Below are 1,108,480 nucleotides of genomic sequence, written 5' to 3'. Positions count from 1 at the left end.
CTCCTTCAGGGAACCCGGGCCCGGTTCTTCCCCATTCCCATTCGAGCCCTCATAGGGCTCAATGGGGAGGGAGCTAACAACGGGCCCATTTGTTAGCTCCCTGGTCCCCTCACGGGACCTGCTATGGACGTCTGTAAAAACCAGATGTCCAGAGCGGATCCCGTGAGGGGACCTCGTAATAGTGTGGAGTGGGTTTAACGGCGCCAGCACCATTACCGGCGCCATTAAACCCATTCCGCACAAGTTGTAATGAGGCCCTATATCTTTTAACATCCCATTCCACCAACCTCTGTTCACCACAATTAACTTGTATAAAGCTCTGCTGCTTCAGGCTTGGTTCACGAAACCCACAAACAAATGCATCAGATCTGCATGGATCCGTTGTGTCCATATATACTGAGGCCAGGAGAGCGCAGGGACAAGATGCTGCCCTCCAACTGGAAACAGTGTTCCAGGAGTGCAGCAGCCATACTCTCCCACAGGGTCAGACTGGCGCATACAATTGTCTCGGGCACCAAAGAAAAAGTGTCCCACAGTTGAAAATGACCATACATTCCCTTTGTGACAGACTGTTTGAATAGTACTCAAGGGCGAATTTTTGGATAAAATGTGATAGAAATTGTGAAATGTATGGAATATTTATTCAGCATTAATGGTCAAAACTACTAGCCTCATAGTGAAGTAACTCATCAAACTGTCCCACATTGGCCAAAATAGTAGCACCACTTTGACCCAAAAAAACATTTCACGTTTTTGGCTAGGGCACTGCCCTATTGCCCTAAAGGCGAGTCCGAGCCTGCTCTCCCAACACCTTCCTTGCAGCCAAGCTCCCCCTCCATGACCATTTCCCTAGCCTTCCAGTCAAAGAAAGAAAAGCAAGGAGTTGGGAGAGAAAGATGGAAGATATGGACTGGGTAGTGATCCCGAAATGAGATAACAGAGTTTCATAATCTTTACTTTGCAGAGGTATGGGTGGACGAGGTACAGCAATCAAAGTTAGCTCTGGAGTGGATTGATGCAGATCAGAATATAAACAATGTTCCCCTTCAATAAAAAGGCTACCCTCGAAAAGGTATATTTGGTTTAATTAATATGTCTTTAAATCTGATATATCACTGATGTACATGTACATGTATTGTTCTTTAGTAAAAACAACAATGGCCGCAGCCGTATGGATGATTCTGGGTATGCAGACCCACACAGGGTAAAAAAACACCTGCATGAGCATGGTAACATTGCCTCAAAAACAATGTGCTTCATTACGGGTTAGCTGTTAAATCCCAAGTGAGTCCATCATCCCTTTAGGATTGTTTCCAGGCTACTGCAGTGATGGAATCACCGGCACAGTATAGCTTTGCATCCCGCATTGCTGGAATCCCTGTTACCGGCATGACGGAAACAACAGCAAAATCAAGAAATGCTGGTGTTTCTGTGAAGATAAAAAGGCCTGTTACAGCGATTTCTGGCATGCGTAATCATGGGAACACTGGCAACAGACCAACTGATGCTGGTAACACCGGCAACGCAATCAGAAGAACCGAGAACAGCATCATTGCAAGAACTGGAAGCTCACTGGCTGCTATGTTGAAAAACGGAATCCGCGGATATCGGAGCCTGAACTGACGGCATTGACTGATACAATTGTGGCCAATGTGGACAAACTATTTGGCACAGACAACTGGCAAACACGCCACTAACAAAAAGTCTTCAATATGGGAGGATTTGTCCCAGAAGGTCACGGCAGTGGGCCCTGTTGCCCGCACCTCAAAAGACTGCTATAAAGGTGGGATGACATCCACCTCTGAGTTAGGAACCTGCTCTCTGCATACCAGAGGGAATGCCATGCCATCGGTGACATGACAGCATCCAGCTGAAATTGATGTCCTTAGAGCAGACATGCAGCAGGGTGCTGCACATGAAGGGCATTGAGGGAGTAGGAGTGGCAGAGGCCGTAGATGGGACGCAAGCAGGGGGCAGTGAGTGCAACAAGCCACATGAAAATACTAAACATGAGACACTGGTGAAATGCACACCACACATCATGTACTAATGTCCAACTGCATGCCAACGATACATGACCACAGCATAAATATGGGCCATGTGCAGACAGCTGCCATGGTGAGACAAACATTACACCCAAAATGCATGCACACACATATGGACACATGAGTACCGGTCAGGTGCGCAAAGGAACATCATCACAAGTAGAGCATGCACAAAGCACACACAAGTAGAAAACAGGACTACAAACAATGTGCATCCATGCCACACACACATGCATGCATGCATCATAGCAGTCCCGACAACCAGACACTGTGTACAGGCAAAGTCATAAGTGTTATTGACAATTCTCCAGAATGGTTAATTTCCCTTACCTACTGTGTACCTCAGCAGCTTTGCTGGATTTCTAGATTTCTTTTTTTCACCTGGTAATAGTGTGATTTCCCACTCTTACATGTGTTTTGCTTTGAGTGTTTAACATGCTTGCGTTCATAGACTGTGGAGCTTCACCTACTCCATAAGCATCATCTTTTTACTGTCTATTACACAGCACCTTTAGTGCAGTGACACAGGGTTGTCTTTTTCAGACTTCCCACTTTAAACTCCATATTCTGGGACTGACTACTGTCTCTCAGAAAATGTAAAGTTGCCATTGACTTTACTAGTATTTTTAAATGCACAGACCAAGTACAAACTACATTACATAGAGTACTGGAAAGGGTTAATAGTCATCCCTTTTTGTCTGTCTATCATGGAACATTATTTCGTTCTCTTTTCTTTAAGATTTGGCTGGTGGCAGTGGTATCTACATATGTTTCCTACCGCGGTCTATGTAACTAGCCTTGGTACTGTTTTAGGCTATCTTAGTAGCCTCAAACATACATCCGCTGGACCCCACTTACTTTTATTTGGTTCCGGCAGGGTTTATTCGGCATTTTGTTTTGTAAAGGTCTTTCTCATGTTTTACTCTATGCTCCAAACCAGGTTTGGTTTCTTTATTCGCCGTCCTTCCACAGGCTTCTGCACAGATGCCCTTCTTAGGTGCCTGAGAGCCTGGGGGGACAGGGTGTGAGAGAGGGGTTTTAGGCCCCCTGCAAAGGGGTCCCTTGGAAACCCACGTCACACTCTGGTTTGATTGGCTAGGTGGCGGTCCTGCCAGGACAGCCACCCTGCTGTGTGATTGACAGCCAGGCTGTGTGAATGTGGGAAAACTGCATAAAAACCAGATTCTGGGACTAGGAAGGCAGAGTCGCCACTGGATCGAGAGAACCAAAGAGAAGCTGAAAGAAGAGGACCACTACCATGACTGAACCTCCCGGTGAAGCCCTGCTGCGGGTCCGAAACTCCAAACTTCGACGACAGAGAAGATATGAGCTGGTGGGACCAACCAGTTCGACAAACACCAAGCAAGGCCTTTCTTCCCTGGTCGAATTTGCTGTGCATCGCTGTAGTGAACCGGATAGCCAGGAGGCTCGGACCCTGTTTGGGTTTTAAGGAGCGCACCTTTTATTTGTTGCTTTGCTCTGCTGCTGCTTTCTTTCCTGGGCAGTGCAGGACCCTCCAGTCTTCCTACTTCATGTCAGTCTGACAGTCGCTTGAGGAGCCATGAGCTTGCAGGACCTCCCAGGAACGTCTGCCTCAGCTACAGCCTTCTTCTTCATTTAAGGTAGTTTTCTAACCCGGTTGTTTGTTCCGTCCGACCGTGGTGAAAGTGTTTGAATTCTTTCACTAATCCGAGGGCTTGTCCTTTTCTACTCTTTTAAATAACTTTTCCTTCGGCCAACTTTGTTAAGAACTCTTGGCAAAGACTTAACCGAACTGTGTGATCCTCTGCAAAGACTCTGAACCATTAACCTTGGCCCAAGCCTATTGATTTGAATCCTCATTGTAGCAAGCCTTTTCTAGATTGCCCTGCCTACTTACTTGTTGGTGCTGCTTAATTTTGTATAACCTTGTCTTTCCCTCCCTTTTAAATTGCTGGAGTGCCATTTTGCACACACTTCATTTGGAGCTTAACTTGTCCAGAATTTATTGGATGTTGTGTAGTATATTAAGAGTGTGATGATTCTGCTGCTTTACTTTAGGGAATAGTTTTACAACTGATGTGTAAATAAATGTATATTATTTTACTAAGAACATTTGAGTCAGTGTTTGTTTGAACCATAGTAATTGCTGTCCTTTGTGTAACTATTGATACAGCACACATTACTCTTGAGATAAGTCTTGCGGCTCAGCCATCGCTACCACTTTACTGTGTAGTACAGGCTTGCACCAAAGGTGAATTTGTACGTACACTTGTAGTCTTAATTGTGTGTGGTGTTCCCAAAGGGTACTGCACATGATTCTGCCTAACAAACAATGACGTATCCATGTATTGCTAGTCCATTGAGGTGTCACAGAGGTGAATAACTGTATGCCCAACTCATCCTAACAGGCACATCCTCTGACAGTGACCATGCTGGACCCTCCACAGCACAGGCAGCCACACAGAAGAAGAAGACAACACAACGTGGCATCAGATCACAGCCGTCCCCGGATTCAGCAGCACTGTCCTCTGGCCCTGTGGCCCAATCATCTGCACCTGTGGCCCAACCATCTGCCCCAGCAGCCCAGAACTCTGGACCTGCAGCCCAACCATCTGCCCCAGCAGCCCAGACCTCTGGACCTGCAGCCCAACCATCTGCCCCAGCAGCCCAGACCTCTGGACCTGCAGCCCAACCATCTGCTCCAGCAGCCCAGACCTCTGGACCTGCAGCCCAACCATCTGCCCCAGCAGCCCAGACCTCTGGGCTTGTTGCCCAACCACCTGCCCCAGCAGCTCAGCCCTTTGGACTTGCAGCCCAACCACCTGCCCTGGCAACACAGCCATTGGGCCCGACAACACGTCCAGTGCCCACCCAACCCCAGCCATGATCACATCCCGGCACATCGACAAAGTGATGCAGTGTTCAAACAGGAGAAAGCATGGATGGCTCCCTGGAGCATACTCCATACCACAGGCTGAGTTTCAGCCCCTCAGAACTGTATAGCCCCACTGCACCTTCAATGCCAAACTTCCATGAAATGAAGACTAAACAGGGATCTAAGAGCCCTTCTCCACTTAGTAGGCAGTGCCAGCTCAAAGGAATAGTCAACACAAGGTATTTTTTAAAGATAAAAGTGTATTGGGTGTGCTCTTTCTGAGACACTTGTTTCGGCGATTACTCTGGCTTTTTTCAATCAGGGCTACATATATTGAAATAAATTGTGAAAAATAATCTAGCCACATAACAATAACATAAGATTGGTAGAAGAAAAATTTTGCAAACAATCAATCACAAAGGAAAGGTCATTGTAGCACACATTGTAGCACAGAAAAAGAGGAGTGGGTGAGGGTAGAATTATTTTGTGGGAAGATAAAAAGCAAAACCATTGGGAGAGAAAAAGACAGAAAACAGTCATACATTAGTTAGAGAAATGTAGTAGTTATGAGCGAAATATGTTCTTGGTTCATTTTCCCCATCATATGAGGGCGTGGATCTTACCAAATAGGTGTAACAATGATTGTCTATCTGTTTTGTAATTTTCTGGTTGCCCTGTTCATGGGTTAAATCCCATCTGTAGAGAGGATAATTCATTTAGCTGTCGGCATCTGGATAAGTGGTGATATATTCCAAAATAAACTTTCCATAACTGGCAAATACGATTAGGCATTAAGGTTAAGTGGTACTCCAAGACCTGTCTGTCTTTCAAACATATTATTTGGCCAAGTTGACCATCTAACGTGCGTGCAATGTCCAGAAGTATAAAAAGGGCAAAATTTAGAAATAAACAGCTAACCAAAGGTAAGTGCTGTAGGTATTGCTTCTTTTGCAAGCGGAATGCGAGTCATACATCCCAGAGCCTGCTTCTGTATGATGTGTGATTATACATGATATATTATAAACAAGATTGTCTACGGTTCATATCTGTAACATTGACTTCAAATGCGTAATGTCAGGGAAAGTTTGTGCCTGACATTTGGCAGGATGCATCCATGTATACATTGCCGTTGTGAGTCGCAATGCGTACTTGCAAGATTAAATACAGTCGCAGCGCCACCCATGTGCACGCTTTCTGCAGTGCGGAGTGCACTGCTTGTCCTTGTCTGGCCGTGGTCTGGCACCCAGTACTGCGAGGGGCTTAGGGCTTACCTCAAAAGAGTCGTTTCACTCCTCAAGCGTCGGCAACAGTTTCCCAGACACTGCGCTCTGCTTTTGTGTTGTGATGTGGGTGCCATGGGAGCTGTAGTCCTTCCTTGATGGCCTTGATTGCTAGTGAAAAATAGTGCCATGTTTTGGGATCTGAAATAACGTGATTCTAACTTGTGAGCAGGCTACTGGCCCCTTAAGTTTAGAGATGCAAATAAGTTATTTGCAAAAAGGAAATTCCTAAAATGAACAAGCAAAACACAAAATATAATAAAAACAGAATATGAAAACTAATAATAAAAATAACTGCTCAAGGTTGATGCCCGGTTAAGTGGGGAGAGGCAACATCATTATTGGCAAAACGGGTATACAGAAATTGGAAAAGCGCTCAAGTCAGTGTAAAATTTAACCCTCTGCATTTTAATAATCAGAACGCCAGTGTAGAGCTATTATCAGTGAGTAAATGTTTTTGGATGTAGGCTATCACTGGTACAAAATGACAAATGCGCCATATTGAGATAGCTGTTGATACATGTCCTTGAAAAGAGCTTAATGGTAAACATGATAGGTTCATAGAGCAAAGATGCTCCAATATCGCTAGTCCATTTAAGTCTTAATAGGCAGTACCAGCCTGATCGATGAAATGTACAATGGACAGTACCAACATCGTCAGTGTAATGTGTAATGGTGTATTTTTGACATGCATAGTAAAGAGCGCTCTGTCCCAAGAAAGTATAATAGTCGGAATAATCTAGTGGCACGGGTGTGTAGCTACTGGAAAAGAAGATCGATCACCCTGCTGGGGTGATGGAATAACCACAGACCACTTATTAATCTCAAATGTCACAGAGTTACTATTGCCAAAGTAAGAGTGATCTGTAGGAATACATAAAATATGTGTTGGTATAATTGGGTAACATTAGCCCACAGACTGTTTAATATTTGTATCCCAGTTCATTATGCATCAACTGAATAACTCAGCTACATTCTTGTCACAGAAAGGTTCCCATCTCATTGTCAGAGTTCAAGCCCACCACGGTGGATCTGAAGTGGCATATCATTTGTGCCTCTTGTTGCCTAAGGCGCAGTACTTGGTTTCCTCCTCTTCTGCCGGGACGTATTTTTCTTAATCCGATGAATTTGATGTTGGTTTTGCCAATGAACCGCAAGGCTGCCTATTGAGGCAAGGTGTTCTCGTGTCTGCACTCTTAATTCGCGAATGGTACTTCCAATGTAAATCTTTCGACATGTACACATAATTGCATATATCACATATTTGGATTTGCAGTTAACGTTGTCCTGAATAGTTGTTCTTGTACCAAAGTTGTCTGTAAACTTGATGGTTGGGTCATGGGCATGTTTACACATTGTGCATATTCCACATTTTCTAAAGCCTGATGTTGTTGTCTCTGGCCATGTTTTCCTTTGGGATTTTTCATCTTCTGGTAGCATGGATGGGCTGATATTTGATTTCAAAGTCCGGGCCCTCTGGTAGGTAATGGTTAGGTGATCATCACTATACTTGCCAATGTGTTCATCCAATTTTAGGAGATGCCAATTTTTCTGTAGTATTGCAAGCAGAGTTCCATTATTACTGCAGTAATATATCTCCATATTTTATTGAGTAAGCCCTGTTTATTAGTATCTCTGGATTCTTGTTCTGTGTTTTTGTCTTGGTCTTTCTCTGGGTCGGACTCAACATCTGAGCTAACTGATGAGGTATTAGGAGTGCTGCTTCTTGAGACAGGTTTGTTGAATTGATTGTATTTATCTTGAAAGGTATATACACGGTCCTCCCGGTAATCTCTCTCGTCTCTTAAGTATTTCCCAAGTTTACGAATTTTAATTTCCTCTTGATAATCTGTTAATATTTCATACATTTTCTGAAAATTGCTTTCCTTGGTCGCCTCCAGAGCTTGTGCTTCCGCTATTTCTTTTTTCAAAACTTCAAATAGTTCTGTGGCCCTTTTATGTTCCTGGGTAGCATGCTCCACCAGTAATTCTAACATTGCTTTAGAACTATGGTTCAAATTATGTTCCCATAAGACTGCCAAATCTTTATCCTCATCTTTGGTGAAGTCTTGGAATGTTAGGATACGCAATCCTCTCAGAATGTGATTATTCGTTAAATAGTTCTGGAGTGATATCATCTCCCAGTATTTGTCTATTTCCTTTTTCGAAACTCTTTCAAGTTTAATGAATTAGGATCTTAAATCTTCCTTCTTCGGATTAATGTTTTTAAAGGCATGTAGGGTGCTTCCTCTTGGTGCGAATAGATTTGTTGCATCCTCTTGACGTTTTTTTAAATATTCAATATTAGGCGAGAAAGTGTGCAAAGAACATGTAGTTAGCAAAGCAGGACTGTTGATATGTATTTTGAGTAATATTCACAGAAGAGGGGGTCTTGATATATGAGCCTGTTGGTGTCCTGCGCTTGTGGTTCATACATCAAGACCCCCTCTTCTGTGAATATTATCCATGAAATGAATGCACACAACTGCAGACTCGAGGGCAGGCATGAAGAGATGGCAGACATGGTCAGGCAGCAACTTCAAGAGTCCTGTATGATGCAGAAATGCATGCAGGCCAGCAGCCGGCGCTGTGCCCATGCCCTGGGCTGTACAACCTTTGCCCAGGTGGTTCTAGCACAAAGGGTACAGCAGGGCAACAAGGATGTGTCTGCTCTCACAGAGTCTCTCACTTATACCCTGTATGTGGCCCTGCATTGCATGGGTGCCCAGGGTCTGACCCCACTTCCCTAGTGGGAGTTACCCATATGTCTGCATGTCCACATTGTCTGGGTTGGATGCTGACGTACCCCTGCCACAGCTGAACCTGTACACAGTGCAAGGCACCTGCAATGCATTTTGGACAGTAATTGACTTGCATGTGTGACGCATGATGGCTCATGATGCATGGAAGGCATTGAAAGCATTGAAAGCCAATCCCCACTTTGGATGCACTGACGCCGGTAATGGCATAGCATGGATGTGTAGTCCCATTCCCTTCCAGTCCCACTGAGATCCTACCCATGTGCTACTCAAATTGCAGTGCCACCTTAGTGCAATGTGTCTACGCCAGTGGAAACTGTGCAGTGCATGGTTTTCTCTTTGACATTGACATTTGATGTGTGTGAGCAATGGTGCACGACAGTGGTGTTGCTTGTGACTGTGTATTCTATGCAGTTATGGTATTTGCATGCATGCACATTGTCTCATCAGGGCATGTGTTGCATGGTCATAGGTGTGACGGTACACATGTACGACTGAATTGGTAAAATGGAAGTGTTGCATTCTGGTACCTGTAGTACATTGCATGTGCATGTTCATATGTGCTCGAAATGGAATGGCCTGTCAATGGTAGCACTCATTCTTGTGTTGTTAATGTGAGTCATAGCCACTCAATCAGGCATGCTGTGGATGGTCCAGCCATTGCTGGTTGCTATGAGACATGCATTGGTGCCAAATACCCCCCTGCATCCACTGGCCTATGACCCATGCAGCAATGTGTGTGTGTTTGTACATTTACTCATTCAATATCCAATCTGTCCCCATAACGTGCCATGCATGCCAGCAGGGTGCTGTTCTGCAGGACCATGGAGTCATGTGTTGAGGCTGGGAAGCGGGCAAAGCAGGGAGTGAGGTTGAAGTCAGTATCACCGGTCACCTAGACTTTGAGTCAATGGTACTGCTTATGGTTCCTGTACACCGCAGCTGTGTCATGGGGGCCACCAGCTCTGCATGTGTGGAGTCCAAAGCTGCCAAAACATTGGGCATGGCTGCAAGTGCATGGAAGCAGGCCTTGGTGGTGTTTACCTGTGCCTGGGTGGTTGGGAGGGAAAAGTGCTGAGCCACATGGTGCAGGAGAGCATCTAGGACCTTCACCACACTCTGGAGAATGCAGGCTGCGATATGCCATGCAGCTTGCTTACAGAGTTCTGGACTGTGCCTGTGGCAAAGAAGTGTAGGACTGACACCAGCTTCTATAGGGGTGGTATGGCTGTCCAGATGGCTGTCCAGATGCCTATACTGCTCCCAAGGTCATCCTAGAAGAGATCCACCAGTGACAGGATGTGTATCTGGCCATCTGTCGTGGATCAGAGTGTTGCCCTTGTGCGGGCATTCACTGCACGCCTCTGCATCGCCCACTTGCAAGGCATTGATCCTCATCATCATCATACTTCTCTTCCTCCTCCTTTTCCTCCACTCCTTGTCCTCTGGTTCTCACTGATGCAGCTCCAGATGATACATCTGCACTCCAGCGTGAAGCACCTCCAGGTTCATTGCTACAACTGTGAGTAGCAGCATGGATGTGTTGGGCAGTGTTTCTGGTGTGGGCGTGGTCCATGTGTGCTGTTTCTGGGATTATTGCGTGCAACTGGGTGCATTGGGTGCCCCTGTGGCCTGTTCTTCTCCACCTGGGGCAGTTTTCCACCTGCTCCGCAGAACTGTTGTTTCTGGCACGGATTTACTTGTTGTACTGGCATTTTTTTTGCCAGTGTTTCTGGAAAATCCATTCTCTTAATGACGCCATATTTCTGTGGTGCCAGTGTTTCCAGCACGTATCACAAAAGGTGGCCGATTGTGCGGTGTTTCCAGTGTCATTGTTACCAAGTGATTTGACTTGGAATGCTACGGTCTGGAAAAAGTGACGGTAAACAGAATTATCAGCACTTAAATTCCTGAACGGCAAACTTGTGATGATACCAATGTGCTAAAGGTTCAGTTGGAGTTCCCACCAGTGGTAAAACCTCCATTCCCCATTAACACGTGATGGGAATTTAGAATGGGGATTAACAAGGTCTAATAATCAGGCAGAGCCACCAATGTTACCATCACTGGTGTGACTGTAATTACAATTGGTGGTGTTAAAATACCTAAACTGTAGAATGAGAATTAACCACATGGTTACTAGTAGACTAGTGGCCCACAAAAAATTCAACAATGCCAATACATGATAGATTACTCACTGGTAACCATCACATAGTCAGCTGTAAGCAGAGGCATGGACAGGGTAAGGCCCTCCCAAAATCTGTAAATGCCCACTCAGCAGCGGTGTGTGGGCAATGCTACTGCTGTGGGCTCAACTACATTACCTTCAGGAACCCACTTGTTAAACAATCCTGGCTACTCCTATGGCTATGAGTCCCACTGCAATGTTTGGCCAGTGACCTTTCTGCGTTTTCACCAACTGCAGACTTCTTCAATGGGAGGGAGATGGACTTTAGGCTGAGCTCTCATCATACTGTGGTAGGTTTAAGCTAACATGTGGTCCTGCAATGGCTTGTCCATTCAGGTACAGTTAAGTGAGATCGCTGTTTGAAGAAGTGAGATTCAAAGTAAAAACTTGAAGAGAAAACAGCGAGCCAAAAGCTTGGAACAATAGAGTAGTACCTTGTGTTTGTGAAGCTTCAGCTTCTGATGTGGCTTTGATGTAAAATGTTTGCTTCTTAAGGGGAAATACAGTGCCAGCCCCACTTTTCAGGTTTTTTCGAGTCACAGGGCCTCGTTACAAGTGAGGCGGTAAGGGGTTAACGGCGCCGGTAAAGGTGCCAGTGCCGTTAACCACGTACTTCCTCATTACGAGGTCCCCTCGCGGGACACGCTCTGGAAGTCTGGTAAGACCAGACGTCCTTTGCGTGTCCCGCATGGGGACCAGCATGCTAACAACAGGCCCGATATTTTGATGATCTGGCGTGGAACAAAAGAAGAACTTGACTCATTCAAACTCTACCTGAACAAAAACAATTTTGGCATTGAATTAACAGGCTCCTCAAGCAAGGCAAACATCGATTTTCTGGACATTGCCATCACACCAATGGGGACAAGACTTATGACCACGACCTTCAGAAAACCTACGTCCTTCATGCCTCAAGCTGCCACAAGAAATCGGTAATCAACAACATCCCCAAAGGGGAATTCCTACGAGCAAAAACTAACTGCAGTGACCTGCCAGCATTTGGAAGGGAATGCACAACACTCAGTAAACGCTTTCAAGAAAGAGGATACCCGGAACAATCAATCCAAGCAGCCATAACCATGGCCTACAAAAGAGAAAGAAGTACGCTCCTGACCCCGAAGGTACACACCGGCAAAGAGGCAACAAAGGATAGCCCAGTACGATACATCACTTAATTTTGCAGTGATAACCACCGAGTTCAGAAAATCTTAAATAGACACTGGCACATCTTGGCAATTGACGAAGATATCAAGGCATGGATCCCAGAGAAACCTACCTTAACCTTTACCAAAGCAAGAACGCTAAAAAATATCCTTAGTCCATCATTTATGGCATCAATCTCCAAAACCAGCACCAACTGGCTCACCACCAGCAAACCAGTAGGGTTCTATAAATGTGGAACCTGCTCTATGTGCAAATTCGCCACCACGACCAAAACTGTAACTTTTAGTACTACTGACACACATATGATTGGACAATATATTAATTGTAAATCAAAATTCGTGGTTTATGCTATCAACTGTGTCTGTAACCGCAAATATATTGGAAGCACCAAAAGAGAGCTCAGAACAAGGATTAGGGAGCACTTAACTCCCTTCACTCTCAGGATACCAGATACCCACTGGCGCTACACTGGCAAGAAAAACACCAGTGGGACAACAAGGAAGACATCACCTTCATGGGCTTGGAGAAAATCCCAATCAATATAAGAGGTGGAGACCAAGAACTTCAACTACGTCAGAAGGAAGCCAAACTGATATGCAAATACCGATCTGTCACCTTCGGATTAAACAGTGACCATGACTTCCATGTATTCTTATAAAAATGTCAACCCTGTTTTGAAATCTGCATGACCCATTTTTATATAAAAAAATCTTCCAAGGATTTCAGTGTCTATAAACCAGCCTGAATTGGCATCACACACCCCCGACACCTGAACCTGATGTGTGGCAATCCGCGCTCTCAATTACCTAACAACTTTGCCCTATCACCCCACTGCATATCTCAGCCAATTCAACCTCGGACATTTCTATCCTCCTCACTACCCTCCTTGGCCACCAATTGGTCCCTTGGACTCCCCCTGTCAACCTAGCCAGGGATTCTCCATTTCCCTCCGCCCCAACTCAGCCAACTGAGGCCCCCATCTAACTCTGAACATTGAGCCTGTTATCACCTTCCTTCGGTACATAATACATGTGACGTTATTATAGAGCAATTAACTGCCTTTACGTATCACCAAAGTATATACCACGTTATAAATGCCCCTTAGAGCACGTTGATCACCTTCATTTAGTATCATAATCCATGTGACGGTTCAAGGAGCAAGTAACTGCATTCACTTACTACCCAGGTATATACCACGCTAATTATGCCCCTTCCAACCGTGCCGGTGCGTAATACAGCTCAAGGACATGAATGGAACTGAAACAAAAGTGAACAGCCTATCCATGGGCTGCTTCCTTTAACGAATCAGATCGCTCGATTGCGAGACCAATCAGAGTGCACCTTCCATATTACAGGAAGCAATGTGCATTCCCAACAGACGACCGTCGCCTTCGCTACTCCGTGCACCTTTTCTTCCTAACCGGACCAGGTAGGCCTTGTGCTCAGCACCTAATGTCCTTTGCAGACTTCTGCTGCCCTAACTCCCGGATCATGCTAGGATCACTATTCACAAATGCATCCGCTCGCGCACGCTGCTCATTTTTAACTATTAGGATTGGACCACTAGCACTTTGCCTCTTTCCCTCCATTTTCACCGCCACTAATGCACTGCCCCAACGGGCGCCACTCCACATCCATATGCCTAGTCCACTTCAAGGTCACTAAACCATCACAACACGCTGCCAGTAGGGCCAGGCGTACTAATCCCCCTTCAATCCGCTGATGGCGAACACCAGGTACTTTCCCCGTATGGGTGGCGCTGCGCTGACACACGCCAGCCCCGACATCACTAATAGGCACCAGCCTAAGATTCTTAAACGCAATTAGCAAGCGTGCACTCATGATAATGAACATGAGCATGCCCCTCTACACCACCTCATATCTCCAACTCTAGGCACAATTGTCCCATTCATTTCCACAGGCACATTGGTCGACACCAAACACCCTTCTCACCAGCCAACTCTGACCCTGCCAACTGCAGGACAACCAGGGACACTTTTTATCAAGGCTACAAGCATTCTGGGAGCCCCACTTTAACTGCCGCGCACACATGCGCCTCACCCTCCTTATGCCCACCCAATATCTTTCCTTGGTGCATCCCTCCCCTCAACCACATTCCATCTTCATTTCAGAACGGCTATCCAGCCACCTGGCACCCTTAAATTGGGCTGGACCAGCCCACGTTTTTGAAGCTCAGGAAATAACTCAATTGGGTAAGAGACCCTGTAACCTTCTTTTTTTGGGCACAAATTGGAACCTCTGCAGCCCCCTAACTAACTGTAAAATCTTGTTTCCTTCTCTTTTTCCTTGGTATTTTGTCTCCTCTCCTGCTAATAATCATATTACAAATCTGCTTCTTGATTTTTAACCAACTGCTTTATTTTTATCTAAATTATTACACTCTGTCACTATCACTTACCATCACCCAACATGGTACATCACCTCTTCTGGTTGTCACTATATGCTTTGTTTGAATTCGCATTGGATTTTGTCTCAACTGGTTTTATTTGTTCAAAAAAACCTTTTTCAAATATATATGTAATGTATGTGAAATGACCATTATCAAATACTGATTGACCTAAATCACCACACTGGGTACACCAAATCACTATCACACCAACTCTTAAAATCACAGCCTTGAAAAAGACTAAGGTTGAAACGCGCATCGGCTGTGTAATGTGTCAATATGTTAAAACTGGCACCTCTACATTTAAGATTGTATTTCATTAGTGCTGTTTAACTAAGGAAATAAAACAAATCACTTGTTCAACACCAAACAAATCTGACTCATCTATTACCTGACAAAGTGGCTTAACTAACGAACACCGGACTATCTAATCCAATCAGCGCCTATAGGTCCACAGTTTGTCAAACCCCACAATCTGTCTTCACAATCAGGAACCCTGGAGTTGGTTCCTTGACAAACCAGGACTTAGGCTGCAGGCTGACATAGTAATCCAACGAACACGGAGTGCGCAGGAGAGAGGGAGTTCCGCTTTTCAAAAACTCCATCCATGCTCAAACTGAAACTGAAACTGCACTGGTCACCTGGCTACCCTCTGATCTCGAGCCCAGGTCTCCTTCCCCACCAGTTACATCCCTGCACTGCCTCCCTGGCATCCCCCACACTTGGACTGTTTTCTGTATCCCTACAGCGCCCTACTAGCACTTGAAACCTGATGCCTGCACTTACCCATGCACATGCCACCAGCTGGCCACACTTTTACTTATTGCCTTATTTATTCTATTTATTTTTACTGTTGTTCACATGTACTGCACTGCCCCTTCCCCATTCCCCCACACTTTCCCCTTCCCCCTTCCCCTGCACCTGCACGATCTCAATGCCATCTGGCCTACTAAGATCGTTGTCTCTGTCTTCCCTCTGTTCCCCCTCGCTTGCCTCATCGCTCCTTGAAACACTTGTGTATTGGCGAGTTATAAATGCCATATCATATCATATCATAGCATATCATACACTTCAGCCGATGTTCTGCAACTGCAAAAACATGAATGGAATAACTTAATCACCACGTACACTACAGGCATGCTCTTTTGTGCAGACACATGGCTAGAACCCCACCACACACCTATCTTCCCATAAATGCTCACTCCACACTGTCTCATCCATTGCATCATTTACGAAGACTCACAGATAATAAACAGCCACACACACCGACCCTGCACATCTGTTGAAGCCCTCAACTCACATGCTCCCCTCCATCACATTCACACACCACATTCATCCATGTCATTGTATACCCCCAAAACATAAACACATCTTTTACACTGAATGGCCAGGCTTCACTAGTAAGAACCAGAACTCCCCCTGAATAAACATTTATGTATTTACTTATTGAGCATTTGTTAGGTGCCTATACAACAAAAATGATGTTGCAATGTTCCATACTACCTGGGTGATTTCAACCCATGGGTATCCCACATATACAGCAAGCCCATATTGAACACCATGCCCACTCCACTCTCCCCCTAAATCCTCACCCACACATGCCTACCCCACACACATAGTTTGTGATACCGTTGACCTTCTGATTTCCTGTAAAACATGGCTTCCCTGAAAAATGGAATCCAAATGCGAAATGCAGAGTGAAAGTTCCCCACTACCTCCAGGAGCACCAATCCACCCCAATCATTCAAATGCACTCTCCAAACTACCTATCACCCCATCATCCATCTACCTCAGTATTCGACTCCCTCATACAATACTTCAACTCAAAATTACACAGCAACAGACACACCCACCCTTTGCCAGCCTCTCTTCTACTCCCCTTTCCTAAGCCTTCTAATGCCTAGGACACATTCTGCCCCATCAACCAAGAAACCCTCATCACCCTCACATCCAAAATTAAACCAGCACACTTCCTGGAAGATGCATGCCCAGCTCAGGCACATCCTGTCTCCACACTGGGTCAACATCATCAACTAATGCGTCTCACATGCGTCTCAAAACAGGCCACTCCTAAATAAAAAATTCCTCGACCCCACCCTCTCTGAAAACTGCTCCCCTCATCAGAATCCTGATATACCACAATCAGGGAATGCTTTATCACAAATCAAATCCAACACCACATCACCACAAACAACTTCCTCACCCTTTCAAATCAGATTGTGGCCTGATTGAAGGCACAGAGACTTCCACCCTTCACTTCCTGGTTGACCTTCCCAAAATATCTGAGAAAGGACAAACACATTCTCGTCCTTATTGACCTCTTCACAGCTTTTAACAGCACTGTACACTTAAACATCTAATCCCACAAGATGAAACTCTCAGGCACTGTTATTGACTGGTATACCTTCTTCCTAGCTTGCAGAGTACACATTTTATCCCTGACCCTTATCTGTCAAACACTTCCCTGTTCAAATTTAGGGGAGTACAAGGATCATCCCTATCTACCCCTGCCCATCAACCTATATGTTAAATCCATATGGACATACTCTAATTAACTACAGCATTCACTTTCAACAATATGCACACTTCATAAAAATATACTTCTGAATCTCGTCCACCTCATATCTCAACCCATCCAAAATGTAATACATCCTCATCTGCCCCAAGCACAAACCTGATCTCACCCAGTATCAGAAATCATACCCAAGACAACCCACACATATTCCTCTCCACACAAGTCAAGTTTGTAGGTTTCACCATAACCCTGACCTATCTTCCCAAACCACATAGCTGCTGCAACCAAAACATGCAACCTACAACTACACCTCCGATGCCAGACTTATACTTCCCCCTGACAATTTCCGAATCTCAGTCCAACATAATTTATTTTCAAGCTGTCTCTTACAAAACACTATCCTCCCTGGACTCCCCCAAAACACACTTGTCACCTGCAAGCCAAACAGAGTACAACAGCATGACTCATTTTAGACCTACCCAAACACTATCATATTATCTATGCTCTTTCCCAGCTCAGCTGGCTACCAATTTCCCAGATAATTGCTGTGAAAGTAATTTACAGCATATGCATGGCAATCCACCAGAATAACCCAACATACCTTGGCAACAAACTGAAACACACAACTGTAAGGAAGGCATGGTATCAATAGTAAGACAAACATAAGTGACCATGGTTCAAGGGTGTTTATTGAACTTTCACACGGTGAGATAAACACCTATCTAAACCTAAATCTACAGATGGGAGCAAGCTACAACCATCAACTAATAATAATGCAGTCCTAGTGGAGATTTGTCAAATAAAAAGAGCCTATACTAAAAAAAACATTTTGGCAATCCTTACTACTAATTTACAAATAATGCAAGGAGATGGTTATGAAAAAGAAAGAAGTGTTCACAAAATGATAAATTCCCCGTTTTTTCAGCATGGGACAAGACAGTTCACTCGAGCAGAGCACACACTCTGGCTTCTGGGGAACGAGGATACAGTTCCATTTACACAGTTCAAGACATTCTGGGTCCAGGTCTCTTTACTCCTTCAGAAGTCTCTTGACTCAGAGGGCGTGCTACATAAAACAACACATAAATGTTCTTTTCCCTTTCCAGGTATTCAATTTTCCCCTCTGCTGGGTTCAGATCCTTTTTCACAACAACAGTTCCAAAACAAAAGTTCAGCATTGAATCCCCCTCTTCCGAGCTACAGTCCCTTCCAAACTAAGTTGAGATAATTCCTTCTCAGGTGATTCACGGTTCACCCCGGATCCCCCCCAGCAGGACTCAGATCCCTTTTAAACACTTAATTAGTCTCCCTCAGCCAGGCTTTCATAGTCTTTTACTCTCACTCAGCATCAGCTTGATACCTAACAGAGACTTTCAAATGAGCACCCATGTGTGCCGGACCACTCTGTGGACCTCATTACGAGTTTGGCGGTAGCCCTTAAATGCGGCGGTAGCAATGTTACTGCTGCATTTAAGGGTCCGCCAAATCACAGCTTAAGCTGATTTCCCCCCAGCTTTTAGCTTAGTTTCTCACACTACCCAAGCAAACACCAGGCAAGTCCAACTCAGTCTTCAGCAATTCCACTCTGCAAGATAATCCGCACACAAAATCAAGCTTTCACCAAATAGGAACCCAGAGACTGTAACTCCCTTTCTCCCCACATCTGTGACACTCCTTCCATCATCGTCTTCCATCAAAGCCTCAAATGTACATGTTTCCCCCTCACTGAGCCAGCCCGCATCCCTAGCCATCCTTTGCCTAACCTCATCTTTCTGCCCTGTTCTGAATTAATTGTAACTTTGTTTTCTGTCCTCCCTTTCGAACTTTGTAAGATAATCTGTGACACACTGGGTATAACAGTACTGTAAGAAAGCTATAATACATAAATAAATACATGACATGGTGAAATCTGTGCTGCATATTTATATCCAAATGAATAGGGTAAGACTGCAAGTCCTCGCAGCTGGATAGAATGACGTTGATCTAGTTGCAGCTTGTTTGTACTCATTACAAGGTTCTGCTAGTCCTTCAACCAGTGCAGGTCCTAACAGGCAGATGTTAGTGGTAGCTCATCTATGGAAATAAGATAGGTATCCCCTGCCAACATGATTGCCAACATGATTCTATATTTTCTGGATATAACATCACTAAATGTCTTCTTGTTGTGTGTAATTGAAGATAGCAGCCTTTTGGTAACAACCGATGGTGAGTTTAATTATTTTTACAATTTGTTTTGTTTGTAATATTGAATGTAGGCGCTTCATCCAGTTCTGTTTATAAGCTCTCAGGCTGCACCGAGCTGGACACAAAAGTTAAAAAATATACATACACTGGGGTGGATGCGCTCCAAATCAAGTTTATTTTTTTGTGGTAATTTCTTTCGTTTTGAGTCAAATTAGCATTTTTTTGTTTTGAGTAATTGTAGAAAAGCAAAATTGACCGCCGAGACGTGTTTCCCCATTTGTGACTATGGTTCCTCAAGAGGTTGTAAAGACAATATTGTGATATTCTGTAACATAAATTGAACAAGAAACAATAATAATTTTAAGCATTCAAACTTTATCACTCTAAATTGATCAAAATTGTTGCTTATTGCATGTGTTACCACTTACGTCAGTAATTTTCAAAAAAGGGTGTTTGTTGATTCCTCCTCCGAAATCAAATGTTTATCAATGGTTTCATATAAAGAGTTTTCCTAAGCCCAATTTATCTGTTACTACTTTATACAAGTAGTATTAATTCCATTCACCAGTTCCTACAAAATAAATGTATGTAATAAGCACTCTTTCCCTTGTGAAAACTGAGTTTGAAACAAATGATACCATCAAGATCTTATTTCTAAAGTTCTCATTCCCTTACCTGGTTTTCTCCTTTACGTAATTTAAAGAACGTGTTTCACTGCACTGGAACTCGAACTAATGTTACCAAAATGGCTGTTTGAATATATTACGTTGCAACGTGAAGACACCTGATGTGCACGTAAATGTCATCACGTTGCAAACGTCATAACATCACAGGCACCATTTTGGATTGGTTAGGAGAGAGTGTGGATGTCTGTGGTTTATTTGAGAAATAGTCAAAAAATCGTAAAAAGCAAACAGATGACACATCATACAGATGCGTTATGGATGTTAGTCCAATGCATGATACAAATTCCTATTTTTAGGCAAAGTAACTCACATAAATGAAAATATGAAATTTGAATAAATTAAAATAGATTAAATCGTTAATCTCCAACATTTGATCATGTTCATCATATCAACAAGTTAAGTATACTGTAATGGCTTATCATCATCGATCAAAATTATAATAAATAATGGTACCCCCACACATGATTCTTGTTATTTAAAATTCCTTAATGCATTCATCCATTAAAGAAAATGACCCCATTCTGTGTCCGAATTTAAACCAGTTTCACAACTGTCCATGAGGCAAATCCAATATGCCTCTTTCTGCCTCAACATTTTTTCTCTATTGCCGCCTCTTGCTGGCATTGTGATGTGTGCTAATCCATGAAATTTGATATTTTTAATTTGTTCCTCTGCTCTGAATCAAAATGTTTACTCAAAGGGTAACGTTGGTCCTTGTTTTTTATTGATTGTAGGTGTTCAGCGATTCTTATTTTTAATGGTTTTATGGTACTTCCAACATATGGGGCCTGATTACACGGTAGGCGGAGAACCATGGCGCTATTAGCACCATGGTTCATGCCGGTAAAATACCGGCACCGCCTTGGTGGAAAGGGGAATCACCGCCCCATTCCAAGGTTGGCGGGGCGGTAATTGCCCCTTCCACCATTGCCCTTCCCCATTCCCATTTTTGCCCCATAGGGCTCTATGGGAATGGGGAAGGCGCTAATTACGGTACCACAAATTAGCTCCACTGGTCCCTTTGTGGGTTGGTTTTTAACGCCTGCAAAAAGCAGCCGTTAAATTCCCCAACCCGCAAAGGGACCTCGTAGTAAGGCGGTAAGGATTTACCGGTACCGGTAAAATACCGGTACCGGTAAACCCTTACCCCTACTGTGTAATGAGGCCCATGGTTTGCAACATGAACACCAAATCAAATAAACCACACATTTCGTATTGCAGTTGATGAAGTCCTGAATGATGAACTGATTTCCATTAGGTTTCAAAATTGTAGTGAGACCTTTTTCCGAATGCGGACACATGATGCAGTTACCGCATCTGTAAAGACGTGTCAATTTACTGGTTTGACATAGTCTATCAATTCCTTAAGGTATTTTTTGTTTTGTAAAATACGAAGGACAGAGGATATTTTTGATGTTAGGAGCTCTTCGAAATGTAATACACAGTGATTTTTCTAAGAATGATGTTAGGTCTTTGTCCAATAATAGCAGATGCCAAAGTTTCTTAAGGATTAATCTGAGTACGCTTGCCTCTGTATTATAGGTTTTAATGAATCTGAGATGTCCTTTGTTCAATCCTTGTCGGTTTATTTTTTTAACGATCCATTCTTGTACGTTCTTTGATTTTATTTTTAGCTACATTCAATAGTTGTTGTGTATATGCATGATGTATATATTTAACACACAAAGACACATATGGTTATTAAACTTTAAATACCTTGCCCACATAGTATATGACAAGGCGAATGCCTATGTCATTCCACACAAAGTAGATATTGTGAGTCTTTAAGTTTTGTAATTGCATGTGTAATAACAAGAGGACATGTTTTAGGTCAATGTTACTTGCAGTCTTCCATTAAGGATGAGGAAAATAAAGCTACAATAATACTGTTTTTATTAACCATTTTTCTGTAAGCGCATATGTGTCAGGTTGATTTATTATGTCATTGGTGTACTTGTCAATTTGTCTAAAGGAAACAGTATTCTCAAAAGCAAAACATTTACACATGTGTGTACCCACTACAGCTGGGGAGATATGCAGTCAAGTGCCTAAGTAACAGAGTGAATCGATTTTCGACTTCACCACTTTACTGAATTTTCTGATCCTGGCTAATCTGCCAACATTATAAGTTCTCCCAAGTGCACCGGTTCCCGATGGAATAATAATAAGAAAAAGTGGAAATAGCATTCAAGTTCCTTTAAATGTGGTTGTTATGATTTCTGACCCCTTTATGAGAATGATGGTGTCTGACTCAGAGAAACACGAGGTGTTCTAACCTCATTATAGCCGGAGTTTAAATGACTTATTAGAGTAACTCAGAGGGAGCAAGACTGAGCAGCATGAAGGAATGTCCCATTGGAGGGTGAAATCTGGAGACCGCCCTAGGCAGACGCAATGCATGGCCGAGGGACTCTTGGTGCCATGTAACATTGCTCTCCCCAATGCAGATCCCGGTCAGGGAAGGTCAACGCCATCTGAAGAGGGGAAAAGACCATGGCAAATCTGGTAAACAGCGCAAGCAAATGATATGATATGATATATTATTTGTATCGCGCTCATACACACGGGTTTCAGAGTGCGACGAGGCAAGGGAGGGGAACAAGGGAGGACAAAACAACACACTTACTAGGCCCAGTGACATGGAGAAAGCACAAGTGCAGGGGAGAAGGAAGGGGGAAAGTGCAAGGGAGAGGGGAAGAGGTGGAAAGTGCTGAGCAAGGGATACAAACAACATCAACTGCCAGTAGGGTGGCAAGTGCAAGGTTTAAAGCGCAGACAAGGGGTGTCTGATAAGTGCAGGTAAGGGGACTGCAGGGTTCCAGATACATACCCAAGTGCAGGGTTGCCAGGAGGCAGTGCAGGTGTGTAGCTTGGTGGGCAGCGACCTGGGCCCGAGATCAGAGGGTAGCAAGGTGCACAGAGCCAAAAGCAGACAAGTCAGCAGGGGAGATGAAGAGGGATGGCATAAGCAACAAGGAAGGTTTTGCGGTGCTTCCGGAACCAGAAATGGTTCTCCTCAAGTTTCAGAGTTTCTACCCCCAACTTGTTTCCTGGATAAGCGACTAACCCTAAGGGAGTTGGAGGTGGAGGAGCAAATAGCTCAAGTGGGAAGGTATTTACGGAGGGAGAGTTGAAGGTATTTTGGACCCAGGCACCCGAAAGCCTTGTGGACAATGCATAGGGTCTTGAATGTAACCCTTGCAGCCACTGGGAGCCAATGAAGAGAGTTCAGGGTTGGAGAGATACAATCCCAGGGCTTGAGGCCAAAAACAAGTCTTACAGTCTTGTTCTGGATGAGTTGCAGAGGGCAGAGAGTAGAAGGAGGCATATTTAGAAAGAGTCTGTTGCAGTAGTCTACCCTAGAGAGATCCAGAGCTTTAGAGACAGGGAGCTTCTGGGGGAAGGAGAGGAAAGGAAGACTACCTCTGAGGAGGTGCAGTTGATAGTTTGACTTCTTAGAGACATCTGAGATGTGAGAAGAAAAGGAGAGTGTGGAGTCAAAGATGACCCTGAGGTTCTTAGTCTCACAGGTGTGAGCAGGAAGAGCGCCAAGCGAGACCAGCCAGAGAGTGACAGGAACGGAGGGTGCAGGTGTGCTGATGAGGAGAATCTCTGTCTTACTGGAATTAAGGCAGAGATCATTGGCAGCACACAATTCCTGGATGGCAGACAGACAGTCAGAGATGAGGGAGGGAGAAAAGGTAACGGAAGGAAGCCTGAAAACGAGCTGAGTATCATCAGCAAAGCACTGAAAGTTGGAGCAGAGAGCAGCAATGCAATGGGCGAGGGGTGGCAGGTATTGGTTGAACAGCCAGGGAGATAGGTTAGAACCCTGGGGAACACCACAAGCAGAGAGTGAGATGGAGGAAAGGAAGGACGGTTGAGCGGGATGGCATGGTTGACCGTGTCGAAGGCAGAAAAGAGATTGAGTTGGATGAGGACAGAAGGGATGTTAGAATCAAGGTTGGAGAGCAGGTCTTCACATATGTTCAGGAAAGCAGCTCTGAAGCCAGACTTATGGTCATGGAGGCAACCAACAGAGTCTGTGTGAAGATGAAGCTGGGAGATGGCCAGCTTTTCCAAGAGTTTGCCCAGGAAAGAAGTGATAGAAATTGGGCGATAGTTAGCTGGATAAGAGGGGTCGGATGTGTTTTTTCGAGAAGATAATGCAAAAGAGAGTGCTTCAGAGGGGAGGGGAAGACTCCAAAGGTAAAGGAATGGTTGCAGAAGTCGGCCAGCGTTGGAGCAAGGGTGTCAATGTGGTCCTTGATGGTTTTGGACGAACAGGCAAGAACCTGTTTTGATAAGACTTTCATAGATCGGCCTTGCCTGGAAATCTCGTCAGGGGAGAACAGAGGAAAAGATGAGAAGGAGGGAGGAGAGGCAGCTGCAAAGGGGCTAGAGGAAACAGTGTCCAGTGTCAAAAGAGTGATAACAGAAATCAGCGAGTGTAGAGGCAAGGGTGCCAATGTTATCCTTGATGGTTCTGGATGAGCAAGGGGAGAGCTTGATGGAGCGGACAACTCTGGTAACTTCATCAGGTGTGAAAGGGGAGAAGGAGGAGAAGGAGGAAGGAGGAGGAAGAAGGTCCAATGGAGTCAAGGGGGTGAGGGATGGGTTAGGCGGGTGGCTAGCAAGGGTGTTCAGCATATTCTGAGTTTTGGTGGCCAAGTGTGTGGACAGTGCGTTGCAGAGGACCTGGGAAGGAGAAGGAGGGGAGGAGACTTTGTAAGGGTTGGCTAGTTCCCTGCAGATCTTTAAAAGTTCAGCTGCGTTGTTGGATGCACCGGAAACCTGTGCCTGTATGTGGGCTCTTTTCTTGGCATGGATAGAGAGTCTGTATTGCCTTTGGAGCAGGCAGTAGGCCAGTTTGTCAGAAGGGGAGCTTGAAGATTTCTACTTTTGTTCCACCAACCTGCACTTTCATTTCAGGGCCGCACATTCAGATTCATAGTAGGTGTTACGCTTAGTGGCATATTTTAGGTGGATCCTCATGACTGGGGCAAGAATGTCAAGAGTATTGGTGATGGACAGGTTGCGGTTGCTGAGAGCAGAATCATAGGTAGTATCAGAGGTAGGGGGTTGAGGGGGAATGAAGGTGGAAGTGAAGGCAGCATCTGACACTAGTTTCATCAGGCAGATGTTAGCGAACAAGGTTGGTGGGGCTTTTTGGGGAGTGGTCAGAGGGCCAAGGGGTCCCGGGTGGGAGGAGAGGAGAGAATGGTCTGATCAGGAAAGAGAGGTGACTAGTGGAAGGGAGAGAGAGAGAGAGAGGTCAGAGTGTCTGAGGGCTTCCGGAGTGTGTCCAACTGAGTGGGTTGGCCCAGACGAGAAAATGTAGAGGGAAAGAGAGATGCAGAGGTCAGTGAAGAGAGTGTATACAGAGCAAGGGGAGTCCAGTTGGATGTTGAAATCATTGGTTAACAAAGGGGGTCTGTTCTGACGTGTAATGTTTTGGGGGCGGGGCTGCTTATTGACTCTAGTAGGCCCAGGTAATTTCTATTGTGTCCAAGGAAATACAAAAACACTGTAAATGTGAAGATGTACAAGAAGTAGTTCAGACAAAAATAGATATCATATATACAGCTTGTAAATTTATTTTGCTGCTGGATGCATTTAGTAGTCATGCATCAGTATTATTAATAAAGAGCTGTTTGTAACGAGAGCAAACAGAAATACAAAACAAATTTTCATTTAGAGATACTGGGTGTGCAGGGAGGTTAGATCACAGTCTTAGCCCTGCCCTCACACCATTGTAATGGCCAAATAAATTGACAGAATGCAGTAATAAAACAAAAAAGTAACCACCACCACTAGTGACAAGTGATTAGCGTGTGTTCAATGCAAGACAACCCAAAACAAAAGCATTAAATGGGGAAATTCTTGGTTGTCTGTAGCCAGGCTGGAGGGTGACCTAACACGTGGTCGACGTCTAGATTTAGATCAAAAGGATTTTGGGACCAGGAAAGGTATGTAGATGTTGGTCCTTAAGACGTTTCAGCTAATAGCCTTCATCTTGGGCCTGGAATAGGTCTCCCTATGATAGAGATATGGGGACACTATTAGTGTCTGAATCAGGGGTTAAAAACTGTTGGTTTAAAAACACAATCTGTTCCAAGAATATGGTACACCACAATAAAATCAGGGGCAAGGGAGATACGGAACTGACCTTGGGGGCTGCAATGCTTCATGATTCTGTGGATTGCTTGTGGCACCCGAGACGAATAAGGTGCAGGGTAAAGTGAGCTTCTAGGCGCTAGCGGCAGGCTGTGAAAGGCTACAGGAGTCAAAAAAATATACATATAGTACAGGGTAAGTGTTCAGTTGCAGCTAATACAGGCTGAGATATAGTGACTATGGTGCGTGAGAATGGCGGGTGCTCACCTTGCTGGGTATTTGCTGTGTCCAAAAATAATGGAGAAGCATGGGAAGCCGGTATACTGGCCAAGGTCAGCAGGAAGTCTGACTTGTGCGAAATGAATGCTGGTTGGAGCCAGGTTTGTTATCTGGTCTCCGGTTGTTAAAAAAGAAAAGGAGAAAGGGAGTACATGATCCCGATTTGTTGTATAGTGTAAGTCAGGTCTGCTATATATTGCAGAAGAAAGGGGGTTCTAGTTACCTTGAGTTAAGTTCAAAGTACGCTGCTGGCTGGCGAGTAAATTCGCGTGTGCAGCTTCCGAACGGAGCGCCGCGTACACTTGAGGGAGCTCACAGCAGTAAATGAAAAAGAAAAAGAAAAAGCCGAGCTGTGCACGGCTATGCTGGGTGCGCATGCGCGCCGCGGGTAGTGTTCGGCTGCCCGGCGATTGCGCATGACCGTGCCTAAACTCCTGTAGCGTTTCCGGGCGAGCCTGTCATAGATGAAAATGCTAGTCGCTAAAGCATGCGCATTGAGAAACGCGGTTCTCATTGCTACATGTACATGAAATGGGGGGGAAAAGAATCTACTCTGTGGCTTATGTGGGCTGCAGAGAAGTATGGGGGCCAAATCTATCCAGCATCTCATAAACTAAGGGCATTTGGAAATCAAGTAATTAGGTACTCCCAGATGGAATGAGAATGTAGAGGTGGATGCCAAGAAGACAAGCGGGTCCTGCAGATTGCAAAATGAGCGTAATTAAATGGAGTGAGAAGGGACCTCCTGGGGAAAAATACTAGATGAGGATATGGTAAATAGCCACCAATCGTGGTCTCAACAAGAAGACAGGAGAGTTACAAGGTACCTCAGGAGGAGGGGAGTAAGGCTCTAATATATATGTTTATCTGCAAAAGCGTGTGGGATCTATCTCATTGAGGCCGTTGGTAGTGCTTTTAAGTTTAAAGATCCACCACGCCTCTTTGTGGTTGAGTGAGTTAGTAACGTTACTTGTGTTCGGTACTGAGTCTGCTATCCACCACAGGATATCGTCTGGACCATGATGGTTTTCGATGAAATGTTGTACCATTGGGGCAAAGGCAGACTTACATCGGATTCGAGATCTATGTTCACCGATCCTTTTGTTGATTTGTCGGGTAGTTTGCCCCACGTAGCGAAGACCGCAAGGACATTCAATAATGTAAACTACATTAGCTGTTTTGCAGTTTGTAAACTGTCTGAGATGCCAGTCTTTTTCACCTATTCTGAATGAGGACATTTTCTTGGTGAAGCGGCAAACCGTACAAGTGCCACAGGGGTGGTGTCCCCTTATTTCCCGCATGTTCCAGAGCGTGGATCTTTGTGACTTCTTCTCTAGTCTGGCATGTGAAAGCATATCTTTTAGATTCTTGGATCTTTTAAGCGCCATTCGTGGTGTTTTTTCTTCAGGCAGGCTTAATTGTACCAAAGGCCAACATTTTTTCAATAAACCTTTTATTTTAGTTGTGTCAGGGCCAAAAGTGGAGACAAATGTGAGAATATTCTCTTGATCCAAATTTTTCACTCTGGGTGTTATCAGGCTTTCTCTGGGTGTGTATTTGGCTCTTTTTATGGTCCGCTTAACAAGTTTTTTGGGGTACCCTCTTTCTTGAAGCTTACTTTGTAGTTTAATGGCATGTTCTTGAAATGTATCTATCTCTGTACAGTTGCGCCTCAGTCTTAAGAATTGGCCATATGGAAGGTTATCCCTTAGATTTCTTGGGTGATGGCTGTTGTAGTGAAGCAGAGTATTTCTCTCAGTCTCTTTTGTAAAAAGATGACATTGTAGTTTGCCATTCTTGACTAAAATGGTGAGGTCCAAAAAATCGATGGCGATATGACTCTTTTTCATGGTGAATTTTATTTCTTGGGTCTGTGTGTTAATCCACTCCAAAAATGAGGTAAGGCTGAAATCAGCAAGGAGGAGGAGGTTGGGGGTGTATGAAAGTATGGAAGTGCAGAAATCAGCCCATTCAGAGAGGAACAGGTTGGTGACCCCTGCGGCCCGGTAAATGGTAGCAATGGTTAGGGTGGAGATGGGAGAGATGACCAACTTGCAAACCAGGCTTTCAAAGGAAGGGTAGTACTGTGTGGGTAAGATGGAAGCAGGAACCCACTTAAGGAAGATTAAGGCAACCCCACGCCAGTGTGGTGAGATTGACGCTTGGAGATGATTTTGAGAAGGAGGAATTAAAAAGAAGTGACTGAGCTGGCATTGTCCCATGTCTTGGTAAGAGCGAGAATGTCGAGGTTAATGTATTCAAGAAATCAGATGTCCGCAAAGTGTTTCTTGGCTAGGCGGGCGTTAAGAGTCAACAGATGGAGGTGGTCTCTGCCTTTGAAAACTTTCTGAGGTGGTGTACAGGGACGTGGTACACCATTCAGATGAGTGAGAGGGAGAGTGGTATGGGGAGATGCAGGTGAAGAAAGTTAATGGGAGAAGGCAGAATCTTGTCACAGACGAGGAGGTTGGGTTGAGGACCCTGAACCAGGATAGTGCCTTTGTGATAGACATTAACAAAGCAACATGAAGATGAGAAGCCTGCCAAGAGAACTTCCCACTTTGTGCTACCATTAATGGAAGAGCATGTGGAAGGAGAGAGAGTGGAGATGAGATGTGTGGTTGGTAGATCTGGAAAGGGGACAGAGAAAAGAATATCAGTGAAAACCTCTCTGGAGGACGCGCTCATATAGGTGTCTGCGATGGGAAGTCCAGGGTTTGCACTCAAGGTGTCTTTTTTGTACTTTTTTCTACTGGGCTTCATGAGAGAGGGGGTACAGGTGTTAGTGTAGCAGTTAGAGAAAATTGGAGAAATAGAGAGAGCCATTGGGCGGCAGAGGATAGTTGAGGAATGCAAGAAGATGGCTGCACCACACAGTTCTGGCTAAAATCACAAGGTGGCCTAGTTGAAGTAGTTACAATGCACAGTTACACCCAGCCTAAAATAGAAATGTTTGTAAAAAGGCACAGATGCAATCCAAGAGAGGTGCACAGATGGTACAGCTACACAGCCTAAAATGAATTTTGGTAATAAGCTTACACAACGCTAAAATCGAATTTTGGTAAAAAGACATATATGCAATGCAAGAGAGGTGCACAGATGGTACAGCTACACACAGCCTAAATGCAGCGATGATTTTGCTGGTGGCATTAGGTTTGCTTGTGCTGGCACCCGCGCGACAATCTTTACACTTTGTGGCTGCTGGTTTACATAGTGTCACCACCACCAATCCATTATTCACTTCCCCTGCTAGCCGGCCATTCCGTCCCTACTGGTATCTGCAGCGAGTTTGTACTTCGCCTGAACCCCGTTTGTATGTTGACGCATTAGGCTTATCGTGGGGCGCAGGGACCACCAACTCGGAGGAGCGATCTGCTTCGCTCTGATGGGCACTGCTCACTGGGCTTCTGCCCATAGGGCCAACATGGTTGTGCAGTGTCTTTGCTGGCCTTCCCCCTGTCAGACTCTGGTGCCTCTCTTCTTCCCGCTACTACCGGGACTTGTAGTCACCTCGTTTGACATGTGGCACCCCTCCTCCCCTTGTTTCCCTGCATGCGTTTGCTTGGTGCAGGTCTGGCTGGTCCTTCGGAGTCTAGCTCTTTCCAATGGCTTTCTGCCTCTGTAGAACGCCTGCAGTCTTACCTCACGAGGGCCTCCAATATGAACATCTCGTTTGAGAGCTGCTGCGTGTCGGGAGCTTGTTCTCCTGTTTATTGTCAGAGATGCCGTTCTCCTTCCACCTGCTGGTGCTCTAGGGCTTCAGCCAAATCCTGGTGTAATTTTGCAGGCTGTCTGGAATCTTTAGCAGCCGCCGATCGCCAAGCCACCGCAGCAGGCAAGGGAGGCGAACATGAAACTGCCAAATCAAACAGCTTAAAATCTTGGAGATGTAAATATTGAGAGGTCCGAGAACTCACCAGGATATGTATGTGCCTAAGACTATGGTGGGGTAGAATTCACCTGTGTTTAGAAGTGTTCTGAGTGCCATGGTTATCCTGGAACCATGTTTCTTGCTTTGCACGTGCCCTAAGCACCATACTGCCGACGTTCCCATTCTTACACTGGCAAAAGTCATCATGTTGTGGAAACATTTAACATATATGCATTTTTCTGAAAGGGATTTATGTTTCCTCATGTATTCATGAAGGCATATTGTTAGATACTTTAAAATGGACTACTCAATGCAGTGTTCTCTACTAAGTACCATACTTGCTGTCAATTTGTTTTTCAACTTTGTGGCCACTAGATTGATCTAATCGTCATCTTCATATTTCTTTGAGCGATGAGGATGGATTTCTCGTCTTTGTAGTCACACACGACTATTATTTTACATTTCTTCATTTGAGCCCGATATGTTAATTGAGCTAATGGGATATTACGTTGTTGGCACAATATGTTTACCCTCTGTGATTTTCAATGCACATTCTGTGTGATGTTTTCTTTAAATTATCTGTGAGATCACTTTGTTGGTCACTTCACTCTAATTATCTACCATTTGCTATGAGTAAGTGCTGCATGCTGTACAGCACAATGTAACCTGTCATTAACACAAATAGACATTTTGTCCAAAAGAAAATGGTATACAGGCATTACAATGGATTTGAGTCAAACCATTACTCTCTAAAAATCTAATTCCTTTTCAGGCCCATTACCTTTTATAGGTGATATATATATATATATATATATATATATATATATATATATATATATATATATATAAATATATGTATACTCAAGGAAAAAACTTGAGTTGCAGGGAAGTTAAGGTGAGAACCTAACGCAACAAAACTCCTTAAATTGAGCTAAAGCACCTTAACATCGCACCCCTCATTGCGCAGCCAATGACCACAGTGATGACATCACAGATCACATCACTGATAGCATCACTAATTACTTGTTATAGGAAAGTACCTATAACATCACAAATTGCCTCACCAATGAGATCACTGGTGACAACACTAATGACATTGTATTTAACAGATTACTTCAATCATGGCCTTTGACAATAACATGATTAATATGTTAGCTCATACAACCTTTAATTTTCTTAATAACAATGTAGGCCATGTAATTGGTCATGACGGTGGTTGTGGTCACTGGCCATCAATATAGACTATAACTAGAGTCTGTTTGTTTTTCAAAATACTAATGTCCATGATTAAAAGCCATGCCTAATGGCCTGTCACTTTTTTAACATATACAGTGTACAACGTTGAAAGCTGTAGTCAGTGCCCATGTCTAAAGGCCGTAGCTAGTGCCCATTAATATGTTAGACTATACAGTCGGCACAGCTAAAGGCAGTGGTCACTAACTAGTATTGTGTTGAAGACCATAGCTAGTGGCTGGTTAGTGTTAATAATATGCAATGGGCTCAGCTGAAGGCCATATCTTGTGGCTGGTTAGTGTTGCATAATACACAGTGGACATGGGCCGAAGGCCATTGCTTATTGCATATAATTATTTTAAAATATACAGTGGACATGGCCAAAAGATGTACAAACTGTTCAAGGTCAAAGGTCATGGCTAGTGCCCAATTATATGTTAGAATATATAGTGGGCACAGCCAAAGATTGTGTCCACTGGCCAGTATTGTACAAAAGTCCATAGCTATTGCCTGATCAGTGTATGTAATAAGTCCATAGCTATTGCCTGATCAGTGTATGTATGTAAACAGTGGACATGGTTGAAAGCTGTATCCACTGGTAAAGGCCAAAATCTATGGTTGGTAGCCTGTTAGTGTTTTAAAATATTTAGTGCATATGGGTGAAGTTTGTGACAACTGTCCATAAATGAAGGCCATGACTAGTAACAATTCATGTGTTAAAATATATTTGGCCATGCAAACTGACCATGACTGAAGTCCATGCTTAATTACAGTTACTGTTGTAATGTAATTAGTGATGTCATCAGTGATGTGATCTGTGATGTCATCATTGTGGTCATAGGCTGCGCAACATGGGGAGCAAAGTTAAGGTGGCTTTAACTGAATTTCAGGGGTTTTATTGCATTACGTTCTCACCTTAACGTCCCTGCAACTAAAGTGTTTTCCTTGAATTTCAAGGGTTTTGATATTCCATACACAATTGACATTAATACTACAATTGGGATAATGAACAAAATGTATCATACATGTGTAGAAAGTAAAATAAAATGAAATGTGCAACCACATTGCCCCAAATAACCCTGTTCTTAAAAAGCTTTGTTTGCATATGTATTTAACTTTTAAAAGTGTTTACATTTATATGTACTGTTGATGAATATAAAGTTATTAAAGTGTTACAGTAAATGTATAGAAACAGTAACTCAATGTATCCTAAAAGAAATCATTACAAGTCTACTGCCCACATATATGTACATATGTTTATTTGTTTTTGTAAACGGTTTTATTGCCACAGCTACCAAGGAAGCACTTGTGGCTAAATGCAGCAACGACTAGAGGGTTTTTACCCGCAGCTTCCACAGGGGATAACAGCGGCTATAATGAAATACATAAGGATATGTATGCTTTTTTAACACACACTATTGAAAGGATCAATTGAACGTCATTGATCCATATATTCCAAATGTGTTTTTATTGTCTGTTTTTATAACTGATAAGTTGACCCTAAAACGGACCATTTTGGTAGATAAGGAAAAAAGAGGTAGGAACTGGGTAGGGAAAACACTATGGTTCATATATATAACAAAAGATACTTATATTTAGTACATTTGTTTGTTTGTTTTTTGTCTAAAGAATAGAGTAAAAAAATACAATTGGCACTTAAAAATATACCTAGCTTTGGCAATTGGCTGTATGATCTGAAAGAGCCTTGCCCAAAGCGTCTAGGGCAGGGGTCACCAAATGGTCGATCAAGAGCGACCAGTAGCTCGCCTTAGCCTTTGAAGTCACTCACACTCCACATTCAGAAAACAAAAACACAGGGCTGCAAATCTCTAGCATATAGAACAAGTCCTGTGATTGGCTAGAGCAAGTTGCTTGCTCAAAGCTGTGCCCCCATTTGCCGTGGGAGTTCCCATTCTGCTCTAGGGTTAGCCAGGCTTTCTCATTTAAAACCACCATGTTGCCTATAATTCACTGCCAGAATATCTTTTTTCTTCAGATTGGAGCTGGGCTGTGGCTTGAATTATGAGGACAAGAGGAAGCTTGAGAGAAGCTGTTGCTTCAGGTGAGGTCCGGCCAGCATAGGTGGATGGTGATTATTTGTTTTCCTTCTGTTGAGCTACTGCAGACCTTCCTCCTTTCATGTGCACACAGCTGTTTGCATTGTGGGAGAAGGGGCGGGCAGCTCGGCAGCAACTGTGTCCATGTTGCGCACTTAGTTGAGAAAGGAGCCCACAGCAAAACAGAGGCATTTAGTTAGCATGCTTAATGTCTCTGCTTTGTCCTGGGTGAATTTCCAATCATATAAGCTTCTTTTGGAAATGGCAGGGCTCCGGAGCCACTGCCGTATCTAAGAGTAGCTTATATGATTGAAAATTAACCCAGGATGAAGCAAAGACATTAAGCATGATAGTTAAAGGCCTGCATTTAGCCCTGGGCTTGTTACCTGTCATAGGAGCTACTTTTGGAATCAGCAGAGCTCTGGGGCACAAGCGCTGCTCCTTTCCCAAGTGTGGCAGGCGAAATCAGTGTCTGTGGGAAGGACAGTCATACGAACACCGTTTCAGCCTTTCATACTTAGGAAATGAGCAGAGCTTGCTCCCCAGACCCCCGCCATTCCGAATGTGGCTCCTGCTCCTCGGGATCAGACTGGCCAATAAAATTATCTCCGGCACCAATTAAAAAGTGGCCCACAGTTGCAAATGGCTATTCATTCCTTTTGTGACACTGTTTTATAGTACCCAAGGTTTAAAAAAAAAGATGTGATGCACATTGTACATTTTAAAGAATACATTTTCAGAAACACTGGTCAAAACTTGTCAAAAATACTAGCCACATAGTGAAGTAACCCCAAAAACTGGCCCACTTTCACCCCAGAAACTGGCACACTTTCACCCCAAAAATTGGCCCACACCAGCATTTTGCTTTTTTGGCTCAGCCATGAGCCTATTGCCCTATAGGTCAGTCCGGGCCTGCTGCTCCTGTAACTAAAAAATGAGCCCAGGATGAAGCAGAGACATTAAATATGATAGCTTAATGTTTCTGCTTCAACCTGGGGCCATTTTCATTGTTGGTACCTCTATTCATATGCGTACATTTTTGGCAATTTCGGACAACAATGTAAAAGTGTCCCACAGGTGCAAATGGCAATTCATTTCTTCTGCAACACACTGAGTAGTACGCAAAGAGGAGGTTTTTGATCAAATGTGATACAAATTATGCATTTCAACAAATATTTATCCAGTAGCACTGATCAAAACTATTAGCTGCATGGTGAAGTAACTTATCAAACTGGCCCACACTATTTTTTGTTTTTTTTGGTTAGGGCATTGCCCTATAGGCCTGTCCGAGCTTTGGCTGGAGTGTCATTGTGACCCTGTGGATATTCTGCATGTTTGTCACCAACAAAAGGTGTGGGTGCTGTGCATTTCATTTACTTGGCGTAACAGGTTTCTCTCCCTCCTTGGCTGGGCTGAGATTTAGTGAAGTGTTAGCATGTATCTTGTAAAATTAGCAAGTGCTGCTCAATTAACAGTGGAAAGGCTGCTTCATCAATATGGCAATTGAAACATAATTGCTTGGTCGAAGTAGTGAGCTGGACAGGCCAAAACTGTTGGGTGGTGCAGAAGTAGTGAGGGGAAAGGCGAAGTTCCAAATGCAGAATGCTGAGGATAGACAACTCAGCAGTTTAGGTGACTGTTGCTACATTGTCACGTTTAGACCCGCTTCCTTAGCTTTTTTCACTATATTTGCTAATCGCTGTGCTCCAACAGGGCTTGGTTATGACATGGGGATGGCCCCCATGCTTCCCTCAGTACAGGAATTTCTGACCCTGTGCCCAAAAAAATGTGGCGCCGATGCCGAGAGTAATTGGCAGGGTAGGGGCATAGGAGATTGCTAATTCTCACAGCAGTCCTTAAGTGTGACTTCAGATGTGAAGGAGTAAGTTAACTGCTTGCAACATTGAAGCATCACTAGAATAATCTCATTAGAATGCAGGCTTCCATTCCCTTATATTGAGGCAGATTTATTGATTTCAGGGACACCATGGTGTGTTCTCATGCGCCTATTCATGGCCCCATGCTGACACCTACAACTGCTTTATTGTTGCACTGACCCTCATGTATTCCCATATCATTTGATTTGACGTGCAGGAATTCTCACCATCCATTCATACCAGAGATGTTTTCATAGAGGACTGACTGTAGCAGGGCCAACATAACTTTTCTGCTATGATAATTTTTTCAATCAAATCTTTTGACTTTAGGATTTTTAAGGGCACTCAACAAAGTAGGCTTTGATGTTCATTATCCTTGGCTACATTCTGTGACTTGGTATAGGTGCATGCCACAAAGTTAATATTTGCAGGAGTTGCGAATGTGCTAAAATGGCACTGTTTTTTTTATTTTTTGTCTAAGCAGAACTTTGTGTGCTCAATTATTTTTAAAACCATAATAACACAATGAAATTCTCAGATTACAATGCACGTGCAGTCCCAAAAGAAACATATAAACGACACTTGTTGAAATCATGGATGCAGAAGTAGGTGGACCATCCAACAAAAGGCAGAAGGGGCATAATTTTCACCAAGAGTGGGAGACAGATATTTTTTTACACTGGCAACATGGCGCCTATGTGTCAGTGTAGTGACCTGTAAGTTTTTTCTGCTGTATCTCTCCTCACATACCACATACCACAGCCCCCTTAAAAAATTGAGGAAACCCTTAGCTAATAAATGTTCCAGAGACTGGGTGATATTAGTCATTGAGACAGCTGAGGAGGAGTCAAAGAAACAAAAAGAAGACCTGGATACTTTAGTGAAAAAAATTAATGATGAATCTGCCATTCCAGACATAAAAATACTATTGGGTAATATAGAGGACGAAATTAAAACATTTAAAACATTTACCTTGGACAAAAAGATATGGAAGTTAAAAAAAGATATACTTAACTACAAGGAAGAGTCCACCTATCCCTATCTAAACCCAACCTTTTTTCAACAACAAAATGCCAACCAAGTGGAAGGGAGGGGTCCATCCAATAATAGAAACCGTGTAAATAAATGTGTCACTTTCTCTAACTCATCCAACAGCAGTGACTCTGATTCCTTTACAGCACAACCCTCTACTAGCCGTGGAGGCTTAGCGCAAAGAGGTGCCCAACCACAGTTTTTTCAGGGACAGGGGAAACGCGGGAAGAACAGACAATGGGGCAATCGCACGATGCTGACCAGACAGTGGCAACCGCCACAGAACAACTGGTAATCCCGGTTTTCAACCTTAGTTCCCACCATCTCACTGAGACAGAAACCAGTGTCTTAAGTAAGGGACTATCCTTTGTTCCAACCAAAGCTGCCGGTAAATTTACCACTGAGGCACAGATGAGAAATGTCTTCAGACTGATAAGGCTCAAGTATTTTTTCCGCAATCCGAAAGAGGGGCTGACTCCAGATGATAATATATCAGGACTTAAATGTCCTTCGTCTTTTACACCAACACCAGCCATGATCTCTCCAGAAATTCTCACTTTCGAAAACAAAATAATAAGAGAATTAAATTATCTTTTTAAAAACAAAAACCAACAAAAAGATAATCTAACACAAGCAGAGCGAAGAGCTCTAAAAAATCTCGAAAGCAATACCTCCTTTGTAGTGAAACCCGCTGACAAGGGGGGGAGGGGTATCGTACTGTGGGATGTGAATGCATACAATCTGGAAATTGAAAAACAGTTAGATAACCAACTCTGTTATCGGAAACTTGTAGACAACCCTACTACGGGATTGACTGAAGAAATTCTGAGCCTTATGAAAGATGCACACGATCAAAAGTGGATCTGTAAGGATGAGCTGATGTTCCTGACTAGACCCAATACGACCACTCCTGCCTTTTACTTATTACCCAAAATACATAAGAATGCGATTCATCCACCTGGTCGCCCGATTGTCTCAGCTATAGGCTCATTGTTGGAGCCCTTGTCCATCTATGCAGACTCCTTCCTGAGACCATTTGTGGCTAAGATGAAATCATATGTGCAAGACACTACAGCTATGATACACATCGTTGCCAGTCTACACCCAGGGGCCGATGACATCTTGGTCACCCTGGATGTAGAGTCGTTATACACTAACATCCCCCAGGACCACTGCATTGAAGTATTACATCAATATCTAGAGACAAGAGCTGACCATACAGTGCCATCCAATTTTATCATCAAATGCATGAGGCTGGCACTGACAAAAAACTTTTTCTTGTGTAATCAAACCTTTTACCAACAAAGGCAAGGGACCTCAATGGGTGCTACATTTGCACCAGACTTAGCAAATTTATACATGGATCACTACGAATCTAATTTCATCTACACGGCGACTAATCCCTTCCATGAACACATTAGTTCATGGTATCGTTACATAGACGATGTGTTCATGCTTTTTCACGGAAGCCAGGACCAACTAGATCTCTTTTTAATATGGCTCAACAGCCAAACTCTAACCATCAAATTCACCATGTCATCAAACACTGACAATATAGCCTTTCTTGATCTGAAAATCTTCAAAAAGGAAAACCAACTGGGTACTACATTTTTCAAAAAACCCACAGACAAGAATACGTTTTTATTGTTCAGCAGCTTCCATCCGTCTAGTCTACGGGAAAATTTACCCTACAGACAATTTCTTAGAATCCGACGGAACTGTAGTGAATTGGCTGACTTTAAAATCAATAGCCAGTTCTTGAGCGAAAAACTAAAACAGAGACAATATCCTCGGAAAATAATCAAGAGATCTATGGAGAGAGCACGTAAAGCAAATCGCGAAGTGATCCTTCAGAAACACACAAAACCACAAGATGATAGAATTACATGTGTCTCATCTTTTTCGCCCCTGAGTAATGACCTAAGAAGGGTGATACTAAAAAATTGGAAAATCATTCATACCGATGATTTTCAACATAATTGTCCTAGATTTGCCTTCAAGCGGATGCCTAATCTGCGGGATAAATTAGTACACTCTTACCCTATTAACAACATTGAGACACCCATTCAATCTACATTATGGGGACTGCCACCAGTCAGTGGTCATTATGCATGCGGACATTGTTCAGTCTGCCATTTGACCAAGAATTTGAAACAGATTGATCTGTATGACAGGCTATGGAAATACCAATCCTTCTCAAATTGCCTGACTAAATGGGTGATCTATGGGATAAAATGCCCTTGTGGGTTAATCTATATAGGCAAAACGATCAGGTCAGTGAAATTACGAATTGGCGAACATCGCTCAGCCATACGGAATGGTACTCCGGATAAACCATTGGTGGCCCATTATTTACAAGCGAAACACACATGCAAAGATATATTTTGGTTTGTTATTGAGACATCTAAAGCTCACCCATGGGGAGGGAATAGGGATCTGTTCCTTAAAAAAATGGAGCAAAAATGGATTTATAATCTCAATACAGTCCAGTCCGGTCTAAATATTGCCGTAGAGTGGAGTCTGTTTATCCACTAATAGCTCAGACAACCAGTGGGGGGTTAATGAAATATGATCTCATTGCCATTTATGTCTATCATGTCTGCTGGAGGGTGATGCCTTGTCTAAAATTGTCTTATAATGCATAACCATTGTGTGCACAAATTCGCTCCATAAGAAAACATGTATTTGACACACTATACACACCCCCTTACTGAGAACTAGCAAGCTGATCATTATTTACTGCAGTGTTAAGTATACCTTCATAGGATCCATATACACTCAAAAATGGCCGACCCCTTTCTAATACTGAGGAAAGTCCTTCCTCTATTACACACACGAATGGACTGGACTTGGCAGTCCTCTTTCGATGTCAACGAATGACATTTGGCTTACACCAGTATTCAACCAAGGAAAAAGCCACGGGGTAAAGCGATTCTGTGAAGGCGAATGCACACACGACAGGTAAGCCTGCTTTGAAATCCATGCCACACTTGATTGTTGTTCAAAAACGTACAGAGAGTCTAATTGTACTCTCTGGTGCCTTTGTCTCCCACACAGAGCCATTCACTGACATGCGAGCGGTTTAAAATATCTAACCCAATATATAACAATGCAAGACAGCCTTGGGGATCATTATGGCCAAGTAAGTATTACTCCCTGCCACTTAAATGCTTGAAAGAAACGCAAATCAGGTGAAACCTGTGAAATTGAAAGGCTTTTCGCATTTCTTTTAGATTCCATGATGCATTATGGGACATGTAGTATCCGGAATACCATAGAAACTCGGTACACTACTGACATTTCTCTGCAGGACTTCAAACAATAATCCCTGCCTTACACATAACGTGGTAAATAGGATTGATTCATATATCAAAATGTAACTATTGTTGGTTCAATATGTTACTTGTTTCAAAAAAAATCTAAATAAATGTACGTATTGATTTACAGCTTGAATTCTTAAGACGGACTGGTCTGCCGCCTCAATTAAATTGATTCATGCAATCGCTTTGCCCATCACACCAAAAGAAATCACTTTTAAGGTTAGCAACCTGGCTACTTGTTTTGTATGCACACAAACACCACCATCACCGTTTTTATCATGTTTGAGTAAAACAATTTTTATTTATCTTTTTAGGTCACTACACTGACACATAGGTGCCATGTTGCCAGTGTAACGTGTTTCTTTAGCCTATCGCGTCCTGAAGACGGGGCGTTGGACTTTACTGACAAGCTTTAAACTGCAACAGTGTTGTCCTTCTCCCTAGAAACATATTCAAATGTTTGAAAATGCGATCGAAATACACCATTACTAACGTCACGCAAATTGTACATTGCAAATGTTTTGGTGTCTGCTTCTTCCGCCCATTTGTGTTTCTACAAATAACGAACGCTGGAAATAGGTTTTTTATGTTGTTTTACCATATTGTTTGATATAATAATTAAAATATGCTAAACACATTTCTTTGTCTATGGTGGGAGATATAATCCTATGAAATTTCTACTGTGAGGTAAATTTCTGACAAGTAGCCACCTTTCGGTGTGTTAGAGGTGGGTAGCTAGTGGTATATGTAGGTTTTTTTCTGCTGGATCTTGAATACGCCAGATTTTAATTTAATTGAACCTTTGCGACCAATGGGTTCCAATATTACAAAAATCCACTGTTGCCTACTGGAGACAGCCACTTTGATACGTCAGCATCAGGCCTGCTTGGCTCACCTGGGCTACACTCTGGATGTCCCATTGCCTACAAAGATCCGCCAGGATGGATGTACTAAGTGTAACTGCCATCAGGCTAGGCCTTCAATGCAGCCACTTCTATCATCTAAGGCAAAATTCAGTGATGATGAAGGATGGGAATGGTTGTAATGAATGATACAGCAAAGGAAGCCCTCAGAGTGAACAATGGCCATACTGAGCTGGAACACGAGGGGGTTCGACCATTGGTTAAATGAGGGAGGATCACATGATCACTATAATGTTTATAGTGATCATGCCTCCCTCAACCTGACTTTGAGTGGGGTGGTGGGGTAATGGCCCTGGAACCTCTGGAGAGGTTATTCCTACCCATTTGGGGAATAGAGGCCGCTGGGCCGAGAAAATGATTGAAAGAATGGTCCTTATTACTTTCTCTGCAGACTTTACTGTAGCACAGGCACTGAGGGGGAAACTCCCTAATGAAATTGAGGACTGGATACATCTTCTCACTCAGATAGTCCTTAATAGGAGAACCAAAACGCAGAACTCGTGTGGGTAACACCGTTGATATTAATATCAGAGACCAAAAGCACATCATAAGGTGATCGATCAGAGTGCACAGGTTGGCGGTAGCTTTTACCACTGATAAGTCTAAGGCTTTGGTTAATATAAAAGCCGAAAAGCGGAAACTCCATGTTTGGCTGCGATATTATCAGCTGTCCCAAAGGAGAGTGGCTTGGCAGAGGTTTGCAGTGGCATTGTGTAGTAGGAACGCCCATAAACTCTGGCATATACCTTCCCAAGCCATAGGGGACCAGATGCTGAGGATCCTTAATCCCATATCTCGGGAGCAATGGGTCAAGCATATAACAGGTACATTTTTTAGTGAAGCTCAATGTGTACCTGATAATGATTCTCTTTCTTAGCCATGGCCCTTACCTCTGAGCCACAGAGCTATCAAACAGGTTATGCTGAGGCTCAAGTCATCGAATGCTCCTGGCCCAAATGGCTTAGCAAAAATAGTTTTCAAAAAGGAGCCTAACAATTTGGCTCAGGTGTTACTGACCCTTTATTCTCGCTTCTTTAGGTCTTGCTCGATACTGCCAGCATGGCAGCAGTCAGTGTTTATACCCGTTCATAAAAAGGGTGACCGGGGTAATGTTAGCAACTACCGGCTGCTGTCCATGTTGGACGTTACGGGCAAGATCTTTATGTCAATAGTTCTTAGGGAGCTGGAAGGCTGAGCCATGAATAATCAGGTGCTCAACTTTGCCTGTAATGGTTTTAGACTTGGTTTGAGTACCACTCACAATCTTAGAGTATTGGATCAGTTGATCAACACTACTTGTAGCAGCAAGGATGCTACCCTACATATTGATTTCCGCAGCGCATTTGATTAGGTTAATAGGGAGACATTGTGGACCAAATTAAGAGCTATGAACTGCCCTCGCTGGCTCTTGCACATTCTGAAATTGTTACAAAGTGCCAACTCGGCCAGGGTCAGATTGAACAATGAGAACCCATAGAGGTGTGTGGCAGCCCCTATGCTTTATTATGTGTATATTGCTGATCTCCTCCCCCGCATGGCCACTAAATCAAATTGCCCTCCTAAGATAGGTAAATCTCCAATTGTGGGAATTCTCTATGAAAACGATTTAATACTGTTCGACAGGACCCTTTCTGGGATGAAGAGTATGCTTAATGAGTTGGCTTACTATGCATCCCAGTTGGGCCTGACCATTAACATGGGAAAAAGCAACATCATATTGGGCCAGGGGGTCCTTTTACGTAAAATCTGCTCAGTTCCTATCTGTTCCTATCTGTAAGTTGTTTGCATTGGCGGGGGACAGCTATGACTCAGAGAAGGTGCTTTGAGGTCATAATTTTAAGACCCTGAACAAAACTCTCTTCTTGATGATTGAGTGGCCAATAGCCAAAAAGAGAGAACATCGGTATGTTCACTTGAAAAAATCCTTTGAACACAAACTTAACAGGTGGGACTGGTGTGAGAATTATAATCATCTGGCAAAGCTCGATGCAGTTGCACATGTTTTACACCGCTATTGGAAAATCCAGCCCTATCTGCAGCTTTGCCTGGCTCCAGGTGTTTGGCAGTTTATGTTAAAACTGCGTATAAACCAACTACCAGTAATGACCGTAGTGGGCCCGCGTTTGAAGGTGCCTGCGGAATCTCGTATTTGCCGAATATGTGGCAAGCCAGGTCAGATGGAGTCAGCTCGTAATGTCCTCAATGTGCTGAACTGGGGCACCTTTATATGTGTATGCTGGGCAAGTTGGTTTATTCCTATGAGACAATGAAAACTGATTCCTTTTAGGATTATTTTTTAAATGTGTACTCCATCTCACTACAGCCTGCCCTATTCAAAGTCTAGCCCCGAGCAATGCCAGTGGTTAAGATTCAGTCTAAACCTTCCAGCCATCACCTCTTTGTTTTTGCTTTGTCACCCCGAGTGGGACGGGTATGCCCAGACGTGGGTCCCGTGCCTGCTGGGCCTAGAGACCCAAGCTACTCCTCACTGATGAGCCCCAACAAGGGTGAAACATGTTTGGGGATGCTTGTGGTCTCGTGCAGAAGGGATGTGACCTAGCAGTTCGGGCTGGACTTCCCCTTTTGGGGTGGGGCCAAGCCTGATTTGCATATGGTCTTTCCCCTTCTGTAATGGCTTGGCAGGCGAAGAACGATGGTCTGGAGGGTTGCCCCGAGCAATGCCAGTGGTTAAGATTCAGTCTAAACCTTCCAGCCATCACCTCTTTGTTTTTGCTTTGTCACCCCGAGTGGGACGGGTATGCCCAGATGTGGGTCCCGTGCCTGCTGGGCCTAGAGACCCAAGCTACTCCTCACTGATGAGCCCCAACAAGGGTGAAACATGTTTGGGGATGCTTGTGGTCTCGTGCAGAAGGGATGTGACCTAGCAGTTCGGGCTGGACTTCCCCTTTTGGGGTGGGGCCAAGCCTGATTTGCATATGGTCTTTCCCCTTCTGTAATGGCTTGGCAGGCGAAGAACGATGGTCTGGAGGGTTGCCCCGAGCAATGCCAGTGGTTAAGATTCAGTCTAAACCTTCCAGCCATCACCTCTTTGTTTTTGCTTTGTCACCCCGAGTGGGACGGGTATGCCCAGACGTGGGTCCCCTGCCTGCTGGGCCTAGAGACCCAAGCTACTCCTCACTGATGAGCCCCAACAAGGGTGAAACATGTTTGGGGATGCTTGTGGTCTCGTGCAGAAGGGATGTGACCTAGCAGTTCGGGCTGGACTTCCCCTTTTGGGGTGGGGCCAAGCCTGATTTGCATATGGTCTTTCCCCTTCTGTAATGGCTTGGCAGGCGAAGAACGATGGTCTGGAGGGTTGCCCCGAGCAATGCCAGTGGTTAAGATTCAGTCTAAACCTTCCAGCCATCACCTCTTTGTTTTTGCTTTGTCACCCCGAGTGGGACGGGTATGCCCAGACGTGGGTCCCGTGCCTGCTGGGCCTAGAGACCCAAGCTACTCCTCACTGATGAGCCCCAACAAGGGTGAAACATGTTTGGGGATGCTTGTGGTCTCGTGCAGAAGGGATGTGACCTAGCAGTTCGGGCTGGACTTCCCCTTTTGGGGTGGGGCCAAGCCTGATTTGCATATGGTCTTTCCCCTTCTGTAATGGCTTGGCAGGCGAAGAACGATGGTCTGGAGGGTTGCCCCGAGCAATGCCAGTGGTTAAGATTCAGTCTAAACCTTCCAGCCATCACCTCTTTGTTTTTGCTTTGTCACCCCGAGTGGGACGGGTATGCCCAGACGTGGGTCCCGTGCCTGCTGGGCCTAGAGACCCAAGCTACTCCTCACTGATGAGCCCCAACAAGGGTGAAACATGTTTGGGGATGCTTGTGGTCTCGTGCAGAAGGGATGTGACCTAGCAGTTCGGGCTGGACTTCCCCTTTTGGGGTGGGGCCAAGCCTGATTTGCATATGGTCTTTCCCCTTCTGTAATGGCTTGGCAGGCGAAGAACGATGGTCTGGAGGGTTGCCCCGAGCAATGCCAGTGGTTAAGATTCAGTCTAAACCTTCCAGCCATCACCTCTTTGTTTTTGCTTTGTCACCCCGAGTGGGACGGGTATGCCCAGACGTGGGTCCCGTGCCTGCTGGGCCTAGAGACCCAAGCTACTCCTCACTGATGAGCCCCAACAAGGGTGAAACATGTTTGGGGATGCTTGTGGTCTCGTGCAGAAGGGATGTGACCTAGCAGTTCGGGCTGGACTTCCCCTTTTGGGGTGGGGCCAAGCCTGATTTGCATATGGTCTTTCCCCTTCTGTAATGGCTTGGCAGGCGAAGAACGATGGTCTGGAGGGTTGCCCCGAGCAATGCCAGTGGTTAAGATTCAGTCTAAACCTTCCAGCCATCACCTCTTTGTTTTTGCTTTGTCACCCCGAGTGGGACGGGTATGCCCAGACGTGGGTCCCCTGCCTGCTGGGCCTAGAGACCCAAGCTACTCCTCACTGATGAGCCCCAACAAGGGTGAAACATGTTTGGGGATGCTTGTGGTCTCGTGCAGAAGGGATGTGACCTAGCAGTTCGGGCTGGACTTCCCCTTTTGGGGTGGGGCCAAGCCTGATTTGCATATGGTCTTTCCCCTTCTGTAATGGCTTGGCAGGCGAAGAACGATGGTCTGGAGGGTTGCCCCGAGCAATGCCAGTGGTTAAGATTCAGTCTAAACCTTCCAGCCATCACCTCTTTGTTTTTGCTTTGTCACCCCGAGTGGGACGGGTATGCCCAGACGTGGGTCCCGTGCCTGCTGGGCCTAGAGACCCAAGCTACTCCTCACTGATGAGCCCCAACAAGGGTGAAACATGTTTGGGGATGCTTGTGGTCTCGTGCAGAAGGGATGTGACCTAGCAGTTCGGGCTGGACTTCCCCTTTTGGGGTGGGGCCAAGCCTGATTTGCATATGGTCTTTCCCCTTCTGTAATGGCTTGGCAGGCGAAGAACGATGGTCTGGAGGGTTGCCCCGAGCAATGCCAGTGGTTAAGATTCAGTCTAAACCTTCCAGCCATCACCTCTTTGTTTTTGCTTTGTCACCCCGAGTGGGACGGGTATGCCCAGACGTGGGTCCCGTGCCTGCTGGGCCTAGAGACCCAAGCTACTCCTCACTGATGAGCCCCAACAAGGGTGAAACATGTTTGGGGATGCTTGTGGTCTCGTGCAGAAGGGATGTGACCTGGCAGTTCGGGCTGGACTTCCCCTTTTGGGGTGGGGCCAAGCCTGATTTGCATATGGTCTTTCCCCTTCTGTAATGGCTTGGCAGGCGAAGAACGATGGTCTGGAGGGTTGCCCCGAGCAATGCCAGTGGTTAAGATTCAGTCTAAACCTTCCAGCCATCACCTCTTTGTTTTTGCTTTGTCACCCCGAGTGGGACGGGTATGCCCAGACGTGGGTCCCGTGCCTGCTGGGCCTAGAGACCCAAGCTACTCCTCACTGATGAGCCCCAACAAGGGTGAAACATGTTTGGGGATGCTTGTGGTCTCGTGCAGAAGGGATGTGACCTAGCAGTTCGGGCTGGACTTCCCCTTTTGGGGTGGGGCCAAGCCTGATTTGCATATGGTCTTTCCCCTTCTGTAATGGCTTGGCAGGCGAAGAACGATGGTCTGGAGGGTTGCCCCGAGCAATGCCAGTGGTTAAGATTCAGTCTAAACCTTCCAGCCATCACCTCTTTGTTTTTGCTTTGTCACCCCGAGTGGGACGGGTATGCCCAGACGTGGGTCCCGTGCCTGCTGGGCCTAGAGACCCAAGCTACTCCTCACTGATGAGCCCCAACAAGGGTGAAACATGTTTGGGGATGCTTGTGGTCTCGTGCAGAAGGGATGTGACCTAGCAGTTCGGGCTGGACTTCCCCTTTTGGGGTGGGGCCAAGCCTGATTTGCATATGGTCTTTCCCCTTCTGTAATGGCTTGGCAGGCGAAGAACGATGGTCTGGAGGGTTGCCCCGAGCAATGCCAGTGGTTAAGATTCAGTCTAAACCTTCCAGCCATCACCTCTTTGTTTTTGCTTTGTCACCCCGAGTGGGACGGGTATGCCCAGACGTGGGTCCCGTGCCTGCTGGGCCTAGAGACCCAAGCTACTCCTCACTGATGAGCCCCAACAAGGGTGAAACATGTTTGGGGATGCTTGTGGTCTCGTGCAGAAGGGATGTGACCTAACAGTTCGGGCTGGACTTCCCCTTTTGGGGTGGGGCCAAGCCTGATTTGCATATGGTCTTTCCCCTTCTGTAATGGCTTGGCAGGCGAAGAACGATGGTCTGGAGGGTTGCCCCGAGCAATGCCAGTGGTTAAGATTCAGTCTAAACCTTCCAGCCATCACCTCTTTGTTTTTGCTTTGTCACCCCGAGTGGGACGGGTATGCCCAGACATGGGTCCCATGCCTGCTGGGCCTAGAGACCCAAGCTACTCCTCACTGATGAGCCCCAACAAGGGTGAAACATGTTTGGGGATGCTTGTGGTCTCGTGCAGAAGGGATGTGACCTAGCAGTTCGGGCTGGACTTCCCCTTTTGGGGTGGGGCCAAGCCTGATTTGCATATGGTCTTTCCCCTTCTGTAATGGCTTGGCATGCGAAGAACGATGGTCTGGAGGGTTGCCCCGAGCAATGCCAGTGGTTAAGATTCAGTCTAAACCTTCCAGCCATCACCTCTTTGTTTTTGCTTTGTCACCCCGAGTGGGACGGGTATGCCCAGACGTGGGTCCCGTGCCTGCTGGGCCTAGAGACCCAAGCTACTCCTCACTGATGAGCCCCAACAAGGGTGAAACATGTTTGGGGATGCTTGTGGTCTCGTGCAGTAGGGATGTGACCTAGCAGTTCGGGCTGGACTTCCCCTTTTGGGGTGTGGCCAAGCCTGATTTGCATATGGTCTTTCCCCTTCTGTAATGGCTTGGCAGGCGAAGAACGATGGTCTGGAGGGTTGCCCCGAGCAATGCCAGTGGTTAAGATTCAGTCTAAACCTTCCAGCCATCACCTCTTTGTTTTTGCTTTGTCACCCCGAGTGGGACGGGTATGCCCAGACGTGGGTCCCGTGCCTGCTGGGCCTAGAGACCCAAGCTACTCCTCACTGATGAGCCCCAACAAGGGTGAAACATGTTTGGGGATGCTTGTGGTCTCGTGCAGAAGGGATGTGACCTAGCAGTTCGGGCTGGACTTCCCCTTTTGGGGTGGGGCCAAGCCTGATTTGCATATGGTCTTTCCCCTTCTGTAATGGCTTGGCAGGCGAAGAACGATGGTCTGGAGGGTTGCCCCGAGCAATGCCAGTGGTTAAGATTCAGTCTAAACCTTCCAGCCATCACCTCTTTGTTTTTGCTTTGTCACCCCGAGTGGGACGGGTATGCCCAGACGTGGGTCCCGTGCCTGCTGGGCCTAGAGACCCAAGCTACTCCTCACTGATGAGCCCCAACAAGGGTGAAACATGTTTGGGGATGCTTGTGGTCTCGTGCAGAAGGGATGTGACCTAGCAGTTCGGGCTGGACTTCCCCTTTTGGGGTGGGGCCAAGCCTGATTTGCATATGGTCTTTCCCCTTCTGTAATGGCTTGGCAGGCGAAGAACGATGGTCTGGAGGGTTGCCCCGAGCAATGCCAGTGGTTAAGATTCAGTCTAAACCTTCCAGCCATCACCTCTTTGTTTTTGCTATTCAAAGTCTGGCAGAAGGTTAAATCTCTGCTGCCTGATGGATGAAACTGAGACAATGACACTTGACGGTATATGTGTATGTGCTCTGGCTGCTCTGTTTTCTCTTTGTTTTAACTCCTCCTCTCCTTTCTTTGATCTATTTACCTGTTCTTCTCCTCACCTTTTGTGACTTCATTGCGTTTTCTGGATATGTAATGAATTGAATTGAATTGTATCATATGTATTATTATGAATTTAATTGAGTTATATATATTTTATGGCGTTTTATGTGTTTCACATACTGTGTAAAGTCAAAATGTTGGATTATAACACAATACAAATTATTATTATTATTATTATTATTATTATTATTATTATTATTATTATTATTATTATTATTATTACACCAATATGGAGGAACCTCATACAAAGGCTAATTTTCATCAACATGTACAAACTCATGACCTATAATCTGCACACAGGCATCTACTGTTGAAAAAAGCATCACTACTGCTGCCATTCTCATAGTTAGACATGTTCAAGTGTCCACCTTATGAGGAAAATATAAAATAACAAAAATGACAACTCTAAAAAGACAATGGGGCTCATTACAACTTTGCTCTTCTGGAAACAACGGTGCCAGTAACGTTACCAGCTCCATTGTTTTCAGACCGGCAAAATACAAGTCTGGTAGGCGGGTGCCGTTCCCGCAGACTTTCACGGAAGCACTGGCACCCTATGGGACTCATATGGGGATTTACAATTACCGGTACCTGGTTTACCAGACGGCCGGGGTTGTAATGCCCCAGTGTTTCTGGCAAGTCAGGTACCGGTAAATAATTACAGGTCCGGCGGTTACCTGCCGGTTTTACCGGCACGGTTAATGCCGGACCAATAATGAGGAACACTGCCACAAATAATAAAGCGTCCTTTCTGAACCTCTTGGTTGGACCTGTAACTATCGCCCCCGGGGCACTAGCAGCATGATAATGCCCACCCAGCTCAGAGCTTATTTTTAAATAATGATTTTCTGCAACACAGATGTGCAATATATTACACACTTATACTAAAAAGGCAGTTATTACCAAACCCATGTGTACATTCTTTACATGTTTTTCTTTTTATTGAAAACTAATATGCGTAAAAAAATAATTAAAAATATAGGGCCTCATTAAGACTGAGGCGGAATGGGTTAACGGGATCTGCTAAAGGAGGCAGACCCGTTAAACCCGTTCCGCCTCATTACAAGCTTCCCTCGCAGGACCCGGTAAGGAACGCCTGGTCAAACCAGGTGTCCTTAACGGGTCCCGCGAGGGGAAGAGGGAGCAAATAACGGGCCACTCGTAATCGGCCCGTTGTTTGCTCCCTCTCCCATTCCCATTGAGCCCTATGGGGGCTCAAATGGGAATGGGGAAGGTCTGGGCCGGGGTTCCTGGAGGGAGGTATTACCGGGCCTACCGAACTCTGAATGGCCCAGTAATTCCCCATTCAGGGAACCCGGACCCGATTTTGGCATCAGCCATGACACCACTAGCGGCATGGCTACCTCCAAAGTAGTAATGAGGCCCATAGACTTGAAAATAGAAATCTGTAGGAGGATAAACAATACTTTATAAAAAAGCAAGCTCTAAATAACAGAACAACCCATTTGTGGCATAGATCACAGATAACCATCCTAATTTAGACATTAGCAGCTGCTAAAACGAAAACCTGTGGAGTTGACACAGCTGGCAAAGTCCAAGGATCATCAAGTGTTGGTGGTGTTGCACTGGTGAAATCAGCTGCTGGACATGGTGCCAATTTGCATGCATCTAATACATGAGCCCAGACCCCAGAAGGGAAAGGTCAACCCCCCAAAAAGGACCAGTTGCTCATGTAAATGTATCCAAGAACAAGCATAACTAGTACGGACCATAAGCAGTTGCAAATGTCGATCTTGAGTTGGAACACTAGAGGGTATATTCATCTCCTTAATAATGATTTGAATCACTTAGGATTGTATGATTTAATTCTGTTACAAGAGACCTGGCTTATTGATCCTCCAGTTTGGAATGGATTTTGCATTCACATTAATTCGGCTTATAAGCCGATAATGGGCAGACCATCAGCTGGGCTTCTTATAGCTACTAAAATTCGAAAGGGTATGTCATCGGAATTTTGGGCTGCCCCAAATAAACATATGCTTTTGGTAAAGGTTAGGGCTCATGATGTATGTTATGCTTTCCTTAACATATATTGGAACACTGCTGCCATAAGTGATAATGTTTTCTTTGATGATCTCATAATGCTTCTGGATATGGTTGCTTTGGAGCACTCAGTCACACATTTGATTCTTGCTGGTGACCTAAATGTTAATCTAATCCTTGGGAAAAACCAACCTCATAAAGGTCGGGTATATAGATGGCTTGGGTTGACCAAATCCCGTGGTTTACTTATGCTTAATGGCATATTCAAAGAAGACATACCCCCGAGGGCCACATGGTGTAATGGTCATCTGGAATCAATGATTGATTACATTTTTGTTAGTACTTCTTTACTGCCCTTGATTGAGAATTTTGAAATTATTGACACCAAACAAAGCGACCATAATATTTTATCAATGAAATGGTCGCAAAAAAATACCATCACAATTCAACAAAGTGTCCAGCCCCAAGGAGTCCTAATTGTGAACCCGGGATGCAATAGACTATGATGGTCTGAGGATGCTGTCTATAAATTTAACCAATATCTTTCAGAAACAACTGAGCAAAACTCTAGTATTATGAACAACCCGTGTATTCAATATAGTAATACTATGCAGATCTTTCATGATACAAGAACTAAGGTCAGATCAAAAACTATACATCCGCATATATTTGACCAAGTTATGAGGACAAAGAAAACTGAAAAACGTGCTCAGTTGAGATTGGCTATGAAGTATCCTCCGGCTGTTAGAACTCTATTGATCGCGAAAATAAAGTCAAAATATACTAACTGGGTAAAAAGCCGTCGCGCAATTCTGTTCCAACAAGGTGGTGCAGGAATGCTGTCTATATAAGCAAACACTGCTAAAATGTGGGCTTTCATTAATTGTGCTGTGGGGTCTTCACAACTTGCAGCACAATCAAATGCTGGGTCAGAACAAGCTTAGACACAGCACTTTCTTGACTTATATTCAGTTCCAGAAGGTGCGGCCCCTTTTCATCCCAGTGTCTTGAATGGTCAATTTAAACTGGATTTCGATTATGAGGATATTTGTACTCTCATTAAAACTTCATCTAATTCTAAAGCAGCAGGGCCTGATGGTTTGTCGAATTATACTCTAAAGCTGCACCCGGAATTATGGGCATCAATATTGTATAACATCTTCACCGCTGTCAATGCAGCTCAGGCTATCCCTGAAACTTGGACGCACTCCATCACTGTCCCGATATTCAAGAAGGAAGATCGGCAGGCACCTAGTAGCTATCGGCCAATCTCCCTCCTTGATGTACCAGGTAAAATCTTTGGTAGACTGCTGTTGAAAAGATTCAATGCGTGCACCATGTCGGCACAAGTAAGAGACAGCTTTCAATCTGGCTTTGTCTCAGGTTTGGGTACTATCCCAAATATAATGTGCCTAAATTTAATTAAAATGCATTATGCTGCCAGAGGCCAGTCAGTATACTTAGCGTTCATAGATTTTCGGGTGGCGTTTGACTCTATTGACCGGGCATTGCTCTACAAAAAATTAAATAGATATAAATGCCCAAATTCTTTAATGAATATGTTGATGCTATTGCATTCTAATACCACAATGCAGGTCCGTCTAACGCTTGAAGGCTTACTATCTGCCTCTATTGATACCTTGAGAGGCCTAAAGCAAGGGTGTCCATTGGCTGCAAGCTTATTCAATTTTTTCATCTATGACATGGGTGCAATTTTCAGTTCCATCTGCTGTGACTCTCCGAAAGTGGGTACCAGTAAAGTCAGCTATTTACTATATGCTGATGATCTGGTACTATTGTCATTAACACCATATGGCCTCCAGCTTATGTTAAATAGATTAAATCAGTATACGACCTCTAACCATCTGGAAATAAATGCATCAAAATCTCAAGTATTAGTCTGCCATAATACGGGTAAACGAAAGATTAAGAAATATGCTTGGACAATACAGGGAAAGGAACTTATGGTTGTTGATCATTACAAATATCTAGGTGTTATTATCTCCAATTCTGTTACACCGAAAATTGGAAATTGGGAAATTAATAACAAATTACAGACTTTGATCTCCCAGACACAAATTCTTGTTGCAAAATATGGTAAATTTAGCTTCAAACATGCATTGTCTTTTTACCAAATGAAGGCTGTACCAATATTGTTGTATGGTGTTGAGTCAGGAAGCCCGCAAAATCAGCTATACTGGGACAAATTAGACGGCAAATACTGGAGGAAAGTACTACAATTTCCTAACTGTACGCCTCTACCTATGATACATTTTGAGTTGGGGGTATTATCACTCTATTCCCAAATACTGTGGAAAATGTCAGCTATCCTGAGGAAATGTTTGTTAAATCTTAATGTGTCAAATGTATTGGGCATAGTAGCACAGTACCTACTTGTCAACACCTCGGGATTTCCTCTTAAATGGCGCACGCGTTTGTTTACCGAAATGGCCCTGGCTGCTGTAACTATTGAAATCCTACTTACTAATCCAGATTTAGCAAAGAAAATAATCTTCGAATATGACTGGATTAAAAACTGTGCAGCTTGTAAGACCTACAAGGACTTTGATAGCGCAGTCTTTGGTTTGAAAAAATACAAGGTCCTGGCGGAATACTTAAATAAATGCCCGTCTCCGCATATACGACGACAATATATGAGAGTCAGATTTAATTTGTGGCACACACGTGATGTTTTACAGAGGCGAAAACAAATTGCCCTGCATGAGAATTTTTGTCGCTACTGCCTAAATGTACAACAGAATGAAACTCTGCAACACTTAGTTGTGGCGTGCCCTGGCCTGTATACTTTGCGCATGAAACTGTTTCAAAATGTACTTGTCTTCTTCTCTGAGCCAGATGAAGGAATACTTTGGAAATCTCTCTTTACAAGTCCTAGATTGGCTGTGAAGGTAGCTATTGTACATTTTTTAGAGTTAATCGTCCCAGATGTTTCTTTTGTATAAATGTATACAACATCTAAGAAAAACTGGGAAGTGAAATGCATTTTAGAAAAATAATTGTGTGTAAATGTATTATTTTACTGATTTTTGAAACAATTGTTAAATATTTGAAAAGTTGTTTGTAACAGCTAAACAAATTTAAAAAAAAATACATGAGCCCCAAACATTTTTATTTTGGGGTGATCATGCAATTTCCAATACGAATCATCCGCATCATCCCATGGGACTCGCACCAGATGATTTTGCATGATTGATGTTCCCAAGGTGTCTGATAGAATATTACAAGGGCCACGTCTTGGTATTTTCTTGCACAATTTTAGACATGTTTAAATGTCCAGCTGGTGAGTCGTAAATAAAATAACAAAAATAACAACTCTAAAAAGACAATGCCACAAAAATGAAACCTCCTCCCTGAACCTCTCTGGCATTTCTAATAACTCTTCAAATAGAGTGTTCCAGTGCTGCCAGTGTTTGAAGACTGACTGTTGCTAGCAGCTCATTTAATGGATGGAGGTTGATTGTGCAAAAGCACAGCTAGCAGATACAGTGAAGTTATAACAAGCCAAAAAGGGCTGCAGTCCAGTATGGGCCAGACCAACTCATGCAATTTCAAATACCCATCATCCGCATGCTTCCAGGAGACTCACACCAGATGATTTATCATTATTGATGTTCCCAAGCTTTATTGCATAACCTTAGAAGGACCAAGTCTTTGTGTTTCCTTGCACAATGTTAGACATGTTCAAATCTCCAACTGGTGGGGAAAACATAACATAAAGAAAAGGATAACTCTAAAAATACAATGCCACAAAAATGAAGCCTCCTCTCTGAACCTCCAGCATTTATAATGACTTGGATAGAGTGCAACAGTGCTGCGGGTATTTGAAGACTCTGGATGTTGCTTGCAGAACCTTTAATGGGTTGGGGTGGATTCTGCACAACTACTCAAAACTACAGTGAAGATATAAAACCACATACAAGCCAAAAATGTTTGCACCCTGAGTAAAATCATTATTGAGGTATTAACTTGTCCCAATCCTTACTTACACCACCTCCCACAGCTACCTATTGGTGGCATAGATCACAGGTAACTCTCATAGCCTAGGCATTGTCAGATAGTAAAACTGGAACCTGTGGATTTGACATTGCTGCCGCAGACAAGGGTTCATTAACTGTTGGTGGCATCACATTGTTGGAATGTGGTGGCAATTATGATGCACGTAACTCATCAGCCCCAAGCATTTGGATTTTGGGGTGCACATACAATGTCCAATATGCATCATCCACATCACACCAGGAGACTAGCACCACATGATTTATCATGATTCATGTTCCCAATATGTGTGACAAAAGATTACACTGAACCTCCTGCGCCTCCCTTTTAAAGCATGGCCTATAATCTGTGCACATGAATCTACTTTAAAAAAGTATCACTACTGCTGCTGTTCTCCAACCAGATAAAGACACTATTACTACTCCAGTATAATGAGCCACAGTCTAATAGCAATAAGCCTAGAGCCAAGAGGGCATTCCTGCATCAGATAATGACCCACAGTCTTTATTAAAGCTCTCACGTAGGTCAGACCTGTAACTATGAGCATGCTAAATATTCACCTTAACTCTATAGAAGAACCAGTGTGCCCAGTAAACTGAAATTCACAGCTGCTACTATTTTAGTATCAAATAGCAGCAGAAAAACAATAACATTAAAAGAAAATCAAGTGTTTCCTATTTTAAACTTCCAATAAACCATCCCTACATTTTACACTTCTAATGTGTGTACTAAAATTGGACTGCTAAACATGTACTGCACCTGCATTGTTTAGAGTAATTTGCACCAACAAATCCATTCCATTTATATTTTACTTAATAGCAGTCTGCACAACTAATACCATTTCTAAATTCTTTATGAATCTATATTTAAAAATAAAAACAATCACACATATTTTTCATGAAATTAAGCACTAGGTTTCGCAAAACAATAAACAAATGAAGACAATGCATTAACCTCACAGTAACACACTTCAGCAAGCCAAATCTTTTTTTTAAAGCACACACATTTGCAAATCACAACATGCCAGCAAAATAAAATCTTTTCAAAACAAACACATTTTAATATCACCCCAGAAAGCACTTTAACACACACATAAGTGATTATAAAAGTATTCTAGATAAAAACACATGTCTACTGCTCAGTGATCATTCTTTTATTTTGAGTCAAGAAAGTATACTTAATGATTCTAAATCATGCACCTCAATTAATTTTCTTTCCTCCCCATCATCAACATATTATCAAATAAAACGTTCAACAAAACATTGACAAACAACTGATTCATGCAAATCATATTTTATCACAGGTAACATGAACTGCACACTGTGAGTTCTGCAGTCAAAATGAGAAAAGTAGACAAAATGTGGAGTTTCATACTTTCCAAAATTAAAACCAGAAAAAGAGGACTATATTCTAAGAAAACTAATAAAATGGCCGACACATTTTCACTGCAACCTATCACACAGAAGTAAACATTTACAACATTAACACCAGCCAATTAGAAACACCAAAACACATACAAAACCCTGCCAAGCATCACTAGTAGCTGCAGATATTCAACATGGCTACAAAACATAGTTGTAGCCACGACTACATGTACATTTTCTACAAATTAAAAACAAATTACGCCAACCTTGAAAACTACAAATAAGACAAGACAACACCTCAGCACACAAAACAATAGACACAGATACAATTCTGTGCTATATCATCCACATAACAATATGATTATGGCACAGAAAATGTATGTACTGAAAATGCTATTCCATCCAAACTCATTTTAGAGAACTCTGCCATCTTTGCACCAATTTTCACCAAAATGGTGAATGCCTCCTTTAGGGATGGCTATGTACCAACATAAATCAAAACAGTTACAATCACACCCCTACCAAATTGAATTGGACAAAAGAGACCCAGACAATTTAAGACCCATCACTAATTGTAACTTTCTATTGAATGTATTGTATAAAGTAGCTACCAAACAGCTTCAGACATACGTAGAAGCCAATGAGATACTCCACAATCAATAATCAGGCTTCCATGCTGCACATAGCACATGACCTGCCCTCCTGACGAATATGCACGAAAGCCATGATTGACCTTCAGTCCCACATGCAGAGCACTGTTGAAGACAGGAAACCGGTCTGCTCATGCTGCTTGTTCTCAGCGCAGGCTTTGACTTGCTGGATCATGAACAACTGAAGCAAGCATTTAGGAAGGGAGCAAATTGCTCACAAGAAGCAATAGATTGGTTAACATCCTTCCTCTCAAATAGAAAATCAAAGGTACATCGGGGGGACAATTTCTCATTTGAAGAAATAATAAGATGCAGCGTACCTCAAGGGGCGAGTTTATTACCGCTCCTTTTCAACCTATATGTCAGATATCTCTGTCTGATTCTCGGAAAAATGTGCATATTTGTTACAAATGACGCTGATGACACACAGCTGATCATCAAGCTGAGTGGTGATTACACTAAAGACAATGCTAAGGTTAAAGATATATACCAAATCATTGAAACATGGATGACCAACAATTGGTTGTGTCTGAATGCAAAAAAAAATGGAACTGATGATCTTAGGATCAAACCATGCCAGAGCCAAACTAAGCCAACAATATGAGCTCTAAATGACGTACAGATAAGAGTAGCAAACAAAGTCAAGACCTTAGGAATCTATCTGGAGGCCTCCCTAAGTGCAGAGGCACATGTCTTACAGCTAAAAAGAATTGTTCCTACTACTTAAGACTTCTTCTCAAAATCTGACCCTACCGGAATGAAGCTAACTGCGCCACAGTTGCAAGAGTAACCATTCTGTCCAGGTTAGATTATGGGAATGCACTCCTATTGGGCGCCAACAAGGGTCATATATCAAAATGTCTGAAAATTCAGAATCATGCAGTGAGAATCATAAAAGGCATAAAGAAATCAGACCACATCAGCGAGGATAGAAAAAACTTCTATTGGTTAACAATAGAGGATAGAATAAAATGTAAGGCACTTACCCGGTCGCACCGCTGTATTTACAGCTCTGCACCTACATATCTGAAATCCAAACTAGAAATCACCAAATATAAGAAAACAAATGGACTCGACTCCAATTGCAGCCACTATATGGAACGACCTCCCTATGACTGTCAGACTTGAGACTTTCTATAGCTTATTTCAAAAGAAGATCAAAACACTTCTCTTTCGATAATGGACCATCAGACTAAGACTAGAACACGCCTGACCAGAAATATGTGTTAAGTGTCATCTCGTAGCATGTGCGTCTTTTTTCCTTGTGTCCATGTTGTGCGCCCTGATGCCTGCGGGCTATGGCGCAATACAAATAAATAAATAAATACATAAATAAATGTGTATATATGCAGCTATAAATAAAACCGCACCTAATGACGCAACCAATAAAAAGATGAAAAGTGTTGATGCGCCTACGCACATGGTTTTTATACACGCGTTTATAAAAAAAAACATACATGCATGTTTGTTGATAGCCGTGACTATTTGCAAAAATTACTATTTAAACAAATGTATTTCCACTCCCACAAGCTATTAGCAAGTTTCCCTAACACACATAGCAGCCCCCCTCGCTTATCTTGGCCCTCCCTCCACTCCCTGGTCCCTCCCAATCTCTGAAAACACTCAATGCATCTATGATGCTACTCCACCCAAAATGTCAGATAGCCCAGACTACCACACGTCCACAAAAACACGACATTCCATTTGCTGCACAGGGTACCACATCTAGCTGCAGATAGCAATGCTGCACACTGGGTGGCTACTGAATAGAGGCAGATAATTACAACAGTACCATCAAACAATTACAAGATTAAGGTTTTAAGTTAAAGATAATGTGGTTTCAGCAACATTTCAGGGTTTTGTTGTTTTAAGTTCTCACCTTAATGTCCTTGCAACTAATGTTTCTTCCTTATTTTGTTATGCCGTACATAATTGACATTCATATTACAGACAATTGGGCTAATGAAAAAATATATAATGTGTAGAAATAAAAATTAAAATAAATTGTACAACCACATCCCCCCAAATAGACCTGTTGTTTTTTCTTTGCATATGTACTTAACTTTTTAAGTTATTCACATGTATATATACTGTTGATAATTGATATGATATGATGTGGCATTTATAACGTGCCTGTACACAAGTGTTTCTAGGCGCAACACGACAAGGAGGGGAAACAAAGGGAGGACACAATAATGATCTTACTAGGCCTTGTGTCATTCAGATTGTGCAAGTGTAGGAAAGAGGGAAGGGGGGAAGTGCCAGGAGGGGGGAGAACGGGGAAGTGCAGTTAACTCAAAGTGCAGCCAGTGGGTGGCTCATAAGTGCAAGGAGAAGGGACTGTATGGTTGCAGATGCAGACCAGTGGTGCGGAGGCTGGTGGCAGTGCAAGGGCAACTGGACATGCAGGAGCCTGGCCTCGAGTTCAGAGGGTAACCAGGTGACGAGAGTGTGGAGCAGTCAGGTGCATCAGCAGCGGAGTGCAAGAGAGAAAGCAGAAGCAAAAAGGAAGGTTTTCAGTTGCTTCCGGAAACCGAGGTGGTTCTGCCCAAGTTTGTACCACGCATGTTTGCCAAGAGATTTGTGATACTTGACTGCAAAATGTCATCTTTGTCTTTTATCTTGTGAAGTAGTTTGCTAGCAGACATTTTTAAAAATTAGAGCCTGTTTTTAGTGTATGTGCAACTCCGTAAAATTGTTGTTAGTTTACTTTCGAACAGGAGGTGAAAAGTCTACATTTTGTCTGAATCTAGGGTCTTCTGAATACATTTTTAAAGAGCGATATTCTGATACTGTTATTTGTGTCGATCTTTCATCATATCTTCCTCATTTTTCTGTAGGAAAGAGTAGAGGAAAGGCACATGCTTCTACACTTTTCTCCCATATGCTGACGTATTTGATATGTTTCTAATGCATTGTCTATGGCATTTTTGGAGTGTAGTGGGTGAATTGTATACTGATCAAAATATAGGCTGCAATAATAGGATATACACATTCAAATTGGCCAGTTGGTGACAAATCCTGAATTATTTGAATGGTTTCTCTTACGTACTCTTCAATGTTTATATCTTTGCAGTACTCATTGTTTTCTTTTAGATATTGTAGGGCTTTTCTAACTTTGTTTAATTCTACAAGTAGTTGCCAAATTGTTTTGTCTTTTGTTGGTACAACATTAACTAGGATAATCAAAGATTGGTCTATTGGCCGTTGCACTCCTAGAGCTTCTACATTTTCATTAAGATCTAATGGCAAATGAACTACTTTGCCTTTTAATAATTCAGAAGGAGGCAATTTGGCTGTTATAAGGACCCATCCACTAACACTGATCCGAAATACTGAATAAATGGACACACCCCAGTTGGGAATGAGACCAGGAGATGGATTGCAAGTTGAACAAAGTTTATATCAGATAGTAAATGCACACAGAGGACTCTGCTGCCCGAGAGCGCTCTGCTCAACAATACACTGGCAGCACATTAAGAAGGCATCGCATGTCAGAATATGACATCATACATACGTGACAATTCCGAGGGATGGATTGGCCAGACACTAATGTTGCAACTAGCTCCATAAGGGATGCCTGGGTCTTATTGGCTGGTGCTGCTCTTCTCACTCATGATGCACGTGGTCAGCTGGGCTCATCTCCGCGCGGTGAAGGTCGAACTTGCAGATGGTTACACAAATATTCTAGCTGACTACTTCTAATATCAGGATGCCGGAACATAAAAGATAAAACACCAATAAATAATAGACTGGAATGAGGAGTGCTTAGGTTTCACTGACACTGATAGGTGGCTGACACACTTTATATTCTAATGTCTATAAACTAACACACCTCTAGGCCCCTGAGCTCACATACCGGTGATAGGGGGTATTTGATCTACCTAATATGTCATGATTTAGATGGATACATGTTATTACTAAGTCAGAGAATGCAGGCATTCAGTTAAGACTGAGGTGGGTGTACTGACTTGGTTACTGTAAGGGGGTCAGATGTGTATTGGCATCAAAAGAGCCTGGGGTCATTGGCAGGTGAGACTGTAGTCTGGCTGGGTGTGGGTGAGGGGGAGCAACACCAGGTTTGTGGAGATGGATGGACTAATATGCCAGGACCAGCTCTGTTCACACACAGGGCAATGATCTCAGCGGACACTGAAAAGATATTAGAGATTTGCAACAGTACAGGGCCAGACTTCCGTGAGAACTGGGTTCATAAAGAGCAGGCAGTAGGTGGCAGGGGGGGGGGCAAAGCTGACTGTGCGAGGTGCTGGGGAGAGGGGGGAGATAAGCTTTTTAGAAATCATTTCTGGGCCTAGAAAAAAACATGCAGTTCAGGGTGGAACATAATGGAGTCTGAATGCAAAGGTGGTGTCCACTGCTTCTAACTATTGATTTAGAGTTCTTCTTGAATTGAAGCAAGTAGACAAGCTTGGGGGGACGTCTCCCACCTTTAGCAGACCCCATTTGATGGGGGAATGTCGAGAAGGGTCCGAAAGACCACCTCCTTCCCAACATTCCCCCTTTCATTACTCCTAAAGAAACAAATACCCGCCTCCAGCACTTCTGCATTCCTTTGCCTTTTTCACCGCTTCATCCCATGCCAGTGAACCCTTTATTGCCATCCATGCATGACACACACTCCTTAAACTTTCCCCCGTCGTGCATATTTGTCAGGAGTGCAGGTCATGTAGATGCCCCCTCCGTCCCCCACTAGATCCACCCAGACTTCCTCATAATTTTCCACATCCTGAGGTCGTTTGATAGTTGTGTGGTACAGAAGGTCTACCCCTGTTTGTACTTGTGCATCCTTAAGCTTTCTATCAATCTCATGTTTAGTGGTGACTGTCACCATCATTCTTGTACCTTGGGGTACCGCGTCTGTGCAAAATTGTAGCCCTAATTGGCACACACAAAAGATCAGTAAAAAGAACACAATGATTGGTACTAACCTCTTCATTGACCTTTCAAGCCATGAGGGCACCCAGTCAAAAGCCATAGTGAACCAGTCCGATAGTTGGACCCCTCCTTCCTTCTTCATTCGTTAGCCCAAGTCATGTACCGCTGCGATCACATGTGAGAGTGTCCCGTTATCAGCATCTGAAGAAGGTGCGAAAGTGCAATATGGACTCACGATTTTTCAGCAAACCCTGCCCTCCATTGCAGTGAGGAGGTCAAGGATGTAGCAGTTTTGCATTGTCATCAACCGTAGTGCTCTGAGTTCCACCATGATAACATTGAACCCTTCTTCAGTGTTGTTAGCCAACTGGATCAGCTCCCATCGGACGATTTGGAGCCACTTGGCGTTTGCTCTTGCTTGGATGCTGGGAACCAGTGATGTGAAAAATGTCTCTACTGAATTGAATAATTTATACTCTGCAGGTATCTGTGCAAGGAGGTCAGTGAAATCCTGGGAGATGTAGTTGGAGCGCCTTTTTCGGAACAGACGGTCATGTCGCTCTTGCTCAGGTACGATTTGAAAGAAAGGGGGCTCTTCAGTGACGGGCTCTGCACCCCTTGCCAACTGCATTAGCTGAGCTGAGAATGAATCATCAGGCAGCAGGTGCCCCCCATTCAAGTTTTCTTCAGGTATCACCAGCAGTGTGGAATGCAGGGCCACAAGTGCACAGCAGCCTCTCCATGGCGACGGGAGGTGCACGTATGCCTGTTTGCCACATAGCCAGTAGTAGTCCATAAGAGCAGCTGTTCCTTTTCTGAAGTCTGGAAGAATGATTGTTCGATTGCAGCGTGTATTTGATCCCACTGCTGTTCAGCCCTCACTGTAAAAGCACAGTTCATTTATTTGTTCTTGCACAGTGATGGGTTTTTCGAGAGCAGAGATCCACGTTAGTTTGGTGATAGGCTCGCTCAATCTCTGGGGACAGTGTTTTTCTGCAAAGTTCAGTTTTTCATCAGGCAGGCCCCACAACCCTTCTGCTTTGCACATGAAAGTTGAGTCTTTCCATTTTCCGTCTGTAAAATCTGTCCCTTCCATTGCCAGAAAGGGCTCCCTGAAACATTTTGGCCCGGTTCTTCAGCTTTTGCAAGTTTTTTCATCAGGTGGCAAAAGTGTTAATTTTACTGAGTGTGCCTTAAAGGTACTACGTATCCAGCACAGAGTAAGATGAACCAGGTACTGTGTTTCTAACAAAGGCACTTCTTCAGGAACCAACACCTTGGTTGTCCCAGAGGTGTGGGGGATTAAGGAGCAAACATAACAGCTCCCATTCGTGGCTTCTTGACCTGTGGTCCTCATGTCCGAATAGCAACTGTTTGATTGCCCAGGATGGTTAATGTCTTCCACCTTGTCCAACCCCAACCCCTGGTAAGCGTCATATTCATGTGGATGCATGTCCCTTTTTTCCCGTTTATTATGTGGGGATAACATCCTCATATCTACCCTTAATTGGCACCATCTTTCTCTGTCACACAATCGTATATACAAGTTATCTGGTAATAGAGTAATGACCTTACTTGTGAAAATACTCACATTTGTAGTGTTGCATATAACATTGCTATCATTTCCACTAGAATACTGTACACCACGTAAGGGGGTTGCATCAGAGTAAGAGGATACATTCATAAATTTAGATAAAGCTATAGAGGTAGATAGTGGTGAGGTAGGCTTTGCATTAGGCTGTACAGTTGTTTCGTCTCTCATCATAGAGCTGGAGGGGTATGGTAACAGTACGTGAGCAATAGAAGCATTTACAGCTGCACTTTGGAGCATAGAAGTTTTTTCTGGGGTTGTATCAATTGAGGCATTTTCAGTTGTATTATTGAACATATACATTCTCTAAGGTAGGCAGTGTAAATGTGTGCATTGGTTTGGTCAGGTTCTTGTGTAGTGACGTAATATTGCATGATACATTACTGTTGCTCATCCATCTAACCCTGCACCCCTCTTTTATATGGGTTCCGCAGATAAAAGAAGCTCCCCAATATACTCCAAGCACTGACAGGACAGTAGTTAACACTTTTGCTACAAAATTAAGACCACACTCATAATTGTAAGAGCGGGTCGCACATATTACATTCCTACGTCTCTCTAACTGACTGCTGAACGTTGTGAGTGGCAGTAGCTCGACCATTGTGTACCTAAAGAAAGGATGATATAAGGGGGTTATAGACAATACAAGGTTGAAAAAGATTCAAAAACAGCAAAGGATAGGTTAGAACATGGAAGAAAAAGTATATAGACAATGAAAATAAAAATGTTCTCTCTCTTGATTTTCAAAAGAACCGTGTATGCACACATATGCATTTATTTACATTTCTTAATTTCATCATGACCTTATTCATTTTTCTCCTTCTGTATATATCCCCTATTTACACATGTTCTCTTACTTTTTCTTCTCCTTTTCTAAGATGCCGTAACCTCTTGTGGATTCTCATACAAATTGTTTGGGGTTACACTGTCATGGACATTTCTGACATCTCTCAAATGCACCCAGTACTTCAGACCCTTTACCTTAACTGCTTGCGGAGTACAATACACTACCTTGTACGGGTCATGGAACCGTGGCGAGTTCCATCTGTGCAGGAAGCTGCGGACAAAGGGGCTTGGTCGTATTTTCTATCGAAGCTGTGGACGTGTCTGTTTCATTTTCTCATGTACATGGTTGAGCGACTTACTCCACAATGCTTTGCACTGCTTGTGTCATTTGAGTTACGTATTCTCTGAATTCCTCCCCCAATACTGTTGCCGTCCTGTGGGCATCTGACATTCTTCTGTGTTTTCATTCTCCTCCATGTCACTATTTCATGGGGAGACAAGTGGCGGTCCCTACTGGGCTGTGTGCGCAGCAGGAACAGAGCCAGGGGCAAGCAATACACCCAATCCATCTTGAGGCTGTGGCATAATTTAGAAAATGTACTTTTAAGAAGGCTGTTGATCCTCTCGATCACCCCATTCGCTTGTGGGTGGTAAATAGAACACATTTTCTGTTTTATTCCAAGTAAGGATGTTACTTCCTTAACCTCTTAAGTGCATTACCTCTGTGTTGCCAAGGACGAGATCGCTCGTCCTTTTTGGCACTTAGTTGTATGCAAACTCTTCAAAGCAGGGATTGCAAAAAACTGTAATTCAACCACTGGGCAATGTGAGGAGGAGGTTCCTCCTCATGGCCCGGGGGTTGGATTACCTTCAGTTTCACGTCACCACACGTCTGCATGCTAACGTGAAACTGAAAGTAATGGCTGCCACAGTGAAAATAACAAGGTGAGTCTCCACCTTTCCCCCCCTCGATCGGAACGGCTATTATGCCGTTCAGATCGAGGGAGGTGTCGTTGGAATGGGGAGACTCTCCCCTTTCCAATGACACCTTTCTTTAAAGTATTGCAGAGTGCTCAATCCATGCCCAGCAATGCCCACTAGACCACCAGGGATCTGTTTCAGAAGTTTTTAGTGGAAAGGGTGGTGCGCACGGGTGTCTACTTTTTGGATATTCATGAGGTTCCCTATTTTCCTTGGTGGCTTTGACACCATAGGCCCATATCTGTAGGTTTTCCACATGAGCAAAATCTGCTCCTACGAAATGCTTGGGGTTACCAGTGGGTTAGCCTTTTTCCTTTGTGCCTGGGTAGGTGCACCCACACATGTGAGGTACCGTTTTTGTCGGGACACCTATGGGAACGAGGAAAGGTAGGACACCTGTTGTTGGCAGCGTGTGAGCAGGGTGAGCAGAGTGCAATGTGCGAAAATTGAGGTGTTTTGCCACATTACATACTTTGGGGGTCATTCTGACCCTGGCGGTAAGGGGTTAACAGGGACGGTAGAGCTGCTGGTCCCTCGTACCCCCTACCACTGCATTACGAGGTTTGCTTGCGGGACCCTGTAAGGATGCCTGGTTTTACCAGACGTCCTTAGCGGGCCCCACAAGCAGACCAGCATGCTAACAACAGGCCCGTTGTTAGCATGCTCCCCATTCCCTTTGAGCCTTATGGGGGCTCAAATGGGGATGGGTTCCTGGAATGGGGAAATACCGGGCCCTCCAAGGTCAGAATGGCCCGGTATTTCCCCATTCCAGGAATCCGGACCCGGTACCCGGAATGGGGGTAGCCATGCACAAATAGCGGCATGGCTACCTCCAGGGTCGTAATGACCCCCTTTGTCTGGGATTGTGGGTAATACATTCTGGGGTGATTCACGCAAGTCAGACCTCTGTGGATTCCCACGGTTGTTTTCTTTTTGGAAATGCATGGGGTTCCCTGTTTTCCTTGGTGGCTTCGACACCCTAGGCCCAAATCTGTAGGTTGTCTCCTCAAACAATTTGGGGGTTACCAGTGGTTTAGCCTTTTCCCTTTGTGCCCAGGTAGGTGCAACATGTGAGGTACCGTTTTCATTGGGACACCAGTGGAAATGCAGGATGGTAGAACATGTGTTATTGACGGCGTGTTTCGGTGAGTGACCAGAGTGAACTGTGTGGAAATTGTGTTTTTTTTACCTAATTTCAAACTTTGCCAGGGATTGTGGGTAATACATTCTGAACCAATTGACGCCACTAAGACCTCTGTGGATTCCCACGGGTGTCCTCCTTTCGTAAATGCATGGGGTTCCCTCTTTTCCTTGGTGGCTTGGACACCCTAGTCCCAAATCTGTAGGTTGTCCGCATGAGCAAAATTCTTGATAATCTGCTCTGCGGAAAGATTTGGGATTACCAGTGTTTTAGGCTTTTCCCTTTGCGCCCAGGTAGATGCACCCACACATGTGAGGTACTGTTTTTGTCCGGACACATGTGGTAATGCTGGAAGGTAGGCCGAGTTTTGTTGTTGGCATGTTTCGGTGGGTGAACAGAGTCAAATGTGCAAAAATGTAGGGTTTTTGCCTAATTTCGGATGTTGACAGAGATTGTGGGTAATACATTCTGGGCTGATTCATGCAAGTCACACCTCAGTCCATTACCACGGGTTTCCTCTTTTTGGAAATACATGGGGTTCCCTGTTTTCCTTGGTGGCTTGGACACCCCTAGGCACAAATCTGTAGGTTGTCCGCATGAGCAAATTTCCTGAAAATCTGCTCTGCGGAAAGACTTGGGGCTACCAGTGTTTTAGGCTTTTCCCTTTGCGCCCAGCTAGGTGCACCCACACATGTGAGGTACTGTTTTTATAGGGACACATGTGGGAACGTGGGAAGGTAGGCCATGTGTTGTTGGTTGCGTGTTTCGGTGGGTGACCAGAGTGAAATGTGTCGGAAGTTGTGTTTTTGGCCAAATTTCAGACTTTGTCAGTGCTTGTGGGTAATACATTCTGGGCCAATTCGCGCAAGTCAGACCTCTGTGGATTCCCACAGGAGTCCTCTTTTCAGAAATGCATGGGGTTACCTGTTTTCCTTGGTGGCTTGGACACCCTACGCCCAAATCTGTAGGTTGTCTGCATGAGCAGAATTCCTAGAAATCTGCTCTGGGGAAAGACTTGGAGTTACCAACGATTTAGGCTTTTCCCTTTGCGCCCAGGTAGGTACACCCACACATGTGAGGTACCATTTTTGACAGAACACCTGTCTGAACATGGGAAGGTAGTTGTTGGGGGCGTGTTTCGGTTGGTGACCAGAGTGAAATGTGCATAAATTGTGTTATTTTTGACAAATTTCAGATTTTCTAGGGCTTGTGGGTAATATATTCTAGGCTGATTCATGCATTCAGACCTCTGTGGATTCCCATGTGTGTCCTCATTTCAGAAATGCATGGGGTACCCTATTTTTCTTGGTGGCTTGGACACCATAGCCCCAAATCTTTAGGTTGACCTCATGAGCAAAATTCCTGGAAATCTGCTCTGCAGAAAGACTTGGGGTTAACAGGGATTTCGGTTTTTCTTTTTGCGCCCAGGAAAGTGCAACCACACATGTGAGGTACGGTTTTTGTCAGGACACATGTTGGAACGTGGGTGCGTAGGCCATGTGTTCTTGGTGGAGTGTTTCGGTGGGTGACCAGAGTAAAATGTACGGAAATTATCTTTTTTTGGCCACATTTTGGACTATGCCAGGGATTGTGGGTAATACATTCTGGGCTGTCAGACCTCTGTGGATTCCCCTGTTTTCATTTGTGGCTTGGACGTCCACACATGTCCTATTGGACAAAAAAAGGCCAAAATTGTCTACCTCTCACAAAATGGCTGATAAGCATGTCAAAATATGTTTTTTTGGTTTCCACTCCACCTGTTCTTGAAATCCTTAGAAATGGCAAATTCAGTGCATCAAACCATTAGTGCTTAACTCTTACAAGGCAAAAAACACAGGCTTCTTTGTACAACATGTTATTTACATTTTCTGAAAAACCCATCATTTTCTCACTTGTTGGTTATTTTTTCTCCCCTCCCCCCCTACAGCAAACGAGGATTCCATGTGGGAACAAAGCGGCCACATTTGGCTGAGATATCTCATGTAACAAGAAAGTTACAAGGGATTGAATGGCGACATACTGACATCACCAAAAAAGGCCTTTTCACAGAGGGAAATTCCCATGGCAGTTAAGTGGCTAAAGAGGTTGTTAACAAAATGAGTACCGTTATCTGACTTGATGATGTAACATTTTCCCTATCGAGGGAATACTTCTCTGACAAAAAATGTTGCTGCACATTTTGCATCTGGCTGGGCATGGGGTCCTGCTTCCACCCAACGTGAAAAAGGACAGACCACCACTATTAGATATCTTTCTCCATTGCACCTTGCTCCCATGTCTGCATAATCATTATGCAGCTCACAGAAAGGTCCGCTGGGCCGGAGCAGTATTCCTTTTAGTGTTCTTAGGGTCATTCCAGAGTTAAATATTTGACATTCAATAGACATTTTACTGAGATGTTCCTGGAGGTTTGGAACAAACCAATCGTCATGAATATCTGCAGCTTTGTGCTGTTTCGCTGTGTGAGCCAGAAAATGCAATTGTTGGAAGGCTACTTGCAACAGTTCTATAGGCATTACCACCTTTCCTTTTATATCTTGTCTCCACAGGAGGTCTGTGGGTGCCTGAGTGCATCCTCTCTTTGCCCATAACTCCTGCTTGAGGGTCATGATATCTTTTGAAGTTCTATTATCTGCGCTATTGGTAATGCATTGTATCCATCTTCCGCCGGGGGTTCTCTAGTCTACCTTTAAGCACACATTCTGTGCGCACATCTCTTTGAAAATATACTGCTTGTTTTGCGGCAGCATCAGCTGCTAGGTTCCCTAATGATATTTCGTCGCTGTTGTTTGTATGGGCTTGGCATTTCACCAATGCCACCATTGACAGCTCGTCAAGGACTGCAATCAGTTAATTTAGTAATTCTGCATGTTGGACCGGTGACCCATATGCTCTCCTGAATCCCCTGCTCCTCCAATGGGATAACCCGGCATGCACTGTAGTAGTCACGTAGGCTGAGTCAGAGTTTATTGTCACTGCACACCGCTTGGCTGTATGCAATGCTTCAATAAGTGCTATTTATTCAGCAACCTGCGTCGAATAATGCATTGGGAGCCGCTTTGGACTGTTATCTAGTATTCCCCATATTCCATTCTCACTACTGCTGCTCCCACATGTCTTCCCCCTGGGCAAATGGATGCTGACCCATCCACAAAGTCCACCTCACCTTCAACCAGGGCGGTTTCACTTTCTTTGGGAATGTCGTGCCATTGCCCTTCATATGTGTGTCACAATCATGGTTCTGTATGTCCTCTGTCGTACATGGCTCTGTTAAAAATGTAGCTGGGTTTACTATTTTGCAATGCACTATGTGGACGTTCGGCCTTGAAATAATGACCCCATAGGCAGTCGCTCTCTGTGTAGTTAAGGTAGATTTAGATCTTTCTAGAATGGCAAACAAAGAGTGTTCAACGAATAATGTGACCGAACATCCCATTACAATTGTTGCACTCTTTTCAATTGCGAAGGCAGTGGCTGCAAGAGCCTGTTTGCAAGCAAAGTGTCCCTGCATTACTGAGTAAAGAGTACTGCTATAGTATGCAAGTGGCTTGTGACCTAAAGATGTTTTTTGTGTCACTCTTGCTGTCATCAGCGTTCCATTGGAGTGTGAAAACAGAAACAAATCCCGCTCAAAATCTGATGTGGCTAGGACGGGTGCTGTCGTTATCAGTTCCTTCAGGTTATGATTGCAGTGTGCATTTCAGGTGTCCACGTAAATGCAGTGTTGTTTTCCGGAGCTTCCTTTAGTGCCTGTAATAAGGGACTTGTGTAGGCTTCATAATCTGATATCCACACTCTGCAATAATTACACATCCCGAGGAACTTCTGCATGTCTTTCACCGTGTGGGGTTTTGCTGCAGCCTGTACTGTGGTTGCCCTGTCTGGGATACATTTCTTCCCATCCTTTGATATCAGTTGGTCTAAGTATAGTACCTCTGTGAGACAATATTGGAGTTTGTTTTTGTCTACCTTGTAACCCTTGTGCACCAATAATTTGAGCAGTGTTTCAGAATTTCTCCTACACTCGTCTTCGCTCTCGCTGCATACCAAAAGGTCATCAATGTACTGAATTATGGTGCTCGCCGCATCAATGTTACCAAGGTCTTCATTCAATACCCTTTTGAATATAGTAGAGCTCTCGCAGTACCCTTGGGGCAACCGGCAGTATTCACATCTCTTTCCCCCAGAGTGAATGCAGTCAAATATTGAGAGTCTGGATCAAGGGGCATAGAGAAAAATATCATTTGTGAAGTCCACCACAGTGAAATGGGTGGCCTTCTTTGGAAAGCTACACAAAATGGCAGCCAGGTTTGGGACAAGAGGGAACTCTTTTTGGACAATGTTGTTAAGAACAGAGGTCCTGCACCATCCTCCATGGCCCCCCTTTGCCTTTTTGATCTGCTAATTACTGTATTGTTTCGTGAATTGGAAGGTACTATAATACCTTGCTGTAGTAATGCATGTATAGTGTCTTTTATTTCCTCTTCTACTTCCCTTAAACTGCTCCTGGTTTAAGTTTAATCCTTATTGGGGTCACTTCCCTCAGTAACCCGACACCATGATGGTTTGTAGTCCATACATTTTGTGCTAACTGTTGTAAATCATCGTAAGAGAATGAGGGCTGATCACCGACAATGGCCATGAGGAGGTTGCCACACTTCTTTTTTGTATCATTAAATCACATGGCATACATATCTCCTTTATCATTTCCCCATCACTGTCATAGTGAGTGAACAATTCCTCATCCATTAAATTGCGCAGGGCAATGTTTGGGTATAATACAATTTCTACTCATACCCATGCATGTCCAGGCCAATTGCCACAATGTGTTTTGCTGACACCTGTACACCTTGCAAGTCTAAGGGGAGGACCGTTCCAGGTAGTATTTCAGGGGTTGCCACAGGACGAAAAACAAAGTCGGATGGCATTACTCTTGCTAATACTTGTATACCGTAGAAAAACTTGGCAGCATTGGTAGGAATTTCTCGTACTGTCACTTCTTTCACCCTTACCTGTATCACCAGCATTGCTCGAAGTGTACATATCCCCGGGGTAGGGGATACGATCCCTCTATCTGTGAACTCTATAGTCATATTGATCTTGCTCATTAGATCCCGGGCCAGCAAATTTACAGGCAAGTCTTCATAATATAGTAGGAGGGGTGCTCGCACTGTCCTCCCCCCTATCTTCACATATAAATCTTTTGTGTATGAAACCGTGACCACAGCCCCAAAAAATCCCTGCATCTCGGGATTTTCGCCAGATAACGGTAAATTGCCCTCACATAGGCATGATTTCTCCACTCCTGAGTTAAACCATAAAGATGAACTGTTGGTTCCCTATCTACCCCACCAGTGGTTCCTCATCTGGGCACAAGGTAGTTGATAGGAAAGGACAAGCAAGGGGTCTTCAGTGGGCTGTCCTAGTCTGGATGGGTACTTGTCCCTGGGCATGAAAAAAACCTTTCTCCCATCATGCATGATCCACAGTGAGGTGCAGTTGCACCATTTGCAGTAGTGGCGAAAGGGTTAGTGTGTGTGTGTGTCACTTGGTTTTGGCGGGTAGGGCGGGGCCGCGATTTTCCCTGATTGCTTTGTGTGTTATATCCTTGTGTGTGTCTTTCGTCAAGTGGAGCGTTTTGTTCATATCCACCAATAGCCAAGCCATATGGGCCTCCTGGGTGCGGGTGGCCATATTGCTGACTATTAATGTATCTCTCATTTCCTGGATAGTAGACCATGGGCCTGGTACAACATTCACTGGCACAGTGGCCCACTCTCCCGCACAATCAATAGGGACCCCCCCCCCCTGGTCCCTTTCCCCCATATCCTCCGCCCTTCTTTGTGGTTGCCCTCTGTACCCACCTCTTCATCTTGCAGATTTTCATTGCCACTGGGGTCCCATTTGAGGGTCCTCTCCATTCCAATAACTCTGCCTGTTGTCTACCCAAGCCGCTGCATTTGAGCTTGTAGGGCTACTGATCCCTATCCTTTTTCTCCCTGCCATTCTGTGGGCGACACTGTGGTTGATGCTGATGCCTTCACCAACTTACTCTTTACCAACTTTGCTTCGTCTGCTAATCTCCTATGTACTATTTCTTTTTATCTTTCTTTGATCCTCCTGCAATGGTGATATGATATAATATGATATGGCATTTATATCGCGCCCATACACAAGTGTTTCAAGGCGCGATGAGGCAAGGGAGGGGAACAAAGGGAGGACAGACAACGATCCTACTAGGCCAGGTGTCATTCAGATAACGCAAGTGCATAGGATGGGGCAGGGACAGTGCAGTACATGGGAATAGATAAACAATATTTAAGTAACGGCCAGCTTGTGGCATGTACATGGGTAAGTGCAGACAGCAGGTGTCAAGGGCTGGTAGGGGGACTGTAGGGATACAGAAACAGTCCCCAAGTGCGGGGGTTGCCAGGTGGGCAGTGCAGGTGTGTGACGCTGGTGGGGGGGCTGGGCCCAAGATCAGAGGGTGTCCAGGTGGCCAGTGCAGTTCCTATTACAACCAGGAGGTAAGCAGAGAAGAGGAGGAGAAAAAGCCGAAGCAAAGAGAAAGGTTTTGAGGTGCTTCCTGAACCAGAGATGGTTCTCCTCAAGTTTAAGGGAGGTAGGGAGGCTGTTCCAGGGGGAGGCACCAGCCAAAGAAAGAGATCTACCACCAACTCGTTGCTTGGAGAAGCGATTGACCCCCGAGGAGGCGGATGAGCAGAGAGCTCGAGAAGGAAGATAATTAGGGAGAGAGAGTTGAAGGTATTAAGGCCCCAGGCCCCAAAAGGCCTTGTGGACGATGAAGAGGGTTTTGAACTTAATGCTTGCAGCCACTAGGACTTGAAGCCAAGGACAAGTCTTGCAGTCCTGTTCTGGATAAGTTGCAGAGGGCGTAGAGCATAAGCAGGCAGATTTAGAAAGAGGCAGTTGAAATAGTCCAGCCTAGAGTGAACCAGAGCTCTGGAGACAGTTAGCTTCTGGGGGAAGGAGAGGAAAGGAAGAATACCTCTGAGGAGGTGCAGCTGGTAGTGTGACCTCTTAGAGAAGTTAGAGATGTTAGGGGAGAAGGAGAGTGTGGAGTCGAAGATGAACCTGAGGTTTTTGCCTTGCAGGTTGGAGAAGGAAGAGGGCCAAGAGAGGCCTGCCAGAGAGCTGTGCACTATGATGCTTTGTATTTCTGGCTACACTTTGGCTTCTATCCTAACAATTTTACTTAAGGCCTTCTGTACCTCCTTGGGGAGGCCTCTTTTGATGATAAGGTTAAATAGGGAGGTGGATTGGTCCCAAGCCGTGCCGGGTACAATCTTTTTGGTTTCTCACCCTCTTTGTTCCTTTCCCCTTCCCCATTGCTTACAGTCATAGTATGTTGTGGGTCTTTCTCTTTTTTGAACTGACACCATTAAACAGGTAACACATACTTTTTTTTAACAATCCCTGATTTCTTGGAGCTGTTTTCCCCTTCCACTATTTCCAACTCTACATTCACATCACCACTGCCCCTCCTGGGCCCTCCTCCAAAAAGATATAGAATAAGAAAGAATAATGTACACTACTATTTTCCTGAACCTACTAAGTATATGAGGCTCTCTTATTTCCTGCACTGGTCGGGACAGTGCTATGCGGTGCCGCCTTCCACTCCCTTTCGGAGCTAGGTTAACTTATCTCCTCTTATTTCACCACCTTTGTTCATCACTACAAAAACCTAATGACCATGGAAAAGAAGCACTTTGTTTTGAACATTCAGCTAATGTATTCATACCCAATTCATCCCTTCCATTTTCCCCGTGTTAAATCTGCTCCAAATCTTCCTCACTTTAATTCTTCTTGCAATCAATACTCACATGCCCGTGGTGTTCTGAGAGACTGTATTCATGGTCTATCCACAACTGGGTGCCTCCCGCAATCAAGCTGTGCCCAGCTCCGGTGAGCAGTTTGGTATTCGCAAAGCCGGGACCCACAGAACCTGTTCAGAAGCGTACACGTTTTAAATACTGGTCAGCAGCAGATGGCAGTGGTCTTTATGGGGGTGCCGCGGATCTCGCTGCAGTTTGGAGGACATCTTGGAGCAATCACGTTGGACAGGTCACCAAATGTAAGGACCCATCCCTAAACACCTATCAAAAATCCTGAATAAATGGACACATCCCAGTAGGGAATGAGACCAGGAGGTAGATTGCAAGTTGAACAAAGTTTGTATGAGATAGAAAATGCACGCAGAGGACTATGTTGCCGAGAGCGCTCTGCTCAACAATACACTGGCAGCCCATTAAGAAGGCATTGTACGTCAGAATATGACATCATACATATGTGACAATTTTGAGGGATGGATTGGCTAGACAACTATGTTGGACCTAGCTCCATAAGGGTTGCTTGTGTCTTATTGGCTGGTGCTGCTCTCCTTACTCGTGATGTACGTGGTCAGCTGGGCTCATCTCCGCAAGGTGAAGGTTGAAATTGCAGATGGTTACACAGACATTCTAGCTGGCTACTTCTAATCCCAGGATGCGGGAACATAAAATAAACATAAATAAACAATAGACTGAATGAGGGCTGCTTAGGGTTCACTGACAGTTATAGGTGCATGACAGGCTTTATATTCTAAGGTCTATACACTACCACACCTCTATGCCGCTGGGCTCACATACCAGTAATATGGGGTATTTGATATTCCTGCTAGGTCATGATTTAGATGGACACATTACTAAGACAGAGAATGCAGGCATGGGGTTAAGACTGGGGTGGGTGTTCTGACATAGTCGCTGTAAGGGGGTCAGATGTGTATTGGCATCAAAAGAGCCTGGGGGCATTAGCAGGGGAGACCGTAGTCTGGCTGGGTGGGGGCGAGGGAGAGCAATGGCAGGTTTGTGGAGACGGATGGGAAAACAGGCAAGGACCGTCTACGGTCCCACACAGTGCAATGATCTCGGTGGACACTGAAAAGATACTAGAGATTTGCAACATTATGGGTCCAGACTTCTGTGAGTACTGGGTTTGTGCAGAGAAGTCAGGAAGCAGGGAGGTGGAGCCAAAGCTGCCTGTGCGAGGTGCTGGGGAGACAAGCTTTTTGGAGATCATTTCTGGGCCTAGAAAAAAACATGGCGTTCAGGGTGGAACACAATGGAGTCTGAATGCAAATGTGTTGTCCACTGCTTCTAACTATTGATTTAGAGTTTGGTTCGAATTGAAGCAAGTAGACACGCTTGAGGGGATGTCTCCCACCTTTAGCAGACCCCATTTGATGCAGTAATGTCGAGGGGGGTGCGAAAGACCACCTCCTCCCCAACACTGTTTTGGATTGAAGGCACATTGTAGCTTGAAATGGGGGGTACTGTTTGGAATATAATGCTCTAATACAAATTAAGTTGTTGGAGAGGTTTTGGAAGTGGGAATATTTCCAAGTTATTAGTGGCAGCATGTGATGGCATTTGGTTATCATCCAACTTTTTATTGAAGTATGTGCAAAGTATTGAGGGGTCACTTATTTTGTATTTATTTTCTGTTATAAGATATAAAGCTAATTGGAACCATATGGATTCCTCATTGTCCTCTATTTTGTAAGTCATATCTACATTTGTTGTGCTCTTTTTTATACACATACTTGATTTGTTACTTCAGCAGATGTGATTTAAACTTTGCTCTTTCTTTTCTGTATGTGTTTGTTAGGAGATTGGTGATTGTAAGATCGTTGCTAATGTTCTCTATAGTTACTGAATTTTGTAAGTCATCTTCACTTCCAAAATATTTATTTTGGATGTGTTCAATTTGTTGAAGGAGGTCTTTCGTTGTTCCATGTAGGAGAATGTCATTAAAATGTTGCGTTGTAAAGAAGGACATTTTGCATAGTACAGTGTCTGCAGAAGATGCTGTATGTTGGAATGGTGTGTTCCTAACATTTTGATGTGTTGAAAGGGGATTTTGCAAGCTGTTCCTGAAATGCATGCTTATGAATGTCCTCGCAGTCCAGTGTAGTTGCGCACTGGAAAGCAGCCCATTGTTTGTAAAGTTTTTATTCTAATTTTGTCTTTTACTTTCACATAGTGATTGAGGAATTGTCATAAAGATTTGAAGGGTGGTTGCTGTACGTTACACATTGAGCTGCATGATCATTTGTAGACTGGACAGATTGGTTGGGTGAACGTTTTTTTGGAGACGTTTTTTCAATAAGAGTTTCTTGTGCCATAATGGTGTTTTCTACCATTTCAGACCCTTGGTCATTACTATGTATGGCAATAGTTGTTTTCTGTTCTTGGTTATAAGCCTCTTCATTGAAATATTGTTATGTGTTGCTTCTGTGAATCCACAGACCTTGAGTGAAGTTTGAAAAGGTATATATGTTGACAGTACTTTTGTACTTTACTGATTCATTTTGTTAGTGGTTTCATTCTGTTTAAAATTAATATAACAATTTTTCTTTCAGCAGAATTGCGCTGTCAATTAGAGCTTCCAGTATTAGTCTTCTGCAGTAATTTTTAAAGGTAGAGCGTGACTTTTAATCTGTTTTCATAAGATTGTGAAGGACTCTACGACGGAAATGTTTTCGTAAAATAAATACAATTTTTGTAATGCTTAACTGTCGCTATGTTAACATTGTTAGATACAGTGTCAGGGTCATTAGCAGTTTTCTTCTTCTTCATAAATTCTTTTAAAATGTTTAGTTTTTAGAAGAGGGGCCCTGGTTTCGTTTTGTTGACTGATTGTATTAGCAGTTTTGTTTGAATATTTGCTATACATTCTGATTGAGGTGGATGAGTATTTGGCATGCTTTTATTTTTATCAGCTCTATTTTTTCTTTGTTGTTTTTAGTAGGTATTCTGTTTTGTCTGTTGGAAAAAAAGGAAAGTGTTGGTTTGCAAGTTGTGGAATATATGTGTGTGTATTGTGAATGAGTGTGTGAATATGATGGCAGACATAAATAGAGGGCTGTGTGATTGTGTAATGGACTGCTAGTTGTGGTCGGGAAGGTTGTAAGAGTAGCTGTGTGTGAAGATGTGTAAAGGGCTAGGTTTAATGCATAAGAGAGAGGTAGTGTGAATGAATAAGTAAGGACATTACAATGTTTTCAGGATAATAGTGGGTGTTGTAACAATGGTGTTTAGGTGAGAATACAAAGCGTATACATGTTAAGGTGTAATGAATAAGAGCGAAATACATGTTGATTTGAAAGGAATTTTGTAGGCTACTATGTGGCTAAACAATACTGGAGGAGTAACAGAAAGAATACTACTACAGTGATGCACTTACTGTAGGATGTGAAGAGTAGATTTCTTCAGGCTGTTGTCTTCCAGGAGGTTGTTGTTCACTGTAATTGCGAAAGAAGAAAATGAATGGGAATTTATGGTAGTGGTGAAGTCATTTTAGTACAAGAAAACATTATTTATGATTGTAGGAGGAGTTGTTGGGAAGAAGGGTAAATAACATTCGGCCTCATTATGAGTATGGTGGTTACCCTGTAGGTGCTGCAGATGGGTTGCCAACAGATTCATAATAATCTTTCAGCACTTAGCTTACTGGTGTCACTAGGACATTACAAGTCCTGTTGGCCTTGAAAGTCAGGTGGTGGAAAATGTTAGTCCCTATTCCTGTGGAGTCACAAACAACTCTACGGGATGGGGACATGGGAGTACTGGAACTGTTGGTAATGGGGCCGGTTGTCCCGTGATAAGTATGCCTAACGTGGCTGCAGCAAGAAAATGTGCAATTTTTCTCCAATGTTGAGCATTTAAAAAGCTGTCCTTTTTGAGATGCTGTACACGAAAGTAAAAAAAATAAATGTGGATTTATAGCAGCACTGTGCGTAATTTTTGCAGGAGTTGTGGTTGCAGTTTTCGCATTAGAAAAGGTGCACTGCAAGTCCCAGAATGCAGAGAAAAACTGAGGAGGCAATAAGCATGTACAGATTAGGAAGGGGAATGTTAGCAAGTATGCATGTGCATCAAAGTTAATGCAATTGCACACAATGAGAGTTATTTCAAAACACTCCACAAATTGTTTCCATTTTCTTTCATTTATTTTTTAAACATTACACACCGTACTGTTGTAAATGTATACATTCATTTATTAGTTTGACCTGAAATGGTGCTGAAATAAATATTTTTAAATGCATTGCATTTTTCAATTTTTCATTCCATGTACATGCCATGCTTTAGTAACATACATGCAGTTTTCATTTTGACTTTGTTTTAGTATAACTTTGTTAGTGGGAAAAGTGGTATTTATAACACTTGGTAGATTGTAATAGGTCATATTGGCAAGTATACATGTACTGTCAGCGCTGGTGCGATCTGCCCTACCGCCAAACCCACCGGCGCTATAAGTGCCAGAACACAGGTTTGGCGGATTTGGAATTCCCCATTCCCCATTGAGCCCATTCGGGAATGCCCCATTCCCCATTGGGCTCAATGGGGAAATTTTACGCTCATACCGCCGGCGGATTTCCCGCCGGCGGTATGAGCGTGAATTTTCGGCGGATTTCCCACCAGCTCAGAGCTGGGGAGAAATCCGCCGAAGCTCTGATTTGGCAGACCCTTAAATCTGGTGGTAACAGCGCTACCGCCGGATTTAAGGGTTACAGCCAAACTCGTGATGAGGCCCAATAAATTGAACATTCACATAGGAACTGTCATTCAAAAATGCTGTAGATTTTTTTTTAAAGTGGTTTTCTTTTCTTTCACAAAAAAACAGACAGTGCTGCTGAAAATGCAAATATGTATTTTTAAACTATTATGAAAATGCTCATTAAAAGAAAGCTTTGCAACCACACAGCATTGTAAGTAACTGCCACTTGATGTCAGGAGATGGAACAAAAGAGAGTGTGATATTGACTAGGTTAATGCAGGGTAAGTGGCAGGAACCTGGTTTATATGCATTTGTAAAAGCGTTGGAAACATAATTTTGAAAATATAAGCACTTTAACGTACTTGGTGTTAATAGATGCAGATGTGGTGGAATCTGCAAATAGAAATCTTGGAGATGTTTATAGTAGTTTTTGATGCAGGTGCTTATGAGTAACAGGATTAGGGTATCCACGTACTGGACCTAAAGGGGGTCTAGTACCCAAATCTTCCCTTTGCTATGAAGGTATCACACTAGGATTTGGGCAGTCTTTATTTAGTGCTTTACTAAAAGGAGAACATTTTTTAGAAACATTTTTTGTTGCGTGTCATAAAAAGGACTGTCCTCTAGGTGAAAAATATGTGACTTTATTTGGTTTACGTAGGGGACAGAGGTGCTTTAAAAAGACCCACAGTACCCTAGTTTTTGATTGTAGCACTTTGACCACTGTGACCATCGTACTAGGGGGTGGGTACAGTTAATACAAAAAGGACCAGGGGTCCTCGTGTCAGTTTCTTTTTGTTCTTTTTATTTTTCACTTAGTATCTAAATCCCTGTGTCATGAATACACAGTAAAAGTCCTTGATCAGTCCTATTGTTACTTTTATGGAGAGAGCAAACTGTAGTCTGGCATATTTCATTCAATTTGACTGCACAGGTACACTGTTATGATGAGCCGACTGGTTTCAGTGGTAAGGATCAAATAAAGTCACAAATTGTTTCACCTAGAGGACAGTCCTTTTTATGACACGCAACAACCAAAAAAAAATTCTAAAAAATGCTCTCCTTTTAGTAAAGCACTAAATAAAGACTGCCCAAATCCTAGTGTGATACCCCCACCCCTGTGAGTAACAGGACACATGTACTCTGAGAGTTAAAAGTAAATCTGAAGTGTTGAACTAAGATGACAGAGTTAGATGTAGAGTTTTTGGATGTGATTGGTGCATGGGCGTGTGACTGCTTTAAAGTGCCAATCAGGGAGTGCTATAAAGATTAAAGGGGAAAGGGAAGAAAGGTGTTACAGGGTCCATGGACAGCGCAGCAGTCCACGGACAGGGCGTGCCACATCCGGATCTTTTAAGGATTCCTGACATGGTAAGGGGTCTGTGGGGATTAGCCAATGAGGTGTTGTGGTTGGGGTTTATAGGAAGAAAAGGTAGCAGTTATTTTCATTGTGTGTAGGGAAGATGGCTGCACCCACCCGCAGAGTTGGAGTGTGCTGGTCCGGAAACTATGGTGCCGGTAAGTTTACTGGTGCTGTTATTTTCGGACTGGCACACTTAGAATGAGGCCCAGTGTCACGTAAAATAAAGCCTCCTTTTTTAACCTCTCTAGCATTTCTAATGACTATTTAAATAGGGTGTGCCAGTGCTATCAGTGTTTGAAAACTCTGGCTTGCACCACCATTAATGGGTGGAGGTTAATTATGCACCACTCACAGCTATAATAAATATATCAGACCACATATAAGCCAAAAAGAATTGCAGCCCAGTACAGTCCAGGTCATCGCATGCATTATCCAGTACACATCATCCCAAGAGACTTGTACCAAATACTTTATCATAATTTATGTTCCCAAGCTTCTTCCCAACCTTTTTCTTTCTTTTCTCAGTTCTGAAATGCTGGTGTCTTCAACCAAATCAATAAAGCATTAGTATTGCGGAAAGAAGTGGATGAAAAATTCTGACAGATGCATGGCATCAGAAAGAAAAAATCCTTGGAAGACCTCTTGCACATCCAAGTCCAAGTCTTAATATTGCAGATAGGATCACCACATCTGTAAACACGTCATGAAAACCCACCTCTCTGAACCTCTCTAGCATTTCTAATAACTCTTCAAATAGAGTGTTCCAGTGCTGCCAATGTTTGAAGACCCTGCCTATTGCTGACAGGACCTTTAATGGGGGAGGTTGATTCTGCACAACCACTGGACACAGCTACAATAACATATAACACCACATATAAACCAAAAAACACTGCCCTCCAGTATGAGACAGACCATCTTGTGCAATTTCCAATACACATCATTCACATCATCCCAGGACACTCGCCCCACATGATTTATTATGATTGATGTTCCCAGGCTTTCTGACAAAACATTATTGTTTTCATGATCAATGTTACAAATATTCAAATGTCCAACTAGTGACAAAAATATAAAATAACAAAAATGACAACTCTAAAATGACAAGGCCACTCAAAATCATGCCACCTCTCCAGAATGTCTGATAATTATTCAAATAGAGTGTGCCAATGCTGCAAATGTTTGAAAACTCTAGCTGTTTCTAGAAGCACCTTTAATAGGTGCAGGTTGATTATACACAACCTTGCTCACAGCTACAGTAAAGATATAAGACCACATATAAATAACAAAAAGACTGCAGCCCAGTATTGGCCAGACCATTGTGTCCAATTGCCAATACGCATCATCCATAGCATTCAAGAAGACCCGCACCAAATGACTTATGATGATTAATGCACCCAAGCTTTGAGACAGAACATTTGAAGTCCCACGGTGTAGAGCTTTGTTTCAGAATGTGCAGAGTTCCTCCTCTGCCTCTTTCATGGCTCAGTGTTTTTTTAACTTTTAAGTATCAGCAACTCTCAGCAGTGTTATTCATGTGGTTTGCCACCTTCCTCAGTAGCAATGAATTCAGAAACCAAATTATACCATCATCACTGCTAGTACTCTCATGATCGGACATGTTGGAAATGTCCAACCGGGAAGAAATATGTAAAACAATAAATATGACAACATGAAAAACATAATGCCTCAAAACATAAAAAAAAGGAAATGTTAGAAGGGCTATGTCTCCCTGTTTTCTTGCAAATTGTTAGACATATTCAAATGTCTAACTAGTGACAAAAATATAAAATAACAAAAATGACAACTCTAAAAAGACAATGGGCCTCATCATGAGTTGGGCGGTAACGCCGGCGGTATTACTTCTGGCGGTATTAGTCCTACCGCCAAACCCCCCGGCACTATTAGCGCCGGATCAGGGGTTTGGCGGTAATGGAATTCCCCATTCCCCACTGAGCCCATTCGGGAATGCCCCATTCCCCATTGGGCTCAATGGGGAATTTTCACGCTTTTACCGCCGACGGATTTACCACCGGCGGTAATAGCGCACATTTTCAGCAGATTTCCCCCCAGCTCAGAGATGGGGAGAAATGCGCAGAAGCCCAGATTTGGCGGACCATTAAATCCGGCAGTAATAGCGCGACCGCCAGATTTAAGGGTTACCGCCAAACTCGTGATGAGGCCCAATGTCGCAAAATATGAAGCCTCCCTTTGAACCTCTCTAGCATTTCTAATTACTTTTCAAATACAGTGCACCAGTTCTACCAGTGTTTGAAAACTTTGGCTGTTGCTACCTTTACTAGCTGGAAGTTTATTATACACATCCACAGCTCACAGCTACAGTAAAAATATAAGACCACATATAAGTAAAAAAAAAACTGCAGTCCAGTATGGGCCAGACCATCTCGTTCAATTTCCAATACACATCATCAACATCATCCCTGGACATTTGCACCAGATAATTCATCATAATTCATGCTTGCATATTTTGTGATGGAACATTAAAAAAGCCACATCTTCATGTTTTCTAACTCAATGTGAATTTTACCGTCCATAATTACTTTTACATTTTCAATATCCTTTTTAATTTACTTCTTTTCTGACATTAATTAATAGTCAATTTAATTGTTTTAATTAATCAACAATTGTTTTTTGGAGTAGTTGTTGTAGTGCTTTTTCTTTCATTGTGTGTCTTACTATAATAACTTCTTCACCTGTTTGAATATATTTCAAATATTCAGAAAATATTGAAGATGTAATACACTTTAAAAATAATTGTGTTGGCTGTATAAACAATTTAAAGCAGACAGGTAATCTATATGTGTTTGGTGACTAATATTTGTTTCCTAAAATATTATTGTTAGTCTCATTTTACAAATACATAAGAAGAGTGACATGTAGTTTTAGGAGATTGTGCTATTTTAGGGTACATTTATTATTGGATTAGATATTTCAAACATCAGCCCATTTTTGAAAGAGAGGATTTTTATTGTTCATAACACTTAGGGGCCGATTCATGGAACAAATGTGTGCCGAAAATCATGGCGCAAGCGTGAAAAAATAGGGAAAGGTGCAAGTGTGCAATTCATGGAAGGGCCTGCACGTGTTCACTGTGGGATGTGTGCCAAATCCGAGCGTGGCCCGCACGGGCGCACACGTCACCGCAGCATCCCGAATGCTGTGTGCGACGCACACAGCAAAAGGGCACAACGTTAGCGCGCACACCAAAATGGGGGCAGATCACAGGGTGGAACATGCGGAATGGGTAACAAGGCGTGAAAAAGAAGGCGTAACTGGGGAAGTACTGCAGGGAAATACACGGAACGCCCACATGAACGCGAACAACACATATTCATGGAATCGAATACGGGAAACCTGCGCAAAAGACGCGCATAGGCGTCAACACGTCCGCACACGAAGGCAGGCGGAAGCGTCCCTGCACGCAGTATAAAAGTGCGCGCAAACAACAAATACGTATATACAGCTATGATGAATGCCCTATTTATCGCAGCACTGATCGTGGGACACCGCAGGAGGAGGAGAATAGCCAGGCCCCACATTATCTTACCCCAGACCAGCCTTTTTGGGATGCCTGATGACCAGGTCTATGGCAGGTATAGGTTTCCACCTCGTATCATCCTATACCTGGTCAGGGAGTGGGAAGATTACCTTACATCACCCACCCTGTGCTCCCAAGCATTGTGCCCCTTGGAGAAGGTGCTCAATGTCCTGCATCACCACTGGGTCATTTCAGCGAACAACTGCTATAGTCGGGGGGTGTCTCACAGGCCATGCAGTTACGCTGCCTACACCAGGTGTTGGCAATCATGACTGCGCGCCCTTCAGTCCGCAGCACATATACATGCCCAGAACACCCGCAGAAAGGCATGCCGTGGTCCAGGACTTTTACAGGGTGGCACACTTCCCCAAAGTGCTCAGTGCCATAGATTGCACCCATGTGGCCCTACGTCCACCTAGCGCCACTGAGCACATCTATCGAAACCGCAAGCACTGGCATTCCATCAACGTGCAGGTTGTATGCGATGCCCATGCAATCATCACCTCTGTCTATGCAAACTATCCTGGGTCTACCCATGACAGTTTCATTTACAGAATGTCTGCCCTGAGCCGGAACCTGGAAGCAGGGAAGTATGGTGACACACGGCTCATTGGTGAGTGACAACCATCCTAACCTCCCCAGGGGACAGTTCCTACCCTCTGAGCAACCACATGATGACGCCAATACAGAACCCCACCACACCACCCCGGGTAAGATACAACGCTGCCCATATTGCAACCAGGGACATAGTGGAGCGCACATTCAGAGTGCTCAAGTCACGCTTCTGCTCCCTTGACCACTCTGCCGGCCAGCTACTATATGCACCCCCAGTAGTGTGCAGGATCATTGTGGCAGCATGTGTCCTGCACAATGTTGCAACACAGCGGGACGTACCGGTGGACATGGTGGTGCCCCCACATCCCCATGCAACACGGCGGGATGTACCAGTGGACTTGGTGGTGCCCCCACATTCCCAACCACAGCCACCTAAACTCCGACCCCTGCAGAGTGCACCCAGGCCTGGCACATATCAGGTGACAATCGATGATGACAAAAAGACAGTCAACTGTCACAACCCTAGCACCCTAAGAATGTTGCCAGGGAAGTGCTACATTGTGTGCATCCCTAGCTACTTAAACATAACCAATCCTGTGTGACCAAAAGGAACACATGCAAGGTGTGTATCACACCACCCCCTGCAAAACAGGCCATAACAATCACTGGTATGTCACCCAAACCCTCCCAAACCACATCACCCTTGTCTGCCACACCATGACATGGCATGCAACAGCAAAAGGCCAAAACATGACCAATGAGATACAAAGTGACATGTGATAAATGGGAAGAGGCCCGAGACAATCACGCCTGACATGGAATCAGATGAAATGACTGACCAACAACCTCCCACACATACAAAGTCATACACAAATGCTTGCCACCAGTGGTACCATCAACAAAAGACTGAATGCCTGTTCTCATGCACATTTGCCAAGCCAAATCCGCTAATCCCTAACCCGTGTGCTGTGTGTGTCTCCTGCAACACACTGCTCATCACACAGCACAATGAGCAGCCGTTGTGTTGGGGATGCACCTAATCACGCATGTACACAATCCCCAAATGGTAAGTGATCATGCGCTGCAGGGACACAGCGTGCAAGAGAATGCAATCTGTGTGCGCGTGTGGGCATGGAAGGGTGGTTGTACGTGTGGTGGAGCATTGTGTAAGTGTGTGTGTCAGTAGGGACATGCACTCAATATATGCATGTTAAATTAAGTGACCCTCAGTATCCTGTACACATCACATGTGAACATTGCCTATGTGTACACCCCAGCATGTCAAACCACAACAATCCCCTGACACCTGAAAAGTAAACACAACACAGGAAAAGCCATTGACCAGCAGAACACATCATGTACATAGTACCCCATGATGACAATGTCAGAGAGTGGCCAAAAACTGTAGCCCAACCTTACCGTCCAACAACAAAAGGCCCTCCCTCATTTACACATCACCATGACTTCTGAAGAACTGGGGTCTGTAGCCTTCTTCCTTTTAGTCTACCTGGCTTCAGGATCCCCCTACCCCTTGGTTTCCATGTTCTACCTTGCGTGTAAATAGGGTCCAGCCCCCTCAGAGGCCACCTTGACTGGTAAAAATGCCAAATCGCAGAGAACTTCAAGGAGCAAAACCCTCAAACCAGGGAAAAAAGCCTGTAGCCACCAAAACACCCTGGAAGAGTCTCCAGTAGATGACTTGAAGTCGCTGAAAATGTCCAAGCACATGTCCAAGCAGAATGATAGAACAAACAAGGTAGCACAGTTCAACATTGGTTCAGCATTTTCAGTACACAATATACAATGAGGACACAACAACTGATGGCTAGTGTCACAGCTCCAGTGTCCGGGCGCAGGAGTGGCACGAACCAACCACCGCCTCCGTGGTCTGGGTGCCTGCAAGGTAAAACTTACACAGGCCTCTGAGACCCTGGAGGGGAAAGAGGGTCAGGGATCCGTTGTTTGGATAGGCATTGGTATTCAGGATAACCGGAAAGAGGGGCAGGAGAGAGGAGTTGGATGGGCAAGGGAAAGCAGACAAAATACAAAATACAACCATTGACAATAACACATACTCAATCAGATAAACCATGTTCTTCATGCACATTGTACAAACTGGGTCAAATGCAAGCCAAAGAGAGACTTATCTCTGGGGTGAGTGCTGGCCTCCTGCCTGCGCACACTCAGGTCTGGTAACAGGAGCAGTTCAATGATGCAAAGAGAGCGTGAGTTACTATTCTGTGTGTGTTTTCACCACACACACAACACAATTCATGCCTCAAACTAAGTAACTTCTCCACAAACACTCTTGTCTGCTGCTTTGTTTGTATACTTTTGCTTGCCCCCGTGATGGTCCATACACTGTCAATGCAGTAAGGCAGCTGCACGTGGCCCCGCGGTAAGTGGAAGACCAATGTGTTAAGAATCACACATGATAGAATGGTCCTTGGGTGAGCTTCTAGATGCATTTGGTGATGTGCGACTTCAGTACAAGTCGTGTTCTGCCAGCCGCGGATTTCAATAGGTAGTGTACGTGGCAATTTGCATATGCAAATGATATGCACTGCACTCGAGTCTGTGCGTCGCTGGGTCCCCCCATGCGCTGTATTAGTTTCTGGCTAGGTACGCTACTGCGCTAACAACTCAGCTTCTATGGAGCAGGGGGGACACAAGGATATGGGCGACTCCCCCTGCATGTGCCCCTGGCAACTTGTAAAAGATACTTGGCATTTGTTCCTCAACGCGTCTTAGCAGTACTGTGCGCTTCTTCCCCAATGCCTGGCCAAGCTCCCCAGCACTGGCGCTACTTAGCATGCATGTGCAAGGGGCCTGGAGGAAGGTCGGCTGGGGTGTGGCCCCTCGTGCTGCTCACCTTGCCTGGAGCTCCTGGAAACACGTCTGCTTCTGTCGGATGTCTGAGCACAAGCCCTGTGCTTCTGCTTGCGCACGCTTGGGCACATGTGCATCCCTAACGTAGCCAGGTTTCTGTAGTTCTTGGCCCTGTGTCTGCTGGGAAAGGTAGTCTGTAGGCTCATTTTCCTGCAGAAAGGGCATAAAAGATATTAATAAGGATGGAAAGTTCCCTGTGTGTCTTCATGCTGGTTGTCACTGGGCCATGTTTGAGACCTACATCCGACCTCCTCCCACCATCAGTGTGACTTTGACAGCCAAAGGGTGCAGGCTACTGTCTACAGCATGAAGTGCATCAAGCACATATACAGGCAAGAAAAGAACATACATCACAATCAACATCAATAAATGGACATATCAATTATGTACTCACCAAAATTGATTGCATACATGCTGTGGAGAAAATCTACGTTATCCCCACTAGGGGTGTTAACACAAGTAGTACAGCAGCAGACAGGCCACAGATATGACGAAAGTCCAATGCCCTTGGGTAAATGATTGTAACACCGAACCATCCTTGCAAGCCCATGGATAAGGGAAGCAAGAGTGGCATATGTGAGTCAGGACCCCAAGCTGCAAACACATACATGAGACAAGCTTGAAGGGCCCAGCTGGAACAGACAGTGGATGCTTTCAAAAGCCACAAAGCACCACACTGTAACATGAATGCACAATAGACAAGCAATTTTAAACTATATTAACTAATTAAACTAACTAGTTCTTACTGCATGGCCTGGCTGGACATCTGGTACACCTCCCGGCAAGCCCGTAGCTCAGCCGAGATAGTATTTTCAAGCTGCTCCAACCCCTCCTCTGTCCATTGCCTCTGGGACATCAAGAGCACACCCAGAGTAGATCTGAGGGAATCGTAGTCAACCCTCATGGCCTCCATGTGTACCTCTGCATGAGCAGCAATTTCTTGACGCAAAGACACAATTTCAGCCTGGCGTGCCCTGTCTGAGGCCTGAGCAAGCAGGCCATGGACTGAGCCGCCCGCTGCTAGAGATCCACCTGCCTAGCAGGGGGGAGCACGGATTGGGCCACCCGTTCCATTCTCTGAGCGATAGTATCAATTGCTGCCCCCTGTTGTTCGGAATTGGCAACCATGGCTTGCTCCCACTCAGTATACCCCAGTGGCGCACGGCCACCGCGTTGCCGGGCTTGACCCCTGCGGGGCCCAAGGAGCTGCCGTCCTTGTTGGGTTTGCACTGCCCGTGGCTGCAGGACTACATTCCTCCATTGATGTGATGCCCCAGGCACATCAGCAACTGGTGTGGAGTGTGACTGTGCATCCCGATCCACCACAGGCGGAGGTCCCACCACTGTCTGGCCCCTCAATGCAGGTGTCATGGACAGAGGAGCGTCGACATCAGAATCACTCACGGTTGATGAATGGACCTGACGCGCATCCAACTCAACATTGTCGTCAGAGTGATCATCCGGGCTAGACTCAGTGCCCGCCTTAAGCACGATGGTCTGGAACACAAGTGGGTTCTTGTGGTCTACCAACCCACGACCCCCACTTGTGCCGGGTTGCTGGTGTGATAGCAACCCTGTGCCTGGCATGACAACAACATCCTCTGGCTCCATTGCATCATCATCTGAGAAGGGGAAAAAAACAAACATGAGTACACATGTCAGAAGCACATAACCCACACACACATAGACATCACATCGACAGCCAACACATGAGGCAGACATGTCACACACAAATGAGAACCTGGCATGCATCCTGTGGCATTCAAATGCAAACACATCCCAAACGCAGAAATGGATGTGTCTAAATAGCAAAGCCTAGACAAGTACAAAATGTAGTATATCAATTCCATCAGACACCACCACGGTCAGGCACATGTCAGAGGCAGAAAAGACAGATGGCAACAAAGAGATGGCACATACCATAAGCATGTCTGAACTGCAAATTGACCACTGCTGCAAGTGAATCCAAACACACAATGACACACGTAATATGCATGTACACATGCATCACTAAACCATCATCACCAATATAGCTCCATCCATCTGTAGCTCGGCCCGTACCGGGTGGCATGGGCCATGTAGATATAGTGAATGACCCAAGCAAAGCAAGGGCCGGCAACCAGGCATGAGGGACCATAACACCCAGTACGGTCCAAGCTTCAGGACATGAAGCCACCACACACCCCTCAGGGCCTGATTGAGCACATTGTGCTATGAATGTGCCCTATTCCATCATTCCTTGTGTAAAATCTCCACGGCCAGAATAACCATATTAGCTAAGTGGGCCTGGGCGTACACATACTACACAACAGTGCACCTTCAGGATTATGCCAGTTGAACATAATGTGTGCAATGCAGAAATCTCACCAGCATTAACGTCAATCAACTACATACTAGTCAGTCAACAAAAAAGCAACGGAAGACACATTTGCAAATGAACACTTTCACACACACATAAGTGAGCAGCCACAATGTTGCACTACACAACGTTGAAGCTGCTTGCATATGTACATGGGAAAGCGTTCAAAAACACCCCTTTCCCCATACACCTGTATTGTGAACATGAACAGCATGCAATACAGTACAGCAAAGCAAGCAGTTACAACGCTGCTTGCTTTGATGTATGTGAAAGTGTACACATACACACGTGAAGGAGGCTCCACAGTCGTTACAACCCGATTGGCAGGCTACGTTCAATCTGCGCCCTATGCCAGTTGTTATAGGCCGCAGATTGACCAATCAACTTTGCTAAACAACCACTAGGGAGTTGCAATACTGAGTACATATGTCACAGGATGCACCTGTGCCCATTACATTCAGGACAGAGAGAAGGGATGAAAATCTGACCATACATGCCAGGTCACTTTTACATTGCAGCAGTGAGTAGGCATGTAGAATGGTGTAACATGGCTCAGAAGTGGGTTGATGCAGTGCAGAACATGTGTACGTTACCCACTATCTACATGAACTAGTACATTATGATATTTATCAATAAAGATGAAGGCAGTGTAAGGGCATGTTCAGGCATCACGTGCAATGTGCATGCAATGGGTTGCATGGCTACAAGCAAACACCCTCAACAGAAAATGTAGGGAGGCATTGCATGGCAGTGAAAGGGTGACCAGAGACCAGTGTATTGTCAGACAGTGTTGACTAGCATCAATTGCATCATCTGAGTCAACTGACAACACAGCAGATGAGAATGGGACAGTAAGCAGGACACATGACGAACCCGCAGTAATACACCCATGTGTGCGGAAGCCACTACACCAGTTGAACAGAGTCAGGGGGCCTGAAACAGGGGGAGGCCTGTGCCCAACACAGACTGTGACACCCTAAACATGTGCGCAATGCAGGACTGAGCCAGAGTGGGCATGGAATGGATGTTCAAAAGCCATGAAATGTAAGTCATCCTGGACACGTACTACAATGATCATCCGGTCAAGGACACAAAGGGGCATGCATGGAATGCACTTGGAGCATGAATGGACACTCATGTCCCTGCGGAGCATCTGCCATCTGCACAGTCCGAGTGAGACAACCTGCATCAAGGAAAAAGGATGTACCCCACTGTATGTGTCTGGCAAGTTGGCTGGGCGAAGTGTGCATGTACACAGGAGCCTTGAACAGGCCATAGCAGTACTCCAACATGATACCCACCAGTGCCATTGTGAAATTGGGGTGCAGGGGGTGGGGGGTCAAGGGAGCATGCCTACATGGAGTACCCACATGCAGGCAGAACACAAATGCACGTCAGTCATGCAATGACATAGTCCCAGTGCTGAGAGGAAAGACACCTCAGGCTACATGCAGAAGGGCCAGTGAGCTGGAATATGGACCGGAGGGACAGCCGGGTGACTAGCATGTGAGTAGGGTGCAAGTGTGTTGATGAGGACAGTCCCCATCTGCTCTACATGTCCAGCATGCTGCACAGCAGGCACGCATCAGTGAAGCATTGCATGACTTGCACATGAGAACCATGTACTCATGACATGTAGTGGCAGTCAAGCACAACACATCACACAAGCAAAAAACACATGGTCTGGACAAACACGCGACAACACTCACTGGACGGGGCATCTAAGTCCTGCATCTCTCCCACTCCTTCGTACAAGCCTGCCGGTATGAACTCCGCAGCGACTGACTCGTGCGAAGTGAGGTCATGCTTTTTGCACTCTTGAGCTGTGCACACCTCATGTCCGAATGCACTCACACAATCCGCAACATGCTTCCATACGATGGGCAGCCGTAGTGTGACAATTCGGTCCCACTAGCACATCACGGTTGTGTTCCTTCACGTATTCCACAAAGAAGTCCAGTTCCTGCACGCAGAAAGGCTTATTCCTCGATGTGCCGGAGGCCGGAGCTGTGTCTGGGGTCGCAGCCTCTACTGCATGTGCAACCTTCGTCCTCTTGGACAGTGGTCTGGACCCTGACTGGCAAATACCGCCCTGATCAGTATGGGCAGTGGCGGTGGTGGATTGAACCAAGGCAGTGGCAGGTGGAGCAATGATGGAAGCCCTAACTTGTGTCAGTGGCTGCTAGGTGCCCCTGACTTGACCCTGCACAGCAACATCTGCTGTGCTAAGGTCACTGACTGGGACTGTCCTGGATGGTAGACTCACAGCCGGGATGGTGCTGATACCCGGCTGCTCGGGGCAGCATATGACAATACTGCCCCAGGGACATGTGTCTCGGTCAGGGCAATCCTGCGTGCACTTACCCTATGCCTCCTGAACTCCTGGAAATCATCCAGGCACTCTTCAGGTGCCAACGCAGCATGCGCTGGCCCACACTGAGCCTGGGTTGTGGTGTCCACAGCTCTACATAGCGGTACCACTACCCTTGGGCCCGTGGCAGTCGATGAAACGGACTGACGGATCACATGGGCGCCAGTGCCAGATGCAAGAGCTGCATCTCCCATAACCACAGGGGGTGGTGACATGACTGCACCAACATGTGGCACAACATTGTGCCAAACTGGTGCACCCCTGTGTCTTCCCCCTCGGCGGCCACCCTGGACACCCTGGAGTCCCCCTACTCCCTGGTCATCCTGGCCACATCCCTGACCACGCCCGCCACGTGGAGTACGCCCAGCTGAGGTGTCCCTCACCTTTCGTGGCCTCCCAACCATGGCACAGATGGAGTAGTGCCGGCAAAGATGGAGTAGTGCCAATGGGAGGTGTACATGACAATTGTCCTGGGCAATTGGGGTGAAGGGGGTGGGATACAAGATGTTAAAAGCACCCCTGTGCACCTGCAAGGCTGTATGTGACCCCAGTGATAAAGTGACAGGTCACGCAACGGTCAGGCCCCCAAAAACTGCAGTAAAACCATGCACGAAACCCCCGGTAGCCCACATGTTTGGAATTAACCTCCCGCAGTACGTGGTGGCACCCAGGGACATGAAAAACACGTATGCGTGGGACACGACCTCGAAAATGAGTACACGATACACAGGGGCACCCGCAGTGGGAAAAATAGCATGCACGACTCACCGTCAGACTAGCGTGATAATGAAAAACACGCGTAGCCAATACCCCCACCAAAAGAAGAGATACGTTCTAGATCTGCTGTGAAGTTGTGATGGCGCGCGAAACAACCAGAAGTAGCAACACACGTCAGTCTCCATGAAAGGCACGTACAGTGAACTGCTGGTCCCGCTCACCTTTAACCCGTGCTGAGGGAAACGCCTGCATGCGTCACGTCACTTACGCGCTTAGGCCCTTTCCTCGAATTACACGCATTAACATGCGGACATGCTGTTTTTTCACATGCTGAATCACTATGCACCCATGATGAGGGGAACGCCCGCGCATTTTACGTCACAGACGCGCTTATGCGCTAAGGGCCTTTCCGCAATTTACATGCTGACGTGCTGTTTTTTCACGTGCCAAATCACTCTCTATCAAGCTGGCCACATGACAACACACAGAAGACCACGCTCCTGCCCAGAAAGCCAAATTACTGCCCCCCAGAGCCCTGAGCAGCATCCCACTAGCCACCTGCTGCTGCCTGCCTGCCTGCTCGCCAGGTGCCATGCTATTTGGTGCCTGCACGTCAGCCATCTGCAGGGGTCCAGTAGCTGTGACCACCCCTGCTGGAACAGAAGACTCCCGACTTCCATCGCTCCACAGCCCAGCACCAGGAAGCAGTTGAGCACCCACACCTGCCTCGGGGGTTGCCATGTCAGGGAAATTACCATCAGAGACCACTGGCGACCCCCAGCCAGAGAGGCAGAGGGCTACCAGCTTCAGTGCCACAGAAGTTGGTATCCTGGTGGAGCAAGTCTTGGTGCATTATGATGCCCTCTTCGGAAGATGGCGCGCCGACAATGATGGACGGAAGAGGATCTGGAAGGACATCGTGGCTGCCATCAACGTGGATAGGGTGGCAGACCACGACATATGACACGTCCGGAAGTGCTCGATGGTCTTCAGGTCCAGGACCCTCAGCAAGGCCCCGTGCCTCTTGGTGGCAGCGGTGCAGAGGGGTGCCGGGTCCGCCTTACCGATGACCAGATGAGGGTCCTGGAACGTATATGCCCAGCGCTTCACGTCCAGGTCCTTGAGAGGCATACCCATCCGGAGTCGAGTGGTAAATGTCCATGTGTACTGATTGGACGCAGTGCATGTTGAGGTGTGCCAGGTTTGTGCAGCTAGGACATGTATCTTGAAAGGTCCATGTATGGATGTGTATGTGCAGGGACATGTGCCTGCCGCATGTGAGTCCAGTCATGTGCGAGGCACAGCAATGGTGTATGTGTTGAAATGCATGATGCACAGATGCATGTGGGGATGCACACATGTTAGCATTTCTGTGTATGTACTATGGCATGGTCGGGGTGTGACACATGGATGCTGGTTCCACCTTCATGTACGTGCACGGCATACATGTGCATGTGTGTGTTTGACATGTGTGATAATGTGATACGCCATGGATGCATGCGACACAGACATGTAGGAACCCCATTGGCAGATGTGACATAGTTGCCAATGATTGCACTGTGACAGGTGGTGGAGATGTACAGATGCATGTATGTCTGGTGGCGTGTGTGCATGTGTTCGGCACTCAGGGTAACCTTCTGGTGTTCATGCTGTTGTATGTGTATGGATGCTGCTGCCTACTGCACGATTCCTGTTAATTTGCACATTTGTGTGGGTTCAATGGATATGTGTGTTGGGGAGTGTGATGCCAACTGTGAAGTTTGAGACTGTCACTCATGTGCAACTGTCATGTGCGTATCAGACCATTGCTCATCGCCCTGATGCCTGTGTTCTGTCTCTCCCTGTCTGCTGAATCAACTGATGAAGTGGGCAGAGACGGTGCTGTGGAGCACAGTGGCAGGGATCCCACCACCAGCAGGAGACGCAAGGGCCAGCACCCTCCCAGGTTGACATCTCTTCAGGGTGTGAGGAGTCTGGTGCCGCATCCGCAGCCGCAGCTGCCGAGGGAAGGTCCATGAGGCGGAGTTTGGAGGTGGACTCCTCAGCAGCAGAAGGGGCAGCTGAGCACATCCCTGCCACAGTCAGGAGTCGGAGATCCAGCAGGGGTGGCCACCCCAACAACTGGACCCCAGCAGGAGGAGGATGTGCAGGCATCGACAGGCAGGGCACATGCACGGCAGCAGCAGGCTCAAGGTGGGAGCGATGATGGCTCGGTGGGAACGATGAAATAACTGAAAAATAATAAAAAATATGTAAAAATAAACTAGGTAGGCTAACATTCCACAGCCATACAATATAAAACCATAATTGAAAATACACACCCGAAAATACATTATATTGTACATCTAAAACTACACTACAATTCCTCCTTCTTATATTAATTTTGTTAAACTACTTTCTTCTATTTCTCTCCAAAGTCTCACATGCTCAAAAGTCTGAAAACACACTTCCAAAATAAAAAAGACTCTCTAATACCTACCAAGTCTCTGACCATGACCTTTGCCCTTGGCCAGGGATTTTTCACACCCGATGAGACTATTCCTAAACAAAGAACTTAAAAAATATATAAAACGCTGACACCCCAAACTATATAGCTGCACATACCGAACTACACATACCTGCGGCTATCTGTAGTCTTTTGTAGCCTCGAATATAGCCATGAATATCATCAAAATGGCAGAAAATAAATTCTTCTCTGCCCACCCGGGCCCTCACCAACTGCCCCTTCATCTGTGCCAGCACCACCCACTCCCCAAACAGACTCCTCACCTCCTCTGCCCTCTCCCTTTCACCCCAGAACACATGGTGCTTCTGTGACACAGTTTGCATCGAGATGTCGGCTATTCGCAGTTATAGGCAAGGCACGGAAAGCTTTGTGCTGCAAATTCCGTCCCTACGCCCCCTCCAACTCGCAAATTTCACTCCATACTCTCTGGTCATCCCCCTCCTCTACCCTGATGGCAATTGTATTTTTATTTACCTACAAATAGCGTTTTACTTTGTTTCTTTTTTGCCATAACCTCAGCTATAGCCGCGAAGATCTCTCGCATCGAGAGAAAAACAAGGTGGCGGTCATGTCATTTCTGAAAACTATTATCTGCAATGCACCATGGGAGTTATAACTATGCATTTTATGGGTACGGGGACACCCCTGTCTCTGTCAAATTTTAAAATAACCACTGCACAGAATAACCCCAAACCACAAAAGGATCAAAGGCAACGCTTCTTGCCCAAGTTGTTCGGTACCTGGTCCAAATTTTAAAATAACCTCTGCACGGAATAACCCCAAACCATAAAAGGATCAAAGGTAATGCTTCTTGCCCAAGTTGTTTTGTACCTGGTCCAAATCCATCCTGCAGTTTAGGCTGTGCGCTTTGGCATGAATTGACCTTTTTTGTCGATGGGAAAATGAATATATTTACAAGACTTTGAAGACTTTGAAGTCTGGGGGGTGCACATTTTAATCACTTTTGAAATTTTGGGTAAATCTGTTACTACTGTAGGGTATTAAGAATAGAATTTTGAGGGGTTCCTATGTGTCTCTGACTCAACTTAACTATAGGACAGCTATCAATATATATATATATATATTTATATATATATATATTAATATACACTTCATAGGTGTGTGAAACATAGAGTAGGCCTCAGAAAAATTTGCCATCATAATGCATTAGGCCTCAGAAATCCATGGTTACGCCCACACGGTAAAATGTATTTGTTTTCCAGCCCACAAAAATGAGATTGACAAGGTCAGCGGCCTTGTCACAAGAACAGAACAAGGGAGCATGGCTTATTCAGATGTTGGAACTATGAGCAGATCCCGCGAGGGGAACCTGTGAAGTACTGCACAGCGATTGGTTACAAACAGAAGGATGCAGCAAGGTCCCACACACCTAACAGACGAAACATATATCTAGTAAAGTTTCTTCCCATGCTCTTACAAACAAAAAACTACAAAGTCATGGCTTGGTGGGAACGAGGCAATGTGCAGAGATGTGCACAAGACAGATCCACCAGGAAAATAGACATACACTGCCCCCTGTAGGAAAATATTCATTTAGGAATCGAGCAAAGCCATCAGGTGACACAATCTCTCATAAAAGAACATACAATTAAGATTGCAACTAAGAAATATATCATGTAATAAAGTAATATAACACTTAGATGTCCTGGTAGTTATTAAATTACCCCTGCATGCATATGTTGAGACCACGCACACTCGCCTATTCATCAACATACCATTTAGTCATGCACATGATCTCTGAGCAAGCGGTTAGAAAAGCATGCACATGCAGTCATGCAGTCACACCCTGAGAAAGGAAATAGAATGGATTCATGTTTCCAACCAGAAGCTGAAACATTAACGGCCGGATGAGCAGCATTTAGCAGGAGAATAGTAAGATGGTGGCAACATTTTAGCTCTCATGGGAAATAATGCAACTTATTTTTTTTTTTTACCACACTGTTCACACCTCACATTTCTATTGGTCACCAATGACCGAAGTAGCCCACCCCAGGAAAACCAGTGGGGCAACACAAATCAAAGGTCAAGTTGTATTTGAAATATTAAATAGGTCTATTATCCAATCAGAATCCTGAGAAACTAAATGGTCCAACCATGAAGTCATTATTATGAGGTAGTTATTACAGTGGTCATGAGGGTTAGGATAGGCCAATATGACTAGTCATTGTATAGCATTACCTATAGAACAATCTTGGCTGTCTAAACAGCAAACAGTATTTTTAAAGTATTCTGAAACAACATATGAAATGTCACTCCACCTTCTGCTATATACTACAGCCATTTTGTCATGTTCTTTGAATTAGATTTTGATTGCTCCCAACTGTGCTTCAGTGTAATACATTTTTGTTTTTCTTGCACTCTTGAACTTGTATTTTATTATACTGATTTTTAGGCCTTACCCTACACTTTCCATCAAATGCCTAGTTAGTCACACCATTGACAGGTATTGTTGTTAATCGCTTTATGAAGTACCATACAATTATAAAAAACTTGAATAAGAAATATTAAAATGAGACTATTCTCACTTCTTACAAGATATGGAGTATCCTTCTTGTGAATGCTCACTGAAAGTGCAAGATTAGGATATACTGTGTTTCTCTACTAGTCCACAATCAAGGATGTAACTCTATATGTTTGAAACAAAGATCACATCTTTGCAGCGTTATCATCACACTGCACACAGGGCGTAACCTTTATATTTTCTAGAGTGTCTCAAACTACTTGCAGCATAATTGTACTCACCACAGCTCTTTCAAAAGCCACAGCAACCACTTGAGCAAATACATCTTCCATCTGTTCATTGTGTTTCCTAATGGTGTTGTGTGAATCGACCCAAAAATGGTATTGTGCCCAGTTTATCAAGTAAGCAAAGAAAAGAGCTGGCAATAATAATAATTAGCACCCGGGGTGAGCGCGGCAGCCAGTAAGGTTGCTCAGACCGCTGGCTGAATCCCACTATCCAAGTCAGCATTCCAAGCAACCTGAAAGCTAACACCTGCCCCATCATCTTCCTCCCACTCTACCCTTCCTTCTGGTCTCCACCCACTACACCACTTACCATTTTCCTTTGGCTACTCCATGCCCTGGACCGCTATGGAAATGAATTGGAGCCCCCCTTCCATTTCCATGGAAGCCAACTTAGATACGTATTTGTGTGAATGAAGGGAAGGCCGCAGCAGCGATTAACATCCTGGGTGCTAATAGCAATAGCCACCTTGCCAGTGGCCTGGATAATGTGGTAACAGCACCAGGGCTCATCGTTAAGTTCTGACCGACTTGAGCCCCAGGAGGTTATCACCCTTCTATTGAGTAGGTGCATTCCGGAGTAAAGGCAGAATTTCATTGCAGTCGACCGACTGGCATGTGTGAGTACTTTGGCAGCATTTCACTTAAATGTAGGCAACTTATTCTGAAGAAAGGGCAAGTCTTTAAAACTGGAATTACACATTTTCACCAACCATTTTTTGCATTTAAGAAGAGTAATCATATTAGAGCCATTTTGGAAACAATCAGATGTTTTCTAGAGCAGATCCTGAAAAGTAGCAATTTCTTTGCAGACATTTCTTTCCACTGGGAAATTGTTGCGTCTGCTATCAGTCCTCTCAATACAAACAATTGGACCTTGGTATGATGTCTGCATGGACTCAGTCATCACATGCAAAATGCAGACGGAAAAGAGTGTTGTGTAGTCGGTTGGAAGAAACATAGTCTATAGACAAGGAACACAGTTTCTTCAGCTATTTGTGGGCACTGAGAGGCCCATAGGAAGCATTTAATTTGGGGGGTGGGGGGAGGGGATGGTAAAGCCTCTCCCGGTTGCAGGATGACGAGGAGATCATAAGCTTATATGTTCTAAGGAGATTGGGGATTTTGTGGATTTTTGATTAATAACAGCATTGGTAGAAAGTTAGGCAAACAAAGCTGCTCCAGGTCCGAAGAGACAAGTGGGGCTAGACAGTTTAAGGGAAGACTTCCAGGTATCGTCTGTATAGGACGGCAACACAGTGTCTTAGATGCAGTGGCTTGGGTGCATTGGGGATTGCGGGAGTTTAGTTGAACAGAAGGCCGAGAGAAGTCTTGGTGTCTTGATGCAGATTCTGAGTCAAATCCACTGCACTGTTCTTCACACCAGCCTACATAATGTGTTATTTAGATCCCCAGAGGGTCTGACTTTTGATTGTCATGTCATATTTTGCTAGTGGCCAACTTGAAAATGTGCCTCAACTTCTTTATGTATCAAGTGTGGTTTCAGGGTAGGACCAGGGACATCACAAAATAACCTAGGATAACACAGGGTGCAGAGGGTTCCCTAAGAGACTCCTTCTGAATGAGCTACAATGTCTGACAGATGATGCCATGTTGGTGGGGGGTGGGGGTGGGGGGTTCATTCCTTATAGTTCCAAAGTCCAAATGTGGACTCCTTTTAAGATGAGTCCACTTCCTTGGAGGAGGGATCTTGCAATAGCTATTATAACAGAGGTCTCCCTGCTGCAGAGTGCCACATGTTCCCTTGAAGATGGCAAGGTTCACATACACATCTGGAGTGAATCCCTTAATCCCTAGAGTGTGCCCTCACATAGAAATGTCCCTACTCTAAATGGACATTGAAAGTAAGATGACATGCTCCCCTCCCTACAAAGCTTATTCTCAAAATGAATAGGTCTTTGCTAGGCACTTTCCACCCAGCTAGAGTGGGTAGAGGGGGGAGGGAATGAGTGTCATGATCTCTGCTTCCAAAAGGTCAGGGTTTTCCCAACTCCCTTGGAAGCAGATCCATAACCCAGGTTCCGAGTGCCAACCAGTCCCAATTGGGACCTTTTGGACCCAGTCCTGGCGCCAGTGGCACCAGGCTCATAAATATGCCCAGTCCCAGCGCTGGAAGCGCCGGGCTCATAATGCTTGGGTGGACTTACCTGCAGCAGACCATGCTGCTTACTTGCCTGCCAGTTGAGTCTCTGATCCTCTTCTGTTTGGAACTACTTTTCCTGTTGGGTGGGGCAGGAGCCACTCCCTAGATTCAGAACACTGGAACTCTTCTGGAAAGCAGGAACTCTTTTCTTACCTAGGCGTGGCTGTGGAAGGAGACACCTAAGCACTACAGGAGGCTATTTAAACCACACCCGATGGATGAATCTTGCTTTGCGTTATTCTGCATCCTCAGCAGCAGAACGCTCATCGTGCCTTCTGCATCTGATCCTGGGCCTAAGGAAAAAGGCTTACCATCCTGAATCCAGTCTTCAGCAACACCTATAAAGACAAGAAAGAACAGGTTAGCATTACGGTCTTCAGTGACAGCTCTTCACTTACCTGGTCCATCGGCTGTCACCAACGCCTCGCGCTGCATTCCGGCATCTGAAAGACAAAGGCTTACCTACTCTTCGTGCGCTCCGGAGGTCTTCACACTGCATTCCGGCATCTGAAAGACAAAAGCTTACCAACTCTTTGCACGCTCCGGAGGCCTTTCGGCGCTGCATCCCGCATCTGAAAGACAAAACAAGGTGTGCTTAAAGACATTGGGGAACCTTAATACTCACGTGCCATTACTCCTTTCCACATCTAACCCAGTGGGTATTCCGGCACCCTGCAGCCGCCCCGAACTTGTACCTGCAAAATAAAAAGACAGTTAGAGCGCATCGTGAAGCAGGCAACAAGCGCTTACTTACGTGCTTCCAGGCGCTTCTATTCATCACACGGGCTCCATCTTCAACTCACTTCAGCCCGCCATCCGCCATCGCCGGAACCCTGCAAAACAAGAGACATCATTACTAAAGACTTTAAAGACATTAGAATTACTCGAAACTTACCGTTCGTGCAGTAAACGACGGACAGCAGTCCTCTGAAGTCCAGAGGCCTGCTCCCCTTATCCAGCGAAGAAACTGGTTACAGCACCCTGCCTCGAGGCAGATGGAAAGCACGGCGTTCACTTACCTAAGACATCTTACCCTTCGAGCCAGACATACAGTGCACAGAGGTCCAGCCCAAAGAGCCAGCCGTGGGTTACACATCACCTTTGAAGATACGGTATACGCCCAGTCAAGACCGGCGCCTCTACGGGAATCAGGTGAGCATTACAGAACGCAAAGCCTACCACAAAACTCCCGTCCAGGTGCTATGGAAACCTCGGATACCGACCAGCTAGCCCAGTTACTTGGGGAACTAAGGGCAGAAGTGCATGCAGCCCGTCAGGAAACGAACGCTCTAAGAAGGGAACTGATTATTTCCAAGGAGCGAACAGATGATCTCGCTAGACAATTGCTAAAGTCACAAGCCGGACAGACCCCGTTACCCGCATCTGGGGGAAATCTTCCTTCTACATCCTCTATGAATCCAGTGCAGATCAACCTACCTGGGAATGTACCTCTGGCTCCGCCCAAACGATTTTCTGGTGACCCAAAGAGGTTTGCAGTATTTATCAATCAGTGCCGGTTGCATTTCTTATGCCGGCCAGCAGCCTTTCCAACTGATCAAGCTAAAGTAGCTTTCGTGCTTTCGTACCTTAGTGGCAATGCGGCAGACTGGTCGATCCCTCTAGTAAATTTAGATGATCCGGTCCTCCATGATTTTCAAGCTTTTCAGCTCAGTATGGAAAAACTGTTCGCAAGACATTCACAGGGGCAGGCCTTGGACAATGAGCTTCTTTCGTTGCAACAAGGTAATCAAGACCTTTTGGCTTATATTGCGTCTTTCAACAGACTGATAGTGGAAACTCACTGGCCTGAGGACAAAAGGATTACGCTGTTTTATAGAGGTCTACGCGGAGAGCTCAAAGATGTGTTAGCCCAAGTAGTGAATCCCCCACAAGATTGTTCGGACTATATAGACTTAGTCGTTCAAATAGATCACAGACTGCAGAACAGGAAGGCCGATCGTTCCAAGTTTGATGCTAAAGTATTTTCCAAACCGCTAACTCCTTCCAAAGGAGTAGACTCCGGGGAACCCATGCAAATAGGGGGTCTGAAAGGTCCTCTAACACAAAAGGAGCGGGAAAGGAGAAAACAGTTGCAATTATGCCTCTATTGCGGAAACTCAGGGCACTTTCTTCGAGACTGTCCGGTGAAACCTGCCAATAAGGCAGTAGGAGCTGCAGTTACCAAAGTTACAAACTCTGAGCAGGGAAACGACCTCGCCCGACAAGAATAGAGGTCCTCTTGCCGAGCGTGAAAACCAGTTCCGTGACCTCGCATTTCGTGATACCTATGGTCCTCATTAGCCCTGATAATCCGGATCGATTACATGCAATTGAAGCTTACATCGACAGCAGTGCCATCGGCAATTATGTGGATCATGAAATGGTTTTGAGGATGAATCTAACTCTTTGTCCCAAGGCTGTAAAGGACGTCATTACTACGGTGGATGGTACGGAGATAGCCTCCGGGCCAGTAACGCATACCACTCAAGAAGTGACGCTAGTAAGTCAAGATGGACACCATGAGAAGATCGTGTTCGATGTGATCAAGGCCCCTCAGTTTCAGATTATTCTAGGAATACCTTGGTTAGAGAAACACAATCCTCTGATCGATTGGCGAGCAAGAACGGTCCAGTTTCCAGAATGTGTCTCTACTTGTCACCCTCCACCTGGTGTTGCACTGGCAGCAATTTCTTCAGAGACTCCCCAGTTACCTCCCGAATACCTAGAATACCAAGATGTTTTCCGGAAGGATCAGGCTAACTCTCTACCTCCTAATAGGTCTTATGACTGCCAGATCGACCAGATACCTGGATCTACTCCTCCTTGTAGTAGAATTTATGCCCTCACCGAGCCTGAGAACCTTCACCTTCGACAATACCTGGATCAATACCTGGCAAATGGGTTTATTCGTCCTTCCAAGTCCCCTGCTTCTTCAGCTTTGTTCTTCGTTCCAAAAAAGGAAGGAGACCTTAGAACTTGTATAGATTATCGCTCCCTGAACCAGATCACCGTTAAGAATAGATATCCGTTACCTTTGATCCCTGAACTCCTGGACCAAGTCAGAAAAGCATGCATATATACAAAGCTGGATCTTAGAGGAGCTTACCACTTGGTACGAGTAAAAGAGGGCGATGAATGGAAGACGGCCTTCCGCACCAAGTATGGGCTATTTGAATATCAGGTCATGCCCTTCGGACTTTGTAATGCCCCGGCCGCCTTTCAATATTTTATGAACGATGTCCTCAGAGAGTTCATAGATGTGTGTGTTGTTGTTTACATTGACGACATCCTCGTTTATTCTTCATCGGAATCTGAACATCGGAAACACGTGAAAATGGTCCACGAAAGATTGCGTCAACACAAACTTTTCGCTAAGTTGGAAAAATGTGTTTTCAACGTGACTGAAGTTGAATTCTTGGGATTCATATTATCACCTGGCGGAGTGCGTATGGATTCAAAGAAGGTCGATGCAGTTCTCAAATGGCTATCACCATCCTCCGTAAAAGGTGTGCAAAGCATGTTAGGCTTCGCTAACTTTTACCGCAGGTTTATCCCCGAATTCTCTCGAATAGTCCAGCCCATCACTGCCTTGTTAAAGAAAAACAAACGTTTTGAATGGTCTACCGAGGCGGAACAAGCTTTCCAGGATTTGAAGACTAAATTTATCTCTGCACCAATCTTAAAACACCCTCGCCCCGAACTCCCCTACATCGTGGAAACTGATGCTTCAAGCCTTGCCATGGGGGCAGTTCTATCACAAAAGGACCCGGTAACCAATCAGTTGCATCCCGTGGCATTTTGGTCCCGCAAATTCTCGCCTCCTGAAATCAATTACACGATTACTGACAAGGAACTTCTGGCTATCAAGTCTGCCTTTAAGGCTTGGCGGCATTATCTGCTGGGGGCCCGACACACCGTTACTGTGATTACGGATCACCGAAACCTGCAATATTTGAAAACCGCAAAAGCCCAATCCTCTAGACAACTCCGTTGGGCATTATTCTTTGCCGAGTTTGACTTCATAATTACCTATCGACCTGGTACAAAGAACGGTAAAGCTGATGCCCTTTCTCGGATGGGAGTGGAAGAACACTTGATCAACCCTAAACCTGTACCAATCATTCCCGAACAAAGAATTCTGGGTGTAATCGCCACAGAATCCATAGAGGAAGTTAAGGATAAAGCCAGGCAACTTGTAACTCCAGCAGACATACAGAATTGGCATCTGCAGGGAAAGGACTTTGCAGTAAAGGACAACTTATTGTATTTCCAAGAACGATTATACCTACCCAGCACAGATTTACAGAAAAAAGTAATCTCTTGTTATCACGATTCTTTAATGGAAGGACATCCCGGTATGGCCAAGACCTCAGAAAAGATCAAGCGCTACTTCTGGTGGCCGTCTTGGAAAAAAGATATCAGAGACTTTATAATGTCCTGTGGAGTATGCGCCCAAAACAAGAGTCAAAAGGAAAGACCAGCAGGCCTCTTACGCCCTATTGACATCCCACCTCGCCCTTGGCATACGCTTTCTATGGACTTCATCACCGATCTACCTCCATGCTCCGGATACAATACGATTCTAGTAATCGTGGACTTATTCTCCAAGATGGCGCATTTCATTCCGCTCAAAGGCTTGCCAACAGCAGCAACCCTGGCCCGAGAATTTCTCGAAAACATCGTCCGACTGCACGGTTTTCCTTCGGTTCTAATTTCGGATCGAGGTAGTCAATTTATTTCTCATTTTTGGCGAAGTTGCTGTCGGTCGGCTCAAATTGATGTGAGACTATTGACCAGTCACCACCCTCAGACCGACGGACAAACCGAGAGGACCAATCAAACTCTGGAACAGTATTTACGCTGCATGCTGCAACAAACTGAAAAAACTTGGAAAGACATCCTTTGGATAGCGGAATATGCCTACAATAACTCTGTCCATTCGGGAACTGGGAAAACCCTGTTTTTTCTTTTGTACGGCAGTCACCCTCGAACCTCGGAGTTGGATCCCCTCCAAGATCTTGAAACACCAGCAGTAGACTACCTGCATTCTACAATCACCCAAGCCTTTAAGGAAGCTGTTTCTCACCTTCAAAGGGCTAAAGAACAATACAAGAAAGGAGCAGATCAACATCGGAAGGAAGCCCCTCAATATCAAGTAGGGGATCAAGTCTGGTTATCCACCAAATATCTACCTCTAAAAGGGCCACGCACATTCAACCCAAGATACCTTGGTCCCTATTCCATCACTACCATAGTAAACCCAGTAGCGGTCAAGTTGGACTTGCCCCCGCACATGAAGATACATCCGGTCTTCCACGTCTCTCTATTAAAACCCGTGCAACCTCAAACCCGACTAACCAAATCTCCAAAACCTATCCTAGTTGATGGAGAACTCGAGTTTGAAGTCAAAAGCATTCTGGACTCCAAGATCTCCAAATCTAAACTATTCTACCTAATTGACTGGAAAGGCTACGGCCCCCAAGAGAGATCCTGGGAACCTGCTGAATATGTCCACGCTCCTTGCCTAATCAAAAGATTTCACCGTACATTTCCTGACAAGCCAAAACCCCCGGAGAAGCCCGGTTTGGGAGGGGCCTTGAGGGGGGGTACTGTCATGATCTCTGCTACCAAAAGGTCAGGGTTTTCCCAACTCCCTTGGAAGCAGATCCATAACCCAGGTTCCGAGGGCCAACCAGTCCCAATTGGGACCTTTTGGACCCAGTCCTGGCGCCAGTGGCACCAGGCTCATAAATATGCCCAGTCCCAGCGCTGGAAGCGCCGGGCTCATAATGCTTGGGTGGACGTACCTGCAGCAGACCATGCTGCTTACTTGCCTGCCAGTTGAGTCTCTGATCCTCTTCTGTTTGGAACTACTTTTCCTGTTGGGTGGGGCAGGAGCCACTCCCTAGATTCAGAACACTGGAACTCTTCTGGAAAGCAGGAACTCTTTTCTTACCTAGGCGTGGCTGTGGAAGGAGACACCTAAGCACTACAGGAGGCTATTTAAACCACACCCGATGGATGAATCTTGATTTGCGTTATTCTGCATCCTCAGCAGCAGAACGCTCATCGTGTCTTCTGCATCTGATCCTGGGCCTAAGGAAAAAGGTTTACCATCCTGAATCCAGTCTTCAGCAACACCTATAAAGACAAGAAAGAACAGGTTAGCATTACGGTCTTCAGTGACAGCTCTTCACTTACCTGGTCCATCGGCTGTCACCAACGCCTCGCGCTGCATTCCGGCATCGGAAAGACAAAGGCTTACCTACTCTTCGTGCGCTCCGGAGGTCTTCACACTGCATTCCGGCATCTGAAAGACAAAAGCTTACCAACTCTTCGCACGCTCCGGAGGCCTTCGGCGCTGCATCCCGCATCTGAAAGACAAAACAAGGTGTGTTTAAAGACATTGGGGAACTTTAATACTCACGTGCCATTACTCCTTTCCACATCTAACCCAGTGGGTATTCCGGCACCCTGCAGCCGCCCCGAACTTGTACCTGCAAAATAAAAAGACAGTTAGAGCGCATCGTGAAGCAGGCAACAAGCGCTTACTTACGTGCTTCCAGGTGCTTCTATTCATCACACGGGCTCCTTCTTCAACTCACTTCAGCCCGCCATCCGCCATAGCCGGAACCCTGCAAAACAAGAGACATCATTACTAAAGACTTTAAAGACATTAGAATAACTCGAAACTTACCGTTCGTGCAGTAAACGACGGACAGCAGTCCTCTGGACTCAAGAGGCCTCTCCCCTTATCCAGTGAAGAAACTGGTTACAGCACCCTGCCTCGAGGCAGATGGAGAGCACGGCGTTCACTTACCTAAGACATCTTACCCTTCGAGCCAGACATACAGTGCACAGAGGTCCAGCCCAAAGAGCCAGCCGTGGGTTACACATCACCTTTGAAGATACGGTATACCCCCAGTCAAGACCGGCGCCTCTACGGGAATCAGGTGAGCGTTACAATGAGCAGAGGTTGACAGCAAGCATAGCAAGGTAGGGGTGAAGAGAGGAAATTCCTAAGTGTCAAAATCTCTAGTTGTATTATTATTATTAGTAGTAGGAGAGTACAACAGTGGTATTAGTGTTATTATTGGCAATAATAGTAGCATTGATAATAGTAATAGTAATCACAGACGCAGTAGTAGTGTTTTCAATAGCAAGTGTAGTAGCAATAGCAGTAATTGCAATAAGAGTCATATTTTCTCATTTCTATTGTCATTAATAATGTTTCATCTATTAGAAATGTAATTATATGAAGTGTAAATCATGGTTGTATACTAATTGACCTTTTCACAACCCCCACCCAATCCAAAACACCCCGCAACCCCCACCCAATCCCCTTATATTATTTATAATCCAAAACCAACCCAATACATATATAAAATAACTAAAATAATAAAAAGCTCAATTGTGCAGAAGGTCAATTAGGACCACTATAATTAGGTCAATTTTGTAAAAGGTCCCAATTGTGAAAGGTCAATTTGGGTAATACTGTAAATCATAGTATACCTTTTGATTGGGCAATGATTGTGAGCTTATGCTCTCAATACATAACCTCCAATTACAATCTGGCACAGTTATCATTGCACTGTAAGAGTTATATTTGTATAGTGCCTTCTGCCATATTTATTTGCATTGAAGTACTGCAGGGTGCAGTGTCGTTCAGCGGCCATGGACTGAGAAGACAAGGAACAGGAGCAATGCATGCAGTGGAAATTGTAGTTTAGGCACACTACAGAAAGCCGAGAAATCAGTATCAGATAATATTATCCCACCAATAATATCTCCATATATATGGTCGCGGGGTAAGGCCATAGGCGATATTATTAGTTGGGGTAATTTATGTGGAAAATGGGACCGGGGGTTGTGTGGGTGTCCCCTGCTCCCTTTAAAAATATATGGCGGTTGCGGGGGTGTCCCCCGCAGGTTCCATGGGTTAATATTGCCACAAAAATATGGCGATATTCTTGCATGGGGATATTTCTGCTGGGATATTAACACATGGACCCGAGAAATCTAGTGTTGAGAGTTTGGGTGCTGAAGAGTGGGTAGAGAAGGGTGAAGGAGTGCATTAATGAACAAATGGACTATGCCACCGCTGGACTGAATTTGTCAGCTGTATTGCATGCGGCACAATGCTAAAAGAAGGACCTTGCAGAATTGAAAGAGTGTGTGACCCCCCTAAATCGAGGGTCTACAGTTGAGGGATCTGGTAAAGTGTACAGTGCGCATGCATGTGTAACACAGTATCTGAAAGATGGTCCGAATCTGTCATGGGACACAGGTGTATGCCATAGGGCGCAGTGCTACACGCAGAATAAAATCAAGCGAAAGGTATGTGGTCACATGCAGTAGAAATTCAGCAGATCTCTTATCTTAACTCAGCTCTCCTCTTATAGCACACCTTACCTGGCAGCCATTATAGGTAACAGGCCCATTCGTAAAACAGGCATATGCACTAATGCTACACATAACAGTGGATCATAAACAATGAGCCTCCCTACACAAATTGATATACGGGACTTTTTGGATAGCTGACAAATTTATGGGAAACTGACTTAGATGCTTACATTCTGAATACAAGCTACATTCATATATCTCAAGGAAAGGATCAAAAGGAAAGGGATGCCTCTCATTATTTAATTGATCGGTTGGAATAAAATCATATAGCGAGGATCTCTTTCTTTCTGTATTAAAATTAGAACAATTAAATTACAAAATGCAGTAGTATTAAACATGACGTGCTGTTAGGATGATTTAAACAGTACTTGTGTTGAGCAATCCTCTTCTGCCATCTAGTGGGATTTATGGATATTTACATCTCGCTAGTTTTTTTTTACTGTGGCCGGAGTCGTGTTTACATAGCCACAAGGCAATAAGAACATGCCATTTTTGCATTTGCATTGAGTATTTGAATAATGTACCCGATCCTAGGTGAGTTTGAACTATATATATTTAAGGGACGCAGGGATATGCAGTTGTTGGCTAAAACCAGATCCCTGAATTTAGTACAGATTCAAACTCATCGGGGCAATCATATTTTTAGATAATTTGCAATTTTTACTTTGGAAACCAACATTGAAATGGAGTGTAATTGATATCGTCCTCCTGTGAATTAGCTTTTAGGTGGCTCAGTAAAATAGCTGCATTTTTTTTTCTGAAGTCGTGATTGCATGTCTGCAAACACGATTGGTGCTGCGTTCCTTCAAACCCTTGTCCTTAATAACTGTGTATACCTGTACTTTTCAACGTTCGAATACTTACTCGATTACTCAGGCAGTCCCAAGACAAAGGCATCGAAAAGTCTAATGACCCCTCTTCATGAGTTCCATAAATCTTCTCACCGGTTGTCCATGGACCTAGAAACACTTCAAGGAATTACCACTTTCATTTTTAAATAAAAGGGCCTGTACTCCGGAGTAAGCAGGATGATGGCATCTGTGACCTGGATGCATTAGCGGGTTTTAAAGGATTTCCCCACAAAACGTCCCTCATCCCTTACAGCTGAAAATCTAATAACCCTTACAGCGGAAAAGCTGATAAAATCCCCCAAATAATATTATCCCACCTCATAGGATTGCACTTGATCCTTGAGGATCTGGTGCCTGCGCTTACCTGTGCAGCCCGGTGTGTGATACCAGCCACCTCACTATGAATAGCTTATAGAAATGTCTTCTCTCTAGCGGCCTGATTCACTGAAGCGTTGTAAAATGGCACAATCCCATAGGAAAAAAGGCCCTAAGTGTTTGTGGTTCCTCTGTTTCTGTTACTCCAAGCTAGCTTCCTTTCCTCTAAAATGGTCTTCTTGCTTGCTGTCACAGTGGCAGAGAGATTCCCTACTGACCAAGCTGAGTGTTAGCAACTATAGCATGGTATACTACTACACTACACTGCGAAAGCATGGCGGGCATTGTGGGCATCTTCATTACTCCATCTAAAATGGTTCCCTTCTTGGGGCTGGGGATAACTACCTCTCAGCCTTCCCTACTTACTCAAAAGTGCACAGGCTTTTCATTATCTCAGGATGGTTGATTTACCTGCCTAATGGGAGTCCCCTCAAATGGAAGTTGCTATCACACAATCCAGAGTATCCAAGTCCAGTTTCTTTATTAGAAATGGATAACTAGTGCTTCCAATGTTGACCACAACATTTGTTTATGTAAGCATTATCTGTGGGTGGAGTACAGTACTGAATTCCTACCAATGCCACTAGTGTGATGAAAATGCAATCTGGACACAAAAAGTACAAAAGAGAGCAAACGAGAGCATGTGTTTAATTTATAAAAATACAACAGATAGAAGGTGAATGTATTATCTGTTTCTACCTCTATATTGTTAGTATGGGCTAAGGACAAGCTATATTAAAGAGCAGTTCTTGCATTAAACCAATGTTTTACACAGGGAAAGTTGCCCACGATTAAGAACCCTCTTTCTCCCTAGCTACCCAGCAAGAAATGATTAATTTCTGGACTTCAAATTCATGTGTCTGAAACACTGCACCTGCTAGTTTTGTTTTGAAATATTATACTAACGAACAGGCACACCAATATGTTTACCCTCAAAATGGTTTTGCATTTTACAACACAATATCAAAATTATAGATGAAAAACAACCATTGGTGAATCATTAGAGAGTAGTACACTTGAATGCACATCTAGATGATATCAGATTGTGTCCTCTAGATGAGATTGAAGGCACCATTAGAGGGGAAACAGGGAACAGAAACTGCAGAAACAGGAAGCAAGAACCATTTATGAGCTATGAAGCATCCAGGATGGATTCAATAAAGAGCATGAAATGTGCTCATTCTTATAAATGAATGACCAAAACACTGGACAAGTGAATCTGGAGTTCAGTGCAAAAAGAAATGTTGGGATTCAAAGAAACGTGCAATTATATATTTATCAGTGGTGGTCCGTGTCAATGGGCGAAGGGTCAATGGCCCATTATCAGAGTGGCAGACTGCCCTGCCATGAGTAGCAGGCAGCACATTGCCCCATCTGTTTTCTTTTGCACAGGGGACAGTGCTGCCTGCCTCTGAGCAGGGGTGCGTCCCTCGCTATGCATTTTTGTTCATTTGTTACTGAGACCTTTCAACTCAGCATAATAATAGGAGGCATCAAGGGTAAAACAGACATGACCAGTGTTATTACATAGCTAGACATGTCCACATTGGATGTAGGTCAGATTTTCCAAGTAAAAACACATACCTTTGCTTTATCCCAGATGAATAATGACTGTGGGGAAAATCAAACATGGCAAGTGTTGTCACTGGCCTACACTCAAAGTGCACCAGGCTAGCATGGTAATACCACTTTTATTTGCTTTACCCTTGAGGTACACTTACTGTAACAAGAGATGTCACTGGCCTAAATTCAAAGTAGGCCAGACTAGCCAGGTAAAATAACACATATCATGTTGGCTTTACCCTTGATGCACAGTGACTGTGCATCAAGGGTAAAAGAAACAGGATACGTGTTGTTATGTAGCTAGACTGTCCTACATTAATGGTGTCAGTTTGGCATATACTTTCTTAGTGTGGCATGGCATCAAGGGTAAACGCAAACATAAGTTGATTATTTGGTAGTCTACATTGGTATAGCCAGTCTGGATATACTTTAATTCTGTGGCATGACATGTTTTACTGGCTGGGAGTCCGTATATGGTAATACTGATGATACATGGTAGAGCATGCATGGACATATATGCGCACAGCCAGCATGAACATATTTTACATACAGGCATATGTTGTGGGCAATGGCCTAATTAAAATGCACTGGAAAATGGTCCTAAGCATTGTTGTCAGTGTGCATATATTTGGGTTTTTAATGTCCTACCATACAAAAGTGATTGTAAACTGTGTGGCTGTTTACCCAATTTTTCACAGAACGTGATGTAAATGCACCATTTGAGTCCATTATTTTACAAATTGTCCTGGGGGTAGGACTTCCCCAAACCTACTTTGTTTGGTTTTAGTTCCCTTGTTGGAGTCAGTTGCTATTGCAGGTTAGACACATACATTGACACCCCTCTAGTTCAGAAATTCAGCAGCAGCCACTGATATGTATGCAGTGGATAACCTAACAAAATGCAGGAAGAAGCCTTTTTGAGATGTTGGTACTGATTAACCTGTTGCAGAGGCTAGCATTACATGTTTAGCAATATCGAGGTGGATGGCAATGACATATGTCCAATAGTATTTGGGATGCTAGGCTTAGTTTATTTATTTTTATGTTATTGATAATGTGTAAGGCAATGTATACAACAGAATTGTGTTTCAAAGCGCCACATGGGATGTGGACAATTGAAGTAATAACAGTGGCAAGAGACAAAAAAGCAGCAATGATATATATACAGTAGTGGTTCTAGTAGGCCTTGTGGTATTCGGCTGTGCAAGTGAGTTGAATATAAGTGCAGGGGAGGAGGACGGAAGAGGGAGCAGGAGGAGCACCTCTGGCTAAATCAGAAATCTGAATGATTACATTCAGATGAACTAGCTTTAACACACATTGAATCTAAATACTGGAAACGACCTAGAATAATTGAGATATGAGACAAAAAGGTAAAGACAAACATGGAAAATTTACTTTATTTTGCAGTAATCACAAAGTCAGAGTTTGAACCCAAAATCATTCTAAGATGGCAGAGGTGAGTGGGTATTCCTTTGGGGGGGACTCCATAGTCCATTGTTCATGCCAGTTACAAACTAGGAACATAAATAGCCTTTCAAAATGAACATGGTGATGTGGAAAGAAGAAAGACAACAACCCATGCAGTTATCATTCTGCTGGAAACAGGCACAAATACATGATTGGAATTTAAATAAATCAGTGTGCATAAAGCTTGTCACTTATGGCTTATGTTAAAAGCTTGTCCCTTGTGTCTTTTGTCAAACATTTGACCCATGGCAAGAACCAGGGCATCAAGTCATACAGCAAGGGGTCCTTGGACATCACAAATCGGTTGGTCTTGGTTGGGGCATCAGGAAGTCTCTGGGCTTACAAATAAAATGGAGTTTGAATTGATTAACAAAAGTGGCAAATTTACGAGGATCACCAGGGAACTTTTCAGGAGAAGCCAAATGAAAGGAATGGGTTTATGTATCGGCTGGATCTAACGGTGGTCCTAAGGGCACGGGACTCTATGCAGCTGTGAATTCACCTTCCTCCGCAGGTAGGGGTTGGACAATAGCTTACAAGAGATCCAACTTGGTATTGATTTCTGCATTAGCATTCAATATGTCAGCCCTTAAGGTGGCCATGCCCTGAATAAGAGCCTCCATATTAACTGCACAGTATGGACTCAACAATCTGTCAGGATGTTGCACCATGCTCACCAGTCAGGACTTTGTCCGTTGATATGGCTCAACAACCCTCCTAGTACCCCTCAATAGCCTCTAATGGGGCAGGGCAGAGGGTCCCAGTAGGGATGCCGGTCAAGAACTGGACACTGAATCTAAGGAGAAAGAGAAAGGAATAGGAATCAGAAAAGGAAACAACCAAGCCCCCTTAGACCGTCAGAGCAACAAGTAACTGTGATGGATACACAAGTCTGGGATGAGAGAGATCTATTTCCGCGGTCAACACACAGACAAAAACATAAAGGAAAAGACGATCGACCTCCCGAAGGCACGAGCATGGGGCTAATGTGAGATAATCCAAGGAAACAGCATCTGGAGACAATCCAAACTGTCCAAACCAATCCAGGATTTCCATGCAATAGTCAGTGAAAAATAAAGAATCTGGCAGGTTAACAGAGTTCCAGGGAAAAGGCAGGCAGTCTGTGGGCAAGCAGGGTGCGGCAAAAGGTGAGCAATGATTTTGGGCAAAGTCAGGCAGTCAGCGAACAAGCAGGGTCTGATAACAGGTCAGTAAATTATTTGAAGGCTACAGAAGCAGTGTAACAACTCAGGACTCTCCGAGAAGTTGTTGAGTGCCAGTCACTCCATATATCACCCATTCGTGGCTGATTATGTCTCTGTGTGTCACGTGATGTAACGTTGGCTGAGCGTACGAGCGCTTTGGTGTTCATGGGAGTTGTAGTGTACAAGGTGTGCTAGACTTGGAAGCGCCAGCGTGACCATAACAGTGCTGCTGTCCTGATCATGCTGCAGCCCACACGTGTCCTGACAGTAGTCCACTTTCTTCCAAATATCATTTACTCGATCTCCTAATAATGTGGCGAACAAGCATTTCATATCCCATACCGCTAGGGTAATGCCTGCAGTCTGTTTTCAAGTGCATATATCAGTTTTGTTTTCATCAGATTGTGCCTATCCATGTGTGGCCAGGGCACATACTGTGCCCTTCTGGGACCTTTATGTAACAAAAGAAACTGCTTTCCCACGTGCTTAGCTGGTAACATTATTCCTTCTCACTTCCATCTTGCCACCATCATGCAGCCTGGTCACACTAACAGTCGTGGACACCACAAACTCTCTACTCTTGCTATCATCCTGGGTGGCATCTCATCTCCCAGTTCCTCATATGTTCCCCATTCCCCCTCCTCTGCTACACCTGCATCTGCATCTGCTCTGATTGACTCATAATCTCAACTGACCGGATGTTGTAGTTCCTCTTGATTCCTTTAATCACTGTGGCCATCATCCTTCATTTCGAAAGGTATGTCCCTATTGTTGGCAATGTCAATTTGAAATAAATGATCACCCGCTCTCTGTTCATCAGTAGCTTTTGGTGCTTGTCACCCTTCTCCCCGTTCAAGGGTTAGTCACGCAAGCTCTGACTCTGTCCTTTGAAGTGATGTTTCTAAATCTCTCCGGGCCCTAGTCTCTGTCTCCATCACTAATGGGTCACGCGTGGCATTCGCTACTGAGGGCTGCAGGACATTTTCATAGGTAGCGCAGCCTTATTATAACCTGCCGCTGCCCGCATTGGATAACACCCCTGTGGAGATGGCAGGGGTGTGGTGGTTGTAGGTGTGTCACAGGACATAGGGGATAAACAAGTTTTGGGGGTGACACAGGGTGCTGTAACTTCTCCCCTTTTATGATCATCTGGAACATCTTCCACATCCTCAACCATTCTCCAAAGCTCAGGAATTCCTTTCCTATTCTTCATCCTCTTCCCTTATATTTTGCAGTTAAATACGTGTATTTATGGTCCAGAACATCTTTATTATTTGTTCCATCTTTGGGCCAAGCTTTGTACATCCCTCCTCTGATATCAGCAACCCACTCACAATGGTGCTTCATAATGTTCTCCCGATACAGCGGGAGCGCAGTACAAATGTATTCCAGTGGGGTAAGGGAACTCATAGTTATGTCTAATTATGGGCTCACGATAATCTTCTGTTTCCTAAACACTAGTGACGCCAATCTATCCCGCCCTCCCAACACTGCCCACACCCCATTTGCCTGTTTCTTCTCACCCACCCACCACATCTCTCTTCACAAAACTCAACAACCACCACTTCACACTTTAACAATTCCCAAAATACCTTAAATCATAAATCAATAAAACACAATTATATAAACAATGGGTTAGACCATTCCACAGCCTCCTCTTCAAGATAAGGGAATTTGCCTACCTACACTCCCTTATGCTGGGTGAAGGGATCCCAGGTCTGCCATAAACTGGACCTACACAACAAAATCACAATTATACACACAATGGTTTAGACCCTTACCCAGTCCCCTTACCTTGGGAAGAGGTCATCTTCCTCCTTACACCCCCTTATGCTGGGTGAAGGGATCCTAGGTCCTCCATATAATGGACCTCACCTCTATTGTAATTGCAGTGCTGCCTTTCCCCTGCAATGAAGGAGATCCTGTTTCCTCTCTCTTCTCTTTTTCTCATACAATAATATTGTGACATCACCATTCTTCTCAATGGAGAAGAACCCCCTGGCCACCTCTTTATATAAAAAAACATTATATATTGCCATATGGTCTTTTACCATCCACACACTCCCAATCAACTCACTTCACTCACACCCTCCTCACGTTGTTTTCACCCACAAAATTGCACTTACAGCTAAATGTTGTCCTGAAGTCCTCCGATATGGAGTCCTGTGAATGGCATGCACAAGGTTGGAGCAGCGCCCCACTCTACGGAGCAGGCAGGCCTTCTGTTAGCAGGGCTCATGAAAACCTCTTCAAATCATGCATGGGGACTGGTCGCTGCATTTGGGTGCTGCTCCCCAGGATGCATGGCTGGGACACCCCCGACCTCACAGAGAGTCTGGGTTCACGTCGGGTTCACAGATTTGTAAAGAGGATAGTAACCCAATACTCAATTGATTCAAATAAGTCAAAAGGCCAAATAATCACTACACCTCTTTGCAAGGGAAACAAGGTTTATTACATACAAAAAGGTCCCACACTGTGATGTAAACCTATCCTCTCTGGAAAATCGACCCAAAACGTAACCACACTTCAACCTATCCAAAATAACGCTCTTCAGGCAGTATTGGGGTATGAAACAAACGGACCACATTTCCCAAGCGTGGAGTGAGGCTCAATGGCTGACCATCAAAGCCTGTATTCATTTTAGGATCTTATCAATTACACACAGATGCATCCACAATACTGCACTGACCTACCTTGACCAGTGCATCTCCAAAAGTGCCAAACCACAATGCCTATGCTCCTCCACTTCCTTAACACTAGCAACACCTACATTCGCCAGAAAAAGAGCACTCAGAGCAAACTTTGGTGTCTCAGCTCCTACTCTCTGGAAATGTTCTGCCACTGTGCATCCAAGAAGAACCCTCTTACCTAATCTTCAGTAAAAAACGGAAAACTATTCTGTTCAACAACTATGCCTAATTCCCTGTCTCAATTATCGTGACGGTATGGATTCATGATTAAGGACGGTGCATACAGGATACGGTACTGATGGGACCATGACTACATTTAGCACTCGTATGAGAAACACTCAGAGTTTCAAAAGCATTGAGGACAACTGAGATTCCTTTTTTGCTCGGCCTAGCACACATTTACAATCTACAGAGAGTCAAGACCAGGACTCGTGATTGGTTACGTAGTAGCAGTTTATGCCTGCGAATCCGGTTCCCAAGTCATTACGAACCAACCATTTTGATTTATAATGTTCCAGTGACGATTCGTAGTTCCTGTTGCAAACTACCATAGCAATTCCTTTCTTTGGATACACTGTGGCTTGGACGACACCATTTCAGTTGCAGAAAGAACATAATATTCCACCCAGCAAGAATAATAAATTGTCTACAGGGTGAAATTCAAGGTTCATGACAATGTTGTACAGCAAGTGTTAAGAACTGCCATTACTTGAAGACCTTTATGTCACCAACCCTTGAGGGATTTCCACACAATTGAAAATTGTGTTGGAGATCGAAAGAAACATATTGGGTTCTCTTATTTGATTTTTGGAATCATGACCTAATAATAATAGTTACCAATTAGATTCATCTTGCCAGGAAATCATTGTATTTAACTGAGCCAATTATTCTGTTATATTTGATTTAGGTGATTGTTTGGTATTTATGTGTGAATGATGATTATATGAGAGTTGTTCGAGGTGTACGCAGTTTCTTTTTTCTTTTTTCTTGCTTTTTTTGTATATTTGTGACATCTTTTGTACAAAACATTTTGTTTACAACAGATGTGTGTTGAACAATTATTATTGTACTTGACAGATTACACTTGTATTATGATTTTTTATGATTCCATCAATGGATTCCTTTAATAAGAAACAATACATTTATTGTATACTTGATTTACAGGATATCAATTGAATTCTTTCATGTTCTACCATATCGGTGTCTGGTTTTTTGATGAGGCATGTGATTATGTGTTACTAGTAGACAGTCATGTTACCTTGTATTTCACATTACAGAAGCATTACAACGCCGGCCTCTTTTGTACCCCTATATATATTGGTGTTGAGCAGGTATGATTGGAGTTTGATATACCTGGTGTCCCCGTTCTTTTGTTTTTTGTAATTCCCTGTCTTACAATATTATGATTGTATTGTCTGTACTGTAATCTAACTAGGGCCATGATACCTCTGGGTCTGGGCGCTACCAACAAATGAAATAAATAGTTTGCAATGTTATACCACCACCCTCATTGGCTATCACCTATAGCACATGCTAATACACCCCTATTTTCCCTGGACCAATTGGCCACACCTTATCTAAACCCACTCTCCTAGACCCATGGCCAAATACATTGTCACTATTAAATCCAGGTACAGGATTGGTCACTGAACACATTGACACATTAATAAATCATGGCCGTCACGTGATGTGCACCCCTCTGATCCCGACACATTCAAAGTAATCTGGCTAGGCCAACTCTGCTTTGATAAGACAATAGGCCTTCTCATTATACCAAATGCTGCAGCGCACACAAGTTGCACCCGGACGTTGTACTGAACTTATTGACACCACCTCTATCTCAAATCACATAACATTCCAGACACGATTCCCCCTTATCTCCTTCGAACCTCAGTTGCCCAGTAATCATGTGACTCGGGAACTGCTCTTGAGTCTGAATTTCATGGATTTATTTGCTTTAGTTATGTGTATACTTGTAATTCAAATGGGATTCATGCTCCTTGGATGAGGGCAATAGTGCTCTAAATCTTCATTTTTCTGTTCACATCACAGAACCCTATGCCCTATTCTCATGGATTTGTCCTTCAAAGGGCGCATCTCATCCTGCTTCTCCCCACAGCTAACATTCTGTTCCTGCCACATTCAGGCCCTGCAGCTCGATACACCTAGCATTTATCTGTGCACCACAGGTGCCTCTGACCGCGGCTTCTCTCCTGGGGAGCAGAAAATGGGATTTCATTTTGGGACTGAACTAAACTGATCCACAGCTCCACATCAGGGCCTACATTCTATATGGTCCTTTGTGTACTAGGCATTAACATCCAATATGGTGACACTTCTGCCATGTTAACACGCTGACCTTGCTTCTACCCAGTACCTTTTTGACTCCATCTTCCACCTGTTTCAGCTGTTTCCACACACCTCACTAGAAAAACTTTGGATACAACAACTAAACACATGTCCCATAATGCTGCCCTATCTATAACCTCTGAAACTGCAACTTTAATATATGTTTGTTGCTCTTTTTGTTTTGCTATTTATGGGTATCTAATATGTGTCAGAACTAATTACAAATTATATGTTTGCCTTCTGCTGTGCCAAACTCACCCTGCTCACACAATGATATGTGATAATAGGTTTTTCTCAGCTAGAACCTTTTACCCGGCTGGGACACTGTATGTGCATCCCAACATTTCCTCCCAGTCTTCAACAATGAGATTACTTTTTGCAGCTCTGCCTCTGTACATCTGAGACAGTGTGAAGTTGACCTCATCCATTTCCACCTCCCTGCTATCACTATATAGTGATTCATAATACGTCCCTTCCAATGTCGGTATATTACTTTCTAGCTCTCCTAGTTCTGTCATCAAGGTTCTTTGAATGCCCCCTGTGTCTTGCCACTCACCACTACCTTGAAAGCTTCCCACACAGTTTCCCACCTGTGCACACTCCCCACATTCTTATCAAAGTACAGAGCTATCATGTCCTATCTATCTATATATTTCTTATATAGTGCCACTCGCCCAAAGGCTGCAGGCCTCTCACAAGGACATTTCAACAAGAAACAAAAAAGAGAGGGGAGATGCAGATTCATTGTAACGTGTAATTTAGCCTATAACCCTATCAAGAGTAGTGCTTTTTAATATGTTTCATAAATTGAACAGCTGAGACACATCCTCTGAGATTGGAGGGGAGGGAATTCCAGAGAGCAGAGGTGCAGACATCAAAGCTAGAGCCACCTATCTTCTTAAGAGAAATATACATTTTTGCTGGAGTGCAGAGTACGTCTGAAAGGAATCTTCTTGACCCACAAAGAAAGATATGGAGGGGTTTTGCTTGCCAAACAACCATGACGGATCCTTTAAATTGAATTCTTTGACTAACCAGAAGCCAATGCAGTTTCCTGAGAGCCCGGACACTCGAGGCTGACAACCAATTCCACAAACAGCATGTACTACTCCATTGTGTGTTACCAGTAGTCTTTTTATGTTAATTTGTGAAGTACCAAGTAGCAGACCATTACAATAGTCTAACTTTGTGTTGATGATAGCAGCTGCAATCAAAGCCCTACTGGTAGCCAATAGATATGATATGATAGGTTATTTATAACGCACTTAATACCCAGAGGTTTCTAAGTGCATACCCGGAGGATTAAATCATGTCATTTTGCTTCCAAGTCGAGCACGTTGCCCCTGAGCTATCCTCCCAATATGAGATATTGGTTGAATCTGCCATAACAAATGGACCAGATAGGAACAGGAAGAATTAAGTTGAGACATGTGTTGTTTTTTTTTTAAAGATAGTTGAGCATCAAAGAAGACCCCTAGTGTTTTAACAGATTCAGAAACCTGAATGATATTGCCAGAAATGGTGAATATGTTATAAAGTGAAACAAGTTGTTTTAACTTTTGGTGAGTTTCAAGAATGAGCAACTCTGTTTTTTATTGTTTTGAGAAAAGGAGTTGACAGCCATCTAAAACTGTATGGCATTGAAAACTTAATTGACCCTTTCTGAGTCTTTATTGTAGGAACCAGAGAACTCCAACACGATCTGAGTATCATCTGCATAATTTGCAAATTGTACCCCAAAAGCCTAGAATAAACATTGAACAGTAAGGGTGATAAACAAGAACCTTGTGGAACACTGCACTTAAGGGGCGTTGTTTGTGACTGTGCATTATCCATGTTTACAATGCAGCAACTGTGTACAGAAAGGTCAGAGTATATATCATCCTCATACTGGTGAAAAGATGATACTTAAAGATTATGCAACATGTGATATATCAAGCATAATATATGCGATCAAATGACCCTGCGGACTGAACTATGTGGGCCAATCTAAGAGAAAAGTGAAATTGCGATGGAACGAGCACTGGTCTTGCATACGTTACAAGAATACAAACTCCTCAGTGGCAAGACACTGAATAGACAAGAGACATAACTTGGCACAGATCCGATTCTTGTTACTGGAAATGAGCCCCATGAGAACCTACAGAAAAAACTAGACAAAAGAGAATGTTTCTGGATTGAACGCCTAGGGACTCTTGACCCTAAAGGACTTAATGAAGAAATTCATTGGGCATGATATCTATAATGATTACTGAATAGCTGAATCATGGTCATTAACCTTTTGTGCGTGGGATTTTACATTACAACTTTTACCTCAAGGACACTGTCAATATTCATAATGATGGCTGTCTCAGTCCTGTGGTTTACATGAAAACCAGACTGTCCAGTGGCAAGAATGTTTTGTTGTTCTACAAACGTTTGGTATTGAAGTTACGCCATTTTGAAAATAATTTCTTAACACAAAGGGTGCAAAGGGTAGCAATTTCAGTTGGGTGATATTGTATGTAAATATGTGCTTTGTAAAGCGCTTTCGATTAAGGCGCTATATAAATAACACATCATTATCATTATCATTTGTAATGGGTCTATAGTTACCATGGTCGCTTGGATAAAAATTCTACTTTTTTAGGAAGTGCCTGATATGTGGTCTCCAAAGCTGCTATAGTGGTAATCAGGCATGTTCTTCTGGGGTATGTCTGCGGTCTGGTGCATGGGAAGGGGTGCCCCTTTGGCAGGAAGTAGGTAGGTGGGATGTTATGTGAATTGGGGAGCTTACGTGCCATTTGCTGTCTATGTAGGCTAGTGAAAGGAGTTGTCTTTCCACCTATTCTGCGCAGCGATTCAGTATTTATCAGTGAAGGCCTCATGGGTGGAACCGTGCTGGACATTGTGGTTGGTTTTCACACAGAGTCACACCTAGTTTGAGTGTAGGCCCCAGCCTGTGCAATGCTAGGATATCGGATACAGAGATAGATTGCGCAGTTGGATTGAGTGGGTCCTAGGTATATATCACAGTGCACAGCACATCTAGATGAGGACGCTTGCAGTGTAGGACCTAGTGTATTGGTATATCTAGGTTGGAAAGCAATCCAGGGCCTTTGATACACATTGATATCGCATTTAATTGTAAATCACACATTACTAAAAGTGGAGGTCACACATTGGGTCAGGAAGCTCAAAGTGAAACACCTCTAAATTTGATACTCACAGTAGATTTGGTCACTCCTCGTCAGGGGACCTACTGTAATGGTGCATCAAGGTCCCGGAGTAAGCCTTGGCCTGTGTTGAGCTATGATGTCACACACAGATAAAAACACATGTAATGGCACATCTATATTTAAATGTACACCATGTACACCTGTTCTGAGCTATAATTAACATACTAATAACAATGTGTATCACAAAGTATTAGGGGATGAATAAAATCAATGAATAGTAAACAAGTAAAAATTAATAATACATCACCAACTCTAGTGTAAAATGTTTAGTTCTTATATTGCGCAGCACACCCATGGTCCTCAGTGCGCATATACAAAGATACACGGTAAGCAAAACATAATCATGAGAAATCAGCAAAAACAGGAGAGATGGTGGAGCCATATGAAATTATCCACGGTCCACTATCAATTTCAAATCGGAGGGTAAGTTACGGAAATTGTTACAGTTTGCCATGAAGAAAGGGAGATTAATGTGACCACAGCCAATGAGTATAAAGTGCCTGTTGGCTAGCGTACACCACTCCCCCAACTTGATCCTACGGAGGACCTTCAGATCCCATCCTCTGACAATCCCAGGTCCCATTCTTTCACAAAGCCAGGCCAACCCCTTGTTCCTGAGTGTCTCGTTGGGTTCCGACTTTGCTCGTGTCAATACCATAGGTGATAATAATGTGTCTTGGATCTAAAACAAGCTCTCTTGGTATCTTATCTGCAATATGTGGCATCTCAGATGTCCCAAGTCGAGCAGTACTAAAAGGGTGGGGTTTAAGTTAGGTGCAGACTCCAGTAACAGCACACAAGGAGTCCAGGCACAAATCTGTGTACACCAGGAACAGCCTCTTCTGAGCTGGCCTGTCTGAACCATGTAGCATCAGAGGATTGTAACACATCTCGCACCATAGCGCATTGATGATGTTTGACACACCTAACTTAGTCTCAACCACAGGTGGAACAAATTCCTGTTGAGATGTTTGACAGCCCATATTCACCACACCAAAGGACCAAGAAATGTAATTTTGACAGTTATCCACCATGACAAGACGTACCGGTGTGGCAACTTTGTCCAGTGACTCCAGCCATACACAAAAATCATAGGCGTTTCTACATTGGCCGAGTTCCCCTGCTATTCATTCCTTTGCTAGCTGCCATTGGACGGAGGAAAGCTCGTCAATCTCGCCAGGGTGTTCACCATTACAACTCAGACTTTCCCCAGACAAGGTAGTTATTTCCTCCCCTAGATCAAAACATTATTGGGGGGACGTAGATGACAATAGACCAGACACTTAGCAACACCAGTAGCGTCAGTTATAGGGTTGTGCACTAAGGGACCAGCATCACCTATGTTGGCGACATCTCTTTGCCCAGCCGATGCTCTTGAGGTTACTCCCCCTTTGTCGGTCACAGAAGAGCATGATTTAAACTCATGGGGCTGCATATCTTGTGGATATTAACAGTTTCTGGTTCTTCTGAGGGGAAATACACAATGATTAATTGGTTACACAAACTCTAGGCCTCTCTATTACGTGGCCTTCTATGATTGGCTTGGCACTCTTATAGCCTCTGGAATATTCTGCAAGCTAGCAGCAAGCAGGCTACCATTGCAGGTGCATGGAGGTCTGGCGTGGTCTTGCCTCACCACCAATTAGCCCAGCATCTATCATCACTCCTACAGTCTGCCAGTCAATTAAGGCTTTGAACGTGGCTTACAGGAGCTGCTTGTACCTGAGAAATAAAGGGAGTATGGCATTGTCCTGTCTTCTGGTTTCAGTGTAGCTTGGCTAAAGCTATTTTGATCTTACCCATGTGACTAGAGACCACTTTTTTGAGCCTTTTGCTGCATTTAATTCTATTAAATGATGAACTCTTGATGCCTTCAGTTTTTTTTCATTCTGCATCAAACTGGAGTTTGTTCTTTTCCGTTCATTGAAGCCTTATGACAGGCACCAAACTCACTGTGGCCTTGTCTTCTTGGTGCTGGCCCAGCCAAGCCTTTCCAACTGTGCCACACACTGAAATCCCTTCCAACCATGGGGTTTCAAGGCTTGCTAAAGTGCATTGTGGTATAAACAGATTCTGTACATTCCTATATGTATACATTGGCGCATCGCCGCAACACTATTCACTACGTAGCAAGCCTTATAGTTATGTTTCCCTACTTGCGTTATTGCATCTGTGCTGATTTACATATTCTTCAACGTTTCTGTATCATGAGCATCTTCACCTTGAGCCTGAAATGTTGCTCTTATTTACCCTTTTCTCTTCAACTCTTAGAGAATGTTTATGTTCTTTCACCTCGTCCATCTCTTCTAGGTGCATCAGTTCTTACTTCACATGACATCCTCAATCTCCTTCAGTGTTTAAATGCACATTTCTTCTGGAACTTCAGCCAGACAGGCATCATTTCTTCGTTCATTTATATAGGCTTTTCTTAATGGATATCTTGTCTCAAAGGATCTTTGGAGCATTGGCATTCTTACTGGAACTGAATATGTCACCCTTTCTGGTTCCCAACATGTAGGCAACGTGGGGGCAGAGCTGTTGATGAGGGTACTTGACTCCACCTCTACACTCCCCCCTCTGGGAAATTCATCGACCACTCTCTCATCAATCTTCACATCAAGACATCCTGGTTTGAAGAAATGCTTCTTTGGGAACCATATGTTTATATCTCCTTTCAGACATTCAGCTGATTTCACATGCTCATCAACACTCCAGGTCATAAGTGTTCGTTGTCCATTTGGGCTACAATAGATCCATCTTCCCGCATATTTTTTGTGATGTCTCAGATACAGGAATTTCATTCTCTCAGGTAAGTGAATGCTGGCCCACGTAATCTCTGATTTCTTAATTTGTCTGCTCCTTAGGCCCTACTTCTGTTTCAAAATCAATCATAATATGAATTCCTACTACTTTCTTTGCAGTATTCTTGCATTGTGCGATTATTATTTTGATCACACAAAATCCGACCATGACCACCACCAACAGGGCTCCCAGAAACTTGAAAATGTCTGCCATCCATGTGGGACCCACAAAAAGATTTATCCAAACCAACTTTCATCAGCAATGTCTTCCACTTTGTCTATCATCTGGATGTGTAGGTTTGTCAATATCGATATGGTGTCTGTCAACGTGCCATTCTCGTTGTGATGAGAAGGTGTGAATGTGCAACCTTATTCTCTGATTTTGACACATACACCTCCATCCATAGCTGTGATCATATCAAGGACATATCTGTTCTGGAGAGTCATTAGTCGTACGGCTCTCAGCTCTTCCTTGATAGCATTGAATCCCTTTATGGTAGTGTTGATTGTCTGCAAAAGCTTTCATCTGGTTATTTGTAACCATTCAGGATTTGCATCTGTCTGGATCCTAGGCATGAAGATTATCATGAATATTGATGAAGTCTTACTAAACAAATCTGTGTTCATATGGGATGGAATCAAAAGCTTCCATTGACTTTGCTGATAAATAGTTATCCCTCTTCAATCCATTCAAGAGCTCAGCAGATCTCTTCTTTCTCAGTTGAGCATCTGCTTTTGGGAATTTGCCAATGTTCAGGTCACTCTTTGGAATCACCAATGCTGGAACATGGACAATCATCAAGGAACATAATCTCCACAATCTTTGGGTAGCTTCATATAAGCTCTGGATCCACATGGCCTGTAGTGATCCAATATCACTGCTGTCCCAATGCTCATTCCTGGCACATCAACCACAATTTTTATTCTCTCCAAGTTTTTTCAAGCCATTATTATTATTATTCGCAGCATGTAACCAGCAGTAAACTCTTGACATACAATGCAATTCACTACATAAAAAGCAACATGTTCTAACAGGTTTGGTACAAACCAATCCTCTGCAATGTTTGCTGCAAGGCTTTCCCTAGTGACATATGCAGGGTAGTGTAGCTGTTCTAATGCTACCCTTAACAAGGCTAGAGGCATCACCCGTTTACTAGTGCTGTCCTGTCACCACAGTGCTTTGGTAGGGGATAAAGAACACCCCCTCTGTGTCCACCGGTCTTTCTCTTCGGTTGGGGCTCCACCCTGAACTTCCATGAGTTGCGTTTCCGATAAATGATTAAAACTTTCATTCACTGTCATCATCACAACAAGTTTCTCTTTCACATCAGGCGTATCAAAACTCATTATGTCAGATGAATATGCATCCCTTTTTGCCTCTTCATCCACGGCTTGGTTTTTCCGTGAGATAAAGTCTGTTCTCTTAGTGTTTGCAGCACACTTAACTACTGCGATGGCTACTGGGAGTTGTGGTACCTTAACGAGCCTATCCAATAAAGCAGGATGTTGCACCAGAGTGCCATCCGCTAAGAGGTAGCCCCTCCTTTTCCAATGTGCTAGCCCTATGTGCACGGTTGATGTCACGTAGGCGGAGTCACTGTATACTGTTTCTTCCCAGTCTTTATGTTTCACGAGAGTGACAATCGGCGCCACTAATTCTGCAGCCTTTGCTGAAAAGTAAGAAGGTAGTCTTGCACTTGCTATTACTTCAAACTCCCCATTAGCCGTGTGCTTTACTACAGCAGCACCTGAATTCCTTTCTCCATCAGTTTGATCGAATCTCAAAGAACCATCAATAAAGAGAATTTCCTCTGCTGCGAGAGCATTCTCTTTTACTCTCGGAATATCTTCATATAACTCTTCAAAATTCGAACAATCATGCACTTGTTCATCCCCTGCCAGTGGTTTAGCAACAAACATGGCAGGGTTCACTATTTTACACCTGACTATTTTGATCGCCGGATTCAATATTACCACCTCTTAAGCAGAGGCTCTTTGAGTTGTTAATGTACCTTTAGGTTTCTCCAAAACAGCAAATAAAGCATGCTCAACAAATAACATTATAGAACACCCCATTACTATGGTTGCAGATTTTTCATTAGCAAACACGGCTGCTGCCAGCAATTGTTCGCAAGGGAAGTGACCCCCATTACTGGGTCTAAAATCCCACTTTAATACGCCAGGGGCTTCTACCCCAATGTTGTTCTCTGTGTAAGTCCTGCTGTCATAACTGTTCCATTTGGGTGTGAGAATAAAAATAACTCCTCAGAATAATTGAGGATTCCTAAAACTGTTGCTGTACATATTGCCTTTTTTAATTCATCAAACCCCTACACCATTTTCTCAATCCATTCAATTTTTTCCTGATTCTGCTGTGCCTTTTTCAGGGCTTGCAACAATGGTTTTGTGTAAGAACTCTAATCAACTTGCCATGCTGTGAAATATTTGCATAGTCCTAAAAACTGCTGCATTTGATTTATCGTATGCAGTTTTACTGTTTTCAAAATCGCCTAAGCTCTTTCAGGTGTAATCTTCTTTCCTTCATGTGAGATTAACTGCCCTATATACAACACCTCTGCCTGACAATACTGCAATTTCTCTTTGTCTACCTTATATCCCTTCTCTGCTAAAATGATCATTAACTGAATTGAGTCTCGTCTACACTCTTCTTCTGATATGCTGCAGACTAAAATGTCATCTACATATTGCAGCACAACACTTGGCAAATCAATATTGCTAAGTACCATCTGCAGGACCCTATTGAAAATCAATGGAGACTCACAATACCCCTGAGGTAAACTTGTACTTTTCAACTTAGTCTGATGGAATGTGAATGAAGTCAGATCTTGAGAATCTTTATGTAACAGGATTGAGAAAAACGCATTTTTCAAGTCAATCACCGTGAAATATCGTACCTCTACTGGGATACTACATAGGATCATCAACGGATTTGGAGCTAGAGGAAACTTGGCCTCTACAATCTAATTAATCGGCCTCATGTCTTGAATTAAACGCCACAACTCCCCCTTAGATTTTTTGATCGGGTACACTGCTGTATTACTTGGTGACTCTGATATCACTAAAATACCTTGATCAATCATAGCTGATATAGTCTTAAAAATCCCCTCATCCGCCTCTTGAGACCTAGTATACTGCCTTCTCAAGGTAAAATTGTTCCTGTCTTCAGCTTAAGGTTGACTTCTCCCAACCCCTTCAACAGGCCTGCATCATAAGGGCCGGTAGTCCGTAAGGAGATTGGTATTTTCTCCATGTCTTCTTCGAAAAATGTGTGCCGCTGCCGCACGATTAACATTCTTTGTGGGTTCTTTCTCCTTTCTGTCCTGATCCAATATGTAATGCTCATTTCAAACACTACTTCGTCATATGACGGGTCGTCTCGAAACATATCCTCATCAGTGACGTCAGTCAACCTATACCCGTACGCAATAGCAATCAGTGTTCTCCATGGCCTGCCCTCGTCATTGAATCCTTCGAGTATGGCTAACACCCCTCGTACCCTGGTTGCCTGTAATTCCAGCGGAAATATCTGTACCCCCTCTTCATCCATAGATATCTGTGGTCTGAACAAAAATTCATCAGGTATTCTCATTACCTTGCCCACTAAACCAGGTAGCCATGTTAACAAAATGCATACCCCGCAGTGAAAAACCTCAGGTTCTAGTGGCTTTCCTCACAAAGCTATTTGCCCTGAGAATGCCATTATGAGTTAATTTACATTCAAATAATGTATTCCTGGTGTAGAGCACATTATGCCTTCATCAGTGAAGGAAATTGTCATGTTTAACTTTGTCATTAAATCTCGACCCAGTATATTATCTTGCGTCTGTTTCGAATACAATAATGGAACAGACATATCACATTCTTCTATAGAAACTGGCAATTTGTCAGTAAAAGGAACTCTACTTGTAGCTCCTGAGAATCCTTGAGCATTCATGGCATTACCCGATAATGCACATTTTCCCTCTCGTATACTTGAGCAAGTCGCCCCAGTGTCTACTAAAAAAGAAAATGATGTGCCTCCTATTGTGACATTAACCCTCAGTTCCTCTTGAGGATTCAGCGCCACAGACAGTACTGAACACATCAAGTCACCCAGTGAGTTGTCCTATTGTGGTTACATACTTATTCCCTCCCTCCACAGCAACACCTCCTACCATGGGGGTCAATACCTACCTTGTATTTGCACTTTGCTGTATCTGGATGGGTGCTGTAAGATTATTTAGCATTTTTTTCACTGCATGGGTTTGGTGCATTGCTATAATGCGGTACAGCAAGGCATGTGTTGCCAGTGGGACATGGACATGTAAATTAAAACAGGCTATTCAGTCAAAAACGATTTCTACATCTAAAATGCAAATATTTTTTTTCACATTTAAAAGCATATATTTATTTTTCTCACCTGAAATTCCTCTGTTGCAGGAGACACATTTGAGGATTAATGAACTAACCTCATTAACAATACTAACATGATTGTAACTCATTAATAATATAAAGTGTTCTCCAGTGCAAAATGAGATGGAAAAGACAGGCTCTGAAAGTCATTTTAAACGTGCATCCAGATTTTTTTCTCTTTGCTTCTATCTGTGCTCTGTCCACAGTATTTGCAGGAAGCAAAGACTTGAATAAGCAGGAAATCAGTTTTGTTACAGTTGCAACTGTATAAGCCAAGCCATTGTTGAAAGTAGGAGTATAGGACATGATGGATTTTTATGGGATGCACGTCACATTAAGGGAGGTAACAAGAGTTTTCCTGTAGAATCTCGGGGAAGAAATAAGGGAGAAGACATTTTGCACAGCTTGGGGAAAGACTTGGCTGGTGTTGCTGGTGTTTCCTGACTAAGAAGGTCCCAGTGCGCTGCTGCCCAGTCTGGGAAATTCCAGACGATAATCCCCGGCTTGAGTGACGGCAGATGCACGTCCTTGCTGGGGTGCTTTAAGAGGGAGCATTGAGCCACTTCCAGAAGGCGACCAGCCGAAGGATTGACGCTGGACAAGCTTGGTAATTATATTGCAGAGTGTGGGGGCAGTGTGTATGCGTGCAAAACTATTCAGTCAGAGTAGAAGAGGGAATTCCAGTGTTTTATCAACATGTTTAATGTTGCAAATTGAATATGTTCTCGCCGCTCTCTTCTCATTTTGTTACAGATAATGTTGTTACTGTGCAATTTCCATTTATTTCTGTAAAAAGGATAAGATGGTGTTAAAATGCAATTGTTTATAATACACAAAAATATCTGAAAGCAGACGGGTAGTGTGTTTTATTTTTCTCTTTTCTTTGTGCATCTACCATTATAGCAGTGGTAATATGGGAAGATGTTTAGACAGTGCAATTGTCATTTTTAAGGTAGCTAAAAATAAGACTTGGCGGTAGCTGTGTGCACGATTCCATTCAGTGTATAAGTGTGTGTGTTTTCTGAACGGATTATATTAATAACATAATGAAATAGCCTGCTGCTGGAGGTACATGAGTCAGCAGAAAGAGAGGCCCTGGACATAGTTCACTAATGTAGGTAAATTGGTGAAGAATACCACATGTTAGCTCGCTGTCATAGATAAGTCAGTGAGGATAGCCCATGGTGGCACTCCATATGAAAATGTGGTGTTCCTGAAATGTAAACCTGAGGCCTCTCTACTGATCACATGAACAAACTAAACAAAATAAGGGGTTCTGGATATTGGGGCCACATATAAAACAAAGGAATTATGCTCACCAGAAATACCACCAATAACACATACCAACATAATGTATACACTAAATGTATCTGTGTGCTGAAATAATGTATATATACTGTAGTACTATATACCAAATCCAATCTGAATGCAAAGAGTGATTATTACTGAATTATTTTCATTTTGGAGGTAAGAAAATACCGCTAGGCCCCATATCTATACAAAATACCCAACAGTGCATGCTGTGACTGCCCCTGTGGTGGACTCAATGGTGCTTTCTGTGATTGCAAAGCCTGCTGTGTTTGTGGTGCTTGTGTCTGATACACTGTCTGATCTTAGGCAAACCCATTACTGCTTTGTGGGCTATATGATGGAGGATAAGCTGTTCCCCGCCTCTTGAGTATTGCCCATTCTGTACATACCCTTGGCTCCCACATGTTTGTGCTATATGTCCTGTCATTCCATATGTCCAACATACAGGAGGGAATATTCTAACGTGCCCATTCGGCATGCCTTGATTGCCACCTTGGTTATTCTGAAAACTTCCTTGATTATTCCGAAAGCCTCCTCTTCCGCGGAAGCCTCCTCCGCCTCTCAGCATAAAGCTCTTTCCCCCTTGATCTGACTGCCAATGGCTGTTCACCTCTGGCATACATGCTGCTTGCTGTGATCCTGGCCCTTGTTTGTTTGTTTGTTTCTTTGTGTATTATTTATAATGCCTTCCAAATCCAGGGGTATCTGTGCACACTTTACAAGGATATGCATATTCTTGGTTACATAAATGGCAAAACAGTACTATAACAGTACAAAGATATCTTATTTAGAAAAATGGAATGTACAAAAAATACACAGGTTAGAATTCCAGAGCAATCTCCATTGTCTAAACAATAGTTTCAAGGATAAAAAGTGTAGGATGCAGAAAAGGGGGGCACCTAAATGAAGGTGTCTACTGTGGTGCGTTTTTGGAGAAGAGCCAGCGTTTGTTTTCTTTTCCTGAATTTATGGAAAGACTGGTCAACTCTTCAGGTGGTAGGAAGTGAATTCCAGAGTTGAGCTGCCTTTACAGGGAAGCTGCTGCCTCCTGCTTTTTTTAGTTTATACCTGGGCACTTTCAGGCAGCCCGAGTTTGTAGATCAGGTGTATCAGGGGGTGTTATTTTTTTTGCATATTTTTAAACAAGGTAGGGAGGGGCTGATTTATTGAGGCATTTGTAGGTAAGGGATGCTGTTTTTAGTTGTATTCTCTCATTGATAGGGAGCCAGTTGTTGTCTCGTCTAATCACAGAAATGTGTTGCATTCTGGAGATACCCAGGGCAGTTCTAAGAGCATTATTCTGCAAGATCTGGAGTTTATTGGTGATGTATTTGCTAGCACCAAGGTATAGAGCATTACAGTAGTCAATTTCGGACAGTACTAATGCTCTGGCTAGCATAGAACAGCTTTTAATAGAAAGGAAGGGTTTCCAAGTTTGGATGAGCTTGCAGGTGCAAGCTGTCGCTGAGGCAGTAGCACTGACCTGTTTGCGCAGATTCAGGGAGGAGTCTAGGTAAACACCATTTGCTTTTACCTCCTTATCCACCTTAATGTCATTTCCGTCAATGTTAAAGGATAGGTATTGGTTGCTCATTTTTTAATCATATTGGCAGGTGTGGCTAGGAGGAGTTGCTCAGTCTTCTCATCATTCAGGCATAGGCCGTATGTAGCCATCCAGCCCTGAATGATGAGGTAGATTTTGTTAATGAGAGCTAGGTCTTTATCGTAATCGCTTGTCAGAGGTTGAGGATCTGGGTGTCATCTGCGTAGTTGGTGTAGGTGACACCCAGATGATCCAGTGGTTTTGTGAACGCATTATACATGGTCGGTGGTACACAAGATCCTTGTGGGACTCCACAAGATATGGGGATAGGATCTGTTGTAGCCGATTCTGAGAAGACTCTGATGGATCTATTATTAAGGAAGGATTCAATCCAAATTGTTGCTTCTACTGAGGCAGATTTTCATTTGTCTTTCAGATCGTCAATCTGGATCTTCAATCAATCAAGGCTGTTCCAGTGCCATGTTGGGGTCTTGAGCCAGATTGACGGAGTCCAAGAAGCTTGTTGGTCTCTATGTAGGACTGTATTTGATCGTAGGCAGCTTTGTCAATAATCTTTAGTAAGAAAGGGACTGCGGTAATAGGCCTGAAATTCATAGGGATGTTAGGGTCCAGGGATGGTTTTTGTAAGAGTGGGAGGACCCATGAATTTTTTAGATTAGTGGGGACAGTGCAGGTGAGGAAGGTGAGGAAGGAGGCATTAATTAGTTTGGTAATAAAGGGGGCAAGTTTACTTGCCGCTTCCTTTATGACAGAGGCTAAGCAAACGTCTCCTTGACAGTTGGAAGGTTTGAGAGAGAGAGGCTATAATAGCAAACCAGTCTAGGATCCTTCCTTTTTCATGTGTAGGGAGGAGGCCTCTTTGAGTAAGGCCTAAATCAGCCAAGGAATTGGCCAGTGCCAATGCAGGTTGGTCGTTGAGGTAATTAAAGCTGATGTTAAAGTCCCCTAGAATGAGGATTTGTGTTGAAGGCTTAGTGTTGGTGGAGAGGAGGAAGATGATTACTTCTTAAAAGGAGCATATAGTTCCGGGGGGTCTGTAAATCAGATGCATAGTTATGGTGCGTGACTAAGAGAGGGGGAGTTTGACGGTTAGTAGTTCACAAGATTCCATGTGGGTTTGAGATGCCATTCTTAGATCCAATGAGGCTTTGGCAATAAAGGCAATACCATCTCCTCTAGTAGATTCTCTATCAGTTTTAAGGACCGTATAGTTGTCAGGCATGGCAATAACGAGAGATGGGCCTGCTCCTGCATGTAGACAGGGCTCCGTTATAGCTAGGAAGTCCATTTTCTTTCTATGATTGAGTTAGCAATGTCTGCTGCATGTGCTACTGTGATCTGGCAATGATCAGTGCCCCATGGATAGCTGTGGGGATGATATTGAGGACAGGGAGGTCAGATGAGGCAGGTTTCAGTCTTTTACTCTTGGGAGCTTTGTGATGTTTGGGTGTTTTTTTTAGGGCATTGTGACTGTTTGTTTGTAGGCAGGTGGCCGGAAGGCATTTTATATGACTTACCTAATCTAGTGTCAATTCTGCCATTTCTTATTTTGGTGGGGCATGGGCTGTTAGGGATAAGTACAGTGGGTCCGCAATGAGATTTAGGGCTAGTATTGAGTCTGCGTGGGGTGAAGACTTGTTGGGTGCCACCTGGCATGTGGAGGTTGTTAGGGATATTGGCTGCTACAGGTAACGTGGGAGCTTTGATAGGTATGGTATTGACCATAGTCCTGAGAGTAGGTAGGAAGGAGGTGGGTTTGATCCAGGTGGGGAGCAACAGTTGTGGATGAAAGTTGGTAGGCTTGATGCCACTTTCCATGGTGCGGTGTATGGGCAGGTTGGATGGAAGGGAGTGGGTGGTGATTGCACTTATAGTGGTAGCGAGGATGTGGATGAGGATAAACAGTATAGCAGTAATGTTTTTGGTGGGAGTATACACAGTTACTTGCTCAGGTAGATAAATACAATTTCCAGAACACAGATGACGTTTGCTTGACTACCCTCGACACGTGTCATGATTTGTAGAAGCTAGGGTGAGTCTGGGGTATTATGAGGGCGGTTCAGCTAACACTGGTAATCTATAAGATCGGGCACTGTCACTTGCACTATGGTGCATGCAGATCTTAGTAACGGTATCACAGTTATAGCTGAAATCTGTATATGGACCTGTGGAAAAGCATCAGTTGGTTGTAGAATATTGATTGAATTAAAACAACTAAGGGCTTAACATTAGGCATCAAGGTTCTCAGAAACACAAGGGCAAAGCAGGACACAATGCATGCCATCAAAGTAATTGTTAATCATAGGCAAAGAGCATAAAGTCAATCAGACATTCAGAGAAAGATAGTCCATTAAATGAGATGTTTATATGCTATGGTGCAGTATGGTTATGTTGAATGTAGAAGTGACAGTTATTCAGTGGCAATTCATAAACAGAAGGTAGTCATCAACCCAGACATACTTAACCGCTTAGCATATAAGGCATGAATGCTCCAATAGTCAGCATTACCCCTTCTATAGCATACTTGGACAATTTATTTTGCACAAGCTTAGCTTCCTCAACCTTCCTAGTGTCCTCTTTCTTCTTATTTTTTTCTTGCAACAATTGTCAATCATTCGCTATGGTCGGCTTTATTTCTGGCCATGGCTTCGACTACATATCCACCAGGTTCTTAATCTGCCTCTGTACCTGTTCTGGCAATCACTGGCATCGAATATGATAGAATACTGGTATAGATTTCTCCCACGGTTCCTACATTTCCAAGCTCCACTGCTCTTGGAAATTCTGAATGTAAATAAGCAGATCCTCCCCTTCCTGAATCATACGTGCCATTATTGCTCCCATATGGATGTATCAGGATATTGTACTCTAAGCACTTTCCAGACAGCCGCTCTACAATTATTAAACAGCATGCCATTGTGTGCTGTGTTCTGTGCAGTGACTCCTGCATATTCTGCTCTTGCCCAAATGTCATCAGCCCTTTCACCGAGGATGACTGCAAGGCGACCCTTAATGTTCGCTATAGCTAACGTGTTTATTCCGGTCATCTTTTATATCTCATAAATCACCTCCTTTTTCTAACAAGGGAAACTGCGAAATCCCAAAACTGCGATCGTCTTTCATCGTTTGCCTCTCCATAGTAGGGACAATGGTTCCCAATCACCTTCTTCCTGGCAATGACCTTAATCTGTTCACATATGGTGGCGAGTCCCCTCTTCTACTATGAGATCGCCCTTTAGGTCGGCCTGGTTGTGCCACTTGCTCTGGTGTTCTCGGTCTAGGTAGGTCCATATATGACAATCTAACTTCTTTGTCTGTCAAAAAACATCCCTCAGGACAACACGCACCAGCTCCCCACGGAAGGTTTCCCTTTCTTCGTCTGACATATCTTGTCCCCAACTTGTATGACTATCCTCTTTCTCGTCCCTATTCTGTGTTAGCCTGTCCAAAGACAAAGCTCAGTGCTCAGAACTGAACGGACTTCCCTCCCTGCCTTGTGACTGGGAAATCTCAAATTGATCATCTTTGGACTTGTTTTTTAATTCACGTTTTGCCTTCATCTCATGATATGCAATCCTGTCTCCTATAGTTCCTACTTCAAATTCTTCTTCTACATTTACTCTAGAGGGCCTGGAATTGGGTCAAGCTGTGGGAAGAATTCTTCTATGTCTTCCCATGCTACTACTGGATTCGGGTACAATAGCTCCTTCTCAATGTGATCAATGTTGTGTGTTCTCTGTCTCCTCTTTTGTTCCATTTCCTCATCAAATGCCCTTTGGTTTTTTGCTTCTTCTCTAAATCTCTCTTTCTCCTGTCTTTTTGCTTCCCTCTCTCATTTGCCCTATGCACTTCTTCATCTTTTCGTATTTTAATTATTTTCTCTCTTTTTTTCGTACCTGTCCAGTTCTTCGATCGCTCTCTGCCTGTTGTCATATGTTCTTTGCGCTTCTGCCCTTTCTTCCTTTCTTAACGGCTCTTCCTGATACATCTGTTCTCGTCTTTGTCTTTTCTTTTGTTTAGACTCATCCTCTTTCAATCGTTTCTCTCATTTCCTGTCTTTTTTATCTTGCTCGTCCCAATCTTCCCTTTGCTGCACTTCCTCGATGCTCTTTCCATCAAGTTTGAGCAATATCTGACCGGCCATCTGCTCATTCTGTATGGACGCTGTCTTGTCAGTTTTGTCTTTTTCTCCTTTCCATCTCTTAATTTCTCTTTCTATGTCCAGTGTCACACCTACTTGTTCACTTCTCTCGTTGTCTCGCAGGACTTTAGAAATCACATGTTTGTCTGGAGCTCTCTCTGGGCTCATGTCACTTCTATAAGCAGGCTGTTCATACGTAGGATTGCTATATCCTGATGCTGCTTTAAGCTCTCTGTGTGGATACACTCCTTCATCTTTTGCATTGTCACCATTTACTTTAGGTGTGGTAGGGGAAGCAGAAGGCTCATCACCCCCCTCTATACATCTATTAAGCATTTAGTCTTCAGGAGGCGGAACTTCCTGTTCCCCCTGGTACATCTTCAGCAGATCTAACCTTTTTTCTAACTTCTTGCCCGTGTACGCTGCATGCAAATATGTGGTCATGTGTTGCAGAACCACTTTTGAAAGTGATCCTCCTTGCGGCAATGGCATGTACATTTTATCTGCCGTACCCTTAACTCATTCTGCACTGTAATGCTTAAGTTTGCGTGCATGTTTTGCAACTGTTTGCACAAGTGTATAAGCGGAGTAACATCCTCCATCACGACAAGTCTCACTCGACTGTCAATACTTAACGTGTTTTTACATAAACAACACTTTACAGAAAAATAACACATTTGAGCGTGCACCAATCGTCACAGCTCCAAGCCTCTATGTCTCACTTTATTTTAATCTACCTACTCAGTCAATACTCTCAATGACTAAATTAAATTAAAAGAATCTTTCTCTCGCCTTTTAAACATTATTCTACTATTTGCCGCTCTTCGGCACTTCACATTTCCTTTACAAAAACACACATAACATACAATACACGTAGACAAACTGGCCGGCCCACATATATCTTAGCCAATGCTAAGATATATGTGGGCTTCACTCCCGGGGCCCCAAAAAAGAGTGGGGCCCATGGGCCGGTGCGCTCCTTGTGGCTTCTTTCTGCCCCTAAATTACTCCTGATTGGAAGTTTAGATTGTTTTCTTTAACAAAATCTATTTTGTTTGTCACCTATATTATCCGCTTTGGATTTTAATACAATCTCTTCTAACGTCCTGAACGCAGAACTCTGGGCTATTTTATGGATCGCTCCTCATCCATATACTCTTCCTCAATACTCTTAATCACTAACCTAATACCCATCCAACTCTCTGTTACTTCTCCCCATTATCATTTTGCCCATGCAATGCACGTTTTGCCACAATTCTCAATCTTCTCATCATTTGTTTTTCAGCTCCTGACCCTCAGGATCATCTCCTCCTTAAACAGCCGCTTCAGCTTTCTGTCCACTCAGCTGCCTGTAGAAACTGGGAGTGGAATTCCATGAAAGAGGTGCCAGTCCCACCTATCTTTTAGTGACTTGCAACTTTTTCCTAATGGCCGCTATCTACAGGGAGCTTCACGTTCCTCCAGCTAAATGGCAGAAGATATCCGATAATCTGAGACCCTTAAAAGCATATTAGGTCGATGGGGACCTTAACCATCACCTCTGCTACCACATGAACTCATAGACCTAGAGTACTTTAAGGCGAGGTAGCAATACTTAAAGGTGGATGGGGATGTAGAAATTACTCAAACATCAATAATCAAAATGACTCAGGAAGTTGGCAAAACTGCATTCTGTTTTATTATCAATTATCTAAAAGAGGGAGTACAAGGGACATCGTCCGATGTTGCACAGGATGATCTCAACACATTTCAGAAAAAACAGTTCTTTTATGAAAAAATCTCGTCATTGCTGATGTCCTACTATGTGGCAAACTACAAAAACGTATGAGTAACAGTGGTTGGCTTTCAGGGAACAATTTAGTGTACGTTCTATATAGCCAGAGGTTAAATTAGGTATCTAAAGTCAGGTGGGCACCTAAGCCCATCCCAAATCAATGGTCAACATCATCATCACTAAATACATGATGATTAATTGGTTACACAACCTATAGGGCTATCTATTACATGTAACCTCTATGATTTGCTTGGCACTCTTATACCCTCTGGAATATTCCACACACTAGCAGCAGGCAGGCTACCATTCCAGGTGCATGGAGATTTGGTGTGGTCTTGCCTCCCCACCAATTTGCCCAACATCTATCATTACTCCATACAGTCTGCCAGTCCATTAAGGCTTTGAACTTGGCCTTTCAGAAGCTGCTTGCACCTGAGAAATAAAGGGAGTATGGCATCATTCTGTCTTCTGGTTTCGGTGTAGCTTGACCCAAGCTATTTTGATCTCACCAATATCACTAGAAACTACACTTTTGAGCCTTTTGCTGCACTTAATTCAATTAAATATAATGAACTCTTGATGCCATCAGTGTTTTTTCATTCTGCTTCAAACAGGAGTTTGTTCTTTTCTCACATTCATTGCAGCCTTTTTGACAGGCGCCCAACTCATTGTGCCCTTGTCTTCTTGGTGCTGGGCCAGCTAAGCCTTTCTCGAAATCCAATTTGCCATCAGTAATTTCCAACTGTGCCACACTCTGAAATCCCTTCCAACCATGGCGGTTCAAGCCTTGCTAATGTGTATCGTGGAATATTCAGACTCTGTAACATTCCTATATGTATACATTGGCACATCACTGCTAAACTATTTGCTATGTAGCCAGCCTTATGGTTATTTTTCGCTACTTGCGTTAATGCATCTTTACAAGAGTGTTAACTGATTTACATATTCTTCAACGTTTCTGTAGCATGAGCATCTTCATCTTGAACCCGAAATGTCGCTCATCTTTACCATCTTCTCTTCAGCTCTTACAGAATGTTTTTGTTCTTTCACCTCATCCATCTCTTCGAGGTGTGTCAGCTCTTACTTCTCATGACGTCCTCAATCTCCTTCAGTGTGTGTTAAATGCACATTTCTTCTGGCACTTCACGAGACAGGCACCATTTCTTCATGAATTTATATAGGGTTTTCTTAATGGCTATCTTGTCTCAAAGGTTCTTTGCGGTATTGGCATTCTTACTGGAACTGCCCATGTCGCCATTTCTGGTTCCCAACATGTAGGCAACATGGGGGCGGAGCTTTTGATGAGGGTACTTGACTCCACTTTTACAAGAAAAAATTCAAATCCAAATCCAACCTCCTCCCCCACCTTAGGTTCCTAACCCCACCAACACTGGCATACCATGCTGTCGTCTGCTAGGATAACAATAAGCAGACCCACCGGCCTCCCCGCGATGGATAAGTCGGCACACCATACAAATGCAGAAACAATAACGCCAGACTCCCTGCCGGCCACCACGCCCCACAGTGACAGCAACACAGCCCGGCATGCCCCCACTGGCCCTCAACAGAGCAATTAAGCACCGCCGAGCGGCCGCACGGCAAGCAGCAGTAGCATTGTATGCCACAGGCAGAGAATACTTGGCAGGTACTGATTAGAGTAAAAGCCATATGGATGTGGTGTGGGTGTAAGGAACGCAGACACAGCATTCACAGGATCGACCAGGCAGCCGTCAAGCTGCACCCACAGGGCCGCTTCCGACAGCTTTTTGGGTTTACTCATTAAATGCTTTAAAACTAACAACACTGCAAATGATCATAACTTGGGACCTAGTTCATTTAGGGGTCACTCAGTTAATGAGACTCACACTAGGTTCAAAACCTGGAATGTAATCTATCGGCGTTGCAACCGGCAGGCTTTTATCCCCACAATCACTGTTACTTACAACTCCTTTTCCGGTAAAGGGAAGGCTATAATCTCAAGAGGGGTGTGAATGTGATTCAGTTGTGACTCAAACAGCAAAGAATAATAGTCCAAAATGAAGGGAGTGCCCAATCAATGTTGTATGAAAAATAGATATACTATTTTAGGTGTTCTTTTCCAACTATGCATCCTCCATTTTGTACTGTTTTTGGTGCGCTCTGGCAAATTCGAATTTAGCTGTGCATCCTCCACTTTCTGCTACATTTAAGTGTTTCTGTGAAAAATCACATTTAGGTGTGCTTTTCTAACTGTGAGTCCTCCATTTTGTGCTGCTTTTAGTGCTGTCTGGCAATTTCGAATTTATGTGTGCCTTACATCTGTGCATCCTCCACATTCGGCTACAATTAAGTGTTTCTGTGAAAAAAACGAATTTAGATGCGCTTTTCCAACTGTGCATCCTCCATTTTGAACTGCTTTTTAGTGCTCTCTGGCAAATTCGAATTTAGGTGTGCTTTCCAGTGTGTTAATGATCTTTTAATCTGGTCATCTCCAATGAGCTCATTTATTTTCGTTTGCTTGGCCGCCTGGTGAGATTCTACTGTTGGATAGTGTCTCCAACCATCTCCTCTGATATCATCCTCCCGTCAACCCTCTTGTCTCTGCCCTCCTGGTGCTCTCCTTCTATCCTATCTATTCTAATTGCTTTTCTATCAGCTTCACACCTCTCTCAAGAAAGCTGGAAGGAAGACATTTAAAAAGGCACTCCCGAGTTCCAACCCCGGTCTGCCCATTGCAGACACCTACATCAATGATTCCACCAAACAGACTATCACTGGCGTTCTCTTTGCTGTTCCTTCTTCTGATTTATGGACTCCCCATATGGTTTCTGTCCTCTCCCCTTTTTCTTACTGGTGACACAAGATGGGAAGTGTCTTTGGCTCACTTTGCATCTTCCAAATGCACCATTCATGTCTATCACAATGGCACTATCATGATCCAGGAGGGTATGGGGGAAAGGTGGGGCAAGGGAGGCAAGACAAGGGGTTGGTGTGGGAGCAGATGACAGAGAGCACAGGATGTCCAGAGTTTGGACGCAAGTAAATGGTCAGTGCATTGCAAAGAGCCTGGGAGGAAGGAGGAGAGGAGGAGACTTAGTAGGATTTGCAAGTTCATTGTAGTACCTTTATTAGTCGAAAACTAAAAGCTAAGGAAACCAGGTGGGAAAAGTTGAACGTGAATGTTTTTCCATAGTATGGGACAACTTTCAGCTCTAACTCCTCAGGGGAATTCTACCTTACCTCACCTTCCCCCAGAAGATCAACGTCTCCAGAGTCCTGGTTCTCTCTAGGCTGGATTACCGCAACAGCCTCTACCTCAATCTTCATGTTTTCTCCCTTTGCCCCCGTCAACTAATCCAGAACAAAACTCCAAGACTTATCCTTGGCGTCAAGCCCAGGGACCATGTAAAGACTAGAGGGGGGTGTCTGTACTCCTGCTCTCTATATGGGAGAGAAGAGGTACAGAGGACCCCAGCCAAGATTCTCTATAGGGTAGCGCTGGTCGAGCAATCAAGGCCTAGCTTCTCAGGAGGTGATGCTGGCTGGTTCTTAAGTACAGTGTAGTCCCCAAGCAACCACAAAGGAATGTCCGCACGCTGAATTAGTAAAAACACAGTCTTTATATAATTAATATTCAAGGTTATGTACATTATCACAATAACTCACTATGTACTCGGTTATCTATGATGGCAAATCTATACAGTTCTACATGGTACCACAATTACTATTCAATCTCTTTAAAGTGCTTCAACTGTACGGTTAAATGTCACACCAACCAGTTCGTAAAGGTAACCAACATAGATAGAAGAGGAAAGCAGTTGGTTAGAACAATTGGCAGAAAACTGGCCCCTACCGATAGACACAGCTCTGTGTGGATATCCCCGCACCTGGGCAACCTGTAGTATAAAGATATATCACAATCCCAGTCCATATATTGTTCACAAGAGTCTTTCCAATAGTTCAGCATCCCCAAAGTACCAAGCCTTGTAGCGTTCCTCGTTGGGGAATCGACGGCTTTCTTGAGTGCCCTCCCTTTAAGGGAGGAGTCACAGGTCATCGAACGTCTGGCGAAGAACAGGGTGAACTATGGCGGTGAAGTGTTGATAGTTCTGGGCCGCAAAGAGTTTGAAGAACTGTGGCCCAGCAAGGGTGTTGTGTCGTTGGCGTCTCTATGGTCTTTAGGTGGTGGGAAACCCACCGGTGGATGCTGCTCGGCGTGTCGACGGCCTGGCCTTCTCCGAAGGGATAAGGCAGGTGGCAGTGCAGACGTGCGTGTCCGTGAATCGAAAGTTCTTAAGCAATGGGAGCACGGCGGCTCTGGATGGCGACGGCGGTCATCGATGGTGGCGGACAACAGTCCGGACGCTTTTCATTGGGATTCCACGGCAGTCCCCGTCTCCGGTCGACAGCCTGTCATAGGTCAGTCTACCAGGGAGCTTTGGCAAAGACCACCTGGTGCACGATGGTCCCTCATCGCTCGGGAAGAGGGTGCCTTACAAGGTCCACTCTGGGTCAGTCCTTGGAGACACAGCAGCTTTCAGATTGAAGAAGAGCAACAGCAATTCTTCTTTTCCACCATGGCTTCAAGGTCAAGCTTCAGTTTCACCCAGTTACTCTTCGTAGTTTGGACTTCAGCTTCTGAACATGGTTCCTAGCAGTTAGAGGTCCCCAGATATACTGTTGATCTCCCATTAATTCTGCTGGGTCACACTCAGGCAGCCAATCACTTCGAAAGGCATTCAGCGGTCAGTCAGCCAATCAGGCACACAGTGCATTCAGGCCATTCTTCTCCATCCAGACACTCAAAACACAGAATGTGGATTCGGACAACTATCATGCCATTCCACACGATACACTGCATTCATACCTGTTTCGGGCAGGGCTGTCTCAGACATTGTTTCAAACACCAGATACCAGACATCCACAACAAGAAGTGTAGATTTGTCACACACTCCATTCACCCATGGTCCCACCCACAGGTCTACCCACAACATACAGTTGTTGGGAAGGCTCCAGCCAGTCTGGTTGGCACTTCCCCACACTACCATATATGGAACCTCCACCCAACAGCCAGTCAGGGGAAGGGACAGAGTCAGGGCTTCCCGAGACTTCGGGAAGATCAAGGTAACAGGTGATCGAAGGCAAGAGGTCACGGGGGCCATCTTGTCTCCATCAGGAATCTACCTATCCTAATGACAGGGGCTGGGCATCCGAAAATGGAGGACGCTCAGGGCACCAGTCAATTCAGCACGGATCTGCCACCAGCCCATACCCTCGCTCTGTGGGCCACCCACAGGTGCCCAAAAACATACACTAGGGCACAGGGTTGTACCCCCGCCCATGGGTGCCAAAAGGGTATCCCATGAATCTGTACACCAAACCAACAAAGAGAGCTGCACCGCCAGGAGTCCCACATGAACTCCTGCACAGAAAACACAACAGAACACACAATAAAAACAGTAAAGGACAAGGATACGGAGGCCCTGTCCCTCCAATGCATTTCCAGCATCACAGACCACATCCCTCCAGCACGGAAATCTCTCCACTGGTTCCTGGTGATTGCAAGTATCAAATTCAAGACCCTTTCCGTCATCCACAAGGCTGTCTGGGGCCTAGGACCGCTACATTCAGTTTTCCCTCCCAAAATACCTCCCCGCCAGAGACCTTCGGTCCCCTGGCTCCAACTCTCTGCTGGTCAAATGTTTCTCTAGATCCCTTTCCTCGGCTGGTTCCTCCCTCTGGATCGGCCTCCCTGGCCCCCTCCGACTTGAGACAGATCTTCTTAAGTTCCTGAAATGTCTCAAGACTTTCCATTTCTCTTCCTTCCCTCTCCCCCTCCCATGATAATGTTCCCTCTGCCATGGGACAACTTTCAGCTCTACCTACTCAGGGGAATTCTACCTTTCCTCACCTTCCCCCAGAAGCTCAACGTCTCCAGAGTCCTGGTTCACTCTAGGCTGGATTATTGCAACAGCCTCTACCACAATCTTCATCTTTTCTCCCTTCGCCCCCGTCAATTAATCCAGAACAGAACTGCAAGACTTATCCTTGGTGTCAAGCCCAGGGACCATGTAAAGACTAGAGGGGGATGTCTGTACTCCTGCTCTCTATATGGGAGAGAAGAGACACATAGGACCCCATCCAAGAGTCTCTATAGGGTAGTGCTGGTCGAGCAATCAAGGCCTATCTTCCTAGGAGGTGATGCAGGCTGGTTCTTAAGTACAGTGTAGTCCCCAAGTACCCACAAAGGAATGTCCGCACACTGTGCCTGGGGCCTGGGGCCTGGTACCTTCAGAGTCACACAGGCGCCAGATAACCGCCTTACCAGTCCCTGTAGCATCTTTTGCCAGCACTTGCCCGCCGGCTCCCTTTCCTGGTCTAGTCCTAACCTTGTCCTCCTTGTCCATTGCACTCATCCTCCCTTCCCCCTCTGTTCCCCCTGGCAATTGCCACCTTGGCCCCCCCAACACTTGCCCATCCCCCTCCCTTGGGCACTCCTCTCCTGCACTTTTCCCTCTCCCCCTCCCCTGCACTTACCACCTTGTCTGGTAGGATTGTCACTCACAAGGCCAATATAACAGTTGTTTTGTTTTTCTTCTTTCCCATGTTCAACTTGTCTAGTGATGCCTGGAAACACTTGTCTATAGGCGCCATACAAATGTCCAATGAATAAAAAAAATACAAATATTAAAGATTGGAATATGTAGTCTGAATGCCTGTGTGCCTGAAATGATGCCTGTGTCATACTCTCCACTCCCTTGCAGAGCGTGTGTAACCACTAACAAGTCATGAAGGTGCAAGCGCTTCTATTTGCTTGTGTTATGATATGATATGGCATTTATAACGCACCTATGCAAAGTTTTTTAAGGCGCGAGAATGGCAAGGAGCCGCCTAGTGATGAAATTATTAACTCTACCTCGAAAGGCTGTGTATGGCATGTAACAAAGATAACTTGGTGCCCAACAAGTGTTGAGATGTGTGAGTGATGTGGCCGCTTCATAAAATGGGATGTCTATCAACATCACACTCAAGTATTGTAAATTGAGACTCATCTCAATAGACCAACTAAAATGGACATTGTGGATAGTCTACACAGTGTAAACCTATTACATGTTTTTTCGCATTCACTTTTTGTGGACACTGCCAGCATGTGCATTTACAGAATTTGTAATTTGTTTTGCTTTGAGTAAGTATTGGCATGGATACAACAAAACATCAGGCAGCACGTCACTGAAATCAATTTAACAATGTACACATATATAAACGTGTTTTAGTCTTTGCTATATAATGCAGAGTGATTCTACCAAATATCATATAATGGTGCAGCAACATTGCTGAAAGCCAGAGATAAATGTGTAATTTGTATGGGAAAGGGCAGAGGAGGAAATATTCTGGTTCCGATGTAATCAGATTATCTCACTCATACATTCTTGCTCATGCAAATAAACATCATATCGCAATGTGTATGATTCATCTCATATCATCTATGCCAATATGTTTCACTCGTATAGGTCTACATATATTAATTGCAACATACAGTGGGCTTCTTCAGGGCTACTCTCTGCACAGATGTACAACATTGATACAAAAAGAAAGAAAAGGAAAGAAAAAATGACAATCTAGTTCATGTTGAAGGTTATTTTCCTTCTGTCTCTATTGATGTATTTTGGCAAACACATTAAACTGCTGTTAAAATTACATTTAAATAGTGTTGTTTTTACATTTATCCTATTTATAAATCAGAGCCAAACTGTGTACATTCAACTATGTAATCATTTGACCACTAACTTTGAATGTAAAGATTCACATTTATGTCTGAACTGATTTCCCACTTAATGCTATAAAAATAGCCAAATTACCAGTCCTTATCTTCATATTAAGCTGCATCCTATGCATCATTACCATATGTTTTCAGCACTTGTAGTGCATTCAGGCCCCATTTTGATCACATTTAAGTAAACATGGCAATCACAGAAAGAGGACTAGTTGCCCTGTATCCATGTTATTCTACGAGTATCCTCCATCTATATAACAACTTTCAATCAAATGAAAGTCATTGCGATACATATTTCCAAATTATTAATATACACCTGCAATCCGAGTTGTATGAAAAACATGTTTTTAAAATAAACATGCAAATGTTTAAAGGAAGAGATTGAACTCATATCTGTATATTGGTTACTTCAATAATGAGAATGCACTCATTTAAGATATCGAATTTAACACCTAACTGAAGTTTTAGTTTCGAAATGTCCATGATAAAGATACATATATATAAAATAACACATTTCAGTTAAAAAAACTATCATAGAAAGAGGACTATTTATTCTATATCTATTTACTCTGAAAGTGCGCTCCAGGTTTCAGTCATTACAGAATATTGTCATTCAACTATGATGTAATCTCAATGAAGAATCCATAAATGAGAAAAAGTTTGTATTGATAAAGGTCTTCACATTTCTGATTAAGAACTGTGATTATTTTTGCAGTGAATTGGCTGATTTTTGGGTATTGGCCACATTACAATAATCTATCATATGTTTAAAACCGATATGCCAAAGCCCTCCATCAATAAATATGTATATCCATAAACATTTACTGTGAACAATAGATCCCCACATCTTCCCATTTCCAATTTTGTGCATTTAGATTCCACAGATGTTAAATGACTACTATTTGTATCGGGAAAATTGCATGGGGATAACATCCAATCAGTATAAACATATTTATGAACATTCTAACTTTTAACTGATGAAGGAATGAAGCTCGTGGTCTGTGTTTAGTCCTTTAAATACACTTTGAAAGAAGAAAATTAACTTACCTTCTGATTGTCTCTGCAATTTATTTCAATCTCCTTCTTGTTGTACCAGCATCCTCTTAATTTCACAGAAAAAGAATTTCTCAAGATCTGCTCCCTTATGTTCACCTGTCCAATGTTGTGCCAAAGGGTGGCATATGCCTTGGGTTTTTATTGATCTCAAATGTTCATATATTCGTATCTTAAACGGTCTGATCGGGCTTCCAATATAAATGTTCCTGCAGATGCAGATAATACCATATACAACTTGTACTTTTACATTTAATGAATTCATTTATTGCCATAGATGTATTTTATCATCCACAAAATTCTGTTGATTCTGTTGCAATAGTTACAGTCTCCACATTTAAGGAAAACGTTTCTTCTTTTGTTTAACCACGTTACTTATCCTGAATGTCGTGACTTCAGCTCTAGTTGGAAAGTGAGGTCGTAAATAAATAAGAATGAAGTGTTGACATATATATGTGGGTGCATCAATATCCTTATTTGTTGAGGAATTAAATGATAAACAGCACATAAATGCAATGTTTGATAAGAATGAATTGGCCATTTGAAATGCCTGTAAACATTTGTTTGCAGTTGATATAGGACACAGAATGGCATTGTCTATAGTTACATATAAAAATGACAGATGTCTAAAAAAAAAAAATTGACATGGGTAGTAAAATGAGGTCAAATGCAAATTGTATTTTTTCAAGATTTTATTTTAAATCGTTTTTCCTTCACACATTATGGGTGTGTATATAGGTGCTTTTTCACCACCTCGACCCGCGTATACTCTCAAACAGGAAGCATGATAATGAATCCTTTAAAAAGGGAGGAATTCATTTGAGTCACAAACTATTTTCCTGAGGCTGAGGAACCTTTAGTAAAAGATTTTAGAGGTACCAACTTGATATATATCACTTCCTTGAAATTAAAGTAACTTTAACATGGGCTGAATTATTGAAACGGAAATTATATAAATAGTGACATTACAGTTTACTAGCCAATAATTTAGGACATAGGAAGATAATGTTTTGACAAAGTACACTGACTTTGAAGGTAACCCCTGGATAGAAATGTAGCAATGTGTGATTTTGCATTGACTGAATGCCCACTCAAAATGATCCAAGGACATGCTAATAGTTTACTTCTATTACACATAACCCCTAGGGAAAGCTCAGAACATTATACCAATAATATATGCCAACAAAAAAGAGTGGCATTCTTTCAACTGAAGTTTAGTTTTCTATGATGGCTAATATTATTAATTCTTTCACTAATGACATTTGTATTGCATTGTATTGTAGTTGTCATTCATATAGCGCCTTTTATCATTATTATAGTCTTAATATGTTGGTGGTGCGAATGCCCTCGGGGACAAAAGTCCAGAGTGTTGGAGGTCATGGAGTAGGATTAGAATACGTGTGTGCATTTGGCCAAATAAGGCTCAGCAGGGCTGGTCAGGCTCTGGTAGAAAGCAACCCATGAGGTTAAGCATGTGGTTGGGTGATGAGAGGAGTCAGTAGATGGTGTGAGTGCTAGAGACTTGCTATCTGTCCACCGTGCCCAAATTTATTATAGGTCTTCACTGCATAGTGATATCAGAGGGGTTGAGATGTATTCTGGTGTAAGTAAGCTGAACAATTATTTCACCACCAAGACCAAATTTGTCATAGTAATTGTTGTATTATAATGTGTTGCAGGTAGCCATGCCTAAAGCCAGTGTCCACTGGAGTGGTGCGTTATGTGTAGCTAGCAGTTTGGGTGGAGATTTGTTGTACATGCACCCAATCATTTAGTGACTTACTCTGTCGATTCTTGGGGCTTCAATAAAACAACACAACGACAGTCTATGCTTCACAAATTGCAACTAGAGCAGTCTTTGCATTACCTCAGGATCTTCCAGGGGGGATATTCGCTGATCCCCCAGTCTGATTCCGGACAAGTTCTTGATTGCCTTCATGGATTAATACACGAGAAACAACCACATAGTCTTCTAGTGCGAGACATGGCCATGGCACACAATTCCTCACATGACAATGTCCCACTGTACCTCCCAATCAATCCGAGTGTGGTGTTGTTGTTCTATCTCACCCATCACAATAAAGCATAAATACGAAAAGATCACTATAGAAACAAATTAATGGCCGACAGAATCCAGAGAATGTGCAAGAATGAATGTGAAATGAGCCCATGCTCTGCAAAATCCTTTAGCAATTATTGAATATGCTGTAAACCTTTGTGGAATAATCATGGACCATATACCGACATGCAATTATCCTATGTTCAATTGAGTAATGATTTGCAAGTCCATATCCAACTGGCTAAGGGGCTATTACCCAATGCTAGATTTTTATATGGGATACATGTTAACATGAGTCAATAATACAGACAGGAAATAAGCCTGAATACATTCTAAAAAATCGTGCCAACTGACATTTGACGAATTCTCTGCATTTCACCCTCATAAAGGAAGATGAAGTCACAATATGCAAGGTGACGAGTTAGATTGAGGAAGAGTAAGAGATTCTGGGGACCAGGATGGGCAACCTACTCAGTGATGCAAAGTCTTTAGTTGGCACAAGGTGGATACCCATAGAACTATGTTGCCTTCCCCCAGATGATCTTTAAGGAAGCTACTGCAAAGGAAGTATGTTATAGGTGGGAGCTAAATGAGGGTCTCCCTACAGACAGCCATTGATTTGTACACTTTCAGAATAGACAATTGCATGATTTGTGTCAGTGAAGCCGGAAAGAGCATTGCAAGCCAATTCTTACTGTGATCAGGATGCAGAGCTTCACTGTAGCTGCTCACCTACATCAGGAAACTGAGCAGATCAGTCAGCTCCCAAGCCACACTCGATGGATCAGGGTGAGTAACCATTTTTATTTATTTATTCGTATGCTCTTAGGCATCATGGCACTTGTTACAGAGGATGATCAATACTTAGTTACAGATATAGGAGCAGAGCTTAGTTGCAAGAAAGAATCCAACATGGTACATGCTTAAACATCATACGTTTTACATTTCACACATAGTACATAATTGTAACAGTCAAGAGGGTTGGTAATATCACGGAGGGGCCCGAGACCCAGAGACCCACCTTGTTGGGTAATGGTGGGGTCAGGAGATATCTAATCCAGCCGAAGCACAGACTGGGAAATGTAATATGGAACCCCAGGACGGGTACAAAAGAGTCGGAACGCAGCCTTTCTGCGAAGTAGCAGAGACGCAGACGTTCGATTCTGGCGGCTGTCTAAAAGACATGGAACCTCCGGGCGGACACACGAGAGTCAGAATGCCACACTCATGCGAATTAGAAGAGAAGCCGGTGAGCAGGGAGAGGCGGGTCTGCTGCGGCATGGGGAACCTGCGGGTACCTGGCAGTTGTAACCCACATGAGAACCGAGGAGGAGCGGATTGTGAAAGACAGTGTTGTGACAACGTAATAGCGCAGGACAAAAACACAAGACTCCAAGAGACCCACCAAAACCCTTCCAGGAAGGAACTAAGAACTTACCTAGTCAGAGACGATTGGGACAGGGAGCGGGTGGAGGTCGAGGTCGAAGACAGCTTGCAATACCTCAAGGGGAAAAGGGGCGGGGCTTGAGAGAGTTTATATAGACTGGAGGAGGAAGTGAACCCTGATTGGCCTGTTAAACTCCACCTATATAAAGACAACGCTGGAAGGCGAGAGTGTGTTCATTCTTGGTTTTGTTGCAGATTGAAACAGACAGGACATCAGGAGCTGCTGAAGGCTGGTGGGCGTATGAGGACTAGGAGGAGAAGCCTTGGCAGAAGTCCTTACCACATTCCCTGCAAGGATCAGAGAAGAAGCCTAAGCACAGAGAAAGGACATTGCAGCAAGTTTTGATTAAAGCTCATTTTCTTTAATTTTGTCCTTTTTGAAATAGTCTGAATAAAGACCCATTTTAATTTCCATCAAGCCGCCTGGCTGTCTCATCTGTCACAAATTTGGTGGCAGCGGTGGGATCCTGACACACAGTATGGAGAGTATCATCAATGCCTTAGCAGAAGGACAGCAACAGCTTCAACAACTGGTGCAGGTGCAGGGACATCAAGTCCAGGCATATCGACAAGCCATACAACAAGCCCTACAGTTGCAAGCTGCCTCCCAGGATGCCCTGAAGAAAGTGACAGAAGCTGTGGTCGCTCATAGAGGCATGACACCGGTCACTTCCAACATTCTACAGAAATTCCAGGCCGGCAAGGATCCAGGTTATTTCTTTACGAATTTCGAATGGGTGGCTAGAAACTCCAAGTGGCCGGTGGAGAAATGGGGGCACTTCATAGCTCCTTTGCTAACAGGCTCAATGCAAGGGGCTTACCACATTCTCCACATTGCCACTCTTAACTCTCGCTCTGCCATCAAACATTCCTCTGATATCTGCCGCCTTCTTGAGGAACTTGACCTTGACGTACTCGGTCTCACTGAGACATGGTTCACGGCCAGCTCTGGCACCAGCTTTGACACACTCCTACCCGACGGTTACAAGATCCTCTCTGTGCCCAGGCCCAACCGTGCGGGGGGAGGTGTGGCCCTTATCTTCCCTGAGTGGATTCCTGCCACTGTTACTCCCATGCAGACCTACTCCTCTTTTGAATGTCTTGTCTGCCGACTCTCTCTCTCTCCTAGCCATTCCCTTACCGTGGCTACTATCTATCGGCCACCTGGTCAAATTTCCTCCTTCCTCTCCGAGTGGGCGGACCTCTCCTCCTCACTCCTGTCCTCAACCACTCAACTCCTCTTTCTTGGAGAATTCAACATCCACCTGGATGCCTCCTCTCCCCCCTCTGGACTCTTTCGCAACCTCTGCGACTCTCTCTCACTCTCTATTCTCCCGTCTGGGCCGACTCATTCTGCAGGGCACACTCTTGATGCCCTGATCTCCTCTGACCTTCCCCTCTCTGTCCCTCTCTCCACTCCTCTCTCCTGGAGTGATCACTTTCTCCTCTCCTCCCACCTCACCCTCCCTACCCCACAGGCAAAGCCACCCCCTTCACTGCCACCTTCCTTCTCGGTCATCCGACCCATGAAGCGCGTGTCAGTTGAGGCTTTCGCTGCCACCTTCTTGCCCCCTCCTCCCCCTTCGGCTGACTCCCACCCTGACACAGCCCTCTCCACTCTCCACTCTGCTATATCTGATACTCTTGATATCCTTGCCCCTGTCATGAGAATCTGCCTGAAGCCCAAAGCCAAATGTAACTCCTGGTATGACTCGGATCTCGTCACCCTTAAACGCAAGTGCAGGGTGGCAGAGAGGAAATGGCGTGCTTCATGTTCATCCTCTGACAAACTGGCCTGTCGCCTGCTCCAAAGGCAATACCGGCTCTCCGTTCTCACCAAGAAGAGAGCCCTTATCCAAGGCCGCATCTCTGCGGCATCTAACAATATGGCCGAACTCTTTAAAATCTGCAAGGAGCTGGCCAACCCTGCTGCAGTCTCTACCTCTCCTGTCCCCTCCCAGGCCCTCTGCACGGCACTGGCCTCTCACTTCATTTCAAAAACTCAGGACATCCTGTCCTCACTCTCCTCCTATAACCCCCCCCCTCTGTTCCCTGCCCTTCCTCTGGCTCTTCTGCAGCCACCCCTCCTCTCTCCTTTCCCCTTTTTTCTGCTGACGAGGTTTCAAGACAAGTCCGATCTATGAAAGTCTCGTCAAAACAGGTCCACCCCTGTTCCTCCAAAACTATCAAGGACCACATTGACTCCTTGGCTCCTGCCTTTGCTGACTTCTGCAATCACTCCTTCGCCTCTGGAGTCTTCCCATCCCCTCTCAAGCACTCCCTTGTGCACCCCCTTCTTAAGAAACCCTCTTCCGACCCTTCCTGCCCAGCTAACTATCGCCCAATCTCTATCACTCCCTTCCTGGGCAAGCTCCTGGAGAAACTGGCCATCTCCCAGCTTAATCTCCATGCTGAATGTGTTGGTAGTCTTCATGACCATCAGTCTGGCTTCAGAGCTGCAAGAAGCACGGAAACTGCTCTCCTGAACATCCGTGAGGACCTGCTCTCGAACCTTGACTCTAACATTCCATGTGTTCTCATTTTGCTTGATCTCTCTTCTGCCTTTGATACTGTCAACCATACCATCCTGCTCAACCGTCTCCGTGATAACCTCGGTATCACTGGTCAGGCTCTGACGTGGCTGACCTCTTTCCTCTCAAATCGACCCTCCCAGGTCCAACTGGGGTCTTTCCTCTCTGACATCTTCTTCTCTACCTGTGGTGTCCCCCAGGGATCTAACCTCTCTCCCTGGCTGTTCAACCAGTATCTGGCACTTCTCGCCCACCACATCGCCACTCTCTGTCCCTACTTTCAGTACTATGCGGATGATACCCAACTCATTGTCAGGCTACCCTCGGCCTCCTCTTCTCCTTCCCTCATCTCTGACTGTCTTTCTGCTATCCAGGAATGGTGTGCCGCCAACGACCTCTGCCTTAATGCCAGTAAGACTGAGATTCTACTCATCGGCACTCCCACTCCCTCCTTCCCTGCTGCTCTCTGGCCGGCCTCTCTGGGCCCTCTTCCTGCTCCTACCTGCAAGGCAAAAAACCTTGGGGTCATCTTCGACTCCACACTCTCCTTCTCTCCTCACATATCCTATGTATCTAAGAAGTCACACTACCAGCTATACCTCCTCAGAGGTATCCTTCCTTTCCTCTCCTTCCCCCAGAAGCTCACTGTCTCTAGAGCCCTGGTTCTCTCTAAGCTGGACTACTGTAACAGCCTCTATCTTAATCTGCCCGCCTCTACTCTCCGCCCTTTGCAACTCATCCAGAACAGGACTGCAAGACTTGTCCTTGGCCTCAAGCCCAGGGACCGTATCTCTCCAGGACTGAAATCACTACACTGGCTCCCAGTGACTGCGAGGATCAAGTTCAAAACCCAAAATACCTTCAACTCTCTCTTGCTAAATATCTTCCTTCTCGAGCTCTTCGCTCATCCGCCTCCAACTCCCTCAGGGTCAGCCGCTTCTCCAAACAATGAGTTGGGGGCAGATCTCTTTCCACTGCAGGGGTCTCCCTCTGGAACAGCCTTCCTACCTCCCTGAAACCTGAGGAGAACCACCTCCGGTTCTGGAAGCACCTCAAAACCTTCCTCTTTGCCTCCGCTTTCTCTCCCCCTCTCCCCTGCTAATACTACTGAAACTGCACTGAATCTGCAACTGGGCCATTCACCGTTCTCGGCCCAGCCATTCTCCCCTGCACTGCCTCCACGGCAACCCCTGCACTACGGGACTGTGTCTGTATCCATACAACCCCCCTTCCCAGCACTTGTCTGCACTTACCTTGCACTTGCCACCAGCTGGCCCTTGTTATTTATCCTGTATGCTGTATGCTAATAACCCTGTACTGCACTTTCCCCTCTCCCTTTCCCCCATGCACTTTTCCCTTCCCCTCTACCCTTGCACTTGCATGATCTGAATGACACCTGACCTAGTAAGATCGTTGTCTGTCTCCCCTTGTTCCCCTCCCTGCCTCGTCGCGCCTTGAAACACTTGTGTATAGGCGCGTTACAAATGCCTTATCATATCATATCATATCATACCAGGTGGCAAACCCTAACGGAGACACAAGTTAAGCAGACTTAAAAAGAACCATCCTAGAAAGGATGGGGGTGGATAAGGAGGCATATCATCAGAAACTACGGGAAACCAAACTCCGCAGTGGGGAAACTCCGAGGCAACTATACTATCGGGTACACGATTTAACCAAAAAATGGTTAAAACCAGCCAATTGCACTATACCTGAAATCATGGACAAAGTTAGAGCAGTTTGTGGATGCACTTCCAAGCAATATGCAACAATGGGTCCGACAACACCATCGACCCTCTCTCACTGAAGCCATAGACATTGCCACAGCATTCGAAAAATCAGCTGGAGCCAGGATAAATCCTGTGGAAGGAGGAAACAAACTATTACTTCCTAGACCCACGAATTTGGGAGATGTAAAGCCAACCAAGGTAGATCCCAGAGTTTCGACATGGCCCATCACCAGCAGGCAACCCCAGTGTTATGATTGTGGGGAGTGGGGACAAATCGCCCGATTTTGCCCAAGGAAGAACAAACCAGAACCTATGGAGATTGGTTGTATGCAGAACCGGGAGTTTAGAAGGAGAAGAGAGCCCTATACAGTGGAAGTTCGAGTGGACGGTGTACCTCGACAAGACTTGGTCGACAGTGGAAGCAAGAAAACCGCCATCAGACCAGAAGTAAGTATCTTGGGAAAAAAGGGGAAGCAAAATATTTAGGTGAAATGTGTGCATGGGGATGTAAATTCCTACCCTTCCAAAGAAGTAAACATAGAGGTTAATGGGGTTCACACAACAATGGAGGTTGCCATCATGCCTCATATACCTGCTCCTGTGTTAATAGGGACTGACCTGCCAAACTTTGATGACTGTGTTAGAGAAAAGGAATGGTTAAGAAGAGCTCCTTTCTCAGAAACTGATATTGAAGGGAATAGTGAGAGAATACCAAGGAAAACCAGAAGAGAGGTGAGGGAAGAGAAACGGATATGGGTGGAGAGTTTCAGTGGACTCGTAGATTGGATTCCTGAAGATAAAAGAGTCTCTTTTAGAAGCGAAACACTAACTGACCCATCTTTAATGCATGTCCTCGAGCAAGCAATGAAAGACCCAGAAGGTACAAGCAGTTATCTGAGGTTTAAAGTACAGCCGGGACTTCTGTACCGGGTTACCAAAAAGCCAGATGAACAGGAGATGGAGCAACTTCTGGTACGCCTGAGTTTCAGAAAGTCTATACTGGGGATGGCTCATGATGACCAGACGGACGGTCACATGGCCAGAGAGAAAACCCTAGAGAAAATTCTGAAGCTGTTTTACTGGCCAGTGGTTTATAAGGAAGTGGCAAAGTACTGTGATGAATGCCCCACATGCCAAAAATCAAACCCAAACAAACCAAGACCTGCCCCATTAATACCTATGCCATTAATCAAAGAACCATTTTTTAGGATTGGCATGGATATAGTAGGTCCACTGGAACACAGTAGTCATGGATACCAATATCTATTAGTAGTGGTGGACTACGCTACAAGATATCCAGAAGCTTTTCCGATGAGAGGAACAAGTACCATCCAAGTATGCAACTAATTGATTCCATTCTTTGCCAGGGTAGGAATACCATCAGAAATAGTAACGGATCAAGGTCGAAAGTTTGTATCAGGAGTGATGAGAAGAGTATGTCAACAGCTTCAAATAAATCAAATCCGTACGTCTGTCTACCATCCACAAACTGATGGTTTAGTAGAGCGTTATAACAAGACCATTAAGCTAATGCTTAAGAAGGTAACGGCACCTACCGGAAAGAATTGGGACAGAGCAGTACCCTGGGTCCTAATGGTATTAAGGGATACTCCACAATCTTCAACAGGTTTTTCACCCTTTTAATTATTGTTTGGACACCAACCAAAAACAATACTGGATATTGCCAGGGAAGAGTGGGAAGGTCAAGAGGATCCTGACAACCCTAACAGACTATGTGATCGAACTCCAGGATAATTTAACTAGGATGAGGGAGCTGGCACAAACCAACCTGGGAAGATCCCAGTTGACCCAAGATAAATATTACAATCGGAAAAACAGAGTTCGACAGTTTAAAATAGGTGACCAGGTGTTAGTATTATTGCCCACAAGCCAGAACAAAATGTTGGCCCAATGGAGGGGGCCATATAAAATAAAGGCAATATTAGGTCCAGTAAATTACTTGGTGGATCAACCCGATCGGAAGGAAAAAACACAGAATTACCACATAAACTTGCTGAAGGAATGGAAGACCACGGACAAAGTCATACAGGTAGTCACAAGAATGACCCAGGAACCTGCATTCAATTCAGTTCAGTGGGGAAGCCAGCTCAAAACAGAAGAGAAAAGAGAATTGAAGGAACACATTGAGCCTTTAAGTAATGTGTTTTTCTTCTACCCAGGAAGAACACACTTGGCAGAACACAAAATTGAAACAGAACCAGGACAGACCATGAGGATCCTTCCGTACCGATTGCCTGAGTCAAAAAGGAATGCAGTGCAAGCAGAAGTGGAGGTTATGCTGAGGCTGGGAGTAATTAAACCATCATGTAGCCACTGGTCATCCCCTATATTTCTGGTCCCAAAACCGGATGGGAGTATATGCTTTTGTATGGACTACAGACAATTGAATTCCATCTCTACATACCAAGCCTACCCCATGCCTGTATTGATGAACTTACTGAACAGTTAGGCACTGCTAAATACATTAGTAACATTGATCTGACAAAGGGTTATTGGCAGATTCTGTTAAGGACTGAAGATAAAATCAAAACCGCTTTTTCTACCCCTTCCGGTCTATATCAATTTACAGTACTACCATTTGGTTTACATGGAGCCCCAGCAACTTTTCAATCACTGATGAATCAGTTTCTCGCTCCTCATAAGGGATACAGTGCAGCCTACCTGGATGACATAGTTGTATACAGTAAAAACTGGAAGGATCATCTGAGTCAACTATCATCCGTAATAAAATCATTGCAATCAGCAGGTCTTAACATAAACCCAAATAAAACTCTACTGGCTGCTAAACAGATTCGATACCTGGGATATCTGGTCGAGGACGGGGTTATACGACCCCAGTTGGAGAAAATTGAAGCAATAGGGAAACTGCCTATGCCCAGCAATAAGAAACAGGTCAGATCCTTTTTAGGCTTCATTGGATATTATCGGCGCTTCATCCCTTTGTTTTCTTCCATTGCTAGCCCATTGACGGATGCTCTCAAATCATCCTACAAAGGCGACCTGCTTAAAGATGAAGAAGCCTGTAAAGCCTTTACAGAGATAAAACAGATAATATCAACACAACCTGTTCTAAGGTGTCCCAATTTCCAAGAAAGGTTTTTTGTGCAATCAGATGCATCAGGAATAGGAATAGGGGCCATACTATCACAAGGGCCAGTGGCCTTTATAAGTCGTAAGCTCTTACCACATGAGGTGGTGTATTCTACCATTGAGAAAGAGTGTCTAGCTATCAAATGGGCCATTGAGACACTTAGATATTACCTCGCTGGAAGAAAGTTTACAGTTTTTACAGATCATTCTCCCCTCCAATGGTTGGCCACGCACAAGGACTCAAACCAACGAGTATTGAGATGGTTCTTGACCTTATAGGAATTTTGTTTTGAAACAGTGCACCAACCAGAGGCTTTCCAATTAGTTCCGGATTACCTATCGAGAAATCCTGACCAGCCCGATCGGCTGGATGCTTCGGGGGGTGTATGTAACAGTCAAGAGGGTCGGTTATACCACAGAGGGGCCCGAGACCCAAAGACCCACCTGGTTGGGGAATGGTGGGGTCAGGAGATATCTAATCCAGCCAAAGCACAGACTGGGAAATGTAATATGGAACCCCAGGACGGGCACAAAAGAGTTGGAACGCAGCCTTTATGCGAAGTAGCAGAGAGGCCGACGTTCGATTCTGGCAGCTGTCTGAAAGACATGGAACCTCTGGGTGGACACACGAGGGTCAGAATGCCGCACTAATGCCAATTAGAAGAGAAGACGGCGTTCGACTCTGACAGCCGACAGAGAAGTCAAGGAACCGCGAGCAGGGTGAGGCGGGGCTGCCGTGGCATGGGGAACCTGCGGGTACTCGGCAGTTGTAACCCACATGAGATCCGAGGAGCAGCGGATTATGAAAGACAGCGTTGTGACAACATAATAGGGTAGGTCAAAAACACAAGACTTCCAGAGACCCACCAAAACTCTTCCAGGAAGGAAATAAGTACTTACCTGATCAGAGCCGACTGGGACAGGGAGTTGGTGGAGGTCGAGGTCGAGGACAGCTTGCAATGCCTCAAGGGGAAAAGGGGCAGGGCTTGGGAGAGTTTATATAGACTGGAGGAGGAAGTGAACACTGATTGGCCTGTTAAACTCCACCTATATAAAGACAACGCTGTAAGGCGAGAGTGTGGTCATTCTTGGTTTTGTTGCGATCAAATCAGACAGGACATCAGGAGCTGCTGAAGGCTGGTGGACGTATGAGGACTAGAAGGAAAAGCCTTGGCTGAAGTCCTTACCACATTGCCTGCAAGGATCAGAGAAGAAGCCTAAGCACAGAGAAAGGACATTGCAGCAAATTTTGATTAAAGCTAATTTTCTTTAATTTTGTCCTTTTTGAAATAGTCTGAATAAAGACCCATTTTAATTTCCATCAAGCCGCCTGGCTGTCTCATCTGTCACAATAATGTAGTGCGAGAAGATGTGTGGTGGTGTATGAGAAGTAGGATGTTGATGTGGGGGTGGGGAAGGGGTTAATTGAAGAGGGCAGTTTTCAGGTGTTTACGGAAGGCTGTGAGGGATGTCTCAGCTCTGAGGGCAGCAGGGAGAGTGTTCCAGAGCTTAGGGGCTATGCATGGTAATCCTAACCCCTCTGCTTTGACCCTGTTTATATGTGGGATGTTGATCTGGTTAGTTCGATCTGATGGGCCGTCTGGATGTGGTCCTTGATAAGGCTTCTGACAGGTATGATGGTGCCGTGAGATTGAGACATTTATGAGTGATGGTGAGAATTTTAAAGGGGATTCGGTCTTTGACTGGTAGCCAGTGGGCTTCCTGTCTGGCTTGGCTGATGTGGTCTCTTTTTGGGATGCTTAGAGCAGCTCTAAGTGTGTTATTTTGGGTAACTTGGAGTTTGTTTATGTTTTTTTTAGGTGCCTGCTAGAAGGGTGTTGCAATAGTTTAGCTTGGCCCCTATTGTAGCTCTGGCAATTGAGAGGCAGTTTCATTTGCTTAAGAAGGGTTTTATGGCATTGATCAGTTTGTGGTTAGTGCTGAGGCTGAGGCAATGGCGTTTACATGTTTATCCATTGATAGGGTGGAATCAATGTGGACCCCTAGAGTTACTGATGAGGAAACACAGATGCTGGAGTTATCTATGTCAAAGTTAGTGTAGAGGGGGTCTAGTTTGGACAGTGTGGTTTGCTGGCCAAGGATCAAAATCTCAGTCTAGGCCGTTTGCTGCCATCCAAGCTTGGATGGTAGTGTAGATTAGATGCAGTGACTCTGCGTCTTCGACATATGAGTCTGTTAGGGGAAGCAGGACTTGCATGTCGTCAGCATAATTGGTGTATGTTATACCGAGTGGTGCATCAAGCTTGTCGAAGAGGGGCTTTGTGAAGAGGTTGTAGAGTGTGGGGGCTGTGCAAGAGCCCTCTGGGACTGCACAGTGGAAGGTGCTGGGGGCAAGGTTTGCTATGTTGGAGAACACTTTCATTACTCTCCCTTCGAGGAAGGATGTGATCCAGGAGGCTGCTTGTTAGGAGAATTGTGCTGCTTGGGTGAGGAGAGCTGTGAGGGTATTGTAATCTAAAAGATCAAAAGCCGCAGAGAGGTCTAGGAGAAGGAGGAGGGCAGGCTTGCCTTTGTCCATGATATTAGTGATTTGTTTTTTTAAGTCTAGTAGGGCAGTTTCAGAAACCGCACTGTCTTTTACCTAAGTTGAAGTTTGTTTCTAAGTATGATTGTATTTGGTTGTGGGCTGCCTTGTCCAAAATTTTGAGAAGGAATGGGACAGTTGTTATGGGCCGGTAGTTATTTGGCTGTGCAAGGTCTAAGGTGGGTTTTTTAAAGAGAGGGCGAACCCAGGCTTCTTTGAGGCTATCTGGGACGATGCCTGTTTTAAAAGAGGAGTTGGTGAAGGCTGTCAGAAGCGGGGCAAGGGTTTCAGCACAACCCTGAATGATCTTAGGTGGGCATATTTCACCTTTACAGGGTGATGGTTTGAGGTGTTTGAGGAGGTCTATGACTTCTAATTCTGAGTTGTCCTTGAAAGCGAAGTTGGGCGAGTGGGGGACTTTATACCCAGCGGAGGTGGGATTAGGTTGGAGCTGGCTGGGTAGTCCATTGTCGTGTTCCAAGATTTTCTTTTGAAGGAGGTCTATTTTGATGAGCATAGCAGTTGTATGCTTGCAGACCAGGCTTCGTCTTTGCTGATATCGTCGGAGCTAGTGGGAGTAGTGGTGAATTTGTTGAAGATTGTGAATAGTTCCTTGGTTTGGGAGTTGGCATTATATATTCTTAGATTGTTAGAGTTGGATTTGGCAGTGATAATGGCCTGCTTGTATTGGAGGGCAATCAGCTTAAAGCTTTCTTTTGAGGCGTTGCAAGGGTTAGACTGCCAATTTTTAAGAGACAGTCGTTTGTCATAACGTAGGGTTTTAAGTTCATCAGTGAACCACGAGTTTGTATAGGGCTTTTGAGTTTGCATTGGTCAGGGTGTCCTTGAATATGTCCACTAGGATGGTGGGGTCCTGTGAGAAAGGGGGTGATAGGCATGGGGTGTTGAGGTAAGGTAGGAGATTTTCTATAGTGAGTTTTTTGAGCTTCTAGATTGCGCCATAGGGGCCTGAGTGAGAATTTTGGAGCAGTGGTCGGTGGGAATGGAGAATTGAATGCAATTGTGGTCAGTCCACAGGTAGGCAAGATTAGAGGTGATGATCAAATCACAGTTGTGGTCAACAACCCAATCTAGGGTGTTCCCTTTGGCGTGAGTGGGGCCTGAGACTTTTTGGTAGAAGCCTAGGTTTAGAAAGTCTTTGGTGAGAGCTGTAGCTGGTTTGTCTTGGGGTCATCGTAGCCAAGGTAAAGGTCACCTAGGAGTATGGTTTTGGTAGAATTTTTGATATTATCGCTGAGTAGGTGGGTGAGGTGGCCTTGAAAGTCAGCCTGGAGACCAGGGGGCCGATATAGGACATGGATGTTGATGATGTTATTGGGTGATAGGGATAACTTGGCAGATAGGATGTCTACATTGCCCTCCCAGTGGTGGGGGAGGGTTATGATGGATAGAGAGTCTTTGTGGTTTAGAGCAACTCTGCCACCTATTTTGGAGTGTCTATCCTGTCTGTGGATTGGGTAGCAAGGGGGTAGACCGAGGGCGATGGCAGGGCCGGGGGCATCGTCTAGCCATGTTTCTGTGATACCTATTATGTCTAGGTCTTGGCTGGATATAAAGTCATTAATTTCAAGAGCATGAGCGGGGAGAGAGCACACGTTGAGTAGGGTGCATTTGAGGTGTGGTCTCTGTGTGTTTTTGCCTATTGGTGGTCTAGGTAGGCAGGCTTTGGGTAGGATATTGGTAGGGTTTGAGGTGGGTGATGCAGGTTTGGTGCTGTGATGCATGAAGCACCTGGTTACATGTGTGGGGAGGTAAATGATATTACTAGAAGTTCTCGAGGCAGTGTGGGAGCCCAATCTGAGGTTTCTTGACTCAGTGGATATGGGTGAGGTGATTGTGAGCGTGGATAGGGTACGTGCTCTAAGTCTAGTGAGTCTGGTAACTTGATAGGGTTGTGCGCATATCAGGCCTGTGTATCATGGGAGGAATCAGGCCTAGTGATGGATTGGGAGGCATGGAGCTCTATGGTGGTATCATAGTGGGGAGCAAAGGAAACAATGACGCAGAACAACAGTACCAAAATAACAGTTGCCTCTTGACACAAAAATGTGAACGCTGTTTTTAAAAACTCTGGCTGTGATCCTCTGCATGTTAATGTAATTAATTGATGTGGTGGCCAATGAGAATTACAGCACATAAACACAATGTTTAAGGAGGGCCTACTCCACACATCGGGAGTAAGTGAGGGCTGGGAATTTTGGTCAAACCTGTGTTCTGATGCTATGAAGAAAACAATCCCACAAAATGCATAAAATAAATGGTGTGTCTGTGTATTTATTTGTGTGTGTTTTGAATTGTCTCTTTTCCATGTGCCTGTAAATGTGTGTTTCTGTGTGTCTGCATATATTCGCATAAGAGTGTATATGCATATGTGTGCTTGCGTGCATGTTTGTGCATTTAGCTAAATCGACTTAGTATTGTGACACTTAACTTTAAACTATACTTTACTGGGCAACCACTGTGTGCAAGTCAGGTATATATTGTGTGCAAAGGCACAATGAAAAGGTGCATGCGATTGCAAAACTCGTGTATATTATGGACACATGAATGTTAAAAATGTGTTACATTGCAACCTGGCATATTGCGGGGGGACAACCATCTGAAAAAATCATGCATTTTGAATGCTGGCTTATATTGTGGGCATAGGTATCATGAAAGTGTTTTACAGTGACAATGCTGACTTTTGTTGTAGGCACAAGCATCCTGGAAATGTTCTTTAATGAAGCATTCCTGGCCTATAATGTGGAGATAGGCATGTAAAATGTGTTTTACAATGACAAGGCTTGCATATATTGTATGCATTGGATCACGAACATGTGTTTTATGTTTCCTGTCTACTGTTGGTGAACTTGAATGTAATGGATTTTTTTCATGAGTTAGTCAATGGAAATTCATATGAATTGCGTTACTTTTCGCATCATTTCTTCTGTAATTTATTCCTTAAAATACATACCTTTAACCTATTATTTAAAACAATTTCTTGGGGAAGGATTTCTCTTAACTGCTAAGGTTTGGATTGCTTCTTCAGGTCAGTTCAGGGAAGTATTTTGCCCCCTTCACTGTAAAATCCTCAGCCACCGCTGGGTTGTAGCATTCCAGATTCTATTTAAAGCGTTTCCTTTAGTTGAACATTATACCATTATTTTTTTAATTTCGCTGCTGTGTCGGGTCACTCTGTGCTATGTGCTTTTGAGTTGTGTGTGGGGCTAGACCTACGTTATGTCATGGCACATGTTTGTGACTCCTATTTTAGGGGAAGTTCATAAACACTGATCATCAAGGTGTCCAATGTTAGTTCTATCAAGAAGTTGTCCATAAGCATTATGCTGTCTGGCCCCATCATTTGTGTAGGACACTTCCTTGTCAAACTTCGGCAACATCTATGGGGGTGCCTGCTTCCTAATCACCAGCTCTGTTGGCATTTCCTATCCCATTCTGCCATAAAACTTAGGGGCTGATTCAAGGAATTATTTGCGCCGAAAAATTGGGATTTGTGCGCCATTCTGCCCGCAAATCCCCATTTGTTAAACAAGGATTTGCGGGCAGAATGGCGCACAAATCCCCGTTTTTCGGCGCAAATAATTCCATGAATCAGCTCCTAAATTGTCCTTGTGCTACAATGGCTCTGCATTGGTCCCAGGCCAAAAAAGCGAGTGTATCTTTAAAGTTGACCTTTTGACGTTGTGCTTCATACAATCTTCAATGATGTTAGAGTTATGAAGTTATTCTAACTACATCAAATTAATGACATTTGGGGCTGGTGGTTAAAAGAATCAATGAAGTTGAACAACAGAGGCAAGAAGCCCTGGAGAAAGAATTACTCACTATCCATTGTAAAAAAAAAAGGTCTTGGAAAGCACCTAAGACCGATGAAGTTCCATAGTCAGTCCCATTGAGACATTTACATGAGGTTCTTTAGCCTAACCCTGGCATTATTCTAATCAAGCAACAAATGCACAGAATGGGCATACCCAATGCTTCTAAGAAGAGCAACTGTAAAATGTGGCTCCTATATGTCTAATTCTGGAGCATCCATTGCAATTGTAGATTACACAATGAGTAAAGAAAAGGAGCACAACCTCTTTGTTTGTGAGGGTGAGGGTACATGCTTTTCATTTTCTATAGTGTGTTTGTGCACCTGCAGATGAATACATACGCGTTCTTCAATTGTGGCTTGCTCTGAAAAATCCTGATCTTGTTTATGGATTGTTAAACCATTACACAGCAGTTTTGTAGTAGTAGGTTTACCAAACACACTCCTATGTGCTTCCAGTGCACAAAATCCTCCCAGTCAGAGTGCTCACCCTGATTCAGCTTTTTCCATTCCATCTGCAGCATTGCTCAAAGGATGTTCTTGGGTTTTGAAGCAAATCCCTGAACACTCACACCAGAGAGTAAACAACCCGCTAGGGAACAAAGGCTGTAGTCGATCTTGTAAGGATAACAAGTTTTAATCTCACACGCAGATGAGAGCAGCAGCAAAGAATTCTGCTGCTAAGAACGTTATGCTGAAAAGTACTACAAGCAGAATCTTATAAAGAAAAACATTGTCATACATGACGCAATACATAGGGTAAAATCCCACACGGATTGTTGTTGTGAGCCTAAACAGCATCCGCTTGCCCCATAAGGGATGCCAGGCCATTGGTGCCAGCCCAATCCATCTGTCTTCCGTCATGTGGGTTCTGCAGTGATCATCTTCTTCTCACATCAAAGGTCAGAAAACAAATTAATTTTACTCCTGCCGTACAGCTACTTTATCATTCATACTGTGCACTTGGCAGGCCTTAAGACTGGTACAAGGAGGTTCTCTACCACTCTAACCTTCACTCACACACGCACATTTCACTCACTCCCTTCCGCGCCATCCGACTCCAAAGTCTCCACCCTGGTTTTGAACTATAATTTATCCCTCCCAGCACCTCGCAATACAAATCACATGATTGTCGCTTCACGATGTGCCCTGCCCATCCTCTTTGAACATCTCAGGACTTTCTACTTTGGGGTTCGGTGGTCAAAGGGCACCTGGTGCCATGGAATTCATAGGCCTTAAGTTTTAGTCAGTTATATAGGCTACAACTAATGGTCGCCTGGGGATGGGCCGGGTGATGCTTTGGCCAGTGTGAGATAACATGCAAAACAGGCTCCGGTCTGCGATTGTGGTCTTGTAGAGCACATTCCACTTGAACATCTTTGCAACACCGTTAGAACACAGGATAGGCGTTGTGGTGGTTGGGAATGTGAGCTGTCCTCATGGGAGCTCGGGCATAGCTAGGTATTTCTCTTGTCTCGCAATTGTGGCCTAATGTATTCAATGCTGCATTTACTGCAAAGGCCTTCCCTTCTAACTGTAGTTGATAATATATACAAGCAAATCACAATGCTGCTTGCGCCTTATGCTGTACTATGTGGATAGACTATATTTTGTTATATTGGAGTGGAGTCCTTTTGTATTGTGAGGTGGTAGTCTCACCACCGCCCGACATGTCATAGTGCTTCAAATGCATCTCGCCTCACTCTAGGGGGTAGGAACTACACACTCACCGCAACCCCCCCCTTTGTGCGTCCTCCTCATTTGAGTAACCATATAGATGCATCCCCCTCCCCGCCAGGTGCACCCAAACTTCTGTGTAATTTTCTAGATCAGGGGGTGTAGAAATGATAGTGTGGTACAGATGATCAACTTCATCTCCATACAGGATGGGGTGCATTTCATAATTAGGGCCACCCTGTGGGATCTCAGTTTGTACTTCAATATTTTTTGTCTCACAAGTGGTTTTTCGAACCCCAATTGATACCATTATTGTTGTGTTATTAGGTGCCACATTGGCACACAACATATATGGGCCAGCTGACAGGTACAGAAATGGGATGAACACAATGATGGGCATTAACATCTTCATGATTGCTCTGAGCCACGATGGGCCCAACTAAATGCCAGAGTAAGCCAATCACTGTCCTGTACTCCTCCCTCCTTCATCATGCGAACACCCAGGCCATGATGATGTGGGATAATGATGTGTTCTCTGCAGCCTCTAGTGGTGCAAATGTGCAACATGAATCGCCAAACTTTTTGCAAACCCCTCCTTCCATTGCTGTTAGCATGTCCAACACATATCAGTTTTGCATTGTCATAAGTCTCAATGATTGCAACTCAACCTTTATCACATTGAACCCATTCTCTGTGTTGTTTGCTAGTTGGACCAGTTCCCATCTGACAATCTGCAACCATTTGGTGTTTGATGCAGCCTTCACTCCCGGCAAAAGTAACGATGCAAAAAAGGATTCTACTGAGCTGCAGAGCCTCTATTCTTCTGGTATTTCAGCAAGCAATATAGAAGGGTCTTTGGATATGTAATTCGATCATTTCATCCTCTTTGGTTGTTGGAGCTTCCTTTTCCTGGCAGGAGCTCTTGTGTGGGCCACAGACCCTAATCTTCATTTTCCACTGTGGGGCGACTAATTGGTCCCACAACAGGCAGGCAGTGCTCACCCATCAGGTGTTCTTCTGGGATTACTAATAGCGCTGAGTGCAACATTGCCAGCAAACAGGAGGTGCAAGTAAGCTTGTCTGCCACAGACCCAGTAGTAATCCATCATTGCCACTGTTTCTTTCTTCATGTCTGTGATCATGAGAGTCTTATTGCAATGTTCATTCGAGCCGACAAAGACTGTACCCCTGCTGCAGAAACAGAGTCTATATTCTTCTTCCTTGTGCACTCGCAAAGGCTTTTCCATCAGTGCAATCCACATCAACTTTGTGATATGCTCTATCCTCATTTGTGCACAGAAATTGTCCACTCTCGGTATTCTTTCCTTGCTATTTGTAACCAGTGCTTCTGCTAAGCAAGCTAGTGTGGTGTCCTGCCAATTATTATTGACATGCTTACGTCCTTTCACCATCAGCAGCTCCACACACTTAATGTTTTTGAATAGGTGCTGCACTGTACAAAGTCTGCACTCACCATTTGCAGTTGCACACTATGTGATTGGAATGTTCCTTTTATTCAGCATAGCGCAGGATGAACTAGGCATTGTGCCTCTCTAATTGGGACTGCTTGCGGTACTAACACCTTGGTTGCCCCTGGCGCGTGCAGAATGAGTGAACACACATAACAGCTTCCATTCACAGCATTTTTCCCCACACCACTCATGTAAGAATACCATGAGTTGGTGAACTCGAGATGATACATATCCTCAATCACATTCAAACCCAGCCCTTGATACTTTTTATACTTTTGTTGTACTTCTCTTTTTTTTGTTATTCTATACATACTTTCAGGGCTGGCAGCTTTACTAGTGCTATTGAGAATAACATTATATTATTTCGCATTGGTAGACAATCGTCTACTTGCTGAACACAACCTTTTCTCTGTTTCCTGCCCTGTTGTGTTGTGTTATTGTTAAATTCATTTCCATTATTAGTGTTCACATTAGTACTAATATATGTAACTCGGCTCATATAATTAACATTTATATGTGTTGTCCCATTTTGACAATATACAATCCCATTTTCGCCATTGCCCCCATTATAGGGACACCCCCCTGAAAACGCCCCCCCCCCAATACAATCCCAATAGTACTATCAATATCACACAGAGACATACACTAATGGTCAACCCACAATAATAAACATAGGTCCATATTCTATCATGTGTGCATCTACACCTGGGGTCCCTACTTAACAAAATGTTTACATTAGCTACATCCATCTCCTTCTTTCCTGAAATGAAAACAGAGACACACAAGACAACAAAATGGAGAAATGTGCAAGACATACTTTTGATAGCGAAAGAGAAAGAAAGAGAGAGGGAGAACTGGCAAGAGAGCAACAAGAGAGAGAATAAAGCATTCCTGAAAAAAAGGAAGATACAGAGCTAGCATCTAAACTTAGGCCTGCCACTGGAAGGTGCTACTGCACATGTTTCATCCCTGTACAGGCCGGTGAGGTAGATGGGGTACAGACACTGCTACCCCTTGTTTTTAAGATAACTGATGAACCAGTGTACTCTCTGGAGGTGCCATACGAACGTCAGAGAGGTGGATTCAATAGCGCAATTCCTTGACCTTTATGGCGCGGGGAGCACAAAACACCACCTCATGGGGCCCTTGGATCCACAGGTTAAACCATCTGTGCACGAAATTGTGGATGTATATTAGGTCCCCAGGCAGCAGTGGTTGTGTGGTCATATGCTTGGGATCTGTCAATGTAGCAGTCTCGACATCCAGTGTCTCTGTCGTCACAATATAGGGAGGTGACATATTTAATGACCCTAGTTAGTGTGATCAAATACTCTTTGAACTCATCGTCTAGCACTGCTGCTGTCCTATTTGTGTCTGAAGACCTTCTTACAGGGGATATAGGAGTATGCATACGCTGGCCAGTGACCACTTTGTGAGGTGACAAATGGTGGTCTTTGCTTGGCTCTTCTACCACCTCACTCGCACCTTCCTCTTCATCTCTGGTCACTCTGCCACCTCCTTCCTCCCTTACCTCTCTGGCACTCTACTCATCCCCTCCGACAACATTGCTATCTCCCTCCTCCTCAGCCAATTCTTAACTCTCATTCTGCCGTCAAACACTCTTCTGACATCTGTCAACTCCATGAAGAACTTGATCTGGATGTCCTCGGTCTCACTGAGATATGGTTGATGGCTAGCTCTGTCACAAGTTTTGATACTCTCCTCCCTAATGCCTACAGATCCTCTCTGAACCCAGAACCAACCATCCAGGAGGTGGAGTAGCTCTGTTCTTTCTGGAGTGGATCCCTGCTTCTGTCATTCCTACACAGGCCTACTACGCCTTTGAATGCCTGGCCGGTCTGAATTCTCTCATTTTCTCCTGGCCTCTCTCTTACTGTGGCCACCATTTACAGACCACCTGGCCAGGTTTCCCTCTTCCTCTCCAAGTGGGCCGGCTCTCCTCTTCTCAAATTCTCCTCCTTGGAGACCTCAAAATCCATCTGGATGCTTCTAACTCCCCCTTGATGCTCTTTCTCTGTGACTCTCCCTCTCTTTTTAGTGTACCTTATGGCCTGAACCATTCTGCCGGGCACAACCTGGATGATCTCATCTCTTCAGACATCACCTCTCTAAACTTCTCACCACTCCTCTCTCTTGGACTGACCACTTTCTGCTTTCCTCTCATCTGATGCTCTCTGTCTCTGCTGACCCCAGCACTGCCACCCAACTCTCTGTCATCTGACCCATGAAGCGTGTGTCAGTGGAGGATGTTGCCACTACTTTATCTCCTCCTCCTATGCCTGCAGCTGACTCACACTCTGACACAGCCCTCTCTAACTTGCATCTATCTATCTCCAACACTGTTGAAGTCCTTGCCCCTGTCATGATGATCTGTTTGAAGCCTACCTCAAAGGGTAACTCTTGGTATGATTCCGACCTCGCCACCCTTAAACGCAAGTGCAGGCCGGTTGACAGGAAATGGAGGGCATCAGGCTGTCACGATGCCCGCTCCCGGGGACACGGCTCAGGCCCTGCGTCCCCGAAAGCGGACATCAAGTCCCCGGGGAAGGTCCCAGCAACCCCTTATAGGTGCCCTTTGGACAGCGTCCTGGTGCCTATGGCGCCAGGCACATAGAAAACATCAGTCCTGACGCCATAGGCGCCAGGCTCATTTTGAAAGTGTTTGGGTGCACTTACCTGATGCAGACCATGCTGCAGAACCCTGGCCTCCTTGAGGCCTGAAAGGAACTACTTTACCTGTGGGACTCATTTACCACCCGGGCGTGGTCGGGGAAGGATACATACCTGATTGGAGGAAGGACACATTCTAGGAACTTCTTCCAAGGCTATTTAAACCACACCCGATCAGCCACACGTGCTTCGCGTTGTTCTGCATCTAGCAGCTGGACGCTCACCGTGTCTGCTCCTGCATCCTGACTTCTGCCACACCTGCCAGCATCCTGAATCGCCTGCAAAGGAAGGGAACAAGAGAACAGAAGAAGGAAAAGGCCTCACCTGCTAAATCTGCATCCCAGAGACATTTCGCCGACAATCCTGAAAAGGAAGACATTTAGTTTTAAAAGCACATCGCATCGATCGCTGCAGCGCCGCATTCTACTCACCTTTACAGGGCACCTCCATGTTCAGCAGCGACCATCCAGATTCGCAGTCGCGCCCCCGCTCCTAGGGAGAAAAAGACAAGAACAAAGGTGAGAGAAAGAAGGGAAAAGGGAAGCTAAAACTCCATGTCAAGACTTACCTGTTGGGTCATTCCCTTTTCATTTTGGGTCCGCGCTGCATCCAGGCATTTTCGGACCCCGGCCCCTAAGGGGAAAAAGACATCAGCGTTAATGAGTGAATGAAAAGACATTACCAAAACACTCATTAAAGACTTACCTGATTTCCACAAGGATTTCACCGCTCACCTCGGGTCGGTGCCTGTTCCCCAGCATTCCGTACCCCGGCCCCTATGGGGAAAAAGACACTAGCATTAGAACATTAATGCATGGACACAAGGGGAACCACTTATAGAAAAACTTACCTGGAAGCCAAGCAAGTTTGGTTCTCACCCATCCGAAAATCCAGTGACGTAACTGGATACCAACGCGCCCCTGCATCAGAAGCAGGATGGAGAGCTCGTCCTTCCAGACCCTAAGGTGAGACGCTACGGGGAAGCACAGAAGGGTTTTGAGGAGGGTGAGAGGGGTAAATGGGAGGCCGATTGCATTACCCCGCAGACAGTTAACCCCCTATTCTCACCTACAGAAGGATACTTCTGTGAGTCAGACAAGCCAGATCTGGGGCCCGGTCCAGTCTTTTTTCCGAACCCTGCGCATCACCTTAGACGAGGTCACAGCAGCGCGAACCAGGCCAGCGCCCCCGTGGGAGTCAGGTGAGCGTTACAGAACGCGAAGCCTTCCTACAAATTCCCACCCAGGCGCTATGCAAACCTCTGAGACTGATCAGATGGCCCAATTACTGGGGGCATTACGGGCCGAAGTACATGCCGCTCGTCAAGAGACTAATGCCCTCAAGAGGGAATTAATAATATCAAAGGAAAGAACTGATGACATGGCCAGACAGCTTTTGCAAGGTCAAGCTGGACAAACTCCTCTACCCTGTTCCGGAGGGAACCCTGCTCCTGTGGTTCCCAGTAACCCTGTGCAGATTAATCTACCTGGAAACATGCCGCTGGCCCCACCTGAACGCTTTGCTGGGGACCCCAAACGATTCGCCGTATTCATGAATCATTGTCGTTTGCACTTCCTATGCAGACCTGGGGCCTTCCCTAATGATCAGACCAAAGTAGCCTTTGTATTGTCATATCTCAGCGGCTACGCTGCCGATTGGTCAGTTCCACTGGTTACTCAAGATGACCCGATTCTCCGTGATTTTCAAGGATTTCAAGCAAGCATGGAAAGGTTATTTGCTCGACACTCTCAGGGGCAGGCTCTGGATGACAAACTTCTATCCCTGCGACAGGGCAATCAGGACCTCCTATCCTATATTGCAACCTTTAATAGACTAATTGTGGAAACGGGATGGCCAGAGGATAAAAGAGTCACGTTATTTTATTGAGGTCTACGCAGAGAACTTAAAGATGTCTTGGCCCAAGTTGTAAATCCGCCCCAAGAATGCACAGAATATATAGACTTAGTGGTCCAATTGGATCACAGACTTCAAAACAGAAATACAGATCGGTCCAGGTTTGAGACCCGGGTGTTGGTCAAGACCCACACTAACCCCAAGGGAGTTGATGTCTCTGAGCCTATGCAAATTGGAGGGGTTAAAGAACCCTTAACTCAAAAGGAACGTGAAAGGAGGCGGCAGTTAAAATTATGTCTTTATTGTGGGAACTCTGGACACTTTCTACGAATTTGCCCGGCAAAACCGCCCCGAAAAGTGGTAGGAGCCGCTGATAAAAACCATGAAGACTCTGTTTCGGGAAACGACTCAGCCCGACAAGCGTAGGGGTCCACTTGCCGAGCTTGAAAACTAACTCTCAGACCTCGCATTTCATTGTGCCAATGGTTCTCGTAGATCCAGAAAAGCCTAAGCGGTTGCATGCAATAAAGGCATACATCGATAGTGGGGCTATTGGAAACTATGTGGATCGTGAATTGGCCTCTAGGATTAACCTCCCTCTCCGTCCTAAAACCAGCAAAGATGTCATCACCACAGTCGATGGAACTGAAATTGCCTCTGGACCGGTAACACATTCCACTACTGGGGTGACTCTTATTGGTCCTGACGGCCATCGGGAGGCAGTTGTGTTTGATGTAATCAAGGCTCCACAGTTTCAGGTTATTCTTGGAATTCCTTGGTTAGAGACACATAATCCTCGAATTGATTGGCGAGCTAAGAGAATAGCCTTCCCGGATTGTGCACAAACATGCTACCCAGAAAACCTGAAGATTAATCTAGCGTCTGTAACCTCTGCCTCCATGCAATTACCTCCGGAATACCAGGACTTTCAGGACGTCTTCCAAAAGGAACAGGCCAACACGTTACCTCCTCACCGATCGTACGATTGCCAAATTGATTTGGTGCCCGGTGCACAACCCACTTGTAGCAGGATTTATGCCCTTACCAAACCTGAGAACCTGCATTTGAGACAATATTTGGATCAATACCTCGCCAATGGTTTTATTCGCCCGTCAAAGTCCCCGGCATCCTCGGCTTTGTTCTTCGTGCCTAAAAAAGAAGGCGACCTTAGAACTTGTATCGATTACCGCGCATTGAACCAGATAACGGTTAAAAACCGTTATCCTCTGCCTCTGATTCCTGAACTCCTTGACCAGGTGAAGGACGCTTGCATATACACCAAGTTAGATCTCCGGGGGGCATATCATCTGGTGCGAGGAAAAGAAGGCGACAAATGGAAAACAGCCTTCCGTACAAAATATGGATTATTCGAATACCAGGTAATGCCTTTCAGGTTGTGCAATGCCCCTGCTGCCTTCCAATTCTTCATGAATGATGTCCTTCGGGAACTCATCGATGTTTGTGTTGTTGTCTATATCGATGACATTCTAGTGTACTCCTCTTCGGAATCTGATCACAGAAAACACGTTAGGGCAGTTCTGGAAAAACTGCGCCAACACAAACTATTTGCTAAACTGGAGAAATGTGTTTTCCATACCACAGAAGTTGAGTTTCTCGGTTTCATCCTGACACCCAAAGGAGTTCGAATGGACTCAAGAAAAGTGGATGCCATCCTCAAATGGCCATCACCTAGCTCTGTAAAAGGGGTTCAAAGCATGCTCGGCTTTGCCAATTTCTATCGCAGGTTTATCCCGGATTTTTCACACATAGTACAACCCATTACTGCACTCTTGAGGAAAAATAAACGTTTTGAATGGTCTGAAGAAGCCGAGCAGGCCTTCCAGGAATTAAAAGCTAAGTTTACCTCCGCACCTATATTGAAACACCCACGTCCAGATCTCCCGTATGTCGTCAAAACTGACGCATCCAGCCTAGCCATGGGAGCAGATCTATCTCAAAGAGATCCTGAAACCAACCAACTGCATCCCGTAGCATTTTGGTCCAGAAAATTCTCGGCACCAGAGATTAATTACGCAATCACTGACAAAGAACTGTTAGCCATAAAGTCCGCTTTTAAAGCCTGGTGGCATTACCTGCTTGGCGCTCGACATACCATCACGGTGATCACTGATCACCGGAATTTACAGTATTTGAAAACCGCCAAGGCTCAGTCATCACGGCAGCTCCGATGGGCTTTGTTTTTCGCTGAATTTGATTTTGTCATTACCTATCAACCAGGCTGCAAGAACGGCAAAGCAGACGCCTTATCCCGAATTGGAATGGGAGAATCTGATACAAACTCAGAACCAGTACCAATAATTCCCGAACAGAGAATTCTAGGCATGACTTCGTTACAGACGCTTGAAGACATTCAAGTCAGAGTGAAACAACTCCTGGACCCTACAGTCCTACAGGATTGGATACAAAAGGGATCAGACTTTACCATAGATAATGGTTTACCTTATTACCAAGGACGCTTATTCCTGCCGCACAAGGATTTACACGAACTAGTTATTTCAGGTTATCATGATACATTAATAGAGGGACACCCCGGTATTGCCAAGACAATGGAAAAGGTGAAACAACAATTCTGGTTGCCCTCTTGGCGAAAAGATGTTAAATCTTTTGTGATGTCCTGTGGTGTTTGCGCCCAAAATAAAGGTCAAAAGAAAAGACCAGCCGGTCTCCTTCAACCTCTAGACATACCGCCAACACCCTGGCACACCCTATCAATGGATTTTATTACGGACTTGCCTCCTTGTTCGGGATACAATACCATTCTGGTAATTGTGGATTTGTTTTCCAAAATGGCCCACTTCATTCCTTTGAAAGGTTTACCTTCAGCTTCTGTCCTAGCCAAAGAATTCCTCGAAAATATTGTTCGGCTACATGGATTCCCATCTATACTAATCTCTGACCGGGGAAGCCAATTCATTTCCCACTTCTGGCGCAAATGTTGTCAAATGGCACAAATTGACGTAAGATTATCGGCCAGTCACCACCCTCAGACCGATGGTCAGACCGAGAGGACAAATCAGACCCTTGAGCAGTACTTACGGTGTATGTTACAGCAATCTGAAAGCAACTGGAAAGACATTCTTTGGATAGCCGAATATGCATATAATAATTCGGTACACTCTGGAACTGGCCATAGTCCTTTTTATACCTTGTTTGGACATCACCCTCGAACCTCAAACCTCAACTCACCTCATAACCTCGGAGTGCCCGCAGTAGAACATCTGCATTCTACCATTACCCGAGCCTTCAAAGAGGCAACCACGCATTTACAACAAGCCAAGAGAAAATACAAGGAAAATGCTGACCTACATCGGAGTGAAGCACCTCCGTATCAGATTGGGGATCAAGTGTGGTTAGCTACCAGACATTTACCGCTCAAAGGGCCTCGAACTTTTAACCCAAAATATCTGGGACCTTATTCTATTACGGCAATAATTAACCCAGTAGCGGTTAAACTTGATTTACCAGCTAATATGCAAATTCACCCTGTTTTTCATGTGTCACTTCTGAAACCAGTGGTCCCCGGAACCCGACTACTCAAACCTCCAGAACCTATTCAAATAGATGGGGAACCCGAATTCGAAGTGAAGAACATTTTAGATTCAAAAATGTTTAGGTCAAAGCTTTTCTACCTAATTGATTGGAAGGGGTACGGACCTCAGGAGAGGTCGTGGGAACCCAGTGACCATGTGCATGCACCTCGATTAGTCAGGAAATTCCACTGACTCTTCCCAAACAAACCAAAACCCCCGGAGGGAACAACCTTGGGAGGGGCCTTGGGGGGGAGTGCTGTCACGATGCCCGCTCCCGGGAGCCGGCTCTGGCCCTGCGTCCCCGAATGCGGACATCAAGTCCCCGGTGAAGGTCCCAGCAACCCCATATAGGGGCCCTTTGGACAGCGTCCTGGCGCCTATGGCGCCAGGCTCATAGAAAACGTCAGTCCTGGCGCCATAGGCGCCAGGCTCATTATGAAAGTGTTTGGGTGCACTTACCTGATGCAGACCATGCTGCAGAACCCCGGCCTCCTTGAGGCCTGAAAGGAACTACTTTACCTGTGGGACTCATTTACCACCCGGGCGTGGTCGGGGAAGGATACATACCTGATTGGAGGAAGGACACATTCTAGGAACTTCTTCCAAGGCTATTTAAACCACACCCGATCAGCCACACGTGCTTCGCGTTGTTCTGCATCTAGCAGCTGGACGCTCACCGTGTCTGCTCCTGCATCCTGACTTCTGCCACACCTGCCAGCATCCTGAATCGCCTGCAAAGGAAGGGAACAAGAGAACAGAAGAAGGAAAAGGCCTCACCTGCTAAATCTGCATCCCAGAGACATTTCGCCGACAATCCTGAAAAGGAAGACATTTAGTTTTAAAAGCACATCGCATCGATCGCTGCAGCGCCGCATTCTACTCACCTTTACAGGCCACCTCCATGTTCAGCAGCGACGATCCGGATTCGCAGTCGCGCCCCCGCGCCTAGGGAGAAAAAGACAAGAACAAAGGTGAGAGAAAGAAGTGAAAAGGGAAGCTAAAACTCCATGTCAAGACTTACCTGTTGGGTCATTCCCTTTTCATTTTGGGTCTGCGCCGCCTCCAGGCATTTACGGACCACGGCCCCTAAGGGGAAAAAGACATCAGCGTTAATGAGTGAATGAAAAGACATTACCAAAACACTCATTAAAGACTTACCTGATTTCCACAAGGATTTCACCGCTCACCTCGGGTCGGTGCCTGTTCCCCGGCATTCCGTACCCCGGCCCCTATGGGGAAAAAGACACTAGCATTAGAACATTAATGCATGGACACAAGGGGAACCACTTATAGACAAACTTACCTGGAAGCCAAGCAAGTTTGGTTCTCACCCATCCGAAAATCCAGTGACGTAACTGGATACCAACGCGCCCCTGCATCAGAAGCAGGATGGAGAGCTCGTCCTTCCAGACCCTAAGGTGAGACGCTACGGGGAAGCACAGCAGGGTTTCGAGGAGGGTGAGAGGGGTAAATGGGAGGCCGATTGCATTACCCCGCAGACAGTTAACCCCCTATTCTCACTTACAGAAGGATACTTCTGCGAGTCAGACAAGCCAGATCTGGGGCCCGGTCAAGTCTGTCTTCCGAACCCTGCGCATCACCTTAGATGAGGTCACAGCAGCGCGAACCAGGCCAGCGCCCCCGTGGGAGTCAGGTGAGCGTTACACAGGTGCATCATCTGACAAACTGGCCTGTCGCTTTCTCCAACGGAAATACAGACTGTCCTGTCCAAGAAGAGAGCCTAGATCCAAGCCTATGTCCCTGCAGCCTCTAACAATATGGTCAAACTCTTCAAAATTTGCAAGGAGCTGGCCAATCCTGCTGCAGTCTTCATCTCTCTTATTCTCTACCTGGCCCTGTGCATGGCACTGTCTTCTCAATTCACCACTAAAACTCTCTCCTCTTCCTCTTCCTCTACCTCTCTTAGCCCATCTCCGGCCATTTCTCCCTCTCCTCCTCCTTTTTTCTCTTTCCCCCCTTCACTCCTGATGATGTGTCTAGACAGGCCAATCTATGAAAGTGTCATCCAATCAGGTGCTCCCCTGCTCCTGAAGAACCATCAAGGACCACATTGACACCCCAGCTCCATCATTGCCCGATTTCTACAATCACTCTTTTGCCACTGGAACTTCCCCTTGCCCCTTAAGCAGTCCCTTGTGCACCCCCTCCTTAAGAAGCATTCTGCCGATCCTTCCTCTCCTGCAAACTATCACCCGATCCTTATCAATCATTTTCTGGGAAAATGCCTGGAAAGCTGGCCATCTGCCAGCTTACTCTCCATACTGAATCTGTTGGTTGTCTCCATGACCATAAGTCTGGCTTTAGAGCAGCCAGAAGCACAGAAACGGCTCTCTTGTGAAGACCTGCTCTCTACTCTCGACTCTAGCCTTCCTTCTGTCCTTATCCTCCTTGATCTTTCCTCTGCTTTCGACAGTCAACCATGCTATTCTGATCAATCGTCTCTGTGACAACCTGGGCATCACCCATCAGGCTATCCTGGTTGACCTCCTTGCTCCTGGATCAACCCTCCTAGGTTCAACTTGGGTATTTCTCTCCACCACCTCTCTCTCATGTGGTGTTCCCCAGGGCTCCAACCTCTCACTCTGGCTTTTCAATGTCTACCTTGCACCTCTGGTCCATCTCATCTCTACCTTCTCTTCTAACTTTCAGTGTTATGCCTAATATACACTTTATCTGTAGCACTGCCATCACCCATTTAATTCCTTGTGCACGTAGCAGGTCTAACCATCATCCTCCCTTGCCACAGCATCTGTCTTCAAATGAACACTGACCCATACATATCTCCTGAATAAGATTGGTTGCTCCTCTTATATTTTAGGCTGCCTCACTCAGATTCAACATTGAGTAAGTGAGTGTGATAATGTATTTATCGCACCCAGCAAACCAATCACTTCTTCGGAATTGCCGACTTTACAATGAGCAAAGATGAAACTAAATTAAATCTGACTTTTCCCAAGGGTTTTGAGCCTGGTGCAGAAGTTGAAGGGGATTTATTCAAGCCTAAGTTTGAGATGGAGGGAGTTTGCTTTTCCGGTAGGCCAGACTGTCAGAAAAAGACTTCTGTTTTGCAGGAGTACCAGGGTGAGTAGTAGTGAAACCACTTAGCCCTCACACTTCTACAAACCAACATTGATCCCAATCATACAGGTCCCACCAGCTCAGGGGAAGAAGATTTCTGGAGGATCTTCTCTGTCGTTGGAGTTCGATGATTCAGACCTGCAGCAGGTCTTCACCGGGCAGTTCAGTCGTGGTAGGGGTCCTCGTCCGTCAGCCCCTCATCGTTTCTTTTGTTCCGGTGGTGACTCTGCCTTTCCAGACACAGAGGCCTGCTTTTTATGCAGTTTTCCCCCATTCAGACAGCCTGGCTGTCAATCACACAACAGGGTGGCTGTCCTGGCCGGACAGTCACCTAGCCAATCAAACAGGAGTGCAACTTGGGTTACCAAGGGAACCCATGGCAGGGGTCCTAAGATCCCTCCCTCACATCCTGCCTACCCAGACTTTCAGGTGCCTAAGGAGGGCTTCTGCGTAGAAGCCCATGAAGAGACGGTGAAAAAAGGAACAAAACCTGATTTGGCGCGCATAGAAAACCACGAGAAAGACATTTTCAAAAAGAAATGGCGAATAAACCCAGCCAGAACCATATAAAAATGCATATGGTCTCCCGGGTTTAAGTTCGAGGCTACCAAGATAGCCTAAAACAATACCAAGGTTATTTAAGATAACCGCGGTAAGAAAAATAGGGTAGTTATCACTGCCAACAGCCAAGTCATGATGAAAAGGAAGCGAAACAATGCTGCAAGAGAAACAGACAAAAAGGGATAAGTATTAACCTTTCCAGTACTCCATGTAAGATGGTTTATACTGAGTGTGTGGATTTAAAAAGAATAATAAAGTCAATGGCAACTTTCCATGTTCTGGGAGACAGTAGTCAGTCCCAGAAAATGGAGTCTGAGTTGGGAAGTCTAAAAGCCAACCCTGTGTCACTGCACTGAAGATGCTGTGTAACACACAGTAAAATGATGATGCCTGTGGAGTAGGTGAGGTTCCACAGTCTATGAACAGAAACATTTTACAACACACACAGCAAAACACATGTAAGAGTGGGAAAAAAAGCCTCACATTCTTACCAGGTGAAAAAAAAATCCTAGAAATCCAGCAAAGCTGCTGAGGGACTCAGTAGGTAAGGGAAATTAGCCATTCTTGAGATTGATCCCTAACACTCTTCCCTTTCCCCCCACACTAAGGGACAGGAGGATTTAATCCACTCCTGGATGGATCTCTACCTCTAGTCGGTTAAAAACTTCCTAGAGAGACCATCAGCATTTTGGTGGTGACATCCTGCTCTGTGCTCAATGGTGAAATCGAACCCTTGCAGGCAGATTTACCATCTCAGATGTTTTGGATTCTCACCTTTCATTTGCATTAACCATCTCAAGGGTTGGTGGTCTGCCTGAATCACAAAAGTAGATCCATACAGGTATGGTCTAAACTTATTCAGAGACCACACAATGGCAAAATATTCACGCTCTATGGTTGCCCACCTTGTTTCTGGTTCCTTCAGTTTCCTACTGATGAAGCAAATGGGGTGCTCCCTACCTTTCTCACCCAGTTGACTAAGGACTGCACCTATACCTGTATTGGAGGCATCTGTCTGCACAATGAAGGGTTGGTGATAATCAGGAGCTCTTAGGACTGGAGCTTCACCAAGGACTTTCTTCAGATTTTCAGAGGCTTGAGTGCACTCCTCATTCCATCTAACCTTTTTAGGGAATTTTGGAGAGGAGATTACATTCAAGGAGAAACTACGGTCCCATAGTTCTCTCTGAAATTCCTGTAGTACCCAGTGAGACCTAGGAAAGCTCTCACTTCGGTTTGAGTAGTAGGGGTGGCCCAGTTTTGCACAGCTTGTACTTTGCTGGGCAGTGGCCTTATTTCACCTCCTCCTACCTCATGACCAAGGTAGACCCCTTTGCTCAGACCAATTTGACATTTGCATGCCTTTATGGTCAGATGGGCCTGCTCAAGAGCCTGCAAAACATAAGATATAAGTGATCAATATGTTCTTTCCATGTAGGGCTGACCACTGCAAAGTCATCCAAGTATGCCATGCAGAAGTCCTCCATCCCATTCATAACTTGATTGACCATCCTTTGGAATGTAGCAGGGGCATTCTTTAGTCCAAAAGTCATAACCTTAAACTGGTAGAGGCCTGCTGGGGTTGAGAATGCAGTTTTCTCCTTGGCATGGTCTGTCAGGGCTATTTGCCAACAGCCTGACGTCAGATCAAATGTACTGAGGTACTTGGCTGAAAACAGTCTATCCACCAGTTCACCTGTCCTTGGCAAAGGATGGGCAGCATCTTAGTGACTGCATTTAGAGCTCTATAGTCCACACAGTATCTCAACTCCTTGGATCCTGCCTTTGGTACTAGAACAACTGGACTAGACCATGGACTGGTAGAGGGCTCTATAACACTGAGATCAAGCATCTTGTTGACCTCTCCTTTGATGTGGGATCTCGCATGTTCTGACATTATATAACCTCTGCTTTTCACAGGCAGACAGTCACCAGTGAGAATATCATGCTGGCCCCAAGGGGTGATGCCTGGTAATAGTGGAAACAGGTAGGCTAACTGATTTAACAGAACTTTGCACTCCTCCTGTTGTTCAGTAGTCAGTTGAGAAGAGAGATTGACTCCTTCTATTTTCTCGTCCAAAGGTTGGCCTCTAAGGAGGTCAGGTAGAGGTTCACTCTCCTCCTCCTCTTGAGCTGAAGCTAGAAGCAAAGCTCCCACTTCTGGTCTCGAGACATATGCCTGCAAATGATTGGTGTGAAAGACTCTGGGAGCCTCCTTAGGTCTGCCTAAGTCCACCAAATAGTTCACCTTTCCAAGTTTGCCCACAACCTTGAAGGGTCCTATCCATTTGTCCTGCAAGGCCCTCTGCCTTTTTGGCACCATAACTAATACAAGCTGGTCTTGAATAAACTCAACCATGCTGGCCTGGTGGTCATGCCAATGTTTGACCAGAGCCTGACCTGCTTATAAGTTATCACTAGCTTCTGCCATCATGTGTGACATTCTCCTCCGGAGACCTATCACATAGTCAGTCACTCTGACTGGTTTGGGGGAAGGAACACTCACCAACCCCTCCTTAATCAGGGCCAATGGACCTCTGACTGGATGGCCATAAAGAAGTTCAAAGGAACTGTATCCAACTCCCTCCTGAGGGACTTCTCTATAAGCAAAGAGAAGGCATGGCAGTAGAAGGTCCCACTTTCTTTTAAGGGGTTCTTCTAAAGCACCTATCATGCTCTTCATAGTACGATTAAACCTCTCTACCAGTCCATTTGTCTGTGGATGGTAGGCTGTAGAGAACTTGTAAGTGATACAGCAGTTTTTCCACATAACGTGCATGTAGTGGGACATAAAATTGGATCCCCTGTCAGATATCACTTCCTTAGGAAACCCTACTCTGGTAAAAATACCAAGTAGACCCTTAGCCACAGCCTGAGCCGTAACAGTTCTCATAGGTATGGCTTCTGGGTATCTTGTAGCATTATCTACTACAACCAGGATAAACCTGTTCCCTGAAGATGTGGGAGGGTCAAGGGGACCAACAATGTCAATGCCCACCCTCTCAAAAGTAACTCCCACCACTGGGAGAGGCATCGGGGTGCAACATTCTTGGCTCCACTCATGCCAAAGGTTTGGCAAGTGTGACAGCTCCTACAGAATTTGTCAACTTCTGAACCCATCTTAAGCCAGTAGAAGTATAAGGAGAGCCTTTCCTTGGTCTTTTTGAAACTCAAATGACCACAACTGCAATTATTTTGCAGTCCCCAGGGATAGACTCTGTTGGTTCACTGTAGAAGAGGCCATCTTCCCAAGCTTAACCTGTGCTTTCCAACTTCTTGCCCATCACGTTGGTTAGCAGCCTGTTGTCGAAGTCTTTTGAGAGTAGGACACTCTCTTTGTCATCTGCCGAAGTCTGCCCTGTTGGGCCCACATTCTGCCAGTAAAGACTGCAGCTCAGGATGGTCAACAGGGTCAAGATCTCCAACCAAAACAGTGTCTGCACCTCATACTCTGCCTCAGCAGATGGAGGGACCACAGATGTGATCTTGGACAATCTTGGGGATGTCCTTGTTGGTTGCACAGGGGTGCTGTCTGACTTTTTCCTCGAGGTCTTGGGTTTCCCCTTTGCCTCATTCTTCCTAGAAATAGCAGTGAGCAACTCCCGTGGATTGGGAGTGATAGCTTCCTCTATCAACTCCTCTGGAGAGCTTATAAAGGTCCTCTCCCTTGTAGGCCTAGTGAGCTCCTGTCTCGTCTTACTGGGAGGCCAGGGGGTGCTGGACACAACACCAACAGTTTTCAGGTCATTACCCAACAGGACTCTCCCAGGCACTTCACTCTGCACACTAACAGGGATTTTGACAGTCATATAATTACACTGGATGAGAGCTGGTAACTGGGGAAGCATTTGCACAGGGCCTCCAGCTAACTTGGTGAGGCGTTTGGGTGCCTCAGCAACATCCTCCACCTGGAAAAATGATTTGCCCACCACAGTTATACTGGCTCCAGTGTCTCTGATGGCAGGGGTTTCCTGGACATTCACAAGAACACCATCTATCTTTATAATACTCTTTAGTATTATCTGGGATGGAATTATAGACATCTAAATGCTGTTGTTCCCACAAGCCCAGGGACACTAAGGAAACACTAGCTGAGACTCTCATGGGTTCATCAGCCAGTAGGTGAAAGTTTTGACTTGCCATAGGTACTTCCACCTCTGGGGAGAAGGCTAAGGAGACAGTGTGGACCCCTGAAGGATTACCCTCACATCTGGGATCTCCTTTCACGTGATCAGTTGACCCACAAACATAACATTTCCCAAATATCTTGATGAATGGGGGTTTGTTCTGACCTCCATCTGATTTGGGTCCAGCAGGTGCACTAGCCTGATTTGGTTTCCCTTGTGGTTTACCCTTATGTTGCTGTTTGTGGCCCTCTTTTTTCGATTGTAGGTATAAGACATCTCCTTGTTATTTTTCTTTGGCTGCTTTCCCTCATACTTCTTCTGAGTTGCCCCAGAATCCTTGTGAGTAGCCCTGTTGGCAACCCACAAGTCAGCAGCCTTAGCTAACTTCTTTGGATCTATCTCCTTAGAATCAGCCAAGTGCTGTCTGAGCTCAGGAGAGCAGGCATCATAAATTGACTCCAACATAACAAGATTTGTCATGCCTTCATAAGTTTTTACTCTGTAACCCTTAACCCAACCATCTAAGTTTTTCAAACCTTCACATACCAAGGTAGCCCAAGGGGTACCATCATGTTTTTTGAGGGTCCTAAACCTCTCAAGGTACTGGGAAGGGGTCTTCCCAAACCTAGCAATTAAAGCTAGCTTCATGCACTCATAATCCATCCTATCCACCCCCCCACCCACAAAACTCCATCACAACATCAGATGCAACAGTTGGTAGCCTAAAGAAGAGCCAGGGAACAACTGATTCCCTGTAAGACCTTGAATCCCATGGTTATACTCAAAAATTGCCAATCAATCCAAAATATGAAGCTTAACATCATACATACCCCCAATTCCTTTAGGCATACCGGGTCTCTTAGGGCCGGAAGACCTAGAAGACTCTGGGAGAGAAGCATTTTCAAGAGATAACCTTTTCATTCGTAGTTCATGATTAAACTCCACTTCTCTTAGTTCAAGTTCTTTGTGTTTTTGTTCAGTTTGAGCATTTAAACGTTTGAATTCCAGTTCAAGCCTCATCATTTCTAGAGTAATGAATTCAGGACTGAGTGTAGGACCTGATGGGGTCCCAGTGGACAAAGGTTGAGGTTGTTGAGAAACAAGGGTGCAGTGAAGCCTACATTTGAAGACACATCTACTTCCTCTAACTCATCAGTAATAGACACATTATCATCCTCATTATTTTCCACATTTGCTAAGGGGTCAGGTATTTCAGACCCACCCTCTAGACTTTGTTTCTCTAACAATCTTTCAATCAATTCAGACTTGTTGCCTTTAACAGAGAGATTCCTTTCTCTACACAGATTTTTTAAATAATCCACAGTGTAACTAAGAAGGGTCTCCTGACTGTAGCTTTCCATATCAGACATGATTAATATTGCTTTTTAGTGATGTTAGCCTTGTGGTTATTTGATCCAAGTTAATAGCAGCACACACTATGAAACAGACAGCAAAACCCTCAATGAAATATACTCAGTAATACAAGCATGAATGGCACATTATGGACTTTGTCTCAACGACGAAAAAACTCTGCTGATCATCCTTGGCACTCACGCCAAACAAAAAAATCTAAACTCTGCTTTCAAATCTTTCACTATAGATGGTAATCTCATTCCCGTTTCAAACAACACTAAAACCCTTGGTATCTACATTTATGCCACCTTATCCTTCTCCAAACAAACTAATGCAGTAGCATCATCAGCCGCCTACACCTGCAAATTGATCACTGCATGTAGGACGTTCATCTCCACACCCAATTGCATTACTCTTGCTAGAGCATTAGTCTCATCCAAAATAGACTATTGTAATGCCCTTTACTTAGGCACTAGCCACAAAAATATTAACAAACTTCAAGTAATTCAAAATAATGCCATCAGGGCAGCCCTCAACATCCCTATAAAGTCGCATATTTCTGAGACTAGACGCAATCTACACTGGCTCCCAGTAGAGCATAGAATATCCCTCAAAACTTTGGCCCTCACACACAAAGCCAGGGCCAACCTTGCACCAGCCTACCTCACCAACCAACTTACACCTCATACATCATCAAGACCACTTAGAGCAGCTCAAGCAAACACTATGTCCATACCGAGATTCAAACTCCATAACTCGGGTGGAGCCAGCTTCCCCGTACAAGCTTCGAAACTATGGAACACACTCCCCACGCTCCTTAGGTCAGAACCCTCATTTAACCTATTAAAACGCAACACGAAGCGCTGGCTTCACAACATGGACACTATGACAGTCTAAACTTTCCAGATCCTAGAACGACTGACTGCCGACGGTACATATTGTAAATAATGTATATATTTTAGACTACGTATGTATGTATCTGTAATACTAAGTATGTACCTATCTGTAACCGTAACGTAACCTTTGTTTACTGCACTCAAATGTAACTGTAACCAGAACTAAATTACGTGCCCGTATGCTCCTGCGCCTGGCTGCGCTTTATAAATAAAACAAATACAAAATTACAAATACTAAGTGTAATTACTATGCTTGATCCTCACCGCTGTACACCAGTGTTAGGCAGAATTATATACAGTGCCCTTTGGGAACACCACACACAATTAAGACTACAAGTGACAGTACAAATTCACCTTCTGTACAAGCCTGTACTACACAGTAAAGTTGTAGCGCTGGCTGAGCAGACAGACTTATCTCAAGAGCAAGTGAGCAGTATCAAATAGTTACACAAAGGACAGAAATTAATATGATTGAAACAAACACTGACTCAAGGTTTCGGAGTAAAATAATATACATTTATTTACACATCAGTTCTATAACATTTCACTAAAGTAAAGCAGTTGAAAAATGATGTTACCAATACACCACACCACTCCCAATGGTTCCCTGACAAGTTAAGCTCACAAAACCAAAATGACACTCTAGTAATTTAAAAAGGGAGGGAACAACAAAGTTAGGCTAAAATTCAGCAGCACCAACATGTAAGTAAGCAGGGCAATCTAGAAAGAGGAACGACTGTGATGGAATCAAATCAAATAGGCTTAGGGCTAAAGTCACTAGGACAAAAGTCTTTTGCTCAAGGTCACACAGTTCAGGGTAGTTTGCGGTTAAGTTTGCCAAGAGTTCTCAACGAAGTTGGTCAGTAGAAATGTTTGTTCAAAGAGAAGAGGACAAGCCCTCGAATTGGCGAAAGGTTTCACACACCTTCACCGCGGCTGAACGAAATGCACAACCGGATTTGCACAGTACCTTTAAATGGAGAAGAAGCTGTAGCTGTGGCGGACGTTCCTGGTAGTTCCTGTAGGCTCATGGTTTCTTCAGCGACTGTTAGACTGACACAAAGTAGGAAGACTGGAGCGTCCTGCACTACCCAGGGAAGAAACCAGCAGCAGAGCAAAGCAACAAATAAAAGGTGCGCTCCTTAAACCCCAAGCAGGGTCCGACCTTCCTGGCTATCCGGCCCACTGTAGCTCTGTACAGCGAATTCAACCAGAGGAGGGAGTCCTGGCTTGCAGTTTGCGTGAACTGGTTGCTCCCACCAGCTCAGGTGAAGAAGATTCCTGGAGGATCTTATGTGTCATTGGAGTTCGAGGATTCGGACCTGCAGCAGGGTTTCACCGGGCGGTTCATTCGTGGTAGGGGTCCGCTTCTGTCAGCTCCTCATCGTTTCTTTTGTTCCAGTGGTAACTCTGCCTTTCCAGCCCCAGAGACCTGCTTTTTATGCAGTTTACCCCATTCACACAGCCTGGCTGTCAATCACACAGCAGGGTGGCTGTCCTGGATGAACAGTCACCTAGCTATTCAAACAGGAGTGCGACTTGGGTTACCAAGGGAACCCATGGCAGGGGTCCTAAGACCCCTCCTTCACATTCTGCCTACCCAGACTTTCAGGACCTAAGAAGGGCTTCTGTGTAGAAGGCCGCAAAGTGACGGTGAACAAAGGAACCAAACCTGGTTTGGCGCACTGAGAAAAACACAAGAAAGACATTTTCAAAAAGAAGTGGCAAATAAACCCAGCCGGAACCATATAAAAACATATATGGTCTAGCAGGTTTAAGTTCGAGGCTACCTAGATAAACTAAAACAATACCAAGGTTATTTAGCCAAGTCTTGATGAAAAGGGAGCGAAACAATGCTCAAGAGAAACAGACAAAATGGTATAAGTATTAACCCTTTCCAGTACACCAGTAAGATGGTTTGTACTGAGTCTGTGGATTTAAAAAGACTAATAAAGTCAATGGCAACTTTACATGCTCTGGGAGACAGTAGTCAGTCCCAGAAAATAGAGTCAGAGTTGGGAAGTGTAAAAGACAACCGTGTGTCACTGCACTGAAGGTGCTGTGTAACACACATTAAAAAGATGATGCCTTTGGAGTAGGTGAGGCTCCACAGTCTATGAACACAAAAATGTTACAATACACACAGCAGAACACATGTAAGAGTAAGAAAAAAATAGGTAAGGGAAATTAGCCATTCTTGAGAATTCTCCCTAACAGAAAAACTCAGGTAAGTGCCGCCAAGTTGACCATCCCTGAATAAGTGCTAGGAGGCAGGAGACTGAAGGGTAGCATATACAGTCCCTAAGTTTGCATAGCCTGGAGGAACCGCAAGGGGATACTGGTCCTGTAGGAGCCTGCTGCCCAATAAGGTTCAGAGGGTGGCCAGGTAACCAATTAGCACAGCAGACAGGTCATCACAGGGGAGAGAGAGAGAAAGCAGAAGCAAAAAGGAAGGTCTTCAATTTCCTTCCGGAACCTTAGCTGGTCCTGTTCAAGTTTGAGAGAGGCAGGGAGGCTGTTCCAGAGGGACGCACCAGCCGAGGAGAGAGATCCATCCCCCACTCTCTGCCTGGAGAAGCATCTGACCCTCAGGGAGTTGGACATGGATGAGCAAAGGGCTCGAGAAGGAAGGAATTTCGGAAGAGAGCATTGTATGTAGTGCATGCCCCTGCCCCAGAAAGCCTTGTGGACAATGCAAAGGGTCTTGAACTTGATTCTTGCAGCCACCAGGAGCCAGTGGAGTGATTTCAGGGCTGGGGAGATTCAATCCCTGGGCTTGATGCCAAGGCCAAGTCTTGCAGTCTTGTTCTGGATATGTTTCAGAGGGCGAGAACAAGAAACACATGACGAGAGAGGTGAAGAAACTGGTGGAGTTAAAGCAAAACATAAACTGAGAGTAAGGAAATAGTGGTAAATAATAGGCGAGAGAAAGAAACAGACAGAGAGAGAGAGAGAGAGAGAGAGAGCGCAAGAGAGAGATGGGGTCAGGGGTGAGAGGCTATTAATGGAGGCAGCAGGATAAAGGAGATAAACAATAATAGGATGCAGTGACAGGAGAGGCAGAGCAGCAGAGACACAGCACAATAGACTACAACAACATAGGCATGACAGCACTTAATAGTGAGCAGCAGAGCAAGAGAAAGCGAGAGGCAGGGATGACTGTCTAGCAACAGGAAGGAGAGACAGCACCACCACCTGATGGAGAGGCCATGAAAAAGAAGTTAGTGCCAGACAGCGACTGCAGGAGCAGGAGGCAGGTAAGTGGTGTTGGTAGAGAGAGGGATTTGATTCATGAATTCCGTATGCAAATGCCTGGTCTCTTGTTCTGTACACGCAGTCCTTTTTAAAATAGTTCCTGTATATAGTATCATGAAGATGAAGCTGGTTAGCACGCATCTACTTTGTATTGTGTGGGTAAACGTTTTCTACAAGTGTAAAAACGTCATTGAACCGAAATCCGCTACTATAAAACTGTTGGGTTTCTTATGTGTGTGAAACATGTTCAACGTTATTTATAAACACTTTGGACAGTTGCCAGACACATTTTACTCCATTGAGAAGGAGAAAACGAATGTTTACTCTGATTGTCGATTTACTAACTAATTTAAAAAATGCTAAATAAATGGCCTACACCTCAAACCCCTACTTGGTGCATTCCGTGAGGATGAAGAAAATGGGGGCATGCTACATGAGACCTTGGGGATCTTGCATATGAAAGCTTCCAAATGAACCTGCTGACAGGTGCTATACAGGAGGGGCTTGCACCAGTGCTTTAACTGGCACCAGGAATCAAAGGGGGCTTTCTGAGGGATGTGACCTCAAAGGGGGCATGGCCTAATGGGTGACTAGTGGCATAGGTAAGTGACGCTGATCAGTGCAAGGCATCCTTTTGTAGCGATCATCAGCCTCACCCCTGGGGTGCGAGGGTAATGGTCCCTGCATCTCTTAGCTAAATAGATTCCTGGTGGGGATCAGTGCCACACTTTATCTTCCTTAAAAGTGGTGATGACCCTTGCCGGGCATCCCTTTCACTAATTGAGGCAGTAATCACCAGTGCAGCCAATGCCTAGAGAGGGCTAACACCACCAATAAGGAAGGCAAATCGAGGCTACTAGAAACCAAGGGTATCAGGTAATATTATCCCCATATATATGGTCGCCGTAAATAATATCGCTGGGAAAAGGTTGCAGCAATATTATATGGGTGTTCCATGCAATAATGTCACCACAAAAAACTGCCATTTTTCTGCAATATTTTTGCATGGCGAGATTTTTGTGGTGACATTATTACATGGAACCAAGTCAAGACATTCTTTATAAAGCCTAAAGCTCCCAAGCATCCCTGAGAGCTTCATGCTTTAAAAAAAATCTCTTGGCTTCAAGCAGCCTTGGCAGCTGGGGCTAGCAGAAGATTTTAGAGAACCCCGGCAGCGCACCGTCTCACAAAGATTGCTTGGAGACTGCCTGGGATCTGCCTCGGCTAGCCCCGACTCACTTAATGTCCTGGTTTCAACCTTTTCACTGTGATTACCCTAAAATGTAAATCTTAACAAAAATCTGGATCAGAATTCTGTGGTCTACTTGACAGAAATTGCAGGCAAGCCAAGTAGTTTCAAGTCAATTCCGCTGGCTTCAAAAAAGTCTTCCCTGAAGTCCAGGAGAGTAATTTATGTTCTCTGCCATGGTCAGAAACCAGACTACTATTGGTTATGTATGTTACTGATCTCAAATTTTGTGGAGAGTTTGTACTTAAATGGGGTTTCCAAAATTCAGGATAAAACAGTATCAGCGATCAGTCCGATTTCTAGTCTGCACTGGGTCATGCATGGACGGTAACTTGCTTCTGTGCTAAAGGCAATTTGCAGTTTGAAAATAGTTCAGCTGTCAATGGGTAGTGTGGTGGACAGATATAAACAGAATTGATGGTAAATGTTGTGTTTCAACAGATTTTATTCTTGGTCATCGGATAAACCCCTATAGGTTTGGAGGGATTCTATGTGAAGGAGTAGGATGTCCAATCCAGTATGGATAATAGCGTAGCACACAGCACTCTTTCTATTCTAAGTCTCAGGCTTATATTTCTAAGGACGCTTCTTGTTACCTAAACACAGTTTATGGGATAGACAGTAGCTGGCAGCAAGTTTCTTGACACCTCTACATGCACCCTGTAAAGACATATGATAGTGTTTCAATGGAAGCAATAAAATGGGTGTAGAGGTGTACTAATGACAGTGCTTTAAAAGAAACCACTGCAAAATGTGTGCAACGGGCAATGTTTTTGCATTGGCAGTGTTGCAAAACGACAATATTTTTAACAGCAGCCAGTAAAATGGGTGCTCACTTTAAAGCATTCAGCAAAGTGTTTTCAGTAGCAGCCAGTAAATGGGTGCAAGTGGGGGCAAATTAGGGACATAGATTAGCATGTTAATGAGATTAACCTGAAGGTAGAGAAGAGATAGGAAGTACATAAAACAGGTGAAATGCCACATGAGGTTTTACATTAAAAAAAAAACAGAATGCATAAAAGACAGAAATTCAATGTGCATACATATATATATATTCAATAAAAAGAAAACTTTGTTAAAGGGACGTTATGGTTAAGTTGCGCTACTAAAAACCTATGAAATTCAGTAAAAACACTTTGTTAAAGGGACGTTATGGTTCCAAGTAAAACCGAAAAACCCCTGAAATTTGCCAGTTATGGTAAGCTAAGCAACCATAACTGGCACCACCACCGTGCACTGCTAAGACTAACACCCAGGATATCAAAAATGACATCACAAATGTCATTGATGACATCACTGATGATATCACATGTCTGACTCGCTGTTTTTTCCTTTAGTGATATATCTTACACAGTAATAGTTAGGAACAAAGAAATCAAAAAGTACTATATTTGTAGACTTACACTTCAAATATGTTCTTACAATAATTCACTTAGGGTCCACTCACAGCATATGAAACATATACATAGGAAAAATACACACTTAAAAGATAGCAATGCTTTCTGTGTATCAAGACAGTCAGTAAGGATATCAACACTTTCTTATTGTTCTGCTGTTTTTTTATTACTGTACTTTCTCTGGATATGCTCATATTTGTATTTGCATTACTCTCTTTAGGGTGCAGTCACATCATGTGATAGGTACACATAGGGAAGTAGTAGGTTTGAAGCAGATAAATAATTTCTGTGGATAAAGATAATCAGGTAGTTCATGAGCAATTTCTGGTTCTACAGCTGCTTTTTTGCGTACTTCACTTTCTCTGAATATATTCATATTTGTATGTGTTGTTGTGTCTTTGTGTTTTGTATGTAATATTAAAATTATATATGAAGTGGGTTTCATTAGCTACTTATAACATGTTCCACAGTACACAAAACTCTAAAAAGAAAGCAATTCAATTAGCATTTCACTATTTAACATGGGAAGATTATGAATATTGCACCTCCATCATGTATGCTGCACACCATGCTTATGTTTATACATGAGTCCATTATTATACTGTAAAGAACTTCATAATAGAATGCTATTTATTTCAATGCATTGCTTAATGCACTACATAGCTCATGACATCTATTCCAATGATCCGTAACACTTTTTTTGTCAACATTATAATAAGTATCCCTGGTACAGACTTTTCATGAAAAGTACATGCCCATGTGATGTCATCAGTGATGTCATCAATGACATTTGTGATATCATCTTTGATGTCCTGGGTGTTAGTCTTAGCAGTGCACGGTGGTGGCGCGAGTTATGGTTGCTTCGCTTACCATAACTGCCGAATCATAGGTGTTTTTCGGTTTTTCTTGGAACCATAACGTCCCTTTAACAAAGTTTTTTTTACTGAATTTCATAGGTTTTTAGTAGCACAACTTAACCATAACATCCCTTTAACAAAGTTTTTTTACTGAATTTCATAGGTTTTTAGTAGCACAACTTAACCATAACCTCCCTTTTTCAAAGTTTTGTTTACTAAATATACATTTTCACATTGTGAATTCGATAGATGTTTACTAGGATTCCCTTACTTTATATACATGTAATTTAGAACATACTGAACATCCTGCTAATGATTTTGATATCCACAGATTGTGCGTATGTCCACAAACAGACGCAGACAACATCAATACTACCCAAACACTCAGGGGGTATCTTAAATTGTTCTATCATGCCATATAACACTGCACAAGTTCAAAATGCAGCACATAAACACATTATATGTAATAATAAATAAGAAGTGGAACCTATATATCTAACACATCAACCATCCATTTAAATACCATATGTACTAAAATGGAACATACCAAAACAAAAAAGATATGCCTCCAACATAATTACCTCACAGAAACTGCACAGCTAGGAGCAACAGCAGACCTACACAACAGTAAGAACACCATTTACCAGAAACTAGTAAGTAAACTTCATTTTTCTTATATATTTCTAAACTTTTTGTATTAGGTACACTAAAATTAATATATTTTTGTTTTTTACACAGAAATGTCCAGTACTTTGGAATGGCTTGAGGAGAATTTCCCACGTGAGGAAATGTCTGAAGACAGTAATACTAATGGTAGACATTTGTCTTTATAAGCAAATGAATAATCATTACTTTATGTGCACTTAACATATACATATATATTTTTAACAGACCATACAAACATTGGAAATAATACTCCAAAGGACACATTGGAAAATACTCTGCAGCCCATGGAACAGACAATGGACATGCTCAAGGAAAATTTCAATGTTTTGAACAGTTTGTGGAGGACACATAAAAGAAAAAATGAAATACCATTGTCCCACATGTACCTGTTCCCCCTCTCCATGTCCCAGTCAACTATCCCCAAACCCTCAACACCAAGAAAAACGTTTTGATGAGACTTCCATCCCTTCATCCCCTCCCATCCATCCTCTCCAAATCCCTAATTCCCCTATATTTGTATCAGTTTCTGCTTCCCCCTCTCTTTCATAAATTGTGTATATGTATATAATAAAAAAATATATTATGTTTCTCTTAATGAAATCCTTTGTGTCTTATTTTTTTTAAAAGCAGTTAAAAAGTCAGCGGACAGCGCGCCTGTCCGGAATGTCCATAATTAACAAAATGGGGATGTCCTGAGGACACTATACCTCTCCGTACCATTTGCAAGCAAAGATGGAACTGCTCTTAGAACACACCCGGTGTCCGGGATGTCCGTAACTGAACAAAATGGAGGAATCCTAAAAACACTATACCTGTCCGTACCGTCTGCAGCCAAGTTGAAACTGTCCTAAGAACATGTGCAGTGTCCGGGATGTCCGTAGTCAAACAAAATGGAGGTGTCCTAAGGACACTATACCTGTCCGTACAGTCTGCAGAACATCTACGCACATGCGCACCACACCCGTAAATCCTGCGAACATCGCGCCTGTCCGTAATCTCGCACTTTTAATTTGTTTGAGGACCCGAACACTGTCCGTAGAACACCCGCGCGCATGCGCACAACCGTTCCCGTGCATTTAGTGTCCTGTGGACACCCGTTCCCTTCGCGGACGTGTTCCCGACGTCATCCTGTGACCGCACCCACGATGAGTGTGTCTTAATTTGTGGACACTGTCTGGCTCCCCAACATTTTAAAATAACTTTTTCAGACAATCCAAATTATTTTACAGTAAAAATTCACCATTGCACATGTCCAAGACAATGACCCTGGCTTTCCACATACTTTTTGGAACTTTCTGAACCTTTTTGGGTTTTTGATCTGTTCGCGAAGCGCACCCATCCACCCCTATAAAAGGCCACACCCCACCGCTGATCTTCATTGTACTTCTGGCTATTGCAAATTGACGTTTGCTGCCTTTGCTGCTCTTGCTGAGATTATCTCATCAACCCTGATGGCATCCATGGCTGCTGTTGCTACATCTGCCTCAGCACCACCCCCAAACCCTCTACCACCACCACCTCCCCAAGGGCCTGCAGAGGGGAACAGGCATGAGGATGTAGGGAACGAGGATGAAGAGGATGAAGAGAATGAGGTCGAGGAACTCCCTACTACCAGCACTCGTCGGGAGTCTTGGGTGTGGCGGTTGTTTACCATTCATGGTAATGTACCAAAAGCATGTGCGAACAAGGTCACCTGCAAACCTGTCAAAATGGTGCTGAGTCGTGGGAGACGTGGTTCGTACAGCTTTGGTACAACATCCATGAAGCAACACCTTACGTCGTTCCACAGAAGAGACATTCGCAAGGTTGTACCTTGTGATAAACGTAGTAGGTTAAGTTCCTCTACAGCATCCTCTGTTTCCGCTCCTCTCACCACAAGAGACACTCCTGTGGGAGAGCACATCCCTCCAGATGCTTCACGGGCCATTTGCAATGCTATTGACCCTTTTTCTTTTCGAGGGTCACAATATTGTGTATGTACTGCAACGTAGTACTCTGCAGGGGGGAAGAGTCTTCGAAGTGCTTTCGAGACTATGGTCACAGAGCACCAGAAGACCTGCTACCTACCTAAGTAAGGCCCACCCTACATCTTCCTCTCTCCACCTGCCTTTTCTTATCCCCATGGTTGGTGTCCATTCCTTACCCTCCTTTCAGCTCTTCTCCTAGTTTGTCGTGTGTAAAAACCAAAAAAATATAAAACAACAAAAATCCAAAAAAAAAGGCTCTTTTCAGAGATGCCTTTCACAGTTTAAAAATAGAAGTGGCAAATAAACAGTGCAGGGCCCTGTGCATTTTGGGAAGTCTGCGGACAGTCCGAGGACATATAAAGTTTTAGTGTACTGCCCAAGCAAAACCAATGCACTTTTCTCTGGGAGGAAGTGTTGGCTCTGAAAAGAGCCTTTTGGTGGTGTTTTTGTGTGTTTGAAAAACTTAAATCGTCAACATCTACAGCAAAATAGATGACTGTAATTCCAAAAATCGTTGTAATGCATTTTGTACATTTCTCAGAAAAATCGGATTGCCAGCATAGGTAAGATGGACTCCATCTCTCCGAAAAATGTATGTGCTATGAAACATAATATTTTCATTGTGAAAATAGGACATGCCAACATCTCTTAGAAAGGCACAAACAGCCTATTGACAATGTGCCTCGCTTTCTCCATTCGTGCACCAAATGAAGAAGAACGCAGCCACATTTGTCTTTGCGCAATACGAGAAAAACATTACTTGGGAATTTGGAAACATGTCCATGACGTTCCCAAGTCCTTCTTTCATTGCAAATTGCAAAGAAATTCCAGACACAAGTCCTAACCTGTTCCCTCCACAATAAATTATAATTATGTCTGGATGATGCTCTGTCTCTAAAGTAGCACAGAGAGGCACCGAGTCCAGCCACTTCATTGCACGCACTCCATGCCAGTGCACTTCCACATGAAGGAATACAAGATCTGCAGCTACTCCACAACGTTCTGCATGCACCTCCAACCAATGTATCCATGAGTCTCCCAAAATCCAGATAATGTCTTTTCGGAAAAACACAGCCATAGCTATCTGTTCTACTCTCAGGAAAAAGACGTTCTGACAAAATCTCTCCTTACACAACACACCCAGTATACTTTACGGACTAATTCCCTAGCTCCGCTCATTCTCATGTGCATGCCTCTCCACCCCAGAATCCCCGTATGTAATATGCGCTGGCCGCGGACTACCGCCATGTCCGCGCACATATCAAAAATCTCAGCGTGGTGAATGTAAATTTAAATAGTGTGCCTCATTTCCCCTTTGAGGTTGGCTCTTTTTTTGTGTATTTTTTGCAGATGCCTGACAGACACCTGTTATTTTGTATTTTTTGGGGGTTTTTTTCTTCTTACTTTACTAGTAAAATCTTCACATAACCTTCTCCAAAGCAACCCTTACATTCCAAAACAGCATAGCATTTCACAAGAAAGATAAGGAAATACCATCTTCTTCAAAATAAACAGCATTACTCAAATCAATATTCTCATTATTACAGAAAAACATACCAGCTCTAAGCATGAAAGCAGACATGCCTCGGTTGACTGCATATCTAGCAATGTTTTGCTGAGGACAAAAAACAGAATTATTGTCCCATATTGCCCTAGGTAGTAATCCAGAAAAAATTACTTTCACGTTTGGAAGGATGTTCATTACTGTTTGAACCAACTGTTCCAAATCTGCCAACAAAGTAGGGGCACTGACGTAGCCCAAATGAAAAGCACCATAGTGCAAAACTACCAGAAGGGGACTGTTCATCCTGCCCATATCTTCACGAACTTGTAGGATTCACTCTACATTGCAATCAGGCACAGTGCTCCATACCACCTCCACTCCTTTAACATCTAAATGGTTTGCCACATGCCTACATTGAGCATACTGCTGTAAAGCATGCACAAAGATATCTCCGAGCACCAACACCCTGACTTTCTCCACCTCTGCCATCTTCACTACACACAGTCTCTTTCTACACAAATTCACAATGTCAACATCTGATTGACTGATCCCTACAGTCCCCTTTCCATACTGGATTTGCTGGAAAACCCCAGATGTGGCATGCCCTATCCGCAAACAGCCGTGGTGTCCACCCGGCGCATAACTCTTACCAGCCCTTCTACCCTTTCCACATCACTCTTGGTGCCATTCCCTCATTGGATACAACTAAGCAGTCACACAACCATCCACCAATCACAGCCAAGACCTCTACATCTAACTCCATCATCAGAGTTCTGCTCTTCAAATGTACTGTTGATCACTCTGAGTACAAGTCTCATATCATTTCAAGCACCTACTACAGAAACTACTCTACAAGGCTCCAAGATTTCTACTTACAGCTGTATTCATATCCACATGCATGAATACAAACTACAGGTATGCATATTTTATTCACAGTACATGTACAACTCGTATGAATCCATATAAACAGGGTAATGCCACTAAACCTGCATAACCTATACATATATGCCAACCCTCCAGATTTACGCGCTAGACTCACGATTTTTCATTGAAAAATCACACTATTTTTTACTGTCTCCCGCATAACCTAATCATACATGCCAACCCTCCCGATTTAGACGCGAGACTCCCAATTTTTCATTGAAAAATCGCACTATTTTTTGCTATCTCCCACCTAAATTAATGCTAGTCCCAATGCAATCCTATGGGAAAAATAAATGTTCCCGATATTGTATTCACAGTACATCCATACATGCCAACCCTCCCGATTTAGGCGGGAGACTCCTGATTTCGTTAGCAAAAATGTGGCTGTTTTGTACTGCCTCCCTCGTAAAACAATTGTAATCCCAATGCATTCTAATGGGGAAATTCAGCACTCCAGATTGCTCGGAGAGAATCTCCCTCCCAGCTGCTACAAAATGTTGGCATGTATGTACATGTACAACTCTTATGAATGCATATAAACTGAGTAATGCCACTAAACCTGCATAACCTATAAATTGAACTTATTGACATTGTTGCCATCTACTATAATCAACTGTCACTTCCAAACCTGTCTGCTATCTACAACACACATTTAAAAAACCAAGTGAATTTCATACACTTCAAATTCTACTCATTTGCAAAGCATGTTGAACTAACATATTGTAAATAAAATATAAAGGCTGCACATAGTCAAATGAAATGCATGCATACACTATGTTCAGATATCAAACAAGAATACTACTACAAAAACAAAAAATCAACGTCTACGTTAACATTAGTGCTATAAACACACAAAATTACTAAATTATTTCTTTTACAATTGCAGTGAAGACCACTCTCCTGAAAATCAGCAGCATGAACTACAAACAACATATCCAAAGAAACCTGCTCATTCCACAAAAAAAAGAGTAAGTACAATACTACCTTAATATTCTTACTGTTCCTCAAACACACTGTGTGGTTCATTCATGTAATTTGCGCACCAAAAAAAACTGAGATTTCTGAACCATTCTGCTCACAAATCCCCATTTATTAAACAGGGATTAACAGGCAGAATGGCACAGAAATCCCTGTTTTTTTGGAACACAAATATCATACTCAACCCCTAGAATGTTAGTATTACAAAACAAAGAACTGTTTTAATTTTATACCATTAGGTTTACTATTAATGCTTCTCCACACCACTAGCTCACTTTCTACTCTCATCTGAACCACAGTTTAGTAACACACACATAGAAGAATAGCCTTCTCAACTAATTGCAGCTGCCCAATGCACAATCACAAACCACCACATACATCTTTCCCATCATACTCAGACACTCATGCACAGAGCACACATACATTGCAGAATGGCCCAACCCATACCTTCTTTTTTTTTCTTTGACAGACCCCAAAGAATGGCTACCAAAAAGCAAGTCCGTAGAAAGCAACGCAGAAGTAGAGCAAATCAAAATAAAAGTCTCCAAAATAAGCATCCATCTCTACCAGAGTTTGTACAAAAAGTTCAAACAAAACAACTAATACAGTCATTTAGCGAAACAAAACAAGCTTCCAGTAGAGAAACTTTGCCTCCTCTATCAAAATGTAAAACGAAACAGAAAATGATTACCAAGAATTTGGCTACCACTACTGCTAAAACTGCTTCTATAAATCTTGAAATACTAGCAAGTAACCATACCAAAAAAAGTATTTTAACAAAAATGTTCGCCACAGAGTCCTTCAGAATCTTATAAAAACAGGAGACAAATCATCCACAACCCTTTCAACCTACCGTAGAAAATTAATCTTAGAAGCTTTGATAGACAGTACAATCCTTCTCAAAAGAAAGTTATTCATTTTAGTGTTAAACTGAATGAAAGCACTAACAAAACTAACTACTAAATTACAAAACAAACTTCTCAATAAAAGAAATGTCAACAAAAATAACTTCTTAAATATCTGTGGAGGTGAATGGAGTCATACCACAAGCACGGAACCATATTTTAATGAAGAAGCATACAAACAAAACCAAACAAACACAATTGCCATACATAGCAGTGGACGAGGTTATGAAAAAATTAATAATACCATAATGGGACAAGAAATACTGCTTACGAAAATATCCACAGAATTACCTCTCCAGTCGACTGAACCAGAACGTCCAGTATACAAATGGTATGTGTAACATTCCCAAAAAATCTTTCAAATCTTTACGCCAGTTCCTCAATCATTATGTGAAAGGCAAAGACAAAATCAAAATGAAAGTGCTGCAAAATATGGATACCTGTCCGCACATACACAGGACTACAAGGACATTCATTAGCCTGCATTTCAGGACCTATTTGCAAAAGCACCTTCCATCATATCAAAATGAAATCAAAACATCATTCAACGGCAAGGAATCTAATCTATACACTGTACTATGCTAAAAATCCTGCTTTAGCACTAGCCAATTTAAATAACACTCTTCTACATGGTACACCCAAAGACCTACTCAAAGAAATCAACCATATCCAGAGAAAATATTTTGAAGTGAAAGCCACCTACAAAATGCAATAGCTTTACAACAGACTAGCAACAATTCTGCACATGGCAACCTTCTACTACACACAGTCAAAATAGAAATATAAAAATTTAAATACTTTTAAATACTAAAATTTAAAAGTACATCCGCTTAAGTACCAAACCATGTGTGTGTGTGTTGCCGCAGATCTTTTTATAAAAGTAACACAAACACAGAAGACGTAACATATAAAATAGAAGACAATGAAGATTCCAAATGGTTTGAATTAGCTCTCTACCTTATAGCAGAAAACAAATATGAAATAACTGATCCCTTAATACTTTGCAGTTACTGCACTACAAAACTTGACAACAATCGAACTCCTTCACGTGCTATCACAAATAACTTGAATTATTCCAACTACCAAAGCTCCTGCAACAACTCAATTTATATGAGAGCATTATAATGCAAAGAGTGCACCAATTTCAAGCAATAATATGCCTTCACCCAAAAACAGGAAAATTACCTCCCTCTGAATTGGTGAAAGGCATGTGTGGCAAAGTAGTTTATTTACCATTAGATCTGAAAGAAAATGTGCACACTCTGGGAGTGCAACATCCAATAGAGCAATCTTTAATGGTCTTAGTAAATGGTGTACCAACAAAAGACAAAAAAAATTGGCAACAACTCGTAGACTTACATAAAGTTAGACAAGTCTTGCAATATCTTAAAAAACTTAAAAGAAACAACTGAAATAATTCAAGAGTCACCAGAAACTGGTCAATTTGAACTTCTAGATCCTGCTACAGTATCCAATATTTTAGACCATTATACAATTCATCCATTACATTCTAATGACACCATAGATGATGCACTAGAAACGTACCAAATGCAACAAACCAAAGGATCACCAATCAGCATATGGGAAAAAAATATAGAAGCACATGCTTTTCCTCTACTCTTTCCTACTGGCAAAGGAGGAAGGTACGATGATAGACCCACTCAGATAACAGCATCAGAATACCGCTCGTTACGAATGCATTCTGAAGATCCCAGATTTAGACAAAATTAGGAATACATATTCCACCTACTCTTTGAAATTGAACTAGCAACTCTATGTCACAGAGTTGCACACATATTGAAATCAGGAACCCACTTTCAAAATATGTCTGCTATGCAATTAATACAAAAAGTGCAAGAAAAAGATGAGGTTTTACAATCAAGAATTACAAATCTGTTAGCAAACGTGCGTGGTACGAAAGAGTTCTGGTTTCTACATCACAGAGATGTACGTTGTATGATAAGAAACCTTGGCCCGGCCCACCCTCTTGGTTTGTTACATTAAGTTGTGCAGAATATGCATGGGAAGATTTACATGATTTCCTACTCATATCAAACAAAAATAAAACAAACATAGATATACTAACACCTGGAGAACTTTGCTCTCTAGATCCTGTTAATGTTTCAAGATATTTCTATCATCGTTTCATTGCTATGCTACACTTTATTTGTAATAAAACTGTTCCTCCCCTCGGAGAAGTGCAACACTTCTTTTGGAGAAAAGAATACCAAGCCAGAGGATCACCACATATCCACATGCTTTTATGGATTAAAGATGCTCCTAAATTTGGTGAAGGCAGTGATGCTACTCTTTTACAGTTTGTCGAAAAATATGTCACTTGTGAAATTCCAACGGAAATAACAAATAGTGATCTTCATGCACAAATTGTACAATTTCAAAGATGCAAATGTGGCAAATATTGTCGTCGCAAATACATAAACAAAGGAAAATACTACACCAAATGCCGCTTTGGTTTCCCTAGACCAGTTACAGAAACAGGTGAAGTGAACAACTTCATGTCTTCAGTTAGACGTAGTGTTAAAGGTAAATCACCTAAGAACACGTATTACATAAAAAGAACAGAAGAATCAAAATATAGCAATGATTACAATGCAATCATTGCCCTCTTATGGAATGCAAACATCGATGTGTAGTGCATTGAAGACAATTCCACTGCAGTTGCACGATATGTTACAGCCTACATAACAAAAGCAGAAAAAATAGAGCTTCAAGACCTCTGGAATGACCTATCATCAGACAAAACACTATCTCAGAAATTGTACAGCTTAGGCATAAAAATGTTCTCTCATAGAGAATGTGGCTCCTATGAAGCTGAAGATTGTTTAACCCGTACTGCTTTGTATGGAAAATCTGAAAATATAGTATGGCTAAGTCTTGGTCCTGCTAAATCTAGAAAAAGAGTTCTCAAATCATACAACGACATAGAAACAATAGCCAAAAATGATCCCAACAGCCAAGACATTTTGAAAAACAAATTACTGGACACATACTACCCAAACAGGAGTACCACTTTGGAAACCATGTGTCTATACCACAAATCCCAAAACTTCACATACAAAAATATTATAAAACCTGATGAAAAAAAAGGTAGATATAGAGTGACAGATTGTGAAGGCAGCTTAGCGAAACTTACCAAACGAAACTCAATTAATCATATCAAATTGTCATTAAAAACTCCTCAACATAAAGAACTATATTACATGTCCCTGCTACAACTTTTTAAACAATGAAGAAAAGAAGAAGAGATACTAGAAAACTATGACTCCTATGCAGACGCTTTCAAAGCAAATGAAAGCACTATCACCGATATAAACTTTACGCAGTACAAAACAATGTTGCACAATGAACAGCAACACAAAGAAGAACGCCAGGCCCAACTAGATAAGGACACTCCCGACAGTAGTCAACCTTCTGTAATAGGAAGTCAAGAACCACTGGGACAGCCACTAGTAGCAAATGAGGCAGAATTAGCTATGACAGAAGTAGAGAACACCATGTGCCACTTTGAAGAAGATACAGAAGACTTATCTGTACTACAATCAAAACTGAAAAAAGATCAGCATACCATTTTTCAAGAAGTAACAAAAAGAATTGCACATGGTGTACAGCATGAAAATAAAGAATGTACCTGCCAAAATTACAAACCTATACTACTATACGTCAGTGGTGAAGCTGGTTTAGGCAAAACATTCTTAATCAAAATCATCAGCAAGTTCCTTCAACAATTGACAAAAAACAAACTGTCAGCTGTTATAACTGACCCCACAGGTTTAGCTGCCTACAACATAGGCGGTGTCACTTTACACTGATTACTACTCCTTCCAGTAGAACACCAAAACAAATTAGAATATTACAAACATTCTACAGAAGCTGCAATGGAACTACGCAGAGTGTTAAAACAAATCCAAATGCTACTAATAGATGAAGTAAGTATGGTCTCCAACCTAATGATAGCTTTGATTCACCTCAGATTGCAAGAAGTACTTAAAACAAACTACGAAGAGCTCTGCATGAAAACACATTATTGTTTTCAGAGAGCCACCAGTAAAAGGTGAACCTATTTTTAAAACCTTAGGACACAAACTCTGCTGTAAAACTGTGGGCAGCAAAGGAAATTTCAACCTTTGGCAACATTTCCAATACAGAGAAGTAACAGAAAACATGCGCCAATCTGCAGACCTAACGCCAACATTTTAAAAAGTATTAGAGTTGGTGTACTATCTCAAGAAGCACAAGCAATATTTAAAACACGGCAAATGCTTGCACTTTATGGCCATAATTCATGTGCTAGTGATGTCATGAAACAATTAGCACACAAAAATATCAATTGTATGTCCTTACTGCTAACTCTTGCAAGCTGTTCCTTGGCTTGCGGCCATGCACCCAAGACTCTAGGCCCTGGCCACAACCACTGCAACATATCACACCCATGTTGGCTTATAACTTCAGTGCTTATAACTTCGGTCTAGGGTTCATGGCCTGTGGCCTAAAAAAAACAGATGAGCTGTCTTTGTGCAGGCTGAAACCTTCTTTTGTTCTCTTAGGAAGTATATAAATACATGACGGCCCTTGTAATGTGATTGGCTAATGTGTTCAGAAGATTTGGAGGTGTTAGAACCACGTCAGGGCATTCCTCATGGACGGGGAGAGAGCATATAGGGAGCTGAGCTTAGGGAAGGGGGCATTCTTTCTTGGAGTCTGCTTCCTGACTGTGCCACGACCGGGTGCTGGTTTACTGAGCTGCAATCTGAAGACAGCGCTGGGAGAGGTGACACCCTGGCTTTGAAGCGGCCTAGGTCCCCAGGCTGATTCCCGGGGCAATGCAAAGGCTGTTATACTCCCGCGCAGATAGACACAGCAGAAAGAGATAAACCAGGCGAAACACAGGAGCTTCGCAAATCATTTAAGTGCTGTTTAAAATTGACTAGCATGTGGGATGAGTGACATGTATTATCTGTCAGCCTCGGGATCTATTTTTTAAAACCAAATGTCATATTTTTGCTTCTTTCTTTTTGTACATGTTTAAAGAGAACTGCATACTACGTTGACAAAGGCTTTCCATATTTTGCCATGTGTTCGTATTTTATCTCTTAGAGAACCAAAGCTGTGCCCCCCATTGGTAAGGAACCATGTCTGTGATATCATGAAATGTAATGTTTTATTTCTGATTGTATATTGGTGAGTTCAGTGAGAATAATAATAATAATAGCTACAGTAACAGAAACGAGGCTGGTGTTTAGTTTTTGTGTCTCACTTCATGCATCTGATGATCACTTTTTCAGTGGAAAAATATCCAGAGGGCTCCGGTGTTTGAACCACAGTGATAAAGAAAACTACCGCCGGAGATAAAGTCAGAAAAGGTGACTATACATAGACAAGAAGGAAGAGTTGTGTGTGTGTGGATGTGCTTCAACTTGCATGCAAAAAGAAATGGGGAAGCAGGGCCCTCCTAGGCACCTTGGTCTCTGGTGTAAATAAACCACTGACATGAGCTACATGCAAAAAGTGACATTATTTATGTTATTACTGGATTCCCTAGAAGTGTACTAAGCCTGGGGACTGTCTACTGTCAGCCCAAAGTGTGTCATAATTATAAAGAGGGAAGGTTTATCTTATCATAGGCCAGCATTATAGAAGGTATGGTCACCACTATGCCACAAAAATAAGATACCACCAAAAACTACCGCCAAAGTAACCTAACACCAAATTACCACCAAAACAGGATAATACTAAACTATTACCAGAATAGGGAAATATTAAACTACCACTCAAAATGAGGTAAGGCCAATGTACTGTCAAAATACCACGGTACTAAAATACCGCCAATTCAGGTAAAAGCCCCAAAGACAAAACCTCTTACAACTGTCAGGATGTTCAGCCCAGCACTCTAGCACATGTTTTGTCACAAAAAAGACAGTGTCAGACTTATAGCCGCCCTGATTCATCTTGCCACTTTAAACACGGTCTTAGGGACATAACACCCACCCCCCTTTTGAAAACCTCTGAGCAATCTCTCAGGGATATGGTGCCCAGATTGATCCCTGGCACTGTAAGCAAAGTCTTAGGGATGTTTTACAAAGCTCACTTCTTAACATCTCAAAATAAAGTCTCAGGGATATATTACTCAGGTTGCTTTCTACCTGTAGCTGCTCCTATTGGTATGGGTCCCAGTTATTTTATGAGCTTCAAGTCATATAGTGTGCATCTAACTCTTGCATTAACTATGAGGGGTCTAGTGCCTAAATCACTGTGCTGTAGTTATACAGTGTGCAGGTGTTCCTGCAGGGAGTGTCAGATATTCTCACCTTTTGGTGAGTTGCGCCTAAAAGTTCAACCATAAATAACTATTTCTCAATTATTTTAAGCATCTCAGGTCTATCTGTTGCCTTGCACTCATCTTTTCAAAACCTCTTGGGCTTTCAATTCTCGTGGACCTGTCGGCTCTTTTGGGACAACACCTATCTGGGGTCCCTCTGCCTTTTTTGTTTAAAGAGAGCATGCTGACAAAATAGGGCTGATTTAATTATGATCTCTCATTGGCCCACTCAGCTGTGTTGGATCAGCCAGCTCTCCAAAACAACGCTGCTATCATGAGCCAGCAAGTGCTCTTTGGCTAATTAGATCTCTTGGTACAATCAACTCCTGTGGACCACTCAACTTTCCAAGCACTTGTCTTGGGAAAATAAGATCTCTTGGGTCCCAATCAGAGCTCTTGTTCAGGTCAGAGATCTTGAGTCACTTGGTGCTCATGGGAACCTCAGCTCCCTTGGGCCAGTCACAGCTCTTTGGCATGTCATCTCCCTTGTCTCCTCATCTCTCTTGTGCCAGCTAACGCTCCAGTGCCAACCAGGGCACTTGTGCCAATAAGTTCCCTCGGTCCCCTCAGCCTGCTTGAGATTGCAAGATATTTTTACTGCCATCTTGCTCTCATGGACTCCTTCGCTCTGTCTTTGTCTGCTGCTGCTTCCTGGAAAATTACACCCGTGTTATGCTTTCCTTAAACCCTGTTCCAGCAGGTACATTCCAGCTCAGCCATACATCACTGGGTTGTATTGCAGGCTTTGTGACTTCTTTCTATGCTTGTATTGTTGGTGTTGTTCCTCTGCACATGCCTCGGATACTTAAATGATATGACAGTGATTTTGGAGTCTCCATCATCTGCATTTCCAAGCCCACAACGGTGACAGTGGAGTGTGCTAACACAGTGGATGTTTTGTGGTTGTACTACTTGTGAGCACGATTGGTTACTTCCTGGTAGGTGGCTCATGTCGTGATTGATTGCAATAGTTTCTCTCTTCACATTGCAGATAGCTTCCAGTAACACTCATCATCTTCTTCAATGAAGCGGTCTTGCACAGAGCATTGCATTTTCATCAAGGCATTATATCTTGAACCACAGATATACTACATTGTAAGCAGTGTGCGCCCATCCTAACTATGAAGATCAATCTTGTGATCCCACCAATTACCTCCAGGTAGCTCGTGGCACTGGCCTGAAACCACTGTCGATTGACTTTACAGGACCCCAGCGTCTTCTTCACCTATTGGTGCAATGCTAAGTTATTGCTTTCCTTAAAACTGATTGATGTTAAAATGACAACAGATACAATTGGGAATTTATGAGTTCCATGTTAGAGAATGTTCAACATAAAAACATGGTAGGTGTGTAGGGCAAGTAATGGTTGGTGTTATCAATGGTTTGCACAATGCAAAGCATTTACTGTTATGAGCGAGTGGTCGATGATTCTCAAAGGGTCTTCAGTGATTGCTTTGTTTGAATGAGTACATTGCTAATGAGAGAATGATTGATGGTCTGGAAGGACTGACACACTGTACCCTTTGTACACATGTTGTCTGAAATTGATATTAGCTGGAAATAGTAATGTTCTTTATATTGGTAATAGATGTGTGCTAATAACTCTATAACCTATGTTCATTGTCAGACATTATTACATGTGTTGATGCCTATACATTCAATGCTTAATTCCTTCAAATTTCAATTAGAAATTAATTCAAGGATTCTGGAGTCCATCAAAATATGAATTTTGAAGATACATGTTTACTTGCCATGTCAGTAATATTGGTTGTTCATTTTGGTACGTCGCAGTTGTTTAGTTTTTCAAACTTGTGTAAACTTAGAATGTTTCAAGGCACAACAAGCATACACTGAGGGCCTTATTCACAGAATGTTTTCCTATGGGGTTGCACCATTATAAAACACTTCTGTGAATTAGACCCTGAATGTTCATATTTACCAAATGCTTCAAACTTTGCAGTTTAAATCTTATTTGAATTAATCATTTCCTAAACCAATCCATGCCTTGATCCACAAATGAATTTTAACCTGCTTTGACAAATTTTGATTTATTAATGGTCAACATAAATAACGATGACTGAGCAAACTACTTAACAATCATAAATGACATGAAAACTGATGCAAATGAGTATTGAACAAGGTAATAAGACATTAAGGTGTTCATACTAGCCTGACCAGAAGTCTCCATGTCACTCGTGTAACCGTTCTTTTAACAAGCAGGTATATTGGGGGTTTCCATCTTAATAAACTGAAATTAATCAAGTTAGACCTGATCTTCTACTAATTAAGTTTAAAATGACGCCACAAACTGAACAACGTATGCCCTGGAGACATGTATCCATTTGGTCATCCTAGCCAATTCAGATAACATGATTTACCTAAAAAAGGATACCTTAAAAAAGAAGTACATTATTCATGGTACAGCACCAAACAAGTGGCATATCATTGCACGAAGAAGACAGTCTGTTAGGAATGTGTCAATAAAGTTATGTAGTTCAATGTGGCAGTTGGAAATGACAGGAGCAAAGCATGAACATATCATTGGGCAAAATCAATGTTCAGGCAGAAGATTCGCATCTAGCAAAGTGTAGTTCTTCAGCTTTCAAGTTGATGGGCTGCATTCATTCCAAAAGGATGATTCAGGTGCTGACAGTTTAGATAGTCGCTGAAAAAGAAAAGAGAATGACTTAATTAGCAGATATCCAGGTATCTTGTCAGCTAGCATTCATATCATGGCTTATTCTGAAAAAAATGATATTACAAGGTACGGTTTCAAGAAATGTGAGGCCGTAGGAAATAAAACACAGCAAATGCAATGGTGCAACAAAGAGTGTTTTGACAAACGTTAAGGCATTACAAAATGTTGAAGCTGGCAGGAGTGAATGGGTAAGAAAAAGACACCCAGATGCACTCCACGCCTCTGCCGGAAGGTGGTCAAAGCCAGTGTAGGTCTGGAATGCTGTCATCATGCTGTCAGAACAACCAATGGCAGAGTTTGGAACTGTGCCAGTGCACAACTATGGAAAAAAGCAAGAGATAGGTTCACTTTCTACAGGCCAGCTCAAAGGGATATATGATATATGATATATGATATATATATGATAGGTTATTTATAACGCACTTAATACCCAGAGGTTTCTAAGCACAGACCCGGGGATCGAACCCATGTTGCTCCATGTCGTCTTGCTTCCTAGGTGAGCATGAGGAGTGTTGCACACCTATCTAAGCACACTCAAGATAACAGTGATGTGCAATCACAGGTTCACACGCCAACCTACACCCAGAGCAGGTAGAACAGGTAGGGTGATCCGGGTGCCTTGAAATGTTGGTGAGATAGACATACACAACTAGTGATTTCCCTCTGTGTTACATAAAATAGTCATAGTGGAGGCACATCGTCCTCTTAGGGTTTCCAAAGGTTTTGTTTATAAATGTTGTAGTGGGAGTGTATATCTATGATAAAAGAGGATATGTTTTGCATATGCAAAGCCATGCATTGGGTGCAATGTCACAAATAGAAGTCTGTTATTAGAACCAAGTGTCCTTTGGGTCTTCGGGAGACAAGAACATCAACAGAGATCTAAAAGGTATTATAAAAAAAGGAGTCATTGGCTTTGTGTATCCTTGATAAGAACTGAGGACCCAACAATCAGGATGCAGGCACATTTGGTGCTATGCAGATATTCATTTGAATATGGAAAATACCTGGGATTCTCCAATTGCCTCCATCATTTCTTCAATGTAGCGTGTGTCTGTTTTACACCACACACATATCTGTGTCTCTCAAGTCAACACAAACTATGCTTTTTGTCACTTCATTTCCACACTGCTGAAGCTGGCCCTACACACTCTGACACATCTACACATTCCATTATTTCATGTCTTTCCAGCCCTCACTTCTTGTCACTTTATACTTGGAATCCTTCTTTTTTCACTTTTGTTGATAAACCCTAACAAGCAACATACACCTGTTCAAAACACTTTCTAGTTCTGTAGTTGTCGTCCCGCCTACACATTTGCTTTACATAACACCTCCATGTTTATTGGGGACAAATAGCATTGATGGGACTATCACAGTGGTGGTGTGCACCTTTTTTTAATTAACAAATGTACTATGCCTGGCATTTATTCAAATGGAAAATGGCCCAGAACTACCGCACAAGCTAAGTGCTTAACATAACATGTAATCATTTTGAGGCCTACATGTTACAAGTGAAGGACTGAAATCAATGTCTCATGAGCTCTTCCAGGGACCAGCGTGAATGTTGTCCTTGAATCAATTATGGTGAATCCTTTAATGCTCGCCACTACCTCTGGCTTGTGAATATTCTTCTCCATGTCATTAACCCTACGCTGTACTAGAGCCTCAATCATATTATTATGCATCATTCTGCAACACTTAGAAACATGCCTCTTACAGCCTTTTATACGGCCGCATTAAGGCCAGACATTCCTTGCTGTTTTCAAAATGGAAAATCCAGTGCATCTGTAAAACCATTTCCTTACACTTCTGTGACCTATAACAACCCTTTCTTGAGCCTGGGCTGGACTGATTCAAATACATCCAGCCATGGTGGTAGACCATCAATAAACTACTGGTCTCTGGCACAAGGGCAATCCGCTCTTCTGCAATTTTAAATCATCTCGTAGGGCACATTTTGCCTTTCATCCTTCAACCTTCAACCTATTCCAGTGGTATAGTAATAACTCTTGTTATTAAAGTGCCTAGTAGCTGGAAGTGTTTGACCTCGAGCCTGATATTGGAAATGAACTAATATTATTATCACTCTGAATTGCTTAAATGTCCAACAGGGAGATATAGCAATATTGTATATTTCTTTTTTTATTTTTTTTATTTTTATTGTTTTAGTTGAAAAACAACCTTTCAATAATATCAAATTCATATGATTACCCTGTATTGTCAAGGATTTCAATCAGGCACACACTCAGGTCTCGCCTAGCATGTAGTGCGCAATTAAATCCGTATGTATTTTTGTCTATCAGTTCAATATTCTGAATGATATACCACTCATATCACACCCATCACAAAATACCCCGTAGGTCACACTGGATCAGGAATCAGGCTAGTTTGTAAAGGTAAATATTATTTATTTTGTTAATATTCAAATCACACATCAATTGTAATATATATATATATATATATATATATATATATATATATATATATATATATATTACATGGCCACGGTAGTGTCCATGTAGTTATGGTTAAGTTGGTGTTTCCATAGGAAGAGCACTTTTTAGGCGGCTTTTAACTTCGCTCTCCCTGGACGAACCCTCACCAAACTTTGCAAAAAAAGTATTTGGGACACTCTGAATTTTTTTGCAGGATTCGTCCAGAGGGGGCATAGTTATAGGGGGGGTCCCACAACTTTTTTTTTTCCCATAGACTGAATGGGAAAAATGTTTTGCTCGCGTCTACAGCCCAAAGCGCTGGATGGATTTGCACCAAATTTGGACCAGGAGCAGCGGCTTGGTCCCGAAAGCGTGCTTTTGCAAATTTGGTGAAAATCCGTCTAGTAGTATTTTTTTAAAATGACCAAAAAGTAGGGAAAAACAAATTAGTGATATCTGTGTTCAGTCCGCGGACACACTTCCCTGTTCGCTCCGCGGACAGTGTCCTGATTGGCCGATCGGCTTGCGTGATGTCCGCGGACATGCAACGTGTTCGCTGATTGGACGGTGTGGAGCGTGAAGCGCGTCAGATTTTCGGTAGCGCCCTCCATCTTGGATTCGCGGACGTCCGCGAACAGCTCGGTGAAACTTTGTTCAAAATTTGTATTTAGTAGAGTGTGTTGGTGTGTAGGAGTGTTTGGGGAGGGTGGGAGTGTATGAGATAGGATGAAAGTTGTGTTTTTTTATGTGTTACACGTTCTTTTTGTGTTCGATTTGTCTGCGGACATCACAGAGGTTCTGAAATGTTCTAAATAAACTGAATGGGGGGTGTTCTGAGGACTCAATATGTGTCCGTTTTGTTCGCAAGCAAGCTGAAACTGTTCTAAGAACACTCACGGTGTCCTGAAATGTTCGCAAATAAACAAAATGGGGGTGTTCTGAAGACGTTCCTAAGAACACTCGCGGTTTCCGGGGAATGTTCGTAGGGGGTATCCTGAGGACGCTGTCCCTATTGTTCTCTGTCAAGTTGAATGTGTTCTAAGAACACTTGCGGTGTCCTGAAATGTTTGCAAATAAACAAAATGGGGGTGTTCTGAAGACATTTCTAAGAACACCCGCGGTGTCTGGGGAATGTTCATAGGGGGTGTCCTGAAGACGCTGTCCGTATTGTTCTCTGTCAAGTTGAATGTGTTCTAAGAACACTCGCGGTGTCCTGAAATGTTTGCAAATACACAAAATGGGGGTGTTCTGAAGACGTTGTCGAACACTCGCTGTGTCCTGAAATGTTCGCAAATATGAATGGGGGTTGTGGCTGGCAAGTTGAATGTGTTCTAAGAACACTCGCGGTGTCCTGAAATGTTTGCAAATAAACAAAATGGGGGTGTCCTGAGGACGCTGTCCGTATTGTTCTCTGTCAAGTTGAATGTGTTCCAAGAACACTCGCGGTGTCCTGAAATGTTCGCAAATAAACAAAATGGGGGTGTCCTGAGGACGCTGTCCGTATTGTTCTTTTTCAAGTTGAATGTGATCTAAGAACTCTCGCGTTGTTCTGAAATGTTCGTAGGGGGTATCCTGAAGATGCTGTTCGTATTGTTCGATGGCAAGTTGAATGTGTTCTTCGAACACTCGCGGTGTCCTGAAATGTTCGCAAATAAACGAAATGGGAGTGTTCTGAGGACACTGTCCGTATTGTTCGTTGTCAAGTTGAAAGTGTTCTAAGAACTATCGTGTTGTTCTGAAATGTTCGTAGGGGGTGTCCTGAGAACGCTGTCCGTATTGTTCACTGGCAAGTTGAAAGTGTTCTAAGAACACTCATAATGTCCGCGGACATTAAAAGTTTCCATAGACCATAGTTGAAATGTTTGACTCTATGGATGTGATATGCTGTGGTGGTTGTGGCCAGGGCATAGAGTCTTGGGTGCATGGCCATTTGGCCATGCACCCAAGACTCTTCCCTGGCCACAACCACCACAGCATATCACATTTATATTTGCTTATAACTTTTGGTGAAAAACAAATGTATAAGGAACAAAGGTATTAGATACTATAGATGTGATATGCTGCGATGGTTCTCATTATTGTATACTTACTGTTTGGTCTAGTAACCGGAGTACATGTATTTATTGTTAATTTCTGTGATAAAAGAAAATAGCATGTTAGTAGTAGTATTTTGTAATGACTTATTACATTGTATAATCAACATACTTTTTTTTTTGGACCCTCATATTTAGTAGATTACAAATCAGAGTACTGTGCAATTTGCTCAGTTTCTGTATTTGTTGATAAAATCATTGGGTCTGTGGGAGAAAAAAAAATCCATGTTGGATTAAAAAAAAACCTTTTTCTGTTATGCTACAGTTTATGTGTCTGTTTGTTTTCAGTGTTCACTTGTTGTTTCTGGCTAATGCTTTATACTTTGGCTTGTTGCATTTCTTTGGAGCAGTAACATCTTATTTATTTGCTTGGATATTATAACATTTTGGAGAAGTTAGATACCAATTGGCGTATTCTGTCTATTTTTTTTATATATTTCAGTGGTATTGATTTATCTATTTGGATATTGTTGAATTTTGGGACAGTTACATACCAATTGGCATATTCTAACTGTGTATTTTTTGGTCTAATTTAGTGGTATTCATTTATCTGATTAGTTGTTGTAGAATCTTTGAGCAGTTAGATAGCTTTTGGAGTATTCTAACAGTTTATATTTTTTTAACACAAGTTTACTTAGGGTTTAAATACAGTTTAGTTATCAAATTTTGGTTTTAAGAACATCAAATAAGCGTTTGTAAGATTTGTTGATAATCTCTGCTTTAGAGTAATGGTACTATCATTACATTCAAACCATCCACATTTCTTTTTGATATATGCAGTGTAGTGCCCTGAATTGGCTGTGGCTCCTGCGTGGTAGATTATACCTATTGTTGTGAAGGTTTTCTTACCAAGTGATATTTGACCATGTGTGAATCCAGTCAGCTTGCAGTTGTTTTTGGTGCCATTTGCATTGTAACGTAGAAGCATTAGTATTATGTATTTACTATGTGTTTGTATTACTAACGTGGAGCGATTATCTGAATTGCAGGTAGAGCATAATCTACCATGGTTTGAATTTTGTACAAGTCGCTGAAATGGAATGGATTCACAATTTGGTATTGATATATATATGAAGCGTTCATTGGGGATTTCTTCTTGTGTCACATTGTTGCAGAGAGTGCATGTATGTTTCCACATGTATGAAATCTGAAAGATTTCATTTATAAGTATGTTTTTGTTTTCCAGTACTTGTAGTAAGTACATTAGAAATTCTTGTGGATCTTCCTGTGAGTTTATATTGAATTTCACCTTCCAGCGCAGTAGTCCAATTGTTGTCTTATTCCATAAACTCTATGGGGCCAATTCATAGAATTCGGCGCACAAGTGGCGCACGCGGCTGGCACACAGTGTGCGCGTGCGGTAGTCTGCGCCAGCCGCGTGCGCCGAAACACATTCAGGCGCACAGCGTATTCATGGATTCCAACATCCACAACCAGCCGTGGCGCAGAGTGGCGCAGCGACCCTGCAGCAGCGTCAGTTACGCCCCCAAGAACGCCCCTGGCGCAGGTAAAAGCCATCAAAATCCCCAATCCAGCGCAAAGGGCAGCAGCAAACGCAGAGCGGGGAGCGTGTATTTCAGGGGTGTGCGGGTGTCCCCACACGCGATAGGCCTGGGTACGTGTATTACAGGGGTGCGCGAGAAAATCTACACGCGATTGGCCTGGGTACGTGGATTTCAGGGGTGCGCAAGAAAATCTACACGCGATTGTGCTGGGTACGTGGATTTCAGGGGTGCGCGAGAAATTCTACACGCGATTGGCCTGGGTACGTGGATTTCAGGGGTGCGCGAGAAATTCTACACGCGATTGGCCTGGGTACGTGGATTTCAGGGGTGCGCGAGAAATTCTACACGCGATTGGCCTGGGTACGTGGATTTCAGGGGTGCGCGAGAAATTCTACACGCGATTGGCCTGGGTACGTGGATTTCAGGGGTGCGTGAGAAATTCTACACGCGATTGGCCTGGGTACGTGGATTTCAGGGGTGCGCGAGAAAATCTACACGCGATTGGGCTGGGTACGTGGATTTCAGGGGTGCGCGAGAAAATCTACACGCGATTGGGCTGGGTACGTGGATTTCAGGGGTGCGCGAGAAATTCTACACGCGATTGGCGTGGGTACGTGGATTTCAGGGGTGCGCGAGAAAATCTACACGCGATTGGCCTGGGTACGTGGATTTCAGGGGTGCGCGAGAAATTCTACACGCGATTGGCCTGGGTACATGGATTTCAGGGGTGCGCGAGAAAATCTACACGCGATTGGGCTGGGTACGTGGATTTCAGGGGTGCGCGAGAAAATCTACACGCGATTGGGCTGGGTACGTGGATTTCAGGGGTGCGCGAGAAATTCTACACGCGATTGGCGTGGGTACGTGGATTTCAGGGGTGCGTGAGAAAATCTACACGCGATTGGCCTGGGTACGTGTATTACAGGGGTGCGCGAGAAATCCTACACGCGATTGGGCCTGTGCGAGTGGGGCAGTGTATTACGTAGGTGTGCGGGAAGTTGAAGAGGTGAATTGCCAGTGTGGGTCCTCCCAGGTCTCCCCTCTACCCCCTCCACGACCTCTGCAGGCAGCCCACACCACAGGGGACTACCCTGCACCCCTGGTCATGTCCCGCAGGCAGCCCATCCACCATGGGCATGCCCCCCAGCCAAGCCACATGTCCCCTTGCACCCCCACCCCCCAGCACCGTGGGGCACCTGCCAGCAGGCCCCCAACCATGTCCCACTCATGTCCCCTTGCACCCCCACCCCCCAGCAGGCCCCCACTCATGTCCCCTTGCACCCCCACCCCCCAGCACTGTGGGGCACCTGCCAGCAGGCCCCCAACCATGTCCCACTCATGTCCCCTTGCACCCCCACCCCTCCAGTCACCAGGGGCAGCCTCCACCAGGCCCCCACCCATGTCTCCCACCACCCCCACCCCTCCAGTCACCAGGGGCAGCCTCCACAAGGCCCCCACCCATGTCTCCCACCGCCCCCACCCCCCAGTCACCAGGGGCAGCCTCCACAAGGCCCCCACCCATGTCCCCTTGCACCCCCACCCCCCAGCACTGTGGGGCACCTACCAGCAGGCCCCCACTCATACCCAACCCATGTACCCCTGCACCCCCACCCCCCAGCACTGTGGGGCACCTGCCAGCAGGCCCCCACCCATGTCCCACTCATGTCCCCTTGCACCCCCACCCCCCAGCACTGTGGGGCACCTGCCAGCAGGCCCCCAACCATGTCCCCTTGCAGCCCCACCCCCCAGCACTGTGGGGCACCTGCCAGCAGGCCCCCAACCATGTCCCCTTGCACCCCCACCCCCCAGCAGGCCCCCACTCATGTCCCCCTGCACCCCCACCCCCCAGCACTGTGGGGCACCTACCAGCAGGCCCCCACTCATGTCCAACTCATGTACCCATGCACCCCCACCCCCCAGCACTGTGGGGCACCTGCCAGCAGGCCCCCACCCATGTCCCACTCATGTCCCCTTGCACCCCCACCCCCCAGCACTGTGGGGCACCTGCCAGCAGGCCCCCAACCATGTCCCCTTGCACCCCCACCCCCCAGCAGGCCCCCACTCATGTCCCCCTGCACCCCCACCCCCCAGCACTGTGGGGCACCTGCCAGCAGGCCCCCAACCATGTCCCACTCATGTCCCCTTGCACCCCCACCCCTCCAGTCACCAGGGGCAGCCTCCACCAGGCCCCCACCCATGTCTCCCACCACCCCCACCCCTCCAGTCACCAGGGGCAGCCTCCACAAGGCCCCCACCCATGTCTCCCACCACCCCCACCCCCCAGTCACCAGGGGCAGCCTCCACAAGGCCCCCACCCATGTCCCCTTGCACACCCACCCCCCAGCACTGTGGGGCACCTACCAGCAGGCCCCCACTCATGTCCAACTCATGTACCCCTGCACCCCCACCCCCCAGCACTGTGGGGCACCTGCCAGCAGGCCCCCACCCATGTCCCACTCATGTCCCCTTGCACCCCCACCCCCCAGCACTGTGGGGCACCTGCCAGCAGGCCCCCAACCATGTCCCCTTGCACCCCCACCGCCCAGCACTGTGGGGCACCTGCCAGCAGGCCCCCAACCATGTCCCCTTGCACCCCCACCCCCCAGCAGGCCCCCACTCATGTCCCCCTGCACCACCACCCCCCAGCACTGTGGGGCACCTACCAGCAGGCCCCCACTCATGTCCAACTCATGTACCCCTGCACCCCCACCCCCCAGCACTGTGGGGCACCTGCCAGCAGGCCCCCACCCATGTCCCACTCATGTCCCCTTGCACCCCCACCCCCCAGCACTGTGGGGCACCTGCCAGCAGGCCCCCAACCATGTCCCACTCATGTCCCCTTGCACCCCTACCCCCCAGCAGGCCCCCACTCATGTCCCCCTGCACCCCCACCCCCCAGCACTGTGGGGCACCTACCAGCAGGCCCCCACTCATGTCCAACTCATGTCCCCCTGCACCCCCACCCCCCAGCACTGTGGGGCACCTGCCAGCAGGCCCCCACCCATGTCCCACTCATGTCCCCTTGCACCCCCACCCCCCAGCAGGCCCCCACTCATGTCCCCCTGCACCCCCACCCCCCAGCACTGTGGGGCACCTGCCAGCAGGCCCCCAACCATGTCCCAACCATGTCCCCTTGCACCCCCACCCCCCAGCAGGCCCCCACTCATGTCCCCCTGCACCCCCACCCCCCAGCACTGTGGGGCACCTGCCAGCAGGCCCCCAACCATGTCCCACTCATGTCCCCTTGCACCCCTACCCCCCAGCAGGCCCCCACTCATGTCCCCCTGCACCCCCACCCCCCAGCACTGTGGGGCACCTACCAGCAGGCCCCCATTCATGTCCAACTCATGTCCCCCTGCACCCCCACCCCCCAGCACTGTGGGGCACCTGCCAGCAGGCCCCCAACCATGTCCCACTCATGTCCCCTTGCACCCCCACCCCCCAGCAGGCCCCCACTCATGTCCCCCTGCACCCCCACCCCCCAGCACTGTGGGGCACCTACCAGCAGGCCCCCACTCATGTCCAACTCATGTACCCCTGCACCCCCACCCCCCAGCACTGTGGGGCACCTGCCAGCAGGCCCCCACCCATGTCCCACTCATGTCCCCTTGCACCCCCACCCCCCAGCAGGCCCCCACTCATGTCCCCCTGCACCCCCACCCCCCAGCACTGTGGGGCACCTGCCAGCAGGCCCCCAACCATGTCCCACTCATGTCCCCTTGCACCCCCACCCCCCAGCAGGCCCCCACTCATGTCCCCTTGCACCCCCACCCCCCTGCAGGCCCCCACTCATGTCCCCCTGCCCCCAGGTCCTGACGAAACGCAATCATGGCAGTAATGGGCAGCATACCCAGCACAAACACCCAGCCAAGGATTGCATCCACCCACATAGTAGATGCAATTACATGATACAACCCCAATGGCAAGTATGTAAATGAACACATGTCCGTCACACACAAATACACAATGGGTGCAAGTGAATGTCAAAACCCATATCATGACATGCATGAAACCAATGAGAAAATACCACAAATGTAAGTAATAAATATATGTATTAAAGATGAAAATGAAGTAAAGAAATAAAACACACAACAATGGGGATGACAAAACAAATGGTCCATGTCTGAGAACTAATAGAAAAAATCAAAAAACAAAGGAATCCAAAAACTAATGTAGTCCAAAGCAAAATAATGGGAGAAAAAATAAGGAAAAACCATTGCCTCATGGTGAACACAAATATAAATCCAACAAATGTTTTCCAAACATCAAACTATGTACAAGAATATCCCAGGGTCCATGAGCCCAACACCATAAATGAAACCTACTACTACTAACTAATAATAAAAATATATACAGAAAAGTGGCCATTGTCCGAGCGGTCCAAAAATAACTTAAAAAATAAAGGAAACCTAACACTAACTAACTAAAGAACTATATACAATGGCAGCGGGCAAGTCCTGCGGCTCACTCTGTGATGTTGCCGGCCAGGGCATCCTCGAACTCCATGTCGATGTCCCGGAGGCGGGACTCTGTCCTGGCCCCGAGGTCTCGCAGGGACAACCCTGTGTCCACCTCAAACTCCCTGCGAGCTTCCTCGAGGCACTCAGCCCGCCTCAACGCCCGACGCATGGAGAACTCCGCCCTGACCATGGTGAGCCGCTCCTCTTCCGCCCGCTGCCGCTCCGCACCTATCCGCTGGACCAACTGCTCCCACACGGAAGACACTGCCATCCCAGGGTTCTCCTGCCCTCCAGCCGATGCCTGCCCCTCTGATCTTGATGGCCCCGAGCCATGATGCCTCCCACGTCGAGCCTGCTGCTGCCTCCGACGCCACTGCCTCTGCCAGCACGACGGCATCCAGGCTGATGGTATCCACCGATGCCGTCGTGCACGTGCCCTGCCAGATGATGCCGGCACATCCTCCATCTGCAGGGGGACAGTTGCTGGTGTGTCCACCCCTGCTGGACCTTCGACTCCCGACTGTGGCAGGGATGGGGTCCCCACCGAGCTGGCTGCGTTGGTCGGGGCAGGTCCACAGGGTCCCTGGTGGCATCTGGGCCGGAAGACGGCATGGAGCACGACTGGCGCATAGCCTCCACAGAGAAGGAGAGGGTCGCCAGAAGGCCACACACATGTAGGAAACACCCGACCATGGCGGCTCCCAAATGGTTCACGTACGCACGGTGCTCTTCGTGATGATGTGCATGCTCCTCCCGGGAAGCATGCACCTCATCACGAATGCCAGCCGTGCGCAACGCGACACCAATCAGGACCCTCTCCACACGGCCAGGGGTCCCCACGTCCGCAGGTAGAGGAGTGTCAGATGACATGGACAACTCCCCTACCTGGTACGGGCCTGGGATGGGGCATCCCTGCTGGTGCATGGTGGTGCAGTCACAGTGTCAGGGACAGTGACATGCACAGGCCCCTCCACGGCGACCTGTGCTGCCTCCTGCCCCTGGCCCTGGACTGCACCACTTGCACCAGCGGGGATGCCCCCACCAGGCCCCATGTGTGGCTCAGTAGCGGCCTCCTCCCCCTCTGTGGAAACCACCAACCTGGATGTCTCCACGCCGTCTTCCACCGTTGCAAGCCCCTGTGGGGGCTCACCCACCCCTTCCGCTGCAGCCATGGCGGCATCCCCGCCGCTCTGCTCCACAGCGCCTTCTCCGCCCTCTTCTTCACTTGCCACTGTGTAGAGGGAGACATAGAACACAAGCATCAGGGTACTGTACAATGGTCCCCTAGACAGGAAGCAATAGCAGATGAGTGGCACTGTCATGCATCACTTCCATCATGTCCCTCCACAACACATGGGTCAGTGCAGGCAAAACACATGCAGTAACAGGCATGGCGCATGCCATGGACATTGGCATACATGACCAAGGGACTCATGATTCATACAATGTTGGTTTTGAACTCACATGCATCATGGGCCATCACATGCACACACCTCACCGTAGTTCCATCCATCCGGCCTCGCACACCACAGACGCAGTGGATACAAGGATGACTAGGCTGCATCAGTGAATCTGAACATTGTCACAGACATGTGACAAGCATCCATGGCAGTTCCAAGTCACAGACACGCAGGTCAGACACACACACATGGACACCATACGTGTACATGGGACCAGCACCCATCCCTCACCCCCACCCATGTCCAGGAACAGAGACTGCCATGCTTCCATGTGTCCATTCCGCGCAGAGCCCCCCATGTTGCAATTGTACACATGCACCAACCATGTGGTTCACACATCACTGTACTCACATGCCTGACATGATGTCCCTGCACACACACATACGTACATGGCCTATGTCACACATACAGGCATGTATCAGACAACCAGCACACTGCAACATGCCCTGTCTCACACAGCAATGCCTGGCCACTTACCGCTCAACTCCAGACGGGTCTGCCTCTGAAGGATCTGGTCATGGAGCGCTGGGTCTACGCGTTCCAGGACCCTCATCTGGATGACAGTCAGGCGTGCCCGGCCCCCCTCCGCGAGGCGCCGGGCCTTATTGAGGGTCCTGGACCTCAAGTCCTCCCAGCGCTTCCTGGTGTGCTTGATGTCGCGGGTTGCCACCCCCTCCGCGTTGATGGCAACCACTACATCGTCCCAGATCCTCTCCCGTCCTTCCTTGTCGGCGCTGGTCTTCCGAAGAGGGCATCATAATGCCCCAGGACATGCTCCACCAGGACACCAACTTCCTCCTCACTGAAGCTGGTGGCCCTCTGCCTCTGTGGCTGGGGGTCGCCACTGGTCTCAGATGGTGCTTGCCCCGACATGGCGACCACCGAGGCAGGCGTGGGTGGGCTACTGGGTCCTGGGGCTGGGCTGTGGAGCGATGGTATCCCAGTCGGGAGTCTACTGTTCCAGCAGGGGTGGACACAGCAACTGGACCCCTGCAGATGGCTGATGTGCAGGCACCAAATGGCAGGGCAATGTGGCAGCAGGCAGGCAGGCAGCAGCAGCAGATGGCTCGTGGGAGGCTGCTCGGGGCTATGGGGGGCAGTAATTCGGCCTTCTGGGCAGGAGCGTGGTCTTCCGTGTGCTTACGCGTGGCCAGCTTGATACGGAGTGAATTTCCACGTGAAAAATCTGCACGTCAGCGTGTAATTCGAGGAAAGGGCCTTAGCGCGTAAGCACGTCAGCAAGCGTACGCGATTTCATTGGACCAAAGGCCCTTAGCGCGTAAGCGCGTCTGTGACGTGACGCGCGCGGGCGTTTCCCTGTGGGTGCGCATCGTGATCCAGCACGTGTGGATATCGCACGTAGCCGTGTGAATGCATGTCATGTAAGTGACGTGACGCGCGCGGGCGTTTCCTCGAATTACACGCTGACGTGCAGAATTTTCACGTGCCAAATCACTCCGTATCAGGCTGGCCACGCGTAAGCACACGGGAGACCACGCTCCTGCCCAGAAGGCCGAACTACTGCCCCCCAGAGCCCCGAGCACGCTCCCACCTGCCATCTGCTGCTGCCTGACTGCCTGCTGGCAGGTGCCCCACAGTGCTGGGGGGTGGGGGTGGTGGGAGACATGAGTGGGGGCCTGCTGGAGGGTGGACATGGTGGCAGGGGGGTGGGGGTGGTGGGAGACATGAGTGGGGGCCTGCTGGGGGGTGGGGGTGCAAGGGGACATGAGTGGGACATGGTTGGGGGCCTGCTGGCAGGTGCCCCACGGTGCTGGGGGGTGGGGGTGCAAGGGGACATGTGGCTTGGCTGGGGGGCATGCCCATGGTGGAAGGGCTGCCTGCGGGACATGACCAGGGGTGCAGGGTAGTCCCCTGTGGTGTGGGCTGCCTGCAGAGGTCGTGGTGGGGGTAGAGGGGAGACCTGGGAGGACCCACACTGGCAATTCACCTCTTCGACTTCCCGCACACCCACGTAATACACTGCCCCACTCGCACAGGCCCAATCGCGTGTAGAATTTCTCGCGCACCCCTGAAATCCACGTACCAAGGCCAATCGCGTGTAGAATTTCTCGCGCACCCCTGGAATACACGTACCCAGGCCAATCGCGTGTAGAATTTCTCGCGCACCCCTGAAATCCACGTACCCAGGCCAATCGCGTGTAGGATTTCTCACGCACCCCTGAAATCCACGTACCCAGGCCAATCGCGTGTGGAATTTCTCGCGCACCCCTGAAATCCACGTACCCAGGCCAATCGCGTGTAGGATTTCTCGCGCACCCCTGAAATCCACGTACCCAGGCCAATCGCGTGTGGAATTTCTCGCGCACCCCTGAAATCCACGTACCCAGGCCAATCGCGTGTAGAATTTCTCGCGCACCCCTGAAATCCACGTACCCAGGCCAATCGCGTGTGGAATTTCTCGCGCACCCCTGAAATCCACGTACCCAGGCCAATCGCGTGTGGAATTTCTCGCGCACCCCTGGAATCCACGTACCCAGGCCAATCGCGTGTAGAATTTCTCGCGCACCCCTGGAATCCACGTACCCAGGCCAATCGCGTGTAGAATTTCTCGCGCACCACTTTTTTGATGCGCTGGGACTCTACCGCCTGCCTTCGTGTGGCGGCCGTGTTTCAGCTTGTGCGTGTCTTTGGCTGTGCGTGGCTTTGCCCTATTCGATTCCATGAATACGTGTGGTTCGAGTGCGTGTGGGCGTTCCGTCTGCTTCCCTGCAGTACATCCCCAGTTACGCCCTTATTTTCGCTTGTTGTTCCCCATTCCGCGTGTTACGCCCCATGTCCCGCCCACTTTCTGGTGTGTGCGCTGAGGTTGTGCGCTTTCTCGATGTTGCAGTGACTTGTGCGCCATGCACGGGTTTGGCGCACATCCCGCGGTGAACACGCGCAGGGACTTCCATGAATCGCATGCGTGCGCGTGCGCCTGTTTTTTTCCGCTTGCGCATGCTTGTGCATGCTTGCGCGAAGATTTTCGGCGCACGTTTGTTCCATGAATCGGCCCCTAAATGTGTTATCAGGATTGTTTGCTGCATTTTTGTGAAGTACTAACATTTGCAAACACAATGGTCTGTACTGTGTAAGTAAATGTTGTCAACAATTGGTGGTAATTGAAATAGAATATTCATTGCTACATTTGCGTAGCAACTTACACCAACTATATTTGAGAATTTAAATGGTCCAGGTAGTTCTGTAACTGCTTTTTTTGGAGTTTGTCTTCCTTCTTTAAAGAAGTGCCTAGTTTACTTTCCCTAATTGATCTTTTTTGCTTGTAGTACTTGATGAAGTATTAGTTTCTTTTACTCTCTTTGGAGGATTTGCAGTGACATCCTGTTGCATTTCTGTTTGATTTATTTTTCTTTTATAACGTTTTACTTTTTGTGGAACAGAATATGTGCTTAGGTGGGGGGTGTATAGTGAGCGAAGTCTATAGTATTCTAAAATGCAAGAAATATCAGCGTTTATTTTACTTGCATCAAAGTTGATTAGAAATAGACTGTCAAGTGTACATAAGCGTGATAGTGCTGCGTAGCTCATGCCTTCTTTAAACACTGTGTTACCAATATCTATCATTGCTTTGTCTAGGGTAAGACCTTGTGATTTATGAATCGTAACTGCGTATGCAAGAGTTAGAGAAAATGGTTATCTGCGTACATACATATATTTGAAGAGAAGGAATCTAGCTGTTGAGCGTCCTATCCTTTTACTTCTGAAAGTTTGTCAAAGAGTATATTGACAAACTGAATTTTGTTGTCGCGTGGGTATGTTTGAAAGCCAACAACTGTACCCAGTGCTCCATTAACTAGTCCTTGGTCCACGTCAAGGTTACGTTTAAGCATTACTCTGCAATTTAAGGATAATTTTAATATCTTTTCTAAGCCTGCTGTGTTTGAGATTGATTTTTCTAAACTATTTAGTCTTGTTGTGGCTTGGTCACACATGGGTAGTGTCATACCATGTACATCTAGTTTGTCTGTGGCGCTAATTTCCATGATTGGTTGCATTTCTTTATTTAGCATGATTTCATTGAATTTGAAACAGCTTGCAAGAGTTGGCATTAAGGCCATACATTTGACATTTTTGTGGGCTAATTGTTCCATAACATCTGTAGCACATGCATTATCGCCATAAAGTGCATTAATGTGCCGGGTTTTCAGTATTGCTTCTGCTTCTTTAGAAAGTATACCAACTCTGATACTTTTTAAAATGTTGGCATAAGTGAGATCTGCAGATTGCCGCATGTTTTCTGTTAATTCTCTGTATTGGAAATGTTGCCAAAGGTTGACATTCCCAATGCTGCCAACAGTTTTACGGCAGAGTTTTTGTCCTAATGTTTTAAAAATAGGCTCACCTTTTACTGGTGTTAATTGAAGCAGATCTCCAAAAACAATAATGTGTTTTCCTGCAAAGAGCTCTTCATAGTCTGTTTTGAGTACTTCTTGTAATCTGAGGTGAATCAAAGCTAACATCAGGTTGGAGACCATGCTCACTTCATCTATTAGTAGCATTTTCATTTGTTTCAATACTCTGCGTAGTTCCATTGCCTCTTCTGCAGAAAGTTTGTAATAGTCTAATTTGTTCTGGTGTTCCACTGGTAATAGTAGTAATCGGTGTAATGTAACACCACCTATGTTGTAGGCAGCTAAACCTGTGGGGGCAGTGACAACAGCTGACAGTTTGTTGTTTGTCAATTGTTGAAGGAACTTACTAATGATTTTGATTAGGAATGTTTTGCCAGAACCAGCTTCACCACTGACGTACAGTAGTATAGGTTTATAATTATGGCAGGAACATTCTTTATTTTCATGTTTTACACCATGTGCAATTTGTTTTGTTACTTCTTGAAAAATGCTACATTGCTCATTGTTTGGTTTTTATTGTAGTATAGTTAAGTCTTCTTTATCTTCATACTGACACATGGGGGGTCATTACGACCCAGGCGCTAATTGCGCCATCATTACCACCATGGTGTAAACTACGTTACACCATGGTGGATGGCGGATTTACCGCCCCATTCCAAGGTGAGTGGGGCGGTAAATCCCCATTTCCCATTTTCCCTTCCCCATTCCCATTTTTGCCCCATACCGCATAATGGGAGTGGGGAAGGCGCTAATTACGCCACCGTAAATTACGGTGGCGTAATTAGCATCATGGCAGGTTAGCGCCATGGATTTTAACGGCTGCTAAAAGCAGCCGTTAAAATCAGAATCAGGCGTTAAGGGTTAACGACGGCATTAACCCTTAACGCCTGGGTCGTAATGAGGCCCATGGTGTTTTCTACTTCTATCATAGCTAATTCTGCCTCATTTATTATTAGTGGTTCTCCCAGTGGTTCTTGGCTTCCTGTTACAGAAGGTTGACTACTGTCAGGAGTGTCCTTATCTAGTTGGGCTTGGAGTTCTTCTTTGTGTTGCTGTTCATTGTGCAACATTGTTTTGTACTGTGTTAAGTTTACATCAGTCATAGTTCTTTCATTTGCTTTGAAAGCATCCTCATATGAGTCATAGTTATCTATTATTTGTTCTTCTTTTCTCCATGGTTTGAAGAGTTGTAGTAGGGACATGTAATATACTTCTTTATGTTGAGGAGTCTTTAATGACAATTTGATATGATTAATTAAATTTGTTTTAGTGAGTTTAACTAAGCTGCCTTCACAGTTTGTCACTCTATATTTACCTTTTTCTTCATCAGGTTTCATATTATTTTTGTATGTGTACTTTTGGCCTATGTGGTATAAACACATGATTTCCAAAGTATTACTTCTGTTTGGGTAGTATGTGCCCAATACATTGTTTTTTAAAATGTCTTGGCTGTTGGGATCACATTTGGCTATTGTTTCTATATCTTCATATGATTTTAGAACTCTTTTTCTAGATTTAGCTGGACCAAGACTTAGCTATACTATATTTTCAGATTTACCATACAATGCAGTACCAGTTAAACGATCAGCTGCTTCATATGATCCACATTCTCTATGGGTGAGCATTTTTATGCCCAAGCTGTATAATTTCTGAGACACTGTTTTATCTGATGACAGGTCATTCCAGAGGTCTTGGAGCTCTGTCTTTTCTGCTTTAGTTAAGTATGCTGTGACATATCGTGCAACTGCAGTAGAATTGTCTGCAATGTACTGCACATCTATGTTTGCATTCCATAAGTGGGCAATGATTGCATTATAATCATTGATATTTTTTTCTTCTTCTTTTCTTTTTATGTAATATGTATTTTTAGGTGACTTACCTTTAACACTATGTCTAACTGAAGACATGAGGTTGTTCACTTGACCTGTATTTGTAACTGGTCTAGGGAAACCAAATCGGCATTTGGTGTAGTATTTCCCTTTGTTTTTGTATTTGCGATGACAATATTTTGCACATGTGTGTCTTTGAAATTGTTACATTTGTGCATGAAGATCACTATGTGTGGCTTCTGATGGAATTTCACAAGTGACATATTTTTCAATAAACTGTAAAACAGTGGCATCACTGTCTTGACCAAATTTAGGAGCATCTTTAATCCATAAAAGCATGTGAATATGTGGTGCTCCTCTGGCTTGGTATTCTTTTCTCCAAAAGAAGTGTTGCACTTCTCGAAGGGGAGGAACAGTTTTATTACAAATAAAATGTAGCATAGCAATGAAGTGATGGTGAAAATATCTTGAGACATTAACAGGATCCAAAGAACAAAGTTCTCCAGGTGTTAGTATATCTATGTTTGTTTTGTTTTTATTTGATATGCATAGGAAATCATGTAAATCTTCCCATGCATATTCTGCACAACTTAATGTAACAAACCAAGTGGGTGGGCCAAGGTTTCTGATCATACAGCGTACATCTCCATGACGTCGAAACCAGTACTCTTTAGTAACAGGCATATTTGCTAATAGATTTGTAATATTTGATTGTAAAACCTCATCCTTTTGTTGCACTTTTTCTAATAATTGTGTAGCTGTCATATTTCTAAAGTGTGATCCTGATTTTAATATGTGTGCAACTCCGTAACATAAAGTTGCTAGTTCACTTTCAAAGAGTAGGCAGAATATGTATTCCACATTTTGTCTAAATCTGGGATCTTCAGAATACATCCGTAATGAGCGGTATTCTGAAGCTGATATTTGAATAGGTCTATCATCATACCTTCCTCCTTTGCCAGTAGGAAAGAGTAGTGGAAAAGCAAGTGCTTCTATACTTTTTTCCCATATGCTGATTGGCGATCCTTTTGTTTGACACATTTGGTACATTTCCAGTACATCTTCTATGGTGTCATTAGAGTGCAAAGGATGAATTGTATAATGGTCTAAAGTATTTGATATTGTAGCAGGATCTAGTAGCTCAAATTGACCAGCTTCTTGTGTTTCTTGAATTATTTCAGTTGTATCTTTCAAGTTTTCTTCAATATTGATTTCTTTGTAATATGCATTATTCTCTTTAAGATATTGGAAGGCTTGTCTAGCTTTATGTAAATCTACCAGCTGTTGCCATATTTTTTTGTCTTTTGTAGGTACTCCATTTACTAAGATAATTAAAGATTGCTGCATTGGACGTTGCACTCCTAGAGTATGCACATTTTCTTTTAGATCTAATGGTAAATAAACTACTTTTCCACTAATGCCTTTTACCAATTCAGAGGGAGGTAATTTTGCTGTTTTTGGTTGAAGGCGTATTATTGCTTGAAATGGGTGTACTGTTTGAATTATGATGCTCTCATATAAATTAAGTTGTTGTAGGGGTTTTGGTACTGGGTATAATTCCAAATTATTTGTGATATCACGTGAAGGAGTTTGGTTGTTGTCAAGTTTTGTAGTGCAGTAACTGCAAAGTATTAAGGGCTCAATTATTTCGTATTTCTTTTCTGCTACAAGGTAGAGAGCTAATTCAAACCATTTAGAATCTTCATTGTCTTCTATTTTGTATGATAGGTCTACAGCTTTTGCGTTCCTTTTATAAAAAGTTCTTTGGTACTTTTAAATTTGAGTATTTCTTTTTTGTATGTGTTTAGCAAAAGGTTGCCATGTATAGAATTGTTGCTTAATTGGTTTAAAGCTATTTCATTCTGTAAATGGCTTTAACTTCCAAAATATTTTTTCTGGATATAGTCAATTTCTTCAAGTAGGTCTTTTGCTGTACCATGTAGAAGGACGTTATTTAAATTTGCTAGTGCTAAAGCAGGACTTTTAGCATAGTTCAGTTTATAGACTAGATTTCTTATAGTTGAATGATGTGTTGATATTCTTTTGATATCATGGAAAGTGGTTTTACAAGTAGGTCCTGTAATACAGGCCAATGAATGTCCTTGTAGTCCTGTGTACTTGCGCACTGGACAGGTATCCATATTTTGCAGTAATTTAATTTTGATTTTGTCTTTGCTTTTTACATATTTATTGAGGAATTGGCATAAAGATTTGAAACATTGTTTGGGAATGTTACACATTGACGTGCATGGCCATTTGTACACTAGACGTTGTGATTCAGTTGAATGGAGGGGTTATTCTAAGTTTTCAGGGCATATTTTTGTAAGGAGTACTTCTTGTTCCATTATGGTATAATTCACTTTTTCGTAACCTCGACCACTGCTATGTATGGCAATTGTATTTGTTTGCTTTTGTTTGTACGCTTCTTCATTAAAATATGGTTCTGTGCTCGTAGTGTGATTCCATTCACCTCCGCAGATACTTAAGAAGTTCTTTCTGTTGACATTTCGCTTATTGAGAAGTCTTTTTTGTAATTTAGTTATTAGTTTTGTTAGTGGTTTCATTTTATTTAACAGTAAAATAAATAACTTTCTGTCGAGAAGAATTGCACTGTCCATCAATGCTTCTAAGATTAATTTCCTACGATAGGTTTTAAGCATTGAACCTGATTTCTCTCCTGTTTTTATAAGATTTTGAAGGACTTTGTGACGGTACATTTTGACTAAAATACTTTTCTTGGTATGCTTACTTTGCACTATATTAAAATTTAAAGAAGTAGTTTTATCTGTAGCTGATTTTCTGTTAATTGTTTTTTGGTTTGTTTTACATTTTGATAGAGGAGGCAAAGCTTTTGTACTTGAAACTTCTTGTGTTTCACTAAATGACTGTATTAGCTGTTTTGTTTCAACTTTTTTTTTACAAATTGTGCTAGAGATGGATGCTTATGTTGGACACTTTTATTTTCATTTGCTCTCTTTCTACAGACTTGACTTTTGGTAGGCATTCTTTAGGGTCTGTTGAAAAAAATAAAGAAGGTATGGGTTAGGGTGTTCTGCAATGTATGTGTGCTGTGTGCATGAGTGTTTGAGTAAGATGATAAAGATGTATGTAATGGTGTGTGATTGTGCATTGGGAACTACAACTAGTAGGGGTAGGTATTCTTGAATTTATGTGTTAACTGGGGTTCAGATGACAAAAAAAAAGTAAACTAGTGGTGTGGAAAAGTACAAATAGTAAATCTAATGTATACAATTAAAACAGTTGTTTGTTCTATAATATGAAAATTGTAGCGATTCAGTTGGGTAATTTGTGTGTCCAAAAATAGGAATTTGTGGGCCATTCTGGCTGTAAATCGCTGTTTAAGACATGGAGATTTTTGGACAAAATGGTACACAATCTCTATTTCTAGGCACAGAAATAGCTTGTATTAACTTTACAGTATGTTTGAGTAATAATACAAATATTATGGTGATATTCTACTTACTTTTTTTCTTAAATTAACAGGTAGACTGGTCTTCACTGCAATTGTAAAAGATTCAAATTAGTAACTTTGTTTGTATATAGAGCTGTTTTTAATTTAGATATTGATTTTTTTAATTGAAATCCTCAGCGCCTTCTTCAAAAGCATTAAAACTAATTTATTTACAGAAGATACATTGCATCAGTTCAGTACATATATGTTCTTAATGAACAAATTGTATTGAATGACTAACTGTAGCAAAAAAAATATCTTTACTATGTCTTGTGAAATTTATAATATACCAGTGAATACCACTATTTCTGTAACTAAGCTGTTCGAGGTAATAGCGCCTCAATGTCATGTCTAAATTAAAGTAATTAAGTAAATAAATAAATAAAAACAAAAAAATATGAAATTGGTTAAGTATTTTTTTAAAGATTTAAACATAGATTGTGCTTGCATGCAATTATGTTTGAATATATGTAGTCTATATATTTCATTTAAAAAATGTTAGTTTAACATGATTTGAGTGTGTGTGTATAAAGAAAGTAAATAGTATAAAGGTTTATAAGTGATAGTTGATTTTAGGAAATTGAAAAAAATACAGTAAATTAATTTTATAGATTACACAAGCTAAAAGTCTGTTTGAAAATGTGTTCATCTACTGTACAGAAAATATGCATACCTGAAGTTTGTGTTCATTCATATGGATATGCATGGAGCTGCAAGTAGAAATCTTGGAGACTTGTTCAGTATTTCTGGTAGATGGTGCTTGCCAATGAAATTACACTTGTACTCAGAGAGATTCACAGTACATTTGCAGTGCTGATCTATGATGATGCAGTTAGATGTAGAGGTCTTGAATGTGATTGGTGCATGGTCATGTGACTTCTTAGCTACATCAATGAGGGAATGGCAGAGAGAGTGAAGTGGAAATGGTAGAAGGGCTGTTCATGTTACAATATGTCCGCGGACATGGCGGTAGTTCGCAGACATCGGGAGTTACATCCGGGGATTTTTGGGTTCAGAAGTCATGCAAATGAGAATGAGTACTGAAAGGGATTGGTCAGGAAAGTTTAGTGGGTGTGTTGTGCCAGAAGAGAGTTTCTCATATACTGTTTTTGCTGAGAGAACAACAGGTAGCTATGTATGTGTGTTTTAGGAAAAAGAATGTATGGATTTCGGGTGATTCATGGATATATTGGTTGAAGGTGCATGCAGAAAGCTGTGGAGTAACTGTAGATCTTGGATTCCCACATGTGGAAGTACACTGGCATGGAGTACGTGGAATGAAGTGGTTGGACTTGCTACCTCTCTGTGCTACTTTGGAGACAGAGCAACATCCAGACATAATTGTAATTCATTGTGGAGGGAACAGTTTAGGACATGTGTCTGGAATTTCTTTGCAATTTGCAATGAAAGAAGGACTTCAGAAGATCATGGACATGTTTCCAAACTCCAAAGTAATTTTTTCACGGATTGCGCGAGACAAATGTGGCTTTGTTCTTTCTCATGTGGTCCACAAATGGAGAAAGCAAGGCGTAATGTTAATAGGGCTGTTTGTGCCTTCCTAAGAGATTTTGGCATGTCTTCTTTTCACAATGAAAATATTGTGTTTCGTAGTACAAACATTTTTTGCAGAGATGGAGTCCATCTTACTTATGGTGGCAATCAGATTTTTCTGAGAAATGTACAAAATGCATTGCGACCTTTTTTGGAATTACAACATCCATTGTAAAGTAGGTGTTAAGCATTTATAATTTTTGACTTACAAAGACCTCCCAAAGGCTCATTTCAGAGCCACCACTTCCTCCCAGAGAAAATTGCAATGTTTGTGATAGGGTAGCAACCCAATTTTTTAAATGTTCGTGAACTGTCCGCGGACATCTAAAAAATACAAAGGGCCCTGCTTCATTTATTTTCACTTCTATTTTTTAACTGTGAAAGGCGGCTTTGAAAAGAGCCTTATTTTTTTGGGATTTTTGATATTTTGTATTTTTTTTTTTTTTTTTATACACAACACACTAGGAGAGGAGAGGAAAGGAAGGTAAAGGGGGACACCAACCACAGGGATAAGAAAGGGCGAGCTGAGAGAGGAAGATGTAGAGTGGGTTTTATTTGGGTAGTGAGCAGATCTTCTCAAGCTCTGAGACGATAGTCTCAAAAGCACTACGAAGTCACTCCCCCCTACAGAGTACTGTGTCACAGTACATACATACAACTGTGACCCTCAAAAGGTAAGGGTCATCAGCATTCTGTATAGCCTGTGAGGCAGCTTGAGGAAGACGCTGTCCCACAGAAGTGGTCCTTGTGGTGACAGGATCAGAAACAGAGGATGAAGTAGAGGAAATCAACCTGCTACGTTCTTCACAAGGTACAACCCTGCGAATAGCCACAGAGTGAAATGACCTCAGGTGTCGCCTCATAGTAGTGGTCCCAAAGCTGTACTTACCGTGCTTCCCGCGACTGAGTATCATTTTGCACTCATTGCAGGTAACACGGTTCGCACGAGCCTTAGGACCATTCCCATGAATGTTAAATAACCGCCACAACCAAGACTCACACCTAGTGCGGGTAGTAGGGATTTCCTCTACCTCATTCTCATCATCCTCTTCTTCCTCCTCTGCATCCTCACTCCTGTTCCCCTCTTCAGGCCCTTGGGGAGGTGGTGGTGGTGGAGGGGGTGGGGGTGGTGCTGAAGCAGGTGCAGCACCAGGTGGCAGTAGTTCAGCCATGGATGCCATCTCGATGATGGTGTAATCTGCAGGTGGCAGCAAAAATTGCTGTGTTCTGAAGAATAGCCAGAAACACAATGAGAATAAGCTCTAGGGCGTGGTCTTTTATAGGGGTGCTTGTGCGCGGTCTGCGGACATGCGTGCTGTCTGCGGACAGATAGAACACAAAAAAAAGTTTCAAAAGGTATGTAGAAACTCAGGATTACTATGTGGGACTTGTGCCATGGTGAGATTTTATTGAAAAATATTATGGATTAATTGAAAATGTACTTTTAAATTGTGCGGGGACACGAACAGTGTCCGCATTCAGAACACACGATCAGCGTGGGCGCGGTCATATGATCCGTTTGCAAACAAGTCCGCGAAGGAAGCGCATGTCCGCAGGACACCAAATGCATGGAGATTGTTTAGCGCATGCGCGTTGATGTTCTACGGACACTGTTCGGGTCCTGAAGTAATTAAAAATGCGTCACATGTGAAACGAACATTTCAGGACACTGCGTGTGTTCTTAGAACAGTTTAAACTTGCTAGTGAACAGTAAGGACAGATGTAGTGTTCTTCAGGACACATCCAATTTCGTTTATGTACGAACATTTCAGGACACCAATTGTGTTCTTAGAACAGTTTCAACTTGCTAGCGAACAGTAAGGACAGATGTAGTGTTCTTCAGGACACCTCCATTTTCGTTTACGTACAAACATTTCAGGACACCAATTGTGTTCTTAGAAAAGTTTAAACTTGATAGCGAACACAACGGACAGATATAGTGTTCTTTAGGATACTTTAATTATTTTTTTTACGAACATTTCAGGACACCGCGTGTGTTCTTAGAATAGTTTCATCTTGCTAGCGAACACTACGAACAGGTATAGTATTCTTCAGGACACCTCAATTTTCGTTTACGTACAAACATTTCAGGACACCAATTGTGTTCTTAGAACAGTTTAAACTTGATAGCGAACACTACGGACAGATATAGTGTTCTTTAGGACACTTTAATTTTTTGTTTTAAGAACATTTCAGGACACCGCGTCTGTTCATAGAACAGTTTGAACTTGCTGGCAAACAGTACGAACTGGCATAGTGTTCTTCAGGACACTTCCATTTTCGTTTATTTACGAACATTTCAGAACACCTGCACTGTCCGCGTACACCTACATTGTTTTAAAAAAAAAAAACGAAACTATTTATAACACAATATACAAATTAAACTTTATTTAACATATATTAATAATTTATGACAGAGAAGGCGAGGCAGAAACAGAAACAAAAACATTAGAATTAGGGGATTCAACATGATTGTTATTAGGTGAAGAAGGGATGGAAGTCTCATCAAAACGTTTTGGGTTATGGAGAGGGTTTGGGGATAATTGACTGGGATATGGTGAGGAGGGACAAGTACATGTGGGGCAATGGTACAAGGTTTTTGGTTTAAAATTATCTTCCACAAAAGTTTTCAAATTATTAAAATTAGTCAACAATAAATCAATTTTATCTTCTATACTGTGAAAAGTGTTATCCATAACAGGTTTTTCTGAAGTATTTTCTATTTTGGTATGCTCTGTACAAAAATATATATATATATATGTTAACTGTATACAAAATAATAATAATTAAATGGTTTATATTATAAAGTGTTTACCATTAGTTTCACTATCTTGTGACATTTCTTCATGTGGGAAATGTTCCTCTAGCCAATCTGGCGTACTAGACATTTCTGTGAGAAAAAAAAAAGATTATATATTTTTTTATCTAATACAGAAAGTTTATAAATATATGAATACAATTAAGTACACTTACTATTTCAGGTAAGATATGTCCTCTGTACTCAGTGGGTCTGCTCTTGTTCTCAGTTCTGTCATGTTTGTGAGGTAATTATGTTGGAAGCCAATTTATCTTCTTGTGGTATATTCCATTTTAGAACATAGTGCATTTAAATGAATGGTTAGTGTGTTGTATATATGGGTTACATTTCTTATGTATTAGTACATATAATGTGTTTGTGTGCTCCTTTTTGAATTTGTTAAATGTTCCTATGTTATGATATAACAATCAAACATACCCCCCCCCAGAGTTTTTAGGTAGTGGTACTGTTCTTCGAACATGTCCGCGAACATTAAATGAGTTTGCGGACATCAAGTACAGTAGAAGAGATTCAGTCAGTTCCATATGACAGGTATGTCAAAGTCAAAGTCATTATTGTTAAGTTGCACTACTAAAAACCCATGAAATTCAGTGAAAAAACTTTGTTAAAGGGACGTTATGGTTAAGTTGCACTACTAAAAACCTAAGAAATTCAGTGAAAAAACTTTGTTAAAGGGACAGTATGGTTAAGTTGCGCTGCTAAAAACCTATGAAATTCAGTGAAAAAACTTTGTTAAAGGGACGTTATGGTTAAGTTGCGCTGCTAAAAACCTTTCAAATTCAGTGAAAAAACTTTGTTAAAGGGACGTTATGGTTAAGTTGCGCTGCTAAAAATCTTTCAAATTCAGTTAAAAAACTTAGTTAAAGGAACGTTATGGTTCCAAGTAAAATCGAAAAACCCTTGAAATTCGCCAATTAATGGAAGCTAAGCAACCATAACTCGTGCCACCACCGTGCACTGCTAAGCCTAACACCCAGGACATCGAAGATGACATCACAAATGTCATTGATGACATCACTGATGACATCACATGTGCATTTACCTTTCATGAAAAGTCTGTACAAAGGATTCTTAGTGTAATGTTAATAAAAAAAAGTGTCAAAGATTATTGGAATAAATATAAAGTGCTAATCAGTGTATTAAGCAATGCATTGATATAAATAGCATTCTATTATGAAGTTCCATCCAGTATACTAAGGTACTCATGTAGAAACATAGGCATTGTGTGCAGCATACACGATCGAGGTGCAATATTCATAAGCTTGCCATGTTGAATAGTGAAATCATAACTGTTTTCATATTACAGTTTTGCGTACAGTGAAACTTGTGAAAGGTAGGTAATAAAACCCACTTACTACATAATTGCATTATTATAGACAAATCACAAAGAGACAACACCACATACAAATATGAATATATACACCACATACAAATATGAATATATACAAGGGAATTGAAGTATGAAAAAAAACAGCAATAGTAGCAGAAAGTGTTCATAACCTAACTGATTACCTTTATGCAGAGAAATGATTGCTCTGTTTCAAAGTTGTTACTTACCCTATCTATATATATCACATGATGTGTCTGGACCCTAAGGAAAATAGTGTGAGTACAACATTTAAAAATATGAGTATATACAGGGAAAATACCGTAATAAAAAACATTAAAACTAACAGAAAGTGCTGATAAATCTACTGATCATTTTAATGCACAAAAAGGATTGCTGTCTTTCAAGGTTGTGTCTTCCCCTATGTATATGTTTCATATGATAAGACTGGACCATAAGGGAATTATTGTAAGAACATACTTGAAGGATAAGTCTACGAATATAGTACATTTACAATTTTTAGTTCCTGACTGTTACTGAAGAAAATCATGTGGCCTAGATATGTCAGGAAAGGAAAAAAGGGGGAGTCAGACATGTGATGTCATCGGTGATGTCATCAATGACATTTGTGATGTCATCTTTGATGTCCTGGGTGTTAGGCTAGCAGTGCACGGTGGTGACGCGAGTTATGGTTGCTTAGCTTACCATAACTGGCGAATTTGAAGGGTTTTTCGGTTTTACTTGGAACCATAACGTTCCTTTAACAAAGTTTTTTCACTGAATTTGAAAGGTTTTTAGCAGCGCAACTTAACCATAACGTCCCTTTAACAAAGTTTTTTCACTGAATATATATATATATATATATCTATATATATATATAGATATATATATATATATATGGTAGCAACCACCAAGGGGTGACAATACAATTCAAAATAAGTAAAGCAATTGAATTCACTCATAATAATGCAGAATAGAAAACACAGTAAAAAGAACAGTATTGGTTTGTGAACAAATAGCGTTTAGGTTACTATTTCCCCCTCCAAAGTTCTTTAAGTACAAATGATTAATCATAAGTAATCAGCAGGTATTAAGGAATGAAAGACACTGTCTCAAGCTTAAGTGCAATCTACCCTCCCAAAACAAGAGAGAAAACCGTTTTTGGAAAGTGACAGTTTTAAACTGGCATGTGACAATTGCGTTGTAAAATAATGCAAAAGGGTGCAAAAATGCTAAAAAATTGAGAAAAATACTAAGGGAAGCAACACTAAACAGGTCCTAACACATATGAGCTATAATATAAACAACTGTACACACTTTAGATCATGAAGAAGCACTTTGAAATGGGAAAAAGATACGTGCAAACTTTTGAAAACTGCAATTAGCATCAAACCTTTACTATGCGATATTGGAGAAAAATGGTCAAATACATGTCATGATTCCTGCCCCTCATGTCCCCAGCCCTCCAAGATGTCAGGCTGGAGCCAGGCCACGATCACCTACATGGCCCTCAAGGGCCTCTCCATCCCTCCAAAGACCCACTTGGAGCCAGACTTGGCACTTGTGGCACCAGACTTACTCACTTCCATAGGATAACATTGGGGATTGGACTTGTAGTGCATTGATGGGGACAAGATGGATGTCCCCACATATTTCGGTTCCCAGAACTGCATGTGCGGTCTAGTCTTTTGTGTGTGGTTCAGCCCAGAGGCACCTGGGATACCCAGAGACTATTTAAGCCACACCCAGGCTGAGAAACATGCTATGCGTTTTCTGCACCTGCGGCGTGACACTCACCGTGTTCGGATCGGTCTCCAGTAGGCCTGCATCTTTCTTCTGCGCTCAGCTCCTGCAAGAACAAGGACACCGTTAGGAACAGCCTTACCTTGCGGCACTTCTGCCCATCAGTCATCGCTCCTTCTGTTCTGCGGGCATCTTCGGCGGTGTCATTCCCATCCCGGCACGCCGCTTCCTAAGGAAAAGAAAAAAGAACAGAAAAAAGGCATTAGTAAGCATTCTGCAAATCTTCGCTTATTTTTAAATACTGTACGAGCTTCAAACGCTTAACTGAATCCCAGCCACTCTGGGGGAACTCTGTCTCCGGAACTTCTCATCCATCTGCAAGAGGGTAAAGACAATCCAGGTTAGTGTGGAAACATCTAGAGGCACCGCATACCACGCTTACCCACCGCATTTGTTCTTCATAACCGGCATCCACGCTGAAAACGTTGCAGCACCTAAAACACACAGAAAAAGAACTCAGTTCAATGCAAATACAAAAGGGGTGCATCGCGCATCATGCTCTCACTCACCTTCAGTGCTTCCCATCTCAGCAGCATGCCACCATCCCCGGACGCCGGCCATCATCTAAGGAAGGAAAGGAACGAAGTTAGAGAAATGTTCAAAAGACTCATTATACTTACTTGTCGGACTCATGCCAGTGAAGTAACTAGGCAGCAATGAGCCCGCATCAATCAACGCGCCCCTGCGCTGAAGGCAGGACGGAGAGCACACTATCCAAGAAAACAAGGTGAGCTGTGGATCAAAGGGAAAGGTTGGACCCCGGGGAAGAAGGGGTTCAAGCACACAGAGACAATAGGGAGTTAAACTCTACCAATCCTGTGTTTCAGGCCCAGTCTCCAGTCGAATAGCCTCCAGGGAAGGGTTCAAGTTCGTAAGAGGTCAGAACAGGCTGAGTGACGTCCCCGTGGATACCAGCTGAGCGTTACAATACACTGTTCCCATGTGGTTTTTAGTTGTGGATGTAGCAAAGGGTCTTAGGTATCAGTGAGAGTTCAAATTTTGTTTCTATCGTTATAATTGAAGAAGTTATAGAGGTTTTAGTGAGAGGCACTTTTGCAAAATAGGCACGAAAAATGGAAAAGGAATTTGGTTTTTAAAATGACAGATAAGTTATATTACACTATATTAATGACTATGAAAAAGAGGAGGCCACACATGAATCTTCACAGCTACATGGCCAGCACAACCATTCAAACTGTGGATACTCGACTTCGTTCTGGGATTTACTTTAGCTACTCAAAATCAAGGAGTTATGGTTTTGTAACACAGATGAGAAAAATCAGCGCAAGAAGGATTCTAACAATACTGGGGTTCTGAATTTAAAGATGAGATGGGTTGAGATTGGGATAATACAATGCAGATATACTATGGGTCACTTTTCTTCCTGTTAATACTTACATTCCCTTGTGATGAAAATTGGACCGTTCGGTTCTGGTAATTGGATCGGTTCAGGTCTACTGTCAGCAGGGCACCTCTAGAAGGATTGGATCAGAGGCGCGGTTCTGATCGATTTTGGACTGCGCCTCAGTCTGGGTTTGGATGGGCACTTCTGGTCATTGGACACGGCAGATTACAGGATGCAAGTTTCAGCGGACAAGCCTTAATGGTAGCAAGCCAAGCTGAATCAGAATTATTCTTTTAAGTTTTGGATGTTTGGACTTGGGTCTAGCTAGGAAGAGTTCAGCTATGCTAAAGTCTGGAGTCTGCAAAGAAATCTGGATCTTCAAAGAAGTCTGGAGTCAGCTACAAGATGAAGAGTTCTGGAACAAGGCGCTGTGCGGAAATCTGGATGGGTTCTGGAAGCAGTCTGTCCTATGTGTTGTGAAGTTCCTATATTTATACTATCAAATGCCATCCCCAAGTTTTTGGTGTGGGCAAAACTTGTCCCCACAGCTGTGAGTGGCCACAGGCACTTGCCTTGTCCTGGTTGGAGGTCTTAATAGAGCTGTCATCTTTATGATACGATTTAGAAACTCCCACATTGATTTTTACCACAATTTAGCTTTCCCATAAATACAAAAAATTAGACACATGCATTACATTTTTTATGGTCTATCCTGGTGTCCAATCTCCATCTCGGTGAGAGCTGTCTTTCTCATTTTGTGGGATTTCATCAATTTTAATCATAACAGTTTGGATTAATAATTTCTTGTTTGGTACACCTCTGGGCACTTATCAGTGGATCATGTACATACAATCTTAGACTTGCAAAATTACTAGTTCTGCTATCATAAGGATTTTTTCGTAACTTTGGTTCCTTAAGTGGTACAGATGTCATCAATGTCTTAAAAGCATTGGCCTAAAATTAGGTTAACATCTACCCATTTTAAGATTTATACTCCTTCAGGGTGCACAGTTAAATCGTTTCAAACTTAATCCCAAATACAAATTTAAACACAAAGAAGTTCAGAGCTGTTTTTTTCTCCTTTCAACAAACAACAGCTGTTAGATCCCTTTGATCAGGGTGGGGTGTAGAGGGAAGCATCCTGTCCATACCCTGCAGAGCCTGCCCTTTGTTCTCAGCTCAGAGGGCCTCATTACGACTCAGGCGGTAAGGGGTTTACGGCGGCGTAAACAGCGCCGACCCTTACCGCCTGATTACGAGGTCCCTTAGCGCCATGGAGGTTTTAACACCTGCTTTTAGCAGGTGTTAAAATCCATTGCGCTAAGGGACCTTGATGTTAATTACGCCACCGTAATTTACGGTGGCGTAATTAACGCCTTCCCCACTCCCATTATGCCCTATGGGGCAAAATGGGAATGGGGAAGGGAAAATGGGAAAATGGGGATTTACCGCAGCGCCAAGGTTGGAATGGGGCGGTAAATCCGCCAACCACCATGGCGTAAACGTAGTTTACGCCATGGTGGTAAAGTCACGGCCCAGGCGGTAACTTACCGCCTGGGTCGTAATGAGGCCCAGACAGAGGCGAATGGCTGGTGCGGTCTCATTGTGCTCCTTGTTGTCATTATGCGAGAACCATTAGCATCACTAAAGCCTTCCTGTAGTACTTGAGTGTCAAGCTGAAATGTGAATCTTTCCCAGGCTGGGCTGTCAGATCAGAGTTAAATAGTTGATTAGCTCCAGACTGGGTTCCTTAAAGTCTTTTAATTTCACACATATAAAATATAAGCACAGTTTATAAGGGATTTGGACATTTAAAAGAAATGCCCCTTCACAAACATGCTTTAAATAGGTGAATTTTGCAATTTTAATCAGGAAACAGAAACACTTTTAAAATGGGTTTGACAGCTAATTTTCTGATGCAGCTGTCAGTCAGTGAGGCCTGGATTCCTCTCGCTGCACTGGAGAATCTATGATTTCAGCACACTTTCCTTTCAATAATTCACTGGGAAAATGACTGACTTTAGCATCTAAACAGCACTTTGAGGTTGCCATTGATTAGGAAGCTTTATTTAAGCCCACTTTTTAGCCCACTTTTGTGGCCTTGATTCATGTGACAGGTAACAACACCCACTGGCATTCTCTTGAAGGGAGATCTTGCTTTGGCAACAACTTTGCCTGTGTGTGGCAGTGTCTGCAGCTCTTTTGTGGTTTATGAACCATGCACCGTTTTGCAGATTTGGCGCGCAGAGGGGTTAGCACCTCCATTTTTGGCAGATTCCTTCCCCCACTGGCAAAGGGATGTAGTGTGGCACATTGGCATGTGTTGAAATATCCCACAGTATCTTTCATATGATATTAATTACATTAAAGTATATCATTTCTTTACAATCAAGTCTTTCTAAATAAACCTAACAATCAGCAATTTACAAGGACATACAACATTCAAAATGACATGATATTGACTCCAATTCCGTCTACATGTTCACGTAAAAAAAAAAAAAAAAATTATTAAACAGCAAATATATAAAATATTTTCCATTCAAAAATATGTCAAACAATTTAATTTTTTGCAGTTAACAATTAACTTCCAGATTTCCCACCGGTAATAATTACTTTCCGAGATCAAGATAAATTATGAATTTTGCTATTGCCGCTTCAAGCCACATTAGTACGGAAAAGTTTATTCCATTGATCGTGTGGAGTTAAAGAATCTACAATGTTCAAAATAGAGTTTACACAGTTGGACTCATCTAGTTAATAGAGCTGAGCACTCGGTTAAAAGATGTTGCAGCGTCTCTTTGTGATGTTGGTTGCAGCAGAAACAGCAGTCATTCTCATGCTCAGTTATTTGCTTACGCCAAGCCTGAATTTGCTTTGTCTTGCATAAATTCAGTCAGTATCATAGTATGATTTGTCTGAACCTTGGACTTGGAAACTTAAGTAGACAAGGCTCTGTGGTACGGAGCTTTTTCTCAGTAAATGGATTGTCTTGGAAGACGCGGTATTTCTTGCACTGATCTATTGTACATATCCAGACAGATCGCCATAATTTGCTTTTGATTTGGTCAGACTTGATATTAAAATGTTTCCCTTAATTTCTGATGTACTATTGCAGTGTTCATGGGAGATCTCCATTTTTTTGGGAAGTTGTGTTCAGAGGTAAGCATGTAATTGGATGTTTTTTCCAATAACTGTCCAGAGTTGGAGGTCATACATAGCTTTCTGTACAGAGTTAAGGTTTTCCAAGCGGACATTGCAAATAAAGACGGCAAGCCCAAGTCAAACCTTACTACACATATTGGTTGACTTTTGGGAGAGCTAAAACTGTTTTCCAATATTGTCCCTCGATTTTTGTCCAAATTTATTCCGGTCTAGGAGGCTTGGTCTTGGTCCTGTATAGAATAATTGCCGTGGCTTTTTGAAAATAGTATGTGATAATTGTAGAACAAGAGAATTTCCTAAATTTGTATGATTAACGCCTGTGATGTGGCTGTATGTGTTTTAGTTTGTAAGTCTTGTAGGTACGTTTGATCTGCAACATGGTTTCTGACATTAATGCCTAGATATTTGTATTGATCAATAACTTCGAGGCTGGTTCCATCTAGCAACCATTTGGAATTGCGAGCCTTTTTTCACTTTTTAGGGTGGCAACATAAAACTTTGGTCTTTTCGACATTAATCTCTAACATACTTAGAGCAGCATATTTCTCAAGAGCAGTCAGCAATTTGTGTAGACCTATGGGTACGCCTCCCTGTTTTAAACCATAGAAGGTTGATATTGAGGCTGAGAGTATGCCTTTTGTTGTTAGTCTGACTCAAATAGACATACTTGTGTGCAGCAGAGTTATTCAAGTTAACAACGTCGTTGGGCAGGAGGCACTAGATAGTTTAAGTAGCATTAGGGCTCTGCTTACAGAGTGGAATGCTGACTTAAAATCAACATATGCCATGTAGATGGATTGATTAGAATTCAAAGCTTGTTGCTGAATCGCTGTGATGGTCAAAAGATTATTAGATGTTCCCATACCAGGGATGAAACCCGTTTGATGCAGATCAAGGAGTTTGTTCTCATTGATCCAATGATTGGGATCTCTAAGAACTAGCCTTGAGAGGAGTTTTCCAGGGAAGCCAAGCAGCGCAATAGGCCTATAACTGGTAGGAAGCTGACGATTACCTTTCTTGAAAATAGACACTATGACTGACCTGCGCCCAGATTCTGGGATAAGCTCTTGAAAAATTAGAAGTAAAATCGAGGGCCAATACTCAGGATTAGCCTTCAGAACCTGATTTATGAGACCACCAGGGCCTGGGGCTCTTGAAAGACTCAATTTAGATATGTAGAATTGTATGTCATCTAGATCGAATTTCATCAATAGTTGCATTTCCTTTGTGTCAATGGGCCTCATTCCGAGTACGGCGCTAACCAATGGCGCCATTAACGCCTTGGTTGACGCCGTACCCGGACCGGCAGCGCCTTAGTGGATGGTGGAATTACCGCCCCATTCCAAGGTTGGCGGGGCGGTAATTCCCCATTCACCAAGGCTCTTCCCCATTCCCAAATGAGCCCCCATAGGGCTCAATGGGAATGGGGAAGATGCAAATAACGGTGACCGTTCATTACGGTCACCGTTATTGGCTTGGAGGCCCCTTTGCACCCTCGACTTTAACACCTGCTCAAAGCAGGCGTTAAGGGCGAGGGCGCAAAGGGAACTCGGAGTATGGCGGTAAGGGATCACCGCCACCGGTCTCGTTACCGGTGGCCGCTATCCCTTACCGCCATACTCGGAATGAGGCCCAATAAGTTTTACCATTCCCTAATCCTTGCTAGACTAGAGCTCCCTAAAATGGTCAACCCAGGTATGCACTGAGACTGCATTTATTTGTAGTGATGTCTGAGATGTCAAAAAGATACTATTTAGTAGATGCCATATTGCTCCTGAGTTTTTAGAAGCTAATACTCAGAGCATGGCTTCTCCATCATGTTGAAATAGGTGTGATTTCCTGGCCCTTATCCAATTTTTATATTTTAACGTCAGGCTTTTTATTAATGCTTGTTGGTTCACAGTCTCTGATCTAATGTGTTTTATGGTTTTACGAAGGAGCGTTTTCTGGTACTTAAGTGCTAAATCAAATTGATGTTTATGTTTAAACATGGGTTTGCTGGATTTTGTCTGAACCGCAGTGAAGAGGTGTAATGCTGATACATAAAGTCCATGCGGATGATCTCTTGGCATTTCATTCTCAAATTTGGATTTTATGGTTTGAAAAAGTTCCTGATGATTTTTAGTGGTCCATTATAATTGATTACGACCACTGGTCACAATTAGTCACTCATCGATATATGTGTCATGTTGCCCTGTCTTTGGTTTAATCCACTTCCATGATAGCGTTAACTAATCGTGATCACTAGGAGTCTGATTTTTTGTATGGAAAAATGATCAATAAGAGAACACATATTTCGATCAGTAAATATGTAATCAAGAATCGCTTGCTCTTGCTGACGATGCAAGTGGATGTGCTGGAACATCGCCCTTCATGGCTCCATTAAGAATCAGCAGTTGCCTATTAGCCATAAGCCCCAGACCACCTACATGCTGCAGTTGTTTAATGTTGTTCTTTAGTGGACAGACAATGCAGGTTCAGATCACATACAATAAAAGTAGTTGTAATCGATGGTTTGGCAGCAATTACATCCAGTACAAATTCTATGTCATTGAAGAAAGTATCTTCAGGGATAGCAAGGTGATTCCAATAAATGTTAGCGAAATCGATGGAATGCGAGTGGACATGCATTTTTACTAACTGAATGTAAGGATTAGGTTTAGCCCATTGGGTTAAAATCAATCCATCAGAGTTTTTAGTGACAATTAGTAAACCCGTCCTTGGCCTCCTTCTATCGTGAGTTAGAGCAGGTATCATCGCAATGCTGTAATTATTCCACACAGGAGTGGCAACCAACCAGGTTTCTTGTAATGCTATGATGTCAAATTTCTGAAGATCATTGGATACAACCACGCATGTTCCAGGAAACTAATTTTAATGTCTTGACTGATTCTTGCTCTGATGGCTATAGGATAGCTATGCCTCGTGACTGACAATTCAATCTGTTGCTAATTGATTTGGATCCAAATTGTTTGTGTGAAAGATTTAAAGATTGCAATCTGTTGGGATTTTGAGAAAGACTCTTTGATTGAAAGGAACTCATAGATTTTTTAGAGTTCTTCATGGTGGTATTATATTTTTAATATGACTCATAGAACTTGGTAAAGCCCAAGTCAAAAATTGATTGCCTGGCTTGCCAGATTAGATTTTAAATTGCACCTGATTGAATCCACAATCTTGCACAGGTTAGATTATTCTCATGCGGGAACTCCACTTGGTCTATATCAAAGGATGACAGGTCTTTCAAATTGGGAAACTCAGAGAAGATGTTAAGTACCGAGGTTCGATTGAGATCATATTCATATTTTGAATCTATTCTACATTGTGTTATCAGAGTTTGATAGTATACAGAGTTGTTAGGTCCACTGTCCAATGTGATAGGCTTGGTCATGGGACTCAGTTGTGAGTCTGGTTTGCTCCCAGATATTAGTAATTGATGTTGTTGTTGCTCACAAACCTGGGCATTAGCTTCAGCATGTGGGCCTAAAACATTGAGAGGACGTCCAGAGCTATGAAAGTATTGGCGTACCAATTTTTCTACCTCGGTTATTCTTTGCTCAAGAGTTAAAGATTGTTCCCTATCATTCGAATTTATCACATTCGGAAGTCACAATGCAGCATTTGCTTGCCGCTCATTTGAAGGTGCATCAAACGGGTGAGATTTCTGAGCTTCAATTGCAGTTATAAGTTTGTCTAAGAGTTCCTGCGTGTTTTCTATCAAAGGAAACTTTTTTGGGATGTTTTATTTTGTCTATCAATTTTTGTGTATTTCTTATTTATGCTTGCACTCACATTCGTGCTTCGTTTGTTTGGTTTAGTTAGATTTTATAAAAAACTGTTTAGATGCCGCCTGATTGGTTGTAGGGGTAGATTGAATGTTTTTACATTTTTTAGTCTGGGGCAAGGAAAGAGTTTTCATACTTAGGGTTCTGGTAGTCTTAGAGAATATTTTAAAGTCCCCCCTTGCCTCTGCTTGTGCCTTTGGTCCCCCTTGGATTGAGTTTTTAGCCGTAGTGCAATCAGTCTTGCTGTTCAGTGCCTCAAGAAATTCAGGGTGATCATGTTGGCTATCGCTGATTTCTACAATTGTTGGCTCATCAGTAATCGTGACAGGATAAAATGTTAGGCAAGGGGATTGAATGCATGAAGTGCCATTTATACCGGATTGCATGGTTCCTGAAGACAACCGTGTTTTCTTGCAACCACAAGATTGAGAGGAGCAATTGCTTAATAAGAAAGTTGCACATTGTGTGTGATATCCTCACTTTAGATCTTCAAAAAGTTTAAAAAGTATCATTTATTGTTCAGTCAGGATGGAGTTTGCTTCATGTGGTTGTTTGAGGAGGTTGTTCAATAATTGTGTTTGTGTTTTTAGCCTTACGTCAATGATCTTATATAGTTTTGTTAGCGAAGAGAGTGCTAAATTGAAAGATGCTAGGGTAGAAGAGATTAAAGAATCAGTCAAAGAGGCAGCAGGGAGGGAAAGCAAATTCGACTGATTTGTAAGGGGATCTCCCACGAATGAGTGATGAGAAAAGGATATCAACAAAGGTGAAGAATTAGGTGCTGCAGTTGCAAACATTATTGGGGATTGGGATAAGCTAGAATGAAAGGATGTGTTTTGTTCATGAGTCTTAGAGTTTGGAGAAGTAAATGAAACTACCAATGATAACAAAGTTTTATTTATAGGTAGGTCAGAGAGTTTGGTTGCGGGAGACAAAGCTTTGGTGAATCTATGATAACTAGGTCATCAGTGATTGCAGGGGTGGAACTAATAGTATGAATCATGGGAGCAGTTACTGGATTAAGAATAGGAAGAGATCCATGATCAGAATCACCACAAGAGTTCTTTTTTGGGGACTGATTAATGGCGCTTGTCATTTCAGAGACAGAGGCCATAGTATTGTCGCTAAGGTGTGGGAGTGGAATGTTATTACAGGAGCCCCTTCGCGAGTTTAACAGCATGCTCGAGTTTACATTACTGTCATGCAGCTTACTCAGCTCGGCTGGATAGAATTAACATATGTCGGCCGATGTGTAGTAGGCTCCATTTCTAGCGGTGGGCACACAGTCCTTATTAAGGCGTTCCGTCTGATTGACCTTAAGGGGATGCTCTTCAAACGTTCTACAAGCTTGAGCGAATCAAGCTTGGACTTCATATCCATTTTCAAAGTATAGAAAATGGATTGGCAACTCTTCAGCATGCGGCAATCATACGTGAATAGTTGCGTGTTATATTTGAATGCAGTTGAAATCAAATGCAATGCTCACATGTGCGAGCAACAAGAAATGCATTTACGAAATACTAGAATTCCTTCTTTAGATAATAGAATGCACAAATAAGAATGTTAACTCGCTGTGGAAAAACAACGTAATCCTGGTGCTACACACCTCGCCCACCTCAGCCCAAAACAGCCACAAACAGCCCTTTCACAACAGGGCTTACACAAACAGCGTGTGCGCAAATGCATGAGCCCACAAGTTGATATGGATTTGTGGGTAAGGTGGGTGGGGTTTAGCTACTTAGAAGAAATTTCACATGGAAATGCACCATTGAGAGCTGGATGAAAGGGTCCTGGAGCACAACAGTCACAAAAAGCCCTTACACAGCAGGGCTTCCACAAACTGTGCGTGTGCGAAAGTGCATGGCCACAATTTGATATGGAATTGTGGGTAAGGTGGGTGGGGTTTAGCCACTTAGAAGAAATTTCACAGGGAAATGCACCGTTGAGAGCTGGATGAAAGGGTCCTGGAGCACAACAGTCACAAACAGCCCTTTCACAAAAGGGCTTCCACAAACAGGGTGTATATTTCTCAAAAAAACACTCCCTCAGTGAGCAAATTATGCATTGCCTGTACCTTCTCACCTGTGCCCATCAATACTGTACAAACACATACTCTCCACATTGTATCTTCTCTCCAAGAACTAGCCACATGTATCATTTACCAAGGAATGGTAGAGTTTTTGAGGAAGAGCAAAGAATGCAGTGAAACCCTTGTTTTGCACCCTACAGCAGCAGGAAGCTATGCACTGTGCACTATGTCAACTTCTGCATGCACTGGCTCTGGAGAATTATCGCTGCTACCAAATTCTTGAATGCACTCTCCTGCCATTTTGAATTCTAATCCAATGTCATGGCAATGTGTCAAGGTTACAATAGTATAGCCAGTTACGCATTCACTATAGTCCAAGCTGCTCATGGGAAGAATTACACTGCTCCATTGCCAGAGAGCCCTCTACGTACCAGCCAGTTGTGTGGACCAAGGGAAAGGCTTCCATCTGTCCCTGCAGACCTGCCCCTTTATCCTTCAAATGGGATGGTATCCTCAGTGGCAGAATATGCACACACATCAACACATTACACACTACTATCAACATAATTTGTACTGATGATGACTATGGTAGGTTCTTATTTGCCTTCTTCTGTTAGATCGCCTGGGTACTCTTTCAGAGGTGTTGTTTCTACTCCTCTCTCTGCCTTCCACACTGCTATAGCCTCTATTGGCAGCAGGAGGTTGTGATGATTTTATATGTGTGATGCTAGGTAAGGAGCGGACCCTGAAATCAAGGAAAACTGGCCATCAAGGACTTGTCATCAGAGCCATGTGAGGAGACACATAGGGCACAGGGTGCAATCTGCAGAGTCCCTGTCCCTACCCCAATAAGAAAGGCATTGTGCTAGATGTGTTCCCTCCTCAAAAAATCTGAAAAATCTGTTCATCACTTATATATGCATTCTGCTGAAGGAAACCCTTACTTTTATAGGGTATTGTGAATGGCAGATACTCATTGAACAGTGGTAAAGCAAGAAACCCTGGACACTGTGTCAAATGACTGCAAAAGCTTTATGTTCAAGAACCTTACAGAAGGTAAAGACCATGATACAAAAAACACTATGAAAGAGAAACAAGTGGGGGGAAATGTTCGACCAGTCCCTAGCCCCAACACCAGAGCAGAAAGAAATGTGAGGTGCAACGCAAAGCCAGATTCATATCGGTTTCATACTGTAAGGGTTTTATATTTATTTACAAATATATTTTTGCATTAAATTTGTTCTCACAGCCCTAATCTAACACCCACTACCACAACAATCCTACCCCCAACATTCTATAACAATCAATAGGCTCTATTAGATCTCAATGTTCTAGGTTATTAAAATAGTAAATCTAAACAATAGAATGACTCCTACTTTGATGCTGGGGAAGTCACCCACTCTGTTGTGCCTGCAGCATGAATCGGAGAGCACCAGGAACCTGTGTTGGACCTGCACATTGAGTGTACGGGAATCTGTTACAGCTACACCGCAAACGGAGGCCATCACAGGGAGACAAGTATAAGAAGAGAAACAAGAACAAATAAGAAAAGGGATTGTAGCCCATATGGACACCCCGCAGCGCACCCGAGAAAAAGTATAGTACACTATAGTATAGTACAGTATAGTGAGCGGGGGAAAACCCTGCGGCTTTTTTAAAAAAAATGAGAAAAAAAAGGACCCTGCGGCGCTGGTTCACGATCACAGAAGTGAAAGGGTACTGGCACCACAGGGACACAGCATGAAGGAAAGGTAAATAGGATTTGGTTATGTTGGCGGTTTGGGTGGGGGTGTGTTAAGGGTGCAGGTGGGGATGTGTCGTGGGTGTGTTGTGGGTGTGGGTCTGTAGGGGTTTTAAATGCGTATTTGCATGGGAAATATGCCACCTTTTGTGGTTTGCACATTTCTCATGCAAACTTTTCTGTCGTGGACTTTTCTGCGTCGAAAAATCACACAGATCCTGTAGTTATGGTTAAGTTGCTCAATCCATAGGAAGACCACTTTTTGGGAGGCTTATAACTTGTATCCCCCTGGACGAATGTGCATCAAACTTTGCAGAAAAAGTGTATGGGCCACTCTGAATCTTTTTGGGAAGTTTGGTGAGGGTTCATCCAGGGGGGCCAGACTTATAGGGGGGTCCCAAAAAATATATATTTTTTCCATAGACTGAGTAGACAAAAACCTGCGCACGCGTACATCTCAACAAATGTGTGATTTCTGGCTCCGCTCCTTGGTCCCATTTCTCTGTTCGCTCCGTGGTCATAAGTCTGATTGCCCTGGAGTGTGGCATGATGTCGGTGGACATTGGACGTGCCAGGTGGTTTGCTGAAGGGAAGCGTGATGTGCGTTTTAATTTTGGGCAATGCCGCCATGTTGTATCCGAGGATAGTGCGGCGCCGAAAGGGGTTGGCAAACATGTTTTGCGTCATCTGGTGGTGAGAAGAAGGGATGGAAAGGGTGGGGGAGTGAGAAGTGGTTCATATGATATATATTTCATTATCCGTGCGTACTGCGCCATTTGTGGGTACCTCCTCAAGCGAGTTCCTTGTGTGGTGATTGCAGGTAGCCTTCATTACGGCACGATAGGTCCTGAGGCAACCTCTTTGTCTGGTGACTACTGACAGGCTGAATTGCAGATGGGGCATGGATGGCACATGACAGTTGGCAAACCTACCGAGTCAGGCGGTAGGCTATCGTATTTTAAGCAGTCCTACCGTGTACTGATTTTGCTGTCCAAACCTAATGATTTACGAATGCAGCAGGCCTGGCTGCCGGAGGCCTAGTGGGAGCAAGGAACAGCATCCTCCAGTGTACGGTGGGCATGTTAAATGGCCCATCAATGTGATTGATATGCTGCATGCCCTTGCATGACCCGTGAAACAGACACACCGTCTTTGCACCGAGCACCGCGAGGTAAAGTGTCTAGTAGTCGCCTGTGGTTTGTAGATTTGGTGAAAGGATTTCACTGTACATGTTATGATATGATATGATATGATATGATATGATATGATATGATATGGTATTTGTAACGCGCCTATACACAAGTGTTTCAAGGCGCGACGAGGCAGGGAGGGAGGGAAACAAGGGGAAGACAGACAAACGATCCTACTAGGCCAGGTGTCATTCAGATCGCGCAAGTGCAGGGGTAAAGGGAAAAGGAGAAAGTGCAGGGGGAGGAGGTGGGGGGAAAGTGCAGTACAAGGTAAGTAGCGTAATAAAATAATAAATAATAAATAATAAATAAAAAGGGCCAGCTGGTGGCAAGTGCGAGGTAAGTGCAGAGCAAGTGCTGGGAAGGGGGCTGTAGGGATACAGTGACAGTCCCACAGTGCAGGGGGAGCCAGGGAGGCAGTGCAAGTGGAGAGTGGCTGGGCCCTGGACCGAGGTCGCTGAGAGTGGCCCAGATGCAGGTTTAGTGCAGAATTCAGTGGGGAGTTAGGCAGGTTTAGCAGGGGAGAGGGAGAGAGAAGGCAGAAGCGAAGAGGAAGGTTTTGAGGTGCTTCCGGAACCGGAGATGGTTCTCCTCAAGTTTCAGGGAGGCAGGAAGGCTGTTCCAGAGGGAGGCCCCTGCTGCGGAGAGAGATCTACCCCCAGCTCGTTGCTTAGAGAAGCGGCTGACCATGAGGGAGTTGGAGACGGATGAGCGGAGGGCTCGTGAAGGAAGATATTTAGGAAGAGAGAGTTGAAGGTATTTAGGCCCCTGGCCCCAGAAGGCCTTGTGGACAATGCAGAGGGTTTTGAACTTAATCCTCGCAGCCACTGGGAGCCAGTGAAGGGATTTCAGTCCTGGAGAGATACGGTCCCTGGGCTTGAGGCCAAGGACAAGTCTCGCAGTTCTGTTCTGGATAAGTTGCAGAGGACGGAGAGTGGAGGCAGGCCGATTAAGACAGAGGCTGTTGCAGTAGTCCAGCCTTGAGAGAACCAGGGCTCGGGAGACAGTGAGCTTCTGGGGGAAGGATAGGAAGGGAAGAATACCTCTGAGGAGGTGCAGCTGGTAGTGAGACTTCTTAGAGACGTCAGATATTTGAGGAGAGAAGGAGAGTGTGGAGTCGAAGATGACCCCGAGGTTTTTAGCCTTGCAGGTAGGGGCAGGAAGGGGGCCAAGGGAGGCCGGCCAGAGAGCTGCAGGGAAGGAGGGAGTGGGTGTGCCGATGAGTAGAATCTCGGTCTTACTGGCGTTAAGGCAGAGGTCATTGGCGGCACACCATTCCTGGATAGCAGACAGACAGTCGGAGATGAGGGAAGGAGAGGAGGAGGCCGAGGGTAGCCTGAAAATGAGCTGGGTATCGTCCGCATAGCACTGGAAGTGGGGGCAGAGAGCGGCGATGCGGTGGGCAAGGAGTGGCAGATACTGGTTGAAAAGCCAGGGAGAGAGGTTGGATCCCTGGGGGACACCACAGGTGGAGAAAAAGATGTCAGAGAGGAAGGAGCCCATTTGGACCTGGGAGGGTCGACCGGAAAGGAAAGAGGTCAGCCATGCCAGAGCCTGACCAGTGATACCCAGGTTATCACGGAGACGGTTGAGCAGGATGGCATGGTTGACAGTGTCAAAGGCAGAGGAGAGATCGAGCAGAATGAGAACACAGGGAGTGTTGGAATCGAGGTTCAGGAGCAGGTCCTCACGGATATTCAGGAGAGCAGTTTCCGTGCTTCTGGCCGCTCTGAAGCCGGATTGATGGTCATGAAGATTACCAACAGATTCAGCATGGAGGTTAAGCTGGGAGATGGCCAGTTTCTCCAGGAGCTTGCCCAGGAAGGGAGTAATGGAGATTGGGCGATAGTTGGCCGGGCAGGAGGGGTCGGAAGAGGGTTTCTTGAGGAGGGGATGCACAAGGGAGTGCTTGAGGGGGGATGGGAAGACTCCAGAGGCGAATGAGTGGTTGCAAAAGTCAGCCAGGGCAGGAGCCAGGGAGTCGATGTGGTCCTTGATGGTTTTGGAGGAACAGGGGTGAACCTGTTTAGACGAGGCTTTCATAGATCGGACTTGTCTGGAAACCTCATCAGCAGAAAAAGGTGGAAAAGCAGAGAAGGAGGGCGGAGGGGCGGTTGCAAGAGAGCAAGAGGAAGAGCCGGGAAGAGAAGGAGGGAGGAGAGAGGAGGAGAGCGAGGACAGGATGTCCTGAGTTTTTGAGATGAAGTGCGAGGCCAGTGCGGTGCAGAGGGCCTGGGAGGGGACAGGAGAGGTAGAGACTGCAGCAGGGTTGGCCAGCTCCTTGCAGATTTTAAAGAGTTCGGCCGAGTTGTTAGATGCCTCAGAGATGCGGGCTTGGATAAGGGCTCTCTTCTTGGTGAGAAAGGAGAGCCGGTATTGCCTTTGGAGCAGGCGGCAGGCCAGTTTGTCAGAGGATGAACATGAAGCACGCCATTTCCTCTCTGCCACCCTGCACTTGCGTTTTAGGGTGACGAGATCCGAGACGAGATGTGGCCGTCTCTAGTCAGTCTGGAAAATGGCATCGCTGTTGCTGCTTGGTTACTCCCATACAAGTAAATTTAAGGACAAGTAAGTACACAGCATAATCTTCAGATCTCAAAGAATGTCAGTGGTGGTTTGAAAGGTACTGTGGCTGCCTCGTGATGCCTGAATAATTATCTTCTTTACCACATGGACTGACTTCGAACTGTGCAAATATTTCAGAATCAGGACCTTGGTATGTTGTGGTGTTTGTTCAATGTGACTCTTACTAATGTGAAGCTTTTTCTGACACTTTTGCCATGTTCTCTCTATTTCAGTAGCTCAGTAGGTAAGGGTTTGTAAAGGAAGTGCACCAGACAGTGCACATGTTTTGTTTCCCTTTTAAAAAAAACATAGACCAGAAAAGTACAATTACAATGGCAAAACCAGAAAATCATGCTATCCTATTTGTTTTTAAACAATTTTTTATTGCAATTGCTACCTGCTTCATGGCACACTAACAAATATTCTGTCTTTTATTTATTTATTTTCTGTTTTTTTATTAGCAATTTGGTTTTACAATTGAAAACCTTTAAGCTATTTTTAGAAAAAACAAGTAAGAAACCATTTTATCATATACAAATATAACACTCTAATTTCGGAGGCAAGTAAGGTTCTAACATTAAAATAATACGTCCTTAATGAAGGATACTTATTTCACCACCAGCGATTGCGTGTGCTGCATCTGTCCACACAGATAGTTCTTTCAAAAATCCTAGCACAGCTGTTGTCAGAGTAAGGCACTCCCCATACAAGATGATGGACCACCAATCCGCTGCTGTTCTGGTTGTAAATTTCTTGGCAAAGTGAGCCAACCATCTATGTCTCTGTTTGTTCAAAGCAGGACATACCATAATTAGATGCTGTAAAGTTTCCATTAGACCTCCACACCACTTGCACACATAGTCTCTCTGAGCTCTAGGCTTTCTTGCTTCTAATCCTTCTTTGGTTTGGTTCTTTGGTTGGCATTAAATTCATTCTTAATCTCATGAATTCTCTTGGATACTACAAGGAAATGTTTTCAAGTATTCCTGAATCTTACCTCTGGCCCTGTGGTTAGGGTCTTTCTGACCATACAGCTTTAGTAAGCAAACATTTTCTCTAGTGCAAATCCAATCCAAGTCAAGTCGTTTTTTTATTAAATGTTAGCAGGGTTTAACAATAGGTTCTCTTCTGAGGTATTCAGTTCTTCCAAAATGGACAGGCAACTGTTTTCCCAGGCAATTGGGATTTGATCTTGTTGGAGAACTTGGTTTAGAACCTCCATCCCGCTTGTTCAAATGGGATTTGCGGAACAGGGCCAAAATCTTCCATTGCACAGTTGACCAAAGTCAGTTAAGAACCAGTTCCTCTCTTATTAAGTCGATAGGGATACAAGAGGGAAGGGCCAAGATCTGTCTCCAATAAATGCCTTCCGGTTTTGGACAGAGGTCTTTAGGAAGCAATAGAGTGGCTTCAGAGCCATAAATTATAACAGGAACAACTTTCATGGTGTAAACATCAATGATCGGTTGCATTGAGAATTTACAGTATTTCTTTGCAATGATTTTTCCCTGCAAAGTGAGGTTTATAATTTTCGGTCTCAATCTGGTCTCCTGAGGTGCTTCTGCTACACTGTTGTTAAGGCAGATTCCTAAATATACCAGACTTGTTACTTCTTCAATATGTTCTCTCTTAAAGAACCATGCTTGTTTCGCCAAAGGTTTATGAGCAGTTTTCCCAGAGAATGTCAAGATGTTTGTTTTTGTGACGTTGACTCGTAGGCTGTTTTCATCCAAATAACTAGCCAGAGCATCCAGCTGCCTCTGTAAACCTACTTTAGTTTCGTGATGCAGGATCAGGTCGCCTGCATAAAGCAGACAACCTACATCAGTCCTTGGCATTCTAGGCGGAAACATTTTGATTTCCTCAATGGATGGAGGTATGTCCGAGATACATTGATTGAAAATCATAGGGGCTAATCTACAGCCATGTTTTAAACCCTTAGTTGCTCTTATTGGTTCAGTGAGATTTCCTTTTTGTCCAATATGATACAAATGGTGGTATTCGTGTGCAGGACCATAAGTGCTTCTCTGAAGTCTTCTGGGCAGTTACATTTTTTTAACTTAGCCCATAGTTTATGTCTCTCAATGACATCAAATGCTTGTGCCAGATCCACTGATGCCATGTGGACCTTTGCCTTTGGTTTTGCAGAAGCCTTGATGTGATTTATCAAGAACAGATTAAGGGCCGTTCCTATGCCCGTTTCGAAACCCACTTGCCACTTGTCGAATTGACCAGAATTGGTCCTCCAAACGTCAAAGGCTCTCAGCATCAAGGCACCAAAGTTTTTACCCACAACATCAAGAAGGGCGATAGGCCTATAGTTCGATGGATCCGCTCTATCGCCCCTTCTTGAAAATGGGTGCAACTCTCGAACATCTCCATGAAGTTTGAATCACCTTAGTTCTCTTTATTTTTGCAAAAAGACTACATAACCTCTGTCCAACCATTAGGGTCCTCTTCTAGATTATAATTAGACAGGCCATCGGGCCCCGGGCCCTTGAGTTACCGGATGATAGAATTAAGGTCTTGATTTCCGCTCTATCTGTTGAAAAAGACCACGGGATGTTAGATAAGTGAGACTGTAATCCTGTAGGATGATCAGATTTGAACAGATCTGTCTTCTATACCAATTTTAAAATCGTTTCATGTACAATACAATAGTGTAGAAGTCAGCAACTTTTGGCGCTCCAGATATTTTGGACTACAGATCCCATACAGCTTCCATATGCCCTAGCTATGACTGTCAATGCAGAGGGGAATTGGGATTTGTAGTTCAAAACATCTGGAGATGCAAAAGTTGAAGACTCCTGTAACAGCGCTGGACACAAATATGCTGTGCATCTCAGAGCTGTCTGTCTGATCTCTTCCATCCATACTGTTTGTTCAGAGCTTAGAGCCAGTGCATTATCTCACTACAGCATCAGGGCCTTTGCACTCTTTTAGTTGAAATGAGCCCTGAGCCTGTGGGGGGCCCGCAACTGTCCCATGTTGCCAGCCAGCAGTGTCATAACACAGCAATATATTTCTCTCTGCATTAATTTTGGTGTTGGGCTTTAAATGTGTGCTGTGCAGCGGTTGTCTTACAAGCTGCATTTGCTGGTGTATTTGCATCTGTCACTTCCCTTTGGGTATAAAGAAGTGTTATCACCTCAATGCCTTTTCACACTGCCATACTTTAAAAAAAATATTTGGCAATTGATGTGTCAAAGGTAGGGACGGCATCAGGGCCTTTGCTCTGTTTCAGTGGAAAGTAGACATGAGGCTCAGGGACGCCTTCAGCTACTGCCCCATGTTGCAAGTCAGCAGTCTACAAAAACAACAATATATTCCTCTTTATATTACTTTTGTTTGTTCTAGGGCTTTCAATGTGTGGTTTGCAGCGCTCGCTTTACAAGCTGCATTTGTCCCGTGAGGCTGTCGCTTACCTTGGGGTATACAGATTTGTTATCACTTCATTGCATGTTTGACAAGGAAAATCTGTCTTAATGTGGACAAAGCTGGTCACCGTGCTCACAGCTCACACATTTGGTACATTTCTTTCTCATGTTGGGTCAGAGGACAGGCAGTCCTTTCCTGCAATTTCTTAAAGGTCATATGTCAAGTGAAGTCATTTACTGTAATGTTCTAAGGCAACAGTTCTCGTGATAGGATTTCCTGTGATGTCATGTCCTGCCATTTCTTCGGGTCAAACTGAAGTGACATCATTTCGAGGGATGTCATCATTATGCTAATTACTATTTTTGAAACGTTAAGATTCCTACAGATTCTTGGTTACAGAATGTTGTTTGCATTAAGCTCCTAGCGCCTTGGATGCATGGCTGGAGGCCTTGCACCGAAAAGTATGTCCACTAGTTACAAGTAGGTTTCAAATTGCTGCTTTGTGTGTGTGCTTTGTCAGCATTGTACATAGTGTTGGTTACATTGGTGTGGTGATTGTTAGCTCCAGTGTTTGGTGCATGGCTGCAGATGGTGGAATTAACAGTCCTGCAGTGTGTGCACTGGGTGAAGTGTTGAAGTACTTTGTGTATACAAGTGCATAGGGTTCCAGTGGATGGTTTATGTGGTTGGGTTGTGGCCATTTGTGCAGATTACTGAGTACTGAACTGAATTATGATGTATTGATTCTTTTTAGTTAATAGAGTATTGGGAGCAGGGCAATGTTGTGAAGATTTTGTGGTTTGGTTGGAAGTAGTAAAATGCTATTTGAATGGAAAGGGGTAGAGGTGCCGGATGCTGTGTTATGTTTGTGGATTCTGCTAACTGGTTACATGGTTGCATGTGTGGCTGTATTATGTTGTGGGGGTTGGGTTGGACTGCCGTTGGCTGTGTTATGTTTGTGGGTTGCAGTACCTTACCACATGCTCACATGCATGGCTGCATTACGCCTCTCCTATACCGTTGTCTCAATTGTTTGTTTTTTGTTGAAAAACAGGACACACTTCGCTGGATTTATACATAGTATATGCATTTACAGTTAAAGACCAACTGGTCTATTAGCACACAAAATTATAGAGTTGTCCATTTCAATACATGCAACAAATATGCGATATTGTCGTTACAAGAAGTTTGAGGTGAATGCAAACTCAAAATAAAATTCAATATCATTCAGTGGAAACAATACACAGCCTACTATTGTGTAGGTCACAATAAGGGTCAATACAGTGATTACATATATTACAATGAAGCAAACAAGAAAAAATGCAAACAGTGTTCACAATTACACAATTGTGTTTCGGCCCTCACTGAATTTTGTGCCAGACAATCTTAAGCAGGCCTTCATCAGGACAGGAAAAGAGAACAGATAGACTGCTCTGTATGTGTGCTCAGCCTAAAGGAAGAAACAAATAGGCAAGTGTCAATGCTAAGGAACTCAGGTATACATGAGGTAATGGAGAAAATTGATTATTTCTTTGTCTATAAATGGCTTTCTTACCGTGCTTGGAAAAACAAGATGGATTCCGCACATATTCGAACTGAGAAAAAACCCTTGGTAATTAAGGTGGTCTCTGGATCTTCTTTATTCAAGACAAGATGACCTGTGTGGTGAAGAGAGGTGTCAGATATGAATCAAAAAGTGTACACTGCCCGTCTAGTGGGGATAGTACAGTCTGTTTATCTGCTAAGAGTAGATTCGATTGGCTTACCTGTAGAAAATACAGTGTCTTTTAAATTGATGTGGGGTTGGTTCAAGATTTAACTGTCCATACCAGCTTGTCACACGCGTAGGGAGTCGTGCAGTATAATATTTGATTACTGAGGTTCTGAGAAGCCTCACTGTGCTTATAGTGTCTGAGGGGTCAAACAACAGAGGAACATTTGTTAGATGACTGCATATAATCAGGGCTGGCGGTCTCATGCACGCGAGGATGTCAGACCGCAAGCAAAAATACATTTACGCTAGTTACCTGAATGGAAACTCAGTGAATCAGGAGAGAAGCCACAGCGTTGGTGCCACTGTCAGCGATGTGTGCCGTGCGACAGGTCCTCAAGGGGGAGTAAGCTTCTGTCCGTGTCTCAGGAGATTTCTGTAGGGAGACAGGGCACAAAGCAAAGGATTACCTGTTGGAAGGGATAATGATACAGAACCGCAGACATCTCTGTGTGCGAGAATCATTTCTGCATCTGTGTGGAGCCCAGCTACTTACCTGCATGTGTGTCGCGTTTGTCCAAACTGTGATCCAGCATCGAAGGATTGCTGTGACTACCATTGTTTATATATGCGGTGGACATTTTGGTTGTACGGCAGGTGTGGCAGATGCACAGATGGTGGAAAATGCGTGTCATCATCGTGTGGCTACACAGACATGATGATCCGATAGGTGGATGCCCAGAGATAATTATGGAGGGAGCAGAAATTAGTGTGACATGGTTGTCATGGCAACTGTGGACGGTGTCTGTAGTCTTTCTTCTAAAACAGTGTGATTGGGTGCGGAGGGCTAGTGCACGCTTGAAAAGTGTGTCAAAGTAGAATGTGACGCTCGTGAGACTGAGGAATATATTGAACCCGCAGCACGGCCTAGGTGTGTGCAACCGGGGGAGTGGATCCTTCCCAAGTGGGGGTCCACTCCAGGGGTTCATTCAAGGGTAATTGTTAGTCCTGGTAGTGCTAGTGCCGGCCCCGTTGGTGAAAGGGGGCTGAGAAGTGTTATAGCATGATCCGGAGATGGAAGGTGTTGTGTGGTCAAAATGTCATTAAAACAACATTGTATTCATAGACGTCTACCAACCACATATGTATACCACTGTATTTCTTCCATGTCTATATTACATGAAACTTTTCCACTCTACTGCCACATTTAGGCCCTCCTTCACAGTGTTCAAATCAAAGGACCCATCGCTGTTCAAGTTGTACGAGGGTCTTGTTGATATCACCATCCCACACAGTGGTTTTCAGTTTTTTTGAGAACAAACCATCTCAAATCTGTGTCAGTGTGTTTTTTCTGTGTGAAGTGTCCCGCCGGGGGTTTGTCAGGTACCTTGTTGCGGATACACGAGCGGTGTTCAGAGATTCTCATGTTCACAGCTCTGATAGTTTTACCCATGTAGAGTAAACCGCATGGGCGCTGAATGAAGTATATCACCAGTTTTGAATTGCAATTCGTATGCTCTAGTAGCTTCCATTTGATATGTTTGTATTAAAAAAGGTGTGTCTGTACTGTGAGATCGCAGGCTATGCAATGTCCACACTTGAAGTGTCTATGCACAGGAGGGAGATTACAAAGTGTGTTGGTTGGTACTGATGGTTCTTGAAAGGTATGGACTGCTTCAAGTTTCTGTGTTTCTTAAAGGCAAAGCAGGGTATTTTCTTTAGAGTTCCAGGGTGTTTTACTAAGTGCCAATGCTTTTTCACAGTTTTTTGTATCAAGCTGCTCAAAGGGCTAAAGGTGGTTACACACACTAGGCTGATCATCTCTTTTCTTTTGGTTTCCAGGCATATCTCTCGTGGAGTGTTGGCCGCTCCTTTCTTAGCATCTTTTATCGCCTACTTAGGATAGCCTCTGTGTGTCAACCTGTTCTTTAGTTCTATGGAATGTCTATGGAATTTGTCAGGTTCTGTACAATTATGTCTCAACCGTAGAAATTGTCCGTAGGGTAGGTTATATTCCAATCCCTCCACGTGGTAGCTTTGGAAATGTAACAGGCTATTTCTGTCTGATGGTTTTCTGTAGAGTTCAGTGGCCAGAGTGTTGCCTGATCTATAGATGTGTAGATGTGTAAATCAAGAAAGTTCATGCTGTGGTGGTTCCATTCTATGGTCAAGTTGATATGTTGATTGCACTGATTGAGCCATTCATGAAACTGCATCAATCATGCCGAAGAACCTTTCCAGATGAGGAGGATATCGTCTATATAGCGTTTCCACGTGGATATGTTTTACAAGAAAGGGTTGTCAATAGAGTAGATATTGTCTGTCTCATATTTAGCCATGTATAAGTTGGCGACATCGGGGGCGAATGTTGCCCCCATGCTCACTCCTTTGGTTTGCTTGTATATCTGTGTTTTAAACAAAAAGACATTTTCGGACATGGCTATTCTGATGCACTCTAGAATACAATCTTGCGCCTGCTCCCACATCCCGTCGCTCATTGGTATCCCCAGCTCTACTTCCCAGTCCTGTCTCAATTGTGTCACCTACTTCCCCACTTTGGTCATCAAAAGATCATATAGCCTGGATATCTCGTGCCCTCCCTCTGCAATATCATATATTGTATCAATGGTGGCATCAGTTTGCTCTTCTAATATTATCTCTAACCATGTTTCTTTGATCCGCCGTATCATTCTGTTATATGTGATATACTGCCCCTCATGCAACCCTGTTTCCTCCACCAGCCCCCTGAGCGCCTTTATCTCCCCTCCCTGCCACATATCTCCCATTGTTGCAATTCCGATCGGCTCCCAGTGTCTCCGTCAATGCAATAGCAGTATTTGTGGAGAACACAGTGTCAGGTTCTCCATGACCTGACAAGCTTTTCGCCATATCTCCCACCCCAGTGCCAGCATCTTTGAGCGCTCTTTTATGACGGCTTGTCTCGTACCTCTGCTCAGTTGCAATCTCTCGGATATGATGGCTCCAGTTTTGACTCTGGATAGCGGGGCGCTATGCAGTAGTTTGACCCATTTAAGGTACCCTGGGCCTATCCCATAATGGGACAAGGCCGCCCTCTCCTCCGAGCTTCCTGTTGTGTGTTCTATGACTCGGTGGAGTCATCTGAGGTTGTCGGATATGTTCCTACGCGGGACATACCCTGTTTGGTCTCGGTGTATTAATTTGTTAATGAACCGTTTCCGTCTGTTTGCTAATACCGCTGTTAGTATTTTACTATCTTGGTTCAGCATCGATAGCGGTCTGAAGGATCCGCAGTCCTTACCTGGTTTACTAGGTTTTGGGAGGGGAATGATGATTGCCTCTCTTAGGGATTCCGGCAGCCTCCCTGTTTCGAAGGGCTCATTTAGCATTGCGTGCAGCGGAGGGAGCACCTCGTTTCTTTATGTTTTATAAAATTCACTGGGGAGCCCATCTGCTCCTGGGGTCTTACTAGTGGGTAGTTGTACTACCACCTCTTCCAACTCGTCTAGAGTGATCAGGGCATCTAGGGCCTCCCGCTCCGCCGCACTGATTCTTGGCAAGCCTATGTACTCCAGCATGTCCATTATCTCCCCGTCGTAGCTGCCTCCTTCGTCACTATATAATTTCCTAAAGTATTCTGGGAACTCTCGATTTATGCCCTCTTGGGTGTCCACTAGTTGCTCATCTTCCCCTGTTATTGCCCTTGTTCTAGGTCTGGGGGTCTCCCTTTTGTACAACCATGCCAACATCCTTCCCAGTTTGTCTCCCCCCGCATGCTGTCTCTCTATGTACTTTTTATAGTTCAGGTTACATAATCTCTACCCGTGTTCTGCACATTCTTGTTGCAGTTGGCTTATGGTTTTGGCAACCTCTTTTGTGCTGCCCCCCCTGCTCAAAGTTCTCTCTATCTTAGTTTCAGCCTTCTGTAGCTACCTTAGTATACCTCCCTGCAGTCCTTTGGATTTGGCCATTGCCACCCCTCGCACCACCACCTTAAAGGCCCCCCATAGCGTGCCAACCGACTCCACGCTCCCAGTGTTAGTCTCAAAGTAACTTACCAATTTCTTCTCTTAGGTACTCCCTAAACGTTACATCTTTAAGTGTTTCAGTTCTGAGATGCCAAGTTGGTATCCTGGCTCTTAGGGGGCGGTAGTGCCATATTCTGACCAATGGCGAGTGATTCGATAGGACCCTTGCTTTGTATTCCGTCTGTAGTACTTCTGCTACTACTTCCTGCGTGGTGAATATGTAGTCTAATCTCGTATGCAGGTTATACGGGGCAGAGTAGTGTGAATTTTGTCTGTCTTGGGGGTGGCGCACCCTCCATATAGCCTCTAATCGCAAATCCGTTAGTAAGGCCTGCATGGCCTTGGCTGCAGGGGCGGGCCTTTCTTGTTTATTATCTGACCTGTCTACCTTCAGGTTTAATGTGCAATTAAAATCTCCTCCCCAGATCACCGCCTCCCACATATGTGTGCTTAACTTGCTGTATAGGGTCTTGAAATATGTGACTGTGTCTTGGTTCGGAGCGTATGTGTTAATGATACTTATTTCTCTGTTTTCCAGCAGCTACCATCCTTCCGTCCGCTTAGATTGTCGATTGCAATATTTGAAATGGGAGATGTGGTCCTACCCACGTAATCACTCCCCTGGCATACGCCGAATATGTTGCGCCGATGACAGTCCCTCCCCACTTTTTCTGGATCTTCTCTAATTTTTCTTTTTTGTGAGGTGGGTCTCCTGTAGTAGAGCTACATCTATTCTCTGCCTTCTTAGGTACATCATGATCTTATACCTTTTTAGGTAGCTATCGAGCCCCCTGACATTCCAAGACATTACCTTGCGGTCCCCCATGTTCTAGCCTATACCTGCCTCCTTTCGTGCTTCCCGGACACCTGACCAGTATGCTAGTGCTGGCTCATATAAGCTCATACCCCAACAAAAACTACCCTCAACTATTAACACTTCAACTTTCCAAACCTCCCCGCCTCCCTTCCCTGCCCCAACTCAATTCCCAACTCCCTACTTTCCCTCCCCCATCCAAACTGTTGCCCAGCTCCATCCCTGGATCTCAGGCACCCCCGTATCTTGCCCGTTTTTTGGCCTTTGCCAGTACTCGGGGCACAGCAGAGAGATAACGCCCTACTGGCGTCTCAACTACTTTAACTACTAGGGGTTGGTCATCTTCATCTCGTGTCTCCTGTTTTGACTGTTATTTGCAGCGCATTTATGGCTCATATTTACAATATGCAATTCTATATTCCAGTCCAACAAATTTGCCCGCTGCGTTTATCCATTAATTAGCATTCGCACCTTCTCTGCACGCTCAATAACCCTCTGCTTGTATCTACTGTAGCATCTCCCCCCCTGCAATATCAAACATGGCGTTGCGTCACTTATCCTGTCCTTCTCGTTCTCGGCCGTCTCCAGATTCTGGGCATCCATGGGTATCCAGCCAGCCTGTCACCTCCTCAGGGGTTTCAAAGAAGTGTACTTTCCCTTTTTGTATGACCTTTAGTTTCGCAGGTTACAAAAGCATGTATTTGAATCCAGCAGTCCGTAATCTTCTTTTCACTGCCATGTAGCTGTACCATTGTCTCTGTACCAGCATGGTATAATCCGGATACGCCGTGACAGTCGACGATGCTCGCATTATTATTCCTCCTTTTCAAAAACAATTCAAAGATCTTTTCCCTGTCTCTGTAGTTCAGTATCTTTGCTATTATAGCTCGGGGTGGAGCCCCAGGTTGAGGCCTTCTCAGCACGGCCCTGTGTGCTCGCTCTATCGCAAACCTCTGGGAGAGCTTGCCTGCTCCTATTTCCTGAATGAGCATGTTTCCCACATAGTCCGTAGGGTCCTGGCCTTCTTCTCCTTCCGGTAGGCCCACTATGCATATGTTATTGCGTCTTGCTCGACCTTTGGCCTCCTCAGCTCTGTTTTCCAGGTTCCACATTTGTTGCTTCAATATGTGGACCTCTTTGGCGTTGGTGGTGCTAACATCAGTGTTAGTTTTTACAGTGCTCTCTAAGCCACTCGTTCGGTCGGCTAATGCTCTTACGTCTTGTCTGAGAAGGTTGACCTCTATCCCTACGGCATCTACCTTGGTTTCTAATGCCGCTTTGAGGTCTGCCATATCGGCTCCCCACGAGGATTTTAGTTCCGTAATGGCTGCCAGGATCTGGTGGTCGTCTCTCTGTGTGGTCATCTCTTCCGGTGTGTTGACCGTGACTTGAGCAGGCATGGTCGGTGCTTGCTATGTTTTGGTAAAGATATCCATTGTTGGCTGCTTGCCTTTACCTTTACCTCCCTTGAGAGCCATTGCACACAACAATCCAAGTGATGTCCATATGTTGCACAGGCTGCCGATGTGGCCGCAGTGTATTGCTGCTTGTGCTGGCCCTCAGCCTTAGCTTCTCAGGTACAGGGCTCCCTGTGGACCTGTCTGCAGTGTGTGCTTAGTCTTTGGTGTGCAGGACTACTATATGCATAGCCTGCTGTTCTGGTCCCACAACTTCTCAGCTCTGGGGCGCTTAGTTGTTCCGTGGGGGTTTCAGTGTTACCATGGTTCTGTGTTTCTGCTTTGGCACCGTCGCCTCTGGGCCTCACCTCCTTGTATGCTATGCGCGCCTCCCACTCTCAGTCGCCGTGCTTACTGGCCCTCTAAGTGTGTCTGGACCCCACCTGGGGCTGGTGCGTTGGTTTGGAGGAGGACATACCCAGCACCAATTCAGCTGTCCTGCGAGCATTTGCGGGGTCTTTTGCTTCACATCAAGGTTGTCCCTCCCCTTCTCTTCACCTCCTCCGTTGCCCCCGGCTTCGTTCTTTTACGGGGGGTGCACCACCTTTGCGCCCGGATTCTCTATCTGTGTGCCTTCAGCTACTGTCTAGTTCACTGTCCCTGTGGGGCCTTTACTGGTCCGCAATTCTGTGCCCAGTCTTTGCCAGCGTTTTCAAGGTGCTATACCATTGTGCGTAGCTGCGCTGCAGTGTACACGTGTGTTTGTGACTAGTTTATGATGACCCAAGGTGTGTCACCTGTTCCTTGGGCAAGGGCAATTTTAGTGTGCTCGCGATAGGTTCCCCGCACCCTGTTTCTATTTCTTGTGGTCCTCAGTCAGAGTATGCTGCTGTGTCTATACAATGCCCATTGGCTGCTGGGGTGGAGTTGCCCTTGTGTTACATGACATCCTTATATAGGAGGGCTATGTTTGTTTGTGTTCATTTTTATTCGTACAGTATTGTTGGGCAATAGTGTTGTACTTGCTGCTTTGTATTCACTTAGCGATACAGTCCTCCGGTGTTTCTCCACGTCTCCTGCACGGGTCGTTTTTACCTTCTGTGGCCGCACGTTTTTCCATGTGCGCTCGTGTATTACAGTTCGTGCCTCCCGGGTGCATCATCTACTTGCGGCGTATGTGGACGCTGGATTCAGCCCAATTCCTTGGCGCTTGGCGTCCATGCTTTGGGGGCCTCAGGCTTCACAGCGTGGCCATACTTGCACTTCTGCGGGGTTTTGACCCTCGTTCACCGCTTCCCGCGGGGTCACTCCTCGCCTTCCCTGTGTCCCGGGTGCTCTGGCACAGGCAGTGACGTTTGGCCGCTCACTCCGCTTCACTGCTGGGTGTGTCAGCCGTTGTCCGTCCTTTTGTACACATGCCCGTTCCCCTGTTGCAGCTATCCATACAATAGTCTCTGTTCGCGCCTGCTCAGGCTCTTTTGTTTAGATTTTGCTGCCATCTTGCCCCCAGGTCAGCATCATCTATCGGAGGCTACAAAGTTTTGTGATTGATGTCCATTTCACACAATCCTGCTGTGGCCGCGCATCCTTTTCAAATGTGCTTTCGTGTTCCTATTTAATGTGCACGGCTGCTCAGTCCTCTTGTGTGCCGCATCGTATTACAGCGCAAATGGCCAAAGTATTCAGCCTAATTCCAGGGCAGTTTGCATCCATGCCTTGAGGAGCCTCAAGCTTCGCTGTGCAATTGTGCTCGCGCTTATACTAGGTTATGCTGTCCGTTCACTGCCGCCTGCAGGGTCACTCTTTGCATTCACCGTGACCCAGATATTTCTCCCTGGGCCACGACACACAGTAGCTGACTCCGCTGCTTTGCTGGGTGTACCAGCTGTGGTTCGCTCTTCGGAATACGCTCCTGTTCCCCCACTATAGCGATCTTCACATCGGGATCAGTCCGCGTTTCCAGAGGTTAGTCTGTTTGGATCTCGCCGCCATCTTTCCGTCAGCCCGGCTTCAGCCGTCGGAAGCTACAAAGTGTCATAACTCATGTAAATTCCACTTGATCTGCACGCGGGAACGTGCATCAGGTTCAGCTTGCTTTCTTATTTCTTCTTGCTACATTTCTTGCTGTAATAGATGGTTTGAAGACATGCACTCATCCTGATCAGTTGTCGGATCCAGGAGCACACAAAGAGAGCAGCCTATTCCATGGCTGCCACGCCCCCTTATCTCTGGTTGAAAAAGACTTGCATTGCTGCGAGTCCCTCCTGTAGGGGTATTGAGGTGTATAGGGTGTATGGGAGAAAAGGTCTTCATGGCCCACCTCCCCTCCATTCTCACCAAGCATTCAGACTATGACTCGTCTAGCAGCCACCCATGCGCCTGTGGCCAGGGATGCAGGATGACTGCTGGCCGACACATGTGGCTGCAATGTTCATCTGGTAGGATGGTAGCAGACTCCATTTAGAGACACAGTCAGACTCCATTTTGAACATAACTACTTAGGCCTCACTGACCCAAGCGGCCCACAGTGCTGCAGCTCTCCCCTCCTGATCACGCACAGCAAGCAAGTTCCTCCCCTTGCCCTCCTCTCCTCGGTGGCCCTGCTGCAGGCCTGTTCTCATGGGAAACTAGGCGCGAACAAGTTACATGACAAACACTGTATCTTTCCCTTCCGCAGAAAGATACCCTTACTGACCTGCAAATGACCGGGCCGAAGCTGGCGTTTGAGAAAAACAAACTGTCTCCATAAAACTTGTCCTGTCCCCTCAACATATGCTGTGGATAACCCCAACCCTGTTTCCCGTTTGAAGTGCCAGACACGTATGCAAAGCCCTTATGCCACCCTGTTTCACCCATGCAGATAATCCCTCTTCTGTTGTTGTATACCCCAGATTGATTGCAAATAAAAAAAGAAATCGACCCTCACCTATCCCCAAAACTGCACACAGAGACACCATGAATAGTATGTTTAAGCTCCTCGCCCTCGATCAAATATCACTGGTTGCTGTAAACTGCACAAGGCAATGTTTAACACCAATATGTACTCAATGATTTTCTAAACGTGTATTGTTTTCTGCATGACCTATCAGCATCGCCATATGCAGGGCCTTTTTCTCGTATGTGGTACAGTGTATATAGAACAGTTTATCAATCATATACATATATATAATTGCGGAAAATTAAATTGTGTAACCCATATAATAAGTGGCACATTGTACGCCATGTTATTGTATTTGCACACAAACAAACCTGTTCCTAACTCATTCATATGTTGTGTGTGTGTGTGTCCCCTGCCCAACCAAACAAGGCACGGCCAGCAAGAATACAGAGCCTCTTATCCCCTCTCTAGCAGGGCTGCATACCAGCCCCCACCCTCTCCCCCCTCTGGCCAGACTGAGATGTAAAGCCTTGGGCCTACCAGCGATGTGATGCTATGATTGTAACGCCTCACCTCCCCCCTAGAGTCAGCACTAGGTATTAGCCCTCATGGACCCCCAAACCCCTCTCATCCCACCGCCTCTCTGATGTATATCATGTGCCATTTGACTGGAAAGCAGTCCAGTTAACCCCAACCTTGACTGACCATGATGGCCATATAATAACTATTATGCTAACATACTATAAAGATGTCCCTCTGCTAGATCGAACATAAAGAAAGTGACAGATATATTCCTGGAATGTGCCCCCTTACAGGCCACCTAAACCCATGAAAGCTGCTCACCTATTGTTCACCCCTCGTATAGTAATTTGTCTCCAAGACAATGAAATGCTCGCTTCCAAGTTATGTGTTATTTTTCTTGTGATGTTAGAATAACGATTTGCAGGATTTACTGGGCATAGTGATTTACAATTACCACTCATTGAGTATGTGTAGCCACAAGGGCAAATTTTAGAATAGTCTAGATGTATCAACCAACCATCATCTGACCAGAGCTCCACCCGATGAACTCAGCTGACCTGCGAGCATCACCATGACACCTCAAGGAGCCTCACCAATCCTGAAGCTTTGCACCTATGCATCTATAGGAGCCCTTCGCTATTGCCCAATCTCATTGATTCATGTATCCCTTAGCTCCCACGTCATAGGTGACGTGGTTTTGTAACAAAATGTGAATGTTTGCTGATGTCTGGCAGAGCGCTCTCGGAGTTTGCAGAGTTCTCTGCTTGCCCTATATTAATTTAGATAAACGTTTACCTTTTGACTTCACCCGCACTTGGTCTTGGTCTCATTCCCATCTGGGGTGTCTCCATCATTGACTCTCATTGGGAAGTTTTAAATGCCTTCTTGGGGAACGCTCACTTTCAAGTGGTGACCCGTAGGACATGATTTGTCCTTTCATTCCTTTTGGCACAAGACGCCCCCGGCCACAGCGGAGACCCACGGTGCACCCCCTCAAGAGAGAGCTGCCTGACTACAGAAACTGGTACACTTAGACGTGCGCACAGCAGTAGGGCAAAAGTGTGCGGGTCCCACTTTGCAAAACCCACAGTACCGCTCGCCGGAGCCAGGGGCGGCCATTGAGCGTGGGGCAGTGCCTGGACGGACTGGGTGAGGAGGGTCTCGGATCAAGACAGACACGTGAGTATCAAGTGCGAGCGACATTAAAAGGAGTTGGATGTAGAACCTAGTATCAGAGGTCAGACTGAGTTAAGGGGGCTCTTGGGAGTACAATAGGTACAATCTTATTCTTTTTTCTTTCTCTGCATATGGCCATTAGGATGAGTTAAGGAGATTACAAAGTGAGAAGGGAAGACAGGAACCTAGCTCTGCAAGGGGGTAGAAGGCGGCGCCACATAGTGCTATCTTGACTAGTACTGGGAATAAGTGGAAAATAGAAGAAATCAGTGGGAGTCTCACATAAGGGGAAGACTCGGAGTACAAATTAGAAATGCTTTATTCTTTTCCTTTTTCTAATCTATGGGACAATATTCAGACAACCTAAAAGGTAAGGTGTGTAAGGTGCTGGGATAAGGGAGATTGTTAATTAATATGAGCATTGAGAGGAGGCAGGGAGGGTATATGTTACGTGTAGTATGTGAACTGTCAATCGGTTAATGTTATGTACTGGATTTGTTATGTTGTTTTGTGATTACTGCATTCTGGTAATGGCTAAAATGACTGTATTGTTTTATGAATAAGTGGTCATTGTAAGTGTGACACTTTAAAAAATCGATGTGTAAAGTGGTATACCAACGGCAAAATACTGGTATAGTTAACATTTTGGCTATATAACCCACACATCCGCAAGAGGTACAAAGAGGGGCGAGAGAGTAACATGGGTGCGGAAACACCACTGGCCCAAATTTGTCAGAGTTTACCAGGTTATGCAAAGAAAATAACCAAATACCATGATCAGTGGATCACATAATTAAAAGGAGAAGGGTTACTGCATTGACAAAAACGGATTGAATATGGTGGTCGCATGCCTATTTGTAAAATATAAAGGAAAACAATTACAGAACAGAAGAGAGATATTAGACCTATGGAGGTTATTTGAAGAAGTCCCTCCAATAAAAAGAAAATAGAAAATAAAGGAACAGGTTCCATCTCCCCTGGCAATAGAGAATGATGGGAAGGAGGGCGGAGAAAAGGACGGGCTAGTAGAGGTTGTACAGATATACCCCCTCTTACATTAGCCAGTACCAGCTGAGGGATACAGTGACCCGGTGTATGTGTCAAAACCCACCGCCCCAACCACTCCACAACCCACATCACACCTACCATATGAGTGCCCAAGAGCGAGTGGACAGGTGAGTACCCCGGCAATATATATTGAAAAGTTCACAGTAGTTTTTGGGCCCCATTACGAGATGGGCGGTTGCCATGGTGCTATTAGCACCTTGGCTGCCTTCCATACCATGTCCGAGTCCGGTCTTGTTCAATGGGGACTTACCGGTGCATTCCGACCCTTGCGGGACCGGTAAATCCCCATTGAACAAACCATTTCCCATTCCCATTTGAGCACCCATAGGACTCAATGGGAATGGGGAGGGCGCTAATAATGGGCTCGCGAATGGCAAGCCCGTTATTAGCGCCCTGGTCCCTTAGCAGGACCTGTAAGGGATGTGTGGTCAGACCACACGTTCCTTGCGGTTCCCTCCAAGGGACCTCAGAATCGGGTGGTAAGGGGTTACTGGCACTGGTCTCCTTACCGGTGCCCAGTATCCCTTACCGCCCGACTCATAATGACCCCCTTAGACTCAAGGTTATCAATGGCCCAGAGTGAACTGTCCAGACTAAGAGATATGTACGAACAGAGTGGATCAGGTACCTCCAGGATGTTTCAGACACAGAGATCACGGACACCCGACAGATCCATAGAAGAAGGGTGGAAGAAATGGGAGATACTATTTTGAATAAACGATGAGCCAGCAAGGATAATAGAGCTAGAGCAACACTCGCCTGAGGGAGAAACAATGGGAGAGGGCATGGCATTGGGAGGAGCGGAAGAACTCTGGTGCGACATAGAGGAAGAGGAGCTAGAAGGGAGAAGAATAGGGATTGCAGCAGGAGGGGCACCCATGAGACTAGACGAAACAGCTCTTGGGCGGGCAATGGAAGAAGAATGGAATGGAAGATTACGAAATAGGGTGGGGAGGATGGCAGTACTGGGGAAATGAGGGACGAAGGTGAGTACAAGGAAAGGGACCAAAGGAAAGTTTCAACTACCACTGATACACTAGGGAAGAGGAAGGCCAAATTATATACCTTGGGCACAGATGGATAAAGCACATTTATTGAAGTCATTAGCCCCACTTTCAGGAGGTGCCAGCAAATGGATATATGCATTCGAGAAAAACACGGCAGGGGTTCCTTTGGCAGTAGGTAATGTTAAAAGCTTGCTGGTGTCTGCAGTGATCAAGCTGATCGGGTTTGGGCGAAAGCAGGCTTCCCAGGAATAACATTAGATTGTGACTGCAGTGATGGTGCTTCCTTCAACACAGTAAGAGCAGGAATCTGGGACGCATTACGAGACACATTCCCAGACACACCTCACACAATGAATGATGAGGAAGATGCAATGCCCTTCATTTTACGGGTGCAGGAGATGTGGAGAGCGGAGACGGGCACGGCCTGGGATCAGTCAACCTCCCTGTTCTACTTTATAATAAAGCGAGGGCTCCCAAAGGAAGTTAAAAAAAAAGTGCTTGATAAAATAGCTGGGACTGAAGCCAAAGGCTGCCCCAGATACAAAGCATCATAGTACACCATTGCAAAAGGATAAAAGAAAGGGAGAATGAAATAGCACAGAGAAGACTGGCACACGAGGCAAAGTTTATTCAGATGAAGTTAGTGAAGGTCTAGCTGTAGCCGCTCTCCCCACAGAAAGGGAACAAGAAGCTAGAATGGCAGCTAATTGGGCAGGAAACGGAGAGAAGCAGTGGAATGGTGAGGAACAATACAGAGGGCCATAGTGGCAAGCAAGGCGTGCCCACGGAGGACAAGGTTGGTACAGAGGGCAAAGGGGGGGTGGTCCAGGGTATGGAGGGTGTGGGGGGTACGGAGGTCCAGATCCAAACGGAGGACAAGGAAATTGTTGGAATTACGGAAGGTGGGACATTTGTCAAGGGAGTGTAGAAGCAGACCCATGAATAATTATCAAAATGAACAACAGTATGGCCACCCCACCCAGGAATCCCACAGGGGCTGCCAATGGGCGGTGGAGGGAGAGAATAAGAACAGGATCAGAGATACACAGATGAGCACAGGGCACCGCCGCGTAATGTTCAACAGCACCCACAATACCGTGAACACATGACACATGTACAAGGTAACCCTTTCGTCACAATGGCAAATTGTGCACCTACACCCTTTGGTGGAGTGGCAGTGGTATCGGGGGATGTTTTTGACAATGGGGGAATGACAAGGCATCCAGCATAGGACAGCTCACATAAAGCACTTCCGTGTCCAGTACTATCAACGACCCTCGATGCAGCTGAGGAACCATTTGTGGGGATGGAGATAGGAAATAAACAATTCATTTTTATGGTAGACTTGGGAGCCATAAAATCATGCCTACGAGAAGGCAGGTTTCCGTAATCTAATCATAAATTGGAAACACAAAGGTTCTCTGGGGCGGTGGTTGAAGTTCCCTACATAGAAGATTTGGATGTACCAGTGGGTGGGAAGACAGTATGCACACCTTTATTGTACTATGAAGAATCACCAATTAACTTGCTGAGGAGAGACCTTCTCAGCAAGCTCAATATGACTATATCTTTCAGTGAAATAGGGATAGTCTGCTCGACCCGGGGATCTGCCCATTGCGAGTGATGTTGGTAGTACACACACACAAGCCACGGAACCGGAGGTACGCAGCATACCAGTTGATCCAGACATGTTCATCCAGGGGATAAAACACTAGCATGAGTGGTCTCTGAGTTAAAGCACCAAGAGTAGAGAGTGCCCGCCGAGTTTGTTTTCCGCCCTATAGCATACCTAGAAATAATTCAAGGAACAGTGATGTCCTTAGATTTGCATGCAGTACAGTTGTCCGCACAAAGAATAGCGGTCATAGGAATGGACATACATGGGTGTCAGTGGCGAACAGTATTGTGCATTAATGCTAACATTACACTACAAGATTTGTCCGACAAGGACCTTTTTACTTATTCAGACAGCGATGGGGAGCTAGTGATGGAGATTGTGATCCCCTGCGATATCATGATACAAACAAGACAGGTACCAGTACAGCTAATGGCAGTGGTAGGGGCGCCACCTACCTTTTTCAATGATGACATGCAACTGGTGCCACAAGAACTGTGGACCACAGGCCCACATGATGTGGGTCTGCTGCACGAGGTAACACCAGTCAAAATAAAACTCAAACCAGGGGCGTTGCTGCCCCGGGTAAAACAATACCCCCTGTCCAGAGAAGCAGAAGAAAGGATAAAAGAAACAATATGAGAACTGCTAGTGCAGGGGATAATAGTGCCCTCAAATTCACCATGTAATACTTGCATCTACCCCATCAAGAAAGCAAAGGGCGGGGCATGGAGGATGATCCAGGACCTATGCACCTTAATGACATCATACAAAAAGAATTTCCCTTGGTCCCAAATCCTGCATCAATTTTGTCTAGTATACCAAATGATGCATCCTACTTTACAGAGGTGGACTTGAGGGATGCATTCTTCTCAGTCCCACCGGACCCTGAGTCCCAATATTTGACAGCATTCACCCTAGGAGGGAAAAGATATGAGCATTGCAGATTACCTCAGGGATACTGTGAGAGCCAAAGTGTATTCAACATAATTCTACATGAAGATCTAGGCAATATCATCACAAAAAGCACAATCATTCAATATGTGGATGATCTCCTGATTTGCGGGAAAGATGAAGATGAGTGCAGGAAAGACTATATTATGCTTTTGACATTGTTGGCCCATAAAGGTTACAAGTTGGACAAGGAGAAATTACAATACTGTCAGGAAGAAGTGTTGTATCTGGGTCAATTGATATCAAAGGATGGTCAAAGAACCATACAAGACAGGGCAGCACGCTGTAAATGAGCCTAAGATAGTGAAGGAAATGCAGAAGTTTCTCGGCATGTGCAATTACTGCCGTGCCGGATCTCAGAATATGCAGGATACACAAAACCAATAATGCAGGGACTTAAAGAAGCACAGATGGAAAACACAGAAAAACAATGGACAGCAGAACGCATGATGCATTCAGCACATTAAAAGAACTGATCTCAACAGCACCAGTACTCGCGAACCCAGATTATGAATGCAAATTCTACTTATTTTCACATTGTAACGGGACACTTATGACAGCAGTGCTAACACAAAAATCATCATTGGTCACAACCCTCAGGCGTACTACAGTGGTATGCTAGATGCAGTTATGCAAGAACAATTCGCTTGCGAGCAGTCCCTCATCGCTGCAGTGTTCGCAATAGAGAAAAATGCAACGATTGTGATGGGATGTCTGTGACACTGTTCGTGGAACATTTACTATTCGCACTATTAGAAAGATCAAAGAGCACACTGACAACACAAAGAACAACAGCTTACTAGATTATCCTATCCAGCGCTAACATACACATAGTGAGATGTAAAACAGTTAACCCTGCAACATTTATCACAGAGGCATGCACCATGGAAGACATGCAAACAAACAACTGTGCTACATACAGAGGAGTAGATGGAGACACACCCACAGCAAGCAAAAATGCATTGTCTGAAAGAGAAATATACTTTAAAGATGGGTCCGCATCAATAAATTCAGAGACAGGAGAGAAACATGTGGGGGTGGCTGTTGTGTGACTAGAGGAAGGTGAATATGAAGTACTCATCCAACAAAGTTTACCTGCCCATTACTCAGCACAAGCAGCAGAGTTAGTAGCACTCATCGCAGCACTACATGCAGCAAAAGGATAGATGGTAACAATATACACAGACTCTGCATACATGACAACAACAGTACATGGCGGATTGGCTAGATGGGGGAGGAGAGGATTCCACAGAGCAGACAGTTCCCCAGTGCAGTACGCTGAGCTACTAAAGGATTTGATAGAGGTGTTAAATGAACCTACAGTTGTGGCCATAGTGAAGTGCCAGGCCCATACAAACAACAATGACATCATCTCTTTAGGAAATGCGGCAGCGGACGCTGCTGTGAAAGAGGCATCATATTTAGCCAAGGGAAAAGCAGGTGAGTACATATTACAGAAACAGGTGGAAGGGGATCGCCCTGATGGGTATAATTCAATGCCCATTTCCCAGATATTAGAATTGCAACAAGGGGTGACTGTTGAGGAGAAGGAGTTGTGCGAGAAAAGAGGGTGTAGCCAGTCATCCACTGATCTCTATTGGTGTCAAACCAATACATGTAGTAATGCCCCATAAGCTACTAGAAATAGCATTCCAACAGCTTCACTTCCCGGCTCACAATGCCAAACAATACACTGCAGCAGAGATACAGGAACATTGGTTTGCCCTAGGGTTACAGGAACAAATATCTAAAATGGCCATGGAATGTACTACATGTCAGATATATAATTCAGGGAAGACACTGAGAACACTGAGAGAAACACTGCCAAAACCAACTGGCCCATTTAGAGAGTTGCACATTGATTATGCTGACATGGGGGAAAGGTGCTTCGGATCACGATACATGATAGTGGAGGTTTGCCCATACTGAAGATGGGTGGAGGCAGGGCCATGCGCCCACCCAGATGCAAAGTGTGCTGCAAAGTTCCTAGTGTGGGAAGAGTATCCCCGCTGGGGAATATGCGACGTAATACGCTCAGATAATGGGACACACTTTGTAAATTATCTGTTTAAAGAAGTAACAGAGATTTTGGGAATAACACATACATTGTGTACGATTTATCATCCGCAATTGAACGGAATGGTTGAGAAAATAAACAGCCTCCTGAAGGGGAGATTGTCGAAATTGTGCTTCACGCTAAAGAAAAATCGGGTGTACTGCTTACCCCTGGCCTTGTTTGAACTGAGAAATCAACCCAGCAAGGACCACCATTTGTCCCCCCATGAGACTGTGACAGGAAGACGCATGCACACAGCACACTCCCCACTCTGCAGACACTCGGATGCTCACAGAAGTGTGACAGTACTAGAGGAAGAATTAAATGAATACTTAACTAAGCTCACCAAAGTGGCCAATATGATTGCCAGGCAGCTAACACCCCGTTCAGACAAGAAGCAACAAGTGACACAATAACCCCAGCAGCAGACAGTCCGACCGGTCAGCTAATGCCAGGAAAGATGGTGTATGTGAGCAGTTTCGTACACTGGTGGAATTCTCCAAAATTTCATGGCCCATATAAAGTCGTGTATTGCACACCCATCGCTGTAAAGGTGCAGGGGCTGAGATACTGGATACATTTAACAGACGTACGAAAAGATTGTGATAGCGTAACACAGGAAACAGAAATGGGGATGGCAGAAGAGGAAATGCAAACTTAGAAAAGAAAGGTGTAGATTGTGAAATACAAACACGACAGAGAGAAGAAGAACAGAATAAAAGAAATAATGTTTCCAACAAAGTTAATGTGATGAACAAGAATTTCTTTCTTTCTCTTTTTTCCTTCTTTATTTTCTCTCTCTATCTCTCTCTCCCTCTCTCTCTCTTTCTATCTCTCTCTCTCTCTCTCTCTCTCTCTCTCTCTCTCTCTCTCTCTCTCTCTCTCTCTCTCTCACACTCTTAGAAATAATTTAAAAAATGTCATAATATACTAACAGTAATGGAGTTAGAAAATGGTGAATAAAAAAATGCACATTGAGAAGGAAAATGTAAATAAGAAAAAGTGTTATGTAAATGAGTTGCTTAATACACTTGTATGTCTCATTATGTAGGAGAAACCATGGCAACGGAGGGGGCCCCCGATGCAAACAGCATTAGAATAGATAGAAATGGAAATAGTAAATTTGCTTGCGTAGATACAGTTTTGAATGCAGTCTGTTTATGTGTGCTGTGATATTCTTTTCAATGATGTTCGGACTAGTAATATATTGGGCAGTAGCATTTATATCAATTGATATCAATGAGGGGGGTGGGAATGGGACAAGCATGATAACACAGGGGACCAAGCTCATATGGGATGGGTTGAAAAGAATATGGGGACACGGGACACACCACAGTGGCACACGGCATACAAATAGTACAAGTGATGCACAGGTATCAGTACGCCCCACTGCCCCATACAATGCCACTGAATACAATATTTATAAATTGAATGACCCAAGTTCTTCTCAATTACTCTGGTTTTACGATGACCCCATCACAACTGTGACACCACTATCTGATACTACTATAGGCAATCCTTCCCCCACAAGTGTAGAGAAAGAAAATGCAGAGACAGCCGAGAGGTTTATTGCCTTGTGCAATGAATGGAAAAAGGGGGGACAGGGTGGAACACCTTTTTAACGCAGCATGATGTAGAGAAAGAAAGAGTACATCCTAAACGTAATAAAAGATGAAGAAGAGAGGCAGGGAGAAGAAAGTATGATGAATATTCCAGGTTAGGTCTAGACACAGTAGAAGATCCAGAACACCCACACCGGACCAACAAATGGGATGCAGACATGTGCTCCACTGCAAATCAAACAACTAATGAGAGCTGCTATGTGTGCTCTCTAATCCCCCATGCCTCGGGCACCCCCATGGAACTCCTGCCACAAGAGTCACCTAGTGCTGATGCCCAATTTCTCCTTCATCTCGCATTATGCAGAATAAAGAACACCTTCCAGGCACACAAGGTCTCTTTTGAAGTGCTACAGAACAACAAAAAAACCTGCCACTCAAGACCCAAAGGGGTGGTGTGCCTGAAAGAGCCATTCTTAGTGATTATAGGAACATTGTATTCGGACAAAAAAAGGCAAGACAAGCAAATTACATGCAAAGCAGAGGCACTACAAGGGTTGACAGTCAAAAAGTTGCAGTGGATCCAGAAAACAGGCGCTCCGATATGGGCCCAACACATCACAAAGGTCACTTGGGTCACAGCCCTGGAAAAGCCCATCAAACTGCAAAAAGAAATTACCTACGAACTGTGCTTTCTCGACGAAGGAAAAGTAAACAGGGGCACAAATAAGAACTGTAACAAAACACTCATCATCCCAGACATGAAGAAAGGGACAGCTGCATTAATGGCTACATACTGGGTTTGCGGTAAGCAGGTATACTTGCACCTCCCACAGTCATGGAGGGGTACGTGCTCCCTGGCAAAGCTGCATTCTGCCCTCATGGTGGTCCCCGAAAGTCATGTTCAGGGGAAGGGGCTGTCAGCCGTCCAAGAACCAGGAGCTCAGCAACCAACCGATGAGGCCCCCGTGTATGCCCTATCCGCTGAGAACATGCAAAGCCCAGTATCCAGAAAAAGAGGATCATCCAATTACATATCCAAGGCATCCACAGAACTTTTGGTGCAAATTCCAGACAGGTTCCGGTTGTTCAAATCCGCTGAAACATTTTTCGCCTCCCTCATCCCAAGTATCCAAGCACGAACCAAAGCAAAATGGCTCCAAATTATGCGCTGGGAGCTGATCCAACTGGCTAATGACACAGAAGAAGGATTCAATGTAATAAAGGTGGAGCTAAGGGCCCTTCGGCTAATGACAATGCAGAACAGGTACGTCCTAAACTTGTTGACAGCCATGGATGGAGGTGTTTGCCGAAAAAATCGGGAGTGCATGTTGCACTTTCGTACCTTCTGCAGACGCGGACAATGGAACTCTGTCTCACATTATTGCAGCCATGCACAATGAGCGGATGAAGAAGGAGGGGTGCAGCCAAGCTCATGGTTCAATCACATTTTTTTCATGGGTACCTTCCTGGCTCGGGTTGACCGTCAACCTATTGGTACCCATCATCGTCTTTTTCCTCCTGATTTATTGTGTGTGCCAGCTAGGTCTTCAATGCGCAAACACAGTCCCTAATGGTGCAATGATGATGGTGACAATGGGCAGCGCTAAAAGAGTGGCACAGATGACACATGAAGCACAAGTACAAACAGGTGAGGATCCGGGGCCCAGATATAGAATGGTACCACTGTATTAGGACGGGTACATAGTAGATAATTTATATCACACGACACTAAAAGAACCACGCACACTGGAATGGTATAAGGAGGTATGGGTAGACCTGGAGGGCGACAGGGGGTGTATATACATGACTTGCACTGCTGATGAATATGCTAGATCTGGGCAGAGCCTCCGGGGAGTGTGTAGGGCCTGGATGCCATGAAAGGAAACACCTGCCTGGGACAAAGCGGTAGCTGAGGAGTTAGAACAGAGGAGGTTGGATGAACTGCAATATTCGTTACTTAAGTAATGGCTGGGGGAATGTATGGGAGGAAAGGTATTTATGGCCCCCCTCCCCTGCATTCTCACCAAGCATTCAGACTATGTTTCGTCTAGCAGCCACCCATGCGCCTGTGGCCAGGGATACAGGATGACTGCGGGCCGACACATGTGGCTGCAATGCTCATCTGGTAGGATGGTACCAGACTCCATTTTTTGACACACTCAGACTCCATTTTGAACATAACTACTTGGGCCTCACTGGCCCAAGCGGCCCGCAGGGCTGCAGCTCTCCCCTCCTGATCACGCACAGCGAGCTAGTTCCTTCCCTTGGCCTACTTCCCTCAGGGCGCCTGCTGCAGACCTGTTCTCTTGGGAGACTACAAGCAAACAAGTTACATGACAAACACTGTATCTTTCACATTCCGCAGTCCCTTACTGGCCTGCAAATGGCTGGGCCGAAGCCAGGGTTTGAGAAAAACAAGCTGTCTCCATAAAACTTGTCCTGTCCCCTCAACATATGCTGTGGATAACCCCTCAACCCTGTTCCCCGTTTTAAGTGCCAGAATGTATGTCAAGCCCGTATGCCACCCTGTTTCACCCATGCAGATAATCCCTCTGAAGGAACTATAAATTCACTTCTGTTGTTGTATACCCCAGATTGATTGCAAATAATGAAACAAGCCAACCTTCACCTATCCCCCCAACTGCACACAGAGATGCCATGAATTGTATGTTTAAGCTCCTAGCCATCGATCGAATAACACTGGTTGCTGTAGACTGCACAAGGGAATGTTTAACACCAATATGTACTCAATGATTTTCTAAGCGTGTATAGTTTTCTGCATGACCTATCAGCATCACCATATGCAGGGCCTTGTCATGGTATGTGGTACAGTATATATAGAGCAGTTTTATCAATCATATATATATAATTGCTAAAAATTAAATTGTGTAACCCATGTAATAAGTTGTGCATTTTACACCATGTTATTGTATTTGCACACAAACTAACCTTTTCCTAACTCATTCATATGCTCAGTGAGTGTGTGTGTGCCCTGCCCAACCAAACAAGGCACGGCCAGCAAGAATACAGAGCCTCTTCTCCCCTCTCTAGCAGCGCTGCATACCATCCCCGACCCTTCTCCCCCCTCTGGCCAGACTGAGATGTAAAGCCTTGGGCCTACCAGCGATGCAATGCTATGATTGTAACCCCTCACCTCCCCCCTGGAGTCAGCACTAGGTATTCGCCTTCCTGGGCCCCCATTCCCCTCTCATCCCACCGCCTCTCTGATGTATAACATGTGCCCTCTGACTTCAAAGCAGTCTACTTCACCCCAACCTTGACTGACCATGATGGCCATATATTTACTCTTATGCTAACATACTATAAAGATGTCCCACTGCTATAGCTAACGTAAAGAAAGTGACAGATGTATTCCTGGAATGTGCCCCCTTACAAGTCACCTAAACCCATGAAAGCTGCTCACCTATTGTTCACCCCTAGTATAGTAGTTTGTCTCCAAGACGATGAAATGCTTGCTTCCAATTTATGTGTTATTTTTCTTGTGATGTTAGATTAACGATTTGTAGTATTTACTAGGCATAGTGATGAACAATTACCACTCAATGAGTATGTGTGGCCGAGAATAGTCGAGATGTTTCAATCAACCATCATCTGACCAGAGCTCCACCCCGATGAACCCAGCTGACCTGCAAGCATCACCATGACACCTCAAGGAGCCTCACCAATCCTGAAGCTTTGCACCTATGCATCTATAGGTGTACTTCGCCATTGCCCAATATCATCGATTCATGTGTCCCTTAGCTCCCACGTCATAGGTGACGTGGTTTTGTAACAAAATGTGAATGTTTGCTGATGTCTGGCAGAGCACTCTCAGAGTTTGCAGAGTTCTATGCTTGCCCTATATTGATTTAGAACAACTTTTACCTTTTTACTTCACCCATACTAGGTCTTGGTCTCATTCCCATCTGGGGTGTGTCCATCATTGACGCTCATTGGGGAGTTTTAAATGCCTTTTTGGGGGATGCTCACTTTCAAGGCCTCGACGTCCATCGTTGCTAGGATGTGGTCATCGCTATAATGATGTTATTCAATAGTAGGATGGTGCTGGTGGTGTCTTTCAAGTAGGATTGCATCTGGTTGACAAATGGTTTGAGAAAGATGTCACTGAACAGGGACAGAGGCTCCAACAAAGATTTGCATGCTGACACGACGGGTCTTCCTGGTGGATCGATGCTATTCTTATGCACTTTTGGTAAAATATAGAATGCCGGTGTGCGTGGATGTTTCCTATTGAGGAAAGCTGATTCATCATCGCAATTCCAGCCTTGACGTAGGGCATGTGCAGTAAGGCTCTTGATCTCGTCTTGTATGATCCTGGTCGGATCGGGGGTAAGCTTCCTATAAGCCTCTTGGTCACTCAGCAGACGTAGGCATTCAGTGTCGCATTTGTTGGTGTCCATTAAAACGATTCCCTCACCCTTATCAGCGGGTTTTATGATGATGGTGTGATCATCTTGTAAAGTTTTAAGAGCATGCCTCTCTTCTTGGTCTAAGTTGTCTTGTAAGTGATTGTAAGTCTTAAAACCAGCCAGAACTGTTTTGGTGACTATTCTTTCAAACGTCTCTATTTCACACGGTATTGTGTGAGGCGGTGGGTAAAATGTTGATTTGGTTTTCAGGCCAGTGGTGTTTTCAGTCTTCGATGGGGGTCTCTGGATTCCATCTGATCAGATCTGAGTGGAATGTTTATGAAAAACCTCATCAGTTAGAGTTCTGTGTCAAACTGTCTTGCCTTTGTCGCCGGAACGAAAGAGAGTCCTTTCTCCAATAGTTTCTGTTCTGCAATGGTATTTATGTGTTGGGAAAGGTTGAAGACTGGTATCCTCTCATTTGTCCTTGGTTCTGGTGTTAGTACCATTGGTGTGTCCTCATCTGGGGGCTTGAGGGTGTGGGTCTCCTTCTCGGTCGTCCTCGTTGACCCCCCCCATTGAGAAAAAGGGTGTTGTTGTAGAGGCCCTGAGGTGCTTGGCACGTTGGACGTACTCCCACTTCTACTGCTTGATGAGGAGCCAGAAAAAGTGACTCCCCTGTTTCTCCTGTAGGAACCTTGGTGTTGTTGTAGGTCAGTGTAGTAGGTGGGACGTAGATAGGGATAGGTTTGTTCTTCTGTATAGTTCTGGAGGTCTGTTATAAATTTCCGTACCTTCTGATATATTGTGATGTTTTTGAATTTCTCAATCACCAGTTTGTTGAGTTTGTATTTAGACCTACCCTACGGACAATTTCTACGGTTGAGACGTAATTGTACAGAGCCTGACAAATTCCATAGACATTTCATAGAACTAAAGAACAGGTTGACACACAGAGGCTATCCTAAGTAGGCGATAAAAGATGCTAAGAAAAGAGTGGCCAACACTCCACCAGAGATATTCCATGGAAACCAAAAGAAAAGACGTGATGACCCGCCTAGTGTGTGTAACCACCTTTAGCCCTTTGAGCAGCTTGATACAAAAAACTGTGAAAAAGCATTGGCACTTAGTAAAACAACCTGGAACTCTAAACAAAATACCTTGCTTTGCCTTTAAGAAAAACAGAAACTTGAAGCAGTCACTAGGCCATACCTTTCAAAAACCATCAGTACAGACCAACACACTTTGGAATCTCCCTTCTGTGCATGGACACTTCAAGTGTGGACATTACGTAGCCTGCGATCTCACAATACAGACACACATTTTTTAATACAAAAATATCAAATGGAAGCTACTAGAGCATACCAATTGCAATTTAAAACTGGTGACATACTTGAGTCAGTGCCTATGTGGTTTACTCTACGTGGGTAAAACTATCAGAGCTGTGAAGATGAGAATGTCTGAACACCGCTCGTGTATCCACAATAAGGTACCTGACAAACCCCTGGTGGAACACTTCACACAGAAAAAACACATTGACAGAGATTTGAGATGGTTTGTTCTACAAAAACTGAAACCCACTGTGAGGGGTGGTGATATCAACAAGACCCTCGTACAACTTGAACAGAAATGGCTCCATAGATTGAACACTGTGAAGGAGGGGCTAAATGTGGCAGTAGAGTGGAAAAGTTTCATGTAATGTACACATGGATGAAATACAGTGGTATACATATGTGGTTGGTAGACTTCTATGAATACAATCTTGTTTTAAGGACATTTTGACCACACAACACCTTCCATCTCCGGATCATGCTTAACACTTCTCAGCCCCCTTTCACCAATGGGGCCGGCACTAGCACTACCACGACTAACAATTAACCTTGAATAGACCCCTTGAGTGGACCCCCACTTGCGAAGGATCCACTCCCCCGGTTTCACACACCTAGGCTGTGCTGCGGGTTCAATATATTCCTCAGTCACACGACCGTCACACTTTATTTTGACACCTAATATTTTTTCCAGCGTGCACTAGCCCTCCGCAAGCAAGCACACTGTTTTAGAAGAAAGACTACAGACACCGACCACAGTTGCCATGACAACCATATCACACTAATTTCTGCTCCCTCCATAATTATCTTTGGGCATCCACCTATCAGATAATCATGTTTGTGGAGCCACACGATGATGACACATGTTTTGCCACCATCTGAGAACACTGTGCATTTGCCGCACCAGCCTTACAACCAAAATGGCTGCTGCATATATAAACAATGTTAGTCATAGCAACCCTTCGATGCAGGATCACAGTTTGGACGAACGTGACACACGTGCAGGTATGTGGCTGCGCTCCATACAGATGCAGATATGATTCTCAAACACAGAGATGTCTGCAGTTCTGTATCATTATCCCTTCCAACAGGTAATACTTTGCTTTGTGACCTGTGTATGGGAGTGAGGGGTCCCCAGGCCCCCTCACGTCGTACGCTCCTCAGTGCAAGGCTTGGACCATGTGTCTCCGGTAGTGGGATTTCCCCTTGCCCTTATGTAAAGTTAACCACGGTTGACTGCTACATAGATGGGACTACTGAGCAGGACACGGGGCATCCATCTTTTGTGCCCCCTTTTGACTCCATCTTGGGTAAACAGGTCTCACTGCGATAGTACAACAATGCTCAGCTTCCCTTCCACCGCAGCAGTCAAGGACAGAGACACACACACACACACACACACAAGGCGCGCAGGCAGCTGGCTGGTCCCCACCCTTGCACTCCCCCTGCAAAGGAAAGCTCTGCGCTTCCATTCTCACGCAGAAGCCGGAGAAAGTTGTAACAACCAATATGATACAGTTTTCTTCCTCTGAGATCACTGCTCGCCTGAGAACCAGCATGTGAACCAGAATGAGCTAAGCACTTTCTGCTCGATTCATCCCCATAAACGTGCCAGCCACCCACCCCCATTTTAGAACAATTTATTGCCCTCCCGACCCTACGCTCCCAGTAAGGTATTTCTTTCAAGTGCCAGACCCTCGCCTGTGCGGCGAAACCCACCCAACACACTTCTTACTAACCTTAAGTATTTTTATTACTATATATATATGCTTTTACTTGTACTAATGGGTCTGAAACCTAGGAGAGATGCGAAACACAGCCTGATGCCTTTACATGCACAATAAGGGTCAAGGCCTTCAATTATAAGCCACGAATGACCCAATTGTACTGACAATAATTATTGTGTGTGACCTATGTAGAAATTTGAAAAGTTGCATAAAATCTTTTAGATAATTTGTTATTTAATGTGTAACATATTAGCTTAGGTAGTGACCACAGTGACCGGACCCTGACCTGCGTGGAGCACAAGATATTTGACGTCCGTCATCTCGTCAGCCACTCAGCCAACCAGAAGGAAGAGATGCCACCCACACCTACAGCACCACACCTCCTGGCCAATCGGGTCCATTTAGCATTTTTTGTTAAAGTTACTTTAATTGATATAAATACAAGCGTGATGTAATAAGGGGGTGAGGGTTTTTTGAGTTATTTCCTAGCTGAATAAATAAACCATCCTTTGAACTCTTGCAGCCGGGTCTCAGTGCCTCTTTCCCCGACGAGAGGTTGTGTCGGCTATTTTATTTTCTGTCACATGTAGTAAGCCGGGGAAAGGTACCTACATTTTTGGTGACCCCTGCGATGTGATTTAGAGAGGTGCCTTGAGGCCTGCACTGCTCGGCAGCGAGATCCAGGGCGCCCCCAGCAAAACCTTTGCCTCCGTGGTTGACCAGACTGTGCACACCAAGAAGAAAGGGTCAAGGGTTCCCGGTTGACGAATACCCGATCGAAAAAGCAGCTCACCAAGGCAGGCCACGGCTTGGTTGGGGGACGGACCTGAGCGAGGTCCGGCCGTGAGCGGCGACCCTCAGATTATCTGACTGAACACGTGGAGTCCCGGTTGCAAAGACCCCAAAGGAAGGTAAGGGGAAATACGGGAAGAAGGGAAATGAGCAACAAAGGGAAGGTAGTTAAGTATAGGGTTTGCGTAAGTGACGGTGAGGCTTTTCTGATCAATCCTTTATATGGCCATTAGGTGTTGTAAGAAGTGAGAAGAAGAGAAGTGGTATCCTAGCCCGTACGGGGTAGAAGGCGGCACCGCATAGCATTTGTCCCGACCAAGTGCAGAATAGAGATAAAGAGAAAATAGTAGGGGTTTTCGAGAAGACTCAGAGTAGTTTTTTAGAATATTCTTTTTCCGTGAAGGTAAGAAATCTTGAGCTATAATAAAGGTGAAAGGGGTGGGGAGTGAATGTGAAATAGTAGATAGGATAGGAAAGAAGAAAAACCAGGGACAGTAACGGGAATAGGGAAAGAGCAAACGCGCGCAGGCAGTGCATGTGTATGTTGCATGATTATATGTTTGTTGGTCTGCTTTGTGTATATGTCTTGTTGAACACGCTAAAGTATTTCAGTACAAGAAATTTGTGATTGATAAAAGATAAAGCAAAGAAATAAATTGTGAGAGGTGACCAGGTAACACCTCTCAGAAAGCTAATGCAACATATGGTAATTGTGAGCATTGATAAAGAACATATTATTTCCACATATTATAACTAACATACCAAGTGAGAGGTGGGAAGAAATTCAAGGGTACCAGAATACACAAGAAAGGAAAAGTAACATTGCCATGGGGGTAGTAACACCACTGGCACATATTTGCCAGCACCTTCCACTATATAGCGACAGGATACAGAAGTATCACAATCAGTGGATCACTGAGATAAAAGGAGACAGGGTTACACCAATTTGGCCAGAAGGAGGGTCATTTGACAAAAGAGTGTTGGACCTAGTTTCAACACATTTACTAGCACGATACAAAGGGAAACAGTTACAGAACCGAAGAGAAGTATTAGATTGATGGCGAATGTTCCAAGAAGTGGCCCCCACGGCAGAGGTAGGTACAATCCGAATGACAGAAAAGCAGAAAAAACCTGAAGAAGTAGGCGGGACACCAAAAGGTGAATGCTCAACAACTACAACCGAAAAAGAAGTAACAAAAATCTATCCCTTAATGACTAGGCCAGCGGTAGGGTTTAATGAACCCCTGTATATACCACCCACCGCCACTGCTCAGGGCGGGGCAACAGTCCCCGAACCTCTACCATATGACAAAGGAGGCCTGTACGGCCCCACGAGTGCGCCTCCTGTGGACATAGCACGTTTAACAGGTGATTTGAACCGGCAGTTAGCACACGCACAAATGGAAATAACACGGTTAAGAGCTTTATTTGACAAAGGGCAAATGCTGCCAGGGGGAGGGGAGGTACCCCCGCTGTCACTGGCAGATCTCACACCCCCGATAGGGGCAGCAAGCAATGTAACCCCAGCAGCCTCGGTATCAGGACAATCTATAGCATCACAAGGGACGTCATCGCAGCAGAGACAAGAACAAGAGTGGTAGTCAGGACAGTTCCTGTTCCAATTGAATAACAAACCAGTGAGAATTATACGCCCAGATACACCGGAGAGTCAACGAAGTGGAGATCAGGGTGAAAGACAAGGAAGTGAACCCAAGGAAAACTGGGAGGATAATAATGAGCTAGAGTCAGAAATAGAAGAAATATGGGATGATTTAGATGAATATGAAGAGGCAGCTGCCGCAAAGGGTCCCCCACTGCCAAACTTCCATTACCCAGACACACTATTGCCTCCATTATGGCAAGGTAGATTAAGACAATGAACAGGGAGGACAGGAAACATACTGGTAAGTAAAACGAAAAAAAGGGAGGACGAGCAAAACGGGAAAGAAACAGAAACTACAAATGCCACTGATACATAAAGCAGCAGGTAGGCCAAACTATATTCCGTGGGCCCAAATGGACAAAACCAACCTGTTAATACTCCTCCCCCGCTGACGGGAGGGACAGGTAAGTGGATACATGTATTTGAGAAGAACATGGCAGGTGTGCCGTTAGCTATAGGTGATGTAAAAAGCTTATTAGTATCAGCAATCGGGGACCAAGCAGACACAATCTGGGAAAGGGCAGGGTTCCCGGGAGTAACAATGAGCTGTGATCGACACGATGGATCACCATTCAACAATGTTCGAGCACAAGTGTGGGATGCATTGCGGCGTGCATTTCTGGACGTTCCAGATTTACATGCAGTAATGCAATGCACGATGGAGGAGAACGAGGATTCTGCGCAATTCATTTTGCGAGTGCAAGACTTATGGAGAAGCGAAACTGGTACGGCATGGAATCAATCAATAGCTTTATTCTATTTTATCATTAAAAAGGGGTTGCCGAAAGAAGTGCAGAAGGCCTTGGACAAAATAGCTGGGATCGAAGCCAAAGGGTGGCCTGAAATACAGAGCATAATTGTACACCACTGGAGGAGGATCAAAGAGAAGGAAAAGGAGGTCACACAAAAGAGGCTGGCCGACGAAGCAAAATTAGTACAGACGAAATTAGTGAAGGTTGCCGCCATGGCTGCCAGTGTAACCGCAGACAGAGGAAACGAAGGCGAGGGAAACGCGGGAGGAAGGCCCGTTGGGATAGCAGCGCAGTGGGTTGGAGAGGACCAAGGACAGTGGAATGGAGAGGAACAGCCATGCCAAGGATCACAGTGGCAGAACAGGCAGGCCCACGGAAGAGGTGGGTACCGCGGGCAGAGGGGAGGATACGGACAAATGGAAAACAGAGAGTATGGTGGGCAAGGACCAAGAGGAGGACAACAGGGGTTGTGTTGGAATTGTGGAAGATGGGGACATTATTCACAAGATTGTAGAATGCGACCATTAGGGTATTTTCAGCAGCAACAGCAACAGCCCATGAACAATGAACAGGGGGGAGCTGCCCACACCCAGGTAGCCCTTGTGGAGTTCCAATGGGAAGGGGGGGACAACAAGGTCAGTACTGCTATGACCCCCAAATGCAACAAAGACAGCCAGCCCCACAACAGCAGCAACAGCAGCAGCCACAACAGCAAAACGCACCACAGCCCATGGCAAGACAAAACCCAGTAGGGAACATAAACAATAACCCTTTTGCAGCGGCCGCAAAAACGGTGCCCCTGCACCATTCCGTGGCGTAACAGTCGTAGGTGACAATGTTTTTTCAGTGCCAGGTCAGCAAAGATACCAAGTCTAGGACAGCCCACAGGAAGCACTTGCGTGTCCAGTCCTATCCACCACACAAAGTGCAAATGAGGGACCACTAGTGGCGGCAGAGATAGGAAACAAGCAGTTTATCTTTATGGTAGACTCTGGAGCAGAAAAATCATGTCTCACAGAAGGGCGGTTTCAGCTCTCAGGAAGAAATTCGGAGACACAGGGGTTCTCTGGGGCTATTTTAAAAGTTCCTTATACAAAAGATCTTGATGTAACAGTAGAGGGAAAAACTGTGCGCGCACCCTTATTGTATTACGAAGACGCGCCAATCAATTTGATAGGACGAGATTTGCTCAGCAAGTTAAACATGACAATAGCCTTTACTGAAAGAGGGATAGTGTGCTCGATGCCAGGGGTATGCCCCGTATGAGCACTCCTGATAATAAGCACGATTACAAAGGAAGTTGCAGTAAGAGGGATCCCCATTAACATGGACATGTTCGTCTATGGAATACAGGTATTAGCCCGAGTAGTGCCTGAAATAACACAAAAAGAGTGGAGAATACCATCAGACTTCATATTCTGCCCAATCACACCAACAGATGTAGTGCCAGGCACAATTGTATCTATAGACATTGAGGCAGTTCAAGTTTCCAACAAACGCATTGTGGTCATAGGCCTGGACGCGCAGGGACGCAAATGGAGACAGATGTGGCTGCCTTCTTCTTGCTGTGGGGTGTAATTGGAGAAAGTGAAGTGCAATGTCAAGAAGGCTGTTTGTGTCTTTTTGCAAGATATTGCCATGTCTTACTTCCACAATGCCAACATTGCGTTTAGTAGCACAACCATTTTTCCCACAGATGGAGTTCATCTTACTTATTCTGGTAATCAGCGTTGTCTGCGAAATATGACAAATGCATTACTGCCCTTTTTGCAAGTAGAGCAAGTATTTTTCTAGTAGCAGTTGCTCTGTTCAAACCTTCAAAACACACTCCAACACCCAAAAAAAGCCTCTTTTTAAAGTCAGGACTTTCTCCCGGAAACGATTACAATGTTTTTGACTGAGCTACCACTACTATTATTCATCGTGCAATCTGTAGAGCTTACGGGCTGAGTATCAGCCTGCATCGTTTCATTGACAATTCTATTTTTAAACTTTGAAAGATGGCTCTGAAAAGAGCTTTTTTCTTTTGTGGTTGTTTTGTATCTTTCTTGGTCTTGTAAGACATGACACAGAAGGAAAGGAAGGGAAGGGAGGGTAAGGAAGGGGCACCAACCATAGGGATAAGATAAGGCATGTGCACAGTGAGGAAGATGTTGTGTGGCCCTCAGTTAGGTAGGGGACACTCATTTGCATGCTCGCGGACCAACACCTCAAACACACTTCCAAGTTGCTCCCTCCTGCAGAGTAGCACATCACAGTACATGTACAATCCAATGACCTTTGAAAGGTAAGGGTCTGCTGTGCTGCATATAGCCTGCAGGGCTGATTTAGGGATGCGTTGCACCACAGGAGTGTTCCTAGTGGTGGCAGGAGCAGATGTGCAGGATGCTGTAGAAGAAAGTAACCTACTGCCTTGTTTGAATGGTAATACTATGTAAGAGAGCCCTTGCCTTTTCCAGCAGTTTGGTGCTAGCTGCTATCTGCGCACAGATGCATAGTCTGCGGTTACTGTGCCCATCGGTATGCCGACATCCATTTGGTATGCTGTATGGTACATCTATACAAACTAAGGGTATCCTGGTAAAAACCTATGAAATTCAGTGAAAAAACGTTATTAAAGGGACGTTATGGTTAAGTTGTGCTACTAAAATCCTATAAAATTCAGTGAAAAAACATTGATAAAGGGATGTTATGGTTCAGTTGCGCTAAGAAAAACCTATCAAATTCAGTGCAAAACCTTTTTTTAAAGGGACATTGTTATTAATATTATGTTTTTCTTATTTTCTTTAAAACAACCAAAAAGTAGGTTCCAAAAAATTAATGATATCTATGTCTGCTTCCCGGACACACTTCCCTGTTCGGACATCGGACGCACCCACTGATTGGATGGTGGAAAGCGTGAATTGCGTCAGATTTTTTTAAATGCCCACCATCTTGGATTCGTGGACAGCGACTGGTGTCCGTGGACATTATGGTAAAAACATATTAAAAAAAACAACATTGCACTTGTCAAACTTATCAAATCACCTCTGGGGAGGTGAGGAGTGATGAGGATGGGATGGGATATGGCTGCAAGAAGCAAAGAATGGGTGTTTTTCACAGCAAAAGTCTGCGAACGGTTCAGATGTTCGCGAACAGTCCTGAGAAGTTTGTGGACAACTAAGCATTACAGGGTTGGTGAAAAGCAGTTCTTGGATGGCTTATAACTTTTGTGCCACTTAATGAAACTGCATGAAGTTTTGCAGTTCTATTCCTGACCTGATTCTGAATGAGTTTGCAAAGTTTGGTGGTATTCTGTCAAGAGGGGACAAAAAAAGAGACGGGTCGCAAAATAATGTAAAGGCTTATAAATGAGGTGCAATTTGATGAATCTACACTTATTTTGGCAAACTGATAGCAGATCTAGATATACATTCTTTTGTGAAGTTTGGTGGGATTTTGTCAACAAAGGTCAAAATTAGAGGGGGGCACCCAAAATATTGTAAAGGCTTATAAATGTGGTGCCATTTGACAAATCTACACAAACGTTTACAAAAAGATTATAGATCTAGATGTACATGTTTTCGTAAAGTTGGAATGGATTTTGTTTATTGACAAGTGTCATAATGTAGGTACACAAAATAGTGATATACCTTTGGTGACTGAGGTGTAGCCTGTGGCCATGACCAGTGGCCAGATTGTCCGGTTCATGGAATAAGGTCATGATCTGGACAATCAGGCTACTGGCCATGACCACGAGGGACTACACTTGGGGTTAAATTGGCCATGTCCACCTGGGACTGGCTTTGTGGTAAAGTTATTCGAAATTGGGATAGGTTTGAAAGTGAAGAAAAATGTGCTTGTGGTAATATGGTCATAGGGTTCTCTTTTTGCCTTCTGCAGGCTGCCATGGAAAGCGAAGAGGGGCTCTGTACGGAACCCCACCTTCCCTTTCCCTGGTGGCCATCTTGGAAAAGGATTTTCCTTCCTACACCGGGATGCCACAGGCGTCCCGGTGTTGGAAGAAAAATTATTTTTTTAGCACCCCAGGTGCCCACTTTGGTAGCCTAGGGTGCTAATGGCCTTCATCCCCCATTACAGGGGCTGGAATGGGGGGATAATGATCTGGAGACCTCGTTATCCACCCTTGCTTTTCTTGGGCTGATAACTTGGGCTGCCAGGCCGGTATCCACCGTTCCATTACTGCTGCGCACCAGCGTATGGTCATGTGGCACTGTCCGGAAGGTCCACAATGAAGTCAGATGTTCGTAGACGTCTACGGATGCAAAACTTGTTGAAATTGTTGCAAGAAGTGTATAGAAGTGTTCAAAATGAATCTAGAAGGTGGGAAATGGCAAAGTTGTAAGGTGACACTTTGTAAATTGGACACAAATATTGCTATATTGGGTAAGTATGATATTTGTCAGTTTCAAAACCCGCACACACATCTCACACCAGCAACACACAAGCAACGAGTTGGGGGTAGATCTCTCTCCGCAGCAGGGGCCTCCCTCTGGAACAGCCTTCCTGCCTCCCTGAAACTTGAGGAGAACCATCTTCGGTTCCGGAAGCACCTCAAAACCTTCCTCTTTGCCTCTGCTTTCTCTCCCCCTCTCCCCTGCTAAAATCAGTGAACCTGCACCGAATCTGCAACTGGGCCACTCACCGATCTCGGTCCTTGGCCCAGCCGCTCTTCCCTGCACTGCCTCCCTGGCAACCCCTGCACTGCGGGACTGTCTCTGTATCCCGACAGCCCCTCCTCACGGCACTTACCTTGCACTTGCCACCAGCTAGCCCTTATTATTTATCTTGTATTCTATAACCCTGTACTGCACTTTCCCCTTTCCCTTTCCCCTTGCACTTTTCCCTTCCCCTCTACCCTTGCACTTGTGTGATCTGAATGACACCTGGCCTAGTAGGATTGTTGTCTGTCTCCCCTTGTTCCCCCACCCCCTGCCTCGTCGCGCCTTGAAACACTTGTGTGTAGGCACTTTACAAATGCCATATCATATCATATCCTATCATTACCTGCCCCTCTGAATCCCTTACCAATCATAGAAGTCTCTATTTCAAGAATCGTGTTGGATATCATTGGACCATTAGAAACATTCAAATTACGCAACAAATATGTCCTTGTGATTGTGGACTATGCAACCAGTTACCCCGAAGCATTCCCAATGTGGAACAATACCCAACAACAAATCCTTAACCCAGGAAGTGCCACAGGCCTATTAGATCAGCCCAGTTCTGAATATGAAAGCGCTCCGCCCGATGTAATCGGCCTTGAGCTGGGCCCACATGTAGGAGGAGATTAGCCCAGCTTTCATTGGACACAACCACTGTCTTTTATTTGAATCCTCCTTCGGACACCTCCCTCTAACTGAACCCATTATTGTCACGACTGGAATGCACCATTATGTTTTGGTAAGAATCAGTAACATGGTGTTTTCTTTAGAACACTTGTAATAATTAATTCTAAAAAGCACTATTTTAGAGGGTCATACTCAGTTGTTGGGTGTGTGTACATTATCTGATGTCCTTGTACTACTTGTAGATTATTGGCCTCACCCCTACTTTAGTACAGTTCATGCATTGCAACAGTATGGGGAGTGTCTGCACAGAGAAACTTCCAGCTTCTGCACATGCACAATTCAATACAAATTCCAGGCTTGTGTTCTGCCCATGTGCATAACTGGTATTTTCTGTGGCCCTTCTGTGGAGTTGCAAGCAAAATGATCAAAATCAAAGCACAGACTAGATGAGCTCAAGGTAAGCGCAAACCCTCTTTATCTCATTTCACTAGCTGTTTCACCTTTCTACATTTTTCGTTTGCTGCAAGTTGTTTGTTTCCAAAAACGGATCCAAGCACAGGGCACTCTATTTTCAAGCGAATGCACTTCCATATAAAAATAACGCTGATAAATTGTGTAGTGTTTCACTATTTGTTTTATGGCAGTAAACCCATCCCCAGTGTCTCCTTGGCTGCATGGTATGTGTATGCCTCGCTGCATCCATTTCCTCCGACTGCACAGAGGTGGTAGTGAATTAACATGGAAGCGACACCTCCACCCCCCACCCAACTTTCAAGATCTAACATTCACAGTTGATGCACCCTTTTACCACATACATGTAGGTTGGAGGGTGGTGGGTGGATGAGTCCTGCAAATCTATTCAGTGAGGCTGCAGTCAAGGTGCCCTCAGTTGGTGTTACTCATGTGGATGGTGTTAGCTCCCTGGCCTCCACCACCTGTAGCTGGTCGAGTGATTTCTCTAGCCTTTCAAGGATACTGGAAAGTACAAGGGACCCTTGTGAGGGTGTCTCGGTCCGTCTCCCCGTCCAGGATGGTGACAACTACTATCCAGTGAGAAGACCCTTGAGCAGTCTGGGGTGTGCCTGTCAACCTTTGTGATTGGGTCATCACCTCCAAAGAGATCAGGTGAAGCCAGTGGGTGCAATTCCCATGAAGGAATGTGCTGGAGCGCCTCTTCTGGGACACCCAGTGGTGCCGGGATGCTTGTCTCTGGAGATATTATAATGAGGTCTTCCACTGGCTGGGCTGTCTGCTCTTCTTGACTTGCTTCCCCTTCCCTGCCATGACATGGCATGTGCTGTGGAGGTGGAGCAGTATCCATACCACTTATATGTGTGCTGTTGCCAGCAGATGGCCTGGTGTTGGTAGGCTGGCGACAGCTGATGATCTGGTGGTGATGTTGGTTGTGCTGGTGCCAACTGATGGCCTGGTGGTGGTGTTGGTAAGGCTGTCACCAGCAGATGGCCTGGTGGTGGTGGTAGTGCAGTCGCCAGCAGATGGCCTGGTGGTGGGGAGGTAGTGCTGGTGCCAGAATATTGCCTGGTGGTGGTGTTCGCAGTACCGGCAACAGCCAATGGCCTGGTGGCAATGTTGATAGTGCTGGTGCCAGTAGACGGCCTGGTGGTGATGCTGGTAGTGCTAGCGCCAGCAGATGGCCTGGTGGTGGTGTTGCTAGTGCTGTAGACAGCAGATGGCCGGGTAGTGGTTTTGGTAGTGCTGGCAACAGATAATGGTCTGGTGGTGCTGTTGGTAGTACTGGCATCAGCAGCTGCCTGGTGGTGGTGTTGGTAGTGCTTGAAACAGCAGATGGCCTGGTGGTGTAGGTGGTAGTGCTGATGCCAGCAGATACGTGATAGCGTAGATAGTAGTGCTTGCACTAGTAGATGGCCATTTGGTGGTGTTGGTAGTGCTGGTGCCAGTAGATGGCCTGGTTTTCTTGTTGGTAGTGCTGGCGACAGCTGATTGCCTGGTGCTGGTTTTGGTAGTGCTGTCACCAGCAGATGGCCTGGTGGTGGGGAGGTAGTACAGGCGCCAGCAGATCGCCTGATGGTGGTGTTAGTAGTACAGGTGCCATCTGATATATGGACATGCTCTATAGAGTCGATGAAAACATTAGGAAGAAGTGTTTACTTTCTCATGCTGGCTCCAGGGCTAGGCTGTCAACATTCCATGTTATTTATTCTCAGCGTCTGTTATCAAAAACCTTTGGCCAAATTTTCAAAAACCAGAACGTGCGCAAATCAGAGATGTTGCAGAATGTTCAAGAAATGCACTGATAAAAGATGAGACTGAGCCACAAAAGTGCATGTCCCTGGGATATGCCATCTCATAAAAGTTGCACAGGGTGCAAAGCAGGCGCGAAATGGCTTGATAGCATTCAAATCCAAGAAAGTAAGACCGCAATAGGGGCGTGGCATCCAAAAAGAGTGCAAAATGCACCAAAACACAAACACTATGGAAAAGAGTACATGAACAGATGACTTTACTACTCTAATCACAGCCCACAACCCACTATGTGAGGCCACCAATAGCAGCATGAAAGCTTCAGCAAAATGGGCTTGATGCTGCTGCATTCACTGATAAGTGGGGAAATAAGAAACGATATCCAAGAAGATAACCCTATTCCTACTGCCACCAAAAGGCGCTGTTTGTCACCACATTATACTGAAGATATTAAGAGAGTTGGAGGGGGAGGGGGAGTTTAACGCCACCTGCAATACGAGGACATGCCTTACCTCCAATTACCTGACATTTCTTCACCACAGGCTCCTTTCAGAGGACCAGTGGCATAACACAGGGATTACCAAGACCTCACGGTCAAGGGCATTGCACCAGGTCCTCACCATCATGGCCCAAGATGCCAGCACAAGGGCAGCCAATGCAAGGACATTGTATGACAGTGCCAGCTTCCCTGGGGTATGTGGTGCAACAGATGGTACCCATGTGGAACTCGTACCATCGACACACACGGAACACGGTTACAGGAACAGACGTCACTGGCCTTCCATGAATGTAGATAGTGTGTTGTGATGGGGCGTCCACCACAAATAACTACACTCATACCGTCAGACAGTCCAAGGGTGTTTATTCACTTTACAACAGACTATGTATCTGTCGTCAGTGTCAAAAATACATCTTTAGGGCCTAGCGTGTTCTTTAGAGAAATGGTCCTTCCCTATATGATTCCCTGAGGGGTACCCCGTCCCAGGCGTATTTAGCAGGGATGTTAGCCCTCGCCAATGGTAATACGTGTCTGTCTCTTTGCTGGCTCCTCTCTAAGTGTTTTCCCTAAGGTGGCAGCCAACTAACTCCTTAGGGATCTTTGATCTGTCTCTGACCTATTCCGCTTAGTAGTCTAAGGGAGTTAGAGATGGTGCCTTATTTCATCCAGTGGCACTCTTCCGTGCCTACACCCGTTCTCTCCTGACCCTTTTCTACACTGGTTTAACAGATGTTCCGTGCCCACACCCGTTCTCTCCTGACCCTTTTCTACACTGGTTTAACAGATGTTCCGTGCCCACGCCCGTTCTCTCCTGACCCTTTTCTACACTGGTTTAACAGATGTTCTCGTCCCACCACAGTGCTATCCCTCCAAAATCCGACTCTGCCTTTCTACCGCCACTCTTTGATCTTACTTCTCTTCCTACTCCTGTTTCTCACAATTGATCGTACCTTCAAATACCTCTCTACATCTTCATGCAGTGGATTCTACTCATTCACTGTCATTCTTTGACAGTGAAATAAATACAATACACTGGGGCCGATTTACAAAGCGTTTTCCGATGGGATTTCACCATATCTGCCAACATGCCATATTCCATTAATGCGACCATAGTCTAATCGTTGTTGCTACTTCTGGTATGTGTAGTCCTCAATGTCCCCATTATAAAGCCTGGACTACAACTCCCAGAATGCAAAGTAAAACCAGGAAGGTCTAGCATCTCCTGAATAGAATAGGGTATATTGGCATGTATGTTTTGCTGCTAACTCTAGGATATAGGGTCAAATATATAGTGTGACTTAAAGTCATGGGTATATAGTAAAGTGCCCTGATGTGAGTCTGTACGCCTGAAGGTTATTTTGTGTATCATATGTTGCTGTGCTATAACTAGGCCTTTTGCCCTACTTTTAGGAAATTAAAATCTTGGTTGTTTCTGCTCTGTGGTTACTGTGAACTGTGTCCCATTAGCTCTCTCCCACATTCTAGGTCCATGCCGCTGCTGGGGGTACCATTGTACTGTTGTTTATCTCCTGTCTGCTCTTCCCGTGTATTCCCTAATGCCTGTTCCCCACACCTCCTGCGCCTCAAGCATTATATGGCACTGGGTTGTGTGTCTCTTTCTCATCTTCAGTCCCTCCTCTAGCACTTTCCTCCTTGCATCCTCTATGGTTCTTTCCCTCTCCCCAATCTGCTCTGACTGCTACTCTGTCTCCTATCCTATCCCTCTCACTAAGTCCGGAAGAAAGAGGTTCACGAGGGACATCCTGGCCTCCCTATCGCAAATACTTACATCGGTGCTTCCTCCAGACATACTGTCAACAACATCCTCTCTGTTGTTCCCTCACCAGACCTATGGACCCCTCTTATGGTCTCAGTTCGCTCTCCGATCTCTTCCTCCCCCATTAATGATTACATTTGGTGGAAGGTCCTCTTGGCCTTCTTCCACTCATCCAAGACCATCATTAATGTCTATATGAATGGCAACATCTTGGTCCAGGACTCTCAACTCAATCTCCTCCTTTTTGATGTGGGTCTCCCGTGCTTTATTAACTGCCCTCCTTCTCCTGATGCTCCTACTAGCGCCTCTCTGGCCCCTCTGCCACTGACTACTATGCTACCTCCTTCTAACACCTCTGCCCACTCTCAGGCCCCTCTACCACAGCCACAGGCCATACCTCAAGCCTGTACCCACCCATGGAAGTCTTTCAAGTGTGGTAACCTCTTGCATGTTGCTACTCTCAACTCTTGCTCTGCTGTCAAACACTCCTTTGACATCTGCCGACTCCTCGAAGAACTTGACCTGAATGTCCTCTCACCGAGACATGGTTCACCGTGAGCTCTGCCATGAGTTTTGACACTCCCTGATGTCTACAAGATTCTCTCTGAACCCAGAACCAACCATCCCACAGGTGGAGTATCTCTGATCTTTCTGGAGTGAGTCCCTGCTTCTGTTGTTCCTACACAGGCCTACTTCTCCTTTGTATGCCTGATCTGCAGAATCTCTATCTCTCCTGTCCTCTCTCTGACTGTGGCCACGATCTACAGGCCACCTGGCCAGGTTGCCCTCCTCCTCTCAGAGTGGGCTGACCTCTCCTCTCATACCCTTGCCTCTACCTCTCAACATCTCCTCCTTGGAGACCTCAACATCCAACTGGATGCTTCTAATCCCTCCTTTGGGCTATTCTGCAACCTCTGCAATGCTCTCTCTTTCCATTCTGCCCTCTGGTCCAACACACTCTGCCAGACATAGTTTGGATGTTCTCATCACCTCAGACATCCCCCTCTCTAACCATCTCGGCACTCCTCTCTCTTGGACTGACCATGTTCTGCTTTCCTCTCACCTGAAGCTCTCTGTCCCACAGGCAAAGCCCACCCTAGCACTGCCAACTGCCTTCTCGGTCATTTGGCCCATGAATCGTGTGTGAGTGGATCCCTTTGTTGCTAATTTCCCTGCTCCTCCTAAGACTGCGTTTGATTGACACTCTGACACAGCCCTCTTTAACCTGCATCTTTCTATCTCCAACAAACTGGACGTCCTTTCCCCTGTCATGAGAATCCATCTGAAGCCTACCTCCACACAAAACTAGGCTTGCTTCTGTAACTTTGGGTTAGTGATGGCCTGGCATTGGGAACCTAGAGTGCATGAGTTTAGATGCACGTGATAGAGAAAGCATTATATACACATGAAGGTGGGTGTCCAAACCATGTGGCAGTGTGAGGGGGCTTCTTGAAAACACATGACAGTTCTGGGGGGTTAGGTCATTTAGGGGTTTCATCTATGCCTCTAAGCCACTCAACTTTGTCCTGTCTCCCCACAGTGAACTACACTTCCTTCTATAAGAGTCCAATGCTTCAGCACCCTGGACAGGAGCCACATCCAGCACCTCCTTGGCGGCCTCGAGAAGACACCCCCACCCCCTGACCAAGAATTTAAGTACAGCCAGGTAAGAGAGCTGAGTGTCACCATTGAATGGATGCAGTGCTGTGGGTGCACTTGCTGGAGGTTGTAGGAATGACTTGACCTTCAACCTTGCAAGCTGTTGCAAGGTTCTAGGGATGCATGGGTGTTGGTGGTCTAAGGCTGCTGAGTGTGCTGATATAAGCTGTTTTTCATATGCCCTTATTCATGTAACTTGCCTTTATCCATGCTATTCTATGTCTACACCCTTATTGCTTCCAATGCAAAATCTGCGTTAGTGCTTCTCTGATGGGGTGCTTATGTCTAGTATGTCATTCAATGTGCTCCAATTTCTGAGGCTTTCCCATAAGTGCTACCCTATCCATGTTTCGTCTGTGACCATTGGTGGGTGAATGTGGGTCTCTGCAGGTGTGCTTGGGTGAACGTGGGGCTATGCGGGTGTGCTTTATGTGTTTGTCTACTTCAGTGGAAGGGGCATATGCTTATGTCGAGGCATATGGTTGCAAGCAGGTGTCTGTTGAGGTGTATTCAAGAGGGCATGTGTGGGTGTTTTTTGTGATTCATTAACAAAGTCACTGGCTGTGGCATTGCTGTCGACCAGTATGTTCTCCATGAGAAACCTAAAGTGAAAACCGATTGCGGCAGTGCCAGCATAGAGAGCATTCACAATATTTTAAAAAAGGGTTGACAAACGCACTGTGCCAGGCCTGGCAGATGAGGACTCACCTGACTCACCGCTGGAAAATGTTCAGCAATTGAAGAATACAAGGAAATTATTTCAGTCACGTAATATCACTCAGCAGAAGTGGAATGCCTCTACTTCTACATCACTAGCATACGCCAGAAAAGGTTAGCAGTGTGGTCTTACTTCAATGCTGGCAGAGCAAGGAGCAACATTGCAGTTTGTTCCTTATGCAAAGGGCAAAAGTGGGGTACCATCTCAGCACATCAGGCCAGACAGCCCACATTTTATTTATTTTATTTATTTATTTATTTGTAACGCGCCGAAGCTCGCAAGCATCATGAAGAACAACTGGGTGTGGAGCCAAGCAGCCCATAAGAGGAGTACTACCAGTGATGGCCCCCAACCTGAATACCAACTGACACCCTGTGCCATGACAAAAACACACACTGCAGGCAACATGCAGCAGCCAACGTTCAGAGAGTCTCAGGAGAAGCAAATGTCTTATGATCGCAAACAACTGATTGCACAGCAACTCGAGGCTGACACATGAAAGATGCTTGTTATTGATATGCTTCCCTTCTCCTATGTGAAGAACCAAGGGCACAAAGGACTGATGGCATGCGCCATAACAACATGGAAGATACCAGGTTGGCCAGGTTAACCTCACCATGGTGATGTGGACTAGCGCGCAAGGCACTGACTAGAACTACACAATGGGTCTTCTTTGGTGAATCAGAACGAAGTAGCCCAGCTGGACCCCCAAGCATACCAACCACAGTTTCAAACAGCACGTGCCAACAAGTTATGCACTGCTTGCAGAGCTTTGATCAGATGTCATACAAAAAATCAAACTTGAATAGTATTTTACGGAATGGCTTGGGTCACACTCTCTCAAAGTTGGATGTATTACTCCAGACAATGTCAGCAATATATTGTCAGTCCTGAACCAAGCAGTGATAATCCACATGCCATGTTTTGTGCATGTGATTAGTCTTGTGGTGACACAGTTCCTAAAAGACTGTAACCTTGCTGAATTGATGCATTGTGCACACAAGATATGTGGACACTTCAGCCCCTCCTATGCCACGTGCAATGCGTTGGCCCACTTTCATGTCACATATCACCTGCTACACTATATGTTGGAACGCCTCCTAGAACAATGTCTTGCCATAATTAACTACTGCATGACACCCCAGAAAGCCAAGGCACTGGGGGGCACTGCTCTGTCACCAAGCCAGAGGCACTTGATTCGCATGGTCTGCAAGGTACTTTGGCCATTTGAGGAGGCAACTGTGAGGGTGAGTCATGACGGCGTAGACCTGCATGAAATATTGCCACTTGTTGTTCTCCTTGAAAGGAGTCTGAAGAACATGCGATATGGGTGCACCGGTCAGGAGGATGCAGGCGGCGAGGAACTGGCCATGTTGTACAGGAAATGGTTGATTTTCTTGCGGGCAGACCAATGGATCTGTGCTATTTGCAATAATGACTTATACATAAATGCTACATTTTGGACTTCAGGTGCCAGGGTGTCATGCCGCGAGGTGGGTGGAGCCTGTGGAGCCGCTGGCGGCGCAGATACTAGCCCGTCGCACGCTCCGCTTACCCGTCACGTTCTCCTTCAGCACCGTTCTAGTGTTTGTGCGCTGACGTGACTCGGAAGCTCAAAGCCTGCTGCTTCCGGATCGTGAACGTGTTGCAACGCTTCCGGTTTCGTTTTTCCGAGAGTGCTGTCCGCTCTGTGCTTTTCGCAACCTTCACGCTCGTATTTTTTCCCTTTTTCCCTGTCGGTCCCCGGTCCCTATCGGGTCCCGTTTCTCCTCTCTTGCTTGCCTGCTCCTCATTGCTCTGAGTTTTTTCCCCTCTGTATTTCTGTACCTCTTTTCCCCCTTGCTCTCCTTCCAGTCTTCTAGACCACCCTCCGTCCCATCTTTCCTTCTCTTTGTGCTCCTTACCTTTTCTCTGTTCTGTCTTCTTGTCCCCGTCTCCTCCTCTGCTTCCTGCGGTCTTCCTGCTGGATTCCCTTTGTACCGGACCCCGGCCTGTTAATTTCGGATTGTTTACTCTACCGCTTGGACACCTTCTTCTATTGCTTCCCTGTGTACCAGATCCTGGCCTGCTATTGGACTGCCGACTTCTCCTGGTGCCCTTTCCTTGATCCGGGTTTCACCCAGTGATAACCCTTTACCGCATGGACTGCCTTCCTCCGGAGCACCTCCAGAATACTACCGCTGACCATCTCTTCTGCCCGGCCCCATCTCAAGACTATGCATTACTCATATCCTCAGTATCTCAGGGGTCGCTCAGGGGTTTTTTGTGCCTTTGGGCTTCTTCCCCTTTTTGGCATTCCCAGAGGGGGGCCCCGGGTACCCGTTTCGGGTGGCACAGTAGCTACCTTCCGTGGCCGTCCTTATCTACACAAAAAAAAGGAGCGACCAAGAAGAAAAGGAGAGAAGGGTACGGAAAGGAAAGAAGAAGGTGAGGAGCTAGGGAAGGGTGGAGAATCGGAATCAACGTTCTCTGACGAGGATATCACCGATCCCGGTGACACAGGGACATGTGTCTATTCTTTTCCCTGAAGAGCGGCTGGCAAGGTGAACAAAACACCCCAGGACAAACTAAAGGAGGTCTTTCCCAACTGCCTGTGGCATGGTCAAGGCAGCCAATGGTGATAGAAGGTCTCCTTGTGGGGTATTGCAACTCTATATTATGCTATTGCCACCTATCGAGTATGGGAAACTTTGTGGACCTGTCTGAAGTTGAAGAGGACAACCCAGTCTAGCATATCTGCAAGATAAATCAACACCCATGGGTAAACCCCTCATTTATTGGGATGGAAAGAAATATGTCTTGCCCAAACTTGCATGAGTGGCAGCTGAAGTCCTTAGCATCCCCCCAGCAAGTGTAAAATTGGAGTATGTTATCATTGCTGTTTTCAGTGCTGTTGTGGGGATAGTGATAGACAAAAGGACATGCTAATCTACAGTGATTCCGCTTTTGACATTTTTAAAAATGAACAAGGAACGCCTACCCAGAAACCCCTTTTCTGCAACCAAACCCCCTTCATGATGGATATGCAAGTAGCAATGTCGATGACGGGGTGCAGTGGTAATCACTGATGAACATAAATATGTTTTTTGATGTTTTTATTACCCTCTTCACCTCACCACATTCCTTTATTTAAAAGTAATGTCTACAAAGTAAATGTGTACATGCAGTAGCGTGGATGTGTAATTCCTTTCTTATGGTTGTGCATTGAAATACATAAGATTTTATATGTACACTGTGTGTGTGTGTGTGTGGTACATTGACCAGCTAAGGAGGTTGCAGCCCTGTATCCTCCTCCTCATTATCCTCCAGGATGATGACAGTGTCTTTTTCAGAGTCTGATTCAGTGGTGGTGCCGGTTGCTGGTGCAGTGGCAGCGATGGCTGCTGGTGCAATGGTGGCTTTCCTCATCCGCTTCTGTACAAGTAATGACAGCTGTGAGTACTCGCCCTCAATCCTCTTGACTGTAGATGGAGGTTCCAGGGCTGCAAAGTAGGAGGTTGAAGGAGTGGAGCCCTGGTATGCCTCCCCCACACCGTCCCCTTCCACTGCATCTTGCTGTCCCTTGATGGAGGCCTCCTCGGAGTCTGATTCCACTGTGGTGGTAGGGTGCAGTAGGCCATGGCTATCATCTGCTGGTGACATTGCTATTCTAAGAAGCAGGTATTGCTCCTCCTGTGGTTGTGTGCTGCTACAACTGCTGGTTGCGAACGGTGGGGAATCGACACCGGTCGCCATTATGATGAGCTGGTTCCCATCTGTCGATGGTGCTCTTCCGGCTTGATCTACTGCTAGTGGTCCTTCCGGTAGGCCTCTTGGTTGACTGTTTTTCTGCTGCTGCCTACGGGTGCTAGAAGAAGAAGAAGAAAAAAAAGAAGAAGAAGAAGAAGAAGAAGAAGAAGGAGGACTGGTGCTGTACTCTCCCAAAGAGAACAGTTGTGTTGGACTTAAGGCTGTATTTCTATAGGCAGGGACACAAACCGGGTAGCCAAACGGGCCTGATGTGTTAAATCCCACAAAGCGCATGCTCAAAGTATTTGTCGTGTATATTGCATGTAAGTATGGTAAGGGAACCAGGGACACATTCAGTTGTGCAAGTATGCATGATGCAGATATTTGTAGTTGGTCAGTGCAGCACTCCAAAAATAAACACAGCATGCACAGCATCACAAAATCAGCATCTCGTGTGCGCTTTAACTGAAATGGGTCATTATAGGTGTGCAGACAAAATAGAATCACGCTAACACGAAAGATTAAACGAAATAAAATAGGCATGCAGGTGAAAGAGCACGAAACACAAGGCTGAAATAAAATGTGAACTGGCACGCCTAAACAAAATAAGAATATGAAGGCGTGGCAGAAACAGCAGAAACCAAGATTGTGCTTTGTTTTGGCAGGGTTAGTTGTACGGGAAGCCGGCATGCAACAGCGAAATGTTGCCATCGGACATTCCGGGTGGATTTTGCGGGCAGAACGGCAGAGACTAGCGAAGAGGAACAAAATGTAAATAATTGTGCAATGTCGGCCGGTTGAGAGGAACCTCCCGATTTCGCTCAGTACTAGCCGAGATTGCTGCTACTTTGTTAATTGACCTCCATCAAAAGACTGAGTCTGACGGGATTGTTCATTTCACCAGTGAGGTAATGACTAAGATGTGGGCAATTCTATGAGTTTTAGAGAAAATTACATGTCACCAACGACCCCGTTTCCAGGGGGTGCATAGAGCGATTTAACACGACAATCATGACATTTTTTAAAGATGTTTGCCGTGGATTCTGGATACAGTTGGGAACTAGGTTTACCACTTGTCCTGAATGATCTGAAGTTTACCACTACATCTGCTACTAAGATATCACAGTTTGAACTCATGAACGATCGAGAAACAGTCTTACCTTAACAACTGTTGTACCAGGCACATGAACAGACATTGGTCAATGCCTCTACCACTCATGAATATATAGGAAACATATGAAAGCATCTGCAACAAACTTATGCATACACCCACATGAACATAGACATATCTGCGGTAAACCCAAACACCTACTATGACCTTCAAATTTACAAGAAGCAGTATGAGATAGGTGATTGAGTTTGCCTCTATACTTACCAAAGGAACCAGTTGAAAGAGCGCACATTCCTTCCCAGTTTGCACAGGACTTTTGAGATCACAGATAAGATATCTCCCATCTCCAATACTACAATCTGCTGATTGGATATTAAGAAGCAAATACCTATATTATTCTATATTTTATAAATGCTCATTGGTCAGTGTCTATTATATTGATCCACCCATGTTCCTTCCCTCTAGATGAGACATCACTTCATAAACACAATGTGCTAACACTATTCCAAAAGTGGTGCACCATTTGTCGGTTGTTACTCATATGACCTTGGATATTACATTTGTCCACAACAACCCAATTGTATTTCAATGTGCAGGGTGAGATCAAAACACTGCCGTGGCCAGAAATAACAAAGGTACTCCCATCTCACTTTCTCACAACGACCCAAGTCTCCCAGACTGTTTGCTAACCTTGGATAGTTTGTCATGTCCTCCCTCAAGGCACATGGTATAATTGAACCAGAATTGTTACTTTTTCATGGTATGTACAAGGCCTTCTCCTCTCATTCATTCATCTTGCTACTGTGTTCTTCGCGTGTTGTGCACACTAAACCTCTTCTATATGGCAATGTTTCTGTGTGCACCTGACAATCAAAGCTTTGTGTGTTTTAATCTTCCACCATTAAAAACAAACTAAGTGTTGCATATCATGACTGAAACCCTGGGAATGCCAATTTATGCAGCTTTGCTGTGTCCTCCCTCCTCACCCTTCACATCCTCTGCCTTCTAAACTCCATTGTGAACCAACAAAACCTATATTCATCAATTTTGAACTCCAGTGCTGTGTAATTTAACTACATATTCTGCAGGGCCTTGGTCACTCAAAATGGCAGTCCTATTGTAATGTTAAGCTTTCTCATATGTAACCTACCTAGTTATGCTTGCCACAATGTTTTGCATTCCCTCTCTATGTATTCAGCAACCTAACCTTCCCTATAATGTAACACTAAGCACTGTAGCAAAAACAAACTCTATCCTACTTGTGTTATATTTCACTAAATAATCATGGTGGCTGCAGAAAACTATTCCAGCTTCCTTATTCTAAATGTCCTTTCTCATCTGGGGACTGCCAGGGGCGTGACCTTGTGTTTAACTGCTCTTATCTGTACCATTACATCCCCCCTCTGGTTGATTTATTGACCAAAAACCCTCTTTCTTTCATCCTGTCATATCCAAACTTTGTAATCCAAGCTCTATAGTATCCCCTCAAGCTGACACCTCTTTTTGCATAGTCTTCTGGGTCACAGGCCATAAAACAGCAGTCACCATGCCCTTCACAGTCCACCCAGTGATGAGTGTAATTCTCTGGATCAAAAGGGGGTGTGAACCTTGTTTCAGGAGGTCATACAAGTCTTTCTATTGGGACCATTGTAATTTCCTCTGTGCCAAGGGAAGCATCTGTTTGCGTATCAGTGTGTACCGGGAGAGCAGCACCTCCTAACGTACCAATTGTAAGAGACATCATGGGTGTTTGTGCTTCTTTTTTCCCTACTATTTTACAATGCCCCAATACTATCTGTAGAATGCAGTGGCCTATCAATACTACATTAAGGAGAAGCACTACTGCTTTAAATATTTTCCCCAGCCAGGTAGGTACCCATGAGAACATCCAATCAGCCCTACAAATAAGGTGCGTATTTTGGCTTTATACACATGTAATTAAAGCCATTACGGAGCATTTAATTTTCTTCTGCGTACCATTTACGCTGTATTTATTTTCATTAAACAGCATATTTTCCTCCACTAGATGGCAGTAGAGGGCAATAATCTCCATATCTGAGTGTATTACACAACTTCTTTTATTAAATCACTGAAAATACAGTGGGGTTAACTAGATTTTTGGAACTTCTAGTTTACCATTCAGGCTTAACATATTGATGTAAGGATTTTTACATTATGCCATGTGGTGTTATTATGCAATTTGTGTTTTTGGAAGTAAACTTTTTAAGACATCATTACTGTAGGCCTTGAAATCCAAACTATTTTTACTGAGTAACGCTTGGAAGGTATGTGGTCAAATTTTCAGAGTGGATTAAAATCCCTGCTTCACTGTTCAGCCAAGGTTTGTGATCCTGGTCCTCTGTCCCCATACTCCACCATGCCTCCCACCCCATCTATCCGGCCATCCTACTCCCTCCTTTTTGGATGCAACCAGAGGACCACTAGTTCCTTTTTTCCACTTCCACCACTGATGTGATTAGTGGCCATGGGCTGAATTTGCTGTGATGCGTGTTATGTCCGAGATGCAGATTCTTGTCTATCTAGGAGGAAACCTGTCGGGCAATCAAGACTGCTCTCCTAGGATGGAAGTAGAAGATGGGGGAAGGTACAGACAAGTCTTTAATACTCGAGGAGTTCATGTGAAGTTATATTAAACAAGCAGCCAGAAGTAAGCCAAGAGACATACATTTTGTCATGTGCATTATATAAATGGTCACTACTAATAATGCTACTGGTCGTACAGTGGAACAGAGGCCAGTCAGGCTTTTTTAGTTGTAACTAGTTGGAAATAAATCACTTGTAGTAGCAATTTATATGTTTTCTAAAAAAGCATAGTGACAAAGTATTTGTCCAGGATCACAAACTTTAGTGTTGAAGTAGGGCTTTGGGACCAGTCTTCAATTTATGCACTTGCCTGCATTTCTTCCTAACTGCAATTGCTAGAATTATGGTTTTTGGCTTTGTACACAAACAATAAACCAGTAAAACTATACATATGCCTACCATAATGCAATTCAGCTTGCATGCACTTTTTTAGTTATTTGAAGTGATATTGCTAACTAGTGTATGGCGATCCACATTAATTTCTGGCAGTAGACAGTGGGTAAGGTAGATTAGCAGGTTGTGACTTTTGCTAAGATTATGGGTGCAAGTTCCTGTAAGTAAATCGTATGCCAACAATTGCTTACTCACACTCCCTCTACAGGCAATACATCAGTCTCAATCTATAGTAGTTCTTAACAGAGTTTCTAGGCTCTAGAATTTTGAAAATGAAGCTGTGTAAGTACCAGGTACTTGTAAGTTATTTTATGGCAGAATATTTTCCACAAGTGTAATAAAATGGTTAAATCCAAGCCAGACAACTTTGATCTACAACTATTTTGGGCTACGGGTCTGATTTTACGTATGCATTGGGTGTATGTTGGATACGTTTTACTCTCCTGCATAGTAGAAAACTCATTTGCACTCTCTTGAAATTGCATTTACGCTCTAATTTGAAAAATCATGTGTAAAATACTCCCACCTCAAAATCTTATCTGGAGCACTGCATCCAATGGTACCTTTCCTCATCTCCTACTTTACTACTCTCCCTCTCCATAGTAGTATGTAACGTGTGCAGAGCAGATATGACATCTGGATCACTGGCTGGTTTTAGCATAAAGAAACTGCCCCTATTTTTGTACAGACCATTCCCTTTGTAGCGGTGAGGAGCTCCAACAAATACTCTTTTTGGAGTGCAGTCAGTCTGACTGCTCATATTTCTTTCTTAAATGCATTCAGACCTTTCTCTGTGGCATTTTCTAGCTGCAATAACTCCCACCTAGTAATTTAAAGCCACTTTGAATTTGCTGCCGCCTCATACCAGGGTCAACAGGGACGTAACAAAATACAGCTGCTTTGCTGAACAGCCTTTATTTGTTCGGGATTGCTGCTAAATCTATCCGCTGATGGTTGTGAAAAAATATTCTCCCTTTTGCTCCTATGTAAGCCCAAACCTCTAGGAGCTCTTTCATCCATGTCCACATCCATTACTGACGGAAGTTTGTTTTGTGATTGAAACTGTGTAACATGCTATATTTTATTTTTTTAACACAACATTTTATTGATTATTACAACATAATATATTCATTACAACAATGCAGTAAAAGTATAAGGTGAATCATGAGCAAGAGTCACTCGAAGTGTTCGTAGGTTGGGAGTGAGGATAGTGCTGAAGCACTGTCTGTTGGCAGAGGGGCTTCATGGTCACTATTGAGTGTCCGAATTGATACAAGCGTGAGAAGGGGAACTCCGGGGCCTAGTACAGTGGGCTGCATTGGAGCCATATGGTAAGTGGGGGTCTCCTCGTGAGGGCTGGGAATTTGGCCGCGTAATCCAGGAATGGGTCCCAAACATTCAGGGTTCGTATTGCCATGATTTTTTCCGCTACTGCTATGTCCCAACATTTGGCCCACCATATGGCAATCGATGGTCCCTTTTCGTCTTTCCATAGTCGGGCCATTGCGATTTTAGCAGCTAGTAGTAGGTGATTGCATAGTCAGGGTATTTGTCCTGAGATCGGGAATGCTCCCTCTCCGGTTTCACCTATAAGGACGATTCCTGGATCCCAAGGAATGGAGAGGCCGGAGATATCTTTGATGTGTTTGAGGACTTCCTTCCAATAGGCCTCCGCCTTTGGGCAAGACCACAGCAGGTGGAATAGGGAACCGGTCACCGACAACCGCACCAGCATGTGTCAGGAATATCTGGGTTAGCTTTGTGGATTTGGGTAGGAGTGATATAGTATCTGTAGCACAGTTTGTAACCCCCTTCCCTGTTTGTGATACATTGCGAGCTTTTGTGCAATCTGGCACATATTTTCCCCCATTCTTCTATCGCTATTTCTCGGCCAAGATCCTTTTCCCATTCTGTCACATATCTTTCTTTTTTTGTAGGGTCTGATCTGTCTAGGAGCCGGTAGATGGTGGATGTTCTGCCTCTGCTGGTTGCCGACGTTAGGTGAGTTCCAGCGCTGTTGGTTCTCTAGCGAATTTTTCTCGTGTTTTCCTGTGAGATAGCCAGTGCCTGATTTGGGAGTAGCGGAATCTTTCCTGCTCTCCCACTCTGAATTTTATTTTGCTTCCTTCAAATGTAATGGGGACACCCCCCTCTAAAAAGTGGCTAGTTTTCGTCCCAGGCCCCCTGCTGTCCAGGCTTGGAAGTCCCTCGGGGGGTTACCTGGAGAGAATTACGGGTTGTTCCAGATGGGAGATAGGGGACCCATGGCACAACAAACTCCCCATTTCCGTGCTGTGGTTTTCCATCAATGGGTCGTTATATTCTTGGCTGATAGGGGCCCGCTGTTTGCCTGTGGTTTTATATGTGGTAGGTGCGGGAGATCAGGTAGCGGGACCGGGGACCAGGTCTCTTCGATTTGTCGCCATTTTCGGGGGTCTGCTTCTTGCACCCAGGAGACGGCGTGTGATAGTTGGGTGGCTAGGAAGTATCTGGCCAAGTCAGGGACACCCAGCCCCCCTGTGATTTCCCTTTAAGCGTAATTTATTTGTTAATTCAGGGTTCCCCCCCCCCAAACAAAATCTAGAATTTTCTTTTGTAAAGCCTTTATGGCAGGGCCCGGGATCTGTAATGGTAGTGCTGCACATTGATATAACCACCCGGGGATCAGGTTCATTTTAAAAGCGGAAATTCGCCCAAACCAGGAGATTTCCTGCTGTTTCCACCTTTTGAGGTCGTTCTGCAGGACTCTGATTAATTGCGGGATGTTGTTCGAGTACAGTCGTTTTGGGTCTTTAGTGATCTGAACCCCAAGGTATTCAATTGCACCATTGGCCCAGGGGATTGGAGAGAGTGGGGTGAGGGAGTCCCTTTCCTGGGTGGAGAGGTTAACGGGTAGTGCTGAGGATTCAGACAGGTTGACCTTGAATCCTGACAGGGCCCCAAATTCCTCGATCTCGCTCCATAGCGTCCCCCGGGAAGATGCTAGGTTTGTGGCGGTAACTAGCATGTCATCAGCATAAAGCGCTATTTTGTATACTTGGTCACCCACCTGTAACCCCCTAATGCCCTCATTTTGTCTAATTATGGCGGCAAAGGGTTCCATGGACAGGGCGAAGACTAGGGGTGATAGTGGGCAGCCCTGCCTGGTGCCTCACGATATGTGGATGTGATCTGACCTAGTGCCGTTAATTCGTAGTTGTGTGGTGGGAATTTGGTAGTTAGCCATGACCCAAATGGTGAAGTTGGGGACAAAGCCAAAGTGTTTAAGGATCGCTTGGATATAGCCCCAATCCACCCGGTCAAAGTCCTCATGGGCATCTAATGAGATCACGGCCATCCCTGTCTTTGTTTTGTGGGCGCATTCAATTATATGTATCGTTCGTCTGATGTTGTCGTGGGTCCCTCTTCCGGGAATAAACCCTGTCTGATCTTGATCAATTAGACTTGGGAGGACGGTCCCTAGTCTACTAGCCAATACTTTGGCGAAGATCTTGCCGTCATTGTTTAAGAGTCATATCGGACGGTAGGACTCTGGTAGCTTGGGGTCCGTCCCAGTTTTGTGTAGTAAGACCGTGATTGATTCGGCCATTGATTTTGTTACTGTTCTAGTGGATAGGAAGGAGTTAAATAAAGCAGCTAGTTGGGGTGCCATAACGCTGGCAAACTTTTTGTAGGAGTTTGCGGAAAGGCCATCCGGGCCGGGGCAGAACATTTGAGGGCTTTGATAGCTTCAATGACTTCTCCGTCATCAATAGGGGCCTCCAGGTGTTCTAGTTGAGATGAGTTGTGAAGTGGTAGCGCGCTCAAATAGTCTGGTAGTTCATTGATTTTGTCCGTCTCGGAGTAAAGCAGCGTACCATTTTCCCCTCGCAGCTTGAGAATATTGTTTCGAGTTTGGATCGCCCTTAGCTTCTGAGCTAGTATCCTATTTGCTTTGTTCCCTTTATTATAATAGAACTGCTTTGTATAGGCTAGAGATTCAGCCGTTCGGTCGGCGCAGTGTATTTCCAGGGCGATCTTCGCCTTCCTCAAGGCTCGTTCAGTTTTTCTGGAGTAGCATGATTTTAGCCGTGCTTCATGTTGGAGTACCTCATTTTCCAGCTTGGTTATAGCTATTTGAGATCTTAATGGATTTGATGACCTGTAGTGTGTATTTTATATAATAAGAAAGGTGTGAAATAAAGCAAACAGGAAAAAATCTAAATAAAATAAAAACGTTACTGCCGGAAGTTTGTTTATTGCTACAACATCGCTCTGAGGCACCACCAGTGCTGGTGAGTGCAGGTTGGTAAGAAAACATATAGCATTCCAATTGGGTGAGAGATGCATTTATGCTTGCATGCCACATGACCAATAATGGTCCATCAATACTGCAGTGCCCAGTCACATACCTGGGCGATCCATGATACGTATACGTTTACACCCTGTGTTATTCCCTATTTGCACCATTCCATTGTACCTGAAACATAAGGAAGGGCATACAAGTCTTTGTTTGTGCATGGGATAGGATCCCACACCCATCCAGGTGAGCAACCTTGGAAGGAATCAATTCTTCCAGTCAGCTCGACACGTATCATTAAGAAATCCAACGATTGCTTTGGCCAGTCCAACCATCACCTCTCCACTGCACCCCATTATCCCTTCTACCCACCCACCCTTTGTTAATATTTATGTGTAATTGTGGCCCTGTCCAGCACCACTTTATTACTGTTCCTATGGCATTTTATGCATTTTTTTTAAGATCTTGTTTTTGATATATTACTTCACGTCTTTATGGTCCCTATAGTGTATAGATACATGCCGATATTGTTTGATCCCAATCTGTCATCTGTTTTTGCTTGATAAAATCATCCGTGAAAGGCGAATCATCTCTATCTACACATTTATTATAGGCCCTGAAATAGACCTCTCATTTTGCAAAATGTGAGATTAACTAAGCAGTGGGCTATGTGTGTTGGTACTGCTTGCACTACAAACAGCCTGGGGGGTGAAGGGGGGCACCTCTGGCTTGAGGAATGAGAGAGCAAACATAGTAACTCTCATTCAATCTCTTCCTACTCACCACTTTCATACAGTTGTAGCACATGTTTTAAATTTCTGAATGTAAACCTTGATACGTGTTTCTTACTGATAATTCCTCATTAAATATTTCTCTTTTTACTCTTATACTTCTCCTACTACTGATTCCTACTCCATTCATATTGTGAAAAATTGATACTGAGTCTGTGTCCGTCACTGGACAGACACAACTACATATGATAATGTTCAACATGGATCCTCGTCCTCTTCTCATTGTTCCTTATCATTGGCCAGCGGGGTGCTTCTGGACATCACGTAGGTGGAGTCATCCCTTGCAGCCACGTATCTTTACAGTGGGTTCAGTGGCCCACAGCACAATGTGAGGTCCTGTAAAATGCAGTGTGCTACACTTGCGCATGTAATTGACCACAAAAACAATATCACCTAGGTACAATTGGTAAGGCAATGGTATTAATGCTGTGAGCTCTTCTCATCTGTTGTTGGTTGCGGCTGGTCCCGCCTGTCAGAGCTTTACCTGGCAGGAAATAAACTTCAAGACATCAATTATGGCAGTCAGATATGTATAAAATGAATCTCCTAATATAGCTGCAGAACGCTGGGTGTTGGACATGGCATGTGCAAAAACAAGGGGAACATTAATCCATCTGCCAGTAACCAACTCATGCAGGATGATGTGGTCAGTGCCTCATTAAATCCTGTGGAGGCCCCTAGGCAGATGTCGGGGTCTCCACTTGCAAATGATCTCCTAATACGTTTTACATTTTCTGCACTGCTTGATCTGTTGTTGTGGGGACCCTAAAAGTAGTGGGGCCCTTAAGCCGGTGGCTACTTGGCATAATGTTTAATCTGGCACGGGAGGTGGTGAGCTGTACCTGGCTGATTGTATAAGGAAAAAAGAGCCAGAGGCAAACAGTAGAGCCAATTTTTGTTAAGCGTGTTTCTTCATTTAGCAAAACGTTCTTTTAGCAGGAGGTTTAGGTGTTCTACCATGCTGTTTGCCTAGAGATGATAAACCTAGCACAATTTGTGCTATTTTCTCAATAAAGCAGTGATCTCTTTAAACAATTTGTTTGCAGAGTGATGCCCATTAACTGATATCAACACTTCACACAATACCCACCGGGGGAACGTGTCTGCTGATTTTGCATCTAGGTGAGCACAGGGGCTTGTATCTATCCAGCGTGAAAAGGGACAGACCACGACAATCATATAATGATAGCCATTACAAGTTTGTATCATATCAACATAAATAATATGAAGATGCCAAAATGGCCCGGAAGGGCGGGATAACATTGCTTTCACCATCCTCAATGTATGACCCTCAGTAAATTGCTGGCACACTTCGCAATTCAAAATAACATTTTGAACATGCTCACGCAAATTGGGAATAAACCCGTTTTCAGCTAACTCTGCTGTGACATACTCTCTAGATACATGTGTGAGGCAGTATAATTGGTCTAATTCTACTGTCAACAACTCTAAGGGCATGACATGCTGTCCCTTGATGTTCTGTCTCCATATTAAATCAGTGGGGACAATGAGCAGTCCTTCCTTGTCCGCAGTTCCTGCTCTTGCTGTGGTGCACATCCCTGTAACTCTATTTAATGTGTTAGGGGCAATGCATAATAGGGTTCAGTTATGTGTTTCTTATTCACCCTTTCATCACATGATAATTCTTCTAACTCTAGTGTGTCTGTCTAATATGGTGCTTCTTTTGCTGCAGCTTCTGCTGTTTCATTACCTCATGCTATTAAATCATTGGCATTTGATTGGGTGCTGCATTTCACAATTGCCACTGTCGTACACAGTGATAGTACGTCAATCAGTCCTGACAACAATTTGGCATGCTGTACTGGTGTGCTGTCTGATCACTGAAACTCTCTTTGTTTCCAGCAAGACAATCCTGAATGTACTGTCGATGTTACTTACACTGAATCAGAGGATTCAGAGCAGATGTCACCTCTCTGTCAATTTACATTTCTAATGCTGTTATCAATGCTTGCAGGGAGTAGTTCAACTGCTATCTTTTCCTTGCCAATACCTCAAGATCTCCATCGTCACTGTGTATAACTGATGTTCCTGTTTGTGTTAATCCAGTACTCTGATCAATCGTCGACAGACCATGAATTGACACAGACACAATTTCTCCCCCTCAACTTTATTCTGCTTAACTTGGGGTATGCCATCATATACATCTGTATATGTGGAACAGTCATGTACAGTTGTATCACCTTCTTCTACTGGTTCAGCAATGAAGGTTCCTGTATTCACTGTGAGGCACCTTACGACCTTAATTACAGGGTTGGATATTAGCACTTTTTATCCGGGCGCTCGCTATGTTGTGAGCATGGGTTTTGTCTTTTGCAAAATTGTGAATATGGAATGCTCTACATACAATGTCACGGCACGACCCATTGGGAACATAAGGAAGCCCCCCAAGCAGGAGCTCATCATCTGGGGCCCACGCTGCTTAGGAGCAGTGCCCACATCACCCCCAGGCTGAGGCAAGGCTGCATGCCTTTTAGGTTGCTCTCAGCTGTCCCAGCTGATCCCCCCATCGAGTTGCTGCAAGCCTGCAGCCCCAATCCACTATTGCAGTGAATCCTTTCACTGAAACACCGAAAGAAGAAGCGAGCATCCAGCCCATATACCCACAAGATATTTGATTTTGCCCACAAGGGTCATAACACAAGATGGCCACCATCGCAAATTCAGCACCATCTGCCCTTAACTCAGCATTGTGATTACGTGATTGGCTGACTTCTGCATTTGTACCCAACCAGTGGCCGCCAGCAGGAGTAGCCGGCCCACTGCTAAGGCGTCTGACTGAGCCTGAGCGAGTCACCATTGCACCTTGGCCAGGACCCCTACGCATATCATCTGACAGTGTCTACACCTTCCAGCTCACCTGGAGAACTGTCCCCCCGGAGAACTAAGTCTGTAACTCTGCCTACCAAATCCTCTGCCTCGCTCTGGGTAAGCCCCTGAACATTGCTCCTTCACTGTCCACAGTGTTGTGTGCTCAATCTCACCCCATATGCCAATTGTCAACCATGTATTTGATCTAAGAATGTTGATCAGTAGCTATGGCATATTGTACCTGATAATTGTAGCCTACTTCTGAATGTAGCCATGTTTGCTTTGCTGGCCACCGATTGTTGGGATGGCTCTTTATAGACTCCCACACTCTCTGTCCTAACACAGCATTATTAGGCCATAGCACCAAAACTGCCCATTATCAGCTGCGTTTGTTAACATGTCCCACAGCAGCTCAAAACCCTAGACCTACGTGCCCCACCAGCCCTCGGCAATGCCTAGTCTCATTTTGTTGACTATCTGATTGTTGCCAGAGCCTAATGCCTGCCCCAACCAATACAGTTAGTCAATGTGGTCTCCACTGGCAGATTGGAAGTCATCTTGTGCAGTACCATTGATTGTAATTTACACTAAACACCCCACCAATCACTTTTGGGTTGCTACTTCTGATACATTGTCTATTCCCGCTACCACTGCTCCCCTATGCTCTGTTAACAAGTGCCTACCTCTGATCATATAGTACATGTGCACCTGCTGTTAACTAATGCTTAGATCTTATTGGGCTGAACCTGAGCACCTGCCTAATTTGATGCCCATATCAGCTCTGTCTAAATTGATGCCATATCTAATCTGTATTGATCTGTACTCCACCTATGCTCCCCCTGCCAGCCTAATTGTGCCCAAACAGGTGCTACATTTCTACTGTGTTTGTCTGCTCTTTTGCTGACTAAAACAGATTTATAGTGAATCTCTACACCTATGCCTGCCTAATTTACGCCAATAGTAGATTTGTACTGCCACTGTGCCAACCCAACTCCTGCTTTACCCACATCATGGTGGACAAAAAGCTGAACCTGGAAGATATCCCGGCACACCTTTCCTGCCCTCCTTTTTCTGCCCCCCTCCTTCCCTCATGCTCTGATGCCCAACCACACTTACAACTCATCCTACACATTGGCTGGTAGCATAGGGAGCCCACATAGCCGCACAGGGCATCCACAACTCACCCCATGCCACCCAAGACCCACCATTAAAAGAAACCATCTACTTGGAGCGCGCTTCCCACATACTCTTCCTAACACTTTGGTAAGCAAGAAGCTCAACAAATCTCCCCTTCACCCCAACCAGAAGCCTACTACCATACCTATCTCCCACAAGGATACTACACCCTCAGCTGGCTCCAAGAGGGGGAATATAGTAGCACCCTCACCAACTCCACTCCAATGTGCCCTCATCAACCCGCGCTCACTCCCTGCTCATGTTACTGAAATTTACGACCTCCTTAATGACCTGGATCTTGACATACTCGCTATCACCGAAACATGGCTCCAGGGCACATCAGGACCAGCCATATGTCTAGCCCCCCCACCAGGCTATTCCATTGTCTGCCAGGACAGAACTATTAACAAAGGAGGAAGGGTGGCCCTCATAGTTAAAGACTCACTTGCCATTAGACAAATCAACTCGTCAGTAGGTGAGAATTCAGATACCCTCTCTGCAAAAGTCTCCCTCTCACCCTTCAACACCATCACCTTCCATATCATCTACCGTACCCCAGGACCACTCCTTGACTTCCAAGGAAATCTCATGCACCTGCTAGGTGATAACCTAAAAAACCATACCAAAACAATCCTTCTAGGAGATTTCAACCTCAGCATCAAGGATATAAAAGACAAACAAAGAAAGCAAGTTGTTGGCCGAAGCGTTCCATGAACTTAGTTTCCTCCAAAATGTCACCGACCTGATACACACTGCATCCTGGATTGGATAGCCGACCACAACTGTGTGGTAGATATCTGCTCCAACACTCCCCGTCCATGGATCGACCACAATCTCATACACTTCTTCATCCCGACCACTAACACTACTAAACCTACTCGACCAGCCCCCCCCAGCACTCAGCCCCCCAGCACTAGCTAGACTAGCAAGGCTCCTAAAGACAGGATCATCCCTCTCTTAAAGGCTTCAGCGCTGAAACCTTTGTTTTCCAAGGACCCCATGGCATTGGTAGAACTCTACAACTCTACTATCAAAGCAGCAGTAGACACCATTGCCCCGCTACAGAGGAAAAAAGCAAAATCAAATAAACACTGTAACTCATGGTTCACTCCAGAACTACTAGAACTTCGCACCCAGAAACGTGCCATGCTTACCAAATGGCAAAACTCCCCCCAAGATCCACATTAGAGGCACACCAAAATCTGGCCACTCAATACAAAAAAAACAAGTTAGCTGAAGCTGCAGTCTACAATGCTAGAATCTGAAATGCAAAATCTGAATCAAAGGACTATTTACTATATTCAAGGAACTGACAGCTCCTCCTACCAACACCCAAGAGACCGTAGAAGATGAAGCCTGGTGCACCAATATCCAGTCTGCATTGCTAAATTAAATCAACCTCCTCCAGGAAGAAATCGGCTCACACTACAAAACACTACCTAAAGCTAGCTCGCTCAATACACCTGTCACAAACTCCAATAACAATGATAGAAAGTGTGTATCCTTCTGAGAAGTCACTGAACTTGAAGTCTTGGCCATCATGGAGCAAATTAAAGCATCTCTTTGCAAGGGGGATATCTGCCCTACTAACCTTGTAAAAGACTGCGCATACTCACTAGCACCATTCCTTACAGCCTTCATCAACGCCACTTTTGAATCATGCATTGCCCCCCCTACCCTCAAAGAATCAATCATGGATCTGCCCCCTGCTCAAAAAAACCTCCTTTGATCCAGATTTGCCAAACAACTACAGACACATAACTACCATTCCATTTCTGCTCAAAATCCTGGACAAGGCTGCCTATGTACAAATACAACACTTTTTGCAGTCCAACAATATCTTTGGTAAGAGACAATCAGGCTTCCGCCCACGCCCCGGAACAGAGTCGGCCCTCCTCGACCTAAAAGACCAGTTAGCAGAAATTATGGACAGAGGCAAGCCAGCGCTGCTGCTGCTCCTTGACCTTTCGGCAGCTTTTGATCTTGTTGATCGCAAGACCCTCTGTAGGCATCTCATGGACGCTGCCCTATTCTCCCAGGAAGCCACCTCCTGGATTACTTCCTTCCAAGAAGGAAGACTAATGAAAGTGTTCTCTGATTAGTCCTGTGCTGCCCCTACCACCATCCACTGTGCCCTCATCCAAGCCTGAATGGCGGCCAATGGACTTTGTTTAAATGGAGACAAAACAGAGATCCTTCTAGTAGGACCAAAGAAAACCCTCAGCAAACTTGACAGCCACTACAAATCCTTTAATATTGAAAACACTGTTATCACAACCTCAGAAACAGTCAAAACATTGAGGTTCTTCCTGTATTCCACCCTCTCAATGACGCGCCAAGTCAGCACCATCTCCTCATTGGCAGCACTTACCATCAAGATCATAAATGCAGTCAAACCTTACCTGTCCTCCAAAATCTGCCTCACCATAGCTAGAGCAAATATCGGGGCCAATTTGTACTATTGTAACACTCTTTTTCTAGGTGCCTCAACAAAAAAACCTCAATAAACAACAAATCACCCAAATAATGCCCTTAGAGCAAAATTAAGTATCCCAAAAAGGGAACACATCTCTCAGGCCAGATGCAAAGCATACTGGCTTCCTGTCAAAGAGTTCATATTCTTCAAAAACTTGACCATCACTCACAGGTGCCTCTCCCTCTCAGTCCATCCCTACTTGGCAGAAAAAATTTACAGAGCCACCTCTACTAGACCCAAGAGAGCCTAACACTCCAACATCTCCTCGCCCCAACTGTTAAAAGAGCCAAAGCTGGGGGGTGAGCTTTCCATTCCTAGCACCCGAAAGCTGGAACATTCTACCCGCCCCGCTTAGGAAAGAGACCTCTCTAACAGCCTTCCGGAAAGCACTCAAAACCAAGCTCTTTAACTAGCCTTACCCACAAAGATCGTCTGGTCCTCCTGTGACCCTAGGACCTGCTTATATCATGTGCACTAACTGCCTGTCTTTAACTGCCCCACTGTTGTCTATTTAAAAATGAAATGCCACAAATTATGACAACCAATGTAACTATGTAACACCTCTTATGTCTTTTCTTCCTATACCATGTAACTATAACTAAGAAAGCTCACTGTAACAGTGCTGCGATGCCCCCGGGCCGTTGTGCATTGTATACATTGAAATAAATAAATCAATAAATAAATAAATACATTGGTATTGCAGATTTCTCAATAGCAAATGCTGCTGCAGCCAAAGCTTGCTTGCACAGGAAATGTCCCTTCATTACTGGGTCCAAAAGACCACTGTAATATGCAAGGGACTTGTTCTCCAATGAAGTTTTCTATGTGAGGACAGCCATCATCACATACACATTTGAATGGGAAAATAAAAATAACTCTTCTTCAAAATTCAGTATTGCTAAAACTGGGGCAGCAGTGATCACATTTTTCAACTCATTGAATGCTTCTATAATTTCTTGTGTTAGCCTAAGAGTACCTCCTCTCTGTGTGCTTCATTGCTTGAAAGAGGGGTATGATGTATGTGGTATTATGGAAGGCCCAAGATCAGCAATAATTGCACAATCCCATACACTGTTGCATTTCTTTTACTGTGGTTGGTCGAGTATGTTGTGAATGTGTTGTGCTCTTTCTAGTGTCACCTTCCTCCCTTCTGACAATATTATTTGTCTCAATTAAATTACTTCTTTCTGGCAATACTGCAATTTCTCCTTGTCCACTTTGTATCCATTTTCTGCTAGAAATGTTAGAAGAAATGCCACATCTTGCCTGCATTGCTCCTTGTAGTACTGCACACCAATAAGTCATCAAAATACTGTATGACAATGCTTTGTGTTTATATGTTAGCCAAATCCATGTGCAATACTCTTTTAAACACACTGAAGATTCACCCTACCCATAAGGTAATCTTGTGTACTGGAGTCTCTGCCTGCGATACGTAAACACAGTGAGATATCATGAGTCTGCATGCAATGAAATGGAAAATAAAGGATTTTTAGGATCAATAACTATAAAATGCGTGGCAGGAGTGGGTATGCTACACAGAATCATATCTGGATTGGGAACCAGTGGAAACTCTCCCCCCACAATATTATTCAAAGTACATTAATCTTGAATGAATCTCCACAACCCTCCCTTTGATTTTTTTCACTGGGTACATAACTGGATTCCAATGGTATTATAATGCCTTGCTGCAATAGCGCAGCAATGGTCTCATATGCTCCATCATCTGCTTCAAGTGACCTGGGGTATTGCTTTACTTCAAGTAATATCGCCCCCTTCTTCAGTTTCATTTTGAGAGTTCCTATGCTTTTGAGAAGGCCTACAACATGGGGATTGCTAGTCCATAGCTCTTTTGGTACTCTCTCAAAATATTCCTGAAAATGCAGTGACCATTTTTGTTTCAATAGTATCCTCTGTGCTACCTCTCTTTGGTTTAAATGAAAACAAATATGAATTCATCATCCTCATCCTGAAACAGTTTTCCATCAGTGACATCAGTCAATTGCAACGCTAGATCAATAGCTAAAACTGCATGCCAATCAATGCCATCTTCATCTGTCCCCTGCAATATTACTCTACACCCCTGACCACTACTGTTTCTAAGTGCACTAGAATCACTGTCCCATGTTTTCAATGTCAGTTGGCACTTTGGGTCTGAACAAAAACTCTGTTGGTAATTGTAATACATGTGTTTTGTATTCTAGGAATCCATCCCAATAACACCTGTACTCCAGAGGAGAAAGAATCTTTCTTAAGCAGCACTCCTCTCAAAACCCATTGGGCACAAAATGCCTGTATGAATGTTTTGGCATGCACATAATGAATACCTGGTGTAGAGCATAATGTACCCTTGTTCGTGGTCAATGACAATGGTCATGTGCAAATTGCTCATCAAATCTCTGCCTAAAATGTTCACTGGTGTATTTCGTGAATATATAGGTGCTAGCGTTGTGTGTGTTCCTACTGTGACCTGTAAATCTTCTCTGAAAGGAACCACCATCATAGCCCCAGAAAATCCCTTTGTGTCCATGATCATGTTGGCAAACGGAACTGCCCCTCTCTGACATAAGATCTAGTCACCTTTGTGTCTACTAAGAAAGGGGAAAAAGCTTGCCTGACACTTAAAAACTGTGCCACCCTTGATAGGTAAGTTTTTCTGAGTTTATAAATCCTTGTTTAATAAAACATAATTGCCAAACAGTGCCCTTTAGGATAACACGTGTTTCGACACATCAGTGTCCTTTTCAAATCCGGGCTAGTACAAACTGCATTATGCAAGTGATAAAATTAATAACAAAACAGAGAAAATTGTATGAACAACACAAATCATACAAAGCAAATTCAGTTACAATGTTGTTGTTTGACAAGTCACAGACATTGAGGAGGGGTGAAAGGGGAGGAGGTTAAGGGTTGTTAGAACAACAAAAAATATATAAACAAAAAGAGAAATTAGTATTTTAAACCCAGAATCCAAGGTAATTTCATAATAACAACATTGTCGCCCATTTTGGCACTTTACCTAATTCCCATATTAAATGGTCCAATTTGAGAGGTCATAAATTCTCGGGTTAAATCCTCCTAAAGAGTAAATTAAGGAGAAACATAGGTCAGTGATGTTTGTGCTTATTATATTGCCTGTTTAGACAGGCCGGTCACAACCTGCCTAAAGTCTCATGTTCTGGTTTGGTTTAGGAGCGTTATCGGTGGATTCCTCCTTGGAGCCCGATGTTTCGGGTGCATAACTAGTTTCTAGGTCCATTTTGTACAAATTATTATGATTTATGTAAATTGACAAAGTTGTCACGCTGTACATATTTAAATTCGAGCCCTCAGGTATTTACATATTCCTTTAGTATGACTAAACCCAAGTTTTATTAATCTACCCAATTAAATTGCATGAGGTGGATCTGTCAGAAAGCATTTTATTACATTAGGGAGGTAAATAATACACCCAAATGGGAAAACTCGCACACATACGCTTAGATTTGAGGAAACACATTCGATTCGCTTTGTTACTGTGTCCCGTTTTGTATTTCAAAGCTCAATGTGGTCCAAACATGAGGGTCCATGGGGTATGTAGACCCGCTATGGTAAACCCGCTCATTCAGAGGAAGAACACTCTAAGGGTTTACCTGCAAAGTTTAGTCCATAGTCCCCTTGCGACGGCTAAGGTTGAGTAACAAAATGGATCATATATGCAAGCGTTGCCTCGGCAAAGCTTGTCCTGCTTTAGTTTCTATGACTCTGTGCCCATAGCGATACTGCCGGGCACCATATTTTGGGATGGGTTTACATGTTTTGCCTAACAATAATGGAGCAAACCCAACACGTTCCCTGTACATTGCAAAACTATTAATTAGTTCAAGATAATTTTAAATATGATTAAAAATGGCCTGCGTGAATATAATTATAATGCTAGTTGAACCTCATTATTTACATAATTTCATTCCGTGATCAATCACAATAATATACATATTCTTGGGGTCAGTCTACAATGCCACCATATTTGTAAATAATACAATACGAGGTTGTCATATTAAAATGAAGAGACAATAGCTGTCGTATTACTGCAAGACTCGTTCGTTCCCATGATGATTTCCTAATAAAGAATATTCAACATTTTGTATATACGTAGGTTCATACTTATGGGCTCCAGATAGGGTTTACACAGCAAACTCCAGATTTCCTGAATGAATACATAATATAAACGGGAAAAACATATTAATAGTATGTCTCTAGAGTGACTACGGAGTAAGGAGTCACCATTGATTGTTCAAACCTATATTATTAATTACAATAATGACTATCACACTGGAACACAATATTTTCTTGTTTGACAAGAAATATTTCAGTAAAAAACGAGGAGTAGCAATGGGTGTAAAATACGCACCAGCTCTTGCAAATCTCTTCATGAGTATGTTTGAAGATAAACATGTGTACACAGACAAAGAGGCACGAGACAAAATTGCCATATGGACCAGATTCATTGATGATATTCTACTTATATGGAATGGTAATGAAACAGAACTGACCAATTTTCATGATCGTTTGAACAGTAATAACCAAGGGATTTTCCTCGCAGGACCATCAAGCAGCACAAGCATAGACTTTCTGGACCTTACGATTTATGTGATAAACAATCAAATTGTGACAAAAGCATTCCGGAAACAAACAGAAGCTAATTCAACTCTATTTGCAACGAGTTGTCATCAAAAATCAGTAATCAATAACATACCAAAAGGAGAATTTGTGAGAGCCAGGAGGAATTGGGCTAATAATACAAATTTTAGTCAAGAGTGGGATTTGCTCAAACAAAGATTTAAAATAAGGGGCTACAATAAAAAATGTATACAAGCCTATTACAAAGTAAAAACGATGAACAGGGATACCACACTCATCCCTAGAGATTCAAAATGAAATGAGACACAAGACGAAGTAAGATACGTTACCACCTTTTGCCACAACAACTTTGAAATCAGAAAAATTCTGAGCAAGAACTGGCATCTTCTAAAACTTAATCAACATCTAAAAAAGTTTATCGATGATGAACTAAGACTAATTTTCAAAAAGGCTAGAACCCTGAGAACAACACTTAGCCCATCTCTTCTCCCAAAGCTCACATGATCAAGTCAAAAAACATGGCTGCCGACACTACCGAAAGGTTTTAGGAAATGTGGATCATGCAACATATGCAAACATGCACATCCAAACACACAATCCTTTAATGATTCATGAGGAACATCGTTTAAAATTACTGACACCATCAACTGCCGGAGCAAATACATAGTGTAGGCAATTATTTGCATGTGCAATCTAATATACATTGGAAGCACTATAAGAGAACTCAGGTTCAGAATAGGAGAGCATTTCTCTGGCATGGGCAAACAAGATATACTATTACCACTGGCACAACGTTGGCAAATCACTCACCAACTAGAAGACAAGAAAAACATCAGGTTTATTGGACTAAAACAAGTAACCCTGGGCAATAGAGGAGGAAACAGAGAACTTCTCCTTCGCCAAGCTGAAGCTTGACTCATTTGTAAATTTCGTGCAACTGAATTTGGTTTAAATTAGGATCATGAGATGATATATTTTTCGTAAAATGTTTTCAAATTTAATGAACCATTATTGTGATGAATAATATTGGTTTGAACAATCAATGGTGACTCCTTACTCACCCTAGAGACATACTATTAATATGTTGTTCCGGTTTATATTATGTAGTCATTCAGGAAATCTGGAGTTTGCTGTGTAAACCCTATCCGGAGCCCAAAAGTATGAACCTACGTATATAAAACATGTTGAATATTCTTTAATAGGAAATCATCATGGGAACGAACAAGTCCTGACGTGCATCTGGCACTTCACCAAATCTCACAGTAATACGACAGCTATTGTCTCTTCATTTTAATATAACATCCTCCTATTGTATTATTTACAAGTATGTTGGCATTGTAGACGGTCCCTATGGATATGTATATTATTGTGATTGATCAGGGAACAAAATTATATAAATAATGAGGTTCAACTAGCATTATAATTATATTCACGCATGCCATTTTTAATCATATTTAAAATTATCTTGAACTAATTAATAGTTTTGCAATGTACAGGGAGCACATTGGGTTTTCTCCATTATTGTTGCACAACATGTAAACCCATCCTAAAATATGGCGCCCGGCTGTATTGCTATGGGCACATAGTCATAGAAACTAAAGCAGGACAAGCATTGCTTCCTGCAACGCTTGCATATACAATCCCTTTTGTTATTCGACCATAGCCGACGCAAGGGGACTATGGACTAAACTTTGCAGGTAAGACCTTAGAGCGTTCTTCGCCTGAATGAGCGGGCTTACCATAGCGGGTCTACATACCCCGTGGACCCTCATGTTTGGACCACATTGAGCTTTGAAATACAAAACGGGACATAGTAACACATTGAATCGAACGTGTTTCCTCAAATCTAAGTGTATGTGTGCAAGTTTGCCCGTTTGGGCATTTTATTTACTTCCCTAATGTAATAAAATTCTTTCGGACAGATCTACCTCATGCAATTTAATCGAGTAGATTAATAAAACTTGAGTTTAGTCGTACTAATGGAATATGTAAATACCTGAAGGCTCGAGTTTAAATATTTACAGCGTGACAACTTTGTCAATTTACATAAATCATAGTCATTTTTACAAAATGGACCTAGAAACTAGTTATGCACCCGAAAGATCGGGCTCCAAGGAGGAATCCACTGATAATGCTCCCAAACCAAACAATAACATGAGACTTTAGGCAGGTTGTGACCGGCCTGTCTAAACAGGCAATATAATAAGCACAAACATCACTGACCTATGATTCTCCTTAATTTACTCTTTAGGGGGATCCAACACGAGAATTTATGACCTCACAAATTGGAACATGTAATATGGGAATTAGGTAAGGCGCCAAAATGGGCAACAATGTTGTTATTATGAAATGACCTGGGATTCTGGATTTGAAATACTAAATTCTCTTTTTGTTTATATATTTTTTTGTTGTTCTAACAACCCTTAACCTCCACCCCTTTCACCCCTCCTAAATGTCTGTGACTTGTCAAGCAACAACATTGTTGTAACTGAATTTTCTTTGTATGATGTGTGCTGTTCAAAATATTTTCTCTGTTTTGTTATTCATTTTGTCACTTGCATAATGCAGTTTGTACTAGCCCGGATTTGAAAAAGACACTGATGTGTCGAAACACATGTTATCCTAAAGGGCACTGTTTGGCAATTATGTTTTATTGAACAGTGATTTATAAACTCAGAAAAACTTACCTACCAAGTGTGGCATGGTTTTTAAGTGTGAGGCAAGCTTTTTTCACTTTTGATCTGAGAGGTGGGGGTCTTTGCCTCTCTTTTTGCCCCACACATCTGCAACCCAAATTTGAATAGCAACAGACACCAGGCGCATGGTTTAAATAGAGTTGGTATCAACAAAAAAAACTAAATATTCTACTAAGAAAGGGAATGTCCAGTTTCCTATTTTCACACCTACCCTCGGTTCCCTTGCTGGGTCTGGAGTTACTGATACTACGGGACATGCCAGAGCCTTCTGTGGGTGACCCTTTTGTGGGTATATATTTGTACCTGTAGGTAAAAAGGAGTTCCCTCCTGTAACAGTAACCCCACAAAAATAATACAATTCTTTTCCAGTTGTTGTGTTGCTTGCTCTGCTTGTATCTGCGAGGCATTGTGTTACTGTTGCTGAATGTAGGGCTGTGGCTGCACTGCAATGTTTGCTGTGCATAATTAAACGTGTTTGTTTAGCATATTGCGTCTATTGTGCATGTGGTGCATTATAGGGATATTGTCTCTGACATTGTGGGAGATACATAGGTGCAATGTGGGCTCCCCTACCCCATTCTTCTATTCCTATATACTCTCACATAATATCCAGGCATTCCATATGTCCAACATTGTCCTACAAAAAACCCAAAGCCCCCAAAACTAGCTCTGTCTTCATCACTTGAAATACCTGTGTATGGGCGTGTTATAAATGCCATACCTTAACATATCTTACCACATCCTCCTCTGAATGCATGCCCAAATCCATTTTCCCTACCAATTTGTGAGTTCCCCCTTCCTCTTGGGTAATACATCTGTTTTCCTCTCCCGACATTATATACCATTGTTCATGCTTGTTGGTAACTATGCTCATATTGTTGTTCACCCACATTTGTAATAACTGCTCATTATACTGCAACCTTTGCCAATTTCATCTGCACTAATTTAGCTTTTTCTCAACTCCCAATCGCATCCTCCCTCCTTTCTCAAACTGGACGTCCTCTGCCTTCCAAACACTGTTGTGAACCAACACAATCTCCTTTCAGCAATTCTGAGCACCAATGCTGTGTTTTCTTTAGTTACAAATCCTTCAAGGCATTGCTCACTCAAAATGGCATTCCGCTTGTCATGTTAAGTATTCTCAAATGGACCCTACCAATTTATGCCTGCAGCCATTTACTACATTTGCACTCTGTGTATTCAGCAACCTAACATTCGCTATAATGTAACACTAATTCCCTAGAGGGTAGCAAATAAGAACTTGGGTTATATTTCGCTAAATTATCATGGTGGCTGCAGCAAACTATTCCAGCTTCCTTACCTGCACACCTCAATGAAGGGAAAGAGGACCAGATGTGAGTATCCTAACCAGAAGAAAAAGAATCCTGAACAGGAAGCCACAGCAATAACAGTCGGGAATATCTGACCCAACCAAGCAAGATGACATAGAAAATGATCATTATATCGGAGAGAAAGTTTGCATCGACGTGTGGAAACAAAAGTTTATTGCATTTTTAATGAAACAACCCCAGCTCCTCTGTCTGTCCCCTCAAGACTTTGAAACAGGGGCCGAGGATCAATGGGGAAAATATGTGAAGGGTACAGTGACTAAAAAGCGATGGCTGCGAACTCTCAAAGTGGGAAAAAAAACACAGAACAGGTTTTCATGCCGTGTTATTTCTGGAGAGGGGTGACTGCTACCTTTTTTGACATTTCTTTTTGCAAAACAATCATGTTGCAATAATTATCTAATAAAATGAGTACATAATCCTCAATATAAATCTGATTTGCCCTTAAGTACGTCCCATTAAATGTACCATGATGTGTCCTGTGAGTCGGTGATCTGGGAGCACTGGTGGATGCTAGTTTCCAATAGAACACAGGTCCGTGGTAAGGTAAAATGCACTGTGCTTTTTATTGAAATTAAGTCTCACTTTGCACTTAATTATAATTTACAATTTAGTGCAAAGTGAGATTTCATTTAAATGAAACCGATTTCATTTTGTGCTGTGTGTGCAGTGTAAAACTGATAGCACATCTGTGCAATCTAAGCACAGTTTTCTTTTCTAAATGACGTCCAATTAAATTGAGTGTATGTGGTTCCACAGGTAAAGTTGAACATTCAGGCTATGAATCCATCATGACGTTTAACAGCCTGATGGAGAAATGTTGTTAATTTGTAGACTGTTTAGTCTGTACATATGCACAAAATATGTATATAAAAAGATAAGGACTAAAGGAGTAATGCCTACTCCCATAAAAATAAAATTGAATGTAAATCCTAGGCTACGCTTTATTCTGAAACTGCACAAAGATAGCTCAGCAGGTTAAGCACTCACTGTTGTGATATGAGCGTGATCTGCAGATCGCAGATTCGAATGCCAGCAAGGCAAACTCAGCCTTTCATCCTTCCGAGGTCTATAAATGAGTACCAATTTCGATTGGGTGATATTGTATGTAAATATGTGCTCTGTAAAGCGCTTTGGATAAAGGCGCTATATAAATAACACATCATTATCATTAGTAATTTGTGAAATGAAAGGGAAGGGTTACAATCTGAAAACTCTGGAAAAACCCTTGCCCTAGATTGGGGTGGGTGAGATGAAAGTGAGGGTGTTCTGAAATTATTGGCACTGCTTCTCAGCCCGGAGATAAATGCATAGGTTTGCTGTACTTCACTCGGAGCTTACTTTAAAATGCACACATATACCAGAGAGGTATCCTGTTGCCTCCCTACAATCAAGATGGTGCCACCCGGGGAAGGACCTTGGGTGGTTGGAAACAATATATGACACACAGTGTATTCTCACCTGCTGTTCCACCACCTGATTGGCTGAGTGCGCTTCACCGGGTGCGAATTCAACATAAATATACATTGGACTATATAGATGTATGTGCGTGTGTGTACATTATATTGTTGAGAAGCAGGCCAATTTCTTTGTTATAGATAAGCTGACTGTGATTATATAATATTGTTTCGATTCATGTATGCAGGGTACTTTCGTTTTTGTGCACAAGCTGCCTCTAATTGAGTAGCATTGTGGAGACCTCCCCTGCGAAAAGGTGGGGACCACTACGTATGCCTTTAGAGTCATACTGCTCAAACTATGCTATGCTCTACTAACGTTGAGATCAGATACATTTACACCTACCCCAAATAATAGTAACCACCTTAAAGCAACTAGAACAGGTATAGATAGCCATTCCATCTTACATTAACTCCAAATAATCTGCATCCTCAGCTCATAGCTGAATGCCCCCCCAAACTTGCAACACCCCTACCCCCTACTCTTGCTATCCAATACAATACAATTAGATAACACTATCAGTTTGGTCTTTAGTCATAGCTCTTGTCCCATCCTCATGACCCATCGCCATACCTTCCCGACTATTTTCCCGTGTGCACCTCCAGACAGAAACTCGAGACTCTGAGCCATATTATCCAAACTCCACGAACTACCAACTAAGTCCACTCAAACCAACCATACCCGAACCAACAGCAATGTCACAATGAAAACTCCCATCACAACAAAAAATCCTACCAATCTGCTACTCCTATCCCCTCACCCAAAATACGCCATGCTACTTCGCCCACCATCCTTATTGCAACCACCCACCCTCACATTAAAACATCATCGAAGAACCCACAGGTAGCTACCAAGCGCCCAGACATTAAAGACTCCTTAATTAATGTTATATCCGTAGAAGCACACCCCACAGAAATAGCAGATCTGATCAATGGTGAGGATTACGACTTCCTTGCTATAACTGAATCCTGGCTCCATGCTGCTGGCCCTGCCCTCCTCCTAGCTATACCGGAAAACTATGAAATCATTAGAGTACACAGAACTAATTCCAATGGCGGTGGTTGCTCTCATCAACAAATCTGACTGTCATGATCCATGCCCCTGACCCCCTCAGGTATAACAGCCCCCTAGCAGCAGTGGGGCTAAAGCCCTTCACACTGGCCTCAAGGGCCTTAAAACACCATCAGAAACATACATGGAGTCAGTCCTGGCGTCTTTGGCGTCAGGCTTATTATCAGGAATAAAGCAATACCAGTTTTGGACCTTAATCCAACATGGAGGCCTATTACACAGCTCAGTTCTTTAGAACCAAGCCATGCGGTCTAGTGCGTTGGGTGTGGCTGGGCCTGGAACTACTTTACCTGGGCTATTTAAACCACACCCAAACAGCAGAACACACTTCGCGTTATTCTGCACTCCTGCAGCGTAACGCTCACCGTGTCCAACGCCTGCTCATCTGCTTCTCCGGCGGCCTGATCCTGAAGCCCTAGATCTGGATCAAATTAATAACCTGGAAGAACAAGAACAGTATTAGCGAGCAAGAACACTTACGTGTGAAGTAACAAGTCTTGAATCCATCCTGCGCTTCGCTTACCTCATCCATCTCCGGAGTTTTCCACAACCTGCAAAGGTGAAGAAACAAGGACAGCATTAATAACAATTCTTACCTGGCCAAGCAGAGAGTGCCTGGCAGCACCCTGCGCTTCTCTTACCTCGTCCATCTCCGGGTTTCACCACAACCTGCAAGGGAGAAGGAATAAGGTCAGCATTAACAAAGCACTTACCTGGGCAAGTAGCGCTTTGATCGCTCATCACTGCAACCTGTACAAAGAAGGGAAGAGAACACAGGTTAGCAATTAACACCAATAAACAGCGCAGCGCTCCGCGCATCAATAACTCACTGTGGTCTTCGCCATCGGCGTGGCAACTCCGAGATCGCAACCATCCCTGTGAAAACAAAAAAAGACATTGTTAGGGAACAGCGTAGTGGAGCAAGACGCAGAGAAGACAGAGAAAATGGAGGGAAAGAAAGAGACAGAATAAAGACGGAAAAGACATTATAACTCACCTTGAAGACAGCAAGCAGAGTCAGAGTCACAGCCGGTCTGGACCCGACATAAGGGCACACAGAACAGTGAAGCAACTAGGTCCACGGAACACCCGCACCAACCACGCACAGAGACGCAGGACAGAGAGTTCAACGCACAAAAACGTAAGGTGAGCAATAACCCCAAGGGAGGAGATTTGGACCAGAGGGAGGTGGTAGTCCACCCATCACAGAACCAGCATTTTAACCCTCCATTCTCCTGTTATAGGCATTGCCCAACGTCTGGCACATAACCAAGCAGAGAGGGTTCCGGGACAGTGCTTAGACCTCCATCCACTATGGTGTGGCGCCCCGTGGATACCAGGTGAGCGTAACACCGAACTGGCCATGAGAATAATACACTCTCCCACCACTAGCTCATGTGAACTTCTTACAGCTAAAGTCCTGATCTCCGACAATGACACTCTTACAAACCCTCTTATTTACAGACCGCCAGGACCCATTGGATCCTTTGAAGAGGACCTTTCTGCTCTCCTTTCCAAGAGCACCAAATTGACCTCCCAAATACTCGTGCTTGGAGATTTTAACTGAGGATTTAATGACCCCAATGATCACCAAGCCCTGGCCATTGCCAATGTATTAACAGAACAGGGGCTCACTCAAAGAGTGACCCAAGCTACTCACGACAAAGGGAGAACCCTGGACTGGGTTGCTGACTACAACTGCATTCCATCCATCACGTCGATAACACCCCTAACCTGGACTGATCATTATCTAATATCATTTACTATGCCAGCCACTACACCTAAATCAAAGGTTATTCCCATCGCACCATCCCTCCCCACAAGGAATAAAAAGAACATCACTGCAGATAAGATAATACTGCTTATCTTGCCGACTCTCAACCTACTTCCTACCGCAACTAGTCCAGACAACCTAATACATGCCTATAATGATGCCATGACAAAAGCCATTGATACAATTGCTCCACTGAAGAAGCGGAAAAGCAAACCAAAAGCCCATTTGAACTCATGGTTTACGCACCATATAAACACTTTGATAAAGAAAAAAAGGAAGCTTGAGGCCCTATGAAATTCAGCCCTGCTGATGAAAATAAAACCAAATTGATTAACTTAGCATCCCTCTACAAAAAATAAATTATATGTGCTAAACAAGAATCTTAGAATGAGAGGATTAATAAAGCCAGCTTAAGCACTAGGACATTATTTACCATTCTCAGGGAACTGGAAGCTCCCATTCCACAGATGATTGCCTCAAGGAGAAGCCCTGTTGCTCAAGTATACAGAACAAAATCTCCCTACTCCAAAGCAAATTGCTGATTAAAAAGCCACTCTACCCAGTACAGACAAACCTAGCATTACTACAGCAACCACCAATAAACCCCCCAACCAGTTCAAATGTTCTCAAGGCACAAACTATGAGGTTGAACAAGTCATTCTACCACCTAAACCGTCTAACTGCCAAGGAGACAGCTGTCCCGCACAGATCATCAAAGACGCTGCTAGAGACCTCTCACCTTTCATGACTAAACTGATCAATTCTTCATTTAATTCTGGCAATGTCCCCTGTAACTTAAAAGAATCTTGGGTATTTCCCCTCCTAAAAAAACAGACCTTAGATCCCTTTATCCCAAATTATTACATGCCTATAACCACTGTACCTTTTCTACTCAAGATTCTTGACAAAGTGGCCTATATTAAAATTCAGGAGTACTTTGTTTCAAATCACATCCTCGGCGTCTGACAATCGGGCTTCAGACCCCAGCACGGCACTCAGACAGTGTTAATAGACTTAAAAACACAGATCGACAAACTGAAGGACAAGGGAAAAACAGCCCTGCTGCTACTCCTCGACCTCTCGTCCACATTTGGCCTGGTGGACCATCCAAGTTCTCTGCAACCATTTGGCCTCAGCAACACACTTCTCACAAAGTGCCATTACCTGGATTAAATCCTTCCTTAGCAACAGGACCATGCAAGTCTTCTCGCCACTTGCAGCAGCCAACCCAATCCCTATAACCTGTGGGGTTCTACAAGGTTCCTGGGTTTTCCCCACATTGTATAATATATTCACAAAGCCACTGTTCGATGACCTAGATCATCTGGGTGTCACCTGCACTAACTATGCAGATGACACCCAGTACCTCATACCCCTATCGGAGAGTTTGACAGTGACCTGCTTTGGTGAATAAAATATACCCCATCATTCAGGCATGGGTGGCCACATACGGCCTATGCCTGAATGATGACAAGACTGAGCTGCTAATACATGGTTCCATATCCAACCTCAACAAACTAGGCAAGCACTATACCACATTCAGCATTGATGGCAACTCTATCAATGTGGCAAAAGTAATAAAAACCTTAGGTTTTTACCTAGACTCTGTCCTCACACTCAATAAACAGGTCAGCTCCCTGGCTTCCGCCACAGTCTACAAATGTAAGCTGATTAGACCATTCTTGTCGAAGGAAAGTTGCACTACCCTTGCAAGAGCACTTATCTTATCCAGGTTCGATTATTGTAATGCTCTCTATCTAGGTGCCAACAAATACCTCATCAATAAAATCCAAACCCTGCAAAATAATGCTTTAGGAGCCGTTCTCTGTATACCCAAGAGAGAACAAATTTCACATCTGAGGAGACAGATCAAATGGCTCAGCACTAAAGATAAAATCATGTTCAAAACCTTATCCCTAAGGCATAAATGCCTTAACCACGCAGCCCCTACATACCTTTCTGAGAGAATTAACAAACAATCCTCAACCCACCCTACTAGGACCATCAATTCAGCATGCCTAGTTGTACCCAGATTCAAGCTAAAAAATGCAGTGGGAACTAGCTTCCCGGTCATGGCAGCCCAGGCATGGAACGCCTTATCCATTACTCTGAGAGCAGACCAACCCTTCTATATATTCTGGCGCAACATTATGAACTGGCTCATCACCAACGACACTCATGGCCAGCCCTAGTCCAGCACATATTAGAATATACTAGAAACTAGACTACCCCTTCTGTCTGCTCTGATCCCTAGGCTGACTATGAAGTTTCTCATCTCACTTTGTATATATGTGTATATATTCTTGCATATGTGTTTATTGTATTTCCTACTGTACTCTTTGCACTATTACTGTCACTCCATTCTATGTAAATGCTGTAACTAAGATGAAAGTATTCCTGTAACTCACCATGTAAAGGCGCCCAGATACATTCGGGTTGGGTGCACCATAAAAATAAACAAACAAACACGTGGTAAATGTTTGACATTGTCAATAAAAAAAAGATGACCTTTTGAATGTTTTTCAGTATAATCATGTTTCTGGAGTGACGGATGACAATAAAAGTGAGGCTGGCATTTCTGGATAGTTTGTAACAGAGTTTGTAACAGACCTGAGCCAATACAGTACATGCAATCCTCTAAAATATGTTTTAAAACACCTTTGTAATGGTACAGTTTTTAGACAGGTAACGGCAACCCTTTGCAATGGGGCAAGCAGCTGGGGAGTTTATAATAAAGAGTGACTGAGAGGCATGTGTCTATGCAATTGTCACTCCACCTAGTCACTGGGGCAATCTTCTGACAATTTCATGGCAATCCTTGGAATTGAGATCTGGGTTTTTGTTGGTATCCTTCGTCACATGCTCAGTCCCGAAAGCTTTCAAAGCATTTTGGTCACACCTCTCCTCAAATAACCCTCCTTCGACCCCACCTTCCTGTAAGAAGATTCAATTCAACACTACAGCTAAGTCAATGCCTAGTCTGGGATACTGAATGGAAACCCTTATTGATATATCTTTATGTCCAGTTCATGAATTCTGGATGACTACCCCTATATAACACCCCTCTCTTAGAATCCCCCTGACCCCACTGAGCCAAGAAGTAGTTCTGTTTTGCAAGTTTAAAAGGTTTATTTGAGAAATAAGACAAAATATAGATACCACGCTTTTATAATAAATTAATAATCGATATCGCCCTTATAAATATAATGTTAATCAACAATGGGTAATCTGACACTAGCACACTTCTTTATAATCAATGAGGAGTTAGTATAGGATGGATCAAGTAGCAAAAATACTTTTATGATTTCAAGGGAAAAGCAATGAGGAATAAAATGCAGTACAGAAATACTTGAGATGATTTTAGCAAAAGATAATATAATCACTTTTTCTCTGGCAATTCACCCCCCGCCCCTATGCAATGTAAGAAATGGAAGGAGATGTACAGAGGAGCACACAGTTCTCAGGAATGCAATCAAATACAGTACGAAATTCAGTTCCCCCCAGCAAGCTTAGAGGAAACAGGTAGGAGTTTGAAACACAGGCCCAAAATGCTTTTTAAATGTGATGGCAATGGATGGGAAAATGTGCCAATGATTTTAATTCCCTCTAGAGATTCAGGGTGAGTGGGAGATGCGTGTTGGTATTAGTTCAGGCTCCCTTTAGCAATGCTCTATGAGTTATTACCAAGTTGCAAACGGATTTTAACAAAGGAAAGAATGGAGCTGCTATTTTGACAAGTGGAGAAATTGAGCCAAAATCGCAAATCGCGGTAAATTTCGCGAGTGCGTAAATCCTGATTGCGGAAAACGTATAAGGAAGTCGGTTCTAAGTTCTCACAATATATTTTGGAAGGACTGGTCCTCGTCACGGATCTGATCAATCAGGCTAGCGGCACTTCACAGCGATCTGGTCTCTGGGTCTGTGGTTCTGGACGGTCTGGTCTGGTCTGGCACTGGTCTGGTCTGTCCGGATACAGCAGTCTCTGCACGGCTCCTGGATCTCTGCACTGGTCCTGGCAAAAGTTCTTGGCAAGGGATTCAAGCAGCTCGCCCGTCTGTGAGTAGCTTGCAATGATTTGAGGCCTGCTGCAGAGAACTCAGCTTGTGGTTTTAGGCCTCTGATTTAGGTTCTAAAGTATAAGTTCTAGGTTCTGGAGTATGTAGCTGGAGTCAGTCTGCAACTGGTATCTTCTGGATTCTGTATGGTCCGGCAAAACGCTCCGCAGCAACTGGATTTGAATGTCCTCTCTAGCTTCCAGTGGCTCTTTTTATGTCTTTTGAAAGTGGGTGTGTGCGCAGCATCACTAAGCGAGCCCCTCTCTCAACTGATCATTGGTCAAGCTTTTCTCTCTTCCTTGATAGGGGAAAGGAAATGTGAGTCATGGTGATGCTGTTTTATGGCCTGCAGAAAGGACACTCCCCTGTCAAATTGCACAAAAATCTATATTTGACCCAAATACATATTCCACAGATACACAGTTGTTTGTCATTGCATACACACATCATGCATTACTGATGGTAGGCACTGTTCTGACCCTGGCGTTTCTAGGAGCTTGGGTAAAGAGATGGCAACTTTTTGCGCTTTTTAGTAGCTTTCCCCATATCGGATTTTTCTCCAAATTTATACAATTGTGTGCAAGGCATGTGGGCATTTAGATAAGGAAGTGTCAGATTTTTAACATGCATACACTTAGAGTAACAGCCTCTTTTCCGCTCGTAAACCCCCAGATCATACCACCGTGTCCTAAAACCTCTTAAAATGTGGGCAGAAAAATCACAGGAATTATGGTATCATTTAGATAATTTTGCCAAGTCCGCACCATGATTTATACATCTTTCTTAAAATCATATTCTGGCCAACAGGGGTGTGTCTTCCCAGGTCACCTGGTGGAGAAACCAGTCTATCCACTTTCTTTAAGCTCAGCCTGTCCTCAGAGGGGGCTGCCCCTCCCTGTTTCTGCCAAGAGGACGCCACTTTACGACCCCCCCCAATAAACCATCTGCCTGAGTCAAGGAAGGGCTTTGTTCAAAAGGAAGCCATTTACGACCCCCCCCCCCAATAAACCATCTGCCTGGGCCCTTTTTTAGTTTCCTGCAGTCCACAGGTAATTCAATCAGAGAGTGTGTGACCGCCTTTTGGCAGGGACAACAGAATGCAGCAGGCCTGGGAACCTGCTTGATCAAGTTTCAACTCCTGTGGGGGTAGATGTCAGGCAGAATTGGAATCTCTTTAAGCCAGTTTTTTAGCTACATGTCATTTTGGGTTCCCAGTTTAAATCAAACTTACAATTTTTACACATGCAGCTAGAATGCTGATTCTAAGTTCAAAACTATGACATTTCAACAGTGACAAACTATGTGACACTCAAAAGTAGGTCACTCATTTATTCTAAACATTTCGATTTTGGTGTCTTTCAGTTCAGTTTAGCACTCAGCCAGTCTTGTTATCCACATTATTTTGGGCTCTTCATCTTCCCAGATTTTGTAGGCACACAAAACTTCATTCTTCCAGATGTCTGCTGGTGTTCAGTGAGATTTTTGGATGTGTTGCAATGTTTGAAAATAGGCATTTTGAGCTGGCATTCAGAGAAACCAAAGGTCATTTTAAAGCGTGTTTTTTTTGTTGCTAACAGGCGCTGCTGTTTTACCTTTGGCACCCATTCCACTCATGGCACCCTGGCCCATCATGCTCCCACTGGTGGGTGGCAAGTTAGGCAACCATTTTGCTGTGCGCACAAACTGCGTGGTTCTCCTGGATTCTGGCGCACATGTGGGCTTTTTGGCCATCTTGGATTTTCTAAGCCCACAGCACCAAATGTTGCAGCATGATAGCTCAAACGTGGGTCAGGACACCCAACAAGGCCCCCCCACACGACTGCACTTTGAATTTGAGTCGATGGGGAGTCGGGTGCACAGAAGGTTTTGACCCACGCACTGGTATGTCCGCATAATCTTCTTCCAATTCTGCAAATGGCACAGTTCAGCATCTTTTCCTCCCTCCAGTCGATCAATCAGTTCTCGATGCTGGTCCTGATGGGAGGATTGGGCGGTACCCTGGGCCCCTCTGGTCTTTGCTCCCGGTCTCCGGATCGTCCTCCTTGGCCAGTCTCCAGGTTTTCTTTCTCCTAGGACGACAAAGGAAGAGCGGCAATACCTATTCATGGACATTTCTCCCCCACCATTGATATAGTGGGGTGGCATATATATTTTAGAACTCGATAGATATGAACATGCACATTTTTTTAAGTTAAGAGACAGGAACACATAAACTTGAGAAACACAGAATTTGATAGGCTATATGTAGGATATTTTAGGGTTGGAATTGAATTACTCTGGAGCGGTACCCTCTGGGATTGCAGAGGACTCCTCCAGTTGCTGCAAAGTGTGCCTGGGATGGCAACACTTCAACTGGTTTATGTGGACCCACTTGTCTTCCCCCTCTGCCAAACCGCCTTTGGGGATGCAGATCTTGTAGGCCACAGGGGAGATCTTGTCTATAATCTCAAAGGGTCCCTTCCATGTAGGCAAAAATGTGCGCTGTCTTGCCTGGTTTCTTTGGAAGTTGTATAAATAGACCCGGTCCCCCACCTGATATTCCTTCCTGGAAGTTTTCAGGTCATAATGGGTCTTCATACTCTCGGCTGATCTTTCTAGATTCCGCTGAGCATAGGCAAAAGCATGTTGAAGGTGTTTCCTAAAATTCTCCACATACTCATGAGTTGTGGAGGCATTTATCAGTGTCTGCTCTTGGGTCCTGTAGAGCAAATGCTGGGGAAGCACCATCTTGAACCCGGTCATCAACTCAAATGGTGACATTTTGGTTGCAGATGAAGGGATAGATCTGATGGCCATTAGGACCAGAGGTAATCGGATATCCCAACTTGGCCCAGAATCTGCCACAAACTTCTTTAATATGCTCACAATGGTTCGGTTGTATCTCTCCACTGCTCCAGAAGAAGCTGGCCTGTAAGCAATGTTTAGCTTCCTTTTAACCCCCAGTATCTCCCACATCTTTATCATTACTTCACTGGTGAAGTGGCTACCTCTGTCTGACTCAATCCTTTGAGGTAGACCAAAACGGGAAAAGATGTGGTTAATCATCAGGACAGCTGCAGTTTCTGCCTTGCAATTTGGGGCTGGGAGACATTCCACCCACTTGGTAAACAAGCATGTCACCGTCAACATGTACTTATTCCCCCTAGCAGAGCGAATCACGGGGCCTACAAAGTCAATTTGCAAATCTGACCATGGGAGTGTCATTACCCTCTTTTGGAGAGGTGCCCGGTGTGTGAGGGATGTTGGCTGAAATTGTGCACACACAAGACAACCCTTCAAATATTGGTTGAGGTCCTGGCCCATGTGTGGCCAGTATGCAACCTCTCTTAAGATTTCCAGTGTTGTGTGAAACCCCCTATGACCGGCGGTGGCCGAATCATGGGCGTGACTTAACATCAGGCTTCGGAATGAGGTAGGAACCACCCAGTGATCATGGCCAGCTTGGGATTTCCTTACCAACAAACAGTCTTGGATTCGGAACATTTTTGGACATTTCATCAACACTCTTAGGTCCTCTTTCCCAATGTAATCGGTATCCGTCAGGGGAAAGTTCTCAGGGTCCTTAAGGTGTTGGTAAAACTTACCAATAATTGGATCCCCCTTCTGAGCTGTAATGAAAACAGCATCAGGGGTCTCCTTGCTCCATTGGGCAGTTGAAAGATCATTGTGAGCATTTGTCTGGGACCTAGTGATAGCAGTGACCTGGATTTCCCCCAACAGGGACTCTATTTCGATTAGATCCCCTTGGATGGCCCCGGTTTTGGCCAGCTGATCAGCTAAGTCATTTCCAGTTTTGTCTGGTCCCTCTACTTTGGAATGACCCTTGATCTTTTTCCAGTAGATGGTCATCCCATTCGATGTGACCAGATCATCAATGTTTTGGATTAACTTCCCATGTTTCAAGGGTTGTTATTATTAGCACATAACATGCCTCTGATTTACCAATTAACCAGGTGCTCCACGAACCCGTTCCGTACATAATCCGAATCAGTGATTATGGCCAGTTTGTGGAGTTGATGTTGGACAGCAGTGAGAATGGCCTGATGCACAGCCATCAACTCTGCCACCTGACTACTTCGGGGACCAATTTTGTATCAAGCGGAGGGTCCTGGAAACTCCTTCACCCAGGCATTCCCTACGCCGGCCACCAGTTCTTTCTCCCCGTTGTTGTCAACATGGTACGAGCATCCATCCACATAGACAGTGGGCATTCCCTCACACTTGTCTTCTTCAAAAACTTTGTGTGGGGAATTAAGGTATGCCTCCGTGTTATCCTTGATTTTTAGACTTTCGTCCTCGAGACAGTTTTCTCTGGCACAATCATGCAAGTCAGCCAGACCTTGCGCAAGGGGACTCTTCTTGTTTTGGCCATATCTGACCTCCACAGGAAAGCCTTGCATTGACAGAATCCAGGAAGTAATTCGGGAATTACTCACATTTCCGGCCCGGATTCTGTCACTTTGGATATATTGCAGAGGCTGGTGTGGAGTCTCCACTATGATGTGTTCCCCATGGATAAACAGGTGGTAATTCTTCAATGCCCAGACCGTTGCCAGGAGTGCCTTCTCACAATCGTTGAATTTTTCCTCCACAGAGGATAAAGTTTTGCTCGCATAAAAATTACTTTATTGACCTTGTCATGCTTTTGGTATAATACTGCCGCCAAGCACGTATTAGAGAACCCTGTCTCCAGGAAGAACTCCTTGTTTCTGACAGGGTAAGCTAGGCATTGCGCTTGTGAGAGGCTTCTTTTGAGTTGTCTTACTGCCTCGGCTTGTTCTGGACCCCATTCCCACTTAACCCCCCCCTTCAGGAGATGAATCAGGGGTCTGGTGATCTCTGCGTAGCCCTCAATGAACTTTCTGCTGAGGAGTAATCTCATGCCCCAAGAAATTAACACGGGTTCTACACCACTGTGCTTTCTGAAAGGAAAGTTTTGCTCCGGCGGCCCTCAACTGGGTCAGAACATAACAGATATCCGCTATGTGTTCCTCCACAGATGAACTTTTGATGAGGACATCATCTACATAAGCCAGGTTACCCCTTGCACCCAGGTCGGGCATGGCCTTGTGTAGGAAAATGTTGAATTCATTGCCGGAGTTGAGGTATCCGTAGGGAGTCCGGGTCCATGTGTACTGCTGCCCCCCAAAAGTAAAAGCCAGCTTGTATTGGTCCTCCCTACTGACAGGCACAGTCCAGTATCCATTGGTCAGGTCTATTGCAGTGAATACCTGTGACCCCTGGATCTGGGCCAGCCCTTGGTCAATGTAGGGCAGAGGCCATCGGGAAGTATGGACCTGTTTGTTGAGCTCCCTGAGGTTGCCGCAGAGTCTCCACTGGCCGTTTGGCTTCAATATTCCCAGCACCGGGTTATTGAAGGTGCTCTGAACTGGACGGATTATTCCCCGGGACTCCAGGTTCTTAATTATTTCAGTAAGGGACTCCATTGATGCGAGAGGCAAGCGATATTGCTTCACAAACATTGGAGTCATGCCAGGGTCCGTGGGGATTGTTGTTGTGTGGATGTCGGTGCGGCCACAGTCATATGAGTCTACCGCAAAGAGATCTTGGAAATCCAAGAAAACTTGTTTCAACTTTTGCTTTTGTTCCAGAGTCACACAGGCATCAGCTAGGTTGACTCTCTCTTCCACCATCTGCCTGAAGCCTGGAAAGACTTCTGGTTTGGCTATCTCAGCGGCCTCCTCCAGCTGGGTGGAGAAGTCCCTGGTCAGAGTGCTGATTTGGACTGGAGGCTTCAGGTGGGAGAGGCAGCCCTCATGGACCTGGAAAATCACCTCATCCCTCCTGAAGTCACAAGTCACATCTTCCTTAACATAACGGCAAGAAGTGTACACCAGGAAGTTCCCCCAATGCCGGGTGAAAATCCTGTCTGGTGTTGGATTGTCCTCACTGTCACTGTCAAAACAGTCCTTGGGGATTGGTCCTAACAGTTCATTTCCTAGATCAATGGAAAAATGTCGGTCATCAACCGCCATTCCAATAATGGTGCCTGCGGCTAGAGTAATACTCTTTAAGTCGCTGTTATCCACCTCTATTGGAATGGTGCATGTTCTATGTTGACTAATGGTGTTGGGTTTACCCCCAACCCTTGCTGTTGGAGAGAAGCATTTAGATGTATATAAGCATCAGGGTTTTGCAATTTTTGTCCTCTTTTAACTTTCACTTCCAGGGAGAATTGTCGGGTCCTTTCTGGAATGGTGACTTCCTCTTTGATCTGAATTTCAACTGCATAAGGTAGCAATTGAGCTGACCTAAATGCTTTTTCTGGATCATCAAAGCCCATGGGATTATCTGCTAATCGGGACCAAGCTTTGAAGTTTATTAGGTCCAAACTAATGGCAAAGCGATTGAGAATGTCACTGCCTAAGTAAAAGGCGGCAGTGACGTCTCGCACGACCCAACAATTATGGACTATGCTCTTGTTGCCAATGGAGATTTTGAGAATACACCTGCTTGGCAGGAGATGTTTGGAATTAGGTGCTTCCAGGTCCATTTCCCATTTGTCTATCAGTTTGAATGTGGGAATGGCTGGATCTTTTGGGAGTTGGCGGAACATGGCTTCGCTGATGAAGCTCTTACCGTTGTTCACACACACTCGAGCGAGAACAGAGTCCTTCCCATCATTTAACTGAACAGGGATGAACAACTGCTCTCCAATTTGCTGAATATCAGCCAGGCTCTGAGCTGATTTCACATCTTTCTGGACTATAGGAGTGGGAGTTTCTGATTGTGGATTAGTAAAGAATTTCAGGGTGTTTCCTTCCATTGTGGAATACCACCTTAAACTGGAAGGAAGGTTGATTTTCAGAAATAGAGAGGACCCCCCATCACCAGTCTGTTGTCCTACTGCTATTACTGTCACATCTGGAATTTGGTTGTTCTGGAAGTGAAATTCTACTTGGTCAGATTTTTGTTCAACCATGTGGCAGGTGCCATTTAAACTAACATGGTTGACACTCTGTTTTAATTTTATTGGTCGGCTAGTCTGGGTCCAGAGGACCTTGTTTACGCAATCTATTAGGGGTGACAACCTTCTCAGGAGGTCATTCCCTAGTAAACAAGGGGTGCCCTCTGGAGTCACTACTATGACCGGGTGTTTCACATCGTGTCGCCCAATTTTAATGTCCAAGTTTGCAGTCCCCTCAACGGGAATTTCCTTCCCATCAAAGTTCTGCAGTTGTCCAGGAAGAGAGGTGAGAGGAATTCGGTAATTCTCCCCCCTTCCTGCATTTAGTTCCTCAAAGGCCCTTTTGGACAGAAGGGTAGCTTGGGATCCAGTGTCCACCAGTGCCAAAATTGTACCCTGTACTTGTACCGGGGCATAGTATCTTCCCTCCTTCTCCTCAAGGGGGCACAGATAATGCACATTTTTGGACAACTGGTGGGCTAACTTTCTGGTTTTGGATATTGCTAGCGAAGAGATTTGGGCAGAATTCTGTGGAGAGCCTTGGGAATCTGAAAGAAAAAGTTGGCAACTGGAGATCAGAGCCATTGTGGGTTCACCTGGTTCCGGTTCTGGGCCGCCCCCCCCCCATTTTTGGAGGCAGTCACCAGGATGGGTTTGAACCAGGGGATTTCGGTATTGTCGGTTCTGGGGTGAGATGATGGGCGGCGGTAGCTCAGTCTCCACATCTCCCCAGTCTAGATGGGAATCCCTTGGGACCCATTTTTCCTTGGGAGGAGTACCCCCATCTCTAAAGGAGAAGATCCTTTTCCCAGGATCTTCTGAGGATCCCTCTCCCTCAAATTGGAAGACCTGTACCTCCTCCACAAAGTGGGTCTGTTTGGGTCCTTTGTTTCTCCTACCCCCCCTCTGCTCCTTGGGAGGCAGGCTTTCAGGGGCAGGAGATTTTGTTTCCGGTTCCTGGTTTTCCAGGGGCTGTTTACAAGTTGGGAAGGAAGCTTCCTCCAAGGCTTTACACCCCTCTTCCCCTTGTGCCTCCTCCCTGGGACCCGGTGGGTTATCGGGGTGCTGCCCCCGTCATTGTTCTGGAGCACCAGGTCCAGAGTTTGGGGCATTCTGCGGTGGCATGCTCATCTGAGGGTTCTGTTCAGCCCTCAGTATGTGACCCAGATCCCGTGCCATATTTTGGACCTGGCGCTCAAGTTGTAAAACCCGCTCCGGCTGATACGGGGCTCTATTTTCTCCCCTGGGCTGATCCCGGGAAGGGTAGCTATCCCTTCTCTGGTAATACCCCGGATTGGGAAGATTCGGGTACCCCTCCACCCTTGGCCTCCCCTCTCCCGGATTAGGTTGTCTGGGCTCAGGGAATTGGGGAAAGAAGGATGGATGATTTTGGGGCTGGAAATTGGGAGGATATCTGGGGAAAAAGTTCTGCCCAGGATTTGGAGAATTTCTGCCCTCCTGGGGGAAGTTAGGAGGGAAGTTCCCCGGGTCAGGTGCTTGGCTGGATCCCCCCCTTGGGATGGAGGAGTCCACATATAACCCAGGATTGGTCGGTTTCCCTTGTAGCGGGGACTTACATAGTCAGGGAAGCGGGGGACCCCATTTGTGGGACTACCTCCTCAACTCCCTGTCTGTGACTGGCCCGAGGGCCTTCTGGTCTGTGAATTATTTGGTGCAGGCAGGTTTTTAGGCCCCCCCATCTCCAAATCTAAAACGGGGGCAACCTTTACCTCTGCCACCTTGGCAGCAGCAGGGGTGCTGTTGGTTTTGGGGTTTTTCGGAGCGTTATTTTTATTTTCGATAGGCTTCTGCACCTCATAGATCCGGGTAGCCTGTTCAATGACCCCGTCTAAAGATCTTTTCTCATGAAAATCTCTCACGAGCTGGGTCATTATATATTTAGGGAGAGCATGGAAAAATGTATTGACAAACTGTTTGCTGTCTGTGCGCACCCTTCTGGTGGTCTGCTCAAAAGCACGCTTTAATTCTTGCACAAACTCTTGTCGGGCCTGATCCTCCCCACATTGCAAATTGAAGGCTGCCTTGCGAGCCTCTTGGGGATTTCTGTGCACAGAAAAATGTTTCAAGATGGCCGCCCTGTATGTGGAACACCTTGAATGATTTTGGTCCTCCAGCCCCACAAAGAAACTGGAGTACTCTGGTGAGAAGGTCCACTTTACATATTGAATACAGCTTTGGCTGTCCTTCAAATGAAAAGTCTCCATCATTTGCTCAAACAGCTCTAAGTGCTCCCAAACAGAATACTTGGCGTTCTTATGATAAGGTGTGATCACACTCCTTATTGCCTTTATTTGCTTCAATGGGTCCTTAAGCAAGGCCCTTTTTGCCTTATTGGCCTTTTTGGTTCGGGTAACCCTAGTCCATTCATCCTCTGACTCAGAGGCACTGCTCCCAGAGGTTCCTGTCTGATCTTCCAGGTTTTCCCGGATTCTGCGAGCCTGGGAATGGCTGGCAGAATGTGGGGACCTGGTCTCCTGTGTCCTCCGCCGTTCAGAGGAGTCTTCAGATTCCTCCTTGCTGCCAGGATTTGATGGGTACCCCCCCACTGACCTAACTGGGCAGAAGTTTTCAGGATGCCCGAAATGGGCCTACTCTCCTGGGGTTCCCCACTAAATTGCACTGTGCTTGGGTGCTCATACCCGGATGCCCGCCCCTCCATTCCTGGGAGGTACTGGCCTATGAGCCCCATACTTCTGGTTGGATAGTAATCTGCCATCCCTGCGGCCCGGTGCTCATGTGCGCCAGGGGACATGGGGTTGGCAGAGTCCAGGGACTGAGAGATATGAAGGCCTCTGGTACTATGGCTCCTGAGGTTATGCTCAGGAGTCTCCCTCTCCCAGTGAACCTGGTCTCTATCCGCCCCTGCTCCCTGTTGCAATGCAAGAGCCTGCGCTTTCAGTTCCTCAGTTAAGGCCTTACTAGACTTTATCAGTCTCTCCTGCATCGCTACCTGTTGCTGGAGCCTATCATTGTGCTGACAGAGAGCCTCATTTTCTCTCTGTGCCTCCTGATTGGTCCTGGAGTACTGGGACAGTCTATGCTGCAGGAGGGTTACCTCCTGAGCTGTGTCCCTATTGGCCTGCTCCTTTCTTGCCAGACCATCCTCCACCCTCCTGGTGTGCTCTAACAAGTTCTGGTGTTCTTTTTGGAGGTCACCCAGTCCCTGGAGGGCCAGGTGATTTTCTTCCATTTTCCTTTTTAAGTGGCAGACTTCCTGGCCTAAGGTATCCCTTTATTGACTAAGAGTCTGCATCTGTGCCGCCAGGTCGTCCCTTTGCCTTTGGAAGGCACCAGCTTTCTGGTGTTCTTCATCAAACTCTGCCTGGGTATCCAGGTCTTTCAAAATCAATTTATTGCTTTCCTCTTTCTCTCTGTCTAGTTGGATTTGCAGGGTGGCTACCTGCTCTGTGCATGCCCTGTTGAAATTGATCTGTTGCTCCAGCTTTTTCTGGCTCTGCAGTAAGGAGTCCAGACTGTCTTGGTGCTCCTTCTGCAAAGCCAGAATTCTGGTATCCTGGTCCGTCTTTTCCTGTTGCAGTCTATCCATGTCCTCTTTTATTTTAATGATATACTGCCTACTATCATTTTCTGACTCCTGGCTCCTCTGCAGCCTGTGCTCAGAAGAGACCAGGTCAGATTGGGCCTTTTCTAATGCCATCTGTTGCCTACTTGCCAGATCTTGGCCTTCAGCACATTTGTCCTGCATGGCTCCCATATATAGATACAAATATGCCGCTATCCTAACCATCTTGTTGTGTTCATCTTTAACTTTAGGAGCCATGTATAATTCACTCAGGGCCACATGTAATGGACCCTGATCTCTCCATATATCTGACTTTGTTTCAGTGACCTGTTGCGCGATTGCCTGCAGCCAGACCCTTTGGTCCTGATGAGTCCACTCGCCTCTCACAAATAGCTTATGTAAGAAGTGCTCTCTGGCTATTTTCATATCTACCAAGTTCGTCATTCTGGAATTTGAGTTCCTTCCTGACTTACAGAAGTTTGTATTTTATTTTTGCAAAACAGACCTTTCCCTTAGAGCGTCCTTTTGAGGAGTGCTTTACAGCGTAACACAGCGTGGTGATCCGACCGGATGTATGTATCTTGTCAGTTAACACACTGTATTAATCCCCGGCTACGAGCCCCCAATTTGTAAGAGGATTCAATTCAACACTACAGCTAAGCCAATGCCTAGTCTGGGATACTGAATGGAAACCCTTATTGATATACCTTTATGTCCAGTTCATGAGTTCTGGATGACTACCCCTATATAACACCCCTCTCTTAGAATCCCCCTGACCCTACTGAGCCAAGAAGTAGTTCTGTTTTGCAAGTTTAAAAGGTTTATTTGAGAAATAAGACAAAATAAAGATACCACGCTTTTATAATAAATTAATAATCGATATCGCCCTTATAAATATAATGTTAATCAACAATGGGTAATCTGACAATAGCACACTTCTTTATAATCAATGAGGAGTTAGTATAGGATGGATCAAGTAGCAAAAATACTTTTATGATTTCAAGGGAAAAGCAATGAGGAATAAAATGCAGTACAGAAATACTTGAGATGATTTTAGCAAAAGATAATATAATCACTTTTTCTCTGGCAATTCACCTCCCTCCCCTATGCAATGTAAGAAATGGAAGGAGATGGAAAGAGGAGCACACAGTTCTCAGGAATGCAATCAAATACAGTACGAAATTCAGTTCCCCCCAGCAAGCTTAGAGGAAACAGGTAGGAGTTTGAAACACAGGCCCAAAATGCTTTTTAAATGTGATGGCAATGGATGGGAAAATGTGCCAATGATTTTAATTCCCTCTAGAGATTCAGGGTGAGTGGGAGATGCGTGTTGGTATTAGTTCAGGCTCCCTTTAGCAATGCTCTATGAGTTATTACCAAGTTGCAAACTGATTTTAACAAAGGAAAGAATGGAGCTGCTATTTTGACAAGTGGAGAAATTGAGTCAAAATCGCAAATCGCTGTAAATTTCGCGAGTGCGTAAATCGTGATTGCGGAAAAAAATGTTTTCGTTCCTAGCCCAAACGGTTCCAGAGATATGGACGATTAAATAAAGGTAGTTTTTCAGATTTAAAGTAAACTCAAAATGACAGGTGACAGCTTGCAGCTGCAGAATTGACAGGTGACAGTTGTGCAGCTTTACAAAATGACAAGTGAGAACTTGTAGGAGGCAGTTCTGGTTAGATTAAAATAGTTTGGATTAGATTATTTTAAACTAAGAGCTTATTTCTGTCACAATCTAACCTAAGTACTCACAATATATTTTGGAAGGACTGGACCTCCTCACGGATCTGATCAATCAGGCTAGCGGCACTTCACAGCGATCTGGTCTCTGGGTCTGCGGTTCTGCACGGTCTGGTCTGGTCTGGTCTGGCACTGGTCTGGTCTGTCCGGATACAGTGGTCTCTGCACGGCTCCTGGATCTCTGCACTGGTCCTGGCAAAAGTTCTTGGCAAGGGATTCAAGCAGCTCGCCCGGCTGTGAGTAGCTTGCAATGATTTGAGGCCTGCTGCAGAGAACTCAGCTTGTGGTTTTAGGCCTCTGATTTAGGTTCTAAAGTATAAGTTCTAGGTTCTGGAGTATGTAGCTGGAGTCAGTCTGGAACTGGTATCTTCTGGATGCTGTGTGGTCCGGCAAAACCCTCCGCAGCAACTGGATTTGAATGTCCTCTCTAGCTTCCAGTGGCTCTTTTTATGTCTTTTGAAAGTAGGTGTGTGCGCAGCATCACTAAGCCAGCCCCTCTCACAACTGATCATTGGTCAAGCTTTTCTCTCTTCCTTGATAGGGGAAAGGAAATTTGAGTCATGGTGATGCTGTTTTATGGCCTGCAGAAAGGACACTCCCCTGTCAAATTGCACACAAATCTATATTTGACCCAAATACATATTCCACAGATACACAGTTGTTTGTCATTGCATACACACATCATGCATTACTGATGGGAGGCACTGTTCCGACCATGGCGTTTCTAGGAGCTTGGGTAAAGAAATGGCAACTTTTTGCGGTTTTTAGTAGCTTTCCCCATATCGGATTTTTCTCCAAATGTATACAATTGTGTGCAAGGCATGTGGGCATTTAGATAAGGAAGTGTCAGATTTTTAACATGCATACATTTAGAGTAACAGCCTCTTTTCCGCGCGTAAACCCCCAGATCATACCACCGGGTCCTAAAACCTCTTAAAATGTGGGCAGAAAAATCACAGGAATTATGGTATCATTTAGATCATTTTGACAAGTCCGCACCATGAGTTATACATCTTTCTTAAAATCATTTTCTGGCCAACAAGGGTGTGTCTTCCCAGGTCACATGGTGGAGAAATCAGTCTATCCACTTTCTTTAAGCTCAGCCTGTCCTCAGAGGGGGCTGCCCCTCCCCGTTCCTGCCAAGAGGAAGCCACTTTACGACCCCCCCCCAATAAACCATCTGCCTGAGTCAAGGAAGGGCTTTGTTCAAAAGGAAGCCATTTACGACCCCCCCAATAAACCATCTGCCTGGGTCCTTTGTTTAGTTTCCTGCAGTCCCCAGGTAATTCAATCAGAGAGTGTGTGACCTCCTTTTGGCAGGGGCAACAGAATGCAGCCATGCCTGGGAACCTGCTTGATCAAGTTTCAACTCCTGTGGGGGTAGATGTCAGGCATCTTTAAGCCAGTTTTTTATCTACATGTCATTTTGGGTTCCCAGTTTAAATCAAACTTACAATTTTTACACATGCAGCTAGAATGCTGATTCTAAGTTCAAAACTATGACATTTCAACAGTGACAAACTATGTGACACTCAAAAGTAGGTCACTCATTTATTGTAAACATTTCGATTTTAGTGTCTTTCAGTTCAGTTTAGCACTCAGCCAGTCTTGTTATCAACATTATTTTGGGCTCTTCATCTTCCCAGATTTTGTAGGCACACAAAACTTCATTCTGCCAGATGTCTGCTGGTGTTCAGTGAGATTTTTGGATGTGTTGCAATGTTTGAAAATAGGCATTTTGAGCTGGCATTCAGAGAAACCAAAGGTAATTTTAAAGCGTTTTTTTTTTTTGTTGCTAACAGGCGCTGCTGTTTTACCTTTGGCACCCATTCCACTCATGGCACCCTGGCCCATCATGCTTGCACTGGTGGGTGGCAAGTTAGGCAACCATTTTGGTGTGTGCACAAACTGCGTGGTTCTCCTGGATTCTGGCGCACATGTGGGCTTTTTGGCCATCTTGGATTTTCTAAGCCCACAGCACCAAATGTTGCAGCATGATAGCTCAAACGTGGGTCAGGACACCCAACATTCCCTACCAACTCACGCCCAATCACCACTGTACCCTTTGAGCTTAACATCCTTGATCGGACTGCCTACACTCAACTCCAAACCCACCTGGAGACCCAAGACCTCATTGGCAAGCTCCAATCTGGTTTTAGTCCCAGGCACAGCATTGAGACTACCATCCTGGACCTTAAGATCCAACTAGACAGTATTTGTGATGCAGGAGAACAACCCATCCTTCTGCTGCTTGACCTCTCTGCAGTCTTTGATCTTTTTGACCACAATATCCTCAGCCTGTACACCACCTCCAAATTCAACCTTTCTGGAAAAGCTGCTTGCTGTTTAAACTCCTTTCTCTGTGAATGCTCCTCCAGGATCATCCAAAGGCTCTGAGGCAGCTGACACGACCCCTATCTCCAATGGGGTACTGCAAAGCTTGTGCCTATCACCCACACTCTACAACATGCATACGAAAGCCCCTCTTCGGCTACCTTGAGAGCCTGGAAAATCCCTGACACCAACTTCACCGACGACACACAAGTCTGATTCAAACTCACTGGTAACCACACCACTGACTCAGACAACATCAATAGGGTCTATAGCATCATTCAAGTCTGGATGGCAGACCACCATCATAAAATAGAACTCCTAATTGTAGACTCCCTGCAACGTCTCAAACATTTGAACCCAGCTTTCACAAACTTTACCATTGACGGAAACATTCTCCAGCCACGTGAAAATAATGAGCTATCCATGCAAAAACATATCAAGGCCCTCGCCTCATCTGCAGCATACACCACCAAGCTATTTCAGCTCTGTAGGAAGTTTCAATCCTCTGACAACTACCTTACACTAGCTAGAGCTATCATTGGAAGTAAATTAGATCTCTGCAATGCCATGTTCTCTGGCATCTCAACCAAAAACTTAACCAAGCTTCAACTTATCCAAAATAATGCCTGTCAGGCTGCATGGGGTATGAAGCATTCTGAGCAAATATCTCAAGTAAGACGGGATGCCCACTGGCTGCCCATCAAATCCCACATCGAGTTTAAAATCCAATCTATCACATCCAATGATTTCACAACACTGCACCCACTTACCTAAACCAACGCGTATCCAAAAGTGCCAAACCACACTGCTTGCGTTCATCTACAACTTTGGCATTAGCCAGGCCAAGATAAACCAGAAAAACAGTAGGAAGGGCTAGTTTCACGGTCACAGCCCATATGCTTTGGAATGCCCTGTCTCCCGGCATCCTAAATGAACCTTCCTATCATGTGATTAGAAAATAATGGAAAACTGTACTGTTCAATAAGTATGTATAAGACTATTCCTGCCTATCATGCCACATCTGCACTGTAACGTTTGCTTCTAAGTATGATACCTCCTGGTGTGAGCATTATCAACAAATTACATAAATAACAAAATAAAAAAAAGATGGTAACTCTGGGAAGTGGTCCTAGTACCTGGACAGTAACAGGAAATTCTTGCCAGTATTGAGTGTCCAGGCATGGCAGAGGGCAATTATATTGACAGATGTTAGTGATAAGCCACTGTGGCACGTCTCTGTGCGTATGATGGAAGTTCTGGGCAATAGAGTTAGTGTCTGGGTATTGGATGGCAATCATTGTCAGCAGTGCAAATAATAGGGCATTCAATGCCAATACGTTTCATTTGTGTAGGTGTCTGGATGCCAATCATTCACAGTTGCACCTGTATGTAGTTGGTTCTTAAGCATTTCATGGCAATATCTGAGAAGGTGTCCATCCTCCTTCTGCCGGGGTGCTGGGGTGACAGCCTCCTCGGTGCTGCTGACTGGGGCATATGAGGCCAGCCTTAGCGGTATTGCAATGCCTGTTGGTATTCTACATACATGCAAATTGAAAAGTGCAAAATGGAGAAAGCAAACAGCTTCATGAAACTTACTGCAGAGTCCTTCATCACAGTGATCCCGACAACGAGCGCATTTCTTTCCTGCTTCATAGGGTCTTTCAATCTGGCCAGCATAGTTGCCCCTGTGAAAAAGAGCCGTTATACGTTTAGGGAACATGAAAAAAAAATAATCACCAGGCCACAGTAACTCTTTCCTTATTATGAGAAGGTATTCAGAATACCAACATCATTCTGGAGAAAATGTGAGTTTTTGGGATGTTTCTTGTGTCTAGCATGTCAACAATCACAATAAAAGTGTGTTATCTGTTAAGTGCCCGGTGGCTCTTCCCTGCTTTACACACCGTGCATTCATGCTGGCTGCATGATAACTAGGCTCTAGTCATGTTAGAAAATAAAGCTGGGCACAGCCTACAGGCAGGTGGGCAGTATCAACATATTACATGTCTGTGTGTGTGTTTTTTCTGTCTTCTTCCCTGTCATTTGCACCATCACGTAAACCCATTTAGCTATAGGCAGGGGTGTTGCTAGGTCTGGAAAAGACCCGGGGCTTCGCTAATGTCGGAACTGTTGGGACTGGGGGCTAGCTAGCCTTTTGGTTCTAGCTCCTGAGATTCTATCCGGGGCTACAACCAAAAGACCAGGGGCTATAGCCCCCTAACTCCCCCGCCCCCCAGCAACGCCTCTGGCTATAGGGACCTTGGCTCCCAGGTCAACCCATAGCATCATTTCTTAGAATTCCTGAAAAATCCCCTTGTCTCATTCTTATTGTTTGCATTATTTTGAGAGTTCATGTATAGATACAGACTTCTTAAACATTACACGAATCATGATCACTTCATCAGAAATGCGGTTAAATGGTCAAGCAATTAGATTGCTGCTCGTTCATGCATGAATTATGCAAACACAGAATTACCCGTTTGTATACTTTGTAAATAGGAATTTTAAAATTCGCACAGACAATCTCACTGGTTCCAACAGTTGAATGTACAACATCCAGACAGCCTGAAATTCCTCAGGGGGTATCAGTGGCCTACTCCTACACCAATGAGCAGCAGGTTTCCCAAGCGTATGTCCGCCTTCCATTGAATTATGCAGAACATCTGACCCACTCCATTGCTCTGCAGATTCCTTGCTTCTATATTTCAAGCAAGAGGTGCATGGTCTAAATTAATATATATTTCTCACTGCTACATTCTATGCTACTTCATGTTTTTTTTTTAAACTTAATAATAGCAGAACCTGAAAATAAGGGGTGAATCTTGTGTATTGACAAACAACCTTACTCAACAAACAATGCAGTAGGCATGCTAGAATAGGCCCTGAACAGATTCTACATTAACTAGCAGGAACCATGACACACAAGCAGTAAATAGTTATTAGGCAGCACAATATTGTAAATGGCAGCAGAAACCTTATGGAATTGATTGCAGATCCAAGTCCTGGTACCTTCTGATTTGACAGATAGTGTTTGGTATACATTGGTGCAGTAACACTGTGTGAGACTACACAAACCTTATCTGTTTGGTATTAGGTAACCCACCTTTTGGCATAGGTCTGTACTACACAAGTTGGGAGTGTGACTGAGCAGCCAGGCCTATCTCAAGAGGGGTACATGTGAGCTGTAGAGCTGTAGCAATTACATTCATAAATACAAGTAACCAAGTAACACTTACACTCAAGGTTTCTGTTATAAATAGTTATTTATGTATTTAGCATCAATGATTAAATAAGCATTCCTTAAAAAGGCAATTTGTGTAACAATGTAAATATACTTAAAACATACTTTTCAGAATCAGACCAAGTTAGTGGATACTCTTTGGATATGCTTCATACACAATTCCTACATCCTGAGGTGACTTCAATCATGAGGACAGTAATAGTATTTATCTATCACACTAGTTATACTTTGCAGATTCTGAGGTTGCAGAAAGGAAAGGGTTAAGAGAGGAAACATGTTAAACAGGTTCTCAGTATATGTGAGGATACTTAAATCTTCCAATGACATCTAAACAAGCCTTTCCCAGCAATAACAGTCTAAAACAAGTTACACCTATGAGGGACAGCAATATCAAAGTCAATGGGCTAGAAGAGTCTGCAGGGAGCCATCATAGCCAAAAGTCAATTGGGTACAGTCAATGGAGCTGAGGCACTTCTTAGATAAAAAAAAAAAACTTGCACATAGTTAGTTTGCAGAAATCACTTGTAGTGTCACAAGCTGTTAAGCCTGTGCAAAGAGAGTTGGATTCAAGTTAAAGGTAAGCAACGTCGTGGATCACGGATACCGGTTCGCTTCCTTCACCCCTTGGGTCGCGCACTCTGGTGAGGGGACTTGATCTCTGGTCGTCCTGCTTCTCAAGGGTCCTTAGGAGACTCCTGGAGCTTCTGGATAGATTTCAGATTTGCACAAGACTATGGATTTTTTGACTCCTGGCACTGGGATCTTGCAGCAGCTAAGAAGTACAGTCAGTCGGGGATGATGGTTTAGTGGAGATTGTCTCGGGGTTAGTTGGTCCCACTAATGCAACGGATAAAGTTGTCTCTTCAGGAGCTTCTCTGTTGAATTGAAAAAGTAGTTTCAGCACAGCAGCAGGGCTTCACCAGGCAACTCAAGCGTCCAGGAGGATGCAGAAGGTTTTGTTCATGGTTTCTTCGTTGGGTATTTCTCCCTGTGGTCGATTTTGCCTCTAATCCCAAAGCCCTCACCTTTTAAGCAGGCTTCTCCCATTCATGCACAGCCTAGGCTGTCAATCACACAGCAAGGTGGCTGTCCTGAAAGGACAGTCAGCCACCAATTAGGACTGGTTGCATTCAGGCACTCCTAGAGGCAAAGGACAGGGGAGTTTCAGGAATGTGCCTCACATCCTGCCTTTCCAGTAACACTGGAGCCAGAGGCCGGCTCCGGGGATGAAGCCTGCCAAAGGAAAAATTAACAAAGGGCTCATCCCTGGTTCAACACACAGAGTAAAACCCAAGAAAGACACCACAAACAGAAAATGTTAAAAAACGAAGACCGGGCCATTTTGAGAAAATGGTCACCCATGGGTGCTGTACTGCAGCTTAGCGTTCAGCCTGCAGTAGACATGACAAAGGTAGGAACATTAAACAACTGTCACCAGCCATTTAAATTAGTGAGGGTAACATTAAAATGTTACATGAGAATGTAGAATAAGGAGCTACTCGCTATCCCCCCAGCAGTCCACACAATATAGTATCTGCTGAACCTACCAAGAGACAAGGTAAGCCAAGTCAATTTCACTCTACTAATCTTGGGAACAGTAGATCACACAAGAAAAGTAATTTAAACCTTATGAGAAATCAAAAGGATTTCTCCGTGACACTGCACTGAAGGTGATGTGTGTCACCATACACAAAGTACATGTATGGAGTTTGTCAGACTCCAAAAACTGAGGAAACACATAATCCAAATTAGTTCAAAACATATGGGAGAGTGAGAAAAAGGTCTCACTCACTCCAGTGTTAAAATTAAAAAGTCCTCAAGTCCAGCAAAAGAGCTGGGAGTCTCTAAGGTTGAAGGGATTTAGCACAGAAATGAGAATTCTCCCTTACAGAGTCCAGCTCCCACGTGGTTATTTTAGAACTAACTGCAGGTCTTGATTTCGACCTAGTAGGTTTGCTTTCACAGTGTTAACTGAATACAAATAGCCTTTTATATAACTGCTTGGTCAATACTGACACCTAGAATTATGCATGCAGTTTTGAAGATCTCATACTTATTACCATGTGGGGCTAACGCCAATGTGTCAAGGTCCAAGTTCAGAGTACTTGGGGGAACCAAGAAGAATCCAGCCTCAGCGTTGAGGAAAATATGTTGGAAAATGCCACGAGGCAATTGGTCCTAGAAAATACTGCTTGGAAACTACCAAGAAGAGAAGCACAATGATTATCCTTTCAACCCCACAATAAATAGAGAGTCTTTTGAAACACTAGTTGGCAAGGAGAAGCTCGACTGTCCTGAAACACGTAAATTCCCTCACATGAAGACTTCAAACCCTCCTTGTGATCTGCCCCCCCTGCATCCCATTGGTGCAGCGTCACCATAACATTCCAGTGCATGCGAATCTCGCGCGCGCACCCGGAAGTGCACGCAAGTGTACGCTGTTGGGCTGTTCTTCATGTTCATCGCTGCATGATCCCTGCCTGTTAAGAATAGATTCCTGTCTACGACGGCCTTCCTTTGAAACACTAGTCGGCAAGGAGAAGCTCGAATGTCCTGAAACATGCAAACTCCCTCACATGAAGACTTCAAGTAAATAACCTGATACTGGGGCTCGTGCCCCTTTCTAGGGGTGCATGCTTTTGTTATTGTTCGTGCTTTTTCAGGATTTAAATACCAACAAAGTGTCCTTGTTTTTCCCATAGACCCACCTTGAGATCCGCCCTCCCATTGGTGCAGCGTCACCACAACACTCCGGTGCACGCGCATCTCGTGCGTGCATCCGGAAGTGCATGCAAGTGTACGCTGTTGGGCTGCTTGACTGGTGTGGATCGGAGTCTGAGTAATCGCAGCAGTAAGTGTTCATCCAACGCTTTTTGTATCTAGCTTCTATCTTGCATCTTGTACTCTCCACTTACCTAATCTCTGATATCTAAATTTGAGGAAGAATAAACTTCCCTTAATGAGAAAAGAAGCCGGAGCAGATTTTTTTTCTGCCGTTAGCACGAGACGTGCTAGTCTTGTTCGTGCAGCAGCCCTTCCGCTACCTGACTTTAATGACAATGAGGAAGCCTTATTGCAATGTGCTCAAGAATTGTCACCAGTGGGTAAAATCATTGAGGATCTAATCAATCCATCCCAACCTCTCTTTGTAGAGCTGGAGTCACCTGATATAACAAAATCAAAAGAAAAAAAAAACTTATGATAAAGAAGTGGCATCTGCCTTGCATGATCTATGCAAACCGAGTAGTTTCAGTTACGATAATTTTTCTGACTTTCCCTCTACCCTCCCATCTAATGTGCATAACTCAGCAGCTCAGTGTTTAGGGAACATCCCTGACCCTACCCAATCCGCAGTGGGCTCTGATCTATCAGCCATGATGGGTATTTTCAACAGATTGATGTTGTCTGAATTGAGAAAGCAGACGGCAGCCATTACGAGCCTAGCTACTGAATTAGGGAAACTACCCCTGAGACTAAGCGCGTCACTTGCTCATGTATTTAAGGCTAAGACAATGATACCTCTGACTGATGTGAGGGGTGGTAATGCTGAAAAAGCAAAGATGGGGTTGGTCAATTCCTTATCAACTAACAAGATAATAACTACACCCACGACACAGGAAGAGGATAGCGGGATGCTAGCAAAAGACAATGTGGGAAAGAAAAGCATCCTGGGTGAAAAAGGCAATGCTGCTACTGAAGGGAGTGAGGCCCAAAATGGGGTGCCCAATGATGACCTTGAAGTAAAAATCTCAAAAAGACAGTGTAAAAAATTGGCTAAAATAAAAAAAAAACAATAACGAGGCTCTCACGAAATCTTCTAGAAGATTTATGAGGGATCCTGATTTAAAACACACAATACAGGAGGATGCAAATGTAATCTTTGTCCCTGAAATTAAAGGAGCAAACTCAAAGAAAAACATGACCATGCAGCACAATCCCTCTGACCATAAAGAAATTAACGATCAAGCCTCACAGGGTGTATTCTCTAAGGGGGAATATGCTCTTTTTGATGCAATGAAAAAGAAAAGGGAAGCCATGTTTGAAATGTTTAAAACAATACCCTCGCTAGAAAATGACAGTGAGCTATCCAATCCCAATTTTGTATGGGGGCGGAACAGCCATGTTAGTGTCTGATGACAGTAAGGAAGTCTGATGACTCTCACAAAATGAGTGTAACAGGGGAACAACGTGGGAATCGTGATGGAATCACTGTTAACACTGGCTTGGGTAATACAGATTGGAAAGTATCCAAAGGAATTATGCAGCCAAACAAGTTTAATGAACCTGATTATGTACCTACGAATATCTTAAATCATGGGACATTACCCTCCAAGGCAGTAAACGAGGCATGCAAAGGCTTGGAGGAGGTTGACCGAGAAACGAAGGAAGAGGAATTACAACAACTTCTCCTTAAGGTGTTTAGGGATATTTTCCTGTTAGACCCAATGAGCAATTTGATAGACCCATTGCACCAAATGAAGGTAGCAGAATCCATTCCAGATAAATATAAAGGGAGTGACTCGGATGGGACTGGGGCAGGTGACCACCATGTTAATCTGAATGATTTGGGTGGTGGCAGTGATCAAAGGGCTTTAAGCCACCAGGATACTGACTTAAGACAGCCGGCTATCCCGGGACTACCAGGGTAAATTATTAAAATGCTATTCGACGATAACGGAAACATATCCTTGAATAGACCGTACATCTTATCTTTATTTGCAACTATTCCAGAGTTAAGTCTAATTTCGTCAACTGACATACAGTTAATTGACTTTATCCATAAATTCATGTATGATTACGTACGTCTTGTTATACCTTCACCTCTGGTGAGGTCTCTACTTTTGAAAGAGGCTGAACAATTGCAATCTCGAGGGTTTGACATATATGAACACACATTTACTCTGCCATACGCTCAAATTCCTGTATCAAGGTCAGTGAAATTCGACAGGGGTTATCAAGAACCAAACTTAGATAGGGCCAACTCCAAAACCGAATCTGATCTGAACAATCAGGATTGGAGATGGTTGGCCCTTTCTTTGCGGGAGTCTATTGATACTCTTAAAAAGCTGGGCAAGCTCCTCTAGCTCTTACAAAAGCTTAAAACTTGTGAGTTGGAACTCGAGAGGCTGCTTCAACCTAATGCACAATGAAAAACTGATGTGCTATTTGGCTCAGTTTGACTTTATTCTTGTACAGGAAACATGGTCTAGAGTTCAACTGTGCTGGAAAGGCTTCACTGTGACATCTGACTGTGCACATGGTGTAAATAAGGGCCGTCCCAAGGGGGGGCTTATTATAGCTGCTAAAGACTCCAACGATAATAAAAACTGGAGAATGGTGTTTTTCTCATCATTTTCGTGTTGACTCTTTTCAGTTGGGGACTTACAAAGAGTGTATGTCTGTATTTATTGTAAATGTATACTGGAACCCTAGCGAATTGACAGATCCACAACTTGTGAAAGAACTAATCAAACTGGGATCCACAATTGAACTTTGGCTCCAGAAGAATCCTGGTGGGCAGCTTATCATTGCAGGAGATATGAATGCTGATTGTTATGGTGATCGTTTGTCTGGGGATGTTGTTTTAGCCAATTCTGGCACTCAGGTCAGACTAGGGGGAAACCCCAAACTGCGTGGGAGAATATGGACTCACTTCGCTGAATTATGGGGTTTGGATCTCCTACATAATGACCACTATACGTGGAAGGCTTGAGGTCTTGTGTCAATTATTGACTATATTTGTCTGTCGGCTGGCCTGTCAAAGGGCATGTGTAAATTTGAAATTAAGGAATCAAGATGCAGCTATCATTGTTTTCTCACCACTGAATTAACTGTTAACTACCACAGATCTAATGCAAATGTGTACAATCAAGGTTTGCTGTCCAACATCAAGGGTAACAGAATCAAATGGACCCAAAGAAAAAACATTAAATTTACTGCAACTATGGTGAAAGATTATGATACCATGTCCCACTACCAACGGGTGGATCTTTACTCAGCCCAAAATTTCACATATTACATCAATACTACCATAAAGAACTTGGTTGATCATTCGCGTAAGAATTTAAGCCCAAATGAACTACATAATCATCACACTGATATTGAAGTTCACAATCGTAAATGTTCTCTTAGGAAAGAACTTAGACATTTACAAATATCGGGTTTACCATCATCACACATTTTGATTCTGATAAGGAAAATCAAACAAAGCTATAAAAACTGGTTAATACACCATAGAGTAGGTCGTTCACAGCTGGATGGTGAAGCAATGTTAAAATCTTTGCAGGGTTCCAATTGCACTAACTTTTGGAACCTAATTAACGAGTTAGAAAGACCGCAGAAGGACATTACCTTGAACGCAATTAATGAAGATATATGGCTGGGTCAATTTTCAAAACTATATACCAACAACGATACTATGGAATCTATTAAGACCTCTTGGAGACCAAATTGGACACTACAGTTTACTATAGAAGACATAGTTGGTCTCATCAAAAAATCTAAAAATTGGGGTGCCCCTGGCCCGAACAATCTCTCAAACAAACTATTGAAACTTGATCCAGTCATTTGGGCCAACATTTAGTTTTTGCTATTTGAAAACATTCTATTATGTAAATGCATCCCTCAATCTTGGAGAGTGTCGATCATAATACCAATATTTATAAAAGGCTCTTGTCTGTGTCCATCCAGTTATAGGCTGATAGCAATAGCTGGTCCGGAGTCCAAACTGTTTGCTTCTCTCATCTTACTAGACCTACAAAAATGGGTCACGTAAAAACATATTTTAGATCCTAAACAAATTGGTTTAAAAAAAAAACATGGGTACCGATTGTGGTGGTTTAATTTTAAAATCTTTAATCGCCAATTTAATGAAAATAGGAAAAAGACCCATTATTTTTGCATCTATGCCATTGAGTTCGGCCTTCCACCTGGTTGACAGAAAACTCCTATGACAGTTGTTAAAAGATCTTGATATCCCCATACATCTACTCAATATCATTATGGCCTTGTACTCTGATACAAGGTTGAAGGTTCGACTCAATTCAGAGGGCCTCCTTTCTAAAGAACTCATTATTCCTAACGTTCTTCGACAGGGATGCATGTTGGCTCCCACCATATTTAATTTAGATGTGAGCGGTGCAAACAAAGCATTAAGTAACACGAGTTTGGTTTGGTTTGTCCCAAATTGAATAATGTTTGCCTGTCGTGGATGGCCTATGCGGATGACTTCCTTTTGATGGACAACACGAAGATTGGTCTCCAAAGAATATTAAAGGCATTTGAGATGTATATACTCAGTTCACTACTCAAAATTAATACAACTAAAACAGTAATTGTGTGTTTTGGGAGACCAAACAAGAGGGAAAATGCCTTTTCTTGGTCCTGTGGAGACAAAACGATCAAAGCCCAATCCGCTTTTTAGTACCTAGGCTACCATTTTTCTGGGATTGGCTCTATTACGTTGAATAAAAGCCAGCTCAAATTAAAAGCGGAAGTTGCAATCAGGCAAATGCGTGCTATTGAAACCAAATTTGGTAAATTCTCTATGGTACCAATAAGGGAGTTTTATGTTAAAAAAATGATACCCCTTCTTACTTATTGTATGGAATAATTTTCAAACGAGATGAACGAGTATTTGAATTACATAGAAGGCACTATCTGGAGGTCTGCGTTATTCTTCTTACCGAAATGTATCCCTTTTGAACTGATAAAATACGAATTTGGTTTACTATCTCTATCTACCTATGCCACTTGGAAAACAATGTATCTACGGAGAAAATGTAAAATGGTGGACGAGGATACTCTTTACGCTTGTGCTGACAGGGATTCTACCAATCCTTTTATACACACTTTACATGTTGAGACGATGCAATGCTTAGTTGAGTTAGATATGTCTGTTACATCCTTGCGTAATAAACCTAACAAAATCAAAGTAAGCATTATGGGCTTCGATTGGCAGAAAACCAAGAACAGAATCTCTGAATCCAAGCTATATAAATACGCATGTTCTACATGGAAATGGTTTCTGGCTATGGAAGGGTACCTAAAGAAATATCCTAGCAAGAGACTGTGTAACGATTTTATGTGTTTCAGATGTAACGTAATTCAAACTAACCAAATTAGATGTAATAGAAACTGTAACTCTGGTGACTGGACATGGTGTAGATACTGTAAAAAGGAGGGGATAGCTGAAACATTGCAACATATCCTTCTGGTATGCCCAGGTTTTATGTCTCATAGGATAAGGTACTTTGTACGATCAACTCAAGATGTAAATAGAGAATTCATATGGTATAGAATGTTGCATGAAAATTCCTCCAATTTGAACATTCGGGTAACCTCCTTTTTGTGAAATGTCTGTGATCTAAGTTAGTTTTGGTAAAGGCTGTTATCTTGTTGGTAGTTTCTTGTGCCCCTATAAGTCCTAGTGGTCTATGATACATCTTGGCATCTTTTTCTTTGTTTTGAGTTGCTGTACATGGAATAGAATGATCCACAACAATACTGTACATTTTATTACATTGGAAATTTTACTCTAAGATATGCGTGTGACTTAAGTCAGTTGTAAGATCTGTTATTATACTTTTTGTGTGATTCATTTGACTCAGTGGTCTGAGATGAGTTTTAGAATTAATTGTAAGTTTATATTCTAAGAAAAGGTTTTGCTAGGTATGTTTCTTTTTCCTCTCTTTTATCTATCTTTGTAAAATCTATATTAATTGTGGAATGTATTTTTACATTTTATTTGGCTTCTTTTGTAAAGGTTTATAATAAACCAAAACAAATAATTAAAAAATAAATAAAGTCCAAGCAGCCAATCTGACTGAGAATGAGAAAGATACCTGCAAGTATTAAGGAAGCTGTAATCAGACGGAATTGCCTTGGAAGGAAACATGTTGTTTACTGCAGCCAATAGTCAATAAAGCCCCGCACTTTGCCCTGACACACTACGTACCTGGAAAAAGTCTCAATTGGTTTATACAAGTGATGATTATAGCCTCCCAATCTGGTGCAAAGTCCCAGAAAGTTGGGCCGGTGCCACACTTATTTGTGCTAATCACAGTGAACTTCCACCTGAGTGTTATTTTTTTTTTTTTTCCAAACTTTATTTATATTTTACAATAACCGGTCGGCATGGCTCCAACAGGGAGCTTCTGAATGCAATATCCCACAACAATTCCCCCACCCCACCGCCCCCCATCCCCCGTTTCCACAATATCTTTGAGAGTTCCTACTCATTGCCTTAGTCACATGGACTTTTTCTCTCCTTGTCTTCCCGCTCCTCCCTCTTACGGACCTGAGTTCTGGGTGTTTGGATTATCAGGGTCCGAAGCTACAGATTCGTTCATCAGGTAGGTGATATATGGTCCCCAGATATCAGGAGGGCGTGCGTGTAAAGGTAGTGTACGAATAAATTCAGTGTCCATATCTTGGCAATAAGTTATATCCTTTTCCCAGTCAGCTACCCTAGGGAGTGGGCCCCTGCCCCACGACATGGCTATTCTCCTTCGTGCTAGCACCATGAGGAGTGCCGCCAGCTTGCGTGACGATGGCTGCAGATGTCTTGTGAGGCCGAGAAGCGGGCCCAGCGGCAGGGGGGTCATCTGCTCTCCTATAATCTCGGATGTTGTTTGTATAACGGTGGACCAGAATTGCTGGATACCGGGGCAGACCCATGCCAGATGAAAAAAGTCGGCGTTGGGACAAACGCATCTCTCACACTGGGCCGACGCCTCTGGGTGGTGCCTGTGTTTTTGGGCGGGTGTGTAATATGTTTGGTGTACGAAATTGAAATGAATCAGTTTGTAGCGAGAATTTAGCGCCACTTTTTGAGTTTGTCGCAGAATGTAGGCCCAGTCTTCCTCACTGATTGGTTCCTGCAAAACCGATTCCCACCTGTGTTGCACTTTAGGTAGGAGCTTCCTCGTGTCACTCACCAGGGTTTTGTACAGAGTTGACACCAGTCTGCCCTCTCCCTGTGCTAATATTGTGTTGTGCAGCAGCTCCCACGTGGGGGGTTGTTTAGGGAATGAGGGGAATAGCTCCTGCAGGGCGTGACGGAGTCTAAAATAGAGAAAGATGTCCAAGGATGTGTTCCCTCCCTTGTCCTTGGCCATTTGGGTGGTCAGAAAGGAGCCCTCTGGGAAGAGGTCTCCTAGCGTTTTTACTCCTATTTTGTCTACCCATAGCAGGAATACCTTTTCGTTCGTGAGAGGGATACCGGGGATAAATTTTATAGGTAGTATGGGGGAGAATCGTACAGCCACTCCACATGCACTGGCGATCTTCTTCCATATCGCATATGTAGACAGGACCGTGTTCAGTGTCTTATGCGGCACGGGGATGTGGCTGATTATGACTGCGGATAGTAAATCGGGGGAGGCCAGGGCTCTCTCCACTTGCACATGTGGTCTTACATAGTGGATTGAGTACCAGTGGCTCAGGAATTGGGCCTGAGCCGCCCAGTAATATTTCTCTATATCTGGGAGCGCCAGACCTCCCTTCGCTATGGGTAAAGTGAGTGTGTCGTAAGCCACCCGAGCCGGTTTCCCCGCCCATATTAACTCTAGGATCGTGCTCTTGATCTTTGACAGAAAGGACTTGGGGAGAAGTAGCGGGATATTTGTGAAGAGATATAAGAGTTTGGGGAGAATAACCATTTTCGTCAGCGAGGTCCTGCCCCACAGCGTCAATGGGAGTGATTTCCATCTCTGAATACGTTCAAGTAATAGCTGCAGTGCGGTTCCGTAATTATCTCTAAATATCTCGTGATGGTTACGTGACATCTTGATCCCCAAGTAACGCACTTTCGAGCTTTCCCATTGAAACCCATGGTCGTCGGCGAACTCTGAGGTACACGGAGTCAGGGGGAATACTATCGATTTGGAGTGGTTGGTTTTGAGCCCTGACATTAACCCGAATTTTATCACCTCTCGCATTACGGGGTTGAGGTTGACTTGGGGGTCGCTAATGAACAGCATGACATCGTCCGCGTAGAGGGAGACGATTAGCCTGTGAGGACCCAGTTTTAACCCTCGCTCTAACTGCTCGGCCCGTAGCCTCGAGGCCAGGGGTTCCATCACCAGGGCGAAGATAAGGGCCGAAAGAGGGCAACCCTGTCTCGTCCCGCGTTCCAATGTGATCCCCGATGATTTAGTGTTCCCGAGTGTGATGTACGAGCGTGGTTTATTGTAAAGCAGAGCTACTAGTTTCAGGAAGAAGTTGCCCAGACCCATCTGCTTCAGTGTCGCGAACATGAAAGGCCACTCAACAGAGTCAAACGCCTTCTCGGCGTCCAGCAGTACTGCTATCGCCTGCTGTGTCGAGTCTAGTGCCTCGATGACGCCAAACAGCCTCCTTATGCCGAACGTTGTGCTACGCCCCGGGATGAACCCGGCCTGGTCACCCAGCACTAGTGCTGGCATCAGAGGGAGCAGTCTGGCCGCCAGGATTTTGGCCAGGATTTTGTTGTCCAGGTTGATCAGAGAGATCGGTCTATACGAGGCGCAGCTCTCTGTAGGTTTTCCGGGTTTATGCAGCATCATCACGTTGGCTTCACGCATCGTGGGGGGAAGTGCTCCTCGACCCACTGCCTCTTCGTAGACCTGCAAAAGGAGGGGGGCCACTATGTCCATGTGCGCCTTGTAGAACTCGCCGTTGAGCCCATCGGGGCCGGGTGCTTTGATATTAGGTAGGGATTTGATTGCCATCCGGATTTCTTCCAGTGAGATGGGCGCATTCAGGGGTTCGCGCAAGTCTTGGCTTACCCAATACAGTTCTGTGTCATTCAGGTATTCTTGTATCGCTTCGGGGTCTGATGTTCCTTTTGAGCTGTACAGGTCTTGATAGAATTCCCGGAAGGTGTTGGAGATCCCCTCCTCCGTGTAGACTATCTGTCCCTGCGCATCTGTGACACATTCAATATGAGGTGGGACTCTGTCTATCGATAGTAGTCGGGCCAGTAGTGCACCAGGTTTTTGCCCCTCACCGTACTGCCTGATCTGCTGTCTACGACCCATGAACTTCAGTTCGCGGTCCGCTGTCTCCTTAAATTTCAAGAGTTCCTGCTTGAGTTTGGCTTGCGTGCATGGATCGGGGGTGTTGAGGAGATTCTGTTCCAATTCCTTTAAACGGTCCTCTATGTTGGACAGTTCCCTTCGGATCATTTTTAGTGTCCCGTTTTCTTTGGTCAGGCAGATTCCTCTGACAAAGCACTTGAATGTTTCCCAAATGGTGCCTGCGGAGTCAACCGAGTTTTGGTTGGTGTCTATGAAGGAGAGTATTTCTTGCCGCAGTTCTGCTGCAAACACTGCGTCTGTGAGTGAACCGGGTTTAAACCTCCAGTTGAGGCCTGGCACTGCTGTGCCCGCTAGGGTGGCCTCCAATACCACCATCGAATGGTCGGAATAGGACCTTGGTAGGATCTGACACGCGTCCCACCTGAAAGGGCTGTGGGAGGACGCCAGGATATAATCGATTCTAGAACTGGTGTTGTGCACAGCAGATCGGAAGGTATAGTCTCTCTTGTCTCGGTTGTGTCTTCTCCACATGTCGGAAAGATTGAAGGCCTGACAAATCTCTCGAACCTGAGTACTTGCTTTGGACGGGTTTCCTGAAGTGTTGTGGGACCTGTCGAGCCTGGGGTCGAGTGCGGTGTTGAGGTCGCCCCCCCACACCACAGTCGACGCGTCGGTCGTGGCTAGATGGGACATTATCCAGTTAAAGTTATCGTGTCCATCTGTGTTTGGAGCGTAAGAGTTGACCACCACCACTTCCCTTCCAGCGATTATTCCTTTCACCAGTAGGGCCCTTCCTTCGGTGTCCTTCTTTGATTCGATGAGGCTGAAATTGGTCCTCTTATCGATCAGGATCGCCACGCCTCTGGCGAACGATGAGTAGGACGAGAAGTACCGGTGGCATCCCCATGATCTGGCCCAGCGCTGTTCCGACGAGGGTAGTAGGTGAGTCTCCTGGAGTATCGCTATGTTGATTTTGTGTCTCCGCAGATATTGAAGGATTCTCCTCATTTTCGTAGGCTGGTTGCCGCCGCGTATATTCCAGGTGGCGATTCTCAACGTTATCGCTGCCATCTGAACGGATCAGTGTAATCCTGTCGGGCCGGGGCCCGCGGAGTTAGCTGGAGTCGCTTTCGGAGAAGGAGCCAGGAAGACTTGGCGATTGGTAGGTACATAGTTCCTCGCGTGGCTGTCGTGGATCGGGGGTATGTGGGTTGAGGCGGTATTACTGAATTAACTTCCCTCCCATGCACGGGCAACCCCCAACAGGCCCGTGGTAAACAGTCCCATAGTAACGAAACAACTTGCATTGCTGTGCTCGGGGCGCAAGTGGCCCTCCAAGAGAGGGCTAGCTCCCTTCCCCGGATACAATAGTGGTCTGCGGTGGTCTCTCCTTGTCAGCCATGCAGACACTCGCCCTCCCATTAGGTACCTTGTAGGCAAATTTTATGGTGGATTTCTTCTCGGTCTCTCTCCCCTTTGAGGCCTTCCGTTGGAGGAGGCGGATCTGCAGCCCGAGCGGTCCAGATAATCGCTCGTCTCTTCCGGAGAGTTGAAAAACCGGGTCGTCCCCTCATGTTGGATTCGGAGTTTGGCAGGGTAGAGCATGGCGTATTGTATCTGGTTCTCTTGAAGCCTGCGCTTTACTGCCGTGTACGATCTTCTTTGTGCTTGGACCGCCTGGGAGAAATCCGGGAAAAATTGGATTTTATCACCGTCGTACTGAAGATCGCCTTTCTCCCTGGCCGCCCGTAGGATGGCGTCCCGGTCTTTGTAGTTGAGTACTCTCGCTATGATTGGGCGAGGATTAGCCCCCGGGATCGGTCTGGTGTTGGGAATTCGGTGGGCTCTCTCCACAACAAACAGTTTGGACAGGATGTCTGTGCCGAAAAGGTCCACGCATAACTTCTCAATGTAGTCCTCCATCTTTATGTTGAGTTGTTGTTCCCTAGCTCCAACTATCCTGATGTTGTTGCGTCGAGAGCGGCCCTCCAAGTCTTCATTCTTTGCGTTTACCGCTTTCATTTGCACTTCCAGGGAGGCCACTCTGGAAGTCAGGGCCGCTGCTCCGTCGTCGAGGTCCGACACCCTCTGCTCGACCGTGTCAAGTCTATCGGCGTGTTTGTCTAACCGGTGCTGGAGCAGATCAACCTTAGAGGAGAGGGTGTCGAGTTTGCTCCCAAGACCGCCAATTCCGGCTTTCAGTTCTAGGAGAATTTCCCTGATGTCGAACCCGTGGGCCTCCTCCTCGTCTTGGATGGGAGATGGCGCTCTGCCATTTGAGGTGGTTGGTTTGGTCACGGAGCTGCCCTCAAAGTTTAGCTTCTTTTGAGCTCTGTCCATTTTCTTTGAGGCCGCCATTGGCGCTTGTGTAGCGGGGGTCCGGGGTCCCGGTTGGGGTTTCTCTCCTGATGTTTCCCTTTGTGATAGGGTATAGTGGAAGCGGGAGTGACGCCGGGTCCAAGCGCTATCTACTGCTGGTTCTCGGCTGGGTGGCCCGTACGTTGGGGGTTCACGCGGACCCCGGCTTGCGGTTTCCCGCGCCCCGTGCCTTCACACAGGCTGAGATTCACCCCGGGGAGTATGGACGGGGGCGCACGGGGGCGCGCGTACCTGATCTTCGGGGTTCGTTCAGGACGGCTCCTCTGGGATTCTGCCGGATGTCCCACCACTTTCGGCCGCTCAGGCCGTCCCCCTCCGGGCCCGCTCTGTCTCCGACTGCCTCGCGTCTAGCCCGCGCCGGCGCTCCACTCGGACCGGGGAGGGGGAGGGTTTCTCGTCGCTGAGGAATCTGGACCCAGCATCCGAATTACGACGAAAGAAGTACTTCGTTTTGTTCAGAATCGCTTTGGCTACAAACTGGGGGTGGCTGCATACACAATGCCCAGCGCAGATGCCTCGATTCGTCAGGATTTCTGAGGGAGCTCCGTGGAGCTCACAGGGAGGCCGCCATCTTGGACGGCTCTCTAGCGCCCTCCCACCTGAGTGTTATTAAATCACAAAGTCAATTGGCCTCATTACGAGCATGGCGGTAGCCGTGCCTGTATGGCAGGCACGTCTACCGCCATGCTCGCCTCCGGCACCGCCTCCCACGATTGGGCAATAACCGGCCCATTGCGAGATGAGTGGGCCGGTAATTGACCATTCGCAGGAGACGGTAACGGCGGGCTCCCGATCCCCATTCTGCCCCGTGAGACAGAATGGGGGTCAGGAGCATGGTTGCAACAGTACCGTTGCTAACGGTGCCGGTGCAATCATGAGTTCTGCTCGCGGGTGCTGTCAGGGACCCGCAAGCAGAACTCGTAATGTGGCGGCCTGTTATGAACAGTGCCGGTGACTTACCGAGACCGTTCATACCGTGGCCACCACAGTTATAATGAGGCCCAATGCTTTCTCAAAGAAATGCCGTTAGAGCTTTTTGTGGCTAGCAATTTAGAACCCTGTTATGATTGTTCAATGATAAACTATCCAACTCATAAGAAGAGAGTGCACTGTCTAAGACCAAAGTTCTGTTTGATATTTCCATTTCTAATACAGGACATGATGTGAATACTAAGGCCAGCTGCTTTAACGGAGAAGAGGTGCAGTGCACACCCCAAGCCTTTCACCGAAATCATCAGCAATCCGATCATGTATTATCATTAAATCCGACCACTTTGTCGTACACACGATCACTGACCTTGGTCAGGCTACATGATTTCATCTCAGTCAAGAATGAACAGGACATTCATTGCTCTTGGCCAGGATTCTGAGAACAGTAAGTCCAATGGAACCTGCAAGAATAATCATTTTGAATGCATTCTAAATGCATCTTTTCATCGTGAGCGGCCTTTGATGGTTCCCACCTCTGTGCTTTCTGAGTTGCCTAATCACTCCTGCATGTAGAGGATCAGAGCTATTTGGCAAGACTTTCAGTGGAAATCTTTAGTACCAGGATGATCTACTTTTCATTATGTGACTGATGATGTGACCCTAGAGCCAAGCAGGAAACTGAACACCAAAAGGCTACATCAGAAGAAGGAAAACAAATTGTCAAGATAAAAAACATAAAACAGAAGCCCGCAGAAATGTTTAAGGTTTGTGCCCCTGGATATTAATTCCATATTTGTTCTTCTCTTGAAGGTAATCTTGATATACCTGAGAATTTGAGCAATACCTAAGCTGAGAAAAAGTTTGTTTGACCGATTCCCTGCACTTAAATGGCCATTCCCATTTTTTATTGAGGCCCATATATGTCATCCCTAAGGTGGCCTCATTATCAGAATAGATGATGCTTTGAGCAAAGGTTTGTGGGAGGGGTCCACAGTTTCTGATAGTGTTTTGGCTATTAGCCTAAATTGGGATGATGGGAATATTGCTTAATATTTATTAGAATCAGTAAAATAAATGAAGTAACCATTCTTTCTATTGTGAGGGTCTGTTTCTTGATGTGGTACAATCAAAAAGGTTTAGATGTTTTATTTCTAAGCAATCTGCTGAGAGTTAATGGCTTAATTGCATCAATAAATGGCTAATTGTGTAATACACATGCATTAGCCAAGTGTACTGCCAGTGATGTGATGATTATATTTTCCTTGTATTGATGTCCCTGTAAAAACAAGCATTGCTCTCAAACACTCTCCAGGCTACCACTCAGCACCCATCCGCTACAAGCACCACTCAAAGACACATCACACAAAACCTCTGTCATAAGAATGCTGCTATCCCCCAAGATAAAATTCATTCTAGCTGTACACATAACATTTATCCTGCTCTCACACTCTCTCCAGACTGCCTCTCAACACCCACCTAATACATGCATTAATTACTCTAAGACACAATGCACAACACACCCGCCATAGGAATGCAGCTACCCCGCATGATGAAAAGGTTGGTCTAGCTTCACACATAACAGTTTTCTCCTGATCTTGCATACTCTCCAGACTGCCTCTCAGCACCCATTCAACACAGACACTACAGAAAAAACACATTGCACAACATCTCTGCCATATGAACGCAGCTACCCCCGTATACACAAATTCAGTCTAGCCGCACACATAATGCCACTCCAGCTCTCACACGCTCCCTTTGCTACCTCTCAGAACCCACACTACCATCTCAACATGGGTGGCTTGCAGGGACTTGGCCACCCCTACCTACCTTCGAATTGGCCAAAATGCATATACGCATTCCAAATCTCTCTGAAAACATTCCCATGCCTGGACTTCTGGCCCCCGAGGGTGTTCAACCTAGAGCACGTTGAGACCATACCAATGGTAAAAGGCGCTATACAAATTACAGATGATAATGATGATGATGATAATCATAGCTGGAGATTTAATATGTTACTGCCCAAAAAACGTCCATCGCTCAGATGACAGACAGACTACAATTTTTGAGGGGGATCTGGAAAGCTGTTTGGTATTCGCTGGGTGGATTCCACGAACAATTGTCACACTCTTAAATTGAATGGCACCATAATTGGTGATATTCATATTTGCCAAAAATGGCTGTGCTGGTCCAACTTCTCCCAAATTGATTATTTGATTATATGTTTTGTTCCAATCAAAGTTAAGTGATCAAGCTTGTTTGATTCTGGATTTTAATTTGCCTAACCACATTCACCTATTACTATGAGGCTAACCTCATTAAAATCCAACAATTTGGAAAATAGAAGTGCGTAGTCTGCAACTAATATAGCAAAATATAAGGAAATAGTACACCATTTTGTAAAAGAGGCAAGGGATCATTGCAAATCCATCACATTTTCTTTTCCAAAATATACAGGGCCTGATTTACAAAAATGTTTTAACATGGGAAAGTCCTATTGGAAATATTTTTCCCCTCTCTGTCCCTCTCTCCACTTTCCCCTATCCTCCCACCTCACCCTCCCTACCCCTCAGGCCAAGCCACCTCCATCACTGCCACCCACCTTCTTGGTCATCCGACTCATGAAGCACGGTCAGTTGAGGCTTTCGCCGCCACCTTCTCACCCCCTCCACGCTCCACTCCTCTATATCTGATACTCTTGATATCCTTGCCCCTGTCATGAGAATCTGCCTGAAGCCCAAAGCCAAGTATAACTCCTGCTATGACTCAGACCTCGGCACCCTAAAACTCAAGTGCAGGGTGGCCGAGAGGAAATGGCTTGCTTCATGTTCATCCTCTGGCAAACTGGCCTGCCACCTGCTGCAAAGGCAATACCGGCTCTCTTTCCTAACCGAGAAGAGAGCTCATATCCGAGCCTGCATCTCTGCGGCATCTAACAACTCGGCTGAACTCTTTAAAATCTGCAAGGAACTGGCGAATCCTGCCGCAGTCTCTACCTCTCCTGTCCCTTCCCAAGCCCTCTGCACAGCACTGGCCTCTCACTTCATTTCAAAAACTCAGGACATCCTGTTCTCACTCTCCTCCTATCACCTCCCTCCCTCTGTTCCCTACTCTTCGTCTGCCCCTTCTGCAGCCACCCCCCTTTTCTCAGCAGACAAGGTTTCTAGACACGTCCGATCTACGAAAGTTCATCGAAACATGTTCACCCCTGTTCTTCCAAAACTATCAAGGACCACATCGACTCCCTGGCTCCTGCCCTGGCTGATTTCTGCAATCACTCCTTCGCGACTAGAGTCTTCCCATTCCCCCTGAAGCACTCTCTTGTGCACACTCTTCTTAAGAAACCCTCTGCCGACCCCTAATGCCCGGCTAACTATCACCCATTCTCCATCACTCCCTACCAGGGCAAGCTCCTGGAGAAACTGCCCATCTCCCAGCTTAATCTAAACAACCAAATTAGTTGATTGTCTTCATGACCATCAGTCTGGCTTCAGAGCGGCCAGAAGCATGGAAACTGCTCTCCTGAACATCCGTGAAGACCTGCTCTCCAACATTGACTCTAACACTCTGCGTCCTCATCTTGCTTTATCTCTCTTCTGCCTTTGACACTGTCAACCATGCCATCCTGCTCAACCATCTCCGTGATAACCTGGTATCACTGGTCAGGCTCTGGCGTGGCTGACCTCTTTCCTCTCTGACTGACCCTCCCAGGTCCAAATGAGGTCCTTCCTCTCCGATATCTTTTTCTCTACCCAGGGATATAACTTCTCTGCCTGGCTGTTCAACCAATACCTGGAACTCCTTGCCCACCGCATCGCCACTCTCTGCCCCAATTTCCAGTGCTATGCGGATGATACCTAGCTAATATTCAGGCTACCCTCTGCCTCCTTCTCTCCATCTCTCATCTCTGACTATCTGTCTGCTATCCAGGAGTGGTGTGCCACCAATGACCACTGCCTTAATGCCAGTAAGACTGAGATTCTAGCCATCAGCACACCCACTCCCTCCTTCCCTGCAGCTCTCTGGCCTGATTCTCTTGGCCCTCTTCCTGCTACCACCTGCAAGGCTAAAAACCTTGAGGTCATCTTCAACTCCACACTCTCCTTCTCTGCTCACATCTCTGATGTCTCTAAGAAGTCACACTTTACATTTTTTTTATTTTTTTATTTTTTATTATTTGTGTATGTTTGTTAAGAACTTTACAAAAAGACGAGAAGATAGTTGCGCAGAGAAAACAAAAACAAAAGTCCAGTAACTGCACAAGGGTGGGACCATCAACCCTCTATCCTCTGCAGAGTATGTTGCAGTATTTTGATTGTTGCTAGGAGCCAGGAGGTTTGATCCCCTCCTATCAGTCTTTTCCAGAAGATGTCTTCGTCCCACCCACATTCCTCTGAGCTGAAGTGCTTTATGTAGGCCGATCTCAGATCTAGGGTTTTTGGGCATGAGAGCAGTAAGTGCCTGATGGATTCTATTTTGGCATTGCACAGACGACACGTGTTGGAGTCTGATAGGCCTCTGATGTTTAAAATCTCATTGGTTTCGAGCAGATTCAACCTGGTTCTTAGCATTTAGTTTCGTGCCCCTCTGTTTGGGAATTTTCGGAGGTATTGCATCGGCTCGTTTAGTTTAGAGAGCGAGGGGGGAAGATGAAGAAGGAGTTTATTTCTGGTGGTTAGATATTGAGTCTGGATCCAGTCTAATTCTTTCAATTTCTTGTAAACTCGCGAAGGATTTGTGATGAGGTCAGCTTCCGAGCACATCACTGAATCCAAAAGGGACGTGTTTTTGCCTTTCCAAGTTGTTAGCATTTTGACTTTGCCACTTTGTAGTTCTTTGTTCAACAGGCCAAAGATTTGCTCACTGTCGGCCGTGATACATTTCCTGAATAGCCTGAGTGAGTTTAGGTTGACTGTTGCTGTTAGTGACAATAAACTTAGCTACCGGCGGATTGCAGCAATGGATGTGGAATTTTGAAGACCCAGGACCGTTTTCCAGAACTTGATTTCCAGTTTTTGCCAGGTTCTTTCTTTGATTGTTGGCATAGCCTCAGCTCCGTAGGTAATTGAAGTGACAACTTTTTTCTTGTAAAAGTCTATTGCAGGGATGCACGAAAATTTGCCAAATTTTGAGTCGATTGCCTTTGCTTGAGAGGCTAATTTCTTTAGCTTGGTTTCCAGGGCACTCTGCATAGATTCGTTTTTCGAGGGGTCTATCTGGACGCCTAGGTATTTATAGACGGTGACCCTCTCGATCTCTTTTCCCTCAAGGAACCATTTGAGTTTTTCAGAGGTTTTGTTCTTCTGGCCTCCTTACAGTATCATTATTTTTGTTTTTTCTTGGTTTATTTTTAAGTTGTTTCCAGCAGTGTAGCTCAAGAGGTTGGATAGCTGTCTCTGGAGGCCGATCTGGGTCTGATCTAAGAGTATTAAGTCATCAGCATACAACAGATGGCTTATTTTCGAGTATGCGAGAGCCGGTGGAAAAGTAGGCTCCAGGTCTTCCTAGTCCCCGTAATTGCCGATACATGCAAGAAACAGTGCAGGAGCTAGCGGGCATCCCTGTTTTACCCCCCGCCCAATCTGAATTTCGTCTGTTAGGGTGCCTCTTTGGGAAAGTCGAACCCTGAGGGAAGTGTCCGTGTGGAGGGCTTTGATTGGTTGTAGTATTTCCTGTGGGCAGCTCCACCTCTCCAGTTTTTCCCATAAGCGAGATCTGTCGACAAGGTCAAACGCCTGTGAGAGGTCGATAAAGGCGATAAAGATTAGAGATTTTTTTTCCTAGGCTTTGCTTTTCAAAGTGCTGATCGCTAAGATGTTCGCCGCCGTGCCCATGTTTTTCTTGAAGCCCGATTGGTATTTGTCATTACATGGGGCAGATTCAGCCCAAGATTGAAAGCGGTTCAGGAGCAGACTTCCAAAGACTTTGCCAATGCAGTCCAACAGTGCAATTGGACGGTAATTTCGGGGATCAGTAATGTCCCCCTTTTTGTAGATGGGAACGATGATTGCTTTTGTCCAGGACGGCGACAGGGATTTCTGCTCAGGGCATTTCTGAAAGATGGAAGCTAACAGCGCTGCCCATTCCTGACAGTTATTTTTCAGGTCGATGTTTGAGATCCCATCTGGGCCCGCTGCTCTGGAAATCTTCAGTTTTTTGATATGGTTGCTGATTTCTTGTTGGTCGTCCAGTTGGATCCAGGCTGTCGTCTGGTCTGTGATATCCCGGCAGGTGGTTTGAGCGGGGACTTGGAAGACTGTAGAGAAGTGTGTGATCCATTTGTACTCCGGAATGGCGTTGATTGGAGAGTTGTTGATTGAAGGCACCGCAGATTTCAGCAAAGACCAGAATTCTTTGGCTTTGTTGCCACTGATGGCTTTTAGCATGATTTCCGCGTCTTGTTGGTATAGTCGGTGTCGGTGTTCTTTCACCCATGATTTATAGGTTACGATTGCCGATTTTAGTTTTTCTTTATTTGACGGATTGTTACCTAGTTGTCTTTTGAGTTTTCGGAGCTCCCGTCGTTTTGCCACCAGGGTGGTATCATAAGTATGCTTTGGAGATGTGGAGGGCGAGGCTTTCTGTTTTAAGTTCACCCGGTGTTTTAACAGCAGAGGCACATAGTCGAGACTGTTTGAGCCCTTGGATCTTTCTTCCCCAGTATAATTTGCCAACAAAGATTTAACCGCTCGAGTTGTCAGGTTTAGGCGGTTTCCACGGGCGTTTGATTCTACTTCCATGGTGTAGGGTTCAGGCGCCTTGAAGTGGTTTACCAGAGACATGGTCAGCTGATTGTGGTCGCTGGCTGTGGTGTGTCGGACTTCAAAGGTTTGTACTTTGCTCAGGAGGGGTCTGGATACATAGATCTTTAGTGAGCCTTGTTCCCAATTCGGCAGACGATTCTCATTTGGGAAGACGAAGTTCAGGTTACCGAATTTTCTGGAGGACATCAAGGAAGACCATAGGTAACCTCTTTTCGCTGCTGTTGTGGTTTGAGAGGATGCATCCAGTATTCGCGCTTCCTTGGAGCATTTGGCGTTCTAGTCCCCACAAATAATGATTGAAGAGACCTGTCGTGTTGCTTGAATTTCGTCGACCAGGTTTTCCATCATTGAAAGGTAGGTCTGGTGATTGATGGCGGCTGGATTCCAGTAGGTATTAATCAACGCTATTTGCGATGGACTGGAGAAGGGTTTTTCGGCCCATTCGAGTAGTACTGCTAATATTGAGAGATTAGATTGAAGGGTGGACTTGAGTGTCAGCCCAATTCCCTGTTGGCAGGCCAGAAGGAGACCTGATGTCGGCCGACCTAGGGCTCCTTTGTTGGCTGGGGCCAAGATTGTATCATATCCATCCATAGCTGGATTTTGTCTGAGCCAGGTCTCTTGGAGACAAATGATGTCAAATGAGGCTAGGTTTGCATCACCCGTTGTTGTAAGATGTAAGTGTCCTCTCGTGTTCCATGAGCAAAGATGTAGTGAAGATATGAAGTGGTCGACTTTCCGTTTTCCCGTGGGCTCAGCGGGAAACCCTCTACATTGTCCACAAGGCCTTCTGGGGACTGGAGCCGCAATACCTTCAACTCTCTCTTCTTAAATATCTTCCTTCTTGAGCTCTTCGCTCACCCGCCTCCAACTCCCTCAGGGCCAGTCGCTTCTCCAAGCAACAAGTTGGTGGTAGATCTCTCTCTTCGGCAGGGGCCTCCCTCTGGAACAGCTTTCCTCCCTCCCTTAAACTTGAGGAGAACCATCTCCGGTTCCGGAAGCACCTCAAAACCTTCCTCTTTGCTTCTGCTTTCTCTCCCCCTCTCCCCTGCTGGGATTGCTGGCTGATACTGCACTGGTTACCTGGCCACCCTTCTGATCTCGGGACCAGGCCCCTCCAGTTGCACACCTGCACTGCCTCCCTGGCAAACACTGCACCTGGGGACTGTTTTCTGTATCCCTACAGTCCCCCTACCAGCACTTATGTCTGCAATTAACTTGCATTTGCCACCATCTGGTCGTTTTACTATCCCTTGGCCCACGATACTACAAAAGGTGAAGGAGGTATATCCCTTGACTGTGCCTGTTTTACCTTTATGATTGTGTTGGCTCTTGATTTGTAGAAGTGTGAGGACTGAGTGGGTGTTTTAGCCTCTAAACATACTTGTACTCATGCGGGGCAGAAGTCAAGTTGTCACAATTGTGCCTTTGTATGGGTTTGATCTCTCAAAAGGATATTGTCAAAAAATCATGAAAGCTAAAATCTCTAGAGTTAGGGCCCTGATGGTTTCTCAAATTTTGTTTTGAAAGGGGATCGAGACATTTGGGTGGAATTACTATATTTACTAAATGGCATCAGAGTTACCTTGCTTCAATATTTAAGAAAGGGGGAATATACAGATCTGAATAACTACTGCCCCATTGCACTTCTGGACTCCACAAGCAAAATTGTTTTGTCAATATCCTGCTTGCAAAGCTTGAACAATGGGCCATTGATTATCAAAATTCCAAACAGGCTGTATTTCAATAGTGCACACACAATGTAATACAATGAATTGCTACATATATATGAAACAAGTTTGACTGTAGCCCATGTTAAGAGTATACATGTGTATTTATATATCTTTTGATTATGTCTGCTTTTTTGCATATTCACTGTGCTGATGGATTATTATTGTTGGTATGCATTGCATTATTGTTAATGATTGTGATAGAAATGTTGTGATAGAACATTTTCAGAATCTTTAGTTTTGATTAACATTGTCTAAGTAATTCAGTGAAAATTAGCCTACTTCAAACCCCCTGCATTTTTTTAAATGTATAGGAAAAATGACCGCCTGGTAATCTACATACTCTGCATACTCTTTAAATCTTTGTTGCAAGAAGCCTGGCATGCATTATCGCACTGAGGTCTGTTCAGGCATTTGGAAAGAAATCAGGGTAAAGGAATGTTCTTCAGGAAAAAAGCCAAAGCAACGGTGGGTTGCCTGATGGAACCGATTTCTTTCCACAGAGTGCAGTGACCTCCTGGTACGAAAGAAATAGCATTCTGGCCATGAAAGGGCACAGTAGGCTTTGGGCGATTGGCAGTGGTAGCTTTCCGGTGCAGCAAGGCACACATTGGGAAAGGCAGAGAGAATCGGTCACTCTCAAATCCCTTACATCACCTCTGGGGCAGGACTGGCTCTGGTAAAAACTCTCGTAGGTCTCCTCCCTAGGTTTACAGGGTCAAGTTCCTGACCCTCTGACAGAGTCCATAGAGCTCAATTTTTCTATGGATACAGATTTACCACACATGGTAATACCTAGTGCTAAATATGCCAAGATGTGTTGGTATGGTGGAAGATGTACCTCCAGATCTTTGGTCGAGGTAAAAACATCCGCTTGAATGATACAAATTATAGTACTGTGATGTGGTGATGCACTGTTAAAAAGGCAGAAATGGGAACATTCTACTTGTAATGAGGGCCTGTGTGCTTTGTTAACTAAGTTATCATCATCAACTTACTTTATTTCATCCAATTAGCCATACAAGAATAGAAATACAATTGCAAAGAAATTCCACTTACTTTAAGTACATCCTTTTATCAAATCTGAAGTTTCAATTCATGGTGTGTCTATTGCTCAAAGCATGTGGGACTAAAGGAATGTGCTCTTAAAATAAGTTGATATAGTTGTAGGGCCAATATAAAATAACAGTATAATGTTAAATAGCTAAATAACATTGTGCCTCATTACACGGTAGGCGGTAAGGGTTTACCGGTACCGGTATTTTACCGGTACCAGTAAATCCTTACCGCCTTACTACGAGGTCCCTTTGCGGGTTGGTTTTTAACGCCTGCAAAAAGCAGGCGTTAAATTCCCCAACCAGTGGAGCTAATTACGGTACCGCAATTTGCGGTACCGTAATTAGCGCCTTCCCCATTCCCATAGAGCCCTATGGGGCAAAAATGGGAATGGGGAAGGGCAATGGTGGAAGGGGGAATTACCGCCCCGCCAACCTTGGAACGGGGCAGTAATTCCTCTTTCCACCAAGGTGGTGCCGATATTTTACCAGCATGAACCATGGCGCTAATAGCGCCATGGTTCTCCACCTACCTTGTAATGAGGCATGAATCAAATCCTAATAAAACATTTTAGGCATGGGAAATGTGGTCGACCTCACGAAACAATTAATAGCAATGTCATAAATGTTGTCTGGAGGATTTAATATACAATTTCTTTTTTTTTAATGTCCCCCTCCTACTCCTACTACAGGCATAATAAAAGAAGTTATGTAAAATGACATCAGGGAAAAGGTTGCTCTTGCATAACACTTCTGCACTTCCCACACCTCTTAAACCATGATTTGGGAGGTGGGGTTTTAGGTTTCTCTACCTAATGATTGAATATGGGGAATATAAGAACAATTCATGTTGAACATTTTCTATTTGATTGGAACAAAAGGGACATTTATCAGATGTTATAGTGTTCATTCATGCAGGTATGTATGGAAGGGGTATGCCTACGTTTAGCTTCAAGAAGAGGAGCTGAGCATAGGGATTTCCAATGATTGTTAGATCATTTTCCATCTCTATTTCATTTTTTAATTCCAAATAGGAAGGCTCTGTTGACAACACAAGTGTGGCGTCTAACTTCTTCTTTAGGACATGCTCCTTGCATGCTGCAGTCATTTGTTCTTTACTAGCCTTACAAAACCTAAGTTCAAGCACCTCAGCCATACACTGGCATGTTACACCAAGGAAGGTTTCTACCACACTCACTGGATAAACATCCAGGCTTGCATCATTATATTTAGAGATGGGGCTTTAGCTAAAGGTCCTCAATAGATTGCCATCCCAGTTCTAGATGGAGCGAAGCATTAGGAAGGCAGTAGGAGTCATTTTTTGAGAGTTTTGTTTTCAGCAGTTGCTCTTTTTTTACATCATTACATCCCCATATCTCTGCATCATGTGCTTCACCAGCATCTGCCTGTGCTTGATATCTTAAAGATGGGAGAAATATTTTGATCTACGTGCTTAGCTGAGCAGCCTATTATTGCCTGAGCTCCTTTCCTCCGATATGAGTTTGGCTTTGGCTATATGTTGTTCCCATTTGTTCTTTTGGCTAATTGTTATCCCTAGATAATCAAAAGTGTTGACCTCTTCTATTTCAGAATCTCCTATCATAGTCTTCAGCACCATCCTACGTGTTATATTTTTGCCACACCGCAGAACCTTTGTTTTAATGGTATTTATATTTATCCCTTTCTTCTCACAAAATGTTACAAACACCTTTTTTTACTTTTCAAGCCCTAATGGCGATCTAGAAATTAGAACCACATCTTCTGCGAAGATTAAAATTCCTATTTTTTCACCTCCCAGAGTCGGGGCATCAATAATCAAGGTGGGCAACGTGTTGACTACACCACCCAAAAACAGGGAGAGTTGGAGCCAGGATGCATCCCTGCCTTATCCCCTTTTCCACCATGAAGGGTTTTGTAAGCACTCTCCCTGCTCTCCACCTGACCTGTGGAATGAGCATGCAGTCCCATAATGGCTTTCAACGTGGCAGGTGGCATTTGTTCCCTAACAGGTAATTCCACAATATATCCCTTGTGTTGCCGTTCTCTTGTATTAGGGACAACCTAGACATCTGCCAAATTGTGGAAACTCCCTTTGCAAAACCAGCTTGAATATGGCTCAAACATTCTGACTGGCTAATCCAGTCCTCCACAGTGATCAGTCGCAATTTCCCATAGATTTTTCCCATGAAATCTAGCAAAGAGATTGGGTCATAGTTATTTGGATTTCTCATCTGTCTTTCTTGTAAATTGGCACAATCTTTGCTCTTTTCCAAGAATCTGGGACTCTACCAATGTTTATGATGGTATTCATAAGGAGGGTAAGGTACGGCACCCATATCACAGATTCTGATTTAAGAGGTCTATAGGAATATTATCAGGGCCTGGGCTCTTATCTAAATGTTAGGATTTCTTTAACTGAGAAATTAAAATGGACATAACCATCTTGGGTGTTAACTGAATTGTACACTCCCAACATAGTCCGGTTTTCTCCTCTATAGATATTTGCAAAGTGAGTATACTATCTCTTCTGGAATTGTGATTTGGAGATTTGGCTCTTTCTGGGTTAGTTCCTTATAGATTAAGTTCCGAAAGCCCTTCATGTCCTTGTTGTATGAGGTATTCAATAAGGCTGTACAATATTCCTCTTTCGTGGCAACCCCAGTGACTTCAGGTTTCTTGCCATTTTCCGTAGCTTTAAGTGCCCTGATTAATTCAGCCATTTTATGCCTACAATTATTATCAAACCAAGGGCCTTATTTACAAAAAAAAAAATTCAATTGGACATTCCAATGTTAAAATAGTTTTGTAAATCACGCCCCAAGTATCTACTTTAACGCCTGTCTTTTCCACCGGTTTGGCGGGTTTCATTACAAAAGAAATTAATGTCATAGTCATTTCCTCATAGGAGCACCATATGTTGTTATTTCAAAGGGCTGATGGACCAAATAACCACTCAAAAATCAGAAGAATGTTGCTGTATAGATGTGGTGCTATGGCATCCAGATCTAATAGTCCCATTTAAGTCTATTACCATTGTTAGTGACTTCCAATACCTGACATCTCTCTCCCTTCTCTTCAGGCCTAACAGTATCAATTGTATTGCAGAGGAGGTTAGATATCATTGCTGTACCAAGGGAGGGATCACTTTCACTTGTATGTTTAACCTCCATTAAAATGGCTCTATTTCAATATTGTAAGTTGACTAAAATGTCTATATACATATATATGTGAATGTGTGTTTTTTATGTTCGGTGTTGGCTCCAGCCCCACAACAGTTTGTGGGCTAAAATGTTTCCCTGGGGTCAGCATACCAGTCTGGGGTGTACTGGCGATAGAGAAATTTGACCAACCCTGCCCATTCGCCCTGCACAGTGAGGGGTCCGGCCCTGTGCTATCCTTATGGGTGATTTAAGGAGATTGCTGATTTTGCAACTTTTCCAATAATAGGAATTTAGGACACAGGGTTGGCATACTAGTCTGGAGCGTACTGGCAATAGTGACATCTGACCAACCCCACCCATTGGCCCTGCACAGGGGTGGAGCGGGGTCCGGCCATATGCTATCACTATTTGCGATTTTGGGAGATTGCCAATTTTGCAATTTTACAAAAATAGGAAGTTATGACACACTAAAACATACATAAGGCTATATCAGACCCCCACGTGCATGTCAGATACAGACCCTTGCAAGGCCGGGTGGTAATGCTAGTAAAGTCAATATGGCTCGACTTATTGTCTCTCTGGTATGTGTTAACAATTGGGATGTCCTCTGAAATCCTGCCATTGAAGGCTCTTAGACCTAATTTATGGAACAGTTTTGCTGTGTCTAAAGCATATTTATATTGGCATCTTTGGTGCTGTGTGACCTGGGGAGGTATGCCCCAGGTTAAATCTTCCTCCTCCATAAACTCCTCCATGTCCCTTAGGGGTTCATATTGTAGGTTAATATCTCCTATTAATAGTACCATGGGAGATATCTGTCAATCCACCTGATACCTTCCCAGCATCCTTTCACATTTAGATAAGAGATGTCATCCCTTTAGCTCCATATTGTCGATTGTATATGATTCTCAGCAAGAATTTCAATCACATTGGGAATTTCATGAGGAGGCATTGTAGGTTGATTGAGGCTGTTTCCAGAACTATTACGGATGAATTTAAACTCATATTCACCCACACGCATAACCCCCCCCCCTCACTTAGTCCCCCACTTGAACAATTTCCTATAGTAGCCGGAACATCAAAACATGCATACCCTTGTATGTTGACCTGTGAGCGGGCACATGTTTCTTATATCGATTATATTGTATCCATGAATATAATTGATCCACTCCTGGTCACCACATTCCTGGAAAGGTCTGCAATGTTCCAAGTGATAATATAGCTGTGTCATGTTAGGGGGTGCTACCCCCAGGGGTGTGGTTGCCCACTATACCGCTCTTAATGTCCCGGAGATCGGTTTTAGGCTGCTGCATTTCTACTTTGTGCTCCCGGACTGAATTAATCAGCGGGCTGATGTGTTTCCTTTATACCTCCACCATTGCAAGTTGATTATGAGGAGCTTTGCAGCACCCCCAGCCTGGAGACATCGCTATCGGTTGTACTATGCTCTGCATGTGCTTCTATTAGGGCGACATTTAGAAATCCATTTGTTAGAGTAATACCTTCTGCAACTATATATTTGTGCTCTATATAAGTGTCAAATAAATAAAAGCTATTGCAGGTTTGTCCAGATGAATAGGTGGTGGGCACTCACCCTGTATTTCACTTGCTTCTTGTTGATTGTTATTTATTTGGGACATGCCCTTTAAAAAGTTGGTCTACAATTCAGCCGACAAATTATAGTACCAGCCTCCTTCCTGTTGGGAGAGCTGATTAATTTCTTTCAAAGTGCAATCATAACATTCTTATTTCTGGGTTTGGTCCAATTTGGGAAATGGTACTTTAATTGTGTGTCTCTTTAGCAAGCAATACCTTTTCCCCTTTATTGGAAAAAATATGGTGGCTTTTATTCGGGAGGCCTTGGGGGCTGTGGCGTTTTCAAAGAGGTTACATTCTGTTCCCTGTCATCTAAATCTTCAAATAATATCTAATTTTTATTTATGAAGTGGTTGACTTCCTCAATTGCTTCCGAAATGTGTGCCACCGTTTTCTGGCTGCTCCCCGAAAGGGTTTTGATGTTAGCTTTCCTTTTTGACATATTGCTGTACCACCTAATAGTTTTAATAAAATGAACAGGTAAGATATGATAAAGTATGAAATAATTGAAAACCTGCCCATTAAAAAGGTAGGTAAATGGTGACCAGATGTAGTCAGTTCTAAAGTCTGCCACAGGTTTAAAGAGGCACACCAAACTGGCTTAAATGGCACTCATAGTCAGTGCCCCGCAGCCCTGCTCCACCTCCTTTACAAACTTTCTGATTCAATTTTCCAAATCTGTCCGCTTAACAAATGTTTTGGGTAGGATCACGTCCAAAACACAAGGTTGAATGGCAATCAATAGAGTAATAGTTGATATTGCGTAAGCAGAAGTGCTTCCTACCTTGTGGTCTAAGCGTTGAGATGAGAGGAGCTAGGATCAGTGAAACCTGGAAGTTCTGCAAGACAAACTCCCTAAACTATGTCCGTGGCGGGGTCGATTAAACAGTCTGACTGCCCCAAGAGCCCCAACAGCCCACAACAGCTGCACCCTTCTGTCACGTGGGGCTTAACCCACAAAGGTCGCTGGCTGGACCTTTTCAGTTGCGCTCTGGAACCCTGCTCATCTGGGTGTGTGACCTCTCTCCAGGCTATGGAATGCCATTACGGCACCCACTACAAAGGTGCTCTTCTGCCTCAGGGGTCACTGGCTGGCACTCTTCAGTTTCACTCCAGCATGCTGCTCATCAGGGGGCGGGGCCTCTCTCCACGCTATGGAATGCCGTTAATGTGCGCACAACTACAGCACCCTTCTGACACAGTGGGTTTACGCCACAAAGGTCGCTGACTGGACTTTTTCATTTGCGCTGTGGCATGCCACTCATAATGGCGGTGGGGTCTCTCTCCAGGCTACAGATAGTGGTGCTCTTCTGTCGCAGCAGGTTAACTTAGTACAACCTCGTGGTGCATCCACCACTACTTCAGCTGCAATACTGCACAACATTTGCCATCAAGAAACTCTTTCAATGTTAGCCAGGACATGTTCAAACAGCAGCAAACATCTTGTCAGTATTCAATGACAAGCCTTAGGCAATGCTTTGAGCAAAATGTTAGAATATTGGTTTTCTTGTCACTGTCAATGTAGAAACATTGTGTGTGCAAGGTAAGATGGTATTTACTACCCTGCACCCTCATTCGTGCACTGTTTGGATATCATAATACAGAACATCCTGTAAACATACACAGAGGATATTAATGGACTAGCGAAATGTTGCTACGTTTGGGGCCATTTCAGCCATTCAGTGAAAGCTTGGAAGAGGCTGAGAAGATGGATAACCCTGAATTACCTTCCCCAGCTTGGTCTCATACGGGCCGTCTACATTTGATGGTATTCAACCCTACATTTGCTTTGAAAACCCTTTGTAAAGCACAATGTGTGTATGTGATGCAACACAACACTGAAAAAGGACCATCAATGTCTTTAAATCCTAGGAAATGTGGGGTCATGAAATGGTTCATCATGCTTCTAGCACCTTTTGAACATTCCGCACAGACTCTGAGCAATGTTAATATTACCATAGATGATGTCATCGTTCTGTTCCATGTGCTCAAAGACCATATCTAGAGCACGATATCCACCAGTGCTTGGAAACAAATACTAGGATAGACACATGCCCATTTGTCTCAGAAGGGTTAAAGTGTGCCACCCTTTCAAACCCATGGCACACAAATTGAATATTAACTTTGTTTTAACCTTCATTTAGGGTGTGTTATTGTGAAATTCATGACATGGATCCTGGATCGAATGGTGGCAGAGTTGAGGGAGAGGTCCTACTTGCACCTTACCAAAAATAGAAAATAACATCTTTTTTCGCTTCACACATAGCAGTCCCTGTTGCCACCACAGTTCCAGGACAGTGGAAATAGAACCCTATTGCAAACACTTAGCCAAATTTGGCCTCAAGATACACAGCCAATATTTTAGCTTCTTCTTTTTTTATATATGAAATTGTCTTTTATGTTAGGTTAATAGAATGGTTCTCCATTCTTTTTTAGTAGAATTGGGTATTTTATCTCGTTTTTAATACTGAAATATTAATTGTCATTTATGAATTTTGAAAAGATGTTCGTTTCTTTCTTAGATTGTTTAACTATTGGTGTGTAAAAGTTCAAATTGTGAATAAAAGCACAATAAAAAAAAAAATCAATAAATATACAGCCAACAGAATAACAGTCCGTAACAGAAAAGGAAATGCTTGATCTGTATTTTGTAGATAATGAGCTGCTGGCCATACAAGAGAAGACTCGTTATTGGCACAGCAATCTGACCAGTGGCAAACAATCAGAAGGTTGGACATCAAGCATCTATTATTTCCTGCTTGTAGCATCTACACTGGGCGTGTTTTTAGTGAAGCAGGCGCCATCATCATCAAAAAATTATAAGTCAGTCAGTCACAGATGTAGGATTCTTATGGCAATGAACTAGTAATTCCTACCCCGAGTTCCAGGTGAATATTCCTGAGAGAGCATGTCTGGAAGACGTTGCACATGTCCCTGTGGCTGCTTCCTCTGACTTAGATAACAGCAATACTAAGAACTACACCACTGTTCACTGGTGTTGCCTTGTTCTTCAGTGAACTCTGCACCAGTGAGGCCAAGGCAAACATGGATGGCATTCATATCACCTATTTTGACCCAATCCATACGTGTGACATAATATTTCCTTCCCTAAATATGATAGTTACATGTGGCACATGCCCTTTTCAGCAAATGATTTTCCACATAAATGATGATCCACCTAAATTACGTATATAGTACATTAACCTGACAACACACATCACAGCACAACAACAAAAGTATACCAATTACTTAACGCTGAGAAGATGCCTTCCCTCAACAGAGGCCACATGTTCTCTTCTTGGAAACACTATGTTCTATATTTGAATAATTTTACTCCATAATTTGTATATAATTTAGTTTTTTGAATGTGCAATGCATTTTACTAATGTACACAGTAAGCTTGTGTGGAAATGATAAAGTAATGTAACTCACCTCACAAATATGGACTAACGAGGCACACCACTTCTACAGCTCAATAATTCATGCGAATGAGGCGATATGTCAAACATATAACCCAAAGGGTTTGCCTAAACAGAGCCAGGATCTGACAGCTACATGGCAAAACCAGGTGGTCATATTAAGCGTAGCAGCCACCTTGTGGGAACTCTGATGATTTGTCAACGATTATAGCTTCTGTAAGGGGGACTAGCATGCCCCAGAGACCCATTATAAGGCGCTGAGTACAAGAAGCAATGGGCAGGACTGTTCACACCAAGGCGGCAAGAAGGAAGTGCAGGTAACCTATACGAACTCCTGAACTCTGGGTAACTACAAATTGATTCACTTCTCTAGGACAAGTAATTTGGAATCTAAAGACTGGAATTGTTTAATTAGAGGAAACACCATCCTGTTGTTATTGCCCTTTTTCTTATTTTGGTGCAATATTGTATCTGTTCCTAATAGACTATTGTTTATTTATAAAAATCTGCCTCTCTCCTCATCCTACTTGATCTCTCTTCTGCCTTTGACACGGTCAACCATACCATCCTGCTCAACCGTCTCTGTGATAACCTCGGCATCACTGATTAGGCTCTGGCCTGGTTGACCGCTTTCCTATCTGATTGACCCTCCCAGGTCCAACTGGGGCCCTTCATATCATCTATCTTCCTCTCTACCTGTGGTGTTCCCCACGGGTCTACCCTCTCGCCCTGGCTATTCAACAAATACCTGGCAACTCTCGCCCACAGCATTGCCATTTTCTGCTCAAATTTCCAGTGCTACGCTGACGACACTCAACTCATTTTCAGGCTGCCCTCGGCCACCTCCTCTCCCTCTCCCATCTCTGATCGCCTTAATGCCATTCAAGACTGGTGTTCCGCCAATGATCTTGGGCTGAATGCCAGCAAGATTGAGATCCTCCTCATCGGCACACCTTCACCATCCTTTCCCCTCACTCTCTGGCCAGTCTCCCTTGGCCCTCCTCCTACCCTCACTTGAAAGGCTAAAAACCTTGGGGTCATCCTTGATTCCACACTTTCCTTCTCTGCCCACATCTCAGATGTCTCTAAAAAGTCTAACTTCCTTCTGCACCTCCTCAAAGGTACTCTCCCTTCCCAATGAAACTCATGGTCTCCCAAGCTTTGGTTCTCTCTAGGTTGGACTATTGTAATAGCCTCTTTCTAAATCTACCTGCCTATACTCTCCACCCTCTGCAACTCATCCAGAACAGGACTGCAAGTCTTGTCCTTGGCCTCAAGCCCTGGGATCGTATCTCTCCATCCCTGACATCTCTCCATTGGCTCCCAGTGGATGCAAGGATTGAATTCAAAACCCTCTGCATTGTCCACAAGGCTTTCTGGGGCCTGGGTCGAAATACCTTCAGCTATCCCTCTACAAATACCTCCCCTCTCGAGCTCTCCGCTCCTCCAACTCCCTCAGGGTCAGTCGTTTTTTTTAAGAAACAAGCTGGGGGAAGACCTCTGGAACAGCCTCCCTGCCACTCTCAAACTTGATGAGAAAATCTCCGGTTTCAGAAACATCTCAAAACCTTCTTCTTTGCTTCTACCTACGCCCCCCTTCTCCCCTGCTGATTCTGTTCTCCCTCGGCACTGTGCACCTGGCCACCCTCTGTCCTCCGGGCCCAGGCTCTTGCTTATCATTCCACCCTCCTGCACTGCCTTCGGGCCACCCTTTTTTATTGGGGTCTGTATCTGTACCCATACAGTCCCCCCTCTTCCTTCCTTGCACTTATTTGACCTATCCTGTCTGCTTCCCTCAATTTAGCACTTGCCACTTGCTGGCTGCACTACTACTTTTGTTTGATGTTATTATTTATGTATTATCAGTATTTATTCCTGTTCTCCTTTTGCTCTGCACTTTCCACTTCCCCATACTCCCTTGCACTTTTTCCCCTCCCCCTCTCCCATGCACTTGCGCATTCACAATGTAACTGGGCCTAGTGTTTTTTCTCCCCTTTTCCCCTCTCTTGCCTCGTCACCATCTGAAACACATGTGAGCGCGATAGAAATAAAATATAAATATCAATATCAATATCCCATCTTTGGGGCAGATTCATGGAAGCGTTTTATAATGGCGCAATCCCATTGGAACACACTCTGTGAATCAGGCCGTTTGTGTCAATACTCATGGTCAAAAGCGGTTATGGCTTCGTGTGGCACACATCATACCACTAATGACAGGGGCTTTAACTGAGCTAAGAACATTGAGCAGAGCGCAACGTTGCCAGCAGTGGTCGAAGTATATGAAAAGAAGTAGTGGAACTATGTTCCCTGCTCCCCACATACTTCATTGCCAGGCCTCACCTGGTGCAATACAAACCCCTAAATAAATGTGCCTGCTGTGTGAGGGAACGTTCAGTGCAGTGCACTGAAGTGCACTTTTCAATTTCTTCCTGCGCTTTTATTTTAAAACGAAACCTTCCGGGAACAGTTTCTTTTTCAAATAAAAGTAGCGGAACAGTAAAACTTATTTTCTAAATGTAGAGGAGCACCACTCCCAACCGCTCCCACCCACTTCGACCATTGGTTACCAGAGGTACTCCTTCAAAGTTGTCAGAGGCTGCCTGCAGAGGTCAGGAAACAGAAAATAACCACCCAGGAATGATCTATGGGCTGATGAGGTGACCCATGACCCCAAAATCACCATATTTGAATGGCCTGTCTATCCTCAGAATGAGCTTCAACTGGGTTGAGAGGAACCTCAAGCTCAGCACAACATTTTATTGATTTGTTTTATGTTTTAGGTATTTATATAGTGTTTCAAGGTGCCACAAGACACAATAAAGGGGTCAACAGGGCGGAAAACACCAATAATGGTGCTACTAGACTTTGTGTCATTTAGATTGTGCAAGTACAGTAACAAGACGTATAGGGGGAGGGCACTGGTAGGGAGTGTCGCCAGAGCAGAAGGGATAATGCTAGGATGGGCAGAGTGAAGGCATAAAAGTGTAGAGGGGGAGAAGGATAGGAAGAAGAGGACCCCAGGGGCTAGGTAAGTGCTAAGTGGAGGCTTGGTGGGCAAGTTCCAGGGGATGCAGGGAGTGCAGGGAGTGAGGACCACATGCTAAGTGCGAGGATGGGGTTGGACCATGCTCAGTAGAGATGCACACTCGCTGGTCGGTGTAAGGTGGCCTGGAAGGGCAAGTGCAGGTTAGAGGGGGGACAGGAAGACAGTCGAGCTGGGGTAGATTGGACGAGGAGGGTGTGGTTCCCTGTAATACTCAGAGGGGACCAGGCAGCCAGTCAATGCCTCAGAGGGAGGCATTAGCAGGGGAGCGGAAGAGGGAAGGAAGAAGAGAAAAGGTGAGTCTTAAGAAGCTTCCAGAACTAAAGGAGATCCACCTCAAGTCTGCGAGGGGCAGGGAGACCCTTCCAGATGGAGGCTCTTTACGAAGACAGTGATCTACCCCCAACTCTTTGCTTGGAAAAGCATCTGTCTGCAGAGAGTTGGAGCTAGAAAATCAAAGTGCTCTAGCAAAGAGGTATTTAGGGAGAGAGAGTTGTATGAGGTTGGGTCCAAGGCCCCATAAAGCCTTGTGGATGTTGCAGAGAGTCTTGAACTTGATCCTCACATCTACCAGGATCCAGTGGAGAAATTGTAGGGCTGTAGAGATGTGGTCCCTGGTCTCGAGGCCAAGGATACGACTTGTAGTCTTATTCTGGATTAGTTGAAGGGGTGAAGGGAGGATGAAGGCAGATTGAGGAAGAGCTGTTGCAGTATTCCAGATTAGAGAAGATCAGAGCTCTCGCGACACTGAGTTTCTGGGGAAAGGTGAGGACATTGAGAATTCCTCTGATGAGGTGCAGCTGAAAGTGGGAATTCTTGGAAAGGGCTGCGATGTAAGGAGAGGAGGGAGAGGAGTCGAAGATGACGCCACGGTTTTATGCCTCACAAGAGGGTGAGTGGATGGGACCCATAAAGGGCCGTCAGAGAGTAAGCGTGAAGGAGGGAGCAAGGGTCTCAATGGGAAGGATCTCAATCTTACTAGCATTAAGGCAGAGATCGTTAGCAGTGTACCATGCCTGAGATCAAGTAGGCCAGAGGGGTAAGGTAGGTGTTGAAGAGCCATGGTGCGAGGATAGAGCCTTGAAGGACGCTCCAGGAGGAGAGTGTGGTGGATGAGAGGAAAGGGCGCAGTTGCACCTGGGATGGTTGGTTTGATAGGAAAGAGGTCAACCAATCCAGTGCCAGGTCCATGATGTTAAAGGTATCACAGAGCCGGTTTATAAGGGTGTCATGATCGACCCTATCAAAGGCAGAGGAAATATTGAGATGGATGAGAACAGAGGAAGAGTTGGAATCAAGATTTGAGAGGAAGTCTTCACGGGTGTTCAGGAGAGCAGTTTCCACGCCTCTGGCTGCCATGAAGCCAGACTGGTGGTCATGGAGATAACCAACAGATTCTGTGTGTTGGTTCAGTTGGGAGATGACAAACGTCTCCAAGAGTGTGCCCAGGAAGGGGGTAGTGGCAATAGGCCAGTACTTAGCTGTGCAGGAAGGGGCAGCAGAAGGTATATTAAGGAGAGGGTGCACAAAGGAGTGCTTGAGGGGTAGTGGGATGGTGCCAGTGGCAAAGGAGTGATTGCAGAAATTAGCCAATGCTGGAGCAGGGGAGGCAATGCTGTCCTTGATAGCTCTGGAGAAGCAGGGGAGCACCTGTTTGGAGGAGACTTTCATAGAGAGGACCTGCTATGGTTGAGAAGGAGGAGAGTAGAGGAAAGGGAGAGGGGGCCAACGGAGGCCTGAGAGTTGGTGAGGGAGGAGTGGGGGAGTAAAGAAGAGTGAGGACAGGATTTCCTGAGTTTTGGTAGTGAAGTGGGAGGCCAGTGCAGTGCATAGAGCCAGGGATGGCAGAGGGGAATTGGAGACTGCAGTAGGATTGGTGAGTTCCCTGCAGATTTTGAACAGTTCAGCTGTGGTGTTGGTGGCCCCAGAGATGCAGGCTTGAATGTGGGCCCTCTTTTTCAAGCCGATGGAGAGTCTGTATTGCTTTTGAAATAAGTGGCGGGCCAGTCTGTCAGTGGATGTGCTTGAAGGCAGCCACTTCTGTTCAGCATCTCTGCACTTGCACTTGCGTTTCAGAGAGGCTAGATCGTAGTCAAACCAGGTGTTGCGCTTGGAGGCAGGATTCATGCGGATCCTCATGACAGGGGCAAGGATGTCCAGTGTGTTGGAGATGGAGAGGTGAAGGTTAGCAAGGGCTGTGTCAGAGTGAGAGTCTGAGGCTGGAGTGGGAGGGGTAATGATAGTGGCGGCAAAAGCAGCTACTGACACTCGCTTCATCTATCGAATGGCATAGAAGGAGATTGGCAGTGCAGGCGGAGGCTTAGCTGGGGGACCCAAGAGATCCAGATAAGAGGACAGGAGAGCATGGTCAGAACAGGAGAGAGGTTTAGTGAGAGGGTTAGAAATGGGGAGGTCTGCTTAGAGGAAAGCATCCAAGGTATGTTTGGCTGAGTGGGTCGACCGTAAGGAATAATGGTGAGTGAAAGAGACTAACAGAGGCTGCGGAAGAGTCCAGTGGCAGCATCAAGAGAGTCAAGGTGAATAGTGAAGTCTCCAAGAAGGAGAAACGTGGAGAGAAGAAGTGATGTCAGACCACTATGAAAGGAAGAAGGAGACTGAGCCAGGGGTCCTGTAGATGGTGGAGAGAGTCAGCAAGAGGACACGAGAGAAACCAAGAATGCAGAAGAGGCATTCAAAGGTAGAGTAGGACTGAGTGGGTATGATAGAAGCAGGATCCATTCAGGGAAGATCCAGACCTCTCCACCTCCAGATTGATTATGCCTGGGCTTAGAGAGGATCTTGTAACCATCAGGGAGGAATGTGTCAAAAGTAGTGACAGTGCTGTCAGTGAACCACGTCTCAGTGAGAGCAAGTTTGTCAAGGTCACAGTCATCAAGGAGGTGACAGATGTCAGAGGAGTGTTTAACGGCAGAGCAAGAGTTGAGGGTATCTAAATGAAGCTGGTTGCAACCTTTGAAGGTCTTCTGAGAAGGGGTACAGGGATGTGGTACACCCATCGGTGGGGGCAAAGGGGCCAGGGGTGGCAGGAGAAAGGAGGAACTTGATGAGAGATGAAAGATGCCTATCAAGGAGGAGAAGTTTGGGCCATGACAATGCCATTCTGGTAGACATTAATGATACACCTAGAGGATGGGAAGTGTCCCAAGACTACTTCCCATCTGGTTCTACCATTAATGGGTGAAGAATAGAAAGGGGAGAGGACTGAGACCATATGGGGAGTCCATAGGTCCAGAGAGGAAGCGACAAAGAGGATATCAGTGAAAGTTAGTGGCAACATCACAGAGGCACTCCTTTCAGCTGCCAGATGCAGCCTGCAGAGATCAGGATACCTTCAAGAACCATCCTGAGTCAATCTACATGTTGATCACGTGACCCCTGACAAGCTTTACCTAGAAGCTCACCAAGAGGAATCCTGCTCTTGGGTGTCCAGTTTAGGGCATATGATAGGGTAGATCCTCTAAACCCCGTTCCTTAGTGGTGCTGTTTTGCAGTCGGAAGCTCGCCTTACAGTCCTCTGTCCAGCTCGTCTCAAGAATCCTGTGAACCTGCAGCTGCTCCTTTCACTTTCAATAGAGGGCTGGCTTCCTGTTTCCTCTTAACATCTCTTTCTTTCCTTCTGAAGTACTACCAGGTTACTTTGCAAATGTAAGCAATTTCCTTGAAAACATGCCTGGCTGTGCAGGGCAAAGGAAAGACAGAGGTAGGGGTTCCTGCTATTACCTTTCCCCATTTTTGCAGTTTTTTTCACTGTTAGCCCTTAGTTGCCACAGGGTGCCACAAACATACTCCATACAAAGAACACAAATAGCAGTCAAATTAAGCTCCAACAGAACACTCATCTAAAACAACTAAATGCATACACCTGTATTTTTCTCAATTACCACTCTGAACCCGTCCCACATGAAATCAATTAACTCATTAGCACATACTCCCCAGATATACTCTTCCTTACATAACATGGTTCAAACCAATCACACACCTGTTATCCCTCACATGCTCCCCCCATGTTATATCATCCACCACAGATACCACCCACACAAACAGGGGGTTGGCATTGCCATATTATTATAAAGAGTCACTCACACTTAGCAACCCCGCAATCTGACGTATACATCTTTTGAATCACTCTCTTTAACTTGTTCCCCTCCATCACACCCACACCCCACCTTTTCCCCCTAACTGTCAACCTCCAATGCACAATCCCAACTTCCACACTGAAAGGACTGACTTTACAAATAACAACCATAGCTCTTCCTGCATCAATATCTACATTGGTGACTTCATCCCTGGTAGTTCCCATTCAGACAGAAACCTCATTCTAAAGAGTATTCTCACTCTACTAACCCCCTATGACCTTGCACAACTCTACCCTGCACACAGAGCTGCAATACCCTGGACCTTTTAATTTCAAGAAAAAATCATGTCTCTGTGGAAAAGCAAATCTGGTTGTCGTGGTCTGACCACTCTGTTATCCCCTTCACGCTCACTATACTGCACAAGAACCCGCCACCTGCAAAACATCCCTCTCACCCCAACCAGACAAGCCAAGCACATTACAAACACAGTCGTAGGTTATACCAAGCTATCTTCCCCACATGCAAATTGCCTCTCTTGAATCACAAAAGCACTGCAGCCATTACCATAAACCAAGGTTCAACAGCTCCCTCCTCTCTAGAAAGCAGGAAGCAAAACACCTAAAGGAGCCTGGAGGAAGAACCCATGCCCGGCCACCAGTACTCCACCCCAAATGCAAAAAATACAAAACAGCCCCATGCAATGTCAAAGCCAGCCATTACCTGCAAGAACTCCAATCCACCACCATACACAGGAACTCTTCATCAGTGTGAAATCCCTTTTAAATCCACCATCCACCTATCCACACATGCCACAACCCAACCCACCGCAGTATGCGACTCCCTCATGGACTACTTGAAATCCAAAATATACATCAGGCACGCCTTGCCCGCTGTTCTCCCACTCACACCCCCCACTCCCAAACATTGCAATGCATGGGACACATTCCATAACATTGACACAGACACCCTCATTATCCTTACTACCAACACAGAACCTGCACACTTTCTGGTTGATGCATGGCCACCTCAAGCTGAATCCAATTGCATCACAACCCTCCCCCCTTTTGGTTCAATATCATCAACTCCTGTCTCTCACATGGTACCATCTACTTGGCTCTCAAAACAGCACAAATCCCACCCCTGTTAAAAAACAGCATCTCTCAAACTAACACTCCCCGAAAATGATGCCCTATCTCTATCCTGCCATAACTCGCCACAATAATATAATGCTTCATCACTACCCAACTGCAACAACACATCATCACAAACAATCTCCTCACCCATTTCCAAATTAGATTTTGGCCTGGACACATCACTGATGCCACTACACTTCACATCCTCGATCACTACCACTTCAGCCAGTAATAACATTTGAAAATGTATTTATACATGCTAATATTCTGTTGAATGTACTTTATTTAGCAACTAACCAATTCTTCTGCACAACTGTTTTTCTGTGAACTACGTCTTGCACATATATCTGCCACCATTGTATGCATAATAACGTTGCAAATTCCATAACTGTGACGTGAAACGTTGCCGAATCACATAACTGCAAACACACTTTGTAAAGCTCTACCCTTGGCCTTTCTTGTTTATGTAAGTTATTCTCCGATTGTGGATAGAGAGTTTACAGCTCCAGTCTGTTATCTTTGAGTCAAGTGAACTCATGGCAACATTACAGCTCCAAACTCCATCTCTGCACGCGCTTTCTCCCTATTCCTGAGCATACTCCATGGCTGCAGGCAGCCGTGCTGCTCTCCCGTGAATGTGCAGGAAGGCTATCACTTGATTACCCAAAACCACACATGCAACTTTGTCTTTATAAGTAATGCCATGTTATGTATCCCCCTGATTGACTTGACTCCTTTCTCAGACAAATCTGTGGATTCTCCCCAAAGGTGAGCCTACATTTTCACCTATAAAGCACATAAACAGGTTAATAGAGGAGAATGTCCATCCTTAATGGGGCTATCCGATTTATTTTATTGTATTTTTATAACGCACTTAATACCATACATGAGTTCGGTTTCTAAGCGTGATCTGGGATTCGAATCTCTGTTGCTCTGGGTGGTCTTGCTGCCAAGACCAGCACACTGCCCCTGTGCTAACCTCTGTTCACAACTTTCAGTACTATTAAGTAGAAAACTTCTGATTGGGAAGGATGTGCTGACTCTCTGGTATACTCAATACACTAATGCTAGGGTCTGTATCACATAGAGGTTGGTTTCCTCAAGCCCCCAGATTACCCGGTCTTTCCCAGTGACTCCCCAATGTGACTTTTTAAGTGGTAACAGCTCCATGGCAAGATGTGGTGACTCATGAATATTTGTGGGACCACACATTCCATAATTCAGATGGCCCATACATATTTGCTGTTTATTTTGAGATCAAGCATCCAACTACCAATTCGAATTGGGATCTAGAAGCCAATCCAAATGGTGCAATAGAAATACTGTTTCTTGCAATGTTGCCCCCCCCTACAAATAGTACTGTTATCATTTCTGCTATAAAAAATAAATATAATATGTGTTCAGCCTGCCTCACAGCACATATATTATATTTTACAATTTATATTCTAGCAACAGTGAAATGTCAGCTCATGATAGAAATGAGTCAAATGCGTGCTTGCATTCTAGTGAAATAGAAAATATCCCCAACATCTCTCCATGTTCCTGGACCCACCTATTTGCACATGTCATATTCAGACTTTATACAAATAAATTCACCCAGGAATACTGGCAAATTACCTATCAGTACTGCACACCAATGTTGTGAAGCAGCATGGATTGTGGTATCTCTATGTTCCTGTGCAATACGTTAGATGAGGAAATTCCAACTAAAGCATAGGTGCATAGCATGACAACAGTGAATGCAGTTCCAAGATGTTGGATGCATTCCTCTCAGCACCTCCCGTAATGAGAGAATGCGGATGTGGGTATTTCTTTGAAGGTCTGTTTTCTGTGTAATGTCAGATAGTAAACATCAGCGTTTCCAATTAGTTGGTGCATACAGTCCATGGAAATATGTCCAATAAAGTTTACATTTCAACAAAGCAAAGTTTTAAAAGCAGCCTTGGTCTGAATTCGATGTATTGTGTTTTTCTGAATTATAAAAGGAAGTTGAAGACCAGCAGAGAACACATGTAAGAGTGTAAGAATGCCTATTAAGTTTGAAAAAAAGGGAGCATATAGAGACTTGACATTGTACATTTACAAGAGCAGCGTAATGACCCTCAATTCGCTAGAGTTTGCTAAGCACAGGCTCAACCCACCAAATGTCCTGATCCTGGCAAGTAACAATCCCATTGATAAAGAGTTAAGTGATAAGAATCTGTGCTCCTTACAACTGATCACATGCACATCCACTGACGGGTTTATTGAAAACAAAGGACAATCAGAATGCGAATGTGATGTATTTTTTTCATTTTTATAATTGGTCAATGAAGCCTTGCATTCAAAGTCTATTAATATCTGTGGGGTGTTCAGAAACTTTCCAAATGCATTTTTAGTCTTACAATGACCAAGAGCCAGGCTGGGCCATGAGTGTATCTGATCAGCATTATGTGGGTATCAGTCTTTCATTCCTGTCTACTGAGTAGGAGGACCCACATAACCTGTCCCTGCACCGCAAAGCGGTGAGCGGAGCTGTGAGACGAGGTGTCAGCAGTCTACAGCACACCATCCGTCTTTCATTCCTTTCTACTGAGTGGGAGGACCCACATAACCATATAACCTGTGTCTGCACCGCGGAGCAGTGAGCTGAGCTGTGAGACGAGGTGTGAGCAGTCTACAGCACACCATCAGTTTTCATTCCTGTCTACTGAGTGGGAGGACCCACATAACCTGTGCCTGCACCGCGGAGCGGAGCTGTGAGATGAGGTGTGAGCAGTCTACAGCAGTCCAAGGCAGCCGAGGAGCCAAGGAGCCGAATGGAACCACCTGTCCTGAAAACACAGCGAACACCGAAGGAAAAGGCAGATACACTGAAATTAGATCAGAGGACAGTGAAGTGCGGCATTATCAATGCCGACTCCGACATGAGTAAACAGCGCCTGAGAAGCAGAAAGAGCCAGCTGGAAGAAATCCCTTTACAAGCGGGAGGTAAGACGCCGTTACCTGACTCAGTGACTTTGGCCACGTCCAGAGCGGCATCACAGCCGCTCAATGCTCCAGGACCTCCGCCCCCCCCTCCCTGCAACGTAACCATGGACCTATCCTTTGAGGAGCATCTGGAGCATGCAAGCAGTCCAGCCATCCACCCCAAAGCGTCCAGCTATCCGCAGACCGTCGAAGCGAGCGAGGCACCGGCAGGGGCTGCCAGAGGGCGGCCCCAGCAGGACTGTGTGTGGGAGCTGGTAAGTGATGGGGTGGGAGGAATAATTTACTGTTTACCACCATTTACTCTGGCCCCAGTCGCAGTCTCGGAACTGGCAACCAACGTATTCAATGAAGTTGAACAGTCCAAGAAGACAGAAAGGGAGAATACGCCTGGAACTAGTTAGACATCCACCCCCCACTCTAGAAGTGCTTAATACGGGGGTGAACGATGAAGCTGAAAAGCTGAGGGTACCAATGGCGACAAACTATAAAAGCACAACAGCCATGGTTCATGCCCCACCGGAATGGGAGAAACCCCAGCACCAACAAAAAGATGCAAACGAGCCTACTCTCAATCACGCCAACAATGCCTCCCATACTATTTCAACAGTGGCATCACAAGACCTGGATGAATTGGGACAAAGTGATCTTGATGAGAGCAGCGCGGAGGACGATTCTGAAAAATGTCAGTCCAATATGAGAGACAAGATTCTGAGAATTCAGAAAAAAAGTAAACAACTCCCTAAAACAAACTTAACGAGCCTAACAAGAAAATGAACAGATCAAAGCACGAAACACAGGAACCCAAATTACCCATACGGAAAACACGAATGAAAAAGCCATCAAAATTGTATAGGAAGACGATAGCAGCCTCCAACTTCTTGCATAACCCCCTGATGTTGTGTTCATTAAAAGAGTTCTTCACAAAACATCAGAAATGCAAATTGGACGCGGATATAGAATTATCTGATGCCAAAATTCTGGAGGCTATTCAAGATACACTGCCCGCAAACAAATTGCGCAAAATGGACATACTCGGTGAGCACCCCGTTAGGTCTCCCATAAAAGGACTAAGTTCTTGTCTGGTATCACCAGCGCTAGTAGCTCCCAAAAGCCTGATCGACACTGTGGCAAAGCCTGCCGGTGAGCTTGGCCAACCGCAACCTGACAGAGAGCAACTGAGTATATGACCAGAGGATAAAGAGATCTCTCACAGTGAAGATGATGGCCATTTCGATCTGCCCGATCTGGCAAACAATCACTCGGACATACAATCAAGGACCACCAAAGTAGAGCAGGCATCGCCCATAAAAACCTTCCGATCCTGAAAGGGAGCATCTGGAGACAAACCCACGTTATGCTTGGATAAAAGCACATCTTAACACAGGGCGAGAAAACAAACTACCTGCTAAAAGCAGCAACTCTGGATATGCCATTCCAGAGCTTGTAGGAAACAAGAAACTACCCCCCTTAGTGGTACCAGATGCAGACCAAGAACCTAACCACTCAGATGACATATTGATCTTTGACTCGCCGCGAACAAACCGGCGTCCGGCCAACATCCACTCCTCGCCAAAGAATAGAAGACTAAGTGAAATATCAATAGCGGCCCAAAAGATTCACCAATGAAAAAAACAGATCTGCTAACAATCATGTCAACCATTATCATTGCACTAGCGCCGTTCTGCAAACTATACGAGTCGATTAACGACTCCTTACTAGAAAACACATCGATAATTGCCACCATGAACACTAAACTCACATATGTAGAAGGCTACATAACAGCAATGGAAGCAAGAAATACTAACCAGCAGAAGGCATGGGAAACCAAAGTGGCAGCTCTAGAAGAAGCTTTAATGATTCTGCAATCCGCAACCACAAGATAAGTTAAGAACGTGGAGAAAAAAATGCAAACACCAAACGCAAGCTCTGACAATGAATTAGCACCAACTTTTACAGAATCAAACAGACCACACGGAAAAATGACAAGCATACCCTCAACTGAAATCACAGTAGAAACAGAATTAGCACGGAAACAAGCAGCAACGAAAAAGCAACCAACTACATTGAAACTAACAGAATCAGTGGTCGTAGACAGAATCACAAGCACCCATGGGAGGTACCAATTAGGGGTCCAGGTGTCAAGCTCAAAGAATACATCAAACGATGAAGACGCTATCGAGGTCCCACAGATGGGCCACAATGTGGTACACCTGACCAGATCGCCTAGATCTGTCGATTAATTTATGGCATCTTTTGATTTGATGAACATGACCCAACATTGGGAAACAGGAGCAGGATTAGCCGAAAGGGCGGTCACAACATCGGAGGTGGAAAAGAAAATAGCGACATCAGATACTGTGCATCAGCCTCATCATACAACAATTCAGAACAGTAGGGGGCCAATAAACAACGAAAAGGCCAGAACCCATTCTTCTAGAGAATTAAATTCCCCTCGCCAACGAAACAAGAAAGGTGACCCACTTGACACACCAGACAAGAGAGCGTGGGGACAATTCTGACAGTCGTCCAGCACAAGACTTTCGCAAGTCAACTAAGGAGCTCATGACTCTGCTATGAAAGGGCAATAGAACAGAATGTTGAAGCTGATCTTTAAACTGGAGCAAGCAGCGAATAATGAGGGATACATGGTCTTAAACAGAAAAGCATTACTAAAAATAACGAGTAAATCCCACACATTGAGAAAAATGAAAACGGAGGACTTGGCACTCGTCAAACCATAACAGAGAGAAAAAGGCAAAAGCATATCTCCACCTTAAATCATACGCACTGCAAGAAATTACCACAGAAGTTTACAGAGAAATTGAACATATGGGCTTTATTCTGACGGAACTGCGAGCCACTGCGACAAAAGGTGACAAAGCAGGAAAAACTAAAGAAGACTATCAACCTAAACATCGATACATATCGAGAACAGAGGAGCTTTACAAAAATAACCACAGAGGCAACAGCCCCGGACTCAAAACCAGCTACCACTGTAAATCAAGTACGGCTCAGGAAGATAGACGCTTTCGTCAGCCCAGGTTCGAGAATGATGACGAGAACCATAGGACCTAAGAGGAGCCTAAAAGACACAAGACCAATCCACGCGCCCGTATAACAAGTACCACATCAGTGGGTCAACTAAGCCGACAGCCAACTTTATGCCCATCAGAGGGACTATTAGAAAGAGATGTCAAATCAACTGGTGAGGACCAAAGTAGGTCCTCTGACGAGAAAACTCCTATGGGTCTGTGGAAATTGCACAAATCAGCACTCAACCATAAAGCAGGAAAATAGCAATGACCCTCGTCCTCAATACCCGTCTTCGCAGGATACGAACATACATTGGATACACCCAACAGGGAATTATTCACCATGGGCTCCTGGAACACTAGAGGACACATCCATTTAATGAGTGCAGGAGACGTTGACTTAGGAGACTACGACATCCTGTGTCTAGAGGAGACATGGTTGGCAGAGAAGCCATCACTGGATGGTTTCACTGTGGAAATATGACCAGCCTCAAAAGGCTTATTGGGTCGCCCATCCTCAGGGCATTTGACAGCGATCCGAATAGGTTCAGGAATAACAGCAAAAGAAAAACAAGTGGAATCGTATGAAATGCTGGCTGTTCTAACATCAGGGGGCCATAAAGCGTCAGGATCAGAACTAGGGATTACCACACAGTTAGTGATTATCACCCTATATTGGAATCCACAACGAACAACAACAAAAACGTTCTGTGCGAAAGTTGGGGAAATGATTGACAAAATGTATGTTGAATACGAAAACACTTACATCATCATATGCAGCGATCTCAACGCCAAATGTGACGAACACTCTGAGATTACTAGCAGGCAATTTCTACATGGCTCTACGGAAGAAAGAGGCAAAGCATGGATGAGCCTAACAAGCCCTAGAAATCTCCACAATGTCGCTAGTCTATTTCCGCATCAAAATACAGTAAAACAGATCTACAATCACAATGTGTCAGTAAATAACCCACAAACACGCCTGCGTTTGACAGCAGCAGACGTGAAGGAGATAAATGCAAAATACAATCCACTTGCAGCAAATGAGGAACTGACACAAAGACGATCAAGACCAATTTACCTACCACTTTTACTAGTGTATAGAGTAATGCTGACAGGGCACAAAAAAATCTCAGAGCAATTTAAACATACATACGATAAGAGTGTGGTCATGACAAGAAGAGGCATACGGCAACTGAAAAGAATAGCGAAAATAACAAACACAGTAGAAGCGTGGTTGACCTTCCAAAACTAATCAAAGGCATATATCAGATGGCTAAAACATCACAGAAGTGTGCTTTACAAACAAGACTCAGAGGAAATGTTAAGAACATTAAGCACAAAAAAATCATGTGACGTCTGGGAATTAATCAAAAAAGAGGAACATCCAGCCCACAAATGACCTTTCGAACTCTGTTTCGGAATCAAAGTGGATAACCCACTTCTCATCTCTATTCGATTTCCCGCCATCCAGTTCCCGAATCAATGACCGGGACACATCAACAACATGGGCAGACTTGACCGACGCAGAGGAGATCGAAAATATCATAGTCAAACTAAAAGCTCTAGAGCCCCGGGCCCGGATGGCCTGCCGAATCTCGATTTAAAGCAGTTCCTCAGTGAATGGGCATCCATAATCAGTAACATTTTTGAACATTGCGGAAAAGTAAAAATTATCCCCGATTCCTGGTTGCAAGCAGTAGTCGTCCCGATCTACAAAAAAGGGTGTAGAGAAGACCCGGTGAGTTATCGACAAATTGCACTACTAGATATCATTGGTAAAATCTACGCAACACTCTTGCTGTCAATATTCCAGCTATGGGCCAGAAACGCACCATGTGCAGCTGACTTTCAAATGGGTTTCCAGAAAAACGGAAGCACAGCTGTGAACATCTTGCTGTTGAATATATTAAAGTCAGAGGTCAAGAAAAGAGCTCCCAAAGTCTACCTAGCTTTTGTCGATTTATCTCAATCATTCGAAAAAGTCGACCCAACAAAACTATGGTTAAAACTAAAAGACTGGGACTGTCCAAAGTCAATTCTGGAGCCAGTGATCACTCTTCATTCAGACACAAAGCTACGCGTCCGGCGGAATCGGCAAGGGGCACTGTCTGATGAAATACCAGCTAATCGAGGAGTGAAACAAGGCTGCCCTCTAGCCCCGGCTCTTGTTATTGACTTTCTCTGAGATTATCAATACTCAGAATCAAAGATAAGGGCATTCCTCCCAAAAGTGGAAAAAACATCAATCTCAAGAATCTTATACGCCGATGACTTGATTTTACTACACCAAACCCAAATCAGTCTACAGCGCCAAGTAACTAATCTGCCACAGTATATTAAAGACAACAATTTGGAAATTAACAATACAAAAAAACGAACATTCTGGTTATGGACAAAACAAAGGCAAATAACACGAAAAGCAACCAGACAGTCAACAAGAACCAGAACTGGCTCCTCGACAAAACCAAAATTGAAGTTGTGTCTCACTTCAAATATTTAGGAGTGATAATTGATGGCTCCACTCGAGAAACCATGATGCAGAAGACACTATGGGAAAAAGTAAAGCAGTTAACAGCACAAACAAGAACCATTGACATCAAATTCAATAGATTTTCACTTCTTCCATCAATTCAATTCTACAAAACAAAAGTAGTGCCTTCGCTAATTTATGGAATGGACGCGACCCTAAAAATGCCTACCTCAATATGGTCAAAATTGGAAGGCCTGTTATGGAAGGCAGTCTTGGGAGTTCCCAAATCGACATCCATGGCAGCTATTAGGCAGAGTGTATTGCCTGATTGAAATCCTTAACAACTTTTTATTTGTTGTCCTAACAAAAGTTTAAAGCATGTCCAGCGGGATGGCCAACTAGCTTCTGAGTAAAAGTTGAAGCAGTGCAACAAAGGCCAACATTGCTGATTTGGTGCATTTGACCAGAATGCTCTGTTTATAACCATCTCCCTTAAGGGGTAAATTCAACCGGATAGTTGAGCTTGCTGTAGGGCAAACTTCAAAGTAGCTGCCGTGCACGATATTCTCCATAACGGGAGAACCGCACTGTTTTGAAATGCGGTTTTGCTACAAGTAGGAGTTGACATTTTTTTCCTATCACCAAAACTGAGGGAGTTATAACGATTTTAGTAAAAGTCGTTTTTGCGAGTTAGGCTTGAGAATGTTAAGAGTTAAGAGTCAGGAGTGATTCGCGACTCAGTCCTGGTTCCTCGCTGTCCACCTTGGAGTGCAAGGCTGGTCACTTGAATTAAGTTAATAGAACAAGTTGACAAATGACTAGGAAAAAGATGCCTTTACAGATAGACAGGATAAGATTTCACTACAGATTTTAACAATATTACTGATTATGGAAGTAAGGATAGTTCAGAGGTTAGGAGTGGACAAGATAATTCACGGAAAGTAACAGTTTCTAGTTTCCTGCTAATACTCACAAAACAACATGGATTTAAGATTTTGGACCGTCAGGATTCTGGACTGTCAGGATTGGATCTATCAGGGACTGACAGCTGGACGCATCATACTGGACGGGGTCAGCAAGGCACTCTGGTCACAGCACGGCACAGCACAGCATGGGATCTGCCCTTCTTGTTTCTGAGGATTTTTTTAATTCAGCAGGCAAGCAGTAACACACAGCCCAGCTGTATTATGATGCTTCCCCTAGGCTTTTGGGGTTCTGTTCTAGAATTTGAGGCCTAGCTGAGAATGGTTCAGCTATGCAATTGGCCTTTGCTTTGCCAAGTTTCTGGAGTCTGGAACACGGAAGATTTAGATTTCAGCAGCAGGGCGCTCCGCCAGCATCAAGAAGGTGAGTGGATCTGTCTGTCCATATGTCTGGTCAGCTGTCTCTATTTGTGCTATAAAATGACATCACAAAGGGGGGGGGGCTTAGCTAAGCTGGGATAGGGTCAATACTTCATCTCCGCTTTGCAATTTGAGTGATTGGCTCAAGGCTGGGTGATGTCAGGTTTTATGATTTGCTTTACAATCCTCAGAAACCTCCCTTTAGCCATTGGTCTCCAAGTCTGATTTTATATGAAATGTACATTTCTACATTTGTCACCTTTATACAAATCACACATAAAGATGCCATATTTTACATAGCAGCTATTCCTCAAAACCCTGCACTGGTGGGAACTTGTCTCTCCTTTATACAGAATGTTGCCCTTTTCGCTATAAACACACTTTACGATTTTTCTGCAAATTTACACAAATATGCGTGTTTAACATGGGGACATGCGTGTACATTTTTACAATTCTAACCATCATACATTTTGCGTAAAATCACATATCTTGCCATTCCTGTACAGAACATGTCACAAAGTTCTGCCGCCTCTTCACAATTGCAGCCAGAAATTAATTTAACAGCTCTGTCATTTTTATATTTTTCACCATTTTGGATAGAAAGTTTTTAAAATGTGTTCTTTGTTCAGGTTCAGCAACAGATGGTCGCTTGGCTCCACCCCTTGGTCTCTCCCTGGAGTCCAGGAGCACCCCCTCCTTGGGGCATGTTCCCGGTAAGAGCCATTTACAATCGCCTTCACACCTCCAGTTTCCTGAGTTGGAGGATGTCCATTGTTTAGTCCTGTGCTAACCATCAATTTTCACCTCCCCGTGAGTTCCAGCTGAGAGGTAGGCCCCCCCACTGGGAGAAAAAAATGCCTTTCCAGTTTTTGCAGCTCAGCCAGGTTTAATTTAATTGTTAAATTCTTTTGGCTTTTCCTTAGCACAAAACAAACTTTTAACCTATGGGATCCAAAACAACTACAATATGGGTTACTATCAGTAACCGGCCTCTTATATTGCAAACATTTGACTTTTAGTTTATAACATGTTAAAGTTTAATCAGGTAGGCCCCTGGCAGCTGTCATCACGGGTAGCCCTCTGCTGCACAGAGATTTTTTTACAGATCCACAGGCAGGCCACTTTTGCTGTGGAGAACTCTTTATGCTCTTAGCCTTTCAGGACCTTGTAAATTCACAGTGATTCCTTAAACTAAGTGAATTGTAGCACCCAGCGAGAATTGTGAATATTTGGAAGGTGTTCCTTACCGGCATTCTGAAGTTTCAGCAGCAAAGAAAATGCGATTTAAAGCAATGTTGGAGTTTCATTTAGCAAAGCACTGCTTTTTCCTTCTGCACTCCACTTTCAATTGTTGTGGAGCCCAGTGACACATTTCAGTAGTGAGAGCTCTGTTCCACTACTGACAGCATGTGTGGCAGATTGGGCAGCCATCTTTTTGTGCGTTAAAAAGTGTGATTTTCAGGGGTTTTGCACGCACAAGGGTTTTGCAGCCATTTTGCTGCTTCTGGCACCACCATAACAGAGTGATGCAGCATAGCAGAGCAAAAGTGGGTCAATACATCCCACAATGTCTAACAGGTACCTCTGACTGTACAATAGGGTATTGCAACCTGACTCTGCTAACGCAAAACAGCCATTACGTTGGAGTGACATCGATGACTGTAGACTGGCCTTAAAATAATTTATCAGACATGAGAATTCATTGAGGTTTGGATTCACTAAAGTTTACTGAGTATCTACAAGTTCTAATTGTAGTAGGAAGTGTATTTATATGTTTCATCTTGTTCTTATTTATACACATATCTCAGTTGCCACCACCAACATGTAATAGGGGATTCATTTTTGATTATACACCAGCATGTTTGTTTATTTACGTATTTATGTTTCACTTGTTAGGGGCTTAGGAAGCAAATATATTCTGTTTCAAAGCGTCCACAGGGACACAGGGAGTGAACATCGGATTGAAGTACATTAAAATACACAAAAATAATATAGTGGGGGAATGTAAAGTACGATCCTCCTATGCCTTGTGGGTATTCAGAACGTGCAAGTGCAGCAAGGAAGAGGGCAGTGGGGTAGGTGCTGGTGTGTCGGTGCTTGTGGGTGAGGCACAGATGAAGTGCAAGGTATGGTAAGTGCTACACAGCCATGAGCCACATTGGGTGGAAAAGTGCGTGTCTCCAGGCCAGAGGGTGTGCCGAGGCAAGTGCTGAAGGTAGACAGAAGCTTGGGAGATAGGGTGTGGGTGGTCAGGGGCCCAGAGGATGCATAAGGGTCCAAGACACCAATCACAGCAACTGTGAGATTAGTAGAGTAGGGAAGAAGGGAAGGAGGACTAGAGGAAAGTTTTGAGGTGTTTTTGGAATTTAAGAAGGTCCTGTTCAAGATGCAGAGGGAGGGCTAGGTTGTTACATAGGAGGGATTCAGCTAAGTAAAGGGAACAACCTCCTGCTCTCTATTTAGCGAAACACTTTACACACAAGGAGGTGGTGCCAGAGGAATGTAGGGGTCTGGAAGGAGAGTATTTTGTAAGAGAGAGTTGCAGATAGTGTCGTTCCAGGACCCATACAGCCTGTGGATGATGCAGAGGGATTTGAATTTAATCCGTGCAGCAACCGGAAGCCAGTGAATACTTTTTAGGGCAGGAGAGATGCAGTCCCTGGGCTTAAGGCCAAGGATAAGTCTCACTGCTCAATTCTGGATTAGCTGAAGGTGTTGCAGACTGGAAGAAGGTAGATCAAGGAGAAGACTATTGCAGTAGTCAAGACTAGAGAGAACCAGGGCTCGAGAAACATTGAGCTTCTGGGGGAAAGTGAGAAAAGGGAGAATTCATTTGAGTCGGAAGAGTTGAAAGGGTGACTTCTTAGCAATGTCCTGAGTGTGAGGGAGGAAGGAGAGAGAGGAGTCGAAGATGACCCCAAGGTTTCTGGCTTCAGAAGAAGGAGCAGAGGGAAATGCCTGAGTCTGCAAAGCAACACTGAGACAGAGAATAGGGTAATGCGATCATAGGCACCACAGATAGGAGGTTGTTGGGCTTGGATGGATGGTGCTCCCTTGACACCTGTGCAGTTAATTGGCGGCTGAGAGCTACAGCCATGGTAAGGTGAAGAAGTGAGGCGGGCTAATAGTGCAGGCTGGCCAGGGAAAGGCTGACACCCCTGCATGGAGGACTTACACCCTGCCCCCTACAGACCCTGGGTCCTTGGTGTGGTGTGGGATACACTGGGATACACTGTGAGTGAAGCCATTAGATGGAGTTTTGTTCCCCCAGGGTTGATAATCCACTGCAAGGCCCCATGCAGGCTCTGTCTTCATTAATACACTGAATAGCAAAGAGGAAGAAAAAGCAGGGCAGCCTGCCATTTATACAAAAGGAGGGGTTGTCTCTGAAAGGGGGCACCATGGCCTCCTATAGATCAGGGGGGAATGTAGGAACATCTCTGGAACTGTGTGCTGGTACACCAGCGGGTGGGGGGTGTCCACCCTCTGAATTAAGCATGGTCTTGGCAGAGATGACAAATGTCTTTGCAGTGGTGAACACCAAGCTGGACGGAATGGAATCCAAAATGGACCACATGCAAGAGAGGACTGATAAGGAGAGTGGCAGGCTCCGTGAGGATGAACACAGATTGGGCGCGCTCGAGGACACCAGTACTGAAGTAACAGAGATAATCCAGGGCCTCCAGGGGGAAATGAAAGTAGTACGTGATAAGAATGAGGACCTGGAGATGCGTTCTAGATGTAACAATGTCTGTGTGATGGGAATACCGGAGACAGTGTCATCGTGCAACATGGAAGAATTTATAGAATCCTTTATCAAGGTGGTGTTGCAAAATCCACCGCTTTCCTCCCAATTCATAGTGGAGAGAGCCCACCGGATATCAGGTGATGAGCCGAGACTGGGTTGGTACCCTCACCCAGTCATTATGAGAGTGTTAAACTATCACGACTGGCAGACCATTTTGTGCAACGCCTGTAAGCTGGGGGATATTCAATACAAGGGAGCTAGAATATCCTTTTTCAAGACTTCACTCCATCTGTTCTAAAAGCTAGGCTCTCCTTCCTGGCGGCAAAGCATATGTTACGTGAGAAGAATATCCAGTATGCAGTGTTGTACCCATCAAAGCTGAGGATTGTTCATAACAAGGAGACCTTCTTTTTCACAATCCTGCCAAAATTGTTGCTTTTTCAGAAACTTTGCCATCGACCTGATGGGAGTTGGGGGCGGCAGGATGCCTGAGCTGTATCCTCTAACTTCTATTTTTTATGTGCTGCCAATGGGAGGCAGACTACTCTTTGACCCTCCCAGGATCATGTTCCTCTGTGGTTTGAAACAACCAGTTACTGTAACAAAATGGGCCATTTGCTAATCATCATGTAGAAATAGGACCTCTCCTTCATAGGGTGGAGCAGATGAGGTTTGTGCCAGCTAGGTCGCTGTGTCCGGCACCCCCAGTAGTTGCATGTCATTTAAATGTTATTGTGGCTGAGGTTTTGTGGGGGCAGGATACTCGTCACTGCTAGGAGGATGTGCTTGGATGACGAGTAAGGAAGCTTTTTGGGAGTCGGGAGAATTTGGGAAAGTGGTTTAATTTACAAAAGGATTCACATAATCTTATGGAGGGATGGTGCAACAAGAAATGCCAGAGTTTTTAAGAAGTATGTCGGGTTGTAACATTATAAGCTGCAATGTACATGGGTTAAAAATCCCAAGGAAATCTCGAAAGGTTATCAGTTACTGTGAGAGACATGGAGCCATGGTGATCATGTTGCAGGACACCCACTTGATGGGGAAGGCTAACAATGAGGTCACTAAATCCTGGGTTTCCAACAAATGCTACACCTCATATTCTAATTATTCGGTGGGGGCTATGACATTGATTCATAAATCAATACGGTTTCACCTGCTGGAGTTAGTGGTTGACCCAAGGGGCAGATTTGTTATTGTGTCACGGTGTTGGCCTGTGTTTTGGTGATATTTGCTAAAATCTACAGACCTAACATAGACAACCCTGGATTTTTTGTATCCCTACTATCTAACTGCTATAAATGTATGCACACCTATATTGTCTGGCCGGGAGATTTTAATGTTATTATGGAGGAGTTGTTGGACAGATCAGGTGGGAGTGCCCATCCAGCCTCTCGGGCAGCTGTCAGATTAGGCAAGAGTCTGGTAGCGCTAGCCTTGGCGGATTTGTGTGGCAAGTTCTTCATCCGGTGCTGCAAGGGTTCTCATTCTACTCATCAATCCATGGCACATAAACTAAGTTGAATTATATATTTGTATATCTGTATTTAATGAGGATGACGAAAGATTGCATGTTACGTCCAAGAACGCTGTCTGATCATTCCCTGGTTTTATGGTCCTTGGAATTGGGGAGTGAGATGGTATCCAGATGTAGGTGGAGATTTAAGGCATCAGCCCCGGCAGATACAGTGTTTCACAGTGAGGTGACAGAGGTACTATCTTTATATTTTGAAGATAACATGGGTTCTGTAGACTCTATGGCTTCTATCTGGGAGGTGTTAAAAGTCATCTTGCGTAGGAGGTGTATGCCCTGAAAATTGGTATGCTGAAAACAATTAGGACACCGCTGTTGAATATGGAAGGGGAGCTCAAGTCAATTGAGGCTACTTTGGCAGAAGCTGATGACTTCAGGGCCAGAGACTTAAATATGTGACACGCCTTGTAAGAAGATATGGTGAGGGGGGTTGTCCGGGGTGCCTGCATGTGGCTTTGCTGTGATTGGAGAGAGGGGCCCCAGTTATTGCGGCAATTTGCACGCTGGAAGTGGGAATAGTAGTGGCATTAGAGGATATACTGGATACCTTTGGCTGATATTTTAAAGATATTTATGCATCAAGGGGTGGTGCGGAAGCGGGTGATCTGGCCGAATACCTTAGGTCTGCTGAGCTGTCTAGGCTAAGCTCGGAGACAAGACAGATGCTGTCGAAGCCGATCACAGTAGAGGATATATGGGCAGCTGTGCGTCGGATGGGGTAGTCGGAGAGTTGTATAAGGAGATAAGGCCAGAGGTGGCTAAACATATGGTGGGGGTCTGGGAGGAGGCAATGGGAGTGGGTTGGCTACCTCCCTCATTACAAGAGGCAGTGATAATTCTGATTTGGAAGGATGGGAAAGACCCTCTAGATTGTGTATTATACCGCCCGAATTCCCTATTGAATCTGGATACAAAGATATTTGGGAAAGATCTGGCGGATAGGCTGCTCCCATTTTTTTTTCAGGTCTGGTGCAGGTGGATCCAACGGGCTTTATTCCGGGAAGGTTGACAGCATTACATTTTCATAGATTCTTTTCCATATTGGCTCAGATTAACCAAGGGATACAGGCTGTAGCTGCTCTTCTGGATATGGAAAAGTCATTTGACTCCGTTGAATGGGGTTATATTTTTGAAGTGCTGAGGTTTGTAGGTATCCTGCTGTACTTTCTCATCTACTCTATTCTGGAGGGTCAGCGAGGATAGGTTTGTTTGGGAAGCTCTCATAGCCATTTGCTTTGGGTAGGGGTACACGGCAGGGTTTCTCACTTTCCCCATGTCTTTTTGCCTTAGCTATAGAATCAGAGTCCAGACTGCAGAAGTTTCTTAGTAATCACAGGTTGGCACTAGGGGGGTACGAGATACAATACTTTATTTTAAGGACCCTGGGGTGAACTTGCACCATTTGGCACAGGAAGTCTCTGGGTGAACTGGTCTAAATCAATATTATTCCCTCTCTTGAGGTGATGGAGAAGCCCATGGAGTTGGAAGGTTTTAGATGGGAAAAGGCCTCTGTCAAATACCTGGGTGTGAGGGTTAGTAGGGAGTCTCAGTCTCTCCTGGTGGATAATCACCTGGCTTACCAGGAGGTCTTGCGGAAGAAGGTGGACAGATGGTGCAGGCTACCCTTGTCACTGTTGGGGAGGATCGCTATTGCTAAAAGGTTGGTGGTTCCCAAATTACTGTATATGTTTCCTAATATTCCAGTGTGGCCGGGTGTATCCTTTTTCATTAAAGTGAGGTAGCTGATGGTCAGACTAGCATGGCACCCCAAGGCTCCCAAGATTGGTTTGAAGATCCTTGTTCTCCCATGGGACTGTGGTGGCATAGGAGCACCCAACATGGAGTTGCCTTTTATAGAGGCTCAGTTACATTTTGTCTCATACTGGATGCTGGGTTCACTGCTGTACCCTCATGCTCGTATTGAAAAATGTTCTGTGCTATTCAGGGGTTTCTGGTGTCAAGGAAAGTGGCTGCTACTTGCGAATTTGACCCATTTGCATGCACAGTGCATGCATGGAACAGGGCTCTTAGAAGGCTAGCAGACGAATTCCCGTTTGACCCGGGACTCCATCTGTGGAGGAGTGTGTTACAGCTAGATGCCCTCTTTGGTCCTTTGCCTGCCTCTGCGCTCAAAACAAGGGCCACCCCAAGACTCAGTGGCACTTTGCCATCCTATCAATGGCCGCCCACACTGTAGTAACCACATCGGCCAAACCCTAGATAGCTGCCACGTGAACCGTACATTGTACGCGTTGGAAGGAGGGGCTTGCTACTTCAAAAACAAATATGGAGAACAATACTGGCTCTTCATATTGCAACTTTGTTTCTTTGTTAATGCTTGTTCCTATAACGCGTGCTCTTGCTAGCGCTTCCTACCCTTTCATACCACTGCAATTTCTCCTCGCTTCGATTCTGTCCATCCTTTCTTTCCCCTCCTCTTACCTTCCTGCTGTAATCCTTCGTGCAGCTCTATCTCTGGGCAACCACAGCCTACTCGCCATCTAGTCTGCCTCTAAACTCTGCATCCTGGTTCCTCTTCATTTGCCTCGATCTCTGTAACTTCCACCATCTATTATTGCCAGTCTGGATCATGAGCTACACCTGCATCCTGATCAAGGTTTTTTCCCTGCCTTGGGGGACTGGCTTCGCTGGCGGCTAGTTCACCCTGTTTTCACCTTAGGTAGTCCTGGCAGCCAGAGAGGACAGTCCTTACTTGCACAACGCCAAAAGTAAGAAAACCAGCAAACCGCAGGTGAGCTCTAAACCTAAAGACTGAATGTATTGGCCCCAATTGTGACGCAGTGCTGGAGATTGAGTGGCGAGGGCTGGGGATAGGTACGATGGCAGATTTATATCCAGAGGGAGATTTTGTATCCCAAGAGCTGTTTGTAGCTAAAATGGCTAAGTATTTCCATATCAGGACCACTTTTAGATCATGGCCCCTAGCTTCCCAGCTATCCCCCCATCCCTCACAATTTTGAAGCATCTTCTTAATTCATCATCTGCAAAGCATTTGGTACGCTCTATTTACGGTTTAATTCAAAGAGACTCCCCCAAAGTGAGGTTGAAATGTGGGAGAAGGATGCTGGGGTATCATTTACTGATAAACAGTCGGCTACGCTGTGTTAGAGGTCTCACAATGGGGCGTTCAATACTGGCTTTCAATTAAGTCAATTAAAAACCCTTCACAGGGTATATCTGATGTCAGCTCGCCACGCTCTATTCGATGTATCTAAAAGTAACGAGTACCCAATGTGGACCCAGTACCTCAACTCTGTCACCCGAACTTCAAATGGTATAGCAAAGATGACAGTAAACAGGCTCTGGAAACGATGGTCGTTCCACTTCCGTGTCGAAATAGAAAGTATATTGTGCCTCCTATTGTAATGAATATATTTAATATTGGCCTACGCCAAGCTGCTCGAAAGTCGCTTGCGAAAGAAATCTGTGTTGCAAGGTCCTGACCTTAAATCTATGTAGGCCGCCATTTTAGGTCAATCCGCCATTTTAGGATTTGTTGTGTAAAAGTCACCCTGTGAGCTAAAATGTTGGACGATGTCATTGCAAAATACAACATAGCCGTCTTGACCTCTGTACATAGCTAATGTGTAATTTGCCTGCAGGCCACTTGTTGAGGTCATGAACTGAGACCTAGTCCTTTGTTGACTTATGTGTAAAGGGATTACTCGTGCAATGAAAACTAATCCACAAGCATATGTCGAGACAATATATTCGAATACTGAACAAAGAACATCTGTCTTATTACATTGTATTAATGTTTAAGAAGGCCTGCATGGAAAACTTTAGAATACACAGCTATTGCATACACTTGTTGTTACATGTATTAAAAGCAAACCAGTTATATGCGGTTATTTCAGACTTGGCACAAACCCTAGATCGGTGATATATTAAAAGGAATATTAACCCGAAGTGGGGCTGGGCATCGCGCCCACAAAATGTATAAAAAGCGAATGCATTCTAATGTACAGCGTCTCTCACTGAACACACTGAACTACGCTGGAGTTTGTTGTGTTGTACTGAGGGTCGATAGCTATCTGACTTTGCACTGTTTTTGTAATTGAATTCAGTATAGAATAAAGTACTTTGTATGTTCCTTTGTAACCCGTATTCGGTGTATTTCCTTTTGGGGTGCTTAGCCTCGATATTCTTTATCTGTTTTCACAGTTGGACCCTCAAGATTGATGCCGGATTGTTGAAGGTTGACAAACGCTATCGGACCGGGATCTGACGGTGTGACAAAAAGAATGGGGCCCCTGGATGAGACGCGACACCTCAGCAGCGCTGCACAACCCGATCCCTGGACGATTAGCTTGTGGTCTGAGACGGCATCTTGAGGAGGGTCCACTTATCAAGGCGGGCATATTTGCCAAAATCACCAGACACGATGTAAGATTAGTTAGGTAAGATTCTTAGAAGTACCGATCGGTCCTCCTTAGGTTTGGCCAGGTGAGTCATGACCCGATTCTTAATTCAACCCTGACAATTTGAATTTTGGCGCATTGTATCTGCAGACACAATTATTGACCAGGTAATACCAAGAATTTGAGATATGCCTGGGAAATTGTGTACCTGCTTTAGGGCATTATTCCGCAGTGATAGACAATCGTTGGAATTTAGCCATCCCGCACCACAGGAGGGCTCGCCGGCATGTACTATGTACTGTAAGTACGGCATTGGAAGTATAGTATTTAATGATATTTGGCACAGACAAACCAGATAGCCTCCGAACTTCAGTGGCCAATCAATGGTAGTTTTGCGATCCCTCGCATTGAATATTTGGAGTCAGTCTTGTTACAGAAAAAGGCTAGACCTGCAGCATTTGATGTTTTGCAGAATTGGAAAAAAGAAGCGTTGCAACAACTTAAAGGTAGAGAGAAACATGCACGTCGTCATAAAACATACGCTGAAAAAGCATTGTTATATGACCAAAACAAACAGTTTGAGGCGACTAAAAATAGAGATAGGGCTTTCTCACTTGGAATTCAGAAAATCTATCCTTCTAAAGATCTTCATGTTTCTGATGAGTTTATTGACAAAATATTAAATGAACGAAGGCCTGGTGCCTCTGCGCCACCTCCGTATGTTCCTCTTCCCGCTGCTGTACCTCTTCCTGCTGTTATTCCTGTTCTTCCTGCTCAACCTGTTGCTCCTATTCCTCCAGTATTTGTCCCTCCACCTGCTCCTCTGCCTCTTTTTTTCACACCAGTTATAGTACCTCCATCGAATTTGCCTGCTCCCTCTCTTCCAAGTGGTCCTGAGCCGCTTGTAATCGATCGAGGTGCAGGGTCAAAGGTTGTCACTCACAGTACTATACCACCGGAGGAAATGTGAATTTGTAAGAAAGACGCGATTAGATGGATTTCAGACATATCGATAACTCCAGTTGAGGTATATGACACATATAGTCAATATACGTTGGAAATGCAGAGGAAAGTGATACAGGTAATGGTAGAGTACCTGCAGGATGAGTGTGTAAAAAGGAAGATTAGTTGTCCCACGGAGTTATTGAGCATTTATAAAAGAGCTTTTTGACTTGACACTTCTTTGAATGCTTTAGCGCTCGACTTGGCTCTGTTGCTTAGTAAGCATTCGGAGTTGCCTACATCTCAGTTCTCTATGAGAGAGGTTCCTCCGACATTTGTCCCGAAGGTTGAAGTTGCGGCCGATGCTGCACAGGGTATACTAGCTGTGAACATTCCCGCACTATAAAGGGATGGAATCTGTTTTGCAATCCTCAGTGTTCACCTTAGGTGACATTGATTTGTTGTTTCCCGTACTCCTGCCCGTAGATGTATGGAAACAAGTTAGAACTATTGACGATGTACCCTGGTTGGGAGATACATGGGCGAATATAACTAGACTCGATGGGGAAAGACCAGCTGGCGAAAGACCACAACAGGTGATATTAACTCTGCCTGATAGAATCATTGCTAAATTAAAAACCATAATTCCAAAAAAGAGAATTATTTGGGACAAGCTTACGGCCTGTGTCCAAGGACAGTCTGAAGGTGCTATCGAGTTCTTTAATCGGTTCGAACAGGTATTCTCGGATTTCAGTGGACAAGATTTAGGCACAGAGTCTGGGAAAAGATTATTTGTGGACAAATTTGTACGTGGATTACTGCCTGACATCCAGTCACAGATTATGTCTTCTGAGAGCGCTTGGCAGGCAAAATCACAATCAGAAGTACTGCACATGGCTCAGTACTATGAGAACCATGTCAATAATGAAAAAGATAGGATTGAAAAACGGAAATGTGATTTAAAAACTAAAGTGCTATTGCAGCAAATTGTTAGGGGGCTCAAAGGGGGTAATTCTAAGGTGAATATTAATCAGTGTGCTTATTGTCATCGAGAGGGTCATTGGCGAGCACAATGCCCCGTCCTTCAACGAAGGTCAATTAATACATTTGGTAATATGGGTAGGCGATCCAGAGGTCGCCCGGGCGTACGGGGCCCTGGTAGAGGTCAGTTTACACAAGACCCTCAACAACCTTTTTTGCAGGACAGTCTATCAGACTCCGAGTGTGGGCACTAGGAATATATTTGATCATCCTTCCGCCGCATATTTATCTGAAGAGCTTCCTTTTGATAATATTCTGTTTTGTTAGGATTTCCCAAAGCAGGGTTTGGAACCTGCACCTATTCCCGTCAATCAGAAAGGTCCCTACGTTGAAATGGTGGTGGGAAATAGGAAACATCAGTTTTTGATAGACACTGGAGCACAGAAGTGTTCCATTGATCATTCGCGGGTTCCAAACATTCCACTGTCAGGGCAAACAAATGTTTCTGTAGGGTTTTCCGGTTCACCAGTTGTTTGTCCGGTTTCTATGCCGGTACCTATTTCTTTGGGTCCCTTTACGGACCAGTGTCCTTTTCTGTTGACTTCAGATTGCGGAGAGAATTTGCTGGGGTTGAATTTGTTAAAAGAATTAAATGCAGTGATTTATTGTTCTTCTGATGGAGTGCGCTTGACGATTTCACCACAGCAATTTTCTGCCTCGCAATTTTTGACTAGACCTTTGCCTCCAGAATTCATTGATGTACCGGAGAGCTTGTGGGCTGTCGACGACAATGATGTCGGTGTCTTACAGATCGAGCCTGTTAAGATAGTTTTGAAACATGGAATTGAGCTGCCTCGCATTCCCCAGTATAAGATTTCGGTTGAGGGCAAGCGAGCTTTGAAATGTATTGTTTCCGATTTTGTGCATCGCGGTGTGATTCAAGACATTTCAGGAAGTTTGTGTAATAGTCTGATTTTACCCGTGTACAAGAAAGGCGATAATGTAATTCCATTCCGTTTTGTAATTGATTTACGTGCCATTAATAAAGTTGTGGCACCACAATTTCCAATTGTGCCTGATGTGACGATGATCCTAACCATGATTCCAGCTACAGCTACTTATTTTAGTGTTGTGGACTTAAAGAATGCGTTCTTTAGTATTCCTATACACAAGGATAGTAGATATTTGTTCGCGTTCACCTTAAGGGGATGCTCGTTTACATTTACTCGTGCACCTCAAGGGTACATAGAGAGTCCTAGTATTTATAGTAGGGCTTTGAAAGAGCAACTTGATACCCTTGAATTGCCCTCTACCTGTACTTTGCTTCAGTACTTTGGCGATTTGCTTCTAGCTGCTGACTCTGAGAGTGCCTGTAAGGAGGGCACTGTGTTATTACTTATTCATCTAGCTAAGCATGGACACAAAGCTTCGCTTAAAAAATGTCAATATTGTTGTCAGGAGGTCGCCTATCTAGGCTATCTCCTGTCAAAGGAGGGAAGAAGATTGACACCTGAAAGAATAAAACACATTTCTGGCATGTCTGTCCCAAATACACAGAAGGAAGTTAGAGCCTTGATAGGTATGGCTTCTTACTATAGGTTGTGGATCCCAAATTTCTCACTAGTGATCAAACCGACGGTGGCTTTGACAAAGAAGGGCATTTCTTCGCCATTGCCATGGAACGCGGTACACCAGCAGTCGTTTGACTTGCTTAAGACTGCATTATGCTCTATACCAGTTTTGGGCACACCAAACTGTGAAAAGGCCTTTGTGTTGTTTGTGAATGAATGTGATGGATGTGCTTTGGCTGTATTAACGCAGGAACATGAAGGGAAGAATAGGCCGTGCGGTTACTATTCTTCCGCCCTTGATCCTGTAGCATGCGCTTTGCCAAGATGTTTGCGCGCTGCCGCTGCTGCTACGTCTGTAAAACAGAGTGAGGGAATGGTCCTAGGCCATGATCTAAACCTGATGGTGCCTCGCTCTGTAGATGTTCTATTGAACCGAACTGAAACGCAACACCTCACTTCTGCACGGTTGACAAGATATGAATTGATCTTGTTTGCTCCTCACATTCAAATTAAGAGGTGTTCTGTCCTTAATCCGGCTGAACTCCTACCTTTTCCGCAAGATACTACTTGCGGCGATGAAGAGTCACATGATTGTTTGTATACGACCGAACAAGAAACAAAGGGCAGAATTAATTTGAAAGATACTCCTTTGGATAATCTGCAAGGAGAGCTGTTTTGTGACGCCTCCTGCTTTAAACTTCCGGATGGTACATCCACAGCCGCTTATGCAATCACTACATTGAGCATGGTTGTGGAAACTAAGAGAATTATGCATAATTCTTCGCAGGCCGCAGAGATTATAGCATTGACCCAAGCTTGTGAACTTTCCAAAGGGCTTGCAGTAAATATATATAGTGATAGTCAGCATGCCTTTGGGGTGGTTCACAACTTTGGGAGACTTTGGTCAGAAAGAGGGTTCCTAACTTCGCATGGCACCAAGATTCAACATGGCTCCCTAATAGTGCAACTACTCTCAGCGCGTGCACTCCCTACTCAGATAGCAGTTATGAAATGTGCAGCACATCGAAAGATTGTGGATGATATTGGAAAAGGGAACGCTTTCGCTGATCAGATAGCTAGACAAACTGCCACAGATCTTTTCACGGAAATGTATGTTGCAAGGGAGACTGTAGAGGCCTATGTAATGGATGAGGGTGTTGGATCTGTATGGGATATCCAAGCTGATGCCACGATGGAAGATTCTAAGAGGTGGGCTGAAGGTTTGGGAAAACTTGATGATGATGGGTGTTGGGTGGACATGGTCAAAGGAAAATGGCTGTTACCTGACGCCTATGTCATGATGATGGTTGTAATGGCACACGGCCCTACACATGTTTGTGCCCAGCAGGTTACGAAAATGTTAGAAAAGGTTTGGGCAAATGACAAGATTTCGGAAATTGCCCAACACTACGTCCAGAACTGTATGATTTGCCTACAACACAATGTGGGAAAGGGGACATCAACTCCAAGGGGAAGTTTTGGTCCACCTTCTGTCCCCTTTGAAGTTATTCACTTTGATTTCATTGAAATGGAACGATGCAACAATTTAAGTATGTCCTAGTGGTCGTTTGTGCCTTTAGTAAATGGGTTGAGGCTTTCCCTGTTAAAGATGCTACAGCCATGACCACTGCGAAAACCATGTTAAAGGAGTACTTCCCCCGGTTCAGTTTGCGGAGAGTTATCTGGTCGGACAATTGTCCACATTTTGTCGCCGCTGTAATCCTACAGATATGTACAGCGTTACGAATTGACAAACGGTTCCATTCGATTTTGTTTTATTGTGTCAACTTCCCATTTTTGAAAAATCGCTAAATCAGCAATCTCCCGAATCTTGCCCATACTGATAGCACAGGGCCGGAACCCGATCCACCCCTGTGCAGGGTGAATGGACCGGGTTGGGTGGGGTTAGTCGAATATCACTATCGTCAGTACACAACAGACTGGTATGCCGACCTTTGTGTCCTAACTTCCTATTATTGGAAAACTCTCAAAATCTCCCAAAATCGGTTATACTGATAGCACAGGGCGGACTCCGCCCTGTGCAGGGCGAATGGGTGGGGTTGATCAGATTTGACTATGGCCAGTACACCCCAGACTGGTATGCTGACCGAGGACCAACATTTATGCACACCAACTTTTATGGTGCTGGAGCCAACCCCAAGCATACTAACAGAAATCTCTTTGAACAATTCATTTAAAAAGTGAGTTCAATTATAAGATTTATGGACCTCTTCATCTCTCCCTTCCACAACTAAATATTGTTCTTCTTTATTTTACTAAGCGCTCTCTCTGAATGTTTCGAATTCTGCGCTGCCCTTTTGGTGCCCCTATATCACGCTGTGGTGGTTGACAAATTGCCTTCAAGGTAGATCTTCTGCAATTTGCCCATTTCCCTAGTGGTCCTAGTGGTCCTAGTGGCACCTGAATGGTGGCCGCTGTGTGCTGTATATCTTTGAAGGAGGCCTGGAGTCCTCCTCCACCAACATCCTGCATGCTGATTGGTGGGGGAGCTGGACAAATGGGCCTATTGGGGTCCGGCAGGCTTTAGCCGGCCCCCTCACCAATGCCCACATCATTGACCTGCAATTCTGAGCCAGCCTTCTTCTTCTCTCCCTTCCACTGGAACCAGGATGACGTGATCTTCCTAAGAGCCTATTTCCCAGTGCAGCAGGATTTGCTCCAGAGAGTGCAGTCCTCTGGGGCAAAAGCCTTTGTCTGACAGAGGGACAATGAGTGACCCGATGATAAGACCTGTGTCCTCAATTCCACAGGCCCCATTTTTTTTGTCTTATAAGTTTCTTTGCTCATTGGTGACCTATTAGAGGACCTCTGTGGGCAGATGGCAAACCCTACAGAGCAGTGGTTGTCAGCAAAAGAGGGCATCTTGAGTTGTGTTAGGTTTCCTCAATTGCTGGGTGTGCAGCTGATAGTCGGGTGCAGATTACAATTGTACTCCGGCTATAGATACCTGGGCGGAGAAACCATAGGAGCTGCCAGGGTCCTGCATATAATGCTGGTGGTGAAGGAAAAGATTCCAGGTTGCGGGCTATGTCTCCTTTGAGGAACATTCACTGTCATTAGTTATGGGCTACAGTACCCTCTCCGTAGGAGTCCCTGCTGACTGGGTCTCCAAACTGTAAAGACTGGAGTGGTGTCTGTACCTCCGCTCTCTATTCGGTAGAGGAGAGTCACAGAGGACCCCTGCCAAGATTCTCTATAAGGTAGCAATGGATGAGCAATCAAGGCCTAGCTTCTCAGGAGGTGATGCAGGCTGGTTCTTAACTACAAACTTTATATAATTAATATTCAAGGTTATGTACAATATCACGATAATTCACTTTGTACTTAGTAATCTATAATGGCAAATATACAGTTCTACGTGGTACCACAATTACTATTAGATCTCTTTAAAGTGCATAAACTGTACGGTTAAATGTCACACAAATCAGTTTGTAAGGGAAACCAATAATAGATATAAAAGGAAAGCAGTTGGTTAGAACAATTGGCAGAATACTGGCCCCTACCGAGACACAGTGCTGTGTGGAGATCCCACCACCTGGGCAACCTGTAGAATAAAGATATATCACAAGCCCAGTCCATTTATTGTTCACAAGTGACTTTCCAATAGTTCTGCAACCCCAAAGTACGTGGCGTTGTAGCGTTCCTCATCAGGGAATCGACGGCCCTTCTGGAGTGCCCTCCCTTTAAGGCAGGAGTCACGGGTCGTCGAACGTCCAATGGAGAGCAGGGTGAACTATGGTGGTGAAGTGGCAGCTTCCTTCCTAGCGGTGCTCGTCGACAGGGAAGTGTAAACGTCCTGGATGGAAGAGGCGTGCGGGGCACCTCAATGTCGATAGTTCTAGAACGCAAAGAGTTTGAAGAACTGTAACCCAGCAATGGCGTTGAGTAGTCGGCATCTCTGTGGTCTTTGGGTGGCGGGAAACCCAGCGGCGGATACTCCTTGGCGCGTTGATGGCCTGGCCTTCTCCAGCTGGATCAGACGGGCCATGATGCAGATGAGAGTGTCCTTGGATCAAAATTTCATAGGCAACAGGAGCACGGCGGCTCCGGTCGGCGACGGCCGTCATTGACAGTGGCGGACAACAGTCCGGGCGCTTCTCTTGGGATTCCGCGTCAGTCCCTGTCTCTGGTCGGCAGCCTGTCATAGCTGCACAATGGTCTCTCGTAGCTCGGGGAGAGGGTGCCTTACCAGGTCCTCTCTGGGTCAGTCCTTGGAGACAGAGCAGCTTTCAGATTGATGAAGGAGAGCAAGAGCAATTCTTCTCCTCCAGCAGGGCTTCAAGGTCAAGCGTTAGTTTCACTCCAGTTACTCTTCGTAGTTTAGACTTCAGCTCTGAACACTTCTGAACACAATTCCTAGCAGTGAGAGGTCCCTAGATATACTGTTGATCTCCCATTCATTCCGCTGGGTCACACTCGAGCATCCAATCTCTACGAAGGGCATTCAGCAGTCTGTCAGTCAATCAGGCCCACAGTGCATTCAGGCCATTCTTCTCCATCCAGACACTCACAACACAGAATGTGGATTCGGACAGGTATCACGCCATTCAACACTGCACACTGCATTCATACCAGTTCGGCAGGGCTGTCTCAGTCATTGTGTCCAATACCAGAAACCGGACATCCACAACAAGAAGTGCATATTCGTCACACACTTCATTCACCCAGGTCCCACCCACAGGCCCACAACATACGGTCGTTGGGAAGGCTCCAGCCAGTCTGGTCGGCACTTCCCCACACTACCATATATGGAACTTACACTCAACAGCCAGTCAGGAGGAAGGGACAGAGTCAGGGCTTCCTGGGACTTCGCAAAGATCAAGGTAACAGGCGATGGAAGGCAAGAGGCCACACGGGCCATCTTGTCTCCATCAGGAATCTACCAATTCCAATGACAGGGCCTGGGCATCCCAAAATGGAGGACGCTCAGGGCACCAGTCACTTCATCACAGAGCTGCCACCAGCCCGTACCCTGCTCTGTGGGCCACACACAGGGGCCCAATAACATACACTAGGGGCACAGGGTTGTACCCTCACCCAGAGGTGCCATAAGGGTATCCCATGGGTCTGTTCACCAAAACCAAAAGAGAGAGCTGCACCGCCAGGAGTCCCACACGAACTCCTGCGTGGAAAACACGACAGAATACACGTTAAAAAGCAGTAAAGTACAAGGATACGGAGGCCCTGTCCCTCCGATGCATTTCCAGCATCACACAAACACTCCTAGGATATTATTAATTTCGCTAATGAGTGAAAAAGCCTCTGTGTCAAATATGGGGGACAATGAATCTACTGCTGGGATTTTCCTTTATACCAGCGGAAATTCCTTTTAACAGCAGAATTGTTCATTGTGAAATAGGGACAGGTGTTGCTGCAAAATTTGCTGACATGACACAAATGTCGTGGCCTAGGGGGTGGCACAGTATGGCAGATGAACTCAATAGAGGCTCTGTTTGTGGTTGGCTTTGCGATATGCTCTACCGTTCCTACTTGAGGCTGCTGAAATCAATAATCACAATTTGACAGTGCTTAATAGGTTAATGGAATTAACAGTTTCACTCACAAGGCTCAGAGGGCTCTCACCTGGTTTCTTGTACCCCAGAGTCTGCAACCTATGCCTGGCATTCCATTCAGCCCTCGGCCCTTACAAACGCTGGCGTCAGCTTCCGGCGGAACAGCTACTCTTATCAGCGGATGGTTACCAGCAATCTGAATCTCGGGTGTCGCGTTTGGCTGCAGGGGGGGGGGGAATTCAGCTGTTTTATGCTACCCGGCATCTTATTGGGGGCGGGGCTCATCAGTACAGCAGCGGGCAACACAAAATAATGGTAATAGCAGGGTATTACCACTCCACACTATAAGAATTCCAAAAACACCTTAAACCACAAGTCAATAGATCTCAATTACATAAACAATGGATTAGACCCTTCCACAGTTTCCTCTTTGAGGTGAGGGAATTTACCTCCCTACGCCCCCCCTGTGACAGGCGAAGGGATCCCAAGTTCGCCATATAGTAAACCCGCACAACAAAATCACACCTACTTACACAATGGTTTAGACCCTCCCTCTGTTCCCTTGCCTCTGGATGAGGGAATTTCCCCTCTTCAAACTCCCTTTTAGAGAGTTGAGCGATTCTAGGTCCTTCATATACTGGACCTCTACTTGCAGCACTGCCTTTTCTCTGCAATTGAGGTGATCCCATTTCTTTTCTGTTCTCTTTTTGTTACTCTATACTATCGTGATGTCACCTTTCCTCTCAGCGGAGGAGATCCCTCTGGCCACCACTATACATAAAAAACGAAATACAGACACGTGGTCTTTTACAATTCACACACTCCCAATCAACTCACTCCACTCACACTTGCTTCTCATTGTTTTCTCCCGTAAAGGTGCACTTACATCTATGTGTTTGTAACACTTTTGTGGTGTCTTGCAGGAATGGTTGACGACCTACCAGATCTTGTTGAAGCGAGGAAGGATAGTGTTGGATGAATTTATCCACAGCTCTTGGTTGAACAAACACGTGTGGCACTCTAATGTGCTCACATATCCTTGCTTCAAAAGAGATAGGATGTTTTTTTGTGTGGAGCTGCATTGTGGAGTTGTGTATTATCCTGTTCTCCCAGTGCATTTTCAATGGTTCAAAGATGTTCCCTGCAAATGACAGAGTGCAGGGTATGACCTGTATTGCTATGCACTCTCCTCTGGCCCTCCTGATGCAATGTCATTGAGTTTACTTAGAAGCAGCTTACCAACTACACTGTTTTGCATTCATGAGCAGATCTGATCTCTTTAGTGGACGAGGATTTAGTGCAGCGCTGAAGTTCTTTCCACCCTGTTGGCAGAATGTACTGATTTCATGGGGAAAAGGCTGATTCAAATAAGAAAGCATTAGTTTCCTATCCGTTGACATTCGTTTTCTATCTTTGGTCAGCACGATTGATACAAGGCAAAAGGTTTTGCTGTGGGTTGGAGCATGGATCATTATCTGTCACAGTCTGCAGAGCCACATTTCTTCACAGGTTCACGTTTCTGCTGGGAACACCACGTTAGGCGTGCGTGTGCCAGGTAATGCCTTGTGCTAGCAGAACGGTACTCAGGATGTGTTCTGGGTGGCAGAGTTAAATTACTTCTGATTCCTCAACGAACACTTGATTAACATCTGTACATTAGAGCGCAAACGCGATAATTTGCTTATTGTCGTCGTCTTCTTTCTTTCTTTCTTGCAGGAATCAGGCAAATGCAAATGTTTTCCAGGGAGTGGGAACAGGAACTCGCAGGCAGAGATCATGGTAAGCATTTTGGCAAGTCCTCCATAACTTGCAAAGAACTTAAAGCATGGGTTTTCCTTTGGGTGGGGGTTTTATAGTCTCAACCAAAGCAACATTGTGCTGCCTTTCTTGCACTGTGTTTGTGGGCCTATTCAGTAGCCATCTTGATAGTCTTCCCAACTTGCAACCTGTTGGCCGTCTTAGCCTGATAACTTTGAACTAGGCTTGTGCATGTGTTTTGCTGCCTTGGCACTTGACAACCATCTGGTGCTTGAATCAATGAATCTCCAAGCAGCAGGCAGGACTTTTGGCAATACAGCACCTGCAAACCTCTTCAAGTTGTGCACGATGGTCTGGTCATGGCAGATGGGCATTGCATACCAGGATGCGCGGCTCAGAAACCTCTGACCTCATTGAAAGTCTGAGATCATGTTGCGGTCAACAATTTGTAATGAAAATAGCAACCCAAAACCGAACCATAAACATAATCCAAGAGACCAAAAGATCATTTCACCAATTTGCAAGGGAAAACATGCAAAAAAGTATCAGACGGCCCTGTGGAACCAAACTGACATGTAGCTCATCACACCACAAGAAGTTACAGGTTATATAGCAGAAAAAACGCAAAATCTGCATATATAGGTTTCAATGTTATCCCACCACCCTCATTGGCTATCACCTATAAAACATGCTAATAGCCCCCTAAGGTCCATGGACTGACTGGCCACGCCTTATCTAAACCCATTCCCCAAAACACGTGGACCACTACATCATCATTATTGAATCTAGGTACTGGATCGGTTACTAAAATATTGACACACTAATAAATCACGACCACCACATAATGTGCACCCCTCCGATCCAGTTGCATTCAAATTTAACTGGTGAGTACAACTCTGCTCTGATAAGACAACAGGCCTTCTCATTATTCCAGACGCTGCAGTGCACCCAAGCTGCACCCCAACCTTGTACTAAATTTATTGGCTTCATTTCTGCTCCTCCTATCCCAAATCACAGAATGTTGCAGACACGGCTCCCCCTTATCTCCTTCAAATCACAGGTGCCCAGGAATTACGTGGTTATGTGTGTGCTTGTAATTCACATGGGCTGACTACCCCTGGGGTGATGGCAATACTGCTCTAAATCTTTGCCTGTCCCACTGGCATCACAGAACCCCATGCCCTGTTCTCATTAATTGTTCCTTCAAAGGGAGCATCCCTACCTGCCCTCCCTACAACTAACATTCCATTCCCACCACGTTCAAGTCTTGCAGCTAGATACAATTAGCCTTTATATGTGCACCACGAGTGTCTCTGACCTCGACTTCTCTCCTGAGGAACGGAAAATGGATTTGACTTGGGGCTGAGCTAAATGAAGCCACAGCTCCACATCAAGGCATGCGTTCTATTCTGTGCATTGTGTACTAGACCTAAAAATCCAATATGGCGGCACTCCTGTTTCAGCTCTCTTCCCTTGCACCTCACTAAAGAACATATCTTCATATAAAACTACTAAACAAAGTGCATATACACTGCCCTATATATAACATCTGCAACAACCACATTAATATATTGGTTGCTCCTTCTGTGTTGCTATATGTGGGTATGTAATATGTGTCAAAACTAACTGCAAGTGATAGGTGTGCCTTCTGCCACGCAAAATTTAATCGCACAATGGTACGTGCTAATAGGACACTCTACGTGCATCCCAACATTGCCTTAGTTTGCTAACTGGAGGTCACATTCCTGAGTGATCTCAGCTTAGCTCTGGGAATGCAACTTTGTGCTCATTACATCAAGAACCCAGCCTGGGAAACCTTGTATTAGGACCATATATTTTGCAACTTGAGACTGGAGAGGGTGCATTGGAACTGGCCGGCATCATTTCTGCCTGCCTGCTTACAAATTGTTACTGAAACAGTGGGGGCTGCTGAGCTGGACAGTTCACTCTAATGCCACCTGTGGGGCACTTGTGTCTGGGTTTGTTGGTCTGTGCTCCGAAATCTTTCCATTAGCAGTGTCGAATCTGGGGGGCGACAGGACCCACAGAATACCTGTCCCATCAAAGTCATTTCTTTTGACAAAGAAATTATCCTATAGAACAAGTCAATGTTACCTCACACTATACTGGAAATGCCTCACAAAACCGAACTGACACAAGCTTCAGTCCTGTCAATATAGGACTATTATAACACCATGTGTAAAGGATTATGCACAAACCTTATTCATTTTACAAATATTACACCATCAATTAGACGGATCTGCTCCCTGAAGCCATACTACTTGCCAATTGGATATCTCAGAAATGGCTTCCTGTAGAACCATGTATCATCTACAAGAGGCAAATGTATCATTCTCAAAACATTATAAGAAACTAGCACCATCAAGGATAATCCTTAGAGGAACTTAAACTCAACATAGGAAAATCTTTTTTCTCTGCCTTTAGGTCAAGAAAATGAGCTTCAGATAAAGAACTCTGGCAGTTTTCAGGGCCAAAACTTTATGCACACTGAGATTAGACTGGAACCCTCTCTTTCCAGTATTAAATGAAGACTGCATTCCCTGTTGCTCTCTCAGACATAGTGATGCTCCCTGCTGATGAGATCCTGAATCCCATTGTGACTCCTATGTAAGTCTTTTGAGGAATCCTAACACATGAGGATGGAGTCCTCTGTGTAGTTGTTATGTGTTTCAGTTCATGTGCTTTGGCAGTTAGCATTGTGCCGTATGCTTGCTTTTTATGTTGTTTCTATCTATTGTTATCGTGTACATTTCTTGTTTCAACATATTTTATCTGTGTGTTTTTCCTTTTCTGTGAGCACTTTGAAACAGGTGCAAAGAAGTACAGCTAACATTCCTGACAAGGATGCCATGCCAAAAGCCCCGAATCCATGCAAAGAAATAACTCATGAACAGATATCCGTGCATCCATGTGTGTTCAGAAACAATTCAAAATTGTGTTAGGCTTCTTTTTCACTCTAGATGCTTTCACCTCAGTCACTATTTTTATAACTGAACGGTAATGGTTACTCCAGAAATAACGTGTTATTAATAAATACGTGTCATATTTTTTTTTTTTGCCCAAATAATAAATATGCATGCCAAACGCGCATATAACATGAACACAATTAAATGAGATGCAACTGACATGAGCGAAACGGAATTAGTGGCTGTGTTAAAATATATGTGCTCCCTTTGCTATTATTGCAGGGTGCCTGTTGCCACATCCTGTAATAACAAATGCACACTCGCTGTTGCTGCAGTGGCACATCCAAGCAAGGGAACACACTTTGCGTGTGCACATGATAATACTCTTATGTTTTGTTATTTTGCATTTATATAGCGCCTTATGTACCATTGGTATGACCTCAAGGCGCTGGTAGGTTGACCGAAGTTCAAGTCACTAGAGAGAAGAGAGAGAGTCATAAGGTGCGTGTGAGCACCGGATATGTGTGCAGCGGTGTTGCATTCCTGTGATAGCCGCTTCTTAGCGGTAGGTGTGGTGGTTGGGTGAGTATGTGTTCGTTCTGGCAGGTTGTTATCCAGACCGATTCTGGCTGCGTTAGGCCTGAGGAGAACGCCTAGGCTGGAGGGTGTGTAACCAGCTGTGTTTTAGATAGGATGATGGGGAGTATGAGGCAGGTGATGGTATGAGAACAGCTATACCGAATGGTGTCATAGTATCGCTGTGCTCTAGTTGAGTGGTGGTGTAAAGGAGAGAGTAAGCGTGGAGATGTGATAAGGTGGTTTATATCTTGAGATCAAGCACACTCCAGTAGTTCCATGCACTTCAGCTGTTTCAAGCACTTCAGGCACTTACATGCACTCCAAACCGTTCCATACACTCCAACCATTCTATGCACTCTGACCATTCTATGCACTCCAGTCATTCTATGCACTCCAACCATTCTATGCACTCCTACCATTCTATGCACTCCAACCATTCTAGACACTCCAACCATTGTATGCATTCCAACCATTTTATGCACTCCAACCATTCTATGTTGTTTGTACTTGCTCAGTTCTAAGCAGACAATCAGTTTGATCAGTTCTATGTATTCCTTCAATGCACTTTGTCTATACATGTTATCGCTTCATCATCCGGTCTGCTCATTTCCACCATATCTGTTCTCTATGCATCCTCCATCCACCTCCCTGACCCATTTCATATACCCAGTTTCGTCCATTCATTCGTCATCCGTTCATCCACATATGTCATCCGTTCACCCACTTACTTCATCCATTCCACCCTCTTTACCCATTTCATCTACACACTTCTTCCGTTCCACCCACTTCATCGGTTCCACCCACTTCACCGGTTCCACCCACTTCACCTACTTCACTAGTACAATCCACTTTACCGGTCTACCTACTTCACCAGTTCTACCCATTTGACCCTTTCCATCTACATACTTCATCCGTTGATCCACCTACTTCATCCATTCTACTCATTTCACCCGTTTTGTCCACATAATTCTTTCATTTCGTCCACTATACCCGATCCACCCACTCCACCCACTCCACCCACCCACTCCACCCACTCCACCCACCCCCTCCACCCATTCCACCCACTCCACCCACCCCACTCCACCCATTCCACCCACCCCACTCCACCCATTCCACCCACTCCACCCACGTACTTCCCTGTTCCATCCACAATACTTCACCCGATCCATCCACATACTACACGTGTTCCTTCCACATACTTCACCCGTTCCTTCCACATACTTCACCCGTTCCTTCCACACACTACACCCGTTCCATCCACATACTACACCTGTTCCATCCACATACTTCACCCATTCCAACTACAAACTTCACCCGTTCCATCCACATACTTCACCCATTCCATCCACACACTTCACCTGTTCCATCCACATACTTCACCCATTTCGTCCATCCATTTCACTTGATTCATCCACATATTTCACCCATCCTTCCACATACTTCACCTGTTCCATCCAACAATTTCATAATTTCCAACCATCCACTTCACCTGTTCCATCCACATGCTTCACCCGTTCCATCCACATACTACACTTGTTCCAACCACACACTACACCCGTTCCATCCACATACTTCACCCGTTCCATCCACATACTTCATCCATTTCATCCACATACTTCACCCATTCCATCCACATACTTCACCTGTTCCATCCACATACTTCACCCGTTTCATCCATGCATTTCCCTTGATTCATTTGCATATTTCACCTGTCCTTCCACATACTTCACCCGTTCTATCGATCAATTTCATCAGTTCCATCTAGCCACTTCACCCGTTCCATCCACATACTTCACCCATTCCATCCACATACTACACCCGTTCCAACCACATACTTCACCTGTTCCATCCACATACTTCACCCGTTCCAACTACATACTTCACCCGTTCCAACTACATACTTCATCCGTTCCAACTACATACTTCACCCGTTCCATCCATATGCTTCATCCATTCCATCCACCTACTTCACCCGTTCCATCCACATACTTCACCCGTTCCATCCACATACTTCACCTGTTCCCACCACATACTTCACCCGTTTCGTCCATCCATTTCCCTCAATGCATCCACATATTTCACCCGTCCTTCCACATAATTCACCTGTTCCATCCATCAATTTCATCAGTTCCATCCATCAACTTCACCCGTTCCCATTCACATACTTGACCCGTTCCATTCACATACTTGACCCGTTCCATCCACATACTTGACCCATTCCATCCATATATTTGACTGGTTCTATCCACATATTTGACCGGTTCCGTCCACATACTTTACCCTTTCCATCATCCAATTTCTCTGTTCCTTCCACATATTTCACCCGTTCCTTCCACATACTTCACGCGTTCCATCCATCTACATACTTCACCCATTCCATTCACATACTTCATCTGTTCCATCCATACACTTCACCCATTCCGTACTCCCACTTTCACTTGTTCCATCCACATACTTCATCCTTTTCATCCACATACTTCACCCATTCCATCCACATACTTCACCTGTTCCATCCACATACTTCACCCGTTTCGTCCATACATTTCCCTTGATTCATTCGCATATTTCACCTGTCCTTCCACATACTTCACCCGTTCTATCGATCAATTTCATCAGTTCCATCTAGCCACTTCACCCGTTCCATCCACATACTTCACCCATTCCATCCACACACTACACCCGTTCCAACCACATACTTCACCTGTTCCATCCACATACTTCACCTGTTCCAACTACATACTTCATCCGTTCAAACTACATACTTCACCCGTTCCATCCACATACTTCATCCATTCCATCCACCTACTTCACCCGTTCCATCCACATACTTCACCCGTTCCATCCACATACTTCACCTGTTCCCACCACATACTTCACCCGTTTCGTCCATCCATTTCCCTCAATGCATCCACATATTTCACCCGTCCTTCCACATACTTCACCTGTTCCATCCATCAATTTCATCAGTTCCATCCATCAACTTCACCCGTTCCCATTCACATACTTGACCCGTTCCATTCACATACTTGACCCGTTCCATCCACATACTTGACCCATTCCATCCATATATTTGACTGGTTCTATCCACATATTTGACCGGTCCTTCCACATACTTCACCTGTTCCATCCATCAATTTCATCAGTTCCATCCATCAACTTCACCCGTTCCCATTCACATACTTGACCCGTTCCATTCGCATACTTGACCCGTTCCATCCACATACTTGACCCATTCCATCCATATATTTGACTGGTTCTATCCACATATTTGACCGGTTCCGTCCACATACTTCACCCTTTCCATCATCCAATTTCTCTGTTCCTTCCACATATTTCACCCGTTCCTTCCACATACTTCACCCATTCCATTCACATATTTCATCTGTTCCATCCATACACTTCACCCATTCCGTACTCCCACTTTCACTTGTTCCATCCACATACTTCATCCTTTTCATCCACATACTTCACCCATTCCATCCACATACTTCACCTGTTCCATCCACATACTTCACCCGTTTCGTCCATACATTTCCCTTGATTCATTCGCATATTTCACCTGTCCTTCCACATACTTCACCCGTTCTATCGATCAATTTCATCAGTTCCATCTAGCCACTTCACCCGTTCCATCCACATACTTCACCCATTCCATCCACACAATACACCCGTTCCAACCACATACTTCACCTGTTCCATCCACATACTTCACCCGTTCCAACTACATACTTCATCTGTTCCAACTACATACTTCACCCGTTCCATCCACATACTTCATCCATTCCATCCACCTACTTCACCTGTTCCATTCACATACTTGACCCGTTCCATCCACATACTTGACCCATTCCATCCATATATTTGACTGGTTCTATCCACATATTTGACCGATTCCATCCACATACTTCACCCTTTCCATCATCCAATTTCTCCGTTCCTTCCACATATTTCACCCGTTCCTTCCACATACTTCACCTGTTACATCCATCTACATACTTCACCCATTCCATTCACATACTTCATCTGTTCCATCCATACACTTCACCCATTCCGTACTCCCACTTTCACTTGTTCAATCTACCTATTTCAAATGTTCCTTCCGCATACTTCACCTGTTCTTTTCACCCATTTTCTTCTTTCCTTCTACACATTTCACCCGTTCCTTCCATACACTTCACCCGTTCCATACATCCTCTTTCTCTGTTCCATCTACCTACTTCACCCGTTCCTTCCACATACTTTGCTATTCCATTCACCCACTTCCCCCGATTCTACCCACCGATTTTGCCCAATCCATCCACTTACTTTACCCATTCCAGGCACTTCACCCGTTCAACATACTTCACCTGTTCCAAATACTTCACCCGTTCCACATACTTCTCCCGTTCCACAAACTTCACCCGTTCCACCCAGTGCATCCATTCCACCCAGTTCATCCGTTCCACCCAGTTCATCTGCCCCAACCAGTTCATCCACCCCACCAAGTTCATCCGCTCCACCCAGTTCATCCGCTCCACCCAGTTCATCCGTTCCACCCAGTTCATCCATTCCACCCAGTTCATCCTTTCCACCCTGTTCATCCGTTCCACCCAGTTCATCCGTTCCACCCAGATCATCTGTTCTACCTAGTTCATTTGTTCCACCCAGTTTGTCCGTTCCACCCAGTTCATCCATTCTACTCACATGCTTCATCAGTTCCAACCCGATACTTCATTTCTCCCACATACTTCACTTGCTCGATCCACTTCACCTGTTCCACCCACATACGTCACCCGTTCCGTCCACATACATGACCAGTTCCTTCCACATACATCATCTGATCGCTCCATACTCTACTCATGCTCCACACTCTACATAGTTCCATTCAACATACTTGACCCGTTCCTTCCACCTACATCACCCGTTCCGTCACATACATCACCCGTTCCATCACATACATCACCTGTTCAGACATATACATCACCCATACATCACCCGTTCATTCCACATACATCACCCATTCGCTCCATACTCTACACCGCTCCACACTTTACATCCGTTCCATTCAACATACTTGACCTGTTCCTTCTACATCATCCGTTCCGACACGTACATCACCCGTTCCGACACATACATCACCCGTTCTGACACATACATCACCCGCTCGCTCTACACTCTACACTCGCTCCACACTCTATGCCCACTACACACTCTACGCCCGATCCACACTCTATGCCCGCTCCACACTCTAGATCTACTACACGCTCTAGGCCCATTACACACTCTACACTCGCTCCACACCTGCTCCACACTCTACACCGACTCCAGACACTACATTTGCTCCATACCTTACTTCCACTCCACACCCTACATCTGCTCAAAAACCCCACACATCCTATATCCGCTCAACACCCTACACCTGTTCAACATCCTACGTCCGCTCGATGCTATCATCTACTCCATAGCCTACCTCCGCTCCACGCTCTCATCTGCTCCACGCTCTCATGCATTCTGTGCTCTCATCCGCTTTACGCTCTCATCCGTTATACGCTCTCATCCGCTATACGCTCTCATCTGCTATACGCACTTCATCCTCTCCTCCGACATTCATCCGCTCTACCGATTTCATCTGCTGAACTCACTTCATCTATTCATCATGCATTATCGGTTCAACTCATGTCACTTGTCGCACGCACTCGATCAGTCCCATGTTCTCCATCTGTCCAATGCACTACACTCGTTTCACGCACTTGATTCGTCTATTTGTTCCACTTTTACCATGCACTTTTGCCTTCCATGCCTTATATCTGTTTCATGCGCTCTACCAGTTCAGTGCACTCTGTGCACTCATCCGTATCATGTATTCATCTTTCCACCCTCTCCACTTTATTCTTCTTGTCCATTTTGTTCCTCTCGTCCATTACATTCATTTAATCAATTTCATTAATTTCAGCCACTTTACTGCTTTCATACAACTTATACTTTTTATCTCCATCACTGATTTGTTCCACTTTACTCATTCTATTTTGTTTGTCCTTTTTAGTTTACATAAGACATTATTAGTTTTTCGATTTCTCGCTTGGAATCTTGATGTAGGAATGTTACTTATGTTATTGTTATTTATGATCTAGAAGTTTGAGCTAGTTGAATCGCTGTTATCCACTTTATTTCTCTCTTCCACTTCGATCTTCTTGTCTTTTACATTTACTTCATCCATTTCATTAATTTCAACCATTTTACTGCTCTCGTACTACTAATTCTGTCTATCCTCTTCACTGCTATGATCCTTCTCACTCATTCTATTTTTTTTGTCCTTTTTAGTTTACCTTAGCGGTTATTATCTTTCGATTTCTTGTTTGCATCATGATGCTGGATTGTTATTTAAGATCTAGCATTTTGGGCTGTCATCAAGTTGCTGTTATCCAGTTTGAGTCACGGGTCGGTTTTAGGGGAAGAACCATGTTTTCAGTAGTTTGCGGAAAGACATGAGGTCCTCGTTGAGTCGGATGTGGGTGGGAGTGCGTTCCACAGAGTGGGGGCCAAAGCTGAGAATGATGATCCATCTGACAGAGTTTGTTTTTGGTATGACTAGGAGGCCGGCTGAGCTTGATTTTAGGGTACGAGCCGGGTGATAGGGTTTTAGTTTGTCTTGAAGATATTGAGGTCTGGTTTTATGCAGTGCACGGTGAGAAATGCATAAAGTTTTGAAGGTCACCCTTCGGGGAACCGGAAGCCAGTGTAGAGTTTTGAGGGCTGGGGAGATGTGGTCTCTTGGGCCAAGCGCTAGTAGCAGTTTGGCTGCGGCGTTTTGTGCTCTTTGTAGTTTATTCAGTTGGTATGTGTGCACTCCGAGGTAGAGGGGGTTAGCAGAGTCCAGTGGTGATATAACAATTGATTGGACAGTGGAGAGTCTGTTGGGAAAGGAGAGGTATGGAAAAATGCACCTTAGAGTTTTAAGGTGGTAGTGGCAGGTCTTTGAGACATTGTTGACTTGGTGCAAGAGAGTTAGGTCAGAGTCTAGGGTGCATCCAAGGTTTTTCACTGAATTAGAGGGTGTCGGTGAGTTGCCCATGGTAGATGGCCAGGGTAGTGGGTGTGGAAGAAGTTTGGTGTTGCCACATACCATGATTTTGGTTTTGGAGGGATTTAGCAAGAGGTGGTTTCTGGTCATCCAGAGATCTATGTCGAGGAGGCAGAAAGCGAGGTCTGGTCGGCAGTTGGGTTTTGAGTTTAGGAGTTTTAGAATTAGTTGAGTGTCATCGGCGTAGGTGTAGCACAGGATGTTGTGTAAGCAAATTATTCTTGGGAGGGTGGCCATGTAGATGTTAAACAGGAGGGCTGATAGGCATGCTCCTTGTGGAACTCCGGGGTTGACTGGTCGGGCTTGGGAGAAGTAGGTGGAGAGTAGGGTTATTTGGTTCCTATTGTTGAGGAAGGATTCTATTCATTTGAGGGCGGTTCCACAAATTCCTAGGGAGTGGAGGCGGTCAAGCAGGATTGAGTGGTTGATTGTGTTGAAGGCGGCGGATAGGTCAAGAAGGATTCATGCGGTGCATCCCGCAGAATCTGCCGTGTTTTTAAGGTCATCCCAGATTGAGGTTAGGGTAGTTTTGGTTCCGTGTCGGGTTCTGAAACCTGATTGAGCGGGGTCTAGGAGATTGTTGGCTTCGACAAAGGTATTTAGTTGGGAGTAGGCGATTCGGTCAATGAGTTTGGCTAGGAATCTGGTGTTTGAGATGGGGCAGTAGTTTTTGGGCTCGAGAGGGTCGAGGGAAGCTTTTTTTATAAGAGGTTTGACATGAACCATTTTAAATTCGTCGGAAAAATTCCTGAGGAAAGGGAGTCGTTTATGATGGTTCTTGCGTGTTCTCCTGCGCAGGTAGATGCAAACATTTCTTTGAGGGTTGATGCTGGGCAAGGGTCCAGCGGAGAGCCGGATGGTTTGCGGGAAGAGAGAAGTTTGAGAAAGTGGTCAGTTGATATTGGACTGAAGGAGACAAACGTTGGTTGGGAAATGGTCGCAGGCGGTGGGTTGGCTGGTATGGGGGGTGGATTGCCTGATGAGTCTATGAGAGCTAGTTTGTTGGTTAGAGTATTTGTTCTTTCCAGAGCTGTGGTGTAAAAGTAGAGAGAGAGTGAGTCGCACAGGGATTGTGAAGGGGTCGGGAGGGTGGTGATGCATGATGGTTTGGTGAATTCGGTGATGATTTTGTGCAGTTCTTTTCTGGGGTTTTTACAGTTTAGGATTCGGTAGTTGTAATGGTTTTTTTTTGCTTCCGGATTTCAGCCTTGTATTGGCGAAGGTGCCGGGCCAAGGTCGATCTGCTGAGGGGGGTTTTGCCTTTCGCCACTTTTGTTCAAGGGATTTATGTAGTTGTTTAACGGTCTTCAGTTCAGGTGTGAACCATCTAGGGAAAAGGCCACGGCGGGCTGATGGTTTGCAAGAGGGTGTGAGCCGCATTATTGAGGTGTTGAGCCATGGGTCAAAGGCACCGGGGGTTAGTTGTTCATTGAGAATGGAGGTAGGGGGTGGAGACTGAAGGAGTGCATCAGCTAGGTCAGAAAAGATTATTAGTTTCTTCCAGCATTTGCGTAGATTCGGAGGTTCAGGTTCGGGTAAGGGGAGCGGGTTGGGTGAGCGAATGGCGAAAGAAACAATGAAGTGATCGGACCAGATGATAGGGGTGGGGGGGTTTCAATGTATCAGGTTGTGGGAGCTGAAGATGGCATCAAGTGTCTGGCCTTCATAGTGAGTCTGCCGTTTATGTGGGGTTGGAGGTTAATCGCGTCAAGGCCGTCAACCAGAGAGTGTGTCATAGGGTTGGTGGGAATGTCAAGCCATATGTTGAAATCTCCTAGGAGGGTGAGGTTGGGATGGTTTAGTTGGAGGGTGGCAATAGAGTCGCAGAGGTTGTTTGACAATTGTCTATCATAGCCAAGGGGTCTGTAGATTATTAGGAAGCTGTGGGAGAAAGAAGGGGGGAGGGAGAGCTTTACGAGGAGTGATTCGCAGTAAGGAATGGATGGCTGGTTGTCGATGATTGAGGCGTAGAAGTGAGATTTGAAGGCAATTGCTATTCCTCCCCCTCTAGAGGGACGGTTTAGTGGGATGAGGGAGTAGTCTGTAGGTAATGCTTTGTTGGCGATCGGGACAAAGTCGTCAGAGAACCAGGTTTCCGTGATAAAGACTGGGTTCGGTTTGACGGGGGCGAGGAGGTCAAAGATGCTGTGTCTGTTTTTTGCTACAGATCGGGCATTAAAAAGGATGCAATTAACTTCGGTACAGGAGGGTGACGAGGGAGTTGCAGAGGAGGTAGGTGCGGGTGGAGGGGGTGGAAAATGGGAAGCTAGTGGGGGGTGCATGGTGGTCGATGGGAAAAGTAGGCGGGCAGTTGAGTTGTTGGTTTTGGGGGGGAGGGGTTAGACTGGTTTGAGGGGTTGACTGGATTTGGAGTTTTGGTTGTGGTTGGTGAGAAATCGAGGGAGAGGGGTTTTAGGTAGGTTGAGGCAGGTGGGCAGGTGCTGGTTGAGATTGGGAGGATGAGGAGGTGGGTCTAGACAGGAGTGGCGATGAGTAGTGAGCAATTAAGGGAGACCAAGTACGTTTTCTCTTCAGTGTTTTGGCTGTGGTTGGAGTATGAGAGAGGGTAGAGAGGTCGGAGGGGGATAGGGAAGCAGCTACTGTTCTTGCCAGGGCGAGGCATGCAATTTTTAGGGGTGGGAAGGAGAGGGCTTGTGAGCGGATGATGGTGGGAGTTGATGAGGGGAATGGGGGGTGTATGGTAACGGGCATGGTAGTTCTTGGGAGGTGAGGTTGGCCGTTGGTCGGGTGGGTGGGTGAGGCGGGCATGATGATAATAGGCGGGTGGGAGGAGGGGATGGGAGTGCTTGGGAGGTGAGGCTGGCCATTGGTCGGGTGGGTGGGGGAAGCGGGTATGATGATAATAGGCGGGTGGGAGGAGGGGATGGGAGGAGGAGTGGTTTTAGGATGGTTGGCTCACCATCGTGCTCCTATGTCTTGGGGGTTGGATAAGGGATGGGTAGGTAATGTGGTGGAGGGCAGGATGGGTTGGTGGGGGGGTATGGATGGTAGGGAGGGCGGGAAGGGAGGTGGGCACGAGGAGGTAATTTTCGGAAGTCTTTGTGGGTTTGGGGGATTCATGCTTTTGTTAGTTTGAGCTGTGTTATAATTGCCGTTGGATGGTTTCGTTCCCACCTTCCCACTACAACTATACCACCGGATGTTTAGCTGTACACACTCACTATGATTAGCTGTACTACCGCTGTACCACAGCGATATATCACACTTTCTAAATTCAACTATACCACCGGGTGAGATTATTCACAGTTTGAGTTTGACTAAACCACAGGTGATATATTTCTCATTTTTAAGTTCAACTATACCATAGGGGGGTACCATTCACATTTCCAAGTTCAGCGATACCATAGGTGAGATTAGTCACAGTTTTAGGTTCAACTATACTATAGGGTGAAATTATTCACAGTTTCTAAATTCAACTATACCATAGAGTCGGATTATTCACAGTTTCTGAAATTACTTATACTACAGGGTGAGTATATTCACAGTTTCTAACTTCAGTTATATCATGGTGTTAATCAACTATGCCACATGGCGAAATTATTCTCAGTTTCTCAGTTCAACTATATCACAGGGTTATATTATTCACAGTTTCCAGGTACAACGATCCCACAGGGCGGGATTATTCACTTCTTCTACGTGCAACTAAATCAACTAAATCACAGTTTCTATTTAGGTTATCTAATTAGCTAATAGGCCGACTTACTAAATGCAATTATACTGCGGATATGTTATTAGGTAGACTTTCTATGCAGAACTAAGCTGGCAATTATACCACAGATATGCTATTAGGGACACTTTCTGAATGTAGACTACCCCATGGAGGTGCTAATAGGCGGACATTCTGAATACAATTATACCAAAGATATGCTATTAGGGAGACTTTCTAAATATGGACTTTCTAAATGTGGATAACACAACAGATATGCTATTAGGCAGATTTTCTAAATGCAATTATACCACAGATATGCAGTTAGGCATACTTTCTAAATACAATTATACCACAGAATGCTATCGGGGACACTTTCTAAGTGTAGGCTACTCCACAGGTATGCTATTAGGCGGACTTTCTAAAGGTAGATTACACAACAGATATGCTATTAGGGACACGTTCTAATACAACCACTTCTAGGAGCAACTACACCACAGATATGCTATTAGGCGGACTTTCTAAATGCAATTATACCACAGAGTGCTATTACGGACATCCTAAGTGTAGTTTACACCACAGATATGCTATTAGGCAGACTTTCTAAGTGTAGACTACACCACGGTTTCTAAACCACTTCAAGGAGCAACTACACCACAGGTATGCTATTAGGCGGACATTCTTAGTGCAATTATACCACAGAATACTATTAGGGACACAATCTAAGTGTAGGCTACACCACAGATATGCTAGATATGCTGTTAGGTGGACTTTCTAAGTGTAGACTACACCACAGCTATGCTATTAGGCAGACTTTCTAAAGGTAGACTACACCACAGATATGCTATTAGGGACACGTTCTAAATGCAACCGCTTCTAGGAGCAACTACACCACAGATATGCTATTAGGTGGACTTTCTAAATGCAATTATGCAAAGATATGCTATCAGGCAGTCTTTCTAAATGCAAACTAGAACACAGATATGTTATTAGGCGGATTTTCTAAATGCAGTTACACCAATTTGCTATTAGGTGGACTTACTAAATTCGATTGTACCAAGGTATGCTATTAGCCAGTCTTTCTAAATGCAAACTAGAACACATATATGCTATTAGGTGGAATCTCTAACTGCAGTTACACCAGGATGTGCTATTAGGCAGACTTTTAGGAGCAACTACACCACAGATATGCTATTAGGGTGATTTTCTAAATGCAATTACACCAGGATATGCTATTGGGCAGATTTTCTAAATACAATTACACCAAGATATGCTACCAGGCAGTCTTTCTAAATGCAATTACACCAGGATATGCTATTGGGCGTTCTTTCTAACTGCAAACTAGAACACAGATATGCTATTAGGTGGACTTTCTAAATGCAATTACACCAATATATGCTACCAGACAGACTTTCTTTCTAAATACAATTACACCAGGATATGCTATTAACTGCAAGCCAGAACACAGATATGCTATTAGGCAGACTTTCTAAATGCAATTACACCAATATATGGTGCCAGGCAATCTTTCTTTCTAAACACAATTACACCAGGATATGCTATTAGGCAGTCTTTCTAACTGCAAACTAGAACACAGAAATGCTATTTGGCGGATTTTCTAAATGCAATTATAACAAGATATGTGATCAGGCAGACATTCTAAATGCAATTACACCAAGATATGCTATCAGGCGGATTTTCTAAATGCAGTTAGACCACGATATGCTATCAGGCGGACTTTCTAAATGCAATTTGACCAAGATATGTTATCAGGCGGACTTTCTAAATGCAAAATAGAACACTTTCTAAATGCAATTAGACCAATATATGTTATCAGGCGGACTTTCTAAATGCAAACTAGAACACAGATATGCTATTAGGCAGACTTTCTAAATGCAATTAGACCAAGATATGCTATCAGGCGGTCTTTCTAAATGCAAACTAAAACACAGATATGCTATCAGGCAGACTTTCTAAATGCAATCAGACCATGATATGCTATCAGGTGGGCTTTCTAATTGCAATTACACCAAGATATGCTACCAGGCAGTCCTTCTAAATTCAAACAAGAACACAGATATCCTATCAGGCAGTCTTTCTAAATGCAAACTAGAACACAGATATGCTACCAGGCGGACTTTCTAAATGCAATTAGACCAAGATATGCTATCAGGCGGACTTTCTAAATGCAATTAGACCAAGATATGCTATCAGGCGGACTCCGTTGGGAGGTAGGTTAGCAAGGCGTGAAATAATTGCTTCAGTCCCTGCCCTTGCCTCACTTACTTAATGTTTGCTTCTCCTGCGGATACCTGCAGATTCGATCAGAAGCTGTCACATTGGAGCCGTCCCTTGCCTTGGGGTCCTTATCCGATGGGCTACCGGGCAGAGGGCTGCCCTGGGAGGACTGGCAATGAATGGGAGTCCTCTTGTCAGGACCAATCAGGTCGGGTGGGTGCGGTGCGGGAGGCGGAAGAAGGAGAACCAGGAAGCGGGTGCAGGGAGGGAACGAGGAGCACGGCAAGGGGATCTAGGGCCTGGGGGCACTGAAAAATTAGCTTTAGCGACACAATCAAAGGAAGGTAACAAATAGGCAGGGTCTATACTCACTCAGCAGCCACGGTGGAAGTGGGGCTTTTGAGAAGCCACAGGACGTTAGATTGAAAGGACACAGATACACGGGCCAATCAGGGGGTGTGGGGGCGGTGCGGGAGGTGGGAGGAAGGGGAACCAGGAAGCGGGTGCGGGGAATGAGCGAGGAGCACAGCAAGGGGATCTAGGGCCTGGGGGCACTGAAAACTTAGCTTTAGTGACACAAAGGAAGGTGAGAAATAGGCAGGGTTATGTCACATGAGTATGCGCACAGATGAAATGTTACACTAGGGAGGTGCTGAAGGGCAACCACGCTGGAGGTGGCATTCAGCGTGTCTCAAAGGGAGATAGCATGAATAGCTGTCTATGGGCGTTCAGCACACCTCAGTGGGGTGGTGTAATGGACCATATGGGCCCCTCATCCTCTTCTAAATGGTGGCCGACCACATGCTTAAAGACTGCCAGTGGAGCAGAAACCCCAGTGGCTGTATTTTGTGTGTTTGTGTTACATGACTACAGTAATGGATATGATGTTGCAGCCGTGTCCATCTGTTTGGCAGAATTATTCATATGAAAGGGAAACAAGATGACCATACATGTGTGGTGAGCTAAATTTAGCAAAGTCTGCAGGTCATCTATTTGGTTTGCATTGGCTTGATAAAGTGTCCATAAGGTGAGAAGAGAACAGTGGACAAATCGCAACAGAAAGGAGGTGTAAATGCCAATCAAAGTAATCTATATTCAAATGTGGACATGTTTACACATTTTTCCTGTACGCAGAATCTGTCCAAGGAAAGCGCTTTTTGGGGGGTGGGGGGTTTGTGTGGGCGAGGGTAAGGGGAGGAATTTGGGTTACACAATAAAGCAAACAGTGTGCCTCAAACATCATGGGGATGCTCACAATTCCTTAGTAGCACCCCGCCGGCAGGGCCAGGGGGCAGTACCCACATTCCAAGCCCCCCCTCCCCCAGTATGAGGGAGGATGCTGTTTTCCCAGCCAGGCAAGAGGTAAGTGAGCATGTGTGCCCTTCCCCTGCTTTGCCAGCCCCAAATTCCATTTCCTACTCCACTCCCCTGTTCCATCCTAACCCCTTACTCAGTTACCTGCAGCTGCCTCAATCCCTTTCCTGCAACACGTGGAAAGAGAGACCTGACTGCATGTAGTTCCCTTGACATTTGAACTTGACCTTGACCATTTTAGTATTGAAACAGAAACTACCCCATTTCTGAACTTAAAACAAATAAAATGTATTAGAACCCCGGAGAGCATGCTGAATGCTAACAGCAATAAACCACTTCATTTGAGGGCATTACACATTAATGCCCCAGCACATCTGGTTGGGATTTATGCTTTGATATGGAATGTTTGTAATGCCACTCTTCTAGATGCATTTAGACAATACTCTGTTCTGTGGTGGGCCGGATCAAGTGGTATCGGCCTGCCATCAGTGAAGGGATTGTTGCTTGTAGCATCAAAGCATAACATTTGGACTGTTAATGGGGTTAATTCATAGATTTCAGCACAGAGGCAGCGCACGTGAGCAGCGCAGAGGGAGTGTGCGCCAGCGTGCTCCAGCCATGTGCGCTAAACAGCATTCTGGCGCACCGCGTATTAATGGATTTTCCAAGCAATTTTGAGCCCTGGTGCAGCGAACATCCTGCAGCTCCAGTTAAGCCCCCAAGAACGCCCCTTGCGCAAGGAAAAGCCATTGAAATCCCCAATACGGCACAAAGGGCTGCGCTAACCCTGGACCAGCTCACAGGGACGCCACACTGTAATCGTGTGAAAATACTACACGTACCCCGCTCACCACAGCCAAAACGTGTGAAAATGTACTCTTACACCCCCTCGGAATACGGGTACTCCACTAGTGCAGCAAAATCGCGTGTAAAACTCCCCGTGCACCCACAGAATACACGTACCCTGTTCGCGCTAGCAAAATCATGTGTAAAACTCCAGGCTCACCCCCGGAATGCACAAAGCCCGAATGTGCTAGCAAAATCGCGTGTAAAACTCTAGGCGCACCCCCGGAATACACGTGCCCCGCTCGCGCCAGGTAAATTGCGTGGAAAAAGTACCCCTGTGGTATGGGCTGCCTGTGGGGCATGCCCAGGGTGGATGGGCTGCCAGTGGGGCATGGGGAGGGTGAATGGGCTGCCTGTGGTTCATGCCCAGGGTGGATGTGTTTCCTGTGTGTATTCCGGGCTACGCAGGCAGTTTCACACGCGATAGGCCTGGCGTGAGCGGGGTACGTGTATTTCGAGGGTGTGCGTGGAGTTTTACATGCGATAGGCTTGGCGCAAGCAGGGTACGTGTATTACAGGGGTGCGCAGGGAATTTTACACGCGATAGTCCTGGCGCAAGTGGGCTACGTGTATTTCAGGGGTGTGCGTGGAGTTTCACACGTGATAGGGCTGGCGCAAGCGGGGTACGTGTATTTCAGGGGTACGTGGGGAGTTTTACACGTGATAGGCCTGGCGCAAGCGGGGTACATGTATTTGATGGGTGTGCGTGGAGTTTCACACACGATAGGGCTGGCGCGAGCGGGGTACGTGTATTTCGGGGTGCGCAGGGAGTTTCACATGCGATCTAGCAGTGTGTACCCTCCCGGGTGTGGCCCCCCTCCCCATGCCCCACTTTCTTCCCACACCACAGGGGACCAGCCCACACCCCAGTCCATGCCCCGCAGGCAGCCCATCACCCCTGGGCATGCTCCGCAGGCAGCCCATCACCCTTGTCCATGCCCTGCAGGCAGGCCACATGGCACCATGCACATGGGAGCCCCAACCCATGTCCCCCACCCACCCCACCCACCCCCATTGACAGACACCTGCCAGCACGCCCCGACACATGGCCCACCAAACAACATGTCCTAACAAAACAGACCCATGGCCCTAATGCCAACCCAAATCCCCCTTGCACCCCAGTACAAGCATACAACCATCCAGAGCATCCGCTCCCAAATGACCCATGGCATGACACTCTTAAAAGAACCACCATGCCCATGCAAAAATGCACAACAGAGCCACACAGTGGCAACACATGACTGAGGCAATGCTCATTGAGACATGCACAAAACCAATGATAGTACACAACACCAATCATGAACTCAGAATGAATATATTAACAACACAATCACATAGAGAAAATCAAACTTGAAAATCAATAAACAATGACAGATATGAACAAAAAGTGTTGAAAATCCAATGAAAAACAAAAATCCACAGCATGAAAAAATAAAAGTGGTCCATCGCAATGTCAAAATGAAAAAAAAAAATCTAAAAAAAATAAAACCATTGATCCATGGGAATTGTCCATAAAGAAAGTACGTACAAGTCTTCAACTATATACAAACCAAGTCCAAAGTGTCCATGATCCCCAAAATAAATGGAACCTACCAAAAAGTCCTAGGAAAAAATAAACTATATACATGAAGTGGAGCAAAGTCCATTAACTCCAAAAAGAAAAAACAAAGGAAACCTAACACTAAAGAACTATGTACAAAGGTGGCGGGCAAGTCCTATGGCTCACTCATTGATGTTCCGGGCCAGGGCATCATCGAACTCCTTTTCAACGTCCCGGAGGCGGGCCTCTTCCCTGGCCTCGAGGTCTCTAAGGGATGCAGTCATGGTGGCCTCCAACTCCCTGCGAGTTGCCTCGAGGCACTCAGCCTGCCTCAATGCCCTGCGCATGGAGCTCTCCGGCCTGACCATAGTGAGCGTGCCTCCTCCGCCCGCAACCGCTCCGCACCTATCCACTGGCCCAACCGCTGCCACATGGAAGACACTCCCAATCCAGGGTCCTCCTGCCCTCCGACGATTCATGCCCCTGTGATGTTTATGGCCCCGAGCCATCATCGCTCCCACCTTGAGCCTGCTGCTGCCGTGCATGTGCCCTGCCTGTCGATGCCTGCACGTCCTCTTCCTGCTGGGGTCCAGTTATTGGGGTGGCCACCCCTGCTGGACCTCCGACTCCCGAGTGTGGCAGGGATGTGTCCTCCACCAGCCTGGCCGCTGGGTCAGGGGCAGTTCGACAGGGTGCCCAGGTGATTCTTGGGCATGTAGATGGCACAGAGACAACTGGCGCATAGAGGGTGCAGTTGAGGAGGGGGTCGGTAGAAGATCCAGAACACAGAGGAACCACGCATCGATGATCTATCCTAGTAGATCGACGCAGTCAATGAGGTATTCGAAATGACGTGCATTCTCCTCACGAGAAATCAGCACGTCATCCCGAATACCACGTTGATGCAACGCCACCCCAGCTAGGACAGGCTCAACCCGGTCATTGATTGCCACGTCCGCAGGGAGAGGAAGGCCAGTTGTTGTTCGTGCATCCCCTCCCCGAGAACGGGTCTGGATGAAGGCATCCCTGCTGTTGCGGGATGATGAAGTCACAGGATCGGGGACAGGATTACACACAGGCACCTCTGCGGCAGCCTGTGCTGCCTCCTGTCCCTGCCCCTGGACTGCACCACTAGCACCAGTGGAATCCCCCCTTCCAGGCCCCGTGCGTGGGCCTTCAACAGCCTCCTCCTCAACCGAACCCCCCACCAACCTGGATGACTCCTTGCCATCTACCTCCATAGCCCCCTGTGGAGGCTCAGCTGCCCCTTCTGCTGCCGATGAGTCCACTTCCGACCTCTGCCTCTTGGACCTTCCTTCGGCAGCTGTGGCCATGGACACGGCACCAGACTCCTCACTCCCCGAAGAGATGACAACCTGGGAGGGGAGCTGGGCCTTGCGTCTCTGGCTGGCGGTGGGATCCCTGCCGCTGTGCTCCACAGCACTGTCTCCACCCTCTTCATCAGTTGATGCTGCAGACAGGGAGAGACAGAACACAGGCATCAGGGCACTGTACACTGGTCTGATGCAGACATGACATTTGCACATGAGTAGCAGTGTCAAACTTCACAGATGGCATCACACTCCCCAACACACATATCATTTGAACCCACACAAATGCGCAAATTAACAGGAATGTTGCAGCAGGCAGCAGCATCCATACACATACAACATCATGAACATCCGAAGGTTAGCCTGACGTCACATGCAACACGGGGAGTGCCGAACACATGCACACACGCCACCAGACATACATGCATCTATACATCTCCACCACCTGTCACAGTGCAATCATCGGCAACTATGTCACATCTGCCAATCAGCCTCCTACATGTCGGTGTCACATGCATCCATGGTGTATCACAGTTGCACACATGTCAAATACACACACACGCACATGTACACCGTGCACGTACATGAAGGTGGAACCAGAATCCATGTGTCACACCCCAACCATGCCAGAGTATACACACAGAAATACTAACATGTGTGCATCCCCACATCCATTTGGCCATCATCCATTTGAACACATACACCATTAATGTGCCTCACATATGACTGGACTCACATGCGGCAGGCTCATGTCCCTGCACATACATATCCATACATGGGCCTTTCCAGTCATATGTCCAAGCTGCACACTCCTGGCACACCTCAACATGCACTGCGTCCAATCAGTACACATGGACACTACCGCTCAACACCAGACGGGCCTGTCTCTGAAGGACCTGGAGGTGGAGCGCTGGGCGTATATGTTCCATGACCCTCATCTGGTTGTCGATAAGGCGGACCCGGCATCCCTCTGCATGTGCTGCCTCCAAGAGGCACCGGGCCTTCCTGAGGGTCCTGGACCTGAAGCCCTCCCAGCGCTTCTGGACGTGTGCTATGTCGCGGGCTGCCACCCCCTCCATGTTGATGGCAGCCACGATGTCCTTCCAGATCCTCTTCCGTCCTAAATTGTCGGCGCGTGATCTTCTGAAGAGGGCATCATAATGCACCAGGACTTGCTCCACCAGGATACTAACTTCTGCGGCACTAAAGCTGGTAGCCCTCTTCCTCTCTGGCTGGAGGTTGCCAGTGGTCTCTGATGTTGTTTCCCCCGACATGGCAACCCCCGAGGCAGATGTGGGTGGGCAACTGGGTCCTGGTGCTGGGCTGTGGAGTGATGGAACTTCAGTCGGGAGTCTTCTGTTCCAGCAGGGGTGGTCACAGCAACTGGACCCCTGCAGATGGCTAACGTGCAGGCACCAAAAAGCAGGGCACGTGGCTAGCAGACAGCAGGCAGCAGCAGATGGCTGGTGGGAGCCGGCTCAGGGCTATGGGGGGTAGGAAAATGGCCTTCTGGGCAGGAGCGTGGTCTTCCAGCGTGTTATTGGAGGAAAGGCCCTTAGCACGTAAGCGCGTCTGTGATGTAATGTGCACGGGCGTTTCCCTCCACACAGGTGCATAGTGATTCCACACGTGCAAAAACTGCATGTCTGGCTGTCACTACATGTAATTGGAGGAAAGGCCCTTAGCGCGTAAGCACGTAAGTGACGTGGCACGTGTGGGCAGGTTTTAAAGGGATGCGTAGGATGCCATTTTCTTGTATGTGCTTTTTGTGGAGAGCGAGCGGGTGATTCTTGTACTTCTTGTCAGTTCACACGTGATTACTTCACAACGGTTGCAGTTCGTACTCCTTGTTTACTCAGACAGCGTGCAATTCTTCTTTTGGCGGGGGTGTTGCCAACGCGTCCATGCGCGTCTTTTTCACGTTCTTTTTCCAGGCAGACGGTGAGTCACGCACATATTTTTCAACTGTGGTTGCCCCTGTGTGTTGCTTACCCATTCAGAGGTCATTGTAGCCTGTGTGTACCACGCCTATGCTTATTTTTGTGTTTCTGGGTGCCACAGCATAGCGCGGGTCTTTTATTCCACGCACGTGGGCTACCAGGGATCGGGTGCACGTTAAATTTTGTTTTCGGGTGCCTGAGCGTTGCGTGACCCGTCATCTTCCTCCAGGGGTCACAGACAGCCTTGCTAGAGCATAGGGGTATATATTCCAACTAGTACCCTGCCCCCTTCACCCCAATTGCCCAGGACAATTGTTTACTGCACCTCCCATTCGCACAAGAACATCAGTGCCATGGTTGGGAGGTGACCAAGTGGTAAGGGAGGCAAAGGTGGCCGACCTCCAAGAGGTGCCCGCGGTAGGGGACGTGGCCAGGATGTGCAGGGTAGCCCAAGAGGCCAGTGTGTGGAGAACCAATCAGGGACACCTATGCCCCCCCAATGGGTGGGGGAGATGCAGCTGGCATCATCCCAGCTCAGGCCCTGTTAACCCAGCCCATATTGTTCACAGAACTTTCACGGGATAACTCACAGTCTGACTTCCTTGTCACAAAGTCAAAGCCACGTGTGGCAGTGAAAGTTGCTGTCACCAGGCCAGGTGGATCTGGGCAGCAATGTCATCTGCTGCCCCAAGTAGCTATGGTGAGGAGGCTGCAGGGGCAGCTGCAGCCCAATCCACCCCAGCTCTGAGTCACCCAGCCGGGACAGTGTTGGTCCCAGACCATCAAACCAAGGTTGGTCCTGGCAACAGCACCCATCAGCCAATGCCTGCAGTGAGACCTTTGATCATCGTGCCTTTGCCTACTTCCAGTGCCCAGTCCACATGCGCTTCAGCCCCTACCAACCAGAGCGGCGTAAGTGACTCAGGGTCCGCACCACCTCTCAAGAGGAAGAAGCGTGCTCTTGCGGAACAGGCTGGGACCCCAGACACGGCTCATCCCTCCGGCATGTCAAGGAAGCAGAGTTTCAATGATGTGGAACTAGACACACTTGTGGGCTACGTGTCGGCCCATGGCCGCAAAATGCTGTTGACTGCAGGGTGCAAGACTACGACTGCTCAACATAGGGCCCACTGGCAGTGCATCATGGGCCAGATTAGTTCCCTTGGATTTGTGAGGCGTACAGCTGATGATTGCTCAAAGCAGTGGAATTACCTCAAACGCAGAGCAAAAAACGCAGAGCAAAAAACAAACAAATCATGCCTCTACTCTGGTGACTGGCAGTGGCTCTCCACCAGGGGAGGAAGTACTCACAGAACATGAGTCAATCGCTGCAGGCTTTATCACAGAGGATCAGATCCAAGGCGTGGGAGACTACCAGATCTTGAGGCAATGTCCGGTGAGTGGCCATGCATGTGTGTGCAAACCATATGTTATGTTGCTTGGGTGATGTGTTCTGATTGAGTGCCAGGTGAGGCTGTGTAGTCATGACTATATAGGTCACCCATGTGGTGCCTCCAAACCATCCCCCGCCCTTGGGTTTGGGTTTCACAGTATCCCTTCTGACCGCAGTTTACACTTTGCACGTGATTACTTCACTTGCCCTTCAACTGCCATAATGCCACAACATTGTTGATACTGTTGTCCTGTTCATTCTGCCTGATTGATGGAATCATTTGCATGATAAACACACATTTTTGTGCTGTTCTGCCCCAAATTCACCATACTTCAGACATAGATTTCACCCCACAATGCCCCACATTTCTTTACCTATTATTGAAATGATTTCATCCATCAGGCTGATTGACTTTTGTGCACCTACACATGCTCTGCTCACTTCGGGGCCCTGTTTGAATGTTCAACATGACAATTGATTTCTGTCATGTCCAAGTGACCAACCATTGATGTATCCATGTGCCTGCCATCACTGTATTCGTAAACACTGGCTTTGTTGCAGCGTGTCACACATGCATGTTTTGTCACACTCTTATGCATGCTCTATTTCATGATGTCCTTCTTGCATGGATGGGGGACAGTACTGATTTCCTACCATATGTGTGTCCTTGTCAAATCTGCCATGGCTCTGCTATGTGCCATCTGTGTGCTGGCATGTGTCATGTATGTGGACTGCCCATGCCACTCACAGGCTAATGTGTGATGCAGGTGCTATGCAGCATGCAGCACATGTGTTGCTTTTCCATCTTTGAGTCCTCAGTGTCTGCTTTTAGGGTCCCCTTTCACTCCATTGCCAGTGCATGCATGCCAGAGTTAGTGTCATGTGTGACATGTGTCATTTATGTATTCAATGTGTAGATTGTGATGCCTATGTGTGTCGGCTATGCTGTTCATGCCTGTCTTCATTACTTTTCTTTTATGTTTGTGCAGGGGATGAGGCACTAGATGCTGTTGATTAGGAGGAGATGGTGCAGGGGCAGGAGTACTCACAGCCCCAACCAGGCACCAGTGGAGGACGTGGGGTGGTGGTGGCTGAAAATCCATTAGTCCTACAGACCATCCTGGCCACGGGTATCTCTGGGTACACCTCCGAAGACCTCTATGCACCAGGTGCTGAATCTGACATTGAGACAAATGTCCCGTCGCAGGTGAGTGTTTCTGGCAGGGATGCTGCTCTGTCCAACCCACCTGCACCCGGGGTAGACCCCTCTATGGGGCATTCAGTGTTGGAATGTCCACCTGTGGCGGTTACTGATGCAGGGTCACACTTCACTATATTTGCTCCTGTTCCTGGGCCAGCAGATCAAAGGGGGAATGCAGTCCTGCAGCCTTAGGCAGTGCCAGCACAGTAAGGTGCACATCACCTTGCCCCAAACAGGTGTGGTGCCCGCCAACGCAGTGGCCGTGCGCCACCAGGCTATACTGTGTGGGAGAACTCCATGTATACTATTGCAGCACAACAGGGGGCATCATGTGAGATGATGGCTCAGGCCGTGGATAGGGTGGCCACTTCCCTTCTCCCCCCTGAAAGGCAAGTGGAGTTCCAGCAGCAGGCAACAAAGTCCATGTGCCGCTCACACAGGGAGGACATGTTGGTGTCCAACAGGGACCGACAGGCTGGACTGGAGACTCTGCATACAGCCATATCTGCAGAGTCACCAGCCCCCACGGATGCCCTGAGGTTAGAACAAAGGTCCCTCAGAGATACTCTGGGTGCACTTGAGGTGTCCCAGAGTACAAGGTCAGAACAGCAGCTGGATCAGCTAACACACACAATCTCAGCTGAGCTCCAGGCAACCCATGAGGAGATCTGGGCATCACGCTAGGACTTGCAGGCAGAAATCTGTGCAACCCGTGAGGTGCTGCATGTGGATCTGCATACAATCATCCTGCAGAACCAAACCTTTCAGGCCTGCATGCTTGCTGTCATGGAGGAGCATGCCAGGGCTTTGCATGGTCTGCCTCCCATAACATGCTCACCTTCTAATGTACCACCAGAGGGTAGCCGTGCAGGCCATGAGCCCATCCATTCATGTGGGTGTTGGGGTTTTTGATTTTTCTTTTTAATTTTTCTATTTGACAACATTTTTTATTTTTATTTTATTTTTATTTTTGGTTTTTCATATTTGATTACGAATAAAAAACTAGAATTAGAATTTCATTTTTGGATTTTTATTTTTTATTTTTATTTTTTCAGATTTATTGTTTTCATTTTCATCTCATGTTTCATTTAATTTTTTCATTTCTTTTTTAATTTAATTAGTATTTTTATTTATTTTGTATTTGATTTATTTTGTTTTCTCTTCATTTTCATTTTTTTCTTATTTTTAATTTCATTTTTTTAAATTTGCATTTCCTTTTTTGTTGAAAACTATTTTCTTTCAGATTGTAAATTCATGGTACAGTGTGTTGCTTTGTGTGGCTCCCGTAGGCATCCACTGTGTGTTCCAGCTGGGCACATGCAGGCTTGTCCTGTGTTTGGGTTAGAAACGTGAGTTCCTGACACATATGCCACTCCTGCTTCCCCTTTCCATAGGCTCGCAAGGTTGTGACCAAGTGACAGTAACTTACACAGTGGCATTGGGCTCCCATAAATTGTGTGTGCAGTCTGTAGTCCAAACTGTATATACACCCCTATTGAGGATTGCTGATGATTTCTCTACTGCCTGGTTTATTTGTATATTGTATTCCATAAAGGGCATTTTGCATATTTGCATGTAGCTTCTTCAAGTCTTAACAAGCCGGTCTCCATTGCAGATGCAGTTCATGTTGTATGCAGTACACTGCCACATTTACCTACCAGCAACACACTGGAGATGGCAGGGGTCGATGTGCTGCCTTTGTCAGGTTGTGACACTTGCACTACTTTCATTTTTTACTGTCATACGTTGCCACTGTTGGGTCCTGTACTAAAGTTTTGTCTTGTTGGTAAGTATTTCTTTATGTGTACTGTTTCTTTTTCATTAGTAAGAGGGAATTGTCTCTGGCCTGTTTCCATTTGGGACGGTGCACTTTGTGACACTTGTGTCATGTGTTGTGCATTTATTTGGTTGCTTTCACATTGCATGCCATGCCATGGTGTGTTGGGTAGCTGAGATGGGTTTAGGGAGGGATCGGGTGACATGGCACTATCTGGGTGTACTATTTTGCAAGGGGGTAGTCCTTCATGCTGCATGAATGTGTGCCTTTTACTGACACAGCATTGGGAGTGTTTACGTATCTAGGGATGCACATAATGTAGCACTTCCAGGTAAACAATCTCAGGGTGGTATGTTGTGACAGTTGACTGTCCCTTTTGTCATCATCATCAATTGTCAGCTGGTATGTGCCAGGCCTGTGTGCACTCCGCAGGGGTGTGATTTTAGGTGAAGAAATTTGCCACAAACTGGGTACAGGCTGCCTCACCACGTGCCCTTTCCCCTCCCATGCGCAGCGGCCGTGCATGTGGTTGGGAATGTGGGGGCACCACCATGTCCACCGGCACACCCCGAAGGGTTCCAACATTGTGCAGGACACATGCTGCCACTATGATCCTGCACACTACTGGGGGTGCATATAGCAGCTGGCCACCAGAGCGGTCAAGGTAGCAAAAACGTGACTTGAGCACTCCGAATGTGCGCTCCACTATGACCCAGGTTGCAATATGGGCTGTGTTGTATCTTACCTCGGGTGGTGTGGTGGGGTTCTGTATTGGCGTAGGTGCTCAGAGGGTAGGGACTGTCCCCTGGGGAGGTGATAATGGTTGCCATTAGTTGGGTTTTCACCTTTCTCAGTGTCTGACATGCAGCCATGTGCAGAAGCATTTGTACTCACCAATGAGCCATGTGTCACCATGCCTCCCAGCTTCCAGGTCCCGGTTTAGGGGAGACATTCTGAATATGAAACTATCATGGCTGGACCCGGATAGTTGACATATACTGAGGTTATGATTCCCTTGGCATCACATACAACCTGCACGTTGATGGAATGCCAGTGCTTGGGGTTTCGATAGATGTGCTCAGTGGCTCTGGGAGGACTTTGAGCCACATGTGTGCAATCAATGGCACCTAGCACTTTGGGGAAATGTGCCACCCCGTAAAAGTCCTGGACCATGGCCTGCCTTCCTGCAGGTGTTCTGGGCATGTATATTGCCTGCAGACTGAGGGGCGTGCAGTCATGAACGCCAACACATGGTGTAGGCAGCGTGACTCTGTGGCCTGTGAGACACCCCCAACTATGGCACTTGTCCGCTGAAATGACCCAGTAGCCAAGAAGGAACAAGTTACTTACCTGTAACTGTTGTTCTCCAGCATGGGTCTGGCATGGATTCACATGCTCATGAATATTCCCCGTCGTCAGGCTGGGAATCCTCGGTAAAGAAAAACCAGTATCAGTTTCGTTTCTGATCTGTCTTTCGTAGTAATAACCAATCACTGGTCTCTGCGTCATACTGACCACAGCCAATGACTGCCCTCTACCTAAGCACCGCCTCTGGCAGCCATCTTCAGATTTGGAAGCACGTGAAGTGGCAGTATGACCAAGTGAAGAGCCGCAGAGGGGTAGGCGGGAGGGTTCGCATGTGAATCCATGCCAGACCCATGCTGGAGAACAACAGTTACAGGTAAGTAACTTGTTCCTTCTCCAGCATGGGGTCTGGCATGGATTCACATGCTCATGAATAAAGAATACATAGCAGTACACACATGCACAACCACGGGAGGTGGCAAAGGCTCAACATTAAGCATAGCATCAAACTCAACATTAAGCATCTTACCTCCTCACCAGGCTCACCTCAGGCGAACAGGTTGCGCAGCACTGCTTGGCCGACCCTGGACTCCTCCCTGGAATCCCGATCGACGCAGTAGAACTTCGTGAAGGTGTGCGTCGACCTCCACGTAGCAGCCCTGCATATGTCCAGCAGGGGCACACCAGAAAGGAACGCCGTGGTAGCTGCGATCGCTCTGGTGGAATGGGCTCTCGGACGGCCGGGCAGAGGTCGGTTTGCCAACCGATGACAGTACATGATACAGCCGGAGAGCCATCTGGAAATGGAAGCCTTCGAGAGAGCCTTCCCCTGATTAACAGGTCCAAAGTTCACAAAGAGTTGTGACGTCTTCCGAAAACACTTCGTGCGGTCCACGTAGAACTTCAGCGCTCTAGCTACATCCAGCGAGTGCAAAGTCCTCTCAGCCGGCGACGAAGGCGACGGGAAGAATACAGGCAACACCAAGGGTTCGTTGAGATGGAATTCCGACGGTACCTTGGGCATGAAGGAGGGGTGCGTCCTGAGCACTACCCTCGTGTCGTGGAAAGTCAAGTACGGGGCCTTGCAGGAAAGGGCCTGGATCTCTCCCACTCGTCGTGCGGAGGTGATGGCCACAAGAAAAGCAGTTTTCCACGATAGAAACTTCAACGGAGCCGAGTGCAGAGGCTCGAACGGAGGTCCCATGAGCTTGGTCAGCACCACGTTGAGCTCCCACGCCGGGGCCGGAGCCTTCACCGGCGGGAACGATCTGAACAGTCCCTTCATGAACTCTTTCACCAGACGATGAGACCACAAGGACGTCCGCCCCGTGGTTCTGGTGTATTGGGAGATCGCAGCAAGATGAATCTTGATGGACGCGTGTGCCAGTCCAGCTTTGGCCAGCGTCAGCAGGTACGGCAGTACTTGGGGGGCCGTAATCCGTAGAGGGTTAATCTTCTGTGCGTGGCACCAGACAGAGAACCTCTTCCATTTGTGTCCGTAGCATTTAAGAGTCGAGGACGCCCTGGCCTTTGCAAGAACCTCTCTGCAGTCGGCCGGTATGTCGTATCCTCCAAACTCTAGCGCTGCAGGAGCCAGGCCTGCAAGTTCAGCGACTTCGGATCGTGGTGGAGGATGGCGCCTCCTTCCCTGGAGAGTAGATCCGCGTCCGCCGGCAGCTTGATCGGCGGGGACGCTGACAAGTCCAGAAGGTCCGGGAACCATATCTGCCTCGGCCACGAAGGTGCGACGAGGATCATCCTGCACCGTGACCTCTTGAGCAGGTTAACTAGCCGGATTAGCAGAGGCAAGGGAGGGAACGCGTAGAGGAACAGGCCCTCCCAGGGGAACGAGAAAGCATCGCCCATGCTCCTCGTCTGGGGAAACCTGCTGGCGAACCTCCGGCACTTGGTGTTCGTCGCCGTCGCGAACAGGTCGATCTGGGGTGTGCCCCACCGTCGGAAGAGGCGATCCACCAGATCCTGCCGTAGTTCTCACTCGTGGCACGAGCGCAGCTCCCTGCTGAGTGAGTCGGCGATGGTGTTTTTTATCCCTGCCAGATGAAACGGCACCAGAAAAATCCTTTGGGCGACGGCCCAATGCCACAGGTCCTGCGCCTCCTTGGACAGCGCTGGGGACCTGGTTCCGCCCTGTTTCCTGATGTAAAACATGGTGGTGGTGTTGTCGGTGAAGATCCTCACCACCTTGCCCTTGAGGGACGGAAGGAAGGACCTGAGGGCCCAAAACACTGCACGGAGCTCCAGGACGTTGATATGCAGGGACTTCTCCGTCGGGAGCCAGAGTCCCTTTGCGTGCAGATTTTCGGTGTGCGCTCCCCACCCTTCCAGGGAGGCATCCGTAGTCACAGTCTCCTGGTGGGCTGGGGTCTGGAAGTCCATGCCCGCCGACAGATGCGCGCGGGTGCCCCACCACCGTATTGCTTGTCGGAAGTTCTCGTCGAGCTTGATCCTTTCCTCGAAGCTGCCCGTCGTCTGGATCCAGCGTGCATCCAGGAATTCTTGCAACGGGCGCATCCGGAGCCTGCACATGGGAATGAGGTAGATGCAGGAAGACATCATCCCGAGGAGGGACTTGATGGACCTCACTTTGGCCGCGTCGGCCACCAACATCCGTTGCACCTTGCCCAAGATGGTCCTGGTCCTCTCCTCCGACGGGGAGGCCAGAAGGGACACTGTGTCGAGCCTCGCTCCCAGAAACAGTGCAACTTGCGCGGGCACCAGGTGGGATTTGGCGTAGTTCACGAAGAATCCCAGGTCCGTGAGGAGTTGGACGGTCCTTGCCGTGTGAACCACGGCGAGTTCCCTCGCTTGTTCAGACGTCGGAGGTCTAGGATGGGGCGCCATCCTCCCGTCTTCTTCTTCATGAGGAAGTATCTCGAGTAAACTCCGGAGCCCCGAAGCCTCTTTGGGACGATTTCGATGGCGCCCTTCCTGAGCATCGCCTTAACCTCCAGGAGAAGTTGAGGGACGTGAAGTTCTTTCCTGGCCACGGGGGGGACACGCGGGCACCTTCTTTGAAACTCGAGCGCGTGGCCCCGGGCCAGGGCGTCCAGCACCCAACGGTCGGTGGAGATGGACTCCCACACGCTGACGAAGCCCGCCAGCCGGCCTCCCACCGGGGTGCTCCGGTGGGGGCCCGACCCCACAGCCGGTTCAATCCTGCTTGGACGCGGCCTTGCCGCCTTGACCTCCTGGGCGACGACGACGGGGTCCGCTAGACTTGCCTCGTCCTCTGTAGGCCTCTTGCGACGACGAGCGGGCCGCTTGCCGGTAGGAAGCGAAACCGCCGCCGGAACCTCTGGAGGCGCCCTTGCCTCCGCTGCTCCGAAAGGGCGTCCGACGTTGCTGCAGAACTCCGAGGGCCCGGGCCGTCTCAGTATCCGCCTTGATGGCCTGAAGGGAATCGTCCACTGTCTTCCCAAACAGGTTGTTCCCGTCGAAGGGCATGTCCAGGACTCTGGTCTGGACGTCTTGCCGGAAGTCCGTAGCTTTGAGCCATCCACGACGTCGAAGGCAAACGCCGTTGCCCAGCTGGCGGAACCCAGTGTCGGCGATGTCCGTCGCCACGGTGATGGCGTGGTCCGAGGCCACCTCACCTTCCTGCAGGATCTCCAGGGCCTCCGCCCTCTTGTCGTCCGGCAGAAAATCCAGCAGGGGAGCTATCTTGTACCAGAGCTCCCTGTCGTAGCGAGCCACGATAGCCAAGGCGTTGGCCGCTTTAATCGTCGTCGCTGCCGACGAGATGACTCTACGTCCCATAGCATCCAATTTCTTTCCCTCGCCGTCCGGCGGGGAAGTCGATGTGGAGGCCGCACCCCCCCCCGCTTTCTTCCTGGCTGCCGCGGAGACGACGGAATCCGGGGTAGGCTGCGCCCGGAGGCACAGGGGGGCCGTGTCCGGGACCCGGTACTTTTTCTCGTACCGGTCTCTTCTAGCTGGCGTCGTGGAAGGGTTCTTGAGGAGGGAAAGGCCCTCATCCCAAATGTCGTCCAACAGAGGCACTGCGAGGACCGTCTTCCTCTTGGCCTCGCGCCGCTGATAAAGGAAGCCTTCCTTTTTCTTCTCCTCAGGGCAGAGTTGGAAAAGCTCGGAAGCCCTGGAGATCATGGAGTGGAAAGATCCGATCTCGTCGGGCGGAGAAGCCCTGGCGGGAGGCGACGACGGAATATCCTCGTCGTATGCCTCATCGTCCGTACCCGTCGCTGCCGTGTCAGTTCCCGTATCATCCCCTCGGGTGGACGGGGGAGAGGGCTGGACGGGGCGCGACGGTTGAAAAGGAGGTGGTGGATGGATCCTTCTTTTCTTGGTAGGGGGAACACCAGAAGGTCCCGGTTCTGGATCCCCCGACGGGAAAGGTTCCTCCGTCGGTAACGGTAGTCTCGTCCTTATCTCGGAGCATAAGGACTGTATAGCCAACAAAATGGCCGCCGAGTTGTCTTGCGGCGCTGGCAGAGGGGAATCCGACGGGCGAGCAGGGGCCCCGTCGGTATCCTCGACGATGTCGTCGTCGTCGTCACCTGCGTCGGGGTCCATTCCGACGGGCTGGCCTTCTTCCACGCCTAGGCCGTGGCTTAAGACCTCGATCAGCTCCTCTTCTGAGGTTGAGGCCGAATCTACGACGACGCCCTGCCCCCCCTTCTTCTTCCCCACGGAGGGTTTCACGGGGGTCCTATCGATGGGCACAAAAGAAGACTCCCTCCGAGGAGGCAGGGAGATTCTGGGCCCCGAGGTCGCCACCACTGGCGCAGCCTCCACAGGCTGAGCCAGGGCCGCCGCGACCGTTTCGATAGAGGGCTTGGTCGGATGGATCAAGGCCTTCACCACCTTAGGTGCGCTCACCGCCTTATCCTTGAGGGAGGGGGCACTGCCACGCTCCTCCTCTGCCTTAGAGCTCGACCGGGGCCTCTCCAGGAGTTTCGCCGGGTGCTCGGCCTTCCTCTTACCCGACCCAGAGCGTTGGCTCGTGGTTGATGGTGCCGGGGAGGGTGCGCCCTGCCTGGCGCCCGTAGAGCCCGACCGTTCGGCGCTCCCGGTGCCAGCGGACTCGCGGTGCTTAGCCTTATGTTGGGCCCCCGTCGCCGGGGCGCCCTCAAAGGTCTTAGAAGACCGCTCGGGTTTCTTCTTCTTCTCGCCAGACGGGCTCTTACCCTCCAGCCAGTTGGCGAGACGTTGATGGCGGTCCTTCATGGTCCGTTCCGACATGTTGCCGCAAAACGCACAGTCCTTCTCCACGTGCGTCTTGTCCTCATGAAGGCAATAAAGGCAGAAAGAGTGTTCGTCCTCCTTAAAGACGTTCTGCAGCTGGCATCCAGGGCAGACCCTGAACAGCTTTCCGGGCGTCGAGCTTCCCTTCTCCTGGGCCATCTCCGAGACCGGGCCTGAGAAGCTTCTGGAGTCCTCCGAAGTGTAGCTCGACGAAATCTTCACCCTTGAGGGGCGCAGACGAATCCGACACGGGTCCCCGTTGATCGGATGTAGGATCGGTGGAGCTTGAGGCTCTTTTGACCGAAAGAATCGAGTTTTTGTGAAAAAACGCGAAAAAATAGCACTAACGCTCGAGAGCAATAGCACGAGGATCCCAACACATGAACGTGCGGTAAAAATCTGAAGATGGCTGCCAGAGGCAGTGCTTAGGTAGAGGGCAGTCATTGGCTGTGGTCAGTATGACGCAGAGACCAGTGATTGGTTATTACTACGAAAGACAGATCAGAAACGAAACTGATACTGGTTTTTTCTTTACCGAGGATTCCCAGCCTGACGACGGGGAATATTCATGAGCATGTGAATCCATGCCAGACCCCATGCTGGAGAAATGCAGTACATTGAGCACCTTTTCCAAGGGGCTCAGTGCTTGGGAGCACAGGATGGGTGATGTGAGGTCATCCTCCCACTTCCTGACCAGTTCGAGGATTATTAATGGTGGAAACCTGTACCTCACATAACCCTGGTCATCATGCATCCCAAAAAGGCTAGTCCTGGGTAAAAAAATGCAGGGCCTGACTATCCGCCTCCTCCTGCGGTGTCCCACGACCACTGCTGCGAGGAACGGTATATTCATCATAGCATATGAGCTTGTTTGTTGTTTGCACGTACTTTTATGCTGCGTGGGGCTGCTTCCGCCTGGCGTAGGTGTTTCCGGATTAGCGCATCTTTTTTGGCGCACGGGTTTCCCCTGTTCGATTCCATGAATATGTGTTGTTAGCATGCGTGTGGGGGCGTTGCGAGCATTTAGCTGCAGTACTTCCCCCGTAATGCCCACATTTCCACGTGTTGTTCCCCATTCCGTGTGCTCCGCCCCGTGTTCTGCCCCACAACGCTACACGTTGTGCACTTTCACTGTGTGCATCACGCACAGTGTTTAGTGATGTGTGCGAACGTGTGCGCCACCCACGGATTTGGCACACATCCCGGGGAGCTTGTGCTCCCCTTTTCAGCGCACATTAATTCCATGAATTACCCTGAATGTGTTTTATTTTTCCTTTGGCAGACAAAAACTATTTGCATACATAGTGCAAACGTATTTCTGTCGAAACAACAGCAAAGATGTCTGTTATGGAAATTGAGCTCATGGAGGCGGACCTTTTTCATCTGCAGAAGCACGCCCCGAGGAGCCTTGGACAAAGATCAAGCAAAGTGGACACGTTAGTGAAAATACGTAATTTGGGGATTGGTGATGGAACGAGGTAGTGCATATATCATCTTATTTAGAATGCCTACCTTTACCAGGGAATTCAGCCAGAAATCCAAACACCCTAATGGTTTCTTTTCTTGAGTCTGGGTGCTTATATTCGCAGTTATCTCCCATAAAAACACATTGGACCTCATTATAAATTTGCCGGTCCGGGAACTAAGGTACCCGTACCGTAGTTCCAGAACCGGCAAACTATGAGTTGTGCTTGCGGTTGCCTTTCTGTGGAAAGGCACCCACGAGCACAGCATGTCGGATGCACCGACACTGTTATAAACCGTGCCGGTGCATCCAACCTCCCTGTGGGGCCGAATGGGAATGGGGAGCATCTTTTTTCCGGCGCCCATAAATGGGCAATTACCGGGTCCAGCAGGGACGTAATGACCTGGTAATTGCCCATTCGCGGGTGCCGAAATTTTTCAGATGTTTGGCAGCAGCCTGCCGGTTTCACCTTCTAATTGGGCCTCATTATAAGTTTCCCTGTCCGGGAACTATGGTACCGGTAAGCATGCCGGTACTGTAGTTCCCCGACCGGCAAACTGCGAGTTGTCGGACTTGGCAGGCAGAAAGGCACCCACGAGCACAGCATGTCGTTATAAACGGAGCCGCTGCATCCAACCTCCCCATTCCCATTCAGCCCTATGGGGCCGAATGGAAATGGGGAGCATCTTTTTTCCAGCGCCCTCAAACGGGCAATTACCTGGTCTGGCAGGGCCGTAATGACCTAGTAATTATGGGTGGTGTGCTGTACATGATGAAAATATGTGAGAAGTACATACATGATAATCTTTTCTACATGCCAGTAAGATTTTCTACAGTTTTTCAGCAACAAAATAAAAATAAGGTGAAACCAAACATGGCAATTGTGCTTGTCAACATTTGTGGACATGTTAAAAAAACATCAACAATTTCGCAATATTGGGCCATTTCTAAAAATGCATAATGAATAAGCTTGGCAGATTTAAAAATTCCCAAAATGAATATACCACAAATCTACGACATATAAGGAAACAATCTACAAATTGCTTTTTGGTGGTGAATTTCACAGCAAACCAAATGGAAACCCTTTCATTGTTCACTTTGCCTATTGTGCTGGAATGAGATCCAGGAGATTAAGGTGTGTTACCTTTCACCTGTCATTTCTAGGCGTTTTAAGTGAAAGATTAATTATTGTAGCAATAAGCCCTGAGATGGTGGGCCAATACTGCCACAGGTAAAGCCCCGGGGCCAAGAGTTACTTGCCCTTCGTCGGGGGGCTTATTGCCATTAAAACCCTGGCCCGTTAGACTGGTGTACTAATGGCATTTTTTTCTGTTCCAGAACGCCACGTTTCGGAACAGAAAACAAAAAGAAAAAGCCAAATAAAATGGCCGCCAGGAAAGGGAAAACGTAGTCTGTTTTCCCTTTCCATTGAGGCCATAGGGAGCGGACGTGCTGGGAACAGAAGTGTCCCCACTGCGTTCGCTCCCGAGAAAAGAAGAAAAAAGAAGGTAAGTGGTGTTGGGAGGGATTGGTAGGGTGGGAAGGGGATAGTTTGCAGGGGAAGGGGGGGTGGAGGGGAAAAAACAAACACACCTAAGTCCCCGGCGGGGGAAGAAAGCAACCTCCAGCCATGGGGAGGCTCGGAGCAGGGATTGCCCCGTTTCGACTCTCCTCATTGGCTAAGGGGCTACCACGCCCCTCACCGGGAACAAACATAGGCACGTACGTGCGTCCATGGGATTACACCGTGGTATGGCGCGAAAATGAGCCAATCAGGTTAAGTGTATCCCGTGGATGCACGTACGCCGGGTCATTATTATCTATATTCATGTTTAAATTCTTTTGTGCATCACTAGCAGTTCATAGATTGTGTGGTGAACTCTGAACGGTGTTGTAACTCATCACCCAGTATACATTGCCAATATATGTGGTTGCGGTCCCTAGACCGATGCAGAAGTCATGTGTCAATATATTGAACGTGCACATCACACAGGTTGTGACACTACCTTAGAGGTTTCTTACTTTCAGGGAGAATTCTCCATTAACTGGTATCTCAGAATTAGATGGGCTAGCAAACGCAAGAGCCCTAAAACATGTCAATTTTGAAAAAAGGCATTTTTATGTTATGTCCTTCATTGTAATTCATAAATTAAAGATTTCGTAAATTCTTACGGTGGGCAGTACTGGCAAACAAGGTAGTAGCCCTTTTCACAGCGTCCAGCCGCACAGCCGATCTGGTAAGTAGTTGCCCAGACAACCTGAATTTAAGGAAGGAAGCAAAGCATAAGTTCATTGCGCCGACACAAACATATATAAAAGGCGATCACTGTTGACAAACTATACACAGTAAACAAAACATGAAACGTTGAGTTGAAAGAAATACTCTACTCATCACATGATGTCGTTGTTGTTGGGCAAAGTGGCTGCAGATACAGCGCCAGTGCCTTTGTTGGCAGCATGTGACACAGAAACGTAGGGCCTGATTTATAAACGTTTTACAATGGCGCAATTCCATTGAAAAACGCTATGTAAATCAGGCCCTTTAGTTTTTTAATTCGGGACAGTAAACGTGCAGCCAAGCGGAGGTTGCATGCTGCCCTTGCTGACGTCATTAGGGTATCATCTATCTCTAAGAGAATCCTTTTTTTATTTCTTTTGTATTACATTTTCACTAATTCAATACAAAACTTTTGAAAAATGACACAGTCCTCCAATCCACATGTCCATTAAAACATATAAACAGAAAAAGGAACACAAAGACGAAGAAAAAGTGGAGCGGGAAGGAGGGAACGGTGGGCACGTTCACTGAGGAGACACGCAGAGTATTGACAGAGTCTCAAACCAAAGGAATAATTTACCTGCAACTAAACCCACACCTGCTCCTTGAATTTCCACTATGGTAAAAACTCATTAAAAAATGCTTCTGTAGCTAGTACCACTGGCACCTTTTCCCCACATAAAGAAGAACCCACTAACCGTCACGTACAGAGTTGTAACAGCTTTTAGATGCTGGCTAAAATGTTTTGTTCTGGTTTTGGTCAGCCCTGTACAGAACAACAGTACATGTTTTAGTGTTTTCTGCTTGGTCCATTTCTGAGCAGAAACGACATCTGTTGTGTTTTAGGGCTTTTGCTGGCAACCTTGACCCAATTGTTTCATTCGTCAACAGGAGGTTCAATCTAAGCCGGAAGAATTGATCCCAATGAGATCCGGACAGGAGTGTAATGAGAAATTTAGGTAGGACACCTAGAGCCTTTGCTTCATTGGCCATATGCTGGCAAAACTTGCAAGCAGAGGCCTCATTTATGGTCAGGATCTTGTCTTGCTCCCCAAGTTTGGTTTTCAACTTCAATGGGTTTGTGTTCATCTCTTCTTCAGTGGACCTAAGTTCCCTCAGTTTTGCCAGATTTCCTTCGACCCATTCTTTCAACGCCCCATTAGTCCCCTTCGCAATTTCTTTGTGAATCAAGTCTATAATTGGTGTATTAGTGCCCATGAGACACTTCTTAAGTAGGGCCAATCTCTTCCATTCCACGTGGCTTTCAATGATTGAAGACCTAGATCTCTCTGCAGAATCTGGGTGGGGACTGACCTCGGTACTCTCAAGATTCTCTTCCAAAAAATCCCCTCCAAGGTTGACCATATCCTGTTAGGATCCTCCGTGTTCCATTGGATCTGTATGTTAATTTTTGTATCACTTTCATCTTACAGAATTCCACAACAGGGACCATCGAGAAACTACCACATTTCTTATTTAATATGATCGCCTGACTTGCCAGAGAGTTGGCTTTCTGCTGCAGGGAATCGGTGACCAGGGCTTCGATGTGACTGTTGTTTATCAGTATTTCCAAATATTTAAATGCCCCTACTAAGGTTTTGGTCTAGTTTCCACTCAAAATTTTATTTTTGTTTTTTTCGATTTTTCCAAAACTAGGATTTTCGACTTAGCTGTATTTATCTGAAGGTCATTTTCCTTCACATATTTACTTAGTGTGTCCAATTGACGCTGCAGCCCGATAGGTGTTTGGTCGATTAATACCATGTCATCAGTATATAATAGGAGTCTTAAATGGCCCCGCCTATCCGTGGAGGAAAGCTGTTTGCAGAATCCAAGGTTAAACTGAGGTCCACCAGGAAGAGGTTGAACAGTGCCGGGGCCAGAGGGCAGCCTTTTTAAGGTCTCTGTATGTTGGTTTTTCCTGAGACAGTAGACAGCTTTTATTTAGTCTTATTCTCATGCTTGAATATGAATGCAATGAGGCCAGGGGTTCTAGGATCGACCTTGGGCAATTGCAGGTTTATAGTTTGCTCCATTGTCGAGGTCGACTCCCTTGGTCAAAAGCTTGTACGAAATCAACGAAGGCCAGGTAGATCCTTGGTTTGTCATCCCAAACCAGCCCCTTCAGGATACTTAGGATCAAAATGTTTACACTGGTGCGCATGACTCGGACGAATCCAGTTTGGAAGGGGTTTTTCTGTACTTTCTGTTCAGACCATTCATTTAGCTTTGTGAGGAGCATTGATCCAAAGATTTTGGCAATAACAGTGAGGCGAGCGATTGGCCAATAGTTCTTAGTGTCTTAGGGTCTTCCCTCTCTCCCCTCTTAAATTTCAGAATGACAATTGCACTCTTCCAAGATTCAGGGAGGCAACAATTGTCCAGAATTTGCCTGAGCAGGATGTGAAAAACCTGGCCCAGTGCACGGGGGGCGCGGCTACAGGGCCATGTAGACGGACGCGCTCCCTGAGGAGCTCCTGCAGACTTTTCACTGATCCGGCACATATGTGCACCAGAAAATATTGGAAACGTGTGGAAATGATGCACCACACGTATGAAGGAATGAGGCAGACTTGGAGCAGGTCACGGACCGTCTAGCCTGCCTGCTTCGGGAGATCTGAGCCCCAAGGGAATGAGGGGGTCCGCCGCATGAAGATCCAAAATGGCGGGCGGTCACGCACAAAGAAACTAAACATGGTGACGGAGGTCTGACCAGACCAGTGTACCCACAGGCGCTGCAAGCAAACTGCCTTTGGAGGGAAGAGGGCCGAGCAGACCCGGCATGTGCTGCCGGTGTGAGTGAGAATGAACGGAAGGGAACGGAAAGATTGCTGCTGCTGCTGGCCCCACGCGACCCAACAGCCGGCGACCACGCTTTGCCCCTAAGACAACATACGGGCTGCCGCGGAAACTACAACCCCCCAGCGTGACCTCGGCTACACGCGCGGGGGTGGAGGAAGCGTGCACTTCCAACCGCACGGCTGAGGGCTCAGGGTGCACGCGCGGGACGTGCACCCGAGCATAGCAGAGGAGCCAAGGACGAGCGCACAGTAAACAAAGGAGCGCACGCTGCATGATACATTCAGATGGGGGAAGCCCCATTACATATAATAAATTATGGCTGCCAGCAGGATGGTGGAGGGCGCAATGCTTGGCAAAAAGGCAGATGAGAGGTGGGGACACCTCACCTGTTCATAAGTGCTACCGGCACCACAGCAGTGCTGTTGGGGCTGCGGAGGGGCCCAGAACATCACAGCGCACCGTGCCTGTCTTGGGACACCAGCAGGAGAGCGTGGGGCAGTCGAAAGATAACGTGAAGGACACTGCACAGCGCTGACACTAAGGAGGGCCAAGGGGCTGTGCCAAAGCCTGTGACACTGTTGGCAGTAGGAGGCGGGCGCCCTGCCGACATCAGTGGGGAGTCAGCCAAGTATGAAAGAGTTTGTGCAAAGGGGTACAAGGGGAAATAAATTGCACTGGAAAGGGCAGGGGCAGATACTGAACCACAGGAAACAAGATCACTGCCAGCAGAGTCCGGGAGTAAATCAGCCCCAGGAATGAGACATCTAGCTGTGATATAACACCAGGGCGGCCGAACCCCTGGTGTACACGCAATCACCTTTGCAGTTTATGACAACGAAACAAGGGGCCGGCAAAACACTGCTGCGCATTTGGGGGATGGGGAGCTCCAAGTGTGTAGAGCTTGTGCGAATCTAGGCACCGGGATGACATCCAAACTCCCCAAGTCCAGGGGGAAGCAATCCACACTGGAGGACTTCACCAAAACCCCACAACAGACAGAGCGGGCGAGACCTAAGGACAAAAATCCACAGGCGGATATGACCCCAACGCGTGATGACCGGCATATCCTGGAGGCGATTGCTCCACGTGGGAGAGCAGGCTATGTGGGAGAGCAAGCTGGAGGCAGCCACAGCTGAACTTAAAGCAGCGCTGGAGCTCAAGGTGGCCGCAGTACAGGAGGAAGTCATTCTTCTTAGACAATATCTACGGAAAATAGCAGAACGTACAGCTGGAAAATGAAGTGACCACAAACACGACAGCCCGAACATTGCATGCCTCGGAGATCCATATCCTGAAGCAACAGGTCAGCAACCTGGAGAACAGAGCGGAGGAGGCTGAAGGGCGAGCCCGGAGGAACAATGTACGCATAACATGCCTTCCGGAAGGAGAAGAAGGCCCTAACCGGACGGACTACGTTGAAAACATGTTGCTGCAGGAAATAGGAGTCGGGGTCCTCTCGCAAGGATTTGCAGTGGAGAGAGTGCACAGAGCGCTCACAAGGAGACTCCCGCCAGGAGCCCCACCAAGGCCAATCATTGCCAAGATATTGAACTACCAAGACAGAGAGAAGATATTGGAATATTTCCGGAAAGGGGGCACCATACAGAGGGCATTGGCGAACATTTCGGCATATCCGGACTACACGTTTCAGGTGCAGAGACGGCGACTGAATTATGGGACAGTGAAGAGGAGATTGCAGGAAGCGGGATTGCGGTACATGCTGATGTACCCAGCAAAACTGAAAGTGTTCCACAAGAAGAAAGCTCTGTTCTTTGAGACTCCGTAGGATGCAACGGAATTGCTGGACGCCCAAAATTGCCCGGAGGGAGTGGACAGTCGGAAAGAGGATGGTACAGACAAGGGAAGCCTGACCCTGAGATCGAGGTGCTGTGTATATTGTGACTTTGGGACTTGAATATAAGACAGAGTAGGACTGTGTTGAAATTAAGGGGTGACGGATCGAGAAAGTATAACGGAAGGTGCAAAACTTGGTGTGGCAGATAACAGGAGACGTGAAGGATGCACTCTTAAACCCCAATAGATAGGAAAGTTAGGTTGCCAGTAGGGTGGCAACCCCCTGCTGTGTCCTAGTATCGACATTGCCGAGGAGTTACTAAATGTTGGCAGGCCTGAGATCCAGGGATGGAGCTGGCCACCAGTTGGGGCTGGGAAGGGTGGGAGGTGGGGAACGGGGAGGGGGGTGTTGGGGTGTTTGTTGAAGTGAGGAGTTGGGAAGCAGGTTGGGGTTGGGAAAGGAGGGGGGAGGGGGAGTTAAAGTCTGGTAAAGAGCCTACAGATATGAGCGATGGCTGAGTCCCCATGTTCCTGATATTATTACATTGCCTCCTTTTTATAAACGCACTAAACGCCACGACCTGCTCCCATACAATTGACTTGATATTTCTTACTAGGTCAGTGCAGTCGTAGTTCCATCTTTTTCAGTCACTTGAGCCGTTGCTCTGAGCAAGAATCCCCCATGATCTAGGCGTCACGTGATACGATAGAAGTCACGTGACGGATCATGTGTTTCAGTAACCACGCCCCTGGTCCTCATTTATACTTCCGAGTGCACCATGGGAAAGACACGGCGTTCGCAGCAGGAACGAGTGTAAGCGAAGGGCAGTTTTTTTCTCTCTCCGGTGAACAGCTGAATGCGGGTAAACTGCGTGGATGACTCGTTTTTACTCGATTCTACGTTTCCAAAAAATGTTTGGAAACGGAAGGCTACGCGGATACGAGGCGATTTAAGTAACCTGTTGTTGTTGTGTTTCCATTGTTGTTTCTGCTTAGAGCTCTGAAAACTTGCGATCAGCAGCTAGGCGCGTTAAGAGTTCCTACCAGAGACGCGGCCAGATTTGCATTGGTTCAGTGCATTTCTTATGACAAACGTTTCTTTTCCTGAAGGGTAGGTGACCCTGAGTATGTCAATCACCTTTTCTTTCTCCAAGTTTTCACTATATGGATGCGGCCGGTTGCAAAATCCATTATACTAGTCCTTGGTGGTTTGAATACGAAAGCAGGAGTACAGGGCTTCTATCCTATGATCACTTGATGTTTTCTACAGTGCATGGGGAACTTTACATGTCCTCAGGGTAGTAGATAAGGCCATGTACAATCACGTGGTGGTAATTGAACAAGCACTGGCTGGGCTTTTAGTCACCATTTGTGGAAGTCAACACTGGCTGGGCTTTTAGTCACCATTTGTGGAAATTAACATGGGCGTGTAGAAAGAGTATTGGTGGTGTAATTTAGTGATTTGTCCGACAAACAGTGAAAGATGGTGTTGTGCTTATACCAGTCCTGTTGGTCTTTTTCTCTTAGTCCATAGGATATGTTTAAACATCTAAAATGAAGATGTTCCCCTCCTCACCGTAATTGAACAGTATTTGTATTGGCAAAACTGATATTGGTGAGTCTCACATTGGTTAAATTGAGCCTTGTGAATAGATTTGAGGTACATCATTAACCAAGACCTCTTTTCTCTTTGTCTCTCCTTCTTCTGGTTCTCCGGCTCTTTACCTTCTCCCCCTCCCTGATGTAGCGGGTTGCATATACTAAAGGTCCTCATTTTTGGAAGCAACCTGGACTTCGAGACATACTTCAGCTTCTGGGAAAGTTTTTCAATGTGTCTTGGATTATGTTCCGCTACTGTGTATAGTGGGAGTTGTTTGGGTTCCCCTGATGAAGTTCTCACAAATTGTTGTTATATGTATTGTGAACGAAACATGTTGGGCATATAAGCACCTGAAATTGTAGGGTGCGTGTTGTATTTGCCAATTTAGTTGCTACGGTCACTCTAGTAGCAGTTCTTGAATATAGGGTAGACAATCAATAGGTATGTGATGTATTACACACCTCCAACAAACAAACATTAGCGGTTGTTTGGAGTCGCTACCTACCAAAACATTACTATACACTAGGGATACAAAACTTTTTTTGGTGTGTTGCTCCATTTAGATTTGTATAGGCAGGAGCTTTTTTTGTTGAGTGTATAGGTGACACTTAGGCAGGTTGATGTTGTCTTTTATCAGTTTTTCTATTATTCATTTAAAACTGATTTAGAGTATGTATTGTGTTTTTGACTTGATGTTTTAGTAGAAGTGCACTATGTTTTATACTTTTTTACAATGTTTGTGATTTCATTTTAAAGAAAATTATACATTGTATTTAAATGAAATAGTATTTTGTTACAATTATCTTTTCAAATACCTCAGACTCAGTCCTTATTTGGTCCATGGACTGGGAGAGGGAGGTTAGGTTGAGCTTTAGAAGGAGAGAGACGGTTTGTTCCTTTTTTTGTTTGATATTGTCCACAAGGTTTCCATAGGAGTGTGGAACAGACGTCTTTAAACTACTCCGCTTGTCTCTTGTTGTTGTTAGTTGCAAAGGTAAAAGCTACAGACCCACACAAGGAGGGGCGGGAAGGTATAGGATAATGGGGGACCTCAAAGTACTTACTTGGAATGTCAGGGGGCTCAATAGTTACCTGAAAAGGAATAAGGTCATGATGTACCTGCGTAGACAGAAAATAGACATAGCCCTGATACAAGAGACACATCTTACGAAAGAGAAGCTAGAAGAAATGGAAGGGGACGGTGGTTGGCGTGACATATTCGGCTTATGCTACAGGTGTGATCATCTGGGTGGCGCCGCATGTACTGTTCCAGCTGTTACAATCCACAGTGGAACCAGACGGGATAATGGTAAGAGGGTTGGTGGAAAATAAAAACATATGTATTATAAAAATGTCCCAAATCAGGACACAGTGGCATATTTTAGGACCCTGTACACCAGCCTGAGCATGTACTTGGGGGAGACAGTGATTTGGGGGGGGGGGATTTTAACTGTACGCTAGACCCAAGAGCAGACAGATCGGATAACAAAATGGACAGACTGGCCCCAGCTGCAAAGGTACTGCAGTCATTGTTAAAGGACTTCGGTTTGAGGACGCTTGGAGGGTGTTAGGCAGAAACCTGTGCAGTTCCCTTGGGGAACACTGCAAAAGATTTAAGACTACAGGTAGAGCAGTAAACCCCTTTGGTAGCAGTCTGTACCACCCAGATTTACCTGGTAGCTGTGGCTGAGCAGTCAGACTTCTCTCAAGAAGAGTTAGGCAGTATGCAAAGTATACACAATATGTACCAAAACACAATAGCACAAGCAAACACTGACCAGAGCTTGGTTTCAAAAGTATATAGTTATTTATTTAAAATACACATAAGTTAAAAACACTCTAGCAAAAATATAGTAAAAGCACTTCAACACAGTTATACTGAAAGTAAATTCAATCCTTTCTCCTATCTAGACAACTCTAGGTTAACACCACTTAATTAAAACAGAGGTGAGTGCTTAACGTTAGATGACACTCTAGTAGTTTCCAAGAAAGGGAGAGAAAAAGCAGAAATAGGTTAGACACACCACTCTAAGGTCCAGAACACTTGCAATAGGCTTAAAGAAGAATAAAGTCACAGGTGAGCAAAAGTCACTAGGCAGGGCCCACTCTTAGAGTAGCCGGAGCGAAAATGTGCCCAAGATCACACTGTTAGTTAGAGATTCAAAGTCTTGCAAAGAGTCAAAAAGAGTTTAGAGTGGCTCAGAAAGTTTAGCCAAAGTGTCCCAGGCACTCCCAGGTTCGAAAGCCGGGGACTAAATCTACCCCGTACAGTCGGTAGCAAGGGAAGCCAGGCGGAACACAGTACCTTAAGCGGAAAGGATCCTCCAGCGGGGGCAGTTGTTCCAGGCAGCGACAGCAAGGCTCGACGTCGGTCAGGGGAGAAGAATATCTCGCTGAAGAGCAGAAGAGAAAGGTCGTAGCACTGCCCGGGAAGAAACCAGCCGCGGAGTCCTCCGGTTAAAGGGTTGGTACCGACTTTCGCGGTATGGGGGTAAAGTGTGGTATTCCGGATGCCGGGGTGCTTGGCACAGGCAAGGCGGCCACGAGATACCTCTAAAGGACGGAAAGAAGGCGAAAACTGGTTGTCCCCACCAGTCAAGGGAAGGAGCCACTCCGTTAAGAGTTCTCCTCGGTCGTCGGGAAAAAGTGGTGAGACGGTTCAGCAGGGCTCCACCGGGTGGTGTCGTCGAAGCAGGTCGGCTCAGCTCTTCCCTCGTCGGATTCTTGGTCCTGTGGCGACTTCTGAAGTCCCAGTCCCCAAAGCCCTGCTTTTATGCAGCAAACCCCCATTCACCCAGCCTAGCTGTCACTCAAACATGCTAAGTGGTGAGCCGGGCGGCTCACCACTTGGGCCAATCAGGACGGAGTGCGACTTGAGTTACCAAGGTAACTCAGTCCAGGGTGCCTAAATCCCCCTCCACCCCTCCTAAGTACCCCAGACAGAGTGGCACCACTTTGGAGGGCTTCTGTGGAGAAGCCCGCCAAAAGTGGAACAAAGGGCTCCACTTTGGGTCAGAGTTACAGAGGCGAACACCAACGCCATTTTAGGATCAAGTTTTGGCAAAAAGTCCCAACCGGAGTTATAAAAATAAATATATAAACCGGCGGTATGTTTAAGGCTACCGTAAATAAATAATTAAATGTGTTAGCCTAAAACAATGGGAAATCCCATAGGGAAATATTCGCGGTCGAATATAAAAAGTAGTTTCCACTGCCACCAGCCAAAACTCGATCAGGGGGGACGGAGACGTGCCCCCTCGACTAACAGACCCTGGGGCAATCGAATTGCCCCAGCCAGTACGTCCACAATATGATGGTTTGTACCGGTTCTGTTCAGGATTCAAGACTAGCAAAGTCTGTGGTGACTTTACATGCCCTGGGAGACAGTAGTCAGTCCCAGGGTATGGAGTCTATGTTGGGGAGTCCCTAGGACACCCCTGGGCCACGGCACAGAGGGTGCTGTGTGACCCACATCACAAAAATACATGAGGCCCTATGGAGTAAAAGACCCCATAGCCCATTCAACACAAGGTTTAACCAAGAAAACACACTTCAACATGTCCAAGAGTGAGGGTAAAAGAGTCTCACTCTTGGCAGGAGAAAAAAATTAAACCCCAGAAATCCAGCAAAGCTGCTGGGGGACTCACTAGGTAGGGAAATTCAGCCTAAACAGAGAATTCTCCCTAACACTCGCCCCCCCCAGACTAAGGGACAGGAGGATTTAATCCACTCCTGGATGAACCTCATACCTCTAGTCGATGATATACATCCTAGAGAGTCCATCAGCATTTTGATGGTGACACCCTGACCTGTGCTCAATGGTGAAATCAAACCCTTGCAGGCAGATTGACCATCTCAATAGTTTTGGATTTTCCCCTTTCATTTGCATTAACCATCTCAAGGGTTGGTGGTCAGTCTGAATAACAAAAGTAGAACCATACAAGTATGGCCTAAACTTCTTCAGTGCCCACACAATAGCAAAGCATTCTCTTTCGATAGTTGCCCACCTTGTCTCAGGATCCTTCAGTTTCCTACTGATGAAGCAAATGGGGTGCTCCCTACCCTTCTCATCCAGTTGGCTTAGAACTGCACCTATACCTACATTGGAAGCATCAGTTTGTACAATGAAAGGTTGGTGGTAGTCAGGAGCTCTCAATACTGGAGCCTGGCAAAGAGCTCTCTTCAGTTTTTCAAAGGCCTGATTGCACTCCTCATTCCATTTTACCTTCTTAGGGAATTTGGGAGAGGAGATTACATTCAGTGGAGAAGCTATGGTCCCATAGTTCTCAATGAAATTCCTGTAATACCCAGTGAGGCCTAGAAAAGCTCTCACTTGGGTTTGAGTAGTTGGTGTTGTCCAATTTTGCACAGCTTCAATCTTGCTGGGCAAAGGCCTTATTTCTCCACCTCCTACCTCATGTCCAAGGTAGACCACTTTACTTTGACCAATCTGGCACTTACTGGCTTTGATTGTCAAATGGGCCTGTTTCAGAGCCTGCAACACATGTCCTAGGTGGTTCACATGTTCTTCCCAGGAGTGGCTGAAGACTGCAATGTCATCCAAGTATGCCATGCAGAAATCTTCCATCCCAGCCAGAACTTGGTTCACCATCCTTTGGAATGTGGCAGGTGCATTTTTCAGTCCAAAAGGCATGACCTTAAACTGGTACAAGCCAACTGGGGTTGAAAATGCAGTTTTCTCCTTGGCATGGTCTGTCAGGGCTATTTGCCAATAGCCTGACGTCAGGTCAAATGTGCTGAGGTACTTGGCTGCACCAAGTTTATCCACCAACTCATCTGTCCTGGGCAAAGGGTGGGCATCAGTCTTGGTGACTGCATTTAGAGCTCTATAGTCCACACAGAATCTCAAGTCTTTGGATCCTGCCTTTGGTACTAACACAACTGGGCTAGACCATGGACTAGTAGAGGGTTCTATTACCCCGAGATCAAGCATCTTCTTGACCTCTCCTTTGATGTGGGCTCTGATATGTTCTGACATTCTGTATCCTCTGCTTTTGACTGGCAGACAGTCACCAGTGAGTATCTCATGCTGGCCCCAAGGGGTCAAGCCTGGTGACAGTGAGAACAGGGAGGCAAACTGATTTAACATAGATTTGCACTCCTCTTGTTGCTCAGGTGTCAGGTCTGAAGAGAGATTGACTCCTTCAACTTTTTCATCTAAAGGTACACCTCTGAGGAGATCAGGGAGAGATTCACTCTCTTCCTCCTCTGCAGCTGAAGCTAGAAGCAAGGCTCCTACATCAGGTCTGGAGATGTATGCTTTTAGTCGGTTGGTGTGGAAGACTCTAGGAGCTTCCCTGGGTCTGCCCAGATCCACCAGATAGTTGACCTCTCCAAGTTTTCCCACAACCTTGAAGGGTCCCATCCATTTGTCTTGCAAGGCCCTCTGCCTTGTTGGGAGCATAACTAGAACTAGCTGGTCTTGAGTAAACTCAACCATGTTAGCCTTCTGGTCGTGCCAATGTTTGACCAGGGCTTGACCAGCTTTCAAGTTGTCACTTGCTTCTGCCATCATGTGTGACATTCTCCTCCGGAGACCTATCACATAGTCAGTCACTCTGACTGGCTTGAGGGGAGGAGCACCTTCCAACCCCTCCTTAATCAGGGCCAATGGACCTCTGACTGGATGGCCATAGAGAAGCTCAAAGGGAGAATAACCTACTCCCTCCTGAGGGACTTCTCTATAAGCAAAGAGAAGGCATGGCAGTAGAAGGTCCCACTTTTTCTTAAGGGGTTCTTCCAAAGCACCTATCATGCTCTTCATGGTTCTGTTAAACCTTTCAACCAACCCGTTTGTCTGAGGGTGGTAGGCGGTTGAGAACTTGTAGGTAACTCCACAGGTTTTCCACATGGCCTTCATGTAGTGGGACATAAAGTTTGACCCCCTGTCAGAGATTACCTCCTTAGGAAACCCAACCCTGGTAAAAATACCAAGGAGGGCCTTAGCCACAGCCGGAGCTGTAACAGTCCTCATAGGAATGGCCTCAGGGTATCTAGTAGCATGGTCTACTACAACAAGGATAACCCTGTTGCCTGAGGAGGTTGGAGGATCAAGGGGACCAACAATGTCAATCCCTACCCTCTCAAATGGGACTCCCACAACTGGGAGAGGCACTAAAGGTGCCACATTCTTGGAACCAACCTTACCAGAAGTCTGGCAGGTATGGCAGCTCTTACAATATCTATCTACTTCAGCCCCCATCTTTGGCCAATAAAAGTAGAGTGAGAGCCTTTCCTTGGTCTTCTTGAAACTCAAGTGGCCAGCCAAAGGTATCTCATGGGCTAGTTGTAAGAACTGTTGTCTGTTTTCTTGTGGGACTACAAGGCGTTTGTAGTCTCCAGGTTCAGACTCAGTGGGTTCACTGTAGAAGAGGCCATCTTCCCAGTGCAACCTATACTTCCCAGGCTCTTGCCCATCAGCTTGAGAAGCTGCCTGGTGGCGGAGACCCTCCAGAGTTGGACATTCTCTTTGCCCCTTACGAAAAGCTGCCCTGCTAGGCCCACCTTCTGCCAGTAAAGACTGCAGCTCAGGATGGTCCTCAGGGTCCAAATCTCCAATAAGGTTGGGGCCTCCTTCTAGCTCTTCCTCAGAGTCTAGCTCAACCACACAGGGTTGTACCTCTCTCTCAGCCTCAGCTGGAGGGGGAGTTACAGGTGTAACTTTGGACAACCTAGGGGAAGTCCTTGTTGGAAGCACTGGAGTGCTTGCTGCTGGCTTTTTCCTAGGAGTCTTGGGTTGCCCCTTTGCTCCTGATCTGGTAGTTACTGCAGTAAGTTGCTCCAGTGGTAGAGGAGTGATTTCTGTCATCATCTCCTGAGATAACCCTCTCAGGGTTTTCTCCCTTGCAGGTTTTGTGAGTTCCTGAAACCTTTTGCTAGGAGGTCTGGGGGTATGAGATACAACTCCAAGAGCTTTGAGGTCATTACCCAACAGAACCCTACCTGGCACTTCACATTGTACACTGACAGGTATTTTTACAGCCATATCATTACATTGGATGAGAACTGGTAACTGGGGACACATCTGCACAGGCCCACCAGCTAACTTGGTGAGGCATTTGGGTGCCTTAGCAACATCCTCTGCCTTGAAAAATGATTCATCCACCACAGTTATGCTGGCTCCAGTGTCCCTAATGGCAGGAGTCTCCTGGCCATTCACCTGGACACTGTCCTTATAATACTCTTTAGTATTATCTGGGATAGAGTTATAGACATCTAAATTCTGTTGCTCCCACAACCCCAGAGAGACTAAAGAAACACTAGCTGAGACTCCAGTGGGTTCATCAGCTAGTAATAGAAAGTTTCCACTTGCCATAGGTACTTCCTCTTCTGGAGCGAAGGCTAAGGAGGCAAGCTGGACCCCTGAAGGTTTACCCTTACATCTGGGATCTCCTTTCACATGGTCAGTAGCCTTACAAACAAAGCATGAGCCAAAGGCTCGCTGGAATGGAGGCTTGTTCTGACCTCCTTCTGGTCTGGGACCAGAAGGTACACTAGCCTGATTTGGTTTCCCTTGTGGCTTACCCTTATAGTTTTGTTTGGGGCCCTCTTTGGAATTTGTAGTATTAGAATTCTCTTTGGAGTCCTTTTTAGACTGTTTCTCCCCATCCTTCTTCTGAGTTACCCCAGAATCCTTGTGAGTGGCCCTGTTGGCAACCCACAAGTCAGCAGCCTTAGCTAGCCTCCGGGAATCCAATTCCCTGGAATCAGCCAAGTGTTGTCTGAGCTCAGGAGAGCAGGCATCATAAATAGTCTCCAACATAAACAAATTCTTCATACCTTCATAAGTGTTCACCTTGTAACCCTTAATCCATCCCTCTAAGTTTTTCAAACATTCACTCACCCAGGTAGCCCAAGGGGTACCATCATGCTTTTTGAGGTTCCTAAACCTCTTAAGATACTGGGAAGGGGTCTTCCCAAACCTAGCTATCAAAGCTAGTTTCACACATTCATAGTCCTTCCTATCCTCCTCCCCCATCTCCATTACCACATCAGTTGCAACAGGGGGAAGCCTAGAGAACAACCAGGTGAGTAAGTCATTTCCTGTGATGTTCTGGAGCCCATGATTATATTCAAACAGAGACAACCAATCCAACACATCCAACTTAGGCTCATACATACCAACCAATTCTTTAGGCATCCGGGGTCTTTTAGGACTGGAACTTCTAGAGGAGCCAGAGAGAGAAACATTCTCAACAGATAATTTCTTCATTTCTAAGTCATACTTGAGCTCCATTTCCCTTAGCCTTAGTTCTTTGTCAGTTTGAGCATTAAGTTTCTTATACTCCAATTCTAGCTTCATTTTCTCCAGTTCAAAGTACTGAGGACTAAATGTGGGACCTGGTAAAGGTCCAGTAGGCACAGCAGGTAGAGCAGGCAGAGGCCTAGGGGGGACAGTTACAACAGCCTCACCCTCCTCTTCTGACTCTTCCTCAGAAACATCAACATTTTGCTCCATGTTAACTTCAACACTGTCATCTACAGTTGCTGGAGTGGTAGGTTCCTCTGAACCATCACCCAGACTTTGGTTAGCTAACAATCTTTCAATCAGCTCCATTTTCTTGCCCTTAGTCAGGAGATCCTTATGTTTACAGAGCACTCTTAAACAATCAGCAGTTTTGGCTGCAAGGGACTCTTGACTATAGCTTTCTATAACTGACATGTTAGAGGTTTTACTTTTTCAGTGCTAAGCTTTGTGGTTAGTTGCACTAAGGTATCTAAAGCACAATAAAATGTATACTCAATACAAATCCCACCGCTGTACACCAGTGTTAGGCAGAAACCTGTGCAGTTCCCTTGGGGAACACTGCAAAAGATTTAAGACTACAGGTAGAGCAGTAAACCCCTTTGGTAGCAGTCTGTACCACCCAGATTTACCTGGTAGCTGTGGCTGAGCAGTCAGACTTCTCTCAAGAAGAGTTAGGCAGTATGCAAAGTATACACAATATGTACCAAAACACAATAGCACAAGCAAACACTGACCAGAGCTTGGTTTCAAAAGTATATAGTTATTTATTTAAAATACACATAAGTTAAAAACACTCTAGCAAAAATATAGTAAAAGCACTTCAACACAGTTATACTGAAAGTAAATTCAATCCTTTCTCCTATCTAGACAACTCTAGGTTAACACCACTTAATTAAAACAGAGGTGAGTGCTTAACCTTAGATGACACTCTAGTAGTTTCCAAGAAAGGGAGAGAAAAAGCAGAAATAGGTTAGACACACCACTCTAAGGTCCAGAACACTTGCAATAGGCTTAAAGAAGAATAAAGTCACAGGTGAGCAAAAGTCACTAGGCAGGGCCCACTCTTAGAGTAGCCGGAGCGAAAATGTGCCCAAGATCACACTGTTAGTTAGAGATTCAAAGTCTTGCAAAGAGTCAAAAAGAGTTTAGAGTGGCTCAGAAAGTTTAGCCAAAGTGTCCCAGGCACTCCCAGGTTCGAAAGCCGGGGACTAAATCTACCCCGTACAGTCGGTAGCAAGGGAAGCCAGGCGGAACACAGTACCTTAAGCGGAAAGGATCCTCCAGCGGGGGCAGTTGTTCCAGGCAGCGACAGCAAGGCTCGACGTCGGTCAGGGGAGAAGAATATCTCGCTGAAGAGCAGAAGAGAAAGGTCGTAGCACTGCCCGGGAAGAAACCAGCCGCGGAGTCCTCCGGTTAAAGGGTTGGTACCGACTTTCGCGGTATGGGGGTAAAGTGTGGTATTCCGGATGCCGGGGTGCTTGGCACAGGCAAGGCGGCCACGAGATACCTCTAAAGGACGGAAAGAAGGCGAAAACTGGTTGTCCCCACCAGTCAAGGGAAGGAGCCACTCCGTTAAGAGTTCTCCTCGGTCGTCGGGAAAAAGTGGTGAGACGGTTCAGCAGGGCTCCACCGGGTGGTGTCGTCGAAGCAGGTCGGCTCAGCTCTTCCCTCGTCGGATTCTTGGTCCTGTGGCGACTTCTGAAGTCCCAGTCCCCAAAGCCCTGCTTTTATGCAGCAAACCCCCATTCACCCAGCCTAGCTGTCACTCAAACATGCTAAGTGGTGAGCCGGGCGGCTCACCACTTGGGCCAATCAGGACGGAGTGCGACTTGAGTTACCAAGGTAACTCAGTCCAGGGTGCCTAAATCCCCCTCCACCCCTCCTAAGTACCCCAGACAGAGTGGCACCACTTTGGAGGGCTTCTGTGGAGAAGCCCGCCAAAAGTGGAACAAAGGGCTCCACTTTGGGTCAGAGTTACAGAGGCGAACACCAACGCCATTTTAGGATCAAGTTTTGGCAAAAAGTCCCAACCGGAGTTATAAAAATAAATATATAAACCGGCGGTATGTTTAAGGCTACCGTAAATAAATAATTAAATGTGTTAGCCTAAAACAATGGGAAATCCCATAGGGAAATATTCGCGGTCGAATATAAAAAGTAGTTTCCACTGCCACCAGCCAAAACTCGATCAGGGGGGACGGAGACGTGCCCCCTCGACTAACAGACCCTGGGGCAATCGAATTGCCCCAGCCAGTACGTCCACAATATGATGGTTTGTACCGGTTCTGTTCAGGATTCAAGACTAGCAAAGTCTGTGGTGACTTTACATGCCCTGGGAGACAGTAGTCAGTCCCAGGGTATGGAGTCTATGTTGGGGAGTCCCTAGGACACCCCTGGGCCACGGCACAGAGGGTGCTGTGTGACCCACATCACAAAAATACATGAGGCCCTATGGAGTAAAAGACCCCATAGCCCATTCAACACAAGGTTTAACCAAGAAAACACACTTCAACATGTCCAAGAGTGAGGGTAAAAGAGTCTCACTCTTGGCAGGAGAAAAAAATTAAACCCCAGAAATCCAGCAAAGCTGCTGGGGGACTCACTAGGTAGGGAAATTCAGCCTAAACAGAGAATTCTCCCTAACAGAGGGTGCGCCACCTGCAGGACAGACAATATTCACATTTGTCGGCCCCACAAAATTTGCACACCAGGCTAGATTATATGTTTGTCATGCAAGAGCTGATGGCAGAAATAGTACAGATAGAATACAAGGCAAGGGTCTTGTCAGACCACTCGCCATTGACCCTCACATGGCAATATAGATCCCCAAGAGCAAGGATACCGACGGGGTGCCTCAGAGCTGAGGCATTAAAGGATGGAATGTTTAGGGAGGATTTGAGAGAAGAAATAGTGAGTTACTTTGAGACCAACACTGGCAGTGTTGAGTCGGCGAGTACGCTCTGGGAAGCCTTCAAAGTGGTAGTGAGGGGGATAGCCATAGCTAAGACTAACGGATTGCAAGGAGGGATATTAACAGCACTGCAGGAAGCGTAAAGGGAGCTGGAGAAAATGATGAGAAGCGAAGGCAATACTAAAGAGGACAGTGAAACCATAAGCAGGATGTGACAAGAATGTGAGGCACACTGGGAAAGACTGTGTAACTTAAATTGTAAGAGATATGTGGAAAGACAACATGCGGGAGGAGATAAACCGGGAAGGGTGTTAGCATGGTTATATAAAAGTGAGACCCCAAGACTAACAATCAGGGCATTAGAGAAGGAAGATGGGTAGATAGTGGATACCCAAGAGGGCGTGAATAGAGAATTCCTAAAGTACTATCAACAGCTGCATGGGGATGAAGGGGGAAGTGACCACAGAGACATAAGGGAAATACTGGAAGACATAGGTATGCCACAAATTAGTGCGGAGGAGCGAGAGGACCTAGACGCCCCGATAACCCTGAAAGAACTAGAGGAGGTGGTGACGCAGTTACCCACTTGCAAGACTCTGGGGTGCAATGGTCTCGATAGTGAATTTTATAAACTATACAGAAAGGAGGTGCTCCCCCCTGCTTCTGGCTATGTTAAATGAAGCATACGAAATAGGAAGATTATCGGAGTCCTTAGAGATGCGATCATTATACCACTCCCCAAACCCAATAAGCCGGGCAAAGATTGCAGTTCATTTAAGCCGTTGTCAATGCTTAATCAAGATAGTAAAATGCTCACGGCGGTTCTGGCAAACAGGATGAAACGGATTATAGACAAACTAATACACCCTGACCAGACGGGGTACGCCCCACATAGAAACATAACTAATAACCTTAGGCGACTACATCGAGTTATAGAACACACAAAAGGGGAAACTTTGGAAATTGCAATTGTATTGCTAGACGCAATAAAAGCATTTGACTCAGTTAAGTGGCCATGGCTGATAGCAGCCCTGTCCAGTTATGGGATAGGACCTGGGTATCTTAAATGGGTCAAATTGCTGTACAGCGCACCGTTGGCCAGGGTTAAAATGGGAGCGATAATATTGTAAAGGTGGCAATTTAGCAGGGGTACTAGACAAGGATGCCCGTGGTCCCCCATGCTGTACATCTTGGCATTAGAGCCCCAGGCGATATGCCTAAGGCAACAGTATGACACGATAGGGATAAACATAAATGGAGAACTGCACCTGATTTCCTTGTATGCTGACGATATGCTGTTGTATTTACAATACCCAGAGGAAAACCTCCAATATGTTCTGGAAGTAATGGCACGATTTGCGGCGCTGTCAGGCATAGCGGTAGACCCCAGAAAATCATGCATATTCCTTATGGGCAGATATGTTGGTATTCCATGAGAGAAATTGCCAGTCCTACAAATACCGTGGGAGGTTAACACATTTAGATATCTTGGGATAGACATCTACCATACGGTTGAGGCAGAGCACCAGCATAATACTGAGAAGGGAGTCAAGGGCATTGAAAACAGCATGAAGTTCTGGGTAAAGCTCCCACTGGCGATGATGGGGAGAGGGGCAATGTTGAAAATGGTAGTCCTACCCAGATGACTGCATTATTTTGGGAACATACCATATCTGATATCAAGACGATTTTTTGACAAGGTGCACAGCATGTGTAGGGGGTTCCTTTGGCAAAATGTGTATGATAAGGGGGGCAAAAACTTGCTAAACTTCGACATTTATTATCTAGCCAGCTACAATATGTGGCGAAATGGCTATCAGAAGACCCAACCTCAGAATCCAGATTGTTTAGACAGGAATGTGCCCCATACTTTTTGAAGGAAATCATATGGTTGTCCAACCCAGACATGAAAGATCGGCCAAAGATGATGACCCTGGGGTGGAAGATATGGCGCAAGGCCTGCCAGCTAATGGAAAATCCGACCCCGTGTTCCAGGCAGGTGCCACTGGTGGTACTGGCAGGGAAACAGGTGCAGTTAATGAAGATCATCAGGAAACACTGGGAACTGGTGGGGATAGCGACAATAGGAGATATTTGGCAGGAGGGGAAGATAAAAGAATTTGGAACGCTGGTCGAGGAAACAGGGTTACATACGGGACAGTATATTACATATCACAGGGTAGTCCAGCCGATTAAAGAAACATGGTCAGAAGTAGTATTGGAAGAAGCACCGGATACCACCATAGAAATAATATATGATATAGCAGAGGGAGGGCATGAGATATCCAGGTTGTATGAGTTGGTAATGTCCAAAGTGGGAAATAAAGTAGTACAACAACGAGAGGACTGGGAGGAGGAGGTGGGTGCCCCGATGAGTGATGGAATGTGGGAGCGGGCTCAGGGGTACCACAAGAAAGTGTCAAGGAATGCGAGGTTGCAGAAAATACAGCTGTACATAACTCACCGGGCTTATATGACACCCCAAAGGATAGCCAAATTTAGTAATGCGGAAAGGCAAATATGCCCCAAATGTGGCGAAGAAAATGCTGGGATGGCGCATATGTTCTGGGCGTGCCCGGAAATCGAGAAATTTTGCTGAGAAATAGCCCACAGATTGGAGGAAAAGGGGATTAAGATAACTGTAGGTATAGCGTGGGCGTGCCTGCTTGGGGCTTTCCCCAGAACCCGCAAACTCAAACATGTAAGAAAACTAAAAGACTTGGCCTATGTACTGGCGAAGCGTAGGATCGCCATGGGATGGAAGGTGTGTCACAGACCCAGGATTGAGATATGGTGGAAAGACCTCCAGAAATGGGCAGAAGCCGAAACTGTATTCTGGCAGGAGGCTAGTAACATGGGGGGGGAGCAGAAACCCTGACGAGCTGGAAACACTTAATAGCTACACTATTTGGGTCCACACAAGAGTGGTCAGGTGACCAGAACCCGGATGAGAACGTGAGTAGAGAAACCCCTTTGCAAACTGCAGAAGGAGATTGCGAAGAGACATAGGCTTGTGGGGGTAAGGGGAAAAGGGAAAAGAGGTCAACAATGATTGTGGTGTTAAAATATGATATACTATCAGATGTACTGCAAGTATGGTTGTTGTTTGTTGGTTGTTTTGTTGACATAAACTAATAAAAGATTTTTTTTTTTAAACCTGGCCCAGTGCACTGGATTTTATTTTAGAATGGTGTTGGTGAGGCCATCTGAACCCAGAGCTCGGGAGTTGTTCAGTTTTCCTTTGATTTCATCAATTTCATGCAGAGCCTCCCACGTTGATGGCTTCTTACTTGGTTCAAAGATGATACAGTCCTTTTTATCTGCATAAAGATGTTGGAAGTGAGCAAAACCATGCTTCCTCCGTGACAATATTTATCTCGGATAGTGTCATATCCACTAAGCAGCTTTTGCACCAGGAACCAGAATTCCCCACCCCTTCTTCCACAGATTGTTTTTAGCAGTTTTTGAGAATCTTGTTGATGCAGTTCCGACCTGTGGGCTCGCACCCAGTTTTTGTACTGTCCGGATGCCATTTTTGCTTGAAGCAGGTCATCCAGAGTTTTGGGGTTTGTTGCTTTTCGTTTTAACTTTCTCATTACTTTCCTTTTTGTCACCAGGGTCGCGTCATAGGAATGCAGTGTAGTTCTACGCATACCAGGTTTTTGATGGTTTCTTACATGGAAGCATTTAAGGAGGGGGGTATAATCTATCAATCCAGCCGCTTCTGTTTTCCCCTCTCAAGCAAGCTCCTGAGTAAGTCGAGTAGATAAGCTGTCAATTTAGTCCTTTGAGATTCTTAAACTAGTGTCCCCTTATATTCAGTGAGACAGCCCACTGCTCCATAGTTTTCAGTCTTTACCTCTGATGCCCAGGACATTTCCAGCAGAACATGGTCATTTTGGGTAGTTCTCACTACTTTGAATGATGTTACATAGGGAAGAAGACTCCTGGAGACAAATATGTTGTCTATAGTCGCCTATGGCCATCCTTTGGCCAAGTTTCTTGTGGCGGCTTGTCCTCCGACATGTGACCACTTACCATATATATGACTCTTGAGGACATTAGTAGTTGCCAGGCCATTTCTCTCGTCTTTGCCGGTGTTAGGGAGAAATTTCATAAATTTTCCAATTCCTCCCACCTTAGAGCCCTCCAGCTCTTTTGCTAAACTTTGGAACTTTTAACTTTTTAATTCTGTTTGTTTTCTGTGTTTGTTTCTTTGGTTATGGAGTTTTTAAACTACTCCATATGCATCATTGTTTAATTTGTGTCACACAGCACCCTCAGTGCAGTGGCACAGGGAAGCCTTTCAGGCTTTTCCAAGGTTTAAATACCTTCTCTGGGATAAACTACTGTTTCCCAGAGTAAGTAAAGGGAAATTGACTTTACTAGTCTTTTTCAATTCCTAGACCCAGCACACCCTATCTTACAATAGAGTGCTGGATGGGTTACTTAGTATCCCCTATGTCTATATACTCATGTAGCAGTTAAATGCTACCCTTTCCTCTCAGAATGGCTGGTGGCAGTGGTTTTACAACAAACTACCATGATTTTTCCATTTAAACTATTCGTAGCTCCGCCATGTTTTTCAAGATGGTGTCTGAGCCCCCTCTGTAAAAACAGATCCCGGTCTTCTTTTTTCGCCATTTCATCGACCAGACAGAGTCGACCACTGGAACGAAAGAACCGAAGATGAGCTTGAAGGGGACAGCTGCTGCAACTCCTGGACCGTTGGTTTGCCTGGTGAAGCCCTGCTGCAGGTCCAAATCGCTAAGTTCATCTCGACAGAGAAGCCCTGCAAGGATGTCTTCTCCCTTTGAGTTGGTGGGACCAATCAACTCGACAATAAGCCGCCTGGATACCATTCTCAGAGCTGGAGTGTTGCAGGAAACCGAATAACCAGGAAGAGGGACACCAGTTTGTGTGCTTGGCTAAAGCTACCGGATTGAAGATTTGCCAGTTGCCAGCTTTTTGACCATTCCCACTGCAGTGTAGGAGTCCCCCAACATCCTCCCTCTTGTCCCCATGACTGAGGCACAGGAACAGCGAGATCTGCAGGAACTGCCAGGAGCAGAGGTCACCAGCTGCAGCTTTTTCTTCATTTGTAAAGGTACTGTAAAATCAGACTGAGAGTACTTACCTCTAGCGGGGAAAGTGCTTGAAACTTTCCCAACTCACAGGCACAATCAGCTTGTGACCCAACATATAATTCTTCTTGCTACAAACGATTCCTAAGAACTGTTGCAGAGACTTTTCCGTTTTACTACCAATATTGCTTTATCCTATCCAAGACTTTAGCCCATTGACTTTGGCCTAGCCTATTGAATTGAGTTGATCCTCTGGTGAACTCAAAATATCTGCACTGCCTAAGAAATATCTGTATTCGTTCTATGTTCTGATAACCTATGCCTTTTTGCTACTCCTTCAAAGTATTCTGAATGGCTCAGAAACTTAGAGTGTATAGTACTGAAGTATATTTGTGTGTGATTATATTGCCTCCTTCTTATGAATGTTTTATAACTGACAGTTAAATAAATTAAAAAGTATTTAACAAAGAACCCTTGAGTGCAAGAGTGTATTTGAACACATGTAATTGTAGCCATCTGTGTAACATCATTACAGCTCACATTCCCTCTTGAGATAAGTCTGGCTGCTCAGCTTCGCTACCAGAAACTGTGTAGTACAGACTTATACCAAAGGTTGGTTTTGCTTACACCTGTAGTCCTAGTTGTGTGTAGTGGTCCCAAGGGGTACTGCATACAAACTTTGCTGAACAGCCAGGGTTTGCTGTAAGCAGATTTTTAGGGTCCCAGGTCTAGGCAGGCACCTGGCGTTAAGGTCACCGCACAAGATGGTGTTGCACATGTTATGCTTTATGCGTGCGTGATCTATCAGTGAGGTCACCACGTCCAGAAAGTTTTGAGTCAACATGGCCCTTGGGTTCCAATGTAAATGTATAATTGCACATAGGTGGCTTTTTCACCTCTTTGTTTTCTCAGATTGGTAGGGACCACCCCATTATTGTCACCTGGGCGAAAAGGTTGTCAGGGCCCAGCACGATGAATTTGAGCCCGCTCCCTGACTTAATTGCTATCAACAGGCCAGATGTTGGTCTTCCTTTAAGGGTCTTATTGGTGGTGTTGAGAATTACAATGAATCAGTCCAAGCATGGTTTTGTCCGTAGCCAGGTCTCCTGGTGACACACTATGTCAAAGTAATCTAGATATGCATTGCTGTTGGCATTAAGGTGATGGAATCCTCTTGTGTTCCATGTTGCCAACTGTAAGTGTGAAAATGGACCCCTCTTGAGCAGCTATGGTATACTGTTGCCAGCCAAAGCATGCGAGAGCCAGGACCAGGAGGTATTGTCCAATGTGCCGGTCTGTTAGGCAGAAACATATGCAGTACCCTTTGGGAACACCACACACAATTAAGACTACAAGTGCAAGTACAAATTCACCTTTGGTACAAGCCTGTACTACACAGTAAAGTGGTAGCGATGGCTGAGCAGCCAGACTTATCCCAAGAGTAAAGTGAGCAGTATCAACAGTTACACAAAGGACAGCAATTACTATGGTTCAAACAAACACTGACTCAAGGTTTCTGAGTAAAAGAATATACATTTATTTACACATCAGTTGTAAAACAGTTCACTAAGTAAAGCTGCAGAAAAATCACACTCTTAATATACTACACAACACCCAATGAATTCTGGACAAGTTAGGCTCAAAATGAAGTGTGAGCAAAATGGCACTCCAGCAATTTAAAAGGAAGAGAAAGACAAGATTATACAAAATTAAGCAGCACCAACAAGTAAGTTGGCAGCGCAATCTAAAAAAGGCTTGCAACAATGAGGATTTCAAATCAAGAGACCTGGGCCAATGTTAGTGGTTCAAAGTCTTTGCAGAGGATCACACACTTCAGAGTAATTTGCGGTTAAGTCTTTGCCAAGAGTTCGGAATGAAGTTAGTCGGAAGAAAAGTTATTTAAAAGAGTAGAGAAGGACAAGCCTTCGGATTGGCGAAAAATTTCAAACACTTTCACCGCGGTCGGATGGAACGAACAACCGGGTTAGAACAGTACCATAAATGAAGAAGAAGGCTGTAGCTGAGACAGAAGTTCCTGGCAGGTCCTACAGGCTCACGGTTTCTGAAGCAACTGTCGGACTGACATGAAGTAGGAAGACTGGAGGGTCCTGCACTGCCCAGGGAAGAAACCAGCAGCAGAGCAAAGCAACAAATAAAAGGTGTGCTCCTTAAAACCCAAACAGGGTCCGAGACTCCTGGCTATCCAGTTCACTGCAGCCATGCACAACAAATATGACCAGGAGAGGGAGGCCTTGCTTGGTGTTTGGCTAACTAGTTGGTCCCACAAGCTCAAGGGAAGAAGATTCCTTGCAGATCTTCTCTGTCATCAAAGTTTGGCGATTCGGATCCGCAGCAGGGCTTCACCGGGAGGGTCAGTCCTGGTAGTGGTCCTCTTCTTTCAGCTTCTCTTTGTTTCTCTAGATCCAGTGGCAACTCTGCCTTCCTACTCCCAAAGACCTGTTTTTTATGCAGTTTTCCCCCATTCACACAGCCTGGCTGTCAATCGCACAGCAGAGTGTCTGTCCTGGTAGGACAGCCACCTAGCCAATCAAACCAGAGTGCGACTTGGGTTCCAAGGGAACCCTGTGCAGAGGGCCTAAAACCCCTCCCTCACACCCTGTCCCCCAAGACTCTCAGGCGCCTAAGGCGGGCTTCTGTGCAGAAGCCCGCCAAAGGACGGCGAACCAAGGAACCAAACCTGGTTTGGTGCACAGAGTAGAACATGAGAAAGACCTTTAAAAAAAAAAATGGCGTATAAACCCAGCCGGAACCTAATAAAAGTAAATGGGGTCCAGCGGATTTAAGTTCGAGGCTACCAAGATAGCCTAAAAGAGTACCAAGGCTATTTAAATAAACTGCAGTAGGAAAAATATGGTAGATGCCAATGCCACCAGTCAAATCTTAAAGAAAGGGGAACAAAATACTGTTCAATGAGAGACAGACAAAAAGGGATAACTATTAACCCTTTCCAGTACTCTGTGTAAGATAGGTTGTACTGGGTCTGTGAATTTAAAAAGACTAATAAAGTCAATGGCAACTTTACATGTTCTGTGAGACAGTAGTCAGTCCCAGAACATGGAGTTTAAAGTGGGAAGTCTGAAAAAGACAACCATGTGTTACTGCACTAAAGGTGATGCCTATGGAGTAGGTGAGACTCCACAGTCTATGAACACAAAAATGTTAAACACACACAGCAAAACACATTTAAGAGTGGGAAAAAAGGCTCACACTCTTACCATGTGAAAGAAATATATTGTCGAAATCCAGCAAAGCTGCTGAGGGACTCAGTAGGTAAGGGAAATTAGCCATTCTGGAGAATTCTCCCTAACACTGTCTTACTCTCCTGAGGTATCTCACTCTTTCTTATACAAGCATTGCTGTTATAAGATGGTAATGTGATAATTAGGTTGGTTCGGCCTGGACCATACATACGTCGCGTTTGCGCTGTTGCTTCTTGCGCTGTTACCTTTTCACTTTAGTTTCCCAATTTGAACCCTCCAGATGGTTGTTCATTCGCCTTCCAAACTTCTTCTTCGTTGGTATGGGCTAATCCTTTGCTCATTTATCTCCTTCACATGCAATGTTTTTCCCACTAGATCTTTCACATCCGTGATGTCGAAAACCAGCATTTGAAGGTTTTCTGCTGCTTCCAGCAACATTCCTTACAGGATTGGAGAGGTTGTGAGGAGGTATACTCTCTCTGTGCGGGATCCATCCACAAATTCAATGATGCTGAGACCCTCAGAGATGATTTGGAGGATGTCTGGAATGCATTGAAATAAATAAGTCTATTACACTTTTACGGTTCATTGTCAGGTCAACCTCCCTATCCACTACTCTCTCGTGTTTCACAGAGTGGATGGTTTTCAGACCCTGCCTTTGGACTTGAGAAGAATAGTGGCCCTTGGGCCTGTCTGTCCACTTCTGGATGGTCCTGCGTTCTGATGGTTTCCTCTTTGAAAACTGGCCATTGGAGTTTATCCCGTCCAGGTTCTGACTTTTGTCTGGATCGTCCAGCTCATCAGGATGAATTGACTCTGCTTTGGTCTGATTTGGGTCCAACTCCATTTCTGCTTTCACAGGTCTGAGTTGGGTGGACTTTAGATTCTTGTTGAAGGACTGGTTGGTGGTGCATTTTCTCGGCTCCAGATCTTCTTTCCTCCAGTGTCAGAAACTCATGAGATCATTCTGCCACCCAACCCCAGTTGGGCTTCTCAGACTCTGTAATAGAATACACAGATAAATTCATTAGATCCTGAGAAGTGAAGGCTTTGTCTTCCAACCGCTCCTCACCCGCTGAAGCATTTGGTCACTTATGATCAGCAGGGGTTGAGTTGTTTTCCCCCTTTTGCATCATCTTCACTGTGCGAATTTTGTGGAGACCTTTGGAAGACTAAGGTTTCTCTCAAGTATTTTCGAGAGTCCTTAGATTTCACACGGTGGTAAAATATCTGTTCTGGTTTACTGATCAGCAGTTGTTCCTTTGAGTTCTTCTTGCTTTTTTGGGAAATAGGGAATTCACTGTTTGTTTTGGTGTGTTTAGGCTCAGTTGCTGGCTGGATGGGTGCACTTCATTTTTGTTTAAACACGTTGCTGAATGTCAAAAAGGGGCGCTGCCAAGCCTCTACAGCCGTCAAGGTTAGTACAGTACCATTTCAAGTTGACAGTGGGGTCTTCTCTTGTGGGTTCTGCTCATACATGCAAGGGACCATCAGTAGAGTTTGATTTCTCTGATCTTGTGTAATCGGCTTCGCATCAAGAGCTGGTACCGTGTTGGTTTAATCTTTCATTGTTTCTGTTCCTGAGCTCCGAAGCGCCGCAGCTTTTATAAACCCTTCTACAAATAGGAGTTTAGATTGAACCATGGGCAACACAATTGCTTGGTCCCTCATGGTTTTGTTTAAGGCCTCGTATAGCTTCATACAAGGGGTCAATGCGATGGTTATTGATGATAAAATGGTTAGTACATTTGGCTTCCGTGGGTGGCCTGTTGGGCGGGCCGAAGAGGAACTTTCTCTTTTGGTCGTTCTTCCATAGAGGAATCTGAACTGGAGGAAGAGTTCAAAGTATCCTGCAAGTATTGGGCTAAAGCCGTTGTGTTACTCTTCTTGCTTCTGGTTCTGTGCGTGGTCTGAAGGGGCAATCATGGCAGTTTGATTAGTGTCTGGTTAAGATCTTTATTTCCTCTTTCCCCATTGGCTCTTTTCCCCGACCTCTCTGATTCCAGTGGGGGGTCGGGTTCACAAATGATTGGGCTGTTTCGGCCTAGCGCGTTACTTGTTTTGCCTGTAGATAATGATGTGGTTCCTACTTGTGGTGCCTTTGTGTCAGATTCACCCACCTGGGTTAACATTGGGAGAGCCTGTGTCTATATTTTCGATTGACTGCAGGTTTTTATCAGATTGCGGGGATCTCTGAGTTGCTTTGGCCTCTGGTTGTTTTTGTGAAGATGAGTACATCCCCATAGCGTTGCAGCTCCCTGGCCCGAACCTTCCATTCCGAGCACCACACAGGACTCCTCTCTCGTGCTTCTGGATAACAAGGTTTGGAGTGCCAGTGGGAGTGAGGCTATCCCCTGCACCTTCCACCTCCTCAGCATCTGATAATTCTCCTGTTACATCGTGAAACTCGGTCCGTGTTTTTATCGACCTAGGATGAGAGAACACCATAGTTTAGTGTTGGGAGGGCCTCTCTTCTCTGGGACCATTTTATTTGGTCTTTGAAAGTAGTAAGTGTTAGATGCTGTTTTTAGAGGTGTGGCTATTGCTAAAACAATTTTGTCAAGTGCGGCAGATGCGCCCCTCCAAACTGCCTTAGCCACTTGCAGAATTACGTCTAATAAGAGATGTTGAGCCTCTGGTTCGTGAGGCTGGTTATTACTCCATTCAATCGAGGCCCAGGTGGAGGCGCAGAACAAGTTTCCTGAGCCCCCAGTGTCCAAGGCTGTCTAGGGTATTGGAGTCATCAGTTCGATAGTTGCTGGGTGATCTCCAGTAGAGAAGGCACTTTAGCAAAGTTTTGCCCCAGAAGGGGAAAGGTTAGGTGCTCACTTCTTTGTACCTGGGCCAGCACTTGTCTCCTCTGTACACCAGGCTGAGTTTGACCCATACCTGATGCACCCTAGGTGGGTGCACCCGTGGCACCATTTTCTGTACATTTTGAACAGTATGAGTTAGCTAAGGAGAATCCCAAATCCTTTGCTAGCGACTCTTCGTTCACATTACCGACACCCTGGATTAAGTCTGTTGTAGCAAATGGGGGGCGCAATGCCACTGGTAGACATGTGTTAACTCTGCGTTCGAGGTTACAGTAGATTGTGGACTTTGGGTCCCCTGCCCTTGTGGTTTTTCGTGTGATTTTTCAGCAGCTGCAGACACTTCCTGCTCCTCTGCTTCAGAACAGTTTATACCGAGGACTGTTTTGCTCGGAGTTGGTACCATAAATGTCACAGATACACACAGGGGAGGGTGTATTCTATGAGTTTCAAGAAGCTGGGCCAGGGCCTGGGCATCTGGCATGAAGCCCAGTTGGGCTGGTGTGCTATAGATATCTTTCACGACGTCCAGAGATTGGGGCTGAGGGGGTGTAAGGCACTGGGATTTAGAGAGTGTGTTTACAGTTAACCGGAGAGCCGAAGCAGATCCACAGGTGCGTGTAGGAGTCAAAGCAATATTAATGACTGCCGACTTCACAATTAGCTTACTGGCAGACAGCGACTTCGTCCTCAAATTTATGAGTGTCATCTCAGACTTGGGTTCTCCGATGCCCCTTGACTTCATATTTCAGTGACTCCGCCCTTCCTCCTTCCCAGATGCCTTATTCTGCACACTTCCTGCAGGCCGACTGAGGAGCGACTGAACTCGTCGCCGAACTCTGTGCGGTAGCCGCACGCCACAGTAATGGTTTTATAATCCTTATAGGAACATCAGCAGCAGTAGTGCACACAGCAGTCTCCTTTCCCAACAGGATACATGAAGCAAAGGAAGCGGACTTCTCTTATGAGGCACAAGCGACTGAACTCGTCGCCAAACTCTGTGGGGCTCCAAGCCCCAGAAAGGGTTTTATAATCCTTATAGGAAGAGAAGCATCAGTAGCATACACAGCACACAGCAGTCTCCTTTTTTCCAACAGGATCCAATAATTGTCCCTCAACCTCATTGCATTTTACTCGGGTCCGGCGTCATAAGCACCATGCTGTCAAACAGCCATTCATAACTTTTCAGCTCACAATTGGTATTTCAGGTCCCTGCTGGAAGACTGTTTTGGAATAATCTGCCGTCAATAGCCCCTTGCATGCTTCTTTTTGGCTCCCTGTTTTTTGCAGCTCTAAGGCAAGTGTGGCCCCCAAACATGTTGAAAGGGCCCGAACCATCCTGACAAATCTTCAGCCACCATGGGTGGTTGTAAGCGACTGCCAAGGGTTCCAAGACAAGCCAGCACTTCCTATTGAGCAATGTTGCAATTTTATATTCGGAGTAGTCAAGGGAGGGGACTCCACATGCATCTACTACAGTCAGTTGAAAAAATGAAGGAGGGCGAGGCACGCACTCCAGGTTCTGGTCAATTAAACCTGTTGCAAAAAATATATATCTGGGTTAAATCCCAAAATGGACAAGTATATATATTTTTGGCAACATGTTTAATTGACCAGGACCTGGAGTGCGCACCTCGCCCTCCTTAATTTTTTCACTTAATGCTATGGGAGTCCTGGGCTCCAGAGGCAGCAACACTGGGGTTACTGTGCCCCACTTTAGAGAATCATAAAGACTGCTCTCTCCCCTCCCCCAAACTTGGGAAGGATTTGTGCTTTTGGAGGGGTGTCGGTCCCTGGTCACCTGAATTGAAAAAAAGTTTTCACTACAGCTACCAGAATCCTATGAGTCTAATCAGTAACACCTGTTAAAGAAACACAGCCTCCCTGATGATTATCTGAGATAAGAAAGCGCTTGGAGGAGAACAACTACAGACAACAGAATTTCAGCTGATGGGATCTAACCCTGTTAATACTGAGCAACTGAATTGCACCATAAGGGATCTAACCCTGCTAATACTTGTTCATCTCTGGGATTTGCAGCAGATGGGATTTAAAGCTGGTGAATACTTGTCCATTTTGGGATTTAACCCAGATATATATTTTTTGCAACAGGTTTAATTGACCAGGACCTGGAGTGAGCGCCTTGCCCTGCTTCATTTTTTCACTTAATGCTATGAGAGTCCCAGGCTCCAGAGGCAGCGGCACCGGGGTTACTGTCCCCCACTTTAGAGAATCATAAAGATGGTTCTCTCCCCTCCTCCAAACTTGAGAATGACTTGTGCTTTTGGAGGGGTGTCGGTCCCTGGTCACCTGAACTGCAAAAACCTTTTCACTACAGCTACCAGAATCCTTTGAGTCTAATCAGTAACACCTGTTAAAGAAACACAGCCTCCCAGAGGATTATTTGAGATAAGATAGCGCTTGGAGGAGAACAACTACAGACAACAGAACTGCAGCAGAAGGGATCTAACCCTGCTAATACTTGTTCATCTTTGGGATTCGCAGCAGATGGGATTTAAACCCGGTGAATACTCCGGGTTTAAACTCTGTTGACACCATGGTGGATGGCGGATTTACTGCCCCATTCCAAGGTGAGTGGGGCGGTAAATCCCCATTTCCCATTTTCCCTTCCCCATTCCCATTTTTGCCCCATAGGGCATAATGGGAGTGGGGAAGGCGCTAATTACGTCGCCGTAAATTACGGCGGCGTAATTAGCACCATGGCGGTTAGCGCCATGGATTTTAACGCCTGCTAAAAGCAGGCGTTAAAATCAGAATCAGGCGTTAAGGGTTAACGGTGGCGTTAACCCTTAACGCCTGAGTTGTAATGAGGGCCATTGTTGGAATAACTGCACACTAACCCTATGCTTCTGTTTGGTGAAGACTTTAATAGGCCTTTTTCAAAGATGGCTGCTAAAATTTCTGTACTTTCAAACGATTGTAATGTTCATTGACAAATGGAGAATACACGCATTCTTGACAACCAGCAATGCAACATGGCTCTCCAACAGACCCATTACACTTATCCATGCCTTTATTTCTTGAAAATGCCACTCTTGACCCCGTTTAAAGCCTTCTGGAGTCCTACAAAATCCTTCCCATTGCATTTTGGGCTTGCTCTTTCTATCCTGTGCTGAAACCCGCTTTGGGTTGATGTGGGCCAGACAGTGAGTGTGGCGTTGCCCGCAGTAACGGGCTTACGCGGCGGCCTGACGTAGCACTCCGCCGCCTAATGTATAAATAAAGGGGCGTTCCCGGCCGCGGAGAGAGCGACCGAGAAGCCCGAACCGAAAGGCTGTGTGAGTGTCTCCTTTCGGGGCTGGGGCTTACGGGAACGCAGCGGGGGGGCTCAGGACCGCCCCCCATCAGTGGCGACGAGCGAGTGCGGATGCCCGGGCCCGGCGGTGCAGGCTTCCGAATTTTTTTCTGCATACACCGAGCGCCTGGATGCTCCGTGTTACGCCGTGGCTGCGGCTCGTACACGCGGCCGAAGGCCATTTTGTGTGACAGGCCGCGGATGTTCTCCGAGCTCCGGTTGAAAAGGGGTAGTGAATCCGGGCCTAATTTTTGGCAATTCTGCTTGCAGGCAGCTTGATCTGCACACCCATGGTTGGATTGTGGATTTTTATGTAGTTTTGGTGTGACTACGTCGTGTGAAAGCCAGGAGAAGGGTTAATATGGCTGGACCTGCTTAGCCTACTCCAGGCTTATGGCTTAATTTTTGGAACTACTAAGATATTGGTGGATGCCAGTGGATGGAGACTGCAATTTTCTTCGTCCCTTTCATCATCAAGTCGCTGTGGCTTCTTCTTCGTCCTCTTCATCATCGGGGAAGGCTAGGATTGGGAGCCATTCACACCTGTATGCTGTGGTAGTGGTCTTGGGAGCTGGTGCCCGTCCCAGGTGTGTACTTGACATCGGATGTGACTGTTGAAGGCATTCATACTGTGGGTGGTGAAGCGAGGCTGAGTTGCGGCCCCCAGGGTAACTGGTGGGGGTGCCTGTGCGCTCAGACCTATGAGTGACTCTGGAGACTCGGATGACGGGACAGGGGCTGCGCCAACTCCTCAACTGCTTGGGCAGCCTCCAGTGAGTACATTGCAACAGCCGCCACCGGCTCCACAGTTGCCCCTGCCAGGACCTCCCGCAGTGCTGCCAGTGGCCCAACCTGGAATCCCCATCATAGCTCAGGCGAGAGCTCCTACGGCCCACGCTGCTCTGCAGCCCATTCCCGAGTTTGATGCATCAGGGCCACCGTCGAGCATGGGCCCCCGGTGGAGAAGGTGGGTGAGTCGCCTGGACATGTATTTCAGAGCCTCTCAGGTGACGGATGATGACAGCAGAGTGGCCACCATGCTGTATTCCGCAGGACCTGTGGTCCAGGAGATATTTGAATCCCTCACACCTGCTAATGCCTCCTATGATGCGGCTAAGGCGGCGCTCCTTGCACATTTCCTCCCCCTTGCTAATGTGGACTATGAGAGATTTGTCATGCTGTCGGCCAAACAGAAGGACGATGAGACACTGGACACCTTTTATGGCCGTTTGCGCCGCCTCTCCCTTGGATGTGCATGGACGGACGCAGAAGACATGATGCGCACTATGCTTATCCAGGCATGCTCATCCGGCAAACTCAGAAGGCAGGTCCTCAGAGAGCCAGGCATCACTCTGCCCCGCATACTGGAGCTCGGCCGGTGCCATGAGGTGGCAGAGGCTCGGGCCAACAAGATGGAGGCAGGGTCCCGGTCAGTGCGGTCGGAGGAGGTGTGTGCTGTGTGGCGAGGCGGCAGAGGCATGAGACGTACTGGTGGAGGACCCCGTGACAGGGCAGGCAGAGCCGCAGAGTCGTGCCAGAAGTGTGGATACGACCTCCCTCACCCGACAGAGTGTCCGGCGGTTGGAAAAACCTGTGGCAGATGTGGATTGGCCGACCACTTTTCGAGGGTATGCCGTGCAGCCCTGCCCGTGATGGTGCCGAGAGGCCAGCCAAGGACGTGGACTCCACGCCAGAACCCGCCGCCAAATGTGGCCCAGGTGGATCAGGGAGAGGTGGATCCCCAGGTGGAGGGTGCCGAGGAGGAGGACGAGGAGAACATCTTCTTCGTCTCGAGTGTGGAGGTTCTGAAAAGGAAGAGCCGGAGACAGCCCAGATGTGTGGTGGAAGTCAACTACTCCCCAGTCCCGGTGCTCGTGGGTACGGGGGCCTCCGTGAATGTAATGGCCAGAGGACATTATGACAAGCTTGATCCCCTCCCGGGTCGGGACGCACCGAAAGCTTGCATCTTTGCGTTTGGAGGGCTGGAACCGATACCACTGGATGGTGCCTTTGTAGCCCGTGTGGAGCATGACGGCGCACAGATTAAGGCTCGCTTCTATGTTACCCCGGTGAGTGACAACACCCTGCTCAGCTGTGCGGCCGCCGAGGCCCTGGGGATCGTCAGCTTCGCCTATTCAGTATACTTGGAAGACATCGATGATCTCCTGGACAAGTACGCAGCACTCTTCAGTGGGATCGGGAAGATGACCGGCGAACCGGTTAGGCTTCACATTGATGAGTCGGTCCAACTGATCGCCCTGAAACATCGCAGGGTACCGTTTCATCTCAGAGAGCAAGTGGACAAGGAGTTGGACAGTTTGGTAAACCTAGACATTATCGAAAAGGTGGAGGGCCCAACCCCCTGGGTGTCTCCGATCGTGGTGGCCAGAAAGCCGAAGCAGCCTGATTCGGTCCGCATCTGTGTCGACATGAGGTTCCCCAACAAGGCAATTAAGAGGGAGCGGCATCTCACCCCCACGATCGACGACATAATTGCGGAAGTGCAGGGGGCGAGGTTCTTCTCGAAACTGGACCTCCGAGCTGGTTACCACCAGGTCGTTCTTCACCCGGAGTCCAGGTACATAACGACGTTTACCACCCACCGGGGGTTGTACCGGTACAAAAGGTTGAGTTTTGGAGTGTCATCTGCAGCAGAGGTGTTCCAGAATATCATCAGGGGAGCCCTGGCAGATCTCGAGGGCGTCCTCAACATCAGCGATGACCTCCTGGTGTTTGCTAAAATGGAGGTTGCTCACATGAGGAGGCTGGGTAAGACACTGGAATGACTCCAGTCTCTTGGCCTTACCCTGCATAAGGAGAAATGCGAGTTCATGCGTACTTCCATCGAATTCTTTGGGTTCGTGTTTAAGGAAGGAGGGGTATCGCCTGATCCAAGTAAGGTCCAGGACATCAAGTCGGCACAGCCCCCAGAGTCAGTGTCAGATGTGAGGAGTTTTCTGGGGATGGTGACCTACTGTGGACGTTTCATCCAAAACCTCGCCTCCAGGTCGGAACCACTCCGGGCACTGACAAAGAAGGAGTCAGCGTGGCACTGGGGCCCACTTGAGCAGGCCGCTTTCGAGGACATTAAAGCAGCCCTCACAACGGAAGACACCATGGCGTTCTTCGACCCAGCCCTGGAGTCGGAGATCGATGTTGACGCCAGTCCTTTTGGCCTGGGGGCCGTGCTGACTCAGGTGGACAGCAACGGGGGAGTTCGACCAGTGGCATATGCCAGTAAAGCACTGTCAGAGACTGAGCAGAGGTACTCCCAGATCGAGCGGGAGGCCCTGGCGGTGCTGTGGGGCTGCAGACATTTTCGACTCTATGTCCTGGGTCGTCCGGTGATGGTGGTAACCGATCACAAGCCGCTGCTCCCGATTCTGGTGGGGTCTTCGTCGAAGCCGCCGGCAAGGATTGAGAGATGGATGCTTGCCCTCCTTGAATATTCTGTCACCCTGGTGTACCGGCCTGGGGCCAATAATGCGGCAGACTACCTGTCCCGCCACCCGGGGGTGCGCGGGGGAGAGGGGCACGATACCTGTGAGGAGGAGGCTGATAGCCATGTGCAGATGGTGGTGGAGGCGGCCACACCAAACGCGATGCCGCTGGAGGAGCTGGAGGCCGCGGCGGCCCAGGATGAGTGCTTTCAAGTATTAAGGCACTCGATGCAACACGGCTCCTGGAAGTCCATCCTTGAGGCGGTGGCCGGGCGGACACATGAGGCCAAATCAACGCTTGAGCAGCTGTGGAAGGTCAAGGATGAGTTGTCGTTTTCGGAGTCGGGCCTTCTGCTCCGCGGTGACCGGATTGTCGTCTCCCTGTCAAAAGGGAGGGAGGTAATCACGCTGGCACATCATGGACACCAAGGCGTGGCCAAGACCAAGGCGCGACTCCGGCTGAAGGTCTGGTTTCCCGAACTAGAAAGGAAGGTTGATGACTTTGTAGCGGCATGTGTGTGGTGCCAGGCAGCCTCTCCTCTGCAACGGGAGCCCGAAATAGAAGTGATGCCTCGAGGTACCCGGCCCTGGGAGGTCGTCCACGCGGATTTTGGATCGACGTCGGTGGGCACCCACTTCCTGGCCATTGTCGACGAATACTCTAGATATCCAGAGGTGGAGTTCGTCGAATCTGTGGCGTTTGAGCATGTGGTGGTGGCGGTGGAGAAGATCTTTGCAGCCCACGGGTTTCCCCACACCCTGTGCTCAGACAATGGGGCTCCTTTTCAAAGTGAGCGGTTCTCCGAGCTAATGGAGAGCTGCGGGGTGCAGCACAGGAAGGTATCCCCGCTGTGGCCCCGAGCCAATGGCGACGCAGAGAGACTCATGCGGACTCTTAATAAGACATTCCGGATCGCCCAGGGACAGGGTGAACCCCTCCAACGGGCCCTGTACCAATTCCTGCGGGTGTATCGAACCACCCCGCATGCGTCAACTGGAGTGGCTCCCGCGGAAGCGCTGTTCAAAAGATGTCCCCGAGGTCTCCTCCCTGAGGTTGGGGAGAAGGAACCGGGAGTGATTGACGATCAGCGGATTGCGACGGAGAGGAGAATAAGGATTGACCAGGAAAACCTACGACGGGGTCTCCGGCCTCAACGGCTGGAGCCGGGAGACGAAGTTCTGGTCCGCAACCGACACCCCCACGGGAAGCTCTCGCTCCCCTATGAACCCGAGCCTTTGGATGTGGTGGCTGTCAAGGGGTCCATGGTGACGGCCTCGGATGGGCGGTCTGCCGTCACCCGGAATGTGAGTTTTTTCAAGAAACTGGGTGATCCCCGGACTGACACTCCGCCGGAACCTGACCCACCAGAGGACCCCGGCGCCGGAGACTTCTGGGACGAGGTCCCGGACTCACCAATCCGGGGAGCCGCAGCTGAGGGACACCACGGGCCGGAGGTAGGCAGGAGGTACCCCCAGAGGGCTGGGCGAGGGAAACCTGCTTACCTCAACGAGTATGTTCTTGGACACTTAGCGTGTAAATTGTGAAGCAGGGATCCGGGTGGTTGACAATAAAGGGGCGTTGGGTGTGCAGTGGAGTTTTATAGCATAGTTGTGTGTCGAAACATAATGATCACTAAAAGGACTGTTTTGTGGTTCCTCCCGAAAAAGGAGGAGTGTGGCGTTGCCCGCAGTGACGGGCTTACGTGTCGGCGTGACGTAGCACGCCGCCGCCTAATGTATAAATAAAGGGGCGTTCCCGGCCGCGGAGAGAGCGACCGGGAAGCCCGAACCGAAAGGCTGTGTGAGTGTCTCCTTTCGGGGCCGGGGCTTACGGGAACGCAGCGGGGGGGCTCAGGACCGCCCCCCAACAGTGAGCAATGTGCCAGTTTAGCCTTTTTTGGACGTTTTTAAGTTTAGAAAAATAAAATAAAAACTTCAAAAAATAGAAGCCAGGAAGTTACACTTCCACAGATTGCACAGTCTTTAACTTATGATTTCCAGTTGAGGAGCAAAAGAAGTATTCATAAACATGCTGATAGCAATTATGATTTACCATGACTATCTCCCAGAGTCCCACCCTACAGTCCCTGTGGCCAGGTTGGGCCCAGGAGGTATTGCTCACCTTAGCTCATGAATTAGAACCTACCACCATGGGTGAAAAGTTATTTCTCCTCGCCACCACTCCAAGCAGAAACCCACTTAATATCGACTGGATGAAATGCTCTGGAATGGGTTCAATCCACATCCCACCATCTCGGCAAAATCCCTAGGCTTTATTGTGTATAGTAATCTAAACATCCTGAGACATTGTCAAAAATGTCCAAATGGATTGGTATCAGATCTTTACACTCCACAAGTTTAAGCCCATTCTCCCACCTGTGGATTTCAGAATGGTGGTGCAGGCCACAGGAATCTTGCATATTACTCCAAGCTGCTCACCTGGCAGCAGTCAAAGAGCACACATGCTACCACTTGCCTCAACACCGGCTGTAGGGAATATCATCCCCTGAATTCCACCTTAAGGGTATTGCACTCCACAGCCTGGCAAGAATCTGGTTGAAAACAGCATGCATCATCAACAAGGCAACTACTACCAGTATTCTGGCTTTAAAGCAGGCAAACTAAACACATCAGACAGCACTCCGTTTTCTCTCAGTAAGACCACCTGACTTGCTCGCAAGGAAAGAACTGGGTGGCAATCAGGACTGCTCCAAGTCTCCTTTCATTGGTTCCATGTGTTAATATCCCCGCAAAAATATCGCCTTACAAAAATATCGCCATGTTTTTGCTGCAATATTAAGGCATGGAACCTGCGGGGGACACCCCCGCAACACCTGCATTATTTTTAAAGGGGCAGGGCACATCCCTGCAACCCCCATTGCCAAGAACCCCAAAAATGATCCCCCCCAAAAATATTGCCTATGGCCGTTCCAGACAACCATATATTAGGGCTATATTTTTGGTGGGGATAATATGTAGTAATACCCTTTCATTTAGGAAGGAAACTGAAGACTTGGCTCTTCGAAAAACACCTTGCTGTACTGCATAGTCTGGCTTTCTTTTTCACAACCCATCCATATATTGGATGGTTATAAGTAGTATTAAGGTTTACTTGGTGCAGTCTCATTAACAATATTTTGCTCGACGACCTGTACCTGTGCTAAAATTAATCTAGAGATGAGCGAGTATTTTACTGCTCAAAGGAATCTGAATGCAATGACTGTGCCGATCGCATTAAGCATGACTATGTGTATTTGTCAGGTACTTTTGACTAATATCTATGATCCTCCAGGTGGGTTTTGCATTGGATGAATTATAAAACATCTCACAAAGGCTTTTGCTGAATGGGAATGGAATCATCCTAATGGGGAAACGTTCTGTGCTGATGTATGCGAGGTTGGTGTGTTAACATGGCAGGAGAGTGTTGGGGAGGAGGTGTCCTACCTCACTCTCTCACCATTCCCGCGGTGAATAGATCACGTGTAGGCCAAGAGGGGAGGAACCCTCACCCCCCACCCCAAGGCACATTGTATTATGATATAGAATAGATATTTACACATGTAATGCAGCCCACAACCCCGACAATAGACATCAATTTGTATTAGAGCAGACGCCATTGTTTACTAGGCCCAAAAATCATCCCAGTGCAAACTCCGCTCTCCCTTCCCCAGCACCTCGCACAGACAGCCCCAGACATTGCCACCTCCTGCCAGCTCTGCATGAGCCTGGTTCTCACGGAAGTCCAGCCATTTATTGTTGTAATTGTTTAGTATCACATCAAAAGAATGTGCTCTCTGCCAAGCATGAGACCAGAGCAGCCCTCAGCAGAAGTGCCCATCCATCTCCACTAAACTGCCCATACTCTCTCAGCCCCCCACCCCTCCAGGCCAGGACCAACCAGTCCTCCACCCCTCACTCTCTTTCATGGCGATACCCATCTGACATCCTCGCATTGACCATTCCAGAACACCCACCGTAAACTTCATCCCTTGAAGCAGTATATTCCTCCCAATCCCAACACAAGTCTGTCTGTATTAAGGCACCCGGGAACATAAATAGTAGATCACACCCCCAGTGGGAGACAACTGGGAGCAGGACCCTGGACTTCTCCCCTGCTGATCTGTTTCTCTCTCAGCACTGTGCACCTGGTCACCCTCTGTCCTTCGGGCCCAGGTACCTGCTCACCCTGCCACCCTCCTGCACTGCCTTACGGGCCACCCCTTGCACTGGGGTCTGTATCTGTACTGATACAGTCCCCCACCCACTTTTCTTCTGCACTTATTCAGATATACCCTATCTGCTTAAACTAGCACTTGCCACTTGCTGGCTGCATTACCACTGCTTATCGCCTTTATTTATTTATTTATTAATTTATTTATTTATGTATTTAACTCATTATTATTTATTCTGTCTCTCCTCTAAGCCGCACTTTCCACTTCTCCCCCCATGCACTTTCCCCCTTTTTCCTTTCCCATGCACTTGCGCGTTCTCAATGTCACGGGGCCTAGTAAGATCTTTGTTTTTGTTCTCACCTGTTCCCTTCCCTTCCCTTCGCCTGGTTGCACTCTGAAACACTTGTGTATAAGAGTGATATAAATAAAATATAATTTCAATTTAATTTCATTACCAATAACGTTCTGAATGTAGAGGTCGGAATGCCCATCTATTAGTCCACCGTTTCTAAATACCCCCTTGACGCAATGATTTTAAGTCTGCCATTATTCTCACATTATCAGTTCCTGTTGTTTAGTTTAGAGAGTCAGTAGTGTGTTAAAGTTTGACCTGACCTTCACTGCGGAGATGAGCCCAGCTGACCCACGTGCCACAAGATTGATGGAGAAGCAGCAGCCAATTGCAGTCTGGCCTCCCCTATAGAGCAGGCTGTGCCGTACAGGCCCACCAATCGGCGCTATGATTGTGTACCATATAGTATGACGTGACTAATGACACGTTTGTACCTTATAATGTGCTGCCTGTTTAGTTTTTGGCAGAGTGCTCTCGAGCAGCAGAGTTCTTTGCTTGCACACTTTATTTTATATAAAGTTTGTTATCCTTGCAACTTATATCTTGGTCTCCTTCCATGAATTGCATGTTTGGGTGCCCACCTTCAAGAGTCACCGTTTTGGATGTTAAGTCATATCATACAATGAATAAAGTAGAATGCAGGCCATGATGTGGATATGTCGCTCTAAAAGCAAAACTCCTTTCCCATTCCGCAAGAGAGAGGCCATGGTTAGAGGCACCCATGGTACACAGACAAGTACTAATAATACTAATAGTGTCCAGCTGCAGAGCGTGAATAGGATGGGAACTGAATTTGAGCTGGTAGGGATGTGCCCTTTGAAGACAAATTCATGAGGACAGCGCATAAGGATCTGTGATGCCAATGGGCAAGATGAAGATTTAGAGCACTAATGCCTTTCTCAATGAGCGGTCATCACATATCAATTACAAAGAAATACACAACCAAAAGCAAATAAATCCCTGAAATTCAGGCTCAAGAGTGGTGTCCCGGTCACGTCATTACTGAGCACCTAGGGTTCAAAGGAGATAAGGGGGAAGCTGTGTCTAGAATGTTCCATTATTTGGGATAAGCGAAGCAGAGGTGATGCCAATACATGTAGTACAAAGTCGGGGGTGCAGTTTGTGTGTGCTGCAGCGTCTGGTATAATGACAAGGCCTATTGTTTTATCAAAGCAGAATTGGCCTCGCCATATTACTTTGATCGTGTCTGGATCGGAGAGGTGCACATCACGGATGGATTCAATATGGACAATATAGTGGGCCACATGTCTAGGAGACTTGTGTAGAGCTAGGGGCATTCCAAACTCAGGTCCAAAAGCAGGGAAAAACAATCCTCAAAAAGTCAAAAAGCAGCGCAACACATGCAGGAAAAATCAAATTTATTTGTACATTACGGCAGGTAAGATGAACGGAACAAGCCAACTTTCAACTGCATCGTGCGGGCTCACCCTTTTAAAGCCACAAACAGGATATTAATATATATCAGTAAAAGAGTAACAAAAACATCATCCTGAATTCTGATTGGCAGATCGTCTCCAGCCACCTAAACAACTCTATGTCAGGAAACTATTGGCAGTTACCATCTCATCACAAAAGGTCACCACCCAACCCACAGGGTCACACTACCCTTGATTAGCTCAATAAATGCTCCAATCCCACCTCAGGGAAACTGTTAGATAAAGGGCTTAATTTTGATTGGACCATGTCCCCTCAGACAATTGGGGCCGCAACATCCCACTGAGATGGACCAATAGGCGACAAACCAACATGGCACACACCTCATCTATTCATTCCCCATGCCCACCATCTGCACCTGCTCATGATGTAACTCCCTATCTTGTGAAATGTTGCGAACCCTGGCACAATACCTTCTGATACCCTCCTGCAATTAATGGACTTCAAGAAAAATCATATCCGGTCCACTGCTGATCACCTCTCCTGGACCATCATTTCTGCACATTTCTCCATATTATTCAGAACATTTCTTATTGTGGCTGCCTGCAAACCCTCACTGCGGGCTTCACAAACATTAAATATTCTTTCCCAGTCTGATGAGTTAATACTTGTTGTCTGAGACCAGGCATTCATCCCTTGAGAAACGCTTCCCTTTGAATAAAGAGCTAACAATTACCTCACACCTCTCCCCACCTACCCTTGTGCTCTTAGCATGTTTGCTGCCAAAATTCAATCTAGTGCTTTCAGATAACAACTGTGGCCTAATACACTATAATAGCATGTTAGTGCCTCTAACTGAGGCCTATTAAAGAAATGGTAGATCTCTTGCTCATAGCACCTAGCATCCCTACAGGTACAGGACGTAGTAATGCAGTGTCATGTGCTTCACACTATGTATTCTTAAACTACCAAAAGCAAAAAAGTGCATGTCATTATGTGTGAAATAGAATTTGGTGAGCTGTGTGTGTGTGTGCATGTGTGTATGGGCTGTGCCAGATAATGAGAATGTTCTTGTGTACTGAGTAGCTACTGTGCAGCTGCCATTTAACTCGAAAATGTGACGTCATGAGCTGGGCTGTGGGCAGGTGTGTCACACAATGTGTGGTTTGTTTTCTATGGAGCTTGAAATGTTTGGGAATGTGGCACCATGCTCCAGGTGCTTCTAAAATCATGTCATATAGACAAAGGGTGAAAAATATAATGTCATGCTGTACACTATGGGCCGCGCTCAGATACGGGGCAATGTGCTACATAAAAAATGATGTGCCACACCCTCTCTACGAATGGCAAGGCATGCAAGAAATAGAATTTCATGTGCTACAATGCTGTCAAAATCAACATTCTAGATGCAATCACTTCCTGCATTATGTGAAAAGCAAAAATGTATCACTGGAAGGGTTAGAAAAGCTGGGAAAATGGGGTTACTGGGGGGACCACCCAAAAATAAAAAAGAGAAAAAAAAGAAATGTCTTCATTATTTTAGAGTCACTGAAAAAGTGTGTCACTATTTTTCTTGATGTTATGAAGACATGTAAACGTCCCCAACTTACTTCACATTCCTTTCCCCAACTTGCTCCCCTCCTGTGCCAAACAACCCAGTGCTACTTGGATCACACAAACAAAAATGAGCACCACTACAAAAAAACAGGAACCAATACATTCAGGACCTGAGCCAACCAAGTGGGTAACCATGGAAGAAATGACAGTATACAAATCTTCTTGATGACCCTGCTAGAGTCTTCTTGTTTTATGGTGTGTAGTTTGTGTAAGGCATATATATGGCTACTGTTAACCTCCCATTTTGTTCATCATTAGCTTTTGGGAGTGTGCAGCAGCTTGCACCAATCTTTGTGCAAACACCCCCTTCCATACCTGTCAACAGGTCCAAGACGTACCTGCTTTGTAGGGTCGTCAACCTCATTGCCCTAAGCTCCCCTCGTATGGAATTGAACCCTCTCTCTGTTGTGTTTGCTAGTTGCAAAAGCTCCCACCTGGTAATCTGGAGTAATTTAGCATTTGCAGCTGCCTGAAAACCTGGTGTTAAAGGAGTTGCAAAAAAGTTAGCAGCCAAAGACAATAATCTAAACTCTGTATCTCATGCAACAATTCTAACGATTTCAGAGATGTATAATTATTCTCCCTCCTCCTTTTTGTTCTGCTTCCATTGTGGGGTACTCCTTCTTCCTGTACCATGCTAAAACCAGCAGAGCTATCATTACGAATTCCCTAGGATGGGAGTGTCCGTACCTAGCATTTGACAGTTGTAAGGGTGTGGAAGGAGGAGACTGGCACACAGGATGCATGATTCTGGATATAGACTTTTATTGGTAGTAAAATAAAAGATAAAACCTGTTAAAACCTTTTCTGACCCTTGCTGTAAGAGAGATTTCCCTGCCTCAAATAATACTAAGGAGTGTGTCAGGATGTCAGTCTAAAGCAAAGAGTCCCCTGTCCTGTGTCCAAAAAACAAATTCTATCCCTTACACTACATTCAACTAAAGAAAAGAGGTACATCTTCTTGATTCGGGAGATAGGTTTCTTCATTCGGGATGGTTGCCGAAAGTTCACTTTTGGGTGATTCAAAATGAAATGTTCTTCTTAAGGGATACAAATCAAAAGTCTCAAAAATAGTTTGTTGGATTGAAGGTGCAATAAGGTACATAGAACGAGTCTCGTATGTTCACAGTGTCCAGAGAAGGACCCCTCCTCTTGATTCCTTTTACCATGTCCACAAACAACAGAGACATGTCTCCCTTTCCCTGGGTTTTCCCACAATGCACATTGTACTCACAGCATACCTGGTTCACTATCCTGCCAGTCACATTATTGGGGTCAGTCCCAATTCCTTCTTGGCTTTTCCTGATTCTTAACTGTTTGTACCCAGTTCACTATCCTGCCAGGTAGTCTTGTTGCTGGGTTCCAGACCCCTGTGGTATTTGTTTCCTTCTCATTTGGGTCTCAGACCCCTTTGGTCTCTTGCTCCTGGGTCACAGACTACTTTGGCTTCTTTCTTGCGGGTTCCAGGACCCTTTGTCCCTTGCTCTCTTGATTGGGCAGCCCTGGTCTTCCACGCTTCCAGGGACTGCCATGAAAAAGATGGCTCTGGAGGACACTCCTTATTGGATGTGGGTACCAGACCTGTGTCCCATTGTAGTATAGTCTCTCGGTGTTCCCAGCAGGCTTCTGAGTTTTGCAACCTTTTTCTCGTTGCTCACTGGTCTCTGTCAGCTGCTTCTGGTTTTCTCACCCCCATTTGGAAACCTCCTCCTGCATTTGAGTTCTGCAGTGACTCCGCCATGGCTTCCTGCTTTCGTGGATCGTGTCCCAGACAGACCACACTCTCCAGCTCCCTCGATCACCTGGGGCTTCATCTTTCTACTTCCAGGCATGACCTGACCACGGTGGAGGAGCTCTCCAGAACATCTCAAATGATGGGTAAGTGTTCAGTCCTTTGTTACTTTGTTCAACTCCTGACCACTGGCACTGCAGCTCCCGGTTTCTTCAGGGAGGATCTCTCACTTAATGTGAACTTCCCTCTATTTCACTCATGTCTTGACCAATATGAAATCCACAAAGACTAGACTGCTCAGTATGATTCACAGAGGTGTGCTCTATACTTCCACACCTCCTTCATCGCAGCACTGATCGTGACGACTCCTAGTGAGTCAATTGGATTCTTCCTAATCCCAGTACTCCCTACCTTACTGGTTTTAAGGAAACAGATAGGAACACTAGGGATGGTGTTGTAGGGGGTTAGAGAGGAATGCTGGTCAGGGTTATGTGGGTTATGGGGATACCATGTTCTCACAGGATTGTTACTAATTCCATAGGGGGCTTCCCTCCCCATGAGATCCACCTACTGAGTACGACCCCCGGGAGGACTGTCGTGTAGTGGCCTCACCTCCCAGGTCCCATGGAATGCGGTTCCCCTAGCAGAGAAGTGACGACATACAGGGATTTGTCACACAGTCCTTAAATGTTATGCCTAGAGTACAAATGTCTGTTATCCTTTTCAGTAGGCAGGCTATTAATACGCAAGTGTTCATCAAAAGAATGTTCCATGAGGGAATTTGCTTTGATGGACAGTTCGGCAAAGGTGTGGACATTAAGAGAGACAACATCTGATTGCGGCACTACCAACTGGCATGTGTAGTGCTACGAGGGAACATGAGCCGTCCCAAAGCGGTGGCAACTGGAGTCAAGTGATGGGCCGAGAGTCCCACCATAGGTCCATCATAGTAGACGCGCCTTCTCGCATACCAAGTAGCTCCATTGCCCCATGCTCTGAAACAGAAAGAAGGATGTTTGAGTGGTTCTACTGCAACAGGTGTTTTGTTGTTCGTGATCCAAGTCAGAGCATGCACATTCCCAGCCCATGTTTTCAAACAGGAGGTGTTAATGGCAGTTGCCATCTCCAGCCTGAAACCCAACAGACAGTTTGCCCTGCAGCTCATCGTACTCTCCACCCATTCACCTCTGAAGAAAACCTCCCCTTCAATGTGCACCATTGGGCACATTGTACACAAGAGAATGGAATGACCTGACTGGTTGAGCATGTGTGTGTGTCGTGTGCTGTGAACGTGATTTCTCCCTTTGTGGTCGTTCCCTCTTGAAGTACAGCACCATGTCCCTTATGTCGGAGCTCTCTGCCATCTTCCTCATCTGTATGTATTTGTCATAATGCACTACCTCTCCTTCCGCCAACCACTGTACACTGATTGACTGACCCGGAAAAAGAAATGTAACTTTAAACTTTGCCATATGAAGTAAACACTATGGGCCTCATCACGAGTTGGATGGTATCTCGGTGGTAATACTGCTGGGATACTGCCGCAGCTATTAGCGTTACAGCCAAACCCCCCGGCCCTATTAGCACTGGATCACGGGTTTGGCGGAACAGTAATTCCCCATTCCCCGTTGGGTCCATTCGGGATTTCCCCATTCCCCATTGGGCCCAATGGGGAATTTCCAGCGCTACTACCATTGGAGGTATTAGTGTGCAGTAATAGCACCAAAAATCAGCGAAATCATGATGGATTTACCCCCAGCTCCGAGCTGGGGGTAAATCCTGCCAAACTCCTGATTTGGTAGACCCTTAAATGCGGTGGTAATAGTGTTACTGATGCATTTAAGGGTTCCTGTGAAACTCGCGATGAGGCAGTATGCCTGTTGTGACTGCACCTCTCTTGGATTGTATGTTCTGGGTGTTTCCATCGCCCTAGCTATCAAGGAGCACATATAACATGTTCCATTAACTCTCTCTCTAATGTTGTCATGTCATCGTACCACATGTTAACAAAGTCGGTGTGAGGTTGGCCCTACAGCAGGTGCAAAAACAACTTGGAGTGTGACACATATCTCTATGTTTGTGCCATGGTGTGAACAGTGGCCAGGGATGCATTAAATGTTGCCCCCTTTTCACCCTCCCCACTGCTATCTACAAACAGCCCAGGCCAGACATTTGAAATGAGGAAATGTGAGAAAAAAAAGAAGAGGTAAAAAAGGATACGAAAGACAAGGCAATACATCACCTTTGTCAACTCCCCCCAAACCCCATCGCGAAAGACAGTTCCATCCCCTGGAGCTCCAAATGAAAGACCACAAAGAAATATTTAGTTGGCAAGAACTTCCCTTTTGCTGCCTTCCCCTTCTTCTCCTGCTGGGGGTCGGGGGTGTTGCTTTTGTCCCATTGCACATCAGAGAGATGGACCCATTTACTCCTTCCTTCAACTTTTATGGTCGGCTGGGGTCACAAATGTGATGGTGTAGGGGCCCAAAAACCACACCTCACTCCACTTCTTCCTTTTAAAGTTATTTATCAGGAACCTGTCCCTGGGTTCAGCTGAGGTGGGGGTGGGGTGTGCTATCCCACTTGCTCTGGTGATGCCTCAGATGATGACTGTGTCGGCCTTTGTTGTTAGGGCCAAGTCTGTAGGGAGATACATATGAGAGATTGAGTAAGCTCCCCAAGGTAACACCTAAACTCTTCCCCCAATTTGTCAGCGCTACTGTGAGCATCAGAGTTTGGGCAAGCTTTTGGAGCATGGGCATGAGGGGTTAGCATTTTGCATGCAGGTCACAACTTCAGGAGGGATGAGATGGTGACAGGATTCCAGCTCATTGTGCAGCGCGAAAAGGGCCAGTGGCAAGCATTGGAGCAGCTCTTGTGATGTGGATCACACAGTTTTGGAAGGTGCTCCTTACACAGGCCATTGAGGTGTTACACTAGACCGTTGACTTGATAATTTAAGGACAGGAATCAAAGAGCCTCAGGGAAACCCTCCGTGGGAAGAAAACCCTGTGTCGCTGATCTAGAGTGTCAGTGCAGTTGAGCCCACGAAGAAAAACAGCTCCAGGAAGAAGACACCTTACATGAAGCGCAATGTTGTTTGGTAATTAATAAACCAGGAAGGTGTTAGCAGGAATGTAGAACACCGATGGATTCAGTATTGGGAAGGTAAGTAGCAGTGAAAGGCTTCAGGAGGAAAAGCAGAAATGCGCTGCTGGTAGGAAGTGGCACGGGGTAAGGCAAAGTCAGGCTGAAGAGCGCTGGTGCAGAGCTATAGAAATAGAACAGATTAGCTTGGAAGGTGGCGCACATAGGTAAGAAGTAAAGGAAAGGAGGAAATCTCATGCAATCAAGATAGGAGGTCCGAATAACGAACTTACGTCAAGGGCCATGGCAGAGAGGTAAGCAACGTGTCCAACTCTGTGCAAACACAGCCTTTAAAGTCTTCTGGGTAGGAAAGCCGCCAAAGTCCGACGGCATCATGTGAAAACATAGCAAATTGACTGCATATCAACATTTGTGCAGGCAAAAACACACCAGGCAGAGAACCACGGACCCTTCTCCACTGCTGCCATACAGACCAGTGATGAAAGTGAGGCATAACAGTTTGCAAACTCCCTACCATGGGAAAACCTTGTGAATGAGGAGCTTATTTGCTGATTTAGCATCAGAGTGGATGGATGGTCCTGCCTCGAGCCAACAGGAGAATGGACAAGCCACAACAATTACATAGCGATAATTGGCCCACCTATTTTGCATTTCAATGTAGTCAATATGTAAATAGAGAAAAGGCGCTTCGGGGAGAGGTAAGGTTGCTTTGATAGTTTTTAGCATATGTCCCACAGTAAATCGCTGATATGTTAAGCAATTGGCAATACATTCAGCTACAAGCTTGTCCAAGTCAGGGATGAACCACTGTGCCTGAAGATCAGCTGCAATGCTTTCTTTCAATCTGTTTGCCGGTTGCTGCAGTTGATCAAGAGCAATATTTAGTAATTGTACAGGCATCACTGGTTTCCCTGAACTTTTTTGATGCCTTATTAGGTCAGTGGGGACAAGGAATACCCCCTCTTTACCACAGGTCCTGTTTCTGTATAGACGCTCTTCCCTGTAATTCTGTTATCTGCGTGATTGGTAGATTGTTATAGCAGTCTGCTATTTGCACCCGCTGCTGTATCATGCATGTGAAAATGGGTGGCTGATTTGTACCGTATGGCAGATAAGCTGCTTTCTTTGGGCACCATGTCTGTTGCCTCATTGCCATGTGACACGTTGTATGTACCATCAATGTGAGAGCACATTTGACCACTGCTAAAACTGATAGTAACTGGAACACTTCTATCAATCATGATATCAGATGTACATGCTGCATCGGTGCCCTGAAACTTTCACTGAAACCCTTCCTCTTCCATCTAGACAACCAAGAATGTACCCTGGAGGTAACTTAGGCTAGGCACTGTAGATAGTGCCACCTCAAAATCCTCCCCCTCAAAGCGCACCTAATCAATGATGATTGTGTACACTTCATTCTACTTGTTCTCATTCCTAGCCATTTGGTGATGTCTTCGGGAGGGGTTGCTGTTTTGCATTTGTAAAGTTTAACATCATGTAGATGTAGTCACGCTCTTTGCCCTTTCAGTTTGATAGCAGTGGGGCTAGCTTCCTCTAGTTCATGGTGACCCTCAAAGTGGGGCGTACTCCAGGTATGTATGAATTTACGCACTAACACCTGTTCTTCTGGATACAACCTCAGAGTATTCATTACATTTAATGTTTCAAGCAATTGATTGTCTTTGCTGCTTCATTTTGACCCCCCTTCTCTTTTTGATCTGTTGAGACATAAAAGAAACACTTGCAATCATTGTTGTTAAATAATCATTCATGTCATCACCTAATGCCCTCCCTACATTCTCAGCATCAGTTCTTACCCTAGTTGGAGGAGTCAATGGGGTTCTCTTACAGTGTTCAGTCACCAACTCATGAGGACTTAGATGGTGATCCGAATCAGGCTAGTTTCTCAGTGCAAACAAAGCAAGTGGCAGGCAATGCAACCACCCCTTTTTTAAAGTAATCTTGATTTTGGCTATCCTCTCTTTGAGGAGTCTGTTTAATCTCTCACAGATAACATTGGCCTCTGTGTGATAAGCAGACAAAACCATGTGTTTTATAACTAACAAAAGTACTATCTGTTCGAAACGTTTATTTACAAAATGCTGTCCATTGTCAGACCACAAAACTTCATACACCCCCACCTGGGGAACACCTCACGTACCATAAATTTGGCAGTGCTCAAGGCATCAGGGTGTGTGCATGGACCTGCCGCTATCCATCTAGAAAAATGACATACTACGACCAGTATATATCTGTAGCCGTTGCATATTTGTAGGACATCTCCAAAATCGATATGCAGATGATGAAATGGGCATTGGGTCTAGGGATTGCTCACTTACTGTTCGCAAAGTGTGCCCTGCAGTCAACACCTGTCACACTATGCAATTCACAATGAACTGTGCCTCATGTTCCAGGAGATTGGGCTTGAACTATTCTTCTGCAATTGTTGCAGCTAGACTCTATCAAGTCGTATGTGCTGGGTAATGAAGCTGCTCCAACGCTGCTCTCAATAATGCTAGAGGCATAACTGGTTTTCCAGTGCTATCCTGCCTCCAATTTGCCTCAGTGTGGATAAAGAACACCCCTGCTTGCTCCATAAATCCTGTTCTTCTTGTGGAGCTTGACCTTGGATTTCAATTAAATGGACAATGGACAGCATGTTAAAGGCCTACTTTACCAACATGCATTGTCCTGTCATTTGTTTAACACCTTTTTTCTCTAAACTGGATATGGGTGGGTAATAGGCTGCTTTTTTGGCAGCTGCATCTATGGCTTTATTTCTGCGGGCTATTCAGACTGCTCGTTTGGAATGTGCTTAGCATTTCACGACTGCTAGAGTCAATGTGAGACTTAATGCTTCTGTAAGCCAATGCAATAGGGCCGCATGATGAACTGGAGTGCCATCTGCATGAGGAGGCCCCTCCTTTTCCAGCGTGACAGACCTGCATGCACAGTTGATGTCACATAGGCAGAGTCAGAGTACACTGTCACTTCCTCATCCTCAAAGCTCTGCAGCGCTTTGATGAGCACCATTAATTCGGCATCCTGTGCTGAATAATTCAATGACAACCTCATGCATGTTACAACCTCGAGTTCTCCTTCCTTATTCAGTTTCACTACCACTGATCCCATATGCCTTTCCCCAGTTGTTTGGTCATTATACGAAGAACCATCTATAAAAACTTCTTGCACACTCTGAATAGCATTTTCTCTAACTTGGGGGATTTCATCATAATTCTCAATGTACGTTGTGCAATCATGTGCCTAGTCATCCTCTCCTACTGGTCCTGCTTTATACATTGCTGGATTCACTTTCTTACATCTAACAATCTTAACCATGTTATTTTCAATAATGACCTCATTCCCCAATGCTCCTTGTCTGGTTAATGTACTTTTGGGCTTCTCTAAAATTGTAAATAATGCATGCTCTACAAATAATGTTACTGAACACCCCATTGTTATACCTGAAGTCTTTTCGATTGCAAATGTAGCAGCAGCTAAAGATTGCTCACAGGGATAATGTCCCTTCATTAGTGGATCTAAAATCCCACTATAATATGCCAATAGTTTGTTTCCATGTCCTAATGTTATCTTCTGTGTAAGGACTGCAGTCATGACATTTGAATGAGAACATAAATGCATTATTCACTGTTATCTGGATCCCCAACACAGGGGCTGTAGTGATTGCTCTTTTCAATTCTTCAAACCCTTCAGTCATCTCATCTGTCCATGTTATTGCGCTCTTATCTACCTGTGCTTCTTTAAGTCCTTTTAAAAGAGGTTGAATGTTTGTGCTGTAATCAAAAACTCAGGCCATGCAATAATTGCATAAGCCGAGAAACTGCAGCATTTCCTTCACTGTTTCTGGTGCTACGGTTTTCATGATATCTTCTGCTCTCTCAGGTGTCACTTTTCTCCCTTTGTGGGGATTCACTGTCCAATATACAAGTATTCTTCCTGACAATATAGTAGTTTCTCTGAGAGTATGGTCATGGGTTTAACTTCTCAGATTTCATCAGTCGTACTGTGAGTCCCCCAGTATTTTTAACAGAGTACTCCACAATGATTTGCGTAATATTCACATACATAGTGCTATCATTCAGTACATAGATGATTCCTAGCGTGCAGCACAACAGACGACTGATGTACAGCAGATTTAGTAACACTCCTAATACTGCTTACAAAGTGGATAAGGAAAACATGAAATATTTTTAGAAAGAGGTGGTGTATTTGGGACAGATAATATCATCTGCAGGTAAAAAGAGTAACCTCAGAAAGAGCAGATACAGTACAGAACACACCCCAGCTAATTGCAGTTAAAGAAATGCATTTGTTTTTGGGTTTGCTTAACTATTATAGGACATGGAATTTTGACTGTTGTAGTTACACAAAACCTCTATTGAACGGACTTAAGGAAGCACAGAAAAGAAAAGGAACACTCAAACGGACAGAATAAATTATGACATGTTTTGGGGAACTCAAAAAAGCCATCAGCAATGCACCAGTACTAGCGACCCCTGATTACACAAAATGATTGTATTTGTGTTGACATTCTAATGGCCAGGTTATCACTGCAGTGCTGACTCAACAAACATCCATTGACACAAACCCCTAGCATATTATAGTGGCATACTAGAATTAGTGATGATGGGTCAGTATGCTTTTGAACACGCACAGGCCGCTGAAACCTTTGCAATTGAACAATCCTCAAAAATCACTGTGGGTTGCTCAGCCACATTGTATGTAGAGCATGCAGTGTTTGCAATTTTTGAACCAAATCCACTCTAACCACATAAACGGCTTCTACATATGAAATCATTCTTTCAGGCCCACCATTCACAATATGAGGTGCCGCACAGTAAACCCCCCCATGTTTATTGCAATGCCTGTCCAGCAAGATGAGGAAGTGCATGATTGTGTTACATACAAAGGTCTTGAAGATGATTTCATGCAAACAAACGAGGATGTACTTAAACAAGGGGAGTTCCTCTTCATTGATGGGTCATCGACGATTGATCAGGAGACTGACCAGAGACGCACAGTTGCAACACTTTTGCGCTCTGTGGATGGGGAATATGTGGTTCTAGTGCAAAAGAGGTTACCAACACACTACTCATCCCACTCAGCAGAACTGATTGCATTAATTGAAGTATTAGAAGCATCCCAAGGAGTTTTGGTGAATATATTCTCTGACTCCGCGTACATCACCACCACTGTACATTCTGTGTTGTATAGATAGAAAAAGAGAGAATTTAGGAGATCGGATGGCACGCATGTGCAGCTTTCAACCTTTGGCCAATGTTATAATTGACAAAAAAACCTTGACAAAAAAATAAAAAGTAATACAAATTGGGCCTCATTATAAGTTTGCCGGTCCAGTAACAACGGTACCGGTAAGCAATGAGTTCTGCTCGCGGGTGCCTTCCCGCTCACCAGGACTGGCCTGGCAGGCATACTGGCACTCGTGTTCCGAGCATGTCAGATGCACTGGCACCATTCTGAATGGTGCAGGTGCATCTGACCTCCCCATTCCCATTGAGTCCTGTGGGGCTCAATGGGAATGGGGAGCATGTTTTTCCGGCGCCTGCAAATGCACAATTACTGGGTCCGGCAAGGCCGTAAAGACCCGGTAATTGCCCATTCACAGGTGCTGAAAAACAAATTATACCTGCTGCAGCCGTACCGGCACTGCTACTGCCAGTATCGTAATGAGGCCCATTGATTTTGGTAGATAGATGTCAAATTGCAGGATATAAAGTCAAATTGTATGTTGCAATTGTTTGGGTGCAAAAATGGCAAATTATAGGTGAGTTTAAAATAGTGCAAAAGGGAAGGGCTGGTTGAGGGGCTTCATGGGTAAAAGAGACATGGGAGTTTGGAGGGTTTCCCCACCTTGAAAGGTACTTATTAGTCAAGTGTAGGTAGAATGTAAGTTTAGTAAGGTAAATAACTTAACAACCGTAAACATTTTTAGGCAAATGTATTCTAATTCTCAAAAGAACCACTAGAGGGCAATCATAGACTATTGAGCCTGATTTATGCAAGATATTACACGGTAGACCATGGTTTGGAGCGAGCTTTGTGGGACCAGACGTTTTGGCACACCACTTTGACAGCAGACACGCTTTTGGTGCGGCCAGGGTGGTGAGAAAGCCAATTTGGCACAGGTCATTTGGAATGAGGGTCATGTAGAAATAGCCGGCATTATAGCCTATGTGTAAATGCCCCTCATGCAAAATGCCAAATGTCGTAGATTGTGCACATTCTCTGAATACATTGTAGAGAAGACCTCAATGTAAAAGTCAAAGAGCTTATCCTCAGCTCTCTTTCATTGAGTTATAGAATTTGCAATATTATGTTACAGCATGTTTACTCCTGTTGGAATAAAATTTGAATGCTAATTTTATTTGTACAGAACTAAGTTACCAATGTATTTTTTATAATCTTACTCATTATTTTCTCCTGGCGGTTTAAAAATCATGGCATTTCCTGCAGATTATCAAACTATTGCAGAACTTGCTGAACTTATTTGTGGAAATGTGCATATTTTGGTTCATTCTTGTACAGAGTTCATACTGAAAATTTCATATTTTGTTTCTAAAAGTTTCTCTCGCTTGTTTGGCAGGTCGATTTTTAAAAGTTAAAGGGAATGTAAACACAAAGGAAGGGGAACACATTAGAGCTCTCAAGCCTTTTTTCCATTTCAAGCTTACGAAGCTCATCCAGGCCAAGTTTTCACTTTGCATTTTGGAACTTGTGGTCCCGCATTTATAATGTTAAAGCAAAATTGCTGGTACCAGATGGCACAACAAAAAGCAGGACCAGATGATCCTCTTTCGTCTGATCTGAGATGCCTTCAGCACCGAGGGCGGGAACAAAATTGATTATCAAGACATATTTCAACGGGTTGTATGTTCCTAACGACATGGAAGGAGTTCAAGAAATGAGTTTCTGGTGGAAGTGCACATTGCAGAACACCTGCCATCTGCTGGGGCGTCGGATTCGACAACTTCTCATGTTCTCATTATTAGATTTGATCTATGGTTTTGAATGATATCCAAAAACTGTGCTGTGCTGTAGCACTTTGAAGCGTCTTTGTGCTGGATGGAATTACAATAATGGTCATGAAGCGAATAACCGGACATGCTCGAGGAATATGGCAAAGTACTACTTTATTCTCAGTTTAATAAAGCAAGGCAACCTGTCGGACTGATGCATGCACACTCACACAGCAACTTGATTAAATGAAGGTTGTATACCGCAATATGCATCATCTATATCATTCTACATAGCAGAATACAAAACCTGTGAAGGGTAGTGATTTGTGAAGGGAACATATCTACTTATAGAACATATAAGGGTTAGTGCTTTATTATCTACCTCTTGTCTGTAGGACATACCTTGAACTACCTCTAAATGCATACAGTACTGATTATAGTTGACAAAATAACAGTGGATTGATTCCTGCAACATTGTGTGTTAAGTTGACCGACAACCTCACTGATTGGTTGGCATACAATAATCAGTCCTCAAGACCTCTTGCATCTGCAAGTAAAGGAAGGATAGCATCAAGTTAGACTATGGGCCTCAAAAGTCCCAACCCTGGACTTTTGTCTACTTAGCAGCAAATACGTGAAATGAAACTTAGGTGTTTGAATCCCATCAGACCATTCCCCATTTTCCCAATTAGTCCATCATCTCTCATCAGTAGGCCGTCAGCCATAGTCTTGCATTTTTAGTTGACCTTGTTGATGCTCACTGTCATGGAACATTCCAGGGAGTGTGGGCACACCACTATCTTAGCTTGAAGCTCTAATGAATAGTCTTTGCTTTTGACTTCTGAGTCACATGTGAAAAGACCACAAATGTATCCATTTCAGCCTTCCATTTACTGCTATTTTATTTAATTATGCAGGGTGCTGTTGCTCCTTGTGGCCTTTAGAGACTTGCTTACTCTATCTCACATGAACTTTGTATACTTTTAATTGACCAACAGTGTGGCTCTCCATTTCTTTATGAAGAATATCTCACATTCAGAGCTTATCCATGTAACTCCTTTGTGCTCTGCACTTATCCATCAAAATAGCATCTTCGCTCTGGGCCAACCTTGACTGCTTGCTGTGTCTGCTCATGGGGCTGTTTTTCCATGTGTCCTGATTCTTACATTCATGGCCTGTTTCTGAGGTAGCTTGGTTAAATTCAAAGTGAACCGTCGTCCATTTTCCTGATATAGCTGCCCTTGCTTCTATATGTTTTCTTTCTACCTTGCATTACGGCTTATTTACAGTTATTTGTCAGCAAGATACTTCATCTTCTTTGCATCCATGATCAATTTAGCTTTAGGTACATTTAGTGCTTCAGTTACATCGTTACTCAATATTTGTCAAATCATTTCAACAGATTTGGGTTATTTGACCATGGTAGAATTGTTCGCTTTGGAACTGACCATAGACATTTTTGCCGTGAATCTGTATTTACCCCGGCCAAACAAACAAAACCCATGTGTCCCCAAATCACCAGTACATCTGCAAACCACCCCCCCCCACACGCTCTTACTTACCTTTTCACCATTCGCTGGCTCTCCTGTACCCTGCAGCGTCAGTTCCATCCCGCTAACACGGGTCAGATCTGATGCCACAGGGTCCCTTTTTCTTTTATCTTTTTTTTTCCGGGCCACCACTTCCAATATTGAGGAAGCGGGGGACAAACCTGCACCCCTGAAATCCAAAACCCTGCTCTCCTTGTTCAGTATTTTGAAAAATCGATTGAATGGTACTGACCCAAATCTGTAAAATGTACCATTTGATTATGATATAATATGATATGATATGGCATTTATAACGCGCCTATACACAAGTGTTTCAAGGCGCGACGAGGAAAGGGAGGGGGAACAAAGGGAAGACAGAACAATGATCCTACTAGGCCAGGTGACATTCAGATCACGCAATTGGAGGGGGGAAATGGGAAAAGTGTGTGGGGGAAGGGAGAGGGGAAAGTGCAGTACATGGGATAGTAGAATAAATAAGATAAAGTGGCAACTGGTGGCAAGTGCAAGGTAAGTGCAGAGATAAGTGCTGGTAGGGGGGCTGTAGGGATACAGAAAACAGTTCCCGGTGCAGGGGTAGTCAGGGAGCCAGTGCGGGTGGGCAAATGGTGAGGTTTGGGCCCGAGAATCAGAAAGGGAGGCCAGGTAACCAGTGCAGTTACTACCAGGAATTCAGCAGGGGAGAAGGAGTGAGAAAGCAGAGGCAAAGAGGAAGGTCTTGAGGTGCTTCCAGAACCAGAGATGGTTCTCCTCAAGTTTCAGGGAGGCAGGAAGACTGTTCCAGAGGGAGGCCCCTGCCGAAGAGAGAGATCTACCACCAACTTGTTGCTTGGAGAAGCGACTGACCCTGAGGGAGTTGGATGCGGATGAGCGAAGAGCTTGAGAAGGAAGATATTTAGGAAGAGAGAGTTGAAGGTATCGCGGCCCCAGTGTAACGCTCACCTGATTCCCGTAGAGGCGCCGGTCTTGACTGGGCGTATACCGTATCTTCAAAGGTGATGTGTACCACACGGCTGGCTCTTTGGGCTGGACCTCTGTGCACTGTATGTTTGACTCGAAGGGTAAGATGTCTTAGGTAAGTGAACGCCGTGCTCTCCATCTGCCTCGGGGCAGGGTGCTGTAACCAGTTTCTTCACTGGATAAGGGGAGCAGGCCTCTTGACTTCAGAGGACTGCTGTCCGTCGTTTACTGCACGAACGGTAAGTTTCGAGTACTTCTAATGTCTTTAAAGTCTTTAGTAATGATGTCTCTTGTTTTGCAGGGTTCCGGCGATGGTGGATGACGGGCTGAAGTGAGTTGAAGATGGAGCCCGTGTGATGAATAGAAGCGCCTGGAAGCACGTAAGTAAGCGCTTGTTGCCTGCTTCACGATGCGCTCTAACTGTCTTTTTATTTTGCAGGTACAAGTTCGGAGCGGCTGCAGGGTGCCGGAATACCCACTGGGTTAGATGTGGAAAGGAGTAATGGCACATGAGTATTAAAGTTCCCCAATGTCTTTAAACGCACCTTGTTTTGTCTTTCAGATGCGGGATGCAGCGCCGAAGGCCTCCGGAGCGTGCGAAGAGTTGGTAAGCTTTTGTCTTTCAGATGCCGGAATGCAGTGTGAAGACCTCCGGAGCGCACGAAGAGTAGGTAAGCCTTTGTCTTGCAGATGTCGGAATGCAGCGCGAGGCGTTGGTGACAGCCGATGGACCAGGTTAGTGAAGAGCTGTCACTGAAGACCGTAATGCTAACCTGTTCTTTATTGTCTTCATAGGTTTTGCTGAAGACTGGATTCAGGATGGTAAGCCTTTTTCCTTAGGCCCAGGATCAGATGCAGAAGACACGATGAACGTTCTGCTGCAGAGGATGCAGAATAACGCAAAGCAAGATTCATCCATCGGGTGTGGTTTAAATAGCCTCCTGTAGTGCTTAGGTGTCTCCTTCCACAGCCACGCCTAGGTAAGAAAAGAGTTCCTGCTTTCCAGAAGAGTTCCAGTGTTCTGAGCCTAGGGAGTGGCTCCTGCCCCACCCAACAGGAAAAGTAGTTCCAAACAGAAGAGGATCAGAGGCTCAACTGGCAGGCAAGTAAGCAGCATGGTCTGCTGCAGGTAAGTCCACCCAAGCATTATGAGCCCGGCGCTTCCAGCGCTGGGACTGGGCATATTTATGAGCCTGGTGCCACTGGCGACAGGACTGGGTCCAAAAGGTCCCAATTGGGACTGGTTGGCACTCGGAACCTGGGTTATGGATCTGCTTCCAAGGGAGTTGGGAAAACCCTGACCTTTTGGAAGCAGAGATCATGACAGTACCCCCACTCAAGGCCCCTCCCAAACCGGGCTTCTCCGGGGGTTTTGGCTTGTCAGGAAATGTTCGGTGAAATCTTTTGATTAGGCGAGGAGCGTGGACAAATTCAGCAGGTTCCCAGGATCTCTCTTGGGGGCCGTAGCCTTTCCAGTCAATTAGGTAAAATAGTTTAGATTTGGAGATCTTGGAGTCCAGAATGCTTTTGACTTCAAACTCGAGTTCTCCATCAACTAGGATAGGTTTTGGAGATTTAGTTAGTCGGGTTTGAGGTTGCACGGGTTTTAATAGAGAGACGTGGAAGACCGGATGTATCTTCATGTGCGGGGGCAAGTCCAACTTGACCGCTACTGGGTTTACTATGGTAGTGATGGAATAGGGACCAAGGTATCTTGGGTTGAATGTGCGTGGCCCTTTTAGGGGTAGATATTTGGTGGTAACCAGACTTGATCCCCTACTTGATATTGAGGGGCTTCCTTCCGATGTTGATCTGCTCCTTTCTTGTATTGTTCTTTAGCCCTTTGAAGGTGAGAAACAGCTTCCTTAAAGGCTTGGGTGATTGTAGAATGCAGGTAGTCTACTGCTGGTGTTTCAAGATCTTGGAGAGGATCCAACTCCGAGGTTCGAGGGTGACTGCCGTACAAAAGAAAAAACGGGGTTTTCCCAGTTCCCGAATGGACAGAGTTATTGTAGGCATATTCGGCTATCCAAAGGATGTCTTTCCAAGTTTTTTCAGTTTGTTGCAGCATGCAGCGTAAATACTGTTCCAGAGTTTGATTGGTCCTCTCGGTTTGTCCGTCGGTCTGAGGGTGGTGACTGGTCGATAGTCTCACATCAATTTGAGCCGACCGACAGCAACTTCGCCAAAAATGAGAAATAAATTGACTACCTCGATCCGAAATTAGAACCGAAGGAAAACCGTGCAGTCGGACGATGTTTTCGAGAAACTCTCGGGTCAGAGTTGCTGCTGTTGGCAAGCCTTTGAGCGGAATGAAATGCGCCATCTTGGAGAATAAGTCCCCGATTACTAGAATCGTATTGTATCCGGAGCATGGAGGTAGATCGGTGATGAAGTCCATAGAAAGCGTATGCCAAGGGCGAGGTGGGATGTCAATAGGGCGTAAGAGACCTGCTGGTCTTTCCTTTTGACTCTTGTTTTGGGCGCATACTCCACAGGACATTATAAAGTCTCTGATATCTTTTTTCCAAGACGGCCACCAGAAGTAGCGCTTGATCTTTTCTGAGGTCTTGGCTATACCGGGATGTCCTTCCATTAAAGAATCGTGATAACAAGAGATTACTTTTTTCTGTAAATCTGTGCTGGGTAGGTATAATCGTTCTTGGAAATACAATAAGTTGTCCTTTACTGCAAAGTCCTTTCCCTGCAGATGCCAATTCTGTATGTCTGCTGGAGTTACAAGTTGCCTGGCTTTATCCTTAACTTCCTCTATGGATTGTGTGGCGATTACACCCAGAATTCTTTGTTCGGGAATGATTGGTACAGGTTTAGGGTTGATCAAGTGTTCTTCCACTCCCATCCGAGAAAGGGCATCAGCTTTACCGTTTTTTGTACCAGGTCGATAGGTAATTATGAAGTCAAACTCGGCAAAGAATAATGCCCAACGGAGTTGTCTAGAGGATTGGGCTTTTGCGGTTTTCAAATATTGCAGGTTTCGGTGATCCGTAATCACAGTCACGGTGTGTCGGGCCCCCAGCAGATAATGCCGCCAAGCCTTAAAGGCAGACTTGATAGCCAGAAGTTCCTTGTCAGTAATCGTGTAATTGATTTCAGGAGGCGAGAATTTGCGGGACCAAAATGCCACGGGATGCAACTGATTGGTTACCGGGTCCTTTTGTGATAGAACTGCCCCCATGGCAAGGCTTGAAGCATCAGTTTCCACGATGTAGGGGAGTTCGGGGCGAGGGTGTTTTAAGATTGGTGCAGAGATAAATTTAGTCTTCAAATCCTGGAAAGCTTGTTCCGCCTCGGTAGACCATTCAAAACGTTTTTTTTTTTTAACAAGGCAGTGATGGGCTGGACTATTCGAGAGAATTCGGGGATAAACCTGCGGTAAAAGTTAGCGAAGCCTAACATGCTTTGCACACCTTTTACGGAGGATGGTGATGGCCATTTGAGAACTGCATCGATCTTCTTTGAATCCATACGCACTCCGCCAGGTGATAATATGAATCCCAAGAATTCAACTTCAGTCACGTTGAAAACACATTTTTCCAATTTAGCGAAAAGTTTGTATTGACGCAATCTTTCGAGGACCATTTTCACGTGTTTCCGATGTTCAGATTCCGATGAAGAATAAACGAGGATGTCGTCAATGTAAACAACAACACACACATCTATGAGCTCTCTGAGGACATCGTTCATAAAATATTGAAAGGCGGCCGGGGCATTGCAAAGTCCGAAGGGCATGACCTGATATTCAAATAGCCCATACTTGGTGCGGAAGGCCGTCTTCCATTCATCGCCCTCTTTTACTCGTACCAAGTGGTAAGCTCCTCTAAGATCCAGCTTTGTATATATGCAGGCTTTTCTGACTTGGTCCAGGAGTTCAGGGATCAAAGGTAACGGATATCTATTCTTAACGGTGATCTGGTTCAGGGAGCGATAATCTATACAAGTTCTTAGGTCTCCTTCCTTTTTTGGAACGAAGAACAAAGCTGAAGAAGCAGGGGACTTGGAAGGACGAATAAACCCATTTGCCAGGTATTGATCCAGGTATTGTCGAAGGTGAAGGTTCTCAGGCTCGGTGAGGGCATAAATTCTACTACAAGGAGGAGTAGATCCAGGTATCAGGTCTATCTGGCAGTCATAAGACCTATGAGGAGGTAGAGAGTTAGCCTGATCCTTCCGGAAAACATCTTGGTATTCTAGGTATTCGGGAGGTAACTGGGGAGTCTCTGAAGGAATTGCTGCCAGTGCAACACCAGGTGGAGGGTGACAAGTAGAGACACATTCTGGAAACTGGACCGTTCTTGCTCGCCAATCGATCAGAGGATTGTGTTTCTCTAACCAAGGTATTCCTAGAATAATCTGAAACTGAGGGGCCTTGATCACATCGAACACGATCTTCTCATGGTGTCCATCTTGACTTACTAGCGTCACCTCTTGAGTGGTATGCGTTACTGGCCCGGAGGCTATCTCCGTACCATCCACCGCAGTAATGGCGTCCTTTACAGCCTTGGGACAAAGAGTTAGATTCATCCTCAAAACCATTTCATGATCCACATAATTGCCGATGGCACCGCTGTCGACATAAGCTTTAATTGCATGTAATCGATCCGGATTATCAGGGCTAATGAGGACCATAGGTATCACGAAATGCGAGGTCACGGAACTGGTTTTCACGCTCGGCAAGAGGACCTCTATTCTTGTCGGGCGAGGTCGTTTCCCTGCTCAGAGTTTGTAACTTTGGTAACTGCAGCTCCTACTGCCTTCTTGGCAGGTTTCACCGGACAGTCTCGAAGAAAGTGCCCTGAGTTTCCGCAATAGAGGCATAATTGCAACTGTTTTCTCCTTTCCCGCTCCTTTTGTGTTAGAGGACCTTTCAGACCCCCTATTTGCATGGGTTCCCCGGAGTCTACTCCTTTGGAAGGAGTTGGCGGTTTGGAAAATACTCGAGCATCAAACTTGGAACGATCGGCCTTCCTGTTCTGCAGTCTGTGATCTATTTGAACGACTAAGTCTATATAGTCCGAACAATCTTGTGGGGGATTCACTACTTGGGCTAACACATCTTTGAGCTCTCCACGTAGACCTCTATAAAACAGCGTAATCCTTTTGTCCTCAGGCCATTGAGTTTCCACTATCAGTCTGTTGAAAGACGCAATATAAGCCAAAAGGTCTTGATTACCTTGTCGCAACGAAAGAAGCTCATTGTCCAAGGCCTGCCCCTGTGAATGTCTTGCGAACAGTTTTTCCATACTGAGCTGAAAAGCTTGAAAATCATGGAGGACCGGATCATCTTGATTTACTAAAGGGATCGACCAGTCTGCCGCATTGCCACTAAGGTACAAAAGCACGAAAGCTACTTTAGCTTGATCAGTTGGAAAGGCTGCTGGCCGGCATAAGAAATGCAACCGGCACTGATTGATAAATACTGCAAACCTCTTTGGGTCACCAGAAAATCGTTCGGGCGGAGCCAGAGGTACATTCCCAGGTAGGTTGATTTGCACTGGATTCATAGAGGATGTAGAAGGAAGATTTCCCCCAGATGCGGGTAACGGGGTCTGTCCGGCTTGTGACTGTAGCAATTGTCTAGCGAGATCATCTGTTCGCTCCTTGGAAATAATCAGTTCCCTTCTTAGAGCGTTCGTTTCCTGACGGGCTGCATGCACTTCTGCCCTTAGTTCCCCAAGTAACTGGGCTAGTTGGTCGGTATCCGAGGTTTCCATAGCGCCTGGACGGGAGTTTTGTGGTAGGCTTTGCGTTCTGTAACGCTCACCTGATTCCCGTAGAGGCGCCGGTCTTGACTGGGCGTATACCGTATCTTCAAAGGTGATGTGTACCACACGGCTGGCTCTTTGGGCTGGACCTCTGTGCACTGTATGTTTGACTCGAAGGGTAAGATGTCTTAGGTAAGTGAACGCCGTGCTCTCCATCTGCCTCGGGGCAGGGTGCTGTAACCAGTTTCTTCACTGGATAAGGGGAGCAGGCCTCTTGACTTCAGAGGACTGCTGTCCGTCGTTTACTGCACGAACGGTAAGTTTCGAGTACTTCTAATGTCTTTAAAGTCTTTAGTAATGATGTCTCTTGTTTTGCAGGGTTCCGGTGATGGTGGATGACGGGCTGAAGTGAGTTGAAGATGGAGCCCGTGTGATGAATAGAAGCGCCTGGAAGCACGTAAGTAAGCGCTTGTTGCCTGCTTCACGATGCGCTCTAACTGTCTTTTTATTTTGCAGGTACAAGTTCGGAGCGGCTGCAGGGTGCCGGAATACCCACTGGATTAGATGTGGAAAGGAGTAATGGCACGTGAGTATTAAAGTTCCCCAATGTCTTTAAACGCACCTTGTTTTGTCTTTCAGATGCGGGATGCAGCGCCGAAGGCCTCCGGAGCGTGCGAAGAGTTGGTAAGCTTTTGTCTTTCAGATGCCGGAATGCAGTGTGAAGACCTCCGGAGCGCACGAAGAGTAGGTAAGCCTTTGTCTTGCAGATGTCGGAATGCAGCGCGAGGCGTTGGTGACAGCCGATGCACCAGGTTAGTGAAGAGCTGTCACTGAAGACCGTAATGCTAACCTGTTCTTTCTTGTCTTTATAGGTGTTGCTGAAGACTGGATTCAGGATGGTAAGCCTTTTTCCTTAGGCCCAGGATCAGATGCAGAAGACACGATGAGCGTTCTGCTGCAGAGGATGCAGAATAACGCAAAGCAAGATTCATCCATCGGGTGTGGTTTAAATAGCCTCCTGTAGTGCTTAGGTGTCTCCTTCCACAGCCACGCCTAGGTAAGAAAAGAGTTCCTGCTTTCCAGAAGAGTTCCAGTGTTCTGAGCCTAGGGAGTGGCTCCTGCCCCACCCAACAGGAAAAGTAGTTCCAAACAGAAGAGGATCAGAGGCTCAACTGGCAGGCAAGTAAGCAGCATGGTCTGCTGCAGGTAAGTCCACCCAAGCATTATGAGCCCGGCGCTTCCAGCGCTGGGACTGGGCATATTTATGAGCCTGGTGCCACTGGCGCCAAGACTGGGTCCAAAAGGTCCCAATTGGGACTGGTTGGCACTCGGAACCTGGGTTATGGATCTGCTTCCAAGGGAGTTGGGAAAACCCTGACATTTTGGAAGCAGAGATCATGACACCCAGGCCCCAGAAGGCCTTGTGGACAATGCAAAGGGTTTTGAACTAAATCCTCACAGCCACTAGGAGCCTCTGCAGGGATTTCAGTCCTGGAGAGATACGATCCCTTGGCCTAAGGCCAAGGACGAGTCTCACAGTCCTGTTCTGGATAAGTTGCAGAGGGCGGAGAGTAGAGGCAGGCAGATTTAGATAGAGGCTGTTACAATAGTCCAGCCTAGAGAGAACCAGGGCTCTGGAGACAGTGAGCCTCTGGAGGAAGGAGAGGAAAGTAAGAATTCCTCTAAGAATACCTGCAGCTGGTAGTGTGACTTCTTAGAGACGTCAGAGATGTGAGGAGAGAAGGAGAGTGTGGAGTCGAAAAGACTCCAAGGTTTTTAGCCTTGCAGGTGGGAGCAGGAAGAGGGCCAAGAGAGGCCGGCCAGAGAGCTGCAGGGAAGGACGGAGTGGGTGTGCCGCTGAGTAGAATCTCAGTCTTACTGGCATTAAGGCAGAGTTCATTGGCGGTGCACCACTCATGGTTGGCAGACAGACAGTCAGAGATGAGGGAAGGAGAGGTGGAAGCTGAGGGTAGCCGGAAAATGAGCTGGGTATCGTGTGATTGGAACTAAAGGTTGGGGCAAAGAGCAGCGATGCGGTGGGCAAGGAGTGCCAGGTATTAGTTGAACAGCCAGGGAGAGAGGTTAGACTCCTGGGGGACACCACAGGTATAGAAAAAGATATCAGAGAGGAAGGACCCAAGTTGGACCTGGGAGGGTCGGTTGGAGAGGAAAGAATTCAGCCACGCGAGAGCCTGACTACTGATACCCATGTTATCACGGAGACGGTTGAGCAGGATGGCATGGTTGACAGTGTCAAAGGCAGAAGAGAGATTAAGCAGGATGAGGACGCACAGGGTGTTGCAGTCAACCTTGGAGAGCAGGTCTTCACGGATGTTCAGGAGAGCAGTTTCAGTGCTTCTGGCAGTTCTGAAGCCAGACTGATGGTCATGAAGACAACCAACAGATTCAGTGTGGGGATTAAGCTAGGAGATGGCCAGTTTCTCCAGGAGCTTGACCAGGAAGGGGGTGATGGAGATAGGGCGATAGTTAGCCGGGCAGGAGGGGTCAGCAGAGGGTTTCTTAAGAAGAGGGTGCACTAGGAGTGTTTCAGGGGGGATGGGAAGACTCCAGAGTGATTGCAGAAATCAGCCAGGGCAGGAGCCAGGGAGTGGATGTGGTCCTTGATAGTTTTGGAGGAACAGGGGTGAACCTGTTTTTATGAGGCTTTCATGGATTGGACTTGTCTAGAAACCTTGTTTGCAGAGAAAAGGGGAACGGCAGAGAAGGAGGGAGAGGAGGTGACTGCAGAAGGGCCATAGGAAGAGCAGGGAATAGAGGGAGGCAGGCGATAGGAGGAGAGTGAGGACAGGAAGTCATGAGTGTTAGAAAAAGTGAGAACCAGTGCCGTGTAGAGGGCTTGGGAAGGGACAGGAGAGGTAGAGACTGCAGCAGGATTGGCCAGTTCCTTGCAGATTTTAAAGAGTTCATCCGAGTTGTTAGATGCCGCAGAGATGCAGACTTGGATATTAGCTCTCTTCTTGGTGAGGACGGAGAGTCGGTATTGCCTTTGCAGCAGGCGGCAGGCCAGTTTGTCAGAGGATGAACATGAAGCATGCCATTTCCTCTCGGCTACCTTGCACTTGCGTTTTAGGGTGACGAGATCTGAGTCATACCAGGAGTTACACTTGGCTTTGGGCTTCAGGCAGATTCTCATGACAGGTGCAAGGATATCAAGAGTATCAGATATAGAAGAGTGGAGCATGGAGAGGGCTGTGTCAGGGTGAGAGTCAGTAAAAGGGGAGGAGGGGGTGAGAAGGTGGCGGCGAAAGCCACAAGTGACACGCGCTTCATGGGTCGGATGACCGACAAGGTGGGTGGCAGTGATGGAGGTGGCTTGGCCTGAGGGGTAGGGAAGGTGAGGTGGGAGGATAGGAGAAAGTGATCACACCAGGAGAGAGGAGTGGATAGAGGGACAGAGAGGGAAGGTCTGAGGAGATCAGAACATCGAGAGTGTGCCCTGCAGAGTGAGCCGGGCCAGAGGGGAGAATAGTGAGTGAGAGAGAGTCGCAGAGGTCACGAAAGAGTCCAGAGGGAGGACAGGAGGCATCCAGGTGGATGTTGAAGTCTCCAAGAAGGAGGCATTGAGTGGTAGAGGCCAGGAGTGAGGAGGAGAGGTCTGCCCACTCAGAGAGGAAGGAAGAAATCTGACCAGGTGGCCGATAGATAGTAGCCACAGTTAGGGATTGGCTAGGGGAGAGAGAGAGCCTACAGATGAGGTATTCAAACGAGGAGTAGGCCTGTGTAGGAGGGGTACAGATCATAAATATGGCCTTCGGAGGTGTAGCAGGAGCCTGAGAGGGGGCAGAGTGGGAAGGAGGAGGCAAGGTAGCCAAGGAGGAGGCAGAAGGGGGAGGAAAGGAAGTTGATGAGGTGCAGGAAGCGTCAATTAAAGAGATGAAGGTTAGCCTGAGGGCCTTGGACCAAGACGGTCCCATCAGAGTAGACATTAATGATGACCTTAGAGGAATGGAAGGAGGCCAGGAGGGTATCCCAACGGGTGCCACCATTAATGGGAGAAGAGGAGAAAGGAGAAAGCACAGAGACCATATGAGGGGTCCATAGGTCTGGTGAAGGAACGACAAAGAGGATGTCAGTGAGAGTTTCCTTTGAGGAGGCACTGGTATAGGTGTCAGCGATAGAGAGGCCTGGGTTGGAGACCAGGATGTCCTTTTTAAACTTCTTCCTACCAGACGTAGTGAGGAGAGCAGGATAGTCAATAGAGAAGCAGTTTGAAATGATAGGGGTGACAGCGAGCACCATAGGGTGGGTGGGAGAGGGGGAGTGGGAAGGGGCAGCCTAGGGTAGACAGACAAGACCGTGAGAGGTAAATGAGTAGAGCTGTGGGAGAAGACGACAGCACTCAGGATGAGAGCTTAGAAAATGCACATTCTAAGACAGGAGAGAAGACACACCTAAGTTTGATAATCCTAAAGAGGGAGGAAAGGCATAGGTTTCACAATGCAATTTGGTGGTACTGATACAGGGAAATGTAGAACAACCAGTGGAAAGCCACCTAAGTCTGAGAATCCTAAAGAGGGAGAAAAGGCCTAGTTTTCACAATGCAATGCAATTGATTTTTACGGTCAATTTGACTAATACCATTTCAACATAGGTTCAGATATCTTCTTTGTGACATCATTTTGTCTTCATCAGATTTCATTTTAACATCATTCACGATTTCCATTGATGCATTCTGACACCCTGGCATGCCACATCCTTCCATGCGACTTCCTTCCACACTTTCAGGTACATTTTAAGGTACATTCTATATGGGTGTCTGAGTGAATATTATCTCTCATACACTCAATGCAGAATAGGAATGATGCAGGGGGTCCCAATAATGGATTTTCTCTGACTGTTCCAATATGAAAACGGGGAGGGGGCAGGAACTGCCAGGATAGCGTCTACCTGCCCCTGTACATTCCCCCTCTGGTCGAATTTTCAACCAATTTCTCTTCTTCCATGTACTTTATCTCCTCTTCATCATTTGTCACCATCTTCTCTTCATCCTGTTTCTTTTTTTGGCATCCAAATCTTTGTCACCCTCCTCATGTGGTTTGCATTCTTTATGTGCACATCCACACTCCAAGTCATCCAACAGCACACAGTGAACAGAATATCCATCTTCCTACATATATTTTGCAATCTTTAGTGTAATGAAACTTGGATTATGGAGGTGCAATAATACTTTTCTTTATATTCTCACATGTACTATCTTCATTTTGCATCTGCCCACCCGTTCCAGCGTTAATATCAATCATTATCAACATCCCAATAGCTTTCTTGGCTGTTTTTTGGCATTGTTGCAAGATAGTACTTATAAGACAGAATCGTAGCAATATCAACATGAGTATGGCTCAGAGTTTGTTTAAAGCATTCGCCTGCTAATTTAGAATCCATGACAATAGGAATGAAAACCAGTCATCTCCCGCTGTCTCTTTAGCTTCTTCTTCCATCTTTGTATACAAAATCGTCAGCATAGTTATTGCTTCTGTCAGGATTCAATTTTCTTCAAAAAATGTACAGCAAAAAGTCCTGATTTGGTGCATACACCTCCTTCCAATTCTGTAATTAAGTCCAAGACAAATCTTTTCTGGAGAGTTATCAATGTTAGGGCTCTCAATTCTTCTTTGACTGCATTAAATAATTGTATTGTTGCATTAAATCATCTGTAATAGCTCCCATCTGGTAATCTGCACTCATTTGTCATTCACTGCAGTCTGGCATGTAGGCAGAAATATAGATGTCATCATTGTTTCCATCTTGCTGAACAGTTTGTGCTCGTCTGGAATATTGTCATAGGCTTCTATTGATTTTGCTGCAAAATAATTACTTCTCTTCTTGTGATAGATGTTGCGTGACCTATTCTTCTCTTCTTCCTCATGCGTTCATCCATTTTTGGGAATTCATCAATATGAAGGTCACATTGGGGGATCACTGATGCTGGAACATGTAGCATGATGATAGTCATATTGCTCTCCAATTCATAGGCAACTGCATCTAAGCTCTGGATCCAGAGGCCCAATATTGATCTATTAGCACAGCAGTCCCCCCATTCGTTCCTAGCACTTTGGCAACCTGCTTACACCCTTTATTTTCTCTGACCAGAATTGAGCCTCCATTCTTAAAGCATTTTGTCACATTCTTCATTGGTATTATAGATACTGGTCCTGCTTCGTTTTCAACCCATGTTAGTAACTTAGAATACCTAACCCATGATCCTAGGCATTTGTCATTCACTTTATACTATTATTTATAAATATAATATGTATATATTTATACTATAGCTACTGGTTCCTCCATCAGTAAGTGTGCAGAGTAGGATAATAGTCCTTCCCATCCGGTACTCATTGCAGCACGCCCATAGACCAATAGCTGAGGTCTCTCACAACATCCTGGCTCTCCTACTGGTTTGGTCATATCTGAGCAGTCCATCCTTTTTATCTCAACAACGGTAATCTGTTCTCCAATCTGAGCTGAATACATATGATTTTTGCTTGTCCGTCCCAGCCCACTTTCCATCCTTTTTGTCCTTAGATAAGTGTCTTCATATGTAAAGGTTCCTCTTGATCGCCATCGTAAAGTTTCCCGTTTTCCTTCAAACTGCCCTCTGGTTTCACACGCTGCTAGATGACTGAGACATATTGCATCATGTGCAGCCATCTCTTTGGCGATAAATATTTGTGCTGCATTCATGGCATACGATATTACAGAACAGACATAGCAGCTCTCATCTGATGTCTCTCTCCCACTTCCTTCATATGTTGGTACCATAAATTATTCATGTTTTAAATGAGCCGAATTGTCAGGATATGTATTTATATCTTCATGATCTTCCTCAATATCGATTTAAATCAAAATACATTCCTAGATATATCATAAAACATGCTACTTATACCTTTAGGGGGGACAGCAGAAGATGTTTCATTAATACCCTCCACTTCAGTATTACCGTTTGCCACATTTTGAATTGCCATAATAATGAGGAGATAAACACAAATCATAATAACAATTGAACTCATCATCAATATTCCATAAAAACCTATCAACTTTCTGGATAGCAATCAACTCCTTAAATGTTGAAGTCTCTCCATGTTATATTTACTTTAACATGCACATCTTTTATCTCCTTTTTAATAACTTCTTCTATATCAAAAACTGGAGTATTATTGCAATTATTACTCTTCAGACAATACAATTATTCTTTGGATCTTCCAAGAATGTAAAAATGTGTATTCTTCTTTGTATTAAGGCTGCATAAGTCTGCAATATGTATTAGAAAAGAAGAGATAGAAATGTGTATACTAGTGTGACAATGGGTATCATAAACAATGATCAATATTCTTTCTTTCTTTTTCAAGGTCCGGACTCTTCTCAGATTGTTCCTTTAAACCTGCCTAAAAGGAGGGTTCCAAAATTATCGAAAGTCTATGCTCTCCTTGTCAAATTCGAGAACCCACGATCTTCAGTTGATTTGAAAAAATCATTGAACCCTAATCTATGATGCTTGTGTGCACTTCATTCTATTTGTTCTCATTCCTAGCCATTTGGTGAGTCTGCATGAGCAGAACTACTTCTCTTGCTTCTCTTGGGATGTCTTTGGGAGGGGCTGATATTTCACCTTTGTAAAGTTTAACGTCATGTAGATACAGCCACGCTCTTTGCCCCTTCAGTTTGACAGCAGTGGGGCCAGCTTCCTCTACTTCATAGGGACCCTCAAAGTGTGGCATACTCCATGTGTATATGAATCTACGCACTAACACCTGGTCTCCTGGATACAACCTTGGAGGCTTCAGTACATGCAATGAATTGTCTTTGCTGCTTCCTTTTGACACCCCCATCTCTTTTTGATCTATTGAGATATAATAGAAACACTTGCAATCGTTGTTGTTAAATAATCATGAATCTCATCACCTAATGCCCTCCCTACACTGTCAGAATCAATTCTTACCTAGTTGAGGGAGTCAATGGGGTTCTCATACAGTGTCCAGTCACCAACTCATGAGGACTTAGATGGTGATCCAAACCAGGCTAGTTTCTCAGTACAAACAAAGCCAGGGGCAGACCATGCAACCACCCTTTTTTTTTAAAGTAATCTTGATTTTGGCTATCTTCTCTTTGAGGAGTCTGTTTAATCTCTCACAGGTACCATTGGCTTGTGTGTTATAAGCAGACAAAACTGTGTTTTAAAACTAACAAAAGTACTATCTGTTCAAAAAGTTCATTTACAAAATGCAGTCCATTGTCAGACCACAAATCTTCAAACACTGCCCACCTGGGGAACACTTTGCGTACTGTAAATTTGCCAGTGCACAAGGCATAAGGGTGTGTGCATGGACCTGCCGAAATCCATCTAGAAAAAGGACATACTATGACCAGCATATATCTGTAGCTGTTTCATATCTACAAAATCTATCTGCAGATGTTGACATGGGTCATTGGGTCTAGGTATTGTCCCTCATACTGTTCGCAAAGTGTGCCCTGCAGTAAACGTCTGGCAGACTATGCAATTCACTGTGCCACATGTTCCAGGAGATTGGGTGAGAAACACTTTTATGCAATTGTTGCAGCTAGACTCTATCAAGTCGTATGTGCTGGGTAGTGAAGATGTTCCAATGCTGCTCTCAATAAAGCTACAGGCACTGGCTTTCGAGTGCTATGCTGCCTCTAAATTGCCTCAGCGGAGGTAATGAACACCCCCACTTTCTCCATAAATCTGTTCTTCTTGTGGAGCTCGACCTTGTATTTCTTTTAACTGAACAAGGGACAGCATTTTAAAGGCCAACTTTACCAACCTGCATCATGCTGTCATCTGTTTAACATCTTCTTTCTCTAAACTGGATATGGGTGGGTAATAGGCCGCTTTTTTGGCAGCTGCATCTGTGGCTTTATTTCTGCGGGCTATTGAAACTGCTTGTTTGGAATGTGCTTAGCATTTCATGACTGCTAGAGACAATGTGAGACTTAATGCATCTATAAGCCAATGTAATAGGGCTGCATGATGCACTGGAGTCAAGTGTGTACGGGGGAGGCCCCTCTTTTTCCAGCGTGACAGACCTGCATGTACAGTTGATGTCAGATAGGCAGAGTCAGAGTACACTGTCACTTCCTCATCCTCAGAGCTTTGCAGCGCTTTGATGAGAACCACAAATTCTGCATCCTGTGCTAAATAATTCAAAGACAACCTCATTCTTACAATCTCGACTTCTCTTTCCCTATTCAGTTTCACTATCACTGATTCCGTATGCCTTTCCCCAGTCTTTTGGTCATTTTTCAAAGAACCATCAATAAAAACCACTTCCACACTCTGAATAGAATTTTCTCTAACCTGGGGGATTTCATTATAATTCTCAATGTACGTTGTGCAATCATGTGCATAGTTTTCCTCTCCTACTGGTTCTGCTATACATGTTGCTGGATTCACTGTCTTACGTCTAACAATATTAACCACAGGATTATAAATAATCACCTCATTCCCCAATGCTCCTTGTGTGGTGGATGTTCTTTTGGGCTTCTCTAAAATTGCAAATAATGCATGCTCTACAAATATTGTTACTGAACACCCCATTGGTATACTTGAAGTCTTTTTGATTGCAAATGGAGCAGCAGCTAAAGATTGATCATTGGATCTAAAATCCCACTATAACATGCCAATGATTTGTGTGCATGTGCTAATGTCATCTTCTGTGTAAAGACTGCAGCCATAACTTCTCCATTTGAATGAGAAAATAAATTACATTCTTTACTGTAATCTGGGATCGTCAAAACACAGGGGCTGCAGTGATTGCTTTTTTCAATCCTTCAAACCCTTCAGTCATCTCATCTGTCCATGTTATTTTGCTCTTATCTACCTCTGCTTCTTTAAATCATTTTAAAAGAGGTTGAATGTTTGTGCTGTAATCAAAAACTCAGCCCCAGCAATAATGACATAAGCCGAGAAACTGCTGCATTTCCCTCACTGTTTCTGGTGCTATGGTTTTCATGATGTCTTCTGCTCTCTAAGGTGTCATTTTTCTCCCTTCGTGGGAGATTCACTGTCCTATATAAAAGACTTCTTCCTGACAAAATTGTAGTTTCTCTGAGAGTATGGTCATACATTTAACTGAGTCTTCTCAGACTTCCTCAGTGATACTGTGAGTCTCCCGGTATTATTAACAGAGTACTCCACATGGATTTGTGTAATATTCACATACAGAGTGCTATCATTCAGTGCGTAGATCATTTCAAGTGTACAGCAGAACAGAAGACAGATGTACAGCAGATTTAGTAACACTCCTAATACTGGTTACAAAGTGGATAAGGAAAACATGAAATATTTTTAGAAAGAGGAGGTGTATTTGGGACAGATACTATCATCTGCAGGGAAACGAGTAACATCAGAAAGAGCAGATACAGTACAGAACACACCCCAGCTAATTACAGTTAAAGAAATGCATTTGTTTTTGGGTTTGTGTAACTATTGTAGGGCATGGATTTTCGACTGTTCTAGTTACACTAAACCTCTATAGCAGGGATTAAGGAAGCACAGAAAAGAAAAGGAACACTCACATGAACAGAAGAAATGATTACATGTTTTCAGGAACTCATAAATGCCATAAGCAATGCACCAGTACCAGCAACCCCTGATTACACAAAATAATTGTTTTTGTTTTCTAATGGCCAGGTTATCACTGCAGTGCTGACTCAACACATATCCAAGGGACACAAACCCCTAGCATATTATAGTGGCATACTAGATTCAGTGATGCTGGGTCAGTATGCTTTTGAACAGGCACAGGCCGCTGCAGCCTTTGCAATTGCAATTGAACAATCCCCAACATTCACTATGGGTAGAGCATGTAGTGTTTGCAATTCTTGAACCAAATCCACTCCAACCACAAAAACTGCCTATACATATGAAATAATTCTGTCAAGCCCACCCATTCACATTGTGAGGTGCCACACAGTGAACCCCACCACATTTATTGCAATGCCTGTCCAGCAAGGTGAGGACGTTCATGATTGTTTCACATACAAAGGTCCTGAAGATGATTTAATGCAAGCAAGAGAGGATGTACTTGAAGAAGGGGAGTTCCTCTTCATTGATGGGTCATCAATGATTGTACAGGAGACTGGCCAGAGACACACAGGTGCAACAGTGGTACGCATTGTGGATGGGTAATATGTGGTTGTAGTACAAAAGAGGTTACCAACACAGTATTCAGCCTAGTCAGTAGAACTGATTGCATTATTTGAAGCATTGGAAGCACCCCATGGATTCTTAGTGACTATATATTCTGAATTCACAAAAATGACCACCACTGTACATTCTGTGTTGTCTAGATGAAAAAGGAGAGGATTTAGGTGATCGGATTGCATGCCTGTGCAGCATTCGGCCAGTGACCTGTGATGTAATCACCTAAAAAAACCTTTACAAATAAATAAAAAGTAAAAATATAGATTTTGGTAGATAAAGAGGGGGAATCATGTTGATTTTAAGCCTAAATGTTGAATTGTAGGACATAAAGTCGAATTGTATGTTGCAATTTCTGTGGTCCAAAAATGGTAAATTTTAGGTTAGTTAAAATTTGTTCAAAAGGGCAGCGTTGGTTGGGGGCATCAGGGCTAAAAGAGGCACTGGAATTTGGGGGGTATCCTCCAATTAAAAGGTACTTGTTAGTCAAGTGTAGGTAGAATGTAAGTCTAGTTAAGGAAATTACTTAACAACTAGGGATATGTGATGTCTGAAAATGGAATTCACTTTTTAATAAGTTCAAAATAAATGCATCCCTATTAGGAATCTGGCATAAACTGTGCTTGATATACCACCTTCAGGCCAATGGCATTGTGAAAAATTGAATGGATCGTTGAAAGCTAAGTTATCTAAGATATGTACTACGTTAGGGTCCTCCTATTGGATGCACTGTCTCCCTTTGGTTTTGTTTAGCCTTAGAACACAGCCACGCAAAGATCAACACTTGTCCCCTCCTAAGATATTGATGAGGAGAAGAATGCATACACCTATCACACCTACACGCCCAGCATCGGATGCTCGTAGGATAGCAGGAGTATTGGCAGAGCGGTTTCAGGGGTATTTGAGGGAGATAACAATTTTGTCTTGGCAGATTGCTCCTAGAAGAGAAGATTAGCTGATATGTCAGAGGATCCACCAAACTTGCTACTTTTAAAACTGTATCCCAGGCATCAAGTGTTTGTGAGTAACTTTGTCCGGCGCTGGAATGATCAGAGGTTCCAGGGCCCATTTTACAGTGGCATTTGCAACTCCATTCGCCGTTCGTGTGAAGGAGTTGCATTACTGAGTCTGCTTATCTGATGTTCTGAAAGAACCCAGTACCACTCCACCTCTCGCGAGAATGAAGCATTTACTGAATAATATAAAAATAAACTTGCCAGCATGTGTTCTTATCATATTACACCTGATACATTCCAACAATGAAATGAAAAGTTTGGATGTTTCTGCTTGTTTTTCTGTTTTCACTTCCCCTCTGCAGTTTCAACAATACAAGTGTTGTGTTATATATGTTTTATGTTGCATATGTTGTTTTCCTTTTGGAATATCAATATTGTTTCTTTTTGGTTATTTTGTATGGTTGGGACATATACTGGGGTATATACGGGGGTATGGTTATTGGAATGACACTGGTGTATCTTTGGGGATGACACATACCAGGAGGGAATCTGAGGCAGAGATAGAATATAATCAGTATAAGGGTGTGATACTGGATAACATGGCAGATGTACACCACCCCAAGATGGACAACATGTGGTATAATCACATGTGCAAAGTGGGGAGGGAGAGGTAAAACGAGAGCTGCTATGTAAGCTCTTTGAAACCTCATGGAACAAGTGCACCCAAGCTGTTTATAATTCAAGAAATACCACCAATTATAGAAAAATGTTCAGAACACATGGCCAAGTGCAGAGTATGAAGTCTTTTCAGGGGCACATGGTCCAAGCAGTAATAATGAAGAAAAAACAAAGAAGTTCCCTGACCGGAACTTACGTCCCCTGCACACTATCCTTTGTCTGGAAAACCAGACCAACAATTAGAGGTGTTCAAACATAACGTTCACTCAATATATATATATATTTCAAGTAATAGCATATACTTGAAAGAAGATTTCTCAAACAGAACATTTTAGGTACAAGAAACCATCTTCTTTTTATTCATGATGTCGAAGTCAGGAGGGGCCCAACACGTTTCGAGTGCTTCACACTCTTCATCAGGGGCAATAAATGATTTCTAAAGAAAAATTATAATTTGAGCTTACATTAATGATTTGTCATAATTTTTGTGAACAATTTTGACAATATATGTTCAACACATTAGTACCATATAACTGCCTTTGTATCATCTTGGTAATCGTGGTAATCATTGTTCCCATATTTAAGTATTTAGCATAACCATTTAGTATTTCTAGTAATGGAAATCTCAAAATTCATACTGATTTTAAGAAGGTAAATCCAAAAAATAACATTCGCAAAAAGTAGGTGCATAGTCATTCCTAACTATGATGGTAACAGTGACTAACGCCAATAAATTATGGTGTACAGCTAATTAGGCTGAAAGGATGATGTTTTAAGAGAGAGCTTCTAACCTTGTGTTTTTCAATCTCTACGGAGTGGTGCCAGCAAATTGACGCTGGGAAAGTCCCAAGGTAGTCTGCTAAGTGCGGCAGAGGGCTATATGGGCTTCTGCTTCCCGGTAATATCTGTTAAACAAGGCCAGTGTGGGATTGGTTAACAATTTAGAGACTAAAGACTCAATAGAGATAACTACTTCTTAGTAATTTAAAAGGACTTACATATAAGTTAGAACATCCACTTCCTGTGTAACATTGGCGGGTAACACCTGTGGGTCAGACTCTCAGGTCTCTGTGGGTGCCGTCCGGGTCTAAAAAAATAATAATGAGGGCTTTAGTTAAACTATTGTGGACATCCAGGAAGTGGAGTCCACAAGAGGGAGGTTAAATCTCAATGGAAGGGCTGGGTTCTTACCTTGAGTATGTAGCACAGGCAAATGGAGTCCGGAATTCTCGGTATAGCTAGACTCCATATTGCCTGTGCTTACGTTATTTATGTGAAGTAAGACCATGACGTCATCACGCGCATGGGCGTGTGCCATAAATACTCGGCTAACCCGAATGTAAAATATGAGTTTATCATGAAGATAAAAAACATGGTGTTATTAACCCTTTCATTAACAAGAGATGAGAGTGATCATCCCTAAGGCACAACGAATTCCAGGAACTGTTATGCTAAATACGGACGGGACGGTTGTTTAACTAGTGACGTCATCACGTGACCCGCGTGGATGACGTCACATGTAAACAAAAGACGTCCCTGTGTTAGAACGGGCTTATAAAATTGCTCAGGGTAGAGGGGGAGATCGCAACCACAACAACCAACCACTCTCTTGACTTGTTTATGCAAGGTGTGAGTAATAAGAATTGCTAAATAGCAATCAAGGTGCAAAGTACTTAAAAAAAGATGCGATGTACTGGAAGGGCTCCAAATGTGCATTTGTCATAGGAGGTAACTTACAACCCAAAGGTTTTATAAGAGAGTTTAAAGGGATTTTGGAGAAATGCTGTGACCGGTCTCGCATACTCATTAAGGTACGCTCTTGGGCCTATGTAAAAAGTGATGACAAATAATGTAACACCTAGTACAATTTCCACAAGAAAACATCTCAATCGTTACATCCTGCATTGTGCAATCATTCATGTACTTAAATTAGAATGGAGAGTCATGTTGAAAAATAAGAGTCCACTGTCCTGCATAGGGTTCACATTCTAAATAACATACGTTATAAGGTAAGATCACTGTTTTCAACAACATTTGTCACAACGGAGCTACATAGCTAGCAGAAAGAATTGACAAAAAGAATGATTCAACTTCTGGTTACAATTTATCCTTCCTGTCATGCAGGTACACATTCTTGTCAATAGCTAGTTTTACCCAAAATAGCATTAAAAAAACTCAGATATGCAAAAAATGTATATTGTTGTGGAATGGTGGTGTCAAATGAATGGACCTAAGTAGTAATCTTCATTGAGCCCCAGTGGGGACATTGCATCGAGTTTGTGTATCCAAAAAAGCTCTCCCTGAGCTAGTAATTTTGGTAGCTCTCCTTCTCTTGATGGGGGGTGTATAACTTCCAAAATGGCAAATCTCATCTGCGAGATATTGTGATTATTGTCTCTGAAGTGTCGGAATACTGGTGATTTCACATTTTTAGTCCTGATTTGTGACTTGTGCTCTGTCCATCTTTCTTTTGCACGTCGACTGGTCTTGCCCACATAGTATTTCCCGCAAGGGCATCTTATCGTGTAAATGACATTTTTCGATTCGCACGTTGCATAGTTTCTTAGCGGAATCTTTTTCCCATTGTTGGGATGCCTAATGTGGTCCACTTTTATGATGTTGGAAAAGTGTTGGCAGTTTAAACAGGGGAAGGTCCCTTGTTTTTGTTTTGTGAGAAGTCTTTGAGTCGACTTTTTCAGTTTTTCTGCTTTAATCAAGGTGTCTCGTAAATTTCTGCCTCTCTTGTAAGCCAACATTGGCGGTGACGGAAAAAGTCGATTCAGGTTGGGGTCTGATTTTATCAAGTCCCAGTTTTTATTGGTGATTTTCTTGATTTGAAAGCTTTTTCCCGAGTACTTCAATGTATTGATGAGGTTGGAGGATTTTGCTGGGGTCTGTTGTTTGGTAAGTAGTGTTTCATGGTAATTGGCTTCAGTCCTCTGAATGGCTTGAGTTACTATTTCATCTGGGAAGCCACGTTCTTGAAATATCGCTCTCATAGTTTCAAATTCTGTTTGAAGTCTTTCCGTGTTTGAAGTAATGCGTTTGTCTCGTAGGAGCTGACTGTATGGGAGATTCTCTTTCAAGTGTTTTGGGTGGAAACTATTGTAATGCAGAGAGTTGTTGAAGTCAGTGGGTTTTCTGAAAATAGATGTAATTATCTCCAAGTCCTTCCATTCAACAGTAACATCTAAGAAGTTCACTTGTGGTTTACCGATTTCAATGGTGAACTTGATCCTTGGATTGCAAAGATTAATATATTGCCAAAATTCCAATAGTTCCTATTCTGAACCATTCCAAACTCCAAAAATGTCATCTATGTATCTTAGCCAACAATGAATGTTGTTCTTCCATTGAGGATGTTCCAGGACATGTGTTTTTTCAAAATGGAACATAAAAATGTTTGCGTATGATGGTGCCACGGCTGAGCCCATGGATGTACCAGAGACTTGCATGTAATATTGCTCATTAAACCTGAAGTAGTTGTTGTATAGAATTAAGTTTATTAGTTCAATTGCAAAAGTTTTGTGGATGGAGATTTGATCGTTATTAAGAAGGAACCACTCCAATGTTGCAATTCCCTCATTATGAGGGATGGAAGTATATAGGCTGCTGACATCCATAGAAAACAACAGCACGTTGGGGAAATTTATGTCCAATGATCTGATTGTTTGTAGAAAATGTGTTGTATCTTTTAAATACGTGGGAATCTTCTGTACTAGAGCCTGAAGTGCAGTGTCAAGATATACTGCCAGTGGTTGCCTGCCACAATAGGTCTGAATGGCGGGTCTCCGGCATTTTTGTGGATCTTTGGTAATCCATAAAAGACAGGAATTATGGGGTTCCTATTGATCAGAAAGTCTTCAGTCTTGTCCGATATCCAGTCATTAGTACTGGCTTTCTCCACTACTTGTAAAATGAGCGATCTGATCTCATTTGTAGGGTCATTGTCCAATGGGAGATAAGTATCTCTGTCGTTGAGCAATTTTAGACAGCCTGTGTTATATTGGCTAGTGTTACCCGCCAATGTTACACAGGAAGTGGATGTTCTGAACTTATATGTAAGTCCTTTTAAATTACTAAGGAGTAGTTATCTCTATTGAGTCTTTAGTCTCTAAATTGTTAACCAATCCCACACTGGCCTTATTTAACAGATATTACCAGGAAGCAGAAGCCCATAAAGCCCTCTGCCGCACTTAGCAGACTACCTTGGGACTTTCCCAGCGTCAATTTGCTGGCACCACTCCGTAGAGATTGAAAAACACAAGGTTAGAAGCTCTCTCTTAAAACATCATCCTTTCAGCCTAGTTAGCTGTACACCATAACTTCTTGGCGTTAGTCACTGTTACCATCATAGTTAGGAATGACTATGCACCTACTTTTTGCGAATGTTATTTTTTGGATTTACCTTCTTAAAATCAGTATGAATTTTGAGATTTCCATTACTAGAAATACTAAATTGTTATGCTAAATACTTAAATATGGGAACAATGATTACCACGATTACCAAGATGATACAAAGGCAGTTATATGGTACTAATGTTTTGAACATATATTTTCAAAATTGTTCACAAAAATTCTCAGAGGTTCTCAGAGGTTGTAGTGGCATATGTCAATCAGAACTGTGGCAGGACAGGGGGAAAGGATGTTCCAAAATTGACATGGCTCAAGCAAAGCCAGATGCTAGCAAAAGTAAAAAGGCCAGTGGAGTATTGCTTCTGAACATATATTGTCAAAATTGTTCACAAAAATTATGACAAATCATTAATGTAAGCTCAAATTATAATTTTTCTTTAGAAATCATTTATTACCCCTGATGAAGAGTGTGAAGCACTCGAAACGCGTTGGGCCCCTCCTGACTTCGACATCATGAATAAAAAGAAGATGGTTTCTTGTGACCTAAAATTTTCTGTTTGAGAAATTTTCTTTCAAGTATATGCTATTACTTGAAATATATATATATTGATTGAACGTTATGTTTGAACACCTCTAATTGTTGGTCTGGTTTTCCAGACAAAGGATAGTGTGCAGGGGACGTAAGTTCCCGGTCAGGGAACTTCTTTGTTTTTTCTGCATATCACGCAACCTAGGTGTCAAGGTTGCATCCTTCTCCTCTGCACCTTTAGACACATCTTCAGATACACTTATTTCTAGTACATTTCAATCATACAAAATGTATCTTTACATAGGGTGTGCTTGTGGTGTCAGTAGTTCTTCCCAAGCAGTAATAATGGACAGAGATGATGAAGAATGTGCCAGGAAGAAAGAACAAACCCATTCAAAAATAAGACCATTGCTCAAAATGGAACAAGCACTGTTTACCAACGATAGATGAGCAGTGAGCTGTACAGCAGCAGGTTTACCTGGGTTCTCAGAGGTTGTAGTGGCATATGTCAATCAGAACTGTGGCAGGACAGGGGGAAAGGATGCTCCAAAATTGACATGGCTCAAGCAAAGCCAGATGCTAGCAAAAGTAAAAAGGCCAGTGGAGTATTGCTTCTGAGGAAATGGTACTATACCCTGTGGTATGATAATTTGTTGTAACAAGACAATGTTCATCTCTGATATAACCAATGGCACAGCAGAGTTTATGGATGTCTATTGGGTATGTGGACAATATGCATACCTATACCTCCCTCCATCATGAAGGGGCGTATGTTCACTGAATACCTTGCACTCAGCGTGTCAGGTAGTTACTGACGCCCATCTGGCAGTCATAAATGTGTTGCTCCCAGAAACAACTAAGCAACCACCTGAAAAGTGTGCCCACTTCATCACCAGAAAAAATCCAATTACTTCTCGAAAAGCTCATCTGATAAATTGAAGGTGATCCCAGACCAGTTTAAGTTGTTTTCCAAAAGCGAAACCTTTCTTATCTCCCTCCTGATGCCAGATATCCAGACTGCATCAAATACCAAGTGGCTTAAGATCACCAGGTGGGAGATGCTTCAGTTGGCAAACTAGACAGAGCAGGGTCTTAATTCCATCAAGACTAAATTACGGCAAATCGGGCTCATGACCCTCCAGAACAAATATTTTGCTCGCGGCTATGGGTGGGGGCATGTGCAGTAAAAATGAATTGTCTTGTTGCAGGTACATCCCCTTAAATGATGCAGCCAATAGCTCCTTGAGCCATACTGTAGCAGCCCTTCATAATTTGAGGATCACCATGGAGAAAGAAGCAGGAGTAAATGCTGATGACCGGTTTGATTCGATTTTTTCTTGGGCCATGTAATGGTTAGAAATAGCTGTAAAGTTATTGGTCTCCATCGTGGTTTTTTGTTTGTGTCAAATGATCCTCAGATGTTGTACGAAGACCCTGCTGAAGAGTGCAACAATGATGGTGTCAATAACAACAGGTAGAGTGCCTCCTCTCACAAATCACAAGTACACTCATACTGATAGATCAGATGGGGTCATAAAACCAAGGATTGTGAAGATAGAGCAGGCTTTTGGACCCCTGGGTACTTTTACCATACCTTCACCCAACCCAGAGAATTATGTAGAACACTGGGTTGACCTACCTGGAGATGGGGGGGTTCTGCTTTGTTACAGGCACTTCATAAGAATATACTAGCGGGGACGGGGGTGTTCATGTCATGTGTGTAGATGTTGACTATAGAAGGAAGGAGTCAGAAGGGTTAGTTAATGTAGTATTAACTAAAAAGGGGAATTTTGGGATGCACATACAGCGAGCGTCCCAGCTAGGCAAACAGTTTCATGCTGAGAAAAACATATTCGCAGGTACCATTGTGTGAACAGGGTGAGTTTTGCACAGCAGATGGCACACATATCACTTGTAGTTAGTTTTGACACACGTTAGATAACCACATATAGCAACACAGAAAGAGCAACACGTGTATCAATGTGGTGGTTGCATAGGTTGAAGATGTTATTGCCTCGTACACAAGGAACAGAATAGAACACTGACCTCGATGTGGAGCTGCAGCTCTGTTTAGCTCAGTCCCAGGAAAAATTCCTTGTCCTTCACCCCCGCAGAGAAGCCAAGGTCAGAGGCACCCACAGTGCACAGATAAAAGCTAATTATATCCAGTTGCAGGGCCTGAACATGGTGGGAATGGATAGTTATCTGTTTAGAAAGCAGGTATTGATATGGTCTTTGTAGGGCACATTTATGAGAATTGGGTTCTGAGGTTTTGTGATGCTGAGAGGTTAGGCAAATATTCAGTGAACTACTGCCCCCACCCAAGGAGCTGTTATCCCAATTTAATTACAAGTAGGTGCATGATCAAAACAAATACATTCCTGAAATTCATGCTCTAGAGCAGTGCCCTGGTCAGGTCACCTGGGGTTTGAAGGAAATAAGGGGGAGCCTTGTCTGAAACATTCTGTGATTTGGGATAGGAGGAGCATTGTGATGCCAATACATTTAGTACAAGGTCGGGGGTGCAGCACGTGTCCACCGCAATGTCTGGTATAATGAGAAGGCCTACTGTCTTATCAAAGCAGAGTTGGTCTTGGCATTTTATTTTGATCATGTCAATATCATAATTAGCTAAACCAGTACCTGGATTCAATATTAACGATTTAGTGGGCCACGTGTACTGGGGACTGGGGTTAGATAAAGTGTGGCCAATCGGTCGAGGGACCAATAGGGGGGTATTAGCATTTTCTATAGGTGGTAGCCAATGAGTGTAGTGGGATGACATTGTAAGCTATGTATGCAGATTTGCAGGTTCTCTGCTATATAACATGGAACTTCTTGGGGTGTGGACAGCTCTGTATCGGTTTTCCTTTATAGGACCGTGTGAGACCTTTATGCATGTAATAGACCTTGGTTTCCCTTGCAAAGAGGTGCAGTGATTATTTTATCTTTCAGATTATTTCCATCGTTCAGGTTTTGGGTGGCTGTTCTGTTTACAAAGGTAGGCCCAGAACTTCTCCCTGTTACGGCATGAAAGAGCTCCTGGAGGATAGCTACCCCATCAACCATGCATCTTGATCAAGACTTCCTGCATCGCCTACAAAGCAGTGACAACCAATAGACAGATCTGTTTGGATGAGACGTTCACCATCTCTGGAGGCCAGAGAACAACCAGAAGCCGAAATATTGCCCAACTGGAAACAAATAATTGCATCCTGTCTCTAAGATTTCCATCTGCTGTCCTAAACTTCGACAAGGGTATGAAGACCCTATTTATCAAAAATATCTGACCAATCGTTGATCACTTCATTCAACCCTATTTCTTCCACATTCATATTTGCCCCTCTCCTACTCCTCCCACCCCTCCCGCTCCTCTGCTACCTCAGAACCCTACATGTAGCCCTCTATATGTCTTCTACAGCACTAAGTTCATTCCTAGCTAGGTTTGTGCTTTATTAATATAATATATGCATAAATTCGTATATCATGGCCTTTTCTCAATAAAGAGGCATTCAATAGAGAGAGAGTAAGGGGTAGCCCTGCATGATCACCTGATGGGAAAATGGTGGGAACAGAACGTTAGCTGTTGGGAGAGCAGGTAGGAATATGCTATTTGTAGGACAAATGTATGAGAACAGGGCATGAAGTTTTGTGATACTAAGAGGTTGGGCAAATATTTAGTGAACTACTCCCCCCCCCAAAGGAGCGGTCATCCCAATTTAAGTAGACGCATGACCAGAATAAATACATTCTTGAAATTCAGAATCAAGAGCAGTGCCGTGGTCACCTGGCGTCTGAAGGAAAAAAGGGTGGAGCCGTGACTGTAGCATTCTGTTATTTGGGATAGGAGGAGCAGAGATGAGGCCAACACATTTAGTACAAGGTTGGGGGTGCAGCTTGTACCCGCTGTAGTTTCTGGTATAATAAGAAGAGCTACTGTTTTATCAAAGCAGAGTTGGCCTTTTCAGTTTACTTTGATTGTGTCTGGATTGGAAGGATGCACATCACACAATGGTCACGATTTATTAATGTCAATATCCTAATTAGATAATTTAGTACCTGCATTCAATACTAATGATGGGCCACATGTCTAGGGGACTTGGGTTTGATGTGGTGTGGCCAATCGGACCAGGAACTATAGGTGGCTAGTAGCATTTTCTATAGGTGGTTACCAATGAGGGTGGTGGGATGACCTTGTAAGCTATGTATGCTACATAACATGTAACTAATTGGGGGGATGAGAGCTCCATTTCAGTTCGCTCGATAGGACCGTCTAAGACCTTTTTGCATGTAATAAACCTTGTTTCCCATGCAAAGAGGTGCAGTGATTATTTGATGTTTTGGATTATTTGTATTGTTCAGGTTTTGGCTTGCTGTTCTCTTTACAAAGGTAGGGTCCTATGTGACAGAGGGCTGCATGATTATTAGGAACCCCAGGACTTCTCCCTGAATCACCTACAAAGCAGTCACAACCAATACACACCTCTATTTGGATGAGACGTTAACCATCTCTGGAGGCCAAAGCACAACCAGAAGCCGCAATATTGCCCAACTGGAAACAAACAATTACACCCTGTCTCTAAGATTGTCCTCCCCTGTCCTACACTTCAGGAAGGGTGTGAACACACTATCAAAAATATTTTACCAATCGCTGATCGCTTTACTCAACCCTAATTCCTCCACATTCATACCCATCTCCTACTCCACCTAGCCATCCCAGCTCCTCTGCTACCTTGGCACCCTATACAAAGACCTCTATATGCCTTCCCTTTGTACAGCACTCAGTACATTATTTATTTACCTTTTTATTTGCATTTTTAAAGCGCTCACACAGCCAGCGGGCATCGAGGCGCTGTTACAGGAATTGTGTGTTAGTTGCTTGTTTTTTTGTCTTAGTTGCATATTTATAATGCGCTTAAACACCCAGAGGTGTCTAAGCGCGGACCAAAGGATCGAACCTGTGTTGCTTCGTGTCGTCTTGCTTCCAAGGCAAACACGTTGCATCTGACCTATCCTCCCGGGATGCATAGCTAGGTTTGTGTTTTATTAATACAATAAACGCATACACTGAAATATCATGGCCTTTTCTCAATGAAGAAGCATCCAATGGAGTGACAGTAATGGGTAGCCATGCATGATCACCTGATGGGAAAATGTCATGCAGAGGAGTCAGATGGCTAAGGCTGAAATGATGACTAATTGTTCAAATAAATAAAAACACATTGGACGTGTTTCCATGGCCAGTCTGATCTATGCCTCTCTCTATACTCTGAATGCAGTTGCGCCTAACTGTCACCCTTATCAATGTCTAACTGTTGTAGTCCCATCTTCCTCAGGGATCTTAATGATGCAGCACTTAACCACGTTTCTCAAGTCCAGTCAGCCCAAATCCTATAAGTCCCTGAAAGCAGCCAAGCATACACCTATGCACTTCAGCCATTCTGTGTGAGGTCTGGTATTATTCAAGTTCTCCACTTGTACATCATGTTCTATATATGACTAAATGGCTAGTCTCCCTCAAAGATTCCAAACAGACAGTATACAGAGAAATTGTGTCTGTGTAAAAATAACTAATTTCCCACTAAATAATAAACTGGGTGCAATGTATTTTCAGTGCGGCCACATATTTTATTATGTTATGTGTTTTTGTACAAAGCACGGTACTTGACACAAATATTAACCATTGTATTAGGAGGTAGACTTCTAAGTGTTCAGCTCTTTTATTTTGGTTTCTCCCCCATGTTAAATTGGGTTTTGGTTTTCCCTCATACTAGAGATCCTTCGGGATGCAGAGTTCACAGCGGGATGGCCTGGCAGCAGAAATATTAGCAATTATTCTAAGATTTAGACCACTGTTACACTTTCTCATTGAACCTTTTCCAAGGGAGTCGAGCACACCATGAAATCAAGAATGTGTAACCTACTGAGAGAGCAGTGCTTTTCCAAAGCCCTCTGCCAAAGGTGAAGAGATGAAGACAGGAGTTCAAAGGTAGAGAAAATCTCTGCTCCCAACCCATCCTGGCTGCACATTGGAGGTGACATTGCTGAGCACCAAGGCCTGCCACTTGGGAAGCAAACCTCCCTAGGCTGGGTGAGAAGAGCAATGGAACTCACAGGACCCAGAGGGCCAAAAGTGGCCAGCTCTCATGTGTTTCATCGCTCAAAGATCCAGAACCCTCTAAACAGTCTTTAGAACTCACCTTTGAACCACTGCTGCTGCATCATTGAATTGGCTTGATGCTGCATTACCCCAGCAAAGCCCCATCAATTCTCCTGTTCAGGGACCAGCACACTGTGCAGATGACTTCGAACCATTGCATCGAACCAAGCATCAAACTTCCAGGACATTGCATTGCAGCTCGAATCCAGCTACTGGATCTTTGCATTACTCATGGTGGAAACATGGCTCCATGATGCAGCAGGACCCGCACTTATGCTAGCTATCCCTGATGGCTACACTATAGCTAGGCAAGACCGAGACACCACCCGAGGTGGCGGCATTGCCATTATTTCTAAAATTGGCCTTGCACTTAGACTAGCACCCACCCATCTGTCTCAATCATGTGAAGTTCTTACTGCCAAATTTCAGATAAATAACTCACAATCACTTACGATCCACCTAATATATAGACCGCCTGGCCCTCTTGGTTCCTTTGAGGAAGATCTGCATAACATAATCGCGAACAACCTCAAACCTTCCTCGCAACTACTCCTATTAGGAGACTTTAACTTAGGTTTTAACGACCAAACGGATAAAAATGCAACAGATATAGTCAACACAATCAACGCACTAGGCCTTTGCCAAAAAGTCAACAAACCTACCCACCTAAAAGGGAGAATACTGGACTGGATAGTGGACTTTAACTGTTCAGTTACTATCTCTTCCATCCTGCCGTTATCATGGACAGACCACTTTCTGGTGTCATTCAACCTATCCACTATAAGACCCACTCCACTTGCTCAGTCATTAGCGCCACCATGCTCAACTAGAAGTAAACAAAGGATCACTGCAGAGAAAGTTATCCCTGCCATCCTGCCCACCCTCAATGCACTGCCAGAAAATCTGGATCCAAGTATCCTAGTTCAGGAATTTAACAATATTATGCTCACAAGACTGGACAAAATTGCTCCTGTCAAACTCAGACCTAGCAAACCAATAGCACACTTAAACAAATGGCTCACACCTCAACTTAAAGACCTGCGCATCTAAAAGAATAAAAGTGAAACCAATTGGAGACTGTGCCCCTCTAGTGAGAATAAAGCTAAATTAACCTCACTTTCCTCTCATTATAAGAAGAAAATTTGCCGGGCAAAACGCAATTCCTACGATGAGCGTATTGATCATTCTAATTCCAGTATGAAAGAAATCTTCTCCATACTAAAGGATCTAGAGTCCCCAATTGCTATACCCGATCTCTGCACCAAGGACAAATCCTGGTGTACAGACATTCAACAAGCCCTAGCCAATAAAATGAACACACTCCAAAATAAAATTCAACAAAAAAAAGAAGTATTGAACCTACAGCACTCGCCTAATACCTTTTTGCCGATTATACCAAAAAAACGGCACACAATACTACCTTCCATTTTTCTAAACTGTATGCCTTGGAGGTAGAAAAAAATATCCTGTCATTGAAGCCCTCCAACTGCAAAGCACAACTAATAAAGGATGCTGCCAGAGAACTCTCCCCATTCATTACGAAACCGATAAATGCCTCATTTGCCACAGGTACCATCCCTGCTAACCCCAAACATTCATGGGTACTCCCCCTCCTCAAGAAACAGTCATTAGATCCTCTTATTCCCACTAATTACCGGCCCATTACGACGGTCCCATTTCTACTCAAAATATTGGATAAAGCTGCCTATATCCAAATTAAAAAAAACACCTGGGACTGAACAAACTCCTAGGCAACAGACAATCTGGTTTCCGGCCACTACACGGAATAGAGACAGCCTTAATCGACCTAAAGTCCCAAATAGACGAGCAGAGAGACAAAGGGAAGGCAGTACTCCTGCTCCTACTTGACCTCTCTGCCGCATTTGATCTGGTCAATCACAAGGTTCTATGCCGACACCTTGACTCTGCGGCCCATTTCTCCACTGGAGCCATCAAATGGATTGAGTCCTTCCTGAGTGAGAGAACTATGAGAGTCTTCTCCCCCTCGGCAGCCGCTGACCCAACACCCATCCTATGCGGTGTCCCCCAAGGTTCTTGCGTCTCGCCAACCCTTAACAATATCTTCACTGAATATCTGGACCATCTGGGTATCACCTATACTAATTACGCAGATGATACTCAGATTCTCCTCCCGCTTTCTGGAGATTACATTACAGACACGGGATTAGTGAACAAAGTTTACATTATCATCCAAGCCTGGATGGCTACTCATGGCCTGTGATTGAACGATGATAAGACTGAGCTATTAATTCTGGGCTCACAGGCCAACATTAAAAAACTAGGCCAAGAATGTTCCTCTTTTAATATTGACAGGAACACCATCAAAGTCTCTAAGGAGGTAAAAACCCTTGGATTCTACTTGGACTCCACATTGTCCTGCGATAAACAGATCAAATCCCTTACCTCCTCTACAGCTTACACTTGCAAGTTACTTCCTCTCTGAAAACAGTTGCTTGATCCTGGTCAGAGCCCTAATACTCTCCAGAATTGACTACTGTAATGCCCTATACAGTGGTGCTAATAAATTCAGCATCCAAAAGCTACAAACACTACAGAACAATGCCCTAAGAGCAGCCATAGGCATAAATAAAAAAAACACATCTCCTCTTTGAGACCCCAGCACGAATGGTTATATACATCTAATAAAATACAACTAAAAATCCTCTACTTGACCTACAAAGCCCTCAATAACGCTGCTCCCAGCTACCTTATAGATAAACTCCACAGAAGAACCTCTCTCAGACCTATCAGAACTGGGAATGTTAATTGTCCGACCATACCTAAATACAAGCTCACTACTATTGGTGGTAACAGCTTTACTGTAAAGGCGGCTACATTCTGGAACTCACTGCCTCAAGATCTGAGAGCTGACCAACCCTACCTACAAATGTAATAAAATACATCATCGCCACTGACCCCTAGTCCCCCTGTACCTGTTGTGGACCTGCCCACATCTGATGAGACCTTCTTACCTTGCATTAATAGTGTAATATGGCGCCACATTTGAAGACTATGTGCAATCAAGTCTTCCTGTGCGCAAGCTAGTCTACTTGTGAGCCTAAGTGATAGGGCCTTACTCTTGTAATTTATATAGGGCTTACTGTTTATTTCTGTCACTATATAGGCCATTTTTATTCTTTGGCCTTACTTTGTACATTCTGTATATCTTGCAAGCATGTGAATATTGTACATTGTGCTCATTTCGTAACCATGTAAGCTTTGCATTTCCATACTGCTGCGCCCTTTTACTTACGAGTCTGGTGCACATAACAAATGAATAAACAAACAAACAAATAAACTCATCATCCCAAGCCAGCGTTTTTCATTGTTTTGAAACACGCTCAATTGTTCAATCTCTACTTGTGTTCCATTGACCTGCATCTGCTCGACACTACCTTCAAACAACATGGAGCGCACCTCAAACTGACTCAATGTCGACTCACCGCTTGGGATCAACATGATTTTCTGTGATCAAAACCCAGTTTTACCTGTATTTTACAGCATCTAAAAGATTTTTTTTTGACATGATCTGTTATACTGATCATTGGGATGATGAAGCCAGACTGTCCAAAGGTGTTGCCAGGAAGAATATGCAGAGCAGGGGCTCAGTCCAACACCCACCCCTAAATAAGAAACAGGAATCAGTGCTGGGTTAGTTCCCAACCCCAAGGAATGGCTCTTCCCTGATGTACGTGGTGTTGGAACAGTGCAAGCACTGTCCGGGAAGGCCGAACTGGTATCTGGTAAGTTCTTGATAGTAGTTGATGAGTGCTGGCGCTGCTAAGGGGAGCCACTCGGGAGGTCCGGTAGATACAGGATTGTGATTGCAGTCAACTGGAAGGCTCCAAGAAGGTAGGCAAGGCAGGCTGAGTAGATCAAGGCAGAAGGCAAGGGGAACCAAGGCTGACAGGCTAAAGGAAATGAAAGGAAGGGAAGAAAGGACTAAACACAAGGGGAAGAGAAGGCATGTCCTAACAGAAGGCAGGTGAAACAGAATGCAACCCATAAAAACAGGTAAACAAGGGCAAGGCGAGGACGAGAAGACTGGAAAAGGAGTATATGTCAACTAGGCAAGGACGAGGAAGGAATAAGCTGTGTTGAGAGGCGATGAACCGGCCTCTTGAGCCCCTTATGAGGAGATGTGGGATGAAAGGAGGCTTGTAGTGCAAGTGGGAGCTTCCGCATTGGTCCAAAGAACTGCCCATTTGCAGCACGACAAACACGGCCATCCGCGCATGCGTAGTACTGAAACAATGGCGGTGTACAGGGAGATGGGATCCCGCACCGGGCGATCGCAGGAGAGGTGCCATCTGGAGTAGATGTGCCAGACCGGGATCCTGCATACCACGCAGACTTGAGGATGCTGGGTGGTGAAGCCTTTAAGAAATCCTGTCCTCCTTTGCAGCATGCAGCAGCACAGAGCAAAACCCACAGAGCATAGCCAACAACGTTTTCCAGTGAACCCCCAGTGGAAAGGCACAATCAACTAGACCACAATGGACTAAAAAGCTAAAAGCTCCATGAGCCTTTTAAGGGGGCCCCGACAACTGACTCCAAAACCATGAGCCGTAATGCTGCTTTTCGAACACCGACACGTCTGCTGAGCAGCAAGCCAGCACCAATGACTTTTTAAAGCTTTTCCCTGCACATATACTCCCTGTGAGGAAAAAGAGGTACATAGATTGGTTAGGGACAATTGGCCAAAGAGCACAAGAGGAGGGATATTTATTCAGGGGACATGATGCAGGAAGTGTGGGTGTATTAGGAGAGGTTAAAAGATGATGATGACCAAGAGGCCAAGTGTTTGGGATCAGGTCATCCAGTGGCTTATGACTGATAGTAGTTCTGCAGAGTGAGGGTGCATGAGTCTGAGAAAATTGTGTAGAAAAGGAAGTGAAAGTGTGAAATTGAGAAGACTGGTGCAGAGTGGAAGGAGAGTGGTTGAGAAGTGCTATTGGTGGAGGAGTAGTATTGTGGGAGAAGTACTAGTGTTTGAGGAGGGGTGTCAGTGGAGTGGGAGAAGTGTTATTATCAAAGGGTGGAGGCAGGAGAGAGGAGTGGAACATCACAGGGCTAGACATTTGGTGGGGAGGAGTCAGGGTAGAAGAAGCATTGTTAGGCAGAATCCTGTGCAGTTCCCTTAGGGAGCACTACAGAAGATTAAGACTACAGGTATATGCAATAAATCCCCTTTGCTATCAGTCTGTACTACAAAGATGTAGTTGGTAGCTGTGGCTAAGCAGTCAGACTTATCTCAAGAGGGAGATGAGCAGTATTCAGGGTTTACACAATAGGACTACAATACTATGTAACAAGGAGACACTGACCAAAGCTTTGTAACAAAAAGAATATATATATTAATTTTACACACGCTTAAGTTCACACACAAATCACTATCCTTAAAAGCAAGTTAAAACAGGCATGAAAAGTATACACAACTCCCTATCTAAATTGTAGATAAGTTTGAGCGAGAGTGAAAACTGAGCAAAACGGCACAGTGTTAAACCAAGCAGAAATGGCACTCTACCAATTTCTTCAGAGGGAGGGAAAGAACAAGTTATACAGGTTTAGACTCCTAAACACACCAGCAGCACTTCCCAATTGGATTGTGAACAAATTAAGCAAGGCAGTACTTCAGCATCAACAGTACTTCGGTGAAAACCGAGCAAAGTGGCACTTCAGCAATATATAAATGGGAAGGAAAGATGGTTATAAGAGTTTAGGTGCACCAACACATTTCTTGTCGAGAAACAATCTAGAGAAGGCAGTTGTAACAGATTTAGCCAAAGTCAATAGGCCTGTGCCAGAGTCAACGGTACAAGGCAAAGTGCCTAGGTTCAAAATGTTCTAGTAGCTGCAGTCAAGTCTTTGTTAAACGATTGAAAAGGCGGTTGCAGGACGTAGAAGATAATGTTAGACGAAAGGGTGGCCAACCCAGAAGGTAAGTAAAGGATTTAAAACACCTTTAGCAGTACCCAACAAAACGAGGGGCCTGGCGGAACAATGTACCTTGAAAGTGGAAGCGGCTCCTGTGGTGGCGGTAGTTCCTGACAGTTCCTGCAGTTTGGGAGATCCAGCAGAGGAAGAGAGACTCTCGTCATGGAGGAAGGTTCGTTATTGCACTGCCCAGTGATGAAACCAGCCGCAGTGCTGCCAAAATGGAATAAAAGGTACGCTCCTTTAAATTACGGTCGTGCTGGACGGGTGCCTGGCTATCCGGTCTCCTAGTGCTTGGCACTGGCGATTCAACCAAAGCAGGTCCTGTAAGGCGATTGGCGAACTGGTTGACCCCACCAGCTCAAGGAAAGAAGACTTGTGCAAGTGAAGATCTTCTCGAGTATTTGGAGAAAAGTGGTGAGGATCTGCAGCAGGGCTTCACCGGTGTTTCAGTCGTTGCAATTGTCTTTGGCTTCTCTCCTCTTCGGCTTCTTAGTTCCAGTGGCGACATATTGGCCTCCAGTCCTCATGACCCTGCTTTTATGCAGAAAGGCCCCCATTCATACAGCCTAGCAGTCACTCACACAGTGGGGTGGATATCCTGGCAGGATAACACCCCAGCCTATCAGGGCAGAGTGTGACTTGGGTAACATAGGTAACCCTGTCCATGGTGCCTATTCACCCTCCCACACATCCTGTCTACCCCAGAATCAGTGGCGCCGAAACGAGGGCTTCTGTGCAGAAGCCCGCCAAAAGGACGAACAAAGGATCCCCGACCTGGGTTAGGACTTCAGAGAAAGACACGAGAAAGAATTAATATCACAGATCTGGCAATAAAAACCTAGCAGAGTAAAGTTAATATTAAAATAAACCGGTGGTATGTTAGAGGCTGTCAGTAAAAGTGGTAGCCTCGAACAATGGGAAAATCCCATAGGAAAATATTTGCGGTCGAATATTTACGGTAGTAACCACTGCCACCAGCCAGGAACTTTGGAGAGAGGGACTGTACGGTACCCCCTCTCAAATGAACACCAGGGAATAACTATTAACCCTTTCCAGTACTTCCATAGTAAAATGGGTTGTACTGGTTTTGTTCATAACTATTGACTAGTAAAGTCAAAGGTAACTTTACATGCCCTGGGAGACAGTAGTCAGTCCCAGGGTATGGAGTCTATGTTTGGGGATCGCTACGACACCCCTGTGTTACTGCAGTGAGGGTGCTGTGTAACACACATGTAAAAAGATGATAACTATGAGGGTGAGAAAAACCCCATCGACCATAAGCACACAAGATAGCCTAAAACACACACTAGAAATCTGTCTAAGAGTAGGAAAAAAGAGTCTCACTCCATGAGACTGAGTGTTTTCTGTGTCATCTGTGACAGAGGGTCTGTCTAATTGTGATGCATGTGAGAATAGCCTTAAAAATTGTGAGATGGCATTATATCAGTACTTAGTGGACAGGAGTATCATAGAACATTATGTGGCAAATCATAGGGTTTTGTCACTTCTGCCAGAGATTAACTCTTCCTTGTGAGGTTAGTTAGCTGAGCCCAGTAAGCAAACCTCCCCCTAGGCGTGGTGGTAAGTGGGACCTCACAGGGAGAGAGAGATTCCACTCTTGGGGATAAGGACTCCCATTCCAGCAAGGAACTCCCTGAAAAGCCACTGTTTGTTATTGTAATATTAGCCCTACCATTCATCTTGAAGAAGTGTGTGCCAAAACCACTGAGATGAAAAAGAGACAGGAAGGAGTAATACAGATCACTCCAGGGTCTTAAGTCAACCAAACTGTAATGAAGAAGCTTACATGAGTAGGAGAGAATAATTATCAAAGAAACATAAGGACTTTGATGTTATACTGGGGGGAACTTAGAAGTTAAATATAAGAATGGAAGATGGACTCAAGGTGGAGTATGACTCCCCAGAAGTTTGAACCTGCGAAGAGCTGGGAGCTGCAGAGTACTGAGAGATCATCGGTCGAGAGGACCTGGCCATTGGGTGTACTGAAGAGACACAAAGAAAAAACAGATCTATGTCGTTCATGGGAAGAGAACGCAAAGGAAAGGAGAACCAAGTGAACTGTGGAGTGACCTTGGAAAGGTGGACTCTCCAGTCCAGAAATAGTGCTGCTACAGCTGTTACAATGCAGGGCCACACCAAAGAACCAAGAAGAGTCAGCATGACCGCAGGAGCCGTTCCAATGCTGAGAGCTATCCTGATCCTGAAGAGAGATCTAGTGACGCCAGCCTGGGAACAAGATATTAACGGTAGAGGCAGTAGACCGGGAAAGGGATACGGGGAGCAGGGACATACACAGCCTACTCATCCTAGTGACACAGTCAGTGTTCATAAGAGTGAGAATAAATATGAGACTCAGCCTACTCATCCCAGTGACACAATCAGTGGTTATAAGAGTGAAAATAACAGCAAAACTCAGTTTACTCATCCCAGTGAGGGGACGAGTATCATTAAGAAACAGAATAACCCTAAGAAAGAGAGTTATAGTAAAACCTGTCTCACTAAGCATTACAAGACAGAAATTGAGCAACACATCACTCAAAGTGGTTTGGAAGTCCTGATTTAGTGTAAAGCAAAAGTAACATTAGCAGTCCAAGACAAGATATGTGTAAAACATGTTGTTTATGAGGAAATAAGGAGCCAAAGGAATACAGAGATTCAAGACCCAGAGAAGGGACATTTAGGTTCCTCAAAAGTATTGGGGAAACGCATCCTTACAGAGACCCCTCAAGAAGACACAATCCAAAGAGGCTAAGACCCAAATACATTGATGTGAAAATGTTAATATCCAAAAGGAAAGTGGTTGCCAGGAATGCGGAAAAGTCCCAGAGAAGAACTAAAGGAATTCATCCAAGAAATAGCCAAGAACTATTTGAAAATCACCTTTTAGGGCCGAACAGCCTATCAAGGAGAAGAGAATCATTCTCCTGGACGTTTGTTGTTTTTCCTTAGTGGAAGGGCCGGGATAGATTAGTTTTGAGATAGAGGACAGACTGTTTACCTTTTGGAGTTCACTACTGACGACGAACACACTGGTTTGTTTTGCTAGCTATGGAAACCCATAGAATAGGTATGGATAGGCCATTTTCTTATTATTTTAATAAACCACTTGTTGAATATGACAAAAACTAGTCGGTCTAAATCTGACCTACCGTACTGGGATTAACCATGGGACTAACCATGACCAGGGTTTTGGAGGCCTTTTGAGAGAATATGCATGAACATTGTGTGCCCCTTGTATCCTCATTTGCACAAAATGCTCATCGAACAACAATGGGAAACCCAGGCGCACTTAAGGGAATAACCCTAATAGTTCTGAAACTTCAAACGTATTCTTTGGCTGAAATACGTAAAATACATTTATTTTTTATTCCATTAATACATCAAAATCATGTAACAATGCTTCTGAAATATCAATTTTTATTCTCTTCGTTATTGAAACAAATCTTCACAAAATCTTCTAAAAAAGCAATAATAATATAGATTATGTATATGTATATATAGATTCATGGATGATTGTGGTCACAGGCTGCACAACAGGGGGTGCAACGTTAAGGGGGCTTTTGATGAATTTCAGAGGATTTGTTGCGTTAAGTTCTCACCTTAACGTTCCTGCAACTAAAGTATTTTTTTGAATTTCAAGGTTTCTTTTACAATGTATTTCTCACCTTAATGTTCTGACAATGAAAGTTTTCTCCTGAAATTTCAAGTTTAAATGTTATACTTACCTTAACGTCCCTTCAACTCAAGTTTTTTCCTTGAATTTCAAAGGCTTTCAAAGGCTTTCTTATGCCATACATAATTGACATTAATAATACAGACAATTGGGCTAATGAGACAATATATAATGTGTATTAAGTAAAATAAGAAGAAATCGTACAACCACATTCCCCCAATAAAACATGTTGTTAAAACACTTTTTTTCATATGTAGCAAACTTTTTAAAGTATTTACTGTTTATGACTACTGACTATTACAGTACAAAGACTACACTCAATATATCTGCAAATTAATCTTTGTAAGACTACTGTCTATGTGTGTGTGTGTGTGTGTGTGTGTGTGTGTGTGTGTGTGTGTGTGTGTGTGTGTGTGTGTGTGTGTGTGTGTGTGTGTGTGTGTTTTTATTGGTTTTGTAGTCATGGCTGTCAAAATACATGCACGGCTAAATAAAGCAACTACTAGGGGGAGGGGTTTACTCACGGTTCCCAGATTAGATAACAGCGGCTATAACCAAATACATAACAATATGTCATTTATATTTTACATACGCTGTATTGAAAGTATCAATTAAAGGTCTTTGATACATATTTAGAGTATGTTTTTTATTGTCTATTTTAATAACTGAAAAGCTGGCCCTGAAAAGGACTCTTTTTGGGGATAAGGAAAACAGAGGCAGGAAATGGGAAGGGAAAAAACTAAGGATTCATACATATAACAAAAGGTAAAAAAGAAAATTTATTTTTTTTGCATTTTATATTTTGTACATTTTTGACTGTTTTTTCCCCAAAAAATGGGGTAAATCTACACACTTAAAAATATACCTAGCAATGGCAATTGGATGTATGTTCCAAAAGAACCTTGCCCAAAACATCTAAAGTGCTACCTCCCACCTTGAACGCACTGTAACCGCTTTTGCACATCACAATACAATTAGAACGATCGGGTGCAGGCCCGGAAGGACTGTCGTTGGGTGTTCATCCCATTTGGAAGTTTGTGGCACAGATAACAAATACTGTTGTGCTGATCTTCCTCCATGTGCTTTCACCTTATGTTTCACATGAGCAGTATTTGCACATTGTCTCTTCAACTGTGGTAAAGCTGAAGCCACCCACACCACCTCATCATCACTGCTTGTTGTAGTCATATTGAAAAGCAGGACCGTGGAGGAAAAATAAAAAACTGTACAAAAATGCAACACAAAAAGGCCTCTTAATATCAACAAACAAAAAAATAAAAATATAACAAGCTAAAATAACTAAAACTGACAAACTACAATGCACAACACAATGTACAAAGGTATAGGATCAAGAAAGGTAAAAAGGAATGGATAAATCAAGGTACTGCTTTTAAAAGTTCCTGTAGGCTCATAATGAGGTTCACCAACTAAGAGATCAAACTCAATGACATAAAACATTAGAAAAAGTGTTTGGGAAAGATGTGTAACCGCAATTACACGATATAGCCAGCCAAAATCTGTTTTCCGTACAGTGGGTACACCCAAGCCCAATGACGTGCTCGTGCCCAAATGATTGACCAATCACATCGCCCAATCCAGAGTCGTGCCTGCACGTGGCAGTAGCCACGTCAATAGAAGGCCCAATAACTTCAAAAGCTACGTTAAGACAGCTTTGTGTTTGTTTTTAAATTTCTTTTTAAAATATAACATTTCATGGGTGGCTCAAGAGCCTTTGGGTTCTTTTACAAATATATAATCCAAAAATATATTTTAAATCAGAGAAATACTTGTTACCTCTGTTGCAATTCAAAAAATCCTGGAACATTTTTCTGTGTTTTTTTAGATGATTAATTATTTTCTTTTCTCAAGAGAAATAAAACCTTACTCCCTGTCAAATAATTGTCTCCACAATTTCAGCATAAATCTCTCCATCTAAAATAATATTATAGAACCAAAACAAATGTGTAAGCCAATGATTTGACAACACATCACCTATGTCCTCAACATCACTATGAACCCCAATCTCAAAATTCTCACATTTTCCACAGTCTTCTGAACAATGAAAATCCTCTCCTTCTGAAATTGGCAGCATGTTTGAAATATCCAATCAAACAATACATGTACCCCAAACATAGCACAATCTCATAAAACTACACCTCAGTTTAAAGCAATAAAAATGCACTGTGTAGAAAAATTCTTAATACAATGATGGAATATAATATACACTTTTATTGGCATATATAAATATCACTCAAAAATACATTCTCTAATAGGTTCAACAATTCAACAGCATCGAATGTACTTGACATCCTATTGGCAGCCACGCACCACAAAGACAATGAACAACAATCAGAAAGTAAGCAAAAACATTCCACCTTCTCTCCACATGTACTCTTCCTCCATTGTTAATTCTAATATCTGAAGTTTCAAACAGTATTTCCTTCTACCACACTAAATTGGAAACATGCATGCAATGGCTGGGGGTCAATTATCCTACAGAGCTAGAAATTGAAAAAGAAGACGCAGAAGAAAATTAACCAGGAGAAAATACACCATAGACAGGATTTTGTATGTCCATTCTTTATATTTATGTAAAATGATACTAACTGTAATATTTTAAGGAGCATATATCAGCCACCAATCAGATACTTAATCCACCTACTATCAAACGTCTATACAGCCAATACAAATATTTGAAAGTGTATTATATCTTCAATTGTTTAAAAATATTTCAAATATTTTCAAACAGATCAAGCCGTCATTCAAGTAATAAGAACAATCGAACAAGAAGCACCATACCAAATACCCACAAAACAAATCATGGATTCAGTGACTGAATTAAAACAACTAGTAATTAATATTCAAAAAGAAGTACAATCAATGAAAAAGGATATTGAAAATTTAAGACAAATCATGGACATCGAAAAATGCAGATAATTGGGCTAAAGAAGTGCGTTCCAACTAAAAGACAAAGAAAACCCACACCTACATCGCCCCCAAATAGACCTGTTTTGTTTGTATATTTATTTACCTTTTTCAAGTATGTACACTCATATGTATTATTACTAAATAAAGTATTTCAAATGTTACAGTAACTGTTTACAAACACTACACTTGTTACCGCCCACATGTAAAAAGAAAAAATCAAAAATGTTCCATAGCCGTGGCTACTAAACCAGATCATGCGGTGGATTTTGGATAGCCACAGACAAACAGCCCCCAGTCGTTGATACTCCTAGACACGATCATATACCAATGGCTCCCCATCGAAACTTGCCGCGGCTATAGGATTGTGTGTGTTTTTTTCAAACTGAGTATAGAATATAAATAATAAAAGACAAAGTAAAAAGAGTACATAAAAAGAGTTATGTAAAGTACATAATAACTCATCACTCATAGCCGTGGCTAGGGTTCATTGCCTTTTTTTATAGCCACGGTTACAAAATGCAACTTGTGTCTGAATTCACATAGATTTTTAATAAATATATGCATAAAAGATCATTCTTAGAAAGGACACTGTTGGCTGCAAACAGCTTGCTTTTTTCCACATTGAGGTCTATAGACGCAGGTGTGGTCCAACAGACCCACGGCTACAACCCTCCCTAGGTCATTGCTGGGGTTAACTGCATCTTCAATACTCAACAACCCATTGGAATACACTGTAGGCTCAGTTATTCATCTGTGTTTAGAAAAAAAACATAATATCCTTTTATTGGAAAGAAAAGAAAACTTAGCAGTTAAAGAACACACACTTTAAGAAACACTATTTAATACACACATTTTTATGACCCTCATATCTTGTATGCAGTGCCTCACATACACTATATAAGATACAACATTTGTGCATACAACACTGTTGTTCTCTTTGCACATACTAATCATTGGGTCATTAGGAAAAAATGAAACTTGGATTAAAAAAACCTGTACATTAATATAAAAAAGTATAAGAAAATACCACTACAATAAACAAACAGGGATATATAAACTGGGTAAAATAAACAAAGGACGTTGTACTGGGTGGTTGCAGGAGAGAGGATGGGGAAGGTTAAGTAAATTTGGAGAACAAGAGAGAACAGAGTGTGATAAGTACACTTGGAGAACATGGGCTAGAAAACAATCAAACAGGTAGAAACGCAAGTACCAAGAAATGGAGAAAGTCCAATGCACCTTGTGCAATAAAACATCAAGACATGGACAGTCAAATGTTGCTTGCTGGTCTGCCCCATGCTAGGCTGCAACCTTTTATGGCCTACACATGGTCTTTCCTCATCACTAGAGCTGTGAGCAGTGGTTGCGCACAATCAACCTAAACACAATAAAGGTAGTGTCACAAACAGCCAGAGTCTTCAAATACATGCAGCACTAGAGCACTCCATTCAAAAAATCATCAGAAATGCTAAACGGTTCATAATGAAGGCTTTTCATTAACTGACTACAGAAGTATTGCTCGCCTCCCCAGCAGTGCAACTATGTTTTGAATATAGGTTGATGTTAACTATGTACCTATGACATTATTAAAAAAAACTAAAATGAACTTGCAAAACAACATAACTTTTACTACCTTAGAGAAAACTCAAAACAGCTAAGAGTACTTCATAGCTGAAAGTGCATTACAATTACAACAAATGCAATCAAATAAAACTTCACTATCACTAACATGAATACTGCCTGTATACAAATGTCACTGATTGACAAATCTAATTGTGTAGGTTCATGTTAGTGAAACTTAAAAAAATACATAAAAAATACTTGCCACACAATCAGAGCAGATGAAAAAAATGATAATAAACACAACCTGATAGCAGTGTTTAATATAACTAACACACACAACAATGCAAATAAACCTTCAAATATATAAATATTTATTAACACATACTTTCACATCAGCCAGCCGCACTCCTGCCAGTTCTGGTATCGAGCTCTGGTATCGAAAGGATAAAACTGCAGAAAATGATGGCTTTTATACTTTCAAATTAAAGAGGACTACATACCAATAAAAAAACTAAAATGGATGATACATTTTCACTACAACCATTCACAAAGAGCTACACAAATAGGACAGTAAAAACAACAAATATGAAACAATGAAACTCACCAAAATCAATTTTTTCCCCACCCAAACTCTTTCATAGACGCAACTATTTGACGGGACTGCAGAGCTTGCTTTGCATCCACAGCTATATGTAAAAAATGTTACAAGCCCAAAACCAAACTAAATTGGCCTTCAAACCTTCAAACGATATGAGATAACGCCTAAGCAGATAAAATAACACACATAAATACAATTCTGCACTGTATTATCCACATGAAAATATGATTATTGCACAATTTATAGTTTATAAATGCGGCTTTAAATATAATCACGTACAACCAATAGTGAAAGAGCATTGACGCGCCTACACACATGCTTTTCAATAGACGCGGTTATAGAAAAGCCATTCATGTCTGTTTGCTGTAGGCAGCGGCTATACTAAAAAAAATACAAATACAAATATGTATTTCTACTCCCCCAAACTCCAAACAAGTGTCCCTAACGTGCCTACCAGCCCCCCTGCACTTCCCATGGTCCTCATCCACACCCCTGGTCTCTCCCAATCCCCCAAAACACTCAAAGCAGCTATGATGCTATTCCACCCATAATGCCGGGTAGCCGTAGATACCACACGTCCACAAACACATGACATGCCATTTGCCACAGTATAGCCACGACTGCACATGGTACCACATGCACCCACGAGTAGCAGTGCCATGCTGATAATCACAACAGTACCATCAACCAAATACAATCTCTAAAACACACACATTATACATACCCTGCTCATACAAACTACTAGAAATTCAAACTTGGATTAATTGTTCTGGAAACAGAGAAAGACTGCAGATATAATGGCTGGTTTGAAAACTGTGTGTCTGATCGGAGACAGTTGGCTGTTTTGATTACTGTCTTTTTGTGGGGAAGTAAATATTGACATGCACCTAGGTTCATTAAATGGTTTAGATTGCAGGGAATGCGTTGGTTCCAAGTTTTTCCAAAATTGTTAAGTCTGAGAAGTAAAAGGCAGCCAGACGTCATACTACATCATTGTGGAGGCAATAATTTGGGGAATGTAATGTGTGTGTCCCTTTCTTTAATAATTAAACAAGACATGGGAAAACTAATGGAACTATTTCCTCACTCCATCTTGATCTTTTCCAATTTGACTTACAGACAAAAATGGAGATGGACCACCAGATTTAATAGTAAAATTGAGAAATCAGAGAGAAATGTTAATAAACTAGTTTCAGCATTCATGAGAGACAACAAACAATTATGGATTTCAAACAACAAGATACAGTTCTACATGGCCAATTTCTATAGACATGATGGAGTACACCTAACTGATGAAGGAAATGCGGTGTTCCTTCATAACATCAAACAGTACTCCAAATACACTAAAATACTACACTCAGTGAACCCCAAAACAGTCCTTTCAAGGACTACTTGTGACATATAAATAGAGAAATACAATTAAATAATAACCAATACATTTTTCTTATTATTCCCACAGCTACAGTTCATTGACTTTTATGATAACCGTGGTTACAAATTCTTAGTTAAAGGCTGGGCTCACTTCAGGTTTTATACTACAATAGAACTTAAAAGATCAATACAGTACAACACTACTTATGTACTTATGTAAAGTAGTTGAAGATAAAGAAAACAGAGAATAATACATAACAGTAAACTGTTAGGCAAACATTTCCCAGCCACAAAATATATTACCATAAGTGAGACTAAACAAGCTAAAATACAGTGTATGGGGCATCTAAATCTAGAATATGATTGCTCCTTTTTATATTATCTTTTTTAAACTATGTTCTTCTGTTTTTCTTCAAAGTCTCACATGTGAGAAAGTATGAAAACACACAGCCAACATACAAAAGACTCCCAAATACCTACGTGTCACTGACCATGGTCTTTGGCCATTACTAGTAATTGTTCATCCCCAACATCACTATACCTATACAAATAAGTTTCAAAAAGAAATAAAACATGTACACCACAAAATATACAGCTGCGGGTACAGAACTACTCATACACAGGGTTATCTGTAGTCTTATCATAGCCACTGATATAGCCACAATTGAGGTAGAACAGGCGTAACAAAAAAATGTCTTGCCCCCCATGCCCTCACCAAGCAGCTCCCTCATCTGTGGTAGCTCCCCCCTATCCCCAGATAGCTTCCTCACCTCCCATGTCTTCTCCCTTGCTCCCCACAACACATGCTGTTTTTGTGATGCAATTTGTTTTTCAGATGTCGGCTATTCATGGCTAAAGCCGAGTCCACAGAAAACTTTGTCTTGCAAACATGGGCCCTGGACCTCCTAATACTTGAGAATTTCACTTCCTGTCCACAACCAACCTCCCCACCTCTATACTAAAATCATTTGCAATTATTTTAACCTACAAATAGCTTTTTAACTAGTATTGTTTTCCCAATTATCCTCCGCTATAACTGTGGTTATCGCTTGCATCGACAGAAAAACACGATTTTATTTCTATTAAAAAAATGGTTGTGGGTAAATCCCTGCAATATCTCTATCTAATTTTGAGAAGGGGCACCCCCTATTCCATCAAATATTTAAATAACTACTTCAGGGAATACCCACAAACCATGCATGGATCCTGAGTCAACGCTTCGTGCCCAAGTTGTTTCTGATCTGGTCCCAATCCAGCCTGGGTGCTTTGAGTATTGGAACTTAGTAACTTTTATATTTTTTAACACATCTCTATGAAACTTTGCAGTCTGGGGAAGAGGGTTTTGGGGGGTGATGGGTGCAGGTTTTAAATCACTTTCAAAAGTTCTGCCAAAAGCATAACTTTAATGTAAATGTATTAACAATAGAATTTTGAGGGGTTCCTATGGGAGTCTGAGTCACCTTAAGTATCGCTGCCCTATAATATAAATATATATTACATTATAGATGTAGATGTATATGTACAATTAATAACACACTTCTCATGATCATTTATCACAATATTCAAAAGGAGTCCACAAATTAGAGGGAACCATATCAGTAGCTAAGGAGCCATCAGATGATATTTATGTGTACACTCATTTGTTCACTCCACGTTTCAGATATGCATGCATCATCAGGTAAATGTGAACTGTCTCCCTACAATGCTAAATTGCTGTTGGCTTTTTTTAATCATTAGAAGAATGTGCCCCCACTAACCTATGCTCTCGAAGAGATCCTCTAACAACACCTAACTGTGACCTTAACTACTCTACAGACGAATTGGAGTTATGTTTCCATCTAAAGTATTAGTCACATGCTGTAATATACTCAAAGTGAGTGCATTTTAAATCAGAGTGGCACTCACCCGTCATGGTTTCTTTTAAGCATCAACATCTGTGCAGTAAAATCTCCATTATTGTAAAGTGATGTCAGTACTATTTCTGATTTCTTATTGTTGTTCGATGAGCATTTTGTGCAAACGTATATATAATCCCATAGCCCAGGATTTACACAGAGCACCTGAAATTGATTTTGTATGGGATTTAATTGTTTTGATAATAATTATACCTTGGTAGTGCAACCCTACTTTTATAGTTTCTAGTTTTCTTGGGGCTACCACCTATAGGGCTGCACACATCACTAATTGATTTGACATGTAATGTTCAAAGACAGATTCACTTACAACGAATAGAGCAGAAACCTTAGGTTTTAGGGCTTGTTGGATCCTTAATCTTATTCAAGTCACTTAACATGAAAATATAGGCATATGAAAAATTAGAAGAAGTTATTCATCAATTGGAGAAATTCGTTCAAAAAGAGATTAGCTAGAAGCTCCATGCTACGACCCTCACACAATATTATAAAGCCCAACATATCCCAAGGGGTTTAAGCATTCATTTGGAACCAACTTTGTGCTAAGAGAACACTACATTTGTAAAGCTTTGGAGACAGGTCTTAAGGACCACATATTATTGACAATTGAAGAGCTAGTAAACTTGAAATCTTTTTTAGCCACATTTTTAACTGGGTAACAAATTCCAGATACTTTAGATAACATTGATAACAAACTAGACTCCTAGTGGAAAGAAATTGAGTCTAAAAAAATTAGAAAATTCAGGAGGGATACTATTGATTATAAACTCAAAATTGTCTCTAGATAGCAAGAATGTTAGCGATTGAATAATCAACAGAAGTATCAAAGATCAGAGCAGATGCCCAAAAACCTCATCAGATACTAGATCACAGATGTCTCAAAAGAGGAAACTGAAGTCAGAGGTCAAGAAACTGAAATAATGAATAAAGAACCTGACAGTGATGTGGTAGAAGAAGGTTCTTCTTCCTCTAACAGCCAAGTGTCTTTTTTGAACGAACAAAACAAGACAAGGACAGAAGAAAAAATTAAAGGAAAGTAGCATTTCTGATAAGAAAGACCTAGTTATTAACATCTCAAAATATATTTTAACAGCCTCAAACATTATTTCATTACTACGCCAGCATAGCAACATCCTCATTCAAGAAAAGATTGATTTCTTTAGACTAACCCACAAGATGAAACACCTATTATTCTTGGGAACTATTGAGGAGTTACCAGAACAGAATCAATATCAAGAGATTAGGCCTAAAAGTAAATTCCCCAAAACTATGGAACCTCCACCACACAGCATCAGACTTACCCCCATGCTCATACAATTCAGAAATAAATTCAAGACCCACCTATTCAAGGAGTCTCTCCTCGTCAACACCTAGGCCAACACATTACCCCCAGCTCTACATGACTTGCTAGACACCATCTGCTCCGCTCCTCCCCGCTACCCTGTACAGCTGTAACACCCTCATCTGTGGCCCTCTGTATCCTTCCCCCCACTGTATATCTCTTTCTGTTATTACCTCAGAAAAGTGCTCTGTTATGCATCTGTACTGTTATATTCCTCTGTAAGCTCTGCTGTGTATCTGTGTTGTATTCCTCTCTAAAGCGCTCCATTGCTTCTCAAAGCTAGGTCTGCCCTCAATAAATAACCTAATAATAATATTTCTTGGTATTCTGGAGCAAATGGGCTCAACATCGATAAAAAAAGACAGCTCTAGTCTCTGAATTTTCGAATCTCCTAAACTCTGGAATAGTGAAATTCTACTTCTTAACTGCAACTCTTTTTTCTTTCTTTTTTAATAATTTGATTGATTTGATGGTTTTTAAACTTGAATGTTTATGTGTTTGTTTCTTGCATCTAAGGTTTTGCTTTAAATCAATTGATGCTATAATAAAAAATATATTTATATACATATAAACAGGCATACCTCCAATTCAAAACTATATCCTAGGCCCTCATTACAGGGTTGCTGTAAAACCTGCTGGTAGGTGACAGAATCTAGAGCCCCGTAACAGCGTTACAGCTGTCTGATATCCCGGTGCGACTGAGATATCACAAGTGGTGGCTGACAGTAAATCTCCAATTACATGGAGTCCTAGAGGACCCCATGGAAATGGGGACACAGAAGCACTGGAACTGAAATATAGCAAAATATATTGACAGTTAATTCAACTACTGGTGCAGAGCTTTAGCAAATACATTAGAGGTACAACAGACTTTCTTTTGAAACTAGGAGAGGTAGATTATGTTGAACATCAATGCATTTTATTTACTCGTGACGTGACCAGCCTGTCCATTAACATGTTTCATCAAGCTGGCTTGGAGGAACAATCTGTTCAGATATAGTGTTCATTTTAAGTCTGTTAAACATTGCGTTATCAAACAACTTATTCAAATTTTTGTCCAAATATCAGGATCATCCAGGGGGGATGCAGTGGCTCACAGTTATTGACCCCACTACACTTAATAATTGATATAGGGTAATGATTATGTAAATCTAGCATGATTACATGTACAGTGACAATTATGTAGAATTTTCCTTACTTACAGTTTCACACTTCACAGGCTTGGTATTCATCAGCTCACACATCAGTATATAGAAGACTCGACAAAATGTGCATTTTGTAATTAATGGACAAAAAGGCATTCATTGTCATCATTTGTTATATATGCTCACACATTTCCGTACTTATTTTGAAGTTGTCACCTTGAGTAGTTTAAGTGTTTATAAACATAACATTATGGGGCGATCCAAAAGAGAAAGGCTCAAACTCTTGATGAATTCACTCATAATTATGCTATTGACAGACTGTGATCTGGAAAATTACTGATTATGTCAGCACGTTATTTCTGCATTGATGTTGTCATCAGGACAATAGTAATCTCGTGATCAAACACAGATTTAAAATGGAGCACGCAGCAGGATGCTGGTTTTCCAGCTGTATCCTGCCCCATGTCTCGTTACTTTCTGCAAGAGGTTTTCAGGTAAGGTCACGTCAAAGTGTGATGTTAGCAAGAAATTGATCTTTCCATCATGAGTATGGACTTTCATGTCCGTTATTCATTATTTCAGAATACATCACTTTAAAATAATGGTGTTTTACTGAGCAGATGTTGACACTTAAATGAGAGCCTGAAGGGTGAGTTTCACTTTGTTTTAAAATGGACTCACTTTCAGTATATTACAGTGTGTGACTAAGAGTTTAGATTGAAGCATAGCTCTGATTTGTTTGAAGAAGTCATCAAGGTCTTGTTAGAGGAACACTTGGAGAACACAGGTGAGCGGAGTCATACTCTTTTTGGAATTTAGTTACCCTAATGATTAAGACTAATAGCTAATGGCAATTAAAATTACTATTGTAGGGAGACAGTTCACATTCATCTGATGATGGATGCATATCCGAAATGCGTAATGAGCAAATGCCTAGACACAGAAATGAAATCTAATAGCTCCTTAGTTACTGATCTGGTTCCCTCTCAGTATTGTGGACTGCTTTTGAATATTGTTATACATTGTCAGGTATAAGGGTTTGGGCAAGAGAAGGCACGTGAATGTGTGAATATAGGCTGAACTACACTTCCCAGCAGGCTGTGGGACAGTTGTAGTTCAGCGTTCGCGCTACGGCCCAGCTGTTTGCAATTAGAGGCTTCATAACCACCAACCACCTGTGCCCTGGTGCGGATAAATAATGATGGACAGCATGGGTGGTGGTGGTGGTGTTGCAGGCTGGTGAGAAATTCTGGAAGTACGTGCCACACCAGAGGAACGCTGGAAGCAAGCGGTGTCCCTCACAGATAGCACGCGGCTGCCAATTGATGAGCATGTTATGCACAGCCCGCGGCAGTGACGGCAAGTGGCCTGGCAGTATTCAGTGTCATCTGTACGTGTACAGACGGTTTCGAGAGGCGTCCGGACATTCAGTTAAGTAGCAAGTTCATTATTTTGGCGATATGTGTGTGATTCATATATACAACGCACATAGTTTGATATGAAGCGTTTGAAGAACGATGTTTATGTTCATTAAGCTACGAACTGGTCGACCCATTAGAATATTAAGGACACCCGTGTTGTGAATCTCAAACTGAGTTTTGGAGCTTTATGTTGAGAACTATTTACGTCTGGCCAGGAAATTCCTTGCAACCAACATTAGAAGCACAGCTAAATGTTATTTACGTCTGTTTGTGGCTGACGCTTGCCCAGTGGGCCATATGTCTCTGTGTAATCACTAAAAGGAAACCTCCTTTGTTCGTGCCATACTGCTTATGCAAACCCATGTTCATATGTAATGAGTTATATATGGTATTTTTGTAGGTGTTTGTTTCCATATATGTTACACAAGCTAACCCATTTGTTTCACGTGTATTCATGTGTCTATGTGTATTGCTAAAGTCACTGGAAGTAGTCATCCAGAGTATGAAGAGTTCAGGTGTAGGTTGGAGGTAGCAGTATAGGGTTAGGGAGGTCAGGATCAGGTGTTGCAGCGTTTCAGGGTGCTAAGTCTTATGACTCACTGTGCCTCAGTTGTATGTATATGTGCCTGTTTTTTCTTCCCTACCTTTCGTTTGTCATTCCACGCCTTTTCCCTAACTCAGTCTTCCCCCCATTGGCTGCCACATGGTTACCTGAGCTATCATTATCCAGGCGCCCGGTGGGAGGGTCGATCTATTCGGCTTCTGTGGTTCGGGAGAGGGGGTTGATACACTATTCCCTTTAACAGTTTTTGACATACACTATCACAAGAAGTGGTCTATTATTTTTACAAATCAATCTATGAACATATTTTTGCTTTTTGTAAAGATGTGTTTGAATTGTATAATGATGAAGAGAATAGAAGTAGTTTTTGAGAAACCTCATTACATGATTTTGATGTATTAATGGGATACAAAATAGATGTATCTTAAGATGTCAGCCAAAGTATAAGTTTGAATTTTCAGAACAATTATTCTTATTCCCTTTAGTGCGTCTGGATTTCTCACTGTTGTTCAAGTAGCATTTTGTGCAATTGTATATATAATCCCATAGCCCAGGATTTACCTAGAGCACCTAAAATTGATTTAATATAGGATTTACATTTTCAATAATAATTATACCTTGATAGAGCAACCCTACTTTTTTAGATTCTATGGTTCCTCAAACCACCTCAGGGATCTGATAAATGTTGGTTATAGTAGGCCACACCACCTAGCACCCAAAGGCAGTTCTCTTAAGTAACCTCAAGAAGCATCAAAGCCTCTGTGGTAGCAAAGTCTTTAATAGGCTTTAATATTCTTTCATTTAGGGTTTCCTAAATGAGTTATTTCTGACAGTAATCCAACGTCATACCTGCATATATGAAGGCCATGTGGGAGGAATGTGGATTAATTTACAAGCTCTCAACAGTCTCAATAGTCTTTCACCCACACAAAAATTAAATTGTTGAGTGGTTCAACAAGAAACTACAAGGCATTATAAGTCACTTTCCAGGGCCCCTGAGGAGGACATGGGATATTCTCATGTCATACCTTCTGTTCTCCTTCCAGTAGGTCCCACAGAGAGATTGAGGGTTCATTCTCATTGGGCTCCTGTTTGTCATCTTTTGATGTGGGGACAGCCTCCCCGCTGTACACTGCAATCACGTTGCAGGGCTGTACTCCTCCAAATTATTCCATGAAATGAACACGTTCACAATGTGTATCGCCACCAATAGCCTTCCTTTATTTCATTAAAATGACTTTCATGGCACAGTGATTAACACGTTTTGCCAAGTTGGGCTTCTTCTGAATCACCAATGCCATTTGTAGCCACACAATACATGCAAGTCTGTGCATTTAGTCCAAACTCAATGTTTAGCTCAACACAATCCTCTGTGCTACCTCAGAAAACCTGGTTGCTCTCTTATAATGGACATTTTTCTTACATGGACATATTACATGGACGCGTTAGCGTCCATGTAGTTATGGTTAAGTTGATGTTTCCATAGGGAGAGCATTTTTTTGGGTGGCTTATAACTTCGCTCCCTCTGGACGAATCCTCACCAAACTTTGCAAAAAAAGTATATGGCCCACTCTGAATTTGCAAAGTTTGGGGAGGTTTGGTCCAGGGGGGGCAACATTATAAGGGGGGTCCCAAAACTTTTGTTTTTTCCCATAGACATAATCGGAAAAAACTTTGCGCACGCCAACAGCCCAAACCGCTGGACGGATTTACACCATATTTTTGGCAGGAGCGGGGGCTTGGTCCCGAAAGCGTGCTTTTGTAAATTTGGTGTAAATCCGTCTAGTCGTTTTTTTAAAAAAATGACCAAAATGTAAGGCAAAAAAATTAGTGATATCTACGTTCGCTCCGTGGATGGACTTCCCGGTTCGCTCCGCGGACAGTGCCCTGATTGGCCGAGCGGCTTGCGTGATGTCCGCGGACATGCGACGTGTTCGCTGATTGGACGGCGTGGTGCGTGAAGCGTGTCAGATTTTCTGTGGCGCCCGCCATCTTGAATTCGCGGACAACCGCGGGCAGCGTGGTGAAACTTGGATTAAAAATTGTATTTAGTGGAGTGTGTTGGTGTGTAAGAGTGTTTGGGGAGGGTCGGGGAGTATGAGATAGGTTCAATGTTCTATTTTTTTTATGTGCTAGACACTTTTATTGTGTTCGATTTTTCTGCGGACAACACGGCTGTTCTGAAATGTTTGTAAATAAACAGAATTGATTCGGTGTCAAGTTGAAAGTGTTCTAAGAAGACTTGTGGGGTCCTGAAATGTTCGCAGGGGGTGTCCTGAAGACGTTGTCTGTATTGTTCGTTGTCAAGCTGAAAGTGTTCTTAGAACACTCGCGGTGTCCTGAAATGTTCGTACATAAATAAAATGGGGGTGTTCTGAGGACGTTGTCCGTATTGTTCGCTGGCAAGTTGAATGTGTTCTAAGAACACTCGCGGTGTCCTCAATGACATTTGTGATATCATCTTTGATGTCCTGGGTGTTAGTGTTAGCAGTGCACGGTGGCGCGAGTTAAGGTTGCTTATCTTACCATAACTGCCGAATTTCAGGTTTTTTTTGGTTTTACTTTGAACCATAACGTCCCTTTAACAACGTTTTTTACTGAATATATATATATATATATATATATATATATATATATATATATATATATATATATGTATATATATATATTTATTAAGTGAAACAACTTTGTTAAAGGGATGTTATGGTTACAAGTAAAACCCCCAAATATTCACCATTTATGGTAAACTAAGGAGCCATAACTCACGCCACCATTGTGAACTGCTAAGACTAACACCCAGGATATCAAAAATTACATCACAAATGTCATTTATGAGATCACTGATGACATCACATATCTGGCTCACTTATTTTTGTTCATTGACATATCTAAGCCACATGGTTTTGTTCACTGACAGACAGAATATGGACATTGAAGAGGTGCTTTATATCTAGACATTAACCTTCTTGTCTGTTCTTTAAGTACTTTCCTTGGGGTTTGGTCTCAGCTAATGGTACACATATTTGAGGCAACAAGAAGGCCTGAAACCCACAATTCATTTGTATACATGATGATGAACTTTAATGTTATTTGTTTCTTACTTCCTTATTTTAGTTTCCCTGCATGTACCTCTGATTTGTATGGATTGTAGGTCTTCATTTCTATTTTTTGTACTAACAAAAGTATGTAGTACATCTTGAATTATTAGCTATTTATTCCATATTAACATTATTCAAAACTCTGATGAGGTAGCATTCATTATTTTACTATCCAAAATGACCAGATAAAAAATATTGCACTTCTATGGTGCATGCTGCAGTGATTGCCTGTGTGTATGTATGATTAAGTTCCTGTATTCACCATCATGTTATGTTATGTTACTTTGCATTTATATAGTGCCTTATATACCATTGGTATGGTCTGAAGGCGCTGGTAGGTTGAACACCCTTGGGAACCGAAGTTCAGGTCATTAGAGAGAGTAGAGAGAGTCAAAGGAGCGTGTGAGCACCGGATATGTGTGCAGCTGGTGTGGTATTCATGTAATAGCTGCTTCTTAGCGGTAGTTGTGGTGGTTGAGAGATCAAGCTTATGTGTTCGTTCTGGCAGGATTTATCCAGACCGATTGTGGCTGCGTTAGGCCTGAGGAGAACGCCTGGCTGGGGGGGGGGGTGTAACCAGCAGTGTTTAGTTAGAACGATGGCGAGTATGAGGCAGATGTTGGCATGAGAACAGTTATACCGAATGGTGTCATAGTATCTCTGTGTTCTAGTTGAATGGTGGTGTAAAGAAGAGAGTAAACGTGGTGATGTGATATGGTGGGTTACATGTTCTTCAGACGTTCCATGCATTCCAAACCATTCCATGTAAGTCACACAATTCTATGCACTCTAGACTGCTCTATGCACTCCAGTCTGCTCCAAGCACTCCAGTGCTCCACGCACTCCAGTCCGCTCTACGCACTCCAGTTTGCTCCATGCACTGCAGTCCACTCCACGCACTCCAGTCCACTCTACGCACTCCAATCGGTTCCACGCACTCCAATCCGTTCCACGCACTCCAATCCGTTCCACGCACTCCAATCCGTTCCATGTACTCCGATCGATCCAGAGTATTTCTAAGTTGTTTTATGCAATCGATCCATGTATTTCACCCGTACAACATCAGTGACTGGAGCTGGAGCTCCTCTGGCCCAGGGCTGCAGGAGCAGCTCACTTTCTCCACCCACACAGCGTTCGTCCAGCATATTAGCGAAGCTAGGAAAGAACTACACTGGTTGAAAATCGAGGAAAGAGTCCAATTTAAGTCGCTTACACTCACACACAGATGTATATATGGCAAAGCCCCAGCATACATGAAAAATAAAATCATTCCATATAAGCCCTCCAGAGAGCTAAGATCATCCGAACATGGTCTGATTACGAAAGCTCCTTTCAGACTCAAAAACGGAGCAGGCAAATCCTTCCCTGTCACAGTAGCAGGCCTTTGGAACAATCTTCCGGGCCAGATAAGGATGGAAACCAACCATCAACGCTTTCGAAAACAATTGAAAACTTACATCTTTAAGTAAAACATATAAATCTTTCTGGCCCAGTCCTATATCCTATATATATCTGTCTTGTGCTTTGTGTTAGTTACCCGTCACTTGTTTCTCGTGTGCCTGTTCCTGCGCCCCGAAGCTTGCGAGCTACCGGCGCAATATAAATAAATAAATAAAAATAAAAAAAATAAAAAATAAAAGCCCCTGAGGCGTATTGTGCTGCAAGGGCACCGGAGCGGCCCAAACCCCAATGCACCACCTATCCACCGCATTATTTTCTTGCAATACTTTAATAGCAAGAAGTGCTGTTTTACAAGATTACACTGTGCATATTTGATCCCCCCATCTTCTTCTCTGATACACGCAAACTGTGAGGTTCGTACATCTAAGATGGTGGCCTCCGTCTAATTTCGGATCCACCAGCATCTTCATTGCATCCTGACTTCCTGATTGGCCAGGCCTCCTGCCTTAACCAAATTCGGGGCACTGGCAGGAGTTAGCCAGCCTCAAACCAAGGCACCCTAATAAGGCACCGGTCCTGTGCCTGTCGAGTGATGGCCATACGCCTACAAGAGGACCCCTGCCCAAACCTTGCCACAACTCTGTCTACCACCCCACAAGTGCAGCCCTGACATACCAGTGCTTTTACTGCTCTCCAATGCCAGCACTCCAATCCTCAATGAACCACTGCTTATCGCGGTAAGACTTGTCCTCGTTTACTGCTCAACTGACTTTTCTTGTCTCCCACATCATTCCCAACTGCTTATACCCATTTGCACACCACGCTGCACGCCTCGCGTGCCCAAATAGTGTCAGAGGCTGATCCCATACGCTTGCCACTCTTGAAATACCGTTATTCTCATATGATTATTCTGCAAATGCCTTTGCCTCAAAAAACCTGTCTGATTACGGATGTGTTTACTGAAATATGTTTAGTTGCTTGTTAATGTCAGCTATTACTGTTTAGAATGCACTGTCTAGAATACCGGGTCATCACAACACATCATACTGTATGCTCTAGTACATAGTCATTCAGTGTCCCCTCGACTGCTGATGCACTATTTCCCTACAAGAGCACCACAACCCAACGTTAACCCTAGTCACATGGCAGATCCTGCCTAATGCAGCCCTGCAATGCCTCAGTCCACTTGTACTAGCACCCCATGCTACCACCTCCCACCTATTCTACTGACGGACACAGCCCCCAACAAATGTATTCAAAGGGGGTTAAATAACCCTACTTACGTCTATTTGCCACGCTGTCCACCCTCTTACTAATACAAAACTTCCAACACTGCTATCTTCCCTCCAGCATCAGGGGTGTAGCCACTCACTCCCACCAAGCAACAATGTCCTACCGGCCAGCCACCAGACCCAATAATACCACAGCTTGTTCCAAGGGAGCATTAATTCACCTAGGATTAGGATTAGCACACATCCACTGCCCCAGACATCACCCACTACCATGCCCCACACCATTCTTACCCAACACAGCAGCCTTCTCACCCATACCATAGATCACTCTCAAATCACAACCCATCGCTTCCCACCTAGGCACTGTACGCCTTGCACACCTTGCCTTAAGGACCTTCACCTTACATACACCCACAAGACCCATAATAGTGTCAACAAGGAGAGCCAGACTCTCCTCCCACACCCACCCACCCACATCCCTCTGCCACTACCATTCATAGCAGCCCTCCTTCCACCAGTAACCCACCCTCACACCCTCACACCAGTCACCCCACATTCACAAGCCCACCACCACTACTGCTCCACCACCTCCCAACCTCCAGAATTCACACCACAAAACCCTTTGCAATACAAAAGCACAGCCACTGACCTCATGAGCCCAAACTACACTCTCCCCACACCCCAAAACACCACTAAAAGGTTCCTTACTTAACATACTTTTCTTAGGCGCACACGCCATTGTTGTGAATGACCTCCTCATAGATTCCCAACTAGACTTTCTAGTAATGACCGAAACATTGCACCACCCAGCCTCAGGTCCTTTACTTATGCTAGCAATCCCAACCTATTATACCATTCATAGAGCCGACCGACTTGATGCCACTGGAGGAGATGTAACCATCATCACCAAATCCACCCTTCAGTTTAGAGTATACACATTGGATACCCTAACAGGCTACAAAGTATTACTACTGAAACTAACTACCAATCCTAATGCTACCATCAATATCCTAATAGTGTACAATTTAAGAAACTGCTGAAAACCTGGCTTTTCAACAAGTTCTAACTGATTACTAGTCATGCTGGCTCTCCCACCGGTCAGCACCTAATCTTTGTAAGCTATGCCAAATTTTTAAGCATTCACTTGTAACTCTCCTATGCAACCGATAATCTTGTAAATTCAACGGTATAACCACCAAGTTTGTAAGTAATCATGTAACCCTTATAAGATTTGTCAAATGTATATTCACTAATTTTGTAACTATTCTATGCAACCGATAATCTTGTAAGCTCAATTGTATAACCACCAAGTTTGTAAGTAATCTTGTAACCTACGCCGTGATACCTCAGGGTCTGGGTGTATAATCAAATGCAATAAATAAATAAATAAAACACTCCAATATAATTTTTTTGTTTAGATGATTGCATTCTTGAATACATTAAGCAGTTCGAGATAGGACTCCCGATTACCCCTGACATCTTGTTACCAACATTATAAACACAAACCCTTGTAGGAACTTTTCAACAAAATTAATTTCATATGTGATGTCATCAGTGATGGCATTAATGACATTTGTAATGTCATCTTTGATGTCCTGGGTGCTAATCTTAGCAGTGTACAGTGGCGGTGCGACTTATGGTTGCTTAGCTTACCATAACTGGTGAATTTCAGGGGGATTTCACTTTTACTTGTAAGCATAACGTTCCTTCAACAATGTTTTTTCACTGAATTTCATGTTTTTATTAGTGCAAGTTAACCATACCGTCCCATTAACAAAGCTTTTTCTGTAAATGTCATAGATTCTTATGAGTGAAAATGTTTCATGATGTTACATCACTGTATATACGTTATTAATAATACCTCTTTTAACATATATGAAACTGTAACAAATCTATTTTTTGCAATGCATACTGATGGGTGTCATTATCAGGAGTGCATGCTGAGGATGCAAGTCATGGTTGAATTGCCTAGGGCATGAGGCTCACCCATGATCACAGCCCCACCAAACCACCCCCATTATCGACTGCACCTACCCTGAATCCTAGTTGAGTGTACACTATGCCCTCAGAATGTGACCAATGGCCAGTGCTCATGCTTGCAGTCATGGCCAGTCTCCACAATCCATGGTGCTTGGGCTTCAGCCATGCTGCATTCCCACATGGCAAATCTGAGTATACATGTGTCCTTGCCAAGGGCCAGGTCCACTGTCCAGGCAGCAGAATTATATCACAATTGTTTTGTGCTTATTTTTTAACACTTGAAAAAAAGTAAAACCAAGGACAGATTTGCAAAAGCATGCATTCAGGTTCTTGCTGAAGCTTCTTGCGCAAGTTTGCTGCAATCCCGGTCAGAGATTCGGGCCGCAGCCGCAAGCAGAATGTATTTTCCAATTTAAACCTAGGGCTTCGGCCATGCCTCATGCCCCAATAAATAAATCAGAGTAGACATTCTCCCTTGCCAAAGGCTCGGCCCACTGTCCATGCACCAAAGTTATATCACTATTTTTTGTACTTACTTTTTAACACTTTAAAAAAAGTAAAACCCAGGACAGATTTGCAAAAGCATGCTTCCAGGTCCTTGCTGATGCTCCTCTTGCAGGTTTGTTGTGATCCAGTCCAGCACTTCAGGCTATAGCCGCAAGCAGAATATACATTTTCCCATTCAAACCCAGGGCTTTGACCATGGCGCATTCCCCAATAAGAAAATCAGAGTACACACCTTGCTCAGGGCCAGGCCCATTGCCTAGACAACAAAGTTATATTACATGTTTTGTACTTACATTTTGACACTTCAGAAAAAATAAAAGGTTGAAAAAGAGGCAGTTACAGTAGGCCAAGGTTCTCAAAACATTCACCTCGTAAGAGAATGTAAAGAAACGTAGAATTCCTGCAAAGAGGTGAAGTTTAAAATGGACCTTCTTCAAAAGGTCCAACATGTGCAGAGTCAAGGAAAGAGAGCAGTTAAAGATAACCCCAATGTTTTTGGCCTCACAGAATCGTGAGGATATAGAGCACAAGGACAGCGGCCAAAAAGTAGGAAGGAAACAAGGCACAAGTGTCCCAATAACAAAAATCTCTATCTTACTGGCATTCACACAGAGATGTTAGCCGCACACCATGCCTGGACGGAGATAGACAATCAGTGATCAGAGAGGCACACACGAAAGTAGTAGACGAAGGTTTCAAGCAAAGTCGTGTATCATCACCAAAAAACTGCAAATTTGGAGAGAAGGAGCAGATGAGGTGAGCCAGAGGAACGACATACATATTAAAGAGCCACGCTGATAGGATAGAACCCTGGGATATGATGCAGGTAGAAACTGAGGGGGTGCATGACAAATGGCCTAGTAGCAGTTGGAAAGGGCAGTTAGCCAGGAAAGAGGTCAGCCAGTCCGTGATCCCAAAGATATCATGGAGGTATTCAATGAACAGATAATGATTCCTGTGTCAAAGGCGTAAAAAAGATCAATAAGCACTATCCTCAATTGTACTATAGTCAAAAATACCATATACACTTCAATTACATAATTACACCATATTACAAACACGGTATACTCCCATTATACTACTTATAATATTGTTATTTGAAGGTGTATTGTACATACTTGTTATATGGTTTAATTCAATTGTGGTGGTTGTGGCCACTGGCCACGGCCATAGTAATATGTTCATAGTAATTATAGGTACTGAAGGGGGAGTTTACAGTATTTGTAATATGGTGTAATGATATAATTTAAGTGTATATGGTATTTATGATCATAGTAGAATTGAGGATCGTGCTTATGGAATCTGTATTTATTTCCTTGTGAAGAAACTCTATAGGATAATACTGGATATGGTTACTTAGTTGCATATGGTAATTAAGTTGGAATCTCTGGTTCTTTATCTGTGAAACGAAAACTGTATATTTGTGTTAAACAGGATAGTTTAAAACCTTTAATTGCATACAATTGTACATATATATTTACTTTTTTGACCCTCATAAATAGTGTACAACATCAGTGTGTGGTACACTGTTGTTGGAGTGACATGAAATAATCATTGGGTCATTGGGGATAAAAATCCACAGAGGATAAAACAAACTACTGTAATTACAACTTTTTGGCATTTACATAGTTTTAAAGAATATTCATGTTACAGAATATGTGTGTGTGGTAGCATGGATATATTATGTGAGTCTGAGCGTGATGGGATGTTTGTTTGCAGTGTGTTGTAATTAAGGGTATTAAAGTAGTTAGATTTTCATTTGCATATTCTAACTACATTGGTTTGCAGTAACAATAACTGTGGTCCGATATTTCAAGTGTATTACAATGAAAAGTGTTTTTAAAGTATTCAGATACCCACTGGTGTATTCTAACTGTCTTGGATTTTAAAATTACTATTGTAGTATTATGGATGTAGTTAGATACCCGTTGGCATATTCTAACTGTGTATTGTACTATACTTTAGTGAGTAAATTTGAGTTATGAAAATATTAAGTAGGTATTTGTTAGATTTGCTGGTAACCTATGTTTGGAGCAACAGAAGGGTTGCTACATTCAGACCAACCACATCTTTTTATTACATATGCAGTATAGTGGTCTGAAGTGTTTGTGGCACCAGAAAGGTAGATTATGCCTACTGTTGTGAAGGTTTTCTTGCCAAGAGATACTTGGCCGTATGTGAAGCTGGTAAGTGTACAGTTATTTTTGGTACCATGTGCATTGTACCTTAGAAGCATTAGTATGACATATTGGCCGTGTGAGTTTATCTGTATGTTGCAATGATTACCTGAATTGCAAAAAGGGCATAATAGAAGCTGGTGAAATGGAATGGATTAACAATTAGGCATGGATACATACACAAATCGTTCATTAGGGATGTGCTCTTGTGAAACATGATTGCAGAGAGTGCATGTATGTCTCCACGTGTATGAAACCTGGAGGATTTCATTCATAGTGATGTTTTTAGTTTCTAGTACTTGTAGTAAGAGATACTTGGCCATGTGTGAAGCTAGTAAGCGTACAGTTATTTTTGTACCATGTGAGTTTATTTGTATGCTGCATAATAGAAGCTGTTGTGGGCTCAAATGGGAATGGGGAATTGCATTGGGCAAACCCAACACCCTGAACCAAGCCAAAGCTTCAAGACAGGGCAGGGTATGCATTAGGGATACTGAATATATTTCTGACCTGTTATTTTTGGAACCACTTTACCTTCTTAAAAGTTTAAAGCTGGTAGAAATGTGTAGCTTCCATAATGCCTATCGACCCGTACCAATTGATTTACTTATTGAGTGGTCCGTTCTCTCACCCAAGCATTCAATTTAGTACGGCCTGGGGTGGCCTGGATTAAGAACCTGAGATATATGATATGATATGATATGATATATGATAGGTTTTATAACGTACTTAATACTGAGAGGTTTTGAAGCACGGACCCTGGGATCGAACCTGGGCGGCTCTGCTTTATCTTGTTTGCAAGGCAAGCACATTGCTACTGAGCTATCCTCCCGAGACCAATGCGTTGACTTTCATTATTGGTTCTGTGCCAACGTACCACTTTAACTTTGCTCTTGTGATACCTTTGGAGCATTGTAAGATCTCAGATTTAGCAGGATTAATAGAAAGGGAGTGAGATTGAGTGAAGACGTTCAGGAGCCTTTGGAGGTCCACTGGTGCAAGATCGAACAGGAGGAAGTCATTGGCATATAATAGCCAGAATGGTTTACACTGATATACTGCAGGCAAAGCAAGGACAGCATATTTCAGATGTTTGCCGCTATCCGATAGCTATAGGTTGTACAGACAGGGAGAAAACACGCACCCCTCTCTGGCCCCCCGACTCATCGGAATAGGATGAGACAATGCCCCCTCGGAGTTCAATAGGACATGGATTTCTGACCTGTAGTACATACCAATCAAGAGTCATAAAACACCAGTAGTAACTCCCCACTGATACAGTTCAGCAGACAGGAGTTGGCAATCCACTTCATCAAAAGCAGCACTTAGGTAGCAATATAACAGAAACAGTTGAAGACCTTATTGTTTCTATAACTTCTGTCTAGCCATCTGGTTTTAGATAGGGCCTCTTCTTTCCTCTTATGCCACCTGGACGCCTTCGGGCTTTGGCGCCTTATTAATAAAATAACATAACATAACATCATAACATGCTGCTTTATGTTACAATCTCATGCCAGATACTTGGCGGTTTTTATGATTGCCCCATTGAGGCTAGTACCAATATTCCACCAAAAGCTTGTTTGCCATTCAGTTAGCCCTGCAGCCACCACAGCCCAGTCCTCCATGTGCAACATCAGAATAGCAGAGAACACGTTTTAGTCCACATCAAGGAGGGCATTTGGTCGGGAGTTACACAGACTTGTTTTTAAGCCTTCCTTAAAGATGGGGACTATATGGGCCTTGGACCAGGAGGCAGGGAAATGATCCTGGGTTACCAAGTCCTTAAATAGGACGCTCAGTACATCGGCCCAGTTAGAAGTGTTAGTTATTTCCATCCGGCACACACCAAGTCACGCCCAGCATGTAGTGCGCAAATTAAACCCTAATTTATTTTATCTATAAGTTCAATATTCTGAATGATATACCACTCATATCACACCCTTCTCCTGAGAGCCCCCCGGTCACACTGAACCAGGAAACAGGCTAGTTTGCAAAGGTAAATATTTCTTTATGTAGTTAGAATTTAAATCACAATATATTTTAATAGGAATACAACAATCACCTATGGGGTGACAGAACACTGAATAATATCTTTAATGCACTAGGAGTCAAATAATGAACACAAAAACTAATGCTTCACAGAAAAGAATACTGTTGTGTTGGTTTGGAACAGATAGCATTATGGGAGAGGTTCCCCCTGCAACACCCCTCAACCCCCCAATAGGCAAATTAAATAGATGTGAGGATAGAGCAAGTATTCAGGAATAACACAAATCAAACAGAATGTCACTCCCACCTTCCCCCTTCAACACAAGAGAAAAACGGTATTGACTTTCAACTGTCAGTATGGCTTTGAAATTGTCTTTGGACTTGGCTGAGCAAAAACACCAAATGTGGTCAAAAATACTTAAATTGTTATAAATTCCTATGGTAGCTGCTTTGAACAGATGCAAACAATCACAAGCAATGATTTAGTCAAAAGAAAACAATTGAAATCTCAAAGTCCAAGTAGGAAATAATTTAAAGCTAATTCAGACGTGTAAAGGAGTTTCATAGTGTCAAATCGCGGCAAACTTTTCCTTGTGCGATCTTCGCTATAATAGGCCAATCGCACTGTTCTGCACTGCAGTTTAAGGTTCTATTGATAGCTAAGGTACAAGTAAGAGTTGAAACTTCGCTTCTATCATAAAAACTGAGGGAATTATAGAGGTTTTAGTAAGAGTTGTTTTTGCAGAATATGCGCGAAAATGAAAACAGCAATGCGCTTTTGAAAATGACAGATGGGTTTGATTACATTATATTATGAAAAGGAAAAAGAGAATGCCATATATGGATCTTACATATATGGATCTTACAGTCACGTGATCAGCGTAACCCGCCTGTTGTGGATACTCTACTTCTTCCTGGGATTTACTTTAGTTATTCAAAATCACTAGGAAGTTAACACAGGGGAGCCAATCAGCACAAGAAAGATTCTAACAATACCGGAGTTCTGAATTAAAGATGGGATGGGTTTGAGATTAGGATCATACAATGCAGATATTATGGGTCACTGTTCCTTCTATTAATACTTATAGCATAAGTTATTAAATTGGACCGTCAGTTCTGGTCATGGATTGGATCTGTCAAGGAAGGACAGCACATCAGGCACGGGATTGGATCAGCTAGGCCGGTCACCGGATTTGCACAGTATCTGCCCTTCTTGTTTCTGGATGTTTAAAATCAATGGGATAGCGCGTTCCTCAGGCAAGCCTTGTGGTAGCAAGCCAGAGAGTTTCAGGATACTAAGGGCCTCATTACAACCCTGGCGTTAAGGGGTTAACGGCGCCGTAAAAGGCTGCAGCGCCCTTAAACCCTTAACGCCAGATTCACACTTTAACGCCTGCTTTTTGCAGGCGTTAAAGTCCAAGGCGCTAAGCGACCTTGGTGCTAATTACGGCACCGTAATTTACGGTGCCGTAATTAGCACCTTCCGCATTCCCATTCTGTCCTATGGGCCAAAAATGGGAATGGGGAAGGGGCCATGGTGAATGGGGAATTACCGCCCCACCAACCTTGTAATGGGGCGGTAATTCCACCATCCATCCACCTAATAGCACCATGGTCCAATGGCAGGGTCGTAATGAGGCACAAAGTCTTGGCATCTAGATCTGGAAGGATGTTAAAACTGGATGTAGAATGCTGGATCAGAGTGCTTCGCCGGAATCAGGAAAGTGAGTGAATCAGTGAGTCCCTATGCGTTATCAGTTGTCTCTATTTATCCTTTCAAATGACATCACAAAATGCGTGTATGGGCCGGCTTAGCTAAGCCTGCCCCTGTGAACTGGGATTGGATCCAGGCCTCATCTCCGTCTTGCATCTGAGTGACTGGATCAAGGCCGGATGATGTCATATATATGTCACATATATGGTTTAGCTTTACAGTCCTTAGAAACCTCCCTTCTGCCTCTAGTGTCAAAAATTAGATTTTATCCTAAATACATATTTCTACATTGGTCACCGCTACACAAATCACACACAAAGGTTCCATATTTTATGTAGCATCTGTCATCAAAATCCTGCAACTGTAGGATCTTGTTTTACCTTTCTACAGAATTTTGTCCTTTTTGCCATGAACACATTTTCAAACTTTCTGCAACTTTCCACAAATGTGTGTGTTTACCATAGGGATGTGTGTATAAATTTGTACAATTCTAGCATTAACACAGTTCACATAAAACCACATATATTGCCATTACTGTCCAGAACATGTTACCCACTTCTACCGCCTCTTAAAATGAGCAGCCAAAACTTAGACTAACAGATCTATGGTTTTTACATTTTCCCCACTTTGAATCACAAGTTATGAGTCTCTAAATATTGTTCATTGTTCATTCTTAACAGCAGATGGTCTCTCCCTGGATTCCAGGAACAGTTCCCTCCTTTGGGGAAGTCCTTCCAGGAGCAGTTTACGACCCTTTCACACCTCTGTTTCGTGTGCTGAAGGATCTGCCATTGTTCATCCTCTTTCTGTAGACAAGAGACTGGCCTAACCCACAATTATGATCTATCATTGAGTTTCTGCTGAGAGGATTTCCCATCTTGGGAGAAACCTGTTTTTCCACTTCTTGCAGCTCAGCCACTCTAATTAACTTCTTAAATCCATCCAGCAAAAACCAAACTTGTTGCATAAAACCTAAATACATTACTTTCTTAGCTTTAACTCTGTGAGACAAAAAAACACCACTGAGATCTGTATTCCTTTTAGCAAGAATCCTTCTAAGTTTGCTAATCCGGCAGACTTTTCATCTGACAGCTGTCATCCACAGGTAGCGCAGTGTACTGTACACAGATTTTGACAGGAGCTGTCAGTTTACAGACAATCCACTTTGTCTGAGGAAATGTTTTGATCTTTACACTTTATGACTTTGTATATTCGCCATGCTTCATTAGATTACATGAATTTTAGTGCCAAGCAAGATTGTGAATGTTGAGAAGTGTTGTGTATAGGCATTTTGGAGTTTTTAGCAACAAAGCAATGTCATTTATAGGCACATTTTGGGGATTTATTTGCAAAGCGCTGCTTCTCTCTCTCTCTGCACTATGTTTGCTGGTCCTGGTATACACACTGGCACATTTTTCTGGAGGGTGTGCTTTATCCCACCACATGTGCACCATGGGTGGCAGGTTGTGCATCCATCTTTTTGTGCGTTTAAACACGCGGCTTCGGAGGTTTTTGGCGCACACAAGAGTTTTGCCGCCATTGTTGCTGTTCCTTGCACCATAACTATCAGAGTGATGCTGCATAAGATAGCGGAGTGGGTCAATACAAACCACAGATCCCCCCCTCCTGACTTGGTTTTGACCTCCCATCAAGGGGAAGTCGGGAGATTGGGATGTTCTTTTCCGTCTACATGGGGAAATTCAGCTGCTTCTCCCGTCAGTGATTGAGGAGACCCACTGTCCTTGCTGGTTCTGTTTGGGTGTATGGAGCGACACTCTGGGCTCCTTGGGTCTTTCATCCCGGTCCCCGAGTGGTCCTCCTTGGTTATTTTTGGGCTGATTTTTAGTCCAATGCTGGAAAATAGAACATAGCATGGTTATGGAAATGTTCGCACTACTGTGTCCACCCATCTTTGGCGGATGTGAGCAGTGGCAAAGACACTTGCATTCCTTTACAATTGGCAATATTTCCCATTTATTCTTCAGTGATCCTTTGCTCATTTTCTCAGGTGCAATCAATGCAGATTTAATACATTTTCTAGGTGTCCGAAATTTCCCCCTCTGGGTTTCCGGTAAGCCCTTCTATCTGCCGCAAAGTATGCCAGGAATGGCAACTTTTTTAGCTGGTTTATGTGGACCCACTTGTTTTCCCCCTCTGTCAAACTGCCCTTGGGGATGTGGATTCTGTAGGCGACTGGTGAGATTCTGTCCACAATTTCAAAAGGACCCCGCCAAGTTGTGATGAATTTGCGCTCTTTGGCTTGGTTCCTTTGGAAATTGTACAAGTAGACCCGGTCTCCAACTTGATATTCCTTTTTAGTGGTCTTAAGTTCATAGTGGGTCTTCATATTGTCTGCAGATCTTTCTAGACTCCGCTGAGCATATGCAAAAGCATGTCGAAGGTGTTTTCTCAGATTCTCATCATACTCTTGAGTTGTGGAGGCATTTATCAAGGTCTGCTCTTGAGTTCTGTAGAGCAGATGCTGGGGTAGTTCCATCCTTCATCCAGTTATCAGCTCAAATGGAGACATTTTTGTTGCAAAAGAAGGGGTAGATCTGATGGCCATCAGGACAAGGTGTAATCGAATGTCCCAAATTGGCCCAGAATCTGCCACAAACATCTTTAATATGCTCACAATAGTTTTATTGTACCTCTAACTCCAACACTAGAGGACAGCCGGTAGGCAATGTGTAGTTTCCATTTGACCCCAAGTATCTCCCACATCTTTGTCATGGCTTCGCTGGTGAAGTGGCTACCTCGGTCTGACTCATTCCTTTGGGGTAGTCCAAAATGCGAGAAGATGTGATTGATCATCAGGGCAGCTGCTGTTTCTGCCTTGCAATTTGGGGCCGGGAGACATTCCACCCATTTAGTAAACAAGCATGTTACGTTCAACATGTACTTCTTCCCTCTAGAGGAGCGAATCACGGGCCGAATAAAATCGACATGCAAATCTGACCAAGACAGTGTCATCCCCCTGTTTTGGAGGGGAGCACGGTGTGTGAGTGATGTTGGCTGAAATCGTGCACACACAAGACACCCCTTCAAGTATATGTTGAGGTCTTGCCCCATGTGTGGCCAGTATGCAACCTTTTGCAAGATTTCTAATGTCGTATGAAACCCCGGATGACCGGCTGTGGCCGCATCATGGGCGTGACTTAGCATCAGGCTTCGGAATGAGGTAGGGAACACCCACTGGTCATGGCTAGATATGTATTTACTCACCAACAAACCATCTTGGATTCGGAACATATTTGGACATTTCATCAACACTCTGACGTCCTCTTTCACAATGTAATCGGTATCTATCAGGGGAAAGTTCACAGGGTCCTCAATGTGGTAATAAAACTTAACAATTATTGGATCCCCTTTTTGAGCTGTAATCAAATCAGCATCTGGGGTCTTCTTACTTTATTGTGCAGTTGAGAATTCATTGTGAGCATTTGTGTGGGACCTAATGATAGCAGTGACCTGGATTTCCCCCAACAGGGACTCGATCGCAAGTAGATCCCCTTTGATGGCTCCGCCAGCTGATCAGCAAGGTCATTTCCAGTTTTGTCTGGTCCCTCTACTTTAGAATGACCGTTAATCTTTTTCCAGTAGATGGTCATCCCATTCGAGGTGACCAGATCATCAATATTTTGTATTAATTTTCCATGTTTTAATGGTTTATTATTAGCACATAGCATGCATCTGGTTTTCCAGTTAACCAGGTGCTCCACTAACCCGTTCCGTACCTAATCTGAATCAGTGATTATGACCAATTCGTGGAGTAGGTGTTCAACAGCAGTGAGGATGGCTTGATGCACAGCCATCAGCTCTGCCAATTGACTACTTCAGGGACCTATTTTGTACCCAGCGGAGGGTTCTGGGGCATCATTCACCCATGCATTCCCCACGCCGGCCACAAGTTCCTTTTCCCCGTTGTTGTCAACTTGGTAGGAGCACCCATCCACATAGACAATGGGCATTCCCTCACGCTTGTCTTCTTCATAGACTTTGTGTGGGAAATGAAGGTATGCCTCCATGTTGTCCTTGATTTTAAGACTTTCGTCCTCAAGACAGTTTTCTCTGGCACAATCATGCAAGTCAGCCAGACCTTGCCAGGAGTGCCTTCTCACAATCGTTGAATTTTTCCTCCACAGATGATAAATTCTAACTTGCATAGGAGATTACTTTATTGACGTTGAAATGCTTTTGATATAATACTGCAGTCAAGCATGTATTTGAGAACGCTGTCTTCAAGAAGAACTCCTTGTTTTTGACAGGGTAAGTTAGGCAAGAAGCTTGTGAGAGGCTTTATTTGAGTTGTTTTACTGCCTCGGCTTGTTCTGGACCCCACTCCCACTTGACCCCCCCTTCAACAGATGATCAGGGGTCTCGTGATCTCTGCGTAGTCCTCAATGAACTTTCCGCTGTAATTAGTCAGTCCAAGGAGGCTCCTTAGTTCTCACAGAGTTGTGGGGTCTTTTAGTTTCTGGAGTGCTTCTACTTTCTTTTCCTGGGGACAGAGATCCTGAGGAATTATCTCATGCCCAAAGAAGTTGACACAGGTCCTGCACCACTGTGCCTTTTGGAAAGAGAGTTTTGCTCCAGCAGCCCTCAACTGTGTCAGAACATAACGGATCTCTGCTATGTGTTCCTCCACAGTTGAGATTTTGATTAGAACATCATCTACATAGGCCAGATTACCCCTTTCACCCATGTCGTGCATGGCCTTATGCAGAAAGATGGTAAATTCATTTCCAGAGTTGATGTATCCGAAGGGAGTCCGGGTCCAAGTATACTGCTGACCCCCGAAGGTAAAGGCCAATTTGTTTTGGTCCTCCCTACTGACAGGTACAGTCCAGTACCCATTGGTCAGGTCAATGGCAGTGTATACCTTTGACCCCTGGATCTGGGCCAGCCCTTGGTCAATGTAGGGAAGAGGCCATCTGGAAGTATGGACCCGTATGTTGAGCTCCCTTAGGTCAGCACAGAGTCTCCACTGGCCGTTTGATTTCAAAATCCCTAGCACCGGATTATTGAAGGTGCTGTGGTCTGGATGAATTATCCCACAGGACTCATAGTTCTAAATTATTTCAGTAAGGGACTCTATTGATGCGAGGGGCAAGCAATATTGCTTCACAAACACTGGAGTCATGCCAGGGTCTGTGGTAATTGTTGTGGTGTGAATGTCAGTGCGACCACAGTCATATGAGTCCACCGCAAATAGATCTTGAAAATCTAAGAAAAATTGTTTCAATTTTTGCTTTTGCTCAAGAGTCTCACAGGCATCAGCTAGGTTGACTCTCTCTTCAACCATCTGCCTGAAGACGGAAAGACTTCTGGTTTGGCTATCTCAGCGGCCTCCTCCAGCTGAGTGGAAAAGTCCCAGGTCACAGTACTGACTTGGACTGATGCCTTCAGGTGGGGAAGGCAGTCCTGGTGGACTTGAAAGATCACCTCATCCCTCCTGAAGTCAAAGGTCACCTCTTCCTAACCATAAGGGCAGGAAGTGTACACCAGGAAATTCCCCCCATGCCGGGTGAAGATCTTGTCTGGTGTTGTGTCATTGTGGCATGTCACTGTCAAAACAGTCATTGGGGATTGGTCCTACCAGTTTGTTACCTAAATATATGGGGCCTCATTACAACCCCGGCGCTAAGTGGTTAACAGCGCCGTAAAAGGCTGCAGCGCCGTTAACCACTTAGCACCTTACTACCAGGTCCCTTTGTGGGACCCGACCTAACGGCTTGTCTAGACCATCCGTTAAAGTAGGGACCCTCAAAGGGACCTTTGCGGTAAGTATGGTACCGCAATTTACGGTACCGTACTTAGCGCCTTCGCCATTCCGATTATGCCCTATGGGGCAAAAATGGGAATGGGGAAGGGCCATGGGGAAATACCGCCCGCCAACCTTGGAATGGGGCGGTATTTCTCCATTTCACCATGGCGGACACGTTACGATACCGGCACCAACCATGGTGCTAATAGCGCCATTTTTAGCGCCAGTATCGTAATTAGGGCCATGGAAAAATGTTGGTCATCAACCGCCATTCCAATAATGGTGCCTGCGCCCAGAGTGATACTCCTTAAGTCGCTGTTATCCACCTCTATTGGAATGGTGTTGTGTTCTGTGTTAACTAGTGGTGTTGGGTTTAACCCCAACCCTTGCTGTTGGAAATGGGCATTGAAGTGAACATAGGTGTTAGGATTTTTCAGTTTCTGTCCTCTTTAAATTTTTCCTTCAAGTGAGAATTGTCGGGTCTGTTCTGGGATGGTGACTTCCTCTCCTATCTGAATTTCAACTGCATATGGCAGTAGTTGAGCTGACCGAAATGCTTTCTCTGGGTCATCAAATTCCATGGGATTACCCGCTAATCGGGACCAGGCTTTGAAGCTTATTAGGTCCAACTTAAAGCGATTGAGGATGTCACTGCCTAAATAAAATGCAGCAGGGACATCTCGCACGACCCAACAAATATGGATATGCTATTGTTAACTATTGAAATTTTGAGCCTGCACCTGCTAGGCAGGAGATGTTTGGAATTTGATGTTTCCAGGTCCATTTCCCATTTATCTATCAGTTTAAATGTGGGAATGGCTGGATCTTTTGGGAGTTTACGGAACATGCCCTCGCTGATGAAGCTCCAACCGTTGTTCACATACACTCGGGCAAGAACCGAGTCCTTCCCCTCATTTAACTGAATAGGGATGAACAACTGCTCTCCAATTTTCTGAATGTCAGCCGAGCTTTGAGCTGTATTCTCATCACTTTGGGCTATAGAAGTGGGATTTTCTGATTGTGAACTTCTATAGAATTTCAGAGTGTTCTCTTCCAGTGTGGAATGCCACTTAAGACTGGAAGGAAGGTTGATTTTCGGAAATGGAGAGTACTTCCCATTACCAGTTTGTTGTCCTACTGCAATTACTGTCACGTCAGGGATTTGGTTGTTTTGGAAATGGAATTCAATTTGGTCAGGTTTCTGTTCAACCATGTGGCATGTGCCATTTAAACTAACATGGTAGACACTATGTTTTTATTTTATTGGTTGGTTAGTCTGGGTGCATTGGACCTTGTTTACACAATCTATGAGGGGAGACAATCTATGCAGGATGTCATTCCATAGTAAACATGGTGAGTCTAAATGTCTAAATCTGCAGTCCCCTCGACAGGAATCTCATTCTCATCGAAGTTCTGAAGTTGTCCAGGAAGAGGGGTGAGAGGGATTTGGTATTTCTCCCCCCTTCCCAATTTCAGCTGATCAAAGGCCCTTTTTGACAGAAGGGTGGCTTGGGATCCAGAGCCCACTAGTGCCAAAAATGTACATTGCCCCTGTATTTGGACCGGGGCATAAAATCTTCCCGCCTTTTTCTCAAGGGGGCAAAGATAATGCAAATTTTTGGGCAAATGGTGGGTTGATTTCTTTGCTCTGGATTCTAACAGAATGGTGCTTTGGGCAGGATTTTGTTGACAGTTGGATATGGGAGGAGTTTTGGGCTCCCCCGGTTCTGATTCTGGGCTGCCCCCACCCTTTTTGGGGGCAGTCATCAGAATTGGTTTGAACAACATGATTTTCTTGCTGGTCATTTTGGGGTTCAATGATGGGCGGTTTTAACTTGGTCGCCACATCTACCGAGTCTTGATCAGGATCTCTTGGGACCCATTTTTCTTTGGGAGGGGTTCCCCCATCCCTGAAGGAGAAGATCCTTTTCTCAGAATCCTCTGAGGAACCCTCACATTCAAATTGGAAGATTCGAACCTCCTCCACAAAATTGGTCTTTTTAGGCTCTTTATTTCTCCTACCCGCCCTCTGTTCCTTAGGTTGCAGATTTTTGGGGGCAGGAGATTGGGGTTCCGTTTCCTGGGTTTCCAGGGGCTTTTCACAAGTGGGGAAGGAAGCTTCCTTTAAGGCTTTACAGCCCCCTTCCCCCTGTGCCTCCTCCCTGGGAACCGGTGGCTGGTCGGATTTCTCTCCCCGTCATTGCAATGGAGTACCAGACCCTTGATTTGAGGGGTTCTGTGTCTCCATGTTCATCTGAGGGTTCTGCTGAGCCCTCAACATGCAACCCAGATCCTATGCCAAGTTCTGGAACTGGCGCTCCAGTTGGGACACCCTCTCTGGCTGGTACGGGGTCCTCTGGTCTACCCTGGGTTGATCAGGGGAAGGGTAACTGTCCCTTCTACCATAATACCCTGGGTTGGGATAGTTTTAGTACCCCTCCAACCTTGGACTCCCCTCTCCCGGATTGGGCTGTCTGGGCTCAGAAAGTGGGGAAAGAAAGAAGGGTTGTTTTGGGGGTTGGTGTTTGGCGGGTACCGGGGAAAGAAACTCAACCCGGCATTTGGGGGATTACTGCCCTCCTGGGGAAAGTTAGGAGGGAAGTTTCCTGGGTTGGCAGCTGCCTGGTTGGATCCTCCCCCCCTTGGGCTGGGGGAGTCCACACATAGCCCATGACGGGTCTGCTACCCAGGTAATGGGGGCTGATGTAGTCAGGGGAGTTAGGGGTCCCATTTATGGGTGTACCTCCCTGATTCCCTGTTTGGGATTGGCCCGAGGGCCGTCTGGGTCTTTGGTTGGTAGGACTTGGCACAGGACTGTTTTTACCCCCCCCATCTCCAGATCTAAAATGGGGGCAACATTCACCTCCACCACCTTAGCAGCAGCAGGGGTGTTGGCTGGTTTTGGGCTTTTATTGGCACTTTTATTTTCTGCCGGTTTCTGCACTTCGTAAATGTGAGTTGCTTGTTCAATGACCAAGTCTAGTGATCTTTTCTCATGAAAGTCCCTCACCAGCTGGGTCATAATGTATTTAGGGTGTGCATGAAAGCAAGTATTGATAAACTCCCTACTGTCTGTGTGCACCCTCCTGGTGGTCTGCGCAAAGGCACGTTTCATCTCTTGGACAAATTCTTGTGGGGCCTGGTCTTCCCCACATTGCAGTTTGGAGGCCGCCTTGCGGGCCTCTTGAGGGTTTCTGTGTATTGAGAAATGCTTTAGGATGGCCACCCTATAGGTGGACCATCCTGAGTGGTTCTAATCCTCCAGCCCCACAAAGAAGCTGGTGTATTCAGGGGAAAATGTCCACTTGACATAGTGAATACAACTTTGCCTGCCCTTCAGGTAGAAAGTCTCCATCATTTGCTCATACAATTCGAGGTGCTCCCAAACTGAATATTTGGCATTTTTATGGTAGGGCATTATGACACTCCTAATAGCCTTGATTTTCTTCAGGGGATCTTTCAGTAGGGCCCTCTTAATTTTGTTGGCCTTTTTAGTTTTGGTCACCCTTGTCCACTCATCCTCTGACTCAGAGGCACTGCTACATGAGGTGGCTGTCTGATCCTTTAGGCTTTCCCTGATTCTGCCGGCTTGGGAATGGCTAGCAGAATGTTGGGGCCTAGTCTCTTGAGACCTGTGGCGCTCAGAAGAGTCTTCTGACTCTTCCTTGCTCCCAGGATTGGCTGAGTACCCCACCACTGTCCTAGCTGGGAAGAGGTTTTTAAGATGCTCTTTGTGGGCCTATCTTCATGGAATTCCCCACCAAATTTGACTGACTGATCTCTTGGTAGGTGATATTTTTGAGGACCCAGTTCTCTGATTCTCCCCTCACTGGAGTCTCCCTGATCAGAGAGGCTGGCCCTAATATTCGGGAACCTGTACATAGATGCCCGCCCATCCATTTCTGGGAGGCGCTGATCTGCCAGTCCCATATCTCCCATTGTGTTGAAGTCTACCATCCCCGTGGCCCTTGGTTCATATGAGCCAGTGGACATGAGGGTGGCAGAGTCCATGGAACTGAAGGGATTAAAGGCCCTGGTGCCAGGGGTCCTGAGGTTATGCTCAGGAGTTTCTCTTTCCCATCTTACCTTATCTCTTTCAACCCCTATTCCCTGATGACATGCCAAAATCTGACCCTTCTGCTCCTCTATTAAGGCCTTACTGGTCTCTATGATGTGTTCTTGCACAGCTATCTGTTTGTGGAGCCTGTCATTCTTTTCACAGAGAGCCTCATTGTCTCTCTGTGCTTCCTGCCTGGTTTGGGAATACTGGGCCAATTTTTGCTTCAGGGGACTCACCTCCTGAGTTTGGTCCTTATTGGTCTGATCGTTCCTTGCCAAGGCATCCTTCACCCGCCTGGTGTGCTCTAACAGCTTTTCATAATCAGTTTTGATTTCCCCGAACTCCTGAAGGGCCAGCTTTCTTTCCTCCAACTTTGTTTTTAAATGGCTGACTTCCTGGCCTAAGGCGTCCCTCTCCTAAGTTAGAGTGCCCCTCTGTGCAGCCAGTTCGGCCCTCTGCTTTTTAAGTGCACCAGTTTTCTGGCGCTCCTCATCAAACTCTGCTTGGGATTCTAGGTCTTTAATAATTAATTTATTATTTTCCTCTTTCAAGGATTCTAGGCGGTTTTGTAGGGTGACTACCTGCTCTGCGCAGGCTCTGTTAAAGGGTAATTTCTGGTCCAATTTTTGATGACTCTGTTGTAAAGAGTCAAGCCTTTCCAGACACTCTTTGCAGTGTCTGTATCTGGGTATATTGCTCTGCATTCTTTTGCAGTAAGAGAGCCAGATCCTCTTGGAGTTTGGTGACATACTGCCTAGCCTCTGTTTCAGATTCTTTGCTATCCTGGAGCCTTTGTGTTTGTATTTGTATTTGTATTTTGTTTACTTGTAGTGTGCACCCTGCCCAGGGGCATCTGGGCACATGTTTAGATAGGCAGTTCCAGTAATAGGTACATTTTATACATATTTACAACATGAATAAGAACATTGCAAAGAAGAGCAGAGCGGACCTACGTATACAGTATATACAATGTGCAGCCAGTTTGCGGGAAACATCTGCATGGATTACAGTGAGGTGGCCAGGGCATCCATTCGAGAAGCCACAGTTTGCTTTCATTTTTGAAGGATTGGATGGATGGAACATTTCTGAGAGCATTGGGTAGAGAGTTCCAGAGCTTAGACGCAAGGACTGGGAAGCCCGAGCCTCTGGCTGTCTGAAGCTTGAAACTGGGAATAGTTAGTGTGTGAGCCTGTGCAGATCTCAAGGGTCTGGTTTCTGTATGTTGTGTGAAGCACGTGGACAAGTAGGCAGGTGCTGCATTGTTCTGGGCCTTGTGAGTTAGAACGAGTGCTTTGCGGGGATGTGCAATGTGTGATGGGTAGCCAATGCAAGTTGCGTCTGGTGGAGGAGATGTGGGAGCGCCTGGGAACGTTGAGAGGTGCCCTTATGGCATTGATTTGAGTGACTTGAAGTTTATCAAGATTTCTTTGACTAGTCCCTAAGTATAGGGCATTGAAATAGTCGATTTTGGACATGATGAGGGTTCTGGCGAGGATCAAACAGTTGCCCGTTGTCAAAAAGGGATGGCACGCTGTGATAAATTTACAAGTGTACAATGATGGTGAAACTACTGAATTGGTTTGTCTATTGAGAGAAAGAGTAGAGTCTAGGTAAATTCCAAGTGTTTTGGTGACGTTAGTGACTTTGATAACGTTCCCATCAATAATGAAGGATTTGTATTTGGGGTCAAGTTTAGTGAGTTTGGAATGAGAGCCTAGGATGAGTAATTCTGTTTTTTCATCATTAAGGCAGAGCCCATGGTGTGCCATCCAGGCCTGGATGACAGTATAGACTGCATTAAGTGCTTTGACATCGGTTACATAGTCGCCAATGATAGGGATGAGTATTTGGGTGTCATCCGCATAATTAGTGTAGGAGACACCCAGATAGTCAAGTATATCAAAGAGCGGCTTAGTAAACACATTGTAAAGCATGGGAGATACACATGGGACTCAGCAGGGGACATGTGCTGGGTCAACTGTGGCTAAGGGAGAGAAGACCCTCATGGATCTATTTGCCAAAAGAGAGCTGATCCAGGATGTAGCTGCGTCAGAGAAGTGAGCAGCAATCTTGAGGTGATTGCAGAGGATTTGATGATCGACCAAATAAAAGGCTGCTGAAAGATCAAGGAGGAGCAGGAGTGCTTTTTTGCCCTTGTCTTTCAGGTCCTCGATTTGGGTTTTCAGATCGATCAGGGTTGTCTCCGTGGCATGTCTGGATGGAAACCGGATTGTGTGAGCCCTAATAGGTTGTTGGTATCAAGGTAGTCATGGGTTTGGAGATAAGCTGCTCGATCCAGAATTTTGAGTAGGTAAGGCACCGTGGTGATGGGCCTGTAGTTCGAAGGATTGCTGGGATTGAGATTAGGTTTTTTTTAATTAGATGGATAACCCATGAATCCTTGAGGTTGTCAGGTACAGTGCCTGATTTGAAGGAGACATTAATAAAAGAGGTAATGAATGGAGCGAGATCATGCGCAGCTTCTTTTATGAACGGAGCAGGGCAGGCGTCTCCTTGGCAATTGGAAGGCTTGAGCTTCATGATAATATTTTCGACTTCCTTAATGGTAAGGGGTGAGAAACTAAAAGGTTTGAAGGAGTGCTTAGGAGAGGGGGTTTTGTAAGACGTGGGGTTACCCGCTGAGTCAGAAAGGTGGCTTTTTTAATATTAATTTTGGCTTGGAGCAAGGCAATTTTGTCTAACAGTGCCTTTTATATATTGCAACACCACTCAGTGTCAGGGGTGTACATGTCAAGTGGGGAAACTGGAGACTCTAGTTCCTTGAGAATCTTAAAGAGTTCCTTAGTGTTTGATTGTGCTTGTGTGATCCTTTTGTTGTAGACTTTTTTTAGCACACATACACACACCTTTGCTCTGCAGAGTCCAGATTCTGGATTTTTTGCAGTGTTTCCCCTTGTCTCTTGGTCAAATATATATTGTCTGCGTACTTTTCCTGTATGACTCCTATGTGGAGGTACAGGTAGGCCGCTATTTTGGCAATTTTACACTGCTCCTCTTTTATATTAGGGGCCATGTATAGATCGCTAAGCGCTTGATGTAATGGACCCTTGACCTGCCAGATATCAAGGTTGATTTCGGTTATTTGTTGTTTTATTTCCTGCAGCCATATCTGTTCGTCCTGTTCTGGCCATTCACCCCTGACAAACAATTTGTGCAGGAGGTGTTCTCTAGCAATATTAATTTCCACTGGGGTCGCCATTCCGGAAATATTAATTTCCTTCTGACTTATCTCAGGGTTACTTTACTTTTGCAAACAGGCCCAATTCCTTTGAGTATTTCTTTTGAGGGGTGCTTGTACAGTGTAGCACAGTATGGTAACCCAACAAGGTGTATGTACTTCGTCGGCTAGCACGCTGTGTTAGGCTGTCATGAGTGGAATGTCAAATTCAGGATCCCAGACGAGCCCGCAAGCTGTAAGTGATTTCAATCCGGCGCACACCCAAGTCATGCCCAGCACGTAGTGCGCAAATGAAACTCTTATTTATTTTATCTATAAGTTCAATATTCTGAACGATATACCACTCATATCACACCCTTCTCCTGAGACCCCTCCGGTCACACTGAACCAGGAATCAGGCTAGTTTGCAAAGGTAAATATGTATTTAGGTAGTTAGAATTTAAATCACAATATATTTTTATAGGAACACAACAATCACACACACCAATGGGGTGACAGAACACTGAATAATGTCTTTAATGCACTAGGAGTCAAATAATGAACACAAAAACAAATGCAGCACAGAAAAGAATACTGTTGTGTTGGTTTGGAACAGATAGCACTATGGTTAGAGGTTCCCCATGCAACACCCCTCAACCCCCTAATAGGCAAATTAAATATATGTGAGGAGAGAACAAGTATTCAGGAATAACACAAATCAAACAGAATGTCACTCCCACCTTCCCCTTTCAACACAAAGGAAAAACGGAATTGACTTTTCAACTGCCAGTATGGCTTTGAAATTGTCTTTGGAATTGGCTGAGCAAAAACACCAACAGGGTAATTCATAGAATTTCGCACAAAAGTGACGCACACGGCTGGTGCACAGTGTCCCCGTGCGATACACTGCGCCAGCGGCGTGCGAAAAAATCCATTTCATCGCACAGCGTATTCATGGATTTTAGCCTCCAAAACAAACCGTGGCGCAGAGTGGCGCAGTGACCCTGCAGCAGCGCCAGTTACGCCCCGAAGAACGCCCTCGCGCAAGGAAAAGCCATCAAAATCCCCAATTCATCGCAAATGTCTGCGCTAACCCTGGACCAGTTCACAGGGCTGTCAAACAGCAAACGCCAATCGGGGAACGTGTATTTCAGGGATTCGCAGGAAGTTTCACACGCGATTGTCCTGGGTACGTGTATTTCAGGGGTGCGCGTGAAGTTTCACACGCGATTCCATCAGGGCACGTGTATTTCAGGGGTGCGCGGGAAGTTTCACACGCGAATTCAGCAGGGTACGTGTATTTCAGGGCTGCACGGGACGTTTCACACGCGATTCCATCAGGGCACGTGTATTTCAGGGGTGCGCGGGAAGTTCCACACGCGATTGTCCTGGGTACGTGTGTTCCAGGGGTGCGCGGGAAGTCTCACACGCAAATTCAGCAGGGTACGTGTATTTATGGGGTGCATGGGGAGTACTACACGTGAATTGGCCGTGTGGGTCCTCCCAGGTGTTCCCTCTACACTCTCCACGGCCCCTGCAGGCAGCCCACACCACAGGGGACTGCCCTGCACCCCTGCTCATGTCCCGCAGGCAGCCCATCCACCATGGGCATGCCCCCCAGCCAAGCCACATGTCACCTTGCACTACTGATCAACAATGCATGTCTCCCAGCACCCCCAACCCCCAGCACTGTGGGGCACCTGCCAGCAGGCCCCCACTCTTGTCCAACTCATGTCCCCCTGCACCCCCGCCCCCCAGCATTCAGGGCACCCTCAAGCAGGCCCCCACACATGTCTCCCTGCACCCCCACCCCCAGCATCCAGGGGCACCCTCCACCAGGCCCCCACTCATGTCCAACTCATGTCCCCCTGCACCCCCACCCCCCAGCATTCAGGGGCACCCTCAAGCAGGCCCCCACACATGTCTCCCTGCACCCCCACCCCCCAGCATCCAGGGGCACCCTCCACCAGGCCCCCACTCATGTCCAACTCATGTCCCCCTGCACCCCCACCCCCCAGCAGTGCAGGGCGCCCTCCACCAGGCACCCACTCATGTCTCCCAGCACCCCCACCCCCCAGCATCCAGGGGCACACTCCACCAGGCCCCCACACATGTCTCCCAGCACCCCCACCCCCCAGCAGTGCAGGGCACCCTCCACCAGGCCCCCACACATGTATCCCAGCACCCCCACCCCCCAGCATCCAGGGGCACTCTCCACCAGGCCCCCACTCATGTTCCCCTGCACCCCCACCCCCCAGCACTGTGGGGCACCCTCCACCAGGCCCCCACTCATGTCTCCCAGCACGCCCACCCCCCAGCAGTGCAGGGCACCCTCCACCATGCCCCCACACATGTCTCCCAGCACCCCCAACCCCCAGCATCCAAGGGCACACTCCACCAGGCCCCCACACATGTCTCCCAGAACACCACCCCCCCAGCAGTGCAGGGCACCCTCCACCAGGCCCCCACACATGTCTCCCAGCACCTCCACCCCCCAGCATCCAGGGGCACCCTCCACCAGGCCCCCACTCATGTCCAACTCATGTCCCCCTGCACCCCCACACCCCAGCAGTCAGGGGCACCCTCCACCAGGCCCCCACTCATGTCTCCTAGCACCCCCACCCCCCAGCAGTGCAGGGCACCCTCCACCATGCCCCCACACATGTCTCCCAGCACCCCCACCCCCCAGCATCCAGGGGCACCCTCCACCAGGCCCCCACTCATGTCCAACTCATGTCCCCCTGCACCCCCACCCCCTAGCATCCATGGGCACCCTCCACCAGGCCCCCACTCATGTCCAACTCATGTCCCCCTGCACCCCCACCCCCCAGCATCCAGGGGCACCCTCCACCAGGCCCACACTCATGTCCAACTCATGTCTCCCAGCACCCCCACCCCCAGCAGTGCAGGGCACCCTCCACCATGCCCCCACACATGTCTCCCAGCACCCCCCCAGCATCCAGGGGCACACTCCACCAGGCCCCCACACATGTCTCCCAGCACCCCCTCCCCCAGCAGTGCAGTGCACCCTCCACCAGGCCCCGACTCATGTCCCCCAGCCAACACGTCATCACAATCTAAATCCCTGGCCCTTATGGGCTGCCCCCACATGCCAAACACCCACCCAAGTATTGGATCCACCCACTTAGAAATGGCAATTACATGATACAACGGTTTATAGTGATAATACCGAATAAAAAAATCTCGAAAACAAAAATCTCGAAAAAGAAAAGCCGGAAAAAAAAATATCGAATTTTTATTTATGACGTTTTTTTTCGAAATGGGGGGGTTCTCCCCCCAACCCCTCTTTTTTGTATTTTTTTTATTTTAACCCTTTTTTTTACTTACCTGACCCCAAAAACATATAAATAAATAAATAAATAAATAAATAACTAATTCGATATTTTTTTTTTCGAGATTTTGTTTTCGAGATTTTTGTCATTCGGTATTATGTTTTCGGCCTTTTGACTGACCACCGATACAACCCCAATGGCAAGTATGTAAATGAACACATGTCCCTCACATACACACAATGGGTGTCAGTGAATGTCAAAACCCATATCATGATATGCATGAAACCAATGAGATGATACTACACATTGAAGTTTGATGAAGAAAATGTATTAAAAGCAACATTAATGGAATCAAAAATAAACAAACGACAATGAGAATTAAAAACCAAAAGCAGCATGTCCATAAAATTATGTAAAACCACAAATCATAATCCAAAGGAAAGGTGTCCAAAGTCACAGTTCAAAAAAGTAAATCCAATGGAAAATCAAAACCGAAAACCATTGCTCCATGGTTAAATTCCAAATAAAATAATAAAATCCAACAGTCAACTACATACAGATAAACAATCCAAGGTCCATGATCCCAACAGAAGAAATGAAACCTATCTAATAATACTACCTAATAAAAAAACTATATACAAAAATGTGGTCCATTGTCCAAAAGATCCAAAAAAAATAAAAAAGCAAAGGAAACCTAACACTAACTACATAACTATTTACAATGGCAGCGGGCTAGTCCGACGGCTCACTGGTTGTTGTCATGGGCCAGGGCATAATCGAACTCCTGTTCAATGGCTTGGAGGCGGCCATGTTCCCTTGCCCCGAGGTCTCGCAGGGATAATGCAGTGTCCAGCTCCAACTCCCTGCGAATACCCTCGAGGCACTCAGCCCGCCTCAGCGCCCTCCGCATGGAGTTCTCTGCCCTGACCATTGTGAGCCATTCCTCCTCTGCCCGCTGCCGCTCCGCACCTATCTGCTGGCCCAACCGCTCCCACCGGAACACACTCCCATTCCAGGGTTCTCCTGCCCTCCGGCCGATGCCTGCACCCCTGATGTTGATGGCCCCGAGCCATGATGCCTCCCACGTCGAGCCTGCCGCTGCCTCCGATGCAACTGCCTGTGCCAGCACAACGGCATCCAGGCTGATGGAATCCACCGACGCCGTCGTGCACGTGCCCTGCCGGATGATGTCGTCACATCCTCCATCTGCTGGGGTCCAGTTGCTGGTGTGTCCACCCCTGCTGGACCTCCGACTCCCGACTGTGGCAGGGATGGGATCCCCACCGAGTTGGCTCTGTTGGTCGGGGCAGGTCCACAGGGGGCCCTGGTGGCATCTGGGCCGGAAGACGGCATGGAGAACGACTGGCGCATAGCCTCCACAGAGGAAGAGAGGGTCGCCAGAGTGCCCGTCACATGTACGAAACCCCCGACCATGGCCGCTCCCAACTTGGCCACGTTGGCATGGTGCTCTTCGTGATGACTGCGTGCTCCCCCCCGGGAAGCACGCACCTCATCACAAATGACACCCGTGCGCAACGTGACACCAATCAGGACCTTCTCCATAGGGCCAGGGGTCCCCTCGTCCACAGGTGGAGGGGAGTCAGATGACATGGACATCCCCCCTACCTGCGGATGGGCCTGGGATAGGGCATCCCTGCTGGTGCATGGTGGTGCAGTCACAGTGTCAGGGACAGTGACATGCACAGGCACCTCCACGGCGACCTGTGCTACCTCCTGCCCCTGCCCCTGGACTGCACCACTTGCACCAGCAGGGATGCCCCCACCAGGCCCCATGTGCAGCTCAGTAGCGGCCTCCTCCTCCTCTGTGGAAACCACCAACCTGGATGGCTCCACCCCGTCTTCCGCCATTGCAAGCCCCTGTGGGGGCTCACCCACCCCTTCTGCTGCAGCCATGGGGGCATCCCCGCCGCTTTGCTCCACAGCGCCATCTCCGCCCTCTTCTTCACTTTGCGCTGTGTAGAGGGAGACATAGAACACAAGCATCAGAGTACTGTACAATGGTCCCCTAGACAGGAAGCAATAGCAGATGAGTGGCACTGTCAAAGATCCCTTCCATCATGTCCCTCCACAACACATGGGTCAGTGCAGCAAAACACATGCAGTAACAGGCATGGCACAGGCTATGGACATTAGCAAACATGCCCGAGGGACTCTTGAAACATACAATGTTGTTTTTGAACTCACATGCATCATGGGTCATGCCTATCACATGCACACACTTCACCGTACTCTCATCCATCTGGACTCGTACACCCCAGATACAGTGGATGCAAGGATAACTAGGCTGCATCAGTGATTCTGAACATTGTCACAGACATGTGTCATGCATCCATGGCATTCACAAGTCACAGACACGCAGGTCAGACACACAGACATGGACACCATACATGTACATGGCATCAGCACCCATCCCTCACCTCCACCCATGTCCAGGAACAGAGACTGGCATGCTATTATGTGTCCATTCCGCATAGGGCTCCCCATGTTGCATTTAAACACATACAATAACCGTGTGCTTCACACATTACTGGTCTCACATGCATGACCATGATGTCCCTGCACACACACACACGCGTACATGGCCTATGTCACACATGCAGGCAAGTATCAGACAACCAGCACACTGCAACATGCCCTGTCCCACACAGCAATGCTTGGCCACTTACCGCTCGACTCCAGATGGGTCTGCCTCTCAAGGACCTGGACGTGGAGCGCTGGGGATATGCGTTCCAGGACCCTCATCTGATCTTCCGACAAGTGGCCCCGGCGCCCCTTAGCAGCCGCTGCCTTCAAGAGGCGCCGGGCCTTGTTGAGGGTCCTGGACCTGAAGTCCTCCCAGCGCTTCTTGACATGATGGAATAGTCAGACTGCCACCCCCTCCGCGTTGATGGCAGTCACGATGTCCGTCCAGATCCGAGTCCGACCTTCCTTGTCGGCGCGCAAACTTCCGAAGAGGGCATCATACTGCCCCAGGACTTGCTCCACCAGGACACCAACTTTGGTGGCAGTGAAGCTGGTGCCCCTCTGCCTCTCTGGCCAGGGGTTGCCAGTGGTGCCAGATGTTGCAGTGCCCGACATGACAACCCCAGAGGCAGGAGTGGGTGGGCAACTGGGTCCTGGGGCTGGTCTGTGGAGCGATGGAATCCCAGTCAGGAGTCTTCGGTTCCAGCAGGGGTGGTCACAGCAACAGCACCCCTGGCTGATGTGCAGGCAGCAAATGGCAGGGCACGTGGGCAGTAGGCAATCAGGAATCAGCAGATGGCAGGTGGGAGCGTGATCGGGGCTCTGGAGGGCAGTAATTCGGCCTTCTGGGCAGGAGCGTGGTCTTCTGTGTGCTTACGCGTGGCCAGCTTGATACGGAGTGATTTGGCACGTGAAAATCCAGCACGTCTGCGTGTAATTCGAGGAAAGGGCCTTAGTGCGTAAGCGCGTCAGCACACTTACGTGAATTCATTGGCCCAAAGGCCCCCAGCTTGTAGGCGCGTCTATAACGTTACGCGCACGTGCGTTTTCCATGGCGCGTAGAAAAAATAAGCACGTCAGAGTGTCAGCTCGTGTAATTGGAGGATAGGGCCTTAGCGCGTACACGCGGAAGTGACGCTGGACGTGTGGGCATGTTTAAAAGGTACGTGTAGAATGCCATTTCCTTGTACGTGCTTTTCGTGGAGAGCGAGTGGGTGAAATCTGTACTTCTTGTCGGTTCACACGCGATTTACTTCACGGCGTTCCAAGTTCGTACTCCCTGTTAGCTCTGACAGCTTTTTGTCTTTTTCCTGGGCCTGTTTCCTCAAACAGCGTTCACTTCTTCTGTTGTCCTGTCTCCTCAGACAGCGTACAATTCTTCTTTTGGCGGGTGTGTTGCCAACGCACACACGCGCATATTTTTCACGCGATTTTTCCAGACAGACGGTGAGTCGTGCACATATTTAACATCTGTGCTTGCCCCGTGTGTTGCGTACCCCTTCAGAGGTCATTCTAGGCTGCGTGTGACACGCATACGTTCATTTTTGTGCCACAGCGTAGTGCAGGTTTATTTTTCCACGCACGTGGTCTAGGAGGGGTTGCGTGCACATTATCTCCCTTTTTTGGGGTGCCTGTGCGTTGCGTGACCCGTCATCTTCCCCCATGGGTCACATACAGCCTTGCTAGAGCACTAGGGTATGAATTCCATCTAGTACCCTACCCCTTTGACCCCCAATTGCCCAGGACAATAGTTTACTGCAACTCTCATACGCACAACAACATCAGTGCCATGGTTGGGAGGCGAGCACGCGGTAAGGGTGGCAAAGGTGGCCGAGCCTCAAGAGGTGGCCGTGGTGGATACGGTAGGGGACGTGGCCGGGACTTGCAGGGTGCCCTAGCCCCCATGTGTGGGTGACCAGTCAGGGACACCCATGCCCCCCCCCCTGGTTGAGGGTAACATGGCTGACACCATCCCTGCTCAGCCCTTGCTGGACCAGCCCATTGTGGCACCAGACCAGGCACAGGGTGACTCCATGGCTGACTTCCAGGTCAGCAGGTCTGTTAGGCGGAAACCTGTGCAGTTCCCTCTGGGACCACTCCAAACGATTTAGGACTACAGGTGTTTGGCAGTAAACCCACTTGGTAGCAGTCTGTAACACACAGATTCACTTGGTAGCTGTGGCTGAGCAGTCAGACTTCCCTCAAGAAGAGTTAAGCAGTATGTGGAGTATACAATATAGGGCAATTCTTCACAGTAAGACAAGCAAACACGCAACAAGGCTTCAGTGTAAAGATATTAAGGTATTTATTTATAACGGAACATCTATCAAAAACACTATGGCACTATCACGGCAAACAAGTCAAATACAATTACTCTACGAAGAAGAAACAATCAATCCCCCTAACAATATTTCTACAAGGCTAGGTTCTACCGGCACCACTTATTTGCAGACAGAGGTGTATGCCTCAAACTAGATGGCACTCTAATATTAGTTAGGACGGGAGAGAAAAATAAGCAGGTTACGAAATCAACACAGTTCGATACTTCACGGGAAAAATGCAAGGCAAGAAGGAAAGAACCACAATAGATCATAAAGTTCAGAGGCCAGGCCCACTCGGAGAGAGGCAAGGCGATATGTCCCAAAAAGTCTTCAGTGGAGATGCGTTCGAGTCTATGTAGCAAATTGTTATTGGAAGATTGAACCAGTTCAGAACAATACGTGAGAAAGCTTGGAGGCGACCCAACGGAAAGGAGAGGATTAAGACACCTCACTCGAACCGATCGAAAGGGAAGCCAGGCGGACACGGTACCTTGTTTGTGGAGAGACAGCTCCGGCGGGGGCAGTTGTTCCTGGTGGTGGATGCACGTCGGGTCTTTGCCAAGAGTAGAGATGATCTCGTTGTCGAAGAAAAAGTGAAGTCCGGTGCATACCAGGGAAGAGACCAGCCGCGGCGTGCTCCGTCACAAGGCACCACCTTTTGGTCGCGGTACAGGGGTAGTGGCTATCCGGTTGCCGAGGTGCTCTGCACGAGCAATTCGACCACTGCGTCCTGAGGCGAAGAAAAAGCAAAGGGGACTGGTTGTTCCCACCAGTCAGGGGAAGAGACTCTCTGGCAGGGAGATCTCCTCTGTCGTCGGGAAGTGGTGAGTCGGTTCAGCAGGGCTCCACCGGAGGTGTCGTCGTTGCAGGTCGGCTCAGCTTTACCCTCGTCGGATTCTTAGGTCCTGTGGCGACTTCTGAAGATCCAGTCCCAAAAGCCCTGCTTTTATGCAGAAAACCCCCATTCATTCAGCCTAGCTGTCAATCAACACACGCTAAGTGGTGAGCGGGGAGGCTCACCACTTGGGCCAATCACACCAGAGTGCGACCGGAGTTGGCAAGGCAACTCAGTCCAGGGTGCCTAAACCCCCTCCCACACCCCTGTGGTATCCCAGGCAGAATGGCACCACTTTGGAGGGTCTCTGTACAGAGGCCTGCCAAAAGTGAAACAAAGGGCTCAACCTTTGGTTTAGGAGTCACAGAGACGAACACAGACGCCGTTTTACAAACCGAGTTCTGGCAGAAAATACCATCCGATAAACTTATTTAAGATAAGTAGACCGGTGGTACGTTAGAGATTAACGAGAAACAGTATCAATCTCTAACAATGGGACGAATCCCATAGGGTTATGTTCGGGGTCGAACATAACAAGTAGTTTCCACTGCCACCAGCCAAAACTCGACGAGGGGGGACGGGGCAGTGCCCCCTCGAATAATCAGATCCAGGAGTAATCGAATTACTCCTACTAGTACGTCTACAATAAGATGGTTTGTACTAGTTCTGTTAGTAAATTTAGGTCTAGTAAAGCCAATGGTGACTTTACATGCCCGGGGAGACAGTAGTCAGTCCCCGGGTATTGAGTCTATGATGGAGTTACGGCACGTAGGGTGCAGTGTAACACACATAGCAAAACATATGAGACCCTATGGAGTAAAAGACCCCATAGCCCATAGAACACATTGACATTCAAAGGAATTACACACATTCATGTCCAAGAGTGGGAGAAAGAGAGTCTCACTCTTGGCAGGATGGAAAAAAACAAACTCCAGAAATCCAGTGTCGGGGGGAAATTCTGCCGGGGTCGGCCGGGCCGTCCGCAGACCTCCGGGCAGGGAGGCCCCAACTCCTCCCGTATATCCCAAAAGAGATTGAGTATGAGACACACGCAAGAAGCAAGGTGACTCTGCTGTTTATTTAGACAAAACGGCAGGGATGGGTCAAGGATCGTACGCGTCCGTCCTGACACACACACAATCGTGGGGCTCGCAGGCCCTTTTTACCTTAGTATGACGCGCTACTTGCGTCACCTTAGAAAGTTTAGCAAAAAACCTATTTCCACTCTGGATTGGTTACTCGAGTGGTAGGGTTAGTATAGCATACATATAGAGAACGGTGTTAGTGGTTGAGGGTTAGTCAGGTGGTATACTTGGGCTGTCCCTTCAATTTGATACATGAAAATTGTTACATGAAGACCTCTGAGGATTGGTCAATGTTAATGGCGTCAGTGATAAGAGCCCCATGTTCTGATTGGTCCGCTCACAAGCCTTCCAGTCTGAGACTATCGCTGTTCCCAGCTCGCGGTGCACCTGTCATTTGCAACAATGTTTTACTATGGGTAGGTGTAAACAATGTGAGGATTTATTCATATGTTGGGAGGTCGACTACTCCCACTGCTGCAGATGTCCAATGAGTTTTTTAATTGTATCTGCCTGTGTCTTGAAACGTGGGATTCAGGCGTCTCCTTCCTCCTGGGCTTGGCATCGTCAGGTTTGGCTTTGTCACGTGAGGTGGGACCGTGTTTGAGGCAAAATTCAGCATAATTAATATTGTTTTTCCCACTGTGTGCCTGGTTTATCTTGCAGGTGCGACCTTGGCGTCGGCTTGCGGCGTGCGAGATTGCAACATCGTGACCTTGGTGGTGTGCTTTCGCCAGGTTCGTTCTGCAGGGTCAGCAACCGAGCTCTTGCTCATTCAATGTTCATGGAAGCTTTTGCTTGCGGCCTACTTGGGCCTGGTGCATAGGTGGAACCGTTTGATGCAGAGCGCTTTAGGTTACGGTATCATATTGCTCTATCCTCAGTGTCGTGTCTCCGTTATATTCTTCATTATGGTACATGGTTCTTAGAAGAAGCGTGAGCAAGCCTTTTTAGATAAGTTCATTATGCGTCTTGCGTTTCTGCATTTTGAGAGCCTATGTGGAAAATAATAAAGATGCACGTCAGTGGGTATGTCTGTCGCCTACCTCATAGCACTGAGTATGTTCTTCGTGTGGATTGGTGCGGGAGTGTCCAGTGTGCATGTTTGCACGGGTGTGCTGACCGTTGGCTAGGTCGTCATGGCATCTCTAACGACGTGTAGGTTTAGTCGAGTTGATCCATGCCTGGCATGGACAGGGCGGGCTGCTGGGCAGGTAGGTGGGCACATCCGTATGTTCCTGTACCAGGGTATTTGGTCGTCTGGTAGATGGGCAAACTCCTCTCGTGGCAGGTGTCTGGGCCGCGATCCTCTAGGCCAAGCGCGAGAGGGGAAGGGCGGGAGCCTGTTCTTCCATTCTCCCACTTCAGTCCCCCCTCTGGTCGACTTGTCGACCACAAACATATCCTTTTCTTTATCTCCTCTTACTCTCCATATTTTAGTTATTCGTCCCAAATGTCCATAGTGGTTAACATTGTCTTCAAATGACCAATACATATATGCACAGGTTCCTCCAGGAGTGCAGTATACCCATTTCCCTATGTAGCTCCTTGGGTTTCTTGGGTTTTCGAGCTTCACAGATGGTGGGTCCAGGTGGTTGGTGATGATCTGGTTGCGCAACTTCTCTCTCTCTTTTATGATTGTGCCTGTGTGTTTGCCGTCATCTGTTGGCATCAAGAGGTGCATACCAACCATTTCGATCATCTCGTCTGTGGTGCGTGCCTTCCGGGCCTTCCAAAATCTTATTATGATCAGTGTGGCTCCAGCCAAAATAGTACATCCAACTATAATCTTCAGTCCATCTGACAGCCAATATGGCATCCATGACCATAATATTGAAAACCAGCTCTCATCCTTTTTCACACCTTTACTTTCATCCACCATTTTTGAGTGCATTTGGGCCAATTGTAAAACTGCTTCTGTCAGTGTACCATTGTCAGCATCGTTGGCAGGGATGAATGTGCACCATGATTGTCCTATCTTAGCGCAAACTCCTCTTTCCATTGCTGTGAGGAGGTCCAGTACATATCTGTTCTGTAGTGCTACCATCCTTACTGCTCGCAGTTCCTCTTTTATTGCGTTGAATCCATTTACTGTAGAGTTAATTGTCATCATTAGTTCCCATCTAGTTATCTGGAGCTATTTTGCGTTTGCGTAAGCCTGTAGTCCCGGATGTATTATTGAGGAGAAGAACATTGCTGCTCTGCTGAATAGTCTGTGTTCTGGCGGAATTGAAGTGAGTGCTGTTTCCGACCTTCCCCATAGGTAATTTCCTGTCAGAGGTTCTCCTTGTCTTTTCTTTCTATTCAGGACGGTATTATTGCCGTCGGTTTTGCTCTCTGGCCCCTTCTGAGTTTGTACAGATCTCTTCTTCCTTTTGTTCCCTTCATCCATTTTGGGGAAGTTCGCCATATTGACATGTTTCTGGGGTACCACTAGTGATGGTACATTAACGTGCACCATTGTGCATATACCATTCCACAGAGGGGGCAGTGTGTGGTATGCCTTTTTTCCACAGGCCCAGTAATGGTCCATTACTACTGCTGTTCCTGCTCCCCCCTCAGGTAACTCCATCACGCTTTCACAGTTGGTGTTGTATCCTACGTCCACCTCCCCTTTATGTTGGTAGCATACCTTAGGCGCAGTTAGCGGCAGTATTGTTATTGGGTCTTCATCCTTCTCCATCCACGTGAGCATGGGTACGTACTTGACCCAAGTCATCCAACATCTATGGTTGTGTCCATCAATAGTTGAAATATTTTCTCTTGTTACCATGTTGCTGCCCACCACTCCTATGTCCCATTTGTTGTTCATGTACACCTTCCCTGTTATTATCATTAGTGGTCTTTCCCAACATCCGTTTTTACCAGGGACTTCAGTGGCGTACCAATCACATGGTAGGTACTGTAGGGTTACTTTCTTTGTTTCTCCTTTTTCAGGACAACTTGTTATGTATCTGAATCCTTCAGCATGTAAACTGCTCTTGTGGTAACTCAAATAAGTCTTGAGGAAGTTGTTTTCATATGGATATGTATCTCGTGTTTTCCACACCAGTTGCACCACTGTCCCTTGAAATCTTCCTTTCGTCTGGAACAGTGCCAGGTATATTATACATCGTGCTGTTTTTTCATCTATCTCCGTGGCAACAAATGTTCGAGAAGCGCTCATGGCATATGGGATTAATGAGCAAACGTAGCAGCTGTCTTCTGTTGTCTGTTTACCTATGTGGGTCATGTGTTGGTACCATATGTTGTTTGAGATGTGTGCTGAATCTTGTATGTAGTTGTCAATACCTTTATTATCTGAGTATGTGCTGCGTTTAACTCTATTTTCCTTGTGTGGGATTTTACTAGTATCACCTGACGTAACACCTGTTACAGCTGGGGGTGGGGGTGTATTAGGTTTGGGTACAGCAATAATGTCGATAGCATAGCTGTACTGCCATACAGAGGCAGCCAAGAACCCGGTGATCATTAAAATCCCTATCAATTTTATTACAGATGCTAATTTCACCGGCATTTTGCTCTTACCTTGCTGCAGTCCGGCAGCTTATTCTTGCGACGTTACAGTTGCCCGCCTGAAAATTCTTAATATGCTTGTTATTAGTGTTAGTTGTCGTATTTAAGCTCTCCCTATCAAGTAGTCATTCAGTGCCCAGGCGAAGAGCTGTTCCCACGCCAATCTAAGCGATCTATCTCTTAGGGCAGGCAAGTATGGTTGGAGGTGGGGCATTGAATGTTCTATGGCCAAGAGGAATGCTGTGTAGTAGACACGTACCCTCCTTCTTTTCAGGTACGTTGGCCTTTTTATTTCATATACAAATTGGTGTGACAATTCTTCCAGGTAATTATCGTCTGAGGGTACCATCTACTCCTGGACAGTGAATTGGTTAGTTATCTACTTTCTTAGTAGTACAATAATACGCTGTACCTGCATGTGCGAGAGAAAAGAAAGAGAACATTCAGGTGTTTACATGTGTATATGTGCAAGACAATGTCCTTCAGTTCAGTTATTACTACAGTGGGTAGGGGGTCAATGGGCAGAGGGTTTGGGGCTCAACTGGCGGAAGTCTCTTTACTCTTTAATCGTGTAACCATGGGGTGGGCGGTATGGGGATCACCCTTTTCTTTTCTAGTAGTTGTCTCTGGGGAATCTGAGGGGTGGCAGGGTATGGGGACACTTAGGCCGTTAGTTGTGGTAGAAGTCTCTTCCTCCGTTGGTGACGCTGTTGTTGTTCTTCCAGTGGCCCTGTCGGTGGCGCTGGGGCGGGTCTGGAGTTTGTAGATCTTTACGTCGTGTAGGTGGTTCCAGGCACGTTTGTCATGTAGCTTTACTGCTCTCGTTGATACCTCCTCTACCAGATGGGGGCCAGTGAAGCGTGGGCTGTTCCACTTTCTGTTGAAATTGCGAAGTAGTACGTGGTCACCTTTAGCAACTTTGCACAGTCTTTCCTTTTCCAATTCTTTATCCGCGTCTTCTTGTTGATCGCTGTTAGACCCGCCCCGCGTGCCCTCGAGCTGTTGAGACCCAAACACTACACTAGTAATCAAAGAAGACACATATTGGTACATTTCACCACCAAGGACATTTGCAGTACTCTCGTGGTCGGTAAATGCTCTTGATGTTGGCGTTAGGGGAAGGCGCATTTGACGTCCGGTAACCACCTCGTGAGGGGTGAGGTGGTGGTCGGAACCTGGTCTATTCCTTAGCTCAAATAGGGCTAGTGGAAGGCAATACAACCAACTCTTCTTTGTTGTTTGCTGTATTTTTGCAATTGCCTACTTTAATAGGCCATTCAGGCGTTCACATACACCGTTGGCCTGTGGGTGGTATGCACATGCAAATTTATGCTTGATGTTCAGTAAGGATGTGATGTGCTGGAACATTTCGGTTGCGAAATGTGGGCCATTATCTGACCACAGTACCTCGCACACTCCCCACCTGGGGAATACCTCCCTCACTAGGAATTTAGCTGCTCTGAATGCATCTGGGTGTGAACAGGGCCCTGCTTCAATCCACCTCGAGAATGGGCATACTACTACAATCATATACCTATTTCCTTGACATACGTTGATCATATCAACATAGTCAATATGGAGATGTCGGAAGGGTCCCTCTGGCCGGGGTATAGTACCTCTTATCGCCTTCAGTGTGTGACCGGCCGTAAACTGTTGACATGTGAGACAATTGCTGATAAAATTTGACACATGAGAATTTAACTCGGGGCAGAACCAGTCTTCCCTAATTCGTGCTGCAATTACTTCCTTGCCTGTGTGGGCTGGGTGGTGTAGTTGGCTCAGGGCGGTGTTCAATAGTGCCAGTGGTATTACAATCTTTCCAGTGTCACCCTGGCGCCATAGTGCGTCAGTTGGTGACATTGTGCATCCTCTTTTTACCCATATTTCTTTTTCTGCCATTGGTGCAGCCGCTTGTAGCTCCATTATCTGTGTGGCTGGGAGATGGGTGTACCCTTCTCTTATCAACATCTCCTTAGCCATTCCCCTCCCTCTCCCTCTCTTTGACTCTGGGGGGTTCCATATCTCACCAAAATATGCAGCATACTTCGCATGTGCGTCTGCTGCTGCATTCCCTTTTGAAATGTGGTCTTCACCATTGGTGTGTGCGGTGCATTTGACCAAAGCTAATTCTTGGGGGTCATTTATTGCTTCAATTAGTTCAGCCAATAGGAGGGCATGTTGCACTGGAGTGCCATCAGCTCTCCTAAACCCTCTTCTTCTCCATTTCGACAGCCCTGAGTGGACAGTGGATGTAACATATGCGCTGTCGGAATATATGGTCACTCGTTTGTCAAAGCTTTCCTTTAACGCCAAGATTAGTGCAATTAATTCTGCTGCTTGAGCGGAATAATGCTGTGGTAGTTGTACACATTTCATTGCCACAAACACCGGCACCTCCATCATTTTTACCACTGCTGCCCCAGACCTCCTTATATCATCCCGTTGGTCGATAGTTGATGACCCATCAATGAACAGGAGCTCACCTCCCTCTAGTGCGTTTTCTTCAATCTTTCTAGTACATGAGTACATTTCAGTTATTTGCGTACAATCGTGGGCATAATCTCCTTCCTCAATTACTTCTGCTAGGAACCTTGCAGGTTTGACCGTGCTACATCTAACAATTGATAGTTCAGCTCTGGATAAGATGATCTCATAACCTGATGCCCTTTGCGTGGTTAGGGTGGACTTAGGTTTATTCAATATTGCAAATAGTGCATGTTCCACAAACAGTGTAGTTGGGCACCCCATGGTGATTGCTGATGCTTTCTCTACCGCAAAAGCAGCTGCGGCGAGACCTTGTTCGCAAGGGAAATGACCTAACATCACAGGATCTAAGTGGCCGCTGTAAAATGCTACTGGTTTGTAGCCCATGCTTGTTTTTTGAGCCAACACTGCTTTCATTACTGCTGAGTCGCAATGTGAAAATATAAAGAATTGTCGCTCATAGTCTGGGGTTGCCAGTACCGGAGCAGTTGATATCGCATCTTTCAGTTCATCAAAAGCCTCTTTCATTTCCATTGTCCACCCCAACTTTTTCTCCCCTTTATTAGCTTCCTTTAACGCCTCAAGCAGGGGTCCTATGTATGAGCTGTAATCAAATACCCATGCTCTACAGTAGTTGCACAGACCCAGGAACTGCTGCAGTTCCCTCACTGTTTGTGGCACTGGCGTTTTTTAAATGGCCTGTGCTCTTTGTGGTGCAATCTTTCTTCCATGTTGGGATATGAGCTGACCAATGTAAAGTACCTGTTCTTGACAGTACTGTAACTTTTCCATGTCTACCTTGTAACCTTTTTCAGCCAATATTGTCAGCATCTTTAATGAGTCCTCTCTGCATGTTGTTTCGTTTGTACTGCAAATTATTATGTCGTCGACATACTGCAACACTGTGCTTTCCACTTCAATGTTACCCAAATCCATCTGTATTACTCTGTTGAAGATTGAGGGTGATTCGCAGTACCCTTGTGGCAATCTGGTGTGTTTCCACTTTGTGTTTCTGTAAGTGAAGCTTGTCAGATCTTGTGAGTCTGGGTGCAATGGTATTGAGAAAAAAGCATTTTTAAGGTCGATCACTGTAAATCGTGATGCTTCTGCTGGAATGCCACACAATATTGTGGCCGGGTTTGCGGCTATGGGGTATTCTGCTTCTACTATGTTGTTCAAGGGCCTGAGATCCTGTATGAAGCGCCAAGACCCCCCTCTAGCCTTGCGCACTGGGTATACAGCCGTGTTACATGGTGATTCTGAGGGGACCAATATGCCATTATCTATAAGGGCAGTTATGGTTTCATATATGCCCTCATCTGCCTCTTTTGATAGTGGGTACTGTTTCACTCTGGGGAGTATTGCACCTTTTTTCAATTTTATCCTTACTCCCCCTATACTTTTTATACACCCCACGTCATAGGGGCTAGTAGTCCATAATGATGTGGGTACTTTTGCCATATCCTCCTCAAAGAAGGGAACTGGGGTGGATGTGGGTGCCTCAAGTGCCATTGCAATTTTCTGTGCCACTTGTTTGTACGCCACTCTTAGCCATATTTCCACACTCATCATAAACACCATTTCACCTTCCTCCTTTTCTTCTGAGAACAGCTCCTCATCTGACACCTGGGTGAGTCTACATCCTTCTGCTAGTGCTATCACTGCCCTCCATGCTCTTCCTTCTCTGTCTTGGGCATGTACAGCAATGTAATCAGCTGTTGCTATAATGCTCTCAATGTCCACTGGAACCACCTTTCATTCTGGTTCATTGACTGGTGTTTCTGGTCTGAAAAAATAGGCTGCTGGCCTCCTCCAGATCTTTCCCTCTATCTCTGGCATCCATGCAAATGCCATGTCTGTCCCGTACTGGAAGAGTTCGCCATCCACTGGCTCAGCCCTAATCGCTGTCTGTCCGCAGTATGCTTGCATAATCTGTCGTGCTGTGAGCATGTAAATTCCTGGAGTAGAGCAAATTATGCCGTCCTCCGTAAAGGAGATTGTCATATTCAACCTGTTCATGATGTCTCTCCCCAGTATATTTACTGGTGAGGCACTATAATATAAAAGTGGGACTGACATGTCATAATCTCCTATAGATAAGGGAATGTTATCAGTAAAAGGAACCAACCCTCTAGCCCCAGAGAATCCTTGGGTGTTCATGGCTTCGCACGACATCTTAAATTTACCTTCCCTTATGCAAGACCGGGTCGCCCCGGTGTCAACAAGGAATGATAATTTTTTGTCACCTATTGTTACCTCTATGCGTGGTTCCTCCGCACTATTAGGTGTTACCGACAGGATGGGACACACCAAGGCCGTCTGTGGGCTGTCCTATTGAGGGTACAACGATTGACCATTTCCTGTGTAAGGGTTGTATCCCAGGACCGTCACCCTACCCAGTTGTGTTTGTTGTGCTTGGGGTTGTTGTGTTATCGCTACCTGTTGTTGTGGCAGTGAATATGTCTGTGGCTGTTGTTGTGTTATTAGTTGTTGCTGTTCATTTCCCTGTTGCAAAGTCTGCTGTTGCTGTATGCCCTGCTGTTCCTGTGTGGGCCTTGGTTGTCCCTGTTCGCTCCATGATGGTGTTGCTGGTCTTACTCTACACGTGCGTGACATGTGCCCTACTAAGCCACAACTCCAACACACCGGTGGTTCTCTACTCTGCCATGGAAAGCTTCCTGTGTTGTCCTGGTATACTGGTTGCCCGGTGGGGTAGGAATTTCTAAGTCCTCCCACCTGCTGTTGTGTGTTATATCCGTATCCTCTCCCTGTCATAATTCCTCCTCTTCCCCTGTTGTAATTATAATACCCATCTCCTGGCATTGAGTATCCTCCTCCCATGTTGGTCGTGTATGGTTGGAGTGGCGGCACATGGTGGGTTATAGTCTGTGAGGGTGGTAGTTGGGAGGGATCTTGTGCAGCCACTACTTGTGTGGGGCTTTGGGTCATTGTTGTAGGTGTAGTTATTAGTGCTCCTTCCACTGTGTATTTAGTAAGTTTTTTCTGTACTAGTTTAGCCTCTTCCGTTTTCCTGTCCTCTTCCTTTTGTTTCATTTTTCCTTGCCATGTCCTGCAATGATGCACTATTGTCAGTTGTATTTCTGGCCATGCTTTTGCTTCCATTCCCACTACTTTCTTCAGTTGTTTCTGAACTCCTTCTGGGAGCCCTTGTACTAGTATATGATAAAATATTGCTGGTGTTTTGTCCCATTGTTCTCTAGTTTCCATGCGCCACTTCTCTTGGATTTCCTGGATATAATCAACAGGATCTTCGTTCTCACGCATCTTGCGTGAGGTAATTGCTCCTATGTCTGATGTGTCTGGGTACTGTACCCTCAGTGCCTGCCATAGTGCATGTCTGCAGTTTGCGAATGGTGCCCCATCGTGCGATGTGTTTACTATTGTTACCCCAGGGAATCCCGCTCTCTTCCAAATGTCATCCGCTGCATCCCCTAATATCGATATTAGAAGGCCCTTTACATCTCCCACTGCCAGTTTCTGTCCTGCGGTGTGTTTTTCCATTTCATATATCCATTTACCCGCACCTCCACTTAATGATGGGAGCCTGCACTTTATATTCTCTTTGTCTGTATGCTTCCAAGGGACGTACTGTGGTCTAACCCCTCCCCTCTCCAGAAGTGGCATTAAGTTGTGTCTCGTTTTACCCCTTGGGTTCCATAAAATCGAGTCCTCACACCCCTCCTCTTCTTCCCTCTCTCCTACATCGTCAATTTCGTCCGTATTTCCCCTGCTCGTAACTCTTTCTTCTCCATCTTTTCCCCTTCTTCGATCATTTCCTGTATTTAATGTGGGCGTGTGTATTCGTCCTTCCTGCCTGCGTCTAGGGAGGTCTCTAAGCCGACCTGCATAGGGTGTCAGTTCGTTTGTGAAGGGCGCAAGTTTGATTGTATGTAATGAGTGTGAGGTGGTTGAGCATGTAGGGTGGGATGGGAGAGGGTGTGATGGTGACGGTGTGGCTTCACGTGTCTGTCTTTCCGCTATTCCTTGCTCTCCCTCCTCACTTCTCTCCAGTTCATCCTTTCTCCTACAGATCCATGGTGAGTCTGTATTGGTCCGGGTGGTGTATAGTTTATCTAGGCTTTCCCTTTCACTGTTTCTTCCTTCCTTCTCCATTCCTTCTTCTTCCTCACTACAAAAGTCATTCATAAACGGCACCCCCCACTCTGTCTTTTTCCCCTTGATTGTTACTGTTTTTAAGTCTATTAGGTCCGGTTCTCCCTTTTCTCCTTTACCAACCGCTCCCCTTTGCGCTGATGTTGTTGCTACTTCTGTGTCTCTATATACATACCCACTTACTTCACTCTCCCTTCTCCTATCTTCTCTTTCCCCCTCATTTCTCTCCTCCATCTCTCTACCAATTTCCTCCCTTTTCCTTTTTAATTCCTCCATTACTTCACTACTCACCTTTTCCAATATCCTTTCATCCTCTTTCTTCCTTTCCCATCTCACCCTCTCCCTTTCTAATATACTCTCTATCAACCTCCCTTCTTCGTATTTCTTAGTCGTTTCTGATAGTAATCTCTTCTTCCACATTGCCATTTCTTTTTATTTCTCTTCTTCTTCCCTTTTCCTCTCTCGTAGCACTGCTCTTGATACCCTTTCTGCTGCTGCTTTTACCCTTTCAGCTTCTCTCCTTTGCTCCTCAGTTCGTTCCCTTATTTTTTCCAATTCGTTCTTACCTTCTTTCCTTTCCCTCGCTCTCTCTCTTTCCTCCCTCTCTAGCTGTTTAATCAGTTCATTCTGCTCATCCCTTAACTCTGCTATTCGTTCCTCCAAAATCTCTTCCTTTTGTCGTAACAGCTCTTCCCCTCTCATTCCACTCTCCCTGGTATTATCCTCGTCTATTTTCCTTACTACCTCCTTCTCTTCTCCTGTTAATGAACCTCGTAATTTTAATAGTATCTGCGCAGCTACCCACTCATCATGTCCTATTTCCACAGTTTGTTCTTCTCCAGTCCTCCCCTCCCCTGCTGGCATCTTCCTATGAGCCACATATGGTGGCGGGCTGTATGCCGGGTTCGAGTACCCCTCAGCCGCCCTTAACTGTCCTCTTTCTATTTCTCCTAATTCTCTTAAAGGGTACAACCCCCCCTCCCTCTGTTTTCACTACCTTTGCTAGGGGTATATCGCTGCTCTGTTCCTTTTTTATTTCATTTTCTTTTGAGTTATTATTCTTTTCTCCTCCCTCTTGTCCGTTCCCGGTGTTCTTTGGGTCTTCACTCCCCTTTTTCCCATTCTCTCCTTCCTTCTTAATCTCTTTTTCTTACGGTATTTCCCCCACAGTGAACATTCCATTTGGTCCTGGTCAGGACCCCTGGAACATCCTCCATAAGTTAAACACCTCCACGTGGTCTGTCAACTTCTTCCCTTTGTATGTATTATGCAGATGGTTTAATAGTGAATGTTGGGTATATGGATCGAAGCTACCATTGGGCGGCCATGGTGTTATCATTTTGTTGTCCGTCCCCTGTGTCCATTCTATGCTATACTTGATCAGTTTCTCCCTATGGGGTGACAGTGTTGTACATATGTGTTGTAGTGGGGTAGTGAGGGTGTTCCCCCACCCTCCCGATCCTGTCCCGTATGACATAGTAGCGCTTCACTTGTTATCCTTCCCCTATTTGGTAGCTATTATCTTACTAACACTTACAATACACAGCCTTATACTTTTACCTGGCCCCGTAAGTTTGGGGACTTGCGATAGTCCGCTAAGGAAAATTATTAAAATTTAGTATTTACATTTGTATATTTTCTTCTTTCTTTCTTCCTTTACACAACACCCTTACGGCCCCCTGCGGCCGAGGCGCACGTAGCCCCCTGCGGCTGCGTACCCCTTGTGACGTTCTTATACAGTCGTCCTATTTTCATTTGCTCCTCCTCCTTCTTGTACACTTGCCGTGGCCGGCGTTCTCCGTGCTCAGCCACGTCCCCCGTTTCGCCTTTCCCCGATCAACTCATTACCGTTTATCTCCGTTTCCACTCCCTTACCACAGTTCTCTTCCCCACCACTCTCAGAAAGAAAGATGCCTTGTGCTCGGGATATCCTATGAAAGCCCTACTGGTGACGTCACCGATCTCTTCGAACTACTGGTAAGTTCTTCATATATTCTTTAAGTCCAAAATACACTTGCAATCTACCCCCGTTAATCCTCACAGCTGTCTTCCTGTCACTCCTGGAACAAGGTAATCAATAATATAATCGGACTGCACACGCTGCGTCGCCACGCGTGTGATACGCCCCTCGACAGGAGGGCTTAACCAGCCAATTATCTTCCGTATTGGGCAACTAACTAGCTACCGCCTACAGGGAAACGTCATCTACCTATCGAGTTTCTTGCTCGAACAATAGGGATCCTCATCTACTCATTGATCAATACATGCCAAATCGTAGGAAACCACACACACACACCCTTACACGTAGTCGCGACCTAGGCCAATCCGTGTCTACGAGCGGCCGCACGTGATATTTTCGTGCTCCACCTCCCTCTCTCGCGTAACGTAGCCGACTGCTCTCGCACACGTTCGGCTACCATTCATTTCATTGCCTACACTAAATTGTCAAACCTTCGCCGCGCACCCGTACAATCACCTCCCACCTCCCGTATTTAATTCCTCCCCCCTCCCTCACAATTTCACATTGCTTGTTGTGCGTGGCATGCTCACCAAGTTCTCTTGATGCGGGGCCGCTCGACTGCGTGCACCCCTCCAAGCGGCTCGCCACCTCCCCTCGTCTGGACCACGTCTGGACACTCGCCAACCGCGGGCGGGATACTTCTCAACCGGCTCCCGAAGGCCAATATCCGGATTGCGCTGTCCGGTCTTCTCGCAGTTCCGCGATGGTCCTGTAGTCCTCAGAAGGGGGCAACGGCAGAGGGGGCCGCGCCGCCGGGCCTCCTCGCAACGGGATTACCTGGAAAAAATAAAAATAAAAAAGCAGATCTTAAACAGATCTCAGCAGTGCCTCCAACTTGTCGGGGGGAAATTCTGCCGGGGTCGGCCGGGCCGTCCGCAGACCTCCGGGCAGGGAGGCCCCAACTCCTCCCGTATATCCCAAAAGAGATAGAGTATGAGACACACGCAAGAAGCAAGGTGACTCTGCTGTTTATTTAGACAAAACGGCAGGGATGGGTCAAGGATCGTACGCGTCCGTCCTGACACACACACAATCGTGGGGCTCGCAGGCCCTTTTTACCATAGTATGACGTGCTACTTGCGTCACCTTAGAAAGTTTAGCAAAAAAGCTATTTCCACTCTGGATTGGTTACTCGAGTGGTAGGGTTAGTATAGCATACATATAGAGAACGGTGTTAGTGGTTGAGGGTTAGTCAGGTGGTATACTTGGGCTGTCCCTTCAATTTGATACATGAAAATTGTTACATGAAGACCTCTGAGGATTGGTCAATGTTAATGGCGTCAGTGATAAGAGCCCCATGTTCTGATTGGTCCGCTCACGAGCCTCCCAGTCTGAGACTATCGCTGTTCCCAGCTCGCGGTGCACCTGTCATTTGCAACAATGTTTTACTATGGGTAGGTGTAAACAATGTGAGGATTTATTCATATGTTGGGAGGTCGACTACTCCCACTGCTGCAGATGTCCAATGAGTTTTTTAATTGTATCTGCCTGTGTCTTGAAACGTGGGATTCAGGCGTCTCCTTCCTCCTGGGCTTGGCATCCTGTCAGGTTTGGCTTTGTCACGTGAGGTGGGACCGTGTTTGAGGCAAAATTCAGCATAATTAATATTGTTTTTCCCACTGTGTGCCTGGTTTATCTTGCAGGTGCGACCTTGGCGTCGGCTTGCGGCGTGCGAGATTGCAACATCGTGCCCTTGGCGGTGTGCTTTCGCCGGGCTCATTCTGCAGGGTCAGCAACCGAGCTCTTGCTCATTCAATGTTCATGGAAGCTTTTGCTTGCGGCCTACTTGGGCCTGGTGCATAGGTGGAACCGTTTGATGCAGAGCGCTTTAGGTTACGGTATCATATTGCTCTATCCTCAGTGTCGTGTCTCCATTATATTCTTCATTATGGTACATGGTTCTTAGAAGAAGCGTGAGCAAGCCTTTTTAGATAAGTTCATTATGCGTCTTGCGTTTCTGCATTTTGAGAGCCTATGTGGAAAATAATAAAGATGCACGTCCGTGGGTATGTCTGTCACCTACGTCATAGCACTGAGTATGTTCTTCGTGTGGATTGGTGTGGGAGTGTCCAGTGTGCATGTTTGCACGGGTGTGCTTACCGTTGGCTAGGTCGTCATGGCATCTCTAACGACGTGTAGGTTTAGTCGAGTTGATCCATGCCGCAGGTGTCGGCATGGACAGGGCGGGCTGCTGGGCAGGTAGGTGGGCACATCCGTATGTTCCTGTACCAGGGTATTTGGTCGTCTGGTAGATGGGCAAACTCCTCTCGTGGCGGGTGTCTGGGCCGTGATCCTCTAGGCCAAGCGCGAGAGGGGAAGGGCGGGAGCCTGTTCTTCCATTCTCAAACTTCACCAGCAAAGCTGCTGGGGGACTCACTAGGTTAGGAAATTCAGCCTAAACAGAGAATTCTCAGTACTGGGGCTTGGCAAAGAGCCTTTTTCAGGTTTTCAAAAGCCTGATTGCACTCCTCGTTCCATCTCCGGTGGAGCCCTGCTGAACCGACTCACCACTTCCCGACGACAGAGGAGATCTCCCTGCCGGAGAGTCTCTTCCCCTGACTGGTGGGAACAACCAGTCCCCTTTGCTTTTTCTTCGCTAGGCCACGTGTGGCGGTGCACGTTGGTGTCACCAGGCCACGTGGATCAGGGGCAGCTATGTCATCTGCTGCCCCAAGTAGGCAGGGTGAGGAGGCTGCAGGGGCAGCTGCGGCTCCATCCACCCCAGCTCTGAGTCTCCCAGCCAGGACAGTGTCGGTCCCAGTCCATCCTGCTGACGTTCCCCCTGACTACATCACACTTCAGCTAATGCCTGCACCAAGTCCCATGGTGAGTGTTCATTCCCACACTCCTAGTCCACAGTCCACCAGGGCTCCTGCCCCTAGTGTCCAGAGCGGCGTAGGACACTCAGAATCCCCACCACCTTCCAAACGGAAGAGAAGAGTGCTCATCCAGTACAGGCTGATGCCCCAGACACGGCTACACAGTCCGGCCCACCAAGGAAGCCCAGCTTCAATCAGGCCGAACTTGATGCACTTGTGGAGTATGTGTCCGCACATGACAGCGAAATGGTGATTACTGCAGGATGCAAGACCACACCTGCACAACGTCTGGCACACTGGCAGACCATCGCGGACATTATAAGTGCCCTTGGATTCGTGAGGCGCACAGCTAATGATTGCTACAAGCGCTGGGATGACCTGAAGCGCAGGGCAAAGAAAAAGCTGGCCTCAAGTCATGCCTCTACTCTAGTGACTGGAGGTGGGTCTCCAGCAGAGGACATTGAACTCACTCCACATGAGTATGTTGCTGGGACCTACGTCACGGAGGGACAGATCCAAGGCGTGGGAGACCTGCCAGATTACGAGGCATTGTCCGGTGAGTGAACATGCATGTGTGTGTCATCCATGTGCATGGTGTGTGTGTGAGGGCTCTGATTGAGTGACAGGTGAGGGTGTGTGTTCCTGAGTGGTTTGGGTCACCCATGTGCTTCATCCAATACATTCTGCGCACCAGGATTTGGGTATTGCAGTATCCCATCTGGCAACAGTAGACATTTAGCCCAACCTCACGCCAGTTGCCCTTGAAGTGTAATCTTGCCACAACATAGTTGCGTATTATTCTGTGTTCATTCAGGCTGATTGTTTGCATTCCACCACTTTCACTAGGCATTTCTCAGTCCTATTGTCACATGTGTGACATGGCTATGGTACATGCCATCTGTGTGATGGCATGTGTCATGTATGTGTATTGGACATGCCAATCACAGGCCAATGTGTGATGGCACTGCTAGCCAGCAAGCAGAAAATGTGTTGGTCTTCCATCTTGGTGTCATCAATGTGTGCCATTTGCCTCCCCTTCATACGCAGTGACCGTGCATGCATGGGAGGGTAATAGTCATGTGGGACATGTGTCAATGAAGTACTGTTTCTGTTGCTTCTCAGCCCTAATTCTGTGTCTTGGTGCTAATGCCTGTTCCCATTTCTTTTCTTTCATGTCTTTGCAGGGGATGACGCACTTGATACTGCTGGGGTTGTGGAGATGGTGCAGACCCAGGAGGGGTCTCAGGCCCGACCGGGCACCAGTGAGGGACGTGGTGTGGTGGTGGGTGAGAACCCACACTTGCTGCATTATCTCAAGGGGTGTCTCTGGGTGCACCTCCCCCGAGCTCTATTCAGGTGTCGATTCGGATGATGAGAACTATGTGCGGTCGCAGGTAAGTGTTTCTGGGAGGGATTCTGTACTGCCCAACCCACCTGCACCAGGGGTAGAACCCTCAATGGGGATGTCAGTATTGGTAGGTCTGCCTTTGGTGGTTAGGGATGCAGGGTCACACTCCGCAACATCAATCCTGTTCCTGGGCCAGCAGATCAGAGTGTGAATGCAGTCCTGCAGCCTCAGGCAGTGCCGGCACAGCAAGGCGCAGTTCGCCTTGCCCCAGACAGATGTGGTGCCCGCCGACGCGGTGGCCGTACGCCACCTGGCAATACCGCATGGGAGCAATCCATATACGATATGGCAAACCAACAGGCAGTATCATCTGAGATGATGGCTCAGGCCATGGATAGGGTGGCCACTTCCATTGTCCCCCAAGAAAGGCTGATGGAACAACTACAGCAGGCAACAGACTCCATTTGCCAGTCACACAGAGAGGACATGTTGGCATCCAACAGGGACAGACGGGCGGCACTGGAGACTCTGCGGGAAGCCATTTCTATTGAGTCCCAGGGCCACAGGGAAGCCCTGAGGGTGGAACTCCGTCAGCTCAGGGTGACTCTTGTTGAGCTTGAGGCTTCAACTGACACAAGGACAGAACAGCAGCTGGAGCGGCTCACACGTACGCTCTCAGCTGAGATGCAGGCAACTAGGGAGGAGGTCCGGGCATCCCGTGAGTTGTTGCATGGGGACCTCTGCACGATTATCCTCCAGAATCAGACCTTCCACACCCGCATGCTTGCTGCCATGGAGGACCAGACTAGGGCTTTGCGTGGGCTGCCTCCCATAGTGCCACCACCTTCTGATGCAGCTGCAGAGGGTGAGGAGAGCGACAACAGCAAATCTCTCACAATAGGGTAGCCGTGCAGGCCATGAGCCCATGGAGGTGTTTCTTTTCCCCAAGATCCACACAAGTGGGTTTTGATGTGCACCCTGTCCTCAGACCTCCTGGGTGGCCTCCCCCACGCCCCCTGGCCATTCATGGCCATTTTTGATTTTTGATTTTTGATTTTTTTTACAGTGTGTTGCCTTGTGTGGCTCCCGTGGGCATACGCTGTATTGTGGCTGGGGCACATGCAGGCTTGTCCTGAATTTGGGTTAGATGCTTGGGTTTGTGTGACACACACCCCTCCTGCTTCCCGTTTCCATGGGCTTGCAAAGGGTGTGCCCAAGTGACATTGACTTACACAGTGACGTTGGACTCCCATTTGATGTGTGGGCAGTCTGTAGTCAATACTGTGTATACATTCCTAGTGCATATTGTTGTTGTATTGTACACTGCATGGTGTATTGATATGTGCCTCTGCATCCATCTCATCCTCCTAATTTACAGGTCCATTACTCATGTCTTCACAAGGCGGTCTACTTTGGAAATGGAGTCCATGTTGTAAGCAGTGCACCTACACTTTTGCGTGGTGCTAACACTGTACAGTTGGAAGTGTTTGAAGTGCTGGCATTATCAGGTAGCGACACTACCAATTTTTTAAATCCGTACTGTCATGTTTATGGTAGGTTGGAGGTTCTGTAGGTGATTAGTATTATTGCTAAATATTTGGTAATGTGTGTTGTTGGTCCTGCATTACTGTGAGCATTTCATGTGTGGCCAGTTTCCATTAGGCACACTGTACTTTGTGACACTTGTGTCATGTTGTGTGGATTAATTTGTTTGCTCTCACATAGCATGACATGCCATGGTGGGTTGTGTGGCGATGCCGGGGAGGGGTTGGGTGACATGGCACTGTTCTCATATTGTATTTTGCAAGTGGGTATTCCTTTTTGCTGCATAGAAGTGTGTCTTTTGATGACACTGCATTGGTGTTGTTTTTGTAGGTGTAGCACACATTGTGACACTTCCAGGTGAACAATCTCAGGCTGCTATGGTTCTGACAGTTGACTGTCCCTTAATTCATCAGAATTGTCAGATTGAGTCATCATTGATTGTCAGATGGTATGTGCCAGGGCTGTGTGCACTCCATAGGGGTGTGATTTCTATGTGAAGTAATTAGCCACCAGCTGCGTACGGGCTGCCTCACCCCATGTCCTTTCCCCTCCCATGCGCAGCGGGCGTGCATGTGGTTGGGGATGTGGGGGCACCACCATGTCCACAGCCAGGCCCCGGCGTGTTGCAACATTGTGCAGGACACATGCTGCCACTATGATCCTGCACACTACTGGGGGAGCGTATAACAGCTGCCCACCAGAACGGTCAAGGGAGCGAAAGCGTGACTTGAGCACTCCGAATGTGCGCTCCACTATGCCCCGGGTTGCAATATGGGCTGTGTTCTATCTTACCTCGGGAGGCGTGATGGGGTTCCGAAGTAGGCGTGATGGGGTTCCGAATTGGCGTCATCATGTGGGTGCTCAGAGGGTAGGCACTGTCCCCTGGGGAGGTGGTGATGGGGATCATTAGTGGGGTAGTGACATTACTCTGTATCTGTCATGCATGCGTGTGCTGTGGCATTTATACTCACCAAGCAGCCATGCATTGCCATGCCGCCCAGCTTCCATGTCCCGGTTTAGGGTTGACATCCTGTAAATGAAGCTGTCGTGGGTGGACCCTGGATAGTTGGCATATACTGAGGTGATGATTCCCTTGGCATCACATACTACCTGGACGTTGATGGAATGCCAGTGCTTGCGGTTTCTATAGATGTGCTCAGATGCCCTGGGGGGACATAGAGCCACATGGGTGCAATCAATGGCACCTAGAACTTTGGGGAATTGTGCCACCCTGTAGAAATCCTGGCTGACAGCCTGCCTTTCTGCAGGTGTTCTGGGCATGTATATGTACCTGCGGACTGATGGGTGTGCAGTGATGATGGCCAACACCTGGTGTAGGCACCGTGACTGCGTAGCCTGTGACACCCCCCCCACTATGGCACTTGTCCGCTGAAATGATCCGGTAGCCAAGAAGTGCAGTACATTGAGGACCTTCTCCAGGGGGCTGAGTGCTTGGGAGCACAGGGTGGGTGATGTGAGGTCATCCTCCCACTCACTGACCAGGTCGAGTATTATGTGAGGTGGAAACCTGTACCTCCCATACACCTGGTCATCAGGCATACCAAAAAGGCTGGTTCTGGGTGAGAAGATTCTGGCCCTGACTATCCTCCTCCTCCTCCTTCTGCGGTATCCCATGGCTACTGCTGCTAGGAATGATATATTCATCCTGGCATTTGAGCTTGTTTGTTGTTTGCGCACACTTTTATGCTGCGTGGGACGTGCGCCTGCTTCATGCTGGCGTACGTGTTTCCGGATTGGACCTTTTTTTTGGCGCGTTGTAGGCGACCATGTAAATCTTCCCGCCCACCCCAGGAATACACGTAACACGCTCTCCCAGGCCCAGTCGCGAGTGAATATTCCCGCCCACCCCAGGAATACACGTACCCCACTCTCCCAGGCCCAGTCACGTGTGGAAGTTCATGCGAACCCCGTAATACACGTACCCTGCTGATATTGCATGTGGAAGTTCACACGAACCACGTAATACAGGTACCCTGCTGATATCGCGTGTGGAACTTTACACGGACCCGTAATACATGTACCCTGCTGATATCGTGTGTGGAAGTTCACGCGGACCCGTAATACATGTACCCTACTGATATTGCGTGTGGAAGTTCACGCGGACCCGTAATACACGTACCCTGCTGATATCGCGTGTGGAAGTTCACGCGGACCCGTAATGCACGTACCCTGCTGATATCGCGTGTGGAAGTTCACGCGGACCCGTAATACACGTACCCTGCTGATATCGCATGTGGAAGTTCACACGGACCCATAATACACGTACCCTGATGAAATAGCGTGCAAGACTACCCGCACACCCCCGAAATGCACATACCCAGTCCAATTGCGTGTGGAACTTCCTGCGCACCCAGAAATACATGCACACGCTATTTTTCACACAGCGGGTGTCCGTGTTTGTCGGTACGCCTTTGCACCTCATTTGTCCTAGAGGGCCACAGTATGGATCATTCATCATAGCTGTATATAGGTGCTTTTTGTTATCGCACATTTTGGCGCACATTTATTTCAGGCGCAGGGACGCTACCGCCTGCTTTCTTGTGGCGTACTTGTTTGGCCCTGTGCGCGTCTTTGACCGTGCGCTGGTTTGCCCTATTCGATTCCATGAATACGAATTGTAGGCGAGCGTGTGGGCGTTCCGCGCACTTGCCTCCTGTACTTCCCCCGTCACACCCATATTTTCACGCGTTGTTCCCCATTCCGAGTGTTACGCCCCGTGTTCCGCCTACTTTTGTTATGTGCGCCGCGCTATGTGCGATTTCGCTGTGGCCGTGGCTCACGCCGTTGGGTGACCTGTGCGCCGGCGTGCGCTGCGCACTTTTTCAGCGCACATCCAATATTTTTCTCGCGCACGGACTTCCATGAATCGATGTGTGCTGGTTTCCCTGCAATTTTCGCACTTGCACTGCGATTCGCACGTTTTGGCACCTCTGCGCCGGAATTTTCGGCGCACATTAATTCCATGAATTGGCCTGTAAATGTGGTCAAAAATACTTACATTGTTATAAATTCCTATAGGAGCCGCTTTGAACAGATGCAAACAATCACAAGCAATGATTTAGTCAAAAGAAACCATTTGAAATCTCAAAATCCAAGTAGGAAATAATCTAAAGCTAATTCACACGTGTAAAGAAGTTTCAGAATGTCAAATCCCGGAAAACATTTCCTTGTGCTATTTTCACTATAACCGGCCAATCGCACTGTTCCGCACTGCGGTTTAGGGTTCTATGGATAGCTAAGGATGTTAGGTACAAGTATTTCGCTTCTATCATAAAAACTGATAGATGTTTTAGTAAGAGTCATTTTTGCAGAATATGCGCGAAAATGAAACAGCAATGCGCTTTTAAAAATGACAGATGGGTTTGATTACACTATATTATGACTAGGAAAAAGAGAATGCCACATATAGATCTTACCGTCACGTGATCAGCGTAACCCGCTTGTTGTCGATATTCTACTTCTTTCTGGGATTTACTTTAGTTATTCAAAATCACTAGGAAGTTAACACAGGGGAGACAATCAGCGCAAGAAAGATTCTAACAATACTGGAGTTTTGAATTAAAGATGGGATGGGTTTGAAATTGGTATCATACAATGCAGATATTATGAGTCACTGTTCTTCCTATTAATACTTACAGCATAATTTATAAAATTGGACCGTCAGTTCTGGTCATGGATTGGATCTGTCAAGGAAGGACAGCACATCAGGCACGGGACTGGATCAGCTAGGCCGGTCACCAGATTTGCACAGGATCTGTCCTTCTTGTTTCTGGGTATTTCAAATCAGTGGGATAGCGAGTTCCTCAGGCATGTCTTGTGGTAGCAAGCCAGAGAGTTTCAGAATACTAAGTCTTGGCATCTGGATATGGAAGTATGTTGAAACTGGATGTAGAATGCTGGATCAGAGTGCTTCGACGGAATCAGGAAAGTGAGTGAATCATTGAGTCCCTATGTGTTATCAGCTGTCTCTATTTATCCTTTCAAAGGACATTACAAAATGGGTGTATAGGCTGGCTTAGCTAAGCTTGCCCCTGTGAACTGGGATTGGATCCAGGCCTCATCTCCGCCTTGCATCTGAGTGATTGGATCAAGGCCGAATGATGTCACATTCATGGTTGAGCTTTACAGTCCTTAGAAACCTGTGCTCAGCTTCTATTTTGAAAATCGGATTTTATCATAAATACATATTTCTACATTGGTCACCTCTACACAAATCACACAAATACATTTTACAAACTTTCTGCAACTTTCCACACATGTGTATGTTTACCATAGGGATGTGTGTATAAAGTTGTACCATTCTAGCATTAACACATTTCACATAAAACCACATATATTGGCATTCCTGTCCAGAACATGTTACCCAGTTCTACCGCCTCTTAAAACGTGCAGCCAAACATTAGACTAACAGATCTATCCTTTTTATATTTGTCACCACTTTGAATCACAAGTTATGAGTCTCCAAAAATTGTTCATTGTTCATTCTTAACAGCAGATGGTCCGCCCATTTGTCTCTCTCTAGAGTCCAGGAACAGCCCCTTCCTTTGGGGAAGTCCTTCCAGGAGCACTTCATGACACTTTCACACCTCCGTTTTGTGGGCGGAAAGATCTGCCATTTTTCATCCTCTTTCTGTATACAAGAGTCTTGCCTAACCCACAATTATCATCTATCAGTGAGTTTCTGCTGAGAGGATTTCCCTCCCTTTGGGAGAAACCTGTTTTTCCACTTCTTGCAGCTCAGCCAGGCTAATTAACTTCTTAAATCCATCCAGCAAAAACCAAACTTGTTGCATCAAATGCAAATACATTACTTACTTAGTTTTAACTCTGTGAGATAAAAAACACAACTGAGATCTGTATTCCTTTTAGCAACAATCTTTCTATATTTGCTAATCCAGCAGACTTTTAGTTTAGACACTTTGAAGTTTCATCAGGAGCTCATCTGACAGTTGCCATCCACAGGTAGCCTAGCGTACTGTACACAGATTTTGACAGGAGCTGCCAGTTTACAGACAATCCAGTTTGTCTGAGGAAACATTTTGCTCTTTACACTTTATGACTTTGTATATCCGCCATGCTTCATTAGATTACATGAATTTTAGCGCCAAGCTTTTTGGAGTTTTTAGCAACAAAGCAATGTCATTTTTAGGCACATTTTGGGGATTTATTTGCAAAGCGCTGCTTCTTTCTTTCTGAACTCTGTTTGCTGGTCCTGGATCCCACTGGCACATTTTTCTGCAGTGTGTGCATTATCCGACAACATGTGCACCATGGGTGGCATGTTGTGCATCCATCTTTTTGTGCATTTAAACACGCAGTTTGGAGGTTTTGTGCACACAAGAGTTTTGCCGCCATCGTTGCTGTTCCTTGCACCATAACTATCAGAGTGATGCCGCATAAGATAGCGGAGTGGGTCAATACATCCCACAGAAGGATTGGCCTTAAACAGAAAGTTGGAAAGCCTATTAGGGCCAGGAGCACGTGAAAGACTGATCCTCTTAAGGACCTCCAGTACTTTTCTGGATTAAATACAGCTAAAGTCATTCTGCCTGTTGTTTCCAAAAGGAAAAATATGACAGACTGCTTGGGTTGTGCATAAAGTTATAGAATGTGTGTGTAACAGTCATTCCCTGAGACGGCATTCATCTGGTTAATAGAGCCTGGGAGAACGATAGATTTCTGAATTATCTAGAAGGTCGCAGTGTTCTTATTACTTAGGGAAGATAGCATGGACTTTGCTAGTTTCGATAACGCTGACAAGCTTTTTTCCCTAAGCTAGACAAGGAGTTGGGTGATGGATCACCTTTTACCTCAATATTCTGAGCTCTCGTCACAATGATCTTTTCATGTCTACTACTTTCTTGTTGTAGACATGTAAGTACTGCTTTTATTGCAGAGGCTTGCTGCTGATCCTTTGACTTTGTTGTGCTCGAATTAGACCCTCTATAAAGTCCTCAAATTTGTCAATTTTAAGCAGAGATGGACAATCCTTGCTTTGTAATAAAGTATTAAAGGAATTATTTAGAATTTGCAATAGTTTGAGATTATTTTTTTAATTTGTGCCATAAGGAGAATGAGCTTGTGTAAAATATCTTCCTCGCAAGCAGCCCTAGACTGAGCTGATTTTATTTTAATTCCTAGCTATATCAGGTGTTTCACTTGTGGATTGTTTGCTTCTGCAACTGCCATTTATAGTTAAAATTACGAATTCCCTAATTTTTAATTATCAGAATTAGAGATTTTGCAGGATTTATTAATGGATGAATTTTTTTCCTGCATAAATCTCAAATGCATTTAGTAGTTATTATAAACCTTTCAGCGTGTAATCTAACAAGACAACATCGTCAGCGTAAGCAATCCACTGGAGAGATTGGGAATTACATTTAGAACTTCCTAAAGAGTAGGGAATGAGCACATTATTAAGGTCTGCTAGATAGAGGTTGATGAGACAGGCAGCTAGAATCCATCCCTGCCCAACGCCTGTATCTGTGGCTATCTCATCAGACAAGTCTCCTTGGATGTTTAATCGTATGTGTATGGTGGTATTTTGACATTAGAAAAACCAGGAGACTATTAAAAATTCCCCACAAGTCATGTGTTGCTGATAAATTATTTATTTTTATGGTATCAAAAGCTTTGACAAATCAAGCCAAGCTCCATATAATGGGCGTCCTTGTTTTGTATATGTATAGCTGTAAATCCCTGAAATAATAACTCCATTGAGAGGGGTAGAGAGTCCCTTAAGGAAACCAGTTTGGAATGTGCTTAGTATCTTGGCCTGATCAATGCATTCTTCTATATTTCTCAGAACCACAGATGCAAACATTCTTCTGTCCACGAGGGATTTCATGAACACGGGTGGGGATGATTTGCTCAAACGCTTTCAATGCCACCGCATAAGAGCTGCTTTTGTCGGCTAAATGGCCCATGTTTCCATTGAACCTCCCACCCATGAATGTATCAGGGCCATGACAGTGACGGATGGGCGGAGGAAGGGCATCTTTCAGCTGTACTCTTTGGTTCAAATGCACTCGAGCTCCTGCAATTCCATACGTGAAACCTGGGAACAGGATCTGTGAACTACGTTGAGTGAACGGCAATGGCTGAAATATTGCCTACTCACCAAATCTGTGTCCCTAAACTCTGGCCTACGGCTTATACAATTCAAAATACTTAATCAACTACACTGTACCCCAGTTAGACTGGCCAAATTTGTGGAGGGGTGCTCAGGTAAATGCTTGAAATGTGACGGGGCTAGTGCAGATGCCCATCATATGTACTGGTCATGTCCCCCTGTGACAAAATTCTGGAGCGAGGTTGCGGTATACTCGAGGAAATCACAGCAATACCGTCTTCCTTGTCCCCCTTCAAGTACCTCTTCGGGGATAATGGAAAAACAGCTGAATCCACCAGGCGTCTTTTCAACATTGGTTGTATAATCGCTAAATGCTGCATACTTAAATGTGGGAAATCCACATATGCACCCCGTCTCGGTGACTTCTTGAAGGACTTGTCAATGGTGAACGAGTGTGAAGAACAATATGTGTTAACGGTCCCTGCAACCTGCCGCCCAAAAGATATCTGGGCTCCATATAGAACTTACCTCTGCAGACTTTCACCGGACAATGTCCCCTCCCCCTTATCCACCCCCTAATTTCTTACCTTTTGTCTTATGATGTTCTTCCGATGCTTTAAAGTAATATGTGCCTTGATAACATGTTGTACTTGTACTAGTTCTGGCCTGTTGTGACTCTCTTTAAAAAAAAAAAACTTTAAAAAAACATGTTTCTGTCCACATCAAGAAGGGCAATCAGGCGATAATTAACTGGATCTTCCTGATCACCCCTCTTGTTTATAGGTATATGTACACCAGTCCTCCAGGACTCCAGAAATATCTGAGTTCTAAGAGATTCTTTGTTGACCGCAGATAAGATGGTTGATCATAAGGTGCTGTTTGCTTTAATAATGGAGTTTGTTAAGCTGTTGGGGTCAGGGGCGTGTGAGGCAGAGGACTTCTTGATTAGATCTATAATTAGATCTTTGTCATAGCATACATTCCACTCTACTTTGGGATTTGTAACTACAGAGTTTAGTTTGTTGCTTGAAGGTATCTCTAAAGTAAGTACATCAGGTGTCATTGGTGATAACATTACTTTTGATTGAAACTGAGGTTATTGCAAGTTATTTATAATGTTCCCAAAATTGCCTATATTTTGGGAAATTACAGTATTTAACATTATTTCACTATCTCTTTAAAGACGTAGATATATATATAACCTCTTGATCAGTTTTTATTAGTGTTTCTGAGGGCTTTCTCTTAATAGTTTCTTTTTAGTTGGGACATTTTAGTGTATATTACATTAAAAATGGCTTTTCTCAGATCTTTCTTCTTTTGCCATGATATTTCATATTTCATTGAAAGCATGAGTCACTATTCTTAGAGAGGCACAGCTCCACCCTACTGATGAGGTACAACCAGACCGAAACACGTGTCTGGGGTTGCTGTTGGTACTCTTGTTCAGAGGAGAATTGCCTAGCATTTCGGTGCTGGACTGCCCCAGGGCAGGTCAAAGACTGATATGTGTGGGATATTTTTTTCTATGTGAAACATAGTGAGCTAAAGACTCTGGGTAAGCCTCTCGTAACCGGAACTAATGTCTGGCAGAGGTACTCCGAGGAACCCCCTTGTTAATTTGCGGATTTTTAGAAACACAAGATCTGATGATAACAGGCTTGCCAATGTCCCGCAAAAAGTTTATAAAACTATTTGGGTCACTGATTTTATTGAAAAAATTCTTCCCTTTTTGGATGTAATCTTTTTCTAATATATTATTTAGAATTGTACTGTTGTGTTTGAATTTCTTCATTCTATAATTACTTATTAGTAAAAAAAAATGTATATATCTTGCTATTCAATTCAGCTTTTAATGTTAAGGTTGCTGAAAGTTGTTTATGGTCACTGGTTCCAGGATTCAAAATGTCAAAGTGTGTGCAGCAATTAAATAGGTCAGCGGAAAGAAAAAGATAGTCAAGAATGGAATGACATTTCCCGCATGACCATGTAGGGAGTGCAGGCACATCACCAGATTTGCCATGTCCACTGAGAGTTGTGCATTTGGCATTCAAATCACAAATTCAACCACATTACCCCGACCTGCATCAATCTCCACCGGTTCCCGTTGCAAGCCTGCATCATCTTTGAATCCTGCTGCATCATCTACAAGTACATCACCCTGAAGTCCCCAAGTTACCTCACTGAGAAACTCAGCATCTCTGAGCACTACAATCCACCAGAAGTAAGGACATGTGCAGACTTGAACTCAGCCATTGCAGCAAGGAAACAAAACATAAGACAGACATTTTCTGTCTATGCCCCAATACTCTGGAACCTCCTCCCCATCAACATGTGACTTGCCCCTTGCTTCTACAGTTCAGTTCAGTTCAGGAAGGAGCTCAAGACCCTCCTCTTCAAGGAATGGCTCCTCCCTAACACCTTGATCCATACAGCGTCCACTCCCCATCTACCCTGAGACTGGGTAATGCGATCCCCACCGTTTCCTCTCCTGGTTGCATGTAGATTCTAAGCTGATTATGACCCTCCTGCTCCTGTTGTTAGATCTTCATTCCCTTGGTTCTCGTTGCTTCCTGAAGCTAGGTCTGCTCTCAATAAATATTATAATAATAATACTACTAATAATAATAATAATAATAATAATAATAATAAACTGCTGCTATTTGCAGGGTCTCTTGGTGCTTTGGTGGATCTGAAAGTGTGACGGGCATTTGGTTAGTGTAGAAACAGGGGAAATGCAAGATAGCTTTACTGTTGTGTTCAGCATAATATTGGGTGGAACAGAGAATTTGCTGATGTTAGTGGGGGAGCAGTCAGTGGAGTTCTTGAATGGTTGGCCGGTTAGGGGCACACACAATCTTGAAGTTTCATATATCAAATTATACTGTCACTTTGCAAAACAAGAAAAAGGCATGGAATGCATACAAAATTATTAGGAGTCGTATCAAAGCATGACAATAAAATGCTGCAGCAATAAAATACATCCCGGCGTCCTCCCCACTTCAAACAGTCGGTCTCTGTAGACTTTGTAGATAGGTTCCATCAAAACTTTCTCACTTGAACACTATCAAACAATCTCTCTCTCTCTCTCTCTCTCTCTCTCTCTCTCTCTCTCTCTCTCTCTCTCTCTCTCTCTCTCTCTCTTTCTCTCTCTCTCTCTCTCTCTCTCTCTCTCTCTCTCTCTCTCTCTCTCTCTCTCTCTCTCTCTCTCTCTCTCTCTCTCTCTCTCTCTCTCTCTGTTTCTCTCTCTCTCTCTCTCTCTCTCTCTCTCTCTCTCTCTCTCTCTCTCTCTCTCTCTCTCTCTCTCTCTTTGCCAGTGCTGCCTGAGATTTGAAAACAACCCATTCTCATTCCACCTTCCATAGTATGCTGGCTGGCAACATGAGAGTCATCACAACAATCACACTCTAACTTACTCAATTGCTGTACTCAGTAGGCATCCTGCCATCATTTCCTTCAGGCAAAGTATGTGTGTCAGGCATTCAGCAGGCTACATGGGATGAGGCCAGAATCCTTGGTCATTTCTCAGGGATAACCCACTATCTCCAATAAGCTTCAAACCCATCTAACATAGACCACACAGTGATTTGCCACAAATTAATTCACCGCCTATGCTCACCTGGTTTTGTGGCAGGTCTTAACCTAGGTTTCAGAAGTATTTTGTTTTAAGTGGGGTGGGGTAATGACTTTAGTAGAGGGAAACATAAAAGGTGGAGTGTGGATTCCTCAAAGGGCCCCAAGAACTATCCCTTGTCCTAACGAGGTGCTGTGGCTGCAGGAGGGGAAAGAGAAGCATGCTAACATTGAAGGGAATGGACTCGGGGTAAAATGATCAGTCCAACACGTCTTCAATATTTCCTTTGCATTGCATTATCTGCAGCCTCTTAGTAGGTATTGATCTCTGCAAGAGCTTTTTGGTAACTGCGTAAGGGCAAAAAAAACCAATCGTGGTAATAGCAAGTCTGCAGTATTTATTTTATTTTAGAGACTGTCCTTTCAAAGATGTGTTATCACAGGCCATCATCTGTGCAAGGTGTGTCCTGACCTGAAAGGGGGTGGCCTAAAGCTAGTAAGGAATTGCCGAATTCAGCAACAGCTATTTTAGCCGTGCATGGGGTCAAACTCGGGTACATAAACACATTTAATTAATGGATTTTTCCAATCCACATCAATTTATCAACATAATAGCCATAGATCAATTGGAGGGATGACTTGTCGAGTATATATTCTCACAGCAACATGATGCTTAAATAGAAAATATTGTTTTTTTAAGATAAAATAGACAAACCATAGATAGAGCAAGAAGAGAGAGGAGAGGAAGAGTGCAAAGGGATAGGCAACAGAAAGAGCGAGACAATGAACAGATACTGAACCGGAAAAAGCAGCCAAGAAGCAAATATTACAGCCACTCTATTCTAGAGGACAGATAGAGCATAATCCAATGCTGTATATAGTCATCCAATGGTGTCTTAAGCAAACGGTTGCACCCAAAGCATTAGTCAATCCATAAATGTACTGTCCTCTGTACAAACGTCTTTGGTTGCCAGTGACAGCGAATCAAGAACCAATCTAGGTTTGTTACCATAAAATACTGTGTTTGCACCGCATGGTAGCCTCCTATGCCTTGATGTATCTGCAAACAAATATATTTTTAGAACGCACAGCCAGTCGAGCTATTCAAAGAGTTGTTCAACAATGTCTATGGGCCCTGGATCAATAGGCAGCAAAAACGTTTTCCCAGATAGGAAGCTTTTCATTTGCTGAATATAATCAACAAGTTTCCGCCACCCCACATTTGAAACGTAGCTCAAATTCTTCCAGTTGGACGTTATTGCCTTAAATGTCACGGACATCAACGCATCAAAAAGATACTGTTGACTGTAGTTTCCTCGAAATAGATGATTGGAACCCCTACAAATGAGAGGCTAGAGCGACAATGGGTTATTTGCTCTGCAGATACACATAATTGTTGGCCAATTTATCATCTTATATTAAAATACATTTTCTCAAAGTTCTAACAAATACACATACATATTTCATTAGTAGATTGGTTAATTTGTCCTATGATATGATATGATGTGATATTATCGTTTATTTTTATAGCGCCTATACACAATGTGTTTCAAAGCGCTTCAAGGCAAGGGAGGGAACAAGGGAAAATACAACCACATTCTTACAGGCCATGAACAGTAAAGATGTGAAATTGACTATCGTACTCGGCCTGACGACATTTCAGATAGTGCAAGAGCTAAGACATAGATTAGGAAGGGAGGGGGAGAGTGGGAAGGAAATGTAAACAGACACGCGACTACTGTACTAGGGCTGACGACATTTCTGGTAGGGCCGGAGAAAAACAAAAGGCGAGGGAGAGGGGTGCAGAAAGGGAGGGGAGGAACAAAACAAGCGACTATCATACTAGGCCTGACGACAATTCAGATACTGCTTGCCGCTCTTTTTCACCACTTAGCAAGCCCTGCCCACCTGGTGCCTTCCTGCCTCCTGCTCTTTTTCACCACTTAGCAAGCCACGCCCACCTGGTGCCTTCCTGCATGCTGCTCTGTTTCCCTACTTAAGGAGCCCTCCGGCTTCTTTTCCTTTGCAGATGGGGAGCAGGTGCAAGTGGATCTAGGTCACCTGGCCTAAGTCCCGCCCACCTGGTACCTTCCTTCCTGCTGCTCTTTTTCACCACTTAGCAAGCCCCGCCCACCTGGTGCCTTCCTTCACCATCACTGTCTTGTGGCCAATGCTGGATTTGACTTTTATGGACTTCATTCATTCACGGTGCGTCACTCTTTCTCAACTCTCATGCTGGACTTCCTTTGCATCTTGTACTCATGGTGGCCCTGAATCATGCTGTTCCCATCTTGATCTTTTATCCTGGCTTGCAACATTATGTGTTACTAATGACTTCTGCAATTGTATTCGCTCTCCACTCTTGCTTCTCCACTCTTTTTGACTGATTACTCTCTTTTCTCTCCTCCTTTCCCTTCTCCCTTTTCCTATCTCCTCCCCTTACTTTCTTCTATGCACTTACTCTATCAGAATTGTCCCTGGACCTAATATGATAGCAACCTCGTCTAGTACATAAACAATCATATCTTCAGATTTGTTCATTTATCCTAATTGAGTAACACATGGATTAGTCTCTACAATTGACTTATCTTGCTAACTGGACAACTTGTGGTTAGGCCCATTATTATCCACAGGCAAACTTTATTTGTGAATCTGTAGGAAGTACCTAGTAACAAGGTATAGATTCCAACATACTCAGTCATGAAATAACTTACTTTAAATTCCTTTTCCTTTCTGGAATACAAGACTGGTGACATTTCCTTTAGCTAGAGTTCGAACTGCAAAGCAACTGAATGAAGTTTTTTACTTTAGTTTGAAACAAGATTCATTCAAACTAAAGATTATGTCATGTTACAAAAATAGGTACAGTTCATGTTTGAGACAATTACATGTATGTTCTTTTCTGTTGTCAACTTAAATCAGATCTGCCGAAGCCTCCACACCGAAGCAATTACTTCACATTAATTGCAGTCAAAAAACATGTTTACATACCTGAGTGTAATGACCAACAGTGTACCAAGGCCCTTCTAATTTATTGTAGGTGAAGATGCGTACTTCATTATACCAGGACATAATAGCCGTAGACCAATTGGAGGGATGACTTGACGAGTATATATTCTCACCACAACCTGATGCTAAAATAGAAAATATTGTTTTTATTTGTCAAATGCTTTTTGAAAAAGATACTTAATTTCAAATATTCTCAAATGTAAAGTTAATTTTTCAACAAAAAGCATACGTGGGTAGAAGGTTGGTCTTCATGGTTCAAAATAAAATTTTCTGCAACACAAATAAATTCCAGTAATGACATAAAATATCTGCAGTATACTTTGAATGTAATTCTGCCTTGATACCACTTTTACCCCTGCAGTTCGTAGACTTTACTCAAGACAAATTCTTGACATTATTTTAAGCTGTTACATAGGCCACTCCTCTGCTGTTAGCATCCTATTTCTGAATGCCGTGGCTCTGCTTTCTAGCATTCAACCATTCTGAATTGATACCAACTCCACTACCACACTAAATAGCCACTTCCATGACTTGTCTAACCTCTTTAGCTCCTCAATTGCAGAACTGTCTTCGCACACATCATCATTTTCCACGCGTCCATGATGCACACCTAACTTAAGTCCATAAAACCATTTTACATCTATCCCCATCTTTTTGTCATATGCATTTACATTCCCACTATTTGTGCTATCATATTTTATTGGAAGATATCAAAGGTTAACAAGTAACTGCTGTACAATTCTATCTGAAATCACTAACAGTGTCATTCAGTCCTCATGCTTCAACAAATGAGACAAAACAAACATGGTTACTGCATCAAATTCAAATGCAATCAGCTACTAAAACCTCAGTGGAACTAGAACATATGAGTGTCCATTCAATAAAATAGACAAACCATAGATAGAGCAAGAATAGAGAGGAAGAGAGCAAAGGCAAGAGTGAGACAATGAACAGATATCGAAAAGGAAAAAGCAGCCAAGTAGGAAATATTACAGCCACTCTATTCTAGAGGACAGATAGAGCATAATCCAATGCTGTATATAGTCATCCAATGGTGTCTTAAGCAAACGGTTGCACCCAAAGCATTAGTCAACCCATAAATGTACTGTCCCCTGTACAAACATCTTTGGTTACCAGTGACAGTGAATCAAGAACCAATGCAAGTTTGTTACAATGAAATACTGTGATTGCCCCGCAAGGTAGCCCTCCTATCCCTTGAAGCATCTGCATACAAATATATTTTTAGAACGCACGGGCAATCGAGCTATTCAAAGAGTTCTCCAACAATGTCTATGAGCCCGGGATCAATAGGCGGCAAGAGCGTTTTCCCAGATAGGAAGCTTTACATTTGATGAATATAATCAACACGTTTCCACCACCCCATATTTGAAACGTAGCTCAAATTCTTCCAGTTGGACGTTATTGCCTTAGATTTCATGGCCATCAACCCATCAAAAAGATACTGTGGACTATAGTTTCCTCGAAATAGATGATTGGAACCCCTAAATGAGAGGATAGAGCGGCAATGGGCTAGTTGCTCCGCATATGCACAACATTGTTGGCCAAATGAACTCCCAAAAATCATATGCATATTTGCAGTCAAATAACATGAGTTGGGTTAAGTGAACCTGTAGCTTTTTTGGCATGACCAACAGAAGGATGCATGCAGGTCCTGCTTGGATTTAAACATTCTGGAGCACTGTTGTAGATCACAAACAGGGTCTGAGTGGCTGGCACTGCTACCAATGTATGTCTTATCTTCTTCCAAATGGCTATAGGGCCATTGGGCTGGTTGGCTCACAGTGTTGCTTCCATGAGAGTTCCATACTGACATTTGGCTGAGTCTGAGTAACCAAGGATAGGGTTTTGTACATACTGAGACAGAGGAGCGGGAAATTCTGAACTTGTTATTAACAGAAGAGAGAGAGGGAGAAACCAAAAATAGTTGCAATGGCACCATCCACTCATATACCAAAACATGATTTTCATATAATAGCCCAGCGTTAACCAATGTGGCCCAAAATATCAGTTTGCCAGTTACTTTTATTGTGTCATTATTCTTTGTTTAAACATTTGTATTAAAGTGTTACTGCTTAAATATAACCTCCTATCACTGTAAAATACAAAGCATTAAATAAAAACATATAGATACACATGAAGCAATACAAATCCTACTTAATACAATTACAAATCTTAATAACATGTAAAACCATAAAAATGTCATCCCGTCTTACATCATTCATTGTAATAATGACACAAAAATAATTTTTCAATCATTTTTGCTATCCTTGGCCACATATAATATATAACAAAATTCATAACCATATTCTCCCCTGAATAAATATTTGACCAATTTTGATCTGAAGGTTTCTTAAATCATCAAAACATTTCTGACGCCCCCTTTCAAAGATGTATTATCGGATGCTACAACTTGTCAAGAGGTGGCAAGGTGTCTCAACTTCTCTCTGACATAAACAACATATTCTCTCAGAAAATGGTATTTGAGACCAAGCACCTATCCTCGAAAGGGTGCGTCATGGTTCTAATCGCATCAGCATGATAAAGCATCTAACTTTAGCAGTATGGACTTTCCTTATGTAGCCAAAAGGAGCTTTACATGGAAAGCTCTGATTAGCTTAAAGGGCAAATGTACGTTTCTTAGCCAAGTAAGACATATTCCTATCCCAGATAGCCGCTTTGATTTTAATTTCTTTACAGGCTACACCCTAATTCACAGGACAGTGACAGAAATTTGAACCCTATTTCATTAAAAAATGTACCAATTTCACTAACCCATGTTTTAAAAACTCCCAGAGGGGCGGCTAGTGCAAGATATTTAGCAAAATTAGAGAACAATGACTTCATATTGTTCTCTTAATTAAACATTATCAAATAAAATATGGAGGCACAAATCTTTTTCAGAGTAGGCAGGGATGCCAACCCGAATTTGCTGCAGATGGGTTCAGCTGGAACAGAATTAGGCAAACTTATCCCCAGAACTTTGCTTCTAAAACATTTAAGCAGCTGTCTCTTGAACAATGAAAACCTCCAGACCGTACAAAACACTAGGCACAACATCATGTTCTTGTACATTAATGCCAAACCTTACCCAAATAAACCACATTTGGAGCTAATAAAATGCTTCACTGCCTTAAACTTGTTCTCAGTTGTATTACTGACCACTTTCCCCAAATGACCAGGGTTGAAATAGATAAAACAAAATATACTTAGCTATTATACACTATGGTGTACTGTTAGTCTTCCAAACATACCCCGCATTTTTCTTTTTAGAAGGTTAAATGACCATACTTGTAGTCTTACCCTGCTTAAGAGTCAAAAATTTTTCGCTGACTATCTTTGTAATTTCAAAACGCTCGAGGATAACCGCATCACCCGCGTAAGACAACCAGGCCACCTGTTGCTGCCCTGCACGGGGGAAAGAGGAGTTGATACATTTGATTAACTCCTCGCCGAGTGTCAGAAAACGCTTCAGGTCTTGTGGTACCCCCCCAGTTACTCTGTCCTCTCGTAGACGGAAGCGCTTCTCGCTATCGAATGACGGACAGGGGGCGGAGTTGGGTTCTCCACGCGTTGGTCGGTGCAGACGTGTTCGTCGGAAACTGCGTTTCCGACGCTTTGTGTGGAAGATGCCTTGGAGGTTACGTCAGTGGGTGCGTCGTCTCCCACCTGATAGTGCACGTACTGGGTCACGTGACCGTCTTGTTGCCGGTAGTTTGGGTACTTAACTATCCGGCGCCATTTACTCGCTGCTTCTGATCGCTTCTTGACAGTGGCTTACCTCTTGCTTGGATTTTGGTGTTTTTTGACCTTGGATTACGTCTTTGGATACGCTCTTGGATTGCCCTTACTTTGTCTTGGAATATTGGCCTCGGATTGTTTTTTGGATATTCTTGCCTAGTGATTTTGGTTGAGTAGAGTTTGGATCTGGGAGGTTGGGAGACCTCTTGCCTTTTTCCTATTGTTCCTTCCTCTTCCCTTTCCTCTGTTATCCTGTCCTTCCTCCCTGGGTGGTCTTAAGCGTCCTCGTGCCGGCGGGAATAGGCTTGGTGCTGGACTAGAGACTTCCTGAGCACCCCTTAGGCGTCCTCGTGCCGGCGGGAATAGGCTGGGTGCTGGACTAAAGACTGCCTCTGCACCTTGGGCTTCTTTGTGCCGTCTGGACCGGTGGCGGAGAGACTTCACACGGTTTGCAGCGGAAGACTGGAAGGGGATTCATCAGAAGCGACAACCTCTAGAGAACCAGGGTAAGAAACCTTACCTTCCTTACCATTCTCTGTATCTTGCTATCTGGTACTTATTGCATTTTCTCTTTCTTATGGTCGCCAGAATCCAACAGTCTAGAGGATATTCTTGTATGAAACACTTCTGGTTCAAACCCGTATCATGCAGGTTAGTCTGATTGATAATTGTTATCCTTAACCAAGAGAGGGCATATTTGGTTGTTAATCAGTTGTAATATTCTGCAGTTGTTGGAAGGTAACTGGATGTCCCATCTGTCGTGAAGCTTGAGGTTCGCACAACTCTCCCGATGCCAACGACTCTACATCATCATCTTCCGATCAATTAGTCTCTCAGTCTGTCCTTTTGTACCCCTGAGAGACACATTGATAGGAAGAAATATTTTCTTCACGACGGGTCAACAAGGAGCCGTGCTTAAGGATATCTGACACCGAGATCACCTAAATAAAGTTTATATGTGACTTAGATTTATTAGTCAATGTGGTGCGTAGCAGATGAAAAAGCGTCAACAGATTGGAAAGAGTGAGAAAGCCTTTTTCAAAATCCAGATTTTGTCCTTATCCATTCATTCATTAATTGCAGGAGTAATAAAGAAAATCGTTTTGAACAAGTATCTGTCATTGCCTTCGGATGATAATTTGCTGGATAATCATGGGACCCCTTTTTATATATAGGGATCAGTAAAGAGTTCCTCCTCTCACAAAAACCCTAGGTACCGGTGCCCAGGGGAAGGCAGCCGTTCCTGATCCTGTCCCTGGGCGTGGTATATGCCCAGGAGATCACCTGGGAGGAGATGGGGCCCTGGGGAACAGAAGGACTCAGTTGGGCGAGACGCTGTATTTGTCTTCCTCAAAGATGGAAATATTGGTGATACTGGAATATGTAACGGCTTGCTGTCAGAGAGAGCTTTTATTTTCCAAAGCTAACTATCTTAATGTTGGTGAAAACAATCATAACTAGTCATGTATTGGGAGTAAGAACCCCCTTGCAGGGCCAAAGACCTTCATAGAGGTGAAAGCACCTATAGCCCCCAGGGGAACATTAAAGATGCACTTACCCCCCATCCCTCTCTCTGCACTTGCATGCTCTGAATGCTCACAAGGCCTAGGAGAACCGCCTCTCTTTTTCATTGTTATATTTGCCTTTCATTCCCATGTTCCCTCACTGTTTCCCTGTGGGTGCTTTGAAACAAAATGTACTTGAAGTGCAAGCGCCTTACAAATGCACAAATGAAATAAAATAAAAATACATCTTTAAATATTAGCAAATTAGATTCTGAAAACCCTAATTCCCCTGTAATACAAATCCTTTCATTGAATCCTTATAATACTCCTTTAGTGATTATCATTAAGCACAGAAATGAAATTGGTAATATTATGTCAATTAGAAGAGAGAATTTGAACACTGGGGTCAAGTCACACAATCCCAGCTCGGATGAAGAAGAGGGCTGCAGCCTGATAATTTTCATGACCCACACCTGTGGGAGACTTGGAGGCATAAAAGGCCCCCTCAGGTACAGGCCATAGAGAACAGTAGCAGGAGATGTTGTGATTGTTGTACCTCCATGTTGCAGTGGAAGCAGAGGCTAGAGGAGAGCACAGATGGCGGGACCACAATCATGTGCCGAAACGGATGCCGTTTCTGAGAGGGTCTCCTCTGTCAGAGACCTTGATTGCAGAGGTAGCGCAGCGGGAAGCATTGTGTTTGACGGCTTCCCCCTGAAGACTGTAGCTGCAGAGGTTGCATTGCAGGAAGCAGGATGTTTAAAAGCTTCCCCCATATTAAGTTAGGCTCCAGTGGAGGGCGAACACCAGAGAGCATTTTGAGCGCGGAACACTCCTTTTCCAACCGACCAAGACCACAGAAAACAGAGAGAAGCAGTTTTCCGGGCCAAGCAAAGCAGCAGAAGCAGAAGACCTAGAGGTAGTGGCGCAAGCGCATGCGCACGCTAGACCCGGCGAATTCACTAGCATATTGTGACACCGGAGTGCTCCATGATCGCCTACTGGCCAAGTCTGGGTACATTAAATACAAAACTGATATACAGAAAGTGAAGTGGCAAAACAAACAATATTTTGAATACCAAACTGATGTACAGCAAAATAATAATCCTTTTGAAAACCAAGCTGAATCAAAGAGGAGAAAGTGGCAGAATAAGCTCTTGACAAGCAGACCAGAAAGGTGTGATTGTATTTATGTGGGTCAGAATAATTGCCAGCCACAAGAGAGGGCAATATTATTAGTAACCAATACAAACAACTATTGACAAAGCCAAAAGAGAGTAATATCAAGGCAAGTTAAAAAGAACAAATATTGCCAAAGGCAAGAGAGGGCAATTAAGGATGCAAGTGTTTGTACATCCGATTATCAGTGTGTAAAATAATCTGTAAGAGAAACTAGCCTAAACCCACATTGCCAAAGCCAAAGAAGTTCAAGAGTGAGATTAAACCATGAACAGCAGTGGGGTAAACAAGAGTAGAAGGAAAGCGACCCTTCTGAGAGAAGATATTCAGGAGTAGAGCATAACCGGCATTGCATATGGAAATAACAAGTGTGTAACAAACAGCGCAAATGTGTTTCTTGTTATCCCAAAAGAAGTAGTCAAACTTGATGTTGTGGAAAAGCAAAAGACACTGCTAAATTATTTGAAGCTAACCTTTACCACAAAAGTACTTGTAGTAGTTAGTAGTTTCATTAGTCCCGGCAGGAGAGTACACCATGACAAATAACCTTGTAGTGGTTGACCTGACAGGTGAGTGGACCAGGTGGAAGTAATAGTACTGTAGCGTGGTGTGAAGAAGAAGTGGAAGTGTGGTATTGTGTGAACTGTTGAATGATCCTGACAGAATGTTCTGTTGAATGACAGAATGATCCTGACAAAGACATTTTTGTTGATCCTAAAGAACTGTGGAGATATTATGGTTTTATGAGACTAAGTTTTATTGAACTCTTTATCACAAGTGGAAAGATGAACATGTGTTGAGTATTGTGAGTATTGTGAACTGTTGGTGGAGTTCAAGCTGGAAAAAAAAGAACTTTATTGGAACTGTACTGCGAAACAGGATTTCCTGTTTTTTAATGTGTCCCAGTGTTTTTAAAAATAGGGAAAACTTTGCACTAGTGCTAATACCGTGCAAACTTTGCACTTGCACCGGTGCAAAATTTCTGTAACTTTCCCAAGTTTCAATTTAATGATTTCCATTTTTATCTCGGCAAGGGTTATATTCCACCCTAATTTAAAAAACTGAGTTTGGGGAATATTATGTGACGCTGGTTGAGGAATGTTTGACTTCTAGAGTGCTCTAATTCGGTGGTGTATGGTGTCTTGTAGTAGCTTTGGGCAACAGTCTCATCCACCTCAACCTTGCTATTTACATTTAAGGTCACAGCTTTATTTTTCTTGTTCCTGGCTGTTAGTCTCACAAAAAAAATTATGGAATTGCGAAATGTGGAATTGTATTTCGACCTTTTTCAAACACTGTCTATTGTACATGTATAAGGGCCTTTTGCTTCTCTGCAGAAGGTAGGTGTATATATTGTGATTCCATGTTCTTAATAGCTTTGAGTCTTTTAACTGCTTTTAAATTTACCATCTTGTTCTGTCTATCCACATGCCCTATAATTTGTGCCGATCGGGCTGCTTTATGTGCATGAGATTTCACTTCCAGGGAAATATTTCCAGAGGTATTCAAAGAAAATAATGCTTTATGAATCTCTCGATGGAGGATGGGAAGCTAGAGGCCCTCAGCAGGTCTTTACTGAGGTGTCATTTATCACTTATGGTTGATAGAACGACCCAATCTCGGATGCCACAACAAGGGCTTGATTAGAAATTAGAGGGGGTAAATTTCAGCTCTGTGTACCTGTGCCATCTGCCGCTTGGTCATGAACATGTAGTCTATCCTGGAGAATTATGCATGCACCAAGAAATAAAAGGTAAACTCCAATGTGTCCGGTTTACAAATTCTCCTCACGTCAACCACCTCATTGCATTGGACAAATAATTTGGAGGCCTTGTGCAACTTTAAAAGGTGGAATATACATGGTGTTTTCCTGTCAAGCACAGGATCTAGAGGAAGATTACAGTCACCCCTGATGATCGAAGATCAAGAGTTTAAGTGTTGGACCGTTTCACATAGGATTCCCCCAAATCCTGGTTCTGTTTGATGTGGACGATAGATGCTCATTTTATTTATTTATGCATTTATGTATTTATTTACTTTGCGTTATAGTTCATAAACTGAACTTTCCACACTTTATACATTTTGCATCCTGCAAGATATCAAAGAATATATTACAAAACATTTCATTTATCAGTATACATATAAAGAAAGAAAAACCTCTAAAAACATTTTAAACATTCTGGGAAGTCTCATACGGTTTAAGTATCTAAAACCACTTTCAGAAATGTAATTTGTGTTTAAAATCCTAATCCACAAATCCTCACCCAAGGCACTGCCAATAGTTGAAATGTTTTCCTTCGGAAGCATGTTCAAAGGCAGTTTTTACAAAGATGTATTAGAGATTTGTCTTCCTGGTAACAGCATACACTCATGCCCGTCTGAATATTTTTTCCTAATACCCAACACCTCAATTGTAGGGAGAAAGATCAACTTCAGTACTTTAAATTAGAAGTCTCTCAATTGGTGTTTCTTAGATATGGGGTGAGGATGTTAAAGTTTTTTATCAACCAGTTAAAATGGTAATTAAAACATTGATATCCTAAGAGGTCTGACCTGGTCTGACCCATGCATACATAGATGCAAACAAGTTTGACCTTTGACCTTGTTGGGATTGGTCCACAGGTCCACACACAAAGACTCAATCCTTATCAGCAGATAGGTACAAGTAAGGGCCTAGTTTTCAAGAACACTACACATACCCTTTCACAACATTGCATTAAGGAACACATAGAAAGAAGCAGGTGGGAGAGAAACTATGTTGGCAAATAGTTACATAGAGTCCCAGTGAATGTATGTCTGTATTGGCAATTGCTCCAATTCATAACTAATACCCACCAATGGTACTAAATTCGGGGGACATAGTACCCACCTCCACATTTTTGCCTCCAGCTTTGACCAGGGGACATCTACATCATAATTCTCTGCCCCAAAAATCAGCCTTGGCAGAATGTTTGTCTATACAGTTTAATTAGAGGTAGAGCCAGAAATCTGTCAAATTTAAAGTCAAATCAGGACAGCTGGATTGTCGATGCCATACATTTTGCTTCCAAGTCCCCTCACAGGGCACACCTCCCCCTGCTCGCATAGATGAAAGTCTCCAGATATTTATAATGATTAACGATCTTCAGGTCTTGACCATTCAGAGCCCATCTGAATTTTTTCCATTTGGATCTTTCGATGTTCATGACCAAGATTATTGACTTGCTGGTAGTAATAGAGAGATCCAGCTTGCCTAGGAAAGCACTGATACAATTTAGAGCTCTCTGGAAGCCTATTGGGGTCATATCGTTAAATATTCCAAGAAACCAACATATCTCCAAGGTCAGGACTAACCTGCACTGGCTCCCTGTCAAACAGAGAATATCGTTGAAAACACTTGCCCTCACTTATAAATGTTTGACTAACAAGGCCCCACCCTACCTATCCAACCACCTCTCCCTAAATACCTCCTCACGACCCCAAAGAACTGCTCAGACACACAACCTATCTCTGCCGAGATTTAAAATTCAAAAAGCGGGGGGCGTGAGTTTCCCTGCTCTGGCTACTAAGCTTTGGAACACTCTTCCGTCCAACTTCAGATCCGAGCCCTCATTCAACTCCTTCAAACGGAAAATGAAATCTTGGCTGTATGCTCAAATCTGACTCAGCCTCTGCTTGTAGCAGCCACCCAGAGTCTTCTACTCCTACTAAAACTGTGCCTCACTTAATTAGTCCCTTGATAAACTGCCAAAGCGACTGACTATGCAACACTTCGTGTCTGACTATGCTCCACTACTTGCCAACCTACTCACTACTGTCTGGTCCTGACACTACGTTCAGAGTGACCAAGCCTTCACTCTGCTGTATATGATGTATATGATGTATATTTGTATGCTTTCACTGTAAGTACATGCTTGATTGCATATTCCACTCCTTTCTGTAATTATGATTATTATAATATATTTTATATACACAACTTTTGTACCTATGTAAATGTATGCTCTTCATGTATATCCTGTATATGATGTCACTTTGTAACTTTGTCCTCTAAGTTTGCGTCCGGATGCCCACGGGCCTGGTGCACGCTACAAATAAATAAAATACTAATACAAATATCGCAGATGACCGTGTCATCCACAAAGTTCAGGTAGTGCAGCTTCAAGAGACCCGATAACAGGGGGTTTTCCTTGCCAATTCCCAACACCAAGTCATGTATTGTATGTAAAAATCAAATAGGAATGGTGCAAGGACACACCCCTGTCATGACATGAGCTATCCGAGTCCAGCAAGATCTTTATTTTTGTTCCCCTGTGCAATGCTTCCAACATACTGAATAGGATGCGGGGGCAGCAATTATCATGAAATGTTTTCCATAGTACTGCTCGATTAACATGGTCAAAGGCTTTGCTTATATCCAGAAAGGCCAGATAAGCTGGTCTCCCTTTTTCTTTTACTTGCTTGTCTCCCTATAGGAACAGTGTAAAACTATTCAACACACTTCCTCTACCCTTCTTAAATCCAGCCTGGCAGAAGTTTAGGCAGTTTGGTGTGTGGGCCAACTTTGGAGCTCTTTTAATAGTATCTTGGCAAAATGTTTGTTTTAGACATCCAGCAGCAAGATGGACCTATATTGCAATGGAGATAGCCTGTCCCCTCCCTTAAATATCAGTACTATTAGGACTGCACCCAACAACCTGGAAACTCCCTGTTTGACAGTATGTTAGCGAACAATCAGAACTGAAGGTGAGACCGTAATGGGATGTCTAATTGTAGTGTTAAATTAGTTAGGCCATCGGGGCTCGAAACATTGGATTTATTACTGTTCTTCATTAAAATAACTATGTCATCCAGGTCCCAAGTAAAGACCCTATCCAACTTTTTACAAGTAAAAGACTCTCGACCCTCCAAGTCCTCCTTTACGTACAGTTCCGTATAATTCTTTTCCCAAGTTTCTTCTGCAATAAATTGAATCTGAAGAAATTGATCAATCCCTTTGGGTTTTATTAGCTGGCTTTTTGTTGCTGTTACTCATGATACAACTCAACATCGTTTTCATGTAATTTATCGCCATCCTTGGAAGAACTTTAATTCTGGTATGCAACTTTTTCACTTTCGAATTTCGGCATCAAAGACGTCATTGTGCCCCAATAATTGAGACCTTTTAACAAGGTACCGGGCAGACAATAATTCCCTAATGACTGAACGTACACAAGGCACAAAACCATGCAGGAAACTTAAGCCGCTGTTCGTGTTCTCAAGTAAATCGCCTATCTGGCAATTGAAAGCTTGTGAGATTTTTTGGGTCCATTCCACAGCATGATTTCTTGGATTAATCTCGAAGTTCAGGACACAGTCATGAACTAATACCTGCCTAATAAGAGATTGTTCACAGATCAAAATACAATGATCACTTAAGTCTGTCTGCCTAATTTCCAAGTCCGCCCCATGATCAGATCCACAGACAGAAAATGTAGTCCAGCTTTGATCTCCAAGAATTATTGTGCCACATAAAACTTGGGGGATATCTCCTGTCTAACCAGGAACCCCTATCACGGCTTTCATTGGAGTTGATACCCACAATCTTCCAGGCATTCAGCATTAAATTCTCCGAAAATAATTACAGATGCACATTCCCTTTTGCCCAGAAGGAGAAGGGAGAGACCAGACAGGAATATTCTATGCACGTATTCTCTGTATTAAGGTAGAAATCCACCAATAATCACGTCTGTCACCCTAGATCTCTGCACTTTGCAGTCAAGAAAAGGTGCAAGCATTTACTTCTATTAGACTTCATCTGACGCACTATGAGGCGCTAGTTACGTCTAATAGCTGTCAAGCTCCCCCCATATGGACAACCCCTCATACCACGCTAGGCTTTGATGAAAATAACCTTAAACCCATCAATAAGCATGGTGTCCACCAAGAGGGTCTTGTGTAGACAAATTATGTCATACGACGCAAACAGATCTTGATTTCCAAATATACTTGCAAATCCTCTAGAGATCCGGGATACAATCTCAATGACTGTCCGTCACTCTTTCCATGCATTGATATTGGCACCCTTATAGGGACAATCTTCAATGAAAGGCCACTCATCAGTAACCTGTCTATTCTCTCTCATTCCTTGCTGCCGTCCTGTTACTTTTTGCTTCTTCTACCCACTGTCTACCATCCTACTTTATATCAGTAGATCTTAAGTTGTCAAATATCCCTACTTCCAAAACCTCAAATCCCACTGAGAGAAGAACTTTGTATTCTGCTAATTTTGCATTCTTAAAAATGGGTGAGCAATGGACACCTTAACAATATCAAGGCAATCTTCACATACAAATTCCCCAAATGTTGATATCCCCAGAGTTAACCAATCATAAACTCAGAATCTAAAAGAGCAGTGAGTGAATATAATGGGCCTCATTATGAGTTTGAGGGTAGCCATGACCTTAAAAAGTGCATGGCTACCCCCAAACTCGGGTCCAGGTTCCCTGAATGGGGAAATACTGGGCCATTCCGACCTTGGAGGGCCCAGTATTTCCCCATTCAGGGAACCCAGACCCGGACCATCCCCATTCCCAATTGAGCCCCCATAGGGCTCAATAGGAATGGGGTGCATGCTAACAACGGGCCCGTTAATGACAGGCCCGTTGTTAGCATGCTGGGCCGCTCGCGGGACCCGCTAAGGACATCCGGTTTGACCAGACGTCCTTAGCAGGTCCCGTGAGCAGACCTCGTAATGAGGCAGTAGGGGGTTAACGGTGCCGGCAGCTCTACTGGCGTTATTAACCCCCTACCGACAGAGCCGTAATGAGGCCCAATGTCTATTGAAGGGAGCCCTATTTGAACTTTCAAAAAGAGGACTCAGATTATATGCAGTTATCCATCTTGTTTACTTCACTTACCAGATCTGTTTCCCGAGTCCCCTTGTAAGATTTCCTTTTGACATCTTTAAAGTGCACCTGCATTTGTTTTACCTCAGGTAGATTTGTACTTTTTGCTAAGCCTGATCTCTTCTCCTCAATGGAGAGGAATAAGGGTTTTTGCAGACCTCCCAATACCTCTGTTAGTTTTGTGCTTTTTGGTAAGCCCAACCTCTTATCCTCAATGGAGCAGAATAAGAGATATACCTTTTGTAGACCTTCCGGTATCTCTGTTTCTACTTTAGCCAATTATTTTCTGCCATCAGATTTGCTAAATATTAAGAAAAGTTTCTGTTTCTTGCGGTTTTCCTGTACTTACCTGGTATCACTATTCGAAAAGAAGTGAAGGCTGAATGTATTCCTTTTTAGCACTTTCAGAGTTCAATCCCTCATAATGCAGTATTTCCACAATCTATCACCGTCACACAGTCTGCTTTGTCTTGCTCTTCATGGAGCCGTGGATGCAAGGATTGTTCTAATATTTCATCCTCACAGGAGTAGACTGAGATGCTACTTAAATCAAAGTAGGGACCCTGATCAACAATATGACTCCTAGGGTGCAAACTTAATCCCTGTCCCTGAGGTGAGCTATAATTGGGAGCTTTTGCACTGCATTGCTTTGGTCACTGAGCTCCCTATACATCACACCTTCTTAGTAGTCACTTTTTTCATTCATTTTTCTACGCAAGTAGGGACTGTGACATTATCTAACTGCAGCCTTAAGTAGTTTAAAAATGCCTATGAGCCCCTGTTTTTCTGTTTAGAGGGCATCTTGCAGTTTTCTTTACTTATTTTGACTTATACCCTTCCCATCTTTAATTTTTGATCTTTTAATGGGGTAGTGATAATTAATGTGACTGCTGCTTAGGATAGTCATTAGGGTCTCGCCCACCATAATTATTTGATCCAGACCTCAGACAGATACTGATGTGAGGAGTACTTCTTTTGCACTCAGCACTGAATCCTCTTCCCCACCAGTCCCCACCCCAAGGAGTTTACCCTTTCCCTCCCATGTTTTAGGTATTAAGCAAGGCTCTTCTAGTTAACCTGGAGCCTCTGGTTAATGGCAGTAGCTGTAATGAACCATTCCAAAAAGTTTACTTTCCTGCTTAATTCTTTTAATAGCTGCCTCACTTCTTGCAATTCAAAGTTAAGGGAGCCATACCGTCTGTCCATATTAGACAGACGGTATGGCTCAAGATTGAGCTGTGTCAAGATTGGGAACGACAACTCATCCACAACAGTTTACAACCTGTTCCTGGGAGGACTCTCCAGTTGCGAGGGTGAATTAGTAGTAAAGATCCTATGAGGTTGATCCTCTTTGGCCTTAGCCAGAACAAGACCATCCAAGGGTACACAATCAGCAATGTCCCCTCCCACACCCACATCAACACATATGTTCGACAGAGGGGAACAAGATGCATCACATTTTCTAATAATCTGAGAGACCGGCTGGTGGAACGTGATTTCTGTTAAGTCGTGAGCGTTGGAAGGGGACTCAGGAATTGCCCATTGATTCAATGTAAAATCTAGAGAGAGTCTGACATCTTTCCTCAACTCATTGGAGATTACAGGGTCCACCATTGACACGTAAGACACTAAATCTACTTCCTGTTCAATGTCCCCAATGACCATATCCTGAATGTTCTCCTCTATTCTAGTTAACGCTTGATCCAGTTTTCTAGTAAATACCACAAATGTATCCTCCGTTCCGTGGTTAGCGATATTTGTAAATCTAGAGGAGTCAGAGAGCAATCTACTTTCCATTGCAGCCTCTTCTTCTGGTGTAGCCCCTGTGTCAGGCAGCAAGGCAGCGGATTGGAAAGCATCAGAGGAAGGGTTGGGGCCAGGGTGTTGTTGCTGGTAAGAAGAGGGACCTTTGTTCCCCCCTGCATGTCCATCATAGTGTTTACCAAAGTTGCCTTGGAAGTGGAAGCTCTAACTGGTGCAGATTTACCCAAGTAAGGAGCAGAGTCATTTGTCTCAGCCGCCGCTCCCATGCTTCTTAAAGTGACCACCAAGGTGTTGTAATATTCCCAGTACCTCTATAACAAAGATGAAGAAATATTGAGCCAAATACTAGCCACAGTGCGGGCATGAAACATAGTTTAAGATGCACTGTAATGAACCGCCACTTAAACCTCTTCAAATTAACACGTCTGAAAGGGCAATAAACCCAACAGGCACTGTGATAAGACAGGTATCCCAGGCGCACAGTCCTTCAAGAGTGATCAGGAGGTGTAATAGTCTACCACAGATCAAAGGGTAATGTCCCCACAGGCACCGCGCAGACAGAATGACAGCAAAGAAAGCAAGTACAATTTAGAGCGATGTAGAACAATTCCAAATGTGAAGAGCTTGTGTAAAGGGGACGCAGGCCAAATGAGTTAGCAGATTGTTTTCAGACAGTAAAGATTTCAGATGCTTAAACCTACCGCTGCTCCTTATTGCCCCCCATGAGACCCAATCAACTTGCAGACTGTCATGATCACCACAAAAGCCCATGGTATGGGACCATTACCCCAGGGTAGCAAGTTTATTTTGAGAAACCATGTGGGAGCTAGATGGTTACTGGCTTAGCGTGCTAGGCATTCCTCATGTTTATTAGCACATGAACCATAGTGGGACCCATAGGAAATACAAGGGGGTTTGTGTTCCACTGAGATGTCGGCCTTGTGAGTTGCAGGCTGATTTACATGTGAGAACCAGTAGTTGGGTGTGGAGGACTATTTAAGCCCCGCCTCCGCCTTTGCACGTGCTTTGCATTTTTTCCGCTGACAGCGGCACAATGCTTACAGGCGCTCCGTTCCACAGTCCTGAAAAGTAGAGAGAATTCAAGTTACAAGACTTATCTAGTTACCAGAGAATCTACAGACAACAGAATCAACATTCCTGACCCATTCAGCAGCAGTTAGCAGCAGTGGAGTTCCGTCTGAGTTCCGCACCTCCTTTCTTCTGAGCCCGTTAACAGCAACCATTGAGGCCCGGAACTCCTATACTCCGACAACCTGAAAGACAATGTACAGATTACTAAGAATTACAAAAAGTCAGAGACCCTGCATTAACAACTGGCTGCGTGATCAAACATACCGCAGCCTCTTACAAACCTTTTCGAAATGCTCAGCCACCTAGAAAAAGCAAGCACCAAAGGCCATATTAGTTATTTGGGCATATCGCATGCTTTTCTCACTACGCGCACAGACTTACCTTGATTACCAAGACGTTGCGGGTGTTCTGAAACACTATATTACTTCCATGAGGCTTTCTTTCATCCTGCAACAGGGAGAGAACGAGAAGGCAGAGGATTAGCCACTATAAGGTCAATCCAACTCCAGAGACTCAAAAATTTACTGCAGCAAGGCACAAGAATCAAAAGATACTTACCAACTCAAGGCTTTTCCACATTCTTCAGTAAGGAAGGCCGTTTCCACTGTTCCAAGAATTGCAGTTTCCTCGCCAACCATTGCACCACTACCAGAAAGCAGGATGGAGAGCTTCCTAACTAAATTCATCAGGTTAGAAAAGGGGTAAATCAGAGCCAGTTAAGAAGCACAGCAGAGTGGCGAGGGGTACAAGGTTCTGACCCAAAGTAGATTCACTTTTTGTCCCTTTCTCTTGTTACTGCAGGGGGATTTACCATTCTATTACGAAAGTAGCAGCATTCATATAAGCCGGGCCAACTTACGCTCCTGCAGAGATAAGGTAAGCGTTACACAGACAGGCCAAATGGATACAGACCAGCACACCGCCATTGCTCGCGGAAAAGACTGCCCAGATTGCAGTCACCTCTGCACAGCTCTGCACCGCACTGCATGTAAATGGGGTTTTTAAGTGTTGAAGTCCTCCTGCTGGTAGCACATTGAAACAATGGCAATAGGCGAAAGACTGGGAAAGAAAAATCACTACTGAGTCTGTTGAGACTGCAGTCACTTCTAGATCTTTAGTATTGCAAACTGAGTGGTTCCAAGCTTAGAGCAGTCATCTACACCTCTTGGCCTTACTATATCTAGAATTTGAAACTGCCTTTTTTTGTGGATCAATCTGGCTACCCTCCCTTTCCACCTATCAGTTTCTGAGACAATTACCTGCCCCACCCATTGTATTTTAACCATAGCACCATGTCTTTTAGAGAGGTGTGTCCCTTGAATATGGGCCACATGGGCTTCCAGCCTACTCAGAACATGTTGCAGTTTGATAGGGGATGCAATCCCTTCCACTTTCCTATTAATAATGTACACCATAAACAGGCTATTCTAATGGTGGTGTACAAACAGATGTAATTGTTCTTAGAAATGGCCTGGATATATAGTCAGTGAATCTATAGAGGTCAGGTCAATTGAGCCCTCTTAAACATTTATTTATTTGCTTGCAAATCTCGTGTTGCTCAACAACTGCATAATAAGAGACAGATAGAAATATGAAAGGCAAGAGATGCAAACAATGTGGTTGTAGTAAACCATTTCGAGTCATCTACTAAAAAAAACTATGCTTGTCCTTGAGTCAGTTCTCGAAGAGGAGAACTCCACAAGACGTTTGTCATTCCATTCACACAAATCATGCTTCATGACTAATCTTGGGTACACCTGGGCAAAATGTGAGGTGATAGTGGTTGGTTGAACACCGTAGACCTTTGCAGCACATATCTACTGTTGAGAAAACTGTAAATAACATTAAAGGTAGAGCAGATAGATCATGGCTAATGCCTCCACTCGAGGCACACATCAGCGCCCATGACCAGTGCTCCTCAGCCACCATTATTTCATTAGTCACCATCTGCCACAGAGGGTTGAGTGTTGCATCCACCAAAGGATGTGTATCCAGAGAGCCCAACCTCAGTCTACCCAATTAGCTCTTTTGGAATCAAAAGCTGGGTAACCTGCCTTTTACACCTAGAGGAATGGCTTTGGAAACCCGGGTGATGTGAGTGTAGGAGAGATAGGCCTCATGGTTAGCTCCAAAGCTTGTAGAATCGTCCATGGGTTCTTCCGAGCAGGATTTTAGGAACCTTACAAGATCACATATGCATCAAAGACTTTTGTCAGGCCAAAAACATTAGAGATTTTCTATTTATTTATTTGTATTTGGTTACACAGTGACCTTTACAAAAAAGTTGAAAACATTTGATTTGTTAAAATATACATTCATTACCCCAATTATATCATTTTTGTCAACGATCTTAAGAACTGAACAGAAATGTTCTAGTTAATTAACATGCAAACACATTAAAAGAAAACACAACATTTGTTAAAAGAAACCCAAAATAGATACATTCATAAACGTTTGCTGTGTTCCCACTATTAGTCAGACAGATGGAATGGGGGCAATACCTCATTTGATTTTGGAGCACAACATTAGGAGAACAACATCATCATTTCCCCACCCTCATGTACAGACAATATATGAATGAGTACAGAGAACCAGACTTCAGCAGCACATATAATGACGACATCATCATTTCCCACCCTTGTGTTCAGTCAGTTTACATGTATCAGTCAGGAACCTAACCACAGCAATCTGTAAATTTATCTTTCGACCATGCATCATTTCCAACCACAAAATATTTAAGTCTATACAGTCAGTATTTGGTACACATTTACAAAACTACTTATATGCTCTGGTCTCAGAGCAACACAATCTATCAATAAGTGTCTTAGCCTTTCAGTACCGTCTGCCAAAAGCAGAATCTACACAAAGAGGGGTTACCAATCCTTCTCTCCTTTATGTCAATAATTTCTTCTGTCTGTATCACATTGAATCTGAAGCACATGAATTCCTGCCTCCAATGTTTCTCCGGAAATTTTACCAAATAGGGCTCCATAATCCCCACCTTTTAATAATGGGATGCAAGTTCAGAATAGAGCTTGGTTTTGAGAACCCTTGCCACCGTTTTGTTCCAGTCTGCAAATTCCAAAGGTTTTTTTTACCTTCAGTGGGTTAAATATGAGTAGCTCACAGGAAACCCCCAATTTATCTAGGATGTCATGGCATTCAGTTTTCAATCTACTCAGATATGTTGATTAAGGTATTCCCTTCCGTCGGCCATTCCCCATGGTAGCGTACGAAGTGGATTTCCTGATGGTGACTATCTTCCTATAAAAAAAGAACCGTTGCACTCCACCACATTCGCCATAGAGTGCAAATCAAGTTCATAACGCAGTGCACTCAGCGAAACAGACTTAGGGAGGCATATTAAAACTGACTTCAAGGTAAGAGATTCATATTTATAAAGCTCCTCTCTACACCAGAAGGGTAAAAGCACTAAGCCATATCAGAAATGTGGTATCGCCTTACATTTTTAAAAGCGCAGGTTGTGTACCTTTGATCTATTTTTTTCAATTACGCTATCTGAGAACCCACCTTCCCATCCAGATACTCACGATAGTGTCCTTTTTTTTGCCCCCAAAAATGGGGTAACCTAAATAACGGATGGACGGTCTAACTGCGTGCTTCTCATGATATAGAAACCAAGAATACTTTGTAGGGTGCAATCTCCCCGACAGACACAGAATCACAGTTCCTTCTGTATTGATGTTTAGAGGATTTGACAATGTAAACTCTCTAACTCCCTCCACCACAGGGGATGCAAAGGCAGCATTTTGGAGGATTATACCTGCATGCGCAACATACACTTTAACAATAGTAGGCACAAAAATACACCCATGTCGTAGCCCATTCAAAACTCTGATGGACTGGGACAGAGTACCTGCATTATTAAGACAGATTTTAGCCTGGATCCCTCATGAAGGTGGTAAAGAATTGAAAGTAAATGAGATGGCAGCACTGCAGCCGCAAGTTTTGACCAAAGTATATTTATTTCGACAAAGTCGAAGGCCAAAGAGAGGTCCATTGAAGCCACATAAATTGGCAAACTACCCGACCTCCATGCCTTCTCTTGTAAAACCTTAAATGGCAGGCCACCTGCGTCTGTGCCAACATTTTTCCTAAAGCCAAACTGAAAAATGATAGAAAATCATTGTAGTCTGGCCATTCCTGAATATGCCTTAGTACCAGGCCGGCAAAGGATTTAGAGTCGGCATCAAGGAAGGCGATAGGTCTGTAGTTGGACGGACAGCACCTATCACCCTTCTTATAAATAGGAACAATATACAATATGTGACAGGTTTTGGGAATGTGTCAAGTCATAAGTTTGAACACCACAAAGAGAATTTTGGCCCAAGGTCGGTATTACCCTTCAGGATTACATTTGCTAACCCGTTAGGCCCTGCGGCACAGGATCAGGATGCTTGAGAGATCAAGGATTTAATACCCTCCTGCATAAATGTTAAACTCCAAGGAGAGAGCCGGGCGGTTATAGAAAGGGTCCAGTCCAATTCTGACAGAGCATAAAGAGATCCAAAGTGCCCAACCCACGACTCCTCAGAAATAGGGAAAGTTTTGACAATTGTTTGAGACAATACCACTCGATTGATAAGGGTCAAAAACTTCCTCGAAGATGCTTGCCTCAAAACAGATAACATGTCTGATAAAGAGATGCCTGATAATTCTTCAAATGATTTTTCCATTTGTTTTTAGCCTTCTCTATCATTTGCATTTGACCAGATAGTGAGAACGACGATCCACTTATGTGTCTGATCTCCCTGTGTCTGCAATTTTTCATAGATTTAACCTCTTTGCTGAAATTATGTCTATATTTAATTTGAATAATATTCATTCTCCCAGAGATCATTGCGTTCGGCATTGATGTTTCCACATAGTGACCAAACACATCATGTGTATTGAGAGTTAGCTTCTTTCCAAGTTTGTAGGTGGTAAAATCATGCACAAAGACCTCATTCACTTTCTCAACATTGTCCCTATGGCAGGTTTTTCTTGTCAGAGCTTTATTAATATCTAGGGTGAAGGGATATATATCCCATTTTACCGGAGCCCACACCCAGGAAAAAGTTAATCTTACCATTTTGTGATCATTAAGTAACGTATGGGTAAGAGTAAAATAACTTACCATGTCAATTAAGGGCTGTACAGGAGTTGGTTATACCCCCCTCAAACTGACTGTAATGGATACAGACCCCCTCCACCTCAAACCGAATTTTGATAGCTTATCGAGTTGATCAATGACTTTAAATGTTGCAAAAATCAGAATTATAGTGCTTTGCAGAAAAGCTCTTTGAAGGACGATCTATTTTATGGAGTCAGACACTCTAGAATGTTGTGTGCAATAGAAAGTATGTTAAGCTGTATTTGCTTATCATAAGTTACTAAAAACTAGATTTGAATCAGAGCAGGTATCACATTTTTACCAGGAATAGGGTAATCCACCATTTTGTGATAAGCCAGGTATGGTCATGCATTTTCTAAGATGGTGGCTTTCATGCAGTCATGGTGTCATCAATGGAGAACTTGTTTTATGAAAGTTCATCTAGAGTCCACTGATGCAGGATGAACTGAGTAAAACCTGTTTAGACTAGTTCTGAGTGGCAGATAGGCCAATCACAAGCAGGAAGAGGGGTTGTACATTGATCAAGCCATTATAGGCCAACAAATCACAGGCAGGAAAAGGGTTGTACTTTGATCAGGCCATCTCCTCACCTTCCTAGAGTGTATATAAGGAAGGAAAAGCTCAGAATTGTTAGGAGATTTCCAGAGATGTCTTTGGTGCTGTATGATGTGTCCTGCCTGCTGGAAGAAAATAAACTTGATGTCTTTGAAAATCCTGCTTCAGTTTCCTGATGTGCTTCAGAGTTCCTTCCTGACCCAGAGATGCCAATGCCCGGTGTGAGGGTGATGGGACCCTCATTTACAGGGCTTTGACAAAAACACATGATCAATAATGGGATACAGTGTACCATTCATCCAAGTATATGAATCCGAGGATTCAGTTAATAAATCGTTGGCACAATACGGGCCCCGATTTTTAAAAAAGCAATGCCATAAGTGCCCTTGGAGTAGTTTCCTCATCGTCCCCTTAGAGCCCCCTTCAAAGGTATTAGTGGAAGGAACGCCTAAAGACTTTCCCATAGAGGTAGCAGAGCCCCCCCCCCTTCCTACAGATTTCAGCATTCAAATTTTCTGCTATCATAATGTGCAGGCCCAAGCACAGTTCCTGACTTTCTAGAATCACTGCATTCAATAACTTCAGGGCTTCTCTCAGGTTGTTATCAGGGGTCCAATAAATATTAATGACCAATAAAGAGAGATGGGACGGTCCCAGTTTTAACTCCAATAATACTGCTACACCATTTTGACACATTAAAACTTTTAATTACTTTCCCGTTAATGTCAGTCCTGATGGCCAGCATATGTCCCCCTGAAGCTCTCCCTCTCTGGCCTTTTACTGCTAGCTCAGAGAATACAGTAAATCCATCTAATACGACAGACAATGTAAGCTAGGTTTCCAGAACACATAGCAGTGAACAGCTGGCAAGTAAAGTGCATAGTTCAGCTGATTTTCAAAGGAACCAATATCCTCTGGAGTTCCAGGACAACAGAGAGTTCTGAGGCCTGACTAGGGGTTGTCTTTAACTCCCTGCAGTTTAGAGATAGACTCTCGAAGACTCAGGGCTAACCACTTCAAATCTGGTTTGTTATTTATCCCTAGCCCCTGAGACGGTGCCCTCCACCCCTGAGAGTCTTCCCTATTTGCTTCTCCTCGTCCCACCAAAGGTCCCCTAACCCGAGAACTCAAGAAACATCATAGCCAAATTTGTTGAAGGACTCTGCTTCCAATAATACTGCATCATAAACAACACAGGAATGGAAGACTATGCAAACATAGTCAAAGTGGTCGGGGTGAATAAAATCCACCAATTCAATGTCCCCCAATGAAAACAGGGACAGGCGGGTAATTTCATTAAACAGAGCCAGAATCCTCCAGCGATTCAATGACTCCGGCCCCCATACTAAAACATGTAGTAGAGTAGGACACTGGGGTCATCTGGATAGTGAGGTTGTCTCCACAACACATCCTCAAACTCTCTGTTATGAATGGATTTAACTGCCCCCCCCTACCCCATGTGACCTTTCACCCAGAGTCTTTACCCCCACCATTTCCACCACATGGCCCCTCGACCACATCCTGGGTTACAATGATACTCAATATGATCCCTGGGGCCCCTCCCGGCCGAGTACTGATGGCCCCTCCTTTATAGTCAATACTATAGGCTTCCCTAGTCTGCCCCACAATTTCCCCTGAGTATCAATTTGACCAAAGATGCCCTCCAAAGCCCCCTCTCGATGAACCGAACCTCCCAATTAATTTGCAGAAGGCAGAGCACGATTCCATGCTCTGATCTCTGTGTGCCCCATATTCAGATCTTTTGAAGGAAATTCACTCGCTGACAGAGTGGCTGCTGGCCCCACCCCCCCTCCTCATTATTCCTCATTAAGCCATTCACAAGATGTTGAATCTCCAATGGAGCAGCATTTGAAAGAATTTGAAAAAGATTGAGCAACGACTGACTAACAAGAATTTTAATATCCTCCTCAGGGGAGAATTTTACAGTATTGACAACATGATTACTGCCAGCCGCCCTTACAGCTTGAAGATGAATTACAAGCGGGGTCCATTTCAAGGTCAGGGGCCAAAACTCGCTCCCCAACGACTTCCTGTGTTTTTAATTTTTGTAAACTGCGGTGTAGAGCAATCTCACAAGTAACTTGAGCAGCGGAAAGCCAAATGCTGTTGCTTTCTCGCACTGCCCCCAGCCGGAATGCTAGCAGAAAGTGCTGAGGCCGGGGCCACACAGCTGAACAGCTGACAGCCACTTCTGCAGGCACTTCAGCAGTGCACACGTACAAGTGTGCGCACGCTGCTGTATTTATGGGCATCACAGACAGGGGACTGAGCTCCTGATGAATATAAGGAAAACAGCAAACATTTAGTTTAGGGACAATAAAACGTAAGCGTTACTCAAACAGGCCAGTGAAGGCAATGTTTTTGTTCTCTGTAGGTGATTAAAGCATACCAAGCAATCAGAAAAACCAAAGTTCATCCACACCAAAAGGAGAAGCATCTCGCACAGCCAACACAGCCAACAGTCACTTCTGCAGGCACTTCCACAGTGCATGCGCGCTAGTGCATGCGTACTGCTGTATGTACAGGCGTCACAGACAGGGGTGGAGCTCCTCATGAGTATAAGGAAAACAGCAAATATTTAGTTTAGGGACAGTAAAATGTAAGCTTTACTCAAACGGGCTAGTGAAGGCAATGTTCTTGTTCTCTGTAGGTGATTAAAGCGTACCAAACTGTAAAAAAAAAGTTCATCCACTGCAAAAGGAGCAGCGTCTCGCACAGCCAACACATCCGACAGCCACTTCTGCAGGCACTTAGAGATTTTCATCCTTACTGGCGGGTGTAGCCTATACCTCTGACTCTGGCAAGGCAGCTCTGGCCACAGTTCAAGGAATTGCTGCCTCTTGGCAATAGTGTGCTTGGAGAATTCCTGTGAGATGAAGATTGCATGGCCTTGGAAAGACAGAATCTCAGGGCTTTTCTCAACAGTGTCCAGGAGAGAGAATATGTTGATGTACTTGCATGCAAGGCCAACATACCCGGAGTTGTTACGAGTATAGGAGCAGAGGCTTGCCCTGCCTGCTCCCTCCTGGTCAACGTTGCGCCTGCGCCTGCTGTTATAGTTTCTTGCGCCTTTACAGTACCTGCATTATTCCCCACACTCCTAGGTGCCTGGGAGTGCTCACCTGTTCCCCCGTGGGCACCCAGTGTTGCTCCCAAGAAGCCACCAGCCCTCCTTTGTTCCCCCAGAGAGGCCAGCATTACCCCTGCAGTGATTTGCTCACACTGGGAACTTGCCCCTCTCTGCTGCTGTGCTTGCTGCCCGGGGCGTTCCCAGCCACCAATCGCCATCCTCCCCGTGGTGGCCCCATCTGCAAACCTCTGCCACTATTGCCATCCCCCAGTGCAACCGAACACAAGGGGGCATACCCAAAACCCAATCCGACTCCCACACTCATCCCCCTGGCCCTCATGAGGATCCCAGCAGACCAAAGTGTGCATTGCCCCTTGCAACCCCTATTTCGTTATATACACCCGCCTGAGAAAAACCATGCAGAAGCCCCACCAGGCCCTTGCTCCTATTGGTGTTTTTCTGCAACCCCCCTAGCCTCCTGGCCCCCGGAGCTCCAGCCACCCAACTGCTCCCATTGCTCTCATAACAAGCCCCAGTCTGCGGGGTGATCATCAGTTGTGCCCTCTGGCCTTCATTTCCGTCCCCACCAGTATCACTAGCTCCCTGTGTTTCAACGGGAGGCCCCACTAGTGCACATGCCGGTGTTGGAGCAGACGCCTTATTCCCCCCTTGCTTTTCTTCGCTGGAGGAAAAGCAGCCCTGGGAGGCACATTTTTCCTCATTGGCCACGTGGTAGTTGGTTCTACTGAGTTGCCATGACCGCATCCTCCTGGGAACCCCATGCTTGCCCATCTCTGTTGACTGGGTGTGCGCTTATTACTTCCTCCTGCCCCTTCCCCTGTAATAAGCCCACAATGGCCAATATCGTTGCTGGATCCATCCCCTCCCCAATTCCCTGATCACTGCAGGAGACTCCTCTTCTCACTATTACAATATGGCAGTCCCCTTTCCACCTTATTATATGCTGACACAATAGGTCCATGAATGAAATTGCCCTTTTAAAATGATTCCCTCAATCCCCGAGCATCCGTTGCCCAGGAAACCTTCAGATGTTTCTTGCTCTATCAGCCTTTCTTCGACACCTCGAGGGCAATGCCCCCAAAACACACCAGGATTCTATCACACCACCAGAAAACAACACTTCCCCTCACACCAATCTCTGCCTGCCTGACCCAACCCCACAACCCTGTGCGGAGTAAATTACACCAAGGCAGAACCTAAGAAAACGCTCAATGTGTAAAACCCAGAAACAAAATTACAAGCCGCCCCCTTCTGCCTGTGACCTGTGTTCCATTCCCGGACACCCAGATGGAAATCAGTGCTAAAAAACACAGGCGTTATGCGCAATTTCTTTGATAATCTGGCCCCGGCGCTTGTTTTAGATAATGGTCCTGACACTCACAGCTACATAACATGCGCTAAATTTGGATAATCTGGCCCACTAGTGTGCTACTTAAAGCAAACTTTAGGCCGGTGTGTAATGATTTACATTTCCATAGTGTTATGCATTATAAAAATACTTATTGGGTGCCCTTGCCTCTACCTTTCATTCTCTCCTTGGATCCCCCCACACAACCACGCCAGCACAGATCCTTCCCCCCACTGCACCACCCCAACCCACCTTACCTCTGCAACCAATTGCTGCCCCCAGCCGATGGACAGAGATCTTCAAAATGCCATCTTCTTCTTCCGTCGGTGGACAACACACAGCAGGCAGAGACGGCAGTAGTGTCTAGGGGCTTGAGCGCAAGAATAAAAGACTCTGGTGGCTTCGTGGGATCCAAGCAGCGGTAAGGGCATTGCAGCGACAGTCACGCAGGACGAGGTAGCTGAACCCGCTCTCCCCATGACACTGGTCTCTATTTTGCCCCAGGCCCCGTACGTACGAAGTATGGCACAATGAAGGGCCTGGGGGGTTAGGCGCAGGGTGGGGGGAAATGGCGCGAAAGCAAAGGGAGGGGCGACCAAATGGCACCCTCACCCCTGCGCTGCCAGAAAATTGCACAGGGGTAACAAGGAAAGGTGTGAGGGAAAAGCAACAGGGAGCTGGGGGAAGTCCAGCCCTCCAAAGGAAGAACAAAGGGCCCTGGGGTATAAGTATCCCCAGGGAAAGCAGAGGGATCACAAACCAGGTAAGGAGCTCACCTCATTCGTGTAAGCTCCTAGGGCCTGGAAAAGGGAAGGAAAACGGTCAAACTTGCGTTAGCCATGCGGGATTGAGTCGGCTTGTATTTGTTTACTACCTGCAGGTTCGCCAGAGCCGTGACTCGAAGTCCGCGTGGAGCTGGAGCGGCTGCATTGGAAGAGCCGGCTGTCGTACTGCAAGCAAGATCAGAAGCCGGAATCTTGCTGGAAGGAGTCGGTTTCCGAGGACCAGCCGGCGTCCATGGAGGATAGAGCAGCGACGGCGGGCAGCAACGGTGGACTGCAGCGTTTTGAAACGCTGCAGAAGTGACATCCATACGTGGGTCACATCGGCAGTGGCAAGCAACGAGTGGAGGTACACAGGAAGCAGCTGACACGTTGCGGGCACCCACCAGCGGGGGAAGGCGACGAGCAACATCGCTGGACCGGGAACTCCAGGAGGGGCCAGCCCAGAAGAGCTGAGTAAAGCCGCGCACAAAAGCGAAAGCGGCGTTTGAAAAAGGGGGCGGGGCCTGAGCAAAAACAAGGAAACGCAGACCCTCGAGGCAGGCCCAGCTGCTGGATATTTTTAAAGGGACAAGCGCGCATTGGGCAATCACCGCAGCACACTCGTCTAAGAGGGTGGGGGTTTCAAGCCAATCAAGGGGCCACAGTGGCCCTAATGTATAAGCCAGAGATTGTGGGTTCAAGTCCCATCTGGGCTGGATCCCGGCATTTCACCAACAACGAAATTCTGGCACGATTTCTAACAAAAAATTGCAGAATTCTTTGGGAACATAGACAGACGACAATAGCAACACATATTAAAATTTAGCAGCACAGCAGCTGGCCAGTTACAGATTGGATCAGTGAGAAGTTTGTGAAAGTGGCAGCAGACAGCAAATCATTCAAACAAGAAGTATGGCAGAGGAAAGAGCAAGAAGGGCCCAGGAATTCAGTTAATGGGCAAGAAAGGCGGAAAAAGAGTACAATGGGTGCTGGAAGTCATGCAAAAGGAGGAGAGGGCAAAGGAAATGTCACCTTTCAGCAACAGTGAAGGTGAAGACGCAGTACCACAAGGACAGAAGAGGGGGAGAGAGGAGACGAGGAGATCGCAAGACCATACGGAGGCACCCAGGAAGAAGAAGAGAAAAGAAAAAAATAAAGGTACTGTAAAAAGTGATGATAAAGTGGGGAGGCAAATTGTTAATATTTTGAAAACCTGCATCACGGCTACGGGTAAGTCGCCCAAAACCAGTGGCAGGAGGGGCAAAGGGCATAGGGGATTCAGAGAGGAGCAAGGGGTGTCATCATCCGAAACAGAGAGCAGTGATGACGAGGAGAGGGAGCACCTAAAGGCATGGGTGAAATGGAAATGCGTTGTATGCAAGGAGAACAGAGGTGCTCTGAACCAAGGGGGAATGGAAGAGGGGCAGGGGGGGCAGGGTTAGAATCCATAGCGACCGTGATCCCAAAACCTCAAGGGGCACCATTGGTACCCAGTCTGAAAGGGGCTCCACAAGGTGGCAGTCCCCAGGGGATAACAACCGCACCTGTAGGAGCAGCAGCACTGCCAGTGGCAGGGAACCCACCGCAGGGGGTGGTACCACCAGTGGTAGCGGCGGCAGTTACAGACAAGGAAGGGGGGCCAGCCATGACTAAATATGGCAGGCCATCAATGGGAAAAGATGCACAGGGCCGGTCCATGAAGGCAATGGCATGGTACATAAATGACAAAGTGAAAGAAAAAATCTGGCGGAAGGAATTTATTGACATTTTTCCCCTGCTAGATTGTCAAAAGAAAGGGATGAATGTGTCAATAGAGGATATAAAGGAAGATGAGAAGGGTTTGTTGAGGAGGGGGACAGTAGCAAGGAGTTTTGACAACTGGATGGCAGCCTTCCAAATAATGTCCACTATCATACTACAGAAATACCCGGAGGACGGGGTGGCATTGGTCGCATATCAGCAGAGGGTGTTAAAAGTGTACAGGGCATTCGGGGGGGATGCATGGAAGGAATACGACCACGAGTTTAGAAAATAAATGGATTGCTTCCCAGATATGGGGTGGGATGAGGAAAACCTCAATCTATACATATTTAATGTCTTAAAGAAAAAATGGGACTCAAGGGAACAGAGCTCAGGAGGGCAACAGAGAAGGCAGTACTGGCAGAATGAGTACAGAGGTGACTATAGATACATTAACAGGAGATATGAAAGTAGCTATGACAGATCAAGGGAGCAGAATTTTCGGAACAAGAAATATGGGTCACAGAGAGGTTGTCAGAGCAGCTTACCGCCAATGGCACAAGGGGGCGGTAGCATGTGGGCACCACGCACAGAGCCAGGGCAGTGTAGGAATTTCGAAAAGGGGGTGCCATGCAGCTGGGGTTGGAAGTGCAAGTTCAGCCATAAATGCGAGAAATGTAAAGGAGACCACAGCAGCTCCAAGTGCACCAGATCAGCTGCACCTAGCAGCAGAAACAGGGAGAAGCGGGATTAGGGGCTGGGCGAAAAGGGGGCTACACCGGTGAAAATTGAAAGGATGGAAGGGTGGCTCCAAGCATTCCCAAACCAGGAGACTGCAAGATTGATCAGAAAAGGTTTCCAAGAGAGGTTTAACATTCCATTTACAGGAGTAGGCTCACTGAATACCCCAAGAAACTTAAAGTCAGCTGTAGAGAACAAAGGGTTAGTGACCAAAAAAATCCAGAAAGAGGGGAAACTGGGTAGGATAGGGGGCCCTTTCACAGTGTTGCCATTCAAGGAGTTTATATGCTTCCCACTAGGGCTAGTCCCAAATAATTAAGAAGGGGAGTACAGACTGATCCACCATCTTTCATACCCTCCTGGGGCTTCAGTCAATGACGGCATCCCGCAAAATGAGGCAACAGTAGCTTATACGGATTTTCAAGAAGCTGTGGAGATGGTCAGGAAGGCAGGCGAAGGGGCATGGATGGCAAAGGCGGACATTAATAAAATGGTACTCTACACTAACCTTTGAGGATTATACTAAAATAATAATGGTACAAGAAACTATGAAAACTGAACCACTCTTAATTCCTGGATACCTGACCTTCTCTTCGCCTGCAAAGAGATCTGTGCAAGGGCGTCCCTCTGGGGGCTTGGCGGTCGCAGTTAACATATCTTTGAAGGCTCAATCTGAATTGGTCTGGGAATCTATTAGTATATTGGGGATTCAGCTTACGGCACCATCACTTTTGTATTCATCATTAATGATAATCTCATTATATTGGAATCCTGTCTCTTCAACAATAGATGAGATGCTTGATGAATTGGATAGGTGCCTAGTGCACGTATCTGGCAGGTATCAGACCTGCGAAATTATTATAGGCGGTGACTTTAATTGTGATTGCAGAGATTCGATTGAGAGCCAAATATTAAAGTCTTCCAATTTGTCACGTAGTAGAGGAGCTAAGTTTAGAGAACTCCTTAATGACTGGGATATGGATGTAATGGTCACAAATTATATAAAATCCAAAGCAACATGAGCATGTGGCACGAAGAACTCAACGATAGATTTTTTATATGTCTCTCATAATCTTATTATGCATATGACACCGCTTGTAATAGGCCAGATAGCGATTGGCGATCATGCACAACTCTCTACAACTATACATTTGAAATGTCAAAAGCTCAGGTCAAATATAACATTGGCAGTGGTGGAAACCAATCGACATAAAAATTCCATTAGATGGAATCAAGGGATGTGCAACTTCGTTGTAAAATATATATCTTCAGAAGGGAGAAATCTTGAAAAAATATCTAGTATGCAATACTCTGAAATAGTCACTAGAGCACTTATGCAGTTTTGTAAAACTCGAAATAATGTGAAACATTCATATGCATACGATCATACATGTAAATTACTGAAAAGGGATAAAAATAGGGCATTGCAATATTTGAAGAAAAGTAATTTGGGCACTGAAGACAGCAAGGCAAGGAGGAATAAAATTCTCTCTGTGTATAAACAAGATCTAAGATTTGCCCGCATTTCAAGACACAATGAGGTAAACTGCACTTTAATTCGAGCCATTACATCTCATGATACACACGTAATTTGGCTCACTTTGAAAGCTGATAATAATTGTGTCACATTGTCTATGCCAAATTGTATTCCTGACCAGACATGGCAAATATTTATAAAGGATAAATACCAACTGACCCACGAGTTCCAGTAAGTCCCAGGTCCTTTTATGGAATATCGCAATATCCCAAGGTTAAAGTGGAACTGCAGTGATATTACCTGGGCAATCTCCAGGTTGTCATATTCAAAAGCTGCAGGGCCAGGCGGCCTTACTCCATGCCTGTATAAGGCGGATCTTGCGATGTGGGCTGTCATTTTAAAAAATACATTTGAAACTAGTATCAAATCTGGGGATGTTACACCATCATGGTTAACTGCAAATATAGTACCTATATTCAAAAAGGGCGATTCATCTAAGCCAGAGAATTATCGACCAATATCCTTAATTGATACTGAGGCTAAGATCTTTGCGATCCTTCTTCTATACGACCTTGAGAAAGTCATCGAGGCAAATGGCTTATGCTCAAAACTTCAATCTGGTTTTAAGAATATGAGCACAACCCTAAACGCAGTTATCATGTCACATGTTATTGCTGGAGTAAAAGAAAAGAATTCTAACCCTGTTTATATAGCAATGATTGATATGAGTTCAGCTTTTGATACTGTTATCCGTAACTTGTTGTGGAAGAAAATGATGAAGCTAGGGATTCCAACTGTTTTGTTGTACTGGATTATAAAGCTACATACAAATACATTGTATAGAATAAGAATTTCACCGGAAGGTGGCACTACTGTTCCAATCTGTACAGCTATAGGTTTGAAACAGGGGTGTAACCTCGCGGCTATTCTGTTTAATCTATATTTATCTGATTTAGGTGATGATTGGGAAAACGGGAACTTGTTTCCTGTTAAAGTTCATCTGAAGTGGATTGCTTTTGCGGACGATATTATTTTGTTTGACCCTACTCCAGCTGGGCTTCAAACTAAACTTTTACTTTTTGAGACATTTGCAAAGGCCCATAATCTGACCCCCAACCCAGCTAAAACTGCCATCATGAAATTTGGAGTGAAATCCAAAAGAGGTAATTTCAGATGGCAAATAATGGATACCCAAATCTTCTGTGTTAAGAATGCAATTTATTTAGGGTATTATGTATCAGCTCTAAATTCCATCAATTCATGGTCTGTAATCATCAAAAACAAGACTCGACCACTTCTGTCACAAATGAAAAAGATATATACCCGGTACTGTAAATTTTCTTTGCTCCCGTTAATAGAATTTATGACACTAAAAATTGAAAGTGTCATACTTTACACTTGATATCTGCCTTTGTGACATGAGCACCATGCTTGATAGCTTACAGGGTTCCCTTTTGAAATCCGCAATGTTCTTACCAATGTCGGCTCCAAATGCTATCATCCGACATGAATTGGGGCTTGTATCACTCTCAACTCGATGGAAATGGAGACAGTTATCCAACTATGTCAAAATATATTATCCACCTATTAATTCATTCAATATGGACATGAACAAAATGTTGGGGTCCCAATCCTCTAATTCCTTCCTTAGTTACCATTTGAAAATACAATTAATACTAAGTAATGCAAACATCACTGCTGATGACATACAATATCGCCCTAACTTCGCTAAAAAAACGTTTTTTTAAATGGATTGGTGCGCAACCATTGATACGATCATGACCTATAGTCTATATAAAGAATATGGTTTACATGTAAAACAGCGCATTCCACGATATGATCATGTTATGTTATTTCCTTGTGAATATATACGAAAGGTATACATTCATTATAGATTGAATCTGTACCACACAAGAGAAAGAACTAAGAACTGGAATACGAAATAATTAAACTGTGTTGTCAGTTGTCGCTTTGATGAATGTAATGAACTATACGAAACATTGAAGCATCTAATATTGTGTTGTCCGCATTTTAAGAACATAAGGACACTTAGATTTATGAGATTTGTGAATATTGAATATGAGGATTGTCTGGAAGCCTTGTGGTCCAGAATGATGCAGGGACTACATAAACCTTTAATTTATGAGTTGACAAGTTTTTGTAAGCACATTGGGAAAGAACTAGAGTTATACATGTAGTTGAGCTGCTCATAATTTTAAAGGAAACAAAAAAAATATTTGCACATTATTTATTATGTTATATATATATTTTTTTTTTGATATGACTAATGGTTGATGAAAAGACTTTTTTTTATTTTGTAAAGGTTCTATGTGAAATTGTTTTATGTAATTGAACCAAATGCAAATAAAAGAAAAAAAAAAGGGCGGACATTAAATCAGCCTTCCGGCTATTGCCGGTGAACAGCGAATCACAGAAATGGCTATATATGCAATGGGAGGGGGAATATTTAATCGACAAATGCCTACCCATGGGTTGTGCCTTATCGTGCACATATTTTGAGAGGGTGAGTGCATTCCTACTTTGGGTGGTCGCAAAGGAAATGGGAGAAGACAGGATGGTACATTACCTGTACGATTTTTTGTTTGTAGGGCCCAAGCAGTCAAAAATATGCAAGGCTACTACCGACAAATAGAAATAAGAGGTGATTGGGTTTTTCCACTACCAGGGGAAAAAACGATGGGCCCAACACAGACAATCCAATTCCTGGGGATAGAAACTGACTCAAGGCAAGGGGTATGCCGAATCCCAGAGGATAAGGTAGCAGACCTGCTGGAAACAAGGCCACGGTGAGAGAATTGCAAGCATTAGCAGGAAAGATACATTTAGCTGGAAGAGTCATACCGCAAGTGAAAGTTTTTCAAAGAAGCATCAAGCTAAGAACAGGAGGGGCCAAGATGGGGCACCACAGGGTCAGAATAGGGGGAGGAGTTAAGAGAGACATGGAAGTCTGGGCTGAATTCCTGAGGTCGTTCGATGGGTCGGTAATCTGGCGAACGCCCATCAACGAGCAGGGAAAAAGAGTGCTATTCACAGATGCGCAGGTGATTTTGGCTTTGGTGCAATACTAGGGAGAGAGTGATGCGCAGAGGAATGGCCAAGGTCATGGCAAGAGGCAGAATGGACTAGGAACATCACACTGTTGGAACTTTTTCCAATCTGGGTAGAATTGTGTGCATGGGGAGAGGAGCTGAATAACAAAGAAGTGGCGATATGGTTGGATAACATGGCAGTGGTACACGTGTTGAATAAAGGGAGTGCATCATGCCCAGTAGTATTGGAATTAATGAGAGCCATCACACTGGAATGTCTGAAGAATAATGTATGTATAAGGGCGAGGCAGATCTCTGGTGAAGCAAATGTGGTGGCTGACGCCTTGTCTTGTTTTCAGTGGGAAAGGTTCAGGGAGCTGAGGCCGGACACCAAAAAGGAGAAAACACCCACGCCAAAGAAGGCATGGGTTCCACTGCAAGCACTGGAAAGGAAAGAGCGGTTAACTACAAGGTTAACTCAAAAGAAAATGGGAAACCGCAGGAAACAGAACGGGTCATAGATAAACTGGCCAGGAACGCCCTAAGATACAAAACGGGTAAGCAGTACGGAAAGCATGTAAAAAATGTATTAACGGAAACTGGAGTGCAGAATGTGGGAAAAATTTCAACAGAGAAAATATGTGCATTTTTGGAAGGTGCATTTGCCAAAGGAAGATAGAAAAGCTGGGCGGCTGCACACTTAGCGGCAGTAGAATACACCGTAAAGGTGGCTGGGGTACCGGATCCAACAGACAGACAGACAGCCCACGGATAAAGTATGCAATGAAGGGTTGGGCAAAGTTAGAAGGGAAGAAACCAGACAGCAGGAGGCCCCTAAATTTGGGAAGTTATTGATCCTGTTAAAAGTATTACAAAATACATTTAGCAGCACGTATGAAACAGCCCTGTTCAGAGCAGCATTCGCATTGGCGTACTATGGGGCCTTCAGGGTTGAGGAGCTGGTGGCCCGTAACACAGTAGCAGGGGATGGCCTGGCAAAGAGCGATATTAGCATCGGAAGTAAGGGCATGTCCATAATGTTGAGAAAATCCAAAACGGACCAGGCAGGTAAAGGGAGAGCAATAAACCTTAACTGCATCAGAGAAAAGGACCACTGTCCCAGATGCATCACCCAGGATTAGCTGGATATCCGACCGGAGGTCGGTGGGCAATTACTAATACATAGGGACGGATGCGCACTCAGCAGGTACCAGTTCCCGGTCGGTACTAAAACAGGCAGTAGCCAAAGCAGGTTGGGATCCAGCCGAGTTTGGAACACACTCATTTAGAATAGGAGCAGCTACTTCCGCATGGGCAGGGGGCCTGGGAGCAAAGGGTGTAAAACGAATTGGGGGGTGGAAGCCACAATGTTTTAAAAGATACATTCGAGAGGAACTAATATGAACCTCTCGACCCCCTGACTCCCCTTTATATTTCTACAGAAACAGGGCCCTACAAGTCGGCATGGATAGTGGGTCACTCTTCGTGACACAGGCAGTCAGGTGGATTGAGGAAGTCAAGCAAGGACTCCATTTCAAGAAAACAATCACGTCCTGGTGGGGCCTCCCGGGGATGCATTGGGAGGACATTCACGACAGGTTGTCGGATTTGATCGGCTTCAGGGACCCGCCAGAGTACCTGGTGATACACCTGGGGGGAAATGATCTGGTTAGCACAAACAGGGGAGAATTACAGAGAATCATCTGCAATTCCCTGCATAGCATAGCACACTGTTGGTGGAAGACTGAAATATTTATGTCAGAGGTAATAGCAAGGAGGATCTGGTATGGGGCACATCGGAGGCAAGCAATCGAGACAGCAAGAAGAAGCTAAACAAAGCAGTGGAGAAATACTGCAGGAGCACTGGGCTCCATTTCATAAAGCATGGTCTCTCCCAAAATAACCTAGAAATGTTTCATCAGGACAGGGTGCACCTGTCCACTAAGGGGATGGGGGTCTTCTCTGACAATATCTTCAGGGCGCTGGAGATAGCGGGGATGCAGATAGAGGCGCTTTCTGGGGGGGACCTGAGCGGCCGGGGCAACACCCACTCAGGTGTGGCGGCAAGTGTCCAGGAACGGATGCCTAAGGGTAACAAAGACTTTGGTGAGAAGAAGCTCTGGGCATCTACAAAGCTGGACACAAAGTGCCCAAAAGCACATTATTGTGATTATGTGATTTGTGTATTTTCTGTAAGAAAATAAAAAACCTACGGCCTGTATCTTTCCACAACAAAATTGGTCTGCTATGTTATTCCATATTTATGTGTCAGGTAACAAGAGCAAAGGGAGCCCACACTACTCAGCCTATGCTCCAGGCCTCGTACCGTACGAAGTACGGCACAATGAAGGGCCTGGGGGGTTAGGCGCAGGGTGGGGGGAAATGGCGCGAAAGCAAAGGAGAGGGGCGAACAAATGGCGCCTTCACCCCTGCGTTGCCAGGAAATGGCACAGGGGTAACAAGGAAAGGTGTGAGGGGAAAGCAACAGGGGGGCCGGGGGAAGTCCGGCCCCCCAAAGGAAGAACAAAGGGCCCTGGGGGTATAAGTATCCCCAGGGAAAGCAGAGGGATCACGAACCAGGTAAGTAGCTCAGCTCGTTCGGGTAAGCTCCTAGGGCCTGGAAAAAGGAAGGAAAACGTTAACCACCCAACCCGCCCTACAAGGAAAAGCAAAAGACAAGAGGAAAAAAGGCAGGAGCCGGTACGCCGAGTACTTTCTTTGGTAGACGGTAGAAGAAAGTCGTAGGCGGCACGTGTCCAGGAACGGAGGCCTAAGGGTAACAAAGACTTTGGTGAGAAGAAGCTCTGGGCATCTACAAAGCTGGACACAACGTGCCTAAAAGCACATTATTGTGATTATGTCATTTGTGTATTTTCTGTAAGAAAAAAAAAAGCCTATGGCATGTATCTTTCCACAACAAAATTGGTCTGCTATGTTATTCCATATTTATGTGTCAGGTAACAAGAGCAAAGGGAGCCCATACTACTCAGCCTAAAGCATCCAGGCTGGCGCCACCGTGTCAACCCACCGCCGTCCGGGCCCACGAAATCCACCCTCCCTGCCCCCTGCTGGGACACCGGCTCAAACAGGCTTCCGCCTGCTCCTCTGCCTCCGGCCGCCCCCTGCCCGCCCAACCTAATGCCCCCATGATGGCAGCGTTTCGCTTTTGCACGTCAGCTTTCCACAGATTATCTGTCATTATTGAAGTGGCAAAATCTGAGCGAGATTACTTTTGTCCTTGTGTCTGGGGAAGTGGGGAGTGACACAGCCAAAGTAAATTGGAAGAAATGTGAATATTTCATTTTATGATGTCTTTCTCAACTCTAGAAAGTGTACAGTACTCATAAGCTTTGCTCAAAAGAACGTGTAATTAAAAAAAAATATATATTCCTTGCCCAATAGAAAAGGTGGACACCTTTTCTATCTATAAGGTCTAAGAAAAGGTGTCAGGAAAGTCTATATAAAAGTGTAAGACACAGCTTGTAGTCTCACTGCTATATTTCTTGACTCATAGCCGAGTGACCTGTGTTCCATTCCCGGACACCCAGATGGTAATCAGAGCTAAAAAACACAGGCGTTATGCGCAATTTCTTTGATAATCTGGCCCCGGCGCTTGTTTTAGATCATTTCAAACTGGCGCTAGTCCTGACACTCACAGCTACGTAACATGCGCCAAATTTGGATAATCTAGCCCACTAGTGTGCTACTTAAAGCGAACTTTAGGCCGGTGTGTACTGATTTACATTTCCATAGTGTCATGCATTATAAAAATACTTATTGGGTGCCCTTGCCTCTACCTTTGATTCTCTCCTTGGATCGCGAATTCCCCATGTAACGGCTGCCATAATAACGTCTCGGAAGTCACCCCACTCCTCTCAGAATATGTCAGTCATGAGCCCTAATTTGCAGGTGACGCAGATTATTCTAATTGTGAGCATCCATTGTGCATCATTGCGAGTTATCTTTCAGTGTTGACAGCTGTCAAGTTTCAATGCTTAGCGGAGAATTGCATTTTAAGGTATTCAGTTCCTTTGACTGTGTTTTTTTATGTTTATCTAGTCATTCTAAAAAATATCTTTGCAAGAGTGTCCAAACTGGCAATTACTTGTTTTCATCTTTAAAAAATGTGCCTACATTATCACTTTTCAATGATGTAAGAGAAACATTTGTTGGAAAAGTAGAGGTATTTTTAACTTAAATACCGTTTTCTATATCTAAAAGAAAGAAAGCAGCTAAATCCAGTTTGATAGGCTCTGAGACCAAAGAATGAAATCAGAAAACAATGATAGTCTGATTAGGTTACACGTAAAATGTCCCCTTTGCACTGCAATGTGAAAGAATTTCAGATTTTAAAGGTGCAAACTTTGCAAGGAATATTAATGGAAAATCTCTTCTCCAGGTGTTCATGATTAATCTACAGAAAACTAAAGCGCAATGGTTCTGTCCACTCTCTTGGTTTGGGAAAGAGCAATTGTTAATCCCCCTTACTAACGTGAGAGGGGGTTTAGATTCTGTAAAAAGATAAGGAGGCGAGTATTATGCATTATTTTTTTACTTCTGACACCACAGCAGGAAAGAAAAAATATTTACAAACAAAAAGTTTGTTAAACAAAACATGAACAGTAAAGTAAACCAAGGAAAAACCTCAATCTAACAGGGGGGCCAGGTCATGCCCTATAGGTAACCAATGGCCAGGGACCCTTTTCTCAAATCCCAACTCCTCTTCTGCAGCTGCATCACACCGCATGTCAACCCTGAAGATTAGACGTTGTAGCGTGGGGACAGGATCCATGACTAATTCTGAGGACCGCGAACCACGCAGCATCTCGGAACGGTGAAGACCTCTTCTTGACCGGAACACCTCACCCCAAAACTGTATGCAAAACAAAGGACAAAGGGTGGGTGGGATAATACTAACCTTCTTGTCTTTAGTAGAATCTAAATCCCCTCTCACTTTAGTGAGGGGGTTTACCCATTCTATGTCAAGACAGGAGGCTTCATATTATGCAAGTTTATAGCCCTTGCATCACAATAATTGCAACATGATCAATGCGTTTGTGGTAAAATGTGTTGAATGTTGATTCACTGGACCAATCAGCTGCCTTAAGAATCTGTTCCAGGCTACGCCCCAGGAAAACGGCTTTAAGCGCCATAGCGCCCCGAACTGAATGGGAACCGAAAGTGGAAGTGTCAACCCCCACTTCTTTCATAACCCACTTAATCCATATGGTTAACGTGGCAGGAGACACAGGTTTGTGGGGCTTTCTATAAGAAATGAGCCGCTGAGCGGTATTAGGAGGCCGAAGCCCCTCTGTCTTCAACTTAAAACATTTTAAGCATTGTATCACACACAGCTTAGGATCCTCTGGAAAAGCTGGGTAAGACATGGAAGAAATCAAACACTTAGAAACAAGAAAGTAACCCCCTGCGGGGTGAACACCTTGTTATCCACATCCAATGCTCTAATATCAGAAACCCTCTTAATGGAAATAAGGCATAATAACATGGCTAATTTGGAGAAAAGTTGCTGCATTGACAAATCCTCATTACCAGGCCAAGAGCGAAACAAATCGAGCGCCAGATTAACATCTCATAAAACAGAATTCTTAGCCTTAGGCAGAACCTTGATGCAGATAGATTTGAGGGCCTTGCGCACCAAGCAGTGTCTACCCACTGGTTCCCCTTTTACCAACACATGTCCTGCTAAAATTGCTGATCTAAACCCGTTGATAGTTCTTTATGTCTTACCCTCCTTAGATAACTCAACTAAGAAATTAACCACTTCTACTCTAGGGGCCGAAACAGGATCAAAGTGTTGAGCCACACACCAGCTAACCTAGCGGTTCACTGCTGAAGAGTACCCTTACTTGGTAGAGGCTGCCCATGAGTCATTGATAACACAGATAGAGTCCAGCAAAAGTTCCCGGAAGCACCAGGAAGAGCTGAAATCTTCCAAACCATAAGGGAGAGATGCCACTAAAGGACCAGCTTGTGAGGGAGACCCGACAAGTCCGTCGGGAGCCGTGGGTGGACAGGGAGAAGATGAGGAATATCCACTGCCAACTCCAACAGGGCTGCAAACCACACCTGGGAGGGCTAGAAGGGGGTTACCAACACCAGCATTGCCGCCTGCCTGTGCACTTGAACTAGGACCCTGGCTTTCATGGCAAAGGGGGGAAAGGCATAGGAAAGGGGAACCGACCAATCTTGGAGGAAAGGGTTGGTTGCTAACGCACTGGGATCTGGTGGTGTTAGGGAGAATTCTCTGTAAGGCTAATTTCCCAAAGCTAGTGAGTCCCCCAGCAGCTTTGCTGGATTTTTGGGGTTTATTTTTTTCTCTCCTGCTAAGAGTGAGATTCTTTTGCTCCCACTCTTAGACATGATTTGAGGTGTTCCTTTAACTTACCATGTGTTTTATGGGCTAAGGGGTCTTTTACTCCATATGGTCTCGTGTGTTTTTTTTTATGTGGGTTACACAGCACCCTCCGTGCCGTAACCCAGGGGTGTCGTAGCGACCCCCCAACATAGACTCCATACCCTGGGACTGACTACTGTCTCCCAGGGCATGTAAAGTCACCATTTGCTTTACTAGTCCCAAATTATGAACAGAAACCAGTACAAACCATCATATTGTGGACGTACTGGTCAGGGCAATTCGATTGCCCCGGGGTCTGTTTTTCGAGGGGGCACGTCTCCCCTGATCGTCCCCCCGATCGAGTTTTGGCTGGTGGCAGTAGACACTATTTTTTATATTCGACCGCGAATATATCTCTATGGGATTTTCCCATTGTTCGAGGCTACCAAATCTAAATATTTAATTCTTATAGCCTCGAACATACCACTGGTTTATTTATTTAATATTAATTCACCGGTTGGTATTTTTTGCCAGAACTCGATTCTAAAATGGCGTTTGTCTTCTCTTCTGTGACTCCAACCCGAGTCGAGCCCTTTGTTCCACTTTTTGGCGGGCTTCTCCACAGAAGCCTCCAAAAGTGGTGCCACTCTGTCTGGGTACCACAGGGGGTGTGGGAGGGGGTTTAGGCACCCTGGACTGAGTTACCTTGGTAACTCAAGTCGCACTCTTGTGTGATTGGCCCAAGTGGTGAGCCGGCCGGCTCACCACTTAGCATGTTTGATTGACAGCTAGGCTGAGTGAATGGGGGTTTGCTGCATAAAAGCAGGGCTTTGGGGACTGGAACTTCAGAAGTCGCCACAGGACCTAAGAATCCGAGGAGGGAGAAGCTGAGCCGACCTGCAACGACGACACCACCAGTGGAGCCCTGCTGAACCGTCTCACCACTTTTCCCGACGACAGAGGAGATCTCCAGTCCGGAGATTCTTCTTCCTTTGACTGGTGGGGATAACCAGTTTTGCCTTCTTTTCACCTTCCTGGAGCATCTCGTGGCCGCCTTGCCCGTGCCAAGCACCCCGACAACCGGAATACCACGGTTTACCACTACCGCGAAGAGAAGGGTAGTGCCTTTTAACCGGAGAACTCAGCGGCTGGTTTCTTCCCTGGCAGTTCAACGACCTTCATCTTTCCTCCACGGTGAGACCTCTTCTTCCTCTGGACGAAACACCGACTTGCACCTGCTGCCAGGAACAACTGCCCCCGCTGGAGCTTCCTTCACACTTAAGGTACTGTGTCCCGCCTGGCTTCCCTTGCGACAGATCATTCGGGGTGACAGTAAAGCCTTGACTTTCTAACCTGGGCTGGCCTGGGACAACCTAGCTAACTTCTCCTGACTTTAATTTCATCCTTTTTGTGTGAACTATCTACAAAGACTCTTTGGGCATAACCCCACTGGTGAACCTGGACCCCTTCTGCTTGCTCTCTCCAAGAGTGAGCCTTGCAATTGACTTCCTTGCTCTCCAGTAGAGCTCTGCCTATCCTGCCTTACTGTGGTTCTTTGTGAAAGTATTGAGACTTGAGTGCTTCTTTAACTCTGCCTTTTTCCCTCCCTTTCTTTACAACTTGTCATCGTATGTTAAGTGCTCACCTCTGTCTGAAAATAAGTGGTGTTTCTCACTAAGACTTGTCCAATAAGTAAATAGGGTTGTATATATATGATAGTGACTGTATGTTGAAATTACTTACCTCTTTTTTTGCTAGTGTGATTTACAAGTGTGTTTTTAAATAAATAAGTATATACTTTTACACCAAAGCTCTGGTCAGTGTTTGTTAGTACTACTGTGTCTCTGTGCCGATTGTGTATACTCTGCATACTGCCTAACTCTTCTTGAGAGAAGTCTGACTGCTCAGCCACAGCTACCAAGTGAATCTGTGTGGTACAGACTGCTACCAAGTGGGTTTACTGCCAAACACCTGTAGTCTTAAATCTTTTGCGGTGGTTCCTAAGGGAACTGCACAGGTTTCTGCCTAACACTGGTGTACAGCGGTGGGATTTGTATTGAGTATACATTTTAGTGTGCTTATAGATACCTTAGTGCAACTAACCACAAAGCTTAGCACTAAAGAAGTATTTTCTAAAACATGTCAACTATGGAAAGTTATAGTCAAGAGTCCCTTGCTACAAAAACTTCTGATTGTTTAAGCGTTCTCTGTAAGCCTAAGAATTTCTCCTGACTAAAGGCAAGAAATGGAGCTAATAGAAAGGTTGTTAGCAAACCAAAGTCTGGATGGTGGTTCAAAGGAACCTACCACTCAAGCAACTGTAGATAACAGAAATGATATTGATATGAATGTTAGTATTGATAACTTTGAGTCAGAAACAGAAGAGGAGGTGGAAGATGTTAGAGTTGTCTCCCCTGGGCCTCTACCTGCCCTGCCAGCTGTACCTACTGGACCCTTACCAGGTCCCACACTTAATCCTCAATATATGGAACTAGAAAAAAATGATTCTTGAATTAGAATTCAAAAGAATGAATGCTCAAAGAGAACAACGGTACCAAGAACTAAGGCTCAGAGAAATGGAGCTCAACCACGAGCTAAAAATGAAAAAAATGTCTATGGAAAGTGCTTCTCTCTCCGAATCCTCTAGGAGTTCCAGTCCCAAAAGACCCCAGATGCCTAAGGAGTTGGTGGGTATGTATGTGTTGGACTGGTTGAGTTTGTTTGAATATAATCATGGGCTCCAGAACATTACAGGAAATGAGTTACTCTCCTGGTTGTTCTCTAGCCTCCCCCCTGTTGCAACTGATGTGGTAATGGAGTTGGGGGAGGAGGATAAGAAGGATTATGAATGTGTAAAACTAGCTTTGATAGCTAGATCTGGGAAGACCCATTCCCAGTACCTTAAGAGGTTTAAGACCCTCAAAAAGCATGATGGTACCCCTTGGGCTACCTGGGTGAGTGAAAGTTTGAAGAACTTAGAGGGATGGATTAAGGGTTACAGGGTGAACACTTATGAAGGAATGAAGAATCCTGAGCTGAGACAGCACTTGGCTGATTCAAAGGAATTAGATTCCAGGAAACTAGCTAAGGCTGCTGACTTGTGGGTTACCAACAGGGCTACTCACAAAGACTCTGGGGTAACTCAGAAAAAGGATGAGGGGAAGCAGCCAAAAAAGGACTCCAAAGAGAATTCAAATAATTCCAATCCCAAAGAGGGCCCCAAATAGAACAATAAGGGTAAACCACAAGGGAAACCAAATCAGAGTAGTGTATCCTCTGGTGGTAAACCAGAAGGAGGCCAGAGCAAGCCACCATTCCAGAAAGCATTTGGTAAATGCTTTGTTTGTGGCTCGCCTGACCATGTGAAAGGAGATCCCAGATGTAAGGGTAAACCTTCAGGGGTCCAGCTTGTCCCCTTAGCCTTCGCTCCAGAGGAGGAAGTACAAATGGCAAGTGGAAACTTTCTACTGCTGACTGATGAACCCATTGGAGTCTCAGCCAGTGTTTCTTTAGTGTCTCTGGGTCTGTGGGGACAACAGAATTTAGATGACTATAACTCTATCCCAGATAATACTAAAGAGTATTATAAGGACAGTGTCCAGGTGAATGGTCAGGAGACCCCTGCCAATAGGGACACTGGGGCCAGCATAACTGTGGTGGATAAATCGTTTTTTCAGGCTGAGGATGTTGCTAAGGCACCCACACACCTCACCAAGTTAGCTGGAGGGCCTGTGCAGATGTTTCCCCAAATGACCAGTTCTCATCCAGTGTAATGACATGACTGAAGATACCTGTCAGCATACAAAGTGAGGTTCCAGGAAGGGTTCTGTTGGGTAATGACCTGAAAACTCTTGGAATAGTGTCAGATACCCCCAGACCTCCTAGTAAAAGGTTACAGGAGCTCACCAGACCTGCAAGGGAGAGAACCATGAGAGGTACTCCCCAGGAGATGATGAAGAAAGATATCACTCCTACTCCACTGGAGTTACAACTTGCTATCACTGAACAAAAAGAAGAAAAGGGGAAACCCAAGACTTCCAAGAGACAGCCAACAGCAAGCACTCCAGTGCTTCCAACAAGGACTTCCCCTAGGTTGTCCAAAGTTACACCTGTAATTCCACCTCCAGCTAAGGCTGAGAGGGAGGTACAACCCTGTATGGTAGAACTAGACTCTGAAGAAGAGCTAGTGGAAGGCCAGGAACTCATTGGAGATCTGGATCCTGTTGACCATCCTGAGCTGCAGTCTTTACTGGCAGAAGGTGGACCCAACAGCGCAGACTCCAATAAGGGACAGAGAGAATGTCCAACTCTGGGAGGTGTTCGCCAACAGGCAGCTTCTCAGGCTGATGGGCAAGAGCCTGGGAAGTATAGGTTGCACTGGGAAGATGGCCTCTTCTACAGTGAACCAACTGAGTATGCTCCTGGAGACTACAAGCGACTTGTAGTACCTCAGGAAAACAGACAACAGTTCTTGCAACTAGCCCACGAGATTCCTTTGGCTGGTCACTTGAGTTTCAAGAAGACCAAGGAAAGGCTCTCACTCTACTTCTATTGGCCAAAAATGGGGGCTGAGGTAGATACATTTTGCAAGAGCTGCCATACCTGCCAGACTTCTGGTAAGGTTGGGTCCAAGAAAGTGGCACCTTTAGTGCATCTCCCTGTTGTGGGAGTCCCATTTGAGAGGGTAGGGATGGACATTGTTGGTCCCCTTGATCACCCAACCTCCTCAGGCAACAGGTTTATCCTTGTTGTAGTAGACCATGCTACTAGGTACCCTGAGGCAATTCCTATGAGGACTGTTACAGCTCAGGCTGTGGCTAAGGCCCTCATTGGTATATTTACCAGGGTTGGGTTTCCTAAGGAAGTAATCTCTGACAGGGGGTCAAATTTTATGTCCCACTACATGAAAGCCATGTGGAAAACCTGTGGAGTTACTTACAAGTTCTCTACCGCCTACCACCCTCAGACAAATGGGTTGGTAGAAAGGTTCAACAGAACCATGAAGAGCATGATAGGTGCTTTAGAGGATCCCCTTAAAAGAAAGTGGGACCTTCTATTGCCATGTCTTCTCTTTGCTTATAGAGAAGTTCCTCAGGAGGGAGTAGGTTATTCTCCTTTTGAACTTCTCTATGGCCATCCGGTCAGAGGTCCATTGGCCCTGATCAAGGAGGGGTTGGAGAGTGCTCCTTCCCCCAAGCCAGTCTGAGAAACTGACTATGTGATAGGTCTCCGCAGGAGAATGTCACAAATGATGGCAGAAGCTAGTGATAACATGAAAGCTGGACAAGCCCTGGTCAAGCATTGGCATGACCAGAAGGCTAACATGGTTGAGTTCACTCAAGACCAGCTAGTTCTAGTTATGATCCCAACAAGGCAGAGGGCCTTGCAAGATAAATGGATGGGACCCTTCAAGGGTGTGGGTAAACTTGGAGAGGTGAACTATCTGGTGGACTTGGGCAATCCTAAGGAGGCTCCTAGAGTCTTCCACACCAACCGACTAAAGGCGTATGTCTCCAGACCTGAAGTAGGAGCCTTGCTTCTAGCTTCAACAGAAGAGGAAGAAGAGAGCGAAGCTCCACCTGATCTCCTCAGAGGCTTACCCTTGGACGAAAAGATTGAAGGAGTAAATCTCTCTTCAAATCTGACACCTGAGCAACAAGAAGTGTGCAAAGCCATGTTAAATCAGTTTGCCTCTCTGTTCTCACTTTCACCAGGCTTGACCCCTTGGGGACAGCATGATATACTCACTGGTGACTGTCTGCCAGTCAAAAGCAGAGGATATAGAATGTCAGAAAATGTAAGGACCCACATCAAAGGGGAGGTCAAGAAGATGCTTGATCTCGGGGTAATAGAGCCTTCTACTAGCCCATGGTCTAGCCCAGTTGTGTTAGTACCAAAGGCAGGATCCAAAGAATTGAGATTCTGTGTGGACTATAGAGCTCTTAATGCAGTCACCAAGACTGATGCCCACCATTTGCCAAGGACAGATGAGTTGGTGGATAGACTTGTTTCAGCCAAGTTCCTCAGCACATTTGACCTTACGCCAGGCTATTGGCAAACATCCCTGACAGACCATGCCAAGGAGAAGACTGCATTTTCTACCCCAGTTGGCTCATACCAATTTAAGGTTATGCCTTTTGGATTGAAGAATGCACCTGCTACATTCCAAAGAATGGTGAACCAGGTTCTGAACGGGATGGAGGACATTGCAGTATTCAGCCAAACCTGGGAAGAACATGTTAAACACTTAGGATATGTTTTGCAGGCTCTTGGACAGGCCAATCTGGCCATAAAGGCAAGTAAATGCCAAATTGGTCAGAGTAAGGTGGTCAATCTTGGGCATGAGGTAGGAGGTGGAGAAATAAGGCCTTTGCTCAGTAAGATTGACGCTGTGCAAAATTGGACAACACCTATTACTCAAACCCAGGTGAGAGCCTTCCCAGGAATTTCATTGAGAACTATGGGACCATAACTTCTCCACTGAATGTGATCTCCTCTCCAAAATTCCCTAAGAAGGTCAAATGGAATGAGGAATGCAATCAGGCATTTGAAAACCTGAAGAAAGCTCTTTGCCAAGCACCAGTACTGAGAGCTCCTGACTACCATCAAACTTTCATTGTGCAGACAGATGCTTCTAATGTAGGTATAGGTGCAGTCCTTAGCCAACTGGATGTGAAGGGTAGGGAGCACCCCATTTGCTTCATCAGTAGAAAACTGAAGGATCCTGAGACAAGGTGGGCAACAATCGAAAGAGAATGCTTTGCTATTGTGTGGGCACTGAAGAAGTTTAGGCCATACTTGTATGGTTCTACTTTGGTCATTCAGACTGACCACCAACCCTTGAGATGGTTAATGCAAATGAAGGGAGAAAATCCAAAACTATTGAGATGGTCCATCTGCCTACAAGGTTTTGATTTTACCATTGAGCACAGGTCAGGGTGTCACCATCAAAATGCTGATGGACTCTCTAGGGTGTATGTCATCGACTAGAGGTATGAGGGTCATCCAGGAGTGGATTAAATCATCCTGTCCCTTAGTCTGGGGGGTGAGGCGAGTGTTAGGGAGAATTCTCTGTAAGGCTAATTTCCCAAACCTAGTGAGTCCCCCAGCAGCTTTGCTGGATTTTTGGGGTTTATTTTTTTCTCTCCTGCTAAGAGTGAGATTCTTTTTCTCCCACTCTTAGACATGATTTGAGGTGTTCCTTTCACTTACCATGTGTTTTATGGGCTATGGGGTCTTTTACTCCATAGGGTCTCATGTGTTTTTTTTATGTGGGTTACACAGCACCCTCGGTAGCGACCCCCCAACATAGAATCCATACCCTGGGACTGACTACTGTCTCCCAGGGCATGTAAAGTCACCATTGGCTTTCCTAGTCCCAAATTATGAACAGAAACCAGTACAAACCATCATATTGTGGACGTACTGGTCGGGGGAATTCGATTGCCCCGGGGTCTTTTGTTCAAGGGGGCACGTCTCCGTCCCCCCCGATTGAGTTTTGGCTGGTGGCAGTGGATACTACTTTTTATATTCGACCGCAAATATATCTCTATGGGATTTTCCCATTGTTCAAAACTACCAACTTTAATTATTTAATTCTTATAGCCTCGAACATACCACCGGTTTATTTATTTAATATTAATTCACCGGTTGGTATTTTTTGCCAGAACTCGATTCTAAAATGGCGTTTGTCTTCTCTTCTGTGACTCCAACCCGAGTCGAGCCCTTTGTTCCACTTTTTGGCGGGCTTCTACACAGAAGCCTCCAAAAGTGGTGCCACTCTGTCTGGGTACCACAGGGGGTGTGGGAGGGGGTTTAGGCACCCTGGACTGAGTTACCTTGGCAACTCAAGTCGCACTCTTGTGTGATTGGCCCAAGTGGTGAGCCGGCCGGCTCACCACTTAGAATGTTTGATTGACAGCTAGGCTGAGTGAATGGGGGTTTGCTGCATAAAAGCAGGGCTTTGGGGACTGGAACTTCAGAAGTCGCCACAGGACCTAAGAATCCGAGGAGGGAGAAGCTGAGCTGACCTGCAACGATGACACCACCGGTTGAGCCCTGCTGAACCGTCTCACCACTTTTCCTGGAGACAGAGGAGATCTCCAGTCCGGAGAGTCTTCTTCCTTTGACTGGTGGGGATAACCAGTTTTGCCTTCTTTTCACCTTCCTGGAGCATCTCGTGGCCGCCTTGCCCGTGCCAAGCACCCCAGCAACTGGAATACCACACTTTACCACAACCGCGAAGAGAAGGGTAGTGCCTTTTAACCGGAGAACTCTGCGGCTGGTTTCTTCCCTGGCAGTGCAACGACCTTCATCTTTCCTCCACGGCGAGACCTCTTCTTCCTCTGGATGAAACACCGACTTGCACCTGCTGCCAGGAACAACTGCCCCCGCTGGAGCTTCCTTCACACTTAAGGTACTGTATCCCGCCTGGCTTCCCTTGCGACAGATCGTTCGGGGTAACAGTAAAGCCTCGACTTTCTAACCTGGGCTGGCCTGGGACAACCTAGTTAACTTCTCCTGACTTTAATTTCATCCTTTTTGTGAGAACTATCTACAAAGACTCTTTGGGCATAACCCCACTGGTGAACCTGGACCCCTTCTGCTTGCTCTCTCCAAGAGTGGGCCTTGCAATTGACTTCCTTGCTCTGCCTATCCTGCCTTACTGTGGTTCTTTGAGAAAGTATTGAAACTTGTGTGCTTCTTTAACTCTGCCTTTTTCCCTCCCTTTCTTTACAACTTATTAGAGTGTCATCTTATGTTAAGCGCTCACCTCTGTCTAAAAATAAGTGGTGTTTCTCACTAAGACTTGTCCAATAAGTGAATAGGGTTGTATATATATGATAGTGACTGTGTGTTGAAATCACTTACCTCTTTTTTTGCTACTGTCTCTGTACCTATTGTGTATACTCTGCATACTGCCTAACTCTTCTTGAGAGAAGTCTGACTGCTCAGCCACAGCTACCAAGTGAATCTGTGTGGTACAGACTGCTACCAAGTGGGTTTACTGCCAAACACCTGTAGTCTTAAATCTGTTGCAGTGGTCCCTAAGGGAACTGCACAGGTTTCTGCCTAACAGGTAGAACTGGGGATTTTGACAGTTGAGTCTCGAGGCAAAGAGATCCACTTAAATCAGACCCCAGAGGGACAAGATTTTGTTAATTAGAGTTTTGGCCAACTTCCAGTCGCTCCTGTCTTGGAGATGTCTGGAATTACATTCTGGGACAGCGTTGTTAACCCCTGGAAGGTACTCTGCTTTCAACAAAATGTCCCGTTCCAGGCAAAAATGTCAGAACTCCCTTGCCAGATTTTCTAGGGCGTTGGTATCAAGTGCCCCCTAGAGAGTTTATGTATCAGACTGCCTTAATATTGTCCATCCGAAGAAAGACACAGCAATTCCCTTGATCCTTGAGAAGACTCTTCACTGCAAAGGAGCCAACTAACAACTCCAGACGGTTGATATGCAGCCTCTTCTCTGTACTGGACCACTTTCCGCCTGTGGCATCTGACTCCAGAATGACCAAAAATCGCTCTGCCATTCCAGGCATCCATGTGCCTGAGCCACAAAAGGAGTTGCAATCTGGCCTTGGGAGGCAGAACGACTAACTGAGAGCAAGACAGACTTCTGCGAAAATGTTTGGCCTTGAGGCATTTTAATGCCCTGTATTGGAGAAGGGCTGGAAAAATGGCTTGAATGGAGGCAGACTACATGCCCACAACCATGGCTAGCTGCCTGAGGGAGACCCTCGCTCTCTTGAGGAGGAGACATATTTCCTTCTGTATTTTGGAAAGCCTGCAGTCCGGAAGGAGAAGGATGCATGGCTTGGAATCTATATTGAAGACCAGAAATTGGATACATTGCGTAGGCTGGAACATGGACTTCTTTGGATTTATAACAAAGCCTAATGCTTGTAACATAGAAACTGTTAAACCCAGATGAGTCTGAAGAATCCGAAAACTCTGAGCTAGAAGACGCATGTCGTCTAGGTAAATCATTATACAAATGTCATGATGCCTACCCCGGGCATCCGGATCGAGTCCATCAGCCCCGGGAGCAGGCATCCAGATACTCATTAAAACCCCAACAGCCCCGGCTAAGGGCTGTTTGGATTCAGTCCTAGCGCCTTAGGCGCCAGGCTCATAGACTTTATTTACCTTATGCAGACCATGCTGCAAATAAGTCCAAGCCAACGTGAGGCCTGGATGGGAATATTTTATTACAGGGACTATTTTTCACTCGGGTGTGGTTCTGGGGAACTTCTTACCTGGGACTACTTTGCAGGCTATTTAAACCACGCCCGAGAAGCAGCCCATGCTTTACGTTATTCTGCATCCAGCAGCGTGATGCTCACCGTGTCTGCAAGTCAGCATCCAGTCTTCTGCCACGCCCGCCTCAAATCCGGAGCTCCTAGACAAAAGGCAAAGAAAGGAGAAGAGGTCAGATCACAGACATTATTTGATTCCTTACCTGATTCCGGACCAGCACATCTCCGAGCCTGGAAAGGACATTATTTCAGCACGCGTCGCTTCGCCAGCAGCAGCGCCGCGTTATACTCATCAGTCCACCGAATCTTTCGACTCAGCGCTGCCTTCATCATTTTCTTTGTCGAAACCCAGCACCTGGGGGGGAAACAAAAGGAATAACAAGGTGAGCCGAGAAAACCAACAAGGACAATCTCTTTGCCACCATAGGCTTACCTGATTTACCACCGGAGGTATTATTCTTTAATTCGCTGCATCTTCCTATGCCGCACCTATAAAGGGAGAGAAAACAGCAAGTTAAACTCATGCAACTTTTACCGGACAGTGTTTGGTAATAGACTCTTACCTGAACGCCATCAGCTGCCTCCAGGCAAAATTCTTTTGGACCCAGCTGCAACCTAACGAGGGAATGGAACAAGAGTGAACATCGGACATATTGAACTCTTTGAACTTTATAGACACTGGAGTCAATATTCCTCCGGAACTCCTCCAGTACCTTCAACCCAGTGAAGTAACTGGTATCTACGCGCCCCTGCATGCCATGCAGGATGGAGAGCTCATCATTTAAAAACATATGGTGAGGTTACCAAAAGGGAATATCGGAGGTGATTAGTGGGGAGAATGGGAACTGTTGGGGGTCCATCACTACAGACCACGGTGGCTAAATCCCTTTCTCCACTTACAGGAGAATACTTCTACGAGTCCAGCAGACGAGATTAGGCGGGCCAGTCCAGACAGTCATCTCTTCACTACGCATCACATTGGTGTAGACCGCAGCTGTCCGGGTCCGATCGATGCCCCTGTGGGAACGAGGTGAGCATAATAGAACGTAAAGCCTATCTACAAATCCCCACCCATGCGTAATGGAGACCTCAGAAACCGACCAACTACCCCAATTGTTAGGAGAACTTACGGCAGAAGTGCACTCCGCGCGCCAAGAAACTAATGCCCTCATGAGAGAGCTGATTGTGTCAAAGGAGCGCACTGATGATCTTGCCAGACAACTGCTGCAAAACCAAGCCGGGCAAACACCACTACCTGGACTTGGGGGGAATTCAACCCCCGTTTCATCGAGCAGCCCTGTGCAAGTGGTTCTACCAGGGAGCATTCCTTTAGCTCCACCCGAACGCTTTGCTGGGGACCCGAAAAGGGTTGCCGTGTTCATGAACCAATGCCGCTTGCACTTTTTATGCAGACCAGGAGCTTTTCCAAACGACCAAGCCAAAGTAGCCTTTGTACTGTCATACCTTAGTGGCAGAGCAGCGGATTGGTCAATTCCATTAGTCAACCAGGATGACCCTCTTCTTCGGGATTTTCAGGGTTTTCAATTGAGCATGGAAATATTATTTGCCAGACATTCACAGGGACAGGCCCTGGATAACGAGGTTCTATCCCTATGACAAGGAAACCAGGACCTGCTAACTTATATCGCAACCTTCAATAGGTTGGTGGTGGAAACCGGATGCCAGAGGTAAAGCGAATTACATTATTTCATCGTGGACTTAGGGGTGAACTCAAAGATGTTTTGGCCCAAGTTGTGAACCCACCTTAGGATTACGCAGAATATATAGACTTAGTGGTCCAGCTAGACCACCGACTTCAGAATAGAAAAGCTGATCGAGCTAAGTTTGAGAATCGGGTATTGGTTAAACCCAATGTGACTCTCAAAGGAACAGATGTATCAGAACCAATGCAGATTGGGGGGGGGTTAAGGGACCCTTAACTCAAAAAGAAAGAGAAAGGAGACGACAAATGCAGTTGTATCTGCACTGTGGGGCCTCAGGACATTTTCTACAGGATTGGCCTACAAAACCATCCAAGAAAGTAGTCAGAGTTGCTGATAGAAATCAAACAAAGCCTGATTCGGGAAATGACCACGCCCGACAAGCGTAGAGGTCCGCTTGCCGAGCTTAAAGAAGGACACTCAGACCTCACACCTAATCATACCAATGGTCCTTATTGATCCAAGGCAGCCATCACGTATGCACGCAGTTAGGGCATACATTGATAGCGGGGCCGTAGGAAACTATGTGGACAACGAATTGGCTTCTAGGATGATTCTACCTCTCTGCAAAAAGACCACTTTGGATGTTATCACCACAGTCGATGGAACTGAAATTGCCTCTGGGCCTGTAACTCATTCTACCACAGAGATGACACTGTTGGGTCAAAATGGGCATCGAGAGACTATTGTGTTTGACTTAATCAAAGCCCCGCAGTTCCAAATAACACTGGGGATACCTTGGTTGGAAACACATAATCCTTGTATTGATTGGCGAGAGAAGAGAGTAACCTTCCCGGAGTGTGCCCTCACCTGTTACCTGGAAAAAACCTTGAACAAAAGCCTGGCCACAGTCGCTAATCCAGTCATGCAGTTACCTCAGGAATATCAAGAATTCCAGGATGTTTTCCAAAAAGAACAGGCAAACACCTTACCACCTCATAGATCATACGATTGTCAAATCAACCTCATACCCGGTTGTTAGGAAAGATTTCGTAATTGTAGGTCATTTTCCTTCCATGTGGCAACCCCTAAACTTTTTGCTGTTGTTTTTTTACCTTGTTCTCGACTTTGCCAGAGAAGTGCAGCCTTCTGCTGCACTCCTCTGGGCTTTCGGTCCTTTCTTACGGGGAAACTGACATGCCCTTAAGACAGTCAGTACCGGGAAACGCTGTTTTCCGTAGTTTCTTTTATCATGTTGCAGCTTTCGTGCAACATGACACAAGAGGGCACTGTAAGCTAAGTTACAGCTCTCTTGGGTCTCTAGCCTTCTACAGGCCCTAGATACTCGTTTAGGATTGTATCTGATCGGTGCAAGTGATTCAGGGACGGGAATGGTGGCAGCGATCGTTTCTTGTGTTTTGAGCTCCTTTTGGCGTTCTGAGCGCGTTTCTCGCGCTTAACCCAAAATGGTGGCCTGGCTCCCAAAATGGCCAGACCACGAGGCTCCTTTGTCCTGTCCGCTGACCGTCTTGCTCCCTTCACCTTCCCCAGGTCGAGCCGACCCGGGGCCTTCCTTATTTGGGCATGTACTTTCCCGCGAAACACGGATGCTTTCGCGGGCTTCTACATGTCGTATGTGTGCCTCCAGGATGTGGGCTGGGATGTCTGGTCCCAATACACATCCTGGGTGCCAGAGAGTCTAGGGTGGTGTGAATGCCTGGGACCACCGTGGTCCGTGATTGGTCCAGGAATGGTGTGAGTGTTGATGAGCGGATCTCCCATTGGGTCCCCTCTGTTTTGGTGCGAAGGGAACCGTGGATAAGAGGGGGCTGGAAACACCACTACCATGTCGATCTCCTGAGTTCTCACGAACGAAGGAATACAGGAGCCAAGTATCCTGCAACCAAGAGGCTGGACCGAGGAATCGCTGGTGACCCGCTGAAGGACTGCTCCTCTGCACTGCTGTCGCCTTGTGAAACCCTTTTCACCTTTGATCGAACCAGAAGGCCTGTACTGGTACTTCGACCCTTGGAATAGCGGGAACAGCTATTCTCTGCATCTTCACCATCTCCTGCCAGTAAGCCTTCGGAAGCGTCTCTGGGCCATCCAGCTGACTGACCAGCTTACACGGGAGTCTTGCTCTGTAACCGCCGCCAGGTTGTATAGTATTTCGAGTCCTTGTCACTCTCACACGCTTCGTACACTTGGCGTTCCCAGGTCTGAAGTGAGTAGTGTACATTTGGCTCAGATACACACGGCCGCTCCGTTGCCCTGCTGTGGTAACAAACTGTGCGGGTTTCTTCGATTGGGACGTCTTTTTACTCAACACGACGATGAGACGTTCCCTGCTCTTCTGAACCTGCCAGCGACTGAAACGGACGCGGAGAAGCTTGGGTCTGCTTGCATCGGGGACCGGTGAGTAGCATAGCTAGGAACTGGTTGCCCTCCTGCAGGAGCCCATAGCTTTTCCCCGCTGTGTCAAAACAGCACCCTTTTCCGAACTCGCGCTCTGCTTCTGCCCACAGTGGAGGCTGCGCTTGAGTCGCGGAACTTGTTCTTCTTCATTTGTGCACTAAACTGAACTGCCTGATTTCCTTCGAAGAGGCTCGCCTTTTGCCCGTTGGCACCAGCGAATGCAGGTACTTTTGAGCACAAGGCTCCACTTTTCGCAGGGCTCGGACTTCCTATTAGTGAGGTGCCTCTGAAGGCGGACTGGGTCTAAGCATTATTTCGCACTGCCTGTTTTTCCTTCCCTTAGCGTCTGCCTTACCATTCTTACAACCTGGTCGGTAAGTGATCACAAAATTTAATTCGGCAAGGAATAAGGCCCATCGAAGTTGACGCAATGATTGGGCCTTGGCTGTTTTTAAATACTGCAAGTTCCTGTGATCGGTGATTACAGTAATGGTATGCCTGGCACCGAGAAGATAATGCCGCCAAGCCTTGAAGGCGGATTTGATGGCTAACAACTCTTTATCGGTAACCGCATAGTTTAATTCGGGGGCCGAGAATTTTCTGGACCAAAATGCTACTGGATGAAGTTGACCGGTTTCTGGACCTTCTGGGACAGGACAGCCCCCATGGCTAAACTGGATGCATCGGTTTCAACTATGTATGGGAGTTCGGGGCGTGGATGCTTTCAGACAGGTGCCGACGTGAATTTCAATTTAAGTTCTTGGAAGGCTTTTTCAGCCTCTTTGGTCCACAAGAAGCATTTGTTTTTTCGCAAAAGTGCTGTGATGGGGTGTACAACATACGAGAAGTCAGGAATAAATCTGCGGTAGAAATTAGCAAATCCAAGCATGCTTTGCACCCCTTTAACTGAACTGGGTGATGGCCACTTGAGAATTGCGTCCACCTTTCGAGAGTCCATTCGGACTCCTTTTGGAGTCAGGATAAATCCAAGGAATTCACCTTCTGTAACATGAAAAACACATTTTTTCCAATTTTGCATATAACTTGTACTGGCGTAGTTTCTCAAGGACTGCACAAAAATGCTTAACATCGTCTGATTCTGAGGAGGAGTACACTAGAATATCATCTATGTATACGACAACATAGACGTCAATGAGTTCACGAAGGACATCGTTCATAAAATACTGGAAGGCTGCTGGTGCACTGCACAACCCGAAGGGCATCACCTGATATTCGAATAATCCGTACTTGGTGCGAAAAGCGGTCTTCCATTCGTCGCCCTTCTTTACACGTACCAGATGATATGCCCTTGGAGATCTAATTTAGTGTATATGCAAGCATCCTTTACTTGGTCTAGTAGTTCGGGGATCAGAGGCAATGGATATCGGTTCTTCACTATGATCTGGTTTAATGCGCGGTAGTCTATGCACGTTCTGAGGTCACCTTCCTTTTTGGGCACGAAGAATAAAGCTGAAGATGCAGGGGACTTAGATGGACGAATGAAGCCATTAGCAAGGTATTGGTCCAAGTATTGTCATAGGTGACGTTTTTCGGGTTCCGTAAGGGCGTAGATTCTACTGCATGGAGGTTGTGCACCGGGTATGAGGTCGATTTGACAATCGTATGATCTATGAGGTGGTAAGGTGTTTGCCTGTTCTTTTTGGAAAACATCCTGGAATTCTTGATATTCCTGAGGTGACTGCATGACTGGATTAGCGACTGTGGAAAGGCTTTTGTTCAAGGTTTTTTCCAGGTAACAGGTGTGTGCACACTCCGGAAGGTTACTCTCTTCTCTCGCCAAACAATACAAGGATTATGTGTTTCCAACCAATGTATTCCCAGTATTATTTGGAACTGCGGGGCTTTGATTAAGTCAAACACAATAGTCTCTCGATGCCCATCTTGACCCAACAGTGTCATCTCTGTGGTGGAATGAGTTACAGGCCCAGAAGCAATTTCAGTTCCATCGACTGTGGTGATAACATCCGAAGTGGTCTTTTTGCAGAGAGGTAGATTCATCCTAGAAGCCAATTCGTGGTGCACATAGTTTCCTACGGCCCGCTATCAATGTATGCCCTAACTGCATGCATACGTGATGGCTGCCTTGGATCAATAAGGACCATTGGTATGATTAGGTGCGAGGTCTGAGTGTCCTTCTTTAAGCTCGGCAAGCGGACCTCTACGCTTGTCGGGCGTGGTCATTTCCCGAATCAGGCTCTGTTTGATTTCTATCAGCAACTCTGACTACTTTCTTGGATGGTTTTATAGGGTAATCCCGTAGAAAATGTCCTGAGGCCCCACAGTACAGACACAACAGCATCTGTTGTCTCCTTTCTCTTTCTTTTTGAGTTAAGGGTCCCTTAACCCCCCCCCCCGATCTGCATTGGTTCTGATGCATCTGTTCCTTTGGGAGTAACATTGGGTTTAACCAATACCCAATTCTCGAACTTAGCTCGATCAGCTTTTCTATTCTGAAGTCGGTAGTCTAGCTGGACCACTAAGTCTATATATTCTGTGCAATCCTGAGGTGGGTTCACAACTTGGGCCAAAACATCTTTGAGTTCACCCCAAAGTCCACGATGAAATAATGTAATTCGCTTTACCTCTGGCCATCCGGTTTCCACCACCAACCTATTGAAGGTTGCGATATAATTTAACAGGTCCTGGTTTCCTTGTCGTAGGGATAGAACCTCGTTATCCAGGGCCTGGCCCTGTGAATGTCTGGAGAATAATATTTCCATGCTCAATTGAAAACCCTGAAAATCCCGAAGAAGAGGGTCATCCTGGTTGACTAATGGAATAGACCAATCCTCTGCGCTGCCACTAAGGTATGACAGTACAAAGGCTACTTTGGCTTGGTCGTTTGGAAAAGCTCCTGGTCTGCATAAAAAGTGCAAGCAGCATTTGTTCATGAACACAGCAAACCTTTTCGGGTCCCCAGCAAAGCGTTCGGGTGGAGCTAAAGGAATGCTCCCTGGTAGAACCACTTGCACAGGGCTGCTCGATGAAACCGGGGTTGAATTCCCCCCAAGTCCAGGTAGTGGTGTTTGCCCGGCTTGGTTTTGCAGCAGTTGTCTGGCAAGATCATCGGTGCGCTCCTTTGACAGAATCAGTTCTCTCCTGAGGGCATTAGTTTCTTGGCGCGCGGAGTGCACTTCTGCCGTAAGTTCTCCTAACAATTGGGCTACTTGGTCGGATTCTGAGGTCTCCATTACGCCCGGGTGGGGATTTGTAGATAGGCTTTGCGTTCTGTTACGCTCACCTGGTTCCCACAGGGGCGTTGATCAGACCCGGACAGCTGCGGTCTCCACCAACGTGATGCGTAGTGAAGAGATTACAGTCTGGACTGTCCCATCTAATCTTGTCTGCTGGGCTCGTAGAAGTATTCTCCTGCAAGTGGAGAAAGGGATTTAGACATCCGTGGTCTTTAGTGATGGCCACCCAACAGTTCTCGTTCTCCCCACTAATCACCTCCTATATTCCCTTTTGATAACCTCACCTTATGTTTTTAAATGATGAGCTCTCCATCCTGCATGGCATTCAGGGGCGCGTAGATACCAGTTACTTCAATGGGTTGAAGGTACTGGAGGAGTTCCGGAGGAATATTGACTCCAGTGTCTATAAAGTTCAAAGAGTTCAATATGTTTGATGTTCACTCTTGTTCCATTCCCTCGTTAGGTTGCAGCTCGGTCCAAAAGAATTTTGCCTGGAGGCAGCTGATGGAATTCAGGTAAGAGTCTGTATTACCAAACACTGTCCGGTAAAAGTTGCATGAGTTTAACTTGCTGTTTTCTCTCCCATTATAGGTGCAGCATAGGAAGATGCAGCGAATTAAAAAATAATACCTCCGGTGGTAAAGTAGGTAAGCCTATGGTGGCAAAGAGAGTGTCCTTGTTGGTTTTCTCGGCTCACCTTGTTATTCTTTTTGTTTTCCCCCCAGGTGCTGGGTTTCGACGAAGAAAATGATGGAGGCAGCGCTGAGTCGAAAGATGCGGTGGACTGGTGATTATAACGTGGCCCTGCTGCTGGCGAAGTGACGTGTGCTGAAATAATGTCCTTTCCAGGCTCAGAGATGTGCTGGGTCCGGAATCAGGTAAGGAATCAAATAATGTCTGTGATCTAACCTCTTCTCCTTTCTTTGCCTTTTGTCTAGGAGCTCCGGATTCGAGTCAGGCATGGCAGAAGACTGGATGCTGACTTGCAGACACGGTGAGCGTCACGCTGCTGGATGCAGAATAACGCAAAGCATGGGCTGCTGTTCGGGAGTGGTTGGCTTGGACTTATTTGCAGCATGGTCTGCAAAAGGTAAGTAAAGTCTATGAGCCTGTAAAGTCTATGAGCCTGGCGCCAGGGCTGTTGGGGTTTTAATGAGTATCTGGATGCCTGATCCCGGGGCTGATGGACTCGATCCGGATGCCTGGGGGTAGGCATCATGACACCCCTTCCCAGGGGCAACCTGACTAGGGGATCTAGACGGACTGAGTTATCCTTGTAAATGCTTGGATTTTTTGGCACACTTATGGCGGACATGTACAGGCATCTCAGAACCCTCCTCAGATGAAGGGTGAAAATCAGAAATCCTATTAATAAGCCTATCAAAGGCTGAGGCCAATGCAGAATTGAGATCCTGAAGGGCAGAGTCTAAGGAAGTCTGTATTACCTGAGCCACAGATGGCTGGGTAGGAAGGGATGGTTCTACTGGAGCCCTGCTAACTGTATCCTTCCCCAACCTCTCACTTCTTTTGGCAGGTCTAACCTCTGTGCTGGCATCAGCTGAAGAGGGCCCCTCATACCCTCTATTAGACATGACAGCACAAGCACACAATATGGGACAGGAAAAGAAAAAACAAACTTTAAATGACACACTTTGAAAGGGAATATATATATATATATATATATATATATATATATATATATATATATATATATTGAGTGAAAAAACGTTGTTAAAGGGACGTTATGGTTCAAAGTAAAACCGGAAAACCCCTAAAATTCGGCAGTTATGGTAAGATAAGCAACCATAACTCGCGCCGTCACCGTGCACTGCTAACACTAACACCCAGGACATCAAAGATGACATCACAAATGTCATTGATGACATCATTGATGACATCACGTGGCTGGCTCTCCCTTTTTTTCCTTTCCTGACAAATCTAGGCCACATGATTTTCTTCAGTAACAGTCAGGAACTAAAAATTGTAAATTACTATATTCGTATACTTATCCTTCAAGTATGTTCTTAGACTAATTCCCTTATGGTCCAGTCATATCATATGAAACATATACATAGGAGAAGTCACAACCTTGAAAGACAGCAATCCTTTTTGTGCATTAAAATTATCAGTAGATTTATCAGCACTTTCTGATACTTTTGATGTTTTTTTTATTACTGTACTTTCCCTGTATATGCTCATATTTTTATATGTTGTACTCACACTATTTTCCTTAGGGTCCAGACACATCATGTGATATATATAGATAGGGTAAGTAACAGCTTTGAAACAGAGCAATCATTTCTCTGCATAAAGGTAATCAGTTAGATTATGAACACTTTCTGCTACTATTGTTGTTTCTTTTTCCTACTTCAATTCCCTTGTATATTTTCATATTTGTATGTGGTGTTGTCTCTTTGTGATTTGTGTATAATAATGCAATTATGTAGTAAGTGGGTTTTATTACCTACTTATCACACATTTCACTGTACGCAAAACTCTAATATGAAAACAGTTATCATTTCAATATTCAACATGGCAAGCTTATGAATATTGCACCTCCATCAAGTATGCTGCACACAATGCCTATGTTTCTACATGAGTACCTTAGTATACTGGATTGAAGTTAATAATAGAATGCTACTTATATCAATGCATAGCTTAATGCACTGATTAGCACTTGATATTTATTCCAATAATCTTTGACACTTTTTTCTATTAACATTACACTAAGAATCCCTTGTACAGACCTTTCATGAAAGGTAAATGCACATGTAATGTCATCAGTGATGTCATCAATGACATTTGTGATGTCATCTTTGATGTCCTGGGTGTTAGTGTTAGCAGCGCACGGTGGCGGCGCGAGTTATGGTTGCTTATCTTACCGTAACTGCCGAATTTCAGAGGTTTTTTGGTTTTACTTTGAACCATAACGTCCCTTTAACAACGTTTTTTCACTGAATTTCATAGGTTTTTAGTAGCGCAACTTAACCATAACGTCCCTTTAACAAAGTTTTTTTATTGAATTTCATAGGTTTTTAGTAGCGCAACTTAACCATAACGTCCCTTTAACAAAGTTTTTTTTACTGAATTTCATAGTTTTTTAGTAGCACAACTTAACAATAATAACTTTGACTTTATGTACATATAATATGGAACATACTGAACTCTGGGGAGTTATATCATACCATAGGAACATTTAACAAATTCACAAAGCAGCACACATACAAAGTATATGTAGTATATGTAGTATGTAGTATACTTAAAAAATGTTACCCATATATGTAACACACTAACCATTCATGTAAATACAATATGTTTTAAAATGGAATATACCAAAAGAAGATAAAGTGGCTTCCACCATAATTACCTCACAGACGCTCCACAACCAACAGCAAGACCAGACGTATACACTACTGATTACATATCTCACCAGACATAGTAAGTGCACTTCTTTTACTCATATATTTATAAACTTTCTATATTAGAAAAAAAAACATATTACTTTTTTGTTTTCTCACAGAAATGTGTAGTACTCTCGACTGGCTAGAGGAGCATTTCCCACTAGAGGAAATGTTAGAAAATAGTCCACCTAATGGTACACACTTTACTATATAAACCAATTAATAAATATTATTCTGTATACATTTAACATATACATTATTTTTATTACAGACCATACAAAAATTCCAAGCATCTCACAACAACAATCAGAGGATATCACTCTACAGCAGATTAATCAAAAAATGGGCGACCTTATGCAAAATTTTATGGATTTGAAAAACTTTGTGTAAAATTATGTGAAACCCCCAACAGCACACCATTGTCCAACCTGCACTTGTCCCCCCTCACCCTATCCCACACAGTTAATCCCAAACCCTGTCTATGGACCAAAGCGTTTCGATGAGCTTTCCTTCCCTTCTTCACCTGATCCCAGTTATTTAGAAATCCCTAATTCTCCTGTTTTTGTTTCTGTTTCTGCCCCACCTTCCCAGTCATAATTGTATATATATATATGAAATAAAGTTACTTTTCTTATATTGTGGTGTAATTACTTTCAGTTCCTTGTGATAAAACCAATTTAGGTGTCCACGGACACCGCGGTTGTTCGGAAATGTTCGTAAAGAAACGAAAATGTAACTGTCCTGAGGACACTACATCTGTCCGTAATGTTCTCATGCAAGTTGAAAATGTTCTAAGAACACTCGTAGTCTCCTGAAATGTTCGTAAATAAATGAAAATGGAGGTGTCCTTAAGAACACTATGCCTATTCGTAGTGTTCGATAGAAAGCAGAAACTGTTCTAAGAACACTCGTGGTGTCCTGAATTGTTCGTAAATAAACGAAAATGGAGGTGTGCTTGAAACGCTATGTCTGTCCGTATTGTTAGCAAATAAATTAAACTGTGCTAAGAACAAACAGCTGTCCTTAACTGTTCGTTTTACATGTGACGCACTTTTAATTAGTTCAGGACCCGAACACTGTCCGGAGAACATCAACACGAATGCGCAAAACAATGTCTGTACATTGGGTGTCCTGCGGACGACCGCTACCTTAGCGAACATGCTCACAAAACAATCATGTGACCACGCCCACGCTCATCTCGTGCTCTAAATGCGGACACTGTTAGTGTCCCTGACCAGTTTAAAAGTACATTTCCAAGTAATCCACAATATTTCTCATTAAAAAATCACCATATCACAAATCCCACATACTAATCCTAACTTTCCACATAGTTTTTGTGACTTGTTGAACCTTTTTTGAAGTTCGATCTGTCTTGCGGATTGTGCGCATGTCCGTGACCCGCGCACAAGCACCCCGATATAAGACCACGCCCTAGAGCGCATTCTCATTGTGTTTCTGACTATTCCATAGAGCACACCTCATTTTGCTGCATACTTTGCAGATTTTGAGATTTCCATCTCCAAGCCTATGACATCCATGGCTCGACTATTACCACATGGTGCTACATCTGCCTCAGCACCTCCCCCACCCCCTCCACCACCACCATTTCCCCAAGGGCCTGAAGAGGGGAACAGGAGTGAGGATACAGAAGAGGATGACGAGAATGAGGTAGAGGAATTCCCTACTACCCGCCGTCGGCGTGAATCTTGGGTGTGGCGGTTGTTTACCGTTCATGGAAATGGTCCTAAGTCTCATGCGAACCGTGTCACCTGTAATGAGTGCAAAATGGTACTCAGTCGCGGGAAGCATGGTTTGTATAGCTTTGGGACCACTACCATGAAGCGACACCTGCGCTCATTCCACACTGGGGCCATTCGCAAGGTTGTACCTTGCGAGAAGCGTAGTAGGTTGATTGCCTCTACTTCATCCTCCGTTCCTGATCCTGTCACCACAAGGAACACCTCTGTGGGACAGCGTCTTCCTCAAGCTGCCTCACAGGCCATACAGAATTCTGATGACCCTTACCTTTCGAGGGTCACAGTTGTATGTGTGTACTGTGACACAGTACTCTGCAGGGGGGAGCGACTTCGGAGTGCTTTTGAGACGATTGTCTCAGAGCACCAGAAGACCTGCTCACTACCCAAATAAAACCCACTCTACATCTTCCTCTCTCAGCTCGCACTTTCTTATCCCTTTGTTTGGTGTACCCCTTCCTTTACCCTCCTTTCCCTCCTCTCCTAGTGTGTCGTGTATAAAAAAGAACAAAAAAAATACAAAAAAACAAAAATCAAAAAAAAAAATAAGGCTCTTTTCAGAGCCACCTTTCACAGTTAAAAAATAGAAGTGAAGATACATAAAGCATAGCCATTTCCATTTTGTGAAAGTCTGCGGACGGTCCGAGAACAGAAAAACAATTGCATTGCTATCCTATTGAAACAAATGCATTTTTCTCCATCAGGAAGTGGTGGCTCTGAAAAGAGCCTTTGGGAGGTGTTTGAATGTAAAACATTTTAACTAAGTAAGACGTACTTCAAAACGAATGCTGTATTTCTAAAAAAGGTTGCAATGCATTTTGTACATTTCTCAGAAAAATCTAATTGCCAGCATAAGTAATATGACTCCATCTTTGCGAAAAATATATGTACTACGAAACAAAATATTTTCATTGTTAAAAGAGGACATGCCAAAATCTCTTAGGAAGGCACAAACAGCCTTATTAACATTGCGCCTTGCTTTCTCCATTTGTGGACCACATGAGAAAGAACGAAGTCACACTTGTCTCTGCGCAATCCGTGAAAAAATTATTTTAGAGTTTGGAAACATGTCCATTATCTTCTGAAGTCCTTCTTTCATTGCAAATTGCAAAGAAATTCCAGACACATGTCCTAAACTGTTCCCTCCACAATGAATTACAATTATGTCTGGATGTTCCTCTATCTTCAAAGTTGCACAGAGAGGTAGCAAGTCCAACCACTTCAATCCACGCATGCCATGTGGGAATCCAAGATCTATAGATACTCCACAGCTTGCACCTTCAACCAATGAATCCACGAGTCTCCCAAAATCCATACAATCTGTGTTTTGAAACACTCAGCCATAGCTATCTGTTCTTCTCTCTGCAAAAACAATATCTGAGAAAACCTCTCCTAGCACAACACACTCACTAAACTTTACTGACCAATCCCTTGCTTCATCCAATCTCATTTCTATACCTCCCCTCCCCAAATTCCCTGGATGTAATACGCGGTGTCCTAGAACTACCGCCATGTCCGCGAACGTATCGTAACTTGTACAGCCCTTCTATCATTTGATTTCACTCTCTGTGCCATTCCCTCATTGGATGTAGCTAAGCAATCACATGACCATCCACCAATCAAATCCAATACCTCTACATGTAACTGCATCATCATAGAGCAGCACTACAAATGTACGGTGTATCTCTCGGAGTACAAGTCTAATACCATTGACAACCACGATCTACGAGAAATACTATACAAATCTCCAATATTTCTACCTGCAGCTTGGTCCATTTCCATATACATGAACAGAAAGTACAGGTATGCATATTTTCTACACAGTACATGAACACATTTTCTAACCGACTTTTACATTCTATAATCTGAAAAATGAATGGACGATCATTGTTTCATTGTCCTAAAATGACCTGTCACTTACAAACCTTTATATCGTTTAATTTCTTCATACACACATACACACACACACACACATGCAAATACCATTAAACTAACATTTTAGAAATAAAATATATACACGACATATAATCACACAAAATAACATACACACTCTATGATCAAATCTCAAACAATAATATTTGTACAAACACATAATTGGTTTTAATTTTTTTCGTTTATATAAGTACTTACATACATTTATAACGGACAAGCAGACTATGACATTCACTCACTGTTACGTGCAAAAGCAGGCTATGACACATAGCTCTCAACTCACACGCTTTTGGTGGGTGTCACCCACCTTGTAAAGGACTGACTCACCCGCCAAGCCTCCTGCACGCCCATTCATTCCAATGGGCGTCTCACCCGCCAAAAACAAAATCAGGTGATTTCACCCACCTTTGCGACACACATGGTTGAGAGCTATGATGTCAATGACTCACTATTACGTGGAAAAGCTTAGTTACAAGAATAGTGGTATACGTTGGTAGATTATGAATTCCACAAACCATAGTAAAGATATTTTCTTTCCTACTCTTAGTCATAATATAGTTTTAATGGTTTTCAGGAAGGCGCTGAGCATTTCAATTTAAAAAAATCTATGTCTAAAATGAAAACAGTGCTATATAGCAACCAAATTACTAATTTCTTTCTTTCACAATTGCAGTGAAGCCCATTCTCCTGAATAGAAGCAGCCGATTTTTATTTACAAAGAACAACTAAGAAGCAAACTACTCATTTTTGAAAAAAAGTAAGTAGATTGTTACCATGATATTTGATTCATAACTCACACGCACTGTATGGTGCATTCATGGTATTTCTGTGCCTAAAAATAGAGATTCTGCACCATTCTGACCAAAAATCCCCCCCCGTCTTAAACAGTGATCTCCTGTCAGAATGGCCCTCAAATTCCTATTTTTCGGCACACAAATTACCCAACTCAGCCGCTAGAATGTAGATGTTGTAGAACAAACAACTGTTTTAATTGTATAGCTTTACCTATATTATTTATTCTTCTCCACACCACCGGCTTACTTTTTTCTGTCATCTGAACCCCAGTTTAGTAACACATTAATTGAAGAATACCCATCCCTAGTAGTTCAACTTCCCAATTCACAATCACACACCATTACATACATCTTTATCATCTTACTCAAACAATCATGCACACAACACACATGCATTGCAGAAAACCCCAACCCATACCTTCTGTAATTCTTTTCAGCAGACGCTAAAGAATGCCCACCAAAAAGCAACTCCGTAGAAAGGGACGCAGAAGTAGAGCAAATGAAAAGAAAAGTCTCCAACATAAACACCCATCTATAGCAGAATTTGTAAAAAAACGTTGAAACACAACAGCTAATACAGTCATGTTGTGAAACAGAAGACATTTCTAGTGCAAAAACTTTGCCTCCTCTATCACAAAGTAAAACGACCCAAAAAACTATTAACAGAAAATCAACTATCACTACAAATAAAACGTCTTCTATAAATCTTGATATAGTACAAAGTAAGCATACCAAGAAAAGTATATTAGCCAAAATGTTCCGTCACAAAGTCCTTCAAAATCTGATAAAAACAGGAGAGAAACCAGGTTCAACACTTGAAACCTATCGTAGGAAAGTAATCTTAGAAGCGTTGATAGACAGTGCAATTCTTCTCAAAAGAAACTTATTTATTGTTTTGTTAAACAGAATTAAACCACTAACAAAACTAATAACTAAATTTCAAAAAAGACTTCTCAATAAACGAAATGTGAACAGAAATAAATTCTTAAATATCTGTGGAGGTGAATGGAGTCACACTACAAGCACAGAACCATACTTTAATGAAGAAGCGTGCAAACAAAAGCAAACAAATACAATTGCCATACATAGCAGTGGTCGAGGTTATGAAAAAGTTAATAATACCATAATGGAACAAGAAGTACTCCTTACAAAAATATGCCTTGAAAACTTAGATTTACCCCTCCATTCGACTGAATCAGATCATCTAATTTACACATGGCCATGCACGTCAATGTGTAACATTCCCAAAAAAATGTTCAAATCTTTACGCCTATTCCTCAATCAATATGTGAAAAGCAAAGACAAAATCAAAATTAAAATACTGCAAAGTATGGATGCTTGTCCAATACGCAAGCACACAGGACTGCAAGGACATTTGTTGGCCTGCATATCAGGAGCTACTTGCAAAACAACCTTCCATGATATCAAAAGGATATCAACACATCATGCAAGTATAAGAAATCTACAGGGTAATTCATAGAATTTCGCAGAAAAGTGTCGCAAGCGGCTGGCGTAGAGTGTCCGCGTGCGATTGACTGCGCCAGGCACGTGCGCTAAAACCGATTTCCGCGCACAGCGTATTCATGGATTTCAGGCTCCCAAACCAGCCGTGGCGCAGAGTATCGCAGCGACCCTGCAGCAGCGCCAGTAACGCCCCCAAGAACGCCCTCGCGCAAGGAAAAGCCATCAAAATCGCTAAATCATCGCAAAGGGCTGCGCTAACCCTGGACCAGTTTACAGGGCTGCCAAACAAGGAACGCAAAGCGGGTAACGTGCATATCAGGGGTACACGTGAAGTTATACACGCGATTAGCCAGGGTACGTGTATTACAGGGGTACGCGGGAAGTTTAACACGCGATTGGCCAGGGTACGTGTATTACAGGGGTACGCGGGAAGTTCAACACGCGATTAGCCAGGGTACGTGTATTACAGGGGTACGCGGGAAGTTTAACACGCGATTGGCCAGGGTACGTGTATTACAGGGGTATGCGGGAAGTTTAACACGCGATTAGCCAGGGTACGTGTATTACAGGGGTACGCGGGAAGTTTAACACGCGATTGGCCAGGGTACGTGTATTACAGGGGTACGCGGGAAGTTTAACACGCGATTGGCCAGGGTACGTGTATTACAGGGGTACGCGGGAAGTTTAACACGCGATTAGCCAGGGTACGTGTATTACAGGGGTACGCGGGAAGTTTAACACGCGATTGGCCAGGGTACGTGTATTACAGGGGTATGCGGGAAGTTTAACACGCGATTGTCCAGGGTACGTGTATTACAGGGGTACGCGGGAAGTTTAACACGCGATTAGCCAGGGTACGTGTATTACAGGGGTACGCGGGAAGTTTAACACGCGATTAGCCAGGGTACGTGTATTACAGGGGTACGCGGGAAGTTTAACACGCGATTAGCCAGGGTACGTGTATTACAGGGGTACGCGGGAAGTTTAACACGCGATTGGCCAGGGTACGTGTATTACAGGGGTATGCGGGAAGTTTAACACGCGATTCGGCTGGGTACGTGTATTACAGGGATGCGATTTGGCCAGGTACGTGTATTACAGGGGTGCGCAGGAATTATCACACACGATTTGGCTGGGTACGTGTATTACAGGGGTGCGTGGGAATTATCACACACGATTTGGCTGGGTACGTGTATTACAGGGGTGCGTGGGAAGTCACACGCGATTAGGCTGGGTGGGTCCTCACAGGTGTTCCCTGTACACCCTCCACGGCCCCTGCAGGCAGCCTACAAAACAGGGGACTACCCTGCACACCTGCTCATGTCCCCCTGCACCCCCACCCCCCAGCAGTGCAGGGGCAGCCTCCACCAGGCCCCCACTCATGTCTCCCACCACCCCCAACCTCCCGCCACCAGGGGCAGCCTCCACCAGGCCCCCACTCATGTCCCCCTGCACCCCCACCCCCCAGCAGTGCATGGGCACCCTCCACCAGGCCCCCACCCATGTCTCCCACCACCCCCACCCCCCGCCACCAGGGGCACTCTCCACCAAGCCCCCACCCATGTCTCCCACTACCCCCACCAGTGCAGGGGCACCCTCCACCAGGCCCCCACCCATGTCTCCCAACACCCCCACCCACCAGCACTGTGGGGCACGTGGCCAGCAGGCAGTCAGGCAGCAGCAGATGTCAGGTGGGAGCGTGCTCAGGGCTCTGGGGGGCAGTAATTTGGCCTCCTGGCCAGGAGCGTGGTCTCTCGTGTGTGAACGCGTGGACAGCCTGATAGGGAGTGAAATCCCACACGTCAGCAAAGGCCCTTAGCGCGTAAACCCGTCAACAGCATATGCGCGCCTATAGTCACCTGCACGTGCAGGAAATTGTTGCGTGACACGTCCCAGTGTCAAAGCGTGTGATTGGTGAAAATGGATCTACACGCAGAAGTGACAAAGCGTGTGATTGGTGAAAATGGATCTACACGCAGAAGTGACAAAGCGTGTGATTGGTGAAAATGGATCTACACGCAGAAGTGACAAAGCGTGTGATTGGTGAAAATGGATCTACACGCAGGAGTGACAAAGCGTGTGAACGTACACGCCGCGTAAGTGACGCTGTACGTGTGGGCCTGTATATAAGGTACATGTAGAACACCATTTCCTTGTACGTGCTTTTCGTGGAGAGCGAGTGGGTGAATTCTGTACTTCTTGTCGTTTCACACGCGATTTACTTCACGGCGTTTCCAGTTCGTATTCCCTGTTACCTCTGACAGCTTTTTCTCTTTTTTCTCTTTTACTGGTTTACCTGGGCCTGTTCCCTCAAACAGTGTCCCCTTCTACTGTTGTCCTGTCTTCTCAGACAGCGTACACATCTTCTTTTGGCGGGGGTTTAGCCAGCCAAACGCGCTCATTTTTCACGCTCTTTTACCTGGCAGACGGTGAGTCACGCACGTATCCAACTTCTGTGCTTGCCCCGTGTGTAGCCTACCCCTTCAGAGGTCATTCTAGGCTGCGTGTGACACGCATACGTTCATTCTTGTGTTACTGGGTGCCACAGCGTAGTGCAGGTTTTTCTTTCTGCACATGTGGTCTAGGAGGGGTTGCGTGCACGTCATCTCCCTTTTTTGGGCCTCCTGTGCGTTGCGTGACCCGTCATCTTTCCCCAGGGGTTACAATCAGCCGTGCTAGAGCACTAGGGTACAATTACCATCTGGTACCCAACCCCTTTGACCCCCAATTGCCCAGGACAATTGTCTACAGCCACTCCCATACGCACATTAACATCAGTGCCATGGCTGGGAGGCGAGGATTCCGTAAGGGTGGCAAAGGTGGAAGAGCCACAAGTGGTGGCCGTGGTGGATCCGGTAGGGGACGTGGTCGTAACTTGCAGGGTGAGCCTGTCCCCCCATGTGTGGAGGACCAGTCAAGGGCACCCATCATCCCCCCCTCCCCCCCTCCCCCCCTCCCGTTGAGGCTGAAGTGGCTGACACCATCCATGCTCAGCCCTTGTTGGACCAGCCCATTGTGGCACCAGACCTGGCTGACTCCATGGCTGACTTCCAGGTCAGCAGGGCTACGACACGTGCGCTGGTGCACGTTGATGCCATCATGCCACGTGGATCTGGGGCAGCAAGGTCATCTGCTGCACCAAGGAGGCAGGGCGGAGTGGCTGCAGGGGCAGCTGCGGCTCCATCCACCCCAGCCCTCACACACCCAGCCAGGACAGTGTCGGTCCTAGTCCATGCTGCTGACATTCCCCCTGACACCATCACACTAGAGCCAATGCCTGCACCAACTCCCATGCTGAGTGTGCAATCCCACACTCCTGATACAGAGTCCACCAGGGCTCCTGCCCCTAGTGTCCAGAGCGGCGCAGGACACTCAGGATCACCACCACCTTCCAAGCGGAAGAGGAAGAGTGCTCGTCCGGCACAGGCTGATGCCCCAGACACGGCTACACAGTCCGGCCCGTCCAGGAAGCCCAGCTTCACGGATGACGAACTGAATGCACTTGTCGAGTATGTGTCCGGACATGACAACGAGATGGTCATTGTTGCAGGATCCAAGACCACACCTGCACAACGCCAGGCACACTGGCAGACCGTTGCGGACATCGTAAGTGCCCTTGGAATCGTGAGGCGCACAGCCAATGATTGCTATAAGCGCTGGAATGACCTAAAGCGCAGGGCAAAGAGTAAGCTGGCCTCAAGTCATGCCGCAACTCTAGTGACTGGAGGTGGGTCTCCAGTAGTAGACATGGAACTCACTCCACATGAGTCAGTCGCTGGGACCTACGTCACGGAGGAACAGATCCAAGGCGTGGGAGATCTGGCTGATTACGAGGCATTGTCCGGTGAGTGCACATGCATGTGTGTGTCATCCATGTGCATGGTGTGTGTGTGAGGGCTTCTGTTTGGGTGCCAGGTGAGAGTGTGTGCGCCTGAGTCGTATGGGTCAGCCATGTGCTTCATGCAATACTTCCTGCGCAGCTGCATTTGGCCATAGCAGTATCCCTTCTGCCAACAGTAGACATCTAGCACAACTGCACGCCAGTTGCCCTTGAAGTGTCACCTTGACACAACATATTTGCTTATTTATCACTGTTCATTCAGTCAGTTTGTTTGCATTCCACCACTTTCACTAGGCATGTCGCTGTCCACTAGTCACATGTCTGACATGGGTATGGTAAAGTGGAGTGACTTTGTTACCTGGATATCATTTGTACACACATGTCCCTGCGCAATTTGACCATTTCAGACTGGCAGCTCCAGGTGAAAAATCTGACCTGTTAGAATTAGAAAAGCTATTACATGCGGGAACTGGACTGAATGAATAGGTGCTGCCCTCCTCTCCATCTTCACTCAATAGCAATGGTACATGCCATCTGTGTGATGGCATGTGTGTTTCACCTGCCAATCACAGGCCAATGTGTGATGCCACTGCCAGGCAGCATGCAGAAAATGTGTTCATCTTCCATCTTGGTGTCATCAGTGTGTGCCATTTGCCTGCACTTCATACGCAGTGAGGGTGCATGCATGGGAGGGTTTTAGTCATGTGGGACATGTGTCAATCAAGTACTGGTTCTCTTGCTTCTTAGCCCTCAATGTGTGCCATGGTGCTAATGCCTGTGTCCATTACTTTGTTTTCATGTCTTTGCAGGGGAAGACGCACCTGATACTGATGGGGTTGTGGAGATGGTGCAGAACCAGGAGGTGTCCCAGGGCCGACCAACCACCAGTGAGGGACGTGGTGTGGTGGTGGGGGAGAACCCACAAGTGCTGCAGGTCGTGCTCTCAAGGGGTGTCTCTGGCTGCACCTCCCCCGAGCTGTACTCAGGTGTTGATTCGGATGAGACCTACGTGCCGTCGCAGGTGAGTGTTCCAGGGAGGGATTCTGTTCTGTCTCACCCACCTGCACCAGGGTCAGTACCCTCCATGGGGATGTCAGTGTTGGCAGCTACGCCTTCGGTGGTTACGGATGCAGGGTCACACTCCGCGACATCTGATCCTGTTCCTGGGCCAGCAGATCAGAGGGGGAATGCAGTCCTGCAGCCTCAGGCAGTGCCGGCACAGCAAGGCGCAGTTCGCCTTGCCCCAGACAGGTGTGGTGCCCGCCGACGTGGTGGGCGTACGCCACCCGGCAATACCGCATGGGAGCAATCCATTTACGGTATGGCTACCCAACAGGCTGCATCATCCGAGATGATGGCTCAGGCCATGGATAGGGTGGCCACCTCCATTGTCCCCCCAGAAAGGCTGATGGAGCGACTAGAGCAGTCAACCGACTCCATCTGCCAGTCACACAGGGAGGACATGTTGGGGTCCAACAGGGACAGGCGGGCGGCACTGGCGACTCTGCAGGAGGCCATCTCCATTGAATCCCAGGGCCACAGGGAAGCCCTGAGGCAGGAGCTCCTACACCTCAGGACGACTCTTGTTGAGCTTGAGGCTTCAACACACCAAAGGACAGAACAGCAGCTGGAGCGTCTCACCCGTACGCTCTCAGCTGAGATGCAGGCAACGAGGGCGGAGGTCCGGGCATCCCGTGAGTTGTTGCATGGGGACCTCCGCACACTCATCCTCCAGAACCAGACCTACCACACCCGCATGCTTGCAGCCATGGAGGAGCAGACTAGGGCCTTGCGTGGGCTGCCTCCCATAGTGCAACCACCTCCGGATGCAGCTGCACAGGGTGATAATAGCGACAGCAGTGATACTCCCACAATAGGGTAGCCGTGTGGGCCATGAGCCCATGGAGGTGTTTTATCTTCCCAGGATCCACGCAGGTGGGTTCTGGTGTGCATCCTGTCCTCGGACCTCCTGGGTGGCCTCCCCAACCCCCCCGGGCCCATCAATGGCCATTTTTGATTGTTTCTTATTTTTATTTTTATTTTGATTTCTTTTATTCCCAATTTTTTTGGGACGATGTGTTGGCTTCGATGTGTTGGCTTCGATGTGTTGGCTTCGATGTGTTGGCTTCGATCTGTTGGCTTCGATCTGTTGGCTTCCGTGGTTCCTGTGGGCATACGCTGCATTGTGGCTGGGCACATGCAGGCTTGTAATGTATTTGGTTCAGATGCTTGGGTTTGAGTCACACACACCCCTCCTGCTTCCCGTTTCCATGGGCTTGCAAAGGGTGTGCCCAAGTGACAGTGAATTACACAGTGACGTTGGACTCCCATGAGCTGTGTGGCCAGTCTGTAGTCAATACTGTGTAGACATTCATAGTGCATATTGCTGTTGTGTTGTACACTGCATGTTGCATTGATGTGTAACTCTTCTTCTGTGTCTACCTCCCAATTTGCAGGTCCCTTCCTCAAGTCCACACAAGGACCTCTAGTCTGGAGATGGGGACCATGTTGGCAGCAGTGCACCTACAACTCTACATGGCGCCAACACTGCACAGTTGGTAGTGGTGGGAGTGCAGGCATTTCCAGGTGGTGAGACTACTAATATGTAACATTTGTGATGTCATGTTAATGGTACTACGTGCTCAAGTATGTTGTTGGTCCGGCATTGCTGTGAGCATTTCAGGTGTTGCAGGTTTCTAATAGTGCCACTGTACATAGTGAGAGTGATGTCATGTTGTGGGGATTACTTTGTTTACCTGCAATTAGCATGACATGGCACGGTGTGTCGTGTGGCAGTGCTGGGGTTGGGTTGGCTGACATGGCACTGTCCTCTTGTTGCATTTTGCAAGTGGGTATACATTTTAGCTGCTTCAATGTGTAACTTCACAAATCTGCATTGGTGGTGTCTGTGTGGGTAGGGATGCACACATTGTGACACTTCCAGGTGAACAATCTCAGGCTGACATGGAATTCCCGGTTCATTCTCCAGACATTCAGGATCAGTGTCAGGTTGAGTCATCATTGATTGTCAGATGGAATGTGCCAGGGCAGTGTGCACTCCACAGGGGTGTGATTTCTATGTGAAGTAATTAGCCACTAGCTGTGTACGGGCTGCCTCCCCCCGTGCCCTTTCCCCTCCCATGCGTAGCGGCTGTGCATGTGGTTGGGGATGTGGGGCCACCACCATGTCCACGGCCAGGCCCCGGCGTGTTGCAACGTTGTGCAGGACACATGCTGCCACTATGATCCTGCACACTACTGGGGGAGCGTATAACAGCTGCCCGCCAGAACGGTCAAGGGAGCGAAAGCGTGACTTTAGCACTCCGAATGTGCGCTCCACTATGCCCCTGGTTGTAATGTGGGCTGTGTTAAATCTTACCTGGGGTGGCGTGGTGGGGTTCCGAATTGGCGTCATCATGTGGGGGCTGAGAGGGTAGGCACTGTCCCCTGTGGAGGTGGGGATTGGTATCATTGGTGAGGTTGTGACCTTGCTCAGTATCCAACATGCATGCATGTGCAGTGGCATACATACTCACCAAGCAGCCATGTATCGCCATGCCGCCCAGCTTCTAGGTCCCGGCTTAGGGTGGACATTCGGTAAATGAAGCTGTCGTGGGTGGAGCCGGGATAGTTGGCATATACTGAGGTGATGATTCCCTTGGCATTACATGCTACCTGCACGTTGATGGAATGCCAGTGCTTGCGGTTCCTATAGATGTGCTCAGATGCCCTGGGGGGACGTAGAGCCACATGGGTGCAGTCGATGGCACCTAGCACTTTGGGGAATCGTGCCACTGCGTAAAAATCCAGGGCGGCAGCATGCCTTTCTGCAGGTGTTCTGGGCAGGTATATGTGCCTGCGGACTGATGTTCAAGACCTGGTGTAGGCAGCGTGACTGGGTGGCCTGTGACACCGCACCCACTATGGCACTTGTCCGCTGAAATGATCCAGTGGCTAAGAAGTGCAGTACATTGAGGACCTTCTCCAGGGGGCTGAGTGCTTGGGAGCACAGGGTGGGTGATGTGAGGTCATCCTCCCACTCACTCACCAGGTCCAGTATGATGTGTGGTGGAAACCTGTACCTCCCATACACCTGGTCATCAGGCATCCCGAAAAGGCTGGTTCTGGGTGTGAATATTCTGGCCCTGACTATCCTCCTCCTCCTCCTTTGGTAGCCCACTGCCACTGCTGCTAGGAACGGTATGTTCATCCTGGCGTCTGAGCTTGTTATTGTTAAAGTCCGCAATTTATGCTTAGCGCGTGTTCTAGGCGAGCGTGTGACCCGCGCACCCCTGGAATCCAGTTCCCAGTCCAATAGCGTGCGGAAATTCACACGCACCACGGGATACAGCGTGTGACCCGCGCACCCCTGGAATCCAGTTCCCAGTCCAATAGCGTGCGGAAATTCACACGCACCACGGGATACAGCGTGTGACCCGCGCACCCCTGGAATCCAGTTCCCAGTCCAATAGCGTGTGGAAATTCACACGCACCACGGGATACAGTGTGTGACCCGCGCACCCCTGGAATACAGTTCCCAGTCCAATAGCGTGCGGAAATTCACACGCACCACGGGATACAGGTTCGCTGACGTACTTGCGTGTGTAAGTGGCCGCGCACCCATTAAATACACGTACATAGGCCAATCGCGTGTACGCGCACTTTTGTCCAATTACACGCGATGACACTCTAACGTGCAGTATCTCCACGTGTGCCCCGTCATCACGTGCTGAGTGGGGAACACCCGTGCGGGTCACGTCACAGACGCGCTTACGCGCTGAGGGACTCTGGTCCAATAGAATCGCGTATGCGTGCTGACGCGCTTACGCTCTAAGGGCCTTTCCTCGGATTTCACGCTGACGTGCAGGATTTTCACGTGCCAAATCACTCCGTATCAAGCTGGCCACGCGAAAACACACGGAAGCCCACGCTCTTGCCCAGAAGGCCGAGTTACTGCCCCCCAGTGCCCCGAGCAGCCTCCCACGTGCCATCTGCTGCTGCCTGCCTGCCTGCTGCCACCGTGCCCTGCCATTTGGTGCCTGCACATCAGCCATCTGCAGGGGTCCAGTTGCTGTGTCCACCCCTGCTGGAACTGAAGACTCCCGACTGGGATTACATCGCTCCACAGCCCAGCCCCAGGACCCAGTTGCCCACCCACACCTGCCTCTGGGGTTGCCATGTCGGGCACTTCCACATCTGGCACCAGTGGCAACCCCAGGCCAGAGGGGCAGAGGGGCACCAGCTTCACTGTCACCGAAGTTGGTGTCCTGGTGGAGCATGTCCTGGGGCAGTATGATGCCCTCTTTGGATCGTCCCGCGCCAGCAAGGAAGGACGGCAGAGGATCTGGGCCGACTGTGTGGTTGCCATCAACGCGGAGGGGGTGGCAACCCGCGACGTCCTGAAGATCAAGAAGCGCTGGGAGGACTTGAGGTCCAGGGCCCTTGTGAAGGCCCGGCGCCTCGTGGAGGGGGGCCGGGGCCGCATGAGTTCCATCCAGATGAGGGTCCTGGAACGCGTACGCCCAGCGCTCCACGCCCAGATCCTTGAGAGGGAGGCCCGTCTGGAGTTGAGCGGTAAGTGTCCATGCATTACTGTGTGAGACAGGGCATGTTGCGGTGTGCTGGTTCTATGATACTTGCCTGTATGTGTGCCATAGGCCATGTATGCATGTATGTGTGCAGGGACATCATGGTAATGCATGTGCGACCAGTGATGTGTGATGCACATGGTTGTTGCATGTGTTGAAATGCCGCATGGGGAGCCCTATTCAGATTTTTAACATGATAGCATGCCAGTCTCTGTACCTGGACATGGGTGGGGGTGAGGGATGGGTGCTGATGCCAGGTACATATATGGTAGCCATGTCTGTGTGCCTGACCTGCGTGTCTGTGACTTGTGCATGCCATGGATGCATGACACATGTGTGTGACAATGCAGAGATTCAGTAAAGCAGCCAAATTACCCTTGTATCCGCTGTGCTTGGTGTGTTTGGGGCCAGATGGATGTGACTGAGGTGAAGTGTGTGCATGTGATGGGCATGAGCCATGATGCATGTGAGTTACATATCATTGAATGTTTCAAGAGTCCGTTGGACATGCATGGAAATGTCCATGGCATGCACCATGCCTGTTACTGTGTGTGTTTTGCCTGGACTGACCCATGTGTTGTGGAGGGACATGATGGAAGTGTACTTTGACAGTGGTGCTCATCTGCTATTGCTTCCTGTCTAGGGGACCATTGTACAGTGCCCTGATGCTTGTGTTCTTTGTCTCCCTCTACGCAGCGGCTAGTGAAGAAGAGGGCGGAGACGGCGCTGTGGAGCAAGGCGGCGGGGATGCCCCCACGGCTGCAGCGGAAGGGGTGGGTGAGCCCCCACAGGGGCCTGCTACGGTGGGAGACGGTGAGGAGCCATCCAGGTTGGTGGTTTGCACAGAGGAGGAGGAGGCCGCCACTGGGGCACACATGGGGCCTGGTGGGGGCATCCCTGCTGGTGCAAGTGGTGCAGTCCAGGGCCAGGGGCAGGAGGCAGCACAGGTCACCGTGGAGGGGCCTGTGCATGTCGCTGTCCCTGACCCTGTGAGTGCACCACCATGCACCAGCAGGGATGCCCCGTCCCAGGCCTGTCCGCAGGTAGAGGGGATGTCCATGTCACCTGACTCCCCTCCACCTGCGGACGTGGGAACCCCTGGTCCTGATTGGGGTCGCGATGCGCACGGCTGTGATTCGTGATGCCGTGCGTGCTTCCCGGGAGGAGCACGCACGTCATCACGAAGTGCACCGTGCCGACGTGGCCCAATTGGGATCGGCCATGTTCGGGGGTTTCCTGCATGTGTTGGCCAATGTGGCGGCCCTCTCCTCCTCTGTGCAGGCTATCCACCAGTCGTTCTCCTTGCCGTCTTCCAGCCCAGATGCCACCAGGGCCCCCTGTGGACCTGCCCCGACCAATGCAGCCAGCTCGGTGGGGATCCCATCCCTGCCACAGTCGGGAGTCAGAGATCCAGCAGGGGTGGACACCAGAGCAACTGGACCCCAGCAGATGGAGGATGTGACGGCATCATCGGGCAGGGCACGTGCACGACGGCGTCGGTGGTTTCCATCAGCCTGGATGCCGTCGTGCTGGCACAGGCAGTTGCGTCGGAGGCAGCAGCAGGCTCAACGTGGGAGGCATCATGGCTCGGGGCCATCAACATCAGGGGTGCAGGCATCGGCCGGAGGGCAGGAGAACCCTGGAATGGGAGTGGCTTCCGTGTGGGAGAGGTTGTGCCAGCGGATAGGTGCGGAGCGGCAGCGGGCAGAGGAGGAACGGCTCACGATGGTCAGGGCGGAGGACTCCATGCGGAGGGCGCTGAGGCGGGCTGAGTGCCTCGAGGGTCTTCGCAGGGAGTTTGAGCTTGACACTGCGTTATCCCTGCGGGACCTCGGGGCCAGGGAACATGCCCGCCTCCAAGCCATTGACCAGGAGTTCGATGATGCCCTGGCCCATGACAACAACCAGTGAGCCGTCCGAATAGCCCGCTGCCTTTGTATATAGTTGTATAGTTAGTGTTAGGTTTCCTTTGTTTTTTTGATTTTTTTTTGGTTGCGATTGGACAATGCACCACTTTTTTGTATATAGTTCACTTTTTAGTTAGTAGTCAGTTAGGTTTAATTTGGTAGGGCTCATGGACCCAGGATGATCTTCTTCATTGCCTTATTTTAATTTTTCAGATTATTTTCTTGGACATTCATCTTGTTTTGTTTGATTTGCTTTGTGTTTTTTCTTATTTCATTTCCATTCTACTTGCTGTTAAATACATATTTTTTTTTTATCTTCAATGTGTCGTATCATCTCATTGCTTTCAGGCATGTCATGTTGGGTGTTTTGTCATTCACTTGCAGCCATTGTGTGTGACAGACATGTGTTAAATTGCATTATTTAATTTGGGGGTGTAACATGTAATTGCCTTTGATATGTGGGTGGGTGTGATAGTTGGTTGGGCCTTTTGGCAGGGGAGGATGGGCATTACGGACATGATTGGGGAATGTTGGGACCCAGGTGCAGGGGGGCATGGATTGGACATGGGTGGGGGCCTGCTGGCAGGTGCCCCACAGTGCTGGGGGGTGGGGGGGTGGGGGACATGAGTTGGACATGGGTGGGGGCCTGCTGGCAGGTGCCCCACAGTGCTGGGGGGTGGGGGGGTGGGGGACATGAGTTGGACATGGGTGGGGGCCTGCTGGCAGGTGCCCCACAGTGCTGGGGGGTGGGGGTGGTGGGAGACATGGGTGGGGGCCTGGTGGAGGGTGACCCTGGTGGCTGGGGGGTGGGGGTGGTGGTAGACATGAGTGGGGGCCTGGTGGAGGGTGCCCCTGGTGGCTGCGGGGTGGGGGTGGTGGGAGACATGAGTGGGGGCCTGGTGGAGGGTGACCCTGCACTGCTGGGGTGTGGGGGTGGTGGGTGACATGAGTGGGGGCCTGGTGGAGGGTGACCCTGCACTGCTGGGGTGTGGGGGTGGTGGGAGACATGAGTGGGGGCCTGGTGGAGGGTGCCCCTGGTGGCTGGGGGGTGGGGGTGGTGGGAGACATGAGTGGGTGCCTGGTGGAGGGTGCCCCTGGTGGCTGGGGGGTGGGGGTGGTGGGAGACATGAGTTGGACATGGGTGGGGGCCTGCTGGCAGGTGCCCCACAGTGCTGGGGGGTGGGGGGGTGGGGGACATGAGTTGGACATGGGTGGGGGCCTGCTGGCAGGTGCCCCACAGTGCTGGGGGGTGGGGGTGGTGGGAGACATGAGTGGGGGCCTGGTGGAGGGTGACCCTGCACTGCTGGGGTGTGGGGGTGGTGGGAGACATGAGTGGGGGCCTGGTGGAGGGTGACCCTGCACTGCTGGGGTGTGGGGGTGGTGGGTGACATGAGTGGGGCCCTGGTGGAGGGTGACCCTGCACTGCTGGGGTGTGGGGGTGGTGGGTGACATGAGTGGGGGCCTGGTGGAGGGTGCCCCTGGTGGCTGGGGTTTGGGGGTGGTGGGAGACATGAGTGGGGGCCTGGTGGAGGGTGACCCTGCACTGCTGGGGTGTGGGGGTGGTGGGTGACATGAGTGGGGGCCTGGTGGAGGGTGACCCTGCACTGCTGGGGTGTGGGGGTGGTGGGTGACATGAGTGGGGGCCTGGTGGAGGCTGCCCCTGGTGGCTGGGGTTTGGGGGTGGTGGGAGACATGAGTGGGGGCCTGGTGGAGGGTGACCCTGGTGGCTGGGGGGTGGGGGTGGTGGTAGACATGAGTGGGGGCCTGGTGGAGGGTGCCCCTGGTGGCTGGGGGGTGGGGGTGGTGGGAGACATGAGTGGGGGCCTGGTGGAGGGTGACCCTGCACTGCTGGGGTGTGTGGGTGGTGGGTGACATGAGTGGGGGCCTGGTGGAGGGTGACCCTGCACTGCTGGGGTGTGGGGGTGGTGGGTGACATGAGTGGGGGCCTGGTGGAGGGTGCCCCTGGTGGCTGGGGTTTGGGGGTGGTGGGAGACATGAGTGGGGGCCTGGTGGAGGGTGACCCTGCACTGCTGGGGTGTGGGGGTGGTGGGTGACATGAGTGGGGGCCTGGTGGAGGGTGACCCTGCACTGCTGGGGTGTGGGGGTGGTGGGTGACATGAGTGGGGGCCTGGTGGAGGGTGCCCCTGCACTGCTGGGGTGTGGGGGTGGTGGGAGACATGAGTGGGGGCCTGGTGGAGGGTGCCCCTGGTGGCTGGGGGGTGGGGGTGGTGGGAGACATGAGTGGGGGCCTGGTGGAGGGTGCCCCTGGTGGCTGGGGGGTAGGGGTGGTGGGAGACATGAGTTGGACATGGGTGGGGGCCTGCTGGCAGGTGCCCCACAGTGCTGGGGGGTGGGGGGGTGGGGGACATGAGTTGGACATGGGTGGGGGCCTGCTGGCAGGTGCCCCACAGTGCTGGGGGGTGGGGGTGGTGGGGGACATGAGTTGGACATGGGTGGGGGCCTGCTGGCAGGTGCCCCACAGTGCTGGGGGGTGGGGGTGCAAGGGGACATGAGTTGGTGTTCATTAGTTCAAGGAGACATGTGCCTTTGCTGGGGGGCATGCCCATGGTGGGTGGGCTGCCTGCGGGACATGACCAGGGATGCAGGGTAATCCCCTGTGGTGTGGGCTGCCTGCAGGGGCCGTGGAGGGTGTACAGGGTACACCTGGGAGGACCCACACTGTCAAATCACATGTGGAACTTCACGCGCACCCCTGATATACACGCGCCCAGGCTATTCGCGTGTGGAACTTCCCGCGCACCCCTGGAATACACGCGCCCAGGCTATTCGCGTGTGGAACTTCCCGCGCACCCCTGCAATACACGCGCGCCCAGGCTATTCGCGTGTGGAACTTCCCCCGCACCCATGAAATACACGCGCCTAGGCTGTTCGCGTGTGGAACTTCCCGCGCACCCCTGAAATACACGCGCCCAGGCTGTTCGCGTGTGGAACTTCCCCCGCACCCCTGAAATACACGCGCCCAGGCTGTTCGCGTGTGGAACTTCCCGCGCACCCCTGAAATACACGCGCCCAGGCTGTTCACGTGTGGAACTTCCCCCGCACCCCTGAAATACACGCGCCCAGGCTGTTCGCGTGTGGAACTTCCCCCGCACCCCTGAAATACACGCGCCCAGGCTATTCGCGCGTGGAACTTCCCGCGCACCCCTGAAATACACGCGCCCAGGCTATTCGCGTGTGGAACTTCCCGCGCACCCCTGAAATACACGCGCCCAGGCTGTTCGCGTGTGGAACTTCCCGCGCACCCCTGAAATACACGCGCCCAGGCTGTTCGCGTGTGGAACTTCCCGCGCACCCCTGAAATACACGCGCCCAGGCTGTTCGCGTGTGGAACTTCCCGCGCACCCCTGAAATACACGCGCCCAGGCTGTTCGCGTGTGGAACTTCCCGCGCACCCCTGAAATACACGCGCCCAGGCTGTTCGCGTGTGGAACTTCCCGCGAACCCCTGAAATACACGCGCCCAGGCTATTCGCGTGTGGAACTTCCCGCGCACCCCTGAAATACACGCGCCCAGGCTGTTCGCGTGTGGAACTTCACGCGAACCCCTGATATACACGTAGCCCGCTCCCCCAGACCCGATCGCGTGTGAAACTTCACGCGAACCCCTGTGATGCACGTACCCTGCTGAAATCGCGTGTTAGACTTCCCGCGCACCCCGGTATACACGCACACGTATTTTTTGTCAGCGGGTGTCCGTGTTTGTGGGTACCCCTTTGCACGTCATTTTTCCTGGAGGGCCACAGTATGGGACATTCATCATGGCAGTATATAGGTGCGATTTGTTGGCGCACCTTTTGGCGCACATTTCTTACAGCCGCAGAGACGCTACCGCCTGCTTTCTTGTGGCGGTCGTGTTTGTGCCTGTGCGCTGGTTTGAGCGTGCGCTTTTTTCCCCTATTCTATTCCATGAATACGTGTTGTAGGCGAGCGTGTGGGCGTTCCGCGCACTTGTGCCCTGTACTTCCCCCGTGACGCCCACGTTTTGGCAAGTTGTTCCCCATTCCGAGTGTTACGCCCGTGTTCCGCCTACTTTTGTTGCGTGCGCCGCGCTATGTGCGATTTTCGCTGTGGCCTGTGCGATTTTCGCAGTGACCTGGCGCACGCTGTTAGATGGCCTGTGCGCCAACGTGCGCCGCGCACTTTTTATCGCACATCCGCTGGTTTTCTCGCGCACGGCCTTCCATGAATCGACGTGCGCTGCTTTTCGTGCGATTTTCGCAATTGCACTGCGATTTTCGCTATTCCACTGCGATTCGCACGTTTTTGCCCACTTGCGCCGCGCTAATTATTCCATGAATCGGCCTCCTAGTTTATAAACTGTATTATCCAAAAAGGCCTGCTTTAGCACTAGCCAATTTACATAACATTCTTCTACATGGTACACCAAAAGACCTACTAGAAGAAATCGAGTATATAAAGAAAAATATTTTGGAAATGAAACCAACTTACAAGATGAATTAGCTGTCAACCAACTTCGTAACAAATCTGCACATGGCAACCTTTCACTACACACATACAAAAAAGAAATACTAACATTTCAAAGCACTTCAGCTGAAGTACCAAACCACGTGTGTGTATGTTGCCGCAGAACGTGTTATAAAAGTAACACAAAAACTATAGACCTTTCATACAAAATAGAAGACAATGAAGATTCTAAATGGTTTGAATTAGCTCTCTACCTTATAGCAGAAAACAAATACGAAATAACTGACCCCATAATACTTTGCAGTTACTGCACTACCAAACTTGACAACAACCAAACTCCTTCACGTGCTATCTCAAATAACTTGGAATTACATCCACTACCAAAACTCCTTCAACAACTTAATTTATATGAGAGCATCATAATTCAAACAGTTCATCCATTTCAAGCAATAATACGCCTTCAACCAAAAACTGCAAAATTACCTCCGTTTGAATTAGTGAAAGGTAATCGTGGGAAAGTAGTGTATTTACCATTTGATCTAAAAGAAAATGTGCACACTCTAGGAGTGCAACGTCCAATGCAACAATCTTTAATTATCTTGGTAAATGGAGTATCTAAAAAAGACAAAAAAAAAAATTGGCAACAACTGGTAGATTTACATAAAGTTAGAGAAGCCCTGCAATATCTCAAAGAGAATAATGATTATTACAAAGAAATTAATATCGAAGAAAACTTGAAAGATACAACTGAAATAATTCAAGAGAAACAAGAAACTGGTCAATTTGAGCTCCTAGATCCTGCTACAATAGCAAACAATTTAGACTATTATAAAATTCACCCATTGCACTCTAATGACACCATAGAAGATGCCCTGGAAACGTACCAAATGCGTCAAACAAAAGGAGCACCAATCACCATATGGGAAAAAAGTATAGAAGCACGTGCTTTTCCACTACTCTTTCCTACTGGCAAAGGAGGAAGATACGATGATAGACCTGTTCAAATATCAGCATCAGAATATCGCTCATTACGAATGTATTCTGAAGATCCCAGATTTCGACAAAATGTGGAATACATATTCCACCTACTCTTTGAAAGTGAACTAGCAACTTTATGTTACGGAGTTGCACACATATTAAAATCAGGATCACACTTTCAAAATATGACAGCCAAACAATTATTACAAAAAGTTCAACAAAAAGATGAGGTTTTACAGGCAAATCTTACAAATCTATTAGCAAATATGCGAGGTACTAAAGAGTACTGGTTTCAACGCCATGGAGATGTACATTGTATGATCAGAAACCTTGGCCCACCCACTTGGTTTGTTACATTAAGTTGCGCAGAATATGCATGGGAAGATTTACATGCTTTCCTACGCATATCAAACGAAAACAAAACAAACATAGATAAACTAACACCTGGAGAACTTTGTTCTCAGAATCCTATTAATGTTTCTAGATATTTTCACCATCACTTCATTGCTATGCTACATTTTATTTGTAATAAAACTGTTCCTCCCCTTGGAGAAGTGCAACACTTCTTTTGGAGAAAAGAATACCACGCCAGAGGAGCGCCACATGTCCACATGCATTTATGGATTAAAGATGCTCCTAAATTTGGTCAATACAGTGATGTCACTGTTTTACAGTTTATTGAAAAATATGCCACTTGTGAAATTCCGTCAGAATCCACAAATAGTGATCTTCATGCAAAAATCTTACCATTCCAAAGACACAAATGTGGCAAATATTGTCATCGCAAATACAAAAACAAAGGGAAATACTACACCAAATGCCGATTTGGTTTCCTTAGACCAGTTACAAATACAGGTCAAGTGAACAACCTCATGTCTTCAGTTAGACATAGTGTTAAAGTTAAGTCACCTAAAAATACATATTGCATAAAAAGAAAAGAAGAAGAAAAATATATCAATGATTACAATGCAATCATTGCCCACTTGTGGAATGCAAACATAGATGTGCAGTACATTGCAGACAATTCTACTGCAGTTGCACGATATGTCACAGCATACTTAACCAAATCAGAAAAGACAGAGCTCCAAGACCTCTGGAATGACCTGCCATCAGATAAAACAGTGTCTCAGAAATTATACAGCTAAGGCATAAAAATGCTGTCCCATAGAGAATGTGGATCCTATGAAGCAGCTGATCGATTAACTGGTACTGCATTGTATGGTAAATCTGCAAATATAGTATGGCTAAGTCTTGGTCCAGCTAAATCTAGAAAAAGAGTTCTAAAATCATACAAAGATATAGAAACAATAGCCAAACATGATCCCAACAGCCAAGACATTTTAAAAAACAATTTATTGGACACATACTACCCAAACAGGAGTACCACTTTGGAAACCATGTGTCTATACCACATAGCCCAAAACTACACATACAAAAATAATATAATACCCGATGAGCAAAACCGTAAATACAAAGTGACAAACTATGATGGCAGCTTAGTAAAACTCACCAAACCAAATTTAATTAATCATATCAAATTGTCATTAAAAACTCCTCAACATAAAGAAATATATTACATGTCCCTGCTACAACTCTTCAAACCATGGAGAAAAGAAGAATAAATACTAGATACCTATGACTCATATGAAGACGCTTTCAAAGCCAATGAAAGCACTATAACTGATGTAAACTTTACACAGTACAAAACAATGCTGCACAATGAACAGCGACACGAAGAGGAACTCTAGGCCTAACTAGATAAGGACACTCCTGACAGTAGTCAACCTTCTGTCACAGGAAGCCAAGAACCACTGGGAGAACCACTAATAACAAATGATGCAGAATTAGCTATGATAGAAGTAGAAAACATCATGTGTCACTATGAAGATAAAGAAGACTTAACTATACTACAATCAAAACTAAACTAAGAGCAACGTAGCATTTTTCAAGAAATAACAAAAGAAATTGCACATGGTGTGCAACATGAAAACAAAGAATGCACCTGCCAAAATTACAAACCTATACTATTGTATGTCAGTGGTGAAGCTGGTTCTGGCAAAACATTCCTAATCAAAATCATCAGTAAGTTCCTTCAACAATTGACAAACAACAAACTGTCAGCTGTTGTCACTGCCCCCACAGGTTTAGCTGCCTACAACATAGGTGGTGTCACTTTACACCGATTACTACTCCTGCCAGTAGAACACCAAAACAAGTTAGATTATTACAAACTTTCTGCAGAAGCTGCAATGGAAGTACGCAGAGTATTGAAACAAATGAAAATGCTACTAATAGATGAAGTGAGCATGGTGTCCAACCTAATGTTGGCTTTGATTTACCTCAGATTACAAGAAGCACTCAAAACAAACTATGAAGAGCTCTTTGCAGGAAAACACATCATTGTTTTCGGAAATCTTCTTCAATTGACACCTGTAAAAGGTGAGCCTATTTTTAAAACATTAGGACACAAACTCTGCCGTAAAACTGTTGGCAGCATTGGAAATGTCAACCTTTGGCAACATTTCCAATACAGAGAATTAACAGAAAACATGCGCCAATCTGCAGATCTCACTTATGCCAACATCTTAAAAAGTATCAGAGTTGGTATACTTTCTAGAGAAGCTGAAGCAATATTGAAAACCCGGCACATTCATGCACTTTATGGTGATAATGCATATGCTACAGATGTTATGGAACAATTAGCCCAAAAAATGCCAATTGTATGGCCTTAATGCCAACTCTTGCAAGCTGTTTCAAATTCAATGAAATAATGTTAAGCAAAGAAATGCAACCAATTATGGAAATTAGTGCCACAGACAAACTAGATGTACATGGAATGACACTACCCATGTGTGACCAAGCCACAGCAAGACTAAATAGTTTAGAAAAATCAATCTCAAACACAGCAGGCTTGGAAAAGATATTAAAATTATCCTTAAATTGCAGAGTAATGCTTAAACGTAACCTTGACGTGGACCAAGGACTAGTTAATGGAGCACTGGGTACAGTTGTTGGCTTTCAAACATACCCACGTGACAACAAAATTCAGTTTGTTAATATTCTCTTTGACAAACTTTCAGAAGTAAAAAGTAAAAAGAATAGGACGCTCAACAGCTCGATTCCTTCTCTTCAAAGACATGTATGTACGCAGAGAGCAATTCTAACTCTTGCATACGCAGTCACCGTTCATAAATCACAAGGTCTTACTCTAGACAAAGCAATGATAGATATTGGTAACACAGTCTTTAAAGAAGGCATGAGTTTTGTAGCACTGTCACGCCTTCGTACAATTGATGGTCTATTTCTAATAAACGTTGATGCAAGTAAAGTAAACGCTGATATTTTTTGCATTTTAAAATACAATAGACTTCGTTCAACATACACCCCCCATCTACAAACATATCCTGTTCCACAAAAAGGAAAATGTTCTAAAAGAAAACTAAATCAAACAGAAATGCAACAGGATGTCACTGCAAATCCTCCAAGGAGACTAAAAGAAACGAAAACTTCATCAAGTACCACAAGCAAAATAGAACCAATTAGGGAAAGTAAACCAAGTACTTTGTCAAAGAAGGAAGACAAACTAAAAAAAATCACTCAGATACAGAACTAACTGGTCCATTTAAACTTATAAATGAAATAGGTGTAAGTTGATACGCAAATGTAGCAATCAATATTCTATTTCAAATACCAGCAATTGTTGACAACATTTACTTACACTTTAGAGACCCATTGTGTATGCAAATGTTAGTACTTCATAGAAACGCAAAAAACAATCCTGACACCCCGTATACTGTTCAAGGAATAAGACAAGAATTGGAGTACTGTGCTGGAATGGTGAAATTCACTATAAACTCACAGGAAGATCCACAAGAATTTCTAATGTACTTACTATTAGTACTGGAAAACAAAAACATACCTATAAATGAAATCTTCCAGATTTCATACATGTGGAAACATACATGCACTCTCTGCAACAATGTGACACAAGAACAAATCCCCAATGAGCGCTTTGTCTATATATCAATACCTAATTATGAATCCGTTCCATTTCAGCAACTTGTACAAAATGCAAACCATGATAGATTATGTTCGACTTGCAATTCAGATAATCGCTCCATGTTAGTAATACAAACACATAGTAAATACGTAATACTAATGCTTCTACGTTACAATGCAGATGGTACGAAAAACAACTGCAAGCTGACTGGATTCACACATGGTCAAATATCACTTGGTAGGAAAACCTTCACAACAATAGGTATAATCTACCACGCAGGAGCCGCAACCAACTCAGGGCACTACACTGCATATATAAAAAATAAATGTGGATGGTTTGAATGTAATGATAGTACCGTTACTCTAAAGCAGAGATTACCAGCTAATCTTACAAACGCGTATTTAATGTTCTTAAAACCAAAATTTGATAACTGAACTGTACTTAAACCTTAAGTACACTTGTAGTAAAAATATATAAACTGTCACAATATTTCAAAACCTATCTAACTGCCCAAAGATTCTACAACAACTAATCAGATAAATTAATACCACTCAAATAGAGCAAAAAATAGACAGTTAGAATACGCCAATTGGTATCTAACTGTCACAAAATTTACAAATTTGCAAACAGATAAATCAATACCACGAAATTATATCAAAATATAAACAGTTAGAATACACCTACTGGTATCTAACTGGGCCAAAATTTTACAATATCCAAACAAATACCTAATATCTTACTGCTCACAAAAACTGAAACAATCCAATGCATAAGGCATTAGGCAGAAAGAACAAGTAAACGCGGAAAACAAACAAATAAATAAACTGTAGCATAACAGAAAAAGGTTTTTTTTTAAATCCAACATGGATTTTTTTCTCCCACAGACCCAATGATTTTAGCAACAAACACAGAAACTTTGCAAATTGCACAGTACTCTGGTTTGTAATCTACTAAATATGAGGGTCAATAAAAAGAAGAAAATGTTGATTGTACAATGTAATAAGTCATTATAAAATACTAATACTAACATGCTATTTTCTTTTATTACAGAAATGAACAAGAAAAACATGGACTCCCGTTACTAAACCCAATAGTACGTATAACAAGATAAATACAACCATCGCACCATATCACACCCATACAAGCTTATAACATTGTTCCTTATAAATTAGTTTTTGACCCAAAGTAAAAAGCCACTATGGGTGTGATATGCTGCGGTGGTTGTGGCCAGGGCATACACTCTTGGGTGCATGGCCAAATGGCCATCCACCCAACATTCTATACCCTGGCCACAACCACCGCAGCATATCACACCCATAGATGCAAGCATTGCAACCATTTTTATGTCCGCGGACAGGGGGAAGGTCCTAGGACACATTCAACTTGCCAGAGGACAATACAAACAGCATCCTCAGGACACCCCCATTTTCTTTATGTACGAACATTTCAGGACACTGCGATTGTTCTTAAAACATTTTCACCTTGCCAACGAACAATACAGACAAAATCTCCAGGGCACCCCCTGCAAACATTCCAAGACCCCACGAGTGTTCTTAGAACACTTTCAAGTTGACACCGAATCCATTCTGTTTATTTACGAACATTCCAGAACAGCCGTGTTGTCCGCAGACAAATCGAACACAACAAAAGTGTCTAGCACATAAATAAAATACAACTTTGAACCTATCTCATACTCCCCCATCCTCCCCAAAGACTTCTACACACCAACACACTCTACTAAATACACATTTTAAAGAAACTTTCACTGCGCTGTCTGCGGACGTCCGCAAATGCAAGATGGCGGGCGCGACAGAAAATCTGACACGCATCACGCACCACGCCGCCCAATCAGCAAACACGTTGCATGTCCGCGGACATGACGCAAGCCACTGGGCCAATCGGGGTGCTGTCCGCGGAGCGAACAGGGAAGTCCGTCCGCAAAGCGAACACAGATATCACTAATTTTTTTGCCTTACATTTTGGTCATTTTTTTAAAAACTACTGGACGGATTTACACCAAATTTGCAAAAGCACGCTTTCAGGACCAGGCGACCACTCCTGCTGCAAATTTGGTGTAAATCCGTCCAGCGGTTCGGGCTGTAGCCGTGCGCAAAGTTTTTTCCCATTCAGTCTATGGGAATAAAAAAAAAGTTTTTGGGACCCCCCCTATAACTTTCCCCCCCCTGGACGAATCCTCACCAAACTTTGCAAAACAATTCAGAGTGGGCCATATACTCTATTTGCAAAGTTTGGTGAGGATTCGTCCAGGGGGTGCGAAGTTATAAGCCACCCAAAAAGTGCTCTTCCTATGGAAACACCAACTTAACCATAACTACACGGCCACTACCGTGGCCATGTAATATTATTTAAATCCAGTCCAGCAGGCAAGGGTTAATGCAACGTGAAACATGGTAAACGCAGAGTGGGTGAACGTATGTAAGCTGCTCACCCTAGAAGTGTGATAGACTAAAGTAGCATGCAAGGGAAATGCCTTGCAAGACAAAACAGGCAAAGCCTGAAGTTGAGCAGGACAAAGGAATGCAGGCAGCGTGCGCCGGCAGCCAACACTGGGAAGTTTCCCTGAGGCAAAGTATGGCCCAGCCTCCAACGTACTCTAACAGGCTTGCACGTTTCATGCCTGAACAGCAGGAGTCTGTGCACATTCTAACAGGCTCCCGTACATCGGGCCTTAACAGCAGGAGTCCCCGCCAGAATACCAATAAGACTGAATACACAGTGGTACAAGGTAACAAAAGCACTGACAAACTACTGACTAGCAACAAAGTGCACAACTAGAAGGAGTGACTTAGCTTGCGGCGTCAGGAGCAAAGAAAGAGGAGTTGGGATTTGAGAAAATGACTTATATGGGGGCGGGTCCCTGACCATTGGTTACCAAGAGGGCATGACCCGGCCTCCATGTTGGATTGGGGTTGTCTCTTGGTTTACTTTAAGTAATGTTTCAGTTTCTTTTGAGCAAACTTTTTGTTTGTAAAGTTTTTTTCTTTTGCTGCTGTGGTGTCAGAAGCAAAGAATTAATGCATAATATGAAGCCTCCTGTCTTGACATAGAATTGCAAAAAATATTACATATCACATTCCCAATGTACACCAAAAGCAGTTACTAACATACTTGGTGTGCCCACTACAGCTTCATCACATATGATTGCATAGGTTGGAGAGTCTGCCTACTTTTTTGAGTAGTGTGCCTCAGTGGAATGCATTGCACAGTGAGACAGTATTATTTGGAAGCACATGTACTGCTTATCGGTGGATTAAACATCCCCATCCGGCATCCTCTCAGAAGTCTTCTGTGTCACATTGACCTGCATCGATGAAAGGCCTTTAAACACATGATACTTTTTAATGCAAGCACATTATCATAAAATGTTGGTGGATGTTGCAAAATAAAGTAGAGAACCCATGTTGCATAATGTATACTTTACCCACGTCTGGCGCTTTGAAGCTGCTTCAATGATTCAGTAGTACCAGTTCCAGAATGCATTGCCATTTGTTTGAAACCTCGGGACTCACTTGTTAGGCAGAAACCTGTGCAGTTCCCTTTGGGAACACTGCAAAAGATTTAGGACTACAGGTGTTAGGAGTAAACCCACTTGGTAGCAGTCTGTACCACCCAGATTTACCTGGTAGCTGTGGCTGAGCAGTCAGACTTCCCTCAAGAAGAGTTATGCAGTATGCAAAGTATACACAATAGGCACTCAGATACAATACCACAAGCAAACACTGACCAGAGTTTTGGTATCAAAGTATATAATTATTTATTTAAAAACACACTGTTTGAAACACTCCAGCACTCTTATTGTAAAACACTCTAAACACAGTTACTATTATAATATATACAACCCTATTTCCTTATCAGATAAGTCTTAATTAACACCACTTATTTTCATACAGAGGTGAGCGCTTAACTATAGATGGCACTCCAATAAGTTCATGAAGAAGGGAGGGAAAAAGACAGAATATGGACAGATACACCAATCTAAGATTTAGGAAAACTATTAGCAAGGCAGAAGAGGAAAAGTCACCTGTGAGCCATAGTCCATAGGCTGGGCCCACTCTTAGAGAGAGCAGAGAACAAATGCGCCCAAGATCACACAGTTACACTAGGTTTTGAAAGTCTTGCAGAGAGTTCAAAACGAGTTTAGAGAGGCTCAGAAAAGTTTAGCCAGGGTGTCCCAGGCTAATCCAGGTTCGAAAGTCAGGGGCTAAATCTACCCCGTACAGTCGGTGGCAAGGGAAGCCAGGCAGAACACGGTACCTTAAATGGGAAGGATCCTCCAGCGGTGGCAGTTGTTCCTGGCAGCCGGTTCAAGTCTCGTCGTCGTCCAGGGAAGAGAAGATCTCGACTTGGAGGAAAGATGAAGGTCGTTGCACTGCCATGGATGAAACCAGCCGCAGACTTTTCCGGTTAAAGGTATTACCCTTTATTTTGCGGTCGTGGTAAAACGTGGTATTCCGGTTGCTGGGGTGCTTGGCACAGGCAGGGCGGCCACGAGATGCGTCGGAAAGGCGAAAAGACAGTGAAACTGGTTATCCCCACCAGTCAAATGAAGAAGACTCTCCGGCGGGAGATCTCCTCTGTCGTTGGGAAAAGTGGTGAGACGGTCCAGCAGGGCTCCACCGGTGGTGTCATCGTGGCAGGTCGGCTCAGCTTCTCCCTCTTCGGATTCTTAGGTCCTGTGGCGACTTCTGAAGTTCCAGTCCCCAAAGCCCTGCTTTTATGCAGAAAACCCCCATTCACTCAGCCTAGCTGTCACTCAAACGTGCTAAGTGGTGAGCCGGCCGGCTCACCACTTGGGCCATTCAGGACGGAGTGCGACTTGAGTTGCCTAGGCAAATCAGTCCAGGGTGCCTAAATCCCCCTCCACCCCTCCTCAGTATCACTTTGGAGGGCTTCTGTGGAGAAGCCAGCCAAAAAGTGGAACAAAGGGCTCGACTTGGGTTGCAGTCACAGATGAGAACACAAACGCCATTTTAGAACCGAGTTTTGGCAAAAAATACCAATCGGAGAATTAATAATAATTAAATAAACCGGCGGTATGTTCAAGGCTATTGTAATTAAATAATTAAAGATAGTAGCCTCAAACAATGGGAAAATCCCACAGAGAAATATTCGCGGTTGAATATAAAAAGTAGTATCCACTGCCACCAGCCAAAACTCGATCAGGGGGGACGGAGACGTGCCCCATCGACTAACAGACCCCGGGGCAATCGAATTGCCCCAGCCAGTACATCCACAATATGATGGTTTGTACTGGTTCTGTTCAGAATTCAAGACTAGTAAAGTCAATGGTGACTTTACATGCCCTGGGAGACAGTAGTCAGTCCCAGGGTATGGCGTCTATAGTGGAGGGTCACTATGACACCCCTGTGTTACTGCACTGAGGGTGCTGTGTAACACACATCACAAAAACACATGAGGCCCTATGGAGTAAAAGACCCCATAGCCCATTAAACACATCTAGAGTCAAAGAAACACGCTCAAATCATGCCCAAGAGTGAGGGTAAAAGAGTCTCACTCCTGGCAGGAGAAAAAAAATAAACCCCAAAAATCCAGCAAAGCTGCTGGGGGACTCACTAGGTTAGGAAATTCTGCCTAAACAGAGAATTCTCCCTAACATCACTGCAGCTTAAACTTGTAGATTGGAGAAGCCTGTAGGAGGGGGGCTCTAAATTGCTGGGAGGCTATGACTTACAGGGTTTATTAGCTTAGTATTCATGTGTTGTGTTAGTGAGCTTATGTACAGACAGGGAAATAGAAACACATGCAACACAGTGGCAAATGCAACCGGCGCGCGCACCAGATGGGAAATGCACACATCCAGTAACAGAGAGCACATGTTTAAAAGTGTTTTATTTCAGGATAATATTTCATTTGACTGGCTTGCATTAAATCTAAATACTAATATAAATTAACATGCTAACCCCTTCCGAGTAATTTGTAGCATGTCCTTCATTTAAATTAGTGCAAATTGGTCCAGATGAAATAACTTGAAAATGATTTTGGAAACTGCTCTTCTGCAATGAGGTTTATGTGTGTGTAGTATGTTACTTGTATTGGTGCACAAATGCAAGTATAAGAATGTAGCGTAGTAGTATGGAATCTACACTACACCAAGGTTCTAGAAGTGTCAGTTACGACACAAAGGATGGGAGAGAGACTAGAGAAGATGTATGTACCTTAAGCTCCTGCCCTCGTCCTGTAACTTACCCCGTAACGCAATAAAGTAACTTCCTCTTATAAATACCTTTTTCCAGTATGCTTCCTGAATCATGAAGAACATAAATACTACAGTGTGCAGTTAGGAGCTGCGTGGCTTCATTCAATTAGATTTTTAAATGTGTAGCATAGCAGCAACTTGTAACAAGCTGCGAATATGGAATGCACCCTGCTTAAAAACAACACTATTGAATCAGAAAGCGAAGGAAAGAAATAGACCGTATTGCTGCCCAACAGTAAAACTAAGTAGGGTTCAGTGCGATGATCTGGTGGAGGGGAAGGATTTCTTTTGACTGACAGGGGGAGATCATAAGTGGAACTGTGAGTGGGTGGCCTCGGCAGACATACACGAACCTCCGGGAAGAGAGGCAAAGACCTTTCCGAATGCTGAGCTGAGACGGGCTGAGGCAGACTGGGATCCTATCCAGAGGGACAGTGATTTGCAGCAAGCTGGCCGGATGACAGATTCTTGAGTTGAGGGCTGCTCACTGGGTTATCTGCGTGACCTCGGATTCCTTGCCAAATTGAACAGAAGTATTGCACTCTGATCTAGGTAATACACAGTAGAATTTGTGGTGCGAGAAGAATGTTTGGCAAGTAGTCAGACAAGGTTAGCAGATTGCTTTCATGTGTAATGTTTATCAATGTTTAAAGCAAATACGATTTAAAATGTTCATCGAGGTTTTTGCATTGTGTTCTTTTTTCTCTCTCAAATTATTTTTCCTGCCAATTTCCTCGTGTCCAAGGTCGAAGGGTAAGATTGTACATAGCTTGGCCTGTTAACATGGGAGAACACTCTAATGTACCAGTGGTTTGTATCGCATGATGTAATTGAACCGTTTTGAATGTTGATGTTTGATAAAACCCAAAAGATTTAAAGACAAACGGGGTTGACTGTATTTTGCAGTGCATAGATGGAGGTCCAATAGGAGAGGTTTATTTTACCAAAGGCGGTAATTTATATTGCCACATGTGGTAAAATCTGAAGTTGATTGTTTTCTAGTAAGTGAGTCTTAGGAGTGCCTGACGTGTGTGTGTATACCATTATTGCTGATGTATACAATTTGCATTTTGGCCATAAGGGCATACAGCAGCATTGTACATACAATGTTGTGAGTGGAAATGATAGCTACCATCACCCCACTAAGTGTATAAAGTCCAGTATCTGGTGCAAAAAGCATAGTTGTTAGGCAGTATTCTGTAGGCAGTCTTACCACAATAAGATATCACTGTTTACCACCAGAATAAATACCACAGAATTAGGTATAACACCTCCAGAAAATATACCCTACAAGCCTTTTTAGAATGGATTTATTGTAGGGTAGTGTTTTTTGCGTTCCTCTGCCAGCAGATGCACCAGTCTGTAATTACCATGGTGTGCGCCATGTAGGTTAGCTGTGCGCATTCAATTATGTGCTGCTTTATGAATATTTGCACCTTGCCTCTATGTAGGTAGCCTAGGTTACTGCACAATGCAATTATCAAAGACTCTCTATGCAGAGTTAGATTATGCCATTTATGAGGTGGGGTGATGTTGCTGAAAGTACATGAAAGGCGGTTTTGCAAAAGCACATTCAATGAACGGCTGCTTGTTAGGAAATGCTCTTCTTTCACTGCTGCATGACCTGTTCACCCCTAACTGTGAAACCTGTAGAGTTCATTAAATCCAGCAGGCTCCTTCCTGATTAGAAATAGCTGGTTCAGCTTCCTTGGAAACTGAACTAAACAAGCACTTGAAAGCTTTGCACGTGTCAGGAACAGATAGTAAATACAGCCAACTCAGTAATCTGAAACCAAACACTTTATCTGAACAAGAAATATCATTGAAACGCCAATGCCTGTGCATTTTTCAGGCACACACAATTAAGGGTTTGACAAAAGGGCAGCAGCGAACACAACATTTGCACGCGAGAGAGGCGTGGTGATTCATTGCTGCTGATATGTCTAGAAGTGGTGTGCGTGTGCCCAGCTTGGTAATTCACACTTTGCAAACATTTGAGATGGTGACATTCTGTCTGTCACTAGGAAGTTTACAGACTCTCCCCGTAACCCTTTAAAAGTTTTTTTGGTTGATCAATTTTGCTAATATCTTGCACTACAACATTGGAAAGTGTTTGCAATTTGAAAGTTTGCTGCTTCATCCATCAGTAAAAACAGGTTTTTTGTAACGAAAACCCTGGCCCTCCTTATTATAGCCCGCACTACGACACACTTATGAAAAGCACCCACAAAATGAGCGCCTCTTTGATAATTTAATCAGTTAGCCCTCACGCAAAGACAACAACAAGAGCACTGCATGATAATTGGGAGAAAAATACAATTTAGACACATCGGTCATTTTAACAGGCGTACATTGCTGGGCGCAAACCTACAATAATCTGGCCCCGGAATGTTCTATCCACGAGCCCCAGCTTTGATAATGCCCATTGGAAGATAGGCTAATGGCATGCAAAGCACTCAGGAAAAAAGCACACCCTCCAGTGGGGTTGCTAGGGCAGGGGGGGGCTGATGGGGTTATAGCACAAGGTCTTTTGGTTGTAGACCCGGCATAGAAACTCGGGGGCTAAAACTAAAAGGCTAGCTGGCCCCAAGTCCCGACAGTCCCGACATTAGCCTAGCCCCGGATCTTTTACAAACCTAGCAACACCCGTTTCAGTCTTCATTAAGGGAATCTTATTTCAAACACCTGGGTCACTGCATGGTGAGATGACAGAGGCGAGAGGGCCAGCTGGGATGACTAAAGGCAGGGTTATAAACATAATGACGGGTTCATAGAGCATATTTCTTCTCTGAAATATTCTCACCTTGTTAGGATGTGAAGAGGAGGCCAATCGGGGACACAAAATTCATATAGTATGCAGGAGTGCGCCCCCATAGCAGTGGCGTATAAGAATATGACACAATAATACCATTCACCCTTCAATTGAAAAACTGTAAACAAAATTCACACAAATCAACATAGCAGTCAGCAGCCCGAGGGGTTATGCTAAATAACCAGCGGAAAGCATTGGTAATTCTGCGCAAAATACAATTCACCGCAGGAAAGTGCTGCACTTTGATAATATCAACCCTGTGCTAAAGGCTGCCGCTAAAATAAACAAAACAAGCGCTACCCTTTGATAATCTGGGCCCAGGCAGTCACTCCTTTGACAACAGTCAGGCACATGCAACACACTGCATATGCAAGGAGTCTGGACTGTGAGGCACTTATACCAGAAGACACACGCTTTAGAACCATAATTGCCAAAGATAATAGGCCAGACTTTGTGTTGCAGATGGTACAAATAATTTTTTCCCCGTTGGGCGGTCATAAAAAAAATCTAATACTTAGACCTCTTTTTCAATGTTTTTATAATAATGGCCAAAATGGATTGGAAGCACTATAACCCTTTAATAAGGCTCCCAAAATCCATCATGGCAGCCTTTAGCCTAATAGCCATAAACATTAATAGCAATAATCATGATGATCAGAACAAAAATAACTAACAGAATATAATGAAGCACACAAGTAGAAAGCACATCAACGTATCAAGATTAATAATATTCATAAGTGTTATCGTTATTATGTGCAAACCTAGTTTAGAAGTAGCAGAGTGCTGTGCACCAGGGTCAGTGTACCACACACTGGAGCGTTGACGGGCTGACACCAATGCAGTGCTGTGTATGTACACACATTGCAATGGAAGAATGGAAACAAAACAAGCTCCTTAAAGCAACCTTCAACAACTCTCTCCCCAACTAAAACATGTCAAATGTCTTCTACAAATATCTGGCACAATGCCATTGTTCTGCATATCCAGGAGGAGCTGTTTGACTCCAGGAACTCCCTACCTTCCAGGACTCTAGCAAAGGGCTAAATCTCTCTCTGGCAGACTTCAAAAGGAGGTCTGGATGCAAACCGTGGCCAACAGTGGCAGTTACCGGATTTAAAAATAGGTACAACTCAGTTTACTGAACATGTGCCATGCAAATGTTAAAGTGGGACGTGTAAATCCATACACTTAAAAGTAATGTTGAAATGTAAGATTTTAAAGCACACAAATTGAAAGCAGGGTTTTTGATTTCTATTTACTTCAAAAAAGGTGTAAGGTTGTATACATGTATGTGTAGAATTGTTTTATTCCAAACTATGTCCCCTTTTCTTATTGTACATGCATTCATCTTGCAGCTGGCCTGTATAATTAATTACTTGCAGCGATTTCAATACTTAATTAACTTTACAAATGTTGATTTGCACCACTGAACAAGCTCAATCATTAAAATAGATGTAATTATGTGTCCTTTGAAGCCTCTATATATTGTCCCGGTGTAAAGGGGTTGAACTACTGTGCTCCATGTTTATCACTTGACTACAATGTCACCAATACAGAAAAGAATTGCCAACGTCATTCGCTGTATTGAAGATTTTGCCACGGGTTATGAAATAGATGCAAATGTTCATATTGCCATAATTGTATACTTACTACTAATTATACGATCATTGAAATTACTGTGCGCAAATACACATTTCTTGGTCCATTTCACAGCATTTGCTGCTGCTTCCTTACTCCACACCTAAGTAAGAAGAGACATGTTAATGTTATCCAGGAAGTGGTTGTGTCTAGTCTTAAGACATGTTTAAGCGTTAAACTGCCATTTTGGAAAGGGAATTTTTACACGAACAAAACAACGTGTGCATTATGACACATGAATAATTGCAACGTCTTTGCCAGAAGAGAAGCTGATCCACACAATTGAGAAATTGCTACTTACCATTTAAAATTTGAAATTTCTATTGAGGATGGTTTATCTTATCCTTATCTTAAACATAGGTGGACAAAGCAGTCCACAGGCTAAATTGAGATGCATATACAACTGACTGTGCCTCTGACCTACAGGTCTTCAACACGATTGAACCTTACATGACTCACAATACTTCAGGCCTTCCTCCCATGCCTACCCGAGAGCCCACTAACAGTGCTTCCTTGTCTCCCCTGACCCAACAAGTTCATACGGTATCATTCAGACTGCAAGTCACAGGGTTAACTTCTATGCTGAGAGAGTCATCTTTGGAGTGCAGCGGTAATGCACTACTTGAGTCTCAGAGTTATTTTTTTGTGTGGCTTATACAATGTGATGGCACTTTGTGTGTAAGTAGCCCAAAAAATACAACAAATTTCTCTAATGGGCCCTCTTTTACCATGAGTCCATTACCTTTTGTCTTTCCTTTCTTGTTTGCTTCCTCTATACCGTTGTGTGTTCTATTTTCTAAGGTCTGATTGCCCTCCAGCTTATCAATGCCAGCGCCCTCCTTAGATTTAACAACAATTTCAATTAAACGAACATCATCAGTAAGGTGAACAGACTGAACAACATGTCAAACTCGTGTAGGAGTCACCTTTTTCTTGTGTTTGTTTCCTGTCTTGCTCCTCCCAGTCCCATTACTGTAGCAATAAGCACCCAGATTGCGGGCCAATACCGGCCAAAGTAATGCCCCCAGGACCCATGTTTTGATGGCCCTGGGGGCATTACCGCATGCGCTAATGGCCCGCTGTCAAAGGGCTTATTGCCATTAGAACCCCGGCCCGTTAGGACGGGGATACTAATAGCATTTTTTCTGTTTCGGAACAGAAAACAAAAGAATAAAAATAAATGGTCAACGGGAAAGGGAAAAGAGAGTCCGTTTTCCTTTCAATGGCAGCCATCGGGAGTGGACGCGCTGGCGATAGAAGTTTTCCCAGTGTGTTCGCTCCCGAAAAAGAAGCAAAAAGGTAAGTGTGGTAGGGAGGGCGGGGGGATAGTTTGCAGGGGAGGGGGTGGTGCAAAGAAAAAACTTACCTGAATCCCCACCGGGGCACGATGACAGCCTTCAGCAGTGTGGCAGCTCGGAGCGGCGAATGCCCCGTTTCGATCCTCCTCATTGGCTGAGGGGCTGCCACGCCCCTGCTGGGAAGAAACGCAGGCAGGTACATGCGTCCATGGGATTACACTGTGCTATGGCTTGAAAACCCTTCAGTGTAATCCTGTGGATTGCAATGCCGGGTACAAATGATAGATGTAATACTGGGGGCAGGTCCTACCATGATATCATTATCAATGCTGCGGCATTCCCCTGTGGGTTCCTGGTTTGAACTGATTGCATTTTATCCGCCACTACTGGTGACCGCAAAGGAGCCGGGGCTACCACAAACCCGCTAAATTTACACCCACTATTGCAATAAAAAGTTCCTGTGGGAATGTTACATTTGTTAACGGTCCTACAGGGTTAAATAGGGTTAAATAGGGCTTATAATTCGGACAATATCGATGTAAGAGCGTTCGTAGTGTTATGTCCCATCAGCAAGTATACTTTCTATTTCTATTTCAAGGGCTCTGCGTGACTGTTTGTTTTTTCACCTTGTTTCCACCTTCCTTGAGTGCTTTAAAACACTTGCCTTTGTAGAGTTGCTATATAAATAAACGATACCATACCAAGATCAGCAATTTTTCAAGTGTTAGGAACTGCATAAATTATGTAGTAGTCTGAATGGTATCATTAGTTTGATAAGCAACATTTGACACCCTCAACAAATTAACTACCACATCATTGGATCCATCAGTAGCATATACTACATTTTCCGACAGTTTGAAGTTATGCATTCCAAGCGTAGAATTCAATAAAGGCAGCTCAGGGCTGCATGTCATGCTACTGTTTAAAATTCCTGCCAAATAGCCATGCAAAAGAACATCAACCCGTACAGGTTCCTGCATTACTGTAGATATCACGGGCGCAACAATAGATGTGGGGAAACAAGATGGAGCAGACTCCTGTATAAGCGATTCAGTTCCAGCAGATGGGGATTCAAGCAAGTTCTGATCACAGCAGCCCCCATCCATATTCGAGTCTGCTGCATTGGCATATACTACAGACTCCACCATTTTTGGCCACAGACAATTAACTGAGGTGGACAGGTGCAATGCCAACTGGGAAGGGAGACAGGGGCAACACGTCTGGAGATGCTGTTTTTGCTTCTTTGCTGGGAGAGTCAACCCCTACAAAAGTAACCTTATGCTTTCTGGGAGATCGTGTGCTCTGTGACTATTGCTGGACTGAGACCGAGGATATCGGATTCCCAGGAACTTGTCATTGCCTTTGCTTGCTTACAGCTGCCCCTGTTCCCTTAAGGGGCTCGACCCTGCTGGTCACGGCCGTCTGGGGAAGCAGCTGATTAAGGCTGCCCACGTGACCCTTGCGGCACTAAGCCCTAGGCGGAGACAAGGGAAACACGTCTGGAGCTGCAGTTTTTGCTGCTGTGCTGGGACAGTCAACATCAACAAAAGTAATTTTATGCTTTCCGGGAGCTTGTGTGCTTCGTGACTATTGCTGGACTGAGACCGAAGATTTCGGATTCCCAGGAACTTGCCATTGCCTTTGCTTGCTTACAGCTGCCCCTGTTCCCTTAAGGGGCTTGACGCTTCTGGCCACGTCCATCAGGGGAAACAGCTGATTTAAGGCTGCCCACGTGACCCTTGCGGTGCTAAGCCCTACGCGTAGACAAGGGCAATGCGTCTGAGCTGCTGATTTTTCTATTTGTGCTGGTGTGTCGGGAAGAGGGGGAGCCATGAACCTATTCATCCGAATATCTTTGTAAAACGTAAGTTTTGTCGGATCGCCCCTATTCTAAATGCCATAAATGAGAGGGAAGGTGGATCAGCATCACTGTACATTGTTAATAACCCACTTTGGGAACCGCAAGAGACTGCTGGAATTCTATCCTTTGATCTCGTGGTCCTCAGGGCTTTCCTCAATGAAAATATTGTGCTCTAATTACACTTTTATCTGATCCTAGCAATAGTGTAAAACCTATGCTACGCAGTAATGGCAAGGCCAAGGAGTCTCCCTCTGTGAACTGTGCTTTTTGGTCTCCTCTTTAGGGGCTTTTGTATCTGATTGCCACTCATATAAGATCTGACTGAGGACTGCGGGTCAGAGACCTTTGACTCAGCTGGAATCTGTGAGGGTGATTCACTAAGTGTAGAATCTGTGAAAGCTGGGCTCCGGTGGTGAGAAAGGAAAATGTCAACCATATATAATCTACAAAGTGGTCCTATGGCGGATAAACAATTGCTACAAGAACCACAAGCTATATCTACTCCTGTGGCCCGGCGAAATGTAGCAATGAATCTTCCATTAACCCATTTCAAAGTGGGAGGTGGTAACTTTTTCCCGTCAATGAGCACTTTCCCAGAAGACTCGGAAGTACCTAGTAGCTCTGGTCTATCGGCTATTAATGTAGATTAAAAAAAAGACTTGACTTGTGCATCACACTTAAGTACTTCAGTACAAACTATTCTAGTGTCCAATTTAAATTATACGGTCACGGACGCTACAACGAAAAATGCTATCGAAGATCTTTTTTCCAGACCAATTGAGGCTATGACAAAAGATAATGCTTCAATACTCGTGGATCAACATCCTCAACCAAATCAAGCATTAGATAACTATGAAAACCAAATAGTTATAAGTGTGCTTTCCTCGGCTGGTTCTCCACAGTTTCAAAACTTGGATTTATCAATGGAGCAGAACCCATTATCGGATAACTGACATGCATCTCCGACCACTGCTCCACCAAAATGTAAAACAACTACCCAAGCTTTTGAATATCAAAATGAGAATGTAACATTACCAGCAAATGTAGAGGAAGACCTGAGCCCCCCTACCATCATAGCTTTGAACTTTGTACTAACTTCACTGGTTAAGGTCTTTGAAAATATCAAATCGAAAGTGGAAATGCACTCTGGAATTTTGATGGAACTACCAAAGGATATGGAGTCACTGGACTCAAATATGGTGGTGTTAAAAACAACTACAAATGAGGAGAGAATTGTTCAAGAAACCTGTGGCAGTCCTTTCAGGAAGTTCAATTAAGCAAAATGGACACTGTATGCTCACAAGGAGTTGAAACTTAACCTATCTCTTCTAAAAGAAACTTGGGAGCAGGGCCAAAAAAGCCAAAAACAATCTGATGAGTCCATAAATCTAGAGGACTGCCAGATGGCCAGATGGCAAATGACTGGGAAGATACACCTCTGTCTGCCTCCACGATGGAAGAATGTGTGCGCCTTGCCCAATTGGCTGAGGAGGAAATTGCACTAATTTTAAATGAGGATAAGTCTCAACAAGCTGATCCGGCAGAAGAGCAGACCGGTAATAAGGGATCTTTACCCAAAAGCGTTAAGAAGCTGAATGGGAAATCTAAAAGAAAAAGAAAAAAGAAAATTGAAGAAGTACAAATGGGACAAAAGAACAAAAGTCTGAGTGCAAACCAAACCAAAAGGAGTCTGAATCCTGTATACCTAACATAAAGCACTCTGCTAAAACTCTGAAAAAACTGACTCTGCCTATTGGAGTGAAGTCCAGTCAGAAAGGCCCTAAACAAGGCTTGGCCAAAAATCAAAAACTGAAAGTGGTAGAGTCGGAGCCAAATAAGAATTTGGATAAGGCTTCCCTGTCTAATAGAAAGGTGACAGTGAGTAGTAAAACAGATACCCTGCCTCCCCCAAAGAAAATTGCCCCAATATTTCTTCCTCCGAAACAAAAAGTGAATATTATTACGCCTTCTTTGAAAATTTCCCCAATTTTTTTGAAAAAAACAAAGAAGATGGCACCATCTGGTGTCTTTGAACATATGTTGGGAACGAATATTCCAGTCGTTCAAAAGAAGGACTTACATAAAGACGAAGCTAGGGAGGAAGAGGAAAGGGAAATTATGGGGCATATTCTCAGAAAATCAAGTATCTCAAATGCTGATCGAAGTCTAATGAACCCAAGGGGAATAAAGCTTTATATGGTCCCTGAACCTACCAATTTCTGGAAAGGACAAACCAAATACAAGGCATAAATATAGTTATGATAATCAGATCCAGGGTAAAAAGAAACATCTAAGGGTCGCAAAAAATAAAATAAAAAAAACAGTGAGAAATGAGAAGGTATGCCTAAGCCAAATTAAACAACTACAGAACCAATATAAGAACTGGGTTAGAAGCCATAGATATATGCTCTGCAAAAGATGGGGAAGAAGTGTTGAAGGCTATCTCCCTTCAAAACTCAAAGAACTTCTGGTCACTTGTTAATCATGCAGAACCCTGCAGTCATTTAACCCTAGAGTCAGTAGTAGAAGAAGAGGCTTGGGTGACTCATTTTATAAAGGTCTACGCTCCGATTGTCTCTGAGCCCTATTACTACCAGCAAGACGCAATATGGACTCTGAAATTTGATGTAGAGGACATTATGCGCCTGATAAAGAAATCTTCAAACTCAAGGGCACCAGGGCCAAACGGTCTATCAAACTTAGTTGTAAAAATTAACCCGTCTCTATGGGCCCATTTACTGAAAATCTTGTTCGACAATATAATTGTCACAAAAACAACTCCGGACACATGGAAGCAGACAATTATTATTCTGGTTTCCAAGAAGGGAGATCGATCTTTGCCAATTAATTATAGGCCAATTTGCCTATTGGATGCAGATGGTAAGATCTTCAGTGGTCTAGTTCTGTTTGAACTAGAGAATTGGACATCCTCTAATGATATAACCCCCAATGAACAAACAGGCTTTCGGAGAGGATTATCAACTACATTGAATATTCTCATCCTCACCTGTATTTCATCATTGTCCTTTGTTAAATCTGGTATTCCCCTCATTGCTGCCTGGGTGGGCCTCTCCCAGACGTTTGATACTATCAATAGGAAGAGGCTGTGGCTTAAACTAAAAAATTGGGGTCTACCGGATGGCCTCCTTAATATCCTTATACATCGTCACGAAGACTCCGCTATCAGATTTAGACTCACAAATTCCGGTCTTCTATCGAAGAATATTAAAACAGAGAGGAGGGTTCTTCAGGGGTGTCTTCTGACTCCTTTTCCGTTCATATTATTCATGGCAGACCTGTCAAATTGGTTGCTGGAGAAAAGATTGATGGCGCCTAGGTTTGGAGGAGGTAAAATAGCGTGGCTTGCCTATGCAGACAGCATAGTGGTTATGGATCACACTCAAGTCAGCCTGCAGAGCTGACAGCACTATCTGAATACGCTAGTCTTAATGACCTGACCATAAATCCAGCCAAGTCTAAGATTGTAAACTTTAAACCTCCGCTTAAAATAACTAAACACTATGCAAGGCAACTGTATAATACTGTGGTACCAATAGGCAAAGAGGTTACTTATTTGGGCGCTCAGATTCCATTCTACCCATCTAGGTCCCATCTATTAACAACAATAGAACACAAACAAAGAAAATTGGGAGCACATATGAAAATCTTTTACAGTAAATACTGTAATTTCTCCCTAATTCCACTGATAAAATTCTATGGAGTGAAGGTTCTTCCTTCTATTAGTTATGGGTTAGAGTGTTATCCACAGTCCTTTGAACTCAACTGGGAAAAAATAAAGTCTCAGTTATGAAAAAGGGTATTATTATTGCCAAACTGCATACCAATGTCAAGTCTTAGATGTGAGCTAGGACTTGCTTCCTTGATGTCTTTAATGGAATGGAAATGGGTAAGCCTATATAGACTAATTGTGTGCCCTCAAAAAAAGCTACTATGTATGTGGAAGCAGCAGATCAGCTGGAAAAGAGAGACAACTTATTTCTAAATAGACTAAGCTCTGTCTGTAAAAACATATTGGTAGCAGCTGATACTACCATAGATATTCTAATTCAGAATCCTCTAATGGTAAATAAACATTTAACCCGAATCGGTTGGATTGGAACTATCTCTAAAATGAGAGAGGCCAAATTATCGGCATCTTGGACGAAAATTGATTAGCCTATTCGATCTGTGCCGGCTTATCTTAAAAAATCCTCAAATCAAAGAATAATATCAGATTTCTTAAGATTTAGACTAAATCTGGTTCTCTCTTTAGAATTAAAGCATATTAGAGACCCAACTGTCTATCCATGTAACATCTGTGATAAATGTGAAGATGGTGTTACTCAAACTACGATCCACTTGTTATCAGAGTGTGTGGGACGTGGAGATTGAGACAGAAAAGATTTCAAAGAATTGTGCACAATCTGCAATTACTCAACTCCGCTATGTTCTTGGAAAGACTTGTGCAAGGTCAAGAAATTTTCTTACTTATGAAGTAATCTGTTTTCTAATGGATATGAACATACTATCTGAGAATGGTTAAGGGAATGCTACTGTGCACTTTCAATCTGATAACTATATAATTTTTCTATTTTTTTTTTTCTGCTGATCTGTTCCCTTTATCTATATATGAAAGCCTAATTTTAAATTGGGTTTGTACCTTTTGTCACTTGTTTTGTGATAATGTTCTTAAGTATGTATTCTTTTGTATGTGTAAAAAGTCAGATTTTGACTAATATAACAAGAAAAAATAGATGAAGCACTAGTGGCATGAACAGCAAAGAAATTTGTAATTTTGGGCGCTTCAGATCCCTGTGAAGAGAGGGGGAGCTTAAAAACCTTTGCTGGGCACTTTCGATTCCCTCTTAAATCATAAGTGTGAGAAATGCCAGTATTCACCCTGGTTGCGGTCAAACTTACAGTCGGCACAGTAACTTCTTTGGTGCACATGGGTGTGGGTTGAACAGAAGCAGCTAGGTTTTCTATTGGTGCAGCTGATCGCAGTATCTGTCTCCTTTCTGCGTTGTTGTTGGAAGCCAGCATGAGAGCAACAAGCTTTGCACTCAGTGTCCAAGAATCAGTTATGTCGAGGAACGGAAGGCTCAAAGGGGCGTGTTCCTGGCCAGCATAGTACAGGTAAGGCCACCTCCAATGGTGCTTCAAAAAAGCAATGCACCGCTTCACCGTCCAAGAAGCAGTTATGTAGAGGAAAGGAAGGCTCAAATATGTGTGCCCCTAACAGTCACTTCATAGACTTGAGTAGGATAGTACAGGTAAGTGCACATCCAAAAGCACTTCAAAAAGGCAATGCCAGGTTTCCCTTTTTGGTTACTCTGGTTAGGTATCGCCACTTATGAGAAACTAGCACAAGTACCCGCTCTCCAGATGGGTTCTGAAGACACAAATAATAACACTCTCATTGATTGTTGAAAATAAATGATTCTGTAGGTCTCTGTTAGGTCTTACCCTGGCATGGTGTTATTTCATTGTGGTGCATATATCTTGAAAATTGTGCAACCTAGTGCCTTAAAATGTGGTTTTAAGTTTTCTTCCTAAGTTGAGACCAGTAGCGAAACAACATTTTTTCTTTCCTTACCCAACGAACATGGTTTACGTCTTCGTCGGCAGGCCACAAACCCACAAACAGATGTGAACTTTTGGTGAAATCCAAGTCAGTCTTCAGACCTTAGTTGATTATAATAGTGGTAGGGTCAGTTAGGTTAGTTATAGAGAGAGGCAGATTATTTTGGACATGGACTCACGACTGATGAGCACCTTAGTAAAGTAGGTGGGGAACATCCCATAGTGATAGGGAGAGATAGACATTCCTTTCATTCTTAAATACACATGTGGTCATAATGTCCTCAGAGTGTCCATGTCCTTCTACTGATCTGCCACAGATTGGACTTCAAGAGACATCAAACTCAGGAAAAGCAATACAATGTGACAGCAGGAAATGAGCTTCAGGAAAACCATGATGTGCGCTATTAGACAGAACGTGTTCTTACATTTTCCAAACCAAAACTCTGTATAGGATTTTTTGTTATACACTAACAGATCCCATGATATTGAAATGTGCTCAATGGAATGGAACAGAGAAACTGATAATGTTAAACATGACATTTGGGACATGTGGAGGGTCAGAAGAAGGATGCACTCTAGACATTTCAAGTATCTATGCATTAAAGGAAAAGGATAATGCCTATCTCTCCCTATTTCTATGCGGTGTTCCCTATCTAACAAAGCTAACTAAGGTGCTGGTCAGCCATCTGTGTCTTAAAATAATCTGTCCACAGTCCAAACTAACCCTAACCGACGCTACCACTGTTTTAACAACTAAACACAGGAGAATGACTCCCGTCTCCTGGGTTTTGCTTCTCGCAAAGTTCAATTCAATTGGTAATTCTAAAATAGTCTCTTGTGACTTCTTTGATCAGTTTATGAAATACTTTCAGTGCTGTATTATGTGTTTGCTTCTTCTCAAAATGAATGTCCTTTGGCCTTATAGTGAGTTATTTTCTCATGTTAAGGTTTTCCCTTTTTTGTTACTCACTTCTTTACTTTTACTACACACAGTTATTTGTTTCTTTTTCCAGGGTAAGATTATCCAACCTTTATGACTCTCTCTCTTCAGATTCTCTTCATTTCTACATGATGCTCAAGCGTTGTTCTCTTTAATGTGCGTCTCTTTGGACGTATATATATATCCATTATTCCTTCTTCTCAGGTGTTCTGCTTATAACTCTACTTTCTTTCTTAATTAGACATTTGTATACTTAATTAAGACTAGTCTGAAAACTCCCGTAAACATTTTCATTCACTTCTCGTACTTTCAATCTTATACTTTCATCATCTTGACTGGGACAAGTATGAGTACTCCCATAAAGTATCTAATTAATTTCTCTGGTTTCTTTGGCTTTCTATGTTATGTTCTCTTTATCTGGGTGTGGATGAGTATGAATAGTCCCATAAACATTCTCTGTCTCCCTCATGGGTCTCCCGTTTTCTCCATTACCTGTCACTTTAGGAATAACATCTCCAGGGTTTATTTTCATTCAGGGCAGGTTCTCTCCTTTGCCTGTCCGGCTTCCTTTAGTCCTTCAATGTGTCATACTCATATCTTCCTTTATGATGGTCATCCAGTGTTTCAGATACCAGGACGTTACATGGTTCCAGCTGCATAGTGGTTTAGGTGTAGTTTCTGGGACCTCCAGAACACCACTGGTTCCTCGTGGTCCTGCCACCACTCTTTGTTTCCTTCTCTCTCCAACATACAGAATGCTGTGCTTCCAGCTCTCGAGTTTCGATACATGAGCAATTTTGCAACTCACAGGATTTCTCAAATTCACAGTCTCCTTCTGTCTCAGGTATTACATAGCCATGGACATTCCCCAGTATACCTCGCATATCTCTGTCGCTTGGTTGCACTAACACTTTATGTTGCATCATCCTCCCCGTCTAAGTGAAATGGGATTAAAGTGACACTCACAGTTTCTTGCTGACAATAACACATTTTTTTTCTTTATTCATATACATCCAGGTCATGTCTAAAGAGATAATGTTGGGATTTTCTTGAGGGAGATCCCGACATGGGGTCTCTGCTGGAGAGGATCCACTTGCCTCGACCTATAGGGAGGGTATTGAAAAGCTGACTCATTTCCCTAGCCTTACAGAGGGCTACCCTTGGGGGAGAAATGACAAATTCCTGAGATTTGTCATAAATAGCACATTTTAATTGCCAACTTTAAAGTGATAAAGGACTTCCCAATTTCCTAGTTGCATACTGGTGCAGCAATACGTTTGGTCCTGTTGAAGAAAATGCTGTCAAGTAGAAGGAAGAACTGAAGAGGTTTGGATGAATGCATCTGGGACAGCCTTACTCCAGTGGCTGCTGCATGGCCTATATTCCAGGGATATGAAAATCGGGAAAAGCTGGGCGAGTAAGGGAAGATATTAGTTGTAGGAAAATTTAACATAGTTAAGGGTCTTAAAATACTGGATTTTAACATCACAGATTTGGACAATAGGATGGAGTGGAACATTGCCTCTGAAGAAGCACGACTCTACAAGTACACTCAAGTGTTGTCCATGCAAGATGACATCATCTACTAGTCATGACCAGCACCGATGAAGGAATATGCAGGCGGTACAGCATCCTGTGCCTGTGGAGGTATGCCTGGAGCTACACCAACTGCTGGTACACTGTCAATGAATGCGTATGCATGTTCAGCACGCCTGGACCTAGCTGAGGTATCTAGGTCCTACATATTTATGTATTTATTTATTTTCCATTTGTAAAAGTGCGTAAAGCCTTTGGACATCTAGGCACTGAAAATAGACATGATGGGGACAGTGGGTGGGTTACAGACATCAAGGGAGCAGTGGATGCAAGCTGACTTCTGAAATGTAGGCAGGTTGCATCTGCGACTGGATTGCCCATCAGGACATCTGCGAAGTATGGGTTCTATAAGGAGAAAATTGGTACGTTCAGAGGATGCCTGATTAAAGCTAGATCTATGGTTTGGTTTGGGCATGGAATGGACTCTACAGCTGAGAGAACATCCGCAGGGAAATAATGTCAACATGATGTGTGCGTGGAAGGGTCCAGCAAAGGTTTTTTGACAAATGCAAACCATATCTTCTTTCTGAATGGCAACTATGTGCACCCGGAGAATGAAAATATGATTTAAGATCCTCATTGACTACATTAACTGTGCATCGTGATGCAATTTGGCCTACAGCAGTACATATATATATATATACCATCATAACAGTACTCTTGAGTACTGGGTGTGCCGGACTGCTCTATGTGCCCTCCTTCCGCCACTCTCGGGTTGGCGGGTGATCATTCTCTGTGGCGGCTGCTCAGCTGTGGAATGACCTGGCGCTCTGACTCCGAAATATCCCTAATCATCTACAATGCAGGAAATCCCCAAATACCTTTCTTTTCTAGGCTTTGCTAGGCGGGTTCCCAGCGCCAAGATACCTTTGGGTGGTAGAGTGCTTTATAAACTTTGCTAACAGTACAATACGTAATATCCAAATGATGATTGAAATTATATGATACAGCACCATTTTCAGATTTTAAAACAGTTGTTTCCAGAAATCCGACATGAAGAAAATGCTGTATGTTGTGGAAGTGAAACATAATCAAGAAATGTGAGCTTTCAAACGGGCTCGGCACACACTCTCCTTATGCATCCCCTTGGAAATGATCTGCATTATTATGCACAGTGCCATTATTCATTCATTCATTCATTCATTCATGTTTGTCATTTGCATAGCACCTTTCACCATAATTAAGGAACCACACTTAAAGTTGTAATGTTCTAGCTCTGTTTGTGTTGCTGCCTTAGGAACTGTGAAGGGTGAATAATCTGTATCTGCAACTAACAGACATGCCTCTGACACTCAATATTATAGAACTGAAATATGTTCATTTCCTAAAGGATCTTAAAAAAGTTGTCCTCTGCATTGAGGAAGGAATTCTGCAAATAAAGCAACTTGAATATGCATAATTTTCTTGCATATGTGTTTGTTGATATTTATTTATTTATTTATTTGTTCATTTGTATAGCGCACCTAACCCAAAGGTATCTGGCCTATATGCTTCTAATTTTCGTTTCATCATGAATTAACGAAATACTTTAACGCTACACTAATAAAGATGGATTATTGATAGTTGTTGGAGAGCAGATGAGGCATGGGTAGAGTTAATACGAGAACACAAACATGTGAAATAAAGCAATAGAGCAAACCGAGCAGCACCCTACCAAATCCAAGCTGCTACGTGACCCACACCCAGGCTCGGACTGGGCTATTGGGCAATAGGGCAATGCCCGAACCCAAAAAGCAAAATGTTAGTGTGGGCCGTTTTTTTGGTCAAAGTGGGCCGCTTTATTGACCAATGTGGCCCAGTTTGATGAGTTACTTCACCATGTTGCTAGCAGCCTTCACCATTTTTAACTGCACACATATTCTTTAAAAACTCCCCCTATGGGTGCTCAAACAGTGTCACAAAAGTAGCGACTTGCCATTTGGAATGCTGTGCCATTTTTTACTTGGTGACCGAGAGAATTTTGTGACCCAGTCTGACCCTGCCCGCACCAGCAGGACACCAATGCTAGCGAGGGCTGGGACCGCTCAGCAATGTAACATGCTTACCCACAGAAACAGTGTACTCACTTGTATGGCTTTATTAAAGTGGTTGTATCTCCTCAAACCGGCATCTGGAATCGGCCAGAATGCCCTCACATGAACTAGGATATTGAAAGCATAGGCTGCCATTGACTGAAATTGGTGAACCCGGATATGAAAAAAATGGGCAGCATTTAATAGCCTTTTTGTTTACTTCCATGTCTCTTACACCTCCCCAGGGAAAAGGATAGACAGTGGTTGGCTCAGGGAACTAGATGAGTGACAGAACCAATAGAGGGGTAAGGGATAGGATACATGAAGTGACAAGCGAGTCAATCTAAGAGATAGTGTGGGTGGAGAGTAACAGTAGTGCAGAGAAAGGAGAGTAGTAGTGCACAGAGGGGAGAGTAGTAGTAGTGTGCTGAAGGGAGAGTAGTCATAGTGTGGGGAAGGCAGTAGTATTGGTGTGAAGGAGGGAGAATGATAGTGGAAGAGAGTATGATTGGAGGGCGGAGGTGCATAGTAGAGAGAGAAAAATTGGAGGGACAGAAAATTAAGTGGGAGGGAGAGACTGGGGGTGCAGTAGAAGGAGGAAAGGTAGAGTGACTAAGAGACACAGGAAGAGGAATACCAGGGTGCATAAGGAAAGAACACAGTGAAACCTGAGATTCTGGAAGGCACTAACCCTTAAGTTACACTGCATTGGGGACCTAGGTTAGAGATCACCTAGATTGTTAGCAGAGGGAGTTTAGATGTAAAGTGTTTTACTTTACGCCACCAAAACAGACAGACATGCTCTTTGTAACTGAAGGCAGGCACCCTAAAAGCATGTAATATCCAATAGACCAAAATGATGGACTCACCCCATCAGGGAATGAGACCGGGAGGTAAATTGCAAGGATAACACATTTTATATAAGATAAAATAGCAAGCAAAGAACTCTCTGCCAGAAAGTGTTCTGCCAAACAATACACGGGCAGCATATAATAAGCAGGTTTGTCATCATCGGTGAGGAAATACTATACAGTACAAAATACTACTTTGGATTGGTAGGCCCGTATGGCACAGCTTGCTCTATAGGTGATGCCAGACTGCGATTGGCTGCTGCTTCCCAGTCCGTCTGGTGGCACAAGGGGCCAGCTGGGCTCATCTCCGCGGTGAAGGTAAGAGTGAATATGAAACATCTAGCTTAATAATCTAAACAACAGGAACTGACAAAGAGAGAATAATGGTAAACATAAAAATTGTTGCATGAATGGGGGTACTTAGAGAATATAGGCTGATATAATGGCATTTCAACCTCTGCACCCTGAGTTTCATGGACCCCGGGACCCTACTGCCAGATGTCTCCCCAGGGTGGTTTGATCTACCTGATGCCTCATGATACGAGCAGACATGTGTTAGCTTTGGGGAGAATATATTGCTGCACAGGAATAAGTCTATGGTGGGTGTTCTGGAATGGTCACTATGAGGGGGTCAGATGTGTATCTGTATCAAAGAGAGTGGAATGCGAGAGGCCAGTGGATCATGACCTGGCAGGGTGGGGGTCGAGGGAGCATGGGCAGGTTAGTGGAGATGGATGGGCACATGAGTTCTGGTCTCACACACGGCAGTGAGCTAATCTTGTAGAAAGCAATAGTAAACAATTGCAACAATAAATGGCTGGACCTCCGTGAGAACAAGGTTCGCGCTGAGCTGACAGGGGGTGGCGATGTCTTGGGCTGTCTGTGAGAGGCACTGGGGAAGGGAGAGCTATGTTTACAGAGGGACAATTTTGGGGCCTAGTAAAAGATGGTGTCTGCTGTAACACAAAATGGAGTTTAAAGACATAGACATATGCTTGGATATTTGCATGTTAGCTAATGTTAGTTTGTGCGTAATGAGTGCCGTGGGGGTGGGGTGTCTCCCCCCATTTGCTTACCTCGGGTCTAGTGACGAGAGGGGTGGGACCATGCCACCTCTCCCCAACATTACTAAGGGTTAGCAATCTATAGTGACAATCCTGTGGTTGAGGGCTGCCTGGATTATGGGGAAATAGCGTGCACAAGATGAGAGATAGATGGACAGACCTTTGTCACCCCCTTAACTATTTAAAAAGAATGTAATCTTGATCTGTCTTCAAGAGTTGGTGTGTTCTTGATGCCCTTGGTGACAGTACAAAGAAAGTATTGCATGGGATGCATAACCTCAATTTTCCCACAATACTTTCTGTGTACTTCATTTGGTAAACAGCTTGTGCTGCACAGCTCATAATTAGGTGTAGTAATGAAAACAGAAGGACGTAATACCGAGTTCAGCAGTGTGGTTCCATTGGTAATTCCATTGCTGACATTTTTTTGTGGTATTGGAATTGCTGCCCCTTTTACTGTACTGCCGAATTCTGAGTAACATCTGGAAGTGCAGGATTTACCGCCTGTATGATACTGGAGCTCCATCTGCCACATTAAGGGCTCCTTTGGATTTTTTGCATCTCCATCCCACCACTCTGCTTTTGTAATGAACAAGTAATGGTAAATGATGTTGGTAAAATCGACTGTTTTACAGTCCTTTTCCTACCAAACTCATAATGATGCCCGCAGACATTTAGCGCTGCGTTACTGCACTGCTGTACTTGTAATGAGGCCCTAGTCCATAAATCATGAGGCAAGTCATCCCACTGCAAGCAATTAATGTGCTATATGTATGCAGTCAAACAGGTGAACATAGGAGCTGACAAGGTGGATGGAATTTCAAATGAATCTATTTGCAATACATGGAAATGTATATTAAAATCAAATCTGATGCCAAAAGACAATACTGTACACCAGGGGAGCTGCTAGGTCTGGAAAAAACCCGGGGCTAAGCTGATGTTGGAACTGTTGGGACTGGGGGCTAGTTAGTCTTTTGGCTGTAGCTCCTGAGATTCTATCAGGGGCTACAACCAAAAGATCAGGGGCTATAGCCCCCTCCCCTTTCCCCCCTAGCAACGCCCCTGCTGTACACTAATAAAAAGTTTCAGGCTCTAACTGGAACCTACGGTAATGTTTTTCATTGCTGTAGATGGCCAACAATCAAGTGTGAGCAAGTGGATCCAAGAAAACAAAGCCTTTAATACTGGGCACTCCAATATACGTCATGTAAATGGATTATGCCTTACCATTTTTCGCATGTTGGTGGCAGATGGCTTTACACTGCTTCTTAAATAGTTGTGTTTGTTGACAATCTCTCGCTGAACAAAAACGTTTGTGGTATCCATAAACGCTGGAAGCCCCTACGAAAACAAAATAATGCACAATCATGAAAGAGCAGTGTAACTGTAGGTTGATGCAAGTGCAGGGATGTAGAAGTAGCCTGTAATAAGTCAATTAAGACGGCTTGTAATTGTGGTTTTTATTAGCAGGCAGTAGTCAAGTCCCAACAGAAAACCTGTTTGTAATAAAGAGAAGCCTGCAATATCTATGTAAAAGGATGTATGTAATATTCTTGAAATACATGTCTGCCAGCAATACCAGTATAACATCCAAAGCTTGTAAATAATGCTCCTATTAAACGCTAGGTGTAACATCACCAGTCTACTGACCTGCAACAGGAACATGGCCTCTCTTCTGCTCTGTAATCAGTTATCATGCTTCAGTTGTGAAATCACAATGCATGTTGCCTGAGCCAGGATAGCGCAGAGTTCCAAATGCCACTGCTGTACACATTCCTTCCTTGTAAAATGGCTTTTTAGCCATTAACTGATAAGGAACTGTTTTAGCAGTATGTTTATTTTATCCACTGCTGGCGCTTAAAACATTAGAGCAAGAATCTGCGTGTCATTGTTTGTTTTAAAGCACAAAACGTGTTTAGTTCCATTTTATTGACAACTGCTTAAACTATTGTTCTGCAACACAATAAAAGCTGCATAATATGTCTTTATTAAATCCAAACAGATGTTTAGATTTAGTATATGTATACATAGCTGGAAGATCTCATACATACATCAATCAAAAGGCCAGATATTAAAGGGAATGTGTGTGTATGGCAATGCATTATAAGGAATACAATATCCCCTACTGTAGGTGTAAAGGATATTGCATGTCTCCTCAGTGTACCATGACGTAATAAAGGAATGTACCATGACCTTATAAAGGAACTCTGACTTTGGCCTATATTCCCTCTTTTGGTCACAGAACTCCTTGGTGACTTGCATTCTCCTTTTAAGATATGGTAGCTGGTACAATAGACCATATGTTACAGGTCACCTTCACCTATAATCAGAATGACATCACTACTTTCAGTTGAGTTGTAACATTGCAGTGGCTGCCGTCAGAGCCAGCACATGTGCAAGACAGCTCTCAGCAGAATTAGATCTGATAGTAAACAATTTAATCAAAGCCACGACAAGTATTTTAGATTAATTTCTTTTGAATTCATGTTTTTTGCCAAGTCACATTCAATATGGTACTTTATTTTGTGTAAGCTTGTGTAAAGCTGGGATTTACAACTGTATGGCAGGAAACTATTTTCATGATGTTGCAGACGCAGAATATCCTGTTAAGGTGCCTTATGAGGAACCACAGGGGTCTCCTCTATCGCCTATTCTTTATAACATCTCTGCAAAGCCATTATTTGAGTTACTGAATAATAAGAGCATCATTTATACCAACTATGCACGATGACAGACACCGCGTTATTGAAATCAATGAAGTATATTCCCATATCCAGCAGTGGATGTCTCACAGCGGCCTGACTTTGAATGATTCTAAAACCGAGTTAATGTTAGCTGGTACATCTAGTATTAACAAAAAGCTAGGACCATAGTATAGGAACTTTGTTATACCTGGCTGCTCCATTACCACTCTTTCAACTTTTCCAAAAACACAATTCTTTGTGATACTTCCCAGCTCTTCTGGTTTGGTTGCCTTTCACCAATTTCACAAAGTTCAGTTCCTTAATTTCAGTCCACACAAGATTTCTTTTATATTCAATTACAAGCTTTGTTGCGGGTGATTTAAGTGTCTTTTCCATAGGTGTATGTGCTAGGACTAAGCACAGTTGTCATACCACACGGTCCATCCATTACAGGTCACGCAACCGACACATCTGGCTTGATTCTCCTTCATATGCACGCTGCCACTGTTTCAGCTCTACAGTGGTACTTAGTTTATTCTCATTTCACATTCTCATGATGCTTTATCATTGCGTGTTTTGCCAACATTCACTTGTTGCACTTTCAAATATGCGTGTGGCTCTTGCCAATGCTTACTCTCTCAAAGTACACAGTTCCTTTATATCGTGTGATTCCACAAAACTGCTTTCATTCAGATCGGTATTCAAAAAGAGCTTGCTTTCATTTATAACAACATTCATGAACGTTCTCACAATTTTGACATGCTCGCCTGCTGTCCCGGTGTCCCCCTGCCCAGGCTGACTCACTGTTCAGTGTTTATGGCATTCCAGCGACACTTCTGGCCACCACAAGATCTCTCTCTCATGCAGCTCCTTACTCTGTCTCCACAGTGGCTCTCAGTGGCTTCACTACCACCCCCGATGCATCTCTCGGAGCTCGGGTTTCATGCTGCAACTTTGCCTGGTTAAACTGGTTGCTTCTCTGTAGTCCGGCACAGGCCCCCAGCTTCCTTCAGACTTGTTTCCCGCTGCATCTAACAGGGGTTCTAAAGAACTCTGTCTGCCATGCTGTCTTCCAGGAGAGGTTTGCTCTCATCCAGCAGTTTGTACATCTGCTTCCACAGTTGACCCCATTATCACTGCTCTTGCTGATTTTAAACCTTCCTTCAGGTTGATCGGTCCAAAAACAACTAGAGAGGTAATTGCCGGCTTTGGATTTGTGCATTGCTCTTTCAAGCCCCCTCCTTGTCTCAGTACCTAAATTATGTGTGTGTGTGTGTGTGTGTGAGAGTCAATAAAAAGAGGATGTATTGTTCTAGTTTGACTCTTCCTCATCCCAGTACCTAATTCGTATCTATTTGGGAATGTTTTACTGGAAACATAGGGAAGGGACTGACAATAGCCCCTGAAGGCTTGGGGGATTTCACACTCCTTATGAAAGGGAAATGAGGGATACCTCACCTTCACTCCCCAATTTTCCTCAATCCAGGTAATCCTCCCTCGCATATCCACCCTCGGGGTCAGGATCTGATAGCGCCGGTATTTCCCCTGCCACCGGGGAGAAGGATATCTGGGGAAAAGTAGTGAGGATGCCCTCAGATTCCTCACAACAGCCAGAGCCTGTTAGAGTTGTGCTGTTGAACTTTGACTCTTATTAGAAGAGGACCTCTACTTGGGAAGAGGTCAGGCACTTTGTCGAAGAAGAAATCAGAAAGCAAAGGGGCATGGAGGACTTGAAATGCAAGGGAAAATGCATTTTGCAACGCAGAGCTAGAAAATAGAAACATAAAATGAAATTAAGGAAAATGGACACTGTAGTGCATTGCTTGCAAATGGAATGCAGAAAATTAATGTGTGCTATAAATGGTGAGTGAAGATTACAGGGTTGACAGCTGTAGTCATACTGGGTATATATATATATATATATATATAGATATATATATATATATATATCTATATATATATATATGTATATATAAAACTTTGTTAAAGGGATGTTATGGTTAAGTTGCGCTACTAAAAACCTATGAAATTCAGTGAAAAAACTTTGTTAAAGGGACGTTATGGTTCCAAGTAAAACCGAAAAACCCTTGAAATTCGCCAGTTATGGTAAGCTAAGCAACCATAACTCGCGCCATCACCGTGCACTGCTAAGACTAACACCCAGGACATCAAAGATGACATCACAAATGTCATTGATGACATCACTGATGACATCACATGTCTGGCTCACTATTTTTTCTTTTGCTGACATATCTAGGCCACATGGTTTTCTTCAGTAACAGTCAGAAACTAAGAATTTTATTTTATTTGTAGACATATCCTTCTAGTAGGTTCTTACAGTAATTCCCTTAGAGTACAGTCACATCATATGAAACATATACATATGGGAAAACACAAGCTTGAAAGACAGCAATCCTTTTTGTGCATAAAGATAATCACTAGACTTATGAGCACTTTCTGATAGTTCTGTTGTTTTTTTTATGGCTGTACTTTCCCTGTATATGGTCATATTTGTATACATTGTACTCACACTACTTTCCTTAGGGTCCAATCACATCAAGTGATACATATACATAGGGTAAATAGCAGCTTTCAAACAGAGCAATCATTTATTTGCATGAAACTAATCAGTTAAGTTATGAATTGTTTCTGCTACTACTTGTGCTTTTTTGCTAACTTCACTTTCCCTGTATATACCCATATTGGTATGTGTTCTTGTGTCTTTGTGTTTTGTCTATAGTAATGCAATTATGTAATACATGGGTTTTATTAGCTACTTATTACATATTTCACAGTACACAAAAATATATTAAGAAAACAATTATCATTTCATTATTCAACATATTAACATTACGAATATCATACCTTCATCTTGTACACTGCACACAATGTTATGTTTCTGTATGAGTAGCTTAGTATACTAGATAGAACCCCATAATAGGATGCTATTTATATCAATGCATCGTTCAATGCACTTATTAGGGTATATTTCTTGCAATGATTCTTGACACTTTTTTCGCAACATAATAAGAATCCCTTCTACACATATTTCATGAGAAGTACATACACATGTGATGTCATCAGTGATGTCATCAATGACATTTGTGATGTCATCTTTGATGTCCTGGGTGTTAGTCTTAGCAGTGCACGGTGATGGCGCGAGTTATGGTTGCTTAGCTTACCATAACTGGCGAATTTCAAGGGTTTTTCGGTTTTACTTGGATCCATAACGTCCCTTTAACAAAGTTTTTTTCACTGAATTTCATAGGTTTTTAGAAGCGCAACTTAACCATAACGTCCCTTTAACAAAGTTTTTTCACTGAATTTCATAGTTTTTTAGTAGCACAACTTAACAATAATGACTTTGACTTTATATACATGTCATATGGAACTGACTAGATCTCTTCTTATGAACTTGATGTCCGCAAACTTATTTAATGTTCACGGACATGTTCGGAGTACCTAAAAACTGTGGGGGGGGGGGTGGTGGGGTATGTTTGATTGTTATATCATAATATAGGAACATTTAACAAATTCAAAAAGCAGCACACAAAGACATTATATATAGTAATACATACGAAATGTAACCCATATATGTAACACACTAACCATTCATTTAAATACAATATGTTCTGAAATTGAATATACCACAAGAAGATAAATTGGCTTCCAACATAATTACCTCACAGACACAAAAGAACTGAGAACAAGACCAGACCCACTGAATACATAGGACTTATCTTACCAGAAATAGTAAGTGTACTTCATTTTACTCATATATTTATAAACTTTCTGTATTAGATTAAAAAATATATTATCTTTTTTTTTTTCCTCACAGAAATGTCTAGTACTCTGGAATGGCTAGAGGACAATTTCCCACATGAAGAAATGTCACAAGATAGTGAAACTAATGGTAAACACTTTATAATATAAACCATTTATTTATATTTTTTTATATAAATTTAACATATATATTATTTTTTTGTACAGAGCATACCAAAATAGAAAAAAACTTCAGAAAACCCTGTTATGGATAACAGTCTTCACAATATAGAAGAAAAAATGGATGCATTGTTGGCTAATTTTAATAATTTAAAAACTTTTGTAGAAAATCATTTCAAACCAAAAACCTCGTACCATTGCCCCACATGTACTTGTCCGTCCTCACCATATCCCAGTCAATTATCCCCAAACCCTATCCATAATCCAAAACGTTTTGATGAGACTTCCATCCCTTCTTCACCTAATATCAATCATGTTGAAACCCCAAATTCCCCTGTTTTTGTTTCTGTTTCTGCCTCAACTTCTCTGTCATAAATTATTAATATATGTTAAATAAAGTTTAATTTTTATATTGTATTGTGAATAGTTTCCGTTTTTCTTTTTTAAAACAATAAAAGTGTCCGCGGACAGTGCGAGTGTTCTGAAATGTTCGTACATAAACAAAAATGGAGGTGTCCTGAAGAACACCACACCTGTTTGTACTGTTTGTTAGCAAGTTGAAACTGTTGGTTTCCTGAAATGTTCGAAAAGAAACAAAAATGTAAGTGTTCTAAAGAACACTATATCTGTCCGTAATGTTCGCTATCAACTTGTCCTAAGACTGTCCTAAAAACTGCCCTAAGAACACAATTGGTGTCCTGAAATGTTCGTAAATAAACGAAAATGATGTGTCCTGAACAACAGTACAACTGTTCGTAGTGTTCGCTAGCAACATGAAACTGTACTAAGAACACAATTGGTGTCCTGAAATGTTCGTAAATAAACGAAAATTATGTGTCCTGAACAACAGTACAACTGTTCGTAGTGTTCGCTAGCAACATGAAACTGTACTAAGAACACACGCGGTGTCCTGAATTGTTCGTAAACAAACAAAAATTAAAGTGTCCTAAAGAACACTATACCTGTCCGGTAATGTTCGCTAGCAAGTTCAAACTGTTCTAAGAACGCTATTGGTGTCCTGAAATGTTCGTACGTAAACGAAAATGGAGGTGTCCTGAAGAACACTATACCTGTTCGTAGTGTTCGCTACCCAATTGAAACTGTTCTAAGAACACAATTGGTGTCCTGAAATGTTCGTACATAAACGAAATTACACGTGTCCTGAAGAACACTATATCTGTCCTTACTGTTCACTACCAAGTTTAAACTGTTCTAAGAACACACCCGGTGTCCTGAAATGTTCGTTTTACGTGTGACGCACTTTTAATTACTTCAGAACCCGAACAGTGTCCGTAGGACATCAATGCGCATGCGCTAACCAATCTCCGTGCACTTGGTGTCCTGCGGACAGGCGTTTCCTTCGCGGACTAGTTCACAAACGGATCATATGACCGCGCCCACGCTCATCGTGTGTCCTGAAATGCGGACACTGTTCGTGTCCCCGAACAATTTAAAAGTACATTTTCAGTTAATCCATAATATTTTTCAATAAAATCTCACCATGGCACAAGTCCCACATAGCAATCTTGAGTTTCTATATACCTTTTGAAACTTTCCGATCCTTTTTTTGTGTTCGATCTATCCGCGGACAGTGCGCATGTCCGCGGATCGCGCACAAGCACCCCTATAAAAGACCACGCCCAAGAGCTTATTCCCATTGTGTTTCTGGCTATTCTTCAGAACACAGTGATTTTTGCTGCCACCTGCACACTACACCATCATCGAGATGGCATCCTTGGCTGCTGAACTGCCACTTGGTGCTGCACCTGCTTCAGCACCACCCCCACCCCCTCCACCACCACCACCTCCCCAAGGGCCTGAAGAGGGGAACAAGAGTGAGGATGCGGAGGAGGAAGAAGAGGATGATGAGAATGAGGTAGAGGAAAACCCTACTACCCCCACTAGGCGTGAGTCTTGGGTGTGGTGGTTATTTACCATTCATGGTAATGTTCCTAAGGCTCGTGCGAACCGTGTTACCTGCAATGAGTGCAAAATGATACTCAGTCGCAGGAAGCACAGTAAGTACAGCTTTGGGACCACTACTATGAAGCGACACCTGAGGTCATTTCACTCTGGGGCTATTCGCAGCGTGTTACCTTGCGAAGAACGTAGCAGGTTGATTTCCTCTACTTCATCCTCCGTTTCTGATCCTGTCACCACAAGGACCACCTCTGTGGGACAGCGTCTTCCTCAAGCTGCCTCACAGGCCATACAGAATGCTGATGACCCTTACCTTTCGAGGGTCACAGTTGTATGTATGTACTGTGACACAGTACTCTGCAGGGGGGAGCGACTTCGGAGTGCTTTATCATCTCAGAGCACGAGAAGACCTGCTCACTACCCAAATAAAACCCACTCTACATCTTCCTCTCTCAGCTCGCCCTTTCTTATCCCTGTGGTTGGTGACCCTCCCTTTACCCTCCTTTACCCTCCTCTCCTAGTGTGTCATGTCTGAAAAACCAAAAAAAATACAAAATTACAAAAATCAAAAAAAAATAAGGCTCTTTTCAGAGCCGCCTTTCCCAGTTAAAAAATAGAAGTGAAAATAAATGAAGCAGGGCTCTTTGTATTTTTTAGAAGTCCGCGGACAGTTCGCGAACATTAAAAAAATTGGGTTGCTACTCCATCACAAACATTGTAATTTTCTCTGGAAAGAAGTGGTGGCTCTGAAAAGAGCCTTTGGGTGGTATTTGTAAGTCAAAAATTGTAAATGCTTAACATCTACTTCAAAATCGTTGTTGTAATTCCAAAAAAGGTTGCAATGCATTTTGTACATTTCTCAGAAAAATCTGATGCCAGCATAAGTAAGATGGACTCCATCTCTGCGAGAAATGTATGTACTACAAAACATAATATTTTCATTGTGAAAAGAAGACATGCCAAAATCTCTTAGAAAGGCACAAACAGCCTTATTAACATTGCGCCTTGCTTTTTCGATTTGTGGACCAAATGAAGAAGAACAAAGCCACATTTGTCTCAGCGCAATCCGTGAAAATATCACTTGGAATTAGGAAACATGTCCATAACCTTCCTAAGACCTTCTTTCATAGCAAATTGCAAAAAAATTCCAGTCACATGTCCTAAACTGTTCCCTCCACAATGAATTACAATTATGTCTGGATGTTGCTCTTTCTCCAAAGTAGCACAGAGAGGTAGCAAGTCCAACCACTTCATTCCACGTACTCCATGCCAGTTTACTTCCACATGTGGGAATCCAAGATCTACAGCTACTCCACAGCTTTCTGCATGCACCTTCAACCAATGTATCCACGAATCTCCTAAAATCCAAACAATCTGTTTTCTGAAACACACAGCCATAGCTATCTTTTGTTCTCTCAGCAAAAAGAGTATCTGAGAAAATCTCTCCTGGCACAACACACCCACCAAACTTTCCTGACCAATGCTTATTCTCATTTGCATGACTTCTGAACCCAAAAATCCCCAGATGTAACTTCCGATGTCCGCGAACTACCGCCATGTCCGTGGACATATCGTAACATGAACAGCCCTTCTACCATTTCCACTGTACTCTCTCTGCCATTCCCTCATTGGATGTACCTCAAAAATCACATGACCATGCACCTATCATATTCAAGACCTCTACATCTAACTGCATCATCATAGATCAGCACTGCAAATGTACTCTGAATCTCTCTGAGTACAAGTGTCATATCATTGGCAAGCAGCATCTACCAGAAATACTGTACAAATCTTCAAGATTTCTACTTGCAGCTCCATGCATATCCATATGCATGAACACAAACTTCAGGTATGCATATTTTCTGTATAGTAGATGAACACATTTTCAAACAGACTTTTACCTTGTAAAATCTGTAAAATGAATTTACTGTACTTTTTCAATTTCCTAAAATCAACTATCACTTATAAACCTTTATACTTTTTACTTTCTTTATACACACACACTCAAATCATGTTAAACTAACATTTTTTTAATGAAATATATAGACTACATATATTCAAACAAAATTGCATGCAAACACAATCTATGTTTAAACCTTTATAAAAATACTTATACAATTTCATATGTTTTGTTTTTATTTATTTATGTACTTAATTACTTTAAATTAGACATGACATTGAGGCGCTATTACCTAGAACAGTTTACTTACAGAAATAGTGGTATTCACTAATATATTATAAAATTCACAAGACATAGTAACGATATTTTTTTTTGCTACAGTTAGTCATTCAATACAATTTGTTCATTAAGAACATATCATATGTACTGAACTGATGCAATGTATCTTATGTAAATAAATTAATTTAATGGTTTTACAGAAGGCACTGAGGATTTCAATTAAAAAAATCAATATCTAAATTAAAAACAGTGCTATATACAAACAAAGTTACCAATTTGAAGCTTTTACAATTGCAGTGAAGACCAGTTTCCTGAAAAGAAGCAGCCAAATTCGAAGAAGAAAGAAAAACTAAGAAGTTACCTGTTAATTTAAAAAAAAGTAAGTAGAATATCACCATAATATTTGTATTATTAATCAAATATACTATAACATTAATACGAGCTATTTTGGTTTCTAAAAATAGAGATTTTATACCATTTTGTCCAAAAATGTCCATGTCTTAAACAGCGATTTACAGCCAGAATGGCCCACAAATTTCTATTTTTGGACACACAAATTACCCAACTGAACCAATACAATTTTCATATTATAGAACAAACAACTGTTTTAATTGTATACATTAGATTTACTATTTGTACTTTTCCACACCACTAGCTTACTTTTTTTCTGTCATCTGAACCCCAGTTTAGTAACACATAAATTCAAGAATACCTATCTCTACTAGTTTTAGTTCCCAATGCACAATCACACACCATTACATACATCTTTATCATCTTACTCAAACACTCATGCACACAGCACACATACATTCCAGAACACCCCAACCCATATCTTCTTTATTTTTTTCAACAGACCCTAAAGAATGCCTACCAAAAGTCAAGTCCGTAGAAAGCAACGCAAAAGTAGAGCAAATGAAAATAAAGGTGTCCAACATAAGCATCCATCTCTAGCAGAATTTGTAAAAAAAGTTGAAACAAAACAGCTAATACAATCATTTAGTGACACACAAGAAGTTTCAAGTACAGCAACTTCGCTTCCTCTATCAAAATGTAAAACAAACCAAAAAACAATTAACAGAAAATCAGCTATCAGTACAGATAAAACTACTTCTTCAAATTTTAATATAGTGCAAAGTAAGCATACCAAGAAAAGTATTCTAGCCAAAATATACCGTCACAAAGTCCTTCAAAATCTTATAAAAACAGGAGAGAAATCAGGTTCAAAGCTTAAAACCTATCGTAGGAAATTAATCTTAGAAGCATTGATGGACAGTGCAATTCTTCTCAAAAGAAATTGATTTATTTTACTGTTAAACAAAATGAAACCACTAATAACTAAATTACAAAAAAGACTTCTCAATAAGCGAAATATCAACAGAAAGAACTTCTTAAGTATCAGCGGAGGTGAATGGAATCACACTACAAGCACAGAACCATATTTTAATGAAGAAGCGTACAAACAAAAGCAAACAAATACAATTGCCATACATAGCAGTGGTCGAGGTTATGAAAAACTGAATAATACCATAATGGAACAAGAAGTACTTCTTACAAAAATATGCCCTGAAAACTTAGAATTACCCCTCCATTCAACTGAATCAGAACGTCTAGTGTACAAATGGCCAGGCACGTCAATGTGTAACATTCCCAAACAATGTTTCAAATCTTTACGCCAATTCCTCAATAAATATGTAAAAAGCAAAGACAAAATCAAAATTAAATTACTGCAAAATATAGATACCTGTCCAGTGCGCAAGTACACAGGACTACAAGGACATTCATTGGCCTGCATTACAGGACCTACTTGTAAAACCACTTTCCATGATATCAAAAGGATATCAACACATCATTCAACTATAAGAAATCTAGTCTATAAACTGTACCATGCTAAAAGTCCTGTTTCAGCACTGGCAAAGTTAAATAACATCCTTCTACATGGTACAGCAAAAGACCTACTTGAAGAAATTCACTATATCCAGAAAAAATATTTTGGAAGTGAAAGCCATTTACAGAATGAAATAGCTTTAAACCAATTAAGCAACAATTCTACACATGGCAATCTTTTGCTAAACACATACAAAAAAGAAATACTAAAATTTAAAAGTACATCAGCTGAAGTACCAAACCATGTATGTGTATGTTGCCGTAGAATTTTTTATAAAAGTAACACAAAAACTGTGGACCTATCATACAAAATAGAAGACAATGAAAATTCTAAATGGTTTGAATTAGCTCTCTACCTTGTGGCAAAAAACAAATATGAAATAACTGAGCCCTTAATACTTTGCAGTTATTGCACTACAAAACTTAACAACCAAACTCCTTCACGTTCTATCACAAATAATTTGGAATTATACCCAGTACCAAAACCTCTACAACAACTTAATTTATATGAGAGCATCATAATTCAAACAGCACACCCATTTCAAGCAATAATACGCCTTCAACCAAAAACAGCTAAATTACCTCCCTCTGAATTGGTAAAAGGCATTCGTGGAAAAGTAGTTTATTTACCATTAAATCTAAAAGAAAATATGCATACTCTAGGAGTGCAATGTCCAATGCAGCAATCTTTAATTATATTAGTAAATGGAGTACCTACAAAAGACAAAAAAATATGGCAACAGCTGGTAGATTTATATAAAGTTAGACAAGCCTTCCAATATCTTAAAGAGAATAATGAATATTACAAAGAAATTAATATTGAAGAAAACTTGAAAGATACAACTGAAATAATTCAAGAAACACAAGAAGCTGGTCAATTTGAGCTACTAGATCCTGCTACAATATCAAATACTTTAGACCATTATACAATTCATCCTTTGCACTGTAATGACACCGTACAAGATGTACTGGAAACTTACCAAATGCGTCAAACAAAAGGATCGCCAATCAGTATATGGGAAAAAAGTATAGAAGCACGTGCTTTTCCTCTACTCTTTCCTACTGGCAAAGGAGGAAGGTATGATGATAGACCTATTCAAATATCAGCTTCAGAATACTGCTCATTACAGATGTATTCTGAAGATCCCAGATTTAGACAAAATGTGGAATACATATTCCACCTACTCTTTGTAAGTGAACTAGCAACTTTATGTTACGGAGTTGCACACATATTAAAATCAGGATCACACTTTCAAAATATGACAGCTACACAATTATTAGAGAAAGTGCAACAAAAGGATGAGGTTTTACAATCAAATATTACAAATCTATTAGCAAATATGCGTGGTACTAAAGAGTACTGGTTTCGACGTCATGGAGATGTACGTTGTATGATCAGAAACCTTGGCCCACCCACTTGGTTTGTTACATTAAGTTGTGCAGAATATGCATGGGAAGATTTACATGATTTCCTACGCATATCAAATAAAAACAAAACAAACATAGATATTCTAACACCTGGAGAACTTTGTTCTTTGGATCCTGTTGATGTTTCAAGATATTTTCACCATCGCTTCATTGCTATGCTACATTTTATTTGCAATAAAACTGTTCCTCCCCTTCGAGAAGTGCAACACTTCTTTTGGAGAAAAGAATACCAAGCCAGAGGAGCACCACATATCCACATGCTTTTATGGATTAAAGATGCTCCTAAATTTGGTCAAGACAGTGATGCCACTGTTTTACAGTTTATTGAAAAATATGTCACTTGTGAAATTCCATCAGAAGCCACAAAAAGTGATCTTCGTGCACAAAGTTTACAATTTCAAAGACACAAATGTGGAAAATATTGTCGTCGCAAATACAAAAACAAAGGCAAATACTACACCAAATGCCGATTTGGTTTCCCTAGACCAGTTACAAATACAGGTCAAGTAAACAACCTCATGTCTTCAGTTAGACATAGTGTTAAAGGTAAGTCACCTAAAAATACATATTACATAAAAAGAAAAGAAGAAGAAAAATATATCAATGATTATAATGCAATCATTGCCCACTTATGGAATGCAAACATAGATGTGCAGTACATTGCAGACAATTCTACTGCAGTTGCACGATATGTCACAGCATACTTAACTAAAGCAGAAAAGACAGAGCTCCAAAATTATACAGCTTGGGAATACAAATGCTCACCCATAGAGAATGTGGATCTTATGAAGCAGCTGATTGTTTAACTGGTACTTCATTGTATGGTAAATCTGAAAATATAGTATGGCTAAGTCTTGGTCCAGCTAAATCTAGAAAAAGAGTTCTAAAATCATATGAAGATATAGAAACAATAGCCAAACATGATCCCAACAGCCAAGACATTTTAAAAAACAATTTATTGGACACATACTACCCAAACAGAAGTAATACTTTGGAAAACATGTGTATATACCAAATAGCCCAAAACTACACATACAAAAATAATATGAAACCTGATGAAAAAAAAGGTAAATATAGAGTGACAGACTGTGAAGGCAGCTTAGTTAAACTCACTAAACCAAATTTAATTAATCATATCAAATTGTCATTGAAGACTCCTCAACATAAAGAAGTATTTTACATGTCCCTGCTACAACTCTTCAAACCATGGAGAAAAGAAGAACAATTACTAGATAACTATGACTCATATGAGGATGCTTTCAAAGCAAATGAAAGCACTATAACTGATGTAAACGTTACACAGTACAAAACAATGTTGCACAATGAACAGCAACATGAAGAAGAACTCCAAGCCCAACTAGATAAGGATACTCCTGACAGTAGTCAACCTTCTGTAACAGGAAGCCAAGAACCACTGGGAGAACCACTAATAACAAATGAGGCAGAATTAGCTATGATAGAAGTAGAAAACACCATGTGTCAGTATGAAGATAAGGAAGACTTAACTATACTACAATCAAAACTAAACATTGAGCAAAGTAGCATTTTTCAAGAAGAAACAAAACAAATTGCACATGGTGTAAAACATGAAAATAAAGAATGTTCCTGCCATAATTATAAACCTATACTACTGTACGTCAGTGGTGAAGCTGGTTCTGGCAAAACATTCCTAATCAAAATCATTAGTAAGTTCCTTCAACAATTGACAAACAACAAACTGTCAGCTGTTGTCACTGCCCCCACAGGTTTAGCTGCCTACAACATAGGTGGTGTTACATTACACCAATTACTACTATTACCAGTAGAACACCAGAACAAATTAGACTATTACAAACTTTCTGCAGAAGCTGCAATGGAATTACGCAGAGTATTGAAACAAATGAAAATGCTACTAATAGATGAAGTGAGCATGGTCTCCAACCTGATGTTAGCTTTGATTCACCTCCGATTACAAGAAGTACTCAAAACAGACTATGAAGAGCTCTTTGCAGGATAACACATTATTGTTTTTGGAGATCTGCTTCAATTAACACCAGTAAAAGGTGAACCTATTTTTAAAACATTAGGGCACAAACTCTGCCGTAAAACTGTTGGCAGCATTGGAAATGTCAACCTTTGGCAACATTTTCAATACAGAGAATTAACAGAAAACATGCGCCAATCTGCAGATCTAACTTATGCCAACATTTTAAAAAGTTTGAGAGTTGGTATACTTTCTAAAGAAGCAGAAGCAACATTGAAAACCCGGCACATTAATGCACTTTATGGCAATAATGCATGTGCTACAGATGTTATGGAACAATTAGCCCACAAAAATGTCAATTGTATGGCCTTAATGCCAACTCTTGCAAGCTGTCTCAAATTCAATGAAATAATGTTAAGTAAAGAAATGCAACCAATAATGGAAATTAGAGCCACAGACAAACTAGATGTACATGGTATGACACTACCCATGTGTGACCAAGTCACAACAAGACTAAATAATTTAGAAAAATCAATCTCAAACACAGCAGGCTTAGAAAAGATGTTAAAATTATCCCTAAATTGCAGAGTAATGCTTAAACGTAACCTTGACCTGGACCAAGGACTAGTTAATGGAGCACTGGGTACAGTTGTTGGCTTTCAAACATACCCACGTGACAACAAAATTCAGTTTGTCAATATACTCTTTGACAAACGTTCAGAAGTAAAACGGATAGGACGCTCAACAGCTAGATTCCTTCTCTTCAAAGATATGTATGTACGCAGAGAACAATTTTCTCTAACTCTTGCATACGCAGTCACGATTCATAAATCACAAGGTCTTACCCTAGACAAAGCAATGATAGATATTGGTAACACAGTCTTTAAAGATGGCATGAGCTACGTAGCACTATCACGCTTACGTACACTTGATGGTCTATTTCTAATCAATCTTTGATGCAAGTAAAGTAAACGCTGATATTCCTTGCATTTTAGAATATAATAGACTTCGCTCACTATACACTCCCCATCTAAACACATATTCTGTTCCACAAAAATTAAAACGTTGTAAAAGAAAACTAAATCAAACAGAAATGCAACAGGACGTCACTGCAAATCCTCCAAAGAGAGTAAAAGAAACTAATACTTCATCAAGTACCACAAACAAAAAAGAATCAATTAGAGAAAGTAAACCAGGCACTTCTTTAAAGAAGGAAGCCAAACTCCAAAAAAAGCAGTTAGATACAGAACTACCTGGACCATTTAAATTCTCAAATATAGTTGGTGTAAGTTGCTATGCAAATGTAGCAATGAATATTCTATTTCAATTACCACCAATTGTTGACAACATTTACTTACACAGTACAGACCCATTGTGTTTGCAAATGTTAGTACTTCATAGAAATGCAGCAAACAATCCTGACAACACATATAGTGTTTTTGGAATAAGACGACAATTGGACTACAGTGCTGGAATGGTGAAATTCACTATAAACTCACAGGAAGATCCACAAGACTTTCTAATGTACTTACTACAAGTACTGGAAAACAAAAACATACCTATAAATGAAATCTTTCAGATTTCATACGTGTGGAAACATACATGCACTCTCCGCAACAATGTGACACAAGAAGAAATCCCCAATGAACGCTTCATATATATATCAATACCAAATTGTGAATCCATTCCATTTCAGCAACTTGTACAAAATGCAAACCATGGTAGATTATGCTCTACCTGCAATTCAGATAATCTCTCCACGTTAGTAATACAAACACATAGTAAATACGTAATACTATTGGTATAATGGTAGATTATGCTCTACCTGCAATTCAGATAATCTCTCCACGTTAGTAATACAAACACATAGGGCCTCATTACGACCCAGGCGGTAAGTTACCGCCTGGGCCGTGACTTTACCACCATGGCGTAAACTACGTTTACGCCATGGTGGTTGGCGGACTTACCGCCCCATTCCGACCTTGGCGGGGCGGTAAGTCCCCAATCCCCATTTACCCTTCCCCATTCCCATTTTTGCCCCATAGGGCATAATGGGAGTGGGGAAGGCGTTAATTACGCCACCGTAAATTACGGTGGCGTAATTAACTCCATGGTCCCTTAGCGCCATGGATTTTAACACCCGCTAAAAGCAGGTGTTAAAAGCACCATGGCGCTAGGGGAACTCGTAATTGGCGGTAAGGGGTCGGCGCAGCTAACGCTGGCGTTAACCCCTTACCGCCAGGGTCGTAATGAGGCCCATAGTAAATACGTAATACTTCTATGTTACAATGCAGATGGTACCAAAAACAACTGCAAGCTGACTGGATTCACACATGGTCAAATATCACTTGGTAAGAAAACCTTCACAACAATAGGTATAATCTACCATGCAGGAGCCACAACCAGTTCAGGGCACTACACTGCATATATAAAAAACAAATGTGGATGGTTTGAATGTAATGATAGTACCATTACTCTAAAGCAGAGATTACCAGCAAATCTTACAAACGCTTATTTGATGTTCTTAAAACCAAAATTTGATAAATAAACTGTATTTAAACCTTTAAGTAAATTTGTGTTAAAAAAATATAAACTGTTAGAATACTCCAAAAGCTATATAACTGCTTAAAGATTCTACAACAACTAATCAGATGAATGAATACCACTAAATTAGACCAAGAAATACACAGTTAGAATACGCCAATTGGTATCTAACTGTCCCAAAATTATAAATTTGTGTTAAAATAATATAAACTGTTAGAATACTCCAAAAGCTATCTAACAGCTCAAAGATTCTACAACAACTAATCAGATAAATGAATACCACTAAATTAGGCCAAAAAATACACAGTTAGAATACGCCAATTGGTATCTAACTTTCCCAAAATTTAACAATATCCAAATAGATAAATCAAAACCACTAAAATATATTAAAAAAATAGACAGTTAGAATACACCAATTGGTATCTAACTGCTCCAAAATTTTATAATATCAAAACAAATGAAGAATCTGTTACTGCTCCAAAAAAAATACAACAAAGCAAAGTATAAAGCATTAGCCAGAAACAACAAGTGAACACTGAAAACAAACAAACAAATAAACTGTAGCATAACAGAAAAAGGTTTTTTTTTTTATCCAACATGGATTTTTTTTCTCCCACAGACCCAGTGATTTTAGCAACAAACACAGAAACTTTGCAAATTGCACAGTACTCTGGTTTGTACTCTACTAAATATGAGGGTCGAAAAAAATAAAAGTATGTTGCTTATACAATGTAATAAGTCATTACAAAATACTAATACTAACATGCTATTTTCTTTTATCACAAAAATGAAGATGAAAAACATGGACTCCCATTACTAGACCAAACAGTAAGTATACAATAATAAGGACAACCATAGCAGCATATCACATCCATAGTATCTAATACCATTGTTCCTTATACATTTGTTTTTCACCCAAATTTATAAGCAAATATGAATGTATCACAACGCGACCGTGGACATTGTGGAAAAGATGGAGGCTTACTTAGGCACCTTGTGGTCCTTACCGTTCTAGTCTTTTTGGTTCTTTTCCTTTAAAAGGTAGCCACGCCCACAACGCTGTGTGTTGCAACTCGCATTGTCAGCCTTTCGCTAACTTCGCCTGCAGTGCCGCTCCTTGAGCTTGGTCCTTTGATACTTTTCTACCTAGTACTCAGCCCGCTTCGGCTTTCCCTGTCTCTCGGCTCTTTCCTTTTGTACGGGGTTCCGTACTGTAAAGCTATCCTTTGCGCCCCTTCCCTATTTCTCTCCGGCTTGCTCTCTCTCTCTCTATGGCGGTTAATTCCTTACTCTTGTTCATCCGCTTTCGCTCCCGCTTGCTCTCTCTCTCCCTGGCGCTTGATTCCTTACTCTTCTTCATCCGCTTTCGCTCCCGCTTGCTCTCTCTCTCTCTCGCTTTCGCTTGATTCCTTACTCTTGTTCATCAGCTTTCGCTCCCGCTTGCTCTCTCTCTCCCTGGAGCTTGATTCCTTACTCTTGTTCACCCGCTTTTGCTCCCGCTCGCTCTCCCTTACTATTTCTCTCTCTCTCTCCTCCTTGCTCGCTCCCGCTTCTGTTCGCTCTCTCATTCTCCACTCTCTCTCAGCTCTCTCTCTCTCCCTCTCTCACTCTTACCTGCATTATAGCCTTACCTTCCCTCCTGACTGCTCGTGTGCAGCCTCCACTTTTGCCTTCCTTGGATCGCAGTGGACTCTCTTCCAATCCTTTTTGTCATCAGTCTACCTCGTCCGGAAATTCTTGGATTCAAGTACTGTTACTGTATGCCATTCACCGGTCTCCTCCACTTCCGACACACTCCCTGCCAGCAAGGACTCGCCATCTAACAGGGTTTTTTCTGCCGTCACTGGCTTTTTCCCTGGCGTTACGGGACTGGCTCCCCTGGGTCCACCTGACAGCTTGTTCCTACCACTGTCAGGGTGGCCTCAAGCGGAGCTGGTCCCTATCTCTACGAGCGCAAGAAGGACAAAAAGGGAAGGAAGAGCACCAAGACGGACGAAGACCTGCAGGAGATCAAGAAGGAGGGGAGAAGAAGACCAAAGACATCTACCCAGGAGGATTCCTCTAAGGAGTCAGGTGAGGAGCTTTCGGGGGTGGCAGATTCCGATTCTGACAGTTTGCAATGCCCACAAGTCAACATGGCCTCCCTAGAACAGATCCAGGAGATGGTAGCTGCTATCCAAGGCCTTCAGACTGAAGTACAGAATCTCCGAACCGAAAATGTCAGTCTACGACAACAGATTGCAGTATGAGATGATACTCGGGGCGACTTGCCTCCACAGTCATTCTCTTTTGGAAAATATGATGGCAATCCAAATCATTTGAAGGAATTCCTGGATGCTTGCATGGTCTATTTCACTTTTAGACCGAAGGCCTACGAACTAGACAGGTCCAAGGTTGGTTTCCTTGTTGCTAATCTCGTCGGAAACGCCTTGGCTTGGGCCACCCCGTTGATATCCCAATCCGATCCAGCAGTCAACGATTATTCCCTGTTTACCCAACAGATGAGAGCCAGATTCGACAGACCTGAGGTTCAGTTTTCCTCTTATGAAGCCCTCTTGGACATTCGTCAAGGGAATCAAGATGTTCAAACTTTTGCTTCTGTTTTCATCAGACTGGCAAAGGATGCAGGATGGCATGACTCTGCTCAACAAACCCTCTTTCGCCGGGGACTCCATGACGATCTCAAAGACGAGCTAGCCAGAGTGGCTCGTCCGACCTCCTTCCAAGAACTAGTGACTCTGACTCTTCAGCTGGAATACCGACTCCAAGAGCGAAGACAAGAAAGGAGGAGGTTCCGAAACCTTCCTTCTGCCAGTACTACTCCAGTTCCTCTTCCTAATCGGAGCCAGACTGAAGAACCGATGCAGATCGGAACTACTAGAGGCCCCCTGACTCCAGAGGAGAGAAAGAGACGTAGAGATCTGGGTCTCTGCATGTACTGTGGATCTTCTAAGCATTTGCTCCGGAACTGCCCCGAAGTACCTCCAAGACGTTCGGGAAACGCTTCTCCTCGGTCTTGAGCAGGGATAAGAACCGGGCAGAGACGATCAATCCCTGCAACCTTACTTGTCAGAAGGCTATTGAAGATGATAACAGATTGTTGGTGTTCACCATTCATCTCACTTTCGAGCCCAATCCCACCGTTGAGGTCTTGGCTATGTTGGACTGTGGTGCTCCGGGTAATTTCATCGATGTCCAGTGGGCTCAAGATCAGGGGGTGCCTTTTCTACAAAAGAGCTGTTCCTTACCCGTAGAAGGAGTGGATGGAACTCCACTCTCCTCCGGGCCCATTGTACAAGAAACCATACCTGCTACTATGCTTCTTTTTCAACACCAAGAACAGATTGTTTTCCATGTGATAAGAGCCGCACACTTCCCAATAATACTGGGTATACCATGGCTACGTAAGCATAATCCTACTATAGACTGGTCAGCCAACACTATATGCTTTTCATCTTCTTTCTGTAATTCTTCCTGCCTTCTCCAGACCAATCTGGTTCCTGGTAAGGGAATTCCTACTCCTAAGTCCGCCTCAGTGGTGCAGATGGTGCCGCTCTGCTATCAACAATACGCCGAACTTTTTGAAGATGAATTACCACGCTCTTTACCTCCTCATCGGCCTGAAGACTGCTCCATTGAGTTAAAACCAGGTGCTTCTGTTCCTTTCGGCCGAATGTATCCCATGTCTCTCCCAGAAAGAAGGGCCCTTAAGGAATATCTGGACGCAAACCATCAGAACGGTCTCATCAGAGAGTCACGCTCCTCTGCCGGAGCATCTATGTTCTTTGTACCCAAGAAAGGGACCTCCGAATTGAGACCGTGTATTGATTATCGAGGTTTGAACTGTATGACTATAAGAGACAGATATCCCATGCCTCTTATAAAGGAAGTACTGGAAGCAGTTGAAGGGGCTAACATTTTCACCAAACTCGACCATCGAGGTGCGTATCATTTGTTGAGATCCAAGGAGGGAGATGAGTGGAAAACCGCCTTCAGAACTCCTCTGGGACACTTTGAATATCGAGTGATGCCCTTCGGACTGGTAAACGCCCCGGCGGTTTTTCAACGGTTTGTGGACAAGATATTCTCAGACCTGCTATTCTCTTTTGTAGTAGTCTATCTTGACGACATTCTTGTCTTCTCTTCTTCTCCGGCCGAACACCGCAGACACGTTGAGCAGGTTTTAAGAAGACTACAAGAGAATAATTTATTGTTAAAGCCAGAAAAGTGCATCTTCGAATCCTCGTCTGTTCCCTACCTAGGCTTTATTCTCTCCAAAGAAGGAGTTCAGATGGATCCCGAGAAGGTGAAGGCGGTACTTCTATGGCCCACTCCCAGCAGCCCTAAGGATATACAGAGGTTCTTTGGTCGCTCGAATTTTTACAGACGCTTTATCCCAAATTTTTCGGAGATCGTGCTACCCATTACCAATCTACTAAAGAAGGGTCAAGAATTTGTATGGGACTCGAAGGCAGAACAAGCTTTCCAGGTACTCAAAGAAGCCTTCACCACTGCGCCCAACCTTATTCAACCCAATAAGTCCCTTCCTTTTGTGGTTGAAACGGACACCTCTGGAGGTGCCATAGGAGCAGCCTTATTACAGTCTGGTAAGGATGGTATCGAACACCCGGTGGCGTACTACTCCCGGACACTCACCCCAAGTGAAAGAAACTACTCGGTATTGGAACGGGAATTGTTGGCCATCCGCCAGGCTTGTGTCGAGTGGAGACATCTGTTACAGGGGGCTGCCCATCCATTTCTGGTGAGAACGGATCATAGGAACCTTAAGGTACTCCAACAAATGGAGTGTTGCAATTCCAGACATGCCCGGTGGGCCTATTTCTTCTCCCAATTTGACTTTGACATCACGTATCTTCCAGGGAAGGAGAACGTGTTGGCTGATGCCTTATCCCGGAGCCTAGGAGAAGAATGCCCAGTAGACGGACACAAACCTGAAGAGATTCTTTCGGGGAAAAGGATATTAGGGGCGGTCATTTCATTTCTACAAGAGGTTGAACGTACAACTAGTTCCACCCAGATACCCAACGACCGTCTGTCTTCATTGGAGAAAAGAGGGACAGTGTATTTCTACAAGGACACCCTGTTCCTTCCTTCTAAAGAGCTTCAAATTCAAGCAATGTTTTGGTGTCACGATCTACCTTCTGCTGGCCACAAGGGGCAAGGAGCCACGACCAATTTGATATCAAGGTATTTCTGGTGGCCCACTTTAGCCAAGGATGTAAAGGCTTATGTAGCCGCATGTCCTATTTGCGCCTCCAGTAAGCCCTCTACGCATCGCCCTTTGAGTCTCCTTCAACAAGGACCTTTGCCAGCACGTTCTTGGGAACACATTTCTACTGATTTTATTGTGGATCTTCCTCTCTCTATGGGTTCTACCGCCATCATGGTTACCGTAGATTCCCTGAGTAAGATGGCACACTTTTCTCCTCTATCAGGCCTACCATCGGCTCCAGAATTAGCTGAGGTTTTTCTGAGAGATGTGGTTAGGCTTCACGGTCTACCCCAAACTATTGTTTCCGACAGAGGTTCTCAATTCACTTCTCGTTTCTGGTCTACACTGTGCAAGACTCTGGGAATCCATAGAGCTCTCTCTTCTGGTTATCACCCCCAAAGCAACGGACAAACTGAGCGTCTGAACTCCACTTTAGAACAGTACCTTTGTTGTTTCTGTGGTCAAGAACAGGAGAGTTGGAAGTCTTTTCTCTCCACGGCGGAATTCGCCTACAATAATACAGTACACTCTTCCCTAGGAACCAGTCCATTCTTTTTCTCCTATGGCTTTCATCCCATGCATATCCCCTTGTCGGAATACCATCGACTGCTGTCCCTGCGGTTGACCAAAGGCTTAGTGAACTAAGACGTATACAAGGGGAGGCTAAGAAGAACTTGGAGACTAGCAGGGGGCCCCAAAAGAAGTACGCTGACAGGAAGAGATCTCAAAACCCCAAATGGACTGTTGGCACTAAAGTTTGGTTGTCCACTAAATTCCTGCCACGCTGGTTACACCCAGGGAAGTTTTCTGCCAGATTCATTGGGCCTTTCCCCATTTCCGCACAGATCAATCCGGTGGCCTTTCGCCTGAAACTTCCTCACAGTATGAAGCGCATCCATCCTGTGTTCCACTCGTCCCTTCTCAAGGCCTATCTATCAGATCTGCATGGTCGGACAGTGCCATGCTCATCAATTCCCGATAATCCAGAACCTGAGGAATACGAGGTGGAGAGGCTGGTGGATTCTCGCTACAGACATGGTACAGTTCAGTACCTGATACATTGGAAGGGGTACTCCACTGCTGAGCGTACCTGGGAACCTAGAAGCCACATCCATGCCCCTCGCTTGTTACGTCTTTTTCACCGCCTTCATCCGAGTAAGCTCGGGGAATCCCATATGAGAAGGAGGCATACTGTCACAACGCGACCCTGGACACTGTGGAAAAGATGGAGGCTTACTTAGGCAACTTGCGGTCCTTACCGTTCTAGTCTTTTTGGTTCTTTTCCTTTAAAAGGTAGCCACGCCCACAACGCTGTGCGTTGCAACTCGCATTGTCAGCCTTTCGCTAACTTCGCCTGCAGTGCCGCTCCTTGAGCTTGGTCCTTTGATACTTTTCTACCTAGTACTCAGCCCGCTTCGGCTTTCCCTGTTTCTCGGCTCTTTCCTTTTGTACGGGGTTCCGTACTGTAAAGCTATCCTTCACGCCCCTTCGCTATTTCTCTCTGGCTTGCTCTCTCTCTCTCTCTCTCTTTGGCGCTTGATTCCTTACTCTTGTTCATCCGCTTTCGCTCCCGCTTGCTCTCTCTCTCCCTGGCGCTTGATTCCTTACTCTTGTTCATCTGCTTTCGCTCCCGCTTGCTCTCTCTCTCGCTTTCGCTTGATTCCTTACTCTTGTTCATCCGCTTTCGCTCCCGCTTGCTCTCTCTCTCCCTGGCGCTTGATTCCTTACTCTTGTTCACCCGCTTTTGCTACCGCTCGCTCTCCCTTACTATTTCTCTCTCTCTCTCCTCCTTGCTCGCTCCCGCTTCTGTTCGCTCTCTCATTCTCCACTCTCTCTCAGCTCTCTCTCTCTCCCTCTCTCACTCTTACCTGCATTATAGCCTTACCTTCCCTCCTGACTGCTCGTGTGCAGCCTCTGCTTTTGCCTTCCTTGGATCGCAGTGGACTCTCTTCCAATCCTTTTCGTCATCAGTCTACCCCGTCCGGAAATACTTGGATTCAAGTACTGTTACTGTATGCCATTCACCTGTCTCCTCCACTTCCGACACACTCCCTGCCAGCAAGGACTCGCCATCTAACAGGGTTTTTTCTGCCGTCACTGGCTTTTTCCCTGGCGTTACAAGACTGGCTCCCCTGGGTCCACCTGACAGCTTGTTCCTACCACTGTCAAGGTGGCCTCAAGCGGAGCTCGTCCCTATCTCTACGAGCGCAAGAAGGACAAAAAGGGAAGGAAGAGCACCAAGACGGACGAAGACCCGCAGGAGAGCAAGAAGGAGGGGAGAAGAAGACCAAAGACATCTACCCAGGAGGAATCCTCTAAGGAGTCAGGTGAGGAGCTTTCGGGGGTGGTAGTTTCCGATTCTGACAGAATGTGATATGCTGCGGTGGTTGTTGCCAGGGCATAGAGTCTTGGGTGCATGGCCAAATGGCCATGCACCCAAGACTCTATGCCCTGGCAACAACCACCGCAGCATATCACATCCATAGAGTCAAACATTTCAACTATGATGAATGGGAAACTTTTAATGTCCGCGAACAATGTGAGTGTTCTTAGAACACTTTGAACTTGCCAGCAAACAATACGGACACCGTTTTCAGGACACCCCCTACGAACATTTCAGAACAACGCAATAGTTCTTAGAACACTTTCAACTTAACAACGAACAATACGGACAGCGTCCTAAGGACACCCCCTACGAACATTCCAGGACACCGGGAGTGTTCTCAAAAACGTCTTTAGAACACCCCCATTTTGTTTATTTGCGAACATTTCAGGACACTGCGGGTGTTCTTAGAACACATTCAACTTGACAGAGAACAATACGGACAGCGTCCTCAGGACACCCCCAACGAACATTCCAGGACACCGGGAGTGTTCTTAGGAGCTTCTTCAGAACACCACCATCTTGTTTATTTGCGAACATTTCAGGACACCACAAGTGTTCTTAGGACACATTCAACTTGACAGAAAACAATACGGACAGCGTCCTCAGGACACCCCCTTACGAACACTCCCCGGACACCGCAAGTGTTCTTAGAAGCGTCTTCAGAACACCAGCATCTTGTTTATTTGCGAACATTTCAGGACACCGCAAGTGTTCTTAGGACACATTCAACTTGACAGAGAACAATACGGACAGCGTCCTCAGGACACCCCCTACGAACACTCCCCGGACACCACTAGTGTTCTTAGAAGCGTCTTCAGAACACCCCCATTTTGTTTATTTGCAAACATTTCAGGACACCGCAGGTGTTCTTAGAACACATTCAACTTGACAGAGAACAATACGGACAGCGTCCTCGAACACCCCCTACGAACATTCCAGGACACCGGAAGTGTTCTTAGAAGCGTCTTCAGAACACCACCATCTTGTTTATTTGCAAACATTTCAGGACACCGCGAGTGTTCTTAGGACACATTCAACTTGACAGAGAACAATACGGACAGCGTCCTCAGGGCACCCCCTATGAACACTCCCCAGACACCGCAAGTGTTCTTAGAAGCGTCTTCAGAACACCCCCATTTTGTTTATTTGCAAACATTTCAGGACACCGCGAGTGTTCTTAGGACACATTCAACTTGACAGAGAACAATACGGACAGCGTCCTCAGGACACCCCCTACGAACACTCCCCAGACACTGCGAGTGTTCTTAGAAGCGTCTTCAGAACACCCCCATTTTGTTTATTTGCGAACATTTCAGGACACCGCAGGTGTTCTTAGAACACATTCAACTTGACAGAGAACAATACGGACAGCGTCCTCAGGACACCCCCTACGAACATTTCAGGACACCGTGAGTGTTCTCAAAAACGTCTTCAGAACACCCCCATTTTGTTTATTTGCGAACATTTCAGGACACCGCGGGTGTTCTTAGAACACATTCAACTTGACAGAGAACAATATGGACAGCGTCCTCAGGACACCCCCTAAGAACACTCCCCGGACACCGCGAGTGTTCTTAGAACAGTTTCACTTTGCTTGCGAACAAAACGGACACATAATGAGTCCTTAGAACACACCCCAGTCAGTTTATTTAGAAAATTTCAGAACACCCGTGATGTCCGCAAACAAATCGAACACAAAAAGAACATCTAACACATAAAAAACACAACTTTCATCCTATCTAATACACTCCCACCCTCCCCAAACACTCCTACACACCAACACACTCTACAAAATACACATTTTGAACAAAGTTTCACCGCGCTGTCCACGGACGTCCGCGAATCCAAGATGGCGGGCGCTACCGAAAAATCTGACGCGCTTCACGCTCCAAGCCGTCCAATCAGCGAACACGTTGCATGTCCGCAAACATCACGCAAGACGATTGGCCAATCAGGACACTGTCCGCGGAGCGAACAGGGAAGTGTGTCCGCGAACCGAACACAGATATCACTAATTTTTTTTTACCTACTTTTTGGTCATTTTAAAAAAAACTACTGGACGGATTTTCACCAAATTTGCAAAAGCACGCTTTCGGGGCCAAGCTGCTGCTCCTGGTCCAGATTTGGTGGAAATCCGTCCAGTGGTTTGGGCTGTAGGCGCGAGCAACATTTTTTTCCCATTCAGTCTATGGGAAAAAAAAAGTTTTGGGACCCCCCCTATAACTTGGCCCCCCCTGGACGAATCCTCACCAAACTTTGCAGAAAGATTAAGAGTAACTCACATACTATTTTTGCTGGGAGATTTTTTTGGTGAGGATCCGTCCAGGGAGAGCGAAGTTATAAGCCACCCAAAAAGTGCTCTTCCTATGGAAACAGCAACTTAACCATAACTATATGGCCACTACTGTGGCCATGTAATATATATATATATATATATATATATATATATATATATATATATATATATATATATATATATATATATATATATATATATATATATATATATATATATCATCCCAGAGTGTAGATGTAAATTCACAAAAGACTTGATAGATTCTCTAGGGAATTCCAATATGTTTATAGCATCTGACTTGATGAACCGTTATGGAGAAATGTGCTGAACAAGGTTCATCACATTCAGACGGTTAAGAATAAGCCAGATCATCACATTGAAAGAGACATTACAGTTGTACTGTATTACCATCAGAGTTCTTTTTGACTGTATCATGCTTAGTCTCTCTTGACAGGCTTTTTTCCCCTTTGTCAAAAGCAGTTTTTTCGAATCTTCATCTATACGACCCAGCTGTTTCCTCAGGTTTCACACATGTCTCCATCGTGTCCGTCTTGATGTCATGGATACAAATTCTTTTCTGTTCCAAAGTTAGGAAATCGGGTAAGATCTGAGTTTTTCTCAGGTGATGAGCTAGATTTGAAGGTGATCTTTCGTTCAGTGCACACTTGGGTTCTTGTAGAGAGGTTCTTCTTGGGTTAGCCCATTGCAGGCCTTCCAATAGTTCCTCTGTGTTTTCTCTTTTTCCCCTTTCAATTCCTGTGGAGCTGGAACTATACCCAACTCCTCTTCTTCAATGATGTAAGTCAAAAGATCCAATAGGTCCACCTCATCATTGGTGAGGTTGTTCGTCTCATGTTGCCATGTAAGGTTCTGAGTGGTCTGTTCTTGTCTATACTCCATAACTTTCCCACTTTATGTAGTATAAGAGGGGAGCTGTCTTGGGATTGTTGCCTCTAGCATCGGTAGGGTTTTAATGTGACTCAAAAGGTTTTGACACCAATTGATTTTCCTTTCCTAGGAGGTGGAGATTTTTGTTTTTTTTTCTGTTCCATGCCAATATGTTGTTTCTCGTTGGCTAGATTGTTTTTATTTTTAAATCTTCAAAAGCTGAGCTTCCAATGGGTTCGACAAGTCTTGGGCATTGTGAGTTTTTATCTCTGTTGATGTAGAAGAGAAGTTCTGAGAATCCCCTCTAGAATTATGTGTTGTGAGATCAATATATGGCCGTTTGTTTTGTGCTTTTTCTTTTTTTCCAGAAATGCCAGACATTATCTTGCCTGTATTGTCATTGGTGTTACCGATTAGGGGTGTATCACATCTTTCTGTCTGCTCCTTAGCCAACGTTTCTGGCTACTGGATCTCTTTAGGATTGTCACTGATGTTAGAATTTCAGGGTGTACCTTTTCCTTGTGCCTGCTTGATTGGCAATATTAATGATGGTCCTCGTTCTTGCAAACAGTTGTATGAGGGTCATTCACTGATTTTTCTCATGTATGGTTTCCATCAATGATGTTAGAATCAAGTTTTTCTCATGTCATTTCACTTCAAGTTTCCGTTGCATGAGTCTTTGGATTTGGCTAGAAGCGGCTGCGTCTTCATCAACTCTTGTCTGGAGAGAGGTAATAAAAGCATCAATATGAATTACTTTTGAGTGAACCATAGCCAGGATTGTAGCCTGATCTTTAAAGCTCTCACAACTTAGTACAATTTTAGAAATGGAGCAAGAGATATTGTCAATTCTGACATTTGGCAATTTTGAGTGTTGATGGTTGTGGATGATAACGGGCAAAGTTGGTCCTGCTTTTTTCTTGGAGAGAATGTGCACAATGCCAGGGTCGTAATGAGGCCCACAGTCTCTTTCAACACACATCCACAACCTCAACATCTGATTGGCTGATCCCTACAGTCTTCTTTCCATGCTGGATTTGCTGGAAAACCCTGGATGTAGCACGCCCTGTCCACGGACAGCCGCGGTGTCCGCGGAACGCGGAACTCTTGGACAGCCCTTCTACCATTTCCACTTCACTCTCTGTGCCATTCCCTCATTGCATACAGCTAAGCAGTCACACAATACGGAGAACGTCCTCAGAACACCCCCATTTTGTTTATTTTTGAACATTTCAGGACACCGCAAGTGTTCTTATAACACATGCAACTTGACAGCGAACAATACGGTTCTTCTGGCTCACTCTTTTTTCTTTTAATGTCATATCTAGGCCACATGGTTTTCTTCAGTAACAGTCAGAAACTAATAATTGTATTTTATTTGTAGACGTATCCTACAAGTAGGTTCTTATAGTAATTCCCTTAGAGTCCAGTCACATCATATGAAACATATACATAGGGGAAGACACAAGCTTTAAAGCCAGCATTATTTTCAAGCAAATAAATGATGATTTCTCTGTTTCAAAGCTGCTATTTACCCTATGCATATGTATATTGGTATGTGTTCTTGTCTCTTTCTGTTTTCTCTATAGTAATGCAATTATGTAATACATGGGTTTTATTAGCTACTTATTACATATTTCACAGTACACAAAAATCTATTAAGAAAACAATTATCATTTCATTATTCAACATATTAACATTACAAATATTATAACTTCATCTTGTACGCTGCACACAATGCTATGCTTCTGCATTAGTAGCTTAGTATACTAGATAGAACCCCATAATAGAATGCTATTTATATCAATGCATCGTTCAAAGCACTAATTAGGGTATGATATTTATTGCAATGATCCTTAACACTTTTTTGGCAACATTATAATAAGAATCCCTTGTACACATATTTCATGAAAAGTACATACACATGTGATGTCATCAGTGATGTCATCAATGACATTTGTGACGTCATCTTTGATGTCGTGGGTGTTAGTTTTAGCAGTGCACAGTGGTGGCGCGAGTTATGGTTGCTTAGCTTACCATAACTTGGGAATTTCAGGGGTTTTTCGGTTTTACTTGGAACCATAACATCCCTTTAACAAAGTTTTTTTTTATTAGCACGCAAACAATATACAAAGATGGAGTGTAAAAAGATATTTCTCAGAGATGGCTGTACACAGAATGTTGCAAACTAAGAATTTATGGTCGTTTAGAGTGAAGGTCAGCTGCTTCCATTTTTTGCTCGCGTGCCGGAGAGGCCCACGACTCGCACTATAAGGTTCTATTGTTTTTTAACCTTGACAGACAGGGATCGTGCTAAAAGACTCCTTTTGAAAGAGTGTTGCAAAAACGTAAGACACGATAAGGATGACATTTCTGAAACGAAACCACTTTTATATATTATATCACTATGAGAAAGATCGTTGGCACAGACGGAGTCGTATTTTGGGACTGCACTACGCTTAGACAATGGAAAATGCCAATATAATGTAAGTAACCCTTTAGATTATTTTATACCGGAATATAATAACAATAGCGTGGCGTTAAAGCCCGGTTAAGTTGTACTTGTTCCTTCAATGTGGCATAGTGTTTTCTACCGCGCACTATCACTGCCGAATTGGTCCCCTGTCGCTTAGAGGGCTTCGAAAAAGGCAGAGGACAGAGGGTGGGTTAATGGGAATAAGTTAAGATACTCCGTTGCATTATCCTCGCTAGCAAATAGTTTCACGCCCTAATAAATAAAATGAATATTTTTAATGAAGATCGGCTGGTGAGACTAATTTATATTTTTTAAAACAGGTATGTCCTCCCTTACTGTGAATGCCACGATTTTCAGACCCCGGCCGACAGATTTTTTAACTGCCAGGTGCAGCTACTTCTAAACAACTTCATGACCCTCACCATTTTATGGGACAATCGCCGAGGACCACTATGCCATTATGCGGTACTAGCGGCTAGAAGCAACATACAAACCATTATGGTGGTCTAATGCCTCATTGTTGGAACAGCCTTCCGATTATTAGTGCCATTATGGTGCTTATTTTATCATAAACCAACATCCTGTGTACCGCAAAGGAACAGCGCATGACTCAAGATTAACTTTTGCGGATCGACAGCAAAGACAAATGCAAATCGCTGAATATTCTCTAAACATTTGATGTCAAATAAAAGTACTTTACGAAATGTACAATCTTGCTGTTTGCTTTTAAATCACAGTTTCATATTCCGAATTGTTGCGCACTGTGTTGTGAGATGATCTGTGTTGTTTTCCGGGTTCTGTGTAAAGTCGCGTAGGACTGGAGACGACTGGGCGTGTTTGGCTACGCACCCTGTACCATCACGGAGAGAGACGGGGAATATGAATGCTTTGATAATGTCAGGCTTAGGGGCGGGAGATATGATTTAGTGTCGCAAAAGCAGGTCAGCCAGGTCGATGGGGCAAGTGATAGGATTATCACATAATGTCGACGCACAGCAGCCTGATTTATCATTTGTTTAGTGGACAAAAAGTCGGGTAAGGGCCATAGGAAATTGTAATGTCAACGGACATAAGGAGGGTTCTTTACTCTTACACACCAACACACTCCACTAAATACAATTTTTAATCCAAGTTTCACCACGGACAGTGACAGACGGTCTGTGGACACACAACATGTTCGCCGATTGGTTGGCGTGAAGCGTGAGGTGCGTCAGATCTTTGGAAATGCCTGTCATCTTGAATTCGCTGACATCAGCTGGTGTCCGCGGACATCGCGGTAAAAACATATTAAAAAAAAAACATTGCACTTGTCAAACTTCTCAAATAATCTCTGGGGAGGTGAGGGGTGATGAGGATGGGATGGAATATGGCAGCATGAAGCAAAAAATTTGGTGTTTTTTTGCCGCGAAAGTCAACAAACAGTTTGGATGTTCTCAAACAGTCCTGAGAAGTTCGGGGACACTTCAGTTGTTTGGGGGCAGCTTTTGGATGGCATATAACTTTGGCACCACTCAATGAAATCACATGATGTGATTATATTCCCGTCCTGATTCCGAATGTGTTTGCAAAGTTTGGTGGGATTCTGTCAAGAGGGGTCAAAATTAGAGGGGGGGTCTCAAAATAATGTAAAGGCTTATAAATGAGGTGCCATTTGACAAATGTACACTTAATTTGGCAAACTGATAATAGAACTAGATATTCATGTTTATGCAAAGTTTGGTGGGATTTTGTGAAGGGGGTCAAAATTAGAGGGGGGTTCCAATATAATGTAAAGGTTTATAAATGAGGTGAAACATGACAAATCTACACTTATTTTGGCAAACTGATAATAGAGCTAGATATAAATGTTTTTGCAAATTCTGGTGGGATGTTGTCAAGAGGGGGCAAAATTAGAGGGGGATCCCCAAGTATTGTAAAGGCTTATAAATGTGGTGCCATTTGACAAATCTACACAAAGGTTTGGAAAAAGATTATAGATCTAGATATAAATGTTTTCGTAAAGTCTGAATGGATTTTGTTTTTGACAAGTGTCATAATGTAGGTACAAAAAATAGTGATTTACCTTTGGTGACTGAGGTGTAACTTGTGGCCATGGGCAGTGGCCAGATTATCTGGGTCATGGAATAAGATCATGATCCGGACAATCAGACTACTGGCCATGAAAACGAGGGACAACACATAGGGTTAAAGTGGCCATGTCCATCTGGGACTGGCTTTGTGGTAAAGTCATTCGAAATTGGGATAGGTTTGAAAGGGAAGAAAAATGTGCTTGTGGTAATATGGTCATAGGGTTCTCTTTTACCCTTTTGCAGACTGCCATGGAAAGCGAAGAAGGGCCCTGTACGGAACCCTGCCTTCCCTTTCCATGGTGGCCATCTTGGAAAAGGATTTTCCTTCCTACACCGGGATGCCTGCAGCGTCCCGGTGTAGGAAGAAAAATCCTTTTTTTAGCACCCTGGGTTCCCACTTTGGGAGCCTAGGTTGCTAATATCCTTCATCCCCCATTACAGGGGCTGGAATGGGCGGATAATGGTCCGGAGACCTCGTTATCCACCCTTGCTTCACTTGGGCTGATATCTTGAGCTGCCAGGCCGGTATCCACCGTTCCATCCCTGAAACGGGGGATAAACGCCACAATATCGCCATTAGCATAACACAAAATGCAAATGGAAATGTTGGAAAATCTTATTGAGTTTATGTACTTTACTGAGAAATATTAACTAGATGGAGTCTATACATTTTTTTTAGTTCTATTTTTTTACTGTGAAAGGTGGTTCCTAAAGAAACATTTCTTTTATTATTTTTGGATGCATTTTTTTTTTTTTGGCAGGAGAGTTTAGAATGAAAGGTGGGGAGGGAAATGAGGGAAGAGGCACCAAACACTAATATGGATGGGCAGGTGGACAGGGGAAAATGTTGCGTGTGTGTTATTTCTAAGGTAGGGGCAGTGTTTATCATGCTCCTTGATTACAGCAGTGGTGGTGTCTCTTGGGGAAGAGGGATGGCATTAGCTGATTCCATTTAAGATAAATAGCAGTTTTGCTAAAAGTATGTACTGTGTACTAGATTGTTAATGGATGAGTAGTGTTAGGCAGAAACCTGTGCAGTACCCTCTGGGACCACTGCAAAAGATTTAAGACTACAGGTGTTTGGCAGTAAACCCACTTGGTAGCAGTCTGTACCACACCGATTCACTTGGTAGCTGTGGCTGGGCAGTCAGACTTCCCTCAAGAAGAGTCAGGCAGTATACAGAGTATTCACAATAGGTCAAGAGCACACAAAGAACAAGTAAACACTGACCAGGGCTTGGTGTAAAAGAGATATAATTATTTATTTAAAACCACATCTAGAAAAACACACAGGCACTAATAGTAAGCAATTCAAAAACACGGTCACTAAAAGATATACACTCCCTTAAAAGAATATTAGACAAGTCTTAAGTAAAGCCCCACTTATTTTCAGACAGCGGTGAGCGCTTAACGTAGATGGCACTCTAATAGTTCGTTTTAAAAAGGGAGAGAAAAGCAGAGAACAAATTGAAACAGATCCCAACACTTTTACAAGAGCATAGCAAGCGAGGAGGCAAAGTAAAACCGTGAATTCAGAGTCAGTAGGCTGGATCTGCTTTATGGGGATCGAAACAAAATGTGTCCAAGGTCACACGGTTGCAGTGCACAAAAAGTCTTGTAATGGTTTAAAAAGGAGTTGGATCGGAGAAAGGGACCAGTTAGAGGGTCAAGGCGGCCAGCCCTGTCCAGAAGATTAAGGAGTTATTTTACCTTGTTGCAATCTTTAGAAAGGGATGCCTGGCGGACACAGTACCTTAAAGTGTTGAGAACGCTCCAGCAGGGGCAGTTGTTCTCTGTCGTCGGGAAGTGGTGAGTCGGTTCTGCAGGGCTCCACCGGTGGTGTCGTCATGGTAGGTCAGCTAAGCTTCTCCCTCGTCGGATTCTCAGGTCCTGTGGCGACTTCTGAAGTTCCAGTCCCCAAAGCCCTGCTTTTATGCAGCAAACCCTGATTCACTCAGCCTAGCTGTCACTCAAACATGCTAAGTGGTGAGCCGGCCGGCTCACCACTTGGGCCAATCACACAAGAGTGCGACTTGAGTTACCAAGGCAACTCAGTCCAGGGTGCCTTAACCCCCTCCCACACCTCCTGTGGTACCCAGACAGAGTGGCACCACTTTTGGAGGATTCTGTGGAGAAGCCTGCCAAAAAGTGGAACAAAGGACTCGACTTAGGGTTGGAGTCACAGAAGAGAACACAAACGCCATTTTGGAATCGAATATTGGCAAAAAATACCAACCGGAGAATTCATATTAATTAAATAAACCGCCGGTATGTTCGAGGCTATGAGAATTAAATAAAGTTGGTAGCCTCGAACAATGGGAAAATCCATAGGAAAATATTTGCGGTCGAATATAAAAAGTAGTTTCCACTGCCACCAGCCAAAACTCGATCAGGGGGGACAGAGACGTGCCCCCTCGAAGTAACAGACCCCGGGGCAATCGAATTGCCCCGACCAGTATGTCCACAATATGATGGTTTGTACTGGTTTCTGTTAATAATTTGGGACTAGTAAAGCCAATGGTGACTTTACATGCCCTGGGAGACAGTAGTCAGTCCCTGGGTATGGAGTCTATGGTGGGGTGTCACTATGACACCCCTGTGTTACTGCACGGAGCGTGCTGTGTAACACACTTAGTAAAAACACATGAGACCCTATGGAGTAAAGGACCCCATAGCCCATAAAACACATAAGCGGTCAAAGGAACACCATAAGTCATGTCCAAGAGTGGGAAAAAAGAGTCTCACTCTTGGCAGGAGGAAAAAACAAACCCCAGCAATCCAGCAAAGCTGCTGGGGGACTCACTAGGTTAGGAAATTCAGCCTAAAGAGAGAATACTCCCAAACAAGTAGAAATAGGTGTTGGAGCAGTGCAAGGGAAATTTTGAAGTTGAAAGTTCCTAGATCAGTAGAAAATGCAGTTCCGAACTGTCTGCGATGCACGGATCTTATCGAGAAGTGCGGATTGGTTCTTGGACACGTCATTATGCCGCGCAACAGCATATGGTCATGTGGCACTGTCCGGAATGTCCGCAATTAAGTCAGATGTTCGTAGACATTATGGTTACGCAGCACTAATAAAAATCTATGAAATTCAATGAAAAAACTTTGTTAAGGGAACGTTATAGTTATGTTGAACTAATAAAAACCTATGAAATTCAATGAAAAAACTTGTTAATGGGATGTTATGGTTAAGTTGCGCTACTAAAAACCTATCAAATTCAGTGAAAAAACGTTGTTAAAGGGACGTTATGGTTACAAGTAAAACCGAAAAACCCCTGAAATTGGCCAGTTATGGTAAGCTAAGCAACCATAACACGCGCCACCACCGGGCACTGCTAAGAATAACACCCATGACATCAAAGATGACATCACAAATATGATTGATGACATTTGAATTGAATATATATGTATACTTTATTATTATTATTATTATTATTATTATTATTATTAGTATTACATTTTTGTACCATGCAACACGACCATAGGACTCAGTGCGTTCACAGGCAAAAAAAATACACATAACATGGGATAAGTGTCAGAGTAGTTAATTAATTAAACACATCAATAATATAAACAAGTATTAAAACACTATAAAACCGTTGCCTCCTGATGTTATACCCAGAGTGTCTTGTTCTGCAGGAAGGGAGGGGACAGGAAGGATAGACAATCCCACAGAAAAGTAACCTATTTGTCCTGTCATAATAACTCTGCCCCTTTCGCAGCCTGCAGCTTCAAAAGCTCAATGGTGTGCACCCCCCTAGTTTGAGGCAGGCCTTTGTTATGTCTAATAGCACACTAGCACAAAAACGGACACCCGACACCCAACACCCATCAAACAGCCAACAGCACTTCTGAAATGTATGCACGCAAAATGTGCGCTACCAGTTCTATTTGAATTCACTTTCGGTTTTAGGGGCGCAGCTACTATATAGTCCCAATTACTCTGCCTAAATCAAAGAAAAAAACAGAAATAAATATATAGAAGGGCAGCTACCAAGTCCATAAAGTTCTTGCAGCAAGTATAGTCCAACAGCAACATCAAATAGGTCCTTATATCGTGTTGAGTTTGTTGAGGGAAAAAGCACAGTTTCTCCCCAGTAGGACCATCCAAAACAGCCAACAGCACTTCCAAAGCACTTCTCAAATGCACACGGTCAGTTCTTTTTGAAGTCACTTCTGGTTTTAGGTGAAAAGCTAGTTTACAGTCCCAATTACTCTGCCGTTTCTCCCCAGCAGGACCAGCCAAAACAGCCAACAGTATGTCCAAAGCACTTCTGAAATGCGCATGCGCAAATGCACGTGGCTAGTTCTATCTGAAGTCACTTCCGGTTTTAGAGGCGGAGCTAGTTTACAGACACAATTATTCTGCTGTTTCTCTCCAGCACCACCAGCCAAAACAGCCTACAGCACTCCCAAAGCACCTATCAAACGTGCGTGCGCAAATGCACGCGGCCAGTTCTATTTGAAGTCACTGCTGGTTTTAGGGGCGGAGCTAGTTTACAGTCCCCATTACTCTGTTTTTTCTGGACTCTTCCGCTACATTTCTTGTACTCCACTGTATTTTTCAGGTGTCTGGGCTGTTGTTAGGGAACAGATGAACGTGGACCATCAGATCCTAAGATAAACACCCAGCCACACTAATAAATTACCGAAAAGGAAGCGTTATGCCTAATTGAAGCCACGCTCTTAGGGAAGCTCCAGTTGGAGACCGCAGGCATGAGTGAGGAGATACCCTTCCTACCAGAGAGACAACAGAGGCATGGATTTGCCTTCTGTCTCATTCACTGGAATGCAGACAGGCAGCTACCTGAAACCTGCATAGCCTCTAAAAGCTCAGCTGAGCTTACAGGGATGATACTGGTAGGCTAAAAATCAAGTGTGGCTTCAATAATTATGTGAACTAACAGCAACCATACTAAAACCCATATTCCCAGATTATCCTACCACCAGCTCGGTAGTTTATCATAAATATAATGGTTGTGGAACAGAGATGCACATTTAATTGCAACCTCTGCACTTCAGTAATTTTGCAGTCACAGTAGCTGTCAAACAGGACACTTGTGTGTTCTTAACCTGCTCTGCGCATATCAGGAAACTAATGCAGCAGGTCACAGGTTCTGCAATGAAGTTTTAAAAAAGGGCACCTGGTTAGCAAACAAACCTCTCATAAATGAATTACCCGCATCATTTTATTTCGAATACAAATCAAAAAAAGCTAGGGCTTTTACAGCCTTGTTCAATGGAAATGCTCTACAGAAAGCACTACAACCATGACTATTGTTGTATACAGTGGAGAGTTGCCGAAGCCTATGATCAGTTGGCACAGACATAACACAGACGATAAGACTGTGTGACTGCCACGTTCAGAACAATGTTTTACATGAAGTAGGGAACATCAGACTTCAAACAAAACAAAGCTCTCAGCCTCAATACAAGCATGGCAGGGATGTCAAGTGGGTTGGTGGTTATCAGGAAGCGTATCCTTATGTATAGTGGTGTGACCCAGGAAAATGATGGCTGAAAGGTTTAGAATGATGCTTGACCTCTGCCATCACTCTGTGCAACCTTCCAGACCATTGTTCATTGCCTGCCAAGCCATTAGAGAAAGGGGAAAGACCATATGCAAATCAAGCTTGGACCCACCGCAAAAGGGGCCGTCCAGCCCATACTGCTTGGCCACATCCCTTCTGGACGATACCACAAACAACTCCAGACATGTTTTAGCCTCATTAAGTGTCAACAATGAGGTGTAGCTTGCGTTTCTAGGCCCAGTAGTCACGGGACCCAAGTCTGGGAAAACCTGTTCCACTCTGGGTAACTACAACAAAACCAAAGGGATGATGGGTGGAAGGTTTACAATCAATGTGTACCTCTTTCATCTCTCTGGGTAATCCTCCAGACATGTGGTCATTTCCTGCCAAGCCATTACAGAAAGGGGAAAGACCATATGCAAATCAGGCGTGGGCCCATCCGGACTGAAAGGAATATTAATGTTCTTAGGATACGTGAGACATGAAAACTGGAGTTGTGAATCCACTTATGTTGTAACCAAGGTTGAAGGATTTTCTATTGAGAAGGATTGTGTTCCAATATAACTAACTGAATATTATGACATTTACTGTCCAAAACCTTACAAAAAGGAGTGTATTAATTTGCAAATGTGTAGACCATTTATCAAGATCTGATATTTTGCTTTTTCCTGGTTGCTCCTCTAGAGCTGTAAAGAAATTAAATGTTTTCAACAATTGCTGCTATTGAGCACCAAGTATGGGATGATTTTATCATCAGCACTATCTTCCCTCAGGGGTGAGAAAGGTACAATATTCCTTACAAGTATTACAAACACTATATCATATCCCTTAAGAGTGAACTAGGGCACTCTCATTCCAGATCAGGAAGATACAGCACAGGCATTATGCTTTTTTGTTGGATTTTAAACAGCTATCAGGATGCAAAATGACTGTGCCACGCACTTGTGCACAGAAGCATCTGGGTTCTCTACCCTGTGACTGTGAGTTGAGAAAAGAAGAAGTTTGGGTGTATATCCTTGCAACTGTGAATCTGAGAAATTATTGTGCAGGCTTCAACTTCCCTGAGGGAGTCCCACTTTCTCCCTTACTGGTTGGGACCCTCTCTTTCTTTTGGCAGATTGGTCTCATTGTATCTTATGTGGTCTCACATATGACTTCTCCATTCCTTGTTCGCTTGGTCCGGTTCCAGTTACATCAAAGGAAGTGGTATTGGTGTTGTTTACAGGCCCACTGGTCGACCACGACTTGGTGCAGTCACTCCACCACTTAACTCCCATTTGGGATCAGGACATATTGCATCCCCCTCAGTTTCTCATGTCTCCTCTACTTTTCAACGCTGTGCCTCAGAAGCTGCACTTGGGCTTCTCTTTGGAATCAGACATCATGTGTCCAGGTTTCCTTCAGTGTACCTCTGCAAGAAGTTTACGAAACTCTTGGGTTCTCTCCCTCTCAATGTCTCTGCCGCTATCTTTTATAGCACTGCCGTGGGACTTTTCCTGGCACAATGTCATAGTAATTCCTCTCTATTTGATTCATGATCTGTATTCTTCCGAAGATTTTCTCCATCTCAACACTATTTAAGGTTTCTGTGATAGGCACAATTAGAGTGTTTTCAATGACAGCAACGTATCTTGGCTTGGTTTTCAATATTTCGTCAGTGGATGTTTTTGAAGGTAGGTTAGTGGAATGTTGCTGAGGGAGTTCCTCATAAGAACGGGAGCCCTTGTCCCCAGAGGAGGAGTCTCTTCCAGTGAGGTCCTGCTTGCCTCTACCCCTAGGGGGGGGGGGGTTATTGCAGAGTGTGCTCACCTTTTTAGCCTCACAGGGAAAGGCTCCCCCCTGGGCCAAAGAGATGGATCCTGCAATTTGTCTAATAAGATATACATTTTTGTATCCCTACTATCACACTGCCTTTGTAGCATACTACTCCAACAGCATTGATTCCGCACATCACAATAATGTATAAGATCATCAAAGAATTAAAAAATCCTGATAGCCTGTAACACAACCCCTATGCCTACATACGAGCTTTGTGAATAGATTGCTGTATATTTTAACCAAAAGATCCTAGATATCCAGGATCACTTTGACAATAAAGGATGGTCCCGCCCATATGCCACTGAGATACCACCAACATCTTCCACTACCTCCTCTCTACTGTCTCTTGGCCTTCTGTCTAGAGAGGACCTACAAGCTCACATTGACATTTGCAACCCATCAGGATCTCCTAAGGATCCATGTCCCCCCAATCTTTACAAATTAATCATGAAATCTCAAACCTAGCGCACATCTTCCTGTCCCTCTTCAATGACTCCATCAGCACTTGACGATTCCCAGCTCAGTTGATATCAACATACATCAGACCTTTGTAAAAAATCCCAGAGAAGCCCCATATAACCCGGCCAGTTATCTCCCCATCTCAAACACGCCATTCAGCAGAAAATGCCTGGAAAAGTCATATATCAGCAATTCCAGGACTTTATCTGCAATACAGTAAACATAATGTGGATAAAAACTCAGAGAGTGCACTCCTCCTGCTGGACATCTCATCCAATTTTGACAACATCAAAAGAGTACTCCAAGAATCCAAACTCTCACTTCTACTTTTCAACATCTACATGACACTCCTACTTGACACCATTAAAACATCTGGTGTCTCCTGCTCCAACTACTTGGATGACACACAAATAATCTACAAATGTGTGAACCACCCATCACCAAACGACCCAGCCATTAAAAACTGCCTAGCACAGGTGGACCCAATGGATGACAGCAAACAGACTAAAGCTCAACCCTAGCAAAACAGAGTTGATACTCTGTAATCCTACAGAATCTAGCTTCACCACAATCTTGTGGCCTGTATAGATTGTGGTTTCTGTTCTGGTCAAGAGGAAAGAGGTGATCCAGTGTACAGATGATTCTTTAATACCAATATCTTCCAGTCTTTTCAGGAGGATCCAGTGACTGATAGTCTCAAAAGTGGCTGAAATGTAATCCATAGTAAGAAATATTGGAATGAAAATGGCTAACACCCTGGTGCCTGTTCCACAGGTCAAAGCCATTGTTGGAAGCTGTTTCTCTGACCTGTGCTACACCACGTTTTACCTTACTTAACATTCACACACAAGGCCATGGCCATACTTTCTCTAATCCAAACTAGACTATGCAAATAGCCACGGTATCGGACTCTCAGATTACCTAATAAAAAAACTTCAGAGTTGAAAATGCATCTGCAACGCTACTTCCCACAATGAAGCAACTTGAATATATCACGTCAGCATTGCGCACTGGCTAACCATTAAAAAAGGGTTAATTTAAACATGTGTACAACAACAATCATTAATACAATGGCGGGGGCCCTTCATACTTCAGAAGTAAGTTTCAAAACTATGCTTCTTCCAGAACACTTAGGTCTAGCAAAGCTGCGCTGGTACTTCAATGAGAAATGGCAAGGAGGATCCTCTTTTTCAGTTCTGGCCTGTAAGAGGATTCAATTCAACACTACAGCTAAGTCAACGCCTAGTCTATAATACTGAATGAAAACCCTTATTGATATATCTTTATGTCCAGTTCATGCGTTCTGGATGACTACCCCTATATAACACCCCTCTCTTGCAATCCCCCTGACCCCACTGAGCCAAGAAGTAGTTCTGTTTTGCAAATTAAAAGGTTTATTTGATAATTTAAACAATATATATATATATCACGCTTTATAATAAATTAATAATTGAATATCACACTTAATCTGATATGATAAAGATTAACAACAGAGAATCTGGCACTAACACGCTTCTCTATAATCAATAAGGAGTTGACATGAAATGGATAAGGTAGCACACAGGTGAATAGGAACAAAAGAAGAAGGTGGTACAGAATGCTTTATGTAAGCTCAGGTGGATGCAATATTCAATGAATGCAGTACAGAAAATACTCAATATGATTTCAACCAAACAATGTAATCACTTTTCTCTGGCTATTCACTCCCCCCCTCTTTATGCAATGCAAGGAAATGGAAGGAAGCACACAGTTCTCAGAAATGCAATCAACTGTAATTCAGTTCACCCCAGCAAGCTTAGACTACAGAAGTTTGAAAACACAGGCCCAAATTGCTTTGATATGTGCTGGCAATTCAGTGAAAAGTATGCTAAAATGCTTTTAATTCCCTTTCAGAGGTTCAGGGTGAGTGATAGCTACTCTCTATGAATTCAGGATCACCTTAACAATGCTTTAGTAGTAACTAGCAGGTAAACGAAGTTTTTGGCAAGGAAAAGCAAAACTGCTGTCTTTTTACACGTGGAGAAATTTGCAAATCGCGGCAAAATTCGCGGATGCGCCGAGCGCTATTACAGAGGAACCGCAAGGACTATCACGATCGTTTTGGGGTCCTAGGAAAGCCTAGGATCTCATCTTCCAAATGAAAGTTACTGCAAGTCTCTAGCACAAACGGTCGCGGAGATATGAGCGATTTAGTGAAGGTCGTTTTTCAGATTTGAAATTTTAAAAGCTCAAAATGACAAGTGCAGCTTGCAACTAGAAAATGACAAGTGACAGATTTTACTAGAAATGACAGGTGACAGATTTGGAGCTATCAGGCAGTTCTACTTAGGTTAAATAGATTGAATTAGATGAATTTAAACTAAGAGCTTTGGTTTGGTACAGTTTGGCGGTACTCACAAGAGATTTTAAACAGGAAGGCGGCTTTGTCACGATCTGGTCAACAGGTCTGGACTTCGGACGGTCTCTGGGCACAGCGTCTGGTCTCTGGAACTGCTCACAGCATCGGGGTCAGCACTCTGGATACAATGGCCTGGTCTCTGCTAGGCACCGGTTCTCTGGGTCGGGTCCTGCCTTCTCTTTGGATATTTCTGTCACCGGGTTCTTGCAAAAGTTCTTGGCAAAATTCAGACGGCGTCAGCCGGCTGTCTGAAGAGTTCAGTTGCAAAAAGATTTTTAGGCCTGCTGACAAATACTCTTGCTGGCAGTGACCTTTTTGGTTAAGGTTCTGAAGTCTCTGTTTATCTTGGAGTCTAAGTGTTGGCTCTTTGAAGTTTGATGGAGGTAAGTATGGATTTTTCCGGCAGAGCTTCCAGCGGCAGATGGAATTGAAGGTCCCTATCTGTCCTGTCTGTCTGCTTTTATGTGTTTAGAATGTGGGTGTGTTCTAGCATCACTGACCCTACCTCTCTCTCAGCTTCTAATTGGTCAAACTTCCATTTCTCATTTGATTGGGGGAGCTAAGTTGTGTCAGAGTGATGTCAGCCATTTATGATCTCTTGAAAAACCTCCCCTGTCATCTGTGCACCCAAATCTATATATGATCAAAATCCATATTTCACAGTTACACAGTTGTTTGAAATTACATATACATGGTGTGGCTGAATTTAGCCATGTCTCTGTCCAAATCTGCTGTTTCTAAGAGCTTGCATTCAGAAATGGCAGATAATTGACTTTTTAACTGATTTTTCAATTTCTGACATTGACCCAACTTTACATACACGTGCGCAGGGAGTATGGACATTAACTGATGAAGTTTCAGATTTTTAACATGCATACATTTAGAGTAATATCCACTTTTCCGCTAACACCCCCCTGAACATACCACCGGTTCTAAAAACCTCTTAAACTGTGGGCAGAAAAATCACAAGAATTATGGTATCATTTATAAAATTTTCACATGTCCGCACCATGAGTTATTCATCTTTTTCTAAAGAATATTCTGGCTACAAAGGGGTGTGGTTTCCCAGGTCACATGGTGGAAATACTGGTTTATCCAGTTCTGCCAAGCCAGCTTGCTCTCACAGGCAGTGCCCCTCCCAGCTTCTGCCAAGAGGAAGCTACATTTTACAACCGCTGTAATAAAACCTTTGCCTGAGTCAAGACAGGCTTTGTTCAGAGCTCCTGTAGAGCACAGGTAATTCAATTATCAGATAGATGGCATATCCTTAGTGTGGCCAGCAAAAAGGCAGATGGCCTGGGAACACAGTTGTGACTCAAGTTTCACTCCTGATGGGGGTAGCTGTCAAGCAAAATCAAGTTCCTTAAGCCAGACTTTCAGCTAACTGTCATGTTTTGTTGTTGCTTTTTAAATTAACTTGCAATTTTACACATGCAGCTAGAATGCTGATTCTAAGTGCAAAACTATGACATTTCAACAGTTACAAAGGCATGTGACACCAAACATAGGTCACTCATTTAATCTAAACATTTTCGATTTTAGTGTCTTTAAATCCAGTGCAACTTAAACTGCTGACTCCATAGCAGTTTTGTTATAAGCATTGTTTTGGGCTCTTCATTTCCCAGATTTTGTAAGCACACAAAACTCCATTCCGCCAAATGTCTGCTGGTGTTCAGTGAATATTTTGCACATATTGCAATGTTTGAAAATAGGCATTTTGAGCCTGCCTTCAGAGAAACACAGGGTGGTTTTAAAACGCCGGCTTTTGGATAGTGGTGAGTACTGGTACTGCACCCATTTTTGGGATTTAAGACATGAATTCCCCACAATTCTAGGTTGCATTTGGCAATCAGCATTGCCATTCCCAATGGTTTCAGACTACTGTGCGGGTAGTCCAATGGTGGTTTTAAAGCGCTTTGAAGCTAACCGGCGCTACTGTTTTTCCTTTGGCAACCCATTTCCCTCATGGCAACCCGGCCTTTCATTCTCGCACTGGTGGGTGGCAAGTGAGGCAACCATTTTGGTGTGCGCACAAACTGCGCAGCTTTCCTGGATTTCGGCGCACATGTGGGTTTTCCGCCATCTTGAATTTTCTAAGCCCACAGCACCAAATGTTGTGGCATGATAGCTTAAACGTGGGTCAGGACACCCAACAAGCCCCCCCACGCGACTGCACTTTGAATTTGAGTCGATGGGGAGTCGCGTGCCCAAGGGTTTTGACCCACGCACCGGTCTGTCCGCATAATCTTCTTCCTACTCTGTAGATGGCACAGTTCAGCATCTTCTTCTCCATCCGGTACTGATCGATCGGTCCTCCTCGCCGGGCCTGATGGGAATATTGGGCGGTCAACTGGGCCCATTGGATCTTCGTTCCAGGTCTCCGGATCGCCCTCCTTGGCCCGTCTTCAGGTTTTCTTTCTCCTAGGACGACAAAGGAAGAGCGGCAATACCTACTCATAGACGTTTTTCCACCACTGTTGAGATAGTGGGGCAGCATATGCATTTCATCATAACGAAACATTACATTCTTATTTTGATAAAAAAACAGTATAACTAAGAGACAGTTTCATGCAAATCACAATATTTTAGAGACTAGATGTGGTATGTTTTATGATTGGAACTGAATTAATCTGAGACAGTACCCGCTAGGATTCCAGAGGATTCCTCCAGTTGTTGCAGAGTGTGCCTGGGATGGCAACATTTCAACTGGTTTATGTGGACCCACTTGTCTTCTCCCTCTGCCAAAGGACCTTTGGGGATGTGGATTTTGTAGGCCACAGGGGAGATCTTGTTGATGATCTCCAAGGGTCCTTTCCATGTAGGCAAAAATTTGCGCTGCTTGGCCTGGTTCCTTTGGAAGTTGTATAGATAGACCCGGTCCCCCACCTGATATTCCTTCCTGGAAGTTTTCAGGTCATAATGGGTCTTCATGCTATCAGCCGATCTTTCTAGATTCCGCTGAGCGTAAGCAAAAGCATGTTGGAGGTGTTTCCTTAAATTCTCCACATACTCATGAGTAGTGGAGGCATTTATTAGTGTCTGCTCTTGGGTCCTGTAGAGCAAATGCTGCGGAAGCACCATCTTGCGTCCAGTCATCAACTCAAATGGTGACATTTTGGTTGCAGATGAAGGGGTAGATCTGATGGCCATTAGGACCAGAGGTAATCGGATATCCCAACTTGGCCCAGAATCTGCCACAAACTTCTTTAATATGCTCACAATTGTCCGGTTATATCTCTCTACTGCCCCAGAAGAAGCTGGCCTGTAAGCAATATGCAGCTTTCTCTTGACCCCCAGTATCTCCCACATCTTTGTCATTACTTCACTGGTGAAGTGGCTACCTCTGTCTGACTCAATCCTTTGAGGTAGACCAAAACGGGAAAAGATGTGGTTAATCATCAAGGCAGCTGCAGTTTCTGCCTTGCAATTTGGGGCTGGGAGACATTCCACCCACTTGGTAAACAAGCATGTCACAGTCAACATGTACTTATTCCCCCTAGCCGAGCGAATCACGGGGCCTACAAAGTCGATTTGTAAATCTGACCATGGCAGTGTCATCCCCCGATTTTGGAGAGGCGCGCGGTGCGTGAGGGATGATGGCTGAAATTGTGCACACACAAGACACCCCTTCAAGTATTGGTCGAGGTCCTGCCCCATGTGTGGCCAGTATGCAACCTCTCTTAAGATTTCCAATGTTGTGTGAAACCCCCTATGACCGGCGGTGGCCGCATCATGGGCGTGACTTAACATCAGGCTTCGGAATGAGGTAGGAACCACCCACTGATCGTGGCCAGCTTTGGATTTCCTTACCAGCAAACCGTCTTGGATCCGGAACATTTTTGGACATTTCATCAACACTCTTAGGTCCTCTTTCCCAATGTAATCGGTATCCGTCAGGGGAAAGTTCTCAGGGTCCTCAAGGTGCTGGTAAAATTTACCAATTATTGGATCCGCCTTCTGAGCTGTAATCAAATCAGCATCAGGGGTCTCCTTACTCCATTGTGCAATTGAAAGGTCGTTGTGAGCATTTGTCTGGGACCTAGTGATAGCAGTGACCTGGATTTCCCCCAACAGGGACTCCATCTCAATTAGATCCCCTTGGATGGCCCCGGTTTTGGCCAGCTGATCATCTAAGTCATTTCCAGTTTTGTCTGGTCCCTCTACTTTGGAATGACCCTTGATCTTTTTCCAATAGATGGTCATCTCATTCGAGGTGACCAAATCATCAATGTTTTGGATCAACTTCCCATGTTTCAAGGGTTTGTTGTTAGCACATAACATGCCTCTGGTTTTCCAATTAACCAGGTGCTCCACGAACCCGTTCCGTACATAATCCGAATCTGTGATTATGACCAGTTCGTGGAGTTGATGCTGGACAGCAGTGAGGATGGCCTGATGCACAGCCATTAATTCTGCCACCTGACTACTTCGGGGACCAATTTTGTATCCAGCGGAGGGTTCTGGGGACTCATTCACCCATGCATTCCCTACGCCCGCCACCAGTTCTTTCGCCCCGTTGTTGTCAACATGGTAAGAGCATCCATCCACATAGACAGTGGGCATTCCCTCACACTTGTCCTCTTCAAAGACTTTGTGTGGGGAATTAAGGTATGCCTCCGTGTTGTCCTTGATTTTTAGACTTTCGTCCTCGAGACAGATTTCTCTGGCACAATCATGCAAGTCAGCCAGACCTTGCGCGAGTGGACTCTTCTTGTTTTGGCCATATCTGACCTCCACAGGAAAGCCTTGCATTGACAGAATCCAGGAAGTAATTCGGGAATTACTCACATTTCCGGCCCGGATTCTGTCACTTTGGAGATATTGCAGAGGCTGGTGTGGAGTCTCCACTATGATGTGTTCCCCCTGGATAAACGGGCGGTAATTCTTCAATGCCCACACCGTTGCCAGGAGTGCCTTCTCACAATCGTTGAATTTTTCCTCCACAGAGGATAAAGTTTTGCTCGCATAGGAGATTACTTTATTGACCTTGTCATGCTTTTGGTATAATACTGCCGTCAAGCACGTATTAGAGAACCCTGTCTCCAGGAAGAGCTCCTTGTTTCTGACAGGGTAAGCTAGGCAAGGCTCTTGTGAGAGGCTTCTCTTGAGTTGTCTTACTGCCTCGGCTTGTTCTGGACCCCATCCCCACTTGACCCCCCCTTTCAGGAGATGAATCAGGGGTCTGGTGATCTCTGCGTAGCCCTCAATGAACTTTCTGCTGTAATTAGTCAGTCCAAGGAGGCTCCTTAGTTCCCGCAGAGTTGTGGGGTCTTTCAGTTTCTGAAGTGCTTCCACTTTCTTTTCCTGGGGACAGAGACCCTGAGGAGTAATCTCATGCCCCAAGAAATTAACACGGGTTCTACACCACTGTGCTTTTTGAAAGGAAAGTTTTGCTCCGGCGGCTCTCAACTGGGTCAGAACATAACGGATCTCCGCTATGTGTTCCTCCACAGATGAACTTTTGATGAGGACATCATCTACATAAGCCAGGTTACCCCTTGCACCCAGGTCGGGCATGGCCTTATGTAGGAAAATATTGAACTCATTACCGGAGTTGAGGTATCCGAAGGGAGTCCGGGTCCATGTGTACTGCTGGCCCCCAAAGGTAAAAGCCAGTTTGTATTGGTCCTCCCTGCTGACAGGCACGGTCCAGTATCCATTGGTCAGGTCTATTGCAGTGAATACCTGTGACCCCTGAATCTGGGCCAGCCCTTGGTCAATGTAGGGCAGAGGCCATCGGGAAGTATGGACCCGTTTGTTGAGCTCCCTGAGGTCAGCGCAGAGTCTCCACTGGCCGTTTGGCTTCAATATTCCCAGCACCGGATTATTGAAGGTGCTGTGGACTGGACGGATTATTCCCCGGGACTCAAGGTTCTTAATTATTTCAGTAAGGGACTCCATTGATGCGAGAGGCAAGCGATATTGCTTCACAAACACAGGAGTCATGCCAGGGTCCGTGGGGATTGTGGTTGTGTGGATGTCGGTGCGACCACAGTCATATGAGTCTACCGCAAAGAGATCTTGGAAATCCAAGAAAACTTGTTTCAACTTTTGCTTTTGTTCCAGAGTCACACAGGCATCAGCTAGGTTGACTCTCTCTTCCACCATCTGCCTGAAGCCTGGAAAGACTTCTGGCTTGGCTATCTCAGCGGTCTCCTCCAGCTGGGTGGAGAAGTCCCTGGTCAGAGTGCTGATTTGGACTGGAGGCTTCAGGTGGGAAAGGCAGCCCTCATGGACCTGGAAAATCACCTCATCCCTCCTGAAGTCACAAGTCACATCTTCCTTACCATAGGGGCAGGAAGTGTACACCAGGAAGTTCCCCCCATGCCGGGTAAAAATCCTGTCTGGTGTTGTATTGTCATCACTATCACTGTCAAAACAGTCCTTGGGGATTGGTCCTAACAGTTCATTTACTAAGTCGATGGAAAAATGTCGGTCATCAACCGCCATTCCAATAATGGTGCCTCCGGCTAGAGTAATACTCTTTAAGTCGCTGTTATCCACCTCTATTGGAATGGTGTCATGTTCTATGTTGACTAATGGAGTTGGGTTTACCCCCAACCCTTGCTGTTGGAGAGAAGCATTTAGATGTATGTAAGCATCAGGGTTTTTCAACTCTTGTCCCCTTTTGACTTTCACTTCCAGGGAGAATTGTCGGGTCCTTTCTGGGATGGTGACTTCCTCTTTAACCTGAATTTCAACTGCATAAGGTAGCAATTGAGCTGACGTAAATGCTTTTTCTGGATCATCAAAGCTCATGGGATTATCCGCTAATCGGGACCAAGCTTTGAAGTTTATTAGGTCCAAACTAATGGCAAAGCGATTGAGAATGTCACTGCCTAAGTAAAAGGCGGCAGGGACGTCTCGCACGACCCAACAATTGTGGACTATGCTCTTGTTGCCAATGGAGATTTTGAGCATACACCTGCTTGGCAGGAGATGTTTGGAATCAGATGCTTCCAGGTCCATTTCCCATTTGTCTATCAGTTTGAAGGTGGGAATGGCTGGATCTTTTGGGAGTTGGCGAAACATGGCTTCGCTGATGAAGCTCTAACCGTTGTTCACACACACATAGCGAGAACAGAGTCCTTCCCATCATTTAACTGAACAGGGATGAACAACTGCTCTCCAATTTGCTGAATATCAGCCAGGCTCTGAGCTGATTTCACATCTTTCTGGACTATAGGAGTGGGAGTTTCAGATTGTGGATTGGTATAGAATTTCAGAGTGTTTCCTTCCAGCGTGGAATACCACCTTAAACTGGAAGGAAGGTTGATTTTCAGAAATAGAGAGGACCCCCCATCACTAGTCTGTTGTCCTACTGCTATTACTGTCACGTCTGGAATCTGGTTGTTCTGGAAGTGAAATTCTACTTGGTCAGATTTTTGTTCAACCATGTGGCATGTGCCGTTTAAACTAACATGGTTGACACTCTGTTTTAATTTTATTGGTCGGCTAGTCTGGGTCCAGAGGACCTTGTTTACACAATCTATTAGGGGTGACAACCTTCTCAGGAGGTCATTCCCCAGTAAACAAGGGGTGCCCTCCGGGGTCACAACTATGACCGGGTGTTTCAACTTATGTCGCCCAATTTTAATGTCCAAGTCTGCAGTCCCCTCGACGGGAATTTCCTTCCCGTCAAAGTTCTGCAGTTGTCCAGGAAGAGAGGTGAGAGGAATTTGGTAATTCTCTCCCCTTCCTGCATTCAGTTCGTCAAAGGCCCTTCTGGACAGAAGGGTAGCTTGAGATCCAGTGTCCACCAGTGCCGAGATTGTACCCTGCCCCTGTACTTGTACCGGGGCATAATATCTTCCCTCCTTCTCCTCAAGGGGGCACAGATAATGTACATTTTTGGACAACTGGTGGGCTAATTTTCTGGTTTTGGACATCGCTAGCGAAGAGATTTGGGCAGAATCTTGTGGAGAGCCTTGGGAATCTGAAAGAAAAATTTGGCAACTGGAGATCAGAGCCATTGTGGGTTCCCCTGGCTCCGGTTCTGGGCCGCCCCCCCCTTTTTGGAGGCAGTCACCAGGATGGGTTCGAACCAGGGGATTTTCTTGCTGTTGGTTCTGGGATGAGGTGGTGGGCGGCGGTAGCTCAGTCTCCACATCTCCCCAGTCTGGATTTGCATCCCTAGGGACCCATTTTTCTTTGGGAGGAGTTCCCCAATCTCTGAAGGAGAAGATCCTTTTCCCAGGATCCTCTGAGGATCCCTCTCCCTCAAATTGGAAGATCCGTACCTCCTCCTCAAACTGAGTCTGTTTGGGTCTTTTGTTTCTCCTACCCCCCCTCTGCTCCTTAGGAGGCAGACTTTCAGGGGCAAGAGATTTTGTTTCCGGTTCCTGGGTTTCCAGGGGCTGTTTACAAGTGAGGAAGGAAGCTTCCTCCAAGGCTTTACACCCCCCTTCCCTTTGTGCCTCCTCCCTGGGAACCGGTGAGTTATCGGGGTGCTGCCCCCGTCATTGTTCTGGAGCACCAGGTCCAGAGTTGGGTGCGTTCTGCGCCGGCACGCCCATCTGAGGGTTCTGCTGAGCCCTCAGTATGTGACCCAGATCCCGCGCCATGTTTTGAACCTGGCGCTCTAGCTGGGAAACCCGCTCAGGCTGATACGGGGCCCTGTTTTCTCCCCTGGGCTGATCCCGGGAAGAGTAGCTGTCCCTCCTTTGGTAATACCCCGGGTTGGGAAGATTTGGGTACCCCTCCACCCTTGGCCTCCCCTCTCCCGGATTCAGTGGTCTGGGCTCAGGGAATTGGGGAAAGAAGGATGGATGGTTTTGGGGCTGAAAGTCGGGTGGATATCTGGGGAAAAAGTTCTGCCCAGGGTTTGGTAAATTTCTGCCCTCCTGTGGGAAGTTTGGAGGGAAGTTCCCTGGGTTAGGTGCTTGGCTGGATCCCCCCCCTTGGGCTGGAGGAGTCCACACATAACCCAGGATGGGTCGATTTCCCTTGTAACGGGGACTTACATAATCAGGAGAGCGAGGGACCCCATTTGTGGGGCTGCCTCCTTGGCTCCCTGTCTGTGACTGACCCGAGGACCTCCTGGGCCTAGCATTATTAGGTGCAGGTAGGTTTTTAGGCCCCCCCATCTCCAAATCCAAAACGGGGGTGACCTTTACCTCTGCCACCTTGGCAGCAGCAGGGGTGCTGTTGGCTTTGGGGTTTTTCTGGGCATTACTTTTGCTATCTATCGGTTTCTGCACCTCATAGATCCGGGTAGCCTGTTCAATGACCCAGTCTAAAGATCTTTTCTCGTGAAAATCCCTCACGAGCTGGGTCATGATATATTTGGGCAAGGCATGGAAAAACGTATTTATAAATTCTCTGCTATCCGTGCGCACCCTTCTTGTGGTCTGTGCAAAAGCACGCTTTAACTCCTGCACAAATTCTTGTGGGGCCTGATCCTCCCCACATTGCAAATTGTAGGCTGCCTTGCGAGCCTCTTGAGGATTTCTGTGAACAGAAAAATGTTTCAAGATGGCCGCCTTATAGGTGGACCATCTTAAATGATTTTGGTCCTCCAGCCCCGCAAAGAAACTGGAGTATTCCGGGGAGAAGGTCCACTTTACATATTGAATACAGCTTTGGCTGTCCTTCAAATGGAAAGTCTCCATCATTTGTTCAAACAACTCTAAGTGCTCCCAAACAGAATACTTAGCGTTCTTATGGTAAGGCGTGATGACGCTCCTGATCGCCTTAATCTGCTTTAAGGGGTCCTTAAGCAAGGCCCTTTTTGCCTTATTGGCCTTTTTGGTTCGGGTAACCCTTGTCCATTCGTCCTCGGACTCAGAGGCACTGCTCCCAGAGGTTCCCGTCTGTTCTTCCAGGTTTTCCCGGATTCTGCGAGCCTGGGAATGGCTGGCAGAATGTGGGGACCTGGTCTCCTGTGTCCTGCGCAGTTCAGAGGAGTCTTCAGATTCCTCCTTGCTGCCAGGATTTGATGGGTACCCCCCCACTGACCTAACTGGGCAGAGGTTTTCAGGATGCCCTTAAGGGGCCTACTCTCCTGGGGTTCCCCACTGAACTGTACTGTACTTGGGTGCCCATACCCGGATGCCCACCCCTCCATTCCTGGGTGGTACTGGCCTATGAGCCCCATACTCTTAGCTGGCTAGTAATCTGCCATCCCTGTGGCCCTGTGCTCACGTGCGCCAGGGGACATGGGGGTGGCAGAGTCCAGGGACTGAGAGGTATGAGGGCCTCTGGTACTAGGGCTCCTGAGGTTATGCTCCGGAGTTTCCATTTCCCAGCGAACCTCATCTCTATCCGCCCCTGCTCCCTGTTGCAATGCAAGAGCCTGCATTTGTGCCTTCAGTTCCTCAGTTAAGGCCTTACTAGACTCTATCAGTCTCTCCTGCATCGCTACCTGTTGCTGGAGCCTCTCATTGTGCTGGCAGAGAGCCTCGTTTTCCCTCTGTGCTTCCTGATTGGTCCTGGAGCACTGGGCCAGTCTTTGCTGCAGGAGGGTTACCTCCTGATTCCCATCCCTACTGGCCTGCTCCTTTCTTGCCAGAGCATCTTCCACCCTTCTGGTGTGCTCTAACAAGTTTGCATGCTCTTTTTGGAGATCACCCAGCCCCTGGAGGGCCAAGTGATTTTCTTCCATTTTCCTTTTTAAATGGCAGACTTCCTGGCCTATGGCGTCTCTTTCCTGACTAAGAGCCTGCATTTGTGCCGCCAGGTCGTCCCTCTGCCTTTGGAAGGCACCAGCTTTCTGGCGCTCCTGATCAAACTCTGCCTGGGTATCCAGGTCTTTCAGAATCAGTTTATTGCTCTCCTCTTTCTCTCTATCTAGCTGGCTTTGCAGGGTGACTACCTGCTCCGTGCATGCCCTGTTGAAATTGATCTGTTGCTCCAACTTTTTCTGGTTCTGCAGTAAGGAGTCCAAACTGTCTTGGTGCTCCTTCTGCAGGGCCAGAAATCTGGTATCCTGGTCTGTCTTTTCCTGTTGTAGGATGCCCATATCCTCTTTTATTTTAATGATGTACTGCCTGCTGTCATTTTCTGACTCCTGGCTCCCCTGCAGCCTCTGCTCAGAAGAGACCAGGTCCGATTGGACCTTCTCTAACACCACCTGTTGCCTATTTGCCAGATTTTGGCTTTCAGCACATCTATCCTGCATGTCTCCCATATATAGGTACAGGTATGCTGCTATCCTGGCAATCTTATTGTGTTCCTCTTTGGCTTTAGGAGCCATATATAGTTCACTCAGGGCCACATGTAATGGACCCTGATCTCTCCATAAGTCTGACCCTGTTTCAGTGACCTGTCGCGTGATGGCCTGCAACCAGGCATCCTGGCCCTGCTCAGCCCATTCACCTCTCACAAATAGTTTATGTAAGAAGTGCTCTCTGGCTATTTTCATATCTACCAAGGTCGTCATTCTAGAGATTGGTCTCTGTCCTGACTTACAGAAGTTAGTATTTTATTTTTGCAGAACAGAACTTTTCTTGGAGTGTCCCTTTTGAGGAATGCTTCACAGCGTAATGCAGCGTGGTGATCCGACCGGATGTATGTATCCCGTCAGTTAGCACACTGTATTAAGCTGCACAAGTGGTATTCTAACCCAAACGTCCGGCCGAGCCCCCAGTTTGTAAGAGGATTCAATTCAACACTACAGCTAAGTCAACGCCTAGTCTATAATACTGAATGAAAACCCTTATTGATATATCTTTATGTCCAGTTCATGCGTTCTGGATGACTACCCCTATATAACACCCCTCTCTTGGAATCCCCCTGACCCCACTGAGCCAAGAAGTAGTTCTGTTTTGCAAATTAAAAGGTTTATTTGATAATTTAAACAATATATATATATATCACGCTTTATAATAAATTAATAATTGAATATTACACTTAATCTGATATGATAAAGATTAACAACGGAGAATCTGGCACTAACACGCTTCTCTATAATCAACAAGGAGTTGACATGAAATGGATAAGGTAGCACACAGGTGAATAGGAACAAAAGAAGAAGGTGGTACAGAATGCTTTATGTAAGCTCAGGTGGATGCAATATTCAATGAATGCAGTACAGAAAATACTCAATATGATTTCAACCAAACAATGTAATCACTTTTCTCTGGCTATTCACTCCCCCCCTCTTTATGCAATGCAAGGAAATGGAAGGAAGCACACAGTTCTCAGAAATGCAATCAACTGTAATTCAGTTCACCCCAGCAAGCTTAGACTACAGAAGTTTGAAAACACAGGCCCAAATTGCTTTGATATGTGCTGGCAATTCAGTGAAAAGTATGCTAAAATGCTTTTAATTCCCTTTCAGAGGTTCAGGGTGAGTGATAGCTACTCTCTATGAATTCAGGATCACCTTAACAATGCTTTAGTAGTAACTAGCAGGTAAACGAAGTTTTTGGCAAGGAAAAGCAAAACTGCTGTCTTTTTACACGTGGAGAAATTTGCAAATCGCGGCAAAATTCGCGGATGCGCCGAGCGCTATTACAGAGGAACCGCAAGGACTATCACGATCGTTTTGGGGTCCTAGGAAAGCCTAGGATCTCATCTTCCAAATGAAAGTTACTGCAAGTCTCTAGCACAAACGGTCGCGGAGATATGAGCGATTTAGTGAAGGTCGTTTTTCAGATTTGAAATTTTAAAAGCTCAAAATGACAAGTGCAGCTTGCAACTAGAAAATGACAAGTGACAGATTTTACTAGAAATGACAGGTGACAGATTTGGAGCTATCAGGCAGTTCTACTTAGGTTAAATAGATTGAATTAGATGAATTTAAACTAAGAGCTTTGGTTTGGTACAGTTTGGCGGTACTCACAAGAGATTTTAAACAGGAAGGCGGCTTTGTCACGATCTGGTCAACAGGTCTGGACTTCGGACGGTCTCTGGGCACAGCGTCTGGTCTCTGGAACTGCTCACAGCATCGGGGTCAGCACTCTGGATACAATGGCCTGGTCTCTGCTAGGCACCGGTTCTCTGGGTCGGGTCCTGCCTTCTCTTTGGATATTTCTGTCACCGGGTTCTTGCAAAAGTTCTTGGCAAAATTCAGACGGCGTCAGCCGGCTGTCTGAAGAGTTCAGTTGCAAAAAGATTTTTAGGCCTGCTGACAAATACTCTTGCTGGCAGTGACCTTTTTGGTTAAGGTTCTGAAGTCTCTGTTTATCTTGGAGTCTAAGTGTTGGCTCTTTGAAGTTTGATGGAGGTAAGTATGGATTTTTCCGGCAGAGCTTCCAGCGGCAGATGGAATTGAAGGTCCCTATCTGTCCTGTCTGTCTGCTTTTATGTGTTTAGAATGTGGGTGTGTTCTAGCATCACTGACCCTACCTCTCTCTCAGCTTCTAATTGGTCAAACTTCCATTTCTCATTTGATTGGGGGAGCTAAGTTGTGTCAGAGTGATGTCAGCCATTTATGATCTCTTGAAAAACCTCCCCTGTCATCTGTGCACCCAAATCTATATATGATCAAAATCCATATTTCACAGTTACACAGTTGTTTGAAATTACATATACATGGTGTGGCTGAATTTAGCCATGTCTCTGTCCAAATCTGCTGTTTCTAAGAGCTTGCATTCAGAAATGGCAGATAATTGACTTTTTAACTGATTTTTCAATTTCTGACATTGACCCAACTTTACATACACGTGCGCAGGGAGTATGGACATTAACTGATGAAGTTTCAGATTTTTAACATGCATACATTTAGAGTAATATCCACTTTTCCGCTAACACCCCCCTGAACATACCACCGGTTCTAAAAACCTCTTAAACTGTGGGCAGAAAAATCACAAGAATTATGGTATCATTTATAAAATTTTCACATGTCCGCACCATGAGTTATTCATCTTTTTCTAAAGAATATTCTGGCTACAAAGGGGTGTGGTTTCCCAGGTCACATGGTGGAAATACTGGTTTATCCAGTTCTGCCAAGCCAGCTTGCTCTCACAGGCAGTGCCCCTCCCAGCTTCTGCCAAGAGGAAGCTACATTTTACGACCGCTGTAATAAAACCTTTGCCTGAGTCAAGACAGGCTTTGTTCAGAGCTCCTGTAGAGCACAGGTAATTCAATTATCAGATAGATGGCATATCCTTAGTGTGGCCAGCAAAAAGGCAGATGGCCTGGGAACACAGTTGTGACTCAAGTTTCACTCCTGATGGGGGTAGCTGTCAAGCAAAATCAAGTTCCTTAAGCCAGACTTTCAGCTAACTGTCATGTTTTTTTGTTGCTTTTTAAATTAACTTGCAATTTTACACATGCAGCTAGAATGCTGATTCTAAGTGCAAAACTATGACATTTCAACAGTTACAAAGGCATGTGACACCAAACATAGGTCACTCATTTAATCTAAACATTTTCGGTTTTAGTGTCTTTAAATCCAGTGCAACTTAAACTGCTGACTCCATAGCAGTTTTGTTATAAGCATTGTTTTGGGCTCTTCATTTCCCAGATTTTGTAAGCACACAAAACTCCATTCCGCCAAATGTCTGCTGGTGTTTAGTGAATATTTTGCACATATTGCAATGTTTGAAAATAGGCATTTTGAGCCTGCCTTCAGAGAAACACAGGGTGGTTTTAAAACGCCGGCTTTTGGATAGTGGTGAGTACTGGTACTGCACCCATTTTTGGGATTTAAGACATGAATTCCCCACAATTCTAGGTTGCATTTGGCAATCAGCATTGCCATTCCCAATGGTTTCAGACTACTGTGCGGGTAGTCCAATGGTGGTTTTAAAGCGCTTTGAAGCTAACCGGCGCTACTGTTTTTCCTTTGGCAACCCATTTCCCTCATGGCAACCCGGCCTTTCATTCTCGCACTGGTGGGTGGCAAGTGAGGCAACCATTTTGGTGTGCGCACAAACTGCGCAGCTTTCCTGGATTTCGGCGCACATGTGGGTTTTCCGCCATCTTGAATTTTCTAAGCCCACAGCACCAAATGTTGTGGCATGATAGCTTAAACGTGGGTCAGGACACCCAACAGGCCACACAACTATGAAACATCCTACACAAACCTCTCAGCCTGGAGGAGCACTGTATGACTTTCAGCAAACAGCTCAAGACCACCACTTAACTCCCATTTGGCATCAGGACATATTGCATCCCCCTCAGTTTCTCATGTCTCCTCTACTTTTCAACGCTGTGCCTCAGAAACTGCACTTGGGCTTCTCTTTGGAATCAGTCGTCATGTGTCCAGGTTTCCTTCAGTGTACCTCTGCAAGAAGTTTACAAAACTCTTGGGTTCTCTCCCTCTCAATGTCTCTGCCGCTATCTTTTATAGCACTGCCGTGGGACTTTTCCTGGCACAATGTCATAGTCATTCCTCTCTATTTGATTCATGATCTGTATTCTTCCGAAGATTTTCTCCATCTCAACACTATTTAAGGTTCCTGTGATAGGCAAAATTAGAGTGTTTTCAATGACAGCAACGTATCTTGGCTTGGTTTTCATATATTTCGTCAGTGGATGTTTTTGAAGGTAGGTTAGTGGAATGTTGCTGAGGGAGTTCCTCATAGGAACGGGAGCCCTTGTCCCCAGAGGAGGAGTCTCTTCCAGTGAGGTCCTGCTTGCCTCTATCCCTAGGGGGGGGATATTGCAGAGTGTGCTCACCTCTTTAGCCTCACAGGGAAAGGCTCCCCCCTGTGCCAAAGAGATGGATTCCTGCAATTTGTCTAATAAGATATACATTTTTGTATCCCTACTATCACACTGCCTTTGTAGCATACTACTCCAACAGCATTGATTCCGCACATCACAATAATGTATAAGATCATCAGAGAATTAAAAAATCCTGATAGCCTGTAACACAACCCCTATGCCTACATACAAGCTTTGTGAATAGATTGCTGTATATTTTAACCAAAAGATCCTAGATATCCAGGATCACTTTGACAATAAAGGATGGTCCCGCCCATATGCCACTGAGATACCACCAACATCTTCCACTACCTCCTCTCTACTGTCTCTTGGCCTTCTGTCTAGAGAGGACCTACAAGCTCACATTGACATTTGCAACCCATAAGGATCTCCTAAGGATCCATGTCCCCCCAATCTTTACAAATTAATCATGAAATCTCCAAACCTAGCGCCCATCTTCCTGTCCCTCTTCAATGACTCCATCAGCACTTGACGATTCCCAGCTCAGTTGATATCAACATACATCAGACCTTTGTAAAAAATCCCAGAGAAGCCCCATATAACCCGGCCAGTTATCTCCCCATCTCAAACACGCCTTTCAGCAGAAAATGCCTGTAAAAGTCATATATCAGCAATTCCAGGACTTTATCTGCAATACAGTAAGCATATTGTGGATAAAAACTCAGAGAGTGCACTCCTCCTGCTGGACATCTCATCCAATTTTGACAACATCAAAAGAGTACTCCAAGAATCCAAACTCTCACTTCTACTTTTCAACATCTACATGACACTCCTACTTGACACCATTAAAACATCTGGTGTCTCCTGCTCCAACTACTTGGATGACACACAAATAATCTACACATGTGTGAACCACCCATCACCAAACGACCCAGCCATTAAAAACTGCCTAGCACAGGTGGACCCAATGGATGACAGCAAACAGACTAAAGCTCAACCCTAGCAAAACAGAATTGATACTCTGTAATCCTACATAATCTAGCTTCACCACAATCTTGTGACCTGTATAGATTGTGGTTTCTGTTCTGGTCAAGAGGAAAGAGGTAATCCAGTGTACAGATGATTCTTTAATACCAATATCTTCCAGTCTTTTCAGGAGGATCCAGTGACTGATAGTCTCAAACGTGGCTGGAATGTAATCCATAGTAAGAAATATTGGAATGAAAATGGCTAACACCCTGGTGCCTTTTCCACAGGTCAAAGCCATTGTTGGAAGCTGTTTCTCTGACCTGTGCTACACCACGTTTTACCTTACTTAACATTCACACACAAGGCCATGGCCATACTTTCTCTAATCCAAACTAAACTATGCAAATAGCCACTGTATCGGACTCTCAGATTACCTAATAAAAAAACTTCAGAGTTAAAAATGCATCTGCAACGCTACTTCCCACAATGAAGCAACTTGAATATATCACGTCAGCATTTCGCACTGGCTAACCATTAAAAAAGGGTTAATTTAAACATGTGTACAACAACAATCATTAATACAATGGCGGGGCCCTTCATACTTCAGAAGTAAGTTTCAAAACTATGCTTGTTCCAGAACACTTAGGTCTAGCAAAGCTGCGCTAGTACTTCAATGAGAAATGGCAAGGAGGATCCTCTTTTTCAGTTCTGGCCACACAACTATGAAACATCCTACACAAACCTCTCAGCCTGGAGGAGCACTGTATGACTTTCAGCAAACAGCTCAAGACTTGGCTTTTCAACGAACCACTTTGAAAGAAAATAGCAACCGACTAAACACAGTGGACCTGAAACTTGTGCTAATTTATGACAATAATTTTTTGAAACTCTTGGCACTACCATCTGTGACAACCCAAGCTGAATCATCAAACCTCTCTTTTGTGGCACCGGTCTTCACCTTTAAACTGAGTGAAATCTACCACCAAGAGCCAGGAGGTGACAACACCCTCACTCCCACTCTCCACCCCCCACATCCCTCAACTAACTCCTCACTACTAACATCCTTACACCTTGCACACTATTACAGATTGCCTCCTAGGTCTAGCGTATGATCATTCAGACCCTATCAATCTTCCATCAACAACCATGCTGCTAATATTTACACTCCACAATCTGGGACCCGCCCGTATGGATAACTTGCCCAGTCAGTACCAACCACAAACAACAGAGAGAGAGATCAAATCTTTATACAGCGTGAGCCAGTAAAAACACCATTATCATCACAATATATATGTAAAACTCAGACATTTCATATACAATAGGCATCCTGCATACAAAGAAAAATCAGATCCCGGAAGACCGAAAATCTATAGACAACATCTAAAGCTTCCTTCATAAAATAAGGAGATTCAATTAAAAACTTTTCATCTGCACTGTTCATAAAAAAGCCATAGCATCCACACAATTCCATATTAGATTTTTTTATAGGGTTGGGCCTTAACCACTATTTTCTTAAATTATCCAAATATGAACATTCCATTAAAAAGTGCATAAGATCCTCTCTGCAGCCAAATACTGCATAGGCACACCTTATCCAAACTTAGCCACGGCACTCTTGAACTAAGCGGGAGGACATTTAACCTAGACATTATAATATATCTGCAATTGTTAGCCGCCTTCATCTTGGGTAAAATAGGAATAGAACTAGCTTGTTTTGAGTGTAGGGGCATAGTGCAGTAAAGAGGATAATTTCATACATCTCACTTGGAAAGCTTCCAATTCAAGTTCCACAGCTCTCTCCCTTCGAAGAGCCCTGCGCTGACTACGGGTCAACTCCCCCAATGCTGTTACATCCTGCAAACCCCACCCTTACAGTAGGTGAATCCCATTATTATACCAGCACTTCTGCGATATATTAATGTTGCACAAAGAATCAGCGCAGGCAACCCTGATATTTGAGTTTAAAATAGACTTAGTTGAACATTCAAACAACATAGAGATTTTCATATCAACATATGGGCACTTCACATCAAGTACATGGGTACCTCCGACCTGCATCCATCAACACACCCGGACCTCATTTTTGACAGAACCATGCGCAGCAAGGCCACAATTGTTGGCAGAAGAGCAATATATAAGACCACTTTATATTACACTAGCTGATATATCCGGCATTGCCTGGGCTTTCATTCCCTCCTCAAAGGTTCAGGTAACTGTGCATAATTGGGTGCAGATTGGTGAAATGGTGTGTAATTGTATAAGGAACAACGCTTCGACAAGCCACAAAACCACAAACCCATAAACACATTTTTGGCTTTGCTGAAATCCGGTGAAAGGGGTAGGGTTTCCAAATGTCATGTAGCAAGTAATGTCCGGAGGGTCCTAAAAGGTGACCCTGCAAAATGTGGTGCAGATTGTATAGGGAACATATTTGAAGCCACAAAACCACAAACTAGGAGACTTTAGCTGAAATCCGGGGAAAGGGGTGCGATTTCCAAATGTCATGTTGCCAGTAACGTCTGGAGAGTCCTGTTTGGTGACTCTGCAAAATGTGGTGCTGATTAGCGAAATGGTGTGGAATTATGTATATATAGAAGATTACATTACATGTCATCTCTCTGAGTGTGAGAGGCCAGACACTGTGGGACTGATTCACAGAACGTTTTCCACTGGGATTGCACCATTATGAAACGCTTCTGTGAATCAGGACCTTCATAGTTTAGCTCACCCCGACTGCACTTGTTTACATTGCTCCAAAAGAAACATTTCCCTTTTCTTCATAGATAAAACCATAGTCCCCATAGGTATGTATCCCGACCCCAGCAGACAAAGCACAATAACGCATTTTAAACACATGTCTATGCTACTTCTTTTGGTTTCATAATTGTTCTTAAATATGTGAATTTCTGGTGAATCTAAGTTTGGTGGATAGCAGAGCTGCTCTGTTCTGGCCTGGACTAGTAGTGATTTAATAGGTTCAATACATGATGTATGGCTCTGGCCGCACCAATACATCAAATACATATGGAAGCTATCACCGTCTATATCAGGACACACACATTCACAGAGGCATGAGAAGAGCTGCGTATACCAGAATCACACACACCCTTTTGGATGAAAAAGGGTAGGGAAGTTTCCTCGATGATGAAAGATGTATTGGAATGGTCAGGCTCCGCCAACACAGATGTAGACTGGCTTTTGATAAAGCAAAGGTGTTTGGTGGTGGACTTCAGTGTGATGGAAGTAGTTGGAAGGGGATATCCACATTTTGTAGCCAAAGTTCGCCCATGTGCATGCCAGAAAGAAATGTACCAGCAGCCCAGGTAGTGTAACCAGGAGAGAATTGAACTATGGTCCAAGCACTAAATGACTAATACCAAGACTACCACGAGTTGTGGTTATGTGGTGAAACAAAGGAGGTGTACATATAGCAATGCTAAAATGAAAATGTGGAATTGGAGAAGGTGGATAGAAAAGTAGAGTGCAAATAAATGAATGGCTCGCTTTTATGAAAGTATGCTACCTCTAAGAGAGGTTGTATGTAAATGAATCATCCATTTTCTTGGGTGCACCATGGGGAAAGATAGTCTCTTTTCCTACTTCTCTCCTTTCCCCCTGCCCCTATCATCGTCTGTTCTTATGACACACAAAACGACCTATAATTCCATTGTTCCTTGTGTATGTTCCACGTGATTCCTAGCCAACATCTGTTGCTCTCTGTTCCACTTTTTCTTCGAACCTACCTCACCTCACAGCTTATAACAGCATTATTTTCCAACTCATGTGTCTGTGTTTCATCAACTTCGGAAAAGTAAAATGGTGGAATCTGAATTCAAACCTATGATGTATGAGTTGCACATAGACGCCTGCAGCAGGTTTGCTGGGCACCTCAGCAGCTTGCCAAGTGTAATAGGGATAAAGATTATATATAATCGATCAATATCAATATAACCAATGTTCCCATTACTCTTTGATAAGAAAGCTGAATCCTAGATGCCCACATTTAAGCTTTATATTGGTTGCACAAAAGCTACCACAAGTTTCTTAACTTACTGAGCTATGACATCAAAGAACATCTACCCAGGTACTATGGGTGTCCAGTAAATTCCTGGACTGATGGGATATTTGTGGAGAGTTGTGAGCAGTTGGACAGGATTTTTCGGAACATGGCCACACTAGAGCTGATCTGATTTGGTTTGCTGTTAAGAACGTTATGGCTGTGACGCTAAAAGCTATTGAGGTATAAAGAACAAGTATGGATGTATAACCTTGAATCTATAGAGCGAGCGTTACACGAATTAGGGTGAATGCTAGTCTAGTAAGCAGCCTTGTTATTTTGGAGTTCCCACCTTTGGAACCACCATTACTGTAAACAGCATACATCTGTGCAAGTCTATGTACAATTACACAGGACGCTCTAGGGCAGGTACCCCTGCTACAATAGCGATAATGCCCACTGAATTGACTCTTGCATATGTGTGTGCTGCCGCCCTGCAACATGGGGTAAGGGTCCATGTTTATGCCCACTGAATTGACTCTTGCATTTCTGTGTGCTGCCACCCTGCAACATGATATAAGGCTCCATGTTTATGCCCACTGAATTGACTATTGCATTTGTGTGTGCTCCGACCCTGCAACATGGGGTTAGGCTCTATGAATGTGTTCACCTCAAACTCTCTTTTGCACTTTGCGTGTATTGTATTACTTCTATATGTTCCTTCATGATGTAACCCCCATATGAACTTATTTTCTGTAACCTGAAGCACTGTAACTAATCGCTTAAGTAAAAGTGCCTAGATACCCCTGAGTTTTGTGTGCTATACAAAAATAAATAAATAATTATATGTGTTGTTTCTGTGATGGTACTTTATGTGGCTTTTGAACGTAATAAACATAACTAGCACACATATGATGTGTTGAAATAGTGGTTAAAATGCACTCACTTGCCCGACTAGCCAGGATTTCTATTGGCTGCCTCAATTGGATGTATTATTAAAGATAGTACAAGATGACTATATAGGCCACTAGATTGGTGTCGAGCAATAATGTCTAGTCCATATTCCATGTCGAGTGTGAACAATGGACACGTGATTTGATAGATGAATGTAACAAGGCAATGCCGGTTTTGATATAACCACATTGTGGTCTCTCTGTATAAGGGCTAGACGTAAAGCACACCAGTAAATTGAGAGTTGAAGCAGACCGCCATCATTGCAAATAAGCAAATACATGGCAGCACATTTTGTAATGCCTTGACCATGATTGTAATTAATGTTTACATTACCCATATCTAACTGCAAGTGCGGATCTCTCACAGAATGAGGCATTGATTTTAAATGTTAAGTTAAAAACATTCATTAGATTGCCATTTTGTAGTTGCAAGGCCAGTTGCCATTGCTTATTTTAAAGCATATTTCAGATGTGTGAGTATCTCGGTGGTTGTGTGCTGCACTTGGTTGTGGTCACTTGCGTAGGGCAGGAGGATTAAATCAATTTCTTTCAATGTACCCTCTACAGGTGGAACTAGTACAACTAGTACAACATCTTGCAAAAGTAAGTAACATAATGTTTTTGAAAAGTCTCGAAGACAATTTAACGCAAAATATAAATGTTGTTTTGTAGATATGGCACCCTGTGGAAGATGTGGCAATAATCAGCCATTGTATGCTGAAACCGTTTGAAAAAAACTATTGTGGGTTGTATATTAAGGCTTCATCATTATCACTCCATTTTACTATGATAGAGGGATTGTTTTTTTACAACATGAGTATCAAAAATATATAATGTCTAACGGATGTTTTTTTCGGGCATGATGCCCTGATGCTTGATGACTGTTTGCACATGCATTTATATACATTAAATTTACATGTAAACATTTTTGAAGTTTATCTAGTGTGTGTATGTGTGTGTATGTGTGTGTATTCCTCATCAGTTCAGAAACCCCATTGATACACCCAGAGGTCTCTAATATGCACATAAATCAACCTCTTTTGCTGTTCATGGAAAACTGGATTCTGAGGGTGAGTTCTGATTCTGAATTTGATTCATCTGAGTTCCGAATGCTAAGGGGAATCCAGTGTTCCCCTATTCCTCCATAGGCTAAGGGGAATCCAGTGTTCCCCTATTCCTCCACGGTCTAAGGGGAATCCAGTGTTCCCCTATTCCTCCATAGGCTAAGGGAAATCCAGAGTTCCCCTATTGCTCCGTAGGCTAAGGGGAATCCAGTGTTCCCCTATTCCTCCGTAGGCTAAGGGGAATCCAGTGCTCCCATAATCCTCCATAGGATTTGAACATTTCATATATAAACGATTGTAACTTTCCATTCTAACGTTCCATGCTAAGGTCCAAAAGGCGTCGGTTTTGTACCTATGTTTTTTTTCTTTTCTTATTTTGCTTGGTGTGCTGTCTTTGGTTTTTTGGCACCTGATTGTGCCTGATCCTGATTGTATTAATATTTACATGAGTTCTGTGCACCCACTTAGGCTTACACATAGCTCAGTGTCTTATCTGCATCATCTTTTGGTCTAGCGGCTTCTCCTCACACACCTGTAAAAGGTGCATTGAATCCACACATCTAAATCCATTTGAATGCAAGAAATGTGGACATCAAGGATCATGTATGGAAAAGAAGTCCTCTGAGAGAAAATGCGCACAATTTAATAGCACATGCAAGAGATGTAATAATATACAATGTAAATATATGAAAAGCTCCTTAAAAACCTAAACTGAGAAAATGCAGGACTCAAAATTGCTTTAAAACATGCACTAACTATGCAGTTTTTGTATGTGCACATTCCGTTGCTAATCTACAGTTCCAAAAATCACGACAATCATTTCTTTGTCAAACTGACCAAGCTACAAAAATCAAAATCGTTTTTAAATGCACTCAAAGAAATGCACTCGTCAAGGAAATTCTCCAACCGAGTCGTTTGGGGAAGTACATCACTCACTGACCTGCTGAATCTCGTGTAAGCCCCCTCAAAGCTATTCTCCATTCATCCACTGCTTTTAGACCTCCTCTTGCTACTGTACGATATCTGCATTAAATTCAAAACATGCTGAATTAAGTACTAGATAATCCATCCACAACTACATTCTTACCATCTGCACAAACCCCGTACACCTGAAATAGTTTCAGTACAATATCCCAGAGGTGGTACCTGTATTATACAGAAACATGGCTAGATGGTGCAAAGTCATGGTTTTCTGCCTGCGACATATCATGTAAAAAGATGTGTCACTCTGTGGATGCCATGCATGATGCCAAGCTACATGCCAGACACTGGTGTCTCAGTAATGTAATCTAAGTGGTGTTTGATAACTTTGCCAAGTGAGCCCAGATAGAATATGTATGAAGATAATGGAAGCAAACTTCAACTTTAGGGCATTCTTCAATTTATCGAACAATATTCTACAATTGAGTTGGACATTCTAAGAGTGCTAAAGAACAAACAAAAAAGTGTATTCATCATTCAGCGAGAGTGATTACGGGATAAACGCACAATAGCCGAGTTTCTTCAACATCTGCCCCAATAGTTTTGTAAGCATAGGCCTGTGAAAACCCTCTTTGAAGCATGATTTGTTTACCAATATTAACACTGGAAAAACATAGGTTGTTAAATGCAGCGTAGATGGTGGGGGTGAACGAATCACGAATGGGAAAAAAATACAATTTGTTTAAAAGATAGAGCACGTAAGGATGAAACCAAGGTTAAAGCACAGAGATAACAACTGCATTGATGAAATAATACCACTCATTGTAAGGATCAACAATGGAGAAAAAGGAACACATACACAGTACAAGTAACTGTTCATAGACAAAGTCAATCAGTACAATTATTATAATGTAAGTCAGTAAAGGCATTATAAGTACATGGAAATAGACAAATGTTTGACATTATTTCAGTTGTCAATTCAACTCTTTTCTGGGGACCAGGACCCAAGGAAGGCCAGGCATAGAGTGGGTTTAGCTGTTGTATAGAATACAGACTGTTGTCCTGTTAATGAGCCACCAAGTGTATGCCTGCAGAATTTGTTTTAATTTATAAAATTACCAGATTTATGTGTTGACTGCAATTTTCTTTGACAAGGGATTTTGGCTGATATCATCTGACCACTGACGCATTAGTGTTCTGTGCTGGGGAAAAGCTAACAAAACCATGTATCGAGCGAAAATATTCTAGTTGGCTGCTAATTCTCTGTGATGTCTACCAGCCATCAAGGTAGCCCTTTCAAATGTGAACTCCTGGATTGGTGACTGAAATCATTGTAAATAGTTGGTTGGGAAAGGCTTCTTCCACTTTCAAGCAATTAAATCCCTGGCAATCAGAATGCATTTTACATTAGAGCAGGCTGTGGGCACACCACACATAATCATTATGTATTTACATAGTGAGGTTCATGTTCAGAACTTCAGAGAATGCTCCAGTAATATCCTTCCAAAATGTGCTCAATTGAGAGATTTCAGCGAAGATGTATCAGATCAGCATCTGGAGTCCACAATTGGGTCAGGTACTTAGGTTTCCTGTTGCCATTTACTAATTAGCGGGGGCGTGAGAAGGATCTCAAATAGAGCCTTATGTATAGGGTGCAAACTCAGATATACCCGAGTCTTTAACAACATTGTGAGTCTTTCCTGAACCACACAGAAAATATCAAGATGAGAAATTGCTTGCACCCCCACTTGACAGTGAGCTGAAGGATTGTGCGGGATGCCTTCCTCAACAAACAATAATATAGAGAGACACAACCACGTTCTGAATCAACTTTGATGACAGCAATGGAATGGACTGGCATGGACTCAAGAGTGATTTGTTAATAATAAAATATTACTGTTGTTGTATGTTCTTCAGAATGTTCTAAAAACATGTGTATGTGTAGCTGACCTATAAATATCCACTTAGGGCTTTTCTAAATTCTGATAAACTCATCAGCATACTGAGAAGAATTGCAGATGCTTTCTTCAAGAGAGAAAAGCAAACAATCCCAATATAACCATCCGATTTTTGACATATGATTCTAAGATTTTCAGCTAGATTGTCTTAAAATAGTATGTACCATGGAAAGCTGTATCACTTCAGTTTTGACCAATCATATGGACAGATTGAATAGCATGATAGAAAATTAGTGTTAAGGTAGTCTCAGCTTCGACACATGTAATCATCTTTTATGAGCCAAGTCAAATATTAATCGAAAATTAAATCCACTGAAATTATATTAGAATATGTATTCTTGGCTCTAAAAGAGGGGTGCTTGATGCAAGCCAGAATTTCAAATCCATTCTACTTGAAAGTATCTAATTGGCTTGGTGACTATTTTCCTCTAATAATGAGTACAGGATGATAAGATGTAATTACCTTACATGCTCCACACACAGTCACCCCATTCCATTAAGTTCTTGGAAGAAATGATCCTTCAATACAGTAACAATTTATAAATTGCTAGCAGCTAATCATCCCGTGTGAACATTCCTCAAACAAAACCAGTGGAAGCTCTTGATTCCCTGCTTGAATCAGATATATGAAAAGAAATCACTCGTTTTCTGACCACCACTACGTTGTTTACATTTGCCTTACGGCTTGCAGTGGTTAACCCGCGTAGAGTCATCTTGCCCTGGAAACCAGTAGGATCAGCCAAATTCTATGTGTGGCTGAAATTCGGGGCTGTTCTTTGAGGGCAAGACTTCTGACATATGCCCAGCCATATCATAGTTTGGAGTTGACTATCAACTTCATCTTTGGTAACCTCCGAAGTGAGGTGAATAAATAGCAATGGTGTTGGGTCCCTGAATTAGTCAGACCTATAAATGTTGCACATTGACCATCCCATTCTTCCAAGACACCTGTCGTATATTGAAATCTGTTATGAGGCTTGCAAGTGTTTTTTTTTTAAATTTCATTTGTAGTTGACAGAGGATAGATAGCGTCAATAGCATGTGTGTGTCCTTAATTAGGAAAAACGTGGGCAGATCTCCACAGGGGCCATCTCCTACCAAGTATCAAATAACATATATTAGATGCCATTAGTTGGTCTGATTCATTGTCATTCATTTATTTTTACTTGATACTTATTACATTTATTTGAGACTGGGAGCAGCTGTAAAACTGCCTCTCTGCATATTGGATAGACTGGGGAGTCAATACTCTACATAAATCAATCAAAACCAAGTTTATGAAAGTGTGCGTTTATTGTTCTCAGATAGGCCACTTGAGTAGGTGGGTGCATGGGATAAGAACTGGTGAGCAGTGCACGTGAAATATAGTGTGAATCAGCAAGGTAAAGGTGAGTAGATGTATGAAATGCATATTCTAGTTAAACACCTTCCCTGTATGCATGCTCTACACAGATGTGCAATTCACCACAACTGCAGCAGGCTCCACAGCAATTTCCACACAAAGCATGTACGATGTATGTGGATTTCTCTCCAGAGAATAAGGCACTGCCTCCTCGTAAGGGTGGTCACTTGCTTTCCAAAGAATTGCAACGTGGGAAAGTAGGTCAAACCATGAGCGATGTTCCCAGTGGGTCAAGTCGCATATAAAGATGGTACACTTCAGATGAAATCCACTCACATGAGTAGTGCTATTTTGCTAACAGTGTTTAAGGGCTAAGAATGACTTTACAAAAAGATTCCACAAGCGCAGGTCAACTACACTGGGCGACTGGATGCCTGATGATGGACTCTGGCTGATGGCATAGGGGATCAGTCCAAGCAGATCATTGATAAGAAAGCAGGGTCATTTTTGGCAACAGATGTTTTAAGCTAATTCCCTTGCTCACTTAAAAATCCAATGTGAGTGGCAAGGGAGGAGGGCCCATAGATCACACAGTGAAGGGTATGGGTATGAATGACATCCATTGTGCGACCATATGAAGTGAGCCCCTTGTCACTAGGAGCCCATACCAAAGACAGCTTCTTCTGAGCTCACACTATGAGTCCCTCATCCATGCCTGCTCTCCCCAACCATTCTGTTTTTGCCTAAAGCTAGTGTCCCAAGGACATATCAAGTGTGAATGTTGGGTGAGGCCAACACGAAAGATTCCTTTTCTTTCTGAAGAGAGGCATGAAGAGGCGGATCATCAAGAAGAACGTACCCCCTGGAACTCAATTTACATAATTTGTTCAGGGAAATGATGCAGAAAGTATCCCTCCCCAGAAAATAGTAGGCTGTAGTAGAGCTTAAGGGGTCTACTGGTATTCAGTAGGAGCATCATGTCCCCATGTGCAGGATATTCAGAAAGGAAGGGCTGCTTTTGAGCAAGCCCATGAAGAGGTACATGAAAAGCCCACAGCTGAGGCTGGATGATTGATTTTTTTCTCAGTTATTGAGAGGTGGTGTCCAGATACAGACATTAGATCCCATCAGTTGGGCGTCTTAGCTTGGATAAAATAGAATCATTGTCCACGCAGGTCACCATACAGGGTTCGACTGAAGACCCTCAGTGGAAAATCTCAAAAAGGGGGGGAATCAATCGGGCATAACAAATCCTGGGGATTTTTAGGTAATGACAGATGCTGAATGGTGCAGCATGGACTTTAGGACTGGACTTTTTGAACTATTTTGTGTTGTGGGTTGAATGAGTGCATATGTTACATTATTAACTTTGGTGTAAAGCGCTATATAAATAATAAAATACAAATAAAATACAAAATACAAATATTAACAATTGTGAGGATTTCCTGTAAAGCTTGGTTGTAAAGCGCTATATAAATAATAAAATACAAATAAAATCCAAAATACAAATATTAACAATTGTGAGGATTTTCTGGCCTCTACTATAGACTTTTATTTGGATGTAGAACATATTGGATAGTATTGTGTATGTTACAGTTACATTTTTTTGCTGTGCTGCACTGCTTAGCAAATTATATGCATATATGTGTCATGCATTGTTTGTCGCCAGCAGTAGATGATGTTAGGCCTATGGGTATGATGTTTGTGTTGATCCAGTGGTAAAAATGTCTTGGGAGGAAAGCTCTTGGGCAATTCGCTTGCCTAGGAAGCAAGACAATGCAGAGCATCACATATTCGATCCCTGGGTCTGCGCTTAGAAACCTCGGAGTATTAAGAGTGTTATAAATAACGAATTATAAAAGGCACTCATTTTGTTGCTTGCCCGGAATTTTTGGAGTTTGCTCTGCTTGTTGAGAGGGGTTTGCTAAAACCCATGTTCATAGTTTGACCAGTGTAGGGTCATAGCCCAGCTGTCCCGTTATGGAGATTTTTTTGTGTTGCCAGTCTAATGGCAAACTTATCCATCTTTGATCTTTTATTGTTGGCAGTACTGTATGGTACTAACATACCTATGGTCCATGCCCTGAGAACATCCAGCTGTTGAGCAGTGGCACTCAGCACATCATTACTGCTTATCACGCCTGCAAAGTAGTTTCGCTCTTGTTGATTGCTTTTTTTGCTGTCCAACAAAGATGTACTGGTTGTAGTATAGTTTTGCTGTCCTGTGGGGTAAACTGTTGGTAGTAATGTTGCACGGTTCATGCCATGTTGGTGTTTTTGTTGTGTTGCAGTCTTTGCTGGTATGTCTTGAGTCATCTTGTGTATGCTACATCATTACTGTGTGTGTTGTCGATTAGTGATTGACGAGCGACGGCACTGACATGTGTTGGGATTCTGGTCGTTTTTTAGTTACACCTTGTTTCAATGGCTCGTTTGTGTGTCAGTGCCCGCTGTGGGCAGTCGTGCTTAGGGACGGCAGCCCTAAGACTACTCAATGACAGCGAGGAGTAATGGGAGTTTGGAGTTACAGATGGTATGGGAGTGCTAGTTGTGGTTGCCCTTAGTGAGCACAGTATGTACTTGGGGGTGGCAGCCCCAAGATTCATCGGTGGCAGTGATGAATATAAGGAGTTATGTTTTTTGAAGGGTGCTTTGTGAATGTTGCACTGTTGGCCCAAGCTTGCTGCTGGATAGTTAGTTATGCTCTCTTGGTTGGTATCCTCTGTGCTTGGCTGTTTAGTGTTGTTGGATCGAGTGGCATATGTGTAGCATGGCATAGTTATGCCCTGTGTCTTTGTGTATTGGTATGTGGAGGGAAGGAGATGTGCTATATCTATCTTGTGTGTGAATGATGAGAGGGTCTGAATGATGTCACATATGTAATGTTTATGGATGAGTTGGAATGTTGTTCTGTATGTGTTCCACCCATGACAGTTGATACCATGTAGCCTGGGTCTTGGGAGCCAATGGGCTCCCTCCCCTCTCTGCTCCTGTTTGTTTGTTTGTTTGTTTTTATTATTTGTAAAGCACACCTAACCCGTGGGTAGCAGGGCGCAAAGCAACAAGAGGAGTGTTCAACTTAATTTACAGAGCACGCAGTAAATGAATCCAACTAGGTTACAGTGTTGGAAGCATCAAACATTTGGACCAATACATCAAAGTATAAATTATAGGTGAATATACATAGTTTACAAGTTATAGATATATCTAAGCATAGAGATGAGAGGATATACAATTTATACGCAATTTACAGTAGGCGCGGCCGTGGAAGAGATTGGATGTCATAGCATTAGGTGTCATGTTCCTTGATCCAGCGGATGGTATTAGATCTTCCCTAAGAGATGGTGGTAAGGAAATTCCAAAATTGTGCTGCTTTGACAGGAAAGCTATTCCCTCCAGACATAGTACGTTTGAATCTTGGGACAAGGAGGAGGTTTGAGTTGGCCTTTCTAGAGGGGCGGCAGGAAGTCGGTCTGGTGAATCTCGTTAACAAATATTGAGGGGCCGCTTGGTGTAGGCATTTATGGGTCAGAGAGACCGATTTAAGGAAAATGTTATCTTTAGTAGAAAGCCAATTGTACGATCTTCTAGTCTCTGAGATATGTGCTTTCCTCGGGAGGCTTAGGGCTGCTCTTAAGGCATTGTTTTGTAAGCTTTGAATTTTATTTGTAATGTATTTGTTACTACCTATGTAGAGCGAGTTGCAATAATCCAACTTGGATAGGATCAATGCTCTGACTAGAGTGATGCAGTTATTTGGTGAGAGGAATGATTTGGGTGCCCTAATGAGTTTACATGTATAAGATGTAGCGGAAGGCATGGCATTGACTTGTTTTTTGAAGGTGAGCATTGAGTCTAAATAGAATCCTAAGGTTTTAACCTCCTTCGCTACAGTGATGATATTATTGTCAATGACAAAAGAGGAGTAGTTTTGACCTAATTTATTGAGGTTGGATGCAGTGCCTAGGATGAGGAGTTCTGTCTTGTCATCATTCAGGCATAGACCATGAGAGGCCATACATGCCTGGATGATGAGGTACACATGATTTACAAAGGCCAAATCCTTGTCTTAATCCCCTGTCAGCGGGATGAGGATCTGGGTATCATCAGCATAGTTTGTGTTGGTGATACCCAGGCCATCTAGATCATCGAAAAAGGGCTTTGTAAAAATGTTGTACAGGGTGGGGGAGACACAAGAACACTGTGGCACACCAGAGGTAATGGGCATAGGGTCAGCGGCTGCTGAAGGGGAAAAAAAATTGCATAGTGCGGTTGTTGAGGAAGGATTGGATCCATTCAGTTGCCTCCTGAGAGAAATGAGCTGCCGACTGTAAGTGTGTGCAGAGGATCTCGTGGTAGACAAGATCAAATGCAGCTGAGAGATCGAGAAGTAACAGAAGTGCTGTCTTGGCCTCATCTCTCAGCTCATCTATCTGTGCCTTAAGATCTATAAGCGCAGTCTCGGGCCCGTGCTGCGGTCTGAAGCCTGACTGTAGGACTCCTAGGAGGTGGTTGAGATCAAGGTATTGTTGAATTTGTTGGTATGCTATTTTATCAAGGATTTTAAGAAGAAACAGCACTGTAGTGATGGGACGGTAGTTGGTAGGGATGGCAGGATCTAGATTTGTTTTTTTAAGGAGTGGGAGGACCCAAGATTGTTTCAGATTGTTGGGTATGGTACCGGCTGTAAAGGATGCATTTATTAGTTTAGTGATAAATGGTGAGAGTTCTCGAGCTGCATCTTTTATCAGTTGTGCAGGGCATAGGTCCCCATAGCAGTTCGAAGGTTTGATTGCAAGACTAACTTTTTCAACCTGTTTGGTAGAGACTTTATTGAAGTTGAAGAGGGGGGTGGGCACAGGAGGTGACGTCCAGGTGGGTTGAGGTGGAGTAGAACTGGTGCTACTCAATTTGGAGATGGAGAGAAGGGAATCTTTTTTGTTACTGATTTTAGTTTGCAGAGAAGTAATTTTATTGCCAAGAGCATTTTGAATATCTGTGCACCCGATTTTGTCCTTGATGCATGAGTCGGGCGGCTGGACGGGAGTTCCTATTTCTTTCAGAATTGAGAAGAGCTCTTTAGTATTACATTTTGCTTGAGAGATTCGAAGGTTATAAGAGGTTTGTTTTGCAAGGATAATTTCTTTTTTGTACTGGGAAGCTAAATTACTTAGGTTTATCTTATTAGTTTCAGATGGATCTGATATCCAGATTTTCTCAACACGTTGTTTCTCCTGTCTGATAGCCTTAAGGTAAGGCGAGAACCAATTGTTCACATGTTTACGAGGTTTGCTCTTTCTCACTTTGAGAGGTGCTATGGCATCAAGGGAGGATTGCATTACTTTATTGTACAGATCTACCATGCTTGAAGGGATCTGTATGGTCAGGAATAGCGCTAAGAGTAGGTAGGATCATAGGAATAAGGTTTTCAGGAGTGATGTTTCTCTTATTTCTAGTTGGGACAGCTGGAGCTATGCTGTTAAATTGCAACATTGATGTGGGCTCTAGGGAGAATGTGATCAGGTGATGATCAGACCACGGCTGTGGAATTATAGATGAGACTGTAAGTGGGCAGTTATGCACAGCTAGCCAGTCCAAGGTTCTACCTTTGGTATGGATAGGAGCTGTGATTTTCTGAGTGAAACCCAGTTCCTCTAGGGTGTTATTGATTATAGTAGCATTAGTGTCTAACGGGTCGCTAAGACCAAGGTTAAAATTTCCTAATATGATGCTTTGGTAGGAGTTCTTGAGATTATGCGATATAATATTTGTTAAGTCATCTTCAAAAGATCCTAATGGACCAGGAGGTCTGTATATTAGGTGTATGGATACAGTCTGCATATTAGATAGAGTTAACTTAGCCGTTAGGGATTCACAAGATCTTATGTTGTGTGGTGGTGAGAGATTCAATGATAGGCTGGTTTTAGCCATAATAGCAAGGCCACCACCTCGAGAGGTGGTACGGTCGAGTCTTAGGAGGGTGTAGTCATCGGGCACGGCTAGCATAATTGCTGGGCTGGCTGCTGGGTGGAGCCAAGATTCAGTAACAGCTAAGAAGTCTAAGATTTCGTTGTGTAGTAAGTCAGCTATGTCAGTAGCATGGGCTACCATAGAGCATGCATTTATAAGAGCAGCTCCCATCCCAGACTGAACTGGTTTCAGGATTGCTAGTTATGTTTTAGGTTTGCATTTCGGGAGAGGGATAAGTTCCCGGAAGAGTCTGCTGTTAAGTTGGAGTGGGTGTCGGTGATGGCTTGAATTACACAGGCTGCGAGTGGCATTACTGTGCGCTAGTTTGGTTGGAGGGTCATAGAGCCTAGGTAGTCTAGCACGTAATTTGAGGTTCCTTGTGAAACAGTGCAGAGTATGGTAATCTTGGCAACCTGTTTGAGGGCATTCTGTGCTGGCGCAGGACGGGGTGGATTAAGAAGCATGGTGTGGTCATGTAGGCTTGTAATGTATAGGAGAGTTCTTAGCAGGACAGTGTAAAGCATTGGCAAAGTATAGAAGATGTACGTGCATAATAACATAGGTGTAACACAAGGCAAATGTAGAGACCAAATGCTAATCAATGGAGGCTGTGCAAGTATCACACAAGGTGTAAAAGCAGTCTAGGGCTAGTAGCGTCTAAGGCAGTTCAAATTTAGGATATCTGACACATTTGGGGCACAATGACGTTTGGTGCACTGCAGCAGTAGCTAATCCAATACTGCATCAGGTAGGATATATGCAGAGTATACTGGCATGCAAGTGAGGCAAGATAATAAGGAATGCTTCAAGGTGTATAGAGGAGACTAAGTACAATACTGGTAATCAAAGTAGGCATATAGAATGCTGCTATGTTTAAGCTTGAATACTGTGCAGGCTAAAGAGCTGTGTATGCACAAGCAATGGAACATCTGGATTCGAATTTTAGCAATCAGGGCTAAAAGTAGGGCCAATTACAGGATGCACAAACAGTGTAGCATCTAGATTCGATTTTTAGCAATCAGGGCTAAAAGTAGGGCCAATTACAGTATGCACAAACAGTCGAGCATCTAGATTCAAATTTTAGCAATCAGGGCTAAAGTAGGGCCAATTACAGTATGCACAAACAGTTGAGCATCTAGAATCGATTTTTAGCAATCAGGGCTAAAAGTAGGGCCAATTCAAGTATGCACAAACAGTGGAGCATCTCGATTCGATTTTTAGCAATCAGGGCTAAAAGTAGGGCCAATTACAGTATGCACAAACAGTGGAGCATCTTGATTCGATTTTTAGCAATCAGGGCTAAAAGTAGGGCCAATTACAGTATGCACAAACAGTGGAGCATCTCGATTCGATTTTTAGCAATCAGGGCTAAAAGTAGGGCCAATTACAGTATGCACAAACAGTGGAGCAACTCGATTCTATTTTTTGCAATCAGGGCTAAAAGTAGGGCTAATTACAGTATGCACAAACAGTGGAGCATCTAGATTTGATTTTTAGCAATCAGTGCTAAAAGGTAGTATATATGCAGCAAATAGGCAGCTATGGTCAGGATGTATACAGTGCAGGCAATGGATCAGGGAAGGTACAGCTGTAGGCATTTACGCCAATTTGAGGTACATATATGTCCAAGTTCTACAGTGTGAGCTTAGCGAGCAGAGTAATTAGTCAGATGTGCACATCACAGTGTTTGGTACGCAAGTGAGTATACATAGTGAGAGGAGGTTCTGTACAGATTGGGACTTAAGTTCCAGGTGCCCAGTTATTGTATTAGCATGGGAACAGAAAGGCACTGGTGGGTTACTCACAGTATCAGTGTGCATGGGCAGGGGGTCTGGCCCTGGGCTCTGGTCAGCTCGGGACAGTATCAGGACAGTTGCTGGCCTTCCCTCGGGCCTTTCCAGAAAGAGCCGGCTTACGCCTTCCGGCGTCTGGTTGGCTGCTATGTGGGCAGTGGAAACCAATCTGCACCCAGCTAGCCTCGGATGGGGAAGTGAAGGTGGATCAGGTGGACCAAATATCACAGGCGGGCCATCTTGGACTGTGTAGTGTCTTGTGTGCTGCAATGGCATTGTGGAGGGAGGCGGTGGAAAAAGGGGTCCGTGTGTCTTTGTCCGACATGGGTGCAGATTCAGCAAATGCACAATAAGGAAAATAAAAATGTTGTTGGATAACCGCGCCTAGTGTGCTAAGAGTAGCCTGTTTCGAATTTTCATTTAGCAATTAGGTAGCATATTCTGCATACCTCAAAGATGGGGTACTACATGCTCCTGCAATGGTCGGGAGCTCCTGCTCCTGCAAGGGTAGGCTTCATGTGTCCTCGTCTCAGGACAGGCATGAACCTGCTCACAACCTGCTCACAGTGCCTTCTTCACAGTTCTAGTTCCTACTTATAAACTGTAACCTGATTTAACTTAATAAAGGAATTTGTCTTCATTACCAGTGCTGCCTCCAGACTCAATCTTAAAAGTAGCCCTTTTATTTTAGGTAGCGATTTCTCAGATTTAGCCTAAATGTATGATAGTTTTACCCTGCTTTCGGGCAATTTGTGTTAGTCAGCCATATCCTGCACTTAGCCTAATTGTGTAAGGTAGAAATATTGTGCATTTATATTTGCATTTGATGTCACCATCAAAACACCACTTCAAAACATGACCTTTTGTTCTGTATACACCATTGAATATTAGTTTCTAGTGGGGTCTGCCAATATCAGTGCTGTCAGACACATGTGTTGTTGCTCCTGAAACACCAGCTTAGCCTTTTCCATCCAGCCAAATGTCTTTCTCTTCATGAGTATGTTTGTGACGGTTTGAACAAAGTATACAAGTTGAGATACGAATGATGCTGTGGGCTACTTTTGCTGAGGTATGCAATGACTGTTTCAGGATCGCTTCTACCTTATGAGTGAACACACAGATACCCACTTAATTGTCCCTATGGCCATAGTGGCCCAATGGAAAGGTGTGCTTTTGAAGGAAGGTCTACCAAGCATCACTCGAGAGTCAATATAAAGTACTGAAGCATAATCAACCAGGATATCAATTTTAAATTACAACTTTACTCTGGGGCTGCTCGTCCAATGGAGGCAGAATGGCAGAAAAGTGTGCCACAGAGTTGGGTAATACAAACAGACATGGTTCATTGTGATTGTGGCAACATTGTCTAATCCCCAAAGTGAACCCTGATTTGTGTTCTTTGTCAGGGAGCTTTGTTTCAGATAACATGGCTGTTGGGGTGGAAGGAAATGAGGGTGGTAGTGAACCAGTGAGCAGACGAGGTAGTATCGCAGATATGCTAAAGAAAATGGGTGAGGTACCTTGGATGGGAACATGTTGAGTTTGACAGACGTGCAACAGCAACTGAAGAGGCTCCATCGGAAGACTTGGCAGAACAACCCATTGAGAATGCAGTAGGTAAATGAGCTAGGCAATCAAATAAAGATAATGACAAATAATACCTTGCTAATCTCCTGCCTCTCATCCATAAACAATGCTAAAGCCTATCTACCGAATCTTTGGCATATGAGACAGTTTCTGGAAGTTTCCTCTTAACAGGGTTTTGAGCCCTCCCTTTTCCATCTGACCAGAAGGGCTCTCCCCTAAACAACCACGGTAGTAGAAACCCCTCGCCTCCTCTCCTCATTCTCTAAATGAACCTATTATCCTGTCACATCTGCCATAAAAGAGCAATAACTAATTCCATTTCCCGTTGATGTTAATAAACAAAACAAGAAGATAGCTCTTCGGGGCTTCTTTAGTAAGCAGAACTAAAATAAACAGAGTACATTTGCAAGCACCCGGGTGCTATTTGCACCGACAGGAAAAGCAAACGGAAATAACTGAAGCCAGCTCTGAGTCTCAACCGAAATAAAGTATGAGTCAATACCAGAAATAAAAGAACAATCAGCAAAAACATAGAATACGTCGAGCAACATATGGGCTAACTGTGATGGCATAACCACTAAAGAGTCAATTCTATCGAAGGTGTGTGATGAACCAAACGGGAGGGGGCGCCTGCCTGCTAGGTTTAAGCCGTTTCACCTCCATTCTTGCAAGCTGCATTTGTATGAACTGTTTTCGTGTTTGCTTGGCGTAAAAGGTATAGAAAACCGAAGTAAGTAATGATGATGAAAAACTTTGAATCCTGCATAATCTCGTATTGCTTTGCTAAAGTCGGTAAGTATTCAGGGGTGTCATTTTATCAAAATGCCAGTGGTAACGGAAGTGACATCACATGTCCCCACACCTCTGATGGCATCACAGGAAGTGATGCAATTTGATCCCGCCCCCCAAGTGACATCACAGGAAGTGATGGCACACAAATCTCAGATGTGTCTAACGCCCTTGTCTCCAGGCGCTCTCATTTCATACAGATACAAGAACCGAGGCACAGAGGGAGGAGAGATGTGTCCACAATCACACATTTCGGGAATGTCATTTTCCAGATTTGACGTGGAGCCTGTATGTAAAACATACATAATTCAGTACTTGGAACAGGGTAACCAAAATGTCTAATGTAGGCTACAGCTAATGTATGAAACATCTATAGATCAATGGACACAGAAGCCATCATTATCTTTGGCCTTTATGTATATTACACATGCCAAAAAGCACTGACCTGTGGAGGCGTGCACTCTCTGTTTATCCAGGAGAAAAAAGCTGCACGAGCAAGGTCTGAAAATTAATTCATTGACCAGGATTTATTATCAACAAAATTCCCTGGTTATAAATGTATCCATGAGTCAGCTACCACTACGAAAGAAGAAACCTATTGTGCGGGTGTAAGCTGAGCCCATCTGTCTCTGTGTCCATTTATCTTTGTGACAAGTAACCACATTTTGTCCCCCACAATCCAGACCTGAACATAACACCTTGATGTCCTATGCTTGGATACATGACTCTTCTACAATATTTTTTAACAGGGTGAGGTGTGGGGAGTGGGGACTACACTTCCTTCAAGAGTGGGGCTCAATGCATCTACAATTCTAAGAGCTCTATGTGCGAGGTGTGTTATTCAATGACCCCACCAGGACCGGCCCATGAATGAAGCTTCCACAAAGCCCTTTCCAAGGAGGAGTTTGAGTAGGTAAGGGTGGGGCATTCCATGTCTCTCTCACTTTTGAGATTCTGTGTCCATTGCTTATTTTCTTAAACAGTGTTGTACCAGAGCAGGGTCCTGGTCGAGTTTGCAGCCCCTGTCAACCATTCACATCACACTTGAATGCATTCAAGGTGAGCAGAACCTAATCAGTGGCATACCACAAAATGTGTGGGCCCCCCTGTGAGCCATGAGGAGGGCCCCTCCAAGGTCCTTAACAAAGGACAGGGCACGCCACACTCCGGGGCTGGCCCGGACCACCACTTTTGCGGCATGTCCATGATTATGCTGCTGCAGGGGAATGCACTAGTTCAAGTGAAAGAAGTAAAAATGAGTTTTAATCAAAGCTTAAATGTTTCACCTAGCGTAGAAGGAAGGGGGCACTGCCTGGCCCCAAAACCAGTTGTTTTACCACATGGTGTAAATATTTGCAACAAATACACGATTGAGACCAATCATAGCGAGGTGCCCGAACTAACGAAAATGTGTTGGGGTATCAGGGGGATTCTTCCCCCTCCAATGAGAAAATGTTTTGAGTAATGGGTTAACATGGTATATTACACAGCAAACTTTCTGTGAACATTTGGGTAGAAGGCCAAGACTGTTTCCAGGTTTTGTAGGGTGTAGGTTAAAAATAAAATAGATGCAATTCACCAAATGTGCACTGTCATGCTGGTCCCTTCAATATTTGCAAATGTAAAAACTATTTTCATGTTGGCTGTGCCCACACTTTTCCATGCTGGCTCCACCAACATATGCTAGTATTCCCATATAAGAACATAATCATGTTCGCTTTGAGATGTTTTTATAGTATCATTACTGGCACTAGTCACAAAGCTGGCAAACATATGCCAGTACTCCTATGTAAGAAAATACTCCTGTTGGTTTGCCTATTAAAAGTGACATGTCACAAAAAGAAAACATGCAGTGTTGGATTGGCCGGTCGGCCTTTTGGCCCGTGGCTGGGCCGAAATTGTCCCTGAGGAGTGGGGGCCGGTTCCCTCCCATGCCTAGGCTGGTTTGGAATACGGAAAATATATATCGTTTTTTTCAACAACAAGAAATCTTTTTTTTTTAAAATCCTTCCATCCTTCTTAGGTCGATAAATGAGTACCAACATAGGTTGGATGATATTGTATGCATATTTTCTCTATAAAAAAGAGCTTAAGCCTACGTGCTATACAATAACATTATCATTTGGCGTTGGACGTCTGCTTGGATTCACAGTAATTTAGTGTACTTAGGAACAATGCTATTTGATGCCACTCACTGTTTTGTCAAGGGATGAAAGGTTGTGTTTCATCACTTCCTGAGATGTCACTTTGGGGTGGGGTCAAATGACATCACTTCCGGTGATGTCAAAGGTCAAGAGTCATGAGGCGAGGGGTGTGCCACCTTTTTGAGGCGAGGGGTGGGACACTTTCTTTAAGGTGACCAGGCCTATTTCTTGTCCCAGTCCGACCCTGTAAACATGTCCAAACTGGTTACAATGTGAGCCAGTCTAGAGCTATAAGAACACTTATCATCCTTGGTTCATCATAGATGCTCAGTTAATAAAAAGTCATGTTACAGTATGAAATGTACAGGCCGCTACAACAAAACATCAGCCTAGCGAGGTAATACTACTTATATACTTTTAGCCAAATGGCTTTGTATAACACAACATTTAAAAATCATACATTTCCAATATTAAAAAGATAAAACAGAGATAAAACAACAATACATCATAATACTATTCAATACATCTTAAAATCACTACAATCTTTAAATAAAATACAAAACCATGAAATAAATAAGATTCATATCATTGCCTATCAAGAATATTCCACATAGGTCTTTAGATTATTTCAAAAAGATTGTGTTGTTATAGGATTTCATATACTTATAATGCAAATCTTGCAAGCTTTCACAATCTATCATCAAATGGTATAATGACTCAATTATTTAATTACCACATAATTGGCACATATGCATACTGTAAGGTAAACCCAACCTCTCACCCTCAGTTTCTAGCATCTCTGAGGTATTGAATTTCAATAATAGGTATGTACGAAATGTACTTACACTTGGATACACTTTGATATAATTTGGTGCAATACACCTGGTTATTCGTTCTTGACAGTAGGGTCCACTATGCACCTTAGTCAACAGGTTCATTAGATTTTGTTCATAGCTGATTTCCTTCAATTTACTTTTCAACCGATATTTCACACATGTTTGCTTTATCAAAGATACAGAGTAATAAATGTCATGTCACAGTAAGCAATGGCTAAACTGGCTGTACCAAAATGTCCGTCTAGCTGGGTAATGACACACATGAACTTGGCTTTGCCCGAAAATACCAGTAACATGTGCAAAGTCAATAAAGGATGTGTCAGAAATTATCTAGTGATCCCCAGTCTCCCACGGCCTTACACACACACCCAGGAATACCCTTTCACCCACCCATAGATCTCCTATCATATTCATTCACACTGCATTCCCCACACAGTCATGCACCCACCCACCCAGAACATTTACACACACAAACTCATATTCCTACCCATTCACCCACCACTCACTGACCCATATGCCTTCTCTCGCATCAACTGACACTGCATTCTCCACAAAGACACCTACCCATCCAGAACATGGAAACACACTATCACATTTATACTCATTCACCAACCAGTCACTTTCGCATACACCTTCCCTTACATCCACTCTAACTGTATTCCCTAAAAAAGCACACACCCACCCACCCACACAGAACATTGAAACACACACTATCTCATTCATACTCATATACCCACCAGTCACTCACTCATACACCTTCTCTTACACTCACATCCATTCTCACAGCATTATCTACACAGGTACACACCCACCCAGAACATTCAAACACACACACTATCACATTTCTTCTCATTCACCCACCACTCACTGACCCATAGCACATACATTCATCTGACACATACTTCACATATGCAAAATACACATCTCATTTTTTAAAGAAAGCTTTATTACCTGTTTTTCAAGCTTCGGTCCGTCACTCCAGGCTCCAGGCCACCCATGGATCCTCTGTGCTGCTTACAAACAGGAAACGAACCAGGAAGCTGGGAGAGTGTCCTGGTACCTGTATATGTGCCTCGAGGAAGCCGGAGAAGGGGTTGGAGCTGAATGTGACACAGGACATGTGGCACATGTCACAGTCAGCTTAAACTCCGACTGAGTGCTTCCTTCTCGCACTGCAAGCCCTGGATCAGCCTTCAGCCTAATGGGTGAAATCTGCCGGGGCACCCCGAGACCTGGTGTTTTGATGGGGGCCCCGGTCCCCCAGGAGCATCCGTTTGATAAAAAACTTTGTTTTGCATTGGTAGCAAGGGAGAATGCAGGGATAGCAAAGGAGAACCCTCAAATGACATTCCTGTAAACATTGCCACGGAAACAGATGGGAAAGATGTGGGATGATGTGCTTAGATATTTTGAGAAGTACTTCTCGGGTGAATTAAATTCAACAGATTGTGCTTCTTCTCCCTGTAGGAGTCGTCAATGGTCAAGTAACTGGTGCAGACCATGAGAATTCACTCAGGAAAACAGAATATGAAATACCTCTCTTAATATAATATTCCATCATGTTAACTGTTTCTTTATTACTGAATCCTATTGCTTTATCCCTGTACAGTGTTACACTCTTCCCCAGCTCGGTCTGTCTTATACGAAACCAAACTCAACACATACTTATGTTAAAATGTAAAATGTTGATCTTTTTCTGCAAATTCACAGTTTCCCCTTTAATATAAGTTAAATTCCATACCAGCATAACAGGCTGAGGCAGCACAAGCATAACGGCAGTCAGCAATGCTCCTGTCAGCAAACCCATTTCTGAAATGAAAACAAATAATGTGATTTATTTTTTCAACCCTTAATGTGCTTTCAGAACACATATTTATAGACCAAATGCAGTGAAGAGATTGGCAGTCCTCAAATCCTTGGCGGTGATAATTCAGGTTTAAAGAGTGGTAAATGTTAATGTCCAGTGTCGGCTATTGATCAATTTATTTTGAGAAATTATGGAAAAATAGGTTTAATAATACTCACTCTACTGTGTGATAGCATATTAGAAAAGAAAAAAACAACCAGGAAAGAGCACATTCTAAAATAAAAGTGGAACAGGCACAATCATTAAGCAAATCCAAGAATATTTTTTTCTAAATGCCCATTAAAGTTTAGTGTTCCCACTGAAGTATCGACTAGTAGCATCTATTATAAGGGGAATTAACCCACCCAAGGAATTGAAAACACCATAGGTAAATAAACAAATACATTGGTAAGAATATCTGAACAACTGAAGAGAGTATATAAACTATAGGTAGGCCTAATTGGGCAAATGTATATATTTCAAATATTGAGATTTCAAATATCCTGAGATTTTGTGAATGTAATAAACAATACAACCAGTATATGTGCGGAAATAAAGAACACGAAAATATCTTCTTTTTGTTTTCAAAGCCCACAATATTGCTGTAAACATGTAAGCAAATAGGGACTGTGACTGGTAATTTTCTCAGCAACCAAAATTAAATGTTTTCACTTAGTTTGCTGAGAAAAACTTTCAATAAACTGTTTGGAGCATTTTCCACGGCCCAATTCAGTTGAACACTGACGGTACTAGTTGGAAACAAGTTTCTTGAAATGTCAATTTTAAATGCTGTAAATATTAAAAATGTATGTGCCTTTAAAAGAATGTCAAGAAAACTATGCACTGTTTTTTTCAAATAGGATTGCAAAAGAGAAAGGCCTACATTAGTTCTGTAGTATATATTTCCTGGAATGTTCTCAGAGAAATAAAGGAAACGAGATTTTGATTAGTACTTCACTTTTAGAATTTCACACAACTTTGTAGGAGGGATTTAATCTAATCTAATCAAAGCAAAGCACAACCTGCATTTTGCGAGCTACAATAAGTGAGCGTTGTGAAGCAGTGCTGCAGTGTTAGTTAACAATCCATTGTGTTATGGACATCGAATTTGGGAAAGCGTTAATTTGAACGTACTGCTTTTAGCTTAATATTGATATTGTTACCATTAGTAGGCTTTACATTTTGTGACGTTAACAATGGCATCTCCAACATTTGTAGACTTCATATTTCTATGGCAATGTTAACTCGGCTTTCTTCCCATCAATGTTATCAGTGTTTAACTGTTTTAGTTTATGTGTGCAAGAGAGAGTGTTTAGGTGTGTTTGTGTGCATGTATCCGCCTGCCTATTCTCATTATACGAGTATTGCCTGGCCTTTCACACTTGCACATGCTAAGCAAAATAGATGGGCGGAGTTGCATTCCATGCTTAATGTATGTGTGTATTGTGCTTACCTATATTTTGTCTTTTTTGCATGAGTGTATTCATACTAGGAGCATATTGTATGTAGTTCATGTGTGTGCTTTACAAGCATGTACCTGTGTATGCATATTTGAAACATGCTGGTCCTAATTTACAGAGCATTTTTAATGGGGGTTTCCCACAGAAAAACACTTTTGTAAATCAGGTCCACTCTATTTTGTGATCTGCATCGGGCTCTCCAAATTGTCTGATTATTCCGAGAATGTTGTGTACATTCCACACGAAAGGGGCCGCCTGCTCTTGTAATAGTGGGGGACGCCTTCCTTGCCCTTCCCTGGTCCCAGTGGACAAGTCCCTGGCACCTACAGAAGTGGGGCTACTGCAAGATACATTACATCTGTGAAGCCTTCTCTCCCCTTGGCAGCACTGTGCACAGCGAAAGCTGACAGCCCCCACCTTTTCCTCCTGTGCCTGTGCCACCCAAGCCCATTTCTCATGGATGATCTGGTGCAAATTGTTGCAAGCAAACAGTGTATTCTTTTCATCCTTCCTCTGAGATCACTTCCCTGCACGTGACCAGGCCGAATAATGACTTGTGGCCCATCCATCTCCACAAACCCGCTCCTGCACCTCTCACCCCCACTGTTGTAAAGTTACTACCTGTTCAACCCTGTGTCCCACCAGTCTTCTTTTGATGTAACAGAAGTGTGACCCTTTCTTGCTGACCACCCTAGAGTGCCTTCAATATAACTAATCTTATGTTGTCATATATTCTGCCTTAAACCAACACATATCAATGTATAGGCCGCTCTTAAATACCAAAGGTATAGTTTATGGGTTATTATGTACTCCATGTCCTGTGATAGCATGTAGATTAGTTAGATAGCACCAGCCGCCTCTCCCGGACCCAATTTGACCTTCAATTTGCACGGACCAGCCCAGCTGACCCACGTGATGCCTACCAGCCCGCCAAGCTGCCAGGCAATCTCGTGGAGCCTGCCCCTATAGTGCCATTCTAGGACCCATTCCCTCACCAATTCAAATGTAACTTGTAGACTGTATGGAAAACATCATCTATGATGCTGTAAACCCTTTAAAATGTATTGTATCTGTATTGTCTGCCAGAGCACTCTCAAGGTAGCAGAGTTCTCTGGATGCTGAATTTTACATAAACCTTTGTTGTCTCTCACAACCAATCTCCTGGTCTCATTCCCTACTGGGATGTGTCCGTTATAGTTTCTAATAGTACTGTGAGGAGTGACCACCTTCAGTTGTAAGCGTGCATGTTAGAAATAGATGTATGTATGTAAACATGTGTATTATGAGTGTCCTTCATGAGTGTATTCATTATGTGTGTCATTTCGAAAGTATGGGCATATTTCCTATGTATTGTATTTGCACATTGTGTGATGTGCATAAGTATATTCCACACAGTTGTGCAATGATTAGGTGTTATTCCAAAGTAATGTTTGTATGTCTTGCCTATTGGATAGGTCTATGCATAGTCTATGCATACTAGGTGCGTATTGAGTGCACATATTAAGCTCACATGCTTAACTTGTGCGATACAAAAGGGTAGGGAAGGTGTGCCTCTGTGGAGGGACTGTGTGTGTCTCTGTGGGTGTTTAGAGTGCCTGTGTGAAGGTCAGGACTTCACCCTCACACACTTGTTGAGATCTACCACAAAACCTCACAAAATTCACACATTTGCATTTTACAGGCAACATTATTTTCCACAAATCAGGTTTTCATTTCATTAAGTACACATATGCACATATGTGTGACCCACAGTGTCTGGAGGTGCTGTATTTTCCCCCTCCACAAACAGCTGTAATTGATAAACAAATAGAACTCAGCTAACACTTGCCAAACCAAGGAAGTGGGTGCAGGGAAATATTCTCACAAATCACTGTTTTCTGACATAATTTCTCACAAACCAATTACTTCCCAGACACAGAGGTGATATAGACAACATTTGATGGGCATGCCATGTATTGCAGGCAGCATGCAAGATAGATAGTATATCACTTCCACTTCCGATTTCACTTATGGCTGACCTGGAGGGATAATTGACCATATCCTCATGAACGGAATGATTTTGATGCATCTTTCTGTCCGCTGTGTGGTCCACACATTTATTTCTTACAAAAACAAGTGTAATGTGTAATCTGTTAATTGATAATTTGTGAACATTTTCATTTACATTGTGTAAACTTGTTTTGGAGAGATTGGTGGTGGGAGTGTTAGAGGTAAGATCACACAAAATGTGATGTAATTTATCTTGACTTTGAGATGTATTATTTGTTTATGGATGCACAGTGTATGAAAAACACAGCACAACATGAATACCAGAGGAATGTGGTCAATGTCAGGATGGGGTTAGGGATATGAGCATACTTCGCAGTTCTACAATGTTTGCTTGAGAACATTTGTTGAGGCCCATTTGTAGATAATTATATTTTTAACACAATTCCTCACCATAAACATTCTGGTTTAGACCCCTCGCAACACCCCAATCCTACTCCACCATAATTAAATACCTAAACCAAACCCCCATCTATATTTGGAGGAAATGTGTTATATAAAAGGTGAACAAATGGGCCTTAAGCAAATGGGCATGCAGGCAAATGGGCTAAATCGGAGTGTGCATTGACTGGGGATTGTGGAACCTGTAATCATTGTGTTGTCTAACTTTCTGACCATTTTCTTTTTTCAAGTGTGCTTGAAATCTAGCACCCGAATGACCTTTCTTGTTACTATGGGAACACCACAGAGCTTCCAATAAAAAGTACATGATTATTGAATAATCACTGGTAGGTGTTAAAGTAAGAAACATATATGATACATTTTCCATTTTTAATTTGTTGAAAGCATGTACACTATTTTCTTTTCATTTTAATTGTTTAGGTTTCAAAACATTTTCAAAACTTCATATATGCAAGAGACCTTTAACACTTAGCAATTATTATTTGTATTTGTATTTTCAATGATTCTCTGTGCTTTAATGTAAATAAAAGTCAATATTGCTTTTTAAATTGTTTTAATGTGTATTTACATTTATATGAATATGAATGTTAATTTCATTGTGTACTTATATTATTTTTCATGCATTACTATTTAAAAATATAGTATTACTAATAATTTCGCATTTATATAGCGCTACGAACCCTCAGGTATCTGAGCGCTGCTTATTATTACCCACGGTGTGTGGTGCTCATTTATCGACCTCGGAAGGATGAAAGGCTGAGTTTGGCCCTGCCGGGATTCGAACCTGCGTTAGCAAGCTCTGCACGGATGTCAAAGCGAGCGCTCTACTCGCTGTGCCACTTGACTTAGTTATGATTACTATTTCTGTTCAATATTACTTTTTTCTTTATTCATATTGCATTTTTAATTAATAGTCCAATTAATCAATCTCAATTTGTATGTATGATAGATTTTCTTTAGAGATATGACTGTTGAATTTAGCATTAATTATTTTATTTTATTAATAGTGATTTTTATTTTTTAACACAAAAATTTACTTTGTATTACTCTGGAATTTTAAATCAACTAGTAACATTTTCTATTAATCAAAATGATCATTTTAATCAACATTAATTTTATTATTACAACATTGTATTATTTCTGAGCCTTGAAGCACTTGTGTATATGCACTTTATAAATGACGCATCATATGATATCATAACTGCATTTTTTTGAATTACTACAATTTCTTCATTCCTCAATATTCCTAATAAATGTTGCTTTTATTTTGTAATCATTTTGTATTTTGAATTCATCAATGCATTTTTTGTATTAATCTTGGTTATTATATCTCATCTTGTTTTTGGTTACTATTGTAGTTTTAAGAATACCTTCAATTTTTAAATTAACCTCAATTGTGTTTTCTGATCAATACTAAACATATTTTATTACTGCCGTATTTGTAATACAGTACTACTGTGTTAATCAATCTTGACAATCATATCTGATACAATTTAATTTAATTTGTATTAATATTGTATTTTTCATGGTTTACTACAACTTGTTATTGATGTTGATGGATTATTATATCTGACAATTATTGTTACGTAAGTTTCTCATGTTTGTATGAACTAACACATTTGTTTATTTAAATGTATTAGTTTATGTTCACGATTAATGTTAATGTTTTATTAATATTGCATCTTGGATGCATTTCTATTAAAAATAAATAATGGGTACATTTTTGGCTTGAGTGAGAGAAGTAAATGGAATCACAAAACAGGATAGCAGAGGGAAATGGCAAAAGATTATGGAATGATTGTTAAATCAAGTGAGAAAAAAGAAAAGATATGTGTGGCAGTTTTATAACATTTACAGTAGTACCTGTGGTCACAAATTTGGGGCAATCAGTAATTTGTCCATCACTGCTTTCATGCAGCCTTTGCTCGAAGCAGGTTCAGAAGATCAATCAAGACCTCAGGCATATGTCATACATTGACTATATGTTACTAAAGATTTGTATTTGCTGAGGATATGTAGATGTTTGAGTATTGCACAGAAGTACCATGGTGGTAGACCAATGTATCAAGATGCATTTGCTTCAAAATCTGATTCTTAAACTGTCTCATGGCTATCTTCTTTTAGAGGAGCTTCACAAGTTCATTCAAAAGCACAAACTCATATTTGGAAAGGCATAACCAATTTTGAACACAAGACACACAGAGCAGATTAAGAACGACAGCAGTGGAATTGAGTATCTCAGAGATAATGAACTTCTGATTACAGATGAAGAGCCTCTCCTTTATTAACAAACAAACATGGAGCTGTGGACAACCTGCCAAACAAAGATCTATTGTGCTCTGATGCTATTGACATCTCTCGGCATGAACTGTGCAAATGTTTGGGGCTGCACATTTACACACGTCTTGAAATGTACTGCAAAACTACAAACTTTACAAAGTTACAAAGTTTCTCATAGGCACCATTAAACATCTGCAAATCAGACTGTGCTGGCCTCTAAGGAAGCATATATTATGATAACCATGATAGTGTTTTTTATACCTCCAGAAATAGCTATACCTGAACATCAAATACCTTTCACTTATACGCATTGAACCAAAGAAGTTGGTTTTGAGAGATATTCCTTCCGAACAATATTTACTGAAATTATGTCTCTCAAACCAATTCCTTACAGGTCAGAAAGGGATGACAGAGGGAACTATGTTATATACTTTAGAAAGCAGGCTACACAGTGTATCTCTTCAACTACCTGTAGTCTCCCATGACTGCCCTGTGAGTGATGTGTGACTACATCTTTGTAACTGAAAATATCTTAATGTACCCTTAGGTGCTCTGTGAACATCTCATCCTTTTCATACTATTACACAGGTAACTATTAATTACTTATGTTTAAAGTACTTCGTTCAATTTTGATAATATGTGTTTACAAGTTTTGAGGAGGAATGGAAATGTACACATTGGATCCAAATATGGGAATTCATGTTTGCTTTTATATGGCTCCTGCTGTTTATCATGCAATAAAAAGTAAACACATACATAATATTTATTATTCAAATCAATTAGAGTAGAGGTTAAAGTTTTGAGATGGACACGTTTAGAATTTAAAATGTACAGTTAGTTTAGAGTTCACAGTGTAGGGTTGACAATACTTTAAAAGGTTTCATAAAAGTGAAATATGACAGAGATATCATGGGTCTCTTGCTCTCAATTACCACCACTGTCTGCTGCTGTTGCATGCTTGGGTTTTACAACTTACTATCCATGCACATCAAGGCTCACAATCATCATCATCGGGCAATATGAATATGTCATGCCATTTCCTCCTCACTAAACTTTATGCACATATCAGAGTTGATATTTGAAACAAGAAATATATAACTCTGAGGAAAAGACTCCTGAGAGAGTAGGATTGGCCAGGCTGATCTAAAATGTGCATCTATTGTATGTGTACATGGAATTCCATTTCTGCCTAGTTTACATGCATTATGTGTGAATAAACTCTGAACATATTTGCTATGTATCTCTGGCTTTCTGCCAAGTGTAGTTTTGTCAATAATGAATTTTGTAAATACGTGTTTTATTGTTTCTTGTGTTCTACTGAATGAATTCTAACAAGGAATACACTTTTCAAACTGGGATAGGCCTCTCAGTTCTTCATCATACGTGTATTTGTGTGTCCTACTTCATGCAGATACATGCATGAGTGCAATAATTTTTAGCTGCAAAGTGAACAGGCTGGAAATTAAACACATATAAATATAATTATACACATAGACAAATCACATACTGTATATATGGATCAAAGATCTTCAATTGATCCTTTCAATATATTGTGTTAAAAAAATTACATATCCTTATGTATTTCATATAGCCACCATCATTTCCCATGAAAGCCGTGGGTAAACCCCCCCCACCCAGTCGTGCCGCATTTAGCCAAACATGCACACTTGGTCGCTGCGGCTATAAAACAGTTTAAAGAAAACATATGCACATACATATGTTGCCAGTAGTCTTGTAAATATTAATTTTAGGACATATTGAGTATAGTCTTTGTACACAGTTACTGTAACACTTCAATAACATTCTATTCATAAACAGTACATATATATGTAAACACTTAAAAAAGTTAAGTACATATTGTGGGATGTTTTTACCCATGCATCCAAGCCCTACCATAAAACTGTGCAGTACTGGCATGGAAAACATCATGATGGCCAGAACTCCCCAGAGAGTGCACAGGGAAAACATGAAGAATAGGCTGCCACCCATTTTTGCCTATGTTGTGAGCACAGGAGGGCACTGCCTAAAACCACCATTGGGATACACACACAGTAGCCTGAAACCATTGGGAATGGCAATGCTGATTGCCAAAAAGCAACTCAGAACTGTGGGGAATTCATTTTCTTAATCCCAAAAATGGTTGCAATACCGGTACTCACCAGTATCAGAAAGCCGGCGTTTTAAAACCACCAGACTTTTGTGTAAAACTGAACAAACAAACCGAAACCAGGCCAGGGAAAGACTTGCTAAGAGGTGGATACAATGTAAAACTATGCTCTGAAATGACTTGAAGGAAGTAATTATTTAATGTATATGTAAAAATTGTAAGTTTGATTTAAACTGGGAACTAAAGTGACATTTAGCTGAATTCTGCCTGACAACTACCCCCGACAGGAGAAACCTGCTCAGCCACTCTTCCCAGGCCTAGCTGCATCCTGCTTCCCCACCAAAAGGAGTTGACACCTCTCTGATTAGATTAGGGGAGGGGCACCGGCAGGAGGATGAACAAAGCCTTGTCCTGGACTCAGACAAATGTTATATTGGTGGGGCCGTAAAGTGGCTTCCTCTTGGGAGAAGTGGGAGGAGAAGTGCCTCTGGGAGCCACCCGAGCTGGAGGCGGGGGCAGACAGAAGCTTTCCCCATGTGCTTTGGAATCTAAACCACACCCATCTGGGCCAGAGCATAATTTAAAAAAAAAGATGGATAATTCATAGTACGGACTTGTCAGAATTATATAAGTAATATCATTATTCTTGTGTTTTTTCTGTGCACGTTTTAAGAGGTGTTAGGACCCTGTGGTTTATTCTGGGGGGTTGCTAGCGGAAAATAGGGTCTCACTCCAAATGTCTGCATGTTAAAAATCTGACACTTCATCAATTAATGTCCATACTCCTTGCGCACATGTGTGTAATTTTGGTAAATGTCCGATATTGGTAAACCAGTCAAAAAGCGCAAAATGTTATCATTTTTGAATGCAAGCCCCCAGGAAGATCAGAGGCAGACAAGCATGGACTATAAGGAATATATAATGTGTACATGTAATTTCAACAAATTGTGTATCTGGGAAATATGTATTTGAATCAAATATAGATTTGTGGGCAAATTGACCAGGGGAGGATCCTCTGACCCATAAACAGACCTCATCATGATGACAATCCATTTCCTTCCCCCAATCATGGGAGAGGGGAGAATTGGGCCAATGACAAGTAGAGAGGGGCAGGCTTAGTTATGCCACGCACACACCCACTTCCAAAACACATAAAAAGAGACTGCTGGGACAGGTAGAGAGATTCAATTCCATTTTCTGCGGGGACGCTCTGCCGGGAGACTCCAGACTTCACATCCATCAATCTTCAGAGACCAGAAATTTACTTCAGAACTTAAAGCAAGGGCCTAAACCCACAAACTGAGAACTCTTCTCAGCAGGCCTCAGCATCCTTAAAATCATTTGCAAACTATTCCACAGCCGGGCAAGCTGTCTGAATTATTTTGCCAAGAACTTTTGCCGGTACCCAGAAAACAGTGTTACATCCAGAATCCACTTGATCCGCACCGGAAAGCAGAGCAGTATCCAGAACCAAAGGCCGCTGTATCCAGAGAGGCTAGACCAGCAGAGCAGAGCTGACCCAGATCGCTGTGAGCAGAACCGGTGCCTGATTGACCCGCCGAGCAGAGAGAACCGCCGCTGGACGTGTTGACCAGATCCGTGACGAGGCCTATTTCAAATTTATATTGTGAGTACCTAGCAGAACTGTGCAAAACCAATCTCTTAGTTAAAATAATCTAATCCAAACTATTTTAACGTAAGTCGAACTGCCTCCTAGTAATCCTGTCATCTGTCATTCTAAAGCTGTGAGCTGTCATTTGTCATTCTAAAGTTGCAAACTGTCACCTGTCATTTTGAGTTTTACTTTAAATCAGAACATCTACCTTTATTAAATCGTCCGTCTCTCTGGAACCGTTTGGGCTAGGACCGACTTCCTACTCCCTATACTTTTTCCGCAATCGCGATTTACGCACTCACGAAATTTACCGCGATTTGCGATTTGGCTCAATTTCTCCACTTGTCAAAATAGCAGCTCCATTCTTTCCTTTATTAAAATCCGTTTGCAAGCTGGTAATAACTCATAGAGCATTGCTAAAGGAGAGCCTGAACTAATACCAACAAGCATCTCTCACTCACCCTGAATCTCTAGAGGGAATTAAAATCAGTTAGCACATTTTCCCATCCATTGCCATCACATTTAAAAGCATTTTGGGCCTGTGTTTCAAACATCTGCCTGTTTCCTCTAAGCTTGCTGGGGGGGGAACTGAATTCCGCATTGTATTTGATTGTATTCCCGAAGACTGTGTCTGTTACTTCCATCTCCTTGCATTGCATATAGGGGGCAGGGGGGTGAATTGCCACCAGGGGAAAAGTGATTACATGGTCTTTTATTGAAGCTATATCAAGTTATTTTCTGGACTGCATTTCATTCACCATTGCGTTTCCTTGAACCATATAAAGCATTCTTTCCCACCTTATTCTTCTGTTCCTATTCATAAGTTACCTCTTGCTGATTACTGCTAATATTCACAAGTGTAATATCCATTATCAATTTATTTATAGAAGTGTGATATATATATATATATATATTGTTTATATTTCTCAAATAAACCTTTTAAAATTTTCAAAACAGACCTACTTCTTGGCTCAGTGGGGTCAGGGAGATTCTAAGGAAAGGGTGTTATATAAGGGTTGTCATCCAGAGTACATGAACTGGACCTAAAAATATATCAATAAGGGTTTCCCTCAGCATCCCAGACTGGGCATTGACTTAGCTGTAGTGTTGAAGTGAAGCCGCTTAACAATATCTAACGTTTTTTAAGAACAGGTTTATTCGGGGGGAATGTGATTGCACAATTTCTTTTTATTTTGCTTTCTACACATGACGCATCATTTTCATTAGCCCAATAGTCTGTATTAATAATGTCAATTATGCATGAATAATAAAACCCTTGAAATTCAAGGACAAAACTTTAGTTGCAGGGACGTTAAGGTGAGCAATACATTGTAAAATACCTTGAAATTCAAGGAAAAAACATTAGTTGCATAGACATTAAGCTGAAGCCACCTTAACTTAACGCCCTCTGTTGCGCAGCTTATGACCACAATGATGACATCACTGATTACATTACAACAGTAACCTACACATTGTTTTGCCTCTGTTTTACGGATTAGCTGATGGTTTAACGCTCTTTTGGCATCAGATCATTATCCGGGGACCTGCTTCCCATCAGGGTTGCAGGGATCTCACACCTGCACTTTTCTTCAACTGTGTTTACTGCTGGTAAACACATGGCTTCCATCCTGTTTCACTGAACAAGCTTCTCTGAGTTTGGGCAGTGGGAGGGAAGCTGCTGTTTGTTACTGCTTTGCATTCGAATAGGAACCTCAGATTCCCCAATGCTGCTATCTGCTGTTTGCATAAAAACTGAAACATGGCTTTTATAATTTATAAATTGTTGGATTTTACTTGTGTTTTATTTATCCCTCATTACTCTGTGCTCCACTGTATTTCATCAGAGCGATTTGAATCAGCATTCTATAACATTGCATGCTCTTCTGGGTTTTCAACTACCATTAGGTCTACAGTCCCTAGGCAGTTCTTACCCCATCTCCAGGTGCGACAGCTAGTTCGGTATAAATAGCGTTCTTCTGTAACTCTCTGTTACTTTGTTACTGCTTTGCACTTGAATAGGAATCTCAGATTCCCCCCTGCCGTTATCTGTTGTTTGCACAAAAACCGAAACATAACTTTTATACTTTTTAAATCGTTGCATTTTACTTGTGTTTATTTATCCCTCATTTCTTTGTGCTCCGCTGTATTTTGCTAATCAGAGTGATTTGAATCAGCGTTCTATAATGCTGCATGCTCTTCTGGGACTTCAACTCCCATAATCCCCTAACAGTTCTTAGTCAGCCTCTAGGTGTGACAGCGTCGGCATGACCAAACTGGTTAGTTCCGGTTTGTGCCTGGTGTGTATCGTAGGTGCAGTATCTGAGGAGTCCCGATTGCATTCATCTCACTTTTCCCGTGAGTACCCTGCATGCTTCTTTAACCTTCCTGCTTTTGTCATGTCTCACTTAGAGCTAATATCCAGCATTAAAAAAAAACCTGGAAGGTCAGACTTGTGGCTCAATCGTCCTATATTTTGCAGTTGCCCCATCGGCAGACCTCTCCCCGCAGCAATTTTATCATTTCTGATCTATCCACTCCCACGTTTCCCTCTGTACATTTAGACTGGAACAGTGAATGTCTGACATTGTTCAGCCCTGATCCAAAAATCACCTCACCACGACTTTCCTGATAACTATTCCCTCCTATGTGCTGACCGAATCGGTTGTCGTGGGGCTGGAGTAGCCCTATTTGTAAAAAAAGTATTGCGGTATCAAGTAATTCTACATGAATCACCTGCTGATTGTGAATCCTTGTTAAAAATATCAGAACATACTTCAATCACTATTGTTATCATCTACAGATCCCTAGGGTTTAAGCTTGCTAAAAAATCTCACTAAACCCCAGTCACCAGTCCTTGGAATGGGTGACTTCAATTACTGGTTAGATGCTCCCCTTGACACTGCTACTGCCGCCTTAGATTCTATAGGTTTTTCACAAACTGTGCCAAGTCCTACCCATGTTGCTGGGCATACTCTTGATTGGCTTCTTGTACACCACCTTAATCTTGCCAAACTGTTTATTTCTCCTTGTATTTGGTCAGATCACTTCTTGGTGTCATTCCATATTAACCTTCACGAACCCCCTGCTATGCTCGACACCAATCCTAGATTTTCTGCTTGTACGCAGAACTTGAAGTCTCTAACTTCTGAAAACGTTTCACCCCTTCTTCAAGCTAAGCCTGGTGCCTTCGAGGACTTTATTAAGGATGATGAACTGGCTTCCCACATTTCTAACACTCTTGAGATGGTTATTAATCATTTAGCACTTTTAAAACATTGCCCCTTAAAGAGTGAATCCTTAAATAAAGGTTGGTTTGATGATACTATCATCCACCTTAGACTGAAGAAAAGATCTGCTGAATGTTGTTGGTGCAAGAACTCCTCTCCCGCCGCCTTAGCCAACTATAAACTGTTGGTCAAGCAGCATAAAGAAACAATCATCTCTGCTAAATCCTCCCTGTACAATGACAGGAACACACAGGCACAATCTAATTCCAAGGCACTATTTGCCATTCTGAGTGAATTTAAAGTCAAGACCTGCTCTTTGCCGGACCTGGCAAAAGACAATGACTGGTGTCAATCTATCCATAATGCCTTTATCAATAAAGTCACCACAAACCAAAGTAACATCCAGTCCACTAGCACCCAATCTAAGCCACAGAGAGCTACCGCCCCTCCTTTTTACTTTGCCCAATGCTCTGAATCTACTATTCATCAGATCAACTCCAGCATGAAGCCCACCTCGTGTCAGAGTGATGCTTGCCCCTCCAGCTTGTTTATCAACTGCATCAATGTGCTCTGCCCATGGGTCATGAAATTCATCAATTCTTCCTTTGAGGAGGTGTCTGTCCCCTCATTCTTGAAAGAGGCCTGGGTTACCCCGCTCCTGAAAAAAGGACAATCTTGATCCTTTTTCGTTGTCGATAATTATTGACCTATTACAAATGTCCCCTTTCTTTTAAAGATCCTTCATAAGGTGGCATATACTCAGTTTCAGCACTTTGTCGAACAAAAGAAAATCTTAGCTGTTAATCAGTCGGGTTTCAGATTAGGGAATGGCATGGAAACAGCCATGCTTGACCTCAAGGCTAATTTAATGAATATCATCAACCATGGGCCTCCAGCATTGCTGATTCTTGTGGATTTGTTCTCTGCTTTAGACCTTGTGCTCCTCTAAGGCTTCTAAATGGATCTCCTCCTTTCTTGGCCCACGCAACACCAGAGTAAGTGTGGGCGAGGTCCTCTCCAACCCGAACCCCATTACTTGTGGTGTTCCGCGAGGGTCTTGTCTTTCCCTCTCCCTGTACAATATCTATATCATCCCTTTCCTGAGACTCTTGGACAGCCTGGGTTTCTAGTATAAGAATTATGCTGACGATACCCAGGTAGTCGCCAAACTTATAGGTTCTTAAACCCAGGATTTGGCCAATCTCAACTTTATCGACTCCGCAATCCATGCATGGATGGCTACTAACGCCTTGACTCTGAATACCAAGAAGACAGATCTTCAGATTGTAGCCTCATGTGCCAAACTCAAGTCCCTACCATTGGAATATAAGAGTATTCTCATTTTTGGCTATACTATCCCTGCGGCAAAAAGATGAAGACCTTGGTTGTTACCCTTGATGCAGAGCTTACAATGAACCAGCAAGTTACTCATACTCGCTCATCCTGTGGACTGATCAATAAACTATTGTGCAGTATTCTCCCATTCTTGACACATGAAAACACAGCCATTCTTGCCACTGCATTAATCAATTCTCGCCTTGATTACTGCAATAGCCTTCTAAGTGGTTGCTCTCAGCTCAATGTGTCATCTCTCCAGGTCTCCCAAAAATGGAGCTGTCCGCGCCATTTTAGGTCTTTCAAGGCGAACTCATGTAACTGCTTCTAGGCGGGACCTTCACTGGCTCCCTGTGAAGCTTAGGATTATGCATAAATTGCTTACTTTGACCCATAAGTGTTTTCTTAACCCGTTCCCAAAATATCTTGTGGATCGTCTAATGCACTACGTTCCAAACCGTCCCCTTAGGTATGGGAATCAACTCAGAATGGTACAGCCGAGATTCAAATCTGCCAAGGAAGATGTTCACAGCTTTGATGTTCAGGGTCCTATTGCCTGGAATGCTCTGCCGCTCAGCCTCAGAACAATCCTAACAACTGTTGAATTTAAATAAGGCTGAAGACATATCTTTTCAACCTATCACCAGACTAAAATGCTCTTTGCCTTTATCCTTCTGCTCCCTGTCTCCTAACTATGTCTCTGCCTGAATTGTCTGTTCATCTTGTCTTGTTTTTTGTGCATGTTCTGAGGCCTCTGGGCATATGGCACGGCTTACAAAAATGTTAAATAAATAAATACATTAATAATAATCAGCATTAAGGATGGCCTTCAGCCATGGTCAGTGTGTATGGCCAAATATATTTTAAAACATTAATGGGTACTAATCATGGCCTTCAGTCATGGACACTGGTTACAGTCTTCACCCATGTGCACTTTATATTTTAAAACACTAACAAGCCTTTACCAGTGCCTACAGCTTTCAGTTGTGTCCACTGTATATTATATACACTAATCAGCCACAAACCATGGGATTTAGCACAATGCTGGCCAGTGTCCACAATCTTTGGCTGTGTCCACTATACATTCTTATATATAAATGGGCCTCACTAGCCATGGCCTTTGACCATGAGCAGTTTGTGCATCTTTTGGCCAAGTATATTTTAAAATACTAACATGCCCTAAGCGATGGACTTTGGACATGCCCACTGTGTATTACACAACACTAACCAGCCCCTATCTTTGGCCTTCAGCAGTGCCAAATGCATATTATATACACTAATTAACCACTAGCTATGGTCTTCTATGCCGACTATATATTCTAACATGTTAATAATAATAATAATAATAATAATAATAATAATAATAATAATAATAATAATTTTGCATTTCTATAGCGCTATCAACCCTCAGGTATCTGAGCGCTGCTTATTATTACCCAGGGTGTGTGGATCTCATTTATCGACCTCGGAAGGATGAAAGGCTGAGTTTGGCTTTGATATGATATGATATGATATGACATTTATAACCCATCTATACACACGTGTTTCATATTAATGGGCACCCATCTATGGCTTTTAGCTATGGCCACTGACTTCCAACGTTGCACACTGTATATTTTCAAACAGTGATGGGCCACTAGGCTGACCAATGGCTATGGTGTTTGGTGATGACCAGTGACCACAGCCTTCATCAGGGCCAGGTCCATGAGCTAACGTATGAGCTAGCAATAATGTTATGTCTAATTCCATTAATGATGTAATCTGTTATATTCAATGTAATTAGTGTGGTCACCAGTGATGTCATCAGTGATGCAATGTGTGATGTTATCAGTGCTCTTCTACAACATGTAGTTAGTGATGTCATCAGTGATGTGATCTGTGATGTCATCATTGTGGTCCTAGGCTGAGCAACAGGGAGCGCAAAGTTAAGGTGGCTGTTTAGTGTATATAATATATAGTGAGCACGGCTGAAGGCCATAGCTAGTGGTTGGTTAGTGTTGTATAATACACAATGGGCATGTACAAAAGTCATAACTAGTATAACATACCATGTTAGTATTTTAAAATATACAGTGGACATGGGCAGAAGATGTACAAACGGCTCATGCTCAAAGGCAATGGCTAGTGGCCCATGTATATGTTAGAATGCATAGTGGGCACAGCCAAAGGCTGTGTGCACTAGCTAGTAGTGTGCTAAAACCCATGGCTAGAGGCTGCTTACTGTATATAATGTGCAGTGGATACGGATGAAGGCTGTAGCCACTGGTGAAGAACAAAGTCTACGGTTTGTGGTGTGTTAGTGTTTTGAAATATACAGTGCATATGGCTGAAGGTTGTGGCGAGTGGCCATGACTGAGTGCCATGAGTAGTGCCTATTAATGTAATTAAATATATTAAGCCATGCACACCGACCATGTCTGAAGGCTATGTTGAAGGCCATGTTTAGTGCCAGATGCTGTTTTAATGTAATTGGAGATGTCATCAGTGATGTCATCTGTGATGCTCTCATTGAGTTCATAGGGGACGCAAAGTTAAGGTGGATTTAGCTGAATTTCAGGGGTTTGTTGAGGTAAGTTCTCATCTTAACGTCCCTGCAACTAATGTTTCTCCTTGAATTTGAAGGGTTTTGTTATTCCATAGATATTTAACGCACATGGCCAGTGACCACAGTCTACGGCCATGCCCACTGTATATTTTTGAACACTACCAGACCACTAGACATGGGCTTCGGCCATAGCCAAACACTACCAGACTATTAGGCCTTTGGCCATGCCCACTGTCCATTAACAAAGTACTGTCCAAAACAAGAACTTGTGGTCTTGTGAGTAAGCGTCTGCACTGGGCACATGGCAACTTGAATAAAATCCTGGTAGCCAGATGCTTGAGCAAGCTTGCCAAACTAAAATAAAAACAAAGTGGTGCGTCCGCCCTCTGAAAAAAAGTTATGCTGTTCATCCACCTGTGTCCTTTACTTGTGCCCTGAAAAGCAGTCACTTTCAGAGGAAAATGACTGCACCAGTGTCTAGGATTGCAAACTCTCTTACTTGTCATCATTTCCCCTCCTCACCCTCATGTCTGGCTTTCAACAATACTCTGCTTTATAAAGATAACTTGAAATGTACACATACCATAGTGTCACTCGAAAATATAAATCCTTATAGAACTATATTAGGCAAAAAGTGTATAATTGTAGCATTATTCTCCCATCTTAACTGGTAGACTATGAATACTAGAATGCAATTCAACAAAAGGCAAAAAAAGGTTCTCTGAATGAACTACGTTCAAGGACAGACAGGAGCACAGTTTAAAGAATTATGCAGATGCTGTGTGTTATGAGATATTTAAAACTAAGAAAACACAAAGTATTTAGGACCGTGGACTGCCTTCTATCCATGCAGAAACCGGGACTGACACTGCTTAGTTTCACAGTGAGGAAGGATCCGGCCCCATAGGCCATGTTGCTCTTAGTGGTTTTTTAACATGATCTCATTTATTAGGCAACATGGCCTTAGGGTGCTGCCCACTTTCTCCATTTGAAGCTAAGCAGCATTGGCCCTCGTTACGGCATGGATGTGGAGCCCGCAGTATCTGTAAATATATATATTTTGTATTATTGGCTGGGAGATTACAAATACCAGAATGCACTTCAGTAAAATGCAAAAAAAGGGTCCCTGGGTGCAAAACTTTCAAGAATTGACAGTAGAACAGTTTAATAAAAAATCATTTGAATGCCCATTCGGTCACCCATCCATGCAGTAACCGGGACTGATGCTACTTAGAGTCAGACCAGGTCTAACCATGTTTAGCTTCAAAGCAAGGAAAGGGCCGGTCCATTTCTCTAAGTGGTCATGCAAATGTGGTTCATTTATCAGGCAACATGGCTTGCGAGGCATGGCCCTTTCCTCACGTTGAAGTTAAGCAGGGTCTGTCCTGGTTCCTGCATCGATGGGAGACCTGGATGGAGATCATGTTACTGGCAGTGGCCTTCTGCCAGTCACCTGCTGTTAATTTAGCTGTAAAAATCATGTTTAAAAAACTGTAACCACAGGTATGTAACTACACATACCCTCAGCTACCCGTAGTCCTTTATAGTCTTAAATATTGGAAATAAATTGCTTAAAAAAAGATTTCCTGCCCCCAGACTCTCACTAACTGACCCCCTCATCTGTGCCAGCTCCCCTCCATCCCCGGATTACATCCTCACTTCCCCCCACAACACACAGTGTTTCTGTGATGCACTTTGTTTTGACATGTTGGCTATTTGAGGCTACAGAAAGTTTTTCGTTGCACTGCACTCAGTTCCTACACCCCTTTCATCTTCCATATTTCACTCAGTGCCGTCTGGACACACCCCATGCCTGACCTCTAGCCTGATGGCATTTGCATCATGTTTGACCTGCAAAGATTAATCAATTACTCAATTTTTAGATTTTTCTGAAAAATGGATTCGAAAAGATTTAGATTTGACTCTTGATGTATCTCTCTCCAAGCAAAGGTCTTGGATGGTTCAGATTGGATGAATGATGGCATACAAAGCCCCTGGTAAATACATATTTTTGTAATCTTTGCTCTCAATGAAGCTCCTTTTTTCAGGACAAGAGGTCATAGGATTACCAGGGATACAATTCACATCAGTTCCTCTATTCATTTGTAACCCAAAACTCTTGAGTAATCATTAATCAGCTTCTGCATTTGTTGGACAACTGCCACTGGATTTCTTAAATACAAAAACACAGTGAAACATTTGACTTCCATCTGGTTACCCAGATCCTGCAAAAGCCACATGACATATTATTGCCAAAAAAAGTGGTTCCAAGACCTAAATATAGACAAGCGGTGACAAGGGACACCTCAGTGGTGTGCCTCGATGAAAGAAAAGGGACATCATGACAAATATCACAAAGTAATGCCCAAGGACCTAAATACATAGATTCCATTCAGTACACAATTGTAAGTATCTCTGCTGCATTCTCTAAGCGTGGCTTCTGTTTTGTGCATATATTAGCACGTAGGATACCTAACGCTGGCCATATGGAGCAACTAATAATTTAGCATCTACCTTGGCGGTCATCTTAGGGTGGTGATTAATCATATAGGTGTGAATACTGTTTGTGCTAATATGTTGTGATAATAATGATATTTTTATTATTGAAAGCGGGCATAAATAATGTTATCCTTAATACCATTAGATCTCTTCAATTATCTGATCCTTTATTTTACTCCACAGAACATAAACAGCAGTGAAAAGAAGGGATTCCCCATTAATAATCTACATATTCTAATAGAATATGACCAGCTCAAAACTATCACTGATTCAAGCTTAGAAGAAAGCCCAGTGCATGACAAGCTTCAGCTGATAAACCACAAGTAAGCACCTTCAATCACATTTGTAATATGTCTCCATTCAAGCGCTCACTGTCAACAATAGAACTAGGTACTGAAAATGCAACATTGTGTCATTTCAGAAATCTGCAAAAACTATAATCAATAGAAGCCAAATCGAAGTCATGAACATAAAAGTAATTGTAAACCGAAGCCAAATTTATAATGAAGGCTAACACAAGTAAGTGAGTTCAATACTAAATATTACATAACTCTTTTAAAAAAACTGAGTAGTGATAATGATCAAGGTGTATAATGTTTATGTTTCCATAGGACAAGAGATAAGAGAGAAATTGAGCGTCTCCCAAAGACCTATTTAAAAGCAATATAATTGGTAAGAATCTAAAAAAGATAGGGCACTGTATTTAATTCAGGCCATGAAAAGTATAAAACGAAGTATACTTCACTATAATAATAGCATCCAATTTGAGCAGTTTATGTGTTTATTTTTACAATAGAGGACACCAATGCATCATTAAAAGGATTTTGAACACATTTTATAAATAGAATATCACAAATTAAGCTTCAAACTCAAACGTGACTTCAAAGATAGGCACACATTTCACTTAACCCAACAGGGTATGGAATAATAAGATCAGAGAAGAAAAAAAGAAATCCTCTGAAGAAGTTCCTATACTTTACAATTTTGTTTTTGAAAGGAACGAAACACATTGGGTTAAGAATATAGCCTGAGTTCAAAGGCTATTACATTAGAACTTTAACCATTGCACTTCATTGCTGCTATATAAAAGATGTGCTGCTATACACAGAAAACATTTCTGTCTGCAATCATTTCTCTGTGTTAGAAACTATGTGTTTTAAATAGATCAACTGAATAATGTATTGTTTTAGTAGGCTCTGATCAGAATGGGGTGCACATTTTGACTAGTATGTATTTTTAAATTTTACACATTTTTTTAGATGAACACAACTACATAGATTAGTATTTTTAGTATGTGACAGGCAGTGAATTGAAATCTTTTCCACTCTCCAATCTCGATCCTGTGGTCTCCTGTATTGATGCTTCACAGCACAAAGTCCTCATATTGTATCCTTTGTATTGTTCAACCATGATTGACTGTGGTGCATCTCTTCCTGATGTCCCCACAAGCTACCAGAAGGACCATAGATAACATATATGTTTCATCATACCCACAAGAGCAAACACATTGATACATGGATTTACCTAGAATATGGATCCATGGCAATATTGCTGTCCTATAGTAAGCCTATCATCGGTATTAGTGGGTATTAGTTTCTATTGCATTACGTTGCAGAGACTGAACTTTATCCAGAGCCTTGCTTCGGGTGCAGCACTATTCTTTACAACCAAATCTGCCACAGCCCCAGGTGGTCATTTAGAGTGTCTTTGAGGTGGTTGTGGCCAGGCTCTTGCATGCAGCGTATGATGTAAATAATGATTCTACAACAACCTTCTCTAGGTCTCTGGGTTCAGGAGTATTGCTAAGCTGAATTGTAAATCAGACCCCAAGGAAAACTCCATAATCAGTCCTTCTCCTACTATGCCCCGACATACTGGAACACCATCCAAGTGGCAATCAGGACCCCCTCCAAAACGCCTTCAGTTCAGGAAAGAAATTAACACCCTGCTCTCAAGGAAATTCCAAGGTGCAACTTAGTCTTGGGAGGTGCACAAGACATCCTGGCAAGTCTTGGGAACTTCTGAGCTGATGTAAAGTGTTAGGCAAGCATATTCAATAGGAGGGTGAATACGAAGGAAGGAGAGAACAATTAAATAAGAACTATGTGTGAATGCATTTTCTATCAGGGAATACAGGTCTGGCCAAAGACTCTATAACCTGGGGAGTGGGCTTTTAGGTTAGATGTGCATATGTATGCCAAATCACCCTCACTTGTGAGGCCCACAGCACATGTAGCTGGACTTGTGGATACATGTTCTATGTTCCTGAGTGAGTGGGAACCTTTTTCTCCACTCACCCTTTCTTTTACTCTATCTATAGGATTGATTTATGTGACTCTCCATCATTTATTTTAGGAATCATACTTTGCTATAGCTGTTTGTGCATCTACATTGTATTATTGCAGCACACATCACTTTCTGTGCAGTGTCGCTGGGGAGCCACTTGGGATTCCTTTTTTATTTTATCTTATTTTACTTGTCTGACCTAATGTTCTCAAGGGTAGAAGGATACTTTTTATCCTTTGTACAAATCCACATTGTGAGATCAGCACTCCCCACCTTATGTCGAATGCTGAGGGGTTACATAGTATCCCCTTTCTCACTGGTTCTGTAACATTTCTGTTACAGTCCTTTACTTACCTTGCAGAACACATGGTCTCAAGGGTAGAGAGGACATTTCTGTTACAGTGGCACTATCCCTGAATGGCAGGTGGCAATGGATGTGTTCTACAAATGTTTGTGAAATTGGACTGTTTTCTTTTTCACCATTTTGTGTGTTTTTGTTCTTTCTTGGCCCTTCTTCTGATATCCTGGGTTGGGGAGGTCCTGGTTTCATTTTTGTCTTCAGCGGGAAACCTTTGTAGAGGCTTTCTGGGCTCCGAGTGTCTGTGAAGACAGGAAGCAAGGGAGGAGTCTGAAACTTCTCACTCCCTTGTCTCTGGCATGCCTCCCTGGAAGCATTTCCAACCGGGTGGCTGGCTGTCCAAAAAGGACATCCAGCTCCCAAAGTTTGAATGTGGCATGTGTGCTGATTGGCTGGGTTCCTGGATAAATGGCCTGCATCTGGAAGCTGAAGACAATTCGACCACTGGAGCTGAATCCGATGAGGAAGAAGAAGAGATGCCTGTAGCTGATTCCAGCAACCAGAGAGGCCTGCTGTATAATCACTGCCTGTGCTGATCCATTCTTCCATGTGACAAAGCACTCCTGAAGACAATGACTCCAACCCTTGAACTGATGGGACCAATCAGACTGAAGAAACCCTCAATTTTTAGCCATCTCATGAGGAACTGCGACGTTCCTGGGCTGCAGACCGCCAATACCCTGGGATCTCAAGGCTGAATGCTATGCATCATATTCGCGTGAAAAAATCCTGCTGAAACTTTGGTAGACTTCTGCTGGACCTCCAGAAGCAAGATTCCACTCATTGAGGAGCCCTCACCAGGGTTCTGGCCCCAGAAAGGAAGGCAAATTTATCAAATGACAACCGTTAAAAATCTGGTTCCATTAAAAAGGGAGCCAAAAACACAGAGCCACGAGAAGCAAGCACCAAAGAATATTTTGCTGAGAGACTTTACTCTCAACTGCTGCTGCAATTTCCCATCCAATGTCCTTTCTTTTGTCTGAAGACCAAGAATCCAGAGACCAGGTTCTGTAGTTGCTGCATCGCAAAGGCGTCTGTCTGCCACATCTTCTTCACTGCTGAGTTACTGTGTGGCTTGAGGTAATACTTACCTAAAGTCTTTGGGTCACTCCTGTGTGGTTAGGGTGGTAATTTGTGTAGTTGGGAGTTCACCCCTTCCGCTCGCCAAGGCATAATGCTGCAACGCTAGCAGGCAGCTTTCTACGAAAGCCCTGAACCATTTTACCAACTCTAAAGTACTGTACTTACTTGTTCTAAGAAGATATGTTTTGGAACTCTGATTTCCTACAGTTGTGCTTGTTCATCTTCTGCCTACTGTTGGCCGCTGGACCATCATTGTCCATTTCTGCCCCTGAGAACATTCATGCCCTAAATGAAGGAAGGATTGCTACAGTAAATGGCCTGTGTGGAGGAATTCTTACAAGAGACATAAAGTACTTACATGCTATGTGTTAGTTCTGTGGCTGTATATTCCTGAAATAGAATGAGTTACAAAGTTATTACTTACATTTGAAGTGCATAATGCTATTTTGAAAAGTAATTTCCAACAATTTGAATTGTTTTCCACTCTTCTAGAAAGTAATATTGTTGATAACTGTATATTCCTGGAACAAAATTATTTACATAAGTGGCCAGTCACTTACTTACAATGTTAGTGGTATAACTGAATTATTCCTGAAACAGAATAAGTGTGTTGATTTACAACTTGAATTGCATGCTGCCATTCTAAAAGTCTAATAATGTGGTTTTACTCTCCTTGAATAGCATACTGCTATTCTAAATGTGTTGTATGCTTTGGTTTACTTAACAGAAGTATTGTGTTGGTTTCTATATTGTGTTCCTTACTCATAATGGTACTTAACTTTCTAAAGAATTATTTTTACAATGTTAGTGGTATAACTGAATTATTCCTGAAACAGAATAAGTGTGTTGATTTACAACTTGAATTGCATGCTGCCATTCTAAAAGTCTAATAATGTGGTTTTACTCTCCTTGAATAGCATACTGCTATTCTAAATGTGTTGTATGCTTTGGTTTACTTAACAGAAGTATTGTGTTGGTTTCTATATTGTGTTCCTTACTCATAATGGTACTTAACTTTCTAAAGAATTATTTTTACCTGTGTGTTTATATAAAATAAACCATTATTTGTGTTTGTTTCTTTTGAACATATTGATGCTACAAGTTCTGTGTACCTTCCTACAACCCTCTCCCTCCTAGGATAGACCTAACTGCTCTGCCGGAGATACCTTTATATTAAACTGATACAAGTTCGTACTAAGAGTTGGAGTTCTGTATTTCCCATGGATAGTGTTATAAAGGTGGACCTTTGGGAAAAGGTCCTAACACTGCTGACATATGGTGGGATTTGTGTAGTGTTGGATTACATTGAGTCTTGGGATACTTTGTGTTCAAAGAAATCATCCACAAGGTTGGTTTAGACAAGAAACTGCACTTAAATGTAATCAAAACTGAAACCATGGGCTACTTTAAGCATGAGGCCTTCTGAAATGTACAAATAGAAAGATTGTTCACATTATCTAAGGAATATGGCCTAACCAAAAATGGAATTAAGATACAAATGATACCAACATAATGGACTCATAATAAGATTTAAAATGACACCGGAATTGCCTAGGTGTGACTTATCATTGCTGAGAAAAAGTACACTTATGATAGTCCATTTAAACTAATGGAAATATTCAAACATATATGCAAATCCTAACTTTCATTTCACAATATAGGTTTCAGTTTTATTCAAATACTCCCAAGGCTCTGCAGCCTCATTATTAGTTTAGGCCTGGAGTAAACCCATCAGCTTGTGTTCTCTCAAGGCTAATAGTCATCCTGCTGTTTATCTCAGAGAACAGGCCCCCAGTACAATTCCTTGACAACTGCTTGACTGTTCTGCACAGCAACTGGCTCCTTCTCAGGAAATCGAAACATACAGTCATGCCTCTAGCAACAGCCACTTATTTTGGTGAAGGCTATATTTCCTTGGGTCCATAAGTACTGTATCATTGCCAAAGGCTGAAATTAGCCGGCAGGTTATGGGGGCCTTTCTTATATACAGGGATGAGTGTCAAACACCTCCGCTGTAAGAGGATTCAATTCAACACTACAGCTAAGTCAATGCCTAGTCTGGGATACTGAATGGAACCCCTTATTGATATATCTTTACGTCCAGTTCATGCATTCTGGATGACTACCCCTATATAACACCCCTCTCTTGGACTCCCCCTGACCCCACTGAGCCAAGAAGTAGTTCTGTTTTGCAAGTGAAAAGGTTTATTTGATAATTTAAACAATAGATATATATATCACACTTTATAATAATTTAATAATTGAATATCACACTGAATCTGAGCAGTAATCAATAATGGATAGTCTGGCACTAGCACACTTCGTTATAATCAATGATGAGTGGTTATAGGATGGATAAGATAGCAACAATACTTTATGGTTTCAAATGGACGCAAGGTGGAATGAAAATGAAGTACAGAAAATACTCAATATGCGTTCAACAAAACAATGTAATAACTTTTCTCTGGCAATCTCCTCCCCCCTTTATGCAATGCAAGGAAATGGAAGGAAAGCACACAGTTCTCAGAAATGCAATCAAATGTAATTCAGTTCACCCCAGCAAGCTTAGACTACAGAAGTTGGAAACACAGGCCCAAAATGCTTTTATATGTGCTGGCAATGAAGTGAAAAATATGCCAAAATGCTTTTAATTCCCTCTAGAGGTTCAGGGTGAGTGGTATCAAGTTAATATTAGTCCAGGCTCACTTTAGCAAGGATCTAGGAGTAACTGACAGGTTAAACACATTTTTGGCAAATGAAAGCAAGAAAACGGCTGTTTTCACAGTGAAGAAATTTTGCAAATCGCTGCAAATTCGCAAGTGCGTTTTTCGCGATTACAGAGGAACTACAAGGAATAGCACTATCTTTTTGGGGTCATAGGACAGCCTAGGATCTCAGCTTCCAGATGAAAGTTACTGCAAGTCTCTAGGACAAACGGTCACGGAGATATGAGCGATATGGTAAAGGTCGTTTTTCAGATTTGAAATTTTAAAGTTCAAAAAGACAAGTGCAGCTTGCAACTAGAAAATGACAGGTGACAGCTTTACAAATAACAGGTGACAGTTTGGAGACAGTTCTACTTAGATTAAAATAGATTGAATTATATTATTTTAACTAAGAGATTGGTTCTGCACAGTCTTGCTAGGTACTCACACTATATTCTTGAATTAAATGGGCCTCGCCACGGATCTGGTCAGGTTTTAGACTGGACTCTGGTCTGGTCTCTGCACTTCACAGTGATCTGGGTCAGCTCTCTCTCTCTCTGGATTCTGGAGATTGATGGATTTGAAGTCTGGATCTTTCTGCACAGCTTTCTCTAGAGATTGATGCAGGTAAAGTATGGATTTTCCCGGCAGAGCGTCCCGCAGCAAATGGATTTGAAGGTCCCTATCTGTCCTGTCTGTCTGCTTTTATGTGTTTGGAAAGTGGGTGTGTGTGCAGCATCACTAAGCTCTACCCCTCTCCACTCGTCATTGGCCACTTCATCCTCTTCCCCTTGATTGGGGGAATGACATGAAGTGTCATCATGATGAGGTCTGTTTATGATACAGAGAACCGACCCCTGTCAAATTACACACAATCTATATTTTGACCCAAAAGACATATTTCATAGCTACACCGTGGTTTGAAATTACATGCACCCATCATGCATCACAGGAGGTATACCCTGTCCAAATCTGCTCTTCCTGGGACCTTGCATTCAGAAATGGCAACATATTTCACTTTTTAATCAGGTTACCAATATCAGACATTACCCCAAATTTATACACATGTGCGCAAGGAGTATAGACATTAATTGATGAAGTGTCAGATTTTTAACATGCATACATTTTAAGTAATACCCTCTTAACTGCTAGCTTGCCCCCAGATCATGCCACCGGTTCTAAAAACCTCTTAAAATGTGGGCAGAAAAATCACAAGAATTATGGTATCATTTAAATAATTTTCACAAGTCCGCTCTATGAATTATTCATCTTTTTCTAAAACCATATTCTGGCTACAGGGGTGTGGTTTCCCCCCAGCACAAGGTTGAATTTCTGGTTTTTCCAGTTCTGCCAAGCCAGCTTGCTCTCACAGGCAGTGCTCCTCCCCTTTACTTCCAGGAGGAAGCCACTTTTTACGGCCCCCATAATAAAACATTTGCCTGAGTCAGGACAGGGCTTTGTTCAATTTCCTGCAGAGCCCAGGTAATTCAATCAGGGAAGTGTCATATCCCTTTTGGTGGGAGCAGCAAAAGGCAGATAGGCCTGGGAACACAGCTGTTGTGCAAGTCTCAACTCCTGTCGGGGGTAGCTGGTGGGCAGAATTCAGTTCCTTAAGCCAGGCCCCAGCTAATGTCACTTTTGTTCCCCAGTTTAAGTCAAGACAATTTTTTACATATGCAGCTAGGATGCTGATTCTAAGTTTAAAACTATGACATTTAAACAATTGCAACCTATGTGACACTCAAAAGTAGGTCACTCATTTCTTTTAAACATTTAGGTTTTTAGTGTCTTTCAGTCCAAATTGACTTAAACTGCTGAAATCCACAGCTCAGCCAGTCTTGTTATAAACCTTCAAGTCACTTCAGAATATAACTTTAGATTGTATCCACCTCTCAGTAAGTCTTTCTTTGGCTTGCCTTGGGTTCATTTATTCAGTTTTAAACAAAATCTGGTGGTTTTAAAACGCCGGCTTTCTGATAGTGGTGAGTACTGGTACTGCACCCCTTTTTTTTGGGATTTAAGAAAATGAATTCCCCACAATTCTAGGTTGCTTTTGGCAATCAGCATTGCCATTCCCAATGGTTTCAGGCTACTGTGTGGGTAGTCCAATGGTGGTTTTAGGCAGTGCCCTTCTGTGCCCATAACATCGGCAAAAATGAGTGGCAGCCTATTCTTCATGCACTTCCCTGGGCATTTTCTGGGAAGCTCTGGCCATCATGATGTTTTCAATGCCAGTACTGCACAGTTTTTTAGGTAGGGCTTGGATGCATGGGTAAAAACATCCCACAAGCCCCCCTCTTGCGATGGCCATTCTGTTTCACTGATGGGACTCGCAAGACCTGGGATGTTTCCTCATCTTCTTCCAATAGATGGCACAGTTCAGCATCTTTTCCCCCATCCGGTCGGATCGATCGGTTCTCCTCACCGGTCTTGATGGGAGTATTGGGCGGTACACTGAGCCCCCCGCGTCTCTGCTCCCGGTCTCCGGATCGTCCTCCTTGGCCCGTCTCCCGGTTTTCTTTCTCCTAGGACGACAAAGGAAGAGCGGCAATACCTATTCATGGACATTTTTCCCCCACCATTGATATAGTGGGGTGACATATAAATTTATAGTCAAAATATATGAACATGCACATTTCTTTTTCCCTTCAACAACAAAAACACCCACATTGAGAAACTCAGAATTTGATTGGCGATATGTCGGATATTTTAAGTTAGAACTGAATTAATCTGAGACAGTACCCTCTAGGATTCCAGAGGATTCCTCCAGTTGTTGCAGAGTGTGCCTGGGATGGCAACACTTCAACTGGTTTATGTGGACCCACTTGTCTTCCCCCGCTGCCAAACCATCTTTGGGGATGCGGATCTTATAGGCCACAGGGGAGATTTTGTCTATAATCTCAAAGGGTCCTTTCCATGTAGGCAAAAAATTTCGCTGTTTGGCCTGGTTCCTTTGGAAATTGTATAGATAGACCCGGTCCCCCACCTGATATTCCTTCCTGGAAGTTTTCAGGTCATAGTGGGTCTTCATGCTATCAGCTGATCTTTCTAGATTCCGCTGAGCATACGCAAAAGCATGTTGAAGGTGTTTCCTTAAATTCTCCACATACTCGTGAGTTGTGGAGGCATTTATCAGTGTCTGCTCTTGGGTCCTGTAGAGCAAATGCTGCGGAAGCACCATCTTGCGCCCAGTCATCAACTCAAATGGTGACATTTTGGTTGCAGATGAAGGGGTAGATCTGATGGCCATTAGGACCAAAGGTAATCGGATATCCCAACTTGGCCCAGAATCTGCCACAAACTTCTTTAATATGCTCACAATGGTTCGGTTATATCTCTCAACTGCCCCAGAAGAAGCTGGCCGGTAAGCAATGTGTAGCTTTCTCTTGACCCCCAGTATCTCCCACATCTTTGTCATTACTTCACTGGTGAAGTGGCTACCCCTGTCTGACTCAATCCTTTGAGGTAGACCAAAACGGGAAAAGATGTGGTTAATCATCAGGGCAGATGCAGTTTCTGCCTTGCAATTTGGGGCTGGGAGACATTCCATCCACTTGGTAAACAAGCACGTCACAGTGAACATGTACTTATTCCCCCTAGCAGAGCGAATCACGGGGCCTACAAAGTCGATTTGTAAATCTGACCATGGCAGTGTCATCCCCCTCTTTTGGAGAGGCGCACGGTGCGTGAGGGATGATGGCTGAAATTGTGCACACACAAGACAACCCTTCAAATATTGGTCAAGGTCCTGCCCCATGTGTGGCCAGTATGCAACCTCTCTTAAGATTTCCAATGTTGTGTGAAACCCCCTATGACCGGCGGTGGCCGCATCATGGGCGTGGCTTAACATCAGGCTTCGGAATGAGGTAGGAACCACCCACTGATCGTGGCCAGCTTTGGATTTCCTTACCAGCAAACCGTCTTGGATCTGGAACATTTTTGGACATTTCATCAACACCCTTAGGTCCTCTTTCCGAATGTAATCGGTATCCGTCAGGGGAAAGTTCTCAGGGTCCTCAATGTGCTGGTAAAATTTACCAATTATTGGATCCCCCTTCTGAGCGGTAATCAAATCAGCATCAGGGGTCTCCTCACTCCATTGTGCAATTGAAAGGTCGTTGTGAGCATTTGTCTGGGACCTAGTGATAGCAGTGACCTGGATTTCCCCCAGCAGGGATTCAATCTCAATTAGATCCCCTTGGATGGCCCTGGTTTTGACCAGCTGATCAGCTAAGTCATTTCCAGTTTTGTCTGGTCCCTCTACTTTGGAATGACCCTTGATCTTTTTCCAATAGATGGTCATCTCATTCGAGGTGACCAGATCATCAATGTTTTGGATCAACTTCCCATGTTTCAAGGGTTTGTTGTTAGCACATAACATGCCTCTGGTTTTCCAATTAACCAGGTGCTCCACGAACCCGTTCCGTACATAATCCGAATCTGTGATTATGACCAGTTCGTGGAGTTGATGCTGGACAGCAGTGAGGATGGCCTGATGCACAGCCATCAATTCTGCCACCTGACTACTTCGGGCACCAATTTTGTATCCAGCGGAGGGTTCTGGGGACTCATTCACCCATGCATTCCCTACGCCGGCCACCAGTTCTTTCTCCCCGTCGTTGTCAACATGGTAAGAGCATCCATCCACATACACAGTGGGCATTCCCTCACACTTGTCCTCTTCAAAGACTTTGTGTGGGGAATTACGGTATGCCTCCATGTTGTCCTTGATTTTTAGACTTTCGTCCTCGAGACAGTTTTCTCTGGCACAATCATGCAAGTCAGCCAGACCTTGCGCGAGGGGACTCTTCTTGTTTTGGCCGTATCTGACCTCCACAGGAAAGCCTTGCATTGACAGAATCCAGGAAGTCATTCGGGAATTACTCACATTCCCGGCTCGGATTCTGTCACTTTGGAGATATTGCAGAGGCTGGTGTGGAGTCTCCACTATGATGTGTTCCCCCTGGATAAACGGGCGGTAATTCTTCAATGCCCACACCGTTGCCAGGAGTGCCTTCTCACAATCGTTGAATTTTTCCTCCACAGAGGATAAAGTTTTGCTCGCATAGGAGATTACTTTATTGACCTTGTCATGCTTTTGGTATAATACCGCCGTCAAGCACGTATTAGAGAACCCCGTCTCCAGGAAGAACTCCTTGTTTCTGACAGGGTAAGCTAGGCAAGGCGCTTGTGAGAGGCTTCTTTTGAGTTGTTTTACTGCCTCGGCTTGTTCTGGACCCCATTCCCACTTGACCCCCCTCCTTCAGGAGATGATACAGGGGTCTGGTGATCTCTGCGTAGCCCTCAATGAACTTTCCGCTGTAATTAGTCAGTCCAAGGAGGCTCCTTAGTTCCCACAGAGTTGTGGGGTCCTTCAGTTTCTGAAGTGCTTCCACTTTCTTTTCCTGGGGACAGAGACCCCGAGGAGTAATCTCATGCCCCAAGAAATTAACACGGGTTCTACACCACTGTGCTTTCTGAAAGGAAAGTTTTGCTCCGGCGGCCCTCAACTGCGTCAGAACATAACGGATCTCCGCTATGTGTTCCTCCACAGATGAACTTTTGATGAGGACATCATCTACATAAGCCAGGTTACCCCTCGCACCCAGGTCGGGCATGGCCTTATGTAGAAAAATGTTGAACTCATTACCGGAGTTAAGGTATCCGAAGGGAGTCCGGGTCCATGTGTACTGCTGGCCCCCAAAGGTAAAAGCCAGTTTGTATTGGTCCTCCCTGCTAACCAGCACGGTCCAGTATCCATTGGTCAGGTCTATTGCAGTGAATACCTGTGACCCCTGGATCTGGGCCAGCCCTTGGTCAATGTAGGGCAGAGGCCATCGGGAAGTATGGACCCGTTTGTTGAGCTCCCTGAGGTCGGCGCAGAGTCTCCACTGGCCGTTTGGCTTCAATATTCCCAGCACCGGATTATTGAAGGTGCTGTGAACTGGACGGATTATTCCCCGGGACTCAAGGTTCTTAATTATTTCAGAAAGGGACTCCATTGATGAGAGAGGCAAGCGATATTGCTTCACAAACACAGGAGTCATGCCAGGGTCCGTGGGGATTGTTGTTGTGTGGATGTCGGTGCGGCCACAGTCATATGAGTCTACCGCAAAGAGATCTTGGAAATCCAAGAAAACTTGTTTCAACTTTTGCTTTTGTTCCAGAGTCACACAGGCATCAGCTAGGTTGACTCTCTCTTCCACCATCTGCCTGATGCCTGGAAAGACTTCTGGTTTGGCTATTTCAGCGGCCTCCTCCAACTGGGTGGAGATGTCCCTGGTCAGAGTGCTGATTTCGACTGGAGGCTTCAGGTGGGAAAGGCAGCCCTCAGGGACCTGGAAAATCACCTCATCCCTCCTGAAGTCACAAGTCACATCTTCCTTACCATAAGGGCAAGAAGTGTACACCAGGAAGTTCCCCCCATGGCGGGTAAAAATCCTGTCTGGTGTTGTATTGTCATCACTGTCACTGTCAAAGCAGTCCTTGGGGATTGGCCCTAACAGTTCATTACCTAAATCTATGGAAAAATGTTGGTCATCAACCGCCATTCCAATAATGGTGCCTGCGGCTAGAGTAATACTCTTTAAGTCGCTGTTATACACCTCTATTAGAATGGTGTCATGTTCTATGTTGACTAATGGTGTTGGGTTTACCCCCAACCCTTGCTGTTGGAGAGAAGCGTTTAGATGTATGTAAGCATCAGGGTTTTGCAAATATTGTCCTCTTTTAACTTTCACTTCCAGGGAGAATTGTCGGGTCCTTTCTGGGATGGTGACTTCCTCTTTGATCTGAATTTCAACTGCATAAGGTAGCAATTGAGCTGACCTAAATGCTTTTTCTGGATCATCAAAGCCCATGGGATTATCCGCTAATCGGGACCAAGCTTTGAAGTTTATTAGGTCGAAACTAATGGCAAAGCGATTGAGAATGTCACTGCCTAAGTAAAAGGCGGCAGTGACGTCTCGCACGACCCAACAATTATGGACTATGCTCTTGTTTCCAATGGAGATTTTGAGCATACACCTGCTTGGCATGAGCTGTTTGGAATTAGGTGCTTCCAGGTCCATTTCCCATTTGTCTATCATTTTGAATGTGGAATGGCTGGATCTTTTGGGAGTTGGCGGAACATGGCTTCGCTGATAAAGCTCTTACCGTTGCTCACACACACTCGAGCGAGAACAGAGTCCTTCCCATCATTTAACTGAACAGGGATGAACAACTGCTCTCCAATTTGCTGAATATCAGCCAGGCTCTGAGCTGATTTCACATCTTTCTGGACTATAGGAGTGGGAGTTTCTGATTGTGGATTAGTATAGAATCTCAGAGTGTTTCCTTCCAGCGTGGAGTACCACCTTAAACTGGAAGGAAGGTTTAAATTGCAGAAATAGAGAGGACCCCCCATCACCAGTCTGTTGTCCTACTGCTACTACTGTCACGTCTGGAATTTGGTTGTTCTGGAAGTGAAATTCTACTTGGTCAGGTTTTTGTTCAACCATGTGGCATGTGCCGTTTAAACTAACATGGTTGACACTCTGTTTTAATTTTATTGGTCGGCTAGTCTGGGTCCAGAGGACCTTGTTTACGCAATCTATTAAGGGTGACAACCTCCTCAGGAGGTCATTCCCCAGTAAACAAGGGGTGCCCTCTGGAGTCACTACTATGACCGGGTGTTTCACCTTGTGTTGCCCGATCTTAATGTCCAAGTCTGCAGTCCCCTCAATGGGAATTTCCTTCCCGTCAAAGTTCTGCAGTTGTCCAGGAAGAGAGGTGAGAGGAATTTGGTAATTCTCTCCCCTTCCTCCATTCAGTTCGTCAAAGGCCCTTCTGGACATAAGGGTAGCTTGAGATCCAGTGTCCACCAGTGCCAAAATTGTACCCTGCCCCTGTACTTGTACCGGGGCATAGTATCTTCCCTCCTTCTCCTCAAGGGGGCACAGATAATGCACATTTTTGGACAACTGGTGGGCTAACTTTCTAGTTTTGGACATCGCTAGCGAAGAGATTTGGGCAGAATTCTGTGGAGAGCCTTGGGAATCTGAAAGAAAAAATTGGCAACTGGAGATCAGAGCCATTGTGGGTTCCCCTGGCTCCGGTTCCGGGCCGCCCCCCCTTTTTGGAGGCAGTCACCAGGATGGGTTTGAACCAGGGGATTTTCTTGCTGTTGGTTCTGGGATGAGATGGTGGGCGGCGGTAGCTCAGTCTCCACATCTCCCCAGTCTGGATTTGCATCCCTAGGGACCCATTTTTCTTTGGGAGTAGTTCCCACCTCTCTGAAGGAGAAGATCCTTTTCCCAGGATCCTCTGAGGATCCCTCTCCCTCAAATTGGAAGATCTGTGCCTCCTCCTCAAACTGTATCTGTTTGGGTCTTTTGTTTCTCCTACCCCCCCTCTGCTCCTTAGGAGGCAGACTTTCAGGGGCAAGAGATTTTGTTTCCGGTTCCTGGGTTTCCAGGGGCTGTTTACAAGTGAGGAAGGAAGCTTCCTCCAAGGCTTTACACCCCCCTTCCCTTTGTGCCTCCTCCCTGGGAACCGGTGAGTTATCGGGGTGCTGCCCCCGTCATTGTTCTGGAGTACCAGGTCCAGAGTTGGGTGCGTTCTGCGCCGGCATGCCGATCTGAGGGTTCTGCTGAGCCCTCAGTATGTGACCCAGATCCCACGCCATGTTTTGAACCTGGCGCTCTAACTGGGAAACCCGCTCAGGCTGATGCGGGGCCCTGTTTTCTCCCCTGGGCTGATCCCGGGAATGGTAGCTATCCCTTCTTTGGTAGTACCCCTGGTTGGGAAGATTTGGATACCCCTCCACTCTTGGCCTCCCCTCTCCCAGATTAGGTTGTCTGGGCTCAGGGAATTGGGGAAAGAAGGATGGATGATTTTGGGGCTGGAAATTGGGTGGATACCTGGGGAAAAAGTTCTGCCCAGGATTTGGAGAATTTCTGCCCTCCGGTGGGAAGTTAGGAGGGAAGTTCCCTGGGTTAGGTGCTTGGCTGGATCCCCCCCTTGGGCTGGAGGAGTCCACACATAACCCCGGATGGGTCGATTTCCCTTGTAACGGGGACTTACATAATCAGGAGAGCGAGGGACCCCATTTGTGGGGCTGCCTCCCTGGCTCCCTGTCTGTGACTGGCCCGAGGACCTTCTGGGCCTAGCATTATTAGGTGCAGGTAGGTTTTTAGGCCCCCCCATCTAAAACTCTAAAACGGGGGTGACCTTTACCTCTGCCACCTTGGCAGCAGCAGGGGTGCTGTTGGTTTTTGGATTTTTCTGGGTATTGCTTTAATTTTCTATGGGCTTCTGCACCTCATAGATCCGGGTCGCCTGTTCAATGACCCAGTCTAAAGATCTTTTCTCGTGAAAATCCCTCACGAGCTGGGTCATTATGTATTTGGGCAAGGCATGGAAAAACGTATTAATAAATTCTCTGCTATCCGTGCGCACCCTTCTGGTGGTCTGCGCAAAGGCAAGTTTCAGTTCTTGCACAAACTCTTGTGGGGCCTGATCCTCCCCACACTGCAAATTGTAGGCTGCCTTGCGAGCCTCTTGGGGATTTCTGTGAACAGAAACATTTTTTAATATGGCCGCCCTATAGGTGGACCACCTGGAATGATTTTGGTCCTCCAGCCCCGCAAAGAAACTGGAGTATTCCGGGGAGAAGGTCCACTTTACATATTGAATAGAAGCTTTGGCTGTCCTTCAAATGGAAAGTCTCCATCATTTGCTCAAACAACTCTAAGTGCTCCCAAACAGAATACTTGGCGTTCTTATGATAAGGCATGATGACGCTCCTGATTGCCTTAATCTGCTTTAAGGGGTCCTTAAGCAAGGCCCTTTTTGTCTTATTGGCCCTTTTGGTCCGGGTAACCCTGGTCCATTCATCTTCTGACTCAGAGGCACTGCTCCCAGAGGTTCCCGTCTGTTCTTCCAGGTTTTCCCGGATTCTGCGAGCCTGGGCATGGCTTGCAGAATGTGGGGACCTGGTCTCATGTGTGCTGTGCCGCTCAGAGGAGTCTTCAGATCCCTCCTTGCTCCCAGGATTTGATGGGTACCCCCCCACTGACCTAACCGGGCAGAGGTTTTCAGGATGCCCTTAATGGGCCTACTCTCCTGGGGTTCCCCATCAAATTGCACTGTGCTTGGGTGCCCATACCCAGATGCCCGCCCCTCCATTCCTGGGTGGTACTGGCCTATGAGCCCCATGCTTCTGGCTGGATAGTAATCTGCCATCCCCGTGGCCCTGTGCTCATGTGCGCCAGGGGACATGGGGGTGGCAGAGTCCAGGGACTGAGAGAAATAAAGGCCTCTGGTACTAGGGCTCCTGGGGTTATGCTCAGGAGTTTCTCTTTCCCAGCGAACCTCATCTCTATCCGCCCCTGCTCCCTGTTGCAATGCAAGAGCCTGCGCCTTCAGTTCCTCAGTTAAGGCCTTACTAGACTCTATCAGTCTCTCCTGCATCGCTACCTGTTGTTGGAGCCTATCATTGTGCTGGCAGAGAGCCTCATTCTCTCTCTGCGTTTCCTGATTGGTCCTGGAGCACTGGGCCAGTCTTTGCTGCAGGAGGGTTACCTCCTGAGCTGTGTCCCTATTGGCTTGCTCCTTTCTTGCCAGAGCATCCTCCACCTTCCTGGTGGGCTCTAACAAGTTATGGTGTTCTTTTTGGAGGTCACCCAGTCCCTGGAGGGCCAGGTGATTTTCTTCCATTTTCCTTTTTAAGTGGCAGACTTCCTGGCCTAAGGTATCCCTTTCCTGACTAAGAGCCTGCATCTGTGCCGCCAGGTTGTCCCTTTGCCTTTGGAAGGCACCAGCTTTCTGGCGCTCCTGGTCAAATTCTGCCTGGGTATCCAGGTCTTTCAAAATCAGTTTATTGCTCTCTGCCTTCTCCCTATCTAGGTGGCTTTGCAGGGCGACTACCTGCTCAGCACATGCCCTATTGAAGTCTAACTGTTGCTCCAGCTTTTTCTGGCTCTGCAGTAGGGAGTCCAAACCTTCTTGGTACTCCTTCTGCAAGGCCAGAAATCTGGTATCCTGGTCAGCCTTTTCCTGTTGCAGGATGTCCATATCCCTCTTTATTTTAATAATGTGCTGTCTACTCTCATTTTCTGACTCCTGGCTCCCCTGCAGCCTCTGCTCAGAAGAGACCAGGTCAGATTGGACCTTCTCTAACGCCATCTGTCGCTTATTCGCCAGATCTTGGCTTTCAGTACATTTATCCTGCATGTCTCCCATATATAGGTACAGGTATGCCGCTATCCTAACCATCTTGTCTTGTTCATCCTTAGCCTTCGGGGCCAAATATAGTTCACTCAGGGCCACATGTAGGGGACCCTGATCTCCCCATATATCCGACCCTGTTTCCGTGATCTGGGGTGCGATTTCTTGCAACCAGACCGTCTGGTCCTGATGAGTCCACTCACCTCTCACAAATAACTTATGTAAAAAGTGCTCTCTGGCTATTTTCATGTCTACTAAGGTCATCATTCTAGAGTTTGAGTTCCTTCCTGACTTACAGAAGTTTATATTATATTTTTTTGTAAAACAGACCTTTTCCTTAGAGCGTTCCTTTGAGGAGTGCTTTACAGCGTAACACAGCGTGTGCTCCGACCGGATATGTGTATCTGGTCAGCTGGCACGCTGTATTAATCTGCATAAGTGATAGATCTAATCCAAACGTCCGGCACGAGCCCCCAATTTGTAAGAGGATTCAATTCAACACTACAGCTAAGTCAATGCCTAGTCTGGGATACTGAATGGAAACCCTTATTGATATATCTTTACGTCCAGTTCATGCGTTCTGGATGACTACCCCTATATAACACCCCTCTCTTGGACTCCCCCTGACCCCACTGAGCCAAGAAGTAGTTCTGTTTTGCAAGTTAAAAGGTTTATTTGATAATTTAAACAATAGATATATATATCACACTTTATAATAATTTAATCATTGAATATCACACTGAATCTGAGCAGTAATCAATAATGGATAGTCTGGCACTAGCACACTTCTTTATAATCAATGATGAGTGGTTATAGGATGGATAAGATAGCAACAATACTTTATGGTTTCAAATGGACGCAAGGTGGAATGAAAATGCAGTACAGAAAATACTCAATATGCGTTCAACAAAACAATGTAATCACTTTTCTCTGGCAATCCCCTCCCCCCTTTATGCAATGCAAGGAAATGGAAGGAAAGCACACAGTTCTCAGAAATGCAATCAAATGTAATTCAGTTCACCCCAGCAAGCTTAGACTACAGAAGTTGGAAACACAGACCCAAAATGCTTTTATATGTGCTGGCAATGAAGTGACAAATATGCTAAAATGCTTTTAATTCCCTCTAGAGGTTCAGGGTGAGTGGTATCAAGTTAATATTAGTCCAGGCTCACTTTAGCAAGGATCTAGGAGTAACTGGCAGATTAAACGAATTTTTGGCAAATGAAAGCAAGAAAACTGCTGTTTTCACACGTGAAGAAATTTTTCAAATCGCGGCAAATTCGCGAGTGCGTTTTTCGCGATTACAGAGGAACTACAAGGACTGGCACTATCGTTTTGGGTCATAGGACAGCCTAGGATCTCAGCTTCCAGATGAAAGTTACTGCAAGTCTCTAGGACAAACGGTCACGGAGATATGAGCGATATGGTAAAGGTTGTTTTTCAGATTTGAAATTTTAAAGTTCAAAAAGACAAGTGCAGCTTGCAACTAGAAAATGACAGGTGACAGCTTTACAAATGACAGGTGACAGTTAGGAGACAGTTCTACTTAGATTAAAATAGATTGAATTATATTATTTTAACTAAGAGATTGGTTCTGCACAGTCTTGCTAGGTACTCACACTATATTCTTGAATTAAATGGGCCTCGCCACGGATCTGGTCAGGTTTTAGACTCGACTCTGGTCTGGTCTCTGCACTTCACAGTGATCTGGGTCAGCTCTCTCTCTCTCTGGATTCTGGAGATTGATGGATTTGAAGTCTGGATCTTTCTGCACAGCTTCCTCTAGAGATTGATGCAGGTAAAGTATGGATTTTCCCGGCAGAGCGTCCCGCAGCAAATGGATTTGAAGGTCCCTATCTGTCCTGTCTGTCTGCTTTTATGTGTTTGGAAAGTGGGTGTGTGTGCAGCATCACTAAGCTCTACCCCTCTCCACTCGTCATTGGCCACTTCATCCTCTTCCCCTTGATTGGGGGAATGACATGAAGTGTCATCATGATGAGGTCTGTTTATGATACAGAGAACCCACCCCTGTCAAATTACACACAATCTATATTTTGACCCAAAAGACATATTTCATAGCTACACAGTGGTTTGAAATTACATGCACCCATCATGCATCACAGGAGGTATACCCTGTCCAAATCTGCTCTTCCTGGGAGCTTGCATTCAGAAATGGCAACATATTTCACTTTTTAATCAGGTTACCAATATCAGACATTACCCCAAATGTATACACATGTGCGCAAGGAGTATGGACATTAATTGATGAAGTGTCAGATTTTTAACATGCATACATTTTAAGTAATACGCTCTTAACTGCTAGCTTGCCCCCAGATCATGCCACCGGTTCTAAAAACCTCTTAAAATGTGGGCAGAAAAATCACAAGAATTATGGTATCATTTAAATAATTTTCACAAGTCCACTCTATGAGTTATTCATCTTTTTCTAAAACCATATTCTGGCTACAGGGGTGTGGTTTCCCCCCAGGCACAAGGTTGAATTTCTGGTTTTTCCAGTTCTGCCAAGCCAGCTTGCTCTCACAGGCAGTGCTCCTCCCCTTTACTTCCAGGAGGAAGCCACTTTGTACGGCCCCCATAATAAAACATTTGCCTGAGTCAGGACAGGGCTTTGTTCAATTTCCTGCAGAGCCCAGGTAATTCAATCAGGGAAGAGTCATATCCCTTTTGGTGGGAGCAGCAAAAGGCAGATAGGCCTGGGAACACAGCTGTTGTGCAAGTCTCAACTCCTGGCGGGGGTAGCTGGTGGGCAGAATTCAGTTCCTTAAGCCAGGCCCCAGCTAATGCCACTTTTGTTCCCCAGTTTAAGTCAAGACAATTTTTTACATATGCAGCTAGGATGCTGATTCTAAGTTTAAAAGTATGACATTTAAACAATTGCAACCTATGTGACACTCAAAAGTAGGTCACTCATTTCTTTTAAACATTTAGGTTTTTAGTGTCTTTCAGTCCAAATTTACTTAAACTGCTGAAATCCACAGCTCAGCCAGTCTTGTTATAAACCTTCAAGTCACTTCAGAATATAACTTTAGATTGTATCCACCTCTCAGTAAGTCTTTCTTTGGCTTGCCTTGAGTTCATTTATTCAGTTTTAAACAAAATCTGGTGGTTTTAAAACGCCGGCTTTCTGATAGTGGTGAGTACTGGTACTGCACCCCTTTTTTTTGGGATTTAAGAAAATTAATTCCCCACAATTCTAGGTTGCTTTTGGCAATCAGCATTGCCATTCCCAATGGTTTCAGGCTACTGTGTGGGTAGTCCAATGGTGGTTTTAGGCAGTGCCCTTCTGTGCCCATAACATGGGCAAAAATTAGTGGCAGCCTATTCTTCATGCACTTCCCTGGGCATTTTCTGGGAAGCTCTGGCCATCATGATGTTTTCAATGCCAGTACTGCAGTTTTTTAGGTAGGGCTTGGATGCATGGGTAAAAACATCCCACAGTATATTCTCAGCAGGGCTTTGTTAATGACTCTGCAAGGAGCTATTTAATTAAATTAAGCACCCCTACTCTGACTAGATGTATACTTGCCTTGAGTTTACCTTTTCCTCAGTCTTTGAAAATATGAGGCCATGGCTGGGAATACCATGGGGATGTCGGACATGAAGATTATGTACGAGCCATGTTGAGACCAAAAGGCAGATTCTTACCAACTGTGGTGCCCTTGAAGGGGAATATGAGAAAGGTTGCAGGAATTTTAGGTTAGTGTCCTTAGACCAATTTTGGGCTATGATTATGGCAGCAGAATCATTGATGAAAGTCTCTGCCGCTAACCTTATTTGGCAACATGCACTGGTCAAGTTGAACATTTCAACTGAATGAATTATATCTTGGACACTTTCATTTAATAATTGTCAAGGATGTGTTTATGTATTTTAGCATTGATTATGGAAAAAGTGTGAGTTAATTAAATAATTCAATGTTTGTTGTTTTTAATGTGTTTTGTATTATGAATAATGTGTAGTGTAAAAGGTTGACAATGTTCTTCCAAATGCACTAATAAAAAAAACATGAATAAATAAATGAATTAAACTCAAACTGCAAAAACCACTGATAAAAACAAGAATACACCCCTCGCCCCCAATAAAAAATGGCACTGCATATGCAGACTTTAACATGAAGGACCACTTTAGCAATATTCTGAGCAGCAATTTTCAAGTTGAAAGGTTATTTCATCAAAGGTTATTGGGAGGGTTCTTGAATCCTTCCAGGTCCCTTAAACTCAGACCAGTAGACAGAACAACTATACCAACCTTTATATTTTTCAATGGTGCTTGTTAGCATCGAGCCAGGCTTTGGTTTGAGTTGACATCAATACAGTGTAGTTGGTTCTATAAGGTCCAGCAATATGATGCGATCCTGCAGTGGTGACTGTCTCAAATTTGCTAAAGGGAAGGCAGGCAAAAGTTAAATCAGTGTCTCAAAGTAGACAAGTCAGTTCTATGATGTCTAGCAATGTGATCTGGGTATGCAGCAGTGATTGCCACAAAGCGGACATGATCACAGGCAGGAGTTAACCGCTTGATGTGAAAGGCAATCCATGGGTCTTGTGGCAACTTGAAGATAACTCAAAGGTCAACTTGAATGCAAGTTGAGGCAGGAAACAAAGCTCCTAATTGTGCCTTTGCTATTTAGTTTCTGCCCCCATCTTGGGTCTCCAGGGATATGGCAAGTCCTTGTTCTGTCCTTCCCAGCCAAGATGGTCATCAGAGAACATTTGTAGGTCTGTCTGTTACAGTAAGAAGGATCCTAGTCACTAGTATTCAGGCAGAAGGCAGGCCGTGCCAAGCATCAGATTGCCAAATGGTCCTCTTGGCTGGGCAAGGGGAGGGTTGTGCTCCCACCTTGGATTATTGATCTTTATCTCCATGACAGAGGACTTAGGGCAGACTTCACATCAATACACGTGCAGGGGAAACCTTCTTATGATGCCTAAAGAAGATTCAATTGAAGGGTGATCACCCCCTGATATAGTCACTTTGCCACAGCATGGTATGTTAATTTAAACATTTCAGTAAGTTGCTCCTAGAGTGATCTGTCTAGAGGAAGTGAGATGGGCCACAGGAAATGTAAGTGGCCTAAGGAATCCCAAGATAGTTAAAACCCTTTTTTGCAATTACCACCCTGGTGTGACCTTTCAGTGTCCTGACACTTTTCGCCTTTTGAAGCAGTTGTTCCCAGGTATACCTGGGAGGTGTTTCCTGTGCTCTGGGGAAGGTAATAAGCCTTCCCAGAATTGAGAAAGGGAATCTTCTGCGGATGGATGTCAATGGTTTGTTTTCGGTGAAACTCAGTCCCAGAAGGCTAATACAAAGGAGGCCCTGGCAGTAGAATGAGTTAATAGATACTATGTTGGAAATACAATGATATCACATGTTTGGCCAGTACACTTGTATAGTCGCATAGACCACCACAATAAACCAGATGTGGTTGGTTCATAATTATCAATCTGCCACCAGGTTTTTGGGTTACACACTTATTTATAATTTGGGTCAGGGTTGCCCATGGTTAATGCAGCTTTTGGGTGGTGAGACTGCGGGTTTCAGCTGGTTGTTTGCAGGAATGCACAAAACTGCCATGCTGCCATCTACAGAATAGCTACTGGTGGTGCCAGAAGACAATCCCAGCAGAGATACACATTTGCTCTATCATTTTCAGCACAGAGCATTATGCAAGTGAGTTCGGATCTGAGGTAGAATTACCATTATCTTGTTATATTAATAATCAAGAAAGATCAGACTAATATACTCTCATAGATGACAATCTGTCAATGAGACTCCAAATCTCATATGCGACACTCACTGTAGGAACAGAATACGTCTTTTTGTTAAAAGATACCACAACTTCATTGACTATTGAACATTTTTGTATTGGACATATACACAGCACCAATATGCAAAATGCCTCATTGCAGGGCACTCATGGAAGATGTGAGGCATACTGGGTGGGAACTGGAGGTGGAGAGTCATTCAGAAGTATTGTTTACATGTAAATAAATATTTGCATTCAAGAAAGTCAGTGTGCCAAGCAGGGCTTATATGCAAAGGAGTCCCATATCAGCAATACCAGAGTAGAACGATACAATTAAAGAACAATGGCCCTCATTAGTCATGCACAGAATCAGCAGTAATTCCTCTTCTGCGGAATTACCGTTACCACCGTGGAGTTTTGCAGAATTTCTGCCGTTTCACAATACGGCGGGCGCGTACACACACCATTGGTGGTAACGGTAATTCCACCCAGTGGAATTACTGCCGAAAAACGAGTTAACCTTGGTAATTCCATCACTAATCACAGGATTACTGTTACCGCCGAGTAAATCAGTGGAATTTCCGTTGCCGGTAAATCTGCTGGCGCATCATCGCGTGAAAAGGAAGCACTGCTGTGGCCATATTGTAAAATGCAGTCTGTCAAAAGGCAGGCTGCAGGAGTGTTATCCAGTCCCAGAGACAAGTGAAAATATGTCAGAAAGGAATGGCACATTGAAGGTGCTGGATTTGCGGATGTGCAGGGCGAAATTTAGCAGGATCTTACTTTACTGGCAGAGCAGGTGGTGACGCATTCTGAAGAACTGTATGGGGCCCAACACAGAGAGACCAGCCAGCAGCAGGATAAATTCTATCTGACCCAAAATCCAGGACAAAGTGGTGGCCGTTCCAATGCTGGAATTACCTCAAGAACAGAGTCTGAAGCCTGATTGCGAACCACCGCAGTGAGATGGCTGCCACTGGTGGAGGAAGCATTAAACCACTACAGCTGACTCCATGGGAGGAGATGTTCTGAGCATCCTCCAGATGGTGCCCACCATGTAGAGGGTGTGGGTTCAGCTGAGATCGGAACCAGCAGCCAGGGGTAATCTAGTGAGTTCCTGAGTGAATGGTGGGCCCATTGCAAAACAACCATGATGGCATCTACACGTATACACACTGCCATGCATTCATGCAACATCAACCCTGACATTGTATGACCCATCCATGTGACACTTCCATCCATAATAACATGAGTAATTGAAGCTGAAGTAATTGAAACTTTGATACCCCTTATTTGACAACCAAGCAGGATGACGAGGGAATAGTGTAGTCAAGCCCCTCCATTGCACTGCACATCACAGCCACGCCTTGCTCGCACACTGGTCACCCATGCACAATCAACACAGCAGGCATGGTATCAAACATGTAGCGCATGTGGTGCATGTCCATCAAAAAACATCACTGGACATGTGTGTCAGACTAACAACCACAGAAACGTATAAGTAGCACCAAGGCCCACATGGATACTATGATGTCTTACATCATGTTAACATGACTCCACCATAGCTACCAGGTCACCCATCAGCCGATGGCACTATAGGAAAACCAAGCAACAACCATCCTAATGTACATGTGGAAATGTGACCCTGTACGTCATTGATGCACAGGACTGGATGCCCCAAGCAAGCCAGGTTCCCACACTGACCATATGCTCGACCACAATCATTGTAGAATACTGCCATACTGCTAATCACATGAGACATGTCTCCTGGAGGCCTAACACTCTGTGACCCCATAGTACAAGTGACAGTATATGTTGACTCACCAGGCATATTACTATCAATGTATTTACACATATTTTCTTGTCTACCAACAGGCACACAAGAAACCTAGGAACCATCAGAAGGTGCTGGTACCTCCAACACACCAGCACCAACAGACGCCACAAAGGCCACATGCCATGACCGGTGCAGGAGTGGGAGCAGGCAACAGTGCCATCCGGCTTCATGGCCACTGGCGTGAAGGACACAACTGCAAGGCCTACTCAGGCAAATAGTGAATCAGCAGCTCCAACCACAATAGGGGACACCACCACCACTGCTAGGGGACACTAGCGAGACACACACAGGCCCAAGTGGAGACAACAACTTGCAAAGTGAGCAGCCCACAACACCCACTGCAGACATGCGGTCACAGTCATCCACACCCACCTCCAGTCAACCTCACTCACCTGTGAGGCATTTTTCACCAGAATCCTCCCCCTGCCAAGCTTCTCACCAATCCATTCCTCACCCTCACCCTAGTCATCCCCCCATGCACTGCCATTCCAGCAGAACTTCTCCTCTGATGACCAGGCAGAGCCACCTCACAGTGCATCCCACAATTTGGGGTTGGGACCATGACAATCCCCAAAGCCAGTGCTGTGCTCCACCTTGCAGGCCATCTGTGATCAGCTGGAGAGGATGGAGCATTGTCAGGCCGAAATGCACGCAATGGCACAAGAGCAATTGGACCATTCCCAGGCCATGCGAGATGTACTCCAGGGGGCAGCAAGGCAGGTGTCCCGATCGATCTATCGTGTTTGCAGGAGCACTATACTTAGTAATGCCATGAACAGCCTCATCAGCCAGAGGGTGAGGGAGCTGGCGGAACAGATATCATCCTCACATGAAACCATGGCCAGGGACATTAAACTAACAATTGAACACCTCTTTGGTAGTGTGCAAGGCATTTCTGTGTCTGCTACCATTTCTGAGAGGTCATTGTCAAGCACTCTGCCCAGGTGCTCACAGCATTGAACGTCCCATGCTCCCCTCCCTGAGGACAAAGGGAATAAAAAGGAACACTTGTGTACAACTCATGGGACAGTCGGATGGTATGAGGCTTCAGGGTGTGGGGTGACTGTCTTGCGGGGATAGGGTGTGGGAAGGGTAATTGTGTTGGGGGTCAGGGTTAGTTGATTGGAAATAAAACACAGTTAAGTTCGGATTTTTGTAGAGTGTTTATTCCATGGTATCGATCCATGTACATTCAGTGCATATACAGTGACGTATGGAGTGCATATGTGCCAAGTCAGAATACATTGTGCATGAGGTCCTGGCGGACCATTCTTCCTTCCCTCACCCCCACCCCCACGTATGTCCTGAGGTGCCATGTATTTACATGCAATGTCTTCCTCATCTGAGATTGTGGGGTAATGTTCCTCATCTGGAGGCATTTCTATGTTCCTGCATATGCACAAGTGTGGCAATATTGTGCATATGACTACAATTTTGCCATCTTTCTCAGGGCCTTACATGAGGGCACCACCTGTTTGGTGGAGGCACCTGAATATGGCTTTCAGCAATCCAAATGTGCGCTCAATGCATGACCTGGTTGTCCTCTGTTACTCATTATATGCTGTCTCCTGTGGTGTACCGGGGTTCATTGCAAGTGGCATCAGCCATGGTAACTGCGGATAGCCTGTGTCACCTGAAAAATATGAATAGACAGTGTGAGGCATGGCAGTTTGTGGATCGTTGTACATGTATATGGGCCTGATGTCATGTTGGCCAATGTGCTCACATCAGTATATATGGATGGAACGCCTTCATTACAATGCGGTGGATGGGACTTGGCCTACATGGTACACTTGCAGTCATTCACAGTGTATGAGACTTAATCCATTGTATATGTGCTGTAATCACCAATGCAGTTGTCACTATTGATGTGGCAGTATTGATGCCATGCTTTGTCAGGGAATGGGTTTGATGGGTTCCCTGATTGCATTCTGCTGCCTTGCATGCCTGGATGTCCTGTGCAGTCACATGAGTTCAGTCAGTGTACTGGGGTAAGTCAGTCATGGCTTGTTGCCTGTTCAATGCTTTATTGTTGATGCATCATGGGACTTGTACTTGTGTCACATCACTCCTCATTCCATCCCCCATGTGAGTCACAGTGTTAAGTCTTATTAGGATTGTCTACTACTTACCCACAAGCCAGGTAAGCTGTCCTCTGTGTGAGTCCATGCATGCTGGTAGGATGCTGTTCCTCAGTATCATGGCATCATGTGTGTCCCCAGGGTATTGCATGCAGCAGTGGCTGATTGTGAGGTCTGCATCGAATGTCATTTGGACATTCATGGAATGGTACTGTTCCGGTATGCCTGCTCCATTGCCTGGGGGGGGCACCAATGCAACATGTGTGCAATCCAATGTTGCTATAGTGTTTGGGAAATGGGAATCAGTGTAGGAACATGCGTGCACCTGTGCCTGGGTGATGGGCTTTGAGATGTGCTGATTGGCATGCCTCATGAGTGCATCCAGGACTTCGTCCTGCACCTTTGAGAAAGTTGGCTGGCACATCCCATGCAGTGATTTAGCAGTGTGCGGAAATCTGGCAGTGGCACAGATATGTAGTACAGACATAAACTTCAGCAAGGGGGGCAGGGATGATAGTTCTGATTTCAATGGCACTATGAAGATCAGCCTGGAACAGGGTGAGCAGGTCTGTGATGGCGGGATGGTCCAAACAATAGAGAGTTACTAATTTGCTGTCCGTCAGTGTCCATGGGGATGGACGAACACATGGTATGGGTGTCTACAGCACATGTCTCCTGCACCTTTGTGGTGCCTGTCTCCTTCCCTGCTGGGGTCTTGCATGCTGCTGTAGCTGGATGGGTAGTGGGAGGTTGCGGATCCCATATTCAACATCTGTTTGTGGCTGCATGTTGCTGAGATGTCTCTGGGAGAAAGGTATGGCCCTTTTATACACCTCCCAAGTGGATCTGGTGCACCTGTGCCTTCATTTCAATCACCTGTATGCATTTTTATGCTGTGCTTTTTTTTGCTGAATTACTGGTGATTTCTTGTGGTAATTCCACTGATTCCCATCTTGTAATACAGCAGAAATAGGATTTTTGCCCTGGTGATAATTCGGGCCATTTTTTAGAGGAATTACTGCTGGAGGTAATTCCGGCAGAGGTAATTCCACCGGCAGAATTACAACCTATCATCTGTGAGTCATAATTTGGCATAGTAGTAAAGTTGGCTGTAGTGGATTTACTGCCAATTTTACCACTTTCCCCATACTTGTAATGAGACCCAACAACCCTTAGTGGAGGAACTTGGACTAAACCCAAAACATGATTCACAGTTGTTTATTTTATATTTGTGTTATTAGTGATCTCCAGGCTGGCTTCTGCAAAAGCAAAATCACAGTAGTTCAAACCTTCTGATTACACCTGTTGTTCAAAGGTTTGTAGTTATGAAGGCATGAAGTTATTTGAAATTTTTGTAGACCTCAAAACCGCTTTTGACGGGGTATCCAGGAATCTTTAGGGCTAGTCTTTCATACAAGAAGAGCACCCTTCCACTTAATCTCTGTTAATCAGGCACTACGTAGTAACAATGAAGCAGCAGTGAGATATGGCTTGGCTGGGGAAGTTACCAAATCCTTTGCAGTATTGAAGGGTGTGAGGCAAGGCTGCCTACAAGCCCCTCTGTTGTTCTGCATTTATATGGAAGAGATCATTGTGCCTCTGATACAGGAGTGTTTGGACTGTCCTAGAATGGGGGCGGATAAGTATCCTGCACTCCTGTATGCAAATGGCACTGCGTTGCTAGCAACCACTGCTCGGGGTCTGAAATTATCCTTTGATATTTTCCTACGAAAGTGCGAAGAGCTTAATTTGAGATTGAACTTCAATAGCACAAATATCCTGGGTTTCAGGCTCCGGTTTTCGAAGCATCATAGGCTTACCATTAGTGTGGAGAGGTAAAGATTAGAACAGGTTCCGTTCTTTGATAACCTTGGAATTAGATATCATGAGAACAGACTCTGGACTGCCCACACAGACGAAGCCTGCACCACTTTAAGGAAATATGCTGGCGCTCACAGAATTTTCCATTTAAGGCACCGTAGGGGGGCTATTGTCCCGGCTTAGAGTTGTATCACAAATAAGCGATCCCTGCAAGTCTCTACGGTGATGAACTTCAGGGTTATGTTAACTCAAAAATCCTAACTGGAATGTTAAACAAACACCTGAAGCAACTCCTTCAGATACTTTCGGGCTCCCCGAATGCACTGTTGAACTTGGAGACGGATATGTATCCAATTGGAGATCAGTTGGCACTTAACCCTGTACTTTATTGGATAAAGCTATGGAGCACAAAAGGACTTGAGAAATATTGGGATGCAATGTCACATGTCCTGGCACTAGAAGGGGGCAACAGTATCCCCTGTCTTGCCCATGTGAAAAAAGGTATTAGATAACCTTAATGAAACATCATGGTTGGGGGACCCACAATCCATTGTTAAGGCCGGCAAATCTAGGTTTCAAAGATAACTGCCTTAACTAGGAGTAAAATGGTGGAAGCTGCAAGCATGCTGATGCTGGACTCCCAACTATTTAGCATGCAAGCACGAATTTGCCCAGGAAGATTATTTGGCATTTTTGAAGTCATCATATGCGCATGCTCTATTTGTTAGCTTTAGATGGGGACATTAAATATTGCTACTTTCACCAAATCGTGGAAAAGGGAGGGTATGGCCTCTGTTCTCTTCGTAATGAGGGAGAAGAAATGATTGTGCACTTTTTATATCTGTAAATCATTGAAACGGGTGAGAGCACTAACCCTAATTGTGTGACAATCATTGCAAGTTATATTAATTAGGCGTGGCTATGTGGATGTAAGCTCTGCCCCGCTATTGGAGATGATGTCTGAATTCTTCTGCAAAGTCACTATTGAGATTGGAAATAATTTGCCTTTAAATTCACTACAAGCCAGATGAAGAAACATGTTGGGCATACATGTATCCGTACTCGCCCTGTTCAATTTTGTATTAATTATGTATCAATACTTGGAGAGAGCAGGGAACAGCTACGGACACCTTTTTTTGGAGTAAAGATTAATTACATCTTACTGCAGTTTTTAATAGTGTTACCCGATCTGCTCCCTGGCAAAACATGCATAATTTGAGTATAACAGGGGGATCTCTTAAACTATGAATTTGTTTATATAATGACACAGTTGCCAAGGTAAGACTAAGCCAAAATTGAATTGGTTCAGCCCCTATTCCCACTAATCATGGTTTGCATCAAGGCTGAGCCCTTACATCTATGTTGTTTACTTTACTTTAATCATTTATATTGTGCACCATACAACCATGACGCTTGAGGGCACTACACACAACCAAATCAATTCATGCACAAACCAGAGTGATATAGCAGGGTGCAGCTTTAGATGAAAAGCAATGTCTTGATCCTTTTCCTAAATACTGCTATTGAATCAATATATCTAAGGCCAGGTGGAGTACCAATCCATGCCTTAGGGGCTGCCATATGATATGATTGGTTACTTAGAATGCTCTTAATACCCAGAGGTCTCTAAGCGCGACCCGGGGATTTAACCTGTATTGCTTGTGTCGCCTTGCTTCCTAGGTGAGCACGTTGTCACTGAGCTATCCTTGCAAGACAGAATGCACATTTAATAACTTGGGTCAGGTTGCATTTGGAAATTTGTAACTGATTTGAGTTATTAGACCTCAATGTTCTGCCATTGGATATTTTTGTCAGTGCTTCTTTTAAATAACACAGGCCCTATCCCGTTAGGCATCTGTGAACAATAGTCAGCAGCCAAAACTTAATCCTAGCAGCAACGGGAAGCCAATGCTGTCCCTGCTTGGCCTCCGACACATGGAGCCTCATTACGAGTTTGGAGGTAGCCATGTCATTTTTACAGGCATGGCTACCCCCAAACTCGGGTCCGGGTCCCAAAAAATGGGAATTACAAGGCCATTCCAACCTTTGCGGGCCCGATAAATCCCCTTTTTCGGGACCCGGACCCGGTACATCCCCATCCCCATTTGAGCCTCCACAGGGCTCAATGGGAATGGGGAGGATGGTAGCAGCGGTACCGTTCCTAAAAGTACCGCTGCTACCACCCTGGTCTGCTCATGGGTGCCGCTATGCACACCTGGTCAGACCACACGTGCAGTCCGGCACCCGCGAGCAGAACTGGTAATGAGGCGGTGAGGCAACAACGGCACTGGTAGCACTACCGGCACCGTTGCCTTTCCGCCAGGGTCATAATGAGGCCCATGGTCTCTCCATCTTAGGCCAATAATAGTTCTAACCATGGTATTTTGTAGTGTTTGAAGTCGAGAAATATAAATGTTAGCTGTGCCAACTAAAAGACTACTAGCTGCTCCAACTAAAAGACTACTACAATAGTCAATTTTAGACCCCACAATAGCCCTGGCAACAGTCTCACAGTTGGTTTGGGAAATGTAGGGTCTAAGTTGGGCCAGTAATTTGATATGGTATGCCGTAGAAGACATCATGCTGCAAACATGTGCCTTCATGTTTAAATTGTGATCTAGGACAACACCTACGGTCTTCACTTTCTTTGTGATTTCTATAGCACAGCCAACTATTAAAAAGTGTTTACAATCTTCATCCAGTGTCTTTGTTTTATTGCTTGTACAAATTATCATCAGCTCAGTTTTTTCATTGTTAAGTGCCAGGCCATTTTCCATCATCCATAGTTGGATGGTCTCATAAGTTTTATTTATCCTTTTTGTGTCTTCTCTTCCTTATGTTGGCCTGACATGGGGATGGCACACTGGGTGTCAGCTGCAAAATTAGTAAACCCTATGTTTTTTTTTTCTCCAGCAAGTTGAAGAAAGGAACTGTGAATATGTTATATAGTGACAGCGACAAGAATGCTCCCTGCGGAACACCACACTTCAAAATTAAAGGAGTCACTTCTGCCTCCCCGCTCCATACTCTATAACTTTGATTGCTTAGAAATGACTTCATCCAAAGGGCTGCATTATCTGAAAATCTCACTACCTCCCTTAACCTGGTGACCAATTTATCGTGGTCCACCAGATCAAAGGCACCACCCTTTATCCATATGCTGTAACAATCGTGATTTTATATCTAGTAAGGCTGTCTCCATACTATGTCCCTGTCTGAAGCCTGATTGCCACTTGCAATCATGCTCATTCAAGAACAAAGAAAGTTGTATGTGGGCAACACGGTCCAAAATCTTCAACAAAAAGAGTTTATTTGTGATTGGATGATAATTTAGAGCTGTCACTGGACAGAGACCGGCCTTCTTAAGCAGTGGGGTAATCCATGCATTCTTTAGATCACCCAGAACATGGATCTCCTTAAACAATGTATTTACAAATTATCAGCTGTAGAGCGCATTCTTTAATTACCATGGCTGTGCATGGGTCACCCTTACAAATTGTTTGTTTCAGATTTGTGATGATTTCAGCTAATTCCGCAAAAATGTATAGCTTACAGATTGAGGAAGCAAATTCAATAACATCAGGGGTTTTCCTCTGAAAATAGCAGGAACATATTTGGCATGCCTAACTTATGCAGACAAACCAATTATTATAGCTCATAAAGCAGTGGGTTTACAGTGATCCTTTTGGCCTGTGATAAATGGTTTGGGTCTATTTGACATAAAATATTTGGCCTAATCACATTTGATCAAATGTATATGACCTTTTTTCAGTCTAAAATGAGGGTGGAGACCCCATGCAACCCTGTCCACCACTTCCCCACGACCTAATCTATACCCTCACCCATCCCCATATATATTTTTACTTATGTTTGACCAAGAAAAAGGTCAAAAAAATGTGATCAAATGTTTTAGGTCAAATGTTTTTAGGTCAATTATGCTAATACCAGGATAAATACATGAGAGATTATGATTTGGTGATCAATGAAGAAAAGACCACTGTGATGAATGTTACCCTGAAAAAAAATGCACTAACGGGTAACATCTGGTATCTGCAAAATAAGCCCCTAGAGAAAGGGCAAGATGCACGTTATCTGGGATACCAGATTTATAACAGAAGATCAGATGGGTTAACCATCCATTCTCTCAAAAAAACATAGCAGTTGGTAGAACAAATTCAGCAGTTTCACGAGAAGTATGGGCCTTTTTCTATGCTACCACTGAGAACTGCATTTCTCTGGGAATTAGAACTGACAATACCTTATGGCCTAGACGCAATCAGGCAACCATCTTGTACATTGTTTGATAGAATTAAGGCTTCCATATGGAGGAAACTACTTAATTTACAATGTTGCAAGTCTAGTAAAAAATATGAATAGAAAGGAATCTCATTTTATTAAAAGGATGCTTTATGCTGTGTATGATCAGAACACACCTTAAGATACAGTTTGCAGAGAATCCCTATGTGAATCTGATAAAATGAGATGGCGGGATTGTTATCATTAGAGAATCATAAGACCATTGATAGAGAATCATTAGACTCATTGGAGAGAATCAGTACTCTTTGTTACAGAACCAATACACATTAGTACCCATTGTTAGAGAACCATTATTTAGTATTATTGCCTTTAAGAATGATTGCATCCTGTTTAGCTATCCATTGTACATTGAAGACGTAGCATCATTATATTATCCATATATTAGACTGTCACTTTGCCATTTGCAATAGAATGACACTTGCACGTATATGTAGTGCTTTAGAGACACGGTATATTTGCATCATGACATGTAGAGAATGATTTGCTATGCATCTATGTTTGCATTGTAGCACTTAGGCTGGGGGAAACGTATTGTTTGCAGGAGAGAGAACGGATGAGGCCTGGAAATGACACACTGTCATATTTGAAAAATGCCATGAAGAGCCATTTAGAATGACAGTCATTGTTATGCTTTGTAGTTACACTTTAGAGATATGTTTGACATGTATGTATGCATGTTGAGTGTGCATTTAGAATGAGTTTGCATTATGTAGCGCTTGCTTTGCTAGAAGAATAGCGTAAACGCTAGGAAGCATTTAGCACGAGGCCTATGAGCCATTTCTGATGGAGACACACAGAAGTTGTTTGCACTGGACTCAGTGCGAAGATGTTATGGTTAAAAGTGTAGAAGGAATTTGTAAACAGTTTGGTTGATAAGAAGTCACCCTTGTCTGAGTGGAGAGATGGCCTAGGCTTATCAGCTTGTGTGCCGCGGAGACAGCAAAATGGTGGGGGCTGCGCCACGAGCGACATGGGGAGATGGGAGGAATGCCTTTTGCATGAGAGAAAGATGGCCTGTTCTTTGGACAGACAGAGCATTCTGTGATGCCAACAGTGAAGTGAATGGGGAAATAGATGGAATTAGATGGTGTTTTCCACCGCACACAGATGGCCATGAAAGAGATATTATGTCCAATGTCACTTTGACACAGCACACGTAGTGACCAGAACGCGACAAGAACACGAAACACAGACTGGCAGGCATTTGCTATACGCTGATAGACAGACATTGTTAGCTTAGAGAATGTGAGTAACCATGGGGGATGAGTGCGTCATTGGAAGAGTATAACCAAGGGGGAGAGAGGAGAGCCAGTTGGTTGCAGTGAGTTGCAGGGAGTTGCTGGAGTTAGTTGCTGAGGGAGATGGTGCAAGATGGAGTACGAGATGCGATGCGAGAGAGAGGTGTCTTGGTGCAGCAGAACCTGATGAGGCAGAGAGAGAGCTTGGCAGAGCTTGGCAGTTGGCAGTTACCAGATCTTGAGGCCTGCCACTGACTGGCTGATTGCAGAGTTGTGCATAGAGGAGAGCCCTGGCAGACAGAGCTGGAGACCAAGGGAAGCAAATGGGAAGTATGGCCTATGGCCTAGACTAAACTGATTGTTTTGGGTTTGATAGAAGGGGAAATCAGACAGGGATTGTTTAGAGTGAGTGAGTGTGAAGGATTGGTGTGGATTGGTGTGGATTTGATCATGCATGAAGGAGATGGATGCTGACGCTTGCATTTAGACTGCACTAGAATCACAGGCTTGCATTACAAGCCTGTAAGGCTTATAGTTATTGCATGGTAGATTTGCTTTGCACCAGAAGTATAAAAGGTGCAAATTAGACATTCACAATAGTATTAGGATTGTCTGCATTAGGATTGCCTGCATTATGTCTAGTTGTGTGATCATAAATAAATGTATTCCATTGTTATAATTGAATCGATTGATGTGTTTTCTTTGTGTCTTATGTTATTTGTGTCCACAGTAGTAAGATAGGAGTATGTTGATATGTTAGAAGTAATCTAGGAGTAACACAGTGCACATAGGGCCTGAGATACGAATGCAGCAGGCGGGGGTATAGTGATCCATAACCCCCTAGGAGGTTGTCTAAGAATGTCTAGACCGGTGCATGGTTGCCCAGTAGGGGGGGCAAGATGATGGTTAGGATTTGGTTTTTCAGACTAACACCTATACTTGATTTTGAAAGAGTCGCTAAAGTTTAAGTGCAATGTTTCAACAGGATATTTGCATAACTTCCTAATATTTTATGTGCAATAGTGAATTGGACTTTAAGTTGTTTGTATGCCTTCATGTACACCTAAGGGAATTTAAGAAAACGCTTCAGCTATGGGATTTTATTTTTAACCATGACCATCTCTCAAATCTAGAGAGACCAATAGAATGTACCACACACTTTCATTCGTACAGAGCTATGCAACTGTATATCAAAACATTAATGGAAAGAATGGTAGCTAGTTTTTCTTATTTTTAATGAATTTTCATTTGCATTTTATTTTAACACATTAATTATGTGGCATACAGAAGAAATGTAGTGGATTGGAACATTCCTATTGTTTCTGTGCAAAAATAAATGTTAATGCTTACACCTCTTTATACTGAACATGAAGCTTTAGGAGAAGTCTGTGACCATGTTTTTAAGTGATGTTGTAGTGAAAGGGGAACCCGCACCCCCTGGAGCCAGCCCTTAGTGCAATATCACTCCTAATCAATTTCCCTCACAAGTAAGAAGCAATGCAAGGCACAATGAACTCAGTCTGGAAGAAAGCCACTTACTCAGAAGATGTTATGCTTACATTTATTTACTACAGTGACTAATCAGAATCAAGCAGCAGTTTTCAATAGTATGGGTATAAAAGTGCAAGCTGAATAATACAATTTATCAGTTACAGATGAATATGCAATGGATCTTACGCTCCTAGGAATCCTTGATGCCGATACGATAGAATCACACCCAGGACCCAAGACACTAGGTGTGTCTGGCACCCCTCAGGGACTGGCCTAGCCCCCAAAATCCTGCACCAGGGCGGGGATTTCATGCCAGGAGCCTCTGCCCTCGAGTGCTGGCTGGTCATCCAGGCGCTGTCTCTCTCCATGCGCGCATCTCGCAAACAGCCCAGGAAGAGTCCTCCCCTAACTGGCCCAGGTAAAGTTCTCTTATTAGGGGCTGCTTGCCAATCACTATGAAGTACTAGCCCTTAGAGAATCTTCTAGGCTAAAACCTTCCATGCAGCAAAAGATGTTTTTGACTGGAAAGTTACTGCCAGAGTTTGGCTCTCAGGCTCCTTGTACTTTGTTGTGGGAAGCACCTTTCTACATTCCTGTGTTATCAGTGCACCTGACTCGCAGAGCGCAGAGGAGAATAGTTGTGCCTGACTCTTACAAGCTGTGCAGGGCTTCTTGCAAAACTAGATGTTTATGTCTTCAAGAAGGGGCCTTTGCAGTTAACCCCTCGCAAGCATGCTGGCTCACTCAGTTCGAGAGGCCTGGCTGGTTCAGCATTTTCCTCCACGCTTTGAATAAGATCTAAATACATGCAAGATAGCTCAGTAGGTTAATGCAAGTGCAGGTTACTGCAAGCACCTAGAGGCTTTTCACGACATTCCACCCCTTTCGAAGTGAGGCTTGAAAATGCTGACTCAGTTCCATGATCTAGAAGCATGTACGGTGTGCTGTAGGCCGATCAAAATTTTTTCTAGTGCAGTCATTCTATTATAGAGGAAGATCATTCTGTGCAAGAGCCCAATAAAAACTATAGCAATTACTATTAGGGTAATCAACAGCCACAGCAAGGGATGTAACTTTATATTAAGCAACCTTGTGGAGGAGGGAGACCATCCAGTGAATACATTCCACCAGTGGTGAGTAGTAACAGATTGCAGATGGTCAGCAGTTTTGATTAATTGATTCCTGTCTATCATCATCTTGCACTCGGCAGAGATAACTGAGGTGGCTAACGTTTGGAAGTCTTTCCAAGCGGTTGTAGCAAATTGTCTTGTAGCTTGAAGCCTGGCAGTGATTACTCCATAGGGTAGAGTCCAGTTAAGCAGTTGGGTGAGTTCGACATGGTGGTGTGAGACCATCAGGCCAATGAATATAAGGTGTCAGTAACAATGTCTAAGAAAGTCACAACCTGATCTATGCAAAATACTTGAGGATTTCCTAATATTCTATAATTGTTAATAAGCAAGGAATGATTAGTAACTACGCAGGCCTTATGCTGGTCTCTCTGGAAAATGTCAGGTCCATTAATGTGGTACTGCATCCAGGTGCACTCCACTGCTCTGCATGCATGAGTCTGGAATCCTCCCAGTTTGCGGACACACCCACCCCTGATCCCACGACTGTGGATGGTGTAGTTTTGGCTGTCTAACCATTCCCCTCGTATCTGCAGAACCCACCAGGTGCCATTTATTTTCATAGGCAAGACTATAAAAGGGCACCATATTTCTAAAGCATAAGCAGTTCTACTAACTTGCATTAAAGCGTGGCATGTCTTATTCATGCTATCAAAAGGAAGCAATTTAATCCATATGTTTTCTGGTAACTGTAGCTCTGTTTGCCAGTGGGTTGAAGATAGTCGCCCCCACTCAGAGCGAAAAGCCAACACCTGCTGATTCAACAAGGTTTGCCAAAACATGCACCTGGTGTCTTTTGCAGTCTTATTGATCTGCCCTATGGCAGAAAAGTTGTCTTCATAGCTAAAATTCTTCCATCTCCAATGGTTGCCAATACTTGTAGCAGTGTTTCGCAGGGTAGGCTTACTAATGGGCCCCACTGGGCCAGAGGTTTTATAGCAGCGCTGGCATCTGAACCCATGGTGGCTAACTTATTGTGCACAGTTTCTATGTCAAAGGCATTTAAAGCTCCCATTCCCACCCCTGCTGCCCCCGCAATCAATGAATCTAGCGCCCTAGCTATGCGCAATTTGGTGATGGGCCACAGAAATGAACTCCATTTGTAGCAGCTTGGTTGTAATAATGAAACATTGCCTCATGACAAGTATATATCTAAGCGTACCTCTGTAATAATAGAGGCGTGCATTACCGACCTGCAATTCAAATGTTGTCTTACTAGTGGAAAATCTATCATGTGTACAGTTTCTACATTTTGTGATTTGAAGAACACCATTCTCCAAGTGGCATGCCTGCCATATACAATATTAGCTTTAGATACAAACACCATACTACCATCCGGCAGTGGCTGTTTCATCGCACAATTGTATGAAATGCATTTAGTCAAGCTATAGTCCAAAAATGTTGACGAGTACACTCGCTGCAGTTCTTGGGGCAGAAAAAACATGAAATATCAAGCAAATTGTTGGATCCATTCACTGAAATGTTTGGGCCTAGAATTTCATAAGAACCAGTCAAATGAGTCAGTGACAAAAGGTGTCTGACAATATGCCAAGCCAGTACATTAGCAGTTCCAGTTGCTTCTTGCAAAACTAGATGTTTATGTCTTCAAGATGGGCCTCCGCAGTTAACCCCTCGCAAGCATGCTGGCTCACTCAGTTCGAGAGGCCTGGCTGGTTCAGCAATTTCCTCCACGCTTCGAATAAGCTCTAAATACAGGCACAGATGTGTAAATAGCGAAAGTCATGTATATTCAAATTAATTTTTGTTGAGATTAATACTTGGCAAACACTTGTGGAATTATGGAATTGCATTATGAAATGGATTTGAAGAAAATGGATTGCGCTGCTAGGTTTGCATTTTATCACTTGTATACATTGGAAGGCTTCTTTGTTGCAACCAAATTGCTCTCTCCTCAATAAATCTTTAATCAGCTACATACAGTATTCACAGTTGAATCAGAATATGGATGGGTGTTCTGAGTAATATGCTGGTGTAATAGTATTACTGACTTTAAATGGCAATTGTAACAATTGCACAAGGCATTCTAAAACCGTTTGCTTTGGTATATTGATTTGGCAATGGCAGGTTAAACTTGCCAAAATGTAGTTTATTTTAAACAGGTGTTGTCAAAAGGGTAATCCGGCAGTCAGGTTAATTATTGTAATTAATAGATACATCTGTAATGTTATAAATAATCAACAAACAACAAATATTGCTATCCCGAAAAGAAATGATAAGTTCAATTTTAAAAAATATGCAAGCAAATGTGTAATGCTGTTGCTTGTTCTTAATATTGCTTCAAATTTAAGGCCCTGTGAAACAGAATATCAATGTTTGAATATTTGTGCTAAACTACTTGTTTGATAACAAGATCATTTTATACTAAGAAAAGGTATTTCAAACTATTAATTACTTGATTTTATAGATCATAATTATTGCATTGTTTTGCATATTGTTTTTACCTTGTGGGTCAGCAGGTAGGCATACCTTGACCATTATAATAGGTGACTTGTAGGCAGCGTGGTCAATGGCGTTCTGTTAAGAACAGAATGCTGACTGAGCTACTCTATAACTGTTACCACCGGGGTAGCTCTGTATTTGCCTTCCATCTTGTTAATATAGTAAGGAAACACACAGGTTTTGCAGAACAAGTCAAAGTCCACAGCACTTGTACACTGAAGATATTAGGGAAGCACTAAAGCTGCAGGTGGCTGAGGGGTGTGGGAGCACTGCCAGATGCCACCCACAGTTAAGAACCTAAATTAACACAGACAGTTCTCAGTCTCGCTGCGCTGAACAGTGCAATAGTGACAGGTGTTCCAAATGCACTCTCTCACTGCTTCGCAATTACGGAACTCTGTGCAATGCTGCTGATCTGAATGAAATGAAGCAGTGAGAGAGTGCATCTGGCACTGGCCACGATATACTTAATTGGTTAGGCTAGCTCTTGAAACTTTCAGCCTCAGATGAAGAGTCGGTGATGACTCGAAACACGTGTCAGGCTACTTGGTTATTAAACTCATTGGACTCATGAGAAATCCCTCCTTCTTTGAATTACTTCGAACACCTGTCACTATTGCACTGTTCAGCGCAGCGTGACTGAGAACTGTTTGTTAATATCGTAGCAGTTACTTCAATTACATATTTTGAGCTACATCATCTCACATATATTATCAGCTACGTATGTGTTTGCTGTTCCTTAGTAGGTATGTGGATGCATTGTGTACTAAAAATCATTTCATTCAGAACACGCCACTCTTTCTGTAACCATATATATATAAAAATAATAATAATTTGGCATTTATATAGCTACAAACCCTCAGGTATCTGAGCGCTGCTTATTATTCCACAGTTTGTGGTGCTCATTTATCGACCTCTGAAGGATGAAAGGCTGAGTTTGGCCGTGGCTGGGATTCGAACCTGCATCAGCAGGCTCTGCACTGATGTCAAAGCGAGCGCTCTACTCGCTGTGCCACTTGACCTGCGATATGTGAACATATCGCAAAGGATTCAACAACAGTATTTTGTGCACTATGTGTAGTGGCAGCAAATTATTTGCCTCTTATAGATTGTTAGTTTCACGGGTCTCATAATAATTGTTACACCCACAGTGTTGGTGATATCACTCAGATGATGGTGCATGAGAAAGGACAAAGAATATGCAGCTGGGTACACAGTGGTTTGTTGATGAGTCCCGGAACAGGTTACCATGGGAGCATTAGTCAGAAGGCAAACAAAGTTCCATGTACATGAGCATCACAATCCAGTTGATTTAATGGGGACTTTGGATATAATGTATATTTGCACATTCTCGGACAGCCGTCCAGCATTTGTGTATTTATCTTGTGGAGCCATGCACGACAAATCGTTGGCCCATTCTGCGTGAGTAGTTTGGCGGCAAATTTACACTACTAAGGTGTCTGCCGGGGATAGTATCTGAACATATGCATTTGTTTACTGCTTTAAAGATGGCCGACATGACGACGGAACCTGGGACACACACCTGCCTGGATACCAAGTACATGGTTGAAAGGAAGAAAGGACAGGTAATAGTTAATGTACATGCCTCTGTTAAATAGTGATCTGCTTTATGTGAAACCGTATGTGAACAAGCAACAAACACATTGCAAAATGCGTAAGGCAGCCATGCCTTGTAGCCTGGGAATGGGTTTTTTTTAACAATAAAGTAATTTTACTGGTTGACATCGAACTCTGGATATGAGTGTATGTGAACTATTGCTACCTATTTCCTGTGAATTTCTTTCACTGTTTTTTGAAGAATCTTTACACGCTGGAGCATACCAACACAGTGTCTGCACCCATTGAAACAAGGAGAGCGTGCAGATCTGTTACGTGGTCATGATTGTGTGTCCCTGCTGTAGCTCGGGTTCCAATACCATCCCCATTGTGTTACACCGTGAGGACTTCAGGAGAGGAACCGCGACTGTTGGCGCAGATCCTGAACATCAGAGGACGTTAGGGAGTAATGCTATAGCGGTGAGTTCTTTCTCTAATGCATACTCACTGTAGTAGGGTTAAGTGTGTATGACTGTTGGTTTGTGGAACCCCTACACGACGTGGGATCTACAAACAACTTTGTTAGTGGTTGACCCCACTTTTGGTTTCACTCATGAAATACTTACTAATCCTGAGTGAGCACTATGAACATATTGTGTACCCTTTTCATTACGATGAGTTCCCTGTCAGACAAGGAATTTGCTCGCCGAAAAAACTCCACAACATTATGTAATGAGACAGTGAAAATAGGCAGAAATAAGCCTATTGTTTTACTGGTGGTAGAAAAAAATTATGAAATCACCCTTATGAAAGAACTTGAAAGATTGCAGAAAAAAAGAATAAGCAAATGGTAGGAAGAGCATTCCGTACAAAACTACATAGATGTGGGCAGAATTCCTAGAGCACTAAACTCACAACATAGCATAGATTTGAAAATTGTATTTTGTGCGTGTGTGGTGCCAGCAGAAAATTATTTATCTCTTATAAATTGTTAGTTTAATTGGTCTCATAATGGTCATTACACTCACTACCACAGTGTTTATGATATGTGTCAAAGGATGGTGCATGAGAAAGGAAACACACTATGCACCTGGATACACAGTGGTTTGTAGATGTGTCCCGGAATACGTTACCATGGAAGCCTTAGTCAGAAAACATCCCGTTGTGCTTGCACTGTTCCACGCACGTGAGCGTGGCAACATTTAATGGGGATTTTATATATCATGTATCTTTGCGCATTCTCGGACAGCCATCCAGGAATTGTGCATGTATCTTGTGGAGCCATGCACGAGAAATCATTGGTCCATTCTGATTGCGTATTTGACATGACATATCCATTGGATATCAACTACCTGGTTAAACGCAAGAAAGGACATGCAATAGCTAATGTACATGCCTACATTAGTGTTCTATTTTATGTGAAACCGTATGTGAACAAGCAACGGGCACATTGCGAAACACATTATGCAGCATTGTCTTGTGGCCTGGGTATGATATGATATGATATGGCATTGATAACACGCCTATACACAAGTGTTTCAAGGCGCAACGAGGCGGGGGGACAAAGGGGAGACAGACAACGATCCTACTAGGCCAGGTGTCATTTAGATCGTGCAAGTGCAAGGGTAGACGGGAAGGGAAAAGTGCAAGGGGTATTTAACAATAAAATAATTGTACTGGTTGACATCAGAATCTGCATATGATTATGTATGAATTATTGCTGCCTATTGGAGTGCGACTCAAGTTTCCTGTGGATTTCTTTCACTGGTTTTCTTCCCAATCTCCATAAAAGTATTACCAAACCTCCAGGCAGAGCTGGAGGTTTGGTAATACTTCCGTGGAGTTTCACTGGAAAATGTTTCCAAATATGTTGATGAAACCCTTTTGCCTCTGGTCTTCAGCCTCCCCTCATTTCTTTAAGATATCAAAGATTTTCTGAGTAAAATCAGTGGGATGCCGTGGCAAGCAACCATCATGCTAGCAACATTGGATGTAGTGTGTACACTTCGATTCAACATGCTGACATCAAACAAGAATGTAAATATGTTCTCAATACAAGGTATTTGAATTACATGTCCCATTGTAAGATGATTATAGAGATGATTGACACATACCTTAAAAACAATGCTTTCCTTTTTAACAATGATTTTTACATCCAACTACAAGGAAATGCAATGGGTACCACGCTTGCCCCGCCTATACCAATCTCACCATGGGCTAGTGGGAAGAATGTATTGTTTGGACAGATAATAACAGCAACCACACTGAAAAAATCATATTATGGTTGCGCTATATCGATGACGTATTCATTCTGTGGATTGGAGATGAAAATGGAAGGAAATCAAACCTATCCTCAAAAATAATGAACTGAAACTAAAGTTCACAGAAATTGATAGTAGGGAATCCATTGATTCGTGGAGTGCTGGTGAAATTCAAACAGGGAGATATTACTATGGAATTATATTAGAAGCCAACTAGCTCAAACTAACTGCTTTTCGCAATCAGCAAACATCAGCTGATGCTAAAGTGGAGTAAACCATATGTGTGTTCATCAGAATAAGGCGGAACTACAGAAAAAGGGAACGTTTCAACAGAATACAGAACCACATCCCAGAACTTTCTCAATCAAAGGTATCCTAAGGCGATACTTGCACAAGCCTAAATAAAAGCACAGTGCTTGATAGAAATCTCTGGTTACATGCCAAAACAAATCAGAAAACACACAGAATAAGGATACAATAAGACTAATTCTTACATATGGTGCCCATTCCAACGTTATCTGCCAAATACTACATCGTCATTGGCATATTCTGGAACGGGATCGCAAACCTATCCGCAAACATGGATGAAAGAGTCAACATAATTTACAGAAGGTCCACTTCTTTTAAAGAACTCCAGAGAGATCCAGGGGACAGGAAACATGGTTGGATCAGCGACCCACAGGATTCTACAAATCCACTAAATGCAAGGCCATTCAGTTTGCTCACAACATAAAACGGTCCTTCATGAGAAGGTGCCGATTTGGTTCATAATATCCTGTAATACAGACTTTGTAGTGTATATCCTCACATGTTCCTGCAACGTGTGGTACGTAGGAAGTACGATTGGCAAACTCAAATTGCAGATTCTCCACCACATGAGAGCCATTAAAAGTAGTGATCCTGCATATCCTATGGCTCTATGTTTCAGAGACAAACATGGCAGCACACTTGAGAGTTTCAGGTTTTTTGCTTTACAGAGCATTCAGGGACCATGCAGAGGAGGTCATTGTGAACTTATTCTGCAACAATTATAGACAAAATTTATTTTGGACGTGAAAAACAAAGAAATCCAGAGGCCATAATCTCACCAAAGAACTTTGTACATTCCCTGGAACATAACGATCAGGCTCAGACCTTTTCATGTTGTCTGGTTGGCAGATTCCACTTTGCTACTTGCTCATGGTTTTTAATTTGCCATCTCATTCCGAAATCCTTGAATTCTTTCACTTTTTCCTGTTTTCGCATATTCTCAGGATTCATTTCCAACAGGAAGTACACATAGTATTGCTTTGGTTTTGCTATTATTCTATCAGGCTTGTGTGTCCTTAGAGTTGGAGTCTACAATTGTTTTTTTTATAATCTATCCACATTACTGTTTCCCTGCATAACAACTGCCTCTCTGGTCTTTCAAATGTGTTTCCCATGATAACTTTAGTCCTGATTCAAATGGCCAATTTTATCTGTCCTCCTTTCTTGTTTCACCTTCTAGGCAGAGCCTGAGTGGTTTATATAATGTACCCATTAGGCAGAATGCGGGAGTGCCATATCACATGGTTCTATGCGCCCATTTTTCTCTTCTCATGTTGTCTTATAGTACTCTATAGACAACCGCACTCAGTACTTTAGATACAGGCAAGTTGCAATATCGGATTATGCCCTATGTTGTTTAGATCAGACTTTCATCTCAAGCTTTAGCACTTTCATCTCAATCTTCAGCACTTTAAGATACAGGCCAGACACTTCAAGAGATTGTTTATACCAGGTTTGGTTAGACTTCTATCCATACTAATGCACTTAGCACCAGGGACATCATTTCACCGAAATGCCTGGGGTAGCTGAAGTGATGCCATGTGACCCTTGACCTCTGACATCAAAGGAAGTGATGTCTTTTATCCCCACCCCAAAGTGACATCACAGGTAGCAATGGAACATGACCTTTCACCCTTTCCCCTTTAACAAAACAGGAAGTGGCAACACATAGAATTGTACCTAAGTACACTATGAAAAATATGGTTACGATATCACTGTAAAGTGATACACATTTCATACTAGAACAGATCACCATATGTATATCTTTAATATCAGTGTGTATACCAAATTACTGTGAATGCAAGCAAACGTTCAAGTCCAAATGATAATGATGTGTTATTATATAGCACTCCTGCACTTTATATAGAACAACTATACATACAATATCACCCAACCTGTGTTGGTTCTCATCTATCAACCTCAGAAGGATGAAAAGATGAGTTGGCCTTGCCGGGATTCAAACCTGCAACTTGCCGATCACACATACATCCCTGCAGCAAGCGCTCAACCCACTGAGCTATCTTACCAACTATAGTAAAATGAGCAATTGCATGTCTGAATATTCTCAAAGTCAGAAAACAAATTATTTTGTAGTGAATTCCATTAAAATGGTTTTGTAATATGTAAGGAAAAACAGACCTAGTTGTTATGTAAAGAAAATATGATAATATCACACAATGGCTAATTCATAAGAAAATACATTTTTATTTAGAAAAAAGACATAGTTCTCATAAAAACTGTGTTAAAAAATACACAGACTCAACAACCCTAAAACCAGGTTTTTAACAGGACGATTACATAAAACACATAAATGTAAAGTAAAAAACAAACATTACACATTCAAGATTGAAAAAAACAACAACATCTAACATACAAATATCTATAAAAAATTAATTTGTTGCATTCTATATATGACCCAACATGTTTCTGTCCAGTGACTCATTGGTGTCTGACATTTATCTTTATCAGGGGTAGCTCTTCTCAAAAATGTAAACAAACATGCCCATTAGTCCTGGTAGGAGTGGATCTTGAATCGATCTTTATTGAAATCTATAAAAAATATTTAGCCATAGTAAAAAAAAAACGCGTACACCATATTTTCATAAATCACTGCTATTGATGCAATATGTCAATATTTCACAAAAAGGAATCAATAATTAATAAAACACCTTCAATTTAGTCCCAATCAGGGACTTCATAGCACCAAAACGTCTGCTAATAAATACCTTGAGCCCAAAGTGTTCCAAGGTTCCATTGTAGGCATACACAAATTCACAATGGCCGTATTTCAGCCAACTTTACGTCCTCCCCTTTAAATGGGTATCAGGTAAACACACTGTATGGGAAATGAACACAGACAGCACACACTATATCACTCACTGATGTTTCAATGACTGGAAACCTCATCTCCAACTAACAACCCACAGAAAAAGTGTACATACCTCATTATGTATACCTAACCAGGTATATTTCAATTACAAAGTATCCCTTGGCACATATCCAATTCTTTCCAACTCTGGGCAGATGTACCATCATTTTTCTTTCTTCCACTTTCAAATCTATAAGGCCAGGGATGTCATTTCACCAAAATGCCAGGGGTAGCGGAAGTTACATCACACAACCCTTAACCCCCTGATGACATCACAGAAAGTGATGTCATTTGACCCCACCCCGAAGTGATTTCCCAGGAAGCGATGGAACACAACCTTTCACCCGTTCACAAAACAGGAAGTGGCATCACATAGCATTGTACACTACGAAAAATATGGTTACGATATCACTATAATGTGATGTACATTTCATACAAGAATGGATCGCCATATGTATCGTTAAGATCAGTGTGTATAGGCCCATATTACCAAATTACTGTGAATGCAAGCAGACGCCCATGACCGAATGAAGATGATGTGTCATTGTATAGCACTTATGCTTAAGGGCTTTATAAAGAAAAAATATACACCCAATATCACCCAACCTGTGTTGGTACTCATTTATGGACCTCAGAAGGATGAAAGGCTGAGATGTGGCATTTAAGAACAGACTAAATGAGTGACCCACCCCCTGAAGTGTGCCTGAAATAAACCTTTAATGACTCTAGCAATTAGTGTATAGAATTCCAGAAAGACACATTATTTGGTATTCCCACTGTTTGTTATTTAGGGTCAGTGCTGAAATTGTTAGACTTGTGGCACTCCTGTTCTTATTTTACTTCTTTCTTTAAGGGGTCTGAACAAGAAAGACAGACACACCAGAACTAAAGAGCCACATGGTGCTGGCCACAGCCCAGGAGGTTGCATTACAAAAGATAAACCTCAACTGAACCTCAACTGATTCCTGGTGTTAACATCTGTAACCATCTTCTTCAACATAACTATTCATGTAATGACTATAACCTGTAAGCAACCAATACCCAAGAAGTATGCACAATGCTGCTGATCTCTTTTCTCTCTCGTCACTGTGCACCTGGCCACCATCTGTACCCTGGGCCCAGGTACTTGCTCACCCTGCCACCCTCCTGCATTACCTCCGGCCACCCCTTGCACTAGGGTCTGTATCTGTAACCATACAGTCCCCCACTCTGCTTTACTTCTGCACTTATCAAATATTCCCTGTCGGCTAAACCCAGCACTTGCCACTTTCTGGCTGCACTACCTCAGTTTATTTATTATTATTTATTTTATTTACTATTATTTTTCTGTTTCACTTCTGTTCCGCACTTTCCACCTCTCCCCCCTTCCTTGTACTTTCCCCCTTTCTCCCCTTCCCATGCTCTTGCGCATTTTCAATGCCACTGGGCCTAGTAAGATTGTGGTTTTGTTCTCCCATAGTCTCCTCCCTTGCCTTGTCGCGCTCTGAAACACTTGTGTACGAGCGCAATATAAATAACATATATCATATCATATCAAGAAAACACTAAGATGTGGACTTTCTAATGTTCTGTCACAAAGCTTGGGAACATCAGTCTTGATAAATCATCTGGTCCACAAGATGCACCATCACAAGATTGTGAGTCCACAAGATGAAAAATGCATAGGGCTCATGCATTATGTGCATGGAAATCAGCACCACCTCCAGCACCTCTATCAACCAGTGGGACATCTCAGAAACTGAATGAATCCTCAACTTCTGCAGCAGTGCCAACTCTACCATTAATGCGTAGCTGTGGGAGGCGCAACAACTAAGGAATGGGAGAAGTTAATATCTCAAGACCAAACTAACTGTCATCCATAGTGTGTTTTTAAGGGGCAATTAATTCTCCCTTTTATTCATAATGAAAGAAATAATAATAATAATAATAATAATACATTAAACAAAAACATTATATGTTCCTTTTTATTTTAATTCCTTTTGTTATATGTTTCATAATTATGTGTTTCCTTCCCTGTTCCATCCCCCTCTTTCCTTCCCCCAAAACAACCCTTTTGAGGGCCAACCTTTAAGTCTCAAAAGTAGATGAAATTGAACATAGACTGCAAAAATATATTGTAATATATATTGTAATTTGTTTCATTCAGTTTGAGTGTCTAAAATCCCACCAAAAGTTTACTTTTGCCGACCCCGGCAGAATTTCCCCCCGACAAGTTGGAGTCACTGCTGAGATCTGTTTAAGATCTGCTTTTTATTTTATTTTTCCAAGTACTCCCGTTGCGAGGAGGCCCGGCGGCGCGGCCCCCTCTGCCGCTGCCCCCTTCTGAGGACTACAGGACCATCGCGGAACTGCAAGAAGACCGGACAGCGCAATCCGGATATTGGCCTTCGGGAGCCGGTTGAGAAGTATCCCGCCCGCGGTTGGCGAGTGTCCAGACCTGGTCCAGACGAGGGGAGGTGGCGAGCCGCTTGGAGGGGTGCACGCAGTCGAGCGGCCGCGCATCAGGAGAACTTGGTGAGTATGCCACACCCAACAAGCAATGTGAAATTGTGAGGGAGGGGGGAGGAATTAAATACGGGAGGTGGGAGGTGTTGCACAGGTGCGCGGCGAAGGTTTGACAATTTAGTGTTGGCAATGAAATGAATGGTAGCCGAAAGAGTGCGAGAGCAGTCGGCTACGTTACGCGAGAGAGGGGGGCGGAGCACGAAAACATCACGTGCGGCCGCTCGTAGACACTGATTGGCCTAGGTCGCGACTACGTGTAAGGGTGTGTGTGTGCGCGGTTTCCTACGATTTGGTAATTATTGATCAATGAGTAGATGAGGATCCCTATTGATCGAGCAAGAAACTCGATAGGTAGATGACGTTTCCCTGTAGGCGGTAGCTAGCTGGTTGCCCAATACGGAAGATAATTGGCTGGTTAAGCCCTCCTGTCGAGGGGCGTATCACACGCGAGGCGACGCAGCGTGCGCAGTCCGATTATATTATTGATTACCTTGTTCCAGGCGTGACAGGAAGACAGCTGTGAGAGTTAACGGGGGTAGATTGCAAGTGTATTAAGAACTTACCAGTAGTTTGAAGAGATCGGTGACGTCACCAGTAGGGCTTTCATAGGATACCTCGAGCACAAGGCATCTTTCTTTCTGAGAGTGGTGGGGAAGAGAGTTGTGGTAAGGGAGTGGAAACAGAGATAAACGGTAATGAGTTGATCGGGGGAAGGCGAAACGGGGGACGTGGCTGCGCACGGAGAACGCCGGCCACGGCAAGTGTAGAAGAGGGAGGAGGAGCAAATAAAAATAGGACGGCTATATAAGAACATCACAAGGGGTACGCAGCCGCAGGGGGCTACGTGTGCCTCGGCCGCAGGGGGCCGTAAGGGTGTTCTGTAAAGGAAGAAAAGAAAGAAAAGAATATACAAATGTAAATACTATATTTTAATAATTTTCCTTAGCGGACTATCGCAAGTCCCCAAACTCACGGGGCCAGGTAAAGGTATAAGGCTGTGTATTGTAAGTGTTAGTAAGATAATAGCTACCAAATAGGGGAAGGATAACAAGTGGAGCGCTACTATGTCATACGGGGCAGGATCGGGAGGGTGGGGGAACACCCTCACTACCCCACTACAACACATATGTAAAACACTGTCACCCCATAGGGAGAAACTGATCAAGTATAGCATAGAATGGACACAGGGGACGGACAACAAAATGACAACACCATGGCCGCCTAATGGTAGCTTCGATCCATATACCCAACATTCACTATTAAACCATCTGCATAACACATACAAGGGGAAGAAGTTGACACACCACGTGGAAGCGTTTAACTTATGGAGGATGTTCCAAGGGTCCCGACCAGGACCAAATGGAATGTTCACTGTGGGGGAAACACCGGAAGAAAAAGAGATTAAGGAGGAAGGAGAGAATGGGGAAAAGGAGAGTGAAGGCCCAAAGAACACGGGGAACGGACAAGAGGGAGGAGAAAACAATAATAACTCAAAAGAAAATGAAATAAAAAAGGAACAGAGCGACGATATATCCCTAGCGAAGGTAGTGAAAACAGAGGGAGGGGGGTTGTACCCTTTAAGAGAACTAGGAGAAATAGAAAGAGAACAGTTAAGGGCGGCTGAGGGGTACTCGAACCCGGCATACAGCCCGCCACCATATGCAGCTCATAGGAAGATGCCAGCAGGGGAGGGGAGGACTGGAGAAGAGCAAACTGCGGAAATAGGACATGATGAGTGGGTAGCTGCGCAGATACTATTAAAATTACGAGGTTCATTAACAGGAGAAGAGAAGGAGGTAGTAAGGAAAATGGACGAGGATAATACCAGGGAGAGTGAAATGAAAGGGGAAGAGCTGTTACGACAAAAGGAAGAGATTTTGGAGGAACGACTAGCAGAGTTAAGGGATGAGCAGAATGAACTGATCAAACAGCTCGAGAGGGAGGAAAGAGGGAGAGCGAGGGAAAGGAAAGAAGGTAAGAACGAGTTGGAAAAAATAAGGGAACGAACTGAGGAGCAAAGGAGAGAAGCCGAAAGGGTAAAAGCAGCAGCAGAAAGGGTATCAAGAGCAGTACTAAGAGAGAGGAAAAAGGAAGAAGAAGAGAAAGAAAAAGAAATGGCAATGTGGAAGAAGAGATTACTATCAGAAACGACTAGGAAATACGAAGAAGGGAGGGTGATAGAGAGTATATTAGAACGGGAGAGGGTGAGATGGGAAAGGAAGAAAGAGGATGAAAGGATATTGGAAAAGATGAGTAGTGAAGTAATGGAGGAATTAAAAAGGAAAAGGGAGGAAATTGGTAAAGAGATGAAGGAGAGAAATGAAGGGGAAAGAGAAGATAGGAGAGGGGAGAGTGAAGTAAGAAGGTATATATATAGAGACACAGAAGTAGCAACAACCTCAGCGCAAAGGGGAGCGGTTGGTAAAGGAGAAAAGGGAGAACCGGACCTAATAGACTTAAAAACAGTAATGATCAAGGGGAAAAAGACAGAGTGGGGGCTGCCATTTACAAATGACTTTTGTAGTGAGGAAGAAGAAGGAATGGAGAAGGAAGGAAGAAATAGTGAAAGGGAAAGCCTAGATAAACTATACACCACCCGGACCAATACAGACTCACCATGGATCTGTAGGAAAAAGGATGAACTGGAGAGAAGTGAGGAGGAAGAGCAAGGAATAGCGGAAAGACAGACACATGAAGCCACACCGTCACCATCCCACCCTACATGCTCAACCACCTCACGCTCATTACGTACAACCAAACTCGCGCCCTTCACAAACGAACTGACACCCTATGCAGGTAGGCTTAGAGACCTCCCTAGACGCAGGCAGGAAGGACGAATACACACGCCCACATTAAATACAGGAAATGATGAAAGAAGGGGAAAAGATGGAGAAGAAAGAGTTACGAGCAGGGGAAATACGGACGAAATTGACGATGTAGGAGAGAGGGAAGAAGAGGAGGGGTGTGAGGACTCGATTTTATGGAACCCAAGGGGTAAAACGAGACACAACTTAATGCCACTTCTGGAGAGGGGAGGGGTTAGACCACAATACGTCCCTTGGAAGCATGCAGACAAAGAAAATATAAAGTGCAGGCTCCCATCATTAAGTGGAGGTGCGGGTAAATGGATATATGAAATGGAAAAACACACCGCAGGACAGAAACTGGCAGTGGGAGATGTAAAGGGCCTTCTAATATCTATATTAGGGGATGCAGGACATTTGGAAGAGAGCGGGATTTACTGGGGTAACAATAACAAACACATCGCACGATGGGGCACCATTCGCAAACTGCAGACATCCACTATGGCAGGCACTGAGGGTACAGTACCCAGACACATCAGACATAGGAGCAATTACCTCACGCAAGATGCGTGAGAACGAAGATCCTGTTGATTATATCCAGGAAATCCAAGAGAAGTGGCACATGGAAACTAGAGAACAATGGGACAAAACACCAGCAATATTCTATCATATACTAGTACAAGGGCTCCCAGAAGCAGTTCAGAAACAACTGAAGAAAGTAGTGTGAATGGAAGCAAAAGCATGGCCAGAAATACAACTGACAATAGTGCATCATTGCAGGACATGGCAAGGAAAAATGAAACAAAAGGAAGAGGACAGGAAAACGGAAGAGGCTAAACTAGTACAGAAAAAACTTACTAAATACACAATGGAAGGGGCACTAATAACTACACCTGCAACAATGACCCAAAGCCCCACACAAGTAGTGGCTGCACAAGATCCCTCCCAAATACCATCCTCACAGACTATAACACAACAGGTGCCGCCACTCCAACCATACACGACCAACATGGGAGGAGGATACTCAATGCCAGGAGCTGGGTATTATAATTACAACAGGGGAAGAGGAGGAATAATGAGAGGGAGAGGATACAGATATAACACACAACAGCAGGTGGGAGGACTTAGAAATTCCTACCCCACCGGGCAACCAGTATACCAGGACAACACAGGAAGCTTTCCATGGCAGAGTAGGGAACCACCGGTGTGTTGGATTTGTGGATTAGTAGGGCACATGTCACGCACGTGTAGAGTAAGACCAGGAACACCATCATGGATCGAACAGGGACAACTAAGGCCCACACAGGAACAGCAGGGCATACAGCAACAGCAGATGTTGCAACAGGGAAATCAACAGCAACAACTAGTAACACAAAAACAGCCACAGGCATATTCACTGCCACAACAACAGGTAGCGATAACACAACAACCCCAAGCACAACAAACACAACTGGGTAGGGTGACGGTCCTGGGACATAACCCTTACACAGGAAATGGTCAATCGTTGTACCCTCAATAGGACAGCCCACAGACGGCCTTGGTGTGTCCCATCCTGTCGGTAACACCTAATAGTGCGGAGGAACCACGCATAGAGGTAACGATAGGTGACAAAAAATTATCATTCCTTGTTGACACCGGGGCGACCCGGTCTTGCATAAGGGAAGGTAAATTTAAGATGTCAGGCGAAGCCATGAACACCCAAGGATTCTCTGGGGCTAGGGGGTTGGTTCCCTTTACTGATAACATTCCCTTATCAATAGGGGATTATGACATGTCAGTCCCACTTTTATACTCTAGGGCCTCACCAGTAAATATACTGGGGAGAGACATCATGAACAGGTTGAATATGACGATCTCCTTTACGGAGGACGGCATAATTTGCTCTACTCTAGGAATTAACATGCTCACAGCACGACAAATTATGCAAGCATACTGCGGACAGACAGCGATTAGGGCTGAGCCAGTAGATGGTGAACTATTCCAGTACGGGACAGACATGGCATTTGCATGGATGCCAGGGATAGAAAGAAAAATCTGGAGGAGGCCAGCAGCCTATTTGTTCAGACCAGAAACACCAGCCAATGAACCAGAAGGAAAGGTGATTTCAATGAACATAGAGAGCATTATAGCAACAGCTGATTACATTGTGGTACATGCCCAAGACAGAGAAGGAAGAGCATGGAGGGCAGTGATAGCACTAGCAGAGGGATGTAGACTTACCCAGGTGTCAGATGAGGAGCTGTTCTCAGAAGAAAAGGAGGAAGGTGAAATGGTGTTTATGATGAGTGTGGAAATATGGCTAAGAGTGGCGTACAAACAAGTGGCACAGAAAACTGCAATGGCACTTGAGGCACCCACATCCACCCCAGTTCCCTTCTTTGAGGAGGATATGACAAAAGTACCCACTTCATTATGGACTACTAGCCCCTATGACGTGGGGTGCATAAAAAGTATAGGGGGAGTAAGGATAAATTGAAAAAAGGTGCAATACTCCCCAGAGTGAAACAGTACCCACTATCAAAAGAGGCAGATGAGGGCATATATGAAACAATAACGGCCCTTATAAATAATGGCATATTGGTCCCCTCAGAATCACCATGTAACACGGCTGTATACCCAGTGCGCAAGGCTAGAAGGGGGTCTTGGCGCTTCATACAGGACCTCAGGCCCTTGAACAACATAGTGGAAGCAGAATACCCCATAGCCGCAAACCCGGCCACAATATTGTGTGGCATTCCAGCAGAAGCATCACGATTTACAGTGATCGACCTTAAAAATGCTTTTTTCTCAATACCATTGCACCCAGACTCACAAGACCTGACAAGCTTTACTTACAGAAACACAAAGTGGAAACACACCAGATTGCCACAAGGGTACTGCGAATCACCCTCAATCTTCAACAGAGTAATACAGATGGATTTGGGTAACATTGAAGTGGAAAGCACAGTGTTGAAGTATGTCGACGACATAATAATTTGCAGCACAAACGAAAGAACATGCAGAGAAGACTCATTAAAGATGCTGACAATATTGGTTGAAAAAGGTTACAAGGTAGACATGGAAAAGTTACAGTACTGTCAGGAACAGGTACTTTACATTGGTCAGCTCATATCCCAACATGGAAGAAAGATTGCACCACAAAGAGCACAGGCCATTTCAAAAACGCCAGTGCCACAAACAGTGAGGGAACTGCAGCAGTTCCTGGGTCTGTGCAACTACTGTAGAGCATGGGTATTTGATTACAGCTCATACATAGGACCCCTGCTTGAGGCGTTAAAGGAAGCTAACAAAGGGGAGAAAAAGTTGGGGTGGACAATGGAAATGAAAGAGGCTTTTGATGAACTGAAAGATGTGATATCAACTGCTCCGGTACTGGCAACCCCAGATTATGAGCGACAATTCTTTATATTTTCACATTGCGACTCAGCAGTAATGAAAGCAGTGTTGGCTCAAAAAACAAGCATAGGCTACAAACCAGTAGCGTTTTACAGCGGCCACTTAGATCCTGTGATGTTAGGTAATTTCCCTTGCGAACAAGGTCTCGCCGCAGCTGCTTTTGCGGTAGAGAAAGCGTCAGCAATCACCATGGGGTGCCCAACCACACTATTTGTGGAACATGCACTATTTGCAATATTGAATAAACCTAAGTCCACCCTAACCACGCAGAGGGCATCAGGTTATGAGATCATCTTATCTAGAGCTGAACTATCAATTGTTAGATGTAGCACGGTCAACCCTGCAAGGTTCTTAGCAGAAGTAATTGGGGAAGGAGATTATGCACACGATTGTACGCAAACCACTGAAATGTACTCATGTACTAGACAGGTTGAAGAGAACGCACTAGAGGGAGGTGAGCTCCTGTTCATTGATGGGTCATCAACAATTGACCAAAGGGATGGGATAAGGAGGACTGGGGCAGCGGTGGTAAAAATGATGGAGGTACCGGTGTGTGTGGCGATGAAATGTGTACAACTACCACAGCATTACTCTGCTCAAGCAGCAGACCTAGTTGCACTGATCTTGGCGTTGAAGGAAAGCTTTGACAAACGAGTGACCATATATTCTGACAGCGCATATGTTACGTCCACTGTCCACTCAGGGCTGTCGAAATGGAGAAGAAGAGGGTTTAGGAGAGCTGACGGCACTCCAGTGCAACATGCTCTCTTATTGGCTGAACTAATTGAAGTAATAAATGACCCCCAAGAATTAGCTTTGGTCAAATGTACCGCACACACCCATGGAGAAGATCATGTCTCAAGAGGGAATGCAGCAGCAGATACACATGCGAAGTATGCTGTATATTTTGGTGAAATATGGAACCCCCCAGAGTCAGAGAGAGGGAGGGGAATGGCTAAGGAGATGTTGATAAGAGAAGGGTACACCCATCTCCCAGCCACACAGATAATGGAGCTACAAGCGGCTGCACCAATGGCAGAAAAAGAAATATGGATAAAAAGAGGATGCACAATGTCACCAACTGACGCACTATGGCGCCAGGGTAACACTGGAAAGATTGTAATGCCACTGGCACTATTGAACACCGCCCTGAGCCAACTACACCACCCAGCCCACACAGGCAAGGAAGTAATTGCAGCACGAATTAGGGAAGACTGGTTCTGCCCCGAGTTAAATTCTCATGTATCAAATTTTATCTGCAATTGTCTCACATGTCAACAGTTCACGGCCGGTCACACTCTGAAGGTGATAAAAGGTACTATACCCCGACCAGAGGGACCCTTCTGACACATCCATATTGACTATGTTGATATGATCAACGTATGTCAAGGAAATAGGTATATGATTGTAGTAGTATGCCCATTCTCGAGGTGGATTGAAGCAGGGCCCTGTTCACACCCAGATGCATTCCTAGTGAGGGAGGTCTTCCCCAGGTGGGGAGTGTGCGAGGTACTGCGGTCAGATAATGGCCCGCATTTCGCAAACGAAATGTTCCAGCACATCACATCCTTACTGAACATCAAACATAGATTTGCATGTGCATACCACCCACAGGCCAACGGTATATGCGAACGCCTGAATGGCCTACTAAAGGAGGCAATTGCAAAAATACAGCAAACAACAAAGAAGAGTTGGTTGTATTGCCTTCCGCTAGCCCTATTTGAGCTAAGGAATAGACCAGGTTCCGACCACCACCTCACCCCTCACGAGGTGGTTACCGGACGTCAGATGCGCCTTCCCCTGACGCCAACATCAAGAGTATTCACTGACCACGAAAATACTGCAACTGTTCTTGGTGATGAAATGTACCAATATGTGTCTTCTTTGATTACTAGTGTAGTGTTTGTGTCTCAACAGCACGAGCGCACGCAGGGCGGGTCTAACAGCGATCAACAAGAAGACGCGGATAAAGAATTGGAAAAGGAAAGACTGTGCAAAGTTGCTAAAGGTGACCACGTACTACTCCGCAATTTCAACAGAAAGTGGAACAGCCCACGCTTCACTGGCCCCCACCTGGTAGAGGAGGTATCAACGAGAGCAGTAAAGCTACAGGACAAACGTGCCTGGAATCACCTACACGACGTAAAGATCTGCAAACCCCAGACCCGCCCTAGCGTCACCGACAGGGCCATTGGAAGAACAACAACAGCGTCACCAACGGAGGAAGAGACTTCTACCACAGCTAACGGCCTAAGTGTCTCCATACCCTGCCACCCCCCAGATTCCCCAGAGACAACTACTAGAAAAGAAAGGGGTGATCCCCATACCGCCCACCCCATGGTCACACGATCAAAGAGTGAAGAGACTTCCGCCAGTTGAGCCCCAAACCCTCTGCCCATCGACCCCCTACCCACTGCAGTAATAACTGAACTGAAGGACATTGCCTTGCACATGTACACATGTAAACACCTGAATATTCTCTTTCTTTTCTCTCACACATGCAGGTACAGCGTATTATTGTACTGCTAAGAAAAGAGATAACTAACAAATTCACTGCCCAGGAGTAGATGGTACCCTCAGACGATAACTACCCAGAAGAATTGTCACACCAATTTGTATATGAAATAAAAAGGCCAACGTACCTGAAAAGAAGGAGGGTGCGTGTCTACTACACAGCATTCCTCTTGGCCATAGAACATTCAATGCCCCACCTCCAACCATACTTGCCTGCCCTAAGAGATAGATCGCTTAGATTGGCGTGGGAACAGCTCTTCGTCTGGGCACTGAATGACTATTTGATAGGGAGAGCTTAAAAACAACAACTAACACTAATAACAAGCATATTGAGAATTTTCAGGCGGGCAACTTTAACATCGCAAGAATAAGCTGCCGGACTGCAGCAAGGTAAGAGCAAAATGCCGGTGAAATTAGCCTCTGTAATAAAATTGATAGGGATTTTAATGATCACCGGGTTCTTGGCTGCCTCTGTATGGCAGAACAGCTATGCTATCAATATTATTGCTGTACCCAAACCTAATACACCCCCACCCCCAGCTGCAACAGGTGTTACGTCAGGTGGTACTAGTAAAATCCCACACAAGGAAAATAGAGTTAAACGCAGCACATACTCAGATAATAAAGGTATTGACAACTACATACAAGATTCAGCACACATCTCAAACAACATATGGTACCAACACATGACCCACATAGGTAAGCAGACAACAGAAGACAGCTGCTACGTTTGCTCATTAATCCCATACGCCATGAGCGCTTCTCGAACATTCGTTGCCACGGAAATAGATGAAAAGATAGCACAATGTATAATATACCTGGCACTGTTCCAGATGAAAGGAAGATTTCAAGGGACAGTGGTGAAACTGGTGTGGAAAACACGAGACACATATCCATACAAAAACAACTTCCTCAAGACTTATTTGAGTTACCACAAGAGCAGTTTACATGCTGAAGCATTCAGATACATAACAAGTGGTCCTGAAAAAGGAGAAACAAAGAAAGTAACACTACAGTACCTACCATGTGATTGGTACGCCACTGAAGTTCCTGGTAAAAAAGGATGTTGGGAAAGGCCACTGGTGACAATACCAGGGAAGGTGTACATGGACAACAGATGGGACATAGGAGTGGTTGGCAGCAAAATGATAACAAGAGAAAATATTTCAACTATTGATGAACACAACCATAAATGTTGGATGACTTGGGTCAAGTAAGTACCCATGCTCACGTGGATGGAGAAGGATGAAGACCCAATAACAATACTGCCGCTAACTGCGCCTAAGGTATGCTACCAACATAAAGGAGAGGTGGACGTAGGATACAACACCAACTGTGCAAGCGTGATGGAGTTACCTGAGGGGGGAGCAGGAACAGCAGTAGTAATGGACCATTACTGGGCCTGTGGAGAAAAGGCATACCACACACTGCCCCCTCTGTGCAATGGTATATGCACAATGGTGCACGTTAATGTACCATCACTAGTGGTACCCCAGAAACATGTGAACATGGCGAACTTCCCCAAAATGGATGAAGGGAACAAGAGGAAGAAGAGATCTGTACAACCTCAGAAGGGGCCAGAGAACAAAAACAACGGCAACAATACTGTCCTGAATAGAAAGAAAAGACAAGGAGAACCTCTGACAGGAAATTACCTATGGGGAAGGTCGGAAACAGCACTCACTTCAATTCCGCCAGAACACAGACTATTCAGCAGAGCAGCAATGTTCTTCTCCTCAATAATACATCCAGGACTACAGGCTTACGCAAACGCAAAATGGCTCCAGATAACTCGATGGGAACTAATGATGACTATTAATTCTACAGTAAATGGATTCAACGCAATAAAAGAGGAACTGCGAGCTGTGAGGATGGTGGCACTCCAGAACAGATATGTACTAGACCTCCTCACAGCAATGGAAGGAGGAGTTTGCGCAAAGATAGGACAATCATGCTGCACATTCACCCTGCCAACGATGCTGACAATGGTACACTGACAGAAGCAGTTTCACAATTGGCCCAGATGCACTCCAAAATGATGGATGAAAGTAAAGGTGTGAAAAAGGATGAGAGCTGGTTTTCAATATTATGGTCATGGATGCCATCTTGGCTGTCAGATGGACTGAAGATTATAGTTGGATGTAGTATTTTGGCTGGAGCTACACTGATCATAATAAGATTTTGGAAGGCCCGGAAGGCACGCACCACAGACGAGATGATCGAAATGGTTGGTATGCACCCCTTGATGCTAACAGATGACGGCCAACACACAGGCACAATCATAAAAGAGAGAGAGAAGTTGCGCAACCAGATCATCACCAACCACCTGGACCCACCATCTGTGAAGCTCGAAAACCCAAGAAACCCAAGGAGCTACATAGGGAAATGGGTATACTGCACTCCTGGGGGAACCTATGCATATATGTATTGGTCATTTGAAGACCATGTTAACCACTATGGACATTTGGGAGGAATAACTAAAATATGGAGAGTGACGGGAGATAAAGAAAAGGATATGTTTGTGGTCGACAAGTCGACCAGAGGGGGGACTGAAGTGGGAGAATGGAACAACAGGCTCCCGCCAATCCCCTCTCGCACTTGGCCTAGAGGATCACGGCCTAGGCACCCGCCACGAGAGGAGTTTGCCTATCTACCAGATGACCAAATACCCTGGTACAGGAACATACGGATGTGCCCACCCACCTGCCCAGCAGCCCGCCCTGCCCATGCCGACACCTGCGGTATGGATGAACTCAACTAAGCCAACACATCGTTAGAGATGCCATGACGACCTAGCCAACGGTCAGCACACCTGTGCAAACATGCACACTGGACACTCCCACACCAATCCACACGAAGAACATACTCAGTGCTATGACATAGATGACGAACACACCCACGGACGTGCATCTTTATTATTTTTCACATAGGCTTTTCAAAATGCAGAAACGCAAGACGCACAATGAACTCATCTAAAGAGCTTGCTCACGCTTCTCCTAAACCCAGGTGCCATAGTGAGAAATATACAATATGATACCACAACCTAAAGCGCCTGTGCACCAAACGGTTCCACCTATACACCAGACTCAAGTAGGCCGCAAGCAAGAGCTTCCATGAACATTAAATGAACAAGAGTCCGGTTGCTGACCCTGCAGAATGAGCCCGGCGAAAGCAGACAGCCAAGGGCACAATGTTGCAATCTCGCACGCCGCAAGCCGACGTCAAAGTCACACCTGCAAATTAAACCAGGCACACAGTGGAAAAAACAATATTAATTGTGCAGTATTCTGCCCAACCACGGTCCCACCTCACGTGACCAAGCCAAACCTGACAGGATGCCAAGGCCAGGAGGAAGGAGATGCCTGAATCCCCCGTTACAAGACACAGGCAGATACAATTAAAAGACTCAATGGACATCTGCGGCAGTGGGAGTAGTCGGCCTTCCAACATATGAATAAATCCTCACATTGTCTGCACCTACCCATAGTGAAACATTGTTGCAAATGACAGGTGCACCGCGAGCTGGGAACAGCGATGGTCCCAGACTGGGAGGCTCGCGAGCGGACCAATCAGAACATGGGGCTCTTATCACTGACACCATTAACATTGACCAATCCTCAGGGGTCTTCATGTAACAATTTTCATGTATCAAATTGAAGGGACAACCCAAGTATATCACCTGACTGACCCTCAACCACTAACACCGTTCTCTATACGTATGCTATACTAACCCTACCACTCGAGCAACCAATCCAGAGTGGAGATAGGTTTTTTGTTAAACTTTCCAAGGTGACGCAAGTAGCGTGTCATACTAAGGTAAAAAGGGCCTGCGAGCCCCACGATTGTGTGTGTTTCAGGACGGACGCGTACGATCCTTGACCCATCCCTGCCGTTTTGTCTAATAAACAGCAGAACCACCTTGCTTCTTGCGTGTGTCTCATACTCTGTTGGTTTCGGGATATACGGGAGGAGTTGGGGCCTCCCTGCCCGGAGGTCTCCGGGCGGCCCAGCCGACCCCGGCAGAATTTCCCCCCGACAATCCCCACACCTCCTATGCCCAACAAATATGGGGGCGACCCTAAAGAGTTCAAAACTTTTATTAGACAGTGTGAAATACACTTCCTGAATCACCCTACTCTCTATGCCTCTGACCTAGCCAAAACCTCCTTCGTATTACTCAACCTAGAAATGATTGCCCTGTCTTGGGCTACCCTATACATAGACGCTAACGACCCCATCTTAAACAGGTATGATGATTTCTATAAGGCTATTCAGACCATGTTTGACAGACAGTATGTTGCCCAATCAGTCAGAAATTAATTCAGAGAGCTTTGTCAAGGAAACAAGGTCCTGCTGTGTTACATTATGCAGTTATGAAGACTGCCATCTTAAACCACCCACCCCGATGATGTGCAATTAACCCTTTTCCAAAAAGGATTAAAAGACGAATTCAAAGACGCCCTGAGCCAGGTAGTCATGCCACCAGTCTCCTTACACGAATGCTTTGCCCTAGTGGTCAGGATGGACCAGAGATGGCAGGATCTCAAAGGTGAATGCAAATGGTCTAAATGGTGAAGAACCCCATTCCCACTGGACCAAATGCCCCATCTCCGGTGGTGGAGGGTGAACCCATGCAACTTGGAAGCACGAGAGGTCCAGTCACTCCTGAAGAAAGGGAGAGAGGAAGGAAAGTCAATGTATGCTTTCATTGTGGCAGTCATGCCAGAATAGACCGGTTCCTAGGGTGAAAAACAGCAATGCTTGTCCATTAAAGGAGAGACAAGGACTAGCATGAAGATGATCTCTTCACAAGCCAAGTCTTCCATCGGCCTAATAACACCGCCGCAACATTTCATCATACTATTCACCCTCCAAGGAACCACACAGGACTTGGTAGACGTCATGGCTATGATTTATAGCAGAGTCATGGGAAATTTTATTGATGTTTCCTTTGTCCAGATGATGGACATTCTACTAATCAAGAAAGATAAATGCAAACCCATCATTTCCGTGGGTGGTTCGGATCTCACCTTGGGCCCATCACGCAACCTTGACTCTAATACCCCTTGTGTTCTCATCTTGCTCGACCTCTCTTCTGCCTTTGACACTGTTAACCACACCATCCTGCTCAACCGTCTCCGTGATAACCTGGGTATCACTGGTCAAGCTCTGGCATGGCTGTCCTCCTTCCTCTCCAATCGACCCTCCCAGGTCCAAATGGGTTCCTTCCACTCTGACATCTTTTTCTCTACCTGTGGTGTCCCCCAGGGATCTAACCTCTCCCCCTGGCTGTTCAATCAGTATCTTGCACTTCTTGCTCACCACATAGCCGCTCTCTGTCCCAACTTTCAGTGCTACGCGGATGATACCCAGCTCATTTTCAGGCTACCCTCGGCCTTCTCTTCCACTTCCCTCATCTCTGACTGTCTTTCTGCTATCCAGGAATGGTGTGCCGCCAACAACCTCTGCCTTAATGCCAGTAAGACTGAGATTCTAATTATCGGCACACCCACTCCCTCCTTCCCTGCAGCTCTCTGGCCGGCCTCCCTTGGCCCTCTTTCTGCTCCTACCTGCACGGCAAAAAATCTCGGGGTCATCTTCGACTCCACACTCTCCTTCTCTCCTCACATCTCTGGCGTCTCTAAGAAGTCACACTACCAGCTACACCTCCTCAGAGGTATCCTTCCTTTTCTCTCCTTCCCCCAGAAAATCACTGTCTCCAGAGCTCTGGTTCTCTCTAGGCTGGACTACTGTAACAGCCTCTATCTAAATCTTCCTGCCTCTAATCTCCGCCATTTGCAACTCATCCAGAACAGGACTGTGAGACTTGTCCTTGGCCTCAAGCCCAGGGACCGTATCTCTCCAGGACTGAAATCACTACACTGGCTCCCAGTGGCTGCAAGGATTAAGTTCAAAACCCTCTGCATTGTCCACAAGGCCTTCTGTGGCCTTGGGCCAAAATACCTGCAACTCTCTCTTCCTAAATATCTTCCTTCTCGAGCCCTTCGCTCATCCACCTCCAACTACCTCAGGGTCAGCCGTTTCTCCAAGCAACAAGCTGGTGGTAGATCTCTCGCCGCAGCAGGGGCCTCCCTCTGGAACAGCCTTCCTGCCTCCCTGAAACTTGAGGAGAACCATCTCCGGTTCCGGAAGCACCTCAAAACCTTCCTCTTTGTCTCCGCTTTCTCTCCCTCTCTCCCCTGCTAAAATCACTGAACCTGCACTAAATCTGCAACTGGGCCACTCACCGATCTCATGCCTTGGCCCAGCCACTCTTCCTTGCACTGCCTACATGCACTACAGGACTGTCTCTGTAACCTACAGCCCCTTTCTCCCGGCACTTACCTTTGCACTTGCCACCAGCTGGCCCTATTATTTATCTCGTATTCTATTAACCATGTACCGCACTTTCCTTGCACTTGCCACCAGCTGGCCCTATTATTTATCTTGTATTCTACTAACCATGTACTGCACTTCCCCTCTCCCCTTTCCCTGCACTTTTTCCCAGTCCCCCTACCCTTGCACTTGCGCGACCTGAATGACACCTGGCCTAGTAGGATCGTTGTCTGTCTCCCTTTGTCCCCCCCGCCTCGTCGTGCCTTGGAACACTTGTGTATAGGCGTGTTGCAAATGCCATATCATATCATATCATAACATAACAGAACATACCTTTAACCATGATCTGCTCCAGAAACATCAGGAAGTCATCCAATTCAATGCCATTGCTGCGCTTCATTTTCAGGTGACCCTGGGTATCCCAGGGCTTGCTCTTTACCTCTTTACCTCAGATAGACTGGAGGTGCATAAAACTAACATTTATGGGATCTGAGTGTTCTCATGTCTGTTGAATCTCGCACCACGAGGAGTGTACATCTACCAAAAAAAAACCCTGTATAGCTCCAACCACCCCCTGATTTGCCTCGTGACTATCAAGACTTTGTCGACATTTTCAATCCAGTAGAAGCCAACACACTACCACTGTATCAACAGTACGATTGTGAAATCAAGCTGGTACCAGGAGCACAAGTACCCTTTGGAAGAACTTACGCCCTTGCTGAAAAAGCGAATATTGCTCTTCAACAGTACATCAAGGAAAATCTCGAGATGGGATTAATCAGGCACTCTACTTCCCCTGCATGTGCACCCAAAAAAGACAACGCCGAACTCGGGCTGTGCTTTGACTAGACAACTAAATGAAATTACTATAAAAAACTGATACCCACTGCCCCTCATTCAAGTTCTATTAGACCAAACATGAGACAGCAACATCTTCACCAAATAGGATCTAAGGGTGCGTACAATCTGGTAAGGATAGGGCAGGGGACGAGTGAAAGGCTGCCTTCCATACCCATATGGGCACTACGAATACCTAGTCATGCACTTTGGGTTATCTAATGCCCTGCCGACTTCCAACAACTCCTGAACAATGTTTTCAGAGACATATTAGACGTTTACATTGTCATCTATCTAGATTATATTCTGATCTTCTCCTCATCCACAGACAAACATTTTTTAATTGTTAGGGAAGTACTATTTGGGCTTAGGAAATATCATCTCTATGCTAAAGCCTCCAAATGTATTTTCCATCAACGGAAGGTCGCATATCTGGATTACGTGATGTCCCCGGGTTGGATTAATATGGACCCAAAGAATATCGATGCAGTCCTGGATTGGCCAGTTCCCATGTCCATTAAGAGTCTACAGAGATTCTTAGGCTTTGCCAACTTTTACTGGCATTTCACCCCACACCATTCGCAGATTATTTTACCCCAGAAGACATTGCTACGTAAAGGACACATGTTTGAATGAAGTCAATAGGCCCAGGAGGCTTTTGTCTGTCCGAAACTGAAGTTTACCACTGCTCTGGTTTTACGGATTCACTATCCGGACCTTCCGTTTGTCATAGAAGCCGATGCTTCTGGCTAAGCTATGTGCATGGTTCTGTCCCAAACTGATCCTCATACCAAATTCAAGCATCCTATAGATCACCATTGCAGGAATCTTAATGATTTGGAACACAACTATAGAATCTTTGACTTTAAAGTTACCCATAAACCAGGGAAGCAGAACACCAAAGCGGATGCTTTATCCCGCAGAGATCCGGTTCCCCTGGAGAAAACAGCACAACTCCCTTTTGTGGCCTCTTGACAGATTCCCTCGACACAACGAACCAGATTGGAAGGCTATGAAGAGTACCTTTCTCATGTATATACTGGCTCCATGAAGAAACAATCTCTTGAAGAGAATCCCATACATCAGGAAAGACCAGGGCTTCTGTTTCATGGAAAGAGGCTGTGGTTACCCACCAAGTCCATTCAGGCCTGTTTCCATCAATGTTGTGACGACGATCCCAGTGCCAGGCATTTCTTTACTCAAAAAACCCGAAGAAAAGTGGACAGATATGTCTGGTGAAAAAACTGGTAATGAGACATCCAAGACGGCAAGGGTGCAGTATCTTCTCTCGGTACCCATACATCAGGGTCTTTAGAAAGACTTCTTGATGGATTTCATTACCAATCTTCCCAGTGTCCAAGGACAAACCACGATACTGAACACAAGAAATGTTTATTTCCTGAAAAGTCAACATGACTCCAACAGACGGACTGCAATCTCAAGAAACATATTAGAAATCAGTCTTCCCTTTAAGACTGCTTTCACATTCTCCTCAAGAACACCTATACAAATCGTATTACGCATTTTTGCACACTGTAAGTACTATAATGTTAGGTTCCTGGAATTCAAAACAATTCCAAAAGTTAAAATTATCAATACTTCCTATACTTTTTTGACTATCTTTAGATTTCAGCATTTTGAAAACTGGTTGACCTTTTACAGGAGTTAATTATAACGAGTGTCCAAAAACATGTTTACCTCAAAACAAAACATTGTATTCAGTGTTCTTAACCTCTTTCGTTCGCAAGTAAATGAAAGCTAGCATCAAGTTAGGCACCATGCTCACTTCATCTACAATCAATGTAGTTAATTTTCAAAGAACTTTTTGCACTTTTTGTGCTGCACTTCATACAAGTTGTCAATACTCTATGTTGTTGTCATGCTCCACTGTTAGCATCAACAGTCGATGTAAAGTAACACATCCTAAACTGATGCTGATAAACTTGTTGGGGCAGTTACAATACATGACACAGAGCAATCAATTACATTTTACATCATAGCTCCTATTGCATGAATAGAAAAAGATGTACCTGTTCCAACTGGCCCACAGGTTTGTATTGGACACAAGAACATTCATGCTTGTCATGCTGTAAACCATGTAAGAACATATCTTTGATGTTATAATAAACTTCATTTTGCTCTATGTTAAGTTTATTATTTCATCATAATCTGCAACTGCAACTTTAGTTGGTTGCATTGCACTTTCTACTTCTTCTATGGCAAGCTCAACATCAGTATGAATAATTGGCCCACCAAGCACATCTGCAGAATCTTGATTTCCCTCAGGAATCCCTTTTGCCAATTCAGCTGCCAGAAGTTCTTCTTCTCCACTAACTCCAAGTGCTGCTCACATTTTGGATATGTTAATAAGCCTTTTTTAACCAATAATTATTCTTCAAAGGTTTCAAAACTTCCAAGCAAATCACTCCCTGCATGCCATGGGAAGAACAACTGCAAAAGACAACAATGACATAATTCCTTTTTCTCTGTAGTTTGGCAAGACAGTTTCATATGGTTGATGAGATTTGCCTTTTCAAAGGCAACCAGTACATCCATGTACTTCAAACTGTCCTCTGTCACTGTTTGTGTCAATATTTCGATATGCGTAGCGTTCTGATACTTTATATAAACAAAGATCCACCAACATTTGGATAATATATTTCAATCAAGTTGGTTTTTAGCATCTCTGTACTGTCAGGTACTGTTTCAGCTAACTACTGAAATTTACTGAAAGGCTTCAGTACCTGATTCCTAGTATGAGCTGGGCCAAGACTTAACCAAATAACCAAAGTAAATTAATGCTATGTCCATACGTAGGCAAACTAGTTAGGCGAGCTGCAGCTTCATAGCTACCATACTCTCTATGTGAATGCATCTTCAGACCAAAGCTTAGCAGTTTCTGACTAAGACTTTTACCTGCTGATAAATCTGCTGATACCTCAGCTGTATTGCTTTTTTCAGCTTCTGTCATGTATGCTGTAACATAACAAGCAACAGATGTTGTCACATTAGCAATATACTGTGCATCAGTATTTGCATTTCAAATCTAAGCAATGACAGGATTGTAACCATTAATGAATTGGCATTCCTTATCTCTTTTTAAATGATAGGTATTTCTTAGTGATTTACCAGTAACCTGGTGTCAAACAGATGACCTCAAACTATTCACTGGGCCAACTGTTGTCACCGTCCTTGGAAAGCCACATCTGCACTGAGTGTAGTACTTGTTTTGCCTTTTGCATTTTCTCTGACAGTACTTTCCGCATGAGTGCCGTTGAAATTATTCTAGCTTGTTCAATAGATCAGCATTCACATTCTGATCAGGAATGTAACAAGTGACATATTTTTCTATGAACTCCATCACACAGACATCACTCTCTTTCCCAAACTGAGGAGCATCTTTAATCCACAACAGCATATGTATATGTGGAGCCCCATGTGACTGGTACTCTTTTCTCACAAAGAAATGTTCACAGTGCCTAATAGACTATTTTCTTTATTACATAAGGTGTAACATGGCTATGAAAGAACCCTGATAAACGTACAGGGTCAATGGAACACAATGCTCCTGGTGTCATGCGTTCTATGTGTTCATTCTGTGGATTAGTTTCACAAATCCACTCTGCAAGATCATTGCATCCATACTCAGTGCAACTTAAAGTCACAAACCAAGTTGGAGAGCCCAAGTTTCTGATCATGCGTCTAACCTCAGATTGTCTCTGATTCCAATATTGCTTGGTTCCTCTCATTATTGCAAGAATATTGGTAAGTTTACCCTTTAAAACTTCATTTTTTTATTTCACCTGTTGCAGCATCTCACATGCAGATGGCTTTTGAAATCGAGTTCTGGTCTGAAGTGTATGAGCAACAGCATAACATAGTGTTGAAATTTCATGTTCATACAATAAGTGAAAAATATATTCAACATTTGTGTGGATTTAGGAATCTTCAGAATACATTCTTGTACAACAATATTCTGAAGAAGAGATTGGAACCTTCCAATCATCCAATTTGCCTCCTGTACCAGTAGGAAAAAGCATAGGGAAACAACAAGCTGCTAACGTCTTTTCCCAGACACTGATTGGTGCACTTCAATTGATACAACAATGACTTCATGTTAGTGTAGAGGATGAATAGTGTAATGTTCATACAAAACTATTTTCTTCTGCAACAGATAGACGTTGGAACTGACCTTCATTGCTTTTGTTTGTTGACTCAACATCACGCATAGACAAGTCTGGTACAGTCACACTGTCTTTGTATATTATTGTGTTCTAATGGAAATGCCACTGCGTTTTTCACCTTACCAATATCTAAAAGATGTATTCAAATGTTCTTATCTTTAGTAGCAACACCATTTACTAAAACAAAAAAAGAATCTGGAATGTCACGCTTGACTCCTAGAGTGTTGACATGTTCTTCCAAATTTGGAGGTAAATGCACAACATTGACTCTCACAGCTTGCACCAATGATTTCTTAGGCGAGTTTGACATTTTTGTTTGCAGTCTAACAAAAACTTGAAAAAGATGAACAGCTTGAAATGCAATCACTTCAAACATGTTCAATGTTTGAAGCACAACATGGATATCTGTCACTACCATGCAGGAATATTTGTTTGATTATTAAACCTAACATAGTGTCTACAAACATAAAGTGCCTCACTTGTGTCAAATAATTTTTCTACAAATACAAATAAAGTTCTTTCCAAACATCTCCTACACTCTGTTTAATGTTCTCCTCAATGTACAATAGTTGCACTTGAGACCTATAAAAAGTGTGTTGACAAGATACAGCAACAATCTTAGGTCTTTCAGCAGAAGACAACTCAAACATTGCAATACTTTTTTTATTCAGTTGAAAAATCAGATCCTTTGAAAGCATAGGATCATCATTTCCACTTCCTGTAAGTGTTTCAACTATGTACTATGTATGCTCTTTTAAACGCAATATATTTATCATTGCCAGTCGACAAACTAAACTTTCTACAGTTCCAGTCAAAAATATTTGATTTAAAAATCCAGGAGACATGCTTGGTGTTTTGCACTCAAATAGTTTAACTACAAGGTATCTCATTTTAGTATGATGTGCAGCCAGCATCCGCATATGATGAAACAGACTCTTACATCTACTTTTATCAAGACAAGCTAGAGAGTGACCCAGAAGTCCTGTTTTTTCACGAAACTTCACAGTCATCTATTCTCTGTAGCATGTCTTTGAACATTATTATTTGTGTGCATAACTTGCAAAAATCTCTTAAAGACTTTAGAAGAAAATGTATCAATAGTGCACAAAAAATTGCACATCCAGCTAAACACGTCACAAATGTTGTCACCTGTAAGTACAAGCAATGTTTCTATATTTCTATGGAATGGTGTAGTCACTGTAAGTAATTTCTTAAGTGTATCAGCCACACAGTTTGCAAACCAGCCATGATATTTGCTGTGTTTCTCTGTGTCCAGGAAAATTATTCCTAGTTTGCATTTCTAGTAATTTCTATGAATAGGGTATGTATGATGTGTGTGTTTTGGTGTTTGTTATTGGCTGATATTACTGTTTTTGGGAGGGATTGGTGTATTGAGGATCGTGCCCAGTAACAACAACTGGGCTATTTACCTGCAGCTATCAAGCACCCACCCAGTGCACAGCGTTGCTACCCATGGGTAAAAGTGGAGCCCTGTGCAGCTTTGGCTATGTGCCGGAAAATGGCACATTGTGTGTTTGTGGAAGTGTGGTAGCCATGGATATGCAACATTTTGGGTGGAGTAGCATCATAGATGCATTGAGTGTTTTGGGGGATTGGGAGAGACTAGGGGAGTGGAGTACCATCTTGGGGAGTGCATGGGAGCCGGTAGGCATGTTAGGGTCACTTGTTTGGTGTTTGGGGGAGTGGAAATACATTTTTGTATTCGTAGATTTTTTAGTATAGCTGCGGTTCGCAGCAAACGGCCATGGAGGTATTTTTTATAACCACATCTATAAAAAGCATGTGCGCAGGCATGTCAACGCGTTTCATCATTTTATTAGTTGTACCCGTTGGCACGGCTATGTTTATAGCTGTGTCTATAAACCATACATTTTCTGTGCAATAATCATGTTGTTATCTGGATGATACCTCACAGAATTTAGTTTTTGTGTTATTTTATCTTCCTAGTTGTTCCCTTGTTTTATTTGAAGTTTTGGCGTCTGGCTTAGTTTGATTTTGAGCTTGCAAAAAATGTACTGGTAGCGGTGGCTATGAAGCAAGATCTGTAGCCGTGTCGAAAAGCTGCGGCTATGGAAGATGCCGGGTGGGGGAAAAAAAGATTTCTCTGAGTTTTATTTGTTATTGGTTGTTGTTACTCTTCTTTTGTAAAGCTCTCTGTGATAGGTTGAAGTGAAAATGTGTCATCCATTTTAGTAGTTATATTAGTATATAGTCCTCCTTTTTGGTATTCATTTTAAAAAGTACATAAGCCAACATTTTCTGCAGTTTTATCCTTTTGATTATAGAACTCTCACTGTGCACATGGCAAGAGTGTGGATGATGTGAAAGTAAGTCTTAATAAATATTTACATATTTGAACATTTGTTTGCAGTGTTGTGTGTTAGTTATATTAACTTCTGCTATCAGGTGGTGTTCATTATCATTTTTGTCATCTGTTCTGATTGTGTGGCAAGTATTTTTGTATGTATTTTTTAACATTCACTAACATGGACCTACATATGGCATTTATATGCAGGCATTCCATTTTTGTATTCATGTTAGTGAGGTTGAAGGTTTATTTATTGTATTTGTTATAATTTCAATGCACTTTCAGCTATGCACTGCTCTTTGCTGTTTTGAGTTCTCTCTGCTGTAGTACACATTTTGGAATTCATTTTAGTCATTTTGTGTTTTTGTATTTTCTTGTAGCAGCTTTTTTTAGTATCTGTTGAAAGAAAGTTGGATTCTTGTCATTTATTTTCTGATTGGGTCTTTATTATGTTTATGGTGGGTAGGTCCCAATAGGATCCAATTACTTGATGTGGTCTGTGGCTACTGAAGAAGTTGTTCAGTTAAATTCAGTGGAATCTCAACCTGTATTTTAAATGTAGGAGGGGATGGAGAAAAAGTGAAGAAATAACTTGTCAAGGGAACAGAACATTAGGTAAATCGATGTACCTCTGGGGAATCTTATGTTGTTGCATTTTTTGTGGAAATCAAATTGTGGCTTATGCAACACTTTATTTTCAAAACGGATTGTGGCATAGTGAAATATCGGGAGCCAGTCAAATTGAAACAGGTGGAATAGACAATGCTGCAGAAGTTGAAGGTTCATTCACTATCAGTGGCATCCCACTGAAACTGCATGTTTCCAAGCTTTGAAATGGAACATTTGACAGTCCACATCTTAGTGTCTTGTGCATAGGATTTACTCCATTTCTTTTTAAATTTTTCTTGAAATATTTCCAACTATCTGCAGTGGACTTCTTGGAGGTTTGTTTTCTGTGGGGTAAAAAATAGAATGCTTACAAAAATAAAAAAAAAAATTGTTTTAAAGTACTAGTGTTTCTACCTGTGTGATTATTTTTGATCCCTTATTCTCCAAATTTACTTATTCTACCCTATTCTCTTTTCTCCAAGTTACTTAACCTTCTCCTTCCTCTGTCCTGACACCTCTGATTATAACATGCTTTGTTTATTCGTACCTGGTTCATATGACCTTGTTTGCTTATTGAAGTGGTAATTTTTATTCCAATGTACGCAGGCAAGATGTTGACTGAACGTTGAGGTTCCCAAACTTTCTCACATAATTTGTCCATCACTTTCTCAAACTCCTTTTTGCTGTGTTGGTCCTTCACCCGGTAATATTTTTTACTGTCAGCAAGTGATTTTTGCATACCTTGCATTTTTATGGCGGTAAAGCTGAAGCCACTCAGCCGCTCAGTCTCCAACTTTAGTTATCCCACTCTATATTCTCCTGCTGTACAAGTTTACTTACCCTACCTCATCTGTTCTATTGCAATTACCTAGTATAAATTCCCCGGTTTATTCTTACCCAGTTCATATATTGCTGTTCATATATTGTAGTAACAGTTTTAATAATTTGTTTATATTATTGTATGGATTTATTTTTTCTCCCAATAACCCAATGATTAGTATGTGCAAAGAGAACAACAGTGCTGTGTGCAAAAATGTTGTATCATATATAGTGCATGTGATGCATTGCATACAAGATGTGAGGGTCATCAAAACGTGTGTATTAAATTGTGATTGTTAAATGTGTGTGTTCTTTAATTCTTTAATTATGTTTTCTATTTTTACAGATTGAAGGGTAATATTTGTTTTAATACATAGATGAAAACCTGTGGCTACAGTATCGCCCAATGTGGTGTTGAATTTTGGAGGTGCAGTTCACTGCAGCAACGACTGGAGAGGGTCGTAGCCACGGGTTTGTTAGACCATACCAGCGGCTACATGCCTCAATGTGTAAAAAAGTAAGCTGTTTGTTTCCAGAAGAGTCCTTTCTATTGTAACTGCAGCTAGAGAAAAAATCAATGCACTCTATCTGCGGCTCTGACTTATGAGTCATTTTAGAAAACGTGTTTGGAGGTATTTAATTGTATTTGTGTATTTATATGTGATGGATGTTATTTCATTGTATTTGTATATTTATATGTGATAAGTAGTCTTTAAAAGGACTATTTTGGAGAACACTGAGTGTAGTATGTTAGCAAATTTGTTGTGCTCTGTTTATTATCATATACCTGGGACACAGAATACAAGTAAGTTCCCAGTTGGGGAACTCCCGTCCCCTGCACACTATCAATGGCTAGAGTAGCCCAGTAATTTTAGAATAGTAGAAGTAGGTATTTAGTAAAGGTAAATATTACAATTAAAGTCACTGTCTTCTTTAAGGGTCTATCGGTCAGATATGACCCTGAGTACACCATTCACAAAGTCCTTTTGTTCTTTTTCAAAGATTATTTATTCCAAATATAAGTGCCCAACGCGTTTTGAGATACATTCTCTTCATCAGGGGCTGTGCGCTGAATACATTTTCATTTTCATTTTTCATATATCTACAAATATTCAACAAAAAAGTACAAATTAGTAAATGTAAATTATCCCAAAGAAAGGTTGTAGCTTATCGTGTTAATATTCTAACCAAGTTCAAATTGTGCAGTCAGAGAAACAGATGCAATCATCTTCCATAAAACCCAATCAGGTGTCTTGTTGGTAAGAACAATTAGAGAAACATAACACATATAGATATTTTTACCATTATTAAGTCATCATTTTCAATTTCAAATATGGTTCATCCTTGTAAGAACAGTAAAGGAATTATTGACAAAAATCAGCCTAAAACCCATGTCAATCGAGATAAACAAACGGGCAGACATTGTTATAAAAGAGCGTACCATATGTTGATAAGGAAGTATTCCTAAGAAGTAAATAGCAAATGAGCCGTCTGCCAATATACCTTACATATCTCCTTTTAACTACCATTGTATTACTGCTGTCTCATTTGTCATTCATATTCCATACTCAGATATTTATTTTTAAATCTAATAACCACGGCAACACAGCAATGAAGCATTGTGCAGTGTTGCTACCTGTGGTTAAAAGTTCTACCCTTAGCATCCATGGTTATACACCAGCAAATGGCCCATTGTGTGTTCTTTGACGTGTGATATCTGTGGCTTAGGTTTAATGCAAGAGAAACACAGATATAGGAAAAAGGGAGTGATTGGACTTTTGAGGATCCTGCCTAGTCACAGCAACAGCTGGCGTTTTTAACCATGACTATCCTGCACCCATTTGGTGCGCAGCATTGCTACCCACGACTAAACGTGGCACCCTGTGCAGCAGCGGATGCACACAAGCAATTAAGACGTTCAGTGTTTGTGTACATGTCATGGCCGCTTGTAATAACAGCCGAACCAGCGAGGCTTCTTTAATATAACTGTGGCTTTAACAAGCACGTGAGTGGGTGCGTCAATGCTTTTTTGCCTTTCCTTTGGTTGTTCTGATAGAAGCGGCTACTGTTATAGCCCCGTCTATTGAACCATACTTTTTTTGTGCAATAATCATATTTTTATGTGGATGATACAGTAGAATTTTATCTGTGTTTGTTATTTTGTGTGCTTAGGTGTTCCCTTATTTTATTAGAAGTTTTGAAGGTTGGATCAGTTTGTTTTTCAGTTCATAGAAAACAACATTTTCTATGAACTAATTTGCTGGTGTTAATGTTGTAAATGTGTACTTCTTTGTGATAGGTTGCAGTGAATGTGTGTCAGTGACTTTATTTGTTTTCTTAGAAAATAGCCCTTTTTCTGCTTTTGATTTTGGAAAGAATGACACCCTCCATTTTGTCCACTTTTCTCATTTTGACTGCCGAACTCACACTGTGCTCATGGTGCAGTTTTTATTGGCATTCCTCAGTTGTTTGTCACTGGTTTGTTGCAGGTTTTATTTGATAATATGTTGATAATAGGGCTTTGTGATTTGTTTTGTATTTGACTGTATTTGTTAAAAATGAAGTGGTCCTGCTGTACATGTAGAAAATTGGTGGGAACAAATGCTGGAAGTGGTATTTTGCATGTGAAGGTGCATGATATAGAATCAGTAAGTATACATCCTGTATTCAAAATAAAAGAATGATCACAGAGCAGCAGACGTGATTTACAATGCTTTTATAATCAATGATGATGTTTATTAAAGTGCTTTTTTGGTGATCTGAAAATGTCTGCTTTAAAAAAAAATTGTGAAGTGTGTTACTGTGTGGTTATCTATAAGAGAAAATATATTGTCTTCATTTGTTGTTTGTTGTTTTGTTAAAACTAGTGTTTAATTTCACGCAAAATATGTTTGATTGGCTTTGTTTTTAAATATACACTCATAAAGAATATAGGAATGTGATTAGTTATGAAAACTCCTTTCATGTAAAAAAGAAATAGAATGTTTTTTTGGTGCAAATTGCCCCAATAAATGCAGGTGCACTATTAGCTTCAGCAATGCAATTTCAGCCTACAAATAATATTTGAAGTATGGGTTTGTTGTACCTACTGTTTACATTAGTTATTGTCTGTTTTTGCAAACTAATGGGATGCCAAACATTTCCACTGAATGTTTGTTATATATATATATTTGTAGTGGCAGAAATGGTTTTGGCTTTGTCAAATAGCTCTTCTGTAACTATGTAGGGTGTAATGTCACACCATGATGAAGTTATCATATTACAAACACATTACTTTGCAATTGTGCAGATTGAGTATAGGTAGAATATGAGGAGGTTGGATGGAGGTGGCTGGAACAGAGGAAGCAATGGAAGTGGAAGAGAGTGATACAGACATGCTTTTCTACAGCAGGTACCTGTATGCAGATTATAGGCCATGAGTTTGTACATTGGTTGGAAATTAACCTTCCTATGTGGTTCCTCCACATTGTCGTAATGGAACTGGAAGAGGTGCTGAATCAAATTAGATGTTGCAAAAGTTTAGGATGGTTTATTAGAAGATTCCATCTGCAACAGCTTATAATAGGAAATACACTTGACTTCTTTAATGTCCTTTGTACTCCATTGCTACTTGACATAGAAATACTGCCAGTTATCAGTGACAGTTTTCTGGGCACACGGGTTCTTCCATGTATTTAAGGTGAAAATGTGGCATACCCATGCACATCTTCATAACTTTCTGTGCTTGTCTATACTGAGCAGGTTTCCTGTAAGATGTGAGCAAGTGATTTGCAAATTCCTCAAGAAGTTGACAATGTTCAATGCAAGCTGTTTTAAAAGGAATGGTATTAGTTGTGCAAATTCATATAATGTAAAAGGGAAATAGAATATTTTTTCTGGTGCAAATTGCCCCAATAAATACAGGCACACTATGGGTTTCAGCAATTTCAGTCCACAATTAATCTTTGAAGTATAGGTTTTTACATGTTTTTGTTCTGTTTTAAATGTTGTAAAATAAGGGGATTCAAAAAATTGACACTGAAAAAAATGTGTATATATATATAAATTTGTAGTGGCAGCATTGCTTTGGTGTTCTGAAATAGTTTTTCTGTAACCATGTAGGGTGCGATCTCACACCATGATGCAGTTATCTTAATTCAAACACATTACTTTGCAGTCATGCAGATTTGGTATAGTTAGGATAGCAAGAGGTTGGGTGTAGGTGGCTGGAACAGAGGAAGCAATAGAAGTGGAAGAGAATGATGGAGATGTGCTTTTCTACAGCAGATACCTGTGCACAGATTGAAGGTCATGGGTTTTTACATTTTGATGTAAATTAGCCTTATTACTGGGCTCCTCTATATTGCCGCAATGGAACTGGAAGAGGTGGTTATTCAAATTAGAGGTTGCAAAAGTTTGGGATGGTTTATTAGAAGTTTCCATCTACAGTAGCTTATAATAGGAAACTGTTGGAAAGAGGGATACCGCACACCTTGGATTTGTGTTTGGTTCTTTATTGTAAGATAACTGACATAAGGACCCTCAGCACGGCCAAAGATCCACATACAACTCAAGAAAACACTAACTGACAAAATTGGAATGCTCATAAGTAAACAAGAACCTTATGACCACATCAGAAGTATTGTCAGGGGAAGATTCCACTTGACATCAACCAACTCAATGCAAGTCACATCACAACACATCTTCCCCCTTTTCATACATCACATCACACACACAATGAATAAGGGTAACAATAAAATCACACACAACACCTTTTTACCACTGCAATTCTGTTCTTATTCCAAACCTGACCACCCATAACTCTCACAGCCCCTTTCATTACGGCGAAAACCTTTACAGGTTCTGAATATAAAGGGTCTCCCTTTCTCTTAACAACTCCCTTCTTGACTCTTCTTGACTCTTACCCAATCACCACACTCCACATGTAGCTCCTTCTTACCGCTCCTTTCATTTTCGCGCATAACCCACTTCTCCTTTCTTTCCTTTAACATGTTCCTCACTTCATCTACAACCAAATCAGACTCTCGGCTTCTTCCCAACCATGGAAGGCTCACCAAGGAATAAGGCGTGCGTCCTCTCATCAATTCAAAAGGACACAACCCTGTAGTTACGGGAGGTGCCATATGCATAGCCCACATTCTTCTTTGGAGGACTACCATTTTGTCACATCCACACACCTGACCCAAGCGAATACTTTCCATTACGCACCTGTTCATCCTCTCGATGACCCCATTGGTCTCAGGATGATATAACGCAGATTTCTTATGCTTTACACCACATTTTTTTAAATACATTGGGAAACATCCTCCAGTAAATTGGGTGCCATTGTCCGTGAGTATGCTTCTGGGACACCCTCATTTGCAAATATTCCATGCAAATTATTTACCATACTCTCCCCTGAAATTTCTCTCACAACCCTGAAATCACACTAGCTAGAGAACAAATCGATAACCAAAACCACAAACTTGCCTCTACCGTAGCCCAAATCAACAGGACCTAGAATATCCATGGCCAATTCACACCACACCTTTGAAGGAACACCAACATCTACCAATGGTTGCTTTCTTTCTTCACTTCCCTTGCCAGTTTTGATACACATGAAACATTCATTAGGGTGCCTCTCTATATCTCTGTCAAAACCCGGCCACCAATAATCAGATCTCAAAATACCTTTTGTTTTGGAAATACCTATGTGCCCACTGTGAGCCAGATCAATCACTTTGGTGTGCATACATTCAGGCACTACTGCTTTTTCCCACCTAAACAAAATACCATCCTTCCCAGAATGGCTTCTCATTTTCAATCAATTCCACCCTTTTAGGCCACACTGAGCTCATCACATATGTTATTACTCTTCCCATCACTGAATCTTTCTTCACTTCTTCAAGCCATTCCTCCTTAGACACTATCCCTTCGGAATTCACAAACACCATCTCCATATCAACCTCCTCCTCAACCTCTCGTGAAGACACTTTTATTCTCGACAAACTGTCTGCCAAAATAATTTCCCCATGCAAAATTCTTGCAACGCTCTACAGCCCAATAGCAAGCTAAAGCTTCTTTCTCTAATACGGAGTACCGCACCACAGCACCTCTCAATGCACAAGACGCATGAGCAATTACCTCTTCTGAACCAACATCACATGTTTGTGAAAGAACAGCACCTAGTCCACCCTGACTTGCATCCACAGTAATTAGGCTAGTTCTCTTTGTATTAAAACAACCTAATGGCTGAGCTAAGTCTATTTAATTCTTTATCCTTGGGAATTCTGTCTCACAAGCCTGATTGCACACAAACTCAATACCCTTCCTCAAAAGTTTTCTCATTTCTAACACTTTAGTTCTCGACAAACTTTTGGTAGAATTCCGTCATGCCTAGAAATGATCGTCGCTCAACCTTACTTGTCGGTCTTTCAACCTCCTTTATTGAATTTACCAGGCTCTCTTTCGGTTTCACACCCTCACACAAGACTTCATGCCCCAAGTAATCTACTTTGGACATCGCAAATTTGCATTTTTCCTCTCTCAATGTGATTCCTCTCTCTTCATATATCTTCACCACAGTGTCTAGAATGTTGTCATGTTCTTCCATTGTCTCACCACATATCAGTACATCGTCTTGAAAGCAGAAAAGACTTCTTACATCTTTCAACAAACGGCCCATCACTTTTTGAAAAACAGACGAAGCCGATGCTAACCCAAACAGCATTCTCTTAAATTGTTAAACACCCTCATGCGTGATGAAAGCCGTCAGCTTCCTACAACCGTCCTCCAACTCAACCTGATGATAAGCTGAGGCCATGTCGAGTTTGGTAAACACTTTACCACATCCAACAATTGACATCATCTCTCCCATATTTGGCAACGGGCGTCTATCCACTAGTACACATTTGATGAGCTCACACATGTCAATGCAAAGCCTCAATTCACCAGACCCCTTCTTAACGACCACCACTGGCGAAATCCATTCCATACCTCGTGCCTTCTCTATCACACCCATTCTCAGCAGTTTTGCAATTCTTTTTTGACTCCATCACGCAATGCAAATGGAACAGATCTGAGTTTTGCAACTACAGGTACACTTCACTTTTTTCCTAGTATCTGATGCTGCATCCCTTTTATTTGTCCCAACATCTTGCTAAACACCCTGGGATGTTTCGTGACAGGGGTGACTGACACCAGAAGCACCTGCTCTTCTCCGTTGGGATCAAGCCTAATATTTAGGTTCTTTTGTTCTCTCCATCCTAGCAAAGTTTGTCCCTTCCTAGTGACATATATTTTCCCATCACAACAACGTCCTTTGAATTCAAATCTTCCTACAGTGTATCCTAACAGCTCAATTTTGTCCTGGTTGTATCCCCCAGGATTGATATCAGGTTTCAACAATTTTAATGTTTCTCCCCTCATCTCTTTCTCGAACACATCTCTTGACACTAGGGTAATCTTAGATCCTGAATCAGCCATCATGCGTACCATATGTCCATTCACGCTTACAGTGGCATATGGACGCTCACATTCATCCTCATTCTCCCCATTCAACACAACATATATTGTATTGACAATAATGTTCTGTAAAGGAGGTGTAGCATCTTCATCCGACAATCTCTCATCTTCTTCATCCTCATTGACATATAGCAACTTTTTACTGTTAAACTGGCCCATCTGATAATTTGTGCAACAATTCGCAAAGTGCCCTCTTCTTTCGCATTTTGCACAAATGGTTCTACGACCTGGGCATACCACAGATGATGCAAAGTGTGTATTGCTTGCACAACAGAACACAGTCTTTCATCCTTCCTATCTGCCTTTTGCAGTCCTCCTTGTCTTTTTTTTATCTTCTACAATTCCACGACTTGTCTGTTTGTTCTTCCCTCTTCTTTTACTTTTAGCGTTGACCAAATTTAATATATCTGTTTTACTCTCCTTAGACTCATTAGAACCTTAGAATGTTCGACACGTCTCGCAATGTCCAATACCTCCCTCAGCCACAGCTCTTCACAAATTTTATTGGAATTGCAATGAGTCATAAATTGGTCACAAATGTGCTTGTCGAATGACCCTTGAAACTTGCAAGTCAAAGTGAGATGTGGCAATGCAGTTACATACTCCTCCACGGATTCCCCCTGATCTTGCACGCGTGTGTGGAAATTGAACCTTTCCAATATCGTGCTTGTCTTGGGATTAAAATGTAAATCCAGGGGGCGTGGCTTGGAAGACATGGAGTAGGCTGCATCTCTACAGTGCTCCAAGATCCGTCAAATGATCCTGGAAAGCGCGAGCTGTTCAGAAAGATAACTGTACCGAAATAGCAGTGTGAACGTGGGAAGGCGATGGGAAGAAGAAGCACCTATCCATTAATAAATCGAGCCCAGTGAACAGAAGATCCGTCACTTTCTGTCCTGGACCGAGGGCGCCGGCAACAACAACAAGATGGCGGTGACCCCAGGACAAAGGGACCCGCAATGAGATCAGTAATGGAAATGAAACGGGCTGCTGACGGAGGAGCAACACACAAGCTGCAGCAAACAGAAGTGCTGCCGTGCGGCCGTGATACTGAAAGCACACGGGCCTGCAGTTAAAAGCGGGTGGCAAGCCCGAAATCTCGAGGCGGACAGAGGAGGTTGGAGACTACATGGCAAGCAGAGCGTACAGTGGCTCGTTGCCCGGTGCGCGCATGAAAAGGACTGCAGACCTGGCCCCTGTGGAGACCGGAAGACACGGAAACGTACAGTGAGTGCCCTCCCCAAGTGAAGAGCAGAACGGAAGGGCGCACATGCACACTAAGTACGGCTGGCATCAAGTAGATGCTTTTGTACCCTGTGAAGCTAAAAGTCTTGCACAAAAGCAGAGCGCTCTTTTTTGACACCCCAAACGAAGCAGCGTCATGGCGGGACTTGCAGGGCTGCCCAGAGCAGGATGAAGAGCAAGATCGCCAGGAGCACGATAAGTGAGGAGAATGTATCGTGAACACTGTGGGGATAAGCTGGGGGGAGTCCTAGTATGCAACTTTGGAACATTTGATCAGTATTATGTAGCATTTGGACTCTATGACCCTGTTGGACTGGAATATAGTGAATAAACTGCACAAGTGACCTGGGTAGCGCTATCTGTAGCAAATTTGAAACAAACAGGAGCAACAGGATGGAGGCAACCTACCCCCAAGAGTTAGTAGTAAGGTGGCCCCTAGGGCGACTTTACCCTTCTGAGCCGCGAGTACAGGCTTTTTGCCAGAAAGGGCTAGATGCGGCGGTGCCTGAGATCCAGGGATGGAGCTGGGCAACAGTTGGGGAGGGTGTTGTTGGGGAAAGGTAGGGAGGGGGGAGGGAGAGAAGTGGGAGGGTTTGTTGTGTTTGTAGTTAGGGGGAGTTTAAGTTGGGGTATGAGCCTACATAGAAAAGTTAAGCAACTGGAGGTGGACTGCACAGGTTGGGGGAGGAGAGGTACTCTGATATGCCATGGGGGATCTTAAAATAGTTACTTGGAACATCAGGGGGCTCAATAGTTACCTGAAGAGAAACAAGGCTATGCTATACCTACGGAGACAGAAGATAGATATTGCCTTATTGCAAGAGACGCACCTGACGCGAGATAAGATGGAGACGATTGGAAGGAAATGGAAGGGAACTGTGGTGGGCTCGCCATATTCAGCTTATGCCAGGGGGGTGATTGTCTGGGTGGCGCCACAAGTCCCGTTTCAGCTGTTACAGACGCTGGCGGAGACGGGCAGGAGGATGGTCGTGGTAAGGGGATTGGTGGAAAATAGGGAAATAAGTATTGTAAATACATATGCCCCGAACCAAAATACTGCAGCATATTTCAGAACGCTGTGTATCAATCTTAGCATGTGTGTGGGAAGTGCAGTGATTTGGGGGGGACTTTAATTGCGTATTAAACCCTAGGGTGGACAGATCAGATGGGAAAATGGATAGGCCTACCCCGTCGACCAAAGCGTTACAGACGCTGCTGAATGATTTTGGGTTGGAAGATGTATGGAGGGCATGGAGGGGTCGCATTATTCTGCCCCACAGCAACTACACACAAGGCTGGACTATGTCTTCGTCACTCCAGAGATACTGACAGAGATCACGCAAGTCGAATATAAAGCGAGAGTCCTCTCGGACCACTCACCTCTGATCCTCAGATGGCAATATTGTCCCCCGAGAGCAAGAATCCCAACGTGGCGCCTCAGGGCAGAGGCACTCAGAGACCCCCCTTTTAGGGAGGACATGAGGGAAGAGATTGTTAGTTACTTTGAGATGAACACGGGCAGTGTGGATTCGGCTGGCACATTATGGGAGGCCTTCAAAGTTGTAATGAGGGGAGTGGCTATTGCAAAATCTAAAGGATTTCAGGGAGGGATCCTGGCGGACCTGCAGGAAACTGAGGGAGAACTGGAAAGGGCACTTACGGGAGAAAACAGTACCAACCAAGACACTGATCTGATACTAAGACTGCAGCAAAAGTGCGCAGGGCACTGGGAAAGATTGTGTAACCTTAACTATAAAATGTATATAGAGAGGCTGCATGCGGGAGGAGATAAAGCAGGAAGGAGCTTGGCATGCCTATATAAGAGTGAAACCCCTATACCCCCGATTAGATCAATAATAAGGGAAGACGGAAGGGAGGTGGATACCCAAGAGGGAGTTAATCACGAGTTTTCAAACTATTATGGGCTGCTATATGGGGATGATGGGGAGGAAAATCGCGGGGTGATAGTGGAAACACTGGAGGACATAGGACTGCCGCAGATCAGTGCTGAGGAAAGAGAGGAGCTGGACGTACCGAGCTAGAAGAGGTGGTGAGACAGTTGCCAACTAGAAAGACCCCCGGGGCTGATGGACTCCCAAGTGAATGTTATAAAATATTTAAGGATGAGGTGCTCCCCCCACTGTTAGATATGTTAAACGAGGTGTATGAGCTAGGCAGACTGCCAGAGTCACTTAGAGAAGCGATTATAATACCACTTCCCAAACCTAATAAGCCAGGGCATAGCTGCAGTTCCTATAGACCCCTGTCGATGTTAAATCAAGACAGTAAAATTCTGACTGCTGTTTTGGCAAACAGTTAAGGAAAGTTATAAGCAAATTGATACACCGGACCAGACGGGCTATGTCCCCAATAGGAACATATCCAATAACCTTAGAAGGCTCCACAGAATCATTGAATATGGAAACGAAAGTGAAGACAAATTGGCAATTGTGTCAATGAACACAATAAAGGCCTTTGACTCGGTCAAATGGCCATGGTTGTTGGCGTCCCTGGCTGGTTATGGGATGGGTCCAGGATATCTACAGTGGGCTAAAATGTTATATAGTGAACCGATGGCCAGAGTTAAAACAGGGTCAGTGATATCAGAAAGGTGGATACTCTGTAGGGGAACTAGACAGGGTTGTCCATGGTCCCTATGCTTTACATATTGGCCCTGGAACCCCTAGCGATTTACTTAAGGCAACAATATGACATGATAGGCATCCTTGTGGGTGGTGAACGGCACCTGATATCATTATGTGCAGATGATATACTATTGTATTTGCGATACCCAGACGAAAACCTCAAATATGTTTTGGAGGTGATGGAAAGATATGCGGGAATGTCTGGTATAGCGGTGAACCCTCAGAAGTCTAGCATGTTCCCGTTGGGTAGTTATAAAGGGATCCCCCTGAAACAATTACCGGTGTTACAAGTACAAGGGACAGCTGGTACATTTCGCTATCTGGGAATAGATATATACCACGCAGTGGAGGAAGAGTATAGGCGTAATACAGAAGTAGCCACTAAGAAAATTGAGCATTGCATGCGGTTCTGGGTAAAACTGCTGTTAGCTATGATGGGACGTAGTGCAATGTTAAAGATGGTGGTCTTGCCTAGGCTCCTGCACTACTTCGGGAATATCCCGTATATGATACCAAAGAAGTTCTTTAGTAGACTAGCCAGCATGTGTATGGATTTCCTGTGGCATGGCACACGAAACAGTGTGGCCCTCTGGAAGCTACAGAATATGTATGAGAAAGGGTGCATAAAATTGCCTAATTATGAATTTTATTATGTTGCAAGTCAGCTGCAATATGTGGCCAAATGGCTCTCAGAGGATGTAACCTCTGAAACCCGACTGTTCAGACGGGACTGTGCCCCATTTTATCTGAAGGAGATTATGTGGTTGCCCCAAGCAGTGATTGATGGGCGTCCAAAGATGATGGTGCTAGGATGGAAGATGTGGCGAAGGGCTTGTCACTGATGGGGAACCCATGCCAGTGCTCCCCTCAGGTACCACTGGTTGCACTGGCGGGTGGAGAAGAGCAGTTAAGGATGATAATCAGAAACCACTGGGAGCCGGCTGGCATAGCGACAATAGAGGATATTTGGCAGGAGGGGACCATAACAGATGTTGGGGAGCTGGGGACGGAAACCGGGTTACACACTGGCCAGTATATCATGTACCATAGGCTGGTGCGGAAGATTAAGCGAACATGGCCCGAAACGGTGCTTGAGAAAGAACCAGATGCTACTATAGACACAATATATGACATAGCAGAGGGGGGACATGAGATATCTAGAATATACGAGATGATGATATCCAAAGTGGGGAAGGAGGTGGTGCAATTGAGACTAGAATGGGAGGAGGAAGTAGGGACCCCGATGGAGGATGGGATGTGGGAGTGAGTCCAAGGGTATCACAAGAAGGTGTTGAGGAACACAAGACTTAAACAGATGCAATTGTATATTACATATAGGGCGTACCTGACACCCCAGAGGATAGCCAAGTTCAAAAATGCGGGATGGTAAGCATGCCCTAAATGTGAAAGGAGAATATGGGCATGGTGCATATGTTTTGGTCATGCCCAGGTTTTCAGTGCTTCTGGGGTGAGATTGCACGCAAACTGGCGGGAAAGTGTATTAAGATCGTGGTGGACACTGTGTGGGCCTGCCTGTTGGGGGGTTCCCTAGGCCGCGGAAACTTAGGCATGTGAGCAAACTGAAGGATCTGGCATATGCGCTTGCTAAGAGGGGAATTACTATGGGGTGAAAGACATGCCACAAACCACGATTGGAGGTATGGTGGAAAGATCTGCAGAAATGGGCAGAGGCGGAAACCATGGTATGGCAAGAAGCTAGCAGCACTGGGGGGAGGAAGAGACGGAGACCCTGATGGCCTGGAAGTTACTGATAGCAGAACTATTTGGGTCAATGCCATGACCCATCGGATCCCACGGAAAGGAATACCCTATCACAGGATGCAGGAATAGAACATTAGTAGAAGTAGGCTCGTAACGGGGGTGGGACAAGGGAAGTTTCACGGCCCATTTCATCAGAACCATAGGGTCTATGCTCTCCACTTGTCTCTTTGAATTTCTCAGCCAGGTGGAGTATCTTTGTAATTGGTTCCAACACATCCAGCAGTTTATCTTGGTGTGATTTGCAAGGTGTATCATGCCATTTCTTGATGTGTTTAGTATACCTGCTCATACAGATGAGCGTACTTTGGTCTTTTTCAGGTGTTTCAGCAATTCCTTTTGGCAGATGTGGTCTGAGACACTCATTCTGTAGTTTGTTTCTGGCTTTTTTGGCCAGTGGTATTTTTAACCTCCTCATCAGGTACACCACTAATTTTGTTGGTGGCTTTTATTCTTTAACTTTACTTTACTTCATTACATTTGCATAGCGCAACCATAAACCCATAGGTGTGAGGGCGCAGACAAAACACAAAAAGAGAGAGAAGGCTTGGAAATCCATCGGAAAAGGAACCGCAGACTGAGGACGACTATTTGAACAGGAAGGTTTTAAGGCCCTTCTTGAAGGTACTCAGAGCTGCTGAGTTTCTCAATTGATCTGGCATAGTGTTCCAAAGAGCCGGCGCCGCAGAGGCAAAGACACCGCATTGTGGTTTTTTGCTTTTCACTTTGGGCTGGTGGAGCAGGTTCTGGTTGTTGGAGCGAAGATTTCTAACCAAGGATTCTATTCCAATGTACCTTTGAAGTTAGGAGGGCATCTTGCCCTTAAGGCATTTAAATTTAATAACCATAACTCTAAAGGAGATTCTTGAGTCCGCAGGCAGCCAGTGCAGCGCTCGCCATACCTCAGAAACATGTGCCCTGTATGCAAGACCAGATACCACTCTAACTGCTCCATTTTGGACCACCTGGAGACGGTTGATAGTTTTTTTACTGGAGCCTGCTAATAAACTGCAACAGTAATCCAGTTTGGAGCCTATAATGGCTCGGGCGATGGTCTCGGTGTTGGATTGAGAAATAAAAGGTCGCAGATGGGACAACAGTTTAATATAATAGGTGGCAGAGGATACAGTACTGCCACATAAGATTGCATGTTAAGTGATTGATCCAAAACCACACCCAGGATCTTTACCTTGGGAAGAGTAGAGATTAACAGGCCGATTCATGGAATAATTAGCGCGGCGCAAGTGGGCAAAAACGTGCGAATCGCAGTGGAATAGCGAAAATCGCAGTGCAATTGCGAAAATCGCACGAAAAGCAGCGCACGTCGATTCACGTCGAAAACCAGCGGATGTGCGATAAAAAAGTGCGCGGCGCACGTTTGCGCACAGGCCATCTAACAGCGTGCGCCAGGTCACAGCGAAAATCGCACAGGCCACAGCGAAATTCGCACATAGCGCGGCGCACGCAACAAAAGTAGGCGGAACACGGGCGTAACACTCGGAATGGGGAACAACTTGCCAAAATGTGGGCGTCACGGGGGAAGTACAGGGCACAAGTGCGCGGAACGTCCACACGCTCGCCTACAACACGTATTCATGGAATAGAATAGGGCAAAAAAGCGCACGCTCAAACCAGCGCACAGGCACAAACACGACCGCCACAAGAAAGCAGGCGGTAGCGTCTCTGCGGCTGTAAGAAATGTGCGCCAAAAGGTGCGCCAACAAATAGCACCTATATACTGCCATGATGAATGTCCCATACTGTGGCCCTCCAGGAAAAATGATGTGCAAAGGGGTACCCACAAACACGGACACCCGCTGACAAAAAATACGTGTGCGTGTATACCGGGGTGCGCGGGAAGTCTAACACGCGATTTCAGCAGGGTACGTGCATCACAGGGGTTCGCGTGAAGTTATTCACGCGATCGTGCCTGGGGGAGCGGGCTACGTGTATTTCAGGGGTTCGCGTGAAGTTTCACACGCGATCGGGTCTGGGGGAGCGGGCTACGTGTATTACAGGGGTTCGCGTGAAGTTCCTCATGCGATTGGGCCTGGGGGAGCGTGCTACGTGTATATCAGGGGTTCGCGTGAAGTTTCACACGCGATCGGGCCTGGGGGAGCGGGCTACGTGTATTACAGGGGTTTGCGTGAAGTTCCTCACGCGATCGGGCCTGGGGTAGCGGGCTACGTGTATTACAGGGGTTCGCGTGAAGTTCCTCACGCGATCGGGCCTGGGGGAGCGGGCTACGTGTATTCCAGGGGTGCGCGGGAAGTTCCACACGCGAATAGCCTGGGGGCGCGTGTATTCCAGGGGTGCGCGTGAAGTTCCACACGCGAATAGCCTGGGGGCGTGTATTTCAGGGGTGCGCGGGAAGTTCCACACGCGAATAGCCTGGGCGCGTGTATTTCAGGGGTGCGCGGGAAGTTCCACACGCGAATAGCCTGGGGGCGCGTGTATTCCAGGGGTGCGCGTGAAGTTCCACACGCGAATAGCCTGGGCGCATGTATTCCAGGGGTGCGCGGGAAGTTCCACACGCGAATAGCCTGGGCGCGTGTATTTCAGGGGTGCGCGGGAAGTTCCACACGCGAATGGCCTGGGCGCGTGTATTTCAGGGGTGCGCGGGAAGTTCCACACGCGAATAGCCTGGGCGCGTGTATTTCAGGGGTGCGCGGGAAGTTCCACACGCGAATAGCCTGGGCGCGTGTATTTCAGGGGTGCGCGGGAAGTTCCACACGCGAATAGCCTGGGCGCGCGTGTATTCCAGGGGTGCGCGTGAAGTTCCACACGCGAATAGCCTGGGCGCGTGTATTTCAGGGGTGCGCGGGAAGTTCCACACGCGAATAGCTTGGGCGCGTGTATTTCAGGGGTGCGCGGGAAGTTCCACACGCGAATAGCCTGGGCGCGTGTATTTCAGGGGTGCGCGGGAAGTTCCACACGCGAATAGCCTGGGCGCGTGTATTTCAGGGGTGCGTGGGAAGTTCCACACGCGAATAGCCTGGGCGCGTGTATTTCAGGGGTGCGCGGGAAGTTCCACACGCGAATAGCCTGGGGGTGCGTGTATTTCAGGGGTGCGCGGGAAGTTCCACACGCGAATAGCCTGGGCGCGTGTATTTCAGGGGTGCGCGGGAAGTTCCACACGCGAATAGCCTGGGGCCGCGTGTATTTCAGGGGTGCGCGGGAAGTTCCACACGCGAATAGCCTGGGCGCGTGTATATCAGGGGTGCGCGGGAAGTTCCACATGTGATTTGACAGTGTGGGTCCTCCCAGGTGTACCCTGTACACCCTCCACGGCCCCTGCAGGCAGCCCACACCACAGGGGACTACCCTGCATCCCTGGTCATGTCCCGCAGGCAGCCCACCCACCATGGGCATGCCCCCCAGCAAAGGCACATGTCTCCTTGAACTAATGAACACCAACTCATGTCCCCTTGCACCCCCACCCCCCAGCACTGTGGGGCACCTGCCAGCAGGCCCCCACCCATGTCCAACTCATGTCCCCCACCACCCCCACCCCCCAGCACTGTGGGGCACCTGCCAGCAGGCCCCCACCCATGTCCAACTCATGTCACCCAGCCACCAGGGTCACCCTCCACCAGGCCCCCACTCATGTCTCGCACCACCCCCACCCCCCAGCCACCAGGGGCACCCTCCACCAGGCCCCCACTCATGTCTCCCATCACCCCCACACCCCAGCAGTACAGGGTCACCCTCCACCAGGCCCCCACTCATGTCTCCCACCACCCCCACCCCCCAGCCACCAGGGGCACCCTCCACCAGGCCCCCACTCATGTCACCCACCACCCCCACACCCCAGCAGTGCAGGGTCACCCTCCAGCAGGCCCCCACTCATGTCTCCCACCACCCCCACCCCCCAGCCACCAGGGGCACCCTCCACCAGGCCCCCACTCATGTCTCCCACCACCCCCACACCCCAGCAGTGCAGGGTCACCCTCCACCAGGCCCCCATTCATGTCTCCCACCACCCCACCCCCCAGCCACCAGGGTCACCCTCCACCAGGCCCCCACTCATGTCTCCCACCACCCCCACCCCCCAGCCACCAGGGGCACCCTCCACCAGGCCCCCACTCATGTCACCCACCACCCCCACCCCCCAGCCACCAGGGGCACCCTCCACCAGGCCCCCACTCATGTCTCCCACCACCCCCACACCCCAGCAGTGCAGGGTCACCCTCCACCAGGCCCCCACTCATGTCACCCACCACCCCCACACCCCAGCAGTGCAGGGGCACCCTCCACCAGACCCCCACTCATGTCTCCCACCACCCCCACACCCCAGCAGTGCAGGGTCACCCACCACCAGGCCCACACTCATGTCACCCACCACCCCCACCCCCACCCCCCAGCCACCAGGGGCACCCTCCACCAGGCCCCCACTCATGTCTCCTACCACCCCCACCCCCCAGCCACCAGGGGCACCCTCCACCAGGCCCCCACTCATGTCTCCCACCACCCCCAAACCCCAGCAGTGCAGGGTCACCCTCCACCAGGCCCCCACTCATGTCACCCACCACCCCCACCCCCCAGCCACCAGGGGCACCCTCCACCAGGCCCCCACTCATGTCACCCACCACCCCCACACCCCAGCAGTGCAGGGTCACCCTCCACCAGGCCCCCACTCATGTCTCCCACCACCCCCACCCCCCAGCCACCAGGGTCACCCTCCACCAGGCCCCCACTCATGTCTCCCACCACCCCCACACCCCGGCAGTGCAGGGTCACCCTCCACCAGGCCCCCACTCATGTCACCCACCACCCCCACACCCCAGCAGTGCAGGGTCACCCTCCACCAGACCCCACTCATGTCACCCACCACCCCCACCCCCCAGCCACCAGGGGCACCCTCCACCAGGCCCCCACTCATGTCTCCCACCACCCCCACACCCCAGCAGTGCAGGGTCACCCTCCACCAGGCCCCCACTCATGTAACCCACCACCCCCACACCCCAGCAGTGCAGGGGCACCCTCCACCAGGCCCCCACTCATGTCTCCCACCACCCCCACACCCCAGCAGTGCAGGGTCACCCTCCACCAGGCCCACATTTATGTCACCCACCACCCCCACCCCCCAGCCACCAGGGGCACCCTCCACCAGGCCCCCACTCATGTCTCCCACCACCCCCACCCCCCAGCCACCAGGGGCACCCTCCACCAGGCCCCCACTCATGTCTCCCACCACCCCCAAACCCCAGCAGTGCAGGGTCACCCTCCACCAGGCCCCCACTCATGTCACCCACCACTCCCACCCCCCAGCCACCGTTCCAGGACCCTCATCTGGATGGAACTCATGCGGCCCCGGCCCGCCTCCACGAGGCGCCGGGCCTTCACAAGGGTCCTGGACCTCAAGTCCTCCCAGCGCTTCTTGATCTTGATGCCCCTCTGGCCTGGGGTTGCCACTGGTGCCAGATGTGGAAGTGCCCGACATGGCAACCCCAGAGGCAGGTGTGGGTGGGCAACTGGGTCCTGGGGCTGGGCTGTGGAGCGATGTAATCCCAGTCGGGAGTCTTCAGTTCCAGCAGGGGTGGACACAGCAACTGGACCCCTGCAGATGGCTGATGTGCAGGCACCAAATGGCAGGGCACGGTGGCAGCAGGCAGGCAGGCAGGCAGGCAGCAGCAGATGGCACGTGGGAAGCTGCTCAGGGCACTGGGGGGCAGTAACTCAGCCTTCTGGGCAGGAGCGTGGTCTTCCGTGTGTTTTCGCGTGGCCAGCTTGATACGGAGTGATTTGGCACGTGAAAATCCTGCACGTCAGCGTGAAATCCGAGGAAAGGCCCTTAGCGCGTAAGCACGCATACGCGATTCTATTGGACCAGAGTCCCTCAGCGCGTAAGCGCGTCTGTGACATGACCCGCACGGGTGTTCCCCACTCAGCACGTGATGACGGGGCACACGTGGAGATACTGCACGTCAGAGTGTCATCGCGTGTAATTGGACAAAAGTGCGCGTACACGCGATTGGCCTATGTACGTGTATTTAATGGGTGCGCGGGCACTTACACACGCAAGTACATCAGCGAACCTGTATCCCGTGGTGCATGTGAATTTCCACACGCTATTGGACTGGGAACTGGATTCCAGGGGTGCGCGGGTCACACGCTGTATCCCGTGGTGCGTGTGAATTTCCACACGCTATTGGACTGGGAACTGGATTCCAGGGGTGCGCGGGTCACACGCTCGCCTAGAACACGCGCAAAGCATACATTTGCGGACTTTAACAATAACAAGCTCAGACGGCAGGATGAACATACCATTCCTAGCAGCAGTGGCAGTGGGCTACCAAAGGAGGAGGAGGAGGATAGTCAGGGCCAGAATATTCACACCCAGAACCAGCCTTTTCGGGATGCCTGATGACCAGGTGTATGGGAGGTACAGGTTTCCACCACACATCATACTGGACCTGGTGAGTGAGTGGGAGGATGACCTCACATCACCCACCCTGTGCTCCCAAGCACTCAGCCCCCTGGAGAAGGTCCTCAAGTACTGCACTTCTTAGCCACTGGATCATTTCAGCGGACAAGTGCCATAGTGGGTGGGGTGTCACAGGCCACCCAGTCACGCTGCCTACACCAGGTCTTGAACATCATGACTGCACGCCCATCAGTCCGCAGGCACATATACCTGCCCAGAACACCTGCAGAAAGGCATGCTGCCGCCCTGGATTTTTACGCTGTGGCACGATTCCCCAAAGTGCTAGGTGCCATCGACTGCACCCATGTGGCTCTAGGTCCCCCCAGGGCATCTGAGCACATCTATAGGAACCGCAAGCACTGGCATTCCATCAACGTGCAGGTAGCATGTAATGCCAAGGGAATCATCACCTCAGTATATGCCAACTATCCCGGCTCCACCCACGACAGCTTCATTTACCGAATGTCCACCCTAAGCCGGGACCTAGAAGCTGGGCGGCATGGCGATACATGGCTGCTTGGTGAGTATGTATGCCACTGCACATGCATGCATGTTGGATACTGAGCAAGGTCACAACCCCACCAATGATACCAATCACCACCTCCACAGGGGACAGTGCCTACCCTCTCAGCCCCCACATGATGACGCCAATTCGGAACCCCACCACGTCACCCCAGGTAAGATATAACACAGCCCACATTACAACCAGGGGCATAGTGGAACGCACATTCGGAGTGCTAAAGTCACGCTTTCGCTCCCTTGACCGTTCTGGCGGGCAGCTGTTATACGCTCCCCCAGTAGTGTGCAGGATCATAGTGGCAGCATGTGTCCTGCACAACGTTGCAACACGCCGGTGCTTGGCCGTGGACATGGTGGTGGCCCCACATCCCCAACCACATGCACAGCCGCTGCGCATGGGAGGGGAAAGGGCACGGGGGGAGGCAGCCCGTACACAGCTAGTGGCTAATTACTTCACATAGAAATCACACCCCTGTGGAGTGCACACTGCCCTGGCACATTCCATCTGACAATCAATGATGACTCAACCTGACACTGATCCTGAATGTCTGGAGAATGAACCGGGAATACCATGTCAGCCTGAGATTGTTCACCTGGAAGTGTCACAATGTGTGCATCCCTACCCACACAGACACCACCAATGCAGTTTTGTGAAGTTACACATTGAAGCAGCTAAAATGAATACCCACTTGCAAAATGCAACAAGAGGACAGTGCCATGTCAGCCAACCCAACCCCAGCACCGCCACACGACACACCGTGCCATGTCATGCTAATTGCAGGTAAACAAAGTAATCCCCACAACATGACATCTGTCTCACTATGTACAGTGGCACTGTTAGAAACCTGCAACACCTGAAATGCTCACAGCAATGCCGGACCAACAACATACTTGAGCACGTAGTACCATTAACAGGACATCACAAATGTTACATATTAGTAGTCTCACCACCTGGAAATGCCTGCACTCCCACCACTACCAACTGTGCAGTGTTGTCGCCATGTAGAGTTGTAGGTGCACTGCTGCCAACATGGTCCCCATCTCCAGACTAGAGGTCCTTGTGTGGACATGAGGAAGGGACCTGCAAATTGGGAGGTAGACACAGAAGAAGAGTTACACATCAATGCAACATGCAGTGTACAACACAACAGCAATATGCACTAGGAATGTATACACAGTATTGACTACAGACTGGCCACACAGCTCATGGGAGTCCAACGTCACTGTGTAATTCACTGTCACTTGGGCACACCCTTTGCAAGCCCATGGAAACGGGAAGCAGGAGGGGTGTGTGTGACTCAAACCCAAGCATCTGAACCAAATACATTACAAGCCTGCATGTGCCCAGCCACAATGCAGCGTATGCCCACAGGAACCACGGAAGCCAACAGATCGTCCCAAAAAAAATTGGGAATAAAAGAAATCAAAATAAAAATAAAAATAAGAAACAATCAAAAATGGCCATTGATGGGCCCGGGGGGGTTGGGGAGGCCACCCAGGAGGTCAGAGGACAGGATGCACACCAGAACCCACCTGCGTGGATCCTGGGAAGATAAAACACCTCCATGGGCTCATGGCCCACACGGCTACCCTATTGTGGGAGTATCACTGCTGTCGCTATTATCACCCTGTGCAGCTGCATCCGGAGGTGGTTGCACTATGGGAGGCAGCCCACGCAAGGCCCTAGTCTGCTCCTCCATGGCTGCAAGCATGCGGGTGTGGTAGGTCTGGTTCTGGAGGATGAGTGTGCGGAGGTCCCCATGCAACAACTCACGGGATGCCCGGACCTCCGCCCTCGTTGCCTGCATCTCAGCTGAGAGCGTACGGGTGAGACGCTCCAGCTGCTGTTCTATCCTTTGGTGTGTTGAAGCCTCAAGCTCAACAAGAGTCGTCCTGAGGTGAAGGAGCTCCTGCCTCAGGGCTTCCCTGTGGCCCTGGGACTCAATGGAGATGGCCTCCTGCAGAGTCGCCAGTGCCGCCCGCCTGTCCCTGTTGGACCCCAACATGTCCTCCCTGTGTGACTGGCAGATGGAGTCGGTTGCCTGCTCTAGTCGCTCCATCAGCCTTTCTGGGGGGACAATGGAAGTGGCCACCCTATCCATGGCCTGAGCCATCATCTCGGATGATGCAGCCTGTTGGGTTGCCATACCGTAAATGGATTGCTCCCATGCGGTATTGCCGGGTGGCGTACGGCCACCACGTCGGCGGGCACCACACCTGTCTGGGGCAAGGCGAACTGCGCCTTGCTGTGCCGGCACTGCCTGAGGCTGCAGGACTGCATTCTCCCTCTGATCTACTGGCCCAGGAACAGGATCAGATGTCGCGGAGTGTGACCCTGCATCCGTAACCACCGAAGGCGTAGCTGCCAACACTGACATCCCCATGGAGGGTCCTGACCCTGGTGCAGGTGGGTGAGACAGAACAGAATCCCTCCCTGGAACACTCACCTGCGACGGCACGTAGGTCTCATCCGAATCAACACCTGAGTACAGCTCGGGGGAGGTGCAGCCAGAGACACCCCTTGAGAGCACGACCTGCAGCACTTGTGGGTTCTCCCCCACCACCACACCACGTCCCTCACTGGTGGTTGGTCGGCCCTCGGACCCCTCCTGGGTCTGCACCATCTCCACAACCCCAGCAGTATCAGGTGCGTCTTCCCCTGCAAAGACATGAAAACAAAGAAATGGAAACAGGCATTAGCACCATGGCACACAATGAGGGCTGAGAAGCAAGAGAACCAGTACTTGATTGACACATGTCCCACATGACTAAAACCCTCCCATGCATGCACCCTCACAGCGTATGAAGTGCAGGCAAATGGCACACACTGATGACACACACCAAGATGGAAGATGAACACATTTTCTGCATGCTGCCTGGCAGTGGCATCACACATTGGCCTGTGATTGCCAGGTGAAACACACATGCCATCACACAGATGGCATGTACCATTGCTATTGAGTGAAGATGGAGAGGAGGGCAGCTCCTATTCATTCAGTCCAGTTCCCGCATGTAATTGCTTTTCTAATTCTAACAGGTCAGATTTTTCACCTGGAGCTGCCAGTCAGAAATGGTCCAATTGCACAGGGACATGTGTGTACAAATGATATCCAGGTAACAAAGTCACTCCACTTTACCATACCCATGTCAGACATGTGACTAGTGGACAGCAACATGCCTAGTGAAAGTGGTGGAATGCAAACAAACTGACTGAATGAACAGTGAAAAATAAGCAAATATGTTGTGGCAAGGTGACACTTCAAGGGCAACTGGCGTGCAGTTGGGCTAGATGTCTACTGTTGGCAGAAGGGATACTGCTATGGCCAAATGCAGCTGCGCAGGAAGGATTGCATGAAGCACATGGCCGACCCATACGACTCAGGTGCACACACTCTCACCTGGCACACAAACAGAAGCCCTCACACACACACCATGCACATGGATGACACACACATGCATGTGCACTCACCGGACAATGCCTCGTAATCAGCCAGATCTCCCACGCCTTGGATCTGTTCCTCCGTGACGTAGGTCCCAGCAACTGACTCATGTGGAGTGAGTTCCATGTCTACTACTGGAGACCCACCTCCAGTCACTAGAGTTGCGGCATGACTTGAGGCCAGCTTACTCTTTGCCCTGCGCTTTAGGTCATTCCAGCGCTTATAGCAATCATTGGCTGTGCGCCTCACAATTCCAAGGGCACTTACGATGTCCGCAACGGTCTGCCAGTGTGCCTGGCGTTGTGCAGGTGTGGTCTTGGATCCTGCAACAATGACCATCTCGTTGTCATGTCCGGACACATACTCGACAAGTGCATTCAGTTCGTCATCCGTGAAGCTGGGCTTCCTGGACGGGCCGGACTGTGTAGCCGTGTCTGGGGCATCAGCCTGTGCCGGACGAGCACTCTTCCTCTTCCGCTTGGAAGGTGGTGGTGATCCTGAGTGTCCTGCGCCGCTCTGGACACTAGGGGCAGGAGCCCTGGTGGACTCTGTATCAGGAGTGTGGGATTGCACACTCAGCATGGGAGTTGGTGCAGGCATTGTCTCTAGTGTGATGGTGTCAGGGGGAATGTCAGCAGCATGGACTAGGACCGACACTGTCCTGGCTGGGTGTGTGAGGGCTGGGGTGGATGGAGCCGCAGCTGCCCCTGCAGCCTCTCCGCCCTGCCTCCTTGGTGCAGCAGATGACCTTGCTGCCCCAGATCCATGTGGCATGATGGCATCAACGTGCACCAGCGCACGTGTCGTAGCCCTGCTGACCTGGAAGTCAGCCATGGAGTCAGCCAGGTCTGGTGCCACAATGGGCTGGTCCAACAAGGGCTGAGCATGGATGGTGTCAGCCACATCAGCCTCAATGGGAGAGGGGGAGGGGGGGGATTATGGTTGCCCGTGACTGGTCCTCCACACATGGGGGGACAGGCTCACCCTGCAAGTTATGACCACGTCCCCTACCGGATCCACCACGGCCACCACTTGTGGCTCTTCCACCTTTGCCACCCTTACGGAATCCTCGCCTCCCAGCCATGGCACTGATGTTAATGTGCGTATGGGAGTGGATGTAGACTATTGTCCTGGGCAATTGGGGGTCAAAGGGGTTGGGTACCAGATGGTAATTGTACCCTAGTGCTCTAGCAAGGCTGAATGTAACCCCTGGGGAAAGATGACGGGTCACGCAACGCACAGGAGGCCCAAAAAAGGGAGATGACGTGCACGCAACCCCTCCTAGACCACGTGTGCAGAAAGAAAAACCTGCACTACGCTGTGGCACCCAGAAACACAAGAATGAACGTATGCGTGTCACACGCAGCCTAGAATGACCTCTGAAGGGGTAGGCTACACACGGGGCAAGCACAGATGTTAGATACGTGCGTGACTCACCGTCTGCCTGGTAAACGAGCGTGTAAAAGGAGCACGTTTGGTTGGCAACACCCCCGCCAAAAGAAGATTTGTACGCTGTCTGAGGAGACAGGACAACAGTAGAAGGGAACACTGTTTGAGGGAACAGGCCCAGGTAAACCAGTAAAAGCGAAAGAAGAGAAAAAGCTGTCAGAGGTAACAGGGAATACGAACTTGAAACGCCGTGAAGTAAATCGCGTGTGAAACGACAAGAAGTACAGAATTCACCCACTCGCTCTCCACGAAAAGCACGTACAAGGAAGTGGTGTTCTACGCGTACCTTTTATACAGGCCCACACGTCCAGCGTCACTTACGCGGCGTGTACGCGCTAGGGCCATTTCCACCAATTACACGCTTTGTCACTTCTGCGTGTAGGGACATTTCCTCCAATTACACGCTTTGTCACTTCTGCGTGTAGGGGCATTTCCTCCAATTACACGCTTTGTCACTTCTGCGTGTAGGGACATTTCCTCCAATTACACGCTTTGTCACTTCTGCGTGTAGGGCCATTTCCACCAATCACACGCGATGAGACTCTGACGTGCAGTCTTTCCACGTGTGCTCTGTCATCACGTGCTGTGTGGGAAACACCCGTGCGGGTCACGTCACAGACGCGCTTACGCGCTGATTGCCTTTGGTCCAATAGAATCGCGTATGCGTGCTGACGCGCTTACGCGCTAAGGGCCTTTCCTCGATTTTCACGCTGACGTGCAGGATTTTCACGTGCCAAATCACTCCGTACCAAGCTGGCCACGCGTAAGCACACGGAAGACCACGCTCCTGCCCAGAAGGCCGAACTACTGCCCCCCAGAGCCCCGAGCACGCTCCCACCTACCATCTGCTGCTGCCTGATTGCCTGCTGCCCACGTGCACTGCCATTTGCTGCCTGCACATCAGCCAGGGGTGCTGTTGCTGTGACCACCCCTGCTGGTACCGAAGACTCCCGACTGGAATTCCATCGCTCCACAGCCCAGCCCCAGGACCCAGTTGCCCACCCACTCCTGCCTCTGGGGTTGTCATGTCGGGGCAAACACCATCTGTGACCACTGACAACCCCCGGCCAGAGAGGCAGAGGGGCACCAGCTTCAGTGCCACCGAAGTTGGTGTCCTGGTGGAGCAAGTCCTGGGGCAGTATGATGCCCTCTTCGGAAGTTCCCGTGCCGACAAGGAAGGACGTACTCGGATCTGGACTGACATCGTGACTGCCATCAACGCGTAGGGGGTGGCAGTCCGGGACTTACAACATGTCAGGAAGCGCTGGGAGGACTTCAGGTCCAGGACCCTGAACAAGGCCCGGCGCCTCTTGAAGGCAGCGGATGCCAAGGGGCGCCGGGGCCACTTGTCGGAAGAACAGATGGGGGTCCTGGAACGCATATCCCCAGCGCTCCACGTCCAGGTCCTGGAGAAGCAGACCCGTCCGGAGTCGAGCGGTGAGTGTACATGCATCCTGATTGTGAGCAGTGCGTGTGGTGATTATTCGGTATTGTGCAGGTTGCACATCTGTTTGTATGGGGTCGAGTATGGGTGGGGGTGTACATGGCCGTGGGGCTGACACATGCGAGGGCTGTAATGTGTGAGACATGGATGGTGCTTGTGTGTATAGGCTTGCATGGCAAATGCAGTTGTGCGTGCACACATGTTTGTATGTATGTGTATGTAAGTAGACATGTCCGTGATGTCACGCATGTATGTTGTATTGGGCTGCATGTATGAGCACTGTGTACATGTACATGTGTGTGTATTTGACAAGGGTGCAACAGTGATGCAACATGGATGCATGTGACTGCGGTATGTGTAAGCCTGATTGGCAGATGTGACATGGATGCCCGTCTGAACAGTGCGACACTTGGCAGAGGTGTACACATGCATGCAAGTGTGGTGGTGTGTGTAGATGTGTGGTGCACTTCCTGTGTTGCATGTGATGTCTGGGTCACCTTTGGCTGCTCATGCTGTTGTATGTGTATGGATGGTGGTGGCAGTTGCAATATGGCTGTGGTATGGCTCATGTGTGCGAGTTGCAATGACATGTGTGTTGGGGATTGTGATGACATGTCTGAGGTTTGCCAATCCCACTCATGTGCAACTGTCATGTGTGTATGTGTCCATTGTACAGTGCCCTGATGCCTGTGTTTTGTTTCTCCCTGTCTGCAGCGTCAACTGATGAAGAGGGCGGAGAAGGTGCTGTGGAGCAGAGCGGCGGGGATCCGACCGCCAGCCGGAGACGCAAGGCCCGGCTCCCCTCCCGTGTTGTCATCTCGTCGGGGAGTGAGGAGTCCGGTGCCGCGTCCCAGGCCGCAGCTGCCGGGGGGAGGTCCAAGAGGCGGAGGTTGGAGTTGGACTCCTCGGCAGCAGAAGGGGCAGCTGGGACCCCACAGGGCCCAACGGGGGAAGATGGCACGGAGTCATCCAGGTTGGTGGGGGGTCTGGTGGAGGAGGAGGCCGTGCAAGCACCAGAGACGGGGTCTGGAGGTAGGGATCCCACTGGTGCTAGTGGTGCATTCCAGGACCAGGGACAGGAGGCAGCACAGGCCGCCGCGGAGGTGCCTGTGTGCAATCCTGTCCCCGATCCTGTCCCTGCATCATCTTGCACCAGCAGGGATGCCTACGTCCAGACCCGTTTCCAGGCAGGGGATGAGCTGACGTCAACTGGCCTTCCTCTGCCTGCGGACGTGGCTATCCAGGTCCGGGTTGAGCCTGTCCTGGCTGGTGTGGCGTTGCGTCAACGGGCCATGCGAGGTGACCTGCAGTCTTTTCATGGCGAGACTGCACGTCATCTCGAATGGCTCGTTGACTACGTCAGCCTGCTGGGACAGGTCACCCAGACCGGATTCCTTCGTCTGATGGGGCTTGTTCCGACCCCCTCCTCAACTGGACCCCCTACGCGCCAGTCGTCCTCTGTGCCATCTTCCCACCCATCAGTCACCTGGGTGCCCTGTGGAGCTGCCTCTGACAGTGCGCCCAGGCTGGTGGAGGAGGCATCCCTGCCACAGTCGGGAGTCGGACGTCCAGCAGGGGTGGCCACATCAACAACTGCACCCCAGCCGGCGGAGGATGTGCAGGCAGCAGGAGGCAGTGCACGGGCAGAGGCAGAGCAGCAGCAGCAACATGGTGGGAGCCATGAAGGCTCGGGGCCTTCGACATCGGAGGGGCAGGCATCGGCCGGAGGGCAGGAGGACCAGGACAGAGAGTGTCTTCCGTGTGGCAGCGGTTGGGCCACGCCATAGATGCGGAGCGGCGGCGGGCGGAAGAGGCGCGGCTCACAATGGTCAGGGCGGAGAACTCCATGCGGAGGGCCCTGAGGCGGGCCGAGTGCCTCGAGGCAATCCGCAGGGGGTTGGAGGAGGACACGGCGTCGTCCCTGCGGACCCTCGGGGCCATGGAACTGGACCGCCTCCGGGACATCGAACAGGAGTTCGATGATGCCCTGGCCCGGAACACCACAGAGTGAGCCCGCTGGACTTGCCCGCCGACCTTTGTATATAGTTCTTTAGTTTTAGGTTTCCTTTGTTTTTTCTTATGATTTGGAGTCGACGGACACTGCTCCACTTTTTGTATATAGTTGATATTTAGGTAGGTTTTTTAGGAGGTTTCCTTAGTTCAGTTGTGATGATGGACCCTTGTTATTTTTGTACATAGTTCTTTGTTGCATGGAGAGTTTTTACATTTCACTTTGGACAATATTTTATGGATTTGATTTTCTACTTTTGTGTTTTTATGCGGACATGCAGCTTATTTTTTCACATTTACATTGTAGTTATTTTTCTTTCATTACCATTTGCGTTTTTGTCCAATACATTTTTTTTTCCATTGTTCACTGTGTGGTTTCATCTCATTGGTTTCATGCATGTCATGTTGTGTGTTTTCCCATTCAATTTGAAAATCTGTGTGTGACGGACATGGGTTCATTTGCTTCATGAACATTGGGGGTGTAACATGTGTTTTCATTTCCATTTGGGTGAATGGGTTACTTGGTAGAGCTTTTTGGCTGTGGAGGCTGACCATTACGCACATGATTGGGGATTGTGAGGACCTGGTGGGGGCTGCACATGGTGGCAGGGGGGTGGGGGTGGTGGGAGACATGAGTGGGGGCCTGGTGGGGGCTGCCCATGGTGGCAGGGGGGTGGGGGTGCAGGGGGACATGAGTGGGGGCCTGGTGGAGGGTGACCCTGCACTGCTGGGGGGTGGGGGTGCAGGGGGACATGAGTGGGGGCCTGGTGGAGGTTGACCCTGCACTGCTGGGGGGTGGGGGTGGTGGGAGACATGAGTGGGGGCCTGGTGGGGGCTGCCCATGGTGGCAGGGGGGGTGGGAGTGCAGGGGGACATGAGTGGGGGCCTGGTGGAGGGTGACCCTGCACTGCTGGGGGGTGGGGGTGCAGGGGGACATGAGTGGGGGCCTGGTGGAGGTTGACCCTGCACTGCTGGGGGGTGGGGGTGGTGGGAGACATGAGTGGGGGCCTGGTGGAGGGTGACCCTGCACTGCTGGGGGGTGGGGGTGGTGGGAGACATGAGTGGGGGCCTGGTGGAGGGTGACCCTGCACTGCTGGGCGGTGGGGGTGGTGGGAGACATGAGTGGGGGCCTGGTGGGGGCTGCCCATGGTGGCAGGGGGGTGGGGGTGCAGGGGGACATGAGTGGGGGCCTGGTGGAGGGTGACCCTGCACTGCTGGGGGGTGGGGGTGCAGGGGGACATGAGTGGGGGCCTGGTGGAGGTTGACCCTGCACTGCTGGGGGGTGGGGGTGGTGGGAGACATGAGTGGGGGCCTGGTGGAGGGTGACCCTGCACTGCTGGGGGGCGGGGGTGGTGGGAGACATGAGTGGGGGCCTGGTGGAGGGTGACCCTGCACTGCTGGGCGGTGGGGGTGGTGGGAGACATGAGTGGGGGCCTGGTGGGGGCTGCCCATGGTGCCAGGGGGGTGGGGGTGCAGGGGGACATGAGTGGGGGCCTGGTGGAGGGTGACCCTGCACTGCTGGGGGGTGGGGGTGCAGGGGGACATGAGTGGGGGCCTGGTGGAAGTTGACCCTGCACTGCTGGGGGGTGGGGGTGGTGGGAGACATGAGTGGGGACCTGGTGGAGGGTGACCCTGCACTGCTGGGGGGTGGGGGTGGTGGGAGACATGAGTGGGGGCCTGGTGGAGGGTGACCCTGCACTGCTGGGGGGTGGGGGTGGTGGGAGACATGAGTGGGGGCCTGGTGGGGGCTGCCCATGGTGGCAGGGGGGTGGGGGTGCAGGGGGACATGAGTGGGGGCCTGGTGGAGGGTGCCCCTGCACTGCTTCGGGGTGGGGGTGGTGGGAGACATGAGTGGGGGCCTGGTAGAGGGTGACCCTGCACTGCTAGGGGGTGGGGGTGGTGGGAGACATGAGTGGGGGCCTGGTGGGGCCTGCCCATGGTGGCAGGGGGGTGGGGGTGCAGGGGGACATGAGTGGGGGCCTGGTGGAGGGTGACCCTGCACTGCTGGGGGGTGGGGGTGCAGGGGGACATGAGTGGGGGCCTGGTGGAGGGTGACCCTGCACTGCTGGGGGGTGGGGGTGGTGGGAGACATGAGTGGGGGCCTGGTGGGGGCTGCCCATGGTGGCAGGGGGGTGGGGGTGCAGGGGGACATGAGTGGGGGCCTGGTGGAGGGTGACCCTGCACTGCTGGGGGGTGGGGGTGGTGGGAGACATGAGTGGGGGCCTGGTGGGGGCTGCCCATGGTGGCAGGGGGGTGGGGGTGCAGGGGGACATGAGTGGGGGCCTGGTGGAGGGTGCCCCTGCACTGCTGGGGGGTGGGGGTGGTGGGAGACATGAGTGGGGGCCTGGTGGAGGGTGACCCTGCACTGCTGGGGGCTCTGGGTGCAGGGGGACATGAGCAGGTGTGCAGGGTAGTCCCCTGTTTTGTGGGCTGCCTGCTGGGGCCGTGGAGGGTGTACAGGGAACACCTGTGAGGACCCACCCAGCCTAATTGCATGTGATAATTCCCGCACACCCCTGTAATACACGTACCTGGCCAAATCGCATGTGAGAATTCCCGCGCACCCCTGTAATACACGTACCCAGCCGAATCGCGTGTAGAACTTCCCGTGTACCCCTGTAATACACGTACCCAGCAAAATCGTGTGTGATAATTCCCACGTACCCCTGTAATACACGTACCCTGGCCAATCGCGTGTAGAACTTCCCACGCACCCCTGTAATACACGTACCAAGCCAAATCGCGTCTGATCATTACCACGCACCCCTGTAATACACGTACCAGGCCAAATCGCGTGTGATCATTCCCGTGCACCCCTGTAATACACGTACCCAGCCGATTCGCGTGTAGAACTTCCCGTGTACCCCTGTAATACACGTACCCAGCCAAATTGCGTGTGTTATAATTCCCACGTACCCCTGTAATACACGTACCCTGGCTAATCGCGTGTATAACTTCACGCGTACCCCTGTATTACACGTGCCCTGGCTAATCGCATGTAAGACTTCCCGCGTACCCCTGTAATACACGTTCCCTGGACAATCGCGTGTTGAACTTCCCGCGTACCCCTGTAATACACGTTCCCTGGACTATCGCGTGTTGAACTTCCCGCGCACCCCTGAAATACACGTACCCTGGCAGCCTGGCTAATCGCGTGTATAACTTCACGCGTACCCCTGATATGCACGTTACCCGCTTTGCGTTCCTTGTTTGGCAGCCCTGTAAACTGGTCCAGGGTTAGCGCAGCCCTTTGCGATGATTTAGCGATTTTGATGGCTTTTCCTTGCGCGAGGGCGTTCTTGGGGGCGTTACTGGCGCTGCTGCAGGGTCGCTGCGATACTCTGCGCCACGGCTGGTTTGGGAGCCTAAAATCCATGAATACGCTGTGCGCGGAAATCGGTTTTAGCGCACGTGCCTGGCGCAGACAATCGCACGCGGACACTCTGCGCCAGCCGCTTGCGACACTTTTCTGCGAAATTCTATGAATTACCCTCTATAGCGTCTCCCAGCTGGAATTGTTTGTACGCTGGGTCTAGTTTAGCTACAGTGCTGTCAGATCCCACGACCATGAGTTCCGTCCTGCCGCGATTAAGTGCAAGATTATTAAACATCATCCATTGTTCTATCATGGCAGAAATGCGATTCAGAGGCCGATTCATGGAATAATTAGCGCGGCGCAAGTGGGCAAAAACGTGCTATTCGGAGTGGAATAGCGAAAATCGTAGTGCAAGTGCGAAAATCGCACGAAAAGCAGCGCACATCGATTCATGGAAGGCCGTGCGCGAGAAAACCATTGGATGTGCGAAAAAAAAGTGTGCGGCGCACGTTGGCGCACAGGCCATCTAACAGCGTGCGCCAGGTCACAGCGAAAATCGCACAGGCCACAGCGAAAATCGCACATAGCGCGGCGCACGCCACAAAAGTAGGCGGAACACGGGGCGTAACACTCGGAATGGGGAACAACTTGCCAAAACGTGGGCGTCACGGGGGAAGTACAGGGTACAAGTGCGCGAAACGCCCACACGCTCGCCTACAACACAAACTCATGGAATAGAATAGGGCAAAAAAGCGCACGCTCAAACCAGCGCACAGGCACAAAAAAGACCACCACAAGAAAGCAGGCGGTAGCGTCTCTGCGCCTGGAACAAATGTGCGCCAAAAGGTGCGCCAACAAATAGCACCTATATACAGCCATGAAGAATGTCCTATACTGTGGTCCTCCAGGACAAATGACGTGCAAAGGGGTACCCACAAACACGGACAGCCGCTGACAAAAAATTACATGTGTGTGTATACCGGGGTGCGCGGGAAGTCTCACACGCGATTCGAGCAGGGTACGTGCATTTCAGGGGTGCGCGGGAAGTTCCACACGCGATTTCAGCAGGGTACTTGTATTTCAGGGGTGCGCGGGAAGTACCACACGCGATTCAAGCAGGGTACGTGCATTTCAGGGGTGCGCGGGAAGTCCCACACGCGATTTCAGCAGGGTACGTGCATTTCAGGGGTGCACGGGAAGTACCACACGCAATTTCAGCAGGGTACGTGGATTTCAGGGGTGCGCGGGAAGTTCCACACGCGATTGGCCCAGTGCGAGCAGGGTACGTGTATTTCAGGGGTGCGCGGGAAGTCCCACACGCAATTTCAGCAGGGTACGTGCATTTCAGGGGTGCACGGGAAGTTCCACACGCGATTTCAGCAGGGTACGTGTATTTCAGGGGTGCGCGGGAAGTTCCACACGCGATTTCAGCAGGGTTCGTGTATTTCAGGGGTGCGCGGGAAGTTCCACACGCGATTTCAGCAGGGTACGTGTATTTCAGGGGTGCGCAGGAAGTACCAAACGCAATTTCAGCAGGGTATGTGAATTCCAGGGGTGCGCGGGAAGTTCCACATGCGATTTCAGCAGGGTACGTGGATTTCAGGGGTGCGCGGGAAGTTCCACACACGATTGGCCCAGTGCGAGCAGGGTACGTGTATTTCAGGGGAGCGCGGGAAGTTCCACACGCGATTTCAGCAGGGTACGTGTATTTCAGGGGTGCGCGGGAAGATCCACATGCGATTTCAGCAGGGTACGTGTATTTCAGGGGTGCGCGGGAAGTTCCACACGCGATTTCAGCAGGGTACGTGTATTTCAGGGGTGCGCGGGAAGTTCCACATGCAATTTCAGCAGGGTACGTGTATTTCAGGGGTGCGCGGGAAGTTCCACACGCGATTTCAGTAGGGTATGTGTATTTCAGGGGTTCTGGGGAGTACTACACGTAAATTGGCAGTGTGGGTCCTCCAAGGTGTACGCTCCACAACCTCCACGGCCCCTGCAGGCAGCCCACACCACGGGTGACTACCCTGCACCCCTGCTCATGTCCCGCAGGCAGCCCATCCACCATGGGCATGCCCCCCAGCCAACCCACATGTCACCTTGCACTACTGATCAACAATGCATGTCTCCCACCACCCCCAACCCCAGCAGTGCATGGGCAGCCTCCACCAGGCCCCCACTCATGTCTCCCACCACCCCCACCCCCCAGCAGTGCATGGGCACCCTCCACCAGGCCCCCACTCATGTCTCCCACCGCCCCCACCACCCAGCCACCAGGGGCACCCTCCACCAGGCCCCCACTCATGTCTCCAACCACCCCCACCCCCCAGCATTGCAGGGGCAGCCCCCACCAGGCCCCCACTCATGTCTCCCACCGCCCCCACCGCCCAGCCACCAGGGGCAGCCTCCACCAGGCCCCCACTCATGTCTCCCACCACCCCCACCCCCCAGCAGTGCAGGGGCAGCACCACCAGGCCCCCACTCATGTCTCCCACCACCCCCACCCCCCAGCAGTGCAGGGGCAGCACCACCAGGCCCCCACTCATGTCTCCCACCACCCCCACCCCCCAGCAGTGCAGGGGCACCCTCCACCAGGCCCCACACATGTCTCCCACCAACCCCACCACCCAGCCAGCAGGGGCACCCTCCACCAGGCCCCCACTCATGTCTCCCACCACCCCCACCCCCCAGCAGTGCAGGGGCACCCTCCACCAGGCCCCCACTCATGCCTCCTACCACCCCCACCCCCCAGCAGTGCATGGGCACCCTCCACCAGGCCCCCACTCATGTCTCCCACCACCCTCACCCCCCAGCAGTGCAGGGGCAGCCCCCACCAGGCCCCCACTCATGTCTCCCACCACCCCCACCCCCCAGCCACCAGGGGCAGCCTCCACCAGGCCCCCACTCATGTCTCCCACCACCCCCACCCCCCAGCAGTGCAGGGGCAGCACCACCAGGCCCCCACTCATGTCTCCCACCACCCCCACCCCCCAGCAGTGCAGGGGCAGCCTCCACCAGGCCCCCACTCATGTCTCCCACCACCCCCACCCCCCAGCAGTGCATGGGCAGCCTCCACCAGGCACCCACTCATGTCTCCCACCACCCCCACCCCCCAGCAGTGCATGGGCACCCTCCACCAGGCCCCCACTCATGTCTCCCACCACCCCCACCCCCCAGCAGTGCAGGGGCAGCCCCCACCAGGCCCCCACTCATGTCTCCCACCACCCCCACCACCCAGCCACCAGGGGCACCCTCCACCAGGCCCCCACTCATTTCTCCCACCACCCCCACCCCCCAGCAGTGCAGGGGCACCCTCCACCAGGCCCCCCTCATGTCTCCCACCACCCCCACCCCCAAGCAGTGCATGGGCACCCTCCACCAGGGCCCCACTCATGTCTCCCACCACCCCCACCCCCCAGCAGTGCAGGGGCACCCTCCACCAGGCCCCCACTCATGTCTCCCACCACCCCCACCCCCCAGCATCCAGGGGCAGCCCCCACCAGGCCCCCACTCATGTCTCCCACCACCCCCACCACCCAGCCACCAGGGGCACCCTCCACCAGGCCCCAACTCATGTCTCCCAACACCCCCACCCCCCAGCAGTGCAGGGGCACCCTCCACCAGGCCCCCACTCATGTCTCCCACCACCCCCACCCCCCAGCAGTGCATGGGCACCCTCCACCAGGCACCCACTCATGTCTCCCACCACCCCCACCACCCAGCCACCAGGGGCACCCTCCACCAGGCTCCCACTCGTCTCCCACCACCCCCACCCCCCAGCAGTGCAGGGGCACCACCACCAGGCCCCCACGCATGTCTCCCACCACCCCCACCCCCCAGCAGTGCAGGGGCACCCTCCACCAGGCCCCCACTCATGTCTCCCACCACCCCCACCCCCCAGCAGTGCAGGGGCACCCTCCACCAGGCCCCCACTCATGTCTCCCACCGCCCCCACCCCTCAGCAGTGCATGGGCAGCCTCCACCAGGCCCCCACTCATGTCTCCCACCACCCCCACCCCCCAGCAGTGCAGGGGCAGCCCCCACCAGGCCCCCACTCATTTCTCCCACCACCCCCCAGCCACCAGGGGCACCCTCGACCAGGTCCTCACAATCCCCAATCATGTGTGTTATGGTCAGCCTCCACAGCCAAAAAGCCCTACCAAGTAACCCATTCACCCACATGGAAATGGAAATTACATGTCACACCCCCAATGTTCATGAAGCTAATGAACCCATCACACACAATGTTTGCAATTGAATGGGAAAACACCCAACATGACATGCATGAAACCAATGAGATGATACCACACAGTGAAGCATGAAAACAAAATTGTATTGAAAAAAAGAAAGAATGCTAAAGAAATGAAACAAAACTACAATGGGAAGTAAAAAAAATCAAGCTGCATGTCCGCATAAAAATAAAGAACTGCAAATCATAATCCAAAAAAATTTCCTCCAAAGTCAAATGTAAAAAAATTATCCATCAAATCAAGAACTATGTAAACAACTCGAAAGGGTCCATGAGCCCAACTGAACAAAGGAAACCTAAAAAAAACACCTAACTAAAAAGCAACTATATACAAAAAGTGGAGCAGTGTCCGTCGACTCCAAATCATAAGAAAAAACAAAGGAAACCTAAAACTAAAGAACTATATGCAAAGGCGGCGGGCAAGTCCAGCGGCTCACTCTGTGGTGTTCCGGGCCAGGGCATCATCGAACTCCTGTTCGATGTCCCGGAGGCGGTCCAGTTCCATGGCCCCGAGGATCCGCAGGGACGACGCCGTGTCCTCCTCCAACCCCCTGCAGATTGCCTCGAGGCACTCGGCCCGCCTCAGGGCCCTCCGCATGGAGTTCTCCGCCCTGACCATTGTGAGCCGCGCCTCTTCCACCCGCCGCCGGTCCGCACCTATGGCGTGGCCCAACCGCTGCCACACGGAAGACACTCTCTGTCCTGGGTCCTCCTGCCCTCCGGCCGATGCCTGCCCCTCCGATGTCGAAGGCCCCGAGCCTTCATGGCTCCCACCATGTTGCTGCTGCTGCTCTGCCTCTGCCCGTGCACTGCCTCCTGCTGCCTGCACATCCTCTGCCAGCTGGGGTGCAGTTGTTGATGTGGCCACCCCTGCTGGACGTCCGACTCCCGACTGTGGCAGGGATGCCTCCTCCACCAGCCTGGCCGCACTGTCAGAGGCAGCTCCACAGGGCACCCAGGTGACTGATGGGTGGGAAGATAGCACAGAGGACGACTGGCGCGTAGGGGGTCCAGTTGAGGAGGGGGTCAGAACAAGCCCCATCAGACGGAAGAATCCGGTCTGTGTGACCTGTCCCAGCAGGCTGACGTGGTCAACGAGCCATTCGAGATGACGTGCAGTCTCTCCATGAAAAGACTGCAGGTCACCTCGCATGGCCCGTTGACGCAACGCCACACCAGCCAGGACAGGCTCAACCCAGACCTGGATAGCCACGTCCGCAGGCAGAGGAAGGCCAGTTGACGTCAGCTCATCCCCTGCCTGAAAACGGGTCTGGACGTAGGCATCCCTGCTGGTGCAAGATGATGCAGGGACAGGATCGGGGACAGGAGTGCACACAGGCACCTCCGCGGCGGCCTGTGCTGCCTCCTGTCCCTGGTCCTGGACTGCACCACTAGCACCAGTGGGATCCCCACCTCCAGACCCCATCTCTGGTGCTTGCACGGCCTCCTCCTCCGCCAGACCCCCCACCAACCTGGATGACTCCGTGCCATCTTCCCCTGTTGGGCCCTGTGGGGTCCCAGCTGCCCCTTCTGCTGCCGAGGAGTCCTCTCCAACCTCCGCCTCTTGGACCTCCCCCCGGCAGCTGCGGCCTGGGACGCGGCACCGGACTCCTCACTCCCCGACGAGATGACAACACGGGAGGAGAGCCGGGCCTTGCGTCTCCGGCTGGCGGTCAGATCCCCGCCGCTGTGCTCCACAGCACCTTCTCCGCCCTCTTCATCAGTTGACGCTGCAGACAGGGAGAAACAAAACACAGGCATCAGGGCACTGTACAATGGACACATACACACATGACAGTTGCACATGAGTGGCATTGGCAAACCTCAGACATGTCATCACAATCCCCAACACACATGTCATTGCAACTCACACACATGAGCCATACCACAGCCATATCGCAACTGCCACCACCATCCATACACATACAACAGCATGAGCAGCCAAAGGTGACCCAGACATCACATGCAACACAGGAAGTGCACCACACATCTACACACACCACCACACTTGCATGCATGTGTACACCTCTGCCAAGTGTCGCACTGTTCAGACGGGCATCCATGTCACATCTGCCAATCAGGCTTACACATACCGCAGTCACATGCATCCATGTTGCATCACTGTTGCACCCTTGTCAAATACACACACATGCACATGTACACAGTGCTCATACATGCAGCCCAAAACAACATACATGCGTGACATCACGGACATGTCTACTTACATACACATTCATCCAAACATGTGTGCACGCACAACTGCGTTTGCCATGCAAGCCTACACACACAAGCACCATCCATGTCTCACACATTACAGCCCTCGCATGTGTCAACCCCACGGCCCTGTACACCCCCACCCATTCTCGACCCCATACAAACAGATGTGCAACCTGCACAATACCGAATAATCACCACACGCACTGCTCACAATCAGGATGCATGTACACTCACCGCTCGACTCCAGACGGGTCTGCTTCTCCAGGACCTGGACGTGGAGCGCTGGGGATATGCGTTCCAGGACCCCCATCTGTTCTTCCGACAAGTGGCCCCGGTGCCCCTTGGCATCCGCTGCCTTCAAGAGGCGCCGGGCCTTGTTCAGGGTCATGGACCTGAAGTCCTCCCAGCGCATCCTGACATGTTGTAAGTCCCGGACTGCCACCCCCTCCGCGTTGATGGCAGTCACGATGTCAGTCCAGATCCGAGTCTGTCCTTCCTTGTCGGCGCGGGAACTTACGAAGAGGCCATCATACTGCCCCAGGACTTGCTCCACCAGGACACCAACTTCGGTGGCACTGAAGCTGGTGCCCCTCTGCCTCTCTGGCCGGGGGTTGTCAGTGGTCACAGATGGTGTTTGCCCCGACATGACAACCCCAGAGCCAGGAGTGGGTGGGCAACTGGGTCCTGAGGCTGGGCTGTGGAACGAGGGAATTCCAGTCGGGAGTCTTAGGTTCCAGCAGGGGTGGTCACAGCAACAGCACCCCTGGCTGATGTGCAGGCAGCAAATGGCAGTGCACGTGGGCAGCAGGCAGTCAGGCAGCAGCAGATGGTAGGTGGGAGCGTGCTCGGGGCTCTGGGGGGCAGTAGTTTGGCCTTCTGGGCAGGAGCGTGGTCTTCCGTGTGCTTACGCGTGGCCAGCTTGGTACGGAGTGATTTGGCACGTGAAAATCCTGCACGTCACCGTGAAAATCGAGGAAAGGCCCTTAGCGCGTAAGCGCGTCAGCACGCATACGCGATTCTATTGGACCAAAGGCTCCCAGCGCGTAAGCGCGTCTATGACGTGACCCGCATGGGTGTTTCCCACACAGCACGTGATGACAGAGCACACGTGGAAAGACTGCACGTCAGAGTGTCATCGCGTGTAATTGGACAGCACGTCAGAGTCTCATCGCGTGTGATTGGTGGAAATGGCCCTACACGCAGAAGTGACAAAGCGTGTAATTGGTGGAAATGGCCCTACACGCATAAGTGACAAAGCATGTAATTGGTGGAAATGGCCCAAGCGCGTACACGCCGCGTAAGTGACGCTGGACGTGTGGGCCTGTATGAAAGGTACGTGTAGAACACCATTTCCTTGTACGTGCTTTTCGTGGAGAGCGAGTGGGTGAATTCTGTACTTCTTGTCGTTTCACACGCGATTTACTTCACGGCGTTTCAAGTTCGTATTCCCTGTTACCTCTGACAGCTTTTTCTCTTTTTTCTCTTTTACTGGTTTACCTGGGCCTGTTCCCTCAAACAGTGTTCCCTTCTACTGTTGTCCTGTCTCCTCAGACAGCGTACAAATCTTCTTTTGGCGGGGGTGTTGCCAACCAAACGCGCTCCTTTTACACGCTCTTTTACCTGGCAGACGGTGAGTCACGCACGTATCTAACATCTGTGCTTGCCCCGTGTGTAGCCTACCCCTTCAGAGGTCATTCTAGGCTGCGTGTGACACGCATACGTTCATTCTTGTGTTACTGGGTGCCACCGCGTAGTGCAGGTTTTTCTTTCTGCACACGTGGTCTAGGAGGGATTGCGTGCACGTCATCTCCCTTTTTTGGGGCTCCTGTGCGTAGCGTGACCCGTCATCTTTCCCCAGGGGTTACAATCAGCCTTGCAAGAGCACTAGGGTACAATTACCATCTGGTACCCAACCCCTTTGACCCCCAATTGCCCAGGACAATAGTTTACAGCCACTCCCATACGCACATTTACATCAGTGCCATGGCTGGGAGGCGAGGATTCCGTAAGGGTGGCAAAGGTGGAAGAGCCACAAGTAGTGGCCGTGGTGGATCCGGTAGGGGACGTTGTCGTTACTTGCAGGGTGAGCCTGTCCCCCCATGTGTGGAGGACCAGTCAAGGGCACCCATAATCCCCCCCCCTCCCGTTGAGGCTGATGTGGCTGACACCATCCATGCTCAGCCCTTGTTGGACCAGCCCATTGTGGCACCAGACCTGGCTGACTCCATGGCTGACTTCCAGGTCAGCAGGCCTATGACACATGCGCTGGTGCACGTTCATGTCACCATGCCACGTGCATCTGGGGCAGCAAGGTCATCTGCTGCACCAAGTAGGCAGGGCGGAGAGGCTGCAGGGGCAGCTGCGGCTCCATCCACCCCAGCCCTCACACACCCAGCCAGGACAGTGTCGGTCCTAGTCCATGCTGCTGACATTCCCCCTGACACCATCACACTAGAGCCAATGCCTGCACCAACTCCCATGCTGAGTGTGCAATCCCACACTCCTGATACAGAGTCCACCAGGGCTCCTGCCCCTAGTGTCCAGAGCGGCGCAGGACACTCAGGATCACCACCACCTTCCAAGCGGAAGAGGAAGAGTGCTCGTCCGGCACAGGCTGATGCCCCAGACACGGCTACACAGTCCGGCCCGTCCAGGAAGCCCAGCTTCACGGATGACGAACTGAATGCACTTGTCGAGTATGTGTCCGCACATGACAACGAGATGGTCATTGTTGCAGGATCCAAGACCACACCTGCACAACGCCAGGCACACTGGCAGACCGTTGCGGACATCGTAAGTGCCCTTTGAATCGTGAGGCGCACAGCCAATGATTGCTATAAGCGCTGGAATGGCCTAAAGCGCAGGGCAAAGAGTAAGCTGGCCTCAAGTCATGCCGCAACTCTAGTGACTGGAGGTGGGTCTCCAGTAGTAGACATGGAACTCACTCCACATGAGTCAGTCGATGGGACCTACGTCACGGAGGAACAGATCCAAGGCGTGGGAGATCTGGCTGATTACGAGGCATTGTCCGGTGAGTGCACATGCATGTGTGTGTCATCCATGTGCATGGTGTGTGTGTGAGGGCTTCTGTTTGTGTGCCAGGTGAGAGTGTGTGCGCCTGAGTCGTATGGGTCAGCCATGTGCTTCATGCAATACATCCTGCGCAGCTGCATTTGGCCATAGCAGTATCCCTTCTGCCAACAGTAGACATCTAGTCCAACTGCACGCCAGTTGCCCTTGAAGTGTCACCTTGCCACAACATTGTTGCTTATTTTTCACTGTTCATTCAGTCAGATTGTTTGCATTCCACCACTTTTACTAGGCATGTCGCAGTCCACTAGTCACATGTCTGACATGGCTATGGTAAAGTGGAGTGACTTTGTTACCTGGATATCATTTGTTCACACATGTCCCTGTGCAATTGGACCATTTCAGACTGGCAGCTCCAGGTGAAAAATCTGACCTGTTAGAATTAGAAAAGCTATTACAGGCAGCATGCAGAAAATGTGTTCATCTTCCATCTTGGTGTCATCAGTGTGTGCCATTTGCCTGCCCTTCATACGCAGTGAGGGTGCATGCATGGGAGGGTTTTAGTCATGTGGGACATGTGTCAATCAAGTACTGGTTCTCTTGCTTCTCAGCCCTCATTGTGTGCCATGGTGCTAATGCCTGTTTCGATTTCTTTGTTTTTATGTCTTTGCAGGGGAAGACGCACCTGATACTGCTGGGGTTGTGGAGATGGTGCAGACCCAGGAGGGGTCCGAGGGCCGACCAACCACCAGTGAGGGACGTGGTGTGGTGGTGGGTGAGAACCCACAAGTGCTGCAGGTCGTGCTCTGAAGGGGTGTCTCTGGCTGCATCTCCCCCGAGCTGTACTCAGGTGTTGATTCGGATGAGACCTAGGTGCCGTCGCAGGTGAGTGTTCCAGGGAGGGATTCTGTTCTGTCTCACCCACCTGCACCAGGGTCAGAACCCTCAATGGGGATGTCAGTGTTGGCAGCTACGCCTTTGGTGGTTATGGATGCAGGGTCACACTCCGCGACATCTGAAACTGTTCCTGGGCCAGCAGATCAGAGGGGGAATGCAGTCCTGCAGCCTCAGGCAGTGCCGGCACAGCAAGGCGCAGTTCGCCTTGCCCCAGACAGGTGTGGTGCCCGCCGACGTGGTGGCCGTACGCCACCTGGCAATACCGCATGGCAGCAATCCATTTACGGTATGGCAACCCAACAGGCAGCATCATCCGAGATGATGGCTCAGGCCATGGATAGGGTGGCCACTTCCATTGTCCCCCCTGAAAGGCTGATGGAGCGACTAGAGCAGGCAACCGACTCCATCTGCCAGTCACACAGGGAGGACATGTTGGGGTCCAACAGGGACAGGCGGGCAGCACTGGCGACTCTGCAGGAGGCCATCTCCATTGAGTCCCAGGGCCACAGGGAAGCCCTGAGGCAGGAGCTCCTTCACCTCAGGACGACTCTTGTTGAGCTTGAGGCTTCAACACACCAAAGGACAGAACAGCAGCTGGAGCGTCTCACCAGTACGCTCTCAGCTGAGATGCAGGCAACGAGGGCGGAGGTCCGGGCATCCCGTGAGTTGTTGCATGGGGACCTCCGCACACTCATCCTCCAGAACCAGACCTACCACACCCGCATGCTTGCAGCCATGGAGGAGCAGACTAGGGACTTGCGTGGGCTGCCTCCCATAGTGCAACCACCTACGGATGCAGCTGCACAGGGTGATAATAGCGACAGCAGTGATACTCCCACAATAGGGTAGCCGTGTGGGCCATGAGCCCATGGAGGTGTTTTTTTTTCCCAGGATCCACGCAGGTGGGTTCTGGTGTGCATCCTCTCCTCGGACCTCCTGGGTGGCCTCCCCAACCCCTCCGGGCCCATCAATGGCCATTTTTTATTTTTTTTTATTTTTATTTTTATTTTTATTTATTTTATTCCCTATTTTTTTGGGACGATTTGTTGGCTTCCGTGGTTCCTGTGGGCATACGCTGCATTGTGGCTGGGCACATGCAGGCTTGTAATGTATTTGGTTCAGATGCTTGGGTTTGAGTCACACACACCCCTCCTGCTTCCCGTTTCCATGGGCTTGCAAAGGGTGTGCCCAAGTGACAGTGAATTACACAGTGACGTTGGACTCCCATGAGCTGTGTGGGCAGTCTGTAGTCAATACTGTGTATACAAACCTAGTGCATATTGCTGTTGTGTTGTACACTGCATGTTGCATTGATATGTAACTCATCTTCTGTGTCTACCTCCCAATTTGCAGTTCCCTTCCTCATGTCTACACAAGGACCTATAGTTTGGAGATGGGGTCCATGTTGGCAGCAGTGCACCTACAACTCTACATGGCGCCAACACTGCACAGTTGGTAGTGGTGGGAGTGCAGGCATTTCCAGGTGGTGAGACTACTAATATTTAACATTTGTGATGTCATGATAATGGTAGTACGTGCTCAAGTTTGTTGTTGGTCCGGCATTACTGTGAGCATTTCAGGTGTTGCAAGTTTCTAATAGGGACACTGTACATGGTGACACTAGTGTCATGTTGTGGGGATTACTTTGTTTACCTGCAAATAGCATGACATGGCACGGTGTGTCGTGTGGCGGTGCTGGGGTTGGGTTGGCTGACATGGCACTGTCCTCTTGTTGCATTTTGCAAGTGGGTATTCATTTTAGCTGCTTGAATGTGTAACTTCACAAAACTGCATTGGAGGTGTCGGTGTGGGTAGGGATGCACACATTGTGACACTTCCAGGTGAACAATCTCAGGCTGATATGGTTTTCACGGTTCATTCTCCAGACATTCAGGATCAGTGTCAGGTTGAGTCATCATTGATTGTCAGATGGAATGTGCCAGGGCAGTGTGCACTCCACAGGGGTGTGATTTCTATGTGAAGTAATTAGCCACTAGCTGTGTACGGGCTGCCTCCCCCCGTGCCCTTTCCCCTCCCATGCGCAGCGGCTGTGCATGTGGTTGGGGATGTGGGGCCACCACCATGTCCACGGCCAGGCCCCGGCGTGTTGCAACTTTGTGCAGGACACATGCTGCCACTATGATCCTGCACACTACTGGGGGAGCGTACAACAGCTGGCCGCCAGAACGGTCAAGGGAGCGAAAGCGTGACTTTAGCACTCCAAATGTGCGCTCCACTATGCCCCGGGGTGTAATGTGGGCTGTGTTATATCTTACCTCGGGTGGCGTGGTGGGGTTCCGAATTGGCGTCATCATGTGGGAGCTGAGAGGGTAGGCACTGTCCCCTGTGGAGGTGGTGATTGGTATCATTGGTGGGGTTGTGACCTTGCTCAGTATCTGACATGCATGCATGTGCAGTGGCATTCATACTCACCAAGCAGCCATGTATTGCCATGCCGCCCAGCTTCTAGGTCCCGGCTTAGGGTGGACATTCGGTAAATGAAGCTGTCGTGGGTTGACCCGGGATAGTTGGCATATACTGAGGTGATGATTCCCTTGGCATTACATACTACCTGCACGTTGATGGAATGCCAGTGCTTGCGGTTCCTATAGATGTGCTCTGATGCCCTGGGGGGACGTAGAGCCACATGGGTGCAGTCGATGGCACCTAGCAATTTGGGGAATCGTGCCACACCGTAAAAATCCAGGGCGGAAGCATGCCTTTCTGCAGGTGTTCTGGGCAGGTATATGTGCCTGCGGACTGATGGCCGTGCAGTGATGATGTTCAAGACCTGGTGTAGGCAGCGTGACTGGGTGGCGTGTTATACACCACTCACAATGGCACTTGTCCGCTGAAATGATCCAGTGGCTAAGAAGTGCAGTACATTGAGGACCTTCTCCAGGGGGCTGAGTGCTTGGGAGCACAGGGTGGGTGATGTGAGGTCATCCTCCCACTCACTCACCAGGTCCAGTATAATGTGTGGTGGAAACCTGTACCTCCCATGCACCTGGTCATCAGGCATCCCGAAAAGGCCGGTTCTGGGTGTGAATATTCTGGCCCTGACTATCCTCCTCCTCCTCCTTTGGTAGCCCACGCCCACTGCTGCTAGGAACGGTATGTTCATCCTGGGTCTGAGTTTGTTATTTTGTTAGCGCGCAAATTTATGCGTTGCGCGTGTTGTAGGCGAGCGTGTGACCCGCGCACCCCTGAAATCCAGTACCCAGTCCAATAGCGTGTGGAAATTCCCGCGCACCCCGGGATACAGGTGCGCTGACGTACTTGCGTGTGTAAGTGTCTGCGCACCCCTGATATGCACGTACATAGGCCAATCGCGTGTACGCGCACTTTTGTCCAATTACACGCGATGACACTCTGACGTGCTGTCCAATTACACACGATGACACTCTGACGTGCAGTCTTTCTACGTGTGCTCTGTCATCACGTGCTGTGTGGGAAACACCCGTGCGGGTCACGTCACAGACGCGTTTACGCGCTGAGGGCCTTTGGTCCAATAGAATCGCGTATGCGTGCTGACGCGTTTACGCGCTGAGGGCCTTTGGTCCAATAGAATCGCGTATGCGTGCTGACGCGCTTACGCGCTAAGGGCCTTTCCTCGATTTTCATGCTGACGTGCAGGATTTTCACGTGCCAAATCACTCCGTACCAAGCTGGCCACGTGTAAGCACACGGAAGACCACGCTCCTGCCCAGAAGGCCGAACTACTGCCCTCCAGAGCCCAGAGCACGCTCCCACCTGTCATCTGCTGCTGCCTGACTGCCTGCTGCCCACGTGCACTGCCATTTGCTGCCTGCACATCAGCCAGGGGTGCTGTTGCTGTTACCACCCCTGCTGGAACCGAAGACTCCCGACTGGAATTCCATCGCTCCACAGCCCAGCCCCAGGACCCAGTTGCCCACCCACTCCTGCCTCTGGGGTTGTCATGTCGGGGCAAACACCATCTGTGACCACTGACAACCCCCGGCCAGAGAGGCAGAGGGGCACCAGCTTCAGTGCCACCGAAGTTGGTGTCCTGGTGGAGCAAGTCCTGGGGCAGTATGATGCCCTCTTCGGAAGTTCCCGCGCCGACAAGGAAGGACGACTCGGATCTGGACTGACATCGTGACTGCCATCAACGCGGAGGGGGTGGCAGTCCGGGACTTACAACATGTCAGGAAGCGCTGGGAGGACTTCATGTCCAGGACCCTGAACAAGGCCTGGCGCCTCTTGAAGGCAGCGGATGCCAAGGGGCGCCGGGGCCACTTGTCGGAAGAACAGATGGGGGTCCTGGAACGCATATCCCCAGCGCTCCACGTCCAGGTCCTGGAGAAGCAGACCCGTCTGGAGTCGAGCGGTGAGTGTACATGCATCCTGATTGTGAGCAGTGCGTGTGGTGATTATTCGGTATTGTGCAGGTTGCACATCTGTTTGTATGGGGTCGAGTATGGGTGGGGGTGTACAGGGCCGTGGAGCTGACACATGCGAGGGCTGTAATGTGTGAGACATGGATGGTGCTTGTGTGTGTAGGCTTGCATAGCAAATGCAGTTGTGCGTGCACACATGTTTGGATGAATGTGTATGTAAGTAGACATGTCCGTCATGTCAGGCATGTATGTTGTTTTCGGCTGCATGTACGAGCACTGTGTACATGTGCATGTGTGTGTATTTGACAAGGGTGAAACAGTGATGCAACATGGATGCATGTGACAGCGGTATGTGGAAGCCTGATTGGCAGATGTGACATGGATGCCCGTATGAACAGTGCGACACTTGGCAGAGGTGTAGACATTCATGCAAGTGTGGTGGTGTGTGTACATGTGTGGTGCACTTCCTGTGTTGCATGTGATGTCTGGCTCCCCTTTGGCTGCTCATGCTGTTGTATGTGTAGGGATGGTGGTGGCAGTTGCGATATGGCTGTGGTATGGCTCATGTATGCGAGTTGCAATGACATGTGTGTTGGGGATTGCGATGACATGTCTGAGATTTGCCAATGCCACTCATGTGCAACTGTCATGTGTGTATGTGTCCATTGTACAGTGCCCTGTTGCCTGTGTTTTGTTTCTCCCTGTCTGCAGCGTCAACTGATGAAGAGGGCGGAGAAGGTGCTGTGGAGCACAGCGGCGGGGATCCGACCGCCAGCCGGAGACGCAAGGCCCGGCTCCCCTCCCGTGTTGTCATCTCGTCGGGGAGTGAGGAATCCGGTGCCGCGTCCCAGGCTGCAGCTGCCGGTGGGAGGTCCAAGAGGCGGAGGTTGCAGTTGGACTCCTCGGCAGCAGAAGGGGCAGCTGGGACCCCACAGGGCCCAACGGGGAAGATGGCACGGAGTCATCCAGGTTGGTGGGGGGTTTGGTGGAGGAGGAGGCCGTGCAAGCACCAGAGACGGGGTCTGGAGGTGGGGATCCCACTGGTGCTAGTGGTGCAGTGCAGGACCAGGGACAGGAGGCAGCACAGGCCGCCGCGGAGGTGCCTGTGTGCAATCCTGTCCCCGATCCTGTCCCTGCATCATCTTGCACCAGCAGGGATGCCTACGTCCAGACCCGTTTTAAGGCAGGGGATGAGCTGACGTCAACTGGCCTTCCTCTGCCTGCGGACGTGGCCATCCAGGTCCGGGTTGAGCCTGTCCTGGCTGGTGTGGCGTTGCCTCAACGGGCCATGCGAGGTGACTTGCAGTCTTTTCATGAAGAGACTGCGAGTCATCTCGAATGGCTCGTTGACCACGTCAGCCTGCTGGGACAGGTCACCCAGGCCGGATTCCTCCGTCTGATGGGGCTTGCTCCGACCCCCTCCTCAACTGGACCCCCTACGCGCCAGTCGTCCTCTGTGCCATCTTCCCACCCATCAGTCACCTGGGTGCCCTGTGGAGCTGCCTCTGACGGTGCGGCCAGGCTGGTGGAGGAGGCATCCCTGCCACAGTCGGGAGTCGGAGGTCCAGCAGGGGTGGCCACATCAACAACTGCACCCCAGCCGGCGGAGGATGTGTAGGCAGCAGGAGGCAGTGCACGGGCAGAGGCAGAGCAGCAGCAACATGGTGGGAGACATGAAGGCTCGGGGCTTTCGACATCGGAGGGGCAGGCATCGGCCAGAGGGCAGGGGGACCCAGGACAGAGAGTGTCTTCCGTGTGGCAGCGGTTGGGCCACGCCATAGGTGCGGAGCGGCGGCGGGCGGAAGAGGCGCGGCTCACAATGGTCAGGGCGGAGAACTCCATGCGGAGGGCCCTGAGGCGGGCCGAGTGCCTCGAGGCAATCCGCAGGGGGTTGGAGGAGGACACAGCGTTCTCCCTGCGGACCCTCGGGGCCACGGAACTGGACGGCCTCCGGGACATCGAACAGGAGTTCGATGATGCCCTGGCCCGGGACACCACGGAGTGAGCCGCTGGACTTGCCCGCCGCCTTTGTATATAGTTCTTTGGTTTTAGGTTTCCTTTGTTTCTTATTATGATTTGGAGTCGACGGACACTGCTCCACTTTTTGTATATAGTTGATTTTTAGGTAGGTTTTTTAGTAGGTTTCCTTTGTTCAGTTGGGCTCATGGACCCTTGGTAGTTTTTTACATAGTTCTTTGTTGCATGGAGATTTTTTTACATTTGACTTTGGACAAAATTTTTTTGGATTCTGATTTGCATTTTTTGGTTTTTATACAGACAGCAAGCTTATTTTTTCTCATTCACATTGTAGCTTGTTTCCTTTCTTTAGCATTCTTTATTTTTTTCAATACAATTTTGTTTCCATACTTCACTGTGTGGTATCATCTCATTGGTTTCATGCATGTCATGTTGGGTGTTTTCCCATTCAATTGCAACCATTGTGTGTGACGGACATGGGTTCATTAGCTTCATGAACATTGGGGGTGTAACATGTAATTTCCATTTCCATGTGGGTGAATGGGTTACTTGGTAGGGCTTTTTGGCTGTGGAGACTGACCATTACGCACATGATTGGGGATTGTGAGGACCTGGTGGAGGGTGCCCCTGCACTGCTGGGGGGTGGGGGTGGTGGGAGACATGAGTGGGGGCCTGCTGGAGGGTGGCCATGGTGGCAGGGGGGTGGGGGTGGTGGGAGACATGAGTGGGGGCCTGGTGGAGGCTGCCCCTGCACTGCTGGGGGGTGGGGGTGGTGGGAGACATGAGTGGGGGCCTGCTGGAGGGTGGCCATGGTGGCAGGGAGTGGGGGTGGTTTGAGACATGAGTGGGGGCCTGGTGGAGGCTGCCCCTGGTGGCTGGGGGGTGGGGGTGGTGTGAGACATGAGTGTGGCCTGCTGGAGGCTGCCCATGGTGGCAGGGGGGTGGGGTGGTGGGAGACATGAGTGGGGGCCTGGTGGAGGCTGCCCCTGGTGGCTGGGGGGTGGGGTGGTGGGAGACATGAGTGGGGGCCTGGTGGAGGCTGCCCCTGCACTGCTGGGGGGTGGGGGTGGTGGGAGACATGAGCGGGGGCCTGCTGGAGGCTGCCCCTGGTGGCTGGGGGGTGGGGGTGGTGGGAGACATGGGTGGGGGCCTGGTGGAGGATGCCCCTGCACTGCTGGGGGGTGGGGGTGGTGGGAGACATGAGTGGGGGCCTGGTGGAGGCTGCCCCTGCACTGCTGGGGGGTGGGGGTGGTGGGAGACATGAGTGGGGGCCTGGTGAAGGCTGCCCCTGCACTGCTGGGGGTGGGGGTGGTGGGAGACATGAGTGGGGGCCTGGTGGAGGCTGCCCATGGTGGCAGGGGGTGGGGGTGGTGGGAGACATGAGTGGGGACCTGCTGGAGGCTGCCCATGGTGGCAGGGGGGTGGGGTGGTGGGAGACATGAGTGGGGGCCTGGTGGAGGCTGCCCCTGCACTGCTGGGGGGTGGGGGTGGTGGGAGACATGGGTGGGGGCCTGGTGGAGGATGCCCCTGCACTGCTGGGGGGTGGGGGTGGTGGGAGACATGAGTGGGGGCCTGGTGGAGGCTGCCCCTGCACTGCTGGGGGGTGGGGGTGGTGGGAGACATGAGTGGGGGCCTGGTGGAGGCTGCCCCTGCACTCCTCGGGGGTGGGGGTGCAGGGAGACATGAGTGGGGGCCTGGTGGGGGCTGCCCATGGTGGCAGGGGGGTGGGGGTGGTGGGAGACATGAGTGGGGGCCTGGTGGAGGCTGCCCCTGCACTCCTCGGGGGTGGGGGTAGTGGGAGACATGAGTGGGGGCCTGGTGGAGGCTGCCCCTGCACTCCTCGGGGGTGGGGGTGCAGGGAGACATGAGTGGGGGCCTGGTGGGGGCTGCCCATGGTGGCAGGGGGGTGGGGGTGGTGGGAGACATGAGTGGGGGCCTGCTGGAGGCTGCCCCTGCACTGCTGGGGGGTGGGTGTGGTGGGAGACATGAGTGGGGGCCTGGTGGAGGCTGCCCCAGCACTCCTCGGGGGTGGAGGTAGTGGGAGACATGAGTGGGGGCCTGGTGGAGGCTGCCCCTGCACTCCTCGGGGGTGGGGGTGCAGGGAGACATGAGTGGGGGCCTGGTGGGGGCTGCCCATGGTGGCAGGGGGGTGGGGGTGGTGGGAGACATGAGTGTGGGCCTGCTGGAGGCTGCCCCTGCACTGCTGGGGGGTGGGGGTGGTGGGAGACATGAGTGGGGGCCTGGTGGAGGCTGCCCCTGCACTGCTGGGGGGTGGGGGTGGTGGGAGACATGAGTGGGGGCCTGGTGGAGGCTGCCCATGGTGGCAGGGGGGTGGGGGTGGTGGGAGACATGAGTGGAGGCCTGGTGGAGGCTGCCCCTGGTGGCTGGGGGGTGGGGGTGGTGGGAGACATGGGTGGGGGCCTGCTGGCAGTTGCCCCACAGTGCTGGGGGTTGGGGGTGGTGGGAGACATGCATTGTTGATCAGTAGTGCAAGGTGACATGTGGGTTGGCTGGGGGGCATGTCCATGGTGGATGGGCTGCCTGCGGGACATGAGCAGGGGTGCAGGGTAGTCCCCCGTGGTGTGGGCTGCCTGCAGGGGCCGTGGAGGTTGTGGAGCGTACACCTGGGAGGACCCACACGGCCAATTCACGTGTAGTACTCCCCAGAACCCCTGAAATACACATTCCCTTCTGAAATCGCGTGTGCAACTTCCCGCGCACCCCTGAAATACACGTACCCTGCTCGCACTGGCCCATTCGCGTGTGTAACTTCCCGCGCACCCCTGAAATACACGTACCCTGATGGAATCGCGTGTGGAACTTCCCGCGCACCCATGTAATACACGTACCTTGCTCGCACTGGCCCATTCGCGTGTGGAACTTCCCACGCACCCCTGAAATGAACGTACCCTGCAGAAATCGCGTGTAGAACTTCCCACGCACCCCTGAAATACACGTACCCTGCTGAAATCGCGTGTGGAACTTCCCGCGCACCCCTGAAATACACGTACCCTGCTTGCACGGGGCCAGTCGCGTGTGGAACTTCCCGCGCACCCCTGCAATACACGTTCCCCGCTTGGCGTTTGCTGTTTGCTGCCCGGTGAACTGGTCCAGGGTTAGCGCAGCCCTTTGCGATGATTTAGCGATTTTGATGGCTTTTCCTTGTGCGAGGGCGTTCTTGGGGGCGTTACTGGCGCTGCTGCAGGGTCGCTGTGATTCTCTGCGCCACGGCTGGTTTGGAAGCCTAAAATCCATGAATACGCTGTGCGCGGTAATCGGTTTAAGCGCACGTGCCTGGCGCAGTCAATCGCACGCGGACACTCTGCGCCAGCCGCTTGCGACACTTTTCTGCGAAATTCTATGAATTACCCTGTCAGTTCTTTTTCGTCCTCATCATGCTGGCCTGTAAGAGGGATGACACATTGAGTGTCATCAGCATAGTTGGAAAAGAGTATGCCCTCCTGGGCAAGATGGGCAAAAAAGGGAGTCATGAAGATGTTATAAATGCACAGCGACAGACTGGCGCCTTGTGGCACTCCGAACAGTATCTGGATTGCTGGTGCTTTGGCTTTGTTGGCACATACCCTGCTAGATCTGTTGGATAAAAATGATAGTAGCCAGTTGGAAGCGGCCTGCGAGCAGTTGGCTACGGACATAAGCCTATCTGCTAGTATGGAATGGTCGACTAAGTCGAACGCTGCCTATTGGTCCAGAGAGATCAGAAGGGAGACCTTTTGGGAGTCCATTCTTTGGAGTAGTTGTGACTTGAGATCCAGGAGCGAGGTCTCAGTACCAAAGCCTTATCTGAACACTGACTGCAAAGGATTGAGAATAGGGTGGGAGTTGAGATGTTGCGCTATTTCAGTATAGACTACCCGGTCCAATATCTTTAGTAAAAAAGGAGTATTGGTTATGGGCCTATAATTAATGGGGACGTTTTGATCCAAGTTGGGTAACCCAAGCTTGTTTCATATTTTCTGGGACTGTACAATTCTGCAAAGAGGCATTTACAAATTTACATATGGCTTGAACAAGAGTAGGGGGACATGTTTTGTTGATTGTCGAGGCACAAGGATCCCCTGTACAATTAGTTGCCTTAACTTTGTTAATGATGGATGCTAACTCCTCCTCTGATATGGGTGTAAAATCAAAGATGGGGATATTGGGATCCCTAGTAAAGGTGTTACTAACTGGATGGGTGCCCTGTATGTCAGAAACACTTTTTTTGGTTGCTATAGATTCCCGGATACCATCCAGTTTATTTGCCATGGCATTCTGGATGTCCAGACACCAATCGTCATTTTTGCTATTCGCGGATAGAGCGGTTCTGGTACAGCCTCTTGTTCTTTCAAAATTTGGAATAATTCCTTGGAATTCGAGGTAGCCTGAGAAATTCTGGAATCCAAATAGAATTTCTTGGCTTCTGTGATAGCTCTTTTGTAGTTATTAGCAGCTTCCTTATATTTGGATAGTGCTGTAGGTGATTGATTGGCTTTCCAGATGTAGAATAGTTTAAGGGAAAGGGCTTTAAGGGATTGGAGTTCGGGCGAGAACCAAGGATTGGTTAGTTTACTTTCTGAAGGTTTCTTTTTGTCTTTCATAGGGGCAAGAGAGTCTGCCACTAGTTTAAGATTGGAGCAGATTTTCTTAGTAAGAATGTCAAGATTGTCTGTCTCTAGGATATGTAGGGTCTGAGAGGAGAGGGCTTCAATTTTATCCATGGTTAGGGGCTTGGTGTTATGATATGTAATGTCTACCGAGCAAGCTTTTTGGACTTTGGTGACAAATGGTATGGTAATAGAGAAGTGAACAGCATCATGGTCCGACCATGGGCAGGGTGATACTGAGACATCATGATGAGGGCTATTAATAACTGCTACCCAATCGAGGGACCTGCACTATTTGGGTGAAACCTAAAACAGAGAAAGATTGCGCAAGTTCAGATGCCGTCTGGTCATCAGGTTGACCCAGCCAGTAATTGAAATCGCCTAGCACAATGAAGCGTGAGTTGGGTTTTAGTAATATGAGGAGATAGCTAGCAAGTTCAGTACAGAAATTGCCTAGACATGAGGGAGACCGATAAATAAAGACCATATTCACTGTGGTTTTGGCGTTCATCCCTATTTTTATATGGAGAAAATCTATTCATTCCATTAGGTGACCCTTAATTTTCCAAGCTGATAGTGATTTCCTTAAAATATAGGCTACCCCACCTCCCCTTCCTGATTCTCTATCCTGCCTGATCATACCGTACCCTTCTGGGATGGCAGGCTGTAATGAAGGTCCTGATGCCGCAGTACCCCATGTTTCCGTGATGGCACAAATATTGAGGTTGTTGCCATCAATGTAAGTGGAGACTTCATGGGCATGCTTGACCAAGGATCTAGTATTGAGCAGCATACAATTCAGGGAGCCAATAGGACTGGAGATGGTATGAACCCCTCCTTTGTTGCTGATAGACGAAATATCTGGCAGAAACATAAGAATGGCAGAATCTAACTGCTGGTTTTCTGAAGGTGTGCCTAGTAAGTTCAGTGGGGTTGTGCAAAGGGCAATGTTAGGCTTAGAAACGTTGCGCATGCATAATGGGTAAAGGGCGGTGGTGTTGAGGGTTGTGGGAGGTGTTTCCATGGTTAGGAAGCAGGACTTACCCCGAAATGCCGACACGTCCGGCCAGACCGGCACAAACCGGCTTGCCCCCTTTGCGCCGGCGTGTTCGCACCGGGTTTAAACAAATGAAGCAGCAGCAAACTACAAGGCTGCTGGGATGTGTAGTTTAACTACCCAGACTGTGCGTGCAGGAAAACAATCAGATTGTAAATCTAAGCAGCGTCTACAAAAGTACTAACTTGATTCTGGCACGTAATCTAATGGACAAAACTTATTTTATCACAGATTAAAAGCGTTTCAATTCTATTAGATTTAAAACAAAAAATCCTTAAAAACAGTACTAAAATGAAATGCGGCAGAAAGAGGGCGCTGTATTAAATAAATGAGACTTGAGGAAGGTAGAGGCTCAAATGGACTTTATAGTCCGGCCAGACCGGCACAATCCGGCTTGCCCCCTTCGCACCGGCACGTTCGCGCCGGGTTTAAGCAAATGAAGCTGCAGCAAACTACAAGGCTGCTGGGACATGTAGTTTAACTACCCAGACAGCGCGTGCAGGAAAACAATCAGACTGTAAATCTAGGCAGCGTCTACAAAAGTACTAACTTGATTCTGGCACGTAATCTAATGGACACAACTTATTTTATCACAGGTTAAAAGCGTTAGATTTAAAACAAAAAAATCCTTAAAAACAGTACTAAAACGAAATGCGGCGGAAAGAAGGCGGCGTATTAAATAAATGAGACTTCATTTATTTAGTTGCATGGATGTTAAAGTGAGCAATACATTGTGACAAAACCTTTGAAATTCAAGGAAAACACTTTAGTTGCAGGGACAAGACGTTGCTAAGTGTGGGAGCCTCAACATTAATTCAAAATCTTGTCCATGTACTTTGGGATGAAGTGGATGAAACGTATAGGAAGGCTCATGTGAAACATAAGGTGTAAGATCAGCACGGCAGTATTTATCATCTGTGCCATAGAGTTCCAATGCGATTACAAGTTATTTTCCACCAACTGACTCCCAACCTCAGTTCATCCTGCCTGCACCAATCTTTCTAGCTTTGTGGTGAAGTGCAAAACCTGTCACAGCATGATCGAGTTGGGAGGTGGCTACCTAGGCGCTATGTGCAAGGCTCTTTCAGAGCATACGACCAATTGCCAACGGCAGGAATATTTTTAAGGGTCATTTTGTTTACCCCATCCTTTAGAAAGAAATAGAAAACATTTACAAAATATAAAATGCAAAATCAAATAAATGTTCATTTTTTTTTACCTTTTATTATATGTATGAATTCCAGTGTTGTTCCCTTCCAAGTGCCTACTTCTATTGTCCTTATCTGTGCATATATTCATGGGCACCAGCTTCTGATTTTTGCTATGCTGGCAAAAGTACCAGGGCATATGTTATTTTTGCAGTCACTGTCTTACCTTTTCAGTGCTGCTTAAAAGTGATTAGTTGGGGTTGTACAATGTAACACAACAGTCACCAAGAGACGTCCTTAAAACTAAGGGCTTGTAGTATGATCTTTAACCAAAGTTAGATATCCTCAGGAAATAATTTAATCTCACAATGGATTGCCTAAAAACATTGTGAGTTCACAAATTCTGCACTATTTTATACGTAGCAATACCACTGTCAAAACAGGTCAAAATGTGTTTGTGATTGATGAACATCTTTGATTGATGGGTTGCAAGTGTTTTAAAATATTGAGTGGCCATGCCCTCCGGACATGGACAAAGGACGTAGCTAGTGGGCTGGTAGTGCTCTGAAATATGCAGTGTGTCCACGGCCGTAGGCCATGGGCACTGGCCATGAGTGAAAAAAATCCTTGTAATAACAAAACCCTTGAAATTCAGCGAGAAAACTTTAGTTGAACGGACGTTCAGATGAGCAATACATTGTGCCTCATTACAACCCAGGCGTTAAGGGGTTAACGGCGCCGTAAAAGGTGTCGGCGCCGTTAAACCCTTAACGCCTGATTATGAGGTCCATTTGTGGGTTGCACTTTGATGCCTGCTTTTAGCAGGCGTTAAAAAACCAACCCGCAAAGGGACCTAGGAGCTAATTACGGCACCGTAATTTACGGTGCCGTGATTAGCGCCTTCTGCATTCCCATTGAGCCCTATGGGGCAAAAATGGGAATGGGGAAGGGCCATGGCGGCATGGGGAATTACCGCCCTGCCAACCTCGGAATGGGGTGGTAATTCCCCATTCCGCCATGGCGGAGTCGGTAAGTTACCGGCATGGACCATGGTGGTGGGTCGTAATGAGGCCCATTGCAACAAAACCTTTGATATAAAAAACTTCAGTTGCAGAGACGTTAAGGCGAGAACTTCACTCAACAAAACCCCTGAAACTCAGCTAAAGCCACCTTAACTGTGTGCCACCTGTTGCCCAGCCTATGACCAGAATGATGACATCACAGATACTTCTTCCCATTGAAAGATTCAGTTCTCATAGAAACAACCAACTGTGGCCACAGAACAGATATAACCATTAAAGATGTAATGAATTAAATTGGGATACAAATAGGACTAAACATTTCATCACTTCTTTACCACCTGAACACCATATTGATATTTTCTTTGTAATGGTCAGACATGATCTCGGAAAACTAATAAAAATAGGTTTCAAATATTCAAGAAAGATACAAAATTGAACAACTACACAACTACACAGCGAATAGCATTTCATAAGCCTTTGAAAACAATGAAATAGTCATGAAACCAATGGACAAGGGAGCAACTTGGTAAGACTAAAAAGGCAAGATTATATCAGAATGACTGAAGAACATCTTCCCATACCAGGATTCTTTATTAAAATCAATAGGGAGGGAATTATAAATGCCAAAGAGGACCTTTACTATCTGGTGGACATTTACTTTGACTTGGCTACAGTAACTGCCTAATCCCGACTTTGGCGGTAACCCGTAAATGTGGTTGTAACGCTATTACCACTGCATTTAAGGGTCCGCCAAATCACGGGTTTGGCGGATTTACCCCCAGCTCTGATTATAGCACTGAACATTCCCCATTGGGCCCAATGGGCATTGGGAAATTCCCGAATGGGCCCAATGGGGAATGGGGATTTACCGTTCCGCCAAACCTGTGATCTGACGCTAAAAGCGCTGGGGGTTTGGTGGTAGGTTTAATAGGCCCGGCGGTAACACCGCCGGGCATTAGCGCCCAATTCATGATGAGGCCCTCAATGAAGATGAGACGGCATTCTTGAAAGTCAGTGTCCCCAGCATAGCCACCATTTATTTTCTTCCAAAAATAAATGAAGAATTTGAATGTGTATCCTTTGTCAAAATGTATTTATTAATATTTACAAATTAGATTCCTACATCCGTGATTCCACATTGCGCGGAGATCACTTGGATGGAGCAATATTTTCAATCCATTCTCGATTTGTGTGCACTGTACACCGCAATAAGACATATTTTATTCTTAAAATCAGTACCCATTTTTATGAATGATAAAATAGTATAATTTCTCAATAGAAACTGTATGATATCAGAAATGATAGAATTCACAATTTATATATGTTTAATGGGCAATATTACACAGCTGCAGATCAAGTGGCCATGAGAACAAAATATGTGCCTTCTCTTGCCAATCCTTTTATGGGTGACTCTGAACTCAATCATCTTCTATCCCTAGACATTACTATATTCATGAACATAGTTCAATCACTAAGATTGTTGAGATCTTTCTCATTTGAAAAGGAGATGAACAAATGTTACATAGGGCCTCATCACGAGTCTGGCGGTAACCCTTAAATGTGGCGGTAGCACTATTAGCACCACATTTAAGGGTCCGCCAGATCATGGCTTTGGCGAATTTCCCCCAGCTCTGAGCTGGGGGGAACTCTGCGGCAAAATTGCCAATGTCTGGCGCGATTACCGCCAGCGGGAAATCCGCCGGCGGTAATAGCGCAAATTTTCCCCATTGGGCCCAATGGGGAATGAGGAATTCCCAAATGGCCCAATGGGGAATAGGCAATAATCCTTCCGTCAAACCTGTGATCCGGCACTAATAGAGCCGGGGGGGTTTGGCGGTAGGGCTATTAGCGCCGGCGCTACCGCCCAACTTGTGATGAGGCCCATAGTTTTGTTGATGCACTAAATAAGAATGTTTATGGTGTCAAACTAACCAGTCTATTCAGTAATTAAGTAATAGTGCTTTCAGACCTTGCTATTGCAATTGCAAACAATAAAATCATCACAAAAACACATAGATAACCCACAGAGTTTGATTCCATCTTACATGTATACAGTAGCCATCATACCAGTGTGATAAAAAATGTACCTGTTGGTGAGTTGATATGAGCTAGACGAATCTGTTGCGAATCAGTAGACTACTTTAAAGAACAGGACATAATTTAGAAAAGGTTCTTGGAATGACAATACCCAGAGAAAACCATGAGGGATAGAAAAAGTATCGAAAATCACTAAACAAAACCAGCCCATAGCTCAATGAAGATTGGATAGGTTTCTCTAAATGTGGAGATTGTACAGTATACAAATATGCACTAAATCAACAGTAATAACATAGAGTAAATACTTCATCAATTGCAATAGCACATTTGTTATGTACATCACCCAAAGCACCTGTGACAATTATTATATTGGTAGCACAAAGAGGGAGCTGTGCCTCAGAATTAATGAACATATGCGAGCTGCTTGATCATTTGATGTGTGATACCCTTTTTCTTTACATTGGCACCAAGAAATTAATGGTGCAATAGTGGATGACTTGGAATTTAAAGGATTGTGCAACACTTCACAATTTCAGACAGAGGGGATACAGAGACTATCTTTGACAAGAAGTCAAAATTATCTTTAATACCAACACTATCAAGAAAAGACTGAACACAGATCATGAGATGCCTGTGTTTTTACAATAAGAAACAGACAGAGAAATATGAGATTGTCTATTTTGCTCAATAAGTCATTACCGTCATATATATGTTTTAAACATGTTCTGGCACCAGTGTTTATGTTATATTTGACATTGATAATTGTATATTGCAGATTTTATTTTAACTTAATTTTGCCATCTCAAGAGTACAGTTCATTACATATCATTCTCAACAGGGTTAAATTGGCCATGACGGCATCTAACTATGTAGACAAGCTATTTGAAATGATAAGCGAGCAATGATCATATGAGACTTTTTTTAGAGTGAATTAGTTTACTATATCTGGGCAATTACATATATTAAAAATAAGACAATCTATACTAATATAGATGTACAGGATAGTACCACACAATTCAGAATCAAAATAGGTATCTCATGTAATAGGATGACAATTGACATAAGTATGCCATGAAAATGGCCTTAATCAGGATGAACGTGGACGTCATCAAGTCACGAATGTGGCATAACTACCTCTATAAAGTCAAACACAACACCTTAAATAAATTAGGTCATCAACATAAATAAGAACAGCCATTTTGACCTTGCTATAGATAAACACTGTGGATGGAGTGAGAGCAGCATTGAACCTCCGAGTTCTTAGAACTAAGTAATCCATGCATGTAAATGTTGTATATCAAAGTACTTATACAAATCGCTCATGGTCTATTTACTGTACATTTAGTAAATATGGTCATTAACAGCTATAGAACATCTGCTTTCAACTGATTATGTAAGCCCAAATTTACTTACAAGACATGTAATAGTTATGTGAATGACACGTCTATACTGAAAGTAAAACATATATTTGTAGATCTATGCAATTTAAGACATTAGTTTTATGGTTTAATCTCTCAGGTAACACAAACAGACGAGATAATCTAACATGGACCACACAATTCAGAATTTCATAATAACCAAAGTAGACAACTTAATATGAGGACCTGAGTTGCCTGCATTGGCCCTCATTACGACCCTGGCGGATTTTTTCCGCCATCGACGGACTTTCCGGCCATGGCGCAAAGTCCCTTTACGCCATGGCGGATGGCGGACTTACCGCCCCATTCCGAGGTCGGCGGGGCGGTAAGTCCCCATTGACCCATTTACCCTTCCCCATTCCCATTTCGGCCCCATAGGGCTCAATGGGAGTGGGGAAGGAGTTAATTACGCCACCGTAAAATACGGTGGCGTAATTAACACCAAGGTCCCAGAGCGCCATGGATTTTTCCGCCCGCAAAAAGCGGGCGGAAAAATGACCATGGCGCTCCAGGAACTCGTAGTTGGCGGTAAGGGGTCCGCGCAGCTAACGCTGGCGCAGACCCCTTAGCGCCAGGGTCGTAATGAGGCCCATTGAGTGATTATGAGGCACTGAGAGAACTGCTAGGATGAGCCGCATCACACCAGCACCACGAAGAGGATCTAAAACAGGAGCCCTCCTCAAGCAAAGTGGAGCAGAGCGGCAGCGGAGACGGAAGTTGCCCGCATTGCCCCATGCTGGGAAACTGGGCACCTAGCTGGAATTCTACCGGTATCTCTCTGTCTCCCTGAAAACAGCACGCAAGTGAAAACACATGCATGGTACTCTTGATACAGTTGAAACAGTTTAAACAACTTCTCTTATTTCAGACTGAGCTGCAGACGCATGCGGAGGACTGCCACAATCATTCTGCATTGCTTGTTTGTTTATTGGAGGGTCTGTCTAAGCTCGACCCTGTTCGGCCCTGTTTGGCATGGCTCTGCCCCCCTGTTTGGTCTTGGAGGAGTTGTAAGGAGTCCAAAGGTGCACCAGCACCTGGCAGCATTGGGAATGTGGGAAGCGGCTGCCTAGGCTATAACGTGACAGCGCAGCTTGGCTTCCACTAGTGCTGCGCCAAAGAAAATGAGGCTTTACGCAGCATATCATCTGCTAAAATCTCACCATACTGGGCGATTGAGTATTTCACTGTGACCATCTGAGCACAGTTTTCAAATCACGAACAGTGGGAAAACAGCTAAAAGGCAAATCATTGTGGTCTAACAAGTCCACTGTGTTCACCCTGCCCTGGCCATTGTGAAGCACGAGCAGAGCCAAATTAGTGATCTGTCACAGCTTGAGGATGCTCTGGGCTTTTTACATCGAACTAGCAAGGCTTGTGAAGGATTGTGATGGATATTGGCGCACAGTCTTCCGCTCCCGTTGTTAAGTTATCTGATCTGTCATTATGAAAATGACTATATCTGGGAGCTGTGGGGTACCTTGGTTAGTTCATAGTGTGATACGTTTGTTTTGACAAAGCTGTGCTACAATATTTAAATGGTATCAGGAGAAGTGTGATTATACTATTTGACACACAACATATTAGGTGACGTAATGAAGTTTGATTCTACACGAATTTGCAGATGGACAAAGAAAAATCCACAAAGTAAAAAGCCAGATCATATTAACTAACTGTGCCGGGGATTTTCGGTAACCTCTGTGATGAAATGTATTCCATAGCTTGAATGAGAGAAGCGCAGGATGGTTTTCACCACACATCAGAAATTAATATACACTTTCAGCAACATCTATGAAAAGGAACATTTCAGACTTCTTCTCAACGCAGCGGAGTCAGAGTTTGGGCGATGTTGTATGAGCTTTAAAATTCAAGATATGTGATGGAGGAAGATGTGGAAAGTGAAACAGGGACATTGGCCACCATTCAACAGGAAATAAACCAAAATGCATTAGGAAAGCAAATATTGGAAGCACAGGACATTACTCTTAACCTGAGCCATATTTCGATTGCTGCAGCATAAGTGGATATCCAGGCCACATCGAATCAGTAAGTTGTCATATTGGTTACAGACGAAAGAAAGATACCATTGTCACGGACATTAAAGCAACACACTGAATGCCCACAGTGCCCCAGCAAAATAACTTTAACTGCACAAAATGTCGTCCTAATCTTTCTCGTCAGTGTTTTAAAATGATTGGCACTCTTCTGGAAGACACCAAAGAGGTGGAATGCTGTAACTCGACACTTGTTTGCCTTAAATCAATAAAAAGTACCTTAGTTGCTGATAGTCTGGGTGAAATAAAATTAGCAATAAAACAGCACACGACACTGATGAGTGATTTGCAAGTTAATTCCACAATTACGAATACTCACTTGAGGGAGGAATTTAAAAGATTGGCTCAGTTACCAGGTGAGGTAGGACCGAGCGATGCAAGTGTAGTATGTGAGGAATTAGTAGGGCAAAATCAACCCACCATTATGCCACGACTGGCTGGGAAATTTAGAAAACAGAAGAAACAGCAGTGCTGTGAGGTAAATAACTATGAGCAAGGTGCTCGGGAACATAGGAACTAAACACCAAAAATCAGAAGAGACGAAAAATAAAGAATGTGCCAAAACTGACATTTTTACATGCACTAAGAATAAGGATTATGTGGCTGATCAACAAGATTTGAAACCACATAGAATGGATATTACTGTGAAGCCTGGGAAAATTGCCACAAAAACAGCTACCAGCCACAACCCCTTAATGGGAGATACCTCTAGCATAGACATCACAGATAGGCCCAGGGGAAATGAAGACTGAATTATTTTGACTATGTCTAACCCAGTCAGAGAAACCAACCGACAGTTTATGCTAAAGGTTAACACCTGTATCCAAGTTAACCTTTCGGCTCCTGTGGAAACTCCAGGTTGAGTCATGACATTCATGAGTAAAAGGGCGCCAGACGTTGGGGGTAGAATTTTGAATGGTACAAGTCATGCAAACCAAACTATGATTGGATCTGATTCCAAATATCAATTTATAATTGAATACTTGTTCCATGATGAGATTGATCTCATCCTGAATCGGAACACAATTCTGACCATTTTACATAATATTCCAGTATTACTGCAAGAGACATTGCAAAGATGGATCTTTTCGATGATTACAATCTAGACATTGTAATAATAGACATCCATCGACTCTTGTTCAAGGATACCTCTTTTCCTATTCTGATTAACTAAGATTAAGGGGCTTCGGTATCTGGTCAGTAGCAACCTCCTTATCAAATGTATATTAAACTCAGCCATAGATAAAAACAAAACAAAAAGCCCCTGAACAAAATCAAAAAAGTAATAGTGGAGGAAACTGGGTTTGGGTAGCGGAGTCTGACGTAACTAATGATACAGTGGTACCTGTTGGGAGGTCAAGTTTTTAATATTCTTAGTTGCAACTCATGAAGCTTTAGTTATTTACTCTCCCATGAACATGTAATCCTTAAATGTGGAGAAACCCTATTAATCATGATTCAAGTGTCCTTTCTGACTAAGGAGGTGATTATTGATGGGTATGTGATTAGTCACGCGATGGCAATAGGAATGGATGATTACGGGAGGCTTAGTGGGGGACTAAAGGTAGCAATAAGGCAACAATGGATGTACTCGAAGAACCAGATATTTTCTTTCCCACCGCGCATCCAAGCTGTGAGTTTGCAAACCTGATGCAACCTGGGGTCAATACTGATTATCAATGCTAATTATAAAGAATTGAGCCAAAATACCATCATGGAGTGGATAGAGCATATTGATATGAAAAATCAGAATGTGAACAAGCATGATCATCTGATAACTGCTAGGGATTTTAACACTGACTGCATATGCAAAGGGCTAAATACAACATTGATGGGAGGTGGAGAAAGTGGAAACTGTTTTTGAAGGAACAGAGTTTGTTGCTACTAAATGGTAATGTCAAGGGCAACCTATGTGGTAGTACTACTTGGCATTGGGTTAAGTTGACTTCTACAATTTACTTTTTAAATGCATATCAGAGTTTGTCTCAAAGTGTTGAAAAGTTTCATGCGATTGGTGCATGCCCCAGTGATCACTTGATATTGAGAAGTAGATTAGTGTGTACCAGGTAAGGGATAAATGAAAACAAAAACGTCAATCATACTACTAACAGGGCCAAAAACTGCCTGACATGGAATAATAGAAGTATGGGTAAATATATGTCATTGTCTTGTAATGATTGGCAAAAGTCCACAGAAACTTTCGACCATGGGTTATTTGCAGATATTGGCCCTCTTACAAGTCTGGCGGTAGCCGTGCCGGTAAAACCGCCAGTCTGTCGCTGGACCCTTAGGAATTTACCGGCTCTGGACATGCCAGAATTACCGGGGCATTACAGCCCCGGTGATCCAGTAATTTTAGAGCCGGAAATCTGTAAATCCCCATTCCCACAGGACTCCATGGGAATAGGGAAGTGCAAACACCGGCACCATGTGGTAATGGTGCTGGTGTTTCCGTGTCCGTCTGCGGCCGGCGGCATTATGCCCGCCAGGTCAGACCTGGTGAGTGTAACACCACACGGCCACATAACTCGTAGTTAGCTGGTCTGGAAAACGGCGCCGGTACGGTTTTACCAGCAACCTTAAATCCGGACCAGCTAACTTGTAATGAAGCCCATAGTGTTTACAGAAATATTAGACAAAACTTTTGCCAGGCTAAAAGATCCAATGTTTTCCCAACCATTAGTAAAAAGGTTTATGTCCCAGAGATTAAGGTCCTAAAACGCCAAATGGAGAAAAATATTTGTGCCATTAAAAATTACAACTTGGCTCCTCATAAATGTATGCTAAACATAAAACAGGAAAGGGACTGCCAGTATTGACATATCAAAAGGAATGTAAGAAAAATGCGTCTGCCATTTTAAATAAGAACAGAAATAAATTCTGGCAGATCATTTGCAAATGAGAAAATAACCAGATCACCCTTCAAGATTGCCCCATTTCAGAAATATATGGGATTTAACTTCCTGGGACTTTTATTTCTGACACAGAAGATATAGGAAACATCATTCTAAAATTAAGTCACTCAAGAGCCCTCAGTTCGGGAGAATTATGTAATGGGCTATTCAAGAGGGACCCAGACTTCTGTACAAAAACTTTATTTAGAGTGCTTAATTCTGCACTCGATCAGAAAATGTTTCCAGACAGATGGCATACAGCAAAAAGGAGAAAATAACAACCCTTTGAATTACAGGCATATAGCCCTCTTCAACACTCAGAGTTTACGGCATGGGCAAACGCCGCTGGTGTTTTGAAGCCAAATCAAATTGGTTTTCGCAAAGGGGCGGGTACAACTACTGCAGGCCTTGTCATCACCCATCTTCAGCAGAGAAAATGGGAAAGCAAACCCCAGAGGTATATGCAGTTTCGGTCGACTTGGCAATGGCATTTGACAAGGTGGATCGAAAACTTGCTTTGAAAAAAAGAAAAAAAACTCGGGCATCCAAAAATCTGCTGGTAGTGTTAGTTCACCAGCCAGAATGGTTGTTGTGGCCAGATCACACCATTGCAAGCACCAAATGAATTACGGCAAGGATGCATCATGGCACCAATGATATTTAATCTTTTTCTGTCTGATCTTGGTGCAAACTTAGCTGAATCTTCTTTTGTTCCACCAAATCTTATGGGCAGTAGAATTTTTGGGTCACCTATGCTGATGACATTCTACTATTAGCCCACACTAGGGTAGCAATATAGCAATTATTGTTAGCCTTTGGTCATTACGCCACGAGAAATGCGATGATCATCAATACCTTTAAATCTAAAATGTTGGCAATTGTCATGATGCCTACGCCCGGAGCACCAGGCCAGGCCCAGCACCCCCGGAAGCAGGCATCATGCCCTCGGGTAAAAGCCCAGCGGCCCCTTATAGGGGCTCTTTGGACTCAGTCCTGGCGCCTTTGGCGCCAGGCTCCTGTTGGACATCAGTCCTGGCGCCATAGGCACCAGGCTCATAAAGGGAGGTGTTTTGTGCACTTACCTGATGCAGACCATGCTGCACGCTTCAGGCCTCCCTGATACCTGAAAGGGACTATTTTTTCATAGGGACTATTTTTTCACTCGGGCGTGGCCAGGGAAGGATACATACCTAGTTGGGGAAGGATACATACCTGGGACTTCTTTGGAGGCTATTTAAGCCACGCCCAGACAGCAGCTCATGCTTCGCGCTGTTCTGCTTCCTGCAGCTTAACGCTCACCGTGTCTGCTCCTGCTCCTGGACTCCAGCCACGCCCGCCTCGAACCTGGAAGACCTGCAAGGAAGGAAGAGAAGAGAAAGGTGAAAACCAAGGACTATTTCAAACTTCTTACCTGCATCCGGAATCTTCTCGCCAGCATCCCTGAAGAAAGACTTCCATTTAAAAGCATCGCGTTGCTCGCTGCAGCGCCACGCTTCACTCACCTGCCCTCGAGACATCTCCCGGCTCCATCGCGGCTGTCAGCATCGGACGCCACATCTCTGCACCTAGGGGAGAGAGGAAGAAACAAAAGGTGAGCAGAAGGAACACAGAAGGAAAGCCTGATTAACATCCATAATACTTACCGGCTTTTCTTCCACATTTCGGGTCGGCGCCGCCCCGTTGGCAGGTACCGTACCCTGGCCCCTATGGGGAAAGGACAAGGGACATTTCTGGGGAATGATAAGGACATTTAGAGGGATCGCCCTCATCACTACTCACCTCGGCAGTTTAACCCCTCGACGCATCGCCTTCATTCTGCACTTGAAATAAAGGACAGATCACAGGTTAGAAAGACAACATAAAGGGGGCCTCACTTGAACTTTGAACTTTCATACTTACGGCGCATCGCTCAGGAAAGTCAAGTGGATTTTGCCAGCGCCATTCTGAAAACCAGTGAAGTAACTGGACGAACACGCGTCCCTGCACCGGAAGCAGGATGGAGAGTTCATCCTTCCAAACCATAAGGTGAGCTTAAACCGGGGTTTGGAGGAAGTAAGAGAGGAACGAAGGGGGAAGGGGGAAAGGGGGGAGCTAGCACACTATTCTGCAGACTGTTAATCCCCTTTCTCATCTGCAGAGGATATTCCTATGGGCCAGGCAAGCACGATTTGGAGGTCCTGTCCAATCGGTGTTCCGGGTCCTGTGCATCACGCTAGAAGAGGCCACAGCAATCCAGACTAGACCAGCGCCCCCGTGGGAACCAGGTGAGCGTTACAGCAATACACACAGGGTATGTTGGTATCTTAATTCTATGAATATAGAAGAATTGTGCCATGTGATATATCTAGGATTCAATATCTATGGTGACAAGAACAAAACACGGCTAATTGAACAGGTGGTCACTAGAGCAAAGTATTATGAAGTGAAGGTGGTGCCAACCGTATGCTATGGTGAGAATTTTTTTATCAATTGACAAACTATGATTTTGACTACATAGAGGGGCGTCAATGGAAAAGCGTCCTGGTCTTAGCAGGCTCAGTCCCAATGTCGATTATTTGACATAAATTAGGTCTAAGTTCATTAAAGTATAACATCGGGCGGTATAGAGTTCTTCCATGTTAGAAAATCTGAGTGTGTTAGATTGGTCAAGCTGTGATTTTATCAACATTGCATCAACTAGCCTAGATGAACTAGTGGCAAATAATACACTACTCAAGAAGACATGCAAAGAATACAACGGGATCAAGACCGTTGATTAAGCTAGGTCATATAAGATGAATAAAGAGGCTGGGGAAATGCATAGGAGAAGAGGAAACAGTGCCACCTTCTTCCTTTTCTAGCCATTATGTGGTTTTGCTAGTTGCCTGTTGTGTTTCCATCTAAAGCAGTTGCCAACAAAAGAACATGGTTTTAGATGGAAACTGCAGGGTATAAGTGATGCAGCATAGGTGCACTCTTTTAGGCCTGTCAAGTCCATCTGACTTGTGAATGCCCAGCTGTAAGTATGCTCAGAAACAACCTTCTTGGAAAGCATGTTAACTAGTCTGGATTACAAACCTTGGGCATCCTTTTGGGAAATGGTTAATTCTGATTTCTCTTCAAGATCAACATTGTTGGCTTTATATTGTTTTAAACAAAATTAATTCTTTATTTCTTTTGTCTCCTTTTCTTTATTTTCTTTTTACAATTAGTCTTTTTTCTGTGATTCTGATTGGCACATTTAATGTCAGGTACCATGTATATAGAGGATATCATGGGATATAGCTCAACAGCCCAAAGCACAGTAGTTGTACTGTTTTTGGAAAGGCTCTGAGAAAGCTCCTATTGGGAGTAAAACACGTGATGGCCTTCATTCAGTAAATATGGCCTGCATTTAGGCCCTTACTCAGCAAATATGGACCATATTTAGTAAACATGTATCTGAAAGTGCATTCATGAGTGTCAATAAATGTACATAGGATCTCTGTTTGTCTGAATAATATTTTTGTAAATTTTGGTTTGCTCAACTTTCACATAAAATGTTTAATTATTTAGAAAGTGATTCAGAATAAATGATAATTGAAGAGAGCTTCAATATATTGACCTACAAGTGGCATGGCTGAGATAGAATTGAGAATTCTGCTCAAAGAAGGCCTTGTATTATTTAGTATTAGAAAGGTTAGGAATATATTTCATAGCGGTGGTGTGACTGCAAATGCTTGCTACCTCATAGTGAGATTTTCACAGGCAGGCTGATGGTAATTATGTAAAGAAATCATCATAGTGTTTGTATTTTATTGTGTTGACGTCCCCTGCAGAATGTAATGGGGGCAACATTGCTTATTCTTTTTTTGTATTTTTGTTTTTATAAATGTGAGTTTTGATTAAAATGGCCTGCTTATTGTATCACATGAGTGACATGTCTGCTAAGAGGATCAATAGTGGTTTTGGAAATGTAAAATCTACCTAGTGGGAACATATGGACAACGAAATATGTGCACATTGCAGCAGTTGTGAAATTGCAAGGTGTGCATAGTTTGAGATATCTGTGCTGTGTGCTGTCGATTATTATAGATGGCTGAGGGTGGAGTACTTTCCTCTTCATACGTTCTCAATTAAAACAATCCTTATTTCAAGGGATTAGACTTTATTTAATGCTAATTTGTTCAGTAAGAAAATTACACACACCTTTTTTGACATTGCAAACTGTTGATCCATTGCACTGAAAACAAGAAGACAGTCGGTAAACAGGACTTCAATTCTTACCCAATGGTTGTTCAAAATCCGATTTGAGCATGCACATTTTTTTTGAGCATGCACATTTTTTTCTGTTATGTGCGCATGGTTTAAACAAAATCCAAGAAGCATTTAACATGGACTGTTTACCCCCTTTATTAATTATTATATTTAATCACCTTTTGTTCATGTCCTCTTCCGCTCTGCACAAACTGAGATTGTGACGTTTCTGCTCTCAGGAATTTGAATACAATTATTCCCTGTGTCTTCAGGCAAATGATTTGTGGAGGCTGGAAATGATTTAGGTGCCTCTGGAAGGGGCAGACACGGGCTGTGAGGATCTGAGCCTGGAGGGGGTTTAGTGTGTGCAACAGGGACATGCCAGTCATGGGTCATTACCAACATTGGTCCATCTGATGACTGCCATATCCATGCTTTGGCGCTTGTAGGGATAGATGTATTTAAGGGTTAAGAGCATCTATGTCTCAGGAAAACATACTTAGTAGGGAGATGCATGCTGGATTGGTGGGCTTGCATGCTTACGGAGCACATGAGGCTATCTGGGTATTGGGACCATTTAGGCCTGTTCGAACATCAGGTTATTGCAACACTCAGGGCAGGGAAGCCACCGAGGATGGAGCCCACCAAGGATTGGGATTATCCAAGTCTGGGTGCATACACAGCTTTGAGACTTCTATACTAAGTAGCATTTTAGTATTCTGGCCAATTAGGGCCAGGGGGTGATTCAGGATTGCAGGTGCCTGCAAGGTTGTGGCATTTGAGAATGGAGGGCACCAGGGAGCATTAAGGGATTTCCAAACCAGTGGAAAAATGAGCTGCAGGAATCTGGGATTGGAAGATTGGAGGGTTGGGTTGCCTGATGGTTGGAGGCATACAAGGGCTAATGAATGCAGAAGTGCAGGTCATGGGGGATGGGTGGATCTGGCATGGCTGCCAGGCATTTCAGGCTAGAGGCATATTTTCCCTTTTGAAAAAATAAATATGTTATGAGAGTCACTTCTGATTTTTTAGAATGCAATTTTGCAGCACGGCTACAATTGCAAAACATTTTTTAATGGGCTCTGTTATATGTCTTCTCTGATCTCTAATATTTTTCCCTGTACCAATTACCTTTACATATGTGTGTGGTTTCTCTTTGGATTGTCAGTAAGTGTGGAATAACCGTAACCAGGCTCCCACTCTGGGCATACAATGGGTCCAGAAGGACCCACATGATTCTTATATGGATGGCTTAGAAGTAGCATGGCCTGTCTTTTTCCTCTCTAGATGCCAGACTATAATGGAAGTTAAATACCACAACAAATCAATATACCAAGGTTGTTCAAGAACCCTTAATTGCACTAAAATCAACCACCCTGATGCTACACGTATGAATGACAGCTGCATGCAGAGGATACAGACAAGATAGGAGTACACCCACCCTGAGGTTATTCAACAAACCCTAAAAGTTTTTGCTTGTCATGTATAGGCCCAACAACAACAGAAATGCCATGCTTGAACCAAATATTTGTTTTACATGTCCAGAAGGTATAGAATCAATTTGGGTGAAATGCAGGAACCAGACCCACAGTCTGAATAGCATTGGTAAATAAGCATCAGGAAAGCTGGAAGAATCATGTGTTGGGCCATTCTATCCTGCCAGAGAGGAAAGTTTAGGACATCTAGTATGTGTGCTCCATGGCCTGCAACTGCCTACACAGCAGATCACATACACAAATCGTCACTACTGAACTATATGTCAGAAGCATTCTATGTGTATACAACTTGGATTAGTCAAGAAACCTAGACCGCTTAACATGACCAAAATTATCTAATAGCTATATATGATTATTTCAGTATGGTTTTATTTGGCATTGGCCCTCATTACAAGTTTGCCGGTGCGGGAGCTTTGCCGGTAAAATTACTGGTAATTCCATGACAGTAATTCACAGCTAATCTGTGGAACACACTCCCTAACTCCCTTAGAACAGAACCGTCCACCCAGACCTTCAAAAACAAAATCAAACTATGGCTCCATGAAATCGATGCTGCCTCAGCTATCCCCAAATCTGAGTGGGACCACTCTCAAGAAGTAGCCTGTGTGCTACCTCTTCATGCATATCCTTCTAGCCTTATGCAGGCAGTCTGCCTATGATGTACCATTTCCTGTGGAAAGTGATTCTGTGTTAATTGTTTAACTCTTGTAACCATGTGTTTCTAATACAATCTGTAACCTGTAAACTTTGTAACCATTTGCTTAAAATGTATGTGCCCAGCTGCCCCAGGACAAGGTGCGCAATATAAATGAACAAATACAAATACAAATAGAGTTGGGAAGAAATAGGGAGCTGGCATACCAATGAGAAGAATCTCAGTCTTATTGGCATTAAGGCAGAGATCATTGATAGATAGAGCACTAAGCCTGAATAGCAGTCAGGCAGTCGAGTATGAGGGGGGAGGAGGAGGAGTTAGAGGAGGGCAGCTTGAAAGAGAGCTGTGTGTCATTTGTTTAACACTGAACATGAGAGGAGAACATTGAGATCATGTGGGACAGAGGAGCCAGATAGATGTTAAAGAAAAGGGCCCCATTAAACTTGGGATGGTCTGTTTGCAAGGAAGGAGGTCAGCCACACCAGTGCCGTGTACGTGATGCCTAAGGTATCATGGAGATGGTTTATGAGGATGGAGTGGTTGACAGTGTCAAAAGCTGAAGTGAGATCAGGGAGGATCAGAACAGAGGGGTAGTTGGGGTTCAGGTTAGAGAGTAGGTCTTTACTGGAATTCAGAAGAGCAGTTTCCATGCCTCTGGCAGCCTCAAAACCGGACTGATGGTCATGTAGGCAGCCAGCCAATTTAGTGTGGAGGGTCAGCTGGGGGGTGACCAGCTACTCCATGAGGTTGCCCAAGAAAGGGGAGATAGAGATAGGGCGATTGTTAGCGCACAATAAGGGGCAGCAGACAGAACTTTTAGGAGAGGGTGAACAAGAGAGTGTTTGAGGTGTTGAGGGAAAGAGCCAGTGGCAAAGGAGTGGTTGAAAAGGTCAGCCAAGGCAATATTGTCCTTGAAGGTTTTGGAGGAGCAGGGGAGTGCCTTTTTAGAGGAGACTTTCAAAGAGCAGATGGCTCTAGAAATCACATCTAGTGCAATGTGGGAGAAAGAGGAGAGCATGGGGTAAGGGGGAGAAGGGAGGTGGGAGAGGGCATGGGAGGGTTGGGGGAAGGAGCAGATGTCAGAGAGGATAGGATGTCAAGAGCTTTGGAGGAGAAGTGGGTGGCCAGTGCCGAGCAGAGGGCCTGGGTGGGGGCTCAGTGTGGAAAAGACTGTGATAGGATTGGCAAGTACCTTGCAGGTTTTAAAGAGTTCAGCCGTGTTATGGTGGCTCCAGAGATACAGGCTTGGACATGAGCCCTCTTCATGGAGCAGATGGAGAGGTGGTACTGTGGTACTGCCTTTGGATTAGGCACAGGCCAGTTTGTCAGAGGATGAGCTAGATGCCTGCCACTTCCACTCTTCAGCTTTGCATCTGTGTTTCAAAGTGGCCAAGTCAGAGTCGTACCAAGATTTGCATTTAGAGGCAGGCTTCATGCAGATCCTCATGACGGGAGCAAGGATGTCCAGAGTGTTATAGTAAGAGAGATGGAAGTTAGCTAGAACAAAGTCAGAAGGATAGTTTAATGAAGGGGGAGAAGGAGGGATGAAGGAAGAGGTAAATTCAGCGACTGACACATGCCTCATCAGTCGAAGGACAAAGAAGGAGACTGGCAGGGCAGGCAGAGGCGTCAGACGACAGGGTGGTTCAAGGTGGGAATATAGGAGAGAGTGGTCATCCCAGAAGAGAGGGGTACTGTGAGTATTAGAGAGAGGGATATCTGCTGCAATGGGATATGATATGATATGGCCTTTACAATGCGAGAGCATCAAGGGTGTGTCCAGCAGAGTGCGTAGGGCCAGAAGGAAGGATAGAGAGGGATAGAGTGTTGCAAGGGTCCTGGAAGAGAACAGTGACTGCATTGAGAGATGTTGAAGTCCCCAAGAAAGACAGGTTTGGGGTAAGAGGCAATAAGGGAGGAGGACAGGTGGGCCCATTCAGAGAGAAAGCAGGAGTATGGCCTAGGGGATCTATAGATGACTTGGAGAGTGAGAAGGAAAGTAGGTGAGACAGAAAGCCTGCAGACTAGGCTTTCAAAGGATGAATAGGTTTCAGTGAGGATGGTGGAGGCAGGAACCTATGAAGGGAAGATCGGAATGACTCCACCCCCAGCATGGGAGGGCCTGGGATTGAACAGGATAGTGTAGCCCTCAGGGAAAAGAGTATTAAAAGCAGTGACAGAGCTGGCCTTGAACCACGTCTCGGTGAGAGCAAGGATGTCAAGGTCAAGATCTTCAAGTAGGTAAGAGATGTCAGAGTATGATATAATATGATAGGTTATTTATAACACGCTTAATACTCAGAGGTTTCTAAACGCAGACCCGGGGATCAAACCTGTGTTGTTTCGTGTCATCTTGCTTCCAAGGCGAGCATGTTGCCCCTGAGCTATCCTCCTGAGAATGTTTGATAACAGAGCGAGAACTCAGAGTAGCTAAGTGAAGATGGTTTTCCCCATTAAAAGATATGCAAGTAGGGGCGCAGGGATGGACTGCAACCTTAGGAGGGCAAGGGGGAAGGGAAATTATTAGAGAAGGAGGGGTGGAAGGAGAGTGATGGAAGTTCAAGAGAGAAGGAAGATGCCTATCGATAAGGCGACGGTTAGGCTGCAGCTCTGGACCATGTTAGTGCCATTATGATAGGCATTAATGGTGAAGTTGGACAATGCAAAGCGAGGAAAGAGAACTTCCCATGTGGGGCCACCAGCAATGGAAGAGGATGAGATAGGGGAGAGGACAGAGAGAATGTGTGGGGTCCAGAGGTTAGAAAAATGAACAGCAAAAAGAATGTCAGTGATAGTCTGTCTAGAGCAGACATTGATGTAGGTGTCTGCAATGGGAAGGCCAGGGCTGGAACTCATGAGTGCCTAATTTAGATTTTCCTTCCAGACTCTCTAACCCTCTCACAACTCTTCTCTCTTGGACTGACCACTTTCTGCTCTCCTTTCACCTGACACTCTCTGTCCCTCAGGCTAAGCCCCCTCCAGCACTTCCAACTACCTTTTTGGTCATTCTGTCCATTAATAATGTATCAGTGGATGCCTTTGCCTCTACTTGATTTGTTCCTCCTATGCCTGCAAATTACTCACACTCTGACACAGCCCTCTCAAACCTGCATCTTTCTATCTCCAACACTCTGGATGTCCTTGCCCCTGACATGAGAATATGTCTGAAGCCTAACTGCAAGTGCAACTATTGGTATGACTCGTACCTTGTTGTACTGAAACACAAGTTCAGGGTGGCTGTGCAGAAGTGGAGGGCTTTGGGCGCATTCTGTGACAAACTGGCCGGACGCCTCCACCAAAGGCAATACCGAATCACTGTCCCAACTAAGAATATAGTTCACATCCAAGCCGGTGTCTATGTAGCCACTAACAACACACCCTAACTCTTTCAAATCTGCAAGGAGCTGGCCAATACTTCTGCAGACTCCACCTCTCCTGTTCCCTCCCAGCCCCTCTGTATGGCCCTGCCTTCTCAATTCACCACTGCAACACAGGAAATCCTTTCCTATATCTCCTCTTCCTCTCCTTTTACCTCTATTGACCCCCCTCTGGTCACCTCTACCACTCCTTCTCCTTTCTTCTCTTTCTCTCTGACACTACCTGATGATGTTTCTAGACAAGTCCAATCTATAAAAGTGTCATCCAAACAGACGCTCCCGTGCTCCTCCAGGACCTTCAAGGACCACATTGACACCTTTGCTCCAGCCTTGGCCAATTTCTGCAATGACCCTTTTGCCACTGGAAATTTCCCCTCTCTCCTCAAGCACTCACTTGTGCATCCGTTTCTGCTAGAACCTTCTGCCGATCATAGCTGTCTGGCAAACTATCACCCAATCTCTATCATTGCTTTTCTGGGCAAACCCCTGGAAAAGCTTGCCATCTCCCAGCTTACTCACAGTGAATCTGTTGGTTGCCTCCATGACAATCAGTCTGGCTTCAGAGCAGCCAGGGGCACAAAAACTGCTCTCCTGAACAACCATGAAGATCTGCTCACTAATCTTGATTCCAGTCTTCCTTCTGTCCTCATCCTCCTTGACCTTGTAGCTGCTTTTGACATGGTCAATCACACCATCCTGATCAATTGACTCTGTGAGATCCTGGGCATCACAGATCTGGCCCTGGATTGGTTGTCCTCCTTCCTCACTGACCAACCCTCCCAGGTCCAACTTGGGTCCTTTCTCTCCACCACCTTTCTCTCTACCTGTGTGGTTCCCCAGAACTCTACGTCAACTTGGCTCTTCAATGTCAACTTGGCCCCTTTAGCCCAACTGATCTCCACCTTCTGCTCTAACTTTCAGTGTTATGAGGCTCCCCTCAGCCTCCTCTGCTCTCTCGCTCACTCCTGATTTGGGATTGGTGCGCCTCCAATGATCTCTGCTTTAATGACAGTAAGACGAAGATCTTTCTCATTGGGACCTCTGCTCCTGCTTTCCCTCTCTCAATCTGGTCACCCTCCTTGGGCTCCCTTCCTTTGCCTGAGGCAAAAAACCTTGTTGTCATCTTCGACTCCACTCTCTCCTTCTCTCCTCAAATCACAAACCTTGTCAAGAAGGCCCACTACCAGCTGCACTGCCTCGGAAGTATTCTTTCTTTTCTCTATTTCATCCAGAAGCTCACTGTCTCCAGAGCTCTGGTTCTCTCTAGGCTGGACTACTGCAACAGCCTCTAGCTCAATCTTCCTTCATCTACTTTCCGCCCTCTGCAACTAATCCAGAACAGGGCTTTGAGACTTATCCTTGGCCTTAAGCCCAGGGTCTGTATCTCTCCAGCCCTGAAATCTCCCCACCGGCTCCCGTGGCTGCAATGATCTAGTTCAAGACCCTCAGCATCGTCCACAAGGCTTTCTGGGGACGGGGACTGCACTACATCCAACTTCCTCTTTCAAAGTACCTTCCTTTTCAAGTTCTTCGCTCAGCTACCTCAAACTATCTGAGGGTCAGATGCTTCTCCATGCATAGAGAGGGAGGGTAGATCTCGCTCCCCTGCAGGTACCTCCCTCTGGAATGGCCTCACTGCCCCTCTCAAACTTGAGCCGGACCACTTAAAGTTCCAGAAGCATATCAAGACCTTCCTTTTTTCCTCTTTTCTCTTTCTCACTCCACTGCTAACCTACCTGTCTGCTGCGCCGACTGGTTGCTTTGGTACCCTCAGAGTCTCACTGGGTCCCAAGCTCCTCCATGATCAGTCTCCCCTGCACTACCTCTGGGCCTACCAAGCATTTAGGGGCTATGACTGTAACCCTACAGTCCCCTGCCTCCTTGCACTTACCCAGAGCCACACTGCCCTGCATGCACTTTCACAGAGCAATGCAGTACCCAAACTGCCCCGATTGCAAACCCCCCTCTCCCTGGCACTTACCCCTGCACTTTGCGCTGTTGCACTTGCACGATCTTAATGACACAAGAGCTAGCAAGATCGCTTGTCTTGTCTTTTCTCCCATGCCTTGTCACGCCTAGAAACACTTCTGTACAGGCTCGTCATAAATGTCATTTCATATCATATCATCCTGATCTCCCACCCCTCCCTCACCCTACTCGAAGACCTGAACATATGGTGCGATGCCCCAGACAACCCAATGACACAATCACTATTGGACAACCTGGAAGCCCTAAACTTGACGCAACAGGTACAGGTGCCACCCACAGAGCAGGAGATACTCTTGATGTGATATTCAGCTCCACCAACCCCATCTCTATGCTCCCCTCATGACCACTCATATGGACGGGTCATGCAGCCCTATTTTTCTCGCTCCTGTCACCCACCCACATGCTACAAAGGGCATCCCATGTCTTGCTATGGAACAAGGTCATAATAATTCCAGATCTGACTGACCCCCTGCTGCCCTCTCTCCCTAACCTACCTGTCAAAGTAGGACCACCTTCAATCAGCTACTTCAACTCATGGCTCTCCAACACTCTTCAACACTCTGCAACCTGTCACCCCCTCAAAATCTATCCCCACCAGACAATGCCCCATGGCCAAATGGTTCGCCCCCTCCTCAAATCTCTCAAAACATGCAATCACTCCCTGAAACGTAGATGACGGGATAACCCATCTGCCCAAAACAAAACAGTCCGCGTCCATCAGTATAATATCTTTTTACAAGAACAGAATATCTAATGCCTGTATAAATAGCAATGAACTCCACATGATTATCACAGAATTCATGCCCCCCCTGCACCTCTGCACCCTCACACATCTCCCAATCTCTCTCTAATATCCTCTCGGACTGCTTCTACAACATGGCTCTAGAAATAACCCGCATCATCGGCATGAATCTGTCAGCACTCCCACTCCTTCTACCCGCTGCGCCACATGAACCGCCAACCAGCACAATCCCCCAACTTTGCTTCTTTCTCTCACATCTCGAGCCCCGAATTCCTTAAATTACTGGCTGACAGCTGCCCATCCGAATTCCTGAGCAACTCTGCCCTTCCTCCACACTCATCAAAGAAATCTTCACCTCAACCTCCGCAGGCAGCCTTGCAAGATCCATGCTTAACTCTTCCCTCACCTCATGTATTTTCCCAGCAGCTTTCACAATTTCTCACGTCATACCTTTCCCGTAAAAACACTCACTTGAACCCCTCCTGCATGCAAACTACAGACTTTTTCCCTGTTTCTTAGCCAAACTCAGTGACCATATGGCCTACACCCAGGTAAGTAAACCAACTCCTCGATCCCGTCCAGACCGGCTTCAGACCTCTTCATGGGACTGAATCAGCCACAGCCTCCATATGGGCTGACCTCAAAAACACCACAGACACAGAGGGCTGTGACACGCTCATACTTCTTGACTGCTGGGTGGCCTTCAACACTATCAACCACAGCATCCTCCTTGTCAGACTCCACTCCCTTGGTATTAGTTACACAGCACTTAGGTGGATGTCTTTATTTCTCACCAACAGACACCAAATCACCAACCTCCCTCCTTTCACTTTGTCTGCCTACCTCATCAATAACGGTCTCCCTCAAGGCACCTGCCTATCCCTCTTCTCTTCAATCTCTATATTAGCCCTCTCACCGCAGTTATCTGCTCACACAACCTTGCCTGCTACAACAACACTGACGAAACACAACCCATCATTACAATCCCCAAGACCTCACATTCTGCCTCACTGACATTGATCGTTGGATGACAGTCAACTACCTCCTGCTCAATCCAGGAAAAACAGAAAGAATGCTCTGTGGAAGGACGGCCGTCTTCCCTCAGCCCAGCGCCTGCATTCTCTGCCGTCAAAAACCTGTGTTGTATGATGGAAACTGACCTGACTCTATCACACCATATTAACACTGTGAGAATCCTGACACCTAGAGCTCTGTATACTGTAACCCCATACCTCTCCCACAGAGTGATTGCAATCATGTCCATTGCCCTATCTTGTCTAGACTACACCAACTCTTTCTACCAGGGCGCAAATGCTTACCAACTAAAACAGCTCTGATGGGTCCATAACTCTCCAGTACTAACCCACTATCCCAGAGAGCACATCACCCCCCCTCCATGTCACCCACTAACTCCCGGTCAGATCACAGGTCGCTTTCAAAGCCATGTGCATCACTCACGAGCGCTAAACAAGACAGACCCAAAATACCTTCAACAGAAAATCTCCACCTATCATCCCAATAGAAACCTGCATACAGACACTGCTCTCCTCTTGGTGATACTCTTTTTCAAATCAGCCAGAATTGGAGGTTCTGCCTTCTCCGTCCAAGCTACTACTATTTGGAATTCTATGCCACTTAGCACCCGATGCATAGAGGATGATGGGTCCTTCCAGAGGGCACTCAAGACATGGCTATTCTCGTACGGCACCCTTACTAACTCATTCTTCTTGAGCTGGCTATTCACTGCAGGATGAACGGTGGGTATGATATGATATGAAATTCAATTTATAACGCGAATATATACAAGTGTTTCAAGGAGCGACCTGGCAAGGGAGGGGAAACAGAGGGAAGACAGAGACAACAATCCTACTAGGCCAGGTGAAATTGAGATTGCGCAAGTGCAGGGAAGTGGACAAGGGCAAAAGTGCGGGGGCAGAGGGGAGAGGGCAGTGCAGTACATAGGATAACAGTAAAATAAATAAAGGCAGTAGATAGAAACGCGGCCATCTGGTGGCAAGTGCAAAGGTAAGTGCAGACATTAGGTGTCAGGTGGTGGTAGGGGTCTGTAGGGATATAGAAAACAGTCCCCCAGTGTGAGGGTAGCCTGGGAGGCAGTGCAGGTGTATAACTGGCAGGGAGGGGACCTGGGCCAGAGATCAAAGGGTATGCAGTTAGCCAGTGCAGTATCAGATTCAGCCAGGAGATCAGCAGGGAGAGGAGGAGAGAAAGCAAAAGCAAAGAGGAAGGTTTTTAGGTGTTTCCGGAACCGGAGATGGTTCACCTCAGGTTTCAGAGAGGCATGGAGGCTGGTCGAGAGGGAGGCCCCAGCCAAAGAAAGAGATCCAACACCAACTTGCTGCTTGGAGAAGCAACTAACCCTGAGGGAGTTGTAGAGGGATGAGCAAAGAGCTTGAGAAGGAAGATATTTAGGGAGAGTTGGAAGTATTGAGGTCCCAAGCCCCAGAAGGCCTTGTGGACATTGCACAGGGTTTTTAACGTATGCCTCGCAGCCACTTGGAGCCAGTGCAGAGATTTCAGTCCTGGAGGGATACGATCCGTGGGCTTGAGACCGAGGAAAAGTCTTGCAGTCCTGTTTTGGATGAGTTGCAGAGGGCGGAGAGTAGAGGCAGGCAGATTTAGAAAGGGGCTGTTGCAGTTGTTAGGCAGAATCATATGCATTACCCTTTGGGAACACTGCATAAAATTAAGACTTCAAGTGCAAGTACAAATTCACCTTTGGAACAAGCCTGTACTACACAGTAAAGTGGTAGCGATGGCTGAGCAGCCAGACTTATCTCAAGAGTAAAGTGAGCAGTATCAGAAGTCACACAAAGGACAGCAATGACTATGGTTCAAGCAAACACTGACTCAAGGTTTCTGAGTAAAAGAATATACATTTATTTACACAACAGTTGTAAAACAGTTCACTAAGTAAAGCAGCAGAAAAATCACAGTCCTAATACACTACACCACACCCAATGGATTCTGGACAAGTTAACATCAAAATGAAGTGTGAGCAAAATGGCACTCCAGCAATTTAACAAGGGAGGGAAAGACAGGGTTATACAAAATTTAGCAGCACCAACAAGTGAATAGTCAGGCAATCTTGTAAAGGCTTACTAAAATGAGGATTCAATTCAATAGGCCTGGCTAATGTTAATGGGTCACAATATTTGCTCAGGATCTCACAGTTCAGGGTAGTTCGTGGTTAAGTCTTTTCCAAGAGTTCGAAACAGTACCTTAAATGAAGAAGAAGGCAGTCGTTCCTGGCAGATACTGCAGGCCTACGGTTCCTTAAGCGACTCTCGGGTTGACATGAAGGAGGAAGACTGGAGGGTCCTGCACTGCCCAGGGAAGAAACCAGCAGCAGAGCACAGCAACAGATAAAAGGTGCTTTCCTTAAAATCCAAACAGGGTCCAAGCCTCCTGGCTATCCGGTTCACTGCAGCTGTGCACAGCAAATTCGACGAGGAGAGGGAGGCCTTGCTTGGTGTTTGGGCGAACTGGTTGGTCCCACCAGCTATGGGGAAGAAAATTCCTTGCAGATCTTCTCTGTCGTTGAAGTTTGGAGATTCTGACCCGCAGCAGGGCTTCAACGGGAGGTTCAGTTGTGGTAGTGGTCCTCTTCCTTCAGCTTCTCTTCGGTTCTCTCGATCCAGTGGCGACTCTGCCTTCCTAGTCCCAGAGACCTGCTTTTTATTTAGTTTTCCCCCATTCACACAACCTGGCTGTCAATCAAACAGCAGGGTGGTGGTCCTGGCCGGACAGTCACCTAGCCAAACAAACAGGAGTGCAACTTGGGTTACCAAGGGAACCCCTGGCAGGGGTCCAAAACCCCTCCCTCACATCCTGCCTACCCAGACATTCAGGTGCCTAAGGAGGGCTTCTGTGCAGAAGCCCCCCAAAGGACGGTGAACAAAGGAACCAAACCTGGTTTGACACACAGAGTAAAACACGAGAAAGACCTTTACAAAAAGAAATGGCGAATAAACCCAGCCGGAACCAAATTAAAGTAAATGTGGTTCAGCAGATTTAAGTTTGAGGCTACCAAGATAGCCTAAAACAGTACCAAAGCTATTTAAATGAACCGCAGTAGGAAAAATATGGTAGATACCACTGCACCAGCCAAATCTTATTGAAAGGGGAACAAAATAATATTCCATGATAGACAGACAAAAAGGGATAACTATTAACCCTATCCAGTACTCTATGTAAGATATTTTGTACTGGGTCTGTGGTTTTAAAAAGACTAATAAAGTCAATGGAAACTTTCCATGTTCTGGGAGGCAGTAGTCAGCCCCAGAAAATGGAGTTTAGTGTGGGAAGTCTGAAAAAGACAACCCTGTGTCACTGCACTAAAGGTGCTGTGTGACACACAGTAAAAAGATGATGCCTATGGCGTAGGTGAATCTCCACAGTCTATGAACACATGCATGTAAAACACACAGCAAAACACATGTAAGAGTGGGAAAAAAGGCTCACACTCTTACCAGGTGAAAAAAATAAATCCTAGAAATCCAGCAAAGCTGCTGAGGGACTAGTAGGTAAGGGAAATTAGCCATTCTGGCGAATTCTCCCCAACTGCAGTAGTCCAGCCTGGGAGAACCAGAGCTCTGGAGACAGTGAGCTTCTGGGGGAAGGAGAGGAGAGGAAGAATCCCTCTGAGGAGGTGCAGCTGGTAGTGTGACTTCTTCTAGACGTCAGAGATGTGAGGAGAGAAGGAGATTGTGGAGTCGAAGATGACCCCAAGGTTTTTAGCCTCACAGGTGGGAGCAGGAAGAGGGCCAAGAGAGGCCGGCCAGAGAGTGACAGGAAAGGAGGGAGCAGGTATGCCGATGAGGAGAATCCCGGTCTTACTGGCATTAAGGCAGAGATAATTGGCGTCACACCACTCCTGGATGGTGGAAAGACAGTCAGAGATGAGAGAAGGGGAAGAGGTGGCAGAGGGGAGCCTGAAAATGAGTTGAGTGTCAACCGCAAAGCCCTGAAAGTTGGGCCAGAGAGCAGCAATGTGGTGAGCAAGAAGGGACAGGTATTGGGTGAACAGCCAGGGAGAGAGGTTAGACCCCTGGGTAACACCACATGTAGAGATAGAGATAGAGGAGAGGAAGGATGCAAGTTGTACCTGGGAGTGTCGATCAGAGAGGGAGGAGGTCAGCAAAGCCAGGGCCTGATTGATGATACCCAGGTTATCACGAAGACGGTTGAGCAGGATGGCATGGTTGACCGTATCAAAGGCAGAAAAGAGATCAAGTAAGATGAGGACACAGGGGGTGTTGGAATCAAGGTTGGAGAGCATGTTTTCACGTATGTTTAGGAGAGCAGTTTCTGTGCTTCTGGCAGCTCTGAAGCCAGACAGGTGGTCATGGAGACAGTCAACATATTCAGAGTGAAGATTAAACTGGGAGATGGCCTGCTTTTCCAGGAGTTTGCTCAGGAAAGGTGTGATGGAGATTCGACGATAGTTAGCCAGGCAGGAAGGGTCGGCAGATGTTTTTTAAGATGAGGAGGCACAAAGGAGTGCTTCAGGGGAGGGGAAGACTCCAGTGGCGAAGGAGTGGTTGCAGAAATCAGCCTGAGCAGGAGCCAGGGTGTCAATGTGGTCCTTGATAGTTTTGGAGGAACAGGTGTGAAGCTGTTTTGACAACACTTTCATAGATCAGACTTGTCTAGAAATATCATCTGCTGAGAACAGTGGAAAGGCATAGGAGGAGGGAGGAGAAGTGGAGGAAGAAGGGCCAGAGGAAGAGCAGGGAGTAGAGGACGAGGGGGGAGAGGAACAGAGAGAGGGCAGGATTTCCTGAGTTTTAGAGATGAAATGAGAAGCCAGGTCCGTGCAGAGGGCCTGCGAGGGGACAGGATAGGAAGCGACTGCAGCAGGATTGGCCAGCTCCTTGCAGATTTTAAAGAGTTCGGCAGAGTTGTTAGATGCTGCAGAGATGCAGGCTTGAATATGGGCTCTCTTCTTGGTGTGGACGGAGAGCCGGTATTACCTTTGGGGCAGTCAGCAGGCCAGTTTGTCAGAGGATGTACGGGAAGCACGCCATTTCCTCTCAGCCACCCTGCACTTGCGTTTAAGGGTGTTGAGGTCTGAGTCGTACCAAGAGTTGCACTTGGCTTTGGGCTTCAAGCGGATCCTCATGACAGGGGCAAGAACATCGAGAGTATCAGATATAGCAGAGTGGAGCATGGAAAGGACTGTGTCAGGGTGAAAGTCAGTCACGAGGGAGGGGGTGAGTGTGTGATGGTGAAAGCCTCAACTGACACACGCTTCATGGGTCGGATGACCGAGAAGGTAGGTGGCATCGCTGGAGTTGGCTTGGCCTGAATGGTAGAGAGGGTGAGCTGGGAGGAAAGGAGAAAGTGATTACTCCAGGAGAGAGGAGTGGTGAGAGGGATCGAAAGGAGAAGGTCTGAAGAGATCAGAACATCCTGAGTGTGCATGCAGAGTGAGTCGGGCCAGAGGGGAGAACAGAGAGTGAGAGAGAGTCACAGAGGTCACGAAAGAGTCCAGTGGAAGGACAGGAAGCATCCAGGTGATGTTGAAGTCGCCAAGAAGGAGGAGTTGAGTGGTTGAGATCAGGAGGGAAGAAGAGAGGTCCGCCCACTCAGAGAGGAGGGAGGAGATTTGACCAGGTGGCCGATAGATGGTAGCCACAGTAAGGGAATGGCAAGGAGAGAGAGAGAGCTTGCAGCCAAGGCATTCAAAAGAGGAGTAGGCCTGCGTAGGAATGACAGAGACAGGAATCCACTCAAGGAAGATCAGAGCTACACCCCCTCCAGAATGGTTGGACCTGGGAACAGAGAGGATCTTATAGCCATCGGGGAGGAGAGTGTCAAATCTTGTGACAGATCTGGCCGAGAACCATGTCTCTGTGAGACCAAGGACAATGAGGTCAAGTTCCTCCAGGAGGTGGCAGATGCCAGAGGAGTGTTTGACAGCTGAGCAAGAGTTTAGAGTGGCACTATGGATAAGGTTGCCATCCTTGAAAGACTTCAGGGGGGGGGGTACAAATGGGAGATACGCCCTGCAGAGGTGTAGAGGTAGCCGGGGGGGGGCAGAAACAAACTCCCATACATTCACCAAAGGACAATAAAAATGTCAAGAACTAACCTGATTAACAATATCCAGTAGATAACAGGAGGAATTCCATGCTGCAGAAACAAATCCAATAAGCCAGTAACAGCAGACCGGTACGAAGCCATTAACAGCAGACCGGTATGTATCATACTCCATATGTATGGAAGTTAGTCAAAAGCAAGGCTACTCACCCGCACACATCTGTAACCATTTGCCTTTACCGACGACATTATAATGCAGCTATCCCCCATGAAAATATTCAGTTTAGCTGGACATATAATGCACTTCTACTACTCTCACATGCTCTTGTATAATTTTCAAGGCACCCATTCACGTACCTGCTTGAAATGGGTAGCTAGTAGGAACCTGGCCTCCCCTATCCATCTTCGCTTGGCCAAAAATGCACACATGCATTCTGAACTCCTCTAACGAATTTCCCATACCTGGACTCCGGTCCCCGAGGGCCTTCAAACTACAGCATGTTGGGAGCATACCAATGGTGAAAGGCGTTATACAAATGACAATGATGATGATGATAATGACGATCAGTCTCAAAATCGTCTTAGCACTTCTCTCAATCCTTCGCTCTGATTTCACTTTCTGTTCTCAGGTCCCCATAAATTTTAGCCTTAAGTTTTCAAAATACGTGACTTGCTCACTTTCGTGCCCCCTGGATTCAATTGGAAGTATGGATGCTTCATTGTGACTAGGATGAAAAACCATAGCTTTAGTTTCTTCATAATTCATTTCTAGGCATAACATATTACAACCGTTGCTTAATAATGCAAGATGTTTTTTCAGGCCCATTTGTGTCAATGACGATAAAATGGCATCATCTGCATAATATAGAGTGGTATTGACCGCCACCCTCATCTGTCTGTGCTGTGGCAAGGCAATAGCTTGTTTATAAAAATGCACAATAACATGCGTACCAGTACGCAACCCTGTCTGACCATTTTTTCAACTTTAAATACGTTTGTCTTCCCACCCTTCAATTCTACCATATAATAGTCTAATTTTTGTGATAAGAAATTGGATCACAGCTAATAATCTAAGTGGAATGCCCACATCAACCAAAGAATTCCACAGGCAAACCCTAGGCACTCTGTCGAAAGCAGTTGTAAAATCTATGAACACTGCTTTAAAGTTTCATCTTCCTGAGGATTAAAACTTTTGTAATAAGAGGAATAAGCTAAAGTATTGATCATGCTTAGTACCATCTTTAAAGCCAGATTGTAAATGACTGATTGTTATTTTCTCAACCCAGCCTACTGATGCAGTTTATATCACTCTGGCAAAACATCGAGCGTGTGGCATCCATTTGGGAGATCAGTCAGTAATTTCCCAGGTTTTACAGATCCCCTTTTTTTAACTATTTGGACAATTTCAGGCTTGGTCCAAAATATTGGAACCCAAGCCATGGCTTTTGTAGCAATACAAATATGATAAAGTACAGGGGCCTACATGTCCGACTCTTCTTTAATCAAATTGGTAGGAATTTGGTCGGGCCAAATGCTTTACGGTACCTTTGTTGCACTATGGAGAAGCAGATCTCCTGAACTGAGAAGCAGAAGACCTCTGTAGAACCGTAGATTTCTACCTCTTGTCATGTTAAGTTAAATATTAGTTAAAATGGCTTATTGCTCATCAGAGGCTTTTAGTGTCTCGTTGTTAACATTCTCAGAAAAAAGAATAACTTTGAGTAAATCTAGTTTTCTTTTTATAAAATGGTCTGCACACTTAATCAAACGTCTCAGTAGTGATACGAGGAGATATTGCCGTATCGGATCTGTTCGCATAGACTGATAGCCAACCCGTATTAAATATGGTGGAAAAGGGGGTGATGATCACTTTCTTGTCTATCAAGGATGTGGAAGGATTTCTCCTGCTACATGCTCTCATTTCTAGATTAAAGAGAATGCACCAGTTCATTAGTACATTTGGGCAAGGTGTCTTTTACAGTTGGAATTGCACAGACGTGGTCTGCTTTATCCATAAGGACCTCAAAGGCAGACAATGGTTCAAACTGGAAATTGAGATCACCATTGCCAGTATGTGAACTTCGCCCTTGTGGGTTCTCCTTGCAAGCTCGATGCGGGCCTCAATTAATGTAATGGTTTTAGCTCCATTGATGTTGTCTGAATGATTGTAAATGTTAGGAAGAGTGACTTTTTTCACCATTATCTACATATATCGCCCAGACATAAGCTGAGTCTACGATACAAGGTTCAGCTAAACATTGATACTTGAATTAATCCAGGTTAGCAGACCCCCAGTTGCCTCTAGGCCTGTTAGTAGCAGGAGTACAATATGTATTGCAATAGTCATCAGGTCCTCTAATCAGGCCCCAGCACGGACCTCCCAATGCCCTTGCCGAGCAATAGGCTAGCTCACACCACACCAACCTCCTCAGGGCAACGGTACCTCGCACAACCCACATAGACCCCAACCCAGAGGATGTGCCACCGCCCCTATCCCCCAAGGGACCATCGATACCAGAACTTGGTATATCCCCCCAGGTTCGCAATGCTCCTAAACCATTACTCCAATTGCCTTTCAGTGCCCAATAGGAGCCACGCCTGCTCACAGGACAGAACCCTTAACAGAAGCAGGACCCCACAGGGGGCTCAAGAAGCTTGACAATAGGTAAGAGGCCACACTCCTCGCCAAATTTCACTCCCTCTCCATTACCCCCATTCACTTCCTTGTTAACCTGTTGCTGTTCTCTCTCCCCTCTTTTCCTCCTATGCTGAATGATTACTTTGTCACGTCAGATGTATGTACCATGTAACCTTCAATAATGTGCTATCACCTTTTCACCTCACTTAAACACTACTTCACACAAACCTATATACTCCATGTCACAAATGTCACGAACCACATGTTTTTTGAATATTCTCCAGCCTTGATAAAGACCCTATCGGTCGAAAAACACATGTCGGCTAACAAACAAGACGTATAATTAACGTCTAGTGTATATGACACTTATCAATGTAATACGAGAAGCAACTCATCACTATCACTAATAAAAGCAAAACTGTATCGCACTAACCACAGTGTTAGAATTATTATTGTAACCATAGAAGCAAGATAGCCAGGAGAAAACTTCCATAAATTACTTATCAACCTGGGATACTGGCTAAACCCCAACAACTCCTGCGATCTTGCAAATATCAGAACAATTTATTAGACTCGGATTAGAGCCAACCACGACCCTATTAAAAAAAAGAACACAACACAGTAAATTATAAATGAGTATGTAGAGCGGTTAACAATGGAACATCTAAGCAATGAAAGATGAGCTTAAGTGGAAGGCAGATTCCACGCCACCCCTCTCTACAGAGACATTCTGAAAAGTGTAATCTGCATGCAGTGGAAATTGGTGCTTGGTTGTTTTTCACTCTTGATGCTACTGATCCACCCAAACTGGACACTGGACTGTATATGCTGTCCCCCACAACCTATGCAGTCTGACAGGGGTCATTCAAATCCACCACCTCTTCATGTTCCACAGACTCCTATCACTGGCCTGGACAGAAGGACCCCAACTTGAAGAAGTGGGGAGATGTTGTTCAACTTCCCTGGCCACAGAAAGAAAGGCAACTTAACTCTGACCTAGTTCAAGCACTCACTCTCATGTATTTGCTGTCAAGCCGGAGCCCTAACTTGTTTTGCTAATGGCATGATTGTGCATGAAACTCTCCGACAGACTTGTTCAGCATTAACAAGGCACACTCCTCAGTTACCAAACAACTAACAGATCTTAGCTTCATACTTCGAGGTTACCATCTCATGAATTCAAAGAGTACCAACCTTGTCTTTGAATGGGGAGTGGCGTGGTAACTCCACATCGGCTGCATTCCGCTTTCCCACAAACTGCCAGCCCTAAAACTGGCATTATTGGTTTCTTTAAGGACTCTGGTAAACCACTATATTTGACCAGTGACTGAGGGATGGTTAAACAAACTTCCGTTGTACACCACAGCCTTCCAGAAAGGCTTTCATTTCCCTCAAGCAGAACTGCGACCCACTGTCAGGGATGATGCACTGGGGTTACCCCTATTTTCTGAATAAGGACTGGAGAAATGTTATGTTTTCTGAAGGAGTATCAACAAACACAATTTCTGTCCATTTGTTATAATAGTCCATCAGAAAAATGCCATGTCATCTGCGTTGGGGATCACAGTTAGTGGACCCATGAGATTGATTCCCAGTCTGTTTCAGGTCATTTCAGGCACCTCTACGGGCATCAGTGGCATGGCGTGGCATGGCACCAACCTTGAATGTCTTCTCACTTCCTGCACACATGGAAAACTCTTTCACTAGCACAGCCATTTCTGAGTCTATGACTATCCACCAGTAGTCGATGCAGAGTTACCATTTAGTGTCTGCCCTAGGTTTTAGTTTAGGTTTAGGTTTCCTGATTGGGCAAACATGAGAGGCTTCTGACTCATATTGCATGAAGGAAACACGTTGTCTCCAATAGTAGTACACCCCCTTCTAGGGAGAGCTTGTCTTGAACATGCTGGAATGGGAGGAAATGATGCTCCACTAACTTGACTGAAGGCTAGCTGCCTGTCGCATAACTGCCATTGTTTTTGGTTCATTCCATTTTTTTGACGACTTGGTGCTCCCTTCTGAGTGTATTCTATAATAAATATGTCAAATGAGGTGAGCAGTTTCTTCTCCTTTTCATTAAGTGGCAGATGAGAAAGACAGCCTGCACATTCTCCCTTACTGGGATGTGTGTGTAATACTGTGAAGGTGTACTTGTGGGTGTGCAGTCATTTTTTCGAATGTAATATTTTCGAAAGTCATAATGTCGAAAATATTTATTCGAAAAAAAATGTCGAAAATACAAAAAATAAAAATCTACTTTTTTTCGAAAAATATTACATGCAGATATTATGACTATAAACCATTAGTGACAATGGAAGGTATAAAGAATATACAAGGTAAGCATTTATATATATTTTATTGAGCATATTTGACTTAACATTGAAACATAATATAATCAATAAAAAGTATTATATAGTATTTTAATAATTATGTAGTTAAAAAAAACTTTTTATTTTAAGTATAACTGTACTAATAAATAATATTTAATGCTTTCTCTATGTTGAACATTCATTATAACTATTCTCCATTAGATGGCGGTATTGTATTGGAAATGTACATTTTGCTGTTATTTGTTATTGTTTTGTACGTACGTTAGCGTGAGTGTACGTATGCGTGGGCGACATTTTTAAAGCTCATTCTGAAAGCGTTTCCGTTGCGTCCGGGTCTCCGTGTCTCCGTTCAAGGATTTTGTGGATTTGTTTTTTTTTACTGGACTTTTTTTAACTCAATTTTTTTTTTCTTCCGGATTCCATGGATATTATGTTTTTTTCGGTTCTATGCACTTTTCATGTTGGATTGTGTTTTTTTTTCTCAGGACTTTTTGGATTTGCACCTTTTATTCTGTGCTGGATTTAACTGTTTTGGGCGCAGATTTGGATTTTTCTTGGATTTTATTTTGTGATTTTCCTATGGATTGCTTTTTTGGGCTTTGGGATTCATGGATTTGTCTGGTTGGTGTATGTGGATACGCTTGTGTTTTGCCATATTGGATCGCTGATTCTACAAATCAAATGCTACAGAATCTAGGTAGTTTTCTTTATTGTCTTCGTTCAATTTGTGTACTATTTGTTCAAGTTTATGCTCGTAGTCTCTGTATTTCTTCCTTTTTGTTTCCACGTTTGCTAGTGAAATTGTTTGTGAGAGTCGAAATTCTTTAAAAAATGCCATAAATTAGGGTTTTTTGTATTGAAATTTGTATTTATTCGGCTATGCCATCCTTCCAATGCATGGTCTGTTCTTAGCTTTCCCCTCTAATGTTGCTTGGTAGCAATTCCACAATTTTACATCAAATTTGGGCCTGCGTCTTGTTCCACTCCTTGTTAATTGTCCTAGCCAAGTGTTCTCCATGTAATCTAACAAGTCTGAATTTTCCTCCTCATGATTTTTATAATATTCACTGTCAATTAAATGTTCTCAAAAATGTATAACTTGATCCTCTGTAACAAATGCCAAACCGAAAGGTTTTTTTTAATGTTATATTGAGAAGTACTGTCTTCTGTATATTGTGTGCTTAGTCCCCGTTTCTGTAGTTTCCTCCAAATGCTTTGAGTAAAATGAAAAAAACACCCTTGTATCTTTGTATCTTTATATATTGCAGAAAATGCTCTAATTTGTGCTATTTCGAAATCCATGATTATATTTGTGGGTTGTGAATCTGGTACAGTGTCTTTAATTTTGTTAAACACGATTTTATATGTTTCTTCGCTTTTCTTTGGCATCAAAACATAAACAAGCGGTATAAGTCTGTTATTTATTGTTCCATGAGCGGTAAACAATTGCTGAAATGGTTGGGACATACTTTGAATGTGGCGTTACTTTGCCGTTGTTGACTTTGACTCAGATGCTGGAAGTTTGTAGCAGTTGAAAATATTAGTATTTTTTCGTTGTTTATTTCTATGGTTGCATGGTGGAAATTGTCTCCTTTTGTGGTTAATTTAAACACTTCTGGTATTGTTACATCATTGTATATCATGGGTGCTGGTGGGAGATTTTCCTTTTCTTGTTTTTTTTGGTTTACTGTACGCTGCATTGGTTTTTCACCAGGCATTTGTGCCGATATGTGTAACGGTAACGTGTCACATACTGTTGATATTATTGAACCAGTTGCTTGATCTTGGTTTTCTACTGCCTTTCGTTTGAGCTTGTGAAGTGTTTTTTTTTTTTCATTATAATAGTTAGTTTATCCGGGAGATGGTTGTGCTCGCCTTTTATTTTTATATTAGAAGCCTCAGTTATTGCTTGTGCGCTACATTTTGTTTTGCCATTTCAGTGCACTTCCAATATGTGCGTTCCTTTTTTTCTGCTTCTTTATAGTAAATATATCCATTGTAAACTATCTGTTTTCCTCCCTTTTGTGAAGCTATATACTCCACCTTGTCTGTCATTTTTTAGTCTAAAACAACGGAAAGAAAAAAAACTGTTTTACTATTCCTGTCACACATTTATTTATAGTAAGATATTTCGATATCTAGTTACATGTTTGTTATGTTAATATTACCTGTTTTAGCCTGAAGTAACTGTATTCAATTCACTGTAGTCCGCTCTGACATTTGGTTCTGTCAGGTAATGACGGATTCTCACAACCGTCATCTGTTCCTCTGTATTTAGGCAGGGTTCTTTACTCGTGGTTGTCACCTATTTGCTTAACCCTTTCTACCTTTCATTGGGTATGTGTTGCGGGCGAGGGGAGGGGGGGTGACTGCGGGGTGTTGGGTGGGCGGGTATTTGGGGGAGGAACCCCCATTTAAACGGTACCATTGATGGCACTTTACATTGGTATATTAGCATTGTTGGTCGACTTTGTTTTCGAATTTTTTTTTCGAATAGTTGACTTTTTCTGTAATATGTATATATTTTCGATGTATTTGTTTTTGACGGTTTTTTTCGTCATTTTTGTATTTCAGCATTATTTTTTCATTATGACTATAAACCGTACTTGTGGTCCTTAACAATATGCCATATAAATCTGGTGGCTATCTTATCTGAACTGTATTTGGACAGTAAAGCGACTTGAGGCTAATGGCCATTCTTGATTGTGAATCTTGCCCCCCCCCATAGGTGTTGCTCTATATGATCTACTACCCAGACAAAGTTCTGTGGACTTCAGTACACTAGAAGTGTAAGCCAAATTCCACTCGGCTTCCTAATGACCTGGGAAAGGACCACCGGCAAACCATAAACACTTGCATCAACATTTCAGATGAAATCCAATGGTTGTAATGTTAAAGCTGTCAGGATGTGGTGTTTGATCATGAATAGGGGGTGTTCTTGTTCCCTGTCTCATGCAAATGTGACATACCTCTGTATAAAGGACCGGAGAGGTCACATTGTGGAGGCAATGGAAGGCAGGGAGTTGGAGTAGTAGTCACAGATGCCCATGAATAAATGTGACTGCACTCAGTCCTTGTGGGTAGGGGCACAGGTTATGATCTGCAGTAAGATTTTCTTTGGCTTGAGTGATTGTAGTGATATGACATGGCCAAGGTAGTTAACCTCCTTCTTAAAAAATGTTCTCTTCTCCCTTTTTAGTGTCATGCTGTTGTCTTGAAGCACTGTCAGGATGTTTTCTATGACCATTTCATGGTATTTGGCTGTAGGGGAATGGTCAAGAATTTCATCTTGGAATCATACTTCAACCTTAACCCCCAGCTACAACTTGTACATGATCCTCTGTAAGACTGGTCCTGCTGAGGCAAGTCTGCAAGGCATACATAGGAAGAGGAATATGGTCAAGCAGACAAATCAGGCCCACCTTAAATAAAACACCAAGAGAGAACTACAAGGAAAACCCATTCACAAAGCCCAGAGTCCAGGGGCCTTGTGCCTCCTAGACAGCTAGCCAGAATTAGTCTGGTGGGTACTGACCTGGACGGGGTAGAATGACATCACACTAGCCCCGTAGTTGAGCCCCAAATTTGTGGGAATGTTGTTAACATAAGTTCCTGGAACATAGCCGGTCTAAGGAAACATCTCATAGACCTGGTTTGGTTCAGTCTGATACGGAGCTATGATGTAATATGTTTCCAGGAAGCCTGGGAAGTAAAATCACTTTCCTTCCAGGGATACGACATGCATGAAATTCCTATATGTATGGGATATTCCTGACCTGGAATCCAACACACCAAGGAGGGAGCATCCCCAGGCCGTCGGTTCTGCAACAATGCTCCTGGGAACGGGCTTTAGGGCATGTAATGGGCGGTTTGCGGAGGATCAGCCGGCCAGACCTACTTACATAGGAATTGATAGAGCCACGCATATAGACTACGTTCTTTTATCAATGAGGCTGTGGCCATTTGCCATAACCTTTAAGGTTCTTCATATCCAGGGTAGTGATCATAGGCCCCTGTCCCTGCGATTGATCTATATGGGCAATTCCGAAAAATCTTTCCAGCACAGGGCCAGTCATTTGATACCAATAAAAGGCAAGGCGAATGAAGGATTATGTAGTCTGATCTTGATTTACTAGTCCTCAAACCTGATATCTATGAATCAATACTCACTGACCTTGAATACTTGTTATCTCTAGACACCCCAAACGTCAAAGTGCCCATTGCGTATGATAGGTTAACCTTGAGTATACTGCCCTTTGTAACCAAACCGTGCACAAAGATTGAAAAACATGCTATTAAAGGGGCTTGTTGGTATGATGCTGAGTGTACGATAGCCAAGCTTGATCTGGTACAGCCTCCCTGCCTCTCTGAAAGTCAAGGAGAACCATCTTCGGTTCCGAGAGCACCTCAAGAACTTCCTCATTGCTTCTGCAATCTCTCTTCCTCTCCCCTGCTGATTTCCTGTATGATACTGCACTGGTCAATCGCTACCCTTTGATTTCGGGCCCAGGTCCATCCCGATAAGTTGAACACCCGCACTGCCTCCTGGCAACCTTTGCCCTTGGGTCTGTATCTGAAACCCTACAGTCCCCCTATCTGCACTTTTGGACACCAGCTGTCTGCACTTACCCATGCACCTGCAACCATCTGCCCGTACTTCTTGTTATTGTTTTGATCCCATGTACAGCACTGCCCCCTCCCCTTTCCCCTGGCACTTTTCCTCTCCCCTGCACTTCTCAATGTCACTTGGCCTAGTAAGATCGTTGTCTCTGTCCTCCCTCTGTTCCCCCTTCCTTGCCTCGTTGCGCCTTGAAACACTTGTTTATGGGAGCGTTACAAATGCCATATCATATCATATCATATCACATCTCTCGGTCTGTCTCAAGTGTGGCTGGGGTGTGGAGCAAGATGAGGTGAAGTCCCGCAGAGCGCACTATAGACAAATTATTAAAACTAAAATGGATGAGTCAATTGGGCAGAGTAGGTGGAACTCCAGGAAGCAGCGAAGCAGGGGGATTCCACACTGTTCTGGGGACTGTCAGTGGGAGTAAAGAAGTTAATGGTAGTGGTCTTGCTGATAATATCACCCCAGCTGTATGAGGGAACATTTTCAGAAACTGTATGGAGCAGTACGCTCATCTGAGCACCAGGGCATAGCTGTAAGGACAGAAAGTAGAGAGGGTACTAAAAGCCCCCTTCAGATAGAGATTTAGGAGGTCCAGGATGGAATTACATTGCAACACTGGGGCAATGCCCCAGGACCGGACTTCCTGCCTAACGACTTAGCCAAGGATGAACCAGACATGTGGGCACCTGCTCTGTGGCACCTGTTTGATGTGATCCGTAGAGCCAATACAGTGCTCTTGTTTTGGCAGGAAGCCACAATAATACCAATATATACTAAAGAAGGAAGGTAGGACGCAGCCAATTTTAGGCCCATATCCCTTTTAGATGGGGTAGGGAAGATATTTACCAGAATTATATCTGAACACCTTCAGGCATGGGTTGTCCAGGAGGGCCTCATTGACCACTTTCAGGCAGGATTTCGCCCTAGGATAAGCAGTACAGATAAGTGTTCAGCCTAAGTTTGATTATGCAGAAATACGTGACCCTGAGGAACATGAACCTGTTTTCAGTGTTCGCTGACCTCAGGACGGCGTTTTACTGAATGTCACAGGATAAGCTGTGGTCTAATATGGCCAAAAGGGTGATACTGTAAAGCCTCATCCAGATCATCATACACTTATGCTCGAACAATACAGCAAGGGTCCGCTGGAGCTTAGGTGGTGAATTGACAGAACCCTTCACTGTAAAAAGAGACGTGAGGCAGGGGTGTGTTCTTGCCCCAATCCTATTCCTCCTATACATCGACAAAGTTGTCTGCCATGTTAGGCAAAAGAGCCTCGATCAGCCGAAACAAGGGTTGGCAACCATTCCCATCCTCCTTTTTGTGGATGATGCTGTCCTATTACCCACATCCAATAACGGTCTGGAAGCTACCCCGGGAGCCTTTGTCGAAAAAATGTATATATCTACAAATGGAGGTTAATATTGGGAAAACGAAGACTATGGTCATCTTGCCAAAATGTTAAAAAATCACCAAAATGTAACTCCACATTAATGGCACCCCTCTGGACCAAGTACGTAGTTTTGACTATCTTGGTGTAAGATTTCAGGATAGGGCCAGCTGGACCCCACAGTTAGCTAAATCATGTGCAGCCTTAGATAAATATAGTGGTGCAGTCTGGAGATTTTTCTCGCGCATGGACGGGGGGCTATTACACCGCCCTCACTACATAATGCCTAAGCGAAGGCCGCAGCACTGTATGGTGCTGAGATCTAGGGCCATGTCCCAGTTAAAAATCTGGACATGGTAGAGAGATGCTTCTTTAAGCGCTTGCTCAGCTTGCCGTCCCCATGTCCGGGTATATCAATTTATTTAGAACTGGGGCTAAATCCAATAGGTGTTGACTTTGTCCTTAGGCCTGTTTTGTATTGGATCAGGGTATGGACTACCCCAGAGTTTAGGGTGTTCCTTGAAGCTATATTACACTAGCTGGATTCAGAGGGTGGCCGCTCCTTGCCCTGATTTGTATATGATAAAGGGTACTTGACAAGTCTCCACTTGGAATCATATTGGATAAACCCATCAGACATACCACGAGGCACTGCCAATAGATTAAAGAGCATGGTGCCGCTACACCAGATAGGATTAATACCTTTGGTAATTTGGCCATGCAGGATTGATATCTGGAATGCAAATTGTGTCTGGGGCTTGAAACCTATCTGGAAGTGGTTACACCCTCCTATGCTTGATGACTGTACACAATATTTAGGTTGGCCCAACTAAACCTGGCCTACTGCACATGCAAATAGGATGCAGTGAGAAATGACATCTGTCAGGTCTGTGTCCAAGCTAAAGGGAACCCTATGTTTTTTTTGTGTTTTTTTGTGAGAGGTGTGCTAGTATGAGGAATAAGTATTTAAAACACTGAGTAATAACTATGGTATACGTCAAACAAGGTACACCTTGTTACTAATTTGCAGCTCTCAGAATATTAATATTGTATACTTTGTGGTGTCTTACCTCTCTGACGCATGGCGTATGAGGTCAAGGGCACTGAACAGTGATGGACCCAGTTGATGAATTATCATTAACTCAGGGTTGGCTTAACTGGTCATGTATTTATCATGGACCTGGCTTAGAGCCCACTCATAGGCACATTGTATTCTGGTGGTAACATATCTGAGTTTGTCTTAAAGAGAACATAAGACATATACTCGAACTGCACGCATGAACTTAATGCTGATTTACATAGAATATGTTTATATAATCTGACTTGTACTAAGGGATGTGCCCATGCCAACATGTATTGCACTCAGGAGGAAAAATGCTTTCCCTGCAAGGGATGCATTGTTTTAACATGCCTTGGCCAGCAATGCATCTACTGGTTGATTATATTCATGAAGATTTAAATCAACATTGATTTTTAATATTTCATCTGTATGATCACTTATGAACTGCTTATGTAAGATTGCGTATTGTTTTTGTGTTGTGGCTAATAACTATGTTGAATAAAAGCCTTATGATGATGAATATTGTCTCTGGGGTGATGAAGGTGGTGTAATCACTAGAGTTTTTGTTTGCGGGTATATTGTGGTCGAGGGTGGAGTAGAGCCTTGCACCTCCTAGGTAGAAACGTTTGGAAATATTCTGCAAGGGATCGGCATCCACTACAATGTCCACATTAAATCTGCTCACGTCAACACACCTCTGAAGTTCTCCCTGTTAATTTTCCAGAAAGAGTATCAGAGATACCAATTTCAAGGACTCCACCCCTTCAATGATGCCTTTCTTCGGGAGCTCTACTAGAGTCTTCTTCAGCTTTTCTCATTTGATGATGGATATTTTGTTTAACTGGTACAACTTTAGCCCCTCGTGCATCCAAACTTCTCTACGAAGGCACTCCTAAACCTCTTTAGCATGTAGCTTGTTACTTCTCTTCCATTGTTATTTCTGAGACTTTGTTGTCACTAGCCACCTCCAATTTGATGTGTAGTGCCACCTATTGTCTCCAACCAATGAGGGGCAATCTTTCTTTGCCATATATACCTTTCCTCTGCCAATTACCTGGTGGTCGCACAGCAATACCTCTGTGATGCACAGTGGAGTAGGTGTCATGTACAACATGTCACCAGTAGAGGAATCTGTAAGGGGACATGTTATCACAAGTATGACACTGAAACAAGAGGTACACATTTCAAAACCTTTATTTTCAGGGTTTGGAAAAACTCCAGCTTTGCACTATAGCTATGATGGGAGTAGTCTCTACAATCAAATAATAAAGAAAACACAATCCTAGTCAGTCTCTGTCAAATCAAAATGGCCTATACTAACAAAACCTTATGCCTGACCAATCTCTTATACAAAACCTGTGCAAAGGGGAATATGTATACAAAGGAAAATCTGTGTTATAACATAAAGGATCAAAGTGACTGAGTCAGCTCTCCTCCCCACGTTGAACAGCATGGAGTAAGGTGGCCCCCGTAGGCAGGATGACACAATCTGGCTCAGGTTCTCAAAACAAAGGCAGTTCAAAATGTGGATCGAAGCCCGACCTGGCCTTCTGCGTCAAAGTCACTTATTCTGGCCTTCACAATTCAACCAAAATAATTCACGTAGGTCTCCCTCCGTTGGGCTCAATACTCTCAAAGCTTTAACAGTTCACATAGGTCTCCCTCAGCTGGGCTCAGATAACAGCACTTGTGGGGGTTCCCTTCCCCAAGCTTAATTCACACTCGTTAGGAGTTCCCTTCCCCTAATTTATCACATTTCCGGTCTGCCTCAGTTGGGCTCAGACCTTTTACCCATGTTGAAGACTTTCAACTGTGCAAGGCTTTTACTATAGACCTCTGCAGGCCCGCTTCGAGTTTCTCATATGTTAATTGCCCCAGTGTCTCTTGGTGTTGGTAGTTCAGTACCCTAAGCACAAAAGTTCAAAGAATTCTTTCTCTTCAGACATTCAGTTTTTCACTTCCCCTTTTGCCAGGGGCTAATCTTGACCATTATGCATTTCAGAGTTTGTTCACTTTGCTGCTTTACAACAAAAACATTACACATTTTGCAGAGGATTTCAAGTGGGCTACGTCTTTTTGCCGGACCACTCCGCTACTCTATCACTGGCTTCACAGTTATCAGCCACTTAAAAGTTCATCACTGGTTAGCTTTCTTTCGCGTCTCATCCGCATGTGCACAACCTTCACTTGTGAGATACGATGTTGCGGCTTCAATTGTTCCTTGACGCAAACCGGCCTTTGATGTCTTTCACTAGCTCACCGGTTGTGCGCATTCCTTTCTTGTCTCGGCAGCTTTGATTCACGAGTCAAGGTTAATACTATAGGTTTGGCATCGCCACTCCAACTCTGTTGTTCACCCGGGAGGGTCGCGGGCATCCTTGAAACACAATGCAGGTTTCTTCTTGTCTGTGATTTGGCTTTCTCCACATCTCCTTTACGTCTTCCTGGAGGCAACAACCTCGTGCAGGGAACTTTAGGCTTTCTCTACCCTTCGCTCTAGTCCCTCGATCAGTCATCCTGCTCAATAGGTTCCCCTTCACCCCGGAAGATCTGTTGCTTCTCGTGTTCCACCTTGCTCAGAGTGTGTCTCTATGTTCCTCCTTTTATAGGTGTGGGGAGAGCTAATGGGTATCCGATGTATGTGATTAAAGTCAAGTGTCTGACTTTGCCTGACCTCATTAGCGGGACATGTCCAATGAGATATGTAAGGGTTAGCCTCTTTACTCTCAGTTGCCCTCTTCCTCGGCCCAGAGTTTGTGCAGAAAGGGGGGGAGTTGGGACATTGGAGAAACCTTTAAAATAGGATCAGGCATGGTATGGAGGTGGATATCGCATCTAACCATCGGCTGCCTCACCCCACTCCCCGAAGACCCCTCACCCAGGTGATGCTCCCGCACTCGTCCACCCCCAGGGTCTGGATCCAAAGGCGATGGCCATGTCCTGGCTACCTGAGAGAGAGAGATCCCCGGGGACTTGTAGGTGAGACATCCTTTATTTTCTCACACTGTAGGTACCAGGTGTTCATCAGATAAGATAATTAGGACACACGGAAAGCCACTTTTCCTGCAGATGTGGTTCAACAACTGAAACAAAAAGAACTCAGATAGTACAGCTTGCACAGCACAATAAATGGCCAAACATGAAGCAAACCTAGCAATCATCGAAAATGCAAACAAAGAAGCGTATATCTGAGGCGAAGGCTGGATGCCATGGAAATAAAATCTGAAAATAAATAGTGCAGTTTAACTTGAACTGAATACCTGACAAGCCGACAGAAGAAAACACACAGATTTAGCACAAAGCAGTTCCCTATGCCAAGATGGCACACAATGCAAACGTGGTCAACTGGCAAATGTACAACATGAGACCCTTAAACTCTATTAGGAAAAATATGACCAGCGATCATCCCAAGGCTGGATTTGCACAGGCCGCTCCTGTGATTGATGCAGGGCACACGGGTTGTGTGAGGGACAGTTTAGAGCTTTGCACTCTACTTAAAGCTTCCCCTGATGCACGCACAACTCATGGGAATGGTGCAGCATGTTCACTTGCTGCACAGTAGATTTGATTAACGCTGACAGATTTAGTTTTGTTTTGACAGATTCTGTATTTAAAAAACGCTTCTCCTGCAGCGCCAATGAAAATAGGTGCCATTAGTGCATGAACACACTTTTAAAAAGAAGACCTTACATGTGCCTTTTAATTTCCCCAATAGATCTACTAATGCTTCCTGCCCTGTTTTAAATGGGTCGATAGCAGCCATTAGTGTGTTTGCTTATGGTGCAAGAGGCATTAAAATGTCCATTTAACTTTATTGATGGTATTGCGAAGCAGAGATGAGGTGAAGCAAACACTTATAAACCAACAAAACATAAAATACAAAAGACGACAATCCTTCCCATGCCCCTCCCTATATCCTACCTCGCCCTATCACACTGCAGCATTCTAAAATGATCCCCATTTTCCCACCTATCTCAAGAACATGATGGTAGGTCTTACTCCTGACATCAGGGAACATTTTATATTCATTAATAATTCCTTCTGTAAGAAAGCCTTTACAGATCCAAGGTTCACTCAATAGGAATCACTAGTGTAAGAGCCCTGAACAGGGGCAAAGAGCATTTTTTTTTATTAACACAGTAGGACCACTACATATCCTAAGGCAACATCTCCCTCTAGTGGTAACAACAGGCGAAGCAATGCAAATTGGCATTGTCTCTATATATCCTAAGGCAACAACTCCCTCTAGCTGTGAAAACAGGCAATGCTACTGCATCAGACCAACATACAGGGAAAGGGATACATCTGGCCTTTTGTTGTATTGTTAGATGCCATACCTGTATGACAGCGGTAACAGTGTCTAGCCAAGATGGATGCAGTTGCTAAGAGCTCTTGGTGACAGCTAGTTCTACGCCATTATTCCGTTTCCAAGTTTCCTGCATGAACATCAGAGAGTATTGACAACTAGGTGCACTAAAGAAAATGGGCATGAACATGTTTTGTAGCCAGTATACGGTCTAATGCATTGGCCTTCCTTTGCAGAGTGGGAGCCCATAAAATGGATACTGCTGTGATACCCACGACTGTGGTGGCTGCCAATGTCTGGTGTGGTAGAATTGTAGAGGCAAACATTAGTGACCCTGCGAATGCTGTGGGATTTTGGAGGAGTCAACCGAATCCAGAGCCAAAGAGAAAAAGTAGGCTGGTTGTACGTGGGACTGAGTTCACCAGATCACATCAAGTTAATCCCTTTCTGGCATGGTAGATCACCAAACGCATTCGCTCAAAATCGACACACCACTGGTGCTGTTTGAAGGTCGCTGAGTCAGTGGTATCGCATAAGTGAGTGTCCCCCATTTACATTGAAAGAGCACCAAGTTAATGCATGTAGTCCTAATGGAAAAAGCGTAAACATTGCTAGACACAAGGGACACGCATCCTTTTCCAGTGGGCATGCTTGAATCATACGTATGTTATCTTTATCACTTCTTGTAATCCATAAATTACAGCTTCAGTGTATGCAGTTCTCATGTGTCATCCATCACCCACAATTGCTATGTGGTACATTGCATTGTCGTCCTGACATAATGAAATCTGAATATTCTGACACTCACTTGGAATTCACCCTGTATATATTTGTTCTACTTGACACTGAATCATTGAATCATGTGTTTATATAAGGGTTGATGGTAGGAACAAGGCCATCCTAGTTTTTTTGCTGTGGGCACTACAACATGGTGCCCCTCGCGGCACATATATAACACTTTGAGAGACTAGAGGGAATATTTTTCTGGACCTCTTTAAGACAACCCACAACACATCAAAAAACAAGTATAAACCACACTAATGCTTAAAGGGTCACTTGCTTCTCCAGTACCTTTTTCTGACTCACTTATGCATGCTATTTAGTTCATTTTATCACAACATATTAATTTCAAAGAGATTTTTTAATCAAAAATAGCAATTTATTTACTCTCAATAAAAACATCACTAAAACATACAATCACAATTTCTTATAATACAGATTATTGCACTTTTATCTAAGATCAATTATTGCACATTTTTCTCTATTTTTGGCCTCATTGACCACGAAACAAAGACCTACATAACACTCTGCTATCTAATACCTATTTTTACTCAAAACTCGCGGCTCTCCACCTTTTTCTTTACTAACGTTGGCACAGATTTTGCATACTATCCTCTCAGACCTGCTTGCATTGAAAAATAGTGGTCAACCAGCAAACAATAAAGAGGGATCTCAATCCTAAAAGTGTTCATACAATGAACCCAATAATCAACACTGTCCGTGGAACTGCTGCTGGGGTGACGTCATTTTTGTATGGCCATCATAGTAATGCACATAGGAATAGCACAATGGACAAAAAGACACACTGAATTTAGTATCCTCAGAGAAGGCTTGAAAATACAGGTAGGCAGACATATGAACAACTGGAGGACCGAATTGCAAACACGGCAGCCAATCTGCACGCTGTGAAAATGCTGCAATTCATGTAGGTTGAACTAATGGCTGCTAGAAACCACCTTGAAGATAGCAATACATGGGACAACGGGTGATTTTTTCTTAAATTGCAGAAGAATTGGAGGCTAAAATCCCTGAATACATTTGGAGCAATTGATCCCAAAGCTCAACAAGTCTTGGGAGGATAGCTCAATGGCAGCGATCGTTGCCTTATTAGCAAGACAGACACAAAGCAACACAGGTTCAATTCCTATGTCTGTGCTTAGAAACCTCTGGGTTAGCGCTTAAAAATAACCAATTATAATGATACATTCTGTCATAATTGAAAACACAACTAAAGCTGCAAATCTTCTGAGGTCATTGATTTTGTGTGACCTGCACCAAAAACATAGCAGACTTATCCTAGAAGCAGCAAAGCGAAGTCAATCATTTAGCTTGGACTATGTACAAATCACAGTAATTCTCTATTGAGACCAACGGTATAGAAGAAGATTCATAGCCCTTTAGCTAGGTTAACACGTGTATTTGTAATATGGTTTGATGCAATCAGCCAAGCTGTTGGTCTCAAGGAATGGGAAGACAGGAGAGTTCAATGATCGGGGGGACCTACAATCCCTTTTGATGCTGGAAGAATCAAAAGTGATAGACATCTGAAATCTCACTGTCTGTAAAACTGTGACCAGACACCTGAAGGGAAGAGTAACAAAGAGGAGCTGTCAGAGCACTTCAGCTACAAATGCACAATGGATTGTCAATCCCCAATGAACACTGGGACATTACAGATAGGTTGCGTTCAATATCTGCATTGCAGCCTCTAGAGCAGTGCGAGATTAAACCCTGTGGCGGCCCGAAGCAGTTGAAATGTTGGGCTGCCCTCTAGCAATATCACCTACTACAGTTTTAATTTTCTGCAACGCTTTATGTTGATCCGTTGTTGTGGGGACCCTAAAAGGAGTGGGGCCCATAGGCCGGTGCCTTCTTGGCCTAATGGATAATCTGGCACTGCTCAAGAGTTGGAATACAATATGGCCTGAGACAGCAAAGCCTATTTGCATGTTCATGCTTTAACTTCTGGCACCACAAAAGGTTTAGTACAGTTCTTTGTCATCCACACACACACTATCACAGGGCAAAATGGGCCAGCAGAAATGGCAGGTGTTAATAGGATTGCCCAGGCGGGATTTCAGGTGTATTGATTCCTCATCATTTCTGCATAAGGAGCTGACAAAAAAGAACATTGAGCTCTTGTGAAGATGCATGCTGTATTTGGCCCACTAGATTTTCTACCCACTAATTATACTACCCTGGTCCAATTAATGATTCTGAGAACTGGGACCCAACGGCATGGAGGGACACCAGTAGATGAGCTGGATGGGGGAGCCTTTTGGTAAACAGACACATATGAAAGACATATAGGAAAAGGTATTGGCTGTGAAGTAAAGGGGAATTACTGAATGCATCTATTTGCTCTTGCCGATGTAATGTTCTTCCTGTTATTATTAGAACAGCATCTTTAACTAATGATCAAGTTGACGTATTTGTATCTGCAATGATGTTTTGTGGTGTGGCGCTAGGGCAGTCTGCTATGCTGTGGATACATTTCCAACCGCTTATGCCTTATTGTTGGGGAAGTGTATTATTTTACTGAAAGTCGATGAGATGAATGCAATTATGTTAAAAGAAAAGAAGGTTGTCTAGTACGAGTTGTGCACTTACCATTGTCAGTGTTTTGAAGAGTTACAGGGGGATTAGTGCAGGATACTGATTAATCACTCTGATTTGCACCCTCATTGAAACATGGACTGATGGACAGATGGAGAATGCAGATGGCTCATGCCTAACTGAAACTACAAGGCAGAAGGATGGTGGTAGGCTCTGTTTAAGTCATAGCAGTTTAAAACAGGGGATTTTCCTACGATCTTAATTGCTTCATAACCTGGAATTGAGTGCATGTTTGTAAATAGTGTGTAGATCATGCTTTCATGAAGAGATAGATACATCTAGTCTCTCTCTATAAAATGCTTAGGTATGTTTCCATACTCCGCTGATGCAATTTATCATTATTAGGTTGCCATCTACTGTCTAATTGGCAAACTCTGCGTGCCCTTCAACAACAGCTATACTTTTAACAAACAGCAAGTGCAATTTATCAGTGTTATGTTGCCATCCGCGATCCAAATGGCAAAGGGCACATCTGTGTGCCCTTCCACGTCAATAAAAGCTATAATTTTAATAAACAGAATGAGCTTGGTTCTATACTGTCACCTTCACCTTCCACTATTGCAAAGATTCTGAATAATGTCAAGTTACTTCTTTCTACCCCACTTCTCTCCACACATGGCACGGCAGTTCCAGTGTCAATGAACAGTTAATTACTGGCTCAATGTTTCAGTCTGTAAAGAGTGAAACACTTTAGGATGAATGCCTCCTCACAAGCTAAAATTGAAAGTGGGTGCTGTAATTATGCTACTACGCAATCTTATGTCATCACAGGTACTCTGTAATGGAACATGGTTGACAATAACACATCATAGAGGCCTGTGCAATCAAATGATTAAACATAGATACTGTTCTCATACTGTGCATACCTCTATTCCATCTGATACAAATATGCCTTTCCAATTCAAAAGAAGACAGATTCCTATATGTTAGCCTTTTCAATGACCATTAATAAGTCACAGGGACCTTCGCACCCCTCATGGAAGCAATCAGTGGTAATTCCAATATTTAGGAAGGGGGACAGAAGTAACCCAATGAATTGCCAACCGAAATTGACCTTTAACATATGCTAGAACTGTGTATGTTACGCCGGGAACAGCTAATTCTAAAGGATATTTTAGAACCCTGATTGATGAACTGAGGTGAGCGATACACCGCTCTGTTGCTTCCCTTCACAGATAGTTTAACACTTTATAAGTCTCAAAAATGCATACATACATAATTACGTGCACACACACATGCAGACATACCCAACATCCAGAGCCTGCACTGTTATGGCTTGTATACAATCTACCTTTGAGAGACAGGACTTGTTTCTGTTGTCTCACATCCTTTTGAACTCAAAGGCTACTTGTGATGCACATCTGACATTGGTGCTATTGGCACTGCTAATAATCCAGTACATCCAGTAAACAAATGCACCCTAATAAACAGACTGGTACATTATTTGAAAATAAATGAACATGCCATAGGAACATGCAGTACTGTGGTCCCCCACTAATGCATTCATGTTGGGATAAATGCTCCAAGAAGACCCAGATAAAATGAGAAACAATTTGGTAGGGTTTAGTGGTCCCGCCCTGAGGATGGACCCAGAGGCTCTGATGATCCACAGCCAGCTCTCTAATACCCAGTCTCACAGCTTAACTTGTGGAACCCTTGTTCCTAAACGAGAGGCCCAGTTGGGTGGTCGGTCAAAATGTTGAAAAATAAAATGTAGAATGACAATAATGTGGAAAAAAAAGTCGAAAAAAAATTGTCGAAGTCCCTTTTTTTAATTATATATTTATTTTGGGGTCCAGGGGTAAAACAAAAAAAAAAAAAAAGGGGGGTTGGGAGGGAACCCCCCTTTTCTAATAAAAAACATCATAAAATAAAATTCGACATTTTTTTTTCCCATTTTGACTTTCTACATTTTGTCTTTCTACATTTTCACTATAAACCGCCCAGTTGCCATGTTGTGGTTAATGAACGTGATGTGTTGTGGCTCTGAAGGATTGCAATGTTGAATGGGTAGGGAAACACTCTCTGTATGATTTTTATTAATGAGTATATAATGTGGGCCATCCATATCAGAATGGGTGGTCTGCTAATCAAACCCCAAACACCCTTTCATTAACTCCCTTCCAAAAGCATAATATACATTTGTGCCCTGTTGCTTCAGTGTCCTGATTTACAGTGCCTGCTCTCCAGTGGCACAGAGTCGGTTCTGAAGTCACAGTTGTCATGTCTGACAGCTACTGTAACAACAAAGACACTGCTGTGTAGAGGATACATTAACAATATGCACCTCTTTTCAAAATAACATACTTATGACAAACTATCATCTTGGTGGCAGTTTCATCTTTAAACATAACCCACACCTGGGATTTGGGGTATGATGGTTGGTAGTTTACATAATTATTAAATCCATATTTTATCTGTATCATACACATGTCAAAATAATGAACGCATGCCAACCATGAACTGTCTGTGTGTAGTCTCACCAAAATGGCTGTCTCTTCTGCAACCAGCAGAACAATAGCCAGTAGGATCTTCCTATCTTTGATCTTTTGTGAGGGCCGGTACCACCACTCTCCAGCACAGAAAACTCTCAACAGGAGCCACCAGGGAAGAAGGGGAACACCCTAAACAGAAGGGATATCCTCAAAACCGGGTGTTTCATACCAAAGGCTCTTTGTTGTCATGGGAATGAGTAAGAGACAGAGGGAGTTCAGCATAGTTGTAGAAGGATTTCACCATCTTGCTTTTCTCTGCACCTCTCCTTCCTTCCTGTCTCCAAAACCTCATTTAGCTCAAATGATTTTCTGGTATGAGACAACAAGGCAAATACCACTTGTCACAAAGACAGTGATTGGACCACTTTAACCAGGCTTGCTTTCCTCCAATTCTGTGAATGACATTTTGCCTATACTTTTGGTGAATTGACCTTAACACAGAAGATTACAAGAAGGAATGTGTACGCCAGTTAGATGACAACACAATCTATGTCAAAATTGTTGAGGATCCAACTAATGCCATCATGAGTAACTTGGAAGGGATACTTCTCAAAGTAGAAGAAATGGGATTCATTTCACACAAAACCAAGGCTTTTCTGAAGACCCAACACCTGCAAATAACACTCTTCTACTTGCTTCCTAAAATCCACAAGAGTATGGTAGATCCACCAGGGCAGCCGATAGTAGCGGCAACAGATGGAATCCTGCAAACATTGGGAACATATATCGACCACTTCCTACAAACACTCATACAGAAAACTGACACCTATGTGAAAGACAGTACACAGTTTTTAAATATACTGGACAACATCAACCTAACACAAGAAGATATACTATTCACCATAGATGTAAGTAGTCTATATACAAGCATACCACAAAATCTAGGGCAAGAAGCCATAGAGGGTTACTGCTTCTAGAAGGTGATATTGGAGAACTTATTGTGACACTGCTTGAATTCATCTCTACTAACTCATATTTCAGATATGACAAACAATTTTACTTGCAAACATCTGGAATGGCTATGTGAGCCACAATGGCACCAGTGTATGCAAACTGCTTCATGTACTAGTTTGCGAAATCGAACCTTCTGGAGAACCCGCAATGGAGAGACAAGATCAAAACTTTGGTGAAATATATTGATGATATCTTTGGTATATGGCTTTGAGAGAAGGACACAATTCTTGACTGATATTAATACCATTGATCAGAGGATTCAATTTACAGCTGAAATAGGGAATCCGGTAATACACTATCTCGATGTCAGAGTAAAAGTTCACGATCTCAAGATCTCGAGAACATTATTCACAATACCAACGAATAGAAACAACCTCTTACACAGATTATTATTCATCCACACAACACCTTTAGAAATTTACCATATGGCCAGATTATGAGATTAAAAAGGATAATCAGTGATCCAGATTAATGCAAAGTTGAATTGGACACACTACATACGAAACTACAAGATAGAGGATACCCTGATAAAGATCTGAGAACAGCCACCAACAGAGTGACTGCAAGGTCATGAGGGAGCCTTTTACGAACACAATAAAAACAAGCAGCACCCACAGTGGTGTATGTTTATAAGTTTTCCACTCAAAGTACCCAGATGAAAAGATGCATCTTCAAACATTGGAGTATTATTACGCTCATCTGGTCTCTGCGGAGGCATTGAAGCACAGTTGCAGCCCTCCCTGAACTTGAATCACCCCCTTCAGGCCTCTCCCTCAGTAGAAAAGCTGTTAGTGCTGGTACGTGGTGATACTGGTCCTGTGTGGAGATAAGAGTGTGTGAGTGCACCAATATGCGATTGTTGTACCTCTCGAACCCTTCACCCCAACGTACGGTTTCTGTGAGCATACGCCGACCCATAAAACTCACCTGTGAATTAAGGAAGAGAAGCTCTACGTCCTGCTACTTCTGGTAGGTTTGTGTCGAATGGGATCTAGTTCCTTCACTGATCCCTGGTAAGGATTAGTCCAGTCCAGCTGTGACTATGCTTCTCCTTATGATTGGTAAGTCTTTCTTGAGCTCCTGTGATGCTGTTCATTCTGTTTAATGTCTTTATATGTTACTCCTATTTATGCCTGCAATAATGCCTCTCTTCTGTTTTCTTCACTTAGATGGAAATGCGGCCTCAATGCAGCTGGGAGACGCAAGACGCGGACGACAGCAGGTAAGTGATGGTTTATGGAAAAGCGCAAAGTATGGCGCAGCGCAACCTTAAACTGACTGTTTTTTCAATGTCTAACCTTGTCTTCTGTTTTTCCTCGCAGGCACTTCTGTCGATTTCGGCGTTCCGGAAAGTGTAAAGATGAATACTTGGTTCGCCGAAGAGATGTACAGGTAAGAACAACTTCCCTCCATTGGTAAGTATGCTGGCAAGAAGCAGGATCTTCAAAGGTAAGTCTGACCTCAAGCGACTATGAGCGTTACGCTGCTTGCAAGTGCAGAGTCTGTCTTGAGGATCGGGGCAGCTTATATAGCTGAGATCGTGGGCACGCCCATTAGGGCAGGCTTACGAGCCACACCCTGCCAGTCCTAGAGAGTGAGCACGTGCAAAGGCGATCCATTAGCAGCCATACCCAAGAATGCACTTTGGGCTGCGTAATGGATGGAATGTTCAAGGTTAATGCATCCTGCTTAATGCATGGAATTTTCAAGGTTAATGCATCTTAAAAGTCCATAATAAAAAGCCTTTTGGTGTTAAATGGATGTTCTTGTTTACTTTTGGTCATGAGCCTGGCACACAGTGTCCACCCATGTCTCCTGTGCATGCGACCGCTGCATGCCTGTGCCCTTGACTTCATGACCATGACAAGTATTCTAACAAGTGATAATAGAACAAAAGACCTGTTCTCTGACCAGCCAGTATTTGCATACCAAAGGAGTAGCAGCTTGAGAAATCTATTGGTGAACACTAGAGAAGAAAACAGGACATCTATGAGGAGCAAGAAACAAGGAACATTTGCCTGTCTTAATTGTGGGAATTGTAACAACATACTTAAAGGAGCAACTGTCCCACACCCGCGCACAGGAGAAAAAATTAAACTCAGACATTTTGCCACATGCAATACTGTAAACATTGTATGTTGTATATGATGTCCATGTGGCATATACTACCTCTGTGAGACAGGAAGAAAAATATGTGTATGCATGAACGAACATAAGTCGTGCATCAGAAATAGGAACGCCACTTAAGCAGTGGCGAGACATAGAAAAGAACCATAGTTACATTTCAGGTACTAGAAGTGATGGAGGAATGAGATCAAAGACAAGACATGAAGAAATGGAGAGGGCAAAGAGAAGCATACTAGATTAACCGCCGGGATGCCTTAGTAGCAAATGGCATGAACGAGGAGTGGGACCTCAACTGCTTTCTGTGAACAGCACCCAAATACCTTTGGGTTCGGCACGCTATATAAGCAAATAAACTAAACTAAACAAAACATATAGTATTTATGCACTAAACTCACTGTTATGTGATTCCATTCCATACACAATCGAATCTAAAAAAACTGTACATCTACACAATTATGATCTTTATCAGAAGAATAAGGCCCCCAATAGTTGGAATACACAATACTATTCTGAACAACTATTAACAAATCAGTCATTCTTTTTAAATACCTCAATACCCACACAGGCAGAGGTTGATGATTATGAACTTTATTTAATATGGGTAATACCCAACAGTTGAATGCATACAATCATTTGTAATGGGTAGCATTCCCCTGCTCAGGATGGCTGCTCAGGTCCCACATGAACCTCCATCTTGTCGGGCAGACTGCATAATTGTTACAATAGTAACATAGTTTACAAAGCCACACAAACTGAGGCAAACAGCAACAAACACACTGCCCTGCTGCAGTGTATGATCACTGCGTGCGGTGGAGAAAGGTAGGACGCGCACAGACCAAAAATCCACATAGTACACCGAGCATAAAAAGATATGAAGTTTACAATGCATCTATTTCCAATAAATTAAAACATACGAACAACAAATACTAATATGCATCGTTTGCAAGGAAAAAGAGTTTGTGACCGTGCCAGTGACTAACATTTTCCACATGTATAAAGATGTCTCTCTACAGGGCGGCATGGCGGCACAGATCAATTATTTGTAGCGGTCTGCTCACACACACGAGATATTCAGCGAAAGGTAACAAACGCAATTCTTATGAGGGCCACTAGCGTTCTGCAAACTCCAAACACATATTTTGCATGAGGAACGGATACGGTTCTCACGACAGTGACTAACCAGTTAAGTGATCTGGAATTCAGAAACCAAGCTTTTACTGTATTTTTACGCACCGCACGGTTCAAAATGGCTAGGACAGCATGAAAGAAATATGTAAACACCAATTACAGAGAATCAAAATACGAATCAGAAATGGTTTTGGAATAAGATTAGGCTAACATTGAATGAACGAGACAACTGACACGCAATATCCTTAGGACTTTTTCTCATACATGTTATCTGATTTCTGTCTGTACGTTTTGTGGGCGCCCTCATTGTGATGATTGCATATCCTTACATGATGCCAATGATGGTACATTTATGTCTTTAATGTTAATGATATGAGTTTCTTATCTGAACTTTCATTTGTGTCACGGGTCTACATTTGGGAATGCATGTTGTTGTGCTCTCACCGATGAACCGTATCATTTTTCTGAATGTTTATATCATTAATGTTGACCTCTGAACAGGCAATACGCATAGGCTCTGAAAAAGGACTGATATGTCTGAAATGCATAGGCCTTTATTCACAATTGCAACAAATGTCACACTTAACAAATAGAACCCATACACCCAACAGGAGTAGCTACATTGTTTAGTTTCAATCACCGGAAAATAGATTCACCTAGAAGATAATGCTTAACAAACCCCAAGTGAGAAATAGGGTGTGCAGCCCACACTGAAGGCTATTCAGCCTAGTTCTTGTTTCTTTTACCACTACGATTGAACCACATTTGTGCCATGTCCAAGGCATTCTAACCACCATGGCCCACCAGTGCTGCGGTTGGCACTCACTCGAACTTCAAACTGCTGTTGCTGCTGTTGCTGCTGTTGCTGCTGTTGCTTCTCTTTGGCTCAGATTCCCACAGCTAGAAACAGACTTTGAACTTGCGGGTCACGAACCAAGTGCTCCAACCATCAGCATCTTTGCTTCTGACCCAAAATCGAACATCGGACCGACCCTGGTGGCCCGATCGACCCACTTCATCAAAACACTGGCTCTATTTTTTGGGACCCTGGAGAATGGTCACGCTCTATTTTGCAGGATTTCCCCAAGAAACATATTTGTTTTTTGTACTGTTTAGTGATGTAAGGCCTTTATCACCCCTGCTTGGTTTCCACAGTCCTTGCATCATTACAGTCTGCATTTCTCTGCCTTACTTTACAGGGATGGGGTGTTTATCGATGTATTCTAGTACCTTATGTATTGCACATCAGTCCATTTATTTTTGGGTTGGTACTGTCTCATGTTTACACCGTCAGCCCACATTACCAATACAGTTGAACGGGACAGATGGATTATTGTGCCTGTTTGAACTTCATGATTAAGATCACTGTTGGTTCATAGAAGAGTGAGGGCTCAGTAGGTGGTTTAGCCTAATCTCATCCTTGTACTCCTGTGGGGGAAGAAGTTATTTTGGCACACTGGTAGGCAGCAGTTGGGATTTGATACAGATTGTGACTATTGTCTAGTCATCCGAAGTAACATTTTAAAAAATGGTGCCGTTAACATTAGAAGAATTGACAGACTTTTTTAATTGCTATAATGGAACTCAACATGAGCACTTCATGAAACATAAAAGTGAGCGAACTGCATGAGCTACGTCAGGACAGGAGACTATTCTGTGGCAGTTAGGAATTTAGCAGGAAAGGTTGTTTTTTGGTGCAGTAGCAATCTAGAGCTCAGGCGTCCATTTCTCTGGGGCACATAGCAATGGAGGGTTATAGTGATAGTGATGGTGGTTCCCACCATTCATCCGTAAAGATGGATAGTGTAGTTTCCGATAGGACCCAAAAGTCCCATTAGCCTCAGGCCTCAGTTTGGTCCCGTGCTTCATTAAGGACTAAAGCTTTTGTTATGTTCCGAGTGAGTCTCATTAGGGACAACCTAGCAGAAAATAAGTATTTTCTGAAGGGAAAATGTTGGCCGTAGAGAAACATAACCCGGTGGGCCAGAGACACAGAGAAGCTGCTGACTGAGCAGGGAAGGCACATATGGATGCTGCCACATCAGTGGGGCAGACCGCGAGGGATGAGAGGGAGGAACAGAATGCTGCAGCACCTCTGGCAGAACAGAAACAAAGGGATCTAGTAATGCTAGAGCTGCACAAAATGGAGCTGGATAATCTGTGGGAAGCACAATACTTCTAGGGGGGTAGGAAGTATCTCCAATAGTGGCACCCAGGAAAAGCCTAGCCGTCACTTCCACAAGGACTTGCTCCAACCACATCAAGTGGGGAGAAGAATATGCACATTAGTATTTGAAACATCTGTATGGATGGGTCCCATGTAACAAAGTTGACACTTGAGGGCATATACAATTTGATGTCCTGTGAAAACACCCTCAAGAATTGTGTGATGGGGTTACACCAACATTTAGTGGAAAAGAGTACCACAGACCCTAAGTAGCTTGCCAAAGCTGCTGACAGGTTATTGAGATCTCCAGTCTCAGGTGACCACATCGCAAGCTCATGATAGGGCAATTGATAAAGCACGTCCAAGGAGGGCAAGAGCACATGCTCTCACCTTCCTGCCAAGAAAGTTCCACGAAAGCATGATGGGAAAACCCTGTCAAATTACTTATTAAATTCCACAGAAAATTCAGACACATTCAGTCCTACATGGCTGCGTGGTAAATGTAGGCCTGGCGGAGAAACCTAAACAGGCCCAAATGCTGAGGGCAAATGAACCAGTGCTGCTAATTCTCATAGAGACTTCCCTTTGTTCCTTAACAGTTGTAATTACCTATTATCCCATAGAGGAATGCACCATGCAAGGCCATGAGACAGCACCAGGCTCCTTGCAGCGTGCATTCATCAAAGCCAGGCCAACAGCAGACCTCCAACCCCCCACCCAGCCCACCAGGAGTAATGGCAGCCACGACTTAGTCCACAAACCCCTGCAGTCCACGAAAGTGAGCGACCTCTGACCACCAGCAATAAAATCAATGGCCATAAAAGATCTTAACAAACCGACCATTTCATCTTATCCCATAAATACACTCTTTGTAGTACGACGTACAGCGAGGAATAAATCATAACTCAAAATGAGGGTGGAAGCCTAGGGTGCGATATGAACCGACCAGAGAATAGGTGCGTCAGCATGACGGTGTTACTCACCCTGTGCTAGTCCCCACGTTTCCCATTTGCATGCCATAATGATTTAGTAGTGTTATCGTACAATAGTAACCCTGAAACTGCAACAGGTGGAAAGCCTGACCTTCAGTCCCTAGAGAGACGAGCTAGCGGACTGTATGTGATAGGAGACAAGCGGACAAGACTGGAGCCAATCATAGTCTGGCATGCCCTATGGAGCAAGCCCCTGCATAGGGTCTCACCAACCAGCCATGCAAGTTTCGACCATATACAATGATGTCACTGATGACACTGTGCACCCTTATAATGCTTTGTTCATGCAGACTCTGTCAGAACGTTCTCGAGCAGCAGAGTCCTTTGGTTGCACCTTTACTTTTTGTACAATTAAAACTTTTTATTCTTGCAAGCAATGTCTTGCCCTTTTTTCACTAGCAGGTTATATTTCTTCTGGCTTGAGTGTACAGCTGCGTGTCTTCACCATTCACCCATAAATCAATTGACTTTTTGAGTGATTCAACAAGATGCTAAAAGGCATGATAGGTTACGTGGAAGAGCACATGAGGAGAAAGTTAGATACTAATCTACCATGCCTATATTGGATTAGGTGTTTGGCCTCAGATCCAAGATAGTCAAGTGTAGAGAACAATGCACCCCGAATGTGAAGGTCACTCGAGAGCTCATGAATCACTAGCAAGACCAGACACCCACAGTGACAAATTATACTACAGGAGAGAAGGATTAGGGAACCTTTAAAACCCAGTGTAATTCATCATTAGGGGACTGGAACTTGTTCGACTATGGAAAAAAGCAGTGAGTTTAACTACATTGATAGAAAGACCCTAAGGCAGATCGTGCACGCTCTTTCATGTCAATAGGCTGAAATTTCACTGCAGCAGCAATGGCTTGGTGTTGGCTCGACTTTTGTGACTGATGACAAAACTGAGGAGACAGATCCCCTCCCAGACTTGTAACATGCAGAGTCTATTGACGGGTTTTTGCAGGGAGCTCAAATATCCCCGGAACTAAGCATACAGCATTTGTGGAACAGCCAGCAGCTACTGAGCCAGTATGCATGCCTGTCTTGCTGACTCCGGGAATAATTGATTGATGCAACCATGACACTGACACTGGAGACAATAAGCCATTGAAGAGCAGAAGCCACTGGATGTCTGACAAGGTAAAGGACACCATTAAGCAGGAGGTCTCCAAGATGTTGGCCTTTTGGATCGAATGAGCCGTTCCATAACCTTTGGTGCAGTGCTGTGGTACCAGCACCGACATCATCCAGTATTTGGAAGACTGAAGTTTACACTTTTGTGGACTACAGAGGGCATCATTCTGTCACCAAGACAGATGCACACACCATAACGTGGGTGGGTGAGCTTATCGATAGATTAGATGCTGCCAAATTCATAAGTACCTTTGACTGCATGTCAGGGTACTGGCAGAACAGTGTAACTGACAAAAGAAAGACATGTCAGCATTTCCACCCATGCAGGTCTCTGCCAGTTCACTGTTATGACATTTGTATTAAAAAACGCCCCTGTCTGCCTTACGAGAATGGTGAATTGGGTCCTATCTGGGTTTGGGGACTTCATGGTTACCTATTTAGATATCATTGCTATCTTTGGCCGTACCTGTGAAGACCATCTCCCCCACCTGAAACAGGTGATTAAAGACATGCTGAAGGCTGAGAGCATAGGCTATCGTTACTTACCTAGGACAGATGGATGGTCGTAAGAAAGAGCCTCCGCCTGTCCAGCCAGTGATGGTCTGGGGTGTCCCCATCACCGGGACTCAGGTGAGAGCCTTCTTGGGAAACAGCGATTACTGCACGTCTTTCATCAAGCTTTATGGGATGCTTGCCCTTCCCCTTAATGATGTCACCTCTATGAAATAGCCAAAGGTCACCGGAACCCTGCTGGCAGTAATACTTCCAGAGCTCAAAGGACGGTTTGTGCATGGCTGCAGTTCTAAAGATCCTGAATTATGAACATGAATTCATCATTCAGATGGATGCTTGAGAAGTCAGAATTTGGTACAATACCAGAACAGCAAAACATTGTGCCATTTCTGAGCAGGCAATTGACAAGAAAGAGCACAACTGGACCACAATTGAAAAAATATGCCTTTGCAGTCGTTTCGGAAGTATGCAAGCTGAAACCCTAAATATTTGGTTCTCATTTCCTGGTACAAACAGATTGCAGACCCCTTTGGTGTTTTATTGCCATGCATGATTAGAATCCCAAGTTATTGCATTGGGCCATATTTAGACAGAGATTGGACAAGGACATCAAAAACAAAACTTCGCTGCAGCACTCTCATAGATATGCTCTAAATAGATGCATTTATTTTGAGGATAGGCCAGACTTGTAGAAGAGTCATGTTAACCTTTTTGCCAGAGGGGCATGTGAAGGATTAGCATTTGAAAAGGGAAGGGAATCCCTAACTTTTTGATGTTTTATTAATAATAACATCTTGTGGTAAATCCATCACAGAAAGTATGGTCTGCTAACCAGACCCTCCTTTCATCAATCTTCATATCAAAAGCATAGTCTACACCTCTGCATTGCTTTGTCAGTTTCCTAATCTAGAACCCCAGCTCTTCAGTAGCAGGTACAGTAGTCACAGTTGCCCTGCCTGACAGTTGTTGTGACAAAATGGTCACTGCAGTGGAGAGTCTGCTTTTAAAATCTGCACCTCTGTTCCAAAACCATGCATTCTTCTGAATGTTTATCCTGGTGGCAGTTTAAAGTTTACACATAATCCATACCCAGTTTTGTGGTATGGTGGCTTGTAACTCATACAATTATGTTAGTCACATTTCATCTATATTATACACATGTCAACACTTTGTACCCAGACCACAGATAGGCAGGTTGTGTGTATTCTCCCTAGACTAACTGTCTCTGAGGGCAGGCAACACCTCTCTCCAGTCCAGAAAGCTCTCAGCCGGAGCAACCTGGAAAGCAAGTTTCAGTGGGCACCCTCTGAACAAAAGGACTAGCCTCACACCATGGTGATGCATACTAAAGGACCTTTGCGGATATGGGCTCCCCTCAGACGCCTCTTCTCACTCCCTCATCCCGGATTGTCTGTCTGCAATCCAGGAGTGGTGTGCCACCAATGATCTCTGCCTTAATGCCAGTAAGACGCAGATCCTCCTTATGGGCTCACCAGCACCTTCCTTTCCTCTCACTCTCTGGCCGCCCACTATGGGCCCTCTTCCTGCTCCTACCTGTGAGGCTAAGAACCTCAGGGTCATCTTCGACTCCACACTCCTCACATCTCTGACATCTCTAAGAAGTCAAACTACTAGCTGCACCTCCTCAGAGGTATTCTTCATTTCCTCACTTCCCCCAAAAGCTCATTATCTCCAGAGTTCTGGTTCTCTCTAGGCTGGACTACTGCAACAGCCTCTTTCTAAATCTACCTGTCTCTAAACTCCATAGTCTGCAATTCATCCAGAACAGGACTAAAAGACTTGACCTTGGCCTCAAGCCCAGGGATCGTATCTCTCCAGCACTGAAATCTCTTCATTGGCACCCAGTGGCAGCAAGGATCAAGTTCAAGACACTCTGCATTGTCCACAGAACTTTCTGGGGCCTGGGACGGCAATACCTCCAACTCTCTCTACCGAAATATCTTTCTATTCGAGCTCTTCGCCCCTCCTCCTCCAACTCCTTGAGGGTCAGTTGCTTCTCCAAGCAGCGAGTTGGGGGCATATCTCTTTCTTTGGCTGGTTCCTCCCTCTGGAACAGCCTCCCTACCTTTTCGGAAACTTGATCAGAACCATCTTTGGTTTTGGAAGCACCTCAAGACCTTCCTCTTTGCTTCTGCCTTCTCTCTTCCTCTACCCTGGTGATCTCCAGGTTGATGCACGCACTGGTCACCTGGCAACCCTCTGAACTCGGGCCCAGCTTACTGCCTGTCTAGCTGCAAACTCGCATTCCTCTTGGCACCCCAAGCACTTGTGGTCTGTAGCTGTAACCCTGCAGTCCCCTATCCTGCACTTATTAGACACTAGTGGTCTGCACTTCTAACACTCCCACTTGCCACCCGTTGGCTGCACTACTTGTTGTTTCCTGATTCCTTGTCCTGCACTTGTCCACCCCCACCCACACCTCCCCACCAGCACTTCTCCCCTCCCTGCTCCCCTGCACAGGCGAGATCAGAATGTCAGTAGGGCTATTAAGATCATTGTATTTGTCCCCCCTCGGTTCCTCCTCACTTGCCTTGTTGCGCATTGAAACACATAAAGACACATTATAAATGCCATATCGTATCATGTCATATCATGGGCTTGTGAATGTGGTATGACAAGAGTAGCCAGTGGGAGCTGAGCATAGCATGGGAAGGATTCCACAATCTTGCTCACTCTGCACCTCTCCTTCTTTCATTTATTCTACAATTCCTTTACCACCAATAACTTTCAGTATGATGCAATAGGTCAAAGACATGAACTGGACCCTTTAAATCATGCTTGATTTCTTCCAATCTCATGTAGCCTATTGTCTATAATAAATGCAGCCTCTCACCCCGTCTTTGATTTATTCCTGGACTTTAGGAAAATTTTATGTGGACCTCTTTTGGGAGAGTTGATCTTTGCAAAGCCCCCAACCATTCACGTGAAGGAGTGCTCCAAGGCTGAGGCAAACCCTGTTCCCTGCTGTTGTGGTCCTAATTCCATATAAATAATCCATAACACCAATCATGACTCAGAGACATATCATAGGTCTTACTTCTTTTAATGTCTCATCTTAACTGCCTTTCAGCTCTACCAAGCCCCGCATTCTACATTCCATTCCCAAGGCTTCCCTTGCCCACATTCCATATTCTTTTTATTTCTTTTTTATTTTAATGGTTTTTATTGTTCAAGATAATGGAAATGATACATGTGTTAGCAAGTTACAGACTTTGAGTGAAACAGGTAACCATAAAGGATGAACACAGTAAACAATCTTAACAAGCAAGATTATAATTTTTATACAAGACATTCATTGGTCGAATTAACTCATTGTACTAATTTAAACAAGAGTAGACTAGAAGTTGAAGATATTGCTAATTGAACATGGATTCTTATAAAACAAGTCTGTTAAGAGTAACTGATATGGAAAAAAAGAATAGTTATATGGGTAGACATACTGGGAGACAAACAGGAGACATACAGGAAACAGTTGGGAACAGGATGAGGGGGGGAAAGATGGGTATAATAAATTATTTTATAAAACTGATCTTTTCATTTCTGTAATAATATAAAGCAGGCATTTTAATATACATATAGTCATCAGGTTAGTGAAGTAAATATGAGAATATATGTTCATGAGCCATGAGCAGTTGCATTGAAACAGTTAAGATAAATGGTGAAAAAGTACCATTTAGCATTGTAATTTGGAATTGTATTTAGATTGTTAGCCATGCACATTTCCAATTTGTGGGTGTGACAAATAGCATTCCACCATGCTTCAGTAGAGAGCAATCGAAAGTCTTTCCAGTTGGCTGTGGCACATTTTAAGGCTATACATATGAATAGATCAAATAATCTGGTTGAGTCAAGTGGAATATATGTTGTAATAGCCAAACTTCCTAAGAATATATTCACAGAAGATAACGGAACATCTACATTGAAGATACACTTAATAAGCTTCCAGATATCATGCCAAAATTTGACAATATATGAACATTCAAAGAACATGTGCATATATGTAGCGGGAGATAAGCCACATGACCAGCATTTAGCATCATAATTCGGGTTAGCCTTAGCTAATTTAGCCGGAGTAATAAATGTTCTATGAATAAAGAAGTAATAGTGTTGTGTGATGTTTGCTGATACCGATAATTGTTTAATTTTAGAAAACAGGCGGAGCATATATGATCTTCAAACCTATATCCCAAGTCGAATTCCCACTTCAGACGAATTGGGCAAACATTAAATGTTGAGGTGAGCAAATTATATATTTTTGAGGCTCTAACTTCACCGGTCATGGTTAGCTGCAGTAATCTGAGGGTGTCTGGAGAAAGAATCTCGTAGGAAAAGAGACCAAGTGCATCAAGACAGGAGTTGATTAGTTTATTGTAAAACTGAAAGTCTGTTTTGAGTATGGTAAATATGGTAGGGAATTGCTATTGCTGTAAGGAGAGAATCTGATTCCTTTTTTGATCCATGCTTTGCGATTAAGGTTTTTTTTGTTTATTACTATATTTTTGTTATGCCATAGTAAAGGAGACAGGTACTTATTGGGAGTTTTAGTATGGGGGAAGAGAAAAGTTTGTAGAGCTGAAACAGATGCTTTGATAGATTCCAAGATGTTATTTGAGGTATGTTTAAATATGTATATATAATCAGTAATATTATGTGGATGAACTGTGTGTTTTTCTAATGTACACCAAGTCGGGGTATCAGCAAATTCAGGATCTGTGAACCATTAGGGAGACTGTTTTATGAGAAATGCACAGTGATGTGACTTAAAGTCAGGGAATCTAACGCCTCCCATTTCATACGGTGCTTTAAGTTTAGTTAGCGCAATTCTTTTACTTTTTCCTACTCCCCCAAAACAATTTAGTAGTATGGAATATATGGATTTGAAAAAGGAAAGGGATAGTGGAATGGAGAGAAGCTGAAGATAATATTGTACTACAGGAGTTAACATCATTTTAATTGTATCCAAACGCCCCCACCAGGAAAGGTAAAGGGGGGCCATATGGATGTAAGGTCCTTAAGAGTGTCCAGAAGCGTTTTAGTGTTGAGCTTGATGGTTTCTTGGATTGTAGGGGCAAAACGAAGTCCTAAATATTTGATGGAACCACTACACCATTTGAGACCAAAAATGTCAATGTCATCCTTGAGACAGTAGGGATTTAAGGGCATTATTTCTGATTTTTGTCTGTTTAGTTTATATCCTGAAACATGACCAAACTGAGATAGTGCGTCCAACAGGTTAGGTATATGAAGTTTGGGGGTTTTGATTAAGATGAGAATGTCATCAGCATAAGCAGTCATTTCGGTAATTGAGGTACCAACATGAATTCCCGGGATGTTCTTGTTAGATCGTATTAACTCCAGTAACGGTTCAAGTGAAAGAATATATAATAATGGTGAGAAGGGTAAGCCCTGCCGCGTGCCTCTGAGCAAGGGAAAGAATGAGGATGTTTCTCCATTAAGTAGATAGCGGATTTGGGGGCAGAATAAAGGAGTTTGACAAATGAGATACATTTTTTACCACAACCGTGCCAGTGTAGGTTTTGGAACATAAAATTCCAATCTACACGATCAAAAGCTTTCTCTGAGTCCAATGCAATGGCAGCATAGCCTTGATTGTCTTTTTTGCCTTTAGCTGCTAGGTTAATTGCATTAAGTAGAAGACTAGCATTAGAGGATATGTTACGTCCTTTTACATAGCCAGTTTGATCTGCTTTTACCAGATTTGTGAGTGAGGATTCAATTCTGTTAGCTAGTATTTTAGCAAAAATGTTGCTTTCTATGTTGATAAGGGAAATGGGTCGATAGTTACTGGGAAGGGAAGGGTCTTTGTCAGGTTAAGGAAAATGATAAGTAAAGCTTCTGAGAAAGAAGCTGAGGAAGATTTTTGTGATGTAAAGTATGAAAAAAGTGTTTTAAGCTTTGGGGTTAATACTTGGGTTAAATTGATGTAGAATTTGGCGGACAGTCCATCTGGCCCGGGCGGTTTGCCTTTATACAGGCTGTGAATAGCCTTAGCGATCTCTGAGGAGGTAATATCATTGTCAAGGTGAGATAGGTCTGATCTGGGGTATGAGGTGCGACTAATAATATTAAGAAGGAATCAATATTGTCTTTGGGAATAGAGGTTTCTGGAGTATAGAGATAAGTATAAAACTTCCTAAAGCATTCAAGTATTTCATCAGAACGGTGATGAGATATGCCTTGAGTGTCTTTAATGTGAGAAATTTGAACTTTTTCCTTTTTGGTTTTTAAATAAGAAGCAAGCATTTTGTCCACTTTATTTGAAGTTTGGTGTATCTTTGTTTTGTATTTAAGTATGGTTCCTGCTGCAAGTTCTGTGATTTCCTTATTGATTTCAAAGCATAGTTTTATTACTTGTCGTAAGTTTGTTGAGTTAGTGTCAACATAGTAGCTCTGCTCTGCAAGGGTGAGTTTAGAGTAAAGGTCGTCTAGGTGTTTCTTACTAAGTTTTTTGTTCTTACAGGATAGGGCCATTATGTGACCTCTTAAAGCAGCTTTGAATGCATCCCAATTATTAACAACAGAGGTATCACAGTCTTGATTGTTATTGAAATATTGTTGGATGAAAGCTTGAACGGATTGATTAAACTGTGGATCATTTAGAAGGAAGTTATTAAGTTTCCATCTGGTAGCAACTTTGTTCGCATCTGTAAGGCAAAAGGATGTAATTACCGTGCGTGATCTGATATAATAATATTAGAGATTTTAGAATCTATAATGGATGCAGAGAGGGTTTTAATTGCAAAAATATAGTCAAGGCGTGATAATGTATTGTGTGGGGGAGAATGGAAGGTATAGTCCATTTGTGTGGGATGAGATAGTTTCCATGTGTCAATTAATCCTGTCTCCGCTAGGCAATTAACAAAGGACTTGAGAGTTTTATTGGATTTGAACATGCAGCTGGATGTTCAGTCTAAAAAAGGGTCAAGGACCTGATTGACAACTCTGCACATTATCAAATTGGTAAAGTTATTTTTAAGTATCATTTGTTTAATTGCATTCCAAAGGGGGGAGGGTCATGTAGTGTGGGCCCATAAATGTTTAGAATTGATACTTGTGTGCAATCAATTAAAAGTTTCACCCAAACCCATCTGCCATTGGTGTCAGCATCTTGGTCAAGAATTTTGAAGGGTTGTTTTTTACTAATTAATATAGCAACTACATTTTTCTTGGATATAGCAGGACTGGAGAGAACCTCCTTAACCCAGAGAGACTTGAGTTATATTGTTTCTTTGTTGGATAAATGAGTTTCTTGTAGGCAAGCAACCGTTGGTTTAAATTTGTTCAAGTGAGATATAACTTTGCATCTTTCAATGGGATTCTTACATTCCTTGATGTTCCTTGTTATGCACTTACAGATCATTTAGTCAGAAACATATTGATAGACATGCAACTTAAAGCTGTGTAATGATAATAGAAACAGATCCTTAGTCATGTGGTTAAAAACATATAATATTTATACAGGAGGATAGAAAATTGAGGAACAGGGAGGGGAGAAAGGAGTCTGACCTTACATTGAGAGGACTCAGACAATGAAATACGATTGGTTTTAGAGATCAAACCAGACATAGGAGAAGGATCAGGGAGGAAAAATATACCCGGGATAGGTAACGCCAACTGGGTCATCAAAAGGAAAAGAACGACCATCAGTGGAAGAGGGACACCTAAAGAGCGCCCACCCCACAAATTAATGCAATTGGATATACATTGCATTAGGTAAATAATAATCAAAACAGAAATTAAAAAATATATAAGTTGTGAAGTCTAGATTTCAAGTAGTAGATGATGTTGAGGCCATTGCAGGAGAGGAGGTGTCCATACCGTCACTTTTTATGGATTGTATGAAGGACCTCAAGTCAGCTGGATCATCAAATACTGCTGTGTGACCCTCATGTGTTACTTTAAAGGAGCATGGATGGAATAAACCATAGCAGATATTTAGTTGTTTTAGAGCAGGACGGAATGACAGAAAAACTTGTCTTCTTTGTGCCGTGCTTCTGGCCACATCCAGTGAAATAAATAGCTTGCTGCCTTGCCAAATGCGTGATTTGCGCTCTTTTGCTGTGGGGATAATAAGTTGTAGTTGAGAGTATTCCAATAGGTAAAATATAAGAGTTCTAGGCATCGGACGAGATGTGGAAGAGACAGTAGTCTGACCAATTCTATGGGCCCGTTGTATGTTAAATGCAGTTTCCAAGGTCAAATGTAGTATGGCTGGTAGGAATTTTTGTAGGAAATGCGGTTAGCTCCCTCTGCTCCCTCTGGTAAGCCGGAGATGCGTAGGTTATTGCGCCTACTGCGATTTTCCAAGTCTTCATTATGCCTTTGTAGATGTTTAATAGATTTTTCTAATTGTGCAACTCTAGGGGATATGTCTTCAAGATCACCTACTCTATTCTCCACTTCCTCCACTCTATTGTTGACCCCCATCCAGCTTTCATCTAATTGCTGTAGCTTAGTGTTTGTAGTTTCAAGAAAGGGTCTACGAGCCCTGATTTCTGCAAGAATGGCTTCTCTGGCAGGATCGGATATGCCAAGTGGAGGTGGTGAGTCACTTTTTGGCCTTTGAAGATTTGTTGAAGAGGAGGTGGCATCCTTAGCAGAGGGAGCATTTTTTTATTAACTCTGTTAGCTGCCATAGTTGAAGAGTGCTGACTGAAGCTTGTTATTGGGACGTTAAATTGAGGTGAAAAATCAAAGGCAGACAAATATCAGAACTATATTGAGCTTGCATTCATTTATGAGACCGCTTTATTGTGATATGTTGGAGTGACCTCTTAACTTGGAAGGATTTAGCAGTGGTATTTTGTAGATATTTTCTATGATGTCTCAGAGTATACAATTATTACATCCATATTATTCATACTGTGTTACTCTTATGTAAAGAGACCAAATTAGAAAGACAGAGAATAATAAGGCGTACACTGTTGAGGCTTAAAAGTTGAAGAGATCTTGTTGGTAAATGTAATATTGTAAAAGAATCCAGGAGCCGTCTTCCAGAGGATAATATAATAAGGAGAGGAGCAAGCATGTAGAGCTGTGGAGGTGTGAGGATTGGGGATTAATATGCCAAGCCGTGTATAAGCATATAAAGATCACAGGTGAGACAGCGTGGCACTTATTTATAGTTTTTGGAGGAGTGGAGTATTTTGGCTAGAAGTATCCAATGTATAGTGCAGAGGTCTTAGATTACCACATAATATATCTTGATGTGTTTTTTGTTTGTTTTTTCTCTTGACAAATGTATAATTTCAGTTGCAAAATTGGATGATTTCTGGTTATTTTTCCTTTCTTTTAATTTATTCCCCCTTCCCCTCCTCTTCTTTTCTTAGCCTTTTCTCCTCACCTCTTATTCTTCTCGCCCCTTACAGCCACCCCTCTCGTCTTCCTCTCACCTTTTTGTCTTTGTTTATCTGTGTATTTATCTTCTCTGTGTTTTAAAATAAACAGTTAAATGACTTTCCTTTTCTTTCTTTAATTTTCCTTTGCCCACCAGGGGGCGCGCTGTGTCTGAAGGAGCCCGTAAAACTAGGCCCAAGCTGGCGTGTCACAAGGAGCGCGACGCCGCACCTCTCCTCATGAGGAGCGGCGCGCTTCCAACACAGTCACAATGCCTGTCCACAGGATGCAACGCGGCCGCAGGGGAGGCACTTCACCATGTTAGAACGGCGGCGAAACTTCGGAAACCCGTTCAGAGATGAAACGAAGCCAGGAACACGCGAAAAGGTAAGTCAATGAAAAAAAATAAGGAACCTAATGCAATTTAAAAATTTTATGAGGCGGAGTAGCACCTCTAGATGGCCATTTTTCCTGCCACTTAGCCACACCCCCCACATTCCGTATTCTATTCAGCGTAACACCTGCTACCTCCCATGGCCATTGATGGTGAACTGCTATAAAAGCAAGACATTCCCCTTTGCCATCTACACTGGTAACAATGACCTCACTGGAGGTTAAGGACTCTTGCAGGCATTATCACACCTCCCCAGGGGACAGAGAACAAAGATTCATCTGGCCATTGACCACCTGGATCGGGACTCGCAGCACCCTGAGAGCCAGAACCACCAGGATCCCAGCTTTTAATTTCCTTGAAATATTCAAACCGCATTTGAACTGCGATCTCTGCATTCAAACCAACCTGACCCGCTGGTGCTGCCTGTGGCACTCACTCGACCTTAGAACTGCTGTTGCTGTTCCTTGCAACTGTTTGCTACTGCACTATTCCAGCAGAGTGGGTTTTAGCCACAGTTTGTGCCAGACCCTCGCTGGTTTGATGCACTGCTTCCAGAGAGCCAGAACAGCCAGGATCCCTGCTTTCATTGCTTCAATGTGATCAAAACCACATTTGTACCATAATCACCACAGTTGAACCAACAGACCCCTGTGCTGCCTTATGTACTTACTCTGAACCACTTTTGCTGCTCCTGCCACCGCACTGAACCAGCAGAGCATGTTGTTGCCTTGGCTCAAACAAAAAACTCACAGCTGTGACAGACTTCAAACCCACCCCATCTCACCCAAGCACCAGCATTTTTGCCTTTCTCCTGAAATGAAACATCAAACAGACCCTGGTGGGCCCATTGACTTGCTTCATTGGAACACTGCATTGAACTTCAAAAAGCCTCACTTCCAACCCGACTCAACGCCTGCTCCCTGTCTGGATCACTGCACCTCCCTGTCTACGAACCTGATTTGAACCAATCACACAATGATAAGAAGCCTGGTCCGATGCAGTAAAATTGCTGAGAACAGAATAAGGTATTGTTGGTAAGTACCAGTCCCTTGGTCAATTTGTTGGGACCCAGGAAATTGGTTAGGCCTCCTTTTGCACAATTTTCCAAGAAACATATCCTTGCTTTGAACACTGTGGTAATCTATTGCCTTCCTCGTATCTGGTTGGCATCCAGAGTGCCTGCATCATCACATTCTGCAGGTCTCTGTTTTCCATTACAGTGATGGGTTTCCATGACAGTGGTGGGTTTTTGTAAATGTTTTCTAACACAGTTTCTATTACATATTGGTGTGTTTAATTAAAGTATATATATATTATTTTTAAAATAAACTTGACTAGCTAGTTGGAGAGCTGTAATATTGCTGTTCTAGTTGTTACTAATGACAGGTACACCTATTTTAAGAGTATACCCTGCCCTCAGCAGGCAATATATTTCTTATCCATGTTTTTAAAACTTTATGATTGGGATCACTGTTGTTTTTAGAAGAGTCAGGGTTTTTAGAAGAGTAGGTGAATTAGACACTTGTCATGTTTGTACAACTGTGTGGCACAGTCGTTTCATCACAGGATGTCACAGCAAGGTCGGATTGACCCATCGGCCGTGTCCGGGCTGGAATAGTCCCTGGGGGGTGGGGGCCGGTTTCTGGCCATGCCTGGGCCAGTTTGGAGAATAAAAGAATTGACAAAAAAATATTTTTTTTCTTCCATGTTTTTTCTCGCAAAAAGCCTTTCATCCTTCTTAGGTCGATAAATGAGTACCAACACAGGTTGGGTGATATTGTATGCATATTTGTTCTATAAAAAGAGCTTAAGCGTAGGTGCTATACAATAACATATTATCATTTAGCCTTGGACGTCTGCTTGGATTCACAGTAATTTAGTGTACTTAGGAGCAATGCTATTTGATGCCACTTTCTGTTTTGTCAAGGGGTGAAAAGTCGTGTTTCATCGCTTCTCGGGATGTCACTTTGGGGTGGGGTCAAATAACATCACTTCCGGTGATGTTATCAGAGGTCAAGGGTCGTGAGGCGAGGGTTTGGCCACTTTTTTTGAGGCGAGGGCAGGGCCAAGTTCTTTGGGTGACCAGGCCTATTTTTTGTCCCAGTCCAACCCTGTGTCACAGTGCTGCTGAATTGTGCCCACGTCATCCCTACAACATGACTGTCCATGCTGGTAGGTGCAGAGTTGGGTTGACTAGACCCCTGGTGAATGTCTGCAAGTCAACACCTGTTTATTTCCCAAGCTGCATGCCTAATCAACACCCCTGATGTCCACTATTTTGTGGATTCAGCAGTGGAGCAGACACTGCAGTTTTTTAGCAGGTAAAATCTAAAGGCTACAGTCCTGGAACCTATTCTTCATAATAACCTCTCTGCATAAAGTACTACCAGGTGTTTCCTTGCTTTCTCAGCACTGCTGGGTTTGTAGATCTCTACACAACCCTAGTGTAGGAGTGGACAATAAAGGTCTCAATGGAAAAGAAGGGTTTGCATTGCACACACCATATTGGTGACTGGAGTGACATCGATGATGGTACAATCTTGCGTTTTACCATGTATCTAGTGTTATAAATGAGAATGGGATAGGTGTTACTATTATTGTTATTTTGTGTTCAGTTCATACATTTTAGATTTGCATGGGCATAGCAACATAATGACAAGTGTGCCGATACAACATCAACACAATGTAGTCGCGTGGTGTGCCATGTAGTTCCTAAAGATGGGAAGTGAGGAGCTTCATATGTGCACGCTGAAAGGAGATTCCCGGATGGAGAAGTAATTGTGAGGGGACAAGGTAGTCTAGAACATACATGCACAGATATACATACACAAGGGTTGTCAGGTAATTGTGTTTGGGACTGTTGGGGGAACAATGGGTACATGGTGAATACACAAATCTGTATACCACGGGTCCACTCATTGCTAGGGCTTGTATAGGCCACAGAAGCCTGGGGTTGCAAGATAAACTCTGTGCAACCTGGGAAGCCGGTTGATCTAGGTTGAAGGCCATGAGAAGGCAGCTGGCTGCATTTGGGCAGCTGCAATAACATCACATGGTCAGCTGTGTCCAAGCAAGGGTTTTTACGACTTGGTGCTATCATGGGGAGGAGATGAATTCTGTTATTCAGTGTCCAAGTAAGTCTGGCCAGCTGGTATGGTCAGTTTGGGGCAAGGTAATAGATCCGGTGTAAGGGGAGCAGAGAGGACAAATATTTTATGGGTTTTGATCAGGTTCTCTGGTAACACCAGGATAACGCCAGGGGCCATGAGTGCTGAAATGGCAGTCGGCCTAGATCAGTGTGAAATGAGAATGCCAGCAAGTCTGGGCATATAAGATGCTTATCGCCAGCTCAAAGGGAACTTGTTTGTTTCTCTCCCTCCTCATATTGTTGAAGTGTCCTTGTTGTTTAGGTGTCCTTGCAAAGACATGTGCATCATGACTGGGTGTAGAGGTCCCTGACCGGAAGGAACTTGTAATAAATTAGGATTGTTGTATGACAATGTAACCATGCAATGATATCATGACCTACTACATGTGTTGTAAATATGATGTATGTCTAAAGGGGATGGTCATTAAACAAATGTATCCAATGAGAGCTTGGGAGCTGAGGGGGCTTAGATTTCTCTGTATAGATTGACCAATCATGATTGGAGGATGACTTTGTAATGGAATATGTGGGAGTGTGCTAACTGTTGCAAAATGTATATATTGTGAACCATGTGTGTGGTTCGAGGAGAATCTAGTTAGTTTAGTCTTTAAAGAGTCATCTAGCACCTTCTAGCCATTTGTACATTGAACTTGCTTTACGGGCAAACATGCACTCCCTTCTTAAGAGGCGAGCCTGTTTTGGGTATAGACATCAGAGGTACACCTATACACTAGCTTTGTGGAGCTGGGCACTTATGTGCTCTCCTGCTGTTTCTGAGTTATCACCCACATACATTGTATCCTCTGCTGCTACAGCTTTATTCTGTTGCTGGTACTGCCTGGAATCTCTCCCGATATAAACTCTAAGTTGTGTTGCCTGCTTTTTACAATTGATTATGTACATATCTTTATCTAGTTAGATTGCCTTGGGTAGATGCTCAGTACGTTATCTCCTAATGTGGCCTCCCTGCCTGGTCTCCCAATGGGGGATATCATGCAGCTGTGTTGGTCCTAGCTAGTTTTCTTCACTCCTACTGGTTTTTTTCCCTATTGCACTACTCTTTTGTTTTTCAGCCTTTATCAAGAGCTTGTCTCTCACCACTTTGTGCCATCCCCTGGGCCTCCTTCATCTGGATCACATTCTTTAACTGACTTACTGCCCCAGTTGGTTTAAGAACGTATGTTGGGCTGCTTATACTGTACTCTGACAATTAAATACTTTCAGAGTGTAAGCATACACTGGTCAACATAAACCAGCAGTACATTAGCCACTTGAGTGCAGCAGGAGCAGCTTGGCCTATTATTTTCTTCTGTACTATTTATCATTGCATGGCATATGTTATTGTTGCTTTTGTTCACTCCATTCCAGGATTTGTTTGTACAACCTGCATTCTTGGAACATAGTGCCCTAGTGCACAGAGATCTTCTAGTGCTCAGCTCATAGCATCTATCACAGATTGTGCAGCTCTACTTGAGTCCTCGAGCTGAGACTGCTCTGTTGCATCTTTCACTTGATCGTGTGATGTGTGAGGGAGATCATCCCCTCGGCCTGTTCATTCTGTACGGGCATGTCTTTAGTCTGTTGCATATATGGATCACAATGTGACATTCTCTCTCATTCTCAGTGTCTTGTCTCCACCAATACACTAACTGTTGGCAGGATCTCTATGACACGGCAAAATGAGTTAAGAAATAGGCTCAATTAGATTCTCTGAAGAAGATATTTTCAGGCCCTTCTCCGGTGCCCAAGATTGGAATTTCGGTATGATCCCCTGTATCCAGAAACACATATACAAAGTCTGGCAAAGCATTCATTTTGGGTCAGATGACAAGGCTCTTAAGATTTAAAACCTGGCCTTTAAGTTTTAAACATGGCAGGCAGGCATTGAGAAGGATAGTGGCACAGATCTGAGACCAAGAATAGAGAGGGTGCTCTAGAAGGCAACACTGCAATACGCTTTTAAGAATGTATCTTATTATGGCCTCCTCCACTGTATTAACCACTATAACTGAGTGCACAATTGTACCATAAATTGACTGCACTCATTCCCCATACATTTTTATGTGGTTCTCTCCTGGTGCCAACTTGAGTGGACCCTATGGCTATTTAAACCAGCCTTGGAGAAAACACATACAAGGCAGCCTTCTCACAGCTCCAACAGCCCTCCTCCCTCACAACGGCCCCTGCCCTGCACCTTGGAGATAGTGATGCAAAAGACGCTCAGCCGTCATGCAAGCCACTAATATGCCTGGTACTTAACACCAGCTCCTTAGCAAAACACAACATCGAAGTGGCCAACTACATCACTGATGCTAATATTGATATTTGTGTAATTACAGAGACATGGCTCCATCCAGCCTACGGTCCTGCTATTAGCCTGGCTATACCACCTGGCTATAAGATCATGCAGGCCGAGCGCCAACAGGGTGTGGGAGGTGGTGCTGCCTTGATCTATAGATCATGTTTTCAGCTCCAGCAAGTCATTAATGTGACCATGCCGGGCTGTGAGTTTCTGATTGCCAAACTCTCAATGGACGCCAATATACGACCATCAATATTGCTCTTACTTGTCGCCCACCTAATAATATGCCTGACTTCTTGACGCATCTTAGTGATGCCATCATTCCTTTTCTCAAACCAGCGGCTAAACTGATCCTACTGGGTGATTTGAATTTGGGTTTTGGGGACCCCGGTGATAAAATGGCTCAACTCATCAGTACCACACTAACTGCACTAGGTTTCACCCACTGGATGCATTCAGCTTCTCCTGACAAAGGAAGGACACTTGACTGGGTGACGACACACAATATAGAAATACAGTGTATCAACATAGACCCCTGTCCCTGGCCCAATCACTCCTTTGTGCATTTCTCCTTCTCTCGCATTTCTAATTATAGAAACAACAAGGACCCTAAGACCTGGGTTAAATGTAGGACTATTCGTAAGCTTGCGCCAACTGCCTTATCACCATTCATCTCTCCTATACTTAAGGAGCTACCCGATCTCACTATGGCCAATGAACTTGCCGAAGCCTTTTGCAATATGCTGACAAAGGCAACTAACGAGCTGGCACCTGAAAAAATGTGCCTCTCTAAAACCAACACCTCCAAAGCCTGGTTCTCTAATGAGATTCAGAAGCTGAGGTGCCTCAAGAAGAAAGCCTTCCAAAACTGGTAAAATGAGCCATCCAATTAATTGGACTACTCTAATGCGGCCAAACAGTACAAGACTGCCATATACAAGGCAAAAAGATAGTTATATGACAACAGAGTTACAGAAGTTCCCTCTAATACTAGGGAACTGTTTAGGATACTTAAGGAACTTGAGACCCCACGTCTCATCACACCAGACGTTGTGAAAGATACCAACTGGTGCACTATTACTCAGGAGGCAATGCCAGGAATGATTTAAAAGATCAGAGTAAACACCTCTATTAACTATTTTATCTTACATTCTTTGCAAGACTCTAGACCCTATGATCTCCCCCGACATATTTCTGCACCATTCTGTTTTATGGAGGTAACAGAAACGCAAATGGTGCCCATTCTGGCTAGTCTCAAGCCTGCTACATGCAAGGGAGATATCTGCCCAGCAGTAATGGTTAAAGCATGTGCGGCTCAGTTATTGCCTATAATAACCAATCATGTCAACTGCTCCATTCAAGAAGACAATGTACCGGGGTCTATTAAACAGGCTTGGACCCCTCCTTCTGAAGAAGTCGTCCCTTGACCCAGCTCTGCTGGAGGACTATCACCCCATTACAAACATCCCTTTTCTACTAATAATTCCAGATAGGGTGGCATATATTCAGATGCAGGGCTTTCTGGAAACACATAATCGTCTTGGTCATAAACAGTCAGGTTTCCCCAAATCACATGGCACACTATTGGATCTTAATTCTAACATCTTGCAGCATTTTGAGGAAGGCAGTACAGTTATGCTCATGCTACTAGATTTGTCATCTGCTTTTGATGTAGTAGACCATGACATGCTCATTCACAGACTCAGTGACACCACATTATGTTCCTCTAATATGGCTAAATGGGTCAAATTGTTCCTTTCAGAGTGTATGGACAAAGTTTTCTGTAATGAGGCCGTGGCCGAGAGTTATTTGGTGACATGCGCGGTGCCACAGGGGGGCGTGTATCTCCCCCCACTTTGTATAACATCTTTACCACTCCCCTCTTTAACATGATGGATAGGGAGGGCACCCTGTATGCCAACTACGTTGATGATACTCAGTGTCTGATCCGCCTTACTGGGGACTACACCAAAGATACCTTCTCTGTTAACCATGTGTTTGGTCTTATGGAATCCTGGATGAAGGATAATGGGCTAGCATTAAACGCCAAGAAGACTGATGATTGCTGGCACTGCTGGTCAGACAAGAAAACTTGAGGATGAATATCAGGCCTTTAACATTGCAGGTTTGCGAAATTAAGACAGCCAATAAAGTGAAGACCATGGGGTGTTATTGGACCAGGAACTTTCCATGAAAGCGCATATCAGTGGCCGGGTATCCAGTACAGGCTACTACCTGAAATTGTTGGCTCAGATTAGGCCTTTCCTTAGCAGATCCAACTGTGCGGCAACTGCAAGAGCAATTATTGGGGCCCGCATTGACTACTGCTCCAGCCTTCTTCAAGGCATTGGAAAAGGGGAACTGGCAAGAATCCATGTCATTCAAAATAATGTGGTGAGAGTGGTGGAGGGTCTCAAACGATCGGACCATGTCTCTGCTGCCAGACAAGGTCTCCACTGGCTTCCAGTAGAAAAGACAGCAAACTTTCAGACACTCTGTTTTACATACCAATGCCTCCACAAAAATGTTCCTAGATATCTTGCTCAGAAAGTGGTCCGGTTGCCTGAGAGAAGAGTCCTGAGATCAAACAACTCTAATCTTCTGCTCATCCCCAAGGCAAGACTGGCCATGGTTTCAAACAGGCACTCAAGACACTCCTTTTCTATTAGATGTTGTTCCCACACTTGCCCTGCCATTTGTTCTGATTTGTTTTGTCTTATCGGTCTGTCCCTGACCTCTTATGCCTACAGGCATTGTTGGTGTGCATTACAAATAAAATAAATAAATAAACAGCACGTATTTGCTGATGTTTTTTTGAGTAAAAGCAGAACCTAGATTCAAACCTTTTTTGAGCTTAATGTCAGTCTGGTCCCACTGACTTCAAATTGATAGTAGCTTTTAAGGCTTTTTTGATGAAGTGTATACCAAAAAAGGTATTCTTAAGACCATTTTTCTGAAATATAAGGGATTGTTTGAACCTTCGAGGTTAGCCTTTCATCTTCAGGCAATGAGTCATTTCTTTATGCTATTAAATTGAAGCTGGACAACTTTATCTCCACTGAAAATAGGAAGATAACATGTTTATCTCAGCTCACAATGGCTAGAAAATATGGGGTGGTGGCAGACAAGGCAAAACTCTCATAATGTTATGGTGTGGTGACAGAGGCCCAATGGTGATCGCGGCGGTAAGAAATGATAATGACATGTATATTGACCTACCAAAGGTAAATTCCATTTTCGTTGAGTATTATGCCAACCTTTACTCGACTAGAAACGTGTTAGATGATCTCTCTGCATACCTTCGGAGGATTTTCTTTGAACAGTGCTCTTTGGCAGCTATTGAAGTTCCCTAAGAACCTATCACTGTCCAAGAAATGCACTGTTTTTTTTTTCCTGCCGTCCTCTAAGTCATCACGTTCGAATGAACTGATATCAAAGGAGTATAAAGATGGGGATCTGCTTCTTGCCTCCCATTTTTTTTTAAAGGATTTTGGTGCTCTGAAACACTTGTGTATGAGCGCGATCCAAATAAAATATCAATACCAATATCAATTGGGAGTATGCAATGGAGACTTGTCTCTTACCAGGTTCTTTGTATGAAACCGTGATCGGATTAACGTTAAAACCATCCAAATATTCCCTGTATAGTGGATCATACCATCCTCTTTCGTTAATTAATACCAATGTCAAAATCTTTGCAAACGATCTGGCTGACAGACTCTTACAACATGTTGAGGAGGAAAGTGACAGGAAGATGGAGACTGGCAGAATCAAGGTACAACATGTTGAAATCAAGGTACAACATGATGCGACATGATGCCTTGTGTTTATATATGGTGTACCTTTTCTTTATCTATGAACAGCAAGTGTGGAAATGCATTAAAAAACTGTGGTACTTTGTGGAACTCTGCAAACAATAAATACGGAGGCTGTGAAATGCAGAGCCGCCCTACAGCTACATCATTCATAACACCATTCCTTGCAAATTGTATGGAGCAAGATGCTAGAAAGCCAACAACCTGGCTGCTGGTTCTACATCATACGGAAAAATGCTACTGAATACATAAAGAGTCTAGTTTCTACCACTGACAACTCTAGTTTAAATTCTATCTCAGCCAATGTATTCCTCTTAAACACTGCTCACAGATGTAACCAAAGAAAACAGGGTTGATTAGATAGGCTTTACAAATTAGGTAAATGCATGTAAGTCTGGGCATACCCTTTTCAAGAAGTCAAAATATATTTTCGATGCCAGCAGACATTACCAACACATTTTCACATTGTTATGAACTTATCAGCCAGAAAAGGTTGGTACTAGTGAATTAGCAAATACGGCATTAAACCAAGTCATCATCTCTAGGCTGTGTCAGGAAGTCAATTTGAAGGGGGGGTTCTCATTGGCACAAGTCCTTTCTGAAAAAATAATTGAAGATACATTAAAGTATATGGCTGATGTTAAACAGCCAGGGGAGTATGGTTTCTTGCTCGAATTTGGCATCAGACAACCCCACTAATCACTACTGTACTCAAAAAGGCAAATACAGGAGAACCTTTCAGAGAACAATTCAATAAAGCACTCATAAGAATCATCACAATACCAAGGAAATACCTCTCAAAAACGTTAACTTCCATCCATTCTCCCTTATCAACTTAGTCATGAAAATGATTGCCAAAACTATTGGCCGCCAGGTATCGGTAACATAATAACTGACTTCCTATATCCCAAGTGGGATTTCTCATAGGATCACGTAATCTGGAAAATAATCCATATTATCTGTAATGATTAATCATCTCCTGATCCAAACACACAAATATTTCTACAGAACAATCAGAGACTTTATTTTTGTTGATGACTAGACTGTGTCTGAGAACTCTATTTATGATAAAATATGGTTGCTGTATGGTTATTGTAGAACAATCATTAGCAACTCTGAGCCATGGCATGGAGACTCCTATTATTCATTCTTATTAATTGAACAAGAAGAAAAAACAAAGTGCCTCATTATGGGTTCAGCAGTGAAGACAGCACTAATTTCACTGAATGGGATTTCTGTTACCGCCATTGCATCTGATGGAATTAGCTTCAATTTAGGAGTGCAAATGAGTGCTTCCAAACTACCAACAGTGACGCTGATTCAATTCAGCAGAATTCGTGCCAAAAACCAGTACCATTCAGTACATTCCCCACTTTTCAGTTGAATTAGTGCTAACACTGTAGACATGGAGGAATTACCAAACAGTAATTCCCCTGGTGGAATTCCCACTATGTGGAGCTAGCATCATCCCATTAACAGAAAGCTCAGAGGCAGTCATCTTTTAAAACTCAAGCCATTCAGAATGACCCATTTCCTTTGACCAACCAAGCACACCTGCAGTGCCAATCATACCTGGACTTAAAGGCAGAGGAAAGCTGGCAGAAACCCAGTTCACATGAGGCAAAGCTCAAGGTTTGTGTGGAAGAGGTAGTCAGCCATGCTGATGAGCTTTTTTGGGAACAACAACTCAAAACCTCTATCCAGGAGAAGAACTCCATCTGGAAAAAGGTACGTTAGATTCAAAGAGGTACATTAGATGGTGATAGCTGTCAACCCTGTACCCGGGGCCAATAAAGACTGCCATATAAGGTGGATTGACCTGAGGCAATGGTACAGATCCTAATCTCCATCCTCCAGCTGGAGACAGCGGCCAGGAGTGAAAAGGCTAGAAGTGTTCCCCACATGACTTTCATATAGGGAGATTGCAGAGTATAGGTTGAATTAGGCAGTCAATCTGTGCCTTGAGTAGGAATGTCATCCCTCTAATGTGAATGCATTACCTGACTCCCTAGCCTAGCCATGTGCCAGGCTGTGAATTCGTAAGTTTCAATTGCAAAGTCAAGGTCATGCTCAAATGGCCAAGGGATCAATGCTAGGGCAACAACATTCATGTGCCATCCTTGTTGGGACAACATGTCCACATGACTTTGTATATAGAATATTACAGTTGCATCTATGGAAATGAGATCTCATGCATTTTGGAGCTGCACCTATCAGTGCAGCCCATGGCCATGGGGTCAACTAAAATCCCCTCTATCCACATGCCTCCCCCAAACTCTCCCAAACTATCTAGCCCATAATGAAAATACCAGTGGCAATAATTGACCTGACCCATGTAATTGTCTCATGAGAAAGGCATCTGCCAATGAGGTCCCGTGTAAATGGCATGCCAAGACCTCATATCTCCTTTCCCTAGTCAAACCTATCAGTGATGTTTGTGGACATTGACAAAATACCCTGTCCATGATCATACAGTACCATTCTGACTGCTCAGAGCACTCAAGACAACAAATATATTACACTGGAAAATCAACTCTCGCACCCTGCAAAGTATTTGCACAGCATGGTTGAAAATTCATCCTTCTGTACTTGAGCCCATCATGCCCTTTTTGGCCTTTAGTCATCATCCTCCAAAATGTATGTCTTGCTATACCATGTACGAGTCTGCATGATGAGTAACTGCATACCATTCATCACCCAACAGGTTCACAGGCCACGCAGAGAGTGGAACCCGGACTAAGTATATCAGAGTCAATGAGGTATGCTACTAAGAGCACTGAGGTCTCGACACCAACCACTAAAACCCCAACCACCACCCCTGCACTCCTCAGTCATGGCACGTGCCAGAACAAACCTGGAAAGACAGGATCTACACAAACACTCCTGCACTGCCTCTGATGCAGCACTGCCACCTGAAGCCACCACATCTGACCCTGCTGCTGATGCAGAAGCCTATCTGATGGCATCTTCATAAGCCTACATGACCCGGTGAAAACCAGTTATCTGTGAAACTGCAAACCACTCTGCAGGACACTTCTTCTACCGCCTGGTTGGTTCAATGCCCCATCAGGACACAGACTCAGGAAATTATGCTGATGGCATTGGACCAGTGGAAGCCAGTGGTAAGGGGGTTGGTAGCTATGTGACACCCCAGTCCTTTCTGCACTCCTGACACCTTTGCATTGTAACTCACTACTATCCGGCACGTCTGAAAAAAATATGAACAAGTTACAAATAATACAAAACAATGCCCTCCGGTCTGGACTTGACATTGGCATGCACCACCACATCTCAAAGGCCAGAAGGTCTGCCCATTAGCTCCTGGTTAAAGACAGAATCAACTTCAAGATCATTTCCATTGCCCACCGCTACTTGTCCAGCAATGCTCCTTCTTACCTTTCTCAGAAATTCAAATAACCCCCCTTATCAGGGCCCTTAAAAACGGGCCAGAAGCAACATCTCATCAAACCCAGATTTAATTGCAAAAGGCCGGGGGATCCAGCTTCCCTGTCCATGCCTCTGTCCTCTGTAACAACAGCCCTCCCCACCTGCAAGAAGAACCATCCTACAATGTCTTTTGCAAAAAAATCAATCAAAACACATCTCTTCAACAAAGTGGTCCCCATTTGCCCTGTTTTTCCCTCCTTTCTATCGGCAAATTTGTTTTCTGCTACACTGTAACTGGCGCCTAGATGCCTGTGGGCTTTGCACGCTTGTATACATGTTTAAATTAATAAATATCGAAGTGAAATAATCTGGAAGTACAACTACTGTCACCCTTAAATAAAACTCAGTGCATGGCAGCCCCTGTCGTAAGTCCCAGTGCTCTGCACAATGCACACAAGTTGAGCAATCCGCCATGCTGAAATGCTCACATAAATGAGACTGCTGTACAGAAGAGACTCATGTTAGATATAAGGGAGATGGGAGGGTAGGGGTGTTGTTTGGCTTGCAAAGGAGAGTCACATATAAACAAGAAAAAGGTGGAGCACAGTTATCTTTCAGTGGGTGTGGAAGATTCACTATGTGTCTATATACTATCCTGTGAGTAATGTCCAATTCAGCATAAAAAAAAAAACAATAAATTCCTCTCACATGAAACTTCCATCCACGCCTTCATCAAGATTAATTTGTGGCATCTAGTGGTCCCTGTCGTGGTTATCATAACCCTCCTTTTTGAGTGCCATATTGCCATCCGGTGGCATGGGAACACATTTCCTAATGCACAAGTTATGCAGCATAGCACAAAAGACAAATAGTTCGCCCAATTTGTCTAGCTTGTACATTATGGCACCTCCTGTCCTATGGAGACACTGGAACTATCCCTTCAGCTGGCCAAAGGCTTGCACTATGGAGAGCCTTGTTCTAATGTGTGCCTCATTCTATGCCACATCTTGTACTGCCCGTGGGTCCTGGACAGGTTTCATGAGCCACAGGAGCTCAGGGTAGCCAGGGTCATCTGCAAAGGGAATGGGGATAGGCATTGATTGTGGAACAATTCGCATGGGTACCAAGTAGCCATTGCATTGTGGTCTAAATTCTGAGTAATGTACGTACGCAAATTAGACTTTATCCCAAAATGATGTTATTCCTCATGGAATGAGGGGGTAATGATTGATGTCCCTGGGGAATCCTCCATTTTTAACATCACTGAACCACCACCATGGATAACAGACAAATGCTCTAAATGAATTGCTAATGGACATGTAATATCTAGATATTCAAGACTAGACACTCATGTTTGTGCTCTGATATGCTTTTAAATTCTTTATAATATTCATGTGCACTTTGTGATTGTTATCATGCACTTAGAAAATGGTGTTTATGGGGTGTGAGCCTTCAAGTCATTGTGCTACTCAGAGGTGTAATGTCATCTTGAACAGGAGAACTGTGCTGTGACTTGTCTAGGTATAGTTTCACTCGGCAATGTGTTTTTTGTAGTTCACTCTTTGTAGAATTGCGATTATGAATTGCTGTCAAGCACTGACATTGGTTTCACAGTCTTTGCAGGTGGGGTAGTGCTTCTTATGTGTTGTATAAGAGAGCAGGTCCTTCATGCATAGGGCTGTGTCAGGCCATTCATTATATTATCACAACAGTGACCCCGTATGGTTCTCACTTGAGAACCCTTCATGTGTTGTTTGCCTATGCTTGCACTTACACACATCCAGGTCTACTGCTCAATGAAAGTTGCAATGTATGCCAGTAGTTTATTGTTGTCTAGGATCATGCCATCATGGGTGGAAACTGGTAAGCAGCCACGACAGTGGGCCATGGTGAGGTCTGCATCACCAGTCATCTGCATGTTTAGGGCATGTTGTTGTGTTGTTTTCTGTTTTGACACACATCCACTAATGCCTTTAAGGGCAACAATGTTACATACATACAGTGCAGAGCTATGATGACATTAGAAACGTGACAGCTACATGGAGCCATGGCTTTGTTGCATTTACCTGTGCAGGGGGTGGACAGGGAGATGTGCTGGGGTACATGCTGCATGAGTACATCCAGCACTTGGAAAGCACCATTGGAAGGATAAGCGGCGAAATGGCATGCATCATTCGCACAGCGTGCTGGAACATGCCTGTGGTACAAGCTTCAGCAGTGGTGAAATAGGTGCACTTATCTTGGGCCTGCTTTGTAGATCAGCCTGCATCAGAGCGAGTAGCTCAGATACATTCTTCCTGTTAAGGCGGTCAAGTGTTATTGGTTGCTTGCTTGTCAGTCAGTACCCAGGGTGATGGCCTGACCCTGGGAATGGCACTCTACCAGAAGCACACATTTGGTGCAGATTCCTTTCAAGGTCTCTGTGATGCTGCTATGCATTGCTTTTGTAAATTAATGTGCAGCATAGAGTCCAGGGGCTTGGGATTTGCTATTGTTAGTAGCTGCACGGCGTTGAGAAGTGTGTGTGGTAAGGGTTTGGCAATGTGCACGCTAGAAGTGCTAATTGGGTGCCTCTGTGCCCTTATTTCCATCACCTGGATTTACTTAACTCCATCTTCTGGGCATTTCTGGTGGAATTAGTGCTTATAATGGGCAGTACAACATGTTTGTTTCTGGCGCAAATTCCTCCATTGGAATTATCCAGGTGTTGATTGATAATTCTGCCAGTGCGAATACCTTCAGGGCCTAAACTATTGGAGGAATTACCATTTTCATTAACCCTTGTTTGGTGGAATAGTAAAAGTGGGAGTCATCCCATTATGCCACATTTTGCCCTTACCGCCAGATTCGTAATGAGGCCCAAAATCTTTAAAAAAAGCACTGCCACAATCTTGAAATCATTGCTTTCCCTCTTCTCTCAATGTCCAACAATCATAAGCCATGCCACCGAAGAAAGTTCCAATACAGCTATTCGTCCTCATGTTTTCATCATTTCTTGCTGCTTCCACTTCCAAAATGTATTTATAAATGTAACTTTTAGATGTACATATGTGGGGTTACCCATGGTGGGGATAGACACCACTGAGAGCTGCTTGAGCGCTATAGAAAGCAAATGTTTCTTAATGATGTTTTTTCCTGCTGTGGTAACATTCCTTTAATGTCCCATACATCATAGCACTGCTGACCTTAGTCTCTGGGCACAGCAGAGTTTCAGAGTCTAGATATTGCTCTCTTCATGCTGCAAGGAGCTTTGCTTTGATACCTTGGTGTTCTTTGTGGTCCTTCGGTTTGTTTGTTTGTTTGTTTATAATATTGTAATGCGCGCCAAACCCTTGGGTAGCTGGGCGCAACAGGTACAAGGATACTTAAGCCTCAGTTACACAATGGAAAAAAGTACAGTACAGGCAATAGGACAATACAGTTAGGTACGGTGATGTGGTGCAGTAGGTTGCATACATAGGCAGGTACATAGGTGTATATGGCGGAGTCTCCAGGGATCACATGTCATTAGCACGCAGCCAGTTTAGAGTATTGCGCCTAAAGCTGTAGAAGAAATGGTTGGTTCGAGTGCTAGGGGTAGAGCATTCCAGGATTGCGCGGCTTTCACCAGGAAGCTACTACCTCCACTTTGGCTGCTCTGGGCGGGCCATTCTCTCTGCAAGGCATGGCGGTGCTGCATTGTTAAGGCATTTGAATGTGAGTGAGACTGTTTTAAGTAGTATCCTGTTGCTTATCTTTAGCCAGTGGTGATCTCTTCTGTTATTGGATATGTGTTCTCTGTTAGGTATATTAAGGGCCGTTCTGAGGGCGTTGTTTTGTAATGTTTGTATTTTGTCAAGGATGTATTTGTTAGCTCCTAGGTATAGGGTGTTGCAGTAATCTAATTTTGACAATATTAGGGCATTGGCAAGGGTGATGCAGCTGGCTTTAGTTAGAAATGTTCTGCAGGCCCTGATAAGCTTGCAGCTGTAAGCGTTAGAAGATGCCATGGAGTTAACCTGTTTCCTTAGGGTAAGAGTGGAGTTGAGGTAGAAACCTAGGGTTATTACCTCTTTAACTACTTTGATTGTGTTGCCGTCTATACTGAATGCAGAGTAATTGGAATTCAGTTTTTTTTAAGTTGGCATCAGAACCAAGAATCAGGATCTCAGTTTTATCGTCATTCAGGCAGAGACCATGAGAGGCTATCCATGCCTGAATGAGGAGGTATATTTTTTTTACCAAGGCCGTGTTCTCATCAAAATTGCCCGAAAGGGGAATGAGGATCTGGGTGTCATCTGCATAATTTGTGTAGATAACACCCAGTCTGCCCAATTTGTCAAATAGTGGCTTGGTAAATATGTTATACATGGTGGGCGAGACGCATGATACGGTAATTGGTCTGGATTGGGTCTGCTGATGCAGACAGGGAGAAGACTCTCATCATTCTATTTTCTAGAAAGGACTGGACCCAGGCTATTGCATTTGTCGAGAAATGGGCTGCCGATGCCAGGTGTTTGCATAAAACTGCATGGTCCACCAAGTCGAAGGCCGCCGACAGATCGAGGAGGAGTAGCATGGCCGTTTTACCTTTCTCCTTGAGCTAGACAATTTGGGTTTTTAGGTTGATTTATGCCATTTTGGTGCCATGTTGTGGCCTGAATCCGGATTGGCTGGAGCCCAATAGGTGATTTGTTTCAAGGACGTTCTGCATTTGCAAATATGCCACTCTGTCATTTATTTTGAGGAGAAAGTGTACTGTGGTGATGGTCTGTAATTAGTAGGGATGGAGGGTTCTAGGGTTTGTTTCTTAAGCAGTGGTAGAAACCAGGACTCTTTTAAGTTACTTGGGACTGAATTGGTCTTAAAGGAGGCATTGATAAGCTTTGAGATGCAGGGCGCTAGGTCTCTAGCGGCATCATAATTATTTTAGCGGGGCAGGTGTCGCCCTGACAGTTACAAGGTTTCAGAGATAAGATAATCTTCTGAGTTTCCCGGATGGAGATTTTAGTGAAGCTGAATGGTACTGTGGTGCTGGTGTTTTCATTGGGGGTTGTGGGTTGCGTCTCGGCGGAGAGCAAGGAGGCTTTTCTGTTAGCAATTTTTATTTGGAGTGACGTTATTTTGTTGGCCAAGGCATTCTGAATGCTGGTGCACCATTGTTTATCCTTAGGTGCATTATCTAAAGGGGCAATAGGGAATTCCAATTTGCGGAGGATCACAAAGAGTTCCTTGGTATTGGAGCCGGCCTTAGATATTCTTTAATTGAAAAGATCTTTTTTTGGTACGAATTATTTCTTTTTTGTAGTTGTTGGACAAGTGCTTTAGTTGCGTTTTGTTTCCCTCTAATGGTGTGCGTCTCCATAAGGCTTGTAGTCTTTTTTGGAGTCTCAGTTCTTTACGGTGGGGTGTAAACCAGGCATTGAGGTGGACCTTTTGTTGACTTTTGCACAACTTAGCTGGCGCAATGATATCTAGGGCCTTAGTCATGGTGTTGTTGAAAACCTCGACAAGGAGGTTGGGTTCCTAGTTACTTGGTAGGTAATTAAGAGATGGAAGGAGATGAGGTAGTAATATAACTGCCGTTATGTTTTTTCTGCATCTGGTTGGGAGTGGTGGTGCCAAAACTAAGACTTTAGGTGTTTGTTTGTCGATTGTTAAGGAGAAGTCAATAAGGTGGTGGTCAGTCCATGGTTGCAGGGATATTTTAGTGATGGATGTCGTGCAGTTCATGTCTGCTACCCAGTCAACAGTCCTACCTTTGAAATGGGTAGGGCGAGGACTTTTTGGGTAAGTCCATGATCTGACAGGATGGTTGCTATTGACTGAGTATGTTTGTCCCCTGGATCGTTAAATCCCAGGTTGAAGTTGCCCAATATTAATATCTATGATGAGTCTTTAGTGCTGTTAACCAGGAGACTAGATAAATCCTCCTCAAAGGTGCTAATGGGTCCTGGAGGTCTATATAGAAGGTAGATGGTTAAGGTACAGCAACTGGATATGGGTAGTTTGGTCGTGAGCATTTCACAGGATTTAAGTGGTGGAGGAGTCAGAAGTCTTATGGCGAGGTTAGTTTTTGCAATAATGGCAAAACCGCCCCCTCTAGCATTGGGTCTGTCTACGCTGAGCATCTGATAATTGTCTGTATTATCTTTATTAAGCATAGTTCCTCTGATTTTCACTAATTGTGAGATTGGGGATTTCTTGTTGAGAGATAGTTTCTGAAAAGGACAAGCAAATGGCCAATTGACGGAGTAGATTAGTTACTTTCTCTCACATATTAGTTTATCAGGCTGGTTAGCACACAATCCGTAGCAATGTCAAACCAGCCATTAGGAATACTATGGCTTCTATGGAAGTCAACTTCTGGGACTCAATACTGTTAAACAAGGCTTGTTGGAAAGACCTTGTGAGGGAGAGAGTGGTGTTGGGATTAACAACATGTAGATTTTGTTGTTACATCGGTAGGTGGTGCATAAACAGCGACATTTGGATGCCAGAGTGGAATGCGACTTTATTTTTCTCGATATGCCTAGTAATCCCAGGGCTTTGGCTTCGTCGAAATCCCCTTTTACTGGGTGGGTTCTCTTGTGGAGGAGACACACAGTATCTGCATAAGAGAGTTTCATTTGCAGCTCTGGATTTGCTGCCAGGTGGACATTTCTTTAATCCTTCAAGGACATATGCTGATTGCCCCCAGGCCCTCCTTCAGCAATGAGCTCAGGCCCCAACATTGCTTGCAATAACCCCTTTCTGGCAGTCTCAGGTATGGGATTCATTAATCCTACACCTGGGTATTGCCAGTCCAGGTGCTCTGGTGTCTTTTGACGACATTCTCAAGGACCCTTCAGGAGAGTGACATTGTTGATTAAGTGCATGTACCTCTCATGACTTGGCTGATATATGTGAGAGATGGGCACCCCAGGGCATTTCACAGTCAGCTTCCTTGCTCTCAAATGTTTTGAGACCACTAGGAGCCTTAGAATCTACAAGTCAGCTTGGTCCGCTTCTTTTTGCTGGTGTTCACAGGGAGACTTGGATCCATGTCAGGTATCTGTGCTAATGGTAGTTATTTTGCTGCCTTAATTATCCAAGCGTTTGAAGTATCAGACCCTTGACTTGCATCATTCAGCTATTTCAGCGAACCATTACTTGGTGGATAATTTTACAGTGGTGAGCATTATCTAGTCTGTTAGTCTTAAAAATAGGTTGTATCAAGTCACCTCCCACACCTCAGTAGTCCTATTGTTGTTCGAAAGGTAGCCAGCTAATTAACACCTGCCTTTAAAACAATTGCTGGCAAATATAGTCACATTGATGTGCATAGCGGCATTTCAAAGGATTTCAGAGGTCCATCCTTTGGAACTCAGCAATAAAGTGTTCAACCCCCTCATTGTTTCCCTTTATTTGTAAGGATAAACAAAGACACCTTCCAAGTTAATTGATTTTCCTTCTTTCCCAAATAATCTGCAAGTATTTGCTGGTTAATGTTTGCAGCAGGAAGAAAGTGTGTGAGCATGAGCCAAAGGAGAACAACAACCTCGTTTTGTTTAGTGTAAAATGCATTAGAACTCTATCTTTGTTTGACTAAACTCAGTGGTCATGTTACAGAAAATCTGCATATGTTCAAGTACAATATTCATTCTTTTTTTTATTTATTTGTATATGGTTCTGCCCTGAACCTTTACAAAAGAAGAATATCAACAAAAGAAATTACAAATATACATCACATCAGAACCAATAGAAAAGAGGCTAACAACCTAAATAGAAGAACATGTTTTCACAATACATAAATCAATCTAAAAATAAGCTAAAATGTCACCATTTAAAGTTACCAGTCCAAAGAACATTATTCCATTATTTTACAGAGTTTTAGAACCCAAACTACCAAAGCTGTTATAGCAACATTATATCCAGAAACCAGATAATCCTAAAAATACTCTGCTGTGATCCCTTCCTCACGAGACACAAATCTCCCAAACAGCATCTTTCGAGTTGGCCATGTTCTCTCGCACTCCATCAATAAATGCCTTAATGTTTGGTTTGATTGAGTGTCACAGACATTACACAGTTTTAAAGCTTTATCTCCTTGTTGACGTCTTGCCAACACTTCACCACTTTGCTTCAGATTTCCCCTGATCCTAAGGAAATCATTCCGTACTGCCTTGTCAGGAAACTTCAAAAGGTAGTTTGATAGGCAGCCAAGTTTTTTTATTTCCAAGAGAAACAGGTTTACCCATGTTGACTCCCTTACCTTTGCGACTGTTTCTATCCAGTCGCAAATTTCAAGCTTTTGTTTGACCTTTAATGGATTTGTTATAAGGATATCAACCTCTACGTCTACTTTCTCCAACATTACCCTCACTCTTCCCTCTAGATCAAACGGCATGGGGGACTTTGATTGTTCCAGATGGCATCTAATCTCTCCATATAACGAAGAGCTCTTTCCAGCAATGACCTCCCGATAGAGTGAAACCAGCTTCCAGTTTGCCAAGCATTCTAATGATTTAAGGCCGAGCTAAAATCTGATGCTCCATCCCAGGGTACAGGAAAGGAGACGCAGGATCTTCTTCGAGATTCGTCCCTCCACTGCACTCCATTCTGAAGACCAAGGAAGGGGCTCTGCCTCCAAACCGTAAAGAGTTACAGAGACCGCTTTTGCTAGATAGATTTTTGTCAGCGGTATAACTGAAAACGTACAGTATTTGGCTTTTAGTTCAAGCCTTTGTGAAGCCATCTGTGAGGTTTTTATAGCCACATCTGCTTCCACTTCATGGCGAACTGGAGAGGCATAGATGTTATAGCCTAAATACTTCACCTCCTCGACCCTTTGAATAAATTGGGCCCCAAGAAACCAGTTTGAAAAGTGTATCTTCTTCTGCAGGTGTTTGAAGACTACAATTCTTGATTTGAGGGCGTTAATGGTGAAATCATGTAGTTCTGAAATTCACCTAGCTTTGACAAAAGTTGCTGCAGACCGATGGCTGTTCTGTCCAACAAGACAATGTTGTCTGCATAGGCCAGCAGATGGAACCTCTTTCCATTTATCTCTGGGCTGGCCAGTGCAGACAACTCCAAAAAGATACCTAGGTCTGCTAAAAAGAGGTTGAAAAATAACAGAGCTCCAAGACAACCCTGCTGACCCTCCTCTCCACCTTAATGGACTCTGACAAATGTCCCTGTTCATTCAGCCTAACTCTTATAGAAGTGTCTGGATGCATTTCAACCAGAATGGGTAGCAACGAATCTGGCATACCCCAGGCTCTTAAGTTTGTTCCAAAGCAAGGTTTTATGAACCTGATCAAATACAATATTCATTCAATTTGCACCTGGAAAAACGTTGTCCTACTGCAAACGCATATCGTTGTGGTGCAATTTTATATCCAGACATTTTTTACCACAGTGCAAATTCCGTGCAAACTTCCACTGTATTGGTGCACATTTTCCAAAATGAGTGACAAAGGCATACTTGTAAAGGATGTAGCTGAACCAATAATGTACCCCCCTCAGGTTTCAATAATGAAAATGCATGTGTACTGTGTGGATTTAATAAGATATTTCCAATTCACATCTGTTCGATCAACTCATTAAAAAGAATAGTACATTCATGCCATATGATTAACACCCCGGGGTGCAGCCAATCAGGTTCTGCGGATCGTGTGCTGAAATCTCTGTTCTCAGCCTGCATTCCATGGAACCCGCATGCTGCCTCCTGCGCCACCGGCCGCCATCTTGTCTCACCCTTTCCCTTTTTTTCAAAAATGTAACCCACCCCTCAACCGGCGCCAAATCAGCTCACCAGCTTCTCCGGTTGCAGCCACCATAGAAATGGAAGAGGGGCTCCACATGGAGCCCCGCCTTCTATAACCATGATAGCATCTTGGCACAGTATTTTCTTTCAATGAATGGGACGACGTGCGCGGCCCGTTCTTAGAACGAAAATACTTTTTTTAACCCCTGCAACGTTACCGCTTTTGTAACCCGGGTACTAATAGCGTTAACACCTCTTTCCAAGGGTTGGAGCGGGGGGGTTAACATGCAGGGGCCCTTGACGTTACCCCCGTTCCAGCACTTGGAATGATGTGTTAACGTTATAGTGTGTTGTTAACAGTAAAATCAAGTGGTATTTTTGCCAGTAGCCACCCTGCACAAAAAGAGACTTCGGAGGTGTTTTCGTTCACTTTTCATGTAAAAATAAGGCCATGAAGCACATAAGGCAGGGAATCATTGCCCCTCCTTCTGAATCCCGTTAGCAGTAAGAAGCTACCATCATGCTTCCTCAGCTCGTCAGTGGCTGTCTGTTACGCAAATCCCTACCAGATATCTGCTCACTACCTCCCCGCCCCCTGCCATATTACCCTCCTCAGCAACCACTTTCCACCTTCTGCCTCTCACACACACTCTGCTGCTCTCACTGCATGAAGCTCCCCTTCTGCTACAATGGCCACCATAGAAATAGAAAAGGCACTACAAGTAGTTCCCTTCTCCCTGTTCCCTCATGGCTATTTTTCTTTTTTAAATGTGTACTTAGGAGCATTCACAGCCCGTTTAAAACATGCTATTAGCACCAGGTACAGCAGGTCGGTGTAGTGACAGCCCTAACCTTCCAAGTGGGGAGCTTTATCACCTGATAATGGCAATTGGGCCTGCATCAAGACCTAAAACGTGGGCCACCACGGCTATTACCAGAGGCGTTGCTAGGGGGGGGCTAAGGGGGCTATATCCCCTGGTCTTTTGGTTGTAGCCCCGGATAGAATCTCAGGAGCTACAGCCAAAAGGCTAGCTAGCCCCCAGTCCCGACAGTTCCGACATTAGCGTAGCCCCAGGTCTTTTTCAGACCTAGCAACACCCCTGGCTATTACCAAGGGGCAGTGCACCCCCGTCCCCCCCCCGCACCTCTCACCCATAGGGTTATTGCAAAATTCGCAAGAACATACATACATGTATATGTGTATGATTACTAATGCAGAATAATGTGTTGGAACATCGAAATAAACTGTGCAAGAAGCAGGTACATATTAACAACAGTAGAATATTGTTTTCACGCTGCGACACATAACTCCACACTTATTTCCAGTTTCCCATATAAGCAGCCCCTTCATTGTACACATACCTAAATCATTTGTATACATTTGACATGCTCCTAAGTGCATTGCGGTTTGAGCATCTCCAATAGACACGTTGCATTCGGTAGGTTTTGGGCCGGTGCGATGCAGTTTGGCACCAACATTGCACTGGTGCAATGTTCAGCCCCAAACAAGTTCTACACTGGGGCCATTTCCGCATCGGTGAAACATTGCATTTCTCTGATGCAAAGTTGAGAGAAAGGGGCAGAGCCCAGAGCTGCCTCATATCTTTCCATGATAATTGAGCAGCCATAGAGTGTGCCAGCGGAGGTGCCACTGCGCATGTATTGGTCGTTGCATATGTCAATGCATTGTTGTTGCAAGGAAAGCAACAAAAATACTGCGTGTAAGGCAAGGATGGAATAAAAAGCAGTTGATTGTAAACCCGGCAACAGAAAACCAATAATTGAATCGAGTTCCTTTTGTATGAGAGCAGCGCTTCCTGGCAGCTGTATGAGCCAAGAAAACGTGTTCATCGAGCTGACCTCTAAACGTCTGGACGCCTATAGATGCATTAGTTGTACAATGAAGCAAGAGCTAAAACTTATACAGCTCATACATGAAAAAAACATAAGTACTACTTAATGTTACAGTAAGAAGAGCGCACACGAACACACATTTTTCACAGACAAGCCCCGCCTGCCCACCATGCTTTCACTCACCGAAAATGGATGCGCGCAGCAGTCGCTTCGGCGTCCGGAAAGATTCTGACTTCAAAGCAGCTGGTGTAGTAGACTGCACAACTTTATATAGCATCGTAAGATCCTGTTTGGCAATGGCCCCGGTTATACATGGTGCACTTAACTCCCAGCCAAAGAACCAAGAACAGAACACCAGAAACAACGTGTTCAAAAATGTTATAGATCTGTTTATACTAAAGGGTGTCGCTTTTTGTCAGTTTGGACGTAATCCCACTAAAGATTATTTTTACGGTTCGTTTCTGTTGATTGCAAAAGTTATCACTTTCTGTTTCTTCGGGCCGAGGCTCAAGGCACTACACTTCTAAACAGCTAATGTTGCTCAACATTCATGGACAAGTTAACAGGAAAGCCACTGAATAAAAACAAGATCGTTTGCCACTTATTAAAAAACAGAACGTTTTGAAAGCGTGTATTTGCAAAGCTTTGACGTTTTTATCCTGGCCCCTATCTGCTACCCACTGACCAAATTTGACAAAAGTGTAAAAAAGGTGAAACATGTACTAATTAAAAACACAGGTTTCAGGCCTACTGCCATTCATTTTCCCATAGAGAAAAAGTGCATCGATTTCTCTACCTGGCAGCAGTAGTGAGAAAACCACTGAACGGATTAGGACCAAATGAGAAACAATTTGTGCAAAAAGTGCCACAGACGTGACTTTTGCTGTTTTGGGCTAAATCTGTCAAGTAATTTTTAAGAAATAGTTGATGGACAATGGGGTGCCCCTTCTAACTAAAAACTGCTATATATCTACCGCGGTGCTTTGCAGCAGAGAGGTTGGGCGGTTTTTCAGAAATGAAAAAACACAACTTTTTTTTGCATGAACTGAGCTATTCCGGGGGCAATATGGAGGACAAGTAAACATGAAAGCATGTTCAAAATGTTATTTTGAGAAGGAAAAGGGTTGTATTCACATCAAGCTAGAGTTGGGAGGTGGCAAGAGGAAAACATGTGAAGTGGGGATAGGCTTGACAGGCTGTTTGGTGTAGAAGCTGTTTGGCTTATCAGAGGAATCCTGGGGGAATCTCACAAGAGGACTGCAGTAACATCACAAGACACACTCAGGAAATAAACTTTGTCAAGTGAGTGAAAACACAATGGATGCAAGTGGGGGTGGGGGCGAATAGAAAAGAGGAGGGGGAAACATGGTGAATTCCTGTGTGGACGGTGAAGCCTTTTTAATGTTTAAGCATTATCTGATTATTTAATTTAATTTAATGTATAATGTTATAGTTTTAAAATAAAACTTTACACATATACAGTTATTCAAATACTAAAATATCAACAGTAATTCATACATTCATACAGATATCCCTTTGATAAATAGCATAATAATATCAAATACATCAAATATCAAATATAACAAATATATGTATATATAACAATGTAATAAGGTTTAAGATACGAAGGATGAAAGTAAAAATAAAAAATAATTTCATGTACTTAGGCGCCAGAATGATAATAAAACTGCTATCAATACCCTTCCAAGTACACACGCTCCATAGCGTGCGTATGCCGTATCTATAATTTTTTCTGATTAGAGCGGGAATGTCATACTCAGGGATGATTACCAGGAAATTATCACAGGAGCAGAAAGAGGGGTGGGGGTTCACTTGCAAAGTCATTTAAACATGCACAGGTTACATTCACTAGGCAGGGGGTGATGGGTCTTTGGGAACAATTGGTGCAACGTTTCTGATGGACAGAGCACCACAAGTAATAGAAAATGCAGGCGGTTTTGGCCAGTGGACCCTGAGACCATTGACCATGGCTAGTGGGCCACTTGAAACGGCCAAAGGGTATTGGATCCTTTGGTCCCTATGTGATTTGGCATTGGCCAGTGGCCTTCCTTCTTTTAAAATCATTGGTGCCACTGGCCATGATCACAGGCCATGGATTATGGGCCCCATAGAAATTGTAGTATAAAAAGAGCCTTTCAATTCAGTGGGGATGTGGTTGTGCTAATACATTAAACCCTGAAGTGACTTCATTAACAAGGATAGTATTTCATTTATAGTAAATGTGGTCAACAAATTACCTTTAGGGAGCCAAGACAGCCAAAGTCAATTGCACACAATCTATAGTTCTGATGCACTTCTTAGATACAGCCTTTCACAAAGTTAATTAGTTCAGGAAAATCAATGAAGGAACACAAGCTGTTAGTCCTCTGCAAGGGTAGTTGAAGTCAACTATCAAGTGAGAAAGCATGACTTAATGCTAGAAGGTAAGTACCCTGAACCCAAAAAGTATCTCTGGTTTAAAGAAAGTGGACCGGCTGGATTCTGTTGTGCTACAGCCAAGCAGACCCTCATTTCTGACTCTCATTCATGGGGACAAGAGGGAGGATGTCTGGAGGGCTCCTACGGCAGTACTCGGGGAAGGCTTCAGCAGCTATGGGTTTTCTTCGATGGAGAGGCTCTTTGCGGTTTCAGCGCTTCGCAAACAGTACTGATACTGTACGAATATCTCCAGTTGGACTTTCCTTGCTCCCTCGGGCCTGGACTCTGGTGAGGGGACTCTGGATTGGGTTTCCCTGCTTGTAGAGTGCCCTTAGGAGGCCCCTGGAGTTTTTGACCGAACTTGTTCTGTGGCAGATGTTGCACTCGGTTAAGGACACTTGACCCCTTGCATTGGGCTTCTGCAGCACTAGAGAGGCACAGCAAGTCGGGTATTGTGCCCAAGTGGAGTTCATCTCAGGGTTAGTTGGTCCCACTAACCCAAATGAAGAAGTCATCCCGCCTAGAGCTTCTCTGTCGATTGAAAAAGGAGGTCAGCATGGCAGCAAGGCTTCACCAGGCAAGTCAAGGTCCAGGAGGTTGCAGCAGGCTTCTCTTCACAATTTCATTTTTGGATGTTTCTTCCTGTGGTTGACTCTGCCTCTAGTCCCAAAACCCTCTCGTTCTATGCGAGTTTCCCATTCATTCACAGTCTACACTGTTGCTTACACAGCAAGGTGGCGGTCCTTCCTAGAAAGCCAGCCAGACAATCAGGCCTAGTTTCATACAGGTATGCCTAGAGACAAAGGACAGGGGAGTTTACTCACGTCCTGCCCTTCCAGACAAACTGGAGCCAGGGGCGGGATTCAGGGCTATAGCCCGCCAAAGACTGTTACATGAGAAAGTAGTTTAAGGGTCTACTAGGTAACGCCCCATCACTCCACATAAGATGGTGTGTGCTGGACCTACAAAGTAAAAAGGTAAGTAAGATCAATTTCACCTTACTATTCTTGTGAACAGTAGTACACCCAGGAAAATGTATTTAAACCTTTTGCACTGAGGGTGCTGTGGTCCACTATACAAAAAGCAGATGCCTATGGATTTTGTCAGACTCCACAAACAGTGAAAACATAAAATCCTAATCAGGGAAAAACACATGAGAGAGTGAGAAAAAGGCCCCACTCACCCAGGACCTAAACGTTCAGCAAAAGGGCTGGGGATCACTAAGGTTGAAGGGAATTAGCACAGAAATGAACATTCTCCCTAACACTCACCCTCCCTAGATTAAGGAACAGGAGGATCTAATTCTGACCATGATGGATGTCCTGTTTCAAGTCGGATAAACTGTATCCTGAGTCCACCAGCAACCTTGTGTAACCCTTGCTGTGATACTTTTTAGTATTCGTTTTCATTTGTAAAATATGTGATCTACAAGTACTGCTGGGCACATATCTCTTGTGTGATGTATAAGGGATCTGGTTTAATAGTCCCTCAGAAGTGGGGACAACTTCTTAACCTACAATAGGCTTTATAAAAGGGTTGTTATAAAGAAATCCCTTAGACCTAGACAGGTCTCCATGATTCCTCCACACCTCGCTCACAGGAGCAGGTTGGGTCTCTGGTGTCTTGTTTAGAGTTCTAGTGGCAGAGCATGGTACATGCCTCTACTTCTTCTCAGATCTAGTTTTACCTCGGTTAGAGGTTTCCCTCCTAACACTAGGATTTACACTAGAGTCTCCAGCAGAAGATCCAACAGTCTTAAGGTGTTTAGCCTTAGACTTTTCTTTTCTGGATTTCCAACAGCTTTGAGGGTTACTATTCCGCAAAGGCATAGATAGGTGCCCAATTAGGTGAAAGTGTGCACTAGTCATTTGTACTTCCCCATCAGTGATGAAGGCTAAGGAGGCAGTGGGGACCTCAGAAGGTTTGGTTCTGGGATCCCCTTTCACATGATCTACAAACCCACATACAAAACATTTACCAAATGTTCTTAAGAATGGAGGATTCTTTTGACCTCCCTTTGGTTGGGCATCAGATGGTTCACTAGATTTACCAGGATTCCCATGAGATCTACCCTTATACTGTTTGTGGTCCTCTTCTGGGTGGTTGGAATGTTGTTTATCCTCATTCTTGTGCAGTCTTTCTCCTTCTTGTGGGTAGCCCCAGAATCTGTATGAGTGGCCCTGTTGGCTACCCATGAGTTAGCAGCTTGTGCTAGCTTCTTAGGATCAATTTCCTTAGAGTCAGCCAAGTGCTGCCTCGGCTCAGGAGAGCAGGCATCAAAAATAGTCTCAATTAAAAAAATATTTATAATTCCTTCAAAGGAGTTCACTCTGTAACCCTTAACTGAACCATCTAAGTTCTTCAAACATTACATACCCAGGTAGCCCAAGGGGTACCATCAGTCTTTCTGAGGGTCCTAAACCTCTTAAGATACTGGGAAGGAGTCTTCCTAATTCTGGCTAACTTAACTAAGTCATAGGGCCTCATTACGACTTTGGAGGCAGCCATGCCCTTAATAAGGGCATGGCTGCCTCTCCAAAATCGTGCCCGGGTCTGGGTTCCCTGAATGGGGAAATACCGGGCCATTCTGGGTATGGAGGGCCCGGTATTTCCTCCTTCAGGGAACCTGGGCCCGGTCCTTCCCCATTCCCATTCGAGCCCTCATAGGGCTCAATGGGAATGGGGAGGGAGCTAACAACGGGTCCATTACGAATGGGCCCGTTGTTAGCTCCCTGGTCCCCCCGCGGGACCCGCTATGGACGTCTGGAAAAAGCAGACGTCCAGAGCGGGTCCCGCAAGGGGACCTCATAATTGTGCTGAATGGGTTTAACGGCGCCGGCACCATTACCGACGCCGTTAAACCCATTCCGCACACGTTATAATGAGGCCCATAGTCTTTTCTGTCACTGGCCCTCAGCTCCATAACACCATCACAAACATTCTCAGGGGGCCTAGACATGAGCCATGCAATTAAATCCTTCCCTCTTATTTCTTCAAAACTATAGGTATATTCAAACATACTCAGCCAATCCAACACAGCAAGTTTAGGATCATACTGTTGTGATCTTGAGTGTCGTGTAGGCAGAAGAGACCTCCATCCCCAAGTGCCGCACAGTGAGGACCAAAATCACTCCCTGTGCAGCCCTTATGGCCTACCGGGTTACGTGAGCGAGCGACGGCTGTCACGCAACGCGGAAATCCAATGCAGATTCTCCGGGCTGCCAAACGCCAAGGAAGTTGCCAGTGTAAGAAAGGGCGTAACTTGGAAAGTGTTCTGTTTCCCATGAAGCGCTCGTGTAGGCGGGGCAGCGGAGAGCACATGTGAGTCCCGGACCGGGGGAGAGGGGCGAGCAACTGGGATTCCAAGGTCTCGGGCAGGGGAGGTATGATTGTCAGGAGTGCGTGGGACTGGGGGTATGACACATCAATACAGCTTCTTTAGACAGGCACGGCCTCTTGGAACTAGTAGACCTAGAAGACCCTGAAAGGGAAGTCGAATCAAGTGACATCTTTCTCATTTCAATTTCATGCTGCATTTCTCTTTCTCTGTGTTTCACTTCCTGGTGTTTGCTTTCAGAATGTGCTTCAAGTTTTTTTGAATTCAGGCTCTAATCCTAGTCTTTCAAGGGCTAAATATTCTGGGCTGAGATTAGGACACTGTGGGGTCATTATATGAAGTGGCTGAGGCATAAAGTCAGGTTGTGAAAGAAGGTTGCCATCTTCTGTAGATTTCTCTCCTCTTCTAACTCTTCTGGCAGATTGGAGTTTAACTCTAAACTGTCCTCCTCATCATTCTCATCCATAACTTTTTTGGTTTGTAGGTGTTACAGCCCTACCACCCCTACTTTGGTGATTTAACAACCTTGTAATAAGTTCACTTCTTCTTCCTTTCAAAGGCTGACCTCTGGCTTTACATACATCTTTCAATTGATCTACAGTCAGTATATTAAGGGCTGACTCATTAAAGTTATCCATACTAGATATTTGCTACAAATTGCTTATCTTTTTGGTGGAGCTTAGACTTGTGGCTGTTTTAGTTGGGTACAAGTACAACCAATAGTCAGTGTAACCACTCTACACCAATCCCACCGCCTGCCACCAGTGTCAGGTTAGAATTGGTGCAGTAACACTGTGTGAGACTACACAAGATGTATCTGCTTGGTATTAGGAAACCCACCTTTTGGTATGGGCCTGTACTACACAAGTTGGTAGTGTGACTGAGCAGCCAGGCCTATCTCAAGAGGGCTACATGTGAGCTGTAGAGCTGTATAGATGAAATCAGGCAATACAAGTAACCGATTAACACCTACACTTTTTGAATTCATTTTTTAGTAGTTTATTTCAAACTTTTAAAATATAATTTATACCAAAGAAAAGACAAAATCATCGCACTTTTTCTCTCTTTTTTCACTTATGAGTCTGTTTGATGTCAGATGATATTTCCATCACTATTTAAAGTCTTTTCCATTGCTTCTAAGAAGAATATAAGGGCAAAAGTCACTTGTTTGTTTTCAGCTTCATGAAGTGTTCTCCAAACCTCATCTGTATTTTGGCAGATATTTAGTACATTTAGGGGGTAATTCATAGAATTTAGCGCACAAGTGGCGCACGCGGCTGGCGCACAGTGTGCGCGTGAGAATCTCTGCATCAGCCGCGTGCGCTAAAATCCATTTCCGCGCACAGCGTATTCATGGATTTCATCTACCAAAACCAGCCGTGGCGCACAGTGGCGCAGCGACACTGTAGCAGCACCAGTTACGCCCCCAAGAACGCCCCTCACGCAGGGAGAAGCCATCAAAATCCACAATCCAGCGCAAAGGGCTGCGCTAACCCTGTACCAGCACGGCAAGCAGGGTACGTGGATTACTGGGGTTCGCGCGAAGTTTCACACGCGATTGGCCCTGTGCGAGCAGGGTACGTGCATTTCAGGGGTGCGCGGGAAGTGACACATGCAATTTCAGCAGGGTACGTGCATTACAGGGGGGCGCGGGAAGTTTCACACGCGATTTCAGCAGGGTACGTGTATTTCAGGGGTGCGCAGGAAGTTTCACATGCGATTTCAGCAGGGTATGTGTATTTCAGGGGTGCGTGGGAAGTTTCACAGGCGATTTCAGCAGGGTACGTATATTTCTGGGGTGCGTGGGAAGTTTTACACGCGATTGGCCTGGGTACGTGTATTTCAGGGGTGCGCATGAAGTGTTACACGCGATTCCAGCAGGGAACGTGTATTTCAGGGGTGCGCAGGAAGTTAAACACACGATTTGCCTGGGTACGTGAATTTCAGGGGTGCACGTGAAGTGTTACACTCGATTTCAGCAGGGTACATGTATTTCAGGGGTGCACGGGAAGTTTCACACGCGATAGGCCCTGTGCGAGTGGGCTACATGTATAACTGGGGTTCCCTGGAAGTTTTACCCGCGATCTCAGCACGGTACGTGTATAACTGGGGTTCGCGTGAAGTTTCACATGTGATTGGAGCATGGTACATGTATTACAGTGTTCGGGGGAAGGTTCACACGCAATTTCAGCAGGGTACGTGTATTTCGGGGGTGCCGGGGAGTCCTACACGTGATTTGGCAGTGTGGGTCCTCCCAGGAGTTCCCTGTTCTCCCTCCACGGCCCCTGCAGGCAGCCCACACCACAGGGGACTTCCCTGCACCCCTGGTAATGTCCCGCAGGCAGCCCACCCAACATGGGCATGCCCCTCAGCAAAGCCACATGTCTCCTTGCACTACTGATCACCAACTCATGTCCACTTGCACCCCCACCCCACAGCAGTGCAGGGCACCTGCCAGCAGGCCCCCACTCATGTCCCACTCATGTCCCCTTGAACACCCACCCCCAGCAGTCAGGGGCACCTGCCAGCAGGCCCCCACTCATGTCCCCCTGCACTCCCAACCCTCAGCAGTGCGGGGCACCTGCCAGCAGGCCCACACTCATGTCCCACTGCCCCCAGGTCATGACAATCCTCAATCATGGCCCTTATGGCCAGCCTCCCCAGCCCAAAGACCCAACCAAGTATTGCATCCACCCACAAAGAAAAGGCTATTACATGATACAACCCCAATGGCAAGCATGTAAATGAACACATGTCCGTCACACACACACAATGGGTGCAAGTGAATGTCAAAACCCACATCATGACATGCATGAAACCAATGAGATGATACCACAAATGGAACTATAAAAAAATATATATTAAAGATAACATGAACGTAAATCAAATGAAACACACAACAATGGGAATAACAAAGAATTGGTCCATGTCCGATAAATAATGAAAATCAAGGAAACATAAGCAAAAGAAATCCAAAAAGAAATGTTGTCTAAAGTCACAGTTCAAAAAATCAAATCCATGGGAAAATAAAAAGTAAAAACCATTGCTCCATGGTGAAGACAAAAAAAATATTAAAAAAGATGAATCCAATGTAGAACAATGTACAATTGAAGAATCCAGGGTCCATGAGCCCAACTTAAGAAATGAAACCTACCAAAAACTACTACCTAATAAAAAAACTATATACAAAAATGTGGTGCATTGTTCAAGCTGTCCAAAATAAAGAAAAAACTAACGTAAACCTAATACTAACTAACTAACTATTTACAAGGGCAGCGGGCAAGTCCAACGGCTCACTTGTTGATGTCCCGGGCTAGGGCATCATCGAACTCCTGCTCGATGTCCCGGAGGCGGTCCTCTTCCATGGCCCTGAGGGTTCGCAGGGACGATGACATCTGGATCTCGAGGTCCCTGCGAATGGCCTCGAGGCACTCGGCCCGCCTCAGGGCCCTACGCATGGAGTTCTCCGCCCTGACCATCGTGAGCCGTGCCTCTTCCGCCCGCTGCCGCTCCGCATCTATCGCATGGCCCAACCGCTGCCACACAGAAGACACAGAAGACACTTCCCGTCCAGGGTCCTCCTGCCCTCCGGCCGATGCCTGCCCCTCCTATGATGAAGGCCCCGAGCCATCATGGCTCCCACCTTGTTGCTGCTGCTGCTGTGCCGCTGCCTGTTCACAGACATATGGGGTCCATATCTAGGTGCATATGGCTAATTTACCCTTAAGATGTGTTTCCCGATATGATCTCTCCCATGTCACTCTACTATAATGATACTGTGACCTTACTGTACCTACTGTTTTTTCAAATGCATGTTTTCATGACAGATGATGTTATTTTCTTATTTTGTATTTTTTTCCCTTTTCTTTTCCATTTCCCTAATGCCTTGGTGTTGTATTTTTCTTGCTTGTTATAACTTGATTGTCCCATTGCACACCTGAACTGATTGCACAGTTTATGTTTTCGTTGTATTACATTTGTTGAGTTTACTGTTACTTGCTTTTGGCATTTGAAAAAAACAAAAAAAACATGTTAGCAGAATTAGGTCAATTTAAAGATTTTCAACAGATGATCATGATGTGCAAACTGAAGCCCTGCACACCACAGCATCACTCTTCTGTGAATGTGAGTGTTCCGAGTACATTCTCGCTCATGTATGTATTCGTCAGATGGAAGTAGAATGATGGTCATTCATTTGAATAGCATGTGCAATATTTCAGATTGAAAAAGATCCATGATTGCTAGTTCACACTATTACACAAATTATCATTCAGACGTAGACGGAGGAGTTATGAGAAAGAAAGTCATATGCACTCATCTTATTCTTGTAATGAAGCCAATTAATTCATTGTATGCATTTATGACCACAGAAGCAATGAATGTATGTTGATACTTCGGGAAGACAAGGCTAGACACAGTAGGATTGCCACAAGGCCAATATGACCATTTCTTTGTTCCGTGTTGTTGTATTCTTATGATTCCCCAGTCCCTCCACCCCCATCCTGTCTTGTGGCGCCTGGAGACACCTGAATATAGGCACCTTACAAATGCCCAATAAATAAATAAATAATCTTATTGCTTCATACACTGTAAATATTTCATTGAGACTTAGTGGGCATCTCACATGGTTTATTATTTTCGTCTGCCTTCATATATACCTCAACATATATCTTCAAACGTGTTATCTGCTTAAAAGGATTCAGGTGGTCGTACAATCTTTTCTTTCCCCCTACTATTGAAATGTCTAATTAGGATATAACGATAAAAATAAATAAACTAAATATGTCACTGTGTATATTTCAGCTTTTGACTATGCTGCAGCGCGTCTCTAGTGATATGTTGGGCCTGATTTACACACATGTTTTTTAAATGGGGAAAGTCCTATTGAAAACATTTTTCTAAATCAGGCCGTTTGTGTGATATGTTTTGTGTGTATGAATGTGTGATAGAAAACGAAGACAGACAAAAACTCCAACGTGTGTTTGCATTGACATACTTTCATCATAACACATACCATTATAATGGGCTTCCTGCAGTACACAAGGCAGCAATACATGAAGCCACAGGTTGGGTGGAAGGGTATTTGTTACTTTTAGCACCCAGTTCTTAAGAACCATGTGTTTCTTTATTCATTAAAACAATCACTCCCCCAAGCGGCACCCACCACAATATAAGAATTGAGTTGGAGGACCGCTAGTGGGGGTGGATAGTGGCAGGGGTTGTGGGGGTGGATAGTTGCTGGAAAGAAAGGTGGGGGGAAAATGGTGGAATATGGAATGCCATTAGACCTAGAGCAAACTTTGGCCTGGTGCAAACATGCATTGGACACATATCTTTTTTGCAATAGGGCAATTTTTGCCAAAGTGCACTTGTCAGGTTGCAATGGTTTTCTAATATGTCCCAATGTTTTTAGACATAGGACAAATGTTTCCCTAATGCTAGTACTGTGTAACTTTGCACTTGCACTGGTGCACGTTTACTGTTTTCTGGCCCCTGGTACCTGAATAAAGGATACATAATCAAATTAGGCTTGATCCTTTTCTTCTACATTTGTTCATACATTCATGTTTTCCCAATGAAGTTGGAATCCAATCTTAAAACAGTTGAAAAAAAAACATATCTAACACAAATAAAGGACAGCTGATTGTAGGCATCATCCAAATTAAAAAAATAAAACAAAAAGATGACAGGAACTCCTCTAGAGAGGGTTTGTGCTAGGCCTGTCCACACTCAAACCTAGTGTAGCAAGTGTAGAAAAGGATCTAACTGAAGGAGCATTCACATGTTTTTGTTTTGTTTTGTTTGTTTTCTTTTATTATATAATAGTTTATATAAACGTTATACATTACAAATGATGAAGATAATGCATTACAGAGAAGAAAACGAAACAGTAATGGTAGGAATACAAATACACATTTCATTAAATTCTAAAAAATGTTTTGAATACTTTCGACACATTTCGAACATCTGCTGATTCATTTCATTCTGTAATATTAGCTTTTTTAAGATATTGCACAATCTGTATTAGTAGCATTGTATGTCTACCCTGTATCATATGTGGCCATAGGTTCTCACTATTCTAAATGCTGAAAGGAATGTATGAAACAACCGAAACGATCTTCTCTGAGGCTCCGAAGAGCAGGGCAGAATATCATTAGGTGTTTTAAGGTTTCCATAGGTTCTTGGCAAAATCTGCACATTGTATTTTCTCATTGGCTTCTTAAATACAATACTTCTCCCGAATATAACAAATTAAAACGGAATTGCATAAAGAGTTCACTAAAACGCCTATCTGGGCATTGCTTCAGATAGGTTGGAAGTGCTCCCCTCATTTTACACTGCAAGCTGATTTATTTGGTTAATTTGAATTTCATCACATGTATTCACCCAATCTAAATCTAAGGTTTTTCTGTTTGCTTTCTCTGGGTGGTAGAGCAACATCCCAGATGATACGTTGAGTCTACCCATTATTTGTTGACATTGTTGGGAGAATATTCGAAATAGCTTTCCTGTCCCATCCTCCTTCGAGCTCTCATTGCAGTGTACTGAGTGTCTTTGGAGTTTATCATTAATTTTTGACATAAGATATCTTCATCTGAACCAACAAAAGAAGTGAATTCACCCACTTCAAAGCAAAGGATACAGAGGGGAACACAGGATGGGACGAAAAGCGCCTCCCTCCAGATCATTCCTTCTAACTTGTATAGTTCCATCTTCTCTAGCTGACTGTATGTGTCTTGCCCATATATTAGTGGAGGGACACTTATGTAGAACAGTACAAGGGGCTGGTGCGTAAATCGACAGAATTTTTTTTAAAAAAGTATTTCAGTTGTCCTATGTGTTGGGTCCCTCACGCCCACAGTGCTGGCTTCCCAAGCAAACGCACGCAGTTTAGACTGCTGGCAAGTGGAAACTTTCCCACGGAAACACACTCAAATTACAACCAAAAGCGAAGGAAAACAGAGATTAGAGAAAAGCAAAAAACTGAAACAGTGAAAAATAAAAATAACTTATACAAAGAGCAAGTAAAAGAAACGAGGAGTGAAAAAGACAGGAAGCGAGAAGACCGAATACCAAAGAAGGAAGACATAAAATGAGTCAGACCGAGGGAGAGCTGAGAGAGGGTGATATAGGTGTAAGCACACTTTCTATAGAGTGCCACTGGGTAGTACCTGCCCTCTCTGCTATCACACCCCCCCTTGCTTATCAGCCATTTTCATTCATCACTGTATAGTTAAGATACATGTGTTATAGAGAATGATAGTCTCATTGAAACACATTAGGATGTCAGCAGTTTTTTTGTATTCTTCGATCCATAGCGAAAATTCCTCCAAAATAGCCACGTGTATGATTGTTCCCCATCATTACTTTTCTTGACTTCATCCTTATATCCACATTTCTTTTTTCCTGACATATGCTTTTTGCAAGATGGGGAGGGGACCTCCAGCATACCAGTTTTTTTTTTGTTTGTTTGTTCTCATTGGCATCACCCAGGACAGCGCGCGCGCGCGCTCGGGCGCGCGTGTGTGTGTGTTTTTATTAACAAATTGCATTTTCAGAAACAAACATATGCACATAAGTAACATTTTATTAGGAAAACGATAGCATCCATTTTCATGGCATCCCAATGCTAGCAGTAACATGTATTACTCTGGTTAGTTCAGGTACCTTGGTATCTTTAGACAGTTGCCTGTAAAATAAACCCCATCCACATTGTAACCCCCGTTTCTAGAGACACCGCTGCCTCCTTCTTTCCTCCAATTCTTTCATCCACGCCTTTTCTTCTTGTTTGCGGCCTTTTCTACTGTGAAACAACCCTTTCAATATTTGTATTATGGATCACAGCAAACCTTCATAGAACTCCCCAGCTGTGTCTGGAGATTAACACCCCCTAAAGAGGATTCAGGGACATGGGGGCTGCAGCCCGCCCACATGGCACTCGCAGAAGGCTGCACTTCCACATTTAAACTAAAGTGAAATGGCAAAGATGTCAAAGATAAGTAGGTTCCGGAACATTGCATCCATTGCAGGCCTGGGGCCGCATCAAGGATTGTACGCTCCCTGCATTTGGGCTGCAGGTGTGCTCATTTGGATGGCCACTTCCGTGAAAATGAATGATTGACTGCTAACGTTGCAGGTGTGCATACATGATGGGGTTTCATTTCATTTTCTCACCTTGTGTGACTCATGCATATTAATAAAACTGGTTTGCAGGTATGGTTTCTGTTATCAAAGCATGCACCTGGGCAACGAGGCCCTCTCTCTGTGTGACACACACGCTGCGCACCACTCCTTTTTAAAGTTGGAGACTGCACATTCCACCAAGGAGAGCGTCGCCCTCTAAAAAAGAACACTATCTTTGTGCCCCCATTTATTTATTTTTTCCATGGGAAAGAAGATGCAATAACGTTTGGAAAAGAAAAGGTTTGGAGTAGTTACACATGGTAACAGAATGTGGGCATCCCGCATGTCAATTCACGGGTACACTTGCACAGTCAGATGGCAGGAGGAGCATTTCCCTTCATAGGTATGGGCATCCCATGTTCACAAATGAGATGCATCTTTACCTGCAGTCATAACACTCCCAACAGGCTCAGGGCTGTGCGCAGTGCACTCACAAGTCATCCCTGGCCTTCCTGTGCACTGCTAGAAATTCAGGAGAGCAGGTGTGCAAACTGCTGCTTTCCCGAATGCACTACTTCCTCTTTCACAGGGATAGAAATCTGTGGCTCTGTTTTGACGCTCCCCCACCATGTCCCCTCGTTAAATTTGCTGATGTGAGCAATTTATTCTGAATGACAAAATGCTTTGTATTAGTAAGCCTGGACTATCTTTCTCAAAAGTGACCCACCGGCTCCTGTACATTTCCCATTGAGGTTTGGGTAGGTTGTCAAGTTCTCTCTGATTATTTTTCCAGACTGAATCTGCCCAATCATATTTAAGAGCCCTAACTCCTCAGGGATTGGAAGAAGGTCCGGCATGTGCCCGCTGCTTACTGGCTACTAACTTAAAAGGCTTCAGGAAGGGAGATAATGGTTAGGGGAAAGGGAGGAGTCCGGCAAGGATGGATGGGAGGTTTGCAAGATAGTGGAGCCCTGTGCATCGTCCACTGTTATCCAAATTGGACAGCGTATTAAACTCTGTAGTAGGATATCTCTGAGGGCTGGGGAGAGTCAGGCCTGCACTTATGTTGCATGAAGTTTCATGCTGCCAAGTTCATTTTCATGAGGACTACTAAGTTTAATTAATAATAAGGAGAGTCCATGGATGCAGGCCAATGACGTCAGAACAGCCAGAAGGCATGGGGATGTGTCTGATATATATCAATCATTCAGGATATAGACTCGGACATTCCTTAAAGGAATGCATTTAGTAATTGCAATTGCAATTCTATGAGTAAGAGGTCTTTGGCTGCAAGGAGCATCACACATTCTCCTGAAATTAATGTATGCAAGGAGGCTGGCCTGTGTATCATCTGTACTGTAGCACAACCATGTTGAGATGCAAATAAATAATGCCTCATTTACGTTTTGTGAATTCGGCTGTGTTTCTTTATAGATTAGAATTGTCTCAGCTGAAAATCAATAGTTAGTTTTACTTTCAATATTAAAGAATCAGACAACAGCAATATATTAGTCAATTAAAGACTTTGCTTTCTTTGAGAACAATATCCCAGCCAGGAAAGATTCTTAAATTATTCCCCATTCCATTAACTGTATACTTTGTTTTCTTTGTGCATGTGCTGGCCATAAGTTTACAGCAACATTTCATCAGCATAAATTGGCACACATTTAACCCAAATCTGTCACCATAAACCCCTTAAGGTTTGGGTGAACCCAAATCACCTGAATATGATGAAAACTCATGTGATTAGTGGTTTGTCCAAATATATTTACCCAGGTTTATGTATAATATACCAGTAGATCATGTCCTAAAAGTGTATTGGTTATGCATTTAAACCTTCTCTTCCTGTTGGAGCTGATGAAGATCAGTAGCTACTCTTCTAGGCAAAATGACCTGTTCCATCCAGAAAACTAAAAGCAAGGTGTTTGTGTGGTGTTGACTGAGAGGAGGTTACAAAATCTGAAGGCGTAGACAGAAAATGCCTGTCTTCTGATTTTCTCCTTGCTGCACCTGCACAGTTCAAGTATGCACCTCTCCTTGCTCTTGTTTCTGATTCATTGTGAAGTTTGTAGGTTTGTGTGCATGTGTGTGGGTGTACACAATGCATGCATGTGTTTGGGGGTAGAGGGCTGCAGCATGAACATTATTGATATTGACACTGCCGGTGTACAGTGTTTGTACAACATCATCCAATTTTCTATATTGAGAATTTTGGAAAAGACTGTGGCTGCAGCGTAATCAACTTGATTGACAGTAACTTTATATAGCTGAGGGGCAACACGTTTGTCTTGGAAGCAAGACAACAAAAAGCAACACAGGTACCAATCCCAGACCCACGCTTGGAGACTGGTCTCTAGTATTTAGCACACTATAAAAGATCAGTTAATTAATTATGCACACGGATTGTGGCCACAGTTTCTTGAAAGTGATTTACACTTACCATACCAGCCTAGACGGTATTTGCATCTTCATTGAAGTTATTTGCAGTGGCCATAATGTCATAGAGTGTGGCCACAAAAGGAATGTGCTTTACACTACGATTCTTGGTGCTTATTTTGGACTGAAATTGTCAAAATTATTTACACTGCCAATGCTGGGATATATTGTTGGGCAGCTGCATAAAAAAGACTTAAGTTGAAAATGCTTTCATATGTTACAAACTCAGGATCGTGAAAATGTTGGCAACTGCTCCAGTGTACTCTGCGCAACATTGCTTCTACTAGATCTGTTCATGTGTTATCCTAGCGAATATATTGTACATAGCTTTATTTTTTATCCAATTTTTCTAAAAAAGAAAATATGATGTAAAATGCACCCGTTCAACAGATCATATTAATGTTCTTGATAGAATCACCCATGTCTCCTACGTTACTTCATGCTCTCTTCCTATGCTTACTGGCCTGCTCTAAGTTGTGAAAGATGTTAATGCCACTGCTCTAAAGATATTCAATTGCCTCTGCAGACCTTGAATAGTTTACAGTAAAGTGTCCCCCCCCCTTAGGATCCGCATGACCTCCAGGCACTAAAAGCGGCCTCCGCTACTGCCATGCAAGTGACAATGTTACTGGCCACACACAATGGCGTCAGAAACATTGAGAGTTCAGACGCCAACCCCTTGGTTCTACGGTAGGTGTAAGATGTAATATTTGATTCAAAACTGCAAAACCTTCAAGTAGTGCAATTCGTAGCATGCTTCTGTGGCAGCTGATTTTCATAATCATTAGGCATGCGTGGTGGCCCAGGACAGCCTAATGGTCTGGGGTGCAGAATACCCTTCTTCAAGGAGCTTTGGGACACACTCAGCAGGGCTTGCAGGCGGCACCCTCCTTTTGAGTTACGTCACTGAAGTCTGCAGTACTTGGCACAGCTAAACCTTCCAGTCGTTTAGCATGTAAAGTGAAAGCAGGCTCTGCAGATAACCAGTTTCAGTGTTATGCTATTTGAACCTTTGATACATGGAACTGCAGACTATTGAGATGCTTTCAACAGGATATTCGCACAAATGTCAACATGGTGTTTTCTTTTCCTTGCACTTGACATAATACTAAGGAGAACGGTCCATGCTACTCCACACGTGCATGTCTTGAGGCTTCTTGAAAAGAGACAGAGTTGATGTGGTTTGCTACTTGTATTGTCACATCTGGGACTTAACCATGTTTTGTGATCATATACAAATTACCTTACCTTATTGAACATCATTTTGCTTAATTGTGAATATTTACCAGTTCACTTTCATGTGCACTACAGACACATATAGCCATATTACAAAAAATAATAGCAGTTGTAAACTAGTGCTCCTCGTGCTTACCACCTTGTTTAGCTAACAATGACCGAATTTTGATTAAACATTACTACTGATGGTATGATATTACTGATTGGGGTAAGTACTGTCAGAGGTAAATACCACAAGTGTCAAAAACATGTCTGGGGAAGTTTGTGTTCTCGTGCAGAAGGGATGTGATTAGCAGTTCAGGCTGAATGTCCATATTATGTAGCTATAGGTCATCATTGGAATTGAGTGGTGAACATTTTCGCAAGTGTTACAAGTGAACATTAGGGTGAGGTACACTACACTTGGCATATGTAAAGTCCCTACACACCCCAGTTTGCAATCAAAGTCAAGCAATAAAACTCATAGAAGATTTATGGGCCAATTCATAGAATTCAGCGCAGAAGTAGCGTATGCGCCTAGCGCAGAGAGGGAGTGTGCACCACGCGTGCGCCAGGCGCAGCGCAAAACAGCATTTTGGCGCAAAGCGTATTCATGGATTTCTCTAGCCATTTGCAACCGTGGCGCAGCGAACATCCAGCAGTGCCAGTTACGCCCCCAAGAACACCCTTTGCTCAAGAAAAAGTCATAGAAATCCCCAATATGGCGCAAAGGGCAGCGTTAACCCTGGACCAGCATACAGCCCCCCTACACCATAATCACGTGAAAAACTGCACGTATCCCCCTCACGGCAGCCAAATAGCACAAAAGGGCCTTCGAAAACCCGCAAAATGTAGTTCCAGGCTCACACCAGCAAAATCGTGTGAAAATCTACTCTCGCACCCCTTTGAATATGCGTAGCCCGCTCATGCCAGCCAAAACACATAAAAATCTACTTGTGCACCCACTTTACACGTACCCCGCTCACGCCAGCCAAAACGTGTGAAATTCTCCCCGTGCACCCCCTTGAATATACGTACCCCATTCGCGCCATCCAACTCGCGTATAAAAGGCCTACCGTAACCCCATAAATACGCGTACCCTGCTCGCTCCAGGCAAATCACATGAAATTCTCCTTGCACACCCCCTTGAATAAGCGTACCCCACACGCTTTGCATACAACCTGCATGTTGATGGAATGCCAGAGCTTGCGTTTGCAATATTTGTGCTCAGTGGCCCTAGGTGGATGTAAGGCAACATGGGTGCAATCAATGGCACCAAGCACTTTGGGGAAGTGTGCCACCCCATAAAAGTCCTGGACCACGGCCTGCCTTTCTGTGGGTGTTATGGGCATGTATATGTGCCTGCAGACTGAGGGGCGTGCATTCATGATTGCCAAAACCTGGTGTAGGCAGCGTGACTGCGTGGCCTGTCAGATGCCCCAAACTATGGCAGTTGTCCGCTGAAATGACCCAGTGTCCAAAAAATGCAGGACATTGAGCACCTTTTCCAAGGGGTCAAGTGCTTCAGAGCACAAGGTGGGTGATGTGAGGTCATCCTCCCACTCAGTGACCAGGTCTAGGATGATATGAGGTGGAAAGTAATAGCCTAGTGGAGAGTAATGGGGAGGTTACCCGGGGTAGGTAAGTACGGTAACAAATTAAATGTCAGCTCTTTTTATTTTGCATCCCACCTTTCTTATTTTTTCCTTACATCTATTTTTCTGGATCCATGGGGGTCCTTTTTATTAGAAATATTTCTTTCTTCTTTTTATAAAAATCTTCTCTTTTTAAAAATATCTTCTTTTTTAAAAAATATTAGTTTCCCCCTCCAAGCCCTTATCACTTATTTCTGACTCTTCTAATTATCTCCATTGTTGAAGCACATACTGCAGTTCCTTTCATATTCCTATCACATCACCATCCCTTCAAGGGATACAATATGCTTTTCTTACCTTGATTCAATGTACAACAGTTCACTTGATCCCTTTGATCCTCCTTGATCTACCTTCCACTCCAATATGGCCGACCCTGCCTTCTTTCGAGCTCGCATAGTCCTTTCTCGATTTTTCCCATCAGAGACTATCTATGAACCTGTTACTGTGACTCATTCAGTATCCCTGACAACGAGCTGTATGGACGCCATTGTTGCTGTGCGACTGGTTCCAAGAGTGAATAGGTAAACTGCTCGATTTGAACTCTGCTGCTGAGATCTTAGATACCTCCTGGATTTTAATACCTGCATCCGCTTTTTACGTTTTACTGTTTGTTTCTGCAGTGCTACCGGCATTTGCTTCTGCCACACTGATTGTTGCATTTACCTAAGGGTGCCATCCACGCCTTCTATATTCTGGACATCGCACGTCGCCCTTCGACGGAGACCGCTCATATCTACTTCTTTGGATATAGTTCACCACTAACGTCTATAGGTACATACTAGTATATCACCTATCATGTGTTGGCCATACCGAATAGCTGGATATCAATAAGCTCCCCTACATACCGCACGTTTACAATGCTTCTTTGCGGGCATGTTGATTACCAGGATTTGTTTTCAGTTTTTTTCAGTTTCTTGAGTAACACTTAATTTATAGCTATAATCCCATTTAGAGCAACCATGAGGGCACTTGCAGCTCCTTCTCCAGTTCTATGTCCACTCTTAGATCTATAATAAGTAGTATCAGTTCGGAATGACATATACAAGTATATGACTATTTTCTATACGTTTCTCCCACCTCACTCTTCTACAGAGTTCTTTTCATGAAACCATCAGCTGCTCCCAGCACGTGGTGGGACCTCCATATTTTTCAGGCTCATCCTGTTTTTTAGCACACGATCATGAACACCTAGAGAGGTGAGTCAACTTTGTTTTAATGACTAAAGTTTCTTGTCTCTGACTTGGTTCCTTGTATCCGCTGATGTAGCTAATACTCATCCCTCAATTGTACTGTTAAGGGTTACCTTAGACGAAGCGTATAGTTGTAGCATCTTGACTTAGCCCTTCACTTTGGGTTTGCTTATTCAATTGATACCTTTTCCATTTTTATCCATTTTTATGCCTCTCTGTTACCACCCAGATGTGATCCTTTGTTCCGGTGGAGAATAAATAGTTGCCAATCAGGACCGAGATGGAACATAATTACCTTATTTAGGAACTCCCACTGAGCCGTTTAGGCCCTTGATTTTATAACCTTGTATCCATTGCAACATGATATGATTTTCTCAAATGTAAAAGGAGGGGTTACCTCCTCTGTATGTATTCTGTAAAACTTTAACTTCATGCCATTTTCACTTGTAAGGATTTGATTTACCTGGTTGTGCTTGTCACTGGTCTTAGATTAAAATCATGCTTACAACTATCAGAATACCGTTTTTTGTTAACATAGAACCTATGATTCACTATTCCTTTCTCTTTTGTTTTTCCTAGATTGTTTTGGTTTGCAACCATCTATCAACAACAGCTCAATGTAGGCTTCTGATGAAGAGGATCTGCCTCGAAACGCATAAAGCCTTACTGTATTGAATCTGTGGAATGCACTTTTGCTCTCCACCACATTTGTTCATGCATTTGTAATTAAAAACACTTGCTAATTTTTAAACACAGTTTGTGTTTCCAGAACTCTTTGCTTTATGAATGCATTTCCTATGAACCATGTTTTTGGAAATTCAACCTACTAACTTGAATGTATTACCATAGATGTCTAATTAGAACCTCTTTGGTGTATTCTAGATAGGGTGCAGCGGACGGGAGGGCTCCTACTTTGGATCCTGTTCTTTATCCCACTTGGGACTGAAAGAAGATCTACCTCAAGAGGGGTTAAGAAAAGTTACTGATCCAACCAGGCTGATGAAGCCCACCAGTGGTAGAAAGGACTAGTCAAAGAAGGGGTGAGTAGTGAAATACAAGCATGTTGTCCACCAGGTCTGAGAAACAGACTACTTCAAGAAGGGGTGAGCAAAGAGAGGACAGATCCCAGGAGGGCCCAAGAACGAGCTTGGGATTACCTACCGTCCCAGGTCAAGCAAATATATCCTTAGAGACGGGATGAAACCTGAACTGTACAGAATTCAAGACAAGGACATTGTTGCCTTTCAAGAAGAACTTTGAGAGACATTTTCTTTTGTGGAAACCATTTTTATGAACTGAAAAAGACTTTGAAAAATGTTGGGGGGAACTCAGAAAATCAGCCACCGTTAATTCCATGGGTGAAGTAACCCTAGACTAAGCTAACGCTTAGAACCCTTGTTTTCTTTTCTAGGCATAGGGCAGTGATAACTTAGCAGAGGTTATGGAAATTAGCATAGGTTTTGGACAGAGGACTGCACTTGCTTTGTGAGACATTGACAATCACCCGCTTATTGTTGTATAGCTTAGGGAACACATTTTAGCAATAGAAATTAGAGAAGGTGTTCTTATAGTTTGGTGAATAAAGAGTGGTACAAACATGTATTTGTGCCCCTCTCATATATCTGATTTACCACAAGACACACATAGAGTAGAATTCATTTAAATCCTACTTGATCTGTAATGAAAACATGAATGTTAGTGCAGGAAATTTAGAACATATATTTCAAAGGTTATACTGGCACAGACTTTAGATTTTTGGACTGAAATGCAATGGAAAGACTCATCCATGATGCAATATAAAATGGGTGGATCTCTGAAGACAACTCATGAAGAATATTTAAAAAGGACCTAATAGTCAGAACGGAACACAGGCAGGATATTGTGTACAATGGCACTTACTCTCTGCTTTCTCTTTGTCTGACTGAGTGGCAGCAAAGTGTGCAGAACAGTTCTGGGGCAAGGAAGGGAGAGAAGTCGTATCTCCCAGAGGAATGGAATTTAAGTTTAAATCAAGATTTAAAATTTAGTATGGGTTGCAGTACAATGTGCTGGGCATCACATTCTCACGAGCTACACCTAAACCTACACAAACCCAGCATGGTAAAACTCAAGAAAGTGGCGAAATTAGGGGGAGGGTTTTAAAATGCCAGCTGGATGAAAAGGTATAGGTTTTGTACCTAAGGAATGCACATTTTCAAGAGTGCCTGTTCTAACACAGCGATGACTCATGACCCTGACTTAAATGTATGCCAACGGCCCCAACAGTTCAAACCTTGTATTGATTTGTGAGAGAAGCTAAAGACAGCTGCACATCAGTATCTCTCCTTTCGTTGCTTCAATGCCTGTCCTAGACTTAGTTTGATGTCCATACTTTTAATGCTTGCACTGTCAAGATATCCTAGCAACACCAGTGTACAGGGGAATGTGCAGTGTAGACAAGGTATTTTGAGAACACTGCCAGCCTTTCTCTGCACTATATTGAAACATGTATGCTTACCATGGAACCTGTAGTTGTTTCAAATGTTCACAAAGGTAACAGGAATGGAAATATAACCCGCTCTGACAACGCCAATAGGCCTTGCGTTAGTCAATTAGCACAAAATTAGGTGGAAAACCTCACATGCCCACATTCTGTCATTGTATGCCAAGTGCAGCCTCCTAAACTCGGGTACTGCCATCTAATGATTAGTTCAGCCTTGTGGCGTGCTGTCGCAGTTGTTCTCTTTGCTGTCTTCTGGGCATCCCCGTTGTCGCTGTATCTGGCAAAAGATAAAAGAAGCATTAGCCACCAAAGAAGTAACATAATCATTCATCTTCTGTCCTAGAACATCTGTACTATTCTCACAATCCTTCAGTGATCTCGTGGGAGGAGCCAGGGGAATATGCATGCATCATCCATTCACCACCTCATGGGGTGTTAAATGGTGTTCGGACCAAGGTGTATTGTGCTATGCAAACAGTGCAAGAGATAAACAGTGCAGCCAATTCTTTTTGACTATGCACTCTTTCAAGAGGCAGTTCAGGCATTCAGCCCTCTCCCCTTTGCTTGTGGGTGGTACGCATTTGGAAACTTATTTCGGATGCCCAACAATGCTGTGATACGCTGGAACACTTTGTTGGCAAAGTGAGGCCGATTGTCAGACTGCATGACCTCACACACGCCCCGTCTTGGAAAAACCTCCCTGACTAGGAACTTGCCACTCTAAGGGAATCAGCATGTGAACAGAGCCTCAAACCACCTGGAGGATGGGTACACAACCACTATCATATAGTGGTATCCTTGACAGACTTGGATCATGTCGACATAATCCATGTGTAAGTGCTGTAATGGGCCTACTGGTCTCGGTATGGCTCCTCTCACCACTCTCAATGTATCCCCTGCTCTAAACTGCTGGCAAATAAAACAGTTGCTAACAAATTCAGCCATGTGTTCAGTCAAATTGGGGCAGAACCATGTTTCTCCAATGCGTGTAGCCATGACCTCCTTCCCTGTGTGTGTTGGATAGTGCAATTGTGTCAAAGCAGTGTTCAATAATGCTAGTGGCATCACCACTTTCCCTGTGTTGTCCTGCCACCATAGGGCCTCTGTTGGACACATTGAACATCCTCTCATTATCCACAGCTCCTTCTCTTCTTCGGTGTAGCTCCCTACAACTCCATAATCTGTGCTCCATGCAGCACATGGTACCCTTCCTTAAGTACCATATTTCTGGTGCACTCTCTCACATTTGAAGCTCCTCCTAGTTCCCACTGATCTCCAAAATATGCTGTGCACTTGGCCTCCAAGTCAGCTGCCTTGTTTCCCCTTGAGATAGGATCTTCCCCCTTTCGTGTGCGCTTGGCACTTCACTATTGCTGCCTGTGTTAGATAAGCAATTACTTCAATCAGACTGCCCAATAAAAGAGCATGCTGTATTGGAGTCCCATCTGCCCTTCTGAACCCTCTCCTGAGCCATTGCGACAGTCCAGAGTGTACTGTTGATGTCACATGTTGATGTTGATGTCAGAAGAAATTGTCACCTCCTTCTCAATGCTGTTTTCCAGAGCTAGTATTAGGACCACTAGTTCTGATCCTTGAGCTCAATAATGGATGGTAGTCATGCACTTGCAACCACTTCACTTGTTACGTCCTCCTTCAGTCTTACCACTGCAGTCCCAGTATGCCTGAGCCCATCTGTCTGGTCAATTGTTGATGACCCGTCAATGTAGAGCACATCTCCCCCCTCAAGTGCATCCTCCTCTACTTTGCGAGTGCCACTGTACATCTCTATGTTTGCTGTACAGTAATGTGCATAGTCTCATGTCTGTAGAACATCTGCTAGAAATGTTGCTGGGTTAACAATCCTGCATCTCACTATTTTCCGGCCTACATTGGACAGTATCACCTCATAACCTGATGCTGTTTGTGTAGTCAGAGTGCTCGTTGGCTTCTGCAGTATTGCAAAGAGGGTGTGT

The 1,108,480-nt window shown here is 44.8% G+C and overlaps 1 protein-coding gene across 1 annotated transcript; it reads right to left on the bottom strand.

Annotated features, from left to right (window-relative positions):
• Positions 1–207,340: 207,340 nt before the first annotated feature.
• On the bottom strand, positions 207,341–1,083,874 carry LOC138452576 (cysteine-rich secretory protein 3-like). Its single transcript, XM_069605005.1, has 8 exons — positions 1,083,813–1,083,874; positions 841,354–841,421; positions 756,864–756,977; positions 740,444–740,534; positions 641,628–641,770; positions 463,674–463,759; positions 352,456–352,544; positions 207,341–207,976 (listed from the first exon to the last, which is right to left on the bottom strand). Exons 2-8 carry the CDS (start codon positions 841,417–841,419, stop codon positions 207,966–207,968), a joined length of 600 nt encoding a protein of 199 aa, XP_069461106.1. The 5' UTR covers positions 841,420–841,421; positions 1,083,813–1,083,874; the 3' UTR covers positions 207,341–207,965.
• Between the last annotated feature and the right edge of the window lie 24,606 nt (positions 1,083,875–1,108,480).

The sequence above is a fragment of the Ambystoma mexicanum genome, chromosome 4p (assembly GCF_040938575.1).
Source record: "Ambystoma mexicanum isolate Mex_15411 chromosome 4p, UKY_AmexF1_1, whole genome shotgun sequence".
Classification (NCBI taxonomy): Eukaryota; Metazoa; Chordata; class Amphibia; order Caudata; family Ambystomatidae; genus Ambystoma; species Ambystoma mexicanum.
Note: the sequence above shows the minus strand (reverse complement) of the source record. Positions and strands in the feature narration are given on the sequence as shown.

What these genes read in the sequence shown, in the direction of transcription:
- LOC138452576 (XM_069605005.1), bottom strand. Translation starts at nt 841,419, where the DNA reads ATGGGTTTGCTGACAGGAGCATTGCTGACTGCCGTTATGCTTGTGCTG. An exon ending in TGCCTCAGCCTGTTATGCTG is followed by an intron (nt 756,978 to 841,353) that starts GTATGGAATTTA and finishes TTGTTTTCGTAG; the next exon opens with GGGCTTCCAGCGTTTATGGA. An exon ending in GTTTGCCAGTACTGCCCACC is followed by an intron (nt 352,545 to 463,673) that starts GTAAGAATTTAC and finishes TCTTTTTCACAG; the next exon opens with GGGCAACTATGCTGGCCAGA.